This window comes from Tenrec ecaudatus, chromosome 10, assembly GCF_050624435.1.
Source record: "Tenrec ecaudatus isolate mTenEca1 chromosome 10, mTenEca1.hap1, whole genome shotgun sequence".
NCBI classification, from domain to species: Eukaryota; Metazoa; Chordata; class Mammalia; order Afrosoricida; family Tenrecidae; genus Tenrec; species Tenrec ecaudatus.
This window is the reverse complement of record NC_134539.1, coordinates 65,013,660-66,167,092: the sequence shown is the minus strand read 5'-3', so window position 1 is coordinate 66,167,092 and position 1,153,433 is coordinate 65,013,660. Positions and strand designations below refer to the sequence as shown.

Below are 1,153,433 nucleotides of genomic sequence, written 5' to 3'. Positions count from 1 at the left end.
ACATTCCTGGTCCTGAAGGGATCATCCGCCCTGGATTCCCTGTGTTTCCAGTTCCTATCTGTACCAGTGTACATCCTCTGGTCTAGACAGACTTGCAAGGTAGAATTGGGATCATGATAGTTGGGGGGTGGGGGGAAAAAAGCATTTAGAAACTAGAGGAAAGTTGTATTTTTCATTGTTGCTACATTACATCCTGACTGGCTCATCTCCTCCCCGAGACCCTTCTGTAAGGGGATGTCCACTGCCCTACAAATGGGCTTTGGGTCTCCACTCTGCACTCTCCACCTCATTCACTATAGTCAGATTTTTTTGTTCTGATGGTGCCTGATACCTGATCCCTTCAAAACCTCGTGATCGCACCGGCTGGTGTGCTTCTTCCATGTGGGCTTTGTTGCTTCTGAGCTAGATGGCCGCTTGTTTACCAAGTTTCTTTCCATTCCTGTACTTATGGGCATTTAGGCTGCATCCAGCTTCTTGTTACTGTGAACTGTGGTGCAATGAACGTGGAGAGGATATGTCTGTTTGTGTTGTGTTTTTCAGTTCTTGGAGGTATATTCCCAGTGGAGGTAATGTTAGGTCATATGGGATTTCTATTCCCAGTTGTTTTAGGTAGTGCCATGTAGTTTACCAAATTGGTTGTCTGTGTTTACAATCTCACAAGCAGTGTATAAAATGTGGAATCTCTCTGCATGGGTTGTTTTCTTTTTTTTCTTCAATTGGCCTATTGTTGGGATCACGAGGTGATCGCTCAGCGTTTCTCTGATTTGTATCTTCCAGATTCAGTCAACAATCTTTGAATTTGTAGTCAAGCACTTAACCGTTTGCGTCACCTACCCACCCTCAAACAGTCCCTTTATTAAATTCTCTTCACATATTCTACTTGAATATGCCCCTTTTTAGCTGCCAAGCTGGGTTTCCACTCCTCTGCACATAAGGCAAACCTAAACTTCAGGTGACAAATGGGTAGAACATCATTCAGTTGCAGTGACAACAGGGGTCTTCTTCTTCCACTACTGCCTTGACTGGTGCTGGTTTCTCTGATTTCTGCTGGAAAACGTCATACCAGAAATGCCTGCTGAAGTCCAAGTTGGTCTGGAAAGGAAACCATGGCTATCATTGTTTAATTTTTAAACTCAAACCAGAGGTACTGCTGTTAAGTTGATTGAGTTTCCAAACAAGTTTATAGAATAGAGTATAACGACTCGATGTTTCCAACTCTGAAAACCTTTATGGGAGCATATTGCCAATTTTCCTCCTTCTGAGAAGTTGGTGAGTTCAAATATCTCACCTTTTTGGTTAGTAGTTGACCACCGTTAATAATGAACCAGTATAACTTCAAGACTCTTCAATCTATTGAATGGTATATGTGATGTATTTATTATGGAAAATTAAATATATGAAACTGAGGTGCTATTTTATTCTTTATGAAAAAATCAAAAGGTTTTCATTTCTGTTTTTCTCCTTTCTTTTTTTGTGAATTTCCTTCCTTATTAATTTTTCTACTCCTCATACCTAGAGTACATGTTTATCATTCTGAAAAGCAGGTGTTTATATAATAAAAAAATCAGAAGGAAAATAAAAATCTCTCTACTTTTCAGTGTTTATACATTGAAACATACATTTTTTTCATGGCAGGGTTATGTGGATCATTGTACACATTGGAATATTGTTCTAGTCAAATGATTGAGGGAGTTCGGCTTATTTGCGTTATCAGCACGTACTTCTGTAAAATCAAACATATTAATATTGGGTGCTCTGTGGTTTTGGCGATGTGCTATCTTTAATATTTGTTGCCATGCCACCACTCTAAATACTGCCTAATTAATTAGCTTTTGACTTTACTTTGTTTGGAGATCATTACGGCATATCCTATGATTATAGGTATGTTGGTGCACATGAAGATAGCATCTTCTACACTAGATCTTTCTCTATTACAGAATAACACTTCTCACTCACCTCGTAGGATGTACTTCTTCCCAGTCTTCGGCCATATAGCTACTTCACGGTCTTCTCTGCTTCCTCTGGACTCTGCCTCACCCTGATGGCAATAACTGGCCCAGAGGTGAACACATGGCCAAAGCCCAGTCAACAAGACTTTCCCCAGAGATTTTTCTGACTGAGACACAGGAAGAAGAGACAGTTCCTCTGTGAGGATGGGGACCGCAATGATAAAACTAGGGTTCCCTTGGAAGCTATGCTTTTTCCTCTCTGATGAAAGCCAGTCTTTTGTGGGAGAAACTGGAGCTGATGCTCAGAGAGGCAGAAATGAACATCAGGGAGAGTTCTTGTAGCATTGAAGTCCTTGGTTCCCACAGCTCCAGCAACCCAGGTACATTTCTACCTTTCTCAAGTGCGAGTGTTCTAACACCCTTCCATTTGGGGAGATGGACTCAATATCATCCTTACAAATTCCCCTTTGATGCAGGTAGTTCATTATGTTGTCTTTCACCTAGAGCTAAAAGCAGTCTGACTGCAACAAATAACATTAAGAATTCAATTTCAGTAAGTTCATCAAGCATTTATTGAGCAGTTCTTTTGAGCCAAGTTCTCCACAGCTACAATACAGTATGAAGGTTTGATCTTATCCCCTGTGAACTTGTGCTATATTAAAAGAGATCACAGTAATTTTTATAATGGTGGTAATGATAATAACAGCATTGATAAATAATAACCCCCCCCAATTTAGGCTAGGTGCTGTGACAGAGTTTCACATGCATGATTTTATTTATGATAACTTGTTCATCATATACTTATAATACATACATGACATAACTCATACTAGTACTATGAGTGAGACATCATCTCTCATATTAGGGAGATCATGCGATTGAGGCATGACAAGCTTGAGGTCCTGTAGCAAGCAAGTGTGGACGCAGAATCTGAACACGTGTACTTCCTGGGCCATGCTCGTGCGCACTATAATCTATAAGGGGAAATACGTGTGGCTTGAGGACAAGTTTAGAGAAGGCAGACATGACATTCATTTGGAAGGATCTAGAGCTAGTTATTGGGAAAGGTACCATGTACACGGGCTTTCAAGTGTAGTAATGAGATGCAATGGAACAGATAATACAACCTAAAAGTGCCTCCTTCTCCTCCATGTTTCAAATGTTTCCTCAGCTGAGACTTAATCAGGGAAGAAAAAAAAAACAAACAAAACCAGGAGATAGCATGAAAAACCCCTCATTTCACATTTTTAATGCTAACTCTCCCTCCACTCCTCGCAATCAAGCTTCCCTTCCTAATGATGTCAAGTGTAAAGAAGTAAGCTTTCATTGTATGGATTTTTATCAGGAAGGGTTTCTTTCTTGTTGGAGCTGTTGGCCAAGGAAGTTCAGCAGTGTTGACTGAGCAAATCCAACAGACTGTGGATTTGGTTGTGTAGCTTCCTACACTAAGGTGTGTAGGACTGCTGGGTTGTGACTGGGCAAGCTGTGCATTAGGGTCTCCTGCCCCTTTCTGAGACTCTTTGAAAGCATCAAAGGTCTCTGAGCTGAGGCACCATCCCCACCTCAGCCCTGAGACCCCATCTATCTGACAGAGGCATAGCAATACAACACTTCTTTCTGATAACTATACATGTCATCGCTGAACCAAGGGTTAAGGTGATTTTGGTACACTGACTCTCTCTCTCTAGAACAGGAACCCAGGCCCTCTCTGAGGCAGCGGTCTATGTAAGATATGAAAATAATAATAATTTATCGTTTTAAGGGGTCACAAGGGTGGCAGCGGGGAGGGAGGAAAAAAAGAGGAGCTGATACCAAGGGCTCAATAGAAAGTAAATGTTTATAAAATAATAATGCCAATGAATGTACAAATATTCTGGATACAATTGATGTATGCATTGTTATAAGAGCTGTAAGAGCCTCCAATAAAATTATGCTTAAATAAAATAATAATAACAAAATAAGAAAGTATTCAGTGAGCCTTCTTTGTAGTTATTTGCTACACGTAGGGCAATAAACTCTGGTTGCTTTAGAAGGAACTAATTTTGGTTGAGTATATTCTGTCTCTGCACAGTTAAGAGGTTTTATATATCACTTTCTGAGCTCTTACACTTCGCAGTCAGGCTGTAAGAAAAGCAAGATTTCGAGAGGGTACGGAGCCTCCTCAAGGTCACAGAGCCAGTGGAGGGCAGAACTGAAATTTGAACCTAGTTTGATATGACACAAAGTCAATATATTTCTTTTGGAAAGTTGTAGGTAGGCATTATTACCTTTTTTACAAATAATCCGACTTCCAGGATAATAAAACATGGAAGTCAAATCATTTGTAAGGTCACACTGCAGGTCAGGAGTTGCTATTATGCCCAGTCCCAGTAGTGTGCTTCAGAGGAGACTTCTAAGTGAGGTTGGATGTCAGAAATAGAATATGCAGGTGTGAAATAAACCAAAACAAACAACACTTTTTGGAGGAAAAAAGGTCAAGCTTTTCGAATAATACCTGAGATTTTTTACTTAAAATGACTTCAGAAATTATTGTATTCAGTAATGGTTATCATTGAGATACATACAAACTGGCTATTTATTTTTGGAGGTATTGATGTCAGGCTTAAAATACGTCATCACCTTAAAAAATTGGTTGGGAAGAGGATCTGTTCGTTTGTTATGCAGAATCTGTAACTCTGTTATACAGACATATTTTGTAAAGCAGATAGTGTCCTACTAGAAACCGGCAGGAGAATAGACTTCCATACTCTCTTTCTGTAAATAGCTTAACTAGTTGTAGTACAAGAATCAGACTCTAAGTAAATCACTAGAAAGTGATCATTGTTTTAGTTTTACGTTACTTTATAACTATACTTAAAAGAATCGCATTAGTAATGTGCCCGAGGCAAATAATTAATTGTCACTTTATTTACATACTATGTCTTAAGCTGGGTTCTCTAGAGAAACAAACTTAGTACCATATCTATGTCTGTTTCACTCACTGCCAGCATGTGGATTCTGACTCAAAATGACCCTCCATGACACAGTAAGGCTCATTTGGGTGGTTTCTGAGGCTGTAACTTTTGACTGCCACGAGCCAGTGCTGACTCATAGTGAACCCCCGTGGGTTTCTGAGACTGTCACGAATTATGGGAGTAGAAAGCCTAGTTTTTCTCCTGAGGAGCTGCTGGTGCGTTCAAACTGCTGACCACGTAGATTGCAGTCCAACCACACCACCAAGGTTCCTACGTTTTTAACTAGTCATCTGGAAAGATAATGTATTTGGTGTCAGATTGCTACCATACTGCAAAGATTTAGGCTTAGTCATTATGAAATCAATGTCAAATCTTACCAGGAAAAAAATATTTTTGATTAAAACATTAAGGGCAACTATCATGATCTTTGGCCTAAACCAGCTGCTGTAGACATTTCTGGTGAACCTGAAACTCTTTACACCGTCTTACCCTGGAATTGTTGTCACCTGTCCTCTATCAACCTGACTTTTATGGTGACCACACACATAACAGAATGAAATGCTGCCTGGGCTTGCATCACCCCCACAATTGGTTGCATATTGGACCATTGTGATCCCTACATATTCCCTGAATGACTGGTCAGAAATAGACTATCAATAACGCCAAATATGAACTGATGCCTCTGGGTGACTGTATGGACCAAGAATTTTAAACAGAGCATGAGCTTCCAGAAAAATAATTAGCTCTGTCTTTGAAGATCTGTATCTGGAAATTCCTTAGAGGTGAGGATGGTGAGACTTCATCTCGCAGTTGTTGGGCATGTTTTCAGGATGAACCAGACCTTAGAGCAGTGTCTCAGCATTGATAAAATACAAGGTTAGTGACAACCGGAAAACGGTCATTGGGATGGACTGACACTAGGGCTGAGACACTGGGCTCAAGCATTGGAACAATTGTGAGGATGGCGCAGGACCAGGCAGTGTCTTGTTTCTGGTGTACATAAAGTCACTTTGATTTGGAGCCTACAAAGTAGCACATAAGAATAACAAAACCAAGTGGAGAAAAAAAATAGGGTCCTGGACTGCTCCTTAGAAATTAACACTTACAAAGACTTGAAAAACCACACTTACTGTCATCGATTCGACTTTGATTTAAAGGAGTTTTTTTTATAGAAAAGATTTTTAATCCAAACACATTTACATGTTGACACACATGGCTTGCCCCTTGTGAGTTTCTGAGAATTCAACTCTTTACAGGAGTAGAAAGCTCCATCTTTCTCTCATGGAGCAGTTGGTGGTTTCAAACTACTGTCCTTGGAGTTAGCAGCGCATGCATAACCACTCTACTACCAGGGTTCCTCTTGTAATTGCATGGTGCATGGTGCATGGTGCTATGTTTGCTCGTCTCTACTAGTCAGAGTAGGTTGAACCATATTGCACTGAAACACTCCCTTATCTCTGTTTCATAAATTAAAGCATGTCCTTGCTCATGTCCTGACCTGAGTCCGTTTGCGTGGCTTGTCTGGGCAATTCTTTCTCCAAATTGTTACTCAGGTTACTTTTTCCATTGTACGTTTGCCTTGTCTGGACATGCTTTGATTTCTGCTATAGGAGTGGGGAAAATAAATGTTCACGGTCGTGTGGAGAGTTTTAGAGGCCAATCCTGGAAGTGGAATAGTTTATTTACACACACATTCTACCAGCTGGAATGGCATCAGCTCACTGTAAGAAAGCCGGGAGGGTGCGAGATGGAAACCTAGCAATTACGACAGCCCTTCTCGCCACCTTTCCTTATGTGAATCACTGATTCTGGAAGCTGTGCCTATGATGGCAACCCCATTTTAGGATAAGATTAAATCCTGTTACAGGATTAAGTTGGGGTGAAATCCAGACCTTAGTAGTTGGTGTGAACTAAGCCACACCCTTTGTTTCTTGGGGGTATCTTTAAGACTACTTTACTAGAGGTGTGACTGAAGACACCATCTTTCATTTTCCTTGGAAGTATAGTGGACTAAAGCACACCTCCGTCAAAGGCATCCCTCCCTATAGGTGTATCGGGGTCACCTGGGCTGCAGAGGGAAGTACAAAGACCATTGGAAGAGCATGTCCTTGATTGCTGTCTGACGTGGTGAAGCCTGCTGAAACCAGGTGCGCCAGGGGCTGAGACTCAGAGATTCAGAGGAACAGCTCAGAGACTATGGGACTGTGAGACAGAGCAATGGCTGGACTGGCTTCCTGGCCTACAGAGACAGGAGCCAGGAGACCACATGGTGGAGAAACCGAAGGTCAGAGAGAGCTGACTGTTGGATGAAATGAGGTGTTGCTATGGACCAAAGACCCTAGTACGTGGCTAAGAGGCTATGGCCTAGAAAGAGACTTGGTTGCTGGCTGGCGAGAGGAATTGTTATGGGCCAATGACTCTATCTTTCTTATTTACTGGCCCTGATTTATGTTTACCTATTAGCCTTCCTAATGAACACCCTTAATTGTGAATACTGTTTGTGAGTTCTATGTGATCACCGCAATGGATTATTGAATCCAACACAGGCTAGAGTGTCATGGCAGGAACAACTGGTGTCAGAACAGGTGAAAAAGGGGTGTGGAGGCAGGACTGGTCCTTGCCTTATGGCAATAGGGAAGCCACTGGAGGTCAGGTATACCTGTCCTGTGCCATTTACTTCAAGCATGCACAAGAGAGGAAGCGTTAGTGATCTGCCATGCTTCCAAGTTGCATTCAAAGGTTTTCTTTTTTGAGAATTGGAAAAAAGAGTGAGGATGAAGATAGACAAGAGAAACTTTTATTTTAGCTACTTGAAAGAATTTTGTAGAAAAGCAGAAAGACAATGTTGAACCTAATGACACTACAAATATCACCACCCAGTTACAAAGCCATTAAAAGCACAATTTTAGGCCTTTGGAGTCTTGCAATGCTAGCTAGATAACCACATTAAAAAAAAAGATTTGCATTTTGATTGGTACAGCTGGTCAAAGTAGGAAATAACTGGAGAATGTTACCATTGGAGAATGTGGAGAGGCTTTGTCTGTAACATATCCATGTCTATGTTCACAGCAATATCTTTATCTCAAAACTTACTGCCATTGAGTTGCTGCCAACTCACATCGACTCTATAGGACAGGGTAGAACTGCCCTGTGAGTTTCTAAGACTGTAACTGTTTAAGGGAGAAGAAAGCTCCGTCTTTCTCCCCAGGAACAAGCTTGTGGGTTCGAACTGCTGACCTTGTGCATTGCAGCCCAACTCTGAACCACTTAACTGATCCACCAGGTTGTGTGTGTGAGTGTGTGTGTGTGTGTGTGTGTGTGTGTGTGTGTGTGTGTACTGACCTAGTTTTCTGGTTATCTTTTCACCAAACTTAGGAAAATTATTACCTCTGTTTGTGATAACCGTCTATTTACTGCTCCTTCGCAGTCAGTCTTTTTTTTGAGCCAAAGACATTACTACATCTAATGGTCAATTAACAATCATTTTATTTAAACTGTTCTATCATTATTTTGTCCTTGAACTACTTCACTTTTTTTCTAGGAAGTAGCTCGCTTTCTCCTCTTCTATCACGGGCTGTGCTTTCTCAACTTTTTGTTCCTTCTGCCTCACTTGCCTGACACTGAAAGATTAGAGTTTTGACAGGCTCAAGGGCATTGCTAAATTGAATGGCTAGACTTCTCTTTTCTATCAACAGTTCTACACCATCCTGGGTGAGCTCATCCAGTGTCTTGGAGTTAAATAGCATCTATTTGCTGAGGATTCTCAAATGTATTTCAAGCCCAGTCATTTCTCTTCAGCTTTTTTACTTGAGAATTTCACTTGAATATCTATAAGAACCTCAAATATTTATAAAACCAAAATGCCGGATTACATATTTCCAAGCCTCTCCACTGTAAACTTGTCCTTCCTGTACTGAGACTCAGCTTTGAAAATGAAAACGCCCCTCTCTCAGTAGCTCAGGTCCAAAATGTTAGGGTGCTTCCGGACTATTCCTTTTATCTTACATTCAATTCATTATCAAATCTAGACATCTCTACCACCAATATATCAAGGTAAGAAAAAAGCAAATCAAAACAAAAAAGTCAAAACATTGTTACAAGAGTTCAAATTTATGCATTCACACATTAATTCTAAGCAAAACATGTGTAAACATGTCTTTGTGATCAGAGAGTGATTCCAAATTCTTTCAATAATACATTGATCTTAGTTTCATTAGAATGCCTTCAGAAAAGTCTGATTAAAGCAGTGGCTTTAAGGAGGATGTTTTGGGAATGTATTTCAATTCAAGGCAGAGAGATCTGCTCAAAAGTTAATGGCAACTGATTTTTGAGATCCTAAAGGAGTAATTTTGGCAGATTCTCTAAAGAGACAGAATGATCATGGGTCTTATTTTGAAGAAACTCTAAGAAAATTTAAAACTGGTGGGTAAAAGGCTAAGAAATTTGCTTTGAGGAAGTTTTGTTTGTTTTTCTTCCATCGTTTCAATATATTTGCTCATTCTTTGAGGGTTGCATGGACTGTCCTTAAGAATTTAGTATTAAGGTCACAGATGGACATGGGGCCTCCACTCAAGTACTCCCTCAATGCAAGAACACTTTGTTCTTTTAAACTGGAATTCCATGATGCTCACTTTCCCGACACAATAGCTGAAGACAAAGCGGGTTCATAAGCAAATGTGGTGAAGAAAGCTGATGGTACCTGGCTATCAAAAGATATAGTGTTTGGGGTCTTAAAGGCTTAAAGGCTAGCTCAGAAGCAACAAGCCTACACAAAAGAATCACACCAGCCTGTATGACCACGAGGTGTCGATGGGATCAGGTATCAGGCATCAAAGAACAATAAATCTTATCATTGAGAATGAGGGGCAGTACAGAATGGGGACCCAAAGCCCATCTGTAGGCAACTGGACATCCCCTTACAGAAGGGTTGCAGGGAGGAGATGAGCCAGTCAGGGTGCAGTGTAGCAACGATGAAACATACAACTTTCCTCTAGCTCTTAAATTCTTCCTCCCCACCACTGTCATGATCCCAATTCTACCTTACAAATCTGGCTAGACCAGAGAATGAAAACTGGTATCTATAGGAACTGAAACCACAGGAAATCCAAGAGCAATAATCCCTTCAGGACCCCTGGTGAGAGTGGTGATATCGGGATGGTGGAGGGATGGTGGAGTAGAAAGGGAGAACTGATTACAAGGATCTACATATAATGGCCTCCCTGGGGGACAGACAACAGAGAAGTGGGTGAAGGGAGATGTCAGACAGTGTAAGACATGAAAAAATAATAATTTATAAATTATCAAGGGTGCAGCCTTCAGTATGAATTACAACTTAATGTAAAGAAATAAAAAATCCTCACAACTGGACCAATATACAACAATGTTATAAATGAAGAAAATACTGAAGTTGCCAAGAATTTCCTTTTGATTGGATGTACAATCAATATACATAAAGCATCAGGCAAATCTGCCGTTGAAGCTCAAAGCTGTCATTTGAGGACTAAGGTGTGCCTGACCCAAGTCATGGTGTTTACAATAAACTCATATACATGTGACTGTTAGACAAAGAATAAGGAACATGACAAGAACTGATGCATTTGAATTATGGTGTTGATGAAAATTATTTAAAGTGTTGTGAGTGGCCAGAAACACAGACACATTTGTCTTATAAGTCCTGGCAGAATGCCCCTTCAAAACAAGGATGGCAAGACTTCATTTCACATATTTTGAACATGTTCTCTGAGGAGAGGCCAGTCCCTGAATATTGACATTGTACTTGGTAAAGTGGGGTCCTGAGGAAAAGACCAAGACCGCCGTTCAGATGGACTGGCGAGGTCTACAAAAATAGGCTCTAGCATGACAATTGTGAGGCCGATCCAGGATTGGGCAGTGTTCACTGCTCTATTCCTACAGTCATTATAAGTTTGAACTGACTTGATGACAATTACCTACAGCAATATGGTCTACATTCTCTCTCTCTCACTAAAGGTGTGTGTGTATGTGTGTCCATGCATGCATACATGCGTGCATGTTAAGATAAATTCATGATGGATACCTGGATATTTATACACTATATTTCTATATCTGTCATGTAATTATATACATGTAGATTGATAGATAGACAACTATAGAAATATAGAGATGGATGTATATATATGTATATATATAAGTATTTATACAACAGTAGCTTATATCTCTCTAACTACACACACTACACATACATAAGGGGTTTCAAAAAGTTCACGGAAATTTCCATTATCCTTCCACTCTTGGGACAATGAGGAAAGCATTAAAAATGGAACTTAAAAAAATTAAACATCTCTTACATGCCTCCTTGGAATACTCTCAAAGCAAGAAAACTTCTAAAACTTGGAATTAATGTCACTAACCCATGAGAAACGTGAATAAGAGCAATATGATCTGTTTTTTGTAACTTACTCGATGTAAAATATTTTTTCGTTTGTCTTTTGTTTACTTTTTAAAAAGATAATACAAATAAATGAAAGGTAAGCCTTCTTAAATCTTATTTTATTTGGATAAATCAGGAGTAGACATGATAAATAACTCTTTATTTAGGAAACACACACATACACACACACACACACATAGACACAAAACAAATGAAAAACTCTCCATAGTAATATGCATTGGACTGCTAATCTCAGAGTCAGCAGTTCAAACACATAAGGTGTTCTGTGGGAGAAAGAAAGATTAGATTGTCTGCTTCCGAGAAGATTTACAGCCTCTGAAACCCTATCTATAGTTTAGATGAGTCAGAGTAACTTGATAGCAGTGGGTATTGTTGTGGATAGAGAATTAAAGATTACCAGAAATTCTTTGACTTCTCCCATTGAGAAGTTTTACTGTCCTTGAAATGAGGCTTTCCTGCGACTGCTTTGGCCAATAGAATATGGCAGACGTGCTGCTAGTGTAGTTAGAGCCCTGGTAACTTCTACTCTACTCTCTTGGAGGCCTGAACAGCCATATAAAAAGTCTAACCTACTGGCTAAGTTACAGGGAGAGACTCTATGGCTTTTCCACGATGGATAAATGAAAAATAAATGGGATAATTCATTGTACAGTAATTTATTACTTCTGGTAATTATCCCCAAATATAATGGCTTTGTGGTAGTTGTATAATCTCCTGTCAACCTGAGGGTATTAAGAGTGAAGGGGTAGAGTTGACTGTCAATCAGGTCACAGCCTGACCTCATTTGGAGGCACGATGGAGGTAAATAGATCATTGGAGGCAGGACCCATTCTTTCTCTGCTACACATTCCTCTCGACAAGTCACATGGAGCCATGCTGATGGTACTCAGAGACCTGGAAATGCATCCACCATGGTTGGATCCACAGGACTTTCCACCCACCAGCCTGTGATTTTCCTGCATTTGGCATCAACGCATGTGTTGTTTGAGACTGAAGAGGAATTTATGGACTAGTATTGGACATATGGGCTCTTCAATATAAATCTCTCTCTGACACACATATGAATGCCAGTGAATTTGTTTCTCTATTCAACCCGGACTAACACAGGCTTAAAACACCAAACTTTTAACTTATTTCATGATTCAGGAAGGGCTCAGTTGGCTAATTCTTCTGTTCATAGCATCGACCTCTGTTCATTGACCAACTTCTGCAACAACAGTTGATAACCAGAATACTTAGCTGGTATGTTTTAAGAGGAAATATTACTTGCTCATGAAATCCAATATTACTAAAAGTTCCCAATGATGGCTATCTAGACTCATATGAAATATAAGTTGAAATAGATAGTATTTCTAAGTATAAAAAATTGGTCAAAGCTATGTATGATACTTAGTTATAATAAACTTGATAAGAAAAGTATGAGACTTAAATGAAGAAATCTATAAAATCTTATGGAAGGACATAAAACAAGATCTGACCCCTGTTTTATTGCATAGTTAATAATACCTCTTATTATAAAACTTCCACAAAACAAATGAAAATATCCTCTTTAATTAGAATACCTATAAATTTATAGTACATTGAGATTAGTTTAAAAGGCCTCATGATCACTTGGAAGAATAAATATGTCAGAATAGGATGGAAAAGCATGAAAAATGATAGTAGAGTAAAATTTATTTTATCAAATACTCAGAAACCTGATAAATTCATGTAACCAAAGCACTGTGGTAACAACAAAGATATAGACAAATAGTTAGAACAAGGGCAGCTAGTTATAGAACTTAGTGTGCTGGAGAACTGGATTCATGACATTATCTACTGAAATTTCATGAACACATATCCAATAACACCGACCTTGGGAATAAAGGAACCATTATGTAGGACTATGTGTCAAGGTATGTGATGTGTCCCATTGCATTGTTTGTAATCAATAGAAGAAGGAAGAATAAACAAGAGACCACTATCCATAGCAGGGACTACTTTGCAGTCACTAAAAGGGAAGAACTAGATCTTTTAGGAGATATCCAGGATCTATCCCTAGATAAGTAAATTAAAGGAAATAAAAAGAATGTAAAAAACTCTCACTGCTATCAAGTCCTTTCCAACTCATAGCAACCCTCTAGGACAGAGTGGAACTTTCCCTGTGGGTTTCTGAAATGGCCGTTCTTTATAGGAATAGAAAGCCTCCTCTCTCTCCACAGAGCAGCTGGTAGTTTCAGACCAGCGACCTCTGGGTGACAGTCCAATTCATACCCACTATACCACCAGGGCTCCAGACTATGTAGCTACAATGGCCCTATTTTCATAATTCAACCTTTTTAACTCAATTTGAATTAATGATTTTATGATCATGGAGAGATACATGGAAAATAATACATATGGAAAGCAATAACCTTTTTGGTAGCAAATTGGGCAGGGGATAGAGGAATGGGGAATTTAATAAAAGATAACATTTCAGGAAACTAACTTTCTGTACTATTTGAGCTTTGTACCATCAGTGGAAATATAAGGAGTTTCAATAAAGTTTCATGGAAAAGTGGAATGAAAAGACCAGGAATTTTAAATTTTTTCCTTGAATATATGTAGATATATATAAATGAAACTAAAATCCAGAAAAAGTAAAGTATCTTATTTGTAAGAAGTATGAAGCAATTTGAAAAATAGATTAATTCAACTCAGAGGAACCAAGTGAATAATTCTTAAATTATCAAAATCAAAATATCCCCTTAAACATCATTGTTTGTGGCAAATATGAATCAATTCTCAAAATGGAGCCATCAAAACACAAACTAATGGCCAAGATTGTCCAAACTCCTGTTCTCAGTAACCTGGATGACTTTGTGAGTCCATAGACTGTACTTGGGAAGTACACAACCCGTACACCCATAAACATATCATCTTCAGAAGTTTATAGATAATCTGATGCTACAATAGCCCCCATGGAAAATTTCATCTGTGCATTAAAAATAAAATAGAATAAAAAGGAAATCTGAAAAGTCTTTATAAATAAATGATGGGGGTGGGGAACACATCAACAAAAATGAAACTGTGGCATAGAGAGTGTGTACAGGTTTATAATCTTAGTTTTAAACAAATGCCACCTTCACAGACTTGCTCCAAAAATGAGGTAGGTGCAGTCAAACAATTCACCTTCGGCTGGAAAAGATGGGAAAACTAGGTGTACCTACCATCACAAAGATGTTCTCATTGAATGCGATTGATTTGTTCATTGGTACACTGACTTGCTCGTTTCCCAAACTTTGAGTAACTATTGGGTACCAAGCTTGAGAGGAGAGGGGCAAAGTAAATATGACATGTTCTTACAGCAAAGAAATTGTATAACATGTCTAACCATGACTGGACAATTACAATAATAGTTATGTTCCACTTGAAAACAATTATCTCTCTGAGAGAATGAATTCTGATGAATGATTAAAGTCCTGCAGAGTAACTTGAACATTTCTCATCTTAACCATGTACACTTGACTGATAATTAAATCAGTTTTATTTCCACAAAGGGGTTTATTAGGGTCCATCAATTTGTCAGGTCCCATTACCTCCCAATAGGTGCTCCGTGATTTAAAGGAAATACATTGACAAGCTTCAGGCCATTTCTGGAAGCACCAACTGCCGAGCCTTAACAAACTGCAGCAAGAGCTCTAATGGGGAAAAGAGAGCTTCTCCACTGGAGTATTTTGTCCTTGGTACTCAGGCTGTGTTTAAGAGTCTGACATTGCAGGCTGTTTTAGTCATAGGTACAGAAAAGGGTCATCGTGCCTAGGCTTCTGTAAGAAGCCAACTTCCTACAGGCAGGGTTAAGATCATTTATTGAATTATATGATTTATATTCTCCAGCACCAGAATTCGAATTCTGGAGAACAATATTGAAAGTACCCTGGACGGCTGAAAGGACAACCTATCTGTGTTGGAAGTGGTAAGGTCAGAGTACTCCTTAGAGGCAAAAAGGGTAAGACTTCATCGTACGTACTTCCGACATATTGCCAGGAGAGAACAGTCCTTAGAGAAGGACATGATATTGGTGAAGCGGAAGGGCAGGGAAAAAGAGTGTCCTTAAGGAGATGGACTGGCACGGTAGCTGCATCCATGGGCTCAGGCATAGGAGCAATTGTGAGGATGGCCGAGGACTGTGCAGTGTTTCCTTCTGTCATGCATATACGGTCACTATGGGGTGGACCCGACTCAATGGCACCTAAACAGTGGCATTATTTATATAATCACATGTTCATATTTTAGCCATGCACCCAATTCATTCATTCATTCATTCTCTTTCATCTTTTGGTCAACTGTATCTGCTTCTCTGTAGGTTCTATTCCACATCAACTTCCAATTGTTGTTTCTGTTAATCCTAAATTCTTTAGGTACCTCGGACCTCAAAATAAGCATGTCCACTTCTTCCAGTTGAGTGCTTCCAATCAAGGCTATGCTTTAGGCAGGAAAGAATTAGAAGCAGGAGACAATGTGTTGTTCTGAGCTAAGACAAGAAGAATGTTGCCTTTTCTTTTAAACCATTCTTTCGATTGAAGGGGTTAATGAACTTGTTGACCAAAAAAAATGATTGTAGGCTATAGTAATGTAAAAGGAAAACGTCAACCATTGTTTGGCTTTTAATAAATGCTCATTCCTTTTGCTTTGCTTTCATTGTTGGAAGACTATCATTAAACACAGATGTCTGAGATGTCACAGATGGTGAGAGTTATCAGAAAGAAATTGTAAGTTTTCTTAGAGCAGAGACAGGCATTGTTAAGGATGATATTGAGTCAAATGCACTTGGAAGCGATTTTATTAGTGATGCTGCTCTCCTAATCCTTCCTAAGACACAGACTGGGTTGTGGGGGAGATCTCTTGATATTGCACGAGGATGGTATACATTTGAGATGGTCACAGAGGCCTTTGCACCTCTTTCCTCAGCTCAAATATCTCACTAGGACCCATTGACACCTTTCCTTACTTCTTCTAATCTGCGCATATGTTGTTACATAACAACCCAATATTTCTCTATCAGTTTCTTCATTGTTCACATTCCACCACTAATTGTAGGTCTCCAGCGATATGAAAAAACTGGGTGGTACAACTTTGTACCGACAATTATTTCCCCTGCAAGTCCTCGCTCGGCTTCCCAGGAATTTCTTTGGAGTTTTCATTGTAAATCAGCTTGTTTGTATGTTTTATTTTAAACTTTGAAATCTGATTTATAGCTAGCTCATTTTGTGAGACTGAAAAAATTACCTGGAGAGAGATTGAAATGGGATGCAGGAAATTTATCTATTGGCTGAATTTTTGAGGTGACAGTCCACGGGAGTAATTTACATGAAAGGAAAACAGCATGAGGCTGCCCTGGGATTTTCAGGCACTTTTGTTAAAATTGAAAATATCACATATCTGACCAAAATGGTTTGAAAGGTTCAGTGCACACTGAGGTCCTTTCATCAGTAAACAGTTTGAAATATCTAGCAAGTGAAAAATGAAACCCTGATTTGGTTTAAAATGGAAACCTCTCAGATACATTTAATACTGATCTCAAGTATCAAAGATTTTTATATTCGAAATACAGAGCTTGCACTAGGGAAATGGGGAAGCTCGATGTCCTACTGACCTGCTAAGCTGAAATATGTGTGCTTATGAAGTTTGTAATCTAGCAGAAATGGGCAAAACAGTAAAATGGAACATGGAGGCAGTAATTAGAAAGTACAAGCAATAGATATTTAAATACACTTGCTCCTCTTTAGCCAAGCCAGGTTGGGTGTCCTATTGCAAAGTGAAAGTTGTGTTTTCCTGGTATTCTGACCTGATACCCACAAAACTGTGGAAATGGCTATGTAAAGGCAGTTCTGCTCTGGCCTATGAGGTTGCAATGCGTTAACATCACCTTGATGACAAGATACATTTATAAGAGTAGTTTACCTTTAAGACAGTTCCAAATTCCAGTCACTCCATGCGTGTTAAAATAGAATTATACTACTTAAGGTTTTGATGACTGAATTTTTGGAAGTAGAAATTACCAGGTCTTTCTTTTGAAGTTGAGCTTGAACCTCCTAATTGTATTTGTAATTAGCAGTTGAATGTATCATTTGTATTCTCAAGCACCACAAGAGTCACCTTCAGAGGGCTTGAAACTAAGAGTAAGCAGTAACCAGAGCAGAGTGAGAAGAGTGTTGGTAATAGCTTTTCATTGCCTTCAAGTATATCCCAACTCCCAGCAACCCTTTGTAACAGAGAGTTAAGTACCGGATCATCCAGTGAAAGATTGGTGGTCTGAATCCAACCAGGGGTGCTTGGAAGACAGGGCTGGTGGTCTAGTTCTGATAGATCAGAGCCTTTGGAGCTATGGCGAATTCAACTCTGTCACCATGAGTGCTACTGGTTAAGGAGTGCTTACAAAGTGTCTTGGAAAAATATCCTCTTAAAGGGTTGGAGTGTGGAGGTTAATTTTATGGACTTCGTGAATCCAAGGACCGACGTAGATCATGATCGCCAGCCCAACATGCGATGAAGCTCCTCCCTCTCCTTTAACTTGAGTTGTTGGTCGCCGTAGAGTCGATTCTAAGTCATGGCAACTTTTGTGTGCACAATAGAAATGCTCCACAGGATTTTGGGGGCTGCGGCCTTTTGAAAGTAAATCATCAGACCTATATTTTCAAGTATCTGTCAGTGGACTTGAACTGCCAATCACACTGTTATTAGTTGAGCTCTTAATTGTGCCATTCTATAACCCCTTCTTAGCCTTAAAAGTATTCGATTTCAGAGGAGCAAATAGGAAAGCAGCATATATCAACTCAGGGTTAATGAGTTTGGATTAGCAGATCTTTCCTATTCCCCACTTACTTTGAATGTCAGTGTGTTGTTGTTTATTCTATACATGTACAAGTTAGGAATGTGCAATTTTGGATAACCAATAACTACAAACTAACCCAGGAAAAGCCCAGCATATTAAAAATTCAACAAAGTGTTACTTTTTTGTAGTAAACATGAAAATTTTCTCTGCATGCCTATCTAAATAAGATGGGTGCAAAAGCAAATGTGGCAAAGAAAACTGATAGTGCCCAGCTATCAAAAGATATAGCGTCTGGGGTCTTAAAAGCTTGAAGTTAAACAAGCAGCCATCTAGATCAGAAGCAACAAAGCCCACATGGAAGAAGCACACCAGCCTGTGCAATCATGAGGTATTGAAGGGATCAGGTATCAGACATTATGAGAACAAAAAAATCTTACCATAGTGAATGAGGTGGGGAGTGCAGAGTGGAGACCCAAAGCCCATTTGTAGGCCACTGGAGATGCCCTTGCAGAGGGTTCTTGGAGAGGAGAGGACCCAGTCAGGATGCAATGTAGCAACAATGAAACATACAACTTTCTTTTAGCTCCTAAATACTTCTTCTTCCCCCAGTATCATGATCTGAATCCTACCTTGTAGGTCTGACTAGACCAGAGGATATACACTGGTACAGATAGAAACTGGAAACATAGAGAATTCAGGTGGATGATCCCTTCAGGACCAGTGGTGTGAGTGGTGATACTAGGACCGTGGAGGAAGAGTAGGTTGGAAAGGGGAAACCAATTACAGGATCTACATGTGACCTCCTCCCTGGGGGACAGACAACAGAAAAGTGTGTGAAAGGAGATGTCGGATAGGGAAAGATATGACAAAATAATAATTTATAAATTATCAAGAGTTCACGAGGGAGTGGGGAGCGGGGAGGGAGGGGTAAAATGAGGACCTGATGCCAGGGTTTTAAGTGGAGAACAAATGTTTTGAGAATGATGAGGGCAATGAATGTACAAATGTGCTTTACACAATCGATGTATGTATGGATTGTGATACGAGTTACATGAACCCCTAATAAAACATTAAAAAACATGAAAATTTCATTATTATAATTATTGTATTATTATATTAAAGATGTTTTAGTGTGCTTGAAAGTATTTCTTCAATGCTTTCTATTCCTAGAACAGTACATTATATATCAGGAAAAACATTTGCATAATTAACAGAAGATAAAATCTATATCTAGTTCTAGTTTTCATGAAAATTCAATTTAAAGATAGATTTAAGTACAGAATTCATCCATAATTTGAGGACACATAATTTGTGTACACATATATGTGTACACATTATATGTGTGTATAACACACAGGCTTCAAAAAGTTCATGGAAAAATGGAATTTAAAGATAATGACATTTCCATACATTTTTAAACCCCTTCACATATGTGTGTAGATGTTAATGTAACATTTTGAATACCTATGTTCTTAAATGAATTAAAATCAAATTAAGAATTTTCAAGTACAAATTCTAAATTATCTAGATGTATATGGCCTAAAATATGGAATTAACCCAAGGATTGTTGACCCATAGAACTTCATTCTGGAAGTAAATCAAGAGATTGACTATTGATGGGAGATTTCATAGCAGCAGCAGAGGAGAGCCAAGAATGGAGCATGTCATTTGATTCCCAGGATCCCTGCACATCCCTAATCCTTCCTTAATCCAAAAGACACCAGAGTAGTGACAGAGGGGTGCCTGTAGCAGCAGACCTGGGGGACAGAGCAGTGGACTTCTCAGCCCACATAGCAAGTAGAGCTGAGTGCTTTGGGGCAGGAGGGTGGCTTGTGGAGTGGAATACCTTTGGGCACTTCACTGGGGGAGTTGGATTTCCAGGGCCATGGAGCTGAAACATCTTGAGGTTGAGGCTTACAGTGGAGTGTCATGCCATTTGGGCATTTATTGGCATACTCAAAAGAGCAAAAAAGAAAAGAAAGAATAAAGAAAAGGGGGAAAAAGAGAGACATCAACTATTTTGTCCTTCCTCATTATTTTTCAGATTAAAATTCAGGGCCTGATAAAGTGAAATTATTTTGTCTTATATTTTTGTGATCAGTCATCTCAATGCAGGGCGAATCTTTAGTAGGAACAATGGAAAGTTATTTGGAGTCTGGTCTGACGAATGTATCATTCACCAGATTGGATAGTATTCTTGAAGGTAAAATGTCATGAAGCTCATAAACCAGGTGTGGAGGCAATGTGCTCCTCAACGGTCTGTCCCTGCCTTAACCTCCACTTCCAGAAGAGAAGTGAAAAACCCTTTAAAGTGATCACTGTATAAGTAGAAGCAAACGTCCCCCTTCCAAGGTCTTTTGTGAAAGATGATTCTCATATGGATGTATGAGTTTTGATGTGTGTTTGTTTTTTTTTGTGTGCTTTAATTTGGAATCCAGGACACTGGAGCCCTGGTGGTGTAGTGGGTTACACATTCAGCTGTTAATCACAAGGTCCACAGTTCAAAATCACTAGCGGATCCCTGGGGGCAAAATGAAGCTATCTGTGCTTGCAAAGGTTTGCAGGCTCAACAACCCACAAGGGCAGCTCTACTCTATGCTATAGGGTCACTATGAGCCAGCCTTGACCTGATGACGGTGAGTTTTTAATTAGGAACATTATTTGAATTGCATTTCATGTCAGAAAGTTGCCTTAGGCAAATGCCCCTATTATCTTTTACACTTCTCTAGCATGTCAGTTGTGGCAACCAGGAACTCGCAGACAAAAAACAAGAAGAAAACACTTTTTGTCCATTTGTAAGGTAGAAAAGAAACAAATTATTATTTTCTTTGATGATCTCAAATTATGTTAATGATATTGTTTGCAAAGAACTCTGTGTTACAGACCTAGAGAAGGATGAAAACAATTTACGTGGCTTATCACAATGATTAACTTTAAAAATCTTTTTAGAGGGCTATTTTCTAATTGTCTGCAAATCAAACTATATTTACATGTTCCGAGGAAATGTACAATAGCTTATTTCCGTTCCAGCTGGTGAGTCAACAACATTTGAATTTCCATGTATAAAAATCAATTCTCTGAGTCTGTCAAAGTAAGGGGAGCCTACCCCTCAGCAGTTAAGCACTAGGCTGCTATCAGAAGAGTTGGCAATTCAACACTACTAGCCCTTCCCTGGGAGAAAGAAGTGGCCATCTTCTCCATAAAGACTGTAATTACTGGGCACCGTCCAGCTAGTTCTCATGCCCGGTGACCCTATTGCCAACAGAAGGGCCCTGCCTGGTCCTGTGCCAGCCTTACAACAGTGACTATGTTGCAGCCCCTGCGTCGCTCCATTTCGTGAAGGCTCTTCTTTTCCATGACCCTCCTCTTTTGCAAACAGGCTGTCGGTCCCTTCGGATACCATATCCAAAGTACATGAGACAAACTCTCACCATCCTTGCATCTAAAAAGCATCCTGGCTCTACTTTTGTCAATGCATTGTTTTTTCATTTCTCTGACAGTACGTGAGACATACAATAATCTTTACCAACACCGTACATCAGAGGCATTGATTCCTCTTTGGTGCTCTTTATTTATTGTTCAGCTTTTACATGCATGGGAAATGATAGAAAATGCCATTGCTTGGATCAGGTGCATCTCAATCTTCAAAGTAGCATTGCTTTCTAAAACTTCAAAGGGGTATTTTTGCAACAAATTTTTCCAATGCAACAGTTCCTTTGATTTCCTGACTGCTGCTTCCATGGGCTTTGATTGTGGATTCTCATAAAATTAAATCCTTGACAACTTCCATCTTTCCTTGTGGGCTTTGTCCATGAGCTGCGCTGTGAAGATTTTTGCTCTCTTTACATTTAGTGATACTTCGTATCTATGACTATATACTTTGATCTTCACCAGAAAGTACTTCAATTCCTCTTTGCTTTCAACAAGCAAGATTTTGTCACCCAAATTTTGCAAGTTATTACCAAGTCTTCTTCCAATTCTGATGCTACATTTTTCTTCATGTAGTCTAGCTTTATGGATTATTTGCTCGGCATACAGAAGGAATACATATGATGAAAAATACAACACTGAATCACTGCTTTCCTGATCTTAAATAATGCAGTATTTCCTTGTTACATTCAAACAAATGCCTCTTGATCTATGTATAGTTTCCACGTGGACACAATTCAGTGTTCTGGAATGCCCATCATTCACAATTATGCATCATTTGTTAGTATCCACACAGTTGAATGCCTTTCTGTAATCAGTGAAACACTGATAAACATCTTCCTGGTAATCTCCACTTTCAGTCAAGAGATAACTGATATCAACAATCATATCCCTCGGTTCACATGCTCTACTTGGACTTCTGGCAGATCTCTGCCAAGGCTCTGCTGAAATAGGTTTTGGATTCTCTTCAGCAATATTTTATTTTTATCTAATATTAATGATATTATTTGATAATTTCTGCATTCTGTTGGAAAATCTTTGGCGTGGGCATAAATATAGTATTCAAGGGGAGGAGATCAATTATGGTCATGAAACAGTGACTCAAAGGTTTAGTTGTATAGCATTTCAGGTAGAAAAGAAACCAAACTTATGAATAGTAATATGGGTGTTAAACTAAAGACCGAGAGATGACATTTTGTTGGCAATGCTTATGGCGGCAGTGAAAAACAAGATTGGGTGCAGTTTCTTGATCATAAATTTAAGCTGACACAGTCAAGTGCTTGACGAGCAGCCGAAGAGTTGGTGGTCTGCACCTACCTAAAGGCTCCTGGAAAGACAGCCCCGGTGACCTGCATCCAATAGAAGTCACTGCCTGGGGAAGCCACGCGGAGTGGGTCTACTCTGCGCACGTGGGCTCGCCTGGAGGTGACGTCTACTGGACAGGAACTAACAACAACGACTTGGTTAGGAGTGAGGAGTCTCATCACTTTGCATCGTAACAAAAATGAAAAATAGCAAGGGATTCAACTGACCTTTGGAAGAGTTATTTGGTGTGGAGGGGTTATTTAAAGGTCCATAGATCCAGAATAAATTATTTCAACCCAGTTGTAAACTTCAGTGTTTGCACCGGTGAAGTTTGTCTCACTGAGTCTGTCCTAGTCCCCTGATGGAAACGGACTTGTGCTGTATCTTCTAATCTGTGTTTAAATAGACTGGTGTACTTAAGCAGAATAGCAATGCAAAATTCTCCCAGCTTTCTGTAGGGAAAGGAAGGTACCCTCCCTATTTAGTAGCATTTTCATCTTGGTATTTCTCGTCACACAAAGGAAGGATTAGTCCTAACGCAGAAGGACATTTATTTTGCCTTGTTTTCTATCACACTTATCCGTTCTTTTATAGCAGAGTTTGTTTCCATTAGGCCAACAAACTGCCCACTTTTCGAGGAATCCATTTATTCAGTGCACTTCTTCAAGAAATTGCCACTTTCCTTGTGGCTTTGCAAAGATTTTAAAGTCAGCAGCTACTAATTAAAAAAAAAGCCAATATAAACAGAGTTTATGGCTTAAACCTCAACTCTGTGTATTTCCTTTTTTGAAGAGCAACTGACACACCAGTTATTTCCTTTTTGTTGAATGGTAGAAAACCTTAACAGTTAATTTCTCTCCAGTCACATTTTATAACGAGTTTCAACTAATCGAATTAATTAGAAATAAAACTAAGAAATCACCATGTGTTGGATTCCTGTTTTGTACAAAGTCCCCCAAACCAAACCAAACGCACTGCTATTGCAACTTACAACACAGCTACAGAACAGAGTAGAACTACTCTTGTGAATTTCTGAGACTATAACTCTTTTTTTAAGTATAATTTTTTAAAATGTGGCAAAATATATACAACAGGGTACTCCTCCCCAAAAAAACCCCAAAATTGCACTGTGGGGAACAGAGCTTATATGGCATGCATTTTTCCTGCTAGGTGAGCATGGAACAACTCACTCTGAGTTAGTGCACCCAGTGGGATCACCTGGAAAGGTTCTTTCAGATCACAGTGAACTTTTTCTTTAAAGCACTTTCGTTCAAACCTTGTTTTTATGATGGCCGATTTAAGACAACAGCATGTGGCTGTGAAATTTTGTTTCCTGCTCAGGAAATATGCCACAAAAATTGTTTTGACATTGAACACAGCTTACAAGGACAGCGCTCTGGGGAAAAGTAAAGTATGTACGTGGGTTTTTTGTTTCAAAAAAGGTGAAATCTCGATTGATAACAAACCTTGTTCTGGACACCCTTCAACTTCCCAAATGCACAAAAATATAGACCCTTAGAGCATTTTGGAGTTTACTCCACTAGGCCAGACTATTTATTAAGCTTTCTATTTAGAGGTTCTGAAAAGATAGCATATCAGTTTGTGACAAAAAAGACTGATTTGTGGCAGACAGGAGACAGTTTTGCCACCACAACAATGCACCTGCTCATGCAGCCATCTCAGTACACTAGTTATTGAGAAAAAGTGACATGCTTTTCTTGCTCCATACACCTTACTCACCTGGCCACACTTCATGTGAATTCTTTTTGTTTCCACAAATGAAGAGGGACATGAAAGAACAGTGATTTCACACCACAGAAGTGGTAAAGAAAAAATGAGGGAGGTACTTGTCAGCCATCCAAACAGATGAATTTGAAAAATGTTTCCAAGAATGGAATCATAGATATGGCAAATGTATTACGTGTAATGGAGAGTAATTTAAAGGTGATAAGGTGGTTTTATAAAAATAATTAAGTACAGAACTTTGAAAAAATTCTGGTTTATTTTGGGGTACTCTCTCATACAATAAAACACTCTCCAATTCAACAACTCTGCATGTATAAGTCAATGTCATTGCTTATACCCTTAGTGTTGTGCAACCGTTTTTGATATCATTTTCCAAAGGATTATTCTACCACCATTAACACAAGCTCAATGACCAAGCACAAATGCTTCCTCCTTCATTTGTGATAACCATTGGTCAAGTGTGGGTTCTTTCTCTGCTTTTATAAGTATTTTATCGATATAATATTCATATATCATACATTTCCATAGTTAAGTCACTTAAAGAGCCTTGCATATGTATCATCACAATTAGTTCTAGTGCTGTCTCCACCCCCCGCATCCACCATTTGCTCCCCAATTCCTCTCACCCTCCCCATCCCAGTCTCTGATAAATCATTGTTTCTGTGCATCCACTTCTTTTGTGCTTCATAAACTGGGAAACCTAGCAGAAACAATAAAAAAAAATAAAACAAAGAGAATAAAAAATAATATAAAGATAAAAATACAAATAAAATGTACGCAAGAAAAGACCACAAACAGTATTTAAAAAGCCAGAGAAGTAATATCTGTCAAGAAATATTTGAGCCTAGAGCAAACGAAAGCTTGGTTTAGAGGGACATCAACTACAAGTATCATATTACACCAGGGTTTGATCCACCATTATCAAGTTTACAATAATAAGATTGTAACTCTTTACAGGAATAGAAAGCTCTATCTTTCTCCTGTGGAACTGCTGGTGGTTTTGAACTGCTGACCTTGCAGTGAGAAGCTCCATGCATAGCCACAGTATATATATACTTTAAGATACTTTTTAACCCTTTCCCTTAAAAAAGTCAAATCTAAAAAAAACCCCACATGAGTAATACAGAAAATTCCAAAATATCCTATACCGAGAGTCACCTAATTTGCCACCTTTGCTTTAGAACTTTTTCTCTCTTACTCTCTGTCTTGTTATTTTTTCTGAACCATTTCTAAGTTGCTTGCACCCATAATGTTACTCTAACCCTTTGTACTCCTTCAGTGTGTTTTTCTGAAAGCAATGTTTCCTTACATCACCATGGTATAGCTATCACGTTCAGGAAATTTGACACTAACAATATTTTATCTAATCTATCATTTGTGTTCCTGTTTTTATCAATTGTACCCAGAATGTCGTTTGTAGTTTTTTTGTTCCTTCAGTCTTGCATTTAATTGCTGACTCTCTGGAACAGACCTTTGGTCTTTTTCTTCTTTTTGTGTGACTGTGCCATTTCTAAGAATATAGCACAGTCCTTTTATAGCTGCTCATCAGTTAGGAAATGGAATTTTTAGATATTTTTCTTATGACTAGATTTATATCTGAATTCCTACCAGGAACACTACAAAGACTGATGATTCCTTTTCAGAGTATGTGCTTTGATGTACAATATATTCATCTGTGTCTCTGCAGAGCTAAGACTTTGGATCACCCAGTTAAGACACTGTCTGTTTTATATCCCCTTTAAATTAATATTTCCCTTAATATTAGTTATGCCCTCTATGGATAGATGTAAGACACACAAATACCACAGTCTTTGTCAAACTTTGCTCCCACCCACCCCTAATCCATGCATAACTCTTACCTTAACCAATCTTGATTTGGATAGTTACAAAATAGTAATTACCTGATTCTAATATTTCCTCTACATTTATTGTTGGCATTCGACAGAAAAGAAACACTCCACATTTGCTACTATTTTAGCTATTTTATATTATCAGTATAGTTTTCTAGATTCCCATGTTGTAATCCATTGGTGCTGCTGCTGCTGCTGTTCTTAGATGTCACTGAGTCAAACCCAACCCATAGCAACCTTATGCACAACAGAAAGAAACATTGCTCAGCACTGCCCATCCTCATAATTGTTTCTATGCTTGAGTATATTTGTGGTTGTTACATGATCTGCTGTAAATTTCGGATTTAAGAGTAAAGGGGTGGAGTTTAGCCTATCTATCCGGTTGCAAATTTATGACCTTATTTGGAGCTGATAGAAGTTATTACATAGATCACTGCAGGCAGGACACACACTCCCTGCTAGACATTCCTGACGACAAACCAGATGAAGCTATGCTGTTGCAGCCACAGCTCTGGAGCTGAAGGAGCCACATGGAGACCCACGCCATTGCTGAGATGTTTCCACCGCCAATGGATCCACAAGACTTTCCACCCACTGGCCTGTGATCTTCCCGCACTCGACATAATTGCATGTGTTGCATGAGTCTGAAGAGGAATTTACAGACTGGTACTGGACAGATGGGTTAATATTGGACTTATGGACTGTGGGGGCAGGTCAGATGCTCACAGGCATCTTCCATGAAGGCAGTCCCTGCCAGACTGCTGTCTCCCCACACCACAGGGGTGGGGGCCTGTGACCATTAGCTTGGTTCCTATAGGTGGAGTTCACACCCCACCAATAATGGTCTCTATCAGCTGAGCCAGGGAACAGGCCAAGTGATCTGTGGCATCCAAGGTTAAGCTGCCATCCCAAATCTAGGATCTGCCCATCTTGTTACAGGTCTACCCCCAATCCCTCCTCTTCCTATTGTGTATATATCCCTAGACCACCCCCTCATTACTGTATTACCTGTTGTACAACCCCTTCCTGTGACGTATGTCCTCACCTGTAATGAGGGGGCTTGCGTGTCCCCAGAGAAGGTAAAAAGCCTGGGTTAGCATTAAAGATCTCTCCCTTCCTCCACATGGACCACCAAGCGGGGCTGAGGTGAACATGCTACCATGAATTGTGTCTGACTCCATTTATTTCAATGCTTCTCTTCTATCTTTCATGCTCTCTACAACTTTACTATGATCTTTGCTTATTATTGCTGTACAGTTGCACCTACCAGAACCGTAATGATGTGTTAGGGGCTGGCTTTCCCTAACAATGGACTTTTTCTGGACTGGGCTGGGATGTTTTCTTAATGTATAATTACTTAATGTATAATTACTTAATGTATAATTACTCTTTATATTAAGCTCTTGAGTGTCTATGAATTTGTTTCTCTAGTCTACCCAGACTAACACAATATTGTTGCAGTTATGGTGTCACTCCATCTCCTTGGGGGCCTTCCTCTCCTTTCCTGTCCTCCCTCAACTTTACCAAGAATCATGTCTTTCTCCAGAGACTGGTCTCCCCTGACGACATGTCCAAAGTATGTAGGATGAAGTCTCACAACCCTTGTTTCTAAGGAGTACTCAAGTGTTTATTTTTCGAGACAGATTTTTTTTTTTTACCTTGGAGCAGTTCACGATACATTCAATATTGTTCTCCAGCACCACAATTTCAATTGCATTGATTCCTCTTCTGTCTTCTTTATTCAATGTCCAACTTTCGTATGCATATGAGGCAATTGCAGATATCATGGATTGAGTCAGGCACACCTTAATCCTCAAAGTAACATACTCTAAAAAGATCTTGTACAGCAGATTAACCTAATGCAATACTTCTTTTGATCTTTTGACTGATGCTTCCATGAACATTGATTGTAGTGCCAGCAAGACATACTTTCTTGACGACTCAGCCTTTGCTCCATTGATCATGATGTTACTTATTGATTCCGTTATGAACATTTGGGTCTTCTTGACACTAAGCTGTGAGTCATACTGAAAGCTGCAATCTATGAGCTTCCTCAGCAAATGCTTCACGTCCTCCTCCCTTTCAGTAGGCAAGGTTGTGTCATCTGTATATTGCAGGTTGTTAATATGCCTTCCTGTTGTTAATTGTCCTGAAGTTGGCTTTGATTCATGTAAACAGATCTAGAATGAAAAATTGTTTAGCCCTGCCCCCCCCCCTCAAAATCTTTGCTATGCTTCATCCCACTGTTGCAGACACCATATCAATTCACTCTTGGAGGGAGTTGCTTATTTTAGTTGGCCTTCTACTGCATCACATATAATCTACTACTCTTAATTTGTTGATGTTCTTGTTTTTCTAGACTTGACCCATGAGAGCCCCTTCACCCTTGGTATTGTGTTCTTTTGGTGTTTTTTCTTTTTCTTACTTTTAATTTAAGAATACTTTGAGATATACATAAAAGTTCAAAGAGAACGCAGAGGACGCCTGTCTACACTGCACTCGATGTTACTCTGTTGCTAGCGCCTTACGTCACAGTATGCAGTTGTAACAACCTAGGAGCCAACATTCATATCTTGCTATTTAGTAAAGTCCACCTTTTAAAAATGCCCTGAGATTCTCCTTAATGTCTTCTGCTGTTTGTTTTTTCTCCAAGCTCCATTTAGGATAACCACAGACTCCGAGTTAATTTTGACTAATAGCACCCCTATAGTTGAGAGGAGAACATCTCCGTGAAGTTCGGAAGATTTAACATCATTTTGGAAGCAGATTGCCTCATTTTTCTCCTGCTGAGCAGCAAGTAGGTTCAAACAGCCAACCTTTTGGCTAGTGGTCCAGTGTTTATCCCACTGTACAACTATGCCTGCTATCCAAGATCATGAACGTCTGAGAAATAGCACAGGTCAGCGAAGGCTAGGGAGACAAACCAACTAAGTGCAATGTATTATCTCAGATGTTACATTACATTTAGTTGTTCATCCCCTTAGCGTCCTCTGGCCTGTGACAGTTTCTCAGACTGTTGTTGTTGATTATAACCTTGATGCATTAGAGAATACTGCCCTGTGTCATTTTGACATGTCCAATTATTGATTTGGGGGAGTAATTTCTTAGTGTCTGACACAAGAAGATAATTTAATCTCAACTTGTTACTCTTTTACCTGGAATTTGTCATTTCTCCAAGAAGTTCTGAAATTTACCAAGAAACCAATATCAGGACACTAGCTAGGTTTATTGCTTACTAAACGGTTGTTGATTTAGACCCGTTCAGCAGACAGAATGTGAGGGAATGTATGATATATATAAATGCACAGAATCCTCCTGAGACTTATAGCTTCAAACCAACCAGAGTGTTCTTTACTGTTTCCTGAATTCCATGTTTGTGTCTTCCCCTGAAAGTGATAACCTAGCGCTTTTAACATCAACAACATTTTCTCCATCATTTGCTTATCTCTTCAACCCATTTAAATTGATTTCAGAATTGCAACTTTGATAGCACCATGAAAAACAAAGCCACAAAAGAGGTCAAGATTTGCTTGAAATGTTATTTTCTCCCTAGATTAAATGTATACATAATGTTGTTAAGTTCAAAAGGTACTTCAATTAATTATTTTTCGCCATTTCAGAATGGTTATGCTGCTCCATTGAAATGCAGCTGTATCCAATATTTTGCCGTTATAAATAATGATGCAGTGAATAACCTTGCGCATACATATTTTCATATTGTTTGAGATGTATCTTCAGAGTAAATTTCAAGAAATGAGATTTCTGTGTACAAGACGGTAGATGCATACTGGCTTTAGTAGATATTGAAACATTCCCTCCTTGGGAATTGAGCTATTTTGCATTCCTACCAATAATGTATGAAAGTGGTTATTTCCCCATAGCCTTTCTAATAGAATGCATTATCAATAAATATATGTTTTCTAATCTAGTGGGTGATAAATTGTATCTGAGTATTCTTTTGACTCTGAAAAGTAGCTCCTACAAACAACAAATAAGCAAAAACCAAGACAAACCTCAATATTTCTGGATTCCACCAGCAAGGACAGAGGGTGGGTCATGGGCACTCCGTGGATTGCACCCAAGGCGCCACATGTGCTTGCGTCACGTGTAGACTATGAAGTAAGTGCAGCCCCAATAGGATCTGCCGTGGCTGCATTATCAGGATCAGCTGTGTCCGTTTGAAAAATAAATTACAGCAGTAGTCCAGAAGATGTTGCTGGAAAAGTATTTCTAAGCTGAGAAACCTAAACTATGGTCATGCTGAAGAAGAGCGATAACAGTAGCATCAGGAATAGGCCTGGGTAAGGTAAGAGAGTGGCTCAGGAATTAACCTAGTCAGGGTTTGTACAGGTATACAATGAGATTTGAGCTACAAAGTTAAGTCAAAAAGCACTGCCAACAAGATTGCAGTTAATAAATGCATGGCTTCATTCCAAACAAAATGTGTTCTAACACGTCTCTGCCATCAGTGGATGGCTGAAAATTTCCTCAGTACCTACATATGTATTAGTCTCACTACACTGTATGAGTCCCATTAGAGTGCCTTGTAAAGCAAAACCCCATCAAAACAGTGGTCAGTTTTTTGGGGCCAGTTAAGTTCAAGGCAGAGAGGCTAGTTCAATTAAATTCAAGGCACAGAGTTGACTCCAAAGGACTACTCTTGATAGATATTTTAAAAAGAAACAGGATGATAAGGAAGGTTTATTATGAAGAGGATTTTAAAAAATTGAAAACCTCATTGGCAACATAAAGACCTGGAACGTTGTGCTGAGAAATTACTTTGCATCACGAAATGCACCTGCTCATTCTTCAAAGGCAGCAAAGACTGTCCTACAGGAATTTTTGCTGAGCAACCCTAAAGCTCTGATCTTGCTTCTTCAGATTTCTTTTTGTTCCTTAAACTAAAAAATAAATGAAAAGGAAGGAGCACAAATTAAGTCCCTTGAAGATATCAAAACTAATGTCTTGTGTGGTATAAATTGAAGGGAAAGTTGATGGAGGTCGAAACATCACCTTCACAAGTGCACAGACCTAGATGGAAGATATATGAAGAAACAATAGTTTTTCATGATGCTATTTTATTTAATAAAGGTTTCTGTGACTGTATGGAAATACCTTTTGACACTCCGCTGTACACTTTATTGAATGCAATTAGTGGACTGGATACATTTAACCTGAGGTCACAGATCAAATAATAATGTTACTTCTTATCATAATATCAATACTAAATTCAAAGAGTTCCTGGCATTTTTTCATATGTCACTTAATATAAAGATTTAGTCCTGAGGAAATCAATCTAATAATGAAAAATTTGCTTGGAATTCTTATTCCATCTGGGTATCTTGATTCATAATGTATTTGGGGGACAAGTAATATGCCACTATTTTTTCATTTCTCCAATTGTTAATACCAAAGGGCAGGAAAGTAGTGCTGACAAATTATTTTTCATTATGAAATGTACCTGCTCATTCTTCATCATCAGAATGTAAATGTGATCCTGGAAATGGTAAATTATCATCCAATGAATTACTATAGTAATAAGTTGCAATGTCAACTGTTAAGTGCTTAGGGAGTAGAAGGTTAACAATTTAATTTATGTTTACAGATCAATAACCAAGGACATTAAAAATGGGAGTGAAAATATATTTTTAAAAGCATTTATTATGGAATTTTATATGTATAAGAAAAGAAAATAACAACAATAATAAATACATAAAGCACTTACTATGTGTGAGGTACTGCTTTAAGTCCTGGGAATACATGAACCACTTTTTAAAATATCAGTTAGTGAAAATTAAAGATTTAATTCACAGAATGATTGATAATATCAAATTAATCAAGAAGGTAGACTAAGCAGATAAAATGGAGCACTTATTGTGACACCAGCTATGTCTTGAAATATTTATACAGCACTTTTTAAATAGGACACAAGACAGGAGTCAAATCATTCAATAAAAGTGATAAATGTTGTATCATATTTATAAGAAAATAGGGAATACTGAGTGATTAATTTCACATGAAGAAAGAGAAAGCGTTGCAGAGAACAGGAATCTGAAAAGACAATGAACATAAAAGTTGCCTGGACATTCGAGTCTTATAAAAAGAAATTAAGGAAATAGAATTTCTTGGGGGAATTCTTTTAAGACTTTTAAACAAAAGTACTTTCAAACAAATATCTCCTGAGCTAAATGTGTAAATAAAATGATGTCCTTCATCTGTGTAAGACATACTAACTGATATCCAAGCAATGTTGAATGCTCAAGACTATTAGGTCGATTTCTAGGAGAGTGTATTTCAGTTTCCATTAGTTAAGTCACAAAGTCAAAGATCATTGACTTTGTCTTAAATTTTATAAGGCATTATAACTTAGAAAATTAAATTGTTTAATTAAATATTTATGCCAGTTGTACTTATATAATTAGAACTTTAATTAAATATTAAGTAAGTCAATGGAATGTGAGTTTAACAAAGGAAAGTTATTATTCTTTCTAAAATATAAATGAATGCCTTGGAAAGAGTCTTTAAAGGCCAATCACAAATTAAATGATATTGTGTTGTATTATGTTTTGTTATTCCTGGTTGACTAGAGAAACAAATCTAGAGACACTCATATGAGTGTAAGAGAAGTTATATCAAAGAGAAATTATATATTAAGAAAACATCCCAGCCCAGTGCAGATCAAGTCCATAAGTCCAATGTTACCCCATATGTTGATACTAGTCTATAAATTCCTCTTTAGACTCAGGCAGCCATGAAATTATGCTGAATGAAGGAAGATCACAGGCCAGTGGATGGAAAATCTTGTGGATCCAGTGGTGCTGGAAGTAGCTCAGTGCTGACGTGGGTCTCCACGTGGTTCCTCCAGGTCTCTGGTTCTATCAGCGTACCTCCATGTGGCTTGTCAACAGGAATGTCTTCCAGGGAATCAGTGTATCTTGCCTTCAGTGATCTATTTATCTCCATTATACATCCAAATGAGGTCATCAAGCTGTGATCTGATTGACAGGCTGAACTCCATCCCTTCAGTCTTAATAGTCTCAAGTCGACACCAGATTATATAACTATACAAGAACTGAAAGGTCAGAGATTATGATTAAAATACTTGAAGTTTTCTAAACTCAGATTGCTCCATTACTAGTGTAATTGAAGTATTGTAGTATATCTTCTTCTGATATTCTGTACAAATCCCGCTAGACAAGAGGATGCACACTGGTACAGATAAGAGCTGGAAACACAGGGCATCCAGGACAGATAAACCCTTTAGGACCAATAATGAGAGTATCGATACCAGGAGGGTAAGGATAAGATGGGAGGAGAAAGGGGACACTGATTGCAATGATCTACATAAAACCTCCTCCCAGGGGGACAGACAACAGAAAAGTGGGTGAAGGGAGATATCAGTCAGTGTAAGACATGAAAAAATAATAATTTATAAATTAGCAAGGGTACATGAGGGAGGGAGGGATGGAGGGAGGAAGGGGGAGGGAGGGGGGAAATGAGGCGCTGATACCAAGGGCTCAAGTAGAAAGAAATGTTTTGAAAATGATGATGGCAAGAAGTGTTCAAAGTGTTGGGCACAATGGATGGATTGACGGATTGTGATCAGAGCTGTATGAGCCCCCAATAAAATGATTTTTTAATGAAGAATATCTTCTTCAAAATGTCTTGAGTTACTATATATACTCATGTATAAACCAAGTTTTCCAGCACATTTTTAATGCCATTTTTATGGTAGAATTAGGTGCCTTGGCTGATATTTGGGTCAGCTTAGACTTGAGTATATATGGTACTCAAAAGAAAATGGAACTAGAATTAGCCATGAGTTAAGTTGCAGAAAAAAAAATATATGAAATTCCAGTCAGAGTCCTCATACTCAAAGGAAAGATCATGAGCCTATACTAATAATGGGCCAGTGAAGGTCGATGTAATATGTATGTGTGTACCCCTGTTTATTGTAACATTATTCACAAGAGGAAAGAAAGGGAAATAACCTAAGTATCCACCAATGAATAAATGGATAAACAAACCCTGGTACATACATATAAGGGAATAAATACTATGTGTCATTAAAGAATAATGAAGAATCTATGAAACACCTCATAACATAGATGAGACCAAAGGACATTATACTGAGTGAACAAAGTCATTAAAGACAAATATTAATGTATGCACTATTATAAAAAGTCAAGAATGATGCAAGAAATCACTACTGAGTAACAAGCATGAAAAGACCTGCTTAGCAACTACCGACGATCCCCCCAGGAGGGAGGTTCTGGACTCCCTGGAAGCCAGAAAAACAACATAAAAGCTAAGCATGCCAACGTTGATTAAAGTTGATCAGCAAAGCCTGCTGTCTGTTACGGACTCTCTTCACCACTGACTAGTAGTCCAAGCCACTTCTGTGCACTCCTGTCCTGCACAAGCTGATCCTTACAAGCAATATCTCTTGCCTCTGAGGGCCCTGTATTGATAATAGACCACTTGGGCAGTTTGGTTCGGCAACTGAACTCACTACCCAAGCAACATCTTTTTACATGTTTTCTTCTTTCTTTTTTTCTTTCTTCCTTCATTTCTCTCCTCTCTCTTCTTCTGTGCTCCATCCCACATGTCCCCTCACCCTTGAGAAGCTGACTTGGGCACACATCAACTCTGCCAAACTGTACTTTTATTTTATTTTGGATTCTAGATTCCTTCCCCTTTCCCCCTGTTACTCTCTCTTCCCACGAGACCCTGTCCCAGTGCAGCTGTGCACACCTCACAAACAAACACAGCAGGCACATGCACTTGGCAAACCCACCCAAACCAGTTAAAAAAAATTATTTCCAACCCCCCCCTACTTATCACAGATGTGCCCACATGGGGCTAGCTTAGCAACATAACTCAAGACCCATACTCAAGCCTTCTCTTCCCTGCACACTTAAAATTTTTCCTTCTATTTTTTCTCATCTTTTTCTTTCTACTTCTCTCTTCTTACCTTCTTTTGCCTTATCTCTTTAATTCTTCCTTTTCTCTTTGTTTTCTTATCTTTTTAGAAATGTTATTTTATATACATATAAAACTCCTCTTCTCCTGGCCTGATTATTTGCTTACATTTTCCTCTTTCTCTGCCAACTGTCTCTTTCTGGTCTTTTTCCTTTTCCTCATAATCAAGTATATTTCTATGATACCCATTAATTATAATTACCCCTGTTAAGATATTTTCCACATTATTTTTACAAATATTTTGGTCTATTCAGATGGCCCATTATTATTATTATTTTTATTTTATTCTGTCTCTTCCTTACCACCACTTTTCCAATATAGCAATCTTTCTACATTTTACTGAATTTCTAGAGTGTATGTTTCCTGGCTCTAACTAGATCTCGTGTGTCACCAAATAGGGTCAAAACCCTCATGTGCCCAAACTTCCCAAACACCACTAATAGCTCCAACATGATTCTATAGAAATAGTAGTCATTCATATGACAGTCCCCCAAATGAAGAAAACCATGAACAAACAACTGAAAATAACCCCAACCCAATGGAATACTCCAAGAAGAGTTCTTGGAATTATCAATAATGTAATTCAGAACAATGGTGTTCGGGTACCTTCAAGAACTATGAGGAATACTCACAAGAACAATAGAATAAATTGGAAAAAAACTAGACGCCTTACACTAAAAGGAATACCACAGATAAACAATAAGATGAAAATTGTAAAGGACCCAGCAATAGAATGAGGGAAAATGGAAAATTGAGCCAGTGAACTCAAAAGACAATTGCTCTGATTGTAGTAGACAGAGAAATATTTAACAAAAAAAGTTAAGGAATCCAAAGAAAAATAACATGTCTCATCAGACTCCTGGAGGTAGAAGAAAAAAATTAGCCAGAAAAATATGAGCAATCATAAAAGAAAATCCAGGCAACATCACAAAGGAAAAATGACTATTCAAGAAGCTCAGAGAACTTCCAACAGGATAGGTTACAAAAGAAAACTTAGCGATGTAACATAGTCAAATTCCCCAAGTTCAAGGAAAAGGGGAGAATCCTGAGTGCAGCCAGGGACAAAAACAGCAGTCACCCACAAAGGAACACCTATAAGGAAAACCTTGGACTTCTCAGCAGAAATTATGCAGGTAAGACGACAATGGAGTGAACCGCATGGTCATATCAATAAATGCAGGAAAAACCGTTGACAATATCCAACATCTATTTCTGATTAAAACACTCAAAACTGCAGGAATAGAAAAGAAATCCCTCAATAAAATAAAGGCTATATATAAAAAGCCAATGTTCAACATTTCCACTGAGAACAGGAACCAGACAAATACACAACCTTTCACAACTCCTATTCAATATCATGATGGAAGTCGTATTCAGAAACATTAGGCCACAAAAATAAATCGAGGAAATACAATCGAGCAAAGGACAAGTGAAACTCTCACTACTTGCAGATGAATCAATTTGATATGCAGAAACTTCCTCTAAAAATCTCGTTGCCATCAAGTCGATTCTGACTGTGGTAGTCATTTAAGCGTGTCAATTAAAGGATTAGGCGTCGGGGTGGAGTCTGAGCTGTCAATCTGGGGATAGCCAATGAGACTTCTGTGGGCATGGCCTTCTGAGAATTCTGGGAAATAGCTACTTCCTCCTTGGAGACGGGAGACACCTCCCTCTTTCTGCTACTCGTTGGGAGAGATTACAGCTGACAAGACCTCTGAAACTGAAGGAACCACATAGAGACCCCTGCCAATGCTGAGATGCTTACAATGCCACTGGATCCAAAGACTTTCTACCAACTGGCCTGCGATCTTCCTGCATTCGGCATCATTGCATGTGTTTCATGAATCTGAAGAGGACTTTATGGATTACTATCAGACATATGGGCTAATGTCGGACTTCTGGACTTGATCTGGACTGGACTGGGATGTTTTTTTCAATGTTCAATTGCTTTTATATATAAACCTCTCCCTTACATCCATATTCATGTTTATGAATTTTTTTCTCTACCCAAACTAACACATTGTCTACTTGTCAAATCTAACTTGACAGTGCAGGGTGGAACTGTCCCTGTTTGTTTCTGAGATTGCAACTCTTTATGAGAAAAAGCCTCCCCTTTCTCCTGCAGAGCAGCTGGTGGTTTTAAATACTGACCTTCTAGTGGGACGCCCTGATCATTATCACTACATCATCTGGGCTCCTGATAGAAAATCCTGAAGGCTCCACAAAAATATTGTTGGAAACAATTGAGGGATTTCTTAAAGTAGTAGGATGCAAATCAACAAGAAGTAATTTATGGGATTCATGTTTACCAATGATGAAAGCTATGAACAGACATCAAGAAATAAGACAGTTTATAAAAGCTACACAAAATACGAAATACTTAGGAGTAGATGTAACCAAAAAACTATAGATCTGTACAAAGAAAACTATAGAACACTATTAAAAGAAACCAATAGTGACCTACACAAATGGAAGAATATCCTGTACTCATGGTACCAAACCAAACTCACTGCCAATGAGGGGAATCTGACTCCTAGTGACACTATAAGACAGGGTAAAACTGCCCATGTGGTTTTCAAGACTGTAACTGTCTACAGTGGTAGAAAACCTCATTTTTCCCCATGGAGCAGCTGGTGGTTACAAACTGCTGACCTTGCTGTAAGCAACTCAACGAGTGTACTGCCATGGCACCAAGGCTCCCGTGTTTATGGATAGGAAGACGTGATATCGTAAAAATGTCAATACTGCTTAAAGCAACCTATAAATACCATGCAAAACCAAATTCCATTTTTTTATTTAAAGAAATGAAAAAACTAATTACTAACTTCATATGGAGAAGAAGAGACTAGGATTAACAACAAAAAACTAAAAAAAAAAGAAAAGATGAACAAAGTAGAAGGCCTCACACTAACTGATTTCAAAACCTATTACACAGCCACAGTAGGCAAATGATTTTCAACAAGGGGCCTATAACGTGTGTGTGTGTGTGTGTGTGTGTGTGTGTGTGTGTGTGTGTGTGATGGTGAGGAAACCAGCTTCTTCAACCAAAGGTGCTGGACAAATTGGATATCTGCAGAAGAATGAGACAGGATCCATACTTCATCCTATGCGCAAAAACAAACTTAAGCTGTATCCGAAACCTAAATGTAAATCCCAGAGCTGGAAGAATCATCAGTGAGAAAATTGAGTGAAACTTTAAGGGCACTATTGCAGGGCATATGCAATACCAAATATAAAAAATGAATCATGCATAGCATAAGACAAAATAAATGAATGGAACCTACTGAAAAGATTTCATTAATAGATTAAAAAGAGAGCCTATGGACTGGCAAAACATCTTTATTAATGGCACAATGGACAGGGGACTTATTATAAAACATATAGAATTCTGAAACACCTCAGTAAGAAAAAAAATCCAAAATAAGTGATAATCTAATACGCTATCATTTTATTTCCCTTGTACCCATTGTAAAATTGTTTCCATTTTTAATAGCTTCTGCTATTGTTTTTCGATTGATGTTTTGCTATGTTTTGTGTAGTCATTGCGATCAGGGTTTTAAAATGTTTTTGTTTGCTTCCTGTTTGTGTTTTGTATTATTTTTTGTATTTAAAACCCAGGAGAGGTAGTTCTATAGAGACAGTAACTGCCTTATTACTTGCTTAGGGGCATGGCAAGGGGTGATTGGAAGAAATAGAGACAGTAATTAATTATTACTTGCCTAGGGTTATTAATTGCCTAGGGGCATGGCAGGGGTTAACTTGGAGGAAACAGGGAGCTAACAAGCATGAGAAGAAAAATTTCCAAAACTGATTGAGGTACTGTTTGTACACATCTTATGATTAATTTATATTAAAGGTGAAGTATATGCCAATAAAATTAATTTTTTATTGGGGGCTCTTATAGTTCTTATCACAATACAGACATATATCCTTTGTGTCAAACACATCTTTATATATGTTGTCCTCATCTTTTTCAAACATTTTCTTTCTACTTGAGCCCCTGACATCAGCTCCTCAGTTTTCTCCCATGCCTCTCCCTCCCCCATGACCCCTTGACAATTTATAAATTCTTCTTTTTTTTCGTGTTTTACACCCACTTTTCTGTTGTCCTTCCCCCTGGAATGGGGCCATACATCCATCATTGTGATTGGTTTCCCCTTACAGCCCCCCTTACCCTCCTAGTGTTGCTGCTAATCTTATTGGTCCTGAGGGGTTTATCTGTTCTGGATTCCCTGTGTTTTAAGCTCTTATCTGTATCAGTATACATGTTCTGGTCTAGTCAGATTGGTAAAATAGAATTGGGGTCATGGCAGTGGTGGTGGTGGGAAAGCATTAAAGAGCTAGAGGAAGGTTGTGTGTTTCACTGGTGTTATACTGCACTCTGATTGGCTCTTCTCTTCCTTGCGGGCATTCTAACAGGCAGGTGTCCAATTTTGGGTCTCCACTCTGCTCTCCCCTCATTCCCATTGATATGCTTTTTGTTTGTTTTGTTTTGGGCCTTTCTTTGATGCCTGATACCTGATCCCATCAACACCTCATGATCACACAGGCTGGTGTGCTTTATCCATGTGGGCTTTGTTGCTTCTAGATGGTGACTTGTTTATCTTCCAGCCTTTAAGACCCCAGACACTATATCTTTTGATAGCTGGGCACCATCAGCTTTCTTCACCACATTTTCTTAAGCACCCATTTTGTCTTCAGCAATCATGTCAGGGAAGGTGAACATCACAGCTTGCTGTGATAGTAGAACAATTTGTTCTTGCGTTGAGGGAGTTCTTGAGTGGAGACCCAATATCCATCTGCTACTGTAATACTTTATAAATATACATATACATAGCTCTATTCCCATGTCATTGTATATAAATGTATTTACATATGTATATGCCTGCATTGAGACCTCCGTAACTGTCCTAAGCCTCTCAGTTCTTTCCTCTATTTCTTTTTGCTTTCCTCTCATCCCACTATCATGTTCGGCCTTTATTCGGGTTTTGGTAATTCCTCTTGTCTACATTGCTTTTGATCGAGACCCCTCCACCCCCCACCCCTGCCCAAGTATCGCATGCCCTCCTCGCCATCAATTTTAGATCACTTATTATTCCCTTGTCCCTGGGTTTGTTGGCACCCCCCCCCTTTTCTCCTATCTCTTCCATGTTCCCCTGGTCCCATTGTTCTCTCCTCCAGATTGTTCATCCATCCTATCTTGTCCAAATAGACGCCAATAAAACTATTTTTTTAAAGTGACAAAGTACATGAACAAACAATTCACCAAAAATGACACTTAAATAACTGGTGAAACCATGGCGGGGGGAATGCTCACAATCATTGGACATCTGGTAGATGCAAACAAAAAACAAAAATGAGTTTTCTATCACTGTATGCCCACAGCTATCGCCCAGTACAAACATCAGAGAGCAACAAATGGTGGACAGGATGTGGAGAGACCGGCATTGTTATCACAGGTGGTGGGCTTGTTGACATGTACCATCATCGTGGGGAGTGATACGTTACTGTTGTTAGGTGTTGCTGATTCAATTCGGGCTCATAGGGATCCTACATTCAACAGGACAAAACACTGCCTGGTACTGTGTCCTCCTCACGATTGTTCTTATGTTTGAACCCATTGTTCCAGCCACTGTGTTGCTGTATCTTGTCGAAAGTCTTCCCCCTTTCCCCTTCCCCTACGCATTACCACCAGCTGTCAGTTGCTGTATTGTGGTGGATTGTGTGCTGCTGTGATTCTGGAAACTATATCAATAGTGCCTCTGGAAAGTAGGTCATTAGCATTTCCAGTACCAGCAGGGTCACCCAAAGTGAACAGATTTCAGCAGTGCTTCCAGACTAAGAAGAGACCATGAAAATTGGCTCAGCTACTCACTTACATGGTAGGAGCCACTGAAAGCCTAATGCATAGCTTCAACATATTATCAGAGTCTGATGGCCTATTGACTGGAATCGGAATTAGTCAGAGATAGTGTTGGAAGATGGGCTCCTTGGGTTGGAGGGCACTCGAAATGAGACTGAGAAGGAGCTGATTTCTCGGTAGGAAGCTGCCGTGGTGAGGTGAGTCAGTTAAAGTGTGTGGGAAGAGAGCTCTCGGGATCTTGATTTGCTGGTGGAGGGTGACGCAGGGTAAGGAGAAGCAGTTACAAAACTCGGCTAACGGTCAAACTTGGAATGTACCAAGTGCGAGTCTAGGAAAATTGGATGTGGTCAAAAAGATTGATATCCTGGCAATAGTGAGATGACATGGACTTATATTGGCCATTTTGAATCAGAAAATCATAAATTTACTCTGCTGGAAATAATAAAATCAACAGGAGTGGCATGACATTCATCGTCAAAAGGACCTTGTAAAATCAGTAGTGAAGTACAATGCTACCTGTGATAGGATTATATTTATCTGCCTTCAAGGAAATCTAATAAATATAACTACTATTCAAATTTATGCACCAATTGCAAAAGAGAGTGGTGCAGAAATTACTGGACTCCACTAAGGTTTTCAATCAGAAATTGATCAAACACTCACTCAAGATGTATTGATAATTATTGGTGATTGGAATGCAAAGGTTGATACAAAGAAGGAACAACCATTTGGAGATATGGATATGGTGACAGAAATTGTGCTGGAGACCACATGGTAGAATTTTGCAAAACTAATTACTTGTTAATAGCAAACACCTTTGTTCAACAACATACTATGGATTCTCCAGATGGAATACATTGAAATCAAATTGACTACATCTGTGGGAAGAGATGCTGGAGACACTATCAGCAGATAAAATCAGGCCATCAATTGCTTGTATGGAAGTTCATGATAAAGCTGAAGAAAGTGAAAACAAACCCACAAAAATTAACAGACGACCTTGAGTCGATCTCTATCCTACATGAATTTTGAGAACATCTCAAGGACAGATTTGCTGCACTGAACACTAATGACAGAAGACCTGACAGGCTGTGGGAGAGTATCAAGAACCTCATTCCTGAAAATAGCAAAATATAATTTATATGATAGAAAAGAAAGAAAATATCTAAGGAGATGTCAGAAGAGACTCTGAAACTTGTCCTTAAAAATAGATAGTCAATGCAAATGGAGAAAGTGATGAAGTCAAAGAGCTGGATAGAAAATGTCAAAGCAAAGATTGAGAAGACCAAGCCAAACATTATCATGTGTAAACCTAGAATTCGAAAATCAACATGGAAGGACACATTCAGCATATCTTAAACTAAAAGAACGGAACAAATACGTCGAGCCTCCAGGTGACATATTGAAAGATTCTATAAACCAAACATGAATGATGTGGGGAGCAGCAAAAGAAGGAAAGAATACACAGAGTCACTGTACTAAGAAGAACTAGTCGGCACCCCGCTATTTCAGGAGGTCGTCTATGAGCGCGAACCAAGGTGGTGAAGGAATAATTTCAATCTTCACTGAAAGTGATAGTCAAAAAGGGCTACAGGTTGATGGAATACCAATTGAAATGTATAGACAAGATGATGAAGCACTGGAAGCATTCACTCAAGAGGTATTTGCTCATCTGACTGGTAAAGACCCATATATACACCCACTGCAAACAAAGGTAACCCAACAGAATGTTTAAATTATACAACAGTATCATTGATACCACATGCCAGTAAAATTTTGCTGAAGACCACCCAACAGTGGCTGCAGCAGTACATTGACAGGGAGCTACTACTGGTGTTCAGGCTGGATTCAGTAGAAGATAAGGAACAAGGGAGATCATTGCTGACGTCAGATGGATCTTGACCGAAAGCAGAGAATTCCAGAATACTGTTTACTTGTGTTTTATTGACTATGGTAAGAGATTCAACTGTGTGGATTATATGGATACTAGGGATAACTTTGGGAAGTTTGGTTACTCTAGAATACTTCAGTGTGCTCATGCAGAATTTATACATGGTTCCAGAGGCAATTGTACAACTGGAACAAGGGAATACTGGGTGGTAAAAAAATCAGGGAAGGTGTGCAATAGAGGTGATCTTCTCACTATACTTATTCAATCTGAATATTTAGCAAGTCATCAGAGAAACTGACTTTTATGAAGAAGAATGTAGCATCAGGATTGGAGGGAGGCTTATTAGCAACCTTCAGCATGCAGATGACACAACCTCGGTTGCTGAAAATGAAGACTTAAAGTGCTTGCTGATGAAGATCAAGGATTACAGCCTTCAGTATGGATTTCAGCCAAATGGAAAGAAGAACAAAATTATCATACCTGGATCAATAAGTAACATCATGATAAGTGGAGAAAAGGTTGAAGTTGTCAAGGACTTGTCTTGCTTGTCTCCACAATCAATGCTCACGGAAGCAACAGTCAAGAGATTAAAATGTTGCACTGTGTAAATCTCCTGCACAAGACCTCCTTAGGATGTTGAAAACAACGATGTTACTTTGAAGACTAAGGTGCACCTTAACCAAGCGATGATATTTTCAGTTGCCTCATATGCATATGAAAGTTAGATATTACATAAAGACAGAAGAATGGAGACATTTGAATTCTGGTGCTGGAGAATACCACTGAAAGTACTATAGACGGCTAATAGAAGAAACAAATTTGTCTTGCAAGAAGTACTGCCAGAACGCTCTGTAGAGGCAAGCTTGGTGAGACTTCATCTTACACACTTTGGATATATTGTCAAGAGAGACTCCAGCACTGGTCAGTGCCTGGAGAAAGACACCAAGTTTGGAAAGGTAAAAGAAAAGGAATGTGCAGCGAAAGAAAGGAATGGGCTGGCACCGTGGCTGCAACAATGAGCAGTTGTGAGGATGGTGCAGAACCGGCTGTTCTGTGGTGCACAAGGTTGCTGTGGATTGGAAACGACCTAACAACACATTTTACCAAGCAAGATGGTCCTTCTCCAGAGACTGGTCTCTCTTGACAGCGTGTCCAAAGTACGTGAAATAAAGACTTGCCATCTAAGGAGCACTCTGGCTCTACTTAGTCCACGAGAGATTTGTATTTTGGCAGTGCAAAATACTTTCAATATTCTTTGTCAACACTATAATCCAAATGCATTGAGTTTCCATTGATCTTCCTTAGTTAAAGTCCTACTTTCACATGCTTATGAGCCAATTGAAAATGCCATGGCTTGGGTGAAGCATTCCTCATTCCTAAAGTAGCATCTTTTGTTTTCAACACTTTAAAGAGGTCTTGTGCACAGATTTACCCAATGTAATGTGTACCATTTTTCTGTCATAGGCAATTGCTTGTATTTCTCCGCCTCACCCATCCCACCATGCTCATCTCGTTCACTGAAGATTTCTATTACATTACTGAAAAGATAGTGCACTGTCTAAATCTTTCAGGAGAAAAGAGATGTTTGATTAACTGAAGCCTAGTTTTTGGAGATAGGAGATTGAATGACCAAATAACCTACACATCTAAGCATCATGCCCTATACATTCAAAATGACATAGCTACTAGAAAACACCACATTCTGAGAAAGGGAAATCCCAGAACTCAATTCTGTGACACTTGAGTCGCTTTGACAAAGAATCCCTGATGTGAATCTATTTTTGTCAACAAAGTCATATATTTTAAATCAGCAGTTCTCAACCTGTGGGTCGTGACCCCTTATGGAGTTGAATGACCCTTTTACAGGGGTTGCCTGATTCATGACAGCAGCAAAATGACAGTGATGAAGTAGCAATGAAGATAATTTTATAGTTGGGGGGGGTCGCCACAACATAAACTGTATTAAAGGATTGAGGCATTAGGGAGGTTTAAAACCACTGTCCAGGGAGTTTAATCCATGTCATCAAAAAAGACACCCATTATAGTGATGAGCAAGTAAAGGCAGGAAAAAGAGATAAAGCAAAATGAATCTGTGCATTTTCAGGCTGTGAGCATAATTTACATCTGTAATTTTATTTAGGAAATCCCAGATGGAGGATAAATAGGTTTCTGTTTTTGTTTATCTTGCTATAGACCATTAATTTGGTTAAACCATCCTGGTGAAGTTGTCTTGATGATTTTGATCCATCAACATTATCTTTGGTTTACAAATGCATAAAGATCTGCTGAAAATTTACAAATGCCATTTCCATTTAGTGACTCTTCAAACTTCCTTTGCACCCTACCACTCTAAATTAAGGAAGGGGCTTAATTTAAAATTAAATTAGGCAGCTTCCTACATTACTGTACTTATAACTTTATTCCAAGTTCCCCAAAGGATTTAAGCTCCATTGAAATGATAATCATAGTTAATGTGTATTAAGCATTCACTAATTATGAAACTTTTATATAAAGCTAGTTATCCACACAGAAATTTTGTAATATAGGTATAGTTATCATTCCTATTTTACACTGAGAAAATGAGAGACTCATAGGTTAAATATCTCTTAGCTAGACATAAGAGCCTGTCTTTGGATGTAGGAAGTCTAGCACCAGAATTTGAAAAGTTAAAAAATGATATTTAGAGATATACGGTACATTTTTACATCAAATAATAGCTTGGTTTAATTCAAGCTTCATTTAACTGACTCAATTCTCTTTTTTCACATATCAAATAAGCGCTAGCAATTTTAAAGTCACTGAAATAAATATAAACCTGAAAATTTTATCTCTAACCATAAAATTTTTAAACACCTTTTATATCTTTCTGAAGTATATACATATTTTATAGTTATAATTATTATTGTACATTTTCAATTAATAGTAAATCATAAAAATTTTTCATGCTGCTACATAGTTCTCATAATTATTTTTAATGTCTTTATAATGCTCTCTGGAGTTAACCTACCCAATTGATATAACTATTCTATTGTTTGATTCACAGTTCATTTAAATCCTTCTATGATCATATGTAATAGGGTAATAGGAGTTTATTGCTTGTACTTTATCCCTCACTTTAATTACTTCCATAGAATGCATGTCTAGAAGTGGGTAAAAACAAACAAGTAAACGTAAGTGTTCCAATTGCTGTTGCCGAGACCATGAATTAGCTTGCCATTTTCTTCACAACCTCACCAGCAATAGCAATTAAATATTTTGAAACTGTTGGTTTATTTTAGTGTATTCCAATGCTCTCAACCTATTAGTTTATTGATGTTTCTTTGTTAAGTTGATGTATTTTTTTCTTTTCAAACCTTTTATTAGGGACTCATACAACTCTTATCACAATCCATACATGTACATACATCAATTGTATAAAGCACATCTGTACATTCTTTACCCTAATCATTTTCAAAGCATTGCTCTCCACTTAAGCCCTTTCCATCAAGTCCTCTTTTTATTCCCCTCCCTCCCCGCTCCTCACTCCCTCATGAGCCCTTGATAATTTATAAGTTGTTATTTTGTCATATCTTGCCCTATCCAGCATCTCCCTTCACCCCCTTTTCTGTTGTCCATCCCTCAGGGAGAAGGTCACATGTAGATCCTTGTAATCGGTTCCCCCTTTCCAAACCACTCACCCTCTACCCTCCCAGTATCGCCCCTCACACCCCTTGTCCTGAAGGTATCATCCACCCAGGATTCCTTGTGCCTCCAGCTCCTATATGCACCAATATACAACCTCTGCTCTATCAAGACTTGCAAGTTAGAATCCAGATCATGATAGTGGGGGTGGGGGGTGGAGGAAGCATTTAGGAACTGGAGGAAAGCTGTATTCTTCATCGGTGTTACGTCGCACCCTGAGTGACTCATCTCCTCCTCTAGACCCCTCTGTGAGGGATCTCCAGTGGCCGACAAATGGACTTTGGGTCTCCACTCTGCACTTCCCCCTTCATTCAATATGGTAAGATTTTTTTTTTTTTGGATGATGCCTTATACCTGATCCCTTCGACACCTCGTGATCGCACAGGCTGGTGTGCTTCTTCCATGTGGGCTTTGTTGCTTCTGAGCTAGATGGCTGCTTGTTCACCTTCAAGCCTTTAAGACCCCAGACACTAGATCTTTTGATAGCTGGCCACCATCAGCTTTCTTCACCACATTTGCTTATGCATCGTTTGTCCTCAGCGATTGTATCATGGAGGTGTGCACCTAATGATATGATTTTTTGTTCTTTGATGCCCGATAACCGATCCCTTCAGAACCATGTGATTACCCAGACTTGTGAGTTCTTCCATGTGGGCTTTGTTGCTTCTGATCTAGATGGCCGCTTGTTTATCTTCAAACCTTTAAGACCCCCAGAAGCTATCTCTTTTGATAGCCGGGCACCATCAGCTTTCTTCACCACATTTGCTTATTCACCTGCTTTGGCTTCAGCGGTTGTGTCGGGAGGGTGAGCATCACAGAATGCCAATTTAATAGAAGAAATTATTCATTCTTTGAGGGAGTGCTTGAGTAGAGGCCCAAGGTCCTTCCGCCACCTTAATACCAAACCTATAAATATAGGCACATAGATCTATTTCCCCATCCATATATATACATATATGTATGTATATATATATATATATATCCATGTATATGTCTTTGTCTAGACCTCTATAAATGCCCTTTGCCTCCTAGCTCTTTCCTCTATTTCCCTTGACTTTCCTCCTGTTCCACTATCATGCTCCGTCCCCACCTGGGTTACAGCTATACCTCTTTGTTATGTTACCTTATCCTCGATCATTCCCTACCAGGCCTGCCACTCCCACCTCACCACCAATTTGGATCCCATGTTGTTCCCTTGTCCCTGGATTTGTTAACACCACTTCCTTCCCCCCCCACCTCCCCCTATTCCAAGTCCCCCCAGAATGTGGGTCCCATTGTTTTTCCTCCAGATAGTTCATCCAGCCTATCTTATTTAGACAGACCTCTGGAGATAATAACATGTACAAAAACAAGACAGAGGAAAACAAAGCAACAGTATACAAAAACAACAACAACAACAACAAACCACCGACAAAGAACAAAATAAAACACATCAACAAAGAAAAGCTTGTAGGTAGTTCAAGGATAATTCATTGGCCTTTAGGAGAGGTTTCCAGTCCAGTCTGTTGGGACACCACGTCCTGGCCCCAAAGTCCACTTTCAGCATCCCCTGGGGACCTTGCTGCTCCATTCCCTTGCTGTTCCGCTGCACCCCCCCCCCCCAGTGCTTTGCCTTGGTGTGGTGGGATCAGGTCAGGTGCAATTCCCACACTGTGTCTCCAGTGCTGTCCCCTGTAGGGCCATGAGTCAGTGAGGGGCATCATGTGTCATACTGGGGCCAGCCATGTTGTCCTCTCTGTGGACTGGCTGCTCTAATCAGGAACATCATCCTCATGGCAGGTGGGCCAGGTTGTGCTCCACTCTCTCCTCCTCCCCCTTCATCTGCTCCTGTGTGCTCTGATCAGATATGTCCCTCTCCAGGAGAATCAATGTCGTCCTTTGAAACAAATTCTCCTGGGGGGAGGGGCAGGCATCCACTTAATCTTTGGTACTGGGACCAGCCTCCCAGACCTCTCCACCAGTACCCTACTCCATGCCGGAATGTTACATTCACACCTTGCGGCACGAGTTCAAGTCTGGTCCCTCTTTCCCTGTGGAGATATAAACAATACCCTCCCCTTGGGTGGGTTAGTTCCCCATGCCCCCAAAGTTGATGTATTTTTAGAAATAATGTTGTTGTTGATGTATTTTTAGAATAATGTTGTTGTTGTTAAATGATGTTGAGTCTGTTCAACTCATAGTGTCCCTGCGTACAACAGAACAAAAGACTGTCTGGTCCTGTGACATCCTCACAATTGATTTTATGATGTTCCCAAACCTACCAATGCAGCCACTGGATCAATCCATCTTGTTAAAGATCTTCCTCTTTTTTTGCTGCCCCACTACTTTACCAAGCATGATGTCCTTCTCCAGGGACTGGTCTCTCCTGACAAAACGTACAAATATGTGAGAGGAAGTCTTGCGATACTGGCTTCTAAGGAGCATTCAGGCTGTAATTCTTCTAACACAGATCTGTTTTTTCTTTAAGCAGTCCATGGTATTTTCCATATTCTTCAACAGTACCATAATTAGTCAGATAAGGAATATGGTACACGAGATAAATAAAACAATCCTCAAGTTCACATTATTAAAGTCTTGAAACTACTGAGTCTGATCTGGGGAAATGTGCAACCATTTCCTTCAATGAACTGTGCTATACATTTCTGATTATGCTCCAGACTGGAAATTCTTTTCGTAGGTTTCTGCTGCCGTTAGAGAGTGGTGCATTGCCTTCTGACCTAAGTCACTTTGACCTAGTACCTTGGAAGGACCTGGACTGTGTTTTCCTAGCCAGAATCTCAGTGCACATTGAGTGTTAGCTTCTGTTAAGATAAAACTACAGATAAGAACATGGTACAAAAGTGAAACCCATGACCTTTACTCAGTCCAATAAAAAGATGCAATATGACTTCAATTGGCACCAGACTCAAAATTTACATCTTCCTCCATGCAAAGCCAACTGCATCAATTTTCCCCCCATGCCATTAAAAATCAGACTAGCAAACGCCTTGTGCTTTAAGATTGCCCCATAAGTAGAGCACTGTTTGCTGAGAGAGAAGATCTCCTCATACAGCTCTGATATCTTAGTCACCTTCGCTCCCCTCGGCCAACACACAGAGCTTAGCCTTTATTAGCAAGACTGCTGTGAAGGGAGCGCCCCAGGGAGAGCCTTTGCACTACACGATACAGGGACAAAATGCTCTGACACGAGCTCCTTAGACGATGGGCATTACTGTATGAAGCTAACAGTCTTGTCATTTTACTCAGAATACACATCACATTACCCGAATTCCCTTTTCTCTAGAGCATTCATAAGATGCAGAATGATGTCCGCGGACATTGCAAAACCTATTCAGGGGTGCATTGCACGAGAAGGAACGCGCAGATGGAATCTGTATCGATGATCCTTTTCTCTTCACATCAAATAAAGCTATCTCCGGAGTAGTTGCTACGGTGTAGAATGCCAGATTCCTTTGCAATTAATAAGTGAAGTGTGAGGTCCGAAGAGTGCTCCTGGGAAGCGGAGTGCTCTGCGCATCCTTGCGAGCCATGACTCCCCGCCGTCCCTTCCATAGCCCTTTTACATCGCATAAGTAATATGTGTGCTTGGGCCCAGAGTTGCTTTTCTTCCTATATGAATGCTTGCGTTTGTACGTGGTTGTTTTTTAGGGCAGTTAGCCTAGAATAGTTTTTGCAGCAATAAAAGGCCATTTTATTGAAGGCCAGCTTTATTGCAAGTGAACACAATGCATTTGTTATCTACTTTTATTTTCTCTGAGGAAAATCTGAGAGCAACAAGGAAATCTTTGCAAAAGTTTATCTAAGCTCACTGATAGCACTAAGGCCAGTACATTCACAGCCATAAAGCATTTGAGCCCCACTATGGCCTAATACATGTATAGGATTGTAATACTAATTTCATCTTATTGATGAAGAGATGGTCTTTCCTCAAGATGCCATCCAGTTAATACGCAGTAGAAGTATGCGAGATTCAGAGTTACTTGATCTTGTTACTACAGCACCATTCTTCCACTGGAAATGGCCAGACCTCTGGGATTACACAGCAAAGTTAGGAATGAGAATTAGGGGCCCTCCTATTCCATATTCTGCATTTCACACTCTTCTTTTAAAGAAGGTTTTGAAGCCAGGATCAACTCTTGTGTCACTCGAGTCCATTGCGAAGAGCTCTCAGTCCCACTCAATTTTCTGATTTTCTCTGTCCCCCCCATGCTGGGATAGCAGGAGGCAGGAAGAGCTACAGACTGAGTTCACGGACAACCTTTTTTTTCTGTCGTCAAATTTTTAGAATCATTTTTGTCCAGCTGAAGTCAAGTGGTTAAAGATCTAATATCTTTTTCAAAAAAAAAAAGAAGGCATGTACTACAGAGTTGATTCTAACTCATGATGAACCCAGTAATGTCAGAGTAGAATTATACTTTATCTCATTTTCAGTGACTAATTCGAGGTGAAGTGTGTGTGTGTGTGTGTGTGTGTGTAGATTGCCAGGTCTTTCTTCTGTAGTGTCTGTCTCTTTCAGTTACCCGCCAAACACATTAACTATTTGTACAGTGCAGAGATTCCTCTAATATATCAGTGAGAATATGGAATTCCTATAAAAGACCCTGAAAAGGGCCAAAAGGATCTTGATTTTACTTAGATCAGTGGTTATCAGCCTGTGAGTTGTGACCCCTTTGGGGGTCGACCACCCTTTCACAGAGGTTGCTTAAGACCATCAGAAAACACGTATTTCCAGTGGTCTTAGGAACTCAGACACCGCTCTTCTATCTGTCTCCAGGTGGGTCTGCCCACATGCAGATTTACCCACATATGAGTACCCGGTGTGAAGACTGTTACCTATGCTACACCATGCTTCAAGACAAAATTTCATGTATTTGTTATTAGAAATAAATTTTTCACAATATAGAATTACATATTGTTTTGTGATTAATTACTATGCTTTAATTATGTTAAATTTGTAACCATGAAAATACATCCTGCATATCAGATATTTGCATTATGATTCATAACAGTAGTAAAATGATAGTTATGAAATAGCAATGAAAATAATTTTATGGTTGGGGGTCACCACAACATGTGGAACTATATTAAAGAGTCACGGCATTAGGAAGGTTGAAAACCACTGGCTTAGGTCTTTCCTTACTTGACTGCAACCACTGAAGTATGCAAAAATTCTGCATAGTGAAAGCTCACTTTAATACTCTACCCACAGAAGAGAATTCATTGTAAGCCAGACCCTCTTGGATCCAAGTAAAGAGGAATATTTGCTAGGAGGTTGCCAATGGATTCTATTGTAAGATTTCCTGGAAATTACCTCTCCTGGGCCCTTACCCACACTCTCCCAGTCCCCTAGTGGGTGCTCATAAATTGTCTATGTTATTGGGGGGGAAGTACAGGAAATTTCTCTAAGACATTTTTTGTTGTTGTTGCTGTTCATTATTCTTTGCATAAATATACCACAAGGTTATAGGATAATCCAAAAATAGTCGTAACCAAAGTTCAGGCTACAGCTTTTTCTACTATTTCCAACGAATCTCTTTCAAGTTTTTTTTAAAGCTGTTAACGAAAAGAGAAGGGCCTGGGTGTGCCATTAGAGAAAACTTCTCAAAGCCATTAGCTATGGTAGAAAAGAAAGCATCTGTCAGAAAAGGGACATGCAGTAACCATTAACAACGAGCAGCAGCCTCTGGTGCTGCTTTAACCTTTAAAATCCAGTTTCATCCTCAAGTCTTACATAGCTTGTTCTGCTCATGAAAGGTGAAGCGGAGGAAGTCACCTAATTATATGGATGATGTAAAATTATTTCTTGTGCTTTCTTCCGGTAGGATAAAATAAGGGGGAGAAGGAGATCAGTTATTAACCCTTTCTTTGTACAAAAATGCATATTTGTCTTAGTTTCCAAAGATTGCTGTAGCAAAATACCACAGAGGGGGTGCTTGCTTTGAAAGGTAAAAATGTACTTTTCCCCAGTAGTAGAGGTGAGAAGTCTGAAGGAAGGCATCTGTGCTAGAGGAGGGCCAATCCTTGTCAAGAACCCTTGGTATCCCTTGACTTGTTGATGGATACTCTCATGATCGCTTACCCCTGTGTGTCAGGCCCTTTTATAAGACACCACTCAAAGGGAATGGGGAGTAAGAACTGTTCTACTCAGGTATGAACTTTTACTAGCCCCGTTGATAAACTAAAGATCTTAATGCTGCAAGTAAGTTTGTATTCACAGGTATAAGAGTTAAGACTTGAACATACCTTACCAAGGATAAAATTCAATCCATCAAAGTATCTATCTGTCTACATCTATGTAGATCTAGATCTGGATCTAAAAACTCAAACTCACAGCCATCGAGTTGAGTCCATTCTGACTCATAGCAACCCTGAAGGGCAGGACAAAACTGCCCTGGTGGGTTTCAGAGACAGTAACTCTACAAGAGTAGAAAGCATCCTCTTTCTCTCACAGAGCGGATGGGGGTTTCTGTTGACCTTGAAGTTAGCAGCCAAACGTGTAACCACTACACCACCCAGGCTCTTGATATAGATAAATGATGTACATGTATATGTATATATAGTATACATATAGATGACAGATATAATGTGTCCATCAATATATCTATCTACCTACTTCCCTGCCTATCTCTATTCTTATATAAATAAACCACACCCAGTCCTGTAGCAGTCTTGATTTTCAGTATAATAGGATTAATAGGTTAAACACATGTCATTATAAATCTGTATGTCACGTATATAAACCTCTCAGTCATCACATGTGCTTCCATACTAAAATTGAGAAGGAGGAAGTCTACAGCGCTGGGTCCTGCCAGTGATGTATCCTGGAGTTGAAGTATAGAGTTGTCTGATTGCCCCCCCCCCCCAGAAACTTGTTTAGAAGAATAGTCCCTCCTCAAAGGATGACAATTCTGAAGACTGGATAAACTATGTAAATAAGGGTCAGCAACTTTTCCAATTATACTGAATAAGTAAGTGTTAGTTCTATTTTACCTTTTCTCCACTACTTTACTTAATCTGTTAAAGGTTTGGTTTTTTTAACTGGTAAGAAGAAAGGCCTGGCAATTTACTTCCAGAGAATTCATCTATTAAAACCCTAAATAGCAGTGTTATCCAACTGTGCATATGGTACCATGAGTCAGGCCTGTCAAAATGGCATGGAAGACAGAGCTGACCTCCTCAGGTTTCCCCTATCGCCACTAGGTAGGAGTCAGACATGTCTCCACCCTCCATCTTCTTTGATCTATTGTGACATTAACCATTCCTGGCAAGGCACCCTACTTCTATGCTAAGTTGGATAATTCATTGCAATGGCTATGCAGATCTCTAGACAATACTCACAGTCAAGGGAATTTATTTGGAAAGCTAGCAGGTCACAATCAGTAAACAGTAAGGATACAGTTATTAGTCCACAGCAGCACCTCTCCTTGGCCAGTATCCAAGCCCTCTGTTCAGCTATGCCTTTGTGGACAAGGAAGCCTACCTGTCATTCTTCCTGATAGCCCCATTCTCTCAGCTGCTCCTCTGTTCTATCTCATTGCTCCCTTGCCTCAGCCTTTTGTAATAACCTGGCTCCTTTGCTCTCCCCATGGTCTGCATATCCTACTCTTCAGTGCCTCTCATCAATGTCTCCTCCACTTTAGCCATAAATCATTAATGTGCTCTCTTTTAGTTAGCCCAGTGTTTCCCTCTTTCTTCCTCATTTAAAGATAGCTCATTCTTAGAATCAGGGGACTGGAAATTAAAACTGACAAATATCTTCCATTAGTGTAACAAACACTCTGTTTGCATAGATCCACCCAAACATTTGGTGGGAGCTATAGAGATATATTAAGAGAAGAGTCACATTAAGAAATGTCAAGGTGCCAAGAAGATTGCGCCAACGTAAGATTGTCCACATAAAAAGCTTGCTGTGGAATTGCCAGATTTTCAGGTGAGGTAGTTGAGTCAGGGAACTGGAATGTGAGACCAGGTCTCACAGCACCCAAGGGTTCTTTTGTCAGTTCTCCACAGAGAACACAGCTCTACTCACCATGTGTCCCTTTTCACAGCACCAACCTGCACTTTGCATCCTTTGTTGGTGGGGTGGCAATTCCCAGCTTCTTCCATTTCCCTGGCCCTCACCTATCACTCAGTGCCTCGCCAGCATGGGGAAATGGCCCTGGACAGTCTATACTTCTGGGAAATCCCACAGATGCCCACACAGACTCCTGGGGGCCCTGAACATGGGAGGCCGGTGGTATGTGGACCAGAGTTCCCATTGGTGATAATTGCTATCCAAAGCTCAGCTCCCTCCTTGAATGGCTCTGCAGAAAAATAACTACAGCTAGTTGGAGAGAGATCCAGCACCAGGGAAGCATAGGAGCTTCTGGAATCCAGAAGACAGTGGGTTCCAGGAGGTTAGTAGAATTGTTCCTATTTTGTTTGAGAAAGGAAACCCCAAGCTCCTTGCCCCACCAGAGGAAATAGAGCCTGGCATTTCTGGGTTTATCAGCCACTTCCCCACTACAGGCTAGATTGTTCTCTCATTGAAGCCCCTCTTACCTTGAGCATCCACTATAATAGCCCATTTATACCCTAGGACCCTGCATAAGGAGTAGATAGCTCTAGGCTGTGCAGAAATCCACTTTCACTATTATAAACACAGTAATGGAGAAACTGTACTCTCACTACATAATACACAGGGTCTCTGGTAAATTCATTATATCCCTCCTTTACAATAGCTTCTGGAACCTATTCCCTCCACCTCAGCAATACACAACCTCCTTTAGTTTACCAAGTAAAATCTCATCTCCACAACCCTCTTCTCCAACTCATTAAAAATTAGTATACCTAAGGAAAGGCTTCCTATGATTAATACCACCACTCCTGAGAATAAAACCTACTCCTGAGCTCCTAAACCCCAATCACCCTACTCAGCCAACTAACACTCCCTCATCATCTGCACACAATAAATTTTCCAACATTTATTTGATCCTCCCCTAACCTAAAGATCCAGCCACTCCCCCTACTACACATACACAAAGATTACGCTTCACCATCAGCTCACCCAAAAAGCAGCCAACACCAGCAACAACTGTTAAAAATCTAGAGAAATAGCCAATTACTGAAGATGACCCAAACCCTATAGTTTGCGCAGAAGAAGCATCCCTTGAATTGCTAGTGAAAGAATGCTTGAGAATCTTGCTCAGTAGCATACAGGAAATTAGGGGATCAATGCTGAAAACAAATGAAAAAAGTGGAGATACTGGAATCTTCACACTAAAGGGAAGTCCAGGAGTTGAGGAATAGCATAGCCTAAATAGATGAAAAGAGGAATGATCTCAACAACAGAATGGAAGAAATGGAAAACCAGATAAGTAATCTCGAAGATAACCAAGTAGAATTGGGCAAAGGAGAGACACAGTCAAACAAAAAAGCAAAACAATCTGAAGAAGGCCTGAGGAGGAAGTGAGATTCCATGAAGAGAAACAGTATTTCAACTATTGGGGTCCCTGAACGGGAAGAAATAAATAAGCCTATAGTTAATACAGTAAGGGAATTATTGGAAGAACATTTCCCCAATATCACAAAGAAGTAGATGATAAGCATTCAGAGACCAGAGAGAACATCAATTAGATTCTTCCCCACCACACCTTTTTAAAAACACATCGAGGCATATAATAGTCAAATTATTCAACTTCAAGGAAACGGAGAGGCTCACGAGAGCAGCTAGAGAGAAAAAACAGTCACATATAAAGGTAAACAGATAAGAATAAGCTCACCTCTCCTCAGAGACCATGCAGGAAAGGAAAAACTGGAGCAACATGTTCCAAATGTTGGGATAGCAACTGCATTCAAAGAATCCAGGCTCTCCATCAAATTTGAATTAGATATTAAAATTTTCTCTGACAGGAAATATTTAGAGAATTCATAATAACAAAACCCAGCATTACAAAATATACTTCCCAGTTCATTACAGGCAGAAAACCAGCAGCACACAAATATGGTACTACCACAGGATGTAACACCACCCAGAAACCAACACACTAAAAAGAGTACCCAAAACATGACAGCTCCAACAGAAATACTAAGACAGAATAAACACCACACACACACACACACACACACACACACACACAATCTTATAAAGGAGAAGAAGTGGAAATACCAAAACAAATAGTATGAGATGACAGCAACTAATCTCCATTTACATTTATTTACACTGAATGATAATGATTTAAACATCTATTAAAAGACAAGGGGTAAAAGACTGGATTAGACAACAAAATCCATCAATCCACTGCCTTAAAGAAAAACATCTCAAACTCACAGACAAAAATAGACTGAGAACCCCAGAAGAATTTATTTCAGAGGACAGCACTGAAGCTGAAGCTCAGGGAGAGGGACATGTCTGATCAGAGCACATGGGAGCAACTGAAGTGGGAGGAAGAGAGAGTGGAGCACATCCTGACCCACCAAGCCTTGACGACGATATTCCCGCTCATAGCAGTCAATCCACAAAGAAGACCATATGGCTGACCCCACTATGAGACATGACCTCCTTCACTGACCCATAGCCCAAAGGGGACAACATTGGAGACACTGTGTGGGAATTCCACCCAATCTTATTCCACCCTGAAGCTAAACACTAATGGTGTACAACAGAACAGCAAGGGGGAACAGAGCAATGAAGTCCCCAGGGAATACCAAAAATAGACTTTGAGGCCAGGGCTTGGGACCCCATCAGACTTGACTGGAAAACACTCCTAAAGGCCAACAAACAGTCCTTGAACTAACTACAAGCTTTTCTTTGTGGTTGTTGTGTTGTAGGGTTTTTTTCTGTCATTGACTTTTTGTTGTTGTTTTGTTTTGTTGCTTGGTTTTGCTCTGTCTTGTTTTTGTGCATGTTATTATCGCCTTAGGTCTGTCTAAATAAGATAGGCTGAATGAACAATCTGGAGGAAAAAAAACAATGGACTGACAGTTCTGGGGGCACATGGGAAAAGGGGAGGTGGGCAGAAAGGAAGTGGTGCTAACAAACCCAGGGACAAGGGACCAACAAGTGATCCAAATTGGTGGTGAGGAGGGTGTAGGAGGCCTGGTAGGGTGTGATCAAGGGTGATGTAACTGAGAGGAATTACTGTCACCCAAATGAAGGTTGAGTATGATAGTGGGACAAGAGGAAAGTCAAGGGAAATAGAGGAAAGAGTTAGAAGGCAAAGGGCATTTATAGAGGTCTAAATAAAGGCAGGTGCATATGTAAATATATTTATAGATAAGGATGGGAAAATATATTTATGTGCATATATTTATAGGTTTAGTATTAGGGTAGCAGATGGACATTACGGCTTCATTCAAGGACTCCCTCAATGCAAGAACACTTTGTTCTATTAAATTGGCATTCCATGATACTCACTTTAACAACATGATCACTGAAGACAAAGTGGGTGCATATGCAAATGTGGTGAAGAAAGCTGATGGAGTCCGGCTATCAAAAGATATAGCAGCTCGGGTCTTAAAAACTTGAAGGTAAACAAGTGGCCATCTAGCTCAGAAGCAACAAAGCACAGATGAAATAAGCACACCAGCCTTTGTGATCACAAGGTATTGAAGGGACCAGTTATCAGACATCAAAGAACAAAAAATCATATCAGTGTGAATGAGGGGGAGTGCAGAGAGGGGACCCAAAGCCCATCTGGAGGCAACTGGACATTCCCTTAGAGAAGGGTTGCAGGGAGGAGATGAGCCAATCAGGGTGCGGTATAGCAATGATGAAACATACAGCTTTCCTCTAGTTCCTAAATGCTTTCTCCCTACCCACTATCATGATCCCAATTCTACCTTAGAAATCTGGCTAGACCAGAGGATGTACACTGACTGGTACAGATAGGAACTGGGAACACAGGGAATCCAGGACAGATGATCCCTTCAGGACCAGTGGTGAGTGGTGATACCTGGAGGGCAGGGTAGAAAGGGAGAACCTATTATAAAGATGTACATATAGCCTCCTCCCTGGGGGATAGTCCACAGAAAAGTGGGTGAAGGGAGACATCAGACAGTGTAAGATATGACAAAACAATAATTCATAAATTATCAAGGGTTCATGAGGGAGGGGCAGTGGGGAGAGAGGGGGGGAAATGCCGAGCTGTTGCCAGGGGCTTACGTGGAAAGCAAATGTTTTTAGATTGATGAGGGCAATGAATGCACAAATGTGCTTTATACAATTGATGTATGTATGGATTGTGTTAAGAGTTGTATGAGCCCCCAATAAAATGATTAAAAATAAATAGACTGAGAGTAAAAGGATGGTGAAAATTTTACCGAGCAAATGGCAATTAAAAAGCAATAGAAGCAGGGGTGGCCATACTAATATCTGACTAAATAGACCTCAAGGTGCCCAATATAATGAGAGATAAGAATTGTCATTACATAATGTTCAAGAGATCAGTAGGCCAAGAATCCAAACATAAACATATATGCGCCCAACAAAAGACACTCAAAATCCATCAACCAAATTCTCAAACAGATGAACAGAATGAAAAAAGACCAGGTCAACAATTATAGTAGGTGAATTCAATACACTGCTCTCAAAGATATATCGAGCAACAGGTAAGAACCCAATTAAGAAACTGGGAGCTGAACAGCACAATCAAGCAACTCAACCTAATAGACATTTTCAGAGGTCTCCAACCAACAGCAAAAAGATATATATTCTTCTCCAGTATGGCTCACACTCGAGTTTAGAAGGAGTAGCAGGATACAAGATTAACAAGCAGAGATCTATTTGATAACTATATACCAGTGATGGATATAAAAATTATATCACTAAATATGTGCTATTCACAATAGACCAGCAAAAGCTGAAATACTTAGGAATAAACCTAACCAAAAAAAACAAAAACAAAAACCAAAGACCAGTACAAAGAAAACTACAGATCACTACGAGAAACCAAAAGGATCTACACAAGCATATTCATGCACTGGAAAACTCAATATTGTGAAAAATTCAATTTTACCTAAAGCAATCTACAAATTCAATGCAATCCCGATTCAAATTCCAGCATCATTCTTCAATGAAATGGAAAAACTGATTACCAAATTCATATGGAAAGGGAAGAAGGCCAGGATAGCAACGAACTCTTCAAGAAGAACAAAGTAAGTGGTCTTGCACTACCTGACCTCAAAACCTACTATACAAACACAGGTGTCAAAGCAGCCTGCTACTGGTACAATGATAGATAGTTGGACCAACGGATCAAGACAGAAAACCCAGGCAGAAATAAAAACATCTGCATACAGACAATTGATTTTTGACAAAGGCCCCCCAAACTGAAAATCGTGTGTTAGTCTGGGTTGACTAAAGAAACAAATCCATAGACACTCATATGTATAAGAAGGAGCTTTATATAAAGAACAATTGTATATTAAGTAAACATCCTAGCCTAGTCCAGGTCAAGTTCATAAGTATGATATTAGTCCATATGTCCGATATCAGTCTGTAAATTCCTCTTCAGACTCATACAACACATTGAATGATGCAGAATGCATGAAAATGACAGGCCAGTAGCTGGAAAGTCTTGTGGATCCAGTAGTGGTGAAAACATCTCAGCGCTGCTATGGGTCTCCACATGGCTCCTCCAGCTCGAGGGCTCTGGCTCTCAGTGTAGTTCCATGTGGCTTGTCAACAGGAATGTTTCACAGGGAGAGTGTGTGTGTCCCACTTCCACTGAGCTATTTATTGACTTAGCAACTCCAAATGAAGCCATCAAACTGCGACCTGATTCACAGGCTAAACCCCACCCCTTTACTCTTAATAGTCTCAAGTTGACAACAGATTATGTAACTACCACAAATGGAAAGCAAATCCCCTCTTCTATAAATGGTGTTGGAAAAGCTGGATAGCCACGTGCAAAGGAATGAAAAATGATCTATCCAAACCAATTGGTTATGGAATATTACAAACATGGTATATGCTTCCATTTGTTTAGAACCTTATTGGTCTCTTGCAATTTGTTTTCCAACTTTCATGCACAAAAACAAACTCAAGGTGGATCAAAGACATAGATGTAAAACCCAAAGCTATCAGAATCATCAGTGATAAAATTGGGACAAATCTAGGAGTCATAGTACAGTGAATGCATGGGCTATCAGAATTAATAGAGGCAACACACTCCATGGAAAATAAAATAGATGAATGGGACCTATTAAGAATAAAACACTTGTGTACATTGAAAGACTTTATTAAAAGAGTAAAAAGAGAGTCCACAAATTGGGAAAAGAAATTTAATAATTACTTAACAGACAAAGGACTAAGATCTACTAAGATCTATAGAATTTTACAAGCTTATAACAATAAAAAAATTGTTAGCCCTCTGAGAATGTGGACAAAAGACCAGAACAGAATATTCACAAATAATGACACTCAAATCAATAAGAAACGGATGAGGAAATGCTCTAGGTCCTTAGCTATCCAGGAAATGCAAGTCAAAAGAACTATGAGATACCATCTAACGTCCATAACTGTAGCCCAATTGAGAAACAAAAACTGAGCACAACAAATGTTGGAGAGGGTGTGGTGAGATAGGAACTCTTAACCACTGCTGGTGGCCTTGTAAATATGTACAGCCACTGTAGAAGGTGATATAGTGATACCTAAAACAGACGGAAATTGAACGACCATATGACCTAACAATAGATTACTGGGCAATATGACCAAAAGAAATAAGAAACAGATCAGGAGTAGATGTTTGCTCCCCCATGTTCATCACAGCACATTTCACAATAGTAAGAAGCTGGAAATAGCCTAAATCCCCATCAATAGAAAAGTGGACAAAAAACCTCTGGTGCATATACACAATGGAACCCACGCATCCCTAAAAACAGTGATGAAACCATGTTCACCTCAACTTGTGAGGTATCTGGAAGGCATTATACTGAGTGAAGTTAGTCAAGCAGAAAGGACAACTGCTGTATTAGTCCGTTGGGGTAGGAACAAGCAACAGAACGGGGACAAACTCAAGGTCGCCGGCCATCCAGTCTTTTGCCTGTGGATCAGAGAGCCTGGTAAAGAGCTGGACCAGCCCTAGTGAACCACACACCATCTGCTTCAACTGAGTCTAGTGTAGGTCATTTGGTCCAAAGGCACTTCACAAATGGTTGGCAGAGGTGAGGAGGTTGGAGGATGGGGATACTGTCTGGTGAGTGGTAGCCATGTGGATATTGTGTGGTGTGAAATTTCACAGAGAGTGAGGCAGCCCTGTTGGAGATGAGGCTCACTGATGGGAGAAGGAGAGCAGAAGAGGGGAGAGGGAATGGTCAACAAGTTTTGGTGGACATAGATACATGTCTGTTGAGAAGAGGGGAAGAAAAGAAGGGAAGGGTGACCACACAGAGCAAGAAGAGGTTGTGGATACTCCTAGGATCATTAGGTGGGTAGAGTCTTAGTAGCATGCAGTAGAAGGGCAGACTTGACCTAGGGCATGTGGGGGTATCCTGGGAATTGAGCCCAGGCACTGTGAAATGCAGGGAGTGCAGGTGCAAATCATGTCCAGAGGCTGTATTGGGTTACCCAATATGGGAATTCCATTGGACAAACTGGGCTGTATCCCAGACACACTTGTAACCTACAGAGGAAGGAGAAGACAGTGGTACCAAGAGCGGTGTACTGTTGGTTGGTGAACAAACAAGGTCTTGCTACATCAAGGCCCTGTATGCTGTATTAAGATATGTATTATTCTGGCAATCAATCCTGTGATGGCCATTCTGTTATATTCAGCTTATGTTTGTTTATATTGGGGTGTATCCCAGAGGTGCATCACCATTGGGCCTCACCCGCTTGAAGCTGTGCTATTTCTTTCATTGTTTTTCAGTAGATGAAATCCAGCATTGTTGGCCTATAGGGAAAGAAAATATAGCAAATATTTGAGTAGAAGGGGAATATAGAGGAGTGGGAGAGATAAGAGGGAGATTATGTCAAGAAATTCAGGAAAGAAAATATTTTTGGAGACTGATTATGGAAGCAATTGTAAAATTATGTTTGACATTTGTAGGAGGGGTCCCCCAAGTAAATGGGACTTTTTCCCCCCAAAGCTCTACTTAATTTTTTTTACAAAGCAACTTTATTACCTTGAAAGTACTCTCTATTACACTTAAGACATTTGTCAAATCTGCGTCTCCATTCTTGGAAACATTTTTCAAACTCATTTGTTTGGATGGCTGATGAACACTTCCCTCAGTTTTTTTCCTTCTTCTTCACCTCTTCTACATTGTGAAATCACTGTCCTTTCATGTCCCTCTGCATTTGTGGAAACAAAAAAGAAGTCACATGGAGCAAGGTCAGGTGAGTATGGTGCGTGGGGCAAGAATGGCATGCTGTTTTTTACCCAAAGCTGGTGCACTGAGATGGCTGCATGAGCAAGTGCATTGTCATGGTGGCAAAACCAGTCCCCCATCTCCCACAAATCAGGCCTTTTTTGTCATACACCGTGATGCAATAATTTTAGAACCTCTAAATAGAAAGCTTGATTAACAGTCAACCTGGTGGAATGAACTCCAAATGCACTATCCTCCTCACATAAAAACACAAAAACAAATGAGCATCGTCTTGATCTTTGAGTTCACTTGAAATTGCATCAAGGGCACAAGGTTTAAGGTGTCTTGGTGGTTCAGTGGTTGACTGCTAACTAGCCACTTCACCAAAGAACACTTGGTACACTGCTTACACAAAGTTATTCAGCCATGGAGACCCCATGGGGCACTTCTACTCAGTCCTACAGAGTCACTATGCTTCAGGCACAACTCAGCAGCAATAGGTTTGGTCTGGTTGTCTTACATGATTAATTCCTAACACACCCCTTCAGATACATTAGCAAGATGGATAATCAACAGAAGCAATACAAAATGAAGACCTGGTTTTATTTTATTAACAACTGCTGACCAGTCACAAATATACGTATGTTTTCATATGCAAATGTCACTTACTAGTCATGAGGTAATTTGTGCTTACCCTTATATTTGTTTATATAGTTTGTAAGCCTGGAAGTAATATAGGTCTATGTTGGTGCTGATTGTATGGGATATTTTGGGTTGAAATAGCCAGCCAGCAAAGTGTTAAGAAGTGGGAAAGTTCAGTAGCTCAGCAAGAGCTCTGTCCTGGACTGAGCACCCAAATCCATTGTGCCCACCATGGCCAGCAGAATGTGCTGACACCTGCTGGGAGCAGTAATCCCCTCTACCTACACATACTTCACACACCAGGAGCACTGCCTAAACATCTTCCCTCCCATACCTCTATCTCCAATGTTCTACATTTGTCCCCTTCCTTTTCTTTCCCTCTCCTTGTATTGTGTTTTTCTACTTCTTTTTAAAAAATAGTTTTATTGTCATATAATTCATATATTTTCTTCTATTTATTATTTCTCCTTTCTAGCATTCTTTCATCCTTGCTTTATTTTTCTCTTTACTAATCTCCTTTTCTCTTTTCCTTTCATTGTTTTTCTTCATTATTATTTTGTTGTTAACTGTCCTTCTGTTAATTTCCAGCTTTTTGGCACAATGGCCGGAGAGAGATCTCTGTATATTTACTCAAGTTCAATTTGTGTCCCAGTATGTGGTCTATTTTTGAATATGTGCCATGTGGACTGGAAAAGAATGTGATTTTTTTGGATGTGGGTGGACATCTCTGAAAATATCTATCAAGTCAAGTCGTCCAATTGTGCTATTTAGATCTGCAGCATCCTTCTTGAGTTTCTTTCCCAATATCTGTCTTTTTCAGAGAGTGGTGTTTTAAAGTCACCCACTATAATTGCTGAGCCTGTGATCTCTTTTTTCATCTTTTGGAGCATTTTATTTACAAATTTCACAGGTCTCTCATGTGCATATATCATTATTATGCTCACTTGTCTTTTGGTCTATTGTTTCCTTGAGCATTATATTGTGCCCTTCCTCATCACTTGTTATGGTCTGTTTCTTGAGGTCAATTTGGTGAGATATTAAGATTTTTTTTTGCATTACCATTTGCTTGGTGTATATTTTTTTGCATTACCATTTTCCTGGTATATTTTTCTCCAGCCTTTAATTCTCAACCTGTTTTTGTCTGTAAGCTTGAGATGAATCTCCTGGAGGCAGCAGATTGATGGTTTATGTTTCCTGAGTCAGTCTATTAGCCTGTGCCTTTTAATGCCTGTGTTCAGGCCATTGATATTCAGTGTTATTATATCCATCTGTGGATTCTGTAATGTCATCTTGGAATATGTGTTGGATATTCCTCACATGTGACCCTGGTCTGGTTGTTGTGGCCCACGAGGGCGTCGCTTCCCTGACCGGTCTTTAAGTAGGCTTCACAGTTCTTAGAACACCTCGGTTGGCCTGTGGTGTTTTCCTCTGCAACTGGAATGCTGAGAAGGGTGTGTGGGCATACACTCCTTGGTGTTGAACTGTGTAGCTGACAGGAGAATTACCGTAGACAGAGAGATCGCCTTGGAGGTTGGGTGGATGTTCCCGCAGCAGCGTGGAAATCCACCTGTGGCAGTCAGGCATTTCCCCCAGTCACTTGTAGGACCTCTGGATTTAGGCTGGGGATACCCCCACATTTTGTATGGGAGAACCCCCTGCTCCTTGTTGTCTGGAAGAAAACTGGTGTGAATTCCTCAGATGCTTGCTAAGCCAATAAATGTGCATGGGAGCTCCCCCATTTGGCCTCCACAGTTGCCCTACATAGAGGGGAGTGTGGCCTGGAGGCCACGAGTGGCTTGAGATAGGAAATAGAGAAGAGCTAGAAGAGGAGAAATGAAGAAAATGTGAAAGAAGAACACAAAGAAAGGAAAAGAAGAAGAGAAAAAAAGGAGGAGAGAGAATTTTAAAAATAGATAAGGAAATATCTGACCCCATGCTGTGCTGTGTGCAGCACTGTCTTAGGGGTCAGGCTGTCCACTGTGAGGACAGGGTTGCCCTAGGCAGAGTCTAGGGGTCTGGGAATCAGCAGTGGCATGTCAAAGGAATGAGAGGGAGAAGAGAGACTCATAAGCAGTGAGAGAAGCAAAGAGAACAAAGACAGAAAGAGGAAAGAAAGAAAAAGAGAATAAAGAGAAAGAAGGGGGGGAAAGCCCAACTGTGTTCACTAAGATTGGCTGACATGATAAAGAGGGAGGAGAGATAGGAGGAGGAAATAAAGAATAAAAAGATGGATCATCCCTGATTCCTTGAACGTGGGCCAGAGGGGTTTAGACCCTGCCCCATAATGGAAGGTTGGTGTGTCCTTTTAATGCAATGACCCAGTGTGCTGGGCAGAATTGCCCTAGTTGACAAGATCGCCTTAGAGGTCTGAAGGATGTTTGTCCCAACTACCTTGTGTGCTGTACGGCACTCCCGCAAAGGGCAGGCTGGACTTCCTCCTGCTATTTGGGTTGATTTGCCTTAAGTGGAATGTAGTGACCTAGAAGCCAGTCATGGCATATAATAGGACAGAGTGGGAGAGAAGAGGAGAAAGAGGGAAAAAGAAAAAAAGAGGGAAAAGAAAAAGAGGTGGGGAAAACCCACCACACACCTGAGCTCGTTGAGACTGACTGTAGTGGGAGATATAGAAGGGCTAATGAATGAAGTGGGAAGAAATAGAGAAGTAGGTAAGGAAATAACAGACTTGATCACCTGTCCGTGAGGCTGGAGGAGTTCCAACTCTTCCTCATGGTAGCAGGGTGGTGTACCCATTTGATGTAGGGTTACACAGATGCTGGGTGGGATTACTTCAAAGGCAAGATCAGACCCATGGCCAGGCGTCAGTTGGGTGCTGGAGTTTGCTGGTGTACCTGCTTTGTGTTATATGTTGCACTACAGCAGGGGCAAGATTTGGGGTCTTCCCATAGCCCTGTGTAGGGCCCCAGTACAGCTAGGGCTTCCCCAGCCATGTGTAGAATCACTGATGGTGCTGCTGGGCTTATTGTCCTATCAAGACTGTTGGTGCCTACTAGATCAGAGGATTTTTTTTATTCCCCTGGCCAGCTAGAATAAAATCAAATTAAATTGTCTCCCAGTCTCTAGGCTGTAGCTCCCTGCTGTTTGATGCTGACACTTGCTACAGTGGGTCTTTGTTATTCAAAAAGCCACCAGGCCCTATAGCTGAGTTCTGGCTTCCTTAGCTAGGTTTCTTCTTATGCTAACTTATGTTAAGGGACCCCTGCCTATGTGCTCTTTGGAGCTGAGCAACCACACTGGGGTTTGAGGCTTAAACCAATAATATATATTTCACCATTTTTAATTATGCTTGTGATGTGCTCCAATTTGGGGGCTGTCAGGCTGACCCCCAGAGGGGATCCAGCTTATCGGCACTGTATCTTTTTACACTTGGGCACCACCAGCTTTCTCCACCACATTTGCTTACCAGAGTAGAAAGCCTCATTTTTCTACCGCATAATGGCTGGTGTTTTCAAATGCTGACCATGTCGTTTGCAGCCTACCATGTAACCATTATGCCACCAGGACTCCTTCATAAAGATTTTGTAACCTTAAAACAACAGCAACAAAGGAAATGACGAGAATCCAAAGACACAATGAATTTAGCCCCCCCAAAATTATGTGGGAGATAGAAAAAAACAGAGCAATAAATTTATACTAATCATAGTTTCAATTAATGTGAGATGGATTAAATGCACCAGTTAAAAAGGAAAAGAACAAAAATAAGAAGGGTGTGTGGTTTGTTTTCAAATTAATACATTATTTCAAAGAGATGACACAAAGATAAAGCTAGATTAAAACCCTAAGGAATAAAAAACATCAAATAAATGACAATCAAAAAGAGCAGGCGTGGCATTATTAATTTCTGATTAAACAGACTTGAAGGTAAAAGTCAGCATCAGATTTGGGAAGAACATCATGTAATGATTAAAGAATCAATTGAACAGCAGGACCTAGCTGTAATAAATATTGTTGCACACAATGAAATAGCCTCCAGTTAGATATACATCTAACTTTAACAGTATTGAAAAGAGAGATAAACAATTCAACAATAATAGTAGGCATTTTGCACCACTGTGAGAAGGATAGAACAACCAGAAAGAAGTTAAGCAAAGACAGAACTAAATGATGTAATCAACTAATGTGATGTCACAAACTGACATGGCAGACTCTTCTTAGCAACAATATGATATATTGTTTTTACCTATATGTCTGTTTACATATATGTATATTCTTATATCATATATTTTCATATATGTATTATTTTCTGGTGCATATGGAATATTCTTTAGAATAGACCACCTATTGGACACAAAACAAACCTCAAAACTTAAATAATTGAAATACTACAAAGCACCTTTTTATATAACAACATTATAACAGGAATTAAGAAGATAAAATAATGCAATAACATTAAATTACCCCTTGTTCAAAAAATTACCAGCCACTCTTCTGGAGAAAGAGAAGACTCTCTATTCTAGAAAGAGTTTTCCTCTCAGAATTCAATAGGGGTAATTCTATCCTGTGCTGTAAGGTCTCTATGACTCAGAAGTGATTCAGTGGCAGTGAGTTTGGTTATGTTTGTGTTTGGCATAGTGGATTAAGCACTGACCACAGGTTAGCACCATGGGAAAAAGAGGTGGCTATGTGCTCCCATAGGTGTTAGAGTCTTGGAACCCCAACTGGGAGAGTTCTACTGTATTCTACAGGCTGCTATGAGTTAGAAATGACTTGATGACAGTTTCCTTTTTAATATTTGGTTGAAAAACTAATGGATAATAGAAGAAATTTGAAATGAATCCCTTGAATCAAAGAATGAAAATACAATATGTCAAAACCTTTGGGACACAGCAAAAGCAACTCCTTGAAGACAACAAAAAACTATAAAATACACATCAAAATAAAGAAAGACCTAAAAACATAAACTTAACCCAACATCTGCAACAATTAGAAAAACAGCAGGAAAATAAGCTTTCAGTCACCAGAAGTGAATAAATAATTAAATGGACTAGAAAAACAAACCAAAAGAAGGTCAACAACACTGAAAAGTGGTTTTTGAAAGGACTGATAAAATTGGGAAACCACTGGCAACTCTAACAAAGGAAAATACGAACCTTACACAGATAAGAAATTAAATGTATGACACCAAAACAGAACAAATTGAAATAAAAGATAATAATAGGATACGATGAGGAACTGTAATTCTACAAAGTTGAAAACCCAGAGAAATAGACAAATTTCTAGAAAATCATTAACTACCTAAATTAACACAGAGTGATATAGAAATTTTAAGCAGACCCATAACAAAAGGAGAAATTAAACAGGTCATAAAAGCTCCCCCCACCAATAAAAAAAATCTTGACTCAAATGATTTCACTGGTGAATTATTTTTAAAAGAAATCATTTTATTGGGGGCTCGTACAGCTCTTATAACAACCCATACATTCATTGTACCAAGCATATTTGTTCATATCTGCCATCATCATTTCCAAAATATTTTTTTCTACTTGAGCCCTTGGTATCAGCACCTCTTTTTTCCCCACCTTCCACTCTCATGAAACCTTGATAATTTAGAAATTATTTTTAATTTTATATTTTTCGCTATCTACTGTCTCCTTTCACCCACGTTTCTGTTGTTCCCCCCACCCAGGGGGTGGGTGGGGAACAGGGGTTGGAAGTTGATCATTGTGATTGTTCATTGGGGAATTCTATCAAACACTCAGAGAAGTATAAGTCTACTAATTTATTCCAGACTCTAGGAAAGGAGAGAATGCTCCTGAACCCATTTTTTGAAGTGAGCAAAACACTGATACCAAAGCCAGGGAATGACAGTAAACATAATCCACCATATAAATTCAACAAAAGAAAATAACTGCAAGGTCAAGTCAATTGATTCAGAAAAGGCACTTGACAAAATCCAAACCCCATTCCTGATAAAAATTTCCAAATAGGAATAGTAGGGAAATTCCTCAATATAATTAAGTGCATATATACAAAGCAATAGCCAACAGTATTGTCAATGGCTAGAGAAATAAAGAATTATACTTGTGAATAGGAACCAGACAATAATGCGCTTTATCAAGACTCCAATTCAATATTGTATTGAAGTTCCTAGTCAGGGCAATAAGATAAGAACAGGAAATAAAAGGCATCCAAACTGGCAAAGAAGAAATAAAACTGTTCATATTTGTAGATGATATTATTCTACTCCAAAGACTCAGCAAGAAGATTATTGGAACCAATTGAAAGTTTCAACAAATTAATAGGGTCAACGTACAAAAAAAATCAGGTGTATTCCTTTACATTGACAGATAATTCTTAAAAGGAAATCAAGAAATCAATACCATTTACAATAACAAAATATGAGATACATAAGTAGAAATCTAATCATAGATGCAAAAAAACTATAACAAAGAAAACACCACCAAAATATATATGTAAGTGTAAGGATATACCATGTCCATGGACAATAAGGATTTAACACTGGAAATGTCAACACTACCCCCAAAAGATCTACAGAGATAATGCAATGGTGATCCAGATTCCACCATCACTCTTTTCACAAATTTTAAGAGTCTCTGTGATATAGGTGTTTACACCCTAGGCTGCTAACGAACAGATTCCATCATCTTCATTAACAAAATGGAGAAATTAATTAACCACAAACATCATATGGAAAGGAAAGAGAGTCCTAGTAAGAAAAACAAAGAAGACTTCACACTCCCCAATCTCAAAGCATACTACATAAAAGTCCAAACAGCCTGGTAATAGTAGAGAGCCCAGCATACAGACCACTGGAACAGAACTGAGAAGCCAGAAGTAAATCCATCCAGTGATGTATAGCTGATCTTTTGCAAAGGGCCAAAATTCATCACATGTAGGAGAGAGTCTCTTTAAGAAATGATGCTGATAAAACTGAATATCTATTTGCAAACTAAATTAAATAGCGCTATATCAGACAACACACAAAAACAAATTCAATGCCTTTTAGATATAACAATACTCTGAGAAATTGAGTCATTGGCCGTGACTCAAGGGACAATAATGTTGACATGGCATAATTCATATGTGATGTTGGCATAGCTTAGCTCACAAAGATATGGATGAGTAGGGACTCGAGTCTTAAATGTTCCTGATCAACCTTCTGAGACACAGCCATTGGTCTCCATTTGGAGGAAACCTGAGTGATGAAAATTCAAAGATATATGGAAACATTGGTCCAATGGAGTAACAGACAACACAAACATCAGTACCCAGAACTCCGAGAAAGAAAAATTATATGGTATCCCGGCACCATCTCCGTTTTCTTGGAAAAGGATCATGTTAGAAAGTCCTGGGTTGAATGGGAGAAAAATGTGGAACAAAAACACATCATAAAGGAAATTAGGCTTATTGGTCAGAAAGAGACAGGTGGGTCTCCTGAGAATATGACCCTAAGTCTGGAACGGAGCCCAATGCTGTGCTTGAATAGTCAGCTATTTAAGATAAAAAGAGCAGCATTTCCCCTAAGTATAAACATTTAAAGGTTAGAAAAGAAAGAGGGACAGAAACAGGGAACACAGGTAGAAAGCAGAATAAATGGTGGTACACTGGGGGCATGACAATGGTTTAATTGGAAAAAAATGTGCATGAATTGAAGAATGCAAAACTGATCATCTACTTGGTAAGGTTTCACCTAATTCACAACCAAAATAAAAGAATGAGGCATACTAGTTGGATAAAGGTAGGTGGAACCTCTGAGACTATGATCCTTAATCACCTTCAGATATGGAACCAAACGGAACCCCATAGCTCAACATTTAGACAATCTGTCTACTAATCTATCCACTGAATGCTAACACTGGGATGGCATAGAGTCCTTAGAATAATCGAGGCTTCAAAATCAAGAGGGCAGCAGACACCAAGGACACAATTCAGAAGGCAGGAATGATTAGGAAAAAGGATGAGATAGAAATGGGAAACAGGAAGTGCAACTAGTGATATTGCATTGTGGTGATCGCAATCAATGGCCTAAAACAAAATGTGCATAAATTATGGAATACAGAGCTGATTTTCTCTGTGTACCTTTACTCACTTCTCAATAAAATGTTCAGAAAAAAAAACAGAAAGAAAATAGAGACCTTACATAATAAGAAAATTATAATACATTTTAATTTTGAAATAGACTCAATTCTGTAAGTTTTAGAGAAATAAATAAAAAATGTTTTCCAACAAAATACAAATATAAAACAGCTGAGCAAGGGCCTGATGTCCTGTAATTGCATGATTTTTCTGGCAAATTGTCCAGGGGACACAGAGGTCACTGTCATCTGGTAGCCTGGACAAGGATGAGCAAGTAGTCTGCCAAAAACACAATATACCAACTTTGCGTAATGGAGAAAGGGGCTCATACAACTCTTATCGCAAAACATACATACGTCAATTGTGTAAAGCACCTTTGTACATTCGTTGCCCTCATCATCCTCAAACCATTTGCTCTCCACCTAAGCCCCTGGCATCAGCTCCTCATTTTTCCCCTCCCTCCCCACCCCTAATAAAACAATGTTTAAAAAAAAATGAAGAAGAAAATTTAAGGTTTTTATAATTATTTTTTGCTACAATTTAAAATATATAATTACAGGAATAACAATGAGTTGAAGGAAGAAGAAAATGTTCCAGAATTGACTGGGGTCCTGATTGAGCAACTCTTCCTGGTGTGACTCAACTATTGCATTATATGATATGTGGAATATGTGCCGATAAAACTGTTTAAAAAAAGAGAGGAAGAGGGCATGATATCAGTAAGTAGTTAGTCTATTCTAAGCAGATCTGGTGGTAGGTAAGGTGGTTAATGGTTTTGCTGCTAGCTACAAACATCAATAGCTCTAGCCCATCAGCCACTCTGAGGGAGACAGATTTTTGTCCATAAAAGTTCCCTAAGGAATCTTTGGAAACCACATCGTTCAGATCTACCCTATAGGATTGCTATGAGTCAGAAGAAACTCAATGGCACAGCCTGTTCTAGGAAATAGGAATAAGATAGAAAGCAAAGGAGGCGTATTTTATTATTATCCATGTGTGTGCAGGTGTGCAGATGCAAGACCTTAGGGTCATAGGTCAGTCTTCACAAATATTTCAATGTGACATTCCTACATCCAATCATAAGTAAGCCTTATGATCATTTTTCTCTCTTAACATAAGTTCTAGGATGCTTTACAGTTGTGGTTCTGAGTGTGTGGTCTTCAGACCAATGGCATCAGTGTCAGGTGGTGACACATTAGGAATATTCTAGGGCTCCAGCCAGACTTATTAAATCAGAAACTCGGGAGGTAGCATTTAGTAATCTGTGTTCGAATAAGACTCCTGGTTGATTCTAAAGCACACTGAAGTTTGAATGCTACTGATATAAAGTAGTACTTCTCAAAATTCATGCGCATATGCAATTCCTAAGCACCTGGTCAAAATGTAGATTCTGAGTCAGTAAGTGGGCACATGTTTCTACATGTATAACACACTGCCAACATACCAGTGTTGCTGATCTGCGGACCACACTCTGAGTGGCAAGACTTTCAATGCCATTGTTGCTCTTACTACGTAGAGTTTAGAAAGATTTAACCTAGTGGTTTGTTTTATCACTTTTATAGGAAAGAGGCACTTCCTTTCCCTTCCTGTGGGCACATAGAGACATGAGAACCTGCTTTTATTATAGCATTTGTCATATTTTGCAATAATTATTTCTTTCATTGTCTCTCAATGACCATTGGTCTACCAACTCCATTGAGAACAGAAAAAGTCTCTATATCGGTAGCAACTCTAAGTGCCTGGCAAATAATAGGTGATATAATCAGGTTATGATATATCACTATATCGTATAGCTATAGCTGTAACAATATACCCCGTCGTCAAGAGATGTATTAAAAACTTTTGCATATCGCTTTTTTTGCTATTTACTTGGAAACTTTCAGAGAGTTTTTTCCTTCCAGTTCACGGTCTATTGAGTAAACACACGAGGCTGGCTTTCTTCAAACAAAGCCAAAGGGAGATGAACTGTCGTGTAAGTGTCTAGTGGAGAGTGAGAGTGACATTGAACTGATTTTCATCTGGCTTCTGGTAAACGTCTGGCAAGCTGTTGTCCAGTTGACTCCTGGCGACTTCAAGGGAGTGGACCATTGTAACCCACAGGTTATTATTTTTTTGGCTGATTTTTTGCAATTAATTTACCAGGGCTTTCTTCCTAGTCTGTCTGAGTCTGGAAGCTCCTCTTCCTCATCATAGCAACACTCAAGACTTCACTGACAGATGGGTGGTAGCTATACTTGAAAGATATAAGGCCTTGTTAGCCACTTATTTAATTAGTTAGTTGTTAGCTAGACACTGTTGGTGTCCAGAAGAGAGCATGCTTCCAATGTAGAGAGTTAATGTATTCTGTCTTGAAAATAATGAAATTCTTGTCATCCATGACAGAGATTCTTTTAAGGGGGAGGATTCATTCCTCCCTCTGTTAAGAACAATATGGTTAATAGGCCATCTCTTTATCAACTTATTCCTCTCCATTAGTAAATATTTGGTATGGATAATCAATGTTGTCTAGCCTATATCAACAGTCAAGATGATATTCTAATGAGAGCCCTGACTGGTAAGACATCTAGTCATTGCCCCCACGTTTCTCCTGTTCAGAAGAATGAACTCTAATGGCTTGACCATGAACATTTCTCAGGTAATGGTACTAGCACAACACTAAAGATGTCTACTAAAATCCATCTGAGATGATCTTACCTCCACTCAAAGGAAAACTCACTAGAGAGATTTAGACCACAGGTCTCTACAGACAGATCAAGTCCCACATTAACATGGCCAATTGGCAAAAATTTAGTAAAGAATATAAAGTGAAACTAAGTGACCTAAACTTACTCATCTTTAAGTTAAATGAGTATAAAAGGTTTCAAAACACCTCTTCACAGAGGTAGATTTTATTTGTTGCCGAGTTATAGTTTTCAATGGTGTCCGTCCGGATAAAGATCTCCAAAATTGAGAACAGTATTGTTTACTGAAGGGACAAAATAAAGGCGTCTTTCTTCCACATACCACAGAAAACAGAAGGTCGTATTGCATTTTCATTCGATGTTTAATTATCACAGTCCTGCACAAAACACTTTATCTACAACTTCCAAATTCCTCTCACTTGGGACCACAGGAGTTAGTCTGGTGGAATGATTTTCAGTAAAGTCTGGCTTTAAATTAAGACCGTCTGGCTTTCACAGATCAAGTAGCAAGTAGGAAATCTATTGTGCCATCCAGACCACCAAGACTATAAATTGATTTGAAGCTCTGGCCTAGTGGAATGTGTTTCTCTCTGGGCAGCTGTCCAGAGACAGCAATAAAGAGGGCAATTACCTTGTTTTGTAGTAATTCAGTCTCACACAAAACTTTTCTTTTTCCTGTCTTTATTTTAGAACAAAATATTTCTATTAATGTGAAGAATCAACTGTTGCATTTTATTGCATTTACCAAGGGATATTTTGCTCCTGGAATTAGGCTATTAGCCTTAAAAAATATATCTAATATCCCTATTTTCACCTCCCTCCTCTCTTTATCTTTAAATAAGAGAGACCCTTCCTTCTGAGGTTTCCAAGTAGAGTTATGAGGGAGGAAGAACCTCTCTTCCTTTAAACACTTTTTGATTGCTTAATTTATCCCCCAGAGAATAAAACGTTTGTCTGATTATGAAAACATCCACAGAGTCCTCCTGGGGCCAAAGTACAGGGTGAATCGAGAAGTAAAATATGTGGTTGTGTTCTTTCCACCTCTTCCAGGGCAGGAAACAGAGCTCACGGCTAGTTACTGGAGGGTGAAGTAAACAGATGGTGCTCAGATCGCTCTGGGAGAAACTATCCATTCATTCCTTCTATGTCATCATTGAATAACAGAGGGATGAAACTCATTCAATGGCACAACTACATTCTGCAACCATTCAGAACCCACCTCGAACTCATCCCAGTCAGAACCCATCTTTTGTAGGAGTAAACTTTTGCAGAAAGCCTATCGCTTTGATCCAAGGAAGCAGGAAATGTGAAGCGCTTTAAGCTTGGGCAGGCTGCGTAGATTTATTCTGATGCCATAGACAATGTGAGGAATGGGACAGAAAGAAAAAGTGGAAGGGAAGGGAAAGTTTGGCACTCGGCTTATCAGAAAGCCTCTTCTTAGTGTTAATGTGCGAAAAGCAAATGGTATTTTTATTTTCATTAACATGCAAGAAGCATCAAAGTCAGAAAATAGATCATCTTTCTTCATGGCTAGAAGCAAACAGAAGCAGATGACGGTGTGTGTTAGACTGGGTGTTTCCGGGGACTGCTCGGTATGCGAGCCCACACTTGAGGAAGCAGGGAGGCTTGAAGAGCGAGCTGGTCACCGTCCAAGCAGCACAGTCAGGCACGTAACTAGTTCTGCAAGTTACTTCATCAATTCATTTCTCATCTGCATCGAATGCCTTCTATGGACCAGGGGTATTTGATAACCTTTGAGACAAGAAGGTAAACAATCTGTGACTCTCAAATTGCTCTCAGTGTAAAGGAAGAGCTTAGTAACTGTGCTAGTCTGGGTCCTTTAGAGAAACAAATCCACAGAAACTCATGTAGAAGAGAGAGTTTTATATAAAGGTTAAGTGCACATCAAGAAAACATCCCAACCCAGTGCTGACCAAGCCCACAAGTCCAACATTAACCCGTATGTCTGACACCAATCCACAAAGTCCTCCTCCATCTCACAAAACACACGCAATGATGCCGACTGCAGGAAGAAAGCAGAGTCAGTGAACGGGTAGGCACCTCAGTGCTGGCAGGGGTCTCCACATGGCTGCTCTAGCACCCAGGGCTGCATCCAGTTAGCTCCATGTGGCTTCTCCTTAGGGATGTCTTGCAGGAAGTCAGCCTTGCCAGCTGAAGCAGGGAACTGGCTAAGGCAGCTGCACCCTGGTCTGACCATCACAAAGCAAGACACCTGAGAACTAAAAAGGCAAGGCTCAGTGAGCTATTTATCTCTCCGCCCTTCAATTAAGCCCCCATGTGTTTATCGGCCAGGTTGGCACAATACACTATCTCAGTAACACAAAAATATTAAGTTTATGAATCCCATAAAAGAGCTCCAAGAGACCATTCAGGGGAGCACATTTACTTCTGACTTTGAGATTAAGGTAAGGTTTTGCAGGGGTGTGATGTCTAGGCTGATCCCCAAAGGATGGCTAGTCTAGGTAGCACCAGCAGTGTGGGGATGAGAGGTGGTCAGGGGAACCAGGAGGAGATCACAGTGCATTCAGAGGCCAAGGTGAAGGCCCGAGCCCCAGTGCCATAGTGGTTATGGGTTGGGCGGCTAAAGGCAAGGTCAAGAGTTGGAAACCACCAACTGCTCCTTGGGAGAAAAGTTTCTACTCGTGTAAAGAGTGAACAGATTCTGAATCTCGCGAAGGAAGTTCTACCCTGTCCTACATAGGTTGTTGTGAGTTATAATTGACCTGATACCAGTTTTGTTTTGTTTTTGAGGTGAAAGAGAGCGGGGCATGTTGGGAACCAGCACTAAAGCAAGTTCTGGGAGAAGATATAAGGATGAAGAGATACAAAGACCATCCTTGTAAACCATACCATAAAGAATACAATTTAAATCGTGTTGAAGGGTGTCATGGGCTCTTCTCTGGGCTGTTTTAAGAGCTTTGGGTAATGAAGATGGCATGAAGGAAAGGCCTCCCCACATAACCTTGACCTCTCTCACACTTCATGGTGCTGAAGTGACTTGTTTGCATTTCTGTTCCCCCCAAATTGATTTTCAGCTCCTGGAAGGCAAGAAAACATTTTTGCTCAATCTCTTTACTCCACCACTACTTCTGGCCATCCAGAAAGCTGAGACGAGTCGGAGGCAGAAACCACAGTTCTCTATGAGTCCCATGCCATGGTTGAGTGATACAAACCAAAAGGTTATTCATTCAAATTTACCTACCAGCTCCATGGGGGAAAGGTCTAGAGATCGACTTCTCTAAAGACTAGAGCCAAGAAAACCAGATATGAAAATTCTACTCTTGCTATCTGGGATTATAATGAGGCAAAATTCAACTTGATAGCTTCTAATGGTAATCATGGTAGTAGGCAAATGGTTAACATACTAAGCTGCTTAATGGAAGATTGAAGGTTCGACTATAGCCCACCAGACGTACCTTGGTAGAAAGGTCTGGCAACTTACTTCTGAAAACCCGATGAAGCGCACTTCTCTCTGACACACACACACACACACACAAACACACACACACACACACACACGGCTGCCCTAAGTTGAAGTCAATTTGATAGCAACTGATGAAGTAGTATATTAATGGTTTTTTAGACAAGAGTATACACTTCAAGCTATCTCTGTCCTTTTAGAGTATTAACAAAAATAATTATGCCAGTTACCAAGACAATGACAAAACATATGCTATGACAAACTGGTCGTAACAGACCACGTATTTTCCACCAAATGGCAAAATTATGACTCAATCTCATGAAAATGGTTAAAAAGGTAACTTTTTGAGAGTAATGCAGAGATCTTTGAGTAACTGCATACTCATGTTGGGAAAAGAAGTTGTATGGGCAACAGCAACTTTAGCGTGCTGGCCACTGCTGTGAGAAGGAGCATGCAAACACACATTTGCACATTTACAAAACCCCACTCGACGCTAGGCCATAGGTTCCCAGAGTCATTTGATGTGCCATCCCATTTTCAGGATAAAAGGGGGTTACCTTTTAGTCTATGGTTTCTGACTGACATCTTAGACATTATGAAGGCAGATTCTTTGTTGCAGAACAAGTTTCCATCAGGACTGGGATGACAGCCCACGAGAAGAGTTAAAAGGTCGAATTAGCGTGGAATGTGTTGGAGGGAATGGGTAAGGCTCAGGCAGAGGGCGTGCCAGGTACCAACTGCCAACTTTCACCAGGGTCCACCCTGACCTCCAAACCTCTATGTGTTCGTTCAGTCACAGGCTAACGTCGGAGCCAATGTAGTTTGCTTTGCTAGCTTTAATTCTCCCTATCTGTCTTTTTGTTGCCTACAGCTGTCTCAACACTGTACCACAAAGCAGGTCACTTTATTTGATTTTTTTAAGTAGGCGACTTTAAAGAACAAAAATTTACTCTCTCATTGTTCTGCATGCTAGAGGTCCAAATCAGGTTATTGGCCATGTTCATTCTTTCCGAGAGCTCTGAGACAGTAACTAGTCCACACCTCTCTGCTGGCTCCCAGGGGCTGCAGGCGATTCATTCTTTGTGCTCTTATAGGATACCTTCTTCCTGTGTGTGAGTCTGTTCTCTTCACTCGAAAAGAATTAGAACCCATCTCCTCTGTGTGACCTCCTGTTAACTGACAGCACTCTAAGAAGTTCCAAGAAGCCCAGTGGTGTTATTTACAAGCAAATCTGCCGTACGAGACCTCTTTAAATTATGGAAGAGCAAGGATGGTGGCATTTGAGGACTATGGTATACCTCACTCAAGCCATGGCATTTTAAATTGCCTCAAATGGATGTGAAATTTGGAAAACGAATAAGGAAGACTACAAATGAATTGATGCATTTGAATTATGGTGTTGGCAAAAAATATTGATCGTATCATGGATTGGCATGGATTGGCAGCCAGAATGCTCCTTAGAAGTGAGCATGGCAAAATTTTTTCTCATGGCCTTTGGCTATAATCAGAAAAGACAAATTTCTGGAGAAAGACATCAGACGTGGTAAAATAGAGGTATTTAGAAAAGAGGAAAACCTAACAGGGATTGTGAGAATGTAGAAGGATATGGCAATGTTTCATTTTGTTGTATATAGAGTGGAATCGATTCTAGGACACCTAAAACCCATGACTATATCTTCAAAGAAAGAATGAATTTTCAACAAGGTCATATTCACAGGGACAGGCATAGCACTGTGGCTGATCTTCTAATGTCTGGCCAACCAGGTAGCTCTCTTCAGCTATCTGAGATAGCAATCTCTACCCTGGGTCATTTGGTCAGTCTTTTATGGGATACCATGAATTTCTTTAGTGTGGGTTGAGAAGATGAACAGCTTTCAGAGGGTGACATTTACAGATAAATTCTTTTTGACCGAAGAAAATTGCAAGTGTGCAATGATTAAGTCAGAGATAATTGAAAGGAAGGCTATCTTCAATAACAACAACGAAATCCCTAACCTGATCACTGTCAGAAAACTTACTTTATATTTACTTTTAGTGAAATGCCAAATAAATGATGCCCAGCACCTCTCTGGACAGCTCTTGCACATTCCCATATTATCGTTTCCAACATAGTTTACTGTGGAACATTTACAATCTTTACCAAAAGCAATTTACAAGAGCTGTTTTATTTGTTGTGCTAATAAAATAAACATTCAAAGTTACTATAATTTTGTCTATAGTCTCTCTCTTCCTTGCCTTTTCCTGTCTTTCTCTTTGGGTTTAGCAATAGCTGTACATTGTTTGTTTTATAGATTAGGCCTGATTTTAAAGTATCTGTAAATCTCTCTCCAGTAAAGGACAGATTGCTACTCTGTATGCAAATGATATACTTGCCTGCCTTAAAAATGTAAGATTGACTTTGAATTGACCCCGCACTTTATCCCTCAGTGGAGATCCATGAAGGGATATTTATATTGCCTGTGGACATTGTGGATAATACCAGTGGGAGTTTTCTTCATCAGTAGATGAATAGCAGAAACATGGGCAGACTACAACATGGCAGATATATGCAAAAGGTAGATTAAAACTGATTTTCATAGCTGAGTATTACTGTAATTCTCTGTGGTCTCTCTCTCTCTCTCTCTCTCTCTCTCTCTCTGATGCCTAAAGTGTTCTCTCTGTAAAAATAAAGACTAAAACTTACACAAAATAAGCCCATCTATAAGAAAATACATATGGAATCCCCCAAAGTTTATAATACCCATTTTGGTTTTGTTTTTCTAAAGAGAGCATGATTCTGTGGACAATGTAAATAATGTTTACAGTAATCTTTTCCCCGCCACAAAAATGTCATTCATATAGAACATTCGTGGACTTGAAAATGCATACTCCACTGCACTTTGGTTTTCAGTGTTAGTAGAGACTTTCTTTGTTTTATTTTTTGACTGTCTTTGCACATTGCCTTAAAAATTACAGTAGACAGAGCAGAACATTGACCTGGGATGAAATATGAAATTTTTTATGCTCCACTCAAATTTTATTAAGGTTATTGAAAATAAGATCACTTCAGTTAAAAATGCCAGAGAAACCCAAAGGATAAATTGCATGAGATTAACATACCTATTCTTGTCCTATAACAAACACATTCCAATGCCAAACCTCAACGATTTCTTGGACCACACTCTTTCCAGAGGCACAGCTTTCCGTGTTGATTTTCATTTCCGCAGTAGCATGGCACTGGCCTGCAACCTCCCAGGGCAGTAGGAAATTCGCCAAGTCAGTGGGGAAGCGACTGGAGCCAGGGTCTTGAGTGAAGGCTCAAAGCTTTACATTCAGTGGCTCAAATTGGAGTGACCAGAAGCACTCAGCATTTCCATACGTCTCCCCATCATGGCCAAAGAGATGAAGAACAATGCTTTCCTGTCCCTGCCCTTTGTCTCCCTCCATGGGTCCCCTACACACATCCCCTCTCATATCCAGGTCATCATGCTCTTTTCGATACCCTTCATTTAACTGGAGGAGAAAGATGTGGCTTTCTACTGCTGTGAAAAATTAGTCTTGGAAACCCACAGGGGGAAGTTCTACTCTGTTCTATAGGGTCACTGTGAGTTGGGATCAACGCCATAGTAGTAAGGTTTTTCTTTTTGCTTCTGAGCAATTAAAAAAATCATTTTATTGGGAGCTCATACGACTCTTATCACAATCCATACATACATCAATTGTATAAAGCATGTTTGTACATTTGTTACCCTCATCATTCTCAAAACATTTGCTCTCCACTTAAGCCCCTGGCATCTTCTCATTTTAGCCATCCCTCCCTGCTCCCTTCTCCCTCATGAATCCTTGATAATTTATAAATTATTATTTTGTCATATCTTACACTGTCTGACATCTTCCTTCGTCCACTTTTCTGTTGTCCGTCCCCCAGGGAGGAGGTTATATGTAGATTCTTAAAATCGGTTTCCCCTCTCTGCTCCACCTTGCCTTCAACCTCCCGGTATCGCCACTCTCACCACTTGTCCTGAAGGGATCATCTGTCCTGTATTCCATGTTTCCAGTTCCTTTCTGTCCCAGTGTACATCCTCTGGTCCAGCCAGATTTTTAAGGTAGAATTGGGATCATGATAGTGGGTGGGAGGAAAGCATTTAGGAACTAGAGGAAATTGTATGTTTCATCATTGGTACACTGCACCCTGACAGGCTCGTCTCCTCTCCGCGACCCTTCCGTAGGGGTATGTCCACTTGCCAACAGATGGGCTTTGGGTCCCCACTCCACAATCTCCCTCATTCACAATGATATGACTTTTTGTTCTTTGATGCCTGAAACCTCATCCCTTCAACACCTCGTGATCACACAGGCTGGTGTGCTTCTTCCATGCAGGCTTTGTTGCTTCTTAGCTAGATGACCGCTGGTTTACCTTCAAGTCTTTAAGACTCTAGATGCTATATCTTTTGATAGCCAGGCACCATCAGCTTTCTTCACCATATTTGCTTATGCACCCGCTTTGTTGTCATCTATCGTGTCTGGAAGGTGAGCATCATGGAATGCGAATTTAATAGAACAAATTATTGCATTAAGGGAGTACTTGAGTAGAGACCCAATGTCCATCTGTTACCTTAATACTGAGTATAAACACTCAAGATTTTTCAAATTAATTTTTTTAGGTAAATGGTGATGTTATTAGTAATGATTTTCATTGAATGCATTTGTATTGGATTACTTTTTCACTTAGTTACTAACTTAATGAGATAAAATATAAACCACCCTACAATGTCTTTTCTTGCAAATAATTAGTAATTGCAAAGAAAATTTTAATATATTAACTAAGAGACATTTAGCCACTTGTAACAATCTTCTTTAGCTATATGACATTTTAAAGATTCACAATAAACACTAAACCCCTAAACTTTCAGGTCATTGTGTCTAATACGACCAATACAAAATGCGAGGTTTTGGCAAATGAGTCCGAATCTCATATGATATAATCACTGCCTCAATGCCTATGTACATAGACACAGAATCCGTTCGTGAGTTTGAAAAGCTCTTTCTAATTGTTCAGATCGAAAGAGACTATTCCTTGATGTTTGCTTTGTTTGGGCTATACATGTGCAGAGGTATATACATGCAATGTCAATGTGTCTGTCTGCATTCCGTCTCTCCCCCCACCTTTAAAAAATAATTGACTAAAAAAAAAAAAGGTCTGTTTTTGTGCATTTTAACTAGAAACTATCTGCTAACACTAACAGTCTCATTTGCTGAGTGCCTAGCCTGCAGTAGGCTCTCAACAAAAACATATTATTGGATAAATAAGTCAATAAATAATCACTTATATTCAGCAAAAACAATGGTTGTTTTCTGATCAATTACATTTTATAGTTGGAGGCAACACTCAATTGGTTGAGCGATTACATGGAAAGAATAATTCAAAAGAGATGAACAAGATGGAATCAGTGCTGCTTCATGAAGAGGTCTATGAAGCAATAGAAGACAAGCCAAATCACATGAGAATTTCCTAACCCCAATCTTTTTGCCTAATAGTGCAAGGGGAAAGGGCTGTTGATAAGAAAAGCCAACTGTTTTAGGAGAAGAAGAAAAGGGATAGAGGTAGGGATAGAGGTAGGCTGCTGTGCTGTGAGAGTGGCGATACGGGAAAAGTGAGGGAGAAAGGGGGAACTGATTACAAGGATCTACATAGAACCTCCTCCCTTGGGGAAGGACAGTGGAGAAGTGGGTGAAGGAAGATGTCAGATGGTGTACGATATGACAAAATAATAATAATTTACAAATGATCAAGGTTTCATGGGGAGATTGGGGAGGGAGGGGAAAAATGAGGCGCTGATACCAAGGATTCAAGTAGAAAGCAAATGTTTTGAGAATGATGATGGCAACATATGTACAAAAGTGCATGACACAATGGATGTGCATATGGATTCTGATGAGTTGTACAAGCCCCCAATAAAATGATTTTTTTTTAAAGAAAAGAAAAAGGGGGTAGACCCAGGAGAGGGGCACTCATTCTGATGAAAAACAAACAATTCCAATACTTGCCATGTTCTGGAACTAAGTCATTAGGAAGATGTTCCATAGCGGGGGAAAGAAAACAAGATTGCTAAGAGGAACTAAAAGAAGTAAATATACAGAGTATGATGGTAATGTTAAATATTGCTACACATGATAGACACACCCTTATTAAACAAAAATATCAAAAGGTGAGTCTATGGCTTCTTGACATGCCCTAGGTCTACAAACATCTGAAGGTCGCATTTTCACTTCTTTAACTGGATCCTAAAGAATTCTGTCCTCTTTGCTTTACATCAAAATGGATCCTTTTACATGCTTGAGGGACTCAAATCCTATTTCTTGTAAATGTTCTTTGGGCCTGGGGAACAAACAGAAGTCCCAGGGGGTGAAATCTGGGTCATAGGTTAGAGAGGGTAAGGTATCCCAAAGAAATTCTCATAGGAGAGCCCTTGCAATCCTCAAATATGGAACATTGTTGTGATGGGGTGGGGGGGAGGGAGGAAATCCCTTGTGATAATTTTCCTTGAATTTTTCTCAACAATGCAGTTTTAAACTTTCTTAAAACTTCTTCCTAATAAGCCCCTTCGATCTTCCTGTGTTCTTTGAGGAAATCTATCAATATTACCCCTTTTGAATCTCAAAAATTAGTCAAGACCTTCTGAACTGACCTCTCTGCTTTGAGTTGACGTGAACCAGCAGATCCTATGCAGTCACTGCTTTGATCAGATTTTTATTTTATTTTTTTTAATTTTAGGAATCCCAGTGACACTAAAAGGAGCCCTCATGGCATAGTGGGTTATCAGTTGGGCTGCTAACTACAAAGTCAGCAGTTTGAATCCAACAGAAGAAAGATGAGATTTTCTGCTCCCTGAAAGAAAGATTTACAGCTTCAGAAACCCACAGGGACAATTCTCTGCCCCAGAGGGTCATTAGGAGTCAGAATGGACTTGATGGGACTGCCTTTGGTTCAGTTTGGAACGATGCTAAGGTAAGCACATTACTGAGAGAACTTGGGTACTATCCACTCATCTACTGATCAAAGTTTAGACATGTTTTGTTGGAAATACATCTATGCATGTATGACTTGAGATCCTAGTAACAATACTTTTGACTTATCCTAATAAATATAAGGATAGTTGTTTAGGCTCCAGAGAAGCTGATGAATTTAAACCACCAACCCTTAGGTTAGCAGCAAGCACTTTATTCACTGTGCCACCAAGACACTCAGTCATAATCATAATTGTTTGTGTAATACCACTAGAATGGTGGAGAAGCTGGAATGGATTTTTGTAAAGGAAATGTCAGGAGTTCAGGCTCACTTTTCTGAGGAAGATTGTGGAATCTAAAAGCAAGATTTTAATGAATATATGGAGTCAACATTTTCCGTTGAAAATAAAAACATGCACAAAATAAAACAAGTTCAGGGACAGCAAAAACCAATGAACTCACTTTTCTCTGTCTTGTCTACACTGTCTTCTATTCGATGCTGTTTCACTCACAATCCTCCTTTGAATCTCACTAAGGAACACCACCTCTGAGCAAGTCTTCTCAATGCAGGCCAAATTCCATCTGCTGCAAAATGTCACAGAATACTTACCTTTTCTTACATAGCAAATACTAATTTCACTTTTATAGTTATTTAGGCAATCACTTGCTCGGTATGTGTGTTCTCCATTAGACGCTAAGCTCCATGTGGTCAGTTTGCTCATGTTATGTGCCCATTCCTAGTGTGAATAGCACACGTAAAATCAGCACTGATGATTGGTGCAATCAGTGGATTCATGGGATAACCTCCCCACTACAGAGGTTTTTAAATGAGAAAATTGATGCTGTACTTTTATTGAGGCTAATAAAAGATGGATAAGTATTCTGTGGATAGAAAGGTCTTTCAGATTTACAAGTTTGAGAATTGGTACAGAATGATTGTTTTTGAATTTCTGTTGCTTGCTGCAAAATTATCCCTCAAAAGATTTGAGTCCAAAATTTATATGTTCCATTTCAGATTGGTTGAGCAAGAACCATTTGGTTGTCATTGACCCCAAAGCATGTATTAAAGACTTTGAGCATTCGTTTGTATGGGTCCATCTCCAGTGGAATGGCGCTTTGTAACGAATGAACTAAGAAGGTCATCAATGTCAGCAATTTACAAAACACCAATTAGGAAGCTGGTGTGATTTAACATCAAACTGGCACTTAATCTGGACGCCATGCACAACCAAATAAAATGTTGCCAGGTCCCAGACCATCTCCATGATCAGTTGCAGATCAGACTGTTGGGCTTTTTGTTGGCTGATTTACAGAAGTAGATGGACGGCTTTTCTTTCAGTCTGTGAGCTGCACTGGGATCTACTCAGTGCCATGGCAACGCCCCAGCCTCTACTGAGAGACAGACGGTGGGCTGACTGGGGATGGAGCCCCAAATCCCCACTCTCACTGAACCATGCTCTCACTTGGGAAGTAATAATTTTTAAATTGTTTCCAATTTGTGGTAGAATACTTAAAAAAATTATGATAAGAATGAGTTACTAATAAAATGAAACAATAAACAAAGACACAGCAAATGAAAACACTGGTTATTATTAGATAAAACAGACATAAAACCATGCTGTCAACTTGCTCAAAAAATGTCTAAGCGCCCTCCATTTTGCACTCGACTTTTTCTTTCTTTTTTTCCTCATGGCTACCTTCATGGATCCACAGCTGGCATCTCACTCTTTGTGATGACAGGAAAGCTGCAGGCGTCAGAGTGCTCTAACTTTCAGCAAATAGTTACCTCTCGCTCTCACTAAATGAGTCCGTGCAGATCAGAAAGTCAATACGAGCAGATAAGCTTTCTGTTCAGGTAGTGCAATTTAAGAAGGTGGCCGTATTGTTAGAATGCAGGGTATTTTACATGACTATTTCAAAATTTTTATCCATTCTTAAGTATTGCAGGATATCCTTATGATCATAAGGACAGATGTGGTGTTAAAATGATTTTTTAACTGGTAATCAGTGTGACAAGACATTTCATTTCACATCATGTTCTTTTATAGATGAAATAGACCAGTGGGATTGAAGCAGTGGTATATAGGATCTTCCTTGACAATCTGTGGGGGTAGGAAGAATCTGTGGGAGAGCTGCATTCTCATCAATGTGAGATGAGTGCACACACACACACACACACACACACACACACACACACACACACCAGCATCCAAGTTAGCCAGCAGTGAGAGACTGTAAAACTTAATTATTGCAAAGGTGGATTGGCGTATTAATTAAGACTGACATTTGAAGTATATTTCATATTTCATGGCAAATTTCAGCATTCTAAATATAGTTTCAGATTAATTAAGACACATTTGGTGCTAAGCTATTTTAAAATTCAAAACGCTTCCATCTTGGAATGGTTGCAGCAAATCATGGAATTTGATCACCGCAGCAGAGAAAAGAGACTGGATGGGATATTCCAGGTCTCTTCCTATTGTGCCTTTCGCTTTTATTTTCTGTGTAGGTTAAATTGGTAGAGTTATGCAAGGTGATAAGGTTTTGAGTGCAAATGGGATTTGACATTTGGAATGTAAATAAGCAGTTTGTCTCCCTGCAATAGAAGTCACTCTTCACCAGCAGTTAAAATAAAGTGATAAGCACAGAAATGTGGGTTATTCATTCTCTTGCATACACCCCAGAAAATGTTGTATTCATGTATTGCCGTGAGCATTGTTTCCCCCTTTCTTTTACAATTTACTGGCTCATTATAGGGATTGATAATGATATTTCTTTTGAAGACTGTTCCGTACGTGCTTTTCTTCGACTATGGCTAGGAGTTGAAGATATAACTTTTTATCTTCCCTTCAGGGAGTTTCTAAGGCAGACACTCTTATTCTTCCGAAGGTACATAAAGATTGGGAAACTTCATCATTTCTTCTTACTTTTTTGTTCTTCTAATGGTTGTATTAGAATACTGAGCAAAGCATATGCAATGCAATTTCATTTTCTCTTTAATCTTAAAACGAGAGAGAGATTGTGAGAGGAAGCAAATTGAGAAGAGAAAGTCATAAAAGCTCAGAGCTGGAAGGAATGTTTAAATTCAGGAATGCTCAAATAACAGCAGGGAGACCGCTGTCTCTTTGACAGATAAAAAAATATATAGCACAGCAAAAAGATGTAATTTGACTAAATTTACCTGTGTTGTGGATTGAATTGTGTCTCTCCCCAATGCATAGCTATTTAAAATTCTAAACTTGTATATGTGGAAAAGAGCCCTGTTGATGCAATGATTTCATGCTCAACTGCCAATGTAAAGGTCATTGGTTTGAACTCACCAGCTCCCTCCAGTGGCTGTATGCTCCATTAAATGTATAGGCTAGGAAACTAGGGCAGCTCTACTCTGTCCTATTATGTAGCCTGGAATAGGGATAGACTTGTTAAACAAAACAGATGGAGACATCATCTCTTGTGGGAACTGGGTTCTTTGTTAAGTTAGTAAGACTACTTATATCAGTGGTTGTGTCTCAAGCCAATCATGTTGAGCTATCAAGAACACCTGAGAAACAACCACAAATTAAAACAAAACCCAGTGCCACGGAGTAGATTCTGCTCTCAGGGACCTTGTAGGTCAGAGTAGACTTGCTCCACAGGGTTTCCAAAGCTGTCTTCTTGTGGGGAGCAGACTGCTACATCTTTTTCCCTTGTGGAAACCAGTGGGTTTGAACTGCCAACCTTCTGAATAACAACTGAGCTCTTAATCACGCAACCACCAAGGGTCCCTCTTTGTTGTTAGGTGCTGTTGAATTTATTCTGAAATATTCAAGCCACTTGAGGATCTTCAAGAAATCTCAAGGAGTTAAACCAAGGATTTTCCTCCAGAATGGTCAGAGTCTACCCCTGTAGTCATGCCTTGAACTCTGACCTCTAGCTTCCCAAACTGTGAGACAAGAAATGTGTATTTGTTGAGGCCACCCCTGTGTGGTATTTCTGTTATAGCAGCGCTAGATAATTAAAAGAACCTTGCTAGCCAATCAAAGAGATGGCCCTAGAATGTAGCTCAACATAGATGAATTAGTTATATCATTTCCCCATACTGAGCTTCAGTTCCTTCATCTGTAAAATGGTGGGTAGACACTCTCCAAAAGCCCTTCCCACTGTAATATTTCTGGAACTGGAGTTGTCAAACGTTAGTGTTTAGTTCTTGGCTTTTCTTTTACTGGCTGTGTGATCAAGATTTGTTTAGTTGTTTTTATCACTGCCATCTAGTTGATTTAAACTCATAGTGAGCCACTATAGCATCTCTGAGACTGTAAATCTTTATGTGGGCTGATGGTTTCATCTTTCTCCATGTGAATGGTTGCTGGGTTTGAACCACCAGCCTTTTTGATTAGTAGTGGTAGTTTGCTTAAATTCTCTAAGTTTCAGTTTTTCAACCAAAAAATAAAGGTAAATTAATTAACTAATTACTACATATTTATTGAGTTTCTATTTTAAGCCAGTCAATTATTGCATAGGAGTTAATAAGACAGAAGTAGTCTGCTCTCATGGAGTGTCCATTCACTCAAAAAGCCTTTTACTGAGTGCTTCCTATTTACTAGGCAATGCGATAGGGATGGGGGATGTAGTAGGAAATCTTCGTAGCATGATTGCCAGCAGTCAGGGAGCCCCAGAAAGTGAATCAACTGAATCAAATGCGAAGACAAGAGAGCAATCTGGTAGAAGCTATGTCTTCTACAGGGAACTCAAGGGAGACTTGCTGTAAACAGGACATTGACGTCAGACCGGATAGACTAAGAAAAGGCTAACCATGCAAGGTGCAGGTACAAAGAGAGGGGTGGGTCCAGGGGGCATCAGAACTCCTCGGACCGGACAAAAGGGAAAGAGAATCAGACGCAAGGCTGAGTCCTTGTGATGGATGTCAGACAGACCCCTCCCTCCACCCCTCTTCATCAAGGCCCACACCAATCATCTCTCCCATACCATTCTCTGCTTTTTTGCTGGGTTTGATAATTCACCGCAACGGCCCTGCAGATCATAGTATGATGATAATACTATAATCATATGGTTTACAAAGGAAGTTAACAAATGAGAATTCAGGGTAAAAAATGCTCACGATACAGTGATTTGGCCGGGGCACTCTTTCTCAGTTGGGCCCACAGGCCTGACTCTCTGGTCCTCTGCTTCTCAGCCGGCCTTTTGGCCTCTGCCCAACTTAGGTAAGTGTTATAACATCCCTTTAGTTTTTCCAATAAATGCCAAAGGGACTCCAATCCACTATAAACCTCAATCTGAAGGTGCTAGACTTATTTGCCTTGGGGGCACAGGGGCCACTGCTCTGTTTCATACTCGGGCTCTTGGTTCTATGGCCGCCACCCCTCGCATCCCCCTCTGCCACTCCTGAGTGCCACAGCTGTCTTCTGGATGGAGGAGGCTCCCCACACAGAGATCTCAGTGCTCTGTGTCTGCCTCTTCTCTCTTGATGACAGTGAGGTTTCCCTTTCATGATTCTGAGATGGCTCCTTTGAAATCCCAAAGATACAAAAACTGTCCGTTTCCAAGATGAGCATTCCAGGTAGCTCATTGGCATGGTCCCGCCCAGTCATTTGACAGAAGTTACTAGAAGAGCCAGACCAAGTAACTTACTACACCACCGTGGAGGAAAAGAACCCAAGTGCCTGCGAGTAACTGAAAGAAAACAAGAGTAGATGGGTTAGGAGGGGGGGGGGGATCAAAGATCAGATCCACAAGGGTTTTACCCCAGTTGCCGTAGAGTTGATTCTGACTCATGTATATCAGCCATAGGAATAACGCTACGGAGTAAGGCTCTACAGCTTTCATTATTCTGAGTTATTCTCAAAGTTTCACTGTTCTCAGAAACTACTGGGGGCTCTTTTGTCAGAGCGAATAGCTAAGAGCTATGGCTTGATCTGACTCAGGGGAACATGAACTGGAGGGGCAGGCATAGGAGGGGAAATGCCAGTCAACAGCAGGACGCAGGAGTGCAGGCAGGTGATCATGGCATCTTGATAGCCGAGGCAGGGAAAGTGAGAAACTGTAATGAACTATGGAAGTGCTCTGAAGACGAAATGACCAATGAACTGGTTAGGGAAAATGTGAAGCCAAAGGTTGCTTCTAGTGTTTCAGTGAATGGAAGCAGTAGTTTCATTTCGGACCTGTTATAGCTGAGATACTCCTGGGGTGATGAAGTAAGATCTCTGTGATCATTAGATAATTTGCATAAACTTAAATATGCATAAAAGTGTAGGTGTGGTGGTGCCTCCTTGTGCACACGGCTTTCTCATCAGGACGGTCTAGGGAAGCACCCACTCTCTCCCTTCACACGCCTGTGAACTGGCCACCTGAGGGCTTCCGTGTTTCCACCGAGTTCGGCTCCATATGACTTTGCAATCACTGGCCTGTGACATTCCTGGATTCTGTAACATTGAATATGACTATGTCCTCTGAAGAGGAGCTTAGGGGTATTTTCTTGATCTATGACAACTATGATTACTTCATGATATAAAGTTCTTTTTTACACATATATGACTGTCACTTGATTTGTTTCTCTAATCAACTCAACCCAATACAGTATCAGTTTAAGGAAGAGGACTAGGCTGGAGGAAAAGAAATAATGTGGGTCAATATAAAATGCTACAAGAATAGATGAGGTCACTAGGAAGTAAGGAGACAATAAAAAGTTTAATTATAAATCCTAAGGAATTTTATTCTTCGGAAGAGCAGATAACATGAGAAAAAAATTAACAGGAACAGGAAAAGAGGGATGGAGGACTAAAGAACATTGTGCAGTTAGCTACACAAGGAAAAAAGCTCAAGAAAGAAGGCAGTGTTTAAAGTTGTCCTAGGACTATAGAGAGGAGAGACCCATTATCCACTGGATTAAGAAACGTGGAGTTTGCTGGTCTTTTCAAATATGCAAAGGCTGAGCTATGTATTGGAGGTAGGACGCTCTAGAATTGAGATGTCAAATGAGAAATGAAGAAGGGAAGAAGACTTCTAAATAGTTGGACTAAGATGGAGCAAATCATAAACAATACCTCCAGACAGACTAAGGTTCAAGCAGGGTTACTTTCCTTTTTAAAGATATGGTATTTTTAGTTCATATGCTGATGATAATTATCCAGGAAGGTGGTGGTGGAGATATTAATGTTTTAAACATGAAAGAAGGAATCTAGAAAAAGAAAAGTCTTTGAGAAGAAAAGGATAATGTCAGGAGTATAAGCAGAGATGAATAGCACATAATAATTGGCCAGTGATCAGACGAGTGGGTGAAGGGAGACATCGCAGTGTAAGACATGAAAAATAATAATAATTTACAATTATCAAGGGTTCTTGAGGGAGGGAAGAGGGGAAGGGAGGGTAAAAAAATGAGAAGCTGATACCAAGGGCTCAAGTAGAAAGAAAATGTTTTGAGAATGATGATGGCAACAAATGCACAAATGTACTTAACCCAAGGGATTGTGCTAAGAGTTGTATGAGCCTCCAGTAAAGCAATTTATAAAACAATAGTAATAATATTTGTCCAGTGCATGTAAAGATTGATGATGGTGATGGCTTTCAGAAAGTATCCCATATCTCTGTGTTACTCTAGTTTTGTGAGTAGGCCACAGGTTACAAGATGAGTCCTGGCCCATATAGAACAGAGGTGCACTCATCATTTCTTCAAGTCTAATTATTAGTTGCTTTTTTAATGTAAAATAGTCAATATAGAAAAACATAGTTTATAAAATTGAAAATAGATACTAATATAGAAAGCCAGGATGAGATAGAACATCTGGAGGGACATTAGAATATGTTTCCATTCTCTCTCTCTGTGTCTCTCTGTCTCTCTGTCACACACACACACACACACACACACACACACACACACACACATTTCCCCTCTGAGTGTAAAGTCTTATAACCCCAGGAAAGAAAATTTGGCAATAGCTGACATGACTCTGTATGCATTTATCTCTTTACAAAAAACTTCCTTTTCAAAGCACAGCAGCCTGTGTGATCATGAGGTGTCAATGGGGATAGGTATCAGAAGTTCAAAATCAAGCAATTTAATTGATGCAGAGCTTGGACCCCAAACCCTCCTCTAAGATAATTGGGCAGTCCCTCACAGAAGGGTCACATGGAAGGGATGATAAATCTAGGCAGTGCATAGCACTGATGAAAAACATCATTATCCTCTAATCCTTTAATATTTTCTCCCCTTACTCTTCTGGTCTTTGTTTGACCTCATTAATCTTGTTAGACCTGCGTATACCCATTCGAATAAGTAAGAGCTTCAGATGCATGAAAGTCAAGCTAGATAACCCATCAAAAACAGTAACAGGAATAATGATTCCCTGAGGGTACAGGAAGAGAGGGAAGGGAGAACTGACAGCAATGATGACTATACAACCCCACTCAAGGGGTATGAATAACAGAATTTTAGGTGAATGGCTACATTGAATGGTGTAAGATACAGCAAAATAAATAAATAAAATAATAAGGATTGCTGGGGGATAGCATGGGGGAGGGAGGGGACAAAGGGGAGCTGATATCAAAGAGTTCGAGAAGAAAGAAAATGTTTGGAAACTGATGGTGATAGCAATTGTAAAATTATGCTTGATCTAACTGAATTATAGATTGCTATGATATCTATAAGAGCCCCAATAAAATATTAATAGTCATTTTCTAATACTATAATTATTAATAAAATAATAATAATAAAAACTTTTCTTCTCTTGAATTTTTATCCATAAGTTATACTCCACAATTGTAGGCCTAAAGAAGGGGGAAAAAATACAAGTTTAATTTTCTGGCATAATTTGAATGAAAAAATATTGAAGGAAACATAAATGTTCATTTATAAGAGGCTGGCTGAATAATCAATGGTGCATTCACACAACATAAGTATAGTCATAAAGATAGTGAAGAAAACATGAAATAATATGAAGTAGTTTTCAACATATACTGATAAATGAAAATGACAAGGCAGAAAAGAGTGTTGACATTAAAGGAAATAAAAATAAAAACTCATTGCCTATGAGCACCATCAAGCCATCTTTCGTTTTTCTTTCCTCCCTTCTTCCCTCCCTCTTTCATTCTTTTAGTGAAAATAAGAATATGTGGTCAATTTCTTATATTTCTTAACAAACTACTCAAATGGCATAAACTAGTGTCAAATAACAGACTGAAAGTTCTGTTAAAATTAAAGTGCTTATTGAGGCAACTAAACAACCCAGGTTCTGGTAGCAACTTGTCAGAATTCACCAATGTATGCCAGTGAAAATAAGTTTTTACATAACTTAAATACAGATGATCCAGGAACTTACGAAAGGATAATTCTGATGGGTTGACGTTGATAAAAATCCTGTGTTAACAGTATACAAGATGATGCAAAAACCTTTTAAAGTTATTTTAAAGTTTAAGTCAGGTATTTCCAAGGTCTAGTGAATGCTCTTCCTGGGAGACTACCGTGAGAGGAAGTGTGGGGGACCCTTGAGGGTCCTGAGGAGTTTATCCTTAGCTTGTTTGTTTGTTTTTTGTTTTAGCTCTTCACCCAGGAAGCAAATATAAAATCGATAACCTGTAGGTGTGTGGGAGTAGAAAGAATAGAATTAGAATGTCAGTGAGACCTATTTAAAAGTAACTTTTAATTTAAGCTTTGACTTTCTAATTACCGTATGTAAATGTTTTTAACTTCCTGAATAAATATTTTAGAAAGAGTATTGTAAAACTGAATACAGGCAGAGACAGATAAACATAACTGTATATCAAGTTGACAGCATATCTGCATAAAGATAGGTTTTAAGCCAGTGATTTGAAACACAATTGTCTCACTGTGTTCCCTTCATAGACTATATATCCAAGAGGAAGGAGGAAAGAAAAGGATTCTTGGATTTTTCTTCGTAGGTTTGTTGTTGGCAAAGTTCTAAAAAGGAAGAATAAGGGGGAAAAAAAGAGTAGCTCTATTGACATTGAACCAGACAGGTTTTAAACAGTAGGGAAAGGTTGATACAAGCAGGGAATGAGGGGAAATGAAGAGGAACCTTTTGGCAACAGAAATAAACTAAAGATTTAAAAGAAATAAAAAGTATTAATAAATATAAAATTGCACACATTTATAATACTGTGATAGGTGGTGTATCGACTTCACTGGACCAGGATTCTCAGTGGTCCCGCTGTTGGGGTCTAGTCATCCCCACTGAGATCTGACCTAACAATGTAATCAATAGCCTGATCTGCTGGAAGCACTCAAGCAGCTGTAAGAGGACTGGAATGAAATGCACCCCCCTTGACTCAGGTCACATCCATGATACAATTGAAAGGCTGATTTCTTGGGGATGCGGCCTCCTTCCAAAATAAATATAGGCAGGGGAAAGTTCACTTGCTTTTTGCTGAGTCTAGATCCTGCATCTTAACAACCTCTGGTTCTTTGACTTGACATGTCCCAAATATGTAAGATGAAGTCTCACCATCCTTGCCTCCAAGGAGCACTCGGCCCATATTTCTTCTAAGACACATGGGTTTGTCCTTTTAGGAGTCCATAATACTTTCAACATCTTTCTCAGTCTTCTTTATTTGATGTCCATCTTTCACATGTATATGAGGTGATTGAAAATACCATACATTGGACACCTTAGTTTTCAAAGGAACATCCTTGCTTCTCTTTTTTTTTAATGACTTTATTGGGAGCACATACAATTCATCAAAATCCATACATACATCAATTGTGTAACGTACATTTGAACATTTGTTGCCCTTATCATTCTCATAACATTTGATTTTCACTTGGGCTCTTGGAATCAGCTCCTCATTTTTCATTTTTTCCCTTCCCTCCCCAATCCCCCCTCCCTCATGACCCCTTAATAATTTATATATTATTATTATTTTATCATATCTTATACTGCCTGACATCTCCTTCACCCACTTTACTGCTGTCCATCCGCCAGGGAGGAGGTTATATGTAGCTCCTTGTAATCGGTTCCTCCTTTCTACCCCACCTTCCTTCCTCCCTCCTGGTATCACCACTGGTCCTGAGAAGTTCATCTGTCCTGGATTCCCTGTGTTTCCTATTCCTATATGCACCACTGTATATCCTCTGGCATAACCAGGTTTGTAAGATAGAATTGGGATCATGATAGTGGTGGGGGTGGGGTGGGGAGAAAGCATTTAAGAACTAAAGGAAAGTTGTGTGTTTCATTGATGCTACACTGTACCCTGAGTGATTTGTCTCCTCCCCGCTACCCCTCTGAAAATGGATGTCCAGTTGCCTACAGATTGGCATTGGGTCCCTACCCTACATTCCCCCTCATTCATGATGATATGATTTTTTGTTCTTTGGTGCTTGATACCTGGTCCCTTCAACCCCTCGTGATCACACAGGCTGGTGTGCTTCTTCGATGTGAGCTTTGTTGTTTCTGGGCTAGATGGCCGCTGTTTACCTTCAAACCTTTAAGACCCTAGACACTATATCTGCCGATAGCCAGGCACCAACAGACTTCTTCACCACACTTACTTATGTACACATTTGTCTTCAGTGTTTGTATGGGGAAGGTAACCACACAATGATGATTTTTGTTCTTTGGTGCCTGCTACCTGATCCCTTCAAAACCTTATGACCACATAGGCTGGTGTGCTTCCTCCATGTGGGATTTGCTGCTTCTCAGCTAGATAGCCACTTGTTTACCTTCAAGCCTTTAAGACTGCAGATGCTATATCTTTTGATAGCCGGGCACCATCAGCTTTCTTCACCAAATTTGCTTATGCACACATTTGTCTTCACCGGTTCTGGGGGGGACATGGGAGAGTGGAAAGTGGGGAAAGGGAAGTGGTGTTATCCAACCCAGGGACAAGGGAACAATGGGTGATTCAAAACCAGTGGCAAGGAGAGGGTGGGAAGACTGGTAGGGAGTGATCCAGGGCAATGTAACTGAGAGGAATTACTGAAACCCAAATGAAGACTGAGCATGATAGTGGGATAAGAGGAAAGCAAAAGGAAATAGAGGAAAGAAGTAGGAGGCAAAGGGCATATATAGAGGCCTAAAAAGGGGCATGTACATATGTAAATGTGTTTACTAAATGAGTGTGTTAGTCTGGTTACATTAGAGAAACAAATCAACAGAAACTCATATGTATAAGAGAGTGCTTTATATAAAGGGTAAGTACACATCAAGAAAACATCCCAACCCAGTGATGCCCAAGCCCACAAGTCCAACATTAACCCAAATATCTGACATCAATCCAAAAAATCATCCTCTGTCTCACAAAACACACACATGATGCCGACTGCAGGAGGAAAGCCGAATCAGTAAGTGTGGAATCATTTTAGTGCTGTCAGGGGTCTCCATAAGGCTGCTCCAGCTCCCAGGGCTGCATTGGGCTAGGTCCATGTGGCTTCTTCTCAGGGATGTCTTGCAGGAAGTGAACCTTGCAATCTGAAGTAGGGAACTGGCTAAAGCAGCTGCACTCTGGTCTGACCATCACAAAGCAAGAGACTCGAGAACTCGAAAGGCAAGACTCACCAAGCCAAGCCATTTATCCTTCAGCTCTTCGATTAACCCCACACGTGTTTATCGGCCAGGTTGGCACAATAAGCTAACTACCTCAATGATGATGGGGAAATAGTTCTATGTGCATATATTTATAGGTTTAGGAGTAGGGTAGCAGATGGACATTGGGACTCCACTCATGTACTCCCTCAATATAAGAACACTTTGCTCAACTAAATAGATATTCCATGATATCCTTGCTTTTCAAGCTCCAAAGAAGTCTTGGGCAGCAGATGTATCTAATGCAACATGTCTTTTGATCTCTTGACTGCTACTTCCTTGAGAATTGATTGTGGATCCCAGTACTGTGCACACTGAAAGGATTTGTGATATTCTAGGTAGAATAAGCCTTCTCCTGACCATGCTTTCTATTAAGTCTTCCACATTAAAAGGAACTGAAGATTTTCAAAAAAAAATGGTTCATTCCAGATTTGAGGAAGTAAGCCTGGGACATTTTGTGACATAATTCAAAGAATTGGTTGCTTGATAATGATGTTCGACAGGTAGCTGCCTTTAAGGAGAGCCCATTGGCTAATTTAAGGACAATTTGAGTATTAAAGGAGCAATGAAACTAATGAGTAATAGCATTCCAAATTAAAAATTAAAGGCAGAAATGATTGTGATTAAAACATACAAATACATAAAGTCAAAAAGAAAAGTGAGAAAAAGAGAACATTGCTTTCCATAGAGGGGATTCTAAGGAATGTGAAAGGAATGGTAGAATTAAAATGATAAAATGGTCATCCAATGCAACCTAATGGAATCAGGGAAGGATCCTCAATCTATGCTAAACCTCCAGGAAAGGGCTATTGAGAACATATAGTAGTTACATGTTCTGAAACTATTGCCTTGAATATATTTATTCCTTGCAAAAGGAAGGTGATATAAGGGAGAAAATTGGAAGTAAATACTTGAACCAAGTTAAGAAGCTTGGCAACACACAGCCTGGGATATACTGGCACTAAGTGTCTTGTGTGAGAGCTTAAATTCTAGAGCTCCTGCTTATAGAAGATGGAACTCGAAGTACATTTTGAGTCTTGACATAAAGTCAGGTGCCATTTGAATTCTTTATATTACTTCCCCAGTGCTTGTTGGCCATTAGAGCAACAGCATGGCTATGCTTAACCAAGTCCTGTGAAGCCCAGGAGAAAGCAGCTTGCTCTCAGGAGTAATGTGGCTGAATGCAGATGAACTGGTATGCAAAGAAGTGCTCTCACAAAGAACTGGGGCATGCCTTTAATGACTTACCAGGAATAGTGAATTACATTTCAACCCACAAGTGTGTATGTGTCCCAATCATGGCCCTTTCTTGAATTCTGTACTCCCAGTTGCAAAGGGGAATTCACTTACCACCAATCACGTGATGATTTCTTTGCTCTCTATCACATTTCTAGGGGCTTAAAAAGTTTATGGGAAAATAGAATGAATAGATAATGGGAATTTCTTTCCCACAGACTTTCTGTGGCCCCGTTATATAATGAAGACCATGATTTTGATTCAGTGGGATTCATGTCCTCTATTCTGGGCACATGAGAATGGCTCTCCTCATTCTGATGATTATCTTTGGATTTTTTTTTCTTTCTTCTGGTTAAGGCTTAGTAAAAGGGTCTTTATGGAGTGCTGGTAGTGTAGTGTGTAATGAGTTGAGCTTCCAACTGGAAAGTCAGTAGTTCAAACCCACCAGCAGGTCTATAGGAGAAAGGTGAGGTTTTCTGCTCTCATAAAGATTTATAGTCTCCAAAATCCTTGTGGATAGTTCTACTCTGTCCTATAGGATGGGATAAAAGGATCTCTATAGGACATTTTTTAATGCATAATACATTCCCCTAACACATTTTCTTAATGGAGTGCAATAAGAACATCACCTAGGTAGCAGAAGTCTTGCCAAAAGTGCCAAACCCGAGGCTAAGTGAGAAATCAGACATCTTGACAAATATCTTCAAATTAACATCTGGTTTAAACTCTGAAATGGTATCTGTTTATCTAGGAACTGCAAATACTTTTCATAGCAATACACATGAGTAATTTGTATTTTAATAAATAATAAACTTTACTATGTGTTTTCTTCATTTTAAAAATTTATATTTGATTTTGTCATTGATTTTTTAACATAAGACATTTTAGCATTTTTATTTAATTCTATTCATGACTTTATGATGTCTGGGAAAGAATTATGGGATCTTTATTACTCTCTGGAGGGTACAGAGGTATGATTATTTTTATTGGAACCTATGGTAAGCAATGAATTTCTAGGTCAGCAGTTCAAACCCACCAGCTACTCCACAGGAGAAAGTTGAGGCTTTTTGTTCCCGTAAAGATTTATAGTCACAGAAATCCACGGGGTTAGTCCTAATCTGTCCTTAAGATCATGCTTTGCGAATGATAAGGGCAAAGAATGTAAAAATGTGCTTTACACAGTTGATGTATGTATGGATTGTGATAAGAGTTGGATTAGTCTCCAATAAAATGATATAAATAAATAAATAATAACAATGCAACAAAGCAAATGTCACTTTGAGGATCAAAGTATGCCTGGCCCAAGTCATTGTGTTTTCAATTCCTTCACATAAAAGTGAAAGCTGGTTAATAACGATGGCCAAAGTGTGTGTTTGTGGGGGGGGATCACTATGAGTGGGAATGGATTAGAGGCAGTGTTTTTGCAGGGGGCTGGGGGGTTGTTTAATATGATAGGTAGTCTGGCAGTTCAAAACCACCAGCTGCTCTTTCAGAGAGAAATTATGTTGTCTTCTTTGGTGAAGATTTATAGTCTTGAAACCCCACAGCGGGTTGCTGTGAATTAGAACTGATTCAATGGCAGCGAATTTGGTATTTGGTTTGGCACCGCCTGTAGAAAAGGCCGGGCTGTGAAGTGATTGGCGTTCACCTGCAAACCCAAAAGTCTACAGTTTGTACCCATCATGTGCTCTGCTGGAGAAAGATATGACAGAATTCCCAAAAGACGAAAGTCTTAGAAACTCTGGGGGCCTTTCTATCTTGTCCTATGTGTTTCTCAGAGTTGAAGTAGATTTAACGGCAATGGGTTGGATATTGGTTTATGGCAAGAAGCTAAGACAAGTTCAGCATGTAATTGCAAAAACCAAAACTCTGTTGGACTCTACATTTTCACTGGCAGTGCATACATTGTCCATTATTTCCTTCTTCATTTTGAATCATGACTATTTATTTCTCCAATAAATATATCTGTTTCTGGCCTAGAAGAAGGAAATTCAAGCAAGTATGAGAGCAATCAAAGGCAAGAAGGCATGTCAGAAGAGAGATTGCTTCCAGCTGAGATCAGGAAATACTTTGGAGAAAGGGAGGGGCTATGGAGGATATTTTCATTCTAGATCAGATTTGTTTGTGGGAAAGTTGGGTGGGGAACCAGTAGGAGCAAAAACACTGGAAAACAGGGTCTATAAAAGAAATAGCCAAAGCCCTTGTTGGTGTGAAATGTAGGATCTATGCACAAGAATACACACGTTTCAGGAGTTTGAACTTTAAAAAAAACATGATTAAAAGAATGCCCACGTAGTTATGTCCTAGGCTGTAATGCTCAAGGTCAGCAGTTCAAAACCACGAACAGCTCTACTCCCATGTTACAGTCGTAGAAACTCACAGGGGCAGTTTTACCCTGTCCTATAGAGTCCCCTATGATTTAACATCGAGTCAAGACAGTGAGTTTGGAATTTTGTCTTTGGTATAGGCATAGGAAGAAAGGAACTATTGTATATAGAATAGTGTAAAGTTAGAGTCTTATGCAATTTAGATTTTTGTCAGTTCTGCTTGAAGATTCTACTTCTTCTAAACCATTCCCATTGTCTTGACCTGCTGAGAAATTACCTTATATGCTCTAATATAAGCTGACCCAAGTTTAAGCCAAGGTACCTAATTATTACCTGGGAAACCAGAAAAACTGATTGACTCAAGTATAAACCTAGGGTAGAAAATGCAGAAGCTATTGGTGGTGAGTTTCAATCATCAAACCAAATGAAAATAAAATTACTAACAATTGAGACATCGGTAGGGTAATGTATTTAAATATTTATTTTAAATAAAAAACATAAATAAAAGGATAACAAGTCATTTAACATTAGTAAACCAGCACAGTAAGAGGAAAATAGGTTCAATAAAAACAAAAAGGTATCAACAATGATACCTTAAGAGTACTATTCCCTGAGCTCTATCAACAACCCAGCTAAAATGTAAAGAATTAAAATCCTTCAAAACTGGATTCCTCATCATCATCCGTATTCCAATGCAGAGCTTCAGCTGGTGTGAGGTCATCATAGACTCTGTCCTCACTGAGATCGCCATCATCACCATCACTGCTGTCATTTTCATACAAAGCGCAGTCTTCACTGCCATCCATAGCATTACTAATACTACATTTCTGGAAGGCCTGTTGCACCATGTCTTCTGGAATGTCTTCCCATGCATCTCGAACCCACGTTGCTATTAACGTGAGATTCATGAGATTTCCTCCTTTTGTGAGTCAGGCTTGACCAGATGACATCCATTCATGCCACATCCTTCGCACATGGTCTTTAAAAGGCTTATTCAAAGATACACGTCATAGGAGGGCTCTGATTGGTTAGATGTGACTAAAGAAACATTCAAAGCCCTGCAGTGTCAGTGGGGCTTTGAATGAACAGCGGAGAAGCGGCAATCAACCGCGAGATATCGGGCACTCGTACCATTACCTGGGGAGTGGGGGGTGGGAAGCAAGATGTAGCACATTTTTTTGTACTGAAAAACTCGGCTTATACACGAGTACATACAGTAGGCTATCACCAAATGCACGATACCATTTATTGCCAATTTTACTCAAGGTTAGCAGTGTTGCTGTCTTAAAACCCACTATTAAGGAACGTTCAGCACTCTTTCTTAAGTGGCACTTGGCCTCCTAGGCCCAAAGTCAAGCATGGAACAAGCCTTCTGCCTCTGGTTTTTGGCCTTGCCTGGAAGAGTGGCCATTAGAAAGATTTCCAGCTATTTGAGGGACACGTGATTCTCTTCATTTGAAAGACCAAGCGGACTCCTCTTCCTGAGCATTTCAAACAATGGTTCAATTCCCAAACCTCCTTCCTCATCCTGGAAGGAATTGCATGGATTTAACATAGTGCCTTGGCGGGGGAGGTGGAAGGCCAGTAGGAGGATTTGCGCTGCACTCATTTTCAGTTGCTGGCTACGCTTAACAAACGGAGGTAAATAGAACTCCGTTGCTATTTTTATAAAGCCCAACTTTGATGTAGGCTTCGATTCGAAACATCTGAAATTCCTTCACAGGTAACATATAAAAACACTAGTGAAAAAGTACAGAAAACCCACCTTTAGGCAAAGTATCTGGCTCAGTTTCTCTCCCAGGCAGCATTTGGGGACATTATCTCCATAAGACCTTATTATTACTGATCACTCTGTACTACTTCTTGAGTATTTGTCAACAAATTGCTCCAAGGAAAGTACTCCTAATAAATCTCACATGTGCTCTAGATTCATTGCCGTGTAGGTGCAATTCTCCTCGAAGATATTGCGGTTTGGTAGCTCAGTGACTTTGTGATTTAAGCTGTAAGTGGTAGGAGGAAAGGAACAATATCCTTTTCTCAAAGTAATGAGTTAAGGCCTCTATGCTGAATGCAGGAGCGCTTCGTGGCTCGGTTGCTTCTTTCTTGTTTCTTGGTCCATTAAAGCATGCTCAGTTTAGGAAGGGGATCGTGGATCTTGAAAAATATCTCAAATCAGGAACTATTGAAGCAATCGTGCTTATTCATGAAGAAGAAGAAAAGACATAGACGACACATGCTAAAAGTATTCAAATATTGGAAGGAATTATGATTCAGAGAAAACAAAATCTGTTCCGGTTTCCAATAGGCCTGAGCTGCTGGGAAGTTACTCAGGGCAGTTTAAATTTATGAGAAAAGAATAAATTTTCAGTGAACTGAATTCAACATGAAAACATCCAACTGGAGACCGAAAAACTCTACTGAAGCTAAGATGTGTTAATTTCCAACATCTCTTGCCAACCTTAAGAGCCAATTCATTTATTAATTGTTTCCTACTTCACTCAAGTATTATTGAAGAATCACTATATGTCAGGTGAAAAAAATGAACAAAAATGCGAACGCAGTTGCCATCATGTTAATTCCCACCCGTAATGGCCGTGTGTGTGTGTGTGTGTGTGTGTGTGTGTGTGTGTGTGTGAGAAATGGCTGCCTGTGCAAAAGTTGATCAAGAGATCTTCCCAGAGCTTTCTCTGAGTAGACTCAGCATGTCAGTTAGCAGCCAGCAGGTCCACCATTTGGACCACCCAGGGACTCCAATGTGGCAGATCGAATCTGTATTGTAGAAACAGAAAAATGGGCTATAGTCTGGTTTAAGGAGAGAGATATTGACCCAAGAACCACCCAGTGAGTGTGAAACGCTTAGACCAATATCTCTTTTATCTTTTTTTCCCCAATCATTTTACTGGGGGCTCATACAACTCTTATCACAATCCATCCATCCATTGTGTCAAGCACATTTGTACATTTGTTGCCATCGTCATTCTCAAAACATTTTCTTTCTTTTTGAGCCCTTGGTATCAGCTTCTCATTTTTTAATGACCCCACTCCCCCTCCTCCTTCCCTCATGAACCCTTGATAATTTATAAATTAGCATTATTTTTTCATGTCTTACAATGACTGATGTCTCCCTTCACCCACTTTTGTGTTGTCCATTCCCCTGGGAGGGGGTTATAAGTAGATCATTGTGATTGGCTCCCTCTATCTTCCCCCACCTTCTCCTTGCCATCCTGGTATGACTACTCTCAATATTGGTCCTGAGGGGTTTATCTGTCCTGGATTCCCTGTGTTTCCAGCTCTTATCTGTACCAGAGTATATGCTCTGGTCTAACCAGATTTGTAAGGTAGACTTGGGGTCATCATAGCGGGGCAGAAGAAGCATTAAAGAACTAGAGGAAAGTTGTATTTTTCATTGGTGTTATACTGCACCCTGACTGGCTACTGCACCTCTCTACTCTCTACTCAGACCCCACTGCACCTCTCCTCCCTGCGACCCTTCTATAAGGGATGTCCAATTGCCTACAGATGAGCTTTGGGTCTCTAATCCACTCTCCCCTTCATTCACAATGATGATTTTTTTGTTGTTGTTCTTTGATGCCAGACACCTGATCCCATCGACACCTCATGATCACACAGTCTGGTGTGCTTCTTCCCTGTGGATTTTGTTGTTTTTCAGCTAGATGGCTGCTTGTTTATTTTCAAGCCTTTTAAGACCCCAGGTGCTATATCTTTTGAGAGCCAGGCACCATCAGCTTTATTCATCGCATTTGCTTATGCACTGCTTTGTCTTCAACAATCATGTTGGGAAGATGAGTATCATGGAATGCCAAGTTACTAAAACAAAGTGTTCTTGCATTGAGGGAGTACTTGAGTAGAGGCACAATGTCCATCTGCTACCTTAATACTAAACGTATGAATATATGTACATAGATATATTTATCCATTGCCATATATAAATATACTTACATATGTACATGCCTGTATTTAGACCTCTATAAATGCCTTTTGCCTCCTAGTCCTTTCCTCTATTTCCTTTTACTTTCCTCTTGTCCCAATGAAGGCTGAACAATATCTCCTTTTCTATGACTCTCTCAGGACCACTTGGTATTTTGTGACCTACCCTCCTATTATCTAGATCAATGTTTCCCCAAATGACTGACACTACTTGCTGGAGGGACCTAGGAGTCGTGCTGGAAAGATTCAGGGGGGATTCTAAAAGCAGATACCTAAGCTTTATCCTAGATTATGGACTTTAGTAAAACCCTTTTAATTGGCAAGGGGTGCTGAGTATTTTTTTATTCTGAAAAGGGGGTGGTAGGACAAATAAATTTGGGAACTTATGATCTAAACTTACCATCTTGAACACCATTTAATCTTAAGACTCTTTCACAAAGACTGACCCAGAATGAGCTGAAATGCTCATCCTTTCAGAATGAGTGTGCACAGTAAACACAGCAGTATCCTTCAATTTACCCTGGGCTCAAGAACCACTAGCAGGAGCCACAATGATCTGACCCATTGTTCAACCTGAGCCTATTTCTCAACCAAGAGACTCATCTAGAGAACATCGTGGAGAAGATGACTCACCAAATGGACCTCTGTTTATGGACTGAGATGGGGTAGAGGACAAGGGGGGGGGGGAGGGGGGAGGATGAGTCAGAATTCCAGAAGTATGGCAAGATAAAGGACCAAGGTGCCCCGATTTAGGGAGCATGTGGCCTTTTGGAGCATGCTGCTTCTTGTATGTGCAGATAATAAAATTCCTTTCTGTTTCTTCTTCATGCAATGTCTGCTTTATTTCAACTAGTAAATAAAAGAGGACAAAGATGTGCAGACTTGGAAGAACACAATTGCATAATATTAGATGGATAAATGCTATGACCAAAGCAATGTAGTCCTATGAGAAGAAAAGATAAAGGAATCTCTTTGACCTTGTTCATAGCAGAGGTTGGGGCTTGTTTGGAAAGTCTTTTCTGCTGATGTGAACAGAACATTCAGAGATGAGTAAGAATAAACCTGCGTTGGTGGGACGTGGGAGAAAAGGAGAAAGATTTTTAAGGAGAGTTGTTCTTGTTGGTTGTTCGGTGGCACTGTATCCAGTCTAACTCATGGCAATTGTGTAGGTCCAAGTAGAACAGTTCCTCATGAAAGCAGTCTGCCAACTCTCTCTTCCCAGAAAAGGCTAGTGGGTTCAAATCTCCAACCTTTCAGTTAGCAGCTGAGAACTTAACGGCTGGGCCACTTGAGCTGGATTACTTGAGCATGACATTGGAGGAGCTAAAAAAGGGAGGGATGCAAAAGTTAAAGGCATCAAAGATAAAGACTATTACGGAGACAATCTTTCAATAATAGTGATAATAATTAATGAGTAAACACACACATAGACACTAAAGGTCAACACAGACGGGAAGGTCGATGGACTACACCCGTGAACATATATAGTATGACAGAAGACGTTTCTATGTATGTCTTTATATGGAGATGTACTACAACTACATCTATGAATCTAGTAGAGGCCACAGGGATCAAAGCTGTGAAAACTTTTAGTCATGACCAAATACCTTGGAGAAATGAGTTGCTGGGCCTGGATTGAAGGACCATAGTTATGGGGGACGCTAAGGTCCATTGAAATAGCATAGTTCATAAAGACAATATGCTACATCTTTTTTGGTGAATAGTGAGAGGGATCATAAAAGCTTATGGGCAACCATATAGTAGGAAACTCTTGGTCTTGCCCTATATGAAGCAAAGAGGGAAGTCACACAATCAAGTGAACAATGAGTTCAAAGGACAAATGGACCATGTGGAATGCCAGCCTCCATAATTCTGAGGGTAGACTAACCAGATGGGGCCCAACTCACACTACTGCTTATTCTGAAAAGGATTGTATAGGAAGGTGCTGGATAAAGTGGGAGAAAAATATGGAACAATATTCAAAATCATAAAAAAGACTAGACTTCCTAGTCTGCTGCCAGCTGATGAAATTGCAAGACTGAGACTCTTAGATACCCTTTAAGCTTGGCACCGATTCACCTTGTGGCGCTACACTCAGCCACATGATAGGAAGGCTTATATGGTACACAGTAACAGCAGGGAGATGCCAGTATTTAGACTAATGAACCATTTGAAGTCACAAGGACAGCATCACCTAGGGATAAAGCTCACAAGTCAGGAAGGGCTGGAAAAGGAAAATGAAGGGAAATGGTAAACACAGAGGAAGTGAGAAGAAGGCAGTACATTGTAGGGCTTGCAGTCAATGCAGCCAAACAAAGGGTGTATGGATTGTTGAGTAGAAAGACAATTTGCTCTGTAAACTTTCACCCAAATCCCAATTTTAAAAAGTCCTAAATAGGGAACATGACCAAATCATGAAGAATCTAGAAAGGCATTTGGAAATTTGGGAGCCTTCTTCTTCACCCACTCCCCCACCCAATACCAGCCCCAGAGGTATCTTGGGAGTTGACTCTGTGGAAACTCTCCTTTCTTTCCTCTTATTTTTCAGGCTAAACACGGAAGGCAACTCAGCTGTATATTTTTGAAGGTCACCAGAGTAAGAGTGAACCTGGTGGGAATCATTAGACGTAGGTTGCTGGGGGAGCAAACACACTCACAAATTAGATACAGATAATATGCATAGTTTAGCCTCTTTCTTTGGGTCAGCTGCTCAGGGCTTTTGAAAAACAGCCTGAACATTAAACTAAAAACCTCATGGTCATTAAGTCGACTCAAACCCATAGCAAATCGTTACTGGAGCAGACAGCCTCATCTTCTTCCTTGCAGTAGTTATATTATCATTGGTTAGTTTGAGAGGATTCAGAGTAAAGGGGCAGAGTCTAGCCTGTCAATCAGGTCATAGCCATGAGGCCTCTGTGTGGGCATGGTCTTCTCCTGTGGATTCTGGGAACTCCTGCATTCCTCCTCCTTGAAGGTGGTAGCCACTCTCTCTCGGCTCACGCCCTGGGAGACGTTGCAGCTGACAAGACACATGGAACTATGCTAGTGCCCTGAGCTGGAGAAGCCACGTGGAGACCCTGCCAGTGCTGAGAGGCTTGCACTGCCACTGGTTCCACAAGACTTTACACCCATCGGCCTGTGAGCATCCTGCATTCAGCATTATTGCATGTGTTTCATGAGTCTGAAGGGGACTTTATAGATTGGTATCAGACATATGGTCTATTATTGAATTTATGAACTTAATCTGGACTGGGCTGGGATGTTTTCTTAATATTCAATTTCTCTTATATATAAAGCTCTTTCCTATACACATGTGAGTGTCTATGAATTTGTTTCTCTAGTCTACCTGGACTGACACACTCCTATAGAGCAACTGTGGGTTTCAACTACCAACCATCCCATTAGTGATCCAGCACCTAGCCCAAGCACCACTAGATCTGCACATCCAGCTCAAACGCACAGGCATTACACTGATTCTGACTCATAGTGAAGCTGTATATGGTTTCCAAGGCTTTAGATATTTACAGGACAAGACAGCCTCATCTTTCTCCTACAGAGAGGCTAGCGGGTTTAGGCCAATGACTATGTGAGTAGCAGTCCAATGTTCCATGCACATACCAGAAAAATCAAACCCACTACAATCAAGTTGATGCTGACTCATGGCGACCCCATAGGGCAGGCTAGAACTGCCCCTAGGTGTTTCCAAGATGGTAACTCTTTATAGGAACAGTAAACCGTCTTTGTTCTTTGGAATGGCTATTAGTTTTCTTGCTGACCTTGCAGATCACAACCCAACATGTACTACTAAGCCACCAGGGCTCCTTCAATGCACACGGCAACCATAAATGCCTTCATTTGACAAATCTGAATGTACATTGTGTCCGGTAATTTTATAAGCTGTGGGCTATGTTCTAGAGCTGCACAGTCAAATACAATGACTATTGACACATGTGGCTACTTAGTATTGTTGTTTGATAGGAATTGAGATATTCTGAAGTATAAAATATACAACAGATATTCTAAGACTTAGTATGAAAAGAATTAAAAAGATCTCATTAAAATGTTTTATTGATTGCATGCTTAATATATATAAATATATACATGTATATACAAATATATGTATCTCGACATACAAATTACACACACATACCAGTATGGATTACAGAATAAAGTTTGTGGGAGATAGCATCAGAGGCAGGCTTTGCTAAGTGAATTGGATTTTATCCTGAGAACAATAGGTAGGCTTATAAACTTGGTAGCTAACATTAAGGGGATTATCTCTTAAAGCTTCAATATACTGCCTTCTCTAAAATGAGAAAGAATTGCCCATGGGTAATAAGGGCTGTGAGGAAAAGGAGCAGAGGTCACAGCTGATCCCTCTGGCTCTATCAAAGAGGAGAACCGAACTCCACATCTGTCCAAGGATTCTGAGGCTGCAGAGGTCAGGCATGCCTCCATCTTCCAGATTCCTTTACCCTGTTCTGACACCAACCATCCCTTCCATAACACTGTACTTCTCTCGTGGGTTCAGAGATCCATTTCAAGGGCAACACAGAACTCACAGATAATATTCATGATTATGGGAGTTGACTAGGAAAAGTAATAGGCAACATCTAATCAGGACTAGAAATGATACAGTTCTTTTCTCTGCACTGCCTCTTTTCAGTTATGCTAACAGTTAGGTTGCTTGTTCGGGTGCCTGGGCCTCTCAACCACATGGTCCTTTGGCCTCTGCCCTGTTGCAAAATTCCATTAAAAAAATCAGGGCCATAGAGTGGATGCCAACTCATAGTGACCCTTTCGAACAGGATAGAACTGTCCCTGTGAGTTTCTGAGACTAAGGTTTTAGAGTTGTAGAGTGTACCGTCATTCTCCCACCTGGTGGCTGGTGGTTTCAAATATCTGACCTTGTGGACCACAGCCCAACACAAAACCACTAGGCCCAAGGGGTCAAGGGACCCTACAAAGTTCTTCAGCATCCTGCCCCAAAGCATTCCTTTGTCTCCTGGCTCCTGGGACCACGTCTCTAAATAGGTATCCCAGACAAGCATGGCTCCTCCTTCTTTTCATCACAGAACTCTCCCTCTTCTTGCTTCTCAGGTGGCTCCTTGTATACCCAGTAGAATGGCAAAACTGACCAATCCCCTTTAGGACCGTTCCACACACCCCATTTCCATGGCCCCAACCAACTATTTTGTGGAGTCACAAAAACTATGGATGGATAGAAGCATAATAGTAAATAATTTCACTTCACCCCAGGCAGGCTAAGTAGGAAAATCATAGAATGAGAGAGCAGGGTGAATGGGCAGTATTGCAAGTTCCCTTGTGTACAGTGGCTATGGATGTATTGTAACCACAATTTGTTCCATTGCATTTTTCTCTAGCAATTATCAGATACTTAAGTACTGCCTAGAGAAACCCTAATAAATTGGATGTGACAAATTACAGAGCCAGGAAGAATGTAGTGTATCAACAAGTGTGATCTTGAAACGACGATTAATGGCATGTAAGCTAGATAACAAAGGAAGTGAAGAACATAGTAAATTGAAGGATCACTGAGAGAGGGAGAGGGAGCAATAGCCAAAGCAAGACTACTTGAATGTAACCAGAAGACAGGCAATATGTTGAACGGGTAGAACGCTTAGATTAATGATCTCAGATATATACTGTCAGTATCTCCAGTTAAATAAGTTTACAGTACAGATGCCAGTGTTTCCAGTACAGATCAGGTTCCTAAGGTGGGGTGGAGGAGAGAGGAGACCAAACACTGTGAGACAGATTTTTTAGTGTAGGAAAGTCAACACTAAAAGAATGGATTTTGTTTCAAAGCATGATCTGTTGTTTCTTCCACTCTCCTAATCAATATGTAGGTGGCTCTAGCTTAGAGAGCTACATAGGATGGGGGGAGCTGGGACACTGATTTAGGTCATCAGAAGTCAAGAGGAACTCAGGGACCAGGCCAGCAATTCTGTTGGCTGGGAAAGCAATAGAAGCCAGAAGAAAATGAGTACTAAAAAAATAAAGCATAGCACATAGCCAGAAGCTGATGGAGGTGATAAACAACTGGACAGTTATGTAGACACTGAGAGGCATCTAAGAAGAAAGGTTGAAAATAGGTGAGAAAAATCAAGCAAAACAGTGAGTGAAGGGAAACTCAAGATATGTAGGGAAGCAGATGCAGTACACCTGCAATAAAAAGACACCTGGCCTTGACTCAACCTGAGCTGTATTAGACCGCTTTAGCCTTGATGAAAACCATTGCAGAATAAGGCTGATCTGCAAATGGAAGGAGGTGCAAACATCCAATCACTGGGAAAATGTCTGGTTGAAAACACCTGGTTCTTTGTCTTTGAATTCGGCCTTATTACACTTCTGACACTACATTGGGCTTCAGAGCCCAAAAGAAGTATTTCGTCTTATTTTCTCTTCCCTAGTGGTAGCTTATTACTTATATATAAGATTATAATGCTCTTGATGTCCAAAAATAGCACTTCTTCAAGGCCTCATCAGCTTGAGGATAGAAATTTTAAAAGCACGCAAATCCATTGTGTCTGAATATGGAATAATGAAATAAATTTAGGATGCTTCATCTCAAGAAAAATATGATGAAATTATTTAGGAAATTACTGCATCTTTACCCACACAGAATATTGACTATATTTATTCTTCAGCAGGCCTTTATATTGCTGTATTCTAGCTAAGCCTGTGTGTTGTTTTGGATTGGCTAGAGAAACAAATTCAGTGATGCTCATGTAAGTGGAAAAAAAGCTTTATATCAAGAAATGATCATGTATCAATAAAACATCCCAGCCCAGTCCAACTCATGTCCTTAAGTCCATCTTCAGACTCACACAGCCACATGCAGTGAAGCAGAGTGCAGGAAGGCCACAGGCCGGTGGGTGTAATGTTGCATGGATCAGTGGTGGTGGCCACGTCACAGGGCTTGCGCAGGGCTCCGCATGGCTCGCAGGCTTGATGGTGAAGGCCAAGAGAGAGGGGAGGTTCCCAGGACACTCCTTATGAGAAGGTCATGCCCACAAGGAGGCACCAACATTTGCTTCTCCAAACAAAAGAAGGCACACTTTTCTTGATCAGGTTGATACGAAGCTAACATAAGTACTACAGCCTCCGTTGTAGGTTAGAGTCTCTAGAAGCAAAGGAATGGGCCCATATAGTGATGCATCCCACTTGTAGGTCATACTCTCATATCTGGAACCATGTAGTTCCACATCCAAATGGCCAAAGTACTACTTCCGTCTCCTAGGCTGTGGTGGCTCCATAATGTCATGTCAACTTGAAAATATAAGTGTGAAGGCGTGGAGTTTAGCCTGTCAATCGGGTTACAGCCTGATTGTGCCTCCTGGTTGGCATGGCCTTCTCCTAAGGAGAATCCTGGGAATTTCCTCTCTCTATCTTAACCTTCCTGCTATCGAATCACTTGGAGAATGCCAGAGCTTCTGCCACTGAGTCCATGGGACTTTGCACAAACTAGCCGGTGATGTTTCTGCATTCTGCATCATTGTATGTAACTTTGTGAATCTGAAGAGGGATTTAAGTGCTAGTATACAATGTATGGCCTAGTATCAGACTTATGGACTTGATCTGAACTGGGTGGGGATGTTTATTGATGCACAGTTACTCCTTAATATAAAGCTCTTTCTTACACATATGTCAGTGTCACTGAATTAGTTTCCCAAGTCCACCTCGCCTAACACATAGGCGATCCATTTTCTTGGTCTTTGTCCTAAGGACAAGGTGATCCCATTAGTGGGTGTATCCTAGAGTGAACCATGAGTAAGAACAACTGTTTGTGGATCATGTGGTTGGAACTTACACATGAGGCTTGGGTGGTCCACTTATATAAAGAAGCTTAGAAAGTTCACATACAATTAAATGTAAAGATAATAGGATTATTCCGTCAACATTTTGAAGTCTCTTGTTATGCATTAACTATACAAGGAAGCCCACCCCTTCTCTGACAGTTTGTCATACACCAGTGGTTTGTGTGTTGCTGTGATACCGAAGGATATATCACTGATATTTCAACCACCAGCAGGGACAACCAAATGATTAGGTATAAAAAAGCTTCCATCCTACCTTTAGTTTGCGTTTTGTTTGTTTGTCTTTAGTTGCCCACTAGTTGGTTTGTTGCTGTTGGTGAGGTACTTGGTTTTATGGGGTTTTGAATTTGTCATCATAATACAACCGCCAAAGTCAACCTGAGCCATGCATAGCCCAGGGACAAGCAGATGCATTCTGGGCCCCACTGAACTCTAGTCCCAATCCAAGAAGAGTTAGTTCTGATAACATGGCCCTGCTCAATATTCACCTTCATGAAATGATCACTGAAGATAAGGGTGCTAAAGCAAAGTGTGGTGAAGAAAGCAGACGATGCCAACTATCAATTGGAATAGTGTCTTGGGTCTTAAAGGCTTGTATTCAAACACGTCATTTAAGCGAGAAATCAACACATGGAAGAAGCACACCAGCTTGTGTGACCCGAAGACAACAACAACAAAATTTAAATATCACAAAGGAAAAAGTATCAGAGCCCAAATTGTGAACAGATAATTTGTAGAAGGCTATGGAGGACAGTAGGGGCCCCAAACCTTTCTGCATGGCAGGTAGCCAGATTAAGCCACTGGCAGATCCTGTGAAGGGTCTCGAACAGCTTTACAAACAGATAGGAATCGTTGTAATCGTGATTATACTGGATAGAACTTGATAGTTGGTTAGTTGACCAACCTGAGATTTCTTGCTAGTTCCATGACAACAATTTCTTCCCTAGCTGTTTAAATATTTATGGTGCAAGGGGAGGGGGAGGGGGAAAGGAGGGAGAAAAAAAAAGAACTGGTACCAAGGGCTCAATAGAAAGTAAATATCTAGAAGAGAATGAGGGCAACATATGTACAAACATGCCTGATTCAATTGATGTATGGATTGCGATAAGAGTTGTATGAGCCCCCGATAAAATTATTAAGAACAAATAAGTAAATATTCATCGTGGTCATTTCTTTTTCTTTCTTTCTTACTCACTATTTGTATTTTTATTTTTGTATTATTATCATTTTATCCTCACCACTTTATTTTGTTTCTGTTCGGTTTTCCAGTTTGTGATACACAGAAGGAGTAGAGGCATAGAGACAGGCACTGATGCAGGGGGTTATAGGGAAGTTAGGGGTGGGGCTGGGACAGAGGGAGAGTGAAGGGATGGAGCAAGGTATGTGGGAAGGGGGTAAAAGAACTGATGCTGATTACACAACTCATTTTAAAAGTGATTTAACTATGGAGGGGAAAAAGAAAGTGTTCTAAATCTAGTCTACTTTCAGAAACACGGGTTTGAATGATTGAATAAGGAACTAGAAATGGAACTAGGTCGGATTTCTTTTAGGAATCTTGGTCGCGATGACAGAGTTATTGGTGATCATGGAAAAGAAACCAGATTTCCTTTCCTGGATGAAAACGTTCTCTCCTTTCTAAATTCCTTGCCAATTTAGGAAAAGGCAAACCAGACTTGACCCCTTGGAATTGGTGAGAAGCTACTTCTGTGACTTGCAGCTACGCAACTCGGTCTCACAGTGTCAGCTCTGCTGCCCAAACGGGCCAGGCAGGTTGGATCCAGAATTGCAAAAATGGAAAAGAATAATAAATGTGGAAGGCTCCAAGAAGTTTCCTTAGAAAACCTTTCTAGTGAAAAAGAGATGAAAATGTAATATGCTCACAATGGAACTAAGTATAGAATAACAGTTATGTAAAAATAAAATAAAACAAAATTGTGTCGTGGTTATACAAGTCTTCTTTTTTGAAAATATTTTATTAGGAGCTCTTACAGATCTTATTACAATCCATAGTTCCATTAGATAAAGCATAATTGTACAATTGTTGCCCTCATCATTTTCAATACATTTTAGTTTCTTCTTGAACTCCTTGATATCAGCTCCCCTTTAACTGTTCCCACCCCCATGCTACCACCCCCTGAACCCTCAGTAGATTATATATTAATATTTTATTTAACTATTGAATTGTGTGATGTGTGGATTATGTGCAAAAAAAAAGAAGAAACACTTCCAGATTAAGAACAAACTCGAAAGAAGGAATCAACCAATCACTTCTGAGGTATCAGCCACTGAAAATCTCATGACTAGAAGCAGAACATTGTCAGAGATACTGCCAGAACACTAGAAGATGAACCCCTCCATTGGGAAGCACAAAAAATATGACTGAAGAAGAGTTGCCTTCTCAAAGCAAAGAGATGGAATAAAGCCTTAGAGAGTAAGACCTGCAGGACCTTTATTTACTGATGGGACCCAATCCAAAGGGAGAAGAAACAGCTGTAAACATCTATTAATAACTGGAATATGGATTTCCCAATTATGAATCTAGGAAAACTGAAAGTCCTCCAAATATTCTAGGCATTATGGGCTGAAATGGACTGATTTTGGCATCTTGACTGAGAAAAGTATATAGTTTACTATGCCAGGAATGATATAATCTAGAGGAATGCGGTTGCTTTCAGTGTCAAAAGGGTCATTTCAAGATCTAGCTCGAAATACAATGATGTCTTTGATAAGATAGTATCTAGTCACATACAAGGATTTTCAGTCAAAACAACTATTATTCAAGTTTGTGCACCAATCATTAAAGCTAATGTTGAAGAAATTGAAGAATTCTACCAATGTTTCCATTCTGATATTGATCAAATATTAAGATGCAGTGAATATTACTGATGGTTGGAATGCAAATTTGGAAACAAAGAAGAAAAAATAGTAGTTGTAAAATATCGACTTGATAGAAATGAAGCTAGAGATCACATAACAGCATTTTGTAAGACCAACAGCTTCTTCATCTCAAATGCCTTTTATCAACAAAACGAAAAGGTGACTATACACTTGGGCTTCTCTAGATGGAATAAACAGAAATCAAATGAATTGTATCTGTAGAAAGAGACAATGGAGAAACTCAGTATTAGCAGCTAAAACCAAGGGAGGGGCTGACTGTGGAGCAGACCATCAACTGCTCAAATGTTAGTTCAGGTTGGAGTTGAAAAAAAAAAGGGAACAAATCCATGAGAGCCAAAATAAAATATTGAGTCTCTCCTACATGCATTTTGAGAACATCTCAAGACCATATTTGATGTACTGAACACTAATGACAGACGTAGGGCATCAAGAACATCATACCTGAAGAGAGCACAAGGTCATTAAAAAGACAAGAAAGAAAGAAAAGAACAAAGTGCATGTCAGAAGAGATGCTGAAGCTGGATTTTAATCATAGGTTAACTAATACAAATGAAAGAAGTGATGAAGTCAAAAAGCTGAACAGAAAACTTCAAAGGGCAGCTCGAGACGATAAAGTAAAATATTATGAGGAAATGGACAAAGACCTAAAGTTAGAAAACCAAAAAGGAATGACATGCTCAGCATATCTTAAACTAAAAGAACTGCAGAAAAAATTTAACCTTGTGTTGCAATGTTGAACGACTTTGGGCAAAATATTGAACAATGCACAAAGCATCATAAAAAGATGGAAAGAGCACACAGAGTCACAGTACCAAAGGAACTTGTTGACATTCCACCATTTCAGGAGGAGCATAGGAACAAGAACAATGTCCCTGAAGGAAGATGTCCTAGGTCCAAGCATGAGCCAAAAAACAAGGCTCAAGGAGTTGATGTCACACCAAGGGAAATGTTTCAATAAGCTAGTGAAACACGCATCTATGCCAGGAAATTTGGAAGACAGCTACTGGGTCAACTGACTGGAAGAGATCCACATTCGTACCCATTCCAAAGAAAGGTGACCCAACAGAATGCACAAATTGTAAAACAATATCATTGCTGTCAAATGAAATGGAATTTTGCTGAGAACTAGCCAACAATGGTTGTAGCAGTACAGTGATAAGGGAGCTGCAGAAGTTCAGGCTAGATGCAGAAGAGGACATAGAACAAGGCATATCATTTCTGACATCACATGGATCTTATCTCAAGACAAAGAATACCAGAAAGATGTTTACATGTGTTTTATATACTATTCAAAGACACTCTGCTGTGTGGACCTTAGGAAACTATGGAGAGCCTTGAAAGGAATGGGAATTACCAGACACTTCACTGTGAACCCTGGACATAGATCAAAAGGCAGCTGTGAGAGCCGAACGAGGGAATACTGAATGGCAGAAAATCAGAAAATGTGCGCATCGAGGTTGTAGGCTTTCACCATATTATTTAACCAGCATGCTGAGCAAACAATCAGAGATTTGGGCTTATATGGAGAAGAACGTGGCATCAGGATTGGAGGACAGCTTATTAACACCCTTTGATACGCAGATGGCATAAGCCTGCTTGCTGAAAGTGAGGAGGACTTGAAGCACTTCCCGATGAAGATCAAAGATCGCAGCCTTCAATATGGACTTCAACTGAATGGAAAGAAAACCAAACTCCTCACTCCTGGATCAATAGGTACCATCATGATACATGGAGAAAAGGTTCAAGTGGCCAAAGATTTTGTCTTGCTTGAATCCACAATCAGTGCTTATGGAAGCAGCAGTCAAGAGCTCAAAGGACAGTGGCGCTGGGTGAATATGCTGCACAGACCTCTTTAACGTGTGAAAAAGGATGTTCCTTTGAAGACTGAAGTGCCATAGTCTTTTCAATGGTCTCATATGCACTTGAAAGTTGGACCTTGAATAATGAAGACTGAAGAATTTATGCGCTTTAGTTACAGTGCTGGCAGAGTATTGAAAGTGCTGTGGACTGCCAAAAGGAAAATAAAATCTGTCTTAGAAGTGTGTCCACAATGCTTCTTAGAGGCAAGGAGGAAGAGACTTCCTCTCATGTACTTTGTACGTTTGATCAGGAGAAGGACATCGTGACAATGAGGAGGGGAGTGAAATGAGGAAGGTGCTTGACAAGATGGCCTGACACAGTAGCGGCAACAGTGGGCTCCCAGAGAAGAACAATTGTGAGATGGCGCAGGAGTAGTCAGTGTTTCATGTTGCTGCACATACAGGAGCTATGAGTTGGAGCTAACAACAACAACAACAACATAGAAAGAAACTAAGAACAGTAAAAGGAGACAATATAGTCAGAAACCAGCTCCCCGGCATTACCCTCCTTTCTCATAACTGAAGAGTCTGTGAATTCTAAACGGAAACCTGTCCTTTAAATTTCCACGAGGTTCTTTTGCCAGGGTAGGAGGATAGAACATGCTTTATTGAGCCGTCTCACCTAACTGATTCATTTTAATTATTTTTAGACATATTTTTATTCTTCTATAGGCCCCAAATATTTGGTATGGGTTGACATGCGCAAAGTACTCCGACTTTATAAAATCCTCTATTATTATACTGTCTATGGCTATCCACTTGCGTGTCCATTTTTGCTCTGTACATTTAGCTCTTCAAATCATCTACTATTTAGCTTTACTTTCTCTATCTTGTAGTTGATTGCCTCTTGGTACATAGGAAGCACTCGATACAATTTTAGAATCACAGACAGATTATGGTACAGCCATAAGGTTCTCTCAACCACTGCCTTGGAGTCAATTCTGACTCAGTGTGACCCTATAGAATAGTGTAGCGCTGCCCCTGAGGATATCCAAGAATGTAACTCTGTACAGGAGTAGAAAGCCCCATCTTTCTCTCGTGGAGGGGCTGATGGTTTCAAACTGCTGATCTAGGGGTTAGCAGCCTACCATGTAAGCACGATACCACAGGACTCCTTGATGATTCTCGAGAAGACATGATCCTTTAACCGTTACATAGACCACAGGAATAGAACTGTGATGCCTGAAATAAATCCATTGACCGAGGGGCTGCTAATCTTGGATAGAGGGTCAACATTCATTACATAGGGAAGAGACAAGACGATCTCTTAATAAATGGTGCTAGCAAAACGAGATCTCCATTTGTATAAAATGAAACTGAATTCACTTCTCACAGCATATGCAAAAACAACTCAAAATGGATGAAAGACTTCCGTGTAAACTCTAAGTCTAGGAAGATCATCAGAGAAAAAATAAGTACAAGCATAGGGACCCTAACACAATGCACAAAAGACTGAAAATGCACAAACAGTAGAAAACAAATGAGGCAGCTGTGTCCTCCTAAAAGTTAAACATGTACGTGAGCTGAGAAAGAGGTCTGCCTATCTATCTATCTATCTATCTATCTATCTATCTATCTATCTATCTATATATATATATATATATCTAATCTTTCTATTACCAGAAGCTGAGAGAACGAATTCATGAAGCAGGAACTTCAGTTTTTCATTACAATTTTCAACACATCACTGCCTCATGATCCTACATTTATGGGAGTGCGAAGAGAACTAACCTTTACAAAGGCGGTAATATTTTTAGAGTCTGAATGGAGCATCTTGATATTAAAATCTTTCTGAATAGGGAATGTTACCATAAAGCTTCATTTGATATGATTAGACTAGCAAATTTTAAGCTCTATAGTTTTCCTTTTATCCCTTTATTGTACATGCGTTCCTGACCTCAGACCCTTGAACTTGGCCACACCCTTTTGGCAGCATTGAACACTGACTCCTGCTTAAATCCTACATTCTTATTTCGAGTCAAACTCTTAAAACAAAAATAGGTTTGCATCTGGGCGTAAGGACTGTCGATAGGGCATTCTACTTTGCAGAGAGCTCAATTTGCTAACTTGCAGCTGCTGGCGATTTCCATAATAATAGCTCCCATTTATTAAGCCCCTCCCATGTGCTAGGAACATTACTGTTTTTATGTCTACTCTTTTCAGCAACCCTAGGAGCTAGAGGCTTCCATCCTTCATAAACACAGAAATTAAAGCTCAGCAAATGGTAACCGCTTGCTCAAAGTCACCCCAAAGGGCTAAGATGTGACCCTAAACCCTTGACTTTCCCAGGCTACTATGCAGTCATCCCTAACCTACAGTCAGCAATTCTGTCCCAACCCATCCTGCAGCTTCTTCTTAAAGTTTGTGTATTTATCTGCTTCCAAAGTTATAGCAGAAAGTCCTCAGAAAGCACAGATGTGCTTTATTTATCATTGGGTATCCCATAGCAACCAGCATTGTTCCTTACACAAATGAGATGTTCTTTCCCTCCCTCTCTGTCATATTCTCTCTCTCTCTCTTTTACACACACACACACACACACACACACACAGTTGGGAGGCAGTAAGTTGTTCTAGATTACATAAATGGTTGTTGAGTCTAATTTCTGATAAACAAACTTCTAACATGAATCACTCAATTTTCCCATCACAAGTGAGTAACTGTCACAACTCTCTAAATAAAGAGACGAGGAACTCAAATGGCCTGGCTCTAAAGGGATCAAAACTTAATCATTTTCTACAGTGAGTTCACATGTGTCCTTCAGAGTTGATCCACATTGTGCAGGCTTAGAGAGAGAGAGAGCAAATGAGGCTAAAATGTTTTCAAAGACAAACACTTATGAGTACAGAAAGCGGGTTTTAAGGAGCCAGCAAAATTAGAATGTATGCAAGCAGAATGGCTGTTGTGCAAATTCAAATGAAGCGAGTGAGCTTGGACAGAAAGTGCTAGTAAAAGCCAAAACTAGAGAAAGGGCTGAAGTCCTCATACCTTCCCTGCAGGTAAAGAGATTGGGAAGAGGAGGCACTACAATAAGGAAATGGAGGAGACGGGAGAGAAAGAAAGTCACTGAGCAGAATTCTCCAGAGGAAAATATCCTGTTTGGACTGTTTTACTTGAAGTCTAGACTCAGATGCAAACTTCCCCCTTTCACTCAAGGAAAATAATAATCATTCTCTTCTCAAAAAAACACATCATAATCACAAGTAAATAGAAAGTCAGACAGAGGGATTTTTTTAATGACACAGACTCAAAAATTGTGGTAATCAGAATACTGGGATTGATTTGTGAAAGGGAAAAGGAGGGAGGTTAGGGCATTAAACTTCCCCCCAATCTCCTGTAAACTGTCCATGAGGACAGGTTACTGATGATCGCCTTGCTCATTGTAAGCCCACACCCAGTCAAGCCCAGTGCCAGGGAGTCGATTCCAACTCAGGAGGACCCTACATAGAGTTTCTGAGACTGTAAATCTATATAGGAGCAGTCAGTCTCATCTTTCTCCCTCCAAGGGACTGGAGAGTTTGAACCACGGGCTCTACAGTTAGCCACCTAAGGCCTAATCACCTCACTTAAGGTTTCACCCGGGACTCCCCATGTTGAAATAATCGTGTGTCTTATGACAAATTAAAGCTTACAATACAATTTTAGTCCTTAAAATGTATGCCCGTTATGCAACCAAGTCCACTGACATTGAAGTGATTGACACCCAGCCACCTAACGAGGCTTTCTGAGGCCTGTAATCGTGCATCTGATCAAATGAAGCAGGGTGTGAACAGAAAGCAGCGGCCCTCTAATCGGAGAGGCAGTGAAGGGAAGGAGGACTCCAATAGCATCTGCTTGATAACATTCTCACTTCATATTAGCAGAAGAAAATGATTCTCAGGATGTTTTTGGAAATATGTCTTCATTGGCACATATTTCTTCATCCTATTTATAAATGAATTCACCTAATTATGTTGTTGCTATCATTAGCCCTTGAAACATGGCAACCCTAAGCGCTGCACAACAAAACACTCCCCAGTCTCCGGTTCATGATGTTCATGATCAGTTGCAAAGCAGAATGGAATGATCTGTTGTCTGTACATTGACTGCCACTCAACCACTGATCCACATCTACGTGTAAGGACAGTTTCTGCCTATGTAAGATGATCACACTCTCGGTCCTAGAGCTGAGTGATCGTGACATCCTATGGATAAAAAGGGAACTCCAAAACGAGCTTTAAAGATTGTAAGCAAAGGAGTGCCCTAGGCTGGCAAAGATGATCAAACCTTGCTGAGGTGTCATTTGAAATCGCAGCCAATTTTCATAGGCCGGTGGAGTAGAACTCATAGCAACGCTGTGGGACAAGGTAGATCTCTCCCTATATGTGTTCTGAGACTATAATTCTTTAGGGAAGTAGAAAGCCTCATCTTTCTCCCATGGAGCAATGGGTGGTTTCATATGGTTGATCTTGGGGTTAGCGGTCCAGTGTGTAATCACTGTGCCCACCACATCTCCTGTGAGAACCGGAATCGACTTCCTCGCAGTGAGTTTGGTTTTGTGAGTGTGGTGGAGTAGAAAGCATTGTGGATTCCTGCAGTTTTTATTATTTTTGCAAGAGATTGATTCACCCTTTTATGTATTTTTCAAAAGCATCTCTAGCAGGTGGGAATATTTCTTAATTTTAGCATGGATTCTTTAAATAAAGTAAAAGAGTCCCTATAAATCTAGTTTTCTAAGCTACTAGTCAATATTTTGAACTCTTAAAAGATAATATTTGATATGAATGTTCAGTATTCTGAGAAAAAAATGATCAAATCCCACTTTTCTCAGCACAACTATATAGAAAAGCAAATTCCAGTTTTCTGACTCCAAATGTATAGATCAATGTAATGCAATCTATTTATTGATTGCACTTCTCACCCTAAATGTGTAATGCCATACTTCTTCCCCTGATGCTAACCACCTCCAGTGAGGTTAGATACCAGAAGTGAAGGACAGTCCTCCAACTGCGAAACCTCCCCAAGATGACAGCTACCTGCAAGTTTGGGGGTTCTTTCCATCCCTTCTGGATATTATCTGTAAATTCAGGAGTCTTCTGGGCTCTCCCTCACTTCTTTCCTGCTGGTTTGCACCCTTCGCTGAGGTTCACTAATTTGCTAAACAACGCATTGAACGCGCTGAAAATTCTGTGTTTGTGAGTAGAGCTTTATTACAGCAGAAAAGGATACAAGTGTAGAAACACATAGGGCAAAGTTTGGGAGGGTGCCCAGTATGGAGCGTCCATGTCCCTAAAAGGCTTGAACTACCCACTGAAGTGTATCAATGTCTTTGACCAACCACAAACCTGCAGACAGGGATTCAGTGCCCAGTATCCATATTGGGGCCTCATTATGTAAACATAAAAGATCCCCAGTGGTGCTTGGGTTAAGGGTTGGATTGCTAACTGAAAGGCTGATGGTTCAAAACTACCACTTCACAGATTTTTCAAGGCTTTGCACTGAAAACATATCTTTTCTGCTTTCCCTAACAGACTCGTTAGAGAGCTGGTAAAGAAATACCGGTTACAACCTTCGAAAGTGTACAAAGCAATTCTACTTGTCCTAACGTGCTCCCTGCGTCCACAGCAGCAGGTATGTGTGCTTTCAAGAGAAGCAAAACCAGTTACACTCCTATATCTATATGAGACAAAGTTATATAAAGTGAGAGTCCCACTGTGTTAGGCTGGCTTGTCTAGAGAAACAAACCCAGTGACACTCATATGTACAAGAAAGAGCTTTATGTCACGAAGCATTTATTTATCAAGAAAGCTCAAATCCATAAGGCATATGGTATTGTACAACTCCCTCTTCAGATTCACACAGCAGCAGGACCGGGACCCAGAGGGATGAGCCAGGAAGTAAAAAGATCATAGACCCGTGTGTGCAGTCTCAGGGATCCAAGGGCAGTGTGAACTTGGCAGGGTGCTGGCAGCTCTCGGAGTTGAGTGGCCCACCTGGGGCCACCCCTTGAGGAAAGAAGAGTTCTATCAGGCAGGAAGGTGGAAGGGCAGAGAGAGAAAGCAGCTCCCAGAGTCTCTCACTCTTATACAGAAGGTCGCATGTCCAAGGAAGTGTCATCAAGCAACTTGATGGACAGATTTAATCTCACACCTAGCGAGGAGGGTGTAGTTGATATATAATCATCCAACTACTGTACTCGTAAACACAGAGTGTGAAAACCCTAGTCTGACGCAAGTCCATGGGTCAGATGCTAACAGAAGCCCCTCCTGCTGGGCCAATCAATGAAGCAGGAAGCAGAAAAACGAAGCAGGAGAGAAGACTGCAGGTCAGTGGGGGCACAGTTGTATAGATCCAAGGCAGCCCATAGGACAGGCTGCAGACCTACTCCCCAGGGTGTCAAGCCACACACAGGATCCAGACCATCGGGAGGAATAAGAGAGAGTTTTTCAGTGTCTCTTTCACACATATCAAACAGATGACACCTCCAAGGAGACACGGTCAGGCTGTGACCTGAGGTTGCACTGCACCCATATCTTCTCATAGGCACAGCCAAGTTGACACAAAACCAAAGCATCACACTAGGACATGAGTCATTGAATCTTCACCTAGCCTCCATTGAGTGCTACTGATACCACATGGTGATCTTTTTTGCCTGATAGACTCATCTGAGTCCCCTCATTCATATAAGCCCCCAATTACCAAGGAAGTTAGTTTTCTTCTTTGTTAGGAAAATATTTCTCCATATTTCTTTATCTGTATTATATGGAGTCTATGAGGGAAAGCCATACATATATGTGCTTAGTGCAAAGCCTCATTTTTTAAAATAATTTTATTTGGGGATCATACAACTCTTATCACAATCCACACATACATCCATTGTGTCAAGCACATTTTTACATTTGTTGCCTTCATCATTCTCAAAACATTTCCTTTCTACTTGAGCCCTTGGTATCAGCTCCTTATTTTTTCCTTCCCTTTATGCACCTCCTCACTCATGAACCCTTGATAATTTATAAATTATTATTATTGTGTCATGTCTTACACTATCTGATGTCTCCCTTCACCCATTTTTTTGTTGTCTGTCCCCTAGGGAGGAGGTTATATGTAGATCCTTGTAATTGGTTCCTCCTCTCCACCCCACCCTCCTGCCACCCTCCCGGTTTCGCCACTCTCACCACTGGTCCTAAAGGGATTATCCATCCTGGATCCCCTGTGTTTCTAGTTCCTATCTGTACCAGTGTACATCATCTGGTCTAGCCAGATTTGTAAGATAGCATTGGGATCATGATAGTGGGAGGGGGGAGGAAGCATTTAGGAACAAGAGGAAAGTTATAGGTTTCATCATTGCTACACTGCACTCTGATTGGCTCATCTCCTCCCTGTGGCCCTTCTGTAAGGGGATGTCCAGTTGCCTACAGATGGGCTTTGGATCTCCACTCAGCACTCCCCCTTATTCACAAGGATATGATTTTTTGTTCTGATGATGCTTGATACCGGATCCTTTCGATACCTCATGATCGCACAGGCTGGTTTGCTGCTTCCATGTGGGCTTTGTTGCTTCTGAGCTAGATGACTGCTTGTTTACCTTCAAGCCTGTAAAACCCCAAACGCTATATCTTTTGTGCCTGATACTTGATCCCATCGACACCTCGTGATCACACAAAGCCTCACATTTTCAATGTTAAATTATTCTGAAATTTTTGTTTTCCTCTGCCCATTGCTTACATATGAAAGGGGTACCCCCCAAAAAACCTGGAAAAATTTAAAGCTATGTATTTAATTTTTTTCACAAACTAACCTTATCACCTTCAAAATACTCTCCATTACACTTAATACACTTTTCAAATTTGTGATTCCTTTCTTGGAAACATTATTCAAACTAATCTGCTTGGATGGCTGGTGGACAGCACCTCCCACCTTTTCTTCTTCACCTCTTCTGAGTCTTCAAATAGCTGCTTTTTCATATCCCTCTTAATTCGTGGAAACAAAAAGAACCTGCATGGAGCAACGTCAGGTGAGTAAGGTGCACGGGGCAAGAGACAATGCATACTACAAAAACTCCACTCCTCCCAGTGTAACTCCAGTTTTTTGCTGGGCACCCCCTCATATTTAATCCCCCAAAGCAAATGTCTACTTAAAATATTAAAATATGCTGAAGCCAAATATTATTAATAATATCAATTTTGAAACTACATCTTGAATAATGAAGTTGAAGTAGAGTCGTGATGTGCTGCTTATCCTGGCCAATATTATCATCACTATGACAACCAGTATTAAAGTATGCCAGCAAGACTAGATTGGATGCTGAACAGCTGCCATCACAGCATATATTTTATGCATCTAAGAACATTATGGAGGATAAAGTCCATAAAAGGGTTTTGCAGAAGAAAAATATTGGGATATCTCATAGATCCCTGCCAATTGGTAGTGTGGAAGATGAAGTTGTAACCTTAAACATTTTTGCATAACATCAAAACAAATATAAAAGCTTATGTACCTCCTTGCAAAAATTAGACATTTTAATTTTTATTAAAAATTGAATAACTGAAGGATATGAACATTGCATGCTAAACTAAACTGTAATAACATTTATTAAAAGTGATCCATGTGATTCAAATATTATATGTATTTATAACTACTACTGTCCATTCAAATATACATGAGCAAGCTATTCTTTAGTGATATTTTCGTAGCCTGTTAATTGTATTTAATCAGTAATTAGTAGAAATTCAAGATTATTTGAGGAAATAAATCTTTTTCTTTCCAGTGAAAAGAATAAAAATGAAGACAAAATATTATACCATTATCTGTCCCACTATCATCCCTTTCCTGATACTATAAACATAATAGTCTAGTTATTCTTTTTAAGGGTGGCTGTAGTTGTGAAATGCCTGCAATATTAATGACATCTTTCAAATAAGAATGTTGCACAAGAGTCCCTAGTTCCCATGTGTTCTTACTGGAAAGTAATGATGGTTTCAGGAAAAACATTTAAATATTATCTGAATAAGATATCGAACATTTATTTCATGCTTGCCATGGGATGTGCAATGAATTATCCTAAGATGTTAAATATGTTAACCTAATCTTTAAAATCTTTGACTATTTCTGGTATTATTCTTACTATTACCATTGTGATCATTATAACCTATTTACTCCGGTTTTACAAACGTTAAACGCAGAGATGTTAACTCACTTGTCCAGATGGCAGAACCAGGTCTTCTGGTTCCAGAGTGATGTTGCTTTTGAGATAGACGTGCCAGTAGCCTCCATCCTTGACTAAGATTTTCTTTTTTTTTTAATTAATCATTTCATTTGGGGAGCTCTTACAAATCTTATAACAATCCATCATTCGAATAGTAGTAAGCACACTTGGACATATGTTGCCATCGGCTTTTCCAAAACAATTCCTTTCTAATTGAGCCTTGGGCAATAGCAGCTGCTCTTTTCCTCCCCTCCCCCTTCCACATTCCCACCCTAGTGAATCCTTGGTCAATTATATATTATTATTGTTATTTCATGTCTTACACTGTCCATCGTCTCCCTTCACCCACCTGTCTGTTATTCGTCCCCCTGGGGGGTGGGGACTATATATTCAATCTTGTGATGGATTCTCTCTTTCTCCCCCTCCTCCCAATCCCCACTGTCCCCCTACCTTCACTATATTACTACTCCCACTCTTTAGTAATAATTTCATTGCATTTCCACCACTGAATTTTACCCCACTATAAGATCTGTTTAGGCTAGAAAATAATTAATTAATTCTATGCAAAAAACTAAAGTAAATTAAAATTCAAATAGTCATATATTTCTTGAAACTGTGGGGCTCTGAGGGTTAAATTTTTTCTTGTTTATTTTATAATCACAATCATTATTAACCTGCTGTTCAACAAAATGCCATAAACATAAATTTTAAAAAGCATTCAACATAAAATGCTCAAGTTTATTGGAAATAAATTTTTAATGAGGTACATATATTTTCTCTGGTTAAGTAACATACCTATAAATAAATAATCCTTTTTACAAAAAATGAGAAGGGTTCAGCATATTTTTTAATTTCTCATATCTATAGATACACAAAATGATGGTTTTACCTATTAAGTATACAGAAATAGAGTTTCGTTATAGAAATGCCATTTATTTTCTGGAACTCCTTCCAGTTATATGTCAGAAATAACATCATCTATTTTGAACATATATTTTTACTTGTTTAGAAATCTGGTAACACAATTATATTCTTTTTATCAATTTTTGAAAGTATGACATAGAAACTATTTTATATGCACACATATTTGCAAACAAATTGCCAAAAACTGTTCATATTCCTAATACGGATGCCAGTGTTTTGAATTTGTTTAATGCCTTGTTGTCTTTTACACTCTGGAGCAGTGTGCCATGAAGATGAGTGTAATTTATGCCATCCATTTGTCAAGTGGAGGAAGAGCAATTGTGGAAAGGATGTCTTGATTGTCACGTATTCCCAGTCCAATGAAGTGGGGAAACACCCTTGTTTGTTCCCTTTAAATGGATTCCCTTTGAATCAGGCTACTTGCTGGGAAGCCTTGGTCATCGCCCAGAAGTAGCATCAGCCTGGAACACTGCTGCCCTATAGGAATTGAATTCTTTCTAGCATTTGACTTAAGAACCACTGATGGTTCCTTAATCCTAAAGAGGAACTAAGAACTTCAAAGAACTTTAAAGTGAGACATAAAGGGACTGGTGAAAAAATAAACATAAACTTCAACAAAGAAAAAGCCCTATGGTTAGGAAGCTCAATAGCGAATCAAGAGACACTGGATCAGAGTTCCAACCTAAGCACTTAGTAAAAACTTAGAGCTCTGAGTCGTAAGAGGGGTCACGAAAAAAAATATATAAGTTCACATTCATTTTTTTGTCAAAACCTCAAGCAGACATCTTATTGGAAAACCTTTAAATTCATAAATAATTTTTGATAATTATATATTTAGAAGAGCCTAAGCAAAGTCAGGTTGATAGATGATTGCTCTATGAGAATGTTTTTTCAATCTTTTTAAACACAACTCAAAGTAAAATACAATTTAAATTTATATACCTGAAAAAGAGCTTAGCAAAAATAAACAAATAAATAATACCCTTGCAATGTGTGGCCTAATCGGTACTTTCTCTTCTTTCCCCTATTCTCCTCATCTACTAAAACCAGTGTTGATCAAGAGTCAACTAAGCAAATGTATCTCTAAGCCTTACATTCAAATCAATAAAGAAGGGCTCAGAAGGTCACATTGGCATCTTAAGAAACAGGGACTTAAATTTGGTTAATAAACTTACAATAAGAATTAAATTCGTCATCTCTACTCTTCTTCCCTTGCCTTTACACAGAATGATCCTTTTAAAGCTAAAAGCGAGCTTAGATCTCAATTGGATTGAACACCTTCATTTTATAAATGATTGAGTTGAAGCCCAGCAAGTTTGTTAAGACATGCTTATCTTCCCCTTTCTTTCACACCTATATCTTCAACCGTGTTTTTCTTGTGTGTTTCTTATCTTATGATAAGTGAAATGTAGTTGTCTTAGTTACCTAGAGCTATGATAGTAGAACAATCACAGGCAGATAGCTTTAACAGAAATGTATTCTTTCACAGTTCAGGAGACTAGTTCAAAATCAAGACACCAGCTCTCAGGGAAGACACTCTCTTTGTGCTGGCCCTAAGAAAAGGTGTTTGTTTCCTTTCAAAATCTGTGGCCCTGGAGTTTCTTGAAAATCTTCATGTGTCTTGGCGTTAATCTTCCGCTGCATCTAGGATGCCCAATCCAAAGGACATGTTCTACCTCTGGCAATTTTTCTGTAGTGATGCTGACCTGCTCTTCTCTCCTGTATCTTCTGTAAAATAAAAGTGACACAGGCCATGCATCAGAAAATGTTAACTTACATGGATCTGGAGGACTCTGACCTCAGCAGGGTGTTACATTCCACACTAAACCCCTTACAACTGATTAACTGATCACATCAGATCAAATCATGAGGAACGTTACATTATAGAACTGCCAAATGACATCATTACAGAACTGCCTAACTATTGAGAATCATGGCCCAGTTCAATTGATACATATTTTGGGGGAACAATTCAATCCACGACAGTATGTCTCTCTGTGACTGAAATTGCCACCCATAGTTTAATTTACTAGTCTACCTTGTTATCACCCTTGTTGGCCCAGAGCCACTGAGAAGGAGTGTATTGGATCTATGCACCCTTTGAGCTTCTCAAAGGAAATTTCATTCACTTAGTTTTCTCTATTTGTGTACCGCTACGAGCAGTGTACTTTGTTTACTGACAGAATTAAGTCATCAGGCAATATTTGTTCTGTTAATGCCTTGTAGCTTAATAAAGCACTGCCCTGAGGTCACAGATATATTCTTGCAAAGAAAATTTCACACACTTGACTCCACTGTGATTAGGGGAAACTAAAGTGTTCTTACCCTAAGGATCCCTTTGGCAGAAGCCCACTCCCAATTGTAGGCAGAGTCCCTAGGATGAAATAGCAGCTGGAATGCTGTCGGTTGACAGTAATTTTAAAAATTACTCTAATATATAAATAAGCCTTCCTAAACCAATCTGTTAAATGCTGAAAAACAACCTAATCTGGCATGATAGACTGTAGCAGTTGTTTGAGAGTGGAGGAGGCTGGGAGGCTGGGAATCTATAAGATATAAGAAACTAGTGGGGTGTAAATTGAAAAAATAATGTTAGATTATCCAGTTAACTAGGTAAACATGCGACTACATGTACTTAATTATCTGTAGTGAATAACTCACTTTAGATAATCCAATAAATTAAGTAAGCATGGCTTACTTGTGCTTACTTACTACAAGTAATTTACGAACTATAGGCTAGTAAGTAAACCCAAGTAAGTCTGTGCTTATGTAACCTATTGGATAGTCTAGCCCTTAAAAAAAAACAAAAAAAAAATACTGGATCTTCTTCGAAAAAAATTATCTTCCCAATAAAATTCCAGATTATCTCTATGTGTTCCACATGTCTTGAAACTGACAGATGTCCCCATTTGGCCTTTCTAAGAGGGGAAATATGCGTAATTAAACAAAGACATCAACTTCCTAAGAATGTACTATTGGAATTGGCTGGAGCCTACGAGGATAATGAGAGAACAAACACATCATTAGGGACCAATCCAAGCAACTCAAATAAATGAATACAACAGAGGAGGTTTGACAGAAGGCCACTGAAGAGAAGAAATATTTTTTAAATGAAAAAGAAAGAAAAACAATTTTAATGTATCCATTGCTGTAAAGACATTCTTTGAAGGGTGTTTCTGGTTGTTTTTTTTCTTTCCTATCTTAGTCAAAAAAGCTAAAGGAAAATGGAGAGAACCAAATCTTTCAGATATACATGATGAAACAGAATTATAAGGAATAAATTTAAATAATATTTATTACCCCTATATGTCCTATAATTAAAGAAAACCCCAGAGTTCCAGAACTGACAACTTGATCAGTGGAGGAATTAAAAATCAATAAAAATAAAAGCATGGTGTTCAAATCTTTTTGGCCACTGGAGAACCAATTGAAGTTACCCTCAGTGGTTCTCAACGTGGACAGTTCGATGGAGCCACTTGGAGAACTCCAGAAGCTAAAGCCCACCTCAGACCAGTCAACTCAGAGCCTCTTGGAATGGAACACAGGTGTCAGCTAATTTGCAGACGAAGTTGAGGACCACTGGCTTAGACCCTTGCTCTCCTGTGGCCCCTGGGCAAGCAGCAACGGTATCACCCGGGAAGTGGGGGGACCTACAGTACTGCAATCCCTCTTCCAGTTCTACCAAAACAGAATCTAATTTAACAAGGCACCCCAGTGATTTGTAAGGGCATTAAAATTTCAGAATCACTAATTTAGAACACTTTCCAGAAAATTCAGGGGTCGTGGCTGCCTTCATATTTAACTATTTCTTGATGGAAGTAATGAACTTGGAATAAACCAGGCACCTGTCCCTGCTTTGGGCTACTGCTCTGATTTATCTAACTGTTAATGATTGGTACCTCCATACCTAAGAGCTGCAAGGCCAGTTCCTGTCTGGTCCTAATTAGGACCAGCCCTGCCTCTCCCATCATGGAACTGGAATGGGCTCGGCTGCTACCTAGAATTCAAAAATCATCCTTTGCCAATGAGATCTTGAACAAATTTGGGTTTGCTGGTCTTGTTTATTTTTTAATTTGAGCATCAATGTTAACATAATTCGTGACGCTTACCTTTTCCCATGCAAAGATGTCTTTTCTGGCTTCTGCTGCAAATTCGAATTAGAACCCCACTCTGAATCAAACAGAGTGACTGTGAGGACAATTATGGCAGTCCTCTTCCCAAAAGGTGACTGGAGTCCTGGGTTCACACAGAGATCTCAGATGCTGCTCGTTCGCAAATGGTTTTGCTGGTATAGTTTCCTCTCCCCACCCCCACCCCCACCCCCATCCCCAATCCGTTTGCTCACTATACATATTTAAAACTTTGTTTCTTCACTTTCACTCACTCTAGCCGCCATTGAGTGGAATTAGACTCATAGCAACCCTCTTCAGGACAGGGCAGAATTACCTCTGTGGGTTTCCAAACTGTCTCTCTGTACAAGAATAGAAAGCCTCATCTTTCATCCATTCTTTCACAAGGGTACTAGAATAATTTGATAAGCATATACATCCCTTTTCGTGCAGGATTTTTTTGTTAGCATCAACATTTTATGATTTCCCCAACAGTTTTATTGGCATTTGATTCGCATGGTATATAAGTTAACCGTTCACTCACATCCAGAAGGATGGTGCAATCACCACCACAGTCAGCTTTAGAACATGTTTTCATTCTTGTGCTAGTTACTAGTTGCCCATTTCCCACCAACCTCCCCCCCCCAGGAACCATTAATCCAATTACCATTTCTATAGATTTACCTACCCTGGATTTCACATGTATCTGAAACCATAAACAAACAAACAAATTCCAACAAGAATAATGAAGTAAAATAGATAAAAATATCGATGGAAAAGAAAACAGAAAATATTTAAGACTAGAACACATGTAAGTAGATCATAAGGGAGATCAAATGATAGGGTGCTAAATTTTAACCTAACTGTATCTGTAACAATCCACTTTCCAATGTATTCTGAATGATAGGTAGGCTATTCACACCCCTGGTTCATAGAGTCACCAGGTGCTTAATCCACATGCATGTCCCCTTCACTTTGTTTTTTAACGTAAACAGCTTTAAACGGCACAATTTAGTTTTTTCACCACACATTGCGAGTGGAATTCTTTACATTCCACTTTAGAGTGACATCTACAGCAGGACTGCTCTGGTCTCTGGCTTGGGAACTGGACTGTTATAAATTCTCTGCTCCAGTCTTTCCTATGTTGGTGCTATAAACTCCATATCTCATATCCAGCTGAGCTCTAACATTCTTCACATACTAATATTCCAATGAAGATCAAAGACTACACAGCCTTCAGTATGAATCACAGCCTAACATAAAACAGAAATCCTCATAAATTGACCAATAAACAACATTATTATGGAGAACATATTGAAGTTGTCAAGATATTAATTTTATGTGATTCACAAACAGCTCCCTTGGAGGCAGCAATCAAGAAATCAAATGACATATTTTATTGTGAAAAAATCTGCTGCAAAAGAGCTCTTTAGACTATTACAATGAAAATATTTCACTTGGAGAACTAACACCTCATATGGCTGCAATCACTGGAAAATGCTTGTGTTAGTTTGGGTAGACTTAATATGTTAGCCTGAGCAGGTGAAAGAAACAAATTCATTGACACTCATAAATGTGTAAGAGAGAACTTTATATCAAGAAGTAATTATGCATATGTAAGACATCCCAGCCCAGTCCAGATTAAATCCACGAGTCCAATATTAGCACATATGTCTGATACCTGTCTGTGAACTCCTCTTCAGACTCATGCAACACATGCAATGATGCCGAATTCAGGAAGATCACAGGCCAGTGGGTGGAAAGTCTTGTGGATCCTGTGGCGGTGGAAGCATCTCCAGGGCTCTGACTGCCATCAGTGTGGCTCCATGTGGTTTGTCAATAGGAAGGTGAAGCAGAGAGATGTAGGAGAGGTTTCTTGCACCTCCAGAGAGGAAGACAGGAGTTCCCACAATCCTCAGGAGAAGGCCAGGCCCACGCAAAGCCATTATTGACAGGCTAGACTCCAGCCCTTTGTACCAGTTGACAGGTGATTATGTAACTGCCACAATGAATAAAGAAGACCTGATATATGGTGTTGGTGAACAGTATTAACGATCCCTTAAACCTCCAAAAGAACAAGCAGATCTGTATGGAAGAAGCTTGTAGAAAAATCTACGAATTTATTGAAGAATATCAACCTATTCCTGTTTATAATATCAAATTAGTCTGTGTAGTGTACTCTGAGACCCTTGGATAGAATTTTCCTTAGAAGCAAAGATGGGAGACTTTGGGTCAGCGTGCTTTGATTATGTTATCAGGGATGCCCAGTTCCTGGGAAAGAACATTGTGTCCAGTAGAATAGAGAATTAGTGAAAAATAAGAAGACCTTCAATGAGCTGGATTGACTCAGTGGCTCCAACAATGGGCTTAAATATAGCAACAATGCCACAGGACCAAGCAATAACTCATTCTGCTTTACCCAGGGTTGTTGAGTCAAAAGCAGCTCAATACCTAAAAACAACTATATGCAATAAATAGAAGCTCTTCCAATGCGATGGTTCGGAGTTCAGCTGCTAAAGGTTGCTGTTTGAAAACCAACAGCCACCGTGTGGGTTGAAAGATTTGATAATATGCTTTCATAAATATTACTGCCTAAGAAACACGATGGGACATTCTATTCTGTCCTATACAGTTGCCATTAGTCATAGGTGACTATGGCACACCAAAACAGTCCCCCGTGTACTGTCATTTCAAGTTGATAAAACATTTAAGGAAGTCTTAGCAAAGACCTGTGTATAGGGGCAAAGAAACAGGCAGTAAAAGAAGCCCCTCCACCAAACCAGAAAAAGCGTGTTCTTTCACTGGAGAACACCAACCGATTCCTGGATGCATTTTTGAATTATCCTATGTAGATGTACTCTGAGATCCTCAGGTAAAATTTCTCTCCAGGGTCTAGAAGGAGAAACCTGAAGGATTCGACTATGAATTATCCCAGAGATTGAATTTGGGGACATGTGCAACTTGGCTCACTGAAGAAAAACCAGTTTCTGCGAAGGAAGATCTGAGATTCCTCAAAAAAAATATGGTGATTCAAATCATAGGACCAAGATACGTCGTTGGTTTCTAATCAGAAGCTTTGTAACTGAACAGCTGTAACCCATTTGGGAAGTTGTGCAAAACAGAAAGTTGGCAGACCAGATCATCTTTTCAGACATTAAACACACGAGGCTGGGAGCCAAATCTCAGGATTAAGAAATCAAATGTTTTATTTTCCCTCTTCTAACCTGTTCTGAGTGTGGAAAGTTATGTGATTTTCACTCTGACTTTCTCGTTATGGTTTTCGGCAACTGTCTACCTCCTTTATCCAGAGTAGATTCAGCTACTAGAGGCCAATTCAATTCAGTCCAGTCCAAGCTATACCATTCCAGGCCATCGCATTCAAACCAATCCAGTCCAGTCTATCCCACTCCACCCCAGCCCACTTCACCCCAGTCCAGCCTAGTGCAATCTCATTTTGTCCACTTTTCATTGAGGGACCGCATAGAAAAATGAAGAATATAAGTTGATTGAGCCAGTTTTCAATGCAGCTCATAAAATATTTGGACTAAGGTATAATATTGCTGTTCTTTTGCTTCCACTATGGAACTATACATCTGGTTTCTAGACACTTATCTGCATCCTGTATTCTTCACCCTTTATAACTACCAGAATTTTCTAGTCCACGTGGTCATGACCTGATGCTTTTGTGCCTGTCTGGCATAGCTGCAGCTCTGTCTCCCCAATTCTTTTTTGTGGTCCCCTGTCCTTCATTTCAACCCTTTACGTTTCATTCTCTCCTCGCACGGCATGTCCAGGTAGGGAATGCCCCCCCCCCCCTTGTAAGGATTTCCTTTCAAGTAGTCCTGCGAAGATATGCAGGAGCATCTGGCATAAACCTTTCGATCAAGGTCAGTCCCTAGTGAAATGTGGAGACAGCTACTCTGAAATGAATTGATGCTGTTCTAGGGAGCCACTTCTTTTCCTGGTGTGCCCCGTAAAAAGAAAAGAAAAGGCAAGATTGATGAGTATAAACATCATAGAAATTCTTTTATGCCTATAAAATGGTAAAAACCTACTTGGACCACATTTGAATAGTTGTGTGTCAGGTTTCCAGCTTCCTTCTACTTGGGATAGACCAGACTCCCATGAGGCAGGAAGTTGGGGAGAGGGAGTCTAGTTAGAAGTGGCTGCTAGCTTATGACCCCCCAGGGGAAAAAAGATGAAGTTAAAGCTTCTATTCAGCAAGCAAATATCCAGGACAGTCTTACTAGTCACTAAAAGATTGAAGCACTATCCTACCAATTGGGAAGCTGCCATTGTCTCTTCCTCATTGCTCTTCCTTTTTGCCCTGCTGGCCCAATCACCTCTTCTGGTTCATCTGGAGCATGCACCAGCAACGAAAAGTGTAACGTTCTGATTGGTGGGTCCTGGGGCTGAGTACTTATTAACTATTGTGAAAAACCACTCCTGCATAGAATGCTCTCTGACTATCTTAGGAACACGTATGCGAGAGGAAAAGGACTGGATATTTACAGTCATCTCAAGAAACAAGATACTTGTAATTTGCCTCCTGAGTAAGATTTCTTATGGACTTCTGAAATACCATCTCCCTGAAAATAAGACAGTGTCTTATATTAATTTTTGCTCCCAAAGATACGCTAGGTCTTATTTTCAGGGGATGTCTTATTATTCCATGAAGAAGAATACAGTACACATTTATTGTTGAACAAAAAAAAGGGAAATATATTACCTGTCTATGATACGGTAGTAGTTGTCTTCACAAACCAGCATAACCAGACGAACTGTGAACCTTACAGTATCAAGAATTTCTTGTTACTACCATTATTTCCATATACAACAATCGATGGCATATTTACTCATTTATTCAATGACCATCATGTTATCATCTTCTGGAACATCATCATAAAAATCCAGACCCTTATTTTAGGGGAGGTCTTATTTTGGGGGTATGGTTTATATTTCAGGGAGAGGCAAAACTGTAAGTAGGTCTTATTTTCGGGGGATGTCTTCCTTTCGGGGAAACAGGGTAGTTCTATTCCTTTTGCTGAACTAATCTTATTTCCTTTCACTTAATTAAGTTGGTATTTATCTGTGTGATGACTCAGTCTTGCTGTCTTGCGACCCTTCCATCTAGCCTGCTGTCTCCATGAGACACCATTTTGAACTACTTCGCTAAATATAGTCACTCAGACACTTTCCTGGGCTTACACTGGACATTTGGCCATTCCAAATCTGATGAGCAGATTCTTCCCAAATGCTTATCCCATAAATCCATCCTATTATGTGCTCAATTCCTTACTGCAACCATCAGGTACCTGGTAAATCTAGCACCTTCTGTCATTGTCTGCTGCCACAGAATAACAACAGAAGAGAGTCACACCTTTGGAATCAGACAAACCTAGCTTGCAAATTAAGCTTTGCTGTCTGTACTAGTTACTTGAGCTAAACATTGAGTCTATATGAGTCATGTTTTTAATCTGTGAATGAGGTAGATCATACTTCATGCATATGATAAAAGAAGTAAATGAAATAATGTTGTAGTAAATCACTTATTTTCTTGGTCTGCCTAGGGCAGTGGTTCTCAATCTTCCAAATGCTGCAACCCTTTAATACGGCTCCTCATGTTGTGGTGAGCACTCACCCCCAACCATAAAATTATTTTCGTTGCTACTTCATAACTGCAACTTTGCTACTGTTATGAATCAGGAAACCCTGTAAAAGGATTGTTTGACCCCTAAAGGGCTCACAACCCACAAGTTGAGAACCACTGGCCTAGCGTCTCTTTAGAAAATCTACATTTCTTACCCTTAGCCTACATGGTTTGGCACTAGGGATGGCCAACATGACACGGGCGCTTAGAAAGGGCTAGGTTATCCCATCCTGCCTGCCCACAGAGGGGTCAGTTCTGATATGAACCTATGATTTAAGTCCAGCCAATCTAAATCTTCCCTGAGAATGTGCTTGAATGATCCTCTGTGCGGTGCTTTTTTCATTAGGGCATTTTGACTATACAGTAGGATATAATGAATTGTTGTAATCAGCAGGTTATAGATTTTTAGAAATTAATGATTACAATAGAAAACAATCATCACAACAGTATTCTATCACTTGTAACTGATTTTTAATATGTATGCAAAGCCCCCAACCTGAATATTTAACATATAATTCATGTAGTGAATATTATTAGATTACATCTCTAGAAAAAGTAAGTATATTAGTTCATCCTTGAATAAATTTAGGCAAAAGAAAATATATTATTTCGTATATACTAGGTCTGGGGTTGGTTGTTCAAGTGTCATAAGTTTCCAAGAAGTTGCAATGTTTTAGATCTGGTTTTCTAATATTTATTGGTGTTATAATCCTGATGCAGATAAGCTACTAAATGGTGACAGAGACATGACAAGAGGCAGTTCTAGCTCTTCATAATTTCATTTTAGTAATTCAAGGAAAGAGAGAACATTTTTCTCTCACAGAGAAAGAGAAGTTGACTTGACTTGAAAAATCCCTCGGCCATTGTTGAGCCAATCACTGAGAGATGTGTATGTACATGTGTGCAAGAATATTGTGCGCTGTCATTGTACATTTCCTAAAACTACATGGAAGAGGAACAGCTCTTCTTTAATCAATAAAGTAAAAGAAGTCTTATTACCAAAGAAAACATTGGAAAGGGATACAGGGCAGGCCCAAAACAGTGTGTTTCTGTCATTTCATCATCATCTTCCTCATCACCATCACTGTAATCGTGATTATTACAGAAAGTATACATGTAATAATGCCTGGCCTTGTCTGCTTTTCAGGGAATAGTAACATTTGAGAGCAGGGGATTATAGATTTCTTATATTGGTATTTAACCCCTTAGATCATAGAACTGACCTACTATATTTAGCCACAGCATCTAGAGATGGCATTCTCACTAAAGGGAAAGAATATTCTCCATTGTAAAATATTAGTGCTCATGAGGGTTAAAATTTCACATGGTCAATATATTAGGCACTCGGGATCTCATAGACCAAGTACACCTAGAAACAGTGTCCTTACCTGAAAAATACACACACACCGTATAACCAAATCTGGTGTACTTAATTCTTGTGAATTCAAAATGGATCTTAAACCAAGAAAGCAAAGAAAAGGTATTTGGTCAGCCATTTTTCTATGATATATCTTGTCTAGGTCTGGGTCAGTATTAATCCATGTCTATCAGATAACATAAAAATATCAAATTCTCCTGTTTCAGCAGCAATATTAGTGTGACTTTATTATGTCATTGGCTTTTTAAAAATCAGAACAAATAAATAAAATGTGATCTCTTAGAGTAACATATGAATTTTGACATGACAACCAATTCTCTTAGTATTTTGTGGATTCGGAAATTCAGTAAATGCAGATGTATGCTTAGGCAAATTCACAAAGGCACATCACAGAATTTCTACTTTTATAAATTAGCAGGTCACGTGGACCTTTTATGACTCTTGGCAATAACCCATGTTAAGTCAGCTTTTGGAGATGTTATGCATTCAGGCTTTCATCGTGTTACATTCACCTGCTGTCCCTCTTACCAAACATCCAGTATTTAATAAACAAACATGAATATCCTTAAATTTTAAAAATCCAATATTTTCAAGCCATCAGGAGGCTGGTTCATGCTGCTGGGGCAAGTTCTGCTTTCAGTGTAACCTATGAGAAAGTCCTCTCCCTGCTGCATCTATCTTTGATTCACTCTGAGATAGGATTGCCAGACTTGACAACTAAAAATACAGGCTGCCCAGTGAAATTTGAAATGCAGATAGAAGCTCTTTTTCTGTATAAGTACTTCTCATGAAATATCTGGGACATACTTATATTAGGAAAGCATTTGTTGCTACATTTTTCTTTGCAAAATTTGACAACCCTATTCTGAAGGCATTCCCTATCTCTTCCCTCCAAAATTCTGTGCCCTTATGCATTTTTTTCTCTTCTTCCTACTAAAACATGCAGAAAGCAAAGGATCCCAATCCCATTCATTCTAAGATATAATCATGCATGCAGTCTTAGGACCCATCTCATCTTGCAGGTGTATCCAATAGGAACACAGATCTTACTCAAACAAACCAACTTTTGAAGGGGTAACACAGTAGTCCATTGAGGTTACATAACACAATACCATAGCACAATACAACTTTTTAGAGGATGTTTATCTTTTTTTTGGGGGGGGGGGTGGGAGGCTGCTTTATTTCAATGTGAGCATTATTTCAGTGGCCTGGAACCGAAAGCAAAACACCTGAGGCTCCCTACCTGTCAGGAGAAAAAGAAGACTCTGGGTAAAAGGAGCACATTTCTTTGGGCCGGGGATGGACTAGGCAGCCCCCATCTCCTCTCCAGCTCCCCAGGGAGATAGAACTTCAAGGCCCCCATTTGCAGCCTCTGGGGAAGATAAATGACCTATTGAAGTCTGCATCTTCTGCCCCAACATTCCAAGGAGTTTCTCTCTCCAGACCAAGGTTGTGCAGCCCTGTCCCAGCGCTCCAGGCAGTAGGTTGGCAAGCAAAGGCACTTCCCAGGGATCACATCCTGACTCAAGGTCCTGCAGCTGCAAGCAAAAACTCTTGTCGTCAACGTACACCTCCCTAGCTCGAAGCCTATGTATCTCCCACGGCCTCTCTGGCAAGCTGAGATTTCCCTGACCCAACTCTTTGGGTCTCGGAAGCGCCCAGCTCAAGATGCTCCTGTCCCTCTCTCTGCATTCCCATTCCCTCCCAGGAGCTCTTTCCCTGCCCTAATAAAGCCGCTCTTAACCTCATGCTCTTTGTCTCAAATCTATCTCCGTTCCGTGTCTCAGTGTTGACTTCTCAATGTCCAACTACCTGGAACCAGCAGGAAGCCAAGTAGGGGCTAGGGCCCAAGAGCCAGGAGGCCTTGTTGGCTGCGAGACCCTGCTGGGACACACGGTTCCAATTGCCTGGTTCTCAAGTCCTTTCCCAAAAGACAGCTGGAGGAAGGACCTGAAAAGAGGTGGTGACGTCATGAGTTTTGAACTGCTAACCACAGGTCAGCCGTTCAAATCCACCAGTCGCTCTGTGGGAGATGAGGTTGTCTTGTCCTGTAAAGAGTGGTAGCCATGGAAACCCTATGTAGGATCACGAAACGTTGGAGCCCTAGTGACGTAGTGGTTATTTGTTGGGCTGCTAACTACAAAGCCAGTAGTTCAAAACCACCTCAGGAGAAAAACAAGGTTTTCTATTCCTGTAGTTCATCTCGGAAACGCACAGGGGCAGGGATGTTTATCTTTATCTCTCTCTCTCTCTCTCTCTCTCTCTCTCAAGTCTTACTTTTATAAGGCATTTCTTCCCAGTCTCACGCCAAATTCTTCTCTTTATCACACCACATCTCTTCCCCATATGTTCAGTCATCTTATCCTCTCTCGGCATCTGCCATTAACATCCTCACACATATCCCCACACCAAGAGGAGATCTGGATGAAGGAAGGGATGAAAAAAAGAAATACTGAGATTGCCTATTTATATTGACAAACATATTCCTCCACCAAACATCATTACACATGAAACACTTTTATTGATTGGAAAGTTGAATTACATTTCACTTTCTTCTGATATTTTTCCCCAAGCTAAGATAACTTGATTTTCTGAAAAGGCGATTGTCTTAGTTATCCAAACCTGCTATCATAGAAATAGCGTAAACCTGTGAATTTAAGAAACAAAACTTTATTTTCACATAGTTTAGGGGACTTGAATTCCGAATTTAGGGTTCCAGTTTTATGGGGAGCCTTTTTTCTCTCTGTTGGCTCTAGAGAACATGTGTTCAGCTTGTTTCCTGGTTCCTTAAAGAGCTACCTAGAACTTGTCATCTCAGTTACTTTGTTCTCTGCTCCTAGCTATTACAGAAAAGATGAGACTGTTTACTCCCGAAAGAGTTACATTATGAGAAACCCACAAAGGCGCTTCTACCTTGCCCTATAGGGTTTCTATGAGTTGGAATTGACTTAACAGCAGTGAGTTTGCTTTTGAATGTCTAGGAGCATAGTGGGTTGTGCATTGAGCTGCCAACTGCAAGACCCGAAGTTTGAAACCATCCATCACTCTCTCCAAAGGAAGAGGCTTTCTACTACTATAAAGAGTTACAGTCTCAGAAATTCGCAACAGCAGATCTACTCTGTCTCATAGGGTTGTTACTATACATTGGAATGGACTCAAGGGAGTGAGTTTTGTTTTGAGTTCCTGATTATAGCTAGAAAAAGATTGACTCAAATATAATCTATTCCCACCTCATTAACAAAGCAAAGAGAATCCACTCCAAAATGGGATTATAGCCACATGTACAGAGGTTAAGATTTACAAAAATATATATATTTGAGGGAGCAAGGCGGATACAATTCAATCCACAACAGCAGGACTCTCAATATACTTGCGCTTAAATTGTCATAAATTATATCTGTCATATGACATTCACATGTCTTAAGCAATGACCTCAAACATGAAATAAAATAAGAACACCCCTTTCTTTCTTTTTCACTAGCAAGGCTGCGCCAGAAGCCAATAAATTATTCCACGAAGGCAAAATTCCATTTTCTGCTTTCCCTTGGTAAATCAGACTTGTCTGCAGTCATGTCTCGGCATTTGCATACCCACCCATGCATTCCACCTGCCATGGCCCAACACATGGTCCTCCACTCATCATCACAGTGACTTATAAAAACTCGATGAGATTAAACATAGTTAGCCCAAGTCTATCATGTAAGCAGCCATAATCAAGAGACCAAGTATCAACGTGTCATGTGACAATGTTCAGAAACCCATTCTTACTGGCTGGTATCTGTTAGGTCTGTGGGTAAGTCAACTTTGCTGTAAATTTTGGGTCCAGGTAGACATCAGGTTCAGAAAAAAAATAGCTGAATTTCTTTGCTAACATCTGTCACTAAAAATTATATCTCCATATAAATGTGCAATCTATATTTGGTGAGATTCAAGTCCAGACTTGAAAATATTTGTTGCTTCTTTATTTATTTAACTACCTATTCGCAATGAGGATTAATAAAGACTATATCTGGGTATGGAGAGAAAACAGTATTTTCCCTACAATTAAAATGCCTAACACACAACAGCTCAGGAAGGAAGACTGGAAAGCATTTGTGGAACGGACGGTAGTACTAATACTAACAGAGCAGCAAAAACAACAACAGGGATCATAACAATCTAGCTTGATTTATTTTAAAGCAACTATATAGGTATAAATTTGATAATGTGAATTTTCAAATACTGTATTACTAAAGACTAGACCAAATCTATATGGAGAATAAGAAGACTATTGACTATAATTTGAAAGCAGAGGGTAGTCTTGTTTCTTTATATGTAATTTCTCAGCTTACAAAATATGTGGCTCTACCCTTATATGGATTGGGTAGTATCTACATAGGAGAAGAACTTTTAGTTGAAAAATGGCCAAATTAGCCAAACTTCATTAAAAAACACAGAAGAATGCACCCCAAATTAATGAATTCTTCTTACTTCATGGATTTATTCCCTTGTTTAACCAAGCAGCCACATTTTCATGCTCTACTTCGTTGATGTTTTCTCACGAGTGGCTCTACCTGTGGCGAATTATGGAGTATATATTTAGACTTTGCAAAGGTGTTGTTTGAATCTGATGATTTTATTGCTTTGGAAGTGTTTTGAAGATTACTGAGTCCTGAGTCATAATAAGGAGACGTCAGTGAGCGTCATGTGCATATGAAATATGTTACCACCCCCCAAAATAAGACAAACAAGTGAACTCAAACTATAACATGCCCATTGATTACAAGTATGTCAGACATTAGGGATACATATGTGTGTGTCTATGACATTTGCTTAATTTAAAAATTAACAAGGGTCTTGTAAGGAAAAGTGCGAAATCAACATTTGCTTAATATCATTTCATACTATAAAAACATGCATATACAGCCAAATCTATTTATTTCTTATCGTAGGTTAGGAATCTAGTGGTCTTACTCCTTGAACAATATTTAAAAGCAACCACACAAGATTCATATTTTAAAAGTTTACTTAGGAACAAAACATCACTAGCCTCCAAAATACCATGTGCCAGTTGCTTCCTCTGAGTAATTTCTACAGACGATTTATAACCTCCCTAAATTATGGGTTTATGTGGGAAAACAAAGGGTTGTTGTATAATAAGGAAGCTGACATATCTTTAACTATAACTGTACTAGTTATTGCTACTGTAATTTACACATAGAAACTGATTCTAATTAAGTAATAGCAGAGGTTGCCTTTAAATTTATGAGACTATAATCAGCTCCCTTGCGCTCAATAAATGCCACAGCTACAGTCTGTGGTGTTAATTTCACACTACAGTGGGAACTAGTAGTTGTTGCCAAATATACTCATAAGTCACAGGCAATTTGGATTATTACTGTACTGTGCACTGCATCAGGAAATGAACTCCTTCATAATCACTTTTAAAAGTCATTATTGGGTGTTTGTGTATGATAACTCTTACGACATTGATGAGGCATCGTGTGGTAGCTTGTCTTTTCCCAGAAAACCCCTTCCAAATAAAATAAGTACACAGAATCCTCTGGGGGTCGGGGTGGGGGGATCATGATATGAGACACTTCACTTGCTCCACTCTCTGGCTATGTCTCATTCATGGAAGCTTGGGGATTACGAAGTTTCCTGTAAGCTACCTGCTGTGTGATGTTCCCTACAAGAAAATAGCTGATATGTATCATTTCTGTTTGGAGATTTTGAGAATTAACCTGATGAGGTTTTATTAATGCCGTGAACTCTGACGAAATGGCTTTCTGCTTTCTCCAAGATCCTGAAGCTGGGTGCCAAACAGAGCACTCACCCTGTAGAGCTCCACGCTAGAATGGCTGTCCTTAAGACCTTTCTCTCTCTCTCTCTCTCTCTCTCTCTCTCTCTCTCTCTCTCTCACACACACACACACACACACACACACACACACACACACACACGATAAGCGAGCACCGAAAGCTCAAATAAACACAGATATCTTTCTTTCGCTTTCTCCCTTTTCTCTCAGAAAAAGCTACCCTTGAAAGCTCCAAACTCGACCCAAATTCACAGCTGTCAGGTGGATTCTGACCCATCGCGGCATTTTAGACAACGGAGAGCTGCCCCTGTGGGTTTCCAAAAATGCAAATCTTTATGGGGGTAGAAAGCCTCCTCTTTTATGCTTTATAAAATTCTACCCAGGACTTCTTCGTGCCCTACTTCGTCATCCTAAACACAAACCGCGGAATGACCCTGGAAGGTCTGACGTGAATAGGTACAATGGTCAGTTGTAAACGAGCTGTGAAGGCCCTTACTTTGTGATTAAGAGGTTAGATGACATGAGTTCCAGAAACAACATGCCCCCTCCGCCTTCGGGGGCCACAGATTTCTGTTCTGAGCTTATTCGCATCATTTCCTGCATAAGCCAGTAGGCTCCAGTACAATCGGCAACATAGAAAGAGAACCTTGTTTTCGGGGCAAATACGGAAGGCAGATGGCTCCGCACGTGATGCTGTTTTAGACCTGCCAAAGTGAAGACGCCAAGAGACTGATAGTCAAGAGTTTCACTGCCAAAGAAAATGACACGAGACATCAGATATTCCTGAGCTGCTTTCTAATTTCTGGCAAGTGAGATTCCTTCAGAGAGTTGAAAGTTCCCGGACCCTAAAGTGAAAGATGTAAGTGCAGCAGCGTCAGGGTGACAGGCAGTCATTATAGAGAAGTGTGCATGTGTATTCGAATGCCTCTTATTAACCGTCTGGGCGTGTGAGCAGGGGCTTGCGTTGTTGCCGGCTGCTGACAGTGTGTCTGTACATACCATGGAGCACCGCAATGCACCCTCTTGCATCAATCAGCAAGGGTCATTGTGATCTATGGGGTTTTCACTGGCTGGTTTTTGGAGAAAGTTTACCAGACCTTTCTTCCTAGTCCCAGTCTGGAAAGTGCAGAAACTTATTCAGCATCCTAGCACCATGCAAGCTGTCCCTGACAGATGGGTGGCGATGGCACAGGAGGTGTACTGACTGGGAACTGAACCTGGAACTTTCAGATGGTAAGTGAGAATTCCTTCAATGAACCACTGATCCTCCTTCCTCGCCTTCCTCATGCCATAGTCACACCACTTCTTCATTTTATTTGGGAGGAACATAAAACACAACTTTCTCTTCTATTAATCACTTAAAAAATTAGAATAAGAGCTTCTTAAATAAAAAGGCTTTAGGAAAATTTGCAGCTGTTTTATGTTCTTCTAACTCAGTGCAGATACACACTGTAGCTTTGGGGGAAGAAGATGAAGATCTTTAGCAAAACCCCATATAACAGCATAGATAGAAATCATAGTCTATTGGTGGTGGCCATGGAAGTATACCCCTCAATCGCCTAGCAAGAACCTGCTCAGGAAAACATTGTTAGCTGATGATGTTCTGGGCCATACCAAGGATTCGACAAGCATTCGGGCCTGAGCCAGGCCTGCCCCATATTATTCTCTATCAAACTGACTGTGGTGGGGAAGCGGCAGCTTGCCCATTCCTGCCCCATAAGAGACTTCGCTAATGAACCATCTTTGCTCAGGGGCTCCGGGTGATCTTGACCAAGACTTTGACAGCACTGCAGTCTGAGGTTCAGCCTACGAAATTGTATCTCCTTCTCTTTGTCTGGACACAGGTGCCATACTTGTATTGCCGTCTGCAGGCTCTCTGTCTCTCCCCTCCGCTCTTGCTTAGATCATCAGTGTCTCCAAATGACATCAAATGTCCCCTGGGAGGCAAAATGGCTTTGGGCTGAGAACCACAGACACAGCGAGGAAAGATTTCCTGTGGGAATGCTAGGGGTCCCACGGCATTGACTTTCATTCAAGTCCTTGACGTGCTTAGCTTTTCTCGTGGGCTCGCCCACTAGATAATAAACTAATTCAAAGAACTGACATCTCTCTTATTCATTGTATTTCTTAGCCACCCACCCCCCTGCCTTTGAACCTGTGGGGAAGGTGCTTATTAAATACAGATCCTTGAAACAACAGAAAAGTGGGTGAAGGGAGATATCAGACAGTGTAAGACATGGAAAAATAATAATTTACAAATTATCAAGAGGGAGGGAGGGTAGGAAAGGGATTGGGAAAATGAGGAGCTGATACCAAAGGCTCAAGTAGAAAGAATATGTCTTGAGAATGATGACGGCAACAAATGTACAGATGAGCTTGACACAATGGATGGATGTATGGATTGTGATGAGAGTTGTATGAGCCCCCACTAAAATGATTAAAAAAACAAACAAAATAAAAGCAGAGTTACAGCCTGAGAAACCCACTGTGGCAGTTCTACTCTGTCCTATAGGGTTGCTGTGAGTTGAAATAGATTTGATGGTGAGGAATTTTGGGGAGTTTAAGAGTCTTTAAGGAAGCAGACTGCCATACCTTTCTCCCATGGAGCGGCAGGTAGGTTCAAACTGTTGACCTTCGGGCTTAGCAGCTAAGTGCTTAACCACTGTGTCACCAAGGCTCAATAAAAAGCCTGTCATCCAATGCTAGGAAGTCAATTTCCACTCATAGCACAGGGTTCTTGAGGCTGTAAGTCTTTAAGGGAGCAGACAGCATAATTTTTCACCTAGAGAGTGGCTGGTGGGTTTGAACCACCAACCTTTCAGTTAGCAGCTCAACATGTAACCTATAGTACCACTAGAGATCCTTCTGTAGTAAAGGCTAATTTTAAAAAATATAATCATTTAATTCAAAGGCATTCTCCTTATTCTAATCTTTAGGAACTTGTGTTAGTCTGGGTACTTTAGAGAAACAAATCCACAGAAACTCATGTATAAGAGAGAGTTTATATAAAGGGTAAGTGTACATCAACAAAACACCCCAACCCAGTGCTGCCCACGCCCACAAGTCCAACATTAACCCATATGTCCGACACCAATCCACAAAGTCCTCCTCCATCTCACAAAACAGATGTAATGATGCCGACTGCAGGAGGAAAGCCCAATCAGTGAACATGTAAGCATCTCAGCGCTGGCAGGGGTCTCCACACAGCTGCTCCAGCACCCAGGGCTGCATCGGGGTAGGTTCATGTGTCTTTTCCTCGGGGATGTCTTACAGGAAGTGAAGCAGGGAACTGGCTAAAGCAGCTGCACCCTGGCCCGGCCATCAAAAAGCAAGAGACCCGAGAACTCCAAAGGCAAGGATCACTGAGCCATTTATCTCTCCAACCTTCAATTAACCCCACATGTGTTTATCGGCTAGGTTGGCACAATAAACGCTATCTCAGAACTCGTGGGAACCTAATTGCTTAAAGCAGAATAAACTGAATGGTACTCAGGAGATTCATCATGGCATGAACACAAAATGGAGAATGGCATTTTAATAGTATAAAAAAAAGCCTTTTTGGCCAAATTTAGAACTTACTAGAATAAAGTTACAAAATGTTACTCAGTAGCTGACTGAGCTTCTAAATCAAGCCAGAATTACACATACTCTGCGTATTACTTGAGTATATACAAGTACATCCCATGATAACATACGGGCAGACAGGGGAACAAGAGTACTGTAAAAGCAAAACCACTTTTCATTTGTACAATAATGTATTGAAAACAAAACACCTGCTTAGTAGCCCAGGTAGTCTCATTTTGAAAACAGGATTTGAGATGATGTCTTTTTCCATAATTCAAATAACTGAGAGAGATTAAAAATAATAAATAAATAGATAAATACTGACCCTTGGAAGAGAACAAGGGCATCAGAAAAGGAGGGTAAAGGGAGATAGCGAAGGAGCAGAGATGGGTTCATTAATCATTTCCCCCCTTTGGGAACAAAAGTGGTCTGGGATATATTTACACAGTTGAACTGAATCAGTCCTAGTTCTCTGCTTCCTATTTGAACTTATTATATAATGCTTTCTATCTATATTATTAACTTGATGATAAACTACTCACTCAAGGTATTGGAATCCACTTTGGTGTTGAATCTTCTCTTGGCTTCTCCCACCCACCCTGAGGCCTTTTCTGGGCAACAGCTCATAGATCTTGGTCCCTCCCCACTAATTGACAGGAGCTAATTGTCAGTTACTAAAAACCTAATGAATAAAAGCAGAACATTGTCTGAGACAGTGCCAGAACATGAGCCCCTCAGATTGAGAGGCGTACCAAATATGCCCAAGAAACTGTTACCTTCTCAAAGTAGAGTCGGCCTTCATGGCGTGGATGGAGTAAAGCCTGTGGGGGTATTCAAGACCTTCATTTGTGATGGGGCCTGGCAAAAAGTGAGAAGAAATGGCTACAAGCATCAATTAGCATTTGGAACTTGGAATTTATGAAGTATGAATCTAGGCAAATTGGAAGTTGTCCCAAACAGAAAAGGAACGCATACATTTCAACATTCTAGGCTTTAAATTCACTACTATAGAGACAAAGTCAATTCTTAGCACAGGGTAGAAATGTCTCCATGAGTTTTCAAGACTGTAATTCTTTTTTTTTAAACATTTTATTAGGGGCTCATACAACTCTTATCACAATCCATACATATACATACATCAATTGTATAAAGCACATCCATACATTCCCTGCCCCAATCATTCTCAAAGCATTTGCTCTCCACTTAAGCCCTTTGTATCAGGTCCTCTTTTTTTTTCCCCTCCCTCACCGCTCCCCCCTCCCTCATGTGCCCTTGGTAATTTATACATCGTTATTTTGTCATATCTTGCCCTATGTGGAATCTCCCTTTCCCCCCTTCTCTGCTGTCCCTCTCCCAGGAAGGAGGTCACATGTGGATCCTTGTAATCAGTTCCCCCTTTCCAACTCACTCACCCTCCACTCTCCCAGCATCGCCCCTCACACCCTTGGTCCTGAAGGTATCATCCACCCTGGATTCCTTGTGCCTCTAGCCCTCATATGTACCAGTGTACAACCTCTGCCCTATCCAGCCCTGCAAGGTAGAATTCAAAACTGTAATTCTTGATGGGAGTTGAAAACCCTGTTTTTCTCCTGCAGAGCAGCAGGTGGTTTTGAACTATGAACCTATCAGTTAGGAACCCAACACTTCACCACTATAACAGTAGAACTCCTTTTTCTAGGCATTAATGAGCTGAAAATGAACTGATTTAGGACATTTTGAATCAGAAATCACATGATTTATTATGCCTGGAAAGATACAATCAAGAAGAACGGTTTTGCATCATCATTAAAAAGGATATTAAATCGTTTCTCTGTCTTTTGGCTAAGATCAAGTGTAATATCTATTCTTATCAGTTTAATATCTGATACGTCCTCTATCTGAGGACAATAGAGTAAGTGGATTTTTGGAGCAGGGAGATGGAATAGGAGCTTGCTCCGTCCACTCCACGCATCGACCTAGTATTGCAGTACTTTCAGAAACGATGCACCCCCTCGGGGGGAAAATTTTTTTTAAAATAGGATATTTAAAGATCTATCTTGAAGCACACTGATGTCTACAATAGGATAATATCTATCCACATTCAAAGAAATCCTTTCAATGAAAATATCAATCAAATGTATACACCAGCCGCTAATATACTGAAGAATTCTACTGATGACTTCTTCTGAAATTGATCAAACTTACGATCAAGTTGCATTGATAATGATTGGCAATTGGAATGCAAAATTTGGAAACAAAGAGGTAGTAGATACAGTTGGGAAATACGGACTTGATAAAAATAAAACTGAAGATCACCTGGTAGAATGTTATCATATCAACAACTTCTTCATTTAAAATAGCCTTTTTTAAACAACACCTAAGGCGACTATACACATGGACATTTCCATGTAGAGACTATACACATGGACAAATCACATTGACGACATCTTTGGAAAGAGACAATAGAGAAGTGCAATATCAACAGCTAACCTAGGCCCGGAGCTGACTTTGTAACAGATCATTAATTGCTATACCCACAGAAGCCGAAATGCGACTTGAATATATCCCACCCAAATTTAAGAGCATCTCAAGAGCAGAGTTGAAATATTTAGTGATGACCTGCTGAGTTGTGGGAAGATCTGAGGAACTGAGATGACATCAAGAATATCAAACATGAGGAAAGTGAGAGATCATTCAAAAAGATAGGAAATAAAGAAAAGATCAGAGTGGATGTCAGAGGAGACTTAAACATACTCTTTTTTACAAAAATCATTTTATTGGGGGCTCCTACAATTCTTATCACAATCCATATATACATCCATTGTGTCAAGAACATATGTATGTTTGTTGCCATCATCATTCTTAAAACATTTGCCTTCTACTTGAGCCCTTAATATCTGCTGCTCATTTTCCCCCTCTCTCTTTCTCCCCTTACCTCATGAACCCTTCATCATTCATAAATTATTATTATTTTGTCATATGTTACACTGTCTGACGTCTCTGCCAGCTTTCTTCTCTGCTGTCCATCCCCCAGGGAGGAGGCTATACGTAGATTCTTGTAATCAGTTCCTCCTTTCCACCCTCCAGGCATTGCCACTGTCACCACTGATCCTGAAGTAGTCATTTGTCCTGGATGCCCTGTGTTTCCAGTTGCTATCTGTACCTATGTATAGCCTTTGTCTAGCCAGATTTGGAAGGTAGAATTGGGATCATGATAGTGGGGGTGAAGAAGCATTTAAGAACTACAGGAATGTTATATGTTTCATTGTTTCTACCCTGCACCCTGACTGGTTCATCTTCTCCTGACAGCCCTTCAGGAAGGGGGTGTCTGGTTGGTTACCAATGGGCTTTGAGTCTCCACTCTGCACTCACCCACATTTACAATGATATGATTTTTGTTCCTTGATGCCTGATACCTGATCCCTTTGACAGCTTGTGGTCTCACAGACTGGTGTGTTTCCTCCATGTGGGCTTTGTTGCTTCTGAACTAGATGACCAATTGTTTATCTTTGAGCTTTGAAGACTCCAGACACTATATCTTTTGATAGCCGGGCACCATTAGCTTTCTTCACCACATTTGCTTATGCACACGTTTGTCTTCAGTGATCACATCAGGAATGTGGGCACCCACTGATATGATTTTTAGTTCTTTGATGTCTGATAACTAGTCCCTTCTACACCTCGTGGTCAGACAGGCTGGTGTGCTTCCTCCATGTGAGCTTTGATGCTTCTCAGCTAGATGGCCGCTTGTTTATCTTCAAGCCTTTAATACCCCAGAAGTTAAATCTTTTGAAAGCCAGGCACCATCAGTGTTCTTCACCATATTTGCTTATACACACATTTTTCTTCAGCAATTGTGTCAGGAAGGTGTGCATCCTGGAATGCCAGTTTAATAGAACAACGTGTTCTTGCATTGAGTACATGCTTGAGTGAATGCCCAATGTCTATCTGCTGCTTTAATACAAAACCTATAAATACATGCACATAGATCTGTTTCCCCACACTCTTATATGAATATATTTACATATGTACATGCCAGTCTTTAGACCTCTATAAATAACCTTTGCCACCTAGTTCTTTGCTCTATTTCCTTTTACTTTCCTCTTGTCCCACTATCATGCTCAGCCTTCATTTAGGTTTCAGTAATTTCTCTCTTTTACCTTGCTCTTGCTGAATCCCTATCAAGCCTCTCACACGCTCCTTGCTACTGATTTTGGACCACTTATTGCTCCCCTGTCCCTGGGTTGGTCAGCACCACCTCCTTACCCCTCCTCCCCTATCCCGTGTCCCCCCGGAACCATTGGTCCCATTGTTTTTTTCCTACAGACTATTCATCCAGTCTATCTTATCTAGATAGATCTGTAGAGATAATAATGTGCACAAAAAAATCAGGTCATAGGAATATAGGCAATGAGTGAGAACACAGCAATGACAACACAAAAAGGAAACCAATTACCCATAGAAGAGTAAATTATTTAAAGGAAAAAAAAATTAAAAGACAGAAAACCTGTAATTAGATCAAGGTCTAATTTTTGATCTCTAGGCATGTCCTTCAGTCAGGTCCAATGCGGTGGTACTATGTTTTGGCCCCAGAGTCTGTCCTTTGTACTCCCTCAGGGGCTCCCTGCTCTGCTCCCACGGTTGCTCTGCCACATGCTTTTAGTGGTTTCCCTCAGTGTCACAGGGTCAGTCTGGGCCAGTTCCAAACCTGAGTCCCCAGTGTTGTTCCCCTTAGGGCCCTGGGCCATGAAGGGATGGTGTGTCTCGTAGTGGGATCAGTCATATTGTCCACTCTGTCCATTGGCTGGTTCAGAGTGGGGATATCGTCCTCCAGGCATGATGGGCCAGGATATGCTCCACTCTCTCTTCCTTCCTCCCACTTCATTTGCTCTGATCAAACATGTCCCTCTCCCCTAGCTGCAGCTTCAGTGCTGTCCTCTCAAGTAAATTCTTCTAGGGGGAGGGGCCGTTGTCCACGTAGCTGGTATGGGGCCCGAACCCTCAGGTCCCTCCATTGGCTCTCCACTCCTTGCCGGCACACTGCACTCATCTGGCACTGGCTTTGTATCTGGTCCATCTTTCCCGGTGGCGACACAATACCCTCCCCTTGGGTCAGTGCCCTATTCTCCCATCACACATTTTTTTGCCCTGTCTTAGGTGTCAGGATGCTCACTGGGAGGACAGCATTGCCCTAAGCGGAGTGGAGGGGTCTGGGAGCCAGCAGTGCAATTGGAAAGGAATGAGAGGGAGCAGAGGGTATCATAAAACCAGTGAGAAGAGCAACGAGAAGAAAGACAGAAAGAGGAAAGAAAGAAAAAGAGATTAAAGAGAAAGAAGGGGAAAAAACCCAACTGAGTTCACTAAGATAAGCTGTGATGGTAAAGAGGGAGGAGAGAGAGAAGGAGGGAATAAAGAATAAAGAGATAGCTGATCCCTGATTGCTTGAATGTGGGGTCAGAGGGGTTTAGACCCTGCCCCATAATGGAAGTGTGGTGTTCCCTTTTAATGCCGGGACCCAGTGGTGCTGGTAAGAATTGCCCTAGTTGATGAGATCACCTTAGAGGTCCGATGGAGGTTTCCTCAGCATGTTTGGCCCCACTGCCTTGTGTGGCATACAGCACTCTCACGGAGGACAGTCTGGAGTTCTTCCTGCTATTTGGGTTGATTTGCCCTAAGCGGAGGGTAGTGACCTGGAAGCCAGTAGTGGCATATGATAGGAGAGAGTGGGAGAGAAGCGGAGAAAGAGGGGGGAAAGGGGGAAAAGAGCGAAAAAGAAGAAAGAGAGAAAATAAAACCCCAACACAAACCTGAGTTCCTTGAGACTGAGTGCGGTGGGAAAACTGGAAGGGCTAGTGAATAGATAGAAAAGAAATAGAGTAGTAGGTAAGGAGATAACTGAGACGTGATCACCTGTCCGTGAGGCTGGAGGAATTCCAACTCTTCCTCAAGGTAGTGGGGTGGTGTACCCGTTTGATGTGGGATTCCACAGATGCTGTGTGAGATTACTTCAAAAGCAAGAGCGCACCCGTGGCCAGACGTCATTTGGTTTCTGGGGTTCACTGGTGTACCTGCCTTGTGCTGTATGTGGCACTGCAGCAGGGGCGGGGAGGGGGGCACTGGGGTGTTCCCACAGCCCAGTCTAGGGCCCCAGGACAGGCAGGGCCTCCCCAGCTATGTGTAGAATCACTCAGAGGAAAGCTGGGCTTATTGTCCTATCGAGTCTACTGGTGGTTACTAGATCAGAGGATTTTATTCTTTTATCTCCCTGGCCAGCTAGAATAAAATCAAATAAAATTGTCTCCCACAGTCACTGGGCTGCAGCTCCGAGCTATCTAAAGCTGACACTTGCTATAGCAGGTCTTTGTTATGCAAAAAGCCACCAGGCCTGTAGCTGAGTTCTGTCATTCCTTAGCTAGGTTTCTTCTTATGCTGATTTATGTTAAGGGACCCTGCCTATGTGCTCCTTGGAGCTGAGCAACCAGACTTGGGTTTGAGTTTTAAACCCATAATATATATTTCACCCTCTTTTTTGTATTTTGCTTGTGATGTGCTCCGATTTGGGGGCTCTCAGGCTGACCCCCAGAGGGGGAGATCCAGCTTATCAGGGGGGTTGTTTCCTTCTCAGCCAATTGGAACTACATTTGCTCCCTGGACTCCTGACTTTTCTTCCACACTGGGATCTACCTGAGGTAATAATCTACTTTTTCTTCTACTCTAAATTATGGCTACCCACCACCACCACTCCCCAGGCCATGAGCTCAAGGCAGCCAACCACATGGAGAGCTCCAGTGTGGGGTTCCCCTCATGTCTGGGATTCTGCCCCCTTTCTGGCATCTGCTTGCAGAAATCGCTGCTCCCAGCAAGCGCACAGCTGGCACCCAAGGGCTCATCAAAGCTAGAGTGCTTTAGAGCGTTCTTGGTTTGTTTTGTGAATGGAAATCCCACACAAAAAGGGGTTCATGAGAGACTTAGTACCCTAGTTCTAATTTCAGGACTCTACCTCCCTGTTTCCTTCGCCTTACCTCCTAATTTTCTGGTCTAGCAGCAGGAGCTCCAGAGAGATGAGTCCTATCTGGTTGCTATTTTTTCAACTGTCAAAGCATACTCTTAATTGTAGAAATGGAAGAAATGATGATGAAGTCAAAGAGCTGAATAGGAAATTTCAAATGACAGCCCAAGAAGACAAAGTAAAATATCAAATTAAGGTGCAAAGACCTAGAGTTAGATACCAAAAAGAAAGAACGTACCCCTCATATCTTAAACTGAAAGAAAAAAAAGAGAAAAATATTTTGAGCCTCGAATGCAATATTGAAAGATTCCGTGGACAAAATATTAAATGATGCAGAAAGTAACAAAGGAAGATGGAAAGGACACATAAAGCCCCTTTACCAAAAAGAACTATGTGACATTCACTCATTTCAAGAGGTAGCATGTGAGTTAGCTGCACTGAAAGCATTGGCCAGAAACAAGGATACTGGAATTGATGAAATACTAATTACAATGTTTCAACAAGCTGATGAAGCACTGGAAGCTCTCACTTATCTATGCCAAGAAATTTGGAAACTTGGCCAACTTGGCCAACTGTCTGGAGGAGATCCATATTTGTACCCATTCCAAAGAAAGATAATCCAACAGAATGTTCAAAGAATAAAACAGTATCACTGATACTACATGCCAGTAAAATTTTGCCGAAGATCATTCAGCAACGGTTGCAGCAGTCCATTGGCAAGGAGCTTCCAGAAGTTTAGGCTGGATTCAGAAGAGGATGTGGCAGCATGGATCGCATTGGCTGAAAGCAGAGAATATCAGACAGATGTTAGTTGTATTCTTTTGGCTATGCAAAAGCATTAGACTGTATGGATAATAGCAAATTATGGATAACCTAGTGAAGAATTGAAAGTCCAGAGCACTTCTCTTGGTTCCTGTGATAATTGTGAATAAAATAAAGGGCAATTATAAGAACAGAATAATGGCAAGCTGCATGGTTTAAAATCAAGGAAAGCATGCATCAGTGTTGTATCTTCTCACCATACTTGGTAAATGGATATGCTGAGCAAATCATCAGAGAAGCAGGATTATATGAATGCTTGAGAGAAGACTTATTAACAGCCTGGGATATGCAGATGACATGGCCTTGCTTGCTGAAAGTGAGGAGGACTCGTAACATTTGCTGATGAATATCAATGATTGCTGCTTTCAGTATAGATTCCAACTCAATGTAAAAAAAAAAAATCCTCAAACTAGATCAATAGGCACCATAAGGACAAAGGGAGAAAAGATTGAGGTTGTAAAGGATATCAACTTGCTTGGATCCATAATCTATGCTCACTGACGCAGTCATCCAGAGATCAAACAACACATTGAATTGAGTATATCTTCTCCACAAGACCTCTCATATGTGCTGGAAAAGCAAGGATGTTACTTTGAGAACTAGGGTGCACCTGCCCCAAGCCATGGCAATTCCAATTGCCTCATATTTGTGTAAAAGTTAGACTTTGAATAAGGAAGACAGAGGGAAAAGTGATGTCTTTGAAAGGAACAACTAGATCTCCTAAGAACTGCCTTGGAAAGAGTACAGCCAGACTATTCCTTAGAGGCGAAGATGGTGGGACATCGTCTCACATACTTTGGGCAGGTTGTCAGGAGACACAAGTCTCTGGAGAAGGACACAATACTTGGTAAAGTGGAGGGGGCAGCAAAACAGAAGGTCCTCCACAAGGTGGATGGATGGACACAATGACTGCAGCAATGAGCTCCGAGGCCGCAACCACAGTGGGGATGGCGCAGGAGGGGACAGTTTCCTTCTGTGGTACGAAGGGTCTCTGTGAGTTGGTGCCAACTTGATGGCACCTCCCAACAACAATCATCCACCAGGCACTGCTCCAGAGGATGGGCATTTTTGTTTGCTAGCATTAACAAAAATATTCTGAATCATACATGGTCCAAAGTGTAAAGGTAGATTCATGTGGGTGATGTCACAATCCACATGGGCAGTGGAGGAGCAGGAACTCCAGCCTGTTCAGTGTTCACTTTTGAGGGTGCCCCGCAGTATTCCAAAGGGCGTCAAGCATGCTATTGTGTTTTATTTTGCTAATAGGAGGACAGGCCTTGGGCATTTGGAAAATAATCCATTTGTTTCTTAAAATTCTTTAAAACACAGGATAACAGGGAAGAGAATGATGCTGTTAGACACAACAAGATTGAACTAATGTCTGTTTTGACTTATTTGGCTTTCAAAAGGCTCCTTTGTTTTTAATGTCAAGGGGGAGCAGATGTAGTCAGAGGCAAAGCGATTCTCTGACAGGTGTGGGCCAGATGATCTGACCAGCCCTACAGGTTCCCACTAACACACACACACACACACACACACACACACACACAATTCTTCTAAATCTGTTTCCTAGGTCTCTGTTTGCCAGCCTCCCACTACCCCTTTTGAAAAATGCACATCTAGAACTCTTAGTCTGATTTATGTCCTTGCCTTCATAACGGCTAGAAACATTTTTCATCTGTCTTTGACATCAAGAAACACATTGCCATTGTCCTCCAAATGAGAGTTTTATGGAACCCTACATTTGTGAGGGATGAATAATTAAATTCAATAGTTCCCAAAATTTACTGAATAAAATAGATACTAAAGGAGTTTATGAAAAATTCAGATTCCAGGAGGATTCTGATAAAACCCAGGAATTTGCAGTTTGGTGTAAGTTATAATTTATGCATAATAGAAGTTACTTATGTAAATTAATGGTTTGATGAATTTTGACAATTGGTACAGTCATGTAACCACCATCAAGACATAGACATTTGCATCAGCCTGCAAAATGGTGTTATACCCTCATCTCCTTTGACTCCCTCCACTGGTTGCACTCAGCTGTCCACTAGCCAGCATTCTGTTCCCATAGCTTTGCTTTAGTTTAAATGTAACCATGAAGTAGCCAGTTGCTTGTGATGGACTTTCTCACTTGGAATACTTTCTTACTTTGGATTTGACTGGTGGTTTTGCAAATTAAATAGAAACTTCAGATGATTCTGTGGTGGGTGTTTCACAGGCATACTTTGAAAAGCTGGTCCAACGCTCATTTCATAGATGAGGAAATGGGAAAATCACCTATTAGGTAAGATAGACATAGTTTCATTTGTGTTTATTGATTAATCTATAGTAAACAATTTCACATTTTTTTTGCACCACTTCAAAGATTCTGCTTCTAGGTATGCTTTACATCTGTCTCTCTCCCAACCTAAGGCATCTTTATACAGAATGAAAGTTTCTCTTCAAATTAACAGTCGCTGACATGAAAGATGTTCCTACTAAGCACAAATAAGCATGGGACTGCCTGTGCTTACGTACTAATTTGCAGTGAACTAGTCTGCTGAAAACTCTTGAAAGTGTTCTGTACAGATTAGTAAATAAGGACAAGTAAGCACAAGCTTATCTGCATTGATAAGTAATCCATCCCTGGGTCTAAGGTACATAAGCACTTTGTCTAAAGTGAATGCATCAGAGGAGAGACATCTTGACTCACTTAAATTCCGCTACCTGCTCATAAAGACAGATCAGGTCCTGTAGGAAGCACATTAACAATCATATTATAAAGCAATATTTTTACCTTAGATTAATTTGACCAAAGATATGATAGTCAATGTGTGAATAGTCTTTTTATTTTCTTCTGGATTGCAGATCATTGCCCAGGTTTTCCTTAAATTTGGAAATATTTTCTGAGGGGCAGATGATGCTTTAGTGGGAAAATAACACTTTATAGCATTCTTGATCACTTACTTTTGTACATGGAGAAATAAATGGACATAAAATTTAACTGAAAACTCTTTGATTTTAACTTGACCTTTAACTGAAAACTCTTTGATTTTAACTTGACCTTAAGCCAAGTAATGATGAGTGAATAGACTTGTTTCTCACCTATTTCTATTCTTAGGTGGAAATTAACTATGTGGATCTTGATGGAGCTGGCACAATGAGTCCCCTACTCATACACACCACACACACACTTTCTCTCTGGATCACAGGCCCACTGAGAATGTAATGAGAGTTATGGAGTCTCACAGGATGGAGGGGACAGGCAAGTGATGTCCCAGTGACAACCAAAGGGACTAGAAGGAAGGCCCAAGCAGGACCAGTGACAGCTCCGGGAGCAAGGACTGTTCATACAAGTTGTAATCAAGCCTGTTTCAACTCATGGCAGCCCTATGTGTGTCAGAATGGAACTATGCCCCATAGGGTTTTCAAGGTCTAATTTTAAAACTTTTAAAAATAGGTTAGCAAGTCTTTCCACTGAATTATCTCTGGATATATTCAAACTACCAACCTTATGGTTAGAAGCCAAGTATATTCACCATTTGCACCGCTGAAGAACTCCTTGAGATCTAGAAGGGACCTGATAAAGCCTTTGATTGGGAGAAAACCAAGCCTACCCTTCAGAGTTATGCCCATACCTAATCTTACAGGTGAGGATACTTCCGGGGAAGAAGAAAAATCTGGCTGCAGTGGACATCTAGAAGAGGGGTGACTTTGACCCACGCTCTACCACCCAGCCTATGCTGTCAACATTATTTGCCCTAACATTGTATGTAGGAGAGGCCGTACATGAGTTGGTAACCATTTATACACAGGAGAAAGATCTCAAGGCATCCATCGCTTCACCATTTTGAAGCCTTATCCACAGATTAATTTTAAAGTGCTAACAACAATTGAGGCTATATCCTATTTTTGTTGTGCTGTGGCATCTTTAAAATTGGAAGTGCAACCAATGCAATAAAACTTGAATGAGTTCATCTTCCTCCCAACATGGTAAAATAAAGGAGGAAGTTCCTGAAGGTGTCCTTTAAAGTAAGTAGACACGAAAATCCTAAAGAGAATACTCTTGATCTTCATTTATGGCTTTCTTTCCTGGGCTTTACCACCATTGAGTAGGCATTTGCAATTAATGGATCCTGGATCTATTTATTGATCATAGTAATCATTGTGAAGAAACCTGAGATCTTCTATCACATTTTTGGGACCTGAGGTAAGATGGATAATCCTGTATTAACTTAGTTCTGTAATCCTTCTTCAGAGTTCCCGGGAACTAAAAAATATATGGATGTCAATAAAATAAACAACTTTAAAGTGTTGACTATTTTAAAATTAAATTATGTATTCATATATAAATTAGTACATCTCAACAACAGTAACAACAAAAAGTTTAGGAACTCTTAAGCAATACTAACACATACAACATACATTTTTAAAGCCTCCAAAGTAATCAATAATTCTTGGTCTGTTTCTGCGGGATCACTTTGCAGGGGCCATGACCATGCCTCAATTTACTTTAATTCTTTCCATACCAAAAAGATTCTCAATTAGTTTCCATGACTTAATTTAAACATTGCCTACCACGAGAGCCCTCCTTGACTTCCAAAACATGATGTACATATCTGAAAGGTCAGCAGTTCAAACTACCAGATGCGCCAAGAGAACTCCTGTAAAGAGTTGCAGGGCATCTATATACAGTCTTGAGCCAGAATGATCCTCCTGAAGAAGCATCCGTTTTCATTCTAAAGACCATCAATTGATTGAATGAGGGCTACCTGCATCATACAGGATAATCTGTTAAATGCGAGGTCAATGTTAAGCTCATGTCATATCCTTCTCAGCAACCTCTAGACTAGGACCTTACCAAATAATTGGGCACCATAGCCAAGCCAAGATAACACAATAAGGGAGTTATCCCATATCTATATAGTATGTGTTAGGCTAGGTTTTCTAGAGAAACAGAACCAGTGGCATTGATATACGTATGAGGAAGAACTTTATATTAATAAAGCAGCCCAAGCTAGTTCAACTCAAGTCCATGGGTCAGATGCTAGCTGAAGCCCTTGCCAGACTCATGCAGCTATTAATAGAAATTTATTGCTCTAAATTGCCCTTGGTGCACAACTTCTTACTGCATCCCAAACTTTTGAGTGTGTCATATTTTTATTCTTATGTGGTTCGAGGTATTTTTCAATTTCATGTTTTAATTTCTTCTATGGCATAGTGATTACACGTGCTGTAATCTGCATGGTCAACCGTTGAAACCACCAGCCCCTTTGCAGGAAAAAGATGGGCTTCCTACATCCATAAACAGTACAGTCTCAGAAATTTGCAGGGGGTGGGGTCCCTATGAGTCAATATTGAATTGATGGCAGTGAGTTTGGGGTTTGGTTATTACTAAGTCGTTTTTAAGCAGGAAGTTACTCAATTTCCATGTGTTTTGTTTTTTCCTTTAATTTACTGTTTTTGAATTCTGGCTTTATAGCATTGCAATTGAGGAGAATTTTTGTAATATTGATGCTCTAAATTAATTGTGGTTTGTGTTGTGGCTTGACATATTGCTTATTCTGAAGAATATTTCATGTGTACTAGAAAGAGTGCATATTTTACTTTTGTTGGGTGGTGTGGTAGTCGCCTAATCTGTTGTCAATTTAAGGATTAAGGGTGTAGGAGTGGAGTCTAGGTTGTCAATCTGGAAGATAGCCTATGAGACTTCTGTGTGGACATGGTCTTCTCCTGAGAATTCTGGGAAATCAGGTAATTCCTTCTTGGAGGCAGGAGAGACACTTTCTCTCTACCAGTTCCTAGGAGACATTGCAGAAGACAAGCCACATGGATACAACCAGACCTCTGAAGCCGGAGAAGCCACAGAGAGACCCCTGCCAGCGCTGAGATGCTTTCAATGCCACTGGACCCAATGGCTTTCTACCCACTAGCTTGTGATCATTCTGCCTTTGGCTTCATTGCATGTGTTTCGTGAGTCTGAAGAGGACATTATAGATTGGTATAGGGCATATGGACTAGTATCGGACTTGTGGACTTGGACTGGACTGGGTTGGGATGCTTTCTTATTGTACAATGACTCTTGCATATAGACCTCTTCCGTATACGCATATGTGTGTCCATGGATTTGTTTCTCTAGTCTCCCCAGACTGACCCAGGTGGAGTGTTCTGTATGTGCCCTCAAGTCAGTTGATGGTTATTTAGCTCTTCTGTCTTTTTGCTAAATTCCTTACTAGCTGTTCTAGCCAATGATTGTAAAGAGTTATCCGTAGCGATCTTCAGTTCTGTAAGAGTTTGAATAATACATTTTGAGGCTTTTTCATTGGATACATAGATATTTATTATGTTTATATCATCTGGTTCTCTAATCATTATATAATGCCTTTTTGTTTGTTGGGATAGATTTTCCCTTAAAGTTTATTTTATCAGAAATTATTATTACCACTTCCACTCTTTTTAAAATTGCCATTAGCTGTGATTGAATTAGGTCAGGTCAGGCCATGGCAGACTGTAAATGTTAACTACCAAATCACTAATAGTTGTGGTCCTCCCAACCTGACACAAACTGTCACTATCATATCGCATATGCTTCTAGGTTGGCAGGGTTTTTGTATACATTCAGAGTTTAATATGCATCGTCCCATTGCCTGTTTACCTGCCTGGTTTCTGTTGAGAAATCACAGCTCTTTTGTTGGTTCCCCTTTCTAGGTAACATGTTGTTTGTACCAAAAGTTGCTCTCTGGATTCTTAACTTTGTCTTTGATCTTGGAAAGTTGGATTATGATGTCTTGGTTTTCTTGTGGAGGGCTGTGATAATTAGGTGTATTGTGCCAACTAGGCTTCCATAGGACTATGTGGGCAGAGTTTTTTTTGTTATTTTTTAATCAAGGCGCTGCTTGATTGGAGGGCAACAAGGTAAATAGCTTCCCAAAGCTGGTCCCCTTTCCCACTTGTCCCACGTGATCACATCAGCTGCTCTGCTGCCTGAGCTAGTCTTTGCCTCAACCGTGTGCTGCACTATTATGGGTTGAGTCAACCCCTGGATTGTGTCTCCTTGCCGTGAGTGCCTATCTAGAGCTTGAGGTTCCATCCAGACCTGCTTTACTGCACTTCTTAAGGATCCATTGGACCGCTGTACTATGCTCCTGGGCTACTAGCCTCTGCTATGCTTCACTTTCTCATCTTCCTGCTGATGCTGCCCCACCCTGCTTGTCTTGCTTGAGGGCAGACTCGGATGTCTTCTTCCTTGACCTTGGACCAGCAGCCTGTACTCAGCTCTGTCTTGCTGTGTGTACTAATTAGCTGATATATTCCCTCTCCGTACATAAACCTAGCCTCTTATATACTTGTATGTATAAGTGTCCTGGTTTTGTTTCTCTAGAGAACTCCGCCAAACACAAGGTCTTTTATTTTTTTCAATTTCTTGAAGGCATAGCTTCTCATCTCATAGTTTTAAGGTCGTCTTCTGCCAGAAACTCATTGACATTTTTCTCTATGCTCCTTATTGTTAGATTTCTTCCTGTTCTGAACCTCTGATCTCCTGCGTGTTATTTCTCTTGACGATGTTCCACAAAATTCCTAGACTCTCTTCAGATTTAAAATTATACTTTCTTATTTAATATGGTATGTAGTTTTTAAAAATTATTTTATTTTGTTCTTATTTGTGGTGTTTTCCTACAGTTGTCTCATTTTTTCTGTGATTCTTGTTTTCATCTGCAGCTCTCTCACAAACTGTTGAGAGAGTCTAAATACCATTTTTCTGAATTTCTCATCAATAAATTCCAATATTGCTTTCTGTGGAAAGTCTTCTTGCTCAGTATTTCGGTCACTTATTTGAGCGATTTAATCTTCTTTCTTTGTGTGAACTGAAATTGTCAGTTGTCTCCAAGACGTGTTGGTGATGTTATTAATTGCTGACTGTGTGTTGGTATGTTCTTTCGCACGCACCACTTGTCAACTGGCAGGTATGATAATGTGAGTGTGTTTACCATTTTCTGTTTGCTGTTATATAGCACAGTTGATGGTGGGTTTGGCTCATGTTGGCTGCTACTTATCTATGACTAGATGGTATAGGACTTGGTAGTGGCCCTTGCCCAGTATGTGAGGCTACAGTAGGTGTGGATGTAGCTGGACAATGTGAGCATGGCTGCTGGCTCTGTTGAGTGGAAAAACAAAGGCAAATAAAAGCAAAGGAGGAAAAAAAGAGAAAGCATGAAAACAACAGAAAAAATAATTTAATAACTAGATTTCAAAAAAAAAATTTAAGGATAGGAATGTAAAGACAAGGGTTAAAGAAAAAACACAACAAGGAAAAACAGAGACAGGGATTTAGAAAAGAGAATAGTAAACAAGAAACTAATAGAAAGAGCAAAGGAGGGGGAAGAAGCAAAGAGAAATAGAAGAAAACCGAGAAAGAAGTAAAAGGGAGGGAAGGATAAAAGGGGGAAAATAAAAGCATAGAAATGGAATTACTCCTCCTCGAGGAGGCTCTGGTGCCAGAGAAGAGGCTGTGTACTGGTGTGGTTTACCATCCTCTATTACCTTAGAGCTCATGGGGTAGGAGAGCAAGGGTAAGACCGTGGAGAGCCTGGTTTTAGGTGAAGTTCCTGTAAGTATAGCTGTTATCTGGGGTCAGAATCCTATTCAAAAATTTTTTATGCAGGCTCAGATGGTGTCTGAGGCCAGGATGCTTCCCCTAGCAAGGAACCCTTTAGGGCCCAGAGGGCAAGTAGGGGACAGGGCAAATGGTTGGGAAGGAGTTCTTGCCCAGCAGGGTGATTGCTGACCAGTTACTTGCTTGGCCCTGAATTTTCTGTTGTTCTGGTGAGGTGAAGCTAATGAACCTCCAGATGTGAAGTCCATGTACCAAGATCCTGATCCACAAGGGTATGGCTCTGATCTGACAAAGAGAAGTGACTGTGTAGGGGTGTGTAACTGGACACTGGGTGAGTAAAGGTGGCAGCTAGACACTCCTTTTATCCCTCTTTTAGGTGTGGAGGATGAGGAAGGATTCCAACTTTCTCAATCACTCGTACTTCATGCTCACGCTGCCCCTGAGCAAGTGGAACTGATGATGGCCAAAGTATATCAGGTTAGTCTGCAATTCTCACTTTCCCTTCTCTGTCTGCTTTTAATAAACTTCTTGTCCAAGTTAGTATTAAAGCCACTTCTCTCTCCTTTTCTCTGAAGCTTACATTTCCAGGAACAGTATGTTTCATTTGGCCTCTCATGTCTTCATTGTATAGTCTCTGGGCAGTGCATAGGTTCCCAAACGTATTTTACCCACCACATCCTTTTCAGGGGAAGAAAAAAAAAAATTGCTCAGCACCACCTGGCAACTAAAAACTTTTGTACTATAGCCCAGGATCTAGGATAAAATGTATATATCTGTATTTGAAGCCACTCTGGATCATTCCAGTGTGCACTAAAGACGGTAACCTACTTTGAAAAACACTGATAATATAGCTGCCTAGTGGAGGTGGGGGTGGGGGGGAGAAAGGGGTGTTAACAAACCCAGGGACAAGGGAACAACAAGTGATCCAAAATCAGTGGCGAGGAAGGTGTAAGAGGCCTGGTAGGGCTTGATCAAGGGCAATGTAACAGTGAGGAATTAGTGAAACCCAAATGAAGGCTGAGCATGATTGTGGGACAAGAGAAAAGTAAAAGGAAATAGAGGAAAGAGCTAGGAGGCAAAGGGCATTTATAGAAGTCTAAATAAAAGCATGTACATATGTAAATATATTTATAGATGAGGATGGAGAGATAGATCTATGTGCATATATGTATAGTTTTAGCATTAAGGTAGCAGATGGACATTGGGCCTCCACTCAAGTACTCCCTCAGTGCAAGAATACTTTGTTCTATTAAACTGGCATTCCATGCATGATCATGGAAGACAAAGTAGGTGCACAGCAAATGAGGTGAAGAAAGCTGATGGTGCCTGGCTAGCAAAAGATATAGCGTCTGAGGTCTTAAAGGCTTGAAGGTAAACCAGTGGCCATCTAGCTGAGAAGCAACAAAGCCCACAGGGAAGAAGCACACCAGCCTGTGTGACCGCGAGTGTCGATAGGATCAGTTATCAGGCATCAAAGAACAAAAAATCCTATCATTGTGAATGAGGGGGAGGGCAGAGTGGGGACCCAAAGCCCATTTGTAGACAGCTGGACATCCCCTTACGGAAGGGACTCGGGGAGGAGATGAGCCAGTGAGGGTGCAGTGTAGCAACAATGAAACATACAACTTTCATCCAGTTCCTAAATGCTTCCCCACCACCACCAGCACCACCACCACCACTATCATGATGCCAATTCTACCTTACAAATCTGAATTGACCAGAAGATGCACAGATAGGAATCATAAACACAGAGAATCTAGGACGGATGATCCCTTCAGGACCAGTGGTGAGAATGGTAATTCCGGGAGGGTGGAGGAAGGGTGGGGGGAACCAATTACAGGGATCTACATATAACCTCCTCCGTCAGGGGTGGACAACAGAAAAGTGGGCGAAGGGAGATGTCAGAGAGGGCAACACATGACAAAATAATAATTTATAAATTATCAAGGGTTCATGAGGGAGTGGGGAGTGGGGAGGGAGGGAAAAAATGAGCTGATGCCAGGGGCTTACGTGGAGAGCAAATGTCTTGAGAATGATGAGGGCAATGAATGTTCAAATGTACTTTACATAATTGGTGTATGTGTGGATTGTGATAAGAGTTGTATGAACCCCCAATAAAATGATTTAAAAATTCCTCTTCAATCTTATCTTCAAGATAACTCCTCCTTGCAGATAGCTTGTGTACTGTACTAGAAGCTTGTGATGCTCCAGTTGCATTGTCTTTCTGTCTTTAGTTTTGTCCACTTGTCACTAGGAATCTTTTCTTTTTATAGGAGCTTTCCACATAATGCTGCATCTTTACAATGACAGAGCCACTCAGTCCCCCTTGAAGCCTCTCTAGAAAACTGCTAGGCACTAACTAGGAGTAACTTAGTGGAGCAGGGAGTTGACACCCTGGAGCATAAGAAAATGTGGAGAAAAAAAAACCCGGCTATCAAAAGATATAGCAATTGGGGCCTTAAAGGCTTGAAGGTAAACAAGCGGCCATCTAACTGAGAAGCGGCCCACACAGAAGAAGCACACCAGCCTGTGCCATCATGAGGTGTCAACGGAATCAGGGGACAGTCATCAGAAAATTAAAAACAAAACAAAACAAAACATATTGTTGAGAACAAGGTGGGTCAAAGCAGAGACCCAGAACCCATCTGTAGACAGAGACATCCACTCACAGAAGGGTCACAGGAAGGGCTGAGTCAACCAGGGTATAGTATAGCATTGATGAAACACACAATATTCCTCTGGTTCCTTGAGGCTTCCCCACCCCCCACCATTATGACCGCAACCCCGCCTTTCACTGCGGGCTAAGCCGGAGCATGTGCACAGGCACAGATAAGAGCTCAGGACACATAGAATCCAGGTCAGATAAACCCCTCAGAAACAGAAATGGGAGTAGCAATACCAGGAGGGTAGCGGGAGTGTGGAGAGAGGAGGGGCCAAGAAATGAGGAGGAAGGGAGACAGCCGTTGGTGTGAGATGTGGAAAAATAATAATTTTTAATTTATCAAGGGATTACAGGAGGGGAAGGGGAGGAAGGTAAAAAAAAAAAGGACCTGATACCAAGGGCTCAACTAGAAATAAATGTTTAGAAATTAATTATGCCAACATATGTACAGCTATGCTTAATTCAATTGATGTATGGATTGTTATAAGGGCTGTAAGAGGTGCGGATAAAATGAAATTTTAAAAATCCCTCTAAAGCTACATTCACTCCTTTTTAGTCTGGCCTTCTCTTTATAGCGTCGTTTCTTCTTTGACATCATTTTGTCCTTTTAAACTCCACACGTCAGTAATGTTATGCGGTCCCTGCCCTCGCCATTCAAATGACATTTTCTGACTGCAGATCGCCAATCGTTCCTTCATTACCGACTCTGGGGGACCATTTTCAGCACTGATTTTACTGAGATTCTTGGCACTTTAGGATATTCTTTTCTTCATGAAACACTTTCCTTCTCTAACTCCAGGATTGTCAAACCAAGCCCACTGCCTTTGACTCAGTGCTGACTCATAGCGACCCCTCTGTGGGTTTCTGAGGCTGTAATTGCTTACGAAGAGAAAGCCTGGTCCTGCTCCTGCACGAGCCACTGCCAGTGTCAGTGTCATTCTGCCAACAGTGCGAATCACAGCCCAGCAGGTAACCACTACACAACCAGGGCTCTGTTCGCTCCTAATTCACGGGTCTGGTTTTCAACTCTCCCTCTCAGATTCCTTTGCTGAAATCTTTCTTCTTCCCATCAATAAAGGTCAATGTCCTGAAACTTTCTAACATCATCCTATTGCTTCTCATTTGTCACATTTTATCTGTGGGGTTACACCATTGCCCTGCATCTCATATCAATCATTTGATGGCTCTGAAACCTCTCTCTGACCTACATGTGTTTTCCAATTGCAAGCTCCACATGTCTAATAGTGTAATGGGCATCACCCTCTGGTAAATCGATTCTGCATAACAAATGCCTCATGGTCCTTCCACCCACAATATTCTTCTCTTTCAGGTCCTCTTCTCAAACTCCTGGACTTCAAACCCATCTTCCTTTTATCTAATTCAATCCTCCCTAATTCCTTAGCCACTGTGGTACAGTGGTTATGCATTGGGATGCTAAGGACAAGGTGAGTATGTAAAGACCGCAAGTGACTGATGGAGAACACCAAGGCTTCCAACTTCCTTAAAGAGTTACAGGGTCAGAAACCCACAGGGGCAGTTCTATCCGGTCCTACAGAGGCTCTATGAGTCGGCATTGACTCAATGGCAGTGAGATTTTGAGCATTCCTCAGGTGCAGTTGATCACTCTATCCTTGGAGTTGTAATCTAGCAATCTAGTATAATTGATCGATTTAGTCATTGGAAAAAAACCATAAAAGGAGAGAAAGTAATTTACACACCAGTAAAAAGTCAGTACAGAGACACTATATTTTATAGTAAAAGATCTAAAAAAGAAACCCTGGTGAGATCATGATTTTTAAAGTGCATTTTGTGGATGCCTGGGGTCCCTGAAAATCTCCCATTGGTCCAATGAGGGTAGAACTTATTTCATAATAATAATGTTTAGACATTGTTTATATTTTGCACCATCTAGGTCCCTTATAATAAATTCAGGCAGTGACACTCAACTAGATTTCGCTTGACTATTCACCACCATGTATTCATGGCCCCCAAACACCAATTTTACTTAATAAGGCCCTTGATGAAGAAGTAAAAATCACTACTCCTGAGTCTCAACCCTTGAGTGTAAATTGTTTTAATAGTCTGCATGATTAAAAAGAAGTACAAATAAGTACTTCTATTGCATAGTGAAGTAAGATGGCTATCTTGAGAGGAAAGCATTTGTGAAAGTAATTGCTTGACTTTAGAGCTAGATTAGCCACTTTTTGGTAAAATGCCATTTTTACTTGAATAAATGATTATTTAGACTTAGGGACATGGCACTTTTCTGTCCAGTGAGTGAGGGAGCCATAAATTCAAGGAAAACACTAACTGCATACATTGCCAATGGAAAAAATTTGAGTTTTCAAGTGAAAATTAGAATTTTGGAAAAATCACAAGTACTTGTGCATATGATAGTTTCTTAATACTTAAGGTCTTTTTAATAGATAGGTGGTGTGATAATTAGGTTTATTGTGGCAACCTGGCCAAAAGGAACATGTGGGATTAATCAGGTCACAGTTTGATTGGTGGGCAAAGACATAAATGGCTCTGCCCGAGGCCCAGCCCCATCTCTCTTGATCTCTGGAGATTCGACCAACATGGTGCTGCTTTAACTAGTTCTCTGCCTCAACCTGTGTGATACAGCACCTGTAGGCCAACCCAACCTGTGGATTGTGGATCTTGTTGTTAGAGCTTAAGGCTCCTTTGAGACCTGCTTCACTATATTGCTAGTGTTTGAGTTTGAGCTTGAGGCTGGTTCATCCCGTTCCCTTGCCTTGCTTGAGTTTGATATCACATCTGGGCGTGCTCCACTGAACTCTGGAGCTACTGACCATTGCTTACTCACCCTGCTATTTGCTGCCTGCCAGAAGACTCTGCCTGCTTTGCTTGCGGGAGGGCTCCACTGTCTGCTTCCTTGACCTTGGACGCAGAAGCCCACGTGAGTTGAAAGACTTCCAGTATATTAACTGTTCCATGAAAGTGAGTTGAACTGAGTCCCCTTTACTGCTGTGTTGACTAATTGGCTGTAATATTACTTCTTGCTGTATAAACATAGATATGCATATATGTTTATATATATTCATTTGTGTACTGGTTTGGATTCTATAGAGAACCCTGCCTAATATAGGTGGTGACAGTGTATTTAATTTTTTGGTGTTGTGTGATGAAATGTGTCAACATTTAGAATGTCCATATAACTTTAGAAACTAAAGTGACTATTAATACAAGATGTTAGAAAAGCATGTGAGAAAGAAGATTCTTCAAAATGAAAGATATTCCATTGTGTTATGCTGGGTTATCTGGGGAAACAAAACCAGTGACACTAACTTATCAAGAAGTTATTTTATATGAAGAAGGTCAAGAAGGCATCCTAGTCCAGTCCAATTCAAGTGCCTGGGTCCATTGCTAGTCAGAGCCCTCTTCAGACTTATGTAGCCAATGACCGGGTAACACAGAAAGAAGAAAGGGGATTCAAGAAGATTACAGGTTAGTGGGTACAGACTTGGGTGGATCCACGGCCTGTGGGAACCTATAAGGCACTTGCAGCTCCCAGGTTGGCTCACAAGGTCTCTGGCTCATAGGGGCTGCCCTGGAAGCAGACATGGAATCTCAGCAAACAGGGAGGGCAAATGGACAGGTAGAAAAAGAATTTCTCACTTATCTTTCTTATAGAAAAGACCACAGCCCCAAGGAGGGATCATCAATCTGTGACCTAATCAATAGGTAGAACTTCACCTCTACACTTTCCTACAAGATCAAGTTGACATAAACTCTAATTGCCACAATCAATGAATTTAATTTAACAGAATATGAAAAGTTTATGGGGGTGATTTTATATTCTAGATTGCAGCTAACCTTTAACAAACTACAATTTGGCAACTCTTGACAGAGCATTAAAACAAAAGTCAATATCCACACTTATTTGGAAAGGCTATTAAAACAATCTTCTTTTTCAATTACATATCTGCATAAGGCTGGCTTTTCTTCACGAACTTTGACTAAAGCAACCGCTCTAAAACAGGTTGAATGCAGAAGCAGATATGAGAAACCAGCTGTCTTCTACCGTGCCAGACACCTAAAGAGATTTGCAAAAGTGTAAAACAACTCTTCTCACTGTTGTTTCTTAAGTTTTAGAAACTGCAGTTTGTTAGATGATAGTATTTTTTCAAAATATCATGACTCACGTACAAATTTAAAAGTGAATGCAGGTTAAATATTTTATTCCACTTATGAATCAATGAAGAGCTCAAACAGATATAACTATTTCAATAAAGAAGTTAACTTAAAATTTATATGGATGAAAAGGTAGGTTCAAGTGAATTGCCATTGAAGGTAAAACTAGTTTATATTTAGGAGAAAAGTCAATCTAATCTTTAATAGATGACACAGGATTTTCATGTGTATCAGTTGTCTATAATTTATGGAGTTGCAAAATAGCTTCCAAGAAAATGAAAAACTAGAATCCCAAACCTCAGGAAGTGTATCTTCTCGATAATTCAAAGTTTTCTATCAAAATAAATGTATTGTGGCAAGTTAATTTTCATTTTTAAAAAGTTGTGTAAGCAAGTGTATTATGTTAAATATAGATAAAAATATCTTAGTCAAGCAAATGCTCCTTGAGGGGATCAATATCACTTTAAGCATCAAAAGGGTCTTGGAATCAAATGTTTGGGAACCGTCATGGAAAGGATTCAAGAAATTAATCCTTATTCTTTGGTGCTCACTCATTTAGGAAGTCTTCGTCTATCAATCAATCCTATAGGTCGTTCTTCCAGAGGAAACTGGGTGTGCTGCTCCTTCCCTTGCCCTTTCATAGTACCGAGAATTGCTGCTATTAGCTCAGGTGGACTACCCTGTTAGGTAACCAAAACCAATATCCCTAGCATTTCTACAGATGGCCACTGGCTAAAATGTAATTCACTCTGGCCATCTCTGTTTCAACCCAATTTATCCTGAATCCCTTTCAACCTAATCCTTTCCATTAAACCTCTGGTCCGTGACAAATTGATTCTTCATTTCCCTTACCTCATCACTAATTATTTCTTCTGTCAATATCTCACTCTGGCTCTTTCCTTAAAATGCAGCCTGCTGGCAGCTTAATTGGGAAGTAGTTGCTATACACCTCTATGAGGAGGTAGAATCATGCTCAAAACAAAGGACAAAGAAAGCAGCACAGGACAAATGACACCACACCGATGGGAACTTGAAGACTAAGTTTTGATTGCTTGGAAGAAACCATGCAGACAAGAAAAGAATTGAATCATGTATAAAAACTTGAAAATATTTCATATTTTTTCTGCCATGAATTTTATATATCCGTCAAAATTGTCTCTCAAATATGGTAAAAAAAAATTAGAACCAATAATATCAAATGGCAAACAGTGCAGATACAAACCCAGATAAAGAATTACAAAAATAAATAAGTAAATTTAAAGCTAAAAGCCTGAAATAGGGAAACAGACCTCTTCTGTAAATGACCACAAGAAATAGGAAATATATGGTGTAGTTCCAGAAATTTCACGTGAAAGGAAGTCGAGACAATATTAAGAAATAAAAGACTGCTTTGAACTTAGGACATTAAAGGTGAATTTTCAATAACCACACAGAAAGTCAACAAATCTCATCAAAATTAAAATGAAGACTATCATGCTGTACAAAATAAACATTTTATAAAATATTTTTTAAAAATCCACCACAAAAGGGAATTATATTATGATTAAGGAGTCATTCCACCAAAATATTTTTCCCACCAAAATATTATAATCATAGTAAACATCCTTAACTCATATTTTTAAGTTTTCTCATAAATACAGGAATATAGTTGAGTATATGGGCAATAAAGTATATGGGCAATAAAATGTACAACATTACCACCCATAATTGAATATCTGATTAGGGACTAAGTTACTGAATTTAAGGATTTAGGACTATAGCCCAAGGGCCATCTAGGCCAACTGGCATAAAATCAGTCCCAAAGACAATGGTCTACATCCTGTTTTGGTGAGTAGCCACTGGGGTCTAAAAAGCTTGTGAGTGGTCATCTGATTCTCTCCTAGTCTAGAGCTGAGAGGAGGGAAGGAGGCAAAGACTCAAGAAAGCAATCCATGCAAAGGACTACCAGACCTTGTGAACCACAGCTTCCAGTAGTCTGAAACCCAAGGAAAAAGATGGGGCCGAGCTACCACTTCTACTAAGTGCTCCAATTGGACCACAAAACAAGGTCATGGACAGAGTGGTAGAAAAAGCCCAACATGACTGGTCTGTATAGATTAGTGAGGCCACTGAAACTATAGCCCTTAGCCATCCCTCAAACTGGGAACTGAATCCACCCTGGGGTTACATTTCAGTCAAGCAGTAGATGGTTGAACAAGGATACCCGTAAGGAATACTCCTCAAAACCATCAGACAAGACTAGGAGGATAGCATTTACCCAGGAGCAAAATTCAGAAGTCAAGAAGGGGTGAAGAAAAAGGGAAGAATGGAATTGGGAGGACTAAGGCAGGAGGTAAGGAGGGCTATAATATTCAGAGGATTGCGATGAATGTCACAAAACAAAATGTACAAAATGTTCAAAAGAGAAATAACACTACCCGTGCCCCACCCCCCCAACCCGAGCACAGTCCTCTTCTGACACATATTGGGCTGCTATGAGTCAAGCAAATGGATTGTTGTTGCTGGGACTCGTACAAATTAATCTGTGTGCAATTCCTGTGTGTAGGAAATGAAACCGGAATATTTGCGAATGCCTAAGCCTATTCACAAACAAACATGGGCTTGCTATGTTGAATCTGTGCTTAAGCATACCGTAACATGACAGGAAGATGGACATCTGCTCTTCTGATTTCAATGTGAGGTTCCTTAGGGTCGTGTCTGTGCTCCAGCCAGCCAGGCCTGCACTTCTGGCAAGTCTCTTTCTGTGAGCTCAGACCCGATAATGGGCAGTGAAGTCCCCCAGCTACAGTGAACTGAGCCTTACAAAAGACCTCCTTCTTCTTCCTTCTGTTTATATGGGCGAATTACTCAACTCGGTAGCGTCTAGGCCACTGTAGCCTGCTATTTTTGAGTCAGCGATTTATCAAGACTGGAGCTTTATTAAAAATGTACCTCTGCTCTTCAGAGAACAAATATGAAAATCTGGTTTCTGGAGATATCAAAATCATTTATTTTTGAAGTTGGCACCACTGGCTGTGAACACCACTCCAGGAAGTAACATTTCTGTAGAAGGGGGAGCTCTATACTTTTCAGAATGAGCTTCCCTTCTTTATCACCAAGAAACAATTAAATATTAAATGCACTATGAAAAATTAAAACATGTGGAATGGAAAAGAAAGAGAAAATTGCACACCTGAACTATGGGGAACCTCTCTAATAACAGTGAAGAGAAAGCAGTTGGGACAAAGGACTCTGGGTGATTAACTAGGTTAGGGCACCTCGCTGCCAGGATTGGCTGCCCTGAGCTGGGTCACAATGCATGATCCTGGGCCACAGAGGCAGTCAGAGTAGATCCAACATCATAAGGATACTGTCCAAGTCTGGCCAGGTTTTCTCAGAGGACATCAGGCTAGCTAGTTGATAAGTGAGAAATTCAGTCAGCTAGTTAGCTGCTTGCTCTTCAGCAGTAGGAAGAGAGAACTTGGAATTAGACTTGAATATGAACTTCAGCTCCACCATTTGCCCATAAGTGGTCTGGGAAAGCTCGTCTTCTCCTCTGAAATCCAGCCTGTCATCAAGGAAAACAGAGATCATAATACATGGGATCCACTGGAGGGGTTAATTGTGCTCTGTAATGTAAAACACTTGGCATAGAATAGGTATCTGTCACCAAGATGGCAGCAAACACTGGTATGCGGTGCTCATGCTGTGGCAAGCACTGGGTCCACGTTGCTACAAAATCACAGAAGATTTTATTAAACAAAAACCTCAAAACACAAAGCTATTTTTTATTGACTCATCATCCATCTAGGTAAAAACACGTCTGAAGGTAATGGTTCCATATCTTTAGCCTTTCTTTGAATTAGTCTGTGCTCTTTGATTTACCACTTCAAAATGGAACAGTTGATATCCTCAAGGCAAAAAAAAAAAAAGAATTCTGAAGGGGAAAAATCTGGGCTTTAGGGTGGATTGGGTCAGGTTTCCCAATGAGATTCTCAGAGGACAGGCCCTGGTACCCTCAAATAAAATAATTGTCATAATTGAAAAAAAATAGGTGGGTGATACTATCCTGGCCTTTTTCTCACCAGTGCAGCCTTCAATTTCCTTTAAAGTTCTTCATATAAGCCTGTGCAATTTTTCTGTGTTGTGTGTGAAAAACTATCAGGATTAGTTCTTTGGAATTACAAAAAAAATTGCTATAACCTTCTGAGCTGATCTCTCTGCCTTGAATTTAACTGGCCCAGCAGATCCCCTCAGAAGCTTTGATTTAAGATTTTATTAAGGGAGAAATTGAGCGAAAGGGGAGGATTTACTTTAAACATAAATTAAAACAAAAAGGAAGAATTAAAATGATTTGAGGACTCATTGACTAAAAAATCCCACTCTCATTAAGACAATTCTGACTCACAGTGATCTTACGTGGGGTTCAGAGGTTGTTTCACAGAATTAGGCAGTGTCTCGTTCTGTCTGAGTACCTGCAGACCTTGTGGTGAGAAGCCCAACACCTAACCCACAGTGCTTACTGGGGCTTCTTCTAAAAGGAACAGAGGAAAGACAAGTTGAGAACTTGTATGAACACTTTAGCCAGGGAGGAAAGAAGATGAGATAGCCAGCACAAGACAGAGGATGTTTTCAGGACAGAGAAAAGAGGAAAGAGTTTCATGGGAGGGAGGCAGAAGAGAATGGGCTTGGGCTTGCTGAAACGGATAGAAGACACATGAGAAAATAGAACAATGGCCAGAATATTTATAATACTTCCCATTTGTTTATCTTTTCTCGAGACTTCCCTTGTGTGAAATTCAAGTATTCATCCATTTCAAAATAACAAAACATGGATTGTTTGTCTTTTCTCTATTGTTTTTAGAGGTTCTGCATATATTCTGGATCCTGATCTTTTCATATATTCTATTTAATTTATATAAATATATAGTGAATTTGGTATTATAAATATTTTGTCATCTGTGACTTGCCATTTTATTTCTTGATTCAAATTCGAATTCTGCACTAGGCCAAACTATTTATTGAGTAGGAACAAAAAAGCAACAACAAAGACTCACTGCCATTGGGTAAATTCTGTTTCAAAGTGATCCTATAGGATGGACAAGAACTGCCCCTAAGGGTTTCCCTAAACTGAAACATTTTCCCTAGCAGCGTTATTGCTGGGAAATAATTTGCATGAAAAAATTACATATCATATAGTTCAATTGTTCACTCATATCAAGGAGAATTGTACAATCATCACCACATCAATTTTAGAGGCTCCCCTCCCTCACCTTTGCCATGGTTAAATTGCTTAAACAATGAGTTGTGCAGCCACAATCTGTTCTAGTGCTCCCTCCCACTCTCGCCTTCCATATTTACCCCCAATCCCTTTTCCCTCCCTATCACACCCCCATGCCAGTTTTTCCTATAGCCCCTTGATTCAGTTATTATCATTATGTATCCTCTCTTCCTGTGCTTCACATCTGGGAGACGCAACAGTAAACAATAGCAGACAAAATCAAGTTAAGGTGATAAGGTTAAAAACATAGTAGCATAGAAAAAATAATAATAATACGTAATAAGGAAAAGACCCCCAATATTCAAAAAGCCAAGGAAAAAAATCGCTGTCATGGAAGCAGTAAGAGATACTCGCACCCAGACCACACTCAGGTCGCATCTACAGTGTGGTCAACTGCCCAGGTGTGGCATTTGATCCAGCATAATCAGGACTACAATGGTCTCTGCCGGATAATAAGGCTGTTCAAGACTCTTGCCTGTACTGGAGCGGATCTGCTAGTGGTTCCTTCTGACTAGATACTCTACAGATGAATGCTGGCCTCCCACCATCCCCTTAGCCCTCCACAAATTAGGTGTTCATAATTTTTGCTCTGACCCTTTTCTCACCATATTCGAATTTTGTAATTGTCATCTTTGGATCACACAAGCTGTTGTGCCTCTTCCATGTGAGCTTAGGTGTCTCCTCGCTTAGATGGCTGCTATTCTGATGGATAGCTGGAAGCCATCTGCTTTCTTCACCACACTTTGATATAGCACCCTTATCTTCAGTAACCATTTCATGAAGGTGAGTACACAGCAGGGCCATCGTGTAAGAATTAAATGTTCTTAAGTTAGAGCTAGGATTTAGTGTGAGTTGAAATCCCATTCCTGGATATATGTCTTTTTTTCCTTTTTAATTTGCTGTAATACATATGTCACATCCTTCCATAGTTCAATCATGTCAAACATAATTATACGATTTCTTCCATTATAATACATGTTTTTCAAAACATGTTTTTCCTTCCTGGACTTCTTGACATCATCACCCTCTTATCTCCCTCACCAGTCTATATCCCCTGTCCCCTACCACTTGATACACACACACACACACACACACACACACGCCACTTGTTATATTTCCTTTCCCCGTAGGCTCAACATCCCTGAGTTTCATTGACTGGAACATAAAGAAACAACACAGCTTCAAGTGGGTGAGCCCCAATGGCTGTCACAGGATTGCCGGCAAAATGCATATCTTCATACCTCTTTCAGGACATTGACATACTAAGACGTTGTCTGTTCACAAAACAACAGTATACCACTCTGGGTGTACTGTTGTGTACTGTGTTTTCTGGCTTAAATCCTCCAGTTACAAGTGTGTTTGTGGTAGAGTCCAGTTCATCCAGTGGAATTCCTGTTTGGGGTCTTACTGACGTAACCTCTGGAACCCAAAGATCCAGGATTCAGTATCCCAGTGTCCTGCAGCACCCAGCCTTAGTTCCTGGGATACCCCCAGATGCCAAGGTCAAGTTTTCCCTCCCACTGCATGCCACTAAAGACCCTTCCTACCTAGTGATCCCAAGAGCATCCTCAATCTCTCCTCCCCCCATGTGGCACTCTGCTCTCCCTCCCTCCCCTCTCCTCAACAGACATGCATTATGTTTGCCCAAACTTGACCGTTCCCTCTCTCCTCTCCTGCACTCTCCCATCAATAAGCCCCGTCCTTCTGATAGGGCTGCCTCTCTCTCTGGAAGACTTCACCCCAGATCCACATGACCACTAGTCAGCAGACAGCATCCCAAGACCATTTGATGCCAGCTGGCAGAGTGCCCTCTGGCCAAGTGACCTACACTGTAGTTACCTGGAGTGGATGATGTGTGGTTCATTAGCACACTTCCAGCTCTTTACAAGCCTGTCTAGACTCCCACCAGAAGACTCGACCTGTAGGCTTTGCCTTGTGTCCCTTGTTCCTTCTGCAGTGGACTCATACAGTATTTGGCCTTTTGTGCTTGCTTCACTCAGCATAATGTCTTCCAGATATCTCCAAGAGTTGAGGTATTTCATGGTTTCATCGCTATTTTTTAGGGATGCATAGTATTCCATTGTGTTTATGTACCAGAGTTTTTTTATCCATTCTTCTCTTGATGGAAATTTCAGCTGTTTCCAGCCTCTTGCTATTGTGAATTGTGCTGCTATGAACCTAGGGGAGCAAACATCTGCTCATGATCATCTATTTTTTTATTTCTATTGGGTATTTACCCAGTAATGCTATTGCTGGGTCATATGGTCGTTCAATTTCCATCTGTTTTAGGTATCACTATATCATCTTCCACAGTGGCTGTACATATTTACAAGGCCATCAGCAGTGGTTAAGAGTTCCTATCACATCACACCCTCTCCAACATTTGTTATTTTCAAGGTTTTCTTAAATTGGGCTATAGCTACAGATGTCCAGTGGTATCTCATGGTTGTTTTGACTTGCATTTACCTTATGGCTAATGACCTGAAGCATTTTCTCGTGTGTATTAGCCATTTGAGTGTCATCCTTTGTGAATCATCTATTCAAGTCTTTTGCCCAACTTCTCAGCGGGCTATTAGTTTTTCCTTGTTGTAAGCTTATAAAATTCTGTGGCGAAGAAAGCTGATGGTGCCTGGCTATCAAAAGAGATGGTGTCTGGGGTCTTAAAGACTTGAAGGTGAGCAAGCATCCATCTAGCTCAGAAGCAACAAAGCCCACATGGAAGAAGCACACCAGCTTGTGCGATCATGAGGTGTTGAAGGGATCGGGTATAAGGCATCATCATAAAAAAAAAAATCTTACCATAGTGAATGAAGGGGGAAGTGCAGAGTGGAGACCCAAAGCCCATTTGTCGACCACTGGAGATCCCCTCCCAGAGGGATCTAGAGGAGGAGATGAGTCAGTGAGGGTATGCTGTAGCACAGATGAAGAATACAGCTTTCCTCTAGTTCCTAAATGCTTCCTCCCCACCCCCACCCCCAACGAACCCCCACTACCATGATCTGAATTCTACCTTGCAAGTCTGGATAGAGCAGAGGTTGTACACTGGTGCAGATAGGAGCTGGAGGCACAGGGACTCCAGGGTGGATGATACCTTCAGGACCAGGGGTGTGAGGGGCGATACTAGGAGGGTAAAGGGTGAGGAGTGGGTTGGAAAGGGGGAACCGATTACAAGGATCTACATGTGACCTCCTCCCTGGGAGATGGATAACAGAAAAGGAGGTAAAGGGAGATGCCGGATAGGACAAGATATGACAAAATAATAATTTATAAATTATCAAGGGCCTATGAGGGAGGGGGGAGCGGGGAGGGAGGGGAAAAAGAGGACTTGATGCAAAGGGCTTAAGTGGAGAGCAAATGCTTTGAAAATGATTAGGGCAAATAATGTACAGATGTACTTTATACAATTGATGTATGTATATGTATGGATTGTGATAAGAATTGTATGAGTCCCTAATAAAATGTCTAAAAAAAAGGAAAAAAAATTCTATAGTTCTTAGTAATTAGTTCTTCGTCTATTATGTCATTGCTAAATATCTTTTCCCAATCTGTGGGTCCTTTTTTTTCTTTCAATAATGTCATTAGGTATACACAATTGTTTCATTTTTAATAGTTCAAATTCACCAATTTTATCTTCCACAGAGTGTATTTCCTTTGTTAATTCTACCAGCCCATGTATTCCCTGCAGCAGGGCTCCCAAATTTCACATTGATGATCCTGATACCTTTGGGTTTTGCATCAAAGTCTTTAGTCCATCTTGAGTTTGTTTGGGGACATGGAGTGAGAGATGGGTCTTGTTTCATGCTTCTGCACTCAGATATCCAGCTTTTCCCACACCATTTATTGAAGAGGGCATCTGCTTCACATTTAATGTTTTTTGGGATTTTGTTAAAAATCAATTGTATGCTGATGTTTTTATCTCTGAGGTTTCTGTTCTGATCCAATGCTCTAAATATCTATGATTAAACCAGTACCAGGCTGTTTTGACTACTGTGGCTAGAGTAAGTTTTGAGGTCAGGTAGTGCAAAGTCACACACTTCGTTCTTCTTCTCGGGGAGTCCATTGCTGATCCCGGGTTTATTCCCTTTCCAGATGAACTTGGTAATTGGTCTTTCCACTTCTGTGAAGAATGATGGTACAATTGGTGTAGGGATTGCGTTGGATTTGTAGTTTGCTCTAGGTGGTTCGACATTTTCACTATATTCAGTGTTCTGATCCACGAACATGGACTGTTCTTCCATTTGTGTAGATCGCTTTGGTCTCTTGTAATAATGTTCTGTAGTTTTCTTTGTACAGGTCTTTAGTGTGTATTTTTGGTTAGGTTTGTTTCTAGGTAGTTGAGCTTTTTCATGGAAATTGTGAATGGTTTTGATTCCTTGATCTTGTTCTGTATTCCGATCACTGTTATGTAGTTATCCAATTGATTTCTGCTTATTAAACTTGTTTCCTGATACTCTGCTAAACTCCTCACTTGTTTCCAGAAGTCCTGTTGTGGACCCCTTAGTAGTCTCAATATATAAAATCATATCATCTGCAAATAGCAAAAGTTTTACTTCTTTACCCAATCATAGACCCTTGATATCTTGCCATTGTTATATGGCATTGGCTAGAACTTCCAGCACAATGTTGAATAGAAGTGGGCAAGGGGGGAATTCTTGTTGGGTTCCCTTGTTCAGTGGAAATGTTTTCAGCTGTTTTCCATTGAGTGTAATATTAGCTATTGGTTTTTTATATATTGCCTTTATAGTATTGAGGCTTTTCCTTTCTAATCCAATTTTCTTGAGAGTCTTTATTAGGAATGGGTGATGGATGCTCTCAAATGCTTTTTCTGCATCAATTGGTATGAACATACAGTTCTGGTCCTTTTTACTGGTTGATGTGGCGGATTACATGAATTGTTTTTCAAATGTTGAACCATCCCAGCATCCCTGGTGTGAATCCCTCTTGGGGATGATGTATTATTTTTTGATATGTTGTTGGATTTTGCTTGCCAGAATTTTGTTGAGGATTTTTGTATCTATGCTCATGAGAGATATCAGTCTGCTGTTTTCTATCCTAGTGGGGTTTGTCTGGTTTTGGTGTCAGGCTTATGCTGGTTTTATAGAATGGGTTTGGAAGTTTGCTATCCATTTCTATGTTCTGGAAGAGTTTGGGTAGGATTGGTGTCAGCTCTTCCCTGAATCTTTGATAGAATTCACCTGTGAAGACATCTGGACTGGGATTTTTTTAGTTGGGAGTTTCTTGATGACCTTATACATTTCTTCTTTTGCTACGGGTCTGTTTGAGTTTTTAATGTTTATATGCGTGAATTTGGGGAAAGCGTGGTTTTCCAGATATTTTTCCATGTCATTCAAATTATTGAATTTGTTGGAATACAGTCTTTCATTGTACTGCATAATTAATCTTTTTATTTCATTAGAGTCTGCTGTGACTTCCTGGTTTCATCCCTAATTCTAGATATTGATGTTTGGCCCTTCTTTTCCTTTGTTAAGTTTCCTAGTGGTTTGTCGATTGTGTTGATCCTTTCAAGGAGCCATTTATTTTGCTCTGTTGATTCTTTCCATTGTCTTCTGTAGTTTTTTTTGTACAGGTCTTTAGTGTGTATTTTTGGTTAGGTTTGTTTCTAGGTAGTTGAGCTTTCTCATGGAAATTGTGAATGGTTTTGATTCCTTGATATCTTGTTCTGTATTCCGATCATTGTTATGTAGTTATCCAATTGATTTCATTTACCTCCACTCTATTTTTATGATTTCTTTTGTTGTTAGAGGGCTTCTGGTGTTGACTGTTCTTGCTGCTTGAGGTGTGGGTTCAGTTGTTGACCATACATTCCCATGTGTGCATTTATTGCAATAAAGTGACCTGAGAACTGCCTTTGTTGTGTCCCCTAGGTTTTGGTATGTTGTATTATTGTCCTCTTTGGTTTCTGGGAACCTCTTAATTTCCTCTCTAATTTGGGCTAATACTCACTGGTTTGGGGGAAACATGCTATTAAGTCTCCAGGTGTTTGTCTTTGTTTATCTGCTCTTTCTGTTGTTAATTTCCACCTTTATGGCACTGGTGTCAGAGAGGTGGTCTTAATGACCTCTAGGTGTTTGAATTTCTCAAGGTTACTTGTGGCCCAGCATGTGATGTATTTTTTATTATGAGCCATTTGCATCAAAGAAGAATGTGTATTTTTTTTTTGCTGTTGATTAGAGAGCTTTGAATGTCCATTAGGTCATATTTTTTTATTGTGTTGTTCAGCTCTTAAGTTTCTTTGTTGAGATTCTTACCTGGTGATATAGCTTTTTTTGAGAGCGGTATATTTAAATTGCCTGTTATAATTGTTGAACTGGTGATTTCTCTTTTCATCTGTTTGAAAATTTGGCTGATAAATTTCAAGGGTCTTTCATTGGACACATATATGCTTATTATATTTATGGGTTCTTGGTCTACTAATCCCTTGAGCATTACAGTAATGTCCATTCTTATCTCTCCTTATGTCATGTACCTTGAGATCTATTTTGTCCAAGTTGATATTGCCACCCCTGCTTCTTTTGACTGCCATTACCTTGGTAAAATTTTTGCCATCCTTTGACTCTCAATCTATTTTTGTCTATGAATTTGAGATGTGTCTCCTAAAGGCAACCGATTAGTGGATTTTGTTGTCTAATCAAATCTGCTATGTTTAGTCTTTTATTTTATTTTTTAATAAATAATTTTATTGGGGGCTCTCACTGCTCTTAATACAATCCATATACCATATCAAGCACATATGCACATATTTTGCCTTCATCATTTCCAAAACATTTCTTTTTACTTGCACCTGTGATAACAGCACCTCGTTTTTCCCCTCCCTCCTCTCCCTTCCACCCTCATGAATCTTTGATAACTTATGAATTATTTTTATTTACTTTATTTTCATATTTCACACCATCCATTGTCTCCTTTCACCCACATTTCTGTTGTTTGTCCCCGCAGGGGCAAGGGAGTTCTACATCAGTCTTTGCAATTGGCTCTCCCCTCACTTTCCCCCTTCCTCAGGATATTGCTACTCTCATTATTGGTCTTAAGGGGTTTATCTATGTTGGATTATGTGTGTGTGTCAAGAGCTCTCATGTATACTAGTGTACATGCTCTGGTCTAGCCAGATTTGTAAAGTAGAACTTGGGTCATGATAGTTTGTGTGGGGGGAGAGGACATTAAAGAAGTAGAAGAATGTTGTGTGTTTTGTTGTTGCACCCTGACTGGCTCATTCCCTCCTTGTGACAATTCTGTGAGAAGATGTCCAATTGTCTACAGATGGGTTTTGGGCCTTCACTCCAACCCCCTCATTTGCATCAAAATGTTTTTTGGGGTTTTCTGATGTCTGATATCAGATCCCTTCAACACCTCATGATCACACTGATTATTATGCTTCTTCCATGTAGATTTTGTTGCTTCCCTGATAGATGGCAACTTGCTTAACTTCAAGCCTTTTTTTAAAAAAAAATCATTTTGTTGGGGGCTGGTACAACTCTTATCACAATCCATGCACAAGCATGGCAGAGGGTTTTAGGGTTGTTGGTTTTTTTAGGGCTTTTATGGTATCCTGGTATGGAGGTTGTACCACACTGTATCCCGGGGAAGGTGGATTAGATTTGCAGAGTGAGTCTCGGGCTTACTGGGTCTGAAGTCTCCCCTACACCTGATTTCAGCTGCCTTGTTGCCTCATCCCCCACTTCTTGGTTGTCTGTACTCTGGGGATCTGCATTGCGTTCTGCTGCTCTAAAATGACCCAGAGCCCTCCAATAGGCAGATGTCGCTACTCTCTGATTTTGATCAATTTGTGTCTAATTTTCTTTGATTGCACCATGCTTGCAGGCCATGTGCAGAACTGGGGTGAAGGGGGAGTGGGTGGCCAACGCTGTCTCTCTGTTCTGGCACAGGAGGGGAGGGATAAAGCCCTCAAATGCACATATAGAGAGGGAAGCACTAGGATGAGTCCTTGGGTATGGCTTTCAGAGGCTTTCTGTGGGGTGTGGGATTATGTCCTGCTCTTGGGAAGCAGTTTGTCTTGGGAAATTGCTACTTGCTGGTGGGTCACAAATCTTGGGTGAAGTGGGGGTGGCAGATGCTGTCCTGCTGGTCCTGGTGGTGTATGGGGAAAGCCCCCAGGAAAGTGTGGTGAAGCTAAAATGCCACAGAAAGCTCTCAAAACGCTCCATGTGCAAAATCGGAAGGGGAAGTCTGAACCACAAATGCTAGGGTGGTGGGATTGTAGTTCTGGCACCTGGTTTTCCAAGCTGGTTGCTTTGCCTCTTGAATTTCTGGACTAACAACGGGAGCGCATAATTGATGATTCTACATGGGCACTATCTTTCCTGGATATCTGAATAAACTTGATGGTGAGCCAAGCAATTTACTGACAAAAACTAGAGTAACAACAAAATCGATAACAATAACAAAAAATGATGGATTCCAGGGGGAAAGTTATGCAAGAAATTATGATTCGCATCTGAAAAATATATAACTGTCACAATTTTAAGCATTTAGCTGCTTGGGCATAAGAAAAGGCAATTCATTTAACCCAAATGCTTAAAATATTCTTTCATTGTCCCAAGGTCATCACACTTGTTGGTGTTGATTCAGTTCCGACCTATACCCACATGGTGCCAACAGAATAAAACACTGCCCAGTCTCACAATTGTTCCTAAGCTTGAGCCGATGGTTGCATCCATGGTGTCAATCCATCTCCTTAAAGAATTTTCTCCTTTTCACTGCCCCTCTACTTTACCAAACAAGATCTCCTTCTCCAGGGACAGGTCTCTCCTGGCAAAATGGCCAAATTAAATAGGATGAAATCATGCCATTCTTCCCCTTAATGAACACTCGTCCATGTTTCTACCAAGATAGATCGGTTTGTCCTGAAGGCAGTCCAGGTGCTTTCAATGTTCGTCTCTAACACCACAATTCAACCGCATTAATTCTCCTTCAGTCTTCTCTATTCAAGGTCTGATTGGCCACAACACCGTAGTCCCCAAAGTAAAATCCTTGCTTCTCAGCACTTTTAAAAGGTGTTGTGAAACAGGCTTACCCAATTAAATGCTTCGCTTCATCTCTTGACTGCTGCACTGTGAATCCAAGCCAGACATAATCCTTGACAACTTCAACCTTTTCTCCTTTATCATCATGTTACTGATCGGTCCCGTTGTGAGGATTTAGATCTTCTTTCCATTGAGTTGTAATCCAGACTGAAGGCTTCAACCTTTGATCTTCATCAGCAAATGTCTGAAGTCCTCACTTTCAACAAGTAGGGTTGTGTCATCTGCATATTGCAGGGGGTTAATAAGCTTTCCTCCAATACTGATGCCAAATTCTTCTTCATCTAATCCAGCTTCTCTGATGGTTTGCTCAGCGTAAAGCTTGGATAAGTATGGTAAGAGGATACAACCTGTTGCACACCTGTCCTGATTTGAAACCATGTAGTATTATAAGCCTTGTTCTGTTTGTGCAACTCTCTCTTGATCCATGTGCAAATTCCTCATGAACACAATGAAGTGTTCTGGGATTCCCATTTTTCTCAAGGTAATCCATAGTTTATTAAGATCCACATAGTCTAATTCCTTGACATAATCAATAAAATACGAGTTTCTGGTACTCTCGGCTTTGAATCAAGGTCCATCTGATGTCAGTAATGATATCCCTTGTTCCACATCCTCTTCTGAATCTAGCATGAACCTCTGAGAGCAGCCTGACAGTGTGCTGCTGTAACCCTTGTTGGATGTCACTAGATCTTCCATGAAAGAAACGATAAACTCCAAACTCATAAGGATGTTATTTGGGTTTCTGAGACTGTAAACTTTTACCAGAGTAGAGCAGGCCAGAACAGATGTCTTCCTCTTTTCCCCAAGTACCATCATGTGGCTTTGAACTGCTGACCTTGCAGTTAGCAGCTTAATGCCTAACTCGCAGCACCATCACTGGTTATTAGGTGCAGTCCAGACGGTCCCTACTCATGGAGACCCAATGTAAAACAGAACAAACACTTACCTGGTCCTGCACCATCCTCACAATTGTTCTTATGTTTGAGCCCATTGTTGCAGCCACGAGAAGCTTCCTCTGTTTCACTGTCCCTCTATTTTACTAAGCATCGTGTCATTTTCCTACGGATTAGTTTCTCCTGATCACATGTCCAAAGTACATGAGGAGAAGTCTCATGATCCTTGTTTCTCTAGTGAACTCTGGCTGTACTGCCTCCAAGACAGATTTGTTTGTTCTTTTAGCATTCCATGGTATTTTTAATGTTCTTTACTAGCACCATTCATACTCCTTAAAAGGAGAGACATTGCTAGCATATTACCTGATTCTGCAATCAATAATGTTTACTAGTTATGATGACATAAATTTGCTTATGGAATTTTCATTTTTAGGATTAAACTATTTGAACAAAGCATGGAAGGCTGTTTATTATATCTGGAAAGCAGATTATAAATATTAAAAACTCTGTAAATGTACAAACTAAAAATATAGCTGTAAAAGTTAAAGAAATTAAGAGAACATTGTGCTAGAATGTTATGAGCCAAGAGGACAGATATACTGTCATTGTTGTTTGGTCAGAGGGGTAGAAAATGTTTTTGTTTAATATCTTTGGTATGTAGAATGGTGTTTTATCTGTAAATTTTCCTTAATAAAATTATTAGGTATGTATTTTTTATTTAAACTCCAACTTGATTTTTAGCAATATATAGTCAAAATATTTGTTATGATTTCTTTCAGTGTACAATTCAATATTACTTATATGCACATGTTGTATAGTTATTGCCACTGTTTACAAGCTTTCTCATCATCCTTAACAGAAAATTAGTACGTTTTCCACGGTAATTTCCTGTTTCCCTGAAAATGGCCGTGGAACGACTAATAAATTTTTTTCTCTACATATTCACCTATTCTAGACATTTTATCTAAGTGGTCTTATTCAATATTTTGTGTTGGGTTTATTTCCCGTAGCGTAATGTTTTCAAGGTTCCCATCATAGCAAAATCAGGATTTCCTTTCTCCTTATGGCTCAGTAATATTCAGGTATATGTAATACTGTAGGAGTTCTAGGGGTGTAGTGGTTGCAAGGTGGGTGTCTAACTGCAAGGTCACCAGTTTGAAAACATGAGTCACTCGCTGGGGGAAACAAGGGGCTTTCTAATCCTGTAAAGAGTTACAGCCTCAAAACTCACAGGGACAATTCTACCCTGTCCTGCAGGGTTGTTAAGACTGACAAAGACTTGATGGCAGTGAGTTTGGTTCTTCTTTGGCTAGATGATATTTTGTTTATCTATTCATGTATTGATGGATACTCTACTTTTTAATTATTGTTAATAATTTAATATATCGTTAATTGCGAGCTCCACTCCTAAAGCCCCGGGAGTGGAGTTTCAAAAATTGTTGAAACTGATCAACAATTCTGTACTTAACTTTTGGAGGGCCCACCAAACTCATCCACTATGGTTCTGCCGTTTTACAATGGCATGAGCAATGGATGAGAGTTTCTCTGCCCACTACCACCTGTTACTCCTTCCTGCTTCCCTTGTAATCGCTGTCCTACAGGGTGTGACTTAGTTTCTCACCAGGGGTTTGATTGGCATTTCCCTATTGCTTACTCCGACGATCATATGAAGGGCATGTTACAGTCACTAGGTAAGAATTAAAAGAACAAAATGTATGTTGCCTTGTATTTGATTTCTTTGCCCACTCCTCTAGGCCCTTCTGATAGTGGCAATGAATTTTCTCTAGGTTCGAATCTCTGCTTTGTCTTGCCTCGGGTGCTCATATTTAGCCCAGCTCCATTCTCTGCCCACAATGCAGGCTGGGTGGTGGCTGAAGACAAGACAGTTTGGACAGAAGATGGTACTTTCCCACGCTCTCTCTAAGTTTTCAATGCGTGCGATTGAAGTCATAGGAGCTGTGATTGGGCCCAGTGACCTACATCTGTGCTGAGAACAAGGCCCATCACATATGCAGGAGGCATACCTTCTGAGGCACTCATGATGAACGGGCTAAGCTGACTTCCTGAAACAAAGATAAACTGGAGTCTTTCTCTGAGTCACCAAGCCACTTTCTGTTAGGAAATTAGGAAATTCCTAGCAAGTTTCCACTCAACCAAACTCACCTCTTGAATTGTAACTTGAAAAGAACGCTTTTGTATGGCTACGTTTATATGTTAGGGACGAGATGTATATGGGCAAGCAGTGCAAACTCTCGGGAGGGTGACCGATTCTGTGAGCATGAAATCCCTAATTGAAGGCCCTTTTACACAGAGTGGACAACAACAACAAAAGCTAACAGTCATGTAGTCCTTGCTGACTCTTAGTCACCACCCTGCGGATTCTGAGACTGTAACTGTTTATGGGAGTAGAAACCTCAATCTTCCTCCCATGGAGTTACTGGTGGTTTCTAACTGCTGGCCCTGAGGATCACAGCCCAACACATAACCACTGGACCACCAGGTCTCCATGCACAGAATGAAACAGGAGGTTAAAAACCGACACAGAAAACTATGGCCATCAGCTCGTGGCTGTGCTTGGTGTGTTGGAGTAGAACTGCATTCTGCAGGGGTTTTATAGAAGTCTATCGCCGAGCCTCTCTTCTCAGGCTCGTGCAGCTAAACTTGGATTTTCAAGTTTGATTGAGAATTGAGCTAGACAAGTAGAAAGCAAATGTTTTGAGAATGATGTGGCAAGAAATGTACAAATGTACTTAACCGAAAAAAAAAAAGGATGATGGCAACATATGTACAAATGTGCTTAATACGATGCATGTATGGATTGTTAGAAGAGCTGTAAGAGCCCCCAATAGAATGATTTATTTAAAAAATACAAAAAAATAAAAGAATCGAGCTAGAATAGAACTGTCCCAAAGAGGATTTCAAAGCTAGAATCCTCTCATCGTAGTTAGTCAATCTGTGCGCTGAGCAAACCGTTCAGAGACACTGGATTATATGGAGAAGGATGTGGCCTCAGGATTGGAAGAAAGCTTATTAACAACCTGAAGTGTGCAAATGACCCAACCCTGCTTGCTGAACGGACCTGACGCATTTTCTGGTGAAGATCAGGGATTGCAGCCTGCAGTATGGATGACAACTCAATGTAAAGAGACCAAACTCCTCACAACTGGACCAATAGGCACTATCATGATAAGTGGAGAAATGATTGAGGTTGTCAAATATTTGTGTTGCTTGGACCCACAATCAATGCCCATGGAAGCAGCAGCCAAGAGAGCAAAGAAGTATTGCATTAGGCCAGCGGCTCTCAACATGTGGGCTGTAACCCCTTTGGGGGTCTCCTGATTCATAACAGTTGCAAAATTACAGTGATGAAGTAGCAACAAAAATAATTTTATCGTTGGGAGGTCAGCACAACATGAGGAGCTGTATTAAAGGGTTGTGGCATTTGGAAGGTTGAGAACCACTGACGTAGGCAAATCTGCTACACAAAACCTCTTTAGAGTATTGAAAAGCAAGGACGTTACCTGTGGACTAAAGTGTGCCTGACCTAAACCATTGTATTTTCCATCGCCTGATGTGCATATGAAACTTGGACATTGAATAAGGACAGCTGACAAAGAATCCATGCATTTGAAGTGTGGTGCTGGAGAAGAATATGGAAAATACCACTCACTGCGAAAAGGACATGCACATCGTTCGTAGAGGGATGGCTAGAGTGCTCATTAGAGGCAAGGATGGCAAGGCTTCCTCTCACACTCTTTGGACATCTTGTCAGGAGAGACCAGTCCTTGGAGAAGGGCATCATGTTTGGCAAAGTCGATGGACAGTGAAAAAGGGGAAGGTCCTTAATGAGATGGATTCACACCGTGGCTGCAACAATGGGCTTGGGCATGGGAAGGATTGTGCGGATGACCCAGGACCGTGAGGCATTTCCTTCTGTTGTGCATAGTGTTGCTATGGGTCAGAATGGACACGATGGCACCTAACAACAACAACAGTCTTTAAAGATATCATCATAGCTTCCTTCCTGGGAGTAGCCCATGGACTTGAACTGCTGACATTTTTCTTAGCAGTTGAACACTTCACCGCTTCACCATCATGTCTACTGAAGATGGGGAAGGAAGATGTAAAGACTTTGTTGAGTTTAGATGTTAAGCAAGGTTAGCATTAACAGATCAAAATTCATTTGAATGCCAGCCAATACTCTTTTGACAATGAAATTCCACATCACTTGTTCTTGGCAATGATCAACCAGTTGGAAATAATCAACCTTGCATGGTCAGTATGTTGTTTTCTATTGGATATTTTTAAATGTAATTAAAAAATACTTTCATATAGAAAACCATGAAAATTTGTTTGAACAATTCCGAGGAAAGCCTGACATGATGAAGGAGAGGGTAACAGGAAAGCTTCATTGATGGGCTCAACCCTGTGAAGAATAAGAAAAGTGAGGGAAAGAGTCGTCATCTGGTGTGCATATTGGGGTTGCATCTGTACATTCAAAAAGTCATTTTATGTGGAAGCCTATTTGCAGGGTCCCCACGTGGATTAAGTCTCTGGTGACTCCCCTCTGACCAGAGTCCAGGCATGTGAATAGTTTGGCTATCAGAAAGAAAGCATTGTAAACTTGATTATCACAGGTAAATTACATTAAAATGTAACACCACCGTATTATTTGCTCTTCCTTTTGACCTATTATAAAGTTACTTCAGTTTGATTATTTCTACTTTCTTTTTCATTGAGATTTTTCTCTGTTTTGTCGTTGATGGGTTTTTTGTTTGCTTGATTGTTTTCTTTTTGTTTGTGTCTTGTATGATTTTCTGTGAGTGAAATCCCAGACAGGTAACTCTATAGAGAGAGTAACGAGGTTAATAATTACCTACAGGCATGGCAGGGAGCTAAGAACAACGGTACAAAGAAGAAAATGTTCTGGAATTTATTGTGGTGGTGATTATTGCGTAACTCTTCTTAATATGATTGAATGATTAAACTGTATTATATGTGAATTATAGTCCAATAAAACTTTTTTAACAGATCATTGTAAGGGGGAATGGAACTTGATAACATGGTAGCACTTTAAAACCATCTAGTCAAATCTAGTTAAACAGTGTGTTTCACGAGCTTGCTTACAGAAGCATCCATCTCATCTCACTGAAGCTATCTTTTATTTCACCTCTTTGGGTGAAGAAACACTGTGTGCAGAGCAGTTCTGGATCCATGGGAGAAGAAACCAGCATGGCCTCTAGAGGGCCAAGTGGACTCCCCAGTGAGAGGCTGGCCAGCCTACATTTCAGCAGGCCCTTATTTGTACTTCGGATGTTCTATCCTGTGTACAAATGAATTATTCCAAAATATAGAAATAACATTTACTTCATGAAATTAAGAAACGCACCCCATTGATTTTTCAAAAGTTAAGCTAGGGGAACACAGTCAACCGTCTTGCTGCGGCTAAGACTATGGCTCTTGAAATACCTTGGAGAGCCTTGTAGTCTTCTTCTCAGAGCAGTCAAGGAGGAGAGCCAGGGGCCTCGGCCAGCTTTTCAAGGTTTTGTTTTTCTGTTTACTGTAGCTGGGGCGATGGTGTGCAAGGCCCACGAGAGAAGGCTGCACCTTAGTCACTGGCAGAAGCTTTGTTCTCAGCCATGTTTTTTCAATAAAAACTGGCTTCGTGCTTCACTATTTTTTTTTCAGTCTATACAAATGTCAAAATTGCATCCCCATTTCCAGCTATAATGTTAACATGACCAGCAAAAGGGGAAGCTGTCTGCTGCCTGAGACTTGCCTGTACTGTGGGTTTTTCGAGCATGAAGCTTTTAATAAGCCCTCTCCATACAGGCTTTCATTTCCTTCGGACGAGACGCTACCTCACGGTCTCCACACACGCCCCTTTGCTCTCAGCAGCTGCCAGGCCCGCCTGCACCCTGGTGTCCAACCTCCTCAGGTAGAACTAAGTATGTTTTACATGAAGAAATATTGCAATTGCAGTTTTTTTAAATGATACACATTGCTGCTTTCCTGTAAAATGGCAACATTGCATGTTTATTCCATTAGAGAGATTGGCTGGATACCAGGGAACGGGCTACCAATGCTCAGGAATGGCAAATATTAAAGAATGCTGCTGGAGAGGATTTTGAAGCTCTGGGGCTTGGCACTCCTGAAATATCAAATATTTTCTGTTCTCTTGCCCTGCTTTCTACTTTCTGGGCCACCCAAAGCAAAACAAAAAATACCCCTCTTCCCCCTGCCTTGGCATCAATATAGACTTTAGACACAAACCTATAACCTTTTGGGATACCAATTGTACCTTACGGGTTGGGTGGAAGGAGATGAGTGATTCCAGAGACCATGTGTTAGTCCGGTTTGACTAGAGAAACAAACCCATGTACACACATATGTGCATAAGAAATATTTGTATACAAGAGCAATTGAACATTGAGAAAACATCCCAGCCCAGACCAGATCAAGTCCGTAAGTCTGATATTATCCCATATGTCTGATACCAATCTATAAAGTTCTGTTCAGACTCATGAAACACATGCAATGAAGCCAAATGCAGGATGATCACAAGCCAGTGCGTAGAAAATCTTTGGGTCCAGTGGCGTTGTAAGCATCCCAGCGCTGGCAGGGGTCTCTCTGTGGCTTCTCCGGTTTCTGAGGTCTGGTTGCGTCCACGTGGCTTGTCTTCTGCAATGTCTCCCAGGGAGTAACAGAGAGGTATCTTCCACCTCCAAAGAGGAAGTACCAGAATTCTCAGGAGAAGGCCATGCCCATACAAAATTCTCATTGGCTACCTCCAGACTGACAGCCTTGACTCTACCCTACACTCTGAATCCTTAAATTGACACCAGTTTAGGTGACTACCACAAACCACTTGCTGAGAAAGGTGAAACAGTGGTAAGTCAGCATTTGTATAATCTCCTTTGTAGACTCAAGTGACGGTGCTGGGAATTACAGAGCCTGCTGCAATAGCACCCCTGGGCACACCTATATGGGAGGAAGCCTTTCACCTCATCCTCTAGTCGTACCTTTCCTCTGTTTAGAGCGGCCAGAATGGAACTGGGGGCTGTCTGCTGGACAACCGGCACTGGAGGCCATAGAAAGGACCATCCATGGAGTATCGGCAAAGGATAGAAATCTGCCCCCTGTAAGACTGATTGCCACCGGGATCTGGTGAAGGTACGTCTGCGAGGCAGAGAAGGATTTAAAAGCCATGGAATTTCAGGGTCCAGCTGAGCAGGAAGGACAGCGGAGAAGTTAGGAATGGCAGGCACTGCATTAGCAGCCTTATGTAGGTGTCTCAGCCCTGGTCAAAATACCAGCATTGGCTCCATTTGTTGCCAGTTTCCATCTGCCCAGCCTCTGGCTCATGGTGAGTCTGTGTGCTGGGAAACTAAACAATGTCCGGGTCCTGTGCTATCTCCATGAAAGGTTGGGAATGGGACTGATAACGAGTTTGCATTGGCTGATTTTTAGAAAGTAGATCACCAGGCCTTTCTTCTTGCTCCGCCTTAACCCAAAAGTTCTTCTTAAACATGGTTCAGCATCAAAGCACCATGCACACCTCCCTTGACAGGCAGGTGGTATTTGGAATGCACTCACTGAGACTCAACTTGGATGCCTTGCATGAAAGATGGAGATCTACAAATGAACCATTGAGAACATCTGGATATCACTTAGGCCTCAGTCTGGTCCTTTAAAATAAGTCACGGTTCAGGATAGCCGGGGGTGTGCATAGCGACTGTCCAAAGACTTTCCTAGTGTTCTTTAATCCGTTACTCTCTCTGTATAGGACAATTTCCTTCATGGTTATGGCCTTCTTTTTATTTGTGGATGCTTAAGATGGAGAAGGAGCCCCAGTCCCCCTATAACTTCGGTGTTGGGCTGCTAACCACAGGTTAGCTGCCAGCCTCTCCACGTGAGAAAGAGGAAGACTATTCAGGTCTGTAATCTTGGAAACGCTATGTCGCATCTCTATGAATTGGCATCGGCTTGCTGGATGGCAGTGAGTTCGGCATTTTGGTTTAAAAAGACATGGCCCAATCTACCTTTTTTGTAGAGAGAGAATGAAGCTGTCTCCACAACCTGCCATATGTCTCCAAATTGAGGTGAATGGGGCCCATTTCGTTAGTTCTTTGGGGCGGTGAAGATGTATGGAAGGTCATCAATGGTTGGTAATGTCAAAAACATAGCAATGGTTATAGTGGGATCCCTGGACAGGTCCTCTCTTTGATTCAACAGCAACATTCAACAGCAACAAAACCCCCCTCTGACCAAGAAAACCTCAGGAGACTTTGCAAGTTTCACATGTTCTGTTCATCACAAGGCAATGTGTAATTGTTTCTCGTTCTGGGAAAGGTATATGCAGAACTTTACTTCAGTAAAAGAGATAACAGTTACCATTTACTAAATCTATTTTTTCCCAGCAGATAGGGAAAATTCACTAATTTTATAGAAGTACCTCATATTTTATGAAATTGCAATTGACTGTCAGAGCACCATTATTTTATGGATTGCAAAGGGAAAATGCTAGCAATGAAATTTACGTAACTTTCTCCTCTCCCTTAGAGTTTTTATTTCCTACTTATTGAAAGAGCCATATTCCTCATATTTAGACAGAGATTTTTATAGTATAGCACTCTGGTGCATGCATCTTAAATGGAAAATATAAGGAAATTAAATTCCTAAAATGTCTTTATATTTAGATGCTTGTTCTTGAAAACAGTTCAGCTCAAAACAGGAGATATTGTGATCTTTCCACAGACTATCGTTCTCCTGAAGAGTACAAATGGTTGAGCACTAGGCTACTAACCAGAAAGTTGGTGGTTCAAAACTATCCAAAGTTGCTTATAAACACAAGCCTGGCAATCTGCTTCCAAAGAGCCAGTCTTGAAAGTCAATGAAGCTGTTCTATTCTGCACACATAGGGTTGCTATCATGCAGAATCAACTCAACAAAAATATATAATTATCCTTGGGGCCACACATGATGATGATTTAGCATTTCTTTGAGACATGCACTATATTGCCGATGCTCAGCATACTACTAGGATGCATATGCATGCCATGGCAGCTGCATCTGTGTGGCTGCCTGACAGATCAAGATATATCTGACCTAATTTCTGTCCAGCCAGTGGTGACGCAGGCCATGTGCTAAAGACGACTGTACTTTACATTTTGTCTTCTTGAAGGATGTCAACATCCTTGATACTCCATGCCAGAAGGCTGCAATGTGAAAACCCTAAAAAAGGAATGGGGAGTTCCCCCAAACTCACCTGTAGCAGAATTAAGGAACTGACACACTCCTTTGGACTTAAGGCAAAAACAACCTAGTGTGAGAAGAAACAGATGACTGCTCTCCCACAGTTATGGAATTAGTGATCCTTAGATTATGGTTCAGATCTCTTGCTTTGAGGCGGCCCAACGAATGGCGTGAGAGTACCCTATATTTACTATATTAATGCTCTCCTTGTTTTCTTATGACTTGTATTAGTCTGCGAGGTATGGCTCCATCTCTGCGGATGAGTGTTATTAAAATTTAAAACATTGTTTTAAATTTGATACCATTGGCTAAATTAATGATACTATCAATGGAATTCCCTTATCTCCCAGGGAGATGATTTACAATATTGTGTACCATAAAATGATAACGGTGTCTCTAAAGTGAACCACAGGCATATATAAGTCAGAGATATATGAATGGATGTTGTGCTTGCAACTAATTCTATCCCCAATCTATGAACAATTAGTTCTTATGGTTTTACTCACTACTCGCCCTCATGAAGAGGTCACTGATGAGATGGGTGTAATAGCGAACACGATGAAGAAACCAGATGGTGCTCGACTAGCAGAAAGAATCCCATCCAGGGTCCTAAATGATTGTTTTCAAAGAAGCAGCCATCTAACTAAAGCATCCACTAAGTCTGTGTGGAAAAAATACACCAGCCTGTGTGATCCAAGGATCATAAAAAATAAAATCCGAGTTCCAAGGGGAACTGTATCACAACCTAAAATGTGAACCCTCAGTTTTCAGAAGACTGGAGATGACATTCGAAGCCTCAAATCCATTTCCAGGTCCCCACATGGATGACGCCTCCAGGACATACCCCCAGCCCCTAGTCCAGGGATGTGAATACCTCCCTATCAGGCAGAAAGTATTGTCCAGTCCATCATGAAAGAGGGAGTTGGGTTGAATTGCAGCACCTTATCATTTGCTATATCTTTTTACCCATTTTACAGGTTTTTGTCGGTTTTTAATATTTTCTGCTTTCTTTTTTATTGAGCCTTTTTCTGTTTCATCATTGTTGTTTTGTTTTTCTTGCTCCCTGTTAATATTTTGTATTATTTTTAATGTATGGAATCCAGGATAGGTAAACCTAGGGGCATGAAAAGGGAGGGGTTGAGAGGAAGTGAGAAATAAATTAAGGAACGATAATGTTTTGAAGTTGATTGTGGAGATGATTGCACAAGTCTTCTTAATTAGATTGAATGATTATATTGTGTGATATGTGAACAATAAGTCAATAAAACTATGTTAAAATGTAAGCTGGAGGTTTCCTTTCACTTGTGTAGCTCTAGGCTTGACCAAGAAGAAGCTAAGAGATGAAGCAGAACAACCACAGTATAGTGCTATCTAGCTGAATGTAGCCAAGATCAGTGGAATGAATCCAAGGTCAGTAATCGGCTGACAGCTCCTGGGATGGGTAGGCAACATAACAGGGCATTGTCTAACTAGATGCAAGTACTAACACAGAGTCCATCTAGTCTAAGAGTAGGCTCACCCTGAATGGTTTCAAGGCTCTGGCCAAATTAGGGAGGTGGTACCCTACCCCCTTTCCCCACAGTTGCTTGACTGCTTCACAGAAGATCCCATTATAGAGTTGACCATGCTATGTTAGATCATATCATAGAGGAACTGCGTTAGTCTGGATACACTAGAGAAACAAATTCATAAACATGCATATGCATATAAGTCCAGTCCAAAGTCTTAAGTCCGATATTAGCCCATATGTCCGACACCAATCCATAACTCCTCTTCAGACCCACGAAACACATACAATGATGCTAAATGCAGAACAACTGCAGGCCAGTGGATGCAAAGTTGGTAGTGGTAGATGCATCTCAGTGCTGGTGGGGCTCCACCTGGCTATTCCTGGTCCAGGGTAGGACCATGTGGCATCTCCTCAGGGATGCCTCCCAGGAAGTCAGCCTTGTCAGTAGAGAGTCTCCAAGGGAGTAACCTGAGAGAGATAGTGACTTTCACCTCCAAGGAGGAAGTAACAGATTTCCCAGAATTCTCAGGAGGCCATGCCCACAGAAGTCTCATTGGCTATCTCCAGATTGACAGACTAGACTTCACCCCTGTACTCTCAATCCTCAAATTGACAAATGATTGTACATCTACCACAGGAAACTTGGTCCACCCACGTTAACATAAAACCTATCACATTTTGTTAGGATGGGTTCTTTAGAGAAACAAAACCAGGACACTTATGATTTTAGATAGATAGATAGGTTTATACAGTGAGAAGGAATACAACATCTAATTAATCCACACAGCAGTACAGAGAGCTCAGTTCAACTCACTCTCCTGGAACAGTTAATATCCTGAAAGTCCTTCAACTCATGTGGGCTGCCAGTCCAAGGTCAAAGAAGCAGACCTCGGAGTCCTCCTTCAGGCAAGGCAGACAAAGTCGGGAGACAGCTGGGTGGGCAGCAACATTCAATAGCATGGGAGCTTAGTAGCCAGCCCCAATGGGATCTTGAACTGAAGGGATACACAGTGACAGGATCCACCAGCCTCAAGCTCTGTATGCACCAGCAGCATGGTGAAGCAGGTCACAAAGGACTCTCAAGTCCCAGTGGCATGATCCACATGGCTTGGCCCACAGGTAGTGCAGCACACTAGCTCAAGCAGCAACACGCTGGTGGATCACCAGGGGAAAAGAGGAAGTTATTTATCTTGGTCATCCTCCAATCAAGCTGCAACCTGATTAAACTCTGCCCACATGTTCCCATTGGCCTAGTTGGCACAATAAACCTAACTATCACACACATAATGTTGTAGATGTTAGGGATCATTGAATCAATTCCTACTCATACCAACCTTATGTACAACAGAACAAAACCACAAAGTCCAGTGCCATCTTCACAATTGTTCTTTTGTTTGAGCCTGTTGTTACAGCCAATATGTCAAGACATCTCTTGAAGGCCTTTCTCTCTTTCACTGTCCATCTACTTTCTCTCCTGACAGTATGTGCAAAGTACATTCTACGATGTCTTATCATCCTTTCCTCTAAGGAGCATTCTGGTTAGATTTCTTCCTAGACAAATTATTTGTTCTTTTGGCAGCTCATGGTACTTTCAATATTCTTTACCAGAGTCATTTTTTTTTCTCTACTTCTTCTAAATGAATGCCCAGCTTTCATGTGCATATGAAGCAATTGAAAATACTATGGCTTGGGGCAGGCACATTTTAGTCTTCAAAGTAGCTTCCTTGCTTTTCATCGCTTTAAAGAGGTTTTGCGCAGCAGATTGACCCAGTGCAGTTCATCCTTTGATCTCTTGACCTCTTGACTGCTGCTTCCATGAGCACAGATTATGGATCCAAGCAAAATGAAATCTTTGACAACGTCAAGCTTTACTCTTTACCATGATGTTACCTCTGTTAGTCCGGGTTGACTAGAAAAACAAATTCATAGACACTCACATGTGTATAATAAAGAGCTTTATATAAAAGAGCAATTGAATATTGAGAAAACATCCCAGCCCTGTCCAGATCAAGTCTATAAGTCCGATATTAGCCCATATGTCTGATACCAGTCCATAAGCTCTTCTTAAACTCATGCCACATATGCAATAATGCCGAAGGTAGGAATATCATAGGTCAGTGGATAGATGGGCGTGAGGATCCAGTCACAGTAGAAGCATCTCAAAGCTGGCATGGGTCTCCATGGGTCTCCTTCAGCTCTCTGAGAATCTTAACAGGAGGAAAGAGAAGGCAGAGAGAGAGTGTGTGTGTGTCCTGCTTCCAGGGAGGAAGACAGGAGTTCCCAGAATCCTCGGGAAAAGCCCAGGCCCACACAGAGGCATTTTGGGCTATGACCTGATTGACAGGCTAGACCCCACCCCTTCACTCAAGTTGACAGGACATTCTGTAACTGCTACATTTTTCCATTGGTCCAATTGTGAGGAATTTGTTCGTCTTTACATCTAGTTGTCAAGCGTACATAAGGCTGCAATCTTGATCTTCAGCGAATGCTTCATGTGCCTCTCACTTTCAGAAAGCAAAGTTGTGTCATCAGCATATCACAGGTCGATAGTAAGCTTCCTCCAATCTTGGCACCAGCTTCCCTGGTTATTTGATCTGTATACAGATTGAATATGTATGAGAGGAAGCAATTCGTATGCACACCTTTCCTGATTTACACTATGCAATCTTCCCTTGTTGTGTTCCCACAACTACTTCTTAGTTCATGTCCAAGTTCTGCATGAGCAAAATCAAGTGTTTTGAAATTCCCATTCTTTTTACGACTAGTCATTGTTTGTTGATCAACACAGTCATATGATTTGGCATAGTCAACAGAATACAAGCAAGCATCTTTCTGGTATTTCTGCTGTCAGCCAAGATCCATTTAATGTCAGCAATGATATTTCTTGTTCCATTTATTCTGATAATGAAGAGGTTCACTCTGGCAACTCCCTGTCAATGTACTGCTGCAACTGTTGTTAGATAATCTTCAACAAAATTTTACTTGTATGTGATATCAATTATATTGTTCTGTAAGTTGTGCACTCTGTTGGGTCTCCTTTCTTTGGAATGGGTACAAATAGAGATCTCTTCCTGTCAGTTGGCCAACTAGTTGTCTTCCAAATGTCCTGGCTTTGGTGCTTCCAAATCTTCATCAGCTTGTAGAAACACTTCAGTTGGTATTCAATTTATTCCTGGAGTCTTGCTTTTAGCTAATACTTTCCTTGGAACTTGGATGTCTTCCCTCAGCACCATTGGTTCTTATTCAGTGTGATACTTCCTGAAATTGTTGAATGTCAGCCAGTTCTTTTGGGTACAGTGAGTCTTTTTTTTTTTTCATCTTCTCTGGATGCTTCCTGCATCCTTCAAAATTTTGCCCATAACATGAAACTTGAATTTTTCTTGAGTTCTTTTGGTTTATGATATGCTGAGCATATTCTTCCTAACTATCACATAGAGAAAACAACAAATATCTTTACTTGGTGACCTAAGGAGAGAGGAGACCTGGTCTGGATATTGAGGTAAGACAAAAGCTGCCTGGCAGGAGAAACAACTTACCTTTGTTGAAAGCAAATCCTATACACTTCTTAGAATTATTGTAGGTTTTGAGGATGATGATGGCAATACATTTATAAATGTGCTTGACACATGAATGTATGTATGGATTGTGATAAGAGTTGTACGAGCCCCCAATAAAATTATTTTTAAAAAGAATTATTGTAGGATCTCTCTAGCAAAAGCTTTCGATTGTGGGTAAGTTTGAAAGAATTAAATAAGATCTTGACTTACCTTGAGTCAACACTCACACCTCAGTCATTGGAAAGCCAATTCAAAACACACACAACTGTGACACTGACAAGACAAGAAAAAAGAAAAAAACCGAATCAGGTAGGAGATGGATTTACAAAGTTCATGGAGAATTGGAATGAAATGGTAATGTACTTTTTGCATGAATTCTGAAACCACTTTGTAGTAATTATCACCAATGCGAACTGCTTAGCTGGCAAAGCGATCTAGTTCTCCATTGACCTTGGCTGTTGATCTGATGTTAGGTTGTCCTATGAGATGAAAGAGAGTGTGGTGTCAGATTTTATGCCACCTCAGTGTTATTTAGTTAGAAGTAGGCATGGAGTCCAAACTGTCAATCATATAGTGGCCTGATGATGACTCTCTGAGGTCTGGCCTTTTTTAAAGAGAGACAGTTTTAGGAGAGGAGATGGGTCAGTCAGGGTGTGAGGTAGTACCAATAAAGAACACAGCTTTCCCCCAAACCCTGAATGCTTCCTCCCCTCAACTTCCATGATCCGAATTCTACCTTGCAGGACTGGATAGGGCAGAGGTTGTACACTGGTGCATATGGGGGCTGGAAGCACAGGGAATCCAGGGTGGATGATACCTTCAGGACCAAGGATGTGAGGGGCGATGCTGGGAGAGTGGAGGGTGAGTGGGTTGGAAGGGGGGAACCGATTACAAGGATCCACATGTGACCTCCTCCCTGGGAGATGGATGGCAGAGAAGGAGGGGAAGGGGGACTCCGGATAGGGCAAGATATGACAAAATAACAATGTATAAATTACCAAGGGCACATGAGGGAGCGGGGAGGGAGGGAAAAAAAAAAGAGGACCTGATGCAAAGGGCTTAAGTGGAGAGCAAATGCTTTGAGAATGATTGGGGCAGGGAATGTGCGGATGCGCTTTATACAATTGATGTATGTATATGTATGGATTGTGATAAGAGTTGTATGAGCCCCTAATAAAATGTTTTTTTTTAAAAAGAGAGAGAGACAGTGAAAACTGCTCTTTCTTACCCTTCACCTTCCTGCTTGATTGGATCTGTTTCTTCCTCTTGGGACAGTCCCATGTGAGTACCCTGTCATGTTCCCACCAAACTTGGATCCACATAACCCGCACCCACTGGTCTATGATCTCGCTGTTTTCTGCTTCAGCTTTCTGTGTCTTCAGACTACAGCTATGTCAGTCTGAAGAGAGTCCAGCTACTAGTAGAATCTCGTGGACTTCATTTGGACCGGGACCTGGCCGGGTTGCCTTCTTGATGTAAAATTATTTCTTTACATGTTGTTATTTCTTACACATATGTCACTGTTTTTGTTTCTCTAAACAACTCAGCCTAATGCAGATTGCAAAAAAGAGTGGGAAGATGGTCCTGGGTGGTGCCTGTGGTTCATGTGCTGGCTTAAAAGATTAGAGGCCGGAATTTATACAGAGTTATCTCAGAAAAATGTCCTGGTTAAAATACAAAAAAGTCCTGGTAGTCTACTTCTGCAAAGTCTGTACTGAAAACCCTACTTGTACTCTGACACGCATGGCATTACCGTGAGTCTGCATCTGGTAGATCACACTGGTTGCTTTACAAGGAGTAAAGGCCCTGGTGGGAGTCCTGTCAATAGAGTGCACCCGTCCTGAAAATCTGTCATCAGAAGCAGAGCACTCATGCTCATGGCTCTCAGGGTGGTTACCCCTCCCTCTGGGCCATGGGGGAACCAATGAATATCAGGCTCAGTCAAAATGACTCCTTTTCTCTTCTATGTGGGATCACTGGCATTACCTTCTGAATATCTGACACTAGAGAAGAGAAGCTTGGACAGAAATTCTCTTTTCTCTTTGGGCAGAGACTGACCAATCTGTAGGTGAAGGCAGCTCCCTGCCCATAGGTATCAGTGTGCCTCGTATGGAATTTGGAATCAGAAAGTTGGGTTTGAAATCATAGTCTGTTTCCTCCCTCACACATGCAACCACCATTAACTAACTAGATGAATTCATTCAGTTATTTATCTACTTAGAATCTCTGTTATCACTAAAAAATGTCTCAATTACCATTAAAATTATTCCATCTACCATTTTAGTCCAAGGAATTCTCTGACTGGTTGCCAAGCAGGCCTGGCATTCTCCTAAAGCCTCTTGAGCCCCCTGGAAAAAGGGATGGCCAGCAAAAAAAAAAATAAATAAAGGAGGGGGACTAGAATTGGTCTTACAGCCTCTGTTCTCAGATGAGCTACTGATTTCAGAGGCCATTAAACAACAACATTCTCTCTAGCCTCTTTTCCCAGGTCTTGCTTCTACTTTGATCCCTTGAGTGTGGGGCAGCTTTCCTGGGTAATCTCTATGCTTGAGGGGTGGCCCCTTCCCTGGTTTAGGACAGCTCCTTGCCACCAGTGGAAGAATTTGTTTTCCCTGTAATACCTGAAGGAAGTTCTATTCCAACTTGGCTTGATCTCACAGTAGAGACGGCACTGGCAGCTGGCTGGCCAAACCAATGTGTTTATGGGAAATATTAGCATCATTCCTGAGGGTCAGCCCCAGGCTCGCCCACCCCTGTTTAGTGTCATGTGCACTGAAAATTAGCTCCTTCAGGTAACAGTTGTGGATCTGGGTTAGCCCTGACTCTGGCCTTCATGGTTCCAGTTTCCTTTCGGATTGTCTATTGATGTTGTAGAATATGCAATTCAGAAGGGTGACGGATGTGCTGTGCTTTTTAAGTAACTTAGCAAAACCAGAAATGGAATGTACTTCTATTATATGAACATTTTACCATATTCCCCCTGTGTTTTATACACTTCACAACATATTCTGGGAAGAAGTGAATATTGGAATTTAATCTAATACTAAACCTTGAGCCACTAACAATGGAACCATCCATCCATGCTCAATGGGTGGTCCTAAGTCAATGGCAGGTACTCAATAAATGCTTGATTGCCCAATGAAATGTAGGTTGCCTGTGTGATATTACTGTTTTGCATGCACACAGCCCGTTCATTTGCACACATTCTAATCAAGATCTCTTCCACCTTGTCTACAAATGAAGAGTTACCATTCAGCATATGCTGGCATTTCTAAACCATCATATGAGTTATTTTCATTCACTAGAATCCAAGATAAACAGTGCATCTGCTGCCTTTTGACAACAATTGTTTGTTCAGAAGAACTTTTTTTAGGGCAATGAGACATGAAAATAAAATGATGACAATCAGAAAGCTTTGCACACTAAAGAGGAGCCCACAAGGCAGAGCAGAACGTTGGCAATGAGTCACACTGCCGTTTAGAAAAACATTTCCTAAAAACACACTTGCAAAATGCCAACCAAAGAGACATTTAACTGAAGGATAACAGTTTCATCTGATCACAATTTCTGGCAGGATGTGAAATTATTTTCTATGATTAGTGCTTCCAATATTAAAGAAGTTTCTTTTATATTCATGAGAGCATTTTTCAAAGAAGAAAAAAAAGAGGAAAGTATTTTACTCTGTAGCAATGTCTTCGAAGAGTGCCAAAATGCTTCTTTAATTTGGAACATTACCTTGAATTAAAGTTTTTGAGTCTTTCTGTAGCGATTTGAGGTATTTTCACAAGGCAAAGCTGTTTAGCCAATAATATGTCTAAAATTTGAATATAGTTAAAGTCTTCCAAGGAATCATTTTTGTTACTTGTTGATGGACAATTACTGATCCAGCTAAGTGGTGTACCATTGTCCTGCTTTTTGACATTGTTTGACAAAGTTAATTGAGGGAAAGAGTCCAGGCCTATAGAATACCCTCCAGCAATATGACTGGATAATATATATATTATCAGGAATATATATATATACAGCAAGCACACATGAAGAAGTTACATGTCATGTGAAGATTATCAAGGGAATGAGGAATATTGGGGCTACAGATGTTGAGGTAAGATTACCAGAGTCCACAGAGAAAGAGCCTTCCTCTAGAGCAGTGGTTCTCAACTTCCCTGATGCTGCAACCCTTTAATACAGTGTCTCATGTTGTGGTGACCCCCCCAACCATAAAACTATTCTCATTGCTACTTCATAATCATAATTTTGCTACTTTTATGAGTCAGGTGACCCCTGTGAAAGGATCATTCGACCCCAAAGGGGTTGCGACTCACAGGTTGAGAACTGCTGCTCTAGAGATTGATGCCCTGAATTTTAATTTTCTAAGAAAGAGTCCTGGTGGTGCTGTCAAGAAAATGTTGGACTGCTAATTTCAAGGTTGGTAGTTCAAACCCAACAGCGGCTGCAGCAGAGAAAAATGAGGCTGCTACTTCTGTAAATATTTACAGCCTTTAAAACCCTATAGGCATCACTATGTGTGAACTCCACCTGAGCTTAGTGTTTTAGTGAGGTCCTCCTTAATTGTATGAAAATACATTCCTGTTCTTTGAAGCCACTTTCTTGGTAGGTCTCTCATAGCAGCCCAAGGAAGTCAAGGCGCCACGCTGACTTCTTCTTTAGTAAAATTCAGGAACTGAGGTCTTGCTGGAGGTCCATCTTTGTTTCATAACTCTTCTCACACTCCTTTCACCACTCGCTTGTCACAGGCAAAGTACAGTGTCGGCACTACCCCTTTCAGGCAGGCATTCATTTCCATTCCACTTTTATTTAATTTCATTTGCAGTTATGATCAACTGCTTCATCTGTATAAAACAATGTCAGCCAGAGATTTAGTCCTCTGTATGTACTACCTTTTAACAAAGCATCTATGCTTCAGCATTAGAAGGGGGCCGGTAATGATATTTGCTTTGTATTTTGGAGTGGAACAAAGGAGCTGTGTACTATTGAGAATGCTGTCATTTTTCTCAGCTGATGCTATGCCAACAAGAAAACCATCTAAGGCCAAATCCCCAATCTATTTTATTGGGCACGCTGATCCAAAGATACATCATTTTGAAATATCATCTGTATGTTTTTAGTTACTCCTGAGATGCTATCAAACAATATACATTTCTTGTTTGCCAATTGTGGCACTCAACCTCAAAAGTGCCCCCCATTAGCCCCTCATCCCTATTGGAAAAGGCTGACTTGTAGCCCACAAGATATTGTGGAGGCTGCAGTGTATGGATTTCAAGGCTATATAATCAGACACATGAGGCTTCTAACTTGTGTTCTATTAGATCACTCTCCGGGGAGGAACTCACTCAACCACCATGTCCTGCAGACGCCACATCATCTGTAGGCAAAGGTTCACATGGTGAGGAACCGAGGACATCCACCTGCCAGCAGCCAGAACTGCCTTGCCAGTGATTGAATGAGTTTCTTGGACTCAGATCCTCCAACTCCAGTCAATCCTTCTGACAACTGCTGTTCCTGCCATATTTATTTCAATGTCAGGAGAGACTCTTATTCAGAACCATCCAAGTAAGCCACCCTGGAATTTTCAAGCAACAGAGATTGCGGGAAGTGACAGTCTGCAGATGTTTTAAGCTCCCTCCCAGGCTTTGGAGGGTAATTTGCCATGCAATGATAAACAACTGATGCCGTTGGTGTCACAGTTAGTTGCTATTGATTCCAACTTATGGTGACAGCATTTTCAAGGCCATGATCATTTGAAAGCTGATCACCAGGCATCTTTTTGACTAGTTGTTAGGTACGTAACCATTTTTTTGTCACCCAGGAGGCTAAATAACGCATACACACATCAGAAGAAAATGGAGTGGGCACTATTTTTTGGTCACTTGTTTGTGTACAGAGTGGGGTGGGGAATTCCCGTATAGTCCTTATTTTTCTACAACCTAACTTAATTTCAATTTAAAATTCCGCCTGTCCTATTATACAAAAAAATAACCTAATAAATTCTGGGATAATCCATGGATTTCCTATATCACTTCAATTAATTCAGACACACACACACACCCACTCTCTGCTTCAATTAATTCAGATCCCCCTCCCTCGCTCTCTGCCTGCTTTGGAGAGGCATTCATGATAAGTAATAGGTTTGCCATAGAAAAGTATTACACCTGGGCAGCTCTAAGATATTGTAGTTCTGTAGCCTCTTGCTGTTGTGGAGGCTGCATGACCAAGTCCAGGATGCAAGCTAGGCCCCGCTCTCTCTGAAGCCTTTAGAGAAGGTCTTTCCTGACCTCTTCTAACTTCTAATAGTCCCTGACTTCCAGCAGCATGATTCCAATATCTGCTTCCATCGTCATCTGCCCATCTCCCCTCTGGATCTATCTCTCTGGGTTTCTTCTTCTTATAAGGATATTGATAATGTTGAATGCAGGACTGCCTTACTTCAGTATGATCTCATTTTCATATAATTAATTATCTCTGCAAAGCAAGGGCATGTGATACAGGTATGGGTAGTTAGGACTTGGGCATATCTTTTAGAGGGATACAGTAACTCATGAACTCTAGGATCAGGCATCGGGTAGCTTTGGAGGTTTTATCCTTTATCTTTAGAGTAGCCCCTCACTGGCACCCACTACAACATTCATGTAAAACCTAGGTGACTGGAGGTGTATTACCAATAAGAGATGTAGAGTTTTCAATATTCTTTCTAGGTCAAATGCCTTTCATTGTTTTCACAACTGGAATATAAAGACCCAAGGGAATTGTACAGGGCATTGAACAAACTGACAAAGTGCCACTTAAAATTCTATGGCTTCCTGCAGAGTTAGAAGGTAAATGTTAGTTTAAATGTGTGCATTCATTTGAAAAGTCTTTCCTTTTCCATGTGTACTGGGCTCCCTGTGAAGGCTTATGAATCTCCCAAAGCCATCCTGGATGGGCAGGAAGTAAAAGAGGTTGCTTCACATGAGTTCATTCTGTAAAAGGTTACTTCACATGAGTTGATTCAAGGCATTAGATCTGGGGAGCTGATACCTTGAATGGCTGTTAATATTTTTAGCACACATATATAGATATATGTGCTTAAAAGTTTATACATAAAATCTGAAAAAAAGTTTATACATAAAAGTTTATACATAAAAACTACTAGTCCTGGAACACTTGTCATTGCCCTCCTGTACAATCAGATTGCAGTGCATGTGCTGGATATGTGACTAACAAAGCAATTGGTGACAGAAGTGTAGTTCATTAGCTCCCAGGACCGGAATGACCATATACCTGCCATTGAGTCAGCCCCCAACTCCTGAAGACACCATGCAAAATGGAACACTATGCTGGTAAGTCCTGAACCAAGATTGCTTCTTGATGGAACCATTGTGATCCATGGGGTCTGATTAAAATCACCGGCTGCTTTTAAGAAGCATATTGTCAGACCTTTCTTTCTAGTCTGTCTTCATCTGGCAGCTTTGATGAATGCTCATGAGCATCATAGCAACACAAAAGACGTCAATGCTAGCAGGTGGTGGCTGCATTGGCTAGCATTGAGCCTGAGCCTCCCATAGGAAGGTGAGAATTCTATCACTGAACCACTACTGCCCCTTGTATTTATAGATAGAAAAGCATTTGGTTGGAAGCCTTGGGCCACTTACTAGTAGAGAGACATGGTCATCCGCTTCTGTAAGAATGACAGTCTTGTAATCTCCAGGGGAGAAGTTCTCTGCCGCCGGGTAGGGTCAATACGAGCTGGAATAGACTTGACAACTAGACTAGGCAAGAAAGCTCCCGAGGTGGTGCAGACGGTTTACACATGACACCTGACTAAAAGACTGGTAATGTGAGCCTACCCCGCAGTGCCAGAGAAAGGCCTGCTGACCTGCTTCCACAAAGGAGAGAACTCCGTGGAGCGTTCGACTCTGGGACACGTGGGGTCATTGTGAGTTGGCATTGACTTGACTACAGTGAGCTCTATTGTGCGTGATGCTCTTGAAAATGGCCCTGAAGAATGTGCCGCATACCCTCTCCCTTCAAATGATGGGTTTCGGAAATGAACAGAATTGACCTTCATATTACATTTCTTCTGACGACTTTCCTTTGGTTGCTTGACCTTTGTCTCAGTACTAGAATTTAAATGACACTCATCGTGTTCCATGTTCAGCGACATCTCTGAGTTTAGACCATTCCATCAAAGTAACAACCTAAGAGTCATTCCTGTCACACAACTCATTTCTAGTTTTATCCTATCAAAAGCAATTCTCTTGTTAGCCTCTATAATTCTCAGGTAAGCTGAAGGATAAAAATAATATATTGGGAGGACGCTGTAACTGATCCTTTCCTTTTGTAAGAGAGGAAATTTGAAGGTCCATTTGTTCTTATGACTTTCCTTGCTTTTGCTTAATTTTGAGGTCATTGTTCCTTGTTTTTTGTTTGTTTGTTTCTGTTTTTATCTGAGCCATCAAACTGCATTACCATGGAGTGTCTAGATGTGTATTTCTTTTCATGGCTTACATGATTTTCTTTATTGTTTAGTTGCTTATCTATTTTGGAGTTGCTTTATCATTTTATGTTATTGATCTTGATTCATTTCATCTCTCTGTGTCTAGGAAAGCAAGTCATAAAGAAATATCATGATACATTACAAAAATCGAGGACAGATAGAACAGTAATATGAAGTCCTGAAATAAAGATTAAGTCGAAGAAAAATGAAGAAAGACTAGTGTTATAGTAGCACTATTGGTAGAGGTTTAAAATGAGACTTTTCCTTTTGCAGTTCATTTATAGCATCAGTTGGAAAACAAATGTGGATTTCGATGTGTGAGCCAAGGTGAAAGGCGGAGAAGATGAAGAGGACAGTGAGTGTAATTATCGTCCTAACAAGTGACACACTGAATTGAGGGGACTATCAATTACCTTGCCTCTTTGAATTTATACTGCAGCATTAGGGATTCTCAGTAAAATGCATTCTTAGAGAGACAGGGTGTTCTATTTTAAATCAGGAAATTCTATTCTGTGAACAAGGACATCCCACTCTCTAAATAATGTCTTTCTGTGGCTATCAATAATCACAGGAATATTATACTGATTATGAAATGATTTCATTTTCTATATAGATATTTTAAATGCGAACTTATTCTAATGACTTTTTTGATGGACTCTATAATCAGCGAACACTTCCCAGTATCGTTTAAATCAGTAATCATAAAGTAGTATTTTTCCAATATAGAAACTCATACTGTTAACTATATTACTTTCATCATCAAGATAAAAAGTATCTGCTGAGTGTCTCTTAAGTATCTCTCACCATATAATCCTATAGTCATCAGCATAGCCTGACAGGTTGTTTGTGCCCATCTTAGTAGTTAATTTATTGTGCCATCCTGGCAGATAAACACATGTGGGGTTAATTGAAGGGCAGTGAGTCTTGCCTTTCGAGTTCTCGGGTCTCTTGCTCTCTGATGGTTGGACCAGGGTGCAGCTGCCTTAGCCAGTTCCCTGCTTCAGCTGGCAAGGCTCACTTCCTGTAAGACATCTCTGAGGAGAAGCCACATGGACCTACCCCAATGCAGCCATGGGTGCTGGAGCAGCCATGTGGTGACCCTTGCCAATGCTGAGGTGCTTACATGTGCACTGATTTGGCTTTCCTCCTGCAGTCGGCGTCATTGTGTGTGTTTTGTGAGATGGAGGAGGACTTTGTGGATTGGTGTCGGACATATGGGTTAATGTTGGACTTGTGGGCTTGGGCAGCACTGGGGTGGGATGTTTTCTTGATGTGCACTTACCCTTTACATAAAACTCTGTCTTATACATGAGTTTCTGTGGATTTGTTTCTCTAAAGTACCCAGACTAACACAGTGTTGTACAGTGACAAGTAACAAAGCAGGTACCAGTAAAGTCGTTTGATATCCAATTAAACAAATAACCAGGCATTTCCATCCTAAGACCTGCTTCACATAATATGACGCTACCCACTCAGTTCCACAAACCAGGAACTTGAAATTAATCTTGAAGTAGCCTCTACTCTGTCCCTTTGTCTGTCACTCTCCCAACTCCTAGGTTCTATTGATTGTTGTTAAGTGCCATCCAGTGAGTTCCAATGCCCAGCGGAACTTTATATAAGACAGAATAAAATGTTGCCTGCTCTTTTACTATCTTCATGATGGCTGATATGTTTGAGTTCATTATTTGGTCACTGTATCAAACCATCTCCTTGAGGATTTCCCTTGCTCTTCCTGACCAATCATGATTTAGTGATTGTATCTTCCAATCACTTCTCAAACCTATTCCAAATACCACATCCGACTTCAGGTATTCACTTTACTGTCCTGCCTTGCTGCTATCGATAAAGTGATCTCGAACAGAGAATCAAGTCCAAGTTCCACACTGAAGAAGTATGCAGTCCTTAGTTGAGCTCCTCCCTTCCCTATTTGAAGCTTTCAGGATATACACATTATTGGTTTAAAACATTCCCTTTGCATCTCCAAAGGAAAACAGATGAATCCCAAACAAATGAGGAAGGTACCACCAATTTTTACTAATTCTATATTTTAAAAAAAGCAGAAAGTCTGGACAAAACGGTTCACATGAGTCATGGCCATGATGGAGTGAAATCACATTGCAACTATGAAACGAACCACACCCAGATAAATTTTCAACTAATAATTTGGAAAAAAGGATTTGTTGGTAATGAAAAAAATCACACTGATTAGGGATACATGTGCACATGTGATTAATGGAATTGCAGTCAAGTTCTAAGCCTATGAAAAGTTGACTTGGTAATAGTTGTTTAATAAACATCTTACCAAAAATGAAAAGAATGAGAAAGCAAGTATCTTCTGAAACTGTTGATGTGAATTCAGTATCATGGAACTTGGCTCCTTGCTTTGGAGGTTTAGAGTCAATGTTACATGGGACAATTTAGAAAAAGTTACAACTGATTCCAGTTAATTGGCCTGATAGCATGTTCAGTATTTATGTAGTACAGCCTAGTTTGGTACGTAGTGCCTGGAGTCTAAAATTTTGGAAACTAACATCCAAGGCACACAATTGGCCTCCGTTTGTCTTAAGCAACAGAGGACACACCAGAACCAGGAGGAGGAGGAGGATGTGGAATTTGTGACTTATTGCCTCCACAAACAACTAGCTTCATTGCTCTGAGACCAAAAAACTAGATGGAATACAGCTACCATTACTGATATTTGGAATAAATATTCTATAGAAGAACGCTGATCAAAAGGGAGAAAATTCTGAACAAAAGTTCATGTTCTTAAGGAATCTGTCATTATGCATGGAGGCTGCATAGCCTTGTGAAAGTATTGCTATTATTTGATCTTTAAACTTTAAATAAAAAACATACCCTGCAGTCTTCTTAAAATCAGTTTAGTTTAAATGGTAAAGGATGTCTGACTTGTACACTGTGTTATTTGAAGATTTGTCTGTGTGAGGTCAAATTAGCAGGAGCAATCCTGGAGATTTGATGGAAACCTTATGGAACAGTGTGTTTGTGGTGGCTGTGGGGGTGGGGGTGGGGATGTAATGAACTCAGAAAAGGAGAGTGAGCATTGGTGCAAAATTGGAAGAATGTAGTCGATGTATTCATAGCACATAAATTAGTAGTAGAAAATTTTAAACTCTTGCACACCCAAAATCTTGCATTTGACATATGTGCTCCCATGGTCATAATAGCACTGTTCACAATAGCAAGAAATTAGAAATGGGCAAGATGCCCGTCAGTAGAAGAATGGGTAGAGAAACTTAGGGGCATACAGAAACCATGAGCACCTCAGTATGGAATGTACATGGAGGATATTATACTGAGCAAAGGTAGTGAACCACAAAGGGACAATGTATGAGACATCTGTAAGAATAAATAGCAAGGCAAAGACTGGCATTCATTCTAAGGTCACATGCTCATTTAATCTGGTCTCTCATGCAACGTTGCAGTGTGTCTCTTGGATACTTATAAACCATTCATCACGTTCTCATTTGCAGACCTCAAAAAACTTTTCACCTAGGAGTTCCTGTTAAACACCATTGTTCCTCAATTTAATAGATGCTCCTATAATCATGTTCAATGAATCTCAGTGGAAATGTAGGACCAGAGGAGTGTGGGCTAGGTCTGTCTCCGGGAAGGTGATTTCACTTGGTGTTGTAGTGACGCGTTAGGCTGTTATCTGCATGGACGGCAGTTCGAAACCCCACCAGCAGCTATGGCCAGGAGAAAAAGTGGGCTTTCTACTCCAATAAACAGTTACAATCTTGGAAACTCACAGGGCGTTACATTGACTCAATGGCATGGAGTTTATTTGTTGTGCTTAAGTGGGTAAACTAGGGAGGGGCAGTCTGTCCCTGAGGAAACAATAAGCAGTACTTGTATAGACCCCCAATGGGAAAATCTACCCTGTCGTAAGGTCTACATCGTGTGTTTTGTTTTGTTTTGCTTTGCTTTCTCAAAACCCAACCCTTTTAGTGGGAGTTAATATGAATGGAGACATCACATCATTCCATAGTTCAATGACATCACGCAGCAGTGTTGTCATTGAAACATTTGGAAACATTCTTTTCCTTCTTGAACTCGTTGACATCACCTCCCGCTTATTGCCCCCACTCCACCCCACCCCCAACCACCACTGGGGGCCCCAGAAACCCTGACTCTCGGTCCACCAATCCTGGGTTTCATAACCCCCAAACCAGAAATCATGTAACAAAAATTCAAGAGGGTGATCCCAATGACATGACACATGTTTGACAGAATTTTCTTTCGCCCTTGGTGACCTTGGGCTTGTACTAGAGATTACATGGACTTTACATTTTGGCTTTTTGAGTGGTACAGAATTCCTCGTGGGCCACATCAGAAGGATCTGACTTGGAAACCCCTAGTCTTGACCTTAAACCTACCTGTTGCAGATTAAAACCTGAAGTACTCTTTGAACTTAGAGTTGACACACTCTAGGAGGGAGAAGGAGCAGATGACTGCCAGCCTGTACTCGTGGTCTTGGAAATCATTGGACTTTGCTTCAACACTCCAATAATTGACAACTGAAAACAAACGTGTTTGTTCTTTTCAAATGTTCTTTGCTTTTTGATACATGTCTTGGTTCTGCAGGCCTAGTTCTGCTTTTTAATGAATGAGCATGATTTTAAAATTTGCCTTGTCTTTGTCTTCTCCAGTAGTGTTCAGTCACTTAACCTTTAGATCTGTATAAGGGAATGACCCATATATTTTAGTCTTTCCTATATATGTTTACTTTCCTTTTCTCACTATTATTTTAAATTCAATAATTGGCTAGATTAATGATACTATTATTATAAATACCAAGTGTCTCTACAGGATACTCAAGAAGCTGAAAATGCTACCTTTGAAATGGACCAGGGATTTATATAAACCTTAGCTTTGAATGGATTTCAATTCACACTTAAAAATAAGCCCTAGATTAAAAACAATTCTTATAATGTGGACCTGCTTGATACTTGCCCTCTGGAAGTGATCAATGCAGACACAGATTGTTGTTTGTTTTTTGGGGGTGGGTTGGTATAATTTTTTTTCATACAGTCCATTTTATTTGTAGAAATTATTCTATCCATCCTAATGGCATTCTTTTTTTGCTGTGTTAATGACATATACTTTGTGTATAATGCAATCCAATGGTTTAAATATATTAAAAATTATGCAATCATCACAGCATTCCATTTTTGACCACTTTCTTCCTTCTTGTAACCATTTTCATTAGTTCCCAAGAATCTATTACTGCAGTTACTCTCTAATAGATTTACCTCTCCTGCATTTCACAAAAAGAAAATCATACTAAAAACTAAAACCTCTCCAGCAACAATAAAATAAGACATGAATAAACGTCAATCCCAAAGACAGCAGAAAATCATAGACTGAAACAAGTTCAAATGGATCAAAAGGGAAAACAAATGTTAAGATGTTAAATTTTAAGCAGACTCTATCTGCACTCATCCATTTTCCAATTCACTCTGAGGACAAAGTTATTCACCTATCTAGTCAATGATCCAAGGAAGTTCAGTGGGGACCCTGCCAACAGATTTTGGTGTTCACTGTCATCCATAGCCCTCTTCAACGTGGATGCTCAAATTGTGAGCAAAAATAGATTCTCAAACTTTGAGCTCTAGTACAAATCCATCCTCTAGTCTTTGGTTTTGTTATTTAAAATCCTTTGATCACAAGAGCTTCTGTGTGAACTTAATGCAGCAGTTCTCAACCCATGAGTAGTAACCTCTTTGGGGCTCGAATGACCCTCTCACAGGGGGTGCCTGATTCATAATAGTAGCAAAATGACAGTTATGAAGTAGCAATGAAAATAATTTTATGGTTGGGGGGTCACCATAACATGAACTGTATTAAAGGGTTGCGCCATTAGGAAGGTTGAGAACCACTGACTCAATGAAACCTCATTTAGATGGCTGCTTGTTTTTATATAAACCTTTAAAACCCCAGGTGCTATTCTTTCTGATATCTGGGAGCCATCTGCTTTCTCCACTGCACTTTGCTATAGCAGGACCTATATCTTCAATGATCACTTCAGAAGGGTAAGTAGTATGAATTTCTTTATATGAAATTCAAGATAGGTAAATCTATAAGATAGTAACTCACTAGGTATAACCTCAGAGTTCTGACAGGGGATGTTGAGGGAAACTGGGGAGCTAATAAACATGGGTATGAAAATGAAGAAAAATTTCTAAAATAGTGGTGATGATTACACAACTCTTTTTAAATATATTTAAATAATTGAACTGTATTGTACACAAAGTATATGTCAATAAAAAGATTTTTTTAAATTCCCAGGGACCAATTCTGGATTTAATTTATTTAAGTTATGCTAAAAGTTCATCTTATGTTCCAATAAAATAATGTAGAAGAGTTACATTTCCTGAACATGAAACAGAGAACACGCTGAGGTGCATTCTCCCATCCAAGCACTAACCAGGCCCGACCCTGCTTAGCTTCTGAGATCAGACAGGATCAGGTGCGTTCAGGGTGGTATGGCCATAGACAAGGCAAATTCTATAAAGACAATGTAATGTTGATAGAAAAGTAGATAAAACTATAGGAAGAATAAAATTTTGAACCTAACTCTTCTCATGAAGATAGATGTGAGAGGTCTAGACAAATTATTATAAAGCCAAATCAGCAAAGGATTTAAAAGCCATTACATCAAAGGTATAAATGGGTCCATTCCAAGAATGCAAGAATAATTTAATATTGCATAATTATACATGTAACCCATCATCTTACTGGATTATAAAAGAAGCATATGATCAACTCAATAAAAACAGATATTTCGGGGACGGAGCATGGTGGTGGGGCAGGAGCAAAGTCAAGGGAGAGGGAGGAAAGAGCTGGGAGTCAAGGGGCATTTATGGATGTCTAGACAAAGACGTGTACATGCAAACATATATATGAGGATGGGGAAATAGATCTAATTGTCTACATTTATAGGTTTAATATTAAGGTGGCAGAAGGACCTTGGGCCTCTACTCAAGCACTCCCTCAATGCATGAATACTTTCGTTTATTAAATTGGTACTCTATGATGCTCACTCTCCCGACACAACTGCTGAAGCCAAAGTGGGTGAACAAGTAAATGTGGTGAAGAAAGCTGATGGTGCCCGGCTATCAAAAGAGATAGTGAATGGGGTCTTAAAGGCTTGAAGATAAACAAGCGGCCATCTAGCTCAGAAGCAACAAAGCCCACATGGAAGAACACACCAGCCTGAGTGAGCGAGTGATCACAAAGGGATCAGTTATCAGGCATCAAAGAACAAAAAATCATCATATCATTGGCTGCACACCTCCATGATAGGATCGCTGAAGACAAACGGGTGCATAAGCAAATGTGGCGAAGAAAGCTGATGGTGCCCTGCTATCAAAAGAGATAGTGTCTGGGGTCCTAAAGGCTTGAAGGTGAACAAGCAGCCATCTAGCTCAGAAGTAAAAAAGCCCATATGGAAGAAGCACACCAGCCAGTGCGATCACGAGGTGCCCAAGGGACCAGGTATAAGGCATCATGCAAAAAAAAAAAAAAAGAATATATGTGTGTGTGTGTGTGTGTGTGTGTATACATCACATTGAATGAAGGGGGAAGTGCAGAGTGGAGACCCAAGGCCCAAGTGTCGGCCACTGGAGATCCCCTCATAGAGGGGTTTAGGAGAGGAGATGGGTCAGTCAGGGTGCAAGGTAGTACCGACGAAGAGCACAGCTTTCCCCCAGATCCTAGATGCTTCCTCCCCCCAACTACCATGATCCGAATTCTACCTTGCAGGGCTGGATAGGGCAGAGGTTGTACACTGGTACATATGGGGGCTGGAGGCACAGGGAATCCAGGGTGGATGGTACCTTCAGGACCAAGGGTGTGAGGGGCGATGCTGGGAGAGTGTAGGGTGAGTGGGTTGGAAAGGGGGAACTGATTACAGGGATCCACATGTGACCTCCTCCCTGGGAGAGGGACGGCAGAAAAGGGGGAGAAGGGAGACTCCGGATAGAGCAAGATATGACAAAATAACGATGTATAAATCACAAAGGGCACATGAGGGAGGGGGGACTGGGGAGGGAGGGGAAAAAAAAAAGAGGACCTGATGCAAAGGGCTTAAGTGGAGAGCAAATGCTTTGAGAATGATTGGGGCGGGGAATGTATGGATGTGCTTTATACAATTGATGTATGTATATGTATGGATTGTGGTAAGAGTTGTATGAGTCCCTAATAAAATGTAAAAGAAGAAAAGAGAAAAGAAAGAAAGAAAAGAAAATGATTAGGGCAAAGAATGTACAGATGTGCTTTATACAATTGATGTGTGTATATGTATGGACTGTGATAAGAGTTGTATGAGCCCCTAATAAGATGTTTAAAAAACAAACAAACAAAAAAACAGATATTTCTGTAGGTTAAAAAGTAGCATCTATTTGGGTTAAAAATAATTTAGCAACTTAGGAATAGAATAAAGCATTAAAGAATAAAATTAAAGAATAAAACATTAAAGATGTCAATAAAGATTATCTACAAACACCTAGAGCAAACTTCTTAATAGAGAAATGTCAGAAGTATAGTTTCTTTGAAATTAAGACCAAGATAAGAATGCCAGCTTTCGTTATATATATTCAACATTTATTGTTAGTGTGGTAAAAAAAATTAATTTCTAGTGTAGTAAGTAAGAAAATATTGAGCAACATACCAATTCTATGACTACTAAAAAGGAAATAACAAAATTTTAGTTACTAATAAGGTGATTATTTACATTATTGTTAGAATGAATAACAAAATTAAGTAAACCAGACCAATATACAGGTACCAGCTACATTGCTCAATACTAGGAATAATTTGAAATTTAAAAAATAAGACATTTAAAATGTCAATGAAGAAGTTTAACATCCTTAGGAACAAACTAACAAAGATTGGACAGAACTTTTTGAAGAAATTATAAAATTTTGTGGGAAAAATATTTCAAATCATCAAACTGCAAATATTTTTTCTCCTTTTAGATTGCTAATTTTAACTTATAATTGTTCAACATTAAGTGATTTTTTAATTCCTGGACAAACCCAGTTATATCTTTGATGTGGTAGCTTTTTCATACACAGTTAATTTTGTTTGGTAATATTTTGTTTAGGCCTCTTACATCTATCATCATGAGAAAAGTCAGACTCAAATTTTTCTTCTATATTTTTATCAAATTATATTGCCCTTAGAAAATTACATGACCTCTACTAAGGTTACATTTGAGCAGAGACTTTAATGTCTGAAAATTAAGACACAGGGATATTTGGGGTAAGATCCTTCCAGACAAAGGGTTCAGTGCTTATAAAGAACAGAGGTTGATCACAAATGTTGGCTTGAACAACTGAATGAATGGAAGTGACATTTAATGAAGCATTACACAAAATTGGCAGGATAGATTGGACAAGATTATGTGGGAAATTAAGAGAATAGTTTTGAATGTGTCCAGTTCAAGATGTCCATTAGCAACCAAACTAGACAGTTAAATAGGCAAACAAACAGATGCAACTAGAAGGCAAAGTTAATATTGAGTAAATAGTTGGATTGATGAGACCGCAGGTCAAAGTACATGTCAAATTAAACAAAGTCAACTAACTCTCTTAACTCCAGGTGAAATAATATTTATCCTAAAAAACACAATCTGAAATATAAAACAAATGGCAATGACAGTTTTCTTTCTGAGCAAGCTGTGTTCATTTGTGTGCTGGAAGAAAAACTTCTGACTCAGAGCTATGATATTTCTCTCTGTGTGTGGTCACTATAAAGAGTAAATCAGGGCTTGTCAACAAAGCTTGACCAAATGGAGGTGATTAGCAACTGGGGTCTTAATGGCTCGCAAACAGCCATCTAGAGTGCAAGCACTGAGCTCTCCCTGTACAAGTGAAAATGGATGTTCCAGAACATCCCCCCACAGAGGGATCTCAGGGAAAAGGATGAGTCAATCAGGGTGCAGGAGAGCACCAATGGATCACACAACATTCCTCTGGTTCCTTGAGGCTTCCTCACCCCCCACCATCATGACCCAGTACTGATTCCCACTCTAACTAGACTGGAACATGTGCCTAGGCGTAGGCAAGAGATAAAGCTCATGACGCACAGAACCCAGGAATAGGAATGGGAATAACAATACCAAAAAGGTAGGGGGAAGGTGGAGAGGAGTGGAGGGAGGGGTTACCGATCGTAATGAATGGCACATAACCACACATACACCCCTCCAGGGAGGAGAACAACGGAAACCAGAGGGCAAAGGAGACAGTAATCGGTGTGAGATATGAAAATAATGACAATCTATAATCTATCAAGGGGCCACGAGGGTGGGAGTGTGGAGAAGGGAAGGAGGGGAAGAACTGATCCAATGGGCTCAATAGAAAGTAAATGTCTCAAAAAGAATGATGGCAATATATGTACAAATATGCCTGAAACAATTGGTGTATGGATTGTAACAAGAGTTGTAAGAGTCCCCAATAAAATGATCTTGGAAAAGAAGAAATGTAACCTGAACGCTCCTTATATGCAAGGATTGAGAGACTGTGACTTGCTTACTTTGGACCTGTCAGCAGGAGAGGGCAATTGCTAGAAGAAGACATAATATTTGCTAAAATCAAGGGTCAGCAAAATTCAGGAAAACCCTCCATTAGTTGAGTAGATACAATGGCCACAACAGTGGATTTGAACATACCAGCATTCATGACAGCCAGGTCAGACTATTCTATGATACAGAAGATCTCTGGGAATTGGAGTTAATGCAGCAGCAGCCAATAACATTTGGATATGATGTGAATTCTAGCTATGAAAGCTGTGTTAATCTTACTGTAAAGGTAACAGCCATTTCTTGAGTCAAAATATAAAAACATTTGTGATCCCAACTGTTTTTAATCCTACCATTACAGGATGTTTTTCTCCCGCTCTCTCGAATTGCTTTAGCTGTCCTGGGACACGTGGCTAGCAGGGATTTGGGGGCAGCCCAGGGCCTCCATCATTCCATACTGGTCTAATCTTGGCTGAAGGAATGACCTTCACACTTGCCACTCCTCGTCGTTCTGGTGACATTCTAGAAGCAGCCTGGAGTTAGGGAGCTGAAGGACCACTCGCTGACAGACTTTGCATGGAAAGAGTCATCATGAAGTTATCCACGTCTCCAGGTGCCGGCAGCCAGGACATGCCAAGATCATCATTATGAGCAGAATTATTCACCGTGACTCCACTCACACTGGAAGGGACTGTAATTTGAAAACAGAAATTCGAAAAAACAAAAGGGAAATTGAGGGTTTGAGTCATACAGCTTGGTCAGCAAAAAACGGTGGGAGCTCAGACATGCTACTATGATGCTAAGGGGTCAAGAATGTGTCAGGGTCTAGGAAATGATGAGGAAACATATGTACAAATATGCTTGATACAATTGATGTGTGAGATGGTATAATAGCTGTAAGAGCCTCCAATGAAATGATTTATAAAGATATAAAATCGGGGTGGGGTGGAAAGAAAATGGAAAGATGTATGTAACCAATTAGTCCAACAGACTAACAAACCATACAAACACTAATCTACAAACCTGAGAGCAGAAAACACTAAATGTTTCCCAACTACCATCAACAACTGCCCTGAAAATGATTACACTAGAACATGATTACACTATCCCTGAATAGAATGGGAAAAAATGTGGGAAAAAAACCCTCAAAATATAAAAGAGACAGATGAGACTTCTCTCTAGAGATCATAACTTCTGATGACCAGAACTGGCTTCAACAGTATAAAAGATAGAAAAGTGGATTGTCTTAGTCAGGATAGACTAGAGAAACAAATCCAGAGACACTCATATTTGTATAAGAGAGAGCTTTATATAAAAGAGTCATTGTATATTAAGAAAACATACGACTAATATTAGCCCACATGTCTCATACCAGTCTATAAATTCTTCTTCAGACTCACGCAACACATGCAATGATGCCGGATGCAGGAAGATCACAGACCAGTTGGTGGAAAGTCTTGTGGATGCAAAGGTGGTGGAAGCATCTCAGCACTGGTGTGAGTCTCCTATGTCTCCTCCAGCTCCAAGGCTCTGGTTCCATCGAAGGTCTCCATGTGGCTTGTCAGTAGGAAGATGGAAGACAAAGCAGTGAGTGTATCTGGCCTCCAGTGAGCTATTTTTATCTTTCTCACCTCCAAATGAGGTCTTCAAGCTGCAACCTAATTGACAGGCTATACCCCACCTCTTTACAAGTTGACAGGAGATTATGTAACTGCCACATGGACCCACAAGACTACAGCCTTCAATCACCCTTCACTTGGGGAAATGGATCATCCCTGTGATAGAACAATGAATCATATAAAATCAGAGTTGTATCACTTACCCCAGGACAGAGGTCAGAGGCTTAGGAAAAAGGGGAAATGGAAATGGGAAATAGAGGGAAAAAGTAGAAGAGGGATTGGTACACTGATGGGATTGCAATGGATGAGTTGAAGCAAAGGCTATATGAGTTGTTGAATATAAAACTGATGATCTGCTCTGTAAAGCTTCACCTAATTGACAATAAAAAGTCAAAAGAAAAAAAGATAACGATAAACTCGGAATTTCGAGATGATGGCACCAGAGCATAAACCCCGTGTGGAACCCTCTGAGCACAGAGTCCTCTGGGTTACATTTATCGCACACCCCTGAGCAGGCCCTGGACAAGACTTCAAAAGACGGCATCCCTAGCCAAGATCAAACTGAACCTTTTTGCATGCCCCAAACCTAAACTATGGGAGATAATTCATATTTGTTATGCAGCAATTGATAACTGGTACAATGATAAATGACACAATTCTGTTGCTAATCCCAGGCAGCACGCCTTTGCGTTGCATGTAGTTTATATCGTCTATCATGCGACTATCAAATTGAGAATCTTGATTTCCCCAAGAGGATTATAAATCTCGCACCAGAAACTCATATATGTTTTAACGTTAAATTTATTAGGTTCAATTTTGACTATATAGTCTGAGAACCTTTAATTTAACACAAGGATGTATGCTGTTATAAATGGAATAGAAATTATAGTCTTATAGAGCTTTGAAGACATATGCTAATTCACATATTGAATAATATAACCGAACTTTTACATTCAATAAAACTTAATTCTAATAACTGTATAAAAATACCAACGTAGCAGCCATCTAAGTGAGGAGTCAAATAAGTCCACATGGAAGGAGCACACTAGCTTGTGTGACCCACAGATGACAGTTATAAAACTTGGAGATGGCGAAGGGAAAAGTGTGAACATCCAATTTGTAGAAGGCTACTGAGGACAGTGGGAGCCCAAAACCTATCTGCAGAGCCTCTGGTCAGACTGAGCTGCTGACTCATCTGCTCTAGTCATAGGCAAGAGTCTCGAAGACTACAGTCATCTCGAACATGCTGACTCAAACCCAATAGTTGGCCAGATGACCTCCCTAAAGTCCCGACCTGAGTTGGTTCTGGGTGCAAGTATCTCTTACCTGTCCCAGGACAGGAATTGCTTCCCTGGCTTTTGGAATGATGATGAGGGTCTTTTCTTTCTTGCTCATTATTTGTATTTTGGTTTTTATATTAATATCATTTTATCCTTACCACCTGATTTGGAATTTGGTTTTTATTGTTTTTGTTGCGTTTGTAACCCACAGGAGGAGTGGATGTATGGTGATAATAGCTGATACAGGGGTTGATGGCGGATGCAGGGTTGGGAGTGGGTGATAGGGAGGGAAGGGGGATTTCGGGAGTGGGGGATGAAGGCAGGATCGGGAAGGGAATGCTAGAACTGACTGTGATTGTATAACTCATTTTATTTTTTTTAATGAAAAATAATTTATTTGCACAATGCACGTATAGATACCTAAATACAATTTGGTTTTGAAACTAAATGAGACCACATGTATATCATTACATTCGGAGTGCATTATCCGAAAGTCATCCAACAAAGTGAAGCAGCATGGCAAATCCAACACACATGCAGATGTTCTCTGAATTCACGCTTCATCGAGCATCAGACACCACCAATCCTTTAGTCCTTTTCTTGTACATTATTCTGTATCCACATTCTCGGCATCTGATTGGCTCCCTGGATTTTATTTCATTTTCCGTGTTACATTCTCCACAGATATATATCATTGGCTTCTGTTTTGGGGGTTGCACGTCGTCCTCCTGGGGGTTCATTGTTAAGTACCGACGAAGTCAGAGGTATAACTCATTTTAAAGGTGATTTAACTATCATATCTAAAGCTGATAGGATAGTGATTGTACAATTCTCCTTGCTATGATTGAACGATTGAACTACTGAAGTGTATGCTATGTAAATTCTGTGCCATTAAAACTGCTAAAAAATAAAAATGCAAACTTCCAGATTCTGTGTGTCAAAGTCTAGGGTATAGCCCAGGAATGTAAACATTAGCAATAATCCCAGCCACCGGTGAAATGCATTAATAATAATACTAGGTCGCAATGAAAGACCACTTTATAGCCATCAGGACGGCTGCAATGAAAAATAAAAGTAAGAAAAGATTATAAAAATGCTGTCACAGATGTAGAGAAGTTGTAAACTGCTGACAGGAATGTAAAATGGTGCAATAATTAATCTGGTAGGTTCTGAAAGGTTTAACATGGTATGACTACATAGTAAATCCATTCTAATAAACTCAAGACAATAGAAAACATGTGTTTACACACAAATGTTCATAGTGGAATTACTCAAGATAAATAAAACCTGGAAGTACCGTAAACGCCCATCAATTTTTGAATGGATAAACACATCGTGTATATCCGTACAACAGAATATTATTTAGCCATAAAAAAGGAAGCAGTGTTGATACATACTACAACATAAACACATTTTGGAAATGCTATGCAAATGAATGAAGTCAATCACTAAAGACCACATGCGATTGCATTTAGAAATACCTTGGAAAAGTAAATCCATAGAGACAGAAAGTAAATTTTGGACCTCATCGGGCTGGGCAAGAGGAACCCTGGTGGCATAATGGTTACCATTAGGCTGTGATCTCAAGGTCAGCAGTTGGAAACCAGCAGCCACGCCACGGGAGCACAATGGGGCTTTCTACTCCGATACATGGTTTATAGGATGAGTCGGCATTAACTAGATGGCAGGGGGCGAGAGGGCTGGGGACAGTCCGAGGGTGGCACAAAGGTCGAAGTGCCCATCTGCTAGCTGAAAGGTTGCCACCTAAAGCCACCTGGGAAGGCGACCCAAGTAACACAGCTTCCAAAAAGCCTTTAAAATCCTACAAAATTCTGTTCTGCAAACAGGGTCACTATTAGTGAAAATTTACTCATCCACACCATGGTCGGAGACTGACTGCTAATAAATAACAGGTTTCTTTGGGGACTGATGGAAATATTCTAAAATGATTTGGGATGATTTCACAACTCTGTAAATATGCACTAAAAGCCCTCGAATTGCACCTTTAAGTGGGTAAAATGTATGGTATGTGAATTATATTTCAAAACAGCTGTTAGAAACAACAACAACAAGTTGATTCTAAGGCCAGAAAGATTATTATTACACTTTAGACTTTGGATTTGATATTAATTTAAGATAGATGGCAGAGTTGCAATCATTCCAATCAATGTCTTTGTTTGTTCATCACCAACAACTTTCTACAAACAAAAAAAAACTTGGAAAGAGACAGACCTTCAACCTCAAAAATGACTTTGAAACTGTCCAGATTTCACAGCAGAGAAGGGAGGGAAGGGAGACTCCGGATAGGGCAAGATATGACAAAATAAAAATCTATAAATTACAAAGGGCACATGAGGGAGGGGTGAGCGGGGAGGCAGGGGAAAAAAAAGAGGACCTGATGCAGAGGGCTTAAGTGAAAAGCAAATGCTTTGAGAATGATTGGGGCAGGGAAGGCATGGATGTGCTTTATACAATTGATGTATGTATATGTATGGATTGTGATAAGAGTTTTATGAGCCCCTAATAAAATGTAAAAAAAGAAAAGAGGAGGGAAAGAAAAGAAAATGATTAGGGCAAAGAATGTACAGATGTGCTTTATACAATTGATGTATGTATATGGATGGATTGTGATAAGAGTTGTATGAGCCCCTAATAAAATGTTTAAAAAAAAAAAAAGAAATTGTCCAGATTTCTTGGAGGAGAAATAAAGACCGTAGCACTAAGGATGGGCAATGACAGTAACAGTGGGACTGAGATTACCTCTCACGACAAGAGCAGGTGTACGTAACCGAGGGAACATTAATAGCTCCCGTCCAACATGGTGTGGAGGAGCTTTCGTTTCTCTGTCAAATGCTTTTTGGCTTGCTCTTAAGAACCCTCTCCAGGCCGGCTCACTGGGAGTGGCATTCATTTGCTTTCTCTCTGTAATGAGTGGGCTTTTTCTCTCCTACCTGGGACAGGATGTCAGAAGCAGACGCACCTTAGCTTTCCAATGTAAGCAGCTTTTATTCCAACGAGGTGTCCGTCGGTGCCTTACATTTGCCTTTTCTCTGTTGAGTTTATAGACACAGCAAGTATTTAATCAGGTTCAAGCCTGATTTGTCAGATCGAAGTTGAAGCTAAACCTGTGAAGAGAAAAGGAAGATGCTCTTTCCTATGTTCCGAGGAGTTTCTCTCTAGAAACTTCCATAATCCTTCCTTTCTCTTCCACAAGGGAGAAGATAAAAGCAATCGTTCACCCTGTTGGTATAGTGTGATGTGCACAGGCTTGGTAACTGCAAAGGTCGGCAGTCAAAGCCACTAACCCCTCTGCAAGGGAAAGGTGAGGCTTTCTACTCCTGAAAAGATTTATTGTCTCAGAAACCCACAGAGTCAGAATCTGTGTCCTATTCGATGAGTCAGAACGAACTTGAGGATAATGAGTTTTGAGTTTTAAGATCACTTATCATAAGGAGCTCGTGGAATACTTGGTCACATACTGGGCTGCTAGCTGCAAGGTTAGCATTGGGAACCCACCAGGGATGTATGGGAGAAAGATGACATTTTCTGCTCCCATAAACACTTGCAGCCTTGTAAATCTGAAGGAACAGTTGTTTTCTGATCTAGAGAGTGATTGTGGGTCAGAATTAACGTGGTGACAGAGAGTTTGCTTTTTAAATTTGGATCCCTTATGATATCAGAGTCCTTAAAGAATTACCACCATTAAAAAAAAAAGTTTTCTTTTGCACAATGCCTGACATACTTAGCTATACATTTTTATTTGGTTTTGTAAAAAAATCATTTCATTAGGGGCTCTTATCACAATCCATACACACATACATTGTGTCAAGCACATTTGTACATATGCTGCCATCATCATTCTCAAAACATTTTCTTTCTACTTGAGCCCTTGGTATCAGCTCATTTCCTCCCTTCCCCACCCTCCCTCCCTCATGAACCTTTGATAATTTATTTTAAAAATTTCATGTCTTATACCGACCGCTGTTTCCCTTCACCCACTTTTCTGCTGTCCATCTCCCCTGGAAGGGGGTTATAGGTCAATCATTGTGATTGGTTCCCCTTTCTTCCCCCACTGTCCCCTTCCCTTCCTGCTATCACTACGTTCATTATTGGTCCTGAGGGGTTTATCTGCCCTGGATTCCCTGTGTTTCGAGCCCTCATCTATACTCATGTACATGCTGTGATCTAGTTGGATTTGTAAGGTAGAATTTGGGTCATGATAGTGGGGACAGGTGGGGAGAAGCATTAAAAAACTAGAAGACAGTGTAAGACATGACAAAATAATAATAATTTATAAATTATCAAGGGTTGATGAGGGAGGGCCGTGGGGAGGGAGGGGGCAAATTAGGAGCTGATACCAAGGGCTCAAGTAGAAAGAAAATGTTTTGAGAATGATGAGGGCAAGAATGTACAAATGTGCTTTACACAATCAATGTATGTATGGACTGTGATAAGAGTTGTATGAGCCCCTAATAATATGGTTTTAAAAAAAGATAATGACAATGGCAGCAAAGCTACAAATGTGCTTGACACAATGGATGTGTGTATGGATTGTGATGAGTTTTATGAGCCCCCAATAAAATGATTTTTAAATAAAATAAAATGCAAAAATAAATACCCCTAGAGGAAAGTTATATGGTTCATCCGTGCTTTACGACATCCTGACCGACTCCTCTCTTCCTTTTCCATTGTTTTACATGACAACAAGTTGAATTTGACTCATGGTGACTCCATGTGACACAGTTGAACTGCCAATAGGGTTTTCTATATTAGCTGGGAATGCCTGGCCATGAATCTCTACTGGTGTTGTGGGATGCACTCAACCGCCTCTCTTTCCACCAGCACCTGAGCACTCGCCCATTGCACCACCAGGGATCTTGTGCGTTTCTCAGAAGTCCATAGATTAAGAATGGAATCATTGGTTTGGGATCTCAAATGGCTTTTTTTAGATATCTGAGTCAACCAGTATTATCTGAAGAACTATAAAGCCAAGAAAAGCAGGTGCACACAGTCACACAACTTATACCAATGATCTATATGACAAACTTTTTGAGTTACATAAAATATGCTATTGTATGTATGACCAAAACTGATCTGACAAATAAAACAACAACCACAAAAATGCTATGCCTAGTAAATGTTGCTTAGTAAATGTTGATGTTAGCAGATATACATTGCAAGCAAACCTCTTTTCCTCCATTTGCTACGTCTCACTTGGCTTCCTACCACTCTAAGTTACTGTTCTCCAAGTGCCTTCAAGTGTTTTCTTATGAGATGGCCTCACCTGTCCCATAATCATCTCCGTGGCAAGATGCCTCAGGAGCATTGCTCCATTTCATCCAGTGAAATATATGCGCAGTGAAATATAAGGTAGTAAGATTATTTTTTAGGATTTACTAGTTTTTTAAACTGGCTTGCCAGAACATTCGGTACATCCATCCCCGAGGAGTCTGGGTGGTTAGTTCCAATGGAGGGACTTTCCCCTGTTGTGTTCTAGAAAGTCTACCAAGAGCTCATGGAAGAGTGGGTGTGTCGCGCGGGTGCTGAAGGGGAGCAACAGTGAAACTCTAGAAAGTCAACTCAGACCCTGCCATCGAGTTGATGCTGACTCGTAGTGATTGTCTTAGTCTGGGTATTTTAGAGAAAGAAATCCACAGAAACTCATGTATAAGAGAGAGTTTTATATAAAGGTTAACTGCATCAAGAAAACATCCCAACCCAAAGCCCAAAAGTCCAACCCATATGTCCCACACCAATCCACAATATCCCCCTCCATCTCACAAAACAGACGCAGTGATGCCGACTACAGGATGAAAACTGAGTCAGTCAATGTGTAAGCATCTGAGCGCTAGCCGGGGTCTCCACACAGGTGTTCCAGCACCCAGGGCTGCATTGGGGTAGGTAGGTCCATGTGGCTTCTCCTTGGGGATGCCTTTCAGGAAGTGAGTCTTGCCAGCTGAAGGAGGGAACTGGCTAAGACAGCTGCACTCTGGTCTGACCAACACAAAGCAAGAGACTTGAGAATTCGAAAGGCGAGGCTCACGGAGCCATTTATCCCTCCACCCTTCAATTAACCCCACATGTGTTTATCAGCCAGGTTTGCACAATAAACTAACTACCTCGGTGATGCTCCTGTGTGTTTTCCAGACTGTAACCCCTTAAGGGAGTAGAAAGCCCCAACTTTCTCCCCTGTAGTTATTGTTGGTAAAGAATGCCAACAATAACCACAAGACTCCAAACAATATATTCCTTCCTTTTTGATGATAGGTGCAGTGTCATTCCTCTTGAGCAAGTTTATGATTCATGAGATAGAAGCAGTTCATCATATTGTGGTAGCGTGGGTGTTACTGTTATGGTACAAGCTATGTCGCTAGTATTTTAAACACCGGTTGGGAAGAGCTACTGGTGGGTTCGAAATGTCAACCATGTGGACCACAGTCAAACCCGTAACCACTCCACCTCCAGGGATCCTCATTCTCAGTCGGCAGTGACGATGTGGATGGAGTAAGGCTTTAGGAACCCTCATGGGCTGATGGGCACAGCTTGAAATCAGAAGAAACAGCTGCAAACATCCATTAATCATCAGAATGCAGAAGGTACAGATGATCGATTTAGGAGAATTAGAAGCCATCAAAAATAAAATGGAATGCATGAAGATCAATATCCAAGACATCAGCCAACCAAAATGGACTGTTCTTCACTAATTGAAATCAAACAATCATGTAGTTTCCTGTGCTAGGAATGGCATAGCACTCGTTATCAAAAAGGGCATTTCAAGATCTATCATGAAGTATGATGCTTTCTGAAATAGGATAATATCTATATGTACTTAATACAGCTATTAATTAAACTTATGCACTACCAACATTAGCGATGAAAACATTGAAGAATAATACTCCATGCACTTAGAATTCGGATTGACCTACAATGTACAAAGCAAGTGGAGTGGGCAAGAATCCTTGGCACACCCTTCATTGCTCATGTTGCTTCCTTGTGTTAGCTAACCATTTACCCTGAAAACCAGAGCATGGAAGAAGGCAATATCGGGCAACTTATAGTTCCTTTTGCTTTCAGTACTTCCTTGTCTTCCAGGGAGCTGGTGATAATGCTGGAAGACCTTCCTTCTTAAAGTGCTTTCACTCCTGGCCAGGCATATTCCGCAAATAGCTTTGCCCTGTTTGAGGAACTTGCAAACACGTAACGGAAAAGTTAATGTCAGAAGAAACTGAGCCCGGGTCTGTCACCTGTATTCCTGTATAGTCATAAATGTAACCTGCATGGATGTTACCAGAAAGGAAAGGTCTACAGAGGGTAATGAGAGAAAGAACTGAGTGGATTCTGTTTAATTTTTAGGTCATGTAACATTTTTAATTCAGGAAAATACTGTACTTTGTCATTTAACTTCAGAGAATTCCCATTTAAATGAACAGGATAAAATCAATAGTTTAACAGAAGAAAACCAAAAAAGGGCCAGAATTTGTTTCAAAAGCACATGGACACAAACACAACAGCAACAAAGCCTGACTACGTATTTCCATGGGAACACAGGCTGCTGGGGTAAAAGATGGTCTAGTAGGCACTGATTTCCACCTCATGCTGTGCTCTTCAGGGGACCAGCTTCCAGAGGCTGCTGCTGGCACTTCGGTCCCAAGGGCCTGGCTTTTTGCTCTTCCAAAGACGGGGAAAATATATCTGATTCTGACCAATGAAACCATTCTTAGGGAGCAGACCCTGAGCGTTTAAGACACAGTAGTGAACGCTTAGGAGCAAAAGTGTTTTACAGCTCAATCTCCTATCTAGGAAACAAAAGGATGTACAGTCTTTAAGCTCTCTTTCAATTCTAATAGATGACAATATGATAGCTAGTAATTTAATTATTTTTTGTTTCCTTTTCTTCAACTTCTACTGTATTTACTCCCTGGAGCATTCTGTAACGAACACGCACTGTGTGGTCAATACACACCAGTCTGAACACTTCTTAGTTATGCAACCCCTGGTAAATTATCCAACCAGAAATTCAAATGGCTTCTTAGGCCATTTCTATCACTAGGGGATGATTGAATGAAACAAGTGACTGTATTATGGTGTATTTACAAAATCAACAGCAACTCTTACCAGTCGCGGATCCTTGCGCGAGTGTCTACCGTATGGTGGGGTTGTAATAATAGCAAGGTCAACCTTCACAGCTCCCAAGGGCCATTTGGATGTTTATCACATCATTTGAGGGCTACGCCAGTTAAACTTTTCATTAACTTGCCCCTAACGCGATGGTGGGAACAGTTTCTCTTTGGTGAGGCCTGTGATGTCAGCGTATATTGAAGATGTCCTGGGGCCTCTATGGCCTGTAGCCTGGTCTCAAGGGAAGGAAAATATGTTAACACTTTATACATCAGTAATAGTGAGATTAATGCTGTTAAAATAAAAATTATGTTAGGCTAATAATAAAAGTTTATAAATTATCAAGGGCTCATGAGAGAGGAGGGAGCGGGGAGGGAGGGGAAAAATGAGGACCTGATGCCAGGGGCTTAAGTGGAGAACAAATGTTTTGAGAATGATGAGGGTAGTGAATGTACAAATGTGCTTTACACAATTGATGTATGTATGGATTGTGATTAGAGTTGTATGAGCCCCTAATAAAACGATTAAAAAAATTTACCAAGGGATTTGACTGGATATCAAATCCCAAACGAAAAGCAGTAAAGTGCATAAACTGTCATTTTATTCTGATAAATTATATAATCCACTGTAAAGATATGAGTCATGAAGATTTATGTCCTAAATATCATTGTATAAATCAAAAACTAATACTTACCTGGCAGGGGAGATATCATGATCACGAAGGTGGTTTTCCCAGGGCGAGGCTTATCCACTGCACTCCGGATGTGCTGACCCCTGCAATTTCCCCAAATGTGGGAAACTTGACTGCATAATTTGTGGTAGTGGGGGACTGTGTTCGCACTCTCCCCTGAAAAAAATAAACTATTAAATAAACAATGAGATATTTGAGTGGGGGGAGTTGTTTGACGTTTCCTGAATATTTATTTTGAAAAGTCAGGTAACATTTTGTAACGATTTTCATATCCTACTGTCTTGAAGAACATTGTAAACAATTACTGATTTGCCCTGGTCATCGCTCCCAGTCTGACCTCTGATTTTTGTTTTCCCCAAACTGACGGAAATCTTCCAGAGTACAGTGTTCAAGGAAAAATGGTCTTATTAGTCTAGCTAGACTATTATTTGACTCAAAGTGGCTTTTAAGAACCATTTTTAAAATAAAGTTTCAGGTTTAAAAAGACACCTAAATGCAAGAGTCTGTATGGGTTACCCTGCCTTCTATTAACTCCGGAGATCCAGATTCCAAGAGAATTCAAAATTCTCCAATATGGAAGTAAGAGCATGTTGCTATCTTGCCATGCTTGCCTTTTCTATTTAATTTAAGCATTATCCTTAATTTTATTTAAATAGACAACTGATTCTCATTGCTTTTCATCATTAGTATTTACCCCTTTTTCATTCATTTCTAAATATCACCATAATATTTCCTTTTTATTACTTGAGACTTCTCAAATTCCCATTTCCTTTCCCTCATGATTTCAACCTCTGCTTGGTGATGCTCAGATCCATCACTAACTAACTCAATGACTGGTCCCTGGGAGTCATCTGCTCAGACAATCCTGATTGTTCTAAATAGCTTTCCTGGTACTTCAATTATATTGGGTTTCCATGACAGCGTCAGCTTCCATTGATAGTTTTAACTTCTGTAGCTTTGACATCTCTTTTTCTCCATTAGTGTACTTTAATCTCATATTTTACTGTGAGTTACTCTGTTATTTTCTCTGTATGACTCTAATCTGGAGGTGTTTTGAGTATGCAGGTGAGGTTTTTTAAAACAAGATTAATTTTATATAAATCTAAGTTTTATCATAAAATCTAATTTCATCTTTTAGATTCATGAGAAGTATCTAAAGATGTGCAGTAACACGCTGACAGAAATCACCCACTCCCAAGCTTATGCAAGCACATGTGGTCACAGTCACAATCCAAGGGTAATTGATGGTGTATCACAATACTCATGAGAAGTATATGACCCATTTTGTCACTTAGGAAGGGTCTGTCACATTTCCAGGTATCAGCCTCTATTTTCGGCACCTTTTGACTTTTCTATAAAATATTTTTTGTGGAATGAGAAACCTAGAAGATCTCAGTTAAGGAACATTCATTGTACTCTCCTTCTAAATTATATTATCAAATTTTAATTACTTTTTAGTCTGGAAAATTGAGGATAACTTGCTTAATCATTTTGGCAACAAGTCCACATAGACTCTGCAAGAGTTCTTCCTTTCTAAAGTTTTGATATGTTCTTTGTGGATTAAGAACCCACAGGGATGGTGCAAAGTGAGAAATCAATAGGGGAACATAGATTGCTTTATAAGGTAAGTGGAGGAAATTAATAACAAAAATAACAAGGGCCCTAAAATATGTGCAAACTGTCAAAAAATGTTCAATTCTTCCCAACAGCCATGCAAAAAGATGCATGCAAAGCTAGTTAATACAGTCGTCTGAAGACCTATCTTGTTACTGTGAGGTACTGTCGAGTCAGTTCTGACTCATAGAGACTCGATGTAAATCTTAGAACAAACATTGCCCATTTCTGAGTCCTGGTGGTGTTGTGGTTATGGGCTAGGCTGTGATTCATGTGGTTGACAGTTTGAAAATTACTAACAGCTCGGCAGGAGAGACTGGGCTTTCTACTCCCCAAACAGTTAAAGTCTCAGAAATTCAGGAGGGGTTGCTATGAATGAGGATTGACTTGATGGAGGTGAGGTTGGGTATTTTGGGGGAGGAGGCAGGAATTTGGTGGGCAGAGAATCCATTGTTACATTTTCTCTGTCCATCCATCTCTTTGAAGGTCTTCTTCCTATCCACGGACCCTCTGCTTTGCCAAGCATGATGTCCTTTTGTGAGGACTGGTCCTTCTTGATAACATGACCAAAGTATTTAAGATTAAAAACTGAAAAAGAGAAGGTAATTCTCAAAACTAAGTCCTCTTTTTTCTTCTTCAATAGTTTCACTGAGAATTAAGTGAAGGTGTCTCATTTCAGATCATCATTTTGTATTTGGATTTTTAAACTGCACATCAATCTCCCACACAGTAGTTTACCCACCTCTTTCCTCCTCTGAATTCTCTTCCTCTTGTGTTCTACCTGGCCCATCACCCAAATGAATACGTCAGCCTTCTAACCAATTTCTTCTTCTTCCCTTCCTTACCTGACCCCCTCCACCATTGGTGCCCACAAATGATGTTTCCTTTGGTGTGAAAACCTATGTCTTGATTGTTCTTCCTTATACCAGTGGTGTCATACACTATTTGTCCTTTTTTTTCATTGACTAATTTCACTCATCATAATATTCTCCGGGTTAATCCAGCCGTGATGTGCTTCACTGTTTCATCATCATGTGTATGCACCCAGGTTTCTTTATCCCTTCTACAGGTAGACATTGAGTCTTTCCATTTTATTGCTATTATGAGCAGTGCTGCAATAGATAGGGGTGTGCATGCTATGTCTGCTCCTGCTATGACTCGCACTTCTTCAGGAAATTTAACCAGCAGAGCCATAGCTGCTTCGTTCTGAATTTCTATTCCCAGTTGGTTGAGGTAGCGCCATATTGCTTTCCGCAAGGGTTGCTATATTTACAGTCACACCAGCAATGTATGAGAAATCCAATCTCTCTTTGGTCTCTCCAGCATATATTGTTTTCTGGTGTGTTGTTTTTTAACTTGGCTGTCTTAGTTTCATCATTGCTTTCATTTGTATCTCCTGGATGACTAATGATCATGGACACTTTTCATAGGTTGGTTAGCCATTTGGATGTCATCTTTGATGAACTGTCTACTCATGGCCTTTGCCCATTTCCAATGGGAGCATTCATCTTTTTCTTATTAAGATATTGCAGTTTTCTATAAACTATAGACATGAGTTCCTGGTCTTGTGTTGTTGCTGAAATGTTCCCCAGCCCATGGGTTCTCTTTTCACTTTTTAGATGAAGTTTTCGATGCACATACATGTCTTATTTTAAGCAGATCTCAGTAATCTATTTTGTCTTTTACTGTTAAGTGTGTTTCCTGCCTTATATTTAGTAATCTGTTTATGCCCTAAAATATACCCTGTTTCATTATTTAGCAGATGGAGATCCAATGATGTCAGTCCCCTTGGTTGAGGTTTGTGCATTAATGTTCAAAGCACAAAACACCATGATATTCCCATATAAAGAACTTATAGACATATTTAACTGGATATATTAAGGTATCAGTCAATTTTCATAGAAGTAATACAGTCTTTTTGTTGTTTGGGGAAAATTTTAGTCAAATGCCTTCATCGGTTTGCAAAGTAAGAGTTTATCTTTAGATCACAAAACTTGATGTCGCCATCAATAATCAAAAATACTTCTTTGTTTTTAATGAAAGACCTGATGGGAATTTCAAAACCAATGCAAAGCAAAACAAAATTTGCTAAATGTCAGAAGGAATGCTAAGCAAATAAAAATATATATACACACATATACATATATATAACACAAAAATTAGTTTTAGTTTTAAAAACTTCAGATATAATGTCAAGCCTTCAAGTTAACTAAACTTCCGAAGTAAGCTTATTGTTAAGTGGCTAGATCCATAGGAAGCAATTTATCCATTAAAATAACTAAAATTATAACCTTTAAGAAAAATTGATGACTACAAGATATGAATGTTTACTGTAACAAGCAGATAAAGCATCAAAAGTAACATTTATGATGCATGAGCAATCTCCTTATGTATCTTAATAATTCTGTAGACAGAGTTATCCAGATGACCCTACATGCCAAATCATCCAAATAATCACCCAACATATCTGTCTTAAAGCAATGTGGAAAACTATGAAAATATTCCACAGAAGGTGCAATGAGGAATAAGTTAAACATGGAATGTATTAGGCTAACTACAAAAAGTAAATAAGTCTACGTTATGTAACTTCCTATGAAGTTTTGAATTGTCAAGAATTTATAATAATCTCAAAAATCAGTTTTTTTAAAAACTATGTGGTATAGTGAACCCAATCCACTCATACTGGAAATCAGACTGGAAGGCAAATAATGAATTAATTCTTCAAACCAGTACTCAAAATAATTTGTTATTTAAGTGTTTAGAAACCCAATTCTTTGTTTATTCTATTTAATATTAAAGCTCCATCTCCCTGAAAAACAAACTATTAAAATTTAGTCAGATGTGTAAAACATCAAATAAATGTATCATTAGCTAATCCTTTAATTGAAAATGTTTTGAAAATGAAGGAAAAATATGTACAAATGTACTTGATACAATGGATGGATGGATGGATTGTGATATGAGCCCCCAAGAAAATTATTTTTTAAAAATTAATCCTTTAATTATTGCTCTTATAATAAATCCTTCAATAGGAGAGAAAATTAACATACTATCTTGCATACCTGGATATAGATATAACTTATCTATATCTCTATATCACATATTTTAAAATATGTGGACTTCACTTTAACAAATATTTTTAACGCAATTTAATAATAGTAAATTACATAATTATTTTTAAATTATTTGTATAAGACATTGTACCATCAGCACGGCCATTCTGATGTTTGAACTCATTATTGGAGGTGCAGGGTCAATCCATCTTGTTGAAAGTATCCCTCTTTTTTGCTGATGCTAAATTTTACCAAGCATATACATAATTCATGCCACTGAATTACATATGAAAAGTGGTTGAAATGGTCAGGTTTTGTTAAATATATTTCACCACAGTACATGTTTTTTAAAGTAGTTCCTTTTACTTTATTCATCAAATTGAGAATCTGTTTGGTGAGTTCCCTATCTCCAAATGCAAACTCTTTGGCTGGTTATATGCGACTCCCTCTACATTTGCTTCATTATGAGTTTTGTGCTAACCAATCAGTGTTGTGGCCTCTGTCTCCATGAAGCTGACATATAGCTTCTGTTTACATTTTCTTCATTCTTGCTCCATTAGCTGACGCTAATGTTGATGTTGAGGTTAGCTGCCATGAAATTTGGCCCAACTCATAGCTACCTTATCCACAACAGAAAGAAGCCCTGCTGGATCCTTAACCGGTCTCACAATTATTTGTATGTTTGAGTGCATTGTTGCCGCCACTCTATCAATCCGTCTTCTTAAGGGCCTTCCTTTGTTTGCTGACCATTTACCGACATGATATTTATGAAGTGCTAGCTAATATTTATGCACCATCTCTTGGATTCTATATGCTAACAATATGCAACAAGCACTATCATACCTATTTTACAGATTAAGAAACTAAAACTTGGAAAGGTTAAGCAATTAATCAAAAGTGACCTAACCAGAACCTAGCTCAGCCAGAACTGCGATTCACAACTATCCAACTCCAGAGTCCATGATGTCAATTCCATACTCTTTCTCTCACACCATTATTGAAAAAGCCCCCACTTCATCCCTCTACCTCTTTGCAATCCCCAAATTAGCAACCGTTCTCTTCTCAGTCTTTCTTGAGGAGTTTTTTCTTTGTTAGTTCTTAAAGGATAAAGTCTTATGCTCTTGAGATTTCTTTTTATGTTGAATAGCTTGTTGTCCCTATTGTCACCCATCAGTCATCTCGTTGCCTCTTGTGGTAGTTACATAATTTCACGTCAACGTGGAGATTTGATGTGGAGTCTAACCTGTCAATCAGGTCACAGCATGATGGTGACTTTTTGTGGATGTGGCCTTCCCATAAAGAGGGTCCTGGGAATCTCCCCTCACCTGCTGCCTTCATTTTCTTGATGCCTGACCCTGATTGCTGCAGGAGCCCTGCCATCATTGGATCCCCATGCTCTGGACCCACCAACCTGTGATATTCCTGCATCTGCATCACTGCTTGTGACTGTGTGAGTCTGAAGAAAGACTTATGAACTAATACCGGACTTATGGACTTGAGTTGGCCTGGGCTGGGATGTTTTCTTGATATACAATTACTACTTGATATAAATCTCTTTATTTGTTTCTCTAGTAAACATGACCTACACACCTGTCTATCAGGAAAAGTGGCATATCTTTCTTTTTGTCATTATAGGGGCTGGTTTATCACTTTGTAGAAGCTATCAGAAGCAAATAAATGAAACAGGATTTTTATGAATACGTGACAAGAATATAGCAGTTATCCTTTGGAGCTAAGCCTTGGGGACAGCATCATTAATGAATGGACCTAAATGTTTTTCAGCTTTAACCCTGGGAATTCTGGCAGGTATGGCCTGTCCCAGCTCATTGTCACACAGAGGAACAGGCTGCAAATAGCAAGTATCCCTGAATTACAGTGCCACATGCTGGCAGACACTAGAGAACAGGTCTCTGGAATGCTGGCTCTCTGTTCTCATCATTTAATGGAGAGCTCCTATGGGATCCAATATGCAGAAGGGTTGACTTCTGCGCATAGTGGTGTGCAGGGAATTAAGAACCACACTACTCAGGCAGGCTCTTCGTTTTCTGTCTGTGTGATTTCAATATCTGCCATGGCTCACTTCCATCACTCACGTGTCAGCTTTTATTCTGCAGGGACTTGCATGTTGTTATGAGGCTGGAACCTATGCCTCCAGCATTTCAAATGCTAGCCGTGTCATACACAGCGGCCAAGTTTCCTCAGAGCTTTAAGACCAAAACGGACTAAGGAGAAAGGCTTGGCGACATCATTTAGAAAACTCGCCAATGAAAACCCTGTGGATAACAGCAAGAAAGTGTCTGACACAGTGCTGGGTGGCAAAAACAATTGACTCGAGCCTAGCAACCATCATGAAGGTGATTCCGGATTGGACAACATTTTGTTCTGTTGTTGGAACCAGGTTGATAGCAAATAACAAAACCACAGATAAATGCTTGTCTACACAGAAAGATGATGGTATCTACTCTATGTACAAAATTGATTGCCTTTAACATAAGACATCTGTGTAAAATTGGAGAGTGTTGGATTTTGAACACCATAAAGCAAATGCGACCTCATGATGTGGAGATAATTGTATGTGATTGAAAATATTTTATACTTACCTTCACGCAGGCCACACAATCAAGACCTTGTAGATTTCTGTTGTAGAATTTAATCCCCCCAAATTCTACAAATTGGAATCACATCGAGTTGAAGATGGTCCAGGGTCAACAGACATTTCTAAACTGGAACAGGCAAACACTGCGTGTGTGCACTCTGAATGGCCCAGTACCCACTACCATTGAGTGGGTTCACTCATCGCGGCCCTACATAGGGTTTCTGGGACTGTGCAATTGTATGCAAGCAGATCACCTAACTCCAGGGCTTGCCTGAGAGCGCCGCCCTCTCCGGCTACAATGAGGCCCAGTGAGTGGTCTGCTGCTGTCCTCAAGCAATAACATGATGGATTGCCAACTACTAGAAGGGATGTGTGTCTTAAACAAAGAATGTAAACGGACTCAGCCAAACAGGAAAACAGAGTTTAGGTGGAACCACATAAATGGTCAAGAATTCAGGAGCCGCCATGTGCATTTTCAAGGGAACAAGAGTACTTCTGGTCCCCTGGGCATTGCTTTGCTTTCTACTAATATTTCCTTGATCTAAGAAAAGTAGAATTGTGTAGATAAACTGCACATGTGATAGTCCTGGGAAAGTTAGGTTTTATATTTGTGACACATACTGCAGCGAATAAGAATAAGGAAATTCATCTTGCTTTTGTCACAATAAATCAAGAAAAGGGTTGACAGCACATCTCATCAGGAAGGGTATTTATTACACCTGCTGCTTCTAACCAACTACCCAGGGCTACCTAATACTCTCGTATTGCTTCCTTTTCTCAGTTTTCTTTTTTCCTTTTTTTTTTTCTTGTCTTACTTTGGTGCCCTCAACTTGTCAGAATGTTTTATTTCTGAAAATGTCTTAAGTAGCATATAAAGTAAAACTAAAATACTACTTATTTTATTTTTATGAATTTATATATAAATAGATTTCTGAGCCTTTTTATTTTGTTCATTTTCCTTCTCAATTTCTCAACAAAATCTATTAATCCCTTTTGTGCAAGAACAAATCTCTAGTGGGAGATTTAGTTGCAGCCTTCAAAAGGATTAAAGCTTTTAAAGTTTTAGTACAGTTCCATGGCTTTGAGTAGTCCTGGTGGATATGTCAATTTCTAAGAAATTGTGTAGGCTGAATATTTTTTAGAACACTCTTCAGTTGGTAAAGCATAAAGTACAGTTAATCATTGTTTTTCCCTGGGTGAAGGCACTATATTACAGCATCTGATAGAGGGAGCTACAGTTCCCTGACTTCTTCATGATTGCAGAAAACCCATGGCATACTGCACTCAAAATTGCTATGCATCACCATTGCCATCCGCTTGTTATTATTTGCCAATACTAGTATTTTCATTGATGATCCTTGATTAAGGAAACAGCGGAGAGGGAAAGTATTTTCACAAACCCTTTTACGCAACCAACTTTTGGAAAGGCCTTTTCTCCCCTCCATCTTCGCCTCCCGTGCTGCTCCCTCTTCACTTTAAACGACGGCACTGGCAGAGAGGCTTCCCCAGGCTGAGAAACCATAACTCAGGCCCAGTTGCACGCATCTCCCAGTCAGTAACAAACTCTGTGGGAGATAAATGGTCTCGCAGAAGGACAATTACCATTGAACAAAGGAAAGGGGGAGCTACGGAGCTGCTCTAGTGGTGGCATTAGCTATATTAAATGAGGCGCGCTGTCCTGGGGACATAGATCTTCTCCGGCGTTTCTCTTTGATGATTTATGATATGATTACATTGAGTGTCCTTGTGCTCTCGTAGGCAGTAGACGATACTTTGATTTTCTTTCTTCAAGCTTCATTTCATGCAGCACAACCAAAGAAAGCTAGATAATTCCCTGTTCAAGACACTGTGCTCCACTTCAGCACGGGTATCTACCAGTTGAGGGAGGAACAGCAGGGTGTGGACTAGTAGGTTTCATCCGGTAGAACAATAATGAATAACATTAAACTATTCTCATCTTTACTAGAATACTATCCCTAATATATGGGATACTTTTTCTTTAATGTGATTTTTTCCCATTTTATTTAATTAATTTATTTTTAAACATTTTATTAGGGGCTCATACAACTCTTATCACAATCCATGCATATACATACATCAATTATATAAAGCACATTTGTAGATTCTTTGCCCTAATCATTTTCTTTTTTTGCATTTTATTATGGGGCTCATTCAGCTCTTATCACAATCCAATCTTAAAAATCATGGTAGAACTAACTGTTCATTGAAATGTTTTATTTCCTTATCTCTTCAACCGAATCTGATATTTTCAAATAAAATTAAATCTCAACACCCATGACAAATGGAAAGAATCACTAAATCCATTACAGAAACATGCAAAGCACCAAACATTTAGTAACTGGCAAGATTAGAATTCAAGCCAGAACCATTGACCTTGATACTGGCGTTTACTTAGTTCTTTTTCCAGGTGAAGGATTATATTCCCATCAAAGTAAGAAAGGGAATTTTAGCATCAGAAGGAAACGATTGTGCTTATTTTACCTCGCCATAAAGGATCCTGGGTGAAGCAGTGGGTCAGCACTCCACAGGTAACTGCAAGTGCAGCGGTTCAAACCCACCAGCTACTTCAGGAGAACAAAATATGGCCATCAAGTTCTGAAACATTAAGCCTTAGATACTCTACAGCTCTGTGGGGCAGTTCCAATTTGCTCTCTAGTTTCACTGAGTTGAAATTTATTTGATGGAGTATGTTTGATTTGCGGAGTTTATAGAAAGCAAAGAGGGAGAAATTTTATTATTTGATGGTTTTCTGTGACATCGTGAAAAAACAAACAAACACTAACTCATGATTCACAAAGAAAATTCACGCTCTCATCCAATGAAGAGCAAGCAAAATCTAAACCAAATCCATTGCCATCAAACCAATCCTAACACCTAGTAACCCCACAGAGGGTTTTGGAGTCTGTAAGTCTCTGTGGGAGCAGGCAGCCTTCCTTCCTGGGAAGCAGTTGGTAGGTTTGAACCACCCACTTTGTGGTTAGCAGCCCAATGCTTATCCTGAGAGCTTCTTATAATCAAGATCCTGAAACCATATTTTTCTATGCTTTATAATGAAATCATGACTCGGAGGCCCATTTGCTGTTAGTTTCTGCTTTCAAAGTTAAAGATTCTATGCAGCAGCTTAGCAGCTAAAGTTTATGAGTGTTTTTTCATTAAGTAAAAAAAAATTTTAATTTGCTTATTGACTCAATACTAACTACTCCCTATGGTTGTAGTTGATAATGAAGGTGGATTTTCTGATGGCTTTGGTTGGATTCTCCAAAAAGCAAACTGGAAGAAAGCATTTGAGAGCCAGTCATTTGGGAAGTGATCCCAGAAAACACTGTGGAGAGACAGGAATGGATAAAGTTACCTGTGTCGGCAATGCCACGTTCCAGGGTAGAGGCACGCCATGTCATGTAGGGTTGGTTACACGTTGCCAATGAGATAAATGCAGGCATTGAAATCGGGCTGTTTTAGTCAGTTAGGACTGGAATAACAAGATGCCGCAGCAGATATCTTTAACCAACAGAAATGTTTTCTCTCACTGTTTCTGAGGGTAGGAGTCCAAATTCAGGACATGCGCTTCGGGGACAAACTTGCCTTTTCATTAGGCTCTTGAAGAAGGGTCTGGTCACCCATCTTCCCCTAAGATAAGGAGTTTCTAAGGGCAGAAACACTGATCCAAAGGATGTGCGGTGCTCCCAGCTCTTTTTTCTTGGTGGTACTGAGATTCTTCCTCCTACGCTCACTTCTCACTCCTTTTCTCTTGTGAGATAAAAGGTGACACACTATAACTCACAGAAAGGCATCTTACATCAAATCAGGGCTTTGACCGAAGTAAAGGTATCAATCACATCCTAAGTGGTGAAGCATTCGGTTGTGATCGGCATGGTTAGCAGTTCAAAACCACTAGCAGCTCTGCAGCAGAAAGACTGGGCTTTCTACTCCCATAAAAAGTTACAGTCTCAGTGTGCAGGAGCTGTGCCCGATCTGACCCCACCACACCGAGGCAAAACACGAAGGGCATGCAACAGAACAGCAAGGGGAACAGAGCAACACGGTCTCCAAGGAATACCAAAAATAGACTTTGGGGCCAGGGCATGGTACCCCATCAGACTCCACCGGAAAACACTCCTAAAGGTCAACAAACAGACCTTGAACTAGTTAAAGGTTTTTCTTTTTTTATTTTTGTCGTTGAATTTTTGTTGTTGTTGCTTTCTTTTCTTTTGTGGCTTTGTTTTTTTTTTTCACAGACTAAATCTCATATTTCCCACATTCCTAGGGAAAAACAAACTCCCCCCCCCAAAAAAATTATTAATTAGCGTTTGTTCTTGTATGGGTTGGATAGTACAGGGTTCTGGCCAAGCCCAGTCCCTGCCAACAGGGTTGGTTATAAGGAGCTGTCCACACCCCACGCCAGGACTGGGTGCCACCAGAGACCTGAACGGCCATCTGACAGCTCAGTGCCTAGAAGAGAAGAGGCGCTGTGGGCGGGGCCTCTCTAACCCACAATGCATGAGGTATATGGAACCGTCCGGAAGGGACCTCAGCACTGAGCTAGAGGGACAGGCAGGGCGCTCTCACAGCAACTGCTGGTGAAGGATCTCCCACACCATCTTCTGCCGGAAGAGAGGCATCTGGTGCTGCAAAGAATCCCACAAACAACGGGCATCACACCGGCACGGGCACAGCATCCCACGTGGCTTTTCTGGCCATATCCTTTCTGTAAGTCTCTGCTTTTTATTTTAATTATTCATTAAAATATGTTTACTGTATGTTGGCTGAAACGTTTACACAGCAAATTAGGTTTCCATTTGATAAATCACCTTCATATGGTATGTTTAGTGACACTGGTAACATTTTTCACAGTGTGTCAACTTGCTCATTATTTCCCTCTGGTTGTTCTATTTCTGCTCATCTAGTTTCCCTGCCCTCATACCTTGATTTCTGTTACATCTTGGTACACACTTAGTAAACCAGGAAAAAAGGTTCATAGTATGTTTAATTATATGTCAAAAGTATGTTTACATAGTAAGAAAAATAAATGCAGAATTCAACAAATAGCGCAATGGCGATTTAATATGAATGTATCACATATACTCAAGTATAAGCCGACCCAAATATCAGCCGAGGCACCTAATTTTACCACAAAAACCGCATTAAAAATGTGCTGTGAAAAACTCAGCTTATACACGAGTATATACGGTATACCTAAAATGGAAACATCCAAGTGGTGGATAATAGGCAGCTATACTATATACATAGAATACATGTTTTCCATATATATATATATATATATATATATATATATATATATATATATATATATATATATATACACAAACCTTATGTAAGTGTATGTATAAATCTGCAAGCACATTTAAAACATAAGATGAATACATTCTTTTCTATGAGAAAAACAAAATTATTTAAATAAAGAAAAACACACGTAAACCTATAAATCATTATTCTACTTTAATTGCTACGCACTGCATGTGTCGATTTTCAAAGCAGCAGCATATAACAATTCCAAAATTACCTATAATTTCACTCATCCTTTATTTGATGGGCCCGAAATCTCATACCTTGTGGTGTCCTGATGTTCCTTATGGCGATACCCCTGTTTTGTTCTGTCTTTTATTCTGTGCATATTATTATCTCTCAGGGCTATCGAGATAAGATAGGCTGGATAAACAATCTGGAGGAGAAAACACGGGACCCATGGCTCTGGGATAACATGAGAGAGGGGGATGTTGGGAAAAGGAAGTGGGTGTTAACAACGCCAGGGACAAATGGAATGACAAGTGATCTAAAATTGATGGCGAGGAAGGTATAGGAGGTCTGATAGGGCTTGATCAAGGGCAATGTAACCGAGAGGAATGAATGAAATCCAGATGAAGGCTGAGCATGATAGTGGGACAAGAAGAAAGTAAAAGGAAATAGAGGAAGGAACTAGGAGGAAAAGTGCATTTATAAAGGTCTAAATACAGGCATGTATATATGTAAATATATTTTATATGATGAGGAAATAGATCTATATGCATATATTTATAAGTTTAATATTAAGGTAGCAGATGGACAATGCAAGAACACGTCATTCTATTAAATTGGCATTCAGTGATGTTCACCTTCCTGACATGAGTGCTGAAGACAAAGCGGGTGCATAATCAAATGTGGTGAAGAAAACTGATGGTGCTTAGCTAGCAAAAGATGTAGCATCTGGGGTCTTAAAGACTTGAAGATAAACAAGCGACCATCTAGCTCAGAAGCAACAAAGCCCACATGAAAAAGCACACTGGCCTGTGTGATCATGAGGTGTTGATAGGATCAGATATCTGGTATCCAAAAAAAAATCATATCACTGTGAATGGAGGGTAGAGCAGAGTAGGGACCCAAAACCAATCTGTAGGCAACTGGACATCCCTTTACAGAAGGGTCGTGAGAAGGAGACGAGCCAGCCAGGATGCAGTATAGTAACAATGAAACATACAACTTTCCTCTAGCTCTTTAATGCTTCCTATGCCCAACTATCATGATCCCAACTCTACCTTACAAATTCGGCTAGACCAGAGGATGTACACTGCTACAGATAAGAGCTGGAAACACAGGGACTCCAGGACAGATAAACCCCGCAGGACCAATAATGAAAGTAGAGATACCAGGAGGGTAAGGAGGAGGTGGGGGAGAAAGGGAAACCAATCACAAGGATCTACATATAATCTTCCCCACCCTGGGGGACAGGCAACAGAAAAGTGGATGAAGGGAGACATTGGACAGTGTAAGACATGAAAAATAATAATAATTTATAAATTATCAAGGGTTCAGGAGGGAGGAAGGGTAGGCAAGGGAGGGGGGAAAATAAGGAGCTGATACCAAGGGCTCAAGTAGAAATAAAATGTTTTGAGAATGATGATGGCAACAAATGTACAAATGTGCTTGACACAATGGATGGATGTATGGATTGTGATAAGAGTTGTACAAGCCCCCAATAAAATGGTTTATAAAAATGTTTTAAAAGTTACAGTCTCAGAAAACCACAGGGGGTCATTATGAGTCAACGTTGACTTGATGGCAGTGAGCTTTTAATTTCTTTATAATTGATTTATAAGATTACATCATGAGAGATGATTATATCATCATATAAATTGCCCCATTATGTCATTACCAAATCACTAAAAATTATGGTCCAATCAATTTGCCATGTATTTCAGGGTGACACAATTTAGTACATAGGATACGCATTTACCAATATAGGTAACAATTTGATATAAAAATGAAATGTTCTCATATTCTACAAAAACATTGGTGAGAAACAAGTGAAAACTGACATTTCAGAGGAGCTAGGTTGAAAAATACTGATGTAGAATTTATACATAAAGTTATCTCCCTGAGTGAGTGAGTGAGTGAGTGAATTGCTGCTCTTGGGGAGCATTAGTAAGCAATTCTTCAAATCTGCTGCACATGTGGACAAAGCAGACAAAGAAATGCAGTTGGTGGCTATTGGCATTTGAATGGGACAGCAATAATATCTATTACATCTCATCTTACTGAAAATAATTAGTAAAGTAATTTAGAAATAAGGCAATCTAGGACACGAAAGCATAACAGGGTTAAAAATCACTGGCCATCTGGCAAAGCATGTTTACTTCCTCATTTATAGACATTGTGATATTTCCTTACCACTTTCATAGAGATTCACACATTATTAATGCAGTACAACATACATCATTTCACTCCTCCTCCTACCATGCCCTTACTGAGTTCATAATAATCATTTGGAATTTAAAAAAAGAAACATACAGAAAAGTGATGGGCACTCCTAAAAGATAACATTCCCATATTGACATCCATGAGCCTGGACAAAATACAAAAATAATCCACCTGAAGGCTCTGAAAAATGACCAAAAGAAGACAGATTTTGGAGAGAAGCCAAAATATCAAATTTTGGGGTTTTTTTTTTCACAAGCTTAGTTAGGGGTAAAATGTAAATGGCTTAGTACGGATCGGTTTAAAAAAAGAGTCAAAAAAGAAACAAAAACCTAGTGTCGTAGTAATAGAAACAACCAAAGGATAGAACCAGAGCATCAACAGATGTTGGAAAGAGAGAAATAAATCCCGGGGGGAAAGAGGGAGAGATCAAGAGAAGGAAACCAAGATAAGGCATCCAATCTGTATATTAAAAATCCCTAAATATAATTATAGCAATAGTTACATTTAATATTCATGTGCCAAACATATCAATTAAAAGGAAGAGACTATCGCATTTGTTTGTGTGTTTGTTTGTTTGTTTTACTACCAGAACAAACAGATCTTTGTTGGAAGAAGTGCAAACAGATATTTTTTCAGAAGTGAGGAGAGTTAGTTTCATTATGAGTGCTTTGGACATGTCATTAGGAAGGACCAGTCCCTGGGGAAGAACATCATCCTTGGTAAATCAGAGAATCAGTGAAAAAGGCAAAGACCCTCGATGAGATGGATAAGCACAGTAGCTGCCTCCAATGGGCTTACATACACGGTGTTTGATTCTTTTGTACAGAGTGTAGCTGTGAATCTGAATCAACTGTCTGGCCCCTAACAACAATGATAAAATAATAAGAGAGATATTTTATTTATATTATCATCCAAACTAGCATGCAAGCAGCACAAAAATGCCAATAACACTGGCCCCTTGCTTCTTGCGTCTCTTGTTAATAGCTGTTAAGATTTACTATTTACATTTCCAGCTTTGACTCTTCTGAGTTACCTTGGTTTTGCTTCCTTTCCACTCACTTTACTGATTGCTAATCAGACAAATCATTGGAGGAATAAAGGGGTAGAGATGATAAGGGACATTACAGAAAAGAAGGATAGAAAGGGAAGTTAATTGAATTTTTAATAATCATTAGAATGGAGTGTGGTTCCACTTTACTTAGGCTAAGTCATTGTATTGCGGTAGGTAAGCTCTTAAAATTATTTGTAAGCCTGTTAATTAATTTGGATGTAAAGGTTTATATTTAACACAAATTTACTGTGCTGCAAAATGGACAATCAAAAGCTCTTGTTAAATATCTGAAAAATGCCTTGCAATGAGAATGTAAGAAAAATGTTAGCCTTCCATAGCACTCTCCTTTGCTTCCTCTAATCTTTTTCTATGCTTATTTTTCTTCACCTATTGAGGAATGTGAATTTCCAGTAAAGAGACAGAGTAGCAGAATGGATAAGAAAACAAAATCCATCCATGTGCTACCTATAAGAAACACACTTCACAAACACATATGTGAACACACTAAAAATAATAAGTTATTGTATATTTAGTGGAAGTGTACACAGAAGGTTCTCATTCTTCAATAGTTTTACCCATAATGTTCAGTGATCATGGATACATTTTTGACATATATTCTTATTAACATTCCCATTTTTTTCCATTCAGAAATATGGCTGTTCCCATTAGCCTAGTCTCAACTCCCTCCAAACTTTCCATCTATTTTTAAGAATGCTGACCACTTGATTTCACAGTAACTGTTTGATTTTTTTAAGTTCACAGTATTCAAAGGTGATATTCATTCATTTATGATCTAATCTGCTATTTTGCTGAAATGTGACTTGAGGGAACGATTTCATATCAAGGCTTAAAAACGAACTCTGGGACTAAATGCACCAGTAAAGAGACAGAGTCGCAGACTGGATAGGAAATCAAAACCCATCCATGTGCTCCTACAAGAAACACACCTCACAAACACAGACATAAACTCACTTAAAGTCAGAGGCTGGACAAAACCTTACCAAGCAATCAGCAACCAAAAGAAAACAGAGGTAAAATATAAATATCTGAGAAAATAGACTTCAATGCAAACAATGTAATAAGAGAGATGAATGGACATTACATAATGATCAAGGTAACAATAGTCCCAGAAGATGTAACCATAATAAACATATATGCACCGAGTGAAAGACCCTCAGAAAAATATCGATCAAATCCTTACAAGATTGAAAAAGGATAGGGACACTTCAATAATAATAACAGGGGACTTCAATACATCATTCTAAAGGAAAGATAAACATTAAAAAAAATTTAAGCTCAATAAAGACATAAAATAGCTAAACAACACAATCAACCCAATTGACCTCAACTACATATACAGAACGCTCTGCCCAGCAAAAACATACTATATGTTCTATCCAACACACATGGACCATTCATTAGAATAGAGTACATACTAGGCCACAAAGCATGCCTCATTTTTTTAAAAAATTAGGTCCTACAACCTAGATTATCAGATCACAATGATATAAAATCAGAAATCAATAATAAAATGAACAGAAACATGAAGACAAACACATGGAGAATGAACAACATAACACTCAAAAATGTTTGGGTAACAAAGCAAATAACAGAGGAAATAAAAGTTCTTTGAGACAATGAGAAAGTTAACACAACATATCAAAACTTTTGGGACATAGGCAGGCAGTAATCAGAGGCTGATGTATAGCAATCAACATTAAAAAAGAGGAGAAATTCAAAGTCAACACCCTAACACAAGACCTTCAAGAACTCAAACCAGGAAAGCAGCATAAAACCTCCATAATAGAAGGAAATAAATCATAAGGGTCAAAGCAGAAATAAATTATATGGGGGGAAGTGGGGTGGAAAATTAACTAGGCAAAAAGCTGTTTCATTGAAAATATTAACAAGATAGACAGACCACTGACAAACATAACAAAGGGGGAGAACAGAAAGATACACAAACTGAGATCAAGAGATGTAAAGGGTGACATTACAACAGTTCCAAATGAAATAAAAAGAATGTCATAGTAAAATGAAAAAATTATTCAACAATGGAAAGATACGTAGAAACACATCATTCACTCAAATTAATGGAGATAGATATTGAAAAACTCAAGAGACTAAAGAAGAAATAGAGCTGGTCATTAAGAAACTACCAGCCAAGAAAAGCCCAGGACCAGATGATTTCACAGGAAAATTCTACAAAATATTCAGAGACAATCTGACACCAATACTACACAAACTCTTCCAGAACATAGAAAAAGACAACAAGCTCCCAAACTCATTCTATGAAGCCAGCATAACACTGATACCCATATCAGGCAAAGACCACACTAAGATAGAAGAGTATACACTTATATCCTTTATGAACATAGATGCTGAGATCCTCAACAAAATTCTGGCCAATAGAATCCAGCATCATATGAAAAAATTAATTCATCATAACCAAGTGGGATTCATTCCAGGTATGCAGGTATGGTTTAGTATCTGAAAAACAATCAATGTAATCCACCACATATATAAGCAAAGAATAAAAACAACATGATCATATTAGTAAATTCAGAAAAAACATTTAACAATATCCAACACTCATTTTTGTACCAAAACACTGAGCAAAATAGTAATCAAATAGAAATTCTTCACCATAATAAAAGCTATATATGAAAAACCAACATGTTCAATGGGGAATGGCTAGAACCATTTCCACTGAAAACAAGGACCAGACAAAAATTTCGCCTAACAACACTCTTATTCAATATCATGCTACAAGACTTGACAAGAGCCACCGAGAAACAAAAATAAATCGAGGGAATACAAAAAGGCAAAGAAGAAGTGAAACTCTTGCTATTTGCAGATAATATGATACTATACATAGAAAACCCAAAAGTCTCCATAAAAACCATTCTGGAAACAATTGAGGGATTTGGAAATGTAGCAGGACACAAAATTAGCAACTAGAAATCAATTGCATTCCTTTATTCCAGCAAAGAGAGCTACAAAAAAAAATTAAGAAAGTAATATCATTTATAATAACCACATAAAAGATGAAATACTTATGAAAAACCTAACTAAAGAAACAAAAGACCTATACAGAGAAAACTACAGAATGTTAACAAGGAACCAAAAAAAACCCTTAATAAATGGAAGAATATCCCATGCACTTGGATAGGCAGACTTAATATTGTGAAAATGTCACTACTACCTAAAGCAATCTACAGATACAACAAAATCCAAATCCAACTCTCAAGTACATTCTTTAATGAAATGGGAAAACTAATTGCCAATTTCATGTGGGTAGGTAAAAGAGCCAAAGAATGTTTTTAAAAGAACCAAGTAGGAGGCCTCACACTACCTGACCTAAAAACCTACTACAAAGCCACAGTAATCAATAATACAACCTTGTATTGGTACAATGATAGATATATAGGCCAATGGATCAGAACAGAAAATCCAGACATAAATGCATCACTGTATAAATAACTAATCTTCCATAAAGGTCCTAGAAATATCCAATGGGACAAAGACAGCCTCTTCAACAAATGGTGTTGGACCAACAGGATTTCCATATGCAGAAGAATGAAACAAGACCCAATTCTCTCCCTATGCACCAAAAAACAACTTGAGATGGATTAATGAGTGAACTATAGACTCCAGAGCTATCAGGTTCATCAATGAGAAAGCTAGAACCAACTTAAGGGCCCTATTGCAGTGCAAACACAAACTACCAATTATAATGAGGGAGGCACACCCAGCAGAAGACAAGATAGATGACTGGGATATTCTAAGATTACATCACTTATGCATATCAAAAGACTTCATCAGGATTGTAAAATAAGAATCCACAGATTGGGAAAAAAATACTTTACCAATGACACATTAGATAAAGATCTAATGATCAAAATATACAGAAATCTACAACATCTCAATAAGAAAATAACAAATGACTCAATTAAGAAGTAGGAAAAAGACATGAACAGAGAGCTCACCAAAAACAATGTGCAAATAGCTAAAAAATGCATGGTCACTAGCCATCAGGGAGATGCGAATTAAAACCACAATGAGATACCACCTTACTTCCACAGCACGAACCCAATTCAACAAACAGAAAACAAGTTCTGGAGAGGATGTGGAGAGGAGATCTTGTGTGCACTATTAGTGTACATACAACCACTACGGAGGACAACATGGTGATACTACAAGCAACTGGATATATGCTCTGCGCTGCCCATAGCAGCACCATGGTTCACACTATCGTGAAAGTGGAAGCAGTTCAAATGCCTAACAGTAGAAGATTGGATAAAGAAACTATGGTACATGTACACAATGGAATACTATGCATCCTGAAAAAGCAGTGATTAAAGCATGAAAAACCACATGACTTGAAAGGACCTGGAAAACGTTATGCTGAGTGAAGTTAGTTCCTAACAAAAGACCAGATACTGCATGTGTCCACTATTATAAAGAGGAACACCAATTAAACAAATCTTAGCGAGAACTTCCCAAAGGGCTAGAAAATCCCTACCGCCATGAAGCAAATATTATCCCCCTTATGTGTACTTCATAAGAACCACCTAGAAAGAAGGCGGGAAAGGGGGAAAAGACCATCCACTTGATGCTGTACAACGTTGAGATGAGGCTGTAACAAATCGATGGGCCTTCCACAGGAATGAGAGGAGAACCTTACTGAAAAATCAAAAAGGCCAGGGGAGGGGAGCATCTACCTTTCAGAGGAGGCGCTGAGATTTCTGTTGGTGGGTACAGTGGGTAATGGGGAGGAGCAACCTCCCACTAGGAAGGGATGCTAAACACTAATAGTAGGGAGCGTAAGAGGAACATAAACCTGGTCTTACGGCCTTGAGTAGACACTACGAATATGTTTCTACCCCTCCCTGAGTGAACCGCTCCAAGGACTAAGAACTAGTATGACGGCATCCGCCAAGGGCCACAGCAGGACTCCACGTGGAAGCCTGATTGAACAAACATTCCCCTACCTCAAAACTACCAGAATTTGGTCTAGGCTCAAATATTTCTCTCTTGTCCCATGATAGAAGTTTCTGCTCTGGCTTTTACAATTTTGATAGTTGCCCTTTCTTGCTTGCTCTTTATATTTATCTTTATATTATTATTATTGGTTTCTTCTTTATGTTTTTGTTTAGTTAAGATCATTTTATTGGGGGCTCTTGCAGCTCTTATAACAATCCATACATCAGTTGTATCAAGCATATTTGTACATATGTTGCCATCATTATTTTCTAGACATTTACTTTGTATTTGAGCTCTTGGTATCAGCTCTTTAACCTCCCTCCCCCCCACCCCACCCCAACCTTTGCTAAAATATAAATTATTATTATTTTCCTATCTTACACCAACCGCTGTCTCCTTTCTCCCATATTTCTGTTGTTTATCCCCCTGGGGGTGGGCGGGTTATGTGTCAATCATTGCAACCAATTCCCCCTTCCTCCTCTCCTCCCCCAACTTTCTCCTTCCTTCCTGGTATCAGTACTTTCATTTCTGTTTCTGAGGGGTTTATCTGACCAGATTTGTTTTGTTTTTGCTTTTTGATTGTTTCTGTTGGATTTCCAAGTTTATGAAGCACAGGAGTGGATGCATAGTGACAATAGATGAAGAAGAAAAAGAAGAAAGAGGAGGAGGAGGAAGTCAGACTTGGCATATGGTTACAATGGGTGAATGAGGAAGAGTTTTTTGCTTAGAGTGCATGAGTTTATGTTAACGATAGGATATGCCTGGAAAGGGATATCAATAATGGTTGTACATCCCAAAGACTATCATCAATGGCACTGAATTATACATGTAGACATTGTGGAATTAAAGAATATTTTGTTGTGTATAGTTTTGCCACAATTGAAAAACATAATTACACAAATAGCAATAAGTACACGGAAGAAGAAATGTTCTAAAATTGATTTTGATAATAATTTCACAATGCTTCTTGATATGATTGAACTATTGAATTTTAAGATATGTGGGTGAAATGCCAATAAAACTGTAAAAAAATAATAACTATGGGCATTAGTCTTGGAGAATATTGCTGTTCCAATAGGTTCATTAGGTCTAGATTTAAATATATATATTTGAAGTTTTGTTCCACATTTTTATCTGGCCAGAATGTAGTGGTAGTGGTAGCTGGATACTATCTAATCCTTGCAGTTTCAGAGTCCAGGAGACCATGATTCATGTAGTCAATTAGTCCTGTAGCCTGGCTCATCCTTTAAGTAAAGACTATTAAAAAGTAATATGCAACCACTACTGTCTATAAGGGACAAAAGTAGTCTTGCTGATGCTGTGTGTAAGTACTTGGCTGCTAAATAGAAGGTTCTCAATTCAATTGCATCAGTGGCTCCATAGGATCCATATGGTAATCTGCTCCTGTAAAGATTACAGCATAGGAAACCCTATGGGGAAGTTCTATTCTGCCACATAGGTCACTATTAAATTGACTTAATAGCATCTAACAAAAATGTAAGAAGCATATTTTAATAATAAAAATTTCAGCTAGATTTAAAGTAATTAGAAGAGAAAATATATGTCTACCATACTGTGTAATAAAGAATTTGGCCATTCCTGTAGAGTATGTGGCAGAAAGATGGGACTTCCTATTTCCATAACGAGTGACCGTCTGGGAAACCCACAGAAGCAGTTCTACCCTGTCCCAAAGAGTCACTATAAGTCGGCATCAACTCGATGTTAATGAGTTTGCAGTTTTGTTTTGTTTCCTAGGATTTTGAGTTTGCAGTTTTTAGAGAAAGTCTGAATGGCCTTTGACTTCAGCTTCTCTGGAAACAGCCCAAATTTCCATCAACAGACGAATGGATTGAAAAACTCTGGTACATACATACAATGGAGTATTACACATCCCTAAAGCAGTGATGAACACATGAAGCACATCTCCACATGGGAAGAACTGGAGGAAATTATGCTAAGTGAAGTAAGCCAAGCACAAAAGGTCAGGTACTACATGAGTCTGCTGAGGTAAGCTCAAAAAATTCAAAAGGTGCATAGGGAAGAAGACACTGTATACATACGTCCCTGTGGTGAGGTGCAGGTAATATGGCAGGGGCCAGACTAAATTCAGGCATACATCTGGTAACCCATTAAAAGGTAGAGGGGAAAAAAGGTATGGGTAGCTGGGAGAACGAGGCACTAACTCACATAGGGGGAAAGTGTTGATTGTGTCTCCACATGGAAAGAGGGACCAGACTTTAACCTGGAGCTCCAAGACAAGAATGCAACACACTGACATGAAGCAGGGAACCGATAGAGAGGTTTGAGTGGCCGGCCCCATTACCAACTAAGTGGACAGCACCACCCTCCCCGCAAGAATTCACTTCAGAGGACAGCACTGAAGCTACAGCTCAAGAGGGACTTGTCTGGTCAGAGCACACAGGAGCCAATGAGGGGGAATAAGGAAAGAAAAAAAAAAAGGGTGAAGCACATCCTGGTTCACCAAGCCCTAGGACAATGTTTTTGCTCAGAACAGCAATGCACAGAGATGACCACAGAGCCAGCCCCACCATGGGACACAGTGTTTCTCATTGACCCATAGCACCACTGGGGACAACACTAGAGACACACGGCAGGAATTGCTCCCACTACACCGAAGCCAGCCTCACTACACCGAAGCCAGCCTCTGGGGCATGCAGCAGAAAAACAGGGGGAGCAGAGCAATGAAGTCCCCAAGGATAGAGCCGGTGCCAGGGCATGGCACCCCTTTAGACTTGACTGGAAAGCACCTGTGAAGGACAACAAACAGACATGGAATTATTTATATGTTTTTGTGTGTGTGTGTATTGTTGTTGTTGTAGCTATTGTTTTACTTTCTGTTGGTGCTTTGTTGTACTCAGTCTTGTGATGGTACATAGCATGTCTACCTGGAAGGGATAGGCAGAACAAACAAGACAGAAGAGAGAACAACAGGATGACAGTTCCGGCAGCACATGGGAATAGGGGAGGTGGGGGAAAGAAAGTGGGTGTTAACAAGCCCAGGGACAAGGGAACAACAAGTGATCCAAAATCAGTGTCAAGGAGGGTGTGGGATGTCTGGCAGGGCTGGATCAAGGGCAATGTAACTGAGAAGAATTCCTAAAACCCAAATGAAGGCAGAATATGATAGTGGGAAAATAGGAAAAGTACAAAGAAATAGAGGAAAGAACTTGGAGGCAAAGGGAAGTCATAGAGATTTAAATACAGGCATATAAGATGTAAATATATTTGTGTACAACGAGGGGGAAATAGATCTAAGTACATATATTTTTAGGTTGAGTATTAAGAAAACAGATGGACAGTGGCCCCCACACAAGTACTGCCTCAACACAAGAACAATTTGTTCTAACAATTTGGCAGTTTGAGATGCTCACCTTCCTGGCACAGTTGCTGAAGACAATGGGTACACAAGCAAATGTGGTGAAGAAAGCTGATGGTGCCCAGCTACCAAAAGATGTAGCACCTGAAGTCTTAAAAACCTGAAGATAAACAAGCAACCATCTAGCTGAGACAAAACAAAACCCACATGGAAGAAGCACACCAGCCTGTCCCAACTCAATCACTGAGGACAAAGTGGGTGCATAAGTGGGTGAGGGAGATGTCGGATGGTGTAAGATATGACAAAAAAATAATAATTTATCAATTATCAAAGGTTCAGGGGGAGTAGGGAGGAAGGGGAAAAATGATGAGCTGATGCCAAGGGCTCAAGTAGAAAGCGGGTGTTTTGAGAATTATGATTGCAGCATATGTGCAAATGTGCTTGACACAATTGATGTATGTATGGATTGTAATATGAGTTGTGTGAGCCCCTAATAAAATGATTTTTAAAGCATAACAAAGGAGCAATAAATACATAAAACATCATTACTCACTTGGGAAATGAAAACTCAAACCACAGTTAGTGATCATTGCTTGCCCACTCATGCAATAACACACTACTATGATAGACTGTACTCCAACAAATTTGATAACAGAAGAAACTGACAAATACCTAGAAATAGGCCATCTACCCAAATTAATACAGGCAGATATAGAAAATTTCAACCGGCCCAAGAAATCAAACGAATACAACTGGACAAAGAAGAAGCAACACTCGCTATTTGCAGACATTATGGTTTATTTTATTTTTTATTGTTAAATATTTTTATTGGGGGCTCTTATATCTCTTATCACAATCCATACATTCATTCAGTGTGTCAGGCACATTTGCACATATGCTACCATTTTCAAAGCATTCTCTTCCCACTTGAGCCCCGGATATCAGCTACCCCTTTCTTCCCCTCCCTCCCCCACCCACCCTCCCTCACAAAACCTTGATAAATTATACATGATTATTTACATATCTTACATCATTGTCCATCACCCCTCACCCATTTTTCCATTGTTCGTGCTCCTGGAAGGGGATTATAGGTTGATCCTTGTGATCGATTCCCACTTTCTCCCCCCACCCTCCCCTAATCCTCCTGGTATCTCTCCTCTCCTTGTTGGCCCTGAGGGATTTATCTATCCTGGATTCCCTGTGTTTGGGGCTCTTATCTGTAGCAGTGTGCATGTTCTGGTCTATTCCAATTTGTAAGGTAGAATTGAGGACCTGAGAGTGGGGGGAAGCAACAAAGAACTAGAGGGAAGTTGTGTGTTTCATTGGTGCTATACTGCACCCTGACTGGCATCTCTTCCCTGTGACCCCTCTGTGAGGGGAAGTCCAATTGTCTACAGATGGGCATTGGGTCTCCACTCCATGCCCCCCCTACCATTCACATTGGGTATGATTTTGTTCTGGGTCTTAGATGCCCGCTACCTGTTCCTATCAACACCTCATGATCACAGACTGGTGTGCTTCTTCCATGTGGGCTTTGTTGCGTCTGAGCTAGATGACCGCTTGTTTATCTTCAAGTCTTTAAGACCCCAGATGCTATATTTTTGGTATCCGGGCTCCATCCGCTTTCTTCACCACATTTGCTTATGCACCCATTTTTCTTCAGTGATCATATCAGGAAGGTGAGCATCACAGAATGCCAGATTATGAGAACAAATTGTTCTTGTTTTGAGGCCCAATGTCCATCTGCAACCTTAATTCTTAACATATAAATATGAGTGCATAGTTCTATTCCCCTCTTGTTATATATAAATATATTTACATATGTACATTTGATCCCCTGATGTCAGCTATGCATTTCTTCCCCCTCACTCCCCCACCCACCTTCCCTCATCTATGATGTAGAATCCTGCAAAGGATAGCTCATTTAACCAAACAGGGAGAAACAGTCAGAGATTATTAACTCTCTTGAGTCCATCCAAGAATAAGTTTAATTCAAAGAGGGACAAGCAGTTCCTAAAAGAGATGAACACATGAACTGCTTCCCTTTTTTGTAGATCATGGGAGAACAAGTGGCTGTCATAGATATTCAATTTCATGATTGAATGTGCAAAATACTGCATAGATTTAGTTTTCTAAACTAAATTAAGGGCTCAGTTACCTGGAAGCATGCCCCCAATTCTACTCATTTTACTAAAGTCAAAGAATATTCAGGAAGCAGTAAGATATTACTGTGAAATGCAGGGGGAGGGGGTCGAGAAAGAAAGAAAAAGAGCAGAGAGCAGACTCGTGCTAGTCTTCTGACCAGTAACGTCATCTCCAGTTCTAGGGACGAACTTCATCCTTTCCACTAGTGGAGTCGTCATTATAGCAGAATGCCAATATTGTTCAACTCTTCTTCACTGTCAGAGTTTCTTGAATAAGGTGAATTCAGCTATTTTATATTTCAAATATTCTTTCAGGATGTAGAAAGTATATTTTTGAGCATGAATTCTTTGTGAAGTACTCCTTGGAGTAGAATTTATTCAAACATGAGACAAAAGATATTTTCTTTGTTACCCATGAATTCTTACTTTTACTTTTGGTGAATAGAGTTCAATAAATAGCTAATATTTGGGGTCAGCACAGGTTTCCTATTTTTAGATTTTGGATTTAAAAGTTTCTAAATATAACCCTTAATAAATAACACCCCTGGATATCAGCTTTAGGAAGATATAGTGAGTATCTGTTTAGTAACTGAAGTCTCATAATTTGGATTTGAGCAATACTTTGCAAGTGACTTTATGATGCATTATAATTTTATTTGGGGATTTTAACTTTTATATTAGACATTAGAATATAACTATATGTGCATCATTCTATGTGTTGTAACACAGCAGGAGCATAAGAACTTTCTTGCAATGAGAGGTATTCATGCATGCATGTTGCTACAGTTGACTTGTTGTCGAGGTTGTGAGTGAAGGTGGTAGGGTTTTTTACCTCAATGACTGTGGGCCTTCTTCAAACTCTAAATTAAATGATGCACAGTGGGAAACATGTTGGGCTGCTAACCACTGGCCACCTGCGGGGGAAAGAAGAGGCTCTCTACTCCTTCATGAATTACCGTGTCAGAAAACACACAGACAGTTCTAGCCTGTCCTCTAGGGTTGCTCCGAGTCAGAATGGCCTCCGTGGCAGAGTTTGGTTTTGTAAAGCTAGGTCTGTTCGGCTCAAACCTTCGCCATCACATGAGGGATTTTATTTCCTGTACCTTCCATGATTTTCACCCAACACGCTTTCGTGTCTGTTTTTCTTTTTGCCACTGTAAACTTTTTACCATGTGTCCTTTACTCTCCCCTTCATGTCTAACACTTTCATGTTCTTTCTGTAGCACCCTGGTGACCAGATAAAGCCAGAGATGACTAGGAGCAGTAGCAGGAATTGAGGGCTGTAGGAGGCAAAAAGTAAAAGGTTGTCTCTTTTAACTTCAAAGTGTGTTGGGCTAAAGAAATGACAGTAGGGAAGCTAGAAATGAGACACCAAGGTCTTGTAATTACACACCAGTGATTTGTAAAATGAAAAAAAGAAACAAAAGAAAACACATGGGCTCCTACGTGGAATTGGTTTGTCTTCTGAAAAGTTTTCTTCTAAACTTTTGTCTTTCCATCTTTCTACTGTTGCTTCCTTCTCTCAGGCTGCTTCCTGCTTTACCAAGTTTCTCTTCATGTGGTCAAACCTTACCGACCTTAAGGCCTTTTCCCTCAAAGGCCTCATCTCTCTATGCCTGCTACTCTGGCAATCTAATTTACCAATGAGTCAATGGACTGGGCTTTTACATACTTGACATATTTTAGCATAGTTTGCATATTTACATCCCAGGAGGGAGTTTTATTCTAGTGCCTGGTCGCTGGGGGCCAGGCTACTGACCGCTACATTTGGAAGTCCTCTGAAGATCCTCAGTTACATTTGAAAAACAGTTATCTGTCTTGCCTACTTTTAAGTACCAGTGTGAGAATTGTCCAGTTTTCTGCTTAGTTTTCTTTTGCCCCCTTTTTCCAAACAGTTCTACTACCACATAGTGCTGAAAGGGTAAGAGGAAGATGTGCTTTACCAAAAAGGCCCTGTTGAAAGTAGAATTGATAGTATCTGTGGAGGCAGAGGTGACCTATGACCTATCCATGAGTACCCATATTGGGCACATAGCAGGGCCCCAGAAGAGGAACCCCTCAGAGAGGTGGCAAAGGTGATGGGGGCACTGCTGTCTTACTGGTAGAATTGTCCCAGTCTTATCCCGCCTTAGGTTACCATGCAATTTGTCGGTATGCGTACTCCATGAGGTGCTGCTATCTTCCCATTGCTCTACTTCTTTCTAAGCTCTTGCTTTTTTTATTCCTCGGGACTCTAAAAAAAATGCTCAATGTTATATCTCCACAGGAAAAGAGGGATCAGATTTCAACCCGGTGCTCCAACATGTGAATGCAACCTATCGACATGAAGCAGGGAACCAGTAGACAGGTCTGAGGGGCCGGCCTCCAATCAAAAGTATGTGGACAGCAACCCCTCCCCCCAGAAGAATTTATGTCAGAGGACAGAACTGAAGCTACAGCTCATGGAGAGGGACGTGTTTAATCAGAGCACGTGGGAGCTAATGAAGGGGGAGGAAGAAAGAGTTACATTGCCCTTGATCCCTCCCTACCAGGCCTCCCATACCCTCCTTGCCACTGGTTTTAAATCACTCATTGTTCTCTTGTCCCTGGGTTGGTTAACACCACTTCCTTCCCCCACCTCCCCCTCTCCCATGTCCCCCAGGAACCATCAGTCCTGTTATTTTCTTCTCCACATTGTTTATCCAGCCTATCTTATCTAGATAGACTTGCAGAGATAATAATATGCACATAAAAACAAGACAGCACCAAACAAAGCGACACAGAAAAACAGAACAATGACAGCAACAAAACCAAAATAAAACCAATGACACACAAATCAAAAAGAAGGAAAAAGAAAGAAAAGTCTGTAAATAGTCCAAGGTCTGTTTGTTTTGACCTTTAGGAGTATTTTTTGGTTGGGTCTGATGGGGTGCCATGCCCTGGCCCCAAAGTTTATTGTTGATACTCCCTCAGGACTTCCTTGTTCTGCTCCCCTTGCTATTCTGTTGCACGCCCTTAGTGTTTTGCTTCGGTGTGGTGGGGTCAACTCAGACACAAATCCCACAGTGTCTCCAGCGTTGTCCCATGTAGGGGTATGGGTCAATAAGGGATGTCACGTCTCCTAGTGAGGCCGGCCATATGGTCCTCTGTGCATTGGCTTCTCTGAACGGGGTTATTGTCCTCAGGGCTTGGTGGGCCTTCCCTTCATTTGCTCTACCTCTGTCTGGGTATGGTAGGTCGGTTTCTTTCCCCCACCAGATCTGTTGTCATTCTCTGTGGCACATGCTTCCATGGTGGGGTTCAGGCTGGTTCTGGTTTGGACTGGCCCTATAGTCCAGTCTTTTTATGGATTCCTTCATGTGCTACGTTGTCCTCCTGATTTGGCACATAATGGTGGGGTCTGTATGCACATTCCAATTCTGTGATGATACAACCAGTACTCTCCCCCTGGGGGGGTTAGTATCCTGTTCCCCCCATGTCATCATCTCTGCTTCTCCCCCACCTCTCCTCTGTTCTCCCTCCTCCTTCTCCCTTCTTTTTGTTGGGCTCACATGTACCTCCATGTGTTTGGTCGGACCTCCCCATGACTACCCATGCTTCCACCCGTGTATTTAGAGGTAATGCCTAGACTTCTATTCCTGCCGTGCTCATGATACTTACCTCAGGGGACTCATGTTATACCTGTCCGCTTGCGATTGGCTTACCTCGCTTAACATGAATCCTTCCAACTCTTCCCATGAAATGACATGTTTCATGTGATCATCTGTGCTATTCAGTGCTGCATAGTACTCCATTGTGTGCATGTGCCAGAGTTTACGAATCCACTCGTCTATCGATGGAAACTTATGCTGTTTCCAATTTTTTGAGATTGTGAATTGCACCGCAATAAACATTGGAACTCAGATGACTGGCATGTTTTATTTGTTACCTGCTCTGGGTATATGCCAAGTAGAGGGGTGACTGGGTCATAAGGTAGTTCATGAAATGGAAATTTCCTTTAAGATTGCTTTCCACAGTGGCTGTACAAAATCTACATGACCACCAGCAGTGGAGGAGGGTTCCTACTTCACCACAGCCCCTCCAACACTTGTTGGTCTCTGATTTTATCATTTGGGCTAGCCTCAGAGGTATTAGGTGGTATCTCATGGTTGTTTTAATTTGCATTTCTCTTATGGCTAAAGAACAGGAACACTTTCTCATATGTTTGTTGACCATATGGGTCTCCTCCCTAATGAAAGTTCTTTTCAGTTCTTTTGCCCACTTCCTTGGGGGGTTAACTGTTTTCCTCTTTTTGCAGGCCATGAGGGTGTTGTAGATTATAGTAATGATGCTTCTGTCTGATGTATCATTGCTAAAAACCCTCTCCCACTCTGTGGGTTGCCTTGTTGCCCTATTGGTGAAGTCTTTTGAGGTGCACAGGTGTTTTATTCTTATTAAATCCCATTTGTCCATTTCCAGTTTACCTATGTATGTACCTTTCCCTATTGTAGTGAGCCTATGAACTCCCTGGGCCAATGATCTTAGGTTTGTCCAGATTCCCTCCATGATGGTCCAGATGCATTGGGGTTTTGCTTATAGGTCTGTGATCCACCTTGAGTTTATTCTTGTGCATGGGGTGAGGTAAACGTCTTATTTCATTTTTCTATATGTGGATCTCCATTGTTTCCAGCACCACTTGTTTAAAAGGGCATCTGCTTCCCACTTGATGGCTTGGAGACCCTTGTCGAAGATCAGTTGTCTTAATTAAGAATAGGTGTTGGATGATGTCAAATGCTTTTTCTGCATCTATGGATATTATCATATGGTTTTTATCCCTTTTCTTATTGATGTGGTATCCAATATTGATGGATTTTCAGATGGTAAACCATCCCTGCATCCTGGAATGTTCCTACCTGGTTGTGGTGCATGATATGTTTTATATACTTTTGTATTCTATTGGCCAATATTGTGTTAATAATTTTTGCATCTAGGTTCATTAGAGATACTTGTCTGTAGTTCTCTATGCCTGTGGAGTCTTTGCCCTGTTTGGGTATAAAGGTTATTCTGGCTTCATGGAATGAGTCTGGGAATTTTCCGTCCTTTTCTATGCTTTGGAATACTTTGTGAAGGATCAGTGTCAACTCTTCCCTGAATGCTTGGTAGAATTCTGCTGTGAAGCCACCTAGCCTGGGTGATTTTTTGTTGGTAGCTTCTTAATGACCCTCTCTATTTCTTCTTTCGCTAAGGGTTTATGGAGGTTATTAACCTGTCTGAGATAATCTAGGGAGAGACTGTCCAAATATTTATCCATGTCTTCCACATTTCTATATTCATTAGAATACAGTCCTTCATATTACTTTGTGATTTTCCTTTTAATCTCCTTGAGGTCTGTTGTAATTACCCCTGTTTCATCTCTCATCCTAGCTATTGATGTTTGCTCCTTCCTATCCTTGGTCAGATTTGCCAGTTGTCTGTCAATTCTGTTGTCCTTTCATAGAACCAGCTTTTAGTTGCATTTATCTTTTGCATCATTCTCTTGTCTTCCTACTGGTTTAACTCCGGCCTGATTATTATTATTTATTTTCTTTTGCTGTTGGAGGGGTTGTTCTGCTGACTCTGTTCTAGTTGTTGGAGGTTTTGTGATAATGTATCTGTCATAAGCCTCTCTTCTTTTCATGTGTGCATTTAATGATATCAAGCTACCTCGATAACTACCTTCGCAGTATCCCGTAATTTGTGATATGTTGTATTCTCGTTCTCATTAGTTTCTAGAAACTTCCTAATATTCGCTCTAATCTGGACCTGGACCCATTTATGTTGGAAGAGATTGTTGTTCATCCTCTAATTGATTGCCCTTGCTTTTCTGGATGTCCTTTTATTAACCTCCAGCTTTATGGCATGGTGATCTGAGAATAACATCTGAATAATCTCTATGTGTTTGAATTTACTCGGGTTTAACTTGTGTCCCAGCATGTGATCTACTCATGAAAATAAGCCATATGGGCTTGAGAAGAATCTGATTGTTTTTTTGTTGTTGTTTTTTTTTGCATTTGGATGGAAAGATCTATAGATGTCTATCAAACCCAGTTGCCTAAATACATTGTTTAGCTCTATAACCTCTTTGCTGAGCTTTTTGTTCCCAGGGATCTGTCTTTCTCTGACAGTAGAGTGTTAAATTCACCTACTATGATTGTTAAATCCGTGATTTCTTTTTCCATCTTTTAAATAGTTTGTTTGACAAAATTCACCATTCCATTGTTGGGTGCATAAATATTCAATATGCTAACTGGTTCTTGGTTTACGGAGCCTTTGAGCATTATATAGTATCCCTCCTTGTCTCTTTTTATGGTGTCACCCTTGAGTTTAATTTTGTTGGAGATTAAGATTGGCCCCTCTGCTTTTTTAAAGTTGCCATTTGCCTGGTATACTTTCCATCAGCCTTTTATTCTTAGTTTATTTTTGTCTGTGAACTCATGTGTCTCTTGCAGGCAACAGATCGATGGATTATGTCTTCCAAGCCAGTCCTCCAGCCCTTTTCTTTTAGTGTATGAATTTAGTCCTTTGGAATTCAGTGTTATTATAAAAATCTGTGGATTCATTGTTGTCATACCCTGTCTTGTGTTTTGGATGTTTTCCTATCGCCCTTCATGTCATTGTGTTGTGTTTGAGTGGGGAGTTTCTATCTTGTCTTCATTTCCCACTGAGACCCTGTTGTTTTGGTAGTTGTTGCTGGCATGTTGGATTCTGGATGGAGATGGGCTATATGGTGGTCTCCTTCTTGTTGATCCTCTGACCATAGTGAGTCAGCCAGTAACTTCCACAGGATCGGGTGTCTTGCATCAGGTTCTTTGAGTCTTTCCTTGTCCTGGAAGACCCTATCTCCCCATTTATCTTTATGGATAATTGTGCAGGGTAAAGGATTCTGGGGGAGGCATTCTTTCTTTCAGCTTTTGGAAGATGTCGCTCCACTCTCTCCTCCTCTTCATTGTGTCTGTTAATAGATCTGAGCATATTCTTACCTAAGCTCCTCTGTATGTGACTGTCTTCCTTTCTCATGCTGCTCTTAAAATTTTCTGGTTTTCCTTGAAGTTGGATATTTTTACTATTATGTCTTGGTGAGTTCTTGCGGTCTAGTCAAGTTGGTGCCCTTTCTGCTTTCTGTATAAGTGCCTGGTTCTCACTCATTAAGGTGGGAAAGTTTTTTTTCCAGAAATTCCTTCACTATTTTGTCTGTCGACTTGTGTGGTGTGTTCTGCTGCAGTAGGCCAATTTTTCAAATATTCTTCTTCTTCATAGCATCTATCATTGATCTCAGGTTATCTTCTGCTTCTTTAATTTTCCTATATGACTGTCTTTCTGGCTTGCTTAGGTCTGTTTGAGTGTCTTCGAGGGCACTGTTATGGTTCTCTGCCTCCTCAAGCGTAATCATAAATTCGGTAACCTTGTGTGTGCCTTCTGCTACCTCATCTGTTAGCACCTGTATTTCCCTTTGGTGTGTGGACTTTATCCTCTCTTTTGTGGACTTCATCCCCTCTATCGTGGACTTTATCTCCTCTATCATTGCTTCCTTATTCTGCGTTGCTTCCTCCAGCTCCTGTATAAATCTGAGCAGAATTCTGAAGATTTCCTTCTGGGGCAGATCTGTATCTGCTTCTTCTATGAGAGACATTAGCTCTGCTACTATGTTTCATCTCTCTGTTGTTTTTTTGTTGGGACTGATGTGGTCTGTTGATTTTTCCTCAATCCTTTCATAGACCCCATGTTTCTGGGAGACCAGGGGGCCCTTAGGTCCTTCTCTGTGTTACTATTAAGGATGCTTTCAGGGGGCTGCCTGTAACCTACTATAGAGATGGGTCAGACTGCTGTGTAGGCAGAGTTCCTCCATGGTTCAGTGGCCAACATTGATGAGAAGTTTCAGTGACTGGAGTTGGGGCTGGGGCTTAAATGAATGCCGTTAGGCTACTTTGACCTGGTCTGTCATGGCACACTTAGAATCCTTTTTTCTTGTTTAATAGAGAGAGAGAAAAGCAAAACAAGAAGAGGGAAAAAAAGAAATAATAATATTGAAAAAGGAAAAAGAATAAAGAAAAAAGAGAGAGAAATGAAAAACTTCACCCCCTTTCCCTCCAATTTCTAGGGATGCCTAATAGAAGGTGGAGGTGGGGGAGGCCTTGCTGCCACATGAAATGGTGCTGATCTAGGCTCCAGAGTCAGGCTATGCGAGAGGAATGAATGCTCTTCAGATCAAGCCTGCACTCCCCCGAGTACTTTCAGGCCTGTGATGTTAAACCGGTAGGCAGAGGCTATGCCAGCGGGAGATGCACCGCAGCAAGGAGCCCCCTACACTGGCCAGAAAGGGCTGGGACAGCAAGGGGTGCTGTGGGAATTGCCGGGCCAAGGCACCCACCTCCTATGCTGGCAGGAATGGGCTGGGGGAGGCAGGCTTAGCACTCAGGGATGCTGGAGATGGGAACCCTACAGGGCACTGCAGTGGTGTGAACCAGCCTGAAGTGGCTCCTGCAGAAACACAGGGTCAAGGGTAGTAGCAGTATGGGCTCTGGCAGCGGGTGTGTGCCAGCGGGAATTTCTCAGAGCCACGGGCCTCCCAGGCAGGGAGTGGGAACGGGAGTAAAGATGATGGGAGTGTGCAGGCAGACAGGGGTATCGGTGGCAAGGTCTCAGGCAGCAATGGGGGTGGATCATCCCCAGTTCAGGTCATATACCCAGCTACCGGTAGATTGCAGGTCAGTTACCAGGATTTGGGTGAATGGGAGGAGATACCCGAGACCAGGGTGCAGATCGCTGCCATGTGGGGAAAGGGGAACTGTGGGAAGAGAAATTTCTCTCCTAGTGGGGTTCCACGAGTGGGCAGCTGCTGTAGTGGGTCCAGCCACAGTTGTGAGTGTCTCAGAAGATCAGTCAAGCAACTCCTGGCCTGGAGTCCCAGCCTGGGGGTGGAGTGGGTCTATTGATGATTGCGGCAGCGCTGGCGGTGCACACTGGGGTTGCTCAGCTTGATGAGCCAAGATGTCCCAAGAATCAGATCCTGGCTCACTGAGGCCCCAGCTCAGGAAAGATGTGTGGGGGTGGGAGTGGGGTGCTGTCCCAGGGGGAATCTTTCACTCACCAGAATCCTTCCACTTGGCTACCTGGACACTAAACCCACCTTGTTCGAAAGAGTCCTCAGAATGTGTGGCTCATCTGGTTGCCATCTTGACTGCTTCTCCTCTTGCTTATGTCTTTTTAAAAGACATTGTTAGGAGATAAACTGTCAAGCTTAAAATTAATATCCTGTTCAATTACAGCTGCCCCAAATCCAAATATAACTCCTGCTTTAAAGAGTTTACACATGCAGATAACCAAAAGGAAATGAAAAATTAATGTTGGATAGGGTAGAAAGACATACTTAATATGTAAGTCAAAAGTCTGGTTAAATTTTAGAAAGTCGGATGTCTAAAATTATTGAGAGAGATTCCATTTGGCTTATAAAACCTAACAGAAACTTACAGGTGAGATGGCATCTGTAGCTTTTCCACTTTTTTAGGGAAGAACCAAGTAAATAACAAATTTCTCATTGATATATGTCTAATGAAAATCGAATTGTATTTTTATATGATGACAGGTCTGCATACCTGAAATTAAACCCTTAAATCACATGAACGAGAGAAACTCTAAGTATAAAACAAATAAATAAATTCTTTGTTCTTTCCGATCTTCTCTTGACCAACCAAACTCAAATCCATTGCCAGTGAGTTGATTGTGACTCATAGTGACCCTCTACGAGGATTCTGAGAAACTATATGGGAGGAGACAGCCTCTCTTTCTCACACAAAGTGGCTGATAGGTTTGAAGCTCTGACATTGGGGTTAGTAGCTAAATATCCTACCCACAGTGCCACCAGGATTCTTTTTCTCCTGGGAGATTTCACAGAAAATTATTTTCCTCTACCCATCCTCCCATATTTTCTCCTCTATTTTCATCAATTAATAGAGGAAAATTCCATCAGCATGCAAATTTATTTAATCTCATGGTTGAAACTGTGCAGGAGATTAAATTGTCAACACAAGTGTGACTTGACGGACACCCCATCTCTTTTTGCTTTTCCATAATGAGTCATTTGACAAGATGATGCTCAAGTAGCTGACCTTTAAAGAACAGGATTAGTGTGGATAAAAACATAAGAAGCTCGGTGGTAACCATGAGCCAAAGTAAATCTGCTTTTTGAATTGTGAATATCATTAGTTTTTAATGATTCCTACTGAAGTGTGACCTGAAGATATGAAGATTTTAAATGGAAGAGGTAAATTTTACTGGCCTCCTTCAAATACATATACAAACATTCATAAAGAAATGTATTAAAACAATACTTCTGATTTTGTCAAAGCTAGAAAAGAAGAATAATCAAAGGATACAGGACAGAAGAATAGCAAATGAAATATTCTAACACTTTTGAGTAAAAATTGAATAAAGCAGCAGATGCTGAAGATTATTAGGTGAGAATAAGGAAGATAGAGAAAATCTATTTCCCATGTCATAATCTACTTGATTAGGAAACAAACAAAACTAACAACAAATCAATGTTTTAGAAACAAAGTAAACCATAAAACTCTCTATATAAAAATCATAGATATATGAACAGATTTTGAGCTCCGACTTGATCATAACCATAATATAAGAATAATTGGTTCTTGTGGCATGGCCCTGCTTGATCCTTGCCCTCATGAAGAAATCACTGTAGTATGGATGCTACAGCAAAATGTGGCGAAGAAATTGGATGGTGACTGGCTATCAAAAAATAGGATCTGGGATCTTAAAGGTCTTAAAGGCTTGTCTCAATATAAGCAGTCAATTAAGTGAAGAGTCAGCAAAGTCTACCAGGAACAAGCACACTAGTCTGTATGATCCAACAATTATAAATAATAAAATCCAAACCCAGAGTACAGAACAGTATCAGAGCCTGCCTTTGTGGAATGCTATGGTTGATAGTAGAAATCCAAAATGCATTTCCAGAGCCCCTATGTTGACTGAATCTCTGGTGAATTCCCCTGACCATAATTAGGGATGTGAATACCCTTAACTACCAGGCAATGAGTGTTGTACTGTGGATTTTAGCAGTTGTACTTTGGCTGGAATGCAAGACTTCATCATATGATCTCACTTTTGACCCATTTCGAATTTATTCTAGTTTTTAAATATTTTCTGCTTTCTTCTCAATTGAGGTTTTTCTCTGTTTTGTTTGTTCATTGATGCGGGGTCCTTCTTTGTTTTTTTGTCTTTGTTCCGTATGTTTTTCTGTATAGGGAATTCAGGATGCATGGATCTATGAAGACAACAACTGGATTGATAATGATCTGGGGGCATGGAAGGAGGGAATTGTGGGGGAAATGGGTAGTCAGCAGCAATAGATACAAAAAGGATGAAAATGTTCTAAAGTTGATTGTGGTGATGATGTACAACATTTCTTAATATGGTTGAACTATTATTGAATTATATTATATCTTCATTATAGGTCAATAAAAATGGTTTTTTTTAAACTGTGGCATAGGTATAAACCAAAAAGCAACAAATACACTAAAAAGCAATCTTCTTTGGTGGTTACTAGAGATGAATGGAGCAGGGGGAATCACTTCCCAGATAGTAGATGCATGATAATTCTGGCAATGGAATATGGAGGAAGTTAATACCACTTGACCATGGTAAATGAAGACACTAAGAAATGTGCAAGAATTAAGGACAACTACAGTAAATACTACATAACATAGGAGGCTTCAAAATATTTGTGAGAAAACCTTTCATTATTTTTTAATTTAATTTTTCCATGAACTTTTTGAAGCTCCCTTATAAAATCTTGCAACAATACCTATAACCAACAAAATATATGTGAGTGGTTAGTTACTTAGGTAGTTTATACATGCACACACACACAGGTATGGGAAGGTATATGGGAATACATGTGTGCACGCCTTGTATAGCTATATTTGAGGGTGTATGTACATCAGAGAACTTCAACAAATTTGTAGAACATGGAATTGAAATATGGTGGAATTTTTCCATATGATTGCCTTCCATATGAAATGCCTTCATATCCATATAATAAAGCATATAGGGGTCACAGTTTTGGATATTTACTAAAGCTACTTAAATACATTAAATGTTTGCAGGATTTATTCACTGGGTTTCAAGACCCAAGATAGAATATCAATTGGTAAGGAAAATGTCCTACATCTTAGTTTGGTCATAAGTCTTCAGGATCTTAAAAATTTGAGTGACCATATATGATACGACTTTTTATCTCCTCCCAACCAGAGTAAAGGAAAGTGAATGAATCCAAAGATTTGATGAGGTACAAACCTGAGCCTCTTCTAACCTAAGACCAGAACTAGAGGGTTCTTGGTCACTGCCAATTGTATCAGGGATACAAACAATTAAAGACCTTAGTTAGAATGGGAAAAAAATGAAGAACAAAACTGGAGTTCATTAAAAAGTCAAAACTGACTGACCGATAGAACTCAGAGAAACCATCAAGACTATCAATCACCCCAAAATAACCTTTTAATTGAGAATTGAAGCCACTCCTAAAGGTCACCTTTCAGCCAAATAATAGGCTGATTGTCCTATAAAATAAGAAATAATAAAATAAACAATTACACAGGAAGAAATGTCCTCCTTTAAACAATCAGTGATATGAGACAAAAATGGTTATTGTTTATCAGAAGCAAGTATGAGAAAGCAAGGAAAAAGGTAGGGAAACCAGAGAGATAGAAATGCCGTGGCATGGCCAGAGGTGGGGAGGGGTAGGGACTAGCAGTGGTAAGAGAAGTGATGTAATATGGGGATTGTAATCTATGTTATGAAACAGTTTGTGTATATGTTGTTGGATGGGAATCTAATTTTAAGTAACCTAAGGAATAATAAAATATTTTCTAGAAATTCAAAATGGTGCTCCAGAATTTGAAAAATTATATATTTTAATTTATATATAAAGTTAAATGTCATTTGGAACCAAAAGCCCCATGTAGCCTTACTCATAACAGGGATTAATTACAAAGTATGCATCCACTGGTCAAGAGATTTTGACACTATTTTTTACTCTATTTTGTCTATATTTAATTTCTGACAAGTCAATTCCCTAATCCTCAGCCAAGACCACTTTCCTTTTGATATAATAATAAGTTAGGCATTATTATTATGTATTATCATGATAATTATTGTTAATCTGTTCTTTAGACAATTTCTGTTTATTTAAAATATTCAAGCTTCCAAGTACTTCTAGTGTGGTACAGGAACAAGCAACATTCATGGTATCTAGAAGTTTACCAGAAATGCAGATTCCTGAGTACCAGATGTATTGAATCAGAAAGTTCATTTTCATAAGATTTTCTATAATTTTGGAGCATAATAAAATTTAAGACTCAGTTTCCAACCTCTTGTGCTCCGTTCTGACCTCTCCTTCCATTTCTCTCTTTGTACTTCCATCTCCACCCCTTTGGCTGTACTGAGTTAGCTTCAAGGCAATTTTCAGAAGATCTCAGGTATAATGTTTTGTCTCCACTGACCTACTGTCTTATGAGTTGATGTCTTAGGTCTCAATGGAAATCTTAGCTTTCAATTTTTAGAGGCCACTTCACTGTTGCATCCTCCAAGTCCTTTGAGAATTGAACATGAAATTAATTGAGTCATCATGCCCCGAGGATGGTGCCCAGAGATATTACACATGCTCTATTACTGAATGACTAAACTTGGATGCCAAGTAAGATTTTCTACCTTTGAATTAGGTAGGATTCTATGAGTTCAAGAAAATCAACTAAGACAGCTTACAGCACAGGGTGAATTCATTGCCCCTATAACTACACGCACTGGGGTTACATTATTGGTGATAAAGGTGTCGAGGGCATCATGTGACCAGTGTCCCAATCATCATACCAGTGTCATGCTCTCCTTCTGCAGGAGTTATCATCTCTGAGGATAGTTCCCTGCACCGATTCAGTGCTCCTGGGTAGCTTGAAGTGTTAATAATCAAACATAATTTCTAGTTTACTCGCTGGGGGACTGGGGTTTTGTTTGATATATTCTGAAAACAAACTTCATAGATACAAGTAATAGTTTTATATACAATTAATGTAACCACTGCCATGTTAAAAAACAAGTCAATAAGAAAATGTTGGGTTTTATTTATATATAAGATTGATAGATGGGAGTGCCCGCGTGGGAGCGAGGGAGCGAGGGAGCACGCGTCGCTTTGTCTCGTGTTCTATTTTTGTACCAGGTTCCGCTTTGCAGCTAGCAATGGCAACCCGAGTGCTTGTAATTGGCAATGGAGGAAGAGAACATACTCTGGCCTGGAAACTTGCACAGTCTAATCATGTCAAACAAGTACTGGTCGCCCCAGGAAATGCAGGCACTGCTTGCTAAGATAAAATCACAAATACTGGTAATCATGTCTTGGGGGAGGGTCATGAAATTGTAAATATATGTTCTTGAGAAGTTACCTGTCAGCTAACTGTCCCTGTGACACAAGAATTAGATTGCTACTCGTATTTTTAGTTATGCCAGCAATAAAATGTATGTGGTGATTTGGAAAAAAAAGATCGATAGATATAGATATATGAATATCGATACTGTCAAGGATTGCATTTTATTTGGATCCACTATGGATGGCCAAGTAAGATATGAAATGACATACAAGGAGGTACCTATAAAAGCACGGAATTGCATCAGGCAGAGCTGAGATTTCACAGCACACATTTTCCCACTAGGTGAGCATCGAGCAACTGACTCTAAGTTAGTGCACATGGTGGCATCACCTGGGAAGTTTCTCTCTGGTCACAGTGAATTTTTCATTAAAGCAGTTTCAATCTAACCTCATTTTTTGTGATGGTCAATTTAAGAGGATAGCATACAGCTGTTAAATTTTGCTTCCCACTCAGGAAAAATGCGGCAGAAAATGTCTTGATGCTGAACACAGCTTACCAAGACAGCGCTATACAAAAACTCAAGTGTATGAGTGGTTTTCTCATTTCAAAAAAGGTGAAATGTTGATTCATGATAGACATTGCTCTGGACATCCATCAACTTCCTGAACAGATGAAAATGTTGGCTCATAGTGCATTTGGAATTTGTTCCACCAGGTCAGACTGTTAATCAAGGTTTATATTTAGAGGGTCTGAAAATATTGCATCACAGTGTGTGCCAAAAAAGGTTTGACATGTGGGAGACAGGGGACTGGTTTTGCCACCACAACAATGCACTTGCTCACACAGCCATTTCAGTGTGTCAGTTTTGGGCAAAAAAACCAACATGCCTCTCTTTCCCCATGCACCTAACTCACCTGACCTCATTCAGTGTGACTTCTTTTTGTTTCCACGAATGAAGAAAGACATGAAAGGTCAGCTATTTGATGATGTAGAAGAGGTGAAGAAAAAAATAACAAGGGAGGGGCTGTCAGCCATCCAAACAGATAAGGTTGAAAAATGCTTCCAAGAATGAAATTGGAGATTTGACAAATGTATTAAGTGTAATGGAGAGTACTTTGAAGGTGATAAGGTTGTTTTGTAAAAAAAAAATTAAATACATAAGTTTGAAAAAAATACCGGTGTGTGGGGGGAGGGTTCCTCGTATTGTATTGGGGAATCAGCTACAAAAGACCTCTTTAAAATGCTAAGATAGCAATCTAGCTGAAAGGAATTACTAAGGGGCAGAAGAAGGGCAAGCGTGATGGTGTGACAGGAGGAAATTAAAAGGAAATAGAGGAAATATCTAGGAAGCAAAGCTATGGATAGAGGTATAAACATGTGTGTGCACCTATGTAAATATATTAGTTCATAAAACTAGAGGTAATGACCTACGTACATATATTTATGTGGCCATGCATTGAGGAAGTAGATGGACTTTGAACCTCTGCTCAAGCCCTCTCTCAATGCAAGAACACTTTGTTCTAACAACCTGGCATTCTGAGATGCTCACCTTCCCAACACAATCACTGAAGGCAAATGGGTGATGCATAAGCAGATGTGGTGTAGAAAGCCAATGGTGCCTGACTATCAAAAGATGCAGTATCTGGGGTCTTAAAGACTTGAAGTTACAAAAGCAGTCATCTAACAGAGAAGCAACAAGCCCACATGGAAAAAGCACACCAGCCTGAACAATAATGAGGTGTCAAAGGGATCAGGTAACAGACACCAGAAGACCAAAAACCAAACAAAAAAAAACACATATTGTTGGGAAAGATGGGGTTCAGAGCAGAGATCCAAAGCCCCCTCAGAGAAGGGTCACAAGGAAGGGATGAGTCAACCAGGGCACAGTATGGTCTGATGAAACACACTCTATTCCTCTGGTTCTTTGAGGCTTCCTCACCCCCAACTATCATGACTCCAGTCCTGCCTTTCAATTCTGGCTAAGCCAGAGCATGTACACTGGTACAGATAAGAGCTCCTGGCACATGGAATCCAGGTCACATAAACCCCCAGGAACAGAAATGAGAGTAACAATACCAGGAGGATCGTGGGGGTGCGGGGAGGAAGGGAGCATGGATCACAATGATCAATGCATAATCCCTACCCACCCCCCACCTAGTGGAGTGAACAACAGGTGAAGGGAGACAGAGATCGGTGTAAGACATGAAGACAATAATAATTTATAACTTAGCAAGTGGTCATGAGGGAGATGGGAAAAAAAGAGAAGCTAATACCAAGGCTCAAATAGAAAGTAAATGTTTAGAAAATGATGATGGCAACATATGTACAAGTGTGCTTGATATAGTTGATGTATGGAATGTTATAAGAGCTGAAGAGCCCCCAACAAAATGATTTTTAAAACAACAAATGGGGAAATGTTAAGAATCAGCTCCCCCCCTACCCCTCCCTCACCCCAACCCCACCCCTACTGTGGCTCTTACCAGTCTGGGACAGAGCAGCAGCTGCTAGGTAACCTAGCTTCCAGAAAGCTCTTGGTGCCCCAAGGTTCACAGGTAACGGGCAAGCACCTGCTCCACCGCCAAGATGCCCTAAAGGAAGGTCCACTTGACTGAAGGGGAGGTGAAGAAGAGCCCAAGAGGAGCTCAGCAAGGTTGTCAGAAACACCAGCACCTGCAAAGGTGGAGGGAAAGCCAAAAAGGCAGCAACAACGGATAAATCTTCAGACAGAAAAAAAGTGTAAGCAAAAGGCAAAAGGAAAGGGAAAACAGATGGAAGTAGTTAACCAAGAAACTAAAGATGCCGGAAATGGAGAAACGAAAAACGAGGCAAGCCCAGCCTCTGATGAAGCAAGAGAAGAAGAAGCCAAGTCTGATGAAAGTTTATCTACCATGTCGTAGTAGGCACTGTTATCTCCTTTCTGTTACAATCCAGAGGAATACTTTTATCAACTATTTTGTAAATGCAAGTTTTTAGTAGCTCTAGAAACATTTTGAAGAAGGAGGAAATCCCACATCATCCCATTTTTTAAAGTGTAAATGCTTATTTTTTTAAGCTGCGAAATCATTTACTGATTGTTTATTTTTTGGTACAACAGAAAATACTGGGATGTTGAATTATGGGAAGATTTGACTGTCTTGGGTGTCAACATTCCATTCCATGGGATGGAGGGGGTGGGGAGTTTTTGTATCCCTAACCCAAAACATACTTAATGACCATTTGGAGTCACAGTCATGCATTTATATGACTTGAACATTTAAAATTTTGTTTCCATGTTTGTTTGTTTTTACTTTTTATAAAAGTCATTTTATTGGGGGCTCATACAACTCTTATCACAATCCATACATACACCAATTGTATAAAGCACATTTGTACATTCGTTGCCCTCATCATTCTCAAAACATTTGCTCTCCACATAAGCCCCTGGCATCAGCTCCTCATGTTTCCCCCTCCCTCACCACTCCTTCCTCCATCATGAACCCCTGCTAATTTATAAATTATTATTTTGTCATATCTTACACTGTCCGATGTCTCCCTTCACCCAATTTTCTCCTGTCCATTCCCCAGGGAGGAGGTCACATGTAGGTTCTTATAATCGGTTCCCCCTCTCTACCCCACCCTCCCTGTATTGCCACTCTTGCCGCTGGTCCTGAAGGGGTCATCTGCCCTGGATTCCCCGTGTTTCCAGTTCCTATCTGTACCAGTGTATATCCTCTGGTCTAGCAAGATTTGTAAGATAGAATTGGGATCACGATAGTGGGTGGAGGTGTGTGTGTGTGAGGTGGAAGCATTTAGGAACTAGAGGAGAGTTATACGTTTCATCCTTGCTACCCTGCATCCTGGCTGGCTCATCTCCTTCCCACGACCCTTCTGTAAGAGGATGTCCAGTTGCCTACAGATGGGCTTTGGGCCCCCATCCCGAACACTCTCACATTCACAATGATATGATTTTTTGTTCTTTTATGCCTAATACCTGATCCCTTTGACACCTCATGATCACACAGGCTGGTGTGCTTCTTCCATGTGGGCTTTGTTGCTTCTCAGCTAGTTAGCTGCTTGTTTACCTTCAAATCTTTAAGACCCCAGATGTTATATCTTTTGATAGCTGGGCACCATCAGCTTTCTTCATGACATTTGCTTATGCACTCATTTGTCTTCAGTGATCGTATCAGTGAGGTAAGCACACAATGATATGATTATTTGGTTTTTGATTCCTGATATCTGATGTCTTCGACACCTCATGATCATACAGGCTGGTGTGCTTCTTCCATGTGGGCTTGGTTGTTTCTCAGCTAGATGGCGGCTTGTTTAACTTCAAGTCTTTAAGACCCCAGACGCTATAGTTGTGTCTGAAACTGTTCTGCCATCATGGCTGTCTTGCCAGAACTGTGAGTGTTCTGTCACATTTGGTGGTGGTACCAGTTTTCCTGATGACTTTGTTATGTGCTGCTGTAAAGGGTTGAAGTTTTGAGCATGTAGTGTGTGCGATATTAAATTATGAATTAATGGGACTTCAGATATAACAGCTTATCTACATTTGGAGATAATAGTACTTGGTAATCTCTTTAGAAATTTTTGCCGCCAAAATTTAAGCTGGAAAATCACTGGAATGTAGAAACAAATTGTGTCTACATACTAGTTTAGGATTTGGGTATGTGCATTAAGAATTGTGCACAAAGTGTTCCGAAGATCTCTCTGTGCTGATCTCAAAACAACCAATAAAATTCCAGTTACAAAAAAATAATAATATAAAGTGCTCAGAATCAAAGATATCACTTTGAAGAATAAAGTGAGCCTGGCACAAATGATGCTATTTTCAAAAGCCTCTATGAATGCAAAAGCTGAACCATGAATAAGAAGGACTAAAGGAGGATTGATACCTTTGAATTATGGTGCTGGTGAAGAATAATGCATATGCCAATATTCAATATTGAATATGGAATCAGAAAAACAAAGAAATCTGTCGTGGACTAAGTGCAACTAGAATGCTCCTTAGAAGATGAAATGATGATAAGTATAGATTGTGATAAAAGTTATAGGAGTCCCTAATAAAATGGTTTAAAAAAAAAAGAAGACAGGATGATGAAACTTTATCTTAAGTACTTTAGACATGCTATCAGGAGAAGGAAGTGTCCCTGGAGAAGGACATTGTGCTTTGTAATGGAAGTTGATGAAAATAAAAAGATGGGTCGACATATGGCTGCAACCACGTGCTCCCACATTACAAGTATGGAGGTGGTGCAGGACCAGGCCACACCTCTTCTTTTGTCCATAGGGCTGCCGAGTATTGGAACCAACTGGATCGCACCCAACAACAACAGTCTTTGTACTATCTTAATCTATAGCCCATCTCACCGTTAGATTTCTTTTCCCAGCAAGAAGAGCCCTTGTAGTATAGTTGGGTATGCATTGGGCTGCTTACTGCAAGGTCAGGAGTTCAAAACCACTAGCTGTTCCTTGGAAGAAAGATGAAGTTTTCCACTCCCATCAAGACTTAGAAGCCTGGAAACCACAGGCGCAGGCCTACCCTGTCCTGTAGAGTCATTATGAGTCAGAATTGACTCGATGACTGGGAATTTGTGTTTATTTTTACCCAACAAAAATCAAAATGTACAAAACTAATCTGGCTTCTCTAAAATGTTTACAATATATGTAGAATAGGAAGCAAATAGCATTGCACAAATGTATTTTAATCATCACATCATGAAACTTGCCGTATTGATGTCTGTGAACAACTCCCATGATACAGCGTTTACATATGTATGAAGGCAACGACAAAACACTTCGGGGGAAATTTGTCAAGTTCAATCTTGTTTCATATTTGGAGTGATGTCTCACTCAGGAATATAAACTTGACAGCATGCGATTTCCACATAAGGGAAGCTTCATAAGGAATCACATAATAAAATCGGTAACTTTATGAATAAAATTAAAATCAATCATTTTTGGAGGCATTACTTGAGCAGTTTACTAATCAGAGCAAGTAAGGAAAACAGATCTCAGAGTGGCTAATGTTAGTTTATTTTTCTTTGCTTCCTTCCCCAGTCAAATGTAATTTGCACTTAAAAGCATTGTCTAAGGTTAGAACAGTACTCTATAGTTGAGGGAAAATAATTTTTAAAAAAAACATTGATTTGGGAAGCTATACTATTCCTCAATTTGCCTAAATAGTGCTATGTGACAATTTCTTAGATTGAGAAGACACATCTTAGTTTGCAGACATAATTCTGCCATAGCAAGTGAGTGTTATTGAACTTCGTGCCCTGTGTCTAACCCTCACTGTTTTTTTAACACAGGATTCAGTCACTGAAATTTTCTAATATGTATAAGTGAGCACTCCCTTTTTTTTAGTCTAAATAATTTTCCATATATGAATATACCCCCCTTATCTCAATAGGATTTTTAATCTTATACCATTGGCTAATTTAATGACATTATTAGGATTACCAAAAGCCACATGAAATTTACTTATATTACCTCTCAAAAGTTGACAATGCTGCCACTGCAGTGGAACAGGGATTTATAAACCTTAGATATGTGAATGGACTTTGAGCTCCCACTTAGCTATAAGTTCTAACCTAAAAACAATCCGTTCTTATGATGTGGCCCAATCTGATACGCCATAGGCCCCTGGAAGGATCACTGAACATATGTGTGCTATGGGCAATTGTGGTAAAGAAATCAGATGGGTCCAGGTATCAGAAAGAGCAGCATCTGGCAACGTCAAAGTTTGTCTTAAAGCAAGCAATCATCTAAGTGAAGTGCCAGTCAAGCCCACAGGGAAGAAGCACACCAAGCTGTGTGATCCAAGGACTTTAATGGTAAAATTCTAGACCAGGGACTAGAATTGTGTTAGAGCTAAAATTCTGAGCACCCAGTCTGCAAGCAGCTATGGATGACAGCAAAAGCCCCAAATTCAGTTGCCTCCTGTAGAAGCTGACAGACATCCAGAAAGAGGTTTGTCATCAATTGACATTTTACCATTTTAGAAATAAGATAACCACACCTACACTTGGGAATTTCCCATAGTGCTGTTCTTCTAAGCTATGTTCAACATCACAACAGTTTCTGCGGCATTATCCTGAGCAGGAAACAAAATTTCACAGCGCATGCTATTCTCTTCAATCGACCATCTCAAAACACGAGGTTGAAGTGAAACTGCTCTTACGAAAAAATTCACTGTGACCAGAGAGAACCTTCCCAGGCAACGCCACTGGGTGCACTAACTCAAAGTGAGTTTCTCAATGCGCGCCTATTGGGAAAATGCATACTACAAAAACTCTGCTCAGCAGAGCCTTTTCTGGGTTTTTTTGGGGGGGGGGCATACCCCCTCATATTTCTTCAAAGTAAATTTAGAGGCAGTAGATGAGTCAGCTTCCCCATTGAAATGACCAAAACCCTTGATGTGTCAAACAGTACTTTTCAAAGTGGCATTTGAGGATGGTCCTGTCATAGCAAAATAATACTGGATTACTTATTGAGCACTTAAAATGTACGATATCAGACTGTCAGAAGAAAACGGGTCCATGTTGAAATTGGATAACTAAAGCAGAATTTATTGATGGGAATGTTTGTATCGGTGTGACCAGGACGTCAGAATGTACTGCCTTAGAGATAGTTATCATCGTGGCACCGATACTACTGCTAGGTTTGAAAGAATAGGATCCAGGGAGAGGGAGGGAGGGAGGGAGGGAGGGAGAGAGAGAGAGAGAGAGAGACAGAGAGAGAGAGAGAGCTGTAAAATGCAAGACCTAGGGTGAAGTGCTTAGGGTTCAGAATTCAAAGCAATTGGTCCTTCCTCTGGTAGACACTTCCACACCTACTACTGGTTGAAGGCTGCCCCTGGAGGTCTTCCTATCCCAGTGAGTCAGATTCTCTTACATTGCGAAATGCAGCTTTGTGATAGATAGAGAGTGAGAACATGAACAAAGGAAGGTGGTCACACCAGCATGTGGAATTGGACATGAAAATAGAGGTAGGCAGAAAGGATAGCAGTCCTGACACCTGGATCGCCTGATCCCCACATCTCCACTTTAAACCAAACTCAAAACAAAGAAAAGCTCAGGCATATTTGCCAGCATCTTACTATTTATTCTGTTTTCCCTGTGGGTCCCTGAAAACCCATTCCAACAAACCCTGGCAGCCGTCCTCACCTCGAAACAGGGCAAAAACACACCTTTATACCATGCATTTAGATGTGTACCTTTTCATGGCAAAGATCAAAGGGTGTAGCATTTTCTCTCAAGCTAGAGATTCTATCATACGTGTGTGTGTGTGTGTGTGTGTGTGTGTGTGTGTGTGTAAGAGAGAAATTATCTAAAGGGTAATTGTACATTAAGAAAGCAACCCCAGTGTGGGAATTGCACCTGGCCTGATCCCACCACACCGAGGCAAAGCACTGGGGGAGTGCAGTGGAACAGCAAGGGAATGGAGTGGCAAGGTCCCCAGGGAATGCTGAAAGTGGACTTTAGGGCCAGGGCGTGGTGCCCCAACAGACTGGACTGGAAAACGCTCCTAAGGGCCAGCAAATGATCCTTGAATGAACTACAAGCCTTTCTTTTGTGAAGTGTTTTGTTTTGTTCTTTGTCAGTGGTTTGTTTTTGTTGTTTTGTTGTCTGGTTGTATACTGTTGCTTTGCTTTCCTCTGTCTTGTTTTCGTGCATGTTAGTGTCTCCACAGGTCTGTCTGAATAGGACAGGCTGGATGAACTATCTGGAGGAAAAACAATGGGACAGACAGTTCCGGGGGGAAAGACAATTCCGGGTGGGGGAGGGGGAGGAGGGTAAGGAAGTGGTATTAATAAACACAGGAACAAGGGAACAACATGGGACCCAAAATGGTAGTGAGGGGGGAGTGGCAGGCCTGATGGGGAACGATCAAGGGTAAGGTTGCGTAGAGAAGAGGTATAGCTGTAGCCCAGGTGGGGACGGAGCATGGTAGTGGGGCAGGAGGAAAGTCAAGGGAGATGGAGGAAGGAGCTGGAGTCAAGGGGCATTTATGGAGGTCTAGACAAAGACATGTACATGCAAACATATATATGAGGATGGGGAAATAGATCTAAGTGTCTACATTTATAGGTTTAATATTAAGGTGGAAGAAGGACCTTGGGCCTCTACTCAAGCACTCTCTCAATGCATGAATACTTTCATTTATTAAATTGGCACTCTATGATGCTCACTCTCCCGACACAACTGCTGAAGCCAAAGTGGGTGAACAAGTAAATGTGGTGAAGAAAGCTGATGGTGCCCGGCTATCAAAAGAGATAGTGAATGGGGTCTTAAAGGCTTGAAGATAAACAAGCGGCCATCTAGCTCAGAAGCAACAAAGTCCACATGGAAGAACACACCAGCCTGTGTGATCAAGTGGTCCCAAAGAGATTAGTTACCAGGCATCAAAGAACAAAAAATCATATCATTGACTGCACACCTCCATGATAGGATCGCTGAAGACAAATGGGTGCATAAGCAAATGTGGCGAAGAAAGCTGATGGTGCCCGGCTATCAAAAGAGATAGTGTCTCGGGTCCTAAAGGCTTGAAGGTGAACAAGCGGCCATCTAGCTCAGAAGCAAAAAAGCCCACATGGAAGAAGCACACCAGCCAGTGCGATCACGAGGTGCCCAAGGGACCAGGTATAAGGCATCATGCAAAAAAAAAAAAGAATATATGTATGTGTATATATGTATATATATATATGTGTGTGTATATATATATATATATATCATATTGAATGAAGGGGGAAGTGCAGAGTGGAGACCCAAGGCCCAAGTGTCGGCCAATGGAGATCCCCTCATAGAGGGGTTTAGGAGAGGAGATGGGTCAGTCAGGGTGTGAGGTAGTACCGATGAAGAACACAGCTTTCCCCCAGATCCTGGATGCTTCCTCCCCCCAACTACCATGATCCGAATTCTACCTTGCAGGGCTGGATAGGGCAGAGGTTGTACACTGGTACATATGAGGGCTAGAGGCACAGGGAATCCAGGGTGGATGATACCTTCAGGACCAAGGGTGTGAGGGACGATGCTGGGAGAGTGTAGGGTGAGTGGGTTGGAAAGGGGGAACTGATTACAAGGATCCACATGTGACCTCCTACCTGGGAGAGGTACTGCAGAGAAGGGCGGGGAGGGAGACTCCAGATAGGGCAAGATATGACAAAATAACGATGTATAAATTACCAAGGGCACATGAGAGAGGGGGGAACGGGGAGGGAGGGGAAAAAAGAGGACCTGATGCAAAGGGCTTAAATGGAGAGCAAATGCTTTGAGAATGATTGGGGCAGGGAATGTATGGATGTGCTTTATACAATTGATGTATGTATATGTATGGATTGTGATAAGAGTTGTATGAGTCCCTAATAAAATGTAAAAAAAAAAAAAAAAAGAAAGAAAGCAACCCAAACCAGTCCAGGTCAAGTCCATAAGTCCAATATTAGCCCATATGTCTGATACCAATCTATAAAGTCCTCTTCAGACTCACAAAACACATGCAATGATGCCAAATGCAGGATGATCACAAGCCAGTGGGTAGAAAGTCTTTGGATTCAGTGGCGTTGTAAGCATCTGAGTGCTGGCAGGGGTCTCTACGTGGCTTCTCCCGCACCCAGGGCACGGGGTCTATCAGCATAGTGCCATGGGTCTTGTCAGTAGAGCGTCTCCAAGGGAGGTAGTCTTGTCAGTAGAGAGTTTCCAAGGGACTGAGCAGAGAAAGTGTCTCCCGTCTCCAAGGAGGAAAATACAGGAGTTCCCAGAATTCTCAGAAGAAGGCGTGCCCACACAGAGGCCTCATGGGCTATGATTGATTGACAGACTAGATTCCACCCCTTCTCTCTCAAACCTCTAAAGTCTCAATTTTGAAACTAAAAAGCTGTCTGCTGTCCCTCCATGTCTTTCTATCTCTACCGTAGCGACTCTGTCGGTAACTGTTGTCCAGCCTGCTCGGACTCGTGGTCGTCCCAGGAATGAAAGGTTGCTGAGTCCTGCACCATATTCAAGATTGTGGGGATTTTCCATTCCATTGTTAGCAACACTGTATTTTTTAAGTACTTTCCAATCTTAGGGGCTAATTTCAAGCATTATATCAGATAATGCTCTTGCCTCCATGCATATGTAAGCATTGAATCATGGGAGTTGCTCATAAGGTTTTCTTTGGCTAATTTCTGGAATTTGATCTCCAAGTCTTTCTTCCTGATCTTAGTTTGGAAACTCACACACCCTAGGGAACTTGCCAGTCTTTTAAATACTGGTACCAGAGTTTCCAGCATCAAAACAACATGCAAGTCACAGCAGTTCAACAAACTGACACGTGTGGTGGATAGAAACCCTACCCAGATTCAAACTGCTCACTAGGGTATACGGGAAGAAAAGGGTTGGAGTCACAGGAAATAAACAAAAACACACGCTAATGTTTCAAATATAATGCAGCACCCCTATGCACATATGTGTTTTGAAGGGTAAAAATCACTTGCTTCGGGCTGTCTTCCAGCTTACCCCAAGCCTCAGTCACATAGGGAACCAGAAGATAACAGCTTAATCTGCTCAATTCATCTACTTCCCGTTGCGTCCTCCCTCACCCTCCAAATAACCCAAAGCTGCTCTGATGACCTTGTAGGGAGACCTTGTAGAGTGCAACTGCTCCACAGGGCTCCCCAAGCTGAATCTTTACAGCAACAGACTGTCATATCCTGCTCCCCTGAAGCACACTGAAGGTTCAAACTGCCAACCTTTTGATTTGTAGCTGAGCACTCCGCCACTGTGCCTGCAGGGCACCATCTTTATCTCACCACAAGGAAGCTTCTGCCTTAAAAGACTGATGCTTCGGCGTTTTTAATGGAAAATATGAGGGAAAGTTGGAGAAGGAAAGGAGACATGAAAAAGAAAGGTTGAGGGAGTTTGGGGAGAGAGTTGAAGAAAGCAAATATAAGGGGCGTGTTGAAAGCAGATAAAAAATAGGGGAGAGTTAAACAAGCATCACTGGAAATTGTTGGTTCTTTTTAAAGCTATTCAAAAGGTACATATCCAGTCCTGAACTATCTGTAAATTGTTTTTGGTGGCATGGACAATGTTCTTTTAATTGCAACAGCATTCTGGCGCTGAACCACATACACTCTAGCTGTGTAAGCATGCCACTTCCAGCCTTGAAAATACACCTCTGTAGGCTTCTCTTTCCCACTTCTTTTCTCTTCTTTCTTTCCACCAGCTTCTCCAGGGGGGGTTAGACTATAAAGGCTGCAAAAGTATCCTTTCATAAACATAGATCATGGCAATAAGAGGTAAAGCATTATTTCAGATATATGATTTCAATATTTTGGCTGTTAAATATTATGCATATCACATCGCTGCATATTATATCCTAAGGGGTGCTGCTAAGCCCTTCTTATTTCCACTTCGTTCTCCTCACATGGGCTCGCATGTTCCAAGAGTAAGAGTTGGAACTTGCATCCAATCAGTTCCCAGTATTGGGCAGCACCAGAAGCCCTTTTCCTTTGACTGCCTGCTTGCATTGCAATTTGTATCCACTTCCCAGGGGTGTCACATTAACAAATTAACACAGACTGAGTGACTTAATACAACAGAAATGCATTCGCTCCATTTTAGAGTTTATAAGCCCAAACTCAATGTGAAGGCCATCAGAAGACTCCTCCCTTCAATCATTCCCACTTCTGGTGGTGGCCAACAGTCCTTTGCACTCCCAGACTTGTAGCCACATCAGTACAATCTCTACCTATATGCACATGATCTTCTGATTTCTGTGTACCCCTCCTCTCTGCCTCTTCTCTTAAAGGGATCCCAGGTATGGAATTTAGGGCCGCCCTCATCTAATATGATCTTAAATACACGAATTAATTCTACAAAATATCTATTTCACATTCAGAGATTTTGAGTGGACATGAATTTTGATTCTGATACACCTGGAGTTGCCGTGAGTTGGAATCAACTTGACAGCAACTGGATCTGTTTGCTTGCTTTTAATTCAACCCATGACATGCACTTCCTCTTTGACCACAGTCTCCATACCAGCCTAGGACTGCAAACTCTATTGAGTATACAGCCAAGAGTTGACATGAGAGTAGTTTTACACACTGACCATATAGGTGATTGTTGTTAACTTGCAATGCCGTCCTAATTCCATACAATTTTATATTGTAGGCATTAGTGAAATGAAATGGACTGGTATTGGCCATTTTGAATCGTAAAATTACATGGTGTACTAGTCCAAGAATGACACAATCGCGAGGAATGGCATTGAATTCATAGACAAAAAGGACATTTCAAGAGCTTTCTTGAAGTACAATGCTGTCTGTGTTAGAATGTTTATCCCCATTCAAGGAAATCCAATCAATACGACTATTATTAAAATTTAAGCACTGCCCAGAAAAGCTAGTGATGCAGAAATTGAAGAATTCTACCAATGTCTTCAGTATGAACTTGATCAAATATGCAATCAGGGGGCATTGATAATTACTGGTTACTCTGGCTTCAAACTCTGGTTGTCTTGGCCTTCTGAAATTCTGAGCTGCTCCTCAACCCAGAGTAGCCTCTCTCTCGTCTTTACTAGTTTCCCTTCTTGCACCAGGGCCTAGAAACTCTCTACAAGCAGTAAACTGGGGTGGGGTGACATAGGGATCACTTTATTTGTTTCCCCTCTTTCAGGTCATTGTCCTATTCTGTCTGATGTCTAAAACTGGAAAATCACCATTTCATATATTTTTCTAGAAATTTAGTTGTTTAAGACCCCAAAGTGTGGGATAATCCCATCTACATCATTCCACCCTGGTAGTAAGTACACTCTTGGTCTTTCTCGTTCTCTCATTCAACCACTCCTGAGGGGAGTACCTCATGAATCATAATGCTTGATTCAAATTCCTTCTCTTACTGTGTTAGCTCCAATTCTTAAATAAATTGACAATAGGAATAATGCTATTATTTCATCTGTACTCTTGGGCACTTCTTAAATAAATTGACAATAGGACTAATGTTATTATTTCACCTGTACTCATAGGTAATTCGCTTTTTCAATTGATCTCTGCTGCTTATAAATTGCCACATCAACTATTACTTCAGTTTAGTATTGATCCCTGAACAAATGAACACGTCTCCATGGGCTACCCACTTCTCTTACAAGCCCTGCTGCATTCCTAGGGCTTAAATTTACCTCTTCACACCACCCTCCCACCTCAATAACTCTGCTTCCCCATTTACCTCCAAGACACTCATTCATACTCATTCAAAAATACTGTGGGTTCCCAACCACTGCGACCTCGTGTTAAGCCCTGGGATCAAGGTAGGCATCATTTCTGTCATCATAAATTTTATTGTGCAGCAAATATCATATCTGTTTAATCAAACATTCATTATATGAATATATATATGGGCTTCAAAAATTCATGGGAAAAGTACAATAGCTTTTCATTCCATTTTACCACAAACATTTTAAGGAATCCTGTAATATATCTGTAAAAATACACCTCTGACTATTTTCATGTTTTGCATTAAAGTCTACCTGTACTGAAGAAAATACTTCTCATGAAGATTTATGACTGCCAGATGAATGAGACCATTTTTCAAACAGTTCATTTGAAGCATACCTGAGCAGCTGCTAAAGTGCAGGAATCCCCCAAGCAGGGGTCTAGGCAGATGGTCCCAAGTCAAGTTCGTTTTAATGTATGTCAAATGCCTCTTTTTAGTTAATTCATTTCAGTTTTCCTGTTGGGCTGTGAATTGCAAGGTCAGCAGTTGGAAACCACCAGCTGCTCCTCAGGAGAAAGATGAGGCTTTCTACTCTCCTAAAAGTTATAATCTTGGCAAACCACGGGAGTAGCTTTCTCCTGTTTCTTCCGAATGCTATGAGTCCAAATGACTTTGAGGGCAGTGGGTTCAAATTTTTAATATAAATATGATTTGTAAGCATATGAGAATGATAATGTTCAATAAAATTCTCACTGCAGCACTGCATGCAGTACACTGTACTAGTTGTACCATGTACAAAAATCCCAAACCTAGGCAGTCGTCAAGTGTGGTTCCTCATTAACTGAAATTTGTGGAAAATGAGAGACTGCCTGTAGCAGGGAAAGGTTATGGACTAGAAATGAAAATTGAGGAATTGCTTTGAACTAAGCTGTAGCGAGCGTGTTTCTTGAAGGCTGGTTTTCCGCTGGCCACAGTGTCAGGGGGAAAGAAGCAATCGTGGAGTAAGGAGGCAAGGTCAGATCAGAAAACCCTGCAGAGAGCCTGGCCCTGAGAGTGCTATAAGCAGGGTTGAACCAGCAACAACCCCTCCCAGAGCTTGACTCCAAGCTCGGGGGAAGCAGCAGAAAGCAAATATGTACTCTGAGAATTCATTGCCACGGCCTTCAATTACCTGATACTGGCTGGGGCTTGTGAAGACCAAGTATCTCAAACCAAAATGTTATGTAATAGATTACTCACAGTTCACAGAAAAAGTTAAATGGGAACGACCCCTTCCTGTGCTGAAGTAACAGTTGTTGGGACCAAATTGGCAAAAATACCCAAACAAAACAAAGGAGGAACAAAAGTGCCTCTTTTTCCAGTGCAGGCAAGACTGTGGAGAGACAGGTATCCTGAAGTATAGGAGGTCCAAACCCACTATCAAGTCCCTGCCCACCCATAGCAGCTATTTACGGGATAAGAAAGCCTGTTCTTTCTCCCGAGGAGCGGCTGGTGGTTTCAAACAGCCAACCATGAGGGTCGCAGTCCATCCTAACTACTGCATCACCAGGGTTCCCTTGTGGAGATTTTGTATTAAGAGAACATATGCCATACCTTGTTTTATTGTGATTCGCCTCGCTGCCTTTTGCAGGTACAATGTTTTTTTAGAAATGGAAGCGTTGTAGCAACTGTGTCCAGCGACTCTATCAGTCATTTCTCCAACAGCTTGTGCTCACTGCACGTCTTTGTACCACACTTTGCTCATTTTCACAATATTTACATTTTTCCCATAATGCTATATGGCACACCTAATTGACAAACCTAGCTTTTCTACCCCCCTGGAACCCCGCCCCGCCTCCCTAAAGCGTGACTCAGTTCATTGCGACCCTCGTTCTCCTGTAGTCGTCTAGAGCTAAGTCGGCCTCATTCTGAGGTGCGTCTGTAATTACACAATCGCCACATTGAGAGTCCAGTTCTCTAGACTGCTCGGTCTGCTGAAAGGATTTGACCCCATCGTTAAGGATTAATGTCAATTACAAAAATAGAAGGAGGAGCCCACAAAGGCAAGTCCTAAAATCTATCTCCAACTTTAAGTTTGAGGTTACTCACAACCACTCCGAAATGAATACATGAAAATAAAACTGCTCCTCCATCTCACCAAACATACGCAATGATGTCCACTGCAGGAGGAAAGTCGAGTCAGTGAATGTGCAAGCATCTCAGCATTGGCAGGGGTCTCCACACAGCTGCTCCAGCACCCAGGGCTGCATCGGGGTAGGTCCATGCAGCTTCTCCTTGGGGATGTCTTTCAGGAAGTGAGCCTTTCCATCTGAAGCAGGGAACTGGCTCAGGCAGCTGCACCCTGCTCCTACCATCACAAAGCAAGAGACTGAAGAACTAGAAAGGTGAGGCTCGCCAAACCATTTATCCCTCTGCCCTTCAATTATCCCCACATGTGGTTATCGGCCAGGTTGACATAATAGACTACCTCAGTGACTCACGTATGGGAGCAGAACTGCTCACTGGAGTTCTCAAGACTATGCAAACAGAACCCCAATCTGCCTTCTGAGGTGCCTCTTGGTGGATTTGAACTGCCAATTGTATGGTTATTGTCAAACTCTTGACCATTTTCACCACCCAAAGGCTCTCGGGTCTCATGATCAACCAGAAAAATCCACAGAATGCTCCGAAACCTCTTATGTTCATGATTATGTTTATTACAGAGAATGGATACATTAAAATCAGCCCAAAGAAAGGGGCAGACAGCAGGATTCTACACATAAAGTTTCTGTTGTCCTGCTCACCACCATAGAGTTCACTCCAACACATCATGCTGCTCTATAGGGTTTCCTAGACAGGGTGATCTTTCACAGAGGCTGGTGGGTTTGAACTGGCAGCCAGTGAGTAGTGTGACAGCTCAACATTAATCCCTACCACCACTAAGGGCTCTTTATTATCATCAGAAAGCCCTCGCTGCCCCAGTAGATTCTCCCGCGGAGTAGCCATACATACATAATAAGGTGGGGTTCTTGTGGGTTTCCGTGGCTATAACTCCTTACCGGAGAAGAATGCCTCCCCTCTCTCCGACCAGCAGCTGGTGGTTTTCAGCTGCTCACCTGGCAGTCAACAAAAGTCTAGAAGGTTCTGTGAAGGGACACCTTTTTTATTTGTAGGAGGGGTCGTCTTTGGTTCCATTAAAAGATAATGGAATTCTTCACGAACTTTGTGAAGCCTCCTTATTGTACGTATGTACTTATTATTAGTGGTTGTGATTCAAATTTACAATCGGCTGACTTTCAGGAAAAGAGACAATGTGGGTAGCCTCTTCCAGTTAACTGGAGGCTTTAAGAACAAACACTCTAGTGTACAGGAGAAGAAAGAACTGTCTCAAAACAGAAGCAAAGACACTGCTGTCCTGCCCTGCAGACTTCGGACTTGTCAGGCCCCACGATTACCTGAACCAAGTCTTTAAAGTAAATCAAATGGAGGTTTCCCAACATCCCACTGGATGGATTTTTCTAGAGAACCCTGACTAACACAGTTCCCAAGAAAGAAATAAGAAGAAAACACATGTGAAATCATTGAGTAAAGTACCCAACGAGGTGAATTCAATTCATTGACCCATATTCCCACCTAGTCCTGAATAATTAATAGAAGGTTTAAAATGCCAAAATAATCCATCTAGTATGGGATGTAAAGCTGGATGCTATATTAAGGGTACACAAGTTTTGTATGGTTAACATGGGGTGTGGGAAGACCCAGCTCCACAGTGAGAGTCAACAGAAAAAGTGTACTTAATATGCAAAAACATACTATCAGGTAGTCTAGTTAAGTGAAGTGCATTGGATTTAAGACAAAGTAAACCAGAGAAATTAATTCTGTTTTCTGTGGCATTTGGGGGTTGTTATGTTTGCATGTTTGTGGGGAGTTGCTTTCAGAGCAAACTAAGATGATCATTTATTAATTCAGGCTCTACAGGCACGTCGCTTCTTATTTTACAACGAGCTCCTGTGGAGGGCGTTTTTACCCCTCTATGACCAGAGCAACATCTCTCCTACTTCTGTGGATCATCCTTGGCCTGAAGAAAATAGTATACGAATGGCTGCCAGCTCCTGCCCATCTTTCGACAGCATGCCACTATTTTTAATGACCCACATTAAAAGGTCAGTTCCATTCTTATTCCTAAATAACTTGTCCATCTTCATCAGCAGCTTAAGAAGCTGAAAATGTCCATCATTCTTCCCTGTTTCTGGCCAATGTCCCCGTTTTCTGCGTTTGCTGCACCTCCACTGAGTCACTCTCCATCTTTGCCCTGGGACCTCAAACTGGCTCATTGTCTGAGTTTCCATTCATGGTCATGTTGGGAAGTTTGTCCAGGTGGCATCTTCTAGCAGATCCTGTCTGCAGCTCCCAACGGGTGAATCTAGTGCTGAGGTCACCAGTCTTTCCTCTAACCTCATTTTATAGAAAGTAACTCCTGGCGATTATGTTCAAACTCTTTAATGTTGTTTATATAGCAGAAGAGGCTGTTTCGATATTACTTGGTTTTCTGTTGTTAGACCTATTGTCGGAGACTCAAAAGAATAAAAAGTTTTTAAAAAGGAAAAAATGTTAAATGATCCTTCCATTTTTATGGAAGGTAAACTAAGTATGTCTGCTCTTTCTCCCTTCCCTAGTAGTAGTTGGGGTTAATAATTTTGTTAGTTCCCACACATTCCTAAAGATATTCCTGAACACCTCTGTTTGAGAGGCAAGAGTCCATATAAGAGAGAACTGCAGTGATACTTTGAGAGAAATGGAAGGGGACTCAATCCCAGGGAGAACCAATCCCTGAGTCTCATGACACTGGGGGGACAGGTGTGTTCTGGGCTTTATGCATGACAGTAGGGAAGCTTTGGGCTTTATTTGTGGCCAAGAAGTAGCAGAACTTCTGCTGTACACATGCTCAGGGATGCTATGTTCTGACCTCTGTCTGTGGAGAATGAGTCTGGGCAGTGCTTATTATGGAGGGAGCAATGTTGCTGGCCTTCAATGAAAACAGGCCAAGGTGAATGAGCAGAGGAGCAAACAGGATAGACTAAATATCAGAAGCGCCTTGTAAACTCTCCTGAAATATGCAATGTTCAGAATTCATGCACAAGGATAAGGAAAAGATGTGTCTGAGAATGGATATATATAAATCCTTAGTATATATGAGCCACCCCCATTTATTTTTAATTTAGAAAACTAAATATTCTTTCCCTTGCATCTCCAGAATCGGTGCAAATTAACATACATTAATACACCCATAGAGTTTTTATCTGTTCACCTGCTTGTATATTTCCTTACTCTAGATTTGTTAAATAGTTAAATATTTTTTTCTTCAAATTTTCAAGAACAGTATAAATTTTCTGGTCTCTAAACCTCTTCATTTGCCATTTTTATCTGTTTAGAACAAGTCTATCTTCTCCTTGCTAACACACACACACACACACACACACACACACACACTGGTACCATCCTTAGAAGAAAATGTCAGGAACAATGCCTTGAATGCTAGGGATGGTAGCAAGCCAGCCCCTTCTGATCCATTTGTGTGACGGACTAGAGAGTCATGCCTGTTTAATTTGTTCATTGCTAAACACAACATAGAAGACTCATGAACACAAGTGCTAGTAGAGTTAAGAAAATCTTACTTAGAAAACGTTTCTAATCAAAGCTGGGAAATTCTGTGAACCAAAAGACTGTCACATGCCTCTGATTATAAATCTGATGCATAGAAAAGGCTGCGAATTGTTCGGCTATAGTTACATAGTCATAATAAATTCCTCTCTAAGGAGCTATTTCAAACCTTTTGATAGAGCACTCATTGTAAATTAACTCTCTCTGACAAATAAATAGAAAATATTGGCGGTGATTTCCATTATTGTTCCATTATTGTTATGGGTGTTGCTAGATGCCACTGCTTGTTGAACCCTTGATAATTTATAAATTTTCATTATTTTGTCATATCTTACACTGTCTCCCTTCACTCACACTTCGGTTGTCCATCCACCAGAGAGGAGATTATATGTAAATCCTTGTAATTGGTTCCCCCTATCCGCCCCACCCATCCTCCACCCTCTCAGCACTGGTGCTGAAGGGATCATCTGTCCTGGATTCCCTGTGTTTCTACTATGCTCACCTCCCCAATACGATCGCTGAAGACAAACGGGTGCATAAGCAAAAGTGGAGAAGAAAGCTGATGGTGCCCAGCTATCAAAAGATATAGTGTCTGAGGTCTTAAAGACTTGCAGGTAAACAAGCCTCCGTCTAGCTCAGAAGCAACAAGCCCACATGGAAGAAGCACACCAACCCGTGTGATCATGAGGTGTCGAAAGACTCAGGTATCAAGCATCAAAGAGCAAAGAAATCAAATCATTTTGAATGAGGGGAAGTGCATATTGGGGACCCAAGACGCATCTATAAACAATTGGACATCCCCTTACAGAAGGGTTGGTGGGAGGAGATGAGCCAGTCAGGGTGCAGCATGACAACGATGAAAAATATACAACTGTCCTCTAGTTCCTAAATGCTTCCTTCTCCCGCGGTTCCCCCCCCCCCCCCCCCCGCGATCATGATCCCAACTCTCTATTGATTATAGTTCACTTGATGTTCCCTTGTCCTTGGGTTGGTTCCTCCCTCCCCCCACTTCCTTTCTCCCACCTCCCCTTCTGTATCCCCCTCCCCGGGAACCATTGGTCCCATTCTTTTCATCTCTGAATTGTTTATCCTGCCTATCTTATCTAACTAGACATCCAGAGCCGTTAATGAGTGCAAAACCCAGGCAACGTCAAACAAAACACCAAAGGAAGTCAAGACCAACACAACTATAACAACAACAAAAGGAAGCCGTGACAAGAATGGCAACGCCTATGAAGAGTGAGTTGTGCCTGTTGGCCTTCAGGAGTGTTTTCCCAAGAACCAACTTCTGCTTCCTCAATTCTTTCCATGAATTTTCTATTTCATTTCTACCATGACCATCATTATATCTTTGCTTTCCTAGTAGCTTTTAGATTCCTTTTCTCTTCCTCATCTACGTGTTAAAGTTGTCCGTTTAAGTTAATGATCTTGGATCTTTCTTTTAAAGTAAGCATTTATTGCTATGAAGTTCCCTCAGAAGGGAAATTTTACTATATCCCAAAGGTTTTTATATATTTTGTTTTCATTTTTTTTGATTCTAGGCTTTATTAGTTCACTTTTTTTCTACGTACAAATATTTTTGTAGTGTATTGTTTAGTTTTCATGTATTTTTCTTACTTTTCTTGTCATTGATTCCTAGCTTCATACCACTGTGAACAGAGATGATGCTTTGTATGATTTCAATCTTTTAAAATTTGTTGAGACTGTGTGTGTGTGTGTGTGTGTGTGTGTGTGTGTGTGTGTCCTAGCAGTGGTATAACCTGGAGAATGAGCCTTTTGGGCTAAAGTTGTGTATTGTTCTGATGTTGGGTGGCATATTCTACAAATGTCTATTAGATCCAATTGGCTCATGATTTCATTTATGCTCTTACTAATGTTATTTTTTCCTGGGGGTGTCGAGCAGTTCCAGCAAATAGAGACCCTATGTGCTACAAAACAGACTGCTCAGTCCTGCACTATCTTCCCAACTGCTGTCATGTTGGCGTCCATTGTTGAGCCATTGTGTAAATCTATCTAGTTGAGGGTCTTCCCCTTCTTTGTTAAACGTCTACATCCACATCATTAACTTTGCAGTTAGCATATACATTTGAATCATGTTTGTATTAGCTGGACTTCCATGTAGGTGGACAGAAAGCATTTTACTTCAAGATAGTGATCTTCTTCCTGGATGCTTCCTCCCCCCAACTACCATGATCCGAATTCTACCTTGCAGGACTGGATAGGGCAGAGGTTGTACACTGGTACATATGAGGGCTGGAGGCACAGGGAACCCAGGGTGGATGATACCTTCAGGACCAGGGGTGTGAGGGGCGATACTGGGAGAGTAGAGAGTGAGTGGGTTGGAAAGGGGGAACTGATTACAAGGATCCACATGTGACCTCCTCCCTGGGAGATGGACGGCAGAGAAGGGGGGGGGAGGGGAAGGGAGACTCTGGATAGGGCAAGATATGACAAAATAAAAATCTATAAATTATCAAGGGCTCATGAGGGAGGTGGGTGCGGGAGGGGGGAAAAAGGATCTGATGCAAAGGGCTTACGTGGAGAGCAAATGCTTTGAAAATGATTAGGGAAAAGAATGTACAGATGTGCTTTATACAATTGATGTATGTATATGTATGGATTGTGATAAGAGTTGTATGACCCCCTAATAAAATGTAAAAAAAAGAAGAAAATGATGATGCAAATGTATGTACAAATATGCTTGAAACAATTGATGTATGAAATGTTATGAGCTGTAAGAGCCCCCAATAAAATGACTTAAAAAAAAAAGATAGTGATCTTTTTTTTAGAGATGCTATCTACAACTGACAGTGGTATGTTGGAGTTCCCCTACTATTACTATAGAGTTGTCCATTTCTCCTTTCATATTAATATTTGATTCATGTAATTCGGTGCACTCATATTCAATTATATATGCATATATATAATTGCTATATCTTCTTGTTGGATTGTCTTTATATTATGATGTAATCTCCTTCTTTATCTCTGGTGAGAAATTTTCACTTAAAGTCTATTTTTATGGCCACTCCTGCTCTTTGTTTGGTTTTCAGGCTGCATGAAATATTTTTGTTCATCCTTTTATTTTCAATCTATTTGTGTCCTTATATCTTTATGCTTCTTTTTAAAATTTTTTTCTTTTATTTTTCTTTATGCTTCTTGTGTACAGCAACAGAACAAACCATATTTTGTTTGTTTTGTTGGTTGATTGTTTTTGAATCCATTCTACTACCCTGCCTTTTACATGGGTCTTTAGACTATTTACATCTCTGCTTATTGCCAAAAGTAAAGAAAGGATCTACCTCATTCACTTTCTTTTCTTTGTTTTTGTTCTACTTTTTATTTTTTGTTTGTATTTGAGTGCTTTCTTTTCTTCTAAATATTTCTTCTTGGTGATTTACAATTGGTCCCTACAAATATTATATTATCAAATTTATAATAGAAGCCATGTTAACAATAATTAAATCATAGTCTTAATATAATTCATCTAGTCCTAATATGTTCCTCCCTCTCCCATTTGGGTTGGTTTACATCCATTAACATTAATATACAACATGTATTTGATAGATTTATTTTGTACTTACTTAATACACATTTACTATTATATTGCTTTTTTTTTTTTAACAATTTATTGGGGCTGATACAATTCTTTTCACAGTTCATACATATACATACATCAATTGTATAAAGCACATCTGTACAGTCTTTGCCCTAATCATTTTTTTCTCTTTTCTTCTTTTACATTTTATTAGGGACTCCAACAACTCTTACCACAATCCATACATATACATACATCAATTGTATAAAGCACATCCATACATTCCCTGCCCCAATCATTCTCAAGGCATTTGCTCTCCACTTAAGCCCCTTGCATCAGGTCCTCTTTTTTTTTTTCCCCCTCCCTCCCCTTTCCCCCCTCCCTCATATGGCCTTGGTAATTTATACCTCGTTATTTTGTCATATCTTGCCCTATTCGGGGTCTCCCTTCCCCCCTTCTCTGCTGTCCCTCTCCCAGGGAAGAGGTCACATGTGGCTCCTTGTAATCAGTTCCCCCTTTCCAACCCACTCACCCTCCACTCTCCCAGCATCATCCCTCACGCCCTTGGTCCTGAAGGTATCTATATTGCTTTTAAGATTTAATTATTGAGCTTATTTTCTGAAAAATATCATCTACTTAGTCCTTTTTTTGTTTGTTTTAAAGGCTTGAAGTTAAACAAGTGGCCAGCTAGCAGAAAAGCAACAAGCCCACATGGAAGAAGCACATCAGCCTGTGTCATCATGACGAGTCACCTCGACCAGGTAACAGGCATCAGAAGACCCAAAACAAACAAAGAAAAAAACATATTGTTGAGAAAGAGGTGGGTCAGGGCAGAGACCCAAAACCTGTGTCGACAATGAGACATCCCCTCACAGAGGGATCACAGGGAAGAGATGAGTCAAATGGGGTGCAATAAAACACCAATGAAACACACAATACTCTTCTGGTTCCTTGAGTCTACCTTATGCCCAACTACCATGAACCTAGTCCTGCCTTTCACTGAGGGCTAGGCCAGAACATGTGCACAGGTAGAGCTAAGGGATAAGAGCCCATGACACACGGAATCCAGGAACAGGAATGGGAGCAGTGATCCCAGAAGAGTAGGGGGAAGGTGGAGTGAGGAGGCAAGGGGAACTGATTGTGAGGATCGACACATAACCTCTCTCTCTCTCTCTCTCTCTCTCTCTCTCTCTCTCTCTCTCTCTCTCTCTCCAGGGGGATAAACAGCAGAAACAGTCGGGGAAGGGAGACAGTGGTTGGTGTAAGATATGAGAAGAATAATAATCTATAATTTATCAAGGGTCACGAGGGTGGGGTTGGTGTGGCCTCTGGAGGATGATGTGACCCTTGAAAGAACAATGTCTAGTGTCCCAGCAGTTTATAGCAAATTGCCTGGGTCACCAAGGGCTTGGTCAAAATGTCAATTAGGAACATCACCTACTTTGTCTTTATGTTTGCCTGTGTTGTATTCTGGGGAGATCTATTTTGTTTCTGTTTATATTATTTTTCCCATTCATAAGTATGAATATTTATTTAGTTCTCTTGTCTTTCTGTTTGGAGTACTCCGTTGAGTAATACATGCAGGACTTTTCTGGTAATTGTAAATTCTGAAACTTATATAACGTCACTGGGTAAAGAATTCTTGGTGGGCAATGACTTTTGTTCAGTACTTTATATATGTTGCTCCATTATTTTCTGGCCTCCAGGATCTTTTGGGGGTCCTCATTGTGCATGTGACCTGCATAATCCCATAACCAACCTTTGCCACCTTAAAAAAAACATTAAACAATAGCAGATAAACTCTCTTTCTGTGACTCATGTTAGGTATGTTTCCAAGTCCCATCTCAAAATGGCCGCAATGAGCAAGTGCTCATGTTATTAGTGGGTAAGTTCTCACAGCTTCTGTGCTCTCCCCACTCCTCTTCAACCCCACTCCTGATGTCAGAAACTCCAGCTCAGTCACTGATCCTCCAACATTTCAGTCGTCAACATTTCCTTTACTCAACATTTGAGTTTGGAGTTCTGAGATTAAGTCTCTATTTGTTTTTGTTATGGCTCATTGCTGGAAGAATAACTGGGAGGGCTAACCTACTCACCATCTTGCCCTGCCTCCTCTCCTAACACAGTTTTGGCATTTGTAATTTACAATACAGTTGCTAGATTTAAGGTTTTTTTTTATTCGTCCATCTTGGTACATACATCATTGTCAGCAATCCTGGGAAATTGTGCATGTGACAATAATTCAATTGTTGATGAACAGTTGTTTCATTTGGGAGGAATCTTGGCAGCATGTTTTGTAACTGGGCAATTCTTTTGAGCAAAATTATAAAGGTTATGAATATCTATTTTAAATTAACTCCTGTTACAGTGAAGTACCAGTTGATCCAAGCTCTTTTAGTCATAACAATTCAAATATAGCCTTTTCTTTACCAGCCTGTCTGACCACAAAGTGTAGAAGGGACCAGTTATCAGACATGAAAGAACTAAAAATCATATCAGTGGGTTCCCACCTTCCTGATACAATCAATGAAGACAAACATGTGTATAAGCAAATGTGGTGAAGAAAGCTGATGGTACCCAGCTATCTAAGACCCCGTCTGGGGGTCTTAGAGGCTCAAAGATAAACAACTGGCCTCTAGTTCAGAAGCAACAAAGCCCACATGGAAGACACACCCCAGCCTGTGTGACCACGAGCTCTCAAAGGAACCAGGTATCAAGAATCAAGGAACAAAATATCATATCATTGTAAATGTGGATGAGTGCAGAGTGGAGACTCAAAGCCCATCAACAGCCAACCAGATACCCCCTTGCTGAAGGGTTGTGTGTGTGTGTGGGGGGGGGGAGATGAGCGAGTAAGGGTACAGTATAGCAACAAAGAAACATATAACTTTCCTCTAGTTCTTAAATACTTCCTCCTCCCCCCCACCCCAACTATCATGATCCCAATTTTACCTTACAAATCTGGCTAGACCAGAGGATGTACATTGGTACAGATAAAAACTGGAGACACAGGGAATTTAGGACAGATGACTCCTCCAGGACCAGTGGCGAGGGTGGCGATGCCTGGGGGGTGGAGGGAACGTGGGATAGAAAGGGGGAACTGATTACAAGAATTTACATGTAGCCTCCTCCCTGGGGGGTAGATAACAGAGAAGAGGGCAGGGGGAGATGTTGGACAGTGTAACATATGACAAAATAATAATTTATGAATTATGAAGGGTTCATGAGGTAGGGAGGAGTGAAGAGGTTGGGGGAAAATGAGCAGCTGATATTAAGGGCTCAAGTGAAAAGCAAATATTTTGAGAATGATGATGGCAACAAATGTACATATGTGCTTGACACAATGGATGTATGTATGGATAGTGATAAGAATTGTATGAGCCCCCAATAAAATGATTTAAAACAAACAAACAAAAAATCTTGCAGTACCTGCTTGAAATGCTATGATTGACAAGAAGTGCACCTTCATGGAGATAAAAAATGGATGAACAAAATCAAACTGATTTTTGAAACGTCATTGTCAGACTGCACTAGATGGTCTGCCATCCTTTGATTGATATAGTGCTATCTAGCCTTCCCTCTTTACTCTCTGCACAAATTCATCCAAGTCTAAGCCTTTGGGACTTCCACAAAGCAAAAGACATTGATTTTGGTATCTTCCTGAATCCACCTATAAAATAGCTTTGATCATAAGGAAATTCTGGCCTCAGGAGGTGTCATGATCTGTCAATGGAAAAATCCAAATTGGAGCTTATTGCAGTACATGGTCTAGATTTTGTGCTTAATCAGTTTTGGCTGAATTGAATTGAATTTGAATAGAATCTTGTAGGTTTTCGCTCAGAATACATTAAAGGTCACTTGCTGCTTTACAGATACTTAAGATAGCTCACAAAGTTATCTTTGTTCACATGGGCTAACCTTTCTGGAATTACTATGTGTCAAGTGTTATTTATTATGCTACATGTTTTAAGTACATATGAAGGGGCATAAAAAAGTTTAGAGAAAACAGAATCGACAGACAATGTCAAATTTTCATAAATGTTTGGAAGCCCCTCATATGTTATCAATTCACCTAGGTATATCTTTTCTCTCTCTCTTTCCACATGAAAGAGACAAGCACCAAAAATATTAAGTCACTTCATCAAAGTTTTGCAATTAGTGAATAAAAGACTGAAATTAAAAACAAACAAAAAAAAGAAACTGAAATTTCAACTTTGGACACTCAAATTCCAAAGTTTTTTTTGTTGCTGTTTTGGTTTTTAGCCACTATGTGTTGACAAAGTGTTTCTGTTGGCTGAGTTAAAGAGTCCACAGAATTGCTATAACAAATAACATGGCATTTAATGCAGATTATCATTCTTATTATTATTTGCTACTAAGAGAGTTGAACTGAAAAATACAATGACAGACGTCTGGCTTCCAAAATTCTGGCAATTTAGTATAAGTAAAAACCCTCTGACACCAACTACTTTGAGAGATAGATAAATTTATTTTAATTTTATAAGCCTGCGAAACTTAGCAAGAAATCAGAGAGTGAGAGAGAGGAAGTATTTTATATGAAAAGAACAAGCCTTATTGAAAACGAATTCTCAGTCAAAAATTACAAAACACACTTGGAAATAAATAACCTAACAGGGGTCAGGGTCATCAGGTACAACTAACACCAAGGCCAATACTCTCAGGAACTTTAAATAATTGAATAGTAATATGATAAGTGTGTGAGACTTAGGTTTTTGTATCATCTTGGCTGCACCTGTAACAAGATATGGGTGTTACATTACATCACACTCAAATTACTGTCTGATTATGTCCCCTTGAGGGTGTGACCTATTTGATATTCATAAAGTGAGATGCTGTGAAAACCATTTTCTCTCTTCTTACTGATGTGCAGCCTGCATCTGTTACATCCATCCTAGTTGACTTAACTTGAGCCATGGTCTGCCATATTGCCTGCTAATCCAGAGAGACATTAACAATGTGCTAAAGACATCGAATCTGCCAATTCGACTCTTCCTCCACCAGCCTGTGATTTGGGGATTTTTCAGATACCTTGCTTTGCAGCTCCAGGCAGCCACATGAGTTAGAAAAAGCCTCCTGCTTAATATCTGACATGAATCCAGCTGGAGATAACTGCTTCTACAATTGTGTGACCCCTTTTCCGTGATATAAACATTTCTCTTTTTATATATGTGTGTGTGACTTTGTACACACACACAGTACGGATTTTGCTTCTCTTGAGAACTCAGGCTAACACAACATGTGTGTGTGTGTTTTAATATATGCACACATTTGAAAGCGTAACAGAGATTGAACCCATTGGGAAATAAGAACTCAAGAGGGGGAAATAGAACTAGCAAGTATGATGAATAATCAAGATATAGCAGTTTAAATTAAAATGAAAGATATAATGGTTTAAATGAAAAAAAATCAAAGTATGTGTTAATTAGTGAGTTGGACTTGGCTAGAGGAATTATTGGTGCAACCAAAAAAAGATATGAGCAATTTTCTGGACAGCAGCTAAGAGACCTGAAAAGTTGAAACAAATGAAGCATATGTTAAGTCCCGTGGAGGATGTGGTGAGAAGTTCCAGCAATAGCTGATAGACGTTAAGAAGAGAAAATGAGCATAGCCAATATTCAGTGCAATGATCGCCAATAACCTGCTCAATAGCAACCCTCATGAAGTGATCAATGAAGATACGGATGTTGTAGCAAAGTGCGGTGAAGAAAGCAGATGGTACCTGGCTATCAGAACGAATGGCATCTGGGGTCTTAAAGATCTTTCTTAAACAATCCAAATTCACATGAAAGAAGCACACCAGCATGTACGACTCAAGAATTGTAAACAAAGTTCAAAACCAGAGGAGAGAATGATGACAGTGAAAGCCCGATGCCACTGGTGAATCCCCTCTGACTGTGGCCCAGGGATGGGAGAGACCTTGAGACCAGGCTGGATTACTGCAACTATGGTTAGGTCAAAATATGACACATTTTCATTGGCCTCTCTCTTGGCCCAATGTATGATCACTCCAGTTTTTAATATTTTCTGCTTTGTTACTGATTGAGGTTTTCCTTTAGTTCATTGTATCATTGTTGCTGGGCCATTTGTGTGTATTCTGTCTGGATTTTGTATGATTTTCTGAATATGAAACCCAGACTAGATAAACCCATAGTGCAGCAACTGAATCAATAGATTCAAAGGGATGTGACAGGAAATAGGGAGATAACAGCAGCGAACACAGGAAGATAAAATGCCCTGGAATTGTTTCTAGGTAAGTTTGCATCATTTTCCTGAATGTGATTGGACTGTTGAACTATTTGATACATGAACTGTATGTAGATGAAATTTTTAAAATAAACTAGTTATTACACTTTTAAAAAACGTAAAGGCAAATGCTGTAAGATACACTCCTGCAATAGTGGATTGGAAACATTCAGGCTGGCTGAATAAATGTGCGAGGGAAAGTGGAAGTATTTCCCCGGAGATATTTGTATGTATGACACAAATATATCCATAAATGTAATCGAGCATGCCGGAGTCCACGCTATGAAAACTTCTTATACTAATCAATCACGAGGAGAGAATGCCTGGGGGGGGGGGGGTCAGGGCTCTGGTCCCAAGCTACGCCAAGGTCAATTGACTCATTTCACAAAGACAATGTTCTACAGCCTGCTTCAGTGAACAAGGACTGGAGTTTAACAGATCAGGAGCAGCCATCTAAGCCTCCTCATCCAGAGAAAAGAAAGACGATGACAATTGGAAGACATCCTGAAAATGTTGGTCCTGTGGCCTAATGAAGAAAGCAAATATCAGCCTCGGTGACTCTGAGCCCAGCGGATCTAGGTAGATGGTGCCTGGCGACCTAAAGTACCACCAACTCTTAAAAATATTCTACGAGTAGATCCTGGATAGAGTGGAAGAAAACTGTGAAACAAAATCCAAAATTATGAAAGAGACCAGGCTGTCTGATCTGATAGAGATGGCTGGAGCCCCCCAGAACCATTACCCTTATTCAGCCTTCAGCTCTGGAACTGAAAGCACCCTCAGGTTAGAGCAATGAGCCACTGACGACCAAATGCTCTGCTCTGTAAACCTTCACCTAATTAACAACAGCAAAACCATGTTTGTTTGTGGGTTTTTTTTTTAAAGAAATGGTTGCCAATAAATTTCCAGGAGAGATGTCTTTTCAGATGGAGGCATATAATTTCTAAGGAGTTGAAACAGGAATAAATCCACACTGTTGCAAGGAAATTTGCGGCAAAGTTTGGGCACGATCTTCATTGCCAGGAGTCAAACAAACTAAAAGACGAGTTTTAAAAGGCAATTCATGAAAGCCCCAGGATTGCAAGAAAAAAATCATTAGTCAAAAGATTTTCTCTCTCTCGCACACATATAACACACACCGGCAAACATACAAGGAGGCTTTTAAAAGTTTGTAGGGAAAAGCTAAGATCTTTTCATTAAATATTTCCACAAACTTTTTGCAGCCCCCTTGTAAGAGATGTGTGTGTTGTTGTTGTTTTTAGTTGCTATCTACGTATGTATGTTAAAAATCCCTATAGTTGGTTATAGTAACAAAAACATTTTTACTAGCCCAGTTTACTTGTGTGTGTGTGTGTGTGTGTGTGTGTGTGTGTGTGTGTGTGGCTCAAATGCTGTCCTTATTTACTTTCAAAGCTTTTAATGTGCTCTGGGCAGAACTGTTATTATTACTCAATTAGAATGGCGCTTCAAATCCTGTGGTTTCATTTGTACATGCTACAAGCTCACTGTCTTTTCTGCCACCGGTGCTTTCATAGTCCTGGTCTTGTCAACTTTTCTGGACTTTTTGCTGCACTGCTGTGGTAATTAGAATGTATGGAACTGTGTCAATAACAGTTGTTGAGACTGAAGTGCTAATGGGAGAAAAAGGAGAAGGAAAGTGAAGGAAAAAGGCTCCGTTCACTTACACTGATGGCACTAAGGATGTTGCAGCTCAGTGTAGAAAGATTTCACCAAATGTTGTTGTTAGCGTTCTTCTAATCCAAGAAAGTCTATATTTAAGCAATTTACAACTTTGCCAGGCATTATTCTATGATAAACATTAACAGTAAACATTACCAAGGATTCTCTCTAGGAGGAGGAAACCCACCATGAGCTACCAACGAGGATACCAACTCTAGGGTCGACACTGTTACTTGCTACTTGTAAGACCTAATACTAATTTGATTCAGTTCCTGTTAGGTCAATTAATAGCATTTCCTCCCTCAAAGAGTCAATGGTCATCTAGCTCTCTGGGAAACTGTTCCTAGACTTTAAGGATCAGAATTCCAAAGACTGGTGGAGCGACAGCAGGTTGCAAGTTTGTCATTTGTATATTCAAAAGCCCTACCTTGAACTTCAAGCTACAGTGAGCTCTTTTGTATTCTAACCATTGCTTATATTTGACAGTGAATTCTAGTTCCTCACCCAGATCCACAACTCTACTCTCTCCATTCCAGCACGCAGAATTCCAGGAAGAAAGGGAACAGCCTCAGTTTCTCTCTGTTGGTTGACTGGTTTGCTGGTTGGTTTATTGCTCTCCTGTACTATTTGCAGCCGAGATCAGGAACGGTAACAAAAAGAAACCTCTTTTTTTGGTCAAGAAATTAAAAATAAATTGCTTTCAAATGTGCCACTTCATCACTTTGCATGTATTTAAGTCACAAGTCAACGTTGGTATTGAAGGTATCATAGCATTACCGTTGATATCGACGATCACGGCAGCAAGCCAAAGCCTGTGGTCCCTCTGCAGGGCGCACTGGTTAAAGGCAACCTGTCACTGTCCTCTCCTGCGGCAGTGTTTCTCTTTAATAAGGCACAAAGTGCACTTGGATGCCTGTGATGTGCACAGCTCTGAGCTCCTGTTTGAACTCTGGTTCCTGTTGTCAATATGTAACCAGAGCAGAAAAGAAAATAAAGCTTAAGGGGGAAAGAGAAGAGACTTAAAGCTTCCCCTCTCTCCTGGCACCTCTGGCACCACGCTTGAAATAGCTCTGTCATTTGCAAATGGCAAACCAGAGATTCTGGCAGAGAGAGGCCGTGGGCTGGTGTTTTTCTAAGTGTCTTCGTGGAGAGGGGACCACAAAGGAAAAAAATCCAGCAGGAGCATATGTCTGTGGATGCTTTTTATATCCCAAAGCGGAAAAAGGAGGAGGGCACTTTGCCTGCGGATTATTGATGTATGAGTTAAAGGCAGACTCCTGGGAGGCGCGCTGCTTCTAAGTGCCCCAGCGGTCCAGAGTGGACACACCGAGACCGCCACGGCACAGCTCCCTGCTCTGCAGACTTACCCACTACTCCAGCAAGTGGCTCTGCTTTCCATCCTCCGCCACATGCCAGCGAGATTTCTTGAGCTTCTTAAATGAATGTGACTAGTGCTTAAGATACACATTTCACTATAAGCTTGCCTGATGTATCTAGATCTCTTCTGCCACTTGCAAGGAAAGCGCCAATGTTTTTCCTCATTGTCATTGCAAGCGCCACGTTAGCGGCTGCGCTCTAAATGACTCTCTATCTGGAATACCCCCACTGCTTCCCTGGATGTTTCCCAGGTTGGTGTGAATTGTTACTGTGCTCCGCTGCTAGCCCAAGGGGTGGAGCTTACAATTCACACAGAACAACCTCAGAAGAAAAGCCTGGCAAACTGCTGGCAAAAATCCAGGCTGTCAGCGGTTGGTCCCCAACAGCTCATATACTGGGGTTCAAAAAAAATACTTTGCCTCCTTAATTTATGGTAGATGTTGATCATAAGGTTTGGGGGGGTTTCTTTTGGGATTTTTTCAACCGTTTTATTGGTATATAATTCACATATGATACCATACAATTCAATAATTCAGTTTCATCAACAAGAGTTGTACAATCATCACCACAGTTAGTTTTAGAACACGTTATTCATTCTTGTATTAGGTCCCTATTTCCCCTCAACCTTCCCTGCCCATCCCCAAGAACCATGAATCCAGTGACTGTCTCTATAGATTTACCTCTCCTGGATTTCATACACAGAAAAACTGTAAAAAACAAAAAAACCCTGAAAAGAATAACAAAGTGAAACAGATAAAAATGGCAATTGAAAAGAAAGCAGAAAATATTAAAGACTAGAACAAATTAAAATGGATCATAATGGAGATCAACTGATAGGTTGCTAAATTTTAACCTAACTGCATCTGCCACAACCACCTTCCAATGCATTCTGAATGATAGGAAGGCTGTTCACCTCCCTGCTTCCCGGTCAGAGAGCATCCATTAGGGGCTTCATCTATGTATATTTCCCCTTAATTTTTTTAACTGAAACAGCTTTAAAATGGATCCAAGGGAAATCAAGTGATACGACATTACATTTTGACCTAACAACGTCCACCATAATTGACTTTTCAATGCTCACTCTGTGATAACAGGACTATTCACATCCTTCAACTATGATGCGGGGAGAGGGTCATCAGACACTTAATCCCTGTGCGGACCCTGCAAATGGATTTGGGGATTCCAATGTCATCCATACCCTTCTGCAAACTGGGCGCTCAACATTTAAGCTCAGATGCTATTCCCTGCTTCTTCCATGTCGATGTAGTTGTTGCTTCACTTAGATGGCTGCTCGTTTGAAAACAAGCCTATAAGACCCCAGGTGCTCTTCTTTCTGATAGCGAAGCACCATCTAGTTCCTTCACCACACTTCGCTCCCCTATCTTCAGGGATCTCTGCATACAGCCAACTATCAGGCCGGGCATGTAATAAGTAAGAGTCAGTTGTTCTTAGACTGGAGCTAGAATGAAGTGTAAGCCCCAAATCCATTCATGCATCTACGGCAGTGGTTCTCAAATTCCTCATGCCATGACCCTCTAATATAGTTCTTCATGTTGTGGTGACTGCCCCCAACTAGAAAATTATTTTCGTTGATACTTCGTAACTGTAATTTTGCTACTATTATGAATCAGGCGACCCCTGTGAAAGGGGCATTTGACCCTAAGGTTGAGAACTGCTGATGTATGGTTTATATATGTCACTGGTTCACCTTAGTGACATCATTGTCTTCTTGTGTTAGAGAACCTTGTAAGTCATCCCCCTGGGGCACTTCCACTGCCATCAAGTCACTGGTGAGTCATAGAGGCCACATGTGGCTCAGTAGAACTGCCCCAGAGAAACTCTGTGTTAGTTCCAGTATACTAGAGAAACAAATTCATGAACACTCGCATGTGTATAAGAAAGAGCTTTATATACAAGAGCAATTGAATATTGAGAAAACATCTCAGCCCAGCCCAGATCAAGTCCGATATTAGTCCATAAGTCTGATACCAATCTATAAAGTCCTCTTCAGACTCATGGAACACATGTAATGACACCAAATGCAGGAAGATCAAGGGCCAGTGGGTGGAGTGTCTTGTGGATCCAGTGGCAGTGGAAGCATTTCACCCTGGGCAGGGGTATCCACGTGGCTCCTCCAGCTTCAGGACTCTAGTGCAGCTCCATGTTTCTTCTCAACAGGAATGTCTCACAGGGGCTGAGCGTGTGTCCCACCTCCAGTGAACTGTTTATCTTCTTGGTGCCTCCAAATGAGGTCATGAAGCAGCGGTCAAATTGACAGGTTAAACTCCACCCCTTCACTATCAAGTATCACCCTGACAACAGACTATGTGACTGCCAGAGTCTCCAAGCCTGCAAATCTTCACAGGAGTAGAAAGTCTTATGCTTCTCCTGCTGACTGGGGTTCAAACTGCTGACTTTTAGGTTAGCAGCCCAACATGTAACCACTGTGCATTAATAGTGTCATTATTTTAGCCAATGATGCAGAATTCAGAATATTGTTGTGAAAAGGAAATTATACAAGCTAGATCATGGGTTTTTATTCCAGTTTGGGATTCCACATGAGATTCGGGGAGAGTTAAAATCTCTGCTGCTCCTACTGCTCATTCCATTTTATCAACACTTTTTAAGCAGGTGTACTGCAGTGTAAGACATTGTCTAGTCATGAAAAACTAATAATAATTTACAAATTATCAAGGGTTAATGAGGGAGGGAGGGTAAAATGAGAAGCTGATACCAAGGGCTCAAGTAGAAAGAAAATGTTTTGAAAATGATGATGGCAACAAATGCACAAATGTGCTTGACACAATGGATCAATGTATGGATTACCATAATAGTTATATGAGCCCTCAATAAAATGATTTTTTAATTAATAAAAATAAAAGAGAAATTGTATAGCTTCATAAGAAACAAGAAACCGATCAACACGCAACTGACTCCTTTGAGGTCAGAAATGCCTCCACTTTCCAGAGTTTTCACCATATCTGACTCCAGCCGTGTCCCCCAGGCTCCCTCTACTTCTCTGCTCAGTTCAACCATTCCTTATAATGGCCACACAGAACTCACTGATCAGACTCACTCTTGTGTGGATTATTAAGGAAGCAATATGTTGCCACTTAGGAACAGAGTTAACTTGAAAGTAATAGGAACAATGTGGGATCAGGATCAGAAAGCAATAGTCGAAGTTTGGAAGATTCCACTCAGGTGCAGAGGAATTTCCTCCCTTGTTTAGGGAAGAACAGCTTCCAACCCAGACAGTGCTCACCTGTTGGCTGCCCTGGTAGCAGGTCTCTTTGGACCCCTTGACCTATGAATCCTGTTAGGCCAAATCATTCTCCTCACTAGTGACTGGCCTGGCTCATAGGCAGTATTACCCACCAGTAATCTTTCTTCGCTATTTTCCTAGAAGCAGATTTCTACCATCACTGCTGGCTGTTGCTAGAACCCCTTCCAATTCTCTTGCCGACAGCTCTCTGCCACCAGACCCATTTCTGGCCTCTTGCCCTTGGCTTTTTTGTTAGACATCTTCCAGGCTCCTGACCCCCATCAGTATTATAGCCCTTGACCTGTATTACAAGTCTGTTTAGGAAGGCCCCCTCGCTTGAACCACAGCCCACACCACTGTGCCTGCCCCCATGCTCTTCTTGTCTTCCAGATCACTCCGTGTCTTTAAAGGCCTTCTTGGGATTGACTACTTATAAACACATTCTTTCTCAATTTCAAGGTGAGGTTCTGCCAGCAGGACCACAAAATAGCCAATACCCTTGGTGGACCATATATCATTCACTCCTATTGGCTGGATTTTCAAGTACCTATTTGAATACCAAATTGACTGATCCCTTGAAAGATGGTGGCCCAGTCAATAATTTTGAAAGTCACAGACCTATGAGATGTCAATAAACTCTGGTTTATACAAAAGTAACCTTTTCTGCTGCCAGAGACAAGCTCCTTCACCAAGCGAGAATAACAATCCTCTGGGGTAGACAGTAACCTGTAAGGTTGTTCAAGTTCCAAAGGGCTAGGGCAAAGGTAATTATTCCTCAGGGTTGGGTATGGAGAGAGGAACCCTCCCAAGCTGTTTAAAAAAAAGAAAAAAGCAAGAAGTTCACATCAAGGATTTTATTCCACCGCAGAAGTTGAACCTTATCACTCTTTAATTATAGCCTATAGCTCCAGGGATGTCTCTTAATTGCTTAATTCCAACATAGAGATTCAGGTCCAGAGCATACAAAACTGCCTACTAAACATTCTACTTGGATATGTATATCAAAATCAGCTTGTCTTAGTTACCTCTTGCTTCTAGAGAAAAACAAACGACCAAAAAATGGATTAAAAAGTAATTTAAAGAACAGGAATTTATTGCATCACAATTTGAGAGGTGAGGAGTCTGGATGTAAGGCATTGTCACAACTATGCCAATAAGAAATGGCAAGTCTTAACAGACTATGGTTTATTAGAAACTATGGACAGGCTTGAGAAGACTGGGACTTCCAGAACAGTTCACAGTGCTCATGCAGAGCCTGTACTGCATCAAGAAGCCATTGTACGAATAGACTAGAGGAATGCTACACAGTTTAAAAACCAAGAAAGGTTGCTGTATCCTCTCGCCATACTTATTCACTCTGTAAGCTGAGCAAACCATCAGAGAAGCTGACTTGAATGAAGAAGAATGTGGTATCAGGCTTGAAGGAAGGCTTATTAACCTGTGATATGCAGATGGCACACTTAACTGTAAGGGAGGAGGACTTGAAGCACTTGCCGATGAAGATCAAAGATTGCAGCCTCCAGTATGAATTACAACTCAATGTAAAAAAGACCAAAATTCTCCCCTCCCCCCCACCAGAAGAATTTACCACAGAGGACAGCACTGAAGCTACAGCTCAGGGAGAGGGACATGTCTGATCAGAGCACACGGAGCAAATGAAGGGGGAGGAAGAGAGAGTGGATCACATCCTAGCCCACCAAGCCTTGAGGACAATATTCGTTCTCAGAGAAGCCAAACCACAGAGAGGAACATATGAACAGCTCCATTAGGAGACATGACATCCTGCACGGACCCATAACCCTACATGGAACAAAACTGGAGACACAGTGTGGGAATTGTACCAAATCTGACCACACCACACCGAGGCAAAACACTAAGGATGTGCAACAGAACAGCAAGGGGAACAGAGCAAGGAAGTCCCAAGGGTGTATTAAAAAACCCTTTGGGGCCAAGGCATGGCACCACATCACATTCGACCAGAAAATACCCCTAAATGTCAATAAACCAACCTTGAAATATTTACAGACTTTTATCTCTTTTTTTGCCATTGGTTTGTTATGGTTGTCATTGTTTTGTTTTCTCTTGTTGGCTTGGTTCGCTGTCTTATTTTTGTGCATATGATGATGTCTGCAGGTCTATCTAGATAAGATGGGTGGGATAAACAACCTGGAGGAGAAAACAACAGACCAACGGTTCTGTGGGGGACATGGGACAGTGGGAGGTGGGGGAAAGGAAGTGGTGTTAACAAACCCAGAGACAAGGGAACAACAAGTGATCCAAATCAGTGGTGAAGAGGGTGTAGGAGGCCTGGTAGGGCTTGATCAAGGGTAATGTAACCTAGAGGAATTACTGAAAACCTAAATGAAGGATGAGCATGACACTGGGACAAGAGGAAAGTAAAAGGAAATAGAGGAAAGAACTAGGAGGCAAAGAACATTTATAGAGGTCTAAATACAGGCATGTTATATATGATGATCTGGAAATAGATCTATGTGCATATATATAGGTTTAGTATTAAGGTCGCACATGGACATTAGGCCTCCACTCAAGTACTCCCTCAATGCAAGAACATTTTGTTTTATTAAACTTGTATTCCATGATGCTCACCTTCCTGACACGATTGCTGAAGACAAAGCAGGTGCATAAGCAAATGTGATGAAGAAAGCTGATGGTGCCTGGCTATCAAAAGATAAAGTGTTTGGGGTCTTAAAGGCTTGAAGGTAAACAAGTGGCCATCTAGCTGAGAAGCCACAAATCCCACAAGGAAGAAGCACACCAGACTGTGTGGTCACAAGGTGTTGATGGGGTCAGGTATCAGGCATCAAAGAACAAAAAATCATATCATTGTGAATGAGGGGAAATGTCGAGTGGGGACCCAAAGCCCATCTGTAGGCAACTGAAGATCCCCTTACAGAAGGGTCACCAGGAGGAGATAAGCCAGTCAGGGTGCAGTGTAGCAAGGATGAAACATACAACCTTCCTCTAAGTCTTTAATGCTCTTTCCCCTGCCCCCGCCCCGACTATCATGATCCCAATTCTACCTTACAAATCTGGCTGGACCAAAGGATGTACACTGGTACAGATAGGAACTGGAAATACGGTGAATTAATAACAGATGAACCCGTCAGGACCAGTGGTGAGAGTGTAATTCTGAGAGGGTGGAGGGAAGGAGGTCTATAAAGGGGGAACGGATCACAAGAATCTACATATAACCCCCTCTGTGCGGGATGAACAACAGAAACGTGGTGAAGGGAGACATGACAAAATAATAATTTATAAATTATGAAGAGTTCAGGAAGGAGAGGGATGGGGAGGGAGGAGGGAAAATAAAAAGCTGATACCAAGGGCTCAAGTAGAAAGCAAATATTTTGAGAATGATGATGGCAGCAAATGTACAAATGTGCTTAACACCATGATGCCTGTATGGATTTTGATGAGTTATACGAGCCCCCAATAATATGAATTTTTAAAAAGTTCTCACAGTGGACCAATAGGTAACACCATGATAGAGAAAATATTGAAGTGGTCAAGGATTTTGTCTTGCATGAATCCACAATCAATGCTCATAAAAGTATCAGTTAAAAGATTAAACCGACCCAATGCATTGGGTAAATCTGCTGCATAAGACTTCTCTTTAAAAGGATTGAAAAACAAGGAGGTTGCTTTAAGGACTAAGGTGTGTCTGATCCAAGCCACGAGCGGGTTGGGTTGCCTCATCTACGTGTGAAAGTTGGACATTGCCTAAGGAAAACGGAAATGTATGAACTTGAATCATGGTGCTGACAAATACTGTAGAAAGTACTACAGACTGCCGAAAGAACTAGCAAATCGGTCTTGGTAGAAGCACTGCCAGAATGCTCCTTAGAGGCGAGGATGGTGATGCTCCCTCTCATATTTGGAACTGCTCTCAGAAGAGACGAGTCCCCGGAGCAGGGCATCCTGCTCGGAAAGTAGAGAAGCAGTGAAAAAGAGGAAGTCCCTCAACAAGATGGATCAGCACAGTGGCTACAACAATGGGCTCAAACATAAGCCTGATGGTAAGGATGACCCAGGACCAGATGGTGATTTGTTCTGTTATGTAAAGGGTAGCTGTGAGTCAGAACCAACCTCATGGCACCTAACTACAAGAACATGCTCTGAAAAATCATTCCATGTGGTAGGCACCTAATCTGGTGTCAGTTTAAGGCTTAGGAGTGTAGGGGTGGAGTCTAGGCCGTCAATCTGGAGATAGTCAATGAGACTTCTGTGTGGGCATGGCCTTCTCCTGAGAATTCTGGGAAATCTGGTACTTCCTCCTGGGAGGCAGAAGACACTTAACTCTCTCTCTGCTACTCCCTGGGAGACATTGCAGAAGACAAGCCACATGGACGCAACCAGACCTCAGAAGCCGGAGAAACCACAGAGAGACCCCTGCCAGAACTGAGACGCTTACAACACCACTGGACCCAAAGACTTTCTACCCACTGGCTTGTGATTGTCCTGCATTTGGCTTCATTTGCATGTGATTGGTATCAGACATATGGGCTAATGTCAGACTTATGGCCTTGGACTGGACTGGACTGGACTGGGTTGGGATGTGTTCTCAATGTTCAATTCCTCTTGCATATAAGTCTCGTCCTTATACACATATGTGTGTCCATGGATTTGCTTCTCTAGTCTACCCAGACTAACATGCCATGTCTCTTTCAGCTTTTGGAAGTTCTGGGTGTTCCTCGTAAATAGATTTTTATGCTCCAGGGAGATGGTCTAAAAGACCCTCTACCATAAATTAACAAGAAGGCCTCTAAAGGAAGCAAAAGACACATTAAAAAGACCAAAAGACCTGGAAATAGGAATGGATTCTGGGATTGCCCTGGATCCTAGGTCCAATTTAAGAACAACTAGTTTTTACATCATGGCCCAGCTTGAAATTTGCCCCAGGAAGGGAACACAGAAGACATTGGGTTATAGTAAAGTGTGATGAAGACATTAGCTAATGCCCAGCTATCAGATAAATAGCATCTGGGGCCTTACAGGTTTCCAAGCAAGCAGCTGACTGAAGTGTCCACTAAGTGCACATGGAAGGACCACAGCAGCAGCGGTGACCAAAGAATGGCAAATCATATCATCCAAAGCTGAAGGAGGAAATCGTAGCAGAGCTCAAATTGTGAGAAGCTGCTTTGCAGAAGGCGATGGATGTGAGTAGGAATCCATGATATATTTGTGAACTCTCTACAGGAAATAAGCCTCAAGTGATTTCCCTCTCCCCATAATGGAGGAATGGAAATAAACTGGTTACAAAACAGAGTACATTGGAGAGAGGACCACAGGAGACCAACATGCTAAAACTGATTGGAACAGTTAAACCCTTGTCAGTCGACCCCCACCCCCACTCCACACACATTGGGCCTGATCTGGTTTTCAACATTTTCTGTGTTCTGTTTTGTTTTCATTTTGGGGTTTAGCTTTGATGTATTTTGTCATTGAGAGTAGTCCTCTTGAATTTTTGTTACATGTTTTTTTCTGTTTGGGAGTGTATGAAATCAGGATTGGTAAGCCTATACAGACAACAGCAGAAAAAGGGTTCCTAAGGGGTACAGCTGGAGAGGATGGGGGTGGGGTAATGGGGAGATGATGTCAAGGAGTTCAAGAAAGAAAATATTTTGAAACTGATATTGGTAGGAAATAATTAAAGCCTTGAGTTGCAATATTTATAGAGTCTATCGGAAAATGCTGAATGATGCAGAAAGCATAAAAAAGATGGGAAAAATACAATGAGCGACTGTACGAAAAAGCAATAGTGGCTATTCCTCCATTTCAATAGGTAGCATATAAGCAAGAATTAATTGTGCTAGAGGAAGAAGTTCAAGCTTCATGGAAAGCATAAGCCAAAAACAAATCTCCAGGAATTGCTGGAATACCAATTGAAATGTCTTAGCACACTAAAGAAGCACTGGAAACACTCACTTATCCATGCCAGGACATTTGAAAGATTCTTAGTCAAGAGAATGGAAAAAATCTATATTTGTACCGATTCCAAAGAAAGCTGACCCAACAGTATGTTCAAAGTATAGAACAGCATAATGGATATCACCTGAAAATAAAATTTTACTGAAGATCATCTAAAAAAAGGTTGTAATAATACATTGACAGGAAGCTATCAGAGGTTCAGCCCAGATTCAGAAGAGCAACAAGGAATATCATTGCTGATGTCAGATGTATCTTGGCTGAAATAGAAAATGCAAAAAGATGTTTACTTGTTTATTTTTACTATGCCAAGACATTTGACTCTGTGGATCACAACAAACTATAGATAACCTTGAGAAGAATGAGAATTCCAGAGCACTTAATTGTGTTCATGAAGAACTAGTACATGAATTCTGGTTCTAATGCAAGAAGAGTTAGTTCCTATAACATGGCCCTGCTCGATATTCACCTTCAAACAGAGATCACTGAAGATAAGGGTGCTACAGTAAAGTGTGGTAAAGAGAGCAGATGGTGCCAGCTATCAATTTGAATAGTGTCTGTGGTCTTTTTTTTTAAATAAGAACTTCTGTTTATTAAGTGAATCAGAAATAAAAAAAAAAGAAAACCCAAAAGGGGAAAAGGTATTTGAAAAACATGTAAATGGAAAAGGACACATACCCAGAATGTATAAGCAATTCCAATATATTAGTTAACTACTGCTTCAGAAAAATAGTGCACCATAATGTAATAACTTAAAACTACAATAGTTGTTATCTTGCAATTTCTTTTTTTTATTTGAAAACCTATTTATTATTTATTTTAAAATAATTTTATTAGGGGCTCATACAACTCTTATCACAATCCATACATACATCAATTGTGTAAAGCACATTTGTACATTCATTACCCCCTTCATTCTCAAAACATTTGCTCTCCACTTAAACTAAGTCCCTGGCATCAGGTCCTCATTTTTCCCCTCCCTCCCCACTCTCCCATCCTTCATGAACCCTTGATACTTTATAGATTATTATTTTGTCATATCTTGCCCTGTCCGACCTCTCCCTTCACCCACTTTTCTGTTGTCCATCACCCAGGGAGGAGGTCACATGTAGATCCTTGTAATTGGGTCCCCCTTTCAAACCCACCCTCCCTTTATGTTCCCAGTATCACCACTCACACCCCTGGTCCTGAAGGGATCATCTGTCCTGATTCCCTGTGTTTCCAGTTCATCTCTGTACCAGTGTACATCCTCTGGTCTAGACAGACTTGCAAGGGGAGAATTGGGGTCATGATAGTATAGTCTAGCCTGTCAATCAGACCATAGCCAATGAAGCCTCTGTTTGGATATGGCCTTCTCATCCCTGGTGGCCGGACACAGATGCTTGCTGTGAGACATTCCTGTTGACAAGCCACATGAAGACACAATGGTGGAGCCAGGGCCCTGGAGCTGGAGGAGCCTCATGGAGACCCATGCCAGTGCTGAGATGCCTCTACCACCACTGGATCCACAAGACTTTCCACCCATTGGCCTGTGATATTCCTGCATTCGCCATCATTGCACATGTTCCATGAGTCTGAAGAGGAGTTTATAGATTGGTATCAGAAATGTGGGCTAATATCAGACCTTTGGACTTGATCTGGACTGAGCTGGGATGTTTTCTTAATATACAATTACTCTTTTATATAAAGCTCTCTCTTATATATATGAGTGTCTCTGGATTTGTTTCTCTAGTCAACCCAGACTAATACAAATATCATTAATGGTTGTACAACAAGAAGAATATAACCTATGACATTGAATTATACATACAGAAGTCATTGAAGAATGTTTTATTGTGTATATTTATGCCCATGTTGAAAAAAACTTACATGAATAACAATGAGTACAGTGGAGAAAAAAATGTTCTCAAATTGATTGTGGTTATGATTGTACAACTCTTCTTGATATGATTGAACTATTGAATTTTGTGATATGTGGATGATGTACCAATAAAACTGTTAAAAATTTTAAAAGAACCTGTACATGGATTGAGGCAGTTGTTCAAAGAGTACAAGAGAATATTGCATGGTTTAAAATCAGAACGGTGTGTCTCATGTTTGTATCCACTTGCCATACTTACTCAATCTATATGGAAAACATCAGAAAAATTGGTTTATATGAAAAAGATCATGGCATCAGGATTGGAGGAAGGCTTATTAACAACCTTTTATATGCAGGTGACATAACCTTGCTTGCTGACAGTGAAGAGAACTTGAAGCACTTGCTGATGAATATCTAGGTTTTCAGCCTGCAGTATGGATTATAGTTCAATGTCAAGAAGACCAAAATCCTCACAACTGGACCAGTAGATAACATCATGATAGAAAACAATATTGAGCACACCAGTCTGTGTGACCACAAGCTGTCAAAGGGATCAGGTATCAGGCATCAAAGAACAAAAGATCATATCATTGTAAATGAGGGTGAGTTCAGAATAGAGACTCAAAGCCCATCAATAGGCAACTGGACACCCCCTTACTAAAGGGTTGTGGGGAGGAGATGAGCCAGTCAAGGTGCAGGGTAGCAATGATGAAACATATAACATTTCTCTAGTTCTTAAATGCTCCTCCCACCCCATCATTATGATCCCAATTCTACCTTACAAATCTGGCTAGACCAGAGGATGTACATTGGTACAGATAGCAACTGGAAACACAGGGAATCCAGGACAGATGACTCCTCTAGAACCAGTGGTGAGAGTGGCGATGCTTGGAGGGTGGAAGGAAGGTGGGGTAAAAAGGGGGAACCTATTATAAGAATCTACGTATAGCCTCCTCCCTGGAGGATGGGCAGAAGAGAAGAGGGGACGGGGAGACATTGGACACTGTAACATATGACAAAATAATAATAATTTATGAATTATGAAGGGTTCATGAGGGAGGGAGAGGGGGAGGGAGGGGATAAATGAGGACCTGATGAGGAGACAATATTAAGGGCTCAAGTAGAAGGCAAATGTTTTGATAATGGTGATGGCAACAAATGTACATATGTGCTTGACACAATGGATATATGTATGGATTTTAATAAGACTTGCACGAGCCTCCAATAAAATGATTTAAATTTTTTAAAAAGAAAAAAATTATTGAAGCTGTCAAGAATTTGGTCTTGGATCAATCATCATTGCTCATGGAAGCAGCAGTCAAGAGATCAAAGGACATACTGCATTGACTAAATATCCTATATAGACCTCTTTAAAATAGTGTTGAAAAGCAAGGATGTTAGGGTGAGGATCAGGGTACAGCTGACTCAAGCCATGGTATTTTCAGAGTGACATCGAATAAGGAAGATCAAAGAAGAATTGGTGCATTTGAATTTTGATGTTGGCGATGTCTATTGCAAGTACCATTGATTGCCAAGAGAACAAAGAAATCTCTCTTCGAAGAAGTACAAGCCATAATCCTACTTAGAACTAAAGATAAAGTGACTTTGTCTCATGTCTTTTGGCTATGTCATCAGGAAAGACCAGTCTCTGGCAAAGGCCATTGTAGTCATTAAAGTAGAGGAGCAGCAAAATAGAGGAAGGCCCTCAAGGAGATGGATTGACACATTGGCTGCAGAGATGGCCTCAAACACACAAACAATTGTGAGGCGCAGGCAGTGGTTTGTTCTGTTTTACATAGCATAGTTATGACTCGGAAATTATTTGAAGGCACCCAACAAGAAGATGTCTCTCAAACACAATTCTAACCTTATCGCTTCACTGCACATAATCTGTAAATGCTCATTATTCACAATCCTTAAATGATGGTCTTTGCTTGTTTCTTAAGATTCATTTTGTGCTGCTTTCCTCCTTGCAACCTGGCATTCAACCACGTGGAATATAATAGAGCTCTATGAACATTTAAAGCTTTATTTTTAATTATAGGGATTTGCACAATACCTCCTCTAGCTAGTACATTTCCCTCTCACTCTGCACCTGACTAACTCCTATTCATGTTCGGCTCTCAAATTATTTGTACTTGAAACCCCAGTCCCCAAATTATGAATAGATCAATGCCTATGTCTCTTAATTACCTTTACTACCATTATCACTTTACTCTTCTATAGTCCCCATAAGATTATGAATCATGTGATGGAACTGTCCTTTCCAGACTCACGTAGCATATGCAATGATGCTGAATGCAGGAAGATCACAGGCCATTGGGTGGAGAGTCCTATAGGTCCAGTGGAAGTTGAAGCATCTCCAGGTCTCCGGCTGCCATCAGCATGGCGAAATTTTGCTTGTCAACAGGAATGTGAAGCAGAGAGAGTATGTGTCCCACCTCCAGAGAGGAATAGAATCATCATAAGGTCACACCCATAAGGAGGCATCAGATTGTGACCTGATAGACTAGACTCCACCCCTTTCATTCCTATTTACCAAGTTGACATGAAATTGTGTAACCACAACCACTCCTTGTCAACTTGACACCTTTACACAACTCTTCAGTCATATGTAATTCTTAAAAGTAGAATAATACCAAAATCATATTTGTGCCTAATAGGAAACAACTAAAATGCGCACAATTCATTATCTGCCAGCCTCATTTAAACATAATAGTCTATAAGTAAACAAAACAACAATCTTCTATGCCTAACAATTGCAATTAGGTGAACACCTACAGCTAATCCTATAATCCTATGAATATATTCCTCACTATGATGGTTTGTAAGCCAGCCACTTCCTGCCTTTACCCTCTCCATTTTGGGTACCCAATTTCTAATCTGCCAGTTAAATCAACCCAGTTCTCTGAGGAGCCACATAGTATCTACAATGATGCTGAATGCAAGAAGTTCCCAGGCCGGGGGGTTCAAAGTCCTTCAGGTCCAGTGGGTGGAAGCATCTCCAGGGCTCTGCCTGCCATCAGTGTGGCTCTATTTTGCTTTTCAACAGAAATTTGATACAGAGAGACAGTGTGTCCTGCCTCCAGGGAGAAAGAGTCATCAGAAGGATGCGCCCATAAGGAGGCATCAGGCTGTGACCTGATTGACAGGCTAGACTACCCTACATTCTTATTTATGGAGTTGTCATGAAATTATGCAATCACCACACCACCAAACAGAGTTAATCACTCCCACATAACACCACCTACCTAACACAGCAACTCCAAGATGTCAAGGAAAATAACAGAAGATATAAAAGCAAGAGAAACATAACCAAATACCAAATAAACCTAAATGTGATGCTTGAAACTGAACAAGGTATGGATTTACCAGAATAAGATTTAAGAAGAATGATGATGGTACTCGTGTAACAACTGAAGGAAGAGTCTGAGAGAAAAAGTGAAACAAAAGAAAAGGTAGTAAGCTCACTAGAGAAACTCTAAACAGAAACACAAAAGCCAAACACCACAATAGCAGAATTAAACAACACTACAAAGGAACGGAATCATAGAGATGGAATTCCAAATTTGTGAGCTAGATGACAAAGCTATACATTCCAACCTAAAAGAAGAACAAATATCAAAACCTGAAAAAGAGACCGGGAATGGTGTGCGAACATTGTGGGGCACAATTAAGAGGAACAACCTGCATCTTATAAGGATTCCAGAAGAGGGAAAATATCAAAGTCCACACAGAGAATAGTCCAAGAGCTCCTGCAAGGGAACTTTCCTCAATGTCTAAAGGAGGAAAAGATTCAGGAGGCCAAGAGAATCCCAGTCTGAAGAGATCCCATAAAGAAAACTCCCCAGAATATTGTGGTCAAGATGTCTAGCATCATTCACCAGGAAAAAATTCTAAGAGCTGCCAGAGAAAAAGATCAACTACGTACAAAGGGTCAGCAATGAGAACAACCTCAGATTTCTCAGCATGCATGCAAGAAGACAATGGAGTGATCAATACAGAGTACTGGAGGGGGAAAATGTCTGCCTAGAGTCATGTACCCAGGAAAATGACCAATCAAATATGATGGAGAAATGAAAGTATTCCAAGATAAGGCAAAGCTCAAAGAATTCACAAAAATAAGACCACCACTACTAAAAATACTCAATGAAGTACTATGGCCAAAAACCCAACAGCAATCACACACAAACCTAAAGCCAGCATACAAGACAATTCCTCACTAAAACCGACATACACAGACCAACCTTGAAAGCAAGGAAATAACACAGGAAGAACAAAGAAACTAAACACAACACACATATATATAAAGCAAAAATGCAATAACAAATACATATGTACATATCAATAATCTCACTGATTATTGATGGACTAAATACACCAGTAAAGAGATAAGAAAACGAAATCCATCAATGTGCTGCCTACAAGAAACAAACCTCACAAAGATATGAACAGATTAAAAACCACAGGCTGGACAAAAGCATACCAAGCAAAGAGCAACCAAAAGAAAGCAAGGGTAGCTATATTAATCTCTAAGAAAATAAACAAAGATACAAGAAAACTCAATAACACAATCAATAAAAACTACTTCACAAACACATACAGAATACTTCATCCAACAACAACAACAAAAACAGTATACATTCTTCGTCAACACACATAGAACATTCTCAAGAATATGCCACATATTAGGCCACAAATCATGCCTCCATTTAAAAAAAATTAGATTCCACAATCAATCTTCTCAGACCACAAAGCTATAAAATTAGATATCTACAAAAAAACAAGCAGAAACAAAATGACAAACATATGGAGGTTGAACAACATAATACTCAAAAATGACTAGGTAATAAAACAAATAAATGAGGAAATTTAAAAATCCCTTGAAACAAATAAGAATAATAATTTAATATATCAAAACCTGTAGGACACAGCAAAAGCAGTAATCAAAGACAAATTTTAAAGTATCAACACACACATGCAAAAAAAAGGAGAAATCTAAAATGAACACTCTAACACAACACTGGAACAACAACACACTCCTGCAATAAAAGAAGGAAAGTGATCGTAAGGATCAAAGCAGAAATAAAAGATAGGGGGAAGTAAAAAATAATCCAGACAATAAACTGCTTCTTTGAAAAGATTAACAAAATATACCACTGGACAATTGAACGAAGGGGAAAAAAAGAAAAAATGCAAATACCCAGAAATTGCAGCAGGTCCAAGTAAAATAAAGAATAATAACACACTTCTATGAAAAACTGAACTCAAACAAATTTGACAATCTGGAAGAAATGGACAGATACCTAGAAACACAACACCCGCTCAAATTAATGCAGACAGATATGAAAAAATTGACAGACCCATACTAAGGAAGAAATCGAGCAGGTCATTGAAAAAACTATCAACCAATTAGAGTCCAGGACCAGACAGTTTCACAGGGGGATTCTACCAAATAGTCTTTAAGAATATCTGACACCAGTACAACACAAACTCTTCCAGAACATAAAAAAAAAGACAAGCTTCCAAACTCATTCTATGAAGCCAGCATAACACTGATATCCAAACCAGGCAAAGATCTCATAAAGACTGAAAATTATAACCCAATATCCCTCATGAACATAGATGCTAAAATCCTCTACAAAATTCTGGCCAATAAAATACAGCAGCATATCAAAAAATAATACCCCGTGATTGTACAGGGATGATTCAATATTTGAAAAACAATCAATGTAATCCACCACATAAATAAGCCAAGATATAAAAACCACACGATCATATCAGTAGATGTAGAAAAGGTATTTTGATAATATTCAAATTAATTTCTATTAAAAAAACTCAACAAAATGGAAAGAGAAAGAAAATTCCTCAACACAATAAAAAGCATGCATAAGAAACCAACAACCATCATGCTCAATGGGGAAAAGGTGGAAACATTCCCACTGAAAACAGGGACGGACAAGAATGTCTCCTATCACCACCATGATTCAACATCATGCTGGAAGTTTTAGCTAGAGCCATCAGACAATGAAAAGAAATCAAGGGAATATAACTGAGCAGAAAGAAGTAAACGTTTTGCTATTTCAGATGATATGCTTCTATATAGAAACCCAAAAGTTTTCATAAAAAGGTGCAAGTATCGCTTGTTCCATGACAAAAATGTATTCCCTGACTTTTATTTATTTATTTATCTATCTATTTGTTTATTTATTAAAGTTACCAATTTTTAAATGTCTTTGGGTTTTTTTGTTTTCTTAATCATTTTATTGGGGGGGGGTCGTACAACTCTTATCACAATTCATACATCCATCCTTTGTGTCAAGCACATATGTACATTGTTACCATCATCATTCTCAAAACATTTGCCTTCTACTTGAGCCCTTAATATCTGCTACTCATTTTCCCCCTCCCTTCCCACTGCCCCTACCTCATGAACCCTTCATCATTCATATATTATTATTATTTTGTCATACATTACACTGTCTGACATCTCCCTGACTTCTTAAATGTTGATGGGGGTCTTGTCCTTCTTACTCATTATTTGTATTTATATATATATATATATTTATACTTACCACTTTATTTCGATATTTTTAAAATTGTTTCCCTTGAGGCTCTCAGTTTGTGAAGCACAGGAGGAGTGGATGCATCGTGATAATGACTGATACAAGGGTTTGTAGGGAGGTAGGTGTGGGGGGCAGGTGATAGAGAGGGAATGGGAATTTCAGGAGTAAACAACGAAGGCAGGAGTCGGGATGGAAGCACCAGAACTGATTGTTATTGAACAACTCATTTTAAAGGCGATTTAACCATGGGAGGGTTGGGATGTTCGAAAATGATTGTACAACTCTTCTTGATCTGATTGAATGATTGTATGATATGTAAATTATGTGCCTATAAAACTGTTGGGGGGGATTACAGACGCAGAAACCCACAGGGTCAGTTCTATCCTGCTCTATATGGCTGCCACGCGTCAGAATTGACTCAACGACAGTGAGTCTACTTGGGTCTTGGTCTTCCATAGAAAGCAGTTTTGAAGTACATTGTTGTAATATTTCCTAATGCATAGAGTTTTTTCCCATAATTTTGGGTTAGAAATTCCCTGGCACTTCTTAAGAAATCGAAGTCTCAAGCCCCCTCCTTCTATTGCTATAGAGAGAAGGTGAACAGATGAATGTGGGGTCTATGGTACCTTTACTCATGTAACAAGATGATACAGGAGAAGCTACAATTAAGAATAAAGAAGACACGGCATCTAATCCTCAGTAAATTTCCCATAAATCTGAGACCACAGGCAAATTGCTTGAAGATTTCCAGGACTTATGCTTTCTTACCATAAAATAGTAATTCTGACATTGGGAGGCGGGGGTGGGCCGGGAAGCACCTAAAAAAATAAAAAATAAAAAAATAGTAATTCTATCCCCTACACCGGGTACTCCAAAGAGCTGTTGACTGCATCGGATTATATATATGAGCAAACTGCTTTGAAATTTACGAAATGCTTCACAGACTTAGAGGGGTTCAGTACTAAATACAGTACACAAGTCTGTCATTACTCTTTGTGAAGGTGAATCAATAGCACTGCACTCTGACTTCTTTCTTGGTGATAAAGTTAAACCAAATTTAAATGCTTTCAAGTGAAATCTTAAATCAAAATGGGCAAGAAGCCATACTCGGGACTTCTGAGAGTAACATTTCAGGCAATCATGAGAATCTGCACAGACTGACGTCATAACGCAGGCAGGGAAACGACGGAGAACTTTGTGCTTCTCCAATTTGGCCTGCTCACTCTGTTATCAAACAGCCTTTCCAGCTTTCTGAGCAGTTACTCATGTCACTTGAAGACAGTCTTTACAAAGATTAAAATTATTATTGCTGTTGTTAGCTGTTGAGTTGATTCCTACTCCGCGCTCTCTGGGCAACAGAGCAAAATTGTCCACTTGGCTTTCTCGGCTGTCATCTTAACAGGAGCAATCACTGGGTCTTTCCCCTACAGAGGAACTGGGTGGGTCCAGACACGTCCAGCTGGTATCCTAGAACTTAACAGTTCTACAGCGTCTTACTAAGAGTCATATTTAACTCTTTGAATAGGCCTTATAAATTTTTTTTCATACATATCTTCATTTGATACACACACTAGTTTGGAATGGTAAATAGAGCTAATATTTTTGTTTTGTTTTTAAATCATTTTATTGGGGGCCCATACAACTCTTATCACAATCCATATATATATCCATTGTGTCAAGCACATGTGTACATTTGTTGCCATCATCATTCTCAAAACATTTACTATCTACTTAAACCCTTGGAATCAGCTCCTCATTTTCCCCCTCCCTCCTCACTGCTCCATCCCTCATGAACCCTTGATAATTTATGACTTATTATTATTTTGTCATATCTTACACTGTCTGACGTCTCCCTTCATTCACTTTTCTGTTTTCATCCCCCAGGGAGGAGGTTGTATGTAGATCCTTGTAATCAGTTCCCCCTTTCTACCCCACCTTCCCTCCACCCTCCTGGTGTGGCCATTCTCAGCACTGGTCCTTAAGGGATCATCTGTCCTGGATTCCCTGTGTTTCCAGTTCCTGTCTGTACCAGCATGCATCCTCTGGTCTAGCCAGATTTGTAAAGTATAATTGGGATAACGATATTGGGGCATGGAAGCATTTAAGAACTAGAGGAAAGTTGTATGTTTCATCATTGCAGGGTAGCAACGAAATAGAGCCATTCTTCTGTCTTTGTTTTCCTTGTGATGTTATTTCAAAATATCGTGAAAAGTTTGCACAGGATCACAAAACTCAACTGGTTCAGTAGATCTGCGCGGCTGTTGAGTAATAAATTTAATGCATCGGATACTGACCACATCATATTACAGTTACAGTTGTTGTCTAGTCTATGGGAGACTGCATGTGAAGCAGAATAGACCTGTGTTCCATAGGGTTTGGGTTTTTCCTGTTTCTATAGGTAGGCAGGCCTTTCTTCCAAAGCATCTTCAGTGGACTCAACTTCCAACCTTTGAACTCACAGTCAAGGTTGCTTATGGCTTGCACCATTCAGGAACTCCATAATTCATACACGTATGTAGTGAAACCTGTGCTCACTGGAACTCAATAGAACTGCCGTGTGTGTGTGTGTGTGTGTGTGTGTGTGTGTGTGTGTGTGTGTGAGAGACTCTTGAAAGTTTCCACCTTTGGCAGGGTGCAGCCTTGTCACTTTTCCATCACCCATTTGGTGGAAAATATTTGAGTTTCTCTTCTCTGATAGGTTTCTACTTTACACGGCTTCTAGCGTTCAAGGGTTTTGCTGTATATTTAAAGACTGTTATAAGACTCTGAAAGACTGTTACCTCTTGAGGATATGATATTTCATATGGAAAAGATTGTAAGGTTTGCAGTTACATAGGAAGGATATGGAAACTTGAATCTGCCACTGTCAAGTGAAATGATTTTAGATAAATGCTTCATACCCGCATGTATGATTCATCTACAAAATAGAACTATAAGGGTGGTGGTGGCTAGAACTTACGTCAACTTGATGGCACCTGTGTGGAGGTAGGGGTGGGATGCATTTTGTCAATCAGGTGGCAACCTCATAACTCCTTGAGAACGTGGCTGTGGTAAAAGAGATAACTCGGTCAGAGATGACTCCTCTTTCTCTTCGGTCCTTTGCCTTCTGTGGTAGTGGGACCTTGCATCTGGGTCCTCAATTTCCTCTTTTGTTGCCTGCTGATCCCAGGAGCTGTCATGAGACTGGCGATGGTGGATTCATTTGGAATCATACTACCTCTGCACCCACAAGTCTGTCCTCGGTTTCTTCTTTGCCATCCTGCTTCCTGTTTGTCAGCTTCCATGAGACACGAGAAACCTGGCTTGAACTGGATCGGACTTAACTATTGTTCAATGGTGTGAACCATTTCTTGAAATAAATCTCTGACTTCAGCTTCTGTAGAAAACCTGACCCTTGCCGGCCGAATTAGGACTGTGATCTAGGGGAAGCACTGGTACAAGGTAGGCACTCACAAGAGGTTAGCTTACCACTTTGGGCAGCGAAGCTGATGCTTTATATCTTTCATTTACTCTCCAAGGTTGCCACCTCTCTCTATGTGGAAACTTGTATTTAATTTTGCTGATATGCTGACAGGATCTTATTTCCCCTTCATTTCAAGCTTTTGTCTGGCACCCTGCCTGTTGTTGACTGTGACCGCATTTCCTTTCTGTTTATAAATAGAGGGGACTTATGAAACAGGTTAGGGATCAAAAATAATAATAATGCCCTCAGCATGAGCAAGAAGCGCGTCTACATTAATGTAGTCCAGTAGAAGGAAAGTGTGTGGCCACAGCTTAGAAATCCATTCATGTATCCACTTACAATACTACATTTATGAGATTTCCTATTGCTGTGATGCTGTTTCAAATGTTTGAAGTGCTGGATAGTATTGTTAATGGTATTCTCCTTCTTTTACTTCTCAGCACAGCTGCTCCTTTATACTATTTCCTTGTCCTGGTTCCTTGCCGTCTCTCCTGTCAGCCTCTTCTGTCGCGTTAAATCCCATTCCACCTCCTAACCCACACCAAAACCCATTGCCACCCAGTGGATTCTGACTGATGGCAGCTCCATGTATGACAGCGTGGGATTTTCCGTGGGGTTTTCTTGGTTGTCATCTCTATGGAAACAGATTGCCAAACCTTTCTTCCGTGGTGCCTCGGGGTGGTTTCAGGCAACCTTCAGGGAAGTCAATGAAAACACAAACCAACTGACTCCTCTCACTCTGACTGTCATTGAATTGATCACTCACGGTCACCCTGTAGGACAGAGCAGAAATGTCCCTGTGAGCTTTCCTGCTGTGAAGGCCCAGTACTGCAATGAAGATAACCACTTAGCACAAGATGGTATTTTAAAAATGAAGCCGTTGTATTTTTCTTGTTTTCACCATGACTCTCAGCAGAGAAAAGGTCATCATTATGCCTTCGGGGCTTGCACAGCCTTTGACTTGTACTTTTTTCGCTTGGTGTTTGTTTAACCTGCCTGGTGCTAGATGAGACCATATGCCTGTTTCTCTATTCAAGTGTGAGCCACTGGCGGCCAGAGAAAACACATCTTTGCTTACGACATCCCTACTGCCTTGGTCAGTGCTTGAACGATTGACACTTACTAAATGGTTACTTTGTAAAATTGAGGATAAATCTATTCGAATACAGTTAATAAATTTACAAGTTGTCCATAATCTGTGGTTTCAAGTCATCATTTCCCATAATGAAATGTCTTCAGTCTGCAATGAAATTTTAAAAAGAAAAGTGGAGGGGGGTGTTCTTTGTTGCCTTTATGAAATGTCTCATGGTAAATTAGCTTTCCTTTTGCAAAGTAGCCCCTGCAGACCAAGAATCTGAGAAAGAATTACATGGCTGCGCAGCTGTGGAATAATTGAGTTCTCTCCCCCTGGGCCTGACTCTCACCTGGGGAGTTAGTAAGGCACCTTGGGAGGCTCGCTCGGGCCTCTGAGAACCATGCGGTTCAGGGATGTCACAGTCAGAGCATGTTGCTGGGCTGAACATTTAAAAAATAAACCAAAACTACTGCTGGTGGAGGCATTTCCTTTAACCCCTGAATCTCTGGAATTTCAGTTATTCTTAAAAAATGGTGTTGTAGTTAAAGAAATAGCCCATGTACTAAATTGCATTTCTTTACACAAGTTTAGTTGCCAGGGTTAGCAACTATATTTTAGCAAATTTCGTAGTGAAGGCTTGGGTCATTCTGTATTGCCAATGGCCCCTAGGTCTGAACATGGAGGGAGCCAGAAGGATCTATTCCTTTTGTGTTTGCAGCAGAAGAAGACTGATCTCCTACAGTACACATCTTAAAAAAAAAAAAACCCAGTTACTCTCCAGCCAATTCTGACTCTACACATGGCACCCAATGTGGGTCAGAGCAGAACTGCGACCCAAGAGGTTTCCCTGCAATGGTTTTTCAGAAGTGGATTGCCTGACCTTTCTTCTGAGATATATCAGGATGAACACAAACTTCAACATTCTGATAAACAGCCAAACACATTTACTGCTTGTATCGCCCAGGGACTTCACATCTTAAGTCCCAGCATTCTTATGTTTAAAGGATTCCCTTTAACAAAACTGCTTTAAAAAAATTTTTAAGGACTTTTTTTTTAAAAACTTCACTAAAATTTTATTGGAATTTTAAAACATCCGTGTAAAAAATAGCAATCTCAAGAAGTATGACATGTTGGGAATTGGAATTTGCTCTATGGGACAACTAGGCATTTCTTCAAAGACCAGTCATTTCCATAGACTTGTGCTGATTGATATAAAGAAATGCTAAGGAAAAACAACGGCCACATGGTTGTTAGATTTTATTTCACTTTTCAAGGATTCTCCAAGAATACACGGTGTGGCGGTCAAGTCCTTGATGAGATCTTCTGTGAGGCAGCCAAGCACATGCGTGAAGACTAGGGTAGAGCATCACCTCCTTAATCTGATCACAGCCTTGATCGATTGGGGGACACTTCATTCAGCTTTGGCCTACTCGGGATAGACTGACAGTGTGCAGAAGCTGTCTCCTTCTTCCTCGGGGTTGAGATCCTGCACCTGGATTCATGTATGTTGAATGCCATCCAAGGCAAACAGTGGACTACTGACCTTGGATGCATTTGGTTGACGTCAGGTTCCATTAGCTCTGCATCCATTAGCTTGTGGCCTTCCTGGTTCATCTTCCTGTCCATCAACCCCTGCTGCTACAGGAGACAGGAGAGGCCTCCAGCTGACATCTAACCCACAGACTTGATGCAGATTGGACTTGCACATTTCTCCAACTGTCTGACCCATTTCTCAATATAAATTGCTTTCTATATACATATATAGAGGAGGGTCATTAGTTTTGCTTCTCTAGAAAACCCAGCCTAACAAATGGTGTCAAAGTAAGTCATTAAAATATAAATGTACCTTCTTTGTGGTGAAGTTTCATCTTTCGATATCTCTTACTTCAGGAGATGTTTCCATGATGAAAAGAGAAGAGCTAGCTGGAGCTGGGCAACCATTACTTACTGCTTTTGAAAAGGATCACGTTAGAGGGTCCTGGATCCAATGTGAGAAAGATATGGAACAGAACTAACAATCATTAAAGAAACCAGGTTTTTCTGGTCACATGGAGACTAGTGGGACCCCTAAGAATATGATCATTAGTCCCCTTCAGGTCTGGAACTGAACTCGTATCATGTTAATATAATCAGTCATTTACAAACAAAATGGCAGCATTTGCTGAAGGATAAAGCTCAGAGGAGTAGGAAAGGAGAAAGGATAAAATCAGGAAACAAAGGGAGGATACGAAAACAAAAGAGGGGACATTGAGGAGATTGCAATGGATGAGTTGAAACAAAATATGTATAAATTGTTGAGTGTAAAACTGATTATTCACTCTGTAAATCTTCACCTACTTCATAATTTTTTTAAAATTAAGAGCAAGAAGCCAGTGAAGATTGGACACCCTTCACATAGAGAAGGTGGTATGACAGCAGAGGCAAGAAATGCCGGCAGCCATCGAAGTTAGAAAACACAAAGGTTGCCCTCATCATTCTCAACACATTTGCTCTCCACTTAAGGCCCTGGCATCAGCTCCTCATTTCCCGCCCCTCCCCACTCCCCCTTCCCTCATGAACACTTGATAATTTATAAATTATTATTTTGTCATAGCTTGCCCTGTCCAACATCTCCCTTCACCCATGAGGGCAGTGAATGTACAGATGTGCTTTACACAATTGATGTACATATGGATTGTGATAAGAGTTGTATGAGTCCATAATAAAATGATTTTTAAAATAAATTTAAATAAAATTTTAAAAAGAAAATACAAAAACTGTATTCCCCCCAAAAGCCTTTGAAAAGAACTAGCCTTGCTGACACCGTGATTTTAGACTACTGTCCACCAGAACTTCAAGAAAATAAATTCATATTTTGTTTTAGATAAGAATTCAGATTTCACATTACATGAAAATTAAAAATGATTTCTTTTTCAAAGGTGCACATGTGTGTGACCTTGTTGAAACAGCAGTTCATGGAAGATTGAGTTTGGAACCAGAAGTGGCGTGAAGCTATCAGAGGCAGACTCTCAATTTATGCTAGTGGTGGAAATGTAAAGATCTCAGACCAATTGCTGACACCAGCAGGAACCTTCATGTTAAAATTGTATCCTTGGTCAGTTTACCACTCTCTTGACCCAACCTGGATTTTCTCTAGGCTCAATTGGTTCTACAACAGAAATTTTTTCTCTGGATTTTTAAATATTGTTGGTGGTGTTCTCGTTCTTATTCATTATTTTATCTTTATGTTATTGTTATTTTCTTCTTTTTGTTTTTATTGTTTCTGCTAGGTGTCCCAGTTTATGAAGCACAGAAAGATTGGATGCATAGAGATAATAACTGATGCAATGGATTATTGGGGACATGGGTTAGGAGTATGGGCGAGTTATTAAGGACAGAGGGGAGGAGGGTGAGGGGAATTGGGGAGCAAACAATGAATGTGGGAGGGGAGGGAGCATTAAAACTGATTGTCATGATGTATATACACAAAGGAGATTTAAATGTGAAAGAGTATGATATGTGAATATTATATCAAGAAAACTATGAAAGAAAGAAACCAACATTGACCAGTGGTTACCCTGGGTGAAAAAGGTAGGGTTTTTGCTTAGGGGCATTGAGTTCATTTTAATGGTGATGGAACAATTTGGAGAGGGATATCAATAATGGTTGTACAACACAAAGAGTATCATCAATGGCACCTAATTATTCATGTAGAAGTTGTTGAATTGGAGAAAGTTTTGTTGTGTATATTTTTGCTAAAATTGAAAAAAATTACGCAAATAACTGAGTACAAGGAAGAAGAAACTGTTCTGAAATTGATTGTGGTAAAGATTATATAACACGTCTTGATATGATTGGACTATTAAACTTTATGATTTGGGGTTGAAGTGCCAATAAGACTGTTTTGTTTCTTTGTTTTTTACAAAGACCTACGGCAGGTCATTGGGGTTCAGAATAACCCGGGAGAATGGGGCTGAAAACGTTGGTGCTCTCTCTTCACTTTTTCCACTAAGAAGCAGGCACTAAGTCAATAAGGATTATCTGGGAAAAGGGTTGACTTTTATAGCTATGAAATGAGTCATAAGCACCATCTGTACTTGAGCTTCTGCTAGATTTCCCTCCTGTTATGTGCCAGGGGGCTTTTTAAAAAGTTCATGTTCCATTTTCATTAGAACGAATTCCATTATTTTAGTTTCATTTCCTACAATCTTTTGAAGTCCCTTTGCAAACCCAAACCTTCTATAAAATTTAGCTAACTACTTAGTCTGTTTTGGTAGCATTAAAGGATATCAGTTTTCTTTGAGGTTTTCTTAAATTTTATTAACTTCTCAAGTTTGAAATAATCTATTTTAACTGATATAATCTCAACTTCCTCTTTATCTGGAAGTTCTGTAACTACACACCTTGCTTTGTTTGTTTTGTAGTTGCAATCATTAAAATCACTGGATCAGATTCATATTTCAGTATTCAGGTTTATTTTATGATGAACACTTCTTTATTTTGATTGATTTCTTTGTGATGTTGTTGTGTGCCTTAATGTCAGGTTGATATCAACACTGTTGGTTCTCTGTTCAAAAATTCCTTTAATAGTTCTTTTAAAGTTGAACTATTTTTTACAAATTTCTTTACTTTTGGTTTATATGGAATTGTCTGGATTTTGCCATCATGTCTGAGGAACAGTTGCCATAGCTGTGTAATTAATTGTTGAATGGAAGTTCCTTTTTTCATTTCAGGGTGTTATATATGTCATTTCATTGCCTTTTGATGCAAAGGTCTCTGTCAAAAAGTCAGAGCATAATCTCTGGTTCTCTTTTATAGGTAACTTTTCACCTCTCCTGAGCTGCTTTCAGGATTATTTTCTTTGGCTTTGAAAAAATTGATTGCCAGGGAGACGAACAAAAGAAATGTGGGTGAAAGTAGATAACATGCAGTCTAAGACACAAAATAACAACAATAATATGTAACTGATCAAGGATTCACAAGGTGGAAGTGTGGAGGAGGGAGGGGGAAAAAGAAGAGCTGATACCAAGGACTCAAATAGAAAGAAAATGTTTTGATTGCAATATATGTACAAATGAGCTTAATATAATTGAATGATGGATTGTTATAAGATGTTCAAGAGCTTCCCCCCCCCGGGGAAATGATTAATAAAAAATTAATAACAAATTTATAAACCTAAAAAAAGAAAAATTTACTTGTTATATGTGTTGATTTTCTTTTGGGGGTATATCCTATGTAAGGTTCATTGTACTTCTTGAATGCATACCTTTTCATCTTTTGTGATATTAGGGAAGTTTTTTCCAACAAATCTTTCAAAATTTTCTCAGTTATTAAAATGTTTTTCTCTCCCTGTTCTGAGATTCTGATCATAATCATATTATTCCTCTTGGTGCTGTGCCACATCATATTTAGCCTTTTAGCTTTTTTCTGATTGCTTCAGCTTTTGCTAATTCTGTCTTCCACTAATTCAATTCTACTATTTTCTTTTTCTAAATCTTGATCTATTTCTGAAACTTTAATATTAATCTTTTGGATTTTGAGTTGTTGAAGTTGGATAGTGTCTCATTTTTTATTTATTTTTACTAATTTCTTCCTGAATTTTTTCCCTGAATCTTTCCAGAATGTTGTCTTTGTTTTCCTTAATTTTGACTATGAGTTCCTTGGAATGATCTTTGGTAATCTCTATGTATTCTGTTTTGCTTTAATATATTCTAGCAGTAGGGTATGGTGTGTTACTATGGTTTCCAGCTTAGTAAAACTGGGCCACTCATGACTAGGCTCCAGGTGACTATAGTAACAATTAAGAGTGTGGACACAAGCCTCTAAGCACTGGTCACACATGGAGCAGTCAAGGGAATTCTAAGTGGGGGTCAACCTCTGTCCGTTGTCAATCCATTGGTGCTGTTGCTGGTAGTGACACTTGACTGGTAAGTAGAATGGCAGGTATAGTGTGTGTGGCTGGGTAGAGTTGACGGCACATAACCTATGGTGTGGGGAGAAAAGAGATCTGGTGAAAAGAAAAATGGGGAGAACTGAAAAGAAAGAAAAAGAGGAAAAGAGAAAGAAAGAGGAATCTCAGCACTAATTTAAGTGAGTGCCAAACAACTGCAGCAGAAATGCGGCACTTGTTCCAGAAAAGATGCACCACTTGGAGAAATGGGTGTGGAGGAGAACCTCTGTCCAAAAGCGTGAAACACTTGCCAACCCAGGTCACAAACCACCTGCAGAGGCAGGCTTTGCTGATCACAGTAGCAGTGGGGATTTAAGAAGACGGAAAGGGGAGAACACATTAATGGGAACATCGTGAAAATAAAATAAAAGAAGGGGTAATAGGAAAGAACCATGAAGAAAGAAAGAAACAAAAAAAGAGAGAGAGAAGAGAAAGTGGGTGGAGGTGGGGGAGCTCATGTCTCTAGTTACTTAGAGATTGTGCAAGGGAGTGGAGAGGAACTGGTCACAAGTTACTCATCTTTGATCCCCAGTGTGGTTGTCTGTGCAATCCTGGGCAAGCCCTTATCAGAACACTGCTTGCTATAATTCAAAAAGGTCATTGACACTCCCTGCCCCGTTCACTGTCTGTTTCCTTGCTGTTCTCTAATCAGTAAATGGTCTACTCCTGTAGCTCTTCCTTTGAGGGCTGCATTCCAGGGTTGCCATCCACGTGCATCTTAGTGACTTACTGTTTCTTTTTTGTACAGGGTCTGACAGTGCATGATAGTGGACTCCATTTTGGTCACACCTGAATAGGAATTTCCAGAGATGCATATCTAAGATGAGAACATTATTCTTTATTTTCCTTAATAGATGTATTTATTCTTTAAAAGGTCTAAATGGGCAGGTCACTGTTTTCCTGAGAAGTTATATTAGCTGAGGTAGTTTATTGTGCCAACCTGGCCGATAAACACATGTGGGGTTAATTGAAGGGCGGAGGGATAAGTGGCTCGGTGAACCTCACCTTTCTAGTTCTCTGCTCTCTTGCTTTGTGATGGTCGCACCAGGGTGCAGCTGCCTTAGCCAGTTCCCTGCTTCAGCTGCAAGGCTGACTTCCTGAAAGACATCCCTGAGGTGAAGCTGCATAGACCTACCCTGATGCAGCCCTGGGTGCGGGAGGAGCCATGTGGAAACCCCTGACAGTGCTGAGATGTTTACACATTCACTTACTCGACTTTCTTCCTGCAGACAGCATCAAAGTTTGTGTTTTATAAGATGGAGGAAGACTTTGAGGATCGGTGTTGGACATATGGGTTAATGTTGGACTTGTGGGCTTGGGCAGCACTGGGTTAGGATGTTTTCTTGATGTGCACTTAACATTTATATAAAACTCTCTCTTATATATATGAGTTTCTGTGGATTTGTTTCTCTAATGTACCCAGACTAACACATTAGTCTAATTATTTATTCATTATGGCTTATAGAAAGGTGTACAAAAAACAAATTCCCATCAAGTCAATTCCTACTGACTGCGTTAGCCTGGGTTGACTAGAGAAACAAATCCAAGGACATCCATATATGTGCAGGAAAGAGCTTTATATGGAAAAGTAATTGTATATCAAGAAAACATCACAACCCAGTCCAGATCAAGTTCATAAGTCTGATATTAGTCCCTGAGTCCAATAATAGTCCATAAATCTCTCCTAAGACTCACGCACTACATGCAGTGATGCAAGATGCATGAAGATCACAGGCCGGTGGGTACAAAGTCTTGTGAATCCAGTGGTAGTGGAAGCATCTCGAGGGCTCTCACAGGTCTCTGCGAGGGCTCTGGCAGCTCTCCAAGTGTGGTTTTACAATAGGGAGGTGAAGGAGACAGAGCAGCTCCTCCCAGATCTCAGCAGGTCTCTGTGTGGCTTGTCAACCAAAAATCAAAGGCAGAGAGAGAGAGAGAGAGAGAGAGAGAGAGAGAGAGAGAGAGAGAGAGAGAGAGATCCCAGAATCCTTATGATAAGGCTACGCCCACAAGAAGGCATCATCAGGCAGTGAGCTGTTTAACAGGCTAAACTCCACCCCTTCACTCAATACCCTCAAATTGAAATTGACATGAGATTATGTAACTACCACACTGACCCAATAGAGGATTTTGAGCCTTTAAGTCTGTATTGAAGTAGATAGCCTCATCTTTCTCCCTAGGACAAGCTGAGGGGGTTGAACCATCAACCTAGGAGGTAGTAGGTCCACTGTTTACCTGGCAGTGCCATGAAAGTTCCTAATAAACCAAAACACTGCCATCCAGTTGACTCTGATTCAAGCAACAACATAGGACAGAATAGAAGTGCTCTGTGGTTATCCTCACGTGGAATGCGTAGTGGTTTCAAATTTCTAATCTCATAGTTAGCAGCCCAGCACATAGTCCTTCTTGCCACCAGCACCAATAATTAAATATATGAAGAAAACTTCATTTATACTATTTTCCACTTCATGGGAGGTAGACTGTGGGTGAGAGGAATGATGGCTGAATTTGAGTGAAAACTGAAGTTAATTGCTTACTGATGATTATACTTTAAAATATATTCTATTAATTTTAACATGGCCACCTCTATTTTTTAATACCTCTTTGGAAACTCATGAAAATGCTACTGATTTTTATATAGATGATCAAGTAGATCCCTTGCACATCTCTGGGTCTAGTAACTGGTGTCTTCTTGTGACCGACTACTTTCTGGGGCTATCACACTTTATCATTTATTAGTGGTTTTATAACAGTTATGCATTTGGGTTTAGAGCTTGCCTCCAGAGAAGAAAAGGAAAAAGAAATGTAGGAATGAGTCCATCCCACACAAATCCATATTCTAAACAATTCTTTGTCCACATCAGACAGTATTCCTGAAAACAATGGCCAATCATAAAAGGAAAGGGAGAAACAATCTTGATATTAATATCTGAAATACCAAATCCTTAAAAATGAAAACATCTAATAGAATAAAAGCCCAAGGGCATAGCAATAATTGTATTTTCAAGGTGATGCTGCCAGACAAAGAAAGAACTAGAGATGAATTTCAGACATCAACCCATCTAGGCTGATTGTAATATACCTTTTCTGATTATAATATACCTTTTATTTCCCTAAAATAAAAAGCCGCTGTGGAGATGGATGAAGAGATGAAAACATGGGGGAAAGCATAAGAGGTTAGAGAGAGAAGGAGATAAAAACCCCTTCCAAATACATTTATAACAACAGACATCCTGCAAGTCACTTCATAAAATAACTGTGATGATTCAGAGAAATTATTTAGCACTCAGGAAAACATCTCCATTGAGTGACACAGGGATCTTGCAGAAGAAATTGTCCAAAGACTGACATCAATCATGGTTAAGTGTGGTGTCGGCCGATTACGTGTACCCTGCAGCGAACCTGCCAAAACAGACACCATGATGACAAACATGGGTGACTGTGAGGATGACTGATGGGGTCACGCGCTTCCATCTGGGACTGGGAAAGTGGTTGGGGTTGCTGTGTGTTTTGAATGCAGAGGGATTCTTAAATGGATCTAGGATTTCATTCCTAGAAGCTCAATGTACACAATGAAAAAGGAGAACCCTACCAGGATCTACATATAACCTCCTCCCTGGGGGACGGACAACAGAAAAATGAGTGGTGGGAGTGTAAGATATGACAACATAATAATTTATAAATTATCAAGTGTTCATGAGGGAGTGGAGAGCAGGGAGGGAGAGGAAAATTAGGAACTGATACCAAGGGCTGATGTGGAGAGCAAATGTTTTGAGAATGATGATGGCAACAAATGTACAAATAAGTTTGATGCAATGGATGGATGTCTGGATTGTGATAAGAATTGTATGAGCCCCCAATAAAACGATTTTAAAAGAATGAAGAAAAGAAAAATGACAAACCTCCTGTATGCTGGTTTTCCATGTGTCTAAGCTGGTCCTCATTATTTGTTAAGGAATTCAAGGTTTTGGAATATCCCAAAATTCTTCTAACACTTTTTTTAATTGTTTGAGATGAACTTGTCACTAAAGACTACAGTTCATTTCAATTTTAGTTTTACTTTTAAGCCACTCAGACCACTACTTAGGTTTCAGAAATAAGAAATTTGGAGAGTTTTGGTTTTTTGTTTGTTTTTTTTTTCCTCAGAAACATACTATAGTTATTTACTGCCCAGCTCAAAATATTAAACCAATGACAAAATAACAACAATTTATAAATCATCAAGACTTCATGAGGAAGGGGGCAGTGGGGAGAGAAGGGGGAGAAATGAGGGCTGATATCAAGGGCTTAAGTGGAGAGCAAATGTTTTGAGAATGATGAGGACAACAAATGTACCAATGTGCTTGACACAATTGATGTATGTATGGATTGTGATAAGAGTTGTATGAGGCCTCAATAAAATGATTTTTAAAATACATTAAACCAACAACACTATCCTGAGAAACTAATCATATATGTGGTTCTTTTTCTTCCCTCTCTTATAATCCCCTCCCTCCCTCCCCAGTACTTTTCATTGGACATTAACAAGTAACCAGTTGTTATTATGCCCACTTACCTCATAACAAATCAATCTTGATGTCAGAGTAGAACTGTGCTTCATACAGTTTTCAATGGCTGACTTTGGGGGGATTCAAACCTTGAACCTTTTGGTTGATTGCAAGTGTGTTATCATTTGCATCAGCCAGAAATTCCCTAATGGGTATTAACACTCTAGAATGATAGCACAGTCCACATTTTGTGTATCAATTATAAACCAAATAGTTTATATATTATACTGTGTATGTATACATTATTTCCACTCTAATAGCCAGCATCATAGAAAGGAGTTATCACACTCTTCGCCTAGCTGTGAAATCATGTCATTAAATTAAGGTCATCCAATTTTGAAGATGCCTCTCTACCTTATGCCCACTGTAAGTCAGGAATATTTACTTCCAATTTTTGTTCCCTTCTCACTCTGTCACACCAATTCTCACCCACACTTGCTTTCAATGTCCAGTGAATGGGGTCTATTAAAAGATTTTGCAGTTTGTTTTCTAAGAAGCAGGCATCTAGATGAGACATCAGCTAATCCCACGCGGAAGAAGCACACCAGCATGCATGATACAAGGATTGTAAATGATGTCATCCAAATCCAAAGAAGAGAATGGTGTTGCCTTTTGTATCAGGGTTATTCTTGGTTAAGAAAATGTATTCAGGAATTTTTCAACCTTTTCTATACTCTGCAACAGTTCAGATAGAGGTGGTCTCAACGCTTATCTGAATGTTTGTTAGAATTTACTAGTGGGGCTACATGGGACCAGAATTTTATGTTTTTGTTTTTTAATGTACTGATCAGTTTTTTTTGCTATGGGTCTGTTTTCACTTCGAACCATGTTAGTTTAAGCAGATAGTGTGTTTATAGAAAAATTTCCATTTCTTAAAGGTTCAGTAGAGTTCTTCATAGTGTTTTGTTATCCTTTTTAATTCCATCAGTTCTGTTGTGACAGCACCCACTTAATTATCAGTGCATTTGCATGCTATCCTTCTATTCTTTTGTTAACAATAGTTTGTTCCATTTATCAATCCTTTTAAGAATCAACTTCTTACTAATTCTTTCTATTCTTCTCCGGTTCCATTATTCTGCTCTAACTGTCACTACTGATTTTCTTTTGGTGCCAACAGGCTCATGTTGTCGCTTGTTTCCTGATTGTCTGAGAGGTCGCACTGAGGTATGGATTTGGGTTCATTCTTTTCTACATGTGCATTTATTGCTATGATTTGCCCTCTGGACACTACCTTTCTATGGCCCCAGGCTTTAGGCATGTTTTATTTTTATTCTCATTTAAGTCAAGGAATTTTACATGATCATTTGCATTTCTTCTATTACCCAATAATTTTTAAGCTGAATGTTATTAAATTTCCATGTATTTACTCCCTTGATCTTCCTATTGTTGAATTCTAATTTTATAGCACTGTGACCTAAAAAGATGCTTTGAAGTATTTCAACCTTTTTAATTTTTTAAAAGACTTGCTCTGAGCCTAACATATGTCTTACTTGAAAATGTTCCATGTGCACTACAAAACAAAGTGTACTGTGCTATTGTTGGATGGAGTGCTCGAGATCCAGCTACAAAGCCAAGTTGGCTGATTGTTTTGTTTAGTACTTCTGTCTTTCCTTCATCAAAAGTATTGTATTAAATTCCCTACTATTATGTTGTTGTTTTCTATTTCTCTTAACAACTCCGTTAGAGTTTGACTAATGTATGGTCTTTCATTGGGTATATCGGGGTCTAGGAAATAGAAATTGGTTTAGAAGCTGCAGGAGCCATAGTGGCAATGTGGGTAAGATATTAGGCTACTAACCAGAAGGTTGGCAGCTCAAGCACACCAGTTGCTCCACAGGAGAAAAATGAGGCTGTCTGCTTTAAAGTCTCGAAATAGAAACTGCACAATCTGCTATACAAGTGTCATATAACCTTTGGGTAGGAGCTGGAAAAATTGTAAGACCAAGTGACAGTCACCGAACCTATACCAGGTCATTGTAGAATATCAAGAAGAAAAACAGACAAGAGTACATCAAAAGCCAAATGAGGGGAAGAGGGATAAATCACCATCTAGGAAACTCAGGTATATAAGTAAATAAATAGGCAAAGATGAGATGTTTGTATCAGATATGGAAGGATTTCAAGACCAAAATTACATGCTAACTATAACAGCTAGTGGCCAAAGTTAAAAAAAAAAATCTAAGCAATATGTTTAGGTAGATATACACACTGTGAATTTCTCTTTTAAGTCACGAGAATATCATCATCAATGGTAATAAGTTTTACTTAAGGTGTACAGCTTTGATACATTGGGATAATGATAGTTCACCTCTCTAGTTTTCTTGTCCCAAATTCAGAATTCCAATCTAATAATAAGAAAAACATCAGAAAGATCCCAATCAAACACATTCTACAGCATAGCTGACCAGTATCCCTCAAAATTATGAAGATTTCAAAAATATAGGAGGTCACACAAACTGTCACAGTCCAGAGAGTCCCCAAGGAGACATGGCATCTAAAAGTCATATGTTACCCTGCATGGGACCATGGAATAGATTAAGGCAGCTAGGTAAAAGACTAAGAAAATCTTACACAAGTATGAACTTTAATTAATAATAATGTACCAAAATTGATTCATCAGTTCTAACAAAGGTCCCACACTAATGTAAGATCTTCATACTGGCTAAAATTGAATATCTTATCATCCCAAATTTTCTGTAAATCTAAAACTCTCATATGAGGGCTGGAGGCACAGGGAATCCAGGGTGGATTATACCTTCAGGACCAAGAGTGTGAGGGGTGATGCTGGGAGAGTGTAGGGTGAGTGGGTTGGAAAGGGGGAACTGATTACAGGGATCCACATGTGACCTCCCCCCTGGGAGAGGGACATCAGAGAAGGGGGGGGAGGGAGACTCCAGATAGAGCAAGATATGACAAAATAACGATGTATAAATTACAAAGGGCACATGAGGGAGGGGGGAGCTGGGAGGGAGGGGGAAAAAAGAGGACCTGATGCAAAGGGCTTCAGTGGAGAGCAAATGCTTTGAGAATGATTGGGGCAGGGAATGTATGGATGTGCTTTATACAATTGATATATGTATGGATTGTGATAAGAGTTGTATGAGTCCCTAATAAAATGTAAAAAAAGAAAAGGGAAAAGAAAGAAAGAAAAGAAAATGATTAGGGCAAAGAATGTACAGATGTGCTTTATACAATTGATATATGTATGGACTGTGATAAGAGTTGTATGAGCCCCTAATAAAACGTTTAAAACAAAAAAAAAGTTTATTTGAAAGATCTAAGGTCACTGTTATAGACTGAATTGTGTTCCAACAAAATAGGTGTCAACTTGGCTAAGCCATGATTCTCATTATTATGTAATCATCCTCCATTTGATGATCTGATGCAATCACCCTATGTTGTAAAGGCTAACTTCCGTGATGTTAATGAGGCAGGATATAATCTACAAAGTTAGGTTGTGCCATAAGATCATCTCTCTTGAGATACAAAAGAAATTAAACAAACTGTGTTAGTGTGGGTGCTTTAGAGAAACAAATCCACAGCAACTCATGCAAGAGAGGGTTTTGTGTCAAGGTTAAGTGTGCATCAAGAAAAAATCCCAACCCAGTACTGTCCAAGCCCACAAGTCCAACATTAACCCATTAACCCTTATGTCCAACACCTGTCCACAAAGTCCTCCTCCATCTCACAAAACACACGCAGTGTTACCGACTGCAGGAGGAAAGTTGCATCAGTGAATGTGTAAGCATCTCAGCACTGGCAGAGATCTCCACACGGCTGCTCCAGCACCCAGGGCTGCATCAGAGTAGGTCCATGTGGCTTCTCCTTGGAGGTGTCTTGCAGGAAGTCAGCCTTGCCAGCTGAAGCAGGGAACCGGCTAAGGCAGCTGCACCCTGGTACGACCATCAAAAAGCAAGAAACCTGAGAACTAGAAAAGCGAGCTTCACAGAGCCATTTATCGCTCTGCCCTTCAATTAATCCCACATGTGCTTATCGGCCAGGTTGGCACAATAAACTAACTCACAGACAAACAAAGAGAGCTGAGAGCAGAGTGCCTCCTTCGGCCCTGGGACCCCTGCATTAAGAACCTCCTAGACTCAGGGTGGATTGACGTCGAGACCCAGGTGGATCTCCAAGGGATGCCAGAGCCACAGGTGTTAAACGAGTCAAAGACCTTCCGCCAGAGCTGATATAGAAAGCCTTCCCCTAAATACAGCACCCTGAATTTAGGGTATTATTTCTGAGATAGCAGCACAAGGTACCCTAAGATATTACTGATAAGCACAAAAGTTATGATTATAGTCTCTTATAAGAAGTTTGGGGTGTGAGGATACTTTCAAAATTATTGGTGGTGTTCAGTTCAAAGTGCTGTTATAAATATTGATTGTGTCATACTAAAAAACTTGCATTCTTATTAAATATCATATCTTGTAAAGTATAATTGACAATTTAAAACCACAGTCTCATTAAAGATTAGATCTGCTTGTGTAGATGTAAAACTATAAAATCTTTCCATTTAGAAATCAAAATAAGAAGAAAAGATACGAGAGGACTTAAAGAAAATCAAGGAGAGCCTAGAATGATGGCAGTAGCAGGAAAGACTCTTTCCCTGTTGAAGGAAGCACTGTGTATTGAACAAGCTCACTCCAGGCAAACTAATTAAGAAACCTGTTTCTAGATACAGATAGAAAATCTTTTTTGAGGTACAACATAGAGACAAAATACCTTACTGGTATTCAGGCAGAATACAAGAAGACATTGTGAACAAAGAAATAAAAATCAATTTACCCCAAGCTTCATTTCTGTAACATTAAATTCCAGACAATAATGTAATGATACCTGGAGCTCTAGTAAGATGCAATGATTCAATACTTTCATACTTTTTAAAAAATGCCATTCTTATATGTAGGCAGCAGAAAGACAACCTCACATATGAACCGAGCCCCCAAAACAGGCTACTCGTAGGACTACCTTGGAATAAAAATATCCAATGTATTCTCCAGTGAACTGAGATCAAGCAAAACGAAGTGATCCAAAAATCAAGATCATATATGGAATGTTACAAGAGCTGTAAGTACCCCCAATGAAATGACTAAAAGAAACACACAACAAAAATCATGGTCATGTGATAAAAGGGTGGCCAAGTATTTATATTAAAATTTCTAAATAGTATTGTAAAGTTTTTAAAACCCAATATCTTACAGATTCAATTTGTTGCCCCAAACATGCACCAATATTTCCGGGTCATGATTCTCAATAGCATGCAATACTTCTCTGTTGTCTCACCTGATAGAATTACCCTGTGCACTGTAAAGCCTAGCCTTCTATTGTGTTAATGAGAAAACCTTAGAGGCAGTTATGTTAAATTCAGATTAGAATCTACAGGACTATGTTACATTTTGAGACATTTATGAGATATCAAAGATATAGATTATAAATTATTTGATTGGGGGCTCTTACAGCTTTTATAACAATATCTACATCAATTGCATCGACCACATTGCACAAATGTTGCTATTAGCATTTCCTTCCTTCTTTTTAAATCATTTTACTGGTGGCTCGTACAGCTCTTATCACAATGCATACATACATGCATCTATTGTGTTAAGCACATTTGTACATATGTTGCCATCATCATTTTCAAAACATTTTCTTTTTACTTGAGCCCTTGGTATCAGCTCAATGTCCCCCTCCCCCACCCTCCCTCCATCATCAACCCTTGACAATTTATCAATTATTATTCTTTTTTCATGTCTTTCACTGACCAATGTCTCCCTTTATTGACTTTTCTGTTGTCTATCCCCCTGGGAGTGGGTTATATGTAGATTGTTGTGATTGGTTACCCCTTTTCTTCCCCCTCCCACCTTCCCCTTAGCTATCATCATTTTAAAAACACTTTCTTTCTACTTGAGTTCTTGATATCAATTCCTCTTTTAATCCTCCTTCTCCCATCCAATATTAAAGATATTAGAAGCAAGAAACATGCAGAGATAAAGGGACTTACCAAGGAAAGTCCTAGTTCTAGCAAAGAACTAGAACCAGAGGATATTCTTGATCCTGGACTCCCTGCACTGAGAATCTTCTAGATCCAGGGAAGATTGATGCCAAGACCCATGTAGCTCTCCATGGGACCCTGAGCCTCCAGATATTGGAAGGAGAGAAGAATGCTGCTCCAAAGCCCACAGAGAGAAAGCCTTCCCCTAATACCTGCCCTCTGAATTTGGACTTCTAGCCTTCTGAACTGTGAGAGAATAAATTTACGTTAACCAAAGGCCATTATACATATATATATATATATATGTATATATATATATTCTCCTCAAACTAGTCCCTAGGTCTTGCTGTTGTTAGGGCCCATAGTGACCTTATGCACAACAGAAGGAAACACTGCCCAGTTCTGGCCATCCTCGCAATTGTTCATTCGGCCTTTAGTATGTGAACACTAGTTGACGCTGTGCATCCATGGCTCCTTCCTTCAAGGTGGGGAGCTGTGTCCTCTGTCAGCTCTTAGTCTGGCAGTTCTTCTGAAGCCTGACCACTTTGGGTGACCCTGCTGGCATTTGAAACACCAGTAATCAAGCATCAGCAGCACACAACAACACACCTAGATCTTAAAACCCAACACTGCCATCTGCAAATCAAGACTCGCAGTCTTACCCACACACTCAGTCTAAGAAACCATCAAAATAACTTTATGATAGTCTTATTTACATAAATCTAGTGCAGAAACCAAAGTTTTTAAGGTTGTTTTCTTCACCAGCATTCCTATCCTCGGGTAACTCTGCACATCCCTTCTCTTATCTGAAAATCCTGTACAGCTGGCTCTTTTCTTTTTTCCCCAAAAAACCATTTTATTGGGAGCTAATACAGATATCATACCATTCCATAGTTCAATCACACCAAGTTGTGTTGTACAATTGCTACCACGATCAGTTTCAAAACATTTTCTTCCTTCTTGAACTCACTGACATTCACTTCCTTTAGCACCACCCCCACCTCCCCTATAGCTCCCCACCCCCCAAGAAACCCTTATTCTAATTGCTTCCACAGGTTCATCAATCCTGGGTTTCATAAATCAAAAAGCATTTAACTAAGATTCAAGAAGGCTACCCACAATGACAAACTCCAACAGAGATAAACCCCAATATGGGGGGAAACACACACACACATACAGAAAAAAATTGAAAATAAAATCAGGCCCAAAGTGCATCAGAGGGAGGATCAGGTGACAAGGTTTTGCCTGTTCGTGTCAGATCTGTCATTTTGATCTCCTATAGCCGTCTCTGCAGCACCCTCTCTGGGTAACGAGTTTACTCCCGTTCCTCGGTCATGGCGAATCACCAGAGCCTTCTTTCCTGTGCAGCTCTCACGGAAGCATGCGGGGCTTCCACCGTCATCCGCAGCCTCTGCAAACCGGAATCTCACAAGTTAAGCTCGGATACTATTCCCTCTTTCAACTTTGGATTATATCATTTACAATCTAGATGGTGGTGTGATCTTCATGTGGACTTAGTGGACATGTCACTTAGATGGCTGCTTATTTGGAAGCAAGGCTGTAAGACCCCAGACACAATTCATCTGATAGCCAGGCACCATCTACTTTCTTCACTACAGTTTACTGTAGCACCACATCATCTGTGTTTCCTTCATGAGTGTGACTATTGAGCCCGGTGAGTTAGTTTATTGTGCTACATGTGGGATTAATTGAAGAGCAGAGGGATAAATGGCTCAGTGAGCCTTGCCTTTCTAGTTCTCGGGTCTCTTGCGTTGTGGTGGTCGTACCAGGGTGCAGCTGCCTTAGCCAGTTCCCTGCTTCAGCTGGCAAGGCTGACTTCCTGCAAGACACCCCCAAGGAGAAGCCACATGGGCCTACCCTGATGCAGCCCTGGATACTGGAGCAGCCGTGTGGAGACCTCTGCCAGCGCTGAGATGCTTACACATTTACTGACTCGGCTTTCCTCGTGCAGTCAGCATCATTGCATCTGTTTTGTGAGATGGAGGAGGACTTTGTGGATTGGTGTTGGATACTTGGCAATGTCATAAGAACTAATATTTTTTTATCTTCCTCTGTCTCACTTTAGAGAGTCCCTTGTTAATTTATGTTCGAGAGTCATCAATCATCTTCCTGAAGAATAATGATCTTCTGTTAATAGTATCATTTATTAGCCCCTGGTACTAATTTTTAAAACAGTGTTGAGAGAGGATATTGGACCAGTGTAGACTAACTACGTTTCACAACCCGTTTTATTCACTTGTACAGATTAAGTCTTACATGCTTGGATGCTATTTACACAAACAATGGGAGTTGGCTGCCCGGCTCCTTTCTGAATGCATTGTTCATTTTATTGCACTAATACCTTGTTCTCTCATAATGACTTTTCTCCCTGTTGATTGTCTCGCACTTTGTCTAGGCCATTGAACCTGGAATTAGGGTAGATATCCTCTTTGTTATTTTTGAAAATTCTACCATTTGGCTCAATCTCACTCTCTCCAAAATTACTCATCATGACTGTTTGCAAACTTACTCATCAAGGTTATTAGCAAAATTACTCATTATACTAGATCGATCCAACAGAATTTTTTTCAACAATAGAAATGTTCTATTTATGCATAGCCAAATAACTACGCATGTGTGTACTATAACAAACTATAGATAGTCTTGAGAAGAATTGGGATTCCACACACTTAATTGTGCTCACGTGGAACCTGCACATGGATCAGGAGGCAGCTGTGTGACTAGAACAAAGGAAGAGTTCATGGGGTGCATCCTCTCACGATGCATTCAAAGTGTATGCTGAACAAAGTAGCAGAGACACTAGACTATATGAAAAATAATGCAGCACCAGGATTGGAGGAAGGCTTCTAACAACTTGGGATATATAGATGACACCTTTGTTTGATGAAGTGAGGAAGAATTGAAATGCTTGCTGATAAAGATCAAGGATTGCAGCCTTCAGTATTGATTATATTCAATATAAAGACAAAAATCCTCACAATTAGACCAACAGGCATCATCACGGTACACAGAGAAAAGAGTGAGGTTGCCAAGGACTTTGTCTTGCTTGGATCCATAGTTAATGTACATGGAAGCAATGGCCAGGGAATCAAATGACACATTGCATTGGATAAAGCTGCTTATTCAAGACCTCTTTAACGTGCTGCAAAGCAAAGCTGTTACTTTGAGGACTAAGGTGCACCTGACTCAAACCTGGTATTTTCAATCGCCTTTATGTTTGTGGAAGTTGGATATTGAATAGTGAAAACCAAAGAAGAATCAATACAGTTGGATAATAGTGCTGGAGAAAAATATTGAAAGTACTGTTGACCATCAAAAGAATAAACTAATCTGTGTTGGAAGAAGTACACCCAGTGTTCCTTAGAAGCAAGGATGGCAAGACTGTCTCACCTACTTTGAACATAGCATGAGGAAAGATCAGTCCTGGAGAAGGACAACATGCTTGGAAAAATAGAAAAAGAAGGCAATGAAAAAGAGGAAGACTCTGGAACCATGGGATCAAACATAAGAACAATTTTGAAGATGATGTAAGACCTTGCATATGAGATATACAACAATTTTTCATTCTGTTGCACATAGTGTAGCTATGAGTTTGAACCGCCAAACGTAATTATGGAGCACTTGAAATACAGCTTCATGTGGCTGAGGAATAAGGATCTCCGGTAGCAGGTTGAGCTACGCATTGAGAAGCTAACCACAAGATCAGTGTTTCAAACCTACCAGTTGGTCCTCAGGAAAAAGATGAGGTTTCTGCTTCTCTAAAGATTTCACCCACAGGGGCAGCTCTGCCCTGCCTGTAGGGTTACTATGAGTGAAAATCAACCTATGACAGTGAGCTGAGACTGTGACATCAAAGTTTTCCTTTATTTTATTTTTATTTTTATTTTTTAAAGTTTTCCTTTATTTACCACAATTTAACTTAGTCATGCGTGCTAATGGCTATTAATTTTGACAACACAGGTGTATATGATACTTTCAATAACCAATCTCTTTTTAAAAATGCAACTTCTGTTTTTCCAATTAATTTATTATTCACACTATTGCATGCGCCTACTTCCAAACTCTCTAGCATATTTATTTTTTTAGGTTTGCCAGTGGTTTCTTCATTTTATTTATCTTTTCTTTTTTTATTTTATTGGGGGCTCTTACAACTACTACAATCCATACATCCATTGTGTCAAGCACATTTGAACATAATGCTGCCATCATCCTTTTCAAAACACTTTCTTTCTACCTGAACCTTTGATATCATTTCCCTCCCTCCCCCACCCTCCTTCTCTCATGAACCCTTGATAATTTATAAATTATTATTATTTTCATATTATACATGGACTGCACTCTCTCTTCACCCACGTTTCTGTTTTTCGTCCCCCTTAGTGGTGGGGTGGTTATACGCTAATCATTGTGATTGGTACTCTCTTTCTCCCCCCACCTTCCTCTTACCCTCATGATATCTTTATTTCCATTAATGTTTCCGAGGGTTTTATCTGTCCTGGACTCCCTGTGTCGAGAGCTCTTTTTTTTTTTTTAACAATCATTTATTGGGGGCTCTTACAGCTCTTATCATAGTCCATAAGTACATCCACTGTGCCAAGCACATTTGTGCATATGTTGCCATCATCATTTCAAAACATTTTCTGTCTACTTGATCCCTTGGTATCAGCTCATTTCCCACAACTCTCCCTCATGAACTTTAGATAATTCGTACTTTTTTTCATGTTTTACACAGACTGCTGTCTCCCTTCAGTCACTTTTCTGTTGCACATCCCCCTGGAAGGTAGTTATATGTTGATGATTGTGATCAGTTTCCCCTCCTCCCTCCACCTTCCCCCTACGCTCCTGGTATTGCTACTCTCATTATTGGTCCTGAGGAGTTTATCTGTCCTGGATCCTCTGTGTTGCAAGCTCTTATCTGTATAAGTATACATATTCTGGTCCAGCCGGATTTGTAAAGTAGAACTGGGATCATGATAGTGGGGGGAGAGGAGAGGGGGGCGTAGTAAAGGTCTAGAGGAATGTTGTGTGTTTGGTCAGTGATATACTGCACCCTGGCTGGCTCATCCCTTCCTTGTGACCCTTCTGTGAGGTAATGTCCAATTGTCTACAGATGCGCTTTGGGTCTCCACTCCGCCCTCCAGCCCCCTCACCCCTAGTTCCCATCAATATGATTGTTTGTTCCAGGTCTTTGGTGCTGGATAGCTGATCTCATTGACACCTCATGATCACACAGGCTGGTGTGCTTTTTCCATGTGGGCTTTGTTGCTTCCCAGCTAGATGGCTGCTTGTCTATCTTCAACACCCAGACACTATATATTTTGATAGCTGGACACCATCAGCTTTCTTCACCACATTTGCTTATGCACCCATTTTGAATGCAGTGGTCATATTGGGAAGGTGAGCATCATAGAATGTCAGGCTATTAGAAAAAAGTATTCTTGCATTGAGAGGGTAGTTGAGTAGAGGCCCAATGTCTGTCTGCTACCTTATTATTTAACATATAATATATGTACATAGAACTATGTCCCTATCATTATATATAAATATATTTACATATGTACATGCCTGTATTTATACCTCTATAAATATCCTTTGCCTCCTACTTCTTTCCTCAATTTCCTCTTGTCCCACTATCATGTTCAGCCTTCATGTCGCTTTCATTAGTTCCTCTTGCTTACATTGCACTTGATCAAGCCCTGCCAGGCCTCCTATGCCCTCCTCACCATTGAGTTTAGATCACTTGTTGTTCCCTTGTGCCTGGGTCAAACATATTATCACTAACTGCACCTCTTGAAAAAAATTCAGTTTCAAACACCAACCATCATTTTCTCTTTTCAGTTCATTTCCTCTGGTGTAACTATTACAATTACACAAATTCATCTGGATTATATGCCTCTAGTACCCTTGCCTTTTCTCTCAAATTTATGAATCTGACAAAATTATAACTCTCGTTAAATCCAGTTCTTCCTCAGCTGATTCCCATGAGTGTTTCGGCAACTATATGTGTCTGGTAAAAAGCCATGGTGATGAGCCTCACTTTGATTCATGTCCACAAACCTCAAGAAGGCCATTACTGTTCCCTTCCTATCTGTAATATTTCCCTTACAATCTGTAGTCCATTTAGTCTTCCACTCTCCCGTGTACTTATTCTATACCCTTCTCCTGCCCCTGCTCTTCTAACTGATAACACCTCCTTTCACTGTTTATTAGCTACTGAAGTTTTTATTCCTATTTCACTGAAGAAAAAAATAATTTTAAAAGGATTATATACTTCCACGAACAATCTCTCAGCCCACCTGCACCTGTCCCCGTACACTCTACTTCGGCATCTATGTTTGAAGTACTGTTGATTCTAATCTATATAGCAATTACTCTTATTTCTTCCTCTCCCTCTCTCTTATGAGCATAATTGTCAGCCAGCAAGCATGCTATAATTGCTCCTATACTTTTTTAAAAAGCATTTTTAAACTCCTGCTCCTCTTAAGGTATAATTGCTTTTCTCTGCTCTCTTTTACAGCAAAACACCATGAGATAATGGTTTACAATCTCTACTTTGGTATCTTCTCTCCAGTCTCCTCCTGACTCTTGTTTGCCAGAATTTTTTCCTCACTATTCAGGAGTCCTGATGTCTGGGGGTGCGGGGGGTGTGCATGTCGCAAGGTCAGCAGTGAGAAAACACCAGCTGCTGGGCAGAAGAAAATGAGGCTTTCTTCGGTGTCAGAAACACATCACAGCAGTTCTACTTTGTCCTGTGGAGTCACTATGATCCAAGAACAACTCAATGGTAATAAGTGTTTTCAGTTAGATAGTTCACGTAAAAGTATCCCCATATCACAAAATTCTACTATCAAATTTTAGTCTTTGTTATACATAAACCACCCATGGCATTGGTATATTGATCACTTGTACCTTCTGGAGTCACGTTTCTTTGTTTTTTGTTAGTTTGTTTGCCAGGATGCCTCATTTTTTGTTTTATTTACAATAGAACTGTCTCCTTTGTCTCCCTGAAGGTCCTTTCTCATTTTGCCCACCTCTAGATATTGAATGGTTCATACTTTTGAGCTCTGTACTTCTCTATGAATGCTCTCTCCAGTAGAATATGAGTTTGATGTTATGGTTTCAAATACTGAGTAGGTATAAATGAATCCTAAACTTATTTTTCCAATTTTGAGTCCTTTCCTGAAGTATAGATTCACATTTCTATAGTCTATATACTCAATTGTCTGCACACCATCTCTATTTAGATCTCTAATATCCAATCCACATGTAACATACCGGAAACTATTTATTCCATAGTGCTTTTGTCCCAGTTAATGGAGACACTATTCTCTGAATTGTTCACTCAATGTATCTCTCCATGCTATATTTAAATCAATGGCAAATTATATTGTTATATTTTCAAAATAGATCCTTCATTTAAGCACCTCTTGCTACATCCACTATCATTGTCCTTTACCCACATCACTCCAATAATGGCCTCTGTTCACACTTGTCTTTGAGCCAACACAGGAATGAAGGCCACTGGTATATGAAATAATCCTTTAAAAACAAAGTTGATTGTACCCAGCTTCTTGTTCCACAATAATTGTGATTTAAAAACTCTCAGTTTCAGCCATTATATTTTTGGACAATTTGTTACAAAACAATAGCTAACTAAGATGTGGGTCAAAAAGAAAGAAAAAACTGAAAGAAGAGAACATATGAAATTAGTAACAATGTCCAGGAGGAAGTTTATAGTCATTATTGTTTTTACTAAACCGTAAGGAATTAATGAAATCAATAAAGTAAGTATTAAACTCAGAGTGTCATTACAAGAGCAAAAAAATAAACATAAAAAGTAAGAATCTTTTTCAAGGTTACTTGAGAGAGAGAAAACATACCCATGTAGCATTAGGAATAAGAAAGGCAGCTTATGGTGACTAGGCAGCCTTAGCAGATTCTGTAGCGTTCCCCTAAACATCCCGCTCCAACACCAGAAACAAGGGGGTGGGAGGAGCATAGAAACAAGATGCAGGTGGCAAGACACAAGACAGATCCTCTGATGCCCTAAGTGAAAAGAAAACCAGGCTGATGAGCAGCAGCTAAAGCTAAAAGGCCCAGAGGGTGACCGGGAGAAATGCAAGTACCAAAATAAAATGCCCGAGGTCTTTTGTTTGTTTGCATGCGTGCATGGCCCATGTCTTCCTGGCCCAACATCTAGTCTTCAGGTTGAGGGTAGGGCAAGGAGAACGAGCGGAGCTTCCTGAACAAAATGGTAGTACAAAGCATCACCCTCTGTGAAGGTAAACAAGTGGCCATCTAGCTGGGAAGCAACAAAGCCCACGTGGAAGAAGCACACCAGCCTGTGTGATCATGAGGTGTCAATGGGATCAGGTATCAGTCATCAAAGCCCCCCTCCCAAAAAAAACCATATCAATGTGAATGAGGGGGAGTGCGGAGTAGTGCGAAGTGGAGACCCAAAGCCCATCTGTAAACAGTGGGACATCCCCTTACAGAAGGGTCACAGGAAAGGATGAGCCAGTCAATGTGCAGTACAGCTCTGTTGAAACATATAACTTTCCTCAGTTCTTTAATGCTTCCTCCCCCACACCACTATCATGACCCCAATTCTAACTTACAAATCCGGCTAGACCAGAGCATGCGCACTGGTGCAGATCAGAGCTGGACACAGCGGGAATTCCGGACAGGTCAACCCCTCAGGACCAATAATGAGAGTAGCGACAATAGCAGAGGAAGGTGAAGGTCCGGGGAGAAAGGTAGAACCGATCACAATGATTTATATATAACCCCTTCCGAGGGGGACAAACAACAGAAAAGTGGGTGAAGGGAGACAGAGGTCGGTGTAAGACATGGGGAAAATTTTATAAATTTTCAAGGGTTCATGAGAGAGGGAGGGTGGGGGGGCAATAAGGAGCTGATATTAAGGGCTCAAGTAGGAAAAAAAAGTTTTGTAAAGAATGACGGAAACATATGTACAAATGTGCTTGATATAATGGATGGATGGATTGTGGTAAGAGCTGTAAGAGCCCCCAATAAAATGATTTTTTTAAAGATAATTAAAAATAAAAGATCACCCTCTCATGAAACCAGACTCCTATTGTCCAACAAAAAAATAAATAAAAATCACATGCAAGGGACTGGAACTTCAAACCTTCTCTAAATGTGGGTCTGGGTACAAGTTTACAAGACAGCAAGTGGAGAAAATCCTGAGCTAAGAAGTATACATAAAGCTGGCTCAAAAAAGAAAAACATATCAAACTCCTATAAAGGAAAATTCGTATACTCAATAATAACGCCTCTATGTGTCAGAATTCATTGGAGCCTGTAAGAAACAATTCCTATCCTCTCCCTTGAAAAGCACTCATAGTCAAAAATTTCAAAAGCACATATGAAAGGAGCCTACGATGATATAAAGTTTGGGGTTATGATATGAGTATAAAATTTATATTATAAATTAAGAATTCACACCTCAAGAGCAACACATGAATATGCTCTGGAAAAAATATGAGATCCAGTCACTCTCACTATATATCTATATACAGGGATAGATATAAAATAAATATTTCACCTTGGGGTTTCTATTTCAATTTCTTCCTTTACCTCCTCTGAGTTATACATGACTTTAAAATATTCAGAGAGATAAAGGAAGAAATAGAAACATTGGAGTAAAAATTTTTAAGTCTCAAAAACAACCTATGCATTTGTCAAAGAAACAAATAGAATTTCTAGAAATGAGAGTCATCATCATTAAAACTGAAACAAAATAAAACAACCATTTGGTGTGTGAATTGAAAGAAATTAAAAATTGTTTATTAAATTAATAATTGGACATTTCCAAAAGTAAAAAAAAATGTTTAGAGATAGATGTTAGTAAAGAGAATGGAGTAAGTAAGTTTTAAAATATATTTGAGAATTTTCAGAAGAAAAAAATAAAGGAGGAAATATCCACCCACTGCAATCAAGTTGATCCCCAACTCATAGCAACCGTATAAGACAGAATAGAACTGCTCCATTGGGTTTTTGAGACTTTAAATCGTTCCCAGGGAAGAGTCTCAAGTTGATCTCATAGAGTGTTGAGTAGGTCTAAATCTCTGCTCTTACAGTGAGCAGCTCAGTGTTCAATCCACTACACTGTTAACAAACAAAGCAAAACAGAAACGGTTGTTATGGAATTTATTCTGATTTATGGCAACTCAATCACACAGTGTAGACGTCCTCTCTGGAGTTTCAGAGACAGGAAATCTGACAGGGGGAGAAACGCTCATCCCTCTGCTTGAGGTCATTTTGACAGCCGTCATGTCAACTCAGCTCACAGAGGGTTTCCGTTGTCTTCCAGTTACTAAACATGATTATTCTTTTGAGAGATGACTTCTACTCCACTTCCTTACAGCCATACCAACACCTGATTGCCCACCCACCCCCATGTTTTATTTTAGTCATCCGAGTTGGTTTGAGATCAGGAAGGAAAGAGTTACCCATGAATTGACTCTGAGTAATGCGAGCCCCACAATGTCAAAGTGGAACTCTGTGCCAACCGAGTTTTGAAGGGCTGATATTTCTGATTTCCCAGACTTTCCTTTCTAAGTGGACTCAAAGGCAAAACCTTTCAGTTAGTAGCTTAGTGTGTTAACCATTTCCACTGCCCAAGTTTATGCTATCAGAACAAACTTAGGTTCATTTCTTCACAGCTTCCTCTTGCAATTCCAGTAGGAACAATGATTTCTGTGTTGACCACTGCCTGCCCTAGGTTGTGCTATGGTCCTATTAGGTAAGTGTGGAACTACATTTTCTTTTTCTTTTTTTTTTTACATTTTATTAGGGGTTCATACAACTCTTATCACAATCCATACATATACATACATCAATTGTATAAAGCACATCTGTACATTCTTTGCCTTAATCATTTTCAAAGCATTTGCTCTCCACTTAAGCCCTTTGCATCAGGTCCTCTTTTTTTCCCCCCTGCACTCCCCGCTCCTTCCTCCCCCATGAGCCCTTGATAATGTATAGATTGTTATTTTGTCATATCTTGCCCTATCCGGAGTCTCCCCGCCCCCCCTTCTCTGCCGACCATCTCCCAGGGAGGAGGTCACATGTGGATCCTTGTAATCAGTTCCCCCTTTCCAACCCACTCACCCTCTACTCTCCCAGTGTCGCCCCTCACACCCCTGGTCCTGTAGGTATCGTCCACCCTGGATTCCCTGTGCCTCCAGCTCCCATATGCACCAGTGTACAGCCTCTGCCCTATCCAGTCCTGCAAGGTAGAATTCGGATCATGGTAGTTGGGGGGAGGAAGCATCCAGGATCTGGGGGAAAGCTGTGTTCTTCATCGGTACTACCTCGCACCCTGACTGACCCATCTCCTCTCCTAGACCCCTCTGTGAGGGGATCTCCAGTGGCTGCCAAATGGGCTTTGGGTCTCCACTCTACACTTTCCGTTCATTCACTATGGTATATATTATTTTGTTATTTTGCCTTATACCTGGTCCCTTTGTCACCTCGTGATCACCAAGGCTGGTGTTTTCCTTCCATGTGGGCTTTGTTGCTTCTGAGCTAGATGGCCCCTTGTTTATCTTCAAGCCTTTAAGACCCCATTCACTATCTCTTTTGATAGCCGGGCACCATCAGCTTTCTTCACCACATTTACTTGTTCACCCGCTTTGGCTTCAGCAGTTGTGTCGGGAGGGTGAGCATTGTAGAGTGCCAATTTAATAGGAACTACATTTTCTAGGGCCCTCTTTCCCTCTTGGTACCGCATGAACCTTGGCCAAAAGAGAAACGTGCCTGGATTTAGAAGACAAATGTGAAGCAACACTTATTACCCTCAGAAGGTCTTTTGTTCCATCAGACACTGTCATGGAAAGAGGCAGAGATACCCTGAAAATCACAAATTGGACTAGCTATCCTCTGTGCCACATCCAGTTGTTCCCATATAGTGATCTCAGCAGCATGGCTCTAGCATCTGATGCTTGACTTGAGATCCTGCTGACCACATCATATGATGCCCTGCACAGGCTCCCTTCAGCTAGTAGACCTGCTCCGCTTCTTGGATTCCTCTGTAAGCTCCAATTTCATGCAAGCCAGTCTTCAGATGAACTACCCAGTAACTCAATTTCTAATCTTCCAACTGCTCCCTAACAGACCTTTCTTCCCTAATTCTTCACACATTCATATGTGTTTTAGGTACATATTCTTAACTTTATAAAATAAAAAGCAGATCCACTGCCACATGTTCCTTAAAGTATATTGGACTGTAAACCTTATGGGAACAGAGCCTTGCCTTTCCCCTGCAGAGTGGCTGGTGGGTTTGAACCATTTCCCCTGTGCTTAACAGCTCAATGCTTAACCCACACCACAACCAGGACTCCTTACGGCGGGTAGCATATCGATTATACACACACAGTACCTGAAATATCACAGGTCCCTGACAGATATTTGTTAAATTATTGAACCAGTGAAATACTGATTTAATTCCTTTATAAGATCATATGAGGGTAAGTCAACGAGCATCGCTGCTACATTGCCAGTTCCGATATGAACGGGTTTATCCCAGACGAAACATGGGACCCGCAAATGGGTGCAGACTACTGAAGGGCCGCAGTGAATGGCTTGCAGATAAATTCCCTCAGTAATACACATTTTTTTAAAATCCTAATCAAAACAGTGGTTTCTAAGGGAATCTATTAAGCCACTTAAATTCATGGCAGAGGTCAACTCAGGTTATAGAGATTGTTTGTCATTTCCAAATATAAATATGATGGAGGATTATTATGAAGAGGTTTGTTGAAAATCAGAAACTGCATTGTTGAGGAAAAGGGCAGGAAAATTGCCCTGAGGGGAAGTTTTCCATGACGACAAGCACCTGCTCATTGTTTGAAGCTAATGAAGGCTGTAATAGGTTAATATCATTGGGAAACCTAACACCATATGCCTGATAGGTCCGATTTTGCCCCTTCAGATTTCTTTGTGTTCCCCAAACTCAAGGAACATTGAAAATAAACATGACCTGAGTCCTGAACAGTTGCCACCGCTCCCATTTTGACTGAAATGGTATCAACTGAAAAGCGTAGAATTCTTTGAGGAATGGTTAGCTGGAGACACAGACTCCAGAGGTGTGTAGGCCTAGATGCAGAAGATGTTGAGAAACAGCATATTGATATTCTGGTTTAGTAAGGTTCCTATGATTTTACAGAAATACTGCTGAACTTATCCTTGTATATACCCTAAAATAAGTTACTGCTTCTAAAGACACATTTAATATTTTTAGAGTACTACAATAATATTTGCTAGATTTCAAAATTCCACATGGAAAAGCCATGAGCAATGATGAACTCTGATAACAGATCTAAAACTGCCAAGCAAACATAGTGTGTTAGGCAGGGTTGACTAGAGAAACAAATCCAGGGACACTCAAGTATGTGTAAGAGAGAACTTTATATCAAAGAATAAATATATATTAAGAAAACATCAGCACCCAGTCCAGATCAAGTCCATAAGTCTGATATTACCCCATAGGTATGATACTAGTCCATAAATTCCTCTTTAGACTTACACGCCACATGCAACAATGTCTAATGCAGGAAGATCACAGGCCAGTGGGTGAAAGGTTCTGTGGCTCAAATTGTGGTGGATGCATCTCCAGGACTCTGGCTGCCATCAGCGTGGCTCTATGTGGCTTGTCAACAGGAGGGTGAAGCAGAGAGAGTATGGTCCTTGTCCAGGGAGAAAGAGTGGAAGTTCCCAGAATCCACATGAGAAGGTTACACCCACAAGAAGGCATCATCTGGCTGTGACCTTAGTAATAGGTTACATTCCACCCCTTCACTCTTAATACCTTCAAGTTGATATGAGATTATGTGACTACTACACATAATTTGTAGACTTTTCTGTGGTACTTTTGGACTCTGATGCTTTCAATCATCTACAGATCATTCTATTGCAAACTCTATTTTAAGACTTCTTTGTAGTTTTTCTTTCTTTTATTTTCCTTAATTGCAAGGGTATCCACTTAGATGTTTTAACTCTGAATGAGTGTGACATGCTGAAGAGGTACACTTAATTAAATGAGGATTTAATGGGCCCACTGGTGTGTGACTTTTCTTTATGAACCACCTAAAAAGGAGAAAGCCAAAACCTATGGTAATGTGACATTTAAGTTGCAAATTCAAAGTGAAAAAATAAAAGAATAGAAAATGTGAAAGTTATCGTTGTCATAGTTTCCAGCTAAACCACAGCATGCGTAACATATTTCCTGATCCTCATCTACATTATAAATTTTTAATATTATATTTTATTCCACACATTTTAATGTTACATGGTACATGATTCCTTCTAACATATGCATTTTATATGAACACAAAATCAGTTTTTCATTTGTTTGCATATTTTGCTATATTTCACATTCTCAAAGTTGAATCTAATTCCTTTTCCTGAATTCATGTTAACTTTTAACTCCCTGCCATCAAGTCACTCCCTGCCACCAAGTCAATGCTAACTCATAGTGACCACCTGTGGGTTCCCTAGACTGTAACTGTTCAGGGGAATAGAAAGCCCAGTCTTTCACCCACAGAACTGATGGTGATTTCCAATTGCCTTCCTTGCAGATCACAGGGCAATGCATAACCACTACTCTACCAGGGCTCCTCTAAATCCCAGGTAAAGTTTGCCTTAAGGTCCTCCTTTCCCTTTACCAGAAAATATATGACCTGATCTCATTTGACTTTGTCAGTATTCACATCGAAGATAAGTGAGGCCTCTGAATTGAAAGTACAACATTAAAAAAGAACAGAAATCTGACACCTCTAATCCCAGTTGACTTTTTCATCATGTCTACATCCCACATTACAAGCCAGGTCATTTAAGCCCCTTTTCCTGGAATCCTATGATTCCATCATTATCCTAAGTTACAGGATTCCTCCTCAGAAAATATCTCATTCTTTCTCCAATAGCTGTTCCACTATCCCCTTAATGAATATTTTTGAAATCTCATTTGCTTTCATAAGACAAGACACAATTGAAACATCCCTCAGGCAACAAATAATAGTATACACACCATCTCTTTTTTTCCTCTACTAAAAATTGTGTTTTTCTCAGGGATATAAAAACAATATAAAAGCTAAGATTTTTATGAATCACCTGCAGGCAAATTATTAGAGCTCATAGATTCAAAACATCTTAGTCAAGAAAGTATATAATAATATTCAGTATGTTCTATCAGCAACAAATCTAAATGAGTAAAAAGATTTTCAATTTCCTTGTTAGTTTTAGGCATCATTCCAATTAAGCATTGCTATCTTCTAAACCTGGTGAACTAAATCCAGACCTCATGTATTTGACCTTGACTGACATCCTGATCATTCCTTGAACTCATCTCAGTGTATCGTACATTTATCTGTCTCTCATATGGAACAGATGATTCAGGTCTTTTCCTGTTCCTCTCTCTTACACACTATGATATCCTGGCCACTTTTCAATGTGCATGTCATATAGAAATCGCATAAATGCATATTTGTGCAATGTGTTAGTTAATTATGATATATTAAATCCAAACATATATCCTATTGTTGTTCTTGTTAATGTCCAACAAGTTGGCTCCATTGCCAGTCCATATGAAACATTACCTAATCCTGCCCTGTGTTCATGATTGTAGATAGGCTGAAACCCACTGATGTAATAACTATGTATGTGAAATAACTATGTATGCTGAGTGCTGTATTCTAACACTGCATCAGACAGTGTTCTGTTGGGATTCATAGGTCATTTTTGGAAGTACACTGATAAATTGTTCGCACTAGTCTGTCTTCGTCTGGGTGTGCCTATGAACCTTTCCCACCATGGATGAACCTACTAGTATTTGAAATGCTGCTGGCCCCCTGATAGCCTCACTGGAACATGCACGCCACCACAGCACAACACACTGACAGATGAGATGAGCAATGGACCGATCCTATTATGGAGTTCCTAATAGGTACTCGCTAAAATTTTGGTGGAAAATAGGGAAAGGAAAGCCTCTAGCTGTCCTCAAGGGTAAGATGGAAAGGCTTTAAGGAGTCCAAGAAAAGGGTGCTGCTCCAAAGGATATCGGGTATCAGCTGGCACCAAAGCATCAAATATTTCCAGAAACTAATATAATTGGTGCTTTTGCCTGAGATGCTCACAGCTTGTACAAAAATATTCATGGGAATGACTAAATAAAACCTTTGCTTGTGCAGTGTTTTCCAAGTCCCCATTCATATTTGGCAGTGAAACCCTGCTTCAATATTGAGAAATGTCATTTTGGTGAATCCAGATGTGTGTGACAACATAGGGGTCATTTTTTTTCATTGCCCCGTGCTCCCTCAAAGTAATACTTTACATAGATTGAAAAGAGCATGCCAGACAGAGGCAATAATAAATTATTATTGTTTAATAAGGCCTTGGGTCAAAAGTCAACGTTGTATGGAATGAAGGTTCGATAAGTATGAAAATCAGGAGCAAAAATACATTGGAAAAGGCCACTTCCACTTGATGAAGGGTCAGAAAGTAAAAATAAGAGATGAGAATGGATATGAAGTTTTCTTCCTTTTAAAATGTCCATATGCATTTCTGTTTCATTATGGTTATTGTTATAAACACTAGCCAATATTCATTAGATACTTCTTTTTCCACTAACATTTATTTCTTTACAAGTATTAACGCACTTGATCTACAAAACATTCTTGAAAGTGTGTCACATACTGATATTTGCTTCAACAATATCTTTGTCCATGTATTTCTTCGTCCATTTTTAAATGACCTTCAGCAAATTTTTGCCTGGCTGAGATATTAATTGTAGTTTGAAGATCACCTTTCTTTAAAGTGGATATGAATATTCATTTCTTCCAGGTAGTCAGGTGTTTACCGCCTACATTTCTTTGCAGAGTTATGCAAGTTCTTCCAGAATTGGTCTGGTTTGTTGAAACATCTCAATTGGTATTATTAATTCTGTAAGCCTTGTGATGGTCAATGAATGGAGTGTAGCTTGGACTTATTCCTTCAACATCATTGATCATAACTGCCTTCTGAAATAGTTGATCATTGATCAATTCTTTTTGGTACAATGACCCTATAATCTTCTACATTTGATGCTTCCTGCATTGTTCAATATTTTATCCATAAAATCTGTCAAGTACTGCAACTCAAAACTGAATATTTTCTCCAGGTCTTTCTAGTTGAGATATGCTGAGTGTATTATTTTTTTTATGTTTTCTAGCTCTAAGTATTTGAGCATGTGATTATAAGGCTTTACTTTGTGTTCTTTGGGCTACCTTTTGAGGTTTTCAAGGAGACCTTGTGGCATAGAAGCTGAGCTGTTCACCACAAAGCCAGCAGTATGAAACCACCAGCTGCTCCTCAGGAGAAAGATGAGGCTTTCTATTCATTAAAGAGTTACAGACTCAGAAACTCCCTGGAGCAGTTCTACCCTGTCCTATAGAGTTGCCGTGAGTCAGAACTGATTTAAAGGCAGTGAGTTTTTGTGGGGGTAATGGCTGTGGCGTTAGAATGCATAAAGGAGGAACGGTGTAGAAAGCACAGAATGTTGCTCAGCCTTCTGGAGCAGGCCTGAGAAGCAGCAAACCTTCTCTCTGTCAGTGGCTCGCGGCACAAGCACCGGTGAGACACAAGGGCTCCGAGAACTAGCACGCTCTGTAAGCTTCCGCATTCTTCTGCATGCGCCAGCCCCTGGCCAATGCCTGCTGCCCCTTCCTCATTAGCGCAATTTCATACCCATATAAGGATAAATTTTAGAACAAGGAAGTAAGTGCGGAAACATTTGATTGGCTGATGCGCCTTGTATATACTGTGGAAAGACAACAATAAAATTAGATCTGCACCATCAGAGCCTGGTCTCCCGAGTCTGTGTGCACTCGCGCAGGTGGGTGACTCCGCCCCCCTCACTCCCCTGGGACTGGATCTGTTCTCACAAGTTTTTTGGGGGGGTTGCTTTGCTTTTAGGTTTTCTGTATGACACTTTTGCTTTTTCGATTCTTCTATTTGGTTTAGGTGTTGCAAATTCAAGAAGCAGGGTCAGAGTTGCTTTTGACATCCACCTGGGTATGTCTTTCTTTTCTGTCTTTTTAATGAACTTTGGCTTTCTTCAGTATGATGTTCTTGGTGTCATCACTTGGTTTTCATTCATAAGCACTCGGGGCTTCAAATCTGTTTTTGATATAGTCTCTAAATTCAGAGAAGATATACTCACAGTTGTACTTTGGTTCCTGTGGACTTTTAAAAATTCTTTCTGCTTCAACTTGAAAGTGCATATAAACAATTCATGGTCTCCGCAGTCAACTCCTGGCCTTTTCTGACTGTTGGTGTTGAGTTTGTCTATGGTCTTTTTCCACATATGCAGTTAATTTGATTCCTAGGTATTACCTTCATTGAGGTCCACATTTGCATTAAGCTGGGTTATTCGGAGAAGCAAAACCACTGACACTCATATGTTTATATAAAGCAATGTATATCAATAAAATGGTTCACACAGTTGTAGAAGCAGGTAAGTCCAGTCAAGTTCAAGTCTGTGGGTCAGATATAAAGCTAGAGTCTTATTCCGACTCATGTAGCTTCTGGGACTGATGAACAAGGAAGCAGGTAGAAGGACTTGGAAGCAGGAAAGTCACAGGATGGTGGAGGCAAAGGCTGCACGGTTGAATGAATCCAGGGTCAGCAGACAATATGGCAGACTGCTGAGAGCACCGATGGGCAGAAAACAATATGGAAGGCCTTGACTTCAGTCTAACGAACCAGAGGTTGAGAAGGCAGATGCAGGTTCCAGGTCAGGAAAAAAAGAGGAGTCTTCCCACAGAATCTGTTTAAATAAGAGTAAGACAGACCCTGAGGGAACTTAGTTTCAATTGCATAATGGTTGTGACCTGATTAAGGGTTTAGCCTTCTACCCTAATATTTCCACAACTGCCAGACTGCTCACAGCAGCTTCCATCGTAGATTGATTGCATTATGTTAGATCATATGATAGTAGAGGACTTAACTGCCAAATTACTGAGAATCCTGACCCAGCCATATTGGCAGAAAACCTATCACAACTTCTATAGTGATTGTTGATTGTTATGTTGTTGATGAAAGCTATTTACAATGAATGGGTCTTGAAAAATTCTATCATATAATGTCTGTAGCTGTTTCTACACTGCCCTGGTGGGGTCATGGTTATTCACTGGGCGTCAGTCTACAAGGTCAGCAGTTTAAAAGCATCAGCCTCTCCTTGGGAGAAAGATAGGGCTTTCTACTTCTGTAATAAGTTACAGTCTCGTCTCCTCTCTGTTAGGTTGAGTCTCTGGCAGATCCCCTCTAGCTAAGGGACTCAAACAGTTTTACTATTAGTCAGAGATTCTGGTAAACTTGATGATGGTGGATTGAACCAAGGTATAATATGATACTTGGTCAGTTGACCTCCCTCCTGACCCAACCTTAATTTGCCTAAGGCTCAAGTATTTCTCACTTGTTCCATGACAGAAATTTATTCTCTGGCTTTTAAAACCTCAATGGTGGTCTTTCTCACTCTTAATTTGTATTTTTTATCATCATATTATTATTTTCTTCTTGCTTTTTAAAAATTATTTCTTTGGGTTTTCCCAGTTTGTGAAGCACAGAAAGAGTAGATGCATAGAGGCAAAAATGGATCCAATGGTTTAGTGGGGGTGTAGAGTGGGAGTGGAAAAGGAGAAGGATGAAGGGATTTGGGGAACAAACAATGCAGGAGGGGGAAGGGAGCACTAGAACTGATTGTGATGATATAGATACAACTCATTTAAAAAGCAATTTGACTATGGAAGTGTATGATATGTGAACGCTATATTAAGAAAACTACTGGGGGAAAAAAAGAAAAGAAACCAAAGTTGACCCATGGTTACCATGGGTGAAGGAGAAAGAGTTGTTGCTTAGGAGACACTGAGTTTATGTGAATGTTGGTGGAATAATTTTGAAAAGGATAGCCATAATGGATCCGCAGCATGAAGAGTATAATAAGTGAATTAATTATATATGTAGAAGTTGGGAACTGGAGAATGTTTGTTCAGTATATTTTTGCCAAAATTTAAAATAATAATAATTTAATGAATAGCAATGACTACAAAGAAGAAGAAAATGTTCTAGAAATGAATGTGGTAAATATTGTACAACTCTTCTTGATATGATTGAATTGTTGAATTGTCTGACATATAGATGAAGTGCTAATAAAACTGTATGAATAAAAAAGATTTACGGTCTCAGAAATTCACAGGGGCAGTTCTATTCTGTCCTGAAGGGTCACTATAAGTTCACATTAACTGGATAATACTGAGAGAGAAAGAGAGAGAGTGTGTGTGTTTGTGTGTGTGTGTGTATCCCATTGCTATATATAAGATTTTAAGTTGCCAATCATTTCAGAGTAAATCACCAGGTCTTTCTTCCTATCCTGTCTTAGTCTTAAAGTTGTACTGAAACCAATCCTCACAGCAACATGCATGTCATCAGAGTATGACTAAAACCTGACAGATAATGGTAGAAAGTCTTAAAACAGAAAATATTATTTCAGAAAGAAATTACAAATGATAACATTTCTAATAAACTGATGAAAGCTTTCAACAAAGACTTTAATAGAAAACAGATCTGTCTTTCAATGGGCTTGGGAGGAATAAACTAAATGAGTGAAAGCCGTGATCATTTCCAAAGGCTGAATTAGTGTTTCTCATTAGGACTGTGCAGTTCTGAGTCAGTGCCTGGAGAACTATAGCTTGGTTGTTGTGTGACTCTGGATACATTAGAGAAACAAATCTACAGAAACTCATATATATGAGAGTTTTATATAGAGGGTAAGTGAACATCAATAAAACATCCCAATCCAGTGCTGCCCAAGCCCACAAGTCCAAAATTAACCCATATGTCCAACACCAATCCACAAAGTCCTCCTCCAGTCCTCCTCCATCTCGCAAAACACACACAATGATGTCAACTGTAGGAGGAAAGCTGAGTCAGTGAGCGTGTAAGTATCTCAGCACTGGCCGGGGTCTCCACACGGCTGCTCCAGTACCCAGGGCTGCACTGGGGTAGGTCCATGTGGCTTCTCCTTGGGGATGTCTTGCAGGAAGTGAGCCTTGACATCGGAAGCAGGGAACTGGCTAAGGCAGCTGCACCCTGGTCCGACCATCACAAAACAGGAGACCTGAGAACTTGAAAGGTGAGGCTCACTGAGCCATTTATCCCTCTGCCCTTCAAGTAACCCCACATGTGTTTATCGGCCAGGTTGACACAATAAACTACCTCAGTTGTCAATATCCAACCATCAGGCTCTTGATTGTTTTTCACACCTAGAAAAAGTTGCAATGTGGATGCTTATTCATTGCCTCTTGATATAAATTGTTTTAACTGCTTCTTAAGTTGGGAATGTTAAGCTGTGGAAACTAAATTTTCTGTTAGCAATCTTTCTTCCAGAAAAGGCCTGGGATGTTTACTGCGGGTGGAGACTGTAACTGTAACTTTATCAGAAAACACAGGAGGGAAAAGTAGAGAGAATACCTATGCAAATAGGCTTAATCCACCCACTGATCCTGAGAAGCATTCAGAAAGTGGTCATTTGGCTATTTAATGATAGCCTTTATTATGCAAATTGATCTCTTTGAAAAACAAAATTTCTGGGTGATAGGATTGAATCCTAACTCATTTTGTCAGAATCACCTTAGAGCTACATTTCCCAAAGGATCTAGCTGTCAAATTTAAGAAATTGATATTTTGTGGGAATTCACAATGTACATTAACATATTAACGTCTTTGACAGCTTCTATAATACAGGGACATGTTTGGCATTATTCAATCCATGAAGTACATTGGGGGAAAACACTCACCTGCACAGAGTTTGGAACGTGATATCTTTTCCTTGTGAGAGTAATGCTTAAATTTATGCTCATATAATCCTCTTCCGCATTCATCACACTCTGCAGGTGTGTTGACTCAATGATCATGTTCAGAGGTAACCAACCAAACCATTTCCTCAATGCATCAGGACAAGGAGCCGACAGGAATTTTTCACATGTGATGGTCCTTGCCTTGCGTGCTATTTAAATTTAAGAGTAGAGTGAAGTGATGGCAACTGAACGATATAATTTCCTGAGTACTCACAAGGTTCAGGCCCTATTTTGCATTTTTTTACAAGTATTGCCTATTTAAATCATTTAAACAACTGGTAAATAGGAACACATTATAGTTCATATTTTTACCTGAGGAAAGGGAGGCCCGGAGAAGTGGTATAACGTAGAACTTAAACCCAGACTCACTCCAAAGCCATGCTCTTTAAAGCATTATGTAGTGTGCAATTGTTATCAAGCACTTGGACAACATAAATCATAAATATTATATCAACTTTTAGCTTGAGGGTAATAAATAAAACTGGGATTGTTCCAACTCAAGAAATTTGAAGAGCCCTCATGGGACCTGGAGCTGTTATCCGTGGATGAAGGTTGTGTTTTCGTCTCTTGGGCTTCAGAGAGTTAAACACCCTGCTGCAGGTTAGAGCACATTTAGATAAGAATAGCTTGTGAGCATTAGAAGACCCTGCAGATGAAGGGTCACTAGTAAACGCGTGTTACTTGCTGCCACCTCTCTACTTCCGACTTCGCAGAGACTCTGAAAACCTGATGCAATCTGAGCGTTGAGTATAAACAGCAGCAACAGGGAGGCCTGTGCTTAGAGGGGGGCTTCAGGTTGAGGGGGATGCCTAAAGGAGAAAGAAAACAACTGCAACAATATCAAGCAAAGGGAACTCGTCTCAGTGTTGCCTTTATTTTGAAAGCTTCTCTACCCAGCTACATAAAGGGCTGCCCCTTCTTCCACCTCCCGTCTCTCTCCTATGCCTCTGTGGGCTGCGTATTTCTTCTAGGTGGTCTTGTTGGCCTGCCATTGGTTCTGCGAATACAGGAATGATTGAGAGATAGAGGGGAGAGTGGAGAGAGAGCCCAAGGTATTGACTTCCTCCTTCCAATGTGACCACCTCGTCCTGGTTTACCCAAGTCTTTTCTAATTTTAGCAGAGTTTCCTCAGTTCCAGAAGAGTGTGGCTGGGTGGTCATCCACCTATACAACCCGCTTGCTATTCCTGCAGTAACTATGTCCTTCCATGACTAAATCTCCTGCCAAAGGACTCTTCTTGCATTTTTAAATGTGTCCTGTCTCACAGGTCCTAGAAAATGTACTTCCTCATCTTGTCTTTTGTAATGGATGGTTTCTCTTCGTGGCTGGAATCTAGGTGCTTCGTTCTCCCTTAAGTATCCCCTAAACCCAGAAAGTCTCTTCATCTGAACCAACTGAAGTGAATTGTGTTTCTTGACATGGAAGCCTTCTATAAATTTTAAATGGTAAGAAGACAGATTCTTCCCTTGAATCACCATAAAATAAGTCAGCCCCTTTGACATCTTGATTGCAGCTTGTTAGACACATTTTGTACTTCTGAGTTCCAGGGAAAAAAGAAAGAAAAAGCAACTCACCACCATTGAGTTGATGCCAACTCATAGTGATCGTACAACACAGGGTCGAACTGCCCTACCAGTTTCCAAACTGTAAATGTTTATAGGAGCAAAGCCCCATCTTGAATGGGGAGGGGTGGAGAGGGTGGGGGGAATTGGGGAGCAATCAATGAATGCAGGAGTGAGGAGGGAGTATTAGAACGGATTGAGGGTCACAGCGTGGTTCCTACTTGCTGTGCACGGGGCGTGGTGCCAGAGAAGCGCCAGCAGCCTGAGCAGTGTGTAGTGGGCACGCCCAGCGGTGCATTCTCCTCGAGACTCCTTGAAGATCTTCAGCTAAAGCAAGGGCCAACCTGACTTAAGCTCCCCTGGATGACCAAGCAGCCAGACTACGACCTGGAGAAAATTGAGAACAAAGCAGAACCCACCATAGCCATGCATCCCAATTACCTCTCACTCCTGCAAGTTGGGGCTGGCTGCAAAGGGGTGTAGGATTTCAGGGCTGGGGAGTGGGGGATAGGGTTAGGCTGGCTCCTGGGCAACTACAGGTGTTGGCAAGCTGTGCCATGAGTGAGTATGGGGCCTGGGAGACCACTCACTGCAGTGGACCATGTCATTCCAGCTTTCAGGAAGGCCCTGTTCCTGGTTATGCAGGTGGAAGAGCAGGCCAGTAAGAAATCAGCAGCAAGAAATAGCCCCAGCGATGACTGCAAATAAATTAGAAAATAATGGAAGTTGCCTACAAGCTTTTGAAGCCCCCTTGTATATTTATCACAAAACTTTTGTCTGTTCATTTATTTACATATATGTATGTATATATATGTATGTATATGTATATATATATATATATATATATATATATATGCTCTTACCACAAACATGCATCTTTCTCCATAGCCAAACTTTATAATAATATTTTTTTAACAAAAAGGGATCATCCTCCCTGGATTCCTTGAGTTTCCGGTTCCTATCTGTACCAGTGTGCATCCTCTGGTCTAGCCAGATTTGTAAGGTAGAATTGGGATCATGATAGTGAGGGGCAGGGGGAGAACCACTTAGGAACTAGAGGAAAGTTGTATGTTTCATTGTTGCTACACTGCACCCTGACTGGCTCATCTTTTCCCTATAACCCTTCCGTAAGGGGATGTCCAGTTGCCTACAGATGGGCTTTGGGTTTCCACTCTGCACTCCCCCTCATTCACAATGATGTGGTTTTTTGTTCTGATGATGCCTGATAACTGAACCTTCGACACCTTGTGATCGCACAGGCTTGTGTGCTTCTTCAATGTGGGCTTTGTTGCTTCTCAGCTAGATGGCTGCTTGTTTACCTTCAAGCCTTTAAGACTCCAGACGCTATAGTTTTTGACAGCCGGGAGCCATCAGCTTTCTTCACCACTTTTGTTTATGCACCCACTTTGTCTTCAGTGATTGTGTTGGGAAGGTGAGCATCATGGAATGCCAGTTTAATAGAACGAAGTATTCTTGCGTTGAGGAAGTACTTGAGTGGAGGCCCAATGTCCATCTGGTACCTTAATACTAAACCTATACATACATGCACATAGATCTATGTCCACATCCTCATCTATAAGTATATTTAAATATATACACACCTTTATTTAGACCTCTATATATTCCCTTTCCCTCCTAGTTCTTTCCTCTATTTCCTTTTACTTTCCTCTTATCCCACTATCATGCTCAGTCTTCATTTGGGTTTCAGTAATTCCTCTCAGTTACATTACCCTTGGCCATGCCCTAACAGGCCTCCTTCACCCACCTCACCACAGATTTGGATCACTTCTTGTTCCCTTGTCCCTGGGTTTGTTAACACCACTTCCTTTCCCCCTCACCTCTCCTTCTCCCATGTCCCCCTGGAACTGTCAGTCTCACTGTTTGTTCCTCCAGATTGTTCATCCAGCCTATCTTATTTAGACAAACTGGCAGACATAATAACATGCACAAAAACAAGACAGAGAAAAACCAAGCAACAAAACAAAACAAAACAACAAGCCAATGACAAAAACACAAAACAACAAGAAAGAAAATCTTGTAGTTAGTTCAAGGACTGTTTGTTGGCCTTTAGGGATGTTTTCTGATCAAGTCTGATGGGCACCAAGCCCTGGCCCCAAAGTTTGTTTTGGGTTTTCCCTGGGGACTTTGTTGCTCTGTTCCCCTTGCTGTTCTGTTGCATGCCCTTAGTGTTTTGCCTCAGTGTGCTGGGATCAGATCGGATGGAATTCCCACTCTGTGTCTTCAGTGTTGTCCCCTATAGGGCTGTGGATCAGTGAGGGATGTCATGTCTCATAGTGGGACCGGCCATGTGGTCTTCTCTGTAGACTGACTTCTCTGAGTGGGAATATCTTCATCAAGGCTTGGTGGGCCAGGATGTGCTCCACTCTCTCTTTCCTCTCCTTGAAGCACTTTCTGATGAAGATCAAAGTCTACAGTATTTAGTTTGGATTAGACCTCAACATAAAGAAAACAAAAATGTCCACAACTGTACCAATAAGCAACATCAGGATAAATGGGGGAAATGCCGGTGCTGTCAAGGATTTCTTTTTACTTGGATCCACAATCAACATCCATGGAAGCAGCAGTCAAGTAATCGAATGATGTATTAGATTGGACAAATTGTCTGCAAAATATCTCTTCAAAGTCTTAAAGAGCTGTCTCACTTTGAGGTCTAAGGTGCACTTGACTCAAACCATTGAATTTCCAATCACCTGATATGCAGGAGAAAGCCAGACAATGAATAAGGAAGACCAAAGAAAAATAGTGCCTTTGCATTCTGATGTTGATGAAGAATATTTAATATATCATGAATTGCCAAAACAACAACAACAAAAAATCTGTCTTGGAAGAAGTATAGCCAGAATACTACTTAGAAGTAATTATGGCAAAAGTCTGCCTCGTGGACTTTGGACATCTCATCCAAAGTCACTGGAGAAAAATATCATGCTTACAAAAGAAGAGGAAGACTGGCAAAGAGATGGATTGACACTGTGGCTGCAATAATTTTAAAATACACAAACATTGTTTTCAAGTCAATTCTGACTCATAGCAACCTTACAGAACAGAGTAGACCTGCCCCCCAGGAGTTTTCCATCTTTATGGAAGTAGAAAGCCTCATCTTCTCCCCAAAAGCAGCTGGTGGTTTCAAACTGGTGACCTATGGTTAGCAGCCTAGCACGACCCACTACACTAGCTCGTGACTCAGGACTTGACAGTATTGTTAAGAGTCAGAACGTATTCAATGTCACTTGAAAACAATATATACTAATATTTTGAGTCTAAGAGGCAAGAAAGAAGCAGAAAAAAAGTTTTTTGAAAAAAATAAGAATATTTCTAAATTTGATAAAAACTATAAATCCAGAAAGAGTATTTATGAATTCCAAGCAGAATAAGCACCATGAAAACTGCACCAAGGCATATTAAAATAAACTTACTATAAGCAATTAGTGAGTATTTATAAAGAATAATGATAAAGATGAAGCTCTTTACTCTCATAAAGATTTACAGCCTCAGGAACCATATAGGGTTGCTAGTGGTTGAAATTGACTTGATGGCAGTGGGTATTGATAAAGAATCTTGGGTATCCCATGTTTAAGTGTTAATTGTTAGCTTTATTTCATCTGTAAAATGGGTGCAAGCCTCATCTTGATTTATTATTATTATTATTAGTGCAGAATTGTAAAGGACAGAAAATTCTTGTCTCATCATATAGTGGTTATTTACAAAAACCTCAGGATTCAGACAGTCAGGTCAAAGGTGAGTTCTGCCACTTCGAGACTGTAGCCTTGGTTCATGCTTGGTATATTTATACTTGGTCATCAGTAAGATGGGATTAATAACATTTATACCTACCTATAACCCACTACCTACCCAGATCAACTATTATAAGGAAGGCTCACAAACCTGATAGGCTTGTGAGGATGAGTAAGCTATGACTGTAAGATATAAGGTGGATATATGAAAGGATGGATAGATCAATGATAGATAGATAGATAGATAGAGTCAGAAAGACAGCTGCTACTTTGTCAACTCTGACAAATGTGAACATTATGTACAACAGGATGAAACTTTACCAGGTGCTGCATTATCCTCATGACCACCCACATGTTCACACCCATCAGTGTTGCTCTTGCGACCATCCACTTCCTCATTGGACTTCTCTATTTATCAGACCTCTAGAAATCAACTCCTCCTCATGATGACACATATAAAGCAAGCATATTAGACAGTGTTCGGTTGTAGATTTCAATGCTCTCTAAGGATTTCATTGGCTAATTTTCAGAAGAGAGTTGCCAGGCCCCTTTCTTCCCAGTGTAAGTCTGCTAAAAATGTGTGCTACTGGGTGACCCTTCTGGAATGTAAAATACCAGCTTCTAGAAGTAGAGCAACATTCAAATCACCACCTTAAAATGTGAGGAAATGCCTATTGCCTAATAAATGTCAGCCTACTATAATGAGAAGCAACCTAACAAGTTCTAGATCTAAAATAATGCCACGGTCCCAGTAGGCCCCCTGTATCTCAGGATATGGATCTAATCCCAGGCCTTAAGATGAAGAAAATGCTCTGCTTTGGTGAAGAAAACAATAAAATCTCCTTGGGAAGGGAACTAGTTTCCCTTAGGAGCTCTTAAACCACAACCTATTTCTGCCGTCATACATTTCTTAAATAGAAAAGATTTTATTAACACATCGCCCCCAAAAAAGTAGAGAAATAATTGTGAAAGAATAAAGTAATAGAAATCCTTAAATAAAGAATTAAACTATATAACCTGAATTTATAGCGAATTTTTTTCTCAGTCAGCTCTCATTACCTTCAGAATTATAGGTTAAGTGTGAGTTTTCAATTGGTATTTGTGGTGTAGATTTTGCCAACTACCTGGATGAAATATAAGGACAGAATCTAACCTATCAACCACGTTACAGTCTGATGATTCCTCCTTGGGGGAGAAAGAAACACAAAGTGTCATAAAAGAGACACCGGGAATCTCTCTTTCTCTGTCTTGCCCTTCACCTTCCTCCTTGCTTGGATTCTGCCCACCTTCAGAGGTTGCCCCATGTGGACTGCCGACCCCAGGAGCTGCTGGCACCCTGCTATGTTCCTGCTGACTCTAAATCAGTGGTTCTCAGCCTTCCAAATGCCGCAATCCTGTGGTGACCCCCAACCGTAAAATTATTTTCATTGTTACTTCATAGCTGTCATTTTGCTACTGTTATGAATCTTAATGGAAATATCTGCTATGCAGCATGTATTTTCATTGTGGCAAATTGAACATAATCAAAGCATGGTGATGAATCACAAAAGCAAAATGTAATCATCTATTGTGAAATATTTATTTCTAATGACAAATAAGTGAAATTTTGTCTTGAAGCATGTTGTAGCATGGGTAACAGTCTTCATGCCGGCTTATGTGGGCGGATCTGCATGTGGGCAGATCCTCCTGGAGACAGAGGAGCAATGTCTTGGTTCCTTAGACCGTCTGAAATAGGTGTTTTCCGATGGTCTTAGGAGACCCCTGTGAAAGGATCATTCCACCCCACAAAGGGGTTGCGACACACAGGTTGAGAACCGCTGCTGTAGATCCTTGTGACATTACAACCACTGGCCTGTGAGCTCCCTGCATCCCCCTTCACCTTTCTGCTTCCTTGACCTTAAGGGACGGGAGTCTGAAGAGGATTCTCAATAGCATCTGGCTCATGAGGACTTGAGTTGAACAGAGCTGGGGTGTCTTCTTGATATAAAATTACCTCTTGATATGAAGTTCTTTCTTATACATATATGAATGTAATTGGTTGAGGTCAAATACAACCCATGTAAACAAAAGAACTAAATAAACTCCTCAGCACAAAAGTAAATGACAACCAACTCACATAAAGGAAGATCTGTCCTTCATTCTGCCGCCAAGCTCCATAGTGCTCTTCCAAGGTTGGCATCTTAACAAGGCCCTTCTGTCTTAAAAAGAATAGGTCTAACGTGGGCCCTGTTTGAGATGTCATTTTGAATCTCTATAATCTCATATCATCATGGGCAAAAGAGATTAAATCAGCATCTCACTTCCCACCATTTTTGACTGACAGTATTGAAAATGTCAGTCAGTATTGAAAAATCAGGAGTGTAGATGTAAATGCATTTATTGACAACGTCTAGAGGAAAGAAGATTGGTGATTTTGCTGTTGAAATAAAAACGACTTTCAAACACCCATATGAAACTGATGGCTCATGACTGTCTACTTTTGGGGTTATTCCATCTTCCCTTAACGTATAGGCTAGGATTTTCAGACTGTAAGTAATTGACAGAAACTCAAGTTTGCTTGAGGGGGCAAATGCATTTATCGGAAAATTCCTAGGTTTCCTTGCACAACCTAGAAGAGACTGAGTTTATCAAGTAACTGCAAATCAAACTTGAAAATCCACAGGAAGCCAAGCTGCCTCTCTCTGTTTCTACTCTCTGATTCTTTCAATGGGTTTTCTGTTCTTCCCTCTTTCTGACTAGTTTTACATGGTTTCCTTACACAGGGCAGACTGCTGCCCACTTATAACTCGCTCAGTCACATTAGCCCAGTCATGGCCATCAACTGAAATCAGTGAGCTGTTTCTGAATCCCAGTTCCACCAGCTATTGAAATCTCACGGATTCACCTCAGGTCTTAGGTTCTCTTTTGATAGAGGGAACTGGAGAGTTGATGGTACAGTTCTCCATCTCCTCCCTCAGGACACCCAGGTTTGATTTCTTTTTCTTTAATTTTTTTGAATCATTTTATTGAAGGCTCATACAACTCTTACTTTTTAAAAGCATTTTATTGGGGGGTTTGTACAACTCCTATACATCCATTGGGTCAAGCACATTTGTACATACATTGCCATCAGCATTTTCAAAACATTTTCTTTCTACTTGAGCCCTTAATATTAGCTCCTTCTTTTATCTCCCTCCCTGTCTCACGAACCCTTGATAATTTATAGATTATTATTTTTCATGTCTTAAACTGACCAATGTCTCCCTTCACCCACTTTTCTGTTGTCTGTCCCCCAGGGAAAGGATTATATGTAAAACTCTGTAATCGGTTCCCCTTTTCTCCCCAACCATCCCCTTCACCTCCTGGTATCTCTACTCTCATTATTGCTCCTGAGGGGTTTATCTGTCCTGGAGTCCCTGTGTTTCCAACTCTTATCTGTACCAGTGTACATCCTCTTTTCTAGCCAGATTTGTAAGGTAGATTTGGGATCGTGATAGTAGGGGAAAGGAAGCATTAAGTAACTAGAAGAAAGTTGTATGCTATGTTTCATCGTTACTATACCGCACCCTGACTGGCTCATCTCCTCCCCATGACCCTTCTGTAAGGGGATGTCCAGTTGCCTACAGATGGGCTTTGGGTCTCTACTAGACACTCCCCCTCTTTCACAATGATATGATTTTTTGTTCTTTGATGCCTGATACCAGATCCCTTCGACATCTCATGATCAGACAGGCTGGTGTGCTTCTTCCATGTGGGCTCTGCTGCTTCTCAGCTAGATGGCCGCTTGTTTACCCTCAAACCTTTAAGACTCAAGATGTTATATCTTTTGATAACTGAGCACCATCAGCTTTCTTCACATTTACTTATGCATCCACTTGATCTTCAGCCACCCTACTGGGAAAGTGAGCATCATGGAATGCCAGTTTAATAGAAAAAAAGTGTTCTTATATTGAAGGAGTATTTGAGTGGAGGCCCAATGTCCACCTTAATACTAAATCTTTAAATATATGCACCTAGATCTATTTCTTCATCCTCATATTTAAATATATTTACATACATACATGCCTGTATTTAGACCTCTATAAATGTCCTTTGCCTCCTAGCTCTTTCCTCTGTTTCCTTTAACTTTCCTCTTGTCCCACTACCATGCTCAGCCTTCATTTGGGTTTCAGTAATTCCTCTGGATTACATTGCCCTTGATCATGCCCTACCAGGCCTTCTATACTCTCCTCACCACTGATTTTAGATACTTGTTCCCTTGTCCCTGGGTTTGTAAACACCCCTTGATTTTCCCACCACCCCCTTGATTTTCCTACCTCCCCCTCTCCCATGTCCCCCAGAACCGTCAGTCCTATTGTTTTCTCCTCCAGATTGCTTATCCAGTCTATCTTATCTAGATAAACCTGCAGATATATTAATATGCACAAAAACAAGACAGAGCAAAACAAAATAACAACCAAAAAGACTAACCCAAAAAAAGGAAAAGCTTATAAATAGTTCAAGGTCTGTTTATTGACCTTTAGGAGTGTTTTCCCATCGAGTCTGATGGGGTGCCACATCCTGGCCCCAAAGTCTATTTTTGGTATTCCCTGGGGACTTCGTTGCTCTGCTCCCCTTGCTCTTCTGTTGCACGCCCTTAGTGTTCTCTTCAGTGTGGTGGGGTCAGATCAGGCGCCATTCCTGCACTGTGTCTCCAATGTTGTCCCTGTAGCACTATGGGTCAGTGAGGGACATCTTGTCTTATAGTGGGGCCTGCCATATGGTCCTCTCTGTGCATTGGCTGCTCTAAGTAGGAATATCGTCCTCAGGGGCTTGGTGGGCCAGGATGTGCTCCACTCTCTCTTCCTGCCCCTTCATTTGCTCCTGTGTGCTCTGATCAGACATGTTCCTCTCCCTGAGCTGTAGCGTCAGTGCTGTCCTCTGAAGTGAATTCCTCTGTGGGGAGGGGGGCCTGTCCACATAGTTGGGATTGGGGCAGGTTTGATTTCTTGTCCAACATCCTTTCTGTACAGTCATCACTCATCTATCAGTGATGCTGCTTTGATATAGAGTGTGTTTCAGCAGAGCTTCCACACTAAGGTGGTTTAAGAAGAAAGATTTGGAAATTTACTTCCAAATATCAGCCAATTAAAGTGTTATGGATCAAAAGTGCCTGTGCATTAGTTATTCATTGGCATGGCAAAAGAACAGGCAGTGAAAAAACTTTAAAAACAACAAAAGAAATAGGCAGTGTTTCATTCAGTTGTGCATACAGTTGCCATGAGTTGTGGGCAGTTAACAACAATAATAATGTGTGTCATTTGGAGGATGGCACGGTCATGTGACACAAGTAAGGCTCTCCGGACACCACATTTATGAAGAGTTAATGGGCAATTCTGAAAGGAGGTGGGTATTAGGAAATATCTCCATACACATTAGAAGACGTCTTCTTTCTACATTAAGAGCAACAAGAGAAGGTAATGCCTGTGCTCTGCAAATAATTTAACCCTTTGACTCCACTAAAAGCACTTTAGGTAAGGAAGCAGGTGCCATGTTCAGCTCTGGCCCAGTCTGAAAGATGTCTTTGTGTGCAGGCAAAAAATTTTAAAAAGGGTAGATCTGTGATCATAAGAAAAACACTCCTTGCAGTCTTTGTGTGCCCTGACTCTCATTTTTCATGACAAACAACAGGGTTTTTACAAAATTCTTACTGCAGTTAGTGGAAATTTGAATTTAAACTTAACTATTAGCAGAGATAAAATTGTATCTAGAACTTTGTACTGTTTATTTTTTTAAGCATTACAATTTATCATTGAGCTGAACTGTGTTTGAAGTCTATTAAAAACATAGATTTTGTTTTTGTTTTATTTTTAAATAATACCTTGGAAATGTAAAAAGCAGTTGATGATGCCTGAAGCACTTTTCCACAGTAATGTGGAGACTGAGAGTGGATTTAAATTCTCACCGCATTATTTTTCAGAATGTTTTATATATTCCTTGGGATTATTTTTTCATTTCTGTCATCTGATTCCCCCACAGATTTCTATCTTCAACTCATTCAGAATGAAACTGACCCAAGTACAAATGAAAAGTCTCAGCAGACCTATAAAAAGTAAAGAGATTGGATTAGTAATAAAAATAAATTTCCTACAAATAAATGTGCGGGCCCACATGATTTAACTGGTGAATTCTACCAGTGCTAAAGAATATTAATGCTAATCCTTCGCACGCTCTTTTAAAAATACGAGGGGAGAAATTGGCAGAATGTCCCCTCCTGGGACCCTGTGGTATACACTCCTGATTCCAAGACCCCGTGACTCTGTCACCATCCAGAGGGAAAAGGACTTTTATTTAACACATATGAGAATGAGAAGTACTCTCCCAGCCATTGCTGGATTGTGAAAGTAGCTGTGAGTCTAGAAAAGTGAGAAGCTACTATTTAAAAAAGAAGGAAATTCTGCCCTAGAGCCTCCAGGGTACAAGATTACTATGGAAAATCAATTACAGTGATACACTAGCAATGAGCCATCTAAAAATGAAATTTTAAATACATATACATGCAACAGTATAGAAAAGAATAAAATGCATAGGAATTAATTTAACAAAAAATGGTAAGACTTTTATGCTTAAATCTACAAAGCAGAGTTGAAAGATATCTTTAAATGATTGAATTAATTAATAGAAAGATGTTATTCTCAAAATGAAAATATTCTGCAAATTGATATAAAGATTCAAAGAAATCCCTAGTGAAAAACCAGATGGCTTTTAAACAGAAATTCTCAAGTTGATTCTAAAAATGCATATGGAAATGCAAGGGGCCCAGGTAGCCAAAACAAATTCACACTTGCTGATTTTGAAACCTGACTACAAACCTGAAACAATCAAGAAAAGGGGTGGAGGTGGGGGGGTGGGTACTGGCACAAGGATAGACATATAGATCAATGGAATAAAATTGAGAGTCCCAAAGCATGAGCCCTTAGTTTATAGTAAATTGATTTTTTTTTAATCTGATGCCAAAACAATTTAATGGGGGAAAGAGAAAGCTCCATAAAGCATGTGGAACAACTGGATCTACATATTCAAATACAAAATATACATATTCAAAAGAATGAAGTTGGATACCACCCTCATACCATACACAAAAATTAACTGAAATGCATCCTCAGGGTCAGTGGATTATTTAATGTGACCCTTCTAGCTAAAGTCTCTGTAACTCTCTGCAAACAACCTTATCCTGCGTGGGTTTAGGTAAGAAGGTGGGGGAAGATGCTGATAGTATACACTTGTGAATAATTGTTTGAACTATTCATTGGCTTGCCGTCGTGGTGCACATAAAATGAGCCCTCTAAGAAGCAGGACGGGTAGTCTAACAGCCAGGAACAGCCAGGATGCCAACACCCAAATCGCTGAGCAATGAAATTCCTTAATCCAGAAGATAGATGTGATGGTGGAGGGGCATGAGATAGGGTGGTAGACTCCACAGAACAAGTGAGACTGTGCTTGGGGACAGGAGGCTGGGTTGCAGAGTGTGGTGTCTCTGGACACTTAATTGTGAGACCTTGGACTTGCTGCCCCACAAAACTTGGGCTGGATGCCTTCTGGGTGCGGTAAACAATGGAGTAGCATGCCCTTTCAGCTATTATTGGCAGCTCTGAAAGAACTTTGTTACATGTATTGATGAAGAATTGTATTCTGAGCATTTTTTACTTTCATTGAAACCTATACTTGTCTTAATAAACCATTTAATCATGCATATTGTCTGTAGGTTCTGTGTGGCCATTGCAGTGGATTGTCGACCTCAGGGGCTGGAGAAGTAGCGAGTGTTGCGAGTGACAGCACAGGATCAGGGACTTCAATGTAAGCGCCAAAATTATAAACTTCTTAGAAGAGAGCACATGCTGGCTTTGGGTTAGGCAGTGTTCTTAGATATGACACGAAAAATTCTTCCAGCTCTTTGCACCTACTAATTGGGAAATATTATCCTTGTTCAAACTATCTCCTCACAGCTGTCAGCAAGGGACTGAGAGCAGCCCCTCGAGGCTGTCTTCCCGTCTTACCTGGGTGACCCTCTCACAAGACAGTAGCTCATCTCTTCAAAATCACCAAGAGGGTGTCATGTTTTTCAGGAGGATTCAGTCTCTCTATTAGGGGATTTCATCTGATTAATCCAAGCTCATCTATAATTAAGCTCTTGATTAACTGAAGTCAGCTGTATGAGGTCCTTAATTGCATCTTTAAAATATCACTTTTGCCACATGGCGTAATTCAGTATCGGAGTGGAAGTCCATCATATTCATTGGTCCCATGGACAATCAAGAGGAAGGACTTGTACAGATTATGCACATCAAGTGGCAGGAAACTCGAGAGGTATCTTAGAATTCTGGTCTGTCTGCATAAGTCGTGTTGCATGTACAGTACTTATTGCTATTATTAATTATGATTAATATCAATATTATTACCATAGCTGTTACTGTTGTCATGATAGGACTACACTAAACAACAGCAGAGGACAGTTTAAGCAGTATAGCATCCAGTGTGTACAAAACTCAAGAAACAAAGTTCCACCACTCTTAGAAATTTAGTAAATCTGTTCTAGAAAAGACTGGAAATCTAATTATCTGTAACCTGAAATTTTCCAATTGACTTCTGATTTGTGCTGATACAAACTGTGAGGAAAGAAAATGTAACTCTAAATGTAATAAAATGAGACTGGATCTTTTTTCAAGTCAATCTTTTAAAAAAATTTGATTTGGTATATTCTCTTTAAAATACAACAAAACAGGACCAATGGAAAATATAAAAAGATTTAGCTGATGGGAGAGATAACAAAAGGTAACGCTAAAAGATTACTAAATTGTCAAAGTTTGATGCTCAGAATGATATATGTCAATTTCTTCCAGTAGTATTTTTTCCTCTAAAGTGCAAAGCTTTTGAATCCCTATGAATCTTCTCATTGAAAGGAAGATAGAGAAAATAATTGAAATGGTAAGTTAAAAATCTATACCTAATACATGCCATAAAATTTGGTAGCAAAACATCCCCACAAACTTCAGAACATGGCAAAACAAAAGTTAGCTATATTTTTCTTTCAGTAACAACATTTGCTGGGAGAAAGTAGAGAAAAGGTCAGTAGTCTTTTAATAGTTTTGAGATGAATCTTAAAACTGAAACAAATTATAGATAGATAGATAGATAGATAGATAGATAGATAGATAGATAGATAGATAGAAAAATCCAGCCAACCAATCTAATAACCAGAGCAAAATAGGAAGATTTTCAGGTTCCAATTTGAAAGTGAGTAAGTAACAAAAATGGCATGTTTTGATACTGCTGATGGAGTCTGGAATATATAAAATTTCTAGATCCACAAACTCAAGTTCACTTCAACACAGAACCCTTGTCATTGATAGAAATATTGATGGTTCTCTGCTCTGTGCATAGGAAGCAACATGATCCACCATTAACGATGTTCACCAGTAGGGGCAGACACCTTGGCTTTGAAAAGCAAACTAATATACTGAAAGTAGAGTCCAAACTAAGCATGATAGAAATAATATAATAAAGTCCAAAAATAAGAAATAAAATAGGGAAGGAAGAAGACAAAAGTAATTCAGAAAATTCATATAGTAGGCTTTTAAAAACTTTGAAGAGGGCAAAGAAGTAAATTATATAAATATGCAGTTGGCAGATCATTCTTACTAAAATAATGGGGGAAATGTTTTTCATTTAAAATTATGCAACAGGTGCGCAAACGACACCATAGACAGAGGAACAACTAGGGAATTAAAATTAACAATGAGGAAGATGTAGACATCCTCGGGGTGCTGGAGTAATCTAGTTGAGAGGAATTACTGAGACAGAAGGATGCGCATGATGATGGAGCAGGAGGAAGGTAAAAGGTAACTGAAGAAAGATCTAGGAAGCAAAGCTTAGGATAGAGGTATAAACATAGGTGTGAACATATGTAAATAAAATAATTCACAAAAATAGAGGTATTTGTCTATGTGCATATAGTTATATGACATTACACTGAGGTAGTGGATGGACGTCGGGGCTCTGCTGAAGCCCAGCCACAACACAAGAACACTTTGTTCCAACCACCTGGCATTCTGGGATGCGCACTCTACCTACACTATTGCTGAAGACAAAAGGGTGCATAAGCAAATGTGGTGAAGGAAGCAGATGGTGCCCAGCTATCAAAAGATATAGTGTCTGGGGTCTTAAAGGCTTGAAGTTAAACAAGCAACCATCTAGCAGAGAAGCAACAAGTGCCCCCATGGAAGAAGCACCCCAGCCTGTGTGATCATGAAGTAATGACGGGATTGGGTAATAGGCATCAGAAGACCCAAAACAAACAAAAAATATATTGTTGAGAATGATGGGGGTTAGAGCAGAGACCCAAAACCCTTCTGTAGACAATGGGACATCCCCTCACAGAAGGGTCACAAGAAAGGATGAGACAACCAGGGTGCAGCATAGGACCAATGAAACACATTATTCCTCTGTTTCCTTGAAGCTTCCTCACCCCCCACTATCATGACCACAGTTCTGCCTTTCACTGTGGGCTAGACTGGAGCATGTGTGCAGGCACAGCTAAGAGATAAGAGCTCAGGAAATACAGAATTCAGGAGTAGGGATATCAGGGAGGTGGGGAGAAGAGGGTAGGAAGGGGGGACCAATCGCAATGAAGGGCACATAAATGCACACACACACAGAGGGACAAACAACAGAAACTGTGGAGGAAGAGAGACAGTGGTCAATGTAAGATAGAAAAATAATAATTTATCAAGGCATCATAAGGGTCAGAAGTGGAGAGGGAGAGAAAAAAGAGAAGCTGATACCAAGGACTCAAATAGAAAGTAAATGTTTATAAAATAATGATGGCAACATATGTACAAATATGCTTGATGCAATTGATATATGGATTGTTATAAGAGTTGTAAGAGCCCCCAATTAATGATCTTTTAATAATATATGTATATAATTTGTCATAATCATCCAATGCAAATATATATATGTACATATGCAAAAGAAAAAATCATACTCAAATCCCATGAAAGATATTGTAAGAAAAAGCTAATTAATAAATACACCATTTGAAACCCAGGATTGAGGAACGTAGAGGGACAGCAAGTAGAATACGGGTTTGAGGTGGGGTGCAGTGGTGGTAGGGTAGTAAAGGGTAGCCGATGTGAAGGAGTCCAGGAAGAAAAAGAATGTTTGGACACTGACTGTTGTAGCAATTCAGTTTGATTGATTGAAGTATGGGATGATATTATATGTGTATTTACTCTCAATTAATAATTATTATATATATATATATATATATATATATATATATATATATATATATATATATATATAAACCAAAAGGATACATTCACTAAAAAATCATGACTGGACCCTAACCATTCAATGTCAGCTAGATACAGAAAGAGAGATAATAGAAACTTTTTAAAGCAATATAAATTAAAACTAGGAATGTAATCTCCATGTGAAGTGATTGGGAAAAGCAGAGATTCTTGGGGGAAAAGATAACTGGTAAAGTAAGGAATTAGAATGAAAAAAATACTTCATAAATACATACTAAATTAGAAAGAACACAAAGGGAAATAGCACAATAATAATTCCTTAGGATAAATGATAGTTGGAGAAAGGATAAAAAATTAAATATGAGATTAAAGTCAGTACTTTCACAAGAAAGCAATAGAAAAAGAAGGTAGACAAAGAAGATAAAACTTACATATAATTACAGGCTCCATAGACCAGAACTAAAGCGATGGGATCATGCAAATACTAAAATTAATAATTAAAAAGGAATAACACATAATCTAAAATTTTTACTAAATTTAAAAAATCCCTGTGGCATTTAAGCAAAGTCCAAAAGCACATTTATAATGGAAATAACATTAGATGGTCATCATGCTTTTCAAAACATCCTTTTATGACAGAGAACAGAAGTATCACATATTTAAGATTCTTAAGAAAGAAAATGTAACTCCTAGCTTCTTTACATCCATTCACAGTGACCTCCAGGCATAAAATCAGAGACCATCTGCGAAAAACATGCACAAACTCAGAGAATAGTGTTTCATAAGTTCCTACTGAAGCATGTACTAGAGAACCAACTTCAGATCAAAGAACTATTGATATAAAGAATCATGCATCCCCTGGAATGAACATGACTCACAATTCAGGAATATCCTTTAGGAGAGAAAGACTCCCTACTGCTTAGATTAAAGTTTTTCCCACAGGGTTTTTTTTGGTTTTGTTTTCAGAGAAGAATTTTATAACTCTCCCTTACTACTCTCTACTCTTGCAATGAACTGTAAATGACCTAAAATGGGCTTACAAAGTCACGTTCTTTCTTATTTTATATTTATTCTGATAAAATTAATTTATTTATCTGATAAAATTAATTTATTTTAAATATATTATTGATGAATTATTAGAATTAATATTAGAACACACATTTGACTTTTCAAGAAACCAAGTACCTATGTGTGTAGATTAACATCCACCAGTAGCCATATATAATTCTAAAATAAATTCAAATAGAAAAATTTGAGAATTTTCTAGGTTTAAAAAGACAAATGCAAATTATTCACCATTCAGGAATAAAACACTTTCTCTATACAGCGTGCTGAATAGCTTATCCTTTTCTTCAGCAGTACTTTTAGTTTCGATTTCCTACAGTCCTGGAAAGTTTCATTCAGTATTTGAAATTTTGAGAGCTGCAAATCTGAACATTCCCTTCAAGAAATGAAAAGAAATACATCTATAAGAAGTGGAGAAATAGAATATCATTTACTTGAAACAATCACTTATCTAGACATTGGGAAGCCTGTAGGAATGACTATGGAGCTCGTTTTTAGAGAGATGTGTCACGCTCAGGATGCCCTGTGTATTGATGCAGATTAGCGTCATTTCTATGACTTGAGAATCCTCATTTGCATATTCAGCAAGCCAGGAAAATAAACACACTTTGATTGATTCATTCAGGAAAAGAACGTGCAATTTGCTTCAAACACATTTCTTCATTTTTGGTTTTTGCAGTTTTTCCCCCCTTTCTGGATAAAATAGTCCCAAGAATGCCGCATCGACTCCCAGATAATTCTGGGAGGCTCCCTGATGGGAGCCACAGGGCTCTTTACAGTGGAAGGTGTGCTTGCAGTCTCCCACCTGTGCTTTTGGAGGTCTAACTCCGCCCTTTCCGTTCTCCCCAAGATCCCTTTTTCCATTAAGAACTTATCAGTGAGTCACTCATTGAGATCAAAATCGAGATCTATAAAGACAGTATTACGTTGTAAACTTAACGTGACCAAAGCAGAAGTATTGATTTCTAACCGGTCAAATTGTTCCTGCCTTGGTGTTCTCTGTCTCAGTAAATGACACTGCAAACCTTCAAATGGATTAAACTGACAACCTAGGAGACGGGCTTATTTCCCTTGGCATCCAATCCATCATCAAGTCGTATTGGATCTAAGTGCAAAACAAATCTTTAATGTATCTTCTCTCTGCTCCCTGCTACTATCCACTTCAAAGCGTTGCTTTCCCTAATGGACCACTGCAAACGTCTCAACTGATCTCCCTAACGTCACTCTTGCTTCACTACAGTCCAGTCTCTGCTCAGCAACTAAGTTCACTTCCACAGGCCCTATAATTTCCCTACACAAATTCATTTCTCCCAAAGCTTCCCATTGCGCATACAATAAAACCCAAACCACTGGCAATCCTCATTCCAGTGAGCCTCTGCCTCCCTCTCTGACCTGCCCGCCAACTTCCCCCTCTGGACAGCATCATTCCTTATGTCCCTCTAGCACAGGCAGTTCCCGGGTTGCGGCATCCAACTTATGTTCAACCCCTAGTTGTATATTTTGTTATACGAAAAATCTGAAATAGCCAATGGCTCATAATAATGAGGGGAGCTATTCTGTGATGCACATCCAAGGATTATTATAATTGTACAACCATGTAAAGGATTTCATCTTGCTGAGATCCACAATCTATGCTCACGGAGCAGCAGTTAAGAAAGAAGACAATGTCTAACACTGGGCAAATCTATCTTGGAACAATGCACCCAAGATGTTCCTTATAAATGAGCATGGTCAGGCTTCATGTCGCATGCCTTGAAATGGCCAGTCCCAGGAAAAGGGCATCATGGGTGGTAAAGCAGAAAGGCTGCCAAAAAAGAAGACAATCTTTGGTAAGAGATATCAACAGGCTCAAGCACAACAACCATTGAGAGGCTGGCTGAGGACCACGCAATGTTTCGTTCTGTGTGCATCAGGTCTTTAGGAGTTGGAGCCCACTCAATGGAACCTAACACAGTAATAACATTGTAATGCCTTTTGTCCCCACTTTTCTGGAAGCCTTTCTTAATATTTTTATACATAGCAAGGTACACTGCATACTATACACAGAAACAGACATTTCACTAACTGGTGTTAGATAGCAGTCAGAGGACCGGGCTGCAACTTTAGTACAAAAGCAATGTGCATCAGTCTGGCTTCAGGAATGAAGCTCTTCATGACCACGGGCCTGCCGTACACCGGTACCATGCCGGCTTCAGAGCATCGCATTTCTGAAACACTCTGGCCATTTCAAGTCCTGCCTTCAAAGTCGCCTCCTCAGAATATGCCTATTGATAACTGCTTAATTTCACACCTCTCCCATTACCTTGTTTTCTTTTCATTAGAGTACTCACACTATTTAAAATTGCGCTTTCAATATAATCATCTGTGAAATGCAGGCTCCACAAAGGCAACTGTATTTTGTTCCTCGCAGTATTCCCATGTCCTAAGAGGGCGCCTGGCACTTAGTAGGAACTCAATGAGTAAATTTAATGACTGACTCTATTCCAGAGTCACATTTCCTGGGCAGTGCATGTACTACTTAAATAATAGTAATTTTCTACACGTATTTTGGATCCTTTATTAAGTGTCACACACAGTACTAGAAGCTAAAAGTAGAAAACCAAAAGCCTTAATTTTTATCCCCTAGTGTTGTCGGAGGCTCTCAATAAGTTATACATTGATATTGAATGGTCGGTTTATTATTCCAAGATAAGCTACATAAGATATTGAGCATTTCCATAATATCTATACATTTATGAATATAACGATTGTTATTATATTTAAAGCAAAGCTTTTCAATTCATTGGTGCTGGTGCATGGGTTATTATTTTTGGCACTAACAAATTGGTTCTGACTCATAGAAACCCTGCCTTGCCCAGTACAGTGGCACCCTCATAACCGTTCCTTCCTTCAATCAGTGTGGCTATCCATTTCATTGAGATTCTTTCTGTTTTGATAACCCTCTACTTTAGCCAGCATGACATCATTCTCCAGGAACTGGTCCTTCATGATAACTTACCCAAAGCACATGAGACAAAGTCTCATCATCCTCAGTTCTAAGGAGTTCTAACTTCTTCCAAGACAAATTTGCTTATTCCTATGGAAGTTCATGGTATATTTAATATTCTTTGCCAATACCATAATGCAAGAGGCATTGATTCTATTTCAGCCTTCCCTATTCATTGACCAGCTTCCCTGTGCATACAAGGCTATTGGAAATGCAGTGACATGGGTCACGTTCACCTTAGTCTTAAAAGTGATTGCTTGTCCACACTTTCAAGAGACCTTGTGCAGCAGATTTGCCCCCATGCAATACATCCTTGTGTTGATGTTTGCTGCCTCCATGAGCATTAATTGTGAATACAAGTAAAATAAAATCCTTGACAACCTTCCTTTTTTTTCTTCTTTGTTAACCATGATATTGCGTATTGGGCCTGCTGTGAGAACATTGTTTTCTTTATGTTAAGGTGTGGTTCATATTGAAGACGGTAGTGTTTGATCTTCAACAGTAAGTGCTTCACATCCTCCTTGCTTTCTTCAAGCAAGGTTGTGTCAACTGGATATTGAATGTTCCTCAAATCCAGGTGCATCATTTTTATTTATGTAGTCCAGCCTCTCAACGTACTCATTCAGCATACAGAATGAACAGGTATGGGAAAAGGCTACAACCCTGACACCCACCTTTCCTGATTTTGATACTATGCAGCATCTCCTTGTTCTATTCAAATTAGTGCTTCCTGGTATATATACAGGTTCCATATGAGCACAATGAAGTGGAATTCCTATTCTTCACAATGTTATCCATAGTCTGTTAAAATCCACATAACAATGTCATTGTGTAGTCAATAAAAGGCAGGTCAACATCATTCCAGTTTTCTCTGCGTTCAACAAAGCTCTATATTATATCATCCATGATATCCCTATTCCAGGCTTCTTCTGAATCCAGCTTTACTTACTTGTCAGCTTCCTGCTTCCATCTTTTAAATTATATACAGTAAAATTTTACTTATATGTGATATTAATCATTTTGCTCATTAATTTCAGCTATCAGCCCTTTCTCTGGAATAGCTACAAATATGGGTCTCTCTTAGTTGGCTGGCCAAATTTCTTGGTAGAGAGGAGGGAATACCTCCAGGGCTGATTTGTTTGTTGGAACATTTTGAGAGCTATGCTATCAATTTGGGGAGTCTTGTGGTGTTGTTTTGCCAATGCCTTCAGTGTAGCTCAGACTTCTTTCTCCAATATTGTTGGCCCTTTATCATGTGCTACCTCCTAAAATGGTTAAACATGTACCACTTATTTTGGGACAGTAACTATTCCTTCTATCTTCTTGTGATGCTTCCATGGTCATTCAGTAGTTTACCCATCTAATGACGAGGAGAGGAGTCTACAAAAGTTGAGTTCTGGCTTATTCATTGAAACACAAAGTTCAGTCCTCTTAATATTTCTTCAGAATTCTGTGAAGACTAAATATAAGCCACTTTAATAAAAAACATGAATTTACTTACTTTATATTTATAAAATCACTATGAATTTGGTATTATTATCATAATCCCATTTTAACCATCAAGAAAGCAGAGACACAGAGATATTAAGTATTTAGTCCAAGGTGAGACACCTGGTCGGTAAAAGCTATTTTCAATACCACTAGCATCCTCCATTGGACTCAGTCTCCGGACTTTGCTCTGAGAATCCCAGTTCAGCACCTCACTCTGCGCCTGACCTTGTTCCTCTTCAATTTGACCTCTTCATTCCAGTGTCTTCATTTCTTCCTCTTCTTGTTTTTCCTAACATCACCACTCTTTCCAAAAATCCTGAACGGACCCTCTCTCTCACTCTCTCTGCCTTGTACACAATCACCACCTCTCTCCAATTCCGCTGACAGTTATCTGTGGGCTATGATGACCATCAAAACGGGCTAGCTCTTTTGAATGTATTCATTCACCGAAAAGTGGGGTCACTGTTTCACCAAAGACTTCTTACAGAATGTCTTTATATAGAAAATGAAGTAAGTTTTCCCAAACACAGATGAGTATTCTGAACCCCTATGAATAAGTTGCAATATAAATGCAAAACTATTATTTTTTCCAATAACTTAATTTGCCAAAGGGACACTAGTCCCAGAACAATGAAGCTTTGAGAGCAACACTGCAAATAGACAGCGCATTTAAAACTGTGGGAAAGTTGGAGGGAAATTGTAATTGTCATTTTCAATCTTTTTAACACTCTCCTCTTTCTACCCACTGCCCTCCAGTCTTCTCAACACTGCATTTCTCTCGGTTCGTGTATGTGCTTTCATATAACATTTGAAAGGCTGCCTGCCTATAATTCTGTTTGTTATAAATAGGAAATCCGTTGGAACCTGATTAGTAGCTCCATCGTGAGTCATAAATGTTAAATTTCTCTGGAAGCAGTAGGCACTCTCCGGTGTGCTTCAGCTGGTGTGCATGAGGCGCCAGCTCTTAGCAGTGTGAGAGCATGGGTTATGGCCTCGGTCATGGTTTTGCCCTAGGCCCTGCTGAGTTATAAATTCCTATTCTCGAAGGATAGGCGCTTAGAGTGTCCCCTTTTTTCTTTGGATGGTATTAAGTTGGGGGTCCTGGAAAGGGGAATTGTGAGTTCATGTGTAATTTTCCCTACAGCTTCTCCCTCTGCTGTCCTCAATTTCCTGCTGTTAGCTTGCCTTCTCTGGCATGTATTGAATCACTTGTCTTGGAACTTTGCCTGGCTCCTTCGTAAGAAGTGCTGACCTAACCCTTATTTCTAATTCCCTTGCAACATCTACGTCACTGCTTGCTATTGCCCCCTGGATCTCTGTGATGGCTTGGCTAAGAAGCTCTATTGCCAAATGTCACCTAGCATGGCTCCGTGTGCTGCCAAACCTCTGTCCATCTGCCCCATGGTGTCCTTAACCAATTTCTAACCCCTGGTGCTTTCATTTCCATTGGTTTGTGGCGCGTGCACTATTGTTTGGAAAGTACGAGGTAAATATTTAAGTACAGTTACTTGAACTTGTTCCTCTAGTTCACATTCTCTCCTATCATTTAAACTTAGGCACCCCAAAGTTCCGGGATGCAGTGCTTCAAATATCACCTTGGTCCATCCTTTGAATCAGTGCCCCCGTTAGTCCTGCTCTGTTCCTGATTCTAGTCCAGGCTGCGATTTGAAGACCATCCACCTTCTCCAAGGGCAGTGGACATTCCCGACTATTTTAAACTCTAACTGCAGAGTATTTGAGAATTATGCTATGCCCCCAGGAGGCACTGTGTCATTGTCCCTTCCCAACATTTAACCAGATGACTGATAGTGAAGAGGACAAAAATGATCTCGGTAGCAAAAAGGAGGAAGGTTAAAATGTGGAGCCGAGTGGCCAGTGCTAAGAATTTGACTGGGCAAGAAGATGTGTTCCCGCTACCACATGCAAGTAAGAACGTGGGAAGACAAGTCTACAGTAGAAAGTTAAACAAAGGTTAAACTAGAGGGCAGAGTCACATGAGCTACCTAGCTGGAGACGCTAAGAGCAAAAGACAGCCCATGTGCACAGCAGAGTAGAGATCCAAAGCCAAATCACTTCCTAGACACGGAACAGACAAGAGAGGAGAGGTAAATCTATAGAGACAGTAACTTAATTAGCGGCTCCTTGGGGACATTGTAGGGGAGGTTGCAGGGCAATGAGGAGCTCATCAGGATGAGCGCAAGAATGAAGAAAATGTAAAGCTGGTCATGGTGATGATTGTGTGACTCTTCATGATGGGATGGAACTACTGCATTGTATGATAAGTGAATTATTTGCTATAAAACTTTAAAAAGAGAAGCATTCACACATGCGCACACAACCCCCCCCCCCAAATGGGTGAACATACATACATAACAAGATGAGAAGCAGAATAAAGCGGATCTAGAGATGAAAGCAGCCTGAAGTTTTCAGACTACGTGCTCCTTATTGTCCACTTCTACCACCTGTCTCTCAGCGTGTCCCACTTCGCTGATTTGCATGTTGCTATGTGCCATCCATATTTCAAATGCCAGCACATGCATCCATGGTAGACAGGTTTCAGGAAAGCTTCAACTAGGAAGAAGACTAGGAGGAAAGACAAGGCAATTCTACTCCTGAAAATTAGCCCATGAAAATCCCTATAGATCAGAACAAAATAATATCTAACAGGGTTTAATATGCCAATGAGCATGAAGAAGGTGCAGGACTGAACAGCACTTTGTTAGGTCTCCTGAGCTCTTCATGAGCCACAGATCCCTCGCTTGCCCACTTGAGAGCTAATCTCCAATAACCCTGGACTAAAGACTTGATAAAACCAAACCAAGATGGAGAGGCTTATCTCACGTACCTTGGATGTGTTATTAGGAGAAATCAATCCCTGGAGAGGGCTGGCAAGAAAGAGGAAGCTCCTCACTAGGACAAATTGTCATAGTAGATCAAACCTAGCTGAATGTGAGGCTAGCGCAAGACTGGACAGGATTTTGTTCTGCTGGACACAGCAACGCATTGCTAGGAGTCAGAATTGACCTGACCATGCCTTGCAACAACAAAGATCTAAGAGAAATGACATCAGACCATTGTGCCTCAAGCAGTAGCCCTGGTGGCTATGTGTTGGGCTGCTAGCCATGAAGTTAGCAGTGAGGAGCCAATAGCCATTGATCAGCCATTGATCAGGAGAAAAATGAAGCTTTCTATCCAGTGAAGAGTTGTAGTTTCAGAAATCCAAAGGGGCAGTTCTACTCTGTCCTATATGGTCGCTAGGAGTCGGTATGGACTTGACGGCAGTGAGTTTTTTGCGTATAGATAGCAAAGGTGGGAAGAAGACACAGTTACTTAAGAAGTTTCTTCTTTAGAACAACAATGGTGTTGAGAAAGATGGAGAGCTTTGTTATAATTGTACAGAAGCTCCACAAGCTGATGAGCAGCTAAGTTCCTAAGCCCTGAGACTTCCAGAAACTATTCCTAACTCCGCTTGTTTGCAGCCATCTGTTAGCAGTGCAATCCCCATGGTTAGCAGTTCGAAACCAGCAGTAAATCCAAGGGAGAGAGACTAGACTTTCTTTTCCCATAAGAGTTATAGTCTCAGAAACGGGGGGAGGTGGGGCGCTCCCTATGCACCAGCATTGACATGATAACAGTGAGTAATCAGTGCAAAGAATAGATTTGCTTTCTTTTCCCCTGACTCAATCACTTGTTCTCATCCATAAAATTCCAAGGTTTAAAATATCCCTAAATAGACAAATCTCTTTAGAAGCAAACACAGAATATGGAAGAGCCAAGGAGTTTCATGGGAAGTAAATGATGTGAGCACCTGGGTCTTCTTTCCTTCCCAAACCCTCAGCTCCTCAAAGCACCTTTGTTCAGCCTTAAATGTGTCAGGAGTGAGCGCTGGTGACACAGCAACTTTGTGATGGGATGCACACCCTATACGAGATGGAATCAACCTAGTGGCAGTGAGCTGGTTTTTGTTTATATTACAGTTAAGTGAGAAAAATATTTACTGTGGCTGACAGGGAGCCGGGCCATGAGAAAGAGAAAAGTAGAATTCAATCCCTATTGACTGAGGGGTCTTCCAATTTAATAGAGAAGTCGGGGATCTTCCAATTTAATAGGGAAGTCAATCAAATAATTAGAAATATAAGTAATTAAGTCTTCCCCTTACAGATGACCCCAACAAATGTTGGAGCCTAAAGGAAGGTTTGGTTTTGTCACTGAAGAAAGAATGGAGAAAAACCCTCTAAGTATCTTCAACAATATGCAAAAAAACCTTTTAAATATATATCATAAAAAGATGGATTAAAAATATGCATTTAATTTTACTCTCTTCTAAGGTCCCCTAAAATTTCTACAAGAGTATTTCTAAGGTACACAACCACAAGAAAGAAAAATGAGAGAACAATTGCCACAAAAATTGAGGATCTGGAAAGCAGATGAATAAAGCTAAGAAAGCTGAATCCTAAGCTGACAATGGGGAAAGACAAAATTAAAACAATAGCCTCCTATGCTCTCTGCACCCCCTCCAACCACTCCCACCTCCACCTCACCCCAACCCCCAGCAAGAACTCTTCAGAAGTTCAGGCATTGACTACCTAGGCATTTCTGGAGCAAGACTTGATGGTGCCATTAAAAGCCAGAGATAAACTTATTTAAGAATAGCTAGCGCCCTTGAGCCCTTTCCATACCCCATACAATCAATACTGCCCATCTCTCATGAACTTCCCGTGAAAATAAACTTGAAGGTTTTTGAATTGGGAGACACCAGACATAATTGAGGGTGAAGCTATAACATACAAATGAGGCATAGATATAAATTGACACAATGAATGTTGAAAACTTCAGTTCTCTCCCAGTTAGTTTTCAGAACACAGTCAGGCAGATTGACCCTCTGGGAAATAGAGTTCTTCTCTGTGAGCTGGGTCCAGCAGAGCAAAGGCCTAAAGATAATGACATGGGGCTTCTGCCCCTTCTTCCTGCACAGAAAGGTTCATGCTCAACGCTCCCAGCCACGTGTTATTATCTCATTCTTAGACTGTGAGTACAGCGACACCCGGGTCCAGAGAAAACATTCATATGTGCACACATATACGTACACACAAAACTATATTTAAAAACTCATAACAGCATTATTCAGAATGACCACATTGTTAACTCAAATGCTCACCCATTGATGGATGGATAATAAAATGTAGTATGATGTTAGACAGGGTTCCCTAGAGAAACAAAAGTAGCACATTTATAACTTTATTTATATTTATATAAATAGATATGTATAGCATAAGAAATAAACAGCTAATTATAGAGCACTACAAATGGCTCAGTGCAACCCACTTACATAAGACAGCTAATACACTGGCAGTCCTTCAAGCCATCACCCACTTTTCTAGTCAGTAAAATCCTAACACAACAGTCACCGATGCCATAAATCAGATGTTTTTCCTCAAGCAGAAAAAAAAGGTATCTGTGGATGAAATAAAGAAAGGGGCCACATTAATAAGCATGTTCACATAAATTAATAGAATGATAGAATGGACTTTTGTTTTCCTTAAAAAATGCATCTCTTGACTTTTTGAATTCTCTCCTGGTTATAAAGCAAAAATTCACCAATGCTCTGGCCAACAGTTTATAAAATTATATATCAGCTAGCAATTTTATTTGATCTTTCTTTGAAATTATAAAGTGTAAAAAATTGGAAAGTGTTTGAATTACAAAACAAATTTATGACTTGGACACTTTAGTGATTCACTTCCTATATTTTTAGAAATATAACATGAATGAAAATTCATTGTTAGTTTTATTTGTTTTTTAAAGACTGTTGAACTTCCAATAGAATTGAGAGAAATCAAAATGTTATTAAACTTTGACGATCAGACCAGTGTGTGGCTGCCTTGCTTGCTCTGTGCCTCAATTTGCAAGCTACACTACTGTTCACTGGGGGCAAGGAGATTATTTTTCAGAGATTACTGGACACTGGCTCAGAACTGACACTAATTCCAGGAGACTCACAGTGTTTCAAAGCCCACCATTCAGAGAGGGAACTTATGGAGGTCAAGTTATCAATGGAGTTTTAGCTCAGGCACTTCTCACTGTGGGTCCACTGGGCCCCTGAGCCCATCCTATCGTTATGTCCCCAGTTCCAGAATGCATCATTGGAATAGGCATACTTAGTAACTGGCAGAACCCCCATATTGGATCCCTGAAATGTGAAATAAGGGCTATTTTGAAGGAAAGGCCAAGTGGACACCATTAGAACTGCCATTGCCTAGAAAAAAACAAAATCCTTGACAACTTCAACTTTTTCTCCATTTATCATGATGTTATTTATTGGTGCAGGGGTGAGGACTTTGGTCTTCTTTACAGTGAGTTATATTCCATACTTCAGGGGGATGTCCAGTTGTCTACAGATGGGCTTTGGGTCCCCACTCCGCACTGCCCCTCATTCTCAATGATATAACTTGCTCTAGATCCATGTACACGGTCCAAATGAGCACAATGAAGTGTCCTGGAATTCTCATTCTTCTCAAGGTTACCCATAGTTTGTTAGGATCCACAAAGATGAATGACTTGACATAGTCAACAAAACGCAGTAAGCATCTTTCTGATACTCTCTGGTTCAGCCATGATCCATCTGACATAAGCAATGATATCCATTGTTCCACTTCTGAATCCAGCCTGAACCTTTGGCAGCTCCCTGCCAATGGACAGCCTTTGTTAGATGATCTTCAGCAAAATTTTACTTGCATGTGATATCAATGATATGGTTCTATAATTTGAACATTCTGATAGGTCACCTTTCTTTGAAATGGGTACAAATATAGGTCTCTTCCAGTCAGTTGGTCAAGCAGCTGTCTTCCAAAGTTTCTGGCCTAGATGAGTAAGTGCTTCCAGTGCTTCATCAGCTTGTTGAAATATTTCAATTGGTTTCAAAAGGATCTTTTTTTTTTAATGCACCATCAAGAGACTAAGACAAATGTATTCATGAGGCTATTTGCATATATGAAATGGAATCCTAGTAACAATATTTCTTGCCTTATTTTAATATTGTGGGAATAGATGTCAGGAAATCTGTAAAAATCTAGATCTCTCTGGCATTTCTCAAACCGGTATTCTAATATGCTCTGCTATCAATTCACAAGATGCTTAGGCTAAATACTACAGGCAATATTTCTCTCTTCATGCCTCACTAAATAAATTTAGAAAGCATTGAGTTCAATCAAATTCTACCAATTTCTTTACAGCTCACTATACTAGAAACTTTATTAAATTAATGTGTGTTATACAGTTTCTCAGGAGTCCTGCTGGTGCATTGGGGAAGGACTTGGTTGCTGACTGAAATGTTAGTAGTTCTAAACTACCAACCAAAACTCAGAAAGGAAAAGTATGTTTGGAGACTTATTATGGAAGCAAATGTACAATTATGTTTGACATGATTGAACTATGGAATGATGTGACATATGTATTAATTCCCAAGTTAGAGCGATTTTTTAGAAGCATAGAGCCAGGAATGAGTTCTGGGATCAAACTAAATCCTACTTCCAACTTAAGAACAATTAGTTCTTATATCATGGCCCTGCTCAATACTTGCCTTCATGAAATGATCACTGAAGATACAGGTGCTAAAGCAAAGTGTGGTGAAAGAAGTAGATGGTGCCTAGCTATCAATTGGAATAGTGTCTTGGGGTCTTAAAGGCTTGTATTCAAACACACAGCCATTTAAGTGAGCAGTCAACTAAGTTCACACATAAGAAGCATCTTTGTGATCCAAAGGCAACAACTAGAAAAATCAACTGTTGTGAAGAGAAAAGTATCAGAGTTAAAATTATGAACACCTAATTTTTAGAAGATTATGGAGGACAGTGGGAGCCTAAAACCCATCTGCAGAGTTCCTAGTCAGACCAAGCTGCTGGCGGATCCACTCTAGCCAAAGGCAAGGGTCTGAACAACCTTACTATCAGGCAGAGACCATTGTAATCTTGATGATGCTGGATCAAATATACTTGACCACTTGACCCCCCTGTAGTCAGGATCTGAATTTCTTTCTGGTTGCAAGCATCTCTTAGTTGTTCCATGACAGAAATTTCTTCCTTGGCTTTTTTAATATTCAAAATTTCAAAAATTTTAATATTCTCCATCTCACGCATTATTTCTGTTAATCTTATCCTTGCCACTTTTGTGCGATTTGTTTTTCATTGTTTCCTGTTGGGTTTCCCAGGTGAAGGCCAGGAAGAATGGATGTAAATGATAATAACTAATACAAGGAGTTCAAGGGAATGCAGGGGTGGGGATAGGCCACAGGAAGGGAAAGGAGATTTCAGGAGTAAATAATAAATGCAGGAGGGGGGAGGGAGCACTAGAACTGATCATGATTGCACCACTCATGTTAAAGGTGATTTAACCATTTTGCAGGGTGGGTAGAATACTCTAAGATAGATGTGATGGTGATTGTACAATTGCCCTTGATAAAAGTGAACTACTCAATTGTATGATATGTAAATTATGTACCGATAAAACTGTTGAAAAATACAAAACAAAAAACTGCCAACCAGTCCTAAGGAGAAAATGTTGCAAGCTGCTTCCCTAAAGATTACAGGATGGGAGAGTGGGGGGAGGTAGGGGAAAAAGAGGAGCTTGTACCAAGGGCTCAAGTAGGAAATGTTTTGGAAATGGTGGTAACATATGTACAAATATGCTTAATACAATTGATTTGTGCAATGTTATAAGAGCTGTAAGAGCCCTCAATAAAACGATTTTTTTAAGATCATAGGAAACCCTAAGGGGAAATTCTGCTCTGTTTGATGGGTTTTCTGTGAGTCAGAATTCACTCCGTGGCAACAGGTGTTTTATTTTAATGAGACTCCTCACCTAGCTTCCATGGGCTCATCAGGAACAGACATATTGTGCACCAGTGCCATTGTGACAACGACATTGCCATTAGCAACTAAACGAAACATTGAAACCTTTCTTCCTCAACCTGGACTAGCATGTACACATCCATTTCTGGCCATGTCACTAGCCAGATGGTCTTCATTGAAGACCCCTGCTCTACTCTGATGGAACTCCATAATTCTAAATGTCCGGAAAAAAAGACATGGAACAAGGGTGCTATTATGCATCCCGACTACCTTAAAAGATCATTGAACTTCTCTAGTTCAGTCATCTCCTGTCTAGCACTAACTCTGCCTATGAAAGATGAAGGGGAATAGCAGTTTGGACAAGTGCAAACACGGGTCCTGAAATACCGTAGAATATAAAACTAAAGTAGCTTCTGACGTGGCTCCACTCTGACTAAGAAAATCTGTTTCCTTGATTTCCTAGCATCACCCTGAAACAAAGGAGCAGTTGGTATTCTATGTATCCCATTAGCACCTATTTAATCTCTGCTCTGACACGGGCCCACTTAATTTACCTCTTTCATTGTGAAGAGCCTAAACTGAAAGAATGTACAGAATATTCAGCATAGTTTTGGGGATGGAATAAGTGCACCATAAAGAGGTATGGTTGCCGCGATTGATTATTTTAATGTCTCCAATGGATGGGGACCACATCCTGTTTCTTTGTATCCTCCAAGCAAGTAGCATAGTGTCTGGCTCTTAGTTGGTCAAATACATATTTATTGATGAAAACAGTTGTCTCACAAATTTCTTTAGTGTCTCTGTGCCCTTAGGCTCCTTGGGTCTCATTTGACTAAAGTAGCAATTGCCCCTGATGAGAACATTTATCATTCTCAAACTAAATTTCTCTGAGAGTTTGAACATCTTTCTTACTTATGACTAGCTGTTTGGGATACGCGTTCCAAAACTCAATCCAACAGCTGCTTAGAGAACAAGAGCTTTACCTACATTGTCACATAAACTTGACCTTAGTGCTTTGGTGGAATTGTAATACCACCATCACCAAAAAGAAAAGAAGAAGTCCAAACCACTCAGTGGCAACTGAGTCCATTTCAACTTATAGAGATCCTGTAGGGCAGAGCAGACTGCCCGGAGAATTTCTGTGACTGTGAATCTTTACGGGAGCAGAAACCGTCTTTCTCCTACAGAGCAGCTGGTGGGTTTGCACCTTGTGAGTAGAGACCCGTTGTACAACCAAAGATGCTTGGACTTTTAAGAAGTTCCAGAAATCACAACTTCACCTTTCACATCCTTCAAAGCCAGCTGGTGCTCCCTCTTGGGTAAGGCCTTGGCGATGAGGGAGTTCATTGCAAAAGCCACCGCGAAGGTCGCAAGTTTAATCTGAGTGCTCGTGGCATGCGCACTGCGGCATATATCTCTGCTCAAGGAGAAACGGAGCAACCTAAGCTGGTGATGAGATTTTAATTTGGGGTTATGCTTTGAGAAAGCGGCAAATAGGGCTAAACCTTTGAAGAAGGATATGGGCGGGAGTTTTTGTTTGTTTGTTTGTTTGTTTAAATTAACAATCTAAGCTGGTGCTACCCTATAAAACTTTCTGGAATATCAATGTTCCATGTTGTGCTGCTCAATAGAGTAGTCTGTACCCACACGTGGTTATTAAACATTTAAAATGGACTTAGAATAATTTTTAAATGATTGCAGCAGTGGATCAACAGGGATCTGCCAGATGTTCAAGCAGGCTTTAACCCTCTAACGCCGAGCGTGACATTTTGTAACAATTAAAATGTATATATTAATATATATTGATAACTATGAAAGTAAAGAAAAAAAACAACACATTCTCCTGAAATTAAAAATGCAGGCGTTATATTAAGAGAGGGTGTGGAACCAAGGATATCATTGCTGATGCCAACTAGATGCTGGTGTTATTCCTGGTTGAAAGCAGAGAATACCAGGAGAGTGTTTTCTTGTGTTTTAGTTCATCACTACACAAAGGCAATGGAGTGAGCGGATTATTGGAAACTATAGATAGCCCTGAGAAGCGTAGGCATTGCCCAACACTTACTTGTGCTCACGGCAAATCTGAACGCAGGCCAGGTGACAGTGCTATGAGCAGAATACAGAAGTCTCCATGTTTCAAAATAAAGGAAGTTGTGTGTGCTTGAAGGTTGTGTCTTTCACCACACTTATTCAATCTGTATGCTGAGAAGTAATTGAGAAGCTGGCCTACATGAATAAATCACTTCTTTAGGATGGCAGGATGATTCATTAACAGCCTGCAATATGCAGATGACACACCTTGCTGGCTGAAAGTAAAGAGAACTTGAAGCACACATTGACGAAAATAAAAAATTACATAGAGCCTTCAGTATGAGCTATACATCAACATAAAAGAACAAAAATCCTCAGAACTAACCAGTAAGCAACATCACAATACAAGAGAAGAGGTGAATATTGTCAATGATTTCATTTTACTTTGGCCCACAAGCAATTCCCATGGAAGCAATGATCAAGAAATCAAACAGCGTATTGCGTTGGATCGATCTGTTCTAAAGGGTGTTTTTAAAGTGCTGAGAAGCAAAGATGGTACTTTGAAGAGTAGGGCGTACCTGTTCCAACACATGGGGTTTGTGATCGTCTCACGTGCGTTGAAAGCTGTAGAAAGATCTAAAAAGAATTGATGTCTTCAAATTATGATCTTGGTTAAGAATGTTACATGTTTCAAGGCCTTCCAAAAGAAGAGCAAGCCTGTGCTGGAAGTAGAACAGTAAAAAGTAATTTTTCAACTGATTAAAAATGAGGGTGTTGAGACCTTGCTTCGTATACTTTGGACCTACCATTGTCCGGAGAGACCAATACCAAGAGATGGACACCAAGCTCAATAAAGGAAGAAGAGCCTCAACGAGGTAGATCGACACAGTGGCTACCACAATAGGCTCAATTATTAAAACAATTCTGAAGGTGGTGCAGGACTGGGTAAAGTTTTTTTTTCTGCTGTTAATCGTGTCATTAGGAGTCAGATCCAAGTAAATGACACATAACCACAAGACTCTTCAAAAGAAGTCCTGCGAATGCCGTGATTGAAGAACTTGACTGCTAACACGGTCAGGCCAGGAAATCTATGGAAGATGAAACATGATGACCTGCCCCTGTAATGACTGCAGCCTCAGCCACCTGTGAGGCAGCTTCCCCAGGTCATGAAAGCCCAGCTATGAGTATCAACCTGCCTGCACACAGAACCAGTCTCTGTAGTCTCTGAAACAGAATTTTTCCTCATGTTTCCACTCTGAGATTGGAAAGGGTTTTTTTGCATATATACATATAAGCAAAATAAAGCATAACAAAAAACTGCAACCATGCAGTTAGTGTTCTTTTATGTTTAAGTGGATCTGTGCCCAGTGGGATTTTGAGTGGCCCATTTTTCAGAAGTACATCACCAGGCTTTTCTTCTGAAAGGAATCCAGGTAAACTGAAGCCATCTGCCTTTCAATTAACAGCTGAACATGTTAACTTTCTGTACTGTCCGGGGACTCTTTATGGAAGACAAGGAAGCTTCCAAAAGTTCATGGAAAACTGAATAGGAAGACAATCGAGTGTTCTCCTCATGTATCCTCATGTAGCTATCACATAACTTTACATTATAAACCACTTGGTGGAACAAGCTATTTAAACCTAGAAAACATTTCAAACGTTGTTTTCTTTCGTATTTGTCCCTGCAAGAGCCTGTGGAGAGTTTAGTCATCCATCACAGAGTTCAAACTTAAGTCAAATGCCTTGACATTGAAGCTCATTAGGTAAGTGTTAATTAGGTGAGAGAAAGAATTTCTGGGACATTTGGATTCTGCAGACAGTTTCGACATGTTCAAGGCCCATCTGATAACCTGCTATTTCCATGCTAACCTGTAATCTGGCTGGAGACACGATCAGCAAAGCCAGTTCTGCTGGAAACAATAATCCAAGCATGCTTACTATGCTTACTAATATGAACTATGGAATAAATTTTTTCCTTTTTGTGGAGGTACTCATATTATTTTTTAAAATCATTTTATTGGGGGCTCATAACTCTTATCACAATCCATACATACATCAGTTGTGTAAAGCACATTTGTACATTCATTGCCCTCATCATTTCAAAACATTTGCTCTCCACTTAAGGCCCTGGCATCAGGTCCTCATTTTTTTCCCCTCCATCCCTGCTCCCCCTTCCCCCCTCCCTCATGAACCCTTGATAATTTATAAATTATTATTTTGTCATATCGTGCCCTGTCCAACGTCTCCCTTCACCCATTTTTCTGTTGTCCATCCCCCAGGGAGGAGGTTATATATAGATCCCTGTAATGTGTTCCCCCTTTCCAACCCACCCTCCCTCCACCCTCCTGCTATTGACACTCTCACCACTGATCCTGAAGGGATCATCCATCCTGGATTCCCTGTGTTTCCAGTTCCTATCTATACCAGTGTATATACTCTGATCTAGCCAGATTTATAAGGTAGAATTGTGATCATGATAGTGGGGGCAGGGAAGGGAGCATTTAGGAACTAGAGGAAAGTTGTATGTTTCATCATTGCTATACTGCACCCTGACTGGCTCTTCTCCCTGCGACCCTTCCATAAGGGGATGTCCAGTTCCCTACAGATGGGCTTTCGGTCTCCACTCCACACTCTTCCCCATTCACAATGATATGATTTTTTTGTTCTTTGATGCCTGATACCTGATCCCATCAATACCTCATGATCACACAGGCTGGTGTGCTTCTTTCTGAGCTAGATGGCCGCTTGTTTACCTTCAAGTCTTTAAGACCCTAGACGCTATATCTTTTGATAGCAGGGCTCAGACTACTTTTTATCTTTGCATGGAATTACTATTATTTCTTCTCCTAAAACCAAAAGTTATTTTTAAATAGCATAAATAATAATTGATTAGCTTCTTGTTCCTGCTGTAACAAATTCCTAACAATGCATTAGCTTCAAGGAACGTAAAGTATTCCCTTTCCGCTCAGAAGTCCGGAATTGGCTTTAGATGACTAACATCAAGATATCAGCAGGATGTGTCCCTTTGGATGCTCCGAGAGAGAATTCAGGAATTACCTCTTCCAACAGCCAGAGGCTTCTGGCATTTCCTCACTACTCCTAACTCCATAAAATCCCTTCCTGCCTCACAAAGATATGGGGATTACAGTTAGAGCTTGCATGGTGGCACTGTAGGTTAGACATTGGGCTGTTGTTGAGGTCAATGGTTCAAAACCATCTCTAAGTGAGATAGATGAGACTCGCTGCTCCTGTAAAGATTTGCAATCTTAGAAGCCCTGTATAGCGCTGCTATGGACCAGAATCAACTCATTGGCAGGGAGTTTTTGATTCTTTAGGATAGTGTCCCCATCTCAAGACATATAACTTGATCACCTTTCCAAAATCCTTTGGTCAGAGAAGGTAACATTCAAAGGGCCCAGAGACTGGGACCTGAATAGCTGTAAGGGCTATTACCCAGTCTACCACAAATAAACACACCAGGAAAATGTTGCCCATTTTGTAAGGCATATTTTCAAACTTCTCATTTGGAGTCACGATTGCTGATTCATTTCTCCATGTGCTGATGAAAGGCAGTGATTTGACAGAAGTGGGAACTAGCGGCATGGACAGTTCCCAGACCTAATGATCTGTTTCTGGGAGCAATCTGACTTTCACATGTGCTGGAGGGTTTAATTTTTCAACAGCAGGGCAAGGTGGCATAAGCTGTCATTCTTTCTCTTGTGAAATGCCTCCAATTATCCTCGCTTGTGGGTAAAATGACTTTCAGTTAATAAAAGAGGCACACATTATTTTAATACATTGGATAATTTTGCAAGTTGAGCAATGTCATGCCATTTGGGATGTTTCGGAGCTTTGTGTGAGAAAATAGCACTGAAATAGGCAAACTTCAGCGGGTAATTAGGAAAGAAACATCAAGCTGCCTGCATATAAAGCATGGCATAGATATCTTTTTAAAAAGGGATGAATAAATAATTGCTTTGTACAGAATTTCGGTGGTGGGGAGTGATTTTGAAGTTATCGAATGAGCATCAACAGTATATAAATAGAAGTGCAGGTACATGTGGTCAGTGCATGTAAGTGGCATGTGGTCAATGCATACAAATATATCTGTATGCAGATGTGTGTAGGCATACACATATACAATAAAGGATACACAGGGCACTAACACTGATACTTCTAAACTTAAGCAAGTATATCGAGGAACTGGTCTACAGCGTCTGAAAGCTTAGGGCCAAAGTCTCGTGGGACATCTCAGTCTACAAAGTTTCTGTTCTACACTCCCATTTGGTGAGTACCGCGTGGGGTCTTAAAAGCTTGAGAGAGGCCATTTACAATCCACGAATTGGTCTCTCCACATAGAGTTATGTATTTAGCTACTAACTACGGGTCAGCAGTTAGACATCAGCAGCCGTTCTCTGGGGAAAGCAAAATGAAACCTTCATCTCCGGTAATGATTTACCGTCTCAGGAAACCACAGGAGGAGTTCTGCCGTGCACTGTAAGGTCACTGTCAGTGCAAACGGACCTGGTGGCACTGGGGACGGATGAATGCACCCATCGGAGCAAAAGAGACAGATGGAAAACAAAGGCACAGTGAAGAAACTAGTCCACAGGACCAGAAATCCAGTTGAACCACTACCTCACCCACCCAGAGACCATGAGAACTACGTGGTGCCTAGCCATCACTACTGACTGCACTGATCAGGAACACCATAGATGGTTCCAGAACTCAATGTTTTTATGAGTCCAGCTATCCAGAGGAACCATTACCAATTGCTCTGAAAAGGATCACATTAGAAGGTCATGGATGAAATAGGAGAAAAATGTGAAACAAACTCAAAACCATAAGAGACTGACCTTATTGTTGACCGGCAATTGTATATTGAGAAAACACCCCAGTCCTCTCTCGATCAGGTCCGTAAGTCCAATATTAGCCCAGACATCCAATACCAGTCTATAAATTCCTCTTCAGACTCACACAGCTCATGAAACGGTGCTGAATGCAGGAAGATCACAGGCCAGTGGGTGGAAAGTGTTGTGGATCCAGTGGCAGTGGAAGTATCTCAGCGCTGGCAGGGATCTCCATGTGACTCCTACTGGCAGGGATCTCCACGTGGCTCCTCCAGCTCCAGCACTCTAGCTCCATCAGCAAGAAGATGACGTAGAGAGTGTGGGTCTGGCCTCCAGTGAACTACTTAGCTCCATCATGCCTCCATACTAGGTCATCAAGCTGCAACCTGATTGACAGGATAAACTCCAACCCTTTTTCTCTTAATAATCTCAAATTGACACCAGATTATGAAACTACCACATTATGGAACTAGATTCACATCAGCGTCAGAATGACCAGCCATTTAGGATTTTTAAAAGACAGTGTTTACCCAGGGACAAAGTTCAAAGGGTTAGGAAAGAAGGAAGAATTGGCACAGGAGACTCGGAGAGGAAGTGGGATAAGTGATAGTACATTGAGGGAATGCAATGGATGAGTTGAATCAGAATGTGTTTGAATTACTGAACATAAATTGCAAGCCCTCACCTAATCCAGAATAATTATTTTTTTTAATGCCCAGACTTACTGGCTCAGTTAAGACTGGAATACCCTCCAAGACTATCACCCTAGATAGTCTTTAAAATTGTAATCAGATGTATTAACACGAGCTAAAATAATAGATTGGCTCTTAAAATACATGCTAACCTCTGTGAATACTTAGTTTCTTTTAAAAATTATATATAATGAGACCAAACAGTCAACATATAGTCAAATGCATAAAATGAGAAGATAGGGGGCCGAGGAACTAGACGGGTACAAACGGGACAACCATAGAAAGCTGGCACATGAGGTAAATGGAACCGATGCCACTAGACAAATTGGGTTGACATTATTAAATGGGAATCTAGGAAGTTGGGTAAACTTTCACCAAAATACAATAAAATGTCATCATTTTTATATCATTTTATTGGGGGCGCATACAGCTCTTATCACAATCCATACATGCATACATACATCCGTTGTGTCAAGCACATTTGTACATTTATTGCCATCATCTTTCTCAAACCATTTGCCTTCTACTTGAGCCCTTGGTATCAGCTCCTCAATAAAATGTCATAATTTTTAACAAATGTCCTTCGTGCTTTATAGATGAAGAGACAGAAGTTGTCTAAGCTGTCAAATCTGTAAAGATCCTTAGGTATTCTTGGACTCTAAAATATGTTAAAGACGATACAGCGAGGAACTACAGCAGCGAGCAGTTGGTTTTGCTGTACAGGCTGAAGGTGTTGTCCATAATGCCTCCCTTCCCCTGACTGCACCATGTACACACTCTCACATATAAACTGCAGTGTATAGGCACTTACACTGTCTTCTTCAAGGAGCACCCTAAGTTATGGTAAAGGCACAGAGGGACAGGCCACAAACATACAGGAAGAGGTGTGTGTACGTGTGTGCTGGGGGGAGAGGAGAGGTTGGGCAGGGAGAGTAGTGTCCTGGCCACACAATCAAATGAGGCCTTCATGAATCAAACTCCAATTTTAAAGACGAAACCCGAGAAGCCATGCTATGTGATATGCCCAGGTCACATGCCTAATTTCTAATAGGATGAACAAGAGCACAGTCCCACAATTTTTCCCCAAACAAAGCCACACAGAGACCAAACCCATTTCTGGAGGCTCCTGGTTTTTTCAAAGCTCAATATCCCCAAAATAAGTCACAGATATTTTGTGATATTTAACATGTTGACATTATAGTTAAGCTTTAATGGTGAAAAAAGTAATAGGATTATACTGTTCTTAAGATAATGATTCTGGTTTTGAGACAAAGGATTTATTTTATATAATAATACTTAATATCTATCTGCCTTAAAAAGCAGTTTGCTTCAAGTAGTGTAGTCTACGTGAAAGAAACACATTTTAAATTATATCACTCTGCCTCTGTGGCAGTGTGTATAAGCTCAGGTGGTGTCAAAACGCTATGTACTGTGATGGTTCACAATTATTAGCAATCCCATATGACTTTTAAAAAACTATTCACAAAATGAATTTTTTAAGTCTTGAAAGAGAAACATGTCAAGTTGCTAACCATGGGTGATCTCTAAGGGGGAAAGGGGATCAGGATAGAAAAGGTAATTCATGTTGGTTTTACTCCCTCTATTGCTTTAATTTCACTTTTATAATAAGTATAATCACTTACATATAATTTTAATTGAAATAGATTTCCTAAGAGATCTGAAATATACATCGTGAAAACTATGCCATGTACAATAGCCACACGAAAGTTCAAATACCTAGTAATAAACCCAACTAAAGAAACAAAGGCCTGTACAAAGAAAATTTCTTAATGTTAATACAAGGAACCAAAAGAGACCACCTACATAGAATAGCCTGTGCTCATGGATAAGGGGACTCAATATGGTGAAAATGTCAGCACTCCTAAAGCAATCTAATTCAACACAATCCTGATCCAAATCCCAACTTCATTTTTTTATGTAAATGGGAAAACTAATTACCAATTTCATATGGAGAGGGGAGAAGCCCAGGATAGGCAACGAACTTTTCAAAAAGTAAAACTAAGTAGGTGGCCTTGCACTACCTGACCTCACAACCTACGACACAGCCACAGTTGTCAAAACAGCCTGGTACTGGTATAATGATAGATGTACAGACCAATGGAACAGGACACAAAACCCCAAATAATAGCATCCGCCTACCGATAACTGGTTTTCAACCAAGTTCCAATACATATTAAATGGGTAGGGGATGCTCTCTTAAACAAATGGTGCTGGAAACACCGGGATATCCATCTGCAGAAGAATGAAGCAGGACCCATACCTCACCCCAATACAAAAATGAAGTCAAGGTGGACCAGAGACCTAAATGTAAAACCCAAAGCTATCAGGATCAACACTGAGAAAATTGGGACCAATCTAAAGGCCCTAGTTCAGGGCAGCCATAGGCTACCAGGTGAATAAACATTTGCTTTGTCCTTCAATGCAATAATTGTTGTATTCAGATGTGCATTATTCTGGCAGACTTCTGTCTGACATTATCAGTGAATATTATTATAAGTTTTACCTGACCACCAACTCCCATTATCTGTTTAGTGTTCAGTCATGTAAGGATTTATTCTATACAATGGAATAATCCGTGTTGTGATTTGCAGTTAGCCTACACTGACTCCATCTCCCTTTCTCAAAAGTGTTTTAAAACAATTGCCATGGGCTAATCAATGATACTATAAATAGGTCTTTATGCTCCAGGGAGATGATTGATAAGATTATCTACCATGAAATAACAAGGATGCCTCTAAGGTGAGCCAGAAGCAGATTAAAAAAAAAACATGCCATCGATTGAGAAATGGATTTAGGACTCACACTGAATCCTATCTCCAATTTAAGAACAAGACCCTGCTTGATACATGCTCTTAGGATGCAAACATGGAAGATATGGGTGCTACAGCAAGGTAGATGATGCCCGGCTCTCAGAAGGAATGGCACCTGATCTCTTCAAGGCTTGATTTTGAACAAGCGCTATCTAAGTGAGATGTCAACTAAGCCCACATGGAAGAAGCACACCAACATCCGTGATCCAAAGATTGTAAATTATATAATCCAAACCCAAAAGAGGAAGCAGTTTGAGAACTTAAATTGTGGGATTCTTGTGTGCACAAAGCTATGGGTGACAGTGGAAGCCCAAAATACACATGCAGGATTTACACAAGCACTAAGCCTCTAGTGATTTACTTCAAACCATAATTGAGGGGTGAGAATACCTGGCTATCAGAAAATATTAGACAGACAGCTATAATCTGACCTGGAAGGTAGAAACCTCCTATGATCTCCCTTTTGATGCACATTGTGCTTGATCAGTTTTTTAATATTGTCTCTGTTTTCCCCATGTTGAGGTTTATTGCTGTTGCAGTTTGTCGTTGTTGGTAATCTTCCTGACTCTCTGTTATGTATTTTCTATGCTTTTTAGCACATAAAACCCAGGATGATGACTCTCTAAAGACAGTAATGAGAATAGGGCTCCTGGGGGGTCTGGCAGAGGAGGTGAGGGTGGAGGGTAAAAGGAAGCTGATATCAAGGAGTGCAAGAAGTAAGAAAATGGTTTGAAACTGATTGGGTAGCGATTGTACAATACTGCTTGGGATGACTGGACTGTGGAATGGTCTGATGTTTGGATTGGATTCTACTAAAATGGTTTGAAAGAAAAGCAAATAAACAAGGAAGGGGAAACACACGAATTAAGCCTAAGGGGAATCCCTCTGAACATAGACCAAGTCCGTGAATAGCCTCGCTGTCACGAAGATAGCGGGAGGGTGTACTGGAAAGGGGGTTACGGTATCTGTAGTTAAGTAAAGTTTAACACCTTATCAGTTGATCTCCCTGTAGACACATTTTTCAGTTCTAGTTTTTATTTTCTGCTTTCTTTTCAACTGAGGTTTTCTCTACTGTGTTTTTGTTGTTACCTTTCTTCTCCTCTGGTTGTCATTTTTGTCATGTTCTTCCCAGTATGAGATCCTGGATGAGTGACTCTACAGAAGAGACAGTACGTGGATCGATGGTTTCTAATGGGTATGACAGGGGAGCTTGGGGGAAATGAGAAGCTAATAAGAAACAGTGCAAGAAAAAAAGTAAATGTTCTGAAACTAATTTTGGTAATTATTGCAAAACTCCTCTTGATATGATTGAATTGTATGATATATGGATTGTATCCCGATAAAACTGTTTTTAAAAAAGAAAACAAACACAAAAGTTTCCTAAAGAGGAAGCATTTTATCCAATGTGGCAGAAGTAGAACAGAGCCTAAGTGTCCGTCTGTAGGCACTAACCTAGAGACTAGTACATTGATTACACCACAGTAAGGAATCCGTCGTGATCCACGGTGGGACACATACCAGAAAGCCATGCATAGTGTAATAGGTCAGTCAAAAAGGAATATCTTGTATGATCCCAGTGATAGGAAAGATTTAGAGTAGGCATGTACATAGAGGACAACGTTGATTAGTGGTTAGCAGGGGTGGCTGGGCGGGAGCAGGAGAGAGGGGCACAGTGCTTAGGAAACTGAGCTTCTGTTAAGTATGATGGGAAAATTTGGGAATGAGTAAGGGTGACAGTTAAAAATATGATGAACAAACATAATAATATCACTGAGTTGTACGTGTGCTGATGGTTGAAATGTCAAATGTTTTGTTACATATACTTTGACTACATCTGTTTAAAAAGCAGTTCATAAAACATTCCCCAGTGTGGTAAAGAGTCAATATATGAAAATTAAAATGGAAAAATCCAGCGCTTCAAATAAATAAGTGAAAATATTTTATGATACAGTGACTGGGTAATAGCATGGTACAGAAAAGGTTAAGAGAAGACTTGGAAGTTTTGGTCTCCTTTTACTTGCTACCAGGGCGATCTACTCAAGAGTTTGTCATTGTGTAGAAATGCCATGATCCAAGGGAGAGCCATAGTAATTCTACTAAAACCACTGCAGTTTTAAAAAGACACAAAGCAAACACTTGCATTAACAAAACAGTTGATTAACAAAATTCCTGGATTTTACATGAAAGGAAAGTGTCCACTGATAAGACACGGAAGATAAACATGAATCAGAAATAAATAAATAAAACCGCTGCAGTTGTTTCTGACTAGACATTTTCTTGAGTATGAACCCGGTAAAATAAGAATAGAAGCAGGAGAGAGGATCAGACAACCTGAGAAGGTTGTGCTGGGGATAGAACTGGGGCTCTTGGCCTCAATAAATCTTCCTACCACACATGCAAGTCTGTTAGTGGAGAATTAATAGGATCAAAGAGGTAAGACACATAGAAAATCCTCAAATATTCTACAAATATGTAAAAGTTTGTGTTAACTACATTCTATTTTTTCTATAAATAAGTGTGTTGAGTTCTATTTTTCCTTATAGAGATTTTTCACATATTCAAATGCTCTTTTATGAAAAAGAGTAGGTAAATTTCAAAATATTTTGAACCTATTATTTTTATGCCCAAATCCTGCAGCAACTATTTAGAGGCTACAAGGTGTTATGTGTGGCACAGTCCTCTGAGGACAGGGGCACAGCTTTAGGGTCAAAAGGCCCTGGGTCAACATGCTAGATTGGGCAGGTTAATTGACTCCAGACACCTAACTGAAATCACAGCGCCCAGATTCAAGTGATCTTGTTAAGATGAAGCAAGGTCACAAATGTGAAAAAGCAATAGGTGCCTAGAAAACATTTGTTCACTTCCCTGACCTCGTCAACAGGGCAGCAAGGACTTAGAAATCTTCATAAATTAGCACAGAAAATCACAACATGTGAGACAATGATTCTCTAGCATCAGCTCGACATTGCAGAGCCGCGCTTATCTTGCTAAATCCCAGGCAGCAGAGCAGTGATGAGGAGAGCATCTGAGTGATCGTGGCATTCACCACTTTCAAGAAGGGTTTGGGAACACACCCCTGAGCTTCCTGAATCCACCCGCGCACAGTGGTTTTCTCTCGTTTACAATGCAGCAGATGCTGTAAGCAGTATTGGTCTTTTCGCAGACCGATAGTGTAGATCTGCAGCCATGCTATATCTCTACAAGGCCAGAACAAAGTGGTTTTTTAAGTCATAATAGAAATATTTAAAACTTTAAAGGAAACGTGAGCTTGTCTTTCTTCCTATTCAAATTATACGACAGTCACTGCCTTTGAGAAACTGGGAGTAACAGGGACCTTGTAAAACGGAGTAAAACGGCTCCTTTGGGTTTCTGAGACTGTAAATCTGTACAGGAGCAGGCAGCAGCTTTCTCACACATTGTGACTGAGAGGGGGGTGGGGGTGGTTGGAATTGCTCCTCTTGCTGTTATCAGCTTAATGCACAAGCCACTGTGGCGTCCTCCAAAGGATATTAGACAAGGTCAGTGTCTAAATGAGTGAGGCTGGCATCACCACTAGGTTACTTCCTCCTCAGCCTTGGAACATGTTGAAGGAAGAACAGAAGCTACCAGTTGGTTGGCGTGTTTGAAAATGTCCAAGGAATGGAGTCAGGAGACCGAAGGTTTGGTCATTAACCGTATGCAGCACTGGCTACAACTTTCTCAACCACTTCCAGGTCAATGATTCCCCAGTTTACAGACTGGCAAACAAGCAGGCCCTATTTCAGCACCCTTTAAAAAAAAAAAAAAAAAAAGGATCATTTTATTGGGGGGCTCTTTCAGATTTTATAACAACCCATATAATTGTATCAAACATATGTGTACATATGTGGCCACCATTGTTTTAAAAACATTTGCTTTCTATTTCAGCCCTTAGTATCAGCTCCTTTTTTCCTTCCCTCCCCCCTCAGCTTCGTAACCCCATGATAAATTATACCTTGTTATTATTTTCATATCGTAACACTGTCATTTCCCTTCTACCACATTATCTGTTGTTCATCCCCCTGGAGGGGCAGGGGTGGGGTGCGGGTAATGTATGTATCATTGCCATCGGTTCACCCTTCCTCTCCTCCTCTCACCATGTTTCCCCTACCCTCCTGGTAACCCTATTCCCATTCCTGTTCCTGGATTCCATGAGTCATGAGCTCTTATATCTTATCTGTGCCTGTGTACATGCTCCAGTCTAACCCGGAGTGAAAGATAGGACTGGGGTGATGATAGTGGGGGGTGAGGAAGCTTCAAGGAACTGGAGGAATGTTGATGTTTCATTGGTGCTATACTACGCCCTGGTTGACTCATCCCTTCCTTGTAACCCTTCTGTGAGGGGATGTTCCATTGTCTACAGATGGATTTGGGGTCTCTGTTCCGAACCCTCTCATTCTCAGCAATGTTTTTTTGTTTGTTTGTTTGTAGTCTACTGATGCCTGTCACCTGATCCTGTCGACACTTCATGATCACACAGGCTGGTGTGCTTTTTCCATGTGGGCTTGTTGCTTCTCTGTTAGATGGCCGCTTGTTTAACTTTAAGACCCCAGACACTATATCTTTTGATAGCCGGGCACCATCAACTTTCCTCACATTTGCTTATGCACCCATTTTATCATTAGCAGCTGTGCTGGGAGGGTCAGCACCCTTTTAAAAAGCCTCTTTGAGAGTCTGTTTCATATTCCCTCTTAATCATTCCTCCTCCCAAAGCTTGGCCCAAGTGTTTTTGTTTTTTGTTTCTACAAAATAGAAAGAAATAAAAATATTTTCCAGTGGGTTCCAGGAAATGTTTCTACTGTACGTGTCACATCTGCTGAAAACTGGGCTAAATGTTGAAAGGTAGGGCAATCAATTGAGATTATTATATAGCATTATATGAGATCATTGTTCCCAGCTATATGAATCTGCTCATGCTGATTTTATAATAGAACTCAGACACCCTGAGCCTTTTTGAAATGGGCTTCATGCCAGGACTCAAAATGGTTGGGTGGTCTTCTCATTTCTCCAAAGAAGCAAGCAAATAAAAGTCCATTTCCCTCACAATTCTATATGACTTACTTTCCGTGTGCCTGTGAGTAGATTCTAACTCATAATAACCCTATAGGACAAAGTAGAACTTCCCCATACTTTGTGAAAGTAAATTGTTAGGCCATTTCTCCCTCGGGTCCACTAGTGGTTGTGAACTGCCAACCTTTGGGCTAGCTGCCAAGAGGTTAACTTTTTTCACTGGGTCTTTAATTATAGTGCTTAGGATCCGGGGGAGGGAGGGGAATGGGTGGGAGGGAGATTCTGTTTTTATTTTCCTGAATGGAAATTAGCAGAAGATGTAACAAGGATGATCCTGACCTCCCTCAACTCATTCAAGGACTCTGACGCTAAGTGGAGAAGGTACGCACTACAATCCCTTTTACCCCTAAAATACCAATGTTTGGGGACCGTTTACTGTCCATCTTCTAGACCCCCGGCTTAAACGCTACCTCCTTCAGGAAGCCTTCCCTAGAGTAACCATAATCAAGTGCCAGACTCAATTTAGGCCTAGTGACTCTCTTTAATCTTTGGTCTTTATTGATTTATCAACCCCAATATACAATTAGGGTCTGACAGCTTGAAGACCATACTTCTCCCCATTGTGAGTACCTGATCCAGAATGCATAGCAAGGGCCCCAGAATGACCAATTGCATAGTCACAGGTTATTATCCAAATCATGCCCTTTCTTAGCCTGTTCCCACCATCCACCCATGCACTCTCAGGCACCTCGAGAGGAGGAGGGCTTGGTGTGGCCCCACACTCCCTCCCCGTGCTTGGTGCATCATGGATATGCTAACACCAGTAGTGCGTTCAGGAATACTTACATGAAAATTCCTTCTCACCCAAACCCCTTGAAAACGTCCCATTTGGAAATGCCTTCCGCTTTCTCTCTCATTTGTTTCTGGTCTCAAAAATACTGTGGAACCCTATCAAAAGGATAAGAACTCAAATCTGCCTTCTAGTTCAGGGGTGGGCGTGCTATACGGCCATTTCCTTCCCACCTGCCACCAATTTGGGTGAGTAAATTGCCACCCAAGTTTCACACCGTCACAACCCGTTGTTGATGTGGCCACTTTCATGCTGCAGTGACAGAACTGGATAGCTGCAGCCACACGGCCTGCAGCGTCAGAGATAGTTAGTCCTGAAAACTGGTTGCTGACCTCTGCTATAGTGAAAACTGCAGTCAGAGAGCCTCCAAAATGCTACTTCAGCTGCGAAAAGAACGAGAAATAAAAACTTTGAATATTTACACGGAGAGAGAGTAATATTATCATTATAGCCATAATAACTTTTAAAAATCACTTTATTAGGGGCTCATACAGCTCTTTTCACAATCCATACACATGCATCAATTGTGTAAAGCACATTTGTACATTTGTTACCCTCATCACTCTCAAAACATTTGCTCTCCAGGTAAGCCCCTGACATCAGCTCCTCATTTTTCCCCTCCCTCCCCACTTCCCCCTCCCTCATGAACCCTCGATAATTTATCAATCATTATTTTGTCATATCTTACTGCATCTGATGTCTCCCATAGTAACTTCTTATGCCCAGTTTATAAAATGCTTTGATATCTATAATCTGATCTGATCCTATCAACATCTGGGTGAGGTCTGTATCCTTGTCTTCAGAAATGAAGACATTAATCAGTTAAGCAGTGTGCTCAGGGATGAAGTACATTTTTAAAAGAAAGTTATGCCCAGTTGAGTCTTTCTATAATACTCGATTATTGAATTTAAAGCAAAAACAATCGGGCTTTACAGGCCTGTTGATTCGACACTAGTAAGCTGATAACTTGAAGGGCGCGTGCTGGACTTTGAAGTGGGCATCTGTAGAGAATCTCCATACTGGAGGCATGAGGGGCCTATTATATACATAGAGCATACCTGATCTAGGTCTCCCTGGGCCCCAGTGGTTGGGGCAACAGAGCCTGTACTCTGAAATCATCTTTGCAGAATGGCCACAGGGTCAATCCCTTACTAAGCTCTCAGGCCCAACCCTTTTCTATCAGAAGAGTAAGAATTCCTTTGTCCTTTTTGTTGCTTCTTTAGATGAGCCTCAATTCAGTATTTTATTACTGAAGCTTTGTGACCTGGATCACTTCATGGACTCCTCGGGGTATAAAAAATACCTGCACACATCTCTCTCTGTGGGAGGAAATATGGCTGGGGCCAAAGCACGCAGACGTCCAATCCCATAGCCATCTCTTTTCAGTAAATGCTGAGAGCTTGAACGGTCTCATTGCAGGCATTGTCATGCTCTCTAACTCGAATAGTTCCTGTGGTATTATCACCAAGAAACTGCTGCTTAGCAGGAAAATATATAAGTATCTTCTATATAATTATTTTATAGAATATATTTTGTATATTTATATAAGTGCATAAATGTCACATATAAATGTTATATATTTGTATGATATAGCATATAGTTTAATATGTAATATATTATGCATTAATATGATGTATTGATATAGTATATTTATTCATATATTTAATATAAATTAAGGCAACACAGGAGTAAGTCTGTTATAAACCCTTCAATCTGACAACAAAAAGAGTAAAGATTACATTCTGAGAGGGGAAGAAAAATGCAACACAGAGCCGAGGTTCAACAGAGCAAAGATGTCAGGCTTCTGAGGGCAAAGCAACCCAAGATTTCCATATAGCGCTTCACAAGCTCTCATGTATCAGTCTCCGCAAGTGCCTACAACGATGGTTGAGTCCCGCCCATAATTCTCATGCAGGAAGCCTGGGGTGAAACGTAGCAATCACTTCACAAGTTCACAAGTGAGGTTGCCGCTGCTAGGAGTCTCCTTGGAACTCTGCAAAATTAGTATTATTATTTACCAGTCCTAAAGGGACAGGGGCTAAAATTCTACATTTCCAACAAGCTGACTCAATATAAAAAACTTAACTGTCATTGATCCCATTCCAACTCGTGTGTTCCAGAGTAAAACCGAGAATCTTTACGGAAGGAGCAAATCAGGCGGCCTTTCTTCTGTGCTGCAGCTCCGTGGGTTCAAATCACCCATCTTTAGATTATGAGTCAGGCACGAGCCACACGTGCTTCCCAGGAGCCTCTTCACTGAGTATCTGTGCTCATACAGATATGGCAGAGAGTTCCAGAAGGTTCCCTAGACCAGTAGGTCTATTTTACAAGTGAAATAAAGTTTTTGAAGTTTTCATGCGTTATTGTCTGATTCAAGACTTTAAGTTTGCAACAAAGATGTTGTCATCTGAGTTTAATATGTTTCTTTTCCAATTCTTCCTTTCTCCTTTTAACCTTCAGACCACCCTCTCCTCTTCCCTCAGGAAAGTTCCAGCTTCGATCCCAGCTTCTAGCAGGAGCATACAAACCTATCCACAGTGGGTATGCTCCTTGGGTAGGGCACACGTGGCCGAGAGTCAGGTAACTTGGATCCTACTTTGGTCTATGGTTCTACAAAGTTGTGGGGTGTTGGGCAGGTCACAGCACCTTTCGAGGCCTCAGTTTTCTGCGTAACCCTTAAGGACCTGTGGTAGACATAATTTCATGTCAACTTGATAAATAAGTAGAGGGATGGAACTAGCCTGTCAAACAGGTCACAGCCTGATGATGCCCCCTTGTGGCCTCATCTTCTCATGAGGATTCTGGGAACTTCCTCTCTTCCTCCCTTGAGGTGGGACATACTCTTTCTTTGCTTGACATTCCTGTTGACAAGCCACATGGAGCCACGCTGATGGCAGCCAGAACACGAGCTGGAGACCTGCACCAGCGCTGAGATGCTTCCACCACCACCGGATCCACAAGACTTTCCACCCACCGGCCTGTGATCTTCCTGCATGCAGCATCATTGCATGTGCTCCATGAGTCTAAAGAGGAATTTGTGGACTACTATCAGACGTATGAACTAATATCAGACTTGTGGACTTGATCTGGACTGGGCTGGGATGTCTTCTCAATAGACCATTACTCCTTGATATAAAGCCCTTTCTGATAACATATATGAGTATTGCTGGATTTGTTTCTCTAGTCAACTCTGACTAACACAGGGCCCTTCAAAAATTACTAATGATAGCTATTTAAACAGTAATGTAAGGCTGCATCGAAAACAAACGTACAATGCTGAAAATTATGTTAACAGGGTAGGCCTCACCTCAACTGAGACAACTTCCCATGATGGTGGGAAAAGGGAAAAGACCAATCAGTTCCTGACATATGACAGTGTTGTACTGTCACTCCAAATTAACAGACACTCCTACAAGACGGATTAATGAACCTACCCTGAAATGCAATTGGTGGGGAGGGGGTGGGAGGGTGCATGTCTATGTCAAAGAAGGTCAAGCGCTTCTGTTTGTGAGCGAACTGGGTGGGGCTCTTTTCATACTCTCTTTGCCCTTTTCTGACATGTCTTAGTCTAGCAGGCACAGCTCTGCCTCTGGGAGTCAGCGTTACTGAAAGGTTCCCCCCATCTCCAGTCCTCATTGTCTGTGAAAAGAGTACCCAGTTACCGAAATTGCTATTCTGTACAAATCATCAGCCCATAAAAAAATGTCCTATACATGTATACTTTTCTCAATAGTGCTTTAACTTCTGTACCATTGGCTAAATGAATAGTAATATCAACAGAACCACCATATGTCCAGTGAGATGATTTATGATATTCTCCCAAAAAAAAGAATGATGGTGAATTAGGGACATATATAAACCATGGATATATGAGTGGATTTTATGCTCACACTTAATCATAGCCCAAATCTAAGAACAATTAGTTCTTAGAACATGGTCCTGCTCAGTTCTCACCTTTGTGAAAAGATCACTGAAATGGGTGCTTTAGCAAAGTGTGATGAAGAAAGGAGATGGTGCACAGCTTTCTGAAAGAATAGCATCTCAAGTCCTAAAGGTTTGTCTTAAAACAATAAACCATCTAAATGAGGCAACAGCTAAGTCCACCAGAAGAATCACGCCGAACTATGTGATCAATTATTTTAAGCGATAAAATTTAAATCCAGAGGAAGGAACAGTATTAGAGCTTAAATTCTGAGCACCCGTTTTGGAGAAAACCTGGAGAACCATTTCCAGGATTTCCCACATGAATCAAGCCTCTGTTGAATTCCCTCAGACTATTGAACAGGGGTGGAAAGGGTCTAATCGACAGGCAGGGTATATTGTAGGGAAGATCTCTGTAGTTTTTAGATAAAAACCTGACACCTTGTTATCTGATCTCATTTTCTGCTTTCTTCTCAATTGCTGTTTTTCTTTGTTTAATCCTGTCAGGGTTGTTGGATGGTTTGTTTGTGTTTGGATTTTGTAAGTTTTTCTGTATAGGAAACCCATGATAGGTGCTATGGTGACAGCAACTGGATTCATAGTTTCCTAGGGCCGTGGCTGGGGAGGTTATCAGGAAATGGGAGCTACCAGAGTACATGAAAGAAGAAATGGATGAAGCATACAACTTTCCTCTAGTTCTTAAATTCTCCCTCCCCCCCACCCACCCACTATCATGATCCCGATTCTACCTTATAAATCTGGCTAGATCAGAGGATGTACACTGGTACATATAGGACCTGGAAACACAAGGAATCCAGGATGAATAATCCCTTCAGGACCAATGGTAAGAGTGGCGATACCAGGAGAGTGGAGGGAGGTTGGGGTAGAAAGGGGGAACCTATTACAGGGATCTGCATATAATCTCCTCCCTGGGGGATGGACAACAGAAAAGTGGATGAAGGGAGACATCGGAGGGTGTAAGATATGACAAACTAATAATTTATAAATTAGCAAGGGTTCATGAGGGAGGGGGAAAGAGGGAGGGAGGGAGACAGGGAAATGAGGAGCTGATGCCAAGGGTTTACATGGAGAGCAAATGTTTTGAGAATGATGAGGGCAACGAATGTACAAATGTGCTTTATACAATTGATGTATGTATGGATTGTGATAAGAGTTTTATGAGCCCCAATAAAATGATTTAGAAAAAGGAAAGAAAGAAGAAATTTCCTCAATTTTATTGTCATGTAGATTACACTCTTTTGGATATTATTGAAATGTGTGGTATATGAGTTATATGTCAATAAAACTTTTGTGGGTTTTTTGTTTTTTAAGCAGCAGTACATGTGGTATCATTTTTAGGTAGAAAACACAATTTTTACCCCATAGATTTCCAGAGTTATTTGGCCTAACACTTCCTTTTCAAGGGGGAAATAATTGCTCAGTGCTCCCCTAGCAATTAAAAATCTTTGTGCTATATCCCATAATCTAAGATAAAGTGTCGGTATCTGCTTTTGCAGGCCCCCCCCCGGATCCTCCCAGTGCCCCCCAGAAGGTGACATCACCCATTTGGGAAAGACTGCTTTAGCCGAACTGCTTTAGCATAACTTTGAAATTAAAGACATTATGGAAACTCTCAGAGCCTACAACCCTAATACGAATTTAATATTTATTCTCTATAATCATGATTCATACTGACTTCCCCGTAACATGAAATTCCAGGCACTAACCAACATAAATTCAATTTTATGTCATTTTACATATATTAAAGCTTTACAGCTTGATCCATATTCTGTGAATTTTTTGTTTCATTTTAGGAAATAATGATTTAAGAAAGTTTGAAATATACAGGTTCATAATGTATCCCAATTAAATATAGTATATTTATTTTGGTATATCAGATAAATAAAGTATATCCCATGCATTTATTAGTAAACAATCCTACCTCCAAGACTGCACTGTGGTGAAACAGAGTACAAATTGGCCCTGGAGTAATATTACCAAGCTTTGCATTTTGACGCGTTCTACTTCCTAACTATAATCTGTAGCAAATCACTCCGTTTCTCTGTGCCATATTTCCTCATCTGTTAAGAGAATATACATTCTTCCCTTCTGGATGAGTTTTTTAAAATCAACATTGTAAAGACATGGGCAAAATTGCTGGCAGTGGGAAGTACTCAATATGAGCAAACGGCCCTGCAAGGCAGTCAGTCCATGATGGCGAAAAGAAAAATGAGCTTGGACGCCAGGAATTGGCTTCTGTCTTTGATTGTTCCTATTGTTTTCCAGTGAGTCCATTTCCTTACCTGCATAAGGGGACCAAGACCACCTGTCTGAACTTGGATGCAGAGCAAATCATATCAAAATTAAATATACATAAATGCTTTTTTTTTAAGTTTCCACATTTTCTTTCTTTCTGTCTTCTACTCTAGAAAAAGAGAATATTGAAAATATTCATTATTGTAATAATTTAACTCAATTCCAGGGGAACTTGGAATTAATTAAAATAATTTTGTTTTCTCCGGAAACATACTTTGCCTATATGTGACAAAACTTTATTCAAATGCTAGAGAAACATGAAATAAAACTAAACTCCATTGTGACCGATTGAAGATTGGGAGCAAATCTGACTAAACTAAATTGCTGTCCTCTGGCCAATTCTAACTCCTATCAACCCTTTCGGGCAGAGTAGAATTCTGCTCCTGTGGGCTACTGGGACTGTAATTCTTTATGGGAGAAGAAAGCCTCGTCTTTCTCCGATGGAGCAGCTGGTGGTTTTGAACTGCTGACATTGCCATTAACAGCCCCAGGCATAACCCACCACATCGCCAGAGCTCCTCAGTGAGACAAAAAACTTAAACTCACTTTCACTGAGTCAGTGCTGCCTCACAGGGACCCTCTGTGGGTTTATGAGCCTGTGACTGTGCCAGAGTAGAAAGCCCAGTCTTTCTCCTGCGGAGCTGCAGCCCAGCACGCAACCATGGCTCCAGAGTTCACAGGGCTGCAAAGCAAGTGAGGCTGTACATTTTTGCTGCTGCCACCTAGAGGTGGGGTCCTAGAAGTAAATAGGTGGCTGAACTAAAAAGCGACACATCCCCAGGCATGGAAGCAAGTATGTTTGGGTTTGTAATCCACCGAGGCTCATTTAACTACTGCACAGTCCTGTGCCATCTAATGAAGTTGTCGTTGGAATACTGACCATAGAGACGCAGTAATGAACCCCATGTAACTGTTTCCTGTCTCAAAGAAGGAGCAAGTGTTTTTGAGAAAGGGTTATATTTGGAAGAATGTCCCTGGTTAGTGAGCTACAGCCTGGATCTTTCCTAGAAGGGCAAATCCTTTGGCATTACCAACAATGGGACGAATGCAAAAATCAAAGTGTATTTTGCAATACAATTAAAATTCTATTTTTTTCCTTTTTTTCAATCATTTTATTTTATTTTTTTAAACATTTTATTAGGGGCTCATACAACTCTTATCACAATCCATACATATACATACATCAATTGTATAATGCACAACTGTACATTCTTTGCCCTAATCATTTTCTTTTTTTCTCTCTCTTCTTTTTTTTACATTTTATTAGGGGCTCATACAACTCTTACCACAATCCATACATACACATACATCAGTTGTATAAAGCACATCCGCACATTCCCTGCCCCAATCATTCTCAAAGCATTTGCTCTCCACTTAAGCCCTTTGCATCAGGTCCTCTTTTTTTTTCCCCTCCCTCCCCACTCCCCCTCCCTCCTGTGCCCTTGGTAATTTATACATTGTTATTTTGTCATATCTTGCCCTATCCGGAGTCTCCCTTCCCCCCAACTTCTCTGCCGTCCATCTTCCAGGGAGGAGGTCACATGTGCATCCTTGTAATCAGTTCCCCCTTTCTAACCCACTCGCCCTACACTCTCCCAGCATCGCCCCTCACACCCTTGGTCCTGAAGGTATCATCCACCCTGGATTCCCTGTGCCTACAGCCCCCATATGTACCAGTGTACAACCTCTGCCCTATCCAGTCCTTCAAGGTAGAATTCGGATCATGGTAGTTGGGGGGAGGAAGCATCCAGGATCTGGGGGAAAGCTGTGTTCTTCATCGGTACTACCTTGCACCCTGACTGACCTATCTCCTCTCCTAAACCCCTCTATGAGGGGATCTCCAGTGGCCGACACTTGGGCCTTGGGTCTCCACACTGCACTTCCCCCTTCATTCAATATGATATATATATATATACACACATATACATATATACACACACATACATATATATACATATACATATGCATATATATTTTTTTGCATGATGCCTTATACCTGGTCCCTTTGGCACCTCGTGATCGCACAGGCTGGTGTGCTTCTTCCATGTGGGCTTTTTTGCTTCTGAGCTAGATGGCCGCTTGTTCATCTTCAAGCCTTTTAAGACCCCAGACACTATCTCTTTTGATAGCCGGGCACCATCAGCTTTCTTCGCCACATTTACTTGTTCACTCACTTTGGCTTTAGCCGTTGTGTCGGGAGAGTGAGCATCATAGAGTTCCAATTTAATAAAAGAAAGTACTCACGCATTGAGGGAGTGCTTGAGTAGAGGCCCACCTTAATACTTAACCTATAAATATAGACACATAGATCTATTTCCCCATCCTCCTATATATATTTGCATGTACATGTCTTTGTCCAGACCTCCATAAATGCCCCTTGACTCCCAGCTCCTTCCTCCATCTCCCTTGACTTTCCTCCTGCCCCACTACCATGCTCTGTCCACACCTGGGCTACAGCTATACCTCTTCTCTACGCAACCTTACCCTTGATCATTCCCCACCAGGCCTGCCACTCCCCCCTCTCTACCATTTTGGGTCCCATGTTGTTCCCTTGTCCCTGTGTTTGTTAACACCACTTCCTTATCCCCTTAATCCCCCCACCCCAAATCCCCCCGGAACTGTCGGTCCCATTGTTTTTCCTCCAGATAGTTCATGCAGCCTGTCCTATTCAGACAGATCTGTGGAGACACTAACATGCATGAAAACAGGACAGACGAAAACCAAACAACAGTATACAACCAGACAACAAAGCCACAAAAACAAATCACTGACAAAGAACAAAACAAGACACTTCACAAAAGAAAAGCTTGTAGTTAGTTCAAGTATCGTTTGTTGGCCCTTAGGAGTGTTTTTCAGTCCAGTCTATTGGGGCACCACACCTTGGCCCCAAAGTCCACTTCCAGCATTCTCTGGGGACCTTGCCACTCCATTCCCTTGCTGTTCTGTAATTAAAATTCATTGGGAGCCCTAATTACCTTTGAAGGCTGAAGTGTGCCTGACCCAAGTCACGGGATTTTCAGTCATCTCACATGCTTGTGAAAGTGGGACACTTAAGAAAGAAGAATTGTTGCCTTTGAACTCTGATGCTGGAGAAGAATATCGAAAGTTCCGTGGACTTCCAAAAGAACGAACAAATTTACCTTTGAAGAAGTATGTTGCACATGTTGTTCAGGAGAGACCAGTCCCTGAAGAAGGACATCATGTTTGGCAAAATAGAGAGTCAGAGAAAAAAGAGGAAGACGTTTAACAAGATAGATTGACACAGTGGTTGCAACAATGGGTTCAAACATAAGAACAAAAGTGAGGGAGGGAAGGTGGGGTAGAAAGGGGTAACCGATTACAAGAATCTACATATAATCTCCTCTCTGGGGGGATGGACAACAGAAAACTGGGTGAAGGGAGACACTGGACAGTGTAAGATATGAAAAAATAATAATTTATGAATTATGAAGGGTTCATGAGGGGGGGAGCGAGGGGGGAAATGAGGAGCTGATATTAAGGGTTCAAGTAGAAAGCAAATGTTTTGAGAATGATGATGGCAACAAATGTACAAATGTGCTTGACACAATGGATGGATGGTTGGATTGTGATAAGAGTTGTAGGAGCCCCAGTAAAGTGATTTTAAAAGAACAACAGTGAGGTTGGTGCAGGACGGTGTGCATAGGGTCACTGAGAAGTAGAACCAACGTAACAGCTCTTACAACGAGTTTTTCTGTTTATTTTCTCATACCCTCCCCTCCAGGCTCTGAATTGCTTACTATTTGCCATGTGTCCCCTAGTTTGCTCCTCCTGCTCATCTTGTTCTTGCTTTTTTATCATCTTGTTCTTTATGCCAGAAATTCTGTGTTGGGGATACGATTTTCCGTGGCTGCCGCATGTTCTGTGTGTTGTAGACAGAGATACTGACTAACCTTTGTTCTAAACTACCTTTTTACAGGTGTTTGTAGAGTAAGCGGCCATGGAAGGTAGAGAGACTCTTGTCCTAATGGACACGAATGACATGGACACCTACAGTCATTATATAAGATTTGAGTTGTCTCAACTTAGGGTTCCTTTCCTGTAACACAGCCCACTGGATGTGCAGTTCTCTGACCCTTTAATGTGGTCTGTTCCCTAAAGGCCCTGTAGATTAGGTGCTGAACTGCTAATTGTAAGGTTGGCAGTTCAAAAGTGCCATCCTCCCCATGGATGAAAGAGGAGGTTATGTGCTCCCGTCAAGATGCACAGCCTCAGAAAGCCGACATCGGGTCACTATGAATTGGAAACAACTTGGTGGCGATGAGTTTGCCTTTTGTTTCTCTTTTTCTGGGAATTAGTACTCAGGTAGTGGTCATGCAAACATGCTGATGCTCCAGTTGCTGACAGGGCTATCCACAATAAACTGTTCTCTGTGTGAAAAATGCAGGTTCTCCAAGCTCAGCCTCTCTGCCCTAGAATGCAAGCCTCTGTCTACGCAGCTATCTCTGCCTTGCGCCACACCACCCTGTAAGAATTAGAACTCGGGAATCAGGGGCACAAATTGTTAATAGCTACTGCTGATGCTGTGACTAATACACTGCCCGTCTTCTCTGACCAGAGTCTTGTCTTCTACAGGCCTCCATAAAACTGCAGCAGGCTAACGCATGAGCTTGTAACAGGTAAAAGCTCCAACTCTTCAGTTTATAACCCTGATTGCACCCCTGAGCCCTCAGAGCCCAGTTAACTGTAATGTCTGTTTTAAGCTATCTGAGTTATCCTTTATTAAGCTATCCTACTTAGTTTTTGTCCCTATCTATAAAATAGCGATAAGGAAACCTGATTTCTAACTGTAAGGTTCAAAACCACCAACTGCTCCTCCTGGAAGAGCTTACAGATTCAGAAAGCCATCCAGGCAGTTGTACTTTGTCCCATAGGATCACTGTGAGTCAGAACTGACTCTCTGGCAGTGAGAGGGAAATAAAATAGCCGTAAAAATAAGCTCAAATTCATTGCCATTGAGTCAAATCCAGCTCAGAGGAACCCTACAGGATTGGGTTGAACGGTTCTAAGGCTGTGAATCTTTACAGAAGTAGAATGGTTCATCTTTCTTCCACAAAGAGGCTGAGGTTTTCTATTGCTACCTTTGTGATTATCAAACCAGTGGTAACCAGCCATGGCACCTGAGGTTCCAGGGATGACAATGATAGTGGTTACCTATTTGGGTTATTACACATGTTAGATTAGTTGATAAATGTAAATTATCTAAAACAAGGTCCAACATGTAAAGAAAAAATTATAAAAGGTGAAGTAGTATATTTGGCAAATGAACTCTAGTTTTTAATTATCTTTCTACCTCTGTCTCTCTCTCACTTTAGGCTACAGTCTTCTCACAATAAGTGACTATTACATTCTGTCAGATGGCCTAGTAATATTTAAAATATTATGTTAGTCTGGGTACTTTAGAGAAACAAATCAACAGAAACTCATTTGTGTAAGAGAGAGATCTTTATATAAAGGTTAAGTGCATATCAAGAAAACATCTCAACCCAGTGCTGCCCAAGCCCACAAGTCCAAATTAACCCATTAGCCCACACGTCTGACACCAGTCCACAAAATCCTACTTCATCTAACAAAACACACGCAATAATGCTGACTGCAAGAGGAAAGCCGAGTCAGTGAGCATGTAAGCATCTCAGGACTGGCAGGGGTCTCCACATGGCTGCTCTAGTACCCAGGCCTGCATCGGGGTAGGTCCATGTGGCTTCTCCTCTGGGATGTCTTGCAGGAAGTGAGCCTTGGTAGCTGAAGCAGGGAACTGGATAAGGCAGTTGCACCCTGGTCCAACCATCAGAGACCAAGAGACCTGAGAACTAGAAAGGTGAGGCTCGCTGAGCCATTTATTCCTCTGCCCTTCAATTAACCCCACATGTGTTCATAGGCCAGGTTGGCACAATAAACTAACTGCCTCAGATTACAACAGAGCATCATGTAGGACAGTGCTGGAAGGTAAGCATCAACATTCAAGTGACCCCGAACATGGCGGCGGTCAGGCAAAGTTTTGTTCTGTTATCCATACAGTCACTATACTATTTTTCAGCCCATCTGCATTTCAGGTTTGTTGAAAAAGTTAGCTTTGCCTGGACACTAATATGCGAAACTTTTTGTGAGGACTATTTTTAGGAGAGGAGAAGAGACAAGGGTCCTGAATTTTTTACCACTTCACCTTGCTCTGGACCGTGCGAGATTGGCATAGAGTCATAGGGTCTCCCTGAATAGCTGTTATCACCAGACTTCTAGCGCTTCTTACAAAATAAAGTTTATCTTGAATGTTACTTATATGTTGGGCTGATTGAGTTAATGAAAACTAAACACAGAGAGGAAATGAACTTGGTAGCAAGACTTTAGCAAGAAGAAGCAAAGGCCATATCTGGTATTTGCTATCATCTTTCAATACAGAGCAGTGTCAAGGAAGATGAAAAACCAATAAGTACACTCCTTTGATGCAGATCTATGCTCATTCATGTGTTTGCAAGTACATTTACAATTGTAGGTTTGAGTCTGTCTTTCCAGACGCCTTTCAGAGAGATGATGGCAGTCAATTTTGCATAGTGTTTACATAGTTGAAGCCAAGGTTTAGAAATGATGTTCTCAGGGCACTGAAGCCCATTATTGAATGAATGGGTGGTGGGGCGGCTGATTTTGTGTAACTGGCCCATTCCTTCTGGCTGGCTTGTTTCAGAGTGGTTGTTATCTGCAAGAGGCGTATTCATTTGATAAATGGCTGAGGTCACTGGGATGCCCTACCCTTTCTTTGCATACAATGCTGACCTTTATACCAGTGTCAGCTGCCAAAATCTCATGTGAGCAGGGTGGGGTCCATCAACTCCAGTGGAACCTGGTGGCTTGTCTTTTTGAGAAAACTTATTTCCATGAACAAGTATCTGAAGCCATCATATAGGAAACTGTTCTGGATAATGCACATTGCAATGGCAAGAACTAGCAGCTATTTTATATATATATAAAATCATATAATATATGATTTTTTAAAGGTTACCCAATGATGGAGAAAATGAGATTGTTTTATTCATTTTTTCCAAAGGTTTATTCATCAGTCTTTTTTGGAGATTGTTTTAAAGAAGTTAAGATAGAATGAAATAATCATGAGTTTAACCTGGTATAGAAATTTCTAGTTTTAGCTGAGAAAGTGCTTTGCCCAAGTTGTAACCTCAAAATTCTGCATTTTATATCCCTAGATAAAGAGAAAATTAAAAGTACAGGTAGGGTTTTTATTTTTGTTGTTTTCTTCTTGCTTCTATTTAATATGATTAGTTCTTAATATATCTTTAATGTTTAGAGTAGATCTTTCCAGGTCATAGGTTGATGTTTGACAAGTTGCTATTTGAATATCCTAGTATACATGAATGTAAATTAATTTTTAAATATGTTCTTTGATGATGCTATTGGTTATCATGAGGTCACACTAGAGTAGGGTGGGCCCTGGGCCCTATTCCAACATGAGTGATGTCCTTGTAAATAGAGGAAGCACCAAGAGGGATAGTCACAGAGGTATTGTAGATTTTTGTTGATGGAGATAAAAACTGGAGTGGGGCTTAGAACATGCCAAGGGAAGCCTAGAGACAGCACAGTTTGATGAGAACTTCAGAAGCTAGGAAGATCCCATGGAGTCATTTGCATCAGTAGATTCCCAGCCTTTCCCATCGTCTGGAAGCTCCACTGAAACCTGTCCAGTGTGATTACTCTGATGGTATTTGAAACCCCCATAGCAAAGCTTCTAGTATCACAGTAGTACACATACTCCCACGGTATGACAAAACTGGCAGATGTGTGGTAGCAAAGAGTATTAAGTGAATCCGTTTGATGTTTTTTCTTTAAGTATGTAAAGAAACAGGGTGGGCCAGTGTCTTAGCATACCTTGTCTGAACTTTAGACCTGTCTTGTGGTCAGCCCTTTGTCACTCTAGAACTCAACAGCTCTAAACTGTGACGGCCACTTCAGTGAGAGAAGTCCAGGTAATCCATCAGAAACCAGAAGGCTCCTGCTGTCACCAAGCTCGAATTGTTTTCTAAAATTAAAAGAAACCTTTCAATTAACAAAGAGGATGTGTTCTGATGGAACACTTTATATATCGACATAAATCGTGTAAGTGAATGAAGAGGTAATACAGGCAGCAGTTGATAAACTGTAATACAAAGGTTATGTGGAAACATATATAGATTGCTACAAGAGTTGTAGTTCGCGCTCCACGTGGACCGCCAAGTGAGGCAGAGGTGAGCATGCTACTATGAACTATGTCTGACTCCATTATTTCTCTCTCACATCTATCTCTCATGCTCTCTATGACTTTACTATAATCTTTACTTACTATCGCTGTACCATTGTACCTACCGGACCCATGATGATGTGTTAGGGCAGGTACCCTGAGAAACACCAAGATGGAGGCAGGCTCCTGCTCTCAGATCAAGTAATCATCTACCCAGTCTGCGGTGGACCGCCTGCCTAGCATCCATAAACCATCTATCACATTCAAAATGATGCTAAGCTGGCTCTGCTCAGTACTCACCCTTATGAAGAAATCACTGAAGGTATGGGTGCTACAGCAAAGCATGGTGTAGAAAATAGATGGTGGCTGGCTTTCAATTGCAATAGTGTCTGGATTCTTAAAGGCTTGTAATCAAACAAGCAGAGATCTAAGTGAGCTTGTTAGGTAGGTTAGCGTAGGACTGGGATGTCCATTAATGTATGCCCATTGGTCCGAGCTACACAAACAAAGGAGTGGCACACTGCATATGTCCAGAGGTTCAGATTTCCCACCAGGTACGTGTGGGTGGGCGCTGCACCTGGATTTGCCCACCTAGGCCAGGTGAATTCCATTCAGTCAATGGGGCTGACCAGGGGTTGTCCACCACGCCTCCCCGTGGAATCCGTGAATAGGCAAGAGCCTGGAGTCCACTGCGTGACTCTGCGAGCAGTTTCCAGGCAGGCTGCACATTCAGGATGAGCCCCGTGGGTGCCTGTGTAAACCTGAAACTTCTTCTTATTCTCATAAAACTCACTTGGATCCCAAACCAGGCTTTGGCATGAATTATATCTGTCCCCATAGAGATCTAACAAGCCTTGAACTAAATCCACATTGAAGAAGCGTACCTGCCTGTGTGATCCAAAGTTAACAACAGCAAAATACAAACATGACGGGAAAGAGAACTTAAATTGTGAATACACAATTTGCAAAAGGCTATGGAGGACACCGGAAGCCCAAACTCCACCTGCAGACTCTCTAGTCAGATTAAGCCTCAGCCAGATCCCCTCTAGCCACAGGCAAGGGATTCCAGTAGCTTTACTATGAGACAGATCATTGTAAACTGGATTATGCTGGATTGAACCATGGTCTAAGATGATACCTGGTTATCTAACCTCCCTCTTGACCCAACCTAAAACAAAAAAGAGTTGTAGTTCATACATGCATGGGTTTATTCCAAACAAAACATACTTAAAAATGTCTATGATATCTGTGGATGACTACAGATGCATTTGGTTTTTTGGTTTTTTTGTTTTTCAGGAAAACCTTTATCTTAGTCTCATTAGGGTGCCTTCAAAAACAATCCAAACAAAATAGTGCCTTCCAAGGAATCAGCTGAGCTAGTGAAAATCTAGACAGAGAGGTCAGCTCAGAAGGCAATAGTGGCTGTCTTTGGGATTCCCCAAGGGGTAGGGTTGATAGGCTTTCTCAAAGGATACAGGATTATTATGAAGAAGCTTTAAGACATTTGAATGGTGCATTGGTGAGAAAGAACCAAGACAGTTGTTCCAAACAATAGCCTCACTCCCCACCGCCTGCCAACAATGCACCTGCCCTGGTCCTGCCCCTGATTTCTTTATGTTCCCAACGCTCAAAGAGCATTGAACGGAATACAATTTAGGCACCTCAATGATGTCAGAGCTGGGCTTTTGATGTGGTGTACGTTGAAAAGCACGGAATTCTTATGGGTAAAAGGCGAGAGTTCAACTTGGAGTTGGCAGGTTCCGTCATCTGTGTCTGTCTCTCTGAAGACCTGATAATGTTCCTCTTAAACTGAAAAAATAATCCTTGCCTTTATAAGTGTATAAACTTAGATGGAGCATATATTGAGATACAATAACTTCACATTGTTATATTTTCATTTAAGAAAAGTTTCTGAAGACTTCGGTAAGATGGCAACTGAGTAACACGTACAAGAGGGACTCCATGGAAATCAGGGAAAGAGAGTTGCTAAGAGGGAATTTCCACACTGCTGTCTCCCAGAAGGAGCATCAGAAATAGGCACTGAGCCACTAGGTTTTGAGGGGCTGGGGGCTTTTGGCTTATCACAGTGGAGGCCGGCTAGGGTTTGACCTTAGCCCCACCACTGTCAGAGCCAGAATTGGGATTATGTAGAGCTTGTTCAAGGGCTTTATCTCAACACAATCACAGTTTCCTGCCACATTGGGGCAGGGTTTAAAACCCTCTAGCCCCACAGTCAGGGATCGGGGCTCAGCTATATTGCTATTTTTGTGTCTCTCTCTTCTCTCAATCCCCCCACAGTCTCACCGGGCCCAGGGTTTTAACCTTTTTCTTCCTTCTTTTTCTTTTTATCTTCCCTTTTCTCTCCACACGCCGCTGCCAACCCCCAGCCCACTCCCCTGAGCCTAGGGCATACATGCCTGCCTGCTACCCAGCTGGAAGAGCCAAACTCTCTGCAGCATAAGCAGACACTGCCCACGTTCCTCCAGGGGAAATGCTGCCCCCCTTCTTTTTTATAACATTATATAAATCATTTAATGGGGGCTCATACAATTTTTATTAAAACCAATATATAAATCCATGGTGTCAAGCACATTTGTACGTTTGTTGCCCTCATCATTCTCAAAACATTTGCTTTCTACTTGAATCCTGGTATCAGCTACTCATTTGCCCCTCCCTTACTGTTCCCCCCTCCCTTATGAACCCTTGATAATTTATAAATTATTATTGCTTTATCATATCTTATACTGCCCAACATCTCCCTTTACCCACTTTTATGTTGTCCATCCCCGAAGGAGGAAGTTATATGCAGATCCTTGTGGTTGGTTCCCCCTTTCTACCCCACCTTCCATCCACCCTCCAGATATCACCACTCTCACCACTGGTTCTGAGGGGTATATCTGTCCTGGATTCCCTGTATTTCCAGTTCCGATCTGCACCAGTGTACATCCTCTGGTCTAGCCAGGTTTGTAAGGTAGAATTGGGACAATGATAATGAGGGGGAGGAAGCACTTAAGAACTAGAGGAAAGTTGTGTGTTTCATCGATGCTACACTGCACCTTGACTGACTCATCTCCTCCCCGCAAACAGATTTCCAGTTGCCTATAGATGGGCCTTGGCACTCCCACTCATTCACAATGATATTATTTTTTGTTCTTTGGTGCTTGATACCTCATCCCTTCGACACCTCATGATCACACAGGCAGGTGTGCTTCTTCCATGTGGGCTTTGTTGCTTCTGGCTAGATGACTGCTTGTTTACCTTCAAGCTTTTCCACCCCAGACACTATCTCTCTTGATAGCTGGGCACTATCAGCCTTCTTCACCACACTTGCTTATCCACATATTTGTCTTCAGCACTCATATAGCGAAGGTTAGCACACAATGATGATTTTTTGTTCTTTAATGTCTGATACCTGATTCTTTCAACACCTCATGATCACACAGGCTGGTGTGCTTCTTCCATGTGGACTTTGTTGCTTCTCAGCTAGATGGCTGTTTATTTACCTTCAAACCTTTAAGACCACAGGTGCTATATCTTTTGATAGCTAGGCACCATCAACTTTCTTCACCATTCTTGCTTACACACACATTTGTCTTCAGCGATCATGTCAAGAAGGTGAGCATCATGGAATGTCAGTTTAACAGAACAAAGTGTTCTTGTATTGAGGGAGTACTTTAGTGGAGGCCCAAGGTCCATCTGCTACCTTAATACTAAACCTATAAATATATGCACATAGATCTGTTTCCCCATTGTCATATATAAATATACTTACATATGTATTTGCCTATATTTAGACCTCTATAAATACCCTTTGCCTCCTAGTTCTTTCCTCTACTTCCTTTTACTTTCTTCTTGTCCCACAATCATGCTGAGCCTTCATTTGGGTTTCAGTAATTCCTCTCAGTTACACTGTCCCTGATCAATCCCTACCAGACCATCCACACCCTCCTTGCCCCTGGCTTCGAATCACTCATTGTTCTCTCATCCCTGGGTTTGGTAACACCATTTCTTTTTCCCCCATCTCTCCCTTTCCCATGTTCCCCTGGAACTATCGGTCCCTTTGTTTTCTTCTCCACATTGTTTATCCAGCCTATCTTATCTATATAGACCTGTAGAGATAATAATATGCACATAAAAACAAGACAGCACCAAACAAAATGACACAGAAAAATAAAATGACAGCAACAACAACAAAATCTCCAATGGCACACAAAATCAAAAAAGAAAAGCCTGCAAATAGTTCGAGGTCTGTTGGCTGACCTTTAGGGGTGTTTTCCAGTCGGGTCAGATGGGGTGCCATGCCCTGACCCCAAAGTCTATTTTTGATACTCCCTCAGGACTTCCTTGTTCTGCTCCCCTTGCTGTTCTGTGGCACACCTTAGTGTTTTGCCTCAGTGTGGTGGGATCAGCTGAGGCACAAGTCCCACACTGTGTCTCCAGTGTTGTCCCATGTGGGGCTTTGGGTCAGTGCGGGATATCACGTCTTGTAGTGGGGCCAGCCATATGGTCCTCTCTGTGCATTGGCCGCGCTGAGCAGCGCAATTGTCCTCAGGGCTTGGTGGGCCAGGGTGTGCTACACATCCTTCCTCCCCCATCATTTTCTTCTGCTTCTATCTGGGTATGGTAGGTCGGTTCCTTTCCCCCACCAGAAAGTCTATTGTCATTCTCTGTGGTAGACCCCTCCACGGTGGGGGTCAGGCTGGTTCTGGTTGGGGCCGGCTCTATAGTTCTGTCTTTTTATGGATTCCTCCACGTGTTATGTTGGCCTCTTGGTTTGGTGAATCATGATGGGGTCTTTATGCACATCCTAATTCTGTGGGGACACTCTTCCCCTGGGTGGGTGGGTTAGTGCCCTGTTCCCCACATGTCATCATTTCAGCTTCTCCCACCCCCATTTTCCTTCCTCCTTCACCCTTTCTCCTTATTTATGTTTGACTCACATGTACCTCTCTAGGTTTTGTCTGACCTCCCCCAGACTACTTATGCTTCCACCTGTGTATTGTGAGATAAGTGAATTTTCTTCTATTCCTGCTGTGCTGATTGTACTTACCTCAGGGGACTCATGTTATACCTGTCGTTTTGAGATTGGCTTACCTTGCTTAACATAATTCTTTCAACTCTTCCCATGAAACGAGGTGTTTCATGTGATCGTCAGTGCTCTTCAGTGCTGCATAGTACTCCATTGTGTGTATGTGCCAAAGTTTACTAATCCACTCATCTGTCGATGGAAACTTAGACTTTTTCCAAGTCTTTTCCTGCCCACCTTCTTCCAGGGGAAATCCCACTCACGTTCTTCCAGGGGAAATCCCACCAACCTTCCTCCAGCAGAAATCCTGCCCACCTTCCTCGGGAGAAATTCAGCCCACCCGCCCTCTGCAGTGCTTAATATGTGGCTGGGGAAATCCCGCCCACCTTTTTCAGAGGAAATCCTTCCTGCATGACTGAGAGAGTTCCTATGCATCTGCTGTAGTCCCACGTGACTGAGGGAACTTCCTCTCACCTGCCATAGTGCCTCACACGTACTAAGGCAGCTCGGCCAACACTTGCCAATGTTCCATGCTGCTGCAGGAACCTCTGCCCAATCCACGGCAATCTACCTGACCAGGGCAATTCCATCCACCATTCACAGTGCTCTACACATAAGAAGGCACACCCACCACCAGCCTTCTGTGGCATGCCTGTTGTAGCAGGCACTCCCACATGCCCTCTGCAGTGCCACAAGCTGCCAGGGGCCACACCATCACAGCCTCTTGTGAGATTATCAAGTTCAGCACCATATTCACAGGTCCACAACCATCCAATCAGCATCTCCTGAGAGGACGATCCAACTTTCCCTCTAAATAACAAATACTGCTTGACTAGGGAAATAGTGATGCCATGGGAGGATAAAGTGGTAGGCCAATTCCATAGTGCAATTAGCTGCAGGAGGTTCGAAAAAGGATTCCTATGAGTCTCCCAGAGAGAGGCCAGTGCTCTTCCACTCGAAAATGGCACCTGGCTCCTATAAAACATGCAATGCAAACAGAAATCAGGCCCTACAACCTCAATGAAAAAAAAAACCAGAAAAAATAAAAGGCAGTGTCAGAAGATATCCTGAACCTAACAGACGTTCATACAAAGAAGAAATTGATTTGCCACAGAAAGGAATTTTCAGAATGCTGCTTGGTGTCATACAGGATATGAGGGAAAGAATACCAAAAAGCGACAAAATGACAGAGGAGATAAGGACCATAAGCCAAGGAGAAATACAAGAACTTAGGGAGGAGATAACAAAAACAGTAGCAGACCCACAGACTTTGACAACCGACTGGAGGAGGCAGAGAACTGCACCAGTGACCTACAGGTTAGCCAAACAGACTATAACAAACGAGAACAAAACTCTGATAAGGTCATCAGAGAAGCTGAAGAAAACCTGATTTTATGAAGAGAAACATCAAACTAATTGGATTACTGGAGGAAGACACAACAAAGAAGCCATCTGCAAAAATAGTGAGAGAATTATTGGAGGAAACTTCCCCAGCTTAATTAATGACAACCAGGCAACCATTCAGGAGACTGAAAGAACACCAGATAGAGTGAATCCCAAGAAGAAATCACCAAGGCACATAGTAGTTAAACTATCCAACTTTGAGGGAAAGGGGGAAATCATGAGAGTAGCTAAGGAAAAACAAGCAATCACATATAAAGGTTCCCAAGTAAGAACATGCTCAGACTTATCAGTGGACTCGATGAAGAAGAGGAGTGGAGTAACAGATTCCAAAAATTGAAGGACAATAACGCAAACTCAAGAATACTCTATCAAGCCAAATTATCTATCAAGATAGATGGAGAAGTAAGAGTCTTCCCAGACAAGAAAAAAATCAAAGAATGCATTAAAAGAAATCCAGCCCTACGAAAGATCCTTGCCGACCCAGTATGGGCAGAATAACAGCACTCACCAAGCATAAATAAGAGACCACCACATAGAGCAACCCCACCCAGAGGGTAACCAAGAGAACATAGCCCCCAAGATAGCAATGACTTAAGGGTGGAAAGAAGTGAAGAATGACACACACACATGCGCGTGTGCACACACAACACACTGATAAGAAAGGGAGGTAGGAAAATGCCAACACAAAAGGTATAAGATGACATCACAGAGTCCACAGATGGAGATAATAACCCTGAATATAAAAGGACTGAACTCAGGCATTAAAAGACAGAAGTTAGCAGACTGCCTTAGAAAGCACAATCCATCAAACTACCGACACCTCTCAAGACTACAGACATAAATAGGCTGAGAATCAAAGGTTGGAGAAAGATATACAAAGGAAAGAGCAATTCAGAAAAAGCAGGGTTTGCAATCCTAATCTCAGATAGAATCGACCTCAAAATGAAAACCACAAAAAGGGATAAGGAGGGTCATGATATAATGCTCAAGTGAATGGTAGACAAAGAACCTCTAAGCATTGAAAAAATATATTCCCCGAACAAGAGACTCACTGAATACATCAACCAAATGCTCCAAAAGATGAAAAAAGAAATCATCTGCTAAATAATTATAGTAGGTGACTTCAATATATTGCTCTGAGAAAGATAGGTCACAGGGAAAGAAACTCAACAAAGAGGCTAGAGACCTAAACACTATAATTAGACAATTTTGCCTTATAGATATTTAAAGTGCTGTTCACCCAAGTACCAAAAAAATTTATTTGCATTCTCTTAAGAGAAATGGAAATTAAAACAACTATGAGATACCACCTGACACCCTCAAAGATAGCCCAATTCAAAAAATCAGAAAGCAACAAGTTTTGGAGGGACTGTGGTGAGATAGGAACTCTCATCCACTGCTGGTGGACCTGTAGGTATGTAGAGCCACTATGGAAATCAATTTGGTGATATCTAAAACAGATGGAAATTGAACTACCATACAACTCAACAAATCCCCTACTGGGCATATACCCAGAAGTGGCAAGAAACAAACCACGGTCAGACATCTGTGCTCCAATATTCATTATGGCTCAGTTAATAATCATAAGGAATTGGAAACAACCCAAATTTCTATCAACAGAAGAATGGATCAAAAACGGTGGTGCACACATACAATGGAGTACTACACATCCCTGAAAAACTGATGAACACATGAAGCATATCGCCACATGGGAAGAACAGGAGGAAATGATGCTAAACGAAGTAAGCCAAGCAAAAAAGGACAAGTACAATGAGTCCACTGAGGTAAGCTTAAAAAAGCAAAGGGAGCATAGGAAAAAAAGCTACCAAATACAAACCTTCCTGGGGTGAGGTCCAGGTAGTATGGCAGGGGCCAGACCAAATGCAGGTATATATATGGAAGCCAACTAAAAATGAGCGGGGGGGGGGGGGGAGGACAAAATGGATAGCGGGGAAACAGGGCACTAATCCACCCAAGGGGAGGGTTTGTTTATATCTCCACCAGGAAAGACGGCAAGACTTCAACTTGGTGCTCCAAGATGTGAATGCAGTATACCAGCATGAAGCAGGGAACCAATAGAGAGGTCTGAGAGGCCAGCCCAAATCCCAACTACATGAACAGCCTCCTTCCTGGCAGAAGAATTCATGTCAGAGGACAACACTGAAGGTACAGCCCAGTGAGAGAGAAATTTCTGATCAGAGCACATGGGAGCAAATGAAGGGAGAGGGAGAGAGAGTGGAACACATCCAGGCCCACCAAGCCCTGAGAACAGTCTTCCCATTCAGAGCAGCCAAAGCACAGAGAGGACCATGGGGCTGGCCCCACCATGAGACATGACAACACTCACTGACCCATAGTGCTGTGGGGAACAACACTGGAGACACAGTGTAGGAATGGTGCCCAATCTGATCCGACCACACTGAGGCAAAACACTAAAGTTGTGCAACAGAATTGCAAGGGGAATATAGTAACAAAGTCACCAGGGAATACCAAAAATATGCTTTGGGGTCATGACTGGAACCCCATCAGACTCAGCTGGAAAACACTCGTAAAAGTCAACAAACAGACCTTGAACTATTTATAGGCTTTTCTTTTTTTCTTTTGTTGTTTTTATTTTGTTTTCTTCTGTTGTTTTGTTTTGTTCTGCCTTGGTTTTTTGTGCGTATTATTATCTCTGTATGTCTATCTAGGTTAGATAGGTGGGATAAACAATCTGGAGGAGAAAAAAGTGAGATCAATGTTTCTGGGGTGACATGGGAGAAGGAGAGGCGGGGGAAATGAAGTGGGTGTTAACAAACACAGGGACAAGGGAACAACAAGTGATCCAAAATTGATGGCAAGGAGGCCTGGTAGAGCTTGATCAAGGACAATGTAACTGAGAGGAATAACTGAAACACAAATGAAGGCTGAGCATGATAGTGGGACAAGAGGAAAGTAAAAGGAATAGAGGAAAGAACTAGGAGGCAAAGAACATGTATAGAGATCTAAATACAGGCATGCACATATGTAAATATATTTATATATGAAGATGGGGAAATAAACCTGTGTGCATATATTTATAAGTTTAATATTAATGTAGCAGGTGACCATTAGGCCTCTACTCAAGCCCTCCCTCAATTCAAGAACACTTTTGTTCTATTAAACTGGCATTCCATGATGTTCACCTTCCTGACACTATCGCTGAAGACCAATCGGGTACATTAAACAAATGTCATGAAAAAAGCTGATGGTGCCTGGCTGTCAAAAGAGATAGCATCTGGGGTCTTAAAGGCTTGAAGATAAACAAGCAGCCATCTACCTGAGCTGTGTTATCATAAGGTGTAGATAGGATCAGGTATCAAAGAACTAAATAATCCTATCATTGTGAATGAGGGGGGGGTGCAGAGTGGAGATCCAAAGCCCATCTGTAGACAACTGGACATCCCCTTAAAGAAGGGTCACAGGGAGGAGACAAGCCAGTCAAGGTGCAGTATAGCAATGATGAAACATACAATTTCCTGTAGTTCTTTAATGCTTCCTACCCCCCACTATCATGAGCCTAATCCTATCTTACAAACTCGGCTAGACTAGAACATGTACACTGGTACAGAGAAGAACTGGAACCACAGGGAATCCAGGACAGATAAACCCCTCGGGACCAATAATGAGAGTAGCAATACCAGGAGGGGAAGGGGATGGTGGGGTAGAAAGGGGAAACTGATCACAAGGATCTACATATACCCCACACCCTGGGGGACAGACAACAGAAAATTGGGTGAAGGGAGACATAGGACAGTGTAAGGCATGAAAAAATAATAATAAATTTTAAATTAGCAAGGGTTCATGAGGGAGGGAGAGTGGGGAGGGGGAGAGGTAAAAATGAGGAACTGATACCAAGGGCCCAAGTCGAAAGAAAATGTTTTGAGAATGATGAGGGCAACAAATGTACGAATGTGCTCGACACAATGGATATATGTATGGATTGTGATAAGAGTTGTACAAGTCCCCACTAAAATGATTTTTTTTAAGAAAGATTTCTCTGAGTTTTTCATTTTACTTGCCCACATATAAGTCGTGTCATGTCCTTTGTTAATAAGTAGAATGGCTCCATCGGGCTTTCTTGACAAGAATCTTTACAAAGGCAGATAGCAAGCCCTTTCAGTACCACCACTGGGTGGATGTAAATTGTCGACCTTCAGGGTAGTGTTCAACTGAAAACCATTTGCCCCGCTCAGAGACTTCATAACGCTCCTAAACTCATCTAGGAGTCAGTTCTGACTCCGAGACCCAGTATGGTTGGCATTATTGATAAGATAGCACTGATTTATCTTACATCTCTGAGCACCTGGTGAGAACTGCAGGTGTGTTAGAGGTGAGGCAATGACGCTAGAATAACAACTTGTTGGCTGTCACCTTTGTGCCCCAGAATCATACGCAGAGAAAGTGCTCGATACTCCCTCCAGGAGTCAAAGACTGCTCTGTTGGTTTACCATGTCATTTTAAGTTCTTCCTATCTTGCCCTCTTCTCATCTCCTAGTTCAGCAGCTTTGCAATCGCCCTTTTATCCACTTATTTATTTTCTTTGCTGTCACTGGAGTTTGGACAGGCTTTGAAACCACTGATGTGAAAACATCCCTTTCATAAACTTGAGAAAGAGAGCCTAATCTAGAAGTCTGAATGCTGGACACTCAGACGCCTTCACATCCCCAGAGAGAAGGAGGTAATGCCATATATAGGGAAAGCATATGATCTGCTGCCCACAGACACCCCACTCCCACGCCCTCATCAATCCTTCAAACCAAACCTGCTTACCTGCCCTCGGGTCAGTGCTGACTCCTAGCGACCCCAGTGAGTTTCTGAGACTGTAACTCTTCATGGTCTTTTCTCCCGAGCTGCTGGTGGTCTCAAACTGCCCACCATACAGATTGTAGCCCAACGCTTAACCCCTACACCACAAGGGCTTCCCCACTGATACACTACAGGCAAAAATATTTACATCTCTGGATTCTGTCTTGTCATTCATAGAACGGGAAAACAATGTTCATCTTCATTCACTGCTTCTGATTGCTGAAAAAAAATAAATGTAATGTCTCTATTTCAATAAAAACATAGCATGACAAATAATGATGTGAAAAATAGTACAGTTTCTTAAGAGAGTTTTGGTAAAGATTTTGGAAAATGAAGCGCCTTGTGCCATTGTAAGACACCAATAAACAATTGCCATGCCAACGCTAATTCCCGATGATGTCACATCGTCAGAGTAGAACTGTGCTCCATCGAGTTTGCAGTGGCTGGATTTGAAAAAGTTGATCACCAGGCCTTTCTTCTGAGATGCCTCTGAGTGCGTTCAGACCTACAGGATTTCTGTGCTACTGTTTGCTCCATTCAGCGACTCCTAAATCAATACCAAATAGAAAAACATAAGCTTAATACAACATTCGTTCATCCACATCTTTGTTAAACCAGTAGTCATTGAGTACCTGGAACAAAAGACAGAGCTCGTTTACCTGGAGCTTGGTTCCAGTAAGGGAAAGAGCTGGGGAGTCGGTGAACAGAGACCTTATCATTAAATGATGAGTAATACACAACAGAGTCAAATAAGAGAAGGAGAGGGCTTAGAACCTCACACTCTTCTTAATCACCACCATTGGCAAGATCCCTCTTGCTTGCACAATTCCTCACGGCTTACAGAGCGATTTCCCACTTGTTTTCATTCTTCAAATCTCAGGCAGGAGAGATATTTGTAAAAAGGAACATGGAGCTTCAGGGACTCAGGGAAATCAAGCTGAAAATGCAGCAGCAGGCAAACTGACTAAACTGGGAGGCTTAGTCTTGGAAACACTAGTGCGTTTGGGTAAAGAGATAAGAGTATTTGGCACTTGTGAATTTTCCCTAAAGAAAAACTCCAAGAACAATTTTTTGCATTTTCCCATTTCTTACCTTGCTGGGTTAGTGGTTACTCATTGGGCTGCTGCCTGCAAGATCAGCAGTTTGAAACTGCTGGCCGCTCCTTGGGAGAGAGACGAGGCTTTCTACACCCATAAAGAGTTACAGTCTCAGGTAATTGGATTGACATGATGGGGAGGGGGGTGTCAGGAGAAACAGGAAGCTAATAACGATGAATGCGAGAGTGAAAAACTTTTAAAACTGAATGTCTTCTTGATAGGCTTGAACTATTGAATTCTATGATATGGGAGTTATATGCCAATAACACTTTTAAGAAAGAAAGGAAAAAGAGTCACAGTCTCTGAAACCCACCTGGACAATTATACCCTGTCCTATAGGGTCACCATGTGTCAGAATTGACTCCATGGCAATACGATCTTAATTAAGGAGTAGTGGGTAGCGGGTGGATAACCACAAGATCAGTTCAGCCCCACAAGTTGCTCCATGGATGGAAAAATGAGCCTGTTTTCTCCCATAAAGGTTTACAGCCTGGGAAGCCCTACACGGAGCAGTTCGACTTTGTCCTATGTGGTCACTGTGAGTTGTAATGGACTCGGTGGCAGTGGTTTCATTTTTGGTTGGTTATTTTTAATTGTTAGGGAAGGCTTTGTTCACCATGGAAGGAATTGCGGGAATCAGCAGCTGTTAAGGCTTCTTTGGGATAGAGAGATCCTTGAACTGAACCTTGATGTCTTCCTATAAAGTTACAAGAACAACTGAGTGAATTCAGTGGAAAAGAAGAGGTCCCCCAAAGACTTATCTGTGTCACATGCTCAAGGTCCTTCACTCCCCTGGGGAGAAGCTTCCAACCCAGAGCTGCAATTTTGGTCCAAGGAATTTTTAGGCTAGGAAAACATTGCATTCCTTCAAAGGAGTTCCTTCATCTCCTTATTCTTAGTATATAAAAAGGTAAGTGTTAACTCAGTTTTCATTTAGTAGATAAATGATTAATCTCACTAATATAACTTTTTCTATGAGGATAAATAAAAGATATTGCTTCTTGGGTTCCAGTTCATACCATGTACAGGTTCATGCCAAACAAATCATGTCTCTGTGATCAGTGGATGGCTGCAGGCAAGTTCTCTCAGTAATACATTTGTCATAATCTCATTGAGATGCCTTCAATATTACGAATACTTATGTGCCACGGACACCATCACTCCAATATCAGATTTTAACAAAACTCAAACAGACATTATTTTAAATCATTGAAGCTTTGCACCAACTTTACAGAGATACTATTCCACATTAACACAAGAGTTGTTTAGTAAATCAAGCATTTTAACGAAGGAATTCCTGACCTCTAAGAGGAACCAAGACAGCATATATGAGGGAAAATAAAAAATATTTCTAGAAAAACCTTTGCTAAACAAAATATCAATGTATGAATTGCCTCTTGATATATCCTCCATCTAGGTCTATATATGTCTGAAGGTGTTACCCTTGATGAATGGAGATACTGTGATTGACTCCAAAAGACCAGAAGGAGATAAAAAAATCACCATTGTTATAATAGCTGCTGAGTTTGGTTTAACATTTCAATTTTAAGCAAATATCTTGGCCTCAGCAAGGTTTCAGCTGGATATATGCCAAAGTGTTGTGTTGTGTTAGGCCAGGTTGACTAGAGAAACAAATTCATAGACACTCAGATATGTGTAATAAAGAACTTTATATCAAAGAGTAGTTATAAATTAAGAACACATTCCAGCCCAGTCAAAATCAAGTCCCTAAGTGCAATATTAGCCCATACATCTGATACCATTCTATAAATTCCTCTTCAGATTTACGAAACACATGCGATGACACTGAATGCAGGAAGATCACAGACCAGTGAGTGGAAAGTCTCGTGGATCCAGTGGCAGTGGAGGCATCTCAGCGCTGGCATGGGTCTCCATGTGGCTGCTTCAGCTCCAGGGCTCTAGCACAGCTCCATGTGTCTTCAATACAGAAATGTCTCACAGGGAGTGAATATGTGTCCTGCCTCCAGTGAGCTAGCTATTTATCTCCTTAGAACCTCCAAATAAGCTCATCAAGCTGTGACCTCATTGACAGGCCAAACTCAACTCCTTCACTCTTAAGTGTCAAATTGACAACAGATTATGTAACTACCACAATATTGAAATAGATTGATATCAAAAAATGGCTTACAAAAAATGGCTTACATAGTTATAGGAGTAAGTAAGTATGTTACCATTCAAGTAAGGCTTCTCCTGACTCACGAAAGTTAACGAAAGTATACAAAAGGCAACACACACACACACACATACACCCAAGGAGATGTCATCAGTCTATAACCGGATTGATAGATTGGGCTCCACCCCTACCTTTACGGAGGAGTGTCTAGTTTACATAATTATTAACCATCACAGGTAGCAAGGGCTGTTGTATGAGAATGTCACTAGGAAGCCTAAACCCACCCAGCCTACAGGCCTGATCTTGCGTCTTCAGACTTCTTTTGCTTCCCCAAAGTAAATAGGATCGAAAAGGAATACAATTTGAAGAGCACAGAATTCTTCCGGGAAGGGCTGCCGAAAGGTAACCGTTGCCTTCAGCAATGTATAGATCTAGAGAAAGAGAGTGTCAAGAAAACAACAGCTTCACATTTTAATCGTTTTTGTTTCATTAAAGTTTCAATTATTTCGTAGCAGTATTTTTTTTTCACTTATCCTCGAAAACACTCTTTGTCCTTTCACTCAGCTAAGTTGATTTCTCCAAATGAGTCCTTCTGTTTCATATTACTGAAACTTAGCACAGTCATTCTCGGATCCCTCTGGGTAAGAAAAGATTGCCTATCCCTTACAATCAGGCTTTGTCTTTGAGACGCTTTCTTGGACAGTCTGCAGGAGACTACTGTACTGGGTGTCTGTGTTCTAGATTTAATACTTGGTCCTTCTCTGTTTTCCCAACTGGATTACGAATCCCTTAAGTGAACCAACCAATGTTCAGTCATGAGAGCCTTGTGAAGTTCACATCTTTAACCCTCTATGGAAATAATTTATTAAAAATAGCAAATATGCAAAGAAATATGTTTACTTTAAAAATCTAACACATAAAATCTATTGAAAACCAGTTTGACAAAGTACTATAATTATGTAAATGTTTTCATTAGGGGAAGCTGTGTGAAGGGTATAGAAATTCTTTTGTATTATTTTTACAACTTCATGTACATCTTGACATACTCCTAATAAAAAGTGTTTCTTAAAAATCTAAGGAAAGCAACAGCTTCATGTAGCATTAAATTTACCATAAATTATTAAAGAGGTCAACGTGCCTTTAAGACATTAAAATAGCTTGTTCTATTTTTTCCTAATGAAGATTAGATAGCATCTTCTTAGAGTCAGTAGGAACAGTTACAAGACCAGAAAACACTTGGTCATTGTCAACTCCTCCTTCCTTTCATCTCCCAGCCAGAAGTGTTTTCCATTTTGTGTTGGTTGTCCAAAGATACCTTATGACACAAAAAGGCCTCTCTCTGCCCATCTGAGAAGAACTATGTTTTTAAAATATGTGAAGTATAAAAACAGAATGCTACTAAATATTGAGCAAGCCACTGACAGCAAATGTATGTCTGCTGCTATGGAGATGGGCATGTGTGAACCTTCCATTGACAACCCAGACACGGAGCCTAAAGGTTACTCTGTGGCTCTGGGCCAAACTGCATTCACAGTTTACAACGGATTTTCTGAGATAAGAAGTAATTTCCCTCTGAAAGAGCACCTGAATGCTACAACTGATTAGCACGTTTGGTTTGTAAATGAGGCTGGTGATTCTAGTCCACCAGGAGGCACCTTGGACAAAGCACCTGGCATCTGATGAAAAATAGACTTCTTTTTTTTTCCATGTCTATATAAGATAGGCAGGATTGCTTACTATCTCTAGGAGAAAACAATGGGACCAATGGTTCTGGAGGGACACAGGAGAGGAGAAGGTGGGGGAAAGGGAAGATGTACCCAAAAATCCAAGGGACAACGGAACAACAAGAAATCTAAAAGATGGTGAGGGGGGTATAGAATGTCTTCTGGTGGGGGTTGACCAAGTGCAATGTGTCCCAGAGGAATTACTGAGATCCAATTGAAGGTCCACCATGATAGAAGAATAGGAGGAAAGTAAAAGGAAATCGAGGGAAAACTAGGAGGCAAAATACAGTTAAAGAGGTATAAATATAGGCATGTATATATGAAAATATATTATATAGTGATAGGCATGTAGTTCTATGTACATATATTTTTAGGTTAAGTATTAAGGTAGCAGATTGTTATTGGACCTCTTCTCAAGTCGTCCTTCAATGAAAGGACACTTTGTTTTAATAATCTGGCATTCTGTGATGCTCACCTTCCCAACACAATTGCTGAGACAAAACGGATGCATAAGCGAATGTGGGGAAGAAAGCTAATGATGCCCAGCTATTAGAAGATATAGTGTCTGGGGTCTTAAAGGCTTGAAGTTAAACAAGCGGCCATCTAGCTGAGAAGCAAAAAACTCACATGGAAGAATCACCTGTGTGATCATGAGATGTTGAAGGGATCCAGTATCAGCCATCAGAAGACCCCAAACAAACAATCATATTGATGCAAATGAAGGGGGTTGGAGTGGAGACCCAAAGCCCATCTGTAGACAATTGGGTATCCCCTCACAGAAGGGTCATGAGGAAGCACTGAGCCAGCCAGGGTGCAGTACAGCAGTGAAGAAACACACAACATTCCTGTGGTTCTTTAATGCTTCCTGCCCCCACAATCATGACCCCAGTTCTACCTTACAATTCCAGCTAGACTGGAGCATGTACACTGATACAGATAAGAGTAGAATTCAGGACAGATAAACCCCCTCAGGAATAATAATGGGAGTAGCGATACCATGAGGGTAGGGAGAAGGTGGGGTGAGAAGAGGGAGAAAGGGGAAACAGATCACAGTGATCAACATATAAACACACTCACCCCCACTAGCTGAGGGAGACGAACAACAGAAATGTAGGTGAGGGGAGACAGTAGACAGTGTAAGATATAAAAGCAATAATACTTTATAATTTATCAAGCGTTCATGAGGGTGGGAAAGTAGGGGAAAGAAGGAAAAAAGGAGGAGCTGATATCAAGGACTCAAGCAGAAAGAAAATGTTTTGAAAATGATGATGGCAACATCTATACAAATGTGCTTGGTACAATTGATGTAGGGATCATTATAGAGCTCCCAACAAAATGATTTATAAAATAGGGAAAAAAAGAGAAAGAAACATCAGCCATTGAAAGCCCCAGGGAACACAGTTATCCGCTGACACACATGAAGTCACCGTGACACAGTGTTAACTTGTTGGCAACAGGTTTGATTTGGTTTGATGGCTCTCAAAGGCTGGAAGAAGCAGGTCAGACTATATTCACTCCCAGGAGTGAGCTGGAGCACCTCATTAGCTGCTCCTTCGATGGTGACAGAGTAGAAGTCATCCCCACACACAAAACTCACTGCCATTGAGTTGATTCTGGCTCATAACAACCCTGACAGAAAATAACTGTCTCCATAGGTTTCTGAGACTCTAGCACTTTATGGGAATAGAAGACCAGGCTTCCCTGTTGGACCTCAAGGTGTAGAAGGGACCAGTTATCAGACATCAAAGAACTAAAAATAATATCAATGGGTGCCCACCTTCCTGACATGATCAATGAAGACAGACGTGTGCATAAGCAAATGTGCTGAAGAAAGCTGATGGTGCCCGGCTATCAAAAGATATAGCATCTGGGGTCTTAAAGGCTCAAAGATAAACAAGTGGCCATCTAGTTCAGAAGCAACAAAGTCCACCTGGAAGAAACACAGCAGCCTGTGTGACCACAATCTGTCAAAGGGATCATGTATCAAGCATCAAGGAACAAAAAAGCATATCATTGTAAATGTGGGTGAGTGCGGAGTGGAGACTCAAAGCCCATCGGTAGCTAACCAGACAGCCCCTTACTGAAGGGTTGTGGGGAAGAGATGAGCCAGTCAGGGTGCAGGGTAGCAACGATGAAACATATAAATTTCCTCTAGTTCTTAAATGCTTCCTTCCCTCCCCCATCCCCCACTATCATGATCCCAATTCTACCTTCCAAATCTTGATAGACCAGAGGATATACACTCGTACAGATAGCAACTGGAAACACAGGGAATCCAGGACAAATGACTCCTTCAAGACCAGTGGTGAGAGTGGCGATGCCTGGAGGCTGGAGGGAATGTGGAGTAGAAAGGGGGGATGGATTATAAGAATCTACATCCCTGGGGGATGGACAGCAGAGAAGCAGACAGTGTAACATATGACAAATTAATAATAATAATTTATGAACTATGAAGGGCTCATGAGGTAGGGAGGAGTAGGAAGGGAGGGGGAAATGAGCAGCTGATATTAAGGGCTCAAGTAGAAGGCAACTGTTTTGAGAACGATGATGGCAACAAATGTACATGTGTGATTGACACAATGGATGGATGTGATAAGAATTGTACGAGCCCCCAATAAAATGATTTTTTAAAAGACCAGGCTTTCTTCTTTGGAAAAGATTTGCTCTCTCATAAACCATAGGGGAAGGTCTGCTTTGCCATGACTGATGGCAGTGAGTTCAAGTCATCCCAAGGGTGGGCAAATGGAGTCTTTTTAGGGGAAGCATGCCGTTAGTTATCTGATTTTTGTCACTATCACTTGGCTGGGTCTACAAGATCTGTAGTGCTCTTCTCAGAAGCAATGCCTGGGCCCACTCCCATATCACACACAAAGACTGGGCTCAAGCGCTTCCTGCTGGGAGCTCATGCTTTCTCCTCTTTGTACTTGCTTGCTCGCCTGTCTGTTGTCCCAGTTTGGCTTTGATTGTACTCTCTGGGGCAGAGACTGCATATTGTATTCCCAATCTGCCCTGCCAGGTAAATTCCTCTGGAGAAAACAAAGTGTTGTAGCTACAGGTGATACTCAAGGGACCAACCAGTCTCTTCTAAACAAGTCATTCTACCTGTGATTCTGAATCTCCCTCTGTATTTTATATTTTCCACTGAGCCCAAGTAAGCTGTTTTTATTGGCAATGTGAAATCCAACATGTGCACTAAACTCATTGAAAGTTCAGTGACAACAAAATAAAAAATACAATAACCTCAAGAGACTTTAAAAGCCCAATATTATTTCACAAGAAGAAAGCCTACTACTGGCAGAGAGCAATGAGTCTCCCACAAACCTACTTCCCGATAACCTCAGGCCACCATTGGCACTTACTGATCTGAGAGGGCTTCACTGGTCCGTCTTTAGGAGATGCTCTTTGGCAGCCTTTGAAATCCATGATTTGCCATCCTGAACATCATCTCCAGTACTAGGATGTTCCTGACTCCTCCCTTTAGAGCAGTGGTTCTCACCCTTCCGAATGCCACGACCCTTTAGTACAGTTTCTCATGTTGTGGTGACCCCCCAACCATAACATTATTTTTGTTGCTATGTCGTAACTGTAATTTCCTTACTGTTATGAATCCGGCGACCCCTGTGAAAGGGTCATTTGACAACCCCCTCAAGGGGCCACGACCCCCAGGTTGAGAACCGCTACTTTACAGTGAAAACTGCTTCTGTGAAGCTCACCTACACAGGGCACGTGTCATGTTGGCTTTTCATCAACAAGCATTGGCCCCAAATCAAGACTTGTTCCCACTAGTGCTATTAATTAATCAGGGAGTTAATCAACAAAGATTTATTGAACATCAGGAACTCCATCAAGCATTGGGAATGCGGCAGTGAACAACCAGGCCTGCCTTCAATGAACTCATACAATTCAAGGAGTATTATGTTTATTGTACTTGTTGACAATAAACATGCTAATAAAATTATAAGAAATATCCAAGTTAATAGAACAAGGATTTCCTGCCCAAAGGAAACAACAGTTCTTTGCCTGGTCGAATCACTGGCCCAGAGCCAGAGACAACATTGGTTATAAGAATTATTGTTGGAAAGAATTTGTTGCAATTAGGTAAAGCAAGCTCTCTTTAACTCTGAACCATCCACAGGGATATGGAAATAGAGGCCTTTCTTTGAAATGGCATTGGCAACTAGGGTGTTTCATCCATGGGTTGCAGTGTGATTTAACAGTACTACGTTAATGGCACTAAAGGAATTTCCCCCCTTTCTTTGTTTGAGTCTTAGGAGCAATATGAGTTGTTTAATAGATGTAGTGAAGTAAAAACTTGACTAGCTGAAAGAAAATTAGGGCACAGATTTTTTTTTTCCTGTATCAGCCAGACTAAAAATAACTTTATGGTCAATTCAGCATGAAAGCAGCTACTCATCAGGAATGAGAAATTATCACCACCACAGATGATGAGACTTTTCGTCAGCTAAGTCCACATGTAAGAAGCATGCCAACCTGTGTGATACAAAGATTGTAAATAAAATACAGGGCTAGAGGAGGGAAAAGTATTAGAGCTTAAATTCTGAGAAGCCAGTTTGCAGAAGGCTATGAATGATGACAGGGATGAGAGCCCAAATTTTACTTGCAGGGTCTCTATGTGGACTAAGCCTCTGATGAGTACCCTCTGACCACTAACCTGGACCGTAAATAGCCATGCCATCCGACAGAGTGCACTGGGAAGTGGACTGATGCAGATGCTGTTAGGTTAAAATTTGACTCCTTTTCATTTGTTTCCCCTTTTGGCCCATTTTAAATTTGTTCTAACTTTTCACTATTTTCTGCTTTCTTTTCTTTTTTAGTAGTTTTATTAGCATATAATTCATATATCTTCTCTTGAAAAATGTTTGAGAGTTTTGTTGATGTATGATTCACATATCATACAATTTATTAGATCAATCATATTAAGAAGAGTTGAACATTCATCACCACAATAAATTTTTTAAATGTTCTTCTTTATTGTCCTCATTGTTATTAGTTCACCACTTTCCACAACCTCCCCTGCAATACTCAAAAAAAAAATCGTCTAATTGCTATTTCTGTAGTTTTATCTATCCTGGATATCATATGCAAAAAAAAATACCAAAAACTAAACAAACAATAACAACTAACTAAGAACAACAACAAATTTAAACAGGGAAAAATCTAAGTTGAAAAGAAAGCAGAAAATACTTAAAAAGTAGAACAAATTTAAAATGGGTCAAATGATAAGATGTTAAATTTTAACCAAACTACATCTGCAAGAATCCACTTTGCAATGCACTCTGCATGATTCAGCTTTTTTTTCAATTGAGGTTTTTCTCGGTTTTACTTTTGTTATTGTTCTTGGGTTGTTTGGGGTTGTGTTTTTTCCCTCTGGTTCTTGTATATCTTTATTTATATTAAATCCAGTATAGGTAACTCTATCGATGCAGTAACTGGATTAATAGTTTCTTAGGGTTGGGGACAATGGAGAACTAATAAGAATGAGAACAAAAAGAAGAAAGTGTTCTAAAATTGATTGTGGTGATAACTTCACAACTCTTTTTAATATGTTTAAGCTATTTATTTGTCTGATTTGTGAATCATAAGTAAGTAAAACTCTTCAATATTTTTAAAGAGAAAAAGTTGGGGCTTTGTGTTTATTGCTGGTCTCTCTACATCGTGACAGCTTCGTCACAATTTTTTACTCTTCTGTAAACTAATCCGAACCACACCCACAGTTGTGGAGTCAATGTCCATGCATAGCAACCCACAAAGACAAGGCAGAACTGGCCATAGGGTCTCCAAGGCTGTACATCTTTACAGAAGCCGGTCGCCACAGCTTTCCATGCAGTGACTTGTGGGTTTAAATCTCTACACCGCCAGGCTCCTCTATCTGTGGCCCCACTTGACACAACATTCGCCTCTAAGTTGATTTACTTTTTCATTCCAAAAGGGAAGCTGATATCACCGTGGGAGGGGAGCCAATACCACTGCCATAAATAGAACACAGCCGTAAAAATCAATATGATGAATCAAGCCATACCAATGTATTCTAGCTAGATATTGTTGCATGCTGAATTCCGTGGTCTGCTCTTTCTTTGTTAAAAAGAAAAGGAGACTGGCAATTATCTGGGGTAGTTAACGACACCCCAGCCTGTGAATGGGGCACCTCCTCGTTGTCCTTTAAAAAGCATGCCTGAGAATGGAAAAGGGAATCACCAGTCTCCCTTCGTTATTTGTGTTATCTCTATGTCTAGGCAGACGCTAAAATTACAGGCTGTTCTATGAATGGGAGACGTTCTACACTTTGGAAAACACTGGGCAAGATGGCCGTTCCAGTTCTTCAATAGCAGTCAGGGGCAGGAAGAGGGCTAGCATTGGAAGTCCACTGCTAGGTTACCTACAGCAGCGGTTCTCAACCTGTGGGTCGCAACCCCTTTGGGGGTCGAAAGGCCATTTCACAGGGGTCGCCTAAGACAATTGGAAAACACATATTTTGGATGTTCTTAGGAACCGAGACACCACTCCTCTCTCTCCAGGTGGGTCCACCCACATGCAGACACACCCATATACGAGTACCAGGCGTGAAGACTGTTACCCATGCTACACCGTGCTTCAAGACAAAATTTCATTTATTTGTCATTAGGAATAAATATTTCACAATATGTAATTACATATTGTTTTGTGATTAATCACTAAGCTTGAATTATGTTCAATTTGTAACAATGAAAATACAGCCTGCGTATCAGATAATTACATTACAATTCATTACAGTAGCAAAATGAGAGTTATGAAGTAGCAACCAAAATAATTTTATGGTTGGGGGGTCACCACAACATGAGGAACTGTATGAAAGGGTTGCAGCATTAGGAAGGTTGAGAACCACTGACCTACAGTGATACACTCCTCCCGGTCCTACACCAGATTTCGCATCCCAGTTTCTGCCCCCTACTGGTGGAAAATTTTCAAACACCTCAGAAGATTAAAAATGAAGGAAAAAAGGTGTGGTTCATTCTAGTGCTATTGGTTGGTGTGGTTGCTCTGGGACAAAGGAAGCGTGAATAATGTATGTGGAAGCACAGCTTATGGGGACCGACGTCAAGTCTTGACGGAATGTGTTCCACTTTTATGGAGATGTTCAGAATCCTGCAGACAGTGCCTCCCGATTCTTCCCTCTCCCATTTGGGCTGTAAGGTAGACCCAACTGGGGGTCGTTCCATGTGGCCCCTGAGACACGGAAAGTTCAACCACTGAGCCAGGGCAATCCCAAGGCTCGCCATTTTGTCACGGAGAAGAGAAGGCTTAGGTTTCTCAAGAAGCTGTGGTGGAAAGTTAGGCGCGTCCAGCGTTACTGCAGCCATAGACCCTCGATGTACGTTCTTGTTGCCAGTGCTGGCCAATCACTTCCTAAGCATCTCCTTTCTTGCTTTGTTCAAGCGAGAGAGTAGTCATAATTTAATTTAAGTTTCATTTTAAAAAACAAACCCAAATGAGCCTTGTAGTCCTTTCTGATTGCTTATGAAAGACCAGTTAATTCTAGGTGGGATGGTTTAGTGTTTTGCGTTAGACTGCGTTAAGTTTACTATGATTTCAGAAAGAGGCCTCCCTCTTGTGGCAAGAGCAGTATTTACAGCCAATTCTAGAAGACCTGTGCTCTCTGAGCTGGGGAAGACATTAGAAAGGCCCTCATTTTACAGATGAGGCGGCTGAAACCCAGAAAGCATTTGTAGCACATCATTGCATCTGGTTGATACCTGAGACAGAGCTACTATCTAGGTGTCTTGTCTTCCAAACAGCAGCATTTTCTCATTCTTTTAAAAGTCCAAGGGCTGGTTGCCTTTCTCCGTTTCCCACTTTCAGCATCCTCTGAACAGAGTCACTAGACATGTCCTTCAAAGCCAGAGCAATGTTCCTCCCCATGGGATAGTACCTCTTGGTGAGCTTTTTCTACAAGATAATTGATCATTTGCCGGAGTTGGACAACAAGCTACCTTCCCTCACCTGGCCAGAGGTGGGCTTCTCTTCATCTTGGTGTGACCAAGACCCACAGCTCCCATGGGAGTGCTGCTCCCTTTCCAATTCTCTTGCGTGGCTTTTGGCTTCTGGCAACAAAGATAGGCCCACACCAAGAGGAGGCAAAAAGACACATGCCAGCAACCCCGCTTCCTTCAAATGGTATACAGTGGCATTATGAGGACTTTGGCGGAACTTTTTAGAGTATTACAACTCAAGATGCGTTCTGCCAACTAGTGACATCAGTATTGCCTTGATGTTTCCTAGAAGTACAGGATCCCTTTTTAGAAAGCACAGTCTGTCTGATTCAGTAGGTCCAAGGTATGCGGCAGGGGCTGGAAGTCCACATGTCACCAGCTCTTGGCTGATACCCATGCTGCTGGTCCACAAAGCACACATTGACTAGCAAGGGTGTAGCATACATCAAGATACCTACCCAAGTACTGCAGCGTATTCATAGTCTGTGTGGTTATAGTTATTCTATGCGTCATCTTGGGGAAAAGATTTAAAAACCCATGCCACTCAGACACCTAGAATTATCCGGCCTGCCATCAACAAGCAAAACAAATTATAATAGTAAGTCCCAGTTCTGTTTGCTCCATGACTTCAAAGTTGCTTATCAAAGCAGAGCCTGTTTTAAGCTCTCAGATCTCACAACCTTGTGACGAGAGCCACCAATGTCATCGCCTACGTAAAGTGTGCTCCACTCCACACAACTTTGAATCACCTGTGAGTAAGAAGAGTCTAGTAAGTCTTGCATCCTAATCAGAAAGCTTCTGCTTAGACAGAAGTCTTAGTCTGACAAATCCACCACCAGCTTCCGCTGTTCCAAGGGGTTAACTCTTAGATAACCTTGAACCAACAAATAGTTCTCAGTGGGCCTGCTAGGAAAATCTTGCATGAGTTTTTGCCAGCACTAGGCATGAGCCAAAATCTTTACAGCAGTTCAGAAATAGAATTAAATCATATTAAGAATACTTAAGAAATTCACAGGGGCTGGCCCCACTATGAGACATGATGCCCCTCAGTGACTAAGGGCAATATAGGGGACAGCACCGGAGACACGGTGTGGGAATTGCACCTGACCTGATCCCACCACACCGAGGCAAAGCACTGGGGGAGTGCAGCGGAACAGCAAGGGAATGGAGTGGCAAGGTCCCCAGGGAATGCTGAAAGTGGACTTTGGGGCCAGGGCGTGGTGCACCAACAGACTGGACTGGAAAACGCTCCTAAGGGCCAGCAAATGATCCCTGAACTAACTACAAGCTTTTCTTTAATGATGTGTTTTGTTTTGTTCTTTGTCAGTGGTTTGTTTTTGTTGTCTGGTTGTATACTGTTGCTTTGTTTTCTTCTGTCTTGTTTTCGTCCATGTTAGTGTCTCCAAGGGTCTGTCTGAATAGGACAGGCTGGATGAACTATATGGAGGAAAAACAACGGGACCAACAGTTCCGGGGGGACTTGGGGTGGGGGGGTAGGGAGGGTAAGGAAGTGGTGTTAACAAACACAGGGACAAGGGAACTACATGGAACCCAAAATGGTAGAGAGGGGGGAGTGGCAGGCCTGTGGGGAATGATCAAGGGTAAGGTTGCATAGAGAAGAGGTATAGCTGTAGCCCAGCTGGTGACGGAGCATGGTAGTGGGGCAGGAGGAAAGTCAAGGGAGATGGAGGAAGGAGCTGGAGTCAAGGGGCATTTATGGAGTTCTAGACAAAGACATGTACATGCAAATATATATATATATATATATATATATATATATATATATATATATGGATGGGGAAATAGATCTATGTGTCTATATTTATGGGTTAAATATTAAGGTGGCGGAAGGACCTTGGGCCTCTACTCAAACACTCCCTCAATGCATGAATACTTTCTTTTATTAAATTGGAACTCTAGGATGCTCACTCTCCCGACACAACGGCTGAAGCCAAAGCGGGTGAACAAGTAAATGTGGTGAAGAAAGTTGATGGTGCCTGGCTATCAAAAGAGATAGTGACTGGGGTCTTAAAGGCTTGAAGATAAACAAGCGGCCATCTAGCTCAGAAGCAACAAAGTCCACATGGAAGAACACACCAGCCTGTGTGATCGAGTGGTCCCGAAGGGATCAGTTTTCAGGCATCAATGAACCAAAAATCATATCATTGGCTGCTCACCTCCATGATAGGATCGCTGAAGACAATGGGTGCATAAGCAAATGTGGTGAAGAAAGCTGATGGTGCCCGGCTATCGAAAGAGATGGTGTCTGGGGTCTTAAAGGCTTGAAGGTGAACAAGCGGCCATCTAGCTCAGAAGCAAAAAAGCCCACAGGGAAGAAGCACACCTGCCAGTGCAATCGCGAGATGCCAAAGGGACCAGGTATAAGGCATCATGCAAAAAAAATTAGATATATATATGTATATATATGTGTGTGTGTATATATATATATTTACATATATACATACCATAGTTAATGAAGGGGGAAGTGCAGAGTGGAGACCCAAGGCCCAAGTGTCGGCCACTGGAGTTCCCCTCATAGAGGGGTTTAGGAGAGGAGATGGGTCAGTCAGGGTGCGAGGTAGTACCGATGAAGAACACAGCTTTCCCCCAGATCCTGGATGCTTCCTCCCCCCAACTACCATGATCCAAATTCTACCTTGCAGGGCTGGATAGGGCAGAGGTTGTACACTGGTGCATATGGGAGCTGGAGGCACAGGGAATCCAGGGTGGACGATACCTTCAGGACCAGGTGTGTGAGGGGTGATGCTGGGAGAGTGGAGGGTGAGTGAGTTGGAAAGGGGGAACTGATTACAAGGATGCACATGTGACCTCCTCCCTGGGAATTGGAGGACAGAGAACAGGGGGAAGGGAGACTCCGGATAGGGCAAGATATGACAAAATAACAATGTATAAATTACCAAGGTCACATGAGGGAGTGGGGAGCGGTGAGGGAGGGGGAAAAAAAGAGGACCTGATGCAAAGGGCTTAAGTGGAGAGCAAATGCTTTGAGAATGATTGGGGCAGGGAATGTGCAGATGTGCTTCATACAATTGATGTATGTGTATGTATGGATTGTGATAAGAGTTGTATGAGCCCTAATAAAATGTAAAAAAAAGAAAAGAGGAGAAAAATAAACAAAGAAAATGATTAGGGCAAAGAATGTACGGATGTTCTTTATACAATTGATGTATGTATATGTATGGATTGTGATAAGAGTTGTATGAGCCCCTAATAAAATGTTTAAAAAAATAAAAGAAATTCACAGGGAACTCTGGGATATAGTGGGTATGCACTGGGCTGCTAACCAAAAGGCTGGCAGTTCAAGTCTGCCAGCTGCTCTGCAGGAGACCAATGAGGCTTTCTACTCTCGTAAAGATTTAAGGGCTCAGAAACTCAACGTAATAGTTCTACTCTGTCCTGTAGAGTCGCTATGAGTAGGAATCAATTTGACGGCAGTGGGTTTTAAGGAATGTGCACTGAAGGATGAGGAAGCTAGAAGCCTCTCCCAGATACCCCGCTGAAACAAAGTAATTCTAGTGACAACTGAAAGGAGTATGTCTCACGACTATTCACATTTGGGTTACTTTTGACTGATTGGTTGCACATAGAGAAATGTCTCTTATATTTATGATATTTTGGACACATCGATAGAGTATGGGTCAGATCCACAGGCTTTGTAGCTATTGTGACTAGTAGAAATTATCATTTCTAGCAGTCTAGTACTGAGTAGAATTTGTAAAGCACGCTGTAGTTCACTTCGTTTGGGTCCATTTGGCTCATTGTAGCCCAATAGGACAGTCGAACTGCTTTCCACTGTTTCAAAGACTGTAAATCTTTATGGGATCAGCCGCTCCTATGTTTCTCCTATAGAGAGGCTGGTGGCCTTGAACCACTGACCTTGTGGTTAGCAGGCCAATGTTTAACCCACTGTGCCACCAGGGCTCAAAATATCTCTTACCAAAATTAAGACCTAGGACTCTTGTCCCAACTTGAGAAATGCCGATGGGTAAGCATTAAAGGGGTGCAAGGGTTAAGGGCTCAGTTGCTAACCCCAAAACTGGCTGTTTGAATCCTCCAGCCACTCCACATTAGAAAGACGGGGCAGTCACCTGTAGAGATTTTCAGCTGTGGAAGGCTGTGAAGCAGTTCAACACCATTCTTCAGGGCTGTGATGCTTTGGAATCAACTAGACAGCAATAGGCTTTGGCTATTGGACTCAGCACTAAGGCTAAGCAGAAGCATCTCTGTGACCAATTAGATAGCCTGAGAAGCAACTTGTGAGACAGAAATCCCCTGGCAGGTGTTCTACAGGGGTGTCATGTTGAAAACCACACCTGTAGGGGAGTAAAAAAGAATTCATAAACAAAGAGCCTTCCTAGATGGATTGGGCACAGGGAGAATTGGCCTGTATCACACTTGCAAAGAAGGTTCATGATCCCAGCATGCTCCTGGGTGCAGGAATGGCCCTTCAGAGATGTTGGAATTTAAGGCAAAGGGGACCAAACCTTCTTACTCGTGCAGTCATTGAATGCAGACTTCCTCTGGGAAAGGGGACCTTTGTGTGAGGCAGCATGCTTAGGTTGAAGCCGTGCCCAAAGAGGGATTCAGCTGTGAAAAGACCCTGTAGAAGCCAACACCGCTGGCAGTTGAGAGACTGGCTATCTCTACCTGAGTGGAGCACAGGAGAATACCTGGGCAGCACACCACAGTATCCATGACAATGACCACTTGGAAGATGTCTTCTTTTCGCTGCTCAATAGTCACGATACCTTCTTGGTGGTAAAGGCTCCTGTTTTTAGATTTGGAAGTTTGGGGTTAGAAAAGTCGGATTTTAAAATATATATTTATCCTCTGATTTCCTGATTTACCTGATTTATTTTAGTGCGCAGTCAAGGATGAGACCTCTAGGCCTAATAGGTTAGACACATTATTCTTTGCTCTGAAAGGCAATAATGTACGTGCAGTGTCTCAGGAGTGCACTTGGCTGGCAGGAGGCAAGGCTGTCTGTGAGTAGTGACTTCTAGTCATCACTGCTCCACAGGGATTAATTAGAGATGTCCGAGGTGTTTAGGAGCAAGCCATGGCCAATATAAACATACACACTACCACCGCAGTCATGCTGCCACCCCAGAACCTTGCAGATGAGTACTACTGGCTAGATTCTAAACGTTTGAAGCCTATAGTTTGTTTTTTCTTTCTGAAGCATGTAGTTTATTTCTCTTTCTTTTTTTAACATTTTATTTTTGGTTGAATGTCTGCCTTTGTGACTGTTTGTTTTATGAAAGAGACTTTCATCCAGCGAGCTCTTGTAATCCCACCAGTTTGGGCTGAGGTACAGTGCTGGTTAGGCTCTCCTAGCAGAACGAGCCAGACATGCAGTCTGGTTCAAGTCAGATTCCTGAAGACACAGCGTGCATGTGTAGGAAGAATGAGAATTCTCCCAATGTAAGTCGTTCTCTGAGATACCAGGATGATGAACGCGACGTTCTGCAGTTGAGCTTCTTTGTTTTCTCCTTTGTGGTGATGGATGTTGACTTTTTATTATGAACATTTTCAAATATAGATTAATGTAGATAGTATACACAGTATCCTTCTTGTTTAACCCTTATCTTCACTAATTACCAGCAGTTAAGCCATTAGTTTTCATCAACCACTACCATTTCAATCCTCGACACCCCCCCTCCCATGCACCCACCCAAAGGGGTTGTTTTGTGGGGAACATCTCAGATACAGCATTCATTCAAAAATACTAGAGAAGATACATGTTTTTTATCCTATCATTTTAAAACTCACTTTGCAGCTTATTTCCTGGGAAAAGGGAGGTGAGCCAACAATTTATTCCAGGAGGAAGTCTAGACTTATTTATTCAATAGGTAGATATTGATACCTAGCCCATGCTTGTTGCTAAGGATAGGAAATAGAATCAGATGTGATTTTTGTCTTTGAAAAATTTTAACATATGGGCCTGCGTTTATGTGTATCTGTATGTGTCTATATGTGTATACCCATGTGCACATGTCCGTGTATATCTGTGTGTGTCTGTTGGAGGAAGTTGTGTGTGTGTGTGTCTGTCTCTCTGTGTGTAAGTGAATTGAGGGGGGTTGGGGAAGTACCAGAGATGGCTACGGTATGGGGACTGCTGTTCACAAGAGGGCCAGGTTTTTGAAAGACTTCTTCCAGGAACTGATCTCTTGATTTGACTATTACAGATGAGTCACATAAAAGCTTAAGTAGGGGTGGAAGGAGTGCCCAAGGAGTGAGAAGGACCCTGTGAAGCCCCCGCCTCTGTGGGCCCCATGCCAACCTGTTGAACGCTGCAACATTACTCTGACACTAGGCCACAGAGAACCTCACTGAGGCCAGGTACAATTCACTGCCATTGAGTCAATCCTGACTCAGGGCAACCCTGTAGGAAAGGGTAGAACTGCCCTGAGCCTGTGATACTTCATGGAAGCAGAAAAGCTCATTTTTCTCCTGCGGAGCAGCTGATGGTTTCAAACTGCTGACCTTGAGGATCATAATCCAGCACATAATCACTCGCCAGTAAGGCTCCTCCAAAAGGCCTCTAGTTGCAAAGAGGATGGAGGTCTAGTCATCTCTGACCTCTCTGACATCCAGCACTGGCCCTTGTTGATCATGGCTCTCTAGTCCAGACATCAGATGTGGTGGTGGTTGGGGGAGAGATGATTTTTGGGGCCAGGGCAAATCAGAAGTCATAGGAAGGGTGACTCTGTACCACAATCTCAAAAACTCTTCATTATGCTGAGTTCATTAGATATGAGCATGTGTGGGATAGCATGAAAAGGAAGCTCACTGATAGATGACATGTCAACAAAAATCTATTAAATTCTGTTAGGTTGTTCTTTCCTCCCATATTATTCAAGATTTTAATATCTTGCAGTGTATTTTGTGATATGTACATGTTTTTGCCACATGCGTGTGTATGTGTGTAGCTACATAGAGTTAGGCTTCAAAGAGTTCATGCCAAAACTCCATTATCATATGTATATATTATTTGTAGAGAAAAAAATTAAAATATCACTTCCCGCTTGACTCAAGGGAATTTTGTTATATAGTATTTTAGATTGTTTACAATATTTTATCAAAGTAACATTTTCTGCTAAACTTTTATTTAGATAGTAAGATGTGAAATAACACATTAAATCCCTTTTATAAATTAATTCATTTCATACCCAATACATTTGACAAGCATTTTAGATTTCTCTCTGTTGTACAGACAAAGATGAGACAGATAGCGTTTACAGAATTTACTGAGGATTACACAGACAGCTCGCAGCAAATTGGGAATGATAAGTAGAGGAAGTGCCCCAGCGTCGGCAATGTCAGTGCTCCGCGAGACAATGCCGCACACTGCTGCTGTGAGTTAATATAGCGTCCGTGCAGAGTCCGACTCGCTCAGGGAGCATACCAGGAACTTTCAGGAAAGCTGCTCAGTCATTGTGGGACTTGCTGACAAAGTGGAGAACATTTAATCCTGCTGGGTTGTGACCCCGCCACCTGCCTGTCAGTCCGTCACACTGTGGGGGCTCGGCTATTGCTGTGATGCTGGGCACCATGGCGCTTCAAATACCAGCAGGGTCAGCCATGATGGGCAGGTCTCCTCCAGCTTTCAAGTAAGACAGACTGAGAAGAAGTCAATACAAGCCAAATAGATCACGACAGAATATCGTCCACAATTGAACAGGCAGATGAACCCTCCAGGTGTGTAGGGTTCCCACCACAATACACAATAGTTGTTGCAGTAGTGGATTTAAACATGCAGATGGCTCAGGACCAGGCAACGGTTGTCCCATTTTAGATGGGGTCACCTTGAATCAGAGCCAACTGAATGGCAAGGAACAGCAACATCATATCATCCAGCAGTGCTTCTACACGCATGTCGACTCAGGATTGTCTGCAACAAGCCCTGTGAGCTCTACCCCTGCCCCATCAGATTGGGAATAGCTTACGTTGCCAACAGCTGAGTAAAGATTGCATGCGTGTTTATTCATCGCTCTCTAATGATGCATTCATGTGATGGGGTTCTTCGTGGCCCGGAAAGAATATAGGTAAAGGTAAACGAGGGAGAGATTAGATAGGAGCTTCAGGGAGCGGAGAGTTGGAGTTGATGACAGGAATGCCTCAGGCAAGGAGAGTGAGTATGGATACATACCCACCTCAAACGAAACGTAGCCAGTCTCTCCAGGATGGACACACAGAGGCTCCCGCCCAGGCTAGATTTTGCTGTGCATGCTAGCGTCCCGAGCTGTGTCCGTGTGTTTGACTTGTGTCATTCACAGATGAGAAGGCAGAGAGAGAAAGAGTAGCTGGGGCGCATAAAGGGCCATGCACTTGTATTTTTCGTTTTCTACCATTAACTTCTACTGGTCCAGTATGAAAGAGACTTTTTCATTCATCTTTCACCACCTTCCAGATGACTGGATTTCGATTGACACTGTGTCTCAAATACAAGCCTCCTGCCTTTCACAGATTGCACTCTGTCCCCAATCTGCTGGGGCTCCTTGTGTTCATTTGGTTTTAAGTTGAAAGGAAGAGTCAAGAAACCATTGGTATCACTAGGCTCAGTGGCACCCAGGCAGTGCATCATGGGGGCACCTACCGCCCTGGCCCCATCTGCCCACCGTGCCATGAGCACTGGAGCAGTGCACCCCTCCTGGACTCTGCTCCACAAGCTCTTTGAAGCTTTGTCCCTCGCCTAGAGTCCAAGAGAAAGCCCCTCTTCTCTGCCCAGGGCACACCGGACTGGAGATGCAGGGTGGAGAATGCAGACGGGTTATCCCAACCACTGATGTGCATCACCAGCCCGAGTGAAGCCACTAGCTTGGCAGCCTCTCTCCTGGCAGCACAGGTTCTTGCCTCGCCGCCACAGCTACCCGGGACTGTGGTGCCATTTTGCTGTCCCCTGTCTTAGGGGTACACAGCCCTTCTCCGGTGATGACCCTGAAAGAAAGCCCTCTTTTGACTGCCCTCATAAGCATCTCTGGCCCTCTCTGACCCATTTGAGAAAGCTTTTTGCAGAATAGTGTGTGCTCTTATCCGTCACCCTTCAAGCTCCTCAAGGATTTTTTTCTTCATTGGCATTTATCTGACACATTTAAGCTAAATGGCCATTTAGTTCCTGTTTGCAGCAGTGTACATTAAGATGAAATATGATTAGAGATTGAAAAATAGACTGTCCTAAATTATCTGCTGCTGTGCAGGGTTACATGGTTTTCGTAAATTTTGCATGGAAGCATGCTTTCTTCATGCATACTGCATCCTCAAATTTGCTTTTTCTTTAAATAATACAGTGAAGAAATTAAATAATTAAAATTCCAGGCAAAAAGTGTTAAAGACTTTGAGCCGTAAAAGAGGAAAGAGAAAAAGAAGTGAATTCACATATTTTAAAGAAACATTTAAGTGCCTCTGCTGTTTAAAGAGAAAATGCTCCTAAAGGCGCACCAAACAGAGAAGGAGAAAACACCACTTTTTTGTCGTAAGACAGAAAATCGGTGATTTTTGTTCATTGTCTCCTGTAAGTAATAACATTATTACATAGTATTATTGAGTAGATTGCAGGGTTTTAAATAAATTTCAAATTATTTTATAAAGCCATTCTTCTGGGTGCTTGAGTTGATTGAAACATGCTTCTGTTCATTGGCTAATGTGGAAATCCAGGGCTGTGTTTTAGAGAACCTTTTCACAGGTTGAACACTAAGACAAAGACCTTTCTGGCAAAAGATGTTTAAGGTGCTCCATTCTCCTGGCCTAGCATTGCTTTCTCTCTCCGTTCAAGTCTAGGAGAGTATTCTGAATAGAGTCGACATGACCCTGGGCGGAAAGCCCTGCCCGGTTCACTTCAGATTTCCCCCTAATCCAACTAGGATTCCACAGATTAAGAAAAGGCAGGGTCATAAATATTGGTTATAGAGGACGATTGCTTGATACTTTTCAATCTAGAGAGTTGAGAAACTTTGGTTCAAGGTCCAAAACACAACTCTTAAAACCTCAAGACAGCTAATACAATTGCATTGAGAAATGTACCAGACATTAGAATCATGTGACATTTTTCTTTGATTCAAACTCATTCCCCAAACCACCCTTTAAGATATATTTCAACTACTTATAGCCTCCTCCCTGGGGGATGGACAGCAGAGAAGTGGGTGGGTGGGGGGAGACGTCTGACAGTGTAACATATAACAAAATAATAATAATTTATGAATTATGAAGGGTTCATGGGGGGAAGGAATGAGGAGCAGATATTAAGGGCTCAAGTAGAAGGCAGATGTTTTGAGAATGATGATGGCAACAAATGTACAAATGTGCTTGACACAATGGATGGATGTATGGATTGTGATAAGAATTGTATGAGCCCCCAATAAAATGATTTAAATTTTTAAAAGGGAAAAAAGATATATTTCAAAACAACCAGTAAAAAGCCAGTTATCAAAGGTAAAAATCCAGATATATTTTAAGGTAAGAATGAGGGGCATGATATTAAGGGCTCAAGTGGAAGGTAGATGTTTTGAGAATGATGATGGCAACAAATGTACATAAGCGCTTGACACAGTGGATGGATGTATAGATAGGGATAACGAGCCCCAATAAAATGATTTTTAAAATAAAAGAATGAGGGGTTTTTGCATAATAGGTACTGACTTTCTGTTCAGAATGATAAAATGGTTTTGAAAGTGGATACTGGAATACATTGGGAATGTAATAAATGCCATCTAATTGGGCACCTAAAATTGTTAATGTGTCGAAGTTTGCTTTATATATATTTTAACCACACTAATTTTTTAAAAAATAGAGTGTCTCAAGCTCTATTTTCTCCACAAAATGCCTGGGCCACTCTGCTACTGATTTTTTCTTTTACTGTCAACCCTTGATATCAACAATTGGCCAAATTAAATACTAATTTAATAGGCCAAAGGTTTCATCAAATGAAAGTTTAAAGGTTGGTCAAAATGTGAATTCTACAGCACAAATGGTATACGCTGCTGTTCACCTGAAGGGTAGTGGGTGGAACTCACCCAGGGGCGCTGCAGAAGGATCTGCGTCCAGTGAGACTGCATGCAGGAAAACCCTTTGGAGAACTTATTATGTGTAACATATGGGGTCACCATGGTTGCAGGGTGAACTTAGTAGCAAGTAAGAGTAATTACCAACAGTAATGTATGCATATTCATCATTGATCATAGCACCTAGTGCCATATGGGCCAACTGACAGAACACATGGATGAAGTAATGAGCGTGTAAAAGTGCAGTACAACAGATTTATTTTGAAGGTTACTTTTTTAATGGAGTAGATTTAGGGACGGTAAGAGATACTGTAACTCACCATACTTATTGGCTTACTTATTGGCTAAGTTACCTGCTGATCCATCTGTGATAGGTAGGTTTATTGTGCCAACCTTGCCAATAAGAACATATGGGATTCCTCTTCCCCGAGAAGAATTTGTTCCAAAGGATGACATTGATTCTGCAGCTCCGGGAGATGGACATATCTGATCAGAGCACACGGGAGCAGATGAATGGGGAGGAGGAGAGAGTAGAGCACAGCCTGGCCCACCAGGCCGTGAGGATGATGTTCCTGAGTAGAGCAGCCAGTCCACAGAGAGAACAACATGGCTGGCCCCACTATGAGACATGATGCCCCTCAGTGACTAAGGGCGATACAGGGTACAGCACCAGAGACACAGTGTGGGAATTGCACCTGACCTGATCCCACCACACCGAGGCAAAGCACTGGGGGAGTGCAGCGGAGCAGCAACGGAATGGAGTGGCAAGGTCCCCAGGGAATGCTGAAAGTGGACTTTGGGGCCAGGGCGTGGTGCCCCAACAGACTGGACTGGAAAACACTCCTAAGGGCCAACAAATGATCCGTGAACTAACTACAAGCCTTTCTTTCGTGAAGTGTTTTGTTTTGTTCTTTGTCAGTGGTTTGTTTTTGTTGTTTTGTTGCCTGGTTGTACACTGTTGCTTTGTTTTCCTCTGTCTTGTTTTCGTGCATGTTATTGTCTCCATAGTTCTGTCTAAATAAGATAGGATGGATGAACTATCTGGAGGAAAAACAACAGGACTGACAGTTCCGGGGGGACGTAGGGTGGGAGGAGGTGGGTGGGGGTAAGGAAGTGGTGTTAACAAACACAGGGACTAGGGAACAACATGGGACCCAAAATGGCAGTGAGGGGGGAGTGGCAGGCCTGGTGGGGAATGAGCAAGGGTAAGGTTATGTAGAGAAGAGGTATAGCTGTAGCCCAGGTGGGGACGGAGCATGGTAGTGGGGCAGGAGGAAAGTCAAGGGAGATGGAGGAAGGAACTGGGAGTCAAGGGGCATTTATGGAGGTCTAGACAAAGACATGTACATGCAAATATATATAGGAGGATGGGGAAATAGATCTATGCGTCTATATTTATAGGATTAGTATTAAGGTGGCGGAAGGACCTTGGGCCTCTACTCAAGCACTCCCTCATTGCATGAATACTTTCTTTTATTAAATTGGCACTCTACGATGCTCACCCTGCCGACACAACTGCTGAAGCCAAAGCAGGTGAACAAGTAAATGTGGTGAAGAAAGCTGATGGTGCCCGGCTGTCGAAAGAGATAGTGTCTGGGGTCTTAAAGGCTTGAAGGTGAACAAGCGGCCATCTAGCTCAGAAGCAATAAAGCCCACATATAAGAAGCTCACCAGCCCGTGCAATCACGAGGTGCCAAAGGGACCAGGTATAAATAAATATATATATACCATATTGAATGAAGGGGGAAGTGCAGAGTGGAGACCCAAGGCCCATTTGTTGGCCACTGGAGATCCCCTCATAGAGGGGTTAAGGAGAGGAGATGGGTCAGTCAGGGTGCGAGGTAGTACCGATGAAGAACACAGCTGTCCCCCAGATCCTGGATGCTTCCTCCCCCCAACTACCATGATCCGAATTCTACCTTGCAGGACTGGATAGGGCAGAGGTTGTACACTGGTACATATGGGGGTTGGAGGCACAGGGAATCCAGGGTGGATGATACCTTCAGGACCAAGGGTGTGAGGGGCGATGCTGGGAGAGTAGAGGGTGAGTGGGTTGGAAAGGGGGAACTGATTACAAGGATCCACATGTGACCTCCTCCCTGGGAAATGGACGACAGAGAACAGGGGAAAGGGAGACTCCGGATAGGGCAATATATGACAAAAACGATGTATAAATTACCAAGGCCACATGAGGGAGGGGGGAGCGGTGAGGGAGGGGGAAAAAAAAGAGGACCTGATGCAAAGGGCTTAAGTGGAGAGCAAATGCCTTGAAAATGATTAGGGCAAAGAAGGTACGGATGTGCTTGATACAATTGATGTATGTATATGAATGGATTGTGATAAGAGTTGTATGAGTCCATAATAAAATGTAAAAAAAATAAAACAAAACAAAAGAACATATGGGATTAATAAGGTCACGTTTGATTGGAGGGCAATGTGATAAATGGTTTGGCAAGCCACACCTCTGTCTGCCTCTCTCTCTCTCTCTCTCTGATGATCCAACCAGCGTGTGGTTGCCTTTCCTAGTTCTCTGCCTCAACATGTGAGCTACACTGCCTATGGGACACGCAACCTGTGGATTAGGTTGTGGGAGCTTGAGTTCCTTCGAGAACTGCTTCACCACGCTGATGGTGTGTAGATCACTTGTGCTTGGGACTGTCGGATCCTGTCATCTCTCTGACTGTTGGTGACCCAAACTACTGTTTGCTGCCTGTGGCTGGACTGCCTGCATTGCTCTACGGAAGATTCAGCTGTCTGCTTCTTTGACCTTGGACCCAGCAGCCCTTGTGAACTGAAGAACTTCCAGTATGTTAACTGTTTCACGGAGTGAGTTGAACTGAGCCCTCTGTACTGCTCTGTTGACTAATTAGTGGTTATGTTCCTTCCTGCTGTATCTATCTATCTATCCATCTATCTATCTATCTATCTGTCTATCTATCTACCTACCTACCTATCTATGTAACCATAACTGTCCTGGTTTTGCTTCTTTAGAGAAACCTGTCTAGCACACCATCCTGTCATTTGAGGCTTCCAACCATAGCTTTTAATGTTTAGAGCATGAGGAACCCAAGGAGATCATCCTACTTTGTGAGTTTATCCTAAGGAGAAAGTCAGAAGCACTCACCCGTGACATCATGAAAATGTCATGGAAAATTGGAGACCATTTAAATGTCTTAGATAAAAAATAAAAAGGAAACTCACTGCTGTTGACTCATTCGCATCTTATAGGGACCCTACAGAACACAGCAGAACTGTTCCATAGCTTTCTGAGACTGGAAATCCTTAGGGAAGCAGACTGCCTCATATTTCTCCAGGGAAGCAGCTGGCAGGTTCAAACTGCTGACCTTTTGGTTAACAAGTCTGGGCCATCGGGGCTCCTTTTTACCATAGAATCATGGGTCAATGATGATACATCAACTAAATGAAGGATGGTCGTTAAAAGGATAATTACAAAGACTGGTGAAGAAGTGCAAACTACACGCTTCTTAGAAAAAGGATGGCAAGACTTCTCATGTACTCTGCACCTGTTATCAAGGAGAACCCAGTCCCTGGAAAAGACATCATACAAAAAAGAGGAAGATCTTCAATAATATGGATGGACACAGTGGCTGAACGGATGGACTCCAGTGTAACAAAATTTGTGAGGAGGACACAGGATCGGACAGTTTTTCACTCTGTTGCACTTCACTATGAGTCTAGACCAGCTCGATGGCACCTAACAGCCACACCAATGGAAACAAAATTACAGAACATATTGTGGGAAAAATAAAGATCATCAAAGTATACATGTTGTATGCTTAGAACTTTATAAAGCTGTGGTTGATTTTAAAGCAAGACTAAAGGAGAGTATAGATAAGCAAACAGTTGTACTTGGGAAGTGAGACTATAACTCTATTTCTACTGCTCTCAAAAATGTTCTAAATGCTTCTCTATTGCTTTTTCAAATGTAGGTCAGGTAGTGAAAGAATACATATGACACAGAGGCCCAGGGATAGGAACCCAGGAGCAAAGGAGATGGTAGTAGAAAAATAAAGGCAATGTAGAATGAATAAATTAAATTTGCCCTAAAGAAAAGGAGATTAATTAAAGTTGCTTCACCTAGGTGAATTTTACCTGTTGAGTTCAACACCTGTTTCCATTGCATGGGTCATTTTTGTCCTCACAGTCCTACTGTGTGTGTGTGTGTGTGTTCTCCTGTGTGTGTGTGTTCTACTATGTGTGTTCCACCGTGCATGTGTTCCACTGTATGTGTGTTATACTGTGTGTGTGTGTTCTACTGTGTGTGTTCCACTGTATGTGTGTTCTACTGTGTGTGTGTTCTACTGTGTGTGTGTGTTCTATTCTGTGTATGCGTTCTTCTAAGGTGTGTGTTCTACTGTGTGTGCATGTGTGTGTGTTCAACTGTGTATGTGTGTTGAGGAAAATCCAATTTTTAAAATGAACTTTTGGCCAGCATGTAAAAATAACCCTGGTAGAAGGAATCACTTCTAAAAGAAGCATGTTACTGGGAACTTTGAGGGGAGAATTTAAGAGAGTGTCAATTACAATGAATTCCAACAGGTTCCCCAATGGTTTCTGATAAAGCCAGTGAAACTTCATCGCAATGAGTACATTGTAATTAATGACATCCAAAAGTTTGCTGAATCTGGATAATTGGCAAGTGAAAAGAAAACTTCTAAATTTTGTCAGAAAAGTGTTTTAAGTGGACAAACCACACATCCACTTTCATTCTGGAAAGTGAGGGGTGCTGATTTAGATATCTATGTGCAAACTGTGCTGAGAAAGGGCTGGACTTTGAGATGAAGAGAGAGGCGGGCAGGAGGTGAGAAGCATCTGCTGTGAGGGGACGGCAAGCTCAAGAAGCCACCGAGAAAGGCCCTCGGCTTTGAATCTCCAGTGTCTCCCCCTCTGCCAACTGCCAACGCACCACATGCACCAAGAGCTTTTCACAACAGGCGCCTGGTACAATCACCGAGCATGGCCAGAAAGTATTTATTGTAGGGGGTTCTCATTCATGATAGAGACTGTTGAAACTCTGAGGTACTGAACGTAGCACAAGATTCAGAAAAGCTCAGTGCGGTGCAAACCCTGTGCACCCCTCACTAGCTGGGTGCGTCTGGACCTGTCATTTAATCTCTCCGCGCCCATCTCTGCCTGTAGTTGGTGTAATGGTGGTGGCAGTAAAATACACGTCATGATCAAGTCTCCATCCACCTCGCATGGTACTGTAAGGAGAAGGAGGACACAAATACTTTGGGAGCTCTAAGAAATGCTTTCCCAATATTAATCATCAGGACGCTTCTGGGCCATCGTTGATCCCATCAATGTCACAGGGTTGCTTTGACCCTCACTAAAGAATTCACCAATTTCCTTCCCCTTGCCCCCTTTGGCCTCTTCCCCTTTCCCCTTTGGCCCCTTCCCCTTGCCCCCTTTGGCCTCTTCCCCTTTCCCCTTTGGCCCCTTCCCCTTGCCCCCTTTGGCCCAAATGTTTTCAGGGCCGTTACTTTGAGTGTGTTGAAAGGAAAAGACTGATGTCTTCATGTGCCCTACTTGATGGCGAGCTTATCACGAAACAGACAGTGGGCAAGACTAACATGGGAGAAATCGCAGCCTTCTAGACCGAAAGTCAACAAAATGGGGTATTGCATCATAGCATACTAGCCAAATAATTTGCTTCAGATTCATTAGTTTACATACATAACTGAATCACTCTAGAACGTCATGTCACTCAGATAATGAGAAACAATCTACCAAACCCGCAGTTCCCCTCCATACACACCCACATAAAAAATGTTTTCTAAAGTGTCCAGGATGTTAAATGGAAAATAAAATCCATATAGGTCCCATTTTCAAGCTGGACAATAACATATTTCAGCTTTTTGACTATAAGCTTAACTTTTCTTTCCTTTCCATCCATCATCTAGAATTCAGAAATCTTAACTTTCATCATCTCCTAAGATTATTCTTTACAATGTCTGCTCTATGCACATGATTGCACATGATTTGGAAATGAGACGGTGCAAAACAATGGCCAAAGATGTGACCACTCTGGCTTCTTTTTTGCTGGGGCTCTCAGAAGCTTCACATTATCTGCTCTGCCTGTTGCTGCCGGTTGTCTCACCCTGTTTTGATTCATTTGTGCACAGCAGTCTGCTTTTCCTTCCCCATAAACTCGAGACCTTGTTTTCACAAATGATACACTAGCCCTTGGAGACCTGGCTGGAAGACTGGCATTCCTTCTATGCCAGGTCATCTTCAGACTGACAGCATCCTTTAGCATCCCCCAATCATAACTCGTCACGTGCAAGAGAAAATACGGGCCTTATTTCTTTCACCTGTCTCATGACAAGGTCTTGATCTACTTGGCCAGGTAAATGCATGATTCAGACATCCTTTAAAAATCACACTGCTCATTATTTCAAACTCATGCCTTACATACTGATGATGCACCTATAACACGGGTCTTGGAATTGGCTTGTAGTTTCTTTTCGTGTAATCTAATTTTAGTATTTTCCTGAGGCTGCGGTCCTGACAGCACAACAAGATTTTTTTTTTAGAATAATGCTTAGCCCAGTTTTATATAATGTCACTGTTTTGTATTGCTGACACAATTCTTCTCATTTTTCATCTTGCTGCCAAAGTGTCAAGATTCAAATAGCATATGAATTTGCAAAGTAGTATCTGTATGAGTACAGACTTAATGTTAGAAATTATGCAGGAGATTTAAAAAAAATAAAATTCACTCTAATGACTCAATTCTGACTCATGGTGATCCTATAGGACAGGATAGAATGCCCCTGTGCACTTCCCAGACTGTTACTCTTGACAGGAGTTAAAAGGATTCTCCCACAGAGCGACTGGTGATTTCAAACTGTTGACCTTGTGATCAGAAACCCAACAGGTAACCAGTACATAATCATGGCCCTGCTGGAGATAGTGTGATAGAATTTTGCAAGACCGACTTATTCCTTGTACATACCTATTTTCAACAGCAGACACAGCGACTATCCATGTGGACCTGACCAGATAAGCTACAAGAATCAAGCTGCATCTGTGGAGAGAGAAGGTAGACAGACAAGCTCAGTAGCATCAGTCCAAACAAGGCTGTAGACAAACTACAGAGAAAATACTCAGTGACTTTTAGGAAAGTTCAAGCTGAAAGTCCGTGTGCACCTTCAAATATAACTGGCCTTTAGAAACCATTCCAAGAACAGATGTGACACACAGAACACTGCTCATTAAAACCAGATGAGTTGGGGGATGACGTCAGGGTATCATATGTGAAGAAAGCAAAAGATCATTTAAAAGACAGGGAAAAAACGACCAAAATCATGGTCAGAAGAGACTCTGAGACTTGCTCTTTAATGGAAAGTAGCTAAAGCAAATGAGAGCTATAAGAACAGAACATTTCTTGTTTTTTTATTTTTATTTTAATAAGTCATTTTATTGGGGGCTCTTGCAGCTCAAGCACATTTGTACATAAGGTTGCATCATCATTTCCAAAACATTTTCTTTCTACTTGAGCCCTTGGTACCAGCTTTTCTTTTTTCTCCTCCTCCCCTACCTTCCCACCTTTGTGAACCCTTGATAATTTATAAATTATTTTTGTTTTTATATTTTAAACCATCCGCTGTCTCCCTTCATCCACACCTCTGTTGTTTGTCCCTCTGAGGGTTGAGGGGGCTTGTACATTGATCATTGTGATCGATTCCCCCTTGCTCCCACTTCTTCCCCCACGTTTTCTCTGCCTTCATGGTATACGACTCTCATTAGTGGTCCTGAGGGGTCGTCTTTCCTGGATTCTGTGTGTGGAGAGCTCTTATCTGTACCAGTGTGCATGCTCTGGTCTAGCCAGTTTTGTAAGATAAAAACTGGGTCAAGATAGTTGGAGGGGGTGGGGCAGGGAAGCATTAAAGAATGTTGTGTGTTTCATTGGTGCTATACTGGACTCTGGCTGGCCCATCCCTTACTTGTGACCCTCCTGTGAGATGATATCCAGTTGTCTACAGATTGACTTTTGGTCTCCCTTCCCAGACACCCCCCCCCATTTGCATCAAAAAGGTTGTTTGTTTTAGGTCTTCTGATGCCTGATACCTGATCCCATCAACACCTCATGACCACACGGGGTTGCTGTGCTTCTTCTATGTGGGCTTTTTTGCTTGTCTGCTAGATGGTCACTTGTTTAACTTCAAGCCTTTGAGATCCCAGATGCTATATCTTCTTATAGCTGGGCACCATCAGCTCTCTGCACCACATTAGCTTATGCACGCATTTTGTCTTCAGTGATTGTCAGGGAAGGTGAGCACCACAGAATGCCAGGTTATTAAAACAAAGTGTTCTCACATTGAGGGATGACTTAGTAGAGATCCAATGTCCATCTGATATCTTAATACTAAACCTATAAATATATGTACATAGACCTATTGTTATATATTAATATTTTACATATGTACATGCCTATATTTATACCTCTATCAGTGGCTTTTGCCTCTTAGTTCTTTCCCCTAATTCCTTTTACTTCCTCCTGTCCCACTATCATGTTCAACTTTCATTTGGCTCTCTGTATTTCCTCTCAACTACATTGAACCCCACCAGGCATTCTAATGCCCTCCTCACCATCGATTGTGGATCTCTTGTTGTTCCCTCGTCCCTGAGTTTGCTGGCTCCCCCTTTTTTCCCCACATCTCCTCGTCTCCCATGCCCCCCCCTACTCCCCTTCCCCAGCCATCGTTCCTGTTGTTTTCTCCTCGGGATGGTTTATCCTATCATATCGATAGACATGAAAAAAAGAAGAAAAAAAGAAAGCCTATGAATAGTCCCTGGTCTGTTTGCTGACTCCCATGAATGTTTTCTGATTAGTCTGATGCAATGCCAAACCCTGTCCCCCTCGTCTGAAGTCTATTTCCAGAATTCCTTGGGGACTCTGTTCCCCTTGCTGCTCTGTTGTGCTCCCTTTGTGTTACCCCCCCAGGGGTGGGGATGGAGTGGAGAGGGCATTGTTACGCACCTTGTGTCTCTGGTACTGCCCCTGTAACACTATGAGTTAGGAAGGGGACATCATGTCTTGTGGTGAGGCCGACCAACACATTGGCTGCTCTTAGTGAGAATGGTGTCCTCAAAGCTTGGTGGGCCAGAAAGCACTTCTCTCTCTCTCTCTCTCTCTCATAGGCCAGTATGTTGGCCTCAGGGCTTGGCGCACCAGGTTGAGGCCTGGTCCCTCTCTTTTTTCCTGTTGAGACATAAACAGTACCCTCACAGTGGTGGATTAGTGGTCTGTCCCCCCCCCCCCCCCCCCCAGTACCTTCATCTTTCCAGCCTTTTTTTTCTTTTCTCCCAACCCCTGCCCCTCTTTTCCCCTTCTTTATGTTGGTATGCTGTCTTCTTTATGTTGGTATGCTGTATGCATCATTGGGCTTGGTCTGTCCTCTGCCTGTGTGCCTGTCCTTCAACCCATAAATTATGTGTTAAATAGTTTTTCTTCTATTCCCATTGTGCTGATTGGACCTATTTCAGTGGACTCATCTTGCACTTGTCCTTTTGTGCTCATCTAATTTTGCTTAGCATAATTTCCTCCAACTCTTCCCATGAGACAATGTGCTCCATGTGCTCATTACTGTTTTTAGGGATGTGTTGTATCTATTGTGTATATGTGCCAGAGTTGTATATTCCACTCATCTCTCAATGGAAAATTGGGTTGCTTCCAGATCTTTGCAATTGCAAATTGCATCCCAATAGACATTGGAGCACAGATGACTGCTCTCAGTCTATTTTATCCTTCTTCTATGTAGATGCTCAATAGGGGGATTGGTGGGTCATAAAGCAGCTCAATTTCTATTTGCTTTAGATATCTCCAGATTGCTTTCCACAGAGGCTGTATGTATTTACAAGACCACCAGCAGTGGATGAGATTTCCTATCCCACCACATCCCCTACATTTGTTGCTCTCTGATTTTCTGAACTGGGCAACACTCAGGGGTGTTAGGTGGTATCTCTTAGTTGTTTTAATTTCATTTCTCTGATGGCTAAAGATCGTGAACATTTTCTCATATGCTTATTGGCCACTTGGTTTTCTTCCCTGGTGAACCTTCTGTTCAGGTCCTCTGCCCACCTCCTCAGAGGGCTCTGCTTTTTTCTTGTTGTAGGCTACTAGGGTCTTGTATATTTCAGCAATAAGTCGTTTTTCTCTTGTGTCATTGCTAACGATCTTCTCCTAGTCTGTGGAGTCTGATTACTCTCTTGGTGAAGTATTTCAATGCACACAGGTATTTTATCCTTAGTATATCCCACTTGTCAATTTCAGCTTCTTCTCTGTGTATATCCTTCCCTATTTCAGTTAGCCTATGTATTCCCTGTGCCAAGGTTCTCAGGTTTGACCCTGTTCCTTCGTTAATGGCCCTAATAGTTTGGGGTTTTGCTTTGAGGTCTGTGATGTACCTTGAGTTTGTTCTTGTTCATGGGGTGAGATAAGGATCTTACTTCCTGTTTGTATGTAAATAATCCATTTTCTCCAGCACCACTGGTTGAAGAGAGCATCCGCTTACTATTTGATGTTTTTTGGACCCTTATCGAAGATCAGTTATCTGTATGCTCCTGGTTTTAATTCTGGGTTTTCAGTTCTTTTCCATTGGTCTGAGTATCTGTCATTTTACCAGTACCCAGCTGATTGGCCACTGGGGTTGTGTAGTATGTTTTAAAGTCAGGTAAAGCAAGCCCTCCAATTTTGTCTTTCTTCTTGAGGAGTTCTCTGCTAATTCTTGGCTTTTTCCCTCACCATAAGAAGTTAGTAGTCAGGTTTTCCCCTCCTTTAAGAAGGTTGTTGATTTTGCAGCAGTATAGTATTAACCTTATATAGTACCTTTGGTAGGATTGACATCTTTACTACATTGAGTTTTCCAATCCATGACCGTGGGATATTCTTCCGATGTGGGGGTCACTTTTGGTTTCTTGTAGTAAGGTTCTGTAGTTTTCCTCATATAAATCTTCTGGGGTTTTTTGGTTAAGTATATGCTTAGCTATTTCCATTTATGCATGGCTATTGTGAAAGGCACTACCTTCTAGATCTCTTCAATGGTCTGTCCAATGTACATAGGAAACCAATAGACTTCAGTTTGTTGATCTTGAATCCAGCCACTCTTCCATATTCCTGCATTGCTGCCAGCACTTCTGTTGTGGATTTGCAATGTATAGAATCATGTCATCTGCAAATAATGATAGTTTCATCTCTTCCTTCCCCAGATGAATACTTCTAATATCCTTTCATTGCTGTATGTTGTTAGCTAGGACCTCCAGTACAATATTGAATAGAAGTGGGACAAGGAGCATCCTTGGCTGATTCCCTTTTCCAGTGAGATTGTTTTTGTATTTTCTCCATTGACTATGACATTGGCTGTTGATTTTTCATAGATAGCTTGTATTATTAACTTGAGGAATTCCCCTTCCATTCCTATCTTCTTGAGTGTTTTAATTAGGAATGGGTATAGGATATTGTCAAATGATTTTTCTGCATCTATTGATATTATTATGTGGTTCTTATCCATTTTCTTCTCAATGTGATGGAGGATATTTATAGACTTTCAGATGTTTAGCCATCCCTGCATCCCTGGAATAAATCCCACCTGGTCATAATGGATGCTTTTTAAAATATACTTTTTTATTCTATTGGCCAATATTTTGTTAAGGACTTTTGCATCAATGTTCATTAGCAATATTGGTCTAAGGAGTACTCTGGATTGCTACCAGAGTGAATTCACTTAACTGAATCCCCCACTCTGCCTCCTAATTGTTGAATTTACTGACTGCCACAGAGCTCTCAATGCAAGCTGGTTACTGGGTGCAATCTTGACTGAAGTCCCAGAGAAGACAAAGGAAGATGTTAGAATGAAAAGTTCAAAAACACAGACTTAGAAAACCAAAAGAGAACAACAAACTCAGCATTTCTCAAGCTGAAAGAACAAGAGAAAATATTCAAGCTTCGCATCGCAATACTGAAGGATTGTAGGGGCAAAATATTGAAGAGTGCAAATATCATCAAAAGAATGTGCAAGATGGGAGGATGGGGGAAAGAGGAGCTGATACCAAGGGCTCAGTAGAAAGTAAATGTTTAGAAAATAATGATGGCAACAGATGTACACATATGCTTGACACAATTGATGTATGGAATGTTATAAGAGCCGTAAGATCCCCCAGTTAAATGATTTTTAAAAAAACACAGAAAAGATTGGGAAAAAAACATTGAGAATCAACCCACCACTCCCACACCAACTTCACCCCTACTGTGGGTCCCAGTGCTGTATTCTTTTCATATCTCACACCCTCCACTGTCTCCCTTCACCCATGTTTCTGTAGTTTGTCATCCAGGAAGTGGTTGGTTCCACCTGTCTCCCCCCACGGTGCCTCTACCCACATGGTATCATTACTCCCATTATTACTCCCTCTACCCACATGGTATCATTATTGCTCTCGGGGGGAGGGGGGTATCTATCCTGGGTTCCATGTATTGAGAGTTCTTACATGCTAGAGTCTAGCTAGGTTTGTAAGGTAGAACTGGGGTTATGATAGTTCGGAGGTGGGGGAGAGAGCAGCATTAAAGAACTAGAAAATTGTGTGTTTCATTGGTGCTACTTCACCCTGGCAGTGTCGTCTCTTCCTGTGACCCTTCTGTGAGGAGATGTACAATTTTCTACAGATGGGTTTCTGCTCTGACCCCCCCCTATTTGCATCAATATAGTTGTTTATTTTGTGTCTTCTGGTGCCTGTTCCTGTCAACACCTCGCAGTCACACAGGCTGGTGTGCGTATTCCATGTGGGCTTTGTTGTTTCCCTGCTAGATGGCCACTTGTTTCACTTCATGCCTTTCAGAACCCAGATGCTTTATCTTCCAATAGCCAGGCACCATCAGCTTTCTGCACCACATTTGCTTATGAACCTCTTTGACTTCCGCAAGGACTTAATTTTACATGGATGCACAATCAAGCCTCATGGGAAACTTCAGTCAATAAGTTCAATGATTTGTTGCACTATGCTAATCTGCTGCAATAGACCTCTTTAAAGTGTTAAAGTGAAAATATGCCATTTTAAAGTGAAAAGTCCCTTTATCCCAAGTCATGGTATTTTTAATGTTCCTGGTTGCAGCAGTCAAGAGATCAAACAATGAATTTCACTATTTTTTTCCCTTTTAAAAGTGTAGAACTACTGGGGACCTGTCCCTAGTGTATTCTTACTTTACTGCTCAATAAACTTGCTGTGCTGCCTCCTCTTAAAGGGAGAGATATATCAAGCAATGCATTGCAGTTATGTTGTACAAGACCCCTTTAGAGTGTTCAAAAGCCATGATATTATTTTGAAGATGAAGGTCCACCCAAGCAATAATATATTTAATCTCAGTCTCATATGCATATGAAAGTTGAACATTGAAAAAGGAAGACCCAAGATGAATTGAAGAATTTAATTGTGACGCTGGGAAAGAATATTGAAAGTAACATTAACTGAAAAAAAAACAACAACAAATCTTTCTTGCAAGAATTATAACCAGAATGCTCTTTAGAAACAAGGATGCACTTTGGACAAGTCAGGAGAGACCAGTCATGGTTGGTAAAGTAGAGGGGCAGAGAAAAAGAGGAAGTCCCTCAACAACATGGATTTGCACTGTGATTGCAACCATGGGCTCAAAATAAACAGTAATTTTGAGGATGTCACAGGTATGGGCAGTGCTGTTGTACTTGTAGTGGCTAAGAGTTGGGACTGATTGGATAGCACTTAACAACAATAATGATGAAAGATGAACAATGAATAAGGAAGACTGAGGAATTGATGCCTTAGAAATGTGATTTTGAAAAGCAGCATTGGTGGGCATGGGGTGGGAAGAGGAGCTGACCCCAAGGGCTCAATAGAAAATAAATGTCCAGAAAATAATGGTGGCAACATATGTACAAATGTGCTTGATGAGATTGATGTATGGATTGTTACAAGAACTGTAAGAACGCTCAATAACTGCTTTAAAAATAAAAAGAAAATGAAAAACAATGGAATACAGCAAGAACTGCCAGAAGAACAAGCAAATCTATGTTGGGAAAAGTACTGCTAGAATGCTCCATAGAAGCAAGGGCGGTGTGGTAGTTACATAATCTGTTGTTAGTTTGAGACTATATGAGTGAAGGGGTGGAGTTTAGCCTGTCAATCAGGTCGCTGCTTGATGACCAAATTTGAAAGCACTACAGATATAAATAGTTCACTGGAGGCAAGACAGACACACTCTCTGTCTTATCTTCTGACAAGACACACACTCCCCGTGAAACACTCCTGTTGAGAAGACATATGGAACTAAGCTAGAGCCCCAGAGGTGAAAGAGACATGGGGAGACCTCTGCCAGCGCTGTGATGCTTCCACTGCCACTGGATCCACAAGACTTTCCACCCACTGGCCTGTGATCTTCTTCCATTCGGCATCATTGCATGTGTTTCAAGTCTGAAGAGCAATTTATAGACTGGTATCAGACACAAGGGCTAATATCAGACTTATGGACCTGATCTGGACTGGGCTGGGATGGTTTCTCAATATTCAATCACTCTTGTATATAATGCTCTTTCTTATACACATATGAGTGTCTATGAAATTGTTTCTCTAGTCAACCCAGACTAACAGATGTGCTAGACAGGGTTCTCTAGAGAGATAAAACCAGATTGCTGAGATAGATAGATAGATAGATAGATAGATAGATAGATAGATAGATAGATAGATAAAGATAGATAGATAATATAAGAAATGACCAGTTAAATTATAAAGCAGTATAAATGGCTCAGTGCAACTCACCCTGGGAGAGAGTTGTGAGACACGGCAGTCCTTCAACTCTTGAGGGCCGCCAGGTAGTCCTCTGTAGAGAGAGCTAGGCTATCCCAGGACAGGCAGCAAACAGGAAGGCAGGTCACCAATCATCAGTCCCTAGCTCCAGAGATGTACATTCCAATTCTCTAGTGAGGCACGTCTTAAAGGGACCTCAAATTACAGCGACACGGGTTAGGTGTCCCATGGGTAGTGTAGCTTGCAAATTGAGGCACAGAACAAGCAAGGCAGCCGCACCCTGGTCCAATGATCAAAGAGCAAGAGACAAGAAAGGCGAGGCTCACCGAACTATTTATTTCTCCTACCTTCAATTAATCCCACATGTGTTTATCGTCCAGGCTGACACACTAAACTATCTCAGAGAGAGAGAGACTTTATCTCCAATACTTCATCTCATTCTCCTGTATTTTGTCTCACGTTACAGCTAACAGGAGAAATCAGTCCCTAGAAAAGGACACAATGCTTGGTAAAGGACAGAGTCGTAGAAACAGAGGAAAACCCTCACAGTGATGGAGTAAAACAGTGGCTGCTGCAACACTGGGTCAACCATAGCAATGAGTTAGCAGATGGTACACAAATCACAGGACAGTGTTCTTTGAGCTCTGTGAGCCAAATTGATGAGACAACACCCAACAACAGCATTTGTGTGGACATACACACAAAATTATATGCTCAAGACTGGATTAAGAAATGACAACTGATACATTACGTCATACAATTCAATCTGTGCTCACTTTTCAGAGTTCAATATGTTTGCAGATATGAAAACAATACTCTAATTATTTTAAATAGACAGCAGTACAGCTGTACCAGAGCAAAATATTTTCCTCACTCAAGTTCTAAGTGGGATGTGCAGCATTTTCATAAAGCCCAGTAGTTTCATCTTCACTCACAGAAGGTACTATTTAGCCTTTTACAGCCAATTTACAATAGAGTCTTATTGAGCACATCTATGAAATAGGTTTTCACTGTTCCTATTTGGGGAAAATTGAAGAGAGAAGCTTGCCTCAGGGTTTTTAGTGATTTAGTGAACTCTTAGTTCTTGAGTACCTGGGGAAGGCAACAAAGGCATAGGTTTTAAAGGTAGCACTTGCCAGAGTTCATCTTGAGGTTGGTGCGCCCCACCCCCACCCTCCTGTTTTATTGGCACATAATCCACAGCATACAATTCAATCCTTCTGGTGTTTTGTTTTGTTTTTTCTTTACCATGTATCTGGTTTTAAGTTAGCAAAGGGAACTCACACACAAGTAGAAGCTCCCGTGAAACTTTCTGTTGAACTGTATATATGCCTTTACTCTTTGAGAGTAAAACTGCATCCATGAATTATTCCTAAGTATGGGTAAGGTTTTTGAGAAGGCAAATTGACTGCTATTCTAGACTCATAACCGGAAAGGATATCTGCTGTTCATGATCAAACTGAAAACCTTTGCAGTGAAGTGAATACAAAGATGTTTCTCTCAAATATCTTACTGATACACACCTTACTGTGCGTGTAAGTGAGGGGCAACAGACGAGGATTCTTCCTTTATCTCACTTGTTCCGAAAAAATATAAGGTGGGTTTAGGAACCACGGCAGCTCAGGCTGGTAGGGAGGAGCTTGAATAATATTTACACATGGCTGTGTGAGAGCACACACCATGGACAAGATGAATGGAGGTCCAATGCAGTGAGAAGTGAGTTCTCTGGATAGACAGCTTCTGGGAATGGCAGAATGTGTACACATGATGAGAAGCCCAGGTGGTGTAGTGGTTTATGAGTTGTCCTACTAATCACAGGTCAGCAGTTTGAAACCACCAGCCACTCCATGGGAGAAAGATGAGGTTTTCTAATCCTGTAAAAAGCTACAGTCTTGGAAACTATGTTACTCTGAGTACATTAGAGAAACAAATCCACAGAAACTCATGTATAAGAGAGAGTTTTATATACAGGGTAAGTGCACATCAAGAAAACATCCCAACCCAGTGCTGCCTAAGCCCACAAGTTCAACAATAACCCACATGTCTGACACTAATCCTCAAAGTCCTCCTCTAGCTCACAAAACACACGCAATGATGTCGACTGCAGGAGGAAAGCTGAGTCAGTGAATGTGTAAGCATCTCAGTGTTGGCAGGGCACTCCACACGGCTGTTCCAGCACCCAGGGCTGCATCAGGGTAGGTCCATGTGGCTTCTCCTCAGGCATGTCTTGCAGGAAGTGAGCCTTGACAGCTGAAGCAGGGAACTGGCTAAGGCACCTGCACCCTGGTCCAACCATCACAAAGAAAGAGACCTGAGAACTAGAAAGGTGAAGCTCACTGAGCCATTTATCCCTTCAATTAACCCCACGTGTGTTTATCAGCCAGGTTGGGCACAATTAACTACCTCAGAAACCAACAGATGGAGGTCTATTCTGTCCTGTAGAGTCACTAAAAGTGGGACTCTAAAGGGAAGGATGAGGTTTCCTAAGGATTTACTGCTTCAGAGACCCTAAGAAGTAGTTCCATTCTTTCCTAGAGGGTCATTATGAATCACAATTGACTGAATGGCAGTGTCCTTGGGTATTTGGCACAAATGACTTAGAAATACTCACTGGTTACCAGAAATTAGGTTATTTTTTACTTTCTCCTATGGCTCCTTTATCTTTGTTTTCCTGAGCAAGATCAGCAAGATGAGTGGATGATTATGAAATATCTGGTCCTCTGATCAGGCATTTTAATAATACAAGACTTCTCACAAAGCATCCGGGAAGAGGGCCCCAGTCACCTCAGAAAAGAGTAAATGGGGCCTTATGGAGTAGGGCTATTGCCACTGACATAGAACATATTTTCCCTTTGGTGAGTGACACTCAAAGCCCTTCCTCTGTTTCCCTATCCTCATCCTGTCTGCTGCCCTTTAAGTTCAAGCTGGATGCGTGGGGGGCAGAGGGAGAAGAGGTAGAAACTCGAAGGTAACAAGCAATTGTTTGTGCTTCTTTCATAATCAACATCAGTCACCGACAACCTCACCCTTACTTCAATTGGGAAGTTTTATGGGAACCAGTTGGTCTGTATAGGATGTCTATAGTCAACTATATCACTATATATCAACTTCAAACAGGCCTAAGAAGGAGCTAAGATGTCCACAAAGCTAAGGAGTGTTAGTCACTTCTGAGTGCCCCATAATATAAATACTATGCTTTATTTTATGGTTCTGCACACTGTTTAATATTAGAATGCACCATATACATTTTTTTATTTCACATAACAGGTGAAAATTCCATTTGGAAACACAGAGCACGGTGGTTGGGTCCAAAAGCTATTGGTACCTAGAGGGATGCCTAAAACCAAGTATCTGCATGAGGTTCAAGCCCAGAGCCTGGCAAATATCTGCCAGGGAAATGCAAGAAAGAAGAAAGCAGGGGTAACCATGCTCTCATCAGTCACACCATTAAGTGGAGTTCAAAGGACACAAGGAATTGTCTTCAAAGCCTGTTTTTGTTGTTGTTGTTGTTTTTAAATAATTTTATTGGCAGCTCATACAACTCTTATCACAATCCATACATACATCCATTGTGTCAAGCACTTTTGTACATTTGTTTCCCTCATCATTCTCAAAACATTTGCTTTCTACTTGAGCCCTTGGTATCAGCTCCTCATTTCTCCCCTCCCTCCTTGCTCCCCCTTCCCCATGAACTCTTGATAATTAAAACATTATTATTATTTTGTCATATCTTACACTGTCCACCGACACCTTTCACCCACTTCTTTACTGTGCATCTACTAGGGAGGAGGTTATATATAGATCCTTGTACTCTGTTCCCCCTTTCTACCCCACCTTCCTGGTATCGCCACTCTCACCACTGGTCCTAAGGAGTTCATCTGTCCTGGATTCGCTGTGTTTCTAGTTTCTATCTGTACCAGTGTACATCCTCTGGTCAGCCGGATTTGTAAGATAGAATAGGGATCAAGATAGTAGAGGGAGGAAGCATTCAAGAACTAGAGGAAAAAAATTTTTTCATCATTGCTACACTCTACCCTGACTGACTTGTCTCTTCCTGGCAACCCTTCTGCAAGGGATGTCCAATTTCCCACAGATGGGCCCTGGGCCCCCACTCCGCACTATCCCTCATTCACAATGCTATGGTTTTTGGTTTTTTGTTTTTGTCTTTGATGCCTGATACCTGATCCCTTTGAAGCGAAGCGTTGTGATCTCACAGGCTGGTGTGCTTCTTCCATGTGGGCTTTGTTGGTTCTCAGTTAGTTAGTGCCTTGTTTATCTTCCAGTCTATAGGACCCCAGATGCTATCTATATCTTTTTGATAGCCAGGCACCATCAGCTTTCTTCACCACATTTGCTTGTGCACCTGTTGTCTTCAGTGATTGTGCCAGAGGTGAGCATCTCAGATTCAAAGTCTCTTTGTTGAACTCTACAGCCACCCCTAAATTCTCTTTGAGCCCTAGGGATTCTGCAAGCTTCTTTGCATCCACATAACCCCCCCAGCCCCCCCCCAATTCTGTTTGGATTTGTTCACCTCCACCCTAGTCTTCTCATCTAACTCTCTTGTCATCTCTTCATTGCTCACATGGTGGCTTCCTGATACTCCTGAAGGATTCAGCCAGCCCTTTGTTGGTTTTTCTTTTCTGGGTACATCATCCTGAACTGGGCACTTAGCTGAAGCACAGGTTTCACTTACTGGATTTTCTTGTTTTAGCTTCCCTTACCCTCACTCTTTCCCTTATCTTTTGGCATTTCCTGATCTGCTCTTTCCTTCTTTTCTGTCTTTCTGTCATTCCCTAATTTTGCGTTGTCTTCTGGAGTGCCAGGGGATTCCGGCTTTTCCTTATCAGTGTCTGTTTTTCCTTTTCCTGGGTTTTCAGACTTTCCTACATTTTCACTGGTGAGGTTTTCCATATTAAGATTCTCCTCCCGGCGTGGAGTAGGGAACCAGTGGAGAGGTCTGGGAGGCTGGCCCCAGCACCAAAAATTAAGTGGATTCCTGCCCTTCCCCGGAAAAGAATTTGTTCCAAAGGACGACATTGACTCTGCAGCTCCGGGAGATGGACATATCTGATCAGAGCACACGGGAGCAGATGAAGGGGCAGGAGGAGAGAGTGGAACACAGCCTGGCCCACCAGGCCATCAGGACGATGTTCCTGAGTAGAGCAGGCAGTCCACAGAGAGAACAACATGGCTGGCCCCACTATGAGAAATGATGCCCCTCAGTGACTAAGGGCAATGCAGGGGACAGCACCGGAGACATAGTGTGGGAATTGCACCTGACCTGATCCCACCACACCGAGGCAAAGCACTGGGGGAGTGCAGCGGCAAGGTCCCCAGGGAATACTGAAAGTGGACTTTGGGGCCAGGGCATGGTGCACCAACAGACTGGACTGGAAAACGCTCCTAAGGGCCAGCAAATGATCCCTGAACTAACTACAAGCTTTTCTTTAATGATGTGTTTTGTTTTGTTCGTTGTCAGTGGTTTGTTTTTGTTGCTTTGTTCTCTGGTTGTATACTGTTGCTTTGTTTTCCTCTGTCTTGTTTTCGTCCATGTTAGTGTCTCCACAGGTCTGTCTGAATAGGACAGGCTGGATGAACTATATGGAGGAAAAACAATGGGACCAACAGTTCCGGGGGGACTTGGGGTGGGGGGGTAGGGAGGGTAAGGAAGTGATGTTAACAAACACAGGGACAAGGGAACTACATGGGACCCAAAATGGTAGAGAGGGGGGAGTGGCAGGCCTGGTGGGGAATGATCAAGGGTAAGGTTGCATAGAGAAGAGGTATAGCTGTAGCCCAGGTCGGGACGGAACATGGTAGTGGGGCAGGAGGAAAGTCAAGGGAGATGAAGGAAGGAGCTAGGAATCAAGGGGCATTTATGGAGGTCTAGACAAAGACATGTACATGCAAATATATATATATATATATATATATATATATATATATATATATATATATGGATGGGGAAATAGATCTATGTGTCTATATTTATGGGTTAAATATTAAGGTGGCGGAAGGACCTTGGGCCTCTACTCAAACACTCCTTCAATGCATGAATACTTTCTTTTATTAAATTGGAACTCTAGGATACTCACTCTCCCGACACAACGGCTGAAGTCAAAGCGGGTGAACAAGTAAATGTGGTGAAGAAAGCTGATGGTGCCCGGCTATCAAAAGAGATAGTGACTGGGGTCTTAAAGGCTTGAAGATAAACAAGCGGCCATCTAGCTCAGAAGCAACAAAGTCCACATGGAAGAACACACCAGCCTGTGTGATCGAGTGGTCCCAAAGGATCAGTTTTCAGGCATCAAAGAACCAAAAATCATATTATTGGCTGCACACCTCCATGATACGATCGCTGAAGACAATGGGTGCATAAGCAAATGTGGTGAAGAAAGCTGATGGTGCCCGGCTATCGAAAGAGATAGTGTCTGGGGTCTTAAAGGCTTGAAGGTGAACAAGCGGCCATCTAGCTCAGAAGCAAAAAAGTCCACATGGAAGAAGCACACCAGCCAGTGCGATCACGAGGTTCCCAAGGGACCAGGTATAAGGCATCATGCAAAAAAATAGATATATATGTGTATATGTGTATATATATATATATATATATATATATATATATATATATATATATATATATATACCATATTGAATGAAGGGGGAAGTGCAGAGTGGAGACCCAAGGCCCAGGTGTCGGCCACTGGAGATCCCCTCATAGAGGGGTTTAGGAGAGGAGATGGGTCAGTCAGGGTGCGAGGTAGTACCGATGAAGAACACAGCTGTCCCCCAGATCCTGGATGCTTCATCCCCCCAACTACCATGATCCGAATTCTACCTTGCAGGGCTGGATAGGGCAGAGGTTGTTCACTGGTACATACGTGGGCTGGAAGCACAGGGAATCCAGGGTGGATGATACCTTCAGGACCAAGAGTGTGAGGGGTGATGTTGGGAGAGTGGAGGGTGAGTGGGTTGGAAAGGGGAAACTGATTACAAGGATCCACATGTGACCTCCTCTTTGGGAGATAGACGGCAGGGAAGAGGGGGAAGGGAGACTCCGGATAGGGCAAGATATGACAAAATAACAATGTATAAATTACCAAGGTCACATGAGGGAGTGGGGAGTGGGGAAGGAGGGGGGAAAAAAAAGAGGACCTGATGTAAAGGGCTTAAGTGGAGAGCAAATGCTTTGGGAATGATTGGGGCAGGGAATGTGCAGATGTGCTTTATACAATTGATGTATGTATATGTAAGGATTGTGATAAGAGTTGTATGAGCCCCTAATAAAATGTAAAAAAAAGATTCTCCTACTTTACCTGTTCTGCAGAGCAACTGGACAGGCTTCACCTTCTCCTAACCTCAGAGAGTACTGCACACCAAAGCCACCCAGACCTAAAGGATTCTGTAGCAGCAATAAGGAGCCCAGGGAAGAGCTAAGGGAACCTGAGGGCATGGTAATTAGGTACTGACATCAGGGATGGCCGGTCTAAATATTATGCTTTAAACTTAAGTCCTGAATTAACACCTTTTCCCGAGTTCATATGCATCATGAGTGATGTGTTTTAAATGTTGGTGGTAAATCCCTTTACTGTTGGCAGGTGATCCATTGTATTTGAGGTTGCCGTGCACGGCAAATGAACTTTTACCAACAACATTTACATACGTGTGTATGTGTGTTTAATGAAGTTGGCTAGGACAGAAAAAATTACTTTATTCATTTACTCGTTTAATTACTGAGGTAGTTAGTTTATGATGCCAACCTGACCAATAAACACATGTGTGGTTAATTAAAGGGCGGAGGGATAAGTGACTCGGTGAGCCTCGCCTTTCCAGTTCTTGGGTCTCTTGCTTTGTGATGGTGGGACCAGGGTGCAGCTGTCTTAGCCACTTCCCTGCTTTAGCTGGCAAGGCTCACTTCCTGCAAGACATCCCTGAGGAGAAGCCACGTGGACCTTTCCCAATGCAGCCCTCGGTGCTGGAGCAGCTGTGCTGAGCGCCCTGCCAACACTGAGATGCTTACACATTCACTGATTTGGCTTTCCTCCTGGAGTCGGCACCATAGTGTGTGTTTTGTGAGCTAGAGGAGGACTTTGTGGATTGGTGGCGGACATATGAGTTAATGTTGGACTTGTGGGTTTTTTGCAACACTGGGTTGGGATATTTTCTTGATGTGCACTTAACCTTTATCTAAAACTCTCTCTTATACATGAGTTTCTGTGGATTTGTTTCTCTAACGTGCTCAGATGAATGCAATTACTCAACAGGCATGTGTTAAGGATCTCTCAATCCCCTGTTAAACCTTGTTGTTGTTCTCCTTGTCAGGTGATGACAAGTCCATTCTGACTCATAGTGACTCCAGGTGCAATAGAAGGAAATACTGTTCCATCATTGTCACAGTCTTTCTGAAGTTCACGCCTTATTCAGGTCCACTGTCTTAGTCCATCTCCTGGAGGGTCTTCTTCTCTTTCTTCTGTGACCCTCTCCTTTAGCAAGCATGATGTCCTCTCCAGGGACAGGTCCCTCCTGATAACGTACGTAAGCTATGTAAGAGAAAGTCTTGCCATCATCTATTCTAAGGGTTTGTCTCTTATTTTGGCAGTCCGTAGCACATTGAATATTTTTTGAAACTACCATAATTCAAATGCACCAATTCTTCTTTGCCCTTCCTTATTTATTGTACAGCTTTCAAATATGCATGAAGCAATTGAAAGAACTTGGATCAAGCACATCAGACTGGTCAAAATGACATCTTTATTTTTTTTAATACATTCAAGGGGTCTTCTGCAACAGAGTTACCCAATGGAATACACCGTTTTGTTTTGATTTGGATTTTGTTTGTTTGTTTGTTTCTTGACTGCATGTGTATTTGTTGATTATGGGTCCACGTAAAACAAAGTCCTTGATAATGTCAATATTATCTGTTTTTATCGTGATGTTGTTTGTGGATCTAGTTGTGAGGGCACTTTTTGTTTTTAGGTATAATCCGTACTGTGTTTTTGTAGACACTCGTCTGTGTATAAGAATGAGCTTTATAGACAAGAGCAGTTGGATATTGAGAAAACATCCCAGCCCAGTCCAGGTCAATTCCATAAGTCTAATATTAGCCAATTTATAAAGTCCTCTTCAGACTCATGCAACACATGCGATGATGCCGAAGAGAGTTGTAAGTCTTACGGATCCAGTGACGTTGTAAGCATCTCAGCCCTGGCAGGGGGCTCTATGTGGTTCCTTCAGCTCTGAAACTCTGATTGTCTCGGGGTAGCTTCATGTGGCTTCTCCTCAGAAATGTCTCCCAAGGAGTGAGTGTTGAGAGAGTCTCTTGTCTCCAAGGAGGAAATACAGGAGTTCCCAGAATCCTCAGGAGAAGCCTATGCCCACATGGAGGCCTCATTGGCTGTGACCAGATTGACAGACTAGACTCCACGCCTTCACTCTTAATCCTCTCAAGTCCCAAAATGACATCATATGATGTAACTACCACACATACTGAAGTCTATATGTCATCTTTGATCATCCTTCAGTAAATGCCAGCATGCAGACTGAGTTAAGTACAGTGAAAGAATACAAACTTGATGCACACCTACCTTTCCTAATTTCAAACCAGCTAAACACATTTGGAATCTGAAATGCTAGGCCAAATTTCTATTCTCCATGGGAGATTTATTTGTGTGAAGCCACGTGTGATGGAGTGCACTTAGTGGTCCCAAATGAAGTGTCGTGAACCTTAACCTCTATGGTTATCAGAATTCCATGTGGAGTTGGTTGTCTTTGTTATGTTAACGAGGCAGGGTTAGTATATGGTGCGCTTACAAAAGCTAAAAATTGCTCACTAAATAAGCAAAGATAGAGTAGACACCAGCCACAGGGATATCTTCAAGTAGCGGAAACCGAAGCTAAAGAGACCATCCTCCTGAGCTACAGAGAGAAAGCCTCCCCTTTGATCCTGTACCATTAACTTGGATTTCTATTCTGCTAAACTGTGAGAAAATAAAAGTTTCTTTGTTCATAGCACGCTGTCATCGTTGGTCCATGTAGGCCTTCCTTTGATTTATTTTTATTATTCATTCATTTATCCTTCCCAGGAAGGATTACTGCCACCCAAATTTGCCTTCTGCGGGTCTCCGTTTTCTAATCTGTTCAATAAGGTTGGGTTTAGGAAATACAAAGTGTCCCTCAGCTCTGCTGCTCTATGAATGAGATTGAGGGTCTGGCATACAGCTAAACTAAGAACCAGGGTCACTGCCAGTGAGTCAATGCCCTCTCCAACTGGCCCTGGAGCAGGGTAGAACGCGCCCTGTGAGTTTTCAAGACCGTAACCCTTTACAGGAGCTGAAAGCCCTGTCTTTCCCCTGCAGAGTAGCTGGTGGTTTTGAACTGCTGACCTTTCAGATAACAGCTCTCTAGTGTCTAATAAATGGTACTTATTACTATAATTTATTATTGTTGTTAAACTGAATCTAGCTTTCACCACGAATCCTAAATTTGTTATATAGGAAAATTGTGTCAGATTCCCCATAGACTTGGTAATTCTTTGGGAGGGCAGGGAAATATATGGAGGTGTCAAAAAGTTCATGGGAAAGGGAAAAAAAAGGAATGTAAAGATAATGGAATTTTCCCACAAATGTTTTGAAGCCCCCTGCTATCTAGAAGCATAGACCCACTTAGTCAGTACCAGGCAGTCCATTGCCAGTTTATCGTGCGTTCTCGGAATCTCAGGTTAGAGGGAACTTTACAGGCCAATTTCTAGCGAACAGTTTAGCAGAGGAATGAATGTGGTCTCTCAGAGGCCAAACTCTTTGGAGCATGATACCAGTTTGTAGAGCTTGGAGAGACCCCCTGGTGGGGTTCTTGTTTAACTCTCCTTCTGCGAAATGACCTGCATTTCTTTCACTGGACTGTCCTTTCAGAGCTACAAGGGACCTTGGCAGAGGCCAGACACTAGTGGGGCCTCATTATCAAGCAATATGTTGCTAAGTACAAGTCAGAGTAAAACTTGAAACTGCCCGGTTTCCTGCCGTCTGACCGGGCTATAGAGGTGCAATCTGGGGTCAAATCATGCAGTGCTGTTCTTGGAATTCTGAAAGGAAGCATTCGGGCCATCCTTAGTTTGCACGATCTTTAACCCTGAGCCCTGTATGATTTGGCAGTGGCGATTTCTTTGTTGTATTAATGAGGCTGTGTCACGAGCTGATTAGGCCCCAGAAAGAAAGAAGAGATAAAGAAAGATACATGCCACTCCAGGAGAAGAACTGGGGACTGAGGAGCAGAGAGAGTTGGCCTAGAGATGAGGAGCTCTCTCTGTAACTGTCAGGGAGGAAGCCTACCTTGGAGCAGGTGCCCTGAATCATACTCCACCTCCTAACCTGCTGGAAAACAAACTTATCTCCCTTTAAAGCCACCCACTAATGGTATTTCTGTTACAGCAAAACAAACAAACCTATTGTCATTGAGTTGCTTCCAACTCATAGTGAGTCTCCAGGACAGAGTCGAACTGTCCAAAGTTTGGAAGACCACTGCATCTTTCTGCCATAAAGCAGATGGTGAGTTTGAACCACTAACCTTTCATCTATCAGTTAAGCTCTTAACCACTGCACCACCAGGGCTCCATTTTGCCACAGCCTCACCCACTGTCATTAAGCCATAGCAACCTTGTCCAGGAAAGCTGAGACTGTAAATCTCTACAGAAACTGGCAGCCAGCCTCAATTTTCTCCCTCCAAGTGGCTGGTAGGTTTGACTCACTGACCTTTCAGGCAACCACCTAATGTCTAACCCTCAGCGCTTCCAGGATTCCTCCAGGTATATTCACTGAGATTAAGTTGATTCTGATTCATATTGGTCCTACTGGACAGAGCAGACCAGCCCCTGTGAGTTTCTGAGACTATTTCTTTACGGAGTAGAAAGTCTCATCTTCCTCCCTCAGAGTGGCTGTTAGTTTTGAACTACTGACATTGGGGTTAGCAGCTCAATGTTGTAACCCACCATACCACCAGGGCTAATTAAGACAGTGATGATTTTGTACTAAGCACTACTATCAGCTCCACTTCCCTTTTGTGAAGTACATTTAGTGGGAGAAAAACAAAGCCTGTCAACTCCTGCAAAGAGAGGTACAGTCTGGGAAACTGACAGGGCCAGTTCTACCCTGTCCTTTAGGGTCTCTATGAGTTGGCATTGACTCAATAGCAGTGCATTTGGATTTGGGTTTATCCACTTATTATGGAGGCAGTAGTAATAGGGCAGAGATTGTGATAACCAACGGAGGACCCTAAACTCATGACAAGTTATTCTTTGTTACAGCTTTTGATCTTTCTGGAGGTAGCATTCTAGGCCAACCAATAGGCCCCAATGAATGAAGCTAACGTGTTTATTAATGTAAATCCCAAAGCTGGAAGCGGGGTTCACCTGTCCGTCAGTGGAGAGGGGCTTCCTTCCTATCATGTACGCTTCCTGAGAGGGCACTCCCAATTGAGATGGAAGATAACTGCCGAGGGCACCGACAAGAAGAATGAATGTCCATTCATATGTTCAATTCAACAGACGAATGGGGGCCAAATCCTATTTAAAAAGATAGAACTAGGTTTTCCCCTTTAAAAAAGTCATCTGCATGGAAGAATATGCCCGTTACAGATAAGAGCTAGAGACATAGGGAATCCGGGACAGATAACCCCCTCAGGACCAATAATGAGAGTAATGATACCAGGAGGGGAACGGTAAGGTAGGAGGAGAAAGGGGGAACCAATCACAGTGATCTACATAGAACCTCCTCCCAGGGACTGGACAATAGATAAAATGAGTGAAGGGAGATATCAGTCAGTATAAGACATGAAAAAAAGTATAAATTATTTAGGGTTCATGAGGAAGGGTAGCAGGGGAGCAAAAATGAGGAGTCTATACCAAGGCTCAAGTCGAAAGAAAATGTTTTGAGAATGGTGATGGCAACAAATGTACAAATGTGCTTAACAAAATGGATGTATGTATGGATTGTCATAAGAGCTGTACCAGCCCCCATTAAAATGATAAAAAGAAGAAGAGGCATATGCCCATTGATTGAGCTAAATGCTGACCCAGGGATTGGTTTATCATGCAGAAAAGTGGTTTCCCCACTTCCTACCTCACTTTCCAATTCTTTCATCTGTTCAGTGCCATGAATGCTGCCTGTGTGCCAATAGGAGTATGCTCGCAGCAAGCAAGAGGGATTAGTGGAAAGAAAAAAAAAGAGAAATACACCTCAGAGGGGAGAAAAAAAATCACTTAGTAATTTTGCCACTCATAGGAAACAATCTCCAGGTTTGGGGGCAGTGATTCCGCTTTGTCACATTCCTAAATTGAAGCCTAGAGGTCACGTTGTTCAAAGGGAACCATTTCTTGCTGCCTTTTGTGGTCCTAAAGAATGAGGGCCCCAGAGTCCCCAGAAAATCTACTGGCAGGTCCTGTGACCCTCTGGTGACATCAGCAGGATGCAGACACTTTCTCTCACCTAGCACACCCGTGAATGGTCCCGATTCTGATGGACTCTTACGTGTATTGCATGCCAACCATATCAGAAGCTCAACAGGTTCTAGAGAAATGATAGCCAATCTCTCTCTGTATGGAGGCAATTAACAGTATCTTGTGGACCTTCTCAATATGACTCCAAGATATTTTGTCCTCCTCATATCTGTGTTGTGAATGCTGACCTCTCTATGGTTAGAATCTCATTAGGCAAGAGTTGACTTTATTATGTTAATGTAGGGTTGGGGCCAGGTGTTTCTTGAGTGAATGTCTTTGGAGATATAAAAGAGAGTAAATGAAAGTGAAGTGGGGTGGTGAGATGTGAAGCCACATTAAAAGTCCCCCAGAAGCCAAAGCTCAGAAGAGACAACAAGGACCTTCCTCCAGAGGAAAGCTTCCCTTTCAGGCAGCAAAGAAGCTTCCCTTTGAGGCAGCAACCTAGTGGAATAGTGCAGTACACCACAAGATCAGCAGTTCAACATCACCACCCACTCTATCAGAGGAAAAGTGAGGCTTTCTACTCCCTAGCTCCACAGAGGCAGCTCTACCGGTCCTGTTGAATCAGAACAGACTCACTGGTAGTGGTGAGGTGCTTCTGTTAGCTTGTAAGAAAGTAAATTTGTTTTTTAAAGAACCACCTATTGGATTTCTGGTGTAGCAGCACCAGATGAAGCTAAGAATGGATGAAGATGCTGTACAGAGGGACCAGGCAGCAGAGAGGGTGGCAAACGCGAAAGCTCAAGTGCGGGGAATTTCCCTGAATCTCCAATACCACCTGGAGCACTACTAGAGCCTCCTTCACCTCTAGTCTCAGTGCCATTCATTCTTGGGGCAGCTCCCCTTTCTCCCCTGCCCCACCCCCAGTGTTCAACACATTGTCCCAGAGCCATGCTGGGAGCTCAAAGCAGAAGTCTCCAGTCAGTCAATATGTTTTAAGAAGAAGAAGAAAAGTCAAAGCGTTTGGCAAGAGACTGAATTCTTTGGCTTTCTACTTCTTCATCAGTAATAATGTGGGGACACTATTTCATGAGTTCGAGGACTGCGCACAGTATAACATACTCTATACAGTTTGTAAGAGGGAGATCAGAAAATGATATCCTCCAGGTTGCTAGGCAGCTTTGAATGTGCCTATACGGTTCAGTTCCAGGGAGAAGAAGGGTGAAGTCCCAGTCAGGGGCTGGGAGTCAGCACTTCAAGCTAGAGGTGTGATGAGTTCATTCGTATCAAATACATTTAACTAATGCTAAGGAAGGTGGGTACGTGGACGGGGAAGGCTTCAAGTACGGATGAAACGACGACCGCAATTATTTTCACAAGAAACCAGCCCCGTTTAAAACAGAAAAAGTAAGAAAGAAAACGATGGGCGTGGTGGAAAAGCGAGCGCCCCTCCTCCCGGCTTTGCTTTCTGGAAGAATCAGTGCGTAGAGCAGGCGGTGCAGTCGCTTATTCCATCTGAGTTTCCTCCGGGGTCCTTTCATATTGAAGTTTTTCACTGTTCCAGGGCTGGCTTGGAAAAGTTAGAAAACTTTTCCCCTGGTGGAGAAAACGAAGCCCGCACAGGCTCATCCAACCAATGAATTACTCCCTGGCCCGACAGCTCCATCCACTCTCATTCCAGACATGAGTGGAAGCATCTTTCCTCGTTTCCACGGCTGGAATTTTACTCTCCGGTGGCCATGTCTGCTGTCCAAAGCATCGCTTTGGAAAAATCAGCCAGCGACCTATTTGGCTTTTTCAAAGAATCGACTCCAGCCTTTCAGTCCCGTAGCAATCGTTTCTCCCGGCAGCAAATGGTGTAAAAGAAACAGTTGCTGAAAAGCGGGAAGAAATTCACGAAGTGAAAATCTCCGGGTATTTGGGGGTGGGGGGGGGACAATTGACACCGAAGTGACCTCCTTCGCTACTTCGTTGTAAGGGCGTTTGGAGCAAGGATGAATGAATCTTCGGGGCGCAGGATTCGGCCCGGCGTGTAAAACTCGTTCGCTCTTCGGGAAGAGGAGGTGCATCACCCCCAATCCCGCCCGGAGCGGGGAGCCGGAGGGAGAATCGCGAGTCCCGTGCTGTTCCTCCCAGACCTCTGTAAAGCCCTTGGCCGCCGCAGACCGGGAGGTTCCAGCCAACGGAACCCGGCGGCGCTAGGACCCGGCAGGCGCCTGGCGGTGGCTGCGCGCGGGCGGGCGGGGGAGGGAGCGGAGCAGGGGGAGGGAGGTGGGAAAGGAGGGGTGTCGGGAGGGGCGGGGGAGTCATTTATGCCGAGCAGGCGCTGCCGCCGCCGCCACTCACACTCCCCGCGCGCTGCTGCGAGCCCGAGGGAGCGCGAGGGAGCCCGTGGGCGCGTGCTCGGAGCCCGAGCGAGCAGAGGGGCGCCGGGCCGCTGCCAGCACCGCCCCCGCCGGCCTCGGCCGCGGAGCTCCGGGGCCTGGGGAGGAGCCAGGGCGCAGCGCGGAGTCCCCGAGCCGAGGTGGCGCGAGCCAACTGCGGGAGAACGCCCGCCCCACTCAGCCGCGGAGCGCGCGCCGCCCGCCTCGCTGGCCGGAGAGCGGGGAGCCCCGGTGCCCGTCGCCCCAGGGATGCTCCGGGGGCCCGCGTGAGGCTCGCCGTTGCGCCCGGGCTCTCCGCCTCCCGCTGAGCGCCCTCGCCCTGCAGCCGCCGCGTCGGGGGGCTGCGCGCCCGGGCGGCCCAGGCCGGAGAAGTTAGTTGTGCGCGCTGCTCGCTCGGCGCGCGCGGAGCGAGCGGGGAGGGAAGGAGCCGCGGGGCCGTGCAGCGGCCGGGCGCCGGGACCATGGGCGGCGGGAGTCGCGGGTGCTGCCCGGGACCGCTGGAGCTGCTGTGCGTGCTGGCGCTGCTCGGGGGCTGCCTGCTCCCGGTGTGCCGGACCCGCGTCTACACCAACCACTGGGCGGTCAAAATCGCCGGCGGCTTCCCCGAGGCCGACCGCATCGCCAGCAAGTACGGCTTCATCAACATAGGGCAGGTGAGGACGCGCTGGGAGGGTCCGGGAAGTTCCTGGGGACCGGGGCGGGGGGGGGGGAGGGCATGCAGGGTCCGCCACCCCGCGCTTCTCGCCCCCTCCCGTCTGCTTCCTTCCCTTTTCCGACGTGCTCTGGCAGCGCTTCGCCCAAGTCCTGCCTGGTGCGTGCGCGCTCTGCCTGGGTCGCACCCACAAACACACACTCCCCAAAGTTGCCAGGGGTTTTGTTGTGTGTATTGGGGTTAATATATATATGTGTGTGTATATATGTGTATATATATATTTGCTCAATCCACGCGGGAGAGGTAGGGTTTCTGGAAAAATCCGCAGAGTGCCTGGCCCCGCGGTGGTCTCAGGCTTGACCTTTTGGCCTGGAAAGAGGGGGGGCGCAGTAGCCGGAGGAAAAGTGTCAGCGGGTGGTCGCCGGAGAGGAGGAAAGCACGCTTTGGGGGAAGAAGGGGGTGCGCGTCCACGCTGGAACCCGTTATTTGGGGATGGGGGAGCGGGGTGGTGGCGCAGGGGATGAGGAGGGAGCGGATTGGAGAAGGCGGGGAAGCCTATCTACTCCTTCCTGACTTTAACCCAGAAAGAAGTTTCCAGTTCTGGGGCGAGAGAACCGCCGGACACGTAGGAGAGCTGAAGGGGGTGGGGTGGGGGGGGGAGGACGGGGGTAACAGTTAGAAGGATCGGATCCAGAGTCCTGGCTGACTTCCTAGCTGGTCTTGCTCCAAAGCTACGGAGGGGTTCCCGGAAAGGTGATCGGAACCGTAGGTGGGACACTTTGGGGTCCCCACCAGTGGAAACCAGCGAGTCCTAGAATCGGGCAGTGGCGCCGTAGGGCACGGAGGGAGGGCCGAGGGGCGCGGGGATTTTGTGGGGAGCCACATGGGGACCCTCCAGAGAGCTACCCTGTGGGTGGGAAAGACCCTGTAGCGGAGCCGGTGTTCAAGGAATAGATGGAAGTGGACTGACGCCCCCTCTTCTCAGTATCCCTCCTTCCTCCCTGAGATTGCACACTCGATACTCGTTCGGGAAATGGAGAGGAGAGGATTGTGTATGCGGTTCCGAGAATGTGTACCCCACTCTGAAACCCTTCTCCAAGGCCCCTTTGGGGCTGAGCAGACTCTTAAGGAGACCCTGCTGGCTAAGTCAGGCTCGGGGTGTCTTCCCCTCAAGCTCTCTCCAGGTACACCCAAGGTGTGGGGAGCAGCGGGAAGTGCTGCCCCCCCCCCCCCCCCGCACTCTGCGCGTCCTGCTGGGGTGCAGGCGCTGGGAGGAGCCGGCTGGGGACGCTGGAGCAGGAGCCGAGGCTCTGTCTGAAGCTGTTGCGCTGGCCATCCAGGAACGTGAGCCTGGAAATCCGGTGGTGGAGAGGCGCGGGAATTAAGCCCCTTTCCTTTTCCGCGAAAGCTTCGGTAGAGGTGGGCACTGTCGTCTCCCCATCTGCCAAGGGTAGTGGTGGAGCTGGGGATGGATGGTCCACAGGCCTGGGAGGAGCACCAGCGCTAAAGCTAAATCTTGCACTTTGCCCTGCCCGAGGGAGGGCGAGTCGCAGAGGAGCTGGTCTTGTGGGAGACCCAGGCTGGGGCGAGGGGAGCGGGCTGCGCTTTCTAACCCCAGGAAGGAAGAGAGGGAAGCTAGCCAGATTTTTTTTTTTCCCCAAGTGACTGTCATTAGCAGAAAGGTTCCCCTTGAATGCATGGCTTGTTAGAAGTCCGAAATCCAACCGGATCCACTGCTGTTGAATTGGTTCAGGCTCTTAGCGACCCAGTCTTAAGGAAGAGAGCCTGGGAATCAGTAAAGAAGCAGACTGCCACACCTTTCCCCCCCGCCGAGTGGCCAGTGGTTCTGCCCACCTTTTGGGTTCAGCCAAGCACTTAGTTGCTTCCCTGGAAGAATTCACTGGGGCCTTTCTGTCTTCCTACTGGTCTGCGCTGTATTTGCTCCAGAAACGTTAGGGGGAAGGTTAATACTGAAAGTAACACTTAATCTTCCTCAAACATCTCACTTGGGTTCATCTGAAGTTGAGCATCTCCTAAGAGTCAGAGTATATTTGCAGAAATAAGCTGTTGAACGGACACTCCACCACCGCCCCGAACGCCCCCCACCCCCATCCTCAAACCAACCTTATTTGACTATGAGAAGTTACTTGACTCACCTGCGCAGAGCCACCTAGTTAGACAGTGGCCAAGTCGCGATTCAGACCTAGGACTCTGGTCCAGGTCCACTGCCCAGTGGCTCCAGTTTTTCAGGATAAAATTCCATCCTTTGGGGGAAAAGTAAAAATCCCCATTTCCCTCAATTCTGGGTTAGTGGCTCATTTCCTCTGTAGATCAAAGAAGTGTAATTTTAAGTATTTGAGGTGGTAAATTCCCTTTCACACTTGCAATATCATTGCACTGTAAGGGCCAAATGTATTTCTCATTCATTCTTTTATTGCTCTGCCCTTTTAGCACTTTAGACGTCCTTTTGTTATTCTTTCCTTCCACCAATAAACCAGCTGCAGTTCAGCTGAGGACAGAAACTAATTTGCAAATCTTGACTCTGTAAGCCCTGTCTTTGGTCTTGTGGTCCCCACTTCATGTATCAGGGACTGGAACCGAAAGCTGTTGCTATTTCTGAAGTAATTTAATGAAGTAATTTAATGCATTGGCAATCATTTTGTCATCATCAGAATTTGAGGTGAATTTTCCCCCACTCTAGAGGTTGACGAACTCCTTGATAGCAATGTGAGATTTTGTATGCATTTGGGCATAGAGTCACCAGAGGTAATATTTATGACTTGGACTTTTCCACAGAAAACTATAGGTGTGCGTGTCTCTTGTGCTCCTGAGATGTGCACAATAATGCAAAAGTAAGCAAAGAGGACATGCTTGACTCTTGAGGGAGGAGCAATAATGAGTATTAGCTGCATTCCCTCCCTTTGCTTGTAAGAAGCACCCAACTTCAACTTCTCCTGAACCTGTAGGGCAGGGTAGAATTGCTCCCCAGAATTTCTGAGACTACGAATCTCATCTTTCTCCAGTGGAGCTGCCAATGGATTCCAACTGTTGACCTTGTGATTTTGTCTAGTTTGCTTGGTGGTGGTGCCAGTGGCACAGTGCTATGCCTTTTTTTCACCTATGATTTCTGACTTTGGTTTGGTGGTGACCAGCACTTGCTTGTTAGCCAAGCTCATGCCTATTGTCTGGCTCTGGGATTGAAGGAGAGAAACTTGGTGTGTGTCTCGCTGATCTTGTGTCCTGACCCTTCTTGCTAACATTCTCCTGGTTAAAGAGCAGATGCTTGACATACTGGTCATTGTGAGCCTGCGCTTGAACTACAGCTTTTACAAACCAGAAAGGAAGGAGCAAGACTCCCGGACAGACTGTCTACAATGTGTATTGGCTGTATTTATCTATCTGTGAGTTGCTAATTCTGGATTCCAACTCGAAGGTAGCAAAAGGCCATTCCTGAGCTAAGTAAATTATCTTAAGAAGATTCCAGAAGGATAAAGCCAACTTTGACAGCAATTCTGGGGAAATATTTCGCTGGAAGCCCCATTGCAATCATCTGGACTTGGAAACTGAAGGTGCCGCCTGGGGAATTTGTGAAGTTACTCTACTCAAAATGCAGCCCCCCCCCCCAGTTCCTTCACATCACCATGAAGCGTTGAATCACCAAGTTCACTGTATTATGTAGCTTGGCTAGGCTTTCAGTGAAAGGGTTGTGGATTCTGAATGAATCTGAAAGACTGACACAGGTGAGATGCAAGCTTATTAAGTGGGGGAACGAAGAATCTTTTAAAAATGGAAGGTGCCAAATATGACGAGGAAAATGAGCTTTTTGATGACCGAATAAAGCCAATCCAGAGCTTAGTGGACTGAGAAAATGGGTTTCTACCGCAACTTACAATTGAACCATACTTTCAAAATAGTTTGATGTTGAATTCTAAGCTAATTATGGCTAATTTCCCATGGAGCCCTTTCTTCTCTTGCTGATCCCTGATGTAGACCATTAAATATGAGATAAGCTTGATGGAGGAGGAAGTGGGTGGGGAGAATCTGAAGACTAGTTAGATTCCAAAGCACTTGGTGAATGATGCGAAGTTTGGCTTTGTATTGTTTAATTCTGAATGTGGTTTGTACTGGTAAGGTGCCTTTTCCAAATCAATAGGAAGAGATTTCTCAGTGGGAAGTACTTTGCTATGTCCCCAGAGCCTCCCTTTCTGAATTTTGACCTGTGAGTCATGAAGGATGCTTGAAATGTTGATAAGAAGGGTGGGGTGAGGTGGGGCTGGGAGGGAGTCTGATGCTTAGAGATGGTTTTTAAAATGTGGGTTGTGCCTACTCTGATGGGAGTGGGCTGTGCTTTTCTAGTAAAACCTTAGTTTCTAAACAGAAAAGTAAAATGATTTGCAAGATCCAGGGTGATCCCCATAGAATCATTTGGCTTTGGACAGAGAAGCTCTTTAAACTCACGAACTTTGATTCTGATCCCAGCTAGCCACTATCTAACGAATATTTCTTATCACTAGAGGAAATGGAGGGAGATAAAGGGATCTTTTACTGGAAAAAGCCATTTGGAGGACGTGTCCTCCTGCTTGGAGGTCTGTTGTTTTAACTTTATGGACCAAGAATGGCTTGTGTCTGGCCTTGGAGATTTTTGGAGGCCTGTTTGCAATGGAAAACTGCATTTTTGTGACCCCCAAGACTTATCTTTCTTGGGCATGTAGCCAGAGGCCTTAACCTTAAAGATCAGCCAGAGAAGCAGGCTGGTGTGCTGGAAAGTTTCCAGCAAAGTCAGAATCTTTGGCTGAAGAAGGGAGGAATCCAGACCCTAGAAATATCCCCTGGGCTGGGAGGAGCATTTGTGTTGTAGATTCTAGTTGAGTGGAGCTGTTAAGGTTTTCCCCAAGCCTGAATATCCCCACAGGCTTGGCTTGGCTTGGCTTTGGAATTTCCTCACCCAGCCACCTCAATTCAACTTCCTTGTTGGTGAAAGGGATGGTTTTTGATATCACTATATCTTTAAATGTGCATGGATGTGCAATATACAAAAAAGAAACAAATGAAACAACTTACTGCCATCAAGTCGATGCCGAGTCTTAACTTTATAGGAGTAGAAAGCGCCCTCTTTCTCAGGAGGACCAGCTGGTGGTTTCCAACTGCTGGCCTTGTGCTTAGCAGCCCAACGCATAACCCCTAAGCCACCAGGGATCTGCACACGCACACACATACACACATACACACTCACACATACATGTATGTGCGCTTCATTTTGAGTGAACTTCTCCCTGCAGCATCATCACTACGTGCTGTATATTATATATCCTTCGACCCTCCAAAGTGCCAGAGGGAAACAATCAATGCCAATAAACCCTTCTGTTCGGGGCTTATCCTGGGAGGTAGATGAAACCTAACAAAAGTAGTAGGAGTCAGAGGTTTGAATGAAACTCCTGGACTTTTCTTTTATTATCTGACCTAACTCTTAATTCCAATTTTTTTTCAAATAAAGAATTATACTACTTGCTCCTTGCACATCATACTGTTCCTGTAATGAGCATGAATAAAAGGAATTAGGACAGCCACACAGCATTGTACGGTCTATAAGGTTGACAGTGATGCAAAGACTGCTTCAGGAGGGTAAGCGTGCTGTAGTTGGACGAGGGTTGCTGTACTGGAGCAACTTTTCCTTGTGGCTTGGCCGTGGAGATTAATGGGCAGGGAAAAGCGGAGGAGGTGGAAGCCCAAGCACCTGTTGCTGCTTTTGGACTCATAATGATCCTGTAGGGCAGGCGAGGCTGCCTCATTGGAGTCCCAAGCCTGTCATCTTTACACAGACAGATGGCCACCAGGACTCCCTCCTTTGGGAGAGGGTCGGACTGCCGTGGAGGGCAGTGTGGGCCAATGGACCAGACGAGAAAATCAATCAGCTAAGTTAACTATAAAGGAGTCGTGGTGGCACTAAGGGCTATATTGGGCTGGAGTTTAAATCCCACTCCTGGTCACTCCACCAGAGAAAGATGGGCATTGCTCCTGTAAAGATTTACAGCCCTGGATGGACATGGTGTATAATGGTTTGCTACTGAGTTGAACCCAATTCTGTGGTACTGGGTTTGGTTTTGGGTAGATCTCCTCTAAGGTGCCCTGATGGCACCTTATGCGTTGGGTTGCTAATCACAAAGTTTGTCCTTCAAACCCACCAGACACTGCAGGGAAACGATGAGACTGGTTGCTCCAGAAACTCAGCAACCCTTCTGGTGCACTGCTCCTCTGCCCTGCAGGGCCACGGTGAGTTTGGATTGACAAGGTGGCCGTAGGCATGAGATGGTCCAGCAGCTGGTTGGGAAACTTAGTGCATAGTTTATATGCCATTCTGGGGGTTGCAAGAGTTATTATTTAAAGCATTAAAATGTAGCATTTTTAATTTGATTGGAATGTGAGTAGGTATAGAGAAGCAGTGGGGAACAAAACTGAAATACAGACAGTCCCGTAAGGAATAGGCCTCTTTAGGTCCAAATCTCTGCTTAAATAAAAGTCATTCTGCTCAAATAAAACTAAAAGACTATGAGATAAGTAAGCAAAGAATGTCTTGGTATAAACAGACACAACTGCTCTGAAGTACAGTTCTGTGAAACAGACAGCTGAACACTTTTGTAGCCAAATTTTACCTGATTTGGATTGTCTTCATAGCAACGCCTATCTTGACCGAAACCGACAGGTGGTAATTCTGGCTCTTTATCGTAATTACAGCATCAATCTGTTTTGTTGCAGAAATCTTAATGAATTTAATTACAGGACTAGTATCCTTCAGTAGAGATGTCTGTGATCTACTGCAGCTAATACCCCAGTTTACTTTTTTCTGATCCAAAAAATTCTGAAACACATTCAGATCCAAGAATCTCAGAAAAGTGATATTCCGAGCTTGCCCAGCTGAAAAGCCAGAGGTAGTGCTAAGGCTCGGCCCCTCTCTGTTTGTAGGAGTCTCAGTGTGAGACACAGCCACTCTCCATGGCAGTGCAGGCTCATGTCATGCTTAACACTCTGGGAGAAACAGAGGCTCTCTGCTCCCATAAAGACTCACAACATCAGAAACCATAAATAGGGTTACTGCCAGTCAGATTTGACTCCAAAGCCATAGAATTAGTGGATCTAAAACACTAGCTGTTGAATTTAAGTCCTGAAAAAGACTCCAGTTGGCCTTGAATGAGTCACGTGCCCACTCTTGGGCAAAACACTTTGTTCAACATTTCACTAGAGTCAGCTTGGGTCCCCTGTCCACCTCTGAAGCAAGGAAGATACCTTTGAGAGGTAACTCACCAGCTAGCAAAATGGGATTTTTGTTGTTTGTGCCATCAAGTTGACTTTGCCTCAGTGTCCCCATATGTCAGAGTAAAACTGCCTCGTAGGCTTGCCTAGGATGCAGTCTTTAAGGGGAGCAAATGGTGGACCCGCTCCCCAAACCCCAAACTATCTAAACTCACTGCCATCGAGACAATTCTGACTCATGGTGACCCTGGAGGAGAGAGTACAATTGCCTCTGTGAATCTGCAAGACTGTAATTCCTTACGAGAGCAGAAAGCCCCCTCTTTTTTCTGAGGAGGACCCAGTGGTTTCCCATCCAGAGCATCCCCACTGCCCCCCCCCCCCAGGCTCACTGGGTAGGTTCGCGCAGACAACCTTTAGCTGAGCAGTTGGGTGCAGAGCATCTGTGCCCCTGGGGATGTCCTCAGCCAGGGAGACCTGGATTTAAGGATTTGATATTAGCGAAAGAAAAGGAGCGTATGGTGATGAAAATGAGCAGTGGGGACTGACGGTGTCTCTTGGCTGCTTCCCCACTCTCTCTGCAAACCGGAGCTAGTTATTCTTTTTTTTTTTTTACATCACCTTTAAGCTTCTCTCAGTAACACGAGCTACACGATTAAATTAGGAAAATCCAGAACAGTTTAGAGCACATAATAGAAACAATCTTTGAAATCCCTCAACATCTGGTGCGTGTCCTTGTTTTCTCATTTTTACACACCTCCTGTCTCTGCTCTCTCCCTACCTAATTGTACTTGTCAGCATACCAGCATCGTTAAGGTCATAGGTCTACAAGCAAGGGGTTTTAACCCCAAGTCCACAACTTCTTAGCTGGGGGAATTGAGGCAAACTGCTCAAGTGCCTTAGTTTCCTCATTTGTGAAGAGGTGAGTGTCAGGGGAGAGACAAGGTCTGGCCAGACAGTGAGGAGTTCTTACTCCATGCAAAGAAATCAGCATAGTACTGGGCACAAACTAGAAATAGTCAATGCTGGCTACTGAACCTCAAAGGCCTCTGGGTGGAGGAATTGCTTGCCCTTGAGGTCACCAGTTCAAACCCGTCAGACAAGATGTGGCAAGAAAGGTAAGGCTTCTGCTCCCATAAAGTTTTACAGTCTTGGAAGCCCTCTGTAGGATCGCTATGAGTCAGAGTGGACTCTGGCAGTGCATTTGGATTTGGGTCACTAACATAGAGGTTGTTGGTTTGAACTCACTAAGCAGAGGGAAGCAAGCCCTGGAGATCTGCTTCTATAAAGATCACAGCCAAGATAATGCTGTGTCTGGAGCAACCTTTCTACTCTGTGACAGAGAGATGGGTATCATCCTTCATCAGAGCTGACTGGGCTTTTGTTTTTGATACTGTATCTTGAATGTGGGGTCGGGGGTGGCTATTTTCTTTTTATACTAAGCTCTGACTACTTTATCTATGTTGTTTTCACTTAGCGTTATATTGTGAACTTTTCCCCAAGGGTACTAAAGAATTTGAGAACATTTATTTTATTTTAATAAATCATTTTATTGGGGACTCTTACAGCTCATTGCAATCCATTTATCAGTTGTATCAAGCAGAGTTGTACATTTTACCATCATCATTTCCGAAACATTTTCTTTCTACTTGAGTCCTTGGTATCAGCTCCTCTTTTCCCCCTCCCTCTGCCACCCTCATGAACCCTTGATAATTTTGAAATCATTTTCATATTTTACACCATCCGCTGTCTCCCTTCACCCATGTTTCTGTTATTCATCCCCTGGGATGGTGCTGGTGGTGTTGTAAATCGATCATTGCTACCAGATCCCCCCATCAGCCCGTTCGTCTCTCGCCTTTCTCCACCTTCCCCCTGTGTTTTTAACAGTTGCATAATTAAAGGAACCACGTTATGGTATAATTAGTGGACTAAACTAATTTGATAGGCTCTGTTGGAGTTATTTTATGCCTGTGGTAATCATTTTACCACCACTAATTTTTCATATCCTCTTAAACATGTCTGAGTGTGGGAGGGAAATGGCATGGTCCCTTAACTGTGCGTGTGTGTGTGTGTGTGTGTGTGTGGTATAGTTATTACACCCGTGTTTATTCTAGTATCCAGAAATCCCCTCAGGGTCAGATGACCGTGTCTGTGGCAGTTAGCATAGCGTGAAACACAGTGTGTGCTTAGGGCAGGTGCCATGCAGGGGTTAACTAGAGGAATAGGCTTGGGAAAGAAGAGGAACATTGAGGAACGGAGGAGGAGCAGAGGAGTTTAATTTGGGAAGTGAGAGCCTGTGCAGTGAGCAGCCTCTACGCCATTAGTCAGGCACCAGAGTTGAGTGCGCAGGCAGAGAAAAGAGGAGCTGGATTAAATGAGCATTGACTAGTCCAGTGTTTCAAGATAACCTTTTGAGGAACTTCTGATACATATCGATGATCAAAAACTAAAAAGAATTACTAAGTAACCAGGAGGCGACTAGTACGGAGTGGTTAACCGGCTGGGTGAGATAATGAAGCACTTTCCATCCCTTTGTGTTGTTGTTCCCTGAGGTTCAAGAACCTGAGACTTGAAAAAGGACACCACAGAGTTAGAGTTCGCTAGGATTAGGAGAAAGGGAAAGGAGTGCCGGGGAAGCTTCTGGAGAAGGATTCTTGAACACCAGAGCGCCTGTCTTTCAAAGGAGAGGCAATAGCTGGGGCCAAAGCAGGACTGGCGCATCACGGGAAGAGGTGGGATATAGGAACTATAGTTCAAAATGACCAGGGAGGGCGTGGTTTATGAGAGTCCTGTTAAGATGGGAGCGCTCTCTAGGAGCATTGTCCCTTTGTAAACTACTTGAAGCTACATAAAAATGTAGGGGTGGTATTCAACCTGTCAATCAGGTCACTATGCTGCCTCCTTGTGGGTGTGTCCTTCTCATAAGGAGGGCCCTGGGAACCTCCCTGTCTCTACCTTCACCTTCCTGCTGGCTGACCCTGCTGGCTGCCAGAGCCAGCACCACTGGATCCACATGGCTTTGCACCCACAGGCCAGTGATCTTTTCGCATCATTGCATGTGGCTGTGTGAGTCGAAAGAGGGACTTATGGACTACTATCGGACTTACAGACTTGACTTGGGCTGGGGTGGGATGTTTTCTTGATCTATAGTTACTTCTTGATTTACAGCTCCTTCTTGCTCATATATGAGTATCTCTGGCTTTGTTTCTCTAGTTAGCCTGGCCCAACACTGAGTGGAGCTATTCTGGGTGAAGCTAAGGCTCCAGCTTAGCTTCGATGGGCTGGTGGGTTGACTATAGAGAGCAAACAAAGGCTGGTGGATTAGAAGGAGTCAAGAAACTGAGACCAGGGCAGTCAGTCCAAAGATGATCAGTTTGGATAATTCGAGGATTCCAGTGATTTGTCAGTAAACATGAAGTTTGCCCATACTTCAATTCTCCTTGGCTACATTGAGGTATTATCTCTGCTTTACACACCCATGTGCCATTGTTTGTACTGCAGGTTTTGTGTCAACTTCAGGGATAAAGACAGGCACACAGGTGATTGCTTCCAACCCTCAGATGTGCCTTCCCATATTTGATTTCAGAACTGAAGATTGGATTGGGCACTAAACATAGTGCAAACAGAGAGAATGTGAGACCAGACAGAATTAAGGATTTTTTTTTTTAAGGATGGCTTTTAAATGGTGTATCTTATGTCTCATTTTAGGTTTATTTCCGCCTTAGGTTGTAACATAACCTATTTTGTGACTCAATATTATAATAAGTAATCATAACTTGCTTTTATTTCACACTTGCTAATGTCTTTTTCCCTTTATATACCTTATTGCATTTAACATAACAAAACTCTATTGTGAAGAAGTCTTTATGTATTCTTCACCTAAACTCTACTGCCTTACTGGAATAGGGATATTTTAAAATATGCTTGTTTGAAACAATGTAGATTGCTTTCTTCAATACATAACATTGTTTAGGTTGCTCTAAATGCTATTGTATTAATCTTGTTTACATTTTTATGCTAATCTGGTGGTTACTTTAGGGTTAGCATCACAAAGGAAGCATTATGTTGCTACTTTAATCTTCTATGCATTATCTTAAAAGGTTAACTCTACCCTGGGAAAATTACATTTTGGATACCTTGCCAGTTTTGGAACTAGTTAAGATTTATTAAAAGATAAGTCTTTCCCTGATTCCTTTTCCAGTCTGACAAAACGGTTTTATATATAATAGATACACATAGTGTGTGTGTGTGTGTGTGTGTGTGTGTGTGTGTAGTAAGCACTTGCTGTCTGGTTTTAAAAAATCAGTACTTAAGATCTGTCTTTTCCTTTGCTGAGAGACTCTGACAGCTGTAAAAATATACCAGTTCTCTCTCTATTCATGTTCCCAGACTTGTTTTCTCTAGTGGAAGCTTTCAACCAAACTAAACGGAGGCAGCGCTCAGCTAGACTGAGTGCAGTGCGGGGCGAGGAAGTGACCCCAAGACCTGGAATCACATATGAAAATATCCGTGACTTGGACGGAAACTGCTTTTTCAACCTGAGCCTATTCTTGTTGCCATCGAGTCTCCGGACTCACAGCGATACACCTTGGGCAGACTGTAAACTTGACAGGGCGTGGAAGGCCCATCTTTCTCCGCAGGAGTGGCTGGCACTTCTGAGAGGCAGACCTTGCTGTTTGAGGGCACCGCGTCACCCGCTCTGCCAGCAGGCCACCCCTAGTTGCGTGACTTCACTCGTCAGTTTCATCGTTTTGTTCTGATTTTAGAGAACACGGACTTTTAGAGCACTTACTAGCAACCCTGTGTCACAACAGAGTACTAATTGCTAACTGAAAGGTGGGCCATTCAAATGCCCCAGCTCCTCCATGGGGAGAGACTTGGCAGCTGGCTCATGTAAAGACTTGGAGCCTTGGGAGCTCTTGTGGGGCAGAGCAGCCCTGCGCTGCCTGCAGGGTTGCTGTCCGTTAGGTTGGACTCAATAGCACTGTTTTGTTTTTTCAGTTCAGATTTATTACAGGTTCGACAAATAGAGGTCATTGCCATTGGATTGTAGGACCGGATGTTAGCCCTGCCCTTGTGGGTTTCCTTAAACTGTGTGTCTTTGCAGGAGTAGAAAGGAAGTCTCAGCTCTCTGCCTTGGAGTGACTGATGGTTCTGTGCTGTTGACCTTGAGGTTAGCAGCCCAACACGTAACACACTGGTGATTCCAGGAGGAATGAAAACATATGTCCACCTGAAAAACTGTACACAAATGTTCATAGCAGCATTATTTATGGTAACCCCAAAGTCAGACCTATTCTAAATATTAACCGATGAGTGATGGACCAATGAGGCATAGTCATACAATGCAGTATTACTTGGGAATACAAAGAAACGAAGTACTCATATTTTGCTGCTACATGGATAAATCTTGGAAAACACTAAAAGTGAAAGGAGCCAGTGACAAATGACCTTGCATTATATAGTTCCCTTTTCATGAACTATTCAAAATTAGCAAATGTATAGAGACAGAAATCACATTGGTGATAACCTAGGATGGAGAAAATGTAGAATGAACACTAATGGGTGCAGAGTCTCCTGGTGATGAAAATGTTTTATAACTTATTGTGGCTTTTTCCATACTGTGTGTATATTAGTAGAGTCATTGAATTGTGTGCTTTAAATGAATGAACTGTATGGAAGGTGAAGTTGATTTCAATAAAACTGTTAAAAAGAGTTTAAAATTGTGAAAAGCAATGAGTGACTATTTTTTAAAATCACCCTTTCTAATAGACACCATGCTGCTACAGCTGTCTTTTAAAAACAAGGTGTACGTACGATGTAATAAGGTACGGAATTTATGTAGTAGTGGGGAGAAACAAGCTGTAAGGCAGTATTGGAATGACAATCCGTTTCAGTCTGCAGTGAATGCTGTGGACAGACAGAACGTGGTGATACAGATTCCGAAGTAACTCAGGGTGGAGAGTCTTTCGATAGGCTGCTCAGGAGGCTCACTGAGGAGGAAATTCTTGAGCAGAGAGCTGATAGTTACAAAGTGGAGACTTTCAGAGGTGGTGTGAAGTCCAGGGCAAAGTCTCTAGAGGAGCAGAAGGGTGGCAGAAGCCGATGCAGTCTGGCTTGCAAGGCTCAGGTTGGAAAGGGATGATCTTAAAGCATATAGTCACACCATCTCCTGGTTCAGAAGCCACCGCTTGCTCTCATTGCCTCCTGTTATTAAGCACTACTTCTTTTGGGGGTGGGGTGGGGGTGTTTAAAGGTCTCCAGCTAAATCACAGGTCTGAACTAAAAATTCAAAGTAATTGCTGTTGACACTGACTCACGGTGAGCCATGGTCCTCAGCATGGGACCGGGATTCACGGAAGCAGATCATCCGGCCTTCTGGGCTTCCTCTGGATCCTAAAGTACCTTCCCCATCTTTCCTACACCATCCTTAATAAGGCCGCACTGGACTTCCTATTGTTCCTCAGATAACAGGGTTTTGCTACTTCTGTGCTGGGCTTTCCACATGTAATATTTACCGATACGTTGTTTTTCTTGAAAGCCTGTCTTTTCTTGAGGCGCCTCTCAAATAACATTGCTTGACCTCTACCTCGTTCTGAGTGGTTTTCATTTCTTTAACTCCTGTAGCACTTTGTCCAAATTTCGCTTGAGGAATTTAGCATAGTTAGTTCCACCCCCTTCCCCACTACTATGGGACCTTGCGATTACTCCTTATCATTTTACATAGTCCCTTGCCCTCTAGAAGTAATCGGCATGTATATGCAATGTCTATTAAACTAAACATTGGAGAAGAAGTACATAAGATTCTGCTGTGCACAGAATATTATAAAGGAGTACGACAAATAGCAATCTAGTACTGATGAGTCATCAGTGTGTGGATTCTAAAGTCCAGGACTTGCTGGGATTTAGCTGACTGTTATCTTTGAGTGCTGTAGACGTCTGGTACAGTCAGCCGTGTCCTTTCTCATTTTGACCTCCATGAGAAGTCTTTGTGTGAGAGTCACAAGATGTCATGTGTCAAGTCTCCGCTCAGGAGGGTCCCTCTGTTCCAGATCGTCCTAGAGCGGGCATGACTTTCCTACAAGGTCTCAGGGAACCCCCAGGACCCAGCTGGCTGTGGGAATCTCCCTGGGGACGGTGGTAGAAGTCTGGTGTCTGCTGGAGCGATGGGACAAAGAGGGGAGTCCTCCCAAAGAAAGAACCGCTCCGTAGTTTAAAAAGTCTCCGATGGAAAGTAAAATGTGCTCTGTGTGGTAGCAGTGAGAACAGCACAAACAAGCAGCTGTTAGGCACGAAGACTCCTGAAACTATATGAAATTGCTGCTGCTAGGTGTTGTCGAGTCATCTCGGACTCACACAGTCGTATATACAACAGAATAAAACACCACCTGTTGGCTTGTTTTTTATGTCATTTTTTGGGGGCTCTCACATTTATTTGCTGCCTGGTTTTGTGTTATCCTCCCAGTTGTTATACTTTGAGCCCATTTTTGTAGCCACTGTGACACTCCATCTCAGCAAAGTTGTGTCAATCCATCTCCGCAAGGGCTTTCCTCTTCATCACCACCTTTCTACGTTACCAACTATGAAGTCCTTTTCCTGAAAACAGGTCCAAAGTGAGACCATACTCGCTGCTTCTCAGGAGCATTCAGGTTGCCCTTACTTCCAGACAAATGTGTTTGTTCTTTAGGCAGTCTGTGGTACTTTCAGTATTCGCAGTGAGAATTGTCCTTGGGCCATTTTGAAGGGCTAGAACACTGAGGTTATGTCTGCCTAAGAGGAAGGGCTGCAGATCTAAATTAAGCCCTGCAGTTTAGGTTGTCAGGACTCACCTCAGGAATGCCTTGGGGTAACTTGAAGCATCAACCCGATCGGTATTATCAGGATTGACTCTCCTTAATTATAAAAGGGGGCATTCTCTTGGTTGGGTGACATGGAAAGAGGCCAGGCTTTCCATCAAGAATGTCCCCTTGTCTCACTTTGATCAGATCTAGGCCTCCAGTGGCCAGTCCTTCAGGCTCAGAAACACCAAGGAGAAGTGAGCTGTATTTTCTGGATCACTTGAAAGGGAGATGGAAACGGAGTGTTCTCATGCTGTCCATGGTCCCTCTCAATTGTCGTGAGTTTACAAAGGCCTTCGGTGTTTCTTTGGAATATCGCTCTAGTCCTGTCCTAAGCTCCCCATGTTTCTCATCAAAGCCTGCCCCATAAAGCAGATTAATTTCTTCAAAATCCACTCGTCGGTACATAAAACCCAAACAATTAAAAAATACTCTAAACATCATCCACTCTAAACATCTTCATATTCTGTGCTTATGAATTGCCATGCCCTCGTTGTGTGTCTCTGCTCATGTCATTTGCAGTCTAAGGAAGCCACGCCAAGCCAGTCGCAAATTGATTCTGCCTCATGCCAACCCCATGTGTGTTCAAGTGGTGTTTTAGTGGCTGATTTTTGGAAAGCAGATTCCAAAGCCTCTCACCTGTGATACCTCTGGATTGATTTGATTTGCCAACCAACTCAATTAGCATATAAAACCGCTGAACTGTTTGTATTTACCAGGGATTCTCTCCACTGTCCACTTACCAGGATAATTCTCTCCTTTCCTGATGTCATTCGTTCTCCCTTGTCACCTCTGGAAATGGAACTGCTGTAGAGAAAACCTCTTGACTTCAGTTCTCAGGGGAGCTGGTCTGCCTCTTTCTCCGAGTATGGGACTTCCCCAGCTCGGGTCATTTACTTATGTTTGACCTCCTTTGTTAGACGGTGGTCTTTGCAGAGACGGGATTTCTGTCGCATTCACCTTTGCATTGAGCATTGACTTCTCTGCCATTAGAATACACCCGCGCACGCTCCGACATGGGCAAAGGACTGGGAACAGGCCGAACCACGGCAGTCTTTAATACTGTGCACCTCATGATTTTGGTGCTCCCGGATGTGCAGTAAGATTATATTTTGCTATTTTTGGTTTTAGTTGTGGCCATGTGACTTCCTCTGGCCAATGAAGTGTAAGCAGAAGTGTCTCTTCTTAACAACTGGCTCCTGATTTGTTAAGGATCTGCATCCACCTTGGGGCTGCTTTCCTCCAGGTGCCCCATTCTTCACCAGTCAGGGTCCATGACTGACGGATGAGCTTCATGCTGAGCAAACCTATGATGGGCCTGTGACCTAATCTATAACTAACCCAGACCCCGTGGCCATCAAGTTGATTCTGACTTAGAGAGACCCTATCGGACAGTATTAAACTGTTTCCTGCGGTTTCTGAAACTCGTTCTTTATGGGAGCAGAGCAGTTGGTGGGTTTGAACATTGACCTTGTGGTTAGCAGCCCAGTGCTCAACTCACTGTGCCACCAGAGCTACTGGAAATAAACTTTTGCTATTTTAAAACTCCTGGCATGTTGTGGCTCTTTCATCGCCACACGGGCATCCTAACCAATACAAATGCACACTCTCAGCAGTTTTTTCCTTGAGCTTTATGCACAGTATAGATTAAGATGTGCCATGGAAGGGGGAAAGATGTGATTCTCTGGATATGAACTCTGTTACTTAGTGGGAGGAACCTCAATCATCTGTAGGTCATATTATGCTTATTTAATCGTATAATTTGGGTTTGGTTGTATAGGGGGTGCAATCTAAAGCCAGATATTAGGCATTTGTAAATATCACTTGGTGTAGAGGAGATTCTAATTTCCTAAAAGAAACCCTAGAGCTTAATTGCTCTCTAAGTTACAATACTTCCCTGACTCTGAATACTGCTTTCCCAGGTCTCTTGATCGGATTTGTTCCGTGAGCTCAGATACACACCTCTAATGACTGGTAAGGATGAGACGGATTGACCAGTGGCTGAAACCGGGCTCAAACAGCACAGCACTGGGGAGGACAGGGCAGGACTCCAGTCCAGGGTTTCATTCTGTGGTACACACAGCAGCACTGAGTAGAAACCCCCTCAACACACCTAGTAACAACAAGCAACTTCATAAGATCAAGGGACTTTTCCAGGAGGACAGAAATGTAATATATGACAGGTTGCCTTTTCTGTTTCCCCGTGGAGTGTAAAATGACAATGGGCAGTGTGCCAGGGCTCTTGAGAAACTGGCTTCACAAATGTGGGCATCTCTGCATTCAATATTTATATGGTGTGGACACTGTGGGGAACCTCTGAGATTTAAAGTATTATGGCCTGAATGTCTAATGATTGAAATGAATCCAAAGCAGCAGGTTTTTCTGCTTTGGCAAGAAAGAACGGAAGCCACATGCAGTGATTTGGTTCAATGACTTGTGATTTGTTAAAATTCGGAATAATTTAAAACGAGGAGATGAAGTGCTGCATAAATGTGAAAAATGGTCTAAAGGTCACATAACTTATATAAATTAAACACCATGAAATGAGCTATTTTGAATATATTTGAAATAAATGCATGTGAATATATGAATCATTATTATCATTACTACAATGTTCTATTCCTAAAGTTATCAAAATCTTATGTTCTTCAAGGCCTCGGAGGTTGTGATGACCTGAGAGGGCTGCTGATCCTGATACTTATTCATTTCTTTAACTTACTCATCCCCCGGCTACCCGCCCCCACCGTTCTGTCCATGAACATTTTGGGAAATATTTTAGGATGCACACACTGTGCTAAGCACTAACACCACAATCAGCTGTAGAGATGAAGCAGTGCACAACAATCCCTAGTTACTTGGAATTTACATATGAGAGGGTGTGTTAGTCTGGGTAGACTTAAGAAACAAATCCATGGGCACACATGTGTGTACAAGAAAGAGATTTATATACAAGAGGAATTGAACATTGGGAAAGCATCCTAACCCAGTCCAGCCCAAGGCCATAAGTATGATATTAGCCACATGTCCAATACCAATCTATAAAGTCCTCTTCAGACTCATGAAACACATGCAGTGAAGCCAAATGCAGGACGATCACAAGCCAGGGGGTAGAAATTCTTTGGGTCCAGTGGCACTGTAAGCATCTCAGAGCCAGCAGGGGTCTCTCTGTGGCTTCTCCAGTTTCAGAGGTCTGGTTGCATCCATGTGGCTTGTCTTCTGCAATGTCTCCCAGGAAGTAACAGAGAGCGAGAGAGAGGGAGGGAGAGAGAGAGAGAGAGAGAGCGAGAGAGAGAGCTGTCTTCTGCCTCCAAGGAAGAAGTAATAAGATTTCTCAGGAGCAGGCCATGCCCACACATAAATTTCATTGGCCGGCCGTCTCCAGATTGATAGTGTAGACTCCACCCCTACACTCTTAATCCTTAAATGGACATCAGATTCGGTGACTACCACAGAGGGCTTCAAAAAGCTCATGGGTGGGTGGAGGTGATGGAATTAAAAAATTGTGCAATTTTCCCATGGGCTCTTGAAGCCCCCTCACGCTCACAGGGATCAGACGGACTGGGAGGGATCGATGCAGTTAAATGACAGTGCTCATCAAGAGTATGGAAAGCGTCCAAGGAACTGGACTATCCAAAGAACAAACATCTGTTTTGAAAGAAGTACAGCCAGAATGCACCTTAGAAACAAGGATGGCTTGACTGGGTCCTCCTATACTTTGGATGTGTGATCAGGAGACACCAGGCCCTGGGAGAAGCCATTCTGCTTGGTAAAGTAGAAGGGCGGAAAAAAAGGAGGAAGGCCCGAAGGCCCTGGAAGAGAAGGAATGACATGGGATGCAGCCCTGGGTTCCAACGTGGCAGTGATTGTGAGGTGACACAGTAGGCTCATTATGAGTCACTTAGCAACACAAACAATCACATCGACTCGGGGGATGTGTAGTAGCTTGCTCCAAATATGTCACTCATAATTTAGTGGCCTAAAACAATACTCCTTATTGTATATGAGTCTGCATACTGAATGGTAGGTCCTGCAGCAGTCGCGGCAGCTAAGGGCTCGCTGGTCTAGAGTGAGTTCATCCACATGCGTGGTGATTGGGGCTGACCATTGGTTCGGTTACAGGGGTACCTGGCACATGTTTCCCATCATCCAGAGACTAGCTTGGGTTTCTTTCCATAGTGACAAGAAGCTATCGCAGCAACAAAAGGAAGGAAACTTCACCATGTAAACCCATCTCAAATTTCTCTGTCATACTTGCATAGGTCCAAACAAGACATGACCAAGCTCAGCTTCAAGGGATGGAGCAATAGACTGTACCTCTCAATAGGGGAAAACACAAAGAACCTGTGTCCATATTTTGTAAGATGGTTAATACATATGGTGGTTGATGGAAGTGCGGTGGATAAGAAGCAGGGACAGAGAGGAACACAATATTTGGAAGGTTTTAAAAAAATGTTCCTTCTTTGTATTTGAACAAGATGGTTAGGAAAGTCTTCATGGGCAAGGAGAGATATGAGCAATGACCCGAAGAAGGTGAGAGAATGAAGTGTTCTAACATAGCCGGAGGAAGCACATTCCAGCAGAGGAAGCACCAATGCAAAGACCCTTATAGGGGAGTAGCTGGTCTGTTGGCAAAATAGCAAGGAGACCAGTGATGCTCAGGAAATGGGTTAGGAGGTGGGTCAGCAGTATCGGGGTGGGCTAGGGAGGTGAGGTGGAGCCTACCGGTCCTGCGTGCACGGCTCACATTTTAATGCACATTTCAATCATCTGGGGTCTTGATAAAATGCAGATTCTGATGGACTAGATCTGGAGTGGGTCCCGCCCTGGTGGCATTGTCTCTGAGAACCTTACACAGGCAGGAGGCTACTGGGAACATGGGTGGAAAATAATTTGTCCCTAGGTTTCATATTTATAAATCTCTCACTGAGCCTACAGAGACCGTTTCTGAGTTGCCCTGGCAAAATTGAAATACAACGTTCATTTGAAAACGGGCTCAGAGTACACTGGGAACGGATAGGCCTTATAACGGGACATTCGTGGCAACGTGAGTTCAGTGGTGGACTGCTAGCCACAAGGTGGGTGTCAGCAGACCCACCAGCCCCTCCGTGGGAGAAAGATGAGGCTATTTACTTCCGTAAAAATTTACCGTCTTGGAAATCCTCTGCGGCAGTGGTTTGCAACCTTCCTCATGCTGTGACCCTTTCATACGGTTCCTCATGTGGTGGTGACCCCCAACCATAACATTATTTTCATTGCTGCTTCATAACTCTAATGTTGCTACGGTTATGAATCAGGCGTCCTCTATCAAAGGGTCATTCGATTCCCAAAGGGGCCGCGACCCGAAGTTGAGAACCGCTGCTCTATAGGCTGGCTATGAGTTGGACGGCTAAGGGCTCATTAGAGGCAAGGGTGGCAGGCCTTATATACCTGGGACATATGGCCAGGAGAGAGCAGCCCCTGGAGAAAGGGATCATGCTGGGTAAAGTGAAGGGGCAGCCAAAAAGAGGAAGGTTCTCAATGAGTTGGATTGACACGGTGGCTGCGACCACTGGCTTGGTCAGGGGAACGCTGGGGAAGATACCACAGGACTGTACGGTGTTTCATTTTGTTGTGCATGTGGGGTCACAGTGGGTCAGAACTGACTAGATGGCACCTAACAGTGAGTTGGAACTGGCTGTTGGTAGTGGGTTCAATACATAGCCTAGTGCTATTTGGCATTAGGTGTTAATATTCACATGAATACATATCCAGCATTGCTTTATCTTGTGATGCACAAAGAGCCTCATTACAGAAGTGGCCTGGGTTCTGTCTGAGCCTTTCAGAGGTCTTGAAGAACCCCATATGATTCTTTAGGAGAATGCGGTGCTTGCTTTTTTAATCCAGCCTATAGTTGTGTAGGTCTTCTTTGGGGGTTCCAGAGTAACTACCACCATGTTTTGTTCTTTAAATGCCCTTTTGGTTTCCTTTCCAGAGTAGGAAATAACACAAAAAGGAAACGCTCTGAACACCATTATCTGCGGATTGTCCTCCAAATTTGCTGTATCATCATGTGCCCTGAGTGGCTGCTCTGGCTATTAACTTGTAACAGATTTGGACTAATTATTAACCCAATCAGGTGGGTTTTCTGGAGTGCTCGCTCCTAAAGGACTGTGGAACGCTCAGTTGATTCTTGTTGGACCCAGCATAAACTGTGTGCTTTGCTGCCCACCTCTCCACCTCACGCCCAGGCATCATATTGGTCCTGGTTACACCTCAGTGTTGATTCAGTGGTGAAAGCACATGGCTGCTAACGGAAAAGGTGGTGGTTCTAACTCACCAGCCATTCTGAGAGAAAACACTGAGACCCCTGACTTTGGTATAAAGCTTTAGATCCTTGGAAACTCCGTTGGACAATTCTACTCTGTCTGCAGGGTCCCTAAGGGATGGAACTGGCTTCACAGCAGTGGGTTTAGTTGGTGTCTATTTTAACTCATGGTAATTTATCTTAAAATAAGTCTGTGGCTTAGAAAGAGGTCTGTAATTGCTTTCCTAAAATGCACATCCTGCCAAACACCGACCTTAACAACCAGAACTAGATGGTGCCCGGCTACCCCTGCCTCCTGCTCTGGAAAGGAAGGATCACATTAGGCTGCCCGAGAGAGAGTGAGAGAAAAATGCAGAACAGAACAGAAAATCTTAAATGAAACCAGACTTTCTGGTAGGATTAAATACTGCTGAAACCTCCCAGACTATGACCCTTAGAAGCCCTATGACTTTATTCTTGTGCTAGACTATTGGACCTTTAAGATCAAAAGGGTAACATTTACCCAAGGACAAAGTTCAGGGTTATTAGGAAAAGAGGAGGAATGGAAACTGGAAATACCTGGAAGATGTGGGCCAAATGATGGTACGTTGAGGGAATGGTCGTGGATGTATGTTGAAGACGGATGATCTTCTCTAAACCTCCAAGTAATTCACACACACACACACACACACACACCTCACAAATGTCTTGGGGTTTAGTAGGTTATGCTTTGGGCTGCTGACCACAAAGGCAGTATAGTCGTTCAAACTCAGTAGCCAGTCCTTTGGAGGAAAAAGGCGGCTTTCATCCCCCATAAAAATTCAGTCTTCGAAACCCACAGCAATTCTACTTCATTCGCGATGCAGTGAGTTGGCGTCTAGTTTAGCAGGGAATTTAGTTTGTTCTGGTCCTTCGAGTTGGATTGGAGGGTGGTGTTTGAGCTGGGGATAATAATCCACCGAGCTTCTCATTCGGACGGAATAACTGAGGCGCAAAAAGAAAAGCCTGGGTAGAGTGCTAACGGAATGGTTGCAAATTTGGGCTCCAGAATCTTCCAGCTGGATCATAAAAGTGTACTAGCTTATAATTTCTTTTAAATTTGTCGAGTTCTATATGTTTCTTTTTAAGAAGCCCTGGTGGTGCTGTTGGTTAGGCATTGGACAGCTACGAGCAAGGTCCTTGGTTCAAAGCCACCAGCCACTCTGGGAGAAGGATGAGGTTGTCTGCTCCCATAACGCTTTTCACTCTCGGGAAGCCTGTTCGTTGGTATGAACCTGATGGCCGTGTTTTTTGTTTTTAAAGATAGGTTTCTGTAGGAGATGTGTGCGGGGGAATTGACCAAGGGATTTTGTATGGGCGCATGTATATTGTATGGAGGCACTATAGCTTCCTTAATTCTGCTTCTGTAAGTAATGATAGATACCTTTACTGGTTTTGAAATTGCCCAACTCTGAGTAGGAGTTCATAGCTGTCATGATGGCTGTTTAGTGTGATCAGGTGGATCTCTTGACTAAAGAGAATTAATTCCCTGGTGGTGCAAAAGGGTAGCATGCTTGCTTGCTAACTGGGAGATTGGAGGGTTGAGGCCACACAGTATTCCCTTGGAAGAAGGGCCTGGCCATTTACTGCCCCCAAATCAGCCAGTGGAATCTCCAGAGCACGGTTCTGCTCTGGCACAGATGGGGTTGCCATGATTTGGTCCCGAATCCATGGCAAATGGACTGGAAAATGACTCACGCAAGATTATCCTGGTCAGCCCCTGGAGGCCACAGGGTGCTTTTCTGGGGAAAGTCACTCTTTTTTTTTTTTTTTTTTTTTGAGAAATGGGCCTAGAAATCACTTTCGCATGTAGGACAATGGCCATGTTATTATGGCGGCGTCGTTATTTCTATGAGGCTGCACTGCTGCCCTCCAGCAGCTGAACTCAATTCCCCTCGGCCGATCCCCACTGCCATAAGTTTGTTTAAACTGTGTGGTGGTAAGTTGTGAACCCATCTCTTTGAATGGCGTAAGTTCCATTTATGGGCTTGTGGAATATACACGGCAACTAAAGCAACACATCGGCATATCTAACCCAGTCATTGTAAGAATTCAAATGAACATGATTCATCTGAAATGGGAGTAAATGCTTATGACTGCCTGAGCTGTTCTCTACACTGGGTTTTTATCACTTTACTTTATTGAGGCTTTAAACCTATTTTACAACTTAGCTGCAGGATGTTGGCATGTTTGAGCGAAGATGGAAGAAAACTTGTGAAGCTGTGGTCTTGTACTAAATTGCCCGCATCTATTTGAGAGATGCAAATGTTGTAATAGCCAGCATTTTGAATATTAAAATAATTCATGAATTAATTTCCAGTCTGGTAGAAGCCTCAGAAAGAAGTTTAATGCATATTAAATGTACTTATTTTCCCCTTTGTTTATCCAAATGAGCCATTTGTCCTGAGAGTGTATGTCTTCAGTTAACTGCAAAAATCTGTAAATGTTATAATGATTCTTTTGGTAAGATACTCTTTAGGGTTTATCTTTTATGTCGACTGTAAGTACTTAGGAATGATAGAAGAGTGATACTTAAAACTCAATCCAGCATACCAAGTGCATTTTCTTCAACATCACTTCTGACTTTCAATTTTGGGCACACAAACATTTAAAGAGTAGCCATACTGGTTATTTAAACTCTCTTCTAGAGTCTAGTTGACATATATTTAAGAAGACCAAGTGTACTGCTACTATAAAGGTCAATGGATTCTCTCTCTCACACACACACACACACACACACACACACACGCGCAGTACATTAGATATTAGCCAAGCTCTGGGATTGCTAAACTATTCATCCTAAAGTTAGTCAGGTTGGGGTTGAAATTTCAACAATAATGGAAACTATGAGTCTAACCACAATTCATGATAGCCTTTAGCCTGTTTCAGGATCAGTCTACCCACTCTCAAGTCAACTGTGACTCATAGTAAGTCCACGGGGTAGAGTAGGACTTGCCTTTTGGGTTTCTGAGGTAGTAAACCTTTATGAGAGTAGAGCGTCTCATCTTACTCTTGTAGAAGGGAGGATGCATTCGAATTGCTGACCTTGTAGTTAACACCCCTAGGTGTTCACACCCTTGTATTTAGCACCCACTGTGCCATCAGGGCATCTTAGGCTTAAGTCCGCAAAGCAATGAGCTTGGAGTCAGAAACACCTGGTATCTATCACTTGCCAATACTCTTATGTTATTGCTAGGCTCCATGGAGTTGACTTCCCCCTACATTGACCTGTGGCCAGTGCTATTGGCACCAACTTGGGTACATCACAGAATTTATCTGGACCTGCTTTGTAATCCAGAAAATGGGAGCAATGGTTCTTTATCTGCCTCACAGAATTCATTTGTTTACTCATCCTGCAAATGTCCACGGAGCATCTAGTCGGCACCAGGCACTGTGAAAGTTGCAGTGATGTTGCCGCGGTTGTCGGCGGGCGTCTTGTTCCTTTTGACTCAAGCTGCGACCATGCAGAAGGGAATGCAATGCCACCAGTCCCACACCAGCCCCTTGACCAGGTGTGGCTCAGATCATTGCGATCCATAGGGCTGTCACTGGTGACTTTTGGGAAGTGGATCAGCCGGCCCTCCTACTCTGCCTTGGTCTGTTCAGCCTATCAACAACATGCAAGCCCCAACTGATTAAACTAGGCGGTAACTGCACACGGATTCATTGGGCTTGCTGCCAGGAAGGCCAGAATTCTGTTACTGAGCCACTGGCAGTAATGGTTTGAACGTTAAGTAGGGAATAGACTACTTGCCAGGTAGTAACTGGGGAAGGCCTGAGCAGGGATGCCTAAAGAGACCTCCTCTGAGGAAGTGATATTTGACTTGAAATCTAAAAGCAAACAGTACAGGAAGAACTCCACACTGGGAGATAGAAAAAAGGGCATTTCAGGTCGAGAGGGTAGCAAGTGCAGGTTTAGAGACTGGAAAATAGCCAGGGTGGAAGTAGGGCAAAGGGAGACAGTACCCAGATCTGGCCCAAATAAAGGCACAGTTCCCTTTCCTATACAGGTACTTTGGACATGTTATCAGGAGAGACTTTAGTAGAGACTGGTAAGTAGGGGGGCAGAAAAATAACAAGGAGGAGGAAAGTGCTCAGTAAGATGAGCTGGCATAATGACTGTAACAGTGGGCTCAAACGTAACTATTAGGAGGGGGGCATGGGACTGAGCTGGATTTCACTTTGGTACATGGGTTTGCTATGACTAAGAACCAGCTCAACGGCATCTCAACAACGGCGAGGGCATAAACGTAATGGGGAGAGAATGGGCCGGTTTCGCAAAGGATCATGGAATCTTCATTGCTTACCTGCAGTAGTATGTGGGACATCTCGTTAAGATGAAGACAGCGTATGGGTGTAACCTGTTAGTATTGCTGTTGTGCAGGATTAAATAGCAAGGCAAAACCAGGGCCAGATGAGTTCTTATCCTGTTGACAAGGTTGTGAAATTCTTGAAAGTGGCCAGCCACAAATGGTGCTAAGATACACAGATAATTTTAAATGCTTTGGGTTATTTTTACCCTTTTAGGGAGCAAAACGTGTGTGCAGGGGAAGGATCTACCATGATGATATTTTGCTTAAATGGACATTCAACTTTGCTTGCTTTCTGTGAGCACAGGCCTGCTGGAGGGCTGGGTGTCAACTGGGAGATAGCATCAGCTAAAATACCCAGCTCTTGAAAGTGTGTTAAAGGCTGGTCATTAAACAAGAGGCCATTTAGCAGGGAAGCCCCAAAGCCCACTTGCAAGAAACACACCAACCAGTCTGTGGTCATGAGGTGTCGATGGGAATAGGTATCGGGAGGTCAAAAATAAGCTACCGAATCCATGTGAGAGGAACCTGGTTGTAGTGGAGACTCAAAGCCCACCTGTAAGATAATTGGACAATCCCTCACAGAAGGGCCAAGAGGAAGGGATGATAACCACATAACTATCCTCTAGTTCTTTAACATTTCCTCTCCCCTATGCTTATGGTTTCTACCTCATTAACCATGTCAGACTTGCATGTGGTCATTGGCAAAATTAAGATAGTTCAATGCAAGAAAGTCAATGTAGGTAGACCATCGAGAAAAAGCAATGGGAATAACAGCTTCCTGGGGGAGAGGGAGAGGTAGCTGATAGCAACGATGACTGTATAACCCCTGTAGGGGAGCATACAACAGAATTGTAGGTGCACAGATATATTAGATAGTGTTAGATATGGCAGTATATATAATGATAATAATAAGGGTTCAGGGGTGGGGGCCAATGGAGGGGATAAAGGGGAGTGGATATCAAGGAGGTCAAGAAGAAGGGGAGAGTTTTGAAACTGATTGTGGTAGGACTGAACTAAGGAATGTTACCATTATCTGTAAGAGATCCCAATAAAATGATTAAAACAAAATTGAAAACCCAGTTCTCAGGAATTCCAAGTGAATGTGAATTGTGCAAAATTAGGAATTTATAGTCCTTGATACCGAGGGACAGATAGTCTAAATAAAGCAGGACTCCAGGAGGAGGCACTGATCATTAAGTGCAAATAAAGACTTCTTGTATAAATTGAGCACATCTGCTGGTGTAATTATGATGATATTTGGGGCTGTTTTATTCATCTTTGCCGGCGCTGCCTGGACTCCTGTTGAGTCCGCCGAAAATAACATTTATTCTACTAAGACATCTGTTGCACGGAAACATTCTACTTGTGAAGAGGACAGAAAACACGCTCCCATCCTTCGTGTCAGACGTTAGACGGGGTTGGTTGTCTAGAGAAAGCAATGATACTCATCTGTATACAGGAAAAAACTGTATATAAAGAAGCAACTTTGTATCAAGAAGACAAACCTGGCCTCCCCCTAGAAGAAGGGAAAAAAGATGCCCAGCCCATTCAACTAAAGTCCTTAGGTCCCCACTCACTTAGCTGCAGGCTTCTTAAGGTGAGGATGCAAGTAGGTAGCTCACAGGCTGGTGAGTACACAGTCACAGGGATCCAAGGTCGGTGGAAATATGGCAGGGCGCCAACAGCTGTCAGGGTTGGGCAACTCTCATAGGGCTACCCCTGGAAGCAGACGCAGAGCCCCAGGGAAGTCGCAGTGAGGTAGAAGGCAGAGAGAAGGGGAACTTCCCGGTTTCTTTTTTACAAAAAGGCCTTACCCCCTCCCTGCCCCCTAAGGAGGTATCATCGGGTTATGTACGACCTGGAGTGTCTAGTTGATATAATATCTAACTCTCACAGACCTAGCCTTACAGATAGCTACTCAGCATTTAATTTAGCACTCAGTACTGGTCCTCCTATATTGGATGTAGAAGCCAATGAGATATATTGCGTATAAAGTAGAATTCTATACGCAGGGCTTACAAATTATGGATTAGAGACCTGGTTTCAACTAACACAAAGGTTGGCAGTTTAAAACCACTAGCCACTCCATAGGAGAAAGATGTGGTGGATGGCTTCTTTAAAGATTTACAGCCATGGAAGCCCCCTGGGTCAATTCTACTTTGTCTCGTGATATCACGAGTTTGAATCTAGTTGAGCTTAAAGGGTTTGATTTATTTTGTTTGTTGTTATGTGCAAGGAGCCCTGGTGACATAAGGGGTACGTGTTGGCTGGCTCACTGTGACGTTAGCACAACAACACCCACCAGCTGCTCCACAGGAGAAAGATGAGGTTTTCTACTTCTATAAAGGGTTCCAGTCTCAAAACCCCATAGGGACAGTTCTACCCAGTTCTGTAGGGCCACAGAATTGACTCCACGGCAGTGAGTTGGGTTTTTTCATAGCAACCCTATAAAACAGAGTTAACGTTTTGGTCTTAGTGTTTGAAGTTTATAAGAAGACAAGTTTTAATCTTTAGTTTTATGAGCATATGCATCATCTGTGAATTTTTAGTCGAGAATGATGAAATTGTGAAATGGAGTTTTTTTTTTAATCAAGATAATCTATTCTGGGTTATACATTCACAGTGAATGTTACTAACATTTTTAATTATCTTCCAGAGTTGAATTGGATTAAATTATTTTTGAAATCAAATTCAGTTGAAATGTCGATGTAACTCTGCTTTCCTCAGAAGTTCTACTTAGAGTTAGAACTCTGTGCTCTGCGTCGTTCGCCACAGGGGATGCTGGGGTAGGCTGGTATTGCAGTTTTCATGAACAGCATAAGATTGACGCTAGTGTGTCTGAGTCAGGGGTGGTCCATAGGTTTTCACTTCTATCAGACTCACAGTCACATATCACTGATGCTAGTCTGATGCTTCTGTCCCTGAGCCACACATCAGTGCCTGCGATAGGCTGGGGTTCTCTTGCAAAGCAAAACCAGCGAAGCTTGAATGTGTGTGTACATAGAAAGAAACGGCTATGGAGTTAGAATGGCTAACAGTGTAGAAAAGGCCAGTTTGGTGCAAGTTCGCGGGTCGGATGTAAACTGAAGACATCTTGGGGCTGAGGAACAGAAGGCGGGGAGAGGAAGCAGAAAGCCAGCGGCTGGTTGATGCTAAACGGAACGAATTGAAGAGTAGCTGAATGAATCCAAAGTCGACGTGGCGACTCCTGGGGTCAGCAAGCAGATACAGCAGGAGGTTGATGACCCCACATGCAGTGTCCGAATGCAGCAGCGGAAGTGAAGTAGCTTCCACGCCCTGTCGCTTTATACTAAGAGCAGGCCACCCTGTGAAGGAAACCTCCCACAATTGTATCAAGGCTATCACCAGAGTAAAGAGGTCTCTTTGTTCTCTCTCCCACTGCTTGGCTGCTTCATAGAAGATCCCATCATGGCATTTACCATCACCGTGGAGGACACATTATGTAGTCTGGCATAGAAACAAGGAGTCCTCGTGGAGTAGTGGTTCCTTGGTGAGCTGCTAACCATAAGATCAGCAGTTCGAAACCACCAGCTGACCCTCAGGAGAAAGATGAGGCTTTCTACTTCCATAAAGAGTTACAGTCCCAGAAACCCATGGGGAGAGTTTTACCCTGTCCTATGGGGTCACAGTGAGGCAGCATTGACTTAATGGCAGTGAGAGCTTCATTGGTGGTCCCGTCATGGAGTTGATCACACCATGGAAGAACCCTGGTCCACCCAAGTCGACATAGAACCTAACTCTCAGTGCCGTAGAGAATTCCACTCTCATGATAGTCATGGACAGACAGCACGAGGGAGACACTGAGCCATTTACAATTTTAAAACTTTTATTTCGAAATTACTCACCTTAGCATAGGCAGTACTTTCAAATGATCCCATCCAGTTGCACAATTAGTTGTGTTTGGTTGGGGTTAAGATGGTTAGTGGAAAGCAGTCTTTAACCAAGAAATGTCAATGCCGCATCCCTTTCATAAAACAAAAGTTTTGCAGATTACCAGTGATGCTTCGGGTCACTGTGTAATTTCAAATGTTGAAAAATGGTGACTGACTCCAGGGACATGCCTCAGTTGAAGAAAGCCAGTGCAGTACTATATTTTAATCTAAATAAATGCCTCCCTAATTTTTTGTTTTTCCAATCTCTTTATAGTGATGACCTGGCATTAAAACAAATCAGATCTATTTGAGCTAGTTTATATGCAATAAAACACAGTGAATAGTTTCATGTGTTTTGACAAATGTATATAATCATTTCCATTAGCTCAAAAATCCTCTGGTCTACCTTCATGGTTCGCCTCTCACTCCCACCCTTAAGCCCTGGCCCCCATTGACTTGGCTTGTGTCACAGCTTCCCTTTCCAGACTGCCCTATCGATGGAATCAGATCCCATGTATGCTTTTTGGTCTGTCTTCTTTCCCTTAGAGTAGGTTGTTGGAGATACAATCATCATGAACAGTCACTCGTTTCCTTTTTAATTGCTGAGTAACCACCAGTCTGTACCAATTCATTCATTTGACCACCAATCGAAGGGCATTTGGCTTGTTCCCAATATTGGATGATTCTGACGAATGCTTCTGTAAACATTCACGTACAAATTTTTGTGTGAACAGAACATTTCTTTTCCTTCTATTCTCTAGGAGTGTGCCGGCTGGGTCATACAATAAGTAAATGTTAACTTTTATGAGACACTATTGGTCTGTTTTTCAGATGACTCCCCAAAACAATCTATGGGAGTTCCAGTTGATATATATCCTCACTATCACATAGTATTATAATTTTGTCTTTCCTTTTAGGCTTTCAAATAGATATTTAAGGATTCTTTTTATCTATCTATCTATCTCTCTATTTATTTATTTAACCCTAACCCTAATATTTAAGGATTCTTGATGGCACAGTGGGGCAAGTGTTGGGCTGCCATCTGAAAGTCAGAGGTCCGGACCCAGCAGCCACTCCACAGGAGGCAGACGAGAGTTTGCTTTGTACAGATTTAGAGCTTTCTTTTAGAGGGTGCTGTGAGTTGCGAGTGACTCAGTGGCAGTGCGTTCGGTTTGGGGTTGCACAGGTGCTGACTTCATGAACATGCTCACTTGCCCAGGTGGCAGAGCCTGGAGAGCTGTAGGAATGTAAGAATAGGATCCGACTTCCACGGACGTAGCGGTAGAAAACCCATCCGTGTCTCTGCTGCTGTTCAGCTCCAGATGTTGCCATTTACTCTTGTTTCTCTTCTTTGGACCCAGCTTTATAGTCACTAGTCCCCAATGCTGCGTGTCAGTCTGTCAGTTTATCATAATGTTATGACTTATGTGTCACTGAGTTGTTGGAGGCTGTGCCACTGGTATTTCAAATGCCAGCAGGGTCACTTACGGTGGACAGAGGTCAGCAGAGCTTCCGCACTGAGAGAGCCTAAGAAGAAAGTGGTGGGCGCCTGCTTCTAAAAGTCAGCCAGTGAGAATCTGTGGACCACAGTCTTCCCTATGTAGTGCCGGAGGGCCCTTGCTCTTCCAAGGTCTGAAGGCACTCAGCACACAGGGGCACAACAATGAACTTGAGCTCAGCAGCAGCAGTCTTGAAGATGGACCAGAACCAGGTAGTGTTTGGTTCTGTTGCACATGGACGGGGTCAGTATCACTAGGAGCTAAGAGTGGACTCGGGGCAGCTCGCAGCAATAACAACTCCCAGTGCTAACCCGGATAGTCCCCCTAAGGGATAGTAACACGGGCAGAAACAAGCAATGCATCTCGGAGCAGTCACTAGCCAAGGAAAGAGGTTGTCAGTGAGAATGACCAGGCTGTCACTGACTGAGCAGCAAGTCAGTCCATTCAGCATACGTCGTCTCCAGCCAATGTTTGTAGTGCTTACCATTTGCACACTCCGAGTCTTGTCATTTTAGAAGAAAGTGGGTCAATTAAAATGCAATGGAGCTCAAAATAGCCTCTTTAGCATTATGATAAAATGATGAATTCTAAATCTGGTTATATTAAATGCATTTTCCTAAATTTTTTGGAGGGGCAAGATTTGAAGTAATTAGGTATACGAACAAAAGAATAAAGTGTGCCAACAATATAGGTGCCAGTATCGAACAGATTATCTTCTTACATTAATTACATTGATAGGAGTATTTCCATGTGGACCACAGGATTCAGGGTAAATTGTTTGATTTCGGAAGAATGAGATGGACAGATTTGAACAATGGTTCCCATGCTGACTGGTCATTAGGGTCAGCTGGAAAATCAAAGAAGAATATATGGTAGCCTGGCCGAAACTCAAACCTTTACATTAGAATCTCTAGGCTAAGGGTGAGGAACATGATAATGTTTTCAATTTCCCAAATCATTCTCTCTTATTAAATTGTGATTTGGGTGAAAGTATACAGAGCAAAGGAGTTTCCCATTGCACAGTTCCCTCACACTTTGCGCTGTTGGAATCTGCAATCCCCACAATGATGTGAGTACCCTGGGGAAAATATTCTCATCCCTAAGAAGACATGCATTTCATAGTTGTGGTTGACACAGCAGGCAACGACCTCAGATCTGAATTCTGACTGTCTGAGCAGAGAGATGAGGCTTTCCCTAAAGATCGACAGTGTCTGAAACTCATAGAGGCAGTTCTGTTTCGCGCGACAGGAGCAATGTTGAGTTGGAATCGACTCGATAGCAGGGAGTTGTGTTGACGTCGGTAGGAGCACGGGTGGGATGCAGTGGGGATGATGTTAGAGTGTGCCTGAAGGGTTGGAAGACTGCGCTCCACAAACACTTTTCAGGCAGGGAAAGCACACGCAAAGACCCTAGGGTGTGGGATAGTCCGTGGGCCTTTTCATTCGTTCCTCTTTGCATGGTATAGATGGGAACTCAGAAGGCATGCACTTCAAATTGTTTCAGCGCTCGCACTGTTTGAGGACCCACTAAAGCACACATCACATCTTACATCTTAATGGAAGCAGGGCAATATATCCATGCCCGGCTCCCCAGCATCGTCTAGCTGAATTGAAGATGACATTAACACGTGGGCATTTGGGGAATGTCCAGTTTGGTGAATGGGTTCTTCTTTGCTTCCCTTGAGAAGTGGGGAAGAAGTCTGAGCTGGCTCCACTTCACTACCTTCTCCCATTTCCCAACCGACAGACCGGAGAGAGCAACCAGAAGATGGCACTTCTCACTTTGGAAAATCACTTTTGATTTTCACTTTGGAAAATCACCGTGATTAAGAGGGCAGGTCCCGCGTTGCAGGTGCTTATTAGCCAGTGATGTTGTCACACATGCACCTCCCTGGAGGGCGGCTTTAATGAAAAGGAGTTCGTTTTTCTTACAGTTCTGGAGGTCTAAGGTTCCAGTCAGGGGCTCGGCATGTGGATTCCTTCCTTTTCAGGAGCCCCGGCATTTCTGGGTTTCCTTCTTGGTTCTAGACTTTCAGCTACTCTACTCTTTTAATAATTCAGAAGTGATTACATTTAGGACACACCATACACCAATCTGACCACATCCACACAAAAGAAACCCACTATTCTCAAACAGGGTTACACCCAGAGGTTAAGATTCCAGTATTTTCAAGGATTAGGAAAGACACAGTTCAATCCACAAGGATATCTTCTGCCAACTGCTTGTGATGCAAGTACTTCCATCCTAGTGAATCTCAAAGGCGTCCACGCCAGCCTGGTGCTGGAAAGGATGCTGTCATCTCTCGCAAACCCGTTACCTGGTCCCAGGACCCTGATGCTCTGACCCCTAACTATTACATTTACCACCACAATCAAGATGAGAACATTTCCAAAACTCCAACCAGGTCTTGTCTCCTCAGTCTATGCTGCGCCCTCTAGCACTCATCTGTTTTGTCTCTTTAGATTATTTTTGCCTCTGCTAGAATTTCAGAGCAATTTGTGATGTGCCTTCCATTGCGTCAGTAGTATGTCTCTGAGATTCATCCATAGTGTTCATGTATCAACAGTGTGTTCCTTTGGGAATAGCATTCCATTATATGCATCTGACTCGTAGGGCAGGGTGCGGGAGGGAGAGAATCAACTCCCTGGTCGTTAAGTCCATTCTGACTCATACATCCCTTATGAGAGTGAGCTTGGAACTGCCTCCTGGGTTTTCCAAGGCTGCGCATCTTTTAGATCCCGCCACTTGTTGATGGACACTTCGTGATGGTTTCAGTTTGGAATTATTTTGAAGACAGCTGCTATAGACATTTGTGGTTAAGTTCTGTTTGGAAAGATGTCTTTTTTTTTTTCTCTTACCTGGGAATGAGATGCTGTTTTATGAGGAAGGCCTGTGTTTCATAAGAAATTGACAAACTTTTCCAACAAAGTAAAGTATTTTACAGGCTCGCATGCACAGTTCTGATGCGTCACGGTCTCTATAACTTGATGTTATCTATCTTTTTAATGGTTGCCCTGCTTATGGGTGTGTAGTGCTATGTTAAGATTGTTGTTTGCATTGAATATCTCTTTATGTGCTTACTGACCATTTGTGCATCTTGTTTTGTGAAATGCTTGCTTGGAAGCTTATTTATTGTTAACCTCTTCATAGAAGAGGGATAAATCATTTTTTTCTCAAATAAGAGTACAGAATTTACCCATAGCTCTTAAGCTATGGGTTGGGCGGTGGGGGGTGGGGGGGGAAGAGGACAAACAAGGTGGGCCACATCACTGACAGGTTCATCCAGTGCCACCAATCCTGGCTCTTCATGGCTCGTGTGTCATGGACTGACCCAATTTGGGTACCGAAGGGTCTGTGTCTCAGAAACACCTCAGGTTGCTCACTCTCTGTCACTATGTGTCAGGCTGCTGCAAGCTACATAGAGAACATGGAGTGACTGTCTTTAACTGCAAGCCCAGGAGAGCATGTCAGCAGAGAAGCCCCTTACTTGAGGCGAAGCCAGACTAATGAGGTATCTCAGGCCCCCAGCCCTCTGCTGAGAACCCAAAAAGCTCACTTATTTGTGAGCATCGGGAGGTTTCTTTGTGGTTCCAGGAAAAGAAATCGGAGTGATGGTTGTGTCTTTACGTAAACAGGCACTCTGGACGCACGTATTTGGCTTACGCTGTAATTTTCTGTCCCTACGAGAACAAGGACGTGCCGGGTCTATGAAAGCCTTTCTGAAGGGTGCATTTTGGTGTGAGAGGCACCCCGGCTGTCGAGCCAAATCTGACTCAGCATCGCTATAGGAGAACTGCCCTGGTGGGGTTCCGAGACTGCAAACCCTTAGGGGAGTAGAAAGCCTCATCTTTCTCTAGAGTGGCTGGTGGTTTCAAACTGCTGACCTTGTGGTTAGCAGCCCACTCTCCACTACATCACCACTCGTCCTTGGTGATGTTTGAGGAGGAGCAGAGACAGGGAAATTCGGGCTGTAGCCATGGCATGTTATCACTAAGCAAAAAATGGCACCAACGTGTAACCCCATTAGGAACGGAAGATACACTCCATCTCCTTGTCGTCGTGCGTGGAGCTGGACACGAGCAAGGTTTGTGTGTGGCTGCTCAGAGGAAGCTTGCTTTACATCAGCGGTGCTCAACCTTCGTAATGCTGCTGCCTTTGCCTACAGTTCCTCATGTGGTGACCCCCAACCTTAAGATGATTTTCATTGCTCCTTCATAACTGCTTTTTGCTACTGTTAAGAATTGGGTGACCTCTGTGAAAGGGTCGTTTGAGCCCAAAAGAGGTCGCAACCCAGAGGTTGCAAACGCTGCTTTCTGTAGGGTTAAGGCCAAGGTTGGGTGCAATCTGCCTGCTGTTGTTTTTAAACTTCATCTGCTGTCCTTTCTGACCCAGTTATCAAATGTCCAGATGCTAGTTTGTTGCTTGTTTTTTTCACAGCAGATATACACAGTCGTCTTTTGTGTCACTTTATCCTCTGGTTAAAGATAATATCACTGCTTTGTTTTCAAACTTGAATAACTTTCTTTTGAATAACTCCCAATATGTTTTGACATTTTTCTTCTTAATGTTTATTAAATACTCTCCTCGTGCTCAGTGCTGTTGAGAGAATATGAAAGATAAATTCTTGCCAATGAGGGACATGTGTAGATGAGCAACAAACTACACACACCACATGCATACGCACGCATACGCACGCACGGAAGATTCAAAAGGTTTGTGGATCATTCCATCATTTTGCCATTTCATTCTTTCACGGGCTTTTTGAAACCGTCTTGTGTTTGGGTGTGCCTGTTTATTTTTGTATTTGTGAAGACTCTGAACAGGTTTCAGGAAAGACCAGTCCCTGACAAAGCACAGCATGCTTGATAAAGTAGAGTGTCAGAGGAAGAGAGGAAGCTCCTGGACACGTTGAATCGACAAAGCAGCTGCAATCATGGGCTGAAGCATCCAAATAAGTGGGAGGATGGTGCAAGAAGACCAAGTCATGTTTCATTCTGCTGTGCATGGAGGTGGTCGCTATGCGTTAGAAGTGACTGGTCGGCATATAACATTTTAATGAAAGATGAGGATGTCTGCACCCATAAAGATTTACCGTCTTGGAAACCATAAGGAACAGTTCCACTCCGTCCTAGAGGCTCACTGAGTCAGAATCTACTTGATGGCAGTAAGCAGGGAGGGTATGAGTCTGTAGCAGGGGAAGCTTTTACAAAATAATGTAGAATAATTGATCTAATACAGGATTAATCTGTCTTAGCTATTGTCTTGATATATATATATGTCTATCTCGAGAGAGTTGTAGCTTTTCATTTTGAATGTGGTGAGGAGTAATAGAGCAGATCACAGTTTTACAGTTAAGATTTCATACACCTTCTGATTAAGTTCCTTGGTTACAATCCCCTTAATGGACCTTCCCTCAGGCTGCCTCCTGCCTGTGTCTCCTGTTTTCATTCCCCTTTCCCAAACCTCTGACCTTTGTCATTGGATCAGTGCTGACTAGATGGCTGATTATTCTAACAGGGAGCTGAGTTCACTTCCAGACCTGAAGAGCAAAGACTGTAGCCTTGGCAGACCCACTGTGGCAGTTTATTGTGCCAACCTGGCCGATAAACACATGGGGGGTTAATTGAAGGGCAGAGGGATAAAGGGCTTGGTGAGCCTCGCCTTTCGTGTTCTCAGGTCTCTTGCTTTGTGATGTTCAGACCAGGGTGCAGCTGCCTTAGCCAGTTCTCTGCTTTAGCTGACAAGGCTCACTTCCTGCAAGACATCCCCAAGGAGAAGTTGAATGGACCTACCCTGATGTATAGCCTTGGGTGCTGGAGCAGCCGTGTGGAGACCCCTGCCAGCGCTGAGATGCTTACATATTCCCTGACTTGGCTTTCCTCCCGCAGTCGGTGTCATTGTGTGTGTTTTTTAAGATGGAGGACTTTATGGATTGGTGTTGGACATATGGGTTAATGTTGGACTTGTGGGCTTGGGCAGCACTGGGTTGGGATATTTTCTTGATGTGCACTTAACCTTTATATAAAACTCTCATGCATGAGTTTCTGTGCATTTGTTTCTCTAAAATACCCAGACTGACATACCCGCCCTTCTCTGATCAACCAACAAGTCTGCTGAGAGCGATTTCTCCATTCTGCCATAACCAGGGCAGAGCTGGCCCTTTAGTTAAGGGAGAACTAGAGTATCTTGCTGAAATTAACCTTCATTTGATGCTTCTCTGATACTCATGGTAGAGATTTTGAGCCACATATATGCGGGGGCTTCAAAAAGTTCATGGAAGAAGAGGGAATTAAAAGATAATGTTGAAGCCCCTCATAGCTATAATGAATGTACTTTGGTCTTTATGGATTTAGATGTACATACGTTTATTCAGTAGTCTTCTCTGGGACCCACACATCTTCTAGGAGCTGCACATTACCTGGCAAACAGAAATAAGTAAGTCTTTGACCCAGTAGGACATACCATCAGGTGGGGACAAAGACATTAAACAAATGATTGTACAAATCAACAAGTGATTACGAGTAGCTAGGCCTGTGATTCTATGCGAGGATAATAGAATAAAGGTACCTCACATGGTCTAGGGCAGGGGTGTCACACTGGTGGCCTACGGGCCACATGTGGGCCCCCGAGGTAATTTTTTGTGGCCCATGATGCTCTGAAAATGAAAATAGCAAAAAATTATTATGAAGAAAGTAGTGTTTAGAATGGAGGCAATACCTATGGTATACACAATTCCCTCATTACATTTATTTCAGAGCATCATGAGCCACACAACATTACCTCAGGCGCTGCATGCAGCCCACAGGCCACCAGTTTTGACACCCCTGGTCCTGGGAATTAAGGAAGATAGCCTTAGGTGAAACGCAAAGGACCCAAAACCAAACTCAAAAGACCAAAAGCCAAACTCATCGCCATCGAGCCACCTTACAACGACCCTATTGGAGAGGGTGGAACTGTCCCTGTGCGTTTCTGAGCCTGTAACTATTTACAGGAGTAGAATGTCCCATCTCTCTCCCATGGAGCAACCGGTGGCTTTAAGTGATGGATCTTGCCATCTGCAGCCCACTGCAAAACCAGTCCCCCAGGAGGAGCAGGAGTCATCCCGGGGGAGCGAGAAGACAGGGAGCATTGTTGCTAGTTTTTCCTCGGCTCATGGTGACCCCACACACAGCGGAACCAAATGCTGCCTGGTCTTGTATCAGCCTCATGATTGGTTGCCATTCAGAACATGTTTTCATTGATTGATCTTCAAAAGTTGACAGGACATTTTCCCTAATCCAGCTTAATCAGGAGTTTCTTGTGAAACCCATCTAGCGCACCGCCCAAGCTTCCACTGCACACAAAGTTTGTTGGCTGAGAATTGAACCTGGGTCTCCCACATTGACAGCAAGAATGCTACCATGTACTACCAATACTTTGAGAGTCAGACTTATGATCTTGCTTTCCATCTGGGGCCCTGGTGGTGTAGTGATTTATGCATTGATCTACTTACCACAAGGTCAATAGTTCGATCCCACTATCTCCTCCAATTTACAGTCTGGGAAATATTTACAGTCTGGGAAACCCAAAGGGGCAGTTCCCCCCTCCCCTGTAGGGTCATTATGAGTCAGAATTGATGGGATTGTGTTTCTTGAGGATCACATGGTGAATTAAGTATTGGGCTTCTAACCACCTGGTGGGAGGGGTTTCAACCCATCATAGAGAAAGCGGAGGCTGTCCGCCTTTGGATCCTCTCTCCTCTTTCTTGTAAAGTCTCTGCGGTGGAATTGACTCTGTGGCAGCAATTTGGCTTTGCTTCATTCACAACATTTAGCTAGAATTTCAATTGGTGCCAGTCAGGCCACAGTATGTCTTTAGAATGGATTTCATGTTCAGTTTGGGCTTAACAGTTGAGGTGGATTTGTTCATTTTCATAATAAAAAAGGTTTAATTACAGTTGAGGTGATATCATCTAAAAACATTAACACTGACATTTTTCACATCAGTGATGGATTCACTGTAAGCTACGTCCTCAGAGATTGTACACGGAACTGGATGAGCACAAGCGAACACTTGAAAAAGTACACAAGATGGAAACCCTAAGCTTTCCTGTGATTTTAGGATTTTCTTGTAAAGGATTATCAGGCCCCTCTTGTCTCTGCCTTTGGTCCTTTGCAGTCTTAAAACCAGCCTGTTTGAATCACTCTTCAGTGTCTATGATGGTGGACCCCCCAAAAAACCTGGAAAAAAAATCTCTGCAGGGAGGAGCATTTGTTTTCCTGCTCGTATTCCCCCCACCCCCCACCCCCTGCTAGGTCAGCACTGAGCAACTCATTCTGAGTTAGTGCACCCAGACATCACCTCAAAAGGTTCTCTCTGGTCACAGTGAATCTTTTCGTAAAAGAGCTTTTGCTCAAACCTCGTTTTTTTGTGATGACTGATTTAAGAGAACAGTATAAGGCTGTGAAATTTTGTTTCCTGCTCAGGAAAAATGCTGTAGAAACTGTGTGATATTGAACACAGCTTACGAGGACAGGCACGATGGGAAAAACTCAAGTGTGTGAGTGGTTTTCTCATCTGAAGAAGGTGAAATGCTGATGGCAAACTTCATTCTGGACACCATCAACTTAAGGGACAAAAACATCGACTGATAGTGCATTTGGAGTTTGTTCCACCAGGTCAGACTGTTAATCAAGTTTTCTCTTTAGAGGTTCTGAAAAGCTTGCATAACAGTGCGATAAAAAAGGCCTGATTTGTGGCAGGTGAAGGACTGGTTTTGCCACCATGACAGTGCACCTGCTCATGCAGCACCGTCTCAGTGGGGCCAGTTTTGACAAAAAACAGCATGCCTCTCTTGCCTTACTCACCTGACCTGGCTCTGTGGGACTTTTTTTTTTTTGTTTCCGTGAATTATGAGGGACATCAAAAAATGATTTGATGACATAGAAGAGGTGAAGAAAAAAATGAGGGAGGTGCTGTCCCAATAGATGGGTTTGAAAGATGTTTACAAGAACAGACTCGCAAAATTGACAAATGTATTAAATGGAAGTACTTTGAAGGTGATAGGGTTGTTTTTGTTAAAAAAATTAAAAACATAGCATTTTTGGGGGTGGGGAATTCCATTATTTTTGGTGGGGGAGGGTAATACCTCCTTGCATACCTGCTTGCTACTGCTTCAATCTGGGCCAATGAGGTAAGAGGTTTTGGGGACCTTCACTCACCCATCCAGGATATTTTCTGTTACGTAGATTGGGTGGTGTCCCATTTACTTAAAAACAACAACAAATACACAGAGACTTGTAACTGCCTTTCAAATCTAAATGATTGTGAAATGTTTGATTAGAGTATAAAGTCCCAGAAGTAGTACAGAAATTGGATTGGTTGTCTTTCTTGGAAAGAGTAGGGTGATAATTGAAAGTGTGATGAAAAGAAGAAATAAAACCTAAATTTTTTAATTGGAAAAATTAAGCTGAAGCAATTACTGCCTTTTATTACAGTTGGAAAACTCAACTTTTGAATAGTCCCAATTGCAAAACATCCTGGGATGGTCATTCTTTTGGGGAAGAGCCACTAAATCTGGAGAAATTGCCATTTGATGCATTTGCCCAAACTACCCATTGTCAAAGAATGGGAATTTGGGAACTATCGTGATCTTGGAAATAAATTAACCCAAACTAATTTTAAAGAAAAGGAAATTGAGGTTTATAAGTGTATTGGGGTTACCCAACGAGACCCTTCTGGTGTGTGCCAGTTGGAACTAGAACAAAGCTTTCCCATGTTTACTGAAAAGTTTTATTTTTAACATGGGTTCCAGGTTATTCTACTGAGAATGTGTGTGTGTGTGTGTGTGTGTGTGTGTGTGAGAGAGAGAGAGAGAGAGAGAGAGCGAGAGAGAGAGTTTGCTTGTGTGTGTGTGCATGTAAATGTGTATGTGTGTGTTAGTTTGCTTTCCAAAAGTGGACAAGAACTTATATTCAAAGTTACAGTAAACAGACATTTAACTAAAAAAAGGGATGTGTAAACAAAATAAACTGTTAAATAAATGGATACAATCTAGTGCACTGAACTAGCTTTATGCTGAAGGTTTAATTGTTAGGTGGGATGTGGCATCTTAGTTTTGTGTTTAAAACTGTCATTTTACCTTTTGTTTAAAATAAATAAATGAGGGCTATACATTTATACTGCTTACTAAAGTCAGGAAATACACTAAATAATGTTATCTTTCTGAATTATCTCTTGCTGAAAGCTTTGTTTCAAATCAATGATATAAATAAGCTAAGCAGGTACTTCATTGTACATTTCCACACACTGCAGTGTCTTTTAATAGCCAGATAGCTATTCGACTTTTTTTTTCCTCTTCCCCCATTTGGATATCAGTTGATATAGAATTACTTGAAATGCTGCATATAAATTAAACATTAAAAGGGAGAAACATACAAGCTAAGCTACCCACTATACTCTTTCGTTCAGCAGTCACTGCCTGAAGGACACTATTTCATATCGCATGTCCTGCTTTTGAAAAGTGATCTCCAAGGTTCAACTAACATTTAAGCACAGTGGTCAACTGCATAATTTATGGGCCTTTTTGGTGGCGCTTTCATTTTAATGAAAACTAGGAAAACAGAAGACGCTTGCGTGCATTAACGTCTCTCTTCTGCTGTTTCTTTCCCACTCCACCTTTGCAGATTGGGGCCCTGAAGGACTATTACCACTTTTACCATAGCAGGACGATTAAAAGGTCAATTCTCTCAAGCAGAGGGACCCACAGTTTCATTTCAATGGAACCAAAGGTAAGAGAACCAGCTGGGCGGGGACCAAGAGGAGCGCTCCTGCATTTTTCATGGGTGATATCATACCAGGAGATGATGACCAACATGAAGGCTTGAATTTCCAGCGGGTCATGCTCTTCTTTACGTGTCTCTGCTTCCTCTTCAGGCTGGGACAGTGACTTGATTTTTACAGATAACCGTTATCTTCCCAGTTCTAGAACCAAGTGGTGTTCATGGGATTGAGTTCTTAAGGAACTAGAGAAAGAAAGAGGGAAGGAAGAAGATGGGGATTTGGCTTTGTTTTGTGTTGACAATGTGCTGTTTTTTTGTTTTATGTTTTACAAGATCATTTTATTGGGGGCTCTTCTACAACTCTTGTTACAATTCGCACATTGATTGCATCAGGCATGTGTGTACATATGTTGCCTTCATTCGTTTCTAAACGTTTACTTTCTAATGAGCCCTTGCTATCAGCTTCTCTCTTTTTTTCCCGCCCCTTCCCGACCCTATCCACCACCCCCCCCGTAGATTATAAATTATTGTTTGTTTTCATATCTTTCATTGACCGCTGTCTCCCTTCCCCCATGCTTTCTGTTGTTCTTCCTCGTGTAGCGAGAGGTGCATGGTTATATGTCGATCATTGCGATCGGTTCCCCTTTCTCCCTTCCTCTCCGCCCCTTACCCCTATCCTTGGGATATTCCTGTTCCCACCCCTGTTCTGGATTCTGTGTGTCCTGAGCCCCCATCTCTTTTCGATACCTGTGTACATGCTCTAGTCTAGTCTGAATTGAGAAGTAGGACTGGGGTCATGGTAGTGGGGGTGAGGAAGCCTCAAGGAACCGGAGGAATATTGTGTGTTTCATCGATGCTTTACGGCGCCCTGGTTTTCAGACAGATTTGCGGTTCTGCGCTCCACAGAGGGAAGAAGGGTGTCTTTCGGAATCTTTCGGGCAGGCCTTGGCAGACAATGAAATGATACTCTTTTAACTGGCATTCATAGAACCAGGCCTTTGGTCTGTCCAGCACTAAGCTGTGTCTGGAACTGGTGGGAAAATGAGCACACATGGTAGGGGGAAGCAAGCTCCTGTTCTTTGGGGCTGCTGCATGGTAGCCCTCTGGGGCCTGATTTCATGTCATTCTGATGCATTGTTTTGCTTGAAGTTCTTTGGGATTTTACAAACAACCTATCCCAGAAGGCATCTTGCAGTAGGGATCCAAATCCCAGGTTTCCCACCCTGTTTCAGAAAGGGGAGGCAGTTTAGGCCAGAGACTTATCCTTAAGTAAACAAAGTAATAGCTGGCAACTAGGGTGTTTGAGGGCAAGTGAGAAAATAACTTTCCTTATTAAGTTTGAGGAAGGGACTGACTTCTGAAGGAGAATTAATTGGCCTCTCAGAGGTGTTGGGTAAACAGGAAGAGAGAGCAGCTGCCCCAACTTGTCCCAGTTCCTCCGTGGGTTCCCTGCTCATTATTTATTGATTAGGGTGGTGGTTTTCCATTATGGTTTGGGTTTGCTTTATGAGCTCATTTTCAAATAAATTGTGAACAAGTCCCTACCAGTAAGCATCACACATGCTCAGCGAGAGATTCCTCGAAAAGTCGATTCCAAATTAATATGCAAATCATATTACAATTTGGCATTCTACCCTCTACTATGTGCCAGGGCTTGCCTTATTTAGTTCTGCTGTCCTTGAAGGGAGAAAAGAAATAAATAAACATATATATATAAAATATATATAAAGATATATATATATGTATGTATGTATATATCTTGATGGAGAGATTACACACCTTTTCTCTGGTCCCCATTTTTTATGGGATAAAAGAACATCCCCTAATCCAGCGTTTCCCAGTGTCGACCACGCTACCTGCTGGAACAGCCCACCAGGGCAGCAAAAGCAGATGCCTGCCCTTCATCCTGGATCACGGGCTATAACTGCCACGTTGTGCAGAGTAATGTTTTTTCTGAAAAGTGGGAGGTAGGCCAAATAAACTTGGGGATCCATACACTGATCCCTTTGGTGACCTGTGTGGTGTTGGGTTATCTTTTTCTTCATCTATTCAGAATTAATGTCGCTGGAAAAGCAATCTGTTTGAATGCTTTTGAGTTAGCCATGTGTTTGAAGCAAGGGCCCGTTTCTCTTCTGTTAAACACGGTTTTGAAACTTTCTTGAACATTAGACATTGAAATGACTTCCAATTTCAGACCTCATGTGCAGTCGGTGTGAATTTTAAAATGTAAGGACATGTCAGTTTGTGACGTCAGAACAAAGTATACTGAGGCATTGTTTTTATGATGATCGGTTTACTGAAAATGGAGTTATTTCAATCCCCGATTCTACCTTGGTGTATCTTGGGCTTCATTTCTTCATGGTTTCAGCACATCAAATAGCGTAAGTGTGGTCCACCCTGATTGTTGGGGCGCCTAGTACCTCGAACACGCGCCCTTTGCTCACACAGTGCAGATGAACTGAGCCATTTCAAACCAGCCCCAGAGATCATGCACAATTCCTCTTTCTCCTCTCTTAAAAGAATGTCCAGAGTAGAGTCTTTTCTTAATCTTCATTCTATTATTTTTTTCCACTTTAAACATTTTAAACAGTTTTATTGGCATGGCAGTAAAGGGGAGGTGATATCAAGGAGTTCAGGACAGATGAGAATGTTTTGAAAATGATCATACCATACTGTTTGATGTGATTGAACTACGGAATCATACGATATCTGTATTAGCTCCCAATGAAATGATTTTGAAAACAAACAAACCTTTTGATTGGCACTTCATCTACATATCACACAATCCAATTGTTCAGTCATATCAAGGAGAGTTGTACAATCTTTACCACGGTGTTAGAACATTTTTTTCATCCTTGTACTCATTGTTATTTGTGTGACTTCCCCTCCCCCCAACTTTCCTTACTCTCCATTCTCATGCTTCCTATATGTCATTGTCCCCCAGCCCATTACATACAGACGGGCCCCAGTGCGCCCGTAGCACGCCACGATTTCTCTCAGATGTTTCCTGCAGTTCATTTGCTCTTTCATTAAGCAGTTCCTAGTCATCTCCTTTATACCAGGTTCTTTGTTACACTCTAGAAAAGCAGTTCTCAGCATGTGGGTCGCGACCCTTTGGGGGGGGGTCAAACGACCCTTTCACCGGGGTCACTTAACACCATGGAAAAACACATATTTCCAATGGTCTTCGGAACCGAGACACCATTTCTCTATTTGTCTCCAAATGGGTCCACCCACATGCAGATATGCCCACATACTAGTACGAGACGTGAAGACTGTTACCCATGCTCCACCATGCTTCAAGACAACATTTCTTTTATTTGTAATTAGAAATAAATATTTCACAATATAGAATCACCTATTGTTTTTGTGATGAATCACTATGCTTTAATTATGTTCAATTTGTAACTGAATGAGATCTTTACATTAGGATCCATCACAGTAGCACAATGACAGTGATGAAGTAGCAATGAAAATAATGTTATGGTTGGGGGTCACCACATCATGAGGAACTGTATGAAAGGGTCGCGGCATGAGGAAGGTTGAGAACCACTGCTTTAGAATCAAGCGAAATTCACTGAAGGGGCTTTCACGGATGTGAGGACATCCCGTTGACAGTGTTTCTCAGTGTTGGGAAGGAAAGCACATGGGAGGGTAGAGTTCTGCTACATCCCTCCTAAAAGAAATCTCAAGTCCACATGAATATTTTTCATTTTAACTTTTTTTTGCACATACTTAAAGTTTATTGTTATAAGTTTTGACATATAATGCTCATAAAATGTCATCAAAAACAAAATACTAAATATTTCACCACCCCCAAAGCTTTCTTTTTTATTTTTTTAACATTTTATTAAGGGCTCACACAACTCTTACCACAATCCATACATATACATACATCAATTGTATAAAGCACATCTGTACATTCTTTTCCCTAATCATTTTCAAAGCATTTGCTCTCCACTTAAGCCCTTTGCATCAAGTCCTCTTTTTCCCCTCCCTCCCCGCTTTCCCCTCCCTCATGAGCCCTTGATAATTTATAAATTATTATTTTGTCATATCTTGCCCTATCCTTTTCTGTTGTCTGTCCCCCAGGGAGGAGGTCACATGTAGATCCTTGTAATCGGTTCCCCTCAGTTTAACTTTTAAGAACTTTTTATTTGTAGCAAGGCTACAATAACGTTAAAATGTTTATATACATTTTCCTAGATTCTCTCAAAGGTTAACATTTTACTGCGTTTTCTCCTTCTCTCTTTAGCTGTATATATGTGCACATGTGCATTTACACAGTGTTTGCACACACGCATGCATTTATAATGCTGCTGTAGGTTCTGGAGGCCCCATGTGACAGAGTAGCATTACTCCACAGAGGTTCTTTGGCTGGTATCTTGGCAGAAGCAGATGACAAAACCTTTCCCAGTAAGCCAGTGAGTAGGTTTCAACCACTAACCTTTGGGTTAGGAGGCAAGCACATGGCTGTTGCACTACTGAATCTTACAGATAATATAGCTGTTTGTATATGAGTTACAAGTTATCTTCTCAAAATTTGAGAGTATAGACTGGATATCTCTTTACTTCGAAATATCACACACTGTATTTAAATAGGGCATTCTCTTACATAGTCATAGTACAATTAATGAGAGTCAGATGGTAGCAGTGATTTCATATCGTTTTCTAAGCGAGAGACTTCACATTTTGTCATCGTCTCTTTTCTGGGTGGGATGACATTTACTTGTGTCATGTCCTCCAAAGTCGGCTTTAATCTGTAATTCTTCCTTCGGCTTTCTCCTTTTCTTCGCATGAGCTCAAACGTTTTGAAGAACACAGGCCGTTTCTTTTGTACGACCTCTCTCAAGTTGGGCGTGTCGTGTCCTTGTGATGATATTCAGGCTTGGCAAGAATACCAGAGAAGTGATGTGTGCGTCTCCGTGCATGATATCAGGAAGCATATGCCGCGACGTCTTGCATTACTGATAGTGCTGACTCCACTCATCATCACCTCCTCATTAAAGGAAAAACTAAAACCAGTTGGCTTCAAGTAGAATCCAAGTCTGGAGCCCCCATGTGTGTGTGAGAAGAACTGTTCTCCATTACGCTCTCAGTGACTAATACTTCAGAAATAGATCAGCAGGCCTCTCTTTTGTGCTACAGCTGGATGAAGGCGAACCTCCAGCCTGGCACGTAGCAGCCAAGCCAACTTACAGACAGCACATGTCTCTTATCAGGTTTCCCCCGCTCCTGGAGAGTTTCACTCTTTGAAACTCACAGGGGCAGTTAGTTCTACACTGTCCTAGGGGGTCCCTGTGATTTGGCATCGCCTCGATGATGGTGTGTGTTTTTTGGTTTTGGGTGGGTAGATGTACAGTCTCAGAAACCCACAGGGGCCTGTTCTACTCTGTCCTTTAAGGTCACTATGAGGTCGTACCGACTTGATGTTTTGTTTGGTTTTGTCTGTTGACCTAAGACTAGGTCATCGCCCAAAACTCACCGCCATTGAGTCAACTCTGACTCATAGGGTAGAGCTGCCTCTGTGGCTTTCTATCATTTTTTTTAACAGGAGTCGAAAGCCTCTTCTTTGCTAGCTGCCTGAGCTTTGACCCTGTGGTCAGCAGCCCGGCTCTTCCACTGCCAGGCTCCTCCAGGACTAGTTAGCGCTGCTTTATTCCTCTAGCTGTTACTTCGCAGGAGCAGCGACTTGGAAATGGCTGGAGTAGTAATACTGCAGTCAGGGTTTTGTAGAGTAATCCTTGGTCCAGTGCTATGTAGCAGCTGGGCCCACAAACTTCCCAGTGCTCTTGCCTGGGCCTTTGCATTTCTGGCTGACCCCCATTTCCCCCCCCCCCCCCCCCCGCGAGAAGTCGAAGCTCAATTTCAGAACTGACCCCACCCCACTCACTGCTGTTGAGTTGATTCTGACTTACAGTAACCCTGTTTTGATGGGGTATCCAAACTTGCAAACCATTCTGGGAACGGAAGCCTTAGCTTTTCCCCTGGAGAGGCTGGTGGTCTCTAAATGCTGACCTTCTGGTTGCAGGCCAGCGCTTAACCCACGGCTCCATCAGGGATGCTCGGGCGGACCTGCTCACGGACTCCTATGTAACAGGTCTTTGAATATTCGAGCCTCCCTCATTTACTCTCTGAATAAACTATCGTTCTCTAGAAAATGTGACCCAGCCCAGAATTAAGTTCAGGGTTTTAGCTTTCAGAGAGATATTCCTAGTTTGTTACATGTCTTCTAAAGCACATTTTGAAGCAGAGCACTGAAGCCTCACACAAGGACAAATAGAGGTGGGGAGAAAAGGACACACAACCCCACTGCCCTCATGTTGGTGCTCGTTCATGCGTCCGGCAGACTAGCGCTGCCCGGTGGTTTTCAGGGCTGTGAGTCATGGCCGGAGCAGAAAGCTGGTCTTCTCCCTAGGAGGTGCTGCAGGTAGGTATATGTACTGGTGACCTTGTGGTTACCAGGGATGCGGAGACACAAAGACAAAGGGTGACAATGAAGTGGCTGCAGGTAGCAAGCAAGATAAGATAGACTTAGATGTGGGAAAGAAGGAAAGCCGGTTAGGAACTCTCAAAACCAGAGTTTGGGTTTCTTTTTGGTTGCTCCCAGTTCTTTTTCACTGTACTCGAAAGCACGACGGGACCCTCTGGTGGTGTGGTGGCGACGCACACTTCGGGGTGTGATCCAAACGATCTACAGCTGCTCCGCAGGAGAGACAGGGTTTTCTCGCCCATAACCAGTTAGAGCCGTGGCACCTCACAGGGGCAGCTCTACCCTGGCCTACAGGGTCACCGCGAGTCACCCTCGACTTGGTGGTAGGAAATTCATTTTGTTGTTGTGTGGTGGTTGGGCTACCAGCTGTGAAGTCAAACCCACCTGCGAAGGCTTCTTCTCCCCGAAGATCGAGCCTTAGGAACCCAGAAGGGCAGTTCTGCCCTGCCCCAGCGGGTTGTTCTGGGGACGAACCGACTCCGTGGCCATGAGTTTGGATTTGGGCTTCTTGCAAACGGAATGTCCTTAAAAGTACAAGGATCCGAAGCAGTCAAGCTTTGGTTCTCCAGGATTTGCTTCATGATTTCAGCAGTCATCTCTCTGCAGTGCTGATCTTCCTGTGGAGACAGGCAGCACATTTAATCTGCGATAAGTGCAAAGGCGAACAGCTCAGACGCAGTTTGCATGTGTCTGGCTCCCCTAGGAGCACAAGGGAAGGAAACCTTGTTCGTCAGAAATACAGGGGGCTTCCAGAAAGGGGTCATGAGAAAAAAAAGGGAATGAAAACATAATAGAATTTTCCCACAAATATTTGGAAACCCATTCAGCTATGCTCAGAAGTCCCCCCCCCCCCCCGCTTCATCTAAGTGAGCTTCCTCTCCTGTATGAACTGTGATCATGTCTTTCCCAAGTAATAGTCCACTTGGCCTGATGCAACCTCAGAACTACTCTGCCAACCTTGAGTTCAAGTGCTTCCCCTTGAGGCCAGAGGTCCATTTCCTCTCACCTAACCCTGTCCTCATGCTAGCGCTTTCAAGGTTTGTTTTCTTTGGCACATCACATCTCTGCTCCTCAGTCTTGAATGTGATAATGACTTAATGGGGTGGCTTCCTTTTGTGCGCAGGACATTCCTGTGGGGTATTCAGGTGAGTGGTGTGGGCCCTGTGCTTTGGCACAGTGGGAGTGGCTGTGTCCTGGTGGCAGGTGCCCAGGGCTTTGTGTTGTTCAGCAGATGTCAGAACTAGCAGGCACCTCACACTTGGCTCCCAGCAGTTTCACCCATGAATGGAGGTGGCTCAGAGTATCTTGTGACTGTCTTGTATTCACTGGAAACAGGGTGGCCTTGGTTCCACAGAGGAGCGGAGCACAAGGTTTGCTCCTCATTCATCAGTTATGACACGCAATCCTTACAGCCAATTCTTTAACTTTTGATAGCTTTCTTGTATCTTTGAAAATTCCTTTAGGGTGCGCATGTGCTTCTGAGAAACTCTGTAGTGACAGGCTTGCTATACATTGACCATTCATTTCTAGGGCCAGGTGGCTAGTTAAATGCAAGTCCCACTAGGCTCTCCATCTCCTCTGTCCTTTTCTACTGCTTCTCAAGTGGCTAGACTGGCAGAAACCAGTGGCTTAGCTGTTAATGCTGGGATATCTGATGGAGCGTTCTAGGTTAAAACCAGAGTAGTCCCTTACATAGAGATAGGAGCAAATTCACATCAAAACAACAAATGAGAGGGGAATGGGCATCTTAGCTGCGTAAGATGGCCTGGTCAGTTTGAGAGAATGCTTAGCAGGACTTCACTTTGAAAAGCCATAACCCCACATGCTTACAGTAGTTGTGCAGGTAACAAGAGGGGCCAGATACAATGTAATTGGATTTAGGCCAAAGCAGAATGGGGTAGCTCCTACTCAGTTACAGCCAATTGTCCTCACCTTGGCCAGCTGGCTTTGAGATGCTAATTCATTCAAAAGAATGCCCAAGTATGAATTTGTAATAAACTTTCTTGTGATTTTAAATTTTGGCAAACAATTCAAAAGTTTAAGTTACCCTCATGTGCTGGACATCTGAAGGACATTCATTTGCTACTTCTCAAGTAGATTGAGTTAAGAAAAAGGCAAAAACCAAAACCAAACACACTGCCATTGAGTCAATTCTGAATCATAATGACCTTATTGGATGGAGTAGAACTACCCTGTGAGTTTTTGCATCTAACTCTTCACAGGAGTAGAAACTCTTTACAGGAGTAGAAATCCCCATCATCCTCCCAATAAACGGCTGGTGGTTTTGAACTGCTGACCTTGCAGTTAGCCCAATGCAGCCACCAGGGCTCCAAAAGAGGGCAAGACAGAAGATAGAGGTATTTTCCGGATTTTGCTTTGCTCACTGGACACCCGTGTTTAACTTTAGTGACCAAACTTCAATGTGGGGTTCAAATAGGATTTCTTTCTCGGTGTCTTAGATTCTAAATTGAAATACAGTTTGTCTGTTTGTTTTCATAAATAATAGGTCCAGGTCTTTTGAATTCTGAATCGAGGGCTCTGCTGGTGGTGAGGACAATAGGGTGCCCAGTTTTGCACTGGCTGGAGGAATGAAGTTTTGAGGAAATGGAGAAAGTTAAGGTCACGGACTGGAGAAGACTGGGTTGTCAAAGGGATGGTCGTAGAAAATCAGAAGAGGCCTCTGATAGCGGGCTGAGAGATGATAGCATCGGCACAGATCATTTGAGTCCCCTGAAGGACAGGCTTCAACTGTAGGAGCCTTTAGGGTTTTGTTGATTTGTTTTGGTTTTGTTTGTTTATGTGGTGTTTCTTAGGTATTGGATCTAGAAAATGCAAGGTGACAGCAACATTCTTACGTTGCTTCTCAGTCAGTAAATGTCACTGTGCTCTACCCAGTTGCTTAAGCACTCATTACTGGGCAGACCCGCCTCCCCTTTGCCCTGCTCCCAACTCACACCATCAAGAACCTATTGGTGGCCCCCCCATTCCACTCCAGAATTCACTGGCCTCCACGTCCTGGTTCCTGCTACCATGATCACTTATATGGATCACAGCAGTTGCCTCCACTTGCACTCCTGGTTTTCAATGTGCATTCTCCACAGAGAGTGAGCTTTTTTTTTTTTTTTTAATTAAAAGATCATTTAGCTCCTCTTTTTCCCCTCCCATCCCCCTCCCACCCTCGTGACCCCTTGATAAATTATAAATTATTATTATTTTCATATCTTACACTGCTGTCTCCTTTCCCCCACGGTTTCTGTTGTTCATCCTCCTGGGGGGTAGGGTTTGGTTATGTTTGAATCATTGTGATTGGTTCCACTTTCCTCCCCTCCTCTCCCCACCTTCCCCCTCCCCTCCTGGATCCCCCTTCCTGTTCTTGGATTCCATGTGTCCTGAGCTTTGATCTCTTACCTATTCCTGTGTACATGCTCCAGTCTAGCCCGCAGTGAAAGGTAGGGCTGGATTCATGATAGTGGCGGGGGTGGGGTGGGGTGAGGAAGCCTCAAGGAACCAGAGGAATATTGTATGTTTCATCAGTGCTATACTGTACCCTGGTTGACTAATCCCTTCCTTGTGACCCTTCTGTGAGGGGATGTCCCATTGTCTACAGATGGGTTTTGGGTCTCTGCTCTGGACCCCCCTCATTCTCAACAATATATTTTTTTGTTTGTTAGTTTGTTTTGGGTCTTCTGATACCTGTTACCTGGTACTGGTTACACCTCATGATCCCACAGCTTGGTGTGTGTTTTCCATGTAGGCTTGTTGCTTCTCTGCTAGTTGGCTGATTGTTTAACTTCAAACCTTTAAGACCCCAGACACTATATCTTTTGATAGCCAGACACCATCCGCTTTCTTCGCCGAGAGCAAGCTTTTAAAGATTTAAGTGGATGAAGTCTTTCCCTGGCTTCCCATTGCCTTTGGAATGAAATCCAAATTATTCTCATGATGATCTTTGCTGTTGCTAGGGGCCATCAAGTTATTCCAACCCTTCGCGCCTCCGTGCTCAACAGACGGAAACACTGCTGTGCCATGGTGCTGTGCCATCCTCACAATGATTCCTGTGCTGGAGCCCATTGTGGCAGCCACTGTGTTAGTTCTTCTCCTGAAGGACCTTCCTCTTTACCGCTGCCGCTCTGCTTTACCCAGCACGATGTCCTTCTCCAGGGACCGGTTTCTCCTAACATGTCCAAAGATGAAGACTAGCTATCTTAGCCTCGAAGGAACACTGACCGCACTTCTAGGCCAGATTTGTTTGTCCTGTGGGCAGAACTGGGTAGCTTCAGTGTTCTTCACCAGCACCGTAATTCAAATGCATCAATTCTTTGATCTCGCTTATTCAGTGTCCAAATTTCACATGCATATGAAGCAATTGAAAAATCCATGGCCCCCCAGTAAAAAAGAAAGAGAAAATACCTTGGCTTCGTTTAGTGTACCTTAGTTCTCAAAGTAACACACTTGCCTCCCAACGCTTTAACAGGTCTTGTGCACTAGATTGACCTCATGCAGCGCACCATTTGTTTTCTTGATTTCAGCTCCCTGAGCAGGATGCAGGCAAGACACAATCATAGACCACTTCAATATTTTCTCCATTTATCATGATGTTACCTATTGGTCCAGTTGAGAATTTTGACATTTAAAGGCCGTCATAATCTGTTCAGTCTCTCTGCGTGCGTCTGTGAAACACCTCCCACTTGCTCATCACATGTAGTCACATTGGCCTCTCATTTCTCTCAGTCAACTGAAATTATTTTTCTTTATATTTTGCCTGGAATATGGTCCTGTTGAGCTCTCCATGATTGATATTTTTTCATCCGTCCAGTATCAAAGGCAGTGTTACCTCCTTTGAAAGGCCTTCCCTAACCACCCTTATAAAAGTAGTCCCTTACCCTCATCCCCCCTGACCCTCATCCCCCCTGACCCTCATCCACCCTGACCCTCATCCACCCTGACCCTCATCCACCCCGACCCTCATCCACCCTGACTCTCATCCACCCTGACCCTCATCCCCCCTGACCCTCATCCCCCCTGACCCTCATCCACCCTGACCCTCATCCACCCTGACCCTCATCCACCCCGACCCTCATCCACCCTGACTCTCATCCCCCCTGACCCTCATCCACCCTGACCCTCATCCACCCTGACCTTCATCCACCCTGACCCTCATTCACCCCGACCCTCATCCACCCTGACCCTCATCCACCCACCTACTCTGGGGCTTTAGCATTTTCATGTCCTCTTTGATACACCGACCTACACCTGACCTATGCTGTTTCTTCTTTTGATCGCTGCTGGCTGTTTTCCTCCAGGATGCCAGCTCAGTGGGAACAGACCATCTATTTTCTTAAGTGTGGTAGTCCTCTGAGGGAATACTTTCTGCTAGAAGCTTTCCACCTATGAATGGACGAAGGGTTGAATGACAATGTATAATTATTTTTTTAAAGGAAAATTTTTTGGGAACAGTAGCAAAACCAGGATCCATGATTTTCTCAGATTTCTCTGGAACACAAGTATTTTTTTTGTAACTTAACACAGACTCTCTAGATAGTGTCAACAGTTAAGCATGTGACTACTAACTGAAAGGTTGACCATATGAACTCACTCAGAGGTGCCTCAGAAGGAAGGCCTGGCAATCTGCTTCCCCCAAATCATAGCCGTGTATCGAGTCCAGGTCTACTAGGACACATGGTGTGGCTATGAGATGGAATCAAATGGAAGTAACCAATAGACACAGCGATTGCATGTGCTCATGTAATACCAGTGTGGCCAGGTGGAAGGACACTCATACAGCAAACATGAAAGGAATTTGGACTGGACTTAGAATCTTTGTGTCTGATCTCAGTTTTCCTTGGAGGTTACAGTTTCAAATGATTGGCATGCCACTTTTCCCTTAACTTATTTCAATTATAAAATCAGGTAGCTGACTAGATATTCTCTTATGTTCATTCCAAGCCATTCATTGTTATTAAGTTGGGGTTGCTTCTGGCTTGTAGAAATTGGCACCAACTAGACAACACCTTGGATCTCAGGTGTGCTCTGTAGTCTCTTTCTAAACCTGCTTCTTTCTCCCAGCATACAGAATATCTCCTAACACAAATGACTCTCCCCAAGATACTGTTTTGTCTGAAAGAGTTCATTTTGCAAATGGTCTTGAGAGTAACCTGGTTAATCTTGAGAAGGGACAGACCTACTGAGCTATGCACATGATAAACAAAGAACAAGAACGTTATCCTAGGATGTGTCAGTCACTGATACAGGGTATGATAATGACAACTCACTGATTGTCCCCAAGTCAGAACAATCACGTAGGGTACTGTAGAACCGTTCCCTAGGATGCTACATGATACAAATCATTACAGGAGCAGAGAGCCTCTTATCTCTCACACAGAGCAGCTGGTGGATTTGAATGATCAACTTTGTGGTTTGCAGTCCAACAGGACCACCAGGATTCTAAGGTCATGCGCATTAAAAATGTTTGATGGTAGCACTGCTGGGGGTGATGGGGATAGTTGGGTGGGTGGTAAATAGCAATAAGGAATAAAATCTGAGAAGCATATAGAATGCATCTGATATATATATGCATATATACTTATATAAATAATATATATATTTCCCCAAACCAGATTTTTTCCTCAAAGTTATGTATTTAAATTTAAAAAATCATTTTATTGAGGGCTCTTACAACTCTTCTCATAATCCATACATCCTTCCAGGTGTCAAGCACATTTGTACACTTGTTGCCATCACCATCATTCTCAAAGCATTTTCTTTCTACTTTAGTCCTTGGTATCAGCTCCTCATTTTTTTTCACCTCCATCCCCGACCCTCCCTCCCTCATGGACCCTTGATAATTTATAAATTATTATTATTTTTTCATGGCTTACACTGTCCATTGTCTCCTTTTCTGTTGTCCATCTCCCAGGGAGGGGGTTATATGTAGATCATCGTGATCAGTTCCCTCTTTCTCCCAAAACTTCCCCTTCCCCTCCTGGTATCATTACTCTCATTAATGGTCCTGAGGGGTTTATTTGTCCTGGAATCCCTGTGTTTCCAGCCCTTATCTGCACCAGTGTACATCCTCTGGTCTAGTTGGATTTGTAAGGTAGAATCGGGATCATGATAGTGGGGGGAGGAAATATTTAAAAACTAGAGGAAAGTTGTATGTTTCATTATTGCTATACTGCACGTTGACTGGCTTGTCTCCTCCCCGTGACTCTTCTGTAAGGGGTGTCCAGTTGTTTACAGATGGGTTTTGGGTCTCCACTCCACACTCCCTCTCATTCACAATGATAAGATTTTTTGTTTTCTCAGACCTGATCCCATCGACACCTTATGATTACACAGCCTGGTGTGCTTCTTCCATGTGGACTTTGTTACCTCCCAGCGAGATGGCCACTTGTTTACCTTCAAGCCTTTAAGACCCCAGACACTATATCTTTTGATAGCTGAGCACTATCAGCTTTCTTCAACACATTTGCTTATGCACCCGCTTGGTCTTGAGCAATCGTGTCAGGAAGGTGAGCATCGTGGAATGCCAGTTTAATAGAACCAAATGTTCTTGCATTGAGGGAATACTTGAGTGGAGGCCCAAGGTCCATCTGTGACCTTAATACTAAACCTATAAATATATGCACATTTTTCTATTTCCCCATTATCATATCTTCAAAGTCTCTCCTTTACACTTAATACATTTGTCAAATCTGCATTCCATTCTTAGGAACATTTTTCAAGCTCATCTGTTTGGGTGGCTGACAACTCTGCCTTGTTTTTTTCTTTACCTCTTCTACGTTGTCAATTCACTGTCCTTTCATGGACATCTTTATTCATGGAATCAAAAAGAAGTCACACAGAGTGAGTAAGGTACATGGGCCAAAAGGGCTATGCTGTTTTCTGCCAGAAACTGGCACACTGAGATGGCTGCATGGGCAAGTACATTGTCATGATAAAACCAGTCCCCCGTGTGCCACAAATCAAGCCTCTTTTTGTCCCACACTGCTATGCAATCTTTTCCGAACCTCTAAATAGAAAGCTCTATTCATAGTCTGACCTGGTGACACAAACTCCAAATGTACTGTAAGTAGACATGTTCATCCATTTGGGAAGTTGATGGATATCCAGAATGAGGTTTGTCATCAATCAATATTTCATCTTTTTTGAAATAAGAAAACCACTCATGCACTTGAGTTTTTCCCACAGCGCTGACCCTTGGAAGCTGCGTTCAACATCACAACAGTTTCTGTGGCATTTTTCCTGAACAGGAAATAAAATTTCACGGCTACATGCTGATCTCTTAAATTGGCTATCACAAAAAACGAGGTTCAAGCAAAACTGCTTTTACAAAAAAAATTCACTGTGACCAGAGGGAACCTTCCCAGGTGAACTCACTGGGTGCACTGAGTCAGGTAGACTAGTTCCGTGCTCACCTATCAGGAAAAATGCGTACTACAAAAGCTCCCTTCCACCTAGCACAGTTCCTTTTTATTGTTTTTTTTTGGGGTACACCCTGTGTGTGTGTATTTGTGTGTGTGTGTGTGTGTATGTGTGGTGAAACAGAACTGTTTTGCTTTTGAATTCAAATGTGCTTCTCCTATTTGACTTTTCTTAGAGACATTGCCAGAATGATATCAAAGGGTGAATATGGTTGGTGAAAATTCTCAGCGGATGTGGACCTTCTTCCTGTCATCCTCTGTAATAGAAGTGTTTGTGTGCATGTGTGATTGTGGGGGAGTGCTACTACCACTAGCCTGCAGGTTAGCTGTCAGCTTTCAGATTGGATATTTGAGGTAGTTAATTGTGCCAGCCTGGCCCATAAACACATGTGGGGTTAAGTGAAGGGCGGAGGGATAAATGGCTTGGTGAGTCTCGCCTTTCTAGTTCTCTTGCTTTGTGATGGTCGGACCAGGGTGCAGCTGCCTTAGCCAGTTCCCTGTTTCAGTTGGCAAGGCTCACTTCCTGCAAGACATCCCTGAGGAGAAGCCACATGGACCTACCCCAATGCAGCCCTCCCTGGGTGCTGGAGCAGCCGTGTGGAGACCGCTGCCAGCGCTGAGATGCTTACACGTTCACTGATTCAGCTTTCCTCCTGCAGTCGGCATCATTGCGTCTGTTTTGTGAGATGGAGGAGGACTTTGTGGATTGGTGTCGGACATACGGGTTAATGTTGGACTTGTGGGCTTGGACAGCACTGGGTTGGGATGTTTTCTTGATGTGCACTTAACCTTTATGTAAAACTCTTTCTTATACATGTGTTTCTGTGGATTTGTTTCTCTAAAGTACCCAGACTAACATATTATTATATTGGACAAAGCCAGACCATTTAAAGATTCATAGCTTTGGTGACTTTTTATAAGCAGCTTCGTGGTAGCACCATTCCTCCGCAGGAGAACATCTTAACGCTGTAGTTCGTAAGTTCTAACCAGTCGTTAGGATTAACTGATAGCTGCAGGGTCAGAAGTCCATCCTGGCACCACAGCTGAGATTGCTCAATTGCCCCGAGAGGGCAAAGGCTCCAAGTGTACACTCCACTGAAGATAACGCAGTGAGTCACCAGCACACAAAGCTGGTCTTTTATCATTTCATGATTCTGCATGACTCAGACTTTTGGGAAATTTGGGATTACATTATCGGGAATAAGATTAGGACCATTTTTCCCCATGCACCAGTTTCGGCTTTCTGAGTAGGTTTTCTCTTCGAATCCGTGTAGAACTAGAGTCCCATGATCAAGTACACGTACTTCATCCAAACGTTAGTTGAGAACACTTTGTGAAGGAATGTGAACACTGTACTGGACTGTGGCGACATTTGGACATGTTTTGTGTCTGCGACATAGGTTGTCTGAGCAGAACGAATATTCCTTTAGATTTACCCGTCTCAAGATTGAAAAAATATAACAAAAATACCTCCCTACTTAAACCGCCTCGATTCTACCATTAATGTTTTACATATTTCCTGTATCACGTACTTACCTCTGTCTCTGTCTATCCACTGCTCCAGCTCAATTTTAGCAATTCAAGGACAATTGCCAATACCACTAAATACTTTAGCACCCATCTAGGATGCATTCAGCATACAGTATTTACTTGAATTGTTCCCCTTTTTGACGTAAACTTTGCATGGAATGAACATTCCCAGTCTTAGTGTGTACAGTTTTTGAGTTTTCACAATGTATGCATGCATGGAGTCTCAATTCTTATCAAGATAAACAGTAGCATCATTCTTCAATCCCCCTTCAGTCAATTGTTTGTCTCAGAGGCAGTCACAGGTTTCATTTTCCCATCATACATTTTCGTTTGATCATTTGACTCCATAGTTTTAGCTTTATTTTTTTTTCAAAAGAAAAAACAAACAAAAACCAACTACGGAGAAATGAAGTTATAATTTGCATGTCATTGTTTGGGGTCATGGAGTTAGTTCTAACTCGGCAATCCACGTCCAATCCCCCCAATCACTTCCTGGTCCCGTGTTATCCTCACAGTTGTCATGTGTGAGCTCACTGGTGTAGCCACTTGGCTCATCTTTATTACAGAGGGTCTTCTTTTTGCTGACCCTCAACCAAGCCCGATGTCCTTCCCCACTGTCACTGTGTCCAGAAGACTCACTGCAAAGGCTCTCCTCCCTTGATTGTGAGTGAGGAGCATTATGGCTGAACTTTCCTCCGTGGTAGATTTGTTTGTTCCATCGGCCCATGGTGCCTTCCATCTTCTTCATCCACGATGAATTCACGTGTTTCATTCTAATGCAGTCTTCCTTATTCATTGTCCAATTTTCCACGACTCTATATTTTGCGTACCCTGTTTAGTGCACAGTTTTGAGAATTGAGGGGGGAAAATACAGTTGTGTATCAGCACTGCACAACCAAGGTCTAGAGAAGTTTTGTCACCCCCAAACACTGTCCCGCATTTATTCAGAAGCCAACTGCTGTGCACTCCCAGCCAGGGGCATCAGGACTGGTTTCTGGCTTTAGAGTCTACCCTTTGGAGCATGGCGGACATAGTCACAAACTACTTGTAGAGTGAACCCGTTTTGAAGGATCACTTATGGTGCCGTGGGTTAAAGAACAGGGCTGTTAGCTGCCAGGACATCAGTTTTAAACCCGCCAGCTGCTTTGCAGGGAAAGAGAAGACCGTCTGCTCCTGTAAAGATGAACATTCTCGAAACCCAAAGAGTGGTTCCGTTCCGTTGATAGTACTGGGTTTGATTGTATGCGTGTAACTTCTTGAGTCTTTTAAAAAATTTTCTCAGTGTGATAAATTTAAGAATCATCTATGAGGATGGGTGTGTATGTACGTGTCTTATTTATTTGTTTATTTTTAAATAGCACCACACCCAACTCAACTCACTACCACTGAGTCAGTTGTGACTCATGATGCAAACGGATGGATAGAGCCGCCCTCTGGGTTTCCAAGACTGTTGATAGAAAGTCTCCTATTTTTCTGCAGAGTTCCTGCTGGTTTCGAACTGCTGACCTTGTGTGCTTTGCAGCCCAGTGTACAACCAGTATGGCGTCAGAGTTCCTTCTTTTAGAGCACAGTAGTTTTCAAATATATGGCTGCCCCACAGTCTGTTCCTCCATTCAGCAACTGGAAGACTTTTTAGAATTGAAACATGGTGACAGAAGCTGCTGTCACCAAATGGCATATGTTTTAAGGAGGCTTTGAGTGGATTTGCACTATCTTGCTTAGATGTTTATATGTAAATTCCCTCAATTTATTACTAGATAAAATGCAAGCACCCCATCAGAGATTGCTAGGGGTGTGGCTCTTATAAATTAGGAGAAAAATTTTCAGCTACTTTATTCCAATGAAATTTCCAATTTATACAAACCAGGCCCACAGTATGCTTTATCTAGTATTTTCCAGGGGGAAATCATTTACTGTTTGAACTCTATGGTCTAAACTGTGTGTCTCTTAGGTGATTTTTCTTTGCTTCCTAGTGGGTTAGGAGCATTGCCCCTTTTCTGGGCAGGACCTGTTGTAATTTCCTAGTCTCCCCTGAAAAGCAGGTTATGTGTAGCCCACACTTGTACTGCCCCAGGGGACACAGGTACTGGTGTCGATCGAGTGGTAAAGGAGCCAAGAGGCATGAGACTGGGCAAAGGGACACAGGAGAAAGGGGACAGCTCCAGGAAATAGTAGCAACCCCGCCTGCCTGTTTTACTAAGCTGCAATGTGGCAGTGGTTAGAGGTAGGTGGGTGTGGGACTTAGTTAGATGAGACACTGATGAAGGGATGTAGTTCACCATAGGGTTGTGCCTTGTTTTGACCAGGGAGCTGTGCCACATATGAGAAACCACAGCACTTGCCAGGTGCCTGCTCAGAAGAAACTTGCCTGTCTCCTCTTGCCTCATGCATTTTCTATGAAAACAGAAAAAAAAAAAAAACCAACCCACAAACCCCTGGATGTTTTATGTATGTGCATATGGGGGAATTGGTAGCTCAGTGCTAGAATTCTTGCTTTCCACACAAGAGCTGTTAGGTGCTGTGGAGTCCATTCTGACTAATAGAGACCTGTTGTCTAACAGAAGGCAACACTGTCCATCCCAAAGAGGAAGGTTGTTGACGAGGTGGATCAACACAGTGGCTGTAACACTGGACTCAACCATACGAAGGAACAAGTGTGAGGCTGGAGCAGGACTGGTTGATGTTTCAGACGTGCGTCACTGGGGGTTGGAAGTGACTAGAGGACACATAACAGGGACAACAAAGCAACACTCCAGCTTCACATTGTTGCTGTGCTTGAGCCCATTGGTGGAACCATTGTGTCACTAATAGTCTCTGTCTTCATCACTGAGGCATGGGTTCAATTCCTGACCAACATTACCTCATGCCCAGCCACCCCCCTGCACCTGGCAATGGAGGACAGCACACGGCGATGGTGTTGAACGGGTTTCAGTGGATTCAAAGGAGCTTCCAGGGTACGATGGACAAGAAAAGTCAGATGATTTGTTTCTGAACGTCAGCCAGTGAAAATCCTACAGCTCACAGAGGTTGAACTCCAACCGAAAACCAAACTCACGGTCACTGAGTCGAGTCCAACTTAGAGTGACTCTGTAGGACAGAGTAGAACTGCCCCTGTGGGTTTCTGAGTCTGTAATCCTTTATGAGAGTAGAAAGCATTGTCTTTCTCCCATGGAGTAGTTGGTGGTTTCGAATTGCCGACCTTGCAGTTAGCAGCCCAATGTGTCACACTGTCTCCAGGACTCCTGGCGATGGCTCATAGTTCGTGGGGTCGCCATGAATTCGGTAAGCTCAACTTTCGCCAACCACAGCAGCAACATTTACACGCACATGTGTGTGGTGTATTTCTAATGGAGTTGTAGACAACAACAACTTGCTTAATTTGTTTACTTATTCAAAAGGAATATATTTCCTTCAAATTTCCACGCTTTGGAGCAATCAGACTGTGTTATTGCGGTTGCTGTAGGAGTCATGGAGTTGGTTCTGCTTCCTAGTGACCCTGCAAACAATGCAGGGAAGACATTGCCTTGACCTGCACCATTCTTACTTTTTATCTCTTGGTGCAGTCCCCGGGCCTCTCTATTTCAGAGAGCATTATCCTCATTTTATACACCTACTTTACCAAGTATAATACCCTTCTCCAGGGACTGGTCTCTCCTGATAACATGTCCAAAGTACTTGAGATGAACCTTCACCGTCCTTGCTGCTAACGAGCATATTGGCTCTACTTCTAAGACATTCTGTCTTGAAAGAGTCAGAGTTTACTAAAAGAAACCAGTTTAGAATGTAGTTTTGTCATTAGTATGAGAGTAGATGCTCACATATCAGTCTTAGTAGAATCCTGTGGGGTAGCTTTCTTCTCATATCTTAAAGCAATAATTGGAACATTGAGCTCAAAATTAAGAGAGGAAAGGTGTGAACCTAGAGAATGTTGTATTTCCACATTGCCTCTGGAAGGTGTTAAAGTGATAGACTAGCAATAAAAGGACACTCACAGCCATTTGAAAAGGTTAGTAATTGGTGAGTGTTTGTGGCTCAATGGTCTGTTCAGGGAAGCATACAAAAACAAGGGACTTTGCAAACACACCTGCCAATCTCAGCTCTAGAAAAAGACCACTGTGTCCCCTTGTAGAATTTATGCATGCTTTAGGAGATTATCATCCGGGAAACATGTCTTTTATAGGTACATGATTGTTTAGATTAGGTTCATCAGTCACAGTTAACGCTGAAACAACATCAGTAATCTGCCCTTGCGTTGGTAAACTTTCATGTTGATGGTGAATTTACAATCATGGAAGTTGGTTAGGGCACCTCCTGGGATGGGAAGCAGAATGCTCTTGAATATCGGCCTCCCCCGTGCCCCTGTAGAGGATGCTGATGAAGGGCCCAGGAAAACACTGCAGTACTTTATCCTTATTATAACGATAGCTTTGTTACAAAGTTATTGAGTTACAGTGCCTTGGCTTCTTTCAAGATCAAATTTAGTTATAATTGCAGCTGTTAGAGTGGCAATTTGTTACACTTAAAATACTTGGCTCTCCCACACTTCAGCATGAATGGGAGTGGAGTCTGGCTGCATGGGTCACGTGGATTTAGACCTGCTGGAAACCAAAGAGGAATATGTGTCCTACCCCCTGGAAGCCACCGCCAGCCAATCCAGGCCAGTACATGGGAAGTGTGGCCTGAAAAGCCGTCTCATTCTTTTGCTCTGGGACTCACTGCATAGAAGGCCAGGCCTATGCAGTGTTCCCCAGAGAAAGAGAGGGGGAAACAATGGTAACACACTAAGATGCTACTTTGTTGTGGTTGCCTCCACATCTCTGAAACACTGGGTGATGGAAGCCATTTGAAAATGGATAATGGTGACAGTCCAACACGAACACAGTGTCATCACGCAGTTGTCCGTTTGCAGAATGTAGAATTGGCAAAGGGTTGTTGCTGCTTTGTGAGGAGCCCCGGTGGCACAGTGGTCATCACAAGGTTAGCAGTTCCAAACCACTAGCTGCTTCTCTGGAAAGAGGAGGATTTCTCACCTTTAAAGGGTTGCAGTCTCAGAAATGCACTGGGGCAGTTCTACTTCATCCTATAGGGTCACGGGGAGTCTACATCGACTTGAGGGCAGTGCGCTGGGTTTGGGGGTTTTGGTTGTGAGTTACCATTGAAACAGTTGAGCTCATGAAGATTCTGTGTGTACAGAGTGTAGCTGCTGTCGGCCCGCCTTCCAAGATGCCGTGGGCAGGTTTAAACTGACAACTTTTCAGCTAGTACATAAGTGCTGAACTGTTTATACTACTCAGCCATCTGCCTTTCATACCACACTTAAAAAAAACAACCTTAAAAATAAAGATTTCTTCTGAAATAGATTCTTATAGATAGCTTCCTCTGAAATTTATGAGGAAATGTTTTAGACCTTACAATAAACATTGAATTTGTGGCGATGAAAATGTGTATTTTTATAGTCCGTAGCAATACAAATTGTATCGATTGAAGGGGAAACCAGTATTTATCAAGCCCCTGCTCTTGCTGGGTGCGGTGGGTGCTGTGCGTGGCATCTCACAAACACCTTGTCATTTAATTTTGTTGACAAATCTTTGGAGAAGGTACCTTTCTTTCTGGGTAACTGGTTCGGAGAAGTTAGGTAATAGAGTGACCGCTGGTGATGTGAGTCAAGCCTCGGGCTGCTAACTGCAAGGTCAGCAATTCAAGTCCATCAGCCATTCTTCAGGAAAAAGGCGAGGCTGCCTGCTCTGTGAAGAGTCTCTCTCGGAAACCCTGGATAGGTCACTGTGAGTTGGAATCACTCACTGGGGAGGGCCAGCACCTGCGTTTGTTTTTGTGTCTCCTATTTTGACAAAGGTAAAAGGCAGGAGGGTAACAAGTAGCAATTAAAAAAGATTGACATTATCTTCCAGTGGAACTGCCAGGCACGGCTGAAAAATCAGCTCCTCTCCCACTTGGAAAACCCTCTCCCAACAACGCATGGACTTTCACATCATTTTTCACGATGAAATGGTTTATAAACAGCCGAAGACACTGAATCGTTAGTTTTAAATTGTAGCTTCCATTTCACCGGTTATAACATCTTAAATTACGTCCAGGAACCACTAAAATGAAAACAAAAATAACGATCATAACTGTTTCTTACATGCTTAGTATAATTAGTATATTATGCTTAGTATAATATAATGTGGTAAATGATTTATATAATACCAACTCAGTGCTTCTTAACTTTTTCCCTTATAATTGTTTGCCTCAGGATAAAAATAAAGTTATATGTATATTAAATTAATCTGAAGTTAAATTGAACTTAATTTCCCCACAGTACGAGGAATTGAGTAATGAGGATTTTGACAGATGGGGCGAGCTGTCAAACTGTACGCACATTGGAAACTTTTCTCCTCTCCCCCCCAAATCAATTTTATCCCCTTGGAAGCAGTATTAAGTCTGTTGAGAATGTATTCGGCTCAAACCATTCCATGCACATAACTCCTTAGGAGGCAGCTGTTATTTGTCTGTGCATTTCGTAAGTGGGTAGATAAGAATTTTCATAATTACTGAACTATGTTGCTTCTAACTCTTCACTTATTGGTACAGCTGCTGCCTAACCCTTGGAAGCAACCGGAATGAGTGTGCCTGAGTTACCCTGTTACTTTCTGTTGAATTCTGAACTTGGCATCCTTAGTTTTTCTCATCTTGAGCACTCAGCCCTTTACTGAGTCTGTTTTATCTAATTTAATCCTCTTGATAACGTGTAGGCTAGGCAGCCTTATTACCCTCATTTTAATAGATAAATCCAAAAGGAAATGTGAGGTTTAGGATGCCTGCCCAAGGCCACAGGGCTAGTAAATTCCTGAACTAGACAACCTGTCCAGATCGCTTATCTTGGGAAACTCATAATGCCAGCATGATCACAGAATGGGCTTTCAACATCTCATCACACACCTGACAGGTGTATTAATTCGTCCAGGTTTCCTTTGAAACAGTTGAGATCCTTAGACGTAATAGAATGGCTCAAACATAACCTCCAGCAAAACCTAAAAGCCTTATGGAGAGAGATGAGTATCATTTAAGACACAGACTGCATAGAGCTCTTGAAGCCCTAGCAAGACAACACTGCTGCCTGACATCGGTTAGAAAGGAAGATAAATGGTTTTGGAATTTAAGCAGGATTTGTCTCTCATTCAGCCTCTTCCTTTTTAATATCCTTTTACTGCAAACATCCCCATAGTGTCTATTTTTGCACTGAGACTGACTCTCTGAGCCACAATGATATGTTTATATGTATATATAAATATATCATGTCTGTATATATATTATATACATATACTCAGATCTTTAAAGAATTATTTTTGGCAGAAATTGAAGTGTCGGGGATAATCTATTAAGGAAGCTTGTTTTAGGCATTGCAGATGAGGTCTGGGGTTCAAAACCACCAGCCGATCCTCAGGAGAAAGATGAGGTTGTTGGTCTGCTTCTGTAAAGATGGGCAGTCTCTGAGACTATACAGAGTCACATTCCTCAGAATTGCTTTGGTGGTGATGTGTTAGGGGAATCCGTCAGAGGACCATGCTGAGCCCTTGGGATCTGATACATGGAATCCCTGCTGACTTACTCATGGGCCCACTTCCCAGCTTAGAAATCAGAGGACGAGCGTGTTGGTTTGGGGCGGGGGTGTTGCTGTGTACCATCTTTGCTATATGTACGTGAGCCTTATGGGGTAAGGCTAAGTGAACCATGCTTGTTATTGGACCAGTTTCTAACCAGATCCTGCCATATGTAGTCCTTGCAGAAGGGAGATGAGATGGCTTAGGCATGAGCCTATGACTACATGGGTGGTCTTGGGTGACTTAGTTTCCCTGTCTGTTTCAGCAGAAAGATTGTATCATTCTTGGAGGTCACAATGGAATGTGCTGTATAAATACCAGACACTGTTGCCACAATAAATAGCAAATTAGTGACTCTTGCTTAGATTTTGTGTCTATGAATCAGAAATTATCATTAAGAAGAAGGGCAGGGGAGGTTTTTCTCCCTATTTTCTGACAAACACAGCATTTTAGCATTTTGGTTACCATCTGCTGAGAAGTACAGAATGCACTCCCATGGTGCCTGCAGGACCACCTGGAATCTTCCTAATGAGCTGGTGGCTTGTGCTGCTCTGCAAACCACGAGGTCAGCAGTTAGAGCCCACCAGCCACTCCGCAGGAGGAAGACGAGGCTTTCTTCTTCTGAAAGGTTTGCAACCTTGGAAACCCAAAGAGGCAGTTCTACTTTTCCCGGAGTTAATGTCCGTGTGTGTCGCGCCGTCTTGATGGCAGTGAATTCACTGTTGTTGATTTTGATTTGGCTTCAAGAGTTCTAACTTGTGTCTTGAGTGCCCCTGTCCTATTCTTTCTATGTTATACATGTGTGTGTGTATATTTAATTTGGACTGTCTTACTCAAATTCCCGACAATGTAAAGTATTAGCATTTCCCTGTTATACAAGGAGAAACGATGAGAATGTTTTGGATCTCATAGCCTGGCTTTCTAATTATTGGACTTGCTTTCCAGTAATTCTCTGGCACAGCTGTTTGTGTTCTGAGAGATCCTGTTCTAATTTATGACAACAGGGATCTAGGGATGCGCAAACAGATCCTCCTGTTACGAGACCCAGGACGGAGCAGTAGCTTTGGGGCCTCCGTCCTGCAGCTTCGATCTGTCTGCTTTTCCCCGTGTGCAGCCATTCCTGAAGGGCAGGCAGAGCTGTTCTACCTAGGTTGTTGTAAAGGTAGAAATTGCTAACTTTGTAAACTCGAAAAGAATATTCAAAACAATATTATTAGCAGCAGATTTAAATTGGGGCAAACCTACTTAGTTAAAAAAGATTTTTTTTAATACCATGCCTGAGTGAAAACAACTCCCGGGAACAGGCTTAAAACCCGTGCTACCTAGAATAATTTATTTCAGAGGACAGCACTGAAGCTACACGCCAAAAAGAGGGGACGAGTCTGATCAGAGCTCACAGGAGCAAACGAAGGGCGAGGAAAAGAGAGTGAAGCACATCCTGGCCCACCAAGCCCTGAGGACGATATTGCTGCTCAGAGAAGTCAATGCACAGAGAGGACCATAGGGCCAGCCCCACCACGAGGCATAACGTCCCTCACTGACCCATAGCACTACGGGGGCAACACAACTTGAGACACACTGTGATAATTGTGCCCGCTCGAACCCCACCACACTGAGAAGAAAGGCTAAGGGCGTGCAACAGACTAGCAAGGGGAGCAGAGCAAGGAAGTCCCCAGGGATTACCAAAAATAGACTTTGGGGTCAGCGCTTGCCGCTCCTAAAGGATAGCAAATAGACCTTGAACTACTTATAAATTTTTCTTTCCTTTTTGTCCTTGGCTTTTGTTGTTGGAGCTATTGTTTTATTTTCTATTGTTGCTTTGCTTTGCTTGTGCATTTTATTATCTCTGCAGGTCTATCTAGATAAGATAGCCTGGATAAACAAGTCAGAGGAGAAAACAAATGAAAGACAGTTCCAGGAGGACATGGGAGAGGGGGAGGTAGGGGAAAGGAAGTGGGCAATAACAAACCAGAGACAAGGGAACAACAAGTGACTGAAAATCCATGGCAAGGAGGGTGTACCAGGTCAGGTAGGGCTTGATCAAGGTGAATGTAACCAAGAGGAATTCCTGAAATCCAAATGAAGGCTGAGCATGATAGTGGGACAAGAGGAGAGTAAAAGGAAATAGAGGAAAGAACTAGGAGGCAAAGGACATCTATACAGATCTAAATACAGGCATGTACATATATAAATATATCTAGCTCCTCTGGGTACCTCTGGCTTAGTCTATAGGCCTGGTGTACTTCTCCATGGTAGACAGCACTGGTTTGCCTACACAGTGACTTGAGTTCCAGAGGAAATCTAAGCAAGTTAAGACCTTTCAATAGATTGCTGGTAGATTTGCCCCATAGGGTTTCCAAAGCTGTAAATCTTGTGGAAGCCCATCTTGCTCTTGCTGAGAGGCAGTGGGATTAGAATTCTCTGACCCTTCGGCCCTTCTTCTTGGCAGCTGCACATGAAACCTCAGTACACTATAAACCTACAGATACAAGAGGCATTTCTGATGATGACTGTGGGTTGTGTCATTTCTAATATAGCTGGTGAAGAAGGCGCTACACTGACCCCATACCAGGCAAACTAGTGTAGGAAGGGAGAGGGATGGTCATATGCTCATGAATGCCCTCGAATTGTGTAATCATAGCTGCGTCTTAAGACCTGAGTCATACATTTTCATTGAGGTCACTAGGGACCTGGGGCCTCAGGGGCTCTCTTTAAAGGCTGCGTGGATTGGCAGGAACATCTATACACGGGAGAGGATGAGGCAAGTCCTGGGGACAGGGGAAGGAAGCCCTGTGTTGTTGGGAGCTTGCACGATGCATCTCTACACTGTTAGTCTTTCTGGCTACCATAGAGAAGTAACTTGAAGTGCTTTACCGGCAATAATTTGTGAGCCATTCTAGCAGAAGGTGAAGTGCTTTGGGCTGGTAAAACCGAGAAGACAGGGCGTACATTGTCTATTTCATAGGGGTTGGAAGGACAGAAACATAATTTGTGAAGAAACATCCAAGGGTGGCTAGGGTCACAGAGAAAAAGTGCCACACAGGTCACTGATGGCAGGATACTGTTGTTGGGGGCCATAGAGGTGCTCCCCACACACTGTGACCCTCTGTGCAACAAGGAAACACTGCCCAGCCCATGCCGTCCTCACCACCCTTCTTATGTCCAAGGCCATCAAGGCAGCCGCTGTGCCGATCCATCTTGTCAAAGGGCTTCCTCCATTTCACTGGCCGTCTACTGTAGCAAACCCGATGTCCTTCCAGGGACCCGTCCTTCCTGACACGTATCTGAAGTCTGGGAGACGAAATCTCTCTGTCGTTGGGCTCTAAGGTGCACGCTGGCTCGATTTCTGCCCAAACCAATTTGATTGCTCATTTCAATATTCTTTGCCAGCATCACAATATGAATTCCTCGATCTTCCTTATGCAGTGTCCAACTTTGACACGCATACGAGGCGACTGAAAACGCCGTGGCACCAGGACGATGAGGTGGAAAAGCAGCGCTTCATCCACACACATGAGGGGGCTTGATAGAGATCACAGAACCTGACTCAGGTGCCCCCCACCCCCTGCGCATTGCTGAGGCCATAACAGTTATGGGAGTAGAAAGTCATCTTTCTCCGTGAAACACTGGTAGTTTTGAACTATTGGCTGTGCGGATCACAGCCCAACTTACACCCACCGCACCACCAGAGATCACAGGAGGTTTCTCAGAAGCAGGCTTTTGATCTGAGCCCTGGCCATTGGGTATGCTGCCCTACACTTTGCTCATTCACAAAGCTGGCTTGGGCTTCTGGGTCAGAAGGAGAATTTGGAGAAAGCTCCTGGCTTGAGTCCAGGACTGGCAATTCAGAAGGCACCGATCCAGCTGGGCTGGGGGCAGGCAATCAGCGAACACGTAGGGGGAGTCTGTTGGCAGATTCGTCATCTTGGAGCCAGCTGGATGTGGAGGGCAAGGAATGTGACAGAGTGACTCTTTCATTAGAATCAAACACGGCCGTTTTAACAACTGAATGATCGCCGCAGAATGGCCATTAGCTTTATAAGTCTGGACTGGTAGGTGTGCCTGGCTCCCCCGTGTTTTCTAACCTTGGGAAGAGGTCGAGTGCACTGGGATCCACTTTCTGCGTTCTCCAAATGCGCGGCTTCTCAGCAGAGATCTGGAAGTAGACAGAATCAGCCTCTGAGGTGAGCACACAGACTTTGGTCTTTTTGTTGATTGTGTTCTCGCTGATAGATCTGAAGGAGCCGGTATGACATCACACGTGTGCGTTGGATCGCCACACTTGGTTGGCAGTGGGACCAGCACAAGTGCTGAGGTGTACAGTCATGACTGGGCCTCCACGTGGATGGGAATCTAGGGCTGGTCCTGCCTCTTCCTTAGAAACTGTGTCTGTCCCCTTGCAGAAGGGCTGCCGGGAGGAGATGAGCCAATCAGGGTTCAGTGTAGCAACGATGAAACATACAATTTTCCTCTAGTTCTTGAATGCTTCCTCCACTCCACTGTCGTGATCCCAATTCTACCTTACAAATCTGGCTGGACCGGAGGAAGTACACTGGTACAGGTTGGAATTGGAAACACAGGGAATCCAGGACAGATGAACCCCCTTAGGACCAGTGGTGAGAGTGGCGATACCAGGAGGGTGGAGGGAAGGTGAGGAAGAAAGAGGGAACAGATTACAAGGATCTACATATAACCTTCCTGGGGGACGGACAGCGGAGAAGTGGGTGAAGGGAGATGTTGGATGTGTAAGATAAGACAAAATAATAATTTATAAATTATCAAGGGTTCATGGAGAAGGGGGAAGCAGGGAGTGGGGAGGGAGGGGAAAATGAGCTGATACCAAGGGCTCAAGTAGAAGCAAATGTTTTGAGAATGATGATGGCAACACACGTACAAATGTGCTTGACACAATGGATGGATGTATGGATTATGATAAGAGTTGTATGAGCCCCCAATAAAATGATTTAAAAAGAAACAACTGTCTATACAAGAGTCCAGAGAAAGTTTGTGGGGCAGAGGGGCAGAATGGAATTAAAAGCTTGTGGGATTTCCCCACAAATCTCTGAATCCCTCACAGATGCTGTAGTTAAATTCATGGGTTCTAGGATCAGATCTTGTCTGAATCCTGACTTGCCAATTAATAGCTGCTGAAACGAGGATAAAGAACTAAGCCTATGAATCTCAGTCCTCATCTATCACTAATGTCATTTATATAATGCCATCCAATTTCCCTGGACTGTTTATAAGGGTTTGATGACATGAGATATGTACATACACAATGCTTATGGCAGTCTGGCTCATGCCAATCAGTTATGGCTATTATTATTGTTACTATTTTTGTTAATCTTTGCTTTTTATTATTATTTTAACAGTTAAAATACCAGGTTGAGGCATGGTTCATAGGTTTACATTTTAGGGACACTTTGTGGGACACAATCAAAAGATAGGGATTACAACACCCCATTCTGGGAGGAAAAAAAATCTTGACTCTTCAGGTGGCAGACATTGGCGAACCCCTTGAAGGCACAGCTGTGCGCTGAAAGGATTTTCACATTTCCAACTCTCACCATTTACAGTGAAACTCGAGCTTTTGGCTTCAAATAAGCCACCTGGGCAGAGAAGAACTATAGGCACACATCCTTCTTTACATCCATGGTGTTTTCTGTGAACTAGGATGTTAGGTGATTCGGATGGGCAGATACACCATATACAGGCAGTTCCCAGACTATGAATGAGTCATGCCTAAGTCTGTCATTAAGTCAAGTTGGTACAAAACTCAGAATAGTGAAGTACCGTTCGTATGGAACGTTCGTCATATCCATGTTTGTATATTGTACATTTTCTGTGCGTATTGTTAGGTGCTATCCCGTTGGCTGTGACTCGGCACACTTTGTACAACAGAACTGCCCCGGCCGGTGCCATCCTCAGTTGTCGCTGCGCCTGTGCCCATTGTTGCAGCCATGGCGTCATCTGTCTCCTCGAGGAGCCCCCTCTTCTTTATATTGTTTCTTTTTAGAAGGGGCCCCTCCTCCTTCCCTGTAGTCTCAAAGTTCTGCTGAAGCCTGCTCAGCCTGGTGACCCTGCTGGCTCTTGATAGCTTCCAGCATCACAGCAAACAGTGTGACAACCTGATAGACGAGGTGATAGTTTCTGTACATAAGAGAAAACATTAAGGAAATACTTCGGACACATTCGAGCATCTGTCACATATGATACAGTAATAATGCAATATTTGGTACACTCTGAAAAGTACCTATTTGTGATTACCAATCACTCCTTGTATCTTGACTTGTTAAGACAGTAGGCTTCAAAGGGATTGGGACCACAGGTATTTGCTATTGGAAGCGGCCCCAGTGGATGTAATGCAGTGCGTGACTGTCTAGAAGAGTCTCCTTCCCTTGAGTCATTTTGACAGTGGTCACCACGTAGAGCCTCTCTACATTCACAGCTTTCCCGTGGTGTTCAGCCAGCTTCGGGAAGCACAGATTTCATATTGGGCTGAGGACAAGAGTATTCATTTAAAGAATGATTTAATCATTGTGTTATGTGGTAGAAAAAGTACACATTTAGGAGTTTGCTGGCACTTCGCCTCTACCCCATTCTCATTGGTAGTCTTGGATACTTGGATTGTGAATCTGTTTAGCTTTATTATGTTCTTTAAAAATCTGAAAATGGAAATAATTAATATACAAATGTTTCTTTTTACTGATATTAGAAATGGTGTATGTCATATACCTGAGACTGAGATTGTGTGTCTTGGTGAGCATGTCCAGCGTTGCCCCAATTTCATTGTTTTCCTTTTTCAGGAGAGAGCATATATAATTGTGTAGATAGATTTGGGATAGTCTGGGCCTCTGGGTACCAGAAAAATCTAAATTCCATACTTATTAGGTCAGGACAGAATTGGGTAAAAGCCCTTTGGCAACAGCGCAAGCCAGTCAGGGGGCTAAGAATCCCTTATAACACCATGTTTTTCTTTTTCATGGTGTTTTTGACACATATAGTGAATATTTACATTGCTTGACTTCTGTGTTTGAGAACCTTGAGAGCTTTCTCCAAACAGCCCCATGGCATTATCTCAGTGTTTGCGAATGTCTTACAGGCACCTTGTATCAAAAGCAATGAAACAAAGCTTGTGCCAAGGACAGGAAAGGATAAAGACTGTTTGTCTGTCTGCCCCAAGCCCTGGATCTGCCCTTCATTTGCACGTGGGATGTTTGCCTTTGCTATTTGGTGGTTTTTAGTTGTGCATGTTTTTGTATTACTTACGGAGAAGAACCCACTCGTCATTCCTAGCTGTAGAAATTCAGTTTGAAACCCACCAGCCCCGAGAAAAAGACTGTGAGGGGATCTGTGCGAGGCAGGATTTCCAGTCCAGGTAACCCTACATAAATCAGGTTGCTCTGGGTCAGAACCGGTTCGGTGTCTGTGGATGCTTTTGTTTTCTCTCCTTTTGTGGAAACCGCTAAGTCCATTGATTCAATTGTGCTTCAAAGTCAAACATTGAGCATTACAGAGGGCAAAGTTGAAATACTGGTCACAAGACTAGGCTGAGAAGAACACATGGACTCTCACCATTTCTATCGCAGACACCTTTGCAGAATGGTTTCAGGCTTTGAGCCGCGTGATCCTTGTCCAAAAGGCAAAGCCGGTGGCAGAGCCAAGGCCATTAGCTGTCTGACTGCTGTCAGCCTGACATGGATACCGCTGACTTTTCTGTAGGGCTGCTTCCCCTTCTGTGGTCGACTGTGTCCACGGCAAAGCCAAATGAATGCAGGGAAACAGCCGTTTGCCTCTTTGAGGCAGGGGTTTCGGAATACCAGGGGATTCTTCAGAACGACATCCTGAACCACAGCAGCTGCCGCTGGAGGGGACGCTCAGTGCTAGGAGTGGGGCTTACCGCTAGGCAGCCTCCTCCAGCATATCAACTATCAGGGGCAGATTAGAGACCTAAGGCACAGGTGGGTGCAGTACAGACAAAGGAGACCATCCCTTCCCGCAGGGTGTTTGCCCTTGAGGTTGTGTGGGCTGCCCTTGGGGTGAAGCCCTGGTATGGGCCGGGGCATCTTGTAGCTGCTCCTGGGTTCATGATTTGAATACCTCCTTAGCCTCTGCAGAGACAGAGCTGAAAAAGGCTCTTGTTTCTTCGTCTCGAACCTAAGTCAGAAAAAGGAAGACCTCTCCAGAAGCCCTTACAGAAATCAATGTGACCAGATTGCTTACCAGCTGCCCCAAATGTCCAGGAGAGACTTCTTATCTAGATGGCTGGGATATAAACATGCCAACGTTTTAATCATATTCTGAGGACTGTGAGGAAACGGACATTAACCATAGATATATTTATTAACATGACACCAAATTGTCACCTGCAATGCTTCCCCAGTAAGGGGTGTTTAAGAACTACCATGGAGAGCAGGGAAAGGGGCTGATGGTGAACCCTGGGGGGCTAACTGAAAGGTGGGCTGGGGGCACCTGTGGCTTCTCCAGGGAAAACCACCAGCAGGTCTGTTTCCATGGAGACTGAAATCAAGAAAACCCTCTGGGGCCAGTTTTACGCTATCATTTGGAGTCACTATGGGACGATGTCAACTTGGGGCTCCCAACAACCACAAATAGGTTATTGACTGGCTTCATGCTGAAGAAAGAGAGCAACTCCACATCCCATTTCAATGGGAACGTGAGACATTTCTGTTCTTCTGTTGACAGTAGTCATGTTTTTAGTACTTTCATAGATTTCGGTAGCCTTTTGCTAATTGCCAGTAAACCTGTTCATCTTTTAACCCCAGCAAGTGTGACCCTTTGACTTGTCAATAAAGGGAAGTGACAATTGTGTAATACTAGTGCTGGTGATTAGGAAAGGCACACTTTATCTCCCGCACACTTATAACAACGTGTAAGCTAGAGTCTGTATCATTTATAGATGAGGAAACCAATACGTAGATACGTTCAATCACTTAGACAGAGTCACACAGCAAGCAAGTACCACTGTCTTAGATTAAGTGAAGACCCATCTGGCTTTGTCCACTCTTTTGTGACCACCGTATATACGTTCAATCACTTAGTGTCACACAGCAAGCAAGTACCGCTGCCTAAGATTTAGTGAAGACCCATCTGGCTTTGTCCACTCTTTTGTGACCACCGTATAGGAGGTGAAACCATTCATCACTGCAAGTTGCATCTTTCACACGAGGGTAACCATTCTCTGCCTTCCATAGTCTGGTGGTCTTGATCAGGGTACACAGTCTGCTTCAATCAAACGACGGAGTCTCCGTGACGGCAGGCCAAGTCCATTTTCTCTGGTCTTATTGCAAATGGAGAATGATACTGTATAGCCAAAGACCGGCAGCAACTATGAAACTGGTTTCATGTACAGCTTTCTTAAGCCTTCTTTTAAGATTAGGGTCCGGCTCCCTTCTGTGTAGCTTGTTGACCCAGTTCATTCAATCCACTGTGGCCACAAGAGCACACTCTTTGAAACTAGAAGCCTGAGCTTCATTCTCAGTGCTGTTCTTTGTGCTGTGAGAAGATGAGCGGCCCCATTGCTCCCCTACTGATGGGCTAAAACGTTGTAAAGATTGCCCAGTAGAACATTTCCGAGGCAAAAGTTACCACACAGAGTCCTGTGTTCCTAAAGCATGTGCTGTATGTTACTGTAACTCTCCCACTGAGCTGTGAGCTCCTTAGGCAGGGACCAGCCTTCAGTCAAATGAGAAACACACCCTTTCCCGGTTCTGTCATGATGGAGGGAGCCCCTGATGACATAGTGGTGGGTTATGCGTTGGGCTGTAAACTGCGAGGTGAGCGCTTTGGAAGCACCAGCCTAGCCTCTCCAGGGAGAAAGATAAGGCTTTCTACTCCCACGAGAGTTATAGTTTCAGCAACCCAAAGGAGTCGCCTGCTCTGTCCGCTAGACCTGGATGGCAGTGAGTATAGTATATGGTGGTGGGTTTACTAACACCCAGTGCCTAGCACAGTAGCCAGTTCTGTCAGCCCTGACTCTTGCTGACTCACGTGTGCTTGAGTGAAACTGAGACCCATTGGCTTTCCAATGGGTCGTTTTTCTGTAGCATTACAGAATTTTCTTCGGAGGCACCTCTGAGTGGATTCCAACCTCCAGCCTTTCCGATAGCAGTCAAGAATGTGAATCATTTGTGCCCCCAAGGACTCGAGCTACTCAGAGGTGCTCAGTAAACATGTCTTGAATCATACGGACTTGCAAACCTCCAAAGGACTAGCCATATCAAAGGGGGGCTGTTGACCGGTCAGTCTCAGGATCTGTTCAACTGGTACAAGGTGTTGAATGCCAGCCTGAGTCTATCAAGAGTATTTGTCCACATTATAAAAATAAATTAATTCAGTTACCAAATACCAAACATCTGTTATCAGTCAGGTACTCTATCAAATGCTAGGAAGGACACAGAAAAACAAACTCAAACGCATTGCTATCAAGTTGATTCTGACTCAAATGGATGCTATTGGACAGGGTAGAATTGTCCCTATGTGTTTCTGAGACCGAGGTCTTTATAAGAACAGAAAGTCTGGTTTTTCTGGGTTCCTGTCTTCTATCATACAAAGACTACTGCTGATTATTCCACTAGAAAAAAAAGTTGGAAATTTTGTTTGCACAAATGGGAAGAAAAATACCCAAAACCAAAAAACTTTGTGTATGTGTGAGATCTCAAATTTAATTCTTATAGGTTACTTCAGAACATCTTAGTGCTAGACAAAAGGCATTACGTTTTTAGAAACTTAGTGGAATTTTATTAACCACTTAGTATCACAGAAGCTTGAAGGCTGACTGTCTTTTATTGTTGGAACTAGAGCACTTTCTATTGAATCTAATTGAGAAGAAATGCTGTACAGAAATGATCGTGCTCAATCCCTGGATTTTGTACTTAGGGAAACGAATCAGACAGGCAAAGGGTATGTGCTTTAGCGGTCCTGAATCCCAGTTTAATATGTCTCTGTGGGAGGGTGTCTGTGTGTATGTAAAATATATGTATATAGAAAGTGTATCAATATAAACATAATATATAAAATTAATGCCATGAATAGATAATTACATATAAATATATAATAAACCATTCGCTAATTCCATTATTTTGGCATATGTAGTTTATGACGTGCAACCACCCATCCCTAGTCTTTTCCAAATGATTCCGTGACTGTTACAGGAACTCATGGCACCCTAAGCAGTGTCTTCTCCTTTCTCTGTCCCTGGTAACTGCTAGTACATCTTTATCTTTATGGGTGCCTGGTGGTACGGTCGTTAAACCCTTGGCTGCAGTGCTAGCCCACCTCCATGTCTGTAGGAGGAAGGTGTGGTAGTCTGTTTCCATAGAGATGTACAGCCTAGGGGACACTTCTACTTTGTTCTATGTGGTCACTATGAGTGAAAATCAACTCTGTGACAGTGGGTTTGGTTATGGGGGGTATAGTTTAGTCTGGGTAGACTAGAGAAACAAATTCATAGACACTCATGTGTATAAGATAGAGGTTTATATACAAGAGCAATTGAATATTGAGAAAACAGCCCAGTCCACATCAAGTCCATAAGTCTGATAATAGCCCATATATCTTATACCAATCTTTAAAGTCCTCTAAAAACTCATAAAACACATGTAATGTTGCCAAATGCAGGGAGATCACAGGCCATTGGGTGGGAAGTCTTGGGGATCCAGTGATGGTGTAATATCTCAGCACCAGCAGGGGTCTCCACATGGATCCTTCAGCTCTGAAACTCTGACTGCCTCAGGGTAGCTTCCTGTGGCTTCTCCTCAGAAATGTCTTGCAGGGAGCTAGGAAAGAGAGAGGGGGGTGGGAAGGGAAAGAGGGAGAGGGAGAGGGAGAGGAGAGAGGAAAGAGATACTCCCACCTCCAAGGAGGAAATACAGGAGTTCCCAGAATCCCCAGGGAAAGGCCACGCCCACACAGAGGCCTCACTGGCTATGACCTTATTAACAGACTAGACGCCACCCTTTCACTCTTAATCCTCTCAAGTCCCAGATTGACACCATACTATGTACTAGCCACAGGGGTTTTATATTTTTGCAAACTTCATGTAGGTAGGATTGTGCAATAGCTACCCTTTTGTGCTGACTTATTTCACATGACACAATATTTTCACAGATCATTCAGTAGTATAAATCAAGAACTTCATTTCTCTTTATGGTTGATCCATGTATATATATATATATATATATATATATATATATGCAGTACATATTGCTTATCTATCCATCTGTTGTATATTTAGGTTGTTTCCATCTTTTAGTTACTAGGAATCGTGCTGCAGTGAACATCGGTACCCAAATATCTGTTTGTGGTCTTGCTGTTAGTTCTTTTAGATATATGTATGCCCAGTTTGTACAAAGTCTCAACCTTCCATGACAACTCTGGTCAAGTGGGACTAAACTGAACCTTGTAGTGTTTTGGGGCTAATGAAAGAAGAAAATTCTGGTGGGCATAGTTTGGCGCACCAACAGATCACCATGGATGCGTGGTGGATATTCATATGCTAGAAACTATGCTAAACATCTGATGTAAATCAGCTCATTTCATATGCAGTTTCAATTGTCTTCCCCATATTTACATTCAGAAGCTTAGTAACTGGACTGAGGTTACTTTGATTTGGGGTGGAGGAGCAAATATTCTCAAATACGTTCCTTGGACTCCACTCTGAATCAGCAGCCACCTGGTCATTCTTTGCCACCTCTTGTCAATTCTGTCTAACTCAGGCCAACTGGGTGATAAGTAAGGATTCTAGTTAAAATGAACTAGGTTTTACTTATTTTTAGACCTTGAACTTTGTGTGCTCTTAAATTACAAGTCAGAGGTGCCCTTGGGGAAAACTGATTTCTGTCACTGCTGCCAAGACTGTGCCTAAGATTTCTTTTGCCTGATTCAGGTTTTTCTTCTTCTCTCATCAGACTCATTCTCTCTTCACCCAATTGTATTATTATTATTTTTAATCATTTTGGGAGCTCTTACAGATATTATAACCCTTCATAATTCTATTAGATCAAACATAATTTTACAATTGCTGCCACCATCAGTTTGAAACATTTTCTTCTTGAACTTTCTCATATCAGCTGCCCTTTAGTCCCTCCCTCTCCTGTTCGCCCCTTATTATATGTATAATTATCCATATTTATTTATTCACTTTTGTAGTATCTTACATCAACCAATGTTCACCGGTAAATTTGTTGTTCGTTCCCCTCACGTGGGGTTATACAGTCATCATTACTATCCCACACATACACACACCCTTCCCACACCCTCGGGGAAATCATTACTCCCCTTACTGTTTCTGAAGGATTATCTATCCTGTCTTTTATGTATCAAATGATATTAATTATACAAATGGATCTACACCGGTCTAACAATATTAGGGGGCTCAACACTTCATGAGGTTGCGGCATTAGGAAGGTTGAGAACCACTGAGCTAAAGTATAGTTACATGGTTCAACTGTGTTTTATGACACCCTAGATATGTCATCCCTTCCATGTGGCCCTTCGGAGAGGGACTGCCCAATTATCTTACAGGTGGCCTTCGGATCTTCACTTTGTCCATGCTCCTTCGGGTCAATTTTATTTCTTGTTATTGAGCTTCTGATACCTATTCCTGTCGACACCTCATGATCACACAGGCTGCTGTGCTTCTTCCATGAGGACATTTTTGCTTCCCTGCTAGTTGGTAGCTTGTTTAATTTCAAGCCTTTAAGACCCCACACGCTTTATGTTTTAACAGCGGGGCACTGTCAGCTTTCTTCACCACATATGTACCCATGTTGTCTTCAGCGATTATGTTGGGAAGGTGAGTAACATACAGTGCCACATGATTAGAACAAACCATTCTTACACCCACCCAGGTAAGATTTGAGTAGAGGCTCAAAGTCCATCTGCTGCCTTGCTGTATTTACATATATATATATATATATATATAAATGGATAAATGCATCTACCTTTATATATTTATCTATATCTGTAGGGCTTTTCTCTTCTTTTTTGTTGTTTGGTGTCTGTCTATTTAGACAGGTAGGATAAGAAAGCCCAAGGAGACAGTGACTGGACTGACAGTTACAAGAGGGGCAGCGGGAGGGAGCCGTAAGCCAGTAACAACAGGGACAGGGGGAGAGCAAGGGGAACCAAAATTCCCGGCGGTGTTTGATCAATTGAAATGTATCCAAGAGGAATTCGGAGAGGTGGACAGTGGTTAAATATGCTGGTGGGGCAGAAAGGAAGGAGAAAAGGGAAGAAGAGTAAAAATTGTACATGTAGGAATAAATATAGATAGTATATCTGTAAATATATAAAGATCGATAAAGGTGTATTTAACCCATTTTAAAAGGGCTTCCAGTTGAGTAATGGAGACTAACTCCCTCCACCCCCCAAGAAATTGATAAAAACTTCAGTGTATGTTCATTACCTTTCCCACTTCCTTCCCTTGCTCATCTTTCACCCCACGAAGCTTTGCACAGCATTTTGATTAGCGTTGACGGTTCTCTTGTAGGCATAGAAGTGTGGTAAGGTAAAGGTGGCCCTAATCCACGCCGTGAGCTGAGAGGCCCTATCAGAAGGGAGCCAACATTCCCTTTGTCAAGAAACACAGACATGGCTTTACTTGAACAGAGCCTTTCTTCAGAGCCCTTGCTATCACTTAATGGACATGCGCCTCGGTTTCCTAAGTGATACAGGATGATGCATAGTGTCTCAAACTCATGGCCGTGGCGTCGATTCTGACGCACAGCGACCCTGTAGGACGTGGTAGAACTGAGCCTGTGGGGTTCTGAGAGACGTCACTGTTCGCTCGAGTAGAAAGCCACATCTTTGTCCCGAGCAGCAGTGGTGGTTCTCAACTGCTCTCAACTGCTAACTTTGGGTTAGCAGACCAAATATTTAGGTATTAAATAAGAGAAAGGTTTTGTTTTCTATGAGATAATTAGAAAAGTAGAGAGAAGTAGTTAGATTATTAAAATGATAGCTTAGAACATCAAGTGGGGTGGCGAAGGAAATACACATTTCTTAAGAACTTGGCTCTGTGGCCAAAAAAAAATCATTAAATGTCACGGATGGGAATCCAGGACCTTCTGTTTGGAAGTGGCCTGGGCGCCCCCCCAACCCCCGCTTCAATAGATGGAGAACATGCTTTCCTTTATTCACGGTGGGGTGGGAACAACTGGACTGCCAACAGTTCTACTACAAGAGCAGTCCCAAAGCCCTTCACGCTCTCAGTCCTTCCTGGAGGCTCTTGGAGAAGGCATCGCTGCAGGACAGGCACACCTTCCTCCCTTGTCTCAGAGCTGCCCCAGAGTGCCTGGGACAGGGTCTCTAACGACTGTTCTCATCAGGTGCTAGGATTTTGCGTGGCCTTTCTTAAATTGCCAAGACTGTTGGGTTGTTGGAACTGCGGTTTAGGCCAGGGCAGAGCTTGGGTCTTTCTTTTTCTCTGTCTTGTGTAGGCAGACTTGACCGACTGCTCCACGGTGTAGTAAGCACATCACCATTTCATGAACACCGACAGCCAGACTCCAGGGTCAGTCTTCCAGATCACATAGCACCATAGGCGAGGTCTGCAGACAGGAATTGTGCCCCATTTGATGACCGTGAGGGAAATGGGTTTTCTGTCCCATTCACTGGGTCTCAGCCCCCGGGCTCCTGTAATTTACTCTGCTGAGTATGAATCATGAGTTCAGGGAGAGGGAAATGACTTGGCACCCCTGTGCCTCGATACACACGAAGGCTGCCAGGAAACTGGGCTTGGGGCCTCGCCTCGCCTCTCTCCGGGAAGGGCTGGCAGAAGCTCCAGCCAGCGCTAACTCATCAGGCCCGACTCCAGGTTTTGTGTGCTCTGACCTGCAAGTTTTTCAAGTCCCACCTTGCCGGCAGCCTTGTCAGTGGTTCTGAGGTGAGGGACGAGCCCTCACATTGAGAAAACATTTGGTTTACCTCCGTCAACTGAAGTCGGGGAAGCGAATGCCGGCCTCTTACTGTTTGCCCGGGGGGTTGGGACCAGTGTTTTCTCTCGGGTGGAAAGTCATAGGACTCCCCTACCCTGACCAAAGTAGCTGTTTGCTGAACATTTCCGAGGGTGATGATGGTGTTTAAGAGCGGCCACAGAACCCTGCCCAGTATCAGGTCTATGGTTAGAATTCTGGCGAAAAGGAAATAGAACAGACACCCACGTCAGAGCCCTTCTTTGTCTGAAGGCTCTGCTACTTGGGGGCCTGGTGGAGGGCTCAGCATAGCAGACTTTCATCTTGACTTCTCACCAAGGGGCTCCAAGCTCTCTATCTGTCCATCTTCGATCCATCTGGAGTCCCTGAGGAACACCAAAAACTAATGCAATCAACTGTGAACCAAAAGGTTGGAAGGTGAAGTCTACTCAGAGATGCCTCAGAATAGAGGCCTGGTGATCAATTTTGGAAAAAGAAGCCATTAAGAACCTGCCGCAGCCCACACACTTTCTCTACTCGAGCATAAATGGCACATGTGTTAGGCCAGGTTGGTTAGAGAAATGAATCCAATCGCACTCATGTGTCAGGAAAAACTTTGTATTGAGAAGTAATTAAATATCAAGAAAACATTCCATTCCAGTACAACTCAAGTCCGTCAGTCCAACACTAGTCCATAAGCCCCCATCAGGTGCATGCAGCCACACGCAATGAGGTCGCATGCAGGAAGACCACAGGCCGGAGTGTGCACCTAAGGAGCCAGGTCAGTGGAAAGCATAGCAGGGCGCCAGCAGCTCTCAGGGTGGTCTGCTAGCAGGAAGGTAAAGGGTGAGAGAGAGAGAGAGCGAGAGAACACCCTCCAGAGAGCTATGAGTCGCATCTCCAAGGCAGGTCATCAGACTGCAAGCTGATTGACAGGCTAAACTGCACCCATAGTTAGATGTGCCATGTTGGCACAAAAAGACCTATCACCGCAAGGATGGCGAGAGGGTACAAACCTAAGGCACACCATTCCTGATTGTAAACCAGGCAGCATTCCCTTTAACTGCTTGCACAACTGCCTCTTGATCCATGGACAAGTTCTGAATTAGCACAATGAAGGGTTGTGGAATTCCCATTCTTCGCGAGTACCCACGGTTTATTATGGCCCACACATTTGAATGTCTTGGCATAGTCAGTGAAGCAAATAAACAGCTTTCTGCTGTTCTCTACTTTGGACCAGGATCTATCTGACATCAACAATAGCCCTTGTTCCACATCCTCTTCTGAATCCTGCCTGAACTGGCAGCTCCCTGTCAATGCAATGCTGCAGTTCACTGCAGTGACCACCCAGAATTAAGAGACCATATTCACGATGATGGAGTTTATTAAAGAAGTTAACAGATTGCAGTGTAGGAGCAGAAGTGCTCTGGATATAGTTATTTGCAGTCATACCCTTAGGCAGGCCACTTTCTAATCCTTGATCTCCATCATATGCCTCCTCAGTCGGTGCCCTGAGATGGTACAAGACTCGTTTACCACTGCCAGTAAGTGCTTAAAGGGTGCACTACTTTGCTCCAAGCCTCAGCCTGAAGCCACTCAGGTCTAGCTTTGTGGGTCAGCAAACCTAGCTACCCCAATTAAGTGCCCAGAGTCACCTAACTCTGCAAGCAGCCCCACTGCCCCAAGGTACTCAGTTTCACTCACCTGGTAGACGGGGAAGCCCGCGGTTCTAGTTCATCTCTTCAGTTTCACTCACCTGGTAGATGGGGAAGCCCGCGGTTCTAGTTCATCTCTTCAGTTTCACTCACCTGGTAGACGGGGAAGCCCGCGGTTCTCGCTCATCTCTTGCTCTTGGTTCTCCGGTTGCTCCTCTGCCACTCTTCTGAGGGTCTAATTCTGTATCACTTAAGGATTTAAACTTATTTTAGGGTTTAAACATATAAGTAAACCTCATGGGAACATTGGACACGCACACAGTTTTCATGCAGGTTCCCCAGAAGTTGCACACTTATATCCTAGCAAGAGAAAGGAAAGAAGACTTTTTCATTTTACGGAAGCCCGCGTAAGTCGTAGAACTAGAACTTGTTTACATAATACTTGGTACAAAGTTTCTTATTTTCCAAGATTTTAAAATCTTGACAATGAAGGGATATAAAGATGCTGGGGGAGAAACCAAAAAGAACCCAAAAGGTACTACAGTGTTGAAAGATTCATTCACATTAAGACAAAGAGAAAATAAAATGAATGCAATTAAATATATTGGGGGTGGGTGGGTATCCAACTCTGAACTCCCATGCTGTGTTAGTGCGGGTCCTTTAGAGAAATAGACCCACAGAAACTCATGGAGAAGAGAGAGTGTTATATAAAGGTTAAGTGCACATCAAGAAAACATCCCAACCCAGTACTGCCCAGGCCCGCAAGTCCAACATTAACCCACATGTCCAGCACCAATCCACAAAGTCCTCCTCCATCTCACAAAACAGATGCAATGATGCCGACTGCGGGAGGAAAGCCGAATCAGTGAATGTTTAAGCATCTCAGCGCTGGCAGGGGTCTCCACACGACTGCTCCAGCACCCAGGGCTGTATCAGGGTAGGTCCATGCGGCTTCTCCTTGGGGATGTCTTGCAGGAAGTGAGCCTTGCCAGCTGAAGCAGGGAACTGGCTAAGTCAGCGGGCTAAGGCAGACTCTGGTCCGACCATCACAAAGCAAGAGACCCGAGAACTAGGAAGGCAAAGCTCATGGAGCCATTTATCCCTTGGTCCTTCAATTAACCCCACATGTGTTTATGGGCCATTTTGGCACAATAAACTAACTACCTCACATGCTCACCTCTCAAATTTTCCAGTGATCTCAAAATCCAGGCAGTAGGATGCATGGCACTTTAGAAACAAAAGTCATCACCATTTAAATTTGAATATGAATGAGACAATCTGTGTGTACATTAGAGCTGAATTAGTGACACAGGAAGAGTGTTTGCATATGAATGTAACATTTGTGATCATTGCTTTGCAGGGGTGGACTTATGTGTGCGTTATTTGGGAAGCAAGATGCTGACATTCTTTAGCAGATCACCCCATGTTCTCTGCTTGAGGAAATAATGAGAATGATTGCCCTTTGTTTTGCCAGGGTTGGCCTGATTTTATATCAATCTTAGCTGAATTGAACCATTTCTCCAGTCTTTACAAAATAATGCTCCTCTTTGTGTTCACCTGATACACCACTTGAGGGCATTCATTCTTTTTGCAAACACAGATCTGGGAATATCACAAATGATTTACACATAGAGCTGCAGGATTGGTCAATGGGAAAAAAAATCTATTGAGGAATAAATCGCTTTGTTTTAAGGTAAAGCTGTCATTTTTACAAATATCTAAAGCTCCAGCTATGCTAAGGGCAAAATGAGATGTAGCGTAAATTTACTTGAAGTAGTGAATGGATCATATTAATTACACTGCCTTGGCTTTCAAGTCACTTAGAAGGTGATTATTCAAAAGACAGATAAGCATAGTATGAAGTCATGCTGCTGTGCTTGTAATACAGTGGTAATGTTGATCTTAGTAAGAAGCAGAAAGGGGATATATGTGCTGTCCCAATTCAATTCCGGCATCAAGATTGTATCGAGTCAAATGTGAATTTAGCCCCCAGGTGACATTCAGACGGTAAAATTAGTTTCAGGCACTGTAGAATTCCTTGTCCTTGTAGTGTTAGGCAATCAAAATTTTTTCCATTTTTTTTTCTTATTGCTCAACTTTATTGTCCGAAAGTTTAAAATAGAACTTGGATCCAGGATACAAAATGGAAGACCCTTGTGTTATGATCTTTCCAGTCATCAAGTGTGCATTGCGCTTGTATCACCACGTTTACTTTCAATATCTATCCTGCTCCATGTGCTGGGTGCCCCGCACCCAACCAGAAGATAGTTGGTCAGTAGGATTTACTCAGTCCCCAAAGGGGCTGCACAGACAGGAAGGATACAAGACACAGATAACCAAAACTCCAGCTTCCTCCTCATTGGAGGGAGGACAAGGGTATGGGGGAAATTTAGTTTTTCATTATAAAAGTCATAATTATAAAAATGACAAAAAAATAAAAGGAAGACAAATGTAATTTTAAAAATCACCTATAATTCCATTTTCTAGTTGAAAAAAATATATATCCATATCCACACATTTAAATAAATCTCTCTTTCTAGCTAGAATATAAAGGCTGCTATTTTCAATATAAAATCAGTGGTCAAGCACTTGGCAATTAACCAAAACATTGGAGTCACACCACCAACCATTCTGTGCAAGAAAATTGCGGTTGTTTGCTTCCCTCAAAGTGTCCGCTCGGGAAACCCTGTGGAAGCACTTCTAAGCTGTCCCACAGGGCACTGTGCATTGCAATAACTCAAGGGCAATAGGATTAATTGGCAATAATATAATCATGTGTTTACTACTATCTTTTCATTATTGGCATTCACAACTGCCTGTCAGACCTGGTAATGTTAAGTATCCACTTCTGATCTTCCCTCCTTTTTCTTTCTTTCTTTTTTGTATTCTCTTCTGTTTTAAGTTGACCTTGGCTATAACCCTCCTGAATTTAGAGACTATCTCAAAAGTAGACCTGGTGCGTGGAATGCTAATGATTGATGGCCAGATGCATTGTGGGGTGATATCAAGGGCATCATACATGAAGAAAGGAAAAGGTTGTTACAAAGATAGAAAAGCAAGAAAAATACTGCAATGAGTAAGATGTCAATAAAATTTTTATTCGGTGTCGGGGGCGAGAGACAAAATCAAGAAATGACCAAAATGGATATCAGGAGAGACTCTGAAACTTGCTATTAAACAGAGTCACTAAAGTGAATGGAAGCAACAATCAAGCAAAAGCGTTAAACAGAAGATTTCAAAGGACAGTTTGAGAAGACTAAAATATTGTAAATATTGGATTATATGTACAGTATGCATTGATAATATTGTAAAACAATGTGCAGAAATCTGGAGTTCGAAAATCCATAGGGAAGAACACACTGAACATTTCTCAGGCTGAAAGAATCGGAGAAAATTCAAGTCTTCAGTTGCAATATTGTAAATAGGGGCAATACGGGAAAAATATTGACTATAATGCAGAATGTATTAGAAGAAAATGGAAGGAACACACAGAGCTAATGGTACTTAAAGCAACTGATCAGCATTCAACCATTTGAAGAGGTAATGTATAATCAAGAACTGATGTACTAAAGGAAGGAGGCCAAGCCACACTGAGGACATTGGCTCCAGGAATTGATCGCATACCAATTGAGACACTTTCCACAAATAGTTGCAACACTTGAAGTGCTCACATGGCTATTCCTATAAATTTGGAGGACAACTCCCTGGCCAGCCAACCAGATGAGATTCATATCAAGTCATTCTAAAGGAGTTATTAAACAATGTCATTGATGTCACAGCACGTCTAATTTCACTGAAGAGATTTTAAAACCACTGCAGCACCACAGTGCTGGGGAGCTGCCTCAAGTTTAAAGTAGAGTCAGAAGAGGACAGGGAATGAAAATGATCATTACTAATTTCAGAGGGATCTTGGCTAAAAGAAAGTTCCCCCCCAAAAGTTTACCTGAGTTGCAGTGCTTTTGCAAAGGGATGTGTCGATTATAACAAACGATGGATAACATTACAAATCACGGAATTGTGCTCATATATGTTCAAAGAACAAGAGCAGCTGTTTGAACAGAAAAGGGAGCACTGAGAACATGGAATGGAACAAGGTCAGGATCAGGGCTGTATCCTTTTTCCAGAAGCATTTGGTACATTGACTGAGCGAATAATCTGAGAAGCTAGATTCTATAAGGAAGAATGCTTGCATCAGAATTGGAGGCAGGCTGATTAGCAGCCTGTGGTATGCAGGGGACAGAACCATCTATGCTGAATGAGAAAAGGATTCCAAGCACCCGGAGATCAAAGAGTACAGCCGCCATCTGATTACATCTCAATATAATGAAAACCCATGATCCTCACAGCTGGATGAATAACCAACATCTTCAGAAGCACACACACAAATTAAAGTGGTCTCAGCTTTTGTTTTACTTGGGACTACAATCAATGTCCATGGACACAGCAGTCGAGAAACCCAGTGACACACTGCAGTGTGCAAATAGGCTGCAAAGATGTTCTTTCAGGACTGCAGTGCATCTGACTTAGACCGTGGGGTTTTTAGTTACTTCACATGCATGTGAAATATATAACTATATTCAGAAGACCCGAGAAGAATGATTGCCTTTGGGTTACAGGGCTGGGGAATGTTGAACAGATCACGCACCGGTGGAAGAATAGTCGTATTTCTCTTGGAATGATGCAGGCAGCCGCTCCAAGGTTGAAGGGGCTCTCAGTGAGAGCGGTTTCTGGAGAACAGCGTCATGCTCGGTAAAGTTTAGGCTCAGCCAAAAAAGAAAACAGAAGACCCTCAGTGAGGTAAACGGAAACAGCGAGCTCAAAAATTGCAGAGATCTTTAGGCTGCTGAAGGGTCGGGCAGTTTCATTTTATTCTGTTCTACAGGTGGTCACTCCGAATCAGAGAAGACTCTGTGGCACCTAGCAACAACAACAACATCATCAACAACAGAGCTCTAGAAATAATTTGCTTTTTGGTAATTATTATGGTAAAGATATGATATTTAGTTATTTACCACATTAGATGGACATTAAGTACATTCAGCGGCATTAAATGTACTCACAATATTGGCAGTAAGGGTTATAACTCCTGAACAACTTTGCTTTTGCACCTAATTTGAAGTTCTTTGCAAGATTTGTTAAAAATGTCCCTTTTCCCCGTTGCGTGGAGTTGAAAGGTGATAATTGATATATCTAGGTCACAAAACCTATGCCTTCCAATTTCTGGTACAAGATTCTGTGCTTGTTGCTAGACTAAGTTGCATTTTATGTCTCCTTTTTATCTTAGAATATGTGTTGGGTAGTTTTTCTATCCTAGAGATAATTTGCTTATTAATCTGCTGCTTCGATGCGAGGCCACCTTGAGATTTCCCTATCTAGTTACAAGGACTGACTCTGCATCAAAGTTTCCTTACAAGACTAGATCATGTTTGCCAGCATCACAAAGGTCCTGCCCACTGAGCTGAGCTATGGGGCCCCTTGTCATAGGGCTCAGGCAGTAGAAGGACTTGCACAGCCCTCTGTTAGCTAGGTTTAGCCCAATCATCAAGGAGTTTGTAGAGTTACAGGAACATGCCCAGCCTGAAATGGTGCTCCCTTCTAGATCACATTCAAGTAGTAAGCACCCCAGAAGGTGCCATGGCGTTCGAATGAGTTCAGTGTTGGCCTTTGCTGAAAGGTAGGGGTGGCTTGAACTCAGAAACTTTAGAGCCATGGAAACCTTACAGGCCAGTCATTCATGGTCCTGTAGGGTCATGATGAGTCAGAGTCAACTCAGTAGCAGTGGGTGTGTACCCCAGAATTATTTGACCAAACGACTGTGAACGCGTTTCAGTGAGTTGAGTGAACTTTCCTTATCTGTCCACTGGAGAGAAAAATGCACTATTGCTTTTTATTCCTTGCCTCGAGGTCTGAGTGGTTATAGGTTATTTATGGATAATACACGAATGGTAGACAACAATAAAAAGTAAAACCAAAATTAATACTCAGGTTGCCTGTCATGTCTTCTCAGATCGCGTACCTAGCTGGCTCCTTATTATTCGGCCTTCTAGTGTAGTATTACATCTTCTTAGAGACCTTTTGACCGCCTTACCTGAAACAGCCTCCACTTCCATAACATTGCCAACCTTCTTATCTTACTCATTTTTAAACATCATTTCATACTATCAAAGGTCATCGTATAGTCTTTTATTGATTTCCATGTTTCCTGTCTGCATCGCTAAAATGGAAACTTTCTGAGTCTGAGGAATTGGCTGTTGCCCTCCCCACCTCCTCTGCATCCTACTGTTTTCCTCTAGCCGCCTTGACAGTGCGAGCCATAGAGAGGGTGATCAAGTATTTTGGGGGATGAGGAAGCAAATTAAGTGACTTCAGAATAAGGAGTAAAATTTACCGCTTCTATTTCATTCTTTTCTCTCCACATATCTTAACAGATGTATGGAAAAAGTAGGCAACAGATGAGAAAATCTCAGTCTTTAGAAGTATCATACATACGAGCGGAAGGGTTGCAGTAAAGAAACGTGGCTCTCATTCTCTGGAAGTGGGTAATAGAGTTACAGCCACAATGCTCCGAGTTGTCCACTGAGCAGCTCCTGGCAAGGTTACTTTGCTGACACATTTCTAACCATTTGGCTCCTTTGGAGAATGCCAGCCAAGGATCAACGTCATGGTCTGCTCAAGTCTTTCATTCTGGGCTTCGCATTGCTTTCTGCGGCACACGGAAGACCTACTCGACAGCATCTTTCTAAATGACTTTTCAAAATCGATCTCATTTTCGTATTCTGACCACGTGTTTTCAGCATGAGCCTCTGACGTTTGTAATCATTTGATAGAATTCAAACTGCCTGCCCCAAGCACAGAAAGGCAAAATGTTCCATCAAATAAAAAGCCTGGCTAGTTTTACTCACAAGTGCCCCTGAAATCAAATACCAACCTCACTATTTAGTAACCCACCAATTGCCATATTATGTGGTGTAAGATTTAAAGAATAGATTACCTTTGTCCAAACACAAACTTTTACTAGATTTTCTGAATCTATCACTAACTCTGGTTTCTTGACTAGAGTTTCTTGATTGGTTTTAGAAAACGTCTGGGATATATTTGCATTTGAGCTTAGGGCTTGGGAGCTGCCCATCCGTACGGAGTTCTTTCTCCATGGCAGAAATGCAACGTGCATCCGACCCAGGTGTTCATTCTCCTTGCGTTGATAAGGTAGCCCTTTGGCTGTTGTCTTCAAATTCAGAAAAAAGAAAGGGAGGGGTGTGTGTTTAAATCCTTTCATGCTCTCCAAGTAAAATGTGAAATAATGCATTGAGGAATTAATTATTAAAAAGTAAAAGTGAGACAACCATAAAATATTTGAAATAAGAAACTACATATTTTATTTCCTGGCCAGTGCTATACACAAATCACAAAATGAGCGATTCTTTTTTTTTTTCAGAACCGTTTTATTGGCATATAATTCACATATCAGGTAATTCAATAGTTCCGTCACATCAAGAAGAGTTTTACAATCCCCACCACGATCCGTCGGAGAACATTTTCTTCGTTCCTGGTTCTTGTACTCCTTGTTATTAGCTCCCTATTTCCTCCTAGCTTCCTGTGCCAGAGCGCCCAGGGAACCATTAATCTAGTTACTCTGTCTCTACATTTGTTTACCTTTGATTTTATATACAGAAGCGCATTAGCAAAACAAACAAACAAACAAACAAACTGCAAGAGCAAAGTAAAACAAATGAAAACCTCAATAGAACAGAAAGCAGAAAATATTAAAAACTAGAACAAATTGTAAATGGCCCAAAGGGGAGGATCAGGTGTTACATTGTACCCGAATTCCATCTAGAGCAATTCACTTCCCAGTGCATTCTGCATGATCGCAAGACTCTGGTCGGTGACTCCGCTCCTTTCTAAATGTTATTCATCTTCATAGTGTAACTTAAGAGCACTTACCAACTGAGGCATTGACCTCCCTACTCTGTTGCTTTCACTGAAACTTTTTATTCCCAGTTATATGAGAGAGAACTCACTGCCATTAGGCTGATTCTGACTCCTAGTGACCCTGTAAGATGGCATAGAATTGTCCCTTGGAGCTTGAGCGACTTTTGAATCTTCGTGGGAAGAGACACACTCCTGTTCGTGACGGGTGGATTTGAAACTATGACCTTTCTTGGCCTTGTAGAGTATCGAAAAGTTGGTAAACTCCCAAATAAGGACATATGAGATCTTGTTCAGCAAAGATTATGGGCAGGCTTCTTGGGCTTACCAATTAGTCTATTTTGCATGAAAAGCAAGACAATCTCGTGAAATACGCTATTTTTGGACTGAGAAGCGCACTCGAGTCAAGGGAGGAAGAGAGGCCCTGCAAAGAAAGCTGTGGTGTGATGTTGAAATGAGTGAAGCGACAGATGATTCCCTGTGGTTTTTACATGGAATACACAGGGAAAGAAAATGTGTGGAAGTTAAGCCAATTTGGGAAAACCGTTTTCCTCTGTTCCTAATTTGACCATAGTTTTGGGGAAGTGAGTGCTTGTGTCTTTGCACTGAGCTTCTTGATAAGAAGTAAAATCTGAATAATCCATCACATTTTATCTTTTTCTTGAAAGGGCTCAAGGATAGACTTTTGGGTCCACAAAATCCATTGCCTTCCAATTAATTCTGACTTACAGTGGCCCTATGGGGCAGAGTAAAACTGATCCAGGGGGTGTCCAAGGCCACGAGTCTTAAGAAGCAGGCTGCCAATCATTCGCAGAGTGCCTGGTGGAATTGACCTTTTAAGTGCTGCTACCAGCAGGCCTCCTTGACTTATGCATATATGTTTAAAAATATAATATGAGTTTTCTAGTTATTTAAACCTTTCATCTCAGAGGCATTTTTTCTCCTTTCCAAAAGTAGAGAGTACCACAACCAAGTACATGGCATCTGGCACTAAAATAACCCCCGATCTATTCCTAGCACTGCAGCCCTGTGATCAGACAGAGTGACGTGGCGTTTCACTCAATTCCAAGCTGCCGTGCCACCTTCTAGCCACCAAGCCCTCTAACCGAGCATTGTACAGTTTTACAGAATTACAGAATAGGTGCTATTTGATGAGGTAGTTTGTCCTATTTCGATACTTGCAGTTCATTCTTTGAGAAGGCGACTCTTCCGTGATTTTGTTCCTCCCACTCCTTTTTTCCGTTTGGGAGTCTGCATTTGACCGAGTGAATACTCTCCGGGCCACCGTAGGCGCCATCTCCACCCCAGGGGAGCTCTTGTTTCCCGCATAGGATGGTGGTTTTCGGGCCTAGGCACACTCAGTTAGGAAAGGCTGCTGTTGCCAATTTAGGGTTAGTTTGAAAAGATCTCAACTTGGGTGAAGATTTTATACAAAGTAGAGATGGCAAATATAATGTGAATAATCAAAAAATTCATAAATGATCTAATTGGCCAGCGGTTCTCAACCTGTGTGTGGGTCGCAACTCCTTTGGGGTTCGAATGACCATTTCACAGGGGTCACCCGATTCATAACAGTAGCAAAATTACAGTTATGAAGCAGCAACGAGAATAATTTTATGGTTGGGGGGGGGGTCACCACAACATGAGGAACTGTGTTAAAGGGCTGCAGCATTAGGAAGTTGAGAACCACTGTAATTGGCAGTTATAGAACCAGCATCAGATGCCCTTTAAAAGATATGTATATTATTTTGCATGGAGACTTAGAGAATGTTTGTCGCATTTCCCTGCTGAAATGGAAATCTCTGAAAACCAGACCCTAGTTTTCCTCACTGCCATCAAGTTGGTTCTGACTCAGAGTGGCCCTATGGGACAGAATAGACCTGCCCATTTGGGTTTCTGAGATTTTAGATATCAACTGGAGGAAGAGCCTGTCTCCCCCAAGTGGAGTGGTTTGAATGGACCTTGTTGTTAGTAGCTCAGTAGCTCAGCGCACAGTCCATTCTGCCACCAGGACTACAGACCGTATTCTTACCCATCAGCATTCCCAGCCTGGCATTCCATAGGCATTGACTCTGTATTGAAGCAATAAATGAATTCAAGAATGAAGCTCATTTCTTTGAAAGACTTCCTGACATGAGCACTTCCTTCAAGTAGGAAAAGTTCGTGCTCTCTGCTTCACTTTCAGGATGAAAGGGACAGTCCCCACCCCCAGGATCTTCAGACGTTCTTAAAATTTATTCTCTTCATTAAAACTATGTAAGTTTTATGACTTCTCTGAAGCAGTGTCATTGATAAAAGGAAACACCTTTAGCTTCCCAGCCAATTGTTGTTGGAGAGTTTTTTAAAAAGTAAGATGTTGTACTTTTAGTTCAGCATGTGAGCCTACAATTATGGAGTGTGTGTGTGTGTTTGTAAGTGTGTAAAATGACTTATTTCCAGAGTCAACTTGGTCTAGATGAATGAAAGCATGAGCAAAAGTACTTTCATTTTACAGAATATTATTTATGCACTAATTGATTTTTTAATGTACTGATATTATTTTAAAATATAATGACATCTTCAGCTGCAGTCCTAGCCATAAGTAGTTTTCATAGTTATTTGGGATTCTCTTTGCTCTGTTTATAGATAAGATTATGTGTCTTGCACACCAATATTCTTGTTAAGCATACTACCCAATATGGAAACCATAGGAATTTATTTCGTTTGGGTTTGACCTTGGCATTTTATTTGCTATGCATTTTGAACTTGATATCTTTTAGTAAGGTATATCAGTACCTCAGTATCCTTTCTCCTCCAGTTATCCCCTTTCGCAAGATGTAGAAATCTGTACTGAATGGGTGGATAAACAATCTCAGAATGGACTCCAAAGACGCTCCTCCCCATTTTTAATTATTTTGGCAGAGAGTTGCAATAAATGGTGAGCCAGAACATTTTAGGACAGCGCTAGTAAATACAGTCTCACAAAAATAAATACAGTCTCACAAAGGCACATTTAGAAGGAATCAATTGTAGAATGTTACCAAGTCTGATAACTCATTTAAGATGCTCAGTTGAAACTGGAACTTTTTAATTTTTACGTGGGATCTATGAGTTATAAATCTGTGTATGCATGTCTGTATGATCGGGCTGAGGTTCTGTGTTTAAGTTCCCAGGCACCTGTTTATGCAAAAGGTAGGGTTAAATATTAAACCTTTCTCAAGTGTTACACATTTTAGAGCTGGCAAGCAGTTTATTGCTCCAAAAATTGAGTGATTTGTTCAATTTTGTTTCACAGAGAGTACTGGGGCTTTGATTTTCTTATTTTCCCAAAAAGGTTTTTTAGACCACACTGTATTGTATAGAAAATGATTTTTAACTTTTGTGATCCTAGAACTCTTGGTCTCAGGACCTTTTAAAAATTCAAATATGTAATCCCAGAATTTTTAAAATCTTTATAATTTGTAGAATTTAAGGAAAAGTTGTAAACTGTTACCTGGAAGTCAAATTCCACCTACCACTGTTTTAGAACTTACGTTTTCTGCAGCGCTGTTAAATTTACGTACTGTCCAGGGTCACTGTGAGTCAGCATTGACTCAGTGGCAATGAGTTTGTTGTTTATGACTATATCCTGTAAAAGTGGCAGAGTTTAATAATTCCAAAAGATGTCTATGTCCTGTACTGCTTAAAACTTCATAGGAAAAACACTTCTGACCCTCAGTGTAAGGTAAAGGTGAAAAACTGGTCTTAAAAATTTAACGTGATCAATTTGTAATCAATTTAGTAAAATATGGTTTCTGGAAAAGACTGGGATGTTGTGAGGGAAAAAAAAATCACAAAAGGCTACAAACCTTGCCTGTATTAAGAATAAGTGAATAACGTTTCCGAGAAACTCCAAGCACAGAACTCAACAAGATTCCAGTTGTTAGGATATAGTTGCCTGTGACTTGGAATAGCAGAGTTGAGAGGTCAGAAACAACGAGGAGCCGATACCAAGGGCTCAAATAGAAAGAAAATGTTCTGAGACTGAAGATGGCAACAAATGTACAAACAATGAATACATGTATGGATTGTGATATGAGTAGAATGAGCCCCCAATAAAATGCTTAAAAAAAAGGAAAGGAAATATCCCGACTGCCGTTTATTGGGGGCTGACCTTGGTGGGACTTAGACATTCACCAAACGTTGTTCTTTTTGGCAGGTGGAGTGGATCCAACAGCAAGTGGTAAAAAAACGGACGAAAAGGGATTATGACCTCAGTCGTGCCCAGTCCACTTACTTCAACGATCCTAAGTGGCCAAGCATGTGGTATATGGTAAGCTCATGAAGGGAGGCTGGCCGGGGGACAGGCCATCCAGCCCGGTGGTACCCGAGAATGTCAGCCCTGACAGGAAGCACTCTGAAATGCTGACCAGGGGCGTTTCCTTTTTCAAAGCTGGCATTTGTGGCTGCTTACTTGTCTGTGCAGAGGTACCCTGGTGGTGTAATGGTTATGAGTTGGGCTGCTAACCTCGAGGGCAGCAGTTTGAAACCACCAGCTGCTCTGCTGGCGAAAGGTGAGGCTTTCTATCTATTCTCTTAAAGAGTTAGCGTCTTGGAAACCCACAGAGACAGCTCTATCCTGTCCTCTAGGGTTGCCTATGATATTTTTTGTGTTGATCTCTTTTTAAACTAGATCTTTGGACTAAAGGAGAAATCGGAAGCCACATTGCTGTGGAGTGTCTGAGAATTACTGTGCAGTAGCAGAAAACAGTAGGATATGCTGAAGTGCAGAGACTCTTAGGCCTTATCGGTGTTAGAGTTCACATGTTATACACACTACTCCACTCTGAAGGCGAGCTGGTTAATAGATAAACTTGTTCTCGGAAAGCATTGAAACGACTGCCCTTTGTCTCATGTGTATCTTTCACTTTAGCTAATACTATGCAAAACTAGATTTAAAAGTAGTTGCAAAATGTGTTTGGCTTATAACTAACTAGCTCAGTGGTTCAAGCAGATTTTTTTTTCAGTGAGGGAACTGTGATCCATCAGTTACTGTCAATAGTTATCAGTTACTGACATTACTATCTCTGTAAGTATCCTCATCATTTTATGTTCATGGCTGTGAGAAATTAATATTGGCATATAATTTGCAGATCATACAATTTACTAGGAACTAGTCATTTTAAGAAGAGTTGGGCATTCATCGCCATGATCAATTTCAGAAGATTGTCTTATTTATTTTAGTCATTGTTAGCCCTCCCTCCCCCATCTCCCTAACCTCCTCTGCCATGCCCCTAGGTAATTAGTTATCCAGTTACTGTATAGATATACCTATTCTAGATTTCAAAAACAGAAAATTATAAAACAAAAACAAGAAACAAACAAAAAGCAATTATGAAATAGTACAGAAAAGATCTCAGTTGGAAGGAAAGTAGAAAATATATAAAACCGACAACAGCTTTAAAATGGGTCAATAGGGAGATCAAAGCATAAGATAATACATTTTAACCTCACTCCAGCAGCCATAATCAACTTCACAAGACTGTTCACACCCTTGGGCTGTGGTCAGAGGGATTCACAAGAGGCATGTGGGGACTCTGCAAATGGATCTTGGGCTTCCACCGTCATCCATAGCAGCCTTCAAATTGGATATTCAGGATTTAAGGTCTGATACCATTTCCTCCTCCAGATTTGGATTTTATTATTTATAGTTCTCGGATTATATAGGGTAGTAGGATTCTTCCCTGTGGACTTAGTTGATGCCTCACTTAGGTGGCTCTTGGTTTTAATACAAACAAGGCTTTAAGACCTCAGTTGCTATTCTTTCTGAAGTCCGGGCATCATCTGATTTCTTCACCGCATTTTGCTGTAGTGCCCTTGTCTTCAGTGATCTCTTCATGACGGGAGTATCGAGTATGACCATGTCATAAGAGCTCATTGTTTTTAGTTTAGGGCTACTGTTAACTCTGAGCCCCCAATCCATTTCTAGCTCTATGGTTTAGCTATGTCTCTGGTTCACTACCGGGACCTCATTATCATTTTACAATAGAAACTGGAGATATGAGTTAATTCGATTGCTATTATCATTAATTTAGCCAATGATGTAGAATTTAAAACACTGCTGAGAAAAGGAAATTATACCTTTGTAGGCTGCCTTTTCAGATCATAATATGTGAAATGTTGGCTTGTTCAGATGAAAAGCTTGAATAACTAGACACAATTTATACCAACAAGGAGAGCTGGGCCAGGACAGATGTTCAATAACAAAGGCTCACTCACAAAGGCAGAACCACACCTGACAGATTCACACCTGGCATTAAAAAGCAGAGCATAAAAATAGTAAATACATGGTAGTGCCGGACCATGGTTCACTGGGTACTCTCAAAGCAAGAGATCTGAACCAAATCCAATACAGCCATTTCCATAACCTTGGGATTGCTTCTTCTCACACTAGCATGTTTCAGCCTTAAGTCGGGGAGTATATTGGTTCCTGAAGTCAGCTATAGGTGAGTTTAAGGTAAATCTGATTTTCTTAGTGGAGTTTCCAAATCGGAACCTTGTGATGTGGCCTTTGGAGGATATTGTGCACCTTGAAAGCGTAGAGTTTGAAGTCTAAGTTTGCCTATTGCCTCGGCCTGCAGGACTGGATATAAATTAGGTCAAAAGTCCAGTTAGTTCACCTTCTATTACACTCTCTGGGTGAGTAGTCTTATATAATTTTATGTTCCTGGTTATTGATCAATTAAGTAGATTGATCCTCTTTTAAAAATTTTAAATGTTTAGTATAGTGATATATGTGCCTTAAATATGCCAGGGTAGCTGTTTGCCGTGCTGTGCCACCATCCCGTGATTTATTTTCAAAACCTTTTCATCACTCAAGACAGAAATTCTATACCCATTATGTAATAACTGGTCATTCTTTTTTCCTTCAGCCTCTGATTGTGCCTAATCTAATTTATCTAATCTATCTCTCTATATGCATCTCTGTATTCTGAATGGATCATATACGTGGAATCATGTACTATATGCCATTTTGTAGTTGGCTTATTTACTTAGTATAGTGTTTTAAGTTGACCTGATAGAAGACACTCATTTCTGTTTATGGCTCAATTCTACCCGATGGATAGATTAAGACTTTGTTTTTCCCTTCATCTGAGATGGACACTTGTTTATATCATTTGGCTACTATGAATGGTACTCTAAGGGCGTTAGTATATGAGGGGGTACAGCTCCCCAAAATGGATTTTCCCCCCAAAGCTAGATATTTAAATTATTTTGCAAAACAACCTTCGAAGTACTATCCATCACATACTTGGAAACACTTTTCAAACTCATCTGATGGGTGACAGCACCTCCCTCCTTTTTTTCTTCACCTCTTCTACATTGTCAGATCGCTGTCTTTTCATGTCCCTCTGCATTTGAGAAACAAAAAGAAATCGCACAGAGCAAGGTCAGGTGAGTGAGGTTGTAGGGCAGAGAGGCATGCTTTGTTTTTGTTTTTTTGCTCCAAACTGGTGCAGTAAGATGGCTGCATGGGCAGGTGTATGGTCATGGTGGCAAAACCAATCCCCCATCTGCCACAAATCAGGCTTTCTTGTCACACACGGTTCTGCAATCTTTTCAGAATCTTTAAATAGAAAGCTTGATTAACAGTCTGACCCCGGTGGAATGAACTCAAGTTTATTGAAATGCACTGCGAGTCAGGAGGTTGACGGATGTCCAGAATGAGGTTTGTCATCAATCAACATTTCACCTTTTTGGAAATGAGAAAACTACTCGTACACTTTTCCTATAGCGCTGTCCGTGTAAGCTGCGTTCAACATCACAACGGTTTCTGTGGCATTTTTTCCGGAGCAGGAAACAATATTTCACAGCTGCATGCTGTTCCCTTACCTTGGCCACCACAGTAAACGAAGTTTGAGTGAAAATGCTTTAACAAAAAAAACTCACTGTGACCAGAGAGAACCATCCCAGGCAACGCCACTGGGTGCACTGACTCAGAACTAGTTGCTTGATGCTGGCCTGGAGGGAAGAATGCATAGTACCAAAGCTCCACTCTACCCAGTGCAATTCCATTTTGTTTTTGGTTGGGGTGGGGGTGTACCCCCTTGTACATGTATCTCTGCTTTCCAGTCTTTTGGTTGTATACGTAGTGGAATTGCTGGTTCATGTGGTACTTCATAGTTTACTTTCGTCAGTCTGCCACACCAGCTGCACGGTTTTCACTCTACTAGAAATGGACATGGATTCCAATTTCTTTACATCCTCATCATCACTTGTGACTTAAAATTTTTTTATTATGTCCATGGTAGTAGATGCGATAGCATTGATTTTCCCTTCCCTGATGACTAATGATGCTGTACATCTTTTTATGTGCTTATGGACCATATCTATCTTTTTTGAGAAATATAGATTCAAATCTTTCTCACATTTTTAACTGGCCAGTTGCCATTTTATTGTTGAGTTGTAGGAGTTCTTATCTTTTTTTTATATTAAACTCTTGTAAGGCATAGAAGTTGCAAATCCATGTACTCAAATTTAAAATTTGATGAGTTCCATTATTTTCCTTTTGTCTGTGCTTTTAGTGTCATGCAACAATTTATTGCCAAATCTAGGTCATTAACGTACTTGTTGTATTATAAGAATTTCTTGCGTAAAGCTTTTATCTAAGGGTTTAGATTCATTTTGTATCTACATTTGTATGCACTCTGAGATTAGTATCCGTATGTTAGGAGAACAGATCATTAATATCTGCATATGGAAATACAATGGATTCTTTCCTCATAGTATTAACCTAAAATTATTTTCAAATCAGTTGGACTAATTATAACTGATCATTTTTGGCATCTGTTTTATTGTATCGGCTTATCTGTTTGTCCTTGTTGCAGGACCTGACAATTTCCATTATTGTCAATTTTGTCATAACAAAGGCAGATAGTATTGATAAGGACTGGATTAAACCTTTGGACGATATTAAATGTCACTGTGATCGCAATGATATTAAATCGCATTTATTTAGATCTTCAACTTCTTTTAAAAAGTGTTATAATTTTCATTGTACAATTAAAAAATATTTGTTACCTTGTTTCTAGGTATTTTATTCTTTAAAAGGCATTAGATATAATTTTTATTTTAGGTTCATTGGTGATAGCTATAAAAAAGACTCGAGTTTGAACGTTGACTATGTAGCTTATGACATTGCAGAATTCATATAGCCGCTCTAGTAACTTTCTTGTGGATTTCCTGCATAGGATCATGCCATCTGCACATGCAGATGGATTTTCTTAATGTCCAGTGTGGATGTTTTTGAAATGTCTTTGTCCTGTCTGATTGTTCTGATTAAACTCCAGTGTGATGTCGAGTGCCAGAAGGAAAGGCCGTCATTCTGCCTTTGTTCTTGATCCTAGAGAAAAGGAATAAAAAGTCGGTTACCGTGGTTAATTATGTTAGTTGAGAATTTTGTGTGTTTGAAATGGATGCTTACGTGACTAGCGAATCCAAGTCCACTTCCCTTGTAGTCTTCCTCCTTTGATAGCCATGCAGACCGATGTTCACATCCGCAGAGTAAGGAATCTGGAGGGTTCTTAAGGTGTCACTGTCTCTCATTCCTCCCCCCACCTCCCACAATTTTCTCTCAGGTTTTTAAATCAAACATTCTGTTTGCACAGTCCAAACCATCAAATCAGTAATAGTATCTTGTCTCCTCCTCCCCAAAATGTGTTTTTTTTTCTCTCCCTGTGTGCCTCATTGGTAGTTGAGAATTTTGCATGAATAAGATTTTTTACCTTGAGCAAATTGCATTCTGTTCTTAGTTAGAGTTAATGATTCTTAATCCTGAAATCCATGTCACGTGATTGCCTAATCTCTAAAATGTCTTTTAATTTCTCTTCATCATTTACTATATGGAGGCTTACCTCTATTCTCTTTACCAGTTTATCGTTTTGCAATCCCTGTCTCCTGAAGTCCTCACTCAAGAAAGATAGTGAACCCATAGCGTTATCCCTTCCCGGCCCCTTGCATGTATTCCCGCGGCCAGGCCGCTCCCCTTGCTCCTCCTTCACTTTGCAGGTTGGGATACCCCCACCCTTCAAGCCACATCGAAGGCTGACCTCTGGAAAGTCCTGCCATATATTCTCTCTGCCAACATTTTTTCCTACACTCTTCCGGGTCTTCTTTCCCTCTTGCTGTGGCATTCATAACTTACCATTGTATAAACATTATTGTTTTTGCATAAAAAAGAGAAACCTGTCTTATAAGACTGAAGGCTACTTGTCGACAGAATATGCATCTTGACTGTTCTCAACGTCCCCAGATAATCTAGCGCAGGAACTTACGAAGCCAAGAGTTAGTGCGTACTTGGAGGCGAGGGCAGTGATCGGCATTTCTCCCGAGTTTCTTTATTGCCATTCGCTCATAAGTGGAAGGTGGTGAAAATGTTTGAACTACAAGCAGAGTTTTCTTGTAAAACTCTCACTTGTAAGAAAAAACGAATCCAAGGAGGATCCAAGATGACAGACAAGGCAAATACAATATCCAATCCCTCTCTAACGAAGACTTGAGAAGTCAATTAAAATAATCTTAGACCCCATAGCTTCAAAGGAAAGGATAAAGAAATAGATTAAATACTGACAAGAGAATGAGACTGAGTGGTAGACCTTCAGCAGGCACAGCAGAGTTTTGAGAATTAGGTTTTTGCCAATTTGGCTGGGCCAAGATTCTCGATGCTTTGGCAATTAAGGCCTATTCCATCAGGATGTGACTTAACACAATGTAATCAACTCCGTGATAGGATATGCTGTAAGCAGACCAGCAACTGTAAGGTTAAGGTGAAATGCATCCAATTTTCTCAAGATGCAGATTGACGCTATTGAAAAGAGGTATCCTAGGGAGTGGGGGGGTGGGGGAGGAAGGTGGCCCGTTTCCTATAGAAGTAACCGCTGTAGAAACGCTTGCTTTTCACAAGATCTGGATCCTGCATCTGGCTCTTTAATATCCGGTTCTTTGGGTTTGAGTCAGCCAATGGCTTGCTGTATTGTGGACCCATCCTGGGAGCCATCTTCAGCCTGCTGTCTGATCTACTGACCTTGGATTCATTCACATCTACAGTTACAGGCCTGCCCTACTGCTTTTAGATGCATTTGCCTCTGCAGCCTGTGGTCTCTGCCAGTCTCGGGTTCATCGCCCCCGAAGGTACGAGAGTCTGAAGTCTACAGCTTGACTTAGGACCCATAGACTTGCCATTGGACTGGTCTTTCTGGCCTGCACAGCAGTGGGAGCCATTTTCCTGTAATAAATTTATTTCTATAGATCCATATATAAGCACCACTGGTTTTGTTTCTCTACTGAACGCAGCCTAGCACAATGCCAATTTTGAATTATTGCAAGCAGCTTTTTAATCAGAGCAGAAACAAAATAGCTGCCTCTTAATTGCCTAGCACTTCACCAGCACCCACGTCAGTAATGGGCCACCAGCAACTCAGGACCAGCAACCCTACCTTGCCAAATCCACAACACCTGTTGTTCCACCTACTTGTGAGGGCCCCTGCCTGCTGCTGCACCATGACCTCCATGACAGCCAGTGACTATCACTCACCCAGCCTGAGCTCTCAGACCCGACACCTGAAGAACTAGGTAGTTCTTGACCACCGCTGCAGACCACTCTGAAAGGGATTACAATAGGAGGCCCTGCCGGAAGAAAGTGGAAGGAACGTAGGGAATGAAACTCAAAATCAGACAAGACCTAATTTATTGGTCTGACAACGGTGGTGGAACCCCGAAGACTGACCCTCAATAATCTTCAGACTTGCAATTGAACTCAGCCACTTGAGCAGGTGTTCCGTCAGACGAGAAACAGACTGCAGGGTGAACAGTACCAGGGAAGTACACCTTCCTTAGAATACTTAACCACGTGAGGTCAAAGAGGTGGCATTTGTCCAGGGACACAGCCTAGAAGGCAGGCAGGGATAGACAAGAAGATAGGGAAGCATTAGCACTGGGAGGAAGTGGGCAAAGTGCCGTTACATTGTGAGGACTGCAATTAATGTCACAACACAAAATGTTTCTGAATTATTCAGTGGGAAACATATTCTGTAAATTTTGACCCTAATCACTTTTTCTTAATGAAAGGATAAAAAGGCAGGGGAAGGAGCCATAAAAATACATTTAAAGGGTGATAAAACTCTGAATACCATGTTTGTGGGAATAAACCTGTGGGGTTAGTACCAGCCGTGAGGGCTTATTAGCTATAATTCCAGGAGAAGCCAAAGGGAAGACGGGGCTCGGGTGGGGAGTGAGACTGACAGCATAGTGATGATATAATGGCTAAAGAAGTAGGATGAAAGCCAAAGACCCATCGAGCCCAAGAGAGGGAGGCCCCTGCTCCCTAGACTGACTGCTTGGAGAAAAGAGTCACCGTGTTGTTTGAACACGCTCTCTTGGGGATGCAAAGTGTACCACTGCTTTCCTGCTCCCCTGACCCCACTACCAGGGCAGCCTGCTCTGTTTCATAGGAACGAAGGCAAAATCTTTAGCATCTTGACCAGCCCGGAGAGGAAATGCTTCATGGCCTGCCTAGCAAGATCCCTTTACTCAAAAGAACCACCGCTATTTATTGGTAATTCTTTGTGAAAAGAGAAGACGTAGAGGAAGGAGGGCCTCAGGCCAGGCTCCCTGGAAATGCAAACCAATGAGGCTTATATATGGTGTTAGGCTGTGTCGACTAAAACAAATCCAGTGACATTCAAATAGGTGTACGAGACAGCCTTATATCAAGCAGTAATTATATATCAAGGAAACACCCCCCACAGTACAAATCAAGTCCATAAGTTTGATACTAGTCCATAAGTCTCCAGATTCATGAAGCTACAGGCAATGATGCAGAATGAAGGAAGATCACAGGCCGGTGAATGAAGAGTCTTGACTCCAATGGGGGGTGGGGGGGAGGAGAAGCTGCCTCCAGGGAGAAAGAGGAAGAGGCTGGCCTTGAAGAGTCATTTATCTCAGTAGCCCTCCAATCAAGCTGCAACCTGAGTGGCAGGCTGGACTCCACCCACATGTTCCTATGGGAGCCATGTTGCTACCAAAAAACCTATCGTGTGTGTGTGTGTGTGTGTGTGTGTGTGTGTGTGTGTTGATTGTGGTTTGGGTGCCAGTGAGTTGTTCTTGACTCACAGCCACAAAAGCCACCCTGCACCATCCTTACAGTTGTTCTGTTTGAGTCCATTGTTGCAGCCACGGTGTCAGTCTGTCTCACCGAGGGTCTTACACACACACCGGGGGTTTATAGGAGGGAATGGTTTCCATAGTTGTAGAAGCAGGCCCAGTTCCCTGGGGCAAATGATCAGATCAAAAAAGACGTACCTGACACGCACAGAGCAGCCAAATTCAGGAGGTCCAATTTACTTGTTATGCAGGTTCGGCCAGTAAACACCCAGCACCACAAGGCTCAGTGTCTTAAGAGAGGGTGTTGTGACGGGCCTTATCTGAGACACAGCAGTTCCGCATTGGGAACTTTCCTCTGCTGTGCGTCTCTTCCTAATGATGATATGGATGTACTACTTTTGGATGGCAAGACGTTGTCTCACTTGATTTGGACATGTCGTCCGAGGGCCCAGTCCTGGAGAGAGCAGAGCGGCAGTGACAAGGAGGAAAGTCCTGAAAGAGATGGAGTTACACAGGCGGCACCAATGGGCTCAACCAGCGATGGTGGTAAAGACAGTGCAGGCCCGGGGGTGTTTAATTCTGTTGTGCGTGGGGTCTTGGGACTGACGAGATGGCCTCCACCAACAGCCATGGTGAAATGAGTAGCTGGTGGGTAACAACTTCTTTCTGTGAGTTCTGAGAATTGTCCCAGCACCTTAAGAAACCAAGAGACGGTGTCCTTTTCGGTTGTGAGTTTGGCTCAGGTCTGCACGAGAGAGTTTTGTGTGGCTGGCTGGTGTCAGAAATGGTGAAGTGAGAAAGTGGGGCTACATTGTACTTGAACTTCGGCCCATGGGAATCACCTCCATGCTGATTCTCATCTACAAACATTATCATTGAATCCCAGTACTTGAGATGTAGTTTTTAATCAATAAGTCTTAGTAGTTTTTATCATCCGTCCCCGTCAAATGACCGTTCATGCTGTTTCCTTTCATCTCTTACTTAAATTGACAGTGGTCAAGGAGGTGGAGAGGAATTGTCCAGAGCACTCTTGGGGACATGTGACCGCACAGCCGAGGCAGGGTGCCTCGGTCCTTCCTCCTGCTTCCACAGAGCCCTGGGCCCCGCTGTGGTGTTGTGGGGGGCTGTGTGGCGAGCTTCCCCGATCCAGCCTCCAGCTCATTAGCCTCGAGCCTGTCCTGTCAGTGTACATTTATCACCGGAGAACGGAGATTAAAGAATGATATGAAGTGTGCCTGGCTGTCTCTTTCCATTAATTTAGAGACGTTGCCCATGTTGCTCTTCCCCTTGGACACTGGTGTGTGAAGCTATTATGTCGATCCTCGAAGCCTGGAAAATGTTCATTTACAAGTTACGGAGACAGTGGCTGTGTAACGACTCCTCTGTCTTGAAATACTGTGTTCTGCGTTTCACGAGGTTCCACACCAAGGTCTTAGAAATACAACTTGCTTCTCACTCCATCAGCAGACTTCTCGTTCAGTCCCGCTTTTGTCAGACACAGCCCCACGTTCTGAATAATTAGTAAAATAGGATCCCTTGCTAAGAAGACCCGTCAAGCAGGGAAGAAATGAAAGCACAACCAAAAGCACACAGGCCTAGTGGCTCCTTAGAATCTCACCTTTGCTGTGTGTATGCATCCATCTAGCTACTGTACTTTGGGCATTGGGCATTTTTGCTTACTGGTTCGTTCCTTCCGGTCTGTTGGCCAACTAGTCAATTCTGACGAATAGTGACCCTTTAGGACCGTGTAGTACTGCCCCTGGAGTTTTCCAAGACTGTAATTCTTTTTTTCCCTCTAGATTGTGAAATATTTCTTTCTTTTAAAAAAATCATTTTATTAGGGGCTCGTACAACTCTTATCACATTCCATACATATGTGTCAAGCACATTTATACATCTGTTGCCATCATCATTCTCAAAACATTTGCTTTCTACTTTAGATCTTGATATCAGCTCCTCATTTTTCCCCTCCCTCCTTGCTCCCTCCTCCCTCATGAACCCTTGATAATTTATAAAATATTGTTATTATGTCATATCTGACACTGTCTGAATTCTCCCTTCACCCACTTTTCTGTTGTTCATCCCCTAGGGAGGAGGTTATATGTAGATCCTTGTAATTGGTTCCCCCTTTCCACCCCACCTTCCCTCCACTCTCCCCAGTATCACCACTCTCCCCACTGGTCCTGAAGGGATCATCTGTCCTGGATTCCCTGTGTTTCCAGTTCCTATCTTTACCAGAGTGTAATTCTTCAAGGGAGTAGAAAGCTTCTTCTTTCTCCCATGGAGTGTGGCTGATGGTTGTAAACTAATGACCTTTGGTTTGCCCACCTCTTAAAGTAGTTTTGAAAACAAAGCTTGTGCCCCATGACCAGAGATGCTTGATGTGGATTGGGGCTCAGGCGGCAAGCAGTGTGCCAGTCAGCTCCCTGGGTGATCTAACACAGCCAGAAAGGAGGACCATTGCAGGGTACTGGCAAATGCCCAATAAACGCCAATGGAATAAATGGATGTGCAAACAGGAATAAAAGTGTAGTAGAGAAAATCATGGTTCACATTTTTGATGCTTACGATGCGCCAGGCATTTTGCCAAACTTTTCCTATCTTGTTTATGTAATCTTGCTTGTATTCCAGTGAGCTAAGGGCTATCGTTATTTTCATTTTACGAATGAGGAAATTAAATCCTAGAAAAGCTCACTCACCTGTCTAAGGTGCACACAAAGAGCAACTGAAGCCCTGGCTATTTATTGTGACCCCTGAGGCTTACTCTTTCTTGACTCTTGCATCTGTGGTTCTCAAGCTATGGGGACATTGGAATCATTTGGAGGACTTCTTAAAATAGAAGTTACTACCCACTGCCCTTCTCCCACCAGCATTTATGAGCCCATCCAGTAAAGTATGGGAATTTGAGCTGATGCTGAGGCGGAGGGTCCAAGAATCGCTTTGAGCACTCTCTCATTGCTCTACCACACTTTAAACAAGAAGGGGTGGGCACCACTGCTTCTATGTTTCTATGTTGGAACAAGAAGGGATTTTTAACTAAAGGGATGTCTGTCAATTTAAAGAGGCACCCTGGTGACAAACTGAATTACAATTGGGTTACTAACCACTAGGTCAGCAGTTTGAAACCACCAGGCACATTTCAGGCTTTGTACTCTCTTAGGAGTTACAAGCTTGGAAACCAACAGGGGCAGTTCTGTTCTGTTCTGCCCTGTCCTGTCCTGTAGGGTAGCTATGAATCATCATCTACAGGATGGTAGTTTGTTTTGAGTTTTATTTTCCTTGAACTCTTAATCTGGTTAAACTAGGGAAACAAATCCACAGAAACTCATATGTATGAGAGAGAGTTTTATATAAAGGGTAAGTGTACACTAAGAAAGCATCCCAACCTAACACTGTCTAAACCCATAAGTCCCAACATTAGCACGTATGTCTCACACCAATCCACAAAGCCCTCCTCAATATCACAAAACACGCACTGATGCCGACTGCAGGAGGGAAGCTGAATCAGAGAACGTGTAGGCATCTCAGCACTGACAGGGGTCTCCACACGGCTGCTCCAGCACCCAGGGCTGCATCGGGGTAGGTCCATGTGTCTTCTCCTCGGGGATGTCTTGCAGGACGTGAGCCTTGCCAGCTGAAGCATACAACTGGCTAAGGCAGCTTCACTCTGGACCGACCATCAGAAACAAGAGACCCGAGGACTAGAAAGGCGATGCTCACCAAGCCATTTATCCCTCCGCCCTTCAGTTTATTCCACATGTGTATATCAGCCCAGTTGGCACAATAAACCTTAACGATCTCAGTCTGTTTCTTACTGAAAACATGTTCAGGTTTGGCAGCCGGAAGGCATCGTCACTGATTAAAAATAATTGTGGCATATATATTCTTTGCGAGATGTTTCAGAGACAAAGACTGATAGGGAAGGTCTCCAGGATTTGACCGCGAATTTGACAATTTGGTGTAACACAAATGGTTTTACTCACCCAGCTGGTTTATAATATATATTTAAATAAGTAAATAAAATCAGCAAGACTCTAGGACTCTAGGGACAGCAAGATGATGTTCGACTTATTTCTCCCCAAGCAAGGGCCTGGAAATACTGATTGCGCAGAATTCAGATTATAAATTTCCGGGATTATTATAAAATATTTTTAAAAGAGATAAAAATTTAAAGGATACCCCAATGTCTATCTACCCATCCCCAAGCTAAGAAGTAGAACATTATAGCACCATGTATATTCCCCGAGAAGTTCTGGTTGTACTGTGGGATTTTGGGACTGCTAACCTCAAGGTTGGCGGTTCAAGAACACTAGCCATCCTGTAGGAGAAAGATGAGACTTTCTACTCCTGTAAAGATCCATAGCTTTAGAAACCTACTGAGTGATTCTACTTTGTCTTACAGAGTTGCTATGAGTTGGAATCGACTCCGTGGCAAAGGGTTAGTTTGGTGTTTTCTATGTTCCTCTTTCTAGTGGCATCCTGCTGTACCCTCTAGAATGATTACCGATGCAGTCTATGATATATAGTGTGGGAGTTCTTGCGTAAAAGCAGGATGGCATCTTGTAGGGTGAAGTATTAAATTACAGGAGGTACATATTTTTATTGTCACATCAGAGTAAAACACACATCCCCCCATGGAATACTTGGCTATCGGGCTGCTCTGAGAACATAATTTGGAAATTAAACTTGCCACAAAATATACATATGGAAAAATAATTTTTATTTTCTTTTGTCATGTAAATAATTTATTGCCCTAGGGCATTCTTGTAGTATTATATAGTGTTTGTTTCTTTTTAAAAATTTTCTTTGTATAGTGTTTGAAGAAGCCCCTGGTAAATTAAAAAATTGAGTTTGTAAATATCCTTTTACCTCTCAACTATCCCCAAGATTTGCTTTTATTGACAATCCTTGTTTAAAGCCTTTCTCTGTAGCTCTCAGATTCTACTAGTTATGCGTGGTTCATCCTCCTCCTCAGTACAAAGAGGTCTTATGATAAATGTTGGGTGGTCTATTCAATAGCGTGTTCAAAGGCAGACCACAACAAATGGACATCCTTTTTGATGCACGGACTAAGATTTTCCGAAAGCTCTCTGGGTGGTTTTTCTGAGGAGGTGATGGCGGAGGGGATAGGATCATATTTGCTGATCAAAAGAGTGAAAATTAGCTCAGTTCAGCTATGTATGTGGGGTATATCTGCCAAGAACTATGAACTAACGAGAATAGTAATTGTGAAAAATGATTTTAAGCTGCATGGTTCTTTTCTCGGCCAACTGGATGATGTTCAGTCTCCACGAGGCTCTGCTGTTTCTGCGGTTAGCGCACATTTGCCTCATGATTTATACTGTCATTTGGCTCTCACAAAATCTGGTGTGGTTGGTGGCGTTATTGCCCTGGCAGCTTGGAAATCATTCTTTTAAAGCACCATTTAGCTGTTTTAATTGAAAATGCAACACGGTGGACATCTGCGACCAGGTGGCAGATACTGATGCAAGCAGGAGGCCTGGTAAAAAAGAACTTAATCCAGCCAGGACAGCAGATGATGGACTGGTTGGCGCTACTGGGAGTTGAGGCAGGGAGTCCAGCCAGAATGCTCCTTAAAAGCCAGGTGGCGAGACTCTGTACCATGTTAGCAGGAGACACGAGTCTCTGGAAAGGGGTCAAGGTGCTTGTGAAAGCAGAGTGCAGTGATAAAGAGTAAGACTTTCAAAATGACATGGGTTGACACAGTGGCTGCAGTAGTGAACTCTGCTTAGCAACAATTTTGACAATGGAGCAGGGCTGAGTGGTCTTTTTCTGTTGAACAGGATGTCACAATGAGCATAGATGAGTCAGTGATACTGATCAACTATGACTCAGGGACTTGCTAAAAGGTATTTTACCTGCTTAATCTTTGCTTATCCTAAAATAATACAAATAAGGAGTATGGAGTAAGTACTTTTCTAAATTTGTTCCCACTTGAACATCTTCCAGTTCTACATTGCATGTTATTCTGGAATTAAGTCTAGGGAGAGAGCACATAATTTCAAACACCCTTAAAAGGCCACTATCTTGATCTCCAGTTCAGATCTAACTCTAGAACTCCAGACTGCTGTAGACCTCCATTTGTTGTATTACTGCTTCAAACTCAACATGTGTCAGTGTTCTGCGTCCCAGAGACCCTCTTCCGGGTGCAGGGTTGAACTAGGAGGCCTTGGAGGACTGGGCATATCATCATACTCCCCACTGTGATTCATTAAAGTGAAGGGCACAAAGCAGTCAGCAAAAACAAAGGCCTGCAGGCTCTTTTCCTGTTTACTTACTTGCTTGCTTCAATGCAGCACGTCCTTGAGGCCACAAACATTGCTTCCTCCCCTGTCCTTGAGTGGTCCAGTCCCCACTGTATGGGTCATTACCATCCTTTATATCTGCCTTTGAAGCACTTCCACTTCATCGAGCAGTATCGATATCTGTGTGCCATTCTGGGATAGCCATCCAGGGCCTATTTGTTGGAGAAAGAGTAGGCTTTCTAAGCTACCATCTCAGCAACCCACAGGGGCAGTTCCACCCTGTCCTGTGGGGTTGCTGCGAGGTGGACGCCACTCTGACAGTGAGCGACAGTGTTGGCTGGATCGGTGAAAACCGAACAAAAGCCTATTTGTGATGCTTTTTGTGCTGTATTGTATTTTAGACTTATATTAATATTTTAAACACCCACCAAAATAAGAAATGAGTGTTTGATGGCATTATTTGTTTTAGAGGAAATCGTGTTTCGGTAACTTTGTCTAGGTGTGCTCTCTCTGTTATATTGAAGTTGATATAATATTTCTGAGGCTATTTGCTATCAAGTTCTTTCCTACTCTTGATGACCACTTGTGTGACAGGATCAAACATTTCCTGGTTCTGCACCATTTTCAAGATCACTGGTAGGTTTGAGTCCTTGGTGGGGCTTATCTCCCAGCATTCTGCCAGACAAGATTCCCCTCTGGTCCCTTGTTTTTCATTGCCTACATTCATTCATTTATTCATTCACCCACCTGCCCCCATCCCCCTATCCGTATGATATTGGTACTCCCACTACTGTTCTGAGGGTTTTATTTTTTAAATCATTTTATTGGGGGCTCTTACAGCTGTTACCACAGTCTATACTGCCTTCCATTGTGTTAAGCACGTTTGTTCATGTGTTGGCATCATCTTTTTCAAAATATTTTCTTTCTACTTGAGCCCTTGGTCACTTTTTCCCTCCTTCCTCCTCCCTCATGAACCCTTGATAAATTATACATCATTATCATTATTTTCATATCACCTGCTGTTCTCCCTTATCATTGCCTACTTCTAGAAGCAGACTGTCAGGTCCTTCCTAGTGTGGCTCAGTCTAGACACTCCCCTGGGACCTATCTGCTATGGCTCACCTGCTGGTCAGCCCCAGCAGCAAGCATGGTGTCACCTTGTGACAGCCTGACAGATCTGTGATGGGTGATGCTCCTCAGCTGTCCTCTTTGGTTCTGCACCTACTACATTGACAACTGTGCCGCTTGGGTTTTAGTTGCGTAGGACTCTTCTTCTTCATCTCCTTTATTTTCTAAACAATTTTATTGACACAGTTCACATATTATACAGTTTAATAGTTCAATCATATTTTTAAATGCTGTGTAATAGCCATCACACTCAATTTTAGAATCTTTTCTTCTTTCTTGTGCTCCTTGCTGTTACCTTCCTCTTTCCCTCCAACCACCCCTGCTGTGTCCTGAGGAAACTATTCATCCAGTTATTGCCTCCATAGATGAGCTTATCCAGGATTCCATATGCTGAAAAAATATAAAAAAGCAAAAACAAAAAGAAAGAAACACCGCCAAACCCCAATAACATCGACAAAATAAAACAAACACATCAATCTAAAAGGAAACAAAAGCATTAAAACCTGAACCAAATTCAAAATGGGTCAAAAGGCAGATCAAGTGATAAGGTGTTACATTCTTACCTAACTGCATATCAGAGGATTCACCTGAAGCTTAATCCATGCTGGATGTTTGTAAATGGTTTTTGCCCCATTCAGGGTCATCCATAGCTTTCTGCAACTCAGGTGTTCAATGTTTATGCTCTGAAACCATTCCTCCCTCCAGATTTGGATTTTGTTACTTACAATCCTTGGATCACACAGGCTGGTGTGCTTCTTCCATGTGGACTTAGTTGATGCCTCACTTAAATGACTGCTTGTTTTAAGACAAGCCTGTAAGTTCCCAGACAGTCTTCTCTGTGTTAGCTGGGGAACCATCTAATTTCTTCGTCACACTTTGCCCTAGCACCCATATCTCCAGTAATTGCTTCATGAGGGCAAGTGTTGAATAGGGCCATGTCATAAAATTAATGGTTCTTAGATTAGGGCTATGATTATGTGCAAGCTTAAAGTTCATTCCTATATCTATGGTATGTGTATATATATATATTTTTTCCTGGCTCACTTCAGAGACATCATTATCATTTTATTTGAGAATATTATAAACCGTCCCTATGGGTTATAGGGTAAATTCCATTGATAATATCATCAAGTTAGCTGGTGGTATAGAATTAAAATTATTGAGAAAAACAGCTTATACATATATACAGTTTGACCAAAATACGTGGATTGTTGACTTGCACAGATTGAAAACTTAAGTGACTAGAAACTGTTAATCAATGAGAGTTGGAGATAAGGGCAGGACTTTCAATAACAGTAATTTACAAAGGCAGAATCATGCCTGCTAGTTTAACATATGTCATAAAAAAACAGAGTATGAAAATTACAAATATATGACAGTCCCCAGCCACAATTCTTGGGCACACCAAAAAAACTCTACAAAGTAGATGGCAGTGCCTTAACTGAATGCATGTTGTAAGGTCTAAGAGCCTCTTCCATCCTTGTTTAAGGGATTGCTACCCTGTTTTCCCGAAAGTAAGACATCCCCCGAAAATAAGACCTACTTACAATTTTGACTCTCACTGAAATATAAGGCATCCCCCTAAAATAAGACCCTGACAATAAGACCCCCCCGAAGGTACTGTAACTCTGGACTCTGGACCATAGTGGCGGGTTCTGCCATGCAGCTCACTGTTGGCTGCAGCGCAGCCAGAGCAGACAGGAAGTGCGAGGTTCCTTTTAATAAAACAATAAACAATAAATGTGTACCATATTCTTCTTCATGGAAAAATAAGACATCCCCTGCAAATAAGACTTAGTGCATCTTTGGGAGCAAAATTAATATAAGACACCGTCTTATTTTCAGGGAAACAGGATAACCTTCTTCTTTCATACAACATCCAAAACTAGTTGTAGAACTTAGAGCTGTGGGTTAGGAAGAGTTCCAGTTTGCTAGTAGCGATAAATGTTGATACCTGATAAAATCTACACTCATGCATTTGCACACTTCTTCCAATGAGTGTAAAAAGTCATGTCTTTTCATAGTGTTTTTAGGTAATTACTTTCCTTTCATCATAACTTCTTTCGTCATCTGTAGCAGTAGGTTCCTGGCACCCTCAGGGGGTGGGAAGAACATCCTCTAATATGGCATTTTGAGAACTAATATTTCCATCATTTTCTTGACTGGTGAAAAGTTATAATCCTGCTCGACAGGGTAGTGGGAGTAGTAGGGACACACACGTGTGTGATTGACCTGGAGTAACAGTTGTAAACATAAAAAAAAAATTTTGTGTTCACTGTATCAATAAATCACCATACATAAAAATATTTATGTTATTATTCTAAAGAAAGACTAAACTTAGATCCCAGGGTCAGTTAATATTTGTTTTACATCCTGGAATATTATTCCAACTGAATCAAAGTTCTTAATGGGCAGATCCTAATTCATGCATTTTTCATTCATGATATTTAGGGATCCTCCCACTCTCTAAGCCCCCACAGTATCCAGACACTGTAATAAAATGTTAATCAAAGTGATCATGGTGCCCTTTTTAATGAAGCATAAGTGGGAACATTTTATATACTGGGATTTGAATAATTTAGTCAGCTGCCTGGTCTTTGAGGTAAACTCCGCTGCCGTCAAGCTGATCCGGACCCCCTGACTAAAGGATGCGGTAGAGAAAGGTCCCTTTGGACGGTTTGCCTGACAGTCAACAGGGTTGCCCTGAGTAAGGGTTCAGTGGATAGTTGATGACAGACAGAGAGAAGAGAGTTCATCCATCTGGGTTTGTCATTTTCCAAAACCATAGAGCTGAAATTGGCTTTTCCCAAAAGCCATGAGGTTTTCAAGTGTCCAGTGTCGAGAATTCAGATTCTAAAATGATCCGAAACAGAAGCATCTGGAAATGCAGCTTGTTCTTGATTTCGAGTTGGCCGGGATATCAGTGGGGTGAAGGGAATGATGCTGAGCGATGAGAAAAGTCAGAAGGAGGAAAATGCCTGTATTGCCTGGGGAGGAGAACGTTATAGCTATCTTATAATTTACTTGTACGTCAATGCGATTTCCCCAGCTTCTCGTGTAATAAAATCTGTGTGGACTGCCTCAGCCTAGGGATTCTAGACTAATGATGAAGAGACCAATATACAAATGGTAGAAACTGAAGGAAATGCTGTGTGCCCACTACAGTGATATTAGCGTGAGACAAATAGAATACAACTATCAGAAATAGGATTTCATTACTTAATTTTATAGGCCAGAATCAAAATTGAGTTCATAATACAGAGATGTTCTTGATGGTAGGTAATGTGCGGCAAAGTCAAAAGTGTATTTGCTGATTTGGTGAGAAATGTCATTTTTCCTTCTAATGCTGAGATGAAGAAGAAGAAAGGCTACCAGTCAAATCTGTCTGAATGCTCGGTATTTAAATGGCTGGCACAAGACTGATAGTGTCCAGTACCATCTTTACAAAACTACTCGGAAGAACTTCGGTTTGGGGTTATTTTTCTTTAATCGCTTTAGTTTCCCACGGAAGCAGAAATCTGCTTCGTTTTGTCCCTTGTCAGAGGCCTACCGGAGTGGAAGGTCTCATCCGGACACAGTAAATTAGCATGTCTGAAGCAAAGCCAAGGAAAGAATCACGTGCTCAGGTAGTGCAGGACTGTGTTCTCTTAAGGCTCTCTTTACATGGTTTCTGAAACTGGCTTAACCTAGTGTCTTCAGAATGGGCCTTTTGACTTGTTACCTGGTAATAGAGAAATCACTCTTACATTTCACTGCAGAGATTCAACAGGAATCTCAACTTACTTAGTTAAGCAGCGTCAGTAGTCAGTGTGTGACTCCTTGGTCTGTTGAAGTCTTGTGTGCCCCTTCTCCATCTCCATTCCTGTGCTCTGCATCCAACCCCCTCCCCCTTCACATCCCCACTTTAATGTTTTCTTTGAATCAGGCAGTGGCCAAGAAGAGTACATTGAAAACAAGTTCATAGACTTCTAAGTTTAAGTAGATCCAAAATATGGCTTTGTTCGAGCCGCAACTCATGTTCAATGCCCACCTTGGTGGACATTTTTTATAACCAGAAATAGCTACTCAGAAGATTTTATTCCAAAACATTCTTACCTTTACTAGAAATGTATATCCCTGTCTATTACCACACTCCTCTTGACGTAATATTCCAGAATTGGAAGTTATATCTGTCACATCAAATTTGGATGTGACATGCCCGTATTATAAATATTGGGGAAACTTTTTGCAGTATTTAAAACATAGGCAATGAATACTCATGTCACACTCACCAACTTCAACAAGTATCCACTTATGGCCACTATTCTTTCATTTAGACCTCCTGTTCCCTCTACCTCTCGCTATTTTAAAGTAAATCCCACACTTCTTTTCATGTAGGACCATGTTAGTCCATATCCCCCTGAACTACCGTTTATTAAAATAGAACCATAATAACATTCTCTTAACATTAAGATTGCTGTGTTTATATTGTCAGTGTCAGTTCATAGCTATTATAGGTTGGGGGTGGTTTTTGAGGATGCACATATGAATTAGTGTCACACTGCATTTTAAGCAGATCCCACATATCACCCGACCCCCATAGCAACAGTGACAACATTCTACCTCTATGTAGGTCATGCATACAGGAACGTGTGTTGTGTCAGGAGTCAACAGTACTAACTTTTCCTGGAATAGCAAGATGTTCTTGTAGATTTCTCCTGGAGCCACCCTTTCTCCAAAGACTTCTTGTTTTATTATTATTTTTAAACAAACTATTTGGAGACCACGCTGTGTGTGCTGAAATACTCATTGCTCTTGGGCGAAATATTACTTTTGCACATTTTCAGTGAACAGAGTGTTTTAAAAGTATTTTATCTATATATAAGTGTGTTAATATGAGCCCTGGTGAAATAGTGGGCTGTGGACTGGGCTTCTAACCCCAAGGTTAACAATTCAAAACCACTCCCATAAAGAGTTCCAGTCTTAGAAACCCAGAGGGGGAGTTCTACTTTTTTATGAGTTGGGATCAACTTGATGTCAGTGAGTGTAGCTTGAAATGTAGTAATAATGTATTTTAGAAGATGTAAGCCTCGAGGAGTTTAATATTAAAGATTTCCTAAATGTCTAACTTTTCTTAAGATGGTATGCCCCTCCATTCCCCACCTCCCTTTAGCATCTTCCTTCAAGTCCTGGGGTTTGTGATTCACTACAGCATCTCACAGAAACTCAAAACTTTAAGGAAATGTCTCACATGGTTGTGGGTATTATAGATTTGAAATCCAGAGGTCTGGCAGATGCAAGGCACAGAGTCAGAAGGCAAATATGCCTGAAAGTCAAAGCAGGTCTTGTTTTCACTAACCCCTGTGTCAGGAAACAGAAGTCACAACAAAGCTCTGGTGAAGGTGTGATTTTGAATCTTTCAGGAGAGCATGCTCCTGTGGAAAACAAAGGATGGTGACTTAAAGTCGCACCCTCTGGTAGAGTCTAAGGATACATCTCACTGTAATACTGTAACTCTGCTGGAATGGAAAGGCCCATTGTTCTCTCTCATGAGTGGCTGGTGGTTTTGAACTACTGACCTTGTGGTCTGCTCTGGCCACCTGCTTTGGGTTTTATGCTCCCTGGTTGTCATTGGAAGAATAGAAAATATACAAAGGCATATGTTACACTGGAGTGCCGGGCATTAATTGAAGGGTAGCAAAACCATCTGTTCTAGCAACGGATGTCCTGGAAATAAATATTCTCTTTTGAAGGGATGAAATTAACTACACGACGCCTGTGCTCAACAGCGTATAATTATTTCCCCCTGATGTGCCTGTCTGGAAAGAGTGTGCTAACCTTGCCATTCTTTATTAATATGATGTACAACAAGACCAGAAACACATATAATTGGGGGTGCTTTTCTGAGAAAATGTAAGTTTAAAGGGATTCGTAAAGATCAAGCCTGAAAAAAAAAAAAGGGAAAGAAAAGATCGAGCCTGATTCATCCTGGACAAGCAAAGGGAATGTGCCGCGCACAAGTCATTTAAAGTAGTTGTGTACACCAAAGAGCACTGAATTAGTCCTATCCTCCCAGGACTCCAGAACTAGGAGATACCACACACAGTTCAAGAAAGGCATTCATTTAATGTGCAACGGAAGGGAACATGAAGAAAGGCTACAAGAAATGTAACTCCCAAAGAAAAAGTAGATTGGTAATGGCTCCATTAATCTGACAACCTTTATTGAGCCCCCTGTGTAACAGGTTAGCATCCAGGTGGGAACTAGCTGACTTTATGAGATAGCCTTACATTGCCCAACAGGCATACGCAGAAATCTGCGACACGATCCTTGCTAGTCTACGTAAACTTTTTATTCTTGAGCTGTAAGCTCTGCTTTGATTACATGAATCTTAAACTTCCTAAGTAGGAATAAACACATACTGTATGTTGAAGCTTATTGATATAGAAGATTTTATAAATTTGTAACAGAATGATTTCTACCCAATTCTTTGAAAAATTACCTGCTGTGGAATATTAATTTTAAAGAATGAATAATAGGAAAAGCCAAGTGGTTGGGCGCATGCTGATTTGAACAGCGCTTTCAGTACCCTAATCTGCTTTGTAACAGGACAAGATGGGCATATTATACACAGGAAGTATTTGCCAGTCTTCTTTGACCATGGGGTTCAGTGTTCACAAAGCAGCATTTCAGTGAGGTTTCTTGGGTTGTGCATGGTCCAAAAATTCAGTACAAACTGTCAGAAGGGTGGGGGGGGAGGGGGGCCATGCTTAGGGAATTAATTGGCTGATGTAATTCAAGAGAGGCTTGTCTCACTTGACTCAAGTGATAAAATGGGTCTCTAGGAACACCATTCTCTCCCACTTAGTGTAATACTAATCGCTCCAAGTCTTGGGTGTTTCTCGCACTTGAACTTTCTGGTCAGGGCTGCAAGATAGCTGCCTGTAGTTCCTTTTATCTAATGGAGGGTGGGGCATAAGAGTTTGTGTTGCCATGCCAAGAAACATTCCCGGGAGGGCTTGTACACACCTTATTTTCCATCTCTTGCCTGGGTCTAGTCTGTTCTCTGTTTCAGCCACTGAACATGTCGGTTATGTCAGAGACTTTTGTGATTTACAGGGGATGTGTTGAGGAAGAGTTAGCAAGAAATGTAGAGTATGGTGAACGGAGAACCTTCTGGGAGAAAGACAGACAGTCTGGAGAAAGACGAGACAGTCTGGGAAACTCACTGGCGCAGATCTACCCTGTCCTATAGAGTTGCTGTGAGTCTACATCGACTCAATGGCAGTGAAGTTGGGGATTTTGGAGCAGCAACCTTGGGCAAAGGTGTTTCTCCTTATTGGGTATGAGCATGTATGCTTGCAGGAGTACATGCATGTGTGCATGTGTGTTTGTTTCGTGAGCTGTGTGAAAGCAGTACTTGATAAAAAGGTGCTCCCCAGACAGCTTTAAAGACAGACAGGTGGCATGGCCCCTCAGACTGGGCAGCTCTCTGTGTGGATGGAAAGGACGGTGTGGGTGGTCTGCAGGCTGCCTGGGCTTTTCCTGGGCTCCCTGGTGCTGCTAGGTGCTGACTGCCTCTTTCTCCCTGGATCATCTTGCAGTCTATCATTATGGCACAGACTCTGTATTCTATGCCCCTGGGGTCTGCCGCTTTGATACAGTTATAAACGTGCCCGGGATATATTTTCCCGTGACTGTTTTGTTTTGATAAACTGGAAACTCGGAAGAATCACCAAAGGAACACGTATTTCATTCATCTGCACTTACCGACTGTTCGCATTTTGCGAGTCTCTCTTTATACATACACTTCACAAATGTTCTCGTGACTTAGCCATTTGAAAATAAGTTGTGCATACGATGAAAAAGCACCCCGAACTATTTTCGGATTTATCTCCTGAGAATGATATTCCACTCTCACCTCCAATAAATTAAACACCCCCTCTATCGTGTCAAAATCCCCCAATTTTAAAAAAATAGATGAATTCCTTTAGATCCAGAATCCTGAAATAAATGTTGCCTTTGATTATGCCCTTTCTCGATTTTCTTTAATTTTGGAGACTTCCTCGCCTTTTCTGCTAATGGTGGTGGTGCTGGCGCTGCTGTTGAGAGGTGGTCTTTTTATGTGGTCACTGTAGAATCTGGTAGTTTGTAGAAAGAATCGCATTTGGTTTTTCCCTGATCTCCCCCACCCCAATTCAGGAGTAGGTAAGGAGTAACACATTCTAGCATAAAACTGCTCACCTGGGGCACTTTTTGGTGTTTGGTATCTGGTACCCTGGTTTGGGTGATCTTCAATTTATTTGGCTAGGGGAGGCGATAGCCACAATGCTTCTTCATCATCTGTACAAGTTTATTTTCTGTTTATAACTAATGTGAAATCTGAGGGAAGTGGTATTTTGAGCTTGTAAATATCCTACTACTTCGCAACTTTCCCCCAGGATGTGCTTTTATTGACAATCCTTGTTTAAGTTATTTATTAATACTGATATTGTACTCCTGAAATCCTTTCTATATTTATTAGATAAGTGTGTCTTTTAAGTTTAAGGGTATCCCATGAAATATTTGAGGCATACTTATACTAAATAGGCCCTTATTGTTTATAGGAGATTTACACTTAAATGAAACACTACATTATACCCAGCAATCCTGCTTTAGGGTAAGACATACCTATTGCTGTTCTTCAGGTTCCATCTCATTTCGGATACAGTCACTGAGATAGTGCTGAGTACCAAGGAGATCCAAAATGTTTGGTGAAATAGAAATATTAATTTAATAACAAACGTGATTGTAATGTGTCATTCCCTGATAAAATATTAGCATGCACTAAAAATATTGTTCCAATTTCACTCAATCTCAATGCAGCCTCAACAAAAGCAATTATTTCCAGTGATACGAACTGATTTTTTTAGCACTCGTATTGTATTGGTGGTTTTCATAGTTGAGTTTCTAACTTACCTTTAAAACTCCAGCTACTCTATGTCTACCTGCATAAGCTAGGCAGGAGAAACAATCCCAAGGAGAAAACAGGGGGGCCTGCAGTTCTGGGGGGCTGTGAGAGCGGAGAGGGGAAGTCAACAAACTCAGGGATAAGGGAACAACAACAGATCTAAAATTGATGGCAAGGACGGCGTATAATGCCGGGTGCGGGTTGAAAAGGTGCAGTGTACCCAAGAGGAATTCCCGAGAGCCAAATGGAGGGTGAGCATGGTAGTGGAGCAGGACAAAGGTGAAAAGAAATAGAAGAAAGAACGACAGTATGAGCCCCCAATAAAATGATTAAAAAAATAACTAGGAGGCAAAAACTGTTTACAGAGGTATAGCTATAAGGCATGAGTGTGTGTGTATTTATGTATTTATAATGATATAGAGGTCAATGTACATATATTTATATGTTAAGTATTAAGATAGCAGATGGACTTTCGGCCTCTACTCAAGGCCTCCCTAAACACAAGAATACTTTGTTCTGATAACCTGGCACTCTTTAATACTCACCTTCCTGACATGATCACTGCAGACAAAATAGGTACATGAGCAAATATAGTGAAGAAAGTGGATTGGTGTCCAGCTATCAAAAGATATAGCATCTGGGGTCTTAAAGGCTTGAAGTTAAATAAGCAGCCATTTACGAGGGAAGCAACTAAGCCCACATGGAAGAAGCACACCAGCCTATGTGATCATGAGGTCTAACAGGATCAGGTATCAAAGGATCCCAAACAAACAATTGCTTTGATGCACATAAGGGGGGTTGGAGTGGAGCCCTAAGGGCCATCTATTGACAGTTGGACATTCCTCCACAGAAGGGTTACAAGGAAGGGACGATTCAACCAGGGTGCAGTACAGCACTGATGAAGGGATAGTGGGGGTCGAGGACAGAGAAAGGAGGAATCCATCACAAGGTTAATATATATAGCTGTGTACCCCCCCCCACCCTCCCCAGAAATGTGGGTGAAGGGAGACAAATGGATGGTGTAAGATATGAAATAACAATAATAATATATAATTGATCAAGGATTCAGGATGGTGGGGAAAGGAGGGGAAAAAGAGGGGCTGATACCAAGGGCTCAAGTAGAAAGAAAGTTTTGGAAATGTTGATTGTTATAAGAATTGTATGAGCCCCCAGCAACATGATTAATATTAATAAAAATAAAAGTCCAGGTAGTTTAGATTCTGGAGTAATGTGAGTAAAGAAAGAAAGATGTTACTTAGTTCAATAAGGGTAATGAAATCTGGCTGTTCTTATCAAAACTATTTTACAATAATTATTTCATACAGTGCCTTTTACCTATAGCCATACATCATTGATTTCTGAAAATTAATCTTGGATTTATGTCATGTGGCTGTTGTGGGGATCACCTAACTCAGAGATCCTGATGTCCTTCATAGTCCTAGAGCAGTGGTTCTCAACCTGCCTAATGCTGCCATCCTTTCATACAGTTCCTCATGTTGTGGTGACCCTCCCCCAACCATAAAATTATTTTCATGGCTACTTCATAACTATAATTTTGGTACTGTTATGAATTGGGTGACCCCTGTGAAAGGGTCGTTTGACCCCCCCAAAGTGGTTGTGACCCTCAGGTTGAGAACTGCTGCCTTGGTGACTAGATCATGATTGGTCTGAACCCATATGTGAATCAAATGTTCTTCACCAAGATACAGGGTGGTATGCCTATGTCCATATTAACCAAAGGAACGTCTACTGAGGAATTTTCTTTTGAGAGAAAATACTTTTGTGACTCCTCCTTCCGTCCTGCATGGGATACAGATGAGTTTACAGTATGGGAGCTGTTGCAGTTCCCTAGAGGCATTTTAATGGACAAAATGCCAATCAATGCCTGTTAACTGAGAAGGGTAGAAGAGTCTGGATCCTTAATAATTGTAATTAAGTTGTTGTGTAAACTTGGAGTTAACTCCTTCTAGAGTTCTTGAATGATAATTAAATACTCAATGTCTTTCTGATTCCGGTTAATTGGGTTTTCTTTTCCTTGGAGCTAAAAGCATTCCAAAGTAATACAGACCCTTCCCTTTTTATTAGAAAGTAGCCGTAGGGCTTCAAGAATGAATTTATAGTTGGAGCCAGTGTTTCCCAAAGTGGGCTGTGCCACCCCTTGGGAGGCTCTGGAATGATCCAGCAGGGCTGCAAAAGCAGATGCCTACGTTTTATCCTGGACTTGGGGCTAGAGTACAAAATGTTTTCATTGCTAGGAGGGTGCTGGGCAGTTGGGGTTTTTTTTGTTGGTGGTGGTGGTTGGTTGGGTTTTTTTTTTTTTTTCTTTCTGACAATGGAGCAGTAATAAATTTGGAACCCCTGCTTTAAATCTATCCTTTTAAAGGCCGTTACATTAAAAAAAAATTCTTTCTTTAGCTACAATCTTCCTGGGACTGGGACCTACCACTTTATTTTTTGTTTCTAATTGAGTCATTGAATCTCTAAAACTCCAATTCACCATCTTTCAGCATTTATCTCTCCTCTTTCCAATTTGGGACTCTCTATCCCACATCAAATTTGGACATAGACCGTTGTCAGATGTAAGGCGATATTGCGCCATCGTCATACGTGAAGCATTTATATTTATCCACAAAGGACTTCCTAATCTGATAGATGGGGAAGGCAGTGATCCTCCGAAATATGTGATGTTTGTGTGGACCTACTGAGTGTGACTGTGCAGAGCTGTGGCCCACTGCTGAACTGAATTTTGCTAATTGTATGTTTTTCATTAGTGAATGGGGTGTGTGTTCACCTTATAGGAGCCATGGTCTAGTTTATCTTGAATGTGGTTCTATAAGAAGTAGGTGTCATTGTATGGAAAGTTCACTGCCCCTACCCTATAAATGTAGATATGCCACTATGCTTGTTTGACTACTTTCTCGAACTTGTGATTTTTCTCTAACAAGAATTTCTGCAGCATGCCATTGAGGCAAGTTTCCTGGTTATATTCTTGAAAAGAGTTGACATTTTTAAAATAAGAATCACATTTGTAATTACACTGGCGAATGTAGGATAAATATCACTGTTTTCTTGCTCATTCTCCTCCAGGGTCTGGAGAAAATCTCACCAGGTCGAAGAGGCAATCTTCTCTGTAGCTTCTTTTATTGAGTAGCTAATCAAATGTATTATGGAATCCTTCATCGTTCTGAAACCTCTACTACTGGATACAGAGGCAGATGCTCTGGACATATTATTGGCCTGTCCAAGCCAGGTAGAATGAATGCTTCATTTTCCCCGTGAGCAATTTTGCAGATTTTATACTGGCTTCTATCTCCAAGTGGACAATGAAAACAAAGATGTCTGGTAGCATCACACAATTATTCCTTCCTGGTGTAGGAGGGCTTAATACGAAAATGGTCTCTTTAGGTGCTAATCCGAATTGACTTTTCAGATTGTCAGAGGGGAGATTTTCTTTTCTTTCTGCTGTGAATAGACATAGTTTTCCTGTGGCTACGTCACAGTGATAGCACACATCACACCCTTTATTGCTGTGGGGTGGTGTTGTTAGATTTGTATTTGAAAGTGACATTCTTAATTTCTTTTTTTAAAAACTTAAATGGCAATGAGTCTGAAACCTCAATTTTGCTCTAGCTTACTCTTCCAATCCAGGTTTTTTTGTTGGAGAATTGTGTCTCTTAAAAATGCAGTCTCTGTGTTCCTTGAATAAAGGTCAGTTCAATATGAACAAAGTTGTAAAGAATGCAAAGCAGGTATACAGTTTATAACACATTCCCCCTAATAGTATCCAATATCTTTATAGTTCCTTTATCATTATTACCACAGCCTCTCTGTTATTTTACTTACAAATTATGTGCCGGTAGCATCAACAAGTTCATGGGATAGACAGATGGTAGAATTTTCCACAAACATTTAGATGTTCCTCTTATCATCCACCCACCCCTGCTTTATGAAGCCCATAGCTGTGTTTTCTCATTTCCTGATGCAAACTCAGCATCTAAAGGCCATAGTGGTTTGAACAACTTTAACAACAGAAAAAAGAGTGACATGTTTGTACAATTAGCAAAAACAGAATAACTGTATTGTAACGGCCATTTCTTTATTGAGGGAGAGACAGTACACAGAAGAAAAACATCCTACAGAGCTGCAGACAGCTCAATTGGGACAAAAACTATAATAACTAAATCCTAAACATAATTTGAAAATTCTCAAGTTCAATTTTTTAGTTGTTCAAATTTTGAATAAGTTTTCAAATAACTTCGCAGTTTTTGAAGAGCTCTTGTTCGTCCTTACAAAGATCATTTGAACAATGTAGCTGCTACATTTAAACAATGTAGCTGTCCTGTGTGTGGGACATAGTTCTTCTGTGTGTTACCACCTGGTACAGCATGCTCTCATTGCTACTGGAGTCGCTGTTGACTCCTCAGGACCTCCTGTGGATTTCCCGGAATGGAACTATGGAGGGGATTAGAAAGCCCATCCTTTCTCCTGAAGACTTGCTGGTGGTTTTGAGTTGCCAACTATGCGAATTACAGTCCTATGAGTAACCACCGCACCACCAGGCACCATTCGCCCTCTACAAAGACCTCCCCAAATAAACTAAAGTCCAGTAACAAAAGCCACAGGATAGCAGATACAGGGAGAGACTCTAGCTAGACTCTCTCTTTCCCAGTACAGAATTCCAGTCAACTTAAAATGATTGGAGGCCCTAGGTGGTTGGGCCAAAAGTGTAAATGCTCAGCTCCTGAGGTTGGTAGTTCAAAATCCACCCAGAGATGCACACGGAGAAAGAGTCTGGTGATATATGTGTGTGCTTATATATCTATATTTTCTGTTACTTTTTATTATTAGTGTTTTTATATCTTTTGAGAGTGTTGGGAGCTTTGCACATAATAACCATCTGCTAGTGAATGTGGGGAAGAGCCGTGGTGATGCAATTTATGAATTGTGCTGCTACCTGTCAGGTCAACAGCTCGAAACTCCCCCAGGCTTCCTAATCTCCTGTACATTTAGTCTCAGAAACCTGCAGGGGGCACTCTGCTTTGTGCTGTGGAGTTGCAGTGATCGGGATTGATTCACCGGCAGGGACTTTGGTTTGAGTGAAACACCGATAATGGTAACGTCAGCACGTTATGTTCTGCAGCATTGCCTAGAAACAAGCTGTCCGTCAGAGGGTTAGCTTGCAGTAACAGTAATATGACGTAAGTCGGGCTCCCTGTCCCTGTTTTCACTTTCCGAAAGTGATCCAGAGAGGATTTTCACGATGAAAGAAAAGGTGAGCCATGCGAGTGGCAGGTCAGTATTTGCTTTGTGCCCAGCCTTTTTGCGTCATCAGTTCACGAGGCAAGGAGGGCCACACCACCAGCCCCTTCCCTGGGACGGACGCCCAGCATCTCGGCCTCAAGCTGACACAGGTGAACTCGGCGTGACCACTCTGTGCCAGTGTGTAATTTGGCATGCTTCAGCAGGTTATTTTTTGTGCCTGGGAATGTTCAACATTGTCCCCCATGTGAACGGATAGCAATTGCTTCCCCACTTTATGCTCTCTTGGCTTATGGGAAGCTTCTTAAGAACATTAGCTTCTCGTACACTGAGGGGGACCGGTACATCTCTTCACATTCATGCCAGCATGGAGCCCCTTCCCTTGACTGTAGGCTGGCCCATAACTCACTTCCAGCACATAGAGGGCGCTGGAAGAGATGCCATTCGATTTCTGGGACTACATAACAAAGAAGCCCTTTAGCTTGCCCCTTGATCTCTTAGAAGACTCACTTTGGGGGTAGATAGGTAGTCACCATAAATATAGAGTGCCAACTGTCTTGAGACATAGCTAGTCATGTGGAGGAGTCTTGTTGAGACAAAGATGCACTCTAAAAGCCCCAGTGATTCTAACCACCAGCCCAGGTAGCTAACAACTGAATATAGAAAACAAATGACAACGCGACCTGTCAGATAGGGTAGAACTGCCCTTGCGAGTTGCTGAGACCATAACTCTTTACGGGAGTAGAGAAACCCATCTTTCTCCCAAGGAGCAGCTGGTGGTTTTGAACTGCCCCTCTGACCGCTAGCAGCCCAACGTGTAAGCACTATGCCACCAGGGCTCCTTATGAAGGGAGACACCATTGTAAACACCCTGCTCAGTCCAGCCCTCAGATGGCACCATCCTCAACAGGCACCTGCATGAGGAACCCGAAGTCCTAGTCAACCCATAGAACATAATTCTAATTACATAATTGCATGTAATAGTGAATTGCGGTTTTATGCTACTAAGTTGTGGGCCGTTGGGGCTAGGTGCCATGGAGTTGGCTGCCGCGTGTAGAGAGCCTGTGTACAGCAGAAAGAAGCGCTGCTTGGTGCTGTGACATCCTCACAATTGTCATTGTGCTTACACTGTACAGTGTAGAAAATAAACAGCACCAACGCGACTGTGAATTTCACTTATCCAGTCCTTCCCCATGCCAGGAGCTGATTACAGACTGACTGGAGAGTTGGAAGGAACTTTATATGCTGTGTATACAAGATCAGTTGAAAAATGAATTTTTTCCTTTACCTTATAAACACGCTGCCATTATGCTTCACGGGAATATTGCCATTCACGAAATATTATAAATGAAAACTGACTCATTAATAAAATTGCATTAAAATATTTTCAAGATTTTCCTTGCCTGACCATAAACATCTCTAGCATTAGGGAAAACACGGTTTCATAATTTTTGGTCAAAATTTGTTTTGAAAAATAATTTTTCCAAAATAAATTTCGTTTGTAAACTTAAAAGCAGCAGTGCAGCTGAGTTCAGAGGGGAGTTGGGTATGCTTGCCCAAGCCATTATGCTACCCGAGTCATGTAGGTCACACGCTGGGCAGCTAATGGCCAAGCCAGCAGTGAGAGACAGCCAGCGGCTCTGCGAGAGAAAGATGAACGTGTAAATAAACAGTTACAGCCTCAGACACCCAGGCAGGGCACATCAACCCTGGCTTACTGGGCTGCTTTGGATCCAAATTGACTTGGGGGTGGTGAGTTTGGTTGATTTTCGCTTGCTCTTTCTTCTATCTATCTATCAAGTGTTTTATTAGGGGCTCATACAACTCTTATCACAATCCATACACACATCAGTTGTGTAAAGCGCATCTGTACATCCATTTCCCTCATCATTTTCAAAGCATTTGCTCTCCACTTAAGCCCCTGGCATCATCAGCTCCTCCTTTGTTTCCCCTCCCTCCCTCACTTACTCTTTGTAAAGAGAGTGAAGGTTCTTCCATCCTACAGATTCTGCCCCCTGATCTTTGTCAACAGCGGAGACCGTTTCTGGCCCAGTTGCATGCACAGAGGAGAAAGATGGCAAAGGTCTGTGCACACAGAACTCTGCAAATAATGTGAACAATGGCACTGCGTTTTGGAGAAGAATGAGGGTTGTCCCTGCTATTGCACTCCATCATCATTACATAATGCAGCGCCGCTGCTTCTGAAAGTCATTTTCATGAGCTTCCAGCATAGGGATTGTTTCTTGGCTCATAGGCACTTGTGGAAAAATCTTTCATTGAGATCATCCCTAAGAAAACACAATTTAGTAATTTACTAATTGTACAATATGGGGGAAGAGTAGTAGATTAATGAATATTTGGCTCTTGATTCATGGCCTGCCAGGAAGAAAGTCATTTGGTAAAACAAGTTTCCCTCAGCTCATGAAGAACATACTGCGTGACCTAGAAGGGAAGACAGTCCTGAGATTGAGCAATGGACCTAAAGCCAGAAAACAGCGCTGTCCTTAGAAACAAACAAACAAAACCGTGTCAAGAAGTACTCACTTCAGTCAGTGTCTTTATTGTTTAAAGGCAATCCATGTCTGCAGCTTTAGAGAGAAATCCTCCTGCAGGCCCCTACGGAGGTACAGTTACCTGTTCACAGGTTCCATCTCTGTAGACTTCTGCTGGGAGAATTGAGCATCCTGAGTGACAGTCAACTTTAAGGTAGTCCTCACCCCCAAAGGAATGCCTTCATTTTGGCCAAACTTTTCATTTGCAATGTCAAACAAACAGATGGCGTCGTAGGAGCCAGTGTGGAAGACCAAGATTTCTACATCATATTTGAACTTTTTTTCTGTTACCTATAATAAATATCTTTTATAAAACATTTTATTAGGGACTCATACAACTCTTATCACAATCCATACATACATCAATTGTATAAAACACATCTGTACATTCTTTGCCCTCATCATTTTCAAAGCATTTGCTCTCCACTTAAGCCCTTTGCATCAGGTCCTCTTTTTTCCCCCTCTTTCCCCGCTCCCCACTCCCTCATGAGCCTTTGATAATTTAAAAATTATTATTTTGTCCTATCTTGCCCTGTCCGGCGTCTCCCTTCACCCCCTTTTCTGTTGTCCGTCCCCCAGGGAGGAGGTCACATGCAGATCTTTGTAATCGGTTCCCTCTTTCCAACCCACTCACCCTCTACCCTCCCAGTATCACCCCCTCACACCCCTGGTCCTGAAGGTATCATCCACCCTGGAGTCCCTGTGCCTCTAGCTCCTATCTGCACCAGTGTACATGCTCTGCTTATAATATACATCTTGAGTCTGTAAATTGGCTTCTTAATTTTATCTCAGAATTTCCCCCCACCATCTCTCTTAATATTCCCTCTAAATAATCATCATTTACTAACTTACATTCTACTATGAAATTTAGAGGTAGGTAAAACTGGCTCTGTTTCCACAAATTGCTTGCCATTTCATTGGGAAGATCATTTAATCAGAGACTACTGATAGTGGTAATAATTCGCTATTTGTGGTGAATAGAAAGATCCTTGGGTTTGTTTGTTTTTTTACATTTTATTAGGGGCTCATACAACTCTTATCACAATCCACACATATACATACATCAATTGTATAAAGCACATCCGTACATTCTTTGCCCTAATCATTCTCAAAGCATTTGCTCTCCACTTAAGCCCTTTGCATCAGGTCCTCCTTTTTTTCCCTCCCTCCCCGCTCCCCCCTCCCTCATGAGCCCTTGATAATTTATAGATTGTTATTTTGTCATATCTTGCCCTATCTGGAGTCTCTCTTCCCCCCTTTCTCTGCTGTCCGTCTTGGGTTTTTATGAGAGCAATGTTCCAAGGAATGCACTGGGGTCTCAGGAGTTTTTTTTTCTTTTTTCAGGAGTTTGTTTTTAAAGGATACATAGTGACTGTGTGTAACAGACTGAAACACTGCCTGGTCTTTTGCCATCCACATGACTGTCAGGTTTGAGCCCATGGTTGCAACCATGTGTCAATCATCTTGTCGATGGTCTTCCTCTTTTTGATCAACCTTCTATCTTCCTAAGCATGATGTACTTTTCTAACAACTGATCTCCTTTAATAATACACCCCAAATCTAAAGAGCACTCTTGATTGTACTTTTTTCCCAAGACAGATTTTTGTTTATTTGTTAGTTATTTTACCAGACCATAGTACTTTCAATATTCTTTGCCAGATCCTTAATTCAAATGCATCAAATCTTTGGCAGTCTCTCTTATTCATTGTCCATCTCTCACATGCACATGAGACAATTGAAAATAACAAGGCTTTGGGTCAGGTGCATCTTAGTCCTCAACAATGACATTCTTGTTCCACAGTGCTTTAAAGAGGCCTTGTGTAACAGATGTGTCCGAGGCAATACATTGCTGGATATCTTGAGTGCTGCGTCCATGAGCAAAATGAACTTGAAAGTGCCGATCTTCTTCTCCGTTTATCCTGACGTTGCCTATTGGGCCAGCATTGAGGAGCTTGATTTCTTTGCATTGAGTTATAGTCTTTATTGACGGATGTAACCTTTTATTTTCAACAGCAAGAGCTTCAAATTGGTTTCCTTTTTAGGAAGCCGGATTTGCTGTGTCATCTGCATATTGCAGGTTGCTCCTGGGTCCTGCTGCCCTCCGGGTGCAGGTTCTTCATAGAGAGTCCACAGCCTCTCGGATTGTGTGCGCAGCGTGCAGATAGAATAATACGGTGACGGCCGACATTCACCGTCTCTGATTTTAAACCATACAGTCTTCCTCGTGTGCCTCGAGACTTCCTTTGATCTACGCACAGGTTTGACGTGAGCACAAAGACGTTCTGGAATTCCCGTTTTTCTTAATGTATAGTTTGCTATGATCCATACAGTCGAATGTCTTTGCTCACTCAAGTAAACCTCCCTCTGGTTTTCTCTACTTCCGGAGGAGATCCAACTGATGTCAGTGATGCTTTCTCTCTGGCCACATCCTCTTCTGAGTTCATCTTGAATTTCTGGCAGTTCTCTGTCAATGTATGGCTGCAACCGTTTGTTTTTTTTTTTAATATCTTAAGAAAAAAATTACTTGTGTGTGATATTAGATATGTTCAGTAATTTCTGCACTGCTGAATCACTTTTTTTCTCTAATTAGTACAAATATGGATATACTGGTTGGCCGAGTGGCTGTCAATTAGTATTCCATGATTTTCTGGAGCCTTGTTATTTGTTCATGCCTTCAGCACAACTTAAACTTCTTCTTTCCATGCCATTGGTTCTTGACCATATTGCCTCCAGAAATGATTGAGTGTTGAATACCGTATATACTTCAGTATATGCTAATCCGAGTATCAGCCGAGGCACCTATTTTTACCACAAAAACTGCATTAAAAATGTGCCGAGAAACTTGGCTTGTACACAAGTCTATATGGTAAATCTTTTGGGTACAGTGACTCTGTGTATTCCTTCCCTTTCCCCCCTAGTGTGTTCTACAACCTGAAATATCTTTCCCGTAGAATCTCCAGTATTGTAACTCAAGGCTTGAATTTATTCACATTTTTCAGGTTGAGAAATGCGGAGTGCATTTTACCCACCAGGTCTTAGCACATTTTAACTTTGTCTTCTCAAACTCTCCTATGAAATGTCCTGTTTGGCTCTTTTCATGATTTCTTCTAGTTGCTCTACGTTCTCTACTTTCAAGAACAAATTTCAAAGTTTATTCTGACATCCATTTTGATCTTTTCTGTTTTTGTAATGACCTTTAGCTTTCTTCCCACAATTCATCTTGTCTTCAGTTGTTAGTGTGCAATATATGTCAAACCTATAGTATAAATAGTATTAATTTCAGGTGAGATATACTCAAGGCCACATTTCCCCTCTCATAGACTTATTTTAACTTTCTGTAGCTCAAACTGAACTTTCATATAAGCAATTAATGAATTTTTGCATGATCTTTTCCCACAGATGTAGTCAGTTTTAACTAGTTCACTTTAGGCATTCAAGATACATCAATCTTATATTTAATAATTTTACATGGAGAGATTTAAAGTTGTTAAAAATGACTTATGAGAACATTTATTATCTGAACCCCACGCTCTTCATTCTTCTCACCTCTTCACATCCCCTGTCTTTTCTTGGGTCTTTAACTTCTTTTACCAGTTCCGTCTCTTTATGAATTGTATGCACTAAACATATCTTCCTCACCCTTATTTGTTTTCTGACTGGTTAGCTCATATTTTGAAACTTTGTTTATATGCCATTGTCTCTAAAAGGCACTCTGGTTCTTTCCATGGTTGTCTTTGACTAGATTTCGTTTTCCTACAGTACCCCAACCAATCTCTGTTATAAGGCCTAAGGAGTTGAAATTGCTTGCTTGTCTCACAGACTAGACTTCAAGGCCACAAACCAGGATAATGAATAGAAGGTAGGAAACATTCAATAGGCTTTTATATCTGTGAGAGGACAGACTGGAAGAACACAGATGGGTTAGAAACACTAAGCAGTGGACAGAGGCCAGAAGTTGCACTGCCAGGTGGCTGTTGAAGTGGAAGGACATGTGGGTTAGCCTCAGCACTAACGACAGGAGCGACACAGGGCCACTGCTTTCAAACACAGCCCTCTGAAACTTAGCTGAGAGTTTGTAGAATGACGTGAGCCGCGCTACGACATGCAAAAGTAAGATTGAGTTTCATGCCACTGAAATACTTAGGATTTTAGCCACCCCCCCTTTTAAAATCATTTTATTGGGGGCGCATACAACTCTAATCATAACCCATACATACATCAGTTGTGTAAACACATTTGTACATTCATTGCCCTCATCATGCTCAAAACATTTGCCCTGTACTTAAGGCCTTGGCATCAGCTCTTCATTATTTCCCCCTCCCACCCCGTTCTCCCCTCCCTCGTGAATCTGTGATAATTTATAAATTATTATTTATTTTTTTAATGTGTTACACTGTCTGACATCTCCCTTCACCCACTTTTCTGTTGTCCATACCCTAGGAAGGAGGTTATATGTAGATCCCTGTAATAGGTTCCCCCTTTCTACCCCACCTTCCCTCCACCCTCCAGGTATCATCACTCTCACCACTGGTCCTGAAGGGTTCATCCGTTCTGGATTCTCTGTGTTTCCAGTTCCTATCTGTACCAGTGTACATCCTCTAGTCCAGCTGGATTTATAAGGCAGAATTGGGATCATGATAGGGGGAGGGGGGTGGGGAGCAGGGCAGGAAGCATTCAGGAACTAGAGGAAAGTTGTATGTTTCATTGTTGCTCCACTCCCACGACGCTTCTGTAAGGGGATGTCCAGTTGCTTACAGAGAGGTCTTGGGTCCCCAATCTGCACTCCCCCTCATTCCAAAGCTAGTTTTACAAATATTGAAAGACCTGCAACACCCATACTGGTCATTGAGTTGATTCCAAGTCATAGCAACCCCACATGTGTCAAAATAGAACTGTGTTCCATAAGATTTTCAGTGGATGATTTTTCCAGAGTAGTTCAGCAGGCCTCTCTTAACCATTCTGGGTAGATTTTTAACCACCAGTCTTTTGGATAGAAGTGAAGGATGTAGCCATTTATACCACCTAGGAACTCAAGACATGTAGGAATTCATTAAAAGAGACCAAAATGCGTTTATTTGTTTAGTGGTTTTGTTATGTATTTTTAGCAGTGAAGATTCTAGTAAAAAATGAATCAGGCTTGGAAAGATTCCAGGGAGGTCACAAAGTATATGAGCGAAATACCTCCTTAACCAAGCGAAATACCTCCTTAACTAAATCCACGGAGCATCTTTGGCTGCTCTGCCTCAGCTTCTTGTTCCTCAAGTACTGGCATCCTTTTAGGGATTTATTCTCAATTCCTTCAGTATCGGTAGGCTGGGAATCTGGTACACAGAACCAGTGTCCACTCTTTTTTGGATATCTATTGGTCATATATGGGACATCCTTAGAGTTTTATAAGTTTTATAACACTCCCCTGCTAATACTATTGCAGATGTGAATCATGGTCCTGGTAGATTTAGAAGACTCGTGTCAGCTTCTGGAGTAAACGAATATGATTCGTAGGAAGCCAAAATCATTCGAACATTGCACCAAAGATAAGCAGATACTGTTCTCTCCCACACATCAGTCTCCAAGCCCCCGTTCAGACCCACCCACAGCCCTCAGTGAGTTTCCGTAGCCCTGGACTCTGCTGTACATTGCTTGGTTGGAATCTGAACACACTATTGATCAGCGTTTTGGACTGGCAAGTTACCTAGGCTTATTCAGCTTCATCTTTTTTAACCTGTTAGAAGTGGATGGTATTGATTGGGTTCATCATGTCTTTCAATAATGAATGACATTCAACAACAAAAATGTGGTTTTGTTCCATATGTATTCACCACAATAAAAGAAAACATGGTAAAAGTACTTTTCTCAGGTGGTTATTCTGAGCCTTACATGAAGTGAATCCACATAAAGTGATTATTACAATATCTGATTACAATAAGGACCTAGTCGATCATCTCAAGTGTATTTCAACTTAAAAGAACATTCATTCCTTTAAAAATTTCTTACAGCTCTTGAGCTCCAGATTTTATGAAAGATGTCCAGAATATATGTACTTAACTAAGTAGACAGGCTTCTGCACTTACCTAGAAAATATTTTTGTGTGCGTATTTTATTCTACTTGCTGATTAGCATTATGGTCAAAGATGCACCTTTTTTGCATAGATGCCACTTTATGAGTGCCTATATCTATAAAAATGAGCAGGAGGTGTTTTCTCCGTCCACAGACTACTGGCAGCACATGAACGGGCAGTGTGCTGGAGACCTTCAGAATGTGGAGAAGCTAGAAAAGGATGCCACTGAAGGTTATTTTGTCTCTGTGTTTTCCCAGTCTGCAGAAAGGTGTTTCCTTTGGGGATAGACAGTTCCTTCGTTGAGCAACCACTGATATCTTTATGAAGACACAGCCAGTGTGGTTACAAGCAGAACAGCTCAGAACCCTGAACTCATAAGACCCGTTTTTAGAGCTCACAGCACAGCCTCCTGAGAAATTCATTCCTAAAAAGAATAGAAAGCATCTATGGATAAGGAACCGGGAGACCTAGGTTGCAGCCATCTTTTCATGGGGACAGTTTTGTTGTGTGTGTCCAGTGCGGATTCTTTGTTGCATAGACCACCAATGGAATTTCGTACAGATTCCGACCTGAAGACACACAATTACTATAAATATTTATCATTTGCATGTCCCGTGCACCTATGTGGTTTCCATCAGCTTCAGATAACGCTTCAAGCTTCTGAACGGCCCCTTTTAGGAACACCAGGACTGCACCCTGCTGTGGTACCGTCATTCCAGACATGGGCTGTTAGTTCTAGTCCCCACAGAGATCATCTCAGTGTGGTGAACAAAGGGACTGTGACTGATAAACATCCACTTTGTCCATGAGTGTGACTTGGAAACCGATTTCTTTCATATCAATAGGACCACATTTAAAAACCATTTCTACCAGGCAGCTATAACATGAATAACTTGTTCTCATCCTTGCGTTGTCCATAGTCTCTATGTACTTTTGGTATATCAAAATAACTGTACTATTCTGAATCCCTTGAAATATGTGTTAAAATATATAGCTCCCACCCTATGTATATACCCCCCAAAAGCAGGGGTGCAAGCAGATATTTGCACCCTAATGTTCATTGCAACTCTCCTCACAAAAGCCAAAAGGTAGACCTAGTCTAAAAACACCTACCAGCAGCTGTATGGACAAAGTAGAGTACATTCATACAATGGAATATTACTAAGTCTTAATGATAAATGAAGTCTTTCTGCATGTTGCAATATGGATGAATCTTGGAAACATTATGCTGAGTGAAATAAACATGGCACAAAAGGTTAGATATGCTATGATACCATTAAGATGAAGTAATCTAGAATGGGCAAGCACAGAGAGAGAAAAGTGGTTATTCGCAGTCGGTAAGAGTGAAGGGAGGAAACAGAATCTAATACTTAGGGGACACTGAGTTTCTCTGTTCTGGGTGATGGAGAAGTTTGAGAGTGTTTAAGGGTGCTGGTAGACTAACATGAAGGATATAATTAATATAGCTGAATTTTACATGTGAAGATTGTTGAGATGGCAAGTATTTCCCCTCCACGATTCTAAAATAAAAAGGTCTACAGTTGTCACTCATGGGCATATACCCAAAAGAATAGAAACCAACGTCTCAAATATTTGCAGATCGGTGTTCATTGCAGCACTGTTCCTGACAGCGAAAAAGTGGCAGCACCTGAACTACGCAGCAACAGAAATATTTTAGAAATAGAGGCGGTCCTTGGACAACCTGGTGAATACAATTAATATCATAGAGTGGAATCCTGAAAAATGGCTAAATAGGGAATTTTGTGTTAAGTATATCTTACCATAATCAAACTTAAAAAACAAATCTACAGTACACGTTCAGGATTTAGGATTAGACTGTAGGCTCGCTAGCCCTGGACCCGATCAACTAGCATATATATTGTTTAACTTCGAGCATTTTGTTTACTCACTATATTCGCTTATCCAAATGGAACTATTAATTGACTATTGCTCCTGCTTTGCCTCCGTCCTTCAATGAGAAGGAGAGCAGAGAACACTGGTCCTCGGCTGTTCAATGGTAAAGGCCGATTCAGCGGACGCAGAGGTGGAAGTGAAAACCCTTAAGTGTTCCACTTTGGCCCCACATGCTTCCATAGAGGGCTAGCCTTCTTCAGTTCTCATCATCGCAATTTCAGGCAGCGTCCCTCTGCTCCAGGATGGCAATCCCCTCTGTGGGCACCCATTTCCCGTGCGCTGCCTTCCTGCGGCCCACCGTTTGGCCACGTTAGCATTAGGGCATGTCAGGCTCGATGCCACAGGTGGCCCGCTCAGGGTTTGAAAAGAAAATTAAATGGAAAACTGTCAGGCTTGCTTTGTGTTCAATTGAAGTAGTTGGTGAGGAGCGGCCCGCGCGCTGGGCTGCAGTGCTGACTTCTGAAAGCACACCGGCCCACCATTTTGGTTCGCACGTCAGCAGGCAGAGCCAGAGTTGTGGTCATAGTGCCATTTTGATTTGAATTCTCTGAGCATCTCCCCTCGTTTCTTAGGGTAATTGCTTCACCAGCATTTACTCAAGCTTTGGCTGGTGCTAACCATTGAGTCCAGGGCTAGTCACTGGAAGGCTGCTGGTTTACACCCACTCGGAGGCACCGAAAAGACCTGAGGACCTTCTCCCAAAAGGCCGCTGTCAATCAAGTGGGTCCTGACCCAGAGGCGCCCTGCGCGCAACAGAAGGATGGCCCGGTCCTGTGCCATCCTCGCAATTATTCCTACGCTTGAGCCATTGTTGCAGCCTCTGTGTCAGTCCGTCTCCTGTATTGGACTTTCCTCTTCTTCACTGCCCAGCCTTTACTCCATGTGATGCCCTTCGCCAGGGTCCGACACGGGGGAGTAGAGATCGTATTGTGTAAAACAGAAGGTGTAGGAAAGGGAAAGAGAGGAGTGGGCTACAGAACTTGGCGGGCAGGGGTAGGACCTGAGCCGAGCAGGCATGAAAGAGGAGTAGGGAGGTGACACAAGGTCAGCAGATGGAGATGTGTCTGTGGTCTTGAAGGCAAAGAAGAAATGATGAAGATGGACGATGGAAGTGACCATGAAACTACTGTCAACCGCTCCTCTGCATGAAATTAGTATTATCTCTGAGCAAATTGGGCAACCTTTTTTCTTTGAATGAACCCCTGAAATTATTCAAATGCATTTATAATATTCCATAAAAAGTAACCTTCATTAAAGAATTAGGGGAAAGTTGTGTGTTTCATAAGTGCTATACTGCACCCTGACTGACTCCTCTCTTCCTTGTGGCCCTTCTGTGAGGGGATGTCCAACTGTCTACTATGGGGCTCCACTCCACCCCCACCCCGCACCCTCCACCCCCTCATTCACATTGGGTATCATTTTCGTCTGGGTCTTAGATGCCTGATACCCGATCCCATCAACATCTCATGATCACACAGACTGGTATAGATGATCCAGTCAGGGTGCAGTATAGCACCGATGAAATGAAGCACACAAATTTCCTCTAATTCCTTGATGCTTCCCCCAACTAACATGACTTCAATTGTACCTTACACAGGGTTTAGACCAGAACATACACACTGCTATAGATAAGAGCCCAAAACACAGGGAATCTGGGATAGATAAACCCCTTAGGGCCTCAATAAGAATGGAGATAATAGGATAAGGGGAAGGTGGGGGGAGAAAAGGGGAATTAATCAAAAGGATCAACATATAACTACTTCTCTGGGACAAACAACAGAGAAGTGGGTGAAGGATGCTGTAAGATGTGAAAATAATAATTTATAACTTATCAAGGGTTCATGAAGGAGGGCGGGCGCTGGAGGGAGGGGGGAAGTGGGCTAATACCAAGGGCTCAAGTAGAAAGAAAATGCTTTGAAAATGATGATGGCAGCATATGTACAAATGTGTTTGACACACTGGATGAATGTATGGATTGTGATAAGAGATGTAAGAGCCCCCAATAAAAGTATTTAATAATCATTTTAAAAAGCAATCATTCTGGAAATAAATGAATGAACACAAGTATGTCAAGGACCATTGGGAATATATATCAGGAATTAACTTGATATTGAGGGATGAGGTCTAGAAAGAGATTATGTTTGGGATAAAAGCCAAGTGATAGCCTATGGAACTGCACAATCTCACCTTGCCTCTCCTAATTCTCTGTCATCGGTCATTCTCCCATCCGTACGGTTTCATTAATACCAGCTTTCCTGCTCTTTCTTGTAGATGTTAAACCCTTTCCTGCCTCCCACAATCTGTGAGTCATTGCCCTCTCTGCGAGGGCACTTACCTGCAGGGCCGTGATCAATCAGGTTCTTTCTCATCAATTAGGCCTCAGCTCACACTTCACTTTTCTCAGTGTCCGGAGTCCCTTTCTAACCATTTCACCTGGCGTCTTGAACCCAGAGCTCTCACCCACATGAATAGTTTTGAAACCCAGCGAGCATTCTGATTGGTCTCGTGTACTCATTTCTCTATTATTTTTATCTCCTCCCTGGAGAATCCTTATTGCTGTGAGCATCTGTGTCTTGTCAACCTCTTGCCCACCAGTGTGTTGTGGAGTGTTGTATTAGAGGACTCAATGACACTAGGCATTGTGTTTAGCACATACAAGGCTGTGCGTTCTCTTTGCCTCCCGAGTGCAGAAGCATGACAAAGCAGGCAGAAACGAGTGAAGGGGGAAGAGCTGGGGTGGCCGTATTGCTGTGGCATGTTGTCTCACACATCTCCTTTCCTCGATACCTTTCTGAGCCTTGGGGACCTGGAAAACAACACCACTCCAAAGGGTAGTTCAAAGAGAGGGACATTGAAAGAACAGTGCTAGTAAATTATAGTGGGAATAGCTCGTGGTTTAGCTCATTTCTCAGTATGTTTATATGTTGGCACCATTGCCAATAAAATGGCTCTATATGTTTTTACAGCCTGCCTTTGATAGCGCACATACACGTTCTTTAGTGTGTTGTGTGCATTCACCCTTCTGCATTATATGCACTCCTCTTTCCTGCCTCAAACTAGCCCTGGACGAGTCACCCTACCTCTGCGCATTAGGGTACAGGAGCCATCCTTAATGTACTGAAGGAAGGCAGGCAGCCTGTCATTGCCTCTCGGTCATGGTTTTCTCACACGAGCACACCTGCTGATACTTCACCAAAGCTACCTAACTAAATTGAGTTCTCCTTTGTAGCTAGGTTGGCCAACAAATTATAAAGTATGTGTCCTGGATGAGATTTGTAACTTAAATGCTCTGGTGTCAATCTAAGATCATTCCAAGTGTCATTGGCACGTGCCTGAGTGAAATGGCATGCAAATCCACTATTCTGCCTTCGTTCTATTATCTTCTTCCAAAAGATTTAAGCCATTCCAACTGGCAAATCCTTCTCCAGACCATTCCTTCCTGCCTTCCCATGTTCCATTCTTTCCTGCCCTTCCCTGTTAGGTGAGAGAAAGATGTGTCGCAACTCTTGTCAAGCAACCCACCAAATTGCAGCCAGGTATTCTTCGGTCAGCTCCCTCTCTCATTGCTTCACTATTCAATAACCTCTAATGTCCAATATTTATTCTTTTTCAGCACTGCAGTGACAACACGCATCCTTGCCAATCAGACATGAATATTGAAGGAGCCTGGAAGAGAGGCTACACGGGAAAGAACATTGTGGTGACCATCCTGGACGATGGCATTGAGAGAACCCATCCGGACCTGATGCAGAATTATGTGAGTGTTTCCCGTGGTTGCGTTGCCTCCTCCCCTGGAAACACGAGAGCTCACCTTAGCATTGTCCAACATGGGGAAAGCCCATCCAAAGATGCGTTGCGTGGATACAGTAGGCCCTGTGTGTTGCTTCTTTCTTATAAACGATATGCCTTTTAGAGTGCAGGAAGCATACCACACCCAGTGCCTCTGGTAGTCGGAACTAAAAAGGCGGCAGCTCTACCTGCAGCACCTTCGTGTTACCAACTGCCCCCGGGGTTTTCAACAGCCCACCCAAGTACCCAGGCAGTCTCCTTTGTTTCCTTTCTGAAAACAAAAAGTATTGTTAGAGCCCTTCTCAAGTAACTCCACCGGTGTCTTTTTTCTCTCTGCCTCTCCTGTTTTCAAGAACAATAATGTTCAGCCTCCTTCTGGTCCATGTGGAGCAGGCAATTAATTCCCTTTCTTGGGAAAGAACCATAAATTTCTTTATTTCTCATTTGGACAAAATGGAATTGAATGGCTCCTCTGAACCCAGTCCCCCAACAGACTCTGACAGCTCTGCCGCTGTTCACAGCACATGACTTGGGACCAATGAGAAAGGTAGTGCAGGCTTCTAGTTTGATAGGTGAACAAATTGCTATTTGATGGCTGAAATAAGCTATCCAGGGTCACATATAAGAGTAGAATGGTGTCTACTTGTCACCAAGCTGGGAGGCCTTTCTTGTCTTTTGCAAAAAGATTGTATAGTTTATTACTGCTCTTTACACCATAGGAATATGATCAAACATGAAAAGCTTTAGCCTAATTGTGATTGCATTTACTTTTTTTCCCCTTGGAAGAAACTTCTGTATAAGTGCCTATGACGCTGATTATGGAGGAATAATCATAAAAACAAAAAGTGTTTCCACATCCGTTGCTGTCAAGTTGATTCTGGTTCTTAGGCTAGAGTGGCAGCATGCCCTTGGCTTTCCCAGACTGCAGAGCTCTACAGCTGCAGACTCTTCCATTTCTCCCATCTAATGGCAGATGGATTGGAACCGCCAACTTGTAGATTAGCAACGGAGGCCTCAACCCTTAACACGGCCACATTCAGCATAAGTGACTTCAGAGCCTCCTAAATTAGGTCGGCTTCAGTGATAGAAACTTGAGCAGTGCTAACAGCCAAATATTTAGTGGCTGGAGGATTTTTCACGATCGTTTGCAAAAGCAAACAAATATAGCTTTGGTTTTGGAGGTACTGTTGTTTTATTTTAGAAGCTTGGTGTACAATAACGCTTGTCATTTTGGTTGGGACCAAAGGCCTTTGGGTGTGAGTAAGGAGCTAATTGTATAGCAGATAACAATCTTTATAACCAGGCAAGTGTTGTCTAATAGAAATCTGAAGATGCCTGATTTAATCAATACCCAATAAAAGTTTTCATTGGTTTGCCAACTATTAGTGAATTATTTTTGCCCTCTGATGTCCTTGAATTATGCTAAAAAAAAAGTTGCACACTCAAGAAATGGGTTAAGAAACTGGAAGAGAGCCGAAAGAATGAATCCCATTTCTAGCTAGTCAAGAATTACTTCACAAGAGAGGTGGTCCTTCCAAATGCTATATTCAGTAGATAATGTATTTTAATAATTTGGTGGAGTCAGTTGTAGGTATAAGGTGAGATATGATGGGCAAATCTGAACAAGAATGAGGACCAGCCAGGAACTTGTATGGTCTGTGTAGAGTATTTCTTCCCCACAGAGAGGCAAATACAACGCTGCTGATTATTGGACCAGTGATCGCTCCCTAAGGTAGCTTGGCACCACAGAGGCTCCGTTAACCTAATTCCGCTCCCGCAGAAATGTGCTGAAGAATGCACGAGCCCGCAGCCCATGGCAAATTAAGGACTCTGCTTTTCCTTTCTCTCTCCTCGGTGGCCACAGGATGCTCTAGCAAGTTTCGATGTGAATGGGAATGACTTGGATCCAATGCCTCGTTATGATGCAAGCAATGAGAACAAGTAAGGCCCACGGGAGGGGTGGTTGGACTGTGTCTGGCAAGACCTGCCTGGAACTTTGGGTTCTGCACATGCTGAGGGAAGTCTAATCCCTAGGCTGCGCCAGGATAAAGAACCGTCTCTCCACTGAAGCTTCTGGTTAATACACAGGGTGGTCCCCTTAGTGAGAGCCAGGGTGTTCTAGAGGATGAGTCAGCATTTTGAGGCCTGAGAGTCATCTTGGGGAGGCTTACCCTTCACAAGACAATTGTCAGATGACACATTTTTTTGTGGTTTGGGGTGTTAAACAGAAGGGCCAACCCAAAAGAGTCTCTTCTATTTAACTGCACACATTTTATTAAATGTCTTTGAATCTCTATCAAGGCTTTCTTATTTTAATTCTTCCTTTACTTTATCCTGCCCTGCCATACCCTACCCTACCCTACCCTACCCAAGCCAACCCAACCCAACCCAACCCAACCCTACAGTGATTGTGTTTTCCATTAGTGATTCTAATTGCCACAAATACAGCTGGTCTACCTAAATGGATTGCATATAGTTATGAGGCATAGAAATCCACATGCATGTTTTAGTTAATCCCGTAGTTTTAATGAAAATGTGCTTTCATGAAATAACACCATGTTATCCTGTAAGAGTTTTAAGAGAGTAAGGGTGTTTTATTGCTGAAAATGACCCAGTTTCTGAAAAGATTAGTAGGTATTCCAATCTCTATGTCATGTTAATTAACTTTTTTACTTCTACTGCAACATTGCTCTGGGATAATTCTTTCACTTTTTGCTTACATGTGTTCGTTTGGGAATACAGAGGTTGCAGAGGGAGTTCTTGCTCATTTGTTATGTTCCATTTCTAGTCTACTTTTTACTCCAGGGGAACTTTTCTCAGCCGGTGTGATTTGGTCAAACAAGTCAATAAGTTCAGATAAGACCATGTTACTTGTGAAATTTTGACCACTTATTTGACTTTTTATTACTACACAAACACAAGAAAAGCAAAGTCATGTGCTGGTTAATATTAACAATCAAGGAGCTATTAATAAACAAGTTGATATAAAGGAAGTTTTCCAGAACATTCCAAGAAAAATTAGGCAAGGTCATTTTCTTTCATACCTAGTTATTGGTATTTGGTGTATAGTATTTAAAGTTAGTGTATTCCACACAGAAATTCTACAGAAACTTCAAAGTATGTTCCTATAGTTCAGTCTACATTGAAAACTAACACAAATCACTCTACAGAAGAAATTTGAAGCTCTCTATAGTATGCTATCATGCAACATCTGTGTTCCTAAAAATAATTTGCACTCTGCAGAACCTACGGGGACTTAGGACAATGGTCAGGCATCACATTCAGAAGACTTTACCAGTGACTCATTTATAAAAAGAGTGAGATAAGATTCTAATGTATCAAAATTTGTGTAGAGAAAAGAGAAACAGGAAAATCAGTATAGGAAAGTCTAGATCATGTTAATGCCCAACCTTTACTTGGGCAGAAGATTTTAAGGAGCCAAAGAATCTGTAGCTAAAAACTGAAAATCAGTTGAGATAGCAACAACTTTTATTTGTGTCTGTTGTCTGTTTAAACTTGGCTTTCCCAAATATCTGTATTCAAGAAGAGTCGTGCTCCTTGTTGTTAGGTTGAGTCTGGCTCTGACTCATACTGCCCCTACATACACCAGAACTAAGCAATGCCCGGTCTGTGTGGTCGTCTAGATTGTCATGTTTATTCCAGGTGTTTCTATGATGCGTCTGTCGCCTTTCCAAGCAGTGTCCATGATTCCTCGAGTGTAGTGAGTTTGATAACTCTGAGATGCAGGCATGTACAGCACCAGCACATCCTACATCTCTTTATGTGCGGTTCCCATGAGTAGATAACTCTGTTTAAGGTCTGGCATTGGGAATGTTTAAGGTCTGCCATTGGGAAATAGGGTTTATAGTTTAAACGATTTGCTTTTAGCCCTACCTCCCCCTAATTAATTGTCTGGCCTTTGGGCCTAACTACATGGTTTCTATATATGTACCTAGGTAGCCCTGGTGATATAGTGGTTACAAGTTAGGCTACAATCGCAAGGTCCTGAGTTCAAAACCACCAAGCGCTCCATGAGAGAAAGAGTAGACTTTTTACTCCCATAAAGAATTGAAGTCTTAGAACCCCACGGGGCAGTTCTACCCTGTCCTATTGGGTACCATGACTCAGAAATGACTTGATGGCACTGAGCTTGGTTTATGTATGTCTGCATATTTCTTTAAGTTTCTGAAAAAGATAATAATGCAGATAGAGATTGACAATAAAATATGTAAGACATCGAGCATAATTCATATTTCTTTTTTAATCATTTTATTGGGGGCTCTTACAACTCTTATCACAATCAATATATACACAATCCATACATACATCCATTGTGTCAAGCACATTTGTATATGTGCTGCCATCATCATTCTCAAAACATTTGCTTGGTACCTGCTCATTTTTTCCCTCCCCCATGAACCCTTAATACTTTATAAATTATTATCTTGTCATACTTTACACTGTCCGACGTGTCCCTTCACATAATTCATATTTCATCAGAGTGATTGATTAAAAAGCCAACCTATTATCAATTATGCCCATTCTGACTCATAGCAATCTCAAAGGACAAAGTAGAACTACTCCCTCTGCAGGATTTTTGAAACTAAATCTTTACTGGGGAAATCAACCTCTGTCAGAACCATTGGTGGATTGGAATTACCATCCTTACAGGGAAATTGACCTATGTTTCAATCTGCTGCATCTCCCCACCCCACCCCCTGCTGTTGCTGCCTCAGGGGGGTTTGTTACGATTGATATTTACGTCTATAGATGCTGGATAAATAAGAGCTGTCCTTGTCATTATGCTTTCTGTTTGTGTACCTAATTCTTAAGTAAGCAATACCTTAAAATATTTGCATCTGAGCATTTTGTATTTACATCAAGACTGGGAAATCCTTATTTGTAGGGTTAGAACTTTATAGATTTTTCTACTTGAGATTGGGAGCTGTGGCTCATTCAGGCTTTACAACATTTCTTTCAGTTCATTTCCCTATCTCCCAGAGCACTATGAGTCCTTGCATTTGCCATGGCCAAGTGAGGCTGAGGGATGCTCATCACGGCCACAGACCTCCACACAGGTGCCTTCTTCTTGCTGTGCAGTCCGTCCCACGGGCTTCAGAGCATATTTGGAATTAATTCAGACTTGGTTGCATCGGCCCTTTCCTTCCACCTTATTCTCTGAAACCCTTACTTGGCAAATGTTTCTGTATTAACTGCCTGGGGAATACAATGATAAAATGAAACAGACTACTAACGAATGAAGGAGAATTGGAAGGCGACTTAGAAGTTGTAAAGCCTGAAGGGCTCTCGTACTAAGAGAGAAAGTACCCTGGAAACTTTACGCAAAGCACCAATCAGTCTTGCCTGATTACATTTATGGCCTGTCCAAGCTTTGGGGTGAAGGAAATGACCTCTGAAGTGCAAAAGTTATAAAAATCCCTGTCTTGTCACTTAGTTAGGTTCCCAGATGTTGGCTTGTCAGACCTAAATAATTACTTGATGGGGAAGAAATAGCATTATCAAAGGAGATGGTGAAAACCTGTCCTCCAGTCCAGCTCATCCCTCCACTCATACTGGCTTGTCATGTAAAACCGACGACATTGTTTTAGACTTAAAGTAGAAAATGCCTTCCCGTCAAGTGAACCGGTCTCCTGGAATTTCATGCCTACTCCTATTTCCAGCAAATGAATGATTGATGTCTGAGTTAGATCATCCCTTCTCCAGTTGGCTGCATGTTCCATGTTCTCTCTGCTTAAAAGTCATAGGAAGGCATTTAGTAGAGATGCGACCATGCCATTAGGTTTTGAATGTGTGGCATATAGACCCAGAATCAAATTCCTTTTCAGAATAATCTAACCCACAGGTTAAAGACTCATTTTGCAAAAGAAATGCACTTTCATTTGTTTTCTTATCTCTGTTGCCAGAAAGGTTTAGCCAGGCTGGGTGGAAGTCCATTTTTTCTCGGTCTCCTTTCATATCGTGGTTCTGGTGTTGTGAATATTGCAGTGCTGTAGAAACCAACGTGTGTGTGTGTGTTTTATTCTTACAGCCTTGGTTTGTTGTCAGGAGACATTGTTCCAAGACAAAGTCCGTAAATGTAGGCAGTCCTTGCTCTTGCTCATAATGTGAAAAATCTTTAACTCTATACTGGAGATTCAAAGGCCAGCATATGAAGGTTTGTGGTCATAAGAGGTGGACATATTAATTCCTTCAACTGGGGATTTAGACAATAAGTTAAGATAAAATAGGTCTGATAGTATTTACCAAGGAAAAGTTGGGCCCTTAACAGGTACTGATTCCCCACTCCCCAATATATTTTTCCAATTTTTAACCTTATTTCTTCTGCAAAATAGCATTCACAATATACTACATTGTACAGTATGGTAGTTGTAACTTAATAGCTGCTTACTTCATGACTGTCGAATGAAGGTATGCACATGAACGGTAGATGTTCCCCCGAGAGGCTTACTGTGTTCAGCACAGGCAGTTGGGAAAGCTACCAGGTACTCTTTACATACAGTTATGAACTGCATGATGAAGGAAGAAAAGGCTACTATCTATATTTTGGTCATTTTACTTGGGTTCATGATGCCACTGACGCTGAAGTAATGAACATTTCTTAACCTCTTGTGGTTCTGGGAAGTGGACTGGGTGCTGACACTCCATACAGAGGTACAGAGTAGGCAAAGCTTGTTCTCAGACCAGAAAGCGGTCCGCTCATGCCCTTTATGGCCCTCTCGCTGCCAGCTTGGACAGGTCTCACTATTGAATGTCTCTTCTTGAACAGCTCGCGTAGCCTCGCCCGTACTTCTCTATTTCAAACTAGCCTTTGCCTTAGTTTACTCCCCGGTGCTCACCTAGGTCATCTAGTCTAAGAGACTCCTAAATGGTGGTGACAACACGCACCTCTGTCCTCCTTTCCGAATATTTCTGAAAGGAAATATGTAGGTTAGCTTCCTTTAATGTCTGCCTATTTTGCCAACAGTACAAACCCTTCAGACGTCCCTCACTGCTAAGCTTTCTCTATTTTTCTGCTCCTCCACCTACTTGAAGGCATCCTGGTAGTGTGGTGGATTACACTTGGTGCTGCTAACCTCAAGGTCTGTAGTTCAAAGCCACTCGCCTTGGACACTCATGTGCACACTTACATTGTATCCTGCAGGATTGCTAGGGGTCAAATTTGCCTCAACAGCAATGAGTTTGGTTTGTGTTTTTTTGATCTGCCCACTTAATTTAACAGCTCTGAGAATTCATGTAATTCTCTGTATGCACTAGAACTGTCCCACCACCTGCACTCATGTGATTCCTTATTGCTTGTAATCCACTCACGTCATTTGCTCCGACAGCTTTTTTCCAACTGTTAATTATTGGAATTTGGGCACCTCTAAACATCTTTTGGTAGGGGCACATTTTTTATTGGATATCACATTTACCAAGGTTTAAGGAATAGGGAGACAAGGAGAGACACTGAGAAGATGAATTTCAGTTCAGCTTGGAATGTAAATGACCTGTTCACACTAATCTTTAATTACAAAATTATTGACCCTGCTTGCATCGTAGATGAATTAGCCAAGTGTTTCCCATTTAAAGTAGCCGAGCTATTAAATAGTATTATGTATATTGAGCCTTTGCGCTTGACATATTGTGTGTGTGTAAATGTATGTGTGTGTTTTTTTTTTAATTGGACTCCACGGTTCACTAGCTTTCCACTGAGAAGCAGGAGAGTGAGGAAGAGGTATGTATCCTTTGCTCTCCTTTCTGGGTCTTTGGAGAGAGCTCCATCTCTGGGGATCGTAACTACCCTGAGGTGGCCGTGTCCTACAGCTGCCCTCACTGTATACCAGTGACCATGCTTCACAGTGCAGTGGACTCAGATATTGAGCAATGGTCTCAAAACATAGCAACAATTGCAAAGGTGGGGCAGGACCGTGCACTGTTTCATTCTGTTATCTGTGTCCGCCTCTGCCTGCCCCACTACCTCAGCCCAAGTCAAGTTTGCAGTGTTGCCAGCCGGAGCCACGGTTTCCCGCAACCTGCCTCCATCTCTCGGTAACTGCTTTGGCTAAGTTCTTCTCCCTTCCCTGGTAGTAAAGCGGTTAAAGTGCCGGAGGTTTTTGGTGGGCGCCTGAGCAACCCAGAACTGCTTGTCTTTAACTTGGTGCCTTTGATCCTGGAAAAGGGAGAGGGTCCCCGTGCCTCGGAGAAAGGAAATGGCTGATCCGAAGGAGTTGCCCAAGGAGATTGTATGTGCTCTAAGTCATGCAAAAGGAATCTAGAAAATGGTTATCTAGTAATAACTAATTATTGCTATCTCATGATCCCGCCAGACCCGTCATCTGAAGTGTAAGCACTCTTCTATAAAAATACTTCAAAGCGAGGATCTGGTGCCAGGGGCTTACGTGGAGAGCAAATGTTCTGAGAATGATGAGGGTAACGAATGTACAAATGTGCTTTCTACAGTGGATGTGTGTATGGATTTTGATAAGAGTTGTATGAGCCCCCAGTAAAATGATTTTAAAAAATACATAAAGCTTATGAAAAGCTTATCAGGACCCTCTGTTCTTCTGTCAACGTAATTTTTTTTCTCTTCGAGAATTTGAAGACTTAGTGTCATGAAGCTTTCAGTACTGGTGGTGATAAAGAGCTTGACTGAGGCTGTACGTTGGCATGAAGCTTGGTTATCATTTATGTTAGCCAGTGTGCTATTTAGGTGAATTACTGATAGTTGCTTGAATTTAAATTTCATTTAAAAAAGAAAAACAAACTCCAGGCCCTGAGGTCGATGACCCAAATAGAGCAGCCAGTCCACAGAGAGGACCACATGACCAGACACACTATGAGACATGATGTCCCTCACTGACCCATGCCCTGCAGGAGACAGCACCGGAGACACTGTGGGAATTGCACCTGACCTGATCCCACCACACCGAGGCAAATCACTGGGGGAGTGCAGTGGAACAGCAAGGGAATGGAGTGGCAAGGTCCCCAGGGAATGCTGAAAGTGGACTTTGGGGCCAGGGCGTGGAGCCCCAACAGACTGGACTGGAAAACACTCCTAAAGGCCAACAAATGATCCTTGAACTAACAACAACACACAAAAAAACTTCCCAATGAACCAGATGGAAATTGCACAAAGGGAAAGAAATAAGTATCCTTTAAAAATAATAGATTAAGCATTTGAACAGGGTTTCCAGGCACATGTACTTACTTATCTTGCTCTTTCTCTCTTTTGCTGTTAACTACCCCTTGGATCCTTACATTTTTGGATTGTTGCCTAATATCTGGAAATACGTACAGTGAAAATCGAGCAGGAAGACCTTGAGAGGTCAGTCCTCACTTTGTACTGTTTGCATTAGGAAAGCATCCAAGGGCTTTCGAATCAGACCAGGCAGTTGAGTATAAGGATGCTCGTGTAAGGTGCCGAACAAGCACAGCTAAAGTAGAGATAAAGAACCCACATTTTAAAATTTTATCTTTGTCTCTTCCTAGTTTCCAGAACAGACTGAACCCTAACTAGTCAAAAACAGGCAACTTGGTCTTTTTAATACTGTCAAGTGAAAAGGAGGAAAGCTCTCCATAAGATGCATTGACACAAACAGAAAACCAGCAGTGCCTATAGAAAATACAGAATAATCTCAATCAAAGAGAAACAGAAAGTATCAAAATGGAAACTTTAATATGTGTAAAAAGGGAGATCAAATGCCTGGGTATATTACATTTTGACCTAACTATATATGCCATAATTGACTTTACAATGCTCTCTCTCTGGTTTGCACCCATCCACTGTGGTCAGGGAGAATTCACCAGAGACTTAATTCACGTGAGGACCCTGCAAATGGATTTTTGGGCTTCCACTGTCATCCAGAGCCTTCCGCAAACTGGGTGTTCACAATTTAAGCTTTGATACCATTTCCTCCTTCGGATTTGGGTTTTATTATTTATAAGCCTTGGATCTCACAGCTGGTGTACTTCTTCCATGTAGACTTAGTTGAGGGCTCCCTTAGTTGACTGCTTGCTCAAGACCGCAGACACCGTTCTCTCTGCCGGTCACGCACCATTGTGTTCTGCAGCACGCTTTGCTTTAGCACCCTTATCTTCTCAGGGAGAGCCTGGACCAGGGCCAAGGCGTCCACATCCCAGAGGCTTCCTTTCCACATTGGTTTGCCGATGTCCCCTTTTCATTTAGGCAAACAACCGATCTGTGGAATTTAACCAACTCATCTACTTGGCTTTATTTGAATGCAAAATAATCCATTATGAATAAGATTAGCACCTAGGTTTGTTTTCCAAGGTACTGCTCTCAACCACTCACATTCTGAATGAAAGCCCAGAGAGGCTGAATAACTTATCTGCAGAGCGGTGGAGTCAGACTCTGAGCGTCTTCACTGCCGCCGCCTTTATCCAGCTGCATTGCTGAGTTAATCTGTGGCCAAGTGGCTGTGAAATTAATTCCTTGTGCTGAGCATATGCTACAGTAAGTTTACTACCTTTGGAGAAGTGTTCATCACTAGAATGCTACCGCATTGTATTCAGTAAATATTAATAGCCCGGCTGGCCCAAGTGGGGTCGTTACCCAAAGATTGCCAGCATTATCTGTACATTACCTCTGCACGAACAATAAAGACAACTTATGACAGAAAATGACTTTCATAATCTCGACTCCACAATAATATTTTTCCTTGGAGTAAAATGAAAACCACCCAAGTCAGAACATAAACTATTTATTCAGAGCTTGACGTGGTGAAGGAGTCAGCCACCCTGGCTTTCATTTGCCAGAGACTCCAAGTCAAGCCAATCCTAGACCATGCAAGCTTTACCACCAATTGACTCCCTGTCTTATTGACAACCGTGTGTCTGTCAGAGGAGAGCTGTGCCCCACAGGAGTTGTCTGCACTAGAGTCCCCGGTGTTGACTCTGAGGTGCATCTAGGTAGACTCAAACATGCAACCTTTCTAGTCTCTATTAGCAGCCAAGATGTATAACCATTTATACCACCCAGGGCTCTGGAAAGTTGAGCGAGACAGAGACATGTGGCATGGTGAGCTCTGATTGGAGTTGGCATGGGGAAGCTGGAGCTTGGATCTCAGTTCTTACAAAAATTCCCCCTGTATGTATTCACATTTCAAAAATTATAGTGTAGTGAGTATACACTAGCCCTAGGGTCAGTAAAAGAGTTTTGGAAATTGTATTCAAGTGTCACTGTTAAGTCTGTTAAATGCATTACTATCAAGGATGTTAATTTGATAGTAAGATAATATTATGGTTTGATTCCTAAGAGGCAGCTAGTCAATACTCACATGTCTGTATTTAGGGATATGCATGGATCTAGTTTCAAAGCACATACACTTAGAAACATTTTCTCTCTGATTCTACACATAAATGGGAACCTTTGTGAACACCGATAACATGGATTGGGAAAGAAAAATTCTCCTCCCTGCGATCAATCACCTGAGTTCAAGGAGGGAGAGCCTGGAAATCAGAACCCTTGAGGACATACCCATGCTTTGGGAAATTGTGGAGGATGCTCTGGCCTACAAGAGCCCCAAATCCAAGCCGGTTGCCTTCAGGTTGATTCCAATTCACGGAGACCCCCAGATTTGTCAGGATGACCTGTGCCCCGTAGCATTGTCAATGGCTGGCTTTTTCAAAGCAGCTCACCAGCCTTTATTAGCGGGCATCTCCGGGTAGCTTCCAACCATCTGCCCCTTCTCTGCTGCGGCACCATCTGCACCACCAAAGGGACTGAGAAGAACCCCAGACCTCTTGAGCGTTTCCAGCCTTCTGCTGGAATTCCCTGCCTTCTCTGCCAGAGCCTGTGCCACAGTGCATGACATTTACACAAGAATGTGTTTTGTTAGAAAAGTGCACCTTTTCCTATTGCCATGCTCTTTCTGCATGCAATTCGCAAATGCAAGTAAATGCATTTGAATATGCATAAATTGCAGGTAAACCCTTGTGGTGCCCCCTGTGCTGAGATTAGCTGATTGAGGAAGATTTTAGGTGGCCATTGACTCTCTCCTCCTGAGACTTATCCTCTTGTCCTTGCAACACCTCCACCTCCTCCCAATGATCCAATAGACTCTTGCTTCTTCCCTTCCCTGGCAGCCCTGTCTGTATCACGTTGTCACGTGCCCCTTTCTTTTCCCACCACCCAGATACCCTAGTCTCCCCACAGGCTCATCATATGCAGAAGAATATGCACACTTTGTCCTTAACACCTCCCCTTTCTTAGAACCAGGACACCATAATTTACACTAAGAGATCCGACTAGAAGATGCATCAGTCATCAAATTTAATTGTGCCCCGTGCTGTTAATTTTATTGGATGTCAGATCCTTTCATAAATTGTTGCTTTCCTTCCTAAAAGAGTGACATGCCTCTTTACTGTCTTCCAATCTAATGGGAAATATTGGACCCTGTATCTGAAACAGAGGCACATGACTTTGGGAGTCTTTTATCTACCCATCTCCTGAGTCACATAATGTATGAGGGCACCTAACTTCGTTCAAATTTTATTCCAGGGGATGATAAACAAAGCCCCCTAAGTGAGTGTCAAGTTCATCTCTGTAATTACCAGAAGTGACTCGCTAACAGCCATAGCCATGCATTCGTCTTAGCCATGCGTGCATCCTTTGAGGCATTCCACTCGTGGAGCAGGGAGGCCCTACCGTGGTCACCTCTGCTCTTTTATTTCCTTCTTAATATAGAGCTGCCATGCAACTGGGCTCACTGCTTCTGTGGATTGAGGGACAGCAAGTTGGTCAGCCTCTTCAGGGCGTCTTAGGACGGTGGCACTGCAGGGTCGACACCAGGCCCCTCTCACTGGGGTACTTGTTGGGATCGTCAGTCGTTTTTGTTGAGACTGCTATAGATAGCTCAAATGTAAATAGGAGGAGGTATTGGGTAAGCCATGTTGAATGATATGAAGGTTCTTTCTCTTTTATATCTGTACACAGTATTTGTGCCTTTCGTCTATCTCCCTTTAATCTTCTCATTATTTTTCTATGCGCTTCTGCTATAATCCCCATTGTAAAAGTGATTTCAATTAGACGGGATAATGATCCCTGTTTAATTCACACTGTTTGAAATAAGTACCCTAACTTTTTAATATCTGTTAGCTCATCTTTTCTCCCTGTCTCTGATTAAGGCGATCATCCTTCAGCAAACATTGTTAAAGATGTTACTGGTATCTCGCAGTCACATTACTGTTTTTCTTAGAAGATTTACATATTTCTGAAATTTCTATGAATATCACACACACATAGATTTCTCTAAGGCTTACTTTTGGATTGAAGTAGGAGAGTGACTATAAAATAAGGAGACCCTAACCGCATTTTTAAAGATAAAATTAATGAAATTGAAGAGTCTTTTTATGTATTGGGAAATATGTGGAACAAGACACCACAAAAGCGTCCTGATTCTGATATACGGGCAAACACTGCATGCTGTTTGTCCTTGGAATTATTACTCTGTCCATAGGACAATTTTTATATCACAGTCTATACAAATTGCTTATTTGGGTTGCCTGTAAACAATTCTGTAGCTGTGAGAAGCTGGGTGTGTGATTTGAGGTGAGTAGAGGAAGTAGTTTTGCCTACCCCCAAAAGGGAAAAAAAACATCTTGACTGTGTTTGCCTTGGGCTACAAACCCAGCAGTCTAAATAGAGTTCAGCAGGGTCAGCATATATATTTTAATGAGAAAACACAAAAAGGAAAGTAAGTCTTATGGTTCCCATGAGTACCGTTAGCCCTTCCAAGCCGTATTGAATCCCATCTTCTCAACCATGGAGGGTCCGTCTACTAAGACTCGTAATTTATGTAGAACTTTACAAATTACAAAGCATTTGCACTTATGTTTTCACATCGGACAGGTAGTGGTTAAAAGGGTTTTGTTCTCCCAGTGTCTGAATTCATTTTTCACATAAAGGGCATTTTCTGTCCTATACCCCGTGATGGGGAGGAGAGGCGACTCTTCAGCAGGACAGGGGACAGAAAGCACCAGACACGGTGCCGCTGCCAGGTCAGCGCCAGGCTGCTCTTTGCAAGGCTGGTGCTTCAAACCCAGCAACCCCTCTGAGGGCGAGAGAGGAGGTGGTTTGCTCCTGTACATTTATAACCCCCCAAACCCTGTATAGGGTCACGATGAGTAGGACTGACTCCGTGAGTATATTTGTTACTCAGCCCCCCTTGCTCTGGGGTCAGTCCCGCCAGAAATCATTCAGTCTAGAGGCCAACAGTGAACAGCACCTGCGCAGCCTGACGCACCTAAGCGAAAGGGCAGACAGGCTCCACCTTGCTTCCTCTCTTTCTCCTACAGTGGGGCTTTCTCCTGATCTTTATGACCGTCCACATTAATTATTCAGTGCATGTTTAGTAAATTCCTTTTCTGTTTCACTCAGCCGGAAGCAGCTGTTGAGGACCTGAAGTTCACTTCCATTACTGGCACACCTTGTTTACAGAATAGGGTCCGGGTGGTTCCGTGGTAGAATTCTCACCTTCTGTTATTAGGAGGGTTTTTGATTGTAATCTAGCTAGTGTTCCCCGGGCACCATGCAACTGGATCTCAATGTGGCTGAAACGGACAGGTGTCATTGGATCTTCCAGATTATGACCAGTTAGCTAAGAAAAGGTTGTTATGAGTTGGGACCGATCTATGGCAGTGTGTTTGGTGTGGAGTGGGGCTGGTAGGAAAGATGTAGTAGTTTACTTCTGTAAATCAGCCCATGAAAGCCCTCTAGAATCACAGTAGTCCTGTCTGCATCCAATCAGGGGATGGTACAGACCTGTTCGGTGTTTGTTCTTCTGTCTATGGGGCACCTCATCAGTCAGAGGCCAACATATCAAGAGCCAACAACCTCAACTCCTCTTTGAAAGGGACACAGGAGAAGGAAAGGCAAGGCCACGGGACTATCTTAAAGTGAATCTTACTACCAAATAAGTTTTCTTCTTTATCACATAATACACTTCAAGCTCAAGCAAAATTCTAGATACTCTTGAATGTAGGATTCATAGATGATGAGTACTTTTAAATTCATGGAAACAAGTTGTTTTGTGTTTATTTTATGGTATATAGGTTTGTTAAGAAAACACACTTCTAAAAATAACTCGAATGAGCATAGCACTGTGTTTTGGCCACACCTTAAAATCAAGCTACTGATAAACTTCCAGCCTGTGGGATTTCATGCTGGTCCCTCATGTAACCAGTAGCAGTGAGGATAAACCACTAGGCAGGATGTGATTTGCAGACCAAGTTTTTCAAAAACGTGTCCTGAAACCTGGAATCTGTTCATGGGCCTGATAGGCCGCCTATCTGTCCCTCAAGCAGTGGTGTGGAATGGTGTGGCTTCTTCTTCCTCAAACAAAACAGCTCCATACTTTTAAAAAAAGAAAAAGGAAAGAAATCTGTCCTACATGACAGGTGCATGAATTGTGTTTGAAATTAAAAGCTCGGTTTCTGAAAAAGAACGTGAAAGCACCCACACAGGTGTGAACCATTACTGCAGGCCACAGGGAATGGGGCCCAGCGATCGGTCGCAGGAGCAGGGCGACACATCCATATTTCAGGAGTTGTGGCTTTGCCTTGGGTCTTGGATGGGAGCTGGGCGACAGGAGCGGTCCTGACTGAGAGGATGTCTGTCTGTAAGGACTGAAGGGTACTGGTTATTCATGAACGCATTGCGAGCCTTGGGAAGAACGGAAGGCATCTTCTGCTTTAGCCTCCTGGTTTTTCTGTACAAGAGGAATAGCCAGAAATGTTTCACATTTCCCAGAGGCTCTCCTTTATCTTAACCCCAACTCTGACCATGCTCCCAGGTTGTGCCCTATCTTAAACCCTTTGTGGCCAGGACCAGATTTTGTGGAAGGACGAAGGATTTTAAGCAGCTGCCTGAGAAGGACCCCTGACTGTACAGTGGGCTGTGCATTTGACTGCTAAGCTTGAAGCCAGCACTTTCACTGTACTGGTCACTCTGAGGGAGAAAGGCGAGCTTCTCTGTTCTGGTAAAGATTTGCAGTCTCAAGAACAAAGGGGGGTGGGGTGGGGGGTTGGTCGCGATGTGTAGGAATTAACCCACCCAATGGTAGTGAGTTTGGTTTGGGGTTTGGGAAACATCATGTGTAGCTCGTGCTGGAGTCTTGTGAATACTAGGCAACAGGTATGCACTTACATTTTTAGCATTTTACCTTATTTCCAAAACCAAACTCAGTGTGATTCAATAGTCAAGTCTTACAGCACCCCAACAAGGACTGGGTAGAACTGCCTCTCTGGGTTTCCAAGACTGTAACTCTTTATAGGTGTAGAAAATCTCATCTTTCTCTCAAGGAGAAGCTGGTGGTTTCGAGCTGGTGACCTTTTGATTAACTGCTAAGCATGCAACACCCGATGCCACTGGGTCTCCTTCTACCATGCATGGGGAATGTTAAAAATAGGTTGTCATTTCCGGGTGCAGAGTGACCTGCTGAGAAGCTGAGCTTCTGTGTAGGAGATTCATCACCCCTTTGTCGCTTTTGAGAAAACAAGGAGGGAACGAATACCCTGGAATGCAAAGTATCCACACTCAAGGATGACCCATCTAAACCTAACAGAGCCCTGGCCATATAATGGTTATGTGTTCACAAAGTCAGCAGTTCGAATCCAAGAGCTGCTCCAAGGGAGAAAGACAGGACTTTCTACTCCCATAAAGAGTTAAGTCTCAGAGACCCCCAGGGGCAGGGTGCAGCCCTGTCCTATAGGTCACTGTCAGTCAATGGCACTGAGTAATGGCAGAAAGACAAGTTCTAAATGGATTTTATGTTGTTTGTATTCTGAATGATTTATGTAAATTTTTCCTTACTGCCACTTTTCAGCTTTAAAATTTCGATGTAGATTCTTTATAGAGAGTGAGTGAGTGATGTGTACGATTATAAATACCTGAAAGTTTGAGCAACAGCAAGACAAAGCTAGAGAAACCAGCTTTGCTTTGTACAGACCATGTGGTAAGAGCGTGCTCTAGCTGGAAGCAGACGCTCATCCCTGCTCTTGTGCAAACGGCGTGCCAGGGAAGCTGAGCATCGTACTCTTAAGGTGGCTCCGGGGTCGCCTTTGATTCATGTGCCTTGAAATGGCCTTCCCTTGCCCTGCAGGGCATCCTGGGCAAGAGGTTCCTCGTGAGTGTCTCAGGTGGCCTGGGCTGCAGCATCCTGGAGGTGAAAGCAGGAGGTTGGCAGTCCTGCGCGGAGCCCTGAGACCTGGTATTATAACATGCATGCTAGACTGAGTGAGAAGAAACATGCCGACGAAGTGCATGTTCACAATGTTCCCAATATTAACAGACAAGCTCCACTTAACGAATCTGAGGGCAAAGAGGGCACTCTGCGTGGGAAGGAAACATTGTGCGTTCTAGAGGGCTGTGTTCGTTACCAGTGACTGATTTTCACTTGTAACCACCGGAGTGGATTCGTCTGAATGCATTCGTCTCTGTTTGGGCTTTTCTGTTTTCCCCTTTCCACTAGGTGTATGCTGGTCTTGCTTCACAGAGAAGTCAGTCAAAGGGGGTGAGCTTTAAAACAAATGTTTCAGGATAGAAATATGCACACATAATTAGTGATTGATAGAGCTGGAATAATTGAATACTAGACTTTATCGATCAAAATCACTCCCCCCCCCCCCTCTCTCTCTCTCTCTCACACACACACACACACACACACACTCAAAACCCACTGCCTTCGAATTGCTTCCACTCAGAGCAAACGTGCACTGGTTCCCGGGCTTTACAGGAACGCACAGTCTCATCTATCTCCACAACAACCGACTTTGCGGTTACCGCCCACACTTACCCAGCAGTGCCACCGGCTCCTTCACCTGCTAGACAGGAAACTAATAAAGTTCTGTACAATTTGGGGTGGCAATGCTTAATTTGACTAGTTAAACTAAGGCTGCAAGTATAAATTGGTCCCTTTGTGCATGGATACACTGGGAGCAGGGAGGGGATAGACCTACCTATCCGAGTATTAGCAGATGTGTTCAATAGAATTCGCTTTGTCTGTTTTTATACCCTCGTCCTCTTTTATATTATTATTATACTCTAACTTATTAACTTTAAATTTCGTCTTATAAATTAAGGTCAGCGGAATTGATTCCAGCTGACAGTGACCCCAGACGCAGTAGAACTGCATCATGGTTTCCAAGGCTGTACTCGTAAGGGAAGAAGCTCTGGTGTGCCTGTAGCTCACTCAGCTACTAGCAGGAAGGCCGGCAGTTCAAACTCACCAGGGCTCTTCAGGAGAATGCTGTGTCAGTCTGCTTCTGTGAAGACTACAGCTTGGAAACCCCATGGGGCAGTTCTTCTCTGTCCTATAAAGTCAGAATCGACTGGAGGGCAACGTGTCGGTCTTTATGGAAGCAGAGTGTACAGCTTCCTGTGGAAATTCAAACCTCTGACACCTTGGTTAGCACTTAACCACGATGGGGGGCACTTACTTAAATGCCATAAATAAATAGGGGGGGGGTGCAAATCAGAAACAAATAAGCCAGTTAAAAGGCAGCTTCAGATTTAGAAGTTAGCTGTGACTACCTGAAATTTATATATATAGATATAATCATATGTATAATGTATACACGCACATATCATAAATGGGCTGCACAGAGTCAAAGAAATATGGCAGTAGTTGAAATCAGACATTATCCCACATAGTTATCTCTTACTAATGCAAATCAATGAGATGAAACATAGCCATGGTGGGATTGTTGAGTCAGAATAACAGGCTAGAAAAAGGGGAGTGCGTCTGAGCAGAGCAACTGCGCATATGAAAATCTGATGTGGAAAACAAGCTGAAAGACTGCGAGAGTAACTCTGGACAAGTCATATTATCATTGGGGACCTATCTGACTCTGGTACATAGAACAGAGAGGGAAAAAAGCTACTTCGGGTTTGCTGTGAAGATGACAGATGATTCCTTCTGAACACTGAAAGCATCGGCCTGCCTACCTGTGTGATAACTCACGATGCTGGAGATAACTTAGATGCTGTCCTCAAGAATGCCGGCAACTCTTGACAGAGTCCTAAGTTAAGGAATCAGAGCTACTCTTTGCTGTTGTTTGCTGGGGAAATCATTTCCAGTGAGGTGAGAGTATTTGTGTCTTGTGTGGGTGTTGAGTAGGGTTTGTCCATGGGGATGGTATCTGTCTTTTGGCTGCAATTACAGCCTCCACGAGGACTAAGAGGCGGCGTTCCCATCGCTTGTACCACGGGGTGGCCGTGAGTCAGAACCAAGAACAAAAACCGGTATCTGTGAAGGAGGGCAATTAAGAGGAATCCGAAATTCACTTGGAAAACTGGAAAGACATAATCCATTTAAAGCTATGAAATGATAGTCTCTCTGTCAAACTGATTTTTCTCCCCTAAGGCTGATCCTCAAAGTTGAGTTAAAAAAAAACACGGAATAATCCTTCAAAATCTTCTTACGAAAATAACAGCAAAACCCGATCTTGACCACTTTTCTTTGGCAGTCACCACATTTCTTTCCACGTTCATTCACCAGGAGGACGTAGCAGAACAACAATCGTAATCACGCACAGATTTTTGTTTGCTTATAGAAAGCCATTCAAACCGGTTTTCATATTTTGCGAAACGTTTTAGGTATTGACTACAGCACAACTTTTTTGGTATACATTGAATGTATATCACAATTTCTTTCAAAGAAAGTCCGTGTGAATCTCAATTGGGGAACAGCAGTAGGGAATTGTTCACCCACAGGGACAGCTCCGTACATCCCCACGATGCGAGAGCAGTTTCCAGACGGCGATCATTTTGACATTCTTGTTCAAAAATCCAATCTACCTTGTTGTCACCCATTGGTGACTGGTTTTCGTGGAAATGGAACAAGCATTCCCTGTTGTAGAGTCTCAGCAGTCCCGTGCCAACCAAGAGCTGTACATGACATTTGATTGACAGCAAGGACCCAGAATGCTTCCATTTTAAAGTGGCAGAGGGAGAGGAAAGGAAATCTTTTGCTAAGTCATTTCTCTTTCTCCCTCTGAGAAAGATGCAATTTTATGCTTGTCTGAAGCATGGGTGGACAATTATTGGACACATACAAAGTCCTGAAGCACCTCTTCTAATGAGTCAAATTAACCTCTTCCCTGCCTTTCACAAAGTCCATCATGTTGTACGCGGCCTGTGGTTTCATTTTTGGTCCTTCCCCTGCTGTCCCTGTGGTAGGCTCTGTCAAGGAGAGGGCCCCAAAGTAAGGAGGAGCCAATTCCATGACCTCAGTGATGTGTGGTCTAAAGAGGAAGGAAATAATTGAGTGTGGAGTCGAAGGGGAGGTGAGGCAACTTGGAAAAATCCTTACTGGTATTAGAATTCATTAAGGTGGCCATAAGGATTTTTCATTTCTGAATTTCTCCCCCATGAGGGCTGCATTTTCTGATCCCCTATGGAGGAGCCGTGAAGAAACAGCATAAAGAAATGCTGTAACTTAAACTGGTTAAGCATCAATACCGGTTTGTGTTTTGTAAGTAGGAACCGTCGCTCAATCGTAATAAAATCAGCAGCATTAATAAATAATATTTCCTCGTATGTATTAAGATGTTTACAGGTCTGAGCTTGACTGTAACTGGAAGTTTGGCACTGTGTGAACTCCCAAAATATTACAAAAGACGGGCTGCGGGCTGCTTCTGTGAAGCTCATGGCCAAGGTTGCTGTGTGTAAAAGTTCTACTCTGTAGCACATGGTCAGTGGGAGTTGAACTTTACTCTCGGACACCTGACATGAAGATAGTTTGGGAAGAAGTGAGATTTAAATTAAAAACACAAAAACACATTGAGTGCAGTTTTATGAACACCGTTCTCTTGAAAAAATGAGAGTTTATTTCCCAGTGTCAACTTTCAATGGAGAAAACTTGACTTACAGAAACTGTTATGGAAGTGTGGTCGCATACTTCATCAATGCACTTACGGGAAGAAGATCCTTAGCCAGGAATGGGCAGCTGCCTGAGTTCTATTTGTGAAACCTATCAGAAAGCAAACATTCCATTCAGGGCTTGACATATTTTCTTGCATTATTGCATTGTATTTATGGGGCAATATCATTTCAATGATAATTACTTTGTTGCAAACAGTGCGTGCCTCCCAGTAAGTTGGACAGCAAGCACTGGGGATACAGAAGGCACGTTGAAGCACAAGGGAGCAGGCCAATCCCACACACGACTGGGGTGCAACACCTGTCACTACGCACTTCTGTCCTCGCAAAAGAAGTAAGCAAGCTCCTTTTTGTCGTATTGAATCCAAAGCCTGCCTGGTTTGAAGAAGCCATTTAGGAAGAAGTCATTATCAGTTAAAATGCATGGAAAGAGGAAAGCATGAAAAATGAATCCACTTAAATGAAGGACAGTCTTGTAATGACCAGTGAAAGTGGTGCTTTATTTTCCATAATAGCACTGCAATTACGAAAGTGCATGTAGTTTATTATTTAACAGGATACGCAGCTACAGATATTCCTACATGAAACAAAAATGAGTCACGTTCAAGGTTGTAGTTCTGCTGTAATATGAAATTTGAATTTTAGTAGGGTCATAAACAATCATTTTATAAATGTCCATCTAGATTTTTCCCAGGGTCACTTGGAATTATTTTATTGACCAATTAGCCTCATCTAAAGCCATGATCGCATCATCATTCTTTTCAATTTTTTCTCCCATTCATACTGTTCCGATTCTCCCAAATCTTCTTTTAACACGGCTTTTAGTGTGATCCAAGCTATTTTAAAATATTTTCCTTTTTTAAAATGAAATCTTTTGTCTATTGTCCATTAGGTAATTAATTTGCTTTATTCACCTTGTATTATTTGTTTGCATTTTATGTTTACATGGAGATACAAAGTTCTGGTACCAAAGAGGAGGGGTGCGCTAATATCTATCTGTAGCAGGATCAGTCATGAATATCTTTACTTGTTTACCTATGGCACCTACCACACACCCCACATTCCCACAGAGGAGTCACGGTAAAAGGATGAGTCAGCCAGGGCACAGTAAAGCACCAATGAAACACACAATATTCCTCTGGTTCCTTGAGGCTTCCTCACCCCCACTATCATGACCCTAGTACTGCTTCTCAATTAGGACTAGACCTGAGCATGAACACAGGTATATAGATAAGAGATGGGAGCTCAGGACACATAGAATCCAGGAACAGGAATGGGAATAATGATACCAGAAGGATAGGGGGAAAGGGTGGTGGGGAGGGCAGGAAGGGGAACCAATGGGTACATAACCATATCCATCCCTCCTGGTGGAGAAACAACATGACCCATGGGAGGAGGGAGATAGCCATCAATGTGAGATATGGAAATAATAGTAATTCATAATCTATCTAGGGGTCATGAGGGTGAGGGATGGGGAAGGGAGGGGGAAAAGGGGAGCTGATACCAAAGGCTCAATAGAAAGTAAATGCCTAGAAAAGAATGATGGCAACATATGTACAGATACTCCTGATGCACTCGATGGATGAATTGTCGTAAGAGTTGTAAGAGCCCTCAATAAAATGATCTTTTAATAATAATAATAAAGATCCCATTGGCAGTTATTCTGATAGCTTCAAAGATACGACTGAGCATTTGTCTAAGGAGTGTCTAATCCACTGCCATCCCATGTGATTCCAACTAAGCAACCACATAGGACAGAGTAGAACTGTTCCCTAGTTTCCTAGGCTATAATTCTTTACTGGAGCAGACCAGCCCATTGTGCTCTCTCCCCTTATTTGTTCTGGTCCCAATAAGTTTGTGTGTGCCTGAGATTCATGCATGTGTTTAAGCATATAATGTATTTATTGTGCAAACTGTAGGAATTGATTTTAGAAATTATGAATTCAAAACTTTTCATGAATACAAGACTTTTTCCTGCTCTACAATAGGGAAACCACATAAGAAGAATCTCACTTCCCTTTATTTATAAAATATGTTGTTGGAGAGAGCAAATGAAATGCTAAATGAAACCCTAGATAGAAGGTGAAAAAAGTAGGAAATGTCACCAATTTGTTTCTTTGTGGATCTGATGTCTAAATCGTATGTTTTAAGCATTTTTAAAGTGGAAATTATTACTTCAGTGGACCTGAGTAGAGCCTTGTATTGTGGAGTTGAGTAATTTACATAAAATATTTTAAAATGTCAACAACAAATCTTTGGAAGTAAAGGAAAAGATGAAAAGCAGTTAGAGGTCTGTGCCTGGTGGTTCCCAAGAAGCCTTAAGTGGCAATGACTATATTTTCCCTTTATGCTAGACACCAGGGATTCCCAAACTCATGGCTGATTCCGGCCAGTGTTTGTCTAGTTGAGAATGGCTTTATGTTTTCAAAGGGTTAGGTAAAAACAACAAAGGATTCATGACCAAACCGTTTTAATTCATGGCAACTCCACACATGTGTAACCAGAACTGTGCTCAGTAGGATTTTCGGTGGTGGAATTTCTAGAAGCAGATCACAGATCTTTCTTTTCTAGGTGCCCCTGAGTGGACTCAAATCTCTACCCATTCCTGTAGCAGCCAAGTCTGATAAAACAGCCTAAAATAATCCCAGTTTGGCTGATTGTAGTCAATGTTTGCTGACTCATGTGAAAACTATCTTACAAAAACCGTATACCTTATATTATTTCTTAAAGAAATATGACATTATGTGTTAAAGTGTTGAATTAGGGTAAAGCAGTCATTAAGATGAAGGGGCTAATGATTATTTGGTGACATGATAAACTCAGTAAATATAAGATGTTTGGGTTTATTATTTATAATACCAGGACGCAGCACCAACAGCTTCTCAGACTTAGAAGTAAATTAAAGAAAGAAGTAGAGACTACTAAGCAAGACCTTGGATCAGAATCCTATAGCTATGTGTCTTTTTCTGCATTTCAGACAAAGTGGATTATGTAACAACCACCTATTTCAGATCTTTACTCCATGCAAAGTAAGACGCAAGTTCTCAGCAGTGTTTTGATGGTGTGTTCAGGGTCTGGTAGCAGTCTTAAGCAAAATGAGATCAAGCATTTATAATCTCACCCTTCTTCACCAGTCCAGAAACAATAATTTTGGAGCAAAATAACAAAATTTTAGCTTCTTTTGTTTGTATGCATATTGAATAATATCTTTACCTCATTATTTTACACCTGAGTTAGACAGGATTCTCTAGAGAAACAAAACCAGGAGGACACTGATGATTATCTATATCATGAAGGAATACAACAGCTAATTAGTCCACACAGCCGTACATAAGGCTCAGTTCAACTCACTAGGGCTTCTGGGTCCAAGGTCAAGGAAGCAGACAGCTGAGTTTTCTGTAGAGCAATGCAGGCAGTTCAGCCATGGCAGCAAACAGCAGGGCGGGTCACCAACAGGCAGCCCGGTGACAGGATCCAACAGTCCCAAGTTCAGGCGATGTATACACCAGCAGTGTGACCAAGCAGGCCTTAAAGAAGCCTCAAGCTCTAGTGACACAATCCTCGGGTTGGGTGTCCATCAGGTAGTGTAGCCTGCAAGCTGAGGCAGAGAACTCACTAAGGCAGCCACACACTTATCCTATCACCACAGAGCAAGAGCGAGACAGTCAGGGCTTGCTGAATCATTTATCTCTTTGCCCTCCAATCACGCTTACCTTATTAATCCTACATGTTCCTATTGGCCAGCTGGCACAATACATCTACCTATAATAACAGCTAAACTGTAATCAGATTCATTGAATACATTTGCTATTAAATGAACCTAGACTTGTGAATTAATATTTATTATTCAGGATCTCATGGCCAAGGATATTTACTGAAATGATATCAGACCCTAACTAGTTTTTCACTATTAAGTCCTTGGTACATGACCGATATTTGCTAAATGAATGATTCAGAAAAGTAAATTAATTATGGATCAGGATATGGGAACAGTCTAATTCTCTATACCTAAGTGGATCACTGCAATACTATCTGTAAAATGGGAGCATACTTGATTATAGATAAAGTTGAATGCTGTCTATTTAGGATAAATTTTGTTTCCTGGTCTTTTTTGTTTGTGACTTTAGAAAGATGTATATGAGGTAGTTTTCATCGTACTTTTGGAAAAGAAAAGATCGATTGAGTGATTGAGTGATATAGAGAAACAGACCACACAAATCAAAATTATAATTTGATATAGTTCATGATTTCTTTCATTACCTTTATAGATCTTTTCCAGTCTCTGTGCCTATATTCTCAGCATATACTGCAGACTTCATACACTACTGACTTCTAATTACAACATTTTCTTTTAATTATCATGATGTGAAATTGTAGGACAATCAGTTCAGGTATAAGAAGGAGGAAGTTGTTCAGATTGCATACCAAGTATTTTGATAGCACCACTCACAAAATAATGATTTGCATCTGAAATTCCTATAGCCTTTTGTACGTAAGCCTTGTTTAACATCCACCACAACACTTAGTAATCATGTGCATGAGTTTTGCGACGCCATTGTCAATAGTCTTGGTTTCAGTTGGTTAATCAAAGCGCTTTAGAAAGAATGGAAACATAACCATTGCCAGTATAGTCTGTCTCTTCTCAAGATCACTTTGTTCCCTCCCAACCCCTCTACTGTCCCACCCGACCACGGAACAGCTGAGTGGTGCACGGATGAGCCACATGAGTGCGTATGAGAATCGTGAGAATCGTTTTCCCTTAGAAGCCGCACACCCACATGAACAATATTTCCTAACAGTAGTCTTTGAATATTTCCAGGACCATGCAAGGACCCCCAAACCAGTTACAATTAAAGTCCATTCAACTCATGGTGATCCTGTTTATTTCATAGGCTGATATTTTAGCAGTAAATTGTTAAATGCCTTTTCTCCAACATACTGCTATGTGGACTGGAACCACCAAACTTTTCACCATCCAGGGCAGTGGTTCTCAACCTTCCTAATGCTGTGACTCTTTCATACAATTCTTCATGTTGTGGTGACTGCCAACCATAAAATTATTTTCGTTGCCTCTTCATAACTGTAATTTTGCTACTGTTAATGAATCATAATGTAAATACCTGATATGCCAGATGTATTTTCATTGTTACAAATTGAACATAATTAAACATAGTGAATAATCACAAAACAACATGTAATTACATATTGTGAATTACTTATGTTTTTTTATGGTCTTGGACGACCTCTGTGAAAGGGTCATTCGACCTTCAAAAGGGTCATGACCCACAGGTTGAGAACCACAGATCTAGGGACTCTAATGAAAGGAGAAACAGGTTAAAGTTCCCACAGCCAACACTCGTACTTTATACCATGTTTACTACCTTTCAGCGGATGGAAGTTTACCAAGCAGGGTTCATTTTTCATCATAAGCTATGTTGCTTGGTTGCTGGCATCTCACATTTATGAAATGTCATGGGTAGTGGGACTAGAAATTTAGGTACCAAAGTTGATTGCCATGTGATGTTTTTATGTCTATTTTATTATAAAATAATACAGCCACTGCTGCTATTTTTATGTTGCCATTTGCTTTATATGTTCCTATTTTAATATTTAGCTTATTTTGTCCTTGTATAAATTATGCCTCTTGCAGTTAGCATATTTATGAGTCATGTTTTCTTATCTCTGTCTCTTGTGTATTTCACTTAATCAATTTATGGTTGTTGTAATTGTTGATAGTTAGGAATTTACGGCTATCATTTAGCTGTTTTGTTTTTTAAATCTTTGTGTGTGTATACTGTCAATTTTTTTCTTTCTCATGTTTTTCTGTGCTGAATTAATTTTGTTCATGGATTTTTATAATTTTCAATGGACTTAAAAGATAATGGATTTCTTCCCATAAATTATTTAGACTCCCGTTGAAGATGGGAGTCTGAGCATCTGATTGCTGGTCCTGTGATGCACCTGAGGTCAGGTCGCATAGGTGCTGGTACTCCTGTCATTGGTCCATTGGCGCTGGAACAGGTGGTAGCACTCCTGCAGTTAGAGAGGTGGCAGGTGTTGCAGGTGTCGCCTCTTTGACGGTGATTACTGCTATGAGTGCTAGTGCAGTCCTGAACCAGCAAGGCAAGCTAGGTCTCCGCTCTGCTTAGAACACTGCTTGGGTTCATGTAACATGGTCCTGCTTTGCTGGTTGTGCCTCCATTTTTTGTTGTTTTCTATTTTGTCTTTTATTTCCTCAGTAGTGGATTTATGTCTTTGTTTTTTACTTTGAAGCTCTGAGCCCTTACGTTGACACCTGTAGCCTTTGCAGTTTACTTCCTGATTCTCTGTCGTAGTCTTGACCTTGGGTCTGCCTACTGCATGATTTTGCATCTGTACCCCCTTACTGTGCTTCTTGGGCTTCTATTAACCTTTCCCTCAAGAGGGAATGTTAATTCACTTTTAGCTATTTTCCATCCTAAATTTTCATTTTAAAGATTAACAGAATTTCTTATATGTCTTATAAAATATATTGTCAAATATTCTGTCATCAATGCTAATGAAGGAATAAAGTTGACTCTATCTCACAGACATCAAAATATAATTGAGTAGCAAGGAAAGAAGTCATACAAAAACTCAGTGGTCATACAAAGTATTAGAAGGTGTCTCCATGTAAGACCAAAAGCCACTGCTGTCAAGTCAAGGCTCACTCATAGAAACCCCATAGGTCAGTGTAGAACTGCCTGTATATTTCCAATCACTATGGCAGCAAACTGACTCAGACTGACATAGCCTTTTTCTGTAGCCAAGCACCTAGTGAGCACTACTTGGGCATTTTCTATACAATACCCAGAGGACCCAAATCTAGCTCTTGTCCTACCTTATGCCTTCTCATCACCATCTGTCTGCTTGAATTTTCTTATTTAGAAAATAAGAGGCAAAGTACCTGCTTTGCTTATTTCACAGAGTTGATGTGAGAATCAAGTGAGATGCTAAGTACTCTCCAAATTGGAGAATGGGCTACACACTTGAGGGGGTGGTAGTGTTTTGCACAACACGAGCAGTCAGTAATATCAGATCACAATGTGTTGGAGAACACATTGTTCCTGTGTTTTCTCTCATTCTTGAGTACTTAAGAAATGGGTCTAAAGGAAACATTTTTACTCAGGGCAAAACCAAAATGTGGCAGGAATGAGCATCGGAGATATCAAAAAGGAATGGAAATTGTAAGGAATTTGAATTCATGAACAGATGAATACGTTTGTTTCAAGAAAGGAATATAGTCAAAAATAGTCTTTTATGTACCTGTCTTTGCTCGATTCCCCCTCTCCCTGCCACCACCACACCAGAAAAAAAAAATTTTGTTTCAAAAAGCCAAAAGGTGGAAACAACAATATTGTTCATCAGCTGATGAATGTTTTTTTTTTGTTTTTTTTAAACATTTTATTAGGGGCTCTTACAGCTCTTATCACAATCCATACATATACATACATCAATTGTATAAAGCACATCTGCACATTCCCTGCCCCAATCATTCTCAAAGCATTTGCTCTCCACTTAAGCCCTTTGCATCAGGTCCTCTTTTTTTCCCCCTCCCTCCCCGCTCCCCCCTCCCTCATGTGCCCTTGGTAATTTATGCATTGTTATTTTTGTCATATCTTGCCCTATCCGGAGTCTCCCTTCCCCCCCTTCTCTGTTGTCCATCTCCCAGGGAGGAAGTCACATGTGGATCCTTGTAATCAGTTCCCCCTTTCCAACCCACTCACCCTCCACTCTCCCAGAATCGCCCCTCACACCCTTGGTCCTGAAGGTATCATCCACCCTGGATTCCCTGTGCCTCCAGCCCCCATATGTACCAGTGTATAGCTGATGAATGTTTAAGCAAAATGTCGTCCTCGGGGTTGTCGAATCACTGTCTAGTACTACAACGATGACACATCATTGCTGTAGTTGAACCCGGTGTTGGCACCACTGCTTCACTTCATCCCACAGAGGGTCTGCCCTTTTTTCACTGATCCTCTGTTTCTCTTTTTTCACCAAGCATGAAACCTCTTCAATGACTTGTACCTCCTAGTAATGCTGATAATTTTTTTATATTTAAGTAATGACATGTTATTTAGTCCATAAACAGGAGGAAGTGTAGGTGCATGGTAAAAGACAGATGAACCTTGGAAACCTTCTGTGGTATAAAAAGAAGCCCAACACAAATGCCCATAATGTATAATTCTATACATGTGCAATACCCAGAAAAAGCACATCTATAGAGACAAAAAAGATCAGTAGTTGTGAGGGGATTTGAAGAGTAATAGAAGTAATTACTTAAGGATTGAAGGGCTTTGTTTTGGCATCATGAAGCTAGGCACTGCTGAACACCAGAGCATTTGAAATGTCTTTAAATTATATAGTTCAGAATGGTGAAAATGGTAAATTTACATTTTTGTATATTTTAATGCAATTTTAGAAAATCTCTATAGTGGCAGTTGTTGATCCCCTGAGAACTGAAGTTTGGGAGGAAAAGCCAACAAGAGTTTAGGGAGCTATCCAGAATGTGCCCCAGTGTTTGACTCACGCTGGCATTACTGGCACACTGTTTCCAGATCCACAGTGAAAGCTTAAAGGAATTAGCATTTCCTCCACTAGTTTTTTTGGAACGAGGAAAGTTCACACATCCATGTGACTGAAAAATAGGAAGAAACCAAAATAAGGATTAAATGTAACATTTCCTCACTTGACAAGATGTAATAGACACCTTGCATTGAGATTCCATGCTCATTTTACCTAACTTTTCATGTGTTTGCAACATTACAAAATTGGCTACCAGATACCCTGTTCTCATCTCCCATCTCTTCAATCAATGAGCCCCATTTTTGTCTCTTTGGGTCCGTCAGTTAAAGGGTATACTGTGGAAATTCTATTTTGTGCTTTCCAACTCCGCTCTGACTTGAAATTACAAAGTTTTTCCTCTAAGGAGCAGAGAGTTTCACCAGACCAGAAAGATGGGGAAGTCCCACGGGTTGTATGGCCAAGTGCTTGACTGGGGCACTTGGGTTTGGGAAACTTGGCTCTACACAAACACAGCTCCCGTGACTCGCCCACCCATCCCTACTTGGAAACCTGCATGCCCATTAGGCTCCTCATGGAGAAGCTGGTCACGTTTGCGATAGTTTGCCCATTGCTCAGATGAATGCTTTGAAGTGATATTTTCCACTGTATAGAAAACATGGTCACTCTGTCATTTTAACAGATAAAATAGGAAAGCTATAGTGTAACATATAATGAAACCTGTTGATTTCCATTAAAAAAAACTTAACATTTTTCATCGAAAATACAATTTTTGAAATAAAACATGTCTGGCTTCTTAGGGTCCTGGAAGCAATGGAAGTATCTGTGAAAGACTCAAAGAAGTGTTGCAACAAGGCCATTTTTCTCTGCTGTTTGACGTTATAGTCATTTTGTCGTTGTTGACGACGAACATATCCAAGCGTAGACAGTGAAGCATGTCTGCGTGTGCCGCTCAGGGACATTGATCACATGCTTCCTGTTGTGCAGCCGGTCTCCCCTCCTTTTTCCGCTCTTCCTTGCCCAGGAACACAAATCCAGTGCCCCTTAAGGTTCTAGTTAATCTTGATTGGATTCCATGTAGATATTCTTTAAAAAAGCACAATGCTCAAGGCAGACACTCTCTACTAGGTAAGCTGAAATATTGGTTAGTTCTAAGAAGACTTCAGGGTACTTCTGGTTTCAGACCTAAAGATTCTCTCCAGGCCGTAGTTTCAGTGCCCTATGAAAGCAAGCCTCCATGGCTCACAGAATGTCTGCCTTCCACAGTAATATGAAATTCTGTTCTGTATTTTCTATCAAGATTCCATTATAGACTGTGTTAATCTGGGTACTTTAGAGGAACAAATCTACGGAAACTCGTGTATAAGAGAGAGCTTCATAAAAAGTTTAAGTGCACATCAATAAAACATCTCAACCCAGTGCTGCCCAAGCCCACAGGTCCAACATCAACTCATATGTCTGACACCAATCCACAAAGTTCTCTTCCATCTCACAAAACACACACTGTGATGCCGAATGCATGAGGAAAGCTGAGTCAGTGAATGTTTAAGCATCTCCGTGCTGGCAGGGGTCTCCACACAGGTGCTCCAGCACCCAGGGCTGCATCAGGGTAGGTCTATGTGGCTTCTTGGGGTTGTCTTGCAGGAAGTGAGCCTTGCCAGCTGAAGCAGGGAATTGGCTAAGGCAGCAGCACTCTGGTCTGACCATCACAAAGCAAGAGACCCGAGAACTGGAAAGGCGAGGCTCACGGAGCCATTTATCTCTACCCTTCAATTAACCCCACATGTGTTTATCGGCCAGGTTCCCACAATAAACTAAGTAACTCAGACTCTTTTCTCAAAATTTTCATTCATGGTAGTCAAGAATCAACCACTTCTGATCTCATGGCAAAAGAGTCAGTATTTCATGGAAACAATTAGCTACATACTCTATTTCCTTCTTCCATTCCCCACTCTTCTTCTTGCTCTGTTGCCCTGTCATGGAGAAGCTGGTTGTTTTGCCTTGCGATGTGTTAAGATCCCAGGAACTATGCCACAAACTTTGAGATAGAATTGCAGCGTTAAAGTGGTCGTAGGCCAATGAACTGGCGCTCTCTCTGAAGCCCTGACTTCAAATCAAGGAACCAAATCTCTGGAGATTTGGTTGTCATAGGCAGCCCCAGGGACTGTGCATTTTCACATGTTGTGATAAACATGTTCATAATACAAATTGCCAATTCAATTTTTTATAGGTGTGCAACTTATTGATAGCACCTCCAACAATTTGCTGTTGAACAATGTAGTTTTGTCTTAAGTAATAATCCTCATTTCCACCTTCCCTCTCTGATCATTGCTCATACATTTTGGTATCTAATATTTTCCTTTTTAAGAAGTATTTCCTATATTTGAGAAATCGCATAACATTTATCCTTTTATGATTGGCTCATTTCACTTTGCATGTTTTCCAGCTTTCCGATATGAATGTACCACATTGATGTTATCCCTTTATCTGTTGATGGACATTTAGGCTCTTTCCACCTTCTGATTATAACCAAGAGCACTACGGGGAGCCTCGGTGTGTGCGTCTCTGAGTCACTGCTTCCACGTATTTTAATTGCATACACAGGAGTAGTATTTTCTGGGTTATCTAGTAGTTTTGGTATTATTTTTGTAACTGTACTATTTTGGATTCGCATCAGCAGTGGATAAAGGTTTTAATTTCCCTACATCCTTATCAACATTTGTTTTCCTTTCATTTGTCTAATCTTTACTATTGTAGGGGAAGTGAAATAGGATATCATTGTGGTTTGTTTTGCATCTGATGACTAATGGCATGGAACACATATGGCATGGAAAGCATTTTCAGGATTGCCTATATCCTACATTATTTTAGATTATGTCCAATTTCTTTTGAGTTTTTGTCTATAGATCCACTATAGTTTCTATAATTGAGTTATCTCCTGGAAATCTCAGAAAATGTGGCTTATTGTGAATATGTACAAGACAGCCCAAATATGATTCAATATATTTGAAATGGTGGTAACTACATCGAAATTGTCTAGTTTATAAGGGGTGCCCCCCAAAACCTGGAATTGCACTGGATGGAGTGGGCCTTTTGTAGTATGCATTTCTCGTGAGGTGGTCATCTAGCAACTTGCTCTGAGAGAGTGCACACAGTGGTGTCACCTGGGAAGGTTTTCTCTGATCACAGTGAATTTTTTTCATAAAAGCAGTTTTGTTAGAATCTCATATTTTTGATGGCCAATTGAAGAGAACAGTCTATGGCTGTGATATTTTGTCTCCTGCTCGGGAATATTTCCACAGAAGCTGTGGTGATGTTGAACACAGCTTACGAGGACAGTGCTATGGGAATGCTCAAGTGGACGTGTGGTTTTCTCACTCCAAAAAAGGTGCAATGTGGATTGATGACAAACCTCATTCTGGATGCCCATCAACTTCCCAAACGGATAAAAATGTTGGCTCTTAGAGAATTTGGAGTTCTTTCCACCAGGACAGACTGTTAATCAAGCTTTCTATTTAGAGGTTTTGAAAAAATTGTGTAACAGTAGGCGACAAGAAGGCCTGATATGTAGCAGATGAGGGACTGGTTTTGCCACCACAATAATGTACCTGCCCATGTAGCCATCGCAGTGCCCCATTTTTTGGCAAAAAACAGCATGCATCTCTTGCACGCTGCACCTGATTTCTCTGACTTCACTCCAGGCAGCTTCTCTTTGCTTCCATGAATGAAGAGGGACATGAAAGAACAGTGATTTTAAGGTGTAGAAGAGAAGGAAGAACACAGGGGAGGTGCTGTCAGCCATCCAAACGGAGGACTTTGGAAAATGTATCCAAGAATGGAATCACAGATTTGACAGATGTATTAAGTGCAATGGAGAATACTTTGACATTGATAAGACTTTTTTGTAAAAAAATTTACATGGCTTTGAAAAAAAATTCCTTTTTTGGTATACCCCCTCGTAAGTTGCTATTTGTGGGTCACAGCCCAATATAGTGAATATATTGGTTTCTGCTCTCAAATATATGAAAATCTCCATATGATTTAAAACACTCTGAATGCTCATACTCTTATCTTTAAAGAAAATGCATCTGTATTATAGGGTTTGGATTTATGATTTTTATATTTATCATAAATATAGTTATTACTGCCTATCTTGTTCTTTGGAAAAAGGGAAGTTTCATCTTATTCACATGCTGAAACTTCTAGCCAACCACATAGTTATATATTCTTTCATGATCTGTTTTAAATCTATTTCAAAACACTGAGTCAAATAAGATAGAGAAATAAAAAGAAGACCGGTGCCTGTGTTTTTCTTGGGGTAATGATCATTGTCATCTGCTGAGTGGGTTGTATAAATATAGCTGTGCTGCCAATTTGGACCCTCGATTACAGTTTATGGTGGTGTATTATTTAGCTCATATTTAAAACACATGCAGTACCTTGTACTGCAGTAAGACCCATGTAGTATCAGCAGCACCTCGAGGGCTCAGCTCAGATAATGTCACCCAAGTGTGGTGCTACATCATGATGTATGTGGCACAATGTACATAATTCCCTATGCGGAATGTGTTTGTAAGGAAGGGGTGACTGCTTGTCATTCTGGAGAATTCACACAATGTGTTGATGATTTATGTCATGCAAGTGGGACGCTATTCTATTTAAGGAATACTTAACCATGCCCATTCTTCTACTTTAGCATACCATGGTAGAATTAGGTATTCAGTTACATGGTACCCAGGACCGCACATCTAAACTTTTGGGAAAATATTCTAAAGCATTTTAATACATGGTAGGACACCAAGAAAACTTCTCGGAGTCTGACACTCTGGTTTAGGCATTGCAACTAACCACAGGTTGGTGATTCAAACTTACCAGCTGCTCTGGCAGAAAGATGAAGCTGTTTGCTCCCATAAACATGGACTGTCTCGGGAATTCTCTAAAGGGTTGCTATGAGTAGGAATTGACTCAATGACAGTGGGTTGGTAGAACAGTGGCATGAAATAGAAAATCATTAAGACTAGATAGGAAGATCTCATATCTGCTTGATTTTAACAAGCCCAGGAATGGCAAGAGATTAAACCCTGGTGGAATGGACAAGAGCAGACTAATCACGTATAATCTAGTCGCCGAAGCACCATGACCTTCCTCTGTTTTCTGTATATTAGCTGTAGAAAAGAGACATTCAAACAAACAACTGAGCACACCCTATTCCAGAGGACATATTTGACGTTCTCAGTCTGATAATAATGGGCAATCTAGTATCAAAACCCATTGCCAAGGAGTTGATTCTGACCCCGTAGGGCAGAGTCATTTCCCTAGGGTCTCCAAGGCTGTAATCATAGGCTGTTACCTCTCTCTCTTCCAGAGCAACTTGTAGAATCACGTTGCTGATTTCTCGGTTAACAGTGGAGCACCTAACCATTCCCAGGGCCCCTTGGGAGGACGGATAAATAAATAAATATCCCGTAACAATCACTGTGTTCATGGGCTTTGCTCATGGGAGCCATGTTCATGGGGTTTGTATATTCCTTGTACTGTATATTCCTTTTATTCATATGCCCACATTTGGCATTTACTTCAGCAGGTCATGGCTGAGCGCCCCTACATACCTGGTAGAAGAACTTTAAATTGTGGAAGGGATGGGAAATGACCTTACCATCCCAGCCTGAAGATATTCACAAATAAGAGATCATACAACATGAGATTCTACATAGAAAATTTAACAAGTACACAGAGGGGGGCGGAGTCACAAAAATAAGATGCAACTACAAAAAAGCAGAATTAAATCCACACACATACTTGTAATTATTATAAATCGATTAAATAAGAATAGTTTATATGTACAAGGAAATGAATGCTTGGAAAATACCTTCAAAACAAGACAGTATCAGAATTAATCAGGCATATTTGGAAAAGAACACAAAGGATTGCAAATAATGACATAAACACAGGATGTTTGAAGTGAGTAGTGAATGAATGTAGTGTTAACCCATTAGTGAGTACTAAAGAACGAAAAAGTTACACAGATTGCTGCCATGAGAGGAAAGGGGATTGAAAAGGATCAAGCTATAAAGAAAGTTTTATTACATGATTAATTTGGATTCAGAAAGAAAGAACTAGAGACCCGTAGACAGTTTAGAAAGAAACTGAGAATTCTGAATAATTAAATATTAAACTATCGGGTTAGGAATGTTAAGCAAGACTTATAAAGTCTATGCATACAACATTTAATTAAAATGAAAAATAGCAGAGACAAAGAGAGGCCAGGGAAAGCATCCAGAGAAAACGAAAACGAGCCTGGATGGCTGATTTCTTTGCAGGAGCAATCCAAACTAGAAGACTGTGAAGCAAATTGTGTGAAATGCTATCAGTTTAAAATTCACTGCCCAGTGAAATTATTGGAAAAGAAATAGAGATAGAGCAAAAAAAAAAAGTATTTGATAAGAGCTTAAAAGTAGGTCATTTCTAAAAATTGTGCTGTGTTTCAGGGTGGGGTTGAATTAGTAGTTGGTTGGAACTTAGAAAAGAAATGTTTTTCCTTCTTAAAAATACATAATTTCTCTTTTTAAAATTGTATGTATTGGAATATAATTAGTATATCATACAATCCAATAAGTCAGTCATGTTAAGAAAAAATGTGTATTCATCACCGCAACCAGTTTTGGAAACACTTCCTTCCTTCTTATGCCCTTAACTGGTGACTCTCCAGTTAGCCTCCCCTTACCCCCATCATCCTTTTCGCTGCCTTTTAGATTCACCTATCCTGAGTTCTCTCTGTACAAAAAGACATATAAAACAAAGCCCCCGAAAAGTACCCAGCAGCAAGAACCAAATAAACTTAGGAAAATCCTCAAACAAAAAGAAAGCAGAAAATATTTTTTTCAAATAGAATAAATTCAAAGTGGTTCAAAGGGAGATCTAATGACAAGATGTTACATTCTAGCCCAACTACAGCAGCCGCCAAAATCCACTGTACTGGGCTCTTTTTCTGATGTCAAAGCTTTTCACATTCCTACACGATAGTCAGTGGTGAATCAGTCCACGTAAAATAAAAAACAAATTCACTGCCATGAAGTCTTGGGTTTCTGAGATGGTAACACGATAGGCTTGGGAAACTCCCATCTTTCCCCTGAGGAGTGACTGGTGGTTTTGAACTGCTGACTTTATGTCCTGAAAATGGACTGGGACTTCCAATACCATCTGAGTTCTGCAAACTTTGTATTTAGATTTTCAGGTCTGGTATTGTTCCGTCCTCTGGGACGGATCCAATCTTTGGATCACACAGACTGGTGTATTCTTCCAGGCGGATTTTGCTGTCTCTTCACTTAGTCCATCCTTTCTGTAACGATCCAGGTAGGACAATCCCATATCAAAACAAGTTTGTTATGCTCCAAATAACACATTTAGAAACATACATGCAAAAGATGTGATAGGAAAAACAGTAAGAAATTTGGACAATGGCCATACAATGGTTATTGACAAAACAAGAGATCGGGCTCGTGAATATTTATAGATATTCATTGTCAAATATAACCGTAAGAGGGACAAGGAAGGAATCAATGAAATAACATTGACATCAGATGAGCTAGGAATACGAAGATTGCAAGCTCTTTTTGGTTTGTGTATGTGAAGATATCTGTTGTGAGCCATCCCTGGTCTATCATTGCCCAGAGTATCATATCCCACATGCCGCGTTCTGCAGCATGTCTTGTTGTTATGCATAGTTGAGTTGATTTCCAACTCAGCACCCCATAGGATACGGTAAAAATGTCACATAGGGTTTCCTAGGATCTAACCTTTCCAGGGCTTCGTTGTGTAACGCACAATCATCTGTAGAAGATTAGACTTGATAAGCAAGGACAAATGCAGGTTATTCATTATCACACATGGCAAACATTGGTCTGAATCTTTCTCTGGGTCCGGTCTCTCCTTGGACTCGTTCTCAGTAGTACCCTTTCTAAATGGGCTGATCTTTCACCTGAAACTTCTTTTCCATTTCTGCATCAGATGATGTTGGAAAACCTTTCTCTGCTCCAGGAACAAAGTTAAGCAAGAAATAACTGGGGAAAAAAGTTGTCATTTTCTAATAGCAACATCTAAAAAATGCAAAATATGGTGACTAGAAACTGGAGAGATTAATTCGGATAATTTAAGTAAAATATTTGAGTGCATCATTCATATTATTAGTGAGATGTTCTATTTTTCCCCATGCAGTCCTTTAACATTCAGTGTGTGTGTATTCAGTTGTAGTGTATTTTTTTCTTAGATGGCACATTTTTAATGGGAATACTTGATCGATAGATTAATTTACAAGTTCAAAAAGTAACTTCAAATCTTTGTCTTGCTAAGTTTTCTAATTACCGATGTGTGTATTTGTTATTGAATAAAATGTGAAAATTAGGTGAGATCTCATTAGCCATATTTCAAGTGCTCAACACCCATATCTGACAGACGACTACTGTATCAGACAGCACATATAAAAAAAATAATCTACAGCACAGCAAAATTAAGTGTCCAATGTTTGCTGTGGACAGACTAAGCAGTCGGTGGGTGGGCAGGTTCAGAAACACCACGACCGGAGCCATTCTTCCTGACAGGAAAGGCTGAGTTGTAGCAGTGACAAGTGTGGGGCTGTCGCAATGGAGTGTCTTACTTTAGAAAGTGTGTCTTCTGCCTGCAGGCATGGGACCCGCTGTGCCGGGGAAGTGGCAGCGGCTGCAAACAACTCGCACTGCACAGTTGGAATTGCTTTCAACGCCAAGATCGGAGGTACGGAAACAAACTACGTGGATGTAGAAAACAGCCGAGAGCTCTCGTGCTCGCTGGTTTTCAGAAACTGAAGGCAAGCGTATATTTGCATAATCATGTTTAACTGTGGCTGGCAGCCAAATGACCAGTGTTCGCCAGTCGTTAACTGCAGTCCGAGACTTCTGAAGCACGGGTGTTTCTTTCTTTAAGCAGGCATGAAGAAATGTCTAATGTTGAAGGTGGGGTCAATGACAAGACACACGGTGCTCGGGTCAGAAAGAACTAATAATGTAACCACTAGGCAGTAATATCTCTGTGGAAAGAAATCCTGTCACACAGTAAATCATTTTTTGCTTCTAGTTCACAAAAAGAGTTCCTTTACGTTCAATTCAACTGTAATGGCCTATCTCTGTTGCTGTAATGTAATGGTTCTCTTTTCACCAGCCATTCTAGATTATATATGCATATACACACCGCCAGTTGTATACATGTTTACTAAAAAGATCTGACCAAAGCAGTATAAATCAGAACGTTAATTAAAGCTAGGACTAGCTGTCCCACAGGGGAAGCCCAGGTGGTGTAGTGGGTTAGGTGTTAGCCTGCAAACATGAGGCATTCTACTCTCAAAAAGAGGGACTGTCTTGGAAGCCCCCAGGGCCAGTTCTAGTGGGTCCTGTACGGTCACGCTGAGTCAGAAGAGACGAGATGGCAGTGAGTTTTGTTTGAGCATCCCTGTTTTGGTTTTTTTTCATCTGGGTTGGCAGCAGCCAGCGTCAAGTCACACCCAAACAGGAAGGAAGAATTGGAAGAGGTGGTGCAGATCCTGGTCATTAATGCATGATCATTCGTGCCAGTCTGGAGGAGTCCCCTCGGGTTTTCTTAAAGAGTGTTTTCAAATGAACAAAGTTCTTGGTACCAGATTGGCCTGTTTGCCTTAGATGCACTACTTGCTTCCAAGTATTAAGTAGAATTGAACAGAAGCATGAAAATGACCACGTAGGGTAAAGGTAGACAATGTAGAACCTTACAGTGTGTCACAAGATATTTAGGATGTTTAAGAAAGGTGCCAAGAAGTAGCTTTCTGAGACTACCTTAAAGGCCCATCCACAGTAAATTTCCCCTCTTAATTTCCTTTATTTCACCCCGAATTCTTGAGTGCGGACGGCTGTTTCTTCACCAGTAATGAGCTATACTCTGACAGCTGCTGGGGAAGGGGCTGAGGAAAGAGTACCATGGCTTTTCTTGGAAGAATACCCAGGCTGTCGAAGACCCCTGACTTGCCTAGGGAATCAGATGACTGCAGTGGCTGCCCAGTCAGCCCCTCTTGTTCAGGAACATGGTCTCTCACTGACACAAACACACATCCCACATCCCCATCGTTACTCTCTGCCCAGATCCCTAACTGACCTTGAGGGAGCGAGAAGATGATCGTGTGGTCTCAACCCCTCAACCACTGACGAACTGTACCTTAGAGAGAGGGAGAAAGGATGACAATGACTTGCAAATATTCTAAATCTCTGAACATTCTGAATTATTCCTTTAACCCCTCAAGCCCAAGGTGGGAAGGCTTGGGATTAAAAGACAGAAAAGAAGCAACTTTTCAAGTTTAATCTTTTAGAATAAAAATTATTTGTGAATATTCAAACAAATGTCATACTCCACATAGGATTTTTGTTATGCATTTTATTCATGGGCTCCACAGAAATATAAGAAGAATTTTAAAAAGCTATAGAAAAATTCCGTCATGTTCTATTTTCGTTTTCTATAGACGTTTGGAAACCTTCTTATAGCATAGAAATGGAATTAAAGTGTATAAGTATGCTTATACGAGGAGCGCCCCCCCCCAAAAAAAAAAAAAGAAAAGAAAAGAGTTCCACTACAGAGAGCTTTCCAAGTACACATTTTCCCGGCTAGGCAAGTATCAAGCAACTCACTCTGAGTTAGAACACCCAGGGGTGTCCCCTGGATAGATTCTCTCTGGTCACCATGGATTTTTTTTCATAAAAGCAGTTTCTCTTGAACCTCATATTTTGTGATGGCCGATTTTAGAGAACAGCGTGTGTCTGTGAAATTGAGTTTCCTACTCGGGAAAAGTGCTGAAGAAACTGTGTGATGTTGAACACAGCTTACAAGGACAGCACAATGGGAAATACTCAATTGTATGAGGGGTTTTCTCATTTCAAAAAAGGTGAAGTGTTGAGTGATGAGAAACTTTGTTCTGGAAGAGCATGTCGATAAAAATTGGTGCCCTTGTGCTCAAAGACTGATGACAGACCATGGGAGAAATGGGGCAGTTATCTGGACTGTCTTGGAGCTTGGTTCAGTGAATTTGAATAAAAGATTTAGGAATGAGAGGGGTTTGTGCCTCTGTTCCTGACTGACCAGGAAAGACTGGCAAGTTGAAACAAGCCATACTTTGAAAGAACAGCTTCCAAGTTACCTAGACTCCCTCCCCCCCCACCCAGGTCAGTACAGGCGACGAGAATGGTGCTATTCTTATGATACCAAAAGCAAACATCAATCAAGCCAGTTATCACCTCGCCCCACAAAAAGTGCAATAAATCAAAGAAAGATCAAGATGATGCTCATTTGGTTTTTGGGTTTTGTTGTTGTTGTTGTTGTTGTTGTTGTTTTAATGAGAGGGGGATAGTGATTTGGGAGTTCATTCCACCAGGTCAGACTGTTAGTCAAGGCTTCAATTTAGATGTTCTGAAAAGATTGTGTAACCATGGGCAGCAGAACAGGCTGCTTTGTGGCAGGCGGAGAACGGGTTTTGCCACGACAACAGTGCACCTATTCACGCAGCCATTTTAGCGGGCCAGCCTTTGCCTGAAAAGCCAGCATGCCTCTCGTGCCCCAGGCAGCAGTTTACTTACCTGACCTCGTTCTGCGACTTCTTTTTGCTCCTTGTTTCCTCACATGAAGAGGGACATGAAAGGTCAGTGATTTGATGACATAGAAGAGGCGAAGAAAAAAAATGAAGGAGGTGCTGTCAGCCATCCAAACAGATAATTTTGAAAAATGTTTCCAAGAATAAAAAATTCTGTTCTATTTTGGGGGTGGGTACCCCTCATATATAGGTATTTAGAAATATCAGACACATTATTTTGTGTGGTTAGCAGAGTTTATATCAGACCTCCTGCTGCAGATAAAATAGTTCAACTTTTAAAAAAGAGTAAGACTATGAAACAGTGCAAAACTCTCTGATACAATATATGCAAATGGACTTTGAATATTCAAACCTAATTTAAATATAAAGAAAACAAACAAATAAAAACAGTGGCCCCAGTGCATGCAGGGCATTCTGCTGGGTACTTTCTTCCACTGAACAAGCTAATGATAAGCCTTCCTAACAGTCTCCATTCTATGATTCTTTTTCATTTTAATCATTTTATTGGGGCTCTTACAGCTCTTATCACAACCCATCCATCCATCCAGTGTGTCAAACACAGCTGTGCATATGTTCCGTCATCATTTTCAAAACAGTTTCTTTTTACTTGAGCCCTTGGTATCAGCTCATCCACTCCCTACCCCCCCATTCTATAATTCTGAGAGGGGGACTTGTTCACCATCTATATTGTCAACACCGCTTGTTGACATATCTCTCCTTTAAACATGGAAAAGGCCACAGGAAGAAACCCTCGAAACATAGCAGTGTCCTTAGAGATCCCGGGGCAGTTTAAACGGTCCAGATGTGTGCGCACAGGAGGACCGTACTTGTGAGATCAGGGTTCCGTGTCATCCTCCATCTTTCTGTGTTTGTGTTTTTTTATAGTTCGAGTTAAAAACACTAATCACCCACGCATGATATTGTCTCTCCAATATTTATTTTCTACCAGAAAACACTATTTAAAGCTGTGTGATTGGGGTTTGATCTTATAGTCCTTATTATTGATAATTGAGACAAACTTAAAAAATCCTCTTGGATGATGAGATTACCTTTAGGAGTGAATCTGCACTGTAAAGATATCGCTTGAAAATAATTCAGCGATAATGTTTTGCCTATGCTGAAAATGGGTATGTTTCTGCACAGTGCGGTGTTTCCGCTGCTCATTAACAGACATGGTGTATCTCATGCACGTCTGCAGAAAAAAACAAAGCAAAAAAGGAAAACAAGGCATCTAGCAAATATATAATTCATTCTGATTATCTCAGTTTCTGGTTTTATAATGCAGGGTTAATAATAAGTTCCAGTTTAACAGTAATACACTTAAATGAAGATTAATGACTGAGTATTTCTAAACCCCTTGGAGACTTATTTGAACATGCATAAGCTGCTTTCTCATTTATTATCTGAGTCATAAATAACTGGGCAAGCAGTACTATATTGAGTTCGCATCAGTCCTACAGATTAGGAGATAATTTTAAATATGGAGGAAGCTTGACCAACCTCATTTGGCAGTTCGTCTAATTTCGTAAGACTGCAAAGGTCAGAAAGTTGTGTGCCAATTATGAACACGAGGCACTTAATGAGCCGAAATGTAGGAAGTGGGATTGCTTGAGGCTCTCTGACAACCGAGGACGAAGGGAGGGGTGAGACCGTGCTACGTGCTGTGGGGATTGGAGGCTGGAGAAAACAGTGCATCCAACAACTTAGCGACAGTTTGCCGTGAATCGTCCTTTCTCCTCCAGATGTGTTCCCTTCGGTGTGAGAATATGTCTGGAAGTTAAATATCCTGAAACTTGAACGTGGGCTGCGGTGTGTCGGGGGACCTCAGCAGTCACGCTCTTTCTCCTTCTGTTTTGAAGGTGTGCGGATGCTGGACGGTGACGTCACGGACATGGTTGAAGCGAAGTCCGTCAGCTTCAACCCTCAGCACATCCACATTTACAGTGCCAGCTGGGGCCCAGACGATGATGGCAAGACCGTGGATGGGCCAGCTCCACTCACCCGGCAGGCCTTTGAAAATGGTGTCCGAATGGTAGGTTGTCCGCGCGTTCAGACCCTGTGCAGTGACTCTAGGGGCTGGTTCTCGTGGGAAGCCATCCCGGAATTCTTTCACTAGGTTTCCAGTGAAACCTCAACTCACATGTTGCAGCAGGTAAAGGAAAAAGAAAAAGGTCGCCAGAAAATTCATTCCCAATCATGCCAGCCCATGTGACATAGGAGAATGGGGATCCAAGGGTTTCCTTAGCTGTGCTCTTTGGGAAATCATATCATCTGAACTTTCCTCCGCACTCCTGCTCGGCTGTTATCCATGAGCACTTTCTAGCTAACATCCAAGAGCAAATCATTTGAGTCGAAAATCCAAGAGTCAAACCAACTTGGTTCCAGCTCGTAGCGACCCTATCGGACAAGGTCGAACTTGCCCCTCAGGGTGTCCACAGGTGTTCATCTGCACAACTGCCGCCTACCAGATCCTTCTACATGCAAGGACCGGTGCTTACAACTGCAGCCAAGCGCTTAACCTTTGCACCACCAAAGTAGAGAGGTGTTAAACATTTGGGTTGAGCTTTTTCTGCTGTTTGGCAAATGAGTGAAGAGCTAGGGCATTTCTCTGAGGACAGCAGAGATGAATTTGGAAGCCCAGATTTGATCAAATTACTATTTTCATTCTGCGTTTGCAGCAGTAAAGTCTTATGATTTGAAGGTTATGGAGAAGAGGCAATAATACTACCTGACAGTGTCTGTTCATGGATTATCCAATGAAGCCTTCCTGGTCTTTGTGACCTCCCTTTGTAGTTTTTCCCGAGTCTCACCTCACCGAGTCTCCCCAGGCAGGCAGCTGGATCCATCATTGTCTTTGATAGCAATAAAAAATATACCAGCACGCACACAAACACACATCAAAAAGCTGACCAGGTAAGCTAATGTAGTAATTCTGTAAACAATTATATAAATAACAGATGTTTTTAATAACAAAATAAGGACATTATATATTATATACTTATCATGGGATGAAAATGAGGCCTGTGCCCAAAGCAACTCTTTTTTAAGTTAAATGCCATATGAGCTTTGGGGGACAAAGAAAGAAAGAAAAAATAAAAACATCTCATTGTCGCTGAGGTGATTCCAAATCACAGAGCCTCTCTCTGTATGAATGGTTTCCAAGTAGAAAGGCTCGTCCTTCACCCAAGGACTCGCTGCTGGTTTTGAACCACTGATCTTGCCATTGTCCGTCCAGTGCCTCGTCCACAACACCAGGGCTCCAGAAAGCATACATTTAAATATATTCATTTAAGCCTGTTGTTGGTCTGGTCCTAATCTCATTCCTTCTGCATCTCTTTGTATCCCATTGCATGGTGGTGAAGTGCTCACCAGCAGTTGAAAGCCCAGTAAAGCCGTGGAAACCAAATGGGGCCTTCTGCCCTGCCCTATAGCTTCAGTGTTCGTGGGAATCAACTCTTTGGCCGTAGGTTTGGTTACAGCTGACCTGGCCGTCTTCTCCCACAAAGATTACCAATTGCAGCATAGTCAAAGGGATTCTGACTCACAGTGAGCACATATTGCACTTGACCATAGACTTTCCAAGGCTGTAATCGATATGAAAACAAGCTGCTTCATCTTTGTCCTGCTGAGCAGCTGGTCCTTTCCCACTGCCAGTGGACCATCCACAGGACTGCTGGAAGTCAGAGCCAGCTTAGCTGCACAATCACGGCACTCCTCACCAGCACATACTGACCTCACTGCTTCTGTGAGCTCCTGCTCTTTCTGCATGGCACCTGCTCACCTCCACATTCAGTAAGCATTCTCGTTGGACCATTAAGCCTCAGCTAAAATGTTATGACCTCTTCCCCGCATCCTTCTCAGGGGTCCACTGCAGAATGAAGTAGCCTTTATATGCTTCCTGGTGTTACATGGTATCTCTATCAGTTTGGGCTGTAAAGGCCTAGCTTATGCTAGGATGCATGCCTCACTAAATGCCAAGTTCTTAGAAAGCTGAGCCTATGTGCTTCCCATCCTTAGGGGCTTTGCAAGGCCAAGATGGTTTGAGTGCTTCATGAATGTTTGTTGAATCGAATTTAATTTACTCCAAATTGTGCTAACCACGGGGTTGTTACATATTCAGCCCAGATGTAGCACAGTCGAGTGCGCACAGTTGATTTATGTAGCCTTGCAACTTGAGTGCAAATAACTATTCTCATACCTTTGTGGGGTTGTTATTACCGATTTAATCAGAAGACTGAGCTCAGCGGCCTCCTGCGTATTCTGAAAGAGCCTAGAGAGGGACGCTTATGTACTTGTTCTGTTGAAACTTCTAACCCAACCTGCCCTGTCAAGTTGTAGCTACATTAACCCAGAGGATAATGTTTTCACTCATTGCCTCAAATTTTCCTTTCAAGGTCCTTTAACATAATATGAATGTATTTTTAATAATCTTATGATTCTCCAAGATACTTTTCTCTGTGTGCTTGTTATCGGTTGAATGGAAATTCAAATTAAATAAATCATGTATCATTCAGATGTAAATTCAAATTGAAGTGTATGACTTAATATAGCAAATAATAATCTGGCACTTCTTGTTAAAATAGTTATGTTAATTATATTAGTAATGCACACAGTATCATGAGTAGACACGTATTAGGGGGTACCCCCCAAAGAGCAGAATTCCCCCACCCTACCCCTAAAGCTATGTATTTAAAATAGCTTTACAAAACAACCATATCACCTTCAAAGTGTTCGCCATTAAACTTATACAGCAGAACCCCGGACCTCGATGCTAATCCCCTTCAAAGTGTTCTCCATTAAACTTATACAGTAGAACCTCGGACCTCGACGCTAATCCATTCCAGAAGGAGGGTCCAGGTGGCTATGCCATCAGATTCCAGATCACTTTTCCCTAAGAAATAACTGAAGGCATATTAACTCAACCTCGACCACCACCTTTTTACCCAACCTTGCCTTTTTATACAAAACACCACACAGAAATTTCAAAGTAAATACGTTCAGAATTAAATAATATAACTTTGATTAGAAACACAGCATTAAAAAGAGTTTTTAACAACTACAGTATGGCCTGTCCCTTGAGACTGATGAGGATCTGGATCTGCGGACGCGGATGTGGAGAGGAGGTGTGGAGAGAGAGAGAGTGTGTCATTGGAAGGAGAATCCCCTTCCATCAAATCAACTGGTAGCCGCTTTTCTGTAGCTTTTTCCTTTCTTTGCCTTTTTTCACTAGGACCTGACTGACTTTCTCTTAAAAAAAAAAATCTGTCTAATGTGGTCTGCTGTTGGCATTTCCTTACTGTTTTCTAAGAGTTTGCTAAATTATCAACAGTTTCGATAACATGGTTAACCAGTTTCTTATCATGATGGTTCTTTTCAAAAAGTTCTTTCTTAGGCTCCATGTTTTCTGTATCTCAAAACAGTACAAAAAGCCATACAAACTACGAAAATTAATAGCAAGAAGCTTGGAACCCAGCTGCAAAAGGTTTAAACAACATGTACTAACAACGGCAGCTGTTTTGTTCACAAAGGTCACGTGCATTGGGTCAGATTCCGATGTTTCCTGTGAGCTCCGATGCAAACTTTTCTCGACATTTCACATGGAAATCTGATTATGTCGAGGACTGGGGTTCTACTGTACGTTTTCAGATCTGCAGTTGTATCGGAAACATTTTTCAAACTACTCTGTTTGGACGGCTGTCAAGCCCCTCCCTCTTTTTTTCCTCATCTCTACATCTTCAAATCACTGTTCTTTCATGTTCCTCTTGATTCGAGGAAACAAAAAGAAGTCACAGGGAGCAAGGTCAGGTGAGTTAGGTGCATGGGAAAGAGAGACGTGCTGTTTTTTGCCAAAAACCGGTGTACTGAGATGGCTGAGTGAGCAGGTGTGTTGTCATGGTGGCAAATCCAGTCCACAGTCTGTCAAATCAGGCCTTTTTTGTTACACCTTGTTACACACATTTTTCAGAACCTCTAAATTAGAAAGCTCGATCAACAGTCTTGGCTGGTGGAATGAACTCCAAATGCTACACAAGTCGACATTTTCATCTGTTTGGGAAGTTGCCGGACATCCACAATGAGGTTTGTCATCAATTGACATCTCACCTTTTTTGAAATGAGAAAGTCACTCGTACACTTGAGTTTTTCCAATAGCACTGTCCTTGTAAGCTGTGTTCAACATCACAACAGTTTCTGTGGCATTTTTCCTGAGCAGGAAACAAAATTTCACAGCCGCATGCTGTTCTCTTAAATCAATCATCACAAAAATGAGGTTCAAGTGAAACTGCTTTTATGAAAAAATGCATAGTGACCAGAGAGCACCTTCCCAGGAGACACCACTGGGTACACTAACTCAGAGTGAGTTACTCGATGGTTGCCTAGCAGTAAAATGTGTACTATGCAAACTCTGCTCAGCGGAGCTTTTTCCAGTTGTGTGTGTGTGTGTGTGTGTGTGTGTGTATGTATGTATGTGTGTGTGTGTGTGTGTGTGTGTGTTGGGGGGGGGATTCCCTCATATGGAGAGAATGCCCTGGTTTTGCTAATCGGCTAACACATGTATGATTGAACCAGGTGACATGAAGCAGTAGTTTACTAATTTATTTTTGTTCAGTGGAAATCTTAACAGGAAGCTCAGTAAGTGAAAGAATGGAAAATGAAATTCTTCAGTTGAAGGAAAAACCAGGTGTAAGATAAGAAAGAAGAGCATCGGGTGAAAGTATGCAAACACACATTCACTAACAATGTGTGGTCAACCTGTGCTCTGTTTCAGTGGCTCCTCTGGGTTACCTTGAACTCCCATCCTTTTGGTGGCTTTGCACCATCAGGGTGCACCATCCTTGCACCAATCAGGGACCAATCTATTCAAACGCTTACGAAGATCAGCCTGGGGAATTTGTCGTTTGGAAAACTGAGACACTGACCTCATTTGTTACAAAAGTAACCCATGCTTGATGTACAAAATATGTGAAGGTGAATCAATTATACATTTCTCCAAGCAGCTGGCGAACTGTCTTTCAGAGTATGGATTGCATCTTCTCAGACCCCCATTCGCCGAAAGATGACAAGCATGTTACTTCTTTCTTTGACTCTTTTTTGACTCTCCATGTTGCCGTTTCCATATAACAGTGTATCATGTGTGTCCTTCCCTGGGTGTCCATAAAGATAGACTTCATTCACTTTATTTTTTTTCCCCAAAATTTAGTGTGCAAGGATCTCATAATTTATTCAATATTCTGTTGTAGATCTTTTGAGATTTTATTCTGATGTAATGGGACAGGGGTTCTAGTTTAACTTTTAAAACAAACCATTGAGTTTTTATAGACTGAGCCAATAGTGCCAAAAATCACTCTTTAAAAAGAATAAATTATCATCTAGCGCCATGTAATACACATCTGGATCTAGAAAAGAAAGCATGGTGCCTGTTTGAATGTGAAATGATCAACAAGCGAGGGTTCTCTGTGTCGAAACCACATAGCCTGGCTAGGGTTGCGATCGATCCCCCGTCTGTCACTGACTGCTCTCCCACTGTATGCAGCGCACACCGCTTTTCACTAACACTTCCTCAGCTAAAGGAGGGCCAGGACAGTACTTACAGAGAGGTGAGTCAGGAATAAGGTGATGATGCACGTAAAGTAAGTGCTCAGCACCTGGAATCAGACATGTGCTCAATAAATATATTTTATATTCCCATTGCTTTCTTTTCAAGCAGGGTTTGTCCTTGAAGAAAACTGTCTTTGTCCCCTGATTCCTGTCCTTTCCTCCGTGTCATTTCCATACGGCTAACTTCTAGTTGATTCCGTTAAAATCCTTTGCTGTAGTCTATCAGAAATGATATGGTGAGAGTGTATCTTGACTTTGTGAATTCTGCAGTGTCGCGTTGTCATGTAGACACTAGATATAGTAAATCTTACTTGCCTTTATCTCAATTTCATTGAGACATCCTTTGGATATACAGCTTCATTTCAGTTATTCATGTTTATAGTCATGAATTAGGTTTGCATTCTCTCAGAAGACTAGTCTCTAAATATCTATTGAGTATATCATTTACTGTTAGTAAGCAGTATGTGAGGGTATTTTCTATGAAATTTGGAAACAGCTTTCCATTCTATTATCAGACAAAATGTGAGACAGTAAATTTTATTTCCTTGGAAATTATCATAACAGAGATATTTGATAATATCTACATGATCAAATATCATAATTTGATAATATCCATTTTATCAAATATACGAAACAAAATTGAATGAATACTTTGTGCTAAAGTACGTTATAAGGCACAGTGAAGGAAAAGAAGTATGTATGTGTTAAATAAACAACTATCTGCCTAATTGAAGGGATGATAAAATGCAAAAAGAAGACCTGTGCCGTTATCACTGCCCTGTTGGCGTTTTAACTGTATCGTTTGTAAAACACAGGGATTAGAATTTATTTATTCTATTAAGTTTAGGGTGCTCTTGTTTACTGGATAAATAGAAGGTGAAGATATCTAAGTTTTATATTTAACACATTAAAGACAAATGGCCCAACATTTTAGTGACCAAGCATAAAACAAGCATGGGAAGAATCAAGACTATTTCAATTAGGAATGAAGGTTAGAGATGCAGTGAAATGGGACACTGCTTGCGAGCACAGGGCATCAGGGTAAATATGTAAATAGGAAGCCACTCAGGTGAAGTACTAGAGCAGGAATATTTTGTGCAGAAGGGAAAGCAAGAGTGGAGAATGAGCTTGGGGTACTTCCAGAATATCATGCAACATGCAACAACATTTGAATGCTGGAAGCATTGTGAACAGAAGGCAGTGGGAGATTGTTTGAAGAGGTAAGCAAAGGCTAGCTATGATGAGCATACTAATTGCCAGTGACTGCTTGCATTTAATTCTAGAAGATCCAGAAAGTCATTGGAAGGTTTTATGCAGATAGCAACTTCACCTGATTTAGATTTTTAAAAGATCTCTGGTCCATAGAAAATGAATTCTACGTAGGATGCAGAATAGGGAGGCAAGAGTGAAATATTCAAGAGACCCAGAAGAGAGTTCAAAATACTTGTGTCACAGCATTGTCAAGGAAACATCTACAAAAATGGGGTGTCGAGAGAGAAGCCCAAGACTTTGGGCTAAATTCCCTAAAGAAGGCTTCAACACAGTAATTGTTCACTGTATCAAGAAAGGCTTTCAATGAGGAAATAAATAAATTTTGCTCGGGGGTCCAAGTATTGATTGCATCATTCTTTCTGCTTGCTAATCAAAAACCAAAATAACGAACTTCAAAATGCTCTCCATTTGCTTGCATTTGGCTCAGTAGAATGTAACATTATTTTCAAAGACTTTCAAACAGAATCAGAATGGATTCAATTTACAGCCCCTTTAGAACTAATGTGCCAAAATTGCATTGGAGAAACTATGGCCAACAAACCATGTCACCACTGACCACTGGCTCTGTGTGCTCCGCCACCAGGCCTGTTTATTTGATGCTAAAGAACTGTAAAATTAAATACAAGGATGAAAGTTGTTACTAAAACTGTTAACATTCATTTTGTCTGTTAAACTCTAGTCACTCTTTTGAGGCTAAAATAAATAATAACTATTGGTCTTCATAATGATTTCTTAAAATATGGGTAATGTTTCCCCTAATTTTACCGAAAAAGAAAACAAACTCAGCACAGTTAATTAAGTTAAACCATGCACCTCAAAGAAATCTCTTGTTTTTCTTTTATTGGGCACTTCTAATGCCCAGCTTCGTCTCTGACTAAACATCTAGCCTTCCCTCCTATGGCCGTGGTGAATTAATTGCATCATCTTCTACATGAGACCACCTGTCCTGGCTCTTCTCCGAGCCCCATCCCTTCTTACCCGTCAAAGACATGACTCAAGCAATTCTCTTTTCTTTCATCTTTAAAATTTTCTTCTCAACTGTTTTGTTGCCATCGACACATATCCATACTGGTAATTCTCGGGAAGGAGAAAGGGGGAAAAGTCCTCTTTCTCATTCCTGCCCATTTCTCTCTTGACCTTTAAAAATAATTAATTCCTGAAACTGTTATCAATACTGGCCCTGATCAATACTGGCCCGGTACAGAGGCTTTTTCAGTATCTCTTGAGCCACTGCCACCGCGCATTGCCCCACGACTCCACAGAAGTTGTTCTAATCCGGTCTCTCTGAGCTCTCTGTAAAGCCTTCATGCCCAGGCCTGCCCGGTGCTTCCTCTTCCCAATTGAACAAGCGTACGTGCCGGTTCTTCCTGGACCCTCTTATTTTTTATAGTTACTACCTTTCTTGACTCTCTCCTCTGCTCAAATTTTAATTTCACCAAGGTACAGAGTTCATTTTTTCCTCCACTTCATCCCATTCCCCAGACAATTCCTGACCTGGAGTAGTTATTCCACAAGTGTTCAGTGAATGAAAGAATGATGAGCCTGTGAACACATCATTGATTCCTATGCCGGTGTGCTGCATGTTCTGAAGGAATTTACTTAACGACCACATTTACATTGTCTTGGGCTTAGTAGTTTGGAAATGAGTTGTTAGCATCGTATGATAAGTAATGTGTCCAGACTCTGCAGTCACTCTCCGGTTTGACAGTGTGGTTTGGAACACGTTTCTCTCTTTTTCAAATTGATTCGTCTTTCTGGGCATCAGTTTGGTTCTCTAAAAAATGGAACAAGGTGCTGGCAATTGCTTTATAGAACTGTAAGCAAGGTGCATGACAAATGCAAAAAATTTCTAATTATCTTAAGGAACCTTAATCTTGTACCATTATAGAAAATAGGAAAGAGTGTTAAAACTGAAATGCTGATTAATCACACAAATGTGTGTCAGTCTTTTTTTAAAAAACGTTTTACCAAAAAAAAAAAAAAAAGTTTTACCGACATATAATTCACATCATACAATTTAATCACTCTGCCACATTAAGGAGAATTATGCAATCATTACCACAATCAATTTCAGAATATCTTGTTCTATTCTCATTGTTAGCTCCCCATTTCCCCCCAATCTCCCCTTGAAATGCCCCTCCAGTTACAGTCTTGATAGATTTACCTATCCTAGATTTACTATACAGAAAACCATGTAAAACACAAACAACAATTTAAGCTCTGATACCATTCCCTCCTTTAGGTTTTAATTTTATTACTTCCAATCTTTGGCTCACACAAGCTCGTGTGCTTCATCCATGTGGACTGAGTTGATACCTTGCTTAGCTATCTGCTTGTTTTAAGAGAAGACTTTAAGACTCTAGACACTAATCTTTCTGATAACCGGACACCATCTGGTTTCTTCACCACACTGCTATAGTACTTAAATGTTCAGTGATCTCTTCATGATGGCATTATTGAATAGGGCCATGTCTTAAGAACTAGTTGTTCCTCAGATTGGGGCTAGAATTAGAGGGAGAACTCCAAATCCATTCATGTGTGTAGGGTTTACGTACGTCTCTGGTTCACATGGAGACATCATTGCCATTTTATGTTAGAGATATTATAAATTATCCCCCTGGGGCATGAATCGTGTGTTGATAGTGTGATTAATTTAGCCAGTGGTGCAGATTTCAAAACACTTTTAAGAAAAGGAAATTGTACATGTATAGGTTTTATATTAATTGTTGACTTGTACAGATTAAAATCTTACCCGACTAAACACTATTTATATAAACAGTGGGGATTTGGTGATAGGGAAAAATTTGGAATAACATCCATTCACGGAGCCAGAGCCATGCCTTCCAGACAAGTACATGTCATAATATACCCACCTTGTTGGCCCTTTAACCTGGATCCTGGGCATGACAGTTTCCCCTGGTTGTTCGGTCCCACCACGGCAGTTCCAAGTCAAAGAGACCTTATGCACAACAGAATGTTCCCCAGCCTACAGCATCCTCACCATTTTTGCTACGTTTGAGCCCACTTTTGCCGCCACAATGTCAGTCCTTCTTGTCAGTTGTCTTACTGCTGCCCCTTTACTTTACCAAGCATGATATCCTTCTCCGTGGACCAGTCTCTCCTGATAACGTGATCAGATATGAGGCATGTGTTTTGTTTCATCCTCGCCTACGTGGAACATTGTGGTTGTCCTGCATCCTAGATTTGCTTGTTGTTTTAGCAGTTCCCTTTCAATATTCCTTGTCAGCACCATAATTCCCGTGCATCATTTCTTCTGTCCTTCTTATTCAGTGTCCACATTGGCACATCCGTGAGGTGATTGAAAACACCATGGCTAGCGTAGGTGCACCTTAGTCCTGTAAGTAACACGCTTGCGCTTCTCCTGCAGCAGTTACCCAATGCTGCAGTTACCATCATTCGCTCTCTTGACTACTGTTTCCATGAGCCTTGATTATAGATCCAGGTAAGATGGAATCCTTGACAACTTCCGGTTTTTCTCCATTTATCATGATGTCACCTATGGGTTTGGTTGTGCCAAGAATGGAAACAGCATTTTTCTTAGTCCATACTCTCCACCCCGCAACCTGGAGAAATCTTAGCCCATTGTAGATGCTTTAGGATCCTATCTTACAGTTTGTGGTGCCATTTTATCTACTTGTCAATCCAGGACAATTTTCTTGTGCGTCTTTCTAGTTGTTGAAATTACTACACAAGGTTCCCCAGTGCATTCTTAACAGAACACAGCACCATGATGAACAGGAAAGATGAATTAGTGAAAGCAGAATCAGATGCTCTGAAACGGTGGCCTTCATCCTGACTCACTCTTGGGTGCAGTGGTCTAGATGAGAGGCCGGTCATTTGATAGACACTCTGATTTGTGGTTTCCCTCATCATCATCAACGGCTCTTTGGATTCATCAGCTTTTACAATCGAGTTAATTTTTCTGAATGCAGACAATGCTTTACACTCAACATAGTCTCTTACAAACATGTATGTACACTCACACGCATATTATCCCACCCTTAAATTAAAGGCATATGTTCACCTGGAAGGGAGACCAGAGGTAGAATGTGCTTGTATAATGTAAGCAGTAATAATAACTATAATAAAATTAACTGATTTCACCCAGGAGGGATGTGTTTTTATCTAAGATGCACCCAACTATTGTAGGATTGGTAGTTTGCATTTTAACAAATGACAGATTGATATTAAATGAGTAGGCCAGTGCTGTAAAACTTTGGAAGCATTTATTTTTAGGCAAAGATAGACAAGGGAATTTATTTAAAGTTGCTTCCACATAATGAAAATTGACTATAACTCTTGTTTGTTTTAACATATCTTCCCTCAAGATTTAACTCTATCTTGGTAAGCTAGGACTTGTCAAGTGGACACAATATTAATGCCTTCCAGTTTGGCCACAAAGAATTGTGTGTCTTTCTTAAATGTATGTGTAGCTTCCTATTTTCTAATCATCACAAAATTATTTGACACCCAGGTATCAAGTGGAGATTACATTTTGAATGTGAATTGTGATTTGCTTTTATGAAGAATATACAATATTCTAGCCTATATGCATATTTCAAATATGTAATGTCATCCTGTTTTCTGTATATTAAGTTCATTACTAACTGTGAGTGGTGTAGATTTACTTTGTAAAATCCATTCTAAATCCCTCTCTTACGCTAGCCTTGTAGTGGTTGACTAGGTAGGTTACAAAATAGTCCAGTTTCAGTTTGCTCTTAGTCTGGGCTGCCTGGGTAGGCCATTGGAGGGTTTTTTGTTTTGTTTTATTTTGTTTGTTTTTTTACCTCTACAGGAAAGTATGAAATTATTATAGAGAGATAGGTTTAGGGCAAGTTATGGGCTACTCCGATCCTGCGCTTCTGATTCTAAATAGAGATTTGAGAGAGCTCATAAGAAGACAGTTTCTTCAAGAAAACATGTCTGTGATTGGAAAAGAAAGGCCATTGTGTAATAAACCAGGGTAAATTGGATATAGTTAATAATATCAAATGATTTGAAAGTACCTATAGCTTTTATGGACTATCCCTACCCCCACTTTGCCCAAGCTTCCACTCCTCAGCTGTAAGATGAAAACAAATACCATCTCATATTTAAGCTTCTAGACATCATTGTGATTATCAACTCTGCTTGTCACTTGAGTTCGGCGTTGGAATGAGCCTCGACAGGAAGTCACCCAGTTGAGGGAAATTGGGGAACTTGGCCATTAGGAAGCGCGGCAAAGGAAAGGGCAGCAGCTTGGGGTAGTAGGGAGCGTCTATGAGGTCGCCAAACCCTTGAGGAGCCAAACCCACTGCCATCCAGGTGACGCCCACTCACAGTGACCCTAGGAGACGTAACGGACGTGGTGCTTTGGTTTGCCCGGCATGTGACTCAATATGGAAGCAGGCAGCCTCATCTTTCTGCAGCGGAGAAGCTGGTGGATTTGGTTAGCATTCCAATTCTTATCACACAGTCCCCCCAGGCTCAGATTATGATACTGCTTACTTTCTGGAGTTATTGTAAGACTGGCTGAGATCTCATATATTTCACATTCAGACCAACTGCTGGTCTCCTGCTCAGAGGATGGGCCTCTTTTTTCTCTGTCTCTAAGGCCTTCAGGCATCCACCTCACAGTCTGGCAAACAATACGGACCTACTAGAATTGTGACTCTGGTTGGGGTTCAGTGGTAGACTTCACAGCTTCCACGCGGGAGACTGTTTTCCTTCCTGGCCTAAGCACCATGTGGGCAGTGCTCCCGGACGATCTGTCCACTGTGCTTACAAGCTGCTGTGATGTTGAGCTGGGTTTAGAGGAGCTTCCAAGCACAGAGAACGCCCTGGTGCTTACTCCCAATAATTAGCCAGTGACAACCACGGTTCTCTTGTGTCGTGCATGCAGTCACATCTAGTAGGACTCAACTGCTCTCACTCACTGCCATTGAGTCAACGCTCATTCCCAGCGACCCTACAGGACAGCACAGAACTGCCCCTGTCTTCCTGAGAGTAACTCTTTACAGGAGTCGAAAGCTTTCTCTTTCTCCCACAGAGTGACTGGTGGTTTCCAACTACTGACCTCTCAACCAGCAGCCCATTGCCATCAGTGCCCCTGGGGATCAACTTTGTTGTGGTCAGGTGCCATTGAGTCATTTCTGACCCCTAGTGCACAACAGAATGAAACACCGTCCTCATAATCGATCCTGTGCTTCCACCCTTGGCTGTCGATCCATCTCCTTGTGGCCCTCTCTCCCTTCAGTTGTCCCTCCACTTCACCAAGCAAGATGCCAAGCGAATAACAAAATACCACTGTAGCTTGTAACGAATTAAACACAGCATTATGCAAAATTATAATTTGTTTCCACCAAGCACTGTGTTTACAGGAAGACTACTGGTGTTGTTGTTTTCTCTGGGGTAGAAATGCTGTCAGCTGCTCCAGGTCTTGCTCCCAGTGGTAGCTGCTTTGGAGAGGGGACAGCTCGAGCTGGCAGTTGGCGCCCATCTACAGTGAAGCATTCCACAGCGCAGATTTCATTTCTGAAAAGACTACTTCCGTGAGTAACGGAGAGCCCATCTATCCCCCTTTCCTTCTGCCCTTCCAACCATGTACAGCAAACTCCCCCACCCCCGTTGACAGTAAATGTTTCTGTTCTCTGTGAAAGGGGATTTTTGAACTGGAGCCCTGATGGCACTATCTTTAAGTGCTCACCTGCTAACCCAAAGGTCCTGGGCTCAAACCCCCGCCAGCCTCGCCTCAGAACAAAGATGAGTCCATCTGCTTCCATAAAGATTTGCAGCCTCAGAAACCCCATGAACCCCTAGCTGTACTCAGTACTATAGGGCCTACTGTGAGTGGGAATAGACTCACTGGCAGTGGGTTTGTTTTTTGGGGGTCCATTTGAAATGCCCTTCTTACTGTCATAGACCTGGCCCTCCTCAGAGACTGATCTCAGCACCGTTGGCAGGTGGAAGACCGGGGGCTGGGCGTGCTGCAGCAGTGGAAGTGCCCGAAACAGGAGCGGGCGTTCTGGGACTTACTTCCTCAGATTGTTTAAGAGATGGAATGAAACAGGCGGATGTGCTTTCCAAGCTGCCCAGAGCTGCTGGCTGGAAGGAGCAAGTCACCAGGCGTACAGCCCTGCTGCGCAGCCAGAGCTCACGGCGGCTGTGCTCCGGGAAACAGCTCATTCCACACTCAAGGCTCAGAGATGTGTGTGACCAGAAATAAGTGATAATGGGAGTGTTGCCAAGGTTTTGGAGAACCAGATGAAGAAAGAGAGGTCTTTGAAAAAAGAGGGCAGCAAGGCAATAAATGGACCATGAATAGAATATGAATAGAAAGTAATTAATTGGGAATTATTGGTTTGGCAAATTAGTGAAGGGAGTTTTGTTTTGATTTTTGCTTTTGTTTTGCATGTTTAGTGTGTTTGCTTGTTTGCTTGCTTAGCCATGGTTGTGGGGCACTCTCTGGGACTCCCGCTGAGCCAGCTCTAAGCAACAGGGAATCTGATGGCATGGGGTGCTTGCAGTGTGGTTCCTTCTGTTTCGGGGTCTGCCAGTAACTGACTCAGCAGACTTCATTGTGGGTTTTTTGTTGTTTTAGTTTCCTTGGGTGGAAATTTGAAATGGGTCCGAATGAGGTCTTGTCTAGCTTTCAAGAACATGCACAGTACCTTATGGAGCCCCGGTTTATTGTTCTGTGTAAAATTCCCGAATGCGTAGGGTAGCCAAAGAGAAATAGGGACTCGGTTCTCCTCTTGAATGTGGATTTATTTCCATTAGCGGACACATCGTTCTTTGTTTCCTCAGGGATGTTCCACCTTCTCCCCGTACATGACCGGTTTTCCTCTCCCACTTATGCCTTGCAAAATACACAGAACGAAAGAAAGACACGGCGACACAATGCTGCTGTGGAGAGCCAGGGTCACACCCGTGTGCACGTACATGTTGTTTATGCAGGCTCCAGTGCGCCCCTTCTGCAGAAAGGACACTACTCATTCAGCAAAGCCACTAGCGAGTTGATAGGCCACCGAACTGATATTGTGATGTACGTGGTAGATGCACTACTCAGTTTGAGCTCTCCTTTCAGTTACATAAAAAGCCTGAAGTGGGTGTTTGTTAAGAAGCTGAGCGTGGGGAAGTTTTGTGTTTGCGTCTTCGATTGGTTGACACTAAGCTTTGGCTCAGATAAGAATCCGTGCAGCGTGCAACCTGTTCATAGACTAAAACATGAGGGTCCTTGTGAAAAGAAAATAGTTGTAGGTTACCACTGGTATTTTTCAATGTTCTTATTTATCAGCGTGTCTTATGGCTCTGGTCACCAGATGAATCCCCTAATCATGATTAGGCTCTCTCTTTCTCTCAAAGTCAGCCAGGCAGCCTATGTCATGCATTTTCATTTTGTGTGTGGTCAAATTAATATGCAGTTAATAACTGCATCATGCATTTCCAGTCTGTTATTAAAAAGTCAACAAAACATAAGAACATGCTTAATATACAAAGCGTATGCATCTATTATTATTAGAGCAGAACACAGCACTTAACTCAATGGTGAGATTTCAGGCGACGGTGAGAAAAAGGAGGAAAACGCTGGTGCGTAGGGGGTGATGCGTTGACCTGGTAACCACAAGGCCAGCAGTTTGAAACCACCAGCCACTCTGCAGAAGCACAATGAGGCACTCTGCTCTTGTAAAGAGTTACAGTGTCAGAGACCCACAGGACTGTTCCACCCTGTCCTACAGGACTGCTGTCAGTCAGATCAACCTGCTGGGAGCAAGTGGTTTGGGTTTCCTGCCAGGCTAATGTAGTTCTGCCTGAGTGTACTGGCAGCTGAGACATCCAAGTAGACGCAGAGACACGGCCACCAATAGCAGAGGAACTGCGATGGAGGGGCTCAACCCCTGAGAGCCCCAAGGGCCCAACTCTGCTCTGATGCACGTGGAATTTCTGTGAGGCAGAATCAAATACAGAGCCGCTGCTTGATTTTTTGTTTTCTCTTTTTAATACATAAAGGACTTCCTTCATTTGCCTTAGTTATTCTGAGAGCAGATAACTAAATATTCTAATAGAAAATATGAAATCCAGTGAAACCTTTTACATACTCTTTGGACATTCTGATTGGTGGAATAAATCTTTAACATTTTTAAAAACTAAAGAGTCAAAAATGCAACAACAATAAAAAAGCTTCTTTTCCAAATGAAGATGCGGTGGACAGATAACTTTAGCATGGGACAGTTTGTAGCAAAAACAAAAATTGAACTTCAGATTTCTTTTATTTTTTAATCATTTTACTGGGGACTCGTACAATTCTTATCACAATCCATACATTCATATTGTGTCAAGCACATGCATACCTTTGTTGCCATCATCATTCTCAAAACATTTGCTTTCTACTTGAGTCCTTAATATCAGCGCCTCATTTTCCCCCTCCTTCCATGTTCCCTCCTCCCTCATGAACACATATTCTCATTGTTTACGCTCTTACCTTTGTCCACTATTTTTTTTAAATCATTTTATTAGGAGCTCATGCAACTCATCACAATCCATACATACATCAATTGTGTAAAGAGCATTGCATCTTCCTTGCTCTCATCATTCTCAAAACATTTGCTCTCCACTTAAGCCCCTGGCATCAGGTCCTCATTTTTCCCCGCCCTCCCTGCTCCCCCCTCCCTCATGAACCCTTAATAATTTATAAATTATTATTTTTCCATATCTTTCCCTGTACGATGTCTCCCTTCACCCATGTTTTAGTTGTCCGTCCACCAGGGAGGAGGTCACATGTAGATCCTTGTAATCGGTTCCTCATTTCCAACCTTCCCTCCCTCTACCCTCTCAGTATCCCTACTCACACCACTGGTCCTGAAGGGATCATCTGCCCTGGAATCCCTGTGTTTCCATTTCCTATATGTACCAGTGTACATCCTCCGTTCTACCCAGGTTTGCAAGGTAGAATTGGGATCACAATTGTTGGTGGGTGGTGGGAACATTTAGGAACTAGAAGAAAGCTGTATTTTTCATCATTGCTACATCGCACCCTGCCTGGCTCGTCTCCTCCCCGAAACCCTCTGTAAGGGGATGTCCAGAGGCCTACAAATGGGCTTTGGGTCTCCACACCACACTCCCCACTTCATTCACTATGGTAAGATTCTTTTGTTCTGATGATGCCTGATAACTGATCCCTTTGGCACCTTGTGATCACACAGGCTAGTGTGCTTCTTCTGTGTGGGCTTTGTTGCATCTGAACTAGATGGCCGCTTGTTTACCTTCAAGTCTTTAAGACCCCCAGATGCTATATCTCTTGATAGCCAGGCACCATCATCTTTCTTCACTACATTTGCTTATTAACCCGCTTTGTCTTCAGTGGTTGTGTCTGGAAGGTGAGCATCATAGAATGCCAATTTAATAGAAGAAAGTATTCTTGCATTGAAGGAGTACTTGAGTGGAGGTCCAATGTCCCTCTGCTACCTTAATACTAAGTCTATAAATATATGCACATAGTTTCATTTCCCCATCCTCATATATAAATATATTTGCATGTGTACATGTCTTTATCTAGATCTCTATCAATGCCCTTTGCTTCCCAGCTCTTTCCTCTATTTCCTTTGACTTTCCTCCTGTCCCTCTATCATGCTCAGTCCCCACCAGGGTTTCAGCAATTCCCCTTGGTTACATTACCCTTGATCATGCCCTACCAGGCCTTGCACACCCTCCTCACCACTGATTTGGATCACTTGTTGTTCCCTTGTCCCTGGGTTTGTTAACACCACTATCTTTCCCCCACCCTCACGCTCTCCCATGTCCCCATGGAACTGTCGGTCCGGTTGTTTTCTCCTCCAGATTGTTCATCCAGCCTATCTTATTTAGACAGACCTGCGGAGATATTAACATGCACAACAACAAGACAGCAAAACCAAGCAAGAATATACAACAAAAATCACAACAACAAACCAATGACAAAAAACAAAACACAATAAGAAAGAAAAGCTTGTAGTTAGTTCCAGGATTGTTTGTTGACCTTTAGGAGAGTTTCCCAGTCCAGTCTGTTGGGCTTCCACGTGCTGGCCCCAAAGTCCACCTTCAGCAATCCCTGGGGAGCTTACTGCTCCATTCCCTTGCTGTTCTGTTGAACCCCTTAGTGTTTTGCCTCGGTGTGGCAGGATTAGATCCAGTGCAATTCCCACACTGTGTCTCTGGTGTTGTCCCCTGTAGGCCTATGGGTCAGTGAGGGACGTAGTGTCTCATACTGGGGCCGGCCATGTGGTCCTCTCTGTGGACTGGCTGCTCTAATTGGGAACATCATCCTCACAGCCTAGTGGGCCAGGATGTGTTCCACTCTCTCTTCCTTCCCCTTCATCTGCACCCGTGTGCTCTGATCAGATATGTCCCTCTCCTGGAGGTGTAGATTCAATGCTGTCCTTTAAAATAAATTCTTTGGCAGGGAGGGCCAGGTGTCTACTTAGTAGTTGTGATTGGGGCCGGCCCCCAGACCTCTCCACCATTACTTCAGATTTCTAATCCTCAGAGGTCAGCAGCGCCTTCTTTCTCTCTTATAAGTACCCTGTGTTAGTTGTGTTGAGTCCCCACCTTACTCTCTGGGTCCAGTTCCGTATTCTCATCATTCATGTCCACTTGCCCAAATGGGCGGCGGAAGAGCCTGTCCTGAGGCATTGGCAGCAGTGTGCTCTCCCGTCAGCTCAGTCCAAGAGACCTTTCTGTTTTTAATCGTCTTATTGGGAGCTCTTCTAGATACCTTGCATATGCAGATAACATTCCATAGTTCATTCATATCAAGCAGTATTGTACACTCGTCACCACAATCAGTGTCAAAACGCTCTCCTTCTTCTTGACCTCCTTAATACCTGCTATACTTACCCACTCCCGCCCCCACCCCAAACCCTTATCATTGGTCATATATATACCCCATGTCTTACACTAGCTAATATATGCATTCACCTACAATTTTGTTGTTCGCTCCCCGACGGTGGGGTTATACGGTCAACATTGCTATTGGCTCCCCCTTCGCAGACCTTCAGGAAACTGTTACTCCTGTTACTTTTTCCTGTTACATCGAAGGTGGGTACTTATGTTGGCTTTCATGCATCCAACAATCTTTTTATTTTAATACTTTCATTGGGGCTCTTGCATCTCTTATCACAATCCATACATTCCTCCAGTGTCAGCACGTCTGCTGCCTTCATCGTTTTCTTAGTTTTCTCCTCCAAACTGAGCCCCTGATAGGAGTGTCCCCTTTTCCCCTCCCCCTCCCTCCCTCAAGAACCCATGATAACTTATAGATTATTTTTCCCATATTTTCCATTGTCCTCCATCACCCCTCACCTTTCTATCATTCCTCCCCCTGGGAGGGGGTTACCCGTTGATCCTTGTGATGGATTCTGCCTTCCTCCCTCCATCCTCCCCTAATCCTCCTGGTATCTCTACTCTCATTGTTGGCGCTGAGGGGTTTATCTATCCTGGATTCCCTGTGTTGTGGGTTCCTATCTGTAGCAGTGTGCATGTTCTGGTCTAATCTGATTTGAAAGGTAGAACTGAAGTCATGATAGTGGGATGAAGGAAGCACCAAAGAGCTAGAGGAAAGTTGTGTGTTTCATCGGCACTATACTGCACCCTGACTGACTCATCTCTTCCCTGGGACCCCTCTGTGTGGGGATGTCGAATTGTCTACAGGTGGGCATTGGGTCACCACTCCATGCCCCTCCCCCATTCACGTTGAGTATGGTTTTGTTTTGGGTCTTAGATGTCTGATACCAGATCCCATCGACACCTCATGATCACAAAGGCTGGTGTGCTTTTTCCATGTGGGCTTTCTTGCTTCTCACCTAGATGGCCGCTTGTTTATCTTCAAGCCTTTAAGACCCCAGATGCTATATCTTTTGATAGCCAGACACCATCAGCTTTTTCACCCCATTTGTTTATGCACCTGTTTTGTCTTCAGCGTGTCGGGAAGGTGAGCATTACAGAATGCTGGATTATTCAATAAAGTGTTCTTGTGTTGAGGGAGTACTTGAGTCGAGGCCCAATGTCCATCTGCTACCTTGATTCTTAACAGAGACATGAGTACATAGTTCTATTCCCCTCTCATTATATACATACACATATATACATATGTATGTACATACCTGTGTTTAGGCTTCTATCAATGCCCTTTTCCTTCTGGTTCTTTCCTGAATTTCCTTTTACTTCTGTCTTGTCGCACCATCATGTTCGGCCTTCATTTGGGTGTAGAAGACCTCGCTGCTACATTGCCCTTGATTAAGTCCCACTAGGCATCCTACGACCTTCCTTTTATTGATGTTAGTTCACTTGTTGTTCCCTTGCCCCTGGGTTGGTCCACCCTCCCCCACATCCTTTCTCCCACCCCACCTTTCTCCTGTATCCCCCGAAACTATTGGTCCCATTCTTTTCATCCCCCAATTATTTATCCTGCCTCTCATCTAGGTAGACATGCAGATAAATTAATAAGTGCAAAAACCAGGCAAAGCCAAATAAAACAACAAAGGAAGTCAAAACCAACAAAACAACAAAATGACAAAGAGAAAGCCACTGACAAAAATAGAAATGCCTGTAAGTAGCTCAAGGTCTTTTGTTGGCCTTTCCAGGTGTTTTCCAGTCGACTCTGATGCGGTGTCACACTGTCTCCAAAGTCTATTTCTGGTAATCCCCGGGGGTTTCATCACTCTGCTCCCCTGCTGCTCTGCTGCATGTCCTCAGTGCCTCGCCCCAGCATGATGGGGCCACGCTGTGCAGGATTCCCGCACTGTGTCTCCAGTGCTGTCCCCCGCAGTGCCATGGTTCAGTGAGGGACGCCGTGTCCCAGGGTGGGGCTGGCCCTACTGTCCTCCCCATGCTTTATATACTCTGAACAGGAACGTCATCCTTGGGGCTTGGTGGGCCAGGGTGTCCTCTCCTCCCTCTCCATCTCTTTGATGTTTCTCCCGTGTGCACTAATCTGAAGCACCCCTCTCCCCAATGTGTAACCCCAGTGCTGTCTTCTGAAGTACATTCTTCTGAGGGCGGGAGATGGGGGTGTCCACATAGTTGGGCTTGGGGCTGGCCTTTCAGACCTCTCTGTTGTTCCCTGGTGCAGCTGGTATGGAGTATCCACTTCTTGGTGCATCGGGTTGAAGCCTGGTCTCTCTCCCTCTCCTGGTATTGTGGAGATATAAACAATAGCCTCCTCTTGGGTGGATTAGTGTCCTGCTCTCCCCCTACCCATGTCTTTTTTCTTTTTTCTCTTTCCCTCTCTTATTTAGTTGGCTGCTGTATGTATCCCTGGGTTGGGTTTGGCCCCTGCCATAATTGCTGGATCTCACCCCAGGGATGTATGTATACAGTAGCTTCTCCTCCATGCCCCGTTTTTCTTGTTCTTTCTTTCTTTTTTTAAGCTTACCGCAGTGGACTCATGTTGTACTTGTCCTTTTGTGCTTGACTTACTTCACTTACCACCATTTCCCCCAGTTCTTCCCATGCGGCAATGTGCTTTCATGCCTTCATCCTTGCTTTTTAGGGGCACATAGTACTCCATTGTGTGAATGTACCACAGTTTTTTGATCCTTTTGTCTGTTGATGGAAATTTGGCTTGTTCCCATCTCCTTGCAATTGTGAACTGTGCTGGCATCAAATAATCTTAATTGTATCAGTGACCATACACAAGTCTAACAAGGCTAATGAGGTAGTACTGAAACCATAATAATAAGTGGGGAAATTTTAAAGAACAAGGAGATTGTTATGTGCTTCATCAGTGCTGTAGCTGATCCTAGATATATCATACCATCCATGTGACCATTCTGTGAGGGACTGTCCAATTATCTTATAGGTGGGTTTTGGGTCTCCATCACAACCACGCTCCTTCACATTGATTCGGTTGTGTATTTTTGACCTTCCAATACCTATTCCATCACCACCTCATAATTGCAAAGGCTGGTGTGCTTCTTCCATGTGAGCTTTGTTGCATCCCTGCTAGATGGCTGCTTGTTTAACTTCAAGCTTTTAAGACTCTAGACCCTCTATCTTGTAATAGCTGGGCACCATCAGCTTTGCAAGCCCTGCTTGCGATTTAATATCGAGCCATGCACCTACTCTGGGTCAGGAAGCTAGTCAGAGACATCTTATCCTCAGTGCTGCTTTCCAAGGTCATCCTGTGGTCACCTCTTCAGGTGCAAGTCTGGCCACCCGCTCCTGATTCAATGCCATTTGCAGACTTTTCTTTTGAAGTCACCTTGAAGCAGCTTTCCTTTTGTCTGAATCATTTGTCCTGGTCACAAAAAGGATTCAAAAGTTATATGGTGTTTCTTGCAGAAGCAGTATTTTAGAACTCTACTAACCATTTTATAAGTATAGCAGTGTTTGGGAAAATTCCGTGATCATTTAATGCCATTTTTCTAGGAATTTTTTTAATTCCCTGGTATGCTGTGTCTCTAGGCCAGACTTTTTCTTTCAATGACCCTTGCTCAATCATTCCTTTAGGGAACAAGATTTATTTTGGAAATGCTAGTGAGAACGTCCTTACATTTTACAAAGCTGAGCAGTGTTGCCTTCACATCGCATTTCCCAAGCGGAAGTGCATACCTGTGTCTCTTTCCCTGCTCGGCAATCCCTGCCTGAAGCCCTGTGTCTGTGAACCACCTTTGGGGGGGCTTTCAGAGAGCACGGTGTTGCCCCACTCTGAGAAGAGGGCCAAGGAGGTGTGAGGGGCTTGTTGACCGGGGCAGTCAGACGAGGCTTGGAAGACATCACAGGTATTGGAAGTTCTTCATCGTAAGGCCAGTTGATAATGTCCTTTTAATGTGGACATCTTCATGACATGACCATGGGACAAATGGTTAACGATGGAGCTTCAAGTCCACCCAGGGGCACCTCATAAGGCAGGCTCTGCCCCTCAAACCTCCACTCTTGCAAGCCCCCTGGAGCACAGCTCTGCCCTACCACACAAGAAGTCGTGCTGACTTGGAAGTCCAGTTGCCAACTATTGCTTTGGTCTGTGGTTTTCCGGTCAACAGATGCCGATAACAAAGTCTCTGTTTAGACTTAGGTGGCTCCACCTCATACCGACACTGTGAGCTAGTTCCGCGATCCAGACCATGTCCTTAATGTTAGGAGATTCAACTTCCCAATCTGTGAAAATGAATGTAACCTACCTTTGTTTTCTACAAGGACGTTTTGAAAAAAATTCATGGAAAATGGAAAGAAAAGATAATGGAATTTTTCCATGAATGATTTTTTCCATGAATGATTCAAAGGCCTCTTGGGTGTATAGGCACTGAGCATAGCGCTCACTGATATTCAAGAGATGTTATTATCTTTTTCTAACTTTTGGATTGCTAAAACGCTCTTGTCACTTATTTATACTCCTTGAAGAATACTTCCTAAGCACAAGAAAGTGATATTAAAATACCAAATAAAATCTGCATTAGCTTAAAAAATATCATAACATTTTAAAGAAATGAAACTCCAGTAAACTCTGTAGCTCTCAAATGCTGGCTTGGGATGTACAATATAATTGGCTTGCCAGTGACCTTTACTGACCTTCTAAACAACAAAATCCAATACCTTTCGGTCCCTAATCACAATGCTTATCGGGTTTTATAAATTGACTTCTGTAGGGCATACCTTATAAGAAATGCATGTGCATTTATCCATGCAGTGAAAGAGAACCTATTGGAGTTTGTCCTGTGTGCATTTCACAAGACATCTTCCCCTAAATTTACTTTTAACTTTAGAACTCAATTAAGTTTGAGTCAGCCCCCTCCCCTACTTCAACTAAAGTTCTATTTATTACTGAAGCAATTGCAATTACAACACTTTACCCAAACCAGGAAGTGCCTTTGTTTCTTCCACTCTCAGAAAATCAGTGTCTCCAGATTTTTTATCTCGATAACATTCTCGCCGCTCCCTCTGCCCTTCTCGCTATACCTGGCGTGAAAGCTCCATTCTCCTCAGCCAAGATTGTCTTACCTACGCATATTTTGGATTCTGCTTATTGCACACTGTGCACCTGCAGTGTATAAATCCCTGAATTGCTGATTGTTTCAGATTAACCCTCATGGATCTTGGGCATCTTTCTATGGCATTTCGAAATCCACAGGTTCCCTCTATTTCTTTCTGGGACTTTAATCATAAAGCATACACAGACGCACGCAGTCAGAGTGCCTCCTGGATAGACTGAGAGCAGCCTCTCCCTGTTCTGCAGTCTCACCCTTTGCTCATCCTCTCGCCTAGAGACCGGTGCTGCCTCATGCTCATTTGACCCTCCAGATGGCTTCTCCTCTTTACTTCACGACCAGGGACACCTCCCTGTGTGACCTGTATCTGACATCTGCCACCTGGGGGAACTTGGCCAGTGGGGAAGAGCCAGCGAGGAAGAGACGCTAGTCCCAGTGTGAATTCTCGTGGACTTCTTCCTCCCTAAAGGGAAACATGGATCGGTGTATCCCGTGACCAACTCTCAGTCCTGCTCAGCCCCCCTATCTCCAAGTCCAGTAGCTTCCCTTTCCCCAGTTCCTTTCAGGCCTGGGCAGCATGACTTCCTTTCACCCTGCCCAATTGTAAACATGATTCCCTCCGGATGTTCTCCTCAAATGATCTGCTTGGCATTGAGACCAAGTTGGAAGTCACCTCTGTGTGGGAGGAACACGTCCAGGCCAGCAGCAGCCCTCTGCTCTCTCCAGTATAGGTGTCCTCTGGGGCTGCTGCTGGACTAGAACGACTCGTGGTTAAAACTTGTGAGGGAGACCTCTGGTTAAGGTTCTTATGGGAAACGCAGGCCAGGACTTGTGTCCAACCCCTAATAAGTCAGGCTGTTGAAGAGGCGGCAACAACGCCTTCTAGTCGGCACCATTTCCAGTGTGGCTTCCATGCCTGGCGAGAGCTCGGTTTGTCTGCACTTAGGTCTTTCTGTGAAGACACGGGAGATTTTCTTGAAACTAGAACAACCACCACCACTAGCCTTCTTTTAACAAAACACAGCCCACTGACGGGTTCAAGCTCAGACGGTTGCTTGAGGAAGATTTCATCTCAGGGTCTGGCATTAAGGATCATTTCTGAGCTCTAGTCTGTTCATCTGTCAAATGCAGAGGACACGTTGAGATCAAGGTCATGTCAATGCACAGTGGCCCTATAAAGCAGCACAGATCGGCTCCTCTTGGTTTCCGAGAAGATACGCCTTTACCTGAGCAGGTAGCCTCATCTCTGTCCCTCACGGCAGCTGGTAAGCGGAACCTGTCAAACTTGCTGTTAGCCGTCCAACCCTTAGCCCAGGGAGCCACTGGGGTCCTCGAAACAGAAAGTATTCTGCTTTGTAAAATTGTAAAAGATGCTCATTTTACGCCCCCCTTAAATGACCGCGTGCCATTTATATAAGCAGAAACAAATATATTCATGGCTCTACTTAAAAACCCAAGGCCAAGGTTCAAAAGAGAGTTTCTTTTACTTTAAGATCAAAAGAGACTTTATCCAACAGACACTAACAGTATACCTTAAGTCAATCACTTTTGAGATACTTAACACATAAAAGAGTGTTTATATTTTTTTACTAACTTAGTCAAGTGTCCGTGTAGTTTTTGGCTGTTAGGTTTTTGGGTTTTTTTGCATTAAACCATAAATGGGTTTACAACTTATCAACTTGTTATCATATTTATTTTTAACTTTCAGTTTTCAAATATAAAATATCTCACATTATGGAACAATACTTTGCAATGTATGTGGAACATTGTTACTTGTATGAACTATAATCTTTATGAAATTATAAACTTCTTGTGAAAATAATCAACATAATCCATATTACTTTGAAAAATTAGAAGAATTAGGGCTAAGAATTTCCTCGTGTCTTTTTGTGTAGTGTGAGACCACTTGAGTGATTTAGGCGATGTTTTACATTTCACTGAGGTTTGATCATGAAAAGTGCACAACTCCTTGCAAAACAATTCAAACCAATAGTAACTATTTGATTTAACCAAAATGCACTAAAATGCTAAATAAACAAAAAGACCATGAAGACAATCGAGTTTGATACATTCACTACTGATGTAATCACCTAAATAGACGAAGTAGTTAAAATATATCCAAGCAGATGACATTTGAAGACAGCGTGTAGAAATCACTAGTTATCTCGTGATCCGCCCCTAAGAGATGGCTCGCGAAACAAGAGTAAACTCGGGATCCGTCCGCAATGTGTTAAGAGATTAAATAAGTAATTGAGAGATGAGAGGAAAGAGAGCTCAATCTCGTAAGATCTTTTCAGGAGCAGTAATTTTAAGACACAAATACCTCCCTTCTGAGCAGATAGAGAGAAAGAAGTCCCCTAGAGTCGGCACCCTGACACTGAGGTCACTAGGAACACACAGTGATACCACAACACTGTACAGGTTGTTAATGAACTGGCCTCCCATCTAGATGCCATGATTTTCTTCATGTGTCTAGCTTCTCAGATTGTTTGCTCAGCGTGTAGATTGTTCTGTTCAAACAACTGCCTCTTGGTCCATGTAAAGATTCTGCATGGGCACAATGAAGGGTTCTGGAATTTCCATTCTTCTCAATGCTACCCATAGTTTGTTTCGATCCACACAGTTGAATGCCTTAACTTCGTCACATCTTTTTGGTCTTCTCTGCTTTCAGCCAAGAGTCAACCGACATTAGCAATGACATCCCTTGTTCCACAAACAAGTCTATACAATTATATAAATGAAACCATAAAATGCAGACTTTTACATTGGCTTGTGGTTCGGTTGAGATGGTGCTTTAGCCCTGCGAGGGTTTCTGCCATCTCCTGTGTTCTGTTGACTCTTCCAGTTAGGCTCCAGTGTCACCAATCTGCACCACAGACCCTCCGTGCCTGACAGAAAAGGCACGTGTTGGCAGTGAATCTTCTTCATTTTTTCCCTCTAGCACTGATGTGCTTGTTGTCTCTATGTTGTGTAGGCAAGAGCCAATTGTGGCAATCTGGTCACCCCTACCCATGGGTGCGTAGGCAGATGGATGGTTGGGTGCAAATGCAGGTAGATAATCATTGCTTTTCAGCTAACACTGGCAACTTTGTGCACAATTAAATACAACTATGGCCAATCTTCGGTCCAGACCTTCTTCCTCTGTCCTTAGTTTGGAATTGCTGCTGTAATGTATGTCTCAGGCATGACCCTGCTTGTCTTTAAAATACTCTTGACCTGCACCCAGCGTGATGGTTACAGACAAGCCACCCAGTATGTCAAATGGGCAGATTTGACATTGTGGACTCACTGCCAATGACTCCATTCCAACTCATAGTGACCCAATATAGGGTTCCCGAGACTATAAATCTTTACAGGATCAGATAGACTCATCTTTCCCATGAAGTGGCTGGTGGTTTCAAAACTCCAACCTTGTGGTAGGCAGCCTAATGCCCAAGCCACAGTTACACCAGAGCTCTTTGAACCCACCTGTAGGTAACTAATTCTTCCTAATGGCAAAGACTTAGAAAAGATGCTTAGCCTGTAATGGTTAAAATTCATTCTATACTTACTTATGTTTCATGAATGTTTTCATGGCATATTGAGGGATGGTAAACTAGGCCCAGATTTGTAGCGACAATGACAACCCAACAGTTCTTCTCCCTTTCTCTCCATGGATTTTTCTCAGTTCTGTTTTCTGCTTTGCACTTTGAAGGACAAAAGTAAGCTTTGTTCCGTTCAGCCTTAAGATTCAAGGTCAGTGAGGATTTCTCAAGGGTATTTCCGTTTCCTTGGTTACTTCCAAAAAATTTGAAGTTAGTTCTCCTACCTTTCCTTCCTACTACAGCCTGAGAAATGAGGGCCTGGAAGGGAGAAGGAGGCTCAGCCATCACTCACAGTGACTTTATACCCTTAAATGCCAAGTGATGTCTGGGGCCCGAGTGCCCTCCAGTATGGCTTCTACCTAGTTCTACCGTGACACCACCGTCACGGATCTGGGTGTAATTATTATTCTCAGCAGTGCCCTTCCCTTTGACTTATCTTCTCGTTTTGTCCTGAACACCTCGTCTCATAAGTTCAAATATTCACTTTGCTTTATTCATGTTGCGGTCTGCTTTGTTTTCTGTTCTTTATTTTATGATCACAGAGGGTCTTTTAGTTATCTTCGGGTTTATTCAATCATTTTATTGAGAGCTCTTACAAAGCCTACTGCAAATAGGCCTGCATATTTGAACATATGTTGCTCTCCTTCTTTTCTAGACAGTTCCTTTCTGTTGAGCTCTCGAGATCAGCTCCTCTTTTTCCCCTTTCCCCCCAACCCTCATGACCCCTTGACAGATTATAATTTTTTTTAGCTACCAGTTTTCATCATAAAGAATGTGGCTCCATCTCGAAGTGTTATGTCAGAAGAGTTATGTACTGATGGAAGAAGATGTCAAACATGTGGAAACTACTTGACACTGTGTCCCCTTCAAAAGTTTGCGATGAAAACTCACCTATTTAATGACTGGGAATTTCTTCAATAAGGAAGCTTGCCTAATTCTGTTTAACTCTTGATTTCTCAAGTATATTTAGTTTGCAATTTTATTATTTCTGGTAACATCACTAACATTTCTCAGTACCTGGTGTCTCCAGTATGCACAGGAGAGACTGGTCTGGAAGGGTGTACTCAGTTTGCACCCATGTCTATACTTCACTCACTATGGTTGCAGCCTAAGTCTGGAATTCCCATACCACTTGTTCCTCATACGTAAAATGGAGATGAGTCGCCATGCCCAGTGTATGGTGGATGCCAAGAAATATTGAGTAGCTATGATAACTAAAAATAATATCATTCCAATTTTCTTATCTTATAAAGGCATTGTTTAAACTTTAATCCCATCAATTCCTAGCTATGGACCTCTAGAAGCATTATTTAATTTCTGTACCTCAAATCCTCATCTGAAGAATGGGTTTAACATAGTACCAATCTCATACTGTCTTGAAATAATTCATGTGGATTTAAAAAAAAAATTTCAGAATTATGCTCGGTATATGGTCCAAACCAAATGAAATTGACTGCCATTAAGTTAATTTTGACTCATGGTGACCCTCTAGGGCAGGGTAGAACTGCCCCCTGTGGGTTTCTGAAACCATAACACCTTACAGGAGTAGAAAACCTCCTTTTCCTCCATGGGGCAGTTGGTGGCTTTGAACTACTGACCTGGTAGTTAGTATCCCAACATATAAACTACTCAAGTGTCATGTACCACTCTATTCTGTTCACAGGATATTTTAATATAGTGTTGAGAGGAAGTTTAGATGGGCTTTATAAAGTAGTTTCTATAGTACTAAATATTTAGTTCAAGCTATACTCCACAAGGTGATTCAAAAGTATATTTGAACATTGAAAATTACATGACTTTGGAATTTCGCCCAAGTATCACTTCGCCTACATTAGGAACTGAATAGCAGGCAGTTCCAATGTGTCATCTTAAAGAGGGGCCCAAAATAGGAGCTACTTTACAATAAATAGGATGGCATAGTGTGTTGTGTGTTTGACTGCAAACCACCAAGTCACCTCTATGAGCCCCTCGGCTGCCGTGCAAGGAAAGGTGGGCTTTCTGCTCCCAATAAGATAGGCAGCCTCAGAAACCCACCCGGGGAGGTTCCTCTGTGTCCTCTAGGGTCAATGGGAGTCATAATCCACTGACTGGTGGTGAGTTTGGTCCAATCAATAGACATTCATATGTCCGAAAATGGGTCAGAGTTAAAATTCCTTGATTAATATCTTTAATCAAGTCCAGTCTTGTTATAGGATGGCCCAACTTCTCCCCCTGTGCACAAACATTTTTAAAAGAAAAGTTGGAATTTTTCTTATAAACAAGCTTGGAGACAACCTCACCTTGGATACATGAATTATCCGTTGCATAATTTGAAGGGGAAACATTGAGATCTTCAAAATATTTATGAAAATTGCTATGCAGTCTTACTTTTTTCTCCCACTTAGTCACTAACCAGGCCCAAACGTGTTTAGCATCTGAGATCAGACCGCATCGGTTCATTTCATGGTGGGATGGCCTTGGACACAGGTTCATTCGGGGCACTCTGGATCGCCTTCGTGCCTCCCATCGATGTGCCTTTTTTATTTTCCATTCTTAGCAAGCTGTGCTCTCACTCTGCAGCACCCAGCTTGTCCTCTGTGTGCACTGCCCAGCCTGCTACACCACAAGGACAAATCCTCAGCTGGTTAAGCCCTTGTAGCTCAAAGTGATCCTATAGGGCAAAGAAGAGTTGCCCCTTTGGAGTTCCAAACGTTTAAATCTTTCAAAGGCTGCAGAGTGCCTGCTGGGTTTGAACCATTGACTTTATGGTTCGCTTCTCGGTGTTTAACTAGCCACTCTGGGATCAAATCCAGTTTGCCTTTCCCTAAGTTCTTGTTTCAAGTATTTCTTACATTTTTTGGACTTAACCTGTAATGTGTGGATCTGAATTTTTCTCCTATTTAAAACTCGGATGATTAGTGAATAACACGGTGTAACTGAACAGTTGAACATGTAGTGGAACATCATATATAAGAAGCTAGAGCTGATGTGTTCTGTCCAATGCAGGTTTCTGAGTCAGCGCCTGAAATAACCCCAGGAGCAGGCCTAAAAGTCACGACACCAGGAAAATCATTTTTGGTTGAGCTGTAATAATCATCCAATCACTGATGCTTATGGCTACTTCTCTGACGTAATCGTGGGATAGGAATGATTTCTTTTCCTTCCTAAAAGCAGCTCTCCTGACCGCCCGCGGCAGCTGAAATCCAGCACACCATTTAAAGGTTATTACACGCCTCCTACTAACATCTGGTGTTGCCCTGTTGAGTTGGGTTTTACCTTCACCCGGAAGCTGTGCCCGTGGTGTTTCCACGCGCTCACTTACTGTCTTCTGTTTGTGAACAGGGGCGGAGAGGCCTCGGCTCCGTGTTCGTGTGGGCGTCCGGGAACGGCGGGAGGAGCAAGGACCACTGCTCTTGCGACGGCTACACTAACAGCATCTACACCATCTCCATCAGCAGCACCGCGGAAAGCGGGAAGAAGCCGTGGTACTTGGAGGAGTGCTCTTCCACCCTAGCCACCACCTACAGCAGTGGAGAGTCCTACGATAAGAAAATAGTACGTGCCAGCCATCCCCTCTGACGCAGCGTACCTCTGTAGCCATAATTTTGAGACGCCATGTAAGAACGATCGTGGGAGCCCGAATGCATGGAAATTACCGGGCACACCTGGTTGGAGAAATTGAATCCATTTCTGTAATCAGTTCATACGGAAATGCTTGCCCAGGTCATCGCATTCCATCGTCCAGTGTTGCCTTGGACATGATCCAGTTTTCGTTTAATTGAAGACAAATGATTGTAGTCAGATGATGTAGGAAAGAGGCTGAAGCCTAGCTCCGCCTTGCCCCGCGCAGTCCTCTGGGTTCTGAATACAGTTTGCCAAGAGCGGAAGAACAGGTGCTGTGTAGATAATCCCACCCACTGTCCACCCGTCAATTCTGACTCATTGGCAGCCTATAGGACAGCGTAGAACTGCTCTGCATGGCAGTACTGTTGGGGAAGCCTTGCACTACGACAGAAAGGTCGATGGCTCAAATCCACCAGCTGCTCTATGGGAGAAGTAGGATGCTTATCTCCTCCCTCAAAGGATTTACAGCCTCTGAAACCCTATAACAGGCCCTTAGCTGTCAGAATCAACTCTTTGGCATTGAGCTTGGTTTGGAAACCTCTTAGAAATGGGCATCCACAGCTTTCTCCTGCAGAGCAGCAAGTGGGTTCAAATTACTGACTTTTGGGTTAAAAAACAAGCAAACTCACTGCCATGGAGTTGATTCTGATACACAGCAGCCCCTGTAGGGCAGAGGAGAACTGTCCCTGTGCGATTCTTCACAGGAGCAGAACGCCTCCTTTTGCTCCCATGGAGGGTTGGGGAGGTTGAAACTGCTAGCATAGTGGCTGATACCCAGCAGCTAACCCACTGCAAGAGCAGGGCTCCTTCTTTTGGTAAGGTACCAATGGTTCTAGTTCCACTTCTCAAGACACTCATCATCCCTATGCAAACAGCAGCACAGAGTGGCAGAATCAGAGAGGCAGATGTTTTGACCCATCTCTGACCTATAAGTCCTCTGTCTAGACAAACAGTAAAAGGCTTCTCAGCTCAGGTTGAAGAATTCGCCTGTGAGATTTCTCCCTGTGTGGACTCTACTGACCCAGGAGCACTGGGTCAGCTGGCTTTTCATCTTGTTAGGTGTTCCGACATGGAAAATGGAGATGTTTGATCGTATATAATTCAGGGAGTTATTACAACGATCACCAGGAAACAAGCTAAAAGTGCCCACAGTGCCTGGCAGTCGTGCATTCAGGCTACCCAGCACTGTGCTGCAGCCTGAAGTTCAGATGCAAGGATTGCCTTTCTCCGGTGAAGCGAAGCTTGTACCTTTCACCTCAGCATTGAACACAGACCCTGCTTTTAGGTACTGCTGATTTCTATCAGCATCTGGTACATCTGACCCCTCTTTGGAGGTAGAAGTTCAGGGGACCAGACACTGCTTCCATCATACAATCCTAATCCACATCCTTTCTATTCCGTTCTTGACTCCTGAGTTTTATATAATTGTTATGTTTGGTTTTTCAGCCACTACTGTCACCTTTAATTACACTTTACAGTCTGACTTCAAGTGAAAACTGCCTGCTCACATGAATGCCCCATCCTCTTCCTCCTTTCCTTAATCTCTCCACAATAACTGGATATCTTCATTACTTATACACACATACACACACACACACACACAAGTACCAGCCTGTATAGTACCTCTGTCATTTATCATTAAGCACATTTTTATATGAAGTAGAGTCCAAAAAGCAATAAATACAATGATCAGCAAGTTTCACAATTTCATGACTCTTGGAGAGGAAATGATGCTCTTGTGATTCTTTATCCTTCTTGTAGGACTGTTCTAACCTAGGGATGTCCCCATGGCTTTTTGGAAGACCTTGTCTCCCTGGGACTGGTTCCGGGTTAATGCCCTGTAATCCTTGTGGCTCTTGTCAGGTGTACATCAGGAAGTTCCTGTTGAAACTCTCTGGCATAAGACCGCTCCTCTTTGCATCTCACAACCACTGCACCACCAGATCTAGCGCCAGGTGATTGCAGTAAAACCTGTGACAGGAGGAGCTCAACAGAACTACCTTGTTTTTCTGGATCTTGTGAGTTTTCTATCTTTGGCAGGGTACAGTCTCAGCACTTTTCTATTACATTCTTATTAGTGGAAAATACTTGAATTTTCCTTCTTTAACAGGCTTCTGCTGTACAAGGGCTTTACTCGAGTAAGGTTCCTCACTTCCATTTCAAACTCTCCCTAAGTGAGGAAGGCACTTGGTAGCTGTTTGGAATTACAGACTTTGATGTCTGAGTGTGCACCCCTTCAGTGGCTAAGCAACCATCCTCTACCGATCGCTGTGAAGGAAGCATTGTATGTGACGTGCACACATGGTACCTGGCTTCGATGAGCACCTCAGGCTGTGATGGGTCCCATCGTGTAGTTAAGCCAGTGCCCTCATATGCACTAGCTCAGAGGAGGTGAGGCTGATCGATTTGCCATTATAAACTAGCAGAGGTGCCTGCTGCGCCTCCTGTTTCCAATCTATAAAATACGACAGTCTGTTCCCCCCCAACTCATAAAGAGCAGCTCCTTGATCGTGACCATGTTAACAGTTTGAACATGAGTTGGCTTGGCAGCAGCATCAGCCTTTTATGGTCCAGCCAACTCCCTTTTGCTTTTAGATGTCCGAATGACAAATAAGCCTGCATTGCTCTGGGATTGTTTTTCACCAAGCTTTGAACCCAGGCGCCTGTGGTCCCTTGCCGATGCCCACATCCTGGTCGTGGCATCCATGATTGAGTGCTCCGGGAATGGTCCTGTGTCTCTAGGTGCCGGCGCTCTCTTTCCTGTGCCATTCATTTCCTCCTGTCACTTACAGCGTCTCCAGACGGGAACCAGTGGTCATTCTCCATCCACAGAGCGCCTTGTGGGTTAAGCCGTGGCAGGTATGGCTGTTCTAGGGAGAGAGGGAATATCTTTGTGCTTCTGGGAAAGCGCTTTTTTAAAAAAATAGTTAAGTCATTTTATTGGGGGCTTGTACAACTCTTATCACAACCCACACATACATCCATTGTGTCAAGCACTTCTGTACATTTTTCCCCTCATCATTCTCAAAATGTTTGCTTTCTACTTAAGCCCTTGGTATCAGCTCATTTCCTCCCTCCCTTCCTGCTCCTCCCTCCCTCATGAACCCTTGATAATTTATAAATTATTATTATTTTGTCATATCTTACACCATCTGACGTCTCCCTTCACCCACTTCTTTGCAATCCATCCCCCAGGGTGGAAGTTATGTGTAGATCCTTGCAATCTGTTCCCCCTTTCTCAAATGTCCCCGGTCCTGGACACAATACTATTTCCTGTTGTGCAGGCAGGGAAACCCTGCCTGAGCTTCAAAGTGGAGCCATGCCCCCATCCCTTGCCATCCTGACATCCACAATTGTGGACCTGGATATTACATTTAATCTTTAGTAAATATGAACCCTTGTGGCCTTATAACTTATTACAGCAACTAAAACACACAAAGTCTCAAGATTACTACAGCTAGAAGCCCTTCCATAAATTAAATAAAAGCAATTAATTAACCAGTTGATCGTTATAAAGGTATATGAAGGAAAAATTGCCTTTATATACACTATTTTATGCATCTCCTATTTCCCATGCGATCTACATATGGTTGTTCTTAACAAACCGTGTATATATTACATATATATGCATACATATAAAATAAGTAGCCCATCCGATGAAGAAGCCCTCCTGGCACTCTCTGAGAAGCGTTGAGCTGCCAACTGTAAGATTGGCAGCTCAAACCCATCTGCCCCTCCTTAGGAGAAAAATGCCTGTCTGCCCTTCTCAGCCTTGCAAAGACCTGCACCCTCACTGACTAGAGAATGGAGAATAGTCTACCTAACTATCTCCTTTGTATTAAATTCTTGCTGATTACATCACCTGCAATCCCAGAGAGCTTTTGTTCCAGCAAATTCTAACATTTACCTCTCCTGGCTCATTTCCCTTAGTAAGCACTGAGATGCTAATCACAAGGGCAGTGGTTCAAAGCCACTATGGGTTCTATGGGAGAAAGATGAGGCTGTGTCCTCTGGTAAAGATTGATGCTCTCTGAAAGCCACTGGGACAGTTCCCCTCTGCCTTACAGGGTGGGCTCCGGCTTGGAATTGACTGGATGGCAGTGAGCCTTTCCCACTCCATTCAGTGTCTTTGCTGTGCTGTCTTTAAGGATCACTGTTTGGCCAAATAGCACTTCATTTATGTCTTTGCTAACCACCGTCCCTAAAATAACAACACTCCCTCCACCGCTCTCTGCCCTTGGATTTGTTTCTCTGTACTTATAACAACACACTACTACCAATGTTCTTATTTATTGTCTGACTTCCACCCTAGAAGGGGACATTCTGAGGATGAAGACCTCATCTTGTTCCTTGCCAGAATTTGGGCTTAGTAAATAAATAAATATGTGTGTAGAAATGATGGCCATGCATTTGTAGGCTAGAGTTTTCAAGCTGTCTCCTTAGAATCCTGATGAATACCGAGTGGTCCGTTTTCTTTAAAAGAAATGCCTTCTCCTGTTAGGCTAATGAAAGAGAAGTAGAAGTGTGTTTGTTGGGATATATGCCATAGAACATGGGCCAGCAGTCCATGGATCTTGGTCCAGGGTCCCTGGGTGTCACAGAGGGTTAGCACTGGGCTCCTGACCACAGGTCAGTGTTTCAGAACTACCCAGGGCAGCCTGAGTCAGTTGCTGGCTCGAATTTACCCAGGAGTGCTTAGAGGAAAGCCCCGCTGAGCTGTTTCCAAAGGTCATGAAGACCTCGTGAAGGTCTGTTCTACCCTGACACACATGTGGTCAACATAGGTCAGTATAATAGTAGACAGCAGCGCGTGTCAGCCAACAGTGCCACAAGAGAAAGCTGTCGACAAACATTCCTGAGTGTCACAGCACAGCTCCATAATCCCACCCACCTCTTGAAGTCTCCTCCAAGATCGATTTCACCGATAAAGCTTTCTCTGTCTCCCACTATCTCTTATTCTTAATTACCTTTCTTTTGGGAGTAGCTCAGCCTTTGACTCGTCTCCCAAGGAATTTGTCTTAGTGACTGGAATGGGAAAGGGTGGGCATCATGTTTCCTCTTGGGAGGTGCTTGCTGAGCCAAGGCTTAGGAAATTACACACTCCACTCAACTCTCTCCTGATGTCATTTTATTTATTTGTGTTCAAAAACAGACTTGTTGCCGGGGGTAGCTCAGAACTGCCCTAAAGGACGTGCTCCCTGTGGAGGAATTATCTTACTCCTTTTGCTGAAACGTCCCCACCATATTCACTTTTCCAATGCGGTCTCCATGTGCTCCCAGATCCCACCCTGTCACCTCCTTTTGCTTTGGAAAATGGCATTATTCTTCATAAGTTAAACAACCAACAGATTCAGATGTGTTTATCTCATTTGTGAGTTTGAGCCATATTTTGAACATCTTCAGGATATTCCAAAGAGCAAACACTGGCCCTACAAAGAGAGCTCTGATGTTCTGTTTGGCCTGAAGAAGAGTCTCTGTGGCCTGGTTCGCCATCACTGCTGGTGGCCTCTAGCTCTACTGCCTTTGTCCTCACTGATAATGACACCCTGAAACGGAACTTTTTCTTACATAGCCAGTGCAGGAGTTGATCTCTCTGGGAACTTCTGTCTTGCAAACTTCATTTAAGTTTCATTTTAGTTTCTCTCTCTCTCTCTCTCTCTCTCTCTCTCTCTCTCTCTCTCTCTCTCTCTCTCTCTCTCTCTTTCGCATGCTGCCTCATTCATGGCAAGTTGTCTGTGGTTTTAGGGGAAGCCGTAGGAGCCCTCGTGGCATAGTGAATTATGAGTTGGGCTGCTAACTGCGAGGTCGGCAGTTCAAAACCACCAGCTTCTATGCAGGAAAATGATGAGCTTTCTACTCTTGTAGCTTTAGATTCTCAGAAATCCACAGCGGCAGCTCCATTCTGGTCTGTGGGTTACTGTGAGTCAGAATTGACTCTGTGGAAGTGAGTGTTTTGGGGTAGTAGCTGCTTTCAGACTCCAGATCTGTATTTCCTAAGTGGCTGATACTGCCCACCCCCACCCCTAGGGGAGAAAGGGACTTCTGGAATGATCCAACCAAAAACCAAACCCACCCATCGATTCAGTGCTGATTGGTAGCGATCCCCTCTGTGTTTTTGAGACACTGTTTAACTGCTGGTAGGAGTAGACAGCCTGGTCTTTCTGCCACAGAGCTGCTGATGGTTTTGAACTGTCTATCATGAGGACCACAGCCCAGCAGGGCTCCCAGGGGGGTTGTAAAGCAGATGCCTACATTTTATCCTGGGAAGATGGCACCTTCTACTCCCATAAAGAGTTACAGGATCCGAATCTCACGCAGGCAGTTCTACTCCAGCCTAGAGGGTCTCCGTGGACTTGATGGCATTGAGTTTGGATTTCAGTGCACAGACTATAATACAAAGGTTTTCATCTCCAGGGGGTGCTCAGTGATTTCCCCCTCCCCCCCAAAATGTCCCAGTGGTAGGCCACATAAGTTAGGGAGCCTATGCTCTAGATATACAAACCTATATATATGATTTTTGTGGGCTGCTTGTTAACTTTTGTTTGGATCATCAAGATAGAATTGTCCTTGAAGTTTTCCCAATAAGTGGGAGAGTTTAAAGTAAGAACAAACACGTGCCAATGAGACTGAGTTTAGCAAGTATGCAATGTATCTCTCTGCACCTGACCCTGAATGGAACATTCCTAAAAAACAAAAAAACAAAAAAAAAACTCACTGCCAGTCTGACTCATAGCAACCCCACAGAGCAGAGTAGTGCTGGCCCGGAGTGTTTCCCAGACTAACTCATTACTCTCCCCGACATAGTGGCCGGTGGTTTCAAACTGCTGACCTTGCAGTTCGCAGCCCTGCTCATAATGCACTATGCCAGCATTATAGAGTACGGAAATGACAGCAAATGGGCTCTTTAGTCCTTGGAGAGTCACACTGTTGTCAACAACGCCTCCCGTTTGCACTGTAGTCCCAGATGCTGTGAGCTACTTGGGGTGCGACCCGTCAGGGTTGGGTTACACACCGGCCTTGGTGACTGCGGTGGGCACTAGAAGCGTTGATTGGTCCATGGGCTCCTTTGATTGTGCTGTGCTTCACAGAGCAGCTCCTTCTGACTTATTCACAAGTGTACTGAGGAGTCTGTTTCAGCTTGCCTTCCACAGCTTTGTCTCAGACAACATTCTCAGCACCTTCCTGATCCCAATCCACCTTAGCACCGGAAACAAACTCAACCTAACGGACTGTCGAATTGTGTTTAGAAAAGACCTTTTCATCTGTTCGTTGAACAGATCTGAGCCAAGACGGCACCTTCAGAGTAAAGCAGATCACCTGATATCGGGGAGAAAGAAACGCTCCACCTGGGTGCTTGGTCTAAGTGCTTGTCTCTTAAGGCAAAATTGAACCTGAACTGAGGTTCCCTCAAGTGTTCCATCAATAGGCTGGACTAAGCGGCCCACCCGTTCAAACAATAAGATGTGCGGTATTAGGAAATGAGAGTGTAGAATGGGAAGAAGCAATGGTTCTCAGAGGAAGTCTGAGTGGCACTCTACAGTAGCCACCCGTTCTCCCCGCAGACACTTGGCATCCCTAACTGCGTGGAGTCCAGAGGACCATCTGCTCCTGGTCCTCAGAGAGACTGCAAATCTAATTTGCTGATCAGGACAGCTTTGATCTGGCTCAGGGTTTGTGTCATTTCTGGTTTCCTTCACTCTGATGGACACAGAGGATATTGTCTCGAGCGATCCGAGGAGTGCTGTGCAGAAAGATTCTGTTTCTGATTTGGGCAGTGAATTAAGAGTGTGCAGGATGTGCCTCCAGGATTGGGAACAAATTCCAAGGCATTCTTTGAAATGGAAGTTTCGCTGCTCTGACTCTCCTTCCGACACCGTCGGACTCCGTGCCCCGTGGAGCGGGCTGGCCCCTGGGTGCAAACTCTCCTTTAAATTACGCTGTCAGACCTTGAACGCACACGTTGTGATTAATGCCGCTGCCCCACGCCGGGCCAGTTTTCAGACATCATTTTTCTTCAAAATCGCATGCTCCTTGGTGGTCTTTGCCTTTTCTTTCTAAAGAGAGATATAAAAATTCTCCAATACGATTGCTTTGTTAATTGATGACTGCCCTGCCCTTAGATCTTTCTGGTAATTTACACCTAAATATCTCCACGCAAAAATAAAATAATAATACAAATTAATAAGTATCTCCACCACTGACAGTAGCTTCTTGAAGCTGGAATTTCCACTTAAAAGCAGGATGAGGGTAGAACAAGGATGTTTTTGTTGCTTTTCTTATTCCTTTTAACTGTCTCCTCCATCCACCCCATCCTACTTCACGCCTACTCAGTACTACAGTGCAGTCACAGCGACCCCCTATGGGTTCCTGAGGCACGAACTGTTTACAGAAGTAGAAAGCCCAGTCTTTTTTTGTTTTAATCATTTTATTGGGAAATCATGCAACTCTTTCTTCCTCGTAGCGGCCAATGGTTTTGAACTGCCAACCCTGTAGAACACAGTCCAATGTGCAACCACATACGCCACCAGGGCTCCCTATATGTATACATACCTGGTGATTGGAGTCATGGAGAGGCCACGCTGCTCTTTACAAGCCCAGCATCATAAAAGGTGAGCCCTTGCCTTCAAGGGTGACTAGAGGAGGTTATTTACTAGAGCTGGAAATCCTGTACACTCTCAGAGTGTTGACTTTGGCCTTGATCAGACACACTGCAAGTGTCTGATGCAGCTGAAGAACAGTTGGAGAGGGTAGACTGGGAAGACGTCATGAATCCAGGCACGAGTCATTGAAAAAAGTCAAACCTGGACAAATGACCACACCCCACAAGTGAGGTCAAGTGGGAAGGGTGTAGGCAAGGTATTTCCTGAGAAACTGCATATTTGGAAACTGAGAAACAAGTAGCTTCTGGTAGGTTCCTGAATTGCCTTGTGGACCAGTGTGTTGGAAAATAAGGCTACAAATCATAATTTCATAAGAAGCAAAGGCCTTTCAAAGTCATTGAAAGTCCAGAGAGGTTTAGTGTAGGGGTGCTCTTTTCCCAGACATCTTGACTAGAGCAGATATGGAAATTCGGCAGGTGGCTAGCAAAACCAGTTCATCAAGAAGCAATATTCCTGACTTATACACACCGTTCAGTGAGTAATTAGAAAATAGTGCAATGTTCACTTTGACACCCGATCCTGTGGCTCTTTGTTTTTGTTCAATCCCTGCTGCCTTTGTTTCCCTCATCTGGCTTGGATCACCCAGCTGTATTGTTGTTTGAACTGCCATTAAGTTGGCCCTCACTCAATTTGGATGCCCTGTTTCAAACTGTCCCCAAAGCCGTCTAGCCCTGTGCTAGCTCCATGATCTGTTGTGGTTCATGCAGGTTTATTGAGTGATGTTTAGAAATAAATAACCAGGCCTTTGTTCTTGCTTCATGTGTTCTAGAAGGTCTACCCATGAAGTATAACAGCAACAATCCAGTGACTACTGACGGACTGATTGATTGGGGGAGGGGAACAATGCGTAAGGTTTGTTGGTGAGGGATTAAACCCAGATGTACTGCACAGAAAGTAAGAATTTTACCTCTGTACAACTAATGCCCTCTTTTAAAAAATCACTTTATTAGGGGCTCATACAACTCTTATCACAATCCATACATGCATCAGTTATGTAATGCACATTTGTACGCTCATTGGCCCCTTATGGTAATATTAGATCGATTGCAATTTTGAGTTGTTTCTGATTCACAGCCACCCTGTTCATTACTGAGTAAAAAAGCAAAACAAAACTACTGTCATCCAGTTGATTCCAACACACAGTGGCCCTCTGTATTTTTCCCCAGACCAAATCTTTATGGAAGCAGACAGCCTCGTTCTCACAAAGAGAAGCCAGTATCTTGGACTATTGACCTTCAAGCGAACAGCCCATTGTTTAGTCTACATAGTCACCGGGGCTCCTTTTATTACAGGGTAGAACTGCTGGGTAGAGATTGGGGTTTTTAGTTTTTCTGGCTGTAATATATGGTAGTAAGTCACTAGGCCTTTATTCTGGGAGGCTGCTGCTTTTTAAATGTCAGCCTCAGGAGCTAACCAAGACTTGTTGCTATTAGATACCCCCAGTTGGTTATGACGGCGCCCAGTCTTGGTCATCCGCACTATTGCTATTTTTCAGTCCCTTTGGCAACAACTGTGTCAGCCCATTGCTCTCAGGGTTAGCCCTCTCACTCACCCGCTACTCTCCCTGGATTGTGGACCGCTCTGTCCTGACAGTGTCTAATCATGTAAGAAATGGCTCAGCATCCTTTCTTGTAAAGAAGCTATCTGGCTGGATGTGTTCTAAGATAAATGTGTTTGTACTTCTGCTAGTCCATAGTATAGTCATTATTTATTACCAACCCTGTATTCTTGTATATGAGGCAACTATGGATATCAAGGCCTAAGTCAAGATGCACCATAGTCCTGAGGGTGACATCTTTGCTTTTTCACACTTTAAAGAGAGCTTTTGTAGCATACTTGCCCAGTGAAGCGTGATATGCGATTTCTTGATTGTGATTTACATAGGCATTACTTTTGGATCCAAGTAAAATGAGATCCTTGACAATTTCAATCTTTTCTCTGTTTATCATGATGTTGGCTATTGGGTTGGTTGTCAGGATTTTTTGGATTCTTTACACTGAATTACAGTTCATAGTCAAGGCCCTAGTCTTTGATCTTCAACATCACATGCTTCAAGTCCTTCTCACTTTCACCAGCAAAGTTATGTCATCTATATATTGTATGTTGCTAATCAGCTTTCCCGTAATTGTGATGCTGCATTTATCTCCGTAGAGTTTAGCGACAGATGTTATTTAGCCACATATATAGTTGCTGTGTATGTTGTTGGAAAAAGGTAGGTGCAATGAATGAGTCATTAGTCTTACAGAATTGTGTCATCTGAACTCTGGCATTTGTTCTTTTTTTTATTTTAATAAATCATTTTCGGGGGGGCTCTTACATATAACAATCCATTATATCAAGCGGACATGTACAAATGTTGCCATCAACAATTTCAAAACATGATCTTTCCTCTTGATCCCTAGTTATTAATTCTTCTTTATTCCCTCCCTTGCCCACCCTCTCAAACCCTTAATATATGTACTGTTATTATTATTTACATATACCTTATATCACCCATTCTATCCCGACTCCTACTCTTGTTGTTCATCCTCCTCAAGGGGGCTTATTCCTCCATCATTGCTATCCGTTACCCCTTCCCCCTCCTTCCTATACCCTACCCTCCTGAAATCATTACTCTCATTACTATTTCTAAAGGGTTTGTCTATCCTGAATTCTGTATGTTGAAAATTCCCAACTGTACCGATGTGTTTACACCTATACAGCAGGGTTTGCAGGACTGAGATCATAATAGCGGGGGAGGGCGGGGAATTAAAAAACTAGAGAAGTGTTGTGTGTTTTTCCAGTGATAAACTTCCCCTGAATGTATGTTCTCTTCCATGATGCTCTACTGTGCGGGAATGTCCAATTATCCATGGTTGGGCTCTGGGTCTCTCCTTTGACCCCTCTCTTTCATCTCAATGAGATTGTTTATTATTGAACTTCTGATGCCTGTACCCATCAACACCTCATAATCACACAGGCTGGAGTACTACTTCCATGTGGCTTTGTTGATTTCCTGCTAGAGGGCCGCTTATTTGGCTTCAACCTTTTAAGACCCCAGGCACTATATATTTTAATAGCCAGGCACCATCTACTTTTTTCACCACATTTGCTTATGTATCCAGTTTATCCTCAGCGATCATGTCAGAAAGGTGGTCATCGCTTAGTGCCACATTAACAGAACCAAGTGTTCTTGTGTTGAGGGAAACTTAAGTAGAGGCCCAAAGTCCATCTACTACCTCAATGTATTGCCATATAAATATATGTATGTAGGTCAGTACCCTGATTTTTATGTAGTAATATATATTTCCATATGTACATGTCTATGTTTGTAGCTCCATAAATAGTTTTGCTTCCTAGTCCTTTCCTCTATTTCCTTGTTACTTTCCTCCTGCCCCACTATTACACTCACCCCTCATTTGCCTCTCAGTAATTCCTCTCAGCTAGATTACAGTTGGCACCATTACCACCAGGAACTCTATACCCCCTCATCTTGCATTATTTCTATCACCGGGCCATGTTTTCTATCTACTGATCTTCCTTCTTTGTTTCCGACTTTCTCATTCCAATCACCATTAATTATTCATACATCCTGATTGCCTGTTTTGTTCCATCTCAGACTGAAGAAATTGTCCAGTTTTTCCGTTTCATTCTCTTTGACACTAATGGTTAGTGTGTGAATTTGAACATGAATATTAGTCATATTAAGTGGTTTTCTTTGCAGGTGTAGAAATACTATCATGTCACCAGCAGTGTTGTACTTTGGGATGATCTTTAAATGTTCTTTTTGATGATGAAGATGATGCTGTCCCTCATTAATTTGGCATCCCTAGTGTAGTAGATCATATGTTTGTCCAGTTTTAAGTAGCCATTCCTCATCCATTTCAGCTCCCTATGCCTTGGGTAATGATCTTTGAATGTTCCATTCCATTTCTTTTTCTAACTTCTGATTTCCTTAGATTCACATTTAGTGCATTCTACTTTCCGATTATAAATGAAAGTTTGCAGCTATTTTTTGTTGTTATTGTTTTCTCATTTGAGTCTTGCTACACCAGCAAATAAAGATCTTGAAAGCTTTCCTCCATCCACATTATTAAGGCTGAATCTATTTTGAGGACTTACTGGCAGTGCCAAAAGGAAGAAAGGGCTATTGAGAACTTCTGACCTTGTCCAAATCTAAAACAGCCAGGATCTGACTACATAATCCATAAGTAATCGGTCCACACTGATGTCTTCAGGTAGCAACGAACAAATTTCTCCACGAGGTATCATCTTGTAGGAGTTGGCACCTTCTTCCCATGGGAATAATTTTATTTTCAATCAAATTAATTCAACTGAACGTCACATACCACAGCATCTTAGGATCATGAACTTATTTCAGTGGTACTGTGTCACTCACCTTTCAGCTAGCATTTCCCCTCAGTTTCCTTAATTTGTAGAAAATGGACAATATGGTTATCTTACTGCCCAAGAAAGCTTGACTAATTTCTTCGAATAGCTGCAATGCGACCAACTGGGCATTTGCCATGCCAATTAGCCTTGTGGTTCTCCAGCTGGCAGCCTCACCCCCACGAGGGAAAGCTGGCTTTGGCAAGGGTGGAGAGTTAAAAAACAAAATCTAAAACGTGGTCATGGCTCACAAATTTTTCTTCCGTAATACTCAATTTCTCTTAGTAGGAAGAATTTTGATTGACTTTCTGCTCCTCAGTGGGTTGATAATGGCAAAAAAATGTTGAGAAACATTCCCCTTATTGGTAGTAATGTTATTCAGCCTCGCACAGTTGAATTGAGCTGGATTCAAACCAACAGGGGAAAAAATATCTAGTTCTCACATTTTTATCATTAGAGAGAGATGGCGGACCCCCTTCTAAGATTAGTTTTCATGTTATCATTTCGCATAAAAATTCACTGAGTTCAGCCTTGATTTTAATGTGTGTGTTAAGTTTTCGAGCGAATCTTTGTTCATGCATGCAATATTTATGTAGATTGTATAAACAGGTTTGTAATCCGAGGTCCCTTTTATTGCCGAGTGCGTATTTTGCCTCAGACCTGTCGCTCTCCCCAGGTCCCTGGGAGTTATGAGAGAACAGGGGCATCGACTTTTCATCTTTTCATTCTGAATGCCTAACTCAGGCTAGTTATTGATGCCATGAGCTTGTCAGTGGAGAAAAGCGGGGGAAATGGAAAGACCTTAGTTAAACCCAAGGACCTGAGATGCAGGACCTGAGAGAGACAGGAAGGAGGGGCCTACGGTAAATGTTTAAACCCGTAGGTTTGGGCAGTAGGGCCTCATTTGCCTTGTCCTCACCCCAACATCGGTTCCAATAGACTTATGATCCACTTCTACACCCTTCCCTTTTCAGGAGTATTTACGCAGGAGCATCTCCCCACCTCTCCCGTGCCACTTTTACGAGTGAACTTCTTCACTCCTTAAACTGCGTGGGACTCCCCTTGACCCAGGGAGACGTAACATGTTCCCTTCTCTGTCTCCTAGATCACTACTGACCTGAGGCAGCGCTGCACAGACAACCACACTGGGACGTCGGCCTCGGCCCCCATGGCTGCAGGCATCATCGCATTAGCACTGGAAGCCAAGTAAGCCTTGATCTCTATGTCTTCTTCATTGTTGACAGCCCCTCATTCCCAGCGTAGCCACCCAGAATGCATCCTCCTGACCTAGCCCCATATTGAAAACATCAAAGATAGAGTTTTTAAAAAATACATTTCCCTTATAGGAAGGAAGAAGATAATTTTTTGGTTTTCATACTCTTAAAGAAACTCCAACTATGGAATTACTGTATTATGGATTCTTAGAGCAAGCTTGCCAGTTGTCTCCAATAGTAGTTGAGGTTTTCATTCTGGTCTGGGAATGTACCTGGGACTCCCAGGGTGCTAAGATCTCACCACATCTGCTCCGTTTCCCTACAGAGCAACGAGGTAGTTCTAATTCCATGACAATAGCACTGTCCCTGACAGGCTCTAGAGGACAGAGTATGTCAAGGTCCTATGACTGGAACTAGGAGCTAGAACCACTTCTTATCAAGTCCTGCTCAAAGTTGCCATGGCCTGTGTTGAAAAGAGCACTTTGAATGGCCTGTGCAGGTTCCTGGTGGTAGGTCTCAGCTCTTCCTCCTGTAAGCACAAATAGATCCATTTGCTTTAACTCTCTTGAAAACTGCTACAGGTCTCTAATCCCTCCGTTTTAAAAGCCAGTCCCCTAAAACCTAAACTGGATTTGTGCTGCATGTGTAACATCAAAAGTCAATTGAGGGCAGAGCTTGACCTGGACTGGTTTTCAGCAATCAACAGATTTTATTTAGTTTCCAGTGATGGTGAAAATGCATATATATCACTGCAGAAATATTAATGGAGTGAATTATGAAATGCTGGATCAGACTTGGCTGAAATTTTGGGCACCATATCTAAAAATTTTGAAACCCAACTTTTCTGGTTTAAGGAATCTAGAGAAAGAGTGAGGATGCGTACTCTGAGGATCCCCTACAGGATGAGCATAAGGGAAAGGAGCCGAGTGGTTTCTAAAACACAGCCTCCTACCATCCTCTAGGGATGGGTAGAAAGCCCACTTCACCTAGCTTCATCTTGACGTGTGAGCAATACAAAAACAAGGCGGGTGGGGAACAAGAATAATACAGAGACGCAGACCTTAAAGTCAACGTGGTACTATTTCGTACCTGGGTAGCAGTCCACATCTAAACCTTCCCCATTTAAAATACAGTGAGACTGTCCGTATAATATAATGGGGATACAATAAATTGGTAACTGATGTAAGGTATTGCACTGAAACATGTAGAATAAGACATATTCACGCTCCCAGGAATGTTTAGATTTCCGTCATCAGGATAAGGTGAGATAATGAGTCATTTCAGCACCGTATACCTAGTACAATGTTCAGGGTTCATGTTCAGCCCCAAATGGAACTTCTTAAATTTTCACATTACAAACATTCACTAGAGTATTCTGGGAGTAGAACTTTCAATTCAGTGTTTTGTTTTTTCTTAAAAAGTATAGAAAAGGGAAAATGCTATGCTGGGAGGAGCTTTTGTCGTATGCATTTTCCCCAGTAGGTGAGCATTGAGCAACTCGCTCTAAGTTAGCGCCCCAGTGGTTAGCCTGGTAAGGTTCTTTCTGGTCACGGTGAATTTTTTCATAAAAGCAGTTTTACATGGCTGATTTAAAAGAACAGCATATGGCTGTGAAATTTTGTTTCCTGCTCAGGAAAAATGCCGCAGAAACTGTTGTGATGTTGAACACAGCTTACAAGGGCAAAGTTTTGGGAAAAACTCAAGTGTACAAGTGGTTTTCTCATTTCAAAAAAGGTGAAATGCCAATTGATGACAAACCTTATTCTGGACATCCGTCAACTTTCCAAGTGAACAAAAATGGTGACTCACAGTGCCTTTGCAGTTCACTCCAGCAGGTCGGACCGTTCATCAAGCTTTCAATGTAGAGCTTCTGAAAAGATTGTAAAGCAGGATGCAACCCAAAGAGGCCTGATTTCTGGCAGACCAGAGACGGGTTTTGCCACCAGGACAATGCACCTGTTCACGCAGCCATCTCAGCACGACAGTTTTTGGCAAAAACCAGCATGCCTCACGTGCCCCACGTACCTGAATCACCTAGCCTCATTTATTTCCATGAAGGAAGAGGTACATGAAAAGACAGCAATTTGAAGATATTGTAGAGCTGAAGAAAAAAAACAAGCAAAAGTACTGTCAGCTACCCAAAGAGATGAGTTTGAAAATGTATCAAAAAATGGAATCACAGATCTGACTAATGTACTAAGTAGAATGGAAAGTACTTGAAGGTGATAAGGTTGTTTTGTTAAAAATGTAAATACATAGCTTTAGGGGATAAAACATATGTTTTCCTTTGCGTATCCCCTCATATGTTGTTTTCCTTCTCAAACTCTTTGATTCTTTCTTTGGAGTATCTTAGCTGCAAAATATTGAAGGAAAAATCCCCAAGATATAAACCTTCCATGCCTGTGATTGGCCCATCCCCCATCCTATCCCACCCTCAATACACAGCCAAGCACAGTAAATACATGGGTTATAATCTGGAACTGAAATGTAGCCCCATAATGTGAATTCAGGTGATGCTCGGTTCTGCCCAACTACTACTGTCGCACTATCGCCCTCCACAATGTGGCTCAGAAAAATGTGCCCTTTATGCCACAGCCAGTCTCTTTACACTAAAATCATTTTGAGACTGAGCGATCACATCCCCCTCCTCCCTTCTCGTCTTTAGAGGATCCCTGGTGGCGTCATGGTTACTCGTTGGGCTCCCAACCACAAGATCAATAGTTTGAAACCACCAGCCACTCTGTCGGGGGGAAAAAGAGGCTTTCTACGCCTGTAAGGAGTTCTCGCCTGGGAAACCCGCAGGGACGGTTCTGCCCTATAGCACTAGAGAGTCGCCATGAATCGGAATCAACTCAGTGAGGATGAGTTCGAATTTCTGGTTTTTGTTCTGAATTTTTTTTTTCTGGATTGTTTGTTGCTAAAACCACCCTATCAAAGTTTCTACAATAGACAAGTGGAAGAGAAAAAGTTCCTGGTAAGCATTTACTTGGAAAATCCGCAACATTTTAAAACTTTCCGAAGTTTTAGTTCAATCACAAGCCCAGAGCTGATGGTTGGGAAACAGTCTGATGAAATGAAAGGGACTGAGCCTTTCCTTGTAATTCTAGTTTGACGACTCTAGTTTGTCAAAGGCCTGTCTTTGCCTTTGCGTGCCACTGAGTGGGGAGAGAAGCCCCTAAAATAGGCACCAGGAGTTGATGCTAAACTACCATCAATAATCACTGGGCCTTCAGTGTGAATTAAACTACCTAAAATGAAGAATTTGTAGGAAGATGCTCCACAGTCGTGCACTTGGCTGCTATAGTTCGGTTGCACGCTGAGTCCTAAACATTGCTAATGTGTCTCATGGCCATCCTCAGCCCCCAGTCCTTCCTTGCAGTCATCACGGGCACCATTATTTCTGAACAAAGCTGGGATCTTCGTATTTTGGGAGCCAACCTTTTCTCTACTAGGTTGAGAAGGCTCATCTGCAGGGTATACTTTTGTATTCCGTGAACTAGTTGAGGGAGAGGAGAGAAAGCCATAACGAGGCAGAACCTTGCCTATCAGGACACTGCCAAGGTTTCAGGAATGTCCTTCCTGCCCAAACCAGGTTTGCTGAGGAACCGGATAAGGCCGGGCATCAGATGAAAAGCTGCAGGCGGAGACCGCCAAGCCCTGTACCCCCACACGTGCCAGCACTCTCTGCCACAAGAGGCAAATGTACCTAGGAGCATCTGAGATGCTCTGGTGGCATAGTGTGTTGCTCACCATGTCAGCAGTTCGAAACTACTAGCCACTCCATGGAAGAAAGACGGGGCTTTCTACTCCTGTCTCAGAAACCCACAGGGCAGTTCTAAGCTGGCCTACAGAGTCACTATGAGTCAGCACCTACCCCCTGGCAGTGAGTTTGAACTCTTTTGAGGAGCATCTGGGAAACTCTCACATCCTAAACTTCACCCAAGCCTGTTTCTTTCTGGGGGCCTGATGCTTGCCCAATCAGGAGGCCTCGCTGTGGGTCTTACTGTGGGCTCAGCTTGTACAGCTGCTATTTTGATTGTCCTTGCTTTCCTGAGATTGGTTCTTTTCTACAAGCCTTCTTAGGGGTGGGGGCTGGAAGGGGGGCAGTGGGAGCATCCATAATGTAGACACCGGTATATTTAAAGTAAGTGCCCACCAGATCTTTCATCCGACTTAGTGACAGCATGGTCATGAGTGACGCTGTGTCACCTCAGGACCCCAGGCTTTCCCGGGGGGCATGTTCAAAGCTTGCGTGGTGGCAAACTCCCCCTCAGTGGAACATAGTCCCCATTTCTTATAAAATTCTGCTTCCTTGCCATTTTTCCCCTCTGGAACTCACACTTAGATTTCGTCTTTCTGTTCCCAAAGATGCTTCCTGTGTACATAAAGTTACACATCCTTTACCCATAGAAAAACCTTGAACTATGTGAAGGTAAGAGAGGAATTAGGCATCTGAAAAGGTAGAGGGAGGGATTGTTCTTGTGCTGAGGAACCTTCGTGTGTGTGTGTGTGTGTGTGTATGTGTGTGTGTGTAGAGAGAGAGATTCAGAAAGTTTATTATATTTTGTTAAACTCATGAATCTTCTGGTAATTTGCTGGTTTTCCACTGAGTGAATAAAGAATGTGTAGTCGGTGATGGCAAGGGTACTAACGACCAGAGAGGCTCTTGTACTTGGAATAATGTCTTTTCATGTGGTTGTGGAAGTCACCTAATCTGGTGTCAGTTTAAGGATTGAGAGTGTAGGGGTGGAGTCTAGGCTATCAATTTGGAGATCGCCAATGAGACTTCTGTGTGGGCATGGCCTTCTCCTGAGAACTCTGGGAAATCTGGCACTTCCTCCTTGGAGGTAGAAGACACCTCTCTTTCTCTCTCTCTCTCTCTCTCTCTCTCTCTCTCTCTCTCTCTCTCTCTCTCTCTCTCTCTCTCTCTCTCTCTCTCTCTCTCTCTCTCTCTCTCTGCTACTCCCTGGGAGACTTTGCAGAAGACAAGCCACATGGACGCAACCAGACCTCGGAAGCCGGAGAAGCCACAGAGAGACCCCTGCCAGCGCTGAGATGCTTACAATGCCACTGGACCCAAAGATTTTCTACCCTCTGCCTTAAGACCATCCTGCATTTGACTTCATTGCATGTGTTTCATGAGTCTGAAGAGGAATTTATAGATTGGTACCAGACATAAGGGCTAATATCAGATTTATGGCCTTGGACTGGACTCAGCTGGGATGTTTTCTCAATGTTCAGTTCCTCTTGTACATAAATTTCTTTCTGCTACACCTATGTGTATCCATGGATTTGTTTCTCGGGTCTATCCAGACTAACATAGTGGTGTAATCCCAAAAGTTCCAGAGAAAGAAGACTCTTTAATGGATCTGTAAAACATGATTCTAATAGTTTCTGAACAGTCAAAAAGAGCACCAAGACCTGTTAGCAAGTTTGTTTGTTTTTTGTCATCTGCAGCACAACCTAACCAGACCCTCTGGTGTAGAATCACTTTCAGTTCATAAACACGCTATATTGGGTTTCTAAGAGTGTAAAACAAAAAGCTTCATTTTTTTCTCCTTTGGAGAAGTTGGTGAGTTTGAACCACCGGCTTTGTGGCAGTAGCACAGTGCTTAATGCACCGTGCCACCTGGCCTGCTTTACAGCTAGAACCCAGCACACAGTTCCAGGAGTCGGGAGCCAACAGCCAGGAAAAACAGCTTGCCAGCACATGATGATTTGTACATAATTGATCATAAAATAAAATGATAATAACTGGCATGCGTAACAATGCTGAAGAATCAAAGTAGTCTTTCTGAAAGATTTTTCTGATCTGAGCCTATAATTACTAACAAAGAAAAGCACTTTTAATGAAGCATTTTATGTGTTCAAATATCTGCATTAATTTGGCAAATTCAGATTGTGAGTTCACTAAAGAAACCTCTTTTGTCTTGAATTGCAAAGGATCTTTCACTGGAAAATAGAATAATATATATTCAGCAATCAAGCAATGTCACTCGGTCTAGGAAATATAAAATAAAAGGCACTGATCCAGATAGAAAATTACCTAGGACTTACAATATTAAATATATCAATATAAAGATTCTTCCACAGTTCCTTGTATTTTGTGACCAAAAGGTCTTTTCTTCAAACTTCATTTCTCTGGGGCCAGAGGGACACTTATTTTGAGAAAACCCAATATATCAAGAACTAAATTTAGAAAGTAAATATATTAAGGTGGCAGCTGTTATCCTACACTCAGAAGTTGTATCTTTTACATATTAAACATCAGCCGCCTGTGGTACACTTATATGAAGGTCAAGCCAAAAAGCATTGTAGCAAAAATCATAAAAATGTTGTTAGGTAAAGCTATCAAAATGTGAAGTGCTTGTTTCTCCACACCGCCTTTGTTAGGACGGTCTAGTTCTGAAGTGGTGTCTCCATCACCCTAGCCCTTCTCACAAAGACTGATGCACTCTGATTGAGGCCAGGTTGGGCATCCTCAGGGGTCCCCAGTTCCATTTCTTTTAAGTCTCTTTTGGGTCTGGGGAAGAGAGAAATCATTCTAAAGGGACAAGATCTGGGCTGTAGGGTAGATGGAGCAAGATTTCCCATGGAAATTCTCACAGGAGGGGGAGAGTCCCTTGGTGCAATTTTCCTGGCTCTTTTCCCATCAATTCAGTTTTCAATTGTCTTATAATTTCTCTTTAATATGCCCCTGTGATTGTCCTTTAAGAAAAGATGTTCAGATCGGGGCATACCAAAGAGTTACTGTAACTTCCTGAGCTGAACACTCTGCTGTGAATTAAATTGACGGCCCCAAGTAATTCCTCCCCGAAGCTCCTGCTTTGATTTGGACTGTTTTGGGAAGGCACTTCCATGAGTGCATTACTGAGAGAACTGGTCTGCAGCCCGCCAGTGGATGAGTTGGATCACTCAGATTTGCCCTCATCTACAAGTGTGATGCATTTCTCAGCCCATTCATGTCCTTTCTCATTCTTCGCTATTACCACTGCTCTAGTTCTCACTTAGAGAATGTCGGCGACCGTTTAGACCGTTGATGGTATTGCACTACCGATTTTTTGTGTGTTTTCTTTTAAATGAGACTTACTTTTTAAACATTTTATGTGTAAACTTTTTTATTGTGGTATTTTACATTGCAGATCATTATTTTTATTTTCGAACATTTAAATAACTTACCACACTTCCCAGTAGCTTGTCCTGCCCCGGCTGTTGGTTTATTTGCCTTTTATTCTTTCTCATGGAATTGTATCTTCCCCTTATCCTAGCTAACAAAGTATTGACTTCTTTTTTTTGTTCAAAGTGTTTACTTCTGACAATAAGGATTATACATGATTTTCATTTGTGTGATCTTAAGCAATATACTGAGCCTATAAAGAGTTGTAAAGCTTCATTCTGAGGGCAAAATGAATTAGGCAGGGTATAACATAAACACATGCTACTTGTGCTCAAGGACCTTGTAATCTTTTCACTGAGGGAAAGTGTACACTAACAAGTATGTACCCAAGTTTTTTTTTTTAAAGGCATTGAATTGGTGGTAGGGAAAAGGTTAGGGAAGACAAGGCACTCGATTGTTGGCTGAGCTCGGCAATCCAAATTAGAGTGCCGGCACCTTTACACGGTCACACTTCCCCTGACCCCCACGTGCAGTGTTCGAAACAAGATCAGTTCTCACAAATGTTAAGTAAATTAGTTTAGTTGTCTTCTTTTGGGGGGGCAATGTCACTTGAGTCCCACAAAAATGAGCGGAATTGCTCATTTTATGTATGGATAATTTTCACCTTTAGTACATTTGTTTTACATATTGATTAATGACTTTGATTCTCCCTGACACCTGAGCTCATCTCCCAGCATCACTGTGACTCCATCATCCCTAGAACTGGCCTTCGCCTGAGGAAACAAAAACATGCTTTGTTTTTGCCTTCGTCAGGTTCCATGGGAATTGCCCCCACATTTTAGATTTAGTAGATGAGATAATATGAGATATGGAGAAATCAGTGTGTAAAAGAGCCAAAAGGTGATTCACATCTTACATCTGTATTTTTTTGTAACCTAAAAATTTCCATCTATTTAAACTTGATGTGTTTCCCATTGAACAATGACTCTACATCTGTGCTTCACCTTTGGCTACATTCTGTGTCTCACCCACAAGTACTTCCAATGCAGAAGAAATCTAGAGAGACCCCAAAATATTTGAGATGCAAGTATTATCATCAAAAGTTAATCCTTGGGCCAAATGAGAATGGAGTCTGGGGTTAAAGGCAAGTATTGGCTCGGTGTTGAAGCAGTGAATTGGGGAGGGGAGGGTAGTAAATTTACATTTCTAGAACTAAGCCTGTGGAAGGGAGACCCCTAGGAAACATTTGATAGCACAAATAGTGGGGGAAACCTTTTAATACGGACATATTGTGAGCTCTCCTTCTCTTTTGTTTCATTTTAATTAAAAACATTTCAATATAAAATGTTCCTGTATGAAGGTGCCCAAGGTCTACATTCAGCCACCGTATATACTCCCGTGTAAGCCGACCTGAATATCAGCCGAGGCACCTAATTTTACCACAGAAACTGCATTTAAAATGTGCTGGAAAAGACTATCCTTTCAGGGATCATTTCTCTGGTTCATCCCAAATGTGCTGAAAAACTCAGCTTATACATGAGGATATATGGTATATAAGATATGGCCCTGACTGGGGCGTGCAAATGCGTTCAGTCGTTGAGGTACCACAGCTGAGGACAAAGTGAGCCCTTCCATTAGAACTCAACAAACACCAGTACAGAGTGATAGGAAGTTGTGTCTGCCAAAGTCTGTGTGATGCACGAGGATGAACGAGGCGCACGACTCCCACCCTTCCTTTAACAAACTCTTAAAGAGGTGTGTGTGTGTGTGTGTGTGTGTGTGTAAATGCCATTTGTACCTGGGTGTGTGTGTGTAAATGCCACTTGTACCTGTATGTGTATGTAAATGCCATTTATACCTGTGTGTGTGTAAATGCCACTTGTACCTGGGTGTGTGTGTAAATGCCACTTATACCTGGGTGTGTGTGTGTGTGTGTGTGTAAATGCCATTTATACCTGGGTATGTGTGCCTGTAAATGCCACTTGTACCTCTGTGTGTGTGTGTGTGTAAATGCCACTTGTACCTGTGTGTGTGTATGTGTATAAATGCCATTTGTACCTGGGTGTGTGTGTGTGTGTGTAAATGACACTTGTACCTGGGTGTGTGTGTGTGTAAATGCCACTTGTACCTGTATGTGTGTGTAAATGCCATTTATACCTGTGTGTGTGTGTGTGTGTGTGTAAATGCCACTTGTACCTGGGTGTGTGTATGTGTGTATAAATGCCATTTGTACCTGGGTGTGTGTGTGTGTGTATAAATGCCATTTGTACCTGGGTGTGTGTGTGTAAATGCCATTTGTACCTGGGTGTGTGTGTGTGTGTGTGTAAATGACACTTGTACCTGGGTGTGTGTGTGTGTGTGTAAATGCCACTTGTACCTGTATGTGTGTGTAAATGCCATTTATACCTGTGTGTGTGTGTGTGTGTAAATGCCACTTGTACCTGGGTGTGTGTATGTGTGTATAAATGCCACTTGTACCTGGGTGTGTGTATGTGTGTATAAATGCCATTTGTACCTGGGTGTGTGTGTGTAAATGCCATTTGTACCTGTGTGTGTGTGTGTGTGTAAATGCTGTTTGTACCTGTGTGTGCGTGTATGTGTAAATTCTGTGTGTGTGTGTATGTGTGTATGTAAATGCCCTTTGTGTATGTGTGTATGTAAATGCCAAGATTTCTGGCTCGAGTGGTAGGAAGGAGAGTAGGGTACAAGGTAATCGGGAAGGAGAGCCAAAAAGAAGTTTTTGAGGTAGAAAAAGCACACATTCTACTGGAGGCCAAGGAGACCGAGGAGGGATGTCCTGTCCTGGATTGTTTCCTCTGGTGAAATCATTGAAACCAGACCCACTGAGCAGTTATGATGGGCTGGCTGCCAGCGCGGTTCATGAAAATAGCTTTGTTATGTCTACATACACACAGACAATACACCCTGTCCTCTAGCACTCTTCACATGCAAATTATGTAGCCCCCAGTGTTCCCTGCATTCAGCTTAGGATGTCAACTAATCATGGAAACAGTGCAGCTTCCAAAGGCAGCCTTTCTTACTGGACTATCCTTGGCCAGTAGGCTCATTTACCTCAAACCATCCTGAGTTGTAACCAGCATTTTCCATCTCCTTGTCCAGACGAGTAAATTAAGAAACACGTGAAGTCAGTTAGTTGCTCAGAGACTGATCTGAGCACTGGAAAGTTCTCAGGTGATCATTGCCTGACTCTTTCATTATTATCTATATTCTTGAGATATCTTATTCAACAAGCATGGATAATCTTAATGTAATAACAAAGATCATTCTTTAAAAATAATTGTTCTGAGTTCGGTTTCGATCGCAGACCTTTTCCTTGAGTAGCCTGTCAAGTGCCATTCTGCAGTGTCACACGTTAAGTGTTAGCAATCTCTCATGTTATAAATATCGCATTTGTGCTTTAACCTAAGTCATAAGCTTTTACGACCAGGAGTAGAAAAAGGACTTAACAACGTCCTCTAGGATGTGATCAATTTTCCAGCAAATATATCATCATTTATGAGATGCCAGCCTCTGCTACCTTGACAAGTCTCTCTCCTCAGAGGACATAATGATTGAGAGTTTTATAATCTCTAGTGATTAGGAGAAGTGCAGCTACCAGGAGAAGTTCAAGGCAGGAAGCTCCTGCCTGTATCAATCAGGGGTCAGCCAGGGATGGGGAGTGGTGATGCAGGGGCTTCAAGACGTACATGGAAATTCCCATTGTCTTTAAATTCCATTTGCCACCTTTTTTGATGCCCAACTCTTCGGTGTTCCAGAAGGAGTTTGAAAGAATATTTCTTAAATGGGATTTTTCTCCATCTTGTGTGGATGTTGCTTACATACATCTGATGTGATCATTCATTCATTCAATTAAAACACATACAGTCGTGCATCCCTCAGCATCCACCTCACCAAACTCAGCCTCACAGCCATTGAGTCCATTCTGATGGATCAACCCCGTGCAATGAATAGGACGTTATGAGATTTGGATGGTGGTGGCGGGGAGGCCCTTACAGTTTCTGGAGTTCCTTCTTAAATCTGTCTTTAAGTTGAGCTATTTTTTAGTTTTTGTTTTTAAGGTCAGTCAAATATTTATCTTAGTTTATAATGTGACTTTCTGTGCATAGAAAACCATAAAGAAGCATCCCCAGATACAGTAAACTAAAACACCTTTAACGTAATAATGCAATAATAATAGTAACAATCATTTTGTAAACAATTACATGATAAGTAAAAAGAGAAATATAATGGAATTGAGAGTAATGGAAGGAAGGAGTTCTCCAGTTGAGAGTGGTCAGGGAGCATCTCTTGGATGATGTGGCATTTCCCCTGAGACCCAAAATACTCAAAGTAGACTACCTTGTAAAACTCTGGACTGAGCATTCCAGGGAGAGGAAGGAAGGAGGACCAGGTGATTGCGAAGGAGGAAGATCATCTCACGCCCAGATAAATGGTTTCTAAAGTCCAGTTTACACTGGGTACCACAGTCCTGAGTCAGCATTATGCAAGTCTATGAAACTGTATAAGGAAAAGAGACATAATTTGATTAAATATTCCTTAAAATTACTCCACTTTCTCTGCGAGGAAAGAGTTTTGTTAGGAGTGGTGAAGATAGAATAGTTGGGAAGGAGAGTGATTAGGGTGGTCTGGTCGAGGGGCTGCTAATGGGCTCGAAGAGAAGTAGAGAGTCTAGAGACATTCTACAAGTGCCATCAACAGGGAATGAATTTGATGCATTCCTTAGCACAGTGGTTCTCAACCTGTGGGTCGCGACCCCTTTGGGGGTCAAATACCCCTTTCATAGGCATTACCTGATTCATAACAGAAGCAACGTTACAGTTATGAAGTAGCAATGAAAGTGATGTGAGAGTTGGGGGTCACCTCACCGTGAGCAACTGTATAAAAGTGTCAAGACATTGGGGAGGGTGAGAACCGCTGCCTTAGCGGGAAAGATCAGAGTCAAGCTAAGGTCTAGTTTCTCAGTTGAGCCCATGGGTGGGTGACCTGTCAACCATTTATTGAAATGGAGACTCTTTTTGCTTCCCGTGGCATTGGGAAGAGAAAAAGCACAGACACTTAATGAGACATACATTTCTTTGGGCTTTGGGTCTTCCAACATGATCTGTGGCAGTTTTTACCTGCAGTTATTGACTGTGCTTTGGTACATCAACTCCCTCAAAATGTAATTAATCAGTTCTCTGAAGATGCCTTTCACTGAGTGCATGATTGCTACAAATGACTGTGACATTTACGTTTTAAAAAGGAGGACAAGACAGGAGAATGGGGATTTGTTTACATTATAAATTGCAGACCCACTTGCAGGTGGTTGCCCTAGGTAGCTGCCCAGTTACAGTGCTTATACCTTCGTGAGTTTATAAAAAATGTGTCGATTTTACTATGAAAGCATCGTCTCTTGGGGATTTTTGAATTTTCTTCATTGCCAGGAATGTTTTGTTCTTGATAGTGCCTATGGTAACACACCCCAAATACTATCAGATACATTTTCCTAGGCTAAAAAAAGACAGGCGGAGTTTATTTTTTAGGTTCATTATAGTTTCACATCACGCCCTGCTACTTCATCATTCTGTTGCTGTTACTTGCTGACAAGTGGATTCAAACTCATGACAACCTTGTGTTTGCAGAGTAAAACTGCTGCACAGAGTTTTAAAGGCTGTGGTCTTTCAGAAGCACATCGCCAGGCCTGTCTTTGGAGGCTTTTCCCCTGGTAGTTAGTTGAGCATATAGCTACACTACCCAGGCACTCCCCTTATTTTGTATAAGAGAGAGTTTCTTATAAAGGGTACTTGTGCATTAAGAAAGCATCTCAACCCAGTCCAGTCCAAGCCCAGAGGTCCAAGATTAGGCTATGTGTCTGACACCAATCTATAAAGCCCTCTCAGACTCACAAAATGCATGCATTGAAGCCAAATGCAGGACGATCACAGGCCAGTGGGTAGAAAGCCAGTGGTGTTGTAAGCGTGTCAGCACTGGCAGAGGTCTCTGCATGCCTTCTCCGGCTTCAGAGGTCTGGTTGCACCAGGGTAGGTTCACATGGCTTCTCCAGCTCAGGGCTCTAGAGTAGTTCCCTGTATCTTGTCCGCTGCAGTGTTTCCCAGGGAGTGTGTGTGTGTGTGTGTGTGTGTGTGTGAGAGAGAGAGAGAGAGAGAGAGAGAGAGAGAGAGAGGTGTCTCCTGCCTCCAAGGAAGAAAATATCGATTTCCCAGCATTCTCAGGAGAAGGCCATGCCCACCCAGAGGCCTCGTTGGCTATGATCTGATTGACAGGCCAGACTCCACCCCTACACTCTTAATCCTCAAATTGACAAACGATTATAGATCTACCACAGACCACCCCTTGTCAATTTGGCACTTTCACATAACTCTGTAACCATGTATTATTTTCAAACAAACAATAATAAAATCATATCTGTACCTAATAGGATAAAACTAGAATGCAGACAATTCAATATGTACCGCCCTCATTTAAACATAACTTTCTATAAGTGAACAAAAAACATCCTATGCCTACCAATTGCCGTTAAATAACACCTACGCCTTGAATCCTATAATCCTATGAATATATTCCCCCACCTATGAAAGTTTGTAAGCCAACCACTTCATGCCGCCTTTTTTGGGTTTCCAGTTTCTATACTGCCCATTTCATCAACCCAGAGCTCTCAGGAGACAATCATATTCTTTGACATGAAGTTTTCATTCTAGTTGGAACCTTGTGAAGTTCACATCCATAAGCAAACTCAAATCAGGACAAGTCATCCAAAAAGTCAGCAACAATATGTACCAGTTCACAGGCTCAAATATTATCTCTTCAACTAATCATGTTCTGGTCAACCCAGTGTGGGCTGTCTCACTTAGCCTCACCAGGGGGTCTGTCCATTGGTCGCCTCACCTTTAGACGTTGGGGTCATCACAAATTCTCAACAAGCCTCGTCCCCTTGGGCTGGATCAAGAACTGCACGCCATCCCCTTATTTTCATTAAGCAAAACACATTCCAAAACATTCTTCCAAATTAGTCCCTGGATGAGTTCATCAAACGTAACTGTCTTCAGATATAGTCTTACATTCTATGTTAAAAACCCGTCAAAATCCAAACCTATTTTTTTGACAGGTACTCTTGGGCTGAATTGTCAACCATGATGATGTAGGTCAGCATTGTATTTACCTGTAACCTTTACTTACAAGATATTTTTGTCAAAAAAGCAGCAGCGACTTTGTACCCTTTGTTTAGAAGGTCATAATTATCTCTGATGACACTCTTCTAGTTTTGTAGTTAGCTGATTTCAGAATTTTTTTTTGGTCCTTTTAGAAAATGTTAAATGTAATGCATTTTGCCATCACTATGAGAGAAAAGTCAATAGCAGGAATGTAAGAGACAGATTGAAAAGCATGTCATTTCACTAACAGTAAGATTTGTTCAACCTGACATCAAGTCTTTTATGGCATGTTATATGTCAAAAGCTCCAAGCAACGCATTCACAGTGAAAACAGACAACTGTGACACACGGAAGAAACATGCTACACACACGTACACGAAGATATTTTAGATTGACAAGACGGAATTATTTCTGACCATCTTTGATGGGTTTTGATTTTCTTTTCGTTTCCCTATTTGTGCTGGTTGCGGATTGTATTAAGTAACCCTACGATCAATCAAGATGAAGTAAAGTTTGTGTTTTTGCATATCCCAGAAACACAGTAAGCCTGACAAGCCTGTCAGTGTCGTTTGTAGCCAGTAAGGATCATAGGAGACTTTGAGAACCAACCCGAATGTGAGGTGTATAGCGCCGGAGCACTGGCAGAAGTGCGAGTCGTCTTGCGCTGGATTCAGTGGAATGCAGCGACCGCTCCTGCCATTATTGGTGCCGCCCGGCCGGTCCCCATTCGTGGCGCAACCATGTGTGCAGAGAAGACCCATTGGGTTTTCTTGGCTGTGATCATGACAAAAGCTGACCGCAAGGCACTTTTTCCTGCAGGGCCGCTGAAGCGGGTTCCCACCGCCAGCCTTTACATTCGCCGTCGAGCACAGCCATCTGCATCTTTTGCCAACATTGGAAACAGTTCTCAGAGTATTAAGAAGGTCAAACATGGAATGAAATGCTAAAATTCAAAAAAGAATTACTCTTAGAAGTGTGGAGGGCCAGGCAGCCTTCACTGGCTACTCACTGGCGTCTAATCTGAATGGCTCACTCGTGTAATCTCTGTAAGCGGTAGGCATTTATTGTCCTGTGTAGGTGTGGAAAATGAGGCTTATCAACTCACACTCGTAGTAAGTGACAGAAGCAATACACCTGGCACTTCAATTCCGGGCCATCTGGCACCAGAGTCCGCCAGCACAGGACATCCCCTGTCGATTGTAATAACCCTTATCAAGATGCGGCTAAGGGTAGGTGCTCCTTTGTGCAGGGCGGGATAGTGTAGCAAGACTCCAGAAGGACAGATTTGAGTTAAGTTGTGAAGTGTGTTTAACCTTTTGGGGTGAGATGAGTTAAATAGAGTCTTGTTCAGTAACAGAATGGCAGATTTGAAGCACTTAGGAAAATTTAGGTGACTGAATGGCAAGTGATCATGGACCACAGTGAGAACCTCCTGTTACTGGGAAGCCAGTAACGGGTCTTGAGAGCAAGTCTTCTTCCCGACTGAGAACAACGTTGGACACATCAGATGCACACACTGTTTGGCACAAAAATTTGTCAGAAAAATAAGTATATAAATTAATGGAGAGAAGGAATTGTCCCTTTCTTTATTCTAAGTATGAACAAATATCCATTAAAGTACTTGAGCCCTGGTAGTATAATGGTTACGCATTGGGCTACTAAACAAGGTCAGCAATTCAAAACCCCCAGCCTCTCCAGGAGAGAAATACAAAGCTTTCAGCTCCTGCAAAGAGTTCTAGTCTTGGAAACCCACTGTGTCCTGTAGAGGCTCTGCTGTGGGTTGTCATTTGAGTCGAAGGTAGTGAATTTGGGTTTTGTTTGTTTGGTGTTTGGGCAAGTATTTGTGGGTAATAGGGTGGAGTATAGTTTTCATTTTAACTCATTGAGTCATACTCCTTATGATAAATTCTTTATTTTGAGAGATATTTTTTCATCCTTCTGAAGCTTCGATATATTTTACAGAGTTATCTTCGATCAGAGTGGTATTTGATTTCTGTTACTGAACATAAACCAAACACTCAAACTCACTGCTATTGAGTCCATTCTGACCCATGTGAGGTAGTTAGTTTATTGTGCCAACCTGGCTCATAAATACATGTGGGCTTAATTGAAGGGCAGAGAGATAAAAGGCTCAATGAGCCATTCTATTTCTCGGATCTCTTGTTTTGTGATGGTCGGATCAGGGTGCAGCTGCTTTAGCAGTTCCCTGCTTCAGCTGGCAAGGCTCACTTCCTGCAAGACATCCCTAAGGAGGAGCCGCATGGACCTACCCCGATGCAGGCCAGGGTGCTCGAGCAGCTATATGGAGACCCCTGCCAGCACTGAGATGCTTACACGTTCACTGACTCTCCCTTCCTCCTGCAGTTGGCATCATTGTGGGTATTTTGTGAGATGGAGGAAGACTTTGTAGATTGCTGTTGGGCATTTGGGTTAATGGGTTAATGTTGGACTTGTGGTCTTGGGCAGCACTGGGTTGGGATGTTTTCTTGACGTGGACTTCATTTTTATATAAAACTCTCTCCTATACATGAGTTTCTGTGGATTTGTTTCTCTAAAGTACCCAGACGAACTACACCAGGACAACTCGACAGGAGACAATAGAACTGCCCCTCTGGCTTTCCATCGTAGCCACTGGGCTCTGAGTTCCTTCCCCTTTGGGGGCTTCTCTGCCATCATTGGCTCAGCTCAGACTCCGTTGGGACCCCTAGGGAAGTAGAGATGCTTCTTTTCTTTTAGGTGTCTTCTTTAGAAATCTTGCTGAAACCTGCCCACCATAGGTGACCCTGCTGGCGCTTAAAATGCTCAGCAGTTTCCAGTATCATCGCAGCCCCCCAAACTGACATCCTGACTGAGCCCTCATTAGACGAACAAGAAGCACGATGAGCTGTGATTATTTCCCCAACAAATTTAGAGACTTGGCCTGTTGGGGGTTGAAAACTTGTTGAGCATCCCTCTAAGTTTCCCCAGTTATCAAGCATAGAGGGAAAGCCCCATCTTTCTGCCTTCAAGTGGTATGTTATGTAATATGGGAAATGCCCTATAAATCCAGGGGACAGCCTCTTTTAGTACAAGAAAGGAATTGGAGAGAAATTTAAGACGAGGCGAGTGCGTTCTCTTACCAGCTCTGAGAAGTGGCTGTTTTTTCTTTTGCTACTGGAAACCTTTACACATGAGGTGCAGGAATGGCAAAGAGCTCTTCGCGTGCCTGGTTCTGGAATGGTCGTGTTTGTCTTGCTGAGTTCCATTCATTGCGCTCCACTTAGGTGCTATTGGGATTGGCATCAAAGTGCTTCATCCTCTGTAGCAGACGTGTTCAATTTGATCGGTCATTGTACTAAAACTCTCTCTGTTTGTGTGTGTACGCGCACTACAACTTTCGATTGCATGGGACCCCACGCCTGGAACACAACAATATGAAATAATTGTTATCAGTTTGTCTGTGAATCGTAACATTGCAAAGTTGCCCAGATTCTTTCTCTCCATCTGGTCGGTAGAGAATGCTCTTCAGAAAGGGGTTGAAGATCTCCAGGCATAGGAGAATAATAGTGGTCTTATCATGTTGGTTACATTTTAAATAAAGACACGTCTTTTTCATTTTTTATGTTTACATTTTTTGAGGTAACTTCTTTTGAAATTCCATACTGTTTCTAACATTTTCTTACATGTGTGAGTCTATACCGTCTTTGTGTGATAAAACCCAGAGTTATAATTTTTCATTGTTCCTCACATTTTACAAGCTTGTCCGTCTTTATCTTTCACCCTAGTGAGGAACCCTACTTATGCCTTGGGCTGGGATCCACAGGTGCACAGTTCAAAACCACCAGCCGCTCCTGGAGAGAAAGACGAGGCTTCCTATTTCTTAAACAGTTACAGTGTCAGAAACGCACAGGGGCAGTTCCACCCTGTCCTAAGGGTTTGCTATGATTTGGCATGGACTCGGGCACTGAGTGTTGTTTTGGATTTTCATCCCCATGGGACTTGTAAACTCCCACTTGTTTCCATTTGCCTTTGAATTTTGGGGAGCAAATAGGTAACTATTGATCACAGAAAGTCTCTAAGGAGAGAATTCCCACAGTCAGTAACAGCATTTGTACTGGAACATTTCTTAAAACAAAAAAATAGATTCTTACTCTCCCAAATAAGAAATACTTAATGTATATTAGAAGCCAAATCATGCAGAAATTAATAATTTTTGAACAATTGAAATTCTCCCTGTACAGCCAGTTTTCGGAGGTTGTGCATTATCTCCTAAAGCTACATTGCCAGTGAATTTTATTCCAAAGATTTTTAATATTTTGACATACTGAGAAACATTGTTCACACTTTATTATCCATGTTCAGTGATGCCTTCCTTTCAAATTCTGTTGTTCTTGACTCCGTTATTATTGCTATTTATTACTATTATCTTAGCAACTTTTCCACTAAATGATACTTTATCCAACCTCTAACCATCAAGCACGATTAGATTCATGAAGGTTTGACATCTTGGTTGCTGTCTCCATCCAGCTATTGGAAATTGAATGTTGAAAAGTGCCTAAACTGTAAGAACTAATATTCAAATTGAATTTTATAAATAAATTTAGAAATCACCTAAAGAGGGAAATCATGACCCAAATTCCCTACAAAGCACTGACTACTCTGCCTTATCCCCAACCCTTTGCCATCCAGTCTTTTCAGACTCCTAAATGACCCCGTCCGATGGTGGAACTGCCCCCAGAGGATTTCCAAGGCTATACATTCTTTTTTTACTATCTATCTATTTATTTATGGATGATCGTTTTATTAGAGGCTCATACAACTTATCACCATCCATACATACATCAATTGTGTAAAGCACATTTGTACATTCGTTGCTCTCATCATTCTCAAAACATTTGCTCTCCACCTAAACCCCTGGCATCAGCTCCTCATTTTGTCCTCTCCCTCTCCGCTCCCCCCTCCGCTATCAATTCTTAGGGAAGCTGACTGCCGCCTCTCTCATGCACAGTGGCTGATATCATCGTGTGTGCTCTGGTGGAATCTGTACATTTTTTCCTCCTAAAATATGCCAAGAACACATCATTCAGAGAGTTTCAGGTCCCTTATGGTTGTCCATGGATCCCCAGTTACGAACATTTGGATTAAGGAAGGGCTTTACTGTCTCAAAATCCATCAATTATCCCCTGATGGCTTCACTTAGTGTTTTATCATTTCTTTTTTTTTTTTTTTACCATTTTATGTTTGATCAACTGGGATTGATTTCGGTGTTCATCCTGGTAGCGTCTTGGTTTACATGTTAGGCTGCAGTTCAAAATCCTCAGGTGAAAAATGAGACTTACCACTCCCTGAAAGAGGTATCATCTTGGAAATGACATGCCTGTCCTTATCCCAGTACCACGCTGCGGTGCTTACTGCTCTGAAGCCCATTGTGCGCTCAGGAAGTGCACGCCCCCCTGCTTTGGTACCTGTCCAGATTGCTTTGGCTGTCCAAAACCCTTGGCAAATCCATATGATTTTCAGGATGTGATTTTCCATTTCTGCATTAATAAAACTTTCTAAAGACGTAGACTGACTGCTAGACACACATTTGACTAAGCCCTTTTAATGTACTGTATTTCGTTCTAATTGTCCTTATTTGTAATGGTGTTTTGGCTTCCTCTTTCATCGTGACAGTTAAGAATAATGCTTTTACATATTTTATTGGGGGCTCTTATAGCTCTTGCACCAATCTATATGCATCAGTTGATTTTATTGAGACGCGTGGTTGACTCCATCATTGTCTTGTGTCCAGGTAGTAAGGTAAGATAATCAGCCACAACATTGGTGGTTTGTAGGCAGTTTTTCTCGGGGCATTTGTTGAGATTTCCTCTTATCCCAATATGTTTGTAACGTTCCTTCCAAATGCTCTGCACGTTTGTTATCCTTGTTCGTCCCTTAGTCTTTGATCCCGACACTTTGATGCACAGTGTCATGCTGTACAGTATTTACTGTCAACTGCACAATGTCTTCCAGCGCAAACTAGACTCCAGCGGCTTTGTCGATAGAGGTGTTTTTCTCTAAAATGTTATGTTTGCAACTAATTTGCCAGCCATGTGTGTTTTAAAGTGAAGACTGTGCGTGTTCTTTGACTCTTTTCTCCACTCTATTCCATTCTTTAGGCAGTTTAAATAATTAAAACTAATATGTTATGCTAAATTCATCCTGTAGTAGAGCGGTGGTCTCTGTGAGCCCGCTCTGGGTAAACGTGCCTTGGTTCCCCTCCCTACCCGACCCACTGTCTTCCTGATCAGTGGTACACTGATCTCGGTTACGAGACACGGCCCTCTAATAGCGTTTCCCTGTGCTCATAACGCACAATAGACATACTCTGTAAACCTTCTTTCCTTCCCTCATCCTTTATTTAGCATCTCACTTTGCTTTATATGCAAAGATTTTCTTTGACGCACAGTTCTCTTCTTTCAACTTCAGTTGAGAATATGGATCTTCCTGAATCTATTCAGAGTACCCAAATCTGGGCTCACATCTCATAGTTCCACCGTGAATGAACCTACTGCTATTTGAAGTGCCGGTACATCACAGCAACGACACACCAGCCATCAGTGCACATCAACCTGACAGTCCCATGATAGAGTTTTCCCGTGTGCCCATAGTATTCTTGTTTCTCTTCTTATTGTTTACTCTCTTCGTTCTTTCCCCATTTCCCTGCCCCTCCATTCTCCTCTTACATATTTTTTCTTCTCTTCCTTTTCATTCATTTCTTTCTCTCTTTTATTCTTTCATTTCATTCTTGTTTTGACGATAGTCTTTGTCAGTGGTTAGTCTTGCCTTCAGATGGAGCGGGATCCTCTTCCTGCTCTACCTATGGCATATGGTAGTAGCTTGGCACAGAATTGCTATGAAGAATAAACGAGGTAATGAATATAGAGTGCTTTTTACGGGTCGGACCTCAGTAAATACGCTCAAATAACCTGAACTTTTGAAGATAATCTTTAGAAAATATACTCAGTTACAAGAAAGAGTGTCTCATACAAAAAGGAATCCGCTAGAATGTAGTCGAACTGTTGTGAAGGTTACTGGTTACCGAGGCCAAAGTCTAGGTTGTGGCTCCGGCCATCACAGTTGCATCCCAGGAAAAGGAAGTAGGAAAGAAAGAAGCGGAATGCATTGACAGACACAGGCATTTGACTGTGTGGATAATAACTAGCTATGGGTAACACTGAAATAAATAGTCCAGGACACTTCGTTGTGCTCATGAAGAACCTGTACATGGACAAAGAGGCAGTTCTTTCCAGAGAACCGGGCATCACTCTCAGGTTTCACGTTCGGAAAGGTGTGTGTGAGGGTTGTATCCTTTCACCATATTCATCCAAAATGTACGCTGACCCGAGTAATCCAACAAGCCTGACTGTAGGAAGAAGAACACATGGTGGGAATTAGAGGAAGGCTGATTACCAACTGGCAATGCCACTAGCACAACTTGGTTTGCTAAAAGTGGTGAAGACTCAAAGCACTTGCTAATAAAAATCATATACTGCCGCTTTCCAACAATAACAAAATCTACACATGTGGATCATGATAAATGGAGCAAAGATCAAAGTTGTCAAGGATATCATATTGCTTGGCTCTACAATCCGTGCTCAAAGAAGAAGCAGTCAAGAAATCAAGCAACATTGAAGGCAAACAAGTGGCCATCTAGTGCAGAAGCAACAAAGCCCATATGGAAGAACACACCAGCCTGTGTGACCACTAGCTGTCAAAGGGATCAGTTATCAGGCATCAAAGAACAAGAAATCATACCATTGTAAATGAGGGGTAGTGCAGATTGGGGACCCAAAGCCCATCGGTAGGCAATGGGACATCCTCTTACAGAAGGGTCACGGGGAGGAGACAAACCAGTCAGGGTGCAGTGTAGCAATGATGAAATAGAACTGTCCTCTAGTTCTTAGATGCTTCCTCCCTCCCACTATCATGATCCCAATTCTACCTTACAAATCTGGTTAGACCAGAGGATATACACTGGTACAGATAGGAACTGGGAACAGAAGGAATCCAGGACAGATGATCCCTTCAGGACCAGTGGTGAGAGTGGCAATACCAGGAGGTTGGAGGGAGAGTGGGGTAGAAAGAGGGAACTGATTACAAGAATCTACATATAACCTCCTCCCTGGGAGATGGACAACACAAAAGTGGGTGAAAGGAGGGAGACGTTGGACAGTGTAAGGCATGACAAAATAATTCATATACTATCGAGGGTTCATTGGGGGGAACAGAGAGGGAGGGGAAAATGAGTTGATACCAAGGGCTTAAGTAGAAAGCAAATGTTTTGAGAATGATGAGGGCAACAGATGTACAAATGTGCTTGACAGAATGGATGGATGGATGGATTGTGATAAGAGTTGTATGAGCCCCCAATAAAATGATTTTTAAAAAAGAAAGAAATCAAGCGACGATTTCACTTTGAGAACTTAGGTTCACCAACCCAAGCCATGATATTTTTAGCTGCCGCCTATGCCTGTGAAAGCAGAGCCATGTACATGAAGAGCACAGAGGATTGATGCATTTGAATTATAATATTGGCAAAGAATATCGAAAGTACTGTTGTCTGACAAAAGAGCATATAAATCTGTCGTTGAAAAAGTACAGGCGCACAGTGCTCCTCAACAGTTAAAATGGAGATGTCTGTCTCATATATTAGTTGTCAGGGAGAACATTCCTTAAAGAGGACAGAATGCTTGGAAAAGCAGAGGGTCCGGGGAGAGAGGAAGATTCAGGGGCAGCAGCAATGGACTCAGAACAGTTGTGAGGATGGTACAGACCAGGCCAGTATTTTCTTCGGATTTTGTGTTTGTTTGTTTTTAAGTTTAGGAAACCATTTTATTGAGGGCTCTTCCAGCTCCTACAACAATCCGTACATCAGTTGCATCGAGCACATTTGTACATTTGTTGCCGTCATCATTTCCACAACATTTGCTTTCTGCTTAAGCCTTCTTTTTTCAGCTCCTCTTTACCCCCTCCCTCTCCCACCCTCCTACCTTGCTAATTTATAAATTAATTTTGCTTTCATATTTTATACCTTTGCTTTCACCCACGTTTCTATTGTTCGTCCCCTTCTGGGGGAAGTGGTTGTAAGCTGATCATTGCAATCAGTTCCCCCTTTGTCCGCCTTCTCCCCCCATATCCCCCTACCCTCATGGTATCGCTACTCTCATTATTGGTCCTGAGAGATCTATCTGTGCTGGATTCTGTGTGTCAAGAGTTCTTATCTGTGCCAGTGTACACACTCTGGTCTAGCCAGATTTGTAAGATAGAACTGGGCTCATGATAGTGGGCCAGGGGGGCATGTTGTGTGTTTCATTGGTGCTATACTGCACCCTGGCTGGCTCGTACCTTCCTCGTGACCCTTCTGTGAGGGAACTTCCAACTGTCTGCAGATGGGCCTTCGGTCTCCATTCCGACCCCCCTCATTCACATCGCAGTGTTTTGTTCTGTTGGAGACAGGGCCACTATGGGTCAGAACCATCTCAGTGACATCTAACAACAACTAACGATAGCAGGAAATCAAAGCCTTTCTCCGAAGTTTACAGGAGACTCCAAATAATGTTTCCTTGGTCAATCGTTTCTCTCACTATAACTTAGTCTGAGAAGATCTGACTTTGTCTTGCCAACATCTGCCATAGGTGAAGGTAGCGAAAAAGGAAGTTGGAGTTTATCTCCCGCTCTGCCGTAGCTTGTTGGGTTTGAGATTCTGAAAATAGAGACAGAAAGGATATCAGAGTTCCTACTGGACTGCCTTGGCAAAGAGGGGTAGAGAATTCGTGCCCACCGGTTTAGGCTGGGAATACCCAGATGTTAAGCTGGAATTCAGACCAAGAAACATGGATGAGGTTTTTTTCAGTTTTGTGGCTAATTCCGCCCCCTTGTCTACAAAAGGCGAGCCAGCTTTATTTTCTTATTGTAAAGTATGGTTAAGTTAAAATTGTATTTTTTTATTTTAGTCACATCAACCATAGTTTTCTTGGAAATTTTTTAGAATAGGTTGTTTTAAAATCTGTCTGTCTTCATCTTCCATCTTAATTGATGTTTTCAGTGTGGGGGGGGAATTAAGTTTTTAATATTTTTGTCATCATAGATGTTCTAAAACACTGGAAGCAGATAGGAATGGAAATAATAGACCATTCGTTTCTAAAGTGGACATAGTAACATTTACTTCACGCTCCAGAATCCAGAATGCTTAGTGATTTTCATTAAGTTTAAATCAAAACTGAGGAGTTTTCAAAAATACAATTCTTCAGTGAGTAAGGGAAACAATCTCCTTCAGCCTTTGTACCAACAGGGGGGAAAGAACAGAAGACAAAAGGTATAAAATAAAAAGGTATAAAATAATTTAGGGGAAAAATAACAGATCAACAGCCATTGTTTTGTCACCTGTGAAAGGATTTAACTGCTGGCTTCTGATGGAGAAGCCCAGAATTCCTGGACTCTATAGAAAAGTATCAGGGAAAAAGTATCAGCGTCAGCTAAGTGTGAGTTAGGCACGCCTACAGCCCTTCTTAGAGAATTTGGCATAAAGCTAAAGTAGAAGAGCATTTCAAAGACAGAGGAAGAGGATCTGTTACACCCGCTGTACATAAAAAGGATTCTGTTCACAATGGTCCCCAGTCAGCCCACCCACCCCTCCATCACCACTATTCAAACCAGGTCTTCATGACAGTCTTCAGAGAATAACTACTTCACTAAGTAGAAATCGAACAGTGTGGTGGAAATGTTATCTTGTTAGTCTGTAAAAGGAACTAACAGATCTCGTTAGATGTTGGGAACCTCAAAGAAGACTTAGCCTGACTCAGTAGAGCCTCAGCAGATACCCGTGCGGAGCCTGTAAAGTCTTGTGCTCTGTATAATGCAAATAGTTAAGCACTGAGCCACTAGCCGAAAGGCTCGTGGTTCATACTCATTCAAAAGCACCTCAGAAAACAGGCCTGGTGATCCGCTGGCAAACTTGCCAACGTCTGGGCAGTTCTTCGCCACACAGATGGGACCACCACATGAAATTCATGGGAACGCACAGCAACAACATTGCGGCCTTTCTGTCCCCATAGTGCTTAACCACTAACCAGCCACAAAGAGAAATGTATGCTCTCACAATTTGGGTGGCTGCACGTCCAAATTCAGGCTGCCCGGGACGGGCGAGAGTGCCTCTCCTGTCCGCGTCTGGTGCCCTTGCGAGAGCTCCAGTTGTCTTGGCACCCGTCTTCCCCTGGGTCTAGGAGGTCCTTAGCACAGGGAATGTGGGTCCAAAGAACACACTTTCGGAGATTTTTCTCTTAGTGGTCGTAAGTAGTTCCTTCTGATTTCTACTCATTTGTTTAATCTCTAACATCTTAAAAGAGATTGACCCGAGACATAAACTAATCCAATGGGTGATATGTTGCCTCATGAGCACAACTGCCTCTCATCCTGCCTCAGAAACATCACAGAGTTTAAGATTTACAATACTTAGGGTAATCATAGCAGATCATTAAAAAGAGGATAATTTTATAATACCGAGACTCATGGACTGGCCCAAGTAATCCGTATGTATTGGGGAGGGCGGGGGACATGACAATGGAAATGGTTTTGTGTCACAGAGCAGGACTAGAACACTATGACCCACAGGTCACATTGAACTCACCACCTGTTTTAAATTTAGTGTTTGGTTGTGAACTGGTGAAAGTTTTTAGAACAAATCCGAGTCCCATGCTATCATTCAAGCACATTTTGTTTTATGCCGTTGATTGTAACCCTGTGATCACTTTACCCACTTCCCCTTGTGCTTACCGTTAACTTTTCTTCTTCTCTCTCATCCCTTCCTGCCTTCTGAACTTTGCCTTTGGGAAAATGCTGCTCTTTTGATTTTTAATGGTTAATTATTCTAAGGAGTATGAGCTCCCTGGTGTTTTTGTTTATCATACAGAGCTATTGTTTGTCATTGCTGCAAATTCATCTCCTAAAACAGCTGAGTAAACTGTGTCCCAGAGAAGTTCAGTAAATTGTCTAACAGAACATTGGATTAGGTAGCGTAGCACGTCTTCTTGACTCTAAAGGATATCATTCTGATGTGAGTAGAGGTTGTGTGTGTTATTACTTTGAGGTCAAGGTTAAATGAGAAATAATAATTTCTCATTTAAATTCATCTAGTTCTGTCTCATAAGAGGCAAAGTCTTTCTGCAGGACTGGATCGGTTAGCCCAAGCTTACACCTTTCTTTAGGCCAAGTGCGTCTGTGCACTACAAAGGGGGGGGGGGTAGCCCAGCGAGTGTCCTTCCTTCAGCTGCTTTCCCACCTCGGCTGTCTCCTGTTTTTAAAGAGGACTAACCTGGACAAGAAGCTCACAGATCCTCACACTTGTAACTTCAGAGATTTTAAAGCCAGGAGACCAGACCGAGAGTACAGGTTGTGGGTTGAATTCAAGAGTCCTGTCGAATGGCTATTTGGGCTGTGAGTTCACCAGTTCAAACCCATCAGCCTCTCGGAGGCTTTTTGCTCCTGTATAGATTTACAGCCTTGGGAGCCCACAGGGTCACCATGAGTCAGAATTGAATTGATGGCAGTGAGGTTTTTGGGTTTGGTTTTGTTTTTAGTATTGGAATGGCCAGAACATAGTCTCCCTGATGTATACAAGACTTTTTTAAAAGTTTCTAGGAAAATTCCATTATCTTTCCATTCTAGTTTCCCCCAGAACTATTTGAAGCCCTCATATTGTTGAAGGGAACTGAATAAACAGGGAGAGCTTTTGGAAAGTTTTACCATTGTGAATTGATTCTGATTCATGTGTTCTTAAGGTAATGTGCTTCTTCTAATGGACCGTTCATCAAGTTCTATCTCATAGGAGGTTATGTAACAATAATATTTCAAGAACATGATTATTAAGTTTTCAATAAATGGTTTATTTCTACAAATTTTCATTTTAACGGTGACCTTTTAGCCACAGTTACAAGTATCTTCAGCGATAAACTAGGATTTATAAAGAAAAGAAAGCACTTGAGTTGAAATGACGAATTTTCTTTGTAAAAGGTAGGATTTTTTTTTTTTTTGGACTGTTTCTGGCAACCAAATTTCTTTACCTTTTATGTGGACTAGAAGCCCTGGTGGTGTAGTGGTTATGAATTGGGCTGAAAAACTGCAGTCAGCAGTTCAAAACTGCCAACTGCTCGGAGGGAGAAAGATGAGGCTTTCTAATCCCACAAAGAGCCACAGTCCCGGAAACCCCAAGGGCAGTCCTGTAGGTCAGCATGAGTCAGCACGGACTTGATGGCAGTGAATTGGTCGGTTGGTTGGTTTTTTGCATAGACCTAAATTTAGGGAATCAGGGTGGTTTTATAAAAGCACAAAACAGCAATAACTCCTGTTGATCCCGAGCCCATTCTGTGTCTACTTTCCTCTTTTCTTTTTCTGGTAGTTCAGGTGTGAATGAGCAGTAAGAGGAGTCTGAGTGTTGCCAATGCAAATCCCATTTCTGTAAAAATAAACACAAAACACAACCCCTATTGGCGTGCTTTGCCTTCTCACAGTGGGGCTGATCCCGACCAAAGAAGCTTGTGTTCCTCTATTGGCTCATCTGTAGTTTTCTCTTATTTATTAAAAGGTCATTGTTATGGGGCTCTTATACCAATCCATACATGAATCGTATCAAGCATTTTTTGTGCATATGTTGCCATCATTGTGCATGGTCTGTGTTTCATTATTGGGTCCTCGTCTGCGTTCACTGGCTGCAATCAGAACTGTTTTTACCGAGCGCAGCAGGCTCATTTTTGTTCTCCTTGCTCACAAGTGTGGGAAACTGCAATTGCTGATTTTTTTTTTTTATTTCATTGGCCTTGGCTTAATGATACTAATTTTCTGGCTTCTTGTTCCCATTTCTACCCCCTCCATTCAGATGAAACGGGAAAAAAAAAGACTGATTTTGTCTTTGATTGTTATTGAATAGTATTTGGACCTGTTAGGCATTTGACTGATTTCTGAGTGGTTATTGCAATTTTCCCATTGATCTGGTCCAAATAATCCCTCATCTTTGCATTAGATAGAATCCATCTTTTATTTACAGATTATTGCCCTGTTTAGAAAATAGTCTCATTATCTGGAATTGCTGTTGATCCTCTTGTCGATAAATTCTATATTTTAAAAATGGGTGTGTGTGTCCTTCCTTTCATCAGCTGTCCCTGAATTGTGTAAGCAGGTTTGGGGTAGGGGTGTAGAGCTGATTTTGTCTAGCTTAAAGACATTGGCTTTATTTGGGCATGCAGAGTATAAGTGTATGTATGTTCTTGGTGTCTTGCCTTTTGCTCCTGAAAAATCATAGTGTGCATGTTCATTGGACACAGTTCTGCTTTACTGAGCTTTTGGACTGAGCTTTTTTTATTGTTACGTTAGTCCCTCACCCAAATTTCTCCTGGAAAGGCAGGAAATAATGTCACGTTTGGGTAATTCTAGAGCATTCTATGCTGAGACTAGCAACAGGGTCCCACTTGGCTAATTCCCCTGGCATGAGTCCATTCGACTGCCGACTGCCACACAGTGAATCTGTTCTGACTCACAGTGGCCCTATTGGACAGAGAAGAACTGCCCCATCGGATTTCGGGAAAGGGAAACCTTCCTGAGAGCAGACAACCCCGTCTGCACTGTCTATCTTGCCGTTACCAGCCCACTGCTTTACACACTGAGTTAGCATGTGAATTCAGTATCCGACAGCCAAGAGCCAAATCACGCTCTTTGTTTTAGAAGCAAAAGTAAGCTTTTTCTTCGATTTATCTTAAGCCTCCTTTCTGTAATGCTTTTCTTATCTCCTTCTCTTCACCATATTCAAACCACCTAATAAAAATTGTAGATCACAATGTACAGAATGTTGTCATGCAGAATCTAAGCCAAACCCACTGCCCTCGAGTCACTTCTGATTCCAGGGATGCGATGAAGGGTTTCCAACCTTGTAAATCATACGGGACAGACAGCTTCATCTTTCTCCAGCGGAGCGGCTGGTGGGTTTGAACTGCTGGCCTTGCTGGTAGCAGGCCAATGCCTAACTCACAGGGCCACAAGAACCCCTTTCTGTAATACATGGGAGCCTCAAAATTATCATGTAAACGTGCTAATTAAAAGATAATACAATCTTCCATGAACTGTTTGAAGCTGCCACGTATCTAAGGTTGCCTCTGAAAAATTCTTGTCACATAGAAAAAGGAGGAGTCCCAATCGGATTGCTGTGTCCCGTGTTATTAGGTGTCATTGATGTTTGCGGGCCCGGTGAGTTTGTTCTGACTCACAACAACACAACGAGACATAGCCGCAACCTGTGCCAGTCTCCTAATTGATCGTTGTTATCTTTGAGCTCATCTTTACAGCCACTGTGTCCACCCTTCCTCTTCTTCACTGACCCAGTGTTTTGCCAAGCATGATGTACTTTTCTGAACACTGCTGCTGTCTCCTGTGTCCAAGCCTCACATCCTCACGTCCAGAGCATTCTGGCAGTACTTCTTCCAGGATATATGGGTTTGTTCTTTTGGCAGTCCAGTAGTATTTCATTATTCTTCACCGGCACAACCCAGATGCATTGATTCTTCTTCAGTCTTCTTTTATTCAGTGTCCAACTTCCACGTGCATATGAGGTGATCAAAAATACCATGGCTGGGGTCAGATGCACTTTAGTCCTGAAAGTAACATCTTTGCTTTTCAACACTTTAAAGAGGTCTTTTTTTTTCTTTTAAATCATTTTAAAACAACTCTTATTACAATCCATACATACATCTGTTGCCCTCACCATTCTCAACACATTTGCTCTCCACTTAAGCCCCTGGCATCAGCTCCTTATTTTTCCCTCCTCCTTCCCTCCCCGCTACCCCCTCCCTCGTGAACCCTTGATAATTTATAAATTATTATTTTGTCATATCTTGCCCTGTCCAAGATCTCCCTTCACCCATTTTTCTGTTGTCCACCCCCCAGGGAGGAGGTTATATGTAGATCCCTGTAATCTGTTTTCCCTTTCCACCCCACCCTCCTTCCACCCTCCCAGCATCGCCACTCACCATTGGTCCTGAAGGAGTCATCTGTCCTGGATTCCCTGTGTTTCCAGTTTGCTATCTGTACCAGTGTACATCCTCTGATATAGCCAGATTTGTAAGGTAGATTTGGGATCATGATAGTGGGTGGGGAAGAAGCATTCAGGAACTAGAGGAAAAGCTGAATGTTTTATCGTTGCTACATTACAGCCTGACTGGCTCATCTCCTCCCTGCGACCCTTCTGTAAGGGGATGTCCAGTTGCCTACAGATAGGCTTTGGGTCCCCACCTCACACTCCCCCTCATTCACAATGATATGATTTTATGGTCTTCGATGCCTGATACCTGATCCCTTCAGCACCTCATGATCACACAGGCTGGTGTGCTTCTTCCATGTGGGCTTTGTTGCTTCTCACCTAGATGGCCACTTGTTTACCTTCCAGCCTTTAAGACCCCAAATGCTATATGTTTTGATAGCCGGGCTCCATTACCTTTCTTCACCACATTTGTTTATTTACCCATTTGTCTTCAGCTATTGTATCGGGTAGGTGAGCACACAATGATATGATTTTTTTTTGTTCTTTGATGCCTGATACGTGATCCTTTCAAGTCTTCATGATTACATATGCTGGTGTTCTTCTTCCATGTGGGCTTTGTTGCTTCTGAGCTATTGGCCGCTTGTTTACCTTCAAGACTTTAAGACCCTAGATGCATCTATTTTGATAGCCGGGCTCCATCAGCTTTCTTCACCACATTTGCTTATGCACCCCCTTTGTCTTCAGTGATCGTGTTGGGAAGCTGAGCATCATGGAATGCCAGTTTAATAGAACAAAGGGTTCATGCATTGAGGGAGTCCTTGAGTGGAGGCCCAATGTCCATCTGCCACCTTAATACTAAACCTATACATATATGCACATAGATCTATGTCCACATCCTCATCTATAAATATTGTTATATATGTACATGCCTTTATTTAGACCTGCATATATGCCCTTTGCCTCCTGGCTCTTTCCTCTATTTCCTTTTACTTTCCTTAAAGAGGTCTTTTTATAACCCATTTACTCAATGCAGTGCATTACTTGATCTCATGACTTCTGCTTCAATAAGCATTGACTGTGAACTTAAGCAAGATTAAATCTTTGACAACTTCAGTTTTTTTCTCTGCTTATTATTGCTGTGAATTACCTGTTGGTTTCAGTTGTGACGTATTAGTGAGTGGGCATCCTCAAAAAACACATGTGATTGCGGTGATAAAAATATAGTAGAAAGTCAAGCTACATCAATTAGTATTAAATGTAACCAAGAATTTCATCATCAATTTATGTATCAAACTTTGACAACTTCATGACAATAAGACAATAAAATGGGCAAAGGACTTAGACATTTCAACAAAAAGAACACCTCAATTGGCTATCAAACATATGAAAAGATGGCATCATCAGCAAATCAGAATCACAAGGGTATATTCCATTATACTGTCACTGGGAGCCATGGTGGCAAAGGGGTTACAAGTTGGGCTGACAAAGACTATTGTCAAGGATGTAGAAAAATTCGGAATCCCTATCTGTTGCAGGTCAGAATAGTCCCTATAGGAAACAATGGTGATTCAAAAAAAAGAAGAAGAAAACAACTAAAAATAGAACTACCATAGAACCCAACACTCCCACTCTCACGTCTTTTCTCCAAGACTTGAAGTGACTTGTCATGAAGTTCAGTGCAGCAGTGTTCACCATAGCCAAACGATGGCAACAACCTAAACACCCATCTCGAGATGAACCCGCGCTGTGACATACATTCCATGGAACAGCAGAAGTGACAACTTGATTCATGCGACTGTAGGTCTCGAGCTTACAAACATTGTAGCATGTGAAATCATTTACCAAAGAGCAAATGTGTGAGCTCACAAGTGTAAGGCAAAAATATATTGCTACAAATTCATAGATGACTTTATGAAACAAAAATATCAAAATGTGAGACTATTCTCTCTTGCCATATCCTTGACGCGCTTCTGAAGCCAGCGTTTCTGTCTCTACCCCTTCCTCTTTGAATTTTGCAGTCTCTACTTCACATCCAAACTGCACTCTGCAACACACAATCCTCTTCCTTTTCAAGATTCTCTAGGTTTTCGGAACATTAAGTAATCTGTAGCGGCACGATCAGAGCTATAGGGTGCATGAGCTATAATTTCCCAAGGGAATTCTCATATGACAGCCTTTGGTGCCCACAAAGAATGAGCCGGTGCATTGTTGTAAAGGGGAAAAAATCATGTCCCCCTTCTTATGAATGCAACCTTCCATTTTCTTTAATTTTTTTCCCAATAATCTCCCATGATCATCTTATGTCCTAGAAAAAAATCTGTCAAGATGACTTCTTTGAAATTAAAAAAAAAAAATTGTCACCAGGTCTCCTGAATTAACCTTTCTGTCTTGAATTTTACTGGCCCAGCAGATCCTCTCAGAAGCCATTGTTTGATTGAAACCTGCCCACTTTTTTTTTTTTATTTATTTATTCAAGCAACCGAAGTGAACTAAGACTGTGCATGACTGAGATAACTCGCTTGGAGCCTCATGGCAGAGACATGTTTAAGCACATTTTCACTGGGGGGTAAATTCATGCCAGTATAAACTGTAGCACTACTGGAAATAATTTTTAACTTATCCTTCCACATAGAAACACAAATGTCTAAAGATAAGAAATTGTTATTAGTCATCAGAAAGGATGGGAAAAGGGGTTGATAATGGTGATGGAAAAATCACATTGCTTAAGGTTGTTTTGTGCCCCTGATGATTGCAATTGCTGTCAATAAATAGTATGCCTGTGAAAAGTTGAATCTGGCAAAAGTTTTGTGTGATAGATATATTTACAAAAGTTATATATTGAAAACAACAAGAGTCGCTGCTAAGGCTGCCTGTATCTGGTTTCTTAGTACGGCGGTTCAGAGTATTGGTTTCATGGGACACCCCAGTTACTGGACTTTGGAGCATGGTGCGTACTATTGCTTCTTAGTTTGCTGCCTAGTGCTTTAGTTCTAAAACGGTTGCCAGCCAAGGCATATTAGCTGGTGTCAATTCATCTGGAGCCGCAGAGGAAGGAGTCAGGAGTAAGAAGATAAGGAGTGTGTCGATAATTGCCTCCATCAACAGCTTGCCTCCTCTGCCATGAGACCAGAAGAACTGGACGGTGCCCTGCTTCCAGTACGGAACATTTTCATGAAGGACTTTAAAGAAGACTCCTGATCAAAGTCAGGAAATGCAAAAGAGAAGTTCAGATGTTCATGGCCTCTAGACCTTATAAAATCATGGAGCATGGATAGGGCCATGAAACTCTTGGCCCTGAGATAATTTTTAACCCTTAAGCCAAAAATGTTTTCTGATGTCTTCTTAGAACTTCGTCAATCATTATACTTACTTAGGAATTATTTATGTGGAACCAAATTGACCAAAAATACTCAAAAAGTTAGATAAGAACCCCAGAGGGTGGTAAGTTTAAATTAATGAGGAAAAACGCAACTCAGGAAAGGAGGGTAAGGCTGGTTGAACACTGTTATCAAGTCATTAAATTGTGCATGTAGAAACCTAAGAATTTGTATACGTTTTGCTATGTAATCTCTCAGCAACAACCTTAAAATAAATATTAGAATTAACTACAAGCAAGAGATTAGATTCTCCCTGTGCTTGGGAAATCCCAGTGCCTACTCCTTTGCTTCCACAAAAGTCCCCCGAGACCACCACGTGTGCCTATTTTATCTCAAGGCATGCCAGATTCTTAGTTACAAATGTCACACTTCACATTCAATTCTGAACTGAGTACCTGTCGTGATTTCTAATTCCATTCACTCTCAGTGAGATTTGTACATATACTAAAAGGCATATACCTCAATGGAGTGCACTAGGTTCAAAAATCAAGATATGTATTAAATTCAGAGTTGAATGTGAAATATATATATATGTATATGTGTATATCAGCATATATGCTCTGTTATATATAGCAGCAACACACATATGTTGTGTTGTAAGACAGCATTGAATCCTTTTCCACCCTATGTACAATAGAGCAAAATACTGTCCGGCATAAATAGATAGATAGATAGAAATATATACACAAGTGTATTTGAAAATTACTTGCTGATGAAGGGCGTTGTGAGTCAGTTCCGACTCTCCGAGACCCTGTGTATGACCAGAGAAGCGCTCCCATCCCTGCATCAGTCTCACCACCATTCCTGTATCTGAGCCCATTGCTGTCTCCAGTGCCAATTCCATTTAAGTCTTCCTCTTTTTCTCTGACCCTACACCCAGCATGATGTCCCTTTCTAAAGGCTGCTGGTTCCCAATGACACTCCCTAATACCTGGTTGGACTTCTTGGAAGGCAGATTTGTTTGTTCATCTGGCAGTCCATGGTAGATTTATTCTTTGCCCATACAGTAATTCAGATACATAAATGCTTCTTTCATCTCCATTATGCATTGTCCAGTTTTCACAATCTTATGAGGCAATTGAAAATGCCGTTGGTTTGAGTCAGGCACACCTCAGTCTTCAGTGATTTATTTACTTTTTAAACCTGACAGAGGTTTTTAAAGAATATCTGCTCAATGTAATGTTAAATTTGGTGTTTTGACTTCTGCTTCCATGAGCGTTTATTGTGGATCCACATAAAACTGAAATCCTCGTCAAATGAAGCTCTTGACAATGCCAGTGTTTTTCTGAAAAGTCTGGCACTGGGTGTGTGGACTGGGTTTCTGTAGGTTTTTATCAGCATTGCAGCCGTGCGGATTGCATCTCTATTCCAATAGCTTCTTCGGAGTACTCCTTGCCAACAGCCACCAGGACAGTTAGCAAAGCAAAGCCAAAGCAGTTGCCTTGGAGTCAGACCGAACTCATAGCCCGATCTGTGACCACCTGACTATCCCAGTAGAATGGTTCTCAAACTGGGGCACAACCCCTTTGGGGGTTGAACGACCCTTTTACAGGGGTTGCCCGACTCCTAACAACAAAATGACAGTTGTGAAGTAGCAAAGAAAATAATTTTATGGCTGGGAGTCGCCACGACATGCAGAACTGTATGAAAGGGTCGCGGCATTAGGAAGGTTGAGAACCACTGCGCTACAGGATTGTCAAGAGCTGTGATCGTTTGGGAGCAGATTCAGAGGCCCTTCTTTGTAGGCACCACTGGGTGGGTCCAAGCTGCCAACCTTTCAGTGACTAACTGAGGCTTCACTGTCCTCGCCCCTTCAGGACTCCTACTCAGTCCCTCGGGGGTGGTTGTGTGCCATCAAGATGATTCCTAAGGCCACCCTGTGTGACCAATAGAACTGCCCTGCCGGCTTTCCTAGGTGGTAATTTTTATGGGAGCAGATGGTCAGGCCTTTTTCCCAGTTGAGCTATGGAGTGGGTTTGAACAAGCAACATTTCAGTTAGCAGTTGAGCACTCAACCCTTTCACCACCCCGCCTCCTTAAATACAACTCGTTGGAATCCCTGTGTCTGCCTTAGAGCCCAGCCTTGCTGTCCATGCCAAAGCGCCTACTGGAGCAGCCCTGAAATTGGAATTGTTTCTTTTTTTTTCATATCCCATATAGGTAGAAGGCTGACTCTTGCTAAGTTCCTTGGTAAATTGCAAGCAAGCACCTTAGCTCTGCAAACGAACAAGACGCGTTCCAGAGGGTTTCCATTTTGCCTGTAACTTACTGTGCTCCCCCAGTGTTAGTGCAAACCTGTGTCCACAGGGGGACGATGCCACCAGGGGCAGCAGCTTGAGGAACTTGGACACCCTGGCTTCTTCAAAGGCTAGGTTCCGCTGAAGAATTCACTCTATGACTTCTGAACTGTAAGCTTAGGTCTCCTAGCTCCCCCAGCCTAATGTCCCCTCTCCACATTGAGAACCAGACCGGCATTTGTCAGACTGGCCCTTCATTTTTAATACTTCGCCATTTTGATTTTGCTTTTTAAATTGCTTGTGACTCTCTGCTTCCCCCGTATACTTTTTTCCTTTTTCCTTTTTTTTGGTACAATGATTCTTACCTTGTCTTTCCCCAGTCCGTTTCTGACCTGGCGAGATGTGCAGCATGTTATTGTCAGGACTTCCCGTGCAGGACATTTGAACGCTAATGACTGGAAAACCAATGCTGCTGGTTTTAAGGGTGAGAATTTCTTTCATATTCTGTCACAGGCAAAACCGATTTTTAAATTTTTCCTCCATTTACATGGAGAGCCCTCAACAGAGACTTTAAATTTTATGTTGACCAAGCGAGAGCTTGACCTTTCCGTTAAATTAAAGGCAGATTAACTTCTTTAAATAAATCAAAAACATACATCGGAGGCAGATCTCCTTAGCTACCCATGCCATAGGTCAATATTTTAAAAGATCCGCTAACTCTTCCAAGTATCAATGACCTATGAGACGATTGCTTACTCTCATTGATTATTTGAGTGGTATTTGTAACAATGTGTTTGGAAATGACTTGCCTTTTATAAGTGCTCCCTCTTAAATCATCACAAATATATCTTGTTCACTAAAGTGTCATAATTAGTTGATATCCTGATTTACTTTACTTTTGTACATTTTGTTTGTTTTGGGGGTTGTGAACATCCACAAACAGAACAAAATAGACATAGCTCTAAGACTACTTTATCCCCCCACCCCCCAAAAGGTAAATAGTCACACTAAGATACTTAAAGGTTTCTATGAAGTTTTATCATTTATGGTCTTTAGCCCCACCCCCACCCCCAAAACGGGAAATAGTCACACTAGGATACTCAAGGTTTCTACGAAGTTTTATCATGCGTGGTCTTTGTCTATAATTATGATATGAAGCCACGAGATGATGTGGAAAACTTCCATTCTTCCATGACTGCTACAGATTGCAGATCCCTCAAGCTGCCCAGCCATGAGTCACGGTTTATTTATTATCATAGATCATATGTGTTGTGTTAAAAAGACAATCATTCCATGGGACAAAAGTCTTCATGTTTAACCCCAAGTTGCAGATGACCCAAGTTGAAGTGCGCTAGCTTAAGTTGCAAAGACATATAACTCTCTGTCATATCTGCAGCTTTCGGTTCATGCTCAACTCTGGTAGCATAATGTGTCCCAGTGGACAGCATCTACAACCACAACACAAGAGGGAAAAATGTTCCACAACAGAAAGAATATCTGCTTGGAAATTGAAGTCCTCCTTCCCAGTCCCCTGGTAACTTGATTGATCATACTGGGCAAGCCATCTAATTTCTCTGGGCCCGGCTTTCCTCCAAGGAGGCCTGGTGGCATAGCTGGTTATGAGTTGAGTGCTAACCGCATAGTTGGAAGATCAAACCCACTGGCCACTGTGAGGGAGAGAGTTACAGCCTTGGAAACCCACAGGGGCGGCAGTTCTACTTTGTCGGAGTGTTGCCCTAGACAACTGAAATCTACTCTGTGGCATTGAGGTCTCTCTGTTTGGGGTGGGGTGGGAGGTGTTTTTATTGTTGTTGCTATTGTCATTTTGGACCTTCCCCAGAATCAGTGTTTTGGAAGTTCAATATTATCTACACAGGATATGTTATATATGACCTCAATATGTCTTTAATGAATTTCATTTGATGTATGCAAATAGTTATGTAGGAAATGCCTACTTAAAAATTATTTTCAAGTAACGTACTATAGACTCGTGCTAAGCCAAAACCTATAAATATCCCAGGGAACCAGAGACCCATAAAAGAGTTATTTGCTAAACATCTTCACTAATAACTATTCAACTATCAGAGAAGGAAAAGTCCCCTCTGCTTTTAAGAATTTCCAGACTTTTGCACGCTTGTGTACTACGTAGTACATCAGTGTCCTGTGGATTTTTCACCCAAATCATTGTGAATTCCTGGTGGGATCATATTTTTTGACCTTCAAATCAAGTCACCTGAACCCCTAATTGCAAATGTATGGGTCGCATAAAGCATATTTGAAATTGCACGTATTCCAGAAAGTCCAGGCTGTAATTTTCCATGTGTGTGTTTCATTCTGGTTAGTTTCCTCATGCTCCCAAATTCTTCTTGATAAATTCATGACACTGAAGGAGGAAGTAAGGGAGACCTTGACTTGTTCAACTCGGCAGTAACCTTCTTACTAGCAGGGTCACAGACTAGCACCTTGAACTCCACGAAGCTAAGAAATCAACTCTAACCCAAATAAAAGTCTTAGTGTTACTTATTCCTTGTTGGCAAGTTAAAAAGAGCAACTGGTTCCAATAAAAATGCACTTCTTTTGAAAAGCTCTGTTGGTTTTGGAGAGGGGGAAACAGGATTTAGACGAAATCACCAGATCCAAGCCTGAGCCTGAAGGGGGCTGTACACAGCTTCTGGCAAGAAGGAAATCGTATGTTACTGTTGCACGTGGCAATATTTAGTATAATATTTCACTCTTCTCTGAAATTGCTGCCAAGAGTAACAATTTAAGTTGGCTTTTTTGTCGATGAATTACTCTGCTCCCTGTGGAATTGTTTTGTAATTTTGTTGATGGCAAGCCCCGTATTTCATCTAAATCTGATCATAATAAAAGGAGAAAGTGGTTTTTTGAAGAGTTATTTTCTCCTCTAAACATTATCATGTCATTGAGCCAATTCCTAAAGGACAGAGTAGAGCTGTCCCTTAGTGCTGCGTGGGCTGTGGTCTTTACAGGAGCAGGGTGCTAACATTTTCTCCTGTGGAGAAGCTGGTGGATTTGAACTACCAACTCTTTAGTTAGCAGCCAAGCACTGAACTCTTTGTCCACCCCGGCAGTGGTATTCTTTTATTCCAAAAAACCAAACCCACCATGGTGAATTGATTCCTATTCTTAGCAACCCATTATTCTCACAGAATAGAACTGCCCCTATGAGTTTCCCAAGTTGTAAATCTTTACAGAATAGACTGCTTTTGGTTTCGTTTTTGGTTAGTGCCACCGAGGCTTATCCATAGGGTCCAACAAACAAACGGGGTACAGCAGAGGGTCCCAGGAGAAGCAAGGCATTCTAGGGAAGTGAGGAATACTGCGGTCCCCGGAACAGGAGAAAACGGGGCTGAGTTTTGACAAAGTAACCTTAAAAGAATAAAAGGCAGCTTATTCGTAAAAGAGCTCCAACTAGAACTGTTGGTTTGGATTCCGTCAGCAGACTCTTGCAGCCTTGTTTAGAGCGGCCACGTGGCCACCTGGGTTTCTTGGCTTTCCTTAAGAAGGAGAAAATAGAAGTCACCTGCAAACAGAAGTAGTGAAGGGCGCTCTCCCCACCCAACTCAATTCCAACAGGGGGTGAAATGTATGCGTGGTGGGAACCAATGTGCTTGTGCTCCCGTGGGGCTGCTTTGGGCCTGTGAAGGTGAACAGCTTGACATGTTTGAAGATGGTTTACAAAAATCATGTGAGTTTCTTTAGCAAATTGCCTAGAACAGTACTGTCAGCACGGGACATCTTTTCTCATCAGATAAAGCAGAGGCAACTCAAAATAGCAACCAGTGTGACTTTGGAGTTGGAGCATCATTTGAATTTCTAATCTTGGTTATCACCGACAACTTCAAGAGACCGCACACCCTAAAGAGGAGGTGGATCATCTTATGCCAGATGTTTCTGTTCCTTCAGATGGAGAGAGCAGAGTTAGATGACATGGGATCTCTATGGGTGTTGGCCCCTTGAGCCACTCTTAGCCATGTGCATGAATGGTCTAGGAAATGTAAGAGGATGCCCTTTGCCTGCCCCTGCCACTGGCTCCCTGCAGACTGCCATGCGCAATGCTGGAAGGATGTGGCTGTCTGCCAGCTAGTTTGGGGTTTCCCTATGGTTGGGATTGCCCTAGAATTGCACACTAATGAAGGGGGTGCCAAGGACTGGCTTCTTTGCACGTTCTCAGTAGCGCAACATTCCATGAACGATCCTCTAGGCAAATTCGCTCCCACTGAGTGGAGCCCAATGATAGCAGTCCTGTGCCAGCGTGGTGTATGCCAATCTTAATTTGTAATCCTTTTCTTTAAGGCGTTTGGGTGGCGCACTAAGGGAGCCCTGGTGGAACAGTGGTTATGCCTAGGGCTGTTAACTGCAAGGTCTGTGGTTTGAAGTCATAAACCACTGAGGGAGCGAGAGAGAAGAATTGGAAGCAACTCGATGACAGTGGTTTGGTTTTTAATTTGGGGTGGCTAAGGGTTTCCATATTGGGTTGTCAACCCTACCAGGCTTTCATGGAGAAGACCGAGGCTGTCTGCTCCTGTAAAGATTCACAGTCTCAGGAATCCTAGGGAGCAATTCCACTCCACTCCATGGAATTGTGCGAGTCAGCATTGACTCGATGGGGTGCCTTTGGTTTAGGGTTTCATTGTGTTCTGTTCTGCCGTTTCTTAAATACTCATAACCTCCACCTGGCAATACAATAAAAATGCCACAACTGACTCCGTTTTCTTTTTAAAAAATTAACAGACATACCCAGTGACTATATGTGTGGAAGCTGAATGAGCATGATTTTACTAGTTCATCTTGTGAATAATCCCTGTTAAATTTCAGGCTATGCCTTTTGAATAAACCCTCCCCTGGAGGCAGAGCCTTTAAAAGTACGTGAAGTGAACCCAATGCACCTATCAAAGGTCTCCTTGAGACTGGCTGTGCTCAGAATAGGAAGCTGAGTCCAGATGGACAGATGTGATCGTCTGTCTCTGGAGAACTGAAATTCAAATACCAGCATTTTGAAACTGGCCAGTATTCACAACGCAAGGATTTGGCTTTGACTACTTAGTTGCTTTTGTGCGGGATGTTTTTAGTGTTTGTTTCATTTTCTGGGTCCTGGTTTGGGGCTTTTTTAGTTGTTTTTTCCTCCCCGGTTATTTCCTTTTTCCCTAGATCCCTTCCTGTTCCAATTTTGAGAAATCTTTTATTTGCCGTTCTTTTGCCTAGTTCCTTCTCCTTCTGTGACTTAGAATGTACAAATCAGCTGTAGAACGGGGGACTTCTGTCATCCCTGGTGGTTTTCCTCAGTTAATTATGCTGCCTCTTCATTGACTTACTAATCAATGTCCCACATGCCTCCAGCACACCAGCCCCGTATATGTTGAAATACACCGAACAGAGCAGGGAACGGTCATGAGGACTGGGCCTTGCCGAATCTGATAGGGCCAGAGTGGAATTTACATCCAGAAACGGAAATTCCCTCTGCACTCTCTTTCTTTTTAAACTGGAATGAGAGTGAAATGATCTACCAGGTCATGGAAGATAAAGTGTCTCTGTCACCTCTCTCATCATCTAAAAGGCTCCCTCAGCCTTTCATAGAATGCACAGAGCGTACGGTCTATCGAGTATGGAGGCTCGTGTACATCTTGACCAGCTGTGTTTTTTAAGAGAGGATATTTGGGCCTGAGAACATTCAGTCTGACACTCGTACCAAGTCCGTGGCTCTCAGGTCATTTCAGGAAGAGCTTACCTCTTAATCATGGACCCCTTCCTTCTACTGCTTTAACCTGAGCCACCTGCACACCCCCCTGTGCACGCTGGCGCCTTCCCCAAAGAATCCTATCTTTGGTTTACATGTGCAGTTACGATGCTCATGGAAAGCACGCAGCATCAATGCTTCATTTGTTGTTTTCAAAATGTTTACATGTGCAGTAAAACGTTCTTAAATTAAGGAACAGGCATAGACATCAGGTAATAAATTAGGACCTTCTGTCATCTTTACTAGGCGAAAGAATGAAAAAAATGTCATTGAAAAATCAAAAATGACAACTAAGTGAGCGAGGTTACCACGCCTTCCATTTCACTGCTCTCCCAGACTATGTAAGTCGCTTTTTTCCTACCAGCATGCTGCCGAAACCTTCCCGCTCACTGACTCTGTCTATGGTGGCCACAGCTACACTACAAGCTAGTTTTGTCTGTTTGTTTGCTTAATTTCTAATTTATTTCCCGTTACAGGGAAAGCAATTGACAATCTAACATGACTTCTTAGTGACCCAGGCCTTAACTTTCAGTAACATTTGTTAACTAACAGTAACATCAGTTGCCACCGTCTTTCCACGAGTAGAGCTGGCCATTAAAAAGATCTATCTGGCTGGCTTTCCATTTGTAACACTTATTGAAAGGGATTTGATGGGCTTGCACCATTTAGCATGCCATCTGTTGAATTGAAACAGAAGGTTTGGAAATGTTTTGAATATTTTTTGAGTGTATAAAATGATTTCCCGTGTGTCACCATGAGTAAAGTTTCAGATTATGTTATTTCATTGTACAAAAGATATCCCCTCTCCGCCATCTAGCCTGCTAGTGCAATGTCGTTAGCTAGGATTAAAGCTGGATTGTGTACCTTAATTGGTGACTTGAACTTCAGGAATTTAAAGAAAGGTCACAGTGAAATATCATGTATTCTGTGAAGTGTTAGGGGTGATATTAAAATCAAACTCTTGACTCTGTTCCCAATCCCACTTGCAGGAATAAGACATTGGTTTCGTATATAAAGTGAAGGCAGAGAGAGGTCAGCCAGTACACGTCACTCTGCCTGTGAAATCTGATCCCTGGAAATGCCACCTGATTTTCATGTGCTTGTTTTGTTTTGTCCCATCCGACCCCACCCACCCCACCCCCATCCAGTACTGTGCCTCCTGCCATTGTATTCTATGAACTTATATGCTTTTAATATTTTTTTATTGAAGGCCTACTCTCCCTTCCCTCTCTTTCTGTACTTACTGGTCATTGCCTATGTGAACTAAGATCACTTGGATAGGACAACTTCTTGTTGATTTACAAACGTGAATCACACATAAATTATGAGCTTTTCCATTGTTCTTTTGGCTAGGGGGTGACGTGACTAAACATCTATGTGGAAACAGTAACCTAGAACCCCAGACATAGAGCCCTGCTTGGTCACTGCTTAGTGCCAAAATGCCCACTTAACTCCTGTAGTAATGTTCAACTTAGGCCGACTAAATGTACAAGTTTTAAAATTACTTGTACAGATGAAAACTATGTTGTGTGAAAGTTAGTATTGGGCTCGTTCGTCCTATGAGTATTTGTTTTATTTTTTTTTTCTTGCCACTGTACATAACGTTTTAAAGGCATGTGGCTTCACCCTCAACATCCATCTTCAAAATAGAATTAAAACTTGATTTCTTGCCCTAGAATCCTGTTGCTTACACGCCATAGTTAACTTGTTAATAAAGAAAGGTTTGTGTTTAGAAGAGTGTTGTGGGCTGGCCACATTCTTAAAACTTGTGCGCTCAAGTTCAAAGTCCATGACTGATAGTTTTCTGTGACCTTTTCAGAAAGCATTTAGAGAAGGTTCTTGTGCCGTGGTTTCTGCAGAATGTGGGTAACTACCTCCAAATCTAATGAGATGGTTGAGTTGAATGAAAAGGTGCTTTAAAAATAAGAAATAGCACATATAAAAAGAGCCTTAAAAGTAGAATGTTTTACTTAGTAGCTGCCTACACTGTGAAATGAGGATAAAGACCATGTTATGAATTAGAATGCTATTTGGGCTTTTTAATTGATTGAATTACTTTGAATGGGCTAGAGAAAGCATATTAAGAGTTTTGTAATAAAACTATCAGTAATATCTTTTCACTTAGTTTTTATCCCATGATCATCTTGTCAGTGATAATACTGAACTAAGATTCTGGTTTTTAAGGTCATCTTAATGTTTAAATGTCACCATGGTGTCAACCTATTCTATTTCAGGAGTTGTAATGCACTCCTCTGATGCATTCTAATAATAGGAATAGAAACTAGGAAGGAAGGAAGGAAGAAAAGGAGGGAGGGAAGGAAGGAAACTGTAGTTAATGAGTCCCTTACTAGCTCTTTAGTCATTAATAGACAATATAACAGTGGTGGCTATCAAAGATGATTTTCAACAGCCTGCAAAACATCTACATTTGAGGAAAACATTGATATCTTTTTGTGTAATAACATGAAGAAGCTTGAATTGCCAATTAACATGAGGATGGACCTCCCCTCACCACAGTATTTTTTTTAACTTTTGTCTCCATAAATAGACTTAACTATCCTAATGGCAGCAAAACTTGGTACTTTGTTGTTACAATTGACATTTTAGACAGATGAAAAGTCATCAAACCCTTGGCCTGGTTATTATAATGAGTGATCACCAGTAGCCAGTACTGCTCTCAGGCCAAAAGTACATTATGACTATAAAATAATAAAAGAGATTTAATTAACCCATTCATAATTGAATTCTTAGTCTAGTTTTAAAATAATATAGATAGAAGTATTTGAGCTTGTCCCCACCCCAGCCGGTCCTGGGGCTCTGGGGCTCGGCTCAAGGGGCATCCCTCTGGGACATGAGGGTACAGTGAATGGTGTGACTCTTTGCTGGGCATGCTTACACAGTAGGGGGTGCTGGACCCCTCTAGGGTTTCCTGTATGGGCTCCAATATGTTTCTTCCCTTTTGCTTTAAAGAAATATATTTGAGCTAAGGACAAGCAAACACACATGTGCATTCTCATAAAGACGTTTTGAATTGCAGCGAGTTATTTTTTTAAGGAAGTTGAGAATTCTGTAAAAAGGGGGGTGGGGGACAGTCCACATGATATACTGGTTAAGAGCATGGACTCTGAAGTCCAACAGCCAGGATTTTAATCCCAGCGGGGTAAATCACCTGGTCATCTGAATACTTTCTTACTCAGCTTTTCTGAGGTAAATTTGTATGCAATACAGAGCACCACTTTTTTGTTTTTCCAGAGCACTCCTTTTAAATGCACGCTCATTCAGTTTTGACAAATGTGTGCCTCGTGTCACTAACCCCCGCCGTCAGTATTCGGCACTGCTGTCGGACCAGCAAATTCTCTGTGTCTCTTCCCTGATATCCATGCTTCCCCACTCCCTAGAGATGATTGACTTTCTGTCTTTTCCAGAGTTTCCTATAAATAGGATATTTTTGAGGTTCGTCATGATGTTAGCATATATTCATTCCCTTTTAGGAGATTGATTTTATGGTTATAGTTCAGAGTGGTTATGAATAAATCTGTTATGAATAATCATGTATATGACAAAGAATGATTTTTAAAATATGAGTCCGAAAGGGCCTTTAAGTTAGTCTGAGAGTCAAAGGCCTGAGGGGCCAACTGGATAACCAGATGTGGAGTATTCCAGGCAGGGCAAGTGGGGTGTATGACATGTCCAAAAAACTACCATCTACAACTATGTAAAATCAGAGCCTTTCATCCATTGCCCACAAAGGACAAATGTTAGTAATCATCAACTGTAACCATCCTTTCTACTTTTAACCTTAGTATTTTTATGACATCCTCTCTATCTGTAGTATGAGACAAGATACCACCCTTAAGCATTATATTCATATCTGTTCTGTCAATTGAAGACCTACCCCCACTTTCAGGCTCTTACTAAGATGATTTATTATCTCTGAAATGACTAAAAATGCCAGCATTGTTGTGCCCATCCTAACAGCAGCTCTGGCTCTACTTCACCGGTTCTTCTATACGTATTTAATGTATGCATCTCTCACCATATTCCCTTATTGACAACATAAAAAGAAAGTGAAAATATATACACCATCGCTAGAGTGAGCAAAGGAAAGAATAGGGAAAATAGTGTCACATACTGAAAACAACATAAAAAATACAGCATAGTTGTGGGGAAGAAGGGGAACCTATCGAAACGATCGATGCATAATCCCCCACCACCACCTACCCTGGGAGATGAACAACAGAAACATGGGTGAAGAGAAACGATGGTTGGTGAAGGACATGAAAAAAACAATAATTTATGAAAGCAATAATAATTTATCAAGGGATCATGAGGGTGTGAGGGAGAGAAAAAAGAGAGCTGATACCAAGGGCTCAAGTAGAAAGTAAATGGTTAGAAAATGATGATGGCAACCTATGTACAAATGCACATGATACAATTGATGTATGAAATGTTATAAGAACTATAAGAGCCCCCCAGTAAAGTGATATTTTTAAATAGAGCTTAGTTCATTCATGGTGTATGCACCAAAGATTACTTGTCATATCTGTCCTATATGCACAGGTAATATTCTGTCAATACAACTTTCTGTAACAAAAATTGAATAGGTATATTCTTGTGTGTATGTAAAGCTATGGCCATTAAAATGGTATCTGTCACACAGAAATGAACCTCTACTCATTCCAAATACTAGGCTTACTGCTGTGTATTCATATAATCCTCATACCATGGCTCATCTGAGCCTTGTGGATACTATTTGATCAAATTTGGGTTATTACCTTCATTGAAAATTTCAGTTAGTGATTCTGGATAAATCATGGTTCACTTCCTTGTTTGGGTTCTTCGTTTGCTACAAGACGGCCCAGATTTCATTAGGTTTGCATTCTAATCCATCCAAATGTGTGGACAAAGAAAGCAAAGTATGCTGGTGATAATGAAGTATATTAATGCTATTTACATCCCCTGAATTGGAGAATAAGTAAATGAGCTTGGGGAGAAATAACTCAACATCATGTCTATATGGCTTGTCAGAAATAAAGGTATTTGACTAAGAATGTTAAAGTTACTTGAAATTAAGGATTTGAGATATGTCTGAAGTTGTTTCCAGGGTTATCAGTCAGTTTTGAAAAGAGCCCGGGTGACCTAGTGGTTATGCATTGGGCTGCGAGCCGAAAAGTCAGCAGTTCAGAACCACCAACTGCACAGAGACAAGACTCCTGACTCTGAGAAACAGTCTCAAAAGCCCACCGGGGTAGTTCTACCTTGTCCTTCAGCATAGCTATGAGTGAGAGGCATCTCGATGGCAGTGAGTCTGATTTGGGGTTTGGTCTGTGTTAGCAATGGGGCCTCTGCATTTCCTGGAAGACTGAAACTTGGAACATCCCGAGAATAAGATAACCATGGTGAAAAGTTGCCTCAGTTGAAGTGGGGAGAGGTGTCAGGGTCACCACAGAACTAGCTGCTAGAACCATAGCTGACGTGCTGGGATGACAAACAGAGTTTAAAAGGTGCAGAGAACCTTTAAAACAAACAAAACACCCTTCCGTTAGAATCAAGTAGATTCTGACTCATCGTGACCCTAGGAGATAGTGTGGAAGTGCCCTCGGAGATTCCCACCGCTGTGAGTCTTTATGCAGAAAGCCTCATCTTTTCCTCCCAGAGCAGCTGGTGGTTTCTAACCGCTGACCTTGGGCTTGGCAGCCCAATGCATAACCTACTGTGACACTAGAGAGCATGGCTGCCTGAATTTTAGAGTTAGGAGGGTTTTTTTTTTTTTTTGGTTTGGGTTTTATTTTGGAAAACAGTGGAGGCACTGCAGTAATTTCAGAAGGTGAGTTGCTAATAGTAATAATTTTTCAAGCAAGTTATTTCTAGTTGCTAGTCAGTTCAGGAAAGAATTTTATTTCTTAAATTGAGGACATGAGTCTGTTGGCCCTGTGGCATAGCCTACAAAATGACACGTGTATAAGAAATTGACTCTGATGAACGATATGGAAATTCTCCTGCTGTGATCATTTCATATCATATTCTGCAATTGTAAATCTATGACACTCAGAAAAATTTTACCATCTCTTGACCGCCTTCTAAATGAGGGAAGATGGAGAACTGGAATATGAGCGTATAATCTTGGCTGCATTTTGTTTTAAAAAGAGAAATACTTTTTGAAATGCCTCTTTAATAAACCCAGGGCAAAGGATGGTTCTTTGAAAATGTCAGGTCAGAAGTTGTGCTTTAAGAAGCCATCGTACATTCCTTTGGACCGGTGTTTTTGCTGTTTGTTATCATAACTTCTGATATTTGAATGTCTTTGGCCTGGCTTTGGGGTCTTGTTTGCCACCATGTTATTTGGCGTTCTTAAATGCCATCCCTTCAACTCCGGAGCCCCCATGAACAACCGAATGAAACTCTGCCCTGCCCCGCCCTGCCCGTCTCACAACCCTGGCTCTTTGAGCCTATTGCGGCAGCCCCTGCACAACCCATTCCCTGGAGGGTCTTCTTCACTGACCCTCTGTAATGGATTCAACAGGCTTTATTTTATGGGGTTCGACTAGTATAACAGTACAGCCTGAAATTTCCAGATCTGTCCTGAGAGAGCCAAAGGAAGGATAATGTGATCACTGCCAAGTATTAAATGGAAGTTGCTCTTTGGACCTCCCTACCTGTCTTCCATTTGTGCATGTTTGGTCAGTGCTAATATAAAATGGACTGAGTATGAAAATAAAGTACCTAGTTCATGTTAATAAACTCCCCACATTCAGGGAAAAGCTTCCCCCACCCCGCCCTCTCTATTTCCCTCCTATTTCTTTCCCTCCTTCCCTCCCTCCATTTTTATTGTGAATTAGAGAGCAGATAATCAGTTTTCCACTCAAAAATTCACACACATTTTGCTTCAACATATCCATTGCAGTCCCCTCAATGTACCATCACGTACCATACTTTCTCCCTGTGTTTCCTCTTTACATTTGTCTCCTTTCCTAGCCCTCCATCCATGCGCAAATGCTTCCATTTTGATAGTACATAGTGATTCTAACATGAGGGTGAATTCCTCCCAGAGCTGAAAGGTGACATAGGGGCACAGTCTTAGGGGTTTCATCAGTCTCTTGCTGACCAGTAAGCCTGGTCTCTCATATGATTTTGAGTTCTGGTCCACGTTTTTCTCCCTCTCTTATCCAGGTCCTAATAATGTGACCCTTTTCAGAGCAGTTGGTAATGGGCACTGAGCACCATTTAGTTCTTCTGTCTCAAGTTATGGGGTCTGATGTTTGCATATTTCTATTAGTCTATTGCAGGCATCTGCAAATTGCAGGCTGGAGAGCCATACTTGGGGCTCTGAAGTAAGGTTTAAAAGTGTTAAATGATATTATTCAGATAATGGCAATTTCATCTATTTGTAATAATTTATTTATGGCTCTTAAATGATTTTTAAATTGTTGTGAAGAACAGGATTGGCTCTTTCTGAAAAGCTTGCTGGTGCCTGGGGTCTTGGACTAATCATTTCCATAGGTCTCTAATTTTCATCACTTTTCTTTCCTCCAGACAGAGAAAGACAAGTCTGGGCACTTTTGATAACTGCTTAGAAGCTTTTAAGACCCATCACTACTCACCAAAGTTGGGTGTAGAGCATTGTCTTTGTGGACTATGTTGCGTCAGTTGACCTTGGTGTCCCCCAAACCTATGGCCCTGAACTCCCTCAGGTGTTTGGTTATGTCAAAGACATTTTCATAATGTTGCTTCCTGATATGATCAACCACATTCACAGATATGTATGCAGCAAAGGTAATTATACAGATACAAATGTCCTGTCAGACCTACATAGAATCATGGGTGCACGCCCCCTCTCATTTCCCCATGTGTTCAGCCTGTGACTCCGTCTATGCATGTATTCGCAGACAACCACTATTGCAAGATGATCTACATAATATTATTTGGTTCGGTTGTTTTTAATTCTTGCATTCGTCTGGAGAAAGACAGGGCTTTCTATTCCCATCAACAGTCACCAGCAGGGGTTCGCAACCTGGGGGTCATGACACCTTTGGGGGTCGAATGACCCTTTCACAGGATTCACCCGATTTATCACAGTAGAAAAATTATAGTTATGAAGTAGCAATGAAAATAATTTTATGGTTGAGGGGGGTCACTACAACATGAGGAACTGTATGAAAGGGTCATGGCATTAGGAAGGTGGAGAACCACTTTGTTACAGACTTGGAAACTCACAGGCGCACTTCTATCCTGTCCTGGAGGGCTGCTGTGAGTCAGTACTGACTTAAGGACAGTGAGTTTGTTTGTTTGCTTGTTTGTTTGACCTAATGGAACACTTGCCTACCCTTAGCCCATGACTTTCCTCCTTCTCATCTTCCCTCCCCACTGCTAACCATCAAAGAATGAGTCAGGCGGTGTCAACACCTTTTCTGGACTTTGCTTTAATAGTGGTTTCTTACAATTAATTTTACTGCTTTTCTTTCACCCATTTATCCTTTCAGTTTCAGATGTCACCTCCTTGTTAGTGATTTTCACCCATATTTCTAGCACTGACTTTAGCCAGTGCTAATTTAAAATCTTTGTCTGAGACTCTCTGTCAGTTAAAACTCAGAATTTCCAAAGCAGAGTCTGATGGCCATTTTTCACAAGACAATTTCTTGCAAAAATTGCCTTTGGTCTCACGCTCTTGACTTTGATACCTCAGTCCTTTGTGGTTTCAAAGTCAAAACGCCATTGTTCTTTCTCGTCGAAGCTCTTACTTCATTCGCTCTAACCGGGTATATGGTCGTATCATTGCAGTAGCCTAGGTCCCCTAACTAGCTCCCTGCTTCTGTTTTTTTCACCTTTTGATCAATCTCACATACTGGTGCCTACAGAAGCTTTTGAGAACATCAACGACATCATCTTGTTTCCTTGGTCATTGGCTACTCATTGCCTCTTGAGTAAAGCTTGCCCTTTATCGAGGCTCAGCCAGTTTCTGTGAGGAAACCGACATTCCCAGTGGCCTCATTACTTCCTCCTCACTTCTGCATGAGTCAAGCATAAAAGATCTTTCTGAAATCATATTCCTTCTGAAATACTGAAGATCGCATACCCAAACCGAGCCCAGGGCCATCAAGTCGACTCCAATTTGTAACAACAACCCTTAGTCCGCAGTGGAATTGCTCCATTTGCTTTGGGAGAGTGTGGATCTTTATGAGCACAAACCGGCTTATCCTTTTGTTGCTGGGTTTGAATCATCAACCTTTTGGTTGGTAACCTAATGTTTAACCCATTATGCCACCAGTACACCTAAGTATGCATTCTTATTAATGTCCTATGTTTATGAAAATTTATAGAAATGTTCTTCTTATTAATTACACTTAAATATTATTTTCATGTAAATGAAAAGACGTGATCCTGAGAGCCTTAACAGTACGTAAGATTTAGAAGGTTCAATGTTGGCTTTCTTCCCAAAGAGAAAGCAGCATTCCCAACGACAAGGGATATATTCTTCCTGGCATTTACTCCTCCTTGTGGTTTGCAGTCGTCACCTCCAACTCAGTAAGGTATGACTATATCTGGTGAGCATATAAACCCCTGGTTAGAAGAAATACCTAAAATTTTGCACACTGCTAGGGGTGTAAGAGTGCACTTGAAGTACGTGCCAGCTAGATTTTCGATTCTTTCTTTTTACAAGAATTTAAGAAAAAGCAAAAGTAAAGGAAGGTTAAGTTTGCAATTACCTAAAAATAACATGCCCATAAGGAGGAATTTTGACTCATAAGCAAGGTTGCTCATTCTGTTCATTGTTTGGACAGGTTTGACAAAGGTCTGGGTTGGGAGCTGACATATGGTCCATTTGTTTTTTAATTAGCCTTCTCCTAAAGCTTCTCATAGTACCGTTTTTATTTCATTCTCATCTCTGTCCAGACCATCTTAGTTTCCAAAAAAACAAGCTTGGTTGTGATTTAAGCATACCTCGCAATGCATAAGATACCTAAGCTGGTAGAGCGTTAACCTACTTATTTTCAAGAAATACTTCACAATTATCTTACGAAAATTACTTCCTTGTTATACTTATATTGGGAGCAAGGGAAAATAAAAGTTGGACTGTCTTCATTCATTCCTTAAAATTAAAAAGGCCCTTGAGAGAAGGTACCTTTGTAAATTAAAATAATACTATATTTACCTATGCCCGAGAGAATTTAATCATATTTTATATTTCTACATGATTGCACTTGCCTGCTGGCGGACCACCTTTCTGTGGTTCCACCTGCCCTGGTGGTACTACTGAGAGTACTCCTGACGATCTGCTGGTACAGCCAGGCAGTCCCCACAGAGCAGCTATACTCTGTGACACCTGGGGTCACCAAGTCTCGTAACCTACAAGGCAGTGACTAGCAGCATCATATGCATATGATACAATGCACCGTAAACATACACTCACAGTTGCCATCCAAACCAAACCCACATCCACTGCCATCAAGTCCACTGGACTCACAGAGACCACATAAGGATCCATTAGGGTTCCACGATGCTTCAGCTCTACGGCCTCGTCAAGCTTCTATGGAGTAGCTGGTGGGTTAGAATCACCAACCTCTCTCTGAGTTGTTCAGTATAGCCCACTGCATCATCAAGACTGCCTCCTACTGACCATCCACTTGATTCCAAATCATGGAGACCCCATGTGCCTCAGACAGAGCTGTCCTTCGTAGGGTTTTCAATGGCGGGTTTTTCTGAAGTAGACTGCCTGGCCTTTTCTCTGAGGTGCCTGCGTAGACTAAAACCACTGACCTTGCGCTTAGCTGCCAAACTGTTAACCATTTGTGCCCTGTATGAACTTTGTATACGCACACACGGGAGGGTAAGTCCAAGAGAAACTGCTGCTTGGGTGAGACAGCCAGGGACGGGGCGGGAGTGGGGGCCCACAATGAGGGCGCCAAGAGACTAGTAATCATTTTACTGGGGGCTCTTAAAGCTCTTCTAACAACCCATACATCCACTGTGTCAAGCACATGTGCACATCTGTTGCCATCATCCTTTTCAAAACATTTTCTTTCTACTTGAGCCCTTAGTATCAGCTCCCCATTTTTCTCTCCCTCCTCCGCCCTCCCTTCCACATGAACCCTTGATAATTTATAACTTATTTTTATTATTGTCATATCTTACACCAACTGCTGTTTCCCTTCACCCATGGTCTCCATCCCCCTTAATGGGGGAGGGAGGTTTACATCGATCATTGTAATCGGTTCTCCCTGCCCTCGTGGTATCACTATTCCCATTATTGTTCCGGAGGTTATCTGTCCTGGATTCCCCGTGTTTCCAGCTCTTACCTGTACCAGTGTGCATGCTCTGATCTAGCAGGATTTCTAAGGTAGAATTGGGGTTATGATAGTGGGAGGGAAGAAGCATTAAAGAACTAGAGAAATGTTGTATGTTTCTTCACTGCTATACTGCACTCTGCCTGGCTTGTCCCTTCCTCATGACCCTTCTGTGAGGGGATATTCCAATTGTCTACGGATAGGCCTTGGGTCTCCACTCTCTCCCCACCTCACCTCATTCGCATCATTGTGTTTGTTCTGGGTCTTCTGATGCCTGTTACCTGATCCCATCAAGACCTCATGATCACACAGACTGACGTGCTTCTTCCATGTGGGCTTTGTTGCTTCCCAGCTAGATGACCACGTGCTTATCTTCAAGTCTTTAAAATCCCAGTTGCTATATCTTTTGATAGTTGGGCACAGTCAGCTTTCTTTACCAAATTTGCTTATGCACCCATTTTGTCTTCAATGCTGGTGTCAAGGAAGGTGAGCATCACAGAATGCCAGGTTATTAGAACAAAGTGTTCTTGAATTGAGGGAGTATTGAGTAGAGTCCCAATGTCCGTCTGCTACCTTAATGTTTAACATGTAATGTATGTACATAGATCTATGACCCTATATTGTATATAAATATATTTACATATGTACATGTCCATATTTATTACCACTATAAAGGTCCTTTGCCTCCTAATTCTTTCCTCTATTTCCTTTTACTTTCCTCTTGTCCCACTATCGTGTTCGACCTGCATTCAGCTTTCATTAATTCCTCTTGGGCTATATTGCTCTTGATCAAGCCCCACCAGGCATCCTATGCCCTTCTCACCATCGATTTTAGATCACGTGTTGTTCCCTTGTTCCTGGGTTTGTTGTCTCCCCTCATTCTTTCCCCCACCTTTCTCCCATGTCCCACAGAACCACCAGTCCCATCGTTTTCTCCTCAGGATTGTTTATCCTGCCCATCTTACCTAGATAGACATAGCAAACAACCAAAAAAGGAAAAGCCTATAAATGGTTCCAGGTCTGTCCATTGACCTTTATGAGTGTTTTCCAGTCAATTCCGATGAGGTGCCAAGCCCTGCCCTCCACCCACCCCCGCGAAGTCTATTTTTGGTATTCCTCAAGGACCTCTTTGCTTTGTTCCCCTTGCTGCTCTGCTGTACCTCCTTCGTGTTCTGCCCCAGGTGTGGTGGAGTCAGCTCAAGCACATTTCCTGCACTGTCTCCTGTGTTGTTCCCCATAGCAATATGGGTCAGTGAGAGGATGCTGTGTCTCATGGTGGGGCCAGCCCTATGGTCTTCTCTGTGCATTGGCTGCTCTGAGCAGGAATTTGTCTTTGGGGCTTGGTGGGCCAAGATGCGTTCCTTCCCCACCCCACCCCCTCTCCTTTCCTCTTAGTTTGCTCCCATGTGTTCTGGGCAGACACAACCTCCCTCCGAGCTGTAGCTTCAGTGCTGTCTTCTGTAGTTCATTCTTCTGGGGAAGGGGGGGATCCATGTAGCTTGGATTGGGGCCGGCCCTAGTGTTCTAAATTTGTTGGCAAAGAGTGTGTATCTTCTCTCGACATCTTTGAGCAATTGAATTGTATCCGATTGGAATTATTGAAATGGGAATGATGAGTAAACGTAACTGTTGGATAGGAGGGAAAATATGTATAAATATTTTATAAACACACAAACATATGTAAAAAAGATGCAGATTGACTTTGGACCTCTACCTAAATCTTGCCTCGGTACAAGAATGTTTTGTTCTAACGTGGCACTGAATACCTTCCTGACACGATCGTTGAAGACAAAATGGGTGCATAAGCAAATGTGGTAAAGAAAGCTGATGGTGCTCGGCTATTAAGATATAGCATCTGGGGATCTTTAAGTCTTGTAGTCAAACAAGAGACCGACTATCTAGTGGGGAAGCAACAAAACCCACATGGAAGAAGCACACCAGCCTGTGTGATCATGAGGTGTCTATGGGAAGAGGTATCAGAAGTTCAAAAACACACAACTGACTCAATGTGAAGGGGCAAGGATACAATTACGAACCAAAAGTCACTTGCAAGGTAATGTCACTCAGAAGGGCCACAGAGAACAGAGTATAAATCCAGGGTGTTACATGGCACCAATGAACCACATAACTATCCTCTGGTAACTCATTGTTTCTTCCCCTTACTATTAAAGTATTTATTTGTTTTATCTCATTGATCATGTCCGATTTGTGTGTGCTCCTCTGTACATGTAAGTATTCTTTTGCCTGTGAAGATTAAGATAGGGAACACTTCAGAAACAGTAACAGGAGTAACGGTTCCCTGAAGGTATGGGAAGGAGGGGAATGGGGAACTGGTAGCGCTGGTGATTATATAACTCCTCTCAAGGGGACTGGACAACAGAATTGATAACTATATGTGAACAGACGTATTAGAATAAACTTGAATAAAAAGAAAAAGCCAGAAAACTTGAACCAAGATTTTTTCCCCCATCACGGTGCACCTGGTCAATCTTCGAGAGTTGCAACGACTCTCCTAGGAGAATGGCATTGGGAAGTGTTACCTTGTTTACCCCACAGCCCTGATATTTCCCCTCCACCCTTCTTTTTTAATCCCTAAACTCAAAGAATATTCAAAAAGAACACAGTTTGTGTCCCCTGAGGGTGCTCAAGCTCCTGCTGAGATGTGCTGAGATTGAAGAGCACAGACTTTTGGGGAAGAGCTAGTTGGAAACACCGCCTTCAGAAGTAGACAGACCTAGGTGGAGGAGAGGTCAAGAAGTAATAGCTGCCAATCTGGTGTTTTTGTTTTAATAAAGGAGTCTATGATTTTGTGTCAGTACATGTTTTGGAGGCAGTATCTATTTTTAACAATTCATTGGATTAGTCATATTAAAGAGAGTTGTGCAACCATCACCGTAGTCAGTTCTAGAACCTTTTCTTGTATCTTGTACTCAGTATTGTTAGGACCCTGTCTCCCAGCCCAACCTCCCCTATTAGTCCAGCTGCTGTGTCTACAGATTTACTTGTCCTGGATTCTATAGACAGAAAACTTACACACACACACACCAACAATACCCAAATAAAACAGAAAACACCCTCCAGCAAAATGAAAGTGGAAAATATTTAAAACCGAGGCAAGTTTAAAATGGGTCAAAAGGGAGTACAAATGCTAAGATGTTAACTTTGAACCTTACTTTGTCAGCAGTGCTCTCTGATCAGAAGGGCATTCCCGTCCCTGGTCATGGTCAGAGGGGGTGCACTGGGGTGTCATTCCCGTGGGGACCCAGCGACTGGATGTTCAGACTTCACAGGCATCCAGAGCCTGCTGCACCCTGGCTGCTCAGCCTGCGACCGTACTCTGTCTTATAATAATGACCTGTGTGTGCCACTCTGTGAGCTGAAGTACGGCACTCACGTACATGGCGAAGAGGCTCAGTTATGTTCTCCGACACTCGATAACGACAAGCCTCAGTTTCTACGGCTGCTGACCAAGCCCTCCCCGAGAGAAGCTCCGAACTGCAGACCCAGCAGGCGGCCACGTAGCTGTATCCGCAACCTTCCCATGTGCTGGCGAGGCCGGCAGGTGAAGGGTCTGGCTGGAGTTGTCCCTGCCTGAGACTTTAGGTAAAGCTAGAGGAAAAGGAAAATATCTATGTATTGAAAGTTATGTCTTTAATTTAACATGTTCACCTCTTAAAGAGATCAGAGACACTGGTTTTGGGCGACCATTTGAGTCAACATATTTCTCTGCAGTAGGGGCTGTGTCTGGCTCAGAGGAGGCCCCATAAATATCTGTGAGACAATGGGACATCCCCTCCCCCCAGAAGCAGTCTAAGAACAGGACAATTCACCCAAGGTGCAGTATAGCGTCGATGAATCACACATCATTCCTCTAGTTCCTGAATGCTTCCTCCCCACCCCCACCCCCCTCCATCCCACTACCATGACCCAGTTCAACCTTACAAATCTGGCTAGACCAGAGAACACACATTGGACAGATAAGAGCTCTCAACACATGGAATTCAGGAAAGGTAAACCCCTTAGGAACAGTAGTGGCAGTGGCGATATCATGCTACTGATGGTCACGGAGGGGGAACCCATCACAAGATTGCATGCACACTGCTACAGATAAAAGCCCACAACACAGGGAATGCAGGATAGATAAACCCCTCAGGGCAAGCAAGGAGAATAGAAATACCAGGAGGACTAGAGGAGGGTGGGGTGAGAAAGGGGGAATCTATCACAAGGATCAACCTATACCCCTCTCCCAGGGGAATGAACAATGGAAACGTGGGTCAGGGATGGTAGAGTATGATGTGAGATATGGAAATAATAATCTATAACTTTTGAAGGGTTCGTGAGGGAGGGAGAGTGGGCGGGGGAGGGAGGGAGAAGAAATGGGGAGCTGATATCAGGGGCTCAAGTGGAAAGAGAATGCTTTAAAAATGATGATGGCAGCATATGTGCAAACGTGCTTGACACACTGGATCAATGTACGGATTGTGATAAGAGATGTAAGAACCCCCAATAAGAATATTTTTTAAAGTTGTTCATGATGAAATAATATAAGTTATCGTAAAAGGGATGAGTGAGAAGATAGAATGATCTTGCACTTTAACAAGTCAGTCATTGAGATCTGGTTTCCTGAAGCCTAAACTTTGTGTTTCTTTTGCTTCGTGGGAGTCACTCAGTGCGTCCCAATTTATCTGTCATGTAACTAACAAATACATGACATTGGAATCTTCTACCAATTTCTGACTTTGTTGATTTCCTTGATTGTTTTCTAGTGTAGTTTTAAAAGATTCAATGAACCTGTGTTCCCTCTTTTTACACCTATAAATATATAGTACATATAATATGTCTTATTTATGCATGATATCTGTATATTTGCTCCAATGTTTATAATGTATATACTCAGCATAATAAGATAGCAAAAAGTGCCCTATTATAAAATGCCAGTGCAATTCAGTGACATTAATTTTGTTCGTCATGTTCTTTCTTAACTGCCATCATTATCCATTTCCAAATTTTTCCATCACCCTGAACAAGTCAGTAACTCCCTTCCCACTGCCATCCCTCCACCCAAGCAATGGCTCTCACCGTCTCTTTCTCGCCCACCTTTGTCGCCGCTGAAAGACTCTTCACCCACTGCTGCTCTAGAGGCGCAGATGAGTGGAACCGTGCAGCATTTGTCCTTTTATGGCTGACTTTCACTGAACATGATCTTCTCAAAACCGTCCGTATTTCACGTGAATCAGGACTTCCTTTCTTGTTATGATGGGTTAATACTTCATTTTATGCAAATATCACGTTTTGAGGTTTTCATTCATCTGGTGTGATAGACAAGTAGGTTGTTTCTTCTTTTTCGTTATTGTGAGTAATGCCATAATGAACTTTAATGTGTATATATATATATATATATACATATATATATATATATATATATATATATATATATCTCTGTGCCCATGCCTTTAGTTCTTTTGAAGATGTACCTAGATTGGGTATTGTATATTTTATATTATTACATATATGAATATGGTAATTATATATAAATGGACATTTTCTTTTACGGAAAGAAAATCACTAGTGATAAAATGATTGTTAAGCATAAAAGGACGCGTATAAATACATTTTACATATCCTTACCTTAGTAAGATAGGTTTATTCCTTTTTATTAGTATGTACTGGCTGAGTACTTAGTGTTTTAATACTGTGTAGTTGTTTACACAGATTTTGTGTGGGGCATATATAATTAATCAATGTAGAAGTAGTGATTGAATAGAAAATAATATTCCAAATCCAAATATTTGGGGATTAGATATTTTATCATTATTACTAAGAATTAGGCAGTTGACAACCCGCAGGAAAAGGGCTGTCCTTCTGAATCCTAGTACAAGTCTCACTTAAAAAGAAAAAAAAAAAAGCTGTGATCTAATCTTTTTCTTCCCACATGTTTGAAAATCTGCTAAATCTCATGGGACCCATAAAGAAACACATTACCTAGACCTTGCCGTTAAGACTAATACAACTGAAGTCAAACTATATATGCTTGCTTAGTACCAATGCAGGTGATGGCGCCGCTTTAAAACTGCAGCGCCTAATGCAGTGTCTCTCACACAGAAGGCAATCAGGAAACGTTAGTCTTGACAGACTGGCAGGGAAAAGGTGGAAGGAGCGACAAATTATAGTTCCAAGTCACGAACAGCTGACTTTCAATAAATGCCCACTAATGTATGTGACGTGGCTGGAGAGGAAGGAGAAGGTAGTAGTAGATTGTACCTAGACCTCAAGGAGCCTAGAGAGTCACCTTTAATCCAAGGAGGTGAGAGGAATTCTAGCTCACCAGCTTAGTGCCAGCAAAGACAGTGAGACAGGAAGAGCTAGGCCTGGGGACTATCCCTTGGTTTGAACCGAGAAGGGGACTGTATCCCTATAGCATCTTGATTCAAGGAGGAACATTCATGAAATATTCACAGAATCCATAAACATGAGCAGTCATGGAAACTATTTACATAACAAATTAATGCGCAGGCAAAGGATGTTCTCAGCAATGAATCTGAGAAATGTGTGCATGTACACATGCGTGTGTGTGTTTGGATGTGTGTGAAGGTAGGAGGCAGTTGAATACACAATGGAGATCGTAAGTATTAAGCTGGAACTGGAAGTATTTCCAGAACTGTGCATGTAAGCTCTAGTACATCCTCTTTAATAAATTTCTCCACACAATTGCAATTTCTGAGACAGTTAAGTCAATTCAGCTTTAGATCAATGAGTCCCCTCATTGAGAAATAAAAGATTACAACACTCGAAGATAAGAAGCTGGCATAAAAATCTAGAGCCTTAAAATATATCATGCATGGAGATTAATAAAATTTTACATACTAGAGGGAGATAATTTATATCTTCTGGGATGTTAACCTAATTACTGGATGTGTCAGAACATTGATAGTTCTTGCATGTAAGTTCCTAATACACTCATTGCTGCACGGTTTGAAGACATGTCTGCATCCTCACTTGTAGATGTGATAAAATTGTCGTTGTCCGCACAGAAGTGGCAGACTACAGTAGCTGCTGGAACCCAGCACCCTCACTCCTTGTCAGTCTTGTCCACGTTTGACCCTCCTCGTCAGCCTCCTCCTTTGCGAATGATGGTGATCATCGTCATACGACTGATTAAGATTTGGAGGGAGACCCAAATGTAAAGCTGTAGAATCAGTGTCCAGCATATGATATGGTAACACAATATATGTGACAGGCACCACATCAGGAATAATATGTCATCAGTATACAATATACATTAATGTGCATTCACTTATTTTTTATTCTGGTAATATATTACTCATCTTGTGGCTTTCAAACACTGGCAGAAAGACTGCTAGGCGCGTGTCCTAGAAATACACGGATTGTGTTGGGAGACTCCCCGAAGTGACAATGCCGCTCGGCCTCTGAGCATTGCTTGTCCCGAGCCCAGATGAGGCTGACTCTGTGTCCTTGCCTCCCACAGTGAGTCACCTCTATGGATTCGGACTGATGGATGCGGAGGCCATGGTGATGGAGGCGGAGAAGTGGACCACCGTTCCCCAGCAGCACGTGTGTGTGGAGAGCACAGACCGGAAAATCAAGTAAGGCTTGTTGCACTTGAGCACGTAGCAGCACCCTGAAAGAGAGCGAGTCAGCATGAGCACACACTCATGTCGTTTTTTTTCCTACAGTCATTAGAAAATGTTAATAGACTGTCCAGGACTGTAAGCTGTTAAATGCACATTGAAGCCATGGCCATCACGTCATTCCCAACTCTACAGGACAGAGGAGTAGAACTGCTTCTTTGACTCTCCAAGGCTGTAAATCTTTATGAGAGCAAGCAGCTTCAATCTTCTTTCTTTCAGAGTCTTGTGGGTTTCAACCACTGACCTTGCAGTTAGCAGCCCAGTGCTTAACTTGCTTTACCACTAGGGCTTCTTAGATCCACACTTGTACAACCCATTTCCATTGCGTTTGAGCTGACTTTGACTCTAGCAATCCTGTGTGTGTCACAAGGCTGTGCTGCAACCGCCAAGCCTTTCCTCCACAGCACCAGTGTGTATTCTTATTAGCCAAGTACAAAGCACATGTGCCACAGAGAACTTCAATATAACTCAAAAATCCTTAGAAGAAAGACATTTTTTTTTAAGTGGATCTAGGGAGCTCTTCAGAGAGGGGCTCCTTAAGCATTTTACTCTGTCAGTATTTTTATTTGAGGAGGTTGGAAATCATCTCCAGAAGTTTATGTACCCCCAAACATGATTACTCACATGATGTTGCTCTCCAAAAGTGGTGTAAATATAGACTCTAGATCAGTGGTTCTCAACCTGTGGGTCGTGACCCCTTTGGGGGGGTCGAACCACCCTTACACAAGGGTTGCCCGGTTCATAAAAGTACCAAAATTACAGTTACGAATTAGCAACGACGATAATTTTATGGTTGGAGGTCACCACAACATGAGGAACAGTATTGAAGGACATTAGGAAAGTTGAGAACCACTGTGCTAGACGAAATACAGGGGCTTGTGCCTCTTCCTGCGGCTCAGACTTGGATGGTGTCCTGACAGAATTGTGTAACATCTCTCCTGGGGGCTAAATCTGAGGGACAGGCTTCCTTTGCTGTGGTTTTGATGAGCGTGTTAGTCCAAGTAGACTAGAGAAACAAAATTCGTAGACACTCATGTGTTTAAGAAAAGCTTTATATAAAACAGTAATTGTATGTTAAGAAAACATCCCAGCCTGGTCAAGTCCATAAGTCTGATATTGGCCAATATATCCGATATCAGTCTATAAATTCCTCTTCAGACTCACAACACATGCAAGGATGCCGAATGCAGGAAGATCACAGGCCAGTGGGTGGAAAGTCTTGGGGATCCAGAGGCAGTGTGAGTGAGCATCTCAGCACTGGTGTGAGTCTCCATGTGACTCCTCCAGCTCCGGGGCTCTGGCTCTATCAGTGTAGATCCATCTGACTTGTCATCAGGAATCTTTCAAAGGGAGGCAAGCAGAGAGTGTATCTGGCCTCCAGTGAGCTATTATCTCCTTAGTGTCCCCAAGAGAGGTCAGGCTAGCCTGATTGACAGGCTAGACTCCACCCCTTTGCAAGTTGACAGGAGATTACTTAATGGCCACAAGTGTTTAGTTTGCTCTTGGATTTCTTTTCAGAGTCCATCCCACCCCAACTCCCCTCACTAGAGCTTATTTCTGAACCTGTTTTCTATATAAATCACTTTTTGGGGACTCTTACACCTCTTATCACAACCCATACATCAAATATGTCAAGCACTTTTGTACATATATTGCCATCATCATTTTCAAAACATTTTCTTTCTACGTGAGCCCCTTGGTATTAGCTTCTCTTTTGTCCCTCCCCACCCTAACTCCATCCTACGAAACATTGATAAATTATAAATTATTGTTTTGATATCTTACACCAGCCGCTGTCTCCCTTCACCCAAATTTCTGTGGTTCCTACCCCAAATTTGGGTTTCTAATGAAAAGGAGAGCCATTATAGTCCGTGAGGACACTTCCTAAGAAGCAGGGATACATGAATTAAAGTTGGCTTCTCATTCAATTTGTGGCAAAGAATGAGGGAAGAAACCAAGCTGTGGAATGTCAACCATTATTAATTGAGCACGTCTGGGCAGAGCCCATAGACGTTTCATATGGGTTTTCTTATTAAATCTTCGTAGCAGCTTAAGTATTATCCCCACTTGACAAATCAGGAAGCAGGATCCACAGGGATCATTTCTCTATTCAGCAACTAATTTACCAATTCAACAACTATGTTTCTTGTACTAAGCTGCATATTAGTGACAAAGAGGAGAATAGCAAATACGTTTTGCCCTTATGGAACTTACAGTCTCAGGAGAGTCAAAGTAAAAAATAAAAGTAGATACAGGTTATAAGAAATGAATGTTGAAAGGGAGAGGGGACATATTTTGCCAGTTTGAAATGTAAGCTTTGACCTTGAATAAAGAAAAGGAATCTGCCCTATGAGAAGCAGCAACAGAAGCAGGCCAGATCAGGAAGCGTATGTGCCAAGTGTCCAAGGTGGAACAGAACTTGAGATGTCCATTGCTGTGCTGGAGCATGGTGCTGAAGGCACCAAGGCCAGGAAGAAGCTGGAGATGGAGACGGGAGAGAGGATACATTGATTGTAGAGCTTGGAAATATTAGACCCGGGTCATGCTAATTCCCAAGTCTTTGCTGTCTCATAATACCCTGTATCGGTATTTCTCATTATGTGTTCCACAAAGCAGTAGCATCACTGTCCGTGAACAATGCCAAATTTTTTCCAGCACATTTTTTAATACTTTTTCAAAATCATTGTATTGGGGGCTCATACAACTCTTATCACAATCCATATATGCATCCATTGTGTCAAGCACATTTGTACGTTTGTTACCCTCATCATTCTCAAAATATTTGCTTTCTACTTGAGCCCTTGGTATCAGCTCCTCATTTTCCCTCTCTCCCCACCCCCCTCCCTCATGAACTGTTCATAATTTATAAATTATTATCATTTTGTCACATCTTACACTGTCCAACATCTTCCTTCACCCACTTTTCTGTTCTCCATCCTCCAGGAGGGGGTTATATGTAGATCCTTGTAATCGGTTCCCCCTTTCTACCCCACCTTCTCTCCACCCTCCTGGTTTCTCTACTCTCACCACTGGTCCTGAAGGGATCATCTGTCCTGGGTTCCTGTGTTTCCAGTTCCTATCTTTACCAGTGTACATCCTGGTCTAGCTGGATTTGTAAGGTAGAACTGGGATCATGATAGTGGGGAGAAGCATTTAAGAACTAGAGGAAAGTTGTATGTTTCATCATTGCTATACTGCACCCTGATTGGCTCGTCTCGTCCCCTTCTGTAAGGCGAGGTCCAGTTGCCTGGGTCACCGCTCCGCACTACCTCTCATTCACAATGATTTTATTTTTTTTTTGTTCTTTGATGCCTGATAACCTGATCCCATTGACACCTGGTGATCACACAGGCAGGTTGTGCTTCTTCCATGTGGGCTTTGTTGCTTCTCAGCTAGATGGTCGCTTGTTTATCTTCAAGCCTTTAAGACCCCAGATGCTATATCTTTTGATAGCCAGGCACCATGAGCTTTCTTTGCCACATTTGTCTTCATTGATAGTGTCAGGGAGGTGAGCATCATGGAATGCCAGTTTAATAGAACAAAGTGTTCTTGCATTGAGGGAGTAATTGAATACAGGCCCAATGTCCATCTTCTTTCTTAATAATAAACCTATAGACCTACTTCCCTATCCTCGTATATAAATATATTTACATATGTACATGCCTTTATTTAGATCCCTATAAGTGCCCTTTGCCTCCTAGTTCTTTCCTCTATTTCCTTTTACTTTCCTCTTGTCCCACTATCATGTTTAGCCTTCACTTGGGTTTAAGTAATTCCTCTCTGGTTACATTGCCCTTGATCAAGCCCTACAAGGCCACTTACACCCTCCTTGCCACAAACATTGGATCACATGTTATTTCCTTGTCCCTGGGTTTGTTAATACCACTTCCTTTCACCCACCTCCCCCTCTCCCAAGTCTCCCCAGGAACCGTGGTCCCAATGTTTTCTCCAGATTGTTTCTCCCGCCTAGCTTATCTAGATAGACCTGCAGAGATAATAATGTGCACAAAAACAAGAGAGCACAAAGCAACAAAATAAAACAGACTAACCAAGAAAACCCAATGACAAAACAAAAGAAAAGCTTGTAAATAGCTCAAGTTCTGTTGCTGACCTTTAGAGTGTTTTCCGGTCGAGTCTGATGGGTTGCCACGCACTGGCCCCAAAGTCTATTTTTGGTGTTCCCTGGGGACTTCCTTGCTGCTCTCTTGAACGCCTTTAGTGTTCTGTCTCAGTGTGGTGGGGTCAGACTGGGCGCTCTTTCCACACCATGCCTCCAGTTTTGCCCCCCAATAGGGCTATGGATCCGTGAAGGATGTCATGTCTGGTAGTGGGTCCAGCCATATGGTCCTCTCTCGTCCTCAAGGCTTGGTGGGCCAGGATGTGCTCCACTCTCTCTTCCTCTCCCTTCATTTACTCCCGTGTTCTCTGATCAGACATGTCCCTTTCCCTGAGCTTCAGATTCAGTGCTGTCCGCTGATGTAAATTCTTCTGGGGAGAAGGGCGGCTGTCCACATAGTTGGGATTGGGGCTGGCCTCTCAGACCTTTTTTCCCTGTGGAGATATAAACAATACCCTCCCCTTGGGCGGGTTAGTGCCCTGTTCCCCCACTACACATTTCTGGTCCCCTCCCGCCCCCTCCTTTTTAGTTGGCTACCATATGTATCCCTGGATTGATCTGGCCCCTGCCATACTACCTGGACCTCAGCCTAGGAATGTTTGTATATAGTTCCTTTTTCCCTATGCCCCTTTGCATTTTTTTTCTTTAAGCTTGCCTCTAGAGAAATCATGATGTACTCGTCCTTTTGTGCTTGGCTTACTTCGCTTAGCGTAATTTCCTCCAGTTCTTCCCATGCGGTGATATGCTTCATGCGTTCATCACTGCATTTTAGGCATGCGTAGTACTCCTTTGTAACCACAGTTTTTTAATCCATTCGTCTGTTAATGGAAATTTGGGTGGTATACAACTCCTTGCCATTGTGAACTGGGCCACGATGAACATTGGAGCACACATGTCTGGCCATGGTTTGTTTCTTGCCTCTTCTGGGTATATGCTGGGTCATGTGGTAGCTCAATTTCCATCTGTTTTAGATATCGTCAAATCAGTTTCCATGAACAATGCCAGTTTTCGGGACCTACCCAGACCTACTAACTCAGACTCTGTGGCTGGGGCTCAGTCTTCTGGGTTTTCACCAAGGATGCCACGTGCTCAGGTGTGATACTCACTATCGATAGGAACGCGGTCCATTACTGTGTGACTACTTCTGACGCCCGGCTACTCCAGCGGGTCGTGCTGCTTGTTAGATTTCCAAAACTGTAATCTTCAAGGAAGCTGACTCCTCCCACTTCTTTCTCCTGTGGAGCAGCTGACTGGTTCAAACTGCCTACCTTTCTGTGAGCAGCCAATTGCCAAATGACTGTACCTGCATTGATTTTGCACAAAGAGGACCTTCATTCACCGTTTCCTCCTTCGTTCATCCCACTGCTTAGCCAGCCTTAACCCTGTAAGCAGCTCCGTCTCCTGGGTGCTGACACTGGTTTGTGAGCATCTGGGGACCAGCCGTTTGTGTTAAGTTATGTAATCCCACCAGACATAGAAGTTTCCTCGGGGCACCTTGCCACATCTGCTCAAACAGACTTTCTCTCTCTTTCTGTTACAGGACAATCCGTCCCAACAGTGCAGTGCGCTCCATCTATAAAGCTTCAGGCTGCTCAGATAATCCCAACCACCATGTCAACTACCTGGAGCATGTCGTGGTGCGCATAACCATCACTCACCCCAGGAGGGGAGACCTGGCCATCTACCTGACCTCACCCTCAGGAACCAGATCCCAACTGCTGGCCAACAGGTACGGTGCTGTCCCCTGCCCACCACTGTGTGTAGGGGTCACACAGCTTTCAGCTCATCCTTACAAGCGGGGGTTCAGATTGATGTCATAATGAAACGCTCTCAGGTGTGTGTGTGTGAGGGTACCTAGAAACAGTACTAAAAGTCTTGCTGCCATTGAGTCGATTCCAACTCATAGTGACCCCATAGGACAGGATAGAACAAGTTTCCCAAACTAACTCCTTTTGGAAGTAGAAAGCCTCATCTTTCTCCCACTGAGTGGTCGGCTGTTTTGAACTGCTGACCTTGCAGTTTGCAGCCCAAGGAGTAACCACTACACCACCAAGGCTCCTAGGATCGGAAGGCCTGGGGAAATAGTGTGTGAGAGCTGGGCAATAGGAAAAGGCAGCTGAAAAAAATTGTCATCTTTTGTTCCTTCTTTCTTTCTTCTTCTTGTTTTAATTAGAAGATTATTTTATTGGGGACTCTTAAAGCTCTTATAACAATCCATACATCAGTTGTACCAAGCATATTTAAACATATTGCCATCATTTATTTTCTACACATTTACTTTCTACTGAGCCCTTGGTATCAGTTCCTCTTTTGTCTCTTCCTTTCCCCATGTTCTTCGTTCTTTCTTTGAAGAAAGAAAGGCCAACATTTATATATACACACACACAAAGAGATTTAGAGAATTTATGAAATTTCAGAATTAACATATAACTGAGCGCTACTAAAAAGGAGTACAAACTTTTCCCACCGGAGGCCGCCGCCAGTGTTGCCGCCATGTCTCTAGTAATCCCCGAGAAGTTCCAGCACGTCTTGCGAGTCCTCAACACTAAGACCGAAGGGTGTGGGGCGAAGAGATGCTCATGTGGTGCTGAGAAAAGAGACATGGACCTCACCAAGGGAGCAGGCGCGCTCACCCAGGATGAGGTGGAGCACGTGATCCCCATCCTGCAGAATCCACGGCAGGACAAGATTCCAGACTGGTCCTTGAACGGACAGAAAGACGTGAAGGAGGGGAAATGCAGCCGGGTCCTGGCCAACGGTCTGGACAAGCTCCGTGAAGATCTGTAGCAGCTGAAAAAGATCCGCGCCCACAGGGCTGCGCCACTTCTGGGGCCTCCGAGTTCGAGTCCAGCACACCAAGACCACTGGCCGCCGTGGCCGAACTGCTGGTATGTCCAAGAAGAAATAAAGACTATGAACCTTGTCTTTTCATAAGTACTTATGCACACACACACAAAGGAGTACAAGAAGGAAGAAATGTTCTAGAACTGATTGTAGTGATGACTGTCCAACTCTTCTCAATATGATCGCACTATCAAATTATAGGCTATGTGAATTATATGTCAGCAAACTATTTTAAGTGAATGATTAGTAAAATATAATGAAGCTTTTCCATGAACTCTTTGAAGCCTGTGTGTGTATGGTGTGAGCGAGAGATTTATGCGATCCCGTCACTACGTTCATGGAATGAAGAACTCTTGGCAGTTTTCCAATAATGTGTTGAAACCCCCTCATATTTTAAGGATTTGGCCCATGTGCCAGTAAATTCAGGCAATTCTGACAAATCCCCAGGTCAGACATGAAACTGAGGACCCTCTGCAGTCTCATCCCCAGCTGGGTTAGGTGGCAAAAAGGGTTAAGAGAATCTTGCTGACAATCTCTCTCTTCATAATCTGGAAGGGGAACCCTCCTAGGGAAAAGTCCACCTTGTTCCTAAGACTTTTGGGCCCACCTCCTTTTTAAACGGAAAGCCAACAGGCTCCGTGCCGTGCGACTACGAGATCATAGCAGTCAGGCTGGTCTTTAATCAAGCAGCGGGGCACTGTACCCCGGCCACAGGCAAAAGCCTCACAGGTTCTTTTCCTTAATCTTCTCCTGCAAGAGGAGCATTCTGTGAGAGCTTATACCCGCTCCTGTGAAACGCCGGCTCTTTGTGTAACGGGCAGCCACGGCCACCTGTCCATGGGAGGCGACCCTTGGCAGAGTTGTCTCTGTGGGAACACTAGTAACCAGCCACAAGAGGCGAGAGACCAGGGACAACGCCCAGAGGGACACTGCACAGTGTCTTGTAGGAATTCCCAAACTTCATCTGTGGTGTCCGCGGTTGACGGCCATCACGTCAGCTACCCTGTCACGGCCACCCCGTGCATCTCCGAAGAAAGCACAGGCTGCTGTGATCAGTTCCTGCCGTTACATTTGTCCGGACTTTCTTCCTAGTTCACTAAAATCTGTTTGTCACCGTAGCGACACACAAGCAGACACTTAGAGTTGGCTGGTGGCTGTGCTTGAGGGTCATGGAATAGAATACTGGTGTCCCACATGGAAGGTGAGAATTCTGTGATTCTGTCAGTGAGTCACCAGCATCTCTTCAACTGGCTGCAAGTCCCTCAGAAAGGAGGAAGTGCTCACATTTCTGAGTAATAGTGGCCCCGAGCCAGGGCCACAGAATCCAGTGGGCGAGGCAGGCACAGGCCCACTTGTACTTACTTACTTATCTGCTCTAAACAGTGGACCTTGCTTACCAGGTAATCCGACTCTGCTTGGAGCAATCGAACCCCAGTCAATTAAGTGCATTTTATTTCTGACCTGCAACCTGATGTGTCCTCTTTAATAATAATAATAATAATAATTTATAAATTATCGAGGGCTCATGAGGGAGGGAGGGAAGAAAAGAATGAGGAGCTGATAGCAAGGGCTCAAGTGGAAAGACAATGTTTTGGAAAAGATGATAACCTAGGTACACATGTGCTTGACACAGTGGATGTAAGGTTTATTATAAGACCTGTAAGAGCCCCTCCCCCCAATAAAATGATTTTAAAAAAAAACTGAATGTCTTCCATGAGGATATAGGGAAACCTGGACTGTGAGCTCTAAACGCAAAGCCCCATTTTGCCAGGAGAAAAGCATGCGGGTGCAAAGAACATTTATGGAAGCGCCGGCATCCCATCACCAGGCGCTTGCCCGCACCCGCCTCCCACTGCCACCGAGAGATTTTGCCTGCTGCCTCCTGGTAACCAAGTCAGGCCTGCAGGTGCGCAGTTGGGAGATTAAAGGAAGGTCACACCTGCTCTTGTTACGGAATCTCCAGAAGGCCTGTTGTGTTCATTCTGTTTTTACCATCCGTTTTGGTTGCCATCCTTCTTCCAGGCTAAACTTGAAAGAGTTTCCCAGTGCAGCCCAGTGAAGGGCGGAGCTTCCCTGCACACAGGTGCAGTCTCTGCCTCCTAGGAAAACAGGCCCGCTGCTGACGGGTGCTTTGAAAACTCTGCCTTTCTGGATCCCTCCTGCACACTTAGCCACTTTTCATTGGCTTCCCCTAGGATGACTTGAGGGAGGAAACTTGGGGGGCAGAGGAGCTGTGGATTCCATCGCAGGCATCAGGGGAGTACAGCGCAGGGGGGGGGGGCTCCTGCTGGCTGCATTCCCCAGCAGCACACACCTGCCCTGCCTCTGCAGCTTGCAGGAGGATTTCTCCGGAGGAAAGGCCGCAGCTTTCCGATACTCTCCCTGGCCAGCTTGCCCTCTGCCTCTCCAGCAACACCCCAAACTGCCTTTCCCTCCCTCTCGGCACCTTCTCCCACAGAGGGGCTCTATGGCATGCTTCCCTGCTAGCTGGTGTTAGCGCCCCGAGGGTCGCCCTGACTTATGGCGTCTGCACCCACAAGGGAGCAAAGGCTTCCTGGTCCTGCACAGGCCACCTGATCCATTCCCGATCAGACTCATTGACCTTCAGCTGCTTTTCTGAACTTGATTGCCAGGCCTTTCTCTTCGTCTTCTGGCTGGGGGGTGAAAACTAAGTAGCCACCTGAATAAGGACTAGAGATTGGAGTGGACAAAAGGAGGCTGGAGGCGCTGAGAGGTGGAAAGGAGGCTAGAGCCATCTGTCCACAGCACCCCCAAAACGTTCCTCCGCATGGCTGGCCCTTTAGATGGGAAACAGCTGCACCAGCCCGGGCTTTTCCCTGGGCCTGGCTGCCCGCCAGGGCCTGCCTTCCAGGTCCGTGTCGTCCGTCACACTGCGGAAGGACGGGCTGCTATGGGTGCTTTTGTGTCATCTTGGTACATTCTTGACGTTACTCTTCATTAGCAGATATCTCTCCAGCAATCTTTTCACTCTGACCTAATAGCAGGAATTCGTTATGTTGGCCTCGATTTGAAGCTTGTCCCCGAGCTGGGAAGTGAGTGTCAGATGTGCAGAAGAGAGGAGGAACAGAGGGGGGGAAGGACTGGCTTCTTTGTGCCTGGGGCACTACACGAGGGTCTACAAAGCAGGGCTCTTGGTCAGCAGAAAACGAGGAGGTCAGATTGTTGGAGGAATGTGTGAGTCAGGTTTAATGTCACGGCAATAAGTCATTCTTTTGTCAGAGACGTCCAGATTTCTCAAAGGCACCGTGGAAAGCAGAGTGACACACAGCTAAAAGAAATTCTGGACAATTGTGGTAAAGCAGCGGCTCCGTTTAGTGTCTCCTGCTCTTCAGTGAGGTGGGCCCCTCCTTCCCTAGATGCAGAACCCCCAGCCCTGCACACTTCCTAGCTTGACAGCCGCCTTGACTAAGTCCCCCAGGCTTGGCAGCAGCCTTCCAGGTGGGCTGTGGCCGTAGCAGATGGTGCCTCAGCTTCGATAAGGACGCTGCTGGACACAGTCATCACTTGGAGACAGAAAGGGGAGGGCACAAGGAGAGAGGAAAATCAAAGCAGAGGGCAGAGATCATGAGAACTGCTCTCGTGTTCCATGTTGTTAAAAACGCGTGCCCTAATATGTTGTGAGTGGGTATGGCGTCGACCACATCTGGTGGTAGCACCATGTGCAACAGAGCAGAGCACTGCCCTGTCCTGCCGCGTCCTCGCAGTGGTAAGTGTAAGTCCACTGTCAAGGCCACTGTGGATTTTGGGAGCCCTGGTGGGGCTGTCGGCTAAGTGTCGGACTGCTAACGGCACCAGCACAAAGTTCAAACCTGCCAGCCCATCCTCTGGAGAAAGTTGAAGCTGGCTGTTCTGTACGGACTTTTAGCCTGGGGAATCCTGTCCAGGGCTGTTTTGAGTTGGAATCAACCCATTGGCAAGGGATCTATTTTTCCATCCCACAGGTTGGGGTTTGTCTTCAGCATCAGACACTATTCTGTTGTGATCCAGAAGGGTTTCATGGGCCTCTCTTCTCAGTCTCTTAGTCTCAAGCTCTGCGGAAACGCGTCCACCCTGGGTGACTCCTAGGTGGTGGCAGTTGCCTGCCCTCCTGTAGTGAACCGTCTGAGGCAGGAGAGTTTACCCACGCACCTGCAGGTGCCCAGCCCTGGAAGGCACACAGAAGCATACAGCGCACTGGTCCAGCTCCAGCTTCACATCCCCTTCGCCCCACAGGGAAGCCCCCCGGGCAGGCCAGGTGGCTGATTTAATGGGTGGAACGGGCGGTAAATGACAGTACAGGCCTGGACAAATGATTATTTCCTTCTCTACGTTCCTTTCTCTGGGCCGGTGCACCCTGCATCCCCTGCCACACTGAGTATTCATCACAACCACTGTGCTTCTGTGAAGAATATGGAGGTTGGGCGTGGTGGGGGAAAGCTAGGTGCACGTGGGCTCCTTGAACATGTTTTCAGAGAAAATCAACTTGAAGGGTAAGCCTTTCTATCCTGGCCCATTCAAATTCTGACAGTATAACATTCTCCAAACCCAAACATAACCTTGTCTCCTCAGCTTCTGCTTTCAACCGTTTTTGTCTCTTTTTTTACCCATCCCTCCCCCAGTCCACTGAGTCTACGATTTAGTTGAAATGTATGGGCTCACTCTTCCAAAGGTGGGCCTCTAACTGAAAGCTGAAACTCGGCTTCCTTGCTAAATTTGATTAGAGATGAACATTTCTGCTTCCAATTATGATCTGAAGTTTAGAAGAGGTACGCTTTCTAGACTAAAATGCTGAGACAAAGAAAGAAACCTATAGGACTCAGTTGTTCATGCTGTTTATTTATCATAAGAGTGTTTATACTTGAATCGAGTTCCCGTTGGCCTTCCCAGCTGTTCAGTGACAGACTGGTGGCGTTTGTAAAGTGTCGTACTCAAATACATGCGTGGCTTATAGTAAAATAAATGACCCTGTGGCAGTGAAGAGTTTTACAGGCTGAATAAGAAGTCTTCATGAAAACGGAATTCCTTCAGCCGGAGGCAAACGCAGACTTTGGATGAAGGCAATGCTGTTTGCATTTGGAAGGAGCCTGGGGTCCCGGGTCCTAACTAACACTGAGCAGTTCCACTCCACCCGCTGTTCCGTGGGAGGAAGACCTGCCAGCCGCTTCCCCACAGGCAACAGCCGGGGCGGCTATGCAGACAGTACTGCTCTGACTTTAGAGGGTCAAGAAGAATCAGAATCGATGGGATTTGCCTTTGCTTCACCAATTCCTACGTTTGACTTTGGGAAAGTGAATGTCCTCACCTATGAAATAGAATAACATCTGATTCACAGGGTTACTAGATAACTATGAACCATTATGAACTAAGATAAACTGTTGTGTGGTTCACAGCGTAGCTAGCGAGTACCTAAGTAGGGGTAGCCCTCGGTTAGTGCAGAGTGAGTGATTCTGTCAGACACAGATCCACAGTCTGCAGTCTGGGGCGACTGAGGTCCATGTACTGACAGCTCCCAGGTGGTGTTGACACCGCCTGTTCCCGAGCCCCACTTGAAAGCGCGCTGACTTTGAGAGCACTCTGCCTTCTCCTACATGTGGTATGTCCATGGTCATCCACAGACTTGTGGGCAAGCATCTGCTGGATGCTGCGCACAGAAGTGTGTAATAAAAAACAGACTTAGAGATGACCGTCCAGCAGAAAACCGAATACATCTTCAAGAAGATTAAGTACTTACGTCATACAGCCACAAAACAAGAATGCATCTGTAAGTTAGTTGCTGAATAGATGATCTATGTGACTGAAATTAAAAAAAAACTTAAGTGTTCCAAATCACTAGAACTAGAATCAGTGTCTTTTTCAACCCTTCTTAAAGAAAAAGTTAGATTAAGAGAGAGAGGCCTGTATGTTTTGAATACCCCGAGTCAGAAGCAAATTACATGTGCTGTACACCAAACAAACATCTTAAGAAAACAAACAATTCCATTATAACCGAGCCAAGTAAGTGCTTCAAGCATTCGATAAACCCCTATAAATTATGAAGAAGCATCCAAGACAAAAAGAAGAAAGCTTTCAAATGGCTTTGTCTACTGTCTGATTTCCTAGTGAGCACAAGGACTCTGGATGATAGCAAATGATTGTTCAAATTAAGATCCATATACACTTTAGGAGGAATTACAAGATAACACTTAGCTTTCAGTGTGTATCTAATTTCTCGTTATTTAGTTGCCATAACATCTTGGAAGAACATTACAGCCTTCACATACTGGCTAGATACTTTGTGAAAGAGTGGCCTGGGGTGGACGGGTCGGGGAGAGGGAGAGCTTGCAGTTACTATATGAGCTATTTCCTGAGTTAATTCCTCAAAAGGGATGTATTCCACTTCATGGCAGACTTTTCTGAGACATCATCCAGAGTGACGTATCTGAGAACTGCTCACAGGGATAGAGCTTTCTCGGGAGCACCATTTTAATTACTGAATAGATGATCGGTGCCACCGCGTGCAGGGATCGCTTCTGTGAGCACGTCATTAGGCAGTCCGCTTGGACACAACAGCAGGTGTGGACACAGCATTCTACTCTCGACATGTGGGACTCCAGTTCTGCTTCGCACTTGTTTTACCCACACAGTGACGTGGGCATGTGTCTGTTTTCTCCATGGCTGGCACACCACAGAAGTTCAAAATGAGCATTAGACTGGGCAGTGGATAATATACAGAGAGCCCAGCAGTCAGGACTTCTTAGCACGTGTCCAGTCACTTGCCGTTGAGCTGCCGTAAGCAAACATGTTCTCGGTAGCCCAAACCGAATCTACTACCCGTATAACCCGGCCCAACCTTACTGCCCCTGAGACCGTGCTGACCCATAGCAAGCCTGTATCTGGCTTCTAAGGCTGTCCATCTTTATGGGAGCAGACAGCCTCATTTGATGTGTCCAGTGAGCAGTTCAGCACTTACCTAACAGCGCCAGCAGAGCTGCTTGAAGCCCACTGCCAGCTAGTTGATTCTGACACAAAGCAACTTCGAAAAATATTGTGGGAAAATTCTGTTGTTATTTTTTTTAATCATTTTATTGGGGGCTCGTACAATTCTTATCACAATCCATACATCCATCCATTGTGTCAGGCACATTTGTACATCTGTTGCCAGCATCCTTCTCAAAATATTTGCTTACTACTTGAGCCCTTAATATCAGCTCCTCATTTTTCCCCCTTCTTCCCCCCTCCCACCTCCCTCATGAACCCTTGATAATTTATAAATTGTTATTTTGTCCTATCTTACACTGTCCAGTGTATCCTTTCACCCACTTTTCTGTTGTTCATCCTCCAGGGAGGAGGTTATGTATAGATCCTTGTGATTGGTTCCCCCTTTCTACCCAACCTTCCTTCCCTCCACCCTCCAGGTATTGCCACTCTCACCACTGGTCCTGAGGAGTCATTTGTCCTGGATTCCCTTTGTTTCCAGTTCCTATCTGTACCAATGCACATCCTCTGGTCTAGCCAGATTTGTAAGGAAGAATTGGGATCATGATAGTGGGGGGAGGAAGCATTTAAGAACTAGAGGAAAGTTATATGTTTCATCGTTGCTACCCTGCAACCTAACTGGCTCTTTTGCTCCCCGCGGCCCTTTAATAAGGGGGTGTCCAGTTGCCCACAGATGGGCTTTGAGTCTCCACTCTGCCTGTTCTCTTTTAATTCCATTTTTCCCCAGATACTTTTTGAAGAGTCTTCATGCCATCTACATTGTTACATGCACATGTTGCCACTTAGAAGGTTTAATCATATTCAATACAGAGACTGGTGGGGCCAACGAAACATAGAAGTGTAGCTCACTATTTAAGCCACCTATAGCTCCAAACGACAGGGTATTATAAACATGAATGGCCAATAATCAGTGTCTGTTTCTTTCTTCATTATTTTAACAACACGTCATCATTATATTTTGCTGTCTGTTTAGTCTTCTCTTCAATTTTCACATCAGAGAGTGGGTTTAATGGATGGCCCGGCCGGTTGGGGAATTGCTCAGCTAGACGGAGAAAGCCCCGTGGCAGGCATTCCTTGAAACACTTATTTAAATTCTGAGTGACTGCATTTCTCCTTGGCACCCAGTTTCGGTTTAATTTTTGATCGCAGTGTAATTTGAAAGTGATCGGCAAAAATAACATGCATTTCAAAGCGGGCAGGAAAGGGTGGGCAGGAAGAAACTGAGGGCCTACTAATCCGGCAGCCAGATAATTGACCCGAGAGTAATTAAACGTTGGCCGAGGTTATGGAAACAGGACTGCCTGTGGGACGGCAGCCTCCAGTCCCCTTTGTAGTCTGCTCTGAGGCAATAAGCCAAACGTTCTCTCTAAACTGTTTGTGAACCGCTTTTAAGTTAGGCACTCTCCAGAAGTATTGTGTGACAAGTTATTACTTGATTGCTCTCAAATGGCCCAATGATCTGAACAAATTAGAACCTCAATTAGGGCTGTGGACTAGCAAGTGGTTTCAAACCCTCTCCTGCCTTCAGGCCATTTCTCCACCAACACATCCCATTCATCCTGGCTCTCTTAGAAGGGGCAACTGGAACGGGGCAAGAGCTGCTTGTTCTCCATGGCGGTGGCTTATTCCCCCAACAGGCTCACGTGGAGACCTGCTGGTTCTTCATTTCACAAAAGGCCCTGACACGTGAGTGCAAGCCTGTCCTTTCTCCTTGGCCAAGGCCACTTTGAAGCTGTAAACGTACAACCAGCCCTGTTGAGGTGGTGCAAGAGATCGTAGGAGCACCGAACTTGTCCACAGTGATCTGCTAAGCGCAGGCTGGCTGTTGAGACAAACTGGCCCATGATGCTGGCTGCTCCCTGGGAAGGTTGGCAGCCCTGAAAGCCACAGGAGGACTGCTCTGAGGCCTCACTGACCAGGAGGCCGCACTGACCAGGAGGCCACACTGACCAGGAGGCAGTACTGACCAGGAGGCCACACTGACCAGGAGGCCGTACTGACCAGGAGGCCACACTGACCAGGAGGCAGTACTGACCAGGAGTCAGCACTGACCAGGAGGCCGCACTGACCAGGAGGCAGCACTGACCAGGAGGCAGTACTGACCAGGAGGCCACACTGACCAGGAGGCCGTACTGACCAGGAGGCCGCACTGACCAGGAGGCCGTACTGACCAGGAGGCCGCACTGACCAGGAGGCAGTACTGACCAGGAGGACGCACTTACCAGGAGGCAGTACTGACCAGGAGACAGCACTGACCAGGAGGCCACACTGACCGGGAGGCCGCACTGACCGGGAGGCAGTACTGACCGGGAGGCAGTACTGAATGGGAGGCTGCACTGACCAGGAGGCAGTACTGACCAGGAGGCCGCACTGACCAGGGGCAGTACTGACCAGGAGGACGCACTGACCAGGAGACCGCACTGACCAGAAGGCAGGCAGTACTGACCAGGAGTCAGCACTGACCAGGAGGCCGTACTGACCAGGAGGCCGTACTGACCAGGAGGCAGTACTGACCAGGAGGCTGTACTGACCAGGAGGCCGCACTGACCAGGAGGCCGTACTGACCAGGAGGCCGTATTGACCAGGAGGCAGTACTGACCAGGAGGCCGTACTGACCAGGAGGCAGTACTGACCAGGAGGACGCACTGACCAGGAGGCAGTACTGACCAGGAGGCCGCACTGACCAGGAGGCCGCACTGACCAGGAGGCCGCACTGACCAGGAGGCAGTGAGCTTGGTTTTATTTTACTTCTCCTGAGAAGCCATTAAGGAGGGAACATGACCTTGATGATATATAGTATAGGAATGTTTTGGGGTTTGTTCTTAAAGAGAAAGTGCTTTCGATCTGAACATTACTGCGTACCATTAGCCCTCTTAAGGCGGGTAGCAGAGCATACTTACATGTTCCCCCAATACCCTGCAGTAAACCTCCTCCCGGTTTCTCTCAACCTCGTGCAAATATTTCGACACTTTGAAGAGACAATTTTACGATTTTCATTTCATAGACTTAGGAACTGGCAGCAGGTGACTCCCCTACTTCTTGCTCAGCTGTCGGGGGTGCCGTTTGCCTGTGAGCCTGTAACAGGCCGCAGTGGTACCAGCCAAGGCCTCTAGCTGTAGGCTCCAGCTGGCAGTTTTTAAAAAGCTTCCCATGGTGATTTTAGTGACAGCTTGCAGAGAACATTGAGTCTCCAGTCAACAATGCGTACACATTTTGTGTCATAACATTGATTGCAATCCCTGCAATGTAGCAGCTCTCTGTGCCTCCCATTGCCACTCCTCCCCCTTCCCTAGCTCTTTGGCCTTCTGAGCTTCCCCGCATGCCGACACTGTCCTTCTGATCCCTGGAGTGCTTGCTCCGAGGAGTGTGTGCCACCTGGTGGGGCTGCTCACACACACACCTGCCTACTGGTCACATTGGGCCACAGATGAGCTCAGTTCCCCCATCAAAGATGACAGAGGTCCCACCAGGCTCCGTCAGATTAGGAAACCAGGGGTGGTTTGTGTAATTATTATTTTGAAATTTGTTCCACATTTTCTCCCCCTCTGTCAAGGACCTTGTGGTGTGATCCCTTTCAGGCTGGATCCCACCCTATACTTTTTAGGATTTGTGGAGGCAGAGCTTCTGGTCTGGTGGTCAGTTAGTCTGATGGACTCTTTGTTCATATGCATTGCAGAGGATTCTTTAAACACATAAGACAGTGGTTCTCAACCTTCCCAATGCCACCGCCCTTTCATACAGTTCCTCATGTTGTGGTGACCCCCCCCCCAACCATAACATTATCTTCGTTGCTACTTCATCACTGTCATTTTGCTACTGTTATGAATCATAATGTAAATATCTGATATGAGGGATGTGTTTTCATTGTTACAAATTGAATATAATTAAAGTATAGTGATGAATCACAAAAACAATATATAATTATATATTGTGAGATATTTACTTCTAATGACAAATAAATGAAATTTTGTCTTGAAGCATGATGTAACAGTCTTCACCCCAGGTACTCCTATGTGGATGTACCTGTTTTAAGGGGTCTTAGGCAGCCCCTGTGAAAGGGTCATTCAACCCCCGCAAAGGGTTGCAACCTGCAGGTTGAGAACCACCGGATAGAATGCTCTGGTTTGGATTTGTTGTTTTAATCAGAGCTCTAGTAACTCATAAAGAGAGAGATGACTATAGGCCGTTCTGGCTTACTGAAGAAATAAGCGTGCCTTTGCATCAAAATTGTAGATAAATTAGTCCGATTTTTAGGTAAATTTGCTAGATTTGTAGGTGCTTATAGTTCTTATTTAGAATTATTTGAGCACAAGAAAAGGCTCAACCTCATTTCATTGATTTCAAAGCTACACCTGCAGCAAGTGAAGGATATGATGAGGAAGAATTTGTTGCAAGCAGAGGGTGGTTCATTTATTTCAAAGTGAGTGCATATTTACTTAACATTAAGGGCAAGCATTTGTTTTTAACAGCAAGTGGGACACCTGTAACCCCAGGACTTACTGTATTTAGTAAGCACATTATTTTATTTCTAGAAAGGCTAATTTGTTCCCCTTGGAGAGGAACTGTATCGATACAGAAGGTCCAAACACAGCCAAGAGTTTGGTTGGTGAACATGAAACCAGCCCAAGCAGAGTTGGTTTGGGTTTGAGACCTCAGTTGTCAACAAGTAGTAACCGTACTCTCTGACCAGACTGTCCAGAAACTGGACATGGCCGCTGTTGAGACAGTGAAAGAGTTTGCCTCTGTATTTGCTTCCTTGACTTTGAGTGGTCTCTTTCCTATTTTATTACTACTTTTAGCTCAAAACAGTAGATACACATAACTTTAAGGAGAACTGAAAACTTACCTCTTAAGCCATCTTTCATTTCCCATCCTGTAAATCGCATACCCACAGAAAACGCCTCGGAAGTCTTCTGGATATTTCTTTGGAAAGTTAAATCTTCATTATTGCTCTCTAAATATCAGATCCTTGTTTCATAATATGCCGATTCTATACATTATTGATCATTCTATCTTTATCATTCACGGGGAATCCCGTTGCTTTATTTCACTTTCCTTCTATTTTCTATCTGCCAGGAACCCACCACAGGAAGTATAAATAATTCTAACTCTTTCAAGCCAAAAATTATTTCACATAGGGAATTATAAGCTTACAAAATCAGTAGAAAGCTTGAAAGAGAAGGATCTAGACTGGGTCTCAAGGCTTGGCTTCCTGAACTGGATAAGGTTAGTGTACAGAATCCTTTGCCTTAGATATAATTTACATACAATGAAATGTACCTTTTTAACTGAAATCGTTCAGTGAATTTTTGAAAAATCTATATATACCGTTTTAAAAACACATGCCATGACTTTTGAGATCCAGAAAGTTCTTTCACACCCAGAAGTTCCCTGAAGTTTGCCCCTGCTTCCTGGTGACCATGATCTGTGTTCTCTCCTCTTGGTCTGCCTGTTCAAGCATGCCACGCACATTGGACCACAGAGTGGACATTCATTCCAGTATGGCGTGCATTAGCAGTTCATTCCTTTGTATTGCTGGGTAGTAATTGATTATAATAATAGTGCATAAATTGTCCAGTCACCAGCTGATGGACATTTGAGTTGTTTGCGGTTTTTGCCTATTATACATAACGCTGCTGTGAACGTTCACGTGGAAGCCTTTGTATGGATCTATGTCTTCATTTACCTGGCGTGAATATCTAGCAGAAGGATTGTTGTTGAGTTGTGTAGTTACATATATGCATAGCTTCATAGGAAACTGTCAATGATTTCCAAAGTGATTGGACTCCTTGGAATCCCCATGAGTAGTATAAGAGAGTTTCAGCGTCTCCACATATTTACCAATACTTAGTACAATCAGTCTTGTGGGCAAGAGCCTTAGCTTTGTTTCCCTGGTGTATACCCCCCCCCCAAAAAAAAAAAAAAGCAGCAGCATGGTTTTAACTTGACCCGCACTGATTTTAAATAACACACTAAGAAATGATTTACGGTTTCCTTTTAGGTTATTTGATCATTCCATGGAAGGATTTAAAAATTGGGAGTTCATGACCATCCATTGTTGGGGAGAGAGAGCTGCAGGTGATTGGATCCTAGAAGTTTACGATACCCCTTCTCAGCTGAGGAACTTCAAAACTCCAGGTGAAAACTCCTTTCTTTGTGTGATTTGTCCTCCGAGTTGTCTGCCCGTATTCCTTTTCTCAATATCGTCATTTGAAAGGTAACGATTTAAGGATAAGCACTAAAGAATTAATATATGGGGAGAAGTGTAGAATAAACGATAACAACTTCTGGTTGTTGACTCAGAATATATGAACCACGTCTCCAACAATGCAGTCTGTCCTCCTGAAATAAGTTGTTTCGTAGTCATTACTCTTGACGAGAAGAGAGACTTCCTTAGCTTGCTTGCTTTCTTTCCTTCGTTCTTTCATTTACTCCACATTAATTTTTCCAGCCAGCGAAGAAATTAAGCTGACCTATTCCAGCTAATCTTTTTACCACCAAATAAAATGAGTGATGGCATTGTGTCCTGTCTAGGTCCAAGAGCCAAGAAAACAGAAATCCACGGAAATTTTAATATCAACAACGGCCTTTTCAGACAGTCTCACACCCTGATGCTACCCTGAGCCTATTTTCATGCTAACATGTGCAGTTTTGTAGAACATAAAATCAGGGAAAGTAACAATGCAGCTTGAGGTGGGAGAATGAATGGCTTTTTCCAGTAGCTCATGTGGCCCAGGAGGGTACCCCTGGGCAGTGCTTGACTCAGTCACGAATGATATGTTGCGAAACTGCTCCACCTTCCCGTCTGTCTGCCACCCCACAGACCACCGCACCAGCTCACCTTTCTCAGTACTGAGCCCTGTGAATCTGCAGAACAGCCAGACCCAAGGGACATTGTAAAGCTGACTTCTTATTTATCTCCAGTCAGGATTGCGGAATAAATGACCCTAGATGCTCCATAATTTGAGCAGTGTGTGCCATTCCGACACAGGTTTAAAAATAGAAACCCACATGCATAACACAGGGATGAAGTGGGCACTTAGCACATTTTGTTTGTTTATCAGGAAAAAAAATGACCGCTTGACAAGTTCCTTTTTAAAAAAAAAAAAGTGTCTTGTGGTAAAATCATATGTAACATAGCAGTCACCAATTCAGCCTTTCTTTTGACAAATGTGACTCATTGATACTGACGCCATTAGACATTTTGTGCGGCCTTCACCAATATCTGTCGCCAGCTACCCCATCAGCGTAGCCAGAAACCCGATGATCCCCCTAGTCACCACTAAGAAACTTTTGCCCAGAGGTGATGCTTTGTCAACTCATTTCGGTCATCCCTCTTCCTAAGCTTGCGCTGATGCTCATCCGCACCACCTGACTGGTCCCATAGTCATGAAGTCAGTACCTACATGTGGGCCAGACCACAGCACAGCAGGACAGAAGTTTCCTTACAGAGCTTTAATGTGCTACTCACCTCCTTTGGGTGTCAGAATATAAGGAGAATTCAAAAAAATGCGTAGAAAAATCTTTCCATCTTTTCATGTCATTTTTCCATAACCTTGTGGAAGCACTCTCATGTAGTGCTGTATCGAGATTTTTGCAGAAATTAACTGTCAAGGCAGAGTTAGTTGAGAGAGGGCATCCTGATCAAGTATTGGCTGCCGTGATGTGCCAAGGGGCTGTCTTGGATTTAAACAACCCTAATATTCAGTATGAATGACTTTACTCTTTTTACTATCCCTGGGCACCTGCGATTCTAGAGAAGGTCACTGATAAAAATACTCCGGACTGCCAGGCAGAGTCTACCACAATGCATTAGGATCAAGAACCAGTGAGAGGATAAATCCCTCCACCGTGCGAGCACTTTCTGGTCTGTCCAGACGTAATGCGGTTTTATTCTCTGCAGTAGCCTGGAGCATCCAACCAGTTGCTATCATGTCCGTTTTCACTTACAGTGTGCCCTCTGTGTGTGAGCCGAGAGCTGTGCTCCTGGGGGATTCAATGGCTGATTCTTTGGAAGTAGAGCACTAGGCCTTTCTTTTGAGGTCACTCTGGGTGAACCCGACCCTCCAACTTCTCAATGAACTGTTTGCACTTGCAGGGACCCCAAGATTGTCCGGAGTGGTCATTTTCATGCCGGGTTCCCATTTGGCAACTTAAATACTCACATTAAACCTCAATTGACTTCAGTCTTACCAGAGATGTTCGTTTATGCTACGAGAGATATGTGCTAGCGCTCTTGCTGGCTTGATGCCCAGAGGCTTGGCTAGAAGCACGCTGTCCGTGCGTCCCGTTCCTACAACCCACTCCTCCTTCCAGGGTTGATCTGAGACCCCACGTGTCTGTTCATGTATGTGCTTCTGTGGAGTACAGACCTGGGGTTAGTTTTCCCAGCTTGATGAGTGAGGAGCTACTTATTAGAAATTCAGGTGGGTACATAGCATTTTTGTAGCCTATTTATTTGGTAGGATCATCTTTACAAATAAGATTCCTGGCTCCCAGCTGAGTTTGAATTTGCTTATTATTTTCTCCCTTACGTATAGTATTAAAATACATATTCAGAGTATCTTTCTGTTCCACTGGCTGTTTGTGGTGGTGGTGCTATGTTTTTGCACATTACATTATCTTGGGAGGCAGATTGTGTTCAAGTGCTGCAAGCAGAAGGGATGTGTCACCTGGTGTATTACACAGCCACTGCTTAAAGAGCGTATGGCATCAAATGGAGACTAGCTACTCCAGGGCCCTGCTAGGAAGCTTAGGGGCAGCGAGGGAAGCACAGTGCAGAAAAGGAGGGGGTATGTTTGCACACCTGGGTACAGCAGTCTGTGTCCCTGATTGTACGCGGAGAGAGTGTTGATTGGGTACAGGATGTGCTATCTGTACTTTCATGAGACCTGGAAAGACAGTGGGGTATGCATCTGGCTGCTCACTGCAAGGTCACCAGTTCATACCCACCAGCCATTCTGAGAGAAAAGGACGAGGCTGAATCCTCCAGGAAAGATTTACAGTCTCGGAAACTAGGGATGCTTTGAATCAGAATCATCATGATGGCAGTGGTTGTAGAAGAGATGGAGTGCTGGTCCAAGTGGGGTTGTATTTGATGAGAGTCGTGGCAGAGTGAATCACCATACTGCAGAAGTGACATAGTAGAAGAAAAGTAGGAAACATAGTGACCGCCAAGGAAATCCCTAATGGTCTTGTGATGTGCTTCAGAAGTGGCATAAGAAAGAAATTGTCAATTAGGAGACATTTTTCATCCAACCACTTACAAGCATAACTTTGGGGGCCCAAAATGATCTTAAGTGAAATGAGCCAGACATCGGGACTGTGGATGGGCTGGCTGACCTTCTGTTTGTCCACGGGAGAGACGCCATCGAGGAAAATGACATCTCCATTGCTTGTTACTAAAGAGCACCAGTCAGGCCATAGGTTTCTGGTAGGCACTCACTTCCTGCTACTAAGCAATGCCCACCAATCGGAATTCTGATACCATCAACAAATGGATCCAGGTCAACCACATACTCTTCCAATAATAAATGTCAGAGAAGAAACTATGCCGTGGCATTGCCTTCACCACTTCAGATGGGGATTACACACACTCTGATGTTCGTCATCAAAAGTCCTCTCTCTTCCTGCTTCTGAGATGGCTCACTTTCAAGGGAACGGAGAACCTGACCCATCCCCGCCACTAGTGTTTCACACTCTTGGCATGGCCCCATCCAAATATTTGGTGGAAGTTATATAAGCATGGATAGAAAAACCTGCTGATTAATATCACTTTGTCACACCTAACCCCTATGATGTTAATGGGGCAGGCTTTGAGGCAGTTATGTTGATGGGAGGATCTGCCCTACCTTGATTCAATCTCCTCTGAGACAAGAAAGTGATGAAAGAAAAGACCAGAAAATCAGTTAGGTGGCATCCTAACTACCACCATGAAAGAACTGGATGTGCAGCGTGTCTTTTAGACCCGGGGACTGTGGGCTGAGAGCCCTCTAGATGCAGTTGAAAATTAAAGCCTGAACCCACAGGTGTTGAAAGGAGACAAGGACCTTCTTCGAAAGCTGACAGAAAAAGCCTGCACATGTGCCTGGTAGCCTGAATTTACACTTCTATCCTCCTACCCTGTCCGAAAATAAATTCTCATATCATAGCCCAAAATGTATGGTCTTTCTGTTGTAGCAGCATTGGGTGACAAGAGTCAAAGATGGACTCAAACGCACTAGCAGTTAAGAGGAGGGTGCTGGCAACATTGTATCCTGTTGCATCACCTGAGTCCACATCAACTCAGTGCCAGCTCTCTGTCACTATCTGGCACATCCTCCCCAGTGATGGTTAGGAAGACAAGGAATAAAACTTAAAAGCATGTACTTTCTAAGCAAAACCTAAACGCGTAACTTAGAAAGGCCTGTGCTTTGCACATATAAAGCACTTAGGAAAGGTAGGTGTTGACTTGTGCTGTCAATCATGATCATGTGCTAATAGAAGTATCATGACGGCAGATTTCCCCCCACTGGAATGGCACAGCCCAAGCCCCGACCAGGGCAGTGTTGGAAAGGGAGGTCCGCCTTCTTCCCGGCATAGTTCCTGTTTGTAATGGATTTGTCTTCATCACCTCTACTTAGGGTCAGTTCCTTTTGATGTGAATCTTATTAAGCTTACTGGCCTGGAGGCAGTTCTCCTCTTTATTTTTTATTTTTCTTGCCTTGAAGACTTTAATTCTAGGAAGCCAGGAAATAAATGAACCAATCGGGACCGAGCTAACGCAACTTTGCGAGCGTGCCAGCCAACAGGAGGTAAAGCACCTGCCTGTGTCTGAAGCCACTGTGGACCGGAGAACTTGATATCTGTGTTTCCCACCAGCGTAGAGTTGATTCCAATTCATAGCAACCCTTCTATATCGACACAGGTTAGATCTGTTCTTCATGATTTCTGCACATCTCTACGGGAACAGTCTCATTTCTCCTGTGGGTTCGCCATTAGCAACCGAATGCTTAGCCCACTGTGCCCCCAGCGCTCCTTGCATATGACACTTGACCATGCAAGATGGAGTTAGTGGACCTGTTGCTTTGGGGTCAACTCCTGGCGACCCCATGTGGCTCAGAGAAGAACTGCACTCTGAAAACGTTTTCAATGACAGATATGTCAGAGATAGGTCACCAAGCCTGTCTTCCAAAGTACCTCTGCCAGGACTCCAACTTCCAACCTCTTAGTTAACATCCAAGTACATTCGCCATTTATGCCAACCAGGGATTCCTGCACCAATCTCTTACTTAAGACTCATTGCCACGGTGTTGGTTCCACTAATCTCCACTCTATAGGAAAGGGTAAACCTGCTCCCGTGGGTTTCCAAGACTGTAACTCTTTATGGGAATAGAAAGCCTCGTCCTTCTCCCCGAGACCGGCTGGTGATTCCAAACTGCCAATCTTGTGCTTAGCAACCCAATGCATAACTATTATTCCACCAGGTCTCCCCTGCACTGATCACTAGGAAAATATGAATAGAGATGTATTCTTAAAGGTGGAGCAGTTGATTCAGGAAGCGGGTGGGATGGAATAGTTGCTTTTATCTATTTGCTGATCAATAAGTCAGATAATGCAAAAAAGAAGGGGAGGAAAGCTCAAATAAGAGTTGGATGCCTGAGTTGTTTTGCTTTTTGTGTGGTGGGGTTGGACAAAGTCTGTGAAATTGGGAACTCCCTTAAATATTCAAGTTCTGAATGAGTACAATGCCGTGTTCTGAAATTCCCATTCTTCCCGAGGTTCCCTGTAGTTTATTATGGTCCACAGAGTCAAATGCCCTGACATCGTCAACAAAACAGAAAAGGAACAACTTTCCAGCATCCTCTGCTTCCAGCCAAGATCCATCTGACATCAGCAACGTGCTCTTCTGAATCCAGCCGGAACCTCTGGCAGCTTCCTGTCAGGGTGCTGCTGCAACACCTGTTGGATGATCTTCAGTAAAAGTTTACTTGCGTGCGCTCAGTGATACTGTTCTATAGTTGGAGCATTCTGGTGGGTCGCCGTTCTTTGGAATGGGTGCAGATATGGACCTGTTCAGGCCAGCTGGCCGGAACACTCCTTGGCGTCAAAGATGGCAACATATGCCTTACATATTTTTAACATGTTGTCAGGAGAGAGCAGGCCCTGGAGAAGAACCTCGTGTTTGGTAAAGCAGAGGGGCAGCCACAAAGAGGAAGGCCCTCGTGGAGATGGATCGACACCTTGGCTGCAGCAATGAGCTCGGACACGGGAACCATTGTGAGGATGGCATAAGGTTGTGTTATGTGTTGGAGCTGACTCGCTGGCACCCAACAACATAACATCAATATTCACAATATGAAATATAACCTTTGACCCAGCCATCTGAGGTGTATTTAGTTTTGCCTTCATATAAATGCTAATTGCTTCTAACACCTAGTCGGTGCTCCGGAAAGTCATGGTGGCAGATGATTGAGTTATCATCCTGCCATTTGGGGAACATGTTCATTCCCAGCTCTGCAGTGACTTCCGTGACTCTTGTTTTCCTCCGTTCTCTGGGTGAGGAGGAATCAAAGTTAGAAAGCTATCAGATGCATGTTTGCTCACGCTCTAGTTTCGGTTTTTTTTCTCTAGGTAAATTGAAAGAATGGTCTCTGGTCCTCTACGGCACCTCCGTACAGCCCTATTCACCCACCAATGAGTTCCCCAAAGTGGAGCGTGTCCGCAATAGCCGAGTGGAGGATCCTACGGATGACTACGGGACAGAGGATTATGCAGGTGAGCCATCTGCCCTGGCTACACGGTGTAAGTGGATCACCATTACTCCCAGGGGAAGAAGCCTCAGCCCTCATACTGATATGTTATCCTCCGTCTCTCCATCTCTGATTCTACTCACAAATATTAGATGCCGGATATACTGGTGCATACATCGAGTTTTTTCAGCACATTTTCCTGCCATTTTTGGTGGTAAAATTGGGTGCCTCATCTGATATTCAAGTCAGCTTATACCCGGGTCTATAAAAGTATGTGTTTTGCAGTGTATATTTTATGGCTGTCACATTTTTGGAACTAGAATGGCTAGTCACTCTTCCAAGATGTGTCTAGGTCTTTTAAAACCGCCACACATTGGTGCCTAGCTGTTTGCACCCCCCAGGGCCTCCCTACATTCTTATCTTTTATCTCCTTTTTTAAATGGCCTTATGTTCCATTAAAGATATTGTTATGAGTATTATTGCTGTTATGAAATATTCTCAAAGCACATATTTAAAAGACAACATAATACAAGGGGTACCCCCCCCACCAAAATGGGATTTTTTTCCCCCAAAACTTATGTATTTAAATTTTTTTTTATAAAACCACCGTTATCACCTTCAAAGTCCTCTCTGTTACACTTAATACCTTTGTCAAATCTATGACTCCATTCTGGAAACATTTTCAAACTCATCTGTCTGGATGGCTGACAGCACCTCCCTCATTTTTTTTCCTTCACCTCTTCCATGTCATCAAGTCTCTGTCCTTTCATGTCCCTCTTCTTTCGGGGAAACAAAAAGAAGTTGCAGGGAGGGAGGTGAGGTGAATAAGGTTCTTGGGGCAAGAGAAGCATGCTGGTTTTTGCCCAAAACTGTCACACTGAGATAGCTGTGTGGTCCTTTTTTTGTCCGCACTGTTACGCCATCTTTTCAGAACCTCTAAACAGAAAGCTCAACAGTCCCACCTGGTGGCATGAACTTCAAATGCACTATCCCCCTCACATCAAAATAGCAAATGAACATTGTCTTCATCTATTTCACTTGATGAACTTTTCGGGGGCAAAGTGACGATGGCCTCTTTTACTGGCTTGATTGAGGTTTGCTTTTGGGGTCATAAGAACAGCACCATGTCTTGTCCCAAGTAATGACCTTGGACAAAAAGTCTGGTTCTTTCAAAGCACAGCAAGTTTCCACGCCACACTCTTTTTCCTGGGCAGTCACAGTGACCCTTCTTATTCCCAAATATTCCATTAAAATTCTCTGAACCGAGCTCCAACATAGTCCAGGTACCTTCCCCATCCCTTCAATGGTCTTCGAGCACAAATGCAGGAATTTTGTCAACATTTGTGGATGACGGACATCCAGAATGAGGTTTGTCATCAATTTACATTTCACTGCCTTTAAAATGAGAAAACCACTCATGCACTTGAGTTTCCCCATAGTGCTGTCCTAGTAAGAAACAACAGTTTCTGTAGCATTTTTCCCAAGCAGGAAACAAAATTTCACAGCTGCACGCTGTCCCCTTAAATTGGCCATATATTTTTATATCTATAGAACATATACTTCCTAGTTTCATAGCAATTCTCCGCCACCCCCATCATTTGTCCAAATAAGTTTTAGAATGTTTTGTTAAGCCTCCTTTAAAAATGTTTTGGAACTAATCGTGTTCACATGCAACCCCATGGGCAGAGTATGTTCTTTTTTCCATACAGAATCTTTCCATCCAAAACATAGACCATATCTCATCTTCCTGAAAATTTTTATTGTTATGCCATTTTCTTTCATATTTTGATTACAATTGTGGTGGGAAATCTTCCATGTTTTCTACCTAGTATATTGGCTGTGGGATATTTGATTAACTTACTCTCTAATTTATATACTGTAGAATTAATTTTCTGGATTAGTTTAGGTACTCTAGACCTATCAGCAGTGACTATTTATCTTCTCCTTCCTAACACATATGTGGGAGCCCTGGTGGTGTCATGGTTGCATGTAGAGCTGCGACCTGCATGGTCAGCAGTTCAAAACTACCAGCAGCTGCTCAGGAGAAAGACAAAGCTTTCTACTCCCATAAGAGTTACAGTCTCAGAAATCCACAGGGGCTCTCTGTGAGTCAACATGGACTTGATGGCAGGGAGAATACATATTTGGTTCCTATCATGCTTGGATTCGCCACAGCATCCAGAATGCTTACATCTTCATGCACTAGCTGCCTTCCAGTGAATTCCAACTCATAGTGATCCCATAAGACAGAATTTTCGTTTCAGAGACTTTAAATCTTTATAGGAGTTGATAGCTTCATCTTTTTCTAGCAGAGCAGCTGGTGTGTTTGAACTGCTGACCTGGCAGTTAGCAACTCAATGCATAAACGCAGTACACCACGAGAGCACCTTAAACTTTATTGGAAGTGATGGATTACACCTAGCAGACAGAGCCTCCCTTACTTGAGAGCTGTTTGCTGCAACACTTTAATGTAATCTTAGAAGGAACCTATTTTCCCCTGAAATTCCCTGAGATCTTTCCCCCAGATACTAAAGAAGTACCGTATGTACTAGAGCATAAGCTGACCCAAATATCAGCCAAGGCACCTAATTGTACCACAAAAACTGCATTAAAATGTGCTGGAAAAACTCAGCTTATCCACGAGTATATACGTTACTTGAAAACTTGCCTTAATAGTATCTTAAATATTTTTTATTTTAATAAATCATTTTATTGGGGGGCTCTTAAAACTCTTATATTAATCCATACATCATTTGTATCAAGCACATGTATACATGTTGCCATCATTTCCATAACATTTTCTTTCTACTTGAGCCCTTGGTATCAGCTCATCTTTCCCCCTCCCTCTCCCATGTCTTAAATAGTCTTCTTTTTTTACCCCTTGTTTGAAACTAGCCGGAACCCCAAGAGCACTGAGGGGCATCCTCAAGGTTTCTTTCCCACCTTTTATGACCACCCAGACCAGTGTCTTGATCCGATGGGAAAGGGAACTGGAAGGTCCATCATTTCTTTTCTTTTCTTTTTTAATCATTTTATTGGGGGCTTGTACAACTCATCCCAATCCATACATCCATCCATTGTGTAAAGTACATTTATACATTCATTGCCCTCATCATTCGTCTTAAATATTCTTATGCTCCCTTTAATTCTAAGGCCTACCCACGACTCGGTGATTGGTTAATTTGATAATTAATACCAATTGAACTTACCAAGGCTAGATTGGGTTTGTTTGAGTGTTCATCTTGTGCCTAGGAAACCAGTTTTGTCTTCTCCACTATGAGAAACTGTATCAGAACCCACTGATGAGATCTCAAAGGGTCCTACTGGCATGCCGCCCTTCCAATTTGGGAACAACCTGGATTGTGAACCAAGTGGGAAATGGCTCATACAACTCTGTGGGGGAAGAGGGGGTTCTCATTACTGCTTCAAACATCCTCATTATTTGAATGTGAACTTGTGAGGCACCCCGAAGACAATTACTTCATTGCTCTCCTTCAGCCTATGATGCAGACTGCATCTGGAAGCGTTTTATGTCGATGCATTAAGTAACACTGAACATGGGCTTGAATGTCTTGTCACACAGAATCCTTTTGACACATATCAAGAATAAAAGTTTGGGGGTCTGTCTTTCTTTTTTAGAAGTCAGCTGGTAGAAATCTAGGTACTTTTGAACCTCTGGCTTCAATCGTTATTTAATAATCAGAGGCATACTAGAGACCAAGAGACCCACCGCTGGCTGAACATCAGCCCCCACAGCACTTCTTCTGTATTCCATGGAACGTGGTTAAAAGGTCTGCCACATGATGTCCTAGCTGTGGAATTCCACTCGGAGATCCGTGTAAGGCTTTAGGGGGAAATAACCAGCGCTGTCAGATGATTCTTGGGATTAGTCAGAAATGTATTCCCAACCCTCGGGTGTTTTGAATGACTCATTTCCATTCTGATCGGGAGGTCTTCTCTAGTACATGATTTACCACCACGAGGCAGGAGACCCAGACAAGGAACCAGCATGCACCTTGATCCCAGCTCTCACCCCGCCCTCAACACTGCGATGGTGGACATGCCTTTGGAACTTTGGAAAAATAGGGCTGTTTTCCCCCTCCTTAAGTTGGGTGAGAGTGCATACAACATTTTTGAAGTCATTCCATTCTAGCGCTCACATTGTATGCCTCCGTGGTGCAGTAAGTTCTGGATTTCAGACGTGCAAGTCAAAGCACCTCTGGTGCTCTTACTGCTGTGTGTACATTTTATGCGATCGGGACTTACTGCTAGTTAAGATGGCGCGCATACTCCATGGCAAAGTGCTTAACGATGATGAGACCACGTGTCCCCAAATACGGAGACGAGGAAAGAGGACACTGAAACGGAGAACTGTAATAGCCTTCTCATCCATGCCGTTCCATCAATCACAAATCGCCTCATCCTCCGGCCAATGGCTTGGCTTCTCACTGTGCGTACTCGCTCAGCCTTACGTGGAAGCATGTGTTGCCAAAAATATTAGGAGCCGCTGTCCTAGATCCTGAATTCTTTAAGCTTGTTCACATTTTTAAAAAATTTCTGGGGCCCTTGCTTTGCTTTTGCCCTGGCTCCCGGGTAAGATGCAGCTTTAAATGCACTACCTGTGCCTAAAGTACCTGCTTTGCCACCCAAGACTAGATGCTGACAAGTGTGGGCCAGGTGCCGTAGTGATGCTGCTTGCCGGCTACGGTGCCTCCGAGGTACTCAGGGGATGAGCCAGGCAATCTGCACCCGGCCTTGAATAATAACCTTTCTTTCTTTCCTGTCGACAGCCATACTTTTTATTTTTCCATAAATCCAATATTTTCACTGTTACACATATTCAATTGCACAGGGCTTTTGGATTTCTTTTCCCCTGAAGTTATTATGACGGTGTTATTCATTGGGCTTGTGAACCATTTGCTACATGCCACAAGGCACCGAACATGCTTGAAGAACAGGGTGTGCACTTTTGGAGCTTTCCACCCAAAGCCCGGGTTTGTTTGTCTCTGGCTTACAACCACAGTGAAGCATCCAGAGCCTAAGAAGATAAGGACTGGCTCAGGCCGAAGTCAAGGGCCGGCTGACCTGGGCTGAAGGCATTTTGTGGCAGTGGTCTGTTCTGCTCTGTTTTGCGCAGGCCCCTGTGACCCGGAGTGCAGTGAGGTGGGCTGTGACGGGCCGGGCCCGGAGCACTGCAATGACTGTCTCCACTACTATTATAAGCTGCGGAACAACACTCGGTAAGGGGAACCCGGGGGCACTGGGCGTCGTGGTGCCGCGTTGCTGTTTTCACACCCTGTGGATGAGAAAGCTCAGCAGACCAAACGTGGCCCTTGGTGGAACCAGCATGACTTAATAAGACGGGTGACCGAATACTGGCGTTTGCTCACCCCTCCACGAGCTGCGGATGGAGTTGCGGGTAACACAGCTTTTCTTCCTTGTCATCCCACGACGCAGGATCTGTGTCTCCAGCTGCCCGCTCGGCCACTACCATGCTGACAAGAAACGGTGCAGGAAGTGTGCCCTCAACTGTGAGTCCTGCTTCGGGAGCCACAGTGACCAGTGTCTGTCCTGCAAGCAAGGCTCCTTCCTGAGTGAGGACACCAACAGCTGTGTCACGCACTGCCCCGAGGACCTCTACCAGGATGTCAGTGAGTTGATTTCAGATATTGGGGTTTCAGCAAGGAGAGGGGGGTTTGTCTTTAAGGGAGCAGCCTTAGAAGGGGCACGACTCCTCTCTGACTCTAGGCTTCGCTTAAGAAAGTGGCAGCTACCCTTAGTTGTTCTGAAGAGAAGAGTTCAGAAGCCTGCTGTACAGCGCCACTAACCTACCTGTGTCTGGGATCCCTCAGGACCACCCACGCTCAGGCTCAGTGATCTGCTAGAAGAACTCAGACTCAGCATGTAGCCTGCCTCACTCATTCATGCTCCAGGTTTGTCACAGAAAGCAGCATGCAGGGTCAATCTGCAGAGGGAAAAGGTAGCTGGGCCAAAGCCTGAAAGGTAAATGGTGGCTTCTAGAGTTTCCTCCCAGTAGAGCCAAACCAAGCCCACCACCACCCAGTCTATTCTGACGCATAGGGACCCTACACAGGCGCCTGAGCCTGGGAATCTTTGTAAAGCAAAGAGCCTCCTCTTTCTCCCCGATGGGGTCACAAATGGCACCGGTCTCATTCTCCCTGCAGTAATGTGTAAAATGCCATCTAGCGAGACGCTCTTAAGAGACTCAGCACTGAGGTTTAACTCAGAAGCTGGCCGGGCAAGTACCCTCTGCCTGTCAAGAACCAAAACAGGTAGGTGTTTAGCATGAACCATGGTTTCGGTGCCAGGAAACCCTCCTTCTTAAGGAACACTTCCCGAATGCAAGTTTTCAGGTGCCAGCAAGGACAGACTGACCTTGTAAGCATGCCTTTTACAAGGAAGCCTCAAACCTCTTCTGTTCTGCCCAGCAGCAAACCAGGGCCAGCCCTCTGCTTATCCCAGTATACGTTTCAGAAACTGAAAGGGGGGAGAGAAAATCCAAAGGACTGCCATGTACTGTGGAACCCCGGTAGCATAGTTGGTTTAGGAGCTGCTAATTCTAAGGTCAGCAGTTCAAACCCACCAGCTGCTCCGAGAGAGAAAGGTGAGGCTCTCTTTATTTCTGTAAAGTTTGGCAGTCTCAGAGACCTCAGGGAACAGTTAGACTCTGCCCGGGAGGGTCACAGTGAGCTGGAGCGGCCTCGAGGCGTTTGGGTTTGAGTTGGTTTGGTATCCATGTGATGTAATATAATGTAGGGTGACCCATTAATGAGGGCCTCTGCACCTGGTGTAGGGATGGCCTGACATTGACCGTCTGTCTGTTGGGGAAGTCAAATGAAATCAAGGTAGAGACTGGATTGATCCGGTTCCTACATGGGGATGACTTTTCTCCTAATGGAGAGAAATTATTTGAAACATCCAAACAAAAATCTGCCGATTAACTTACAACTTCACAGAGTCTGTGCTCTTAACTGTGATTAATAAACAGACAATAGTTCTGCAGGAAAACATTCCAACGTGACACTGAAAGGACATACGTGCTCTATTTTCAAGCTCTGGGTAGCTTATCTCTACAAGGTGTCTTTCTCATCATGGGATGGGAAAACACTGAATTTTGTTTCTCCACTCAACCTCAAAAAGAGAGCCAACATAAAAAAGAGAGATAGAGAGAAGTTATTAAATACAGTCGGTTAAGATTCTGGAATGCCTGCTCTTGCATCGTAGGGCAGGTGATTCTTTGTAGAGTCCAAGGAAGGTCTTTCTTTATGAGGCACTCAACACCTGCCAACTTTACAACAACGACAAGTATCCACCAGTACTTACTTATTTGCCCCCAATTTTTAAAACTTGAATCACAACTTTAATAGAGATGTAGACAATGGGGTGGGGTGGGAAGTAGAGACAATGGATCCCAGAAATACATGCAATTCCTATGGAGAAGAGGAGAGATCAAAATTCTGTCCAGAACCTTAGCCCCAGTGTTTTATTGCAGATCATGATAATTGAGCTACTTCTTTGGCCAGAACCTGAGAGGTGAATAATTACAGAGAACTGTTTAGATCACCGGTTCTCAACCTGGGGGTTGAACGACCCTTTCACAGGGGTTACCCGATTCATAACAGTAGCAAAATTACAGTTATGAAATAGCAACAAAAATAATTTTGTGGTTGGGGGTTCACCACAACATGAGGAACTGTGTTGAAGGGTCACGGCATTAGGAAGGTTGAGAACCACTGGTTTCGATCATTCCTTCAGCTACTGTGTAGTATTTTCATAAGTAGTCTATTTCTTTTTCTCTGATCTAATTGCTTTTTGTTAAAGTTTATACTTGACTGAGCCCATTTACATATATAACCTGATGAACACGTGTGCTCGTGACTAGTAATAATTGCTTCCTGTACATGCTTTATAGTCCCTACAGTTGCCTTGTCTCATTTTATTGAATCTGTAATACAAGCATTATCATAATCTACCTTTAACAAGAGAGAGAGAACTGAGACCCTGAACTTATTTACCCCGTGGAGGTAATAAGACCCGCGTGTAAATCTAGGCCCTCTGATTTTAGATCCCATGCCCTATGAAGCAGGAAGGACCATCTCATGCAGAAACTTCCTGTTTATGCTCCAGTACTCCAATTCAGTCCAGTAGGTCTTTAATCCATGCACTCGGACTCTATCCAGTAGGTCTTTCTAACAAACCAACAGTTCAGAAGCCCACTGCCATAGAGGCTGATCTGCCTCACAGTGCTGCCCTATAGGACAGAGTAGTCCCTTCAGATTTCTTTACAGGAACAGGCAGCCTCAACTTTCACCCTTGGAGCAGCTGGTGGGTTCAAACCTCCGTCCTTTCGCTTAGCAGCTCATTCCATAAACTACTACCTCTCCAGACACCTTTTAGGTCTTGTTGTTAGGTGTCATTCAGTCGTTTCAGCCCACAGCAACGCTGTGTGCAACTGAAGGAAACATTGTCTAGGCCTGCACCGTCCTCATAATTGTTCCTGTGTTTGAGCCTGTTGTTGAGGGCTGTCAGCATTTTCCCTGCACCTCTGCTTTACAGGACATGATGTCCTTTTCCAGAGACTGGTCTCTCCTGACAGCATGTCTAAAAAATATGAGCCTTAAATCTTGCTAGCCTCCTTGCCTCCAAGGAGCACTCTGGCTGAGCCTCTCTGTCGGTCTTTACAGGGATCCCTTCACCTACGGTTTCTTTCTGGAATGCTGAAGAACACCAACAGACCACGCGGTTAGAGCAGCGGTTCTCAACCTTCCTCATTGCCACAACCCTTCCATACAGTTCCTCATGTTGTGGTGACCCCCAGCCATAACATTATCTTCTTTGCTACTTCATCACTGTAGTTTTGCTACTGGTAGGAATCAGGTGACCCCTGTGAAAGGGTCATTCGACACCCCCTCAAAGGAGTCGCGACCCACAGGTTGAGAACCACTGAGTTAGAGGCTGAGGCATCCATGGACAAAGTTTAATGTACCGAGGACTCCATGCATGTGACAGACAATTAAGGTGTATAGCTGCTAACCAGTAAGTGGGAGGACCTGGTCTACCCAGAGGATTCTTGGAAGACAAGCCTGCAAATCTCCTTCCAAAACAGCAGCCACTGAAAACCCTATTAAGTACAGTTTATCCTGATACACATAATCATTCTTATAGAAACTAATGGTAATTATACCAAATAGTGGTTTTTTTCACAATAGACTAGTAAGCAAAGGTAACCACTCATGAATTTTACTCTTACTCTCTCCTGCACATACACCCTTGCTCCCATCCCACTCCCACTTGGCACCTAAGTTTTGTATTAAGTAGAAAAACAAGTTCCTACTCATTTTCATTTATTCAGTCAAGTACATTTCAGTTGTTCAATCAAATGCATTTCTATTCTCCAGAATACAAATGCTATCTGAGAGACAGTAACATTTATATCAATCAGTCAATTCCAAAGCAGCTGTAAAGGTGCAAGATAGTTTGAGGCAAAGCGAAAAATAAATCAAGGGTCTCCTATCCTTCATTCTTGGAGCCCGGGTGATGCTATGGGCAAGGCATTGAGCTACTAACCCACAAGGTTGGAGGTTTGAACCTCCCAGACACCCCAAAAGAAAGATAAGGCTCACTGGTTGATTCCCCCAAAGATTTACAATCTTATAAATTCTGCATGAGGTCACTATGAGTCAGAACTGAGTTCAGTTGAGGGGTTTTACCTTGCAATCTTCAATGGAAGGCAGTGCAACAGAGCAGTCCTAAAAGCTGTGAGCCAGAATATCCATACTTCCATTTCCTGGTCTCAAAAATTGCTTCCGGATCATTCTGCTGAGATATTGTTCTTTTACGGTGGAATTTTATTTATGAGTGGATTTTTTGCTGAAATCCTTGTTTGAGGGGATGGGAAGAAGGACAAGACAGTATAAACTAATCAACTATGAAATAAGAGTGTCAGACTTCTCTTTGTCTCCTCCTCTGTTCAGCGTTTTGTTTTTTACCATTTTATTAGGAGCTGTTACAGATATTATAACAGTCCATAATTCAGTTAGATCAAGGATAGTTGTGCAATTGCTGCCACCGTCATTTTCAAAATAGTTTCTTTCTTCATGAACTCTTTGATATCAGCTCCCCTTTATCCCCCCCTCACCCTAACACCCCCATGAACCCTTATTTGTTATTCTGATTATTGCTATCATATCTTATGCCATCCAATGTATCTGTTCACCAACCATTTTGTTTTCCGTTCCCCTGCCCCTCCTTCCCATGCGCTCAAGGAATCATTACTTCTCTTTACCGTTTCTGAGGGGTTTATCTATCTTGGATTTTATCCATCAGATGACCTTAATGACACTAATAGGAGTAGTGTGGTAAAACTAAGTAATAGTGAGGGGAGGAAATATTAGAGGATAATTAAATGTTTCATCAGTGCTATACTGCACCCTGGATCTATCATCCCTTCCATGTGGCCCTTCTTTGAGGGACTGGCCAGTTATCTTGCAGGTGGGTTTTGGGTCTCCACTTTGCCTACACTCATTTATGTCAATTTGATTGTTTATGAACTTCTGATTCTTATTCCTCCCGAAACCTCATGACCACACAGGCTGCTGTGCTTCTTCTGTGTGGGTTTTGCTGCTTCCCTGCTAGATGGCCGCTTGTTTAAAGTCAAGCCTTTAAGACCCAAAATGCTGTATCTTTTGATAGCCAGGCACCATCAGCTTTCTTCACCACATTTTCTTATGCACCCATTTATCTTCGGTGATTGTGTCGGGAAGGTGAGTAGAGTGTCAGACTTCTTTTAACAACCAATGGGAGATGATTCCGATGGTACTCTACAGCACGGGAAGCCCTGCCCTGGTTTACTTTCCTGAGCAGTGATGAAAAACCACAGGTCTGGGGCTTTTCTCTCAAGGCCAAGGATGTAATGCTACATCCTAAGGCAAGCATTACCAGGTGTCCCCATGCTTTTAGAAATCCAGTTGACCAGTTGATTTATAACGTTGTTACCTTTTGTTTTGTTAACAGAGAAAAATCTTTGCCGGAAATGCAGTGAAAACTGCAAGACATGTACCGACTTCCAGAACTGTACAGAATGCAGGGACGGGTTAAGGTGAGTCTGTGAAGGGCTGATCAAGTCTTACCGTCCCATGATTTCTCTAATATAAATAAAATGGGGCGAGGGGTCAAGGGTAAATAAATAATCCTTTTACCCTGCGTATATATTTTTAATCTTCTAATTGGGGCCTTCTTACAGCTCTTATCACAACTGATAATACATAGATGCATACATTGTATCCGTGCATTTGTACATACATTGCCATCATCATTTTTCTTCCTTTTTCTCTAATGAATCTGTGTGTTATTTTTAATTATTTAAGTTTTAGTGGCATTTAACATGTATCTTATCTGATAGACATGCAGCGATAACAATGAGAGCAAAAAACAATACGGCAAAATATAAGAAAACAAAACAGCAATAAAAACAGCAGCAAAATAAGAAAAGCCTATAAATAGTTCAAGGTCTGTTTGTTGACCTTTAGGAGTGTTTTCCTGTTGATTCTGATGGGGTGCCACACCCAGGCCCCAAAGTCTATTTGGGGGATTCCTCGGGGACTTCATTGCTTTGCTCCCCTTGCTGCTCAGTTGCACGCCCTTAGTGTTTCGCCCTGGGGTGGTGGGGTCGGATCAGGCACAATTCCTGCACTATCTCCAGTGTTGTCCCTCATAGGGCTACGGGTCAGTGAGGGACATCATTCATGCCTCACGTGGAGGGGCTGACCTTATGGTCCTCTCTCTGCATTGGCTGCTCTGAGCAGGAATATCATCCTCAGGGCTTGGTGGGCCAGGAAGTGTTCCACTCTCTCTCCTTCCCTCTTCATTCGCTCCTGATCAGACACACCCCTCTCCCTGAGCTGCAGCTTCAGTGCTGTCCTCTGAAGTGCATTCTTCTGGGGGACGTGGAGGGGTGGTACCATCCATATTTGAGACACTTCCTTGCTATTTGCATTCTTTTTACCATTTTATGTGACAGAGGTTTATCTAAGAAAGGTTTCCAAATCCAATAAAATTCTCTTAGAAAAGATTGCTTTGTTACAGATAAATAAAAATGGTCCGTTGGATGGCATTCTCCATACTTTTGCCCTACAGTGTGCCAGTCAAGGTTTGCTATGCAGGTAATGCCAGTGAGTTATAGTTAATCCCCCAGTTTATTCCTGGATGACTGAGAAAACTGCGCCCTTCTCTTTATTATGTGTCTCTTACAGAGCCCACCTTGACTCCATTATGCTACGGTACACACCTAGTTTTAACGCCAGAGGATGTTTTCCTCGAATGGGTGGCATGCTCAGTGCAAAGGGCATAGTTGGCGCATCGGTAGGAGCAGCAGGAAGCTCCAGAGAACCAGGGCCTCTACTGACGTCAGTGAGACGGTCAAAGCTACACTGAGCCCTCTGAGTTACACACAAACCACACATACTGCCATCAAGTCAATTCCCACTACAGTGATCCTTCTCACAGGGCAGACAAGCCTCCTCTTTCTCTTGTGGAGCGGCTGGGGGCTTTGAACTGCCAGCCTTGCAGTTATCAATCAGTTCCATGATTACCCTACAGTGCCCCGCAGACTCACTGCTGTTGAGTCGATTCCCCCTCACAGTGACGATGTTCTAGGACTGGGTAGAACTGCCCTGTGGGTTTCTGAGACTATACATCTTTACGGAAGCAGAGGCCCGGCGTTCTCCTGTGGAGCTGCCGATGGCTTGTGGTTCAAAAGCCCGGTGTGCACTCACTGTGTAATCCGGCTCCTCAGCGTGCCCCTGGGGCTCTGTTTCCGTAAGGCTTGGATTTGGTCAGCACTGATGGTATCCTTTTGTCCCTTGGATCGGAGGTGAGATAGGCAAGGCTCGGGCAGTTTCCAGAGCCCCTGGGTAGAACAAATGGTTAACACACTCGGCTGCTAACCTGTAAGGGTGGAGATTTGAGATCACCCAGTGCTCCTGAAAAGGGGCCCTGGTAGCATAGTGGTTAAGCATTGTGCTGCTAACTACAAGGTCAGCAGTTTGAAACCCACCAACTGCTCTGTGGGAAAGAGATGGGGCTTTCTACTCATGTGAACAGTTACAATCATGGAAAGTCACAAGGGCAGTGCTACCCTGTCCTGTCGGGTCACTGTGAGCTGGAAATGACCAGATGGCAGTAGACTTGGTGTAGGGCCCTGGGCAAGTTGCTTCTGCGAAGCCAGCCATTGACATAATGGAGCACAGTTCTGCCCTGATGCAGATGGCAGTCGTCATCGTTGTTGGAGCCGACTCAGCAGTAGACAGTTTTTAGGCAAGCCTTCCTTCATGCTAATCCACATTGGAACATTTTCACTCGGCTTGCTATCTCTTCCTTTTGTCTCCCCCAGTGCATTCAGTGTTACTTCCCTTCGCACCTTTGCTCGCACAGCTTTGCTTTTCATCGGTCACAGTGAATGCAGACCCCTGATTCTTGCAGATGGAGCAAAGCAGCACAATTGAAGGAAGAAAGGTGGATCTAGGTGTGCGTTCTCCTCTGAGTTGGACAAGGCTCTTGGGAAAGCATTGCATTGCTGGTCACAAGGTCGGGCAATTCAAAGCCACCATCCACTCTGTGGCCGAAAGAGGAGGCTGTCTGCTCCCATGAAGATGTACACCCTTGGAAACGCTAGTCAGCGGTGCTACAAGTGAAACATGACTTGATGGCAGTGGGTTTGACTTTGCTTGCTTTATAAGCCGTGTGACCGTGGGCAAGTCTCATAACCACTCCGTTTTCTCTTCTCTAAAACAGGGGAAAGAGCCCCTACTTTGCTGAAGTATGGTGAGGATTTAGTAGGTGAACCTGGACATAGCACTCATCCCAGGTGTTTCATGAGACATAATTGTTCATAAGAAATAAAATATTGTCTAATGCTTGCTGTTCCATAAGGAACACAGGTGTTCCTGGGGAGTAGACACTGGGCTGATAACCAAAACTCACTAGCAGCTCCTCAGGAGAAAGACGAGGCTGTCTGCTCCTATGAAGATTTGAGATCTTGAAACCCCTAAGTAGGGTAGCTGAAAGTGGAAGTCCATTAGAGGCAGTGCATTTGCTTTTTGTTTTTGTTTTTGTTTGGGTGTTTCAGAGGAAATATGGATAGTTGTTATGTGCAAAATGTCATTGAAATTATTTTATTCTTTAGTAAGTATTTAATATAGAGTTGGCCACTGGTCTACAGTATCACTGTGATGAGAGGCACGCATATAGTTTTAAATATCCCAATAGCCAGAAGATGCCATTGGAAGCAATGCCTTGCCAGCTCTAAAGGGGAAAAGGGGGCGAAGGGCACTTTCATGGGCTTAATGGCCTCCTCTGGTCCTGGTGAGAAGAGGAGGAGGCACAGTTCAGTCTGGCCGCTCTTGGTCTCCTTGAGATTTTGCACTTTGCTTCTAAGGCCCTCTAAGACAGACTATTTTTCCTCAAGAGACTGGCAAAGTTAGAAATCGTGGCTGAGAGAGAAACAAAGTTGAATGCCTAAAATATTGGCTAGAAATGGATAAACTGTGACTAAGGCCTGGTTGGGAAGGTTCACCGTCCGCCTTATTTTGTATCGGACAGCTTTCTGGAATGGGTACAAGGAACGGTGCATCTGATTTCTTAAAATTAGTATAAGCCATCTGGGAAACAAGTCAGGTGTGAACTGGAGCCACATACCGGACTTCAGGAGCTGGAAAGCCTCTGCCCTCACTGATCACTGACACACACACACACACACACACCTCTCTCTCTCTCTCTCTCTCTCTCTCTCTCTCTCTCTCTCTCTCTCTCTCTCTCTCTCACTGCCTCGGGCACGCTGGATCTCACTTTCTTCTCTGTAATTCCCTTGACCCTACAGTGGCTCATCCTTAACCTATCAACTGTTGTCAATTCTGTGTACTTGCTTTTTTTAATCTTAAATTGGAAAGTGAAAAATTGACCTTGATAGAGATTAGGTGGAAGGAGAGGAGAAGATAAACATTCCTCACCCAACTTTCTGGCAACTCTTGGGTATCTGTAGTGCAAAAGGAAATTTTAACTGTTCAATACTAGACATAGCAAGTCAAGACGTTTCAAATAGTAGCATATATAGGGAATTATGCTCTAATTCCTCATTCCAGTGGTTAACATTACTGTATTGAGAAGTGTAGGCAGAGGCGTGGTGACACTTGGGTAAGTGCTAACCGCAAGGTCAGCTGTTGAAACCCACCAGCCTCTCTGAGGGAGAAAGGTGAGGCGCTCTGCTCCTGTGAGGATGTAGAGCTTTGGAAACCATATGTTGGGTCACCATGAGCCAGAATGAACTAGAGGGAAATGGTTTTTTATTTTGGTGTGGTTTGGTTTTATAGGCACAAGCGCATTAGTGTTCTTCTTTAGATGCTAACAATAGAGAAATTAAAATCAGAAACTAAAAAATTAAATCAGCCACTTGTGAGGATTAGTTCTGATGATCAGCCAAGGTATCACTGTGCACCTTCATTTCGTTGGAGTTCATCTTACCACCTGTTGCTACTGCCTCGATAGCTCTGGAATAACAGGAAACATACTTAATAGTAGGTGTGATATTAAGGAGTACTCCATCTTAGCAATGGGATGGCTTGGCTAATTAATAGGAAGCCTCCGAGCTGAGAGCTGCTGACTGAAATGGCAGCGTGTTGGCCCATCTGAGAATGGGAAGAATGTCCCCCGCAAAGCACTGCCACACGCGTTTAGACCTGCTGCAGGCACCACAGGTGAGAGAGAGTACGAGGACCATTTCCTCTGCTTTGCAGCTTTGCCAAATGTGCTGATCTCCAAGGGCAACACTCCTTGTTCTCTCTGCAGGGTGGCACCGCTTTGCCTGTGTCACAGCCGCCTGTGTAACACTTTGTCTCTGTCTTCCAGCTTGCAGGGATCGCGGTGCGCTGTCTCCTGTGAGGACGGATGGTACTTCGATGGCCAGGATTGTCAGCCCTGCCACCGCTTCTGCGCCACCTGTGCTGGTACCACCTCAGCCAGCTCCCTCAAGCCTTTCCTTCATTCTTCTGGCCAGGCTCTTGCTTTGGGTTTATTTTTTACTCATCACTGACCTAGGCGACGCACTTGATATTTCATAATTAAATGTTAGCGCTTCTTAGGGACAGTTGAGAAGCATATTTCTCTTTCCGTCAGCATGCAAGTGTGTCTGTAACGTTTCCCTTGACTGCCAAACAATGAGGCCCACTGGCTCTGTGGGTTAAGCCTTGGGCTGCTTGCTACCTTGAAGGTCACTGGCTCAAGCCCACCAGCCTCCATCTGCTGGAGAAAGATGGGGCTCTGCTCCCATAAGGATTTACAGCCTCAGAGCCCCATGGGACAGTTAGGTTCTGTCCAATCAGGTTGCTATGCGTTGGAATCCACTCAGCGGCAGTGGGTGACTCAAGCCTAATATTCTAGTGATGTCTCCTTTGCTTCCCAAAGAGATGTGATGTTTTGGCAAAGGGGTTCCATTTAACATGGAAGCTGGGTTGTTTTTGTTTTCAACGAGTGTAAGAAAAAGCATTAATAGGAAATGACAACTCTTGAAATCATAGAGGATTACTGCTTTCTTCTTCCCCGTCTGCTAAAGATGAAGCCTCTTTGCCACCTCTGATGGAGTCATGGCTCTGTTTCCTGCATTTGTCTTGCTGTGCAGGGGCAGGGGCTGATGGGTGCAGGACCTGCATCCAGGGCTACTACATGGAAGATGGCAGGTGTGTGCCTAGCTGTAGTGTCAACTACTACTTTGACCACTCTTCAGAGAGCGGATACAAATCCTGCAAAAAGTAAGAGGCCTTGCCCCTGCTATTTTAGTCTGGGATTCCTGGTTCCTTAGATGACTTCCTTCCTAAATAATATGAAACCTTAATTGACTGGGAGGTGTTTTTTTAGTTTGGGGGGTTGTTTTTGTTTGTTGTTGGTTGGGTTTTTTTGGCATGTTAAAAGCATATAATGCATTTGCTAATTTACATTATTTTACATATACAATTCACTGATCCTGATTCCTTTAATCACACTGTACCACCATCCTCTTTATCTGGGGCCGCATCTCCCATCACCATTAACAGATACTCAGTGCTTACCAACAAAGGACTTCTTGCCCAGGAACCCAGCACTGCATTTTTATCTTTTTTCCTTTGCCAGTTACTGATATTTCATTTAAGTGGGACCATCTCACTCCATTTGTCCTTTGATCGCTGTTTACTTTACTCACCATAATACATCAAGGGTTATCCATGCCACCAGGCCTTCCCTCCTCTTTATGGCTGAATAATATTCCCTTGTCTGAAAATACATGTTCAAGTATCTTCATCAGCTTCAGGACAGTTTGCCGGTTTCTACCTTGGGCCTATTGTAAATTTGCTGCAGTAAACATAGGTGTCCAGGAGCCCTGGTCAGGTAGTGAGGTGAGCTGCCAACAGTTCCAAACAGTTTCAACAGTTCAAAATCACCAACCGCTCCTGGGGAGCAAGATGAGGCTTCCTGCTCCTGGAAAGCTCTGCTGTCCTGGAAAGCGGCAGTTCTCCTGTGTCCTGTAGGGTGGCTGTGAGTCGGGCTCATCTGGGTGACAGTGAGAAACAGTGGTGTGGCACCACCTAGCAGTCATTTGTTTGTTTGTTTGTTTTTTATATTACGAAATATTTTTTTGGCTACTTTAAAAAACTTTTTAAATCATTTTATTGGGGGCTCATACAACTCTGATCACAATCTGTACATACATCAATTGTGTAAAGCACATTTGTACATTCACTGTCCTCATCATTCTCAAAACATTTGCTCTCCATCCAAGCCCCTGGCATCAGCTCCTCATTTTTTCACCTCCCTCCCCGCTCTCTCCTCCCTCATGAACCCTTGATAATTTATAAATTATGATTTTTGTCATCTATCAGTTGTTATGTATGTAACTTTGCAGAACTGCCAAACTGGAAAACTCAGGATAAAATAAAGCTCAAACATTTATAAAAGGACCTTGACCTGTAACTTTTACTCAAATTACATGGAATATTTTAATTTCCTCTGCAGCATTGTAAAAATGTTAAGGTAATATTCTATTTGAAATATCTAGCCTCTTAGAAACCACTAGTTCTGCCTGCTGGGCTTTCTGTCATGTTGTCAGGCTTAGCCATTATCATCAGAAAAGACTCCTGTCTTTCATCAGAGGAAGAATTCAGTGTAAGACGTTACCGGAACATTGAGAGTAAACGTGCCTTCGCCGGCACTGGGCGTGGGGAAGGATAATCTGTTGTGCATTGCTTCCATAGATGTGATGCCAGCTGCTTGACCTGCAGTGGTCCAGGGTTCAAGAACTGTACCAGCTGCCCCAGTGGGTACCTCTTCGATGTCGGCACGTGTCAAATGGGAGCAGTCTGCAAAGACGGTGAGTATCCCGGCTTGGCCGGGTCTTCCCCAAGGTGACCTTTCTCTGCATTTCCACTCAAAGGGACCCTCAGCCTTGTACCGACAGGACGTGCCCAGCGCCTTGTTGACATCCACTGATCTTGAAGTCAGGCCCACAATGGCATTTTTTTATGACCAGGATTAAATAAATCACCCCAAACTCTACTAGTCAAGAGTGCAACTACTAATTTTTGCTGTTTCTTTTCACTCTTTTTCCACATGCATCTTTTATCTATTTTTTTAAATATCACATGCATTCAGCGCTGTATACTTTTTTTGGGTGATAAACATTAGCTATGGATGGTACAAAGTCATAAGAAAATTTCATTTTAATAATAGCATAATATTCTATCATTTGAAAGTGCCATCGTTCTATTTTTACCCTTGCTTTCTGCCACTCAATATATATCTATATACACATATATATTAAGATCACTCTTTCACTATTATTTGGATGCTTATGTTTTTGAGGGGTCAACTGTATGGCTATGAACATCCATGGCCTTCATTCATATTTAGGATTTCTACCAACAGACACTCTTGAGAATTTTTAACATGATTTTTTAAAATATTCTGAACTGTAATTCACCACCATTCAATCATCAAAAGCATCGAAATGACCTCTTACTAGAACATACATCATTATACTTAATAATACATAATGGATTACTTACAGAGATTAGATCATGAAATCAATTGAGGACAGAGGAATGATCCATTTGTCATACACACTGCTCGGTAATGTAGAGAGACTTGTCTTGATGAAGCTACCTGTTTACATACCGGCATGGCAAGGTCAGTAATCAGCAAATAGCCTGCGAATCTCTGAATCACATTAAGCCTATGAAGCTAAGAATTAAATTATAGTCTTACTGAAGAAAGTAGGAGAACAGAGTATGGAACTTACAGTTTCTAAATGTTGGTCTACTTTTCTTTCTCTTGCATATCAAGGCCCCCAGGCTCCCTGGAGTGGTCTGGGGTGCAGCCAGACCCTGGACACTTGTAGAGGCCCCACCAGTGTCCCTAACATTCACTCAGCATTGAGAACCACTCTGCCACCTGGAGAATTTGATAGTTTCTCTATTTGTCCGATGAGTGGATTCACAGTGTTCCACCTCTAGACAGACATTCTATGAACTTTGACTTCTTTCCTCTTCTATAACGCAAACTAAGGGGAGCTCAAATTTATGACAAGATTGACCTCAAACAATTCATTGCCATGCAGCGGAAAGACGACATTTGGAACCATGCTCGTTCTTGCCATCTTTGGATCCTATGAACATACCAAAGCACTCACTGCCATTGAGTCGGTTCCCACTCAGCGTGAGGCCATAGAACAGGGTCGAGTAGCCCCCGTGGGTTTCTAAGACTACCTTTTTACAGAGGTAGAAAGCCTCATTCTCCTGCAGTAAAGGAGCTGACTCTTCTGTTCAGCGTCTCCCTGCCCCGCCAGGCTGCAGCAGGCGCTTAGACCCGTCCAACCTGGCAAGGAAGGACTGCGGTGGCCTCGGCGTTGGGCTGCTAATGCAGAGGTCAGCAGTTTGAAGCAATCAGGAGAAAGACAAGGCTTTCTACTTCCCGGGGGAGTCACAGGCTCGGCCTTCACTGTGCTACGGGGTCACTAGAAGTGGGCATCGCATCGATGGCGGCGCGTTTGATTGGGGGCTTATTCTTCCCCTTCCTTTGAAGCTTTCTTCCTCTGGAAATCCAGCAGGTCGCCCAACCTCACATCTGGGCTCCAAGCCTGGAGCAAATTATGACTCCACTAAACGGGAGCAGCCATTCCTATTGGGAACCGCAGCGGGCAGCACAAAGAGCTGGGCCCGGGCGGCGCCATGGTCTGGTTTCCATGGAGCTGCACAGGGATTTTGATCTTCCCGCCTTTTTTTGATGTGGGATTGTTCTGGGGAGAATGAGCCAGGTCCGCGTGGGCTCTGTTTGTTCCTCAGGGACAGGTATAGCTGCACATACTGGGTGTGACCGGAATTCTCGTTTTCATGGTAGGTCCATGAAAACTAAAGACGTTTTTAACAGGGATTTGTTCAGGAAACCCACCTCAGTTTGAAAGTTTCTCCCATGGGACTTGTGCTCGGCATATCAAGGTTGGTGATGCTTGAGCTATTTTGCTGAAGCCATGGTAAGCATTGGGAGAAGGTTTGGCAAATAGCACTCGGTGATAGGCCAGTGTCAGGATTACGAGGGAAAAATGGAAAATGAAGAGCAGTAACTTTTTTCTTGAATCATATTATTGGGGCCTCATACAACTCTGATAAAATCCATACATCAGTTGAATCAGGCATGTTTGTACATGTGTTGCCCTCATTCGGAAGAACAACTTAGAGCAATTTTTTTCAGATTTCCTAGAGAACGCATTATTCGTGGCTCATCCGACTTTCAGTTCATGTAGCCATTACCCTTGAGGATGTGCTTGCCCCGCCTTTCTCTCTCTGCTGCCCTATTTCACTGGCTCTAAGACGCGACCTTGTGCACCGGTAGCATCGCTGAGATGAAGCCATCCAGCTAGATGTGATGCAGTCGCCATTGCCTAGATTTGAGCCTGGTCACAGCACTGCCTGTCAACAGTTAGGACCGCAGTTACCACCCAATGCTTTGAATTTAACTGCAGTTCAGAATAGTTTCCCCAAACTTAAATATTGGTTCAATGTTCTTCTGTAAACACAGAAACAAACCCGCATGTTGCGTGCAATAAAGACTTTCGAGTATAAAATAAATTCTGTGCTTGCTTCCACAGCACATATTTTAAAATTGGAATGATAGGGAGAAGATTAGCATATGACCCCTGTGCAAGGATGACACACAAATTCGTGAAGCGGTCCATATTTTTACAAATAAAATAATAAACTTTAGTACAAACAAATAAATTCTAAGAGATCAGAAAATATTGCATCATGGTTTCTTCAGCATTTTTTTGTAGTGCTAATGAGATAACAGAGGAATCCTGGTGACATAATGGGCTGCTAACCACAAGGTCAGTGGTTCAAACCCACCTGCCCACTCTAGGGAGGAAGATGAGGCTTTATGTCACGTAAAGCGTTACAGCCTCGGAAACCCACAGAGCAGTTCGACTCTGTGTCTTACAGGGTTGCTGTGAGTCCGAATTTGCTTGATGAAAGTCAATCTTGCTGTAGTGTTTTGTTTCAATTTTTGGTTTAAGTCATGAAAATACAGGAAGATTTTTCAATGCACGGTGTCTTAGACTCGATGAAATATCATATGGCCCAGTAAGGCCATCCTAAAGAGAAAGACGTCTTGCTTGTGTTATGGTTTTATTTCTAATTTATTCTTCTTCTAATCTTTTTTTTTCCCTCCTCCTTCATAAATGGATACCAATCATGTTTCCTGCTGGACTGCGTGCCATTTCTCTCCGCGAAAAATGCTGTTGACTGAAATCACTTTGGGTGGACCAAATTCCTTCCTTGTTGACTGCTCCTGAATGATCTCTCCCAACCTTCCCATCTACCTGTCTGACCAATCAAAACCTTCTTCCGTGTGTGCCCACCATGCTGCTCTCGTCCTCAACTCCCCCTCTCTCTTGCCGACTTCCTGGAAAAGCGACGGAAGAGTCCTGGGCGGAAGGCGGCTTCTGTATGCTAGTGAAAAAGAACAATCTGTGCCAACGGAAGGTTCTCCAACAACTTTGCTGCAAAACATGTACATTCCATGGCTGAGCAGCCGCCCAGACCGCTTTGTTCTTGTAGACTTATAGATTACTCCATATTATTATTAAAAGGAGAAAAAAAAAAACCACACAGCAAAAAAAAAAAAGCAAGCCACCTCTCTTTTTTTGCTCTCTTCTTTCTCTCTTTCTCTCTCGCTCTCTCTCTCAAGTTTGTACAGGGAGATGGTGAACTGTTTTGTTAGAACTTAAATGGAAAAATAATAATAAGCCTACAACAAGCCTACCTTTTATACCTGGGTGTTTAGCAGTAAACAGCCAGAACCACAGAGACAGTATTATATGACCAAAGCATTTGATGCCAAAATTTGACATGAAAGTAATGATAGGCGCTCCTGCCCCAATCTCGAAGGTCTTCCCCACCACCACCACCCGTCTTTTGCATTTATTTGCTTGTTTCCCCTTTGCAACATCTAAAAATACCTTTCCGCAACATCACAAGAGCATGCGCAGGTCAAAGGGAATGAGAAAGCTCTTACACCAGTCCTTGTCCATGCTCTTGTCCACCGCTGGGGGAAATGCTGGGCGACCGGACCTGTGGTGTTCAGTGTTGCTTCGTCAGCAGCGTTCGCAGTTGAGCACGATACTCCTCACACCTCATTTATGTCCTGCACTGTACACTGACGTTAGCTTTACTCTCACTTGCTAAGTCTGCCTCCCTGGGCTCATCACATCGACTTGCTGCTATGTGCATTACCATTGGGTCATCCTATACACAACCAGCGAGGCCGATGGGATCGCTCTGCAGAGTCAGATTGGTGATGGGCAGAACTCCCAGCTGCATAAAAGAGCTAGACCATACCCAGCCCCCCTTCGCCCCGAGTGTCAGCTGTGTACCCCTGCACAGCCTCCTGGTGCTATCTAGCCATTGCTTGCATTGCATTTTTTAAAAGACCATCAAAAACTCCCTAAGCGATGGTGGGCAGCACTTTGGATATAATGGTAGAAATATTTTCATGGAGTCAAAAGTTTCTAAAAGTTCCTGTATTTTTTAATAAGTGGAGTTTATTTAAATAATATTTAAGCCCGTGCTCAAAATGGCCGGGCACCGTTTTCAATGGTGCTGATTAGACTTGTTTTCATCTTGTCACTTAGAGAAACTGGAACTAGCATCGGGGCAGTGTGATTGTAACCTTCTGGTGATGTTGTTTTCCCCCTGCTCTGTCCCTCTCTTGTCATGCTGCGACACACCTGTCCCGAGTGTCGCTTTCCTGGAGAGAGCTCCACTGGCTCTCTATGACCCTGTCAGTTCATCGTGAAAGGAGCAGGTGGAATTACGAGAACACTGCGGTGGCTCCTTGGGCGAAATGGACAAAAGCCTGGTCGATTTTTTTTGTATTTTTACCAACTCTTGCGCTTCTCTGCCCAGAGAAGCGTAGACCAGAATCAAGTTGCTTCGTTGTTCACCTCGGTGGCTTGGGGAGGGATCCACCCTCTTGTCCGTTTCTCAGCGCCTCGCTTCCAAAGGGTCACTGCCTTCCCCGCTGAGAAAGATGGGCCTGGGAAGGGGCTGCCGTGACCTTCAGTCAAGCAGCAAGCTACTCCAAGGCCAATCTTGAAGAGCCATTCCCAGGAAGCAAGGTCCACATGCTTCCAGCCCAGGAGGACTCCTGTGTCCAATGGCCCTCTTAGAAGCCTTGTAGTGGTAGTGAAACACATGACTCAGAAATAACTAGATTAGCAACAGATATTACTAAACCATTTTCCTCTTCATCACACTGCAAGCCCTTCGGACGTGAGGAAAGCAAGTAACCCTGGGGACTGAATAGAGAGTCTTACATTTAAAGCACAGCCCTGTGGACACACGTAAGCACAAGCCTAAAGCAAGGTCAAGCCGATGGCATACGCCAGTCATGCCTGCCAAGAAGTCCACTTCATAGAACTTGCCCGAAAGATGTGAGGCCCAGGGCACGATGATAGGAAGTATCAGAACGGTGTCTGTGAATGACACGCATGACAGCCAGTTTCTTCGGAGTCCATCCACATGCATTCCGTTTTTCACCGACCTGCAGGCTCACATCACAAATCCTGGTTCAACTACGACTGTGTTCTTGCCTCTTCCACCTACATGACATTAGTAACTAGAACAATGCTTTCAAAGTTTAAGTTAATGTTATATATTATGTATAAATATATATATTCATAATGAGAGATATGTAATGGTGAGTACAAAGTTTGGAGGGTTAGCAAATGCTCTTAACTTTCTGGAGACAACCGTCCTATCTATTTTCTGTTTTCTCTTGTCTTTTCACTTACTTTCGATTAGTGCTTCATTGTTAAATCCAAATCCACTTTTACTGAAAAATACTGTACATGTGTAAAATGTTCAGTTGTTTTTTTGTAAAATATAGTAGAATGGTTGTAAGTGATACTGGCCAAAATCAATGTTATTTCCACATTTTATTTTTTCTATTAAATTAACCTAAGTTCCTGTTTATTTGATCTGCTTATACCCATGTGTAAAACATCTCTTCAAGGGTGCGAAGTCACGGGAAACTATTCTCTATTTTGCACATAGAGCCTGTGAATAAAAAGCAAACAAATGAAGCGAACGAAGCTTGGAAATCGGAAATAAAGTTGGAAAAGAAAGGGTCGGGGTGGAAGAGAAAGGAACAAAGCAATAGAAGGAAAGAGCAAGTTAAATGTCATGAATGTGTGTTAAATCCTATTTTTAGCAGGTTGTAAATATATATAACTGATACAGTTTTTCTTCAATTCCCAGTCTTCCAGTCCATGGGCCATGTTACTCATGGGCTTCCAGGGGATACAACATGCATTAGGGAGCCCAGGGAGAACCCAGGGTGGAGAACACGGCAGGGAGCATGACAGCTGGTAAACTTTCTTTAGGTAAAGGAGTAGGTGGCTGACTACTTGTGCACAGCTGATGTGTAACTGAAGGTGTCTAAGGATACCTTGAAGATGAGTTTGTTCAAAATAATTCTCCAGAAATGCCACAGAACGGGACTGAATAGAATAGCAAAAATACTCTCTAAATGCACTCTGAACCCTGCTTGAGATGTAACCATTAGCCTGGAAGATAAAATATCTTGTCTTTCTCAGGACAAACTGATAAGGGGGTGGACAACACACCCAAATGGAACTCCAAATAGATGTGGGGATACATAAAGATCTGGGGATATACAAAGACCTACAAGCGAGTCTCTGCTGTCCTCAAAGTCCCATGATTGGGATGGGAGAAACTAATATCATTGACCACCCACTGTGTGCTTTACAACCAAAGGGAAACTATGCAGCATGTCGATGACACCTGTGTCAGTCCAGGCAGACTAGAGAAACTAGTGTATAGACACTAGTGTATAGGAAAGAGATTTATATTACAAGAGCAATTGAATATTGAGAAAACAGCCCAACCCAGTCCAGATGAAGTCCCCAAGTCCTATATTAGCCCATGTTGTCTGAGAACAATCTATAAAGTCCTCTTCAGACTCATGAAACACATGGCAATGATGCCAAATGCAGAAAGATCACAGGCCAGTGGGTGGGAAGTCTTGTGGATCCAGTGGTGCTGTAAGCTTCTCATGGCTTCTCCAGCGCCCAGGGCTCTGGCTGTATCAGGGTAGCTTCATGTGACTCCTCATCAGAAATGTCTCACAGGGAGTGGGCCTGTGTCCCGCCTTTAGTGAGCTATGTATCTATCTCCTTAGCGCCTCCAAATGAGGTGATCAAGCTGCAACATGATTGACAGGCTAGACTCCACCCTTCACTCTTAAAATTCAAATTGACAACATATTATGTAACTACAGTGCTGTAAGTCTATCATCTCTTAATTCTTAAAAAAAATCCCTAGACTAAATAAAGAAATCCCTAGAAATGATGTACACATATTATTCTCTGTTTACAAATAAGAAAACAGATATTGAGATGTAAAATAAATGGACTGAATCTACATGTCCTGTACGTGGCTCCCCCAGAATAATGAAAAGCAAGCGTAACAGTAATGCTTAGGAACCGGACACACACCAGGGATGGTCAGAATATGCAGTTCCTTTGGATTGGATGGGTTGGAGCAAGCTTCCTAGAATAAGCAAAACTAGAATCCGTGTTGGAAGGATGACGAAGGCATACAACCATGGAAGACATGGTAATCATCCAAATCCATCTGCAAACCGATCAGAATTTGCTTTCAAGAGAAAAACTCACTGATCGCCTCCGTCAGCGTCATTGTCCTCAACTCGACAGGTAGCCTTCCTTTACAAACAAGTTGAGTCATGTGCCACATGATGTCCATTCTGGAAACACCCACTTGCATATGCCTCCATGGTCCTGAACCCCATGAAGTCTGGTATATTAAAAGTCAAGGCACAGACAATGATTCCTAGTAACAAACCAGCACTATGTGATTACATGTATCCAAACATTATTAGCATATGTCATTAAAGATGTTTTTGCATATTAGGAAGTATTTTCTTAATATCTTCACAGATGGTATGGTATATACTAAGACAAACATTTGACTAACTGATGTTAGATACAAAACATAACCTAACTGTCCGGACAATGTATAACTGCAACTTAAAGACAAAAATGGAGACGCTTACTAATCCAAGGACTTCCTCTAAATCGTATGGACTGCATAAAATGTCCACATTACACAGCACCCTGTTTCGCAAAACGGAATTGATACATGACTGTACTTGGGCCAGAAGGGGAAGTGATTGCTTTCCTAACAATTGAGTAGTTCAAGTTTCTCAAAGTAGCCAATACCTTAGCCACATCTGACAGAAATCTCTCCTTCCAAAGGACTCGTCCAGCCAAAGTTATCATGCTGCAGGGATAATTGTTAGCTTCCTCATATAAATAAGAACACCATCTCATATGAATAAGAACACCATCCATCTAATATATGAATTAGACATGCCTTCTTGACTGTGTGCATATTATATAATGCAACCTCACACCAAGCCAGCTGTGGCAGGTGGGCAGCATGGAAAAATGGAACTAGCATGTGGAGACAATTCTTAGCGCCTGTTCACCTCACTGCTCCCATCCTATAATACAAAATGGCCCAGGGGGGATAAAGGCCAGCTGCTGTTGACCTCACCTGGCCCAAGTTGGACCCCAGGTCTCAAATTCCATGAGTATCTGACAGAAAATGTGAACCTACTTCACATCTCTGGTCAGCATCTGCTTCCAAATATGTTATTTTTGTTGCAAACCCAAAAATCTGAAGTTCAAAGCAGAATACTTTGGAGCCGTTGATGAATTCTGCAGGTCATGGCAAAGGTGGTCTTCATGGCAGCCTGGTTCAGTGGAGCTAGTTGGCACCCAGAAATGAGACAGCTCCATAATCATCGCAAGAAGTGAAGACCTGACCCCAGGCCATTCCTGGGCAAAAGGTTTGCATGGACGTAAGCCTCAGCACATCTCAACAGGCCTGTCTGTGACAAGGGAGGAACAGCTGTTTCTTGTCCTCTCCTCCCAAAGGACTTGTCAAGACAGGTTTGCCTGAGTTATCACTGGAGGATTCTCTTACACGGTCTCCTCTCTAAATTATTGTTGCCTGGGGATTGTTGTTATTTGTTCAGGCAGAAACATCACATCCCTACTTGCTCAAAAATGCTGGGAAAATTCCTCAAGACCCAAATCGCAACCTTTCTTTAGTGTTTTTTTTTAATAATGCAGTTTTTTTAAGAAGAATTCAGTGCTTAAAGTTGACAAAGTTCTTACTAAAATGGTTTTATTTATTTGCCCACATGAGGTTGGTGAGGCAACGATGGATAGCCTTCTTCTAGGCAGAATCAGGGACTTGTAGGGATGAACTCTGCAGCAAGATTCTTAGCCAGCAAGGGGTGTGGCTGGGACTCCAGCCTGTCACGTCAGCCTTCTGCACAACACTGTCTCCCTTCAGCAGTGCCAGAGAAAAACAAGGCCTCGTTACGTACATTGCAAGACGGCTGTGAACCCTTTCCCCAGTGGAGAGAGAAAGCACACCATGTCCTTGGACTTGGCTTTTTCTCCCAATGAGCTAGAATTAGTTGCTTCCAAAAATAAAGCTTTATCGGTTGCCTCTTCTCCACCAAGTTCTGAGGTCCGTTTTGGCCTCTCTGGGCTTATAGTCTAAGCGGACACAAGATCACATGGCTACCATTTGAACCCATTTAAAAGTGCTAGACGGAGGACGTAAAGAAAATACTGCGAATCCAGAATGAGTCCACCTTGCCAATGAAGTGCTGATGGGCCCTTGAACAAGAAACTTTTCAAGGACATCCAAAAATAGCTTGAACTATTAAAAATAGACTTGGTTCTAAAATACAGAAGTAAAACAGGAAAGATCAAAATCAATTCTAGAAATCTATAGAATGCAACGTGTCACACGAGCCCATTCCTCTGGAGGAATAATGTACAACTCTATGATAGAATGAGATCAACTTGAATGTGTTGGAGATGATGTGACGCTGAACGGGAAGGCAATCCAGCATCTATGGAGATGTCACAGCCCTGCAAAGAAAGGAGCCATTTCTGTCAACTGAGATGCAGGGATCACTTCCTTAATCCTAACCTTTTAGCTCCCTGCACTCTCCGAGGTGATTGAAAACCAGAAAACCAAACACTATCATCCAGGTGCTGCTGACTCACAGCGACCAGGGAGGACAGGATGGAACTGCCCCTGTGACCTTCTGAGACAGTCACTACAAAGCCCTGTCTTTCTCCCATAGGGAGACTGGTGATTCAAACTGCTGACCTTGCAGTTAGCAGCCCTAAAAGTAACCACTACACCCCCCAGGGTTTCTAGGGCTTTAAATACCATACATATTGATTAGATAGATAGATAGATACTTTGTTCTTGGCGTCTTCCCCAAAATCCACCTGGGTAGATCCATGGAAGTACTGAACTTTGTTCATCAGACATCTAGTACTTGTCTCAAAATTGATGTGTCTAAAATGAACTTCAGATTGCCCAATTGCCTAGCCATACCCATCCTGCGATCAGTCTCTTTTGAATTAGGATAAAATCGACCTCCCCATCATAGCCTCTCTCTGACCTCGTTCCCCACAACGCCCTCCTTTACTCATCATGCACCTGTCCTGCATCACACCGTTCCTTTGCTCCTCCCCCCAATCGTCACGTGGTTGACTTCCTCGAATCGTACAGGTCTTCATCCAGGAATAACTTTCTTAGAAAGCAGTTCCATTCATACCTGATCACTTTTTGTTTTTTAAGCTTTCATCACCCTTACCACAACATGACATTATAGTGTTCATTTACATGTCACCTGTCAGCCTCTCCCTAGACAATGGCAACTCCATCAGAGTTGCAACCTGTGTGTCTTGTTCACAGAAGCATCTGGTATTATCTAACATAGTGCCTTGCCTAGTAAATATTTGTAAAATGAGCGAATACAATGAATTCTGAGAGAAGGGACATTTGGCCTGAATCTTGGAGAATAAGCAGGAATTTGCAAGTCAAAACAAGCTAGGATATTTGAGAAGCATAAGTCAGAGAGGGAAAGAATCCTGAACAAAAGCAAAGCATCAAACCATCCAAATAGGTGTGGCCTGATGGCCATCAAGGTTAAGGCCAGGGTAGGTGTGGGAAGCACCTCGAGGGAAGGGATGGGATGGGAAGACCGCTTGAGGTGAACTTGTGAAAGACCTTCAGTGGGCTATTGCTCTTCCTCCACCACTTTGTCATCAATCCCCTTTTCAGAGAGGGTAATTGACTTCTGTAAGGACCCCATCAAGTCACCTGCTGGCATCCTGCCAATATATTTCAGAAAGCACTCAATCAGACAGAATGCTGAGGATGCTGAGTGCTTCGATCCCCAGGGGATTGATGGCGGCACTGAGCGGAGCTCAGCTGCCAGGTGAACACCCCAGCGGACGCAGCGCACAGTCTCTTCACTGAGGTCCATGGTCACAGCAAGAAACTGGGCAAAAACTGTTAGAAGACGACACGACACGTGGGGACAAGAATATGCTCCGAGCCTCCTTTTCCTCCTCGGAAAAGAGAAGGCCCTGGCCCTCTCCGTTGTCATTCCTCAAAAAGCAAAAGGAAAGGCAGGGACGTGCTAATGGATCATCTTCTAGCAGAAGCTCAGTGATCGGCAGCAGGTCCCTTGTGTTTGCTCTCAGCAACGAACCTACAAGGTGGTGGTGGAACCCACCCAACAATGTTCTGGGAAAGGGCCAGGGAATCTACATACACCTGAAGATGACAACACAGAACCCAACGACATGAACGCTAACACATCGAATCATCATGAGGCAGCATCGGCTCAAACATGCATGGTATATGGATACATGTCGATCCATTATAATACAGGTTATATAACATATGTGTATAACGCCAGCAACCACCGTTTAAGAAATGTTTCCTATATGCTGAGTCCTACGCTAAATTCTTTGGAAGTCACTTCATTTCAATAGTCCTGCTTGTTCCCTGTTACGCCAATGAAAACGCAGAGAGGTTAGATGCCTAAGGAAGCCCCGGGCTAAAGAGAAGAGCTAGGGTAGATTCAAACTCAGAAAAAAATATATATTTTTTCAATGCCACCAGGAAGACAAATACAAAAGCCAAGGACCGTGTCCTTCAAAACCACCCTCGACCCTATCCCGTCAGTGTGCATCAGCAGAGTGAGGCTGTGCTTAGAGTCCATGTTGTTCCTTATCGATGGGAACTAGCCCCCTCATTGCGCTTTGTGTGGCTAAATCATAACTCATTACCAGTATTACATTGTTCAGAATAAAGGAAAAATAGCAAAGTTTTTAGGACCACTTTGCCACTGGCCCTAAAGCACCTACACAATCAAAAAAGCTAGTGCTTTCGTGTCTCACCAATCAGTGTGAGGAACGACCCAGCAGCCCTGGCATCACCAGCAGCTGGGGGTTTCTTAGGATGCTCAGAATTTTAACCATGTCTCTCCCAAGCGTCCCATCTGGTCATTCAATCAAACAGGAATCTAGCTGTGAAGGATGGAATTAAAGTGTATTATCAACTGAGCAGAGAGTCCCTGAGTAGTGGAAATGGATAAAACTGCTAACCACAAAGTTGGAGGTTTGAGTCCACTCGAGCACTCAGAAGACATCTCCTTCCCCCAGACACAGGCTTGTAGGCCCTCTGTGCGCACTCCTGTTCTGGAAGGGAGTCAGGCAGACAGACCATTGGTGCAATGTTTGGTCTCCACCCAGCTGCCACAGCAGAGGAAGAAGGACACCAAAGACATCAGGAAGAAACGGGGACTGGCAGCCCCCGCCAATCACGGTCCTGTCCAGCCCGCCACGAGACCTCAATGGGCCCGGCCAGCGCCACCAACCATTTTGGCCCGACAACCCAATGGATGGCCCTGGATCGAACAGGAGGAAAGTGTAGAATAAAATTCAGATTCCCAGAAAAGAGCCCAGACTTGAGGAATCCCCAAGACGATCACCCCGAGATACCCTTTAACCTTTGAACCGAAACCGCTACTTGGAGGTCACCTTTCAGCCAAATAACAGATTGGCTCATAAAGGAAACTATCTCACCAGCGAGTTCTGTATTCCTTTAAAAAAGAATCATTATGAGCCCAAGCAGTCAACATTTACACGACAGTGAAGCTGAGACAGGAAGGGGCAGGGAGCCCAGGGAGTGCAAAGGAAACAACCGAATGGAAATGTGGGAAAATCGATCCGCTGAAAATTGTCACCGATGTCGCAGAACAATTACAAGTATGTTCTCACTAAGACGCCAAACCCACTGCCCTCAAGTCCAGTCTGACGCATAGTCACCCTGGAAGACAGAGGAGAGGCGTCCCTGTTGGTTTCTGAGATGCTAACCCTCAGGGTAGAAAGCCTCATCTCTGTACCGCCGATCAGCTGGTGACTTCAAACTGCCAGCCTTATGGTTAGCCACCAGGGCTCCACACAAGTATGTTAGAAATTGGGACATGGGGACCTAATTTTCATATAGACTTTCACACATACACAAAACCCCAGAATAAAATATTATCTTAAAAATAATAAGGTGGTGAGAGTGACGATACCCAGAGGGTGGAGGGAAGATGAGGGGAAAGGAGGAACTGATTACAGGGATCGTCATAGAACCTCCTCCCTGGGGGATAGACAACAGAAAAGTGGGTGAAGGGCAATGTCGACCAGTATAAGATATGACAAAATAATAATTTATAAATAATTTATAAATTACCAAGGGTTCATGAGGGAAAATGAGGAGCTGATATCAAGGGCTCAAGTAGAAACCAAATGTTTTGAGAATGATGATGACAACAAATGTGCTCGACACAATGGATGGATATACGGATTGTGACCAGGGTTGTACGAGCCCCCAATAAAGTGATTTTAAAAAATTAGACTATCTTGGAGGATCTGAATGGGACTCGTCACAGGAGGACTTACGGGCAGGAAGATCCGTCAGCAAGATCTGGAAGAAGTCGGAGGGAGGAGAAAGATGAGGCGTGAGAAGGACGACACACGGTTGCTGTATTTGAAGCTGGAGAAAGGGACCCGTAACCAAGAAAACGCAGGCAACCGTCAGATGCGGACGGCGACCCCCAACAGCAGCCAGCACGTGTGAACCACGTGCAACTGAATGGTGCCAACGACTGGAATCAGCTTGGAGCAAGTTCATCTCCAGAACCTTCAGAAGGGAACACACTCAACCCACACCTTGTTTTGACCTTGTGAAACATGGAACAGAGAACCAACAAGCCGCGCACAGAGTTGTGAGATGAATGGGTGTCATGTTCAGCCACTGTGTTAGGGACACGGTGCGGCAGCAGTGGAAAACAGACTCTTTGCAGATTTGTTAAACCGGAATCTGCTCTCTTGCACGACCCCACAAGTTGTGTGTAGAAATCAAAGTGAGGCTAGAACTTCTCCTTGGATGAAGTCTACTTTTTTTTTTCTTCTACTTTTGCCTGGAGATACCTGCCTCTCAACCAGAGGGATTGGCCCAGTGGCTGCAACAAGGGGCTCAGGCTCAGGCTCGACGGTGAGGCCGGTGTAGTAGCGAGCAGTGTAGACGGTGTAGACTGGGTTGTTAACCACAGTGAACACACGGAGTGCTCTTGCTACAAACCGCGTGTTCTTCAAACACACGCATTGAGGACTAGGCAGCAGGCTACCAGTTTGGGGCCGGCCATTCAGCTGCAGAACTGAAACAAACGAGCGGCCTTTCAGGTCAAAGCAGCACAGATGTGCAGTCAAGCACTCTGATCCCCAGGCTGTGAGCCAGACTGGCCTGGGCTTTGGGGCTGCAGGTGTGAACGGGGGATTTGTTGACAAGTGGCTTTAGCCTAAATGGTACATGCCCGCTACGGCCATCACCAGTGCTCTTAAACCAGCTGCCTGATCAACCTCGCTTTGGGCAGGCAGACATGTCAGTGTTCGCCTCCTCTATCTTCCTGCCATGAAAGAAAGACGAGGCGCTCTGCCCCCATAAAGAGGAGCAGCTGGGAAACCCCATGGAGCGATTCTACTCCGCCCTATAGCTTCACACGGGGGTAGAATCAACTCCTTGGCTGTAAAAGTAGTTCCATTATTGCAGATGCAACTGTATCATTTGCTAATTGATCGTCTACATTAGGCTGTCCAAAGCGATGTTTTATAAAGGTATATCTGATCATGACACTTTCATGCTGAAATCGCTTGCTGGTGGATAAATGTGGGACCTGTTAACCAACACTCCAGGAGCCCGGGGGGCACCATGGGTGACAAATGGAGCGGCTAACCCCCAGGGAAGCAATTCAAATCCACCAGCTGCTTTTCGGGAGAAAGATGAAGCTTTCTGTTCCCGTAACGATCAGCAGCCCTGGAAACGCCCGGGCAGCTCTCCTCTGTCCTGTCCGGTGGCCTACGCCACTCCATGGCCGTGACTTTTGTTTGGGAGTTAAAAACGAACACTGAAAGCTCGACGCTAACCCCTACTGTCCACTCCACCCGCCTAGGCTTCCCTCCCACCCCCTCTTCTAGCCACGCCAGCCAGTTTTCAGTTCCTCGGGTGACCAAGCGCATCACCTTGCCCTGTGCCACGCACGCACGCGCACACGCACACTATCTTCTCAGCTAGCAATGGCTCCTCCCTGCACATGTGCTCAATGCGCCCCCCCAGATGCCACTTGCCTGTCAGAGCCACATTTTACATTTGCTTTGGGGATCCCCCCCCAAAAAAAACAGTTTAATTGGCATATAATTCACATACCTCACAATTCAATAGGTCAGTTACATCAAGAAGAATTGCATCATCATCATCATTCATTTTAGAACATTTTCTTCATTCTTATACTCATCCCTATTAGCTCCCCATTTCCCAACCCCAACCTCCCTTGCCATACCCGCAAGAAACCACGAGTCCAATTAATGTCTTTATAGATAGACCTATCTTGGGGTTCATATGGAGAAAAACACGGAAAATTAAGCAACAACAATAAAACTAACAAGATTAACAAAGTAAAACAGATAAAAACCCCAATCGAGAGGAAAGCCAAGAATATTAAAAGCTGTAACAAACTTAAATGGCTCCTAAGGGAGATTGAATGATATGATGCTATATTTCAGCCTAAAGGCATCTGCAAAAATCCACTTTCCAATGCATTCTGCGGGTTAGATTAAAACCTGTCTCTCCCACTAGACTGCGAGCCCTGAAGACAATCCCCCCCCCCCCAACACACACACACCCACATACACACACCTCCCACCATAACTAGCACCGCTTCTGGTACATGACAGCTGTTCAATGAATCATTTTGTTGTTGTTATCATGGTCATTGTTTTTAGTCATTCTATTGGGGGCTCCTACAACTCTTATCACAATCCATTCATCCATCCACTGTGTCAAGCGTACATTTGTTGCCATCATCATTCTCAAAACATTTGCTTTCTACTTGAGCCCTTGGTATCAGTTCCTCATTTTCCCCCTTCCTCCACCCTCCCTCCTTCATGAAGCCTTGATAATTTATCAATTATTTTTGGTTTTTCATATCTTACACTGTCCATTGTCTCCCTTCACCCACTTTTCTGTTGTCTGTCCCCCTGGGAGGGGGTTATATGTAGATCCTTGTGATCGGTTGCCCTTTTCTCCCCAACCCCCTCCTTTCCCTTCCCCTCCTGGTATCGCTACACTCATTATTGATACTGAGGGGTTTATCTGTTCTGGATCCCCAGTGTTTCCAGCTCTTATCTGTACCAGTGTACATCCTCTGGTCTAGCTGGATTTGTAAGGTAAACATGGGATCATGATATTGGGGGGGGGGAGGAAGAAGCATTAAAGAACTAGAGGAAAGTTGTATGTTTCATTGGTGCTTCTGTAAAGGGATGTCCAGTTGCCTGATGGGCTTTGGGTCTCCATTCCACACACACCCCCATTCCAAATTATATGATTTTTTTGTTCTTTGATGCCTGATACCTGATCCTATCAACACCTCATGATCACACATGTGCTTCTTCCATGTGGGATTTCTGGCTTCTGAGCTAGATGGCCGCTTGTTTACCTTCAAGCCTTTAAGATCCCAGACACTATATCTTTTTATAGCTGGGCACCATCAGCTTTCTTCACCACATTTGCTTATGCACACGCTTTGTCTTCAGCAATCATTTTGGGCAGGTGAGCATCATGGAATGCCAGGTTAATAGAACAAAGTGTTCTTGTATTGAGGGAGTACCTGAGTAGAGACCCAATGTCCACCTGCTACCTTAATACTAAACCTACAAATATATGTGCATAGATCTATTTCCCATCCTCATTTATAAATATATTTATGTGCATGCCTGTATTTAGACCTCTATAAATGCCCTTTGCCTCCTAGTTCTTTCCTCTATTTCCTTTTACTTTCCTCTTGTCCCACCATCATCTTAAGCCTTCATTTGGGTTTCAGTAGTTGCTCTCCGTTACGTTGCCTTTAATCCAGCCCTACCAGGCCTCTTATACCGTCCTCACCATCTATTTTAGATAATTTTTCCCTTGTCCCTGGGTTTGTAAACACCCCCTTCTACTCCCACTCTCCCTCTCCCATGTCCCCCCCCCAATAGTCAGTCCCATTGTTTTCTCCTCCAGATTGTTTATCCAGCCTATCTTATCTAGATAGACATGCAGAGATAATACACGCAAAACATAAGTCAGAGCAAAACATGGCAACAACAAAAATCAATGACAACAAAAAAGCCTATAAATAGTTCGAGGTCTGTTTGTTGACTTTTAGGATTGTTTTCCAGTCGAGTCTGATGGGGTGCCACACCCTGGCCCCAAAGTGTATTTTTGGTATTCCCTGGAGGAATTCCCTGGGGAATTTCCTGCTCCACTTGCTGTTCGTTGCATGCCCTTAGCGGTTAGCCACAGTGCAATGGGGTCAGATCAGGCGCGATTCCCGCACTGTCTCCAGTGCTGTCCCCTGTAGTGCTGTGGGTCAGTGAAGGACGTCGTGTCTTGTGGTGGGGCCGGCGCTCTGTCCTCTCTGTGCATTGGCTGCTCTGAGCAGGAATATCATCCTCAGGGATTGGTCAATGAGTTGTTGAGTGAATACATTTTTCAAAAGGATAAACAAATGAACAAAGAGACAGTGGCGCTATAGTGGGAGCAGGATGCATAAGACTTGGAGGTTTCTGTTGGTTTGGCTTCTGAGTGGGGGAAGGAAGAGTGAGGGTTGAATTATGTAAAGTCAAGAAACTAATTCAGTGACTGGAAAATTGTTGAGTAGAGATGCAACCTTTGTCTGGAAACTCAGCGGGAAGCCGCTGAACACAGAAGAACCACCAGAAATTGGTTTCACAAAGGTATCATTTCACACCACGCCGAATAGCCGAAGGGTTATAGAGAAGCTGAAAGCGGAAAAATGGCTTTTTCACACTCTCACCACCCGATGTCCATGCTGTCTTTAGGCTACTCTCATGACAGACCTTATATCTTTGACCTTTCCCCCACCAAAAGGTAGACGTTTTAGATGGCTGCTACCTCACCACGACATTAGAGCGCACGGTCCTTTCCCCTTGAGCCACTACCTCCTCCCACTTCCGGTTCTCTGGCAGTAAGTCACCTGGACCTGGAGGTGAAGGACAAAGGCCGCAACCTCCCTTGTCCCACCCAGTGTGCAGACGTGCACTGGAGAGGATTCCTTGGAGGGAGACAGAGGCAACCCAATCTCTGATAGCCGGGCAGAAATGAAACTTCAAAAAAGATGCACAAGGAGGCTCCAAAAGACTTGTGGGAAAATTCCATTATCTGTCAATTCCATTTCCCACCCACTTTGGGTAGCCCCAGTGTATTCTCCTGGAATATTCAAGGACACCCCTAAACCCATGAAGTCCGGAAAACACGGAGCCCCGAGGCCCCATGATTCTTGCCTCCACCTTGTTCTATGGCATATTATCTGGGCTTCTCAGCATCAGTGGTCAGTGTCTCTAGCGTGGAAGCTCTAAGAACATGGGGCCATAGCAAGCACCAAGAACTCCAGATACAAGTGGGCACTTTCAAAATGCTGCTTTATCTCATGGTTTAATCCAAAAGAGACAACATCGGTCTTCTTAGTGCCTCCAGCTAATGATCAGGCAATTCTGAACAGAGTAGAAGGGATATGTATCAGTGTTTTAGTCATAATACATTCTCACTACATATCTCAAATATACTCTCGAGGCAGTCACCAACGTGTCTGCTTTGAGCTGAACTTCGCTCACCTCTTTCCTAAGCCCTCCAGCAAAGGGCCTCACAGCACAGCCATCTTTCAGGATGGCAAACTGGGGTGAGCACCTTGCAACCCACACATTGGCCAACTCTCGATGGTGCTGCAAAGCAGGGCCTCAGAGGAGCAGGGTGGCCACCATCCTTCGAAAGCACTCTAAGAAGAAGAGCATAGAACAGCAGCTCTCACCCAAGTAGAGATCAGAAGCACCTAGGCAGTTTGTTCAAGCGCACGTTGCTGGACCCTGCCTCCATCATTCTCAATTCAGTAGGCCTGGCTGGGAGTGGGGTGGATAGGGGGGTGGGAGCACAATGAATCGATATTTCTAATAAATCCCCACATGATGTAGGTGCTGTTGTTCCCACCTTGGGGGTCACTAGCCCTGATATTAGGCAGAGTGGAGCGCGCGTGCGCACGCGCACGCGCACACACACACACACACACACACACACTCCAAAGCCACGGCCATCGAGTTGTCTCCACCTCACAGTTAACCCTATATAGGATTTCCAAGAGTGACAATCTTTTTCAAAATAGTCTTATTGGTATATAATTCATATAGCATACATTTCCAGTTATCATCATATTAGAAAGAGGTGTAGAAACGTCACTACAGTCAGCTCTACAGCATCATCTTCCTTCGGCTACTCGTTAGGTGCTCCGCACCCCCCCTCTCCCTCCCATGGCCCAGTAAGCTATCGCACCAGTTACTGTTTCAATATATTTGCCTATCCGGGACATCATATACTGGAAAACATACAAGAACAAAAAGAACATTTTTTTTAAGGAGACAGAAAAGACCACCAACAATATTACGATAAACCAGAGGGGAGAAATCCTCAATCGAGAAAAAAGCAGGAAATATAAAAAATTAGAGCAAAATGTAAAATGGGTCAAAAGTGAGATAGAATGATTGAGTATTACTTATGAATCTGGTCACATCCACCATAACTGAGCTTACAATACTGTCTGTCTGATAGCAATAGTAGTCCCATCCCTTTTGGGAGAAGAAATGTTCTACAGAGAAGCTATAGAGGAAACTCTGGGGGATGGAGGGCTGGACTGTCAGTACCCTGGGGCCGGAGAGTGGGCGACAAGAGACAGGCAGGAAAGGAAGCTATGAACCAACCCGAGCACCTGAAGCACTTCCAGAAATTTCTCACTTCTGGAGCTTTGGAGGCAAGGGACTGGATGCAGTGAGAGAGATGAGCTTAGCAAGCAGACAGGCCCATGGTGTCTGCATGTGTCACAAACTAAAGGGAGGCACGGAAGAGTTCAAACAGCCCTTCCCGATTGCCCATCCCCTGCAGGGATAGGCGCTCCTAGCAAGAAAAGTGAAAACTCTGGCCTCCGCCCAGACATTAAATAGTAAACTGTAGAGACTTCTCTAAGAGCAGGTGGGGGGTTCCTTCCTTGGGGAGCCTCTTTGTGATTTATATTTTCAGGTTTATGCTTTGAATGCCTCCTGGTACAGGGACCCATCCACCCCCTTAGAAGCTGTCAGTCTCATTTTTAAATCTTAAAATATGCTCTACCCCTGGATCCCACGTGAGCCCCCACTCTTTGCGCTTCTTTTTCTATGCAAATTCTCAAAAGGTAAATTCACTGTTAACCATCAGTGCATTGGGCAGAGCCCAATGAGTCTTCTCAGGCAGATTTTTTTCAGCCTGGGCGGTTTCGCTAAAAAGGTGATTGATGGTCACTGGGATGTGGATTTAGTGGGGAATGTCTGCTTTTCCTAGATACACAGCCCCTGGTCTCTGTCATCCACCCACTTTCCCTTCTCATACACTTTTGTCAGCCGGTATCATTTTCTCCGTGAACTTCAACAAACTGGCAGTGAACTTGTGAGCTGGAAACACATTTTGCATTAAAAATTGGATTCACAGCAGGCAGGCTGCCTGGGGACCACATGTTAAGGAAAGCAGTCATTGCCAAGGATATTCCAAGCCTCGATCGAATAGGATGGCTGCACTCTGAAGCCACAATTGCTAGCCGACTGGAAGGGAAATTACTGCGGTGCGTGTGGGTCATTAACCTTGTCAATGAAGTTTCCAGACAACTCGTGCATGCTCCCCCTTCTTGGGTCTATGGTTGGGCTCCTGGGCCTCATTATGTTCTCCTTGTGACCCATAGGCCCGTCATTGGCCCTTTTCTGCATTCTCTGATTGGCTTATCCTGTTTGCCTCCCCAGCCCCGCATTATGTTTATTAGCTCCCAGTACTTTTTGGTGTGTATGTGTGTGTTTAACTATACCAGAACATTTACTACAATATTGTATTCAATTACAATCTGTCTCCTGTACTCCAATGTGATTTCTACCAGGGAAGAGATACTAATGTAAATGTATCCCAAGTACCTGGAATCGTCCCTGTTGTGTACCCAGTTGTGGTCAAGCCAATTCCGACCCCTGGTGATTCCATGTGTGTCCAAGCAGAACTGTGCTCCATAGGGTTTACACTGAATGTTCTATTGGAACTAGATCACCAGGCCTTTCTTCCAAGATTCCTTGGGGGTCAACTGGAACTGCCCACTTTGAGGTCAGTAGCTGAGTGCCTAACCATTTATGCCACCTGTGGATTCTCCCTGGTGAAGAACAGGTACTTACTAATTATATTGTGAATTAATCAATAGAGTATTGTGGGGTTTCCAAAATGGTAACATTTTATGACATTAGAAAGACTCATCTTTCTCTTGTGGAGCCGTTGGTGGCTTCAAACTGCTGAGTCCCACCCATCACCCACTATACGAAAGGACTCTGATAGATCCGACAGTGATAAATTATTCTTAACCTCAAAGGGCAACTAGTCTCACGGGGGAGACACATAGGTGCATAAATATCAGCTGATCTGTAGGGTGAATTTAAGACCTGAGCAAAATGCAAAGAGGTCAAACTATTCCGTTCAGCTCCATTAGGAAGTGATAGACAAACATTCAGAGAGAACTTCATAAGAAGGCAAGTTGGTAAAGAATAAACAGTGGATGTTTGCTGAGAGAAGAGAAGAGGAAGTGAGTTTCAAACTCCAATCGCCTCCTTGGTGGGAGAATAGGTAGGAGCCAGCCCACATCCGGATGGGTCCTAAGGGACGGTTGTGTAATTGAAGGGAAGAAAGTAAGAGGCAGACAAAAGTTTTGGCGGGCTCACCTCCTCCACAATGCCAGGTCTGAGCAAGGGAGAGGAAGAGGGAGAGGGAGAGGGAGAGAAGGAGAGGGAGAGGGAGGGAGGGAAGGAGGGAGGGAGAGAGGGAGAACGTATTTTTTCACCAATTTATATAGTCTCAGGGCATGGAAGCCCCTCTAACCACACACGCATACCTATGCAACAAGGTGGGCAGTATCTTAACCCTAGAGGGCCCTGAGCTCACTGGGGAAGTAACCTAACCCCCGTGCTGGGGGAAGGTAAGGGGAGGGTGACTGGCCCCTGAGCAGGAGAATAGCAATCAGCCATGTGCTTGTAAGAGGTAGCATGAAGGTAGCCGTATAATTGACTGGGACTTATCTCCAACTCACATGTGTGAAGGCCTCCCTCCACCCCGAATCCTGGCCTCCCCAGCTTCTTAATTATGTGAATAAAGAATTTGTCTGCATACCCTCTCTCCTGGTCCTCAGTCTCCCATGAGAGTACATGAGGGGTTTAGGGAACTGGAAGTCTCTTGGAAATAGTGAAGCATGGGGATAGGTCTTTGCTGGCCTCCCAAAAGCCAGCAAAGAGTGCATTACGGCGACAAAGAGTGTATTACAGTGACAAAGGATGAGTCAGTGAAGGACATGATAAGAACAAGAAGGCAGCCGATGGAGATTATATATCAAGCCAGCTTCCCCCCTACTCTCCTCCCCCCAGAGCTACCGGAGCTTAATCTTCCTGGAAATGCTGGGAAATGGAAACCTTGGGATCAGAGTTAACTCCTGGGTGGGGCAACGGGGTAGTAGTGGATACCTAGATTAACATGTCTGGAGATAGGAATGCCAATATATAAATATCTAGATCTGATAGCTAAAAACACCATGACAATTTGGTTCAAACACCCCAACCCTCATCTTGCACTGTTAGCACGAGAGCTGGGTGTAGTTCCCTGAGTCTTCTGGGCTGGGGCTGAAGAAAGCCGCGCACAAATGCCAGCAGGTACGCTCACCTGGAAGGCGCCTTACACGGATCCTTGTGGCGAAACCACAAGGAATGCTGTGAGGGAACTCAGCCAACAGTGCTGCCACATGCTAGTGCTTGGAGCTTGAGCCTGTGCTCAGTGAGCGGCGCTGGAGACATTTAGATAGAAGGGTGGCATGATGACATTTGAATCTGAGAGACCATGGCAACTACACAGTGCCAGATATGTAGTGCCATGGCAACTACACAGTGAGAAACTGGGTCCGCCGTACAGGACAGAATTGACTGGGCTAGACATTAAATGGTGCTGGAGATGCAGTAGAAGAGACAGTCCTGAGAGATGTCCTACAGATCGAATTGACAGAAAAGGTGAGGGACTGGTCGTAGGGAGAACGAGTCTGAGTTTCCAAAAAACAGAAGGGGAAGTAACAAACTCTATTACTTTCAGAAAAATAGTGGGCAAGGTGGCTTCTGTAGGCTGGTCATCTTGGTCAGAAAGTGGTAGCACTAATCTAGCCAGGGAATATAGGAGATGGATATGCAGTGTGCTACTAAAGTGAGAAGTCTTGTTTTCTATACGTTGAGTTCAAAGTACCTGTGAAATGGCCAGGTGAAGAATCCAATAGGCCATAGGGTACAAAGGGGATTCGAAAAGCTTGTGGAAAAAATGGAATTGATAAACAGAAATTTCCCACAAGCGTTTTGAAGCCCCTCGACAGGAAGATCATTCAACAGCAGAGAAAGAACTGGACTAGAAGGAGCTCTTCATGAAATGTTTGGAATCAGGAAAACAGAAGACATATGGGGATAAGTACCTAAAGTTTCCCAGGTGACAGGAGTCCCGTGAGGGTTGCTAATGAGCATCCCCTACTGCCACGTCCTCTGCCAACGGGGCTTGTGCCCTTGTGCTCATTTCCCCCGCATCCTTCCAGGATGGTTTTCTTTTCCTTCAGCAGCGTTGCATATGAAGAAGTAAGGACATGCTGTGATGTGGGACAAGCCGGGTCATCCCTAAGCGGGGTCTCCTAAACCAAGAAAGACTTCACTGAGAGCTGACCCGTGAAGCCAGTATTTGGGCTTGTTTTTGCTTGAGAGATACCGGCTTGGCAAAACTAGAGCGGACACCCATGTCTCTTGTTCCTGAACACAAAAATAGCAAAGTCACGCTTTTCCCGCGCAAGGCACTAAGCCTGCCAGGGCACGCCTAAGTCAACCGGCCGATGCGCTGAGCTCCACTAGCGCTGGTGTCAGTTAATTCGTCTTGTACCTGAGATTTGGCAATTCTTTGTAAATCATCTGACCTTGGGATCTTTCAGGAGAGTCCCCAAGTCAGCCAGCAGAAATCGCAGTGATACTAGCCCTTTTAATGGTTTACCTTCCCCCTGCTTGAGTCCTGCCTGTGAGGTCTGCAGAGACACACATCTGCTGCCCAACCGTGCTCCTGGCAGTGCCTGGGCCTCCACAGGGCTGCAGAGGTGATGACACCCTTCCACCCTCTTGGCATCTCAACACGTCGCTCTATCTGTTAACAATGAATTAGCTCCCGGTCGTTTATGAATGCTGAGGTCTAATTTACTCCATCAGCTCTCACTATATGGCTGTCAGACAGAGAACATGGCCTCTTGGCATGTGCGGCCCCCCAATCAACCACTGTGAAAATTCTGCCTGTGGCATGCGGCTAAAAGCACTGAGGTTTCGAAACCTCAGGCAAATCCTCCTGACCGGCCTCCTCACGTTCTCAGGCTCTCTCGGTGACACCATCATGTCTTTCCACCACCGAGTTCAAGCCCTGGGGTTCGCCTCTCCAGGCCAGTGCTCCTCACTGGTCGGGACAATAGCACTCATCTGTGCCGAGCATTTCTTACCTGCCAGGGGGTCAGCTGAGGTCTCTCGAGTGGGTAATTCCTCGGTTCTTGGCTTTGCACAAGGAAGAATTCACGCCGCAGGCCGTTTGTGGTCCCAGTGGGTATTTATAAAGGACAGAACAAGTGTCAGGTTTTAGTTTTAAAGGAGTACATGCTATTTGAGAGAAGCATGCCAAGCCACGCTGCAGCTGCACTGGGGCTCACAGCCGGTCACGGAAAACCTCGTGGAACAGCATGTGGGGAACTGAGGCCAGAGAGAGCACAGCATGGCACCAGCGAGCACTGGGAGGGAATGGAGAGTGAGAACGGAGAGAGGCTGTGGACCCCGCAGAGGCCCAGCGTGGGCGCTGATGGGGCCTAAGGCTGCACGTGTGTGCCTCCTACCTTCACCTGCCTCTGACCAGGAGCAGAATAAAAAGAGGCGTGACTGAAGGTATTGGTTGACCCTGTAGGCTGAATTAAGCCCACCTGGGCCTACTTTGGGCCCCCAGGTGTACCACCGCCCACTTGGCTGGGACTTGAATTGGAGGATGCCCAGTTGGTGGGGGGCGTTCTTCACGAGTGACCAATGCGTGCCTGATTCCCTTCCAACCTCCTCTAGCGGGCCTGTACAGGCATGGGAGGGACCACCCCCTGTCCCTATCCTGACTACTCAACATTTAGACTCTAAGTGCTTTGAAATCCTTTATCTAGGTTAGTTGTTACCAAACGTTCTGCCAGAGGGCTGCTTTTCTCATTTATTCCTATTGTCCACTACGGGAGTAAACTAGGGTTAGAGAAATAAGCCATCATCTGCCGCCAGGTGGGCCACAAGGATGTCCGCAAAGAACAGACTGAAGGTTTCCAATGGCTGGTTTCTTCGGAGGTTCCTCCGCATGGGTTAACACTTCCAACCAAGCCTAGAGCACTCGAGAGTTAGGGAGCTAGCCCATAGTCACTAGCTAGAAAGTGGCCGAGCTGGAATCTGGGACCAAGTTTCTCTGACATTAAATGTCACTGTAGGTGCTCCGGGGTAACAGCAAAGCCACGCTCCGTGAATGACCAGGCGGCACTCTTGGAGGACTTGGGAGAGGAAACATTATTAGCCAGCAACCCAGAGGACCTAGCGTTCCACAGGATCTGAGCCCTGAAGGTCAGGTGGCCTTGGCTTCTTATACTTTACCTTCACAACAAGATCACAGAAGCACAATAGGCAGGGCTTTCTAGTGCAGATAAATAAAGTTGTTAGTAAAGGGGCAGGGTGGGATGGGTGCGTTCCAGGAATGAGAAGGTACATGGGATGAGGCAGTGTGTTGGGTTTCTTTTACGAGGATTAACATTCCCTATTGCGATTTTCCTTACCGCCCCCCAATCTTTTCATGGCCATATTAGTTGCTACTCATGAGCATCCCCCGTCTTGGTTGGTGCAAACTAACCAACCTCCAGGGTGCGGAGGAGGTCACTTTGCTATTGTGGTTGCCAGAAGGGTGTTGTCCCCTAGCCGCATGGAGTTTGTTTTTTGATTTCCTGACAGTGGGGCTCTGTCAAACATGATTTCAAACATTATCTCTAAAGGAAAGTATCTATCTATGGGCCTTGGCCAGAAATAAAGAGAAGCTCTCCTGCCCTCTCAGCCCACGCTGTGCACCGACCTGGCTGGTGAGGTCATGCCCGTCCAGGAGGTGAGCGTGCTACATGAAATAAACGTGTCTGACTCCTTTAAAAAAAGGGGGGGGGGGAAGTATCTGCTGGGTCCCAGGGTACACTGAGCCCTGAGAAGGGTGAAAGGTGGGGCCTTGGGCCATTTGGGCCCGGTATTCTCACAAAACTTTCCCAGTGTTGCCTTCAGGGGCCGTTGCATGTGCTCTGCTCTCCTTAAGTATAAGGAAGCAGTAGACTGTAAGTTTCACTTTATCCCTAAAAGGATGCTTAATTGTAGGGCCACCTGTACTACAAAGCACATTCCATTGCCACTCCCTATAGTCAGGGGCATTCCATACGGAGGCATGATTTTGTGGAGATGGCCCCTCTCAGGCCATCTTTGTGCAGATGAGTCTTAAGGTGACCAGATTTTAACATTGGTAAAGAGGGACAACATTAATAAAACTCATATCCTGGCAAAATAGCCACATGGCAGCCGAAAACCGTATACCCTAGCTTGTCGTGCATTCTTTCCAAAAATTGGGACTTTTTAAAAATGCCTCAGAACATGGGACAAATTGTTAAAAATCGGGACTGTCCCACCAAAAGCAGGACATCTGGTCATTGTCTCTCCCCATCCAGAGACAGTACAGACTATTACCAGCAGGCAACACAGCCTTCAGCTTAGGGCATGCCAGTGACGTCTACCTGAATGTCGGGCACACCTAGGGCAGGGACCTTGTGAGCATCCAGTTTATGTCAGTGAAGACTTGATCTTGAGCCTGCAACTACTTGAAATGGGGTACTGTCCGTCTGTCAATCCAGCATATCGAGCCTTTGCTTTTTGTGAGAAGCCTGTTATCCAGATGTGGAAAATCCCGTCACACTCAGAAACTCCTGTAGCTGCTTCCTGGTGGAGGGCATAGGGATGGAGCAGATGACCTGTTTTCTCTTGGGTCCCAATGAGCGCCGTTGTCCTGCAAGGTGAACCCCTAGATACCGAACACAATTGTTGCCTTACTGGTGCCTTGTTCCACGATTCCTTGTCCAAGAGCTGTGGGAGTGCCACTGGCCCCCTTCAACAGTCTTCCCTGCTCTTGTGCCCAAGGAGCAAACCATCCACCTACTGGAAAAGTCAGCAGATGAGCTTGTCTCCGGGGAAGCTGGTCAAATCTGAGTTTAAAGCTCTCCAAACAAGGTGGGCCAATTTTGTGCCTTTGGGGTAAGCAGGTCCAGGCAGCTCTAGCTCCAGAGGTTGGATCCTCCCATTCAAAGGCAAAGATGGGCTGGCTGATGGGTTCTAGTCTTGGACAGAAGGAGGCACATTTCAGGCCCAGACAGGTAAACCAAGCGGCCTTAAGTGAAAGGAGGCTCAGCAGTGTATGTGGGTTCAGGACCACGGGGTACAGGGTGACTGCAGCATTGTTGATGGCCAGTAGGTCTTGCACGAGGCAGTACCCCACGCCCACCAGGCTTCTTCACAGGGAGGAGGGGGGTGTTCCAGGCAGACTGGCATTCTCAAAGTATCCCAGCCTCTGGGAGGGAGCCTACCAATGTGCTCTTGAATCCCCATATGGCCCTCTCTGGAGATAAGGGACTGACCCTGATGGGTTGAGCTCCTGGCTGAAGTGGTCTCCACTCTTCCTGGGGGACTGTATGGGGCATGACCAGGTGCTTTGTGCTGCTCAAGGACAGCTTAATTGGGCCCTCTGGCACCAAGGTGATTCTTGCCCCCAGTTTGGACAGAAGACCTTCACCTTTGAGAGGCACAGGGCAGTCAAGAACAGAGAGAAACATGTGGACTACTTCATTCCCCTGCCAGCCGGCAGGTCCAGGGCTGACATATGGCTTATGTGGCAGTTTTCCCAGTAGCCTTGATGAGAGTGACACTGTCCTTACTGAGAGGGGTACTGGGGTGCTGAGGTGATATGCCTGGAGAGCCATAGTCATCGCCCGACTTCCATTGGCTCCTGGAGCACTGTGGCTGGGTGATTCGTGTTTACATGCTTCTGTCCTGTGAGGCGAGCCCCTGCGAAAGGACCACACAATACTGGGTCTGGGTGGCCTACACTTTCCAGAGCAGGAACACGGAAGTCCAGTCGGGGGTGGAGGTTGAGGGGAACTAGCCTCCACAACTGAATGGGTCCAAGGGGACGGCTGTGTATCTGAGGGGTAGATTAAAGAGACATCAGGCAAGACAGAGCGTGCAAGGCTCACCTCTGTCATGTTGACTGGAACTAGAGCGAGCCATAATGTAGGCTCTTACAGACTTGTGTAACCTCAGGCATCCAAGCTGTGGTAAGCACATATGTAACAGGAAGGGGCTGAATTGGAGGCAGACGTATAACAGGCGGTGGACGAGCTAGGAATGTACATGCGATCGGAAGGGGAGGCACTAGAGGCACCCATGTGACAGGAAGACACATATGTAACCAGATGGGTGGGCTCTAGAGTCCAGATGGCAGCCTAACCTTGGTTGTCTCTGCATTGGCTTGACCTAGGTGTCTTTGAGCTCTTCTCCAGGGGAACAATCTATGATCCTCATCAGAAGGGAGTGGGCCGTACTTAGGGTGAGATGGTCTGACCGCTTTTGATGGCAGATAAGCATTAGGCAGATAGCCTCTGAGCCAATGGTTCTCCACCTTCCTAATGCCAGGACCCCTTAACACAGTTCCTCATTTTGTGGTAATCCCCCTACCCATAAAATTATTTTCATTGCTACTCCGTAACTGTCATTTTGCTACTGTGATGAATCAGGTGACCCCGTGAAAGGGTTGTTCAACCCCCAAAGGGGTCGCGACCCACAGGTTGAGAAGCACTGCTCTAAGCAGTTGACCTCTGAGAGGATAGAAAGCAACCATGCGTTTGCAACCAGTACCTTGAATTTGGCATTGTTATGGGAGGACATGTAGGGAAGTGACCACTGCTTAGGAGAATGAGACTGGAACACATCTCCCACTTACAAACGTGAAGATCTTCCCCCACAGGAGCCTTGGCTGCCCAGACGCCTGACGCATTAGCTGTGAGAGTTTGTCCCGACACATTCTCTTCCTGGTTCTGTTTCCCACAGCTTATGTGCTTCTGGGGTGACATGCCTCCTTTCTCCTGTATTAAGAAGAGGGTGCTGGGAAGCTGGTGAGAGTGCCCAGGTGGGAGGTGGGTCTGGATCAATTAATCCATTCAACCATAGTCAGACTTCTCTGCATCGGGGTTGGGAGGTGGGTGGGGGGTGGGGTGGCTATGTTTCCAGGTGAGGAGATCAGAGGTGCTAAAGGGTAGGTCATAAATGTGGGCTTTCCAGGCGTCGTCGTCCTGTCAGGTTGCGCGATCAGGTGTGGCTGGATGTCTCAGAGCAGGAATTGTCCAGTGGGTTGAGGTGGATGGCAGGACGCAGTTGAGGATGAAGATGGCTTGCTACCGCTAACAAGTAGCCCAGTTGGTGGGCACAGTGGGGTCAGCTTCCAGACTTGGTGCCAGGAGCCTCGGGGAGACTGACGGCGATGCCGTGTCCAGAGCTGGAGGGTGGTGGGAAGGGCTCTACCTCAGAGGCAGTTTGGTAGACTTTGTGCTGAATTTGGCTTTTCTTTTGAATGACAAAAATCCGACTCTGTCCCTTCCTAGGGTAACAATTCTGGGCCCATGGAGGCAAGGAGCAGGCCACACCTAACCAGGAATCTGTATCAGGGAACTGGTCAGGGTGGTCAAGGCTTCTCGTGACCACATTCCAAAAAGCCAGGGTTGTAAGGGCATTGAGCATTCCTTCTGGCCGGCCGTCAAACAATTCCAAAGGATGACCATTTGACCTGGCACCGAGTTCACACCAGTCCACAGGCATTTTGTCAAAATGTGTGATCACACAGTCTGACACCGTGCACCGAGACTGCCATGGTGGGTGTGGAACCCTTGAGTAGTGAGTGCGTAACAGACGGGAGAAGGGAGTGCCGCTGAATGAGGCCACCCAGATGTCCGCCTGACCACATCCCTCTCAAGAGCTTAGGCTTGTCCTGACCAGGGAGGACCCTTATGCACCCCAGACCTGGTCAGCTTCAACAAGGGAAGTGAGTCACCGGTAGGCCTTAGGGCGTTGGTTCTCAACCTGTGGGTTGCGACCCCCTTTGGGGGTCAAACAACCCTTTCACAGGAGTCGCCAGATCCATAACAATAGCAAAATTACAGTGATGAAGTAGCAACAAAAATAATTTTATGGGCGAGGCATTGGGAAGGTTGAGAACCACTACCTTAGGACATGATAGGATGTTGTAAGTCAGGATCCAATCAGACCCCATTGCTGCAGGGCTCCTTGCCTTGGCGCCATACAGATCAGCCTGCTGAAGGCAGCAGTTGGTTCTACATACTACACAATTAAACAGACACTCAGAGATAAAACAGCCCCCCCTCCCCCCATTGGAGGTCCCTACCTGGAGCCAGCCATAATCCTGGCTGAGGTGTGAGCAGTCTCTCCTTCCGTTGTCCCTGGAGGGGCCTGACTGAGGTGGTACAGGACCCCAGGGGTCTTACCTTGTCTGAATGAAGAACCGGGTCTCCTCAAGGTCTCCATTGAGACCGATGGTGGGCTTTTATTTCTTACTCACTATTTGTATTTTTATCTTTATCTCACTCTTGTTTCATCTTTACCAAGTGATTTTGTGTTTGTTCTTTATGGTTTCTGTTGGGTTGACCCGTTTGTGAAGCACAGGAGTGGATGCATGGAGATCATAACTGATGCACGAGTTTGTAGGCGATGGAGGGGTGGGGGGTGGCGGGGAGAGGGGATTTCAGGAGTAAACAATGCAGGAGGGAGAGGGAGCACTGGAACTGAATGTGATTACACAACTCATTTTAAAGGCAATATAATCATTTGGGAAACGGTCCTAATGATAATGATTCTATAATTTTTCTTGATATGATTGAACAGTTGAATTGTATATGTGGATTATGTGCCAATAAAACTATAAGGGAAAAAAAATCTCCTTTGAGTCTGGTGGGCTGAGGCTTAGAGGCGGCCGGGAAATCCTGTCCAGTGGCTCCAGCGGCTGGTGGAGGCACAGTGGCAACCCTGAGCCTCTGGATGGCTTGGTGGAGATTCCCAGCCAATGCATCAAAATGTACAGCAAAACCATAACTCAGGGATGAGCAGCTGGCCCTCTTGGAGAACTTGAAAGAGGGACATTTTATTCTCCAGCAACCCTGAGCAATTAGCGCTCCAAAGACTGGGTTGTCAGGTGATCGTAGCTTTTATACTCTGTGTGCAGGAGCAAGGTCACAGAAGCAAAATGGACAGGGATTTCTATTGTAGACAAGGTCCTTAGTAAAGAAGGAAGGGGGTCTTGGGATGGATGTGTTCAGGGAATGAGGAAGTACATGGGATGGTGCAGCACTAAAGTTTCTTTTCCAATGGTTAAAATTCCCTATTAGGATGTTCCTTACCCTGGAGGGGTGTTGATAAATTTACCTTTGCCTCCTTTATGGAGCATTTTGAAGGGTCCAAAGTACTGCCACAGACCACTTGATTCTACTAAGACACTAAGCAAAAGGGCTGAGTGTGTTTGACACCTATTCTCCCCGAGGAAGTGACTAAGAAAGGATGTAGCGACTTGTTTAAAGCAACTCCTGGGAGCCCAGATTCAGATCTTTGGACTCTTTTCACCATTTTCATAAAGATTGTACTTTCTTCCCCTCGGAGCCGCTGTTTCTTCTTTGAAATGACGAAGGTTTGGCGTTTACTAGGAGGTTGCGTCTGGCCTACGGCAAAGAAATTTCTGATAGAGTATGCTAAGTGGAAGAGAAGGCATTGAATTCTCCGTCCCATTCCGTGTTCATTCAAGGACTAGCAGCTACAGGGCTAGAAAAGCATTGACCGAGTTCACCCCCAGCCCCTGTGGAGGGAAAAAAGAGGCAGAGAGCGCCTCAGAGCTCTGAAGCTCCTCTCTGCCTGAGATCCCACCTGTTATGCTTGCTGTCCAGTCATCTCCAGTTCAGGTGACCTCAGGAGTGTGAGCAGAGCTGAGCTCCACAGGGTTCCCATGGCTGATTTCCAGAAGAAGGCCCCCAGGACTTTCATTCAAGGTCACTCTGGGTAGGCTGAAACCTCCAGCCTTTCACCTGGTCTCATCCGCATCAACTTAATGGCAACTGGTTCTGTATGACTACTAATTCCGTCATCATACGCAGATTTCCTGAGCTTCTGTTGCCTCACCTTTAAAATGGGAGCAATATTCCATAAGTCGACTCTGAGAACTGGATTTGGAAAAGCACCTTCTTTTTTTGTCTTTTCCAGAAAAGGTTCCTTACCATGTACCCAACCCTAGCCTCACAGCCAGGTCATATTGCTCTTGTTTTCCCTCCCACAGCCATTCGTGCTACTGTCATGAGCTGGCTGTGTTTAGCTCATAGGAAACTTTGGCCAGCTACAAATCCATCCTGAGAAAACTACAAGGAAAACACATGACAATTGTGTAAACAAAATGCCATTCAAGTTCCCCAAGCCCATAGCGGTGTTTCCTACCCATCTGACAAATGGTGAGCAGAGGAGAGAGAGAAGCTGGCCTAACCTGGGGCTGGGGGTGGGGGGTGGGCTCTGGGGGAGGGTGGTCTCAGCCCTGTAAAACCTGGTTATGATGAATAGCAACAGCAGCCCTGAAACCAAAAAGGAATGAAAGCAGGTCAGACAGCAGCCAGCGAGTGCAGGAACTGGAGGAGGGCCTGACTCAGCAGCCCTGCCTGTGGGGATTGTTGGAATACTTACAAGTGAGCAGCAGGCTCCAGGAGTCTGGGCACTGAGCCCAACTCACTGCCTGGTGATTGGAGACCTCTGCCTAGGACATGGCTATGAAGTCTTGGGACCCCTACAAAATGGGGCCCAAAGTGGCTGCTCTGGTTGCTTATCCCCTAGAAATGATGATAAAGATACACCCAATTTGTCCATCGCTGCAGGCAGTACAAGGAAGTTCAGTGCTCCCTTCCCATCACCCCTCCCCAGTTAGAAGAGGGCTCTACCTTACCACAGGTGCCTTCCAGCCAAGTCCACTCTTCTACCACAGACACTGAGCCATCCTGCAGGCTCGGCTAGACATTCTAGAGCGATCGTGTTTATCGCTATTGGAGAATTGACCGGGTTTCTGCAGCATCCCTTCTGTCCTTGGTGTGACGTACTCGGGTTGAGGATGCTGGGCCAGTGGAGGGAGACAGACAGTGCTGCTGTTCGGCTGGCAAGTGGCAGCTGGCTCTCTCCAGCATCGACAGGTGGAGGGATGCAAACAGGAGCATCCGAAAGAGAGGTTAGGGCCGTAAGGCAAAAGATAAAGAGAGGGCATGTTTCAGCCATATCTTGCTGAACTGTGTTTGACATTTCAGAATAGCTTCACAGGCTAAGGGAAAATATTGTGGAAGAAAAGCCTGCTGATGCGCTTCAGAAAAATCAGCCTGCAGCAGTCCGATCCACAACTGACCAGGGCGTGGTCAGGACCAAGTGATGTTTCATTCTGGTTTGCATCAGGTCATCATGAGTTAGGGCAACTTCATCACAGCGAACAACTGACAGAGAGGACAGGCCAGACATTGGTTTCATATCAGTCTCATACAAATTCGCTGATTACCATCTGTGTTGGACAGGGTTCTCTAGAGAGACAAGACCAGATTGCTAGTAATTATATCTAAATATATTTATAAAGATAGATATATAATACAAGAAATGAACCGTTAAATTATATACAGATAGATAATACAAGAAATTAACAGTTAAATTATAAAGCAGTGAGACAGTAGCAGTCCTTTAAGGCTTGAGAGCCGCCAGTTGCCAGTCCCCTTCTGTAAAGAGAGCTGGGCTATATATACCCAGGCAGCAAACAGCAAGGCAGATCACCAGCTGTCACCAACTGTCGGTCCCCAGCTCCAGAGACGAACATTCCAATCCTGTGGGATTAAAGGGACCCCAATTTACAGCGACACAGCCCACAGGTAGTGTACCCCTTTAAATTGAGGCACAGAACAAGCAAGGCGAGGCTCACCGAGCCATTTATCCCTCTGCCCTTCAATTAATCCTACTTGTGTTTATCGGCTAGGCGGGCACAATAAACTATCGCACCATCCCCAAGAGTGGCGTGAACGACTCATAGGATGTCAGCTAAAGGCACAACCATCTTCTGCTATTCCTAAGAGAATGCTCACCAAGCAACCTGAGGGATACTCTTGGCCAATAGAAGAATTGCTAACCTGTCAATTATTGGTCTGGAAGGCCCGGCGTTAGTGGTTCTAGGATTGTGCATTTGGAGTGGATGATGCAAAGATAGAGTTTTCCTTTTCCTGCACAGAATTGATTCCATCTTGGACCCAACCAAACAGGAAAGAGCATGCTCGTTGAGCGTTTAAAACAGAATAAGACAGTAAGGATTGGAGTTCATTTTTTTATAACTGATATTTGTAGAGTAAGAAAATCTTTTCCTATGTATTTTATTTATAGTTGCCATGCATTTTATAAATCAAGGGCAACAAAAGACAAAGCATTACCCATATCACTCAGGAAAAGAACAATTAGAACATGTGAAGAAGTCACTGATTTTTTTAAATCGCTTTATTAGAAGTTAATACAACTCTTATCACAATCCATACATATTTCAATTGTGTAAAGCACATTTGTACATTCATTGCCCTCATCATTCTTAAGACATTTGCTCTCCACCTAAGCCCCTGGCATCCAGTCCTCAATTTTTCCCCTCCCTCCCCGCTCTCCCCTCCCTCATGAACCCTTGATAATTTATAAATTATTATTTTGTCATATCTTTCCCTGTCCAACATCTCCCTTCACCCACTTTTCTGTTGTCTGTCCCCCCAGGGAGGAGATCACATGTAGATACTTATAATCAGTTCCCCCTTTCCAACCCACCCTCCCTCTACGGTCCCAGTATCGCCACTCACACCACTGGTCCTGAATGGATCATCTGCCCTGGAGTCCCTCTTTCTGTTCCTATCTGTACCAGTGTACATCCTCTGGTCTAGCCAGACTTGCAAGGTAGAATTGGGATCATGATAGTGGGGGAGGGGTGGTGGGAAGCATTTAGGAACTAGAGGAAAGTTGTATTTTTCATCGTTGCTACATCGCACCCTGTCTGGTTGGTCTCCTCCCCAAGACCCTTCTGCCACTCCTTAATTCACTATGATATGATTTTTTGTTCTGATGATGCCTGACACCTGATCCCCTCAACACCTTGTGATCACACAGGTTGGTGTGCTTCTTCCATGTGGGCTTTGTTGCTTCTGAGCTAGATGGCTGCTTGTTTACCTTCAATCTTTTAAAACCCCAGACACTATATATTTTGATAGCCGAGCACCATCAGCTTTCTTCGCCACATTTGCTTATGCACCCACTTTGTCTTCAGTGGTTGTGTTGGGAAGATGAGCATCATAGAATACCAATTTAATAGAAGAAAGTATTCTTGCATTGAGGGAGTACTTGATAGAGGCCCAATGTCCCTCTGCTACCTTAATACTAAACCTATAAATATGTGCACATAGATCTATTTCCTTGTCCTCACATATAAATATATTTACATATATACATGTCTTTATCTAGACCTCTATGAATGCCCTTTGCCTCACAGCTCTTTCCTCTATTTCCCTTGACTTTCTTCCTGTCCCACTATCATGCTCAGTCCCCACCAGGGTTTCAGCAATTCCTCTTTGTTACATTACCCTTGATCATGCCCTACCAGGCTTCCCACACCCTCCTCACCACCAGTTTGGATCACTTGTTGTTCCCTTGTCCCTAGGTTTGTTAACACCACTTCCTTCCCTACCACCTCCCCCTCTCCCATATCCCCCTGGAACTGTCGGTCCCGTTGTTTTCTCCTTGAGATTGCTCATCCAGCCTATCTTATTTAGACAGACCTGCGGAGATAATAACATGCACAAAAACAAGACAGAGAAAAACCAAGAAACAATATACAACAAAACAACAACAACAAACCAATGACAACAAAACACAACAAGAAAGAAAAGCTTGTTGTTAGTTCAAGGAATGTTTGTTGGCCTTTAGGAGTGTTTTCCAGCCCAGTCTGTTGGGGCACCATGCCCTGACCCCAAAGTCCACCGTCAGCATTCCCTGGGCACCTCGCTGCTCCATTTACTTGCTGTTCTGTTGTACCCCCTTAGTGTTTTGTCTCAGTGTGGCGGGATCAGATCGGGTGTAATTCCCACACTGTGTCTCCGGTGTTGTCCTCTGTAGAGCTATGGGTCAGTGAGGGGCGTCATGTCTCATAGTGGGGCTGGCAATGTGGTCCTCTCTGTGGACTGACTGCTCCAATCGGGAACATTGTCTTCACGGCCTGGTGGGCCAGGATGTGCTCCACTCTCTCCTCCTCCCCCTTCATCAGTACTCCGTGTGCTCTGATCAGATATGTCCCTCTCCCGGAGCTCCAGATTCAATGCAGTCTTTTGAAATAAATTCTTTGGGGGGGAGGGGCAGAAGAATTAGTAGTTGGGATTGGAGCCACTTAGTACTTGGGATTGGAGCCGTCCCCCCAGACCTTTGCCATTGATCTGTATGATACCGAATCCCCCACTATCATCAAGTTGACTCCAACTGTTAGTGATCCTGTGGGACACCATAGATCTGCTCCCTAGTGCTTCTGAGGCTGTCCATCTTAACAGGATGAGAGTACCTCATCTTTCCACTACAGAGGGGTTGATGGGTTCAATCCACTCACGTTGCTGTTAGCAGCCCAATGCATAACCCACTTCACCAGCAGGGCTTCTATTAGCCTAGGGGAATAATAAGAGGTGAGCTGAGATTTGACCATCTCTGAAGTTCTTTTACTTTCTTCTGTTTCTTAGCTGCAAGCCCTGATTATACTGACTAGAAATGGAAGGCTAACATTTGTTCACCACCTACTGTGTGTAACTCCAATGGTGTAGTGGTTATATATTGGACTGCTAACTCTGAGGTCAGCAGTTTGAAGCCAGCAGTCATGCCACAGGAGAAAGATGAGGCTCCCTACTCCCATAAACAGTGAGAGTCTTGGAGACCCACAGGGGTAGTTCTGCGTTGCCTTTAAAGGTTGCAACGAACCTGAACGGCAGCTAGTTTGGTTATTTTTGTTTTACTATCTGCTAATACCTTTGAGATAAAATTTCATTCATTTAATTCTTATAAGAATTTTAGGACATGGGTCAATTATTTATATTTTGTAGATGAATTGACTAAGGCTCAGAAAAATTATAAAATGTATCCAAAGTTCAAAAGCTAACACAATCAGCCATGAGATTCACCTGCAGGACACCTGACTCTATATGAGAGCATCCTGCCTCCGAGGGAAAGACATAGCTCCCTGGCAGGCCAGGACATGTAAGGACTCAGTGGGAATAAAAGGCATCTTACGAGGGGGGAAATGCCCCTGGCTCTACAATGGAGTCCAGGGAGGGTACAGTACCAGGTTCTAAAGTACTGACAGGATGTGAACAGTGCAGGAAGAGGTTAGCAGGTGGAAATCACCTGCACCACTCTCTCAATAGTTACCATCCAGGAACTGTGGATGTTCATGTGTCCCTCCGCCCCTTTCACTGAAGCAGAGAGGTTCTAGGCAATGCATCCTGACAGTTGTCCACACAGAAAGCAGGCTGACCCTCTCTTTCTGCTCCCACTGACCTGAAAGAAAAGCACATAGTCCAGACAGCTGGACTTCTCTCCATCGTGAGGACAAGGATTGGGTGAAAATCTGCCCAAATCAGACAAAGTGAAGAAGAAGGTATAAGTGCGCTATCCAATGAGGATTTGCCCATTTCAGACAGAGTCTTACCTCAGCAGCACGAGAAGCCCAGCCATGGCTCTGAGTTTTTTCACCTTAGGATTTAAGAAACGCTGGTTCTGGTCTGGTACAGGAAGATGATCTCTGAATGGCTGATGATAATGAAAAAGTTTGAGTAAAGGGATTGGTTGTCTTCAGTTTACACAGCGAGAATGCCAGGGCAGTAATTGACAGAAGCCATGGCAGGTAGTTGGAAAATGGATCTAGGTGAGTCTGACTCACAAATGTGTACATTAATTCAACACCATATAGGGAATACTTACCTCACTCCCTACCTTAATGACACACAGTAGGCACACAGTAAACACTGGTTCTCGTGCCTCGCTTAAACAAATCAACACAAAAATTCACTGCTGTCAAGTCTAATGATGATTGCCATCCACTGGTTCTGATTCACAGCAACCCAATAGGAAGGAGCAGAATTGTTCTACACAGTTTCCAAGGCTTTCAATCTGCAACGTTCTTCTCCCTGCCAGCAACTGGTGGATTTGAACCACCAATCCTTCACTTAGCAGTTGTGGTGGTTACACAACCTGGTGTCAATTTGAGACCTATGAGTAAAGGGGTGAAGTCTAACCTATCAATCAGGTCATAGCCAATGAGGCCTCTGTGTGGGCCTGGCCTTCTCCTGAAGATTCTGGGAACTCCTATATTTCTCCCTGGAGGCCGGAGACCCACTATGTCTCTGCTCACTCCTGGGGAGACATAGCAGCTGACAAGACACATGGAACTACGCTAGTGCCCTGAGCTGGAGAAGCCACATGGAGACCCCTGTCAGCACTGAGACGCTTAAAACACCACGACATCCACAAAACTTCCCACCCATTGGCCTGCGATCTTCCTTAATTTGGTGTAGACTTTATTGATTGCTATCGGACATATGGGCTAATATTGGACTTATGACTTGATCTGGACTGGGCTGGGATGTTTTCTTAATGTACAATTACCCTTTATATAAAGCTCTTTCCTATACACATATGGGTCTCTATGGATTTGTTTCCCAGTCTACCCAGACCAACAGCAGTCAAGCACTTGACCACTGATTCCTTTAGCACCAACAGGGCTTTTTTTTTTTTTTTTTTTTTTTTTTTTAACGCTTAGGTTGCTTTTTGTTTTTGTGTTTGGAAAAAGCACAATGTGGTCACTCCCAGTAAATGCTTCCCTGTCGCTAAGGGAGGGTCTCATTCGCTTACCCTGTTTCAGACAAACTTGCCACTGATCAAACTGATGTAGCTCTTGGCTGGGCAACATCTCCCCGTGGTGTTAATGATGCCCCAATAAAACACTAATTACCAATTAGGGCAGCCTGACCGCTTCCATTGCCTTAGATTGAAAAGAGTAGACTTCTAGGTCTTGGAATGCAAATCTCTCTCCTCACAGGGCTTCTCTTTCCTCCTCTTCAGCATTGAAGCTGAAATGCTTCAGCCTGGAAAGGCAAGGGCAAGAGCAAAGACTAAGGGTGGGAGAAAGGGGACGAAGGCTTGTTTCTGAAGAGGAGAAAATGGGTAACTTGAGGACACTCCCTCCCTTGTGCCCCGAGGGGAGAAGTGACCAGAGTGGTGCTTTGAAGGGTTATAAGCACCCATTATAAAAGCTGTTAGGGAGGCTCATTTTGGTTGCTTTAGAAATGGAAGTGGATGATAATAAGTCCCATTCCCGTGGCTGTGCTGAGGAGACTTAACTCTCTTCTGGGAACATTTGATCCTATTAAGCTCCTGGGAAAGGACTTGAAAAGTTTCCTTGACCAACATGCTAGGACCATTGTGCAGCTCAGAAGTGTCAGGAAGGTTCAGTCGATCAGGCTTCAGATAACTCCCTGTGCCATCCTCAGTCCCACCAAAGTAAAGTAAATTATGTTCTCCTTGGTACTTGAGAGTTAGCTATTCCACTCATGGGCTTATTAGAAACTTTCCTCAGCAGCCTATCTCCTCCCTGCTCCTGATCCCTGCCATGCGCCTCACGAGTGGGAGCTGTCCCTGCTCATCAGCTGGTCCTCAGACATTGACTCACTTTCTCAGTGCCTCTCAATATGACTCGTGTTTGGATAGTTGATCGTGTTTCCCAAAAGATAAAGAATGATCTCAAATCAAAACAATTTATTGATATCACCGTGTATTAATTCTCACACACACACACCACTGAGAATCTCGGCTGCTGCACAATTTACCTCATGAGAGCGGGCCCGCTACAGAAACATTTGGGGTTAAGAATCTCCTATCTTTATTTCGTCCATCAAAAAAACCCTCCATTTTGAGGTCCGAATGCATCAGCAAACCTGTGAAAATTTTGAACTCACATAAATAGCAAAGAGAAAGACAAAATTAAATTCACAGTCATCAAATCGATTCTAATAGCCACCTTATAGGACAGGGTAGAACTGCCACTGTGAATTTCCAAAATGTTTCTCTCTCTCTCTCTCTTTTTTTAAAGATTATTTTATTGGAGGTTCTTAAAGCTCTTATAACAATGTATACATCAATTGTATCAAGTGTGTGTGTGTATGTATATATATATATATATATATATATATATATATATATATATATATATATCCATCATTATTTTCTAAATATTTTCTTTCTATTGAACCCTTGGTATCAGCTCCTCTTTTTTCTCCTCCCTCCCCTCCCATCCCACCCTCGTGAACCCTTCATAAATTATATATTATTATCTTCATATCTTACACTGACCTCTGGCTCCCTTCCCCCATGGTTTATGGTTTCTGTTCATCCCCCTGGGGGTGGTAGGGGTGGTGGCTATATGTCCATAGTTGCCATCGGTTCCATTCCTCCCCTCCTCTCATTACCTCCCCCCTATCTTCCTGGTATCATTACTCCCATTCCTTTTTCTGGATTCCGTCAGTCATGTGCTCTTCTCTCTTATCTGCACCTGTGCGCATGCTCCAGTCTAGACCTCAGTGAAAGGCAGAGGTGGGGTTGTGATAGTGGGAGGTGAGGAAGCCTCAAGGAACCAGAGGAATATTGTGTGTTTCACTGGTGCTTGACTGTGCTCTGGTTGACCCATCCCTTCCTTGTGACCCTTCTGTGAAGGGATGCCCCATTGTCTACAGATGGTTTTGTTCCTGTCCTTTTGTCTACGGATGGGTTTTTGTTGTTGTTTATTTATTTGTTTGTTTGTTTGGGGTCTTCTGGTGCCTGTTACCCTGTCCCAGCGACACTTCATGATGGCATAGGAATGTGCTTCTTCCATGTGGGCTTGTTGCTTCTCTGCTAGATAGCCACTTGTTTAGCTTCAAGCCTTTAAGACCCCAGACACTATATTGTTTGACAGTCAGGCACCATCAGCTTTCTTCACCACATTTGCTTATGAACCCATTTTGTCTTAAGCAATTGTACTGGGAGGGTGAGCATCACAGAATGCCAGGTTGTTAGAACAAAGTGTTCTTGTGTTGAGGGAGGGTATGAGCAGAGGCCCAAAGTCTGTCCACTGTCCATTACCTCAGTGTGTTGCCATGTGAATATATGTATGTAGGCCAATACCTTTATTGTTATGAATCAATCTATTTACATATATTGACACATATGCTTATGCCTCTATTCATAGCTTTGCTTCCTAGGTCTTTCCTCTGTTTCCTTTTACCTTCCTCCTGCCCCACCATCACGCTTTCCCTTCTTCTGCCCCTTAGTAATTCCTCTCAGCTAGATTTCTGTTGCTGCAACACCCCCAGGATCTCTACATCTTCCTCATTGTTGATTTTAATTCCCTAGTTGTTCCCCTGTCTGTGGCATTATTTTCTCACCACTCCCTTCCACTGCCTCTTCCTCCCCAAAGTCCCTCTGAACCATTGGTCCCGTTGCTTTCTCCTCGATTTGCTTCCCATGCCTATCTTATAAAGGTAGGAAAGCCAACAATAACAGACATGAAACAAAAAGAAAACAAAAGATTGAATAAAAAGAGAAAAGAAAAAGTAATAACTAACAACAACCAAAAAAAGCATGCATAATTCTAGGTCTGTTCACTGACCTTTATGACTATCTCCCCAATGGTTCTGAAGTCTGTTTTGGGGGTTCCTCTGGGACTTTGTGGCTTGGCTTTGTTCCCGTTGCTAATCTGTTTTGTTCCCTTAATGGTTCAACCCACTGTGGGGTGTTGAGGCCCGACTAACTCCCCACTGTGTGTCCCAGTATTGTCCTCCATTGCAGTAGGCTCCAGGGAAGGAACAACATGTGTTGAGCTGTTGTCAATTCTACAGTCCTCTCTGTGCCTTAGCAGCTCCGGGCAGGAACATCGTCCTCTGGGCTTGGTGTGCCAATATGGGGTCTAGACCATCCCTCTCTCTTTTCCCTTCTTGGTTTGCTTCTGTGTGGGTGTGGCATGTTGGGCCGACTCCCTGACCTCTAGGTTTAGGGTTGTCCTCTGTAGCACATACTTCAAGGGTGGGGGTCAGTTTGGCTCAGATTGGGGCTGGCCCTGTAGCCCACTTGTTCCATGCATTGCTCCACGTGGTTTTGTTGCCCTCAAGGTTTGGTGTGTTGTGGTTGGGTCTGCATGCACACTGTCAATTCTGTGGAGACATAGCCAATGCTCTCCCCCTGGGTGAGTTAATGCCCTGCTACCCTCATGCCATTGCTCCTTCCTCCCGTCTTTCTCCTTCCCCATTCCTCCCTGATCTTCAACAAGGGCCCAAAAAGCATCAAGTGGGAGGTGGATGCCCTCTTTAACATGTGGTGCTGGAAACAATGGATATCCACCAGTTAGAAAAATGAAACAAGATGCTTACCTCACCCCCTGCACAAGAACAAACTTAAAGTAGATCACAGACCTAGACCCCAAACTATCAGGATCGTCAATGAAAGAATCAGGACAAACCTAAGAACTTCGGATCAACGAATTCATAAGCTCACTGCAATAGGGAAGGGCACACACGCAGATGAGCCTGAAACCGACAAGTGGGATATACTAAGAATGAAACACCTGTGTGTGTCGAAAGACTTCACTAAGAGGATATAACAAGAGACCCACGGTCTGGGAGAGGGTTTTCTCCAATGACACAACAGGATTATTACTAAAATCTATAATATCCTCCTAACCTGCAACAAGAGGAAAATAGTTCGCCTGCTGAGGAAGTGGGCAAGAGACCTGAAAATAAGTTTTACTAGGGAGGAGACCAGAATGGCCAAGAAACATGATAAAATGCTCCAGATCATTAGCCATCAGAGAAATTGCAAATGAAAGCAACCACGAGATACCATCTAATACCCTTGAGGCTAGCCCATGTCAGGAAAATCAGAGAGCAAAAAATGCTGGAAGGGGTGTGGCAAGATAGGAACTCTCCTCCACTGCTGGTGGTCGTACAGATATGTACAGCCTCTATGGAAAGCAATCTGGCGATATTTAAAGCAAACAGAAATTGAGCTACTTTATCACCCAGCTATGCCTCCACTGGGCATATACCCAGAAGAGGTACGAAATAAACCACGGCCAGTGGTCCACGCTCCAATGTTTATTGCAGCACAATTCACAATTACAAAGAATTGGAAACAACCTAAATTTCCATCAATAGACGAGTGGATTAGAAAACTCTGGTACATAGATACAATGGAGTACTACGCATCACTGAAAAGCACTGATGATCACACAAAGCACGTTTCATGGGAAGAGTTAGAGGAAATTATGCTAAATGAAGTTAGCCAATCACAAAAGGACAAGTACAACTTGAGTTCCCTGAGGTAAGTTTATCAGCACAGTAGGTATGGAAGAAAAGCTACTTATCTCACACTATAAGGGTTGAAGTACAGTCAGTCAGTTGTGTGGCGATCAGACCAAACCCAAGGAGGTACATGTTACTCCAACACAGAGACTGTAACTCTTTACAAGAGTACAAAGCCTCAGCTGTCTTCCATGGAGCGGCTGATGGTTTTGAACTACTAACCTTGTGATTAGAGGCTTAATGTGCCACCATGGCTCTGGCTCCTGAATAACAAAGACAGTGCAGTAAATAAAGAATTCACCAAGAATTGTGCGTACCTTGACTCGTCAATAAATGTGTTTCTAGTTACCATCGCCTGCCTATAAGAAAGTTTCCTAATTTTCCTCATCCACAAGTTTAATGTGTTTTATAAATGTATTTTGTTTAATTACAGATATCAATCGTGTTCATGTCTGTTTTCTTCATTGCGTCTGATCTTCCTCAAGTTTTCTGTGCCTTCTTAATGTTTAAGCTAGAATTTGGAGATCCTGGGTGATACAAATAAATGGCTCAGCTCCCCCAAAGTGGAGCTTCCGTTTCACTCAGAGGTACCTCGGACGGAAAGCCTAGCTGTCTTCTTCCAAGAGCTCAGCTATCATAAAGCAGCCATCACAGAGCAGAGCCCTCCTCTGATACACACGGGATTGCCATGAGTAGGCGTCAACTCGACAGTATCTGTTTGTTTCTTAATCATTTTATTGAGGGCTTGTACAGCTCTTTTCAAAATATATCCATCCATCCATTGAGTCAACCACATTTGCACATTTGTTGCCACCATTATTTTCAAAACATTTTCTTTCTACTTGAGCCCTTGGTATCAGCTCCTCATTTTCCCCCTCCCTCCCTTACAAACCCTTGATAATTTATAAATTATTACTATTTTTTCATGTCTTACACTGACTGATGTCTGCCTTCACCCACTTTTCTGTTGTCCACCCCCCTCCTGGGAGGGGGTTATCTGTAGATCATTGTGATCCATTTCCCCTTTCTCTCCTCACCTTCCCATTATCCCTGGTATCAATACTCTCCTTATTGGTCTGCAGGGTTTTCTCTGTCCTGGATTCCCTGTGTTTCCAGCTCTTATCTGTATCCATATACATGCTCTGGTCTAGCCACATTTGTAAGGTAGAACTGGGATCATGATAGTGGAGGGGTGGGTGGGTGGGAAAGCATTAAAGAACAAGAAGGAAATTTTATGTTGCATCAGTGCTATACTGCGCCCTGACTGGCTCATCTCTTCCTCTGTGACTCTTCTGTAAGGGGATGTCCAATTGTCTACTGATGGGCTTTGGGCCTCCACTCTGCACTCCCCCTCATTCACATAGATATGATTTTTTGTTCTGTGTCTTTGATGCCAGATCCCATTGACACCTCGTGATCACGCAGGCTGGTGTGCTTCTTCCATGTGGACTTTGTTGCTTCTCAGCTAGATGGCCTCTTGTTTATCTTCAAGCCTTTAAGACCTCAGATACTATATCGTCTGATAGCCGGGCACCATCAGCTTTCTTCACCACATTTTCTGTGCACCCATTTTGTCTTCAGCAATTGTGCCAGGAAGCTGAGCATCACAGAATCCCAGGTTATTAGAACAAAGTGTTCTTGCACTGAAGGAGTAGTTGAGTAGAGGCCCAAAGTCCATCTGCTACCTGCATACTTAACATAGAAATATATGCACATAGATCTATTTGACAGTATCTGGTTTTAAGCTAGAATTTAGTGTGACATTTCATTAACAAAGAGTCAATGAAGTTTTTCTTAACTGAGGGAAAGATTCAGAGGACCCAATCCATAGATACTCGATTTTCATATAAATTGGAACCAGCGAGAGAGTACCATAATTCTGGTGGTGCTGCTTTATCTTGTTTTCAGGCAGCAGGTAGACTGTAAACATTGTGTCCAGAGCCCCAACAAATTTCATATTCAATTGAAGTATATATATACATATATATATATATATTTTTTAGTTTCCCCCTAAGATATTATAGCTTAATGGTGAAAACAAATTGCTTAGACAATCTAGGAATACTTGAAAGGAAAAAGTGCCTTTTATAAATGGTGGTAATTTCAGCAGGAAAAAGGATATGTAGGATAGAGTCCATCACTGAGCAAATGTGCTTTGGTCCTATGCCTGTTTAAAGTACTTTTGTTGTTGTGTGTGTGTTGTTGGTTGGATTGTTTGTTGTTGTTTTTTTGCAGCATATTTCTTTTAAAAACCCTTACCTCAGTAAGTAGTTTAGCTGAAGCATATGTGTTGAAATTTCTCTTTCTATAAAAAGCCAGCGATACTTACCACAGTGAAAACAAAACAATAAACCAAACCCACTGCCATCGAGTCAATGCCGACTCCTGGTGACTCTATAAAACAGGGTAGAACTGACTCTGAATTTCCAAAACTGTAACTTTCCATGAGAGTAGAAAGTCCTGGGATTTTTAGGACACTAAAAGAGGAAACAAATCCAGACAGACCAGTCAGGGTCCAGAGGTCGGGGCTCCGATGCAGCCCAGCTCTGTTGCTTACCTGGTTGAAGCAATGTCTGCAAGATATTTCACCGAGTCTCAGTAGAAACAAACAAAAAGCCCTCACTGCCATCGAGTTGGTTCCGATTAAAAGAGACCAGAGTAGAACTGACCCAGTTAATTTCTAAGACTGTAAATCCTTGCATGTGTAGAAAGCCTCAGCTCTCTCCCTCAGACTGGCTGGTGGTTTTGAACTGATGGTCTTTCTGTTAGCAGCCCAAAGCACTGCAATAACAGGGGAGCTTCAGTTACTCATCTATAAAATAAATTGTCATCTTGATTCTACATTACATAGAACTAAACCCCCAAAGGCCAAACTCATTGCCATGAAGTCAATTCTGATTCATAGTGACACTATATAGGGTTTCTAATATATCTTCAGGCGCAGACAGCCTCAGCTTACCCTTTTGGAGCGGTTGGTGGGTTTGAACTGCTAAGCTTACATAGAGAAACATTTGTTATATGGGAGTATTAATGAATAAGAGCTTACATGCTTGCTACCCAAACCAAACCAATTGCTGTCAATTCCACCCTACCTGCTAGAGAGTAGAATTTCCCCATAGCGTTTTCTTGCTTGGAATGTGTATGGAAGCTGACTCCCAGGCCTTTCTTTCATGGCACTATGGGGTGGGTTTGAATCACCAACCTTTCATTTGGCAGCTCATCACAGACTGTACCCTCCAGGGACTGTGATTGCCACCCACCGCTACCTCCAGGTGTGTTGGACAGGGCGACAGGTTGAATCTATTTGTTTGTTTATTCATTTTAGTAGCCTGACTTTTGTAAGGGTCCAACTGATGGTGGGAACATAGAGGATCGACTTCCATTTCATTTTCCGAGTTTTATTGGTATCTAATAGTCACATACCATGCACTTAAACAGTTCAATCATATTGGGAAGCGCTGTATTGTCACCACTACCATCCGTTCTGGAACATTTCTTCCTTCTTGTACTCCTTGTTATGAACTCCTCATTTCTCCCCAACAGCTCCTGCCATACCCCCAATAAGCCATCAATCCAGCTACTATCTCCATAGATTGGCCAGGTGATCAATTTTTAAGTCAATTGCCTTTGAGCAATGAGAAGTCTGAAGGAAACCAAACTCTTGCCCATGTATTGGCTCCACCTTTCCATGCCATTGTTGCTACTATCGTTCCCACCACAGTCGCACTGCAGAGCATCAGTACAAACTACACGGATGAATGAATGCCAGGCTTGGGAGTGAACCAGCAATTGGACCAGAATGGATCACTTTTTTTTTTTGTCAATCAGAAAAGCCTGTGAGTGGAAGAGAGGGGTAAGCTGTGGATGAGAGCAGGGTCTCTGAGAGATGAATACAAACTCCCCTGCTGGCTGCCTTCTTTGGTGGATCCTGAGGAGAAGGGAAGAGGTCAATGGTGATTCTGCGGTAGAGTTCTCTTCTCTGTGGAGACCCGCGTTCGATTCCCATCCAGTGCCCATACACAACCGCCACCATCTCCCAGTGGAGGCTTGCATGTCTCTGTGGTGTTGAGAGAGGTTTTCAGTGGAGCTTCCAGACTAAGGCAGACTAGAAAACCTGGCAATCTACTTCCAAAACTCAGCAAAAACGCTAGAGATCCCAACAGTCCAACGTAGAACTAACTGGTCATGGGATGAAGTGGCAGCATCGTATGCCAGTGCGCTTGTGGTCAAGATGAGTCAGGGGTTACTTCAAAGGCAGCTAGTATCCAGGAAAAGGAAAATCTCACAGTTTTTCATCTACTAGACTTCTTCAACATCACACATTTTCTACCAGGAGTTCTCAAAACTCCCCTTTTCATAAATAGACTCCCTAAAATCGATCCCCAAATTGGGTCCATCCCAAAGGGGTAGACAACCTAAAGGGTTTTTCCAATGAAAGGAAGCACTGGCCTGCTGAAGGGTGAACTCGTGTAAAATTATAAGGGAAGATGTTTTGTCTCACTTGCTAACCTCTTATTTTCAGCCTTGCTATTAAAATCCACGCTTAATGAGGCCTTTAAAATGGACATATCATTAGTATTTAGTTAATTGAAAGTGTTACCAAGCATTTCTTGTAGCTGGTAAAAAGTAGTAAATTGTGGATTTTTTTTTTCATGAAAAGTATCCTGACACAGTACTATCTCAAGGCAGAAGTGAAACATTGGCGTCCTTCAAAGAGATGGTCTCATTTGACTAGCGTGGTGGTGGTGGAAAAGAGCCCGGGCACTGTGGGTTAGATGTTGGGCTTGGGGGGCGGGGGGAGGGAGACCATCTGCTTCCTTGTGGACTTAGAGTTTCAGCAACCTGTTTAGGGTCTCTACGTGTCAGAATTGGCTAGATGACAGTAGGTTTGGGATTTTGTTTGTTTTGTTTATTTGGTTATTGGAGTTTCAAGTCCCACTTTAAGGTTTCTGGCATCTAAATAGATCTCATGCAATGAATATGTAGTTCATTACCCCAAAATTGATCACAGAAATAACCAGGTTAAAAACAAAAAAAGACTGATTTCTTTTTGTTTAAGACTTTTTTTAAATCTAGTATTTCATCCAACTTCTCTTACTAATCCCCTTTGCTAAAAATAAAAACAACAAAAATGTTTCTTTTCACACCACAATCTATTTTCTTGTGTACTTTTATTAATTTATCGAATACATTTGTTTGTTTAAACTCTACTACAAATTTGACTCTAATGAAAGAATGAGGAAATTCAAAAGAAAGCCTGACTTTTCTTCAGAAGAAATAAAGCTCTTCTGTTCACACAAGCCTAATATCAATATGTAAGGCTCAACCATATTTAATAGTAACTCACTGCCATTGAGTTGATTCTGAGATTCTGACTCATAGCAACCATGTAGGATGGGGTAGAATTACCTCGATGGCTTTTTGAGTCTGTAACCCTTTATGGGAGTAAAAAGCCTCTTTTTTTTCCTGAGGAGCAGCTGGTGGTTTCAAACTACTGACCTTGTGGTTAGCAGCCAGCACATAGCCATCATGCCATCATGGTGATCAACTAAACGCACACCCATTCTAGGTGGTTTCATAATGCTTCCTGTATATAGCTTGAGTTTGTCGGCATGAGTGCATTTTGCAACGTGATCACGAAATGGAAAGCTGAGCAAGCCATTTGCTTGGAAAGCTTTTAAAGCTGCGTCTTCAACTTTTGAGGCACGTTGTTTACCATCTTGTCAGCCCCTTCCGCGTCCTTTGAACTGAGAAGAGCTAGGATGAGATGAGAAAGGACCTAGGAGAGGGGTGCAAATGTTTTGATCCAAGAGGAAAAACAATTTGGACATGATGGTCATAACAGAGGAAGGTGCTGGAAAGCAGAGCTTGAAAGGCGAAGTCTCAACGGAAAGCAGAGATTTTTCTAAGAATTTTGTACATCATGCCTGTCATAAACATTCGCTTCATTGTGCAATAAGGAAATATGACAAGAATTTGCTGCTCCACCGACTGAGAAACCAACCCCCATCCCCGATAATAACAAGAATTAAAGAAAGAAAGGAAAGAGGTAGGAATCACTCTAATTGTGGGTACACTGGATTGAACTCAATACTCGGTTAGTTGACCTCCCTCTTGACCCAACCTGAAATTCTTCTATGTGCAAGGACTTCTTGCTAGGTCCATGATACAAATGTCTTCCCTGGCCTTTTACATATTCACGGTGCTCTTTTTGTTCTTACTATTTGTATTTTGATCTTTGTATTATTTTTATTTTATCCTTACCACTTAATTTTGTTTCTGTTTTTTTCCCCCCTGTTGGGTTTTCCAGTTTGTGATGCCCAGGAGAACATGCATAGAGATAAGAACTGATGCAAGGCTTTATAGGAGAGGTAGGGGTGGGGATGGGGGTAAGAGCTAGGTAGGGTGAGGGGGCAGAAAGGGGCACAATGTATGGGGGGAGCATTATAATTGATGGTGATTGCCCCATAATTTTAAAACTGATTTAACTTTGGGGAGGGGAGTGTTCTAAAATTGATTGTGGTAATGATTGTACAACTCTTCTTAATATGATCGAACTATTGAATTGTATGATATGTCCATTAAGTGCCCATAAAACTTTGAAAAATAAATAACAAGCGAGTTGACTATGTCCCTGGCTTCTGGCTTCTTCAATCCCAGCTGTGCCGAGGAAAACTTGTGCCTACAAGAGCCGGAGGCAGTTGTTTATATAACTAATTGGTCATCTACATAAATATGAAAATTGGGACCAGTCCCTCTGTTCGCATCTGTTCTCAAGCCAAAGTTTGCTCTGAAATTAAGAGGCATGCAGTCTCGAGAAAGATGCACGCTTCAGCGGTTCTACACGGGCTCGCTTGCACAAACTTTTTGTTTGTTTTTTTCTCTTGCATAAACTTCAAGGTTATAAAGTTTTCTCTATTTGGTTTTCAAATAGTAAGAGGAAAAATACGTTTGATGAATCCCTTACTTGAGAAGGAAAAAGGGACCCAGCGCAGTGCCTGGGAGGCTGTTTAAGTAGAGGCTTGGCTTTGGCTGTAGGTTGGAGAAGGATGGGAGAAACAGGGAACAGATTGAAGACAGAAAAACTGCCTGGGGAAGATGGCCCGAGGACAGAAGATGAAGAGCATTGGATGCGGAGATAGGAGGGAAACAAACACTCCAAGAGAAAGAAAGAATTGGGGGTGGGGTAGGGGGGAGGATGGGGAGGAAGCTGAGGAAATTCTGATCTTATCAGTAAATTTCTAGGGGACTATTTCCCAAAGACCACAGCCACTAGAAACTCCACGGGACACAATTTTGTTTTAAAACACATGGGTCTCCAAGACTCAGAGTCTCTTTGGCTTTTAGTTATCAGCACGTTAGGAGGTTCTCCTTCTGAGCCATAAAGGTGCAGCTCGGACCATGGGAAAGGCTAGCCAAGCCCAAGGGGGGGACGCAAGAGGGTGCTGGAAAACGGCATTCAGGGTCTTCCTCTTCTCCACCAAGTGTCCACTTACCAAGCATGAGGTCCTCCTGTGGGACGGGTCTCACCTGAGAACATATTCAAAGTACAAGAAGTGGGGTCTCATTGTCAGGTGTCTGGGATGGTTTTCCTCATTCTTGCTTCTCAGCTCTGAAAGAATTCATGTGGCAGAAGCACTTGTGCAAATCCAAGTAACTTTTATGAGGGAAAGGGAAGTTTCGGGCACTACGGTCTCAAAGAGCACACGGTATCCCGGGTAAGTGTGCAAGGCCTCCTGGCAGGACTGTGGGGCATGGTTGAGCGCATTGGCTGTTCTTATTGGCTGCGTCCAGGCGCATGTGATGTAATGTTGCTGGAGTCTAGCATGCATGCTCAGGTTGACCATCACTTGTTCCCAGGTGTCCTTGGTCTGCGCATGCCCAGCTTTGGATTGTTCCCCACAAGTGTCTGATGTGGGCCTGGTTTCTTTCACCCAGTGGTTGTGGCACGGCCCGCTAATTTTCATTTAGCTTAGGCATTCAATGGAGACAAGCCTCCCTCTTCCCTAACGTCCTACTGTCCTCATCATCTTTGCTTCTAAGAACATTCTGATTGTACTTCTTCCCCAAAGTATGGGTTTGTTCTTCTATCAGTCCATGGTATATTTGTTACTCTTTGTCAACATCCCCATTCAAAAGCATCCGTTCCTTTTTGCTCTTCCTCATCCGGGTCCCTTTCTCAGGCAGATGAGGTCACTGCAACTACCAGGGCTTGGGGCAGGCACACCTTCGTCTTCAAAGTGCCATCTCTTATTTTTAAAACTTTTAAAGACGTCTTTTGAAACAGATTTGTGATGTCATTTGATTTTCTGAAGCTCTGCTTTGGGGATTGGAGATCGAAGGAAAATAAAATCTTTGAGAACCTCAACAGTTCCTCCATTTAATGACGAAGTTGCTCACTGATCCAGTTGTGTGATTTTGTTATGTTGAGGTTGATGTACATCACAGGGTGTCGCGTATGGTGAGCTGACTGTATCGTGGGTCACAAGAAGGCTATGCTGGGAGCTTTTATTTGACTTCTTATGGATGGTGCAATTCTTTTTTTTTTAATTGGGGGCTCGTACAACGCTTATCACAATCCATCCCTCCATGTGTCAAGCACATTTGTACATTTGTTGCCATCAACATTCTCAAAACATTTGCTTTCTGCTTGAGCCCTTGGTATCAGCTCCTCATTTCCCCCCGTCCTCCCCGCTCCTCCCTCCTTCATGAACCCTTGATCATTTATGAACTATTATTATTTTGTCATTTCTTACACGTCTGGCATCACCCTTCACCCACTTCTCTGCTGTCCATCCCCCAGGGAGGAGGTTATATGTAGATCCTTGTAATTGGGTCCCCCTTTCTACACAATATCGCCACTTTCACTGGTCCTGAAGGGATCATCTGCCCTGGATTCCCTGTGTTTATCAGTGTGCATCCTCAGGTCTGGCTAGATTTGTAAGGTAGAATTGGGATCATGATAGTGGTGGTGGGGAAGCATTTAAAACCTAGAGGAGAGTCATATGTTTAATCATTGCTACACTGCACCCTGACTGGCTCCTCTCCTTCCTGAAGCCCTTCTGCAAGGGATGTCCAATTTCCCACAGATGAACCCTGGGTCCCCACTCCACACTATCCCTCATTCACAATGCTATGATTTTTTTTGTCTTTGATGTTTATTACCTGATCCCTTTGATGCCTTGTGATCTCACAGGCTGGTGTGCTTCTTCCATGTGGGCTTTGTTGCTTCTCAGATGGCCGCTTGTTATCTTCCAGCTTATAGGAGGATGGGGCAATTCTTAACCCACTATCATCAGGTTTATTCTGACTCACAGTGACCCTATATAGTGTTTCTGATGTTGTAAATCTTAAAAAAAAATTTTTTTTAAGTTTTATGGCTCCACATCACACAATCCGATAGTCCCATCATGTCAGGTTGTAAATCTTTACAGAACAGACAGCCTCATCATTCTCTGGAGGCACAGCAAATGGATTTGAACGACCTACCTTGCAGTTAGCCCGCAGCATCACCAGCAGCAATTCCTCACTCAGTGCCATTGAGGCAATTCTGACTCAGAGTAGCCTGGTAGGGCAGGGTGGAAGTGACTCTGTACATTTCTGAAACTAATTTTTTTATGGGAGTAAAAAAGTGGTTTCAAACCTGTGACCTTGTGGTTAGCAACCCAATGCTATTCCCTTGAATGGTATCTAAAGTGCTCTCTGAGGGCCAAGGACCACTAAAGTGGAAAATCTGGCACCAAGGTACTGGTGCCATCTACTGGCATATGGAAACCAGCGAGGATGCAAACGCGAGATGGGCAGGATTGTGAATGTTCAGAAGGACATCTGAGTCCGGATCCCCCCTCCCCTCCGCCTGAGCTCGACCTGCATCATCTGCAATTACAAAGGAAACTCGGAAGGTGGAGAGGGTAGAACTCTCAGGACCATCTAGGCAGCACTTCATTCAGCAGAGCAAAGTGTCTTTACTTTAACTCCCCATCTTCCATCAGCAGGATAGAGACGAATGGGTCTCAGGAGCTCGAATGAAACAAGTCACTCAGTCAGTTCCTACAGGCAGAGGCAGGAGATCATGAGACTTTTTGCCTCTAAGTTTACCCGAGTCCAGCACACTCCCTTGTCCTTCGGTGGTCTTTATCTAGGCTATGGGGGTTGGTCAGCATTTGGGTTATAATTCTCCTTATAAAGCATTTTTCTTTCTTTCAAAAACCTTTGAGAACCAGTAAGAGTGGTGAAAAATTTGAGAGATGGTTACTGGTGATGGTTTAATGTGTGTGTATATACATACATATATTATATATGTATAAAATAATTGTCACTGAATTATATGTGCAAAATAGTTGCAAGGGAAAAAGAAAAAACAACCCAAACAACAAGGCCTAAATCTTTGAAAACTCACAGAATGAAAATGCCAGTGCCTGCCTGTGTCTCTCCATTTCACCTGGTGCCTGGCACAGTGTGTGGCACATGGATGCTCAGAAAATACTCATGGACTGACCGAATGGACAGCTGGTGTTTTCTATACACCCCACCCCCTACCCCCCGGTTTTTCTGGAACTCATTTGCTTTGGGATTTGAAGCCTCTCCCCTTTCTGACCATCTCCCTGGCCCAGCACATACTGGTTGAGTACATACCAGGACTTTGAAAGGTCTGTAGTGATGCTCAGAATCTGTGAAACCAGGCAATCTGTCCTGCTGAGGAAAGCAAGAGGTGCTTCTTCCTACCAAATATGCCCTGAAAACCTGGGGTTCCCGAGACGGACCATGATACAACTCAGCTAGTTGTGCCTACTGCAACAAAGCTGGGAGAGATTATAATAAATTTCCTAAATTAAGGGACATAGCAAAGCATAAATAAGTATAAAGAAAGTTGTAGAAAGGGGGTGTCAACTTCCCATCACCACTTTTACTACACAGAAGGCCCAGCCTTTTTTTCTTCCTTGAATCTGCTGGTTACCAAGACTCCAACTTGTCTACCAACACCTTCTCCAGAATTAGCCAGAGTCCCCGTACTCCAACCAGAGGGATCTCTGGGGCATGATTGCTTACCAGTTGGGTTTTATCTGCAAGGTCAATGGTTTGAACCTATGAGCACTTCTCAGGAGAAAGAGGAGTCTAAGGACTCTCATAAGGATTGACAGTCTCCGAACTAGGCCATTCTACTCTGTTCTTTGGGGCCGCTAGGAGTTGGAAATGACTTGATGGCAGTGAGTTTTTCAGGGAGTTTACAGCCGGCAAAGGCAGCAAACACCGGAGGACATGGCTTTGTGAGAGAAGTCTGGGCTGGATTTCAGCCTCCACTGGCCCGTCATGCCGGGAACAACATGCCCATTCGCACAAACCCACACTTTTGGGCTAATAGGAATGCATCAGATCCGCGGTCCAGATGGCATGCTGGTGACGAGTAGAAGACATCGAAGCCGGGTCCAGGGTGTGCAGACTGTGCCACGAGTCGATGCTGGCATTGCTCTAACGCGTGCTCTCCCCCTTCCGCCAGCAAAGCGGACAGCATCACCCTGCACGACTTTGCTGCGATGCGAAGGAACTCTCTTGCTGCCCCTTCAGTCGCTCATGCTTGTTCCTCAGTCCCAATCGGAGCAAGTGGAACATTTATGTATGCAACGTTTACTTTACCCAAGAGCCTCAGGTCAGCCAAGCTATGGAAAAAGACAGCGAGGCCAATTCCCCTCCATCCTACATTTCCATGACTCGTTTTTCAGTGTAACTGCAAGAAATCAGGCAGCACGGCTTGCAGTTCCAGCAAGCCCTTGATTTAACCGTGGGAAAATCTTGCTGTCTAACCACAATGGATTTCAGATGGACAATGCTCACTTATAAGGCTGTAGCAATAGGGTGGAGGGTGGGGGGTAGAGGAACTGATACCAAGGGCTCAAGTAGAAAGAAAATGTTTTGAAAATGATGATGGCAACATATATACAAATGTGCTTGACACAATGGATGGATGTATGGATTTTGATAAGAGCCCCCAATGAAAGGATTTGTTTTTTAAAGAAAGAAAGAAATAGGAGCGGGGACAAATGAAAGCTATGGCCACATTTGCTGAAGTTGCAACTCTATTTTCTGAGCATGATCAGATGCTAAATGGGAAAAAACAGCTCTGTGGGTCAGGTTGAAGTAGTGTCTTAATTTCTTTGGGAACAGATGTAGGGATGGATGCATTTGTTACAGGCGGAAAGGTTGCCTCTAGTGACTAGAGACCCACTGTTGGCGGATCAACTGTTCATGCGGTTGACTTCTCTCCACTACCTTCACCACGGGAGTAATTTCTTACATGTTCACAAGAAATTTGTGAGGTTGGACTTGCTTCTGTGGACAGGCCTTATATTTCTTTTTCCGTGGGAAAAATAGGTATTCCAATTAGAAGAACAATTCTCTGGCTATCTCCTCATGGTTGCTCTTTCAGGCTGACATGTGGCTCATATGTACCAAATGTCCACAAGCATTAAACTCCCGCTCTGTACTGACAACCATAACTCCCCTCCAGGCTGGTGGGACAAGATCTGGGTGGGTCCTTTTTTTGTTGTTGTTTTAACTTACGGGAGACCACACCAGAGGCTCCATGGACCAAAGGGTCTCAGCGTTGAATGGGACAATTAGTAGGAACTCAGTGAAGAGCTGACACTCTCCCAAATGGTGTCATGGCCTCACAACTTGGTGAGATTCCAACTTCTGGGGCTCCTGGGAGAGGGACATTTGTTATTATCTGATGGCATTTGGGACCTGCCAGCGGAAGCCGTTCAGGGCTCTTCTCTCTGCTGTCTCCGCTGCATTTGGGCAGCCGCGGGGCGGTGCGGCTGCTCTCGGACTGCAGCCCCAGCTGCGTGGCCGCGTGGGAATGAAGTAAATAACTAGATTCTGTTCCCTAGGAGAATACATCGACGAGCATGGCCATTGCCAGATCTGTGAAGCTTCTTGTGCCAAGTGCAGGGGGCCAACCCAGGAAGACTGTACCAGCTGCCCCATTAGGAGGTGAGTGGCTTCTCCGGATCTTCTGCGAGGTGGGAGTGCATGGGTCACTGCTGGGTTCTGGGGGTGGGAGTGAATGGGTCACTGTGGAGAGAGGAGTTGCCTTCCCCCAGAGCTGAGCTGAAGAGTGTCTTCCCCCAATCCATCTGGAACCCCAGAGTGTGACCAGATGTGAAACCAGGACTTTGCAGCTGTAATTCGTGAAGGATCTTGGAATGGAATCATCTTGGACTTAGGTTAGGTCATAATAACATGACTGGTGTTCATCTTAGAAGATGAGAGGCCACATGAACCCAAAGAAGGTCATGGGAAGATGGAGGCAGAGCATGGACTGGATTGTCTATAAACTGCACTCCCCAAGAAGCCAAGAGAATAGCATGGACCAGTTTATCCATCAGAGCTTCCAAAAGGAATCAAGCTTGCTGACACCTAGATTTCATATTTCTGATCTCCTGAACAGCAAGATGATACATTTGTGTTGCTTTAAGTACCTACTTGGTGGTGCTTGGTTATGGTAGCCCCAGGGAATTAACCAACCTGTCCATAGGCACCCCATACACCTCCAGGAGAAAGAATGGGGCATCTTCTCATGAAGCAGAACCCTCCCTTGAGTTACCATAATCTCCGTAGCACCCTCTCCCATGATGCCTAACAACCATGTGGTGAACCAGTGTGGGGATTCTGAAGGGACTTTCTTGTGGGGAGAGACAGGCACATGATGCTACTTTAAACGTCTGGAGCCTCCTCTCTGTCTGCACGTCCATCCCTGAATCACTGCTTCCACCAGCTGGTTAACTCTCCATCTCGAGAGTCAATCTCAGGGTTCACTGCTCTGTGAAGATGTATTTGAGCGTTTCCAGTAGATTTAAACTTTTCTTCTTATGTTCCCTGGTGCTCTGAATAAGCCTCCATAAGACTATCTGCAGCACTTTAAGAAGTTCATCACTTACACCTCTGTCTCTGTCAGACTGTAAGCCCCTTGTGAGACTCATCTTCACACCTGAGCACAGTGCTAAGAAAGCATGAGACACTTGATCTTGAAGGAGTGGGGGATGGAAAAGTATCTGCAAAGCTCAAACACTGGCTGATGGGGTGTGTGCATGCATAGCCTCAGCACTAGGCTGCAAAAACCAACCCCCAAACCAAGGAACAGGGTCTCTTCCCCACCTGGGACAAGGCTGTGCAGAGGCAGGGGCTTTACACCTCTGTGACAGACTCTCACTCGGGTGCTAGAATTGCTCTTCAGAACAGCAGCTGTGTCACTGCGAGCCCCTTTATTGCCCACACGCCTCCACCAGTAGGCATGATGTGATAAATACTGAACTCAGCCAGTATGACAGGCTTGACTCTCCAAATCGCCTTCTCAAAAGAAAGAACGATGTGGCAAAAAATTAAAGAAGGAAGGAAGGAAAGTGGAGATAAAAGGGGCACAAAGCTCAGTCTCAAGAGTTTTTGAATGTTAACTCTGAGAACGTTGTCCTGCTGTCTTTCTAAGATATTTGGACCTCTAAACATTGAGTTTGCTTTAAAGAAGCCCCAGTGTTGTATTATAAGATACAGTCTGCATTTACAGATCATTAAGGAGGAAGGTAGGTTGATGGTGATACAAATAGAGTAAGGTAAGCTGTGTATTCATCACTGTTGAATCTGATTGATGAATATAAGGGAGAAGAGATAGGGGTGTCCTCAGCTGCTAACTTTGATACATGTTTTAAAAACTTTAGTTAATTGCTTATTAATTTCTTGTGTATAATAAGGAAATTGATAAGCAGTTAACTCTAAAGTTATTCTATGAACTTCAGAATGTTCAAAGTCCTTTGCCCTTTTTTGGAAACTCTTGTGCTGGGAACTAAGTGCAAGTGTGCAAAGCAAGCCATTCACATGCTTACAGATCCAGCAAAGCCCCTGGCGCTGTGCATCACTTACTCATGGCCTCCCCGCGCCGCCCCGTCCTCGCCCTTGGAACGTGGTCCTGGGGTAAATGCTGTCTTTTTTATCTGAAAGGGTTGGTTATTCTAACAGGGGATTGAGTTCAGTTCTACACCAGAAGGGTCATTCAGGGAGACAGTTTTGCGGGATCCCCCACGAGGCTCTATCTGCCCTTGGTGCAACTGGCAGTTTTCCTTGCTGTTGTGATTAGCCCTCATCATCTTGAAACCACCAGCCTCTCCATGGGAGAAAGATGGGCTTTCTACTCCCATCAACAGTTACGGTCTCAGAAATCCACCGGCACAGCGCTACTCTGTCCTATAGGCTTTGTGTCAACTCAGCATTGCCTCGATGGCAGTGAGTTGAGAGTTGTGATTAACTACTGTTCAGCTGGGCCCTGAAGGTGAAGCTATGCACAAGCGAATCAGTATTTTGAGATGTAATTTCAGAAAATCCTCAGATTTAGCTCTTTGAAAGCAACTGAAGTCTGGGAGGAAACACATTACTAAACACTCATAGCTCTATGAGGTCTCGATGCTTATCAGCCTGGCTAATTTCCCAGCCCGGTCCTGAAGGAGTTAACAGAGTCAATGAACGAATTGAAAGCATTTAGAAGTTGCCTCTGTCTTGACCCACCCTCAAACAATTTATTTGATCTGCTTCAATGAATTCAGGAAAGAGAAAGGCTTTTGGCTAGGTTTCATCCTGTTAGAACATTCAAGCACCAAGAAATTACATTAAGTACCTCTGTGATGGATTTAATTAGGCCACGTCAACAATCAGCCCAGAGGACCAGCTAACGCAGACTTTCCAGTGCGCCAGTTCCAGTCCAGGTCTCCCGCAGGCCCCCAGCCCCACTCCCAACCCCGGGGTCTGGGGAGAGTCACTCCTGAGGTAGAGGACACCCTCTTTGCCCAGCTCATTAGCAGAGGGATTTGCCTTCTTCTTTTCTATGAGCCTGGCTGGGCCTCCTATCACAGTCATTCGGCCACCAGAACTCACTAGTGTGAGTGAGTGAGAAGTTCAATGCCTCTAATGGTTAGGGAGGGGCATGACAGCGGGTCCCACAGCTGCTTTGAGATGACTTAAATGTTTGTTTTTCCTCAACTGCAGTGGATTCCCCGAGCAAGGACTCGATCCTTCTCCATTAGAGGAAGCTCGTTGGTGTCTGTGGAAAACTGGCCAATTGGCGTGAGATTTCAAGTTCCTTAGTAATTGCACTTGGATGGGGAGAGGGAGGGACAGGCTGGATAATGTAATTCAGTGCCTGCCCTTAAGCGTGCACCAATTTCCTTCTCTCCATCTTTAGGAACACGTTGCTTTAGGGGAAATTGGGTATGTCACTTGTGCTTTTCTGTAGGTAGAGGTGAAGGAGGGAGGTGGCTTAAAGCCCACTTACGGGCTCAGTACTTTTCTACATTCAAGCACTCAAGTTTTAAAAAAAGTCAGTCAGTCCTTTTCCTCTATAAACATGAAAGTATCACACCGTCTGCTTCCCCCTGCTGTTTCTGGATGGCTTTAAATGGTTCCACTTGAAAGTATTAAATTACCTCTTCCGAAAGAAATGATTCCCCCCCAAGCCCATCTCTCATCTCTTCCTATGAAGCATTAAATGATGATCCATTTTACCTCCCTCTTGCAATGGAATTTAGCAAGAAAATGAGTCCCGGAATAAACATGCCTCAATTCTTCTCTTTTCAAATTAAATTCATGAGGTAGCTTACCTGTTTAATAACGTTCAACGGTTTTATGCCATTTGTCTTATTTATAGACATTTGCTTTGTTTTTAAAGCCACTGAACCAATTCTGACTCATAACCACTTGATAGGACAGAGGTTTCTGAGACGATCAACCTTTATGAGAATAGAAATACTCCTCTTTCTCCCATGCAGTGGTTTCAAACTGCTGACCTTGCTCTGAGTAGCCCAGTGGGTAGCCCACCATGCCACCAGGGATCCCCCCCACTATTTAAATTATTCCTTGAGAAATGTTCTAGCTCATAAACCAGAACCAAGTTGCAGAAAAAGTATTTGCCTTTGGCATTAGTGCCACCACCACCTCCCCCCCTCTGGACTGGGAGTACAGTTCTGACCTTTCACACTTAATGGAAGGGATCTGTTTTCACCTGGACAACCACCAGGCGTGTGTGAGTGTCTTAGGAATGGTCCTCTCAGACCTGCTGCGGTTTAAAAGGATTGTTCATTCCAGTGGTGCTGGGCAAAGCAAGTAGGAGGCAAGAGGTTGAGAATACAAGAGCAGGGGTGGCATTTCCTGTCTTCTGTTTCTGTCTTGAAGTCCACTCGCCTTCTGAAGAGATGCAGCTTATACAGGTTTCCAGCATGTTGGGACCAGATAGAAGACTGCAAGCCACACCCTCTCCACCATGCCTTGCACGCCCTTCCATTTTCTCCCAAGCTTGGTGTTTTAGCTTGATGTGTGTTCCCCCAAAATATATGTTGGAATCTGTTCCATGTTTTTTTCCCCATTTTTTAAACAATTTATTAGGGGCTCATACAACTCTTATCACAGTTCATACATATACATACATCAATTGTATAAAGCACATCTGCACATTCCCTGCCCCAATCATTCTCAAAGCATTTGCTCTCCACTTAAGCCCCTTGCATCAGGTCCTCTTTTTTTTTTCCCCTCCCTCATGTGCCCTTGGTAATTTATACATCGTTATTTTGTCATATCTTGCCCTATCCGGAGTCTCCCCTCCCCCCCTTCTCCTGTTCTATGTTTTATAGTGATCTATTTTTAAAGTCTTAAACAGGGCAATGGCAAAAAGGAGTCATCTGGATGAGGGGGGCCATCATCATGAGGCCATCAGTGTCCCAAGAATTCACTCATGAGACTAAATGAGACCAAGTATGGAAAACAGTGGAAACACATCACAAAATCATGATTGGTGGCAGATGAAGTCATCACAGTTGCACACTTGGGGAAGAGACCCTGGTGATTTATGTACGCTCACGTGGATAAGCAGAGTTTAAAAGATTGGTTCAGGGCCCTCAACCACTTTGTTTAGGTGCTGGCCATTCATTCCTACCGGAGCACCCCAATATCCAGCAAGGGCATGCCCGCCCAGGAAGTTCCTCAGAGCAAGAATGTCCCTCCCTGACCTGGCCAGGGAGGTGCCACACGCTGTGCCCGAGGACACAGCTTTGTTTGTTTGTTTTTTTGAAACATTACCAGTCAGGAGGCAGTCGTCCCTACAAAGGCATGCAGCATAGTTTAAAATCAAGACCTGTGTGCGTCAGGGTTGTGTCCTTTCACCGTGTTCCTTCAGTCTGTGTGCTGGGCGAGTAACTGGTTGCCGTGGACGACAGGAAGAAGAATGTGCAGCAGGACTGGAGGAAGGCTTATGAGCAACCTGCCACATATACAGCTAGCACCACCTGGCTTGCTGAAAGCCAAGAGAATTTGAAGTACTTACTAATGAAGACCCAGGACAGAAATCTTTCTTTGGACTGCAGCTCAGTCTAAAGAAGACAAGCATCCTTATAACAGACCCATAGAAAGCATCATGCTAAGCGGAGAAACGGTTAAGCCCAACACATTACACTTGGCTCTACAAACAACGACTATGGAAGCGGCGGTCCAGAAACTAAACAATGTATTTTTGCTTATTTTAATAGTTTTATTGACATACAATCCGCATGCACTTTAACGGTTCACATTAAAAAGAGCTGTACAGTGCCCGCCACCGCCAGCTCCTCACCATTTCCTGCCTCCTTGTGGTCATTACTACCAGCTACCGACTCCGTCCAACTTCCCCTCCACACCCCTAGTAAGCCAGTTACTCTCTCTATGGATCCGCCTATCCTGGACTGCAAAATGATACCACCACCCCCCCCAAATAAACCAACCCAACACTCATAACAAAATAAATCAAAGAAAAACCGCAATCGCAAAGAAAGTAGGGAATGTTAAAAACCGAAATGGGTCAAATGGGAGCTCAAGTGATAGGTGTTAGCATTTAAGCTAACGGGTTCTGTGACAATGCACTCCATTGCACTCTGACTCTGGCAACGCCATTCAGCCTCGGGTCCAGGGCCAGAGGGCACTCACTGGAGGCTCAATTCTTGCATATCTGCCCTTCACTTTTTTTTTAATATGAAACAACTTAAAAATGGGTCAAAGGGAGATCAGATGATACCTTAAGGACATCTGTCATAATCCACAAGCCATGTATTTCTTTGGGCAAATCTACGGTACAAGACCTCTTCAAAGTTTTTAAGAGCAACAAGGTCACTGTGAGGACTAAGCTACCCTGACCCAGACCAAGATGTTTTGAGTTGCCTCGTTTCCATGCGAACGCTGCCCAACAAATAAGGTGGGCCACGGGAAAGCTGACGCCTTCAAATTACGGTGTTGGTAAAGGATCTCGGCACGATCATGAGCTGCCAGAAAAGGAAACAATCCACACCGGATGAAGCACGGCCCTGTTTCTAAGGAGCACAGGGTCGGTGAGGCTTCATCTCAAGTGGCAGGCGACACCAGGGCCGGGAAGAGTTCATCCGACTTGGTGAAGTAGAAGGTTCGCCAAGAAGAAGGATGATGACCAAGGAGAGACTTTAACACGGTGGCTGCAACAGTGAGCTCAGCCAAGCACCAGGAGCACCCCGGGCCAGGCAGCGCTCAGCTCTGTGGCACCAAAGTATACCAACAGAAGTTAGACTCAACCCAGTGCAACGGGTTTAGGCTACCTGCTGCCAGTTCTGGATAAACAGTTGGCTTTCTTCTGACTGCATTTGTGAATACCATGTAATAACTTTTATTCTTCCTAATATATTGCAAGGAAAACCGGAAACAAACAAACCGGGAAAACATTACCATGAAATGATCTATGGTGGAACTACATAGGAAACACGCCTCTGGAGAACACCCCCTATCTGAACTTGAGGGATGGGAGGGAAGGGGTCCCTAAGCAGAGTGCTTGGGAGCGAGCAGGAGAGAGGATCAAAGGCATCAAGCTGACTTGGACAGTTAACACCGTCAGTAGATCCCCCCCTTTTGATGCAGGTTGGACCTGATCTGGTTTCCAAATTTTTCTGTATTTTTGGTGTGTGTTGTTTGGTTTTTGTGTCTTCCTATTAGGGGACACCTCAGAGGTCATCAGAGGTCACCCTCTTGAAGTTGTGTTATATGCTTTTTCATTTTTTGGTCTATGAAAACCAGGATTGAAGAACCTATAGAGACAGCAAGTAGAATAAAGGTCTTGGGGAGAAGGGGGTACAGTGGTGGTAGGGGGGTACCAGGGAGACAAGACGATGTCAATGAGTCCATGTGGAAAAAGGATGTTTGAAAACTGATTGTGGTAGCAATTGTGCAATTCTACTTGATGTGACTGAACTCTGGCATGATATGATATTTGTATTACATCCCAATTAATAAAAAGTTTGAAAAAAGAGAAATGATCTATGTACTACTGTACGCGTATAAGTCTGAACGTTTGGAGCCCAAATGCAACCTGAGTCAGGAAATGTTGCCCAGATGACATGGGAAATCTGTGCTGTTGCCTGTAGGCAGTGTCCGTGAGCCAACTTGATCACCATCCGACACAACTGCGCTTTGGTTATCCTTTGGACGCTGATCTTTCCCTAGCACAGTGTGGGCAGCTGATAACTAAAAGAAGATTTTTTTCCCCAAAGCCTATGAATTCAGCAGCTTGTTTAATGTTCTGGAAATTCAAAGACCTCCATTTGACTTGACTGTTGCCTGGGCTAACTGGTGCCTGAACCATGAGGTTTCCCCAGTAGACATTGGTCAGTTTATTTGGAATCTGTATCAGTCTCTGTCAGGCCTGCTGCTAAGTCCAAATCTGGTCCCAGGGATGGGGGTGTGACTATTGTTCCCCATGTTTTATCCATGGTGGGTTCCAGAAACAGCTCTTGCTTCTGGAGCAATAATAAAACCAAGTCTAGGTAGTGATAGAGTTATTGCAGCAAGGCACCTTTATAAATTCTAATTTCATCTGCTTTTCCTCTCTGCCTGGCTTTAGAGTTTTTGATGACGGTCGCTGTGTTTTAAACTGTCCTTCGTGGAAGTATGAATTTAAGAATCAATGCCATCCATGTCACCACACCTGCCAAGAATGCCAAGGAAATGGACCTTCCAACTGTACCTCTTGTGGAGTGGGTGAGTGTCTTATAGGGTGCCCTTAAGAAGCAGAACCAATGAATTATTCATAAACTGATAGAGACATAGGATTTGTACATGTGCGTGTATATATGTGTATATACATTCTATATGTATATGAATATATACATACATATATTTGTATATTCTGTCTCTATCAATTTAGACATATCTGTATAGATAGATGGATAGATAGATAGATAGATAGATAGATAGATAGATAGATAGATAGAGATATTTTAAAGGAATTGGCTCACCTGATGGTGGGAACTGGCATATTTAAAATCACTTTTTGCCAAAATGAAACACTGGAGATTTCTTCAGGTTTATGTCTCAAAATCAAGAGTGGGAGTTCTGGACGAATATTTATTTTCCATCTGGATTCAGAACATAATTTTTCTATTAAAAGGCCTTTAATAAGTACCTCCCTGTGCATAATAGGTAGCAACTCAGAAAGGTCATATGAATGAAATAAACAGATCATTAAAGACTGGTATAGTTGGAGGTACTCTGTGAATACATAACTTCTGTTTTGTTTTATTTTTTTTTCTAGTTCTTTTTTTTAAACCTTTTATTAGGGACTCATACAACTCTTATCACAATCCATACATGTACCTACATCAATTGTATAAAGCACATCTGTACATTCTTTGCCCTAATCATTTTCAAAGCATTTGCTCTCCACTTAAGCCCTTTGCATCAGGTCCTCTCTTTTCCCCTCCCTCCCCGCTCCTCCTCCCTCTTAAGCGCTTGATAATTTATAAATTGTTATTTTGTCATATATTGCCCTATTCGGCATCTCCCTTCACTCCCTTTTCTGTTGTCCATCCCCAGGGAGGAGGGCACATGTAGATCCTTGTAGTTGGTTCCCCCTTTCCAACCCACTTACCCTCTACCCTCCTAGTATCGCCCCTCACACCCCTGGTCCTGAAGATATCATCTACCCTGGATTCCCTGTGCCTCCAGCTCCTATCTGCACCAGTGTACATCCTCTGCTCTATCCAGACTTGCAAGGTAGAATTCAGATCATGATAGTGTGTGTGTGTGTGTGGGGTGCGTTGTGGGGGGGAAGCATTTAGGAACTGGAGGAAAGCTGTATTCTTCATCGGTGCTACGTCCCACCCTGACTGACTCATCTCCTCTAGACCCCTCTGTGAGGGGATCTCCAGTGGCTGACAAATGGGCTTTGGGTCTCCACTCTGCACTCCCCCCTTCATTCACTATGGTAATATTTTTTTATTTTGATGATGCCTTATACCTGATCCGTTCGAAATCTCGTGATCACACAGGCTGGTGTGCTTCTTCCATGTGAGTTTTGTTGCTTCTGAGCTAGATGGCCGCTTGTTCACCTACAAGCCTTTAAGACCCCAGACACTATCTCTTTTGATAGCCAGGCACCATCAGCTTTCTTCACCACATTTGTTCACCCGCTTTGGCTTCAGCGGTTGTGTCAGGAGGGTGAGCATCATAGAATGCCAACTTAATAGAAGAAAGTATCCATGCATTGAGGGAGTGCTTGAGTAGAGGCCCAAGGTCCTTCTGCCACCTTAATACTAAACCTATAAATATAGGCACATAGATCTATTTCCCCATCCTCACATATATATTTGCATGTACATGTCTTTGTCTAGACCTCTATAAATGCCCTTTGCTTCCTAGCTCATATTTTAAGGAAACTCCTTTTTGTTTTCTTAAGGCCATCCACTGATTGAAAGATACCCATCCACAATATGGAGGGTAATCTGCTGTACATGGCCTGATTGATTTGCTCACACGTATCCACTTCATAGCAACACATAGACCAGTGTTTGAGCTTTGGGGATCGTAGCCTAGCTAAGGTAGTACATGAAATTAACTCTCAGCTCGTACAGTATGCTGAATGCAATCAAGGTCATTGACTTGTACATATAAAAACTGTTGAATTGGCAAATATTCTATCAAATATATATTTCACACACACACACACACAAAAACCACAAAATTGCACAACGAGTGAGTCTGCTCCTTTGCTCTTTTTTCCTTGCCTCAAACATATTCTTCTGTCATTATTTGGCTTTTCTCAGAAACCTTGTCTCTGAGATTGAGGAGGGCAGGTGAGGTAGTTAGTTTACTGTGCCAACCTGGCCGGTAAACAGATGTGGGGTTAATTGAAGGGCAGAGAGATAAATGGCTCGGTGAGCCTCACCTTTCTAGTTCTCAGGTCTCTTACTTTGTGATGGTTGGACCAGGGTGCAGCTGCCTTAGCCAGTTCCCTGCTTCAGCTGGCAGGACTCACTTTCTGCAAAACATCTCCAAGGTGAAGCTGCATAGACCTACCCTGATGCAGCCCTGGGTGCTGGAGCACCCGTGTGGAGACCCCTGGCAGCGCAGAGATGCTTACACGATCACTGACTCAGCTTTCCTCCTGCAGTCGACATCATTGCATCTGTTTTGTGAGCTGGAGTAGGACATTGTGGATTGGTGTTGGACTTAGGGGTTTGAGCAGCACTGGGTTGGGATGTTTTCTTGATGCGCACTTAACCTTTATATGAAACTCTCTCTTCTACATGGGTCTCTGTGGATTTGTTTCTCTAATGCACCCAGACTAACACAGCACGTCAGATGGTAAAGGTCATCAGAGATAATGCACACCATAGGGCTTTGGCTTAATGTCAGGACATGGAAAACCTCCTTCACATTATTGCACACACAGACTCACTGGCTCCCAGGACCCCCGAGAGAAGTCAGGTCTTTCCAGGGATAGAGAAGGACGGCCATGCAAACATTACGCCAGACAGCTAGAGAAACAGCAAAGCTACAATGTGCAGAAGAAATGACACGTCAGGGAGTAAAGGAAGATGCAGTCAGCCTTTAGAAGGAACATCGCGATCGAGGCTGTGTCAGGCTCCTCTCGCACGTGAACTAGGCCATGTGAACGTTGCCAGGGCACAGACGTGCCCTCTCATGTCCCAGCGTTTCCACCGTTCAGAGTTTCCCCGTGTCCCTGGGTTTACATTCTTTCCTCTCAAAAGTCCTCTGGTGTTTGACCCTGGACTCTCTCCCGGCTCCTTCTTGTGCGTGGCTCTCCTCATTGATCTCCTGGGGCCAGGTGAGTCTTTGAGCCAGACTCCACACTATATTCAGCTCTCTGAAAGAACTGCACCAAAATCATAAATGGAGCAATTAAAACTAAAAGCTGGACGTTTTGTTTCCCTTTCACAGTGCAAGACCTGGCGGCACTAGGATTGCATCTCCAAACAGTTGCCTGGGGGTGGGAGCAGGCTCTTCCCTTATGGAGAGAGAGGGTCTCATTTTTCCACATGCAACCCCTCACTCGAAGTTGTCTCACCAACCCTGAGCTTCTCGGTGTTAAACCATCATCACCTCAATGGCATTTATGGTGAAAGCCACCATTCACCATACTGCTCTTTATTCGTTTTAAAAAAATTATTTCTTTATTCTTTTTTAATGAAAACTTTTTTTCCCTTTTGGGAATTGGGTGAAGTTGATAGAGCAGATCAGTTTTCCAATCAATAATCCATATACATTTTGTTCCATCCCATCAATTGCAGTCCCCACAATGAAGCCTCCCTTATCCCACTTCCTCCTTGTACTTCCTGTTTCCACTCCTCCTTTCCTAACCCTGCTAAACTTTGGGTAAATGCTGTTGTTTGATCGCATTCTTTTCCATATTCTTTCTTGTAATAAAAATGACAAAAAATGAAATACTGATAGAAAAGATCATGCATTTCAGAAAAAAATGACAAAGAATATCTTTCTTTTTAGAAATTAAAATAGTTTATTTGTGTTTCTTACATGCATAAAGTATACGTCAAACTGTATCTCCTCCTGTGGCATATTCCGCTCCTGCCCTGATCTAGAGGCTGGCGATAGTGGTGCCTGCTCTTAGGGTTAGTGTGCAACTGAAAAGAGATGACATGAGACCCAGACTAAGAATAAGGTCAGACAGATTGTTACCATTCCTGCTCTTCTACACAGCTCCTCCTATTGGTAACATCTTGTGTTCTTCTAGTACATTCGTTACTTGATATACTAAATAATGGGACCATAGTAACTCATTATTATTAACTCAATTCCATAGATCACATTAGAAGCCACAGGGGTAGTTGGCTAGTGTTATAACCAAAAAACCAAACTCACTGCCATGAGTCGAACCCTGGGGGCCTCAGTGGGCTACACATTGGGCTGGTAATGACGAGGTCAAGAGTTGGAAACCACTGGCAGCTGCACCAGAGAAAGATGAGGCTTGCTTCAGAAATGTAGTCTTGGACGCTCACAGGGGCACTTTTCCCCCATCCTATAAACCCACTACCAATACAACCCTATAGATTTTAACAAATGCTCAGTAAGTGACATTTGTGAAATAAACTTCATGGAATTTATTTTCAGGATCTTTTAGTTGTTCTTTCTCAGCTGTCTCTTTTCCTTCCTACATTTCATTATTCTCTCCTCCTACAGACATCCAATGCCTTTACATTAGTTTACCTTTTCTTATAATAAAATCAACTGTAATAAAACTGTAATTAGTTTACCTTTTCTTATAATAAAATATGCTGGCAACACTGAATTACTCTTCAGTGTGAGTGAAAAATAATTTGAGCCTCTTTCAGAATTCCTCGCATTTTAACTTTTGTCTCATCTCATCCTGTGAAAGCTTTAATACCTAATAACAAATATTCACCACTGCTACTGGCCAGCTGTTCCTTTATATTATGAGGGGGGGGGGCGGAGTAAGTTCTGAGACCCCAGGCAAGGAGCCAAGGATTTCTGCAAGGTGTTTAAATCCACGGGCTTTGTGACATACCATCCATACCTGAAGCCATCAGACATATGACCAGAGCTCAACATCATTCCGGTTCAGACTCAGAGAGAATTTGGCTATGGTCAAGGAATCAAGTTACCACTCGATGCAGGATCCATGTAATTTAATTGGTACAGCCCTTCAAATTTCTATCCCTTACACCCAAATTCTAACTGTAATAAACTGCCTTCCTATAATGAAGTCAAGGCAGGGTTATACAAATGGAAGTAGAAAAAGAAAGAAAACTACAAGAAAGAAAAAGAAAGCAAACGTGAAGGAGGACCGTTGAGTTCTTTCCTTGTAGTCATGGTGGGACAATGTGGAGAGGGCTAACAACAGGGGTGCACATCCCAAAGAGTACAATCATTGACACTGAATTGCACATAGAGAGGTTGCTTGGGAAAAAAAGAATGGAATTGGAAAACATTACCCCCAGCAGCTGAGTCCATTGCCATTAGGATTTATTTAAGGATAATGGACTCGCTTGGATATTTGGGAATGCTCTCAATATTGCCAAATAAAAAGCACACAGTTATCCAATCATTCAACAAATCGCCTACATTATTTCCTAAGGCCACTAAAGTCGAGTTCCACAAAGTGAGTGACTTGAACACCTTTGTCATCTCACAGTTTTGCAGACAGAAGGCTTCATTCAGGGTGTCAGTAGGACCACGATCTCTCTGCGGCTCCAGAAGAGGAAGCTTTCTCCTGCCTCGCCTATCTTCTGGCAGCCTTGGGTATTCTTGGCGCCCACTGCAACCTAAGTCCACGTTTGCTTCTGTCTTCATAGGATCTCCTTCCCTCTGAATGTCTCTCTGTGCCTCTTCTTACATAAGGACACCAGTCGTAATGGAGTAGGGCCTACCCTCCTCCATTATGACCCATGTTAATTAACCTGAAAACATCTTCAAAGACTCAACTTCCAAGCAAGGTCATGCTTGCAGGTACTAGGAGGAAAAACTGGACTATATCTTTCTGGTGGACACATTTCAACCCATACCTGCCTAAGCTTCACACTGCCATCCAGTTGATTCTCACTCACTGGGAGCCCAGACAGGGTTACTGAGACTGTAAGTCTTCACAGGAGCAGAGAGCCTCATCTTTTTCTGGCAGCGTGGTTGGTGGGTTTAAATTGCTGAACTTGAACTGAGCAGTCCAGTGGGAAACCCAGCACAGCGCCAGAGTTATGTAAGCATCGCGTTTGGCGCATGCCTGGGAATCATAATATGTTCAGGTGAGAGCTCATTACTCTCCCACAATTTTTTTATTTGCTTATTTGCTACTCTCGAAAAAGAGGGATTCTTTGGGAAAACTCACCAAATTCACTGCCACTGAGTCAATTCCAGCTCATCGTGAACTTGAAGGAGTAGCACTGTCCCTGTGAGTTTCAGAAACTGTAGCTTTCTATGGAAGTAGAGAGCCTGTCTTTCTTCCCGTCCGTGGCTGGAACCACTGTCACCAATGAGGGTCAACAAGAGGTTGGTGGGATTTCATTGAGTTCCTGGAAAGACCATAACTTGGAAAATGCACACTTTGTGAACTCCTGAGATTCCCAGTTCCTACAGACAGGAATCGATGCTCCACACTACGGATTCCTAGCTAGAGATGTAACTAATGTACGTTGCAAACAACACGCCAGACTCGCCGTCATCTAGTCGATTCCAACTCCCGGCGGCCCCGTGCTGGTGAGAATAGAATTGGGCCTCAGAGAACTGGCTACTATTTAAGACAGGACTTTATTTGAGGTTCCTCTGGGTAGGTTCCAACCTTGACAGAAGCTATCTTTGTTTTCCTTTTCCCATGGGAGCGAGCATGGGCCATCGCCGTCAGAAAGAGGGAAGCTTCAGAGCGTATCATCCAATGGGTGTGGCTTTTGACTGCATTTGGATTGGGGCTTTGTTAGAGTAAGAAGTAAGAGGCTCAATCATTTGAGGATGTTTAGTTTATGGGGCACAAATAGCCAAATGTCAGCGGCTTTACACATCTAATATACTGACCGATGGTGCCCGGTCGTGGTTACAGGTTGGGCTGTAATCTGCACTGTTGAGGTTTGAAACCACTAGCAGCCCTATGGGAGAAAGATTGTGTGTTCTTTTCCTGTAAACAGTCAGTCTGGGAATCCCAAAGGGGTTGCTATGAGGCAGAAGTGCGTTTGGGCTGATTGAGTATCCTGACTTGCAGTTTCTGTGCTTGCAGCATGTGGTCGTGATGGGTGGTGACAGCTGCCAACCAGTGGGGTCTGACTCACAGAGACTGGCGAGATAACAGAACGAAACGCTGCCGGTTCTGCACCTTCCTCACAACCACTGCTCCATTCGAGGCCATTGTTTTCGCTTGTTTTTAATTAAAGAACATTCATTAAGTCTTCATAGGGACATCCAGATGACGGAGGCCATAACCAGGAGATCACCATACTATCTGAAGAGTGAAAGTCAGGACCCTGGTGAATAAGGCATGGGACAAAGTGTTTCAGGGTACAGAAGAGACTCGACCTCAGTAATGTTGTTTAAATAATTTTAGTGGGGGCTCATACGACTCTTATCCCAATCCATCCATCCATCCATCCATCCATCCATCCATCCATCCATCCATCCATCCTGTCAAGCACATTTTTACATTTGTTGCCTTCATCATTTTCAAAACATTTCCTTTCTACTTGAGCCCTTGGTATCAGCTCATTTTTCCCCTCCTTCCTTCCCTCATGATTCCTTGATAATTTGTAAGTTATTATTATTTTTTCAGACCTCGGTGTAACTTAAGGAGAATTTTTACTACATCTTAAAAGACCACACATAGGCACAGGCACTTTGTTCAGATGAGGGAGGCCGTTAGCACAGGGTTAGACTGGCGACCCTCCTTGAGCCCATTGTTAATGCCACATTCATCTGTATGTTCATCAGTCCTGCATTTTGAATGAAGGTCAGAGGTTCTGTATTTCCAAGTGATAGATTACATGAAGAATGAACACGAACCTTGCTTTTTCTGGCTAACCCTCAGAGCACCTGGTCCAGAGATTTGTGCCCTTGGCAAAGGACATCCAATATGTCCTTTGGTGCACACAGGAGGGAAAAAACAACAACATATATTTTTGTTTTGTTTCAAATAACAAAGGGAGGAAAATAATGTCATAAAAATACACGCAAACCCACCCTGATAAGTAGTTGCTGATGGTCCACCCTGCCAGGCTGGTGCCACCAACCCAGGAGGCACCCCCTCTGCGCACATCCCCAGCTCCCACTGTGCTCCGTACCTCCCAACCGTCTGGAGCCAACGCAGTGGAGCGGGGAACTGTACAACTGTATTTTCAGTTCCTCGAAGAGGAGCATTTTCTACAGCGGGATTTACCCACCCTGCCTACTTCAACACACCACAGTGCATCTACATAAACTTAGCTTAACTACCTGGCATTTAGTTTGCTTTGCTATCATTTTAATCCAATTTATTTCTGACACTTATCAAATTTGGCACCTCATTAAGTCTAGCCCTTCAGATACCACCTGAATAGCCGACCACTTAACTTTCAGCACAGTGTTGGTGACTCTGCTTCTCTCAAGGACACATCGGGGACGATGATACCCTGACATCCATTCTGCACAGATGCAAACCAGGAGGGTGGGAGTAAGCAACCTCTAGGTTCATCTGTCTTCAAACACCACACTCACTGCAATCGAGCCAATGCCAACCCATAGTGACCCCATAGGGCAGGGTATAACTGATCCTGTGAGTCCCTGAGACTGCCAGTCTTTAAGGAAGTAGAAAATCTGTCTTTCTCCTGTGGAGCAGCTGGTGGTTTCCAAAGGCTGACCTTGCAGATCAAAACCCAATGTGTAACCTTTACGCCACCAAGCAACCTGCATCTGTATTAGTCTAGATTATCTTTTAATGGTTATAAATGATTGTAGTAGTTTATATGGGTTTTTGGGTGATGCAAATGGTTAAGTGTTGGACTGACTGCTAGCTGAAAGGTTGGTGGTTTAAATCCACTGAGAACTGCCTGAGAAGTAAAGCCTGGCAATCTACTTCTGAAAGATCACAACCTTTAAAAAAAAAAAAAAAACAGAAACGTGGGTGAAAGGAGATGTCAGACAGTGTAAGACATGACAAAATAATAATAATTGATAAATTATCAATGGTTCATGAGGGAGGGGTTGTAGGAAGGGAGGGGGAAATGAGCAGCAGATATTAAGGGCTCAAGTAGAAAGCAAATGTTTTGAGAATGATAATGGCAACAAATGTACAAATGTGCTTGACACAATGGATGGATGTATGGATTGTGAAGAGTTGTACGAGCCCCCCATAAAATGATTTTTAAAAAGAAAACACCTAGTGAGCAGGTCTACCGGGCACATAAGGGGTTCCCCCACCTGTAGGCATCAAGTCAGGGGCAACTAATAACCACAAGCAAATCTCTGTAGCAGAATGCAATTTTCCATTTCATTCAGAAGCTAACTCACATGGCAGGTCAGGTGTCCGGGACCGCTGACACACTCCTGGTCCAGTCTGCCGTTCATGGAAGTCGGGCACTCTTTGAGAATGCGAGGGAACGGCCACCCAGGAGTCCTAGACCTTGATTGTTGCTGTCAGACGCCACCCAGTCGGTTCCGACTCATAGCGACCCCGTGTACAGCAGGACAGTCCTTCCCATTGTTCTGTTTGAGCCCATGGGCGTTGCAACCACGTGTCGATCCATCTTGCTAAGGGCCTTCCTCTTCCCTGCTGCACCTCTACCTTACCAAGCATGACGTCCTCTTCCAGGGACTGGTCTCTCCTCATGACATGTCCAAAGGATGTGAGATTTGGTCTCACCATCCTTACATCTAAGGAACATTCTGGCTGGACTTCATCCAGGACAGATTTGTTTGTACTTTGGCGAGCCCATGGTGCATTCAGTATTTTTCACCAACACCATAATTCAAATGCATCAATTCTTCCATCTCCCTTGTTCTGTGCATATGAGGCAATTGAAAATACCATGGCTCAGGTCAGACACACCTTTAAAAAAGTTGCATCTTAGCTTTCCAATACTTTAAAAAGGCCCCGTGCAGCAGATTTAGCCAGGACAGTGCATCTTTTAACCTCTTAACTGCTGCTTCCTTGTGCATTGATTATGGATTCAAACAAGATGAAATCCTGACAACTTTGATTTTTTCCAACATTTATCATGAAATTGGTAGATGTGCCAAAACTCAGACTTACGCAGTTGACACAAATGTGACATTGAGAGCAGAGTTCCAAATTATATTAAATGTTTGATTCAGCGGGGGTGTGGGGTGTGTGTGAAGTGCGGGGAGTGGGGAGCTTTAAAACTGATTGATAGTGGTAGCAATTGTACGATACACCTTAACGTGATTGAACCATGGAATGATATGTTATCTGTGTTAACTCCCAATTAAAGTTGTTAAATAAATTAATGAAAATAAATATGTGTGTACTTCTGTAAAAACAGGCCTGTCACTAAAGATGCACTTTTTGGGGGTTTGTTTTTCTCCTGAGGTCTCTGCTACCCTGACACCTGAGAGGGTTCACAGATATAAAGAGTGAATTCTTAGGGGAAAAAGTTCAATGCAGTCCGAATTGTAGTCATTCAGAAAACTTGACTGTGAATATTCACTGTGGCTCAAAGATATAAAATATTGGAAAACGATTCCCTGTCAGGAAGATAATCCCCCGTACAAGTCTACAGACAATGTGCTTTTAGCAAGTCTGTCTCTGATTCCAGGTTACCTAAAGGAAGCGATACATCATATGTATCCCATTTTATGAATCCAGTGAACACAGCTCCTGCTAGATGAGTTTCTTGGTTAATTTGGTCCCTTCTCCCTCTTCGCTTTGCTCTCTTAGATAATTTCGGCCAAGACCGAGTGCTGTACCAGGGGGAGTGTCGGGAGCAGTGCCCGGAGGGCCACTTCCCTTCGCCGGAGCAAGCCTGCCTGCCCTGTCCAGCCCACTGCGCACACTGCCAGGACACGCTCATTTGCCTGCAATGCAGTGGGGGCTACTTCCTAGAGCCCAAGAACCACACCTGCCAGAGGTTCAAGTGCCGACAAGGTAAGGTTGCTTTGCGACCTTGGCTCTTCGTGGGGAGGGAGGAGGAAACCCTGCACCTTGAATTTCCCTGGACTTGAATTGTTGCCTGGCATGGGCATTCATGGGTTGTCTTGAGGTGACTGAAACTCGCCTTCTTACCGTGAAAGTGACCGACTCTCCCTTGACACATCCATACTCTGGGTGGCCCTGGACACAGACCAAGGTCCATGCTTGGGTGGGGGGCAAGATATGTTGCTGTTAGCTGCTGTCCAGCTTGTCCCCCCTCTGGACAACCCTCCCATGCCATTCCCACCACCAACCATGGCTCAAATGGTTGTGTGCCCCAGCGATTCTCCTGGCTGGTTTTTGGAAGTAGAGCACTTGGCCTTCCTTCCTAGTTCATCTTTCCCTGGCTGCTCTGTGGCAGCTTGTTCAGCTTCCTCACAGCACACAGGCTCTGCTGACAGAACGTGGCGGCTGCCCAGCCCGTCTCAGTCCTGGGTGGAAGAGGAGAATTCTGCCACCATTCCATCGCTAACCGCTTGGGAAGGTTTAGTGGGAAAGGAGTTTGGTTAGACCCTGAATTATATCAAAGAGTTGCTCCTTCCCAGTGATGATATCTGAAATCCTAGATGAAACGATGCTAATTCTCCATGCCTTCGTTTTTTTCATTTCTTTTTTTTTGAGGGGGGGGGGAATTTTAATAAATTTTATTTATTTATTTTTCTTACGTGAATGTTTATTAAATTACCTTTAACAATTGGTCTGGGGATTGTTCTGTGCTCTTGATTGAAGTTTTCTTTCTTTTTTAAAAAAATGTTTTATTAGGGGTTCATACAACTCTTATCACAATCCATACTTCCATCAATTGTATAAAGCACATCTGTACATTCATTGCCCTCATCATTTTCAAAACATTTGCTCTCCACTTAAGCCCTTGGCATCAGCTCCTCTTTTTCCTTTTTTTATTTCTAAGAAGAATGTTGAACTAGGACAGAACTACTGTGAGGAACAAATAATAATGGGCTTAACTGAAACTGCTTCGAAATATTGAATTGTTCGAAGAGTTGTATGTGTTTTTGCCCAATGTCTTATTCTATCAGAGAAAAAAATAGTATTAAACACCAATACTTAGAACTTTCGCTCTCCTCCTTATTGGAATGTACTCCGCTCCATTCAGTAACGATGACTGGTGTAGTGCTGAAGAGAGGGCCGAGCCATTTTTAGAAAAGTTAAAACACTACTCCTCCTGTTCCTTCTTCCTCTTCTTTTTTGAAAGATTATTTTATTGGGGGGCTCTTATAACATTCCATACATCAATTGTAGCAAGCATATTTGTACATAGACTGCCATCATCATTTCTAAACATTTTCTTTCTATTTGAGCCCTTGGCATTGAGCTCCTCTTTTTACCCGCCTCCCTCTATCCTCCCACCATCGTGACTCCTTGATAAAGTATAAATTATTCTATTCATATCTTACAGCGACTGCTATCTACCTTCACCCACGTTTCGGGGAGGGGGGAGTGTTTTGTGTCAATCATTGCAATTGATTGCCCCTTCCTCCCCTCTTCCCCTGTGTTAGTCCCGGTAGACTAGAGAAACAAATCCATAGAAACTCATATCTGTATAAGAAAGAGTTGTACATAAATGTAATTGTACATTAAGAAAGCATCCCAACCCAGTCCAGTCCAAGCCCATAGTCTGATATTAGCCCATATGTCCGATACCAGTCTATAAAGTCCTTTTCAGACTCATGAAACACATGCAATGACGCCGAATACAGGGCTATCACAGGCCAGTGGGTGGGAAGTCTTTGGACCCAGTGACGTTGTAAGCATCTCAGCGCTTGCAGGGGTCTCTTTGTGGCTTCTCCAGCCCCAGAGGTCGGTCAGGGTAGATTGTGTGGCTTCTGCAGCTCCAGGCACTAGCATCGTTCCATGTGTCTTGTCAGCTGCAATGTCTCTCAGGGAGTGAGCAGAGAGAGTCTCCATGGAGGAACATACAGGAGTTCCCAGAAATCTCAGGAGAAGGCCATGCCCACACAGAGGCCTCATTGGCTATATCCTGATTGACAGCCTAGACTCCACCCCTACACTCATAGTCCTCAAATTGACACCAGATTATGTAACTAGCACATCCCCCTACCTTCCTGGTATTGCTACTCCCATTTCTGTTCCTGAGGATTTTATCTCACCTGGATTCCACATGTCGTGAGCTCTTATCTGTACCAGTGTACATGCTCTGGTCTAAACTGAACTGAAAGGAAGGACTGGGGTCATGATAGTTGTGGGGGTTGGGGACAGAGGGAGTGGGGAGATGAGGAAGCTTTAAAGAACCAGAGAAATATTGTGTGTTTCATAGGTGCTATATTTCACTCTGGTTGACTCATCCCTTCCTTATGACCCTGCTGTGAGGTGATATCCTATTGTCAACAGATGGGTTTTGGGTCTTTTCTCTGACCCACCTCATCCTCAACATTATGTTTTCGTGTTTGAGGTCTCCTAGGTCTCTTACCTGATCCCATCAACAACTCATGATCACACAAGCTAGTACGTGTCTTCCATGTGGGCTTGTTGCTTCTCTGCTAGATGGACACTTGTTTAACTTCAAGCCTTTAAGACCCCAGACATAATATCTCTTGGTAGCTGGGTACCATCACATTTCTTATGCACCCATTTGGTCTTTGGTAATTGTGTCAGGAGGGTGAGCATCACCGGATACCAGGTTGTTAGAACACAGAGTTCTTGCGTTGAGGGAGGGCTTGAGCAGAGGCCCAAAGTCTGTCCACTTCCTTAGTGTATTGCCACATAAATAGATGTACATAGGCCAATAACTCTATTTTTATAAATTAATATATTTATATATGTACACACATATATTTATACCTCTATCCATAGCTTTCCCTCCTAGCTCTTTCATATGTTTCCTTTTATCTTCCTCCTGTTTCCCTAGCATGCTCACCCTTCTTCTGCCTCTTAGTAATTCCTCTCAGCTAGATTGCTATTGCACCAATACCACCAGGATCTCTATGTCCTCCTCATTATTGATTTTAATTCCCTAGTTGTTCCCCTGTCTATGGTGCTGCTTGCTCACTGCTCTCTTCTCCTGCCTCCTCCTCCACCCAAGTCCTTCTAGAACCACTGGTCCTGTTGCTTTCTCCTCGGGCTTGCTTCCCACGCCTATCATACATACGTACGCAAACCAACCCTAACAGAGACAAAACAAAAGAGCAAAGGACAAGTGAGGGGAAAATGCAACAACAACAACAACAACAAAAAGCATACATAATTCCAAGTCTTTTGGCTGACTTTTATGACTATCTCCCCACCAGTCCTGGGGGGTTCAGGAACTGCCCCTCCTAGCCTGAAGTCTATTTTGGGGGCTCCTCAGGAGCACTGTGGTTTGGCTTTTCTCCTCTTGCTGTTCTGTTATGTTTCCTTCTTGGTTCACCCCACTGTGGGGGGTTCAAACTGGACTCAGTCCCGGCCATGTGTCCCCAGTATTGTCCTCTGTCACAGTATGCTCCAGCGAGGAGACATCATGTCTCGAGCTGTTGTCGGTCCTACAGCCCTGTCTGTGCCTTAACAGCTCCATGCAGGGACGTTGTCCTCAGGGCTTGGTGTGCAGCTACGGGGTCTAGTCCCCCACTCTCTCTTCTTCCTTCTTGGTTTGCTTCCATGTGGGCGTGGCAGACCGGCTCCTCTCCCCAACCTGTAGGTTTAGTGCTGTCCTCTATATCTTTTTCTTCTTAATGTTTACAACGTAGTAATAAGATATATGCGAATTTCAAAAATGTGTTTGGGAAGGCAGATAAAAGGAGAAGCAGATCCTGCTCATTTACAGTTCCATTTTCCCAGTAGCAAAAATTATGTCTTTAAGATCCAGAAGCTTGACTTCAAATATAGCTGCCTGACGTAGAGTCAAACCTTTTGTGTGTAATCAATAAAATGGATACAATCTATCGAATTAAAAGACAGGTGACACACATATGGTCAAGGATGGTTTGGGGGATCTTAATTGCTCTACAATACATTTGAAAATGAGTTACACACCATCGTATATTCGTAACAATTAATGTTCTCCATCCAGTGAAAATCAGTTGTGCTTTCTCATTTCGGTTTCTGTACAGGTGAAGTCCAAGATCCGGACTATGAAGAATGCCTGCCTTGTGAAGAAGGATGTCTGGGGTGCAGCCTAGGTAAGTCATCTTTCTTGATTGCTTCGAGATCTGAAATAGCTCTGTTTTCCCCACAGTCTCATCCTGCCAGCACTGTTGCTCCAGCAAGGACTCCTCGTTTTTATTTTTGGTGGCTAGATGTAGCACACACCTGTCCTTTCATGCTAGCACAGCAGTAATCACTGTTAAGCATTTCCAAATATTTCCACCACCCTTAGCAGAAGCTTAGTATCCCTCAAGCAATGAGTCCCCCTTGGCCTCCCTCCTTTCCCCCTCCCAATCTTGGTTACCACTGGTTAACTTTGCTCTGTATAAACATACCTGGATACATTACTAGATAATGATGATAATTAGATTCTAGATAATTATCCTAAGTGTGAATATGCAATACTCGTCTCTTTGTCACTGACATTTCCCAAGGGTCATTCGGGTTGTTGCATTTACCTTTTTGATTGATTTGTCTTTTATTAAATGCATGCACCAGACTTTGTGTACACATGCATCTATTGACGGGCACGTAGGTTGGTAATAGTCAGGAGGCTCTCCTCCTTGAGACATTGGGAAGATCATCATGTGACTAGAGTTGGGAAAGGACAGTGGCATCTTTCCCACTGTTTGTTAACTAGTTGGCCGGGTCATATATATTGACAATCATGGTTCAAGATGCCGGGGACGCCTCAGCATCTCCGTAGCTTCTCAAGGTGATATCTTGAAGATGAAGGAACAATGGCAGGAGATTAATAACTCGGGCAAAGAAATGTACAATGACTCCAATTCACACCAGCTTGGCATGGGAAGGAGGTTGGCGGGTTTCCTTTATAAACCCTCTGTAGACTAGCGTTCAAGACACCCTTTAGAAGAGAAAGCCACAGTGGTAGGGAGTCAAAATGTCCATATGCAATGATAATGCCTGTCCATTTTTAATAGGATTCTCTGATTCAGATCAGTGACTGCCCCCTTCTCTCCTTTTTGCTCACCTGGATCTCCTTTGGAGAGGGTGGTAGGGACCGTGCATGGTAGAGACACACAGCAACTGAAATTAGATGTAAAATGAAAAATAGGGGAGCCACCAGATTTGGGGGATGTATCTTAATGTAAATTTAGGCAATTCATAGGAAATAATTAGTTTGGGGGTCTGTGGATCTTTGAAAAGATAACTAACCGAAATAAAAGATACATGGAATAGTATCTCTTCAGGGAGCCACCAGGAAGCTCTGCACTTGATTAAGTGGTGCTTCTACAGGTTAATGTGCCTATAAATCATATGAGGTGGAGGGGGGTGTAAATGCAGTTTCAGAGTCAGTGACCTAAAGTCAGAGCTGGGTCTTTTCGTTTCTAACAAGCTGCCGGGTGATGCCAATTCTGTTGGTCTATGAACCATTCTTGAAGTTGCAAGAGGTTACACTGTGTCAGGGTTAAGTCGGTCTTTTATTGGCCTTACCTAGTGGGTTTTATGGGTTCGTTTTTTTATTGTGGCAAAAATAAACATCAAATCATGATAATTTTTTCATGAATAATTCAGTGGCATTGACTATATTCTTCATGATGTACAACCATTCTTGCTAGCCTTTGTCCAATTATTTCACCACCATTAACAGGAACTCAATGCCTCCAAAGTGAAGCCTCTCCCTTCCCCTCTCCCTCTCACTCCTGGTGACCACTGGTCAACTTTGCTTTGTAGACATTTGCTCTTTTTATAGAAGGGACAGCATCCAGTGCTGTCCCTTTTGCAGGGCTTATTCTGTACTGAACGGGATGTTGTCAGGGCTCATCATCAGGACTTCATTCTCCTTATGCCTGCGCACATTGTTGCTGTGCATGTGCTCCAGCTCTGTCTCCACTCATTCATTTCTCTCCACCTCCAACCTGCACATTAGTTCCCAGGTTGAATTTCATTCATTTGAAAATATTCAACATGTATCTGGTAGATACCACTCCCTCTCCCTGCCTTAAATGATGTGTATTTTTATAACATCTGAAACTACAAGAGTTTTCGGGAGAATCCTCGTCTCCAATTTTACTTTTCACTATAAAATAAGGCATATTTTATTGGGAAATAAAACATCATAATAACACCACATTTTAGAAGGGAGTAACATTTAGAATCAGAGATTTAATGATATAATACTAATTTTCTAGGAAGCAAAAAAAAATTAAAACCTCAACTTAAATTAGGCAATAAAAGCACTAACCTAAAATATATATATAAGCATATTTCAATTTCTCTTGTGGAGTGAAGTTGTTGCTCTTACAGGGAGCAAGGATAGCTATTTTAGGTCTCAATTTCATTGTTCACCCATTTTGAACTACATTTCCTATGAGGTTTCACACTCGAGGTACTTGTGATCTTTTTGTGCTTCTGCTGTGGTGTCCCTTTATACATTAGGGAGTTCAGCGTGTTTATATACACAAACATATATGCGTGTGCCTATATGGGTCAATATGTGTGTGTTCATATTCATCCACACTTATACATGTACCTGTATGTATGTGTGTGTGTGTGTGTGTGTATACTACCATGGATACACAGCAAGTTAAATATAAGGGGATATATTCCTTTCATATCGTTCAGACACCTTGAAAGAGTTGTATGAGAGTGCATGAACTGACTCTGGATAAGTGGGGGCCTGAGTACAAAGTGTGTACGTGACAACCACAATCTCTAGGGCCTTCATGGTGGGGTCACGGGAGAGGGCACTAGAACATCCTAAATGGGATTCAATGGCTAGTTTCTAATTAAAATCATTGAGCTTATTACAAAACATATGTTACAAATGAAGAGAAATTTTCATTCTAATACTTAGCTTAAAAATGCCTCTTGGTTTTTAAAGCCCTGATAGCTCCTGACCTTTGAGCGTTCTTGGATTGCCTTGCACTAACTCAGTTCTGATCTCATTTGTGGAGATTTTGCTGGGCTCTTCAGTCAACTAGTTCTCTCTCCTCTTTTCTCCTTTGTGGATAAGCCAAAGATACTACTTTGGACAGCCAACTTATGTAATATTTGGGGCGCACACACGTTTCTGTGAAGATACTTGAGAACAATCCCTGTGACTTTTAGACTGAACTTTGATGTGACACAGCAACGTGCCCAGCACGTAGGAAATGCACAGTAGTTTGTTGAATTGAATCTGAGAGTTTTCACAACTCAAAGAAGAGAGGCACAGATGAGGAGGTCCATGGATTTAGCTAGGATGCTTTCTCGATCCAGACTTTGTTTGGGGACCAAGAGGAAAGGCAAGCGACCATCTGGACATGAGCGACTTCTCATGGGCGATCAATACCACCAGGGAGATCTCCAAGATAGGGTTTATTAAGCTTCACAATTTTAATAAGAAACAAACTCAGTAGATTTTCTTGGGATTCTTATTAGGAGAAGGGACATCAAACTTTGAGGAGGACTCAGGTTTACTGCATCCTAATCGTGTCGATTTATCTTGGCACCAGGTCTAGACAGGCTTGCGGGTGTTAGGGGAAAGGTAGAATCAGTCACATCGAGATATTTCAGTGCTAGTATGTAATCATTCATTGTTGGAAGTTGTGGGGATTTTTCTGGTTTTCATTTCTTTCCAGATACGTAGCACATTATAAATTAAGATCTAACTTTTACACTAGTAAGGAAGAAGTCCAAGTAATTATTGACTGGGATCGCATTCCTGGGTGGAGCTAGATCTTTGTTATGCCAAGCAATAGTTACCAGGAAAGGGACAGAAAACAAAACACATGACCCAACGATGATGGTTACGTCTGGGAGAAAAATATTGAATTTGATGTTCTGAGATGAAACAAAAGCTTTCATTAGCACGAGGTGAGATGTCTCTTTCCTATCAGCCTGCAAACACACAGACAGCGTTTTCAGTATATAATTCTCTTTTGTTCCAAGAGGTTTTCATGCCAATTTCTTTGTCTTTCCGACCATTGTCTTGAATGGAAAGCATAGCTAAGATAAATCTAAGTGATTGCAATTATTTTTCTTCTCTGAGGGAAGAAGTAAGTTGAGCAATTTTTACTGAATGTTTTGCAGGGTGTTTTGTTCGTTTTCTTTTTAAATTAGGGAATTTAGTAATAGTTACAGCACTTGGCTATCACCTCAGATCTGAGGCCCACATGTATCCCACTATTGATTAATGAAAGGTGGATTTCAGCCAAACTGCATAAGGTCTCTTTACTTCCTTACCTCATTAATAAAAATGGAGAATAATGTGCTCTTATCTTGGCTCAGAAGCGAGTAATACCAACCCATTCATGTCTACTCGCTGAAATGGCTGCAGTCTGTACTGGGGGCAAGAGATTGACACAAGTTTTAAAATGTCAAGAAAATGCATGTAAATTAAGTCCCAAATATGGGCACACACATACAGACCCTCAAAATCCCGAAAAAGCGGGAATCCCTGTGCACTGAAGTCATCAAGGAAGGCGTTCTAAGAGATGGGCTCTTGGAGTGAAGGGGGACGTTTACGTGGGATTTCCGCAGATCTAAGGGCAGCAGGGCTGTGGCGCAATGTCAAGTTCAGATCCACCAGAAGGCACCTTGGAAGGCAGGCCTGGTGGTCTGTTGGGAAAGATCAGAGCAGTGGGAACCCATTTGAACAGTCTACGCTGAAGCTAAGGAGTCACCAGGAATCGAAGTCCACTTGGCTAGTGACCAAAGAGCGGCCCGGTGGACACCAGCAGATGAGGGAAGACTGAAGATAAGCCGTGGTTCCTATGACACAGAAGACCATGCTGCCGGAGCAGTAAGTGACCCTCCGGAAAAAACTGTGGGACAAGGAGATGGAAAACCGATCCTGAATGCGACTAATGAGTGCAGTCTGTGACGGAAAGAGAATTCATTGAATATTCTTTTAGAAAGAGAATGTTTTGAAGAGCTGTTCTCAAAAGATTAGCTTGATAACTATGTTCACGGTGTTCAGAGAAATTGAGCAGGAGGGAGGCTGTCGGCAGAGAACCCAGCTAGACGGGTTCCATCACCTGGGTATGAAGGACAGGGCAAAACCTATGAAGAGTTAGATATTTTAAAATCTCTTGAAACCAATGGTCTTTCAGCATAAAACAAACTGCTTAGCTTTGTTTATTACATATGAGAAATTCACAATAAAGCTACTATGAGAAATTCACATTAAAACTACTATGGGATCTTTCCCCGTCCAGATTGACCAATGGAGCCCTGGTGGCTTAGTGATTACACGCTGGGCTGCTAACCGCAGGTCAGCAGTTCAAAGCCACCAACTTCTAGCAGGAGAAAACGGGGCTTTCCACTCCCATAATTAAACAGTTACAGTCTCAGAAACTCATGGAGTGAATTCAACCCTCTCCTGTAGGGTCACTAAGAGTCAGCATCACTCGATGGCAGTGAGCGGGTAAGATTGACAGCCAGTCAGTCAGTCAGATTTTCACAATATTTAAAAGGCCAGGCTTTAGGAAAACAGACCATCAGACACTGCTCTTTTTACAGTGGCATCAAAATGATTGCCTTTGAAAATCCTGGGTGCACAATTTCCTCTTCAGAGGTGGCAAGGCCAAGATGGGGAGTACATACAATTCCCACCACCCCTTGCTACATTCGGGCAAGGTGGAAAGCTCCTCTCTAACTGAGCTCCCCGCGGCTCCTCAGGCAGGAAGGGGGCAGTGCCTGCCCGCTGCGGTGCTGGGTGGTTAGAGCCAGGGGACCCGGGCACTGGCCTCAGCGCAGGAAGTCAGGATGGGATGTGTATCCTCCACTGTGCCCACTGGCACCAGGGAAGGAGGTAAGGGATGCCCCGCTTCTTCTAGGCATTCAGAATAGCCCAATCCCTGTGGAGGGACACGTGGCAACGTGAACCCCAGCTCACTAGCATTGCACTCCCGGACTCTCGGCACAATGCCTCTTCTATCCTCAGGGCCAGTCATTGTGGCAACATTTATTCTCCTGAGAACGACTGCAGACAGCCCAGCGGTGCATTCACAATAAACTAAAGTATACACACAATGGTTGGGAAAGTTCGATTAAGGTCTATAAGCTAAGTTAAGGCATGTGTGCACAATAAAGTAGTGTGCAGCTATAAAAAGAACACAATCTCATTGAATGATAATGATGACGTGGTACAGTGTTATGCATAGAAGGCAAAGTGTTAAAAGTCCATGCTACTTTTTGGATAAAAGTAATAAGGTGGGGGGGGTCACTGTGAGTTGGTCGACTCGATGGCAGTGAGAGAGGTGAAGCATACACAGTGGGTCGTTTTAGTGTTTCAACTTTTCTAGAGGTTTGAATATTGAAAGAAAGGAAAACCTTGAAGAAAAAAATGTCGTTGGTGTTCTGTTCGCCATGCATGTGTAGGGGGGCAATCCTTTTACAGCAATAAACAGAGCCCTGGTTTCTGGTCTTTTCCAACGGAAGGGAAGGAAGGCCTGGGAGAATCAGCTGTTTCTAGCGAGGGGGCAGGTCCTGGGGGCGCTGTGATTAAGTGCTTGGCTGCTAAATGAAAAGATGGCTTGTGAAACCCACCAGCCACTCTGCACAAGAAAGATGTGGCAGCCTCGTCCGACAAATGTCACCCTGGAAATCCCGTGAGACCATCTTCCTGTCATGTAGAGTTCCCAAGTGTCAGCATCCACCTAACGCCACTGCGTGTTTTAGGACTGGGACAATAAGTTTATAAAGGAGGCCTGCAGCATTCTTGGGGGAAAGAAAGTGAAACCGTGCTCAAAACTCCAAAGCCCAGGATGACGGGATATGTTCATCAGGCCTGGAAGCCCAGGAGAAGAGCTCCTGAGAGCCCACACTGGAACAAGCTAAGCAACAGCATACGGTAGTATTGGGTTAAGCTGAGGGGCAGTGAGTCCACGTGAATGGGGGAAGGGTAATGCCAAAAAGAGGGTGAGCCTGGCGGAGCCACTCCATCCGTGTCACTGAGTGCTACATGGACACCATCCGTGTCACTGAGTGCTACATGGACACCATCCGTGTCACTGAGTGCTACATGGACACCATCCGTGTCACTGAGTGCTACATGGACACCATCCGTGTCACTGAGTGCTACATGGACACCATCCGTGTCACTGAGTGCTACATGGACACCATCCGTGTCACTGAGTGCTACATGGACACCATCCGTGTCACTGAGTGCTACATGGACACCATCCGTGTCACTGAGTGCTACATGGACACCATCCGTGTCACTGAGTGCTACATGGACACCATCCGTGTCACTGAGTGCTACATGGACACCATCCGTGTCACTGAGTGCTACATGGACACCATCCGTGTCACTCACTGAGTGCTACATGGAAAAGTTGTTGCATTGGTGTATTTTCCAATGTGTATAACCTCAGAGGGAGCCAAAAATAAAATCAAATGAATTATTATTTTTTTAATCATTTTATTGGGGGTTCATACAACTCTTATCATTATCTATGCATACATCAATTGTATAAAGCACATTTTTACATTCATTACCCTCATTCCAAATGAATTATTTTAAAGGTAGGCTTGGATTATAACACAAAGCATGAAATAAACATCTGTGACTGTATACAGATGCAAATAGAGGATTGAAGAAATACACTAAAGGGAGAGAAAAGACAGACTTTCCATACAGAAGCATTTCAAATAATTGATGTGGGCTCACCCCCATCAGGGAGCATTGTTCACTATTCCTTAACTGCAGCCTTGGAGTAACTTCCTTCCAGAGGAGGGAGGCTGGCTGTGCAGAGAAGACATCTGATAGACACAGTCTAAGGCTGGGGGTGAGGGGGCCACTGCAGGGCTCAATCATGTCCCCTTAATGTGATGAGGATGGCACTTTACCCCTGTGGTGTTCCTACCCCAAGCACACAGCCCTAGACTAATCATTAAAAGATAATCACCCCGCCCCACTATCATGATCCCAGTTCTACCTTAAAAGTCTGGAAGACCAGAGGATGTACACTGGGACAGATAGGAACTGGAAACACAGGGAATCCAGGGCGGATGATCCCTTCAGGACCAGTGGTGTGAGTGGCGATACTGGGGGAGGGTAATGGGAGAGTGGGTTGGAAAGAGGGAACCGATTACATGGATCTACATGTGACTTCCTCCCTGGGGGACAGACAACAGAGAGTGAGTGAAGGGAGACATTGGACAGGGCAAGATATGACAAAATAATAATTTATAAATTATCAAGGGCTCATGAGGGTCAGGGGAGTGGGGAGGGAGGGGCAAAAATGAGAAGCTGATGCCAGGGGCCTAAGTGGAGAGCGAATGTCTTGGGAATGGTAAGGGCAACAAATGTACAAATGTGTTTTATACAACTGATGTATGTGTGGACTGTGATAACAGTTGTATGAGCCCCTAATAAAATGATTTTAAAAATTAAAAAATGATCATAAGTCAGACAAACCCTGATTTATGGACATTTTAAAAAATAACTGACCAGTATTCAACAAAACTCTCAAGGTCATCCCACCCAAGGACAGTTTGAGAAACGTTCATAGCCAAGGGCAGACAAAGGAGAAATGGCATCCGAAGTCATATGATATCCTGGATGGGATATTGGAAAAGGAAAAAGTAATCGTAAGTTAAGAAATAAATAAGAAAAAGAAGAAAATCTGAATGAACTATGATTGTAATCATTATTGCCACCATTTTATCTGCAATCAAGGTTTAGAAGTTATCTTGGCAGATAACTTCAGCATTACATTTTAAATCATGAGGATGAATGCTGAAGCCCAGTCAGGTGCATTTTACCGCTTATTGCCCATCACCTGGTGGGCCCAGAGCTAGGCAGACACTAGGCCCAGAGCTACACAGACACTTCCCAGGCAGGTTTTCAAATCCTTGATACACTATCAGCCCCATCTTGAAAGACCTGGTGAGAGTTTGGAATGTAAGCAACGTGACAGAGCTAGCAAACTTTAGAGCCAAAATTCAAATGTAAGATCCACTGGTTCCAAGCCCACAGTCCATCCCAATATTTGCAGAGTGGATTAAACTCATCCACCATAGAAAAGACTGCCTGCTCTGTTTCATTCATTCATTCATTGAATTTTTTTATTTTTGAATGTTTTTAATTGTGTTTATACACACATATATATAAAACAAAACATTAGCCATCTCAAGTTTTTTTAGTTTTAAAAGTCATATTTTATTCTTATTCTTTCAAACTCATAGAGAAATATTCCTATATATTGTTTCTTTTTAAAAAATCATCTTATTGGGAGCTCATACAGCTTTTATCACAATCCATATATCCATCCAACGTGTCAAGCACATTTGTACATTATGTTGCCATCGACCTTTTGAAAACATTTCTTTCTACTTGAACCAGGATTTTTTTTTAATGTGTACAATTCAGGGATACATTAAATTCATGCTGCTGTTCACGTTTTACTCTTGTCTCCAGAAGTTTTCCTCGCCTCTTCCTCTGTCTTCAAGTTCGCATTCTTCTTTACGGGGGAGAAGAAAATAGTGGCAAGGTAGCGTAAGTTCAATGCCAGAGTGATTAGCTCATCATCTTGGCAATTCTTCTTATGACACTCTTTCCCCCAGAGTCAGGCTCGAATCAATGTTCCTCCTACTTGTTGCGTAACTGACCTGCGAAGTCGAGCTGTGAGCCAAGTCTGTCTGGATCAGTCTGTCTGGATCACGTATGCTTGCAGATGGTGAGCCGAGCCCAGTTCTTCCAAAAACAAATTTAGCTAAAACAAAAGCTCCCAGAGAGGGGTGGCAGGCTCCGAAGGCTGCCTGCCATTCCTGAAAGCAAAGCGCCTTCTAAGCCATTGAATTTCTGGCTGCCTGGCACCAGGCTGGATTTCACCTTCACCAAAGAATCTAGAAACCAAGGAAACTATCTCTCTTGCAAGTTTAAGAACAGCAAGCTGGACACCCCTTGCCAAATGATTTCTTTTTAGTGAAATGCTTCTGATTTGGGGGGATGTATTGAGTCAAACAAAACCCCCAGCTTATGCCTGCTTATCAAATTTAAACCCAAAATAAATGTGTGACCCAGTACTGACCCAAAGGTTGGCTAGCTGGGCTTTCTCTGGTTCGGAGGGAGTGCAGAAGATGAAATAAAACATCCCAGTGTCGAGTGTTTCATCTTCCTCATGAAAATCGCCGTGCAAAGCCCAGCCCACACTTTGCTTCTCCAGCAAAACTTTTGTGTGTACAGGTTAGTGACAGTGACTGTACATCGTCACCACTACCCATTTCAAAATTCCCCATCACCTGTAACAGAAGCAGTGTCTCCTAAGCAGTGACGGCCCCCCACTTTGTTTCTGAATTCCCTTATTTTAGAAAAGAAAGCATAGATCGACTTACATTCTTTTGACCTCTTAATATGGCCCTGGGAATTCTCATGGAAAATAGAAAGAGGATCATGTCTGTGGTGGTTCAAGACCGAGAAACTCCCCTACACGTCATTATCAATATCAAGTGGAAACCTAATGGACCTTCTTCTCACCTTCATCCTTTTTTGTTGTTTCTATCACGCCAGCTATCCCCGAGAAGCCTGTCGGGAATGCTGGAGGCCATGCGTCTGCCCTGCGTCCTTCTGCCACAGCGCAGGCCCCAGAGTAGTCCCTCAGCAAGTAGCTGGGGCTTTTGTGTTTGTTGATAGCTGTCCTCGTCTCACCCCAACTCTCTATCTCGCTCTGCCACTGCCAAACTGCCATGATGACATCGTCCGTTACCAGATGGTGGGCAGAGCTTCAGGCTCCACTGGCTAAGTCGAAAAGCAATGTATTTAAGTTACAGAACCGACACCAGAACAGAGAGAAGCCGCGTGGGTGAGGGGGTAGCATCTGCCTTCGGATGCCCAGCTGCTCAGCAGGCAGGTCTCCAGCTGAGAACTGGGCCAAGCTTGAGTGTCAGTCAATGGCCTCTGCACCTCTCGAGCCTGAAATCCTGGCCTTCCAAAGTCAACAGGAGGATCATTTGGTAGGAGTCCAGGCTCATCCTTCCCATGAAGTCTCCCTGCAACTCCCACCAGAGACACCTTGGCTAGAAGCCCCTCAACAGCCTTGTCGGGCTCGGGTTCCAGCACAGTGAGTCAGCCCAGGGTATTGAACCAAAGGCGGACTCTGGAACAGCGCCGCAAGGAGAGAAGACAGTAGGCTCGGCGCCCGAACCGTAGGCAGGATCAGGCCTCCTCCACTCCCTTGGCCAAAGACTTCAGGTTCAAGTCCTGGAAGGCAAAGGGTATCCATGCTGATGTCTCCAAACATGCGTCATGTTCCCACTGACGATATCAGCAGGTCAATCGAACCTGTGCGTATGGCCATCTGTGGCAGCCAATACCACCCCCCCGCCCAGATCTTGTCCCTTAAAACAATATGTTATGAGGAGCTATGAACTATCTGCTCTGTAGTGAACTGAGTTAACAATGTGTTGTTTGAACCAAGCAGGCAGCTCTGACATGGCCACCTGTCAATCCCATGTTCCACAGCTTCCAGGGACAGCGAGGCCCACGAGAGGAGGGAGTCTGCCTATGCAGCCCCCATCCAATCAGGTCACCAGGGCAAAGGCAAAGCCAAGGACAGGCATGAGGCTACCCCCAGAGGAGCAAGGGGAGTGCTCTGGAGACACCAGAAGTGGCATAACAGAGCGGAAAAGTTTCTCAATGTCTCCCATCTCTCATGTGGACCAGACAGAGCTGACAGCTTGATTTATCATAATGGCAGAACTTTATGCCCTAAAATAATTGCTAGAAGGCTGGATGTGCCACTGGAAAAAGAAATCACACTATCAATGTCATTTTCATACTACAGGGACCCCAATGTTTCAAGAATGACAATGAATCTTTCGGTCAGGCTTAGAGGTCAACCTTGAAAGAGGAAGAACGTCCTGAGGAGGAGCTTATGGAAAGACCTAGTACAATTAGGCAGGCGCCCAGGGTCGATTGTAAAACTGCACTTATTATGGTTAGCAGAAATGCCGCCTGTACACTTGAAATATTACCCAAACGACCTGGCTTCAACTTAGGAATCTTACATGAATTCACACAAGTGAATTTGGAAGGCCTCTTGCCATTAGCAGTGAAGGGTCTGTGGGAGGTAAGCCGAGAACCATTTCTAGCAGGTAACGCACTGTAGTTCAGGTTGTAAGAATTCGGCAGACCAGGTCTCAATTCAGCAGTAAATTTGTTATATTTGCTTGGTAAAGGAGCCAATGAAATGTTTTAGAAATGGGAAGTTTGACCTACTGAGATTTCAAAGATAAAATCCTCGTCTGATAGGGCATGATGCTTTCACTCTGCAGCTAGAACTGGGAGATGATGCTTAACACCCAACACCTGTACGCTTTCATCCAAAGTAACTTGATGTAGTCTCCTATGCCTCTCTCACCTTGTCACCTACCCCTGTCCCCTCACCCGCACTCTCCAGCTATACTCGAGGGCTCTGGTTTGGAGCCTGTAGCATATTCCTCTACCAAGGTCCTGCACTAGCCCTGTCCTCTACCAGAATGCATTTCTCAGCTTGAGCGGCACAAATGGTTAGTTAAGGGCTAGCCAAATGGTTGGCAGCTCAAACTCACCCAAAGATGCCTGAGAAAGCAAGGGCAATCTGCTTCCACAAGGCAGCAGCTTCGAAAACCCTACAGCCCAGTTCTACTCTGCACAGACGGAATAGCCTGGAATCAGAACCACTCGGCGGGGACAACCAACACTGGCAATAAGGAAAATGAAGACGGTTATGTAAATGAGCCAAAGATGGCTCCTACGTCATTTGTTTCTTAAGATGGTTAGCCCAAAGCCCATCAGTTCAAACATCAATTTTGACATTTCCAACTGCTATAAAATAGCCCCAACAAATGTGCTTTTAGTCAGTTAGGCGCAGCCTGCGTGACAAATTCTGAGAAAGTGCACCCAACATCTGCCAACCATCGCTAGGCTAAATGCTGTAGCTATAAAAAAAAAAAACAAGCAACAGCAACAACAAAACAAAAACAACCTAGATGGCGGCTACATTTCGGAGATCTTGGAACAAGACTCTCCCGACGTTGCTGCAGATACATAGACGTGTAAGCCCCCTCGCTGATCATCTTTTTCCTGGGAGTCCCCCCTCCCCGCCCTCATCTGCATCTGGATGGTGGCCCCAACTCTCTCCCAGGCCTCCTGCTGAGATGGACACTCTGCCTCTGATACAAACACAACACACGCCTTCCAAGCGTAAGAAATAGATAGGGCCAGGCACCCTGGTGGCATTGCGGTTACTCTTTGAGCTGCGGTCAGAAATAGATCATTTTAATAATCCGTTCTTGTGTTTTTGGTGGAGACCCACACGGCACTTCAGCTCCCATGGAATAAACGCTACACAAGTTGCTTTGTGACCATGGTCACACTCGTCACAATGTGCTAACATTCCCATCCTTCCTGTCCTGCTTGCTCCAGGTCCATTGTCTGGCGTCCCTGCCCCTTTACATCCACATCTCTCTGAAAGTAATGTTTCAAAGGAGCAGAGCACCCTTGGCTGATAGTTACTATTTTTTGAGCCAATATATCACTTAGCTACAAGATCAGGGGGTAATTGCTGTTCAGGGCTTGCAGAATATCTCATGGTAGCAGTTGTAGGAAGTCCTTCAATCTCCTCCCATCCAGAGGGCCATTTTACTTGTTTATTTTTCAAGAAGTTGAGGTTCTGCTCGATATTTTCTCCCCTTCTAGTAGGGTCATCTATTGTGGCCCTGATCAGAATAGGCAGCAGCCATAGCTGGGTACCATGTAGTTCTTCTGGTCTCAGGCTCAATGAGGTCATCACCCAATTATTTTATTTAGTTCTAGCAGATCACATATAATTTTCTGTTATTGTGATTATTTGTTGCATGTGCTTGTTTTAATTGGTTGTTTGTGGTTTTCTTTCTCCCCTGAGATGTAACTAGCAAGAAGGCAGGGACTTTATCTGCTATGTATTTACTGCTAAGGGGCCCTGGTGTCCCAATGGTTAAGTGCCGGGATGCTAAGCACAACTTCAAATCTACCAGCCAGTCTGCAAGGGAAAGACGGAGTGGTCTGCGTCCAGAAAGATTCACCGCATTGGAAACCCTGTGGAGCAGTTCTACTCTGTCCTATAAGGTCCCTTTGAAGCAGAGTTGACTGAGTAGCAATGGGTTTGGTTTTTGTTTACACAAGATATATATATATATATGTGTGTATATATAAAATATGCTTAGTGCTTTATGATTAGCACATAGAATCACACCTGGTGCTTGTTAAAAGCTCAACACATAATTTTTTCTGCAACAATTTTATTGGCTTCTAATTCACACATCACACAATTCAATCAATCACATCAAGAAGGATTGTCTAATCATCGCTACCATCAGTTGTAGAACTTTTTCTTCATTCTTGGGCTCATCCCCATTTCCCTCCAGCCTCCCCTGACCTACCCCCCAAAGAACTCATCTAGTCTGTGTAGACTGACCTATCCCGGATTTCATAACACACAATTCTTGACCATGCACCTGGGTAGGATCCTAAGAGGTTAGAGTGTGCAGTTTGGAAGGGCCTCTGGTCCTGGCTGAGCGGAGTGGAAGAACGAGGCCAAAGTCCCAGGGCTCATCTCAAGCAAGTCACTTCACACTTCTCTCAAACTCGTGTCCTCCTGTGGAGGCAGAAGGGGCTGAACGTGGCCTCTACCCTTATCCTGTGAAGTCCCTTTCCTCCTGCCACCATTCACCACTCCCAATTTGGCGGGGGTAGCTTTGCTCTCATCTTTTTAAAAAAATAATTAAATCATTTTATTGGGGGCTGGTACAACTCTTATCACAATCCACACATACATACATCGTGTCAAGCACTTTTGAACATTTGTTGGCATCATCATTCTCAAAACATTTGCTTTCTACTTGAGCCCTTGGTATCAGCTCCTCATTTCCCCCCTCCCTCTCCACTCCCCATCTCCCATGAACCCTTGATAATTTATACATTATTATTATTTCGTCATATCTTACACCGTCTGACATCTCCCTTCACCCACTTCTCTATTGTCTGTCCTCCAGGGAGGGGGTTATATGTAGAGCCTTGTAATCTGTTCCCCATTTGTACCCCACCTTCTCTCCACCCTCCCGGTATCACCACTCTCACCACTGGTCCTGAGGGGTTCATCTGTCCTGGATCCCCTGTGTTTCCAGTTCCCACCTGCACCAATGTGCATCCTCTGGTCCAGCCAGATTTGTAAGGTAGACTTGGGATCATCTTTTTAATGTATTTGCATATTTTAAGTGTCCATTTCATAATGGGTTCTAATGCTAATGAACGGTTTGAAATTGCCCGGGTGAGACAAACGTTCCTCCTTACAGTGAATTGCAGTCCAGTTGTGTGAAGGGGAAACCTGTCATTGTGAACTTTATAGCTGGATGAAGGTGGAACAACCAGAAAGAATTCATGACAGTGACCTTGCTTTGAGAGGAAGGTGACTCATCCCACTCAGCACCTTGTGTAGCAATTGTTGAATGGGACCTTAGAATGTTGTATAAACCTTCACTGAAAACAAAGTAAAAGAGCATCTCCTTTATGCAGCTGGAAGAAGTGGCCTTTACGCCAAGGAAAAGCCCTCACTTGATAGAAAGCAGGAGACAGGGACCCCAGTCCTACAAATGCAAAGAGTGGCATCCCGCCATCAAACCAAATGAGCAAGGGATGGATTCGTACCTCGAGTCTCCTTATAGACCTCACTGGATGGAATGAACAGAGACTGAACTGACGACATCTAGGGAGAGACACTGTGGAGAAGGCAGAACAGGCCACAGGCTGTCTGCAGAACACACCAGCAATTGCTCATGGGCACGGTCAACTTGAGCCGAAGGCCCATGAGACATGAGGTATGAACTTGTTTATATCCCACCTGAATCTAGGAAACATTTCAAGGATAAATTTGACTCATCGAACACTACTCGCCAAAGGTCAGACAAGCTGTGGGATGGACATCACAGACAGCATCGATGAGAACACAAAACATCGTGCAAAAGCAAAAGACGGGACCAAAATGCATTTCAAAAGAGCCCTGAACCTTTCTCCTGAACATGGAGAAGTTAAAGCAAATGAAACGAATGATGGAGCAGAAGAGTTTAACAGATTTCAAGGGGTGGCGCAGGAGGACCATGTGTTATAATGAAATGTGCGAAGCCCTGGATTAGAAAACCCAACAGGAAGATCAGATAAGGCAGCCTGAAACAACTGAGGAAAAATACCACCCTGAAGTTGCAGTGCTGGAGGATTCTACGGGCAAAAATTAAACGAAGCAGGAAGCACCGAAAGATATTAGGATTCCTCAGGGTCCCTGTACCAGAGTCACTTTTCTACCATTTCAAGGAGTAATATACAATCAAGCACCAGCGGTGCTGAAGGCAGACGTCCACACTGCACTGGAGCACCGGTGAAACACGGGACTTCAAGAATTGACAGATAATGACCGAGATATTTCAGTAAACAGACTGCAATGCTGGAAGTGCTCACTCGTCTAGGCACAGAAATGTAAAGACAGTTACCCGGCCAACCCAGAAGCAGAGACTTAACAGATACATCCCTGAGCCAATTGGAAAATGTGAACTACAGGTGGCAGATTAGATACGTGAATTGCATTACTGTTGATTTTTCCGAAGCTGATGATCCCGTGGTTATGTTAAAAAGGAAAGAATCAACTATGCATTCCCAGGACAAGCACACTGACATATTCAGGAGTAAAAGGCCCCCGTGCGTCTTAATTTCAAGCGGTTCAGAAATTATAGAACATATTCAGAGCGAGAAAGAGAAGTGAGGGTAAGTAAATCATAAAGCAAATGAGACGAAATGTTCTCAATAAGTAAGTGTGGGTAAAGAGCTAAGTTTTGAAACGTTTCTGTAATTACTTGCAAATAAAAAGTTAACAACAGCAAATTAAAGGCAAGGTTACAGCCCCATAAAGAGAAATAATTGTTAGCAGTTGGTGTTCACTCAGATTACATATTGTCCTTCTCAATTATAATTTAGTCTGATTGCAATGCCTGCCCATTTTCCAGATGTTCAGAATTTCTAGCTTGGAAAATTAGTATACAGACAGAAAAGTCTTTCCTAAATTCACTTGACTACCTATCCACGGCCATAAGGTCGATTCTGGTTCATGACATCCCCGTGGATTACAGAGTAACAACTGCTCGATTGGGCTTTCTTGGAAGCAGGGCGCCGAGTCTTTATTCCCAGACATGGCTGGGTCACTTCCAATGACCGACCTTTAGCTTGGTCTTCAACTCAAGCCTCAAATTCCCTCTTTTGGAGCCCCTTCCAACTCATAGCAACTCTGTAGGAAGGAGCCTCACCGTCCCATGGGTTTCAAGACTGGAAGTCTTAACAGGAGTAGAAAGGCACATCTTTCTGCCTTGAAGAATCAGCTGGTGGTTTTGACCGCTGACTTTGCGGTTAACAGTGCAGCGAATAATCCATTATGGCACCCTGGCTCCTACATCAGTCTCAGATACTGAAAAAATCATGCAGTATTTAGAAATGTCCAGATGGCCGAATAAACACATATGGCTGCTCAGAAAGGTAGCAAAGCTGTCAGTGAAACTGAGAGATGAAGTAGATAGTCCATTGTAGAAATAACTCCGTGTCCTTGTTCTAGGGAAACATAATCGGAAATGATGGGCCTGAGGAGGGACCACCGGGGCTTAATTAAATCACAGTCACCTCCAAATATTTCTCAATATGCTTGCATTTCATTTCAAGGGCAAAACAAGCCCTTCCCCGCTTTAGAGAATTGGTAAAGAATATTGGGGTTTCCAGTGTTTTTATGGAAGCTAAGTTCTGCCCCTTATCTCCTATGCAGACATACAGACCTCTGGGGTCAACTTTGGGCCCATCGCCAGTAACAAATTTCTTAGAAAATCTTAAAGAATGCTACAATGTAGCAATTCTGTGGGAAATTGCCTCATCTACGTTATGCATTTAGGCACCTCCGTGTGCATCTGTTGTTCAATAGTGTCTCAAGAAGCAGGAATAAAAAGAAAAATGGCTTTCCACTGAGAAGGTGGCTCTTCTGAAAAAAGAAGAAAGAAACGCGGAGCTTTGTCATCCATATAATTTGGGACCATTAGAAGGACTGTTAGGCATACTGTCATTAAATCCCTCTGGACTAACAACACAGCCCATCTGAAGCACAAAGCTCTAAACCCAGAGACAAGAGGCCACTCAGATGAGCCGCTGTGCCTTTTTCCCATTCAGAGGTTGTAAAGAGGAAGCATGCTGAATGCCTATGATTACCCAGGACTTGAAAATAGCTTAGCATCTGTCGATAGGAAGGGAGCCCCCTGGGGGCTGACTGCCAAAGGTGAACAATGGCCTGGGGGCCAGCATCTTCTTCAGGTCTGAGAAAGAAACCTGGTGGCCTGAGAAAGGCCAGCCCTATTATAAAAGGGAGCTCTTCTTCTCCAAGAACCTTGCACACCAGTCTTGGGGTGTCCCCACATTATCGAGAAGGGCAGCAGAAGAGCTTGCGCAGACCAACCATGCCATGGCCTGAAGCATGAAATGGACTGGAGAGATCGCCAGAAATTATCAGAAAGAATCATACTCCGTAGGCGGCCGTTCATGGTGGGGGAAAGAGCGCTACAAATTCGACAGATAATTACCTGCCCTCCTTCTGCTTTCTCTAGTATTGTGCAGGCTGGCTCGTACTGCGAGCTCCCTCCTGTTTTCAGGACCATGTGCCCTGGAGTAGCGGGCATGTGAGGTTCATGGAGAACAACAGTTCAGCTTTGTAACTGGCCGCAGGGAGAGCTGCTCCCTGGAATCGTTGTTATTACAGAGCTCCCTGTGCTAAGGCTATTGTAGGTTTGAGGGCAAGACTCACTTTCTCAGCAGTGGTCTACCTCCGTGGCAGGTCCCAAGCTTCCACTTTACATTTACATTGGCTTTGTTTCCTCCCAGATGATTCAGACGAAGTGGTTTACCACAGCCTCGGGTGCCTTTTCCAGGCAACTTGCCCTCATTATTTGCTGCAATACTGAACCAACCAGGACTTCCGTCTTGGCTTTCATTCTCTTTGAGAATAAATGCAGAGCGAGGGAAGTCAGAAATGGACTGATAAACCCTGCTCGTTCATGAACTCCCTGCCCAACCTCACAGAACCCGCACACATGCTTGTGGGTGTGTTCACGCACACACACACACACACACACACACACTCACATACACACAGACATACATTCGCATGTACATACCCACAAACACAAGCATGACCACACATTCAAGCAGTGCTGTTTCCTGGTGAGTACCTGTATGACTTTGCTTAGTTCTTAATCCTAGCCTGGATGGGATGGGGTTCATGAGAACACTGTATCTGTCCAATCTGTGACACTGTAAGACATGATCATAGCCCTCAAAGAATTGGAGGCACTTGACTTGTCAGGAAAAACACCAGATTTTGTTCTGCAAACCAAAAAAAAAATCAATTTTGGAGCGCATTCCAACTCAGAGCACGTCCATGTGCGTCCGAGCAGAACTGTTGGAGGTAAGATTTGTGAGGGTGGTGTTTTCAGGAGCAAACCACGAAGCCGTCCGTCCAAGGTTCCTCTGGGTGGGCTCAACAGCAACCTACCTGTTGGGCAACATATTGACTGTTCAGACCACTCGGGGACTCCATTCCGTCTCCAACTTACCGTGACTTCACTTTTTGGCTTTGGGCAAGGCCTGCAAGGAACTAACTCTCAGGTTCTGTCTGTCAAATGGCTGTGGTGGTTGGATGAAGATATGTCAACTAGGCCCTCATGGCTAAGAATGGAGCCAAATCTGTCCATCAGGTGGGAATTGATGATATCTGCGTCGGGGGGTGGTCTTTACTATGAGACTGAAGGACTCTGGGAACTGCCTCTCTCGGCCACTTTGCCTTCCTCCTCCCGGGACTTCTGGGACTCTCTGCCCCATAGGGGCCACCCAACCCTGAGAGCTGCTTGCACCCAGCCATGTGTCCACGGACTCTAGGTCCACATGGCTCTGTACCCACCAGCCTGTGATGTGTCTGCTTCGTGGTTCAGTCTGCCTTTCTGTATCACTGGTACGTGGCTGCGTGGCTGTGCAACTCTGAAGAAGGACTGATGGACTAGCATCAGACTTAGGGACATGAGTTGGACTGGACTGACCTGCCTTCTAGAGATAGAAATAATTCTTATTGTAAACCTCTTCTTTATATATAAGTGAGTGTCACTGGATTTGTTTCTCTAGATGATCCAGCCTAACACAATGAGGGAAGGCGATGGAAGGGGTAGGAATTAGGGTCCTGGATTCCGACACTTTTAGATGTCAGGCAGGTCCCAATGGGCCATATGGGACTAAGACCCACAGGAGCAGACCCATCTAGAAGAATCATTTGTTATTTAGCTCCAACCCATTTTGCATGCAGAATTTGAGGTCATTTAGAATTTTAGGAAAAATGGCTTTGCTTCCATAACTAGAGTGGGGATCAACACTGTGCTGGGTAAACAAAACACTTCGGAAAACCAGATTGGACTCCTGGGCCACTGGTTAGCAACTTCTGGGCTATAGGCCCCTCAAGGCTCCTCCTTGCCTGTTGTTATGGCATTTAGCTGCAGACACACAAACCAAATGTTCAGAAGCATGTACTGATCCCAAGACAGTCACCAAATTCCCACGGCTATCAAAGGGTCTAACTTTGTGCTGGTCCAAGCTGAATTAACTGGAAATTGAGATGAAATTGCCATGTTTTGAAGAGAGCAGCCTTAACAAGAACATTAAAGGAAACAAAATTTTCCCTTTTTTTTTTTTTTTAGCAGTAGAAGGCATTTCAGGCTGACACACGTGGAAAAGCAAATGGAAGTGTTTTGTTGGTTTTTTGTGTGTGTGACTTAGCACAACACGCCTGGCGCGCCTTGCTGCGAAAGCCCTCAAATGACATGCATGAGAGAAGGTACAGCAAATTTTTTTGAAAAAGCAACACACCAAATACAGCAAAACGCTCCGATCCAGGGAGACCATTTTGAAGAAGCCTCATTCCAAACTCCGTGAAGCTTTTTAGAAAGGTACGGCAACAGGCAACGTTTCCAAACCCGGGGGAGGAAGGATAGATTTTCTAGCTGGTACTTCTTCATTAGTGAGAAGAAAGCGATCCTGTTGCTATAGCAACTTTAAGATACATAGCAGGAACACATCACTGCTTTAAAGGTTCCTGATGACGAATACATAGACTCTTTCCAATGATCTTTTTTAAAATGTAAGAGTTCTTTTTCCCTTTTTCTTTTAAAGAGAAGAATCGCACAGAATGATGCTTTGATTTTCTTCTTCTTCTGCTCCCTCTGCAGATCACAGGACTTGTTCAGGCAAATTCTCATTTGTTTACACAAACCACAGATTTGGGCATGATCTAGGAAAATATGTCTGTTGGAGAGGAAAAATTTTGTGTTCACCAGTTTGGTCTCTGTTAAGGCAGCAAGGGAGATACATGTATGGTGTCTTATTTGGGGTTTTGGTTTTTATTTTACCAAAGTATCTCCTTGGTTGTAGACAGGCATCGCAGCAGAGTCAGGAAACGGAAGTTTATGCTCGGTTGTAACCTTCTCTGGACTGTCTGAATGGAGAGGTAATAAAAACCAGGACTTTGGTGGGACTGCACATCCAGTCTCTTCAGCATCTATAGCTTGGCTTCCGATGCACTGGACCTTGATTGCTGTCTCTACAAGATGGTTCTGTTTGGGCCCAGACCATTCAACTTTGGCGGAGCACCCTGAACAGACTGGAGAGTCAGTGCGAGGTTTTGAAATGCAAGCGGCCATGATTATATCCCTGGGGATCCCTTAAGTGGGAGTGGGGGCCGAGGGCTCTTATTTGAATGATTTGGGTAAGTTATTGGAGTCAAGCCTAGCTAACGTGTCCCAGGGCCTAAAGGCCGGGCAAACACTCTCGAGCAGATAACATGATACAGGCTTGAGTAGAACACAAAGGACGGACAACAAAGTCTTTTTAGAGTAAACATTTAGTTATTTTTATTAAGCAAAGATACACAATTTAAATAGAGGCCATGCCACGAAGACAGAGGGATAATTTAGGATTTGGTGAAGTGCAAGTTCCTACCTAAAACTTCATTTGCTCTGCATGAACAAGTGCCTTAGGCTCCTTCGGGTACAGCCTATTCTTAAATTAGGAGGTCGAACCACCTTCCATTCCGTGCACACTGGCTACGGAGTGTTCTTCCGTGAACACTGGGTATGTGCTGGGGGCTGTCCTTCCACTCCATGAGCACTGGGCACATGGTAGGGGTGGGCCTTCCTTCTGGAAGCCCGGCAGTGCTTTCCTTTGTTGTTGTCAGTTATCATGAAGTAACTCCCCTCGGGAGGACCGGTGTACAGTGCAACCGAACATTGCCAGGTCCTGCACCATCTTCATGATGGTTGGTTTTCTTGAGCCCATTGCTGGAACCGCTGTGTCTTTTGAGTGCCTTCCAGATCAGGCGGCTCCTCTACTATCACTGTAGGGGCAATATTCTGTGGTGATGCCTAGGGTTTTATTAACTAATTCTCAAAAGAAGATTTCCAGGTGTTTCTTCCAGGTCTGCCTTAGCTTGAACGCTCGCTTGTGTCCATCCTGATGACGCTGCTGGTATTTGAAATACTGGTGGCATAGTTTCCTGCAGCAACACACACACACACACACACACACAGTCATCGAATCAACTCTGACTCATAGACACCGTAAAGTACAGAGTAAAACTGCCCCCTTGGGTTTCGTAAGATGCTAAATCATTATGAGAGCAGAAAGTCTTCTTTTCCTACTGAGGAATTTCAACTGCCGACCGTACAGTAAGCAGCTCAGCCCGTCTATACACACGGCACCACCCGGGTTCCTTCCAGCGTCTTAACAGCACGCAAACCACCCCGCTATCATAAACTGACGGACGGGTATAATAAACAACAACCCTGCTCCTGAGTTATTTGCTTCCCTAAGTAACACCAAGCAACTGCTCAGACCTAAATCCCAGGAGACCCTTTTCTATATCCTCACCTTCTGCCTTTATTAGAAATAAAGAAATTATGATCAATTATACTCTCTCCACAGTCCCAAGCCAAGTGAGCATGAACACCGGTAGCAGTGAGTATAGGTCACACAGAAAACCTTTCGTATCTGTTCTGTTACACCTGACGCCAAAATGGGGAATGGAAATTCCATCTACGGAAAGTGATCTTCTTCGTACTTGTTGAGTTTTTCCTCCCAAACTCACCAGTCACATTCGCGAAGGCATTGCACTTTTCCCTGGCGAAGAAAGAGCGTGAAGACACAGTGCTGAGTGCGGAAGGTCAATCCAAGAGGACAAACACTAGACCCATCGAAGCTGAGCGAACTCCCAAAGCTATGACCCTGGGATCATCCTTAAACTCACAACCAAAAGTAACCCCCAACAGCTTCTGTCAACCAAAAAACAGTGTAGCTTAATTAGCAAAAAGAAAAAGGAAATCTTCTTTAGTATTGTGTCCTTTTGAGAATGAGCTATCTGGGGTGACATTGACAATAGCAAGTAGAAAGGTTAGATAAGGCACTCAGAGGACTGTTATCTTATGCTATGAAGGGAAGAATGATTTTGAAAAAGGAGAGTGAGACTATTTGTGGAACATGAAGAATGTAATCAATGCCTCTAAAGAGTACGTATAGAAATTGTTGGGTTTGTGTATGTTCTGTAACATAGATGCTTAACAAAAGCAAATATAAAACAAACATCTTCATTGAAATATAAAGGTAGGTGAATTGGGAAGAACTGGATTTGATCTTCACAATATTTTCCAGATTAAGGACTATACATGGTGGGAAATGCTGTCCCCTCAACCCTTAACAAATTCTACTTCCTAAATGTTTTTCACTCTGTACACTTCTAGTATAGGGTCTCTATGAGTCAGAATTGACTTGATGGAAGTGAGCTTTGAGTCTGTCCATCTGAACAAAGCTCTGCTACACAGTCTAGTCCAGGCTACCCACATATCTCACTTAGATACTGCAATAATCTATTAACTCACGTCTTTAATTCTGGTATTTTTCTACACTTTCACTCGATAATGGTATTCTTTCTGAAATGTAAAGCTACTCAATACAACTGCCTGCAATTGTAAAATGGTTTATCAGTAGTTAGCACTCCCAGCATGACATGAAAGATTCTTCATGATATATTTATTACCTCATGTTTCTCCACTAGGATCATAAAGAAGGGTAAAATATATCCCCCAACTGTGTCAGAGTCATAAGAACTCACTGTACCCGGGGTGGATATAAGCTACAGTATCAGTGTAAACTAAATTTACTGGGGGTTCGGGCTGGGGATGGGGACGGGGGCGGCATTCATTCTGTCTGAAAACTAAAGGACCCAACACAAAAGCACTTTTTCAACCCCTCCATATTTTAATAATATTTGAATTGGGCCCTAAGCCTGCATTCCCTTCTGTCTCTGATAGTCTATGATTCTAGGCTTTTCATTAAACTGTCATGGAATTTCTCTTTGACATGACTGATGTTCTTTCAGGTTACTCTGCAGGTTCACACGATGGCTCTTTCTATGGATGTCTAATTAGATATATGTGCATGTGTATATATACGCATATATGCACATATGCACACACATATAGATGGCTTCAAATTTTGTGGTAAAATATGGAATTAACAAATAATGGACACTGAAGAGGAGAATGGTACAGCAAAGTGTAGTGAAAAAATCAGATGATATCCTGCAATCGGGAAAAATAGCATCTGGGATCTCATAAGCTTGTCTGAAAATAAACAGCTATCTAACTGACGTGGACAGTAAGCCCACACAGAAGCAGCTCATCAGACTGTGTGATCCAAGGATTGCAGATAACAGTCCAAGATCAGAAGAGAGAAATTTATTAGCACTTAAATTCTTAATACCTGTTTGTAGAAAGAGATGGATGATGGTGAACGCCCCACATTCATTTGCAGAGGTCCCAAGGGGAATCGGGCCCTACTGAATACCCTGGGACAATTGAGGAGGAGTGTGAAAATCCCTGCACAGGACATTGAAGACCTGGTGGTGGTGGTGGTTAGGTGTGATCAAGTTGCACAACAGAAGGAAACATTGCCCGGTCCTGTGTCATCCTCACAATTGTTCTCATGTTTGGGCCCATTGTTAGAGCCATGGTGTCAATTCATCTTGGCAAAGGCCTTCCTCTTTTCTGCTCATCTGCTAATTGACCAAGCATGAGGCCCCTGGTGTCTAGGGACTAGTCTTTCCTGAAAACATGTCCAAAGTTGAGACAAAGTCTTGCCTTCCTTGCCTCCAGGAGCATTCTGGCTGGACTTTTTCCAAGACAGATTTGTTTGTTCTTTCGTCAGTCTACGATACTTTCAAAAAGTGCCATGGTGGATAATGCATCAGGCTTCTAACTGCAAGGTCAGCCGTTCAAAAACACATCCAGTTCCATAGCAGAAGGATGAGGTTTTCCACTCTCCTAAAGAGGTCCAGTCTAGGAAACTCACAGGGGCTGTTCTACCCTGTCCTATAGGGTCACAATGAGTTGGAATCAGCTCACTGGCAGTTAGTTGTTGTTGTTTTGTGTGTGTGTGTGTGTGTGTGTGTGTGTGTGCACATGTGCCAGGCAATATTCTTGGTGCTGCAGAGCGCTCAAATTAAAAAACTGAGTTCTGCTTTCCCATCCATCCAGATGTTCCAGCCCCAAACACTAAGGCAGCCCACTCCCTCTTAATTTCACCTCTGTATTTTCTCTCAATTCTGATTTTTCTTCATTGCTGTAGTTACAAGCTTATTTCTATGAAATCGTGTATCCTATGGCCTACACTTTTTTTAAAAGGGTGTTATGTGGAGCCATAATTTTGCAAGATTGAATAGATATAACAGATTCTCTAGTTTAATCATTTCTACCTAATATTCACAATCACAATGATCTTTTAAAGAAGCGAATCAAATCACTGAGATGTTTTACTTTATTTATTTTGGTTGCGGTTTTTGTGGGGTTTTAAAAAAAAACGTTTTATTGGGGGCTCATACAACTTTTATCACAATCCATACATCCATCCATTGTATCAAGCACATTTGAGCATTTGTTGCCATCATCATTCTGAAAACATGTGCTTTCAGCTTGAGTCCTTGGTATCAGCTCCTCATTTCTTTTTACTTTATTTTTAACACTATTGGTGCGCCCATGATTCTTGGAATAGAAATGAAAACCTCTTTTCCTGGCCTCTAAAGCAATATTTGATCCAGTCATGCCCATGAGCCCGACCTTATCTCCTGACATTTTCCAATTTCCTCCAGCTCCACTGGCCTTCTATTTTCTTTTTAATAATTTTATGGGAGGCTCTTACAGCATTGCATGTATCAGTTGTATCAAACATATTTGTAAATATGTTGCCATCATCATTTTCTAAACATTTACTTTCTATTTGAGCTCCTCTTATTTCCCTTCCTCCCCCTCCCACCCTGTGACCCCTTGATAAATTATAATTATTTTCATATCTGAAACCGTCTGCTGTCTCCTTTTATTCATGTTTATGTTGTTCATCCTCCTCCTCGAGGGTGGAGGTGGAGGGTTATGCGTTGATCATTGGGATCTGTTCCCCCTTCCTCCCCTCTTCCTCCTGTCTTCCCCCTACCCTCCCAGGCTTATCTGACCTGGATTCTGTGTGTTGTGAGCTCTTATCTGTACCTCCATTGGCCTTCTTGATATTCCTTGAACAGGTCAAGGTTTTCCTGGCCCCTGTCTGGAGCACTGTGCCCTCAGAACTTCTCATAGCTAAATCCTGATGCCGTTCAAATCTCTACTCAAATAGCAGTCCCTGGAAGACATTCTCCCTGACTATCTGACCTAAATCAGGGCCTCTCTCTGCTCTCCCAACATCATCATTGTGGGGTCCTTTATTCTGTTTGATGTTGTAACACTGTTCCCTTTCTAGATTTCTAAACTTGTTTATATATTCATCTTCTCTCTTCAGGGCATATTTATTGAGGATCTGTCTGGCAGGTAATGCTTTTGGTGCTCTGGGTACAAGGGGCGGGGGGAAACCACAACAAAGGCATAAAATCAAACAAAGCATCCGAATCCTGTCTTCATGATGCTTACGTCCTAGCGACTGTTCCATGCCCTTATTAGAGAGCAAAGAGCCCTGGTGACTTGGTAGCTACTCGCTAGATTACATTCAGAAAGGTCAGCAGTTCAAAACCAGCCGCTCCTCAGAAGAAAGACAGGGCTTTCTAGTCACAGAAAGAGTGACAGTCTCAGAAACTCACAGGGCAGTTCTACCCTGTCCTGTAGAGCCACTGTGAGTTGGCACCAACATGATGGCAGTGAGTTTGATTTTTTTTGTTTTGTTTATTAGAGAACAAGTTACAGTTGATTTACATTCTGTTAGCCAATTCTTTTTATTGTCTGTCTTCCTCCTAAAATGTAGGCCTTTGAATGGATAAATGACTAACGAACAGCTTCAGAAAAGTGATTATTATAGAAACTCAGTTATTATTCAGGCTCTGGAAGCATGTGGATCTACATGCAGTCTGCCTATTATGATCTCCCATGGTTGGAATCCGAGGCTTTAGTCAAGATTGGAGTCCAGTAAAAGACTGAGCCCAGTTTTGACTCCCATTTGTAGACAATGATTTCGATGATTCATTTAGGTCTCTTCCGCTATTATATGATTCAGGGGCTCCTGCCCTGTGGCCAACTGTACCCATTTCATTGCTATCAATTCAAATGTATTTCGTTGTCCTTGGACAGCATCTACAGCTTGGCTAACCAAAGGCTTTGCAGCCTGGCATCAGTGAACCTTCCAGAACATTCTACTGCTTTGCCAAAGCTCTCAGAGGGTCCTTTCTGGTGTTGAGTGTTAATTATTTGAAGTGATTCAAGTTCAAGGACTACTTGAATGATGTACCTGTTTAGTGCTGTCTGGGCCTTATAATTAGCTGTGCCCTTTGGGTGTATAAATCTCTCCCTTCGTTCATGATCCTCGGGTGGATTGAAGAATGTCTGTTACGCCTATAAAGTTTGTACATCACCAGCCAGTAACAGTACACATTTACACTGGATGAGCATGCATTATTGACAGTGTGCTTAATTACCTCCCAAACAATTCAAGCATCACCTGCAATGCTGACTGCTGCCTCCCAGGGAGCCTTAGAACATCTCGCAGGGCGTGGAGCATCTGCGTGTGCTCCAAAAAGCCTGCAGGTGCTCATACCGGGAATTGTTTCAGAATGCTCAGCCCCCAGTGACAGCTCCAGTCCACTTAGCAAGTCGGAGGCAGCGCCAAGAATAATCCTGCTTGCTAGTCATCTGCATCCCTTACAGAATACAATTAGGGGGAAATTACTATTATTAAAAGTAAGTATTTTTTCAAGGACTTTAAAACAAACATCAACCACCATGACAGCCACACCCGTGGAAGAATGTCAGTCTTGCCCTTTTGAGTCTGGATGAAGAGGGACTGATAGAGCGGGGAGATGAGAAACAGCATGGGCAGGAAAAAGACCAAATAGAACCTAACGAGGGGGACCACGAGGGAAGAATTGTGGGAGGAGAGTTCTGGGTCCAACTGGCTTTTTGGAATTCATGGCCTGGGCATGTCCTTTCTCTTCTTTAGAACATTTTTTAATTCTACTTTATTTCTGCAACATACTTGTATTAAGAAAGTACAGTAGCGTATGTATGACAGGATTTCAAAATTTCACAGAAAAAAAGCCACTGTCTTTCAATTCCATTTTCCACTAAGTTTTGAAGTTCCTCATATGCATGTAAATGAGATCAGAGATAACTACTGTTCATATTTTCAGCTCTTTTTTTCTATAAAGTCACACTACATAGATAAATAGATATGCAGTATGTCATATGCATATATATTTGTTGTTGGCTGTGGTAAAGCTTGGTAACCCCATATGCAATGGAAGGAAATCCTGTCTGGTCTTATGCTAGCCCCATGAATGGCTGCAGACCACACCATTGAGTTCCATAGGGTTATCATTGGCTGGGTTTTTGCAAGTAGAATGCCAGACCTTTCTTCCTAGCCTCTCTTATTCTGGAACTGCTCTACTGAGACCTGCTCAGCATCATCACAACAAGCAAGCCTCCCCTGATAGATGAGTGTCATTGTACAGAAGGGACATTGGCTCAGAATCTATCCCGGGTTGCCTGCACTGAGAATTCTACCACTAAACACGCACCACGGCCCCTCAAAGACTCAAACGTATACACCAATCTGCATGATCACCCCTTTCCACCTAGCTTTTCATGAGAATGTTTCCATGACCATAAATACTCTCGAGAAACAAAAATTTAGTGACTGCCTAAGAGTCCATCATGTATAGATTGACTGAAATAAAATGATCTGTCTATAAATAAGAAAGGACTAGAAGCCAAGCACTGGGGTCAGCGGTGGGGAGTGGGAGGGCCGTTACCTAGATGAAGATGAGCAAACCCAGCTGTTGTTTCCAGAAACGAAATATAAGCCATGTTTCTTATTCATACCTGGTATTCGGGTAGGTGGGGCCTGAGTCACTGCCCTTCAAAGAGGCTGTAAGAGAAACAAATAAATAAAACAAGTTTTCACAATTCAAAAAATTTTATTTTCTATATTTCATATTATTTTTTACCAACAGTTTTTAAAAATCATTTTATTAGGGGCTCATACAACTTTTATCACAATCCATACATATTTCAGTTGTGGAAAGCACACTTGTACATTCGTTACCTTCATCATTCTCAAAACATTTGCTCTCCACTTATGCCCCTGGCATCAGCTCCTCATTTTTCCCCTCCTTCCCCGCTACCCCCTCGCTCATGAGCACTTGATAACTTATAAATTATTATTATTTTGTCATATCTTACACTGTCTGATGTCTCCCTTCACCCACTTTTCTGTTGTCCATCCCCCAGTGAGGAGGTTATATGTAGATCCTTGCAATCAGTTCCCCCTTTCCGCCCCACCTTCCCTCCATCTTCCCAGTATCACCACTCTCAGCACTGATCCTACAGGGATCATCTGTCCTGGATTCCCTGTGTTTCCAGTTCCTCTCTGTACCAGTGTACATGCTCTGGTCTAGCCAGATTTGTAAGGTAGAATTGGGTCATGATGGTAGGGGAGGAACCATTTAGAACTAGAGGAAAGTACCAACAGGTTTTTTTTACCAACAGTTTTATTGGCATGTGATTCACACATCATACAATTCAATATCACATCAAGAAGAGTTGTACAATCATTGCCACGATCAGTTTTAGAACACTGTCTAAAATCGTGTACTCCTCATTTTCCCCACGGAGCTGTCTCTATACCTTTACTGTCTCTATAGATTTGCCTGTCCTGGATTTCATATACAGGCAAACATTAAAAACCAACCAGGACAACAATGTACAACAGATAAAATCCTCAATCAAAAAGATAGGAGAGAAATTAAAAGCCAGAATAAATGTAAAAGGATCATCAGGGAGAACAAGGGATCGGGTGCTAAATTATCACCTGACTGCCTCTGCAACCAACCACTTTCCATTCTGCATTCTGCATGTTAGCAATGCTGCTCACATCGCTGGCCATGGCCAGAGGAGATTCTCCAGGGATTTAATCCACTCCAGCATTGTTTTAATCATTTTCTGATTTCTTCTATTTTTGTATACCATTTTAGTACATGTAAAATATTAATGCACCAAAATAACTAAGCAATGTCTGTATGCATGCACCTGTATTTACAAATAGGTATTACATCTGCTAATTCCTTTTAAACTAAATTTGTGTGGAGCTTAAGCAAGTTTAGAGACACTGCTTTAGACTTTGGCTACTGATGGATCTTGGTTTGTGATTAGGGTGGAACTAACTGGATGCGGTACGGATGGAATGCCAGTTTGGTGTGAGCTTGGGGAGCAGGGGGCAAGATGAATCTTGGAAAGGTAAATAGAATCCATGTTTGGTGGAGACTGGCACCTAGGTGTTTGGGACCTGGGAAGGGGACTTAATCACAAGATATCAATCACCTGGGAAAAGAAGCCATCCAGAGTAGGTTGAAGAATGATCAGGTAAGTGGTTTTATGCGGTACTTCAAGATGGAAGCTGAAGTCATAGAAAGTCAAGGTAGAGACCAGGACACCTGAGAACAGACTGCAGTAGCTGATGGTCTGAGAGCCTTCCTGGGGCACAAATTTCAAATGGCCAGTAGTCTACCCTCCTAGGCAGTTACTTTGTAGGTATGATAAGTGTGATCCAAAACAGACAGATGAAGTCCTCTCTAAGCATGGCTCTGATTCGTGGTGAATCCTGGCGTTTACAGACGTTATGCAATCTATGTCTATCTCTAAGAAACTATGGTTCCTTCCTTCTCCCCTCCAATAAAAACAAACATAAAATAAGAACACCAAAGCTTTGAATTTGGAGGCATTTTAGCCAGTGTGTATCCTTAATTATGTGACTCAATGACTGTGTAAACCATAAAAATGACTTATCCATCTCTAAAGACCTTTATTTTTTCAAAACCACTTTATTGGGAGTTAATACAAAGATCATAGCATCCCATAGTTCAATCACATCAAGCAGTATTTTATCATTGCTATCACAATAAGTTCCAGAACATTCTCTTTCTTCTTAACTCCTTCATATCAGCTTGACATCAGCTCCCCTTTACCCTCCTCCATCTGCCCTGTATCCCCCCACCTCTGCTTGCTGTCTACAGGTTCATCAATCCTTGGTTTCATATACTGAAACCAGAAAAACAAAAGATAATTCAACCTTAAAAATCTGACTAGACCAGAAGATGTATACTGGTACAGACAGGAACTGGAAACACAGGGACCAGTAGTGAGAATGGTGATACCGAGAGGATAGAGGGAGGGTGGGGTAGAGAGGGGGAACCGATTACAAGGATCTACAGATAACCTCCTCCCTGGGGGATGGACAACAGAAAAGTGGGTGAAGGGAGATGTTGAAAGTGTAAGATATGACAAAATAATAATTTATAATAATAATTTATAAATTATCAAGGGTTCATGAGGGAGAGGGAGCTGGGAGGGAGGGGAAAAGTTAGGAGCTGATGCGGGGGCTTAAGTGGAGAGCAAATATTTTGAGAATGATGAGGGTAACGAATGTATGGAGGTGCTTTACACAGTTTATGTATGTATGGATTGTGATAAGAGTTGTATGAGCCCCTAATAAAATGATAAAAAAAGAAGAAAATTCAAGAGGGCTACCCGCAATGACAATATACATCAGAGCCAAACCCTAATATGGAGGAAGAAAAAAATACCATGAAATCTTGAAAAACAGATCAGGTCCAATGTGTATGGAGTGGGCGTGAGGGGTGGGGGAACCTTTAACTGTTCAAGTCAGGTTTATCATTTTGATTTCCAATGCACTCTGTTGGGTAACCTGCTTACTTCCCATCCCTTTCTTGTGGATAGAGGGAAATCTCTGGAAGCCTGTTTCCTGTGTAGCGCTCATAAATACATCTTGGGCGTCCGCCGTCACCCACAGTCTTCTGCAAACTGGAATTTCACAATTTAGGCTCTGATACTATTCCCTCCTTTAGCTTTGGATCACATGATTTATAATCCTTCAGTCACTGATGTTCGTGTGCTTTGTCCACGTGAAGTTAGTTGACATATCACTTAGATGGCGCTGCTTGCCTGAACTATTTTAAGTGGTCACACCCATCTTGAGTTTTTATATAACCCCTGGCAATATGTTTTATACGAAACGTGTAACTCAATCCTAACATAACTGTGCTCCATTCATATTCAACAGTGAAGGCTCTAAGCCAGTGGTTCTCAACTTTCCCAATGCCACAACCCTTTAATACAGTTCCTCATGCTGTGGTGACCCCCCAATCATAAGGTTATTTTCATTGCTATTTTGTAACTGTAATTTTACTGGTGTTATGAATTGGGCAACCCCTGTGAAAGGGTCATTCCACACACCCCCCATGGGGTCACGACCCACAGGTTGAGAACCACTGCTCTAGGCACTATGACGAGCAAGATAAAGTGTCAGAGAACATAAGTTGGTCAATGAAAGTGGCAGTGACAGGGGCCACTGTGCATTGACAGCAACTCTTGTTTTGGGGGTTCATGATGAGTTCCAGTCTTTGTGTGTGTATGCAGATAAACCTTTAATTTGCACACATATGCTCAAATATATGTGATGTGGAGTTTCGATCTTGATGGTCTCCAAGCAATCAGAGGACAGCTTGCAGAACATCGCGAAGGACTGGGACTGGCTCTCGAAAGGAAATAGGCTGTGTGGCCATGCCTGCCCTTCCCTCTGAGGGATGATGGAGGGAGTTTTATTAAGCAGTTGAGATTCTACACTCATCCTGACAAGAAGACCATGTGCTCACACGTTCTCCTTGGTGGGGATATGAGCAGCTGGAAGCCAGCAACTATTTCTGATGGTGCCTCCCATCCCAAATGTCAGGCTCTCGGTCTGAATTCTGTCTAAACTTATCCCAACACTCCTTAAAAAGACTAAGAATCGACGGGGGTAGGCAATAACCTAATACACTTCTAGGGCACAAATCTTAAATGCCCAGTTGTTTAGTAGGTGTGATAATGTGATATAAGGTGTGATAACTTAGTAGGTGTGAAAATGTGATATAAGACAGATGGATTTCGGTCTGTCTCCAAGCCTGATAATTAGATTTTAAAAACCTCAAAAGTTTGACAAGATCAAATACCCAGAGCTTTTAAAATATCCTACTTGAAATAACCCCTTCCAAGACAGTTAATAATTCGAGTTTTCTTAGACTCCCCTCCCCCAAACCCAACACACAAGCTCTAGACAGCAACCCCCATCTCTGGGACCATTGCCTTCGTCCATAATGCCGCTGCAACTGCCTCTTGGGCCTCACTGCTAACCCATTTCCATTCGGTCTGACTGGTGGATCTTCTGGGGTGGAAAATTATTTAAAGATAATTCTTACTCTTTAGAGCAACTGGTAATAATGAGAAAGACTAATGGGCATTCATAAGCTGTGAGAAAACATAGTTCCCATTTATGCATTATTAATTTATGCAAACTGTTGTCAAGTCACCACATTCACTGTGCAATTAGGCTGGAAAAGTCCCCAGACTCAAGATTACATTGCCATGCATACTTGTGAGACTTGGTTCACTAACATTTTCATCAGTGCCCTGCTTAAAAGAGCAGAGAACAAGCTCATTAAATTCTTAGATGGTGGGATGGCCAGAGTATTAGAGAATAAGATTAGAACCAGGTCTGGCCAGATTAACAAAATCATCAGAGTCAAATGTGTTTTTCTGGGACAGGCAGGAAAAAGATAAGCTCCCCAATGCACACGGGGTTACAGAGAGCTGTTTAGGAATAAAAACCAAGTGGCCAATAGATATAGAAATAGACTGATGGAGGGAAATGAAGTCGTTCAATGGAACACTGGGGTCATTGGAATTTCTGCGACCCCTTAATATGGGGTCAGACCTCGAATCCATGGATTCCGGAAGCCTGAATCCATTTACCAGATTTCGAAGAAGGCCAGGGAGCTCGTTTGTTTTCCTGCACTTTTCTCTCCTGATTTCCTCTTAATGAGCTTGGTTGATGGTTCATTGCACTGTCCTGATCCACGTGCCCTGTAGTAAAGTGTGTGGACTCATAAAAACATTTCACTTTCATGAGCAAATCATGGCCTCCTGCAGAAGAACCGGACTCTCTCCTTCAATGCCGTGGCTCTCTCGTTTCACCTTTCCAATTAAATAACCCCCAGGTAGCTCATGCCCAATGAAATAACCCCCACAAGGAATTCTCCTAAACACATGAGGTTCTGTCCCTCAGTGCAATCCCCAGGCCAGCTGTTTGGATAACGCCATTTACACCACAGCCACCTAACCAAGGTGTCCTGGGTGAACCATGAGTCAATAATGCTGCAGCCAGAAGTCCTCAAGCATTGCCCATAAGTGGACAGAGGACTCGCACATGGCTGACTCAGTTCCAGCTTCGTGGCGTGGTTATTTTACCACATGCAATGTGTCAACCAATGGGACTCACTGGATTCAGCTGTGGCTGGCCGGATTGCTGACTGCCAGCAAAGGCCATTTCAGAGTCTTACTCTGGGGGGAAGTGTTGGGATTAGTAGCTCATTAATAGTCAGAGTTTCAGCAATCGTTTTACCTAACCTGCCTGTTTCACAGCAGAAGAAAACAGAGCCCAGAAAGTAGAGCGATGTTGATACAAATTTACACGGCAATTATTATTCACTCCTGTTAGTCCCTGACTTGTGACATCTCCAACGTACAACCAAAATGCTGCTCCATCCTGTGCACTCCGGTGATAGGTGATGGGCTGGATCACTGTCATCTGTAGATTCTTTTTTCCCCACTGGCTAGTTTCACAAGTAGATCACCGGGCTTGCTTCTTGTCTGTCTTAGTCTGGAAGCTCCACTGAAGCTGGTTGAGCCCAATCAGCAACATGCCAGCCTCCCCTGACAAAAAGGGGGCTGCACAACATGAGTGGCATTGTGCAGGAACAGAACGCAAGCTTCCTTCCTAGAAAGTGAGAATTCTACGACTAAATCACCATGGCCGAACGATGGTAACCGTGGATTAAATTGCCGACGTGCCCACAGATAGCCTCGCTCTTAGGTCAGTGCCCTCTCCACTGCTCCATCATCAGACTGTTTTCGAAGAGTTCTAGAAGCTTCTTCTTTCTTTTCTTTTTGAAACCTCCTTCTTAATTGACAGCCTCTTCTAGAACTTTTTTACAACTACAACTTTCGGTGAAATGCATGAGTCGTGCGATGTATAAGGTATGGTAGTGTCATTTCACACTATTTTTAAATCATTTTATTGGGGGTTTGTACAACTCTAATCACAATCCATACATGCATCCATTGTGTCAAGCACATTTGTTGCCATCATCATTCTCAAAACATTTTTTTCCACTTGAGCCCTTGGTATCAGCTCCTCATTTTCCCCCTTCCCCCTTCCTCATGAACCATTGATCATTTAAAAATTATTATTATTTTGTCATGTCTTATACTGTCTGATGTCTCCCTTCACCCACTTTTCTGTTGTCTGTCCCCCAGGGAGGGGGTTATATGTAGATCCTGTAATCAGTTCCCCCTCTCTACCCCACCTTCCCTCCACCCTCCCAGTATCGCCACTCTCACCACTGGTCCTGAGGGGTGCATTTGCCCTGTGTTTCCAGTTGCTGTCTGTTCCAGTGTACATCCTCTGTTCTAGCCGGATTTATAAGGTAGAATTGGGATCATGATAGTAGGGGTGGGGTAGGGGAGGAAACATTTAACAACTACAGGAAAGTTGTATGTTTCATTGTTGCTACAATGCACCCTGACTGGCTTTTCTCCTCCCCGCAACTCTTCTGTAAGGGGATGTCCAGTTGCTTACAGGTGGGCTTTGGGTTCCCAGTCCACACTCCCCCTCACTCACAATGATATGATTTTTTTGTTCTTTGATGCCGGATACCTGATACTGTCGACACCTCATGATCACACAGGCTGGTGTGTTTCTACCATGTGGGCTTTGTTGCTTCTCAGCTAGATGGCCGCTTGTTTATCTTCAAGCCTTTAAGACTCCAGACACTACATCTTTTGATAGCTAAGCACCATCAATTTTCTTCACCACATTTGCTTATGCACCCGCTTTGTCTTCAGTGAATGTGTCAGGAAGGTGAGCATCATGGAATCATTGCAAACATTTTAACAGGACCTCCAGTGGATGTTTACCTGAAGACTTAGGTGAGGCTGTATATACCACCAAGGGGAACTCTCTGAAGCAGATTGAAACAGACCCCAGAACAGACTAGACAGAAAAGCCGTGCACAAATTTCAAGATATGTAGGTTTAAAATCTTCCTGCACCAAATGGAATGTTTTAAAAGGCAGCAGTAAGTCCTCATATCTATTAGAATGGGAAGAGCAGGAATGGAGTATTGATAAGACAAGAGAAAGAAGCTGCCAGAAGTTACAAGAATCATGGAGCAGAGGAAGTCAGGGGATTTCCTTAATCCTCAGATCTTGGAGTTGCATCTCACAGAGAGGGCCAGGAGGGAGGGAAATAGGCTAGGCTGGTGACTCTCAAAGTCCTTTCTCCCTCTTTAAGTGTCCTGCAAGCTACAGAAAAGTCTTTTCAAGGCCAGGGAGACATATTAAATCGTCACACTTAATGAGAACAGGACTGTTTCTTTCTTTTTAAAGATGACATCATTGGGGCCTCTTACAGCTCTTCCCTAACAATCCACACATCATCTGTATCAAGCATACTTGGACATATGTTGCCATCATCATTTTCTAAACATTTATTTTCTATCTGAGCCCATGGTATCAGCTCCTCTTTTTCCCTACCTTCCCTTTCTCCCTCCCTCCCTCCCAAGCACAGTTTCCTTAGAAGGGTTGTGAAGTGCTGAACATGAAGTAGATATTGTGTTGGGAAAGATAATTGCCCAGATTTCAAAGGGTCCTTCCAAACTGCACACCCTTTGGTTGGCATGTAACTCATGGATAACCCAGATTCAGGGTCAGAAGCTACAGGCTCTTCTGAGCATTTGTACGTGGATGTAGGACCTCATGGCACTGTCTCTTGAGGGGTCAGGGTTCCCAGTGTGGATAGTGTGATGATGTGCAATTTAAAGCCCAGGAGTGTAGGCCTATTTCTCCTTGAAAGTTGGGTATGAGCATTTATGAGGATTCTTGACTATCTTGGATAAGATAAATCATAGTGTCCATCTTGTAACTAATTAAAAATGGTACAATCTGTTCCAAAATCTGTGCTGGGCAGCACATTTCCCGAGCCCCTCCCAAGAGGTTATTCATCTCAAGCCACAACTTTTCCAAAGTCCTTTGGTCCAAACGACACACTCCTGCGATTGAAAGTTTTCATGGTTATCATTTTTTCCCCCTCAGATGACCCAGGAACCTGCACATCATGCGCTTTGGGGTATTACATGTAAGTTCGACCTTCTTTTATGTGGCACTAACTTTTCTGCAGCTTAAGCATTACTGACTTCATCCTAAATCCCGCGATGAAAGCAAAGGGACCTGGCAGCCTGAAGCAACTCGGTCCTGTCAGGCTGCTAACAAGCCTTTCTCGGATTAGCAATCAGCGCCCAGCTGTTTTCTTACCTCAAGAGGAGGTCTTCTCTTTCTTGATCCTGGAAGCCCCCCAGTGTGACACTGGCATCTAGGAATCATGCCGTGGGTTCTCAAAATTCAGAACTCGTCGCTTCTGGACAGGACTTAAAACATATACCTGACCCAAAGGAAGCTCTTTCCAAAGATTTGCATGAAGGCTTTGTCCAATGTAGGAGCCCGATGTTTCAGGGTAAAGGTACACATAGCTCATGATCACTCCACATGGAGGAGGGACCCAGGCCACTGAAAAACCAAATTCAAATGCCATCAAGTCAATGCCAACTCATAGCAGAGCTGCCCCTACGAGTTTCTCTTTATGGGAGTAGGAAGCCCCATTCTTCTGCCCTGCAGCCGTCAGGGGGTTTGAATTGCTGCCCTTGCAAATCACAATCCAACTCATAAGCACTCCACCACCAAGGCATCTCATTTGCCTACAGAATCCAAGTTGGTAGGTTTCCGTGTCCACAGCCCTTCCTATTCCAGTGTCCCTCCTGCTGCACACACAGGTCATCATCCTGGAAGGAAACCTCAGAAAGGAAGGCAGAGGAGAAGCCAATGAAGAGCCTGCATATGGACAGGCTGAGTTGCTTCCCGGGGCCGTGCGAATGGCTAGAGAGGTCTGTGACATAAGAGTTCTCCTATCCATTCGCTCTCTTCACCTTCCCACCACGATGAGCAGGGACTAAGGACCTGTGACGGTCTACAGATGAGTAAGCGGAAGCTCATTGAGGAGTTGGCTCTGCCCTATGTGGGGTCACAGCCTCGGGTGGGATCTGGGCACACCCATCCCCCACACTACCCTTTACCACCTCTCTATTCCTAGAGACTTGAAGTGAAGTAGTGATATTAAATAGTAACGGTGATGGGGAGTACGAAAGAGAAGGGATGTCCCAGCAAGCTGAAGCCCATTAAAATGATCGGGTAACGCTTGTTGTTACTTAAACCTTAATTCAGTGTTCCCCATTATTGTCTGTTGTTCTCGACCTTGACTGAACTTCCCGAGCCTTGCCCACCTGAGCTGCTGTTACATTAGTGGCCGCGTCATTAAGGGAGAAGTGGAAAAGAGGCACTAGGGATTGATTAGGACAGTATAGACCAGGTGACGTGTAACGAGTGCAGAGTAATTTGTCAGCAGGCTCATCGTCGCTATTTACCCAGTAGATGTTTACTCTGCCTGCTGTCAGCTCCCCACGCAGAGATGAGCAGCTGACATGTGGGCAATCTTTGGCAAGCACCCGTGGTGGAGGGCACAACATAGTTCTTGCAGAACCAGCGGGAGTAGAACTTGGACTCACATAAAGTTTTAACCAGGCAGAAATGGGCAAAGGATTCTCTCTCCACTTGACTCCTCTATCGTTCTGTATTCCTTTTGCCAAACTCGCCTCGGGTGATGTCATAGTTACTTGCTGGGCCGTGAGCCACATGGTCTGTAGTTCATGGTCACCAGCTGATCCGTGGGAGAAAGATGGGATTTCTACACCTGTAAACAGTGATGAGTCTCAGAAACCCACAGCAGGGTCATTGTGAGTTGGCATTGACTCAATGGCAGTGAGTTTGACTTGGGTTTTAACGCTCCCATACCTGCCTTCTTCATCGTGATCAGTTAAAGTCAGAGCTAGCCCTGTCAGCCTCTCAGATTCACGGCTGCTATTGTAATAGGTGTGTTTCACCCCCTAAGAAGCAAATAGATTGAAATTACACATCGCAATATAACCAAGAGGAAAATGTGGGATTCTTTTTCAAGGAAACACACATTTATTACCTTTTCAAATATTTAATAACTTTGAATACAGCAAATAAAAATGCTAAACAATAGCTGTTCTTAAGGAAGTAATAACAAGATGTCCCCTGATAGCTGGTTGATGCTCTGAAATTTATCAGCGTTAAGTACAACTTTGGTCCATGCCCTCTTGAAATTCAGCTTGCTATTTATTCAGTTGCGTCTGATTACATTTTACTATATAATAAGAGAAAATATGTGAAAAATGTCTGCATAAAAGCTAAAGGATTGCTATGTATAATAATATATGTTACACATGATACATTGTGCTGTAGAATATGGTATACATAGCCTGGTCACAGATAGTTTGGTAAACTACTTGAACTTAACCCTGAGTGGTCTCCATCCCACGCAAGTGCCAGGTAGATGGTGGCAAAAGCACACCGATTTTGATACAGACCAGTTAGGATTCCAGAGCTACCTTGAACCAGCTCTGTGACTTTCAACACTTGACCTTGGCCCTTACTCGGTGCCCTTATGTAGAATTTAAGGATGAGTAATCTCCACCAAAGGAGCCCTGGTGGCATAGTGGTTCCTGCAAGGCCAGCATTTTGAAAGCACCGACTGCTACTTGGGAGAAAGACGGCTGGGGATTTCTATTGCCCATAGTTACAGTCTCAGAAACCCACGGGGCCAGGTCTACCCAGTTCTACAGGGTCGCTATGAGTCAGCATTGACTCTGTGGCAGTGAGAGCCTTCTCTCCCCCACAGCCCTGATGTAGAATGTTCAGAGGTACAGAGGATGTGGTTGGGGAGTTGGTTTCTTCCTTCGAAATCCAAATATTTACCCCTGTTTAAAACAAACAGAAAAAGATGCACAGACCTCAAAGTGAAGGATGGTGCTTCAGGGAGCTCTCTCAGCACGTCTCATCAAAGAAAGCACCTTTTCTTCCTGCAGGTTTCAACAGCAGTGCTACAGGACCTGCCCCGAGAAAACCTACCAGGAAGACTTCGAATGCACGGACTGCAGTCCCAAGTGTAGGGGCTGTGGCCCCCAGGAGTGCTATTGGTGTGAAGAGGGCTTCTTCCTCCTGGGTAAGCCCACCCTCCGCCTGGCCGCCCTCAGCCAGGGCTCCCAGAGAACTCCCCTCAAGGGTTTCGGGGTCCTCGTCCCTTGGTGTCCTTTGTCCAATAAGAGGCTTTAATTTGACTGGGAAATAACCATTAGCCAAGACGGTGGTATGCTTTTGTTCCAAAAGTGTAAGGCGAATTCTACTAACTAGCCTTCACCACCTCCCATCTCATGAGAACAAGGGTTAAGTAATGGAAGAAGGGCCTTGGGATAGGCCCTCTGCAGATACATCCTCTGGAACGGCAGTCGCCCGGATGTCCAGGACCCTGCCCCGGACACTTAATCCTTGCGAGCTATCCCTGGACAGCATTAAAAGATTAACAGGAGCCCTCGTCTTATGCCTCCATCACTCCATTGGCTGGAAATAAATAATTAGGAAAGAAATCTGAATATATTCTGATCCTTCCCAATAAAAAGCTAATCAATGGGTGCACTTGGATTTTTATCAGCAAAAGAACAGGGAGAGCCCATGGGTAGAGCTATATGGTTCTCCATCTGGAGGTGCATCTGATTTACCATTTTTCAAGCCCCGCAGTAATGTCCTCTTCTTTCTTCTTAACCCTTTGAACTGATGGCCAAAGAGAACAAAGACTAGGTATGGGATTTATTAAAACACATTCTTTGCTTGAAATAAGCTCCTGTACACATTATTTAATTAATTTATTTTAAATCATTCGATTGGGGGCTCATACAACTCTTTTTAAAAAATCATTTTATTGAGGGCTCGTACAACTCTTAGCACAATCCATAAATCCATCCATCATGTCAAGCACATTTGTAGCCATCATCATTCTCAAAACATTTTTCTATGTGAGCCCTTGATAGCAGTTCCTCATTTTCCCCCCTCCCTCCCCCACCCTTCCTCCCTCCTGAACCCTTGATAATTTATAAATTATTATTAATTTTTCATGTCTTACAGTGACCAATGTCTCCCTTCACCCACTTTTCTGTTGTCCACCCCAGAGAGAGGGGGTTATATGTAGGTCCTTGTGATTGGTTCCCCCTTTCTCCCCCAGCTTCCCCTTCCCCTCCTGGTAACGCTATTCTCATTATTGGTCCTAAGGGGTTTATCTGTCCTGGATTCCCTGTGTTTCTAGCTCCTATCTGTACCAATTGTGTACATTATTTTTTACCAACAAAAATGTTCCCACAATGGCCTTCGGCTTCTTTAGCAGGTAGCTTTACGCAGAGCACCATGCCTTCACGTGTCCTTGCTGTGTCTCGCCATAGGTGGCCATTGTGTGACGGAATGTAGTCCGGGCTTCTACAGTGACCCAGACGTGGGAGAATGCGAGCCCTGCCACCGAGCCTGTGGAACCTGCACAGGTCCAGGCCCCGAGGCATGCAGCAGCTGCCTTGAGGGGCTGCAGCTGCTGTATGGGAAATGTGTCAGTCCTGTCCAGACCCAGGTGGAAGGCACATTCTGGAATGGTAGGTGTCTCCCAAGCAAGAGACCCCGGGGTCTAACTTCCTACCCTGCCTCCCTCCCCTTTGAACCCTTACTTCTGCAACCCCCATGAAGACTGGCCAGGGAAACAGCAGAGAGGGGAATCAAGGTGGCCCTGCCCCCGGGGACTTCCGGGTGCTTGCTGTCCAGGTAAGTAGGAGACTTTGGTTGGCATGTGGCCAGAAAGGGGCACCGAAGAGTCACTTACTTGTGGCATTGCCCCTAAGTTTCTCCCTGGGCCAATCTGACTACCCTGATTCCTGGCCTGCCCCATAGATGCTACAAAATTGCTACACCAGGTCCTCCTGGCTGGGACCTTTCAGAAGCAGGACAGCAGACCTTTCTTCTGAGGTGCTTGGGAGCGGGTTCACGCTGCCATCCTTCCTCGTGGAAATAAGGACTTAACTGTTTATACCCCGGAGGGACCAGAAGATATAAAGAGAGTCATAAGAAAATTACCCAAACTCCTTTTTTTTTTCTCAAAAAGTTTGGACTTCTAACATGGGCATATATTTTTATACACGATAAAGGAAATATAGCCAACAGAGTAGTGTTGTTGTTTTTTTTCCCCCACCCACAGCCAGGTAAACAAGGAAGAATTTTCCTAAAGCAATGGAACTTTCCATAAAATGATGGATCTTTAAGATTAATTATGAGAACTCAATACCATTCAAGCTTATTTTTTTAACAGGTGCCCTCCCTAGTAGCAGATGAGGGAAAGTGGATGGCTAGTGAGGGGGAAATGAAGAAGGAAAAATATAGGACATTCGGATCAAACAGTGAAGACCCACATCGATCTCAGTCTTACCCTGAGTCATTAACATTTCTCTCACTTTTAAGCATCCATCACAGGCTTCCTTGCAAGGTAACTATGGACCTTCAGTGTGATTTCTCCAAGCCTGAGGTGGTTCCAAACAAAAGAGCTTCTTTCTGGAAAAATCAGCCTCACAGAACAGACAAACTCATGGAAACAAGACATGTTCTCTGCTTGACGTCTCGCCAGGAGATTGGCCAAAGGGTCATGTCCGTGCAGAAGTGAGAACAGCTCATAGGAGGTCCACCCAGGCTGAGAGAGGGACAGGTGGGGGCAGGGGCAGAGTGGACATCTATGGCCGCAATCGCCTATGACAATAACAAGGAGCAGCTGGGAGCCATCGCGAACCCAGTGGCCAACGGCCAAGGGGAGCACAGGGCCCATTTCAGAGACACCCAGATCGGGATATCTCCCGTGAATTATAGCTGAACCAAAATTCTGAAAAAGAATGTGTCCGGCATTCAGGCATTCGAGGGGCAGTGCGCGCCAAGAGGAAAATGGTCTGGCGCTGTGTTGTAGCTCAGAACATCTGTATTTCATCTGGCTAGCAGATGATGGGAAGGTCCAGGGAGCCAAGAGCCAGAGCAGATTTGATTTCCCACATGATTACCCTTCCCTTCAACTGGACTACGCATTCTGCAAGCAGAGATTGGGCTTTGATTGTCCCCCTTTGCTGGAGCACCGCACCCATCCCTCCACATTTTCTACTATCGAAATGTGATGTTTGTAAAAAGATAAAGGAATTCGTCCATTTGGGAGTTGAGCTCTCAGAAGCAGATGAGACTGTCTCTTGTGGCTGAACAAAGCAATAAAGTCCATGACATGGATGTGCTTTTTCATGTCTGTGATCTATGAAATAAAGCACGCAGACCAGCCACAGAGAGAGGGGGTATTGTGGAAAAGTTTATCCCTGGGCCAGGTAAGGCCATCCCTCCCTCAGCTTCCCTAGCAGTCTGGGCACTGGAGTTCGTAGCCCATGGGAGATGTATTCCACAAAGCCCTGGGAGTTCGGGGCCAGGCCTCCGACTTCTGGTTGAAACAAGGGTGAGCGTGTCATAGGAGAGCACACAGTCCCAGGGAACTAGCACTCACCAGCCCCACCTTTCAGATGATGGAAAGCAGACTGCAGTCACCCTGGGTGACCGCTGGGGAAGCCCAGCGTGGGGCTTTGAAGCGGTTCATTCCAGTTTGTATAGGTCACTCTTGTGTACTCAGAAGCACCTGGGGTGGGGTGGGGTGGAAAGGCACGTTCTCAGTAGGAGGCCAGACCAGAATGAACGGGTTTGAAGCCCTGGACCAGACCAAGGACATCATGTTTATGAGACAAGGTAGCTGCCTGGGTGGCACCAGGAAGGTTTTCTCTCACTTTCCTTTCACACAGATTTGGGGACGAAAGGAACAAACCTCGGTTCATTTCTCCACTGCTCCCTAGTGGAAACACAAGGTCACATTTTCTTTGGAGGACTGCAACCAATCCCACGATCCCAGGAGTTGAGGTTGGCGCGCGTTGGGAAAATACCCGACAGCAAGAACCCCGACGGTTGTTCGGTGAGCATCGCTTTGAATGAAATGGCTAACGAGAGTGGCTGTGACAATGACAAGAGGGTCACCATTCTTAGTCAACTACCAGCACAGTGGGGACGCGACGGAGGTGTCTCCATACACTGGATCAGGCCTGGTAATGGATGCTGAACCGTTTCTCCAGCCAAGAAGTCAGCGCCCATGATGTTGCTCAACCCTCTCTGTTCTCCCCACACAGAAATGCCATTGCCTAAAAAGTATTGTTTTCTCTGCAGAGCCTCTTCTACAGTCACTAAGACGTCGTGAAGAGTATTTCAGACACTCTCTAACAGGAAGCAGTACTATTAATGATGAAGCAGACAGCTCGGGGTCTCAGCAATGACTCAAACATCCCACAAAGCCAGTCCAGGTGGAGACATTCAGGTGCCGCGGACCACTGGCTTTGAAAGAAAGACGAGGAGGGCTCCCACTGATTTCCTAACACCATTGTTGGACATGGAAACCATTTTCGCTGTTCCTGTCGACCACCTGGGTCCTCTGACATGCTTTCCTCTCTCGTATATAGAAAGTTGCAGGAGAATCCCTGCGGATATTCCCTACTCACCTAGCTCCATCACTGATCCAAACCGTACATGCAGGAGGCTCTGAGTGAATGTGCTGATGATGGTCTAATCCACAGAGCAGAGGCATGGTGACTTACCTTTTCATCTCTGACTAGCCCCTATTACATTATCACTCGCCTACCTTTTGATTTTATTACACTGGGCCGAAGACGGACATCTGAGACTGGGGAAACAGAAAGCCACACCCACATGAGAGAAAAATCTCAGGGATTTTTGTGAGGAACTTCAGAGATGCCACGAGAGTCTGGTTTTTAGAAGGACCTTGTAGAGATGTTGTCTCACTCAACTTAGAAATGAGGAATTTTTAAAATGTGATTTTATTCATTTGACATTTTGTTCTTTCAAGTGCCGTTTGGGTGAAAGCTTACAGAACATAATAGTTTTCTGTCCAACAATGTACACTGATTTTGGTTCTTGGCACTGTTGCATGGCCCCCGAGGTAACGGCACGCTTCCGTGCCCCAGGCTCTGCACCCCACCCCCATTGGCTCATCTCCTTTCCTGCCCCTCCTCACCTGCCGAGCTGTGCTTCTGGCGAACTTTTGTTGGCTTATAATGAGAAGTATGTTCCTCCTTGGTGGGGGTGTTCACTCTACAGGCCTGTCTGTTGCTTAGCTGAAGGTTGAATATTCAGGAGTAGGGTCAGTTCCAGGTTTGAAGGGGGTCTGAGGGTGACAGTCTTTGGGGCTTCATGAGTCTCCATCAGACAAGTAAGCAAGTCTGGTCTTTTTCTACTTTAAATTTTGTTCTACATTTTCTCTTCTTTCTTTCTTTCGCTCGATAGTTGGGCACCATCTAGGTCTTCTTATCTCTGGGTAATGGATGCCATAGATCACATTCTCCATTAGTCCTTTGGACTAAATTTTTTTCTTGAGACTTTGATTTTCTTCACTCTGTATTGTTCTGGACAAAGAGATACCAATAGTTGCATCTTAGAGGGCTGCTTGCAAGCTTTTAATACTCCCATTGTACTCACTGAAGCAGGCTGTAGAACATGTCTTTGTCGAGTATAGTATGCCAATTGACCTAGTTGTCCCCCAAGACGGTGGGCTTATGTTCCCAGCTCCAGAAATTCATCCCCTCAAGGACTTTTGTTATAGCTAAGATTTTTCCAGAACTTCCCCCCCTGTATGTTCTGCAATATTATTGGATACATTTACAGCACAATCACATTAAAAATCCTCTGCCACGCCTACGAGTACTCCCAGGTGTACTGCCATTCACGTCCCCATAGCTACGGGGCTGCATGGCTAACTGCGCATCTGTTCCTAGATGCTGTTTGCTGTGCTGTTATTGCAGATTGGGTGAATAATCTTGCTCTCCTCCCGGCAATTTTCTTTACCTTTGGTCATGTTGTGTTATTCCCCCAACTCCCCGACACACCCCGCCCCCCACCCCACATTTGATAATGCCTTTCCCTTCACCCTCATTATTACATGTCAATTCATTTTTAGTTCTTTTTGTGTTAGTTTGGGTAAACTAGAGAAACAAATCCATAGAAACTCATGTGTATAAGAGAGAGTTTTACACGAAGTGTAATTGTACATTAAGAAAGCATCCCAACCCAGTCCAGTCCGAGGCCATAAAACCAATATTAATCTGTATGTCCGATATCAATCTATAAAGTCCTCTTCAGACTCACGAAACGCATGCAATGAAGCCAAATGCAGGATGGTCACAAGTCAGTGGGTAGAAAGGCTTTGGGTCCAGTGGCATTGTAAGCATCTCAGTGCTGGCAGGGGTCTCTATGTAGCTTCTCCGGCTTCAGAGGTCTGGTTGCATCTGGGTAGGTCCATGTGGCTTCTCCAGCTTAGGGCAATAGCGTAGTTCCATAGTTCCGTAATTCCATGTGTCTTGTCAGCTGCAAAGTCTCCTAGGGAGTGAACCCGAAGGAGAGACTCTCCCGTCTCCAGGGAGGTAATTCCAAAGATTTTCCAGAATTCTCAGGGGAAGGAGATGTCCACAGAGGCCCCATTGGCTGTGTTCCGATTGACCGGCTAGACTCTACCCCTGAAATCTTAATCCTCAAACTGACAAATGATGATATAGCTCCCACACTTATCCAACCAGAACTCAGTGGGATCAAGAGTCTATTGCTGCGTCAATAAGGCCGCCTTCTGAAACTTCTGGCCAGTGGTGGAACGGAGCACTGTGTCAGCTTGTGCTAGTCATTAAGTACAAATGTAGTAAGTGGGTTGTTAAGCCATTAGCAACTTAAAATCAGCCATGGTGGGAGTTTTAACACCATGGGATTTGAAAAGCACTATAAATCAAGTTGTTGTTTTAGTTCCAGAGAGCTAGTTTACCAGCACACCACTCCTTTGGTCTCTATCAAACTAAATTGGGAATTAATTACTGAAAAATCACCTGAATGGATATGTACTATAGAGTTAGGCAGAGCTGAAGTCAGATAATGCCTCTGTGATTTGCTAGCTATGACTCTGAGCAAGTTCCTCATCCTCTCTCAGCCTCAGTTTCTTCAGCTATAAAATGAGAATAGAAAACAACACCGTCCAAGGTTGTTTGGAGAATTAAGGGAGAGAAGACTTAGAATGCTCCCAGTACAGGGCACGCACATAAGAAAGTGAGTCTCTTCCCTAACCTTAGCCCCATCCTGTGTGCACACACTAACCATCCCACCAGCCCACTTCCAAAGCAACCTTCTTTAACTCCTGAAAGAAAACACGCTCAGAAACCCACAGGGATGCTGGTCTTCGGAAAACAGCCCTACCAAAGACAGGATGCTCAGTCAGGAGGCCTCATGGCCAGGCAGCGCTCTGACTCCATCAGGATGGTGTGCTCACAAAAGAGTTCAGAGCATGATTATGCACAGTAGTAGCTGAAAAAGGGGGGGGGGGTGAAGTTACTAAAAAAATTCAGACAAATAACATGAAAACTACTGGAAATGGTTTCAGTGAAAACTTTTATGACAAGATAAACCTTGTGGAGGATCTATAAAGCTTGGGGAAAGGGTTACTTCTTTCATACAAGGGGGCATCCCAAAACATCCGGAATTGCGTTGGGCAGAGCAGAGCTTTAATTATAATTATACTTGTATAACTAAGTGCATTTTATAAATAAGTGCAAAACTATGGAACTATTATCACATTGTATTGTCTTATACTGAGTACACGAACATCCAAACTCAATGCCACCCACTGGATTCCGACTCACCCAGAACCTATAGGACAGAGCAACACTGCTCTTTGGGTCTCCGGGTCGTTAACTCTTTAGCGGGTACATGTAATATACTCACAGGTTCAGTGTGAAAACGGGAATTCTACTGCCAATGGAAGCACAGCAGATATTACTTGGGGGGTGGGGGATAAAGGGTGCGGTATATCTTCTTTTGAGTTATCATTTTTACATTCACAACAACAACAATACTGTATTTCTTTTACTGAAAAAGAGCCCGTGCCCATCGTGAGACCATCTTTGGGGAAGAACCGGCTGCAAGAACGACGAAGGTGGAAAGTTCAACTCAAAAGAGGTAACAGGGGAATCGAACCAAGAGAGTCTCAGGCAGGACCCAGGCCCGCAGCAGACCTGAGACCAAAGCGCTGAGGTCTCAGGCAGGGAGCGGAGTGGGGGAGGGTCGGGAACCGAAAATTGGGGGAACTCCATCCCTGGAAGGTCACCATTGGCGGTGCCTGGCACGCACAAGACATCCCTAATAACCCTAAGACATTACACTGTCTTGATGAAAATGATGTGTTTGTTTGGGGGTGGTCCTGTCTCGGAGCAGAGGGGTGGGAGAAAGAACCTATGATCAAGATCAAATTACATTTACACAGAGAAGAGTGAAATTAAGCCACTAACCTTTTATATTTTATTACAAAGTCAGTCTTTAGAAAAAGCGTTTTCACATTATGATATGTATGCTAAGCTCTAGCATAAGTCTAGCTGGGGAGAAGAGCATCGCCCATTGCCCACACGCACTCGCTGAACTAAGGAAGCACGTTGGCTCAGGGGGTAAGTGGTCCGCCCATAACCGAAAGGTCTGGAATTCGAACCCACCAGCTACTCCACAGGAAAAGTGTCACAACTTTGAACCCCCACAACAGCCCATCTGCTGAGTCTGAGTGGAAAGCTATTCAAATAACCACGGGGAATTGCTAAATGAAACGTATGGACGGGGCGCCCTCTCGTGGAGAAAGTAAAACACTACAGAAATTTAAACCAAGTGGACAGTAAAATATCTAATGTCACAATGTAACTATAAATATATGGATGGGTGTGTAGATATGTTGTGATGGTTTTAAATAGCGTAGTGTAAATTAAAACTCATAAACTTAGAAGCACAGCCTTTACTAATAAAGATGATAAAAGCAACAAGCAATCATCCAATGACCTGGACTCAGCTTTAAAGCTCTTCCAGGTGCCCCGCGAGCAAAGATCATTCTTGTCTGATCAGTGCTGCAGCAGCTGGTCTCCAGTAGGTAAGCATTTTGCTTGCTTGATCTTGGGGACAGAGTTGTCTGCTGCCCATCATGCTGCTGTTTTCTCTCAGAACTTTCTCTTTAATTAAATGGCCTCGATCAGGTTAACACACAAGTCAACTATGTTTGGGCAAATCCAGAAACTACCATCCTTGTGTGTCGGGTTCATCTGAGTTCTTAACAGCGTCCCCAGAGAGAGCTCATCATTCATACGGTGATCCGCTTCCAATAGCGCATGGGAAAACAAGGGCAGTGTTGGACCTCCACATTGTCATATAAACTGACAGACATGTACGCCTACATCTGTGTGCATTGGGATCTCTGTTCCCTGGTTACAAGTCTAGGCAGCTTTTTAAGCCATAAGTGCCACCGTAACAGGGAAACAACGCTTCCCAGTCTCTAAAAGGTACAGAGAAGGATAGAGGGAGAGACATAAATCAACAGCCTTGGGGATGGGCACATGGCAAAACCAGGAAATCAGGGAGAAGAAGCCGCAGGGGAAAAACGATCACTGATCACTTACTGACCTCCCCTGTTAAGCAATCCATACACGGCATCTCAGTCAGTCTTCACAACAGCCTGGTAAAGGAAAAATCATTTCCTCTCTCACGGAAAGACCCTGAGGATTTAACTGCTGTATCCATGGTGACCCCACCAGCAAGCAACCACAGCTGGCTCTGAAGGCAGGTGAGATGAGCGAGCCAACTATGCCGGACTGACTCTCAGGGAGAGAAGGGAGAAATGAAAGCAAGGAGGGAGGGGTTTGGAGGGCAATGGTAACACCCCAACCACTGGCTGGGTGCCAGTCATCCATAGCACACGTTCTGCATGACAATGTCCCTGTTATTAATCCCCTGCCTGAAGCTGAGATGCAAATTCTGAAGTTTGTGTTTGGTCTCAACATGCATTGACTGCGTGAAATCTTTGAGGCTGTTCCATAGTCTTTGAAACTGCCTTATGGAGTTGGTCACCTTAGCCAACTCCCAGGCGACCCACTGGGAGCACTAACTCAGAGCGAGTTTGGTTGCTTGGCACTCCTCTCGTGGGAAGCATACATGCGAACAAAACCCCACTCTGCCCAGCGCAATACTGTTTTGGGGGTGTACCCCCTCTTATGAGAGAAGTGACCTTTTTCACTTTACATATCCCTACAAGGTTCAAGACAACCTTGTTAGATCCCACACTTTCTGTTGCTGGGAGTTTGTAAGCAAAGGCCAATGTCAAGGAGTCAGAGGAAGAGAAAACCGAAATGAAATATGTCTGGTGGGCAATGGACTGATGGAGACTGGAAGAGACGCAGGAGGGGAGATTCCTTGCCCCTGAGATTTTTTGTGAACACTACCAGATTGTGAGTTTACTCAAAGGAGGAAATTGACTTCTTGTTCCTGTCTTTACACAGCTATCTTCAGGGAAGACCAGACTTGTCATCCTTCTTGTAAAACTTGCAATGGGTCTGCGACACTGTGTACCTCATGTCCGAAAGGTGAGTATGGAGTCTGATGGAGGGCAGTGGTTGGTTCAGTTCATGCCAACACAGGTAGGTATATTAGGAGCTTTGTAGGTCCGTGATCAATCCCATAACATGCTCCTATCACAAAGGTTATGCTGGAAAAACGCAGAAACCCAAGCATTGGCCAGCACTGAAAACTGGCTTTCAAAAGACAGAAATCAAGAGGGAAGAAGTGTTTATTAACCCAATCGCATGATTAAGCTATTAGTTATGTGGCCAGAGAATTTGCTAAGACTTAACTCTGGTTGCCATCAGCTAGGTTAGTAGTTCAAAACCACTTGCCTCATCTGAGAAGAAAGCAATGGGACTGACAGTTCTGGAGAGACTTGGGGGAAGGGAGCAGTGAGCAAGCAATGCCATAGTCAGGGGAACAACTAGGGAATTAAAATCAACAATGAGGCGTATGTAGAGATCACAGTGGTGTTGGAGCAACAGTGATCTAACTTAGGAATTCCTAAGTGGTAGAAGAAGGGCAAGCATGATGGTGGGGCAGGAGGAAAGTAAAAGGAAACAGAAGAAAGATCTAGGAAGCAAAGCTATAGAAAGAGGTATAAACATAGGTGTGCACTCATTTAAATATATCAGTTCATAAAAATAGAGGTATTGGCCTATGTACACATATTTATATGGCAATACATTGAGGAAGTGAATGGACTTTGGGCCTCTACTCATGCTCTCCCTCAACACAAAAACACTAGGTTCTAAGAACCTGGCATTCTGTGATGCTCACCCTACTGGCATGATCGCTGAAGACAAAATAGGTGCATACACAAATGTGGTGAAGAAAGATAATGGTGCCTGACTATCAAAAGATATAGCATCTGGAGTTTTAAAGGCCTGAAGTTATACCAGGGGCCATTTAGCAGAGAAGCAACAAGCCCACAAGGAAGAAGCCTATCAGCCTTTGTGATCATGAGGTGTCAATGAAATCAGGTAGCAGGTGCCAGAAGACCCAAAACAAACAAACAACAAACATATTGTTGAGAATGAGGGTGGTCGGAGCAGAGACCCAAAACCCATCTGCAGAAAATAAGACATCCCCTCACAGAAGAGTCACAAGGAAGGGATGAGTCAACTAGGGTGTAGTATAGCACCGATGAAACACACAGCACTCCTGTGGCTCAGTGAGGCTTCCTCACCCCCCACTGTCATGATCCCAGTCCTGCCTTTCAGTTCTGGCTAGACCGGAGCATGTACACTGGTTCAGATAAGAGCTCAGGACACACAGAATTCAGGCCAGACAAACCCCTCAGGAACAGAAATAGGAGTGGTGATACAGGAGGGTAGGGGGAAGTTGGGCGGGGGGGGGGGGGGGGATAGGAAGGGGGACCCGATCACAACAATCGACATATAACCATCACCACCAGAAACCCCCTCCTCCCACCCCAGGGGGATGAATGATAGAAACAGGGGTGAAGTGAGAAGACAGTGGTTGGTGTAAGATATGAAAACAATCGTAATCTATCATTTATCAAGGGGTCATGAGGGTGGAAGAGGGAGGAGGGAGGAAAAAATAGAAGCTGATACCAAGCGCTCAAATAGAAAGAAAATGTTTAGAAGATGATGGTGGCAACATATGTACAAATATGCTTGATGCAACTGATGTATGGAGTGTCGTAAGAGCTGTGAGAGCCCCAGATTAAAGGAAGAGGCTTTGGGATCTCATAAATACATACAGGTTGGGAACCACCTGGGGCAGTTCCATTCTGTCAGATACAGTGGGAACTGACAATGAGTTTTTGTTTTGTTTTGTTTTTGAAGGGTGTCATTACCCTTTAAGTGTACCTTTAAAGTACATTAGCCGAAACAAGGAAATTTAAGGGGAAAAGATACAAACGAGTATAAAGAGACGGCCTCTTATTGCCATCTTCCTTACTGATCCTGAATTTAGCAGGGAGGAGGGGGAAGCAAAGTTGACTTGCTTTGTCCTAAGAGGCCACACAAAACATCCATAAATAAACGGCTACCAGAATGAGGGGACTATTTGATTAAGTCAATACGTTATGAGAAAGGATGTTTTGATTCTGTTAAAGTGGTCGTGCTCAAGGCCATGTCGGTCTGTGCAATGCTCACAGTAACATGTGATGACAAAAACACACGTCGCCACCGAGTCGATTCTAACTCATGGAGCCTCACATGTTTCAGAGTAGAACTGGGCTCCACAGAATCTTTGATGGTGGTGACCCCATGGAGGTAGACCACCAGAGCTTTCTTCCATGGTGTCACTGCGTGGATTTGAACCACCAATCTTTCAGCGAGTGAGTGAGTGCAAACTGTGTACACCCGCCAAGGATCTTCACAGGTGTGGCCTGATTGCAATTGGATACACAATAAAGAAGGCTGCATTCAAAATTTGAAGGGACTGTCCTTGAGTTTGGGGCTTGGAGTGATGTTTAATCTGTTTTCTTTAAAAGTGGCCTCATCTGTTGCTATTACTGCTGTCTCTGTTGAAACTCAATTGTCTCTCAGGATGGTTGTCTGGTGTGTTGATAAGCTTGGCCTTGGGAAAGCACAAGGGTAGATTCCATCAATGAGACTGATCGACTCAGCAAAGCCAAGCCCCAGAGTAGCCCGCACCCAGTATCAGTAGCAAAGTAAAAGAACACATTCCACCTCTTATCAGCATTCTTCTGGAACTGTAACTCCTCTCGGACAGTTTGGCATTACTAATAGAAACTCTGGTAAGGCTGAAATCACTGCTCTGTGTCCTCAGGGGCTGTGTTAATTTGGGTAGACTAGAGAAACAAATTCATAAACACACATATGTGTATAAGAAAGAGTTTTATATACAAGAGGAATTGAACATTGAGAAAACATCCCAACCCAGTCCAGTCCAAGGCCATAAGTCTGATATTAGCCCATATGTCTGATACCAATCTATAAAGTCCTCTTCAGACTCATGAAACACATGCAATGAAGCCAAATGCAGGATGGTCACAAGACAGTGAGTAGAAAGTCTTTGGGTCCAGTGCCGTTGTAAGCATCTCAGTGCTGGCAGGGCCCTCTCTGTGCCTTCTCCAGCTTCCGAGGTCTGGTTGCATCCATGTGACTTGTCTTCTGCAATGTCTCCCAGGAAGTAGCAGAGAGAGAAGTGTCTTCCGCCTCCAAGAAGAAATGACCAGATTTCCCAGAATTCTCAGGAGAAGGCCATGCCCACAGAAGTCTCATTGGCTATCTCCAGATTGACACCCTAGACTCCACCCCTACACTTTTTAAAAATTTAATCATTTTAGTAGGGACTCATACAATTCTTATCACAATCCATACATACATCCATTATGTCCAGAACATATGTACATTTGTTGCCATCATCATTCTTAAAATATTTGCCTTCTACTTGAGCCCTTAATATCTGCTGCTCATTTTCCCCCTCCCTCCCCACTGCCCCCTACCTCATGAACCCTTCATCATTCATAAGTTATTATTATTTTGTCACATATTACACTGTCTCCTCCTACCTTCTTCGCTGCTGTCCCTCCCCCAGGGAGGAGGCTATACATAGATTCTTGTAATTAGTTCCCCCTTTCTACCCCACATTCTCTCCACCCTCCAGGCATCACCACTCTCACCACTGGTCCTGAAGGAGTCGTCTGTCCTGGATTCCCTGTGTTTACAGTTGCTCTCTGTACCAATGTACATCCTCTGGTCTAGCCAGATTTGTAATGTAGAATTGGGATCATGATAGTGGGGTGGGGAGGAAACATTTAAGATCCAGAGGAAAGTTATATGTTTCATCGTTGCTTCCCTGAACCCTGACTAGTTCATCTCCTCCCCACAACCCTTCAGTCTCCACTCTGCACTCACCCACATTTTCAATGATATGATTTTTTGTTCCTTGATGCTTGGTACCTGATCCCTTCAACAGTTCATGGTCACACAGGCTGGTGTGTTTCTTCCATGTGGGCTTTGTTGCTTCTGAGCTAGATGGCCACTTGTTTATCTTCAAGCCTTTAAGACCCCAGATGCTATATCTTTTGATAGCCGGGCACCATCAGCTTTCTTACCACATTTGATTATGCACACGTTTGTCTTCAGTGATAGTATCAGGAAGGTGGGCACCCACTGATGTGATTTTTGGTTCTTTCATGCCTAATAACTGGTCCCTTCTATACCTCGTGGTCAGCCAAGCTCACCCCCACACTCTTAATCCTTAAATTGACACCAAATTTGGTGACTACCACAGAGCCTCTGGAGAGGTTAGAATCCTTTGTGGGTATCTGTCAGGACAGACACACGATGGTGATTCTCAACTGCCCTCTCCCTTGTCTCTAGGTGCGTACCTACTGGCTCAGGCCTGTGTCACCTCCTGTCCCCAGGGGACATGGCCCTCAGCAAGGAGTGGCAGCTGTGAAAACTGTCCAGAGGACTGTGCCTCTTGTTCTGGAGCCGATCTTTGCACCGAGTGCCAGAGTCAGCCTGACCACCAGCTCTTCATCCACGGGGGCAGGTGCTACTCCGCGTGCCCAGAGTAAGTTTCCCTCTCCCCTGGACATCCAGTTCATGCGCACTCCACTTTGAGGGAAATGACATCCTATTCACCAAAGACCCAGTCTCCTCCATGGGTAGAGTATCCTTCTAGACATCTTCTCCGGACAGCGTGATGCCACTGTTGGCCACAGAAAATTTCCTCGTGACTCCCAGGCTTTCTAGAGACATGGATTGTGAATCAACCCCTGAAACAATTACCCTGAGATCATCTGCAGACCTTAGGACAGAAATATCCCCCAAGTCCTCTTAGAGCAAAACAGTAGTTTGGCGGAACTAGTAAGAAAGTTCTGCCTTGACTATTACCCTCTCTGGGGACCATCTGTTTATAGAGAATAAAATTGACAACAGCAACTCGAAAGATTAGATAGGAACCTAAGGGGGCAGTGAGTTTGTGTCACTGAGGAAAGAAGATCACAGATTGGAGGGCAACGCTGACTGTAACTCCTGCCACTAAGTTGTGTGTATAGAAGCTGGTGTTGTCTGTGTATATCAAGGGGGTACCAGAAAAAAACAAGACGGAACAAAGCTTTGTTAGGCGGAGCTTTCTCAGTGCACATTTTTCCCACTAGGCAAGCATGAGCGACTCACTCAGAGTTAGTGCACCCAGTGGGTCACCTGGGGAGGTTCTCTTTGGCCACCGTGAATTTTTTTCATAAAAGAAGTTTCACCCAAACTTCTTTTTTTGTGATGGCCAATTTAAGAAAACAGCATGTAGCTTTGAAATTTTGTTTCTTGCACGGGGAAAAACACCACAGAAACTGTTGTCATGTTGAACACAGCTTACAAGCTCAGTGCTATGGGAAAAACTCAAGTGTATGAGTGGTTTTCTCATTTCACAAAAGGTGAAATGTTGATGGATGACAAACCTCATTCTGGACAACTTCTCAAATGGACACAAATGTCAACTCCTAGTGCATTTAGAGTTCCTTCCACCAGGTCAGACTGTTAATTAAGTTTTCTATTAAGAGATTCTGAAAAGATTGCATCACAGTGTGTGATTAAAAAAAAAACCCATCTGATTTGTGGCAGAAAGGGTGCTGGTTTTGCCACCACAACAATGCACCTGCTCATGCAGTCATCACAGGGCGCCAGTTTTTGGCAAAAGAACAGCATGCCTCTCTTGCTTGTACCTGACTCACCTGACCTTGCTCCATGTGACTTCTTTTTGTTTCCACGAATGAAGAGGGACACGAAAAGATAGCAATTTGATGACGTAGAAAATGTGAAGAAAAGATGAGGGAGAAGCTATCAGCCATCCAAACAGATGGCTTTGAAAAATGTTTCTAAGAATGAAATCACAGATTTGACAAATGTATTAAGTGTAATGGAGAGTACTTTGAAGGTGATCAGGTTGTTTTATAAAAAAATAAATAAGTACATAGCTTTGAAGAAAAAAATCCAGTTTTTTGGGTACTCCCTTGTATTCTCAGCAACAAAACAAATAAAATACAGAAAAATAAATAAGTAGGAAGAACAAACAGATTGGTATCAGGAAACATTTAGCAACAAGTCGCCTCAATGGCAGGTGAAATAACAAACCATGAGGTCTCATATCCCATGGGACTAGACGTTTGGAAACTTAATGCTGATAAGTTCAGTGGCCAACGATGTCCCCCAAACCCCACAGCCGGCTCAGTTTGCTACTGCATCATTCTTAGCATCTCCTAGACCAGCCTGCTCCTCTCCCGGTCCCGAGCTGCCTGGTCTTACACAACATCGCCACTGTGTGCAACCCCAACTACGGTGCCTCCATCTTTACTTCTGTTAGAAGAAAAGAAAGTTTTACCAGACCGTACTATTCATCTTATTGGCCATCCCCTATTATCAGCTGTCCTCGATTTCCTTTACTCCCCTCTCTCCTTCCGTAAGCAACCACTACTCTGCACACCTCCTCTATGAACACGCCCGATGAACGGCATCGGGGGTACTTTGTGACCGGCTTCTTCTACCTAGCATGATGGTTTCAAAGTCCATCCTGGCCTGGGTATTTGAGAAGAGGTTAATGAATAGCTGCTCTTAAAAGATTTTGTCACACAAGTTGGAGAAGAGGGAAGAAAGGACCAGCGTAAGAGATCCCAGTGGGAGAAGACAGCTCAGGAGCGACACAGACACCGGGGAGGCATGGAACTCACAGATTTCTGTCTCCAGGCTCAGCGGGCAGCAGAAGAATCACTACAAAGCAAAGGTGAAGGCCAGAGATCTACTTATCAGTCAAGTATTGCTTCCTCATCAACTTTCCCCATGGTGGCTTGAACTGGTTGTCATGAGTACCACCGTACTGATTGAATCACTACCTCTTTCCCCAAGTTTCTCTTGGACCCTACAAGTGCTCATGGGATTGAAAATACCTTAAAACAAGGAAGAAAGACACATGCTTCCCTCCTTTGATTCTTTTAGGCATCAACATTTTGTTTTCCCAAGACTGGGCTTGACCCCCACTGCAGATACAGAGCATCCCAGATAATTGGTATTTGGAGCAGTAGGGAAGCTTCTGGAAAGAGGAGCCCCGGCGGCATCATGGTTCAGAGTTGGGCTGTGACCTGCAAGGTCAGCAGTTTGAAACCACCAGCCATGCCCTTGGAGAAAGGTGGGACTTTCTACTCCAGTCTTAGAAACTCACAGGGGCAGTTCTCGAGGGCGGCGCAAGGGAAGCTCTGCATGGTACAAATGGCGCGCGTGCTCAGCCGGAAACCAAAAGGTGGAAGGTTAGACTCCACTCAGCGGTTGACTTGAGAGGAAGGCATGATGTTCAACTTATGAAGAACCAACTCCGGAGACATGGGTGAAGCCTCAGAGCTCTGGGCCTTGGCTGCCCTCCAGGTCTGGATCTGACCTCACCCCACAGCTTCCTTTTCAGCCAAACAAAAGGCGGGTGCAATGTAAGCGGAGCAATGACACTCGGGTGGCATGTGCGCTTCACAATTGGCAATGCTTTGCGATCAAGAGAGCAGCATTTGTCCAAGGACAACGTTCGGAGGCTTAGGAGGGAAAGACTGGAGGCAGAAACACAGTGGAGAAGAAGGAGCGGTGTTGCGTTCAGGGGATTCCATGAATGAAATGAAGCAAAAGGTGTGCGAATTGGTGAATGCAAAACTGATGACCTGCTCTGTAAGCCTTCACCCAAGTCACAGTAAAATTTTTTCAAAGGATCAGCTAATTGAGCACCTTACTCTCTGCACAGTTCAAATTGAGCACAGTTCCACTCTGAGCCACTAGGTCACGCTAGGTCAGAGTCAAGTCAACAACTGGTTTTCAGTGTAGCTCCTAGGATGGCCTGAACATCTTGAAGGCTATACAATTGGGAGCATGGGGATAGGTCTATGGTTCAAATCCACCAGTCTCTCTGTTGGGGAACGATGAGGCAAACTGCCTCCTTAAACATTTACAGCCTTGGAAACCCTGTGGTGCGGTTTCAGCCTATGCCATGGGGTCACTATGAGTCAGGACTGACCTCAGGACAGTAGGTGGTGTCGTTTCACATCGGGTGATCTCATCTCTGTGCCAACAAAAGGCAGGGAGCCGGAATCTGAGGTGCATACACCGACCAGCTTGCCGTGAGCGGCACTGTTGCTTCTCCTGAGAAATCTCCCTTTTGGGGGTGATGCATCCTGGGATAGCAATAAGATGTATATGAGAGCACAACCTTCTGTGACACGGCTTCCATGGACTCAGAATGATTTATAAACCAGCAACAGTGGCCCCCGATCTCTCAACAGTGGTCTATGGCATATGTTTCTGAGAGAAAAAAGGATGAAATAGTAACATTTATCATTATTGTGATCGCTTAAAAGGCAACAAGGAATTTAAGGTGTTCTCAAATTCACTAAATCTGCACCGATTTGAGGCTTCGGTGTGAGAAGACCAGTCTTCCTGGAAGCACTGGCTGTCACTGTCTTGGGTGTCTGTGAACTATAGCTGGCACTCCAGAGCCTTCTGGCTCTGCTTTGCATACCTGAGCCAAAGAGCTTCAACAAAAAGTACTTTGAATGTAACAATCCAGTACACATGGCCATTTCTCTTCAAAAGAAATTTTTCATATTTGCATTTGTAAATAAAGATAACAGTAAGAATAACGCATTAACCCCCAAAAATGTTTTGTAAAAGCAGGGAAGAGACAGCTGAAGAAGCAGCAGGGTGGATCTGAGTGGGGAAGTGGTGTTTAGCAGAGTGGCGTTCAGAGCACATTCGCAGGTGGCCTGCTGGCCGCCTCCTGATAGGATGTCTGGTGTTCACTGATTGTGGAGTTAGCACCCATCGTTTAACGTCACCATCCAAGCCTCCAACCGTGATTCTCATAGGAGAAAAAGCTGAGGGAGGCCTCTTCCTGCTGCCTCTTCTCAGAAGCTGTGCTCCTACGGTGTCCAGAAACATGTCTGGACGCCTTGGCTTGGCCAGACAGTGAGAAACAATCTGGCAAAATGATGTCTGGATGCTACCCGCCCCTTGGGTGTTTTCTACCAGGATGGTCCAAGGCCAGTGGATGCTGTGAGGATCACAGCTGCCCGCTGGACACCTCTGAGAACTTTCTGGGACATTAGGCATGGGCGCTCACCAGAAACTTAATACCATGCTTAGTATGACTCTCCGAAAGAAAGCAAGTTCCAGAATGTCCACAGTAGAGGAACAGGGTACCCATAAAGCTCTTGTTCAGATAAAACAAAATCTGCCTTACTGCCATTGAGTCCATTTCAACTTCTATGGACCTTATAGGGCAGGGTAGAAGTGCCTGTCTGGGTTTCATGACTTTAACTCTTTCCAGGAGCAGAAAGTCTAGTCTTCCTCCCACGGAGTGGCTGGTGGGTTTGAACTAGAAGATGTGATATATTTGAGAGTGCACTAAGTTTGCTTGATTTTTAAATTTTCTGAAATTCAATCACCCCCCTGGCAATCACATGATCCATTTCTATTCAGCCTTGTCAACTTGTGTCATTAAGAGAGGGACTCGGTGCGACAGCACAGCCGTGTCCTTCTCCTTCCAGTGGTGGAGAAACAGCTAACGAGGAAAATGGGCTAGGAAGCCTGGCATCACATAGGCTGGTAGTTTCAAACTGCTGACCTTGCTCATTACAGCTCAACACATAACTACGACACTGCCACAACTCCTCTTATGGACATATAGGTTCGGATAAATGATGGCTGTGTAAGGGACGGTATGTGCTTCACAGCCCTGTTATAAACTGTTGTTGTTAGCTACTCCTGAGTCAGTCTCTAACTTGTGGCAACCCTTTAACGAGGGAACAAAACACTTCCCAATCCCGTGCCATCCCCACGATTGCTTGCAGATGTTGTGGCCTATGGGGTTTTCATTGGCTGAGTGTCAGAAGTAGGTCACCAGCCCCTGCTTTCTAGTCTGCCATTGAAACCTGGAAAGTTCTGTTGAAACCTGGTCGGTGGCATAGCAGCCCTCAGGCCTCCACGGGCATGCTTGTGGATGAAGTACATTGGCTGGGAATCAAACCTGCGTCTGTCCCCTGCATTAACGACAATAATTCTCCCACGCAATCACCACTCTCCTCTACTATCATGGTGATAGCTGAATAATACAAGGACTATTATGTAGACCAACTGAAATCACTACCTTTGATACCAGGAGCCCCTTTCCTTTAATCTGGTCTCTTTTACGTGCTTCTGCATATTTCAGCTCTTCATCTTTGCCCTCCAAAGAGACACCAGCTATCCTACTATCATTTCCCAAATGTGCTGAAAAGCCTGTGGTTTCATATTCAATGTATTTACAGGTTTGTAAATGATGTGTATAATGTGATGATTTAATAATTCAGTATTAGTTCACATACAGAGAGCCTGGTAGCATAGTGGGTTAAGTTTTGGGCTGTTAATGGTCAGGTCAGTAGTTCAAACCCACAAATAGCTCTGAGGGAGAAAGAAGAGGTTATGTGCTCCCATGAAGATTTGCAGTCTTGGACACCTTCAGGAGCTGTTCTCGTCTGTCCTGAAGGGTTTCTATCAGTCAGAATTGGCTCAATGGCAGATGGGTGAGTAATATATACATATATTGTCTATTCCCAGAAGGAAGCTAATCCCACAAACATACTAACAGTTCCTCAAAGTATGTTTCATGTTTTGCACGAATGCCTACATATCTGTGTTTAAAAGGAGTCATCAGAGGTTGGCTAAGATTTTCCAAAGGTAAACCACTGCCAACCTTATAAGGCACGAAATCCCTTTTGAGCCATTCAAAAATGGAACGAAAAATAACATTACATGGAATCAAAGTTTGTTTCTACACTCAGTTAATGCTTGAATGAAGAGGAAGAACAATTAGCAAAAAAATAAAGGCTAGAATAGGGAACTTAAAAGATGACTAAATTGCATACTAATAAACATATTCATCAGCCAAATAAGTCAAATTCCCGGCAAAAGTCGCTTTTGTCTCTTGTATTATTTTTCTAGCTTATCTCGCTCACCACACACTCTCAGTCAAACCTGTTACAGGATTTGTGCTTCAGGTCATAAAAGCCATGGCCCCGTCATTGTTAGGCTCCATTCCTCTGCCCCCGGGTGTTAACTGATTTCTGTGATCCCTAAAGTCCTCGGTTGTCCTCCCTCTTCCCTCCACAGAGGCTTTTATGCAGAAGCCGGGCACTGTGAACGCTGCAGCTCAGCTTGCGGAACCTGTGAAGGGAATGCCTCCCACTGCCTGTCTTGCAACGGAGATTTCTTGTTGGAGCACGGGGCGTGCCGTGAGACCTGCTCCCAGAGGCATGTGGCTGTGGAGGGCAAGTGCAGGCAGTGCCCAGAGATGTGCCAGGACTGTATTCACGAAGAAACGTGCAAAGGTACGTAGGGCATTTCAGTGGAGTGCGATTCCCATAAGAACTGCAGAGATGCTGACTCACTTCCTTGACTGAAAGGGCTTCATCTCCCTGAGCATCGTGGTGGGAATGACCAGTGTCTTTCCATGGATTCTGAAAGCTAAGGCCCACCAGAACCCTTTGTGCAGGATATCTTTTGCACACTGGCACTGAAGCCCCGAGGGGCCAAGAGTTCAGCTGTTAACTGAAAAGGCAGTGGTTCCATATAGATTTACCATCTTGGAAGCCTGTGGGGCAGTTCTGTTCTGTCCTATTGGGTCATTATGAGTCAGAATTGACAGGACAGCAAAGACCTTTGGGTTTATCAAAGTCCCTGAGTGAGACAAACAGTAAGTACTCAACTACTGGCTGAAAGACTAACAGTTCAAATGTACTCAGAAGCCAGCCCTGGAGACCTGCTTTCTATGATTACAGCCGTGAGACCCCAGTGGAGCACAGTTGTTCTACTTTGCACACAGAGTTCACCACCAATCGGAATGGACTCTCTGACAACTAATCACTAGCAGTCCCTCAAGGGTGCAGCGATGACACGCGACTACAAAACATCGACAGTTGGATTCCCCGCGGTAGCACATTGGAAAGCTGTCCTCGTGATCGACCTCCCCCAAACCCATCACTATAAACCCTCTGGAATACAATTCTACTCTGACGAACATGGGGCAGCCATGACTCAGAGTCTGCTGCTTGGCCACTGGCTTGCTTTTGGTTTGATTGATCACTTAGTGCGTGCCGAGCACCACCCAATTACTGGAGACTGGAGACGCATGGAAGAGTCCAAGGCCCCACCTTGCGCTTGCAAAATCCTGTGGCAAAACTGCCCCTGTGGGCTTCAGAGAGCAGCTCTGTACTAGAATAGGATGGCTTTCACTTCTCCTGTGGTTTTAACAGCTGACAATTTTGGCTGCTGTAAGATGCTAGAAATGACACCACCGGCTATAAATATTGGGGGATTTGTCTTTGTTTTTCTCTAGAATTATCTTGCAAATAAGGCTGTCCAGTGTCCTTCCCAACCTAAGATAATTTGTGTGAAGCTGGAAAAACACTGGCTTTCTACTCCCATAAACACGTACAGTTTTGGAAACCCACAAGAGTTCCTATGAGTAAGCTCGATGGCAGTGAGTTTGGGTTTTGTTTGTTCATTTGTTTGGCCCCATTTAGGGTGAACATTGGGCCGTTAGCCACAAGGTTAGGTACTTGAACCCACCAGCTGCTACTCGGGAGAAATGTGAAGCTGTCTACTTTTGTAGAGATTTATAGTCTTGTAAACTCTATATAGGGGTCAGTCTGAGTCAGAATGGGCTCAATGGCCGTGAGTTTGTTTGGTTTTGGGGTCCTATCTAAAAGAAACTGATGGGGTGACCTAAAATGCTTTCGGTATTCTCCCTCAAAGGAGCAAATGAACACAACAATCACAGAAGCCCACAATGCAGGACTGAGCATGCACGCGATCTTAGGATCCTGCACCCAATCCAGTTAACCCAGTTAAGTTGATTATCAGAGAGGGTAGATCGACAGTATTACTACAAGCTCCTAGAATCCTTTCTTAAACAAAAAATACCAAAATGTCAAGCTATTGTTTTTTCACCTACCCTTCATCTCAAGCTATATACCTCTGAAGGGGATATTTCTGTCTTTCTCATCCTTCCCTAAAGAATGCCATACTGGTTGATTTAGACCACCTCAAAACAAGAGTTGTGACATCAAGTGACTCAGTCATGTTCCTGCGGAATGAAGTCTGAAGGGGTGAGGTAGGGCCATTGGATGAATAGGGAGAGGTTTCCCAGTGAAATTCTCCTAGTGCAGCCCTTCATTGTCAAGTTGGAAAACAACTTGCTGGCACAAGTGCCCTGGTCTCTTTCTCACTAATGTAGTTCTCGATAATAAAGTACCTATGATCATGCTATGTCCTTTGAAAGGACCTATCCAGGTGACCTTTTGGAGCCCCCTCCCCCAAAAACAAACAAACAAAAACCAGACACCATAAATTTCTGAGCTGACCTTTGTGCTTTATATTTTACTGTCTCAGAAGATCCTCTTGGAAACCACTGTTCTGATCGGACCTCGTCTTTGAAGTCATCCCGACAAGATTAAGACAAGCATGATACTGAGAAAATTTGCCTGCAGCCATCCACTGATGGCACAGACACATTTAACCACATTCTGTTTGAAGCAAACCTGTGCATATATGAACTAGAACCCTAGTGGTGATATTTTACACTTACCCTTGTATATTTATTTATTGATCTACTATCAATTAAAAGGTTTAAACAGAGCTTCCAAACTAAGGGCAGACTTCAAAGAAGGAATAGCCTGTCCCTTTTGGAAGAGTTAGTCACTGAAAACCTTCAGAACAGCTGTCAAACACTGTCAGATATAGATGCCAGAAGATGAGCCCCTCCCGTCCGTTGGTTTTAGGTGCTGTTAAATTGGTTCCAACTCACAGTGACCCTACCACGGACAAGACAAGGAAGCACTTCCCAATCCTACACCATCCCCAGCATTGTTCTTACATTTGAGCCCATTGTTGCAGCCACTGCGTCAATCCATCTTGTTGAGGGTCCTCTTGTTTGGATGCCACTCTACCAAGCATTATGTCCTTGTCCAGGGACTGGTCTCCCCTGAAACCAAGCCCAAAGCACTTCAGATGAATTCTCACCACCCTTGCCTCTAAGGAGCCACTTTGTTCCAAGACAAATCTGTTTGTTCTTTTGACAGTCCACAGTACTTTCCATATCCTTCAACAATACCATGGTTCAAAAGAATTGATTCCTCTTCAGTCTTTCTCATTCGATGCCCTACTTTTATATGCATATGAGGGGATTGAAAACAGCACGGCTTGAGTCAGTTATTCCTTTCTTAAAGTAGAGTCAAACATAATGACATAAAGCCTTCAGGACTTTCATTTGCTGATGGGGCACAACCCAACGTGAGAAGAAACAGCCACAAAACTCTACTAATAATTAGGATTTAGAATTATGAAGTATGAATAAAGGAAAATCAAAAGTTGTCCCAAATGAAATGGAACACATAAACATCTATATCTAAATATCTATAGTCAGCTGAAGTGGACTAGTGTTAGCCATTTTCAATCAGAAAATCCTATGGTTCACTGTGTCAAGAATATATCACATGCATCAACTAAAAGGGCATTTGAAGATCTGTCTTGAAGTACAATGCTATCTGGGATAGGATAATATAGATCATCATCTAAGGAAATTCAGTAAATATAAACGTTATTCAAATTTATCCATCAACCACCAAAGTCAGTAATGCAGATATTGAAGAATTTTACCAACTTCTTCAGTCTGAAATTGATCAAGCATGCAACCAAGATGCATTTATAATTATTGGTGATTAGAATGGAAAAATTGGAACAGTAGTTAGAAAATATGGCTTTGATGATAGAAACAAATCTGAAAATCATGTGATAGAATTTTGCAAGGCCAATGACTTCATGGCAAATACATTTTTCTTTTCTTTTTTTAAAATCATTTTATTGGGAGCTCATACAACTCTTATCACAATCCATACATACATACATTGTGTCAAGCACATTTGTACACTTGCCGCCCTCATTATTCTCAAAACATTTTCTTTCTATTTGAACCCTTGGTATCAGCTCCTCATCTTTTCCCCTCCCTCTCCCACCCTCCCTTCCACCCGAACCCTTGATAATTTATAAATTATTCTTATTTTTCATGTCTTACACTGTCCGATGTCTCCCTTCACCCACTTTCTGCTATCCATCTCCCAGGGAGGGGGTTATATGTAGATCATTGTGATCAGTCCCCCCCTTTTTTTTCAACAACACAAATTATAACTACGCAAGTGGACTTCTCCAGATGGAATACACAGAAATCAAATTGACTACCTAGATCGGAAGAGATGATGGGGAAATTCAATATCAGCAGCTAAAACAAAGCCAACTCTGGATCAGACCATCAATTGCTCATATGTATGTTCAAGTGGAAACTGAAAAAAATGAAATCAAGTCCACAACAGCCAAAACACAACCTTAAGCATATCCCACCTGAATTTCAAGGACATCTCAAGAACAGACTTGACACATTGTACACTAAGGACAGAAGACCTGATGAGCTATGGATGATAGCAAGAACATGATAAAAACAAAAGTCATTACAAAGTCAGAAAAGTGATTAAACCATGGAATGGTATGATGTCTATATTAACCCCTAACAAAATGGTTTGAAGAAATTAAAAAAAAAAGACAAGAAAAAAAGATTCAAAGTGGATATCAAAAGAGAACCCAGATTTTTGTCCCCAAAGTCATTACTGGTGAGGAGGCATGGTGTTATTCTTACCACCCCAAAGGCAAGCATCAATCAAGCCAGTGGAAGATGCCATCTTCTCCTTGCCCTCCCCCCAAAAGCTTTGGTATCCAGTGATATCAAAGATTAAAATGATGCTCATTTGTTTTTTGATGTGAGGGGGATCATGCATTAGGAGTTTGCTCCACCAGGTCAGACTGTTAATCAAGCTTTCTATTTAGAGATTCTGAAAAGACTGCATAACAGTGTGTTGTAGAAAAAGGCCTGATTTGTGGCAGATGGGGGACTAGTTTTGCCACCACGACAATGCAGCCATCTCAGTGTGCCAGTTTTTGGCAAAAACAGCATGCCTCTCTTGCCCCATGCACCTAACTCACCTAACCTTTCGCTGTGAGATTTCTTTTTGTTTCCTTAATAAAGAGGGACATGAAAGGACAGCAATTTAATGATGTAGAAGAGGTGAATTAAAAAATGAGGGAGGTGCTGTCAGCCATCCAAACAGATGAGTTTGAAAAATGTTTCCAAGAATGGAATTGCAGATTTGACAAACTTATTAAGTATAATGGAACATACTTTGAAGGTGATCAGGTTGTTTTGTTTAAAAAAATTTAAATACATAACTTTGAAAAAAAATCCCAGTGTTTTTGTGTGTTTGTACCCCTCATACATAGAATTACTTACTAAAAAGAACTAGTCTACATCCAAATATTTCAAGAGGTAGCATGTGATCAAGATCAATGGTGCTGAAGGAAGGAGTTGAAGATGAACTGAAGGCATTAGCCAAAAACAAGGCTCTAGGTGATAACGGGACACCAATTGAAATGTTTCAACAAGTTGATGAAGTGCTGGAAGCCCTCAGTCATCCAGCCAAGAAATGTGGAGGAGACCAACCTGTCCAGTTGACTGGCAGGATCCATATTTGTACCCACTCCAGAGAAAAGTGACCCAACAGAATGTGAAAATTATAGAACAATATCATTGATATCATTGCAAGTAAAATGTTGCTGAGCAGCATCTGACAAAAATTGCAACAGTACATGGAAAGGGCGCTGTCAGAAATTCCTGCTGGATTCAGAAAAGGACACGGAACAAACAGTCGTATTGCTGACATTAGATGGATATTGGCTGAAAGCAGAAAATATCAGAATGTTGTTTAAATTGTGTTTTCTTGTCTATGCAGAGGCACTCATCAGCATGGGCCATAACAGACTCTGGGCAGGACTGAGAGACAGTGAGAATTACAGAGCACTTACTTGTGCTCATGTGGAACCTCTACGTGAATCAACATCAGGGGCAGTTAGGGGAACAGAACAGGGGAATATCCCATGGTTTAAAATCAAGAAAGGCGTGTGTCAGGGTTGTATCCTCCTACCATACGAATTCAGTGATGTTAAACTGAGAAAAACTCAAGTTGTAAAGGATTTTATATTTCTTGGACCTGCAATCACTGTCCATGGGAGCAATATAGTCAAGAGATCAAAGTACACGTTGCATGGGAGCAAATCTGCCGCACAGCACCTCTTAAAGTGTTCAAAAGTGGGGATGTGATTTGAGGACTAAGGTATGCCTGACCCAAGTCATCGTATTTTCAATCCCTTTACACGCGTATGAAAGTTGGACATTGAGAAAGAATAATCTATGCATTTGAATTGTGGGACAGACAGAATATTGCAAGTATCTTCGATTGTCAAAAGAACAAACAAAATCCGAATTGGAAGAAAGAAGTTCAGCCAGAATGCTCTTTAGAGGAAGGACGATGAGACTTGGTCACACACACTTTGGACATGTGAGGAGAGATCGGTCCCTGGAAAAGGATATCGTGTTAGGTAAAGAAGAGTGCCGGCAAAAAAGACGAAGACTTTCCATGGGCTGACACAGTGGCTGCCCCAATGGGCTTCAACATAACAATTGGACGGATGGTGCAGGACCAGGCAGTGTTTCGCTGTGGGGTATATCTAGTTGCTATGAGTCAGAACTGACTTGAGGACATCTTAAAATGCCAATCAGAGAAAGATGGGCCTTTCAACTGTCTTAAAGAGTTACAGCCTCGGAAACTCACAGGGCCAGTTCTATCCTATCCGATAGGGGTTACTATTCGCCGACATTAACTCGATGGCCGTGAGAGACTGAGAACAACATCAACTAATAGTACAATAAACAATTCCTAAATTTCTCTCTGTATTGCACAGAATGTGGCGGGCTCAATTAAAATAATTATATTTATACATGCTTTTCAGGGTTCTCAAACAGTATCTCCAACATCGAATCCATCACTCATCTGCCACCGCTCTGCCCATTTGTGAGCACCTCCAAGGGGCACTTCATTTCAGGCCTTAAACACAGCAGCAACTGGTGAAGCCACTGTGTGGGGGGGATGGGAGTGTTGAGGGGTGGGATCTCCTGCTCCCAAGGGAACCAGGGCATGGCCTCAGCGAGAGTAAACAAAGCAGATGTTCACTGGAGATGCTCAGCAGTGAGGCGTAGTCCTAGCCCTCTGTGAAGGAATGCATCCCTTTCTTGTCCTCCCACCCCTGAGATAACGTTCTGTTCCCTCCTTCTCTGCAGAGTGCATGCCCAACTTTGTCCTGTACAATGACAAGTGCCAGCAGTCCTGTCCCAGTGGCTTCTACGAGGACTCCCGCCAGTGTGTCCTCTGCCACGATGACTGCCGGGAGTGCAGTGGCCCTGGTGCGGACGACTGTGACCTCTGTGCTGACTCATCCCTGGTTCTCTACAGTGGGCAGTGTTTGGAAGCATGTCCACCGGGAACTTACTTGGAAAGACAGACTAGCGAGTGCAAAGGTAAAATCAACGTCCAGGCAGCCTGGGTTCCAAACTTTCTGGAGCCATTGAGGCTGGATGAATCCCTGAAACCACTACTTTGAGGCAATTGGGCAAAATTATCCCCCTGGTGTCTTCTTTAAAGCCAAACAGTAGTTTACCTCAATTAGTAAAGAATGTCTGCCTTGAGCATCATGCTTCTTTAAGAGCTCCCTGTAACAGGATCCAATTGATAACAATGACGCAACTATTGTATCCATCTGTAGGGGACCCTTAGGGAGCGTTGGTTTTATGTTAACAGGGGAGAAAGGTTGGACAACTGCACGAAGGTGATCGGGGTGTCACTGCGTTGTACATGGGAAAATCATGGAATTGGTATATGTTTTGCTGTACACAGGACCCCTGGTGGCACGATGATTAAGTGTGCCCTGCTAACTGAAAGGTCAGCAATTGGAACCTCCCAGCCGCTCTGTGGGAGAAAAACGCAGCAATCTGCTCCTATAAACAGTATGGCCTGGAAACCTCTATTGAGCGGTTCTGCTCTGACCCATGGGGTCGCTAAGTCAGAATCAACTTGAAGACACAAAGCAGCTCCAATTGCTGTGTCTACTCTCCACAACAACCTGCTCTCCCACGGCCATCTAGTACACTCTGATCAGTAGCAGCCCTGTAGGACGGGATAGCACTGCTCCCTAGGACTGGTGAGCCCCGGACCTCCAATCCTTCAGTGAGCAGCCATGTTTGCACTATCCAGTGATTCCTAGCCTTGGCAGAGGGTCTTAGGAATCCCTGGAAGAAAGGTGAACTCACTTTACAGGGGAATTAGTTCCCTAGAGGGGTGGTCTGCTCCTTTCTTACTGTCTGCCTGCTGCCCCCACTATGCCAGAGTGCCACAGGACCTGCCGGACCTGCACGTCCCCGGGGACCTGTGAAGTGTGTCAGGACGGCCTGAAGAAAACCAGCCACGGGAGCTGTGTGGCTTACGAGAAGTGTTCCCACGCGGAGTACTGGGACGAGATGGTCCATAGGTGCCAGCCCTGTCACAGCAAGTGCGTCCACTGCACAGGGCCTGCCGAGGACCAGTGTCTCACCTGCAGGAGAAACAGCCTTCTTCTCAGTGAGTTACTTTCCCCGCCATCTGGGAACACTACCTCCTGCCAAGCATGCTACCCAGTCGATAGTGGCTTCTTCCTTTTTTATTTGTGGCTTTGTGAGATAAATGGCATGACCTGCACTGGGGTCACTTGGAGCCCCACAAGTGAGTCTGCAGCCCTTGGTGCAGTAGTTCAATGGCCTTTGGCTGTCCCTCTGTGCCAATGCTACATGGAGCTTTGGAGACAAACTGGCCTCTGGTCTATAGCCAACCAGGTGTTCGTATTAATAATTCAGGAGGAGCCGGCTTCCATCCTGCAAGGTGAAGCAGAAACTGAGTAGGTAGCTGTCTCGAAGCCACACAGGCTAAACCATTATGCAAGAAGATCTCTTATTATTTTTACCTTCTAACAAATCTAACGTCACCTTCTAGTTTTAGTGTTGCTGAAGAAGAAAAAACAAGAATCCTTGTCCTCATCTGGGCTTGGTACATGAGAGATTGGGTGGTTGGGGGCTGAGTGGCTCAACTCAGTCTTCTGACTTTATGGAGCTAGGATTTGGGATGATCGTCTAATTTAGTAAAGGCAGGGCTAGCACAGGGTCTCCTTGTCCCATTGCCTCCTGACATGGTGGAAATGTTGTCTCTGTTCCTGCGTGCATCTAAAGAATCAAAGAATGTGTTTGTTATGTTTCTCTTCAATGTAATTTAAAGTTATAGACCCCCACATTGTAGATAACACAGCTGGATTTGGGCTCTAAATCTTATCCTAGAGTGAATGTATTCATATTTGAAGTGTGGTATCATGTCATCATATATGAGGGGGTACCCCCTCCCCCCAAAAATGGAAAACAGCTCCACTGGGCAGTGCTTTCATAGTACACATTTTTCCCACAATTCACTCTGAGATAGTGCATACAGAGGCATCACCTGGGAATAATCTCGCTGGTTGCAGTGAATTTCTTCATAAAAGCAGTTTCATTCAAACCTCATTTTTTTGTGATGGCCAATTAAGAGAAGAGTGTGTGGCTATGGAATGTTGTTTCCTGATTGTGGAAAATGCCGCAGAAACTGTTATGATATTGAACGCACTTACAAGGACAGCACTATGGGAAAAACTCAAGTGTACAAGTGGTTTTCTTATTTTTAAAAAAGGTGAAATGTCAATTGATGACAAATCTCATTGTGGACATCCATTTACTTCCTGAACGGACGAAAATATCAACCTATTCGTAGTGCATTTGGAGTTCATTCCACCAGGTCAGATGGTTAATAAGGCTTTGTATGTAGAGGTTCTGGAGAGATTGCATAATAGTGTGTGACACAAAAGGCCTGATTTGTGGCAGACAGGTGCACTTGCCATGCTGATGCACCTGCTCATGCAGCCATCTCAGTGGGACATTTTTTGGCAAAAACAGCATGCCTATCTCGCCCCACGCACCTGACTCACCTGACCTTGCTCCATGAGACCTCTTTGTGTTTCCACGAATGAAGAGGGACATGAAAGGTCAGTGATCTGAATACACAGAAGAGGTGAAAAAAATGAGGGAGGTGCTGTCAGCCATCCAAACAGATGAGTTTGCAAAATGTTGCAGATTTGACAAATGTATTAAGTGTAATGGAGAGTACTTTGAAGGTGATGAGGTAGTTGTGTAAAAAAAAAATTAAATACATAGCTCTGGGGGGGATCTGTTTGGGGGGAGGATACCCCCTTATAAGCCAGGCAATTCTGGATTATTTATTTTCAACGGACTTTTGATTTATGCTGCCCCTGGGGCAGCCCCAAACGCATGCCTAGAATGTGTTCTCCTGGCTTGGTAGACCCTGGGTGAACTTCCAGCTCAACTTCCTAGACTGGTAGTTCTGTTTTGTTCTTCATCTCTGTGGTCAATTCTACTTCTTAGATGTTCATTTTAACTTCGTCAGCATATCCATCCTCCTAGGGGGGCATTGTCTCATCCTCCTGTACCTCTCGGCCCTGATACATGGTGGGGAGCATGGCATGGGGGACACATGGCATGATGGATGCCAAGACATGCTCTTTTGCAGACATGACATGTGTGGAGGACTGCCCTGAGGGGTACTATGCTGATGAGGACAACCACCGGTGTGCCCCATGCCACCGCTCCTGTCGGACGTGTGAAGGGGGTCACAGCATGCAGTGTCAGGCCTGCCGACCCGGCTGGTTCCAGCTGGGGAAAGAGTGCCTGGACTCGTGCAGGGAAGGGTAAGTGCTCCACCCATCCCCCCCCCCATCTCCTTTCATCCCTCTGCTACTCCACACATCACTGTTAGCCAAGTTTCCAGGTGCATAGACTTAGACTCAGCGCACATATAGCACCACTTTGAAGTTTCTTTTGAAGTAAGGATCTAAGATGAAGGTCAGCTCAGGCTCAAGGGTCTCTGAAGGATGCCAGAGTCACAGGAGAGAAATAGGAGAGGCCAAGAGGTCCAGGGCAACAACACGAATAGTCAATTGTTAAGTCAGACTCACAACCTAGGGCCAAACATCACAAATAATTCAAAGCACAGTCCTAAGGCATGGGGAGAACACCCCTCCCTGGAGATGCCAAGACCTTCAGGGTGGCCTCTTTTCTGTTAGGATTATTCTGATGTGGATTTGACATGTGAGGTTCACGTTGTGCATAAGGGAACCATTTCAATTACATGTCTCCATGTATAGCCCATCCATTCTACAACCAGTCATGCTCCCATAAATCCACAAATTCCAAGTCTATTTGCAATGCTCAATCTAGCCCGGCCAGGGATACCCTTCTAAAAGCTTCCCAGAGATAAGATTCTCTGTCAATCTTCTGCTAGAAAAAATTATCTATGTGTTTTTAGGAGGTCTGGTTATGAACACATTTGAAAGGGGGTTTAACTGAGTTCTTCCCCACCCCTCTCCACCAGACATCCCCAGAAAAAGGATAGGTAACAGTCCTATTGTCCACAATTCCTTCCCAACCAGTCATTTAGGGCCTTGAGAGTTTCCAGACCCAAGTTGAAAGTCTCTCTTGAAACACCTTGGTGTGACTTTGGGTGTCTTTATTGGTTTCCTACCAATTAGACACTTCTACTGTTCTTTATTCCAGCATTCACTGCCTGACGTACTCAGGTGTGTGTGTGTGTGTGTGTGTGTGTGTGTGTGTGTGTGTGTGTGTGTACTATATTTAGCCTTGAAGGCTTACTCAGTGCATTCAGTGACTTGTGGGTTACCTGATTTGGAATCAACTAGACTCTAGTTGGCTTAGTTCTACTATGAGTGATGGATGCTCGGTCTTGATGGGAATGTAATGAAAACGACTCCTTGAACACCATAGGGGAGGCAGTATAATGCTCAATTTACACACAACCAAGAATCAATATATGAGAGGGTACCCCCCCACCAAGAAATGGAAATGTGCTGGGCGGAGCAGAGCTTTGGTAGTACAAATTTCCCCCACTAAGCCAACATGAAGCAACTTGCTCTGAGTTAGTGCACCCAGTGACATCACCTGGAAACATTCTCTGGGGTCACAGTGAATTTATTCTCAAAAACAGTTTTGCTCAAACTCGTTTTTTTGTGAGGGTCAATTTAAAAGAATGGCATGAGGCTGTGAACTTTTGTTTCCGATTTGGGGAAAATGCTACCGCAACTGTTGTGATGTTGACCACAGTTTATAAGGACAACACTATGGGAAAAAATTAAGGATACAAGTGGTTTCCCCATTTCAAAAAAGGTGAAATGTCGATTGATGACAAACCTTGTTCTGAACATCCATCAACTTCCCAAATGGACAAAAATGTTGACTCATAGTGCATTTGGAGTTCATTCCACCAGTCGGACTGTGAATTAAACTTTCTAGTTAGAGGTTCTGAAAAGATCGCATGACAGTGTGCCACAAAAAAGGTCTGATTTGTGACAGGTGAGGGACTGGTTTTTGCCACCACGACAATGCATCTCTTCATGCTGCCATCTCAGTGCACCAGTTTTTAGCAAAAATCAGCAGGCCGCTCTTGTCTCGTGCACCTTACTCACCTGGGCTCACTCCGTGTGACTTCTTCTTGTTTCCTCAAATGCAGAGGGACAGGAAAGGACAGTGATTTGATGGCATAGAAGAGATGACGAAAAAGAAAATGAGGGAGGTTCTGTCAGCCATCCAAACAGATGACTTTGAGAAATGTTTCCAAGAATGAATCACAGATTTGACAAATGTATTCAGCGTAATGGAGAATGCTTAGAAGGCGATGTTTGTTTTGCAAAACAATTTAAATACATAGTTTTGAAAATATATTCCAGGGTTTTGTTTTGTTTGGGGGGGTTACCTCCTCGTATTTGTTATTAAACTTATTAATGAATCTAATGACTAAAGTGCGGGAATAAATAAAAATCACCCAACTTGTACATGAGCATCTGACTAACCATGTTTCTTCTACCACCGTAGCTTAAAGAGCAAAGCTTCATAAACATTGTTTGCTTCCTCCTTGATTTCAGATATTATGCAGAAAATTCCACCGGGAAGTGTGAGAGGTGCAACAAGAGCTGTAAGACATGCCGGGGCCCAAGGTCTGTGGACTGCCAGTCCTGCGATACCTTTTTCTTCCTGCTCCGCTCCAAGGGAAAGTGCCTCCGCACCTGCCCAGAGCATTACTACGCAGCTCAGAGCACCCAGACCTGTGAGAGATGCCATCCAGCCTGCGATAAGTGCAAAGGTGAGGGTGCGGCTATCTTTTAGGATGTGTGGATGGACAAATGAGAATGAGGCCTTTCCCCTTTCTCCTCGTCTTTGCAGGCCCTTCTCACGCCCAAGCCTCAGCGGCTGGCTACCTCCACTGTCAGTACCCTCGGTTCTCTATTAGCTTCTGCAGGTTTCCTCACATCTAGACTGCTCCTGCATCTCCTGCCTCTGCATATTCTTCTCCACCCAGGGTTTTCCACCTGCTCCATCTTCTTTTCTCTATCTGTTGAACTTAAAATCTGCCATTGAAATATATATTTTCACTATTTCAACCATAAGATTTCTGCCCAAATCTCCCAATATCCCCCCCAAAAAATACATATTTGTCAGGAGTGCTTCTGTTACAGTGAGTTAAGCACTGGGCCTCTATCCCCAAGGTTGGCAGTTCGAATCCACTAGCTTCTCCAAGGGAAAAAAAGATGAGACTGTCTGCCCTCGTGCAGATTTGCCGTCTCAGAAGCCTAACAAGCAGTCCTGTTCAGTCCCACAGAGGCACACAGCCTTAGGATCAATGTGAGGGCAGCAAGTGTTGTGTTCCTACTTATCGAGCCCAGAATTTCTTCAAATTAATGCAACCCCAAATAATAGCCAACATTTTCCAGTTTGCCAAAAGATTCATATTTGTTTCTTTTTTATTTCTGCATCCATTTTTTCATAGCCAACAAGCATTTCCAATGTGTTACACTGTAGACTGGGCACCATGGAGATACATGAATATGTCAGAATCTCTACACTTGAAGGACTCATTGTTTGTAGGACAGGTGGGCATGTTTAAATATAATGAACATACATAAAAAGTGCTTTGATAAAAGGGTATATCACAGAATCAAGGAAAAGGAGGGAGAAAGCTTCTGGAAGGACTAAGACTCGTTACACCAAGAGATACTATTCAAGCTAAGCTGAGAGTTCATGAGAGCATTATTCACTAGGAAGAGGACAAACATGGACAAAGGAAACTGAGGCATAAAAGAGCTTGTGACATGCTTGTTGGCTATTGAATGGCTCCAATTCACCAGAGCTCCTGATGAATTTCCTGGTAAACATCTTTACTTTGATGCTCACCAGATAAAGCAAACTCATTATTCCCAGCCCACCCCGCCCAGTTTCCAGGCCACTCTTCTGTGCTTCCGCATCTGGGCCTCCAAAGGGGCCAATATTGCTTCTAGAATACACAGAAAGAAAATGAGACATAAGCTAAAGAGCAAAGACATACAGTGGGGAAAGATTTTAGTCGCCTTTTAAAAGATGTCAATGATGGTTCAGGATCAGAAATATAGGGCTTCCCACTCAAGTACACATTCAATGCAATGCCAAGCAGTCTCCAAATGATTTTTTAAATGAAGCAAGAATGATGATGGCATTTACATGGAAGAGGGGTTTGCGATAGCTAAGATAATTTTTGAAAGAAGAACAGAAATACCCCCCTACCAAACACCATTCATCTAAACTAATTAAATGATTAAAACATGATGGGCTGATTTCTTTCTCTTTCTATGGATTTATCTGACCTTGATCTTTTATATAAATGAAGTTGTACAACATATGACCTTTTGTGTCTGGCTTTTAAAATTTAGCACAATGTTTTTGAGATTCATTCACCTTATAAACATGCATCAGTACTTTATTCTCTTTTATGGCTGAACATATTCCGTTATAAGTATATATTCCATTATAGGTATATACCACAATTTGCTGATTCACTCATCCATTACAGACATTTTTATTATTTCCATCTTTTGGCTATCGTGAGTAGTGTTACTATAAATATTCACGTACAAGTTTTTGTTTGAACAACTATTTTCGATTCTTTGGTGTGGAATTGGATTATACAGTAATTCTTAACCTTTAAAAAAATGTTATTAAAACGGAATTGTATTGGAGGCCCTTACAGCTCTATCCTTAACTTTTTGAGGAATAATCAAGTTCATCTTATTTTTTAGTCCAAATATTTCATTTTTGCTGTGCTCTTTTTATATTTCAACTGTCATTTCATTATGTTTGCAGTTAAAAAGGCCATGTCAGAACCTGAACGTTGGTATGGTTTTTTTCATGTTATTACTAAAGGATTAAAAGTATTATTGCCAGCCTCATTCTGTTAATCCAAATGCCCGTGGGTGGGGGTGTTAGCTGTTTTTCAGGCTTGAGTTTTGATTTGTTATGGTTTTTGTCTGTACGACTTTTGAATGAAACAACCGATGAAAGCTTGCTGCTAATCTAGCTCCCTTTGTCTTCTGAAATGATTCACTCAGAGCAGGACAACTGGTTACATAGAAACTCTAAGGAGCGAGGTAAACAAGATGAGAAATCAGCTTTCCCAACCCTAGGAGGAGACATTCAGCAGCCTTGATTTCTAGTTGACCTTCTTGAATACTCCCCTAAAAACATTTAGACAATAACTTCATCCCAAGCACTGTACACATGTGACTCTAGCCATCCCCAGATCTTGGGTGTCTTCCACGATCCCTTGTGTCTTGATGCTCCCGTATGTACTTTCCTAAATGGCTCCCCGGAGCTCCTGGTAAACATCTTTACTTTGATGCTCACCAGATAAAGTAAGCTCATTATTCTCAGCCCACCCCACCCAATTTCCAGGCCACTCTTCTGTGCTTCTGCATCTTGATGAATGATCCACATCACATACCCAGCTGCTTAGGATAGAAAACTGGTCATCATGCTTTACTCGTCCCTTCCCTTTAGCTCTATTCAATCAGTCTCCCATTATTGTCAACTCTGTCTTTAAATCTCCTCTAACTCCATCTCCCCTCTCTTGGTCTGTCAATACCACTGCCTCAGTTCAAGCTCTTACCATTCCTTGCTCAAATTGTTCACCATTGGCTCCAAGTCTCTAGTATTAATTACTCTATAGTTAACTAATCTTCTCTTAGGCTCTCAGTTTGCTCTTTATGTATGACACATGTCAGATTGATGCTTACAATAATTCTGCTGATTTTTTAGTAGAGTCTTAGCATTGCATGTGAAGGTCTTCCCCGGGAGACTTCATATTCCGCTTTATCTCTGACAACCTCTTCTCTCATCTTCTAATGAGGCATAATAAGATACCAAGGTACTGATTCTACCTTGCCTTCTTTCCAGACTGCTCTCTCCAGTGTACTCTGCCTGCCTCCTCTTTCTGGTCCATTAGACTTCTTGCAGAAAGTCGTTCCTAAGCCCTCCATTCTGTGTCCCATGTGCATTCATTCATACAACCATTTTTTCATTCAACAAACATATCCTCTACATGGAAATCCAGATAATATCAGTGCCACAGTGAATGAGACAGAGTCCCTACATTCCAAAGGACCATTTTATAGCTGTTTACTTATTAGTAGTCTTCTTCTTTAGACTGAGGTCCTCAAAGGCAAAAAGTAACGTATCTAACATTTATATATTCAGCCTTAGCACAGTTCCCAACTTGGAAACAGTGCTTATGAACTACTTTTATTGACTTAGAGTTGCACTCAATTGCATAAATATTAAATTACTCTTAGCTAAAAGGAGAAAACTCTGGGTGGTGCAATCAGTGTATTTTGGTTGCCAGCTGAAAGAGTAAAGGTTCAAATCCACCCAGGGGCATTTTAGAAGAAAGCTTTGGTGATCTACTTCCAACAAAATCAGTCGTTGAAAACCTCATAGGATGTAATTCCACTCTGAGACACATGGCTTACCATAAGCCAGAACTGACTCAGTGACTACTAGCAGTAGTAGTAGTTCTGTGCAGTGAGCACGGCAGTACCATGGGGACATTTGGCAAAGTAATGTGGTAAAATTATGTCACTTCACATGATCTAACCAAAGCAAGACACCACTAACTTTTTAAGGATCTGTGTGAGGATTTGATAAAACATTCATGATGTTGTAAGCAGTTTTCAACAACCTTAACTATTTCTCTTTGAATTTGAGATGCCCCCGATAGATTGGTGATGATGATTTTAAGAATTCCCAGTCATAAAACTTTATTACGCCAGTTTCTCTGAGAAGGTACTAACGGGATCACTGGGCATGTTTGGGCATGTCTTCAAGTTATCCTGAGGTTTTTTACAGCCTCCTCCTGTGAAGCTAGAACTCATAATCTTACAGCTTCAAAAGAATGTAGATACTTTGATAGGGGGAAATTTTGTTTATGAAGAAGAGGAGGAAATGGTCTTTGCTGGTTATCAGAAGTGGGAGGGGAAAGGAGGGCAAGTCACTGACTAGATGGCAGATATCTGTGAAGTTGGATGAAGGGAAGGGAATATACATAAGAGGGAGACTGGCCCCAAACTGATGGTGGCAGGGAAGACACTGGGGATAATTCAAGAGTTAAAAGCAACAGAAGTGGATTCTGTCATATACACACTCTTGTAATACTAGTCATCTGAGTAAAGGAAAGGCTAGACATGCAGGATGAGTGGATGTGGGAGGGAGATAGAATACATTCCCACATTTAAATAGATTTGACAGAGGATGTTTTTACATGGATATTTATCTTTGTTTCAACTGTATCCATGAATGTGATAGAGCATACAGCAGATGGAAAAGTTATGAGAACTTCTTAGACACAAATATCTTGAGGGAATGAGTTGATGGGTGTGAGGGTTCAAGGGACACCACATAGATCATTGGCAAAACAGTCCACATAGATCAGTGGTTTTCAACCTTCCTAACGCCATGGCTCTTTAATACCATTCCTCATGTTGTGGTGACCCCCCAACCATAAAATTATTTTTGTTGCTACTTCGTAACTGTAATTTTGCTATTGTTATGAATCCGACGACCCCTGTGAAAGGGTTGTTCGACCCCTAACGTGGTTGCAACCTGCAGGTTGAAAACTACTGGCATAAATGATCCTACTTTATTGAAAAGCTACTGGTGTCAGAAAAGTACATAAGTGAGCATCTAAGGTGCAACTCTTGGTTTGTCTGTCTGTCTGGAGGAAAAAAGAGAGAAGAAAATAAAAAAGACACAGAAACAGTTCATTCAAGGGCACCTGAAACCCACCGTCAGTCTCCATGAACCTGGAGACCAAATGAACTAGACAGTTACCAGCTAGCATGACCAACTGCTTGGAAAGGGATCACATTAAAAAGTACTGGGTAGAGCCTGCATTCTACATTGCCTGACACTTGGCTGAGAAGTCCTGCCTGTGTGGCTGGGAGAGCTCCTAACCATCTTCTGTGGTCCCACGTGACTCAGTGAATTTTCTCCCACCTGTCACAGTGCCTCACATGGCCAACACTTGCAACATTCCACACTGCTGTGGGAACCTCTGCCCAACCTCTGCAGCAATCTACTTGACTAGGGAAATTCTGCCCACAATTTGAGGTGCTCTACATCAAAGTGGGCAACCCACCAGGCTTCTGTGGTACTTCTGTTGCAGCAGGCACCTCTGCATGCCCTCTGTGGTGCCCCAAGCTGCCGTGGGTCACACCATTAAGGCTTCTTGTGAGATCACCCAGTACAGAACCATCCTCATGGGTCCAAACAACCCAACTATTGTTCCCTGAGAGGACCATCCAACTTGCCCTCCAAATAACAGAATACTGGTCAACTAAGGAAAGAGTGAAGCCAAAGGAGGATAAAGTAGTAGACCAATTCCATAGTGAAATTAGCTGTAGGTAGTTCAAAGATTTCCTATGAGTTGCCCAAAGAGAGTCAGTGCTCTTTGACTTCCTGGAAGATGGCACCTGGCTCCTCTAAAACAATGTGACACAAAGAGCGATCAGCCCCAATGACCTCAACGATAAAACAGAAGAACAAAAGGCAATGGCAGAAGATATCCGGAACCTAACAATGTGTATCGAAGCAGACATTGATTTGCCACAGAAAAAAATTTTCAGAATCCTGCTTGGAATAATACAGGAAATAAGGGAAACAATATAGAAAATGATGAAATAATAGAAGAAATAAAGTCCATACACCAAAGGGATTTACAAGAGCTTAGGGATGAGATAACAAAAACCAATAGCAGACTCACGGACTTTGCCAATCAACTGGAGGAGGCAGAGAACCTCACCAGTGAGCTAGAAGACAGCTAAGCAGACTTTAATAAACATGAACAAAAATCTAATAAGACCATGATAGAAGCTGAAGAAAACCTAAGAGCTGGGTCTGATGCTATGAAGAGGAACAACATCGGAATAATTGGATTACTGGAGGAAGACACACAAAGAAGTCATCTGCAACAATAGTGAGAGAATTCTTGGAGGAAAACTTCCCCAGCTTAATGAGTGAAAACCAGGCAACCATTCAGGAGGCTGAAAGAACATCAGATAGACTGAATCCCAAGAAAAGGACACCAGGGCCCATAATAGTTAAACTGTCTCCTAGGAAAAAGAGAAAATCATGAGAGCAGCTAGGGAAAAACAAGCAATCACATATAAAGGTTCCCAAATAAGAATATGCTCAGACCTATCTGCAGACACTATGAAGAAGAGGAGAGTGTGGAGTAACATATTCCAAAGACTGAAGGAAAATAACGCAAACCCAAGAATACTCTACCCAGCCAAATTATCGATCAAGATAGATGGAGAAGTAACAGCCTTCCCAGACAAAGAAAAAGTTAAAGAACACATTAGAAGAAACCAAGCCCTACAAAAGATCCTTGTCAACACAGCATGGGCAGAAGAAGAGCACTCACTAAGCATAAATAAGAGACTGCCACATAGAACAACCCCACCCAGAGGGTAACAACAAGAAAACAGCCTCTGAGATAACATTGGCGTAAGGGTGGAAAGAAGGCAAGAATGAATCACACACATGGACAAAACACTGATAAGAAAGGGAGGTGGACAATACCCAACACAAAAGGTATAAGATCACAGCACAGAGTCCACAGATGGATGTAACAACCTTGAATATCAATGGACTGAACTCGGCATTAAAAGAGGGAGGCTAGCAGACTGGCCTAGAAAACACAACCCATCAATCTGCTGCCTCCAGGAGACACATCTCAAGACTACAGACAAAAGTAGGCTGAGAATCAAAGTCTGGAGAAAGGCATACCAAGCAAACAGAAAGTAAAAAAAAAGCAGGGGTTGCAATCCTAATCTTGGATAAAATTGACCTCCAAGTGCAAACAATAAAAAGAGATAAGGGAGGACACTAAATAATGCTCAAGGGAACGGTAGACAAAGTACCTCTAAGAATTGTGAACATATGTTCCCTGAACGAGAGACCCGCTGAATACGTCAACCAAACACTCCAAAAGATGAAAAAAGAAATCATATCCACAACAATTATAGTAGGTGACTTCAATACACTACTCTCCGAGAAGGATAGATCACAGGGAAAAGACTCAACAAGGAGGATAGAGACCTCAACACTACAATTAGACAATTTGACATGATATTTACAGAGCTTTTCATCCAAATACAAAAGAATTCGCATTCTTTTCAAGTCCATGTGGTACATATTTGAAGATAGACAAGATGCTGGGGCATAAGGCGAATCTATACAAATTTAAGAACATTGATATCATACAGACCTCTCTCTTTGACCACTGTGCCATAAGACTGGAAATCAACAAAAGGAAGATGAAGAAAACAAGAGCAAACAATTGGAGGATGAATAACTCTCTATTGCAAAAGGAGTGCACACTGGCCCAGATCAGAGATGAAATTAGGAAATTTCTAGAAACCAATGATAATGAAAACATGACATACCAAAACTTATGTGACACAGCAAAGGCAGTTATCAGAGGACGTTTCATAGTAATACATGCACATCTGAAAAATGAAGAGAGAAGTATGATTAATGTACTGGCACAACATTTACAAATAGAGCAGAGTCAACAGGACAATCCTACTAATAGCAAAAGAAAAGAAATAATATAAATAAGATTCAAGAGAGGGAAAATAAGAAAGGTATAATGAAGATACTCAGACCAATGGAAAATAACTGAAAACCCCAAAATAAAAACATCAGCATACAGACAGCTGATCTTTGATAAGGGCCCAAGAAATATCAAATGGGAAGCAGATGCCTTCTTCAACACGTGGTGCTGGAAAAAATGGATATCTATCTGCAGAAAAATGAAGCAAGACCCTTATCTCACTCCATGCACAAGAATAAACTCAAGGTGGATCACAGACCAAACTATTAGGGCCATAAATGAGGGAGTTGGGAGCAACCTGAGGCCTTTGATGCAGGGGATACATAGGTTATCAAGAATATGGAAGGACACAAACACAGGGGAGGCACAAATTGACAAGTGGGATATACTGAAGATAAAACACCTGTGTATATCTAAAGAATTCACCAAGAGAGTAAGAAAAGAGAAAACATCTTTAGCAATGACACATCAGACAAAGGCCTTATTATTAAAATCTATAATACTCTGCTAGCTTCCAAAAAGAAAAAAACTAATTGCCCACTGAAGAGGTGAACAAAGGACCTGAACAGAAATTTCACAGGGGCAGAAAGCCAAATGGCCAATAAACATATGAGAAAATGTTCGTGATCCTGAGCCATAAGAGAAATGGAAATTAAAACAACTATGAGATACCACCTAACACCCTCAAAGATAGCCCAATTCAAAACATCAGAAAGCAACAAGGGTTGGAGGGGCTGTGGGGATATAGGAACTCTCATCCACTGCTGGTGGACCTGTAGGTATATACAGCCACTATGGAAATCGATTTGGCGATATCTAAAACAGATGGAAATTGAGCTACCAGCAATTCCCCTCCTAGGCATATACCCAGAAGGGAAAGAAACAAACCATGGCCAGACACCTGTGCTCCAACGTTCATCACAACACAGTTCACAATTTCAAGGAGATGAAACAACCAAATTTCTATCAACAGACAAATAGATTAAAAAACTGTGGTATATACATACAATGGAGTACTTCGCATCGCTAAAAGGCAATGATGAATGCAGGATGCATATCACCACATGGGAAGAACTGGAGGAAATTATTCTAAGTGAAGTAAGTCAAGCACAAAAGGACAAGAACAACATGAGTCCATTGAGGTAAGCTTTAAAAAATGCAAAAGGGGTATAGGGAAAAAGCTACTGTATACAAACTTTCCTGGAGTGAGGTCACGGTAGTATGTCAGGGGCCAGACTAATCCAGGAGTACTAAAAAGGATTGGGAAAAGGAAAAATTTTTTAAAAGAAAAATGGGTAGCAGGGTAACAAGACACTAACCTACCCAAGGGGATGGTATTGTTTATATCACCACAGGAAAAGAGGCACCAGACTTCAACCCAGTGCTCCAAGATGTGAATGCAACATACCAGCATGAAGCAGAGAACCAGTAGAGAGGTCTGAGGGGCCAGTCCCAATCCTAACTACTTGGACAGTCCTCTCTCCCCTCAGAAGAATTTACTTCATAGGACAGCACTGAAGCTACCATTCGGGGAGAGGGACATTTTGGATCAGAGCACATGGGAGCAAATGAAAGGGGAGGAAGAGAGAGTGTAGCCTTGAGGACGGTATGCCTTCTCAGAGTAGCCAAGGCACAGAGAGGACCATATGGCCAGCCCCACTAAAAGGCACGACATCCCTCACTGACCCATTGCCCCTACAGGGGACAACACTGGGGACACAGCATGGGAAATGTGCCCGATCTGACCCTACTACACTGAGGAAACACTAAGGGCAACACTAAAAGAGGCAAAAGTAAGGGCAACAGAACAGCAAGGGGAACAGAGCAAGGAAGTCCCAAGGGAATACCAAAAATCGACTTTGGGGCCAGGATGTGGCACCTCATCAGACTCCACCAGAAAACACTCCTAAAGGTCAACAAACAAACCTTCAACTATTGACAAGCTTTTCTTTTTTTGTCATTGGTTTGTTGTGGTTTTGTTTTCTTTTGCTGCTTTGTTTTGCTGCCTTGTTTTTTTGGTGTGCATATTATTATCTCTGCAGGTTTATCTAGATAAGATAGGCTAGAAAAATAATCTGGAGGAGAAAACAACGGGACTGATGGTTCCAGGGGGACATGAGAGAGGGGGAGATGGGGGAAATGAAGTGGTGTTAGCCAACCCAGGGACAAGGGAACAACAAGTGATCCATAATCAGTGGTGAGGAGGGTGTAAGAGGCCTGGTAGGGCTTGATCAAGGGCAATGTAACTGAGAGGAATTACTGAAACCCAAATGAAGGTGGAGCATGATACTGGGACAAGAAGAAAGTTAAAGGAAATAGAGGAAAGAACTAGGAAGCAAAGGACATTTATAGAGGTCTAAATACAGACATGTACATATATAAATATATTTTATATGATGGTGGGGAAATAGATCTATGTGCATATATTTATAGGTTTAGTATTAAGGCAGCAGATGAACATTTGCCCTCCACTGAAGTACTCTCTCAATGCAAGAACACTTTGTTCTATTAAACTGGCATTCCATGATGCTCATCTTCCTGACACGATCACTGAAGACAAATGTGTGCATAAGCAAATGTGGTGAAGAAAGCTGATGGTGCCCGGCTATCAAAAGATATAGTGTCTGGGGTCTTAAAGGCTTGAAAGTAAACAAGCAGCCATCTAGCTCCGAAGCAACAAAGCCCACATTGAAGAAGCACACCAGCCTGTGTGATCATGAGGTGTCGATGGGATCAGGTATCAGGCATCAAAGAACAAAATATCATATCATTGTGGGAAAAAATCCTATCATTGTGAATGAGGGGGAGTGCAGATTGGGGACCCAAAGCCCATCTGTAGGCACCTGGACATCCCCTTACAGAAGGTTCACAGGGAGGTGACGAGCCAGTCAGGATGCAGTGTAGCACCCATAAAACATACAACTTTCTTCTACTTCTAAAATACTGCCTGCCCACACTATAATGATCCCTATTACACCTTACAAATCCGGCTAGTCCAGAGGATGTACACTGGTACAGATAGGAACTGGAAACACAGGAAATCCAGGACAGATGATCTTTTTAGGACCAGTGGTGAGAGTGGTGATACCCAGAGGGTGGAGGGAAGGTGGAGTAGAAAGGGAGAACCGATTACAAAGATCTACCTATAACCTCCTCCCTGGGGGATGGAAAACAGAAAAGTGGGTGAAGGGAGATGTGGGACAGTATAATATATGACAAAATAATAATAATTTATAAATTATCAAGGGTTTATGGGGGGGGAGCGGGAAGGGAGGGGGTAAAATGAGGAGCTGATATCAAGGGCTCAAGCAGAAAGCAAATGTTTTGAGAATGATGAAGGCCACAAATGTACAAATGTGCTTGACACAATGGATGTGTGTATGGGTTTTGATAAGAGTTGTACAAGCCCCTAATAAAAGGATTTAAAAATTAAAAAGTACCAGACAGAGTTGGAGACATTAGTGGGACTCCTTTTATAACTCAAAAGCATAAAAGAGATCAGCCCTTGTGGCCAGATTGAGAGAGATAGGTGGAACCTTTGAAACTCTCGTTTCTGGTGACCCTTCAGCTCTGGAACTACACACAGCCTCATGGATCAGCTTTCAACCAAACAGTAGACTGGTACAGTAACACCAGTGAGATGCACATGCCTTAGAATACTTGGCCATTTGAGGTCAAGGATGGGTGGGGAACATTTCCCAAAGCATAGGATGGAAAGGATGAGGAAAAATGAGGAAAGAGGTAGGAAGCACAGAAGAGAGGGGGGATGAGTTGTGTTGCATTGAGGACATTGGAGTGCATGAGATGAAGCAAAATATATGCGAATTGTTTAAAGTAAAACTGATCAACCTTCACCCAACTCACAATCATTTTTTTAAAGAGAGAATGGAAAGGGGTTATTGTAACCTTGGCAGGGGTGGAGGGTGGGGGTGACTACACTAGCAAGAACACCAACATCATAAATTTGCAAGCTTTTCAAAGAAGTAGGGGACAGGCATTTTCTTTCTTAAACACGGAGGGTAACAAAGCTAGAATAACCCAGGTGTGCAGGCACTGGGAGAGCAGGTGACATCGATGGATAGTGGAATGGTTTTTAAAGGAGCGGCCCATTCCCCTGGCGGAGTCCTTCAAGGGGGGAGTACGATGACTCAGGCTGAGTGTGGGCAATGTTCAGGGCCTTGTGGGAAGGAGAGAAGCTTAAGCAACATTTGGTTACAAGTACTTTGTTTCTGATCGATTGGTGGGACAAGCAATTCTGTTACTCCTTTATCAACTGGAGGGCACAGCAAGTGTGACCTTGTCACAGGTAAACAAAGGGACATCTGTATGTCTTGCCTCAGTCTTAAGGTGGTGATTTGCAGAGAACCCTTCTCTGAAACACAGATGGAGGGTGGGCAAGGGAGGGGGTTGATCCTCTAACCATTGCTATTGGCCCGTATTATGGGTGGAGGTGAAACCCAATATGAACGTTTTCCATCTGTGATGCTTGTGTCCTCTGACACATCCTTTTGATGCATTCTTTGCTGGCTAGTGAATCTTCATGTGGTTTACTGGTTTGGGAACATATGGATTACAAAATTTAAGGGCATATTTCTTCCTTTTAAAACATTCATTGTCATACTGAAAAATGGGAATGCACGAAAGAACCAGAAATAAATGTAGCAAACCTGAATAAACAATTTACCAACTAGAGTTTTATTTCATTCACTTTTGATGTCCCATAATTTCAGAATGGAATCAAGTAAGCATAAAAGCACATTGAGCCTACAGTGCAGCCTTACATGCAACCAGTTCCTCCATAATTAGCTCATTGCTGCCTTCACATATTCAACTTTTTATTTATCCTCCCATATAATTGTTTGAACTCCAAATCTGGGCTGAATACCAGAAGCCTCCTGAGTCCCTGAGCTTGCCCCTTCTGCATGAATGATGTCCATGGACAGACCCCAGGGGCTGCTGGGTGATGCTGACCTCATGCCAAGAGGGTCAGTCTGAGGAAGCACAGATGGGAACATGTCTGAATTTTAAGGAAATGCCAAAGCTGTCTTTATAGATCTGAAAACCCGTGTGGTCCTTAGAAGGAATGATGGACACCAGCTATGGAATCGAAAACAAGAGAAAGCCTTAAAAAAACAATAAAACAAGAGAAAGCCTTTTTAGGGATTAACAAAGTGTATTTTGCAAAGATTCTGGGTACAGTCATGGAGGAGTTGTGACTGGAGTCACTGGCTTGACACCCAAAGGCGAGAGTTAATGCCTTTGGAGATTCTCTAAGATAAACTGTTGCTGGTCTTCATCTGGAAATGTAACCAACCTTACGGCAGAAATCTGTGACTTACGTGCATTACTGTCCTTTTTCTCCATCTTTTAGTTTTTCCTATTCTTGGTTTCTATTTATTTATTTGTTTGTTTGTTTGTTTGAAAATGAAAGTAAGCCACCTAAGCTACATCTGGGGTGGTGGAGTAGGGGAGACCTAATAAAATGAGGGAAAGAAGGAAAGAAAGCAGGGGTGGGGTGGGGGGCAGAGAAACTAGGAAAGAGGAAGAAAAGAAGGAAATAGGCCAAGATCTTTTTTTTAATTACAATTATATGCCACTATATTTAGAGAATTCTCTGTGATGCTAGAGGTAAATTTGTTTCTTTGTTTGTTTGCTTGCTTGCTTGCTTATTTTAAGTGGCTTAGAACTTATATCACTCCCAAACCCCAAATTAAATTCACTGCCATGAACTCTATGGTGATTCATAGCCACCTTATAGGACAGGGTAGAACTGCTCCTGTGAGTGTCTGAGACTGTAACTCTTTACAGGAGTAGAAAGCTCCGTCTTTCTCCCATGGAGTGCCTGGTGGTTTCGAACTACACATCTTTCAGATCGCAACCCAACAGGTAACCCTTACACTATCATTATCATTACAGGCAGCCCCTAATTTATAAGGCAGTTAGGTTATAAAGGTTTATTCCTTAAGCAGTTGTTCAGTAAATTTTCCACAGGGGGGGGGAATTGTAAATGATTGAGCTCACCGATCAGATATGAAAAGTTGAGTTCACTCTATAGTTAGTGTGAAGGACAGGGCTTATGGTTATATTTCAAGTTCAACTAACCACTCTATTGTTGCAAGACATATCAAATTCCAATTCCCAATACCAGGCATATTCCAGGACTCATCTATGTCCCTGCTTCTCCTCTGAAATTCTCAATTAAAGTACCAGAGCCTCCAACTCCCTCAGAGTTCTTCCGTGCCATTTGCATAGAAGGACATGCTTGGGTCAGTCACTGTTGATCGGTGCCCTTGCATCAGTTCCAACTCCTAGCAATGCTGGGTACAACCAGATGGAACATTGCCCTGTCCTAAGTCCTATGGCCCTGGCAATTGCTCTGGTTGAGTCCATTGTGGCAATCATTGTATCAATGTATCCCATTGGGAGGTTCATTTTTACTTCCCTTTCACTTTACCAAGCATGGAGTCCTTTTCTGGGGACTGGTCTGCCCTGAGAAAATGTCTTAAGTACATAAGCTGTTATCTCACTGTGTTAGACAGGGTTCTCTAGAGAGACCAAACAAGATTGCTAATAATTTTATATATATTTATACAGATAGATAGTTATATAACATAAGAAATAAACAGTTAGTTAAATTATAAAGCAGCACAAAAGACTCAGTGCAACTCACTCCCGTGAGACAGTTGTGAGACACTGGCAGTCCTTCAAGTCTTGAAGGCTGCCAGGTAGTCCTCTGTAGAGCAATTCAGGCTATCTGGGCACAGGCAGCAAACAGCAAGGCAGGTCACCAGCAGTCAGCCAGATGACAGGGGCTGACAGTCCCCAGCTCAAGAGATGTAAATTCCAATGGTGTGGTGAAGCAGGTCTTGAAGGAACCTGAAATTACAGTGACACAGTCCACGGGTTAGGTGTCCCACAGGATAGTGTAGCTTGCAAATCGAGGCACAGAACAAGCAAGGCAGCTGCACACTGGTCCAATGATCAAACAGCAAGAGACAAGAGAGGCAAGGGTTGCCAAACTATTTATCTCTCCACCCTTCAATTAATTCCACATGTGTGTATCGGCCAGGTTGGCACAATAAACTAACTACCGCACTCACCATCCTTGTTTCTAAGGAGAATTCTGGCTACACGTCTTTCAAGGCAGAACAAATGCTTTTGTTCTTCTGGCAGCCAATGTCACTTTCAGTGTCCTCTACCAACACCCCAAATCAGGTGCCTCAATTCTACTGCGGTCTTCCTTAGTCATTGTCCAATTTTCACATGATTATGAGGCGACTGAAAACACCTTGTCTTCGGTGGGGCCCATTAATGCTCAAAGTGACATCCTTGCCCTTCAACATTTTAAGGATGTCGTGTGATGCAGCAGATATGCCCAATGCAATACCTTGTCTGATTTCTTGATTGCTGCTTCCATGAGCGTTGATTGCTCTTTCTGATCTCAGAAGCTAAGCAGGGTTGGGCCTGGTTAGTACTTGTGTGGGATACCACCTGGGACTATTGAGTGGTACAGTCATTGTTGGGGTGTGTTTATTAGGAGAGAGGCGCATTGCCTATTCAAGAAGCAGTCTGTAGGGTCAAACTCTCCTTCAAATGTAAATAGTGTGGTAAAAAGTGCTCTAGAGTACTAATCTTGACTTGACTATTACCTCTATAACTTTGGATAACTTTCTTCACATATTTGGCCCTTAGTTTTCATTCAACTTAATGATAAATAAACAACTACTATGCCAAATTTCTAAGAAGAAAACTTGTTGTCTTCAAGAGAATTTCATAGAAATCTATCATGTGGCCCCTCTCCTTCCCTCAAACAAAATTAGGTCCCTTTGGACAATGTAATCTGTTAAGGCCCCTTTTAGCCCTAGCATTTAAAGTTCCAAGTCTAATGTTTCCCAGTTAGGCAGATAACTGCTATTGAGTTGACGCCAAGCTATGGCGTCTTACATACAGCCAGAACATTGCCCAGTCCTGCATCATGCTCAAACTCCCCAATATGCTTGAGTCCATCATTGTGGCCACTGGGATGATCCTTCTCACCAAGGGTCTCCCTTGCCCTTACTGGTCCTCTACTTCACCAGACATAATGCCCTCCTCTAGTGATTGGTCCCTTCTGATGATGTGTCCAAAGCTTTGGGGCATGCATTCCCTGATGGGATATGACTCACCATGAAAAGAAACAATTGCCAAATATCCACTAATAATCAGAACTTAGCATGTATGAAGTATGAATCTAGGAAAACTGGAAGTCATCAAAAGTAAAATAGATTGTATAAAGATTAATATTCTAGGCATTAGTGAGCTGAAATGGACTGGTATTGGCCATTTTGAATTGGAAAACCATCTGGTTTACAATACCAGGAGTAACTGATTGAAGATGAATGGCATTGCCTTATCCATGGCCTAAGAGAATGTCTCAAGATCTGTCTCAAAGTACAATTCTGTCTGTGATCGAATAACACCCATTTATCTACAGGGAAGACCAGTTATCATGGCTATTAATCAAATTTACATAGTAACCACTAAGGTCAATAATGAAGAAACTGAAAAATTCTACCAACTTCTTCAGCCTGAAGTTGATCAAATATGCAATCCGGATGCATTATTAGTTGTTGATGGTCCAAATGCAAAAGTTGGAAACAAAGACGGAGGTTTTGTATTCATAAAATATGACCCTGGTGATAGAAATAATGCTCAAGATCAGATCATAGAATTTTGCAAAACTAACAACTCATTTGTTAGTGTTATTATTAACAACTCATTCGGTGTTGTTTTGCAAACACCATTTTAAAATAACACAAACAACCTTGAAAGTTGAAATGCACAAAAATCAAATTGGTTATACCTGTGGAAAGAGAAGGTTGAGAAACTCACTATCAGTAACCCAAACAAGGCCAAGGGCTGACTATGGAACAGACCATAAATTACTCATATATAAACTCAAACGGAAGTGGAAGAAAATAAAAACAAGCCCATGAGAGCCCAAAATATGACCTTGAGCATATCCCACGTGAATTTAGAGACAATCTCAAGAATAGATTTGATTCACAGAATACTAACAACCCAAGACCGAAAAAGTTGTGGACTAATATCAAGAAGATCACATATAAAGAAAGTGAAAGGTCACCAAGAAGATGGATAAGAAAGAAAGTGGAGGTCAGAAGAGACTGAATCTTGCACTTGCACATAGAGCAGCTAAAGAAAGTGGAAGAAATGATGGAGTCAAAGAACTGAACAGAAAATTTCAAAAGACAGCTCAAGTAAACAAAGTAAATTATTATGATGCAATGTGCAAAGACTTAGAATTAGAAAGCAGAAAGGGGAGAACAAAAGGCATTCCTCATGCTAAAAGAACTGAAAAATAATCTCAAGCTTTAAAATACAATACTGAAGGACGGGAGCATAATAATAAGATAAAACAAATACACATATTCAATGTCCCAAAAGAGTTGGTAGCCATTCAACCATTTCAAGATATAGCATATGATCAAGATCTGATGGCACTGACAGAAGACGTTCAAGCTTCACTGAAAGTATTAGCAATAAACAAAGTTCCAGGATTGACGGAGTGCCAGAAGAAACGTTTCAACAACTTTGTTGTGCTGGAAGCACTCATTAGTCTATATCAAGAAAGTTGGTAGTTAACTATCTGGCCAACCCACTGGAAGAGATCTATATTTGTGCCCATTCCAAAGAAAGAGGACCAAACAAATGTGGACCTTATCAAACAATAATATTAATATCACATACAAGTAAAATTTTGCTGAAGATTACTCAAAATCTAATGAAACAATATATTGATCGAGAAATGCGAGAAATTAAAGCCATATCCAGAAAAGGACGTGGAACAAGAGATGCACCATTGCTGATGTCAGATGGAGCTTGACTGAAAGCAGAGGCTACCAGAAAGATGTTTACTTGTGTTCTATTGACCGTGCAGAGGAATTCAATTGTGTGGATTATAACAAACAATTGCTAACACTGCGGGAGAATGAGAATCCCAGAACATGTGACTGTACCATACAGCATCTACCCACAGACCGAGAGTAAATCATTCACACAGAACAAGGGGATGCTATTGTTTTGCTCAACGTCTTAAAATCAAGAAAGGTATGTGCCGGGTTCTATTCTTTCACCATACTTAGTAATCTGCATGCTGAGTAATGAATCCAAGAAGCTGGACAGAATGAAGACTGTGGCATCATGATTGGAGGAAGGCTCATTAACAACCTGTAATATGCAAATCATTTGCAAAACACTAAATAACAGAAGAATTATCTAGGGACGATGGAAGCAATACACAGAGTCACTGTCCCATAAAGAACTAGTTGATGCTCAATCACTTCAGGAGGTAGCATATGATCAAGAACCAAACCCAGGCTGCATTGAAGGCACTGAAGAAAAAGCATGGCTCCAAAATTGACAAAACACCAATTGCATGCTGCAAGTAAAGATGTAAAGATTTGCTGGTGAATATCAACTGCAACCTCCAGTGAAAAGAAAACCCCAGTTCTCACAAATGGCCCAGTAAGCAACATCATGACCAACTGAGAAAAGATGGAAGATTTCTAGGATTGTATTATGCTAGTGTCCACACTCAGCACTCAAGAATTCAAACCAGGTGCTGCATTGGGCAAACTTACTGAAAAGACCTCTCTAAAGGGTTAAAAAGCAAAGATATCACTTTGAGAACTTAGGTGCTCCTGACCCACACCACGGTATTTTTTAAATCACCGCATATGCATATAAAAGCTAGACAATGAACAAGGAAGACCAAAGAAGAATTGGTGCCTTTGAAGTATGATACTGGCAGAGAATATTGAATCTATACCATTGTCTGGCTGGATAATAAACCTATCTGTTTAAGAAGTATAGCCAAATGCTCCTTAGAAATGAGGATGGTGAGCAAGACGGAGTCTCACATACCTCCCTCAGGCATGTTATCAGGAGGGCCCAATCCCTGGGGAAAGGAGTCCTGCTTGGTAAAGTAGATGGTTAGGAAAGAAACGGAAGACGCTCATTAAGCTACACTGGCACAATGGCTGTAACAGGGAGCTCAATATGGCAAGGATTGTGAAGATTGAGCGGGACCAGCAGTGTTCCACTCTGGGGTGCACAGGGTTTCTGAGTGTGGGAACTGACTCAATGGCACCCTAACACCAGCAGCAGTCAGTTCAGCCCCCACCCTACTTCAATGACTCTGACCTAGTTCTGCCTGGGTACCACGGCAGAAGTGAAAATCAAGTCACTCTCACTACTTATTCATTTCTTTTCTTTCAGGAAAAGGAGCGCTGGATTGCTTGTCCTGTGTCTGGAGTTACCACCTCGTGGGAGGAATCTGTACTTCGGACTGTTTAACAGGGAACTACAGAGTGGGAGAGGTACTGAGATCTGGGAATGGTTTGCCTTCCTCCCTTTCCAGAGAGGGAAATGAGTTCAATTACTGCTCATTCTAGACAAAGAGAAAAAGTCCTAAAATGTAACAATTCAGTAGAGTTTAGTTTCAATATGTGAAAGTCTTCTACCATAGCATCATGCAATAATGACACCAACAACCTGCAGCCTTTCTTCCAAACAAAGGACCGAAGATGTCTCCGATAAACAGTAGGAAAATTAAGTAATAAGGACTCCATAGTTAATTCCATATTAATTGTTTATGATCTTAGAAGTTTAAGATCAATGCAAGAAGAGTGTGTCAGAAATAGCAATTGTCTTCTTTCCATCCTACTTGCTGTTTAACTTGAAACATCTGAATAATGTAGAAGCCACACAGTTAATGTTGGTCATGCTTTCCTCGGTCTTGTTAAAGTATATGAGGAAGGTGTATTAGTCCTGGTTGACTAGAGAAACAAATCTAGAGGCACTCATATATATGTATGGGAGAACTTTATATTAAGAAATAATTATGCATCAGTAAAATATGCCAGCCCAGTCCAGATCACATCCATAAATTCAATATTAGCCCATGAATTCCTCTTCAGACTCACACAGCACATGCAATGATGCCAAATGCAGGAAGATCACAGGCCAGTGGGTGGGAAATCCTGTGGGTCCAATGGCTCCAGGGTCCTAGCTGCCAACAGTGTGGCTCCATGTGTCTTGTCAACAGGAATGTGAATCAGAGAAAGAGTGTGTCTCATCCAGGGGGGAAGAGAGGAAGTCCCAGAATCCTCATAAGAAGGCCACGCCCACAGGGAGTGATCACTAGGCTGTGACCTGATTGACAGGCTAGACTCCACCCCTTCATTCTTATTTATCAAGTTGACATGAAATTGTGTAACAACCACAGAAGGATATAAAATGTGTTTTGAATAGAAGCCATAGCTTGCATGAAGTCACTGAATTTTAAGTTGTGTTTCCAAACTTCAGAAAATAAGTAAATATTTCTATGCTAAACTTAATGCAAACCAGCATGTCCATTGATACCTTTAAATTCTGGCAATGGCCTTATTTACACTCTGGAAGAAGCTGAGTTTCAGAGAGGTTAGATATTGTGTTAACCATCACATGCCTTCTAAGTGAAAATGCAGGGATTGAACTCTAAAAATTTAGGATTTATGGAACTTATAACCACTGAGCTCTATATCAGTATCTTGCATTACCTCTAATTGCAGACACACCTCAGGAATACTGCAGTTTCCATTTCAAACCACCACAATACAATGAGCGCAGTAACGTGTCACACTGGTTTTTTGTTTGTTTGTTTGTTTCCTGGTACCTATAATTTTTGTACCTGTAAGTTATATGCCCACTATACTATAGTCTACTAAGTGTGCAATAGAATTCAGGAAAAGTTTGAAATATCGTGAAACTTACCAAAATGTGACACAAAGATCCAAAGTGAACGCACACTGTTTTTTAAAAAAATGGTGCCATTAGACTTGCTATTCAGGGAAAGTCAGGGCTGCCACAAGCCTTCCACTTGTTAAAAACACACAGAAAACAATATCTCAAAAGTGGAACATGCAGTAAAATGAGATATGCCTGTCTATGATATCCCCCAAATCACAAAACTACATTCAAGAAGCATTTTCCCTAACTCCATGTCCAGAAGCAAAGGGCAACCTGTTGAGAGAGGAGCCATTTTCTTCTCCTTCCTTGGCCCTTTTCCTAGTGAGATTTCACCTGTTTGGTTCCACAATCTGGGCAGTTTGAGAATTTACCAACAATAAAGGCCAAACAGGTATGCAAATGAGTAAAAGAAAGCCCCTAGGCAAACCCGGATCAAAAGGGAAACTGGTCTAACCTGGATGTTGGTGACATCGCAGCAGGAACTGTGTCAAATGGGAGCACATAAAAGAGAGCCACTGTATCCAACTCGTGCGTGACATTGCCATGTGGGAGTAGCGGACCCAGCATCGACAGATCACCTAGTTTTAAAGAGAAAATAGAAATTGATATTTACATATAAAACCGCCCAATTTTAGACTGTGGATAACTAATTCAGAATGATTTAAGCAGATAAAGCCTGACAAAACTTGTCCACTTGACCAACTGAGCAGTCGGTTTGCATTCCAGAATATTCTAGAAGTTTGTGTTGCCACAACTGTCACTAGGCAGATTCCAGAAGGCCAGGACCCTGTGAAGCTGTTATCCAAGCACAGATAATTGGCCACTGGAATCATTCAAAGCAGACCATCTTTCAACTCTCTCCTACCTACCTCCCCCTTCCCCCCTGTGGAGATAAAATGGAATTCCTAGCTGGGAATTCCAGTGCCTTCTTAATCCTTTCAGACTCAAAAGGAATCATCTCATGGTTGTTCTCCACAGGGAGAGACATTTGACTGTGAAAAATGCCACGAGAGCTGTATGGAGTGCAAAGGACCAGGAGCCAAGAACTGCACCGTGTGCCCTGCCAACCTAGTGCTACATCTGGACGACAACCGCTGCCTCCGATGCTGCAACATTTCTGATGCCACCGATGCCCAGGAGTGTTGTGACTGCCAGGAAAGCATGGGTAAGAGGAGAGGACCGAAGTTCATGGGAGCAAGGGGCAGAGGTCAAGGGAATTGACAGGGCTCCCGTTTTATTGAAAGTTCCAGAGAGGTGAAAATGGTTTAACATTTGACTATGAACAGAGAGGTTAGAGGTTCAAACCTACCCAGATGCACCACAGAAAGGTCACTTCCATCCAAATGCATCCTATGGTGCAGATCTCTACGCACATGGGTGATAAATCAGAACTGGCTTGACAGCAGCTAACTGCCTCCCTAGTGGACGCCTGCTGTGTACCTTCTGGGCTGGAAACGTCTTATCCATCATCTCACTTTCCAAGTATATATTGATTCCATTTGACAGATGAAGAAAATGAATCTCAAAGAGGTTGATTAGTATGCACATGTTCACAGAGATATTCCACACTTATAATTAGAGTGCACGTGCGTTCCACTGCTAGAAAACCTACTTAAATAGGTCTAGAGTCACATCTTCACACATTTACTCTGTTTCTATTTGGATTCTTTCCCTGTCACGGGCGGTGAAGCCAATGTTGTCTTCATTGTGGTGCGGTATTGGCCTCAAAAGTAAATGACCCAGAATAGATTTCTTGCTGATAAAAAAGAAAATAAATATTATGAAAGTATATTCTCTAGGCCAGAAGTCAGTGATTTCTATGGGGTTCAGATTTATCATTGACTGACAAAAAAGAGCTGTCCTATTGATGACAGTCTGTCCATTTGTATGGAATCACCAATGGTACACACTGTGAACACTTGACTGCCAGTGAAAAGAGTTGAGAGGTTTGAGTGCCCCAGAGGCACCTTATAAGAAAGCCCTTTCAATCTGCTTCTGACAAAGAAGACATTGAAAACCCTATGGAGCATAGTTCCACTCTTATCGCACATGGTTTGGAGGGGTAGATAGGCAATCTTTGTGCAGTACTTTGAAATAAATACTGCCTGGGGCAGGAGATGGACAAAAGGCTCTTTTGAGTTCGGTTCAGTAATTGAGGTGCCATAGACAATCATGCCTTGAGCAAAAGGTCCCAGTGAAGAATTAAGTAAAGAATTAATTTTCTATGAATCAGAATCAACTAATGGCAACTGGGCATTTATATAAGAAGGAAATCCAAGACCCATAATTGATCCTAGTCATTTGTTTTATTTTTTGAATCGGCCTTTTAAATTGATTTCTAAATAGCTCCCCTTCAAACACATTATCTTACCCACCCTATAGTGCCTCATTCGGATCTGCTTTCAGGGCTTGTGCTGTATCAAGGAGGAATACTGCCCCTCACTCTCTCGATGCCTGCTAATGAACTGCTAACGAGAAGGGTGTGCAATTGGGTGCAGAGCTTCTGCAAGTTAATTTCAACTGAGAACTGTGTAGTACGCTTTCCTGGTCTTTCTAAGACTCTTGCCGGTCTCTTCGGACGCCTAAGTACTCTTGATGACCTTCAAAACTGAATACTCGTGGTTACTTTCTGATTCTTGACTGTGACAGTTTGCCCCTTCAAAGAAACCAGACAGCAGAGACTGACCCTGACCCTGCAGACCTAAGATGGCATTTTTTCTCTGTCCGGCTGAAGCCACAGGAGCTGAGAGGGACAGTAGAACTGTCTGAGCATTTGTCCTAATATCTCCAGACTCTGGAATGCAGCTAGCATTCCTGGGCTGGAATTCTGCTTGGTCCATGAACAGATTTTGCCTCTGGTCATGTGACAATTCATTCCCTTTATGTGGACCTCCGTCTTCTCAACTGACACACCAGGGGATTTGTAAGCTTCACCCAGCTCTAATACGGATAATGGTGAATAGTTTCAGGATGAGAGAATTTTACTTGGACCGAGCATAGAGTAGCTAGAGATTGGACTCACCCTTAGGAAAACTCAGACTTGGGACAGAAAACAGAACATTTAGTAATAATTGAAGCATGGTCCAAATTGGGACATCTTTTTTCCTCAGAATAGAAATTGAAGAACCAGTTGGTGAGGTTGGATTCCTGGGGACTGACCATGAGGTTTGAGACTAGGGGACTCCCTTTGGATCTCAAATTAGCCTTCTTTCTCAGAGGATTTGTGGATGTCATTAGACAGGCTGAGACATATAGTATGCTTTCAAAGAGCGATGCACCCTCTTAGGGTCCACCGTGTGAGGTTTTTAAAATGAAGGCAATGTGTATGCAATATAATACTATTCAGCCATAAAGAGAAATTAAATTCTGATATCTTCTATGGCCTGGGTGAACCCTGAAAATTATGCCAAGGGAAATAGATCAGATGCAAAATCACAAATATTTTTACTCTCACTTACACAAAACATCCAGATTAGGTAAACATATGTAGACAAAAGTTTATTAGTGGTGACCGGGGATTGGGAGGGAGAGGAATGGATTTGTGAAGGGGTCCTGAATTTCACTCTGGGGTGATATAAAACTTGTAGAAATGGATAACAATGATTGCTGCTTGGTGGATATGATTCATGCCACTGAGTTATATACCTAACCGGATCACAATGGCAAGATTTTTGTTATAAATACTCAACCACAGTAAATTTTTAAAAATTCTATCTAAAAATCAAGACATAAGCAAGTACATAACGACCTATGTTTATGAGTGGCTACCAGAGGTGGGTTACAGTGGGAAGAACTGCAGACAATGCTTGCAGGATACTGAGCGTCTTTTCAGAAACAGTCGCAGGTGATGGGTGAACCACGTGATGCATGTAATTCAGCTCACTCAACTGTACAGGTGAAGATTACAAAATGATCCGTGTGTTCCCTATGCCCTTACTACCGTTTTAGAAAATAAGGCAAAGTTGTTTACCTCAGAAACTAATTTTCTCCACGTGTCTTCTTACCCATTTCCCTCCCCTCATCCTTTGGGGTCATCTTCCACAGCGGAGTGCATCCTTCGAGCCAGTGAGAGTGGGCCTCCAGCTGAGCATTCCAAGACAGCCCTGTTCATCACCTCCTCCATTATGCTGCTGCTTCTCATCGGGGCAGCGCTGCTGGTCTGGAGGAAATCCCGACGCCGCGCCCAGCCCAGAGAGAAGGCTGGCTATGAAAAGCTGACTGACCCAAACAAAATTTACTCTTCCTACGCGAGCAGCTGTCGTGAAAGCACCAGCTTTGAAGAGGACCAGGTGATCGAGTACAGAGACCGGGACTATGAGGAGGAGGAGGAGGAGGATGACATCGTCTACATGGGCCAAGATGGCACGGTCTACCGGAAATTTAAGTATGGACTGCTGGATGATGATGATGAAGATGAGCTGGAGTATGATGACGAGATCTATTCCTATAAGTAAACTGAAGCCACACACCCCCCGCCCCCACCTGCTGTGCTGGTTTTTATCCACACACATACCACCCATGTGTCAGTGTCCATCTCTGTGTTCCTGATCACAAGCCCCAGCATAGCATGTTAGAATATGAACACATTTTGTTCTTCTTTTGTGTAGTTAAAATCAATGGACAGTTCCCATTCAACCATAAGCGAGGTGCATTCCCTTCCAAACAATATGTCAAGACGTAAATTGAAAACAAGTGAGATTTCTACACACTGTTTCAGGTGATTTAAAAACAGAACAGTGGGCACATAGGAATTCTTCTTCCAAATTGTATACGGGGAGATTTCAGCGGCCTCTGGAATTTGGATATTTCTTACAATAATTCTTAAGTGTGGGAGGGCAGAAGAGTTGTTTGTTATGGGCGATCATGTTTCGCACTTTTTAGTCCAATTTAGGCTGAGACTGGTTCTGAAAGGATCACCATGAGAGGGGCCCCTCTCCATGCCAAGTATCCAATGAGGCTTGGGTCTAGCACCATGTAGACCCACAGTGGGGCAGAGTCCCGACAAGGCAGGGCAGATAGCTGGCAGGCAGCAGCATGCCCCAGGAAGAAGAGCCACTGGGTTTCCAAGAATCACAACATGACACACCCTTATGATTTTCTGAGCACTTTTCTGATAGGAAACATCGGGTAAAACATCATGCCCTGAAAGAAAATGGGAGTGATGACCTAACAAAAAATGGCAAAGACGTTATCCACCCTAACGCAAGGATTTCATTGCTAACTGATGGAGCAGGCCATCCTGGAATGGCAGCTGCTCCACAGAAGGAGCCAGACTAGAGTCTAAAAGGAGCAACCCCCAAGTCCTGCTCACAAGCTCTCTCCCGACTGCTGCGGAGACTGGCTCTGCTCTTTGTCACCGTGGCCTTTGACTCTGGGCATTCTGGGTTAGTGCGGCTGGAGAACAGTTTCCTACAGATAGTCAAATCAAAAGACCCTGGCTGTGGAAAAGTATATGCTCAGTGTCTTCAAGAGTCCCCTGCTGAATGCAAGCTTCTAGGCAGTCTGGGGAGTACAATACCAGAAGGTAAAAGTGTCCTTTCCCGGTGATCATGATAATAAGGTGTCATCTGTACCTACGTACCAGGTACCGAGCTAAAGAATTCTATTTCAAAAGCAAACAAGTGACTAATTCTACTTAACCATAACCATAACTAATTCTACTTCACCCAAACCATAATTCCCGTAGAGTAGTCTTATGGAGATTGGGCTTTCTACCCTCGTAGAGTTAGTCTCAGTCACTGTGAGTGGGCATTGACTTCAAGGCAGTGAGAATGCTATTTTTACCACTTTTCACAGGAAGCCAAGGTTTATAGAAGGTTAAGTAACTAGCCCAAGGTCACAGACAATTAAGCAACTTCTTAAAATCGGAGAACAAGTTTCAACAAAACACTGACCCTGAAGTTCATGTGAATAGCTATGCTAGCCTGGTTGTTAGAGAGTGAGAAAAGAGGTGCTGTGGATATAATAAAGGCCTGTCTATTGTTCCAAGACACCAGTATGCTGCTGGCACACGGAATGATCTTTTACTAAATGCATACATTTCCTTTCTCTGTTTTGAATGTGATGTAACAATAGCACCAGAAATTTCCAGGGAGGTATCTGGAGTTTATTGATCCCCTCCATGTTTCTTAAAAGGAAAGTTCTCAAAATAAGGGTCAGCAAGCTCTCTCCAGAAAGGGCCAAATCATAGACCTTGCAGGCTGTGTAGGCCAGAGAGTTTCCGTCCTGAGGACTCAACTCCACCGAAAGCAACCAATGGATAAGAAATGGGTATGGCTATGGTCCAATACAACTTTATTTGTGGACACTGATATTATAAGTATTCCTATGCCCTGTGAAATAGTCTTCTTTTGATTTTTTTTCCCCACCCAATATAAAAATTAGTAACAGCTCTGGCAATCCAAACACAAGTAGCAGGCCTGGTCTGGCCAACAGGCTAGAGTTTGCTGCCTCTCTCTTAAATGGAAATTCTCGAGAGAACTCACATTTATAAATCACATACATATCACACATAAAAATAACACATGATAAGCTTCCAAGATTTTGATCTTGTAAAATCATCTATTTGAAATCTATTTAAAGCCCTGATGGTTCCATTTTCAATCCTTAGAAGCATATAAGACTACATGTCAGAGCACCACTGTATAAATGAACGAATTCCTCACCTCTTGCTGTGCAATTATAGAATATAGCCTCTGGAAACAATGTTTATACCGTGTTTTTCATTTTCTTGATAATTCTAATACTGTGATACACTGCTTGGCACTCCTTTCTATTGCCTAGGGATAATTTTCCAAGAAAATCTGTGTTTTGATACACAGTTCAAGGTTGAATGAGGTCAAGATGAATACCAAGAAAAATTGTGTTGTTGCTACTCCCTGCGGTTTGCATTGAAAAGAAGTCCAAGTTTGTGTGCTGGCAACGTTTGTTATCTTCCCTTCTTTGTTCTGAATCGTGTGACATTAGACCCAGACTTATTTGAAATCTTATGCTCACAGCTGTTTAAATAGATAAATATGTGGTTGAAAAACAAAGTCCCTCTTTGGTTTTCTGTTTGAAAAGAGTGTCTTCTGTTAGAAGCATGTTGAAAATATTAAGAGCATCCAAGCAGACTGTAAATAAGAGGGTGTCTCAGAAAGCTCTTGGAAAATGACATTAAAAGCGAATGGAACTCTTCCACAGACTTTTTGAAGCCTTCTCATACACCAATCAATTGCGTAAGGGTCTTGGAGGGTTCCAGTTAGTAGAAAGTAATTTTAAATTTGGAAAGCAAATCACGAAAAGACCAGATAGCGTTATGGGGACTTAGTTATTGAAATATTTTTATTGAGCACCTGGTGCTGAGCTTCCCCAGGCTGCAGTCCAGGAAATCATATGCAGCCACTCTGCTCTGTCTCACGGGTCACTGTGAGTAGGAATTGATTCAATGACCGCCAACAACATCAATTAGGTTGTAGGAGTCCCTGATGGTACAAATGGTTAAGAACTTGGCAACTAGCTACTAAAGGCTGATGCCTAGGATGCACCCAAAGGCCATTGGCACCTAGGATACTGGGAAGAAAGCTCTGGAAAACTGCTGTGAAGGGGTCACAGCCCTGAAAATCACGGACACACATGAAGATACCATGGATCGGAGTTTATTTGTTTGTTATTATGCTTTCACAAACAGATACACAAAACCAAAAAAAGGGGTGCTGGTGATTTGCCTTTTTGACTCCCTACAGCCAGTGAGCAAGCACACGGGGGTTATGACTTATCTCTCCTAAAAAGCTCTCCCGTGTGCCCTCTCCCCTCCACCACCATAGCTTCAATCTGGTCCCCAGATGTGATCTATCTAGTCCATTCTAGGTCATCGTCGAGACTACAATGAAACAACGCCTGCTCCGGTGACATCCTCATAAGCATTGATAGGTCCAGCCCATTGTTGGAGCTACTGTGTCAAGCCATCCCATTGAGTTTCCTCCTCTTTTTCGTTGACCTTCTACTTTACCAAGCATGATGCTGTTTTAGGGACTTATCCCTCCTGATAAAGCATCAAAAAGGAGGGAGCCAAGCCTCAACATCCTCACTTCTCAGGAGCATCCAGGTTGTACCTCCGAGACAGATCAGTTCATTCTTCTGGCAATCCATGGCAAAGTAAGCATTCTCCGCCTATACCGTAAGTTCCAAAACTTATTTGGTCTACTGCCTCTTTTGCAGACAAAAATTACTCACATTCCCTGACAATGAACAACTTTTTTACTATACCCATGATTCAAGATAAAGTGTGGCTAGGTGCCTTTGCATCCCCTCTGGATTGGTCTAGCTCCAGCCCTCCCCCAGCCCACCTAAAGGGGGAGTGGCAGTAGCATTCACTTAGAGATACACTGGCTTATGCCATAATTGAAAGCATCAAGTCTGTTTCCATCTTCCTTATTCATTGTCCATCTTTTGTATGCAAATCAGGCGATTGAAAATACCAATATCCTTAGTCCTAAAGGTGACACCTTTGGTTTGTAACATTTCAAATAGATCTTTTGCAGATATACCCAATATGATGTTTTTTGATTCTTAACTTCTGCTTCCATAGGCATGGTGTTAGTCTGGGTGGACTAGAGAAACAAATTCATAGATACTCATATGTGTATAAGAAAGGGGTTTATAAACAAGAGCAATTGAATATTGAGAAAATACCCCAGTCCAGTCCATATCAAGTCCTTAAGTCTGATATTAACCCATATGTCCAATACCAATCTATAAATTCCTCTTCAGACTCATGATACACATGCAATGATGCTGAATGCAGGATAATCACAGGCCAGTGGGTGGAAAGTCTTGTGGATCCAGTGGCAATGGAAGTATCTCAGTGCTGGCAGGAGTCTTCATGTGGCTCCTTCAGCTCAAGGGCTCTAGCGTAGCTCCATGTGTCTTCTTCACAGGAATGTCTCCCAGTGAGTAAGCATGTGTCCCAGCTCCAGCAAGCTATTTATCTCCTTAGCACCTCCAAATGAGGTCATCAAGCTGAGACCTGATTGACAGGCTAAACTCCACACTTTCACTCTTAAGTCTCAAATTGACAACAGATTATGTAACCACCACAGACATTGATTGTAGATTCAAGTAGAATAAAATCCTTGACAACCGTAATATTTTCTCTAGGACTGGTCCAGTTGTGAAGATTTCTACTTTATGTGCATGCTGAAAGCTGAAGTCTTTGATCTTCCTGAGTGCTTCCAGTGCAAGATTGTGTTATGGATTTAAAACACAAGAAGGGTTTAATATGTGGTTTCTGGCTTTGAAGAGGAAGGGTATACACGCAAGGTAGAGAACTGCCTTCAGAGGGACTGAGAATGACCCACTGACAGCCATCAAGAAAGCAGGGACTTCCATAGCCATGGGAAATTGGAATTTGGACAAGGCTTGTTCCCTAGATCCTAGTCCTAGATGAGAGCCCAACTGGGGGAGGGAACAGTAGGAGAAAGAAGAGTGGCTAAGTCACAGAAACAGATTGTGTCTGAATTTTAAGAACTATGGGCAATTGTAGACAAAGAAAGTAAGGTCTGCCTACAAACAATATTGAGTATTATTATCACAAACTACTCAGAAAACAAGGGACATCCCATGTCACAGCTAAATACAAAACTGTGTTTAAGCCAGTGGAGGGCACTTTTCTGTGCCACCTGCTGGCGAAAATTCTTTGCTTTTCAAGGGCTCTCATGATTAGATTATGCCAACCCAGACACTGTCCTTTTGTGATAATCTAACATCATGCATAAGCAAGACCCCTCATCCTATTCATCCGCCGGGGCACTACGGTGGGAAACCATTGAGATAGATTTTAGGATTCCACCTACCAGTGTTAGTAAAACTCTTGGAAATCAGTAGTTACATCATGCTGCTGTTACTGAAATCACACAAGTGGGTGGCTTTAACAAATTATTTTCTCATGGTTTAGGAGACTTAGAAGTCTGAATTTAGCATGCTGGCTCTAGACATCTTTCTCTTGTTGTTGGTTCTGGAGGACGGTCTTTGCTCTTCTCTTTGTTTCCTGATTCCTAGAAGATCTGCATCTATCTTCCTCCATCACGCCCTTGCTTCTTCGTTGCTGTTAGGTCCCACCAAGTCGATTCCAAACCATAATGGCACTGCCTGGTCTTGTACCATATTCACTATTGTTCCTATGCCTGAAACCATTGTTCGGGGGCTTCCTCTTGTTTGCTAACCCTCTGCTTTACCAAACATGATGTCCTTATCCAGGGACTGGTCTCTTCTGACAACACATCCAAAATGTGTAAGATGAAGCCACCCCATCCTTGCCTCTGCGAAGCACTCTGGCTGTTTTTCTTCCATGACAGATTGGCTTGTCCTTTTTGGCAGTCCATAGTACGTTCCATCTTCTTCACCAGCACCACGATTCAAATACATCGATTCCTCTTCAGTCCTCCTGATCCAATGTCCAACTTTCACATGCAGATGAGGCAATTGAAAATATCCTGGCTTGAGTCAGACAAGACTCAGGTTACATCAAGAGTCTTTTAAATGTTTGTTTTATTTGAAATGACTATTTCCATATTGGAAAAAATTAAAAACAAAACCAAAGCTCATTGGCTCCTTCATGTGTGCTCTCTCTCACCATCTCACACACACACAGAAAACATATCTATTTCTGTGTATGTGTCATTTAAAAGTACTTTATGATTATGAGCCCCTAATAAAATGATTTTTAAAAGAAAGAATAACCCCCCCAAAATAAAAAGTACTTTATGATAGCTTAAAAGTACATTTATAAAGACTACATAAGATATGGTCCAATGCTTACATAAAATAATAAACAAGACATAAAAGTTTCTGCACACTACCACATCAAGTGTATTTCTGAAATAAAAACTAAATTAAAAAATTGTGTGGAGGCAAGTTAAATTGTAGATAGCCAAGAGAAACAAATCACATGAACTGCTCCCAACAAGCTTACTGATGAAGTGGGAAAATATGCTTACAAATAATTTCAACATGAGGATGAACATGAGAGATGCTCTGATTTGGGAAGCCAAGGCCAAACAACAAATCCACTGGAACGCAAAGGAAGTCAAAAGTAGGGGAAGTGTTACAGAGATAAAAGGATCTTTAGAACTCAGTAGGAATGGAAGGCAAGTTCCTTAACTAGACTCCCCCAGGCATCCATAAAATGATGCGTTTGCACACCAGCCTATGTGACCATGAGGTGTTGACAGGATCAGGTATCAGGCATCAGAAGATCCAAAACAAACAATCACACTGATGCAAATGAGAGTGATCAGAGTGGAGACCCAAAGCCCATCTGTAGACAATCAGACATCCCTGACCAGAAGGGCCCCAAAGAGGAGACCAGTCAGCTAGGGTGCATGCAGTACAACAGTGATGGAACACATAACATTCCTCTAATTCTTTAATGCTTCATCCCCCACCCTACTCCCACCCACTATCATGACCCCAGGTCTACCTTACACATCTGGTTAGAAAGGAGAATGTTCATTGGTACAGATAAGAGCTCTCAACACATGGAATCCAGGATAGATAAACCCCCCAAGAACGGTAATGGGAGTAAGGAAACCATGAGGGTAGGGGGAAGATTGGGGGATGATGGGGGAACTGATCGAAATGATCGATGTATAACACCACCACCGCTGCCATCAGGAGAAAGAACAACAGAAACATGGGTGAAGGGAGACCACAAATGGTGTAAGATATGAAAATGACAATAATCTATAATTTATCAAGAGTTCACAAGGAGGGGAAGGTGGGGGAGAGAGGGTAAAATGAGTAGCTGATACCAAGGGCGCAAGTAGAAAGAAAATGTTATTAATGTTATAATGGCGACATATGCACAATGTGCCTGATAACAATTGATGTACATATTGTTATAAGAGCCCCCAATAAAGTGATTTACTAAAAAAAATTTTTAAAAGATTATTTTGACAAGAGTTTGAAATTATGGGTCAATTTTCATTAAATGTAAAAAGGACATTAGTGCCAGGCCAGGGTCAACCTGGGCCCCTAGGAGTTAGTGGAGGATGGCAAAAGTAACAAACAGATAGTGTCTTTGGTGAACCCTCTATCTTCCTATGGAGTTCCTGGCTGGGGAAAACAGTAATGCACTCAACTGTGAATGACAGCTTTGGAGATTTGCATCCACCCACAGGTGAGAAAAAAGGTCTGTCGGTCTACCATCCAACAATCACCATGGAAAATCGTGCGGTGGACAGGTCTGTATAATGGCTACTGGAAAACCAACCAACCAACAATCCCCCCTCACTATCACTGTCTCCTTTTCTTTTCATGGTTTTTTTAATTGGGGCAAAACTATACACAACAAACCAGTCTCCAATTCACCAACTCCCACATGTATAATTCAATGTCATCGATTATACTCTTCATGTTGTACAACCATTATTGATACTTTTCCCCTATTTTATGCTCTAGTTTCCCAAGGCATCCATAATCTAAAGAGTTCCACCAGTGTCCAAAGATTGGTCTGCCTTGGTCCAGTGCTAACTGAAGGAACTATGCGCTCTCTTCAGTTTCTATAAATATTTCTCACTTATTCCACTCACGAACTATTCAAAGGATAACACCATTTCCTTCTCATTTTTTAAAAAAACTTGATGGGTAGTGTTTTTGATTTGATGCACCATTCTTAATTATCCCCTCGTGAATGGTATAATCCTCAAAATGGAAATATGTTCAGTTTAGGGGTTAAAAAATATGTTGAGTGGAATTCCGGTTGCAAGTGCTGTGATGCTCTCTGCTAAGTATGGAAGACTTGACTTTCTGTGTTAAGCTGAGGTCAAGAGAAAACCAATGACACTCACATATGTATGAGAAGGAACTTTGTATCAGGAAAGGATTTTATACCAAGTGTGTTAGTCTGGGTATTTTAGAGAAATCAATCCACAGAAACTCCTGTATAAGAGAGAGTTTTATATAAAGGATAAGTGCACATCAAGAAAACATCCTAACCCAGTGTTGCCCAAGCCCGCAAGTCCAACATTAGCCCATGTGTCCAACCAATCCACAAAGTCCTCCTCCATCTCACAAAACACACACTATGACACCAACTGTAGGAGGAAAGCTGAATCAGTGAACATGCAAGCACCTCAGCACTGGCAGGGATCTCCACATGACTACTCCAGTACCCAGGGCTGCATCGGGGTAGGTCCCTGCAGCTTCTCCTTGGGGATGTCTTGCAGGAAATGAGCCTTGCCAGCTGAAGCAGGGAACTGTCTAAGGCAGCTGCACCTTGGTCTGACCATCAGAAAGCAAGAGACCCAAGAACTAGAAAGTTGAGGCTCACCAAGTCATTTATCCCTCCACCCTCCAATTAACCCCACATGTGTTTATTGGCCAGGTTGGCACAATAAACCAACTACCTCACCAAGAAAGTGGCCAGCCATGCCCAACTCAAGCCCAGGGTCAAATGCAAGCTGGAGCTCTCTCTGGACTCGTGCAGCTGCTGGCAGAAGAGGCAGGAAGGCAAAACAGGAAGCCAGGAGATCACGGAATGGTAGGTGCAGAGGTGTATGGATCAAAGGATAGCAGGAACATGGCAGGGTATTAGCAGTTCCCAGAGACACCCGGCTACATCGAACCATCAGCCCAGGAGCCAGATCCAACATCCAAGCAAGTAAGTGGGCAAAGAGGTGCCAGAGAGGAAGAGAAGTGCTTACTGTGTCGCTTATAAAATGGCCACACTTCACTTGGTTGAGACCTGATTAAGAGGTTGGGCTTCACTTCTATCTCCACAAAGGTACCATCAAATTGATATAAAATCTAACCAAGATTTCATCTAACTAATCCAAACTAAATCAATATCCATGGTTGCTATGACGATCTAAATAAATTTCATAAGCAATGGACCTTGAATCAAGAACCCTTTTATCATTTCAGGAGCAGTGTTAACTGGCTAATCATCCCCATATAGTGCATATTATTGTGTGTATGCACCAAAGTTTCTTTATTCATTGTTCTACTGATGGGCATTAGGCTCTTTCTATCTTCTTTCTTTTGTGTACAGTGCTGTGATGAACATAGGGGTGCATCTGTCTGTTCCTACTATGACTCTTACTTCAGGATATAGACTCAGCAGAAGGATTACTGGCTCATATAGAATTTCCATTCCTGGTTGTTTGACGTAGTGTCATACAGCTTTCCATTGTGGTTATGCAACTACACCAGCAGCGTACTACATGACGGTTCTTTTCCAGCCCCTCTCCAGCACTTGTTATTTTCTGGGGTTTGGGGTTTTGTTTTGGTTGAAAACCACAAAGCTCCTCGGGGCATGGATGGACTTAAAGGGCACAATGCTGAGTGAAATTAGCCAATCGCAAGAGGATAAATATTATATGAGATCCCTGTTATAAGGGTGGAGGGTGAGTAGAGTGGTAAAGAATTTCATATCAAAGGCAACAGATTTAAGGGTTTGCCAAAGGGGAGGAAAGATAAAGCAATGAGTTAGACAGTTGATGGGTGCTAACTTGGGTGAAGTGGAAGGTGGTGTGGTCCACAAGAAGAAGAGAAAACAAGGAGTGTGGAGTGGGTCAAATATAGAGGGTGTGATTAGTAATTTAAACTGTGCAATACAGTTGATGAGCTGAAATGTTAGCTTCACCTCCTAAAAGCAACAACAATAACCCCCTTACACAAACCAACTGTTTTTTTTAAAAACTTGTGATGCCAGTTCACATGAGAGTAAGGTAGGCTTAACTTTCTTATACACATAATCTGGAACACGCCCACTCAGCTCCAGCTAACAAAGCCACCCCTTTCTTTACAGCCAAGCAAATAAACTCTAATGAGCGGTTTGAAGTAACCAGATCATTGCCTGCATATTCTGACTTGATTTCGTAGCAGATATGTAGAAATAGGAAAGCTTCTGTGAAAGCGTAAACAGCGATTTGTTCCAAAACAACAAGGAGAGAAGAAAATGCATGTTTTGCTAACCTGACAAAAAGTTTTGGTTAAAGGACCTTCTCTCAGTCAACAGCCAAGCCAAGTTCTTCATCTCTACTGAACTCTGTGAATCCCACACGCAGCTCTCTGCGCTGAAACCCGGCCACCGCACCATTCCTGGGGCAGGATTTCTGACTCGGAGCTCTGTTCATACCTTGATCATCCAAAGGATCCCATTCTTCCTCTCAACCCCCCTTCTGATGTCTAAGTCACGGAAAACTCAAATCTTAACATTTGACCCTGATGCCACAAGTAATCTTAAAAGTTGTCCTGCGAGCACGAGAAGAGGGAGGCTAGTGATCCGGCCTTCCCCAAGGTCATGTCTACTTTCCACACAGTGGAAGTCTTTGAATACAGGATCTGAGACGTGTCCTGAGAACAGTCTGAAAAATGGGCTCGTCTGAACTGTTCATGCTGTTGGCAGTTGCCGTCACTCAGTCCTACCTCGGGGTGACCTTGGGTACAACAAAATGAAGCACTTACTGATCCTGCGACAACTTCACACCTGTTGATAGACTTGAGACCGTTGTTGTGGCTATGGCGCTTTCCAGGCTGGAGAACTCACCCCACAACACACTGGGCAATGCTCTTTTGTGATCCGCAGGGCTGATTTTTCTAGACCAGTACTCCAGACTGCCAGGACTTCCTTTCTAGTTTATCATGTTCTGGCCTCACCAGTGAAACCTGTCCACCGTAGGGGACCTCCTAGTGTGTAAGACACCAGTGGTAAAGCTGCCAGCACCACAGCGACTCACAAACCACCACAGTATGCCAAAGCAACACATGGATGGTGATATCTAAGCTAGCTAAATAGGCAAAATAGGTGTTTGGTGGGTTTTTTTAAACCATGAAAATATTCTCTCTCCCCCTCACCCCAGAGGAATGAATAACAGAAATGTGGGTGAAGGGAGACAAGAGACAGAGTAAGACACAATATAATTGATCAAGGATTCACAAGGGAGGGAGGGGGAAACAGAGGAGCTGATACTATGTACAAGTGTGTCTAATACAATTGAATGATGGATTGTTATAAGATTTGTAAGAGCCCTCCAATAAAATGATTCATTTTTTTTATCAAAAGAAAGAAAATGTTCTCTTTTACCTTCTTTTCACTCCCAGGTGACTGGGAGTTGGGAATAACACTGCGGCTTAGCAGGTGCCTCCGTTTAAATTAGTCAACTGACCCCGTGGTGATTAGACTGAAGTAGCCAAAACTTGAGATGTGATATTGGATCTGGTTCTGTACTGACAGGGGCCAAGTGAAGCAGGAGATCAGAGTGTCAGCCAACTGGGTGGAATCTAGTTAAAGCTAGTAGACTGGGTGTCACAAGGTTATCAAAAGAGCGCATTTGGTCTAGATTCTAGAGTGCAGGTCTCTGGCCAACACGCTTACAAAAGCACCTCAAGCAGTGTCTTCAGTGTCGATCTTTGTCTAAAACCAAGGGACACAGAAACCAAATCAAATTGCTTATCAGGAAATGACTAGGCAAAGGTGGAATCCTGACAAAGGAGCTTTCAGTGGGACTTACCTCCTTGGGCTCTCAGGGGTTAGGAGGATCTTGGTGACTGGCTGAAATTCCCGGATGTTCCAAGAACACGTGGCTCCCTGCCCTCCACCTGAGATTGGAATTTTTATCTGCACGCTCTCAGAGACAGGTGTAGACTCTGTGCTAAATCCTTTATTGCTGTAACTTCCCTTGCAGCTGTGTAACAGAGAGTTTCTCTGTTCTGTTGTGTTGTTGATTTTCTACTTTAAAGAACTGCTTGCTACCCTCAAGCCTTTAAGACCCCAGCCAGTATATCTGTTGGAAGCGCCCATCTGGCACAGAAGCATCAAAGCCCACATGGAAGAAGCACACCAGCCTGTGTGATCATGAGGTGTTGAAGGGATCAGGGATCAAGCATCAAAGAACAAAAATCACATCATTGTGAATGAGGGGGAGTGCAGAGTGGGGACACAAAGGTCAATTTGTGGGCAACTGGACAGCCCCTTACAGAAGGGTCTCGGGGAGGAGACAAGCTGGTCAGCATGCAGTGTAGCAACAATGAAACATACAATTTTCCTCTAGTTCTTAAATGCTTCCTCCTCCCAACTATCATGATCCCAATTCTACCTTACAAACCCAGCTGGACAGGAGGATGTACACTGGTACAGAACGGAACTGGAAACACAGGGAATACAGGACAGATGAACCCCTCAGCTCCAGTGGTGAGAGTGGCGATACAAACAGGGTGGCGGGAGGGTGAGGTAGAAAGGGGGAACCGATTACAGGGATCTACATATAACCTCCCCTCTGGGGGTCCGTCAACAGAAAAGTGGTGAAGGGAGACCTTGGACAATGTAAGAAGTGAAAAAATAATAATGACTTGTAATTATCAAGGGTTTATGAGGAAGGGGGATGGGGAGGGAGGGAAAATGAGGAGCTGATGCCACGGACTCGAGTGGAAAGCAGATGTTTTGAGAATGATAATGGCAACTAATGACAAATGTGCTTGAGATAATGGATGGGCGGATGGATTGTGATAAGCATTGTAGGAGCCCCCAATAAAGTGATTAAAAAAGAAGAACCATTGTTTGGTTGCCTGTCAAGTCAATTTTATCTCCTATGGGTGGCTTTCTGTCAGTTTAAGAAAAGCAGCTTACCTCCGTGTTAGGTTTCTGGGACGGTTTGCCTCGGTTCTTGCTTCTCAACGCTGAAAGGACTTTTGTAAACCCAAGTAATGTTTATGAGGGAAAGGGACATTTCCCATATTCCAGTCTCAGAGAGCACCCGCTGTCCCTGGAAAGGGTGCAAGGCAGCATGGCGCAGGCCACAGGAAAGTTCACAACGGAAATGGCCGCTTCAGGGGAGCGCGAAAAACCGTGTGGAAAAGGGCCTGGAAGTGGAGTCCCACAGAACCAAGAGTGCCTGACCCGAGAAAGGAAGAAAGACTCGGGAGAGAGAGCGTGTGCGCACTGAGAGGGCCTCTGAGCACAGCACTCCGACCCGCACGAGCACCTCAAAGAGGGGGAGTGGCCTGCCCTCGGTCTATTTACCTGCCCCCCCCCCCCCCGCAAGCCCCACTGGTGTGTGTGGGTGGGTGGGGGGGTGTAGTTGAGGTTATTGGGTTAGGTAGCTAGAAACAGGGACTGGGGGTGTTCCTTTCCATGCCTGGAGGCCCCCCTTTACAGGAGGTTGGAAGAGAACTAGGTAAGGCTCAGCCAGCCAGAAAGGCTAAGGGGCAGGTGCCAATTCAAGCCGAGCCAGGTGGTTGGTATACCTGGGTGGGCCCAAACTAGACCAGGTGAGCTTAATTCAGCCAATGAGGTCAACCAATACCTTTGATCACACCTCCCAGTCAAAGGCCCCTTTCCATCTTCCCTCACCCTTCCACCCTTCTACTACAGTGGTCTCTCTCGCCTCCGGCTACCATGTGTGGGTGTGCAATCCGACAAGGTTGCCAGTATTCAGTGACTGTAAAACTTTAAACTTCTTACATCCCTTATAAAAACTCATTTGGATCACAAACCAGGCTTCAACGTGAATTGTTTCTAGTTGGAAGCCAAGAACCAAGGAATTTCCCACCTGAGAAATCTGTCAATTGGCTGATCTTAGGGCCGAGTTTAGGGCATAGGTGAAGCACTGTTACTGGTGCCCACTGCTGTGTATCCAAGTTGACCTCCACCAGGGCCTGCTTGACCTGGGTCAGAGTATGCTCAGTGCTGGATTTTCCTATAGGTGTCTTATATGTGCCTGATTTCTTTCCAACCCCTTTATTGTGGCATGGCCAGCTAATTTCATTTCAAGTAGGCATTTGATGAAGACCACCTCCTTTATCCCTAATGTGTCATTCTGACCCTTACTTGAGACAGTTAAACAAGATTATGCATGGAAATTCCTGTTGTCAATGATAAGGTGCTACAACAACATTATCTTATCATTATCCTACCATTCCTAACATATCTTAACATTTACCTGCTGTCTGTCATGGCCAGGAATGTCAATTTATGCTACAGAAACTGGGAGAAATCAAACTCTATTCTTAGGCCAACTCTCTGGATTTGTTTTCTCTGACCAGGTCAGTCAGGACAGGCTACTTAATGTATGGGGCCCAGTATAAAAGTGATGAAAACATTCAAGTTGGCAACTATTGAACATTGAACCAAGTGTGGGACTCTGAGCCCTTAAACAGCCCACAGACCCGTGAAACGGGTCAGTACCTTCAGAGGAAAGTGAGGCTTGCAAAATGCATCTACCACTGTGTCTACCTCCACCTCCTAAGTGCATCAAGGAATTGAGACACTTAAGGGAACAACTTTGGGGGACAGAAGCAGAGCTCTTTAAAATCCACAAACCATGTCGCTAAAAGGAAAACAATTTATGTATCTGATCAGAAATACATCTATCTGATCAGAAATGCATTTGGTTTGATACAGAAGAGAATTAAAAAAAACATTAAAAAATCAAGCATAATTGCAAGAGATCTGAACATTCCAGTTCAGGACATCATTTCCATCCTAGCTTTTTGTGGCCAAGTGATTTGAAAGAACAGACGTGGCTTTGCTTTGTGTGCTGTGACCCTTGAAAAAGAAACAAAATAAAATATGCGTAACAATTGCAGTGTAAACTTTTCCTGCTGCTAATTGTAATGATAATTATTGGTTTCTTTGATCTGATTCCAAAAGTTCACAGCCACTGAAAACCCCATGGGGCAGTGTCTGCTCTTAAACACCCTGGTCGCCATGAATTAGAATTGACTTAATGACAACTGGCTTGCACTAAGGTTTACACCCCCAGTTCTCAACCTGTGGGTCACGACCCCTTTGGAGTCCAACAACCCTTTCACAGGGGCTGCCCAATTCATCACAGTAGCAGAATTACAGTTATGAAGTAGCACTGAAAACTTTATGGTTGGGGGGTCACCACCACACGAGGAACTGTATTAAAGGGTTGTGGCATTAGGAAGGTTGAGAACCACTGCTTTGCACTGTGTCAAACTTATTTTTGTTTTTTTTTTTCTGGTTTCTTCTGCCTCTTTGCTAAACAAACACACAAGAAACTTGCCCATTCGTGACTTGCAGATGTAACCTGTTCGGACATCCATGAGGTGCTTTGAAGGTCAAGGGTAGGAGGAAGGGCTCTTTTTACTCCAGAGGTCTGGCGCTCCACCCACGGTGACATCAGAGTTCTGTTTCCACAGCCCAGGGATTAGCACTGGAAGGTGGAGACTACATGAGTAGCTCAGGAGGACTCCACTCCCTCATCCCTCCCCTCCTTTTTTTTAACTGCTGCTTTATCAGCAGTTCTTAGTGTAAGGTTTCTTGAGTGGGTGATACCTTGCTTCTTAGCTTCGCACAATGAAAGAATTCACGCCCACGCCTGTTTTGTAATCCAAGTGGGTTAGAAGTGTCAGGTGTTATAGCCTCAAAGGGCACCAACTGTCCTAGGAAGCGTGCCAAGCTGTGTGGAAGCCTTGCAGAAGTTCACAATTGGACGTGAGCAACCACGTGGAAAAGAGCACCCCCACATACGGAACAGGGGCCATGAGCAGGGGTCAGAGAGCAAGAGGGTGGAAAGGGAGAGGCTCTGGGCCCCAAGCAGACCCAGAGTAGGCCCTGAGGGGTACGCCCAAGCAGCAGTGTGTGGGTACCTGGAACCTCCAACCTGCCACTGACCAGGAGCAGAAGAGGAAGTCTCAGAGTGTTCTTCCTGCCTTTATTCTAGCCCACCCCCTGGCTGGGGGAGGCATCGTTGAAGGTTTTGGTTGACCCCCATTGGCCGTGTTAAACCCACCTGTATGATGTCATAGATCCCGACCTAGTTTGGACCACCCAGGTGTACCTCCCACCTGTCTTAGGGCCTGAATTTGAGCATGCTCAAATGTGTGGTAATGGCTGCCTGAGTTCTCTATCTCCTTTATGGGGGCCTTTGCAGGCATGAGAGGGACAATACCCTGTCCCTGAATCTAACTACCTAACATTGGCAACAGAAAGAAAAGAAACATATAAAGTGTTTTAGGGTACAAAAGAGATGCCATCTCAAATGTAACTTAAGGAGAACATTTATTAAGTCTTAAGACAGATGACAACACAAAGACAGACCCCCTTCATCTGGATAAGGGAGGCCATTAGTACACAGGCAACATGGTGTCCAAGTGGTGTGTTGAGATACAAAGTCTTAAATAGAGCATGGGAGGGCAAAGAAAACTGTCAGAAAAGCTTGACTGGTGGCAGATCAATATATCATAATTATAGGTGGGACAACAGAATCAAGACTGGAACCAGGATCGGGACATGTACATTGTTAGATAGACGGGCTTACAAGATTGGTCCAGGGTCTCAGACCCAGGAAGTCAGGGAAAGACTGATTGGCCATGACTCATGACTTTGCCACCCCCCTGTACTATCCTCAATACAGTGACATCCATCAAAGCCACACCCAGGGAAGACCCTCAGGGACTGTGTCTCCCTGTACTGGCTACAGAGGTGTGGAGGTAATCCCACTTGATGCTTTTGGGGCCCTTGTCGAAGATCAGTTGTCTATATGCTGATGGTTTTATTTCTAGGTTTTCTATTCTTTTCCATTGGTCTGTGTATCTGTCATTATGCCAGTTCCACGCTGTTTGGACCACTGTGGCGGTGTAGTAGTTGGTAAAGTCAGGTAAAAGGGAGTCCTCCGACTAAGTATTTAGTTTTCTCCTAATTCTGGGCTTCTTCCCTCTCCATATGAAATTGGTGGTCAGTTTTTCCAGTTCTTTGAAGGAGGTTGTTGGTATTTGAATCGGGATAGCATTTAACTTATAAAGTGCCCTGGGTAAGGTTGACATCTTTACTATATTGAGTCTTCTAATCCATGAACATGGGATATTTCTCCATTTGTGAGGGTCGCTTTTGGTTTCCTGTAGTAGGATCTTGTAGTTTTCCTTGTATAGGTCTTTTGGTTTTTTGGGTTAAATATATTCTTAGATATTACTATTTGTTCTTGGCTACTGTGAATGGTACTGCCTTCTTGATCTCCTCTTCTATGGCTTTGTTGAGAGGTGAAAAACAGAGGCACAGAATGGAGATAGAATTTAGCCAGGAATGTGAAGTTGAGAAAGATTTTATTAAGGGAAAGAACTCTTGGGAGGGAAGGGAGAGCAGAGAAAGGGACAGGAGCATCTTGAGCAACCCAACGAATTAGGTCAGGGAAATCGTGCCTGTCGATGGGACAGTGGGATATTTGTAGGATTTGGGTCAGGGAACTATGCAAGTGAAATGAAGAAGGCTGCTGGTGCTTGCGCCAACAAGAAGGGAGGTTCCCTGGTGTGCACCTGCAGTCTGAGCCCTCCATAGACCAGCTTCTTGGAATGCAGGGGAAGAGGCTGCACAGTCCAGCTCTGGCCTTGAGAGGCGGCGGGGAAGGAGCTGTGTGCACCCTGCCCGGAGAGATAAGCTCCTTGGAATGCTGGAGACAGGGACTGCAAAGTCCAGCAGATCACCCATCTTTCTGAGAGGCTGGGAGAAGGGGCTGCATGGTGTGGACCCGGCCCAAACACTTGTCCGATGTATATAGCAAACCAATCAACTTCTGTTTGTTAATCTTGTATCCTGCCACTCTTCCATATTCCTCGATCGCTGTCAGTACTCTGGTTGTGGAGCTTTGGGGATTTTCAATGTACAGAATCATGCCATCTGCAAATAACGATAATTTCACCACCTCCTCTCCCAGTTGGATACCTTTGATGTCCTTCCATTGTCTTATGTTATTAGCTAGGACCTCCAGTACGATATTGAATAGAAGTGGGGACAAGGGACATCCTTGTCTGGTCCCCTTTTTCAGTGGGATTGATTTCGTCTTTCTCCATGGACTATGATGTTAGCCTGTTGACATTTCGTAGATAGCTTGTATTAACGTGAGGAATTGACCTTCCATTCCTATCCTCCTGAGCTTCTTAATTAGGAATGGGTGTTTTCAAATGCTTTTTCTACATCTATAGATATTATCATATGGTTCCTATACTTTTTCTTATCAATGTCGTGTATAATATTGATGGATTTTCGGATGTTAAACCATCCCTACATCCCTGGGATGAATCCTACCTGATCCTGATGGATGATGCATGTTCTATACTTTTGTATCCTATTGGTCTGTAGTTCTCTATTCCTGTGGGATCCTTGACCTGTTTGGGTATCAAAGTTATGCTGGCTTCATAAAAAGAGTTTGGGAGTTTGCCACCCTTTTCTACACTCTGAAATACTTTGTGGAGGATCAGTGTCAGCTCTTCCCTGAATGCTTGGTAGAATTCTCTGGTGAAGCCATCTGGTCTGGGAGCATTTTTTTTGTTGTTGGTAGCTTCTTGATAACCAAATATATTTCTTCTTTTGCTATGGGCTAGTTTAGGTTCTTGACCTCTATCTGGGATAGTCTAGGGAGGGATTATTTTTACAAGTATTTGTCCATGTCTTCCACATTGTTTAACTCATTTGAGTACAGACTTTCATAGTACTTTGTGATTATCCTTTTAATCTCATTAGGGTCTGTTGTGAATCCCCCTGTTTCATTCCTCATCCTGACTATTGTGTTTGTGCTTTCCTTTCTTTGGTTAGGCTTACCAGAGGTCTGTTGATCCTTTCAAAGAACCAGCCTTTTGCTGCATTAATCTTCCGCATCGTTCTTTTGTCTTTCTAGTGGTTTAACTCTGCCCTGATTTTTATTTTTTCTTTTGATGTTGATTTTAAAATGAAATATATATATATATATATATATTTGCAGATGGCATGATTCTGTACATTGATAATCCCCAAAGCTCCACAACCACACCTTTTCCTTAACCTCCTGGTATCACTACTTTCATTATTGGTCCTGAGGGGTCTATCTGTCCTGGAATTCCTGTGTTTCCAGCTCTCATCTGTACCAGTGTACATCCTCTAGTCTAGCTGGATTTTTAAGGTAGAATTGGGATCATGATAGCTGGGGGAATGGGGGAAAGAAGCACCAAAGAACTAGAGGAAGTTGTATGTTTCATTGGTGCTATACTGCACACTGGTTGGCTCATCTGCCTCCCCAAAATCAATCTGTAAGGGGATGTCCAGTTGCCTATAGATGGGCTTTAGGTCTCCACTCTGAACTCCTCCTCATTCACATCAATATGATTTTTTGTTCTTTGATGGTAGATACCTGATCTTATTAACACCTTGTGACCACACAGGCTGATGTGCTTTTTCCATGTGGGCTTTATTGCTTCTCAGCTAGATGGCCGCTTGTTTATCTTCAAACCTTTAAAACTCCAGATGCTATATCTTTTGATAGTTGGGCACCATCAGTTTTCTTCACAGTTGCTCACATACCCACTTTGTCTTCAGAGATTGTGTTGTAAGGTGAGCATCACGGAATGCCAGTTTAATAGAATGTTTAATAAATGTTCTTGCATTGAGAGAGTACATGAGTAGAGAGGCCCAATGTCCATCTGCTACCTTAATACTAAAGATTTAGTAATACTAAATACTTAATACTAAAGATTTAGATTTATAAATATATGTACATAGATCTAGTTCCCCATTGTCATATAAATATATTCACATGTACATCCCTGTATTTAGAACTCTACAAATGCCCCCTGCCTCCTAATTCTTTTCTCTATTTTTCTCTGCTTCCTAATTCTATTTCTCTATTTCCTTTTACTTAGCCTTCATTGGGGTTTCAGTAATTCCTCTCATTTACATTGTCCGTGATCAAGCCCCACAAGGCCTCCTACACCCTCCTTGCCCTCAATTTTAGGTCACTTTTTGTTCCCCTGTCCCTGGGTTTGTTAACACCCACTTCCTTTCCCCCACATCTCTCTGTCCCATGTCCCTTCAAAACTGTTGTTCCCATTGTTTTCTCCTCCAGATTGTTTATCCTGCTTATCTTAGCTAGATAGACATGCAGAGATAACAATATGCACAAAAAAACCAAGACATAGCACAGCAACAACAACAAAAAACAACAAAACCAATGACCAAAAAAGAAGACAAAAAGCTTATAAATAATTCAGGTATCAGACATCAAAGAACAAAAAAAATCATATCATTGTGTGCCCACCTTCCCAATTAGGATCACTGAAGACAACGTGGGTGCAAAAGCAAATGTGGTGAAGAAAGCTGATGGTGCCTGACTATCAAAAGATATAGCGGTTGGGGTCTTAAAGACTTGAAGGTAAACAAGTGGCCATCTAGCTCAGAAGTAACAAAGCCCACATGGAAGAAGCACACCAGCCTGTGTGACCATGAGGTGTCAATATGATCAGGTATCAGGCATCAAAGAACAAAAAATCATATCATTGTAAATGAGGGGGAGTGCAGATTGGAGACCCAAACCCCATCTGTAGGTAATGGGACATCCAGTTACAGAAGAGTCACAGAAGATAAGCCAGTCAGGATACAGTGTAGCAGCAATGAAACATACAACTTTCCTCTAATTCTTAAATGCTTCCCCCCCCCACTACCATAATCCCAATTCTACCTTATAAATCTGGCTAGACCAGAAGATGTACACTGATAGAGATAGGAACTGAAAACACAGGGAATCCAGGACAGATGATCCCTTCAGGATCAGTGGTGAGAATGGTGATACCGGAGCGTGGAGGGGAGGTGGGGTAGAAAGGATGAACCTAGTATAAGGATCTACATATAACCTCCTCCCTGGGGGACAGACAACCGAAAAGTAAGTGAAGGGAGGGAGACATTAGACAGTGTAAGACGTGACAAAATAATAATTTATAAATTATCAAGGGTTCATGAGGGAGCTAGGAGGGAGGGGGCGAAATGAGGAGCTGATACCATGGGCTTAAGTAGAAACCAAATCTTTTGAGACTGATGAGGGCAACGAATGTATAAATGTGCTTGACACAATGGATACACGTATGGATTGTGATAAGAATTGTATGAGCCCCCAATAAAATGATTTAGAAAATAATAATAATTCAAGGTCTGTTTGCTGACCTTTAGGAGTGTTTTCCAGTGGAGTTTGATGGGGTGCCATGTCCTGTCCCAAAGGTCTATATTTGGTATTCCCTCAGGACTTTCTTTCACTGCTCCCCTTGCTGTTCTGTTGCAAGCCCTTAATGATTTTTCTCGGTGTGGTGGGGTCAGATCGGGCACAATTCCCACACTGTGTCTTCAGTGTTGTCATCTACAGTGCCATGGGTCAGTGAGGGATGTTGTGTCTTGTAGTGGGGCCGGCCCTATGGTCCTCTGTGTGCACTGGCTGCTCTGAGCAGCAATATCATCCTCAGTGATAATGCCCATCCATATCTCTTGTTATATCCTGGATCTTGAGGCCTATTTTATCAGAGATTGATATTGCCACCCCTTCTTTTTTTTTATTGCCATTAGCTTGGTAAAATGTTAGTCAATCACTGATTCTGAGTCTATTTATGTCTGTGTGTTTGAGATGTGTCTCATGAAAGCATCAGATTGATGGTTTTTGTTGTCCAATCCAGTATGGTATTCTTTGTCTTTAATTGGTGAGTTTAGAATGCTGTTCTCAACCTGTGAGTCCTGACCCCTTTGGGGGTCAAACGACCCTTTCACAGGGGTTCCCTGATTCATAACAATAGCAAAATTACAGTTATGAAGTAGCAACAAAAATGATTTTATGGGGAGGGGTCACCACAACATGAGGAACTGTATTTAAGGGTCATGGCATTAGGAGGGTTGAGAACCACTGGCTTAGACCATTGGCATTCAGTGAAATTAAGTCTAAATGTAGATCAGTTGTCATCTAATACAATTTGTATTTGACATTTATTTCCCTTTCTTCCCCTCTTATAGGGTGGTGTGTATGTGAGAGGCGTTTGTTGTTGTCTTCCTTTCTCCACTAGGTCTGTAAGGTTTGAGCTCTGTTTTCAGGTGTTGGTTTCTGGTTGTTGGTTTTCCGCCCATAAGAACCGAGAAGTACTGTTTGTAAGGCTGACTTTAGTTTCACTTTTTCTCTGAATGTTTCCTTGTTGGAGAAAACTTTTATTTCACCTTAGAATTTGTTAGATTTGCTAGATAAAGGATTCTTGGATTGCATGTTGTTGTCTTTCCACTTTGGGACGACATTGCTCCAATTTCGTCTTACCTGTATGGTCTCTGCAGAGGTCTTAGCTTATTCTTATGTGTTTATTTTTATATGTGACTGCATTTTTCTCTCTAGCTGCTCAAATGATTCTCTCCTTTTCCTTGAAATTGGATCTCTAATTATTATGTGTCTTGGTGTTTGTTTGTGTGTTTTTTTTGGGGGGGGTGGGCTTTAATCTAACTGGTGTTCTTTCAGCTTCATGAATTGTTATTGTCTCCTGCTTTGTGATATCAGGGAAATTTTCTTCCAGGACTTCCCTTACTATTTTAACTGTAGGATTTTTTTCCCCCATTTAAGCATGTCAAGAATTCGAATATTGTTTGGCATCATGGAATCCCACATCATCCTCAGGCTTTCTTCAGATTCCTTTGCCTTTTGGTTTGTTTGTCTAGTTTTCTAAAGTCTGCTTGGTTATCTTTGAGTTCACTGATTCTATTTTCCATTCCTTTCGTTCTATTGTGACGATCACTCACCTCATTTTTTTTTATTTCCGCTATGTCATTCTTTAACTCCTGGATTTCCCTTTGGTGTGAGGACTCTACTATTTCTTTTTTTTTTTTTTTCAGCTTTAAGAATTTATCCCCTATTTTCCTGTAAGACCCTAAACAACATTATCTTGTATTCTCTATCTGGCAAATCAAGGGCTGTTTCTTCTGTGTAAACCGTTGGGTTTGTGTCATCTGCAGTAATCGACTTTTCCCTAGATTTTTTTGTGGTAGTTGCTAGTGTTGGCAGTTGTTTGTGCCAAATCATGGATGAGCTATGGTGCTGTATCAGCTTCTGGGATGGGGGGTAGGGCTGGCTCTCTAGGTTAGGGAAAGATCAGATAGGTTCTGGAAAAGATATTGTGTGTAGAGGATGAGGGAGTGTTAGTTGACTGAGTAGGAAGAATAAGATATAGGTGCTCAGGGGTAGTTTTGAATTGGTGGTATTAATCATAGGAAAGCTTCCTGTTAAGTGTATTAATTTTTAATGATTTGGCAAAGAGGGTTATGGGAGATGTGATTTTACTTGGTAAGTTAAAGGACAGTGTTTGTTACTGAGATGGAGGAAGCAGGGTCTAAAGGTTATGGTGGTTGGGGTACCTGGTATACATATGGGCATTTCCAGATGGGATGTTCCATCAAGCTCTGCTATGTTTCCCTTCATCATATCTGAAATTTGTTATTGTCATCATTGGACCATACAAGCTGATGTGCTTCCATGTGGACTTGGTTGACTCCTTGCTTAAAAGGCTGCTCGTAAAAAAAAAAAAAAGGCTGCTCGTTTGAATACAAGCCTTTAAGACCTCAGACACTATTCTGATTCATAGCCAGGCACTATCTTCTTTCTTCAACACTTTGCTGTAGCACCCTTATCTTCAGTGATTTCATAAAAGTCAGTATTGTGCAGGGCCATGTTTTCTGAACTAACTGTTCTTAGATTAGGGCTAGAGTTAAGTAGGAGCCCAGAATCCATCTGCATGTCCATAGTACATGCGTTACTCAGGCTTACTTCAGCGGCTGTAATATGACAAAATCAAAACCCCATAAGATCAAGTCCACCAATAGCAGTAACAAACCGACCAGCAAACAAACAGAAAAACTATACAAAACAAAAATAAACTAGGCAGGAAAACAAAAATCCATAGAAACAAAGAAAGTATAACATTGTCAGTCATCCCTGAGGTGTGATGTAATCGCACTGGTAACATCAATTTGTCCAATGACAGCCCTCTGGACATTGTCAGTAGGAGTCGTCTTTGGGAGGACATTTCCACTTTGATCTGCGACCCATGAGTTGTTGCTCTACACAGTTTGATCTCCCAATTGATGGTGCTCCCTTTACTCTATGTATGGGGATTGGTGCCGGGGGGAGGGGGGCCTGTTTGACTACTTCTGCCAAGTGCAAATCCTATCTAGTAGCTTGAAACATATCATGTCACTGTGAGGTGGGCATCAGGGTACGAAACATATGGTGATTCTGAGTCCCTTTCCATTGGACACCCACCAAACCAGGGGTTCCGCCCAAGGTCTAATGACTGCCACTTCCACAGTCCCAGGTCAGCCACTTTCTGCTTCCTCTCCCATCCAAGTACCCTCGCAAGACCTCTTTAGAGTAATGAAAAGCAAGGATGTTACTCTGGGGACTAAGGTATGTGTGACCCATGCCATGGTATTTTCCATTGCCTTATATGCATGTGAAAGTTAGATATTGAATAGGGAAGATAAAATAAGAATCATTGCATTTGAATTGCTGTGCTGGAGAATGTTGAAAGTTACCATAGACTGCTAAATGGACAAACATGTCAGTCTTGGAAGAACTCTGGTGAATGTGTTCCTTAGTGGCAAGGATGGCCAGACTTCACCTTACATACTTTAACATACTGTCAGAACAAGAGACAAGTTCCTGGAGAAGCGTATCATGCTTGGCAACGTGGAGGGGCAGCAGAAAAGAGGAAGGCCCTCAACAAGATGGATTGACATAGTAGCTGCAGCAATAGGTTCAGGCATAGGAACAATTGTAAGGATGGCGCAGGACTGTGTTGTGTGTTTCGTTCGGGTATGCATAGGGTAGCTATGGGTCAGGACTGACTGGATGGCACCTCACACCAACATGGCCTACTCCCTATAGCAACACAGGCTGTAGAAATATGGTTTGCTTCTTGCTGGGTCTGGATCCCACAACTGGTTCATTCGCCTTTGGTTCTTTGGATTTGGGCCAATGACTTGCCCTACTGCCTGCCTCTTTTTGGTCTTCAGTGGTCTGTCATTTGGTTTGCCAACCTTGGATTCACCATCCCTGCAGTCACCAAACTGTCTTCCTCTGGCTGATCTTGAGCTCATCAGCCCCATGAATAAGGAGGTCTCCTTACTCATGACCTATACGTGACCCACAACTTGGTAACTTCCCGGATTTGGATTCAATTGCTTCTACAATTGTGCAAGCCATTTTCTTGATATAAAGTTATTTCTATGTATCTGTACATGAGCACTGCTGGTTCTGCTTAGAAAACCTAGCCTTATATAGATATACATAATGTTGCTATAGGTCGCCAGGTGCTTCCACATGCACACATGTGGGGGTACCAAAAAAACTGGAATTTTTTTTCAAAGCTGTATTTTTTTTTTTTTTTACAAAACAACCTTATCACCTCCAATGTACTGCCCATTACCTTCAACACATTTGCCAAATTTGCAATTCCATTCTTGGAAACATTTTCCAAACTCATGTTTGGATGGCTGACAGAACCCCCCTCATTTTTTTCTTCACCTCTTCTACATTGTCAAATGGCTGTCTTTTCATGCCCCACTTCATTCGTGGAAACAAAAAATTTTCACCAAACAAGGTCAGGTGAGTCAGGTGCATGGGGCAAGAGAAGCATTCTGGGTTTTTTGGCTTAAAACTGGCACACTGAGATGGCAGTGTGAACCATTGTGGTGGCAAAACCAGTCCCTTGTCTGCCACAAGTCAGGCATTCTCTGTTGCACAATGATTTGCTATCTTTTCAGAACATCTAAATGGAAAGTTTGATTAATAGCCTGTCCTGGTGAAACAAACTCCAATTGCACCAGTCAACATTTTTGTCTATTCGACAAGTTGACAGACATCAGAACAAGGTTTGTCATCCATCTACATTTCACCTTTCTTGAAATCGGAAAACCACTCACACACTTGAATATATCCCGTAGCGCTACCCTTGCAAGCTGTGTTCAACATCACAAGTTTCTTCCTTTTTTTAAAAAACATCACAACAGTTTCTGTGCTATTTTTCCTGAGCAGAAAACAAAATTTCACAGACACACGCTGTTCCCTTACATTGGCCATCACAGAAAACGAGGTTTGAGTGAAACTGCTTTTATGAAAACATTCACTGTGACCAGAGAGAACCTTCCCAGGCAATGCCACTGGGTGCACTAAATGAGTGAGTTGCTTCACTTGCCTAGCAGGAAAAATGTGTACTACAAAAGTTCCACCCAGCCCAGCTTTCTTTCATTTTTTGGCGGGCACGGTGGGGTACCCCCTCGTATGTCCTAACTTGCTACTTAGGCTCTGTAAAACACATGAAACATCATTAGCCATCTTTCCTAAACTTTAAAATAAAGTCTACATTTGGAGGTTGAGTCATGGTTTCTTGGACCATACCCATTAATTGGCGTACTAATGTGTTTAGTGTTTTTGTTCTACTTCCTAGTACCTTATATAGCGCCTGGGGTCTTAAAAGCTTGCAAGCAATCATCCAAGGGGCAGTAATTGAGCTCTATTCATCTGGAACAAGAGATAAAAGAGAACTGATGGGACCATACCTATCGTGACTTAACATGTGGATTAGATTCCACAGAAGAATCCTGATCCATGGGGGGAACGCAGAGCTGAATTTAAAATCTCGTGAATTCGGGTCCTGGTGGCATAGTGGCTATGTGTTTGGCTGCAAGGTCACAGTTGAAACCAGCAGCAGTGTAGTGGGAGAGAGACAGGGCTTTCTACTCCGGTAGCTACAGTCTCAGTAACTCAAAGGGGCAATGCTACAGGGTCACTGTGAGTCATCCAAATGGATTTGATGAGTCTGGGTATGAACTGTGGATGAACCCCTGAAACCACTGCCCTTAGAAAATCCTTTAAAAAATAATTATTTTACTTATTTATAATCATTTTATTGGGGGGTCAGACAGCTCTTATCACAATCCATACATATATCCACTGTAGCAAGCACATTTGTTGCCATGATCTTCAAAACATTTTCTACTTGACCCCTGGTATCAGCTCATTTTTTCCCCTCCATCCCTCTTGATAATTTAAAATTATTTTTTCATATCTTACACTGAACGATGTCTCCCTTCACCCACTTTTATTGGTCCTGAGGGGTTTATCTGCTTTGGATTTCCTGTGCTTCCAGCTCTTATCTGTACTAGTGTACATGCTCTGGTCCAGCCGGATTTGTAAGGTAGAATTGGGGTCATGATAGTGGTGGGTGGGGAAGCATTAAGGAACTAGAGGAAAGTTGTTTCCTCAGTGCTATACTGCACCCTGGCTGGCTTGTCTTTTCCTTGTGACCCTTCTGTAAGGGGCTGTCCAATTGTCTACAGATGGGTTTTGGGTCTGCACTCTGCATTCCCCATTAGCCCTTAGAAAATCTTTAAACCAAATCATCCTTGCCATCTTCTCATAACCCAACAATAGTTTAACTGGTCACAAATGTCTGTCTTGGGTATAATGCTCTTTAAAGAACCATGTAGACAGTGTCAAACTGACACCACACTCTGTCCGTTAGATCAGAACCACGGGGGCCAGGGAGTCTGGTAACGAGCTAGGAGGGGAGCGTGGTTGTGTACCATGAAGATGAGTCAACATCACTAACCTGTGTTTGTGGAAACAGTTGAACTGGTTTTGTTCTGCTGTGTATTTCTCAACAACTACATACATGTAATTTGGGGGGGAGGGAGACGACCAGTTAGGGGCTCCCTGGTTACATGCTGGGCTGCTGACCACAAAGTCAGCAGTGTGAAACCCTCAGCTGCTCCACAGGATGGAGATAAGGCTTTCTACTCCCACAAAAAGTTAGTCTCCAACCACAGGGTCACTATGACTCGGAAACAACTTGATGGCCGTGAGTTATAAAGTAAACGATTCAAGTTGACGCAGGGAAAGAAAAATCATCAATGGTCAAAATTTATTTCAATGTTTGAAAATATTCAGACTAATCAGGACTATAATTTCTTGATACTATTAATATAAAACTTTTGAAAATGTAAATGCAATATTATTGCCTAACCTTTTATCAGTACACTAAGATTTTCAAAAGCAATGACTCATAAAACACAAGGCGACAATAATAGAGCAAAGATCCTTCACACTTATTAGGACATAATTAGCAGCATGCTATTAAATTAAAACACGCATCTGATTTTACATTTTCCATGTGTTTTTAAATATTGCTACAAAAACCAACTGGTAGTTGGAGCATATTTCTTTCAAGTACTGGATTTTTAACATAAATATATCTTCTAAAGAATTTCATGAAAAAGTGAGAAAATCATAAACAGTTTTACCAGAAATCCATACACCATAAAGCACAAGCTGAATCTATCCATATTCTCTTATGCTAGCGCCACTGGTAAACATTTTTATATGTAACTTTAAAAAATACATATATATATATATATAACTATTTTTTATTAAAGCCAATTCTAACTCTTTAATGCTGGATCTGGGGAAAGCTAATTTAAGAGTTATCCGTTTTTAAAATTACCCTTTATATTCTGTCTGCTGACTCCAGATGTGGGGCTCGGTGAACGACGATGCCACACACTAAGGCAAGCGCCCAATCCCCAAGTGTCTAAAGATTCTAAAATTTCTGTCAATGACAAGGCTCACATGGCCAAAAAAACCAACTAGGAAGAAAAAATGTGTGGGTGATTATTTAACTGAAAGTTTATTATTTATGCCCTTTCCCCATTGTTAGTTGCTGTAGATGCTGAGACCAGATAAAAAATAAATTACATAACTTATTTTTCATAGTTTAATTGGCTTTAAAAATCACTTCCCGAGGAAAGTAGAGGTTGGGAAAGAACCACCATTTCTGCATTAAGAAACAGGTGTATCTACAAATGAACAGCTTTAATTTAAATCTTGAGGAAATTTAAAGACGAAATCTCCCTTCCCCCAAAGACAGGCCTCCATGGTCACAGGTGTATTCATGCTCTTGTACAGCTGTGTGGTGTCCCACACCAACAAACGGATCCTGTCAGTTGTCTAAGGGGAAAATAACCAAAGTCAAGAGAAAGGTTGAACATCAACTCTTAAAAAGGGGAGAAGCAATGATACCCGTCAATTGGAAAGCATTCATTTTTGACTAAAAAATAAAACTGTTGAAGAAAGTGGTCAAGACCCCCCAAAACTGAGGGAGGGTTGTAAGCAGAAGAGTACAATGATTTGAATTCATTAAGGAAAGGATGAGTCACAGTGAAATGTCAAGCTGTCTGGTCTATATTTAAATATATAAATGCATAATATATCAAATATGAAGCCTATTTCTCAGGGAAATACCAAACCTATTTTAATGCATGTACTCCACACGCCTTCTCTTTTCACAGCACGAGCTCAACTACACGCAGGTACACATATGCTGCCATTATGCCACAAGAATGACCCTTCTTAGCACAAACTCGTGACTGGCCTTTGCACCATATTTATATGCACTTTATTTCCATCATGAGAACTTAAGACAGATCTTCCTAGGGATACTTTTAGCCACATACATTAAAAAAAAACATTTTTTGATTTAAAAAAATAAATCTTTTTCAGAGGGTGGCACGACGAGGCTAACAGTTGAGCACAATGCAGTAACGACAGTGTTCTACTCAAAGTCATTCACAGCTGTGGGGAAGTGCCTGCTTTTTAAAAGTAACCCAGGTGTGGCGGCGGAGTTAGGAGACAGCAGATGAATGCATGCGATGGTTTTCTCAGCTGTGGCCATTGAGCAGTTTGCTTTCAGCAACCTGGAAGAAGTTGTCTTCTTTGAGTTTCAAGTGTTCTGGCAAATCTAGCAGTTTCTTAGCTTCCTCGATATCACCATGAATTGCTGAAATCAGTGACTCTGCAGAGAGAATATCCCAGATAAAGATAATTTGGTCATTGCCTTGAAGGAAAATCTCTAATGTTCAAAATGAAAATCTTAAGAGGTAAACAAACCGAAACATATATAGTGAGTATAATTAAGTTCAACTTGCTGTTATAAATCCCTTTGCGGGGGGGGGGGGGGCTATAAAAGGAGACCACATGGTCAGTAGCCTAATCCCACCAACTGCAAGAGAGAAAACACCTGCCCACCTGCCCTCACAGAGATCACAGACAGAAACCCCGAGGGGCGGTTCTGGTCCTCACACAGGGTCACAATGTGTCGGAATTGACCTGATGGGCTCAACAAGATGCTACATACAACACCCGTATTACACACACACACACACACACACACACACACACGTATAAAATCACTTTGGCTTTGATCATGACAAATTGCTAACATACATTTAATTTTCTCTTTTGTTCAGTCGAGTTCCCAAACTCAGTTTGGTAGTCTTTCTGGCAAAATACACCCCAGGGAATGGGCAGTCAACCTTAAATTAATAAATGTCAGTGGCACAAAAAGTGTGCTTCATCGTCTCCTAACGCCCATTTCACATCACAGAGGGAAGATGGGTTAATACTGAGGATCTCCCCTCTCTGTCTACACTCGGGCAAATGATTCACCTTCTCTGTGCCAGTCCTTTCTCATCAGGTGCCTACTGCAAAATATCTACTACCCCCTATGGTTGTTTGAGGAGGAGCTTGGTACTGCGGCTGTAATCCACGAACAGCACTTGAAACCGTGCCTGGCACCATTCGATGCTAAACCTGGCTGCTCGGTCAGTGTCAGGGCTAAGAGCTGCAGCTGCAGGGAACCCACCTAAGGAATCAAAGTTCTTCTCCGGTCTCAGGTAGCCAATGATGGCCACACTGAGGGTTTCCCCATAGAAGTCCTCTTTGAAGGGATGGATGATGTGAGTTTCCTGCGGGCCAGAAATATAAGAAGAAAACGCGAAAATGTCAGAACTTTACATCTCTTGTGCTTTTGGAGAGTTGATCTAAACAAGCCATCAAATCTCCTTAAATTTTAAAGACTCCGTTTTTAAATGCAGTTTTTCTTGAATTCTTCTATCACTCCTGTGTCTGCCCCCACCCTTACATTTTAAACATCGTAACCAAGAGAAAGCCCATTGTTTCCGAGTGAATCCTGACTCATGGCGCCGTGGAGAGGCAGCACCCTGCAGCAAGCACTGTTTGGAGGTTTATAAAACGGAGCAGCTAAGCAGACATCAAAGCGAGAATGAATACAGAGCGAACTGTTCTAAGCAGGGCGGGGAGGGGCAGTTGTTCAGGCCAATCAGGACCCAAGGGTCTCTGATAAATATCAAGCTGTGGGTATCTCTGAGAATTAACCCTGAAAATGATGTTGGGAGAAGACATCGAATGCTGCTTCCTGACCAGGGGCGATGTGACAAAGAGGTACAGGGTTGTGTGGATCCTAAATGGTGCTGGAGGTAGATGACATCCTGGCACCTCTCTAGTTTAGATACAGCGCCTGAACTTTAGTAGCATCGCCAAAGAACAAATCTAGGTCTACAAGGAAGACCAGATAGGAGACCCAAAGAATAGAGAAACAAGGCAGCAGAGGCTGGACTAGGCTGGTGGCACTGGAAGTGGTGGTATTTCAGTGCAAGCATTTTAGAGACATGTAACTTGATGCTAGAGGTATATTTTGAAGTGCATTGCTACAGATAATCTAATATATAAAGTAATCTTAAACCTGAAATATCAATCTCCAATCAGTTAAGTATGCAGTTAAGACATTCCGAATCATATAGGTAATAGAAATAAGATGGTACTTAAATATATAAGCAGAATCCCAGTATTAGGAGTATGATCTTTCTTAACTAAAATGGAAAGTTCACCTTATCCATTCAAATTGTGGTTCCACCCCAAAAAGAAGAAGCAAATTTCAAACAGATCTTTTAGATGAAGGTGGGTTTTAGTTTATTAGAAGGATAAAATATTCTAGTTTCTGAAATTTTACCTTGGAGTCATGAATCTCTGAGGTGGTAAAAAGTGGGCTCTTTCTGCAAGTATCCTAATGTTATAATATGCAGATATTTTGGGATTTCCAGGAGTATAACAGGATTTTCCTTGATAACAGAATTCAGATTTGAGCTTTGATTTTATTAGATTACACAGGGTTCTGTACTACACAACATCTAAGGGATGAAGAGGAGCAGGACAGCACTTTGAGAAGAGCAGAGATAAAAATAAAAATTCTGGGTTCCACATTTTGCTAACTAGCTACCTAGAGCTCGATTAGTTCATGTGAAATTGAGGGGCTGAGTTGGAGGATATGAGGTACCCTACGGCTCTGTGACTAAGGAACTCATACATCTTAGTTGCATTCTTTTAAAAAAAAACATGAACATGGAACCTAGGATATACAAGAGCCCTGGTGGTAGAGTAGGGTACAAGATGGGCTGCAGACTGCAAGATGGGGCTGATTCACAACCACCAGCCACTCTGGGGACAAAGATGAGGCTTTCAACGGCTACGAGGATTTAGTCTTGGACACGATGGAGGTATGGGTTGTGATAAGAGTTGTACGACCCCCCCCCCAAATAACTTATAAAACAAAAAGATGTCGTCTTGGAAACCCACACGTGCAGTTCTAGTCCTTTCCCACAGTTCCTATGAGTCAAGTTTGTTTGGAGAAGATATCCTTACTACTGACAATAACACTAGTTTCTGAGAACGTAAAGATGCCTGTGTTACTGCTACCTCTGTTGAGTCAATGCTGAATCACAGTAACCCTATGTGTGCAGAATAGATCCCACTCCACAGGGTTTTCAGGGAAGCAGATCACTCGGCCTGTCTTTCAAGTTGCCTCCGGGTAGGTTTGAACCGCCAACCTTAAAATTAGTCAAGCACCCAGCTCTTTGCATCACCCAGGAACTCCATAAACATGCCTATTCTACACAAATTGATCTATAGATTCATTGATACCCCAATCAAAATTCTAGCAGGTTTCTTAAATGTTGGAACTGACACGTAATGATATATACAAAATTTGGAAAACTCTAAAGGCAAGGCTGGATGACTCACACCATGAGGTACCATACCTAACATGGAGCGCTGTGGATATTCAGATGGCGAGGTAATGGCCCGAAGGCAGATAAGCAGCCCGAATATGCGTGAGTCTATTTCTGCACCCACATATATTAATACTTACGTATATGCTCATACTCATAAACACATACATACTACACTCACATATATAAATCAACGTTGAATTGATTCCAACTCAGCAGCTCTATAAGTCAGGGTAGTGTTGCTTCATGCGTTTCTGAGACTGTAACTGTTTATAGGAATAAAAAGCCCTGTCTTTCTCCCTTGGAGTGGCTGGTTTCAAACTGCTGAGCTTTTGGATTGCAGCTCAACACCTAACCACTATGCTACCAGGCATCCTCACAGATTTGATAAGGTCACTTAATTATAACCAGGAGACTTGGTTACACATTGCGAGTGGGTTACACATTGAGCGCGAAGCACGTGGTCAGCTGTTTGCAATGAGGAGCTGCTCTGAGGAAGACTTTCTACTTCCATGAAGCTACATTCTCAGAAACCCACAGGGGCAGCTCGACCAGCCTATAGGGTTGCTAGAGGTCAGAATCCTCTCCATGGCAGTGTTTAGCACCCAGGTGACAGTGGTGGAAGGCAGTGTAACGAGAGGTGGTATTTTGGGTTAAATGGGCTGCGTCAATTCAATGACCATATGGAAAAAATTAAGTTTAACCGAAGTAGTAAGGAATTTGGGAGGGCGGGCATAAGTCACCCAAACAGGCCCCAAAGAAAAAGTTAAAAGTTGGCCATTTGAACTCACCAAGCAGCCTGCAGCCTGACAGCTAAGACAAGCCAGGGCAACACACGCAGCTGCCATGAGTTAAAACAGATGCCAGGGCAACACGGTTCCTATTGCTGCTTTTTTAAAGGCGGAAGCTGGAGGGGTGCTCAGGTGCCCACCAGACGGTCACAGCCACAGTCACTTGGTGGGAGGAAGAAACGTAGCACTCTGCCTCTGCAAAGACTGGACTCAAGCCAGTGGCAGTTCTAGTCCAGCCCGAGGGTCCCTACGAGTCAGAGGAGAGCTGGCAGCATGGGGCAGAGAGTGGTCTGGACTTTGCCCTGTGGAGTCCTGGTGGTACAGGGGTTACACAATGGGCTGCGATCTGCTTGGTCAGCATTTCAAAACCACCAGCAGTTCTGTAGGAGACAGACTGGGATTTCTACTCCCATAAACTGTTACAGGGGGTTGATATGAGCCAGCACTGACTCAATGGCGACGCTGTTGTTTGTTTGTTTTGGACTTTGCCCTGGCTCTGAGGAGGTAACTAACGAACACACGGAAGATCCTGGTGCTGAGGTGACTGGGGAGCCCTGGTTGCTTAGTGGGAGCAGAGTGCTGGGTTGCTATGTCATTGGCAAGGTCAGCAGTTTGAATATACACTCCGCTCCTCAGGAGAAAGATAGGGTTTTTGTTCCCGAAGTCAAGAGGGACAGTACTATCCTGTCCTATAAGTCTGCTTCAAGATTCAACATAATCAGAAAATAAAAAGAATGACCTGGTGTATATTAAAAATTAGACCTTTGGTTCTTCAAAAGACAAAATTACGAGAATTTTGAAACCACACAACCGCACACGGTGTGGAAGACGATACTTAGAGGGTTCCACAAAGGGATTGGAAAGAGTCGATAGTAAAAACATTTTATTTATTTGTTAAAGAACATTCTAATAAGGATTAGCTAGACAACCCCATGTTTAAGAAGGAAACATAATAAATGTCTGTTGTTGGGAGAGAATAGCAAAGAAACAACCAAGAAACTCAAAAAGGCATGAGGCTCCTGCCACAGGAAAAAGGGTTCCTGCCTAACTAGAACTATACGGCCTTCCTTAAGTCGCTCTACAGTAAGATGTCACCTGATAAGCTAATAAAACATTAAAAAAACTTTAAAGCCCCTCCTGCGATTAGCCTTTCCTCCCTCATTCCGCAAAAATGTATTTTGTGTTCTTTTACATTTCTCTCCCAAGAAATCTTCACATCCTCAATACTCAAAAAAAAAAAAAAAAAGAGGGGGGGGATAGTGATAAAAGTGCCAAGTAGTTCTGTGTCATTTTAGCTCTCCCTGGTCTTTATCAACTCTTCAAAGATCAACATCTAAGTTTGTCTTTGCTCTGACCCCCATGCATGGCCCACTGCCCCCAAATTTAGCCCTATCTAGTCCCTTGGTAGTGCAAGCAATAAAGCATTCGACCACGAGCTGCAAGCGTGGTGACGGGAGCTCCCAGAGAGGTACCCTGGAGACAGGCCTGGGCACCTGCTGCTGAAACGTCACTCCCTCCGACACCCAAGACATTGGTTCAACTCAGCAAACTCTGGGGCGGCAAGGGTGGGAGCTGATTCAACACCAAGTAACGGCAGCCGTAGGTGAAGCACTTACACTATGTGGGTCCTGTCGGAGCAAAGAAAGGCAGGGTTGAGGAGCATGACTTCAAGGTGCTATTGAAAACTATGTATCAAAAAAAGCAATTATATCCCAAGACACCATCCCTGTCTGAAGTCGGTTTATCTCAATGAGGTTACAAAGTAACTAAGCTGTGAATGAATTACACATACCAGACAGCAATTTTATGAAACAAGCCTTTTGTCAGATGCTAACTACACTGTAACTACCACTGGTGGAGCCTGTGTGCACCCAACACTGGCTCTAAAGCATCACCTCGTTTCCTGTTCCAGCACAGAACAAAACACAGTCCTTACCATGGACTTTTTTGTATTCTTGTAGTAGGGGTTCCACCCAATGCTCACCACCATCTTGTGGACAGCTCCACTCCCCACACTGGCCCAGCCGTAGTAAATGCCCGTGGACACATCAGCTGGAAGACTGTCCACTACTTCTTCTGGAAAGTTAGCTAAACAACAACAAAAGATGTTTCTATTAAATCTTTCTAAAAGCCACCGCAAAGGCTAGTCATCTTAATCATCAAGTTGACCACAGTCCTCTGACTTGGATTTCACCCCCACTCGTGACCATGATAGGAGGGAGCCATGGCAGTGTAGTGGTTAGCATTGGGCTCACTGTAGGTCAGCAGTTGGAAACCACCAGCCACTCCAGGGGAGAACGATAGGGTCTTCTACTCCCTTAAGGAGTTAACACTTCAAGAAAGTGACAGGGCAGTTCTATCCTGTCCTACTGCGATTCTACATCAACTCAATGGCGGTGAGTTTTGAGACTTGATAGTGATGAGATCAGAACAAGATGCTGGATTAGTGTTCACTAAACCTCTTCCTGGTGGCAGAGTAGGTGGTGTGTTGGGCTGCTAGGCACAAAGGTCAGCAGTTCAAAACCAGGAGTCTTCCCATGGGAGAAAGATGACCTTTAAAAAAACCCAGGGGCAGTTCTACTGCCTCACAGGGTCACGATTGTAATAGACTCCATTGTGTTCAGGTCGGTTTTGCAAACTCCTCTGTGCCCCCCACCCCTCCACTTTTTAAGGTAATAAGAGAAACAGGTCCATGACCGCTGGGGTCTTCGCTGGGTGGGCGGAGGTGGCAGATCACTGGCAGAGTGGACTGGCAGCATCCACACGCCTGGTCTCCAGCCGGATTCCACAGCAAGCCCTTTCTCAAGGCCTTAAGGTAGCTGGCTGATAGTAACGCCTGTCCACGCTCAGAATGGCAGCGGCTACGGCGCTAGGGGCGAAATTCCCCACAATCAATAAAAGCAGGAGAAAACTCGCGGAAACAAACTGTGAAAAGGCGCCCTTGTCTTATTCAACGCTACCTGCGTTATCCTTTGGGTTCTACACCACAAGGATCTTTCTAAAAACCTCAGAGTCGGCTTGAGCACTCAAGTGCACGTTGTTTTCCAACAGGCAGAACACACGTCCTTCTCCGCAACTGCGGCCTGATCGGACCAGGAAGCCAAGTCCTGGGACCTGCCGGCTCGGCCCGACCCGACCAAGGAAGCGGGGACGTGGTGGGAAGGCTGTCACCCCCCGGGGGCCGCAGATCGGGTCCCGAGGCCCAGCCGATTGCCGCCCCGACGCGCCCCGGCCCCGCGCTCACCGGTGGGGATGCCCAGCTGTTTGGAGCCGCGGCCGAAGCCCCGCACCACCAGGCCGCGGCAGAAGTACGGCAAGTGCTTCATGGCGCCGCCGGCTCCGGGCGCCAGCTGCGGCCCTGGAGGAGCGTCTAGCGGAGCCGCCGTCGAGGCCGTGCCCGGATCCCCGAGACCAGCCGGGGGTTCGGGCCAAGCTCGGCCGGCCGGGTGCACCACGGGCCGGGCCGCTGGCAGTGGACGCGCCGCGCCTGGTCCCGCACAGCGCTCCGATCGCAGAGGTTGCCTGGCGACCGGAGAGCCACTGGGCATTCCACTACCGGCGGCGACGGCGGAAGTGCGGCTGTGGGCGGGGAGAGCGGCGGGGCGTGGCACCCGGCTTTCGTCGTCCCGCCCCCGCGTCGGCCCCGCCCCCGCGTCGGCCCCGCCCCGCACGGGACTGGGATCGGAGCGCAATGGTCCTGCACCGTCTGAGAGTCCGCCCCCTGGTGGGCAACCTGAGTACTGCTCTGGCACTTTGATTTCCAGAAAGGTCCAGGCAAGTTTGTGCTCCTTCGCTAACTTTGTGTAGTGAATTAACCGTCGGGATGCTAACCAGATGGTCAGTGGTTCAAACCCACCAGCCACTCAAAAAGATTACACCCTCAGAAACCTTAAGAAGCAATTCTAGCTTTGTCCTAAAGGAGCCCTAAGAGTCACAATCAACCTGATGGCAGCTTTTTAATTTACACTCATCTAAAGGTTGGCAAATAAAATCCAACCAGTGGTGCAGCACATTAATAACTGCCTAAGTTCATACCACCCTAGTGTAGCTACATACTATACCACGAGGAACTCCATTTTGTGTTAAACTGTGTGCAACCTCCTGCTAGCAGCTAGCGCCCCCCCTTCCCTTTTCCCCACTATAGAGGACAGCCACCACAACCGATGAGGTCCTAATGAGAGTTGTGTAATTGAAAGGGGAAATTAAAGATACAACAGACAAGACAAGCAAGTGCTCAGCTTTTCCATGGAGGCTGGAACCAGAGAGTGGGCGAATGTATTCTCTAACAGGTTTATGTAATCTCAAGGCATGTAAACCAAGCCATACACACAAATAACAGGAAGGACATGTGTTAGAGGCAAATGGGCAGTAGGAAGGGGAGGGGGCATGCCAGGGTCATCCCGGTGACAGGGAAACACATACACAATGGGGTGGGCAGGCCCTAGCATTACAACGGCGGCACCTTGACCTTAGATGTCCCGAGCTCTTTTCCAGCTCTTCTCTAGGATGCTTATCAGAAGGGCCATACTCAGGGTGGAGCAGACAATAAGATCCGATTGCTCTAGATGGCAGACAACCTTCAGCAGATAACATACAACAAGGCTTACAGTAAGAAACTTAGAGCTGGTAAGAAGCATTTTAAAATTGGAATTATTACCGGGGGTGGGGGGTGGAGGTGGGGAAGGGGGCGCATTTTGGGGAGTAACTTTTAGGAGAACGTGACTGAGATTTATCTCCAACTCATAAGCCTGAAGGCCTCCCTCCACCAGTCTAGGCCTCCCAGACTCCTTAAATATGAGTGGAGATTTGTCTGCATACAATCTCTTCCCAGTTTGCAATTTCACACCCCCTGCCTTCCACCCTCCATGCTCTCCTGACAGACCTCAACTCTCCGAAGATATCTCCTGGACTCTGCCTGCCCACCTAGCAAGAACTGTAAACTATCCTGATAGACCTTGACTTATTATCTGCAGCTGTGCTGTTCCCCCAGATGCCCCCACCCCACCTCTTTACCATGTCAGCTTAAGCATGAAACTGCTTGAATACCCTTCCCCTTAATCCAGCGTACTACTGTGAACTATAAAGGTGTACTTTCTTTGTCCTGGGCCCAGGCTTTAGCCTACTCTTGAACCAGCTGTTAATAAAGGCTTGAATTCTTAATAAAGTGGTGCGGTTGATCTCTCACCAGGCACAACATTTTGGAGGTGCCAGTGAGATCCTACTTAACTCAGACTGGCCACCCCTCCCTGAGTGTGCCTGACTCCGAAGGCTTTCCTGAGGATTGTGCCCCCTGGTGATGTTCCAGGGCCCCAGGAAACCCTCTTGTTTCAGAAGAACCCACGCTAGATTTTTCTTGCCAGCCTTCCCTGTCTGTCTGTGCGCTCGCTGGCATGTCTGTTCTGAGCTCATCCTGTATCTAAGGAATAGAATTCTGACAAGAATTTCCTTTTGACAAGTGCTCATATACTTGGCACACCAAATGAGCCTTGTCCTGTTCTGTTTTAAATGTTCTCTTCTTCAGGGGTGTGGTAGTCACCTAATCTGGTGTCCATTTAAGGATTAAGAGTGTAGGGGTGGAGTCTAGGCTGTCAATCTGGAGGTCAACAGTGAGACTTCTGTGTGGGCATGGCCTGCTCCTGAGAATTCCGGGAAATCTGGTACTTCCTTCTTGGAGGCAGAAAGCATATCTCTCTCTCTCTCTCTCTCTCTCTCTCTCTCTCTCTCTCTCTCTCTCTCTCTCTCTCTCTCTCTCTCTCTCTCTCTCTCTCTGCTACTCCCTGGGAGACATTGCAGAAGACAAGTCACATGGATGCAACCAGACCTCGGAAGCCGGAGAAGCCACAGAGAGACCCCTGCCAGTGCTGAGATGCTTACAATGCCACTGGACCCACACTTTCTACCCACTGGCTTGTGATCACCCTGCATTTGGCTTCATTGCATGTGTTTCATGAGTTTGAAGAGGACTTTATAGATTGGTAATAGACATATGGGCTAATATCAGACTTAAGGACTTGATCTGGACTGAGCTGGGATGTTTTCTCAATGTTCAATTCCTCTTGTATATAAATCTCTTTCTCATACCCATATGCGTGTCCATGGGTTTGTTTCTGTAGTCTATCCAGACAAACACAAGGGTGGAATTAACTGTTGAAACTCCAAATAATTGTGTATATGTGATAAGAGTTTGAAACCAGTTACGGTCCTCTGTAACCAGGTCTGGACGATCCCATGACTTCACCTACCAGGTGGTCCAATGGGAGTTCTAACCTTCAGGCCAGTTATGCACTTGAATGGCTTCCCTTTTGTAACAAATCCTCCCCTGTGTCTGTCTGCTCCGCCCTGGGAGGGCAGCTTAAATGACTAGTCTTTGGAGCTTCTGCCTTCTCCTTAGCTTTGTGATCCCAGTGTAAATCCATCCTGTATTATGCTCTGTTAGAGGAGTTAAAGAGTACCCCGGTCCACCATTTCATCCAAGCAATGATTTCTTTTTTTTTTTTTTTTTAACATTTTATTAGGGGCTCAAACAACTCTTATCACAGTCCATACATATACATACATCAATTGTATAAAGCACATCTGTACATTCTTTGCCCTAATCATTTTCTTTTTTCTTTCTCCTCTTTTCTTTTTTTACAACAATGATTTATTTTCCTTCTTGTGGGACATTTTCTTTTCTTTTTTTTTTTAATTTTTTTTCTTTTTTTTTTGTTGGGACATTTTCTTGCAAGGAACTTTTCTTAAATTCACACCAGACAATTTTTATTTTATTTCTTTCTACTTGAACTATACAGATCTCCCTTTCTACTCCAAACACTCCCCTTGAGTATCTGATTAACAATTTCTCAAAGCCTACTGTGTTAGGCTGGGTACTTTAGAGAAACAAATCCACAGAGCCTCATGTATAAGAGTTTCATATAAAGGTTTAGTACACATCAAGAAAACATCCCAACCCAGTGCTGCCCAAGCCCACAAGTCCAACATTGACCCATATGTCCAACACCAATCCACAAAGTCCTCCTCCATCTCACAAAACACACACTGTGATGCCAACTGCAGGAAGAAAGCCGAATCGGTGCAACTGTATGCATCTCAGCACTGGCAGGGGTCTCCACACGGCTGCTCCAGCACCCAGGGCTGCATCGGGATAGGTCTATGTGGCTTCTCCTTGGGGATGTCTTGCAGGAAGTAAGCCTTGCCAGCTGAACAGGGAACTGACTAAGGCAGCTGCACCCTGGTCCGACCATCACAAAGCAAGAGACCCGAGAACTCAAAAGGCGAGGCTCACCGAGCCATTTATCCCTCCACCCTTCAGTTAACCCCATATGTGTTTATCGGCCAGGTTGCCACAATAAAGTAACTACCTCACCTACACATGAACTATGGAGTAAAGTTCTCCTCCGGCAGCCTCCGCGCTCTGTGTGAGGCACAGCGGCCGGCCTTCCCTGTTGGCTGGCTACCCCTCTAGTTTTACTCACATTAAAGCTGTTGTCACAAGTAACCCTGGTCATCCTGATCAATTCTCTTTTGTTAATCAGTGGCTTGCCCTTGCTGAGCCATCTCCTCCCTGGTTAAAAACCAGCTTTGCCTCCTCTGCAAAAACGCAAGCTTTTGTCCCGGACTTGCTGCAAAGGTTCTAAGCTAAGACAAAGCACCAGTTTCAAATCCTGCCTGGCCTCCTCATTATTGCCTTCCCTTTTCAGCTCCCCCTCCTCCCAGGTTTCTTCTTCAAACCCGCTCTCCGACCTCAGCTTCCTCCAGTGGTAAATACACTGTGTCACCCTCCCTTCTTCTCAGCCCCCACCCTGCAACCAGTCTCTTCTGTCCCACCGCCGTCAACAGCCAGAGCTCCCCCCGCTCCCCCAATCTGGGACTCCCCTCCAGTTTCCCGCATTCAGTTCTTCCCCTACAAGAAGATGACTCTCTGGATCATTTGCCAGGTTGCCCTTTCACTGTATGTGTTCCCTGTCTCCAGAGCTTTATAACTGAAGAGCCCAACCCCCAGGTGGTAACCTCCCTCACTGAGGCTGTTTGTCTATACTCCTTCAGGGGTGGAGGGCCCTGGACATTTACCACCAGTCTCCTCTCATAGGCAAAACAGCCCACTAATGTATGCAGAACAGCCCTTGGCCCCTGAGGATGCCTGTGTGCTCAATCTAGCTTTTGTTCTGCAGTCTGCACCTGACATCGAAAAAACACACAAAAATGAAAAGACATTGCTTCTAAATCTGTCTCTATCCTCACCCTACCTACTCACAACTCAGACTTTGAATAAAAAAGCTGGGGCTCTATCTTACTAACCCCCCAAGAGCCCATGGTCACAGCAAGCATAGAAAGTCAGTCTGTTTCCTTTCTAATAAATACTGGAGCCGAACTTTATGTTCTTCTTCTTCTTTTTTAATCATTTTATTAGGGGCTCATACAACTCTTATCACAATCCGTACATACATCAATTGTGTAAAGCACCTCTGTACATTCATTGCTCTCATCATTCTCAAAACATTTGCTCTCCACTTAAGCCCCTGGCATCAGGTCCTCCTTCCCCCCCCCTCCCTGCTCTTCTCTCCCTCATGAGCCCTTGATAATTTATAAATTATTATTTTGTCATATCTTTCCCTGTCCAACATTTCCCTTCATCCACTTTTCTGTTGTCCATCCCCCAGGGAGGAGGTTCTATGTAGATCCTTGTAGTCAGTTCCCTCTTTCCAACCCACCCTCCCTCTACCCTCCCAGTATCGTCACTCACACCACTGGTCTTGAAGGGATCATCTGCCCTGGATTCCCTGTTCTGTTCCTATCTATACCAGTGTACATCCTCTAGTCCAGCCAGACTTGCAAGGTAGAATTGGGATAATGATAGTGGGGAAGAAGCATTTAGGAACTAGAATAAAGTTGTATTTTTCATCATTGCTACATTGCACCCTGTCTGGCTCATCTCCTCCCTGAGACCCCTCTTAAGGGGATCTTCAGTGGCCTACAAATGGGCTTTGGTTCTCCACTCCACACTCTTCAGCTCATTCACTATGGTAAAATTTTTTGTTCTGATGATACCTGAAACCTGATCCCGTAGACACTTCGTGATCTCACAGGCTGGTGTGCTTCTTCCATGTGGGCTTTGTTGCTTCTGAGCTAGATGACAGCTTGTTTACCTTCAAGCCTTTAAGACCCCAGACACTATATCTTTTGATAGCCGGACACCATCAGCTTTCTTCACCTCATTTGCTTATTCACCCACTTTGTCTTCAGTGGTTGTGTCTGGAAGGAGAATATCATAGAATGCCAATTTAATAGAAGAAAGTATTCTTACATTGAGGGAGTACTTGAGTGGAGGCCCAATGTCCTTCTGCTACCTTAATACTAAACCTATAAATATAGGCATATAGATCTATTTCCCCATCCTCATATATAAATATGTTTGCATATATACATGTCTTTATCTAGACCTCTATAAATGCCCTTTGCCTCCCAGTTCTTTGCTCTATTTCCTTTGACTTTCCTCTTGTCCCACTATCATGCTCAGTTCCCACCTGGGTTTCAGCAATACCTCTTCATTACATTACCCTTGATCATGCCCTACCAGGCCTTCCACACCCACCTTACCACCAATTTGGATCACTTGTTGTTCCCTTGTCCCTTGGTTTGTTAATACAACTTTCTCTCCCATGTCCCCCCCGGAACTGCCGGTTCCGTTGTTTTCTCCTCCAGAGTGTTCATCCAGCCTATCTTATTTAGACAGACCTGCTGAGATAATAACATGCTCAAAAACAAGACAGAGCAAAACCAAGCCACAATATACAACAAAACAACAACTATTGACAAAGAACAAGACAAAACACAACAAGAAAGAAAAGCTTGTAGTTAATTCAAGGATCGTTTGTTGGCCCTTAGAAGTGTTTTCCAGTCCAGTCTGTTGGGGAGCCACACCCTGGCCCCAAAGTCCACCTTCAGCATTCCCTGGGGACCTTGCTGCTCCATTTCCTTGCTGTTCTGCTCCAGTCCCCCAGTGCTTTCTCTCGGTGTGGCTGGATCAGATTGGGTGCAATTCCCACACTGTGTCTCTGGTGCTGTCCCAGCAGGGCCATGGGTCAGTGAGGGGCGTCATGTCTCATTGTGGGGCTGGCCATGTGGTCTTCTCTGTGGACTGGCTGCTCTAATTGGGGTCATCATCCTCAAGGCCTGGTGGGAACTTTATGTTCTTAAGCAACTGAATGGACCCCTCTTTAGCAGTACTGCTCTGATTCAAGGAGCCACAGATCAAGTTAAATCTTACTCTTTCTCTACTGCAAAGATTGTAAAACTTGGACATAAAACTGTTTCTCACTTGTTCGTTGTGGTTCCAGACAGTCCTTATTGTCTGTTAAGCAGGGACCTTATGCAAATACCCCTTGCTGTCTTCTCCTCTGACCTGTCTCGTGTTCAACTCATCTGGCTGCCATGCAAATCTCCCTAAAACCTAAGACCAATGATTGCCCCTGCCTCAGGACTTGAAAACGACAACCTAAGAGGGAACCCCCCCCCCATGGAGCCTAGGCCATATACCTTGTTGAGCTTCCTGCCCCTGGCCATGTCTTCTTCGCCACGTCTGTATCACACCTAAAAAAATGCCCTTTTTTCTATACCACTTCTGACAGCCAGCCAACCCATTTTTGCCTGCAAGTAGACTGACTCCACGACTTATGTGACCTCCCAGTTCACTTGGGTCAACTCACTCCGAACTTCAAAAATCTGCCTATCTTCTTCGAAGAGGCCCTAAGCAAAGATTAAAAACCTTTCGTTTATGCACACCCTGATCTCTCTCTTCTCTGGTATGTAGATGGCTTGTTTCTAGCCACTAGTTCGTTTGCTAGTTGCTTGCAAGGCACCAACGATTTATTGCAGTGGCTACAGGAGACGGGAATATAAAGTCTGCAGTAAGAAGGCCCAATTTTGTGTCAAACATGCTACCTTCATGGGATACCATCTGATGCAAGGTAAGCTCGAGCTAACCTTAGATCCCAAAACAGACACTCAGTAAATCCCACCTCTGCAGACAAAAAGGCAGCTCTGGGGATTTCTAGGAGTAGCGGGCTATTGTAGACTGTGAGTCCCCGGGATGGCAGCTAGTACACAGCCCTTTTCAGGCAACTGATGGGAAAGGGCCTCTAGATTGGGGAGAGACATAGGAAAACACATTTCAAACTCTTAAAAAAGCCCTGTCACCGGCCCTGTGCTTGTGGCCCCAGATGTAGGCAAGCCATCCCATCTGTTTGTGTACAAGTGAAATAAAATGGCAATAGGGGCCCTCACCCAAACATGGTCCCTGGAAACAACCGGTTGCCTACTGTCAAAAAAGACTAGGCCTCGGGTCCGCTGGATGGCCTGCATTCCTCTGGGCAGTGGCTACTACAGCCCTGCCTGGTAAGCCAACCAGTTACCACTCAGCCAAGACCTACCTATGACAGTTCCCCACACTATTAACTCCTTAATACAAAGCCCAGAAGCCCAGTGGATGTCAAAATCCAGACTAACACAGTACCAAAGCCGATAGCTAGACCACCCTCGGTTTGTCTTCACAGCCACACAAAGTGTCAGTCCTGCCATACTACTCCCAGATGACAGCCCAGAGGTGCCCCTACGTGACTGCAAGAATCTATTACACATGTCCCTGCCCACGCAGCCAGACTCAATGGGCCATCCCCTGAGACAGGTAGTTGCCACCCCGGTTACAGGTGGAAGTAGCTTTGTGCACAAGAAAAACAACAACCGGGAACAGTGGTAACCACTGCAGAGTCTATCATTGCTTACTTGACAGTAAATATGCCCCGCCCCCAGTTCATGTGCATGCAGCGATTTACAAAAAACGAGGCTTCTCATTTCTGATGGAAAGAAGTTTAAAACCAAAAAGAAAATCAAGCCCGTCACCCACTGCAGAGGCCCCCAAAGCAATGACACGCTGGAAGGCTGGGTAACGGTCTAGCCCACTGTGCCACTCCACAGGCAGCTCCGAAGCCAGTTGACAGTTTGTCCTGTCTGTCTGCCATCACGGCACTGCCACACTCTCCCACTGATTTGGCAGAAAAACTTCAGCTAGATTAGCAATGGCAGGTTCCTCCAGAGAAAGGCCGTTAAAAGGGGCTCCTCGACAGACAAGTGCTTCTGCCAAAAGTGAGAGCAACTCCAGCTCCTGTCCTCTGCGTGCTCTGCACTGCGCCTCCAGCACGAAGTTGTGCCAGAGACCCAAAGGTGGGTGCTGTGCGCCCACGTAACACCCGACAAGGTCCAAACCCCTCTCTGGGAACCCACTTCGTGTAATAGCCCCAAACAAACATTGGGGACTGAAATTCAGCCACCAGATATTAGGTACCAGTATTTGCTAGTGTTTGTGGACACCTTTTCTGGACGGGCAGAAGACATCTCCACTAGGAAAAAACCTGCTTCCGTTGTTACTATATTCTTTTTAAATGGGCTTATCCCTAAGTACGGACCCCAGCTGTCTGTCGGGATCTGACCATGGCCTGCATTTACCTCCCAGGCCTCTCAAGGGCTAACAAAGGCACTTAATGTCATGTAAAAGCTTCACTGTGCCTATGGATCAGGGAGCTCTGGGCAGGAAGAACCCAAGTCCCCATTAGCTAAGTTAATTCGAGAGATGGGGAGGGGTGTGTGAAGGGGCCAAAGCTCCTTCCTCCCCCTTGCCTTTCTCCCCCTATAAAAACAAATTCAATCCTTTTAAATTGTGTTGGGGTAACTCCTCCCCACCCCCACCCACCCCACCACCCCTATTGTCTTAATTACAAGTCCCACCTTCATTGATGTAACTAACTAATCCCCACTGAAGCAACCCCAGTCTCTTTGGCAGGTTCAGTCAAAGGTGTGGTATTAAGTATAACACAGACTTCCTCTTCCTGTGTCTGCTCCTTGTCATCCATTGCAGCCCTGGGACTCCATCTACATGGAGTAGTGGGAGAAGGAAAGACTGCAACCAGCTTAAAAGAGACCCTGTTCCATCCCCTCACAGAAGGGTCACAAGGAAGAGAGGAGCCTGTCAGGGTGCAGTATAGCACCGATGAAGCATACAACTTTTCTCTAGTTCTTTAATGCTCCCTCCCTGCCACTATCACGACCCCAATTCTACCTTACAAATCTAGCTAGACCAGAGCACGTACACTGGAACAGATAAGAGCTAGAAACACAGGGAATCCAGGACAGATAATCCCCTCAGGAACAATAATGAGAGTATCAATACCAGGAGCTAAGGGGAAGGTGGGGGGGAGGGGAAACTGATCACATGATCTACATATAACCCCCCTCCCAGGGGAACAGACAACAGAAAAGTGGGTGAAGGGAAACAGTGGTTGATGTAAGACATGAAAAAAAAATTTTAATTATCAAGGGTTCATGAGGGAGGGGGGAGAGAGAAAATGAGCTGATACCAAGGGCTGAAGTAGAAAGATAATGTTTTGAAAATGATGATGGCAACATATGTACAAATGTGCTTGACACTATGGTTGTATGTCTAGATTGTGATACGAGCTGTAAGAGTCTTTAATAAAATGACAGAGAGAGAGAGAGAGAGAGAGAGAGAGAGAGAGAGAGAGAGAGAGAGAGAGAGAGAGAGAGAGAGAGAGACCCTGTCCCATCGCCTTGACTACTCTGACAGCCTCCAAGGTGGCTGGCCAGCCTTCCTGGATTCATTTCTCTCGTGCCAAGCCAGTACCCTTTACAGAATGGAAAGCAGTGTTGGCCCCTTAAAGCTAGGGTTCCAGAGTTCCAGCCAAAATAGGCTCAGTCAGCCTATTAACTTTGCTCAGTGTTTCCCTCTTCCTGGCAGCCCAGTCTAGTTTGTCTTTACCTTAAGCTCTTTAAAACAGGACCTCAAGTTCAGAACCTCTCCTGGACCCAGGACCAGTCTACTTTGTCCCTCATAGACATGTGTGCCTTGCTGGATAATGTGAAGAACGGAACTACAACTTTTAGGACTCATGGACAGTTGCGTCCAGTGTTTGGAGTTTGCCTAAAACCTCGCTGTCATGAACATGCTGGGTGTGTAAGCCTTTCTGGGGAGAAACCCTTCCGTGGTATGCCTTGTACTTATGTCCTGGAAATCAAACGGGCACCCAGGTGGGGTGATAACTTATAAAAGTCTGTGTCCTTCTCGGAGTTGCATAAAAGGAGCTGGGAAGGTCGATCAAACAATACACAACTCCTCTCTGCCCAAAGAGGAATGTCCCCCCTCTACCTCGTCCCCATTTTCCTCAACATCACCAACACTACAGGAGCTCTCTGGTTTCCCAGACAAACCAGCACCTTCCTGGCAGGAAGTCCGGATGGGACCCTGGTGAGGTGTTTACTATGCAATGACTGTCCATAAGAAGATGCTGGCCTAGCCATGTCTCACAGCAAGTTGGTGAATAAATTGGTACCTTGCAGGATACTGTTAACTTCTTCCATAAGGACGTTGGATTCCTAGCAGAAGTAGTCCTTCAGAATCAGAGAAGGTTTCTCTCTCAGGACAGGCTATGTGCTGCCCTAGGGGGGACTTGTTGCTTTTACTCTACTCAGAAATAATTGAAGACTCTCCGCAAAAAGTAAAAAAAACAACAAAACTGATTAGATTAACACGCACGCGCGTGCACACACACACGAATCACAGGAAGCCTGGTACTATCAAACGTTCAATTGAAAACCTTGGTTAACCTCCCAATTAACCAGCATGGCTGATCCCTTAGCTTTAATACTGTTCGCATTGCTTGTAGAACTGTGCATCACAAACTGCCTGGTAAACTCTATCCAAAATCGCATACAGGCAGTCTGTCTCATGGAGTGGGCAATCCGAGCACAGTAATCCACCCAGGAAGCCTAGTCAAAGCTTTATCTCCCTTGCTAAAAGAGGTGGGAATGTAATCACCCTGCTTAACATGGAGAACTCTATTGTCTTACAAACTGCCTTCAACCTCCTGCTAGCAGCTGGGCAGCCACCCCTCCACCCCCACCTTTCCCCTGCTCTCCTGACAGACCTTGACTCTCCCAAGATGCCTCTGAACTCTGCCTGCCCAACTAGCAAGACGCGCAAACGCTCCTGTTAGAGCATGAGTTATTATCTACAGCCGTGCTGTTCCCCAGCCCCTCCCCCTACCCTGCCAGCCTGATAAGAATGTAACTGTTTGAATATCCTTCCCCTTAAGCCAGCCCACTGCTCTGAACTAGAAACATGTGTCCTGGGTGGAGAGTTTTCCAGGCTCTAGTCTACTCTTGAACCAGCTGTTAATAAAAGGCTTTCATGGTTAATTGAGTGGTGTGGTTGATCTTGCCTGGTACAGAGGTGTCAGAGGTGAAGCCATCGTACATGGTCAGTGTTTCAAACCCACCATCTTTTGCACTCAGGAAAGAGAGGCTGGCTGGTCCTATGAAGACTTATATTGTTACACCCCTCAGGGGCAGTTCTACTCTGTCCTGTCCTATGCAGAGAGGGGCTGTGGATCGCAATGACCTTCATGACAGAGGGTTTTCTTTTTGTCCACCAGCCGAGAAAACCCAATGGAGCAATTCGACTCACTAACACACAGGGCTAAAATGAATCAAAAGTGGTTCCTTATCAACTGCCAACAATAAATATATGGCAAACATTTACCACATTGCCTGACATGAAGTAAGCAAATGGTAGCTGCCATCATCATTCTTACCATCATTATCTTCCACCAACACAGGGCATTAGTAATAGCTCCGGAAGATTGTAGTTGTTAGGTGTCATCAAAGACAGTCTGACTCAGAAACCTTCTGTAGAAGTAGAACAGGATGGAATCCTATGCCATGGCCACAGTCCTTGCTGTTTGAGCCCATTAATGAGGTCACTGCCACTCCACCTCTCTGGGGGTTTTCACGCTCTTCCCCGTCCCCTCTATTCCTATACTTTCTCCAGGGATTGATCCCTGGATACTAGATCCTTGGAAGACTAGATCCCCCAGCAGTAGGCCAAGACTGAAGGTCAGCAGTGACCTGGGAACCAACACTCCTACCCCCCCCCCCAAACTCACTGCCATCAAGTCAAGGTTGGCTCACAGTGACCGCCTTTGGGTTTCCGAGACTGCAACTGCTTAGGAGAGTAGAAAGCCCTGTTTTCCTCCCTCTGAGCCGCTGGTGGTTTCAAACTGCAGACCATGCAGCTCACAGCCACCTCACAGTCACCACTACTCTCCCCAGGCTCCACTGAAAAATCAGGGTTTCTAGAAAATTGGTGGCAAAATGTCATTCAGTGTGGTGCTTTCAAAATTAGCAGGAAGTAATTTTTTGGTCACATATTCCACAAATATTTGAGTGATCTTTTCCCTGTCCTTTTCGCACTTTGCTTGCATAATTCAGGCTATACGGGTAGGCGGGGGGGGGGGGGGGGGGCGTTGGGTGCATGGAAATATATTTTTAAATGTCCTCACCACCAAAGTGATCTGCAAGATTTCAATTTCGCAGGCATCCACTAGGTGGCACATTAACACTTTGCTATTGCGTATTCATACTAAAAACCAGAATACTATTGGCATGAATACTAAAAAGAATACTATTAGTACTATTAATAGTACTAAAGTACTAAAAAGTACTCTACTAATAATCAAGTAATAAATTAGCTAATATTAAAATAGTATTAGTCAATTCTATTGGCTAATACTCAAACTCAACTAACTGCCATCCAGTCCATGCCGACTCATAGTGACCCATAGGACGGATAGAATTGCCCCTGAGGGTATTCGAGTTTCCAAGACGGTAAACTTTGTCGGAAATAGCCTGGTATTTCCTCCCACAGATGGTTGGTGGTTTTGAACTGCTGGCCTTTGGGTTAACACCCAATGCACTATGTCACCAGGGATCCTAGAGTTAATGTAAAAAAGCAGTATAAACATAAGTGGCAGTCTGCGACCTTGTGGATGCCCTAGGAATTGCATTTTGTAGAAAAGAAGCCCTGATTGCATAATGTTTATGCGTTGGACTGCTAATTGCAAGGTCAACAGTTTGAAACCATAAATCGCTCCACGGGAGAAAAATTAGGCTTTCCATTCCCATAAAGATTTACAATAAGGCAAACCTCATCTAAGGCTAAGTCCAGGTGGAATCACCTGCCCGGTGCTCCTGCTGTTAGATCGGTAAATTAATAGGGAGGATGTTGTTTATGTCTCCAGAGGAAAGGAAGAGAGGGACCAGACCTCAACCTGGTACATCAAGCCTGGAAGGCAACAACCTGGCATGAAGCAGCAAACTAACAGAGAGGTCTGTGGGGTCCCAACCCGGATCCCAGCTTCGTCGACCTCCTCCTCAGAAGATTGCACTACAGAGGACAGCACTGAAGACACAGCCCCTGGAGAGAGGCAGGTCTGCCCAGACCACGGAAGCAAAACGAAGAGGAAAAGAGAGAGAGAGAGAGAATGGACCACCTCCTGGCCCACCAAGCCCTGAGGACCACACTCATGCTGGGGACCAGCCAATGCACAGAGGGCTGGCCCAACCACGAGATACAATATCCCCAGACTGACCCACAGTACTATGAGGTACCAAGGACATAGTGTGGGGATGATGCCCACTCTGAAACCCCCACACCGGCAAGAAACACAAAGGCGGGCAAAGGAATGAAATCCCCGAGGAATCCTGAAAGTAGACTTCAAACTTGGAGGGCAGGGCTTGGCACCTCATCAGACTTGATGGAAAAGCATTCATAAGGGTCAGCACACATACCTGGAACTACTTATAGCTCCCCGCTCCTTTTCTTCTTCTTCTTCTCATGTGTAGTGTATCTATATAAAACAGGCAAGATAATCCTGAGAAGAAAACAATGGGACCAACTGTTCTGGAGGGACAGAAGAGAAGGAGATGTAGGAGAAAGGGAGGGGGAGCCAACATACCCAGGGACAAGGGAACAACAAGTGATCTAAAATTGATGACCAATAGGGTATACAATGCCTGGTGGGGTTTGAGCAAGTGCAATGTAGTAAAGAGGAATTACCAAGAGCTAAATGAAGGTCAGACATGATAGGGGGACAGGATGGAAGTAAAAAGGAAATAAAGGAGAGAACTAGGAGACAAAGACATTTATTTATAGAGGTATAAATATAGGCATGTGTATATGTAAATATATGAATATATAATGATAGGAATATATGTCTACTCAAGTCATCCCTGGACGCAAGAACACTTTAATAACATGGCATTCTGTGATGCTCACCTTTCTGACACAATTGCTGAAGTAAACATGGGTGTATAAGCAAATGTGGGGTAGAAAGCTGATGGTGCCCGGCTATTAGAAGATATAGCATCTGGGGTCTCAAAGGTTTGAAGTTAAACATGTAGCCATTTATCAGGGAAGCAACAAAACCCATACAGAAGAAACACACCAGACTGTGTGATCAGGAGATGTTGATAGGATCAGGTACCAGGCAGCAGAAGAGCCAAAAGAAGCAATTATATCTTAATGGTACTTAATGAGTCACAAAAAGTCATCAGAATTCACTGTATGATTCATTGGCAAATATTAGCAATGAAGATTCTGCCACAAGAGTTACAAGAAGTCATGAAAAGTCTTATAAGTTCTGTCAATTTTGTAAAGGTGAGCACTTTAAACACTCGACTACTTTCACAACGGCAACGAGTTGGATGCCCCAAATAAAGCTCTACTATTTCACACTGAAGTGAGATGGTTGTCGAGAGGAAAGTTTTAAAACATGTTCTTGATCTTTGTGATGAACTCAAAACGTTTTTTAATCAGAAAGCAAGACCAAAGTTCGAAGTACTTTTCAGCGATAAAAGTGAACTTCAGAAAATAGCTTACTTGGTTGCCATCTTTGCCATTTTGAATGAGTTAAATTGATCATTACAAGGACCAAATACAACATGCCTCGATTTGCCTGAAAAGATCCGATTATTCCACATGACACTTCAGCTTTGGAAAAAAAATTGGATGAAAATAAAATTTACCAAAAAAAAAAGAAAAGAAAATTTACTTGTTGCCTAGTTTATCTGCTTTCTTTGAGGAACGTGACATTGAACCAGACAAAAGGATTACAATGGTAATTTCTCTGAAAGCTCACTTGCACATGCTTGCAGACAAAATTTCATTGTACTTTCCAAATCTACCTGACACCAGGCCCGTTCAGTCAAAGTTGAAGATGTTCCTAAGACAGCACAAGAGAACTTCATTGAACTTATCAACAGCAATTCAGTGAGAACTGATTTCTCTACAATGCCAGTTATAAAATTCTGGATCAAGTGTTTGCAGTCATATCCTGTTCTGTCTGAGACTGTGTTGCACCTTCTTCTTCCATTTCCAACAACATATCTTTGTGAAACAGGGGTTTCCAGCTCGTTGGTTAAAAGTCTAAATACAGAAGTAGACCTGTTGTGGAAGATGATCTTCGTTGTGCTCTTGCAAAGACCGCCCAAGAACTTCTGATCTGGTGAGAAAGAAGCTATCTCAACCTTCACAGTGACGTTGACTTTTTACACATATGGTCGCAAAATGTAGCAATGTAGTTTACTATTGTTATAATGACTGTTACTTGGGGTAGAAATGGGGAACCAATCACAAGGATCTACATATAACCCCTTCCCTGGGGGACAGACCACAGAAAAGTGGGTGACGGGAGACGTTGGACAGTGTAAGACATGACAAAATAATAATAATTTCTAAATTATCAAGGGTTTGTGAAGGAGGGGGCAGGGAGGGAGGGGAAAATGAGCAGCTGATACCAAGGGCTCAAGCAGAAAGAAAAAGTTTTGAGAATGATGATGGCAACAAATGTACAAATGTGCTTGACACAATGGATGTACGTATGGATTGTGATAAGAGTTGTACGAGCTCCCAATAAAATGATTTAAAAGAGGCGGCAAAACTGTTACCCATGCTACACCATGTTTCAAGACAAATTTACATTTATTTGCAATTAGATATAAATATTTCACAATATAGAATTACATGTTGTTTTTGTGATTAATCACTATGCTTTAATTATGTTCAATTTGTAAATGAAAATACATCCTACATATAAGAATCTACGATTCTTAACAGTAGCAAAATCACAGTTATGAAGTAGCAACAAAAATAAGTTTATGGTTGGGGGGGGGGTCACCACAGCATGAGGAAGTGTATGAAAGGGTCCTGGGATGAGGAAAGTTGAGAACCACTGATACGTAAGATTTCCAAGACTGTAAATATGTACAGGAGCAGATAGCTTCACCTTTCTCCGATGAAGAGGCAGGTGAGTTTGAACCACTGGCCTTGGAGTTGGCAGCCTAATGCCTAGCCACAAGGCTCTTTTCAGGTGGGTAGTCATTCAAAAGATACATGATTGGGGAGAGCTGCCTCCCCAAAGTAATTAGGCGCTAATGATGTGGATGGAGAAAAGCTGTTGGGACATTCATTTGCTGATGGACACAACTCTAAATGAGAACAGGTGCAAATACCCATTAATAGCAGGATATAGAAGTAGGTGGAATTAATATTTAATTCATAGTTCCAATTAATAATCAGAACCAAAGAATGTAGAAGTACAGCAATAGTTTGGAGATTCATCCAGCCCCAATGGTTCCAGAAGGTCTGGATTCCACTGAGAATTTGAACTTCTGCTCTTAATTTTCCCAATTTGATCAGTTATCTTCTACAGAATCTTTCATGAAAACTCAACATCTTACCCTTCATTGACCCATTTATAACTTGTTCTAGTTTTTATTATTTTCTGCTTTCTTTTATATTAATGTTTTTGTTTTATTTTGTTGTTGTTGGAGTTTTTGAGATATAATTTCTTTATATGAAATCCAGGATAGATAAATCTATAGAACCGATAACTAGATTACTAGGGGAGGTTGGAGGGAAATGAGGAGCCAATAATAATGGATACAAGAATGAGTAAAAATTATCTAAAATTGATTGTGGTGACCATTGCACAACTTAAAAAAAATATTTTTAAGACATTGAATTGTATGGCATGTGAACGACAACAAAACAGTTATGCTAAAATAAATGGCTTGAAGGAGTTCATGGAGAAATTCTGTTCTCTTTCAATTCCATTTTCCCATGAATTTTTTAAGCACACTCTATGTAATTAATTTTTGTAATAGTTATATAGTCATAACAAAGGAATGTCTGTCAGGAACTAAATAGATCACTTTAACTGTAGTTAAAGATTAACTAGCCTTCACTTTGTAACCAGTAAAGCCTGGCTCAAAACAGACTGCTTCAAATTAAGGCTTAAAGATTATCTCAGGACAATAGCTTTGGGGATTCTTCCAGCCTCAATAGCTCCATAAACTCTGGATTCCATAGAGAATGTGAAATTCTGTTCTTTATTTCCTTTTTCCTATTTTGATCAGGATTCTTCTATAGAATCGTTAATGAAAATGTCCAGTAATGATAGCCGGACACCATCCCGTTCTGGTCTCTTGTCCAAGGAGACAGTTCTTCTTGGAGGCAAACCTCACAGGTTTGCTTTCGTTCTCTGATCCCCGCCTCTCCATCCTCGTCTGCCTCAGGTGAAGAAGTCAATGGTATGCTGCATAGCTGCTACCTTTCTGAACGTTCCTCTCTACACGATCCATTGTCATGGAACGGCTTGCTAATGAAAATAATATATCACAATAATAGTACAAAAGATGATACATGGCATAGTTCAGTCAATACAGTTCATTAAAGTTCCCTATGATTTACCATTCTCTGTGCTTTTTAAAAACATACCTGTTACTATAACAAGGAGGCAGTATTCACATCAACCACAGCTGACTATTAAAAGACAGATCAGCATCCAGATTAAGTTCCCATGGTACAGATTTTTTTTATTTTTGCAGTAGTCGATGATTTTACAGTACATGACTTTACATTTACCAAGTAATTAAAAAGTGTCGTTTTACCTGCAATATTGATGCTTTCAACAGAGTAGCTGCTTTCAACACAAAAGCTGTTTTCTACACAGTAGCTGCTTTCTACATAGAAACTGCTCTCTCCACATGTATGATTGGTCCGCATAAGTACATTATGGTGCCAATCTTGTCACATACACCTGCATTTGTATGGGGTTTGTGTGATGGGGTTGGTGTGATGATGTCATCATGCCAGGTACTTGTATGTGGGTGTTTCTGCATGTGGGCATACCTGCCTGGAGACAGATAGGGAAGTGTCTCCATTCCTAAGACTATCGGAAATATGTGTTTTCCAACGCTCTTAGGCGACCCACAGGTTGAGAACTGCTGCTATGTAGGGTTGCAATGAGTCAAAATCGTCTCAATGACAGTAGAAGGGTCCTACCTGAGGCTTTATTTTCTGGTAGGGTCCCTATGAGTCATAATCCATTCGATGGCAGTAAGTTTGGTGGTTTTTTATATAATACAAAGTTCCGCTGGTTTCCATAAGGCTTTCAATGACATACTTTTCAGAAGTAGACTTTTCTTTCTTCCTTGTCTGTAAGCTCCACTGAAATCTACTCACCATGGAAACCCTGCTTGTATTTGAAATACTGGTAGCTTTGCCGCCAGCATCACAACAACATGCAAACCACCACGGTATGACAAATGGACAGCGGAATGGTGGGGAAGCCATAGAGACCAAGGGGTGTGAATGAGAGTCCCCAAATGAACCCCCTAAACCTGTGGCTAAAAAATTGTTAACTTGGCTGCCAAGTCCATACAAAGGAGGGAAAAACTGAGACAACTGGATGAAACTGGCCATCAATTTCTGAAAAGCCAGTCATTGAGAGCCCCACGGAACACAGTTTTATGTGGGCACACATGGGGTCACCATGAATCACAGTCATCTCCATGGCAATGGACTGTGGCTTACAAAAATGACTATATGAGGGAGTAACCCTCCCCCAAACCCCAAAAATTTCCCCCAAAGCTCTGTATTTAAATTTTATTTATTTCTTTACAAAACAACTTTATCACCTTCAAAGTACTCTCCAGTACACTTAATATATTTGTCAAATCTGTGATTTTATTCTTGGAAATATTTTTCAAAGCCATCTGTTTGGATGGCTGACAGCACCTCCCTCGTTTTTCTTCACCTCTTCTACGTCATCAAATCACTGTTCTTTCCTGTCCCTCTTTATTCAAGGAACCAAAAGGAAGTCTCACGAGGTCAGTGAGTAAGGTATGTGAAGCAAGAGAGGCATGGTGTTTTCCTGAACAGGAAACAACATTTCACAGCCCCACGCTGTGCTTGTAAATCTGCCATCACAAAAAAAGTTCAAGTGAAACTGCTTCAACAAAAAAAATTCACTGTGAGCAGAGAGAAGCTTCCCAGCTATCGCCCCTAGGTGCACTAACTCAGAGCAAGTTGCCGGATACTTGCCTAGTGGGGAAAATGGGTATTATGAAAGTTCTGCTTTATAGTTTTTTTCAGTTTCTTTTTTCTTGGGGGGTGGGTGGGGGAGGCATACCCCTCATATAAAAGAAGAAAAACTCTGTTATGACATCAAAAGTTTCTTAGCACTTACATTCTAAAAAGTTTAGTTAAATGTCAACTTTTAAGAAGTGTATTTAAAATGTGAACAGACTGCACTTAGATTGTATTGGTAACCTCTGACTGAGTAAATAGATCTTTCTCGCTATCTCTCTCAGCGCCATTGAGTCAGTTTCAACTCTTGGTAGCTGTATCAGACAAGATAGAACTGCCCCATAATTCCTGCTACTGTAACTCCTTACAAGAATAGAAAGCTCCAGTCCTTCTCTGATTGAGCAGCTGGTGGTGTTTAACTACTGGCCTTGCAGTTAGTAGCCTGATATGCAACCATTAAATCACAAGGACTCCTGGTAAATAGATGCAAAAGAAAATTTTATAACCGTGGCCTGAAAAAAGGTATTTTGCATCATCCTCTTAAAAATTAAATAGCCTACGGGTTTTTGAAGAAGTGATCCTTTAAATTAATTATTTTAATTGTTTTATTGAAAACAATGAAACAAAACATATCATACAGTTCAGCAGTGTAGACATTAAAGAGAGTTGTGCAGCCATCCTACGATCATTCTAGAACATTGGTTTGTTTATTTTTTTAAATGAAATGTACGTAAGATAAACTCTAACAATTACTGACCACGTAAACAGATACAAAGGACAATTTAATAGTTGTAGCTTGAGGGAAGTATTTTGCTCCACCCCCTTGAAACAATTCAACAAGCTTCCCATTTATTCTTTCTCTTGTGATTAAGTATGGTCTTCCCTGCAATCACTGCGGTTCAGGCCAGTGTTTTTGCATTCTATCACCAAGAGTTCCCAGTAAGTCCGGAAAACAGGACGGTCTGAAGCAATGGCCGATCACCTTAAATGCACTTGCTGCTTAATTGCACTTAAACATAAAAAGTTTGGAGAAGAATCAGAAAGCTTCTTTTTGGATATTTGGGCAGTGGAAGTATGAATTGCATACAGTCATGCCTTTGTGACTTATCTGTTTTAATTCTAATCAATAAGGTAACAGGAATGGCCTCTGGAATAGTTTTGTAAATCTTTATCGGAACAAAAAGCTTCATCTTTCTCCCAGCAAGCAGCTGGTGGTTTGAAACTGCTGGCCTTGTGGTTAGCAGCCGCGTACACTACCAGGGCTTGTTGTGTTTGTTCACATTCTAAACTCACTGCCATCACATCGATGCCGGCTCAGAGCAACCCTGTAGGAGAGAGTATACCTGCCCCTGTGAGTTTCCAAGCCTATAACTCTTCCAGGGAGTAGAACCAAACCAAAACACCAAACTCACTGCCCTTGAGTCAATGACAACTCACCAGTGACCCTATAAGTCAGGGTAGACACTGCTCTGGTGAGTTTCTGAGATGGTAACTCCTATGGGAGTAGAAGGTAGAAACCACACCACCAGGGCTCTGAAACCTTTGATGTTAAGTTGTCCAGTCACAGACAACTCATGGCAGTGACCTTATGTATAAACTGAGCAAAACACTGCCGAGTCCTGCACCCTTTCTTCTAACACTTGCATAAATTACAATGTAATTGAGTGAAATCCATAGAAGTTGGACACTGTGGCATTACAAGTACAATTTCTGATGTGGATTACCAAAGAGTTTATTGAAATAGAATACTTTTAAAATTTGTAAACACAAGCTGACATAAGTCAGTCTTGCTTTGCCTTTTATCTGAGCAGGTGGATACAGAGCGAAATCTGCTTCATTGGAAATATCGCTGTTCACACTTGTGCTTTCTACCTTGCATTCAACCATGATCCCTTGGATGGCAGAAGTAGTTGGTGTTTATCTCCTGATGTGAAGTTTGGTGGTTCAAACCCAGTGCAGGAGAAAGAAAGGCCTGGCAACTGCAGTAAAGATAACATCCAAAAAAAAAAAAAGAGGAAGGAGGAGGAGGAAGAGGAGGAAGAGGAAGTGGAGGAGAAAGAGGATGAGGAGGAGGAGGAAGAACAGGAGGAGGAGGAAGAGGAAGAGGAGGAGGAGAAAGATGAAGAAAAGAAGCAACAGAAGTAGAAGCAGAAGAAGAAAAAGAAAGTTCTTAGGGAGCACAGTCTGCTTCGGAACTGCTGGGGTTACCATGACTTTGCATGCAAATAAAAGCCATGGGGTTTGTTGTTATTATTATCTTTCAATAATTCCTCATTTAGTGAACTCGGGACAGATTAGATACACCAACCATTTTAAATTCACATATGGAAACTAAATTTCCACACCTCAAAGTAATGGGTGTGCAACCATTGTCTCAACACGAAACAGTCACTTTCTCAACAAACTGCTCACAGGTGTTTTGACTCAAGGTTGTGGAAAAAGAGTTCATCTTGAACATGTAAACCTGTAACAAATGCAACTTAACTCTGTAGTTCCTTGAAGTTTACTCCTTGTAAAATCCAAAATAAAAGGTACAAGTAACTACTGAAGACCAATCCCAGCCAAATCCTGGATCATGCCATCCCAATCCCCACATGTCCTTTCAATGGAAACACATCTTCAGAGACAAAATGACTTTTCCATGAAGCCCAAATGAAAGCCCCAAAAGAAATAACATCCACACACAAGAGCTGATGCTGAAGCTCAGTAATCCAAATAAACAGTGACCCCAGGGACCACTGAGCAAAAACAAAATTGTGGCTGTTGTATCATCTCAAGGATCCCTGATGGCTTAGTGGAGACAAGTTGCTCCGTGATCTTTGAAACCGCCATCTGTTCCGCGGGAGAAAGACAGGGCGTTCTGTTCATGTAAGGGCTATAGTCTCTGGTGCAAGATGTTTGCATTTGGCAGAGGCTCACAGTGTAGCGTTTCTGTTTCCAGGCAGCAGTAGTCTCTCTGCCTCAGTGGTTGTTAGACTTCCTTTGCTTTTTGTTTTGCATATTCTGTGTGCATCAAAGTGTGTGAAGTATGACTTGTTTCTTAAGGGAGTCTGGGATGTTTTTGTCCATTATTAACCAGGCAGAACATATATGCTGAAAGCTAAGTGTACTTACTAACAACTAATGGAGCATTCTTCAGTTGAATCAAAATGTAAAATTCAACTTGGACAGAAATATGTGAACCTCGGCTGGCTCCCTGGGAGACATTGCAGCTGACAAGACACATGAAACTACGCTAGTGCCCTGAGCTGGAGGAGCCTCGTGGAGACCCCAGGCAGCGCTGAGATGCTTACGAGATGTTTACAACATCACTGGATCCACAAGACCTCCCACCCACTGGTCTGTGATCTTCCTGCATTTGGCATCATTACATGTGTTTTGTGAGTCTGAAGAGGACTTTATAGATTGGTATGGCTAATATCAGACTTATGGACTTGATCTGGATGGGGCTGGGATGTTTTCTTAATGTACAATTAGTCTTTATATAAAGCTCTTTCTTACATATATTAAAAAAGAAATACGTGAACCTCTTTGTACTTTATTCTTAGATTAAACTCCTCAGTCTCTTAATGTTGAATAGAACTGCCCCTTGTATAGTCCAGTGTTGAAGGCCATTAAGACTCAGCCTTGAAACGGCTGAGAAGTCTCATGACCTATGTGTCAGTGTTTGCTGATTTCTTCTGCGACTTAACGTTTTGAACAGACTCAAGAACAAGTAAGTATGCAAAGTCTGGGAAAATAGGTTGCTTAATTTTCTCAAGGATGCCTTGCTTGACAGAAGATAGAGTTGCTATGTGTATCAAATGTGCTTGCTTAACAATGAGATAATTAACCCCGGGTTGTTTCTGCATGGATAAAAGGAGTATGTAGAATAAACTCGGGGCTTCAGTATTCACTGTTGCCCTCCAAATACTTTCTGCCTCTCTTTTCCCCCCTTAATCTTTACTCCCCCTTTCAGGACTGTTTGACTCGTCGGCTGGCTCCGACAGTCCAGTGTATATTGAATTTCCTTAAACTTTCTCTATTCTGAAGTCAATGTATATGCTATAGTTTCAAAGTATTAAATTGTTAGAGGTGGTCATTAAAAAAATGTTACTGTCTCAGAAGCCCACAGGGGTAGTTCCCCCCTGCCCTATAGGGGTCACTCTGAGTCCTCATCGACTCCGTGGCCTTCAACACTAGTTCACTTGGGTTCCCAGGAATGATTTGCCTTGGAGTACAAAGAGGTTGTTTAAACATTTCCTGAACTGTGAAGGCTTCTGAGGGGGCCAGCAGGCTTGGGGCAGACACTGAAGAGGTTTGCTTTCACTCCCCAGTGAAAGGAATATGCTTCAAGTCCTATATGCTATGAGAATAATCAGTACTTGCATGCTTTAGACGCCTTTGTATTTTTCTAAAGCCAACTTGTAAAGCAAAGCACTTGTGTGCTGCAGAGCCCTCTGAGAAATACAGAGCCGGGTGACTCATAACTAAATCCTTCTCTTACCCTAGTCAAAAGGAAAAAGGTCAAGAGTTGCAGTTGACTAGAAGACAAGCATGATTCATTTACTCCATTTCAGCAAACAATAGAGATGAAATCCATCATTTCACAACTAAAGTCAACAATCAAATATACTTTTCCAGGAGTGTTTTTGTGAAAAAGGGTATTTAGGGTACTAACTAAAGCAGTGGTTCTCAGCCTTCCTACTGCCACAGCCCTTTCATGCAGTTCCTCATGTGGTGGTGACCCCCCGACCATAACATTATTCTCGTTGCTACTTCATATCATTTTCCTACTGTTATGATCATCATGTAAATATCTTATATGCAGGATGTATTTTCATGGTTACAAATCGAACATAATTAAAGCATAGTGATGAATCACAAAACAATATGTTATCCTATATTGTGAAATATTTATTTCTAATGACAAATAAATGAAAAGTTGTCTTGAAGCACGGTGCAGCATGGGTACCACACTTCAGGGTACTCCTGTGTGGGTGAATCTGCATGTGGGTGGACTCGTCAGGACGGAGCGAGGAGTGGTGTCTCATTTCCTAAGACCATAGGAAATATGTGAAAGGGTCGTTAGACCCTCAGGTTGAGAACCGCTCACCTAAGGGGAGTGCTCAGGGAGCAAAGCCATCCCCCCCACTTCTGATTGGCCAAAGAGAACATGTCAGAGAGAACTTCCTTGGCTGCCCTAACAAACTATGTCGCACACTGGGTTGCTGGTAAGAACCGCATCCTCTCACAGTTCTGGAGACTTGAAGTCCGAATTAGGGCCCTGGCCTTGCTCATTCTTTAGGAGGGCTCTGAGAGAGGATTGCTTGGCTACAGCAATTCAAAACCATCAGCTGCACCTCAGGAGAAAGAAGAGGCTTTCTCTTCCCGTAAACAGGAACACTCACTGGGACAGTTCCACCCTGTCCTAGGTAGGTGTGCTGTGAACCACAGTCAACTCGATGGCAGTGAGTTTCTTTCAAGGAGACGAAAACCCGTATACTACTGAGATAATTTGTCTGCAGCCATCCACTGATAGCAGAGACATTTGGAAAAATGTTTTGTTTAGAACAAACATGTGCGTGTATGAACTGGAATCCTAGTAAAAATACTTTTTAAAAACTTATTTCCATATTAGAAATTTTAGATAGAGCAATAAGAAATAAAAGACATCCATACTGAAAACCAAATAAAAAAACCAAGCTCCCTTTCAAGTTGATTTCAATTCATAGCAATCCAGCAGGACAGTAGAAACTGCCTCTGTGGGTTTCCAAGGCTGTTGATCTTTACAGGATCAGAGAAATCTCATCTCTCCCCCACAAGTGGGTCGTGGATTCAAACTGCTGCACTTGGGGTTAGCAGCCCAACTCATAACTCAATGAGCGACCAGGATCCCATCCTATCAGAAAAGAAGCAACATGATCTCTATTTATGGATGATATGGTCCTTTTCATAGAAATCAACAGAGTCCACAAGGAAACTTCTAGAGCTACTAGAGGAATTTAGCACCATTTTAGAGTACACAGTCAACAAACAAAACTCAGTTGAGTTTCTATGTACCAGCAATGAGAATCTAAAAGGGGAAATTAAGGAAACAATCCCCATGTACAATAACATCTAAGGAAACAAAACACCTAGAGAGAGAAAAAAAAATCTAACCGGGAATACACTGCTGACATTTATTTTAGAGGACTTAAGTAAATGCAAATATGCTCTGTGTTTATAAGGCAGAAGACTTAGTATGGTTAAGATGTCAATATTACCCAGAACAATCTATGGATTTAACACAATCCTGATCAATATTCCCACAGTTTTCTTTACAGAAATAGAAAAAATAAACCACAATTTTATATGGAATGGCAAGAGCCTTGAATAGCTCAAGCAATGTTGAAATAAAATAGTACAATAAAGGACTCATACTTTCTGATTTCAAAGCATTCAGTAAAACTACAGTGATAAAAAGAGCCCGGTACTGGTAAAACAATGGATACATAGACTGATGGAATACAATTGAGAGTCCAGAAATAAATCTATATCTCTGTGGTCCATTAATTTTGGACAAGAGTGCTAAGTACACTGGGTGGCAAAAAGAAGAGTCTCTTCAATAAGTGGTCCTGGGAAAATTAGATTTCCACATCGAATGAATCAGGATCTATGCCTCACACCATATACACATGCACAAATTAGAAATGGACCTAACTGTAGAAACTAAAATCATAAAATTCTTAAACTAAAATTCAATGGCTATGCTGTCGAGCCTAGCTTTTAACAATATATTATCTAATACAATAACAAAATCACAAACCACAAAAGATAAAATAAATACCTCATAAAAGTAAAAATCTTTTGCCCATGAAAAGACTACCAACACGTGAAGAGTTACTGACTAGAAGAGCAAGACCCTAATGACCAAAATCCATATGAAAGTTTGATAACAACCCAAAGACTGATAAGCCAGTCATACAATGACGCCAACAGACATTTCACTAAAGTGGATGTTCTTATGACGACCAAACATAGAAAAAGTTACTGCGCATCATTAGCCATCAGGGAGGAGCAATCAAAACCACAGGACATGCTCTCACTTTCACATTAACATAGATAAGTTGAAAATAAAACTGAAAATAACACTAGTTGGTGAGGATCTGGGGAAAATGGAACCTTTGTCCATCGCTGATGGGAATACAAAATGATATAACCATTGTGGGAAAGTGTGTTGTTGTTGTTGAGTGTTGTCAACTCAGTTCTGATACATAGCCACCCTATGAACAACAGAAAAAAAAGAATGCCAAGTCCTGCATCAGTTTCACAATTGCTGTTATAGATGAGCCCGTATTTGAGAGTTTTCTTCTTTGTTATTGACCCTCTGTGATTTGATTTAATCAGGCCTCCTGGTGATTCTGATGCATGATCAAATTTGAGAAACACTGCTGTTAATCTTCTGTTCAATCTTTAACTTTCCCCCCTCTCCTCTTTTTATTGTTCGGTCCAGTTCAGCACTGAGAGGAGCCTTGGGGACTTAGTGGTTACACACTGGGCTGCCAACTGCAAGGTAAGCAGTTCAAAACTACCGACCACTCCCTGAAAGATAGGGTTTTCTATTCTCGTAAAGAATACAGCCTCACAGGGGCAGAAAAAAACCCACATGGGCAGTTCTACTCTGTCTTATAAGATCACTGTGAGTTGGCATCAAGTTGTTGGCAGTTAGTAAGAGCAACACTGAGATAGATGAGTGTCTATATTAGGGTCAGTGGAAAAGAAGTAAACCCTCCTGAGATGGGTTGACCTTGGCTGCAACCACGAGCGGAAGCATGACCCTGAGTGTGAGCGTGGCACAGGACCAGGCAGTTTTCCCTTCTGCTGTGCACAGGTCAGCACCGACTCAGTGGTACCCAGCAACAACATCGACGACGGCAACAAGCAGGCATTCCTTCAAGCCAATGGGCTTTGAATACCTGTTGTGCACTTAGGGGAGATGAAGGCAAACAGGTAAAAACAGTGTGCGCCTGTCGTTACATTATGACTCGCTCTGGCTGCTCTTGCCTCTTCTTTGAACTTCTGTACCGCAGGCTCCTCCGTGCACTAGTATGCATGCATTAGTGAGGGGTATACCTTGAAGATGTCAGAAAGCAGCTGAAGGAGGGGGATTGCAGAATGTGATAGCCGGGTGTGACATAAAGAAAAAAAAGAAATAGTCTTGTGACTCAGGCTTCCAAACCTTTCTTGTTGGCCCGGCTGGACTTGGGTGCCCTCTCTTTGACTCTTCTGCCTTTGCTCTGACCCTTTCTTATGAGGGAAGTCAAGTTCAATCCCCACCTACCTTGATGAAGTCCACCAACTGTCAGGAAATTGAAGCCATTACATTAAGCCTTCAGACTTTGTTTGCTTTTAAACAAAGCACTCTCGTTTCCCAGACTCCACCAAAGCTGTGCAGAATGAGAGTGACATCAAAGTACATTTCCGCACCTAGGCGAGGAGGAAATCTGTCGTTTCAGGGGAGTCGGGTTTCTACTTTGTTCGGGTTGGCAGTCAGGTCAACATTGCTCAGACTCCTGTTCCAATCTCACCCAGCACCCTCTTCTTAGACTGGCTCCTCCCACCATTGTTCTTACCCCTTCCTCAGGGTTGGTTATTGGAAGCCAAATCTGGAGAAAGATGAGGTTCCCAGATCTGAGAGAAGGGCAGCATTTCAGAGTTTGGGGGTTGTTTTATATTTTTGTTTTGTAACTTTTTACTGTAATTTGGGTGAAAGTTCAGAACAAATTAGTTTATGATTCACCACACATTGGTTTGTGACATTGACGACCATCCCACATTGTGACAACACTTTGCTTGCTTCCTTATTGAGCTCCATGCATCCATCCCGTGTTGTCCCCTTCTGCCTTCGGAACATCATCCCCGAGGAAAATGCTGCTCTTGGCTCTGCCTCCTTGGTGGCATAGAGATCTATCATTGTTTGGAGATAAGATAGATTCTTAAATAGAACCACCTGGGGGACTTTATAACACCCCAGATGTCTAGGATCAATACCAATTAAACCTGAAACTCTGGTGTAGAATCTAAGAGTGGGGCAAGCAGTATTTTAACCTGCCTGGAGGCCCTTTGGGAGAAAGGTTTGGGGACCTATTCTGAAACATCAGTCGTGAGGATCCTGTTCACCTCTGACAGATGCAGGGTCTCCTTGAGGAGACTAGACAAATGGCTTTTTCTTGGCACGGCGGCACTAGTAATTTTTCCTTCTTAACAATTGAGTACCTATATACTTGAGTATCAGCTGAGTTTGTCAACACATTTTTATCACAGTTTTGTGGTAAAATTAGATGCCTAGGAAGATATTCAGGTAAACTTATTCTCAAGTACATACAGTACTTTTATCTTACCATTATTTGGAAACCTATTGCATTGAAAGAGAAGATTCAGGCAACAAGAAAGCACAAATGAAAATACCACAGTGAGGTAGCTAGTTTAAGGTGCCAACCTGGCCGATAAACTCATATGGGGTTAATTGAAGGGTGGAGAGATAAAGGGCTAGCCTCTCCTTTCTAGTTCTTGGGTCTCTTGCTTTGTGATGGTCAGGCCAGGGTGCAGCTGCCTTAGCCAGTTCTCTGCTTTAGCTGGCAAGGCTCACTTCCTGCAATACATCCTTGAGGAGTAGCCACATGGACCTACCCCAATGCAGCCCTGCATGCTGGAGCAGCCATGTGGAAACCCCTGTCCATGCTGAGTTGCTTACACATTCACTGACTCGGCTTTCCTCCTGCAGTCGGTGTCATAGTGTGTGTTTTGTGAGATGCAGGAGGACTTTGTAGATTGGTGTCAGACATATGGGTTAATGTTGGACTTGTGGGCTTGGGCAGCACTAGGTTGGAATATTTTATAAAACTCTCTCTTATACATGAGTTTCTGTGGATTTGTTTCACTAATGTACCCAGATTAACACATCGTGGTAAAGTGAAATTACTTGGTATCACTCTTGGGTGCATAGTCTTTGCAACTCCCACACAGTGACTGGGCAGCAGTATGGTATATAAAGTATACAGGAATCGAACTCAGGGATGGCTCACTTTTGCCATTCCTCTCGGCATAATAGAGCCATGTTAAAAGCAGGAACAGGGGTGATCTTGGGACCATAAAGAAAGATGGGGCACCAGAGGAATATGTTTGAGATCTTTGTCTGAAGTGCCAGGGCAGCAGACACCAGGGATTGAGCCAAATGACCACCAGTGAGAGCAGAGGATGTGCCCTGAGAGCATGAATCAGAACACTGGGCCATACCAAGATCCTCTGCTCTGTGGCTCTCAGCCTTGGCCTGGTGTGGAGTAGGCTCTCCTCTTCTTAACTGAAGGTGGGCACGGTGAGACATGGGCCCCACACCATTTTCCAAGAGTCTAGAAGTTGAGGTTTGGTACAAGCACTGTAGGGGGCAATTTCTGTTGTCTCTAGGGCAAGATCCTCACCTCAATTTCTAGAGCCCCAGCATTCCTGGATCCCCGGTGATTTGCACATGTCTTCCCTAGGTTGTACTCCCTTAATTACATCGAATGCACTCCTTTCATATGTCAAAGGTGATTAGTTTTACGATATATTGTACACTGATGTGACTTCATTAACCCAACAAAGAAGACCTTGTGCCCAAATGGAATTGTATCCACATTTATGGGGGTAACATAAAAACATATATTCAAAACACATAGATGCTATAATAATTTCTTCAAAAATACATCAAACAACTGAATGAACAATGAGTTCTGGGACAGTTGAGACACAAAGTGAAACTATGATTCATGCTAACAAAGGCCATGGATGAACTGTTAAAGTGGCCCAGGGGTTACCTGAAAGTGACACTGTTCCCCTTAAGGTACACCAAATGGGAAAGAGAGATTAGAGATGCTTCGTGGGTACTACAGGTCATTTAAATGGAATCACTGAGCACCACTGAGCTGAAAACTCAGAATTCACTACACAGTCACCACTAGAAGGTGCCTGTTTTATTTTAGAGAAAGCAGAAACCTGAAGTGAACACGGGTTGGTTTTTGTTTTTTTTTGGTGTGTTATATATAGTTTTAATTTTTTTTAGTTAAATCTGACTCTGACATATGGGGGGAACACAACTTACATGTGGTTAGAAACAGCTTCAAAATAGATTCACTTTGTTCCATAGCAGTTAACACAGTGTGATTCCAGAGACGTTTCTCTTGACCACTTCTGATTAAAAGTAAATGTCAAAGGTTCAGAACACAGACACTACCAGGCCACATAACCCATAACCTGGCAGTTATAGATTATCTCTGTTACATTGGACGGGGGTGGTGGGTAGTGGGGTGGGGAGGTAGAAGAGAGAAACAGAAAGTTGTCAGGAAAACCAATTAGTTTTCAATTCAGTTGTTTATTTTTAATTAACATTTTTATTAATTGAATACTGCCGTGATTCATTACTAACCCTATCAGTACCAGAACTTGGGTTAATCAAAAGAAGGAAGTATATTACCTTGAGCTTGTGGTCATTGTTAGGTGCTATTAGTTGGTTGAGACTTAAAACGACCCCATTGCAGTTGATGGTAGTACTGCTTGATCCTCCGTGAGGCGCATCACTATTGCCTCTGGTGAGCTTTGCTTTTCTGGAGTTCTTTTCCAGAGGTGACCATCTGCACTGGCATGGAAAGGAGAAGCCATTCGATTTGGAACTGCTGAAGTAAAACAGGATTACCTACATGGTACAAAGGGGAAACACCCTTGGCTAGTGACCCAGAGGTTGGAGATTCATGCCCACTCAGAGATTCCTTGAGGTTGGGGGCGGGGGGAGGCTTGGCAAGTACTAAAACCTGAACGAGGATGTTTCTGCTCACAGCAGTGAGTCAAGGCTGTATCAATGGCAACGGTACTGGGTCTGAGTAAACACCTTCCTAGTGACCCTACTAAAGACTTGTCTGCCAGAAGCATATCAAGGTTCAAGGTCATGCGCATGTTCTAGGTCAAACTGCCCCTAGAACATTTGCCACAAGAGCTCTCACATCAGCCTGAAAGAGAAGCCTGGCTCTGCAACGTAGATTCAACTTTAAAAATAGAATACCACCCTCTATCATGGGAAAGTGTGTTAGCTATCTGCCCAGTCTCCACTTCATCCTCCCTCTACTTCCCCCCAGGCCCATAAGCTAGGGCTGTCAGGTACAACTCAGTTAAATTTGAATTTCAGATAAATAATGAATATTTTTAGTATAAATATGTCCTGCATTTTACATCTTTATACTAAGATCAAGATCTACTTGTCTTGGCTTCCTGTTGTTGCCGGGTGCCATTGAGTCGGTTCCAGCCCATAGCAACCTTCTGCTCAACAGAAGAAGCCCTGCCCGGTCCTGCACCATCATCACATAGCTCTTCCAAGTGAGCCACTGTTACAGCCTCTGGCTCAATGCGTCCTTCTTCTTTGTCGCTGCCCCTCGATTTTACCAAGCATGGTGTCCTTCTTCAGGGACCGGTCTCTCCTGACAAGGAGGCCAACAAAGGCAAGATAGGTTTTGCCATCTCTGCCTCTAAGGGACACTCTGGCTGTGCTTCTTCTCAGACCTCTCGGATTGTCCTCTTAGCAGCCCATCGTACGGTCAGTGTTCTTCTCCAGCACCATCATTCAAATGCACCGACTCTTCTTCCGCCTTCTTTATTCGGTGGCCAACTTTGGCTTCCGAGGGCTGCCGTAATGAAATACTTTCAGTGAACAAATTCATTTGGTCAAATTCCTAGAGGCTAGGAGCCCTTTCTCAGGGTGCTGTTTGTAGATGCTCCTGCCTCCCTCGGGATGTGGTGTCTGTCGGCCCCTCAGAGACTCCTTTTTGCTAAGACACCACTCAGAAGCAACGAACACTCGCTCTAAGGAGCCCCAGCTCAGCATTAGGCGCTGGGCTGCTAACCCGAGAACATCTTTAAACTTTAAATAAACAATATTGACGGAAGCACTCTTAAAACCAAACCAAAGTTTAACCTCACTAGTAAAATGTGGCTGCCTTGAACATGAAACATTTTAAAGAACTGTCTATACGGGGTCTGGTTGTCAAGAACAAATCCAAGGTTTTGATGGGTCCCTAGACGACAGGGAGTTCGCGCCAATGGATGAGGAACAGCTCGGGAAAGAAGGCTGAGAATGGCCACACGCACTTGAGGAATGGAATTAATGTTGCTGAGTTGTACGTGCAGGGACATGCTGGATTGATGTCTGATTTATGAAAAATTAAAATATATCTTTAAAATGGGGGAAGAAATTGTTTTCATACCCTGATATGAAGTCATTTATTGCCCTCATGTCTGATGACTGATGGTTAGGAGGTAGTTTTGACCAACAGAGCATAAAGGAGATCAAAGGCTCAAAGAAGAAACATATCCGGGGAGTTAAGAGCTCACATTGCACCACAGTCTCTTTTGACCAGGGACAAGAATTCCAGTTTCCAGGTCATTTTGACCAAGGATACAATAGAAGGTCTTAGACAGAATGGAAGAAAAATGTAGAACGAACCCAAAGTCCCAGAAAAGACCAGATCGACTGGACCGACTGAGATGAGTAGACCCCTGAGACTATCATCCACCGGTCTTGTTACCCTAAATACTGGGGCCAGGCCTGGAGCAATTCAGCCTAAATGATAGGCACTCAAGTAGACCAGAGAACAACAACAACAACAACAACAAAAAGGAAAGAATCAGGAAATCAGGCTAATGCAGGCTCCTACAACCACACGTTCTCAACGCATTGATTCCCAAGTAGCATTTCTATTAGTTTGGCTAACAATATGAATCACTTACATGCTGCGTGCGGGCTATAAGCTTGGGCTACATGAGAGGTCACAAAGAATCATAAAACATAGTGAGTGCATAAAAATAATTCTGCGACCCATTATTTTGAGATATATTTTCCAGATGATCACCCTTTTATCAATCTTACACAATGACCTGGAAAATTGGAGGGGGGGAGGTCAAATTGATCCCCTAAACCCAAACCAAACCCACTGATATTGAGTTGATGCCGACTCATAGTGACTCTAAGGACAGGGTAGACTGCCTCTCTGGGTTTCCAGACAGTAACTCATTAGGGAAGTAGAAAGTCCTGTGTTTTTCCCTTGGAGTGGCTGGAGGTTTCAAACTGCTGACTTTGCAGATCACGGTTCCCCCCCCCCTCCCCAAGGCATAACCATTATGCCCCCAGGGCTCACAATAGACCCCAAGCAGGGTTTAAATAGTCATCAATGTTCCACACTCTTGTCTGAACCTTGCAAACAGTTAAAGCAGAGAATGATGAAATAGATGTGACACTTAACAAAATGCATTACCCTGAAACCAGGCTGACTCAAAATGCAAACATCTGCAGGCTTGTTTACACCACAAAGTAATGCGTTCCCTTAAGTAACAACACACTGAGACCAAATGGTCATCGTTTACTCAGAAGCACAGGTGAGAAGGATGGGGGGGGGGGGGGGAGGGAAGCTAGACCAGGGGCAACAGAACAAACAGAAGGAAAGCACGGAGAGGGAGGGCCGGCACAAAACGGAACCAGTGCCCTCTGGCAGGCGTTGCATCTTTACCGCACGGATGCCCCCGGATATTGGATAGAGGGTCTCGGAAACTGGGTCACGTGGAGAGGAGTTCTGAGCCAGGGTAGGAGGACAGTGTACTGAGAGCCTGTGAGGTGCGAATGGCACAAACTCGCTTGCTTCAAGTGATGAAGACCCGAGCTGCTTGCTGACGCTGATCAAGGACTGCAGCCTCCACTCTGGATTACAAAACCCAGCGAGTGCTCACAACTGGGCCAGAAGGCAACATCGTGATAAATGGGGGTGAAAATGAAGTTGCTGAAGATTTCATCTTGCTTGGCTCCACAATGTTCAAAGAAGCCACAGTCAAGACATCAAGGGGTGTATTGTTTTAGACACAGCTGCTGTGCAAGACTTCCTTAAAGTGCTGAAGGGCAAGGAGGTCACTTTGAGAACGAATGTAATCTCAATGGTCCCGTAGGCATTGGAAAGTTAGACATTGAATAAGGAAAACAGAAAAAGAAAGAATATATTTGAAGTATTGTTAGGTAGCTTAGCCTAGGGAATTGGGAAGTCCATTTACGCATGCCCAGGAGAGCCAGCAAAGGACAAAAGCTGGATTTTTCCGGGGGTGGGCTCCGAGGGGCGTTATACCTGGAGCAGCCCACCTGGGCCGGGTGATTGCAATTCAGCCAATGGGAGCGACCTGGGGAACCCTTGAAAAGGCAGGGACCGGAAGGGAGAGGGGCTTGCTTGGGTGGTCTGGTCGTCTTCATGGGAGGAGAGAGATCCTTGCGTGACCTGGGGCAGTCTCTGCCAGGCCGCATGGTCAAAGGAATCCTATGGGTGCCACGTAAAACCTGAAGCTTCTTTTAACTCTCATTAAATTCACTTGGATCACGAGCCCGGCTTCGGCGTGTAATCTTTCTCTCGTGGAGCCAAGGACCGAAGGCTGCAATCTAGCTCGGAGAGAGAGACCTTACAGTATGGTGTTGACAACATTGAAAGTATCACGGACAGTCAGAAGGATAAATAGAGCCAGCATGCTCCTGGGAATCAAAGATGGCAAGGCTTGGCTTATCTCATCAACTCTGACATGTTGTCAGGAGAGACTGATCCCCGGAAAAGACATCATGCTCGGGAAAGCAGATCACTGGAAACGAGGAGAGGGACTGACAGTGGCTGCCACAGTTGCGTCAAATAGAGCAGCCACCGCGGAGCTGCAGAACCGGGCGATAGCGATGAGCCACAGTGGCCAGGTTTGACAGCAGCCACTCCATGTTTGTGCAATAGCAACTGCGAAGTTGTTGGCAGTTACCCATCTGATGGTGGCTCCGTGTGGTCGCTGTAGACCTGCTCCACAGGGCTTTCAAAGTGGCGCTCTTTCCAAAGAAGATCATCCGGGTGCTTGCACTTTGGAACCTTTAGGCTAGCAGTCGAAAATGTAACTCTTTTGTCACCCAGGGATAGGGCCACTTGCTCATTCCTTCCAATGTCTCTAACAGAATGTTGAGGAGAACCCTTCCCAGCTCTTTGGAGCTCTCTTCACGTGCCTTTCTCATTTGTGATCCTTCCTGACTGCCTTTGCTTCCTTAGCCCCCCCAGCTCTGCCTCCCTAACTCACTGGGCTCTGCCGAAAGTCCTCCGTCCTTGAATTGCAGCCTGGAGCGGTCCTCCTGGCAGTAAGATGGGGCAATCAAAGAACTTACCTGATTTGTTTCCCCCACCCCTCCCCGCCCCAGGGATCATTGTTCTTGCTGCCTGAAGTCAAATGTCTGAAAAATCCTATTTCATACGTTTTGTACGATTTCACGCTTGTAGGAACGAAGGTAAATCCAGTCTCTGTGACTCCATCTTGGCCACGAGTGGAAGTCCATCAAGTGTTTTAATTTTGCTAACAGCTGTTGCTGTGACCCACGGAGTCCATTCCAACACCTGGAGATGCTATGGACTTCCGGTGGTATAGGCTTCAGTGGTAGAAAGTAGGAGCCACAGGCAAAGTGCTTCACCACTGGACCAATTCATCTTGCTTCCTTCCAACATCTAATATCTATTAAAAAAAAAACCAACTAGGGCTAATTGTCTTCAGACTCACACTGCTGTAACACAAACACTATATAAGTGGGTGGTTTTTAGATAACAGAAGTTTGATTTCTCACAGTTCTGCAGGTTGAAAGTCCGTATCAGGGTCTCATCCATGTAGATCCTTTCTTGCAGGACTCTGAGGCACATAAATCAGTCCACACAACCTTCTTGACTGGGTTTAGCTCTCTATGTGCTCATTTGATTTTAGAAGCTACCACCAGAGGGAACCTCTGCCACACGACACACATCAGATGCAAGTTTGTATGGGAGCAGACTGTTGAACAAATGTTAATAAATCTGGACCATTCACGTTCGCAAGAATGTGGGTGCTTTATGTCTAAACTACTCTTTGATCTCACCTGTCTCTTCCTTCCCTTAGAAAAAAAAGTTCCATTTGCTTTTAATGTGAATTGTCCAAGCAAATCTCAACATGTTTGCTTTCTTTTATCCCCAACATTTTTGTTGGCACATAATTTGCATATCACCCAATAGAGTAGGATTGAATTGTTCAGTCATCTCAAGGGGAATTGTACAAAAACACCACCACATCTATCTTAGAGCATCGTCCCATCGCCTCCCCGTCAAGGTTAAATCACCTTCATATGAGTTGTGTAACCAAGACAGTCCCAGGGCTCCCTGCCCTGGCCCACCCTCAATGTCCGCTCCCAATCACCCTCATTCCTACCCCACCCCCCCCCACCCCCCGAACCCTGCATTCCCTAGTCCTTATCACTGTGCATCCTCTCCCCCTATGCTTCGGTGCTGGGAAACCCAACAGAACCCAATGAAAAACAAGTCTCACTAAGGTCCTCAGGCTAAGATCCTATTGATGTAAAGACAAACTAGAAACAATGTGTGAGAGGGAGAAGACCCCCATCAACATACAAAAAGCCAGAGAAGAAATTTCTGTCGAGGAACAATGAAGGGATACTTGCACCCAAAACAATGTCAGATCATGTCCTTAGGAAGGTCACCTGGCCAAGTGCTGTGTTTCATTCAGGGAAATCAAGATTACAACAGTCCCTGCCTGTTAGTAAGACTATTGGGGACTCTTGCCCCTGGTTAGAGGCTATCTGCCAGTGGCTTAATCCGAATAGAAAGATCCTCTGCAGGTGGGTTTGGGGCCCCCGCTGTCCTCCACAGCCTGCCACAAATTGGGTGTTCATAATTCTTGCCCTGATACTTTTCCCTTCACCACATTCAAATTTTGTAATTGTCATCTTTGGATCACACAGCTGGTGAGTTTCCTCCATGTGGACGTCATTGACTGCTCACAAAAGGCTGCTTGTTTGAATACACGCCTTTAAGACCCCAGACACTATTCTGATTGATAGCTAGGAACCACTTACTTTGCTGCAGTGCTGTGAGGATCAAGCTGGACCGTGATGTAAGAAGTAATTGTTCTTAAGTTGGAGCTAGGTTTAGTGCAAGCCCAGAACTCATTCCTGGATCTATGCTTTTTTTGTTTAATTTCTGTGACTTAGAAATTAATACATATGTCATATTCCATTATTTAATCATGTCAAACAATTTTACAATTGCTTCCATAATCAGTCTCCAAACACAGTTTTCCATCCTGGGTTTCTTGACACCATCTCCTTCTTATCTCCCCCACACCTCAATTTCACCCCTCCCACCTTCCTTCCCTTTTAACATGTCAGTTTACTCTCTTGGTGTCTATGACCAAGGCCCAAGTCTTAATTTATTTCTCTAGTCTTTTTGCCTTCTTTGCCTGGGCCAGGACCCTGTGATTTTGAAAATCCCACACTTGCTTTGCGTAATTTCACCCTTAAAAGAGTGACTTTTTAGAATCATGGCTTCACTGTCCATCCCTCTCGGGATGACGTCAAAGTCACTGGACTTCAGGTGTATTGCCAGGAGTCTCAACTCAGGCCCTCACTGAGCTGGACTGACAGTCGCTGCAACAGTGGGCTCCAACATGCTGGCAATTGTGAGGATGGCAAAGGTTTGGGCAGTGTTTCAGTCTATTGTCCATAGAGCTGCACTGAGTCCCACCCAATTCGAAGGCCCTTAGTAATGACGGCGGTGGCCTTCTAAGGAACCCTAACGGTGCTGTGAAATAAGTACTGGGCTGCTACCCACTCCTTGGGAAAAGACGATGCTGTCTTAACCTATAAACATTTATGGAAAGCCTATGTAAGTCCGATCAATTTTATTGCGGTGGGTTCCGTTTAGAAGTCTTCTAAAGAAGAATGTGGCCCAGTACTTAAGTGTTCAGCTGCCACACTGAAGGTCGGCAATTGAACTCAACATGGGAGTAACATATGACACTGCTTTATAAATAATTAGTCTTGGAAACTTTAAAAAAATCATTTTATTGAGGACTCATGCAATTCTTATCACAATCCATCCATCCATCCATTGTGTCAAGCACATGTGTGCACTTGTTGCCATCATCATTCTCAAAAGATTTGCCTTCTACTGAAGCCCTTAAGATCAGCTGCTCATTCATCTTGGAAACTTTATGAGGCAATTCTACCTTGTCTTATAGGTTATTGGGAGTTGGAATTCACTTAATGAGAGTGAATTTGGCTTTTGTTCCCCAAGTTTAGTCCCAGACAACAATGGCTCTTCTTCCATCATCATAGATTAGATTTGCCCGATCCAGCATTTCAAGATATAAATTATGGTCCTCATATGTTCATTTGCCATCTGTATTTCAACATTCACCAGTGCTATTGTGACAGATCCATTTTTTCTACACTAAGTACGAGGGATACCCCCAAAACCCCAGAATTTTTTTCAAAGCTATGTATTTAAATTTTTTTACAAAACAACCCTATCACTTTCAAAGCACTCTCCCTTACACTTGATACATTTGTCAAATCTGCTATTCCATTCTTGGAAATATTTTTTCAAGGTCATCTGTTTGGATGGCTGGCAGCACCTCCCTCATTTTTACCCTCACCTCTTCTATGTCATCAAATCACTGTCCTTTCATGTCCCTCTGAATCCATGGAAACAAAAAGAAGTCACACAGAGTGAGGTCAGGTGAGTAAGGTGCATGGGACAACAGAGGCATGCTGTTTTTTGGCCCAAAACTGGTGCACTGAGATAGCTGTGTGAGCAGGTACATTGTTGTGGTAGCAAAACCAGTCCCGTGTCTGCCACAAATTAGGCCCTTTTTGTCACACACTGATTTGCTGGCTTTTCAGAACCTCTAAATAGAAAGCTTGATTAACAGTCTGACCTGGTGGAATGAACTCCAAATGCAGTACTAGTCAACATTTTCGTCCATTTGGGAAGCTGGCAGACATCCAGAATGAGGTTTGTCATCAATTGGCATTTCACCTTTTTTGAAATGAGAAAACCACTTGTACACTTGAGTTTTTCCCATGGGGCTGTGTTTGTAAGCTTGTTCAACATCACACAGTTTTTGAGGCATTTTTCCCAAGCAGAAAACAAAATTTCAGAGCCGCACACTGTTCTCTTAAATCAGCCATCACAAAACATGAGGTTTTAGCAAAACTGTTTCATGAAAAAATTCACCATGACCAGAGGGAACCTTCCCAGGTGTCACCAATGGGTGCCCTAGCTCAGAGTGAGTTGCTTCATGCTCACCTAGAGGGAAAAATTCATACTACAAAAGCTCTGCTCCATTCTGCAATTCCAGTTTTTAAATCTTTTTGGTACACCCTTGTATATTCTATGTTAGGTCAAAATTTGTTCATTCATTCAGGCAGGTACTTATAACGTCTCTCCTGCCCAAACGTCCTGATTTACATCTGCCATTGCAAATTTTTAACTTCTTTTTAAAAACCGAAATGCTACATTTATTACTGAAAAATTTATTTATTTGTTTTTTTACAGTAAAATCTGCAAAAGTCAGAACCTGTGTAAGGTGGAAACCTATCAGAAAAGGAAAATTTAAATATTTTCCACGAAACATGTGATGGACAAGTGGAAAGACTGCACCCTGTCAGGGGTGGAAGAATTGTAATATGCAGGAAAATAAGGCACCTCCATCAAGTTCTGACTCTCACAGGTTTCACAACTTTGGAAAGCCTCTTCAAGACATATTCATACGCAGGTCCTGACTTTCATAGGTTTCACTGTATACCTTTTCAAAATGAAAGCATCATTTTGAAGCTATAGCACTTGGACATAAAAGATATATGGACAAAGATATATCAATGTAGAGATATTCTTCACTCAAATGTGTAAAAAGTAGATGATAGAAATTCTGAGAGTCACCACATATCCATGAATTCTCTGTTTTCTATACATACAAATCTTTGTGGTGACTCTTCAGATGCTGGGGAAAACACAGAAGGCAACTGAAACCAAACCCAATGTTACCAATTCAATTCTGACTCACAGTGACTTTATAGATGCTTTATGAGACTAAATATTTATAGTGAATTTTAAATGTAAACCTTTGGTTAGAAGCCTGGCCCCTAACTCACAGCACCGCTGGGATGCCTTCAGATGGCCAGGACCCATAACCTTCTCTTTCTAGGATCTTCTAGAAGTTCTTTTTAAAATTACTATAAGAATATAGGTAACATTTTGTCAACTCAGTGTTTCAGGTGAAATAATTTATAACAATGATGATATTATTCATGTTGTGCCATTGATACCACTATCAATGACAATGCTTCCATCAGCCTAAAGAGAAACTCAATTCTTCTTAAAAAGCGACTCTTCCTTTTACCCATCCGTGGCTCCTATCTTGGTAACCACTTAATAAACTTTGGTTTCTCTGTATAACTTGTCTGTTTTAGGTGTTTGTAAGAACACTTTTGAAAGCACTTGAAGTTCCATTTTCTTAATTTCTTGGGATGGGGTTAGAGGAATATTTGATTGTGAGGATAGTGCAAGACTGGGCATTGCATTGCTTTGTTTTACATAGAACTGCTGAGTTGGAGTTGACTTGACAGCAACCAACCAATAACGCTTAAAGTGCTGAAGAGCAAGCATATCTCTTTGAGGACTAAGGTATACCTGACCAGAGGTATTTTCAATCCCCTCATATGCATGTGAAAGCTGGACAATTAATGAGGCATGTATTTAAATTGTGATACTGGTAGAAAGTATGTGAAGAACCACGAACTTCCAGAAGAACTAACAAATCTGTGTTGGAAGAAGGATTGTTTAGAAGTGAAGATGTATATAGTCTTGTTATCAGGACATGCTGTCAGGAGAGACAAGCTTTTGGAAAGGGCCATCATGCTGATAAACTAGAAGGTTTGCTAAAAGGTGGAAGAGCTTTGTTGTTGCAACAATAGGCTCAGACAGAACAACAACAGTCAGGGTGGCACAAGGCCAGGTGGGGCTTTGCTCCTTTGTGTATCAGATTGCAATGAGTTGGACTGGAGTCAATAGCACCTAATGACAAGTACAAAGGGATATCTAAGTTATATGAGTTTATTAACTCTAAGCCCATCAGAATAAAGGTATTTTAAGAGATTTTATTATTTAACTTGGTAAAATCCCGGGGCTAAAAATATATGAAAGCTGTAAGAGTCCCCAATAAAAAGATTTTTTTAAAACATGTAAAGAATACGTAGGTAGTGTCATGTGATGGATAAACCTTTCCTGAAGATGAAAGTTTAAAGTAGCTTCCATAATAAAATTGAATATGTTGATACACACAAAATGACATATGTAGATACCTATGTACATAAAATACATATATGTATATATAAACATACATATACAAATAGAAAAATAGGCAAGGGACTAAAGTTGGACCAGATGGCCATGTGATTTCTTCAAAACAATCTGAGCAGAAAAAATATCTGTCATGTTTCCAATTGCCTTTTGCCATCTCAGGTGCTTGCTTTTAGAGTTCCCGAATTCCTTGAGAGTCCCCATGCACGGGGTGGGAGGAGTTGGTGCTGGGGATCCTGAAGTTTGAGTGATTGTAGCAAGTGGAGTGTTTGAGAATGAAGGGAAAGGTATTGCAGGGCCAAGCACAGGAGAGGAGGTAAGAGTGAAGGTGGGAGGGGCAGTGGTGTCAGCAGGCTTGCTCGCACCCAGTAGCACCCAGTAGCACCCAGTGCACAGTGCTATTGCCCATCCACACAGGGGCCTTCTCCAGTACCAGACCATAGAATATCCTTCATCATGTCAACTTTAATCATAGATTCATATGTCATCACTAGACCTGGAAATTGCTTAACTGTAATATTCCTTAGATTATTTTGATCCTAGCAACAGTTATTGTGTAAAATCTTTCTACAGTGAGTGATATTAGTTACGTTATTTCTTTAGATTTTTTTGTTTAATTACTGCTTCATTCTCAAACATGATGTTGATAATAGAATCACAAATCTACTTACAAATATATCATATATTTGATAAAAATCCGTGACTATGACAATACTGGCAACAATGAAAATAACAGCTTACATTTTATAGTAGTTACATAATCTGTTGTTGTCGATTTGAGATTTAAGGGTGAAGGGGTGGAGTTTAGCCCGTCAACCAGGTCACAGCTTGATGGCCTCATTTGGAGGCGCTAAGGAGATAAATAGGCAAGATACATACTCCCTTCCTGTGAGACATTACTGACAAAGAGGCTGATGGAGCTACGCTGACACAGCCAGAGCCCTGGGAGGTGAAGGAGCCACGTGGAGAGCCCTGGCAGCACTGAGTTGCTTCTATCACCACTGGATCCACAAGACTTTCCACCCACTGGCCCGTGATCTTCCTGCATCCAGTACTGGACATATGGGCTAATGTTGGACTTATGGACTTGATATGAACTGGGCTGGGATGTTTCTTAAATGTACAATTACTCTTTACAAAAAGCTCTTTCCTTCACATATATGAGTGTCTATGCATTTGTTCTCTAGTCTACCCAGACTAACACACACTTGTAGGAAGTACAGATGGGATCATGTGATTCTATGTGTGTGGTGATTGAGTACTAATGACAGCTCTATCCAGAGCTCATCAAAAGGGTAAATTTGCATAGAAGATGTAAATCATGTGAGTTGGGGTTAGGAACAATGCTTTTTTGCTGTAACTACAGAAATATTTGTATTAAAATGATAAATTTTTGATGAAACACTGCACACAATATTTATAGACATTCATTTTGGTATCACTTCATTCTGACAGTGTCATCTGATATGATCCATTCCCCCTCCTCCCCCCAGCACATTCTTAGTGATGCTACTGTGAAGGGGAACAGACCAAAGGACCCCAAACTAAAAAGATAGTTGAAAGAGATGATGGGAGAGGGCTTCGATAAAACCAATTTGAGGAGATTCCCCAAAGAGACTATTGAAGTTCTAAACTGCCTTTAGAAAAGTTTTACCATTTTTGGAGACGCTAATTTTGTGTTATGAAGAGCAAAGCTTGCCGCCATCAGGAGAGATCACGGAGGGCTCTCAGTAGAGGGAGGTCACACATTGGTTTAACAGATCACTGCAAAGGAAGCAACAGCAATACAAAAGGAGTCGGGAAAGAGACTTGCTAGTAATCCCTGGAGGAGCCTTAGCAGTGCAGTGGGGTAAGTATTGGATTGCTAAGAGCAAGGTAGATGGTTCAAGCCCACCAGTTGCTCTTTGGAAGAAAGAGAAGGTTGTCTGCACCTTAAAGATTTCAAGCCCTGAAAGCCCGATGGAGTCCTGGTACTCTGTCCTGTAGGGTCACAAAGGAAATTGTTTGGGGCCATGTCTGACCTCCTCTGACTACACAAAGGAAAGAAGAATCCAACTCCACACTAGCCCAAGGACTGATTGCCAAAAGGTAGAGAGAGGGCAGACAGGCCTCTACCCTCTGGCCTCCTCGGCCTATCCTGACACCAAGTATCCTACCCTCTGGCCTCCTTAGCCTATCCTGAAAACAAGTATCCCTAATTCTCTGGTGGTTTCCATCATCTGTAGCAACACAGAAGTCAAGGGCAATCTCCATGGTTACGGGAGTTTGTTTATTAGGGAAGCTAACAGATGACAAAAGGGGAAGGATGTTATCCTTTTGCCTGCAATGCCTCTTCTTAGCCACACTGGCACGCCTATCTCTGTTTGGACCTCTGCCAGCCATGTGGTCCCTTGGTCCCTTCCCTGCTCAGACAAGTGTCACAAAGCGCCTGAGAAAGGTCCGAAGGGCATCCCATTCTGTGACCCAGCTTCATGCCCTAAGCCCCTCTCCTCTACCTCCTGGTTTCACTGTTGCTCCTCTACTGTGGTTCATGGTCTGGGGCTTTGGCCTCAGATGCCTCTGCTACTGTAAGCCTGGGCCTCAGACGTGCTCTATCAGCGGATCTTCTTTCTTCTGGTCATGCGATTCTTCAAACTGCCTCCGAGATGACTCACTTAAACTCATTAGAATGACAGACTGGGCAGATCCCTCATTGACAGTCCTCTGCCCTTTGTTTTGCATGATCCTACCCAGTCACTTAGAAAGATCACAAATAGATGACCTATGCCAAGTAATGTCACTTCACCATAGTCACAATGAGTTGAAGTGAATTCGGTGACTGTGAGTAAGTTTGGTCTGGTTTGGGACCACAAAAGACTTACAGAAAGGCCAAAGGAAAATCTTTTTACCCCAAAGAATCAAAGTAATGCCTTTGTAGTCATCAGGAGAAGATCAGGGTAGGTTCCCAGGAGAGTGAGGGTCACCCAGGGAATTGATAGACAAGCCACCTGGAGCACTGGATCAAGTGTTGAACTCACTGAAGCATCTCCAAGCCCCAAGTCACTAAAGAGGACAGGAGTTGAAAGCACTCTGAGGCACCATTAACTGGGTAGCAAGGATACTGAAAGCAACCCCACCATCGTAGAGTCAATTCCAACTTAACAGTGACCTTGCAGGACAGCGCACAACTGCTCTGTCAGGTTCTTAAGACCAATCTCTCTTTTTATATCCCCCCGTTTAATGAAAGTGAGACTTTACTGAGAGCCCGTGGTCATGGGACTCAGGAGAACCCTACCAGAAGGAGGCAGGGCAGCCAGCAGAGGGGGCCCTTCTTTGACCTCCTTCTTGGGACACTGGTTGTTGGTGGCCGCACTTCTTGTGGCAGTTATCCACAGGAAGGTGAAAGTGTTGGCTTTCTGGATTGGGTGACCGCTGTTCGTTGCTTTGCATGCTGAAAGAATTCATGCAGCAGAAGCATGTTTTGTAATCCAAGTGAGTTTCTACGAGACTACAGGTACAGGGAGGGTGAAACCCACATGTGTGGAACTGGAGACTCCCCAGAGGCTAAGAGGGAGTGCGGGGCCCCAGAGGGTCCGCAGTCAGTAATGTGCTCTTAAAGCATGCACTTGAGCCCCCCGGTCTGAGTAAAAAGAGATCAGAGGCCTGTGGCCTGCATACTTAACCCCTCTGGCTGTGGAGGGTATCGGGTGATCTTATTGGCTGTGTTAGGCCCACCTGTGTGATGTCATTTGCTGGTACCTAATGTGAGTATGCCCAGGTGGACCTCCTACCTGGACCCAGGGGGCTGTGTCTGAACATGCTCAGTTCTGCATTTCCCCATAGGTGTCCAATGGCTGCCTGATTTCTGTTCAACCCCTCTATGTGGGCCTTTGCAGGGAGACAGCTGTCTTTGTCCCTAAATCTAACTCCCTGATATTAGGAGCCTAACGTTTGTTGCGGACCATCTTGTCCCAGTTGTACTTCTGGGCCAGCTGGCGCAGGGGTGGTTCAGTAAGTGCAGGGTCGACTCTTTCTGATAGTAGTCTGATAGAGTGCGGCGATCCTCCAGTTGTTTACCAGCAAAAATTAGACGCTGCTGGTGCAGGGAGGTTACCTCATTGTTTTGGATTTTAGCTTTGACCTTCTCCAAGGTGTCGCTGGGCTCGGGTGATGGTTTTTCCCGTCTGGGTCTTCACAAAGACCCGCATCTCTGTGTCTGTGCCCAGGTGGCCCTGCTGAAGGAAGGGCATCTTTATGGAAGCAGACAACTGAGTGGTTGGGGAGTTTACACTGCTAACCTTATGATGTAGCATCCAAATGTTTAATTCACTGCACTGCAAAGACTTCCTATCGCAAAGAATATGGACAGCCAAACCCAGTGCCACCAAGGAAATCTGTCTTAACGAGACTGTATATCCTTAACGGGAGCACACAGTTTTTCCCATGGGACAGAGAGTGGGTTTGATCTGCCAAGCTCGTGTTGGCAGCCCAGTGCCTAACCTATAGCACTGGAGCGTTCCTTTGTGGTGAGCACAGACCAAGCAAACCACTGCCTCTAGTGGATTCTGCCTCACAGCCACACTACAGAGGGCTTCATGCTTATCCCACAGAGGTGTCCCCATTGAGTTCCTGTAATACAAGACAATACCAGGGAGGAGAAATATTGAGTACCAAAAGTCAAATAAACATATGACCCTTACCCATTCAAATATTACCCAAACACCATAATCTCTTCTGCATCCCCGGACCTTATTGATTCCGGCACACTTGACCTGGGGCCTCTTAATGAGCAAGGCTTTTCCTCAGGGCACCCCAGAGGCAGCCTTTCCCCTCTCAGCTGCAGCACCATCACTAACATCTGTTACAAGCAAACAGTAACTAAAGTAACCATTCTAGGAATCAAATGTCTTACTTCTCATGTCTTTTCAGCTGTCTCTCTTTAAAAAACTCCATGCTTCTACATGTCCCCGCCACTGAAGTGAGCCCCACTCCCAGTCCCAATTGTGCCTCTGCGTTTAAACCACTGACCCTGCAGTTAGCACCTACCTGATAGTGCCATCAGGACTAAGGAATAATGGATGCTGAGCTCCGAGAAACCACCGGGCCCCAGCAGGACAAGGTGGGAAAGGAAGTGAGATGTCCACAGTCAGTTCTTTTATACTTGTTTGTTGAATAAATAAAAGAAGATGAAAAAGAACCATTTTGTTCCTTTGAAGATTCTTCTTGCTGCCGACAGTGTCAGCTTACATAATTCGGACACAAACAAACCAAATTCAATGCTACCAAGTCGATTCTGACTCATATGATACAAGGTCGCACTGTCCTCTGTAGGTTCTCAAGACTATAACATGTTGCAAGAGTAGAAAGCCTCATTCCCGCCGCCCCCCTCCCCTGGCCCCCCAAACAAACGGCTGTGTGATATAAATGCAGGAGGGAGGAGTTTTCCACAGGGCTGAGGATTTTTTCCATAACTTAATGTGATCTTACTTTTTGTGTGAAAATTCACACGAATCAAAGGAGTTTTTAAATACCAAAAATTAAACAAGCGGGGCTGGGGTGGGGGTGGGGGAAACAATGATATGATCATTTTGAAACTTTCCCAGGGAAAACACACCACCACCACCATCAAATTCACTGCTACGGAGTTGATTCCAAATCACAGCAAACACTCAAAGACAGAATATAGCTGTCGGGGTCGCTTTTCGAGAATAATTTTATGCGAGTAGAAAGTCTCATTTTTCTCTCTCGGAGGGGCTAGTGGTTTCGAACTGCTGACCTTAGCAGTCCAATCAATGTGTAACCCACGACACCACCAAGACTCCTTTACGAGGTAAAATTTAATTTAAAATTTGTTAGAAAACATTTTAATTCTAAATTGGGCCTAAGAAGTGGGGGCGGCTTACTATAAAGTGTATGCTAATTTTTAGGGACAGAACGGCCTCAGTTTCCCAACCTGGAATCATTGACAATGGACTGCGAGAGGCCTCTCCCTCCAAAGAAGGGCGCTCGTGGGTTCAAACCTTGAGCTTCGATCGCGAAACCGCTGCTCCACCAGAGCATACAATTAATTTATGCATTTTTATGGAGCATACAATTTGCAGAAAGACGGCTCTCCTGCGCTGAGGTTAAGCTCTGTCCTGCTGCTCTGAGAACTAAGAACCAGGGTTGACCCGAGGTGTCCGGCGAGCGAGTAAGCGCAGGGATGCTCCCATACTCGCAGGGATGCTCCCCAGGCACCCTCGGTCCCAGTGAAGCCAGGGGGCACGTGGAGCTTGCAGCCTGCGGAGGCGGGGGGCGGGGGCGGGGCCTCTAGGTGGGGGCGGTCCCTGGGCGTGGCGCGCGGTGGAGGGCGTGGCGCGCGGTGGGGAAACAGCGCCCGGCCCGGAGCTCGGTCCTAGCCGAGCGCTTCCTCTCCGTGCGGCTCGCGCGCAGGGCGTCGGGGAGCCTCCTGCGCCCCAGAGGTCGGATGCTCTCTCCAGGTAACCAGCTCGCGACGGCCCCCCACTCGGCGGGGGCAGTGGGGTGGAGGGAGGGGCTCCGCCGTGAGCGGCGGCGGGGTGGGCGCCGCTGGGGAAGAGGAAGCGGAGCCCGAGCGGGGCCGGAGGTCCCGGGCGCGAGCGAGCGCGCCCCAGCTGGGGAAGGCGCCGCGCCCTCGCTCTCCCCGCTCTCTCCATTTCCGTCCGGCCCCGGGGCCAGGACTCGTGTCACCTGGAAATCACTTTCTGGTCTCTGTCCCGCCGGGCTGGCGCAAACCGCTGTCCCCGCCGCTTGCGGGCTAGCGCATTTACCGCTTTCATGTCTTTTTCCCCCAAACCCACCGCCCCGGTCTCTGCCACCGCCTTCCTGTCGGTCCGACCCTCAGCGACCCCCTTTGGAGTTCCCAAGACTGTCCATTCTTAAAAGAGCGCAGAGCCTTCTCTTTCTCCGGGAGAACGGCTGTTGGTTGAGAAGCGCGGCCTTTCGCGTCACCTGGACTTTATTTCCCCACCCATTTTGTTGATGGAGAAACTGACGCCAGCACGACCAATGGCCCTCCCTGAGCAAAGCTAGACGCGGAGACGCTGGTCGGGAGGTCTGCAGGCCTCGTCTGTCTTTCTCTTCCTGCTCCCTCCCTTGGCTGCTTTGCGAGAGTCTGGAAACTCCAAGACCCTGGCTTCTCTATGAAAACAGGTGCCGCTTCTTAAAGTGGGGGGTGGGGGTGTGTGTGTGTTAAAGGCCTAGATTTTGAAAAGTCTCTAACTCAGTCTAGTCTTCCCGTTTCTGGTTAGTCCCTTTTTTGGAGTGCAAGACGTCCTGGCTCACTATTGCGTTTCTTCTTGCAGTGTGTTCATTCAATATAACGTAAAACTCAGGCGTTTTGCCTGCAACACATCTCTCTTCATCTTCCAAGGTGGATGAGGTGGCCGGCAGACTCGGGCAGGGCATTCTGGGCCGCCCAGGTGGAGGTAAGTTATGCACCAAGCCCTACCTTTCCACATTCTTTCTGTACATTGATAGTAGTTAGTGCCTCCGCACATTCTTTGCCTCGCGGTTTCTTTCTAAATAAGAGAGTCATCATTTTCTTTCTTTTTTCATTCATTTTATTGGGGGCGCGTACACTTCTTATCACAATCTATCCATCCATCCATTGTGTCAAGCATATTTGTACATTTGGTGCCGTCCTCATTCTCAAAACATTTGCCTTCCACTTGAATCCTTAATACCAGCTCCTCATTTTTCCCCCTCCCTCCCCACTCACCCCTCACTCATGAACCCTTCATATTTCATAACTTATTATTATTTTGTCGTATGTTACACTGTCCGACGTCTCCCCTCGCCCACTTCTCTGTTGTCCATCCCCCAAAATAATGGAAGAGGCCAAGTGGCAGGGTATGTTGTGCTTGCGCAAAGGTGAGATTTCAGTGGCCTGAATTTGGTAGTCCATGATAGGTAGTGAGACCCCTAATATAGGACTTGGTATCCTACCCCCTCCTCCGGTCTTCTGCTTCCTTTGGGGCATGTTCTGAAAGACAAATTTGTTTTATTGAGGTGAGGAGGGACTAGTGATTTTTAAAGATCAGTATAAACGACTTGCAAGGAGCCTAGACAGTGCCGGACACACAGAGCTCCTTGCTTGAGGATTTGATGACAGATTTCACATCTAGCTAAAAAATTCAGGCTTAAACTGACCCCTCCCTAGAAGTATGTGCTTCAGAGAACAGCACTAAACCTACAGGTCGGGGAGACCGGCCGGCTTGCCACACCCACAAGGAAGCAAACCAAGAAGGAAGAAGAGAGAGTGAGGCTCTAGATTTCCTAGATTCCATCGCAATACCCCAAGCCCTAACAGCTGTTAGGCACAGAGAGGACTGTATGGCCAACACAGCTCGAGACATGAAGACCCCTCGCTGGAGCAGACCGTGACAGAGGACAATACTAGGCACACATGGCCGGGACTGAGTCCAGTGTGAACCCCCACAGCGGGTGAACCAGGAAGGGAACATAACAGATCAGCAACAGGAGCACAGCCAAGCCACAGTGTTCCTGAGGAGCCCCCCCAAATAGACTTCAGGCTAGGAGGGGGCGGGGAGTTCCCACAGGACCAATGAGGAGACAGTCATAAAGGTCAGTGGACAGACATGGAATTATCTATACTTTTTTGGTTTTTTTTTGCTAGTTATAGTAATTCTTTATATATATATTTCTTTTTTTTTCTTTTTATTCAATCTTTTGTTTTCTTTTTTGTATTGTCTATGTTTTTGTCGGGTTGCCTACCTATATAAGATAGGCATGGGAAGTAGGTCCAAGGAGGAAGCGATGTCTGTGGCGTTGTTTGCTGAATTTACTCTTTCGAAAGGTGTTTTTTAGTAGATGAAAGAAGTTGATTGTGGGCGCTCTCTCCCTCCTCTCTTCGTTTTATGGTGAGGGCTGGAAGTTGGCTGTTCACTTTTCTGTATTCCAACCTGGCTGGGTAACAGCTGTAAACCCCGCTGCTGTCGCATCTGTTCCGTTCAATGGCTCACCGGTAGGATAAGGTAGAGCTGCCATGGGCTTTCTCAGCTGTAGAGTGGTACTGAAGCAGACGGCTGGCTTTTCTCCTGGCTAACTTTATGGTCAGCAGATAAGATAAGCTTAACCACTGCCATACCAGGAAGGGCCTCCTTAGCCAGGACCCTGTTTTTGCACTAAATTTCAACCACTTCTCATTAACAATAAGGACCCTGGTTTCGTAGTGATTACAGGCTGCTGCCTGCAAGGTCAGAGGTTTGAAACCACAAGCCACTCCCATAAAGAGTTCCATTCTCCAATGCTCCCCAGTCTACAGCATTACTATGAGTCAGAATTGACTTGATGTCAGTGAGTTTTGGTGTTCATTTATGATAGGACTACTGATGACTCATTGCTTCATTTCCATTTGTAATCTTGTTATATGGTATTAAGAACAACAGTTTTCCTTAGCACTGAGATTTATGAAACTATCTAAAAGATAGCTAATGGATAAATAATGGAATGTGGAGCTTGGTTGCATCCAGGTAATCTACAGAAGACCTAACTATGCTTCAGTATCAGCCCATCCTGCCCAGTGTGGCCAGATCACCTGTTTGTCACTAGCAGTCACTGAAAAGTTGTGCTTCCGAAAGAATATAAAACTTGCTTTGAAGTAACAGCTATTTTTTTCATGTTTAAAAAATTCCAAAGAATCAAACCAAGTTTGGTCCACACATCGTCCATTCACAAATCTCTGTCTTTGAAATGACGGCCAATGCTTACATTTTCAGGTGTGGGGGAACTCCTGGCCTGTGGTGCAGGTAGATCTTATTTTACATTCCTTTTAGAAGAGATGGCTGGGAACAAATGAAATGTTGTTGAAAAGGATCTCCTCTAATAGTCAAATTCCCTTTTCTAGGAATCATATAGTACTTCTCCTGCATTGAGTGGAGCCGCTTGGGCGTGTGTGTCCCAGTTACCAGGTCTCGTCACTGTATTTAATATTCATTTTAATGGCAGTCATATTCATGGTTCTAGCGTCGGATGCCAAATGCCTGCTTTCTGAAGAGATTCCCAAATGACTTCCTATCTCTTAGGGATGTTTCTCTGGGACCAAACAATGGAATAAAAACTGAGCTGAGCAATATTTCTAAACTGTGGCCCTTTCCCTGACATTTGGAAGCAGATAATTAATTCTTTGTTGTTTGTTTTATGATATTTAGCAGCATTCGTGTTGCTTCTTGGCGGTCCAAAGGACATGTTTGGTTGCTCCCAAAAGGTTGGAGTCCATTGAAAGATGCCTTTGGGGAGAGGCCTGGCTAGCCACCTCTGAAAACTCAGCCACTGAAAACCCCGTGGGGCCCAGTTCACTGTGTTACGGATGCATGGGTTGGCCAGGAGTCTGAACTGACTCAGTGCCCAAGGAGGCTATTTGTTAATGTTTACACTTGATGTTAGCCAAGAGGCCGTTTAGGCGTAGGACATTTAAAGCATTTTGTATAACAGATGACTAAGTCAGTGATCATTATTGACAGCCGATGTGTCCTGTGCTAAGTTTTGTTTCTGAAGAAATTGCGAATGTTCGGTACACTTGTTAAATCTCACAAAGTGTAAGATTCAGTGTTGGAAATGAAAAGCGACAATCTCTGGGCGTTTTAATGTATCCTTTCAGTAGACTTAGCACCTGTCTGTTGACCAGTTCTGTCAAATTCAGAAAAATCAACACCCTCTCTAGACGGAACTAAAACAAAAGCCCTAAGCACAAATGTTAATCGAGACTCGGGCTTGATTAAATCAGGTTCGAGATTGAACGGAGCTCTTAGGACAAATGAAAAGCCGTTTAATTAATAGTAGTAATTAGGGCTAGGATAACTTTCTGGAATCTGAAAATACCTGAATTTTATGAATGTGAGTTCTCTGTGATCGATGAGGAAGCTCATCTCCGAAGGAAAGAATGTCTGGAAAACCTGAGCCTTTTCTTTCGTCCTACAACGAGCCCAGGGAGACTGGAAAGACAATCCCAGTTGTAAGAGGTGCGCGGTTAGTTAAGGATGAGTTGTCTAGGAGCCGTTTCCTGAAATCGAAACTGCAGACACCAAACCCATAGCCACCAAGTGGATTCCAATTTATAATGACCCTCGAGGGCAGAGTGGATCGGCATGTTAGAGCCTCTGAGGATGGCATGCTTACTCACGCAGGCAGCCTCCTTTTCTCCCTTGGCGTGGCTGCCGAATTAGATTGTCGACCTGTGTGTGGGTTAGCTGTCCAGCATGTAACCCACTGTTCACTAAGGTTTCTTCTCCAGAAATCAAACTAATCTGTAAAACAAAACAAAACAAAACAAAAAACCTCAGGACTGGCTATATAATTTATGGGGCACCTTGTTCAAAAATGATTTAAGAATTTCAAGATTATTACAAAAGGCAGAACATTAAGCCCAGTGTAACGGACCCAAGCCATGGTATTTTCAGTTGCCTCTTGTGCATGCGAAAGTTCGGCATTGAATAAGGCAGGCCGGAGCAGAACCTGTGCATTTGAATTACGGTGCTGGTGAAGAAGATTGACAGTCTTATTGGCTGCCAAAAGAGCAGCCCACTCTGTCTTAGAAGAAGTATAACCAGAAAGCGCCTTAGAAGCAAGGATGGTGAGACTTCATCTCATGTACTTGGACATGTTATCAGGACATCATGCGTGGTAAAATCGAGGGCCTGGGAACGAGAGGCAGCTCCTGGATGAGCTGGCTGCAGCAGTGGGCTCAAGCACAGGAGTGACTGTGGGGACCGGGTGAGCATGACCCGGCTAGGTTTCCCCCATTGCACATAGGGTCATGCTGAGTTGAACCGGACTCAGTGGCACCGCAACTACAACAGCCAAGACCTAGGTGCTTGTACTGGTTGCATGCCTGAGAAGCTGGCCATGAGCAAACTCTTTGTGTACAGTGAAAAGTAGGTTTCTCATCATAAACACCAACCCCAATGAAGACGTTACTGCTGCCGCTGAGCCCTCAGGATTTCTGATATGGCGATCCCACTTGAGTTCCAGTCAGGAATCTGCCTCCGTTTGGTAACCAACACCGTAAAGTGACTAGGACCTTCTCTTGTGATCCATTTGTATTTTCCTAAAAAGGTAGCCAAATCGTTTGGTAGGACTCTGGCTTTCCGAGGGGCAAATTCCTTCATGCACTCTGTCATGGACCAGATCGCTGTTCACGTGAGCACCTGTTATGTGCCGAGATGTAGCTAAGGGCAAGGTGCAGGGTCCCTTCTTTTATGAGGCTGCCAGGCTACTGGCTAGTTCCTGGATGGCAGAAATATCTTAAGTGCTAGGCTACTGATCTGAAGATTGGTGGTTCAAATCCACCCAGACACTCCTTGGAAGGAAAGCTTGGTGCTAGACTTCTGAAAAGTCATAGCTATTCAAAGCCCAGTGTGCAGTCTGAAACAGTGAAGTCACCTGGGTCAGAGTAACCTTGGTGGCAAGTCTTTGTAAAGACGAGTGTCTAGCAAGCAAGGAGCCCTGGTTGCACAGCTGCTAAGTGGAAGGTTGGCAGTTCGAACCCACCAGTTACTCTGAGAGAGATGGAATGGGAGTCTGCTTCTGTAAAGATTTAAAGCCTTGTGAGCCTTGTGGGACAATGGACCTGCCCAGGGAGATACCATAATCAGGAAAGTGGCTTCCCCAAGGTGAGGCAGATCCATTGCACTCTGAATGTGCATGATTTCCTCACATTAAAAAAATTTTTGTTAAAGATGCTTCAATGTGGAGAATGGTTGAGTGGTTTCGAAGGGCAGCTCCTGCTGGCACATAGGCTACCTATTGAAAAGACTCCCCTTCTGCATGCATCGATTGAGAAAAGATGTACCTTTTCCTCCCAGGGAGGCCAGGGCAAAAGGCTGCATTCAGTTCCATGTGCAGATGTTGTCGGCTGCTGCCCTTGAGAGGAGAGCATGCAGGTAGAGGTGCGATGAGCGAGCAGAAGGTGCGCGAAGAAGAGAGAGGAAGGGAGAGAGAGAGATTGTAGTTAAAAATCAGTAACAGAGTGATGATTAGTTGGCGATGGTTTATGGAAAGGGTGGTTTCAACAGTTTCTGGCAGAAATAGCTGAGTGGGGTGTGATGGTAGAAGCAGTTCGGCTTTTGCAAGTCCCAGCGGAGTGACAGGGGAAGGCGGTGGGGGGAGGATTCTTCCATTTTGGACATATTTTTGCACTTGAATACAGATGACATTTAGGCAACAAGAACTCATGGAAGAGACTGGGTGGGGGCACATGGTTGGAGTGTAAACGATTGGGACCTGAAGTGACGAAAGGCCATCATCTTGGGGCGTGGGGGGTGTCTCACTAATCTCTACCCACCAGTGAAATTGGTCTCTTTTATAATATTGAGTCCTGGTTCCTATCTTTCACTCATCCTGTCTAGGACCTTCCAACGGGATCCTTTTCTGAGCCGTTCCTGGTGGTAGCTGGGCACCAGCTAGTTCTTCTGGTCTTAAGTAGAGACTGATGTATCCTGGCCCATTAGTGCATTGAACTAATTGTTGCTATCATACATCAAAATTTTGACCAAATATTCATGTATCCAAGTCACTTAAGGTTTTAATTTTAGGATTTTGCCTTTTAAAAAATTGCCTTTCCCTTTGATATGTTCCTTGGTCCAGTCAGTGTAGTCAAAGTTCTAGAAGTCTGAGAAACCGAATATTGTGATCTGCTGTCAGGTTTGTTTGCTTGATTCACATGCGCAGAAGACCTGCTAAGATGTCTAGCCCGTTCCCATCGATTGTGCACCCGAGATCTTGTGGTGGTTAATGCCTTTCCCACAGCTGATATTCTGACCTAGAAAGTCGTTCAGTGCACCGAGGAAAATACATTTCACACTGTATGTAAATGAACAAAACCTCTAGTTTGTGAGCAAAATGATGGAAGCCGGTGTAGCTGATTCTGACGCGAGGCCATCCCCAGAATGGAATGTGTTCTGATTGGATTCCTAAGCCACTTCCCTGCCCAGGCTGCAGTTGAGAAGAGCGCCGTGTTAGCAGTCATCTGCTCCCGTCAGCATTGGCCGTCTTGAGGACCCTATGCAGCTGGGAATGGGAACTGACCCGGTGGCAGTGGGTTTGCTTTGGGGCGATAGACACAGGAGCCCTCATGGTGCAGAGGGTTAAGTGCTGGGCTGCTAATAGCAAGGTCAGCGATGTGAACCACTGGCTGTCCCTTGGGAGGAAGAGAAAGGCAACATGCTTTAGTACAGATTTGCCATCTCGGAAACCCTAAGAAGCCAGCAAGCAGTTCTGTACATATTTTACAGGGTTGCTATGAGTCAGAGTCGACTTGACGGCATTGGATTTTTATTTTAAAAGTAAGTTATAGACAACTTAAAAAATGTTACAGGCAGTATAACATTGGTATGTTAATTGCATAAAGCTTACATGAGTTCCCCCCAAAATAGGAGGCTTGGCTACAGAAGTCTGTTGATGTTAGGTACCATTGGTGTCGGCTCTGACTCATAGCAACTGCATGGTCAATAGAATGAAACGCTGCCCTGTCCTGTGGCCATCCACCCAACTGTTATATTTGAGCCCAAGTTTGAAGCCATGGCGTGGAACCATCTCACTGAGAATTCCCCACCCCACCCCCTTTTGCTGACCCTTTACCAAGAATGATGTCCCTTTCCAGGGACGTAGCTCTCCTGATAGCACAGCCAAATGAAGTGTGGTGGCATTGTACATTTTAAATCAGTGTACAATACACTTACAGGACTGCCTGTGACAGGAAACCCCTTACTTGGTGCACACAGACACCTCTGCCCATCGTGAAGATTCCTCTCTGCTAAATGGGACCCATAAGGAAGTGGACCAGTTTTTGATGTGATGCATGTGACTTGGGAAAATGGCTAAAGTCTAGCGCAAAAAAGTAGTGCATTTGTCCAGGTTGACTGGAGAAACAATCCAGAGACACTTATATATGTAAGAGAGAACTTTATATCAAGAAGTAGTTCTCTATCAGGAAAACATCATAACCCTGTCCAGATCAAGTCCCTATGTCCGATACTTGTCCTTAAGTCCAATACTAGTCCCTAAGTTTCTCTTTGAAGTCGTGCAGCTACATTCAGTGACGCAGAATGCAGGGAGATTACAAGCCGGTGGGTGCAGTCTTGGGGATCCAGTGGTAGTGGAAGCACACCATGTGGCTGGAAGTGGCTCGTCAACAGAAAGGTGACGCAGACGGAGGGCCTCTTGCAGGTCTGAGAAAGTCTTTGCACGGCTTGTCAGCAGGAAGACGAAGGCAGAGTGAGAGGAAGTTCCCAGCATCCTATGGGCGGCCAGCCCCACATAAAGGCATCATCAGGCTGTGACAGGCTAGACTCCGCCTCTACACTTGATGCAATTAGCACAACTAGTAATGGCATTTGAGGACCAAAGATGAAGTGTGAATAGACAAAAGAAATTAGGTTTCTTAGTTCTCTTGTACAGAGATTTGTTTTTTTGGGGGGTTGGAAGGCATTATAGAATTTGACCTGCATTCAAAGAATGCAAAAAGGGAAACAGTTTTGCTAGGCATTGCCCTCCAAGGAATATCTGATTTCCCATCTGGGATACTGTATGTGGGCGGACCCATCCCCCAAAAGGTAGATTAGTTGGTGCAATGCGAAGCAAACCAAGCCCACATCGCTGTGGAGTTGATTCTGACTCATCGGTGACTCCCGTACAAAAGAACACATAATTATGTGGTGATGTCCCAGGTGCTCCTTAGCCCCAGCTTTATGTTAGTTGTTGTTTAACCTTGGAGACGTCACTTACTGTCACTTGGCCTCAGCTCCCTTGTGTGTTAAAAAAGAGAGTGTAATTTGGAACTTCATTGCTGTTATTAGCGACCTTCAAATACAGCAACGCTTTGCACCAAGAGATGAAACTGCTGTGATCCACAGCGTATTAGCTGATTTTTCACAAGTGGATTGCCAGGCCTTTTCCCTACTCTGTCTTTGTTTGGAAGTGCAGCTGAAACCCCGCTAGCATCAGAGCCGCACACAGCCTCCCACTGACCATGTATGCTGGAAGTCACACTATGATCTCCTGCCTGGAAGGCAAGATGTCTATTACCCAAACCACCAATTTAGGGCTAGATGGACAGTTATCTTACCATCAATCTGGTGATACTGGTGAAAATCATACTTTTTTTTTTCAAAAAGTATAAGAAATTCTTATTACTACTAGTATTTTCTTCTTCTTCTTCTTCTTCTTCTTCTTCTTCTTCTTCTTCTTCTTCTTCTTCTTCTTCTTCTTCTTCTTCTTCTTCTTCTTCTTCTCTCTCTCTCTCTCTCTCTCTCTCTCTCTCTCTCTCTCTCTCTCTCTCTCTCTCTCTCTCTCTCTCTCTCTCTCTCTCTCTCTTTTCTGCAGCTGACGCCACCGGCACCGCCCTCCCACCCCTCCATTAGTATTTTCAATGCCCATTGCTTTCTTGAGGCCTAAGAAGCCTAGCAGTTCAGGATCTTGTCAAACTTTAGTTTTGCCCACTTTTAATCTGTTGAATCACATTGGACCTGGAATCCACCATCCCCTACAGCAAACCTAGTAACAACCCCCCTATGAGTGGTTCCAGTAGGACTTGATGTTCTTTGTCAACCTACAATCCTGCATTGTTCCCAAAGTTGTCCTGGCTTCTACTGACCAGCCCTGTGATTTCTTCTCTTCCAGGAAGGTTCAGCAAACAAGCATTGTGTGAATTCCTTGAGATCAAGGAGTTTGCTTTTTTTATGTTTCTACCTCTCCCCCCCCACCAACACATACACCTAGAATGTAGGATGTTGTTTTTTATAATACATGCTCCGTGTGGAATTACATCGAGTGTATTCAGGTATTTGCTCATAAACTTGAAATATGACTTGTAATGTTTATGGTCTGAAAGTTACCTATGAATCCATGAGTTTATCAAATTGCAGACCAGAGGAAATGTCATCAATAGCAAGGAATGAATTGCTATTGCTTTTTCAGGATCTGCTATATGGCAAATAAGATCTCTGCGTGAGGCAAAGGGTTTGCCCTCAACTGGAGACATAACAGTTGGTGGTTCAAATCCACCCAAGGTTTTGTGGTCCACTTCCATAAAGTTTAGAAAACCCCATCTGCTTCCACAATCAAGGAAATCCAATGGTGCCATTCTCTGTAACACGTGGGGTTACCATACACTGTGATTGACTCTGTGTTTGTTGTTGCCTTTTATGACATATAAACCAAGAAATCCACTACCATCAAGCAGATTCTGACTCAGAAATCTTATAGGACACAGTAGACCTCCTCCCCACCTTCCCCCTAACCTTGTATCGCTACTCCCATTTCTGTTGCTGGATTCCATGGGTTGTAAGTTCTTATCTCTTGTCTGTACCTGTGTACATGCTCCAGTCTAACCTGGAGTGAAAGATAGGACTGGGGTCATGATAGTGGGGGTGGTGGTGGTGGTGAGGAAGCCTCAAGGAAGCAGAAGCATATTGTGTGTTTCATCAGTGCTTTACTGTGGTCTGGTTGACTCATCCCTTCCTTGTGACCCTTCTGTGAGGGGATGTCCCATTGTCTACAGATGGGTTTTGTTTGTTTGTTTTGGGTCTTCTGATGCCTGTTACCTGATCGTGTTGACAACTGCAGAGGCCAGTGTACTTTTTCCATGTGGACTTGTTGCTTCTCTGCTAGATGGCCACCTGTTTAACTTCAAGTCTTTAAGACCCCAGACACTTGTATATCTTTTTAAAAATCATTTTATTATGGGCTCATACAACTCTTATCACAGTCCATACATACTTGTGTAAAGCACATTTGTACACTCATTGCCCTCATCATTCTCAAAACATTTGCCCTTCACTTAAGCCCCTGGCATCAGCTCCTCATTTTTTTCACTATATATCTTTTGATAGCCAGGCAGATCCACTTGCTTCACCACATTTGCTTATGCACCCATTTTGTCTTCAGTGATCGTGCCGGGAGGGTGAGCATCACAGAGTGCCAGGCTGGTAGGAAGGGTTCTTCTGGTGAAGATAAGGATGGCTGAAGTCTGAGTGGTGAGTGGCGCTTCCCGGGTTTGGGGGCTAGTCTGTCACCAGAACTCACACTCACTGCTGATGTATGTCATCTATGATACACACACACACACACACACACACACACTTTTGTGTTGTGCATTAGGTGGGGGTTTGCAGGCCCACTCCACAGAAGATGGATGAAGCAGTCGGCTTTGGTAAAGATTTACATGCTCAGAAAATCCTATCGGGTTACAATGAGTTGTTTCAAGTCACTACCAGTAGGTTAATCTATGTATCAACAATTCACACACATTCAGATTTTACTCATTGCGTTGTGATCCCTTCGTTGCTGGATCACGTTCCTGTGTCTCACATGTAGGCAAACTCAAGAGGAACTGTTCAGCCGCTCATCGTCAAAGAAAAACAAAATATAACTTCTCTATTGTTTCATTTTCATGTTGCAAATTCACAGCAGTAAGAGTGCAGTGTCTGAGGGACAAGGAGCCCTGGTGGTGCAGTGGGTCAGGCAGTAGGCTGCTGAGGGCAAAATCAGGGACGCAAACTCACCAGCCCTTCCCTGGGAGAAAGCTAAGGCTGTCTGCTCCCCCAGAGATTTATAGTCCTGAAACCCCTATGTGGGCTCACAATGCATCGGAAGACATGGCTTTCTACTCCCGGAAAGAGGCCCAGTTTTGGCAGCTCACAGGAGCACGTAGTTCTCCCCTGCCCTGTAAGTCGGCATTGACTTGATGGATTTACTTTGGCTTGGTTCGGATGATATGCATTATCTCATTATCACGATATAGGAAAAAGTCACTCTATCCATAACGTTTTCTGTGGCTTATTCTTCAACAGTGGACCACCTACTCCTTCTTTGTAGTCTGTTCTTAGTCTGGAAGCTCTGCTTAAACCTGTTCACGCTGGGTGACCTTCGGCATTTGAAGCACCAATGACATAGCTTCCAGCACAACAGCCCACACAAGCCACCCCGGCACGACAAACTGACAGACCAGTGATGGTTTTACTGGTAATAACAATATGAATAAGTCCCTTTGGAAGTCAATCAAAAGCCACAAAAATAGCCTCTGTCCCCAAAATTCCCTTGTGGGAATCCCAAGGAAATCCCTTACAAGCCTAGAGAGGTCTCGGTAGCTCTGGTTTTATAACAGTATCACTTAGAAATATGCGGAGGCACACATGGATTTCGGTGGAGAAGAGTAAAGATTCTTAGAGTCTATTAACTGAGCCGTAGGGACAGCATGGAGAACTAAATCTTAACTGCTCCCTGAACTGAGCAAAAATCCATGTCTGTATGGTCTACAGATGCTTGTAGACACAGGGACTGGACCTAATGGTGTGTAGTTGCAGTTGGGGTGCAAATGACTTAGTGACTCAGCCACCCGGTAGGACAGAGTAGAGCTCCTCCCTGGGGTCCCTGGAAGCAGACTCCCCAGCTTTCTACTCTCACTGCACTTTTGGCTGACCAGTCTATCACTTTGGTTCGTTTTCTTTTTGATCAGGCTTTGCAAATATATTTACTACACTTTATGGTGGAGGGTTTGGGCACTTTTATTTCCATGTCCATTTTTTTTTTAAGTCCTGAAAGTTCAAAACAAAACCAAAAAAGCCCTTGAATAGTATAAAAGTACAGGACGAAGTGACCTCGGCTCTCCTAGAATAGTTTTGGGTGTGTGTTTTAAATTTTTTTTCTCTCAGCATGAGACTATAATATATTTGGAGGCGTGTTTTTAATAGGCTTATCATAGAAGAGGATGTCTGTTCCTTGAAGATTTAAAGTCTTGAAACCCCAATATGCAGTCACTATAAATCAGAATCAACTCGGTGGCAGTCGTTTGGTTTTGATTTATTAAGTGAGAATTATAGGAGGCACGTGCAGAATTGTTTGAGACTCAGCTCTAGCCTGTCCTTTAGAGTCACTCTGAACTAGAATGAACTCCATGGCAGTGAGTGAGATGGAAAACACCTGGCAAACTCCTTCCTATTATCTGTTTCCTCCGTGTGAAAGCAACACCAGTTTAATATTAACCTTTGAGTAAGTAAACACAGAAATGAAAACACATACATATATATCCGATGCCTATCAATTTCTAAAGATGTGGATGGGAGGTGTGTTCGGGTTCTCTAGAGAGACAAAACCAGATTTCTAGTAATTATATATATATATTTAGATAGATATAAATGAACAGTTAAATTATATACAGATAGATATATAATATAAGAAATGAACAGTTAAATTATAAAGCAGTACAAATGGCTCAGTGCAACTCACTCCCGTGAGACAGTTGTGAGACACTGGCAGTCCTTCAAGTCTTGAGAGCCGCCAGGTAGTCCTCTGTAGAGCAATTCAGACTATCCAGGCACAGGCAGCAAACAGCAAGGCAGGTCACCAACAGTCAGCCAGGTCACCAACAGTCAGTCTCCAGCTCAAGAGATATAAATTCCAATGCTGTGGAGAAGCAGGTCTTGAAGGAACCTCAAATTACAGCGACACAGTCCACAGGTTAGGTGTCCCACAGATAGTGTAGCTTGCAAATTAAGGCACAGAACAAGCTAAGCAGCTACCCACTGGTCCAATGATCAAAGGGCAAGAGACAAGAAAGGGCGAGGCTCGCAGAGCCATTTATCTATCTGCCCTTCAATTAATCCCACATGTGTTTATCGGCCAGGCTGGCACAATAACCCAACTATCTCAGGAGGGCACGAACACAGTTTGGCTGGTGCATCACACCTCCTGATTAAATGCCCTGGAGACCAGATCTACCTTGCTTTGTCTAGGCAGTGGTGTAGGAGAATACAGTTTCAGACCCACCCAAAGCCTATTGCCACAGGCAGGTCAGACATGCCTCCACCCTCAGTCCTTCTTTACTTGTTTTGACAGCCACCACTCTACCTCTCTGCTGGGTTCGATAATCCATTCATAACCACACAGAGCTCACAGATAACATTCATGATGAAGGGGCTTTCTTAGGGCACAAGTCCAGATCGTAAAATAATAAGGATACAAGCATTGGTCCACCGTATCAGTTCCCTTCAGCCAGGAGCCAAGACTCAGCCTCTCAGCCCCTTGGCCCCTTGGGCTCTGCCTCTGTGGGTCAGGAAGCCAGCTCACTGCCCCATCTCATGGGCTCCTTGCCTTGACTTCTGGTGTTCTGTGACTCGCCTGCTGCACTCACTGCAAGCAGCGAGGGATCCTGCAGGTGCTGCTCTAGCGGCTCGTCTTCCTTGATGGCCCAGGGAATTCTCGTTCTTCTTGAAAGGAGATGGTTCGTTCTTCTAGCCAGGGGGAGCGGCAACTAAAACCAGCCAACCCCCTCTGTTCCTGTGGCATGAACCCTATTTGTATAGTCCCACCCCATCATTTGCATAGTCACAGACACGAATAGAAGAGCCATATTAAGAACTCTCACGTCAGCACACTTCCTCTAACATCAAAAGAGGGAGTAATAGCCCAAGTCTAATTCCTATGAAGAGGGGGTCCCACCTGCCTCTTCTCCCTTAACTTGTAATGAAGTCTGGCACCATTCATTCCTCCCACAGTACCATCTCCTCCTCTGCTGGAGTTGATCGTTTGTCAAGGGGGCCACAAGGAACTCACAAATCATACTCACAGTTACGGGGTTTGTTAGTGAAATAACCAGTTAACTGAGAACTAAGAATACAGTTCTTTGGTCTGGACAGTTTCTTGGCTGTGTCTAGAGACAGATGTGTCTCTGGGCCTGGATGCATCAGCGTCTGCCTGTAGAGGCAGGTGTTAGTTACAAACCTCCACTGATACCTGTCTGAGAGCACTCCCCTCAGACAGAAAGCCTTCTGCCTGATACCTTTTGTCTCTTTTACTACTTGGCTCCAGGACTCTAATGCCCTGAGGCACCTCATTATTCCTTGAAGCTTTCTACCCAGAGGCTCAGCTTTCTCCTTCCAGGGCCTGGGAAACACTCCCAGGCTGCCTCTTGCTGACAGACTCTCGGTTCTGTTGCTGCCTCTTCTTTCCTGCTGCTTCTTGCCCTCTTGCACCATCATCAGTGTTACAGAGTTTTCTTTTTAAAAATTATTTTATTAACTACTTTTATTGGGGGATCTTGTATCTCTTATCACAATTCATATATCCATTCAGTGTGTCAGGCACATTTGCACATATACGGCCGTCATCATTTTCAAAGCATTCTCTTCCCACTTGAGCTTCTGATATCAGCTCCCCATTTCTTTTCCCTCTCTCCCCCGCCCTCCCACCCTCATGAACCCTTGATAAGTTATAGATTATTATTTTCATAGCTTACATGATCCCCAATTGTCCCTAATCCACTTTTCCATTGTTAATCCCCCTGAGAGGGGGTTATAGGTTGATCCTTGTGATTGATTCCCCCTTTCTCCTCCCCACTCCCCTAATCCTCCTGGTAGCTCTAGTTCATTGTTGGCCCTGGGGGTTTATCTATCCTGGATTCCCTGTGTGGGGGCTCTTATCTATAGCAGTGTGCATGTTCTGGTCTAATCCGATTTGTAAGGTAGAATTGAGGTCATGATAGTAGGGAGAAGGAAGCACCAAAGAACTGGAGGAAAGTTGTGTGTTTCATCGGTGCTATACTGCACCCTGACTGGCTCATGCCTTCCCTGTGACCCCTCTGTGAGGGGATGTCCAATTGTCTACAGATGGGCATTGGGTCTCCACTCCACGCTCCCCCTCCATCCCCCATTCACCTTGGTTATGATTTTATTCTGGGTCTTAGTTGCCTGGTACCTGATCGCATCAACACCTCATGGTCACACAGGCTGGTGTGCTTCTTCCATGTAGGCTTTGTTGATTATCAGCTAGATGGTTGCTTGTTTACCTTCAAGCCTTAAAGACCCCAGATGCTATATCTTTCAATAGCTGGGCACATCAGTTTTCTTCACCACATTTACTTATGCACACATTTTGTCTTTAGCGATCGTGTTGGGAAGGTGAGAATCACAGAATGCCAATGTTAGAACCAAGTGTTCTTGTGTTAAGAGAGTATGTGAGTCAAGGCCCAATGTCCATCTGCAACCTTAAGTCTTAACATATAGATATGAGTACATAGTGCTATTCCCCTCTCATTACACACACACACGCACACATACACACACACATATGTACATGCCTGCATTTAGACCTCGACAAATGTCCTTTGCCTTCTGGTTCTTTCCTCTATTTCCTTTTACTTTCCTCTAGTCCCACCATTATGTTCAGCCTTCATTCGGGTTTAGTAATTCCTTGTTGCTATAGTTCCCTTAATTAAGCCCCACTAGGCATCCTATGCCCTTCTCTCCATTGATTTTAGTTCACTTGTTGTTCCCTTGTCCCTGGGTTGGTTCTCCTCCCTTTCCTTTCTCCCCCCTCCTCTTTTCCTGTACCCCCTCCTGAACCATTGGTCTCATTCTTTTCATCACCCAATTACTTATCTTGCCTATCTTATCTAGATATACATACAGATACGTTAATAAGGGGGAAAAACAGGCAAAGCCAAATAAAACAACAATGGAAGTCAAGACCCACAAAACAACAACAACAACAAAAAGAAAGCCACTGACAGAAATGGAAAGGCCTGTAAATAGTTCAAGGTCTGTTTGTTGGCCTTTATGAGTGTTTCCCAGTCGAGTCTGATGGGGTGCCACCCTCTGTCTCCAAAGTCTATTTTTAGTTTTCCCTGGGGATGTCATCAGTTTGCTCCCCTTGCTGCTCTGCTGCACACCCTTAGTGTTTTGCCCCACCTTGATTGGGTCAGATTGTGCACAATTCCTGCAATGTGCCTCCAGTATTGTCGTCCCCCCCCCCACCCCGCCGTGCTATGGTGTAATGAGGGACATTGTGTCTCATTGTGGGTTTGGCCCTATGGTCCTCTCTCTGCGTTGTCTTCTCTGAGCAGGAACATCATCCTCGGGGTTTGGTGGGCTAAGATGTCCTCCCCTCCCTCTCCATCCCCTTTCGTTTCTCCTGTGTGCTCTAGTCAGATGCGCCCCTCTCCCCAAGCTGTAGCCCCAGTCCTGTCCTCTGAAGTGCGTTCTTCTGAGCGGGGCTGGGGAGGGGGAGGGGTTGGGGGGGGTGTCCACATAGTTGGGATTGAGACAGGCCCCACAGACCTCTCTATTGGTTCCCTGGTACATGGCAGTGTGTTGTATTCACATCTTGGTGCATCAGGTTGAAGCCTGGCCTCTCCCTCTCCTGCAGAGATATACATACTACCCTCCCCTTGGGTGGGCTAGTGCCCTCGTCCCCCACTACCCCTGGCTTTTTTTTTTCTCTTTCTCTCCCCCTCTTATTAGTGGGCTGCCGTATGTATCCCTGAATTGGGTTTGGCCCTGCCATAGTTGCTGGACCTCACCCCAGGGATGTATGCATATAGTAGCTTTTCCCCTATCCCCTGTTTTATTTTTTTTAAAGCTTACCTCAGTGGATTCATGGTGTACTTGTCCTTTTGTGCGTGGCTTACTTCGCTTAGCATGATTTCCTCCGGTTCTTCCCATGCGGCCATGTGCTTCATGCCCTCGTTGCTGCTTTTTCGGGGTGCGTAGTACTCCATTGTGTGGATGCTCCACAGTTTGTTGATTCATTCGTGCGGAGTTCTTTCTGTTGGCTGTAGGAGGCTCTCTGAGGAGAACGGGGACCCTGGGGCCAAATGATACACTCTGCTCCTAGCTCTTCTTCCTTGGTGAAAAGCTGGTCCCCCTGTGCTCTGGAATCGGCTCTCTTACAAGCCCAGCAGGATGACAAAATCAGCCAGTTCCTCTGTCAGGGTTCCATCTACCTTACTTGGGGGGGGGGTGGGGGTCCCCATCCCTGCAGGGTTCTGTGCACCGAGTTTGCATTATAAGCAAACAAAGTGGACCATATCCCCATTTTTGGACCTTAAATGCTTCTTCCCATAGATGCACCCCATCTTTTGGTAGGCATTATAAGACGACGTAGAGAAAAGCATAAAGCCATATAGTAGTAATTAATCACGTCACCACTGCAAACCCACGACAGTCGAGTCAATCCTGACGCCTTGCAACCCTGTGTGGCAGCTCCGAAGTGAAATCCTTGCCGATCAGACAGCCTTACTGTTTTCCCACGGAGCTTCTGGGGGCTTTGAATCACTAACCTTGGGGTTGCAGCCCGTGCCTAACCCAGAGCACCACCACGACTTCATCACACTAAAGGGGGGGGGATTCTCTGAATGGAGTAAATACAGTGCATTGCAGGTGGACTTGTGTTCCAGAAGCCCTAGCCCCTGGGCCTGGGAATAGGACCTTGTTTGGGGGAGATTGGGTTTTAATTTGGAGATGCTGTCAGTTCAATGGACAGCTCTTAATTTAGGAGGGTTACGTTCTAATCCCTTTGAGTGGCGCTTTATGTGTGTGAGAGATAGATAGACAGAATTACACACCCAAGGTGGACAGCATGTCAGGAAGGGTCTTTCACTACTGCATCCACTTGGGAAGGGGTATATATGGGGGGAGGCACATAACCTTGCGACTCTCATTCAGGACATCTTGCCTCCTGAATGGAGTGAAAATAGACTGTTCTCTAGAGCCACCCACTTCATGGTATTTTGTTATGGCGGCTCCGGGAGAAGGAGACACAGTATTAATATGCTTCCCTGTGGCACAGGGCTTGTCTGTCATCCATCACTCAGCCAGTAGCCAGCAGCTTCTTCCCACTCCCTCCAGCTCTCTTCAGAGGAGGAGTCGGCGCAGACCTCTATCACTCAGGAGTTGGGTGCAAACCGAGCCTCTCTTTGCACAGAAGAGGAGATCAAAGACCAGGAAGTCGTGAAAGTCAATGTCAAAGACTGGACATTGTCAAAGAATGGCACCGCCAAGGGTGAGGCCAGTCAGTTTCTTTGTCGTTTACTCGTCTGGTATTGACCCAGCGTTCTCCTCCTCTTCAAAAGATGACAACCCAGAAGGACCTGTATGCAAGCATTCTGGATGTTGCCCCACCATTTGGTGGAGGCGAGAGAGGTGTATTTTGCAATATATGGACCTGTTTTTTCCTTTGATGATTTAACTCTTAACAATGAAGAGAACTGTTGGGTCCTAACTCTGAGAATTCTTAGGCCGAGGGATCAGGAGCCCTGGTGGCATCGTGTTTGAATGCTGCACTGAAAGCTGCCAGGTTAACAGTGTGGAACCACAAGCCTCTCCCAGGGAGAAAGATGGAGCTTCCAACTCCTGTGCAGAGTTGCAGTCGCAGAAACTCACAGGAGTAGTTCTACCCCATCGTGTGTGGGTTATGCTATGAGTTCGCCTAAGCTTGATGGCAGTGAGTTGACTTTTTTTGGTTGGTAGACCAGGAGGCTCACCACAGTGTCTCATGATTTCTGCTGCTGCCGCCTCTCTGCCCTCTGCTGCGACCACTACTTCTCCATCCAGGGGTCTTAGACAAACAAGATGAGCTTCTGGTTCTTCTTTGTTATTGGTCACAAGAGTCTCTGTTCCTACTTCTGAGACGGGTCACGTTAGACCCAGCAGAGTGGTGGTGGTGGTGTTAGTGCCAACCCACAGCGACCGGATGCACAACAGAACGAAGCCCTCCCCAGCCCTCTGCCATCCTCACAATTGTTCTGTGCTCGAGCCTTCTGCTGCAGCCGTGGTGTCAGTCCATCTCCTTGAGGCAAATCCTCCTTGTGACTGTCCCTTCTCTTTACCAAACCTGATGTCCTTCTCCAGGTACTGATTTCTCCTGAAAATATGTCCTAAGTAAGATGAAGTCTCACCATCCTTGTCTCTAGCCGTACATACTAAGGGTCATTCTAGCTGTACTTCTTCCATGATAAATTTGTACTTCTGGGAATCCATGGTACTTTCCACACTCAAGCACTGCAATTCAAATGCATTGGTTCTTCTTCAGTCTTCTTTATACAATGTCCAAATTTCACAGGCAAATGAGGCAATTGGAAATACCATGGCCTGGGTGAGGCGCACTTTAGTCCTCTAAGTAATATCTTGCTTTTAAATACTCTAAAAGAGGTCTTGTGCAGCAGATTTCCAATATGTCTTTTCATCTCTTGACTGCTGCTTCCCATGAGCATTGATTGTGGATCCAAACAAGACAAATCCTTGACAACTTCGATCTTTTCTCCATTTATCGTGATGTTGCACGTTGGTCCACTTGTGAAGATTTTGGTTTTCTTTACACTGAGTTGCAATCCATACTGAAGGCTGCAGCCCTTGCACTTCATCAGCAAGTGCTTCAGGTCCTCATCACTTTCAACCAGCAAGCTTGGGTCATTCATATACCATAGCTTGTTAATAAGCCTTCCTCCGATCCCGATGCCACATTCTTCTTCTGAAAAATCCAGCTTCTTTGATGATTTGCTCAGCATACAAATTGAACAAATATGGTGAGAGGATGCTGTGCTAACTCTCTCTTTTCCTGATTTTAAGGCATGCAGTATTCCCTTGTTCTGTTTGTACAGTTGCCTCTTTATTCATGTGCAAGTGTTCATGAACACAGTGAAGATTTCTAGACTCCCCTTTCTTCTCAAGTTTATCCATCGTTTATTATGATGGTGTGGAATAGTAAAACCGGCGGAATGATGGAATTGGCCAATCCTCTTATTGGAGTCACCTGTACTGTATCTGCATGTTCCCACTAAATCATTTGATTGGAATTCCAAAAACTAGGAATTGAAGAGCGCTACCGAGGAATTCAACCGTGCCACACTTTAAAATATAAAATTTTGATTCCATAAAACTGATGTACGCTGTTCGATACTACAAAAGACCTTGTTTTAGTTTAAAAAGTGAAGAAAGTTCTTATGCTTCATTCTGAAATGTCAAAGCCGACAATACGGTCTTTCACTCTTGGCCCGCAGCAGTAATGAGGCTGAGGGTTCTTTAGAAAAATACTGTCTGTTTTTGTTGTTATGTTTGTGTATTTATTTTCTGTTTTTGCATAAATAGATGGGTTTTTTTTGTGGAAGCATGTGAAGGTCAGTCTCTGAAACGAACCCTACTTGCTGCCCCCGCGCACAGGTTTTCCCATTTAGAAGTCAGACGAGCCATTGCTCATCCTTGAAGGAGACCGTGCGCACAGTGCAGCAGCGTAGGCTGTAGGAAACACACTGGGCTTTGAGCAAGAGTCAGACAGATGATCTTTGTTCTCTGCCTCCGAATTTTCAGAGCTCTAAACTTTTTTTTTTTTCCTGTCCAGACATCCGGAGGTCAAGCCTAGAGGCACAGTTCTAGGGAACAAGAGGGCTTCCAAAAGTTCTTGTGAAAAATCCCATTATCTGCTCATTCCTTTGTTCCATGAGTTTTTGCAGCTCCCTCATATTTCTTCCAACATCTGCTCTCTTAAAAGGTCTTTTCCGAGTAACATTCTTTGTCTGCTCTGCTCACTTGGGTCAAGTTGGATCAAGTTGTATGCCAGCATCTTTTTTTTTCAATCATCAAAAAAAGATAGAAATAAATAAATAAACGCTCAAGGTTAAAAGTGGGTCATTGATGGGGTCTGAAAAAATGATTTACTTTTCCTAACTACAAATATAATCAGTCAACCAAATTCATTGCCATCAGTCAATGCCAACTCATAGCAACCCTATAGGACAAGGTAGAACTGTCCCTGTGAGTTTTTGAGGCTGTAACTCATTTTTTATTATTAATTGGGATTTAATACAAAGTTCAATCAAATCAAGTATAATTGTACAATTGCTACCACAATTAGTTTCCAAGCATTCTTTTTCTAGATGGACTCATTGACATCATCTCCCCTTTGTTCCACCATCACTACTATATCCCTCCCCCCCAAAACTCAATCTACTTGCTGTCCATATACATTCATCATATACTGAAAAACAGAAGTGTATAACACAACTTCAGTAGGGTGACTTCCAATCTCATAACACCTCTGAGATACACCCTAATATGAACATACAAAAACCAAATAAAACAATGCATACCAAAAATACAGAAAAATTTGGAAACCAGTTCAGGTCCAGCCTGTGTCATAGGAAGAATCTACTGTTCAAATCATATTTATGCCATTGATCTTCTTTACTCCTCTCTCCCAAACACTCTGGTTACTGATCACTTTCACCCCATCCCTCAATATTAGGGGGGGTGACTTATTTCCTAGGTAGTTCCACAACTGAATCTTGGGCTCCCGCTGTCATCATGGCCTTGTGCACACTGGATTCTCACAGTTTAGGCTCTGGTACCCATCTCTCCTTCAATTTTGGATTATATGGATTATAATCCTTCGGTGACTGATGATAATGTGCTTCTTCCATGTGGACTAGTTGACATCTCACTTAGATGGCTGCTTGTTTGGAGATTAGCCTTTAAGACCCCAGATGCTATTTTATCGGATAGCTGGACACCATCTAAATTCTTGCACATTTTGCTATAGCACCTGTATCTTCTGTGTCTCCTTCCTGAGGGTGATCAGGTATTCAGCAGGGCCATGATGTAAGCACGACTGTATATACTCGTGTATATGCTGAGCTTTTCAGCACATATTTAAAGCAGTTTCTTGTGGGAAATTTAGGTGCCTCGGCTGATATTTGGGTCGGCTTATACTAGAGTATATACAGTAATTATTTTGTGTTTTTTTAAATTAGGGGCTCATACAACTCTTATCACAGTCCATACATACATAAGTTGTGTAAAGCACCTCTATACATTCATTGCCCTCATCATTCTCAAAGCATTTGCTCTCCACTTAAGCCCTTGGTATCAGGTCTTTTTATCCCCCTCCCTCCCCACTTGCCCCTTCCCTCATGAGCCCTTGATAATTTATAAATTATTATTTGTTACCTTTCCCTGTCTAACGTCTCCCTTCACTCCCTTTTCTGTTGTCCGTCCCCCAGGGAGGAGGTCACATGTAGATCCTTGTAATCGGTTCCCTCTTTCCAGCCCACTCTCCCTCTACCCTCCCAGTATTGCCCCTCACACCCCTGGTCCTGAAGGTATCATCCGCCCTGGATTCCCTGTGCCTCCAGCTCCTATCTGTACCAGTGTACAACCTCTGCTCTATCCAGACTTGCAAGGTAGAATTCGGATCATGATAGTTGGGGGGAAGGGGTTGCAGGGGCGGAGGAGAAGCATTTAGGAACTTGAGGAAAGCTGTATTCTTCATCAGTGCTACATCGCACCCTGACTGACTAATCTCCCCTAGACCCCTCTGCAAGGGGATCTCCAGTGGCCGACAAATGGGCTTTGGGTCTCCACTCTGCACTTTCCCCTTCATTCACTATGGTAAGATTTTTTGTTCTGATGATGCCTGATACCTGATCCCTTCTACACCTTGTGATCTCACAGGGTGGTCTGCTTCTTCCATGTGGACTTTATTGCTTCTGAGCTAGATGGCCGCTTGTTTACCTTCAAGCCTTTAAGACCCCAGACACTATATCTTTTGATAGCCGGGCACCATCGGCTTTCTTTGCCACATTTGCTTATACACCCATTTGTCTTCAACGATTGTATCATGGAGGTGAGCACACAGTGATATGATTTTTTGTTCTTTGATGCCTGATAACTGATCCCTTCAGCACCTCATGATCACACAGGCTGGTGTGTTCTTCCATGTGGGCGTTGTTGCTTCTGAGCTAGATGGCTGCGTGTTTACCTTCAAGCTTTTAAGAACCCAGATGCTGTCTATTTTGATAGCCGGGCACCATCAGCTTTCTTCACCACATTTGCTTATTCACCCGCTTTGTCTTCAGTGTTTGTGTTGGGAAGGTCAGCATCATAGAATGGCAGTTTAATAGAAGAAAGTATTCTTGCATTGAAGGAGTACTTGAGTGGACGCCCATTGTCCATCTGCTACCTTAATACTAAACCTATAAATATAAGCACATAGATCTAGTTCCCCATCCTAATATATAAATATATTTACATATGTACATGTCTTGGTCTAGACCTCTATAAATGCCCTTTGCCTCCCAGCTGTTTCCTCTATTTCCTTTGACTTTCCTACTATCCATCTATCATTCTCAGTCCCCACCAGGGTTTCAGCAATTCCTCTATGTTACATTACCCTTGATCATGCCCTACCAGGCCTTCCACACCCTCCTCCTCCTCAGTTTGGTCACTTGTTCCCTTGTCCCTCTCTCCAATGTCCCCCCAGAACTGTAGGTCCCGTTGTTTTCTCCTCCAGATTTTTCATCCAGTCTATCTTATGTAGACAGACCTGTGGAGATAATAACATGTACAAAATCAAGACAGAGCAAAACCAAGCAACCATATTCAAAAAAACAACAACAGCAAACCAATGACCAAAAAAAAAAACAAAAAAAAACAACACAAGAAAGAAAAGCTTGTAGTTTGTTCAAGGATGCTTGTTGGCCTTTAAGAGTGTTTTCCAGTCCAGTCTATTGGGGCACCACGCCCTGACCCCAAAGTCCACCTTCAGCATTCATTGGGAACCTTGCCCTTCCATTCTCTTGCTGTTCTGTTGCACCCCTTAGTGTTTTGCCTCGGTGTGGCGGGATCAGATCCGGTGCAATTCCCATACTGTGTCTCCGGTTTTGTTCCCTGTAGGGCCAAGGGTCAGTGAGGGGCGTCATGTCTCAGTGAGGGGCATCATGGGTCAGTGAGGGGCCGGCCATATGCTCCTCTCTGTCGACTGGCTGCTCTAATTGGGAACATCGTCTTCATGGCCTGAACGCTCCCCCATCCCCTCGTGCTCAGATCAGATATGCCCCTCTCCTGGAGCTGCAGATTCAATGCCCTCCTTTGAAATATATTCTTCTGGGGGGTGGCGGCAGGGTCCACTTCATAGTTGGGATTGGGCCGGCCCCTCAGAGCTGTCTACTGGTTCCCTGCTCCACACCACAGTAATTGTTCTTTAGTGGAACTAGGATTTAGTGTGAGCCCCAAACCCATTCCTGGATCCATGCCTTTTCTTCCTTTTAATTTGTTGTCACTAAGGTAGCTTGTAACTCTTGACTTGCCTAGAAAGCTCCTCTCCCACCCCCACCCCCATCCCCTCCCAGGAGTGACCGGTGCTTTCAAACTGCTGCCTTATGGTTCAGAGCCCCACGTGTAACTACATCACAGGGGCTCCTTAACTGGAAATATCGTGTCTTTCTAATCAAATACTCATGTACCATGATACACATTCATTTGGGTGTCAAAGGAATGTATAATCTATATGGATAAATCTTGAGTTATTTCTAGCAGCAAGTTTTAGATTTAAGTGGAAGTTGGGTAGCAGACACGGAGAATGCCGCACGGGTACCAGCAGGGTTGATTATGGAATTATTTGGTGTGGCATCCGACTTGTTCAGCCTTGAGAGCCTGTCACGGTAGAGTCCTGTGCGAATGGGTCAGCTCTCATGTCCACTTTCGCCTGTAGCCCGTGATGCTCTCACCTGGCTTTGCTGTGGCCGCAGCCTGACGCGGAAGGACTCCTCTCTAGGAATGAAGGACCCTCAGCGTGTTCATTGTGATAGATCCTGTTTGGTCCTGCTAGCGCCCTCATTGTCACTTACCTCCCCACCACCCCAGAACCGCACCCAGGCCGGTATTGGGTCTTCTTTCACCCTTTCATGCTCACCGTGAGTGAGCCTTTAAAGAGCCATGCAGACGAAGAGCCTTTTCTCTCAAATACTCAGGCAGGGAAAGAAAGGAAGGCGCTGAGAAAACCCGCCAAGTCTAGTGTGTAGTCTCTGTTTACTTACTGTTTGTCCTAGGGTTCTCAAGGACATTTCCAGAGCCAGGTTTTGGTTTTTCTAAATTTCCTTCCTTGGTGGCGAGGGGGTGGGGCGGTTGGGGTTGAATGTTTCCATAATTACTGAGCAAACCTGGTTGTACAGGTGAGGAGTCGCCCCCTCCAGGGCAGTGTTGGAGCATTTCTGCAGCCCCCTAGGCTGCTTCTTAGCGGGGCTCTTTATTGTGAGTGATCATTGTCATGTGTGTGTGATCTCTTTATTCTCACTTTTTGAATGCCTCTTTTTTCTCTCATCTTGCTGGTCCCTGTATTGGGAAACAGGCTCAGTGTCACAATAGGAGTGGGGAAAGAGCTCTTGAGGGTTAAGGAGTGTCTTCTGCCCCTTAGTTATGTTCCTCTTTACAAAATTGCTCTTTAGCTCGCTAGACTCTTCTCCCTGCCAGGCTTCCTTTACTTCCCACTTCTAGTTTCTAGGCAATACAAAGTAGGGATTGCGTTTCTCTCCTATCGGCTCGTATCTGAATTCTACCCATCTTTCAAGATTCAGGTCAGTTGCTATCAAGGCAGTTTTCCTGTATCCCTACAAGTGCAATGTTCTCAAATTCAGTTTCCTAGCCCATTTCTATTCTTCCTGATGGACCGACTGATGGCTTTCCACTGGTGGTAAATAGTGTGTGCTTCATCTTTTCGGCACATCTGTAGGCCGAGAGAGCAGGTTTCAATTCCTCTCCCAGACTTACAGCTCCTTGTGACCCTGGATTTGCCTGGGGAGGTGGGTAGTAGTGCGGGAGACCCATGAAGAGAAGAATGAATATCATTTCTAGCAATGAATGGAATGCAAGGGTTGAGATTATATAAGGGATGTTTTGTCTCATAATGAGTAAAGGTGGGGGAAAGTATATACAGCTATTTCAGACATTGGAAATAATTTTTTTCCCTTTTGTAAGTGACCAAAGTGACCACATTAAAAAGATCTATTGCATGTATTTAAATATCAATTACAATTAGGAACAGGATATTTTATTAATTAATATTCTTTATTTTAAAGCTTGTATAATTATAAAATAGGTGGCATTAGATAATTTTATCATTATACAATGTGTCCGTGATTATAGGATGAAACAGGTAATGGGGTTTTTAAAAAAAAATAGAAATCGAGGAGAGGAAATTCTAATCCTCTGCTCATTAAGGCTTTATAATATTGATTTGTGTCAGTTAACATATGAAAACAGTAACCATCTGATGGGTCTTAATTTTACCTATACCTTTAAGATCTTAAAAAAATTAAGTAGACCTTAAGTTGACCAAAGTTACAAATGTGCAGTGCTAAAGAGGTAGTTCTGGTGTAAGAGAGTTAATAATTCTGAAAGGGCTGTGATTTTTTTTTTTTACCATATTAGGAAAACTTACCCTCCTGCCTCAGTTTGCATCGATGGTTGTGGAAAGCACAAGACTCTTAGGCCAGAGGTGGACAGGGACAGCAAGGGCAGTGTTCTTAGTATCAGTACATGTATATTAGTTTCCTGGGTCCCAGTTCCCACAGTTCAATGTAACAGGGGCCTTAAGATAAAGCCCAGTAGGTAGTAGGTTACATCACAGGATTTTGCAGGGATGTAAAATTCAGGTTACATCCCCGATTTTAGGGAACCTGAATCTTTTATATTGGGCCGGAAGCATCCTTGTCTTTGCTTTAAGAAACACTGTTTATTATACAGGCTGTAAAAATACTTGCCCTTTGATAGAATACTCCTATTTCTTTTAAGACTCTTGGCTGTACAAGCATCTTAGAAACAGATCATAAGAAACCAATGGGCAATTAGTACTCCACTTGCAAGGTGTGTACGACTAGGATGGGTACATGGAACATTATCTCCCAACAGAGTTGTGATTATGAAATCCATCCTTCTTCCCCTAGTGGCACCCTGGATTTTACTACTCCATAGAGCAGCATTGTCCAACAAAAATGCTGTGTGAGTCACGTGGCTGCATTTTATTTATTTTTCTTATTCTTCAGCTAAGACCGCAGAAAAGAGGATTTATTGTGCATATGGCTTTGAGCCACAACTGAGAACAAAACTAATCCAGAATGTCAAAGGTCCAGGACAGAGGATCAAACGCATACTGAGCAGGTAGAGCAACGTGGGCCTCTCAGGTGTTCACAGATCAATTGAATGGTGAGGGAAGTTCTGTATCCATCGAGATGGAAGTTCTACACAGCATGCAGTGAACAATTCCTGCCAGGGGACAGCCTTAGACATTCCATATTTCTCTTGCCGTTGCTTGTGTGGGTGTCTTGACCCTCTGCCTCAGCTTTCTTGTCTTGGGTTTCAGTCTGCATATTTGCTTCTTCCTCTAATTGGCTCTCATGGTTCAGAGGTTTCCAATAGATGGAGCTATGGCCAGGAACAAGTAGCATTCCCCCCAACCCCCCACCACTACCAAAAAGGAAAAAGAAACAGTAAAAAAATTAACAACATATTAACCCATTATATAATATTTTTATCATTTTAATACATAAGCAACATAAAGTGGTATTAATGGGGTATCACAATGGTACATGAGACTGGTACACATTATAATTATATCTTATACAGTATTCATGTGAAATATAGTCCTGTTGTATTAGTTACGTGTGCTACTGTAATGAAGATTACCACGAGTACTTTTAAAGAACACCCATTTCCTTCCTAGTTCTGAAAAGAAAGGTAGTAGTTTTAAAGAACAGCTTATTTCCTTCCTAGTTCTGAAAGTTAAAAGCCCCAATCAGAGTGCTGTGTCCCTCTGCCTTCGTTTCTCATGTCCTGGTTTTCATTTGCCTTCGGATGACTCTTCATGTATCATCCGTCTTCCCACTGTGTGTGTCTCTTTGTTATTCCCCTTACAAGATACCACCTAGAAATGATGAGGTTTAGGACCCACCCTGTTCTGGCTTTGTCTCATTAACAACAACAACAGAAAATTTCTCCCCAAACAAGGTCATCATCTGATAGCTATGGAAATTAGGACTCCCACATTTCTTTTAGGAAGGTACTATTTAATCCGCAACACTAAACGAAAGCTGGGTTCTCGAGCGTTTATACCACTTCAGCTTTTAAATTTTATTTTTAAATAATCAGGCTTAAAAATGTTTAGTTCCTCAGTCATACTAGCCACAATCCCACTATAGCCACCTTTTTGGATAACAGTCCTAAACCAGTGGCCACCAGGTCAGTTCCTACTGATATTGATCTCTACTATAGATAGCTCTTAAAACAAATATTTGTGTGATTCTATATCCCTAAATAACATGCTGGCTTTGTGGCTAGGTCTTTCCAAATAAAGTCTTTCTGTGGACTTTTTATTATGAAAGATGCAGAACTAATTCTCTGTTATGCTCAGCCTCGCCCCACACAGGAGCTCACTTCTCAGTCCTGCCTCCCACTGGGCTGTTCTCATAATTTTTGGTTTTAGGACCCTCTAACATTATTAATGATTATTGTGGATCACAAGAAGCTTTTGTTTGTGATACATACATACATATACATATATCAGCGATTATCCTACTAGAAATTAAAACAAAAACACACTGTACTATTTTTTATTTTTATAAACCATGATTAGATTAGTACTTTATATATTGATATTCCTTTTTTCATTCATACATATTTACTCTTTATTTAAACAGTTTTATTGGCATTTCATCCACATGTTATACAATTCATAGTTCAAACATATCAAGAAGAGTTGTACAATCTTTACCACAATCAATTTTAGAACATTTTAATTTTCTCCATACTCATTTTTTTAAAAACATTTTATTAGGGACACATACAACTCTTATCACAATCCATACATATACATACATCAATTGTATACAGCACATCTGTATATTCTTTTCGAAGCATTTGCCCTCCACTTAAGCCCTTTGCATCAAGTCCTCTTTTTTCCCCTCCCTCCGTGCTCCCTCCTCCCTCATGAGCCCTTGATAATTTATAAATTATTATTTTGTCATATCTTGCTCTATCCAACGTCTCCCTTCACCCCCTTTTCTGTTGTCTGTCCCCCAGGGAGGAGGTCACATGGAGATCCTTGTAATTGGTTCCCCCTTTCCAACCCACTCCCCCTCTACTCTCCCAGTATCACCCCTCACACCCCTGGTCCTGAAGGTATCATTCACCCTGGATTCCCTGTGCCTCCAGCTCCTATATGCACCAGTGTAAAACCTCTGCTCTATCCAGACTTGCAAGGTAGAATTTGGATCATGGTAGTGTGTGTATGGCGGGGGGTGGGGGAGGAAGCATTTTGGAACTGGAGGAAAGCTGTATTCTTAGCTTTTAATAAAAATTAGTAATAAGAACATTTTCTTGGACAAATATATGATGTTTGGCTTATTAGAAGACAGGTGGATTCTTATGCTTGCTTCTGCATGTATTCTATTGAGAAATCGCACCTAATGTAGCCTCTGAAAATTTGTGCTCTACACCTGTAATAAAAGGGGAATGAAAAAGTCAGAGTCTCCTAGTATTATGGGAACAATTTTGAGCGCTTCTGATTTATAGCAACATTTTATTGGACTCCATTTTCAGCATTTGATAGTATTATAACCATGCATTTATGCTTTTCCTCTTCTGAGCTCAGAAGCAAATCATGATAACTTTCTTTTATTGCTCTTTTTCAGTTTTCTTGGTGTTAATGTCTTATATTTGTGTGGTCCACTCTGTCTGTTTAATTCGTTCCCCTCTGAACCGATGTAGTTGTCTAAATCCTTCCTCAAGAAACCCATTCACACTAGGAATCTCCTGTCTTCTTAAGAGCTTCTGAAGCTGTTTGTTCTGCTTCCTTCAGGATGGGTGGCTTCTCGAAGCATCTAACTGTGCAGCCATCATCCTGGAATTTGGTGTCACCCTAATCCTTAGGATCACCTTTGTCTCTTGTACGTGGAGTGCCTTTTGTTCTTGTCATCTTTTTCTTCATAGGCAGCATTCCAGAAACGGTAAGCCAAACTCTTTAAGTTCACATCCTGGTTCTTTCGCTTCCTAATTCTGCTATTTCATTTGCTTTATGTCTATATTTCCTCATCTTAATAATACCGTCTCTGGAGGGCTAAGAAGCTCTGGTGTCATAGTGGTTATGCCTTGGGCTTTGATCCAGAAAGTTGTCAATTCGAAACCACCAGCTGCTCTGGGGGAAAAGGGGATGTTTGCTGCTCCCACAGAGACTTAAGGTCTCAGGAAGCACAGGGCCAGGGCTAATCTGTCCGTAGAGTTGCTGTGAGTCGGAAATAGCTTGATGGCAGCGAGGGTTTTTTGTTTTTGATTAGTTGTCTGGTTATTCAAATTTCTAGGTTGAAAATTGTTTTCCTCAGAATTTTGAAAACCTCAGTCCATTTCCTTCTAACTTTCATGTTGCTGTTGAGAAGTCCATTGCCATTTGTAACTCGTTATCTTTTGAATATCGGCTCCCTGGACACTTAGAAGAGTCTCTCTTTCCACCACTGTTGTAAAGTTTCACAAGGTAGTTCTTTGGCTCAGCCAAACCAGACTGGCTGAACGCTAGCAACTGTAGAGGAGAGACTAGAGTGGCCTCGTAAGTTTGCAGGGCTGAGACTAGAGCTGCTCCATAAGTTTGCAGGGCTGTCTTTTTTTTTTTTTTAAAACAATCATCAACACAATTTTTAAAGTGTCTTTATTTTTGTATTCATTACTATTAGCTCCCTATTTCCCTCCAACCTCCCCTGCCATAACCCTACGAATTTATTAATCTAGTTACCAGCCTTATAGATTAACCATTTCTGGATTTCATATATCATACCTTACCCCCCCGCCCCCCAAAACAAAACAAAAACCAACCCCAAAGCAACAATAAAATGCACACAAGAAAGCAGGACTTAATTAAAAACTACAAAGTGAAACTGGGTCAAAAGGGAAAACAAATGGTAGGGTGTTAAATTTTAACCTCGTTATATCTGCAGTGATCCACTTTTCAGTGCGCTCTGTCTGAGGGCAAGACTATTCACAAACCTGGTCAGTGGACCTAAGGACCCCAACAGAGGCTTCATCCTCTTAGGAGCTTTGCAAATGGATTTTCAACTCTCACTGTCCTCCAATGCAACCTTCCCCTCACCCCATCACGGTTTTCACCATCAGTAATCCTTTGATCACACTGGCTGGTGTGCTTCTTTCCTGCAGATTTAGATGGTTGCTTCTTTTAAGAAGCCTTTGACCCCAGACACGATTCTTTCCCATAAGGGCTGCAAATCTTTCCTGGAGCTAACTGCCACATCTTTCTCTTCAAACTGCTGGTCATTTGGTTAGCAACTGAGTATTTAACCACTGCACCAACAGGACTAGTATTTCTTTGGTCAAGGCTGTTTGACATGTTGTGCTGGGCGCCAAGAGGCCTTTCAGTTTAATAAAACTAATGTCCTTCCTTTCATACACGTTTTCCTTTGATGGATTTATTCCCCTCATTTTCTTCTTTCTTTTGTAGGACGATTGTAATTTGAGTCTCCTGGACACAACCTCGAAGTTGCTTATATCCTCTGTGTTTTTAGTTAATTATTTTGCTTTGCTTTTTAAAAGCTCTTTTTTCATCTCCTGTTTTTCCTCCACCGTCTCTCGTTCTTGTTTCCTTGCTGCAATACTTCGTATTACTTGTCCGCAGACAGTAACACTAGTTTTGTTTTCTTTCTGAAGTTTATCTTCTTGCTGTTGTGTTCGTCTCCCATCTGGCCCCTTTCTGAATGAGTGTACCTTCTACCCTCTCCTTGGCAGCGGGATTGCGCTTTCCTTTCAGCCAGAGGGACACTCTACTTCTCTTGCATCTGGACCAGGCTCACGATGGCACACCTGTTCTGGAGCCTAAACCTTAGGAGGCCTTGCAGGTTCTACTTTTGCCCTCATGGCCCGCTGCCCCGAGTGTGCTGTGTCAGGAAGCCAGCCTAGCCCCACCAGAGGAGGAAAGTGTCCTAGCTGACAGCCGGCACCAACAGCAGATGGGAGCGAGCTAGATGGATCATCCGCGCTGGCTAATCTTCTAGGTCAATGTAGCTGAGTCCGTGAGACCAGGAAACAATCAGAAACAACCTTCAAAGCAGTGAGATAGAGCGCATCTCTCGTTTGTAGGCCAAAAGGATTGTGGTTCCTTATATAGAAATAGTTAATTAATACTTCCCTGAGGTATTTTTCCCTGTTTTGTTTTTTATTTCTTTTGGGCCATTGACTGTTCTCAGGTGTCTGCTAATCCTCTGTTCTCTGAAGCATAATCCTGGAAGGTATAGACTTGCCTGCCAATAATCTGGAAATTGAGTAGAGAAGGTTTCATTTCATCCCTCTGTTTTCAGGTCGGTCCAACTGCCCTCATCCCTATTTGTGCCTCTTCAGTCGCATACCCTGTAGTTTACATTCTCGAAAGCTGTTTTCTGGGGTCGGGAAGGGCCTTTGCTTAAGAAGAAATGAGGAAGTGATTCAGGAGTATTTTTTTTGCCAAGTTAGTTATACATTTACTTGTTTTCTTTTATCAAAATAATTTTATTGGGGCTTGTACAACTCTTATCACCATCCATCCATCCATTGTGTCAAGCACATTTGTACATTTTTTTTGCCATAATCATTTTCAAAATATTTTCTTTCTACCTGAGCCCTTGGTATCAGCTCCTCAGTTTACCCCCTCCCCGTCCCACCTGCCCTCCCTCACGAACCCTTGGTAACTTATAAATGATTTTTTCATGTCTTACATTGACCAATGCCTCCCTTCACCCACTTTTTTGTCGTCCATCCCCCTGGGAGGGGTTTACATATAGGTCACTGTGATCAGTATCCTCTTTCTCCCTCACCTTTCCTTTCCCCTCCTGGTATTGCTACTCGCATTATTGGTCCTGAGTGGTTTATCTGTCCTGGATTCCTTGTGTTTCCACCGTTTATCTGTATGAGTGTACATCCTCTGGTCTAGCCGGATTTGTTAGGTAGAGTTGGGGTCATGAGAGTAGTGGGGAGGAAGCATTAACGAACTAGAGGAAATTTGTATGTATCATCGGTGCTATGTTGCACCCTGACTGGCTGGTCTCCTCACTGTGACCTTTCTGTAAGGAGATGTCCAGTTGTCTACAGATGGGCTTTGGGTCTCCATTCCGCACTCCCCCTCATTCACAGTGATACCTTTTTTTGTGTTGGTGTTTGATGCCTGATACCTGACTCTGTTCAACACCTTGTGATCACACAGGCTGGTGTGCTCCTTCCATGTGGGCTTTGTTGCTTCTCAGCTAGATGGCTGCTTGTTTATCTTCAAGCCTCTAAGACCCCAGATGCTTTATCTTTTGGTATCCGGGCACCATCAGCTTTCTTTTGTTTATGCACCTGCTTTGTCTTCAGTAATTGTGTAGGGAGGGTGAGCATCATGGAATGCCAGTTTAATAGAACAAAGTGTTCTTGCATTGAGAGAGTACTTGATGTCCATCCACTACTCTTAATACTAAACCTGGAAATATAGATAGATCTATGCACATAGATCTAGTTCCCCATCATTATATATAAATATATTTACATTTGTACATGTCTGTATTTAGACCTCTACAAATGCCCATTGCCTCCTAGTTCTTTCCTCTGTTTCCTTGTACTTTCCTCTTGTCCTGCCATCATATTCGGCCTTCATTCAGGTTTCAGTAATTCCTCTCGGTTACATTGCCCTTGATCAAGCACCACCAGGCCACCTACACCCTCCTCGCCATCAATTTTAGCTCACTGCCGAGCACCATCAAGTTCTTCTAATCTTAGCATCGTAGAGGATGAGGGTCATGCGGTCAGCTGTTTGGACTACTTGTTTCCATACGTGTTTGACTCTCCTTACTCTTTGTTGTTACTGATTGGAAGAGACCCAGACCTGCAACTTTGTGGTTACTCAACAGCCTTTAAGACCCCAGTTGCTGCTCACCAAAGTAGGATGCAAAACATTGCTTTTGCGGACTGTGTTTTGCCAGTTGACCTTGATGTTCCTTGAGATTGTAGTCCTGAACCCCCAGACCTGGTGATCATTGGCTATGGCTTGGGACCCCAGGAACTTCTCTTTGACCCATTGGAAGGGGCAGCCAGCATTGGGGTCGGAGGAGTTAGTTTCAACACAGGACCTCATAGGCAAGCAGCTCACATCAGCGTGTCACAAACAGCAGCCAACTGAGAAGTCCTCAAAGCAGGATGTGTCTGGGGGTGGGGCAGAGGCTAGGTGCTTCTGCTGAGGTGTGGTCCTGGAGATTCATCTGACCAGAGAAAAACTCTATCCTGAGTCGTATGGCCTTGTTTCCTGCTTCTTCCTTTGACCTGCTTTGGGGTGGCATTTAGGCCATGCTGGCTGAGGGCTGTCCCTCTGAGACGTGCCTGAGTTTCACATCATTAATCACAGGAGTGGGCCTTTTGCTGCAGTTACGACAACCTCCAGACTGCGGGACAATCGTCCCTTGAAGAGCTGGGATGAGCCCAGGCAGAGTATTCACTGGCACCAGATGCCAACTGAAGGGAATGTTTATCCATCCTGCCAGCATTTGTCTATACGCTATCCACGAAGATGCTTGGATACGCACATCCTCTTGGCGTCGTGGTAACAAGTTGGGCTGCTAACTATAATGTCACCACCAGCATAATGTCAAATAATGTCAAACCATAATGTCAAAACCACCAGCATCTCCAAGGGAGAAAGACGGGCTTTCTTGTTCCATGAACAGTATCAGAATCTCACAGGTGCAGTTCTGTCTTATCCTCCACAGTCACTATGAGTCAGAATTGACTCAATGACGGTGAGGTTAGCTTTTGGTTTGGTTCACACGGCATGTACTTTTATTTGTGAAAGAAAGAGTTTCCATTACGTTGAGACCATGGACCAACAAGTAGAAGAAAATCTTACGTCAAGTATTTGGTTGGGGTGGAAAACCAGAATTATTTTTGTTGAGATTGTTTGGAGAGAAGATTCAACTTTTTGGGAATTTTACCTTTTCTTTTGTTAGAGTTGATAGTATAGTGTGAACAGCGACCTTACCTACCAGGACAGAACCCCTTCCTCAATACAGAGCCCCTTCCTGCCTTGCTACTGGCTGAGAGGAAAATTCCATATTGTTCTTAGAGGTATACATATGTATGTGTCTATACCTGTGTGTTAACTTCTCAATCCTCTGAGCCTGTTACCTTGTACTAATTGTGTGTGTGTGTAACTTCTATTATTCCTTCATAAGTTCCTGCGTTGCTTTTCTTATTGTTGAAAAGGGAATTAAAGGAAGATGTTGCCTGAGCCACAGGTGACACATTTCTTAGACACTTAAAAATTCCTCTTCCATCTAGTGAATCTCACAGTCAGTGTACATCAGTAAATGTGTGACGTTGGGTTGATGAAGGGTACAGCTGAGCGAAGAGGGAAGAGGGGCACTCGGCCACCACAAGGGTCTCTATCCCATCACCCCTTCAACCTTCCCACGTGCACCGGAGTGTGCCTGCGTTAGTCAAATTTCCAATCAAGAGGATGCATGCACTTTCCCAAACTTACTGATCATGACTGCCTGAGGGTGTATTAATGCTTGGGTGCCTTTGTTGCTCTCTTGCTCCTGGCTCACTTGCTCTCGCTTACTCTCTCTCTCTCTCTCAGCTCTACCAGGTCTGCCCTGCTGCCTCTCCCAAGCTCTCTGCCCCCTCTCTCCCTTTTCCTTCCTTCCTCTTGCTTCTTCATCCTGCCTCTCCTTTTTTCTCTCCCCGCTGGAGAAACTTGGCAGGTCATGCTTTTCAATCAAGCCTGTTAACTGATACTTGCATTCTGTCCAGAGTCTAATTTCCATCAGATGAGATCTTGTTTCTTCTTAGGACTCATTCAAGTAAAGTGCCGGAGCACATGCTAACAGATCTTAGTAGATTTTGGTTTCGCTCTTATTTTGTTAGCTCCTCTTACGCTTCGTATTTGCTCGAAGCGGAAACCTAGATATGATCACCAGTGGTTTGGGGACTTTATTCCATATCACTTCTCTCTATTGATCAGTAAAAACAATCTTGAACTGGGTTGTACCTTTCTACCAACTCACCTTTTCTCTCTGATGCTTAACATTTTGAGGTCAAGGTTACCTCATTTATACAAACCCATTATGGAGTCGATTCTGACTCAGAGCAACCTTGTGGAGAGTTTTTGAGGCTGTACATGTTTACAGAAGTAGTTAGCCTCATCTTTCTTCTGAGGAATCACTGAGGGGCTTGAACGCTCGACCTTGTGGTTAACAGTTTAACATTTGCTGTATAGCACCATCAGATTTGCTTATTTTTCATAACCGTCTTACTCTTTCATTTCTCTGATGTCACTAATCATATCCCCAACCACCTTTACCGGGGATGTAATTTTGTTTGTTTTAATGGAGTTATTATAAATTCAGCCACAAGTTGTGCCCATGGTTTAAATTGCTATTTCAATATATTCCTTCCCATCAATTCCATTTTCTTCAAGACATTGCCTGAAAGACTCTCAGGCTGGCTAGCTTTTGCTTGTTTTTGTCATCTGCTGTGCTTTCCATGGCCTAGTCCACACCCTAGACTAATGCTTCTTCTTCTTTTTTTTCCTCCAAATCATTTTATTGGGGGCTCGCACAACTCTTATCAAAATCCTTACCACAACCTACATCCATTGTGTCAGGCACAGTTGTACATTTGCTGCCATCATCATTTTCCAGATATTTTCATTCTACTTGAGCCCTTGGTATCAGCTTCTCATTTTTTCTCCTTCTTCCCCCACCCTTCCTCCCTTGTGAACCCTAGATAATTTATAAGTTATTATTATTTTTTTCATGTGTTACACTGACCCGTGTCTCCCTTTACCCACTTTTCTGTTGTCCATCCCCCTGGGAGGGGGTTATATGTAGATCATTGTGATCAGTTTCCCCTCTCTCCCCCCACCTTCCCTTTCCCTTCCTGGTATGGTTACTCTCAATATTGGTCCTGAGTGGTTTATCTGTCCTGGATTGCCTGTGTTTCCAGCTCTTATCTGTACCCATGTACATGCTCTGACCTAGCCAGATCTGTGAGGTAGAATTGGGATCATGATAGTGGGGGGAAGGAAGCATTAAACAACTAGAGGAAGGTTGTATGCTTCATCGGTGCTACACTGCACCCTGACTGGCTCGTCTCCTCATCATGACCCTTCTGTAAGGGGATGTCCAGTTGCCTACAGATGTGTTTTGGGTTCCCATTCTGCACTCCCCCTCATTCACAATGATAAGAATTTTTTGTTGTTGTGGGTCTTTGATACCTTGATCTTATTGACACCTCACGATCCCACAGGCTGGTGTGCTTCTTCCATGTGGGCTTTGTTGCTTCCCTGCTAGATGGCTGCTTGTTTATCTTCAAGTCTTTAAGACCTCAGATGCTTTATCTTTTGATAACCACGCACCATCAGCTTTCTTCACCACATTTGCTTATGCACCCACTTTGTCTTCAGTGATTGTGTGTAGGGAGGGTGAGCATCATGGAATGCCAGGTTAATAGAACAGGTTCTTGCATTGAGGGAGTACTTAAGTAGAGGCCCAATGTCCATCTGCTACCTTAATACTAAACCTATAAATATATGTACATAGATCTATTTCCCCATTGTCATGTAAATATATTTACATATGTATATGCCTGTGTTTAGACCTCTATAAATGCTCTTTGCCTCCTAGTTCTTTCCTCTATTTCCTTTTACTTTCCTCTTGTCCCACTATCATGTTCAGCCTTCATTTGGGTTTCAGTAATTCCTCTCAGTTACATTGCCCTTGATCAAGCCCTACCAGGCCTCCTATCCCTTGTTGTCATCAATTTTAAATCACTAGTTATTCCCGTGTCCCTGGGTTTGTTAACACCCACTTCCTTCCCACTGACTCCCCCTCTTCCATGTCCCTCTGGAACCATTGGTCCCTTTGTTTTCTCCTCCAGATTGTTTTTCCAGCCTATCTTATCTAGATAGACACACAGAGATAATAATGTGCACAAAAACAAGACAGAGCAAAACAAAGCAACAAAAGAAACAACAAAAACCAACAACAAAGAAAAGAAAAGCCTATAAATAGTTCAAGGTCTGTTTGTTGACCTTTAGTAGTGTTATCCGGTCAAGTGGTGGAGTCTGATGGGGTGCCATGGCCTGACCCCAAAGTCTATTTTTGGTATTCTCTGGGGACTTTGTTGCTCAGCTCCCCTTGCTGTTCTGTTGCACAACCTTAGTGTTTTGCCTCAGTGCGGTGGGGTCAGATTGGGCACAATTCCCTTCCCGCACTGTGTCTCCAGTCGTCCCACCCCCACCCCACCCCGTAGCATTATGCGTCAGTGAGGGATGCCGTGGTGGAACCTGCCCTATGTAGACTAATGCTTCTGTACCGTAATCCTGAGGAGTCCCTTTGCTTCTTTCTAGTGTTAAAACTCCGCATGATTCTTATGTCTTCCTCTTGGCTGACCTATACTTTCATCTTCATGCAGCTCTGTCCTCAAATTATTTTCTGAGAAATGATGCAAAGAGGTAAATATCATGACATTTGCCCACCTGAAAATATTTTCATTTTACTCATATTTACTTAATAGTTCAGTTGGGTTTAAGAATTCTCATGGAATTCTTTTCCTTCAACATATTGAAGGCATTGACTTCTCTGTTTTCTCCTGGCTTCTCCTTTCTGTTGCTTTTGAGAAAAAGTGTGGAAATGAAGATGTTTTTCTTGTCGATTGTTTCGATGTAGCTTATTTCTCTCTCCAATCTTTCAAAGCTTAGAGGACTTCCCCTGTTCTCTAGCCCCCAGCAATCTGACATTGCATGAGAAGATAACTTTGGAAGAATCTGTATTCATCCATTGTGCTAAGGCAGAGTTTTTTCATCTGTAAACTGTTTCCTTCATCTGGAAAATGTCTTGAATTATTTTATTGCTGAATGTCTTCCATTTTCCCCCATTTTCTCATCTTGAGCACCTATTATTTAGAGAGTAGATCTTATGGTTCAGTTCTTTAAAATTGCTATTTTTAAAAAAACATTTTATTAGGGGCTCATACAACTCTTATCAAAATCCATACATATATCAGTTGTGTAAAGCACATCTGTATATTCATTGCCCTCATCATTTTCAAAGCATTTGTTCTCCACTTAAGCCCTTGGCATCAAGTCCTCTTTTTTGCCCCCTCCCTCCCCGCTCTCTCCTCCCTCATGAGCCCTTGATAATTTATAAATTATTATTTTGTCATTTCTTGCCCTGACCAACGTCTCCCTTCACCCACTTTTCTGTTGTCCGTCCCCCAGGGAGGAGTCACATGTAGATCCTTGTAATCGGTTCCCTCTTTCCAACCTGCCCTCCCTCTACGTTCTCAGTATCGCCACTCACACCACTTGTCCTGAAGGGCTCATCCGCCCTGGATTCCCTGTGTTTCCGGTTCCTATCTGTACCAGTATACATCCTCTGGTCCAGCCAGACTTGCAAGGTAGAATTTGGATCATGATAATTGGGGGCGGTGGGGCGGTGAGGAAGCATTTAAAACTAGAGGACAGCTGTATTCTTCATCGGTGCTACATCACACCCTGACTGACTCATCTCCTCCCCTAGACCCCTCTGCAAGGGGATCTCCAGTGGCCGACATATGGGCTTTGGGTCTCTGCTCTGCACTTCCCCCTTCATTCACTATGGTAAGGTTTTTTTTTTTGTTCTGATGATGCCTTTGAAACCTCATGATTGCACAGACTAGTGTGCTTCTTCCATGTGGGCTTTGTTGCTTCTGAGCTAGATGGCCGCTTGTTTACCTTCAAGCCTTTAAGATGCATATGCTATACCTTTTGATAACTGGGCACCATCAGCTTCCTTCGTCACATTTGCTTATGTACCCGTTTGTCCTCAGCGATCGTATCACAGAGATTGCACCCAATGATATGATTTTTTTGTTCTTTGATGCCTGATAACTGATCCCTTCGGTACCTCGTGATCACACAGGCTGGTGTGCTTCTTCCATGTGGGCTTTGTTGCTTCTGAGCTAGATGGCCGCTTGTTTACCTTCAAGCCTTTAAGATGCAGATGCTATACCTTTTGATAGCCAGGCACCATCAGCTTCCTTATTCACATTTGCTTATGTACCCATTTGTCCTCAGCGATCGTATCACAGAGGTTGCACCCAATGATGTGATTTTTTTTGTTCTTTGATGCCTGATATCTGATTCCTTCCACACCTTGTGATCACACAGGCTGGTGTGCTTCTTCCATGTGGGATTTGTTGCTTCTGAGCTAGATGGCCGCTTGTTTATCTTCAAGCCTTTAAGACCCCAAACACTGTATCTTTTGATAGCCGGGTACCATCAGCTTTCTTCACCACATTTGCTTATTCACCCACTTTGTCGTCAGCAGTTTGAACATTGGTGAGACATACCAAAATATGGTTCAGAGGACCAATAGTGAGCACATATGGTTTGAAAACTTAGGCTGGTAGTCTTGCTCAAGGCAGGATCGCCACCGTTTCAATGTGTGACACATAGTATCTTCACACTAAAGTGAGGCCGAATAAAGTGAGGTATGCCTATACTGGCAGCGATAAAGAATCGAAGCTTATTTCCAGTATTTATAGAAGTTACTATTCTACGCTGCCTGCTTGAAGCGTTTTGGGGAGCCCTGGAGGTGTAGTGGCTGTGCATTGGACTGCGAACCATAAGGTAAGGTCAGCAGTTTGAAAACACTTTCTCCCGTAGGAGAAAGATGAGACTTTCTGCTCCTGTAGAGAATGGCACAGAAACTCACAGGGGCAATGCTACCCCGTCTTATAGGGTCGCCTTTGAGCAGGCAGTGAGTTTGGTTTGGGCTTTTTTGGGGGTGGTACAAAAGGAGTCCTAGTGGCCACTGTAGGAATAATGTTGAGGCCAGCAGTTTGAAGCCACCAACCACTTCATGGGAGAACGACGAGGCTTTCTTCTCCCCACCAGATTGGTGGTCTCAGGAACCCTCAGGCACTGTTTTACTCTGTCCTATAGGTCACTGTGAGCTGGAAATGACTCATAGTTAGGGTTTGGTTTTTTTTGGAGGGTGGTGCAAGCATTTTGTAATTCGATGCTAGCTTCCAGGTGGCTGGTTTGAATGCACTCAGTGGTGCGGTTCATAGCCTGGCCGAGTGCTTCTGTGAAGGTGACAGGCTGGGAACTATTGCTTTTAGGAATTTGGTGTGCCTCCTCCCTTCACGTGACAGACTGACTACCTTCTGCCATGGTTCCCCAGGCAAACTGCTCATCGTGGTGTCCACAAAGAAGCCCTATCTAGAGGAAAGGCATCCAGGCTCCAACGGGGAACCTTCCTGAGGAGAGCCGCCAGGTCCTAGAAGCCCCGAATGAGCAAGACTCAAAAACCAACACCCAGAACAGATGCTGCTGCCAGTCAGCCCCTAATCACCTCAGCCCTATAGGACAGAGTAGCATTCGTCCCAATGGCTTTCCAAGACTGTAATCTTACGGAAGCAGATTGTCACATCTCTCTGCTGCGGAGCAGCTGGTGAATTCAAACTGCCAACCTTGTGTTTGCTGCTCAGTGCTTAACCATGGCAACAGCAGGGTCCCTTCAGCCTGGGTTTGGGGCTTGTATTTTTCTTGGAATGTATGAGTATTTATTAAGGAGAGCAGTTCTTAGAGTCGTTTTTGGTCTCACAAACTGATTCCACCCACTCCCCTTCAAGAATCCACACTTTCTGTGACAGCTGAAGATGAAGCAGGATTAGGCCCAGCAGGGCCAACCTCTGCTGCTCCACCCCATTTTCCACGTGTTTCAAGTAGAATTCCATGATCTTTTAATTCCCTTGTTATTCCCATGGACTTCTTGATGTCCCCTCATTTGTAATATGTTCACTGTTATGTGTGAACCAAGGCCACTCGCTATCTTGTATTCATTGTGGGTGCATGTGTCCCTTTTTCGTGACTAATTGACCTGAGTGGGACCTGGAGTACAGTGTTGAGTGGAAGTGGTAGGAGGGACATCCTTGTTTTGCTCCTAATCTTACTATCGGGAACAGGTTTAGTCTGTCACTATTTCATGCTAGCTGTTGATTTTCACATGTGCCGTATATCAGGTTGGGAAAGTTCTCTTTTTGGTTTGTTGACTATTTTTATCATGAAAGGGTGTGGATTTTGTAAAATGTTTCTTCTACATCTATTGAGATGATTGTGTGTCCCCCCCCCCCTATTAAAATGGTACTTTAAATTGATATGGCTTTTACATTTGGAACCAACGTTACATCCTGGAATAATGCTCACTTGATCACATGGTGTATATACAATCCTTTCTATCTGCTAGTCAATCCTTTCTTTAGTAACTCTTCCAAAAATAAGAATTCTCTGAGGCCAGTCTGCAGACCAATATATCCCTGGTGTAAGCAGATGCGTAGTTCCTAAATAAATTGTAGCAAACCAAATGAGTGGCATATGCTTACTGCTGTCATATTAGTGGGTCACTTTTAATTTTTGCTTTTCTTGATTTCTGTTTCATTATTTTGTTTCAAACAGCTTAATTTGTTTTTGTAGTTGGGCTTGTTGATTCATCAGTGTTTTGCTGCTGTTCATTGGATTTCTCTTTAGCACACTTTTGGAGCTACGAGGGGTTGTCACAGTTGTTGGGCAACACTGAGATGACCAACTGTGGGATTGGCCTTAATATGCTCTGTGTCTTTGGAGGCTGGATCGGGTGTATTAGATTTCCTGATTATACGGGACCACATTTCCTTCACACAGTTCCATTTATAGTTCACAGATTTTTCACAAAGCCTCATGGGACTCACGAATGCTGAATGCCTGCACCATGTAAGAAAATTGGTCACGGAATACCAAAAATAGACTTTGGAGCCAGGGCTTGGCACCCTATCAGATTAGACCAGAAAACACCCCTAAAGGCCAACCAACAGCCGTTAAATTAATTACAGGCCTTTCTTTTTGGTTGTTTTGTCATTGGCTTTTTATTGTTGTTTTGTTGCTTTGTTTTGCTCTGTCTTGTTTTTGTGCATGTTATTATCTCCACAGGTCTGTTGGTAGGCAGGATAAACAATCCGGAGGACAAATAAAACAGGACTGACTATTCTGCAGGGACATGGGAGAGGGGAAGGTTGGGGGAAAGAAGTGAGTATTGACTAACCTAGGGACAAGGGAACAACAAGTGATCCAAATCTGTGGTGAGGAGGGTGTAGGAGACCTGGTAGGGTGTGATCTAGAGTACTGTAACCAAGAGGAATTACTGAAACCCAAGTGAAGGCTGAGCATGATAGTGGGACAAGAGGAAAGTAAAAGCAAATAGAGCAAAGAGCTAGGAGGCAAAGGGCATTGATAGAGGTCTAAATAAAGGCATGTACATATGTAAATTTGTGAGGATTGTAGATCTATGTGTATATATTTATAGGATTAGTATTAAGGTAGCAGATGGACATTGGACCTCCACTCAAGTACTCCCTCAATGGAAGAATACTTTATTCTATTAAACTGGCATTCCATGATGCTTACCTTCCCAACACAAGTGCTGAAGACAAAGCGGGTGCATAAGCAAATGTGGTGAAGAAAGCTGATCGTGCCCGGCTATCAAAAGATATAGCATCTGGGGTCTTAAAGACTTTAAGATAAACAATCGGCCATCTAGCTCAGAAGCAACAAATCCCACATGGAAGAAGTACACCAGCCTGTGTGATCACGAGGTGTTGAAGGGATCAGGTATCAGTCATCAAAGAACAAAAATTCAAATCATTGTGAATGAGGGAGAGTGCAGATTTGGGACCCAAAACCCATCTGTAGGCAACTGGAAATCCCCTTACAGAAGGGTTGCTGAGAGGAGATGGGGCAGTCAGGGTGCAGTGTAGCAATGATGAAACATACAACTTTCCTCTAGTTTCCTAAATGCTTCCTCTTCCCTCCCCCGCTTATCTGCCCCGCCCCCCCCTCCCCGTTTGCCCACTTTCATGATCCCAATTCTACCTTACAAATCTGGCTAAACTAGAGGATGGACACTGGTACAGATAGGAACTGGAAATCCAGGGAATCCAGGGCAGATGATCCCTTCAGGACCAGTGCTGAGAGTGGTGATACCGGGAGGGTGGGTTGGAAATGGGGCACTGATTACAGGGATCTACATAATAACCTCCTCCCTGGGGGATGGACAACAGAAAATTGGGTGGAGGGAGACATCACAGTGTAATATATGACAAAATAATAATAATTTATAAGTGATTAAGGATTCATGGGGAAGGAGGGAGGAAAATGAGGTGCTGATACCAAGGGCTCAAGTAGAAAGCAAATGTTTTGAGAACGATGAGGGCAATGAATGTACAGAAGTGCTTTACACAATGATGCATATAATAAGAGTTGTCTGAGCCCCCAATAAAATGATTTAAAAAAAGAAAAAGAATTGATCACATGAGATATATATGCTCTGAGGGGCACTGGACATCCCTGACTACACGATGAAATAAAATAAACCAGATTCCTCCTTATTTCCAAGTGGGGAAAAGGTTAAGTAACTTTCTCAATGTTTTTCTATCCTAAGGATATCTTATTATTTGCTGTTACATGTATTCATATTCACAACTTTCTTAGCGAAAGATTCTAAAGTCCCAGTGTTAAGTGTGCTAGTTTACATTCTCTAAAATCCACGGAGGCAGTTGACTTCCGTGGTAGATCAGCAGTACTTCTTAATTACAGAACCAATTGCCAAATAATTGATTTTTGAAGACAAGGCAATATTTGAATGTGAGCATTTTATATAGTCTAAGTGGGTTGTGTTCCTGCAATATGAGTAAAGAATGTCACAAATTAAAGTTTGTATATGATTGATTTTGGGGGGAGAGGGCAAGATATAATTTAATAACAACCCAGGGCCTGTAAAACTAGCAGTTTTGTGTAGAGTATGTTTGTTTTTTACTTTTCTATCGTGCCTGGCATAGAACTGCACTTCAGGGACATGAAACTCAACTTAATCCTAAGTCTGATCTCCTTTCAATGGAGCCTTTTCAGTCTAGTTTGAAAATTCCTTTGATCAGTCCTTCCCCAGAAGAGTCTAGAAATCACAGTCACTTGTGAGTTTCTCCCAACACATTTCTCTACTCCTAAGTCAGCCTAGAGTAGAAGGAGTATAATGTCTTTCAGTCCTCTGGGCGGCTGAATTCAGGGGATGGACATTAATGAACCTAGAGGCACCCAAATGAGGAATGCCTTCAAGACAAAGGAAGCTCATTCTTAGTGTTACTGAGGCATCAGCATCCCAACTCTGAATAGTTTAATTACCGGAGCCTCAGACTTCAACTGGTGTTTTGCACCTCAGCGTACTTAACCAAAAACCCTGGTAGGTGGTGCAATGATTAAGTGTGAGATTATTGAGACCTGCTCTCTCACAAAAGGGGGTCAAGAGGAGATGGTAGCAATTAAGAAAGATAGATGAAGAGATCAGGTAAAGATAACTGGTGGGGTGTAGGGGACTCCTGAAGCATAGATACTACAGGGTCCAGAACTATATCCAAAGCAGATTTAAGTAGTGTTCTTGTCACGAATCCTGTAGTCCACGGCAAGTTCTCACACAAGGGGATTAGTAACCCTTTCCAAGAAGGCAACCAAAGAAGCAAGACTGCCTTGAGCCAGTTGGACTATGGTCTGGAGGGGAATATCACTGAACACCTGCAGAATGCTGTGTTTAAGCCATTCCCAGGGAACTAGAGAGAGAGCATTTAGTTATGGTAGTTGAAAGTCAGACTTTAAGAGTCTTGGCTCCCTGGAAAGAGCTGACAGCTTCCCCCCCCTACCCCCCCACCCCCCGGCCTTGCTTAAATCATGGAATATGCCACAGTCCTTGTCTTGTTTGGAGAAGGAGAGGAGTTACAGACTGTACCATAGTGCACTCTGTCGCTCGGAAGCCTGGGAATTCCAAACAAGGTACACCTTAGGACAGTTTGCTGAAAGGTGGGGGACTTGAATCTGCTCTGTGGGAGAAAGCTGTGCCAGCTGCTTCTATAAAGGTTAGGCAAAAAAAAAAAAGGGTACAGCCTTGGAAACCCTAAGAGGCAGCTCAGCTCTGTTCTATAGGAGCGCTGAGAGTCAGAATTGATGCAGCACAGTGGGGTTTTGGAACATCGATGACAAGTAACATTTTTATTATTGCGCATTCTGCTGTGCTCTTGTAACTAGTTTTGTTGAAATAAATATACTATAAATACTAAGTACTTACACAGTTCTAATTGTTCAGAAGCCCTGGTTTTGTGGTTAGATGTTGGGCTGCTAATTATAAGGTCAGCCGTTTGAAACCACCAGCCTCTCCTTGAGAGAAAGATGAGGCTTTCTACTCCTGTAGAGTTACAGCGTTGGGAGCCCACAGGGGCAGTTCTAACTCTGTTCTATAGTGTCACTCGGAGTCAGAATTGACTCAGTGGTAGAGAGTTTTTGTTGTTTTGAGAGTTTCGTTGTTTTTAGGTCCTGTTGAGTTGGTTTCAGCTCATAGCAATCTCATAGACCACAAGCAGAATGACACACAGCCCCGGCCTGGGCCGTCTGTACAATTGCTATGTTTGTAGTCAGTGTGTCAGTTCCTCCCAGGAGGGCCTTCCCTATTTCTGACCCTCTCAGTAAGTGTACCCAAAGTGCTAGACACTGTGGGTTTCCTGTACTGCTATCGGTTTTCCTCCTGCTTTGCCTTTCACATCCGGCCTTGCAGATTTTGACCTCAGAGCCGGAGTACAGTTGGGTCTTATGAGGATGCTGCATTTATGTATTTCTTTTCTGCTTTGCTTTCAGTGCTTGCCTCCACCCAGTGACTTCTTGGCACCAGTGAAGGCAACCTGATGACGCTCCACGCCTCGCAAGAAGGAAACATCGGTGGTGGCCCCAAGCCTGGAAAACTGCCTTTTCCCCAAAGCAAAGAACCTGACTGTTGTGGGAAATGCTGAGAAAGTTGCAGTGGAGAGTTTTCTCCCATCCCACGAAGTACTTACTCTTGGTCCTCATTTTCTCCCTAGTCACCTTCTCTCTGTTACGAATTCATCAGAAGACCGACTTGGTCAGCGTCAGCCATTTGCAGCTGACTGACGAGAACCCCAGTGGCCATATTAACTGTACCAAAGTGCTGCAGGGGGATGCAGATGAGGCCCAGAGGGCGAGACTGGAAATGCTGACAGTGGCATTTAGAAAGCGCCCGCGCCTCACCACCTTCGACTACATCAGTATGACCAGGGATTGCGCCTCTTTCATCAGGAGGCGCAAGTATCTGGTGGACCAGCTGAGCAAGGAAGAGGCCGACTTTCCAATCGCGTATTCGATCGTGGTTCACCACAAGATTGAGATGTTTGACAGGCTCCTGCGCGCCATCTACGCACCTCAGAATGTCTATTGCGTTCACGTGGACCAAAAATCCGAAGAGTCCTTCTTGGCTGCTGTGTCGGGCATCGCGTCCTGTTTCAGTAACATCTTCGTGGCCAGCAAGCTGGAGAACGTGGTGTACGCTTCCTGGAGCCGGGTGCAGGCCGACCTCAACTGTATGGAGGACCTGTACAGGATGAACGCCGACTGGAAGTACTTGATCAACCTGTGCGGTATGGACTTCCCTATTAAAACCAACCTGGAAATTGTCCAGAAGCTCAAGTCCTTACGGGGGGAGAACAGCCTGGAGACGGAGTCCATGCCGGCCAATAAAGAAGAAAGGTGGAAGAAGCATTACGAAGTCGTGGATGGGAAGCTCACAAAGACCGGGGTCGACAAAGCCCAACCTCCTCTCAAAACACCCATGTTTTCAGGCAGCGCGTATTTTGTGGTGCGCAGGGACTATGTAGGTTACGTGCTAGAAAATGAAAACATCAAAAAGTTTATGGAGTGGGCACGCGACACCTACAGCCCTGATGAGTATCTCTGGGCCACCGTTCAGAGGATTCCCGACGTCCCGGGCGCACTGCCCTCAAACCGTAAATACGACACGTCTGACATGCACGCGGTCGCCAGGTTCGTCAAATGGCATTACTTCGAGGGCGATGTTTCCCAGGGTGCGCCCTACCCCCCCTGCAGCGGCGTCCACGTGCGCTCCGTGTGCGTCTTCGGAGCTGGCGACTTGAACTGGATGTTGCGCCAGCACCACTTGTTTGCCAACAAGTTTGACACAGATGTCGACTTCTTTGCTGTCCAGTGCTTGGATGAGCATCTGAGGCATAAGGCCTTAGAGCCCCTAAGACGCTTCCGTGGTGGGTGATCGGAGACCCTGTCTGAGAACTCTGCATCACAAGAGCTGAAACGGGAAATTTTGGGAAGCAGGGGTTTGCCTAAGACTGTGTATCAGGGAATCTCCACAAGTTCCTCCGAGGAGAGCCTGGTTGTGTAGCATGAAGCCTCCGCTAGAGCTGAAGCGGGGGGTCGATTGGGGTCAAGGTTTTGATGGAGGAGAATGCGCAGTTTTTGCCGGATGCGCGGATCTCTGATCAGGTTGACTGGTGTGTGGATGGGGGAGTGGTGATGAGGCAGGAGGGGGCAATGCCTGTGGAGAGGCCCCATAGCAAAGGGTGGGGCACAAAATAACTTGCTCAGGGATTAAAAAAACAAACAAACCTAGACATGAATCAAGAAAGGAAAAGAATCAATCTGTGCCAAAATTATTTTGATATGGTAATTTTCCTGGTGTTAATACATTTGTAACAACAACCAATCATGAAGATGTAATTTATCTTGTAATATTTGTGGAAATAGAGGTTTGACTTGACTCGGTTGTCTTTGTGAATCATTTGCTTTCTGTTGTAACCTGCTGGGTGTAGCACGTCATCTGTGTTCAGGTTGAGTAGAGAAACAAATTCATAGACTTACCCATAGGTGTGGGAGAAAGATTTTATATCAAAGAGTAATTGTATATTAAGAACGTCCCAGCCCTGTCCAGTTCAAGTCCATAAATCTGATATTGGCCCATACGTCTGATACCAGTCTATAAATTCCACTTCAGACTCATGCAGCCATGCAATGACACCAAATTCAGGAAGATCACAGGCCAGTCTTATGGACCCAGTGGTGGTGGAAGTATCTCAGGACTGGGGTGGGTGGGGTCCCTACATGGCTCCACTAGCCCCAGGACTCTGGCACTATCAGCATAGCTCCATGTGGCTTGTCGGAATGAAGACGAAGCAGAAAGTGTATGTCGGGCGACAGGAGTTCCCAGAATCTTCAGGAAAAGGCCATGCCCACATATAGGCCTCACTGGCTATGATATGATTGACAGGCTAGACTCTACCCCTTCACAAGCTGCCACATCATCTCAGGGAACTTAAAAAAAAAATCTTGGTTTAATATGAATTGTTGACTGTTTCTCATTTTGTATATATATAAAGTGTAGCTGTGTGCACATAAAGGCAACTTTTGATTTAGTTGGAGTGCTGGTGGTACAATGGTTGAGTGCTCACTGTTAACAGAAAGCTTAGTAGTCTGAAGCCACCAGCCACTTGGCAGAAGACAGGTGTGGCTGGCTGCTCCTGTAAAGATCACAGCTTCGAGAGCCTTTGGGGGTGGCCTATAGGGCCGTTATGAATTGCAGTTGCTTTGATGACAGTAAGGGTCTAGGGCGCTGATTTAGTTGGTCCTATACATTATCAAGCTATTGAAAAGTTACAGTACCTTTTTATTATAGTTTCTATGAAGAGTTAAGGAAGTGCTTCCTTATATACGTATGTCTCTGCTCCTCCTCCCACGTCTACACACGCTCTGCCGTCAAACTGGATAAAGTTAGCAAGACCCTAGATTACTCTAACGAGACGTGTATCAGCTACAAGTGTGGAGAAGACAAGGATGAAATAGGTTGGGGAGAAGGAGCTGCCATATCCAGTCATTTTCTAATGACTATGGTTTTTAACTGTTATTTTTAACAGTGTCATTGGCACATAATTCACATGCTCAGTCATCTTAAAAAGAGTGGTACAACCATCACAACAATTTTAGAACATTTTCTTTCCCCATGTACTCATTATTAGCTCCCCATTTCCCCCAGTTTTCCCCCAAGAAACCATTAATCCACTTACTGTCTATACATATAGATTTACCTCTTCTGAATTTCATATACAGGAAAACTACAAAAAAAGCAACCACCATAACAAAACAGAAAAACTTTGATTAAAAAAGCAGAAAATATTAAAAGCGAACTAATTCAAAATGGGTTCAAAGGGAGATCATATGATAACCTGTTCAATTTTAACCTAATCGTGTCTGCAGTAATCCTCTTTCCAATGTACTCTGCATGAGAGCAAGGCTATTGACAGCCCTGTTTTAAAATGACCATGATTTTTAAAATGAACCCCAAGGGCTGCAATGCTGAAGCTTCAGTGGTAACTCAAAGGGCCGTGATTGGAACCCATTAGCTACTCAGCAGGAGAAAGGTGTGGTGGTCTGCTTCCAATAGGGCAGTCCTTTAAGGTTGCTGTTAGTTGCAATCAACTCAATGGCACCAGGGGTGTGGCTTAAAACAGCAGTGGGTTCTGTCTCCAGAAGTGAAGGTTGTTCATAACCACTTGAGCTCAACCTTCCAGGGTCAAAGTTCCCAAGCACCATCTATGCCTCCACTGGAAAAGAACTAACCTCTCATTATTGCTTCTTGTCACCTGGGCAGCTCTTCACCCATGGATTATAATTAGCCTATAAAGCCTATCAAAAGGAGGAGATTTGGGCTTTTATTCCACATGACTTCAAAGCATGGAAATTCTAATGGTAATTTACAGGGTGAATCTGCCATGCTGTGACTCAGTGTGGCTCTTGGACAGCTTGGATGTAAATAATGGACCTGGCATGCTTATGGGGGCGTGCAGATAAGGAATATGGAAACCTAATGACGAGATTGGCCAGTTTTGCCATTCCCTAAGGCTTGAAACAAGGGCACTTCAAGAGCAGAGAAGGCACTCTTACAACCATCAAGAAAGAAGAGCCAGCAGGGGAGCACATTCTCCAGATCTGACGTCCCAGTGCTGGGAACCCCCTAGACCCTGGAGACAGGAAAAGCTTAAGACCAGAGATGCTTCAAGAGACAGTAGTAATGGTAGTAGAGAGGAGCCAGGATGGGATGGCATGGTGGACTTTCTGGCCCACAGAGTGAGAAAGCTGAGAGACCTGTCCTAAACACTGCTGAGATTAGGCTGCCTTAATTACAAAACAGCATCCCGAGTCTTTTCCTGATTTTGAATTACAGCCGCTTTCCTAATAAGCCTCATGACTGAGTTATGTGATGCAGCTGAGTTATGGTCTGTGAGTTCTGTGGCCACTGCAGAGCAGTAAAGGTGGCTGGTGGGAGGGACATCTGGTGTTAAAATTGGTAAAATGTTCAGAAAATTGTATGCCTGACTGGTGAGTGTTGATCTTGATTCTTCTCCCATGTGAGGTTAGACCAGGAAGTCTGACCCTGACCGCTACCATGACATTTGGGGGAACAGGATATTACTTACGGCCTACATGCTCTCCGTTTTCATCAAAAGACCCATGATTTGGGGTTGCTATCAAGCTGTGTCATATCTCAAAATCCAGGAAGATTTTTAGAATCTTGTTCTTTTGATAAACGGATACTCCTCAGCCAAAGATCAAACAGAACATGAAGCTATAACATTTAGATCATAACAGAGGAAAACATCGGCCCGTTCTGTGTCCTCCTCACCATTCCCCGCATGTTTTAGTCCCTCGTAGTGGGGCTCTTCGCTTCATCTCACACGCATCTCTTCCAATGGCCAAAGCAAGTGAATCAGACAGTGTTCTGCTATAATCCAGAAGGTTTCACTCATCTTTGGAAATAATCAGCAGGCCTTTACTCTTGACTGCCACAGGAAGCTCCATGGAACCCTGTCCACGTAGGTGACCCCACTGGGATCTGAGTAGTTTTCGGCATCATAGCAACACACAAAGCACCACAATACTGCTAATGGATGGATAGATGAGGGTGAACATTTAGCTTTAGAATTCTTAACTCAAAGCTTTTGTGTTTTATTTTGAAAACAGCAAGGCTTAGTGGTACCTGAGAATTTATAATACCAATTCCATCTGAGAAAACTTTAATATCCAAGAATAGAAAGCATGGTTGACTTGAGTTATATTGATCACAATGCATGAAAAATGTGTGCCATTTTTTAAACCTTGTTCATTATTTGTAGTTATGCAAGCCAGTGCACTGCTGTTTTGTATGTTAGCAGAGGAGCCATGTTAGAACAAGTGCCCAGAGTCACTGAGTCAATTCCAACTCATCGTTGACTCTAGTGTTGGGCCAAGAGGAACACACATTTTGCTTTGGAAACTCCAGAATCTAATGTGATGAGAGCATTAGATATTTAGTGCTTTGTCTTCATTGGCTTCTAACCCAGGTTTTTCTTTTAAGACATATCAAATATTTCTGCCATGCTCTCTCTCTCTTTTTAAAAATAATTTTATCAGGGATTCCTATAGCTCTTATCACAATCCATCCATCCATCCATCCATTGGGTCAAGCACATTTTGACATTTGTTGCCCTCATCATTTTCAAAACTTTCTTTCTACTTGAGCTCTTGGTATCAGTTCATTTTCCCACTCCTTTCTCACCCTCCCTCCCTCCCTCCCTCCCTCATGAACCCTTGATAAGTCATAAATTGTTATTATTTTTTCATTTCTTACACCGGCTGATGTCTCCCTTCACTCACTTTTCTATTGTACATCCCCCTGGAAGGGGTTATATGTAGATTATTGTGATCAGTTCCCATTTCTCCCCCCATCTTCCCCTTACCCTCCTGGTATCAATACTCTGACTATTGGCCCTGATGGGTTTGTCTGTCCTGGATTCCCTGTAGCTCTTAACTATACCAGTGTACATGCTCTGGTCTAGTAGGATTTGTAAGGTTGAATTGGGGCCATGAGCCCTTGATTCAGCTCCTCGTTTCCCCCCTCCCCCACCCTCCTCATGAACCCTTGATAAGTTATAGATTCTAATTTTCATATCCTACATAATCCTCTGTCACCCTTCACCTACTTATCAGTTGGCTGTCCCACTGGGAGGGGGTTATATGTAGATCATTGTGATCAGCCTCCCGCTTTCTCCCCTTACCTTCCCCTTATCTTCCTGGTATCTCTATTCTCATTGTTGGTCCCGAGGGGTTGATCTATCCTGGACTTCCTGTGTTTGGGTTCTTATCTGTACCAGTGTGCATGTTCTGGTCTAGTCCAATTTGTAAGGTAGAATTGAGGTCATGAAGTGATGGGGAGGGGAGGAAGCATTAAAGAACTAGGGGAAAGTTGCATGTTTCATTAGTGCTATACTGCACCCTGACTGACTTGTCTCTTCCTTGTGACCCTTCTGTAAGAGGATTTCCAATTGTCCACAGATGGCTTTGGGTCTCCACTCCATACCTGCGACCCTCCTTGCCGCCACCCCCCCCTCCCCAATTCACAGTGGTATGATTTTGTTCTGGGTCTTAGATACCTGATACCTGTTCCCATCAACACCTAATGCTCACACAGACTAGTGTGCTTCTTCCATGTGGGCTTTTTTGCTTCTCAACTAGATGGCTGCTTGTTTATCTTCAAGCCTTTATTACCCTAGATGCTATATCTTTTGATAGCTGGGCACCATCAGCTTTCTTCACCACATTTGCACCCATTTTGTCTTCAGCAATCACGTCAGTGATTGTGTCTGGAAACTGAGTGTCAAGGAGCGGAAATGCCAGGTTATTAGAACAAAGTGTTCTTGTATTAAGCGAGTACTTAAGTAGAGGCCCAATGTCCATCTGCTACCTTAATACTTAACATATAAATATATGTACATAGCTCTATTTTCCTATCCTTATATATAAATACATTTACATATGTACATGGCTGTATTTAGACATCTATGGATGTTCTTTGCCTCCTGGTTCTTTCCTCTATTTCCTTTTACCTTTCTTTTGCCCCACTATCATGTTCAGCCTTCATTTGGGTGTCAGTCATTCCTCTTGGATACATTTCCCTTGATCAAGCCTTACCAGGCCTCCGCTATGCTCCTCACCATCGGGTTTAGATCACTTGCTCCCTTGTCCCTGGGTTGGTTGACACCCCTCTTCCTTTCCCCAGCTTCCCTGTCTCCTGTGTCTCGCCCCCACCCCCACCCCAGGAATAGTCCATCCTGTTGTTTTCTCCTCCAAATTGTTTATCCCACCTATCTTATCTAGATGGACATACAGAGACAACAATAAGCACAAAAACAAGACAGAGCAAAACAAAGGCAACAAAAGAAAAAACGAACAAACAAACCCAAAACCACAACAAAAGAAAAGCCTATAAATAGTTCCAGGTCTGTTTGTTGATGTTTAGGGGTGTTTTCCGATGAGCCTGCTGGGGTGCTATACCCTGGCCCCAATGTCTATTTTTGGTATTCCCCAGGGACTTCATTGCTTTGCTCCCCTTGCTGCTTTGTTGCAAGCCCTTAGTGTTTTGAGCCAGTGTGGTAGGGTCAGATCAGGCACAATTCCTGCCCTGTGCCTCCAGTGTTGTCCCCCGTAGTGCTATGGGTCAGTGAGGGACATAATCTCTCATGGTGTGCCTGGCCCTATGGTCCTCTGTGTGCATTGGCTGCTCTGAGCAGAAATATCATCCTCAGGGCTTGGTGGGCCAGGATGTGTTCCACTCTCTCTCCTTCTCTTTTTATTTATTCCTGTGTGCTCTGATCAGACAGCCCCTCTCCCTGAGCTGTAATTTCAGTGATGTCCTCTGAAGTGAATTTTTTTTTTTTTTGGTGGTTGGGGGAGATCCATGTAGTTTGGATTGGGGCCAGCCCACAGGCCTCTATTGGTTCCCTGCTTCATGCCAGTAGGTTGCACTCACGTCTTGGTGCACCGGGTTGCAGTCTGGTCTCTCTCTCCCTCTCCTGTGGAGATATAAACAACTCCTTCCCCTTTGGTGGGTCAGTGCCCTGTTCCACCGCTATCCATGTCTTTCTGTCTGTCTTTCTTTGCCCCTCATTTTCAGTTGGCTGCCATATGTATCCCTTGATTGGGTCTGGCCCCCATAGTATCCGAGTCTCACCCCAGGAATGTATGTATACAGTAGCCATGCTTTCTCTTAACAGAGCAGTGCTACCTATAAAGTAGGGCATCTTCTTTTACTCTAAAACCAGAGACAGGCAGTGACAGGCAGGTATGTGTGTGCATCTTTTAAAACCAACAACAAAAACCTTGCCTTCATAGTATCTTGTTTTATAGAACTCTTCATTTTTTATTTGGAAAAGTCTCCAGTCAACAGGTACAGTGAAAATACCTGTATTCTACCTGCAGAGTCAAAAGTTGTTATCCCCCCTTATTTGCTTTACATTTTAGATTTTTTATAAGTTTAACAAGATTGGAAATTAGTTTTAAAAAATATCTAAAGATCGTTTTCATCACAACACTCATTTTATTATAGTGTGACTGCATCTTATTTGCATTTCATTTACACTTAAATTGTCACTCTGTTAGTACCTCTCTTCCATCACTTTAAACCCGTCCCCATTGAGTGAATTTCAACTCATGGCGACACTGTAGGGCACAGAAGAACTGTTTCACAGGCACAGGGTGTTCAGGACTTTATGGAAGCAGGTACTTTTTTATTTGGGGGTGGGGGTGGGGGTCTCGTGAAAGAGCTGGTGCTTTTGAACTTCCAGCCTTATTTTTAGCTTAACCGACTTCACCAGGGCTCCTTCACCAAAGGTATGCAATGAGGACTTTGGAGTTCGTTTCCCTAGTCTGACGCTAACACAGAATCCCCCTGCTCTTAGGCAACTCTGAGACCTCATCTTTCTAGTATGGTACTTGTTGAAATATGTCTGAATACCACCCTGCAGGCCTGCTTGTTCCGCAGACTCTCTAGGGCGGTGTTTTGCAAAGTGAGTGAACCACCCCCAGGAGGGGGGACTCGGGGACAATCTATTGGAGACTTGGCTGAAAAAGCAGATGCATGAACTTAATCCTCGATTACAGGCTATAGTTCAAAAGTTTTTAATTGCTAGGAAGGCAATGAGTAATTTTTGTTTTTCTTTTCTGAAAAGGTGTTGGTCGGCCAAGTAAGTTTGGGAACCTATATTATGGGGATTTGTTCATTGGAACAAAAACCATTTTATTTTTCAGAATAACTAAAAACTAATAAAGATCATACTACTGGGACAAACGTTTGAGAAATCAGATAATTCCAAAATGAAGCTAGTAACATTCAGGAGAGCCAAAGCATATCTTATATGTGAAGGGGCTTCTTAAAGTTTCTGGAAAATGAAATTGAAAGATAATGGAATTTGTTCAGGAATGTTCTGAAGCCCCTTTGTACACGTTTCATCAGAACACTTTTAAAAAATACATCCTTTAGGATCTTTTATAGGAAATTATCAGAAGTCATACAAATATAAATTCATAAAGGATACAATTATGATAAAAGAATGCTAATGAAGTATCTCTAGATTAATATATTGCTTAGTAAAAGACGAGAGTTAGCAAAAATGGTACTTCATTTTATAGACAATAACCACAGGATGGGTTTGGGGGCCCACTGGACCCAGTGAGGTATACCTGAGCTAAAACTCCATTGATAACTTGACCTCCATAAGCCCCCACTCTGACTGCTGGGCCTTCGAAACATTTTGTGTCTCCTGGAATTAGTGTCAGTTCAGAGCCAGTGTCCAGTAATCCCAGGAAAGTTTGGTTATCTTCTTTCCCCCAGTGAACAGTCACTCTTGTGAAAGGCCGCAGGTCCCTTTGGGGAAGGCTAGAAGAAAGACTAACAGTATGAACTTTCGGTCCTCCTTCAAAGGGACCTGGCCTTCTCCTCACTGAGGGGGCTGTGGGGCTGTAAACTGGCTCAGGTCTGGGAACTGAGTGATCGTGACGGTCTATTCTCTTCCCAGACTCCAGTCAACAGCCGCCAGGTCTTGAGATGGGGAGCATGACTTATGTTAGTCATTTGAGTGTAATTCACTTAAATGGATTA

At 42.6% G+C, this 1,153,433-nt stretch overlaps 3 protein-coding genes, 4 non-coding genes and 3 pseudogenes across 10 annotated transcripts; 6 read left to right on the top strand and 4 right to left on the bottom strand.

The window, feature by feature from the left end:
* Window positions 1–150,019: 150,019 nt before the first annotated feature.
* Window positions 150,020–150,210, top strand: LOC142460324 (U2 spliceosomal RNA). Its single transcript, XR_012786556.1, has one exon. It is a non-coding gene; the product is annotated as a U2 spliceosomal RNA (small nuclear RNA).
* A 73,264-nt stretch (window positions 150,211–223,474) lies between these two features.
* Window positions 223,475–223,654, bottom strand: LOC142457992 (DNA-directed RNA polymerases I, II, and III subunit RPABC4 pseudogene; annotated as a pseudogene).
* Window positions 223,655–231,718: 8,064 nt separating this feature from the next.
* LOC142460510 (U1 spliceosomal RNA) lies at window positions 231,719–231,882 on the top strand. The gene has a single exon (XR_012786702.1). It is a non-coding gene; the product is annotated as a U1 spliceosomal RNA (small nuclear RNA).
* Window positions 231,883–493,356: 261,474 nt separating this feature from the next.
* Window positions 493,357–1,009,479, top strand: PCSK5 (proprotein convertase subtilisin/kexin type 5). Of its 4 annotated transcripts, XM_075560523.1 has the most exons (38): window positions 493,357–494,045; window positions 535,819–535,923; window positions 589,658–589,771; window positions 634,320–634,463; window positions 636,360–636,436; window positions 672,616–672,704; window positions 677,433–677,605; window positions 708,305–708,517; window positions 722,720–722,820; window positions 759,154–759,257; window positions 783,300–783,417; window positions 789,120–789,308; window positions 803,400–803,536; window positions 810,011–810,154; window positions 815,267–815,369; window positions 815,587–815,780; window positions 821,164–821,248; window positions 826,051–826,148; window positions 826,820–826,949; window positions 828,426–828,541; window positions 885,828–885,930; window positions 893,864–894,000; window positions 904,643–904,849; window positions 908,959–909,027; window positions 946,795–946,837; window positions 949,701–949,837; window positions 951,105–951,305; window positions 957,688–957,768; window positions 960,117–960,200; window positions 964,500–964,695; window positions 971,295–971,512; window positions 978,403–978,639; window positions 979,505–979,735; window positions 981,758–981,935; window positions 984,183–984,400; window positions 1,003,514–1,003,614; window positions 1,006,004–1,006,190; window positions 1,009,070–1,009,479. In XM_075560523.1, the coding sequence occupies exons 1-38, from the start codon at window positions 493,854–493,856 to the stop codon at window positions 1,009,477–1,009,479; spliced, it is 5,664 nt and encodes a 1,887-aa protein (XP_075416638.1). In that variant the 5' UTR covers window positions 493,357–493,853. The 4 variants fall into 4 exon arrangements, with proteins under 4 accessions (XP_075416638.1, XP_075416639.1, XP_075416640.1 ...); XM_075560524.1 differs by lacking the exon at window positions 957,688–957,768; XM_075560525.1 differs by lacking the exon at window positions 904,643–904,849 and having other exon boundaries at window positions 893,864–894,006; window positions 908,965–909,027.
* LOC142460659 (U6atac minor spliceosomal RNA) lies at window positions 607,400–607,514 on the bottom strand (annotated as a pseudogene).
* On the top strand, window positions 790,073–790,487 carry LOC142459192 (small ribosomal subunit protein uS13-like; annotated as a pseudogene).
* On the bottom strand, window positions 813,009–813,128 carry LOC142460579 (small nucleolar RNA SNORA61). Its single transcript, XR_012786758.1, has one exon. It is a non-coding gene; the product is annotated as a small nucleolar RNA SNORA61 (small nucleolar RNA).
* LOC142460407 (U6 spliceosomal RNA) lies at window positions 831,298–831,406 on the top strand. The gene has a single exon (XR_012786618.1). It is a non-coding gene; the product is annotated as a U6 spliceosomal RNA (small nuclear RNA).
* Window positions 1,009,480–1,039,217: 29,738 nt separating the features above from the next.
* On the bottom strand, window positions 1,039,218–1,047,058 carry LOC142459190 (riboflavin kinase). Its single transcript, XM_075560521.1, has 4 exons — window positions 1,046,736–1,047,058; window positions 1,045,428–1,045,579; window positions 1,040,480–1,040,582; window positions 1,039,218–1,039,630 (listed from the first exon to the last, which is right to left on the bottom strand). The coding sequence occupies exons 1-4, from the start codon at window positions 1,047,037–1,047,039 to the stop codon at window positions 1,039,497–1,039,499; spliced, it is 693 nt and encodes a 230-aa protein (XP_075416636.1). The 5' UTR covers window positions 1,047,040–1,047,058; the 3' UTR covers window positions 1,039,218–1,039,496.
* Window positions 1,047,059–1,143,288: 96,230 nt separating this feature from the next.
* On the top strand, window positions 1,143,289–1,145,161 carry GCNT1 (glucosaminyl (N-acetyl) transferase 1). The gene has a single exon (XM_075559064.1). It carries the CDS (start codon window positions 1,143,429–1,143,431, stop codon window positions 1,144,722–1,144,724), a length of 1,296 nt encoding a protein of 431 aa, XP_075415179.1. The 5' UTR covers window positions 1,143,289–1,143,428; the 3' UTR covers window positions 1,144,725–1,145,161.
* The last annotated feature ends 8,272 nt before the right edge of the window (window positions 1,145,162–1,153,433 follow it).

Excerpts from the sequence above, each read along its gene's own strand:
- PCSK5 (XM_075560523.1), top strand. The coding sequence starts at position 493,854 with ATGGGCGGCGGGAGTCGCGGGTGCTGCCCGGGACCGCTGGAGCTGCTG. Across the intron at positions 810,155-815,266 it reads CGGGACAGAGGATTATGCAG|GCCCCTGTGACCCGGAGTGC; the intron begins GTGAGCCATCTG and ends TGTTTTGCGCAG. Across the intron at positions 957,769-960,116 it reads GAAAGTTCAACTCAAAAGAG|CTATCTTCAGGGAAGACCAG; the intron begins GTAACAGGGGAA and ends GTCTTTACACAG.
- LOC142459190 (XM_075560521.1), bottom strand. The coding sequence starts at position 1,047,039 with ATGCCCAGTGGCTCTCCGGTCGCCAGGCAACCTCTGCGATCGGAGCGC. Across the intron at positions 1,040,583-1,045,427 it reads AGAATACAAAAAAGTCCATG|GAAACTCACATCATCCATCC; the intron begins GTAAGGACTGTG and ends TCTGGCCCGCAG. Across the intron at positions 1,039,631-1,040,479 it reads GAAGAACTTTGATTCCTTAG|AGTCACTGATTTCAGCAATT; the intron begins GTGGGTTCCCTG and ends TTCTCTCTGCAG.
- GCNT1 (XM_075559064.1), top strand. The coding sequence starts at position 1,143,429 with ATGCTGAGAAAGTTGCAGTGGAGAGTTTTCTCCCATCCCACGAAGTAC.